At 54.9% G+C, this 1,089,123-nt stretch overlaps 8 protein-coding genes, 2 long non-coding RNA genes and 1 other non-coding gene across 47 annotated transcripts; 6 read left to right on the top strand and 5 right to left on the bottom strand.

Moving 5' to 3' along the window:
- Positions 1 to 16,309: 16,309 nt before the first annotated feature.
- On the top strand, positions 16,310 to 184,079 carry ABLIM2 (actin binding LIM protein family member 2). Of its 29 annotated transcripts, XM_069594823.1 has the most exons (22): positions 45,873 to 45,975; positions 63,581 to 63,724; positions 77,344 to 77,527; positions 80,424 to 80,539; positions 87,182 to 87,308; positions 90,272 to 90,365; positions 100,401 to 100,488; positions 105,259 to 105,317; positions 113,025 to 113,102; positions 121,166 to 121,312; positions 123,385 to 123,417; positions 125,070 to 125,190; positions 127,412 to 127,510; positions 133,910 to 134,011; positions 134,521 to 134,574; positions 141,966 to 142,018; positions 142,686 to 142,827; positions 154,077 to 154,138; positions 161,471 to 161,525; positions 163,094 to 163,101; positions 163,313 to 163,393; positions 182,359 to 184,079. In XM_069594823.1, the coding sequence occupies exons 1-22, from the start codon at positions 45,951 to 45,953 to the stop codon at positions 182,470 to 182,472; spliced, it is 1,986 nt and encodes a 661-aa protein (XP_069450924.1). In that variant the 5' UTR covers positions 45,873 to 45,950; the 3' UTR covers positions 182,473 to 184,079. The 29 variants fall into 29 exon arrangements, 20 of the variants coding, with proteins under 20 accessions (XP_069450908.1, XP_069450912.1, XP_069450922.1 ...); XR_011257878.1 differs by lacking the exon at positions 163,094 to 163,101 and having other exon boundaries at positions 142,689 to 142,827; positions 161,471 to 161,534; XR_011257882.1 differs by lacking the exons at positions 45,873 to 45,975; positions 127,412 to 127,510; positions 163,094 to 163,101 and adding an exon at positions 16,310 to 16,479 and having other exon boundaries at positions 142,689 to 142,827; positions 161,471 to 161,534.
- Positions 99,902 to 101,189, bottom strand: LOC138442769 (uncharacterized). Its single transcript, XR_011257886.1, has 2 exons — positions 100,966 to 101,189; positions 99,902 to 100,481 (listed from the first exon to the last, which is right to left on the bottom strand). It is a non-coding gene; the product is annotated as an uncharacterized lncRNA (long non-coding RNA).
- LOC138442770 (uncharacterized) lies at positions 183,178 to 186,194 on the bottom strand. Its single transcript, XR_011257887.1, has 2 exons — positions 185,796 to 186,194; positions 183,178 to 184,049 (listed from the first exon to the last, which is right to left on the bottom strand). It is a non-coding gene; the product is annotated as an uncharacterized lncRNA (long non-coding RNA).
- Positions 186,195 to 196,850: 10,656 nt separating this feature from the next.
- Positions 196,851 to 346,902, top strand: AFAP1 (actin filament associated protein 1). 2 transcript variants are annotated; one of them, XM_069594800.1, is made up of 18 exons: positions 196,851 to 197,133; positions 250,992 to 251,120; positions 255,603 to 255,700; positions 268,128 to 268,236; positions 277,352 to 277,563; positions 280,191 to 280,370; positions 295,938 to 296,033; positions 297,415 to 297,496; positions 303,739 to 303,888; positions 312,514 to 312,725; positions 317,499 to 317,644; positions 326,251 to 326,368; positions 329,300 to 329,566; positions 332,152 to 332,266; positions 336,602 to 336,766; positions 338,417 to 338,607; positions 339,864 to 340,028; positions 342,017 to 342,174. In XM_069594800.1, exons 2-18 carry the CDS (start codon positions 250,994 to 250,996, stop codon positions 342,041 to 342,043), a joined length of 2,460 nt encoding a protein of 819 aa, XP_069450901.1. In that variant the 5' UTR covers positions 196,851 to 197,133; positions 250,992 to 250,993; the 3' UTR covers positions 342,044 to 342,174. The 2 variants fall into 2 exon arrangements, with proteins under 2 accessions (XP_069450901.1, XP_069450900.1); XM_069594799.1 differs by lacking the exon at positions 329,300 to 329,566 and having other exon boundaries at positions 342,017 to 346,902.
- An 11,088-nt stretch (positions 346,903 to 357,990) lies between these two features.
- SORCS2 (sortilin related VPS10 domain containing receptor 2) lies at positions 357,991 to 849,837 on the bottom strand. 2 transcript variants are annotated; one of them, XM_069594797.1, is made up of 28 exons: positions 849,266 to 849,837; positions 661,872 to 661,939; positions 547,637 to 547,736; positions 445,040 to 445,204; positions 435,789 to 435,862; positions 430,985 to 431,049; positions 427,893 to 428,011; positions 425,452 to 425,541; positions 412,634 to 412,813; positions 407,150 to 407,296; positions 401,777 to 401,879; positions 394,730 to 394,806; positions 391,410 to 391,501; positions 390,303 to 390,410; positions 386,803 to 386,923; positions 385,842 to 385,975; positions 384,961 to 385,089; positions 381,999 to 382,170; positions 374,689 to 374,875; positions 374,182 to 374,315; positions 372,966 to 373,089; positions 371,312 to 371,424; positions 370,190 to 370,315; positions 365,874 to 365,973; positions 365,066 to 365,168; positions 362,116 to 362,261; positions 360,547 to 360,620; positions 359,607 to 360,259 (listed from the first exon to the last, which is right to left on the bottom strand). In XM_069594797.1, the coding sequence occupies exons 1-28, from the start codon at positions 849,731 to 849,733 to the stop codon at positions 360,236 to 360,238; spliced, it is 3,543 nt and encodes a 1,180-aa protein (XP_069450898.1). In that variant the 5' UTR covers positions 849,734 to 849,837; the 3' UTR covers positions 359,607 to 360,235. The 2 variants fall into 2 exon arrangements, with proteins under 2 accessions (XP_069450899.1, XP_069450898.1); XM_069594798.1 differs by lacking the exon at positions 360,547 to 360,620 and having other exon boundaries at positions 357,991 to 360,259.
- Positions 598,375 to 598,446, top strand: TRNAC-GCA (transfer RNA cysteine (anticodon GCA)). The gene has a single exon. It is a non-coding gene; the product is annotated as a tRNA-Cys (tRNA).
- Positions 634,465 to 636,973, top strand: PSAPL1 (prosaposin like 1). Its single transcript, XM_069595060.1, has one exon. The coding sequence runs from the start codon at positions 634,489 to 634,491 to the stop codon at positions 636,100 to 636,102; it is 1,614 nt and encodes a 537-aa protein (XP_069451161.1). The 5' UTR covers positions 634,465 to 634,488; the 3' UTR covers positions 636,103 to 636,973.
- Positions 849,838 to 932,198: 82,361 nt separating the features above from the next.
- Positions 932,199 to 946,758, top strand: GRPEL1 (GrpE like 1, mitochondrial). Of its 2 annotated transcripts, none has more exons than XM_069594796.1 (4): positions 932,199 to 932,478; positions 935,687 to 935,849; positions 937,740 to 937,816; positions 945,681 to 946,758. In XM_069594796.1, exons 1-4 carry the CDS (start codon positions 932,417 to 932,419, stop codon positions 945,955 to 945,957), a joined length of 579 nt encoding a protein of 192 aa, XP_069450897.1. In that variant the 5' UTR covers positions 932,199 to 932,416; the 3' UTR covers positions 945,958 to 946,758. The 2 variants fall into 2 exon arrangements, with proteins under 2 accessions (XP_069450897.1, XP_069450896.1); XM_069594795.1 differs by having other exon boundaries at positions 932,333 to 932,478; positions 937,740 to 937,821.
- A 1,424-nt stretch (positions 946,759 to 948,182) lies between these two features.
- On the bottom strand, positions 948,183 to 963,392 carry TADA2B (transcriptional adaptor 2B). Its single transcript, XM_069594794.2, has 2 exons — positions 962,926 to 963,392; positions 948,183 to 951,761 (listed from the first exon to the last, which is right to left on the bottom strand). The coding sequence occupies exons 1-2, from the start codon at positions 963,193 to 963,195 to the stop codon at positions 950,748 to 950,750; spliced, it is 1,284 nt and encodes a 427-aa protein (XP_069450895.1). The 5' UTR covers positions 963,196 to 963,392; the 3' UTR covers positions 948,183 to 950,747.
- Positions 963,393 to 963,827: 435 nt separating this feature from the next.
- Positions 963,828 to 967,631, top strand: CFAP184 (cilia and flagella associated protein 184). Its single transcript, XM_069594793.1, has one exon. The coding sequence runs from the start codon at positions 963,918 to 963,920 to the stop codon at positions 965,592 to 965,594; it is 1,677 nt and encodes a 558-aa protein (XP_069450894.1). The 5' UTR covers positions 963,828 to 963,917; the 3' UTR covers positions 965,595 to 967,631.
- A 2,841-nt stretch (positions 967,632 to 970,472) lies between these two features.
- TBC1D14 (TBC1 domain family member 14) lies at positions 970,473 to 1,088,120 on the bottom strand. 6 transcript variants are annotated; one of them, XM_069594786.1, is made up of 14 exons: positions 1,086,185 to 1,088,120; positions 1,074,509 to 1,075,244; positions 1,034,538 to 1,034,658; positions 1,007,066 to 1,007,184; positions 1,005,043 to 1,005,125; positions 1,003,615 to 1,003,732; positions 1,000,358 to 1,000,464; positions 996,624 to 996,704; positions 995,437 to 995,531; positions 994,547 to 994,618; positions 993,608 to 993,736; positions 992,349 to 992,458; positions 979,544 to 979,802; positions 970,473 to 972,969 (listed from the first exon to the last, which is right to left on the bottom strand). In XM_069594786.1, the coding sequence occupies exons 1-14, from the start codon at positions 1,086,417 to 1,086,419 to the stop codon at positions 972,904 to 972,906; spliced, it is 2,331 nt and encodes a 776-aa protein (XP_069450887.1). In that variant the 5' UTR covers positions 1,086,420 to 1,088,120; the 3' UTR covers positions 970,473 to 972,903. The 6 variants fall into 6 exon arrangements, with proteins under 6 accessions (XP_069450887.1, XP_069450888.1, XP_069450889.1 ...); XM_069594787.1 differs by lacking the exon at positions 1,086,185 to 1,088,120 and adding an exon at positions 1,085,379 to 1,085,563; XM_069594788.1 differs by lacking the exons at positions 1,074,509 to 1,075,244; positions 1,086,185 to 1,088,120 and adding an exon at positions 1,061,847 to 1,062,398.
- Positions 1,088,121 to 1,089,123: the final 1,003 nt, after the last annotated feature.

The raw sequence follows: 1,089,123 nt of genomic DNA, 5'->3' as shown, positions 1-1,089,123 counted from the left end.
AGCAGCAGCAGCAGCAGCAATGTGTATCAAAGAATATTCAAACTACTGCACAATTGCACTCATCTCATATGCTAGCAAAGTATGCTCAAAATTCTCCAAGCCAGACTTCAACAGTATGTGAACCGTGAACTTCCAGATGTTCAAGCTGGATTTAGAAAAAGCAGAGGAACCAGAGATCAAATTGCCAACATCTGTTGGATTATTAAAAAAGGAAGAGAGTCCCAGAGAAACATCTACTTCTGCTTTATTGACTATGTCAAAGCATTTGACTGTGTGGATCACAACAAACTGTGGAAAATTCTGAAAGAGATAAAAATACCAGACCACCTGACCTGCCTCCTGAGAATCCTGTATGCAGGACAAGAAGCAACAGTTAGAACTGGACATGGAACAACAGACTGGTTCCAAATCAGGAAAGGAGTACATCAAGGCTGTATATTGTCACCCTGCTTATTTAACTTATATGCAGAGTACATCATGAGAAATGCTGGGCTGGATAAAGCACAAGCTGAGGTCAAGATTGAGAAATATCAATAACCTCAGATACTCAGATGACACCACCCTTATGGCAGAAAGTGAAGAGGAGCTAAAGAGCCTCTTGAGGAAAGTGAAAGAGGAGAGTGAAAAAGTTGGCTTAAAATTCAAAATTCAAAAAACTATCATGGTATCTGGTCCCATCACTTCAAGGCAAATAGAGAGGGAAGCAACGGAAATAGTGAGAGACTTTATTTTGGGGGGCTCCAAAATCAGTGTAGATGGTGACTGCAGTCATGAAATTGAAAGATGCTTGCTCCTTGGAAGAAAAATTATGGCCAACCTAGACACCATATTAAAAAGCAGAGACATTACTTGGCCAACAAATGTCTGTCTAGTCAAAGCTACGGTTTTTCCAGTAGTCATGTATGCATGTGAGACTTGGACTATAAGGAAAGCTGAGTGCGGAAAAATCGATACTTTTGAACTGTGGTGTTGGAGAAGACTCTTGAGAGTCCCTTGACTGCAAGGAGATCAGACCAGTTCATCCTTAGGGTAATCAGCCCTGAATATTCATTGGAAGGACTGATGTTGAAGCTGAAACTCCAATACTTTGGCCACCTGATGCAAAGAACTGACTCATTGGAAAAGACTCTGATGCTGGGAAAGATTGAAGGCAGAAGAAGAAGGGGATGACAGAGAATAAGATGGTTGGATGGCGTCACCAACTCAATCGACATGAGTTTGAGCAAGCTCCAGGAGTTGGTGATGGACAGGGAGGCCTGGCACGCTGAAATCAACGGGGTTGCAAAGAGTTAGACACAACTGAGCAACTGCACTGAACTGAAGGCATATCAGGTGGCTCAGTGGTAAGGAACCTGCCTGCCAATTCGGGAGACGTGGGTTCTATCAGGGGAGAAGATCCCCTGGAGGAGGAAATGGCTTCAGTATTCTTGCTGGGAAATCCCATGGACAGAGGAGCCTGTGGGCCCCAGTCCACAAAGGGTTGGACACGACTGGGTGACTTAGCAAGCATGCACAGCACATATTAATGGCTTGCAGTGGCGACGCTGTCCCCAGGCACATGGGTCACACAGGTCCTTGCCTGGTCACCAAAGCAGCTCTCGTCGGTGGATGTTCTGGTCTCACCCTCTCAGAAAGGAGCCATGAGGAGACAGAGTTAGCCCAACATCACCCAGCTGGTGAAAGGGGTGAGCATCAGTTAACACCGCCAGGGGCTCCGCCAACCCCACTGGCAGGACCCGTGGCCAGCCTGGTGCCTGGCGCCCTGTTCAGGGTGACCAGTCACCGGCTGACCAAGTCAAGGTGAGGTGCTGGAGCCGTTAGCGGTCTCTGCTCTCCAGATGAGGACCTGGGTGATGGGGAAGAATGATGACGTTGTCGGAGTCCCAGCTCCACCAGACGCCCAGCAAGAGACCCGGGCAGACAGACACCCACTCCCAGCCTGAGTTGCATCTGTGAGGTCAGGGCAGGGATGCCGAAAGAGCCGGCCAAGCCAGGACTCAGGAGGGCAATAACCATGGAGCAGGTCCATGGAGGACAGAGCAGGGGTCCTTCGCTTGGGGACCACAAGCACCATTCCCCGCTGGCTGTGTCTCACACACCCACCGTTCACAGGAGGCAGGGTGGCGTGGGACAGGAGAATCTCCCCTGGTTCTGACACTGCGGGCTGTGTCTCCTTGAGTCAGACACAGCCTCTCTGACCTTCAGGATGTCCATCGTGGAAAGGGGGCTCACACGTGAGCAAGCTCGGAAGCGATCCTTCCCCTTGCCAGCAACCTTCAGAGGAGACCGCAGCCCGGCCGATGCCCCAGCTGCAGCCTCACAAGAGCCCTGGATCCGCAGACACTGTGTGATAAGAAATGTTAGTGGGCTGCTAACGGCACACGCCTCCCTGCTGGCTCAGCGGGTATGAGTCCGCCTGCAGTGTGGGAGACCTGGGTTCGATCCCTGGGTTGGGAAGATGCCCTGGAGAAGGGAAAGGCTACCCACTCCGGTGTTCTGGCCTGGAGAATTCCATGGACTGTGAAGTCCAGGGGGTCATAAAGAATGGGACACGACTGAGCGGCTTTCACTTTCACTTTCAACATCACTAGCCCTTGAAAGGCCATCTGTGTTTCAGTGAGGGGAGGCTGACGAGCTGGTTCAGACCACGGACGGTGGCATCAGCCGCACTTAGGGTCTGTGCACCTCTCTGCTCTGCCGTTTGCTGGCTTTGGATGGACCTTGGGGAGGGTCTCAGTTTTCTCATCTGTGAAATGGGGGCAACCTCGGGGGCTGCCAGGAAGACAGACAGCGTGACTCGGGTAAAGCACACGCGATGGTTTCGCTGACACTGGTGCCCACTCCTCCGGGGCCGAGTCTTAGGCAGGTGGTAGCTGCTTCACTAGCATCACTCTCTACCCCCATGGCTCTGGAGAGGGAAGCACAAGGAGGCCCCAGGTCTGTTTGTCTGCACCTTGGGAAAGCAAATGACAAACAGGACCTGATTTTCTGGAAGGACGAGGGTGAGAGTGACTTGACAAAATACTCTGGCAGGCCTCCTTAGTCACCACTATTCACAAAAAAGAGCACCTGGGATGAGAAAGCACTTGATTTGGGTGGTGTTCCTGGTTCTGCTCCCTGGAGGAGGAAATGCCAACCCGCTCCAGTACCCTTGCCTAGAAAATCCCACGGACAGAGGAGCCTGGGGTCGTAAGGAGTCGGACAGGACTGAGCTCACGGCACGCAGGGCTCTGAGGGTGGCTGGCTGTGTGACTGCAGGCACGGTGCTCGCCCTCTCTGAGCTTGCTGCGCTCAGGGGTGGGGTAGGCCACCTGTGGACCAGATGGCACAGCACATGTCACGTGTCTGTTCGGCCTCCCCCCACCCGCCCGCCTGCCCCCAGGAGTCTGTCTGGAAGGCCCCAGTTCCCCTAGTGTGGCCTTTCATCTGAATCCAACTTTATTCAATCAATATAAAACCTCCCCGGGCTTCCCAGGTGGCTTAGTGGTAAGGAATCTGCCTGGCAAAGCGGGAGACATGGGCTCTGTCCCCGGTCCTGGAGGATCTCACACGCTACAGGGCAACAAAGCCACACTGCTGAGCCCGTGCTCTAGAGCTCGGGAGCCACAGCTGCTAAGCCCAAGCCCGCAAGCAGCTACTGAAGCCCACGCGCCCCAAGGCCAGGCTCCGCAAGGGAAGCCGCGGTGAGGCGGCGCTCGCTCTCCACGACCAGGGAAAAGCCTGTGCGGCAGTGCAGACCCAGGGCAGCCAGGATAAAGAAATGAAGCTGTTTAATAGACAGCCCCCAGGCCCTGCTCTCACGGTCAGATCCTGTGTTACTGCACAGCCATCTGCCGGTTGCCCTTCTTCTACTGTATCCACAACCTCAACCCCCCGTGAGGCCAACACGGTCACCCCCATTTGTGGATGGGGGAGCTGAGGCTCTGTGGGGTCAGGAAGCTTGCCCGGGGTCACGGCAGCGGCAGCCGGGCAGAAGCCTGGTCTGTGGCCCTCCTGGGAGCCACCTCTTCCAGGGACCCAGGCAAGCCAGCAGGAGCAAGGCCACAGGTGGCGGTGGGGGGGCAGGAGCCCCAGGAGAGGCAGAGAGAGAGGCCCCCCCCGGGGCGCTGGTTGCTTTCCCCCACTCGGGCCTGGCCTCCTCGGGGCCGCCTTTGCCAGGCTGGCTGTCGCCGCCGCTGTCAGCCTCCAGCTCCGAGAGGGCAGGCCTGGTCGCCTTGGCCCTGGGCAGCCCTGTGTGGCTCCAGCAAAAGCCAGGTAAACACGGCTGTATGAGATGCCGGCTAGGACTTCCCTGGTGGCAGAGTGGGCAGCACCTGCCTGCTGGTGCGGGGGACACAGGTTCGATCCCTGGTCTGGGAAGATCCCACGTATCGCAGAGCAGCTGAGCCCGGGCGCCACAAATACTGAGCCTGTGCTCGGCGACGAGACGGCACGGCAGTGAGGAGCCTGCGCGCCACGCCGGGAGAGCGGCCCGTGCCCAGCAGCACAGACCCAGCACAGCCAACAGTGGTGGTAAAAGAAGACCCTGGTCAACCAGCCGCAGGGAAGGAAGGAGGCCCCGACCCGGGAGGACGTCCTGCTCGCTCCCTGCAGCTGGATGGCTGCAGGGACTGCACGGGCCTTGGTGCAGTTCTTCGTCCAGATCGCAGCCCAGCCCTGCACGCCTACTATGTGCCAGGCCCTACAGAATGCAGTGTGGATCTGCGTCTCTGGTCCCGAGCCCTGGCCCCCAGCGACATGACCTGGGAAGACCCCTCCCTGCGTCAGCCTGTTTCCTGGCCTATAGGAGAGGATCATGACACAGAGCTGGGGAAGCACTATAAATAAAGTTCAGCAATGCCCTGTGCCCAGCGCAAGGAGGGCCCTTAACTCTTGCTGTTCTTCAGTTCAGTTCAGTCGCTCAGTCGTGAATGACTCTTCGTGACCCCATGGCCTGCAACACGCCAGGCCTCCCTGTCCATCACCAGCTTCTGGAGCTTGTCCAAACTCACCGTTCATCGAGTTGGTGATGCCATCCAGCCATCTCATCCTCTGTCATCCCCTTCTCCCATCCTCAATCTTTCCCAGCATCAGGGTCTTTTCCAGTGAGTCAGCTCTTCACATCAGGTGGCCAAAGTATTGGAGTTTCAGCTTCAACATCAGTCCTTCCAGTGAATATTCAGGACTGATTTCCTTTAGGATGGACTGGTTGGATCTCCTTGCAGTCCAAGGGACTCTCAAAAGTCTTCTCCAACACCACAATTCAAAAGCATCAATTCTTCGGCACTCAGCTTTCTTTATAGTCCAACTCTCACACCCATACATGAGTGCTGGAAAAACCATAGTTTTGACTAGACGGACCTTTGTTGGCAAAGTAATGTCTCTGCTTTTTAATATGCTGTCTAGGTTGGTCATAACTTTTCTTCCAAGGAGTAAGCGTCTTTTAATTTCAAAGCTGCAGTCACCATCTGCAGTGATTTTGGAGCTCCAAAAAATGAAGTCTGTCACTGTTTCCATTGTTTCCCCATCTATTTGCCATGAAGTGATGGGTCCAGATGCCATGATCTTAGTTTTCTGAATATTGAGTTTTAAGCCAACTTTTTCACTCTCCTCTTTCACTTTCATCAAGAGGCTCTTTAGTTCTTTGCCTTCTGACATAAGGGTGGTATCATCTGCATATCTGAGGTTATTGATATTTCTCCCGGCAAATCTTGATTTCAGCTTGTGCTTCACCCAGCCTGGCATTTCACATGATGAGATTCTTTTCTGATTTAGGTCATTACAGAGCATCGAGCAGCGTTCCCTGTGCCATGCTATAGGTCCTTATTAGTTATCTGCTTTATGCGGCCCAGTGTTCATTCCAGCCTTGTCCTCAAAAGACAGAACCGGCTAAACCGGTCTCATGCCTCACCCCCGGCGCCCCCTAGTGGATGCCTGATGTCCAGCCTTCAGCAAGGACGTCCTCAGGCTGTTAAGCCAGAACAGTCCTCAACCTGGTGCTCTCCCTCAGTGATTTTCCATCCACTGCCCCCACCTGCCCCTGGGCCATGACCCCCATGACCCTGTATTCAGGACGGAGCCTGGCTCCCCCGTTGCAATTATTGTTGTTCAGTCGCTCAGTCGTGTCCGACTCTTTGCAACCCCATGGACGGCAGCACGCCAGGCTTCCCTGTCCTTCACCATCTCCCAGAGCTTGCTGAAACGCACGTCCACTGAGACACTGATGCCATCCAACCATCTCATCCAGTGTCGTCCCCTTCTCCTCCTGCCTTCAATCTTTCCCAGCGTCAGGGTCTTTTCTAATGAGTCAGCTCTGTGCATCAGGTGGCCGAGTATCGGAGCTTCAGCTTCAGCATCAGTCCTTCCAGTGAATACTCAGGGTTGAAGGACTGACCTGTTGCAATAGTCCAGAATAAAACCTCTCCAGCTCTGGGTTTTCTCTGACATGCGCCCCCCCACCCCACCCCACCCAGGATCCTCTTTAGGGTCAGGCCCTAAGGCTCTCAGTGCTTGGGGGTGGGTTGTCCCCCTGAACCCCCCAGGCACAGGGAGGGCGCTTCACTGAGTGTGGTGGTTGTTCTGCTCACGGTGAGGACTTCCGTGTGGGGGGCTCCACGGCGGCCAGAGGGCTGAAGCTGCCAGAGCCAGAGACACTGAGGGGCTCTTGCCTGTGGGACTGGGGGTCACTGAGCTCACAGCACCTCATCAGTGCATCCCAGCCAGCCTGGGAGGGCCCTCGCATTGTTCCCATTTCAAAGATGGGAAGAGTGAGGCCCAGAGAGGGACCACAGCATGACAAGGGGAAATCCGTTCTCTGCGGCTGGTGGTTGGGTTGTGGGCGTCATTGCTCAGAAAGCCCACGTGCGGGGTTTTCCCTGATTAGAAGTTGAGCTTTGCTGATGGCTCAGATGGTAAAGATTCTGCCTGCCAATACAGAGAAACAAGTTCTATCCCTGGGTTGGGAAGATCCCCTGGAGGAGGGCATGGCAACCCACTCCAGTATTCTGCCTGGAGTATCCCCATGGACAGAGGAGCCTGGTGGGCTACAGCCCATGGGTCCTCAGAGAGTCAGACACGACTGAGGGACCAACTCAGCTAACACTTTCATTTCCATTAGTTGGAGGCTTCGGGGCTGCCGCTGTGATTCTCTGCCTCTGTAGCTGGGTGTCTCTCCTCACCGAGTGCAAGAAGGCAGATGGCTTGCTGTTCAGAGAGCAGGTCAGATTACTTGTTATCAGCAAGAACCACACCCCCTCCCCCTCCCCCGTCCCTCCCAGCAGCCTGGGACGGGCTTAGAAAAAGGAGTTCAGTGACCAGGCGGCAGGACTCTTAGGCCAAGGAAACATCCCTTGACTTTTCCTTCCCTTGAGCCTTTTTCATCCAGGGTTCCTTGAGAAAATGGAGCTCTAGAGCTCTCCGGCATCCACCGTTCTCACGAGTAAATCCTCTCGCACCCCCAAGCAGCTGGAATGTCCTCCGCCCGCCGAGCATCCTGGGGAGAAAACAGCCCTCGCATGGAGATCTCTGGAGTCCTGGCTCAGACCTCGGCCAGCTCCATCCTCCACACCCACCTGCACCTCCTCCTTGGTCACTTCCCTGTCTCCCTTCCCCCGCCCCACACGCGTGTGGTCTGCGGTCTCTGCCATCTCCGTCTCTCCAAAGGTCAGGTTCACGATCACAGTCACTCAAAGCTCAGACACAGGACTCGGCTGCTCTGATTCTGATACTCCCCAGGGAGTCTGGTCCCCCGGGATCTGCGTCTGGCATTCGGGGCTCCTCAGGACACCCCACCACCCCCTCCCAGTCCAGGCAGCCTCCTGTCCTGCTGGCTCCGACCCCTCCACCTCGTAGCCTGGTCTTCCCTCCCTAACTCCACTCCAGAAAGGGAGACAGGGTTTTGAAGAGGAAGTTTACTGTGAAAGGGACTCTGGGGACAGGAGTGGGTCCTGCGGAGAGGGCAGAGGGCAGTGATGAATGGACACTGTTGATCTGGTCAGCCCGCAGGCACCGGGGCCTTGATCCCACTGAGATCTTCTAAGAAGCCAAGTGGAACGAGCTTGGGGGTTGAGCCTAGAAGAGGGGCCATGAGTGCAGGGATTTGCACACCCCCTTGACTCACACGCACCCGGTCAAGTGTGGCCTTGCCCCCCTGGGTGGGCATGCGGAGCAATCTCGCAGGCACCCGGGACACGTGTCAGCGAAGCCCAGGACAGAATCGAAGCGAAGTGCAGGGCAGCGCGCCCGATGTGCCCCACAGTCCAGCTCTGGTGTGGCTTCACCCTGCTCACCACCCTCGTCAAAGCCAGGCCCCCAGGCTGCCTCTTGGAGGCCCGTGGTCTCTACAAACTCGCTCAGGAGGTTCAGCACAATAAGGTGTGGCCCTGTGGCTTCAGGTGGGGCTCCCGGGGACCCTCATCCTCTCTCTCCTCCACGCCCTGGGCCGGCACTTCCAGCAAGGTCTCTGGAGGCCCAGACCCTCACCAGCCCTCCCCGCTGGTGGTCCTTGCTCGCCTCCCCTGCGCCCACTGCCACCTCGGTGGAGGAGCCCAGGGGTGCCGCTATGGTCCTCGGGGTGCCAGGCTCACTCCCGCTGCCCTCGCTCTACGGGCACCCCTACCTCCTGATGGCGGTCAGTTACCACGCCCCACTCCCACCCGCAGGAGAGCGGCTCTGCCTTCTGGTCCACTGCTCTGAGGTCCCCACGAGCGGTCAGTTTCAAGTTCGAGGGAGTCTTTGCTCCATCTCCTGTTGGAAGCCAGGGTCCCCTCCATGCACGCTGAGCCGGGACCCCTGGTCCAGCAGAGCTCGAGACCGCAGAGATGAGCGGCACGCACCCTACCAGGGGGCCATGGAGGACGACACTGGAAGGGCCAGCAGCGCCCTGGCCTCGGTTCCGGCCCCGTGAACCGCCTGCTTTTCTGAGCACGTACTGCATCCTGGCGAACAGGGCGCCGCCACCCAGTGGGAGCGGTCCCCGCACTGCGCCTTGGAGGGGGCCGTTCTATCAGCTGGCAGCTTCCGGAGATGTCTTTTTCTTTGGGGACGGGGGCAGGACAAGCAGAGCTCATGGTCTGGGACTCAGCGTCACGCACTCTTTGCTGCAAAGTGGGGTTCCTGGTCTGTGGCCTCTTCCCACGGAGGCTATATAGACAGCGGGTGTGCATCGCTCAGCCGCGTCCGACTCTTTGCGACCCCGTGGACTGTAGCCCGCCAGGCTCCTCTGTCCATGGGATTTCCCAGGCGAGAGCACTGGAGCGGACTGCCGTTCCCTTTCTCCAGAGCGTCTTCCCGACCCAGGGATCGAACACGGGTCCCTGGCATCGCAGGCGGATTCTTTACCATCTGAGCCACCAGGGACGCCCATATAGACCATGCTGCCGATTATCATTCACAAACTGAACACTGGCTTTTAACCGGCCCCCACAGGGTGAAGAACTGGGGGCCCAGGGAATACCCACGGAGAGCCTACTTCTCCTTCCTGGCAGGCTGACCTCTGAAGCATTTCCCTGACACACAGCTCATGCGCTTTTCTTGCTGAGTCTTGCCTGGAACAGAGCTGGGAGGTGTCGCCTTTCTTCCCATCTCGGATGGGGGTCAAGGAAGCCAGACACTCTCAGGAATTCCTCCAGTTCCCCTGCCAGGCCGGGGGTGGGGTGGGGTGGGGAGCAGGTGGCGGGGTGGCTGCGGGGAGGCTTCCTGCACTGTCCTGCAGTTTAGGTCAAGAGCGATCCCAGCATTGAGCCATCTGGAGGTAGACCCTGCCCAGGACATTTCAATGCGATGTGGCTTCAGCAACATGACAAACGCCGATGTCTTAGGGGATGGCTTCAGAGACTGGGGCGTCCAGATGATTGCAGTGGCTGGGAACCTGGTTCCCTGTGTGACCTGGTGTCTCTCTTCTCACCAACCAGGGGGCCTCAGAACTTAAGCTTTACTCCCAGGAGGCCCTTGTGCGGGTGACATTGGGCTGAACCGTGTCCCCCTCCCTCTCGGCTACCCAAGACAGGCTCAAGTCCCACCCTCTGGGACCTGTGCACTTGACCTTACTTGGAAATACGGTCTCCACGGACGTCGTTAGCTAAGATGAGGTCATGCTGGAGGAGGGCAGGCCCCCCAAACACAATGGGAGTCACAGCTCCAAGCCCAGGGACACCAAGGGTACCCGGGAGACCCAGAAGCCTCCCAGGATCAAGGAAGTAGGCTCCCCAGGAGCTCCTAGGGAGGGGGCAGCCCTGCCACCACCTTGATCTCAGACATCTGGCCTCCAACTAGGACAGCAAACTTCTGTTGTTCAGGCCCCCGTTTGTGGGGCTTTGTCCCACGGCCCCAGGACACCAGGCCACCTTGCATCCCGGTTATCCCTTGAACCAGCCCGGCTCTTCTCTCATCTCCAGCACAGGGGCTGGTATGCAGGAAGTGCTCAATCAACGCCCTGCCCGATGCACTGCGTCCGGGAATGAGCTGGCCCTGCCCTTTCACTATTTCCCTCACGTACTCCTAACTCCCCCCGTATGTTTTCTGCTGCAGAGGCACCAAATTTAATTAGAGAAATGGCTTCTTGATCACTAGCCCAAAATCCAAGTCTTGCCCACGGTGCATCCTTTCCCAAATCAGGCCCCGACATCCTACTTCATTACTTGTAATGAACCCTCTCATGTAATTTCTCTATGATGGCGAAACGGTGCCAAGTCTGCAAAGTGCTCGGAGTTAGCCAGGCCGTCCAAATGACGGAGCAGACTCAGCCGTCACGGACGATGAACGCACATGGCCTTTTCTGTCCCGCCTGGATAACTCAGGGTGAGTGACAGGCATGGGATGCTGAGGCTGGATCTGAATTCGCAGAATAATCCAGGTGTGTGGACCCATGTTTGAAGGAGTGAGGCTCCTAGGAGTGAGTCACGTGTCATTTCTACTCCTGGTTTCATGTGGCCTGGTTTTAAATTATTGAGTGGCTGGAAAGCTCCCACAATGAAACCATATTTCATTTGTTTCTCCATTTGGCTGTTAAGTGAATCAATTTCTGGGCTAGGTTTGGAGGTGAAGAAAGGACAGAGAAACCCACGCGGCTTGGATGAGAGAAGGCCCAGAGGTGCCCTGGGTGGTTTGGAGTCTCTGGAGGTGGCTCTTCCGTGAGACTGGGGCCTCCCACGTGCAGGATGTCTGCACGGCTGGGTTTCCAGGGTGGTGCCTTTCTAGACCAGCCCCCAAGTGAGCCCAGCCACACCGGGCACTCTCTAGGGAGAAGTAATTGGCGGGAAGTCTTGGCAGACCCAGGGTGAGGTCAGGAATGTGGGGAAGGGGAGGCTCACCTCTCTTTTTTGCTGTGAGTGAGAGGCAGCAAAGGGGGCATCAGGGCAGAGGGGTACATGCCCTGGAGGGGTACATGATCCTGGAGTTCAGTGGTTACACTCCTCCACGCTGGAGACCCTAGGATGCCCTGGAGACCTCGGGATGCACTGGAGACCCCAGGAAGTGATGGAGACCCCTTGATAAGCCCTGCCTGGGCAGCCTGACATTTGGTGAGGGAGTCAGACAAGAGGGATAAAGAATACGCGTGTACGGCAACCTGGAAAGGATAGTCAAAGCCTTGGGGAGCGGAGGTGGCCCCTGGTTTAGCTGGGGTTTGGGGGTCTTCTCCAAGGAGGGCCTCTCTGGTGGAGTCCAGTGGGTGACGCTGAGCTCAGGTGAGGGTGGGCCATCCCCCAGCCCAGGGGGGAGAGGGCCTGGCATGGTTTGGCTCCAGTGCCACAGGTCCCTATGGTCTGACCTCCTTATCCTCAGTTCAGGCCCCTCTGCCTCGTCTCTTGACCTCCTCAGCGCTCCTTGAAGGTCCAGCAGACTCAGGAGAGATGCGTGCCAAATCCCACAGGCTCACCCTTCAGAAGAGCCTGGCTGTGTATCCCAGCTTTTCTGCAGGGGACTAGTTTGCATTTGGGCAAGCAAAGCCTCGATTTCCCCATCTGTTCAATGGGTGCAAGGATGAGGCTGAGGATAATAATAGGGGGCTCTCTGGCACAGAGCGGTCCTGGAGCATTGCAACCGTGGTCCTGACTGCTTGCCTCACCTGCCTTGACCCTTGGCATCCTCCTCATCTGTATTTTGCCATCTGCCACCCCCTCATTTTGGGGCCACACTGTGCAGCTTATGGGATCATAGTTCCCTGACCAGGAATCAAACCCAGGCCCATGGCAGCGGAAACTCAGAAGTCCTAACCATTGTTCTGCCGGGGAAGTCCCGCAAAGCCCTTGCTCCTCCTACCTGAGTATGAGGCCGGCCCCACTGGGGGTGAGACAAACCCCTCCACCAGGCTCTTCCGCCCCATTTAAGCAGCCCTCCCCTCTCGACCTTTCTCCCTCCCAGCCCCTCCTGGGCAGGCCTCAAGAAAGCAGCACAGATGCCCACTGGCCCCGGACCACACGGTCGGCGTTGTGCCCATCATCTCTCATCCCTCAACATCCTTCCCTTCCCAAGGCCTTCAGGACCCACAAAAGGGCAGTAAACATTTTCAGGACAGATGGCCTTAATTCTGAAGGGCTTTCCAGGCCCTCGGAGCTGCAGCAGATGCCTGTATCTGCCTCCAGGGTGTTTGTCAAGAAAAGGCCTTTGCCTACCTGTAGGTCACTGGACTCATTGCTTTGGAACCTTCACCTGGCGCAGCCCACACAGGAAACGTATTCCCCGAAGGCACCCCCGGGATGGCTGTGCTGTGTAGCCGAGCACGGCGCTAGCGGACGCTTGAGAAGGGACGCTTAGGCTTTGATCGCTTCTGTTTTGTGATCACCTCTGGGTCACGGGACAGAACTTCCAAATTATAGCCTGGTGCCCGCAGGAGAGCAGGCTTTGCTGTGAGAGGCTTGACAGTAGGACCAGCTGGGCCCGGGGCGGGGCGGGGCTGGGCCGCCCCTCCCTGGTCTGCAGTCTCCATCACAGGCACAACCCACATCTCCTGGTCAGTGGTCAGGAAACAGATGTGGAGCTGTCCATGTCTTCTCCAGGGTCCTACCTGGATTCTGCCCATGAGGCCCCTTCAGCTGCCTGGCACCTGCCTGCTAGCACTTAGGCACACTGTCCTTTATGACCCAGAGCTCTGCCACCCAGCCCTGATTATACCCCTGGCTTCCCTGGAGCGCAGGTTTGGACAAGGAGGGCACCGGGCCACGGGGCAGGGGCCAAACAAACATGCAAGTGCCCGCCTTCTTCTTGGAGCTGGAAGTCTGAGTGCCCCGAGGCCCATCCCGGGAGGGATGTGGACAAGCGCCGCCGCCGGAGGTGCAGCCAGGGGACCTGGTCGACCCCCTGGAAAGTCAACCCCTCTGCACTTGCCCTGAGAGCAGCCTGGCCAGGTCATGTCCTCTCTCCAAGCCTGGAGATAGACTAGGTCATGGGAGAGATGAAACCAAAGGAAACCTGCTAAGTCTGCAGGCAGGAAAGATGGGGCAAGGGTGGAAGGAACAGGTGGAGGGCCAGCGGGGCCACCCTGGGCACCCACTCGTGACAGCCTGGAAGGGGGTCCCTGTGAAATGAGATGGGGACTTCCTCAGGGGAACGTTTGGGGGTACACGGGCCGAGCAGCAGGTATGGCTTCTACCCTGCCTGCAGGAAGGGGCCTGGGTCACCCCAGGGCATTCCTTCCACCCACAGGCGTGAGCCTGGCAGGAGGAGAAGGTGGGGGGTAGCCACTGGCACCCAGCAAGGCCCAGCGGGTCCTCTGAACATCTGAACACACGCAGCAGACGTTGGAAGGGTCTTGGTTTGGCTGTGAGCCTGTCTGGGAGGTCCTCGTGTCAAGGAGCCCCCTCTGACACTCCCTCCTTCAGGGCTCTTTCTACAATGAATTAGATGACTAATTTGAAAACAAATTTGTTTTCTTTATTAAAACGGTGCCCAGTTCACTAAAGGTACTGAATACACGGTGGGTGGATGGCTGGATAGAGGACAGGTGAGCAAAGGCGACACCCTTCGAGGGCTGGTGACGGCCCATACTGCTCTCTGGCCTGTTTCAATTAATGTAATGATAACCATCATTCCCTGAACCCTGGCGTTTTTGCACTTTGAAGTGTTTTATTCACATGACTCATGGGATCCTCCTAAGAACCCTGTGGGTCAGGTGCTGTTTGAGGGATGAGGAAGCTGAGACACAAGAGAGGGTGAATGAGTTGCCCGAAGTCACACCTGGTTCACAAGGATGACAACCAAAACCTGGTTCCGTCCACCCAGATCACCCAGCCTCCGCGGGCACCGTGCCAGAGGAAGACGAGCGGACAGGCCTGGCCCGCAGGGAGCTCCCATGGGAAAGCCAGCCGGGCCAGGGCAGGGGGCGCAGAGGCGTGGCTGCAGGACACCGGGGTTCTCCCTCGCTGCCAACCTGCCGTGTGACTTTGGCAGGACTTCCTTAGGCCTGCGCTTCTACTCCAGTGAAAGAATGTGCTGGAACCACATGACCCTGAGGTTCCTGCCTCAAGGAGTTGAGAACGGCTACAATTCCCCAGTCCCTGCCCCATTTGAAGGGGCCTGCTCAGAGAGGCGGGGCCGGCTCCACTGGGAGGCCGCCAGTGACTGCGTATCGGGCGGACCTCTGGAAGCAGGCCACTCACACTCGCCCTCTGACTCACAGGGACTTGGGAGCAAGGGCCTGTCCACCCCTTTCCGTGGGGAACTTGATGGCGAGCTTCCTAAAGAGGACACGAGGGGGCGGTGGGTGCTGTGATGTTGGGTGGGCGTCTGCCCTGCTGCCCCGGGTGATGGCCTGGAAGGTACGGGGTGCTTGGGGTCAGCACCCTCTCTCCTTCCCTCCCTCTATTCAGCAGGCTATCTGTGGGGTGCCCATTCTGTGCCTGGCTTATGGAAGTCACTGAGAAGGGATTACAACTGCATAATATCAAACACAGCTATTGATCTCAGCTGCTGCTGGGGACCAGCGCGCATTAGCCCATGGGGGCCTCAGAAGTATCTAGAGAGGTGGGGACTGCTCACAGTCTAACAATGCACATGGAGAAGAAACCAGGCTCCCCACGAGGGAGTCAGACCCCCCAAGCCCCCACCCTGACTGGCCAGGCCCTGCCCTCGCCAGGACTAACCACCAGAATTTAATGGTCTCACCCGTGGTGGATGGCACTCGACCACTTCACGGGTGGGGCCCTGATACCCACAGAGGGGCAGGGACTGCTCAGGTCTGCACTGCCTGAGAGGGCCATTGGGTGGAAAAGAGGGCACCTGACCCCTGTGAGCGTCCTTCCATCATCACATCCACTTGTGTTGTGGGCAAAAGGCCCCAGCGGACAGGCTTGGAGTCAGGCAGCTACACAGCCAGCCCAGCCAGGCTTTCCAGGTTGCTAGGGTGTGTGGGGCTGGGGCCAACCGGCCGCATTGCCCTTGGCCGGTTTTCCCCAGGAGCCACTGTCCTCTGGCCTCCCTGCTCCCTGCCGGCCCCTCTTGGGAGTAGGTGGACGCTGCTGGAGGCCGAGGAAGAGTTATGTGCTCCTGCCTCTGGGCTCTGCTCAGAGTTCACAGTTTCTGGGACCAGCCCTCTCTTCTCCGCCACCAGGCCGGGCCAGGTCCAGGGAGTCCACGTTCTGAACCGGCCAATCCTGACCCTCCACATCCACCCCCGAACACCCCTTCCAACAGCACCAGAAACTCACTGGGGTCCCCTTGCTCCCACCCAGGGCCTTCCCTCTGCTGTACCCGGGACCCAGGCCCTCCCTGGGCTGGACCAGGGAGGTTAGTTACTGACGTCACAGAGGACAGTCGGCTCCTGGGGATGGGGGGCTGATGTGGGGTCAGACCACGGCGCCAGCCGGTGCGGCGCTCCGGGACCCTGGGGCAGGCCATCGGGTCGCCGCCGCCGAGCCCTAGATCCGGGGTCAGGAGCGCAGGCTTCGCCCCTCGCCGGGGCAACTGGGCAAACCCTGCCTACCCCCGCTTGCCCCTGCCTCGGTTCTCTTCTGCAAACTGGGGAGGGAGGGAGTTGGCCCTGTGCGGCTCTTTGCACCAAGCTTGCACCTCACCCGGCCGCGCTCCTGGCCCGCTCGTGGGCTCTTGGCAGCCGCCGATGGCCAGGCCGCCAACCATCCAGCCAGGCCGCGCGGACAGCTCCGCAGAGACCCCTACGACTGGGCTGCGGGAGGCCGCAGCGGCGTCGCCCGCCTGCGCATACGCGTGCCGCGCAGCCTGCCGGAACTGTAGTCCCTCCCTGAGGGCGGCAGGTGGCGCCGAGCAAGGAGGAGCGGGGCTCTGGGCCTACATTTCCCAGAGTGCATCCGGTATAGGGGCGGGGTGAGAGGGGCCTCCGGGAGGGGAGGGGCGTGGCTTCGCTGTGGGGCGGGGCCTGCGGGGCGGGGCTGGCGCGCCGAGGGGCTGCGGCGGCGCTGCGGGCGGGCGGGCGGCCGGCCCATCCCGCCGGCCCATCCCGCCTGCAGGCGCTGCACCTGCGGACACGGGCGTCCGGCTGCCGTCCCGCCCCGGCGACCCGACTCAGAGCTGCCGCTGAGATGAGCGCGGGTGAGTGTGCGGGGACCCGGGGCCTCCCCGAGCTGGATCGCGGCGCCGCCAGGGCTGGGATGCCTGCACCTGCAGACGGAAACCGCCCCGCGGCTGCAGCCGACTTGCGCTCCAGGGTCTTTGCAGTATGGCAGGTCAGGCGCGCCCCCCACCCTCGCCCTGTCCCTGCGCCCGGGGACCTATTTCCCCGAGCGCCGCACCGCCTGGCTGCGCTGGGCTCCCTGGACGGCGCCGCTCGTTTGCTTTTCTCCCCGGCGTGTGGGGTCGCAGCAGGGTCCGGGCGAGGGGCGCGCGGCCGCCGTAGACCCTGCGGCGGAGAGGTGTGACACCGGTCGGGGGGTGAGGGCTTGGCGGCAGGGGGGCGCCGCCGTTGTGTGACTCCTGCAGCGCCTGGGTGGGTAGGTGGGTTGGGGGGGGCATCAGGTCGACCCCCCTCCCGGCGCCGTGGGCTCGCCCAGAGCAGACTTGGGGGCTCGGAACCAGCAGTTGGCGTGCCGCCCTCCGCGATGCGCGCGCGTGCTCTCTCCGGCCCCTCGTCCCCTCCACTGCGTACCCAGGCTGCTGCCTCTGGGGCCGCACCCGCAGGGTCTGACAGCCTCTGTGCGGCGCTGGAAAAATCGCACGTCACCACCACCTAGTGCGCTGGGGGAAACTGAGGCCTACCGCTGGGGGGCCTTGCCTCCTGAGAGACTCTGGAGTGACCGGAGCCCCCGTTTTGAGAGCCTTCTGGGCGCCCAGCCCTGGCTGGAGGGTTTGTCCCTACATTCCTCTGCAGGGAGAGGCCATCACCCCATTTTCCAGGGTGTGATCAAAGCTCTCCAGGCTTGAGTCACTTGCTCAGGTCTTGCAGTGGGGCTGGGTTTTGAAGCTGGTGCTTCCTGACTCCTGTGTCCTGCCTTGAGCCCATCTCGCCCGCAGACTATAGTATGGACCCCTGGCCACCCGGCAGAAACCAGAGGAGACAACCATTCCTCCCTGGGGACAGGGAGGCGGGAGGGTAGGGAGCAAACAGGACTAAGGAGGGAGTGTTCCTTTAGGGACCATTTACTGTATGCCGTCTGCTTGGGACCTATGTTTCCCAGGAGCCCCCCACCCAACCACAAGAGGAATCTGTCCCCTCCCCCTCCTAGTTGAGGAAGGAGGGACCACATGGGCAGTGGGAGTTGAGAGAGAAGCTGAGAGCAAATGGCAGGCTGGAGGAGGCAGACTTCTCTAGCAGAGGATTTCTGAAATGGCCAACCTGTTCTTTGGAGGTGGCTGGGGAGCAGGGCACCCCACCTTGGCAGGGCCTCCAGACACATTTATCTAATGGTAGATGTGGGGGGGGTAATGGCAGGGTGCACCAGGTAATTTTAGGCTCTCCTCGACCGTAATTGATCCCTCCGATCTCTCCTGTAATCAGGGGGAGCCTGGAAGGAACCCTGGCATTTCCCCCCTCATTTGTGTTTGCACGGAGCAGGGGTAGGTGGGCACTGGGGTCCCTGAGCGGGGGGACCAGAGGGCAAGGAGACTGGGGTTTGAATCATAGTGTCCACCTGCTGGTCTTGGACACTGCGTGACCGCTTCCTGAGCTTGGCTTCCTGAAAGCAGTATTGTTGCCCCCGTGGAGAAGATGAGGTAATAGTGGGAAATCCCGCACGTAGTGGGTCCTCCCTCGATGGCTTGTGCAGATCGGTGAACCTCAGCCTGAGTCAGTGCAGCTTTTGGAACGGTCAGTGGGCACGCCGTCCCTCCACCTGTCGCTCATGGCCTGGCCTGTGACCTGCACAGCAGTAAAATTTTCACCCACAGCCACGATGGGAGAGAGTAGACGGTGGTCCCTGGTGCCGGACACTTGCGCACATCTGGAAGGTCAGGGGCTTCCCTCATCCACAAGGGCAGGTCCCCTGTCGGCCCTCCCTGGGGAAGGCTGGCATCATCCCAGAGCTGGGCGCCAGCACGTGGCTGGGAGCACGTGGTCCAGTCTCCAGCGGCCCAGACCAGCCGACGGTCAGCGCCTAAGGGGACCTGAACCATGGCCCCGGGTGGGAGGCTCCCCTGTCCTTTATGGCTGTGCAGGCTGCGGGCGTGCCTTCCTTCAGCCTGATAACTCAGGGCACCTTTGAGAGGGCTCTGGTGTGGCCTCAAGACCCCGTGCCTACTTGCTTTTCTGCGCATTCGCTTCAAGTGTTCGGGGAGATGAGGAAGCAGGATGATGAGGCGGGAGGAGCTGGCATTCTGCGTCAGATAAGCCTGGTCGCGCACGCGAGCTGCGTTCTGTTCAGCCACCCGTGGCCCGCTTTCCCCGCCGTATGGAGGGAGCCCCTTCGGCTCTGTGTGCACCGCTGGCGCACACCTGGGCTCTCACGCCTGGCCACTGTGCACGTCTGGCAGGTCAGGGGCTTCCCTCGTCCACAAGGGCACGTCCCCTGACGGCCCTCCCCAGGGAAGGCTGGCGTTGTCCCAGAGCCCAGGTGAGGCCCAGGAGACGACGGTGAGCCTGGTGGTGGTCTCCTAGCGTCCCAGTCCATGCAGTCACGGGGGGCAGGGCAAGGTGAGGCAGAGGGACGAGCCTGAGCCCAGAGGGGCTCCAAAACCAACTCTGCCACCTCTGGGTACCAGGTCTGTGCTTTCTTGGCGCCTGTGTGTCCTGCCTGGGTGGCTACAGGTCTGGTGGGCAGGATTCTCCCAGGTGAGTTTCATGGTGGGGGAGTTGCATTAGTCTGCCAGGGCTGCCGTAACAAGGGGCCCACTGACCATGCAGCTTAAGCAACAGACATGTGTCTTCTTATGCTTCTGGAGGCTGGAGGTCTGAGATGGAGGTGTGGTCAGGGCTGATTTCTTGCGGCCTCTCGCCTCATCTTGCAAGTGGCCATTACCTCCCTGCATCCTCAGGTGGCCTTCCCTCTGTGTGGGTCTGTGTCCTTCTCTCTTCCTAAAAGGACACCGGTCATACTGGATTATGGATTTGCGGGAGGGATGTAGCTCAGCCCAGAAGGGGAGTGCAGGGTGGAAAGCTGTGTGGCAGCTCAGCCGTCTTCTTTTCCCGTGGCTGATGGGTCAGGAACTCGGAGCTGGAAGGGGCCTGGGGGATGCTCCAGTCCTAGCCACCCACCCACACGGAGGGGAAACCGAGCCCCGCAGAAGGAAAGGCAGCCGTCCCGGGGCCAGGAGAGTGTGCGGTAGACGCAGAGCCGGAGCCCCAGTCCTCTGCGGCCTCTGAAACAGAGAAACACATTTCTGATCCAAGGCGGGGCTCTGCCGTCACCGCAGAGACGTCCACCACGGCATCCCTAACAGCGGCAGAAAGTCAGAAACCTGCTGCGTGTATGTGGTGGGGAGCGACGGACCATGGGCCGTGGGTCCTTCGTCCGGTCGACAGATGTTTCCTAAGCCCTACTGTGTGCCCAGTGCTGCCCCAGGCCCGGGGCAGCTGTGGACCAGAGCAAGCAGCTTCGTGTCTCCCTGAACCAGGCCCTCCTGGGGGAGGCGGGTGGTGAGAATGTCCTTGTTACCTGCGTGAGGAGTTTCTCATGTTAGGAGGAAGTGCCTAAGAAAAGCTTCCTTTAGAAAACAGCCAAGGACAAAATGGTGCGTCCCATGCGACCTCCGCGCTATGAAGCGGCTCAGGGGGCAGGCCAGAAGGAAGTCGTCGTGCCGTCCAGGGCGACCCCTCTGTTGGAGGCGGCGAAAGAGCTAGTGCTCCCCCTGCCGGCATCCTTACGCTTCCTGTCACCTTCCCCAGTTTTGTTTTCATTGTGTGCGCTTACCTTTTGCGATGAGGAATCTGAAACAAGAGGGCGTTGGTTCCAGGCGTTGGTTCCCGCGCGAGCTGCTTCCAAAACCCATGACTTTGCAGGGGCCGCTCCTTTGCTCGAATGGAGGTCTCCCAGTTGGCAGCGCATGGATCTTAACACAAGCGCCCAGTTTCCACGGGGGACACCATCTGACTTAGGTGTAGCCGAAGACAAATCATCCTGACTCAGAAATTCATCTGAAATTGCGTCTAAGGAGGATGGTCATTGCCCCGGAACCGGCAGCTCTTGGACAGCCTGGGAATCCTCATCTCCAGACTGTTGGTCCTTCGCATCCGTGGCCACTTCCTAACCCACCACCTGAGATACTTCAATTCTTTCTGGTTTCTGTCCTAAGAAGTGATTTGGGGGCAGTCGGCATGTTCTCTGGACCCAAGTCCTGACTTGGGTGAACTCTTGGAAAGCCCAGTCTCACTGTCTCAGCAAAGGGAGTGTGACCCACACTCTGGACAAGTCGCCAGTCAGACACCCTGACCCTCCAGAGTGTCAGCTGTCTTGTGGGAGAGCTGTGAGCCGGCACGAGGCAGTCAGCAAGTCTGGTGGTGCACGGAGCTGGCGGGGTGGCGTGGAGCCTCTGGGAGGGGTCTGTCCTGCTGGTGGGCCTCAGGGCCAGGCCAGCTGTCAGGACCCTGAGCTGCTTGGATGCCCGACTCTGGTCCCCGGGTCAGAAGGCCCGTGCACTGCAGACACGGGCTCTTCCTTGGGCTCAGATTCCAGCTCTGCCGCCTGCTAGCACAGGATCCTCGGACCTCTCTGAGCCTCTGATGCTACCTCTTCTGGGATCTCCATAGGGACCGAGGGTCCCAAGCGCCTGGTATGCAGGAGAGGCTCAGTTCAGTTCAGTTCAGTCACTCAGTCATGTCCAGCCTTTTGCGACCCCATGGACTGCAGCACGCCCGACCTCCCTGTCCATCACCAACTGCTGGCGCTTACTCAAACTCATGTCCATCGAGTCGGTGATGCCATCCAACCATCTCATCCTCTGTTATCTCCTTCTCCTCCTGCCTTCAATCTTTCCCAGCATCAGGGTCTTTTCCAATGAGTCAGTTCTTCTCATCAGGTGGCCAAAGTATTGGAGTTTCAGCTTCAGCATCGGTCCTTCCAATGTATATTCAGGACTGATCTCCTTTAGGACGGACTGATTGGATCTCCTTGCAATCCAAGGGACTCTCAAGAATCTTCTCCAACACCACAGCTCAAAAGCATCAATTCTTTGGCACTCAGCTTTCTTTGTAGTCCAACTCTCACATCCATACATGACTACTGAAAAACCATAGCTTTGAATAGATGGACCTTTGTTGGCAAAGTAATTTCTCTGCTTTTTTAATGTGTTGTCTAGGTTGATCATAACTTTTCTTCCAAGGAGGAAGTGTTTTTTGATTTCATGGCTGCTGGAGAGGCTGGAGAAACAGATAAAATAGTTGGGACAGGAAGACTCGGGTTGGTATTCAGATGGCAGCTCATGTTTCCTGGTGATCGTGTGGTCTCGCGAGCTGCTGTGGGCCCCAGTCAGCGGGTGCCAACCCGCCGGGCTGCCTCTGGCCGCTCAGACTCAGGCAGAGCAACCCGAGCGCCGCGTGTTTGTTTACCCAGGGATGTTTCCGTCGCCACTGTCTCTAGGGTGTCAGGCAGCACCCTGCTTCAGTGTTGGTGCTGTGGCTCATGGGGCCCCCCCTCAGGCCCTGCTCTGCCGAGGGCTTCTCAGGGCTTCTCAGGATTGCCGGGGTGTCCCCACCCATAGATGGGGAGGTGGACGCCCAGGAGGGCGTCGGGCACCACACCCCACCACTGGTGAATGAGAGCTGGATTTGAATCCTGGTGTGTCCAGCCAGGGGTGGGGGTGCGGGCGCCGTCTGTCTGTCCCCCTGCATCATTAGGGGCTGCGTTGGTGACCTCATGGCGTGTGGCTGGGTGTTTGGGGTGCATGAGGCTTGATCCCCTGGGGGCCTCACGATGACGCTTTCTGGTGACAGCGTGGGGCGGGGAGTCACAGCCGATGTCCTCACCTGAGCCGAGGAGCCTGGCCTCGTTCCACCGTGTGGCACCTGCCAGCGTGGCTGGGAAGGCAGGGCCAGCCCCAGCCCAGCCCTGTCTGCTCCTGAGGACGGGCCCTGCCTCTCCAGTGTGCTCCTGTCCAGGGTCGTGGCTCGGCCCCAGGGATCCACCTGGGGATGGACTGCTCAGACCAGGAGAGGGTCACATGCCTCCCTGTAACCTCGACCCCTGGCCCTTGCTGTCCCCTCTGCCGGGCCCTTGGGGTCTTCTGGAGCTGACCGCTCCTGATGGAGGAAGCATTCACGGCCATCCCAGGCTTCTCCAGCTCCAGCCCCACCGGCATCAACCGTCCCGGTAATGTCTGAGCTCCCCAGACTCTTAGGCCCACCTGCCGGACCTCTGTGTGACCTTGGGCCGGCTGACTTCCCTCTCTGGGCCTCAGTGTACCAGTCTGAAAAAACAAAGGCCACCGCCATTCTCAGGGGTGTGACCTGCTTTCTTCTGACCTCCTGCCCCCGCCCCTGCCCCCCACTGCAGAGTTTGAGGCTTAGCCATCATCGGTTCAGAGAAACACGCCGTGTGAGCCGTGAAGTCTTAGATCACCCTTCTGGGCCACGTGGACCTCATCTGATGGTTTCATGGCAGGAAGCACGTTGCCCTTCATGCCGAGGGGACCTGTTGGTTAAGGGCCTTTCTCCGCAGCCTGCCAGGGAAGCCATCTCTGAGGACATCTGCCTGGTATCCGAGCCAGCAGAGCAGCTGAGTCCGAGTTCAGGGGAAGGCCTGGGGAGGGAGAGATGTGCTCTGACCCCTGCCAGCATCTCCTACCCTGGGCGGGGACAGGGGGGCTTCCAGGCTAGTGGGGAGCCGCACCCAGGCTGAACCAGTTCTGTTGCAAAGTGATGTATTAGGGGATTTCGTGTGCCATGTTGCCTCGGCTGGAGATTTCTAAGCAACAAGGGAGGTGGTCTTGCTTGATGCCTTGAGGGCTTTGGGGTCAGAACACCTGAGTGCCAGTCCCAACTGCCACCTGCTAGGGTCCCAGCTACCAGGTTGCACAACTGCTCTTTGCCTCGGTTTCCCCACCTCTCACTTGGAGGTAATGGGCTGTGGGGCCAGGGGCCTGGGGTGGTTTTTTTGTTGTTACAGCTGTCCCAGGGCTCAAGGCAAAGCCTGCAAGGTCCGCTGTGGCATCAGCTAGCATGGTCAGCCGTTTCACTCCTCTGTCTCTGTTGCTGGTTCTCTTGCCTGCCCTGCCCAGCCCACCTGATGCTGTTTTACACTCCCTGCCCAGTGCCGGGGTCAGGAGAAGCCCAGTCCCTGGAGAGCCGTCTGCTCCCAGGTTCTGAGTGGCGTTTTGGGCTTCAGCCCCAACTCAGTCCTGCGAGGCTGTTCTCAGCGCGCGCACAGGGGCTCCACCTGGCCCCCTGCACAAAGTGGGCACACTGGGATGGCCTAGGTTTGGGTTTCTTCACGCACAGAACGAGGGGTTGGAGAGATCCGGCTACCTGACTCCAGCCAGCTCCCAGTGGCCCCGCCGTGCACACCCGCCGGGCTGAGCCGAGTGGATCCCCCTCCCGAATCCTCACAGGCTGCCTCGAGTCAGGGCTCCGTGAACAGCCTCCAGTGGAGGATGGACAATGGATGGAGCTCAGGTCCCCGCTTCATGCCCAGCGCCCCCCCCCAACCCCGCTTTGTCTGTTTGCCCTCATCCTGGTTGAGGACTCATGGTCAGGCCTCTCTGACCTGCTGCTCTGACCTCCTGCTTCTGCTTGGACATCAGGGGCCCCAGGATCTTGCTGGAAAATGGCATCTCCAAGGCCCTGGTTAGTGCTGCAGTTGGGCATGAAGTTCCAAGAAGCAAGAATTATAAGGACCACCCCGTGGCCCCCCATGTCAGTTTGGTGACCAGACTGTCAAATGCTCCCAAGGGGCCCACCCCCACCTTTGTGTTCTGAGTGATGAGGCTGAGGCTGCAGGGGGTTTACCTGGGAGGTGGTCCCAGGAAGCAGAAGGGGGAGGGCTGGGGCGTGGAGGCGGGGAGCCGTGGGGCATTCGGATGGGTGGGTGGCCACTGCAGGCTGTGGGGGTTCAGTCCTGCTCGGGGACCGTGCAGAACGCTCCTAAGAACCAGTGAGACCCTGGGGCCTTTGTTGTCCTGGACTGGGGGTGGGGGGTGGCTGGTCCTGGGATCGTGACCGCCCCCCCCAAACACACACACACACTGCAAGGTGTGACTGTCCGCAGCCATGCAGGGGAGCCCTGAGGCGGGGTGAGGGTGGGTATCACCACACAGCCGCTGTGCCCCAGAGGGCCCACGGGTCCGGATACGGCCCAGCGTCAGCCTTTTGGGGCCACCGCTGTTTCCAGCCTCAGTCCTGTCGGGGGAACCTCTCATGCCTGCCATCGGCAGCCCCTCGAGGGCTAAAGGCTGTCCTAGAATGCCTGTTCACTTGGTTTATTGAGCACCTACTGTGCACATTTGAAAGGACCCTGATGCTGGAAAAGATTAAAGGCAGGAGGAGAAGGGGACGACAGAGGAGGAGATGGTTGGATGGCATCACCGGCGTGATGGACAAGAGTGTGAGTAAACTCCGGGAGTTGATGATGCTTGACAGGGAGGCCTGGCGTGCTGTGGTCCATGGGGTCGCAAAGAGTCGGACACGACTGAGCGACTGAACTGACTGCGCAGAGCTCTGTCCTCGCCAGTGATTCCCCCAAACGGGTGTGTTTTCTCCTGCCACCTTCTCTCTCCCTCCCCACGCCCTGATGCTGGAATTCCTCCTCCCAGAACCCAGAACGCCCAAGACCCTTGCCTCCATCCTCAGGACCAGTGGACAGGACCTGGAGCCGGGGGCTCAGGAGAGGCTGTGTGCCTGCTCCTAGCTGCTGTGTGGCCTGCAGGTGGACACTGCCCCTCTCTGAGTTGCTTCATCTCTGAGTAATGGCCCCCGCGGATGCCCCTGGCCTCATCCCCAGACAGGCTGGATATGTTACGCACATGGCAAAAGGGACCTTGAGGATGGGATTAAAGAGACCTCGCAGTTGGGGGGTTCCAGGGGGGCCTGTGCTGTCTCGAGGAGCCTGCGAGGGAGGAGGCAGGAGGGTCAGAGAAGAGGGGAGGCGATGGCAGACGCAGAGGTCGGAGAGGAGATGGGATGTGGCACGGCTGGCTTTGAGGATGCGGGAAGGGCGGCCTCAGTCTGTAAACTGAAGGGCTTCTGGAGCCACCGCGTGACTCAGTGCCACCGCCTGCCCCTCAGGCTGCCTCTGCCTTCGAGGGGGTCTACTGAGCACCTGTAAGGGGCAGTGTCACCGGGAGAGTGCAGTCTGACACCCCCGGAGTGCGGGGACGCGGGGCAGCAAGGCTGAGCTGGACCCGGGCACTCACGTGGGAGAGGTGGCCAGCACACACAGGGGCGGAGGTCACGGAGGATCAGCAGACCGTCCAGGGTGGCCAGAGCTAGCCAGTCACCCAGGAAGGGCCGGACCAGGCAGCGAGGGGGCCATTGGGCTGGGCAAGGGCTGTGAGCCCAGCGCAGGATGTCAGGCCAGGCAGCAAGGGGGCCGTCGGGCCGGGCCAGGACCCGGACGGCACCTTCCTGCTGCTGCTCTGGCCGTGGCACGCTTCTCGCCGGCTGCCCGCATCCCACCGTTCTCCTCCAGCTCTGAGCCTGGCCGCTTCTGCCAAGCGTTTGAAGCGTAGCCATGGGGTTCAGGGCTACAGGCACCGGTTCCCTTGAACACACCCCTGATGTGCCTCGGAAATCAGGAAATGTGATCTGTGTGCAAAAGCCCAGCGTCCAGCCAGGCGCCTCCCTGGCTGCCTCTGCCGGGCATGGGGTGTGGCCCGGGCCTGGGGCACACGCGGAGCGTGACCACAGGGCAGGTCCGCCTGCTGAGGACCACGGGTGGCCCTGCCAGGGCTCCCCAGGGCCACCTCCGGCTTCCCTCGGGCAGGGGTCCCTGCTAGACCTCAGTGTCGCCGGACCTCTCTTTCCTGCCAGGCCCTGTCGTCACCCCGCCTCACTCTTTCCCCTCCGGCAGAGCCTGGACTGCACCCCCCCCCCGGCCCCGCCCCGCACCTGCTGCATGAGAGCTTTGTTCTGCCCTTGCCCGGCCACCTCGCCTTCTTCCGTCAGCCCCCGCCCCCTGACCTGACCCCCCAGATTCCTTCTCTGAGCACCTCAACAGCTGACAGCCTCTGAAAAGGAGCTGAGAGGAATTAAAATCACCGGCGACAGTGCACATACCGAGCCCCGAAGCGGGCCCCTTTGGGGGACACCCTGCAGCCCAGGGCAGGGTTTTCTAGGAGCTGCCCAGGGTTCCAGGAGCTGGTGCCCAGGGAACGGGGCTGACAGAGCGGGGAGGCAGTCCCCGATACTGGGTCATCCAATGGGAAGGGGGCTGCTGGTGTGAAGCTCTGTAAACCTCGGGGCTAAAACAGCAGGAAGTATTCTCTCCTAGTTCTGGAGGCCTGGAGTCCAAAATCCGTGTCACTGGGCTGAAGCCAAGTCTCGGTAGGGCGGGGCCGCCTCCGGAGGTGCTGGGGGAGTCCCCTGCCCATCTCTCCTCAGCTGCCGGAGGCTGCCAGCACTCCCTGGCTTGTGGCCGCCTCACCTGCACCTCCAGGCCAGCGTCTCCAGCACCTTCAGATCACCCGCCGCCCCGTCCGAGTGTGTGGGCCGGTCTCCCTCCGCCTCTGTCTCTGAGGATACTGGCGGGTGCGCTTGGGGCCCATAACCCAGGGTGACCCTCCCATCCCAGGGTACTTACCTGTATCCCATCTGCAAAGACCAACCACCTCATTTTTTAGCCATATGATGTCACACCCACAGGTCCTAGGGAGACTACCCAAGTATATTGTTGGGGGGCATCATTTGGCTTTCCCAGGCAGCTTCTCGAACATTCTGTTTCTGAGACTGAAACCTGTTTTTTCCCCTCCTTGAGGGGTCTGTGGAAGATCCGAGGGTTAGAGTAAAGACCTCTCAGAGGATAAAAATTGTACGTCTCAAGTCAGTCGATCGTAAACATCCCACAGTCCCCAGAGCTGATGGCCTCAGGGGCCTCTGACTATGGGTGTGTGCAGTCTCTTGGAGCAGCTAGGCCAGATACATTGAGCCTTAAATACGTTCATGCCTTCAGTAGAAAGCGGTGGCTCTCTGGAATCTTCTGAAGAAGGGTTCTGAAGCACAGATATGATTGGTGCCTAAAAACTGCAGGGGTCACAGGCTCTGCAGGGTGAGTGTCCAGCCAGATGCTGAGTCAGGAAATTACTGTCCGTCTGTCTGTCTGTATGTAGCAGCTGTTCTCCAGCTTTGAGGGCTTAGGACCCCTTCACTCAAAATTACTGGGGACCCCAAAGAGCTTTTGTTTAAGTGCATTGTATTTATCGATATTTGGTGTATTAGACCGGAGAAGGCAATGGCACCCCACTCCAGTCCTCTTGCCTGGAAAATCCCATGGGTGGAGGAGCCTGGTGGGCTGCAGTCCGTGGGGTCACTAAGAGTCGAATATGACTGAGGGACTTCCCTTTCACTTTTCACTTGCATGCACTGGAGAAGGAAATGGCAACCCACTCCAGTGTTCTTGCCTGGAGAATCCCAGGGACGGGGGAGCCTGGTGGGCTGCCGTCTATGGGGTCGTGCAGAGTCAGACACGACTGAAGCGACTTAGCAGCAGCAGCAGCAGTGTATTAGACAGGGCTTCCCTTGTGGCTCAGTGGTAAAGAATCTGCCTGCCAATTCAGGAAATGCGGGTTCGATCCCTGGATCAGGATAATCCCCCTGGAGAAGGAAATGGCAGCCCACTCCAGTATTCTTGCTGGGAAATCCCATGGACAGAGGAGCCTGGTGGGGTCATAAAAGGTCGGACACGACTGACTGAACAACAAGTGTATTAGACGTTAAAATGGAGAATTTTTAAGCATATTTAATTCATTGAATAAGGAAAATAGCCCGTTGTGTGTTAACTGTGAGTGTCTTCAGGAAACAGACTGGCCTTGCTTTACAGCTGTGCAAACCTCATTATCGTCTGCCTTCATAGGCGGCGGCGGGAGCCTGTGTCCTGTCTGTGTTCAGTCAGTGGTGATGCCACGTGTTACGGGGCTTCGGGCAAACTCCAGCGTACATTTGGGAGGGAGAGGGGACGGTGGAGGAAAATAACATCTCGGTCTTACTATGAACACGGCTTCAACCCGGCCTGCGCCCTGCTTGCATCCTGGGGACCCCAGTGTTCCTAGACCACACTCGGAACTGGTGATAAAAGATGAAGTGTTATGCAGTCATTAATATGATTGTCAAGGAGGAGTACAAGGCATGTGTCTGCACTGGTGATGAAGACTATGGGGTCTGCAATTTTATGCACAGTGTCGTCTACAAAGCAGGCGGAAAACACATTGAAATGCAAGAGTTATGGGCAACTCTGCCTTCTTTTTTTCTTCTGATGCTTGGCTGTTTTATTTTCCCAGCTTCTTCATTTTAAGGATGTGCAGGGGGTGGGGGTGGGGGGTAGGCTTGTGCTCAGTATTGGTCTCAAGAGGCTTGAGTGGAGAGCAGCTGTCTGACCCCCTGGCACCAGCCGGCTCCTGCTCCAGGGACCAGACGGCGTTCTTTCTCTATTTTGGGAGGTGGACTCTCATGTGGCTCTAGGCCTTTGAGTGGCACCGACATGATGCAGGGATTTGTGTGTGTGTGTGTGTGTGTATACTCTTGGGATAACGTCATCTACTGTTAGAAGCAAGAGAGCAGTTTCTGTGGGCTCTGGAGCAGGTTTCACAGTGGCCGATGAAGAGTTGGGGGCTGGTCTGAAATTCAGCGTCCCCTGCAGAACTTGCCCGGCCCTGGCAGGGCTCCAGCGGAGAGCTAAATATAACCTGGGTGTGTGCTGGCAACCTCGGGCACCCCAGCCCCCAGCTGGTGGCGGAGCTGAGCCCACGGGAGCAATTGATTTGTCTAATGGAGCTCAGTGTCTGCCATTTGTCGGGCATCTGGTCCCTGCGGGCGGGTGGAGAGGTCATCCAGGACCCGTCTGGAATGCCACAGAGCCTGGCGGGGCAGGGATTCTTGCTCCTGATTTTCAGATGTGTGGGGACGGCAACTGGGCTAAGACGGGAGGCAGGACCCATGGTCACATGGCTGGTGAGCGGGGAGGTGCTCCGAGCTGGGAGCACCCCCATGCCCCTCCCCCCTAGGGGGCACGTGTCTCGCTACTGGGTCTTCTGATCTGAGGACTGTGGTCACATGTTTCCGAGGGCTCTGGCATCACTGGCGGCAGAGAATGGTGGTAATGATCATCGTAACGCCCCACACAGCATCCCTGCTCGGGTCCTTCCGATGCTGCAGGAGTGGTCTCCGTGACTGCCCATTTCACAGGTGGGCACACAGAGGCCAAATGACCTTGAGAAACCCGCTCCAGGGACCCGGCTGGTGGCGGGAGCTCCTCCAGATCCCGGGCTCTGCTGAGCTGCGTCCTCTCTCTGATAGAAATGTGGGTCAGCTGGCTCCCCGAGCCCAGCAGAAGCCCTGCTCCAAGCGCCTCTGTGCATCTGTGATTCTCCTCCACGTCTCACCTTGTAAACTGGGGGCCTGCCTGCTCTCTCCAGCTCCTCCCACTGGCCTGGGGCATCATGGGACAGGATGATGTCATCACCCTTGGAGGGGGCGGCAGAGTGGGGTGACCGGTGGGGGCGGGGCAGCCCTCTGAAAGGGACTTGCAGAGAAACGATCCCTCTCTCAAGGGACGGCCTGCCACCTCCAGGATCAGCGCCTCGGTGAGGACACCTCGCTGGAGACTGGGGCCCTGCGGGTAACTCCTGCCCGCCCCTCGCGCAGGGGGCTGCTCGCCCCCCTATACCCTCCCCCTCACTCCCAGGCACCCCCGCAGCCTCCAGGAGACCTCAGCAGGGCTCTGCTCTGGATTTTGGTGTGATGGAGGGACAGCAGGGCCTCAGCCTGTCTCCTGGGAACCCCTTAAAGCAGTCTTCAGGGAGGAGGTGGCTCCCTGAATTCCCCCCACCAACGTTCCTATCTCCTCCATGAGGACCTTCCCCTTCCCCGGGGCGACCGACACAGGAAAGAACACTCCTCTTTCACAGGAGACCCTTCCCACCTCCCTGGGTCTCATGGACAGGCAACAGTCAACCCAGCATCCCTGGGGGTAGGGGTGAGGAGGTGGTTTCATTTGAGCATGTGGAGCCCTTGGCCTGGTGCAGAACGTGACCTTGAGGGAGTTCTTCCCTACAAAATCTTCCAGCCTGGTGAGAAAGGCGGACAGTGTGTGGGGAAGACACACCATGAGAAAAAGCACTCCCCTAGGAGGCTGTTGGGGAACGGACAGAGGGCAGGGAACCAACCTGCCGTGAAAGAGAAATCCTGGCAGACTTCCTGAAGGAGGTGATGGCCCACCACGTAGGAGTCAGACAAAGCCGTAGGAGAAGGGCAGAGGTGAGCATGTAGGACGTGTGTGAGGGGTTTCACTCACGCCTCTGCCCCACGATAGGCCCTGGGTAAGGTGCCATCTGCCTCTCAGACACCGTGATTCCCCGTCTGCCCTCATGGTACCTTGTACAGCACCTCGCTGGCAGAAGTGTTCGGTGATGATGTGGCTACAGGGGGCCGAGGCATCCAGAGAGGGGACAGGGAGGGAGTGTGGAGACCATAGGCTCCTGGGGGTCTGCTAGACCCACCCCCACCCACCCCCATGACTGCAGGCTGAGCCAGGGCAGGGGTGGGGGCGTCAAGGAATCTCAGCATGTTTATCTGTGAATGGGGGCAGGGGGAGGTTAAAGCCCCAGTGCAGGTGTGGCCAGGACTGGGGAGGACAGGTCACTCTGAGTTGGGGGGAGGGGCGCGGAGGGGACTCGGGTGCCTGGGGCATCCGTTTTCCTTGGCGCCTCATCCTCCCCAAGAGCTCGGACTCATCGAGGACCACACCAGGCCCACGTCCTTGCAGAGGGCTCAGGGGCCCGGCAAGCTGAGACAGGAACGCTGACCCTGTCCTGGGGGGGGGGGGGCGGGTGTGCAGGGAGACCACTGGGGGCCCAGGCATGGCCCCTAGTTTGGAGGCCAGGGCCCCCTCCCTGCCCCAGTTCTGGGAAAGAGGGTCACGCCAGGAATAGAACGTTGTATTTCCCACGGCTCCAGCTGCCGCTCCAGGCCGCAGCAGTCTGCAGAGGATCGGCACCAGGCCGGTGATCTGCGGCTCCAGGTCAGAGTGGCGGGTCGGGGGGAATGTCACTGGCCACCTGGCCAGCATCAGGACAGCGGTGTCCAACGGTCGGGTATTTTTATCGCCTCCTGCTGGGATCATTCTCTGCCTGGGGCAACCAACCCACTCAACACGCAGGCTGCTAGTTGGGAAGTTTGGGAGTCTTGTTCCCAGGCACGTGGACAAAAGGAAGTTCGGGATGCATCCCCAGACTGCCTGGCAAGCCAGCGCCTTGCCACAGCCCTCCTTTTACCTGGGACCTGGGGTCGCCTTCACCTGTGGACCTGCAGTGCTCAAACCTGCATCCAGGTCTGTTCGGAACATCAGGCCCAGCCCGGTCCAGCCTCCCCTCATCCCTGGAAGCAGAAATATTCAGATCCCATTGACTTGGCTCTGCTTGAGCAAATAGGCCCAGGTCCTATTACTATTCGACCAAGGCTATTTCCCTGGGTGCCCGCGAGCTGCTGCGAGAGGAAAATGAATTGCAGGGCAATTGCAGGGCAGGGTCTGAGAGAGGCCCCCTGAGCCGTGGTCTTGCCGAGGAGGGACGGGGCCTCTGGTAATTAACTGCTGGCCACGTCTGGGGCCCAGACTTGTGGGTCTTCCCAGGTCTTATAAAAGCCGTAGGATTCCGGCTCGCCTTCCCTTGGTCTGTTACTTCTCTGAGCACTCAGGTACCTGTGACCTGGTTAGACTCTTCAGAACTGCTTAGGGCTTTTGGGGTTGGGCGCGAGGGGTGGCCGAGATCGCAGCTGGACAAGGCAAAGCCGCAGTTTGAGCCCAGGGCTGTCTGTTTTCATCCAGGCCTCCCGGGTCACAGGAGAAGGGGGTGTGCAGACAGCGAGAGCCGCAGGTCAGGTACCTGACCTTGTAGGAGGCATGTCCACAGGGAAGCAGGCAGTGCCGTTGAGTTTTTTTGTTGTAAATTAATTTATTTATTTTAATTGGAGGCTAATTGCTTTACAATATTGTCGTGGGTTTTGCCATAATCAGCCATGGGTGTACATGTGTTCCCTATCCTGACCCCCTCTCCACCTCCCTCCCCATCCCATCCCTCTGGGTCATCCCAGTGCACCAGCCCCGGGTACCCTGTCTCACGCATCGAACCTGGACTGGTGATCTGTTTCACACATGATAATATACATGTTCCAATGCCATTCTCCCAAATCATCCCACCCTCGCCCTCTCCCACAGAGTCCAAAAGACTGTTCTATGCATCTGTGTCTCTTTTGTGGTCTCGCATACAGGGTCATCGTTACTATCTTCCTAAATTCCATATATATGTGTTAGTATACTGTATTGGTGTTTTTCTTTCTGGCTTACTTCACTCTGTATAATAGGCTCCAGTTTCATCCACCTCATTAGAACTGATTCAAATGTATTCTTTTTAACGGCTGAGTAATACTCCATTATGTATATGTACCACAGTTTTCTTATCCATTCGTCTGCTGATGGACATCTAGGTTGCTTCCATGTCCTGGCTATTATAAACAGTGCTGCGATGAACATTGGGGTACACGTGTCTCTTTCAATTCTGGTTTCCTCGGTGTGTATGCCCAGCAGTGGGATTGCTGGGTCATAAGGCAGTTCTATTTCCAGTTTTTTAAGAAATCTCCACACTGTTCTCCATAGTGGCTGGACTAGTTTGCATTCCCGCCAACAGTGTAAGAGGGTTCCCTTTTCTCCACACCCTCTCCAGCCTTTATTGCTTGTAGACTTTCGGATCGCAGCCGTTCTGACTGATGCCGTCAATTTTAATGAGAAAAGAGGCTTGAGAAGACCCTGCTCACACACCCAGGCCTCCTGGGCTCTGATCCAGAGTCTGCTCATCCTTCAGAGTTCCTCGCAGCTGACCCTCCAAACCGGCAGGCGGGACCCCAGGCATCTCCCTTTTGAATGGCCCCTGGCACTTGCCTTCACCCCACATATTTCTGGGTGCCATCCTCTGCTACCAGGGACCTTAAACAGGGTTCACGCACGCTCAGTCATGTCCAGCTCTTTGTGAGCCCATGGACTGTAGCCCGCCAGGCTCCTCTGTCCACGGGATGTCCCAGGCAAGAATCCTGGATTGGGTTGCCATTTCCTACTCCAGGGAATCTTCCCAACCCAGGGGTCGAACCCACGTCTGTTGTGCCTCCAGCATCAACAGGCAGATTCTTGACCGTTGGCGCCACCTGGTAAGTCCCAAACAGGGGGACGGGACCTGTTTTAGGGGTCTCGCTCTCATTAAGTTTCTTGGAGTCTGTTTTATTATCATTAATTGTGCAATGAATCAGACGTTCATTTTTGTAAGAACGGGATTGAAGAGGGAGCAGTCTGTGACGCGGCCCCCCACCCTGCCACCCCGGCCCCACAGCTGGCTCTTCCCTGTGAAGCCTCGGGCCACGTCCTGCACACCTCTCCTGACGCCCCCCAGGAAGCGCCCCCAAGTAGGACATGCTCTCCTACAGTCGCTTCTCAGCGGCTGCCTGTGACTCTGTGGGTTTTCTCTGGTTTGGCCACGTTCTTTATCCAGCACTAAGTACAGTGTTTTCTGCGTTAACGTGTCTCATATTGTGGTAAAATACATGTAATCTAAAGCACGTCGTGTTAGCTGTTTTTGCGCGCGCCGTTAGAGGGGCTAAGTCCGTTCACGTTGCTGTGAGACCTTTACCACCATCCGTCTCCGGACCTTTTCCATCTTTCTCAGCTAACGGTCCCCACGAAGCGACGCCTCGTCGCCTGCCCTCCGCCCCTCCCGCCCCCTCGCCCTTGGCACCCGCAGTTCTGCTTTCTGCCCCTGCGGATCTGGCAGCTGCCGGGACCTCGCAGAAATGCAGGTGAGCCTCGGAGCTTGTCCTTCTGTGACCGGCTTGTTCCCCTGAGCGTAGCGTCCTCCAGGTTCCTCGTGCTGCAGCGGGTGTCGGAATGCCCTGCCCTTTTTTTTAACCGGACCCTATTCCGCTGTGTGGATGGACCACTCTGTTCATCCGTCCAACCTTCCTGGAGACCTGGCTGCTTCCGCCTCCTGACTGTTGGCAGCGATGCTGCTGTGAACACAGGTGAGCCGCATCCACTCAGGTCCCTGCTTTCCTTTCCTTGGGGCGCGTCCCAGGGTGGCATTGCTGGCTGAGAGGTACCTCTCCTTCATTTCTTGAGGTGCCATCTTGCCATTTTCCCGGTGGCCATGTGACTTTGCCATCGTCAAGGGGTGTTTGTCTCCCCCCTTGGGGGTCTCATCGAGGGCCCTCTGGGTCCACCTTGCACAGACCCGACTCCTTGTCTTGGCAGAAGAGCCTGCCCTCACCTCCCTGCACGCTGTCTGGCAGCCAGGCTGAGACCTTGGAGGTTTACCCACGTGGGCTGCCCCATGTCCACACCATCTTTACCCAGGCTGGCCCCCTTCTGGGGAGCCTTCCTTCCCTGCCTCTTCCCCCAGCCCACCAGAGCAGCAGGCGTCCTGAAGGCCCCCTCATTCTGTCCTGCTCCTGGTCTCGTCCCCACTGATGCAGGTGCTGTCCGGGTGAGTCTGAGCCCTTTCTACCTGCCTCCCTCCTGTCCCCCGGCTCAGAATCCTGGGAGCCCATGGGTACCTGTGCAGACCAGGGGTCCCGAACCCTCTGGAGCCTAAATGCCTGAGTGTCAGGGTAGGGGACTCCAAGCCACAGCTCCCAGGACCCAGGAAGCGTCCCTGTCCAGCAGGGCAGCCTTGCCTCCCTGGAGCCTGAGAGGGAACCCGGCCTTGCTGGGGAAAGCTGCAGCTGGACCCAAGGCCCCAGCGCAGGACACCGCCCAGTTAGCAAGGGATAAATTTAGCCACGCTGATGGAAAAGCGTCCTGCATCTTCCTTCCTCCGCTTCCCTTAGCCCCGAGGACATGATTCACAGGGACACAGCTGTATCTCCCCGCAGCCCACCCCGTGGTCTAGAGGTGCAGAGATGCTGGTCTAGAGGGTGAGGGACCCCAGGCCACAAGGCAGACCCAGTGGGCTCAGTAGGTGAGGGACCCCTGACCTGCAAGGCAGACCCAGTGGGCTCAGTGGGTGAGGGACCCCAGTCCACAAGGCAGAGCTGGTGGGGTCAGTGGGTAAAGCCCCCTCCTCCCCTGTCTCAGCCGGAGCTCCACCCCTCCAGCACCCCACTGCTGTGAAGTTTCGCTGCCCTAGGCGCCGGGCAAATTAAATTGGGGCAAAGTAAACACAACGTAACGCTCGCCCTCCTGAGCGTCGTGAAGTGTGAGCTCTGTGGCATCTGATGCAGGCGCTTGTGTGGCCATCACCGCCAGCACCTCCTGACCGCTTTTCCACTTGTGAAACTGAAACTCCGACCCACGACACACCAGCTCCCCACCCCCCAGCCCCGCTCCTCTCGAGCACCGCTCTGCTTTCTGCCTCCAGGATTCCGTCTGCTCCAGGCGCCGCACATCAGTGGGGCCCTGTGATATTTGTGCTTCTGTGACTGGCCTGTCTCGCTGAGCAGAGCGTCCCCAGGGCTCATCCATGTGGTAGCCTGTGTCAGCTTCCTCCTCTTGAAGCTGAATAATATTCCATCACACGAAGAGCCCACAGTTTGTCCTTCCATGAGACCGTGGACGCCGGGGTGGCTTGCCCCTTCGGCTGTTGTGAGTGATGCTGTTATGATAACGGGTGTACAAATACACGCTTGGGTTTTACAGCTGCAGCTCTGGGGCAGGTGGCCCTGTGGTCCTACCCCAAACAGGCCAGGGCAGGGTCCTGGACATGTGGGGCTACACTGGCCCCTCCCCGCTGTCCAGTGAAGTGTGCACTCCTCCCGTCCCCGGTGTAGATGGGGAGACTGAGGCCAGCCGGGTGAAAGGACTTCCTGCCATGCCAGCATCTGGGCACAGTGCCAGGGCGCTGGGTGGGGGGGTGGGTTTCCAAATTCAGAACCCACGCCCTCACCTTCCCCGTGGAGCATGCGGTCGCCCATGTGCCTTTGTCCGTTCTCTCAGCTACTGATTCATTCATCAGACACTGAGAGGGTCCACTCACCTCCCTGTCTTGGGCTGGGCCATGCAAGATGCAGCAAGGATATACATCCCGCCCTTAGGAGCTCACAGGATGGAGACTGAATCACTCAGAGGCCAAGAACCGGCGATGGACTACCCACGCCTGCCACAGATGCCGGCCATGGGGGTGTGTGTGTGCAAGCCACACACTTGCTGACTCTGGCTACAGGTGAGCGCCGGAGGGCGGAGGGGTCCCTGAGCCCAGAGCCAGGTGTTGTGAGCCCCAGGTTTGTCTCTGTCACTGCAGTATTTTTCCAGGATCCATGAGGGTAAAGTTAGCCAGTCATGGTCTATCCTGTTCCTGGGGGGATTCTGCCTTCTTCATCAGTTTCTCTTCCAGATCTATCTTTTGAAAAGTTTTAAGCATATGCCGGGAGAAATATCAATAACCTCAGATATGCAGATGACACCACCCTTATGGCAGAAAGTGAAGAGGAACTAAAAAGCCTCTTGATGAAAGTGAAAGAGGAGAGTGAAAAGTTGGCCTAAAGCTCAACATTCAGAAAACGAAGATCATGGCATTTGGTCCCATCACTTCATGGGAAATAGATGGGGAAACAGTGGAAACAGTGTCAGACTTTATTTTTTGGGGCTCCAAAATCACTGCAGATGGTGACTGCAACCATGAAATTAAAAGACACTTACTCCTTGGAAGAAAAGTTATGACCAACCTAGATAGCATATTCAAAAGCAGAGACATTACTTTGCCGACTAAGGTCCGCAAGGCTATGGTTTTTCCAGTGGTCATGTATGGATGTGAGAGTTGGACTGTGAAGAAAGCTTAACACCAAAGAATTGATGCTTGTGAACTGTGGTGTTGGAGAAGACTCTTGAGAGTCCCTTGGACTGCAAGGAGATCCAACCAGTCCATTCTGAAGGAGATCAGCCCTGGGGTTTCTTTGGAAGGAATGATGCTAAAGCTGAAACTCCAGTACTTTGGCCACCTCATGCGAAGAGTTGACTCATTGGAAAAGACTTTGATGCTGGGAAGGATTGGGGGCAGGAGAAGAAGGGGATGACAGAGGATGAGATGGCTGGATGGCATCACGGACTCGATGGACGTGAGTCTGAGTGAACTCCTGGAGTTGGTGATGGACAGGGAGGCCTGGTGTGCTGCGATTCATGGGGTCACAAAGAGCTGGACACAACTGAGCTTCTGAACTGAACTGAAGCATATGAAGAAGCTGTTGGTTGGGGCAGGGGGCGGGGGTGGGGTGGGGAGGGAGGGCTCCGTGCAATGAATCCCTTGTGATACCTTTTCATCTGGATGCATCGACTATGAGCATTTTGCTACATTTGCTCGATCCATCTCTCTGTCTCTCTCTTCTGAACCATTTGAAAGTTAGTTGCATTATAACAAGCTGGTCTTAGCACATGTCTGTACCCAAATATCCGCCCCAGAAAATCCCTGTTTCCTGTCCCCGCCCCCCCCCCCCCCCCCCCCCGCACTGCCCCAGAGGGCCCCATTGCAGATGTTTGCCTACCATTTCTCCTCCAGAGGTCAGGCTGGGGTCGACACCACAGCCGCTCACAGGCCTCTGTCTGTGGTCGCCTTTATTCTGGGATGTTCTTCCCACTTGTTTTCTTTCGTTTTTCTTTCATGCCACCGACCCTTAGAGAGTCCAGACCCGTCTCCCTGTGGGTCGCCCCCTGCCCGATCTGCGTGGGTCTCTGTTCCTTGGTGATGGGAGTCAGGCTGAGTGTTTCTGGCGAGAGGCTGCTGTGCGGCTGCTCCCTGCACAGGAGCACGCAGGGCCGTGGGTCCCGCATGCTTTCAGGATTTTAGCACAGCCCAAGCGCATCCAGCTGGGGTGAGAACTGCACACGTGGCTTTGCACCTGTGCGCGGATAGACCTGTGAGTGGAAGTTACATGTCTACCCAGAAGCGGAATGGTAAATGGGAATGTTGTCTGTCTGCCAAACCACTGTCCCCGGAGGCGGTCCAGGTCACACCTTTGCCCAAAGGACACGCGAGTCCCTTGTCCCCGTCCCCTCCTGGCCCAGCACGGGGCACTGTCTGTCTTCTCAGATTTGCCAGCAGATGGGGAGAGGGCCCCCTGCTTTCCCCTGCCCCCCGGGCGCCGAGGGCGTTGCTCTGGCGTCGGGCCATTTGCGTCTCGGTGAGCCTGCTGCTCCCTCCTTTGCTGGTTCTCTGCCGGGCTGCTTGTCTGTCTGTGTTGCCCCAGCAGGGGGATGGGCGTGTGCCCTGAGCTCTATCCGCCGCTGGGATGAGGAATCACTCTCCTTCTAAGATCGGGTGGTGGGGCCCAGGAGCGGGGGTGTGTGTGTGTTGGGGACAGGGGGCAGGGCAGGGGCGCGGGGGGCTGCGTCTAGGTGTGTTGCTGGGCAGGGAAGGCAGCGTGGGCCGAGGAGGGGCGTCTCTGAGTGGGGAGACAGAGACGAGATCTCCTCCGATCATCCTCACCGGCAATTTCCTTGCTTGCCAGGCTCGAGGGGTCGCTGAGACCCTCTCCCCGTCCCGTCCTGCGGGGCCTCCTTCGGGCCTCTGGGCAGCATCCTCCTTATCTCAGACGCCTTCCCACTTGCTTACTCCTCTGCTGGACCTGTCCACCTGCTCTTAAGTTTTCTCTTGGCCTTTGAAGTCAGCTTTAGCATCCTCTCCTCCTTCAAGAGAGGCCCCCTGATCCCCAAACCCTGCGACAGCCACTGGCTCTGCGCCTGCGTTTCCTCCCCGTTATACGCTGATCGCAGGATGAGCCTGCGCATTCGCTTGCTTCCCTGACTGTGTTTGTCACCCTGCCAGCCTGCTAGCTCCTGGTGGGGGCTTCCGAGCTGACAGCCAACCCGCCTTCACAGACAGAACACCCTGCTCAGGGCATCCACTCCCCTGTGATGCAGACCAGACAGGGTCTGACTCGCTCAACCCTTGGGCATCCAGGCTTGTCCCACTGCAGCCACCTCCTAGCTGGTACCCTGGGGGTCCCTGCTCTCTGTTGCCGTAGGGGACCTTGGACTTGCTGTCTTGGGGGCATCCGTGTCATAGACAGTGGTGCAGATGCTGTGGGGGGTGGCGGGCCGAGGTGTGGCCCCTTTTGAGCTCAGCTCCCCAGACGTGGACGCGGGCTAGAAGAGTGGACTGAAAGGACGTGGTCCAGCCAGGCTGGCGTCTGGGACGCGGAGTTCGATCTTGGTCTGGGAGGCCTCCTGAGCCCTCCGCCCCAGAGATGATGCTCTGTGCTGGGGACCCAGAGGTCAGCCTGGCAGGGAGGAGGGATGGGGCAGAGTCTCAAGCAGGTGAGAAAGCGGGTGGCTGGGAGGAACCCAGAGAAGGGGCAGCCCGAGGAAGGATGGAGAAAGCCTAACGGCAATGCCGACGTGTGGCACGCGCTGCTCCGAGACCACAGGCAGTGTTGGTGACGACAGGCAGGTCTGTGTTCTGGGTTGAGTTGTGTCCCCGAAGAGCCGTGCTGAAGTCCCGACTCTGGTCCCTGTGAATGTGACCTTATTTGGAAATAGGGCTGTTGCAGATGTAGCTAGCTGAGATGAGGTCACGTGGAGTAGGGCATCCTGATGAGACGAGGAAGAGAGACACGGATGTGGAGACACCGGAGGAGGACCCCGGGACCGCAGAGGCAGAGGCCCAAGGGCTGCCGCTCCGCGCCAAGCATCGCCCACGACCCGTGTCAGGAGCAATGAGGAAGGGCTCTCCCCTGGGGGTTCCCGAGGAACTACGGCCCTGCTGACACCCTGATTCAGGACTTCCGGCCCCAGACCGTGAGAGAATAGAGTTCTGATATTTAAGCCACTCAGTGTGTGGCCGTTTGTTCCAGCCAAACTCACACAGTTAGGAATTGGGACCGAGAGATGCCGCTCACCAAGTGCCCATCACGTGCCACGTGAGGCGCCCGGCACTTTCGCGTGTATCACCTCGTTCAGTCTTTCTGCAGCCCGATGGGCAGGCACCCCCATCATACAGACGGGAAACTGAGGCCCAGAGAGGTGAAGCCGATGGGCCCAGGTCACACAGTGGCCGAGAGATGGAGCCGGCTGCAGACACAGGGCTGCCCGAGTTGCACAAGGGCAGTCAGCTGGGCGGGAGTGTTGGTGTATGATGCGTGGCCCTGTTGGAGGGTGGGGAGGGGGGGCGAGGGAGGGTGGCTGCGGTGAGGCATTCTCTTTTCCAACAGTGAGGCTCCCGGAGGACTTCCAGGTGGAGGTGTCCAGCACTCCGATAGCTCTGGGGGCTCAGTGCTCAGGAGGGGCCCGGCTGGAGGGCCTGGACAATGTCTCAGAGCCCTTTTTCTATGCCCCTGAGAACAGGCACCAGTGTTTTCATTGCCTTAAACTCGCCTGGAAAACCAGTACCCACGTGTCATAGTTTTCAAGCCCTTGATTTCGTTTGTTTCTCGTCTTTTTAAGCAGCATTCGGCAATGAAGATGCGAGTGGGCATGACTCGGGAAGGCTCAGGGATGGTTGGACGCCGAGTGGGGCTGTTAAGGGTGAAGAATTATTCTGGAATGTGGAACGGGAGTGTGCGGGGAGGGGGCCAGTCAGGGGCTCGGGGACGCAAGTGGGGCCACCAAAGCCACCTGGCCACCTTCCCCCTTGCCTTTCTGGCTGGAGCCAGCCTGCTGGGGCCGCAGATGGAGGGCTGTGCACGGGGCAGGGTGGCCTGGGTCACGCCCTCACATGTGGTGGTCCTTCCAGGCTCCTGCAGTCCTGCCCACCCTCTGAGGCCAGGAAGAGTGTGTTTCTCTCTTTTCCTTAAATCACTGTCATTTTTGCCTGGTCGCCCCACTCTGGCAGGGGTACAGGCATAGAAGTCAGAATAGAACTTTCTCCACTGCAGATGGCAACCCATTTGTGGGTGTGAAATCAGTTTAGTGGGTCACAGCAGCCTTTGTTACGTAAGAGGTTGAATTGAATAGAAAAAGAGCAGACCCAGTCTAGAAAAAGAAAGGAAAATAGCAGAGCACATCCCAAGTAATAGGGCGAAGCATTGTTTGGTGAAAAAAAAAAATCTGTTATGTATTCAGATATCATATAAATGATTGCCGCGTGTGGCAGGCTGAAAAACACTCCCCCACCCCCAATATTTCACGTCCTCATCTTAGGACCTGTGAGTATTTGAAAAAATGGGGGGTTTTGCAGATGGGATTAAGGTAAGGCTGCTGCACTGGGGAGATCATCCTGGATTATCTGTGTGAGTCCTAAATGCATCACAGTGATTCTTAGAGGGGCAGAGGGAGGCTACAGACAGACTCACAGAGGAGAAGGGGCCGGGAGCAGCAGGGTGGGCGGAGATGGGGTGATGCCACCGTGAGCCAAAGATGCCGGCTGCCACTAGGAGCTGGAAGAGGTGGGAAGGATCCTCCCCTCGGGCCTCGAGGGAGCCCTGCCCAGCAGACACCTGCATTCCAACCCCGAGGTACCAAGTTTGGACTTCCGGCTTCCAGGAGTGTTGTTTCACCCATTGGTGCAGGTCTCAAGAAGCTAGTACGCTGTGGGACGAACAACCCCGAAGCTCAGAGGCTAAGTCGGCAATCGGTTATCCTGGCTTGGGGCCTGCGGGCTGGCCAGAGCTCAGCTGACCAGTCCGGGCTCCCAGGGGGCTGGCCCTGTCCCCTCTCCATCTTCCTCCTGAGACCATCGGGCTGGCCTAGGGGATGCGCTCTGTGCAGGAAGGGTAGAGGGAGGTGTGTGACGCCTGAACCCGCAGGCGGTCACTTCCACTTGTGTGCGTGCGGCGACCAAGCCAGGCACGGGAGCAGACACCAAGCCACGGGGCCGGAAGAGCTCTCTCCCCCCGACTGGGGACCCTGGTGAGGGGGTGGGAGCAAGAGGGCCCGGGCCCGGCCCATCTGCAGGCTGCACCCTGTGCACGTGGGGCCACTGCCGGGTGGGTGCGTCTCTGTGCGCTGACGCTAGAACCATGTGGAAGCTGCCCGCCGGCGGCACAGAGCCCGGTGCCAAGTGCCCTGGACGCAGCCGTTCGTGGGTTTTCAGGGCGCAGCTCTGCCTCTCTGTCACCCTCCCTGAGAATCAGTCTGGAAGGTTCCGGGTGGGGAAGGGACATCGTCCCACCTCACCCCTCACCCTGCATCCTTAGAGGGATAGATGGGGGCTCATCCTGTGAGGTCCGGGGCAGGTGAGAAGGGACTGCTCCCCCACAGCCCCAGCTGGTCGCCATCCCAGGGGGGGGATGTGCACATCCACCGTTAGCTTAGGCTCACATCCACCGTTAGCTTAGGGTCCTGGTCCTCCGCCTTGAGTGCGCACAGGGACTTTGGAGAGACCACGGGGCAGGAATCTCCCACGATGAGGCTGGGCGGCCGCGGCCCGTCCTCCCCGTGGGTGCTGCCTCGTGTTGCCCCTCCTGCCCCCTCCCCCCAGAACAGACGCGGAAGAGGGGCAGGGCCCAGGCACCGCCCCCTGCCACCCCTGGTCCTGGGAAACCACGTGAGCCCATGTGAGAGGAGGCCGTGGGTCCCCGGGCCCCTGGAACCTCTGTGGGGCGGGGTAGGTGTTCCCACAAGCCGAGGGCAGTCTCCCACGGGCAGGGCCCAGGCACCGCCCCCTGCCACCCCTGGTCCTGGGACACCACGTGAGCCCATGGGAGAGGAGGCCGTGGGTCCCCGGGCCCCTGGAACCTCTGTGGGGCGGGGTAGGTGTTCCCACAAGCCGAGGGCAGTCTCCCACGGCCCCGGCAGCCACTGCAGTCGGTGGGTCATGGCCTGGGGTTGGGGGTGGTGTGCTGGCCTCCATGGGGGCCCTGGTGCAGGCCGGGCAGGGTGGGCGGGGAAGGTGCCCGGAGCTGAGGGTCAGTCAGGCAGATACCTGGAGAGGCATGGAGCCCAGGGAAGACCTAGCGTGGTCAGCAAACACCAGCAGGCCAGCTGAACCAGGCCAGGGGCGGATTTCTGCCCCAGGGGCCAAGGAGCCCCCAGCCTACAGTTCCCATCTCCTGGGAGGTCCTTCTGGCAGTATTGTGGCCGCTCATGCCATGCACAGAGGTCTTGCCCCTCCCAAGCCCAAATGGACAGGAGGCATCAGGCCCGGGGGGATGACCCTGGTGAGGGAGCTGCCAGCCCTGGGGAGGTGAGGCCGGAAGGCAAGACAGCTGGCTTCTGCTGGGCGCTCTCCCCAGGAAGCAGCGGGCTTGGGGTTCATGTCCAAGCCATCTTCGCTGGGATGCATGGGAGAGGGAGGCGGTCCTTCCGAGGGGCCCTTGAGCCACGCTGAGTCTGGGCCGGAGCGGTGCCTGCCCTGTGGGTGGACGGTACCCGCGGTGGCTCCTACGATGATTCTCTTTCGAGTGCCTGGGCAGATCCCAGCCTCCCTCGTTCTCAGGGTGAGACCAACCCAGGGTTTTTGACGGAAGGTCTGTTGCCCCGGCCCCTGCCCGCCTTCCCATCCCAGCAGAGCCTCACGTAGCCTAGGGCACCGTCCTGCCGGGAACATCAGCTCCCTGTCTTCCCTCCCCAGCCTCCGTCCCGGAGTCGAGCAGCTCGCCACCCCTTGGGCTCTGAGTCTCCCTGGGTTTTCTCCACTGGGGCATCCCCTTAAGCCCCGCCGGGAGTGCCCACTGCCCCCTGTGATACCCCGGGTCAGGAACCAGTCGCCATATTGCCCCTCTTCTCCCGTCTGACTCTCGGACTCAGAGCCCGCGAGTCTCTCTTGTTCACGAGAGCTGCCCCAGCTCCCGTCTCTGCCTCGGTGTCCTCATAGGGGAAGCAGGGATATGGCGGTCCCTGCAGCGCGAGGCTGGCTGGGGGCTCAGCGGGGGCTGCTGTCTGTGTCGCCGTCGCCAACGTGGTGGTCATTTCGGCCCCGAGCTGGGCATAGACCGCAAGGCATAGAAGCTGCAGAATAGATGAGTGGAGAGAAGCTCTCCTCCTCTGTAAGCACGTGGGGCTGTCATTCTCTCCCTGGGACACGTCATCCGTACCCACTGGCGGGACCCGGGGGCCTGGCATGATGCTGCCTGCAGCCCTGTGCTTACCACCCACCGTCCACCGGGCGGAGAGGTTCAGACCAGTGCCATTAGTCGTGATAGTGTTAGCCGCTCAGTCATGTCTGACACTTTGCAATTCCACAGACCGTAGCCCGCCAGGCTCCTCTGTTCATGGGATTCTCCAGGCAAGAACACTGGAGTGGGTTGCCATGCCCTCCCCCAGAGGATCTTCCTGACCCAGGGATCGAACCTGGGTCTCCTGCATTGCAGGCGGATTCTGTACCGTGTGAGCCCCCAGGGAAGACCTAGTGTGGTTAGTGAATGTCAGATCAGGCCGGAGGTCCCCGCCAGCGGCCAGCACCCCCTCTGACTCTCCAGAGACTAGCGGATGAGGTGTTTTCTGCTGGGTGCTGGTGGAGGGCTGGTGTGCCCCGCCCCCAGAGCTGCTGCAGCTGAGCACTGGGAAATACGACCCGTGCTCCAGGGCGTAGCCACCAAGCCTCCTCTCTGTGGGATCCTGGCCCCCGGCCACTAGGCCATCACGCGCTCAATTAACCAGGATAACGCCTGCAGGGTCTCAGGGGCCACGTGCTGGGGGCCAGGCAGGCCTTCCTGCTTGTGTGGTTCATGGCTCACAGGGTGTTTCTGCCCCTAAGAGCTTAACGCCAAGTGTCGCAGAGAGACACCCAGGCGCACAGGGGCACCAGGGGACCGGGCAGTCAGCGTCTCTTATGCTGCCTGTATGCCTAGGGGCCCCCCGAGTGTCCCAAGCCTGAGTCTCCTCCCCTCTGGCACACGGGGGCTGCAAGTGGGTTAAGTAGGTCGCCCCGACATTCATGTCCACCCGGAACCTTCACATGTGACCTTATTTGGAATAGGGTCTCTGCAGGGTAATCAGGGTAAGGATGGAGAAGAGGTCCTCCTGGAAGAGAGGGGACCCTAAATCCAGTGACTGGTGTCCTTGTATAAGAGACAGAGAAGGACACTCAGAGACGTACAGAGAAAATCCAGCCCTGTGAGTTCGGGGGCCGAGATAGCAGTGATGTGGATGTTAGCCCAGGATGCCTGCAGCCCCCAGAAACTGGCGATGAAGGGAAGCACCCCCCCCACCACCACCGCCCCAGAGCCTTTGGGGGTTTCTGGTCTGCAGACTGGGGGAGAGTCAATGTCTGCTGCAGAGGCCGCAGCTGTGGGGCTGGGTCCCCAGGGCCCGGGCACAGGCTGGGAGGTGCTGGGTGGGGGGGCTTGCGGGCGAGCCACGTGGGGCCGCAGACGGACCCAGCTCTCCTGGGACCCTCCCCCACTGCCTTTGCAAAGCTGCTTTCCCGGACACCCAGGAACAGGTGTGTCTCTGGAGTGGGGTGGCAGTCTATTTCAGTGTTTTGGGCAGGGCTCGGCCCGGCCCTCTTCGGGCATGAGGGCGGCCGCTGCCTTGTGACCCTCTGGCGTGTCCCCTGAGGGACGTGCTGGCCGCAGAGGCTCCAGCCCTCGGCCAGCTGCCGCCCGCCTGTGGCCTCACGGGTGCCGGCCGGGCTCGTGGAGATCACAGTCCATGGGGATGCCCGGAGGAGGGACAGGTAAGGCCCACGGTGCCCTTACCGCTCTGACCATCGGCCCGGGAGGAAGGCTTCTGTTCTGACCAGAAGCCTCCATCCAGTCCCCCCAGGAAGCCCAGGGTCCAACCCGAGGGGAGGCAGCGTGAGCTCTGCCATGTATGAAGGCAGATGCGGCTGGAGCTGACGCATGCCCGCTTCGTGCCCGGCCTTGGCGACTCTCCTCTGGACTCTTGATGTGACCCATTTTACAGATGAGGAAGCTGAGGCTCAGGGAAGGGGAGGGTTTGGGCAGGTTCATTGCAGCGGGCGTTGCTGTCGGGCCCCTACTCTGGGTTGAGCCTCTGTGCCTCCCCGCCCCTGCCCTTTGCTTCTTTCCTAGAGATTCTCAGTCTTCAACCAAGGGTGACTTTGCTCCCGGGGGAGGGTGGGGGGCGTTTGGCCCTGCCTGGAGCCACTTCTGATGGTCTCAGCTTGGCTGAGGAGGGGTGCCACAGGCCCCTGGGGTGGGTGTTGAGACCAGAGATGCTGCTCACCATGCCGTGGCACACGGGGTGGGCCCACAGAAGCGTGGTCCAGCCCAGAGTGTCGGCTGGGCCTGAGGCCGGGAAACCGGCCTTAAGAGACGTCGTCATGACTCCAGTCCTTCTGCTGTTGATGTGGCGAGCAGGGCCCATCAAGGTAGAAAGAAACGCTAAGGAGCTCCAATCCGTTCCGACCCCACCTCGGACGAGGTGGCGTGTGGCAGGGATGGCAGATTCCGGGAAGAAAGCTCCGGGGCAGGGGGAGGGGCTGGAGGAGGAGACGGGGGGGGGGGGGGGTGTGGGGGGGGTGTGGGGGGGGGCGTGCAGGGGAGCGAGCCTGGACCCTGGAGCAGAGAGGTGGGGTGCAGCGGGGAGAGCCTCTGAGAGCCGAGGTGCTCGGGGCGGGGGGGCTCCGGCCAGTGTCCAGCCTCCATCCTGAAGTGCTCCCAGCTTGGTCCTCGGGGCGCCGCTGGCATGAGGCTCAGTGCCCAGCAGACCCTGCCTCAGCCAGATCCTCTGTCCCAGCTGTGGCGTCTGTCCAGAGGCGGGATCCGGGACCCCTCGTCCGCGTGTCCCCGTCAGCATTCTGCAGGCTCAGGGGGGTTTATGCAGGAAGCAGCCCCTGGGGTGCCGGGTGAGCAGCGACAAAGGTTTGAAGCCGGACCTGCCTCTGGCCTGACCTCACTGTGGGCCTGGTCTGGGCACTGTCTTGCTCTGGGGTGGGGGTGGGGGGTGCTCCAGACCCCCTCTGTAAAATGGGGGTGTTTACAGCTCTTCCCTCCCATGGTGCTCTGAACCCACGGTGCCCTGAACCCTCCTAGCAGACTCTCCACATTTGTCCCCCCAGATGTGTAGCTGTGGGTGCCCCTGCCTCCCCGGGCTGGCTGGACACAGCCCCACGTGGAGGTCTCACTCCTGGCCTTAGAGCTCCGGCTGGCTGGGGGTCAGATAACATCCCCTGACCTGCCGTGTGTACTGGATTGTTCTGAAAACACCGGCGGATTCCAGGAGCTGAGCCATGTGACGATGTTCAGTTCTCAGATGGAATTTCCATGCCGGCGGCTGGGCGGGTCTCTCCACTCAGCTGAGAACTTGGTGTCCTTCACGCCCTGCTCTCAGCGGACGATGGGCAAAACAATCGTGATATTAAAAACTGCACAAACCCAGTGAGATAAGCCCTGTTGTTCCCGACTCACAGACGAAGAAACGGCATCTTGTGATAAAAGTACCAGGGAGGGAGACATGGCTCTATTTATGTAAAATTATAAGAAGAGCTAAAAGCTAAAGAAGTAGAACTTTTAGAAGAAAATATTATATCAGGATAAGGATTTTTGATCTCGGGGGTGTCTTAGAAATGACGCTAAGTACACAAGCAGGAAGACATAGATACATTGGATTTATTTCTTCAAAATGAAGCAGGCTTACGCTGCAAGGAGCATTAAGAAGCAAATGAGAACACCAGTCACAGAACAGGAGACGGTATCTGCCAATCATGTATCAGAGGATGGGCTTGTGTCTAGAATATGTGTGTGCGTGCGTGCTGACTCGCTTCAGTCGTGTCCAACTCTTTGCGGCCCTATGAACTGTCGCCCGCCAGGCGCCTCTGTCCATGGGATTCTCTAGGCAACAGTACTGGAGCGGGTAGCCATGCCCTCCTCCGGGGGTCTTCCCGACCCAGGGGATGGAACTCGCATTTCTTACGTCTCCTGCACTGGCAGGCAGGTTCTTTACCACTAGCGCCACCTGGGACGCCCGTCTAGAATATATAAACTCTTATAACTCAATCAGAAAAAGCCAAATTCAAGGAACAGAAGATCTGAATAGACATTTTTCCAAAGAATGTATACGGGTAGTGAACAAGCTCGTGAAAAGGTGTTCAGCTTCGGGGGCTATCAGGAGATGCAGACCCAAGCCACAGCGAGACACATCTCACGCCCATCAGAGCAAGTGCGCCCTCGGTCGCGTCTGACTCTGCGACCCTGTGGGCTGTAGCCCAACAGGCTCCTCTATCCAGGGGATTCTCCAGGCAGGAAGACTGGAGTGGGTTGCCATGCCCTCCTCCTCCCGTCCCTGCCATCTTCCCGACCCAGGGAGTGGACCCGTGTCTCTTGCGTCTCCTGCATTGGCTGGTGGATTCTTCACCGCGGCGCCACCTGGGAAGCCCACTAGGGTGACGGTGATGAGAAGGACCAGTGGTAACAGATGCTGACAAGGACGTGGAGAAGCTGCTGGCGGGAGGGTGAAGTGATGCAGCCGCTTAGGGGAGCAGCCCGGCAGTTCCTCGAACGGTTAGATGCAGAGTTACCGTGTGACCAGCAAGAAAGGGGCCATCCACACAAAAGGGCCTGTGCTGGAGCGCCCAGAGCAGAAGCTGTAACAACCACAAGGTAGAAACCACCCCGGAGTCTGGTGGTGTGTTCCTGCAGCGGACAATTATTTGGACAAAAAGAGTTACAACACGCTGACCCTTGCTACAGCGTGGATGAACCTTGAAAGCCTTAACCTGAGCAAAGGAAGCCAGACACAATGTCCAGAGTAGGTGAATCTGTTACAGAGGCGGAAAGGTCACTGGTTGCGGGGGGTGGGGGCGGGGATGGTGATGGGTGAAAGTAAAGTCACTCAGTCGTGTCCGACTCTCTGCGACCCCATGGACTGTGGCCCGCCAGGCTTCTCCATCCATGGGTTTTTTTCAGGCAAGAGTACTGGAGTGGGTTGCCATTTCCTTCTCCAGGAGACCTTCCTGACCTAGGGATCAAACTCGGGTCTCCCTCATTGCAGGCAGAGGCTTTACTTTTCAGAGGGATGGAAATACTCTAAAGTTGATCGTGGTGTTGGGCGCACGTCTATGAACATACAACCAACCAGACCCCCAGTTCTAACAAGACACACACACAGGACACGCTTCCCCTGCCATCACCCTCCTTGGACCGGCGGGTTAGGTGGAGAACACGCAAAAGGGCAGGAGGTTAAAGGAAGTGGGGAGGGCGGGGAAGCCAGAAGAAACGGAAGACCAGGCTGGTCACACAGAGACCTGGGCTCGAATCCCTCCCCTGCCGGTTACAAGCTGTGGGATCTCAGCCAGTTGCTGAGCCTTGGAGCCTCGGTTTCCCCGGCTGCTGTGGGAGGTGATTGTGCGTCTCGAGCCAGTTGGCGTGCAGAGCCCACAGCCAGGCAGAAAGGAGAGTCGTGGGTATTTCTGGGTGGCCGCTGGGGACAGAGCCTGCCCTCGGAAGTCGCAGGCCAGCTGCTGTCCCTGCTACCCTCCCCCAGCCCTGGCCGCCTCTCCGAGGAAAGAGAGGAGATTGGAACTCCTGCAGGACCACCCAACGGACACTAGACAACCCATCACACCCTGCTCCGTCCACAGACTCCCGCCAGGGGCCAGGCAGCACCGAAGCCGGTGGGCAGGGTGTCTGACTTGGGTAAGGATCGTCCAGCTCAGATTTTCAGACCCTAGCTGAGACCCCTTCCTGAGCAACACAGATCACTAAGTAGGCTCTTAAGGTCTACCTTTTGTGGAGAAAACGTGAGGGTTGTAGGGCTGGCCTTCCCTGTGGGTCTGGAATCCCGTACACATCAGTGGACAGAGGGGCAGTGGCCCTGAGGAGCAGGTTGGAGGAATTTTAAATTGAACGTTGCTATGGGTTTTGCATGCTTCGGTCATGGGAAGCTGCTTCATGACTTGGGGGAGGACGGTCTTTGTCTGCCAGGCAAGCATCTGGGGGGCAAGTATGGAGCCACGAGGCCGGGCACTGGAGGAGGGTCAGGCCGGGGTCTTCAGACTCCAGGAAAGGGCTGCTGGCCCTCAGGAGGACGCGGAGAGCCTGGACTCCAGGCTCAAGTGAAGGAGGGCCCTTCCACCACAGGAGATGGGGCTGGGCTCCAACGGCAGGTGAAATAGATGCTTTTGACGAATGATGTGAGCTTGTGGCCCTCAGGTTGCTCAGAGTCCATGAAAATAGCCGTGGACAGGAAGGTTTGCCAAGCTGGGGCACCCCGGGAAGATGCCACACAGCGAGTTAGGTCCAAGGTGGACCCACCTCCCCCAGAGCTGGTCCCTTCCCTGCCCTCCACCCCTCAGCTGTCTGCTCTCCCCCCAGCCCCATGCAGCGTGCCACAGAGGGGAGAGCAAGACCCAGAGAGACAGGGCTTCTAGTTCCGGCCTGGAAGCTGCTTCCGTCCTTGGAACCTGTGTGTCCATCTCAGAATGGTCAAGAGAGGATGTTCCCTGATGTGCAGAATGAACAGGATAGTTGGACCTTAAGTGATGGGTCGGCAGCAGGCTCTGGACAATGGACAGTGTCCTGGGAGAGGGGTCAGGAGGAGAGGCGGGGGGCGGGGTGTGGTGACCTCAGACGCCCGCGCCATCCTTGCTGGGTTCAAAGCCAAGGGCTCTTCTGGGCCACTGAGACTCGCTGATGGTGAGCTGAGGGGCAGCTGGGTCCCCGCCAGGCGGGTGGTGTCTCCAGGCCAAGGCTGCTGCCCCATCTCCAGGGACCTGGGCAGGAGATGGGGCATCTTCTGACTCTGAGCGGGCCCGCATGCACAAGGGGCCTGTCGGCCAGCCCCCCAGCTGGCTGCTCTCCCCCACTCTGCCTGGAGAGTGAGGGTCCCTGGCAGGATTAGCACAGCCCTCACAGACCCTCAGGCTTCCCAGGTGGCCCAGTGGGTAAAGAATCCACGTGCAATGCCGGAGATGCAGACAGATGTGAATTTGATCCCTGGGTCGGGAAGATCCCCTGGAGGAGGGCATGGCAACCCACTCCAGTATTCTCGCCTGGAGAATCCCGCGGACAGAGGAGCCTGGCGGGCCACAGTCCACGGGGGTCACAGAGTCAGACGTGACTGCAGCGGCTGAGCACGCACGCAGCACGCACAGAGCCGCCCGGCGGGAGCTGACAGCTGGGGCTTGGGGTCCTGCAGGCCTGGGCTCCAGTGTCCGTGGTGCCGTGTGCCCACTCCCGGCTGTGCCCCGGGTCACTGGTGGGAATTGCCCCGCGCCGTGTCTGGCCGATAGTCCAGGCCCAGGAGCTGAAAGCTGATGTCGTCACTCAGACTGTTCATTCTCACCCCTGCGGGGCGCCGTTCTGTGCTCTGAGTCACCAAACGCATCCCCCCATTTCCCATCATTCGTCAGAAATATTCATGGGGCACCTGCTGTGTGCTGGGCCTGAGCCGTACGCCGAAGACCGAGACGAGGTCCCAGGCTGTCCCAGTGGTGGCCGCCTGGCCCACGCAAGGTGACATGAGGGACAAGCCGTGGCCCTGCCTGGGAGTCCAGGGACCCAAGCCCTGGCCCCGGCCTGGCCTCAGACCTGCCCTCTGCTTTCCCCTGTGTTGGGGTGGGGATGGGCCCAGATGCCCACCTAAGCCCTGACCTTCCGGAATGCCACCCGTGAGATACTTAGATGCCTTGCCGGTCAGGAAGGGCAGCTCTTCCGGCGATGAAATAACATCCTCCAGGGACGTGGGTGGCCGGGGAGCCTGGACCAGCTGCTGGAAGCTTCAGGAGTCTGTGAACTGCCAGAAGCTGGAGCTGACGGTGGGCGCCCCCCGTGGGCAGCCTGAGCTTCCAGGGGTGGGGGTGCTCACTGCTGTGTTCTCCCCGCTTCTACCTCCGAAGGGAATGCCTCTGCCAGCAGACACCACTCCTGCAAAGCCCCTACCACATGCCAGCCTGCAGAAGCCCGGCCTGGGGCAGCGTGACCATCCCTCCATGCAGAGGAAGACAGGCTCCGGGGGCAGCAGAGGGGCGAGTCCCCAGCCCTGCCTCCCGCTCCGGGAGGGTTGGTTTCCGGGGGCCACGGGAACGAATCCCACAGACATTTCTTCTCAGACGGCTCTGGAGGCCAGGGGCCTGAAATCACCCTGTCCCCGGCACGGGCTCCTTCTGAGGTCTGTGGGGACCGGGCCTTTCTTGGCCTGCCGATGGCCGTCTCCTCCCTGTGTCTCCACTCCTCGAACCTCTGTGCGCCTCTGCCCCAGTTTCCTGTTTATAAGGACACAGTCGTATTGGAGACAGACCGAGAGGCCTCGCTGTAACTTGCGTGCCTCTCTCCAGGACCCAGTCACGTTCTGAGGAGCTGAGGGCCAGGACTCCGACGTGAGGGGGATTCAGTTCCATCTGCCACGGATGGGTTCCCTTGTGTGGCCTCCCATTATCCTCGCTGGCTGGGAACCCATGGAGGCTCCTCTTTCCAGGCACCGGGGGGTTGTCGTGTGGGTGGGGGTCATCATGTGGGCGGGGGGGCCGTCTCGTGGGCAGGGGGGTCGTCTCATGGGTGGGGTCATCATGTGGGTGCGGGGCCGTCTCGTGAGCAGGGGGTTCATCGTGTGGGTGGTGGGGTCGTCATGTGGGTGGGGGTCATCACATGGGCTGGGGGGTCATCGTGTATGTGGGGGGCGGTCCCTGCATGAAGCAGGAATCTGGGGTTTCTCCGCTTAAACTCTGCCTGAGTTCTGCCCTTGGTCGCTGGGGCCAGGACAGCTGGCCTGTAGTCCTAACCTGGCATCTCCCTGGCTGAGCAGCTGGGCCCAGGCGCCTGGGGGATTTTGGTGTGCCATCTGTGTGGGAACTGGCTAGGGTGGCCCTGGTTGAATTTGGAGCAGGCAGAGCCCGTTTCCGGAACCAGACCCGGAAGGTGATGAACTCGTCCTAGGGCAGAGAAATCACACCAGTCCATCCTAAAGGAAATCAACCCTGAATATTTATTGGAAGGACTGATACTGAAGCTGAAACTCCAATACTTTGGCCGCCTGATGCGAAGAGCTGACTCACTGGAAAAGAGCCTGATGCTGGGAAAGATTGAGGGCAGGAAGAGAAGGGGACGACAGAGGATGAGATGGTTGGATGGCATCACCGACTCGATGGACATGAGTTTGAGTAAACTCCGAGAGTTGGTGATGGACAGGGAGGCCTGGCGTGCTGCAGTCCATGGGGTTGCAAAGAGTCAGACACGACTGAGCGACTGAACTGAGAGTACCAGGAGAGAGGGAGACCTGGGGTTGAACTCTAGCTCCACCCCTTCTGGCTGTGTGGCTTTGGGCTGGTTATTGACCTTCCTGAGCTCAGTTTCTAGCTCTGCCAAATGCGTGTAATGATATCCACCTTGCCGGGTGGTTGTGACGACTCCAGTCAAGGTCACACCAGACTCTGGGCACTTCCTTTCCTGGGTCAAAAAGGCCAGCACCTGTGGGACTTAGGCTGTGGAGGAGGTGACCTTACCGTCTCCGGAGCAGACCTCAGGCGGGGCAGGCGCAGGGGTGGGGGGCGGGGCTTGTACAGACGTGGGGCGGGGCTGCCTGGGCTGGAGGTTGGCGTGGCGTTCTGGTTTTCCAAGGCTGGGTAACTAACCACCCAAACCTTCACGGCATCAGATAGGTGTTCTGTGACACTCACAGGTTCCGAGGAGCAGAGATTCAGAAAGGGCTCCGAGGGGATGTTGCATCTCTCTTCCACAGCATCTGTGATTTCAGCTGGAAAGCAAGAAAGCCTGGGGTGACTCAAGCCCTGGGGACTGGCATTTCTGGAGGTGCCCCGACTCGCAAGTCTGGGGGATGTGCGGGGTGGTCTGGGCTTCCTCACACCCTGGCCGCTGGGCTCCCGGACTTGGCAACCTAGGAAGCTGGGCAGAGGTCTGTGGCACTGTGACTTGGGTCGGGGCAGCGGCAAAGGTCCACCCCGGTCCCAGGGAGGGTCTCAGAGCTCGCTGCTGAGCAGGAGGAGGGTCAAAGCCAAGTGTGGAGAGGAGCCTGCACGTGGGACTGGTGTCCAGCCGTCTTTACGTGTCCAGTCAGACACGTGATCAGACACTTGTGCTGAAGCCCCGGGTCCAGTCCTGAGACCCCAGGCAGAGCGGCGCTCATCACTGGCCTCCAGGAGCTGCTGTCTGGCCGCAGGGCAGTTCCTGGGCTCAGCTGAGGACAGGGGGCTGCAGAGGGGTCACAGAGGCCATGCTTGCTGGGAATCTAAGAGGACACACAGCTTCACACGGCGGTGGCACCCCGGCGGGTCCCTGCCGTTCACTTGTGAAATTATAGACACAGGCCTGGGGACGGGTCTCAGGATGAACATTCCTGTGCCCGGGGGTCAGCATCAGTGCGGTGAGCTTCCTGCAAGGGGTTTCCACGTGTGTCTCCACCTCCGTGCCCTTGGGTGTAAGCTCCTCAGGGTGCGGGACCGTGTCTTCCTTGGCCCTGTGCCAGCAGGAGCTCGGCGAGGAGCTGGTACCACCGTGGCTTCGCCGAGGACGGATGCATGACGTGTCTGCAGAGGCTTCAGGCCTGGCAGTGCGGAGACCCTTGCAGCCGGCTCACTGGGCTCAGGCTGCCCCACAGCCTTGGCGAGACGGGCCGGATCAGAGAGCCGCGTCCTGGTTCCCGGTTTCGTTCGCAGCCAGCCCTTAAGGAGGTTAAGACGGGGAGTGACTACAGGCGCTTTGCTTTGATTTACCAACATATAACAGTAGGAGAGGCCCAGGCCTGTTCCTGAACCCGACGGCCCGTAAAGAGTATCTTGAGGGCAGGGGAGACAGACGCCCTAAGGTCTTCGTGCCGTCAACTCCCTGTTTAGAAAGCCGGTCTAAACCAGCCCCTGTGCTGGAGGCTGTGCTAGCTGCAGGATGCTGGTGGCCGCCCGGTGTGAGTGCCGTCGCCCAGCGGGGCCTGGCCGGGAGCCCCTTGCTCTGTCTGCACTGGTCCCCGGCCCCAGGGAGCGGCACTTCTCGGAGCCCCTGGCCCAGGAGGAGGGCGTGGTGACGTGTGCTTGCTGCTGACCTGAAGGTGCCTTTGCAGCGTGCGCCACCTCCTCCTGGAAGCCCTCCCTGACTGCACACAGGTCCACCTCCCCGCAGCACCTGCCCACGGCCCCGTAGCCTCCCTCGGTCCTTCTGTGCTCACTGTCATCGTTAGAAAAGCCAGAGAGGGGAGGTGAGAACTCGGCAGCTGGGACCCGCTCTGGGTGCATCAGAGCCCCAGGAGAGGCTGTGACGCACGGTCGTGTAAAGCTTATTCAGTGTTAAAGCAGACTTAAAAAGTGTGGAGACTCCACGCCAGCTGTTGGCAATGACACAGAGAGCAAGATGGAGAAGGGCTACAGAACCCTCTCGCTGATGGAGCATGGGTTCCCCTCGGGTTCCCCGAGGATGCAGGGACTCCATGTCCCGTTAGCGAAGTGGATTGACCCCGAGAGCAAAGGCTGGCAAATAAGCTGAACAAGGGCTGTTGGTCCTTGGCCAAGCCAGCAGTGCCTGCTCGGGGGTCCAGTGTTAGCCGGACCCTTGGGGAAGGGACAGGACCATATGTAGAGGCTTTGAAGGTGAGCGGATTGAGTGGAGATAAAGAGTTGAAAAAGTCCCCGATGACCGCAGAACGCCGTGTGCTTTGCTGTCTGGAGCAGGAGGGGTGAGATGAGTCCCTGGAACAAGAGGGGCACCTGCCCTCCACCCCCACTCGCTGGGCCCTGCGTGTGCCCTCTCCTGGCACCTGCCACACCTGTGCCCAGCCAGTTTGCACACCCGCCTCCCTGAATGCCCACCGGCTCCTCTGCTCCTGTTTGGTGAACAAGCCAGTGCATGACGGACTTGCAGAGCAGCAGGCGGCAAAGGGGGTGCTGGTATTGGACACCGGAGCAGCAGGGACCCTGGCCGAGTCCCTAATCCAGCCACGTGGCTTTGGGAGAGTCCCCAGGCATCTCTGAACCTCTGTGTGTACTCAATCAGCGGTGTCCGACTCTGCACCCCTCATGGACTGTAACCCACCAGGCTCCTCCATCCTTGGATTCTCCAGGCCAGAATACTGGAGTGGGTGGCCATTCCCTTCTCCAGGGAGATCACCCCGACCCAGGGATGGAACCCAGGTCTCCTACATTGCAGGTGGATTCTTCACTGTCTGAGCCACCAGGGAAGCCTCCATATCTTCACCTATAAAATGGGGGTGACAGGCCATTTCCGTGGGGGGTGTGTGTGTGGTATGGGTCAAGTGAGGGCCGGGACTGGGTCTATTTTGCTCCTGTGGGACCTGGGCGCACAGCAGGTCTCAGATGTTTGTTGGGTGGGTGCATGAACGGTGAACAGGGAGGAGAGCTTTGCTGGCTGGAGTCGGGAGTTGCTCACACTTAGCACCCTGCAGCCCTGCCGCCAGCATGGCGTCGCGGCGACCTGCGGTGCTTTCCACGGTTAGGGTGCCAAGCAGGGTCAGGGAAAGATGCAGGGAAGATGGAAGGCGGGAGGAGACAACAGAGGACGAGACGGTTGGATGGCACCACCGACTCGATGGACATGAATTTGAGCGAGCTCCGGGAGTTGGTGATGGGCAGGGAGGCCTGGGGTGCTGCAGTCCATGGGGTCGCAAAGAGTTGGACACGACTGAGCGACTGAACTGAACTGAAGGGTCAGGGTAGATGCTCTGAGGCAGGAGGAGGCCAGCCCGCCATGGTCCTGCACAAGCAAGGATCCCGCAGAGGAGAGGCAGTGGACACGTGTTCAGGTGGCATCTCAGCAGCTCCCAGGTCCCATGATGGGAATGCATGGCACATTTGCTCACGAGTCTTGAATGAGGCCAGGCTGGTGAATTTCTCTGAACAAAGTGGGAGATCGCCCCCAGGCAGGTCTGCTAAGGGAGTGAGGCGGAGAACCAAACGTTTGGTGGGTACACCAGCCGGAAGGGAAATCTACAGGCCCCCGGGTGCTCTTGCCCAGTGTCCTGGGGGACCCGCACTGCGGTGGACATGAGCTGAGAGGTTGACATCAACCTTGGCAGCAGCGCTTGTGGGGTTCAGCCGCCAGGACTGCTCCCCGCGTCGAGCTCCAGCAAGCTTCCGTGCTGGGTCTGGATGGATCCCATTTGGATGGAAGACAAAGCCAGGACAGGCTGTTGATGAGGCTTTGGGGTGAGCAAAGGTATGGCCCCCAGGAGCTCCAGGTCCCCTTCTCCCTTCCCAAAGCCTCTGCCCTCCCCACCCCGAGTGACTGGTTCCCCTTGAGACCCTGGAGAACTCAGCCAGCAGCTGTTGGTCAGCCACACCTGTCAGTCATCACCTCCGAGCTCTCTCCACTTCACCTGATTCTGCACGGTGCCTCCTGAGTCCAGGCTCCACATCACAGATGCAAGCGCTGAGCCTTCTTGGAACTCAGCCAGCCCTCAAGGTCACACAGCTGCCCCCTGCATGGTGGGCCCAAGCCCAGCCTTGCCAGCTGCTGTCCTGGCCTGGCTTCTCCTGGCCTCGGACCTGGTTGGTGGATCAGAATTGTACCCAGAGGGATCACAAGAGAGGGGTCACAGCGACCGCCAGGTCAGACCCAGGAAGCCACGTGCCTCCACTTTGAACGCGAGTTCCGTGTTGATGTTACTGGTAATTGTTCTCTTATTCCCAGCAAGGCTTCCCTGTGCTGGGGTTTCATTATCACGGGGGAGATTAAGTGGTCACAGCCCCGTGGGATTGATCCTTACCACTTGACTTTCTGTTTCGTGTTAGTATCGCAGTTAGGGACTTGTTAAATCAAATGCTAGAGCCAACCTGGAAATTGTAGCAAAATGAACTTGCTGGTTTGGGGTTAGGTCTGGAGTGTGGTGGTTCCCGCTCTCTTTCTCTCAATTTTTTTTTTTTAATAGGCTTTATTTCTTAGAGCAGTTTCCAGTTTACAGGGAAGTTGAACAGCAAGCAGGGGGTTCCCATATACACTCTCCCCCAAATCCCCAGTCTCTCCTGTTAACATCTTGCGTGTTACACTTGCTGTGACCTGTGTGTGCTGCGTTTGTTAAGATGGGTGAACTAGTTCTGATTTGTTATTATATAAAGCCCACAGTTTGCGTCAGCTGTTGCTCTGGGTGGTGTGTGTTGTGTGTTCTCTGGGTTTGGATGAACGTGTAATAATATATGGGCTTCCCTGGTCACTCAACTGGTAAAGAATCCGCCTGCAGTGCAGGAGACTCCGGTTCAATTTCTGGGTCAGGAAGATCCCCTGGAGAAGGGATAGGCTACCCATTCCTGTATTCTGGGGCTTCCCTAGTGGCTCAGATGGTAAAGAATCTGTCTGCAGTGCAGGAGACCTGGGTTCAATCCCTGGATTGGGAAGATCCCCTGGAGAAGGGCATGGCTACCCACTCCAGTATTCTGGCCTGGAGAATTTCCCACACTACAGTTCACAGGGTCACGGAGAGTCAGACACGAGTGAGCCCCGGAGCCCAGCAGAGCGTAGTGATGCATGCCTACCACCGTGAGATCACACAGAACTGTTTCGCGTGAAATCCCCGGAGCCCTGCCTGCTCATCCCTCCCCGCCCCCAGGCCCTGACGCCCGCTGCTCTTTCACTGCGTGGTCTTGCCTTCCTTGATGAAGTCGTGGGGTCAGTCGTGCAGCGTGTAGCCTTTCCAGACTGGCTTCTGTGACTCAGTAACAAGTACCTGAGGCCCCTCCAGGCCTTTTCATGGCTTCATAGCTCATCCCAAGAGTTCTTTACGAGACGAGGTCTGGCCCGCACCACCCCCTCCCTGTCTAAGGGCCCTGAGTCCTGCCACGCAGGGGGTCCTGAGTCCCTCTTGCTGTGTCCACGTGCCAGCCGGGCGCCTCCCCCGGCCTCAGTCCACTCACTGGGCGGCAGGAGCCGTGCCCATGGGCCTCGTTCTGCAGGCTTCTGTGAGCACCGGTCCCGTTTGCAAAGCACCCGGCCTGTGCAGCTGCACGAGGTCCGAGGACTGAGTCCACCTTGAGGGGTAAGAAATCCCAAACCTCAGATCCGCAGGATCCTCAGGCTGGGACCCCAGGGACGAGCAGGCAGATGCGGGCTGGAGGGGACACCTGAGCAGGGGTACCCATGCCGACAGGCCCCCTCTGGGCAGTGTCTACCTCCCGCCACCAGGGGGCAGCACCCTGCGCTCACCCAGCCACCCAGAGCCCCCAGGCAGCAGGGCTGGTGTTCTCACAAAACGATCCTTAGAGCAGCTTTCACCCCAGGTCAAGTATGTGTCCATTAACCAGGAAACTGGCCGTGCCAGGCTGTGAGTTCTTGCGAATGACAGCGGCTGTTGTGAAGCCAGGAGGGGAAGGGGACGACAGACGAGATGGTTGGAGAGCATCACCGACTCGATGGACATGAGTTTGAGCAAACTCCGGGAGTCGGTGATGGACAGGGAGGCCTGGCGTGCTGCAGTCCTGGGGTCGCAAAGAGTCAGACACGCCTGAGCGACTGAGCTGAGCTGAGCTGCTGTGCATTGATCTCTTATGGTTTGCGGGACTCTGGGCTGCTCGCTATGCAAGCCTTTCTGCCTGAGGTCCTAGCCACCCCTGGGGCAGGTGCTGTGAGCAGAGGGCAGATGGACAAACACCTGGATGGCTGGGAGTTCCAGGTCACTGCCTGCTGGAGGAGAGGCTGGGCTGTACCCAGGTCTTCCCCCCAACCCCGCCCCTGATGATCACTGTCTGCTGGAGGTGAGGCTGGGCTGTACCCAGGTCTGCCCCCCGACCCTGCCCCTGATGATCACTGTCTGCTGGAGGTGAGGCTGGGCTGTACCCAGGTCTGCCCCCCGACCCCGCCCCTGACGGTCACTGCCTGCTGGAGGTGAGGCTGGGCTGTACCCAGGTCTTCCCCCTACCCTGCCCCTGACGGTCGCTGCCTGCTGGAGGTGAGGCTGGGCTGTACCCAGGTCGTCCCCCTGACCCCGCCCCTGACGGTCACTGCCTGCTGGAGGGGAGGCTGGGCTGTACCCAGGTCTGCCACCCCCCCCCCCCGCCTGCCCCTTACACTGATCCATCCCACACAGGTGCTGGTGTAAGACCTTGCGTGTCCACTTATGGAGCCACAAGGCACACCGTCCTTTGTATGCTTAGTGGGTGAGAAGACAACATTCTTGCCGCCACCAGCCCTCCCCCAAATCTTGATTTAGCCTCGGATGCGGACGGGGTGACTCGGAACCCTCTCAGCCCCACGTGAGTCCCAGGCAGCCCCGGGGCGGTGTACAGCTGGGAGTTGGCTCTGCCTGAGGTTTCAGTCCTCAGGCCCAGTGGGGAATCTTTAATTCCAGCCCAGGACCCCACCCCCCAGCAGTTTTATTAAGTACTGGATGAGGGGTTTCTGTGATGATCGTATAGGAAAAGAGAGAGAGGGGCAAGCCTGCTGCTGACGCTTACACCAGGGAAGTGTCCCCACGGCACCCAGGGCGGCCGGCGGGGCTCCGCAGCCCTCGCCAGGCTCCGTACTGTCCAGTGTGCCGTTTGGTCCTGACCCATCTGAAACCTGGAGGCGGTCCTTAAAGCTGGGCCTGGGGTACTGGGGGTGATGCCAAGGTACTTGTTTGTGCCAATTATCTCCTTTCCTGCACCTGCTTGTCCAGACAGGGTGACTTTTTAAAATATGAAAGTGAAAGGTGAAAGTGAAGTCACTCAGTCGTGTCCGGCTCTGCGCTCTGTCCATGGGATTCTCCAGGCAAGAGTTCTGGAGTGGGTTGCCATTTCCTTCTCCAGGAGAACTTCCCGACCCAGGGATTGAACCCGGGTCTCCCGCATTGCAGGCAAATGCTTTACCATCTGAGCACCAGGGCAGTCCTGGTATACATGTATAGTTTTAAAAATATATGTCTATAATTTGCTCATTTATTTACTTGTGGCTGTGCCGGCTCTTCCTTGCAGCGCGTGATTTCCTCTCTCTAGTTGCGGCAAGCAGGGCTCTTCTCTAGTGGCAGCGTGTGGGTCTCTCCTTGTGGCTTCTCTCGCTGCAGGGTATGGACTCTAGGGTGCCCAGGCTCAGTAGCTGCATCTCTGGGCCCTCGAGCACAGACTCAGGTGTCGAGGCACACAGGCTTAGTTGCTCCGCGGCAAGTGGGATCTTCTGGGACCAGGGATTGAACCTGTGTCCCCTGCACGGGCAGGTGGATTCTTTACCACTGAGCTATCAGGGAAGCCCCAGGATGGCTTTGGCCCCAGACAGCTGCTACCCTGGGGGTCTTCAGAGCCTCCTCCTGGAAGGCCTGGTGTCCCCTGCATGGCCCGGCCCTCACCACGGGCAGGACCCAGAGGAGGGAGTTCTGCACTGCGGATCTGTGGATCCACACTGGGGACTGTGGGGAAAGGGGATCTGGAGGCTGGGGGGCAGCTGGAGGCTGGATGGGGAAGCGTCCTCTGTGTGACATCCGCCTCCTCCATCTTTACAAGAGTGAGGAAAACTTCCGTGCCTGGCACTCCGTCAGGGATGGTGTTGAGCAGCATCTCAGTGTGCCTGCGTGTGTCTGTATCTGTGTGTGCGTGTTATACACGTGTATATTGTACTTATATACGTGTGTATATGTGTGTGTCCTTGCGTGTGTGGATGTATACTTGTGTGTCTCTTTGTATGTATGTCTGTGTGTGAATGTGTGTGTGTCTGTCCACGTGTGTGTGAATGTATACTTGTGTGTCTCTGTGTGTCTTTCCGTGTGTGTGTGTGTATATTTGTGTATCTCTGTGTCTCTGTATCTGTGTGTCTGTCCATGTGTGTGTGAGTGCGTATTTGTGTGTCTCTGTGTGTATGTGTGTGTGTCTCTGTGTGTATTTGTCTTGTCTGTCCGTGTGTGTGAATGTATGCTTGTGTGTTTGTGTTTGTGTGTGTATGTTTATCTGTCTGTCCATGTGTGTGTGAATGTACGCTTGTATATCTGTGTGTGTCTGTCCATGTGTGTGTGAGTGTATACTTGTGTGTCTCTGTGTGTCTGTATGTGTGTGTGTCTGTCCGTGTGTGTGAGTGTGTATTTGTGTGTCTCTGTATGTGTGTGTCTGTCTGTCCATGTGTGTGTAGTTGTGTGTCTCTGTGTATGTGTGTCTGTAGGCCTGCAGCTCCCTGGCTCCTGAGCTTTGGACCTCTGCTAAAACCTCAGAACTCACTCAGCCCAGAAAAGGGGGCCAAGAGCCCTGCTTTGGGGCAGCTCTAACCTGGGGGATGGGGGGGTCAGTGCCCCAGCCCCCTGCCCTCCTCCTGAGGGATGCCCTGGAGGGTCTCCGAGGGGGAGATCAGCTCGACAGCACACTCTCCTTCCTCCCCGCTGCTTCTTGCCACCTGGGGTCCCCTGGGTACGCCGCCAGGACCCCATCCTCGCCTCAGCCTCGGGTCAGGGGACCCCAGGCCGAGACGGCAGGTGGGACTGGAAGATGTGGGTCCATGCTAGGCTGTGCGCTCGGAGCTGGCTGAGCAGGAGGTCTGCTTCCATCCCTGCGCCTGGCAGAGACCCAGAGGCAGGCAGAGGAGTGGACAAGCTTCCCCGTGAAGAAAAGGGACCAGCTCCTCTCAGGGAGTCACGTGAAGCTCAGGGGGGAGGCGGTGCTCCAGGCTGGTATGGAAGCCCACCGGGCAGAGAGCACGGCCCACACTGACCCCAGCAGCCTGGGTCCACCTCCCACCCAGGACCAGCCTGAGAAGGGCGAGCCTGCCCCTAGCCAGGCATATGGGCTCCCCCCCATGCCCTTTCAGTAGCCTCCCAGGTCCCCCAGGTCCCCAGCCCCATCAGGCCTGAGAGGAGCAGGTCCCCAGCCCCTGGTCGTCCCCTGACCGCCTGGCTGTGGCCACTGCTGGGCTGGGGCTCCCTGGGCACAGACGCTCCGTGGGCCCCAGTGACCTCACGCTGACCCCCATAGGTACCTCTGGAGGGTGTGGGTGAGCGGTGGCCCTGCCCGGAAACCCCAGAGCCCCACAGATGGGCCTTTCGGCTATCCACCCTGACTCGTCCCTCTGGATGTCTCCATGGCCACCCTCAGTTGTGGCTGGCTGTAAGGGGGAAGAGTAACGGTACTCAGGTCACCAGCCCCAGGCCACAGAGTGGATTTGAAGTGAGCTCACAGGAGGATGCAATCGTATGGCACAGGACCTGGGTCCCCGTCTGCAGGACTCGCGAGCTCAGCAGAGCTGGGCTGGGGTGCCTTGCTTCTGAGGCCCCGGAGGGCCAGGGGGGATCGGCTCCCCTTTGGGAGGTGGGGGACAGGACCACCATCAGGGTCTCCCATCTCCTGACCTCCGCTGGTCCCCCGATGCCCTCTGGGTCATGCTAGGGGGTTATGCGGGGCCCTGAGTGCTTGAAGAGGTGCCGGGTTGCTCACCTGTGCCCAGCCCATCCCGCTTTTTAATGCTGCTCCTTTTCGCCTGCAGTGTCGGAGCCGCAGGCTGCTCCCAGCCCCCCGGAGAAGCCGCCCAGCACGGCGATCCTGTGTCACACCTGCGGGAACGTGTGCAGGGGCGAGGTGCTGCGGGTGCAGAGCAAGTACTTCCACATCCAGTGCTTCATCTGCAAAGGTGAGCGGCCCGGCCCGGCTCCACCGCGGGGCCAGGCGCAGCCCTGCCGTGTGGCGGAGCCCGCCTCCCGGCTGCCTTGCTGGGCCCCACAGTGTCCCCGGAAACTCGCTAGGTCTGGGCTACTGGAGAAACGGATCCCCACCCTTCATATACCCACGTGATCTTTTCAGCGTGGCCTGCCTGCATCCCTTATGGCGGTAACAGGAGTTCCTGCCCAAGGGGGCAGTGGGTCGGAGGACGGGGTCTGGTCCTGGGCAGCGTCCTCAGTGGCTGTAGCCGTGTCAGAGGATTTGGCTCCACTGGCCAAAGTGGCCACCTGGGCCCCAGAGCCACGCAGTAAATGGCCATTCCTGGTGGCGTGGACTCAGCACCTTGGGCTGCACAGGGCCGGAGCTGGACCGTGAACCTCAGGCATGCCCCGTCCTCACCGGAGGGGGACTGAGAACGTTACCACTTGCTCCAAATGAAAATGACTCTTTATCTGGTTATACAAAGTGACAGGTACATGCACTAAATTCAGATAGATAATTTGATATTCAAACATCAGAAAGATAAGAGAGTAAAATAACTCACGTGAAATCCCTCTGCCTGAGCCTTTCTGGGAGCATCCTTCCAGCCTGCCCTTCCTCCCTGCACTAAAGATGGCTCATATTCTGTCGTGCCCAAAGGGATTTCGAGAATTTACATTTAGTTTCCTGAAAACAGGGCTTCCCTGATATCTCAGCTGATAAAGAATCTGCCTGCAATGCAGGAGACCCCAGTTTGATGCCTGGGTAGGGAAGATCTGCTGGAGAAGAGATAGGCTTACCCACTCCAGTATTTTTGGGCTTCCCATGTGGCTCAGGTGGTAAAGAATCTGCCCGCAATGCGGGAGACCTGGGTTCAATCCCTGGGTTGAGAAGATCCCCTGGAGAAGGGGAGGGCTGCCCACTCCAGTGTTCTGGCCTGGAGAATTCCATGAACTGGATAGTCCATGGCGTCGCAGAGAGTTGGACACGACTGAGCGACTTTCACTTTCCTAAAAACAAATGAAAAGTAGCATTTGGGGGAAGGGATGGAAAAAATGCAGAGTACATCATGAGAAACGCTGGGCTGGAATCAAGATTGCCGGAAGAAATATCAATAACCTCAGATATGCAGATGACAACACCCTTTTGGCAGAAAGTGAAGAGGAACTAAAAAGCTTCTTGATGGAAGTGAAAGGGGAGAGTGAAAAAGTTGGCTTAAATCTCAACATTCAGAAAACGAAGATCATGGCATCTGGTCCCATCACTTCATGAGAAATAGATGGGGAAACAGTAGAAACAGTGTCAGACGTTATTTTGGGGGGCTCCAAAATCACTGCAGATGGTGACTGCAGGCATGAAATTAAAAGACGCTTACTCCTTGGAAGGAAAGTTATGACCAACCTAGATAGTATATTCAAAAGCAGAGGCATTACTTTGCCGACTAAGGTCCGTCTAGGCAAGGCTATGGTTTTTCCAATAGTCATGTATGGATGTGAGTTGGACTGTGAAGAAAGCTGAGCACCAAATAATTGATGCTTTTGAACTGTGGTGTTGGAGAAGACTCTTGAGAGTCCCTTGGACTGCAAGGAGATCCAACCAGTCCATTCTGAAGGAGATCAGCCCTGGGATTTCTTTGGAGGGAATGATGCTAAAGCTGAAACTCCAGTACTTTGGCCACCTCATGCGAAGAGATGAATCACTGGAAAAGACTCTGATGCTGGGAGGGATTGGGGGCAGGAGGAGAAGGGGACGACAGAGGATGAGATGGCTGGATGGCATCACGGACTCGATGGACGTGAGTCTGAGTGAACTCCGGGAGTTGGTGATGGACAGGGAGGCCTGGCGTGCTGCGATTCATGGGGTTGCAAAGAGTCGGGCACGACTGAGTGACTGAACTGAACTGAACTGAATGGACGAATCAGACCCATCTGACACAGAGCCGAGACTCAGAGGATTCATACATGGGGGCTAAGCAGCAGCAGCTAAGTTGCTCGGTCGTGTCCCACTCTTTGCAACCCTATGGACAGTAGCCCACCAGGCTTCTGTGTCCGTGGGATTCTCCAGGCAAGAATACTGGAGTGGGTTGCCATGGCCTCCTCCAGGGGATCTTCCCAATCCAGGGATCAGACTTCCATCTCTTATGTCTTCTGAACTGGCAGGTGGGTTCTTTATCGCTAGCGCCCCCTGGGAAGCCCGTGTAGTTTTAAGGAATTCTCTCAATGACCCTGCGACCCTCACCTTACCTCTGAGCAGCACAGGGTGTTGTCACAGCCTGCCCTCCCGTGGGTTTGAACGCCGTCCAGAGATGCAGGGACCTTCACAGATGGACCTTGATGGGCCCTAGGCGGTGAGGGCCTGGGCTTCCTGGTCGAGGTAGGGAAGCAAACGCCACATGTAAGATCACGGAGCACCGTGGTTTTTATCAGCTACATGGGGCCCATTAGCTGCCTGAGTCCCTTCAGCTGATCGTGGTCCCATGAGGTCCTGCTGTGTGCCAGACCCGGCCTTTGAAAGCGCTGAGTAGGAAGGCTTGAGAGCTAGCTTGGAGGCTTGGTCTGGTCTTGTCAGGAGGTAAATCTACCAGCTCAGTGGGGAAAGTTGGCCCTTAGTAGTCGAAGCCAAAGGCTGGGAAGGGGCCCCCGGGGGTGCAGCAGGGCCCCAGGGAGCCCGCTGGTCCTGCGAGGCGCCAGAAGCCGGCCCCATCTCCCCTGGCCCTCACCTCTGCTGAGCGCTTCCTGTGAGCCCACTTCTCTTGTGTGTTTCCTTCTAAAGCCCCACAGTCTTGGGGGGCGGGGAGTGGCTGTGGGGTTATCTCCACTGAAAATGAGGATTCAAGGGTGGCTGTGACTCACAGCTGTCGCCTGGGGGAGCCACTGGCGTGAGTCAGGATTGGGGGGCCCTTCCCATGAGTCTCAGCTCTGCCCCACCCCAGCGCGGAGGGACGAGGTGCGGGCCCCGAGCAGGGTCTGTGTCCCAGTGAAGAGGGGGCAGGAGGCGAGGGCCACGGGGTCAGGGGGGCCACGATCATCAATGAGCAGAGACGGACCCCATGCTCCGTACTGCCGCCTCGCCCGGCCGCCCCGGAGCTTCAGAATCACGGACCTCCTGGGCCAAGCCAGTCCTTTCCCAGGAGGGGAAACTGAGGCAACGGGGGGATCCTGCTTGCCCAAGGGGGCAAATCCGGTCAGCTGCTGGAGATCCTAGACCCGAAGATCTTCAAATAAGAGCAGGAGAAAGCTGGGGGAGAGAGGGAGGGGAGGATGGAGACGGATGAATGGGAGAGACAGAAAGAGCAGACCTCGCGTGAGCCTCGGAAGGAGAGAAAACCCCAAGGGCCAGCTGTGTTCCGCCCCTCACCCCACCCAATGCCTCGAGTCAGTGCCACGGTCCCCAGCGGGCCCCTGCCTCCAGCCCATCTGCCTAGTAGGGACCAGAGTGGGCTCTCCAGGCAGAAGGGCCTCGGTCTCTCCCATCACCTGGGATGAAGGTAGCACCTTGAGCTTACCTGGCCCCAGGTAGCAGGTGCAGTGTCCAACTCACCTCTGCGTGCAGCTGGTGCACCTGGGAACTGGCTGTGTGTGCAGGCGGGGGTTGGGGCGGGGTGGGGAAGGAAGCGGGGAGGGTGGGTGGAGTGTGAGGGTGAGTGGGTGGGGGGTGACTGCGGAGTGGATTGACGGGCGTGTGGAGAGTGGACACGGGGCAGACAGGAGCCCGGTCGGCTGGCTGGAGCTGAGTGGACGGGGTGCCACTCTGCCCCGACGCACACCCTGCGACCAGCCAGGCCTCCTGGCTGGAGCGAGTGTTGGGCCTGGCCTTGCCCCCACCCCTCTGGGCCCAGGCTCCCGCCAGACCCCCTGATGGCCATGGCTGGACGCCCGTTGGTGCCCCCCAGGGCTGTGACCCAGCCCTCTCGGGAGCTCCCATCTCCCTGTCGGGGGTCTGCATGGGGGGCGGCGGGCCCTGCTGGCCACTCAGTCTCCCCAGGGGCACGCAGGCACTGCCCTGGCCCTGGATCCTCCACCCTTGCCTCTTGCTAAGACCCCTGAATGAAGGTCTTCCCTCTCGGGTTCCGTGGAGGGGCCTCCTGGACAGGGGGACAAGGAGGGCAGGGAAGGAGGGCAGCGGGGAGAGCCCCTACCCCCCCTAGAAGCCCCCCATCTGTAGCCGCATCACAGACTCTGTGGGAGCTCTTGTGTTGAGTTCAGTCGTTTGAAAAGAAAACTTGAGGACCGCTGCCCTGCCCTCAGCCGTGACCCTGTGCCCTTCACTCAACCCTAGGCCCACAGGGCTGCGCCAGTGCCTGGGGACCTTCCCTGGGGCAGATGTGACCCGACACCCTGGCCAGGGCCCTGCCTGACCCGTTTCTTCTGCTCATCAGAGCTGCCCAGGTTCAGTTTCCTCTGTGCTCCCACAGAAGCATGCGCTGTGTTCCTGCATAAAGCCAAAGCCATTAGATTGCTCTTTTTCAAAAGCTGATTTGAAAAGATCCAGGGGAAGCACTCACTGTGTTTAGAAGGATTGTCCGGGAGCACCGACCTCAGGAACCGGATAAAAGGCGTTAGATGTCCAGCCCCCAGCCCATCACCTGCTGTGGCCCACAGGGTTTGGTCGGTGCGGGGAGCGGGGTGGGGGAGGGCTGCCGCCGGTGACCCTCCCCCAGGGTCCTTCTCTGAGCTCCAGCCTCCCGAGTAGACATGGGAATGGGTCTGGCCCAGTCCTTAGCAGCCGGGGTGGGCAGTGCTGGGCCAGCATCTGGACCTCACCATTGAGCCCCAGCAGGCACCTGAGGCGGGGGCAGTGGCAGGAGTCTGTGGGCATGCAGGCCTGGTTCTAAGACCCCCAGGCATCCACCCACCCACAGGCCATTCTGTGCCAGGAGCCCTGTCAGCCTGCAGACACAGCAGGGCCCCTGCCCTCAGGAGGAGGCATGTCTGCTTAACCTGCTGGAAAATGACAAGAACAGCCAAGAGTTCCTGCAAGCTTTTAAAAAGTTGCATTTTTCCAAGCACGAGGATTGCATAGTGTTCGATTGATCTTTTATTCACCGCTCATGAAAATGCAAAGTCTATGAGTCACTAAAGATGCTCTTGGATGAATAAAAGAGAAGGACCAACTTACAGTGTCTTAAATTACATGGCTATTTATCATCTTAACAGGCAGCCATCTCACCCCCAGAGCTTGTTAATGTAACAGCTCAACAAAGTCATCAAAGACTGGCTTCTTTTCCCGCTTCTCCACCCCAACTGCCCCACCCCCAGCCTTTTGCATTTCAGCAGTGCCTGTCCTCATGGTCTCAAGATGGTTACTCTAACTCCAAACATCATATCCTCACAGGTTGACACTGAACCCTGGGGAAGTGGTTGGGCAGGGATGTGGGACAAAGGTGCCCTCCTCCCGCACGATTGCCCTGTTTGGTTAGTCAGGATAATCTCCCTTTGATGACAAACCTAGACTGTTTATTAAAAAGTAGAGAAATCGCATTGCCAACAAAGGTCCATATAGTCAAAGATACGGTTTTTCCAGTGGTCATGTATGGATGTGAGAGTTGGGCCATAGAGAAGACGGAGGACTGAATAATTGATGCTTTTGAGCTGTGGTGGTGGAGAAGACTCTTGAGAGTCCCTTGGACTGCGAGGAGATCCAACCAGTCCATCCTAAAGGAAACCAACCCTGAATATTCACTGGAAGGACTGATGCTGAAGCTGAAGCTCCAGTACTTTGGCCACCTGATGGGAAGAGCTGACTCACTGGAAAAGACCCTGATGCTGGGAAAGACTGAAGGCAAAAGGAGAGCAGAGGAGGAGATGATTGGATGGCATCACTGACATGAGTCACTGTCATCAATGGACATGAGTTTGAGCAAGCTCCGGGAGATGGTGATGGACAGGGAGGCCTGGCGTGCTGCAGTCCATGGGGTCGCAAAGAGCCGGACATGACTGAGCGACTAAGCAGCAGGGACCCTTTGATCAGGGAGGAGAGCGTTTCCCTGGAGGCCCTCACAGGCTTCCTATATGACTCACTGGCTAGAACTGGGTCACACTCCCTCCCACCAGTAAAGAGGAAAGGGAGGGCGGGGACTGACTGACTCCAGCCAGGTTCCTCCCTTGGTGGGTGTGTTGACACTCCAACCGCAGCAGGGTCTGTTAGCACAGAAGACAGCTGTGTTGAATTCTGACCCGGGATCCCAGCGTATTGGGGTCCCGCCACCCAGACGCTTGCTTGGCGTGACTTGGTTCACCCGAATATGAAAATCTGGGAAAGGAGTCGCGTCGTTTTCTAGGCCCTCTTGACGTTGTCAGGCTCGGGCTCTGCTGCCAGCTCTGGGTTCCCATCCCAGCTCTGCCACTCCCTGCTCACGTGGGTCTCAGACACATTTCTTAGCCTCGGTTTCCATTCAGCAACCCTACTGGGCCCCTGCTCTGATCCGGGCAGCGTTCTGGGTGCCTGGGATGGATCCATGAACAAAACAGACATCCTCGTCCTTGTGGAGATCTCGTTCTAGGGCCGGGAGACGGAGAAGAAGCACTAGATAGCGTAAATAAGTAGATTTTTATTATATACTGAAAGTGAAGTACTAGGGAGGGGAAGACAAGGAGCAAGATGAAGATGGAGTTGGGAGTGTCAGGAAGACACTCTTTTAAGTTGGGTGATCAGGGCGGTCTTCACAGAGGAGGTGACCTTTGCATGAAGACTCGAACGAAGTAAGGGAAGGGCATTGCAAGCAGAGGGAACAGCCAGGGCAGTGACCGTGGAGCAGGCAGATGTGCCGGCGGTTTCCAGGACAGCAGGACGCCTGCTTGCCCGGAGTAGAGTGAGGAGGGAGTGAGGAGGGCTGGAGGGGTTCTTGCAAGGACCCGGGCCCTGACCCCGGAGGAGGAAGAACGCAGGAGGGTCCTGTGTGTCTTAGTGTCGTGGTCTCTGGGTGCCGGGCTGATGTGAGGGGTCACGGCAGGGTGGGGAGACGGGCCTGGAGCCCCGGCCCGAGGCCAGCTTGGACGAGAGCCTGAGGGGGCGTCTGCTTCCAGATCGTCTTAGAACCCAGCCAGGTTCACGGCGCACAATGGGACTCTGGGTGAGATGGAAATAGGCCAAACACCCAGCGCACAGCAGGTCCTCGGGAAACAATGAAAGCTGTTACTGTTGTTACAAACAGCTTGAAACTTGCCTAGGACGATGAATCTGGTCCTCCGGACCTTCCACGTGTGGCCAAGTCCTGTGCTTTCAGAGCGTCTGTTTCCAGCTGGGGTCATCTGTCGCCCTGCTCGCGATGCCTGGAAAGCACAGGCCCCGACGCCAAAACGCCGAGAAGATGAGACAGCGAGACAGGAAAGCTGGTGCTTCCTGACCCGTGCGGCCCAGGGGCTGAGCATGCTCGTGTTTGCAGAAAGAGTGAAGATGGGGGAGGAACGTGTGTGTGTGTGTGTGTGTGTGTGTGTGTATGAGAGTGTGGGGTGTGTGTGTGCGTGATGTGTGTGTATGAGTGTGTGTGTGTATGTGTATTTGTGAGTGTGCATGTGTGTGTGCCTGTGTGAGTGTGTGTGTGTGTGTATGAGTGTGTAGGTGTGACTGTGTGAGTGTGTGAATGTGTGTGTGTATGTGAGTGTGTGTGTGAATGCATGTGTGTGTGTATGAGTATGTAGGTATGACAGTGCGTGAGTGCGTGTGTGAATGCGTGTGTCAGTGTGGTGTGTGTGTGTGCATGTGTGTGAGTGTGTGTGAGTGTATGAGAGTGTAGGATGTGTGTGTGGGATGTGTGTGACTGTGAGTGTGCGTGTACATGTGTGCGTGTGTGTGCCTGTGTGTGTGTGATGTGTGTGTGCATGTGTCTGTGTGAGTGTGTGTGTATGAGAGTGTGGAGTGTGTGTGTGATGTGTGTGATGTGGTGTGTGTGTGTATGAGTGTGTGACTGTGAGTGTGTGTATGTGTATTTGTCAGTGTGCATGTGTGTGTTCCTGTGTGTGTATGTGTGTGTGCATGTGTGTGTATGTGTGTTGTGAGTGTGCATGTGCGTGTGTGTGTTTGTGAGTGTGGATGTGCGTGTGTGTGCCTGTGTGAGTGTGGATGTGTGTGTGCATGTGTGTGTGTGTATGAGAGTATGGGGTGTGTGTGTGTGATGTGTGTGTATGAGTGTGTATGTATGTGTATTTGTGAGTGTGCATGTGTGTGTGTGCCTGTGTGAGTGTGTATGTGTGTGTGCATGTGTGTGTATGAGAGTGTGGGGTGTGTGTGTGCGTGATGTGTGTGTATGAGTGTGTGTGTATGTGTGAGTGTGCATGTGTGTGTGTGCCTGTGTGAGTGTGTATGTGTATGTGCGTGTGTATGTGTGTGCGTGTGTGTGTATGAGAGTGTGGGGTGTGTGTGTGCGTGATGTGTGTGTATGAGTGTGTGTGTATGTGTATTTGTGAGTGTGCATGTGTGTGTGCCTGTGTGAGTGTGTATGTGTGTGTGCATGTGTGTGTATGTGTGTTTGTGAGTGTGCATGTGTGAGTATGTGTGTGTGTGTGTTTGTGAGTGTGCATGTGCATGTGTGAGTGTGTGTGTCGTGCATCAGCTCTGCCTGTTGGTAACAGCAGGTGGGGTCGTCCACAAGGACACACCCCTCTGGGGATCATGGACGGCCATGCCCAGAGCTGGTCTGGGTGTCGGGGGGTGACAGGGACCAAACGCCTGTGTTCCAGAGCGTTTGTGGGAACCGGAAGCCGGGGAGAGCGGTGGACAGTCAGGGCAGGAAGGACTCTCAGCTGACGCGGGCCTGTTGTTTCCAGAGGGAGGGTCTGCGGCAGAGGCCAGGCTGCGGCCTGGGCGGGCGGTGACCCGCTGCCCCCAGCCAGCTTGCTCCAGCGCTGCGGACGCCTGAGTTCTTGGTCTGCCTGGCGCTGTGGCGTCAGCCGCTCTCTCCTCGCCCCAGGCACCGGCACCGGAGCACCCCTCAGCTGACCACCCCGAGGGACCGCCATCCACATCCCAGTCTCTTCCTTTGTGAGAGTCTTTTCCATCCGGAGTCCTCTTGTCTACAGACTTTGGTGTCTCTTTAAGGGACTGCGTGGGCCCTTTCCCTGCCGTGCGTTCAGCACCTTTCAATACCTGCCCAAATTCCTTCAGTTGCCTGGCCCACGGAAAACTTGGAGCCATTCCTCAGCTGTTAAACGGTTGCATGGATTCCAGCCGGCGCTCAGCTGATCAGTTTCCTTTGCCTCATCTTACTGATTTATTGTGACAACCGTGGAAAATCAGCATGATTAACCCTTTGTTACAGATGAGGCCTCTGGGGCTCAGAGAGGTTAAGTAACTTGCCCCAGGTCACACAGCAGCGAGGATCCACGCCCAGGCTTCCTGTCTCTAAAGCCCAGCGTTCACTTTTCACAGTATCCTGTAGTTATGCTGCGGCTGACACTGTGCGGGTGGACTTCTGTGGACGTTCACAGTCATTTCCTTGAGATAGAGTCCCAGAGACAGACGGCTGGGTTAGAGGGTAGGAGCCGTTCACACACTCCTTTGAGTCGGTGCCAAACGGTATTTCAGAATACCGGTTGTCTTCCCACCACGGCCCGCCCCCTCCTGACCGTTTCTCAGAAATGACCATGGTTAACCGCCAAAGAAGGGGCCTCTTGGGGTCACTCACAGCTGCTTGGAGCCCTTCGTGACTCTCAGCTACTTGCTTAGGCAGATGGAGAGTAAGGACAGCGTATTGCCTTCATGAGGACTTTTAGCAGATGACAGAGGATGAGGTGGTTGGATGGCATCACCAGCTGGATTGACATGAATTTGAGCAAGTGCCGGGAGTTGGTGATGGACAGGGAAGCCTGGCGTGCTGCAGTGCATGGGGTCGCAAAGTCGGACACACCTGAGCGACTGAACTGAATGTATTTGGACTCTGTTTTCAGCAGGCAGAGGTCTGGCTTTACTGTCTGGCCTTAAGCTTAGGCACCTGGGCAGCGACAGTCCGCTCCACAGCAGAGATGGCCTGGGAATGGGTGGGAGCGCGTCATGGCACTAGCGGGACCCAGCTCGCAGGGCAGAAACGCTGCTTTTATTCCGTCTTCTGGTGCCTCTGTGATGGAGACTTGGGTTTAAAGGGGCACTGGATCCCTCTGCACATTCTTCTCCTTTGAGGAATAGTCAGTGCCGTCATAGCTTTAAGAAGATTGGAAAATGAGCCAAACCCCAGAGCCAAGGGTGTCTGGGAGCCAGCCACCACTCAGGGCTGAATCGCTGCAGGCGGCATTGGCAGAGGACAATAATTCTGCACAGGCCCCAGGGCTCCTGTTCTTCCCAAGTCGGGGTGCAGCTGCTGGGGCTACACTGCGGTGCGAGATTGAACAAAGGGGTCTCGCCCTCGCCTGGGAGGGGGGCAGATCCAGAACCGAGTGCCGGCCTTGAGTCTGCCCGGTGGGTGACGTCAGTCCAACGACGACCTGGCCGGGGGCCCCGCACGAGTTGGGGCTCACGTAACGCAAGCTCGTGGGATGCCCTGTGTGCTGCCGTCCTCCCGGCTGAGGACGCGGGGCCCAGAGAGGCCGGGGACCTGCCCAGGGGCCCACAGCACGGTGCGCGGGGCGAGCCTGCATCACCCGGGCAGCCCCGGCGTCCCGGCTCGCAGCTGCTCAGCTTTCTGTCCAAAGAGCCAGCCGCTCCTTGGAGATGTGGAAGGAAGGATTTCCAAGCCCGCGGGCGGCTGTTAGCGCAGAATGGTACGTGCAGCCCTGTGGCCTAAGCAAGGGGGACAGGGGATGACGTGGAGACCCCCACTGCCTCGCCCCTCGCAGCGGGGGCTGCGCTGAGTGGGTCCCTCCCAGCAGGGCCACTGGAGCCCCCAGGTCGCTGTGGGAGAGTGTGCTGTGCGTGCTGACCAGTCCACGTGCTGAAAGGCGCTGCTGACTGGACCGAGCAGAACCCGGCCCCAGGGACCCTGAGACCCTCCGGAGATTCTGATTCCCGGAGAGCTCCTCCCGAATCTACCAGCCTGAGGAGCCACCTGCGGTGAAGGGAGGCTGTCCAGTTGCCCTTGCCTCCCAAACCTGCAGGGCTTTGTTGAGAGGTCAGGGCTCCCCGATCAGACACCAGGAGCTCCTCTCCACTGCCAGCTTCTGTGTCATCAAGACTGCACTGCAGAAGGCTTTTACCCTCCCCGTGTAGTGATCGTCTCCATGTAATAACAATGTATGTGTTGCATTCTGAGGTTCTGTGCTGGTCTTGGCTGTGCTGGGCCTTCGTCACTGTGCGGCTTTTCCCTGGTTGTGGCAGGCAGGCCTGCTCTCTAGATGCGGTGTGTGGCCTTACTGCGGTGGGTTCTCTTGCTGTGGAGCACCGCCTTTAGGGCACGCAGCCTTCAGTGCTTGCAGCCCTCAGGTTCAGCAGCTGTGGCGCACGGGCCCAGTAGCCGCACAGCGTGTGGAATCCTCCCGGACCAGGGACGGAACGCGTGTCCCCTGCATTGGCAGGTGGATTCTTTACCCCTGGACCACCAGGGGAGCCCCATCATATGTGTTGCTCTCATAGATTACTACTAGCAATTTTTACTAGTAACTAGCTTTTTACTAGTACTAGTAAAGTAGTACTACTTTGTACTAGTAGCTGTAATAACAACCCCATCCAGAATAAGCTATTAAATATTTACAACCTGTGACCATAAGAACCTAGATAGCTTAAAAAGCAGACATTACTTTGCCGACAAAGGTCCTTCTAGTCAAAGCTGTGGTTTTCCCGGTAGTCATGTATGGATGTGAGAGCTGGACCATAAAGAAAGCTGAGTGCCAAAGACCTATTGCTTTTGAACTGTGGTGTTGGAGAAGACTCTTGAGAGTCCCTTGGACTGCAAGGACATCCAACCAGTCCATCCTAAAGGAAATCAGTCCTGAATATTCATTGGAAGGACTGATGCTGAAGCTTAAGCTCCAATACTTTGGGCACCTGATGCAAAGAACTACTCACTGGAAAAGACCCTGATGCTGGGAAAGATTGAGGGCAGAAGGAGAAGGGGATGACAGAGGATGAGATGGTTGGATGGCATTACCAGCCCGATGGACGTGAGTTTGGGCAAGCTCTGGGAGTTGGTGATGCATAGGGAAGCCTGGCGTGCTGCAGTCCCTGGGGTCACAAAGAGTTGGACAGGACTGAGCGACTCAGCTGAACTGACCATAAGGAAGGGCTTCCCAGGTGGCCCTGGTGGTAAAGAACCTGCCTGCCAATGCGGGAGACACAAAAGATGCCGGTTCGATCCCTGGATCGGGAAGATCCCCTGGAGGAGGGCATGGCAACCCACCTCAGTATTCATGCCCGGAGAATCCTATGGACAAAAAAGCCTGGCAGACTGTAGTCCATGGGGTCGCAAAGAGTCAGACACGACTGAAATGACTTAGCATGCACGCATGACCATGAGAAATTTCTGATAAATTGAGCTCCGTGTGGACTGCGGGGTTTTTGTTGTGGAACCATTGGCGTTTTCCATCTCAGAAACGCCCCTCTTGCAGACGGTTCTGTTGGGGAGGGATAGAAATTGGCTTTCCAGGCAGAAGGGGGATGAACACCTGCCTTTACGCAGAACCTGGCTCTGGGTTTTTAAACAGAAGTCCATGGTCTTGCTTTGGCATCTCCACTCGACTAGTTAAAGTTGCCCATTCTTAGAATTTCCCAGAAATGATAACCTCTGCAATGAGTTAATCTTTAAACGTTGTTTATGTATTTGCCTGTTGCAGCGTGTGAACTCTTAGCTGTGGGGTGTGGGGTCTAGCTTGCTGAGCAGGGCGCAGACGCAGGCCCCTTTCCCTGGGAGCAGTGAGTCTTAGCCGCTGGACGACCAGGGAGGTTCCCTCAGTTAATGTTTTGATGAAAACGTTTAAGCATTGATTAGAAGATGGGCTGCAGAGTTTTTGAAGACCCTAGCTTAGGGGCTGAGACGCATGAAGACCCCAGATGGACCGGATGGCAGGGTCGTCCTCCGCAGGGAGGGGCATGAAGGCTGCTGCCTTGGGAACCAAGCCTGGCTCCCCCGTGCCCTGGGGCCCGTCCTGGGGGAAGGCGCCTCCTCCTCTACCTGGCAAGTCCCCCCTACCTGGTCCTCCCAGGGCAGGAGGTGTGTATTAGGGTCAGTGCCTGCGTGCCTGGCCTGTCTACCTCCTGCAGGAGGTCCGGCCTCATCACTGGGGGAGACGGGTGCGGAGAGTCAGGAAGCCTCGCTGTGGCCTGGGGGTGATCATTTGTCCTTATGGAATCTTCCCATCCAGAACAGGGCCTAGCACATAGTAGGTGCCCAGGTACTGACCGCCTCCCCCATCTGGTATTTCTGTGCTGGGGACAGCACAGCTGGAGGGGCTGGGGGCTCGTGGGCATCTCCCCTTCATCCCTGGGGGCCTCAAGGAGGCAAGGAGACCCTGGACTGGCCCCCCCAGCACGGCCTCGTTCTCTTGCTGGGCTAGTGTCCCTTTCTAGAGGCTTCCACAAGGAGGTCCACTCAGCTCCAGGCTGAGGGGCCCAAGCTGGAGTCTGAGCCTGGACCCGGCATCCCAGGGATTCAGTGAGCCACCCCAGGTTCCCCCCTGAGGCCGGTGTGTGGCCCGTCAGGACCCGGGAGCTGGTGGTCGCCTGCTAACTCGGCTCTGCCTGTGTCCCCAGCGTGTGGCTGTGACCTGGCCGAGGGCGGCTTCTTCGTGCGGCAGGGCGAGTACATCTGCACGCAGGACTACCAGAGGCTGTATGGGACCCGCTGCTTCAGCTGTGACCGCTTCATCGAGGGCGAGGTGGTGTCGGCTCTGGGCAAGACCTACCACCCCGACTGCTTCGTGTGCGCCGTGTGCCGGTGAGTGGGGCCGCCTCCCTCTTCCTTGCTTCCCTCTCCTCCCCTGCTCCTTCCTCCCCCTGCTCCCTCCTCCTCCCTGCTCCCTCCTCCCCCTCCTCCCTCCTCCCCCTGCTCCCTCCTCCCCCTGCTCCCCCCTCCTCCCTCCCCCTCCCTCTTCCTTGCCTCCCTCCTCTGTCTTCCTTGCCTCCCTCTACTCCCCCTCCTCCCTCTACTCCCCCTCCTCCCTCTACTCCCCCTCCTCCCCTCTCTCCCCCTCCTCCCCCTCCCTCCCCCTCCTCCCTCCTTCCTCCTCCCCCTCCCTCTTCCTTGCCTCCCTCCTCTGTCTTCCTTTCCTCCCCCCTCCCTCCCCCTCCCTTTCTCCCTCTGGCTCAGGGCCAAGTGTGGCAGACACACCCTGACCCTGCCCGGAGGCGCACCTCTGTCCAGCCCCACACCCTGCGGGCCCCCCGCCCCTTGCCACATGGGACTGAGCCCTCTTCCGGGGATGCAGAGGCCCGTGGGTGCCGAGGCTACCAGCTCATGGCCGCCAATGGCTTCCAGGGCGCGCTCCCCTTCCCTTGCTCCGGCCTCCGCGGCCCCCTCGGCCCGGTCCTGTCCCGTCTGCCGCCTCGGCCGGGTCCTGTCCTGTCTGCAGCCTTGGCTGGGTCCTGTCCCGTCTGCCGCCTCGGCTTGCCTTCTCTCATGTTGGTGCCGCGATGCCCTCGCTTCATCCCCTCTGAGCCCACCCACTGGCGCTCCCCTCTCCTCTGCTGTCCGGTAGCTGCCCACCTGTGGCCCCCGTCCCTGGTCTGTGGGCCCCAAAATCCACCAGGCAGCGCAGGCATCTCCCCAGGTCCCCCCGTTCCAAAATCCCCCCAGCTTCTGCCCCGCTCGGGCCCAGAACTTGTGTGCCTGGAGTCCCACCAAGGCCTCGGTGCTGGGGCCCCTGCTTTCCCCCCGCCTGTCACTGCTCCACGCCGCCCCCATGGCCTCCACGAGTAAGTGTGGGCCGCCAGCCCTGCTGAGAGGAGCGCCACGGTGTGCTCCAGTCCCTGTGCTCCTCCGCTCACTCGGTCGCCTGTGCAGGCGTTCCTCAGCACCTCCACGGGGCCAGGCCCCGGGCTGGCACTGGTGACTGGAGCCGCCTTAGCCCGGACCCTGCAGGGCACAGCGTCCAGCGACACAAGGGCACGGCCAGACTGGCCTCCCCTGGGGCCTCTGCCTTCCCTCTCTCCTCGTGGGCCCGCTGCCATCCTAGCCGCACAACCCACTGGGCACTGTGTCCTGGAGCTGCCCGATGCGAGTGCCCACAGGCAGGGGCTGGATCAGACTTCTCTCTGGTGCCCAGAGCCTGGCACGGAGCAGGTGGGCAGTGAGTCGTCCCTGGAAGCAGACTGAGGGGCTCACCCTCAGCCACAGGGCCGCGCCCACTCCCCTCTCTGCCCTGCACCTTTGGGGCTCGGAGAGGGGTCAGCGGGCAGTGGGCATCCTGCCCCCTCCCCCTCCCTCCCCCTCCTCCTCTCTCCCCCTCCCTGTGCAGCCCCAGATACATCGCTCCCAGGGGAATGTTCCATTTCTAGGAAACAGACTGAAAACCTCCGGGTTCGTTTTCTCTCTGTTCTGTCTCACCCCACCCAGCTGAAAGGGGACTTTCTGGAGTGCTGTTCCTGAAGCCATTTTCTGTAGTTACAGCCTCTGCTCCAGACAGAAATGGGAGCTTTGTCAAGGGTAGGGGAAAGTGCTGAGCCAGGAAGCCAGGATGACAAGGGGCATTTCTAGTGGAGGGCCACTGCATGTCATGGCAGCCTGTCTGGGTCGAGTTGCCCCCAGGGTGGTCTGCATGTTTGATTTCTCTGCGCGTAGCTTAGAGACATAATCACCGCGGCTTTGAAGGGTCACCTCTGTGATCCACCCTTTTAAAAATAACAGCTGACGGCTCTGTGGTTCTGGAGTCACCGGGCCTGGACTTATCCATCCACTATAAACAACTAGAAAACAAACCAAAAAAAAAAATAGACAAAACAGTTGTTTTGGGGGATACCGGGGCCCAGGCAGCCCAGGACTAACAGAGGAGTCGAATGCCGGGACCCCGGTGAGCGCCCAGACTCCGCCCCCAGGCTGTTTCTTGAGCCAAGGAGGATATGGCGTCCTCCCTGGATTAGAGAGACAGCCACAGCCAGAGCAGCGTGGCCGAGGGGAGAGCGCTGTGCAGAGCGAGAGTGCGGGGGATCGTGTAGCGCTGCCTTTGGATCCTGGACCACAGTGAACAAAATCCCGGACTGTAAACTAAAGACAGGAACCCAGCGTGCGGTTTTGCATGCTCCTAGTGGCCGAGCTTTCTGCAGGACCCAGGCAGGGAGGGCCCAGGTGACTCTGGCTCTGAAAGGCAGCAGCTGTGTGTCCTTGGGAGAGTTAACCGCCTTTTCTGAACTTCAGTTTTCTCACGGATAGAGGAAAATGAAGACCCACGTGGACAAGCACGTTAAACAGCTGTTAGAGGAGGCGGGAACTAAGAGTCTGTCATGGAACCTGGCTGGCAGCAGTGGGCGTTCAGTGAACGGCATTGTTGCCTTGGCCCGGGTGGTCAGGGGAGGCGGGGTCGGATGCGGGAGGCCACAGCCTAGACTGCCCGGGGGATCGATGGCTCGCCGCCGTGTGTAAGCGCCAGCCGGCCCCCGCCTGCCCTCCCCACGGCCTCGTGGTTCCTCCTGCTGGCGTGATGGGGAGACCGCGGCCAGGCGGTCCAGTGGCCAGTCTGAGGCCGGCTGGAGGGGCCGCGGCGGCGCCTGCGCGGGGAGGCCCTGCGTCCCGGGCCTGGTCTCCGGGAGAGGGCCGCGTGGTGTCCAGGGTGGTGTTCTCCCAGGAGAAGAGCCGGGCTGGGGGGGATCCTGGCTGGTAACGCGCTGTCTTATTCCAGGTCGCCCTTCCCGCCGGGGGACCGAGTGACCTTCAACGGCAAGGACTGCGTGTGCCAGAAGTGCTCCCTGCCCCAGTCAGCGGGCAGCAGCGAGCCCCTGTGCCAGGGCCTCTGGAGTAAGTGGGCGAGGCAGGGCTGTGGGGGGCGGCCTCTGCGGTGCTGGGAGGGGGCCTGACGACTCTGGGGAGCAGTGGGAACGGATAGCTGCGGATAAACACACCGCAGGGAACCGGGGCCAGGGGTCTCGGGCGCTCCCGCCTCCGAGCCTTGGCTCAGCCCGGGACGCCCCCACCCCCTGGCCCTGTGTGCACTTCTGCCTTCAGCCTGGCTCTAGGCCACCTCCTCCAGGAAGCCTCCCGGCCTCCTTCTGGCCCTCTCCCTCCAGCACCCACACTCAGCTCCCCACCATTCATTCCACACCACCCAGAAGCCCGTAGGGAGGGCCATGAGGAGAGTGGTGACCTCTGGGCTCCTGTGGTCTGCGGCTCTCTGATAACTGCTTCATCTCCTGGGAGCTGAGCCAAGGCGTGTATGCAGTGGGTGCTCAATACATGCTTCTGAATGGAGAAGGGGGTTGTCAGGAGGCTGTGGACCTGAGGCAGAGTGAGAGCAGGGCGGGGGCAGAGAGGTGCTGGCCTCACGGCCTGGGTGGCTGTTCTGGGACCAAAGATGGGACAGAGGGGTAGGGAGGGAGCCCAGCGCTCCAGGACGGCTCCCACGAGCTCCCACTGCAGAAACGGGGTGTTCAGAGCCCACCCTGCATGCAGGGCCAGGGCCATATGTCCTGAGACAGAGGAGGGGTTTCTGCTGACCCCCAGAGCCAGCCCCTTGCTCACAGTCCCCTCCCCACCAGCCCACCTTGTTCCTGACACTGGAATCTGCACAGAGAAGGCTGCATATCCTTCCGGAGCCAAATGTCGGCTTCAGGCGCTGCTAAGAATTTTATCTGATAAGTGAGGTGAAGCCTTCATCCCCAGGGAGGCAAGCTCACAGCAGGTCCCACTGGGGAGGCTGTGGCTCTGGGGTCTGCTGGGAGAGGTCTCCATTCACAGCTTTCTCTGCAGCTGAGGTTTGAATTGATTGAATTGATTGAATTTGAGGATGTGCTCCAACAAACAATCCTATTATCATTTAATCTGAAATAGCAAAAAAAACCAAAACCAACAACTACAGCATAATTCAAAAGGCAGGGATTCGTTTGAACAGTTTGTCCAGAGCATCCCGGCAGCCGGAGTGAAAAGGGAAGCCTGTCCAACCACAGACTCATTGTCTGAGACTTCTTTTTGAGATTTTTTTAAAAATGCCATGGGCAGAAAGGCTGCCCTGTCCAAGTGAAAATTTATTTTAAAATATCAAATTTGTGTTTTCAAAAACAAATGCTATCTTGACCCCTGGATGGTCTAATAATAGAAGCTGCCCCTCCTCCCAGTCCACAGCGATAATCTACAGCTTAGAGCCATTTTTGTGCCCTGTTGTTCAGTCGCTCAGTCATGTCCGACTCTCTGAGACCCCACGGACTGCAGCACGCCAGGCTTCCCTGTCCTTCACCGTCTCCCAGAGTTCACTCAGACTCACGTCCGTTGAGTCAGTGATGCCATCCAACCATCTCCTCCTCTGTCGGCCCCTTCTCCTCCTCTTTCCCAGCATCAGGGTCTTTTCCAATGAGTCGGCTCTTCGCATCAGGGGGTCAGAGTGTTGGCGCTTCAGCTGCATTTTGGGGCCTGGAAAGCACTGAATGCCCGTCACCAGCTCGTGGCTTCTGTGTGGACGTCTGCACATCCCAGCTCCTGCCTCCTTTTGTCCCCAGAGCAGCCCGAGGGCAGGGGTTCCTCCCTCCTTCTCCAGGAGCATACGTGCCCTGAGCCTGGCGGGGAGGGCGGATGTGCTGGGTGCCCAGTGACGGACAGATGGGGCTGAGCTTTGAGCCAAGCCCTTTAAACTCCAAAGAGGGGAACCTGCCCTGCTGTGAACAGAGGCTTTTTCTGAGATGCTGTTTGGTCTGAAACTTGAAGCATAGGCTTCAGGAAGTGGGCATTGAGGTGAGGGCACTGCATGAGCTGGGGGCAGCCGCCACCCCCAAGTGAGTGGACAAGGGGTCTTCTGTGTGGGGGCAGGGGGTGGAAGTGACACCAAAGAGACCAAAATCAGGTGGCAAAGCCATACCAGGGGGCTCCAGCTGCATTCTGGAGGCAGTAGGGAGCCAGAGATGGCTACTGACGGAGGGAGTGCCCACGTGGGTTGGGAGCCCTGGGAGTGTGAGCCTGAGCAGCGGTCTGCCCTGCAGGGGGTGGCGGGGGGGACCCTAGGGGAGGGGTCCAGTCCCTTCCTGCCCCCGTCCTTCCTGCTCCCCTCGTCCTTCCTGCCCCCCAGCCCCTTCCTGCCCCCGTCCTTCCTGCCCCCCTCGTCCTTCCTGCCCCCCAGCCCCTTCCTGCCCCCGTCCTTCCTGCCCCACCCCGTCCTTCCTGCTCCCCACTTCCTGCCCCCTGGTCCTTCCTGCCCCCATCCTTCCTGCCCCCCAGCCCCTTCCTGCCCCCATCCTTCCTGCCCCACCCCGTCCTTCCTGCTCCCCACTTCCTGCCCCCTGGTCCTTCCTGCCCCCTCTTTCCTGCCCCCTGGTCCTTCCTGCACCCCCATCCTTCCTGCCCCCCCGACCCCTGTCCTTCCTGGCTTCTGTCCTTCCTGCCCCAACCCCTGTCCTTCCTGCCTCCCCCATCCTTCCTGCCCCCTGGTTCTTCCTGCCCCCCCTTTCCTGCCCCCTGGTCCTTCCTGCCCCCAGTCCCTTCCTGCCCAGGGTACACAGCTACAGGTGGCCACTTTTGGGTGCTGCCTTCCCCAGGAGAAGTAAGAGTGACTGGCTCCTCCCATGGGAGTCTCGCTCAGTCCCAGGGCCCTGAACCTCCCTCCTCCGCTCTCTGGCCTGAGCCTGTTGCTTAGTAACAGGATCGTGCTTCTGGCTGGACGCCAAGCCTTCCCTGGGCAGGGATGCACTCCTCCCTCTGGGTGTCCACCACCTCCCTTCTTGCCTGAGCCTCCACAATGCTGCGCCCTGGGCTGCCTCTTCCACTGCCTGGGAGAGGGTGTCCTCCCAGAGGGCCCCCTTTGCTCCCAGCCAGGCTCCCCTTTTCCAGGCTGCCCCCTGAGCTCTGAACTGGTGGCTGGTTGGAGCTGGTCACAGCCTCCTGACACAGTCCAGGAGGCTCCTTTGCTTTGCCCACGTATGGAGACCGGAACCAAGGCTCCAAGCAGGCTTTCCTGACTTGGGCACTGTTGACCTTTGGGACCTGATGATTCTTCGCCGCTGGGGTGACCTGTATTCCGGGAGGGTGTGCGGAGCATCCCTGGCTTGGCTCACAGAGACCCAGTGCCATGCCAGTTGAGGGGCAGCTCTGAGGCCAGGCTGTATGGAATGGATGCTGCCTCTCACCACCTGTGTGCCCTGGGTGAGCGGTATCCCTGCTCTGGGCCTTGGGGATGGACGCGAGGTCAGTAGTGGGTGTGGGTGGTGGCCTGGAGGGGCAGCCTGGGGCAGGGGCAGCCAGGAGGTGGGAACCTGGGGCCTTGGACGGGGCAGCGCTGTCCGAGTTGAGGAGCCCCCATGGTTCCAGCCAGGATGGGGTCACACCCTGAACCTGAGATCCCCCCTCGGATCGAGGACCTGGAGGCCACCAGAGGCAGGGGGTGGGGAGAGGGGCAGGAGTGGGTGGCGGGGCCCTGCACCGGGGCCTCTGCTGGGTGTGTGCTGGTGAGGAGCTACAGGTGGGCTGGGTCTTCACCACCCGGGCAGAGGCCGTGGGCTCCTCTGTGTCTTCTGCCCGTGTGACTTTGCTCTGTCCTCGTGCTCAGGGGTGGGTGATGGGGCTGGAGCCTCAGTCTCCCTTTCTGGAAGTGGGGTGAACCTCTCCCATGGTGAGACCGTGAGGTTCGATGAAGGGGTAACATGGAAAGATGAGGGGGGGACCAGGCCCCACGGGAGGAGCAGGCCCGCCAGCTGCCTTGTGGGGTACAGCAGCTGCCTTGTGGTGTGCAGCGGCCTTGTAGGGTGCCTGGAACCAACATCCCTCCTGCCCCACCCCCACCGCATTGCAGTCACGGCCTGGGAGAGGGTGGGATGCACTTCAGTTCAGTTCACTTCAATTCAGCCCAGTCGCTCAGTCGTGTCCGACTCTGCACCCCATGGACTACAGCACTCCAGGCCTCCCTGTCCATCACCAACTCCCAGAGTTTACTCAAGCTCATGCCCATTTACTTGGTGATGCCATCCAACCATCTCATCCTCTGTTGTCCCCTTTTCCTCCTGCCTTCAATCTTTCCTAGCATCAGGGTCTTTTCCAATCAGTCAGGTCTTCGCATCAGGTGGCCAAAGTGTTGGAGTTTCAGCTTCAGCATCAGTCCTTCCAATGAATGTTCAGGACTGATTTCCTTTAGGATGGACTGGTTGGATCTCCTTGCAGTCCAAGGGACTCTCAAGAGTTTTCTCCAACACCACAGTTCAAAAGCATCAATTCTTCAGCGCTCAGCGTTTTTTATAGTCCAACTCACATCCATCCATGACTGGAAAAGCCATAGCCTTGACTAGACAGATACACTTGAACATGCTTTATCTTTCCCAGTGGCTGCTCACAGCTCCTCCCACTCAGTCCAGTTCCTTGGAGAAATCCCAGGTCGAGCCCATAATTTCTCAGGCACTTTTAAGAATTAGAACCCAGTGGGTTCCTTGCCATCAAAGGTCACCCTCTGATTCGACCCAGAACTCCCTGACCCGATTAGATCTGAGGGGACAGTGGGTTTCACCCTACTCCCTCCCCAAGACCCCAGCTAGGGCTCAGAGGCCCCTGGCACGTCCTGGGTCTCAGGCACCCTGTTAGTGACAGGGCAGGGCCTTGAACCCATGACCAGGTCTGGCAGAGGAGGGGGCACTTGAAGGGAAACAGGGAAACTATCTGGAAGATTCTAGAAGGTCACGCTGGGACGCAGGCCCGTCATGCTGCTGTGATGGCAGAGCCAGGCCCAGGTGGCAAGAGCGAGGCCTTCCAGGTGGCCTCTGCCCCACCTCTGCCCTGGGCTGTGGGGACACACTCCCTCAAGGACATCCCGTCATTGACAGCAGTTGTCGACTGGATTTCTCACACAAGTTTCCACCGTCACTGGCAAAGCAGTGCGAACCATGCTGAGCTCCAGATGTTTTCAGAAAAGGATGATTGCGTCTCCATGACAACGGTCCTTGCATCTTGCTCTGGCCTCTGTGTTCACAGCTCACTGTTAATGAGGCTGCACCCCAAACTCAGGGGGGATGAGTGAGGGGGCTGGGGTTAGGGGGACATCCCCCGGCAGCTGCAGGTGGCACGTTGGGCTGAGCCTCGGACCCTGCCCTGGGGGAGGGCGCGCTGCTGACGCGGCCAGAGGCAGAGAGGAGACGTGAACCTCTCCCCAGGGCTTCCTCTCAGCAGTAGCAGGGGTGACTCCAGTGTTCACGTGCGCTCATTTGTCTATCAGATGCATCTGCCAGCCCACGGGCCTCTGTTACTCTTCTTCATCCCCTGACAGCTGTGTGAGGCCGGTTCCTTTACCGTCCCCATGAAGCGCATCCCTGTTTTACTGAGCACAGAGAGGTCACTGTCACACAGCTTGGGGGGCAGCCTGGTTCCCTGGTCCGTCTTTCCAGCCACTGCCATCGGTCTGCCTCCTCCCAGGTCTGTCTGGCACAGCCCAGGAGGCTCTTTTGCTTTGCCCAGTTGGGGAGACCTGAACCGAGGCTCCAAGCAGGCTTTCTTGACTTGGGCACTGTTGACATTTGGGGCCTGATGATTCGTTGCTGCGGGGGTGACCTGTGTCCTGGAGGGTGTGCAGAGCATCCCTGGTCTCCAGGCTCCTGGAGCACCCCTCCCCACCCAGCTGGGATGGTCAGAATTGTCTCCAGACATTGCCCAAAGCCTGGGGGAGCAAAATGGCCCTGGTTGAGACTGGCAGAGAGTGTGTGTGGCCCAGGGTGGCTTGATCAGGGATGGGCGTGGCTGGAAGGGCAGAGCGGGGGGCCGGCCGGGAGCCCAGAGCAGGCTGGGGGCCGTGGGTGGGAAAGCACCGGTCACCTGGGGACCAAGGCAGTGCCAGGGGCCTGGTTCCAACCTGGGCTGGGACCCGGACCCGGAGTGCAGGACGAGGTCAGCGTGTCCCGTGTCCGAGATGCAGCACAGAAGGAGCTCAGAGGCCAGGCTGGAAGGCTTCCTGGAAGGGGTGCTATGGCAGGAGAGCACTTGGAGGTCAGGCGTTGGGCCTCCGACCTATCTCTGCACCTTTCCTAAGGGGGCACGGTTAGGGTTAGAGTTCACCTGCCCGCAGAGGAGGGCAGAGGGGCCACCAGCGCTCCTGCCAGCATGGCACCCTGCTGCCCAGGGACGCTCCCTCTCGAGACAGCCCCCAGTGCAAGGGGCCTCTGTCCGGGTCCACATCTTGCCGAGGCCCGGAAGCCCATCTCTGGGAGGCGGAGCCGCCATCGGTTCATCCGGGTATCCCTGGCTCGCGGCCCGGACTGCATGCAGTCAGCGCTCAATGCATGCAGGAATGAGCTTCAGGGTTTGTTTTCCACATGGTCACATCGGCTGTCATGTAATAGCGTCCTCTTTCAACGCCGGACGCTCCCCTCTGTCCTGCCCGCTGTCCCTGCCCTCCTGGCGTAGGCCTGACGTCCCAGCGCTGCTGGCGCCCCCAGCCCGGCGCCCCTCGCCGGGAGGATGACGTCTGTGCTGCGTTCTTTTTTCCAGGTTGCGGGGGCTGCGGAGCCGAGATCAAGAACGGCCAGTCCTTGGTGGCCTTGGACAAACACTGGCACCTGGGCTGTTTCAAGTGCCGGACCTGCGGCAAACAGCTGAACGCGGAGTACATCAGCAAGTGAGTGGGCGGGGCCGCCCACCTGCGGCTTGGAAGGGGGCGGGGCTCCTGTGTCCACCCTACGTCAGCAAGTGAGTGTGTAGGGCCGGCCCACCTGCGGCTTGGAAGGGGGCGGGGCTCCTCCAGTGTCCACTCTGCGCTCTCGGCCTCTCAGCTGCCACCCCAAGTCTGCAAGGCAAGCCCCGCTAGGACGGCAGGACTTGGCCTGTCTGTCCCAAAGCCCTCGCCCTGCCCCCGCCACCAGCCTGGCTTCCCTGATGCAGAGACGCTCATTTCTGTTCATTGAGCCCAGACGTTAAGTTAGCGCTCCCGCCTTTGACCTTGTGGCAAGTGCTATCCCTGGGTGTCGCCCTCCCTGTGGGACCTGCCGCCCTCGCTGGCCCCCAGATCCCCGCTGAGCACAAAGTGGAGGTCAGCCGAGGCTGCTGGCCACAGAGCCGGGGAGGGATGAGGGGCTCAGGGGTCACGGGTGCAGCTGTCCTCTGCCATGGTGCTGACGTGGGGTCCCTGACAGGTGCTCAGAGTACAGGGGTGGCTGGTTTGGGGTGCATGGAGAGGGAGCTTGTACAGATCAGGGCCCAAGCCCCTGCTGGTTGGCCAGGAGGGGGCTGCATTAGAATCCCCAGAAACACCAGGGATGGCAAGCCTCCCGACAGCACAGGGGAAGGAAGGGTCATGGACTGAGTTCACGGAGCAGCTTCTCTGAGGGCAGAGCGGCTGTCTCCTGCCAGCCAGGGGCGTTGGGGACAACTTCTGTCAAAGGCTGTGCTGGTTCTTGATGCTCTGGGGGAACAGAACCATCACAGGAATTGATTGGTTTAAAGTAATTCCTGCAGTAAAACTGCAGAGAATGAAGCACACACATGTCATGCGTGCACATGTCCGTGAGAGGTGCGTGTGCACCGGGAGAACCCGGTCACTGCGTGTACCTGCGTCAGCTTCCTGGTGGACCTTGTCCCCTGATTCTGTAAGGTGTGTGAGCTTTGGGGAACCCCGGGAAAGGCTCTCCGGGTTTCTCTGTATCGCTTCTTACAAATGCATTTGGACCTACAGTTATCTCAAAATCAAGCGTTTCCAGGGAAACCGAGATGAGCCTCTGTCCAGGCTGGGTCAGGCTGGGTGAGTTTCTGCTGCCTGTTTCAGAGTAAGGAGAAGGAGTGAGTGACATGCAAAGGCGGCCTTGGGGACCGAGCACTTAAAATAAAATGCTTCCCAGCCCCCAGAGTGCAGTAGCTCACCCACACAGCGTGCGTGTTACCTAGCAGCCTCCGGAACTCATGAGGAGGGGCCTTGGGGTTGCCATGGAGATGTTTTCTTTGAATCTCCTGGGTTTGCTGCATGTACAGCCTTTTTTGGGGGCTGTGATCGGGGCCCTGAGGTCAGGACATTTGAAGGTGGACCCGAGGGGCTCAATTGACGTGTTCCATCGCCTGTGCAAGGAAGGACTGCTTTCTCACTGGGACTGCGAGAAGCACCAGGACCCCACCCCAGGCCTGTCCACTCCTGCCAGCATCCGTGGGACCCAGACAAGGTCCCGAGCTTTGAGGAAAAGAGGGTGCCATCAGCTCCTTCTGCTGACAGCTTGAGAAACCTTACCTTCTGTTGGCAGCTGAGCAGAAATCAAGACCAAACTGATGGCACGGCAACACACCAGCAGTGCCGGGGGGGAGATGGACCAGAGCACCAGACGCCCCATCACCACCCACCGTGCCAGGTGCCTCCACACCCGACTCCTGATGGACCGGGCCTGGGCCAGGAGCACCGTCCTGGCTGTCGATGACAATGACAGTGATAGTGGCCTCAGCCAGCAGCTGGCAGGTGCCCGCCGAGTGCCAGGCACCGGTCACCCCTTGTCATACACAGACTATGCTCTTATGACCTCCACTTTACAGACAGGAAGCTGAGGCCTGTGCAGGTTAGGTAACCGCTGGGACTGTGGATCTGAGTGCCGGCCTGTCCGGTCGCCACTGCCCAGCCACACCCCACCCCACCCCACGTGGAGCGCTGGCACTGTCCTGACACCATCACTGCCACACGCCCCATGGCTCGACCTCACCGTGATAACTCCGATCAGCTTCTAATGAGCTCCGACCACATGCCACACACTGTTTAGGCCCGTGCCTGCATTCCCATCCTTCGACACCCACAGGCCAGCTGTGACCTTGCAGCCCAGTGCAGGGAGCCCAGCATCTGAGGAGCCCACCTGCAGCTGCCTGGATGGATACTCAGGAGCAGCGCCCACCAGGATGCCCCTCTCATCCATAATCCCCAAAGCCTCAAGCCACACCCTGTGCAGAGTTGGCCCGCTGCTCACGGGCAGCGTGAACGCATTGCGTGTGGTTCTCCAGCTCCTTCTCAAGCAGCGGGAGGTCCGGGCCACGCCCGGGGACAGTGAGGGTCAGTCCCAAGGCATACCTGCCCTGCTTGGCATCTTGTCACCCCCAGACCTGTTTTCCGACGTGGGCAGCTTTGTCAGACCCCCTTGTCGGCTCGCAAGGATGCCCCAGAAGGAACAGGAAGCCACCTGATGAGGAAACAGACCATTTCACACCCAACCCGGCTGTTGAGCGTTGGACAGAATGAACTGGAATGAAGAGTCACGTCTGCAGAAACTTCTTTTATTTCCCAGACGCAGCTTTGGTTCCTTGGGCTCTCTGGAGCCCTCCGCCAGCCCCTCGCTCACCCCTGGGCAGGCGACCCCACCTCTGTACCTTGGTTTCTGCACCTGTAAAATGGGACCATCTTTGTGGTATTTCTTACCGGGCTACTAGGGGGACTGAGGGACCGTGCTGTGCTCGGCAGGTAAGTGCTGAGCACACGCCGTCCAAGGGCCCGCTGTTATCTGGAGTAGGAGGCAGTGGGCGTTTGCCCCTTGGACACAGCCCCTCTCCTTGGTGAGGACTGTCGGGCCTTGGGAGTCCTCAGGGTGCCCCCGCCCGTCCTGACTGCCGGCTCTGTTGCAGGGATGGGCTGCCCTACTGCGAGGCCGACTATCACGCCAAATTCGGCATCCGCTGCGACGGCTGTGAGAAGTACATCACGGGACACGTGCTGGAGGTGAGGAGGCCAGCTTGGAGGTGGGACCCGGGACCCGCCTCACAGATTCCGCCGCTCTAAGGCCTGCTGTGGGCCCTGGGACCTGCCTGCCCCCCTGGGACTTAGCCGAGAGGATCCAAAAGGATTCCTTTGTGCAGGAATCCACGCCCCTGAGCCTCTGCCCCCCTCTTCCTCCCAGCTCTGCCGGAGGACACAGTCCAGGCTCTGCTCAGTGAGTGCCGCCTCCTCCAGGAAGCCTTCCCTGCCACACTCTCTCAGCTGTGTGATCTTGGTTCAGCCCTTTGGCATCTAGATGTGAATCTGAGGCTTGGGGGTTTTAAAAGTGAGCCTGTGCCCCTTAGCCGGTCCTCGCCCACACCCCGAGCCCGTGGCGGCACCGGTCCACTTGTGGTTTCTGTAGCGTTTCCACCTCTGGGCGTTTCCTACAGATGGAGAAGTATGCCCTGCTGTCCTCTGCGGCGGCCTCTGTCTCACAGGTGCCTGGTACACGAGCGCGCTTCAGTATTGCCCCGTGTCTCATCACAGGACTAGACCAGAAACGTGTAAGCTGATCGCTCATCGTTGGACTGTGATAAATAACACTGGGATGAGCATCTTTTTTATTGACTTTCTAGTTTTCCTGAAGGTTAGTCCACGGACGTGCAGAAACTGAGCCAGCAACTGCGAGCGTTTTCAGGGCTCTTGAAAGTTGTAACGTGCTTTCCAAAAAGTCTGTTCTGATCTCCCACCCTGGGTGTAATCTTGATGAAATCCTGCGCCAGGTGAGAATGTGACCTTCGCTGTCTTATGCCCCCTTCCACCCCTAGAGGTGCTGTGTTTTGTCATTTTTAACCAATCAGAGTTCTCCTTGAATTTAAGTTCCCTTTCATCAGCGTCGCCTGCTTATACACTGGGGTCGGTCAATCGCGTTCTTGCGCTGCGCTTATCTTTCATCGGACTTGTCTGCTTCTGCGCTGGGGTCTTCGTGTGCTTCTGACGCAGTTGGGCAGATGGTCACACGATGAGATGGTTGCCGTCCCGTCTGCCAGACCTCTTTGTGTCTTCTTGGGTGGTGAGCAGGCTGAGTGTGTGTACCCACATCCTCTGGACCTGGACGAACGCTGTGTCCCTCCCCTGCACCCCACCGTGACGCCTTACCTGGCGCCCCTCGTCCTGGGCCTCTCTCCTCTCCCAGCCCTTTGCTGCAGATCCTGCTCTGAGCAGTCAGCCCCCCTCCCACCCGACCCAGCTGCAGGACTGAAGCTTCTGGAGAATTCCCCCACTGGGGCCCTACCTGCCGCAGGGCCCCAAAGACTGTTCCAGAGCTTCCGAGCTCCATCCTCCCAGGGGCTGCTCCCCACCCCCTCACACCCCAGCCTGCCAGCCACAACGGCCTTGTCTGAGATTTAACGGGAGAGGGTCCAGGGTCACTCAGGGCTGTCTTCGAAGCTTCCTGGTCAAGGCTCTGTCCCTCCTCCCATTCACACTCTCTCCCACCTGTTCTTGGTCTGAACCCCTGTGCGTCCTGTGGGAGGCAGGCCTCCTTCCTCCCTGGGGGGCCCACCTCCCCCCTCACCTCCCCTCTCACCTCCCCTCTCACAAGGCATCCCCCCAGTGGCTCCATGAACAGCTCCCATCCCTCTCTGCTGTCCCCCCCTTCACAGTCAGGTGTCTCCATGGGATGCTGACCTGCCCCCATCCAGCCCCCACCTCTTCCCCAGACCATGCTCTGCTCGCCTCCCCCAGGCCCGTCTCTGTGTCCGGGAGAACACGTGCTGGCCAGCGGCCACCCCACGCGGGGCCGAGCCTACTTGAACCCAGGCTGCCCAGCCAGGGCCCCCGCCGCCCGCCCCCCCGGCCTCTCGTCCTGTGGAGTCACTGGTGGGCACTGTTCTGCTTCAGTGCTGCCCGATGCCCTGAGTGGGGGCCTCTCAGGCTCTGTGGTCTGGGCATGACTGCTGCAGGTGTGGGTGGGACGCTCCTGACCCGGACCCTGTGGCCGCCCTGCCTCTCCGAGTCCTGAACCCACCCTGTGCCTGCCGAGCACCCCCCATCCTCAGAGCGAGCCAGCATCTCCTCGGGGGACCCTACAGAATGCCCCCCTGCTCAGCGGTGGCCCTGGGGGTGGCGGGTGGGGTGGGGGGTCTCCCCTGACGTATCAGGCTCGGAGGCCAGGGAGCGACCCCGTCTGCATGTTGTCTTTGTTGGGTCTGCCTGTTAGCTCCCTGATTGACATTCAGTGCTGGGCCCAACACAGGCTCTGGGGTTTGGGCACTGTGAGTGGGGCGTCCCCTGGACCTCCTTGACCGTGAGGAGCAGGAGAAAGGCAGGTCTCCGTGGAGGGTGCAGGAACCTCCCGGGAAGATGAATGCTTTGTTTTCGCCCCTGCGGGCGAGCTCCGGCGCGGTGGTGGCTGAGTCGTCGGCGGGGCCCTGCACGGCTCAGAGCATCCTCCGCGAGCCGGCTCCGCAGAAGGGGGGCGGCCGTCACCGCGGTGGCGCTGCCTGGGCTCGGCCCAGAGCCTGCTGGCGACCTGGCTGGCCAGGCAGAGGGCTCTTATTGGGGAGCGGTGGGGGGAGGGTGCGGCAGGTGGCCGGCCGGAGACAGGACCTGCAAACAGGACAAGAAGGATCCAGACTGCCGGCTGGAGGGTGACGGTGTCTGTTCCTGCCGGCCTGTCCCCGGAGGGGTGCTGCACAGGGGCCTTGGGAAGGCAAGGGGGAGTGACTGCTTGGACTGAGCTCTGGTGCCAGGACTACGTGCAGGTAGGAAGCTCCCTGGGCCGGTGGGGAGGCCGTGCTGGCAGAAGGGGGGGTGGGCTTGCTGGAAGCTGGGCCGATCAGCAGGGGTGAGATCCTTGAGGCACCTGCCACCGGCCCCGATCCTGCTGACTTGCCTCCCAAGAGGCTCTCCTCTCCAGTGCCCGAGTAGGAGAGCAGCTCGGGGGCCCCTTCCCCGCCTGCAGGAGTCTGCCGCGTCTGCGTGCCCGGGCCCGGAGCCATCTCATGCAGGCGCCCGCCCGCCCGCGAAATGTGCCTTTGACTCCCTCAGCCACGCTAAATACTCAGCATCCTCTGCCCCATGCCCACATCCTGTGTGTCTGGGGTGTCTGTCCCCATAAGCCCGCTCCACACTGGGTCCGCAGGGGACCCAGGAGGGGCTGACACGGGCCCCCACCCAGTGGCTGGCTGGCTGGCCCCCTGGAGCGTGGGAGCAGCCCTGCAGGGCTGGCTCCCGGGGATGGAGTTGCTCTGCGGACGAGCTGGAAAGTGGGCTGGTGGTGCGTGGCCAGGGGACCGGGCTCTGAGAAGACCAACCAGCGTCTGATCCGGAGAGGAGGTGCCCAGTGAGGGGGTGTCCCTGGCTTGGTGGCCCCATCACCACCTTCTCCTTTCGTTCTCACTGGTATTAGCAGGAACAGGTGGGAACTGGGGGGGGGGGGTTGTGGGCACTTCTTGCTCAGCCCCACCCTCCTTAACCTCGGTCCCACCTGCCTCCTGCAGCCTGGCTGTCTCCATGGTAACGAGAAGCCCAGGGTCCCTCCGGAACCACTAATTAACCCCCTCATTCCCTTATTGCTTCCTCCCTGCTTCCCTTCCTCCTACCCCTCCTTCCTCTGCCCTCCACTCACCTTGCAGACCCTTCCTGAGCACTGTCCCACCCCGGCCTGGGGGCTGGGCTCCCAGGGATGACCGTGATAGGAGTTCCTCTGCCTGGAGGACCCCTGGGGGGTGCGGGGCTGGTCACCAGAACGTTTCTCCATTCCAAGTGGACCATCTCCATGACTCCAGAGCTGGCAGATTTGTGCCCCCCTCTCCTTTCCAGAACTTTCCTTTTCACCCTTGTGAGCTGGCAGGACTTTTATCACAGAGAGAAAGCAAGCCCCGACTCTGAACAAATAAAAGCCTTTCCGAAGGACAGAGGTGAAGTCAACTTTTCTCTCTCTCTTTTTTAAATTTGATGAATGTGAAGTCAACTTCTCAAGGCCCCAGCTTCTCTCTCTCTCTATTTTTAAAGTTTAATGAATGTGTTTATTTTAAAAACATGCTCAGGAGGAACACTTGTTTGTCATAAACCAAAAATCATCTGTAATGAATGTCATCACCCAGAAAAAAAACTACCGTTAGCATTTAAATGTCATCCTTGCTCATTGTGTGCACACACACCCACATAGACACACAAACACACACTCAGATACACACAGATACACACACAGACGTACACATAGACACACACAGATGCACACAGACACACACACTCAGATACACACACAGGCACACAGACACACAAACATATACATAGACACACAGAGACACATGAAGACAGATATATGCATGCACACACAGAGATTCACACTCATACTCACACAGAGATATACACAGGCATGCAGACACACACAGGGATAGATGCACAACAGATATACACAGACACCCACAGACACACACACACACAGACCCCCATGCAGGCACCACGTGCTGACTCGCCTGCAGCCTGACGCCGCGTCCCCGCTCAGCACCAGCAAGGAGTGGCGTCTCCACTCCTTGCCTTCAGCCATCCGTCAGCACGTTCCCGTGCAAGGACCCTGGGCCGGCGTGCTCGCTGCAGGACTTCTCAGAGCCTTGACAGCTGATATGCCTGGAGGTGGAGTGTGCTATCTCTCTGCTCCCACACTCTGACCAGGATCCCCCTGTCGCCTAGGACTCCATTAGGCATGACGGGTGGACACTGTTTCCCTATTCCGAACATCTTTATGAGATACCCCCTCTGCGTGAAGCTCTGCTCTAGGGCCTGGGGACAGCAGAGGACGAGGGGACGTGGCTCTGTCCTGAAGCAGTCTCCCCAGGTTGAGTGAGGGTGAGAGAGGGGCAGGGCCAGGGGGCCACGCCAGCCTCAACATGCCCCCCCCCCCCCGAGCCCCTGAGCCCAGCACAAGCCTGTCCTGAGGCCAGTGGCATCAGCCGTGGGTCCAGGCTGACTCAGGGGCTCTGGGGGAGGGGTCTTTGCTGACATGGCACACAGCCAGGCTCTTCTTTTTGGGGTAAAATCTCCTTGGGCGAGTCTGGGATGGCAGGGCCCTCTGTGTGGGCTCCTTCACCCCACCCCCACCCATCCCCGCTGCATGCTTCCTGCTAAAGGTTGTCGATGAGCTTCCTGGTAAATTTCATTTTGTCAGTATGCTCTATGATTAGACCTTTTAAAGATCTGGATCCGGTTCTGGTCATTCGCAAAGGAGACTAAATTAGCTTCAAATCCGGGGATGTGTCAGGAGCAGCCACAGGGAGCTGGCCGTTCTGGGCTAGAGGGGAACGTGTGCCCTACAGGGCTGGCCCTGCGGGGTGGGGACCCAGGGGAGGCCTCAGAAAGTAGGCAGAGGCCAGGCTGGCTCTCCCGAGACTGGAAGAGGCCATGGAGGAATCTGGGAGGGGCAGGGGGTACCTGCCTCTGATGCGCTGCGGGAGGCCCAGCCTCTGTGCTTCCCCTGTGGAGGAGGGAGCAGGGAGGGCTGGCCTGCTCCTCTCGGCAGGGAGGAAAGGGGGCTGGGGACCCAGAGGCTCTGCCACTTCGTATTACCAGCCCAGCCCTCTGCGTTTGCAGTGCTTGGAGCCCTCCCCTCTACCTGGGGGTCGGTGAGGAGCAGAGCCCACTCAGTGCCCCTGGAGGCTGTGTTCCTAAGGAGCCTTGTTCTGCTTGATTAAAGACGACAGCCGCTTGTTGGAAGGCACGCGGCATCGTTGTGAAGGCGCGCTACAGAATCTCACGGGCTTTTGATCCCCTTGGCAATCTGGGCCACCCTGAGCCCCACCTGGGTTTAAGGGGCTTGTGCCGCCTGCCGGGCGGGGGCTCGGGGGTCGGCAGCACACGTGCTGCCCTGGGGCTGACGGCTGAGGCCCTTCTTGGACAGTATTGGGGGGGTGATGGAGCAGGAGGTGCAGCCATGTTCCGATGATGGGGAACGCCTGGCCGGCGTAACCACACCAGCAGTACCGAGCAACGACGGGACTGGTGGAAGGCCTGAAGACTGGACTGTGTTTGAGCTTATGCGCCTGTCTTGGTTGGCCTGGGCTGCTATGCTGTGAACTGCTAGGCTCAAACAATAGACACTTATTTCTCATATTTCTGGAGGCTGGAATTCCGAGATCCAGGTGCCAGCCCTTTGGGTTCCTGGCTTGGAGATGGTCACTTTCTCCCTGTGTTCCCCCACGGCAGAAAATGCTGATGCCTCATCTCATAAAGACACTCATGTCCTTATAAAACACCATCGGGGCCCCAAGAGTCGAGACTTCGTTTCTTTCCGCGGACAGATCTGTGAATAGGCTTCCATCGTGTTTGTCCCACTCGCCCAGTGACGACCCTGTGGGCTGCTCCTACCTTCTGGCAGTGACGCTTCTATGCGGATGTATGTGCAGGTTCTGGGTGGGCGTGTGCCCTTATTTCTCTCGCTCTCTTCATTTTCCTACATACGGAGGAGTGGAATCGCTGGGTTATGGGGTAGTTCCATGTTTGCCTTTTGGAGTCACTGACACTGGTTTCCCGGCAGCTGCACCAGTGTGCAACGGCTCCACCTTCTCCACAGCCTCACCAGCACTGGCTATTTTCCATTTTGTTTTATTTAAATTAGACCCGGTGACCCCGGTGGTAAAGAATCTGCCTGCAGTGCGGGAGACTCGGCCGATCCCTGGTCAGGAAGATCCTCTAGAGAAGGGAGCGGCTACCCACTCCAGTGTTCTTGCCTGGAGAATCCCCTGGACAGAGGAGCCTGGCGGGCTACCGTCGATGGGGTCTCAGAGTCGGACACGACTGAGTGACTCACGTGTTCACTGCCACTGGTGGGCTGAGGCGGTATCTCGTTGGTGTTTGGGCTTGCTTTTCGTTAAAGACAGTGGTGGTGGGCATCTCTGACTTGCTTCTTAACTGTTGCTGTATCTTCTTTGGAAGAAAATGTCCTTTCTCGTCGTTTACACGTTTTTTAGCTGAGTCCTTTGTCTTTTTGTCATTGAGCCGTAAGAATTCTTCATATATTCTGGATCCTCAGCCCCTATCAGATCTATGATTTGCAGATACCTTCTCCCATCTATAGTTTATCTTTGCACTTTCCTGATAACGTCCTTTGATTCACACACGTTTTAATCTTTACAAAGCCCAATTTATCTCTCATGTTGTTGCCTCTCGTGCTTTGCACATCCTATCCAAGAGTCCACTGCCAAATCTGGGGTCAGCAAAATGTACTTTCTTCTGTGGTTTTATACTTTTGTGGGAAAACTCTTTTATTGGCATGTAACACACAGAGGAATCCATGAATCTCACAAACTGGGCACACCCAGGCAACCAGCACCGCGACCAGGAGGACACATGCCCAACACCCCAGACACCGCCTGAGGCCCCCAAGGCAGCCACCACCCTGATTCTAACCGTATGGGATCTGCTCTACAGTGTCTGGTCTCCGAGGCCTTGGGTCTTCTGAGGCCTCCGTGTTGATTGCTCAGGGAGTGGGGTTGTCGCGGGGGGCGGGGGCAGGGAGACGCGTGTGAACATGGGGTGTGTGCTGCAGAGTCAGGGACCGCCCAGCTCAGGGCAGGGGTCACAGGACCAGACTCCTGGCTCTGCCCCTCCTGCTGTGTGGCCTTGCTCAGCTTCCTCTACCTCTCTGCGCCCTGATGAAAACGAGGCTGTCCCAGGGGTGGAGACCCATCAGTGTGGGAAGGGGCATCGCCTTGCTCCTTACAGAAACAAACAGTTTGCTGGTTGCTGCTGTTTTTGGAGCCGGGGGTGAGGTCGTCTGCCGGGGGCTGGGCTGGGTGGTGCTTTCCGAATCAGTTCAGTTCAGCTCAGTTCTGTCCGACTCTTTGAGACCCCATGGATGGTAGCACGCCAGGCCTCCCTGTCCGTCACCAACTCCCAGAGTTCACTCAGACTCATGTCCATCGAGTCGGTGATGCCATCCAACCATCTCATTCTCTGTTATCCCCTTCTCCTCCCGCCTTCAATCTTTCCCAGCATCAGGGTCGTTTCCGGTGAGTCAGCTCTTTGCTTCAGGTGGCCGAAGTATTGGAGTTTCAGCCTCAGCTTTCCAAGTGGAGGGAAGCGAGTGGACGCAGGGCCAGCCCCTCACGGTGGCCGCGGGGCTGTCTCTCCACTCAGCCCTAATTCTCCTTGGTCTGGCTGGGGTTTCAAGCCTGTCCTCTTCGAAACCGTCCCCATGGCTTTCTCTGCCCACCTGCCTCAGTGTGGACGTGCCTTGTGGATATGCCATATAGACCCCCAAGTGGCTATTGCAGAGTTTCTGCTATGTGACATCATGAGGGTGGGTTGTCCCCTTTCCCCCCGCCGACAGTGGAGGGGGTGCCTGCCTGGGGAGGGTGTGAGGACAGGTGTTTAGAGCGCGTGAGTCCTCAGTTGACAGCAGAGACCTGGTGGCTTCCGTTTAAAGCCAGGGCTGTTCCAACCCCTCCACTTACACCTCGGGGTAGGAGCTGCTCTGAGCACATGGCGTTTTCACTGAAATGGCAGCTTCACTCTCGCTCCATCTGGGCCCACCACTGCCTCGTGACCTGCTCCCCAGATGTATCCCTGCGAACAGGGGTTCCTGCAGTGGCCCCAAGCCAGTCCTGCCCTCGGAGGCTCACTGTCTTGTGGGGAAGAATTTCTGAATGAATTATCAAACCCTGTGACCATGGGGCTGTGGGGGACCCCGAGCAGGGGAGCAATCAGGGGCAGCTTCCAAGAGGAGGTGGCATTGGAGAAGAGTTTGGGAACGTTCTGGGTGGCCCCGGGGGGAAGCAGCTCTTGGCCTGGAGACGCTGGGCCGCGTGGACTGGCACCGCCAGCCCCGCGCAGGAGAGGAGTCTGTTTTGGATTCTTCTTCCCCGATCCTCAGGCTTCTCTTGTGGCTCAGCTGGTAAAGTATCTGCCTGCGGTGCAGGAGACCTGGGTTCAATTGCTGGGTTGGGAAGATCCCCCCGAGAAGGGAACGGCCACCCACTCCAGTGTTCTGGCCTGGAGAGCTGGATACGACTGAGTGGCTTTCACTTTCAACTTTTCCTCCAGTACTCGAGGGTTACCTGGTTGGCACCAAAGTCACCAGTGGGGAAGGGGCAGGAAAGTGAGAGGCTTGTGATGAACTTTCACCTTGTCACTTACTGGTGCAAGAGTGAGTATTCCTGACTCAGATTCATGGAGGGGTGATTAACCTTCACATCTCAGCAGACAGTGAGCGGGGGTTACGTCCACATTTAGCAGCGGGCTGCCCCCACCCGCGGGTGAGGGAAATGGTCACTGTTCCGTCATGCTGAAGACAGTATTTGGGGTGATTTTTTTTTGGTACCGTGTAGAAATAATCCCGGGTGTGGCTCAGCTAGTAAAGAATCTGCCTGTGATGCGAGAGACCTGGGTTCGATCCCGGGATTGGGAAGATCCCCTGGAGAAGGGAAAGGCTACCCACTCCAGTACTCTGGCCTGGAGAATCCCATGGACTGTATAGTCCACAGGGTCGCAGAGAGTCAGACGCGACTGAGCAACTTTCTCTCTCATGTAGAAGTAAGTCAAACCTGCCAGGGTCCTTTGTTTTGATAATTTTTCTATTTGAGTTGGATGAATTTTAAGAACAATAAAAACAGTAAAACAGTCATGGAGAAAAGGGAGCAATAGAGATGAACATGACCCGTCGTTTTCACCCCGCCTGTCCTGTCCCTCCCTTTGGGGAAGTAATGTTAGTTCAGTGTCCACACAGAGATACAGAGGACCTGGCCCCCTCTGCCTCCTGGCGGTAGTGGAGACGGGAGAAGTGGCTGCTTCTGGAGGTGGGTCTCTGCTCCGAGGCCTGGCCCCCAGCGGACAGTGGCACGTCCACACACACACACCCTGGACAGCCTGGAGCATCATGGGCCCCGACCCATCCCCACGGATGTGGACTCTCCGCACACGGCCGGCCCTCCCGCCTCACCTGAGCACCTGCGTCGGCGGTGGGCGCGGTGGGGGCAGTGGTTGGTGGGGCCCAGCTGATGCTGCTGCCCCGAGCCCCTGGCCCTGGCCGACACCTGCGCTTTGTGCTTTTTCCAGGCGGGGGAGAAGCACTACCACCCTCTGTGTGCGCTCTGTGTCCGGTGTGGCCGGATGTTCGCAGAAGGCGAGGAGATGTACCTGCAAGGTAAGAAGAGGGCCGTGCCGCCCGGGATTCGGGGAGCCAGACAGGCGCTCGGGGACCCGCGCCTTGTCCCGGGGTGCTGGCAGCTCAGTGAGCTTTCCCGCTGGTTAGGGAGCTCTTCCTCCCAGCGGGGGCGGGGGTTGGGGCTAGGGCTGGCAGGCTTTCCCCACAGGGACCCTGTTCAAGAGCAGGACCCAGGACTGGTGGACGTGTGGGTCCCAGTAGCATGTGGTCTGTGGTTGCTTCGAGCCTGTCCTGAAAGGCCCTTAGCCCAGGGTGGGGTGGGCAGGCAAGTCTCAGGGTTTCCCGCCACCCCTACCCCTACCTCTGCAGGCTGATGAGGGGGAGTGGAGGCCACAGGCTGCTCCTGAGGCTTCTTTCCCGGTCAGGGGAGTCGCCAAAGCGCCGGTAAAGAGAGCTTTAGAGGAAGGCATGGCCAACCTTGTCACCCGTTCCGTGGGAAATCCCGGACCCACTCACCACTCAAATCACAGTAACAGCAGACTAAAGGCGTCCTGTGGCCCCAGGCCTGGAGGGACAGCAGGTCACGGCCAGTCGTCCCCTCCCTCCTTCTGCAGGGGGCCTTCTTCGTAGCTCATTGCTGCTTGTTTAAAAAAAACTTACACCAACACTCAGACCGGCGCACCCAGCTCCCAGCTATTTCTTTACGTGTTTATCGCCTGGGGTGCAGGCAGTTCTCCTCTGAACTGCACTTAAGTTTTATCATTTTGACGAACCTGTCCCCCACCCCACCCCCACCCCCACCATCTGTGGCTCATTCATTCCTGACCTTGATAAAGATTGTTCACATACTTGTCAAAACGATAGGAAGACATTTTTCAGTTCATGGCAGTCGGGGAGAGGGATCAGGCCGAATTCTACAAGGACAGTGCGGGGGATTTATAGCCAAGGCGCTGGGGGTCGGGGAAATGTATGGATGGAAATTTATCAAGAGGAGAACCGGAGGGGGACCCCTTGCTGAAGGCAGGCCTGGGGCCTAGAGGCCAAGTCGGAGGCAGCGGCCGAGGAGCTTGGGCATATGTCAAGGGTTGGGGAGTCCCTGCGCCCCCCGGCTAAGGCAGCTCAGCAGGATTCTCGCTGGGCCTGGGTTCGAAGGCTGAAGGCCTTCCCTGAGGGGCCCGGCAGGGGATGGTGGGATGCCAAGACCCCTCCCCTCCCCCCCACCGCGATCACAGCGTCTTTTCTGTCTCGTGACTCCAGAGGCAAGCTGAGCAGGCTGCACAGTGTCCCCCAGATGGGCCGTGGGATGACTTCACCCGGGGACCATGTGTCACACAGGCCTGCCTTTCTGAGACAAGCTCGGGGGCTGACGTCAGCCGGGACGGCCTGGTCCCCAGTGTCCCCTCTTGTTCTTTAGTCTTGAGAGCTTATCAAAGGGGTCCTTTGGGCCCCTGCCAGCTGTGCCAGGATGTCTTGGGTGGGGAGGAAGCCCCCTGCAGCCAGAGGCACCCACCCCCCACCACGACAGCGCTTTCGGGACGTGCTGACACCACGAACAGGAGCTTGGGACACGAGCTCGCCATCAAGGGGACCTGGTCTCTGGACAAAGATGCTCTTCATGGCTCTGGGCTGAGGCCAGCTCGCCGTTTCTAAAGCTAGACCTGCCCTGACCTCCTGTGGAGTGTCAAAGCCCGTCCCCCCGCCTCCCGTTTCCCAGTCTGTGTCCTGACGGTGCAGACCCACCTGGTGGTATTCACGCCTGCTCCATGGAGCACGGGAGTCGCACGGTGAGGCCCCCGCCCTGTATAGACACCATGAGACCCTCTGTCTGCCTGGTCCACCTGCGTGCTGGGCTCCAGGAGGGTTTGTTTGATGGATGAATCCCGAGCAGTAAAAGCTCAGAGGAGCAGGGTCACGAAGCCTCTGGCCTCCGAGGGAGATGAGGCAGCCCCCCACCAAACTCCCGCCAAATACCAGCCCCGCCTTCCAGCCCTGAACGCACCTGCCTGTCTGCAGACTCGGTACCCACAGGGGAAGAAGGTTGGCACTCGCTCATTATCAGGGGTGGTTGTTGCGTTAGTCGCTCAGTTGTGTCCAGCTCTTTCGCAGCCCCATGGACTGCAGCCCGCCAGGCTCCTCTGTCCCTGAGATTCTCCAGGCAAGAATACCGGAGTGGGTTGCCATTCCCTCCTCCCAGGGGATCTTCTTGGACCAGGGATTGAATTCGAGTCTTCTTGGCAGGTGGATTCTTTACCACTGAGCCACGAGGGAAGCCCAGTTATCAGGGGTACCCAGATTAAAATAACGGTTAGATGCTATTTTTCCCATTGGATCAACAAAGGTTAAAAGGACAGACATATCCCGCTATTTGGAGAATTGGAGTAGGCGGACCTCTTACCTGGCTAATGGAGCGAAAATTGTGAAATTGCCAAAACGCCTCATAAGCCTTAAAAATACCCAGACTCTCTGAGCCAGGAGGACCCACTTTTAGGAAGCCTTCAAGTCAGTAAGAGAGACGAAGTTGGAATTTGTGTTTCATGGAGTTCCCATGACTTTATTAAGAAATAAAATGTTGGAAATAACGGTCAGGGAGCAGATAAAGAGATTCCTATTGATCCTTACAATGGAATATTATGCAGCCCTTAAAAGTTACACTTTTGATATTTGCTTATGTGGAGGAACACTAAGACATTTTAAAGCAAAACTCACAGAACACAAAGCTGTGCGAACGCCGTGTTTCGTGCACATGTGTGCGCTGGATGGCAGCGAGTGGGAGGCGACAGATGACTCCCATTTTCCTGCCTATTCCTTTAAGGTCTTGGTTAAACTTTAATAAAAATTTAAAAAATAGGAAGTCCTATTACCAGGACTTCCCTGGTGGGTCCAGCGGCTAAGACTCCTCACTACCAGTGCAGGGGGCCCGGGTTCGATCTCTGCTCGGGGAACTAGGTCCCACGTGCTGCAGCTAAGGATCCTGCATGCTGTAACCAAGACTTGGGACAGCCAAATAAGTTTTTTTTTTTTTAAATAAAAAAACATCTATTACCTTTGCAATCATAAACAATATATTTTTTTTAATAAAAGCTCTCACATACCAATCAATTCCCTGTCTCTCTGGGAGCTCCAGGTTGGTGTAGGTGCTTTTTCCAGCGAAGGGCAGAAATGAGCTCCCTCCATAAGGGTTAACGCGCGCGACCTAGAGATTTTGCAGGCAGAAACGGGCTGCAGCTCCGTCGAGTCAGGCCCCCCACTACATCTGCTCTATGTGACCTTCTGGGGGGCCTGAGAGTGGTGTGGACACAGCTCCCGTCTCCAACGGGACGTGGGCTGGCCTGGCACCAGAGGGCGGAAACCTTCCCCGGCAGAGGGCTGTGTGAGTGGGGTGTGGGTGGGTGGGGGGCGCAAGGGGGTCCGGCTGAGGTTCAGTGAGGGAGGAGGCAGGATTCCCGGACCCTGAAGCTATTACCCTTGCTTCATCATGTTAAGTTCTCCCAGTGGCCTGCTGAGGTAGGGTTATTGTTGGCCCCGAGTGAACGTGGGAAAAGCCTGAGGTCTGGGGAGGTCGAGTTTGAATTAGAGAAGAGCAAGACCCTTGAGTGGGGAGCTGGGAGGGTGCTGGTGGTAAAGAACGCGCCTGCCAGTGCAGGAGACGCAAGAGATACACCTTCGATCTCCTGGAGGAGGGCATGGCAACCCACCCAGTATTCTTGCCTGGAGAATCCTGCATGCTGTAACCAAGACTTGGGGCAGCCAAATAAGTAAATTTTTTTTTTTAAAAAAAGAACATCTATTACCTTTGCAGTCATAAACAATAGGAGGAGCCTGGCGGGCTATGCTCCAGAGAGGCAGACACGACTGAAGCAACTTAGCACACACGCAGGGCCCTCGCTGGGGGACCTGTGACCTTGACGGTGGGGCCATAGATGGGGAAAGCTGGGTGGGGCTGGCATGACCGAGACAGCTCAGACACCCTGGGAAGCAGTGAGGGGCTGGGCCTCCAGCCCACAGTCCCGCTCTCCAGCCCACACCTCAGGTTCCCCCCTGAGGTCCTCCTTCCTGCCTTCCAGCTGAGAGCCCCGCCCCAAAGCCCTCACCTCCCATCCAGGTTGCGCCCAGCTCCACCCTGCACTGTGCCCATGGCTGGGCTTGGCCCCTGCCCACCTCACGGAGAGGAGCAGCGCCCTTTATCTGCTGCCTGAGTTATCTGGCTCTGAGGAGAAGCCACCCACAGAGCGCTCCTCGAAAGCCTCCTCTGGGAGCTGGGGACCCGAGGGCCCCGTGGGAGCGCTGGCTCATGGCGATGCGCTGGCTGTTTACTCCATGCCAGTGGGACTCTGAGCCCCTGAGAGCTGCAGGCCCAGGAATAACCCATGACTCGGCACAGAGGAAGGCGGTGGCGCCCCCGTGCGATCATCACAGAGGAGGGCGGTGAGGCCCCAGTGTGACTTGGCACAGGGGAGGGTGGTTGGTTCCTAGTGTGACTCGGCACAGAGGAGGCCTGTGGGGCCCCCGTGTGACTTGGCAGAGGAGGGCGGTGGCGCCCCCGTGTGATCATCACAGAGGAGGGTGGTGGGGCTCTAGTGTGATCATCACAGAGGAGGCCTGTGGGGACCCGTATGACTCAGCACAGGGAAGGGTGTTTGGTTCCCAGTGTGACTCGGCACAGAGGAGGTTCGTGGGGTCTCAGTGTGACTCGGCAGAGAAGAGCGTGGTGGGATCCTAGTGTGGACACCGACCTCCTCCTCCTGACCCTGGCATAGCCCCACCTCTGGGAATCCAGACTAACTCTTCCTCCTGGCCATCTGTCCGCAGGCTCTTCCATTTGGCACCCAGCATGTCGACAAGCAGCCAGAACTGAAGACAAAAACAAGGTTGGTGGAAGTCAGTCTCTTCCGATGCCCTTTCCCCAGCTTCCGAGCTACATCACACAGTTGAGACGGCTCAGTGGTTAGTCCTAATGGGCCATGGGGCAGGTGGCCCGAGGCCCGCGAGTGTCCAGGTGGAAAGAGCAGACCAGCTGCTGGCCGGCCCAGGGGCTCCCTGCCCTGGCCCTCCTTTGTTCAGTGGATGCCGATGGCTGCGAAAGTTCAGGGACCACTGAAAAGTTAGCACCTCTCCTGAGTCCCCAAGAACGTCCATGCCTCTGATGCCAACAGCTGCTTCTCAGCGTCTCCCCAGCTGCCCTCAGGTTCAAAAACAAGAAAGAAGGACTCAGTGAAAAGTGTCGCAGCCCGGTTAAGAGGGTGGAATGGACTCAGCCCAGCATGAGGCAGGGTCCCGGGGGGAGGTCTGGACCCAGGCTGCCACTGTCTTCGCCTGGTGGAGTCCAGATTCCGCACCTCCCAGTGCTGGCACACACCAGGTGTTACCAACCACGGAAGCCCCGTGGCCGGAGATCTTACCGGGGCTCCGTTAGTCGGTTGACTGGCCTGTTGATTGATTGCCATGTGGTTGCTTTCACTCTCCTGGTGACATCACCCAGGACTGCCAGCATCTCAGGGCTGGTCTTTCTGGCATGGCTTGCCCCACCCTGAGACCTTAGGGGTGTGGTGAGCACCCTCCCCCTGAACAGAGATCTCCAACCAGGTGTGACGCTGATCACCTTCCAGAAGCAGGGCAGGACCTGTGTCTAGGCCATGCCAGCCCTCCCCTCTGGGCCAGGGGAGACTCCTCATCCCGCAGAGGCCCTGCTGGGGTGCCCGGCCGGAGGTGCCATGTGAGGGAGGGGGCTAGCCCGCCCCGGGGCCTCCTGGGCTGGTGTCCCCAAGAGAGACAGAAATCAGTGCCCCGACAAGCAAGTGATGCAACAAGCTGGCAGGGCCGGAGAGCAGGGGAAGGACCAACTTTCATGGAGATGGTGACGGTGGGGACATGGAGGGGGTCCTCCAGAGGAATTGAGTGGGAGCAGAACCCTGAAGAAGGGTGGGGGTCCCAGGCAGGGCTGGGGGCTCAGGCAGAGGCCCCGGGGCAGGATAGGCTAGCTCCCTTTTGCTGAGGCAGTCAGCAGGGCAGGGGTGCTCCGCCCACACCTGCAGAAACACGATCCTCCCACCGGGGCTGCCCTCTCGTGCCTGGCACCCTGCCTCCCAGCAAACTCATCCTGTGAGCTCTCAGATCTGCCTAGAATGTCGTCCCCTGAAACCCACAGACGCCTCCGCTCACATCCTCTTCCCCCAGAGCCTCCTCACCAGGCTCCAGGCGCCTCCATCCTGAACCCCCTGGCCCCGACCCAAGCCCTGGCAGATGACAGAGAAGTGTTTGCGGGATGAAGGGAGGAAGTGAATCTGGGCGAACTGCAGCTCAGGGCACCAACCCCCCAGTCCTCTCAAGGGGAGGTGTGGCAGCCAGCTTTGCTCTGTCAGGGACCACCCCCACCCCTGCACGACCTCCGCTGGGATCCACACCCTGAAGACCCTGGGAGCGAGTGCACCCGTCCCCACCCCTGGGGGGTGAGTCCTGTGTGACCCACAGAACTCCTGGCCTCGTTCCAGCGACCCCTGGTCTCCCATGCCCACCCCCATGCAGGGCGCCCAGGCCTCGCCAAGACTTTGAAAGTCGCCAAACAGGCTACGGGTGAGCCACTGGGCAGATGGGCCCTTGAAGACCCTGGTGACTCAAATGCCCCATAGCAGGGGCGGGGGGCGGTGCGGGGAGGGGGGTCCCTGGGTGGGGGTAGGGAGGGTCTGAGTGGAGTGGAGGCTGGAGAGTGAGGCAGGGCCCCAGGACGAGCGTGGGAGGCAGACTGCTCTAGTGGGGGTGATTCTCAGTGCCCCCCCGAGGGTCTCCAGCACCTGCGTGCATCAGAAGGAGACCACTGCCCCGAGGAACTCGGGCCCGGAACAATAGGAGCAGAGCTCTGCTGTTGGGGGCACTCTGCTGTTTGCTGGGGATGCTGGCTCTGCTCATTGAGTCCTTTAGTGACACTTCCACTGTGGGAGTGAGGGGGTCCAGGGATGCCTCAGCCGTGGGGAGTGGGTGGGGCCCGAGCGGAAACCGTCCCCTGACCCAGCAGAGGCGGTGGTGCTCAGGGCTGGGAATTTGCGGCGTAGGGGCTGGTTCGGAGATCCACCCTCATGAACGTTGTCCTAGGAGACGGGATGGGTCTCCGGCTGGTGGAGGGGCCCCTCCTCCTCGTGTGGGCCCCTCAGGGAGGGTGGGACCCAGCAGTTCAACAGACGCTCGCCAAGCCCGTTCTGAAAGAAGTCAGCAGAGGGAAAGCCTCCCTTTTCCTCTAGCAGTTGCTTTCAGTGGGTCTGGAAGCCTCTGCTTTCCATGGCTCCACCCCTTCATGAGTCTCATTCAGCACACCTTCAGCGAGGGTCTGACTGGGCCAAGCCTGGTTCTCAGTCTGGGGCGCCAAGGTGACTGTCACAAGTCCTGGCCCGCAGCTGCTGCTGTTCGGAGGAGCAGGGGCCTTACCTGCAGGTCGCGTCCGAGGGCCATGGGGACCATCCCACTATACCCGGCATGGCGTGAGGGCCTGGGGAAGGTGGCCTTGGGCCAGGGCGGGAGGGCTCCATGGAGGAGGACAAAGTGCCCAGGGTCCTCCGTGCCCTGCGCCTCCTCTAACCAGGTCAGGGGGACCAGCGCCAACCCTGGATGCTGGACCGACTGTTGAGCTGGCCTCAGGGCCTGCAGGGAACCCAGCGGGCCTGGAGGTGGCAGGTGTGTCTGCTCTCAGCCTGGAGCCCCCGCCCTGGATGACCGTGGGCCACTGGCCCAGCCGGAAGGAGGCCCTCTGGGTGCTGGAGGCTAGCAGGTCAGGGCAGAAAGAAGGACCATTGTCTCGGGGGCCGATCATGGCCGCAGAGTTGGCTTCCGGAGCTCGTCTCCACAGATGCTTCGGGAACATTGAGGGCAGAGGCCGGCAGCCTGGGGACAGCTGTCCCTCATATCCGGTGACAGGATCCAGGCCCTGGTCATGCCCTGCGTGTCCCTTGATTCACCCTCCCCACCCCTGCCCCTCAGAGCCTCTTCGGTCTTGCCTGAAAAATGAGACTAAATGCTGGGCAGGCCAGGCAACAAGTGGACAGGGCAGTGGGTGGATGGGGCAGTCGGTGCGCAGGGCAGTCGGTGGGCAGAGCAGCGGGTGGACAGGGAGGGCATAGATGACTTTCCCGGTCACTCGGGCCCGTGGAGACAGCTCTCCCAGCCAGCTGACCGCCCCTGGCCTGCGCGGCAGGAGAGAGCCGTGTTTTTCTGTAGCGTGCGGTGAGTGGGAGCCAGCTAACGAGCATGATCCTGCCGGACCTGGTCAGCTCTGAGTCAGCCTGGCAGGGTCGGCTCGGCGGCCGTCAGCCCAGGCAATACTGCAGAGGTGGCATCACTCTCTGAGTCCAGCCTCTGGGCAGAGGTGGCTCTGCTGTAACCTGGCAACCCAGATGAGAGCTAAGTTGCCCATCTGGAGGGGTGCTCAGCAGTCAGCTAACTAGGCATGCCAGGCCCAGTGGGTTCCAGGACCGCCGTCCAGCCCCCGAGGCCAGCTCCGGGGTCCCTGCGAGCGAGCCAGGAGAGGGAGAACAGCCCTTCCTCACTCCTGGAAGATCCCTGACTCTGTGCCCCCCCGGGGGGAGGGCTGCCCCTCAGGACAAGGATGCGCGTCTGCTGAGGGTGCCTGGGGGGGGGTCCCGTGGAAGGCTGTGGTCCTAACGGCCCATCCCCAGTGCCTCGTTGGGCGTCGGATCGTACCGTCGTTCAACACACGGTCCCCGAGCACCTGCTGTGCGTCCCAGGCTGGGCACCAGGAACACAGAGGTGAATGAGGGTCCCTGCCCTGCAGCGTCTGGCCGGGGATAGACGCATGGGCCAGCTCCAGGGTGCAGGACGCTTGCCTGCCAGGCAGGGAGGGACAGGGCTGGCTGGATGGGCCTGGCGGGCAGGGTTGAGGGAGAGCCTGGCTTCCTGGAGCCAGGGCTTGGCAGGTGTGCGGAAGGGTGGGTCACAGGGGCTGGCCCTGCTCTGGGTGTGGGGTCCGAGTCTGAGGAACTGTGAACAGGCAGGGATCGAAGGAGGATTTCGGAGCCATGGAAAAGGGCGGCCCTGTGTCTGCTGAGTAGCTGGAGAGGCCTTGGTGCATGGAGAAGGTGGTCGGGACAGGGCCAGCCTGGCGGCTCCTGCTCCGGTGGGACCAGAGGGAGCCTGGATGGGAGGGCTGGTCTCCCCCAGGCTGCGGCTGTCTGTGGGCACGCCTACCCTGGGGGCGCACGGAGGTCCTGGCTGCTTACTGCGGGGCTGGGAGGGGGCACCCAGAGGAGGAAGCCAGAGCCCCTGCACTGACCGTGGGGCCAGAGAGAAGCCAGGCTTGGTGAAGCTGCCCCGGAGGCCCAAACACAAGGACGGAGAGACTGATCCCGAGCGAGGCTGTTCTAGCGGCATTCGCAGCGGCCGCCAGGGTGGGAGAGCCAGACCCGCTGTTGGAACCTCTGTGGCCTTGGGCCAACCACCAGCCTGCTCGGAGCCTCAGCCCCTCAGCTTTAACGTGGAGACGAGCGGGCACTGACCTCCCTCTGTGTGTACAAGTAGCTTCTGTCTGACCTTAATGAGAGCCAGGCACCCCTCGACCCTGTTGTGGGACGGCGCTTCCTGGGGCTGGGCTGGGTGGACAGGGCTGGACGACTGCCTGGCCTTGGGCGGGTGTGAACAGCACCCTGGAGAACGCAGCTGGGTGCTGGGTTTGATTGTGAGGCTCCTTTGGGCTAGTTGGAGGCAGGGTAGAGAGAAGGTGAGAGACAGCCCAGGTCTCCTGATTCTGGGGGAAACCGCCTGGACTCAGCCCCCTTCCATCTGGGCTCCCTGACCCGGAGGACATTGCGGGGGTGGGGGCGCTGCTCCTCTCCCCGCCCTCGCTTTTCCTGGGCTGGGAACTGGGGTACAGAGACGGGGGTCACCGTGTAGCTGCTCAGCTGCCTGCTCGGGACCCTGAAACGTGCAGGAGAAAGCCGGACCCTCTTGCTGCCGTGCAAACAGCCCAAGCCCTCTACCACTGGGGTCATGGAGTCAGTAACCGCGGTGCCGCCCTGACAATGCCAGGGAGCGCCCCTCGAGGCCCTCTGCTGTTGCTCTCAGCTCAGGGCACTGTCTTCTGAAACACCCAGTGTTGGTCGGCTTTGTGATGAAGGAACTTCCTGTCGTGAGCTGGAATCAACTGAACTGAGATAAAAGCAAGGGTGACTCACCAGAGCCAAGTCCTTAGCAGGCTGCGCGTCTGAGTCCTCAGCAACGGAAAGAGCCTTCCAGGCAGGCTTTTCCATTTCACAGAGAAGGAAGCTGAGCGTCAAAGGTTTTTCTCAGATGTGCCAAACTCACAGGCATAGCATTTTTGCCTAGCAAAATGGGCCACCTGGCCACCGGGACAGCGGTAAAACACAGACTCTGTGTTTCCCGCCTTGCACGGCGTGTCTCCCTTGAAACCGCAGCACGTGATGTGTGTCTTCCTGGGGGTGGCCGAGCCTCAGGGGTCGGGCTGAGCTTCTCGAGGGACCCCAGCCTCTTGCCGACCTTTGCGAGCCCGTGGTCCGAGGGGACAGGCAGATTCCTGAGTTGATGCCCCATCCCCTGTGTGCAGCCGGGCCGTGGGGCCTCACAGAGGATGCCAGGGTGATGCCTGGGGTAAGGAGGCGGCTGGACCGGCTGGCGAGTGACCGATCGTGGCGATTCCGCGGAGCTTCACGCCCTGCCCTTCTCTTTCCTTTCCAGATGCAGACCCAGGCTTCCCACCAGGCTTGCCCGGGCGCCACCCCCTACGCCTGTCAGGTTTGCCCCTGCCGCCGCCTGTCGGGCTCTCGTCCGGTCCTGGTGTCGTCCCGTCCCCGCTGGTGTCGCGCTGAGTGTAGGAGGCGCTGGGGGTCATCTCCCAGGAGGGGAGGAGGGCGCGCTCCATGGCAGGCGTCTTTGTTGTTCAGTCATGTCCGACTCTTTTCAACCCCGTGGACTGCCACACCCCAGGCTTCCCTGTCTTTCCCTAGTGCCCAGAGCTTGCTCAAACTCACGTCCATCGAGTCAGTGATGCCATCCAACCATCTCATCCTCTGTCGTCCCCTTCTCCTCCCGCCTTCAATCTTTCCCAGCATCAGGGTCTTTTCCAATGAGTTGGCTCTTCATATCAGGTGGCCAAAGTATTGGAGTTTCAGCTTCAGCATCAGTCCTTCAATGAACACTCAGGACTGATTTCCTTTAGGATGGACTGGTTGGATCTCCTTGCAGTCCAAGGGACTCTCAAGAGTCTTCTCCAGGTGTTAGCCACACCAGATGCGCTTAAACAGCGAACGGAACTGTCCTCTCAGCTCTGGAGGCTGCAGCTCCAGGGCCCGCCGGCAGACTTGGCTCCTCACGCGGCCTCGCCTCCGGGCGTGTGGGCGGCCTCGCCTCCCTGTGTCTCACCCGTCACCCGTCTGTGCCCTAGCCTCCTCTTCTCATGAGGAAGACAGTCAGATCCAGGCCTGTCCTGAAGACTCCATTTAAACCTAATTACGTCTCCAAACACAATCACGTTCTGGGGTCCTGGGGTGTGGGCTTCAACCCATGAGCTTTGGAGGGGAGCGGTTCAGTTCGAGATACGGCCCCTCCCAGCCTCCTGGCGGGAGGTGTGGACCACTGTGAGGGGCTGGACAGGACTTCAGGGGTGAGGGGGGGGCCTGCTTAGAAAACGAGAGAGGAGTTGGACTTCCCTGGCCTTCTGTGGTTAGGACTCCACACTTCCACTGCAGGAGGCACGCAAACCCTGTGGCCTGGCCAAATAAAAAAACAGAACACGAGAGGAGCCATGAGTGGGGGGCGGGAAGCAGGAGCCCGTTCGTGGAGACGGGTTTCATTCGGATGAGGCGAGTAGGGGGACTGGAAAGCTAGGAGGCTGGGTGGTCCCGGCCAGCCAGAGGGCTAGACCAGGAGAGAGTCCAGGAGCTGCCAGGTCACGCCCAGCAGGTGGGGATGGACTCGGGTGCAGAGAGGGGGACGGGAGCTGGAGGAACACAGGGTCATCATGGTGGTGGAGGGCCTGACCCAGCAGAGCAGAGGAGACGGACGGTTGTGGGGTCTGTCACCTCCGGGGTGCGGACGTCATGGTCAGAGATGAGCGAGGAGGGCTGGGGGATGGTCCCCAGCCGCACGCGAGGAGCAGGTCCCAGACGGGACGGCCAGACGGCGGCCAACAGAGGCGGGGCTGGAGGTGCTGCCGCGCGCCCCCCGGAATCGACTCGGAGAATCCGCTCTCCGAGCGCCTCGATCCTGCCTTTGCCGGCGGGGCGTGCAGAATCCCTGAAAACGCATCATCGCTTGCTCTCACCCTCCAAATAGAAAGATCGTTTCAGCGACGGGGAAGCTTCGTGGTCGTGGAGCGAGCCCATCCTGCCCTGGGAGCACACGGCCCCTTTGCTGGCGGCCAGGGTCACCTGCTGTGTCTCCCGGTTGCAGCTTCCTTGTCGTTCATCCAAGCCTGCGTGTTTATTTTTCCACCTGCCCATAGAAAGGGTCTCGTGAGCTCCAGCGTTTCTGCTGGCGCTCGGCTTGCTATGGTTGCCTCCGGAAGGTTCTCTGCGTCGACAGAGCCCGCTTCAGCCTCTCCCTGTCTCCTCGTCTCCTAGGAAACCAGGACTTCCTCAGAGAGCATCATTTCTGTACCTGCTTCCAGCACCTCAGGGTCTCCGAGCCGCGTGATTTATGTAAGTCGGATTCTCTGTGGAGGGGGGAGGAGACCAGGGGCCCGGGGTCCTTGCTGAGTGTGTCCTCGGGGGGCACGGGGCGTGGGGCCGCGGGAGAGATTGGCACAGGCTCTGAGGCTGACTCGGGGCCTCCTGCGTGGATGTGTTGTGTGACCGAGGCTGCCCCGGAATGTGGCGTCCAGCGTGCAGAGAGGTGTGCTCACGGCCGTGGTTTACATCGGTGCCGGTGAGGACACCTGCCTGCACCCCGCAGCCAGGACTCGCCTGGACACACAGCGCTCGCCAGCCACGGTGCAGACCCGTGCCTGTGGGTGTGGAAAGTTCCTGACGTGTCTTGCGAAGGAGCATGTGAAGGATGACGTGCGTTCCGTGATCCCGTTCTCATTTATGTGTGTGTGTATTCGTGTGCACGTATGTGTATTGTGTGTATTTGAGTGTGTGCGTGTATGTAGGCATGTGTGCGCGCACATGTATGGATGGATATGTGTGTGAGTGTGTCTACATGCGTGTGTGTGTGTCCATGTGTGTACGGGTATGGATATTGCGTGTGTGGGTGTGTGTGTCTGTGTGTCTGTGCACATACAAGTCTAAACACAATTAAGCACATTTTAACTAATTATTGACAGCAATTACCTCTGGGTGGTGGCTTTAGAAACAGAAGGTGACTGTTCTAATTACTTGCTGGTTTGCTAGTCTAAAGAGCCTGTGCTGCGGGAAGGGAACGGGAAAGCGGGGTGAGCCCTGGACTGCTGGCTGGTCGGCCCGGCTTCACCCCTGCAGGCTGGTCGGCCAGGACGAGTCTCCTCCCCCATTGCCCCCACTCACGGCCAGAGCCTGGTCTTTCTCTAACACAATGGAGATCGGATTCCCTCCTCTTGACACTTCTTTTCAGCCCCCAGAACTCTCACTCTGGTTGGACACAGGGCCGTTCCTGCCCTAATGATAAGAGCCCAGGTTGTAGTCTGTAAAGTGAGTAGCCGGATGACCCTAGGCAGCTGCAGACTCAGAGGTTCAGAAAGACGGCCTGATGTCACCAGGCCAGCTGTGTGCCCTCGGGCAAGGCGTTAGCCTCTCTGAGCCTCTGGGAGCTCACCCATACCTGCGGGCCCACAGCACCTGCTGCCTAGGGCCACGGAGGGCCTGAGTGGGAGGCCCTGGGCACAGCCCTGAGCCCAGAGCGGGTCCCCAGGAAGCGCTCACTGGAGTTACTGTTGTGACATCGGTGCTTGTCTGTGGGGCTGCCGTACCGAGTGCCCAAACCAGGGGGGCTCAACCACAGAGACGTACCTTCTCACCGTCCCGCAGCCTGGGAGTCCGAGTCACAGTGTCGGGAGAGTCGGTTCCCTGCAAGGCCCGTCTCCTGGGCGTGTGGACGGCCGTCTTCTCTGCATGTCCTCACGTGGTCGTCCCTCTGTGCACGTCTGTCCTGACCTCCTCGTCACAGGAGGACCCCCAGGGTGCTGGCTCAGGGGCCCCCACCCTGCTGACCTTGGTTCACTTTAACCACCCCTTTAAAGGTCACTATCACCAAATACATATTCTGTAGTGCTGGGGGTTAGCGATTCCATGAAAAAAGGAGGAGGACACGATCCACCCCAAATGCCGTCATCATCAGGACCAGTGGTAGCGACTGTTACCATTTGAACCAGCTCGTGTTCGTGGCACACTGAGTGTGGCCCTGTCCACAGGTGGCAGCTGCTGTTAGTGACTGCTCGTTGCTGTCGTTCAGTCTGACTCTTTGTGACCTCGTGGACTGTAGCCCTCCAGGCTTCCCTCTCCCTCACCATCTCCCGGGATTTGCTCAAACTCACGTCATCGAGTTGGTGATGCCATCCAACCAGCTCATCCTGCCATCCCCTCCTCCCCCTGCCTTCAATCTTTCCCAGCATCAGGGTCTTTTCCAATGAGTCAGCTCTTTGCATGAGGTGGCCAAAGTATTGGAGCTTCAGCATCAGTCTTTCTAATGAATATTCATTAGGATGAATATTTTAGGATGGACTGGTTAACCATGATTATGTTTTGAACAAGTTGCTGTTTGTAAGGGGCTTTCCAACCAGTCCATTCTAAAGGAGATCAGTCCTGGGTGTTCACTGGAAGGACTGACGTTGAAGCTGAAACTCCAGTACTTTGGCCACTTCATGCAAAGAGTTGACTTGTTGGAAAAGACCCTCATGCTGGGAGGGATTGGGGGCAGGAGGAGAAGGGGACGACAGAGGATAGAATGGCTGGATGGCATCACCGACTTGACGGACATGAGTTTGAGTGAACTCCGGGAGTTGGTGATGGACAGGGAGGCCTGGCGTGCTGCGATTCACGGGGTCGCAGAGTCGGACACGACTGAGCGACTGAACTGAACTGAAGGGACTTGAGTACAGTGCTGACGTAAAACAGTGGCGTCAGCAAGGACGTTGGTCTCCGCAGTCCCTGTTACTTTAAAGATCTCACAGTAGTAAGCAGTAGAGCTAGCTTTGAGACTAGGTCTTCTCACCGCAAAGCTTGGGTTCTGCTCAGGAAAGCCCGTTGCTCAGGGCTGAAAGCCTTCTTCACCAGGCTGTTTTCAGCACAGCCACGGCCATGCCCCCTAGGCCAGGTCCCCTGACGTCCCTACCCTTGGGCAACAGGAGTTTGCCGAGGGTGATGGTGGGCCGAGAAGGTCCCCACCATCTGGGCGTGCCTTCAGCCGAGGTGGATTCTACCTGGTCACACCGTCCCAGCTGAGACAGGCTTCTTGCTCGGCTAATACCCATGCACCAGGGTTTAAAACAGAAGGCCTCAAGAGGGCTCATTGAACCCAGACTCCTGAGTCTGAAACACCTGCTCTCAGCTGACACAGCCGAGGTGCCTTGAGTACCAGGTAACAAGGCCCACGCCTGCTGCCGCCTCCAGCTCTCGGCACCCCACTTTTCAGATGCAGCTCAGAGAGGGGCAGAGGCCAGTCTGTCCCAGCCTCTGAGTCAGGGAGCCGCCATCCAAGGACACCCGGGCATTTCCAACACTTGGCCGGCGCCCGGCCTGGACCCCCGCCCCCCGCCCTGCCGCCGTCCCTCCCAGGTCAGGGCTGGTGTCGGCTCCGGTCAGCGGCGCGTCCCTGCAGTTCCTCCACCGAGGAGACGGGAGTCCGGTCGAGCACGCCTCCCTGGGCTCGCTCCTGCTCGTCTTCCCCCTCCCGCTGGTGTCTGCTCCCACCCTCCTGTGGTCCTGACTCTGCTCGGTGCTGGGCACACTCAGGACCTCAGGGCAGGGGCCTCGATCCACGCCCCGGCCCAGTGAGCTTTAAAGGGCGCCGGCCACCCCCTTCCGCAGTACCTGCTGTTGTTAAATGCAGCCTCCCCGCCTTCCTCCTTCCCCCATTCAGGAAGAGATCGCTTCCCCCTTGAGGTCCGCGTGTGCAGGAATGGGGCGGGATTCATCGTGCGCTGGGGCTAGCCTCTTCCCCGTGGGCTGTGAGTGCCTGGCAGGCAGAGGTCGTGCCTCATTCATGCTAGCATGTTTACAGGATAAAACCTGGGCACAGTGTGTGTGTGTAATTCAATCGTGTCCGACTCTTTGCGACCCCATGGACTGTCGCCCGCCAGGCTCTTTTGTCCATGGGATTCTCCAGGCAAGAATACTGGAGTGGGTGGCCATTTCCTCCTCCAGGGGGTCTTCCTGACGCAGGGATTGAACCCGAGCCACCTGCATTGCAGGCAGATTCTTTACCATCTGAGCCACCAGGGAAGCTCAATAAATGGTGGGTTTTTAAAAAAGTAATCTTTTCGCTGCTTTTTTCTTTATTACAAAGGTAACCCACATTTATTAGGGAAGAACAGTGATTGGTATAGAGACAAACATGAACGCCATTTATAGTCCTCCCAGCCAGAGTAGCCCATGTTTATGTGTTGAAGTACACGCTTTTGGCCTCTTTCTCTCCGTGCGCGTGTATTCTCTTTCTTCCTTTTTCACGAAGCGAAGTCACGGGGGCGATATTGTTTTGCACTCTCTCTTCCCCAGCCAGTAAGGCAGTGAGTGGCGGAGTGCACTGTATTATTGGCAGGATTATGTTACAGCTGTAACGTCGCATATGGCCACATCCTAGGGGCTTCCCAGGTGGCATCAGTGGTAAAGAATCCATCTGCCAGTTCGGGAGACGTAAGAGATGTGGGTTCGATCCCTGGATCAGGAAGATCCCCTGGAGGAGGGCGTGACCACCCACTCCAGCATTCTCGCCCGGAGAATCCCATGGACAGAGGAGCCTGGTGGGCTACCGTCCACAGGGTCGCAGAGAGCTGGACACGGCTGAGTGACTTAGCACACACACGTGCTGGATACAGTGTAGGGAGGAGAAAGCGGGGGGAAAACACTCGCAGACGCACACAGCCCAGTGGCCTTCCGCCAATGGGAGGGCATAGCCCGTTGTCACGGCAACCACCCCAGGACCTGGATGCTCGGAAATGGATGTGTGAGCCCCGCTGGCTGGTGTGGCTGTGAGGAGCCGGGAGCACTTAGCCACCTGGCTGGGGGTTGAGGGTTGGGGGCCTCTTTTTGAGCCTGGCTCATATTGATGGCATTGTCAAGTGCTCTCTCTGATTCCTGCAGTCAGGGGCTGACCCAGGGCCAGGTGGGCCTCACTGACCATGCGTTTGGGGCTGAACAAGCCAGTGGGCAGCTGAGCACTGTGATCATAGCAGGGCAGAGGGGCAGAGTGGGTGGGCACAGCCTCCCCCAGCCCCATGGCAGCGTCGCCCTTTAGGTCAAGCCGTGTGGATGTTCAGAAATCCAGCAGATGGCAAGGCCCAGGTGGCATTCCCATTTTCAGGGGGAGACGAAGGCCCAGAGAGTCCACCCAGCTTTGGCGAGTGCTCGATTGATTTTAGTTCAGTGCGGCATGCTTGCCCTGACCACCGTGTCATGTCAGTCGTGGAGTTAGGGGGAGGGGCTCCATGGTGAAGCAGAGTCCTGGGTCCACAAGCCGCTAGCCTTGTGGGGAGGGGACACTGATGCACCAGCAACGATCAGCACCTTTACTCAAAAGAGGAAAACATCCAACCCAGATGGGAGAGAGAGAGAGGAAAGGCTTCCTGGAGGAGAGGCCTCTGCTGACTCTGGAAGGACCAGACCATGAGCCGGGCAAAGAGGTCTGGGGAGGGCGTGTTGGAGGGAGGGATCTATGTGGTGGAGCCCTCAGGCTCTGGACGTGAGGAAGCAGTAAGGAGCTGGGTGTGGCTGGTTTCCTGGGCCAGGAAGTGAGGGGCTCCGATGAGCGGATACACAAGGCTGGACCTCCAGGGGCCTCAGTTCCAATTTCCCCAGAACAGAGAGGAGCAGCTCACAAACGCTGATCAGGGGTCATCGTCATGACAAATGGCACACTCAGGGTTTGAACTCAGGTCTTCCGAGTGCTGCCCAGGGTTCTGAAGGGAATCACCAGAGTCTGAGACATCAGGTGTTCACTCTCTCAACCTATGTCACAAACGGCATGTGGTACCCAATGCCTCCCGGGAGCCTAGGAGTTGGGTGGTCAGGGAAGGCTTCCTGGAGGAGGTGGGCTAGAGCTGCCAGACCTGGGAGGAAGTGGGAAAGCTGGGGCGTCAGGGCTGAGCCTGGCTCACGAGGGCACGAAGAGGAGAGATCGTACAACAGACAGACTGGAGACATCTGCCTCCAGACATCGGAGACGGCAGTGAGGGCCGTGTCACCTGTCCCAGGAGGGCTGCCGGGGCATGTGAGCTGGAGGGCGAAGGGGGCCCTGGAGCTCGAGGGACGTGGCCCGGGCAGAGAGGAGAGCTGCCGTGCGAGCAGCTCTGCACGCACACCGCCTGCTGTGCTCCCTGGCTGTGGGACTGCGCACGTCACCTGACCTCTCTGGGCTCTGCTTCTTCCCTTGTGGAGTGGAGGTCCTGTGCGTGCCCGGTCATGGGCTTGGCCCACTGCTGTCTGGGGTGGAGCACAGAGCTCATGCTGCTGCTGGGGTTTGTTGGAAGAATTGCTGGCAGGACACCTCTCCCCGCGGCCACCCCCACACCCAGAGGCAGAGGTTAGATCTGGACTCGGGCCGTGAGGACCTTGACCAAAGCTGCCTGGGGCTGGGAGCGGGGCAGAGAGGCGGGCAGGGGCTGCGTTGACTGGACCGGGGGTCCCTGAGGGAGGCTGAGGTCGAGATGAGGGTTCTCGAGAGGTTTGTGGGGTCAAGCTGAGCTAATGGGGGCAGCCCGACTGGCCACCTCTGCCCATGACTGGCAAGGCCAGGCTGAGATTAACCCTCAGAGGGGACACGGGGGAAAGGAGGTGACTGGCGTGTCCGCTCCAGGAGGGACAGGAGCCTGGGTGTCCACTCCACCAGGGACTGGGCGGTGCTGGGAGCGCGCTGGGGCTGCACGTCCCTTCTTCTGTGGGGATCGCAAGCTGTAAGCGTTCCATGCGCACTTGCCGGGGGGGGGTGTGCCACGGGAACACTGGGGCTGAGACCGGTGTTTGGGTGTGAACCTCAGCCCTTGTGAGAGCCAAGTCTCGTGGAGCTCAGCTCCCGGGCCTGTCTGGTCGCGTGCCCCCAGGCAGCCCCCAGAGCCAGGAGGAGGGGCTGGTGGGCAGTGGGGCAGACCGAGCCCAGTCATGACAGTGAGCCCGCCCGTGGACCTCAGCTGAGTAGATGCGACGGTTCCAGGTGCATCGCCACGAGTGAGAACCTCTGTGGTGACCTCTGTGGTGACCTCCGTGAAGTCACACGCCCGCTGGCTGTCACCTGTCACATGTCAGGCCATTGGCTGTGTGTAGGGAGTGCTCCAAAGCCCTGAGCGTGTGTACGAGTGGCTGGGTATGCAGGTGTGTTCATGAGTACTGGTTTGGGCGTGTGCGGTTAGTGTGTGCGAGTTGTGCTGGTGAGTGTGAGTGGGTGGAGTCGTGGGTGTGTCCGCGTCCCCCTCCATAGCTGTGGGCGGGCACATTCTCTGTGTGCACACGTGTATTACATGTGCAGGCCTGCATGCGTGAGCAGGCATTTAAATGCACGCGTGTGTCCTTTATGTGCGTGTGTGTTTTATGTGAGCACATGTGTGTCTGTGTTCGCACGCATGCAGGTCTGTTATGGGCGAGTGTTTGTGAGATGCGTCCGTGTGTGCGTTCGTACACGTGTGCACGTTCCCTGGTGGCTCAGCTGGTAGCGAGTCCGCCTGCATTGCGGGAGACCCCGGTTCAATCCCTGGGCCGGGAAGGTCCCCTGGAGATGGGAACGGCAACCCACTCCAGTGTTCTCGGGCTTCCCTGGTGGCTCAGCTGGTAGCGAGTCCGCCTGCAATGCGGGAGACCCCGGTTCAATCCCTGGGCCGGGAAGATCCCCTGGAGACGGGAACGGCAACCCACTCCAGTGTTCTCGGGCTTCCCTGGTGGCTCAGCTGGTAGAGAGTCCGCCTGCAATGCGGGAGACCCCGGTTCAATCCCTGGGCCGGGAAGGTCCCCTGGAGACGGGAACGGCAACCCACTCCAGGGTTCTCGGGCTTCCCTGGTGGCTCAGCTGGTAGAGAGTCCGCCTGCAATGCGGGAGACCCCGGTTCGATCCCTGGGCCAGGAAGATCCCCTGGAGAAGGGAATGGCGACCCACTCCAGTGTTCTGGCCTGGAGAGTTCCGTGGACTGTGCAGCAGAGAGCCGCACACGACCGAGCGATGAGTTTTCTGTGCCGGCACGCGCAGTGTGTGTGTCCGTGCGTGTCCGTGTGTGTGTCTGCGTCCAAGCGTGTGTTTGCATGCGTGCGTGTATGTGTGTATGTATGTGTTTGCTGTGCCCTCGCGTGTATCGTCCAAGCGTGTGTTTGCATGCGTGCGTGTATGTGTGCATGTATGTGTTTGCTGCGCCCTCACGTGTATCTGTTTGTGCACACGCGTGTCTGTGTGTATGCAGGCATAGCTGTGTGAGTGTGTTTAGGCCGCAGGCTGCGTTCTCACTGTCTGTAGGGCCAGGAGGCTTCCCCGCCCCCTTGCCTTTGCCCCTCCGACCGCTTCACTCAGACTTGCCTCTTCCCACGCCTGCTGGGCGACGCGGCCCCGGGTGTGGGTCTGACCAGCCCTCGTGGCCCCTCCTGCCCTCTGTCAGGCCAAGCTGGGTGATGAGATCCTGGACTACAGAGACCTGGCCGCCCTCCCTAAGAGCAAGGCCATCTACAACATCGACCGCCCCGACATGATCTCCTACTCGCCCTATGTCAGCCACTCGGTGGGGGACCGGCAGAGCTACAGCGAGGTACGGGGCCCCCGCAGCAGGTCGCCTTGGCGGCCTCAACCTCCTTTACCCCCTCAGACAGCCCGCGCCTCCTCTTTAGAGAGTCCCCAGAGTGCTCTTGCCCCAAACCGCCCGGTGATTCTGGACGGGGAGGCCTTCTTGGAGTTGGGGGCAGGGAGCAGGAAGCTCGAGGATGATCAGGAAAGTGCCAGGGGCAAAGGGAGCGTCTCGTCCTTGTCTTCAGTTGGGCTGATGCTCATGCCTGGGGAATGGACCGTGTTCCCTTATCCAGCCCACTCTTGGCCCCGCTCCCTGCTCACACGCTTCCCTGTCCCGTGCCTCGAGCTGGTCTGACCCCTGGTGGGACCACAGTTGACTCCTCCCTTCTGTCCCTCGGGCGGTGCCCTTGTCTAGGCCTCCCGGCTGCACCTCTCATTTAACCTGGAACTTGTTGCTGGGTTTGGCTTTTTGAGACTCGGGTGTGACCCTGGGGGCAGAGCTGGAGGGGAGGAGCATTTTGTCAGTTGCCGGCCGTGTCCATGGGCCAGTTACATGCGGTGGCCTGGCCCGGGCGGCCCCTCGGGGGGCAGAGCTCAGCCCTGGCCGTAACTGAGTTCCCCAAGGTGTGGCCGAGGCTCCGGGGTCTCCAGGCTCGATGGGGGTCATGCAGGCGAACCCAGCTTGGCAGGCGCTGCTGCGGGATGTGAAGGCGGGGCGGGGTCCTCCCGGAGTGCACTCACCGGCTACGCCGCAGCAGCTGCCCAGCGCCACCCCCGCCATGGTTGCTTCGGCCACAGTTGCCACCCACGCTCAGACCCGCTTTCACTCTGCCCTGACCCCGGGCTTGGAGCTGCCCACCGCTCATGGCGCAGCGCTCTGCAAAGAGGAGACCGAGGGGGGATGTGCTGGTCCCAGGACCGTGGGGCTCGGGGCAGAGCTAGGGCGTGGGCCCGGGTGGCCGATTCTGGTCACTGCGGCCTCCGTGCCGGCTACTACCATTGCCCAGAGCGAGGTGCTGCGGTCCCGACCCTCCTCCGTCTCCGGGGACCTCTCATCTCTGCAGGCCCCACCATGCACCAACCGGGGGACCTGCTCGGAGGCGGGCTCTGAGGGGGCCCTTTATGTGAGTAGATGATGAAGGGGGGCCCGGGAAGCCCCAGAACGGGGTTTGGGGCACTGAGCTGGGCAGACATGGCCTAGGGCTGGACAGCTTCGCCTGCTTCTCTAGACCTGCAGCCTTATAGCCGCTCATCCCAGGGTGGAAAGCTCGCAGGGGGAAGAGCAGTGGGCCAGAAGCACAGAGCTCTGCCAGCTTCTCTGAGCCTCAGTCTCCCCATCTGTGAAATGGGCAGATTGGGGTACAAGTTCCCCCTTCCCATTCTAAGGGCAGGGATGGTACAAGAAAGAGCCCCCAGTCACTCAGGCCTCCTCCTAGGAAACTCTCCAAAGCATCTTCCTAGCTGTCCAGGTGTGGGGGAGACAGGTGAGCTTTCTGGCCTGGAAGCTCAGTTTCCAGAGCCCCTTCTGCTACTTGCTGCCTCCCTGAGCCTGTATACAGGTGGTGGATGGCCCATATACAGACCCATATACACATGGTGGAAGGTGCGCTTGTTCTAACGGGAGGTGCCTGGCTGGCAACCGCTCCCCGGGGCCCCGATGGCCCCCAGCCCCTCACTCTGGTCCTCTCCCCAGACCCCGAGGCTCCGAATCACCCTTCCTTTCTCCCGGCTCCTTTATCTTTCCTGAAGAAGACCTGTGGGCTCACGGGGTGGTGACCCCGATGCCCTGAACCAACAGTCCTCCTACTGGAAATGTGTCTTCACGGGAGGGTGGCGGGGCAGGGCAGGCCAGCCAGGAGACAGGTCCACGCTCATCCGCACAGAGCTCCGTCCTGGGGGCCTCTTTCTCGGGGTCCACTGATGGTAGGTCTCCAAAGAGAAGGCTTTGGAACCCGTGTGGGATCTAGTAGGGAGGAGTCCCTTCCCGTCAGGAGGAGGGTCCCTGGGGTGGATGTGCCTGGGCCGGGTGTGGGCCCCTCCCCTTGTGAACCCCTGGTGCTGGGCCTAACGGGGTCCCCTGTGTTGTATCCACAGTCCCCTCAGCTGCTCTCGCCAACGCCGCCTGAGGTAACCGCCCCCCAGCCCGCCCATCTGCTCATTGCTCCGCTGCCTAGATTATAAAGATGACCACCTGAGGCTCCCCGAGGAGGGCCCCCTGGGCCCTTCGCTGTGGCCTCTGGCCCTGGCATCAGGCCATGGCCCTCTGAGGCTGGGGTGCCCTCCTCGGCGCTGGTTATTTTTATAATGGTGTCTCATCCGCATGCTTCCCTGTGCGTCTGCCAGTCTGGCGATGTGGGCACCTGGGACACAGGCGTCCTGCGGTCTGGTCCACGGCTTCCTTTAGAGGAGGAACAGGTCCAGGGGCTGGGGTAGCAGGGGCCACCTCATCCGCCTCTGAGCAGGATTGTGGGAATATCCTTGGAGCCTTGAGGGTGAACGTGCTGAAAGCGTTTCTGTATCAAATAGCGTTTATAATTAGCGGCCCGCCCTTCATGTCTGTTTCTCAAAATTAACCCATGACATAGATGGCTGCCAATTAGACTCCAGAGGTATCAGATCCTGGGCACAGGAAGGTGACAACAGATGCCTGTGGGTGGGCAGCTAGCACCGAGTGGCCCGTGCGTGTGTGGTCGCGAGCCCCAGGGACAGGGCAGGTGAGGCGACAAGACAGCTGTAAAATATAAGCTGCTCAGTGGGGCTGTGCAGAGAATGCCCGGGGATGGAGACGAGACAGCTGGAATGTGGCAGCCCCAGAGGAGACAGAGTGCCCGTCGCCGGCGGTGGGGAGTGGGGTGGTGGCGGGCCAGGAGGTCAGTGTTAAGCGCGGGGAGTGGGGAGGCCCTGACAAGTGCACTCCCAGCGTGAGGGCGGCCTGAGCAGAGCGTGGAGGTGGGCACGCAGGCAAGGTTTAGGGACAGTGGCTCATGCGGGCTTGGCTGAAGAGGAGCCCTGGGAGGCGGGAGTTAAGCTGGGAAGGGCGTGGGAGCCGTGAGTGCCAGACCCAGGCCTCCCAGTCCTCATCCCCATGCTGGCCTGGTGGGCAGAGGAGTGGGGCCCACCCACAGCAGGACGCCAGGCCACACCATGACTCTGGCCAGGGTGCTGAGTTGCGGTGGCCCGGCGGTCTGCTCCACTCCCCACCCACGGTGCCACGCCATCTCACGCCACCTGCTCTGGCCGCTCTAGAGAGTGCCCGTCCTGCTTGAGTGGAGTCTGTGTTGTTGGTGACCGTACGTCTGACTCAGCTGAGCTTCTGGGCCCCGGCTCAGGGCCTTCTCACCTCCCACACTTGGAGAGCCCCTGTTGAGGCTGGTAGAATACAGAATCTCCGTGGGTCTCAAAGTGTCTCCCAAGGACTCTTGGGGGCCAAGGATTGGGCAAGATGGGGAGTGAAGGAAGTGAGGGGAGCCAGGTGCCTTTACCCACCCTTGGAGCCCAGCCTCAAGGAGGTGCTGGGAAGGGATGGGTATGATCCCGCCCTCCAGCAGCTGATAGCTGCTAAAGGATGCTCAGGCCGAAGGGAGCGTCAGCACCAAGGCCAGCGCCCCGCCCGGCTCTTCAGAAGTGTCCTGGCGGGTGCAGGTTCGAGGACTCCATCCCAAGGCCACGTTGAGTCAGCCTCCTGGGTCAGGCGTGTGGAAGGGGCGTGGAGGGCGGAAGGGTGGGATAAGGCGGGTGGTGCTCCCGGCTCAGCGTTCACCGGGCTGTCTTCCTCCCAGGGGGAGCAGGACGACCGCTCCTACAAGCAATGCCGGACCTCCAGCCCCAGCTCCACCGGCTCCGTCAGCCTCGGCCGTTACACCCCAACCTCGCGATCACCCCAGCACTATAGCCGTCCAGGTACTTGGCCTCGCCCCCACAGCTCCTTTCACCCCCCTGAACCTGTGCTTCTTGTTGCTTTTCCTGAGGGGTCTGTCTCGTACTTTGCACAGCTGGAAAAAGGACGGGCTGGGAGATGGAGGGCTGTGCTTTTAGTGACAGAAACAAAAGGCCCTCTGCGGGCCTGGGTGAGGAGGTGAAGTGCAGAGGCGGCAGGTTACCCCATTGATTAGAGGAGCCATCCTGGGAAACACGCAAGGCAGTGCTGGGCACGTAGAACCCAGCTCACGTGTTAGTGTCAGGAATGAAAAACCACACAAAGTGCAGGAGTCACTGAGTTCCGAGCTCCCGGAATTCTTGGAAGGTTTGCACTGTGAAGGCGAAATCAGCGGGCAAAAACTGGCATCAGCATACGCATGCACGCTTCCCCTGTTTCTGGGTCAGTGGCCCCAAAGACAGCCGTGGGGACAAGCCTGAGGAGGGTCCTCTCTCCCCCGCCCCGGCCTCATCCCCTGCCTGGCGCCCAGCTGTGTATTGCTTTCCCTTCCCTCTTAAAACTCTGAGCTGCCTCAGTGTGTCCGAGTCACAGGGACTCCACACAGAGGCTGCTTTTCTGAGGGATTTTTCCAAGCACCTCCTCCTCGGCCAGCTGCTGCATGGCTCCATTCTCACCTCCATGAACTCAGCTCTTGAGTTTTGCAGAGCTTGTGGAAAAATCAAAGCTCCATTCATTGGCAAAGTTATGTTCATTACCTCCCTGCCATGTGCCTGGTACGTCCTGCTCGACAGAAGTTTGGAAAGTGGGTGAGTGAGTGAATGAGTGAGTGAGTGGTGAGAGATGCGTGACTGACTCAGGGAATGAATGAGTAGGTGGATGACTGGGGGAATGAATGAATGAGTGGGGGAATGAATGAACGAGTGAATGAGCAAATGATTGGGGGAATGAATGAATGAGTGGGGGAATGAATGAATGAGTGGTGAATGAATGAATGAGAGGTGAACGAGTGAATGAGTGGGGGAATGAATGAGTGGTGAATGAATGAATGAGTGATGAATGAATGAGAGGTGAACGAATGAATGAGTGGGGGAATGAATGAGTGGTGAATGAATGAATGAGTGGGGGAATGACCGAATGAGTGGTGAATGAGTGAATGAGCAAATGAGTGGGGGAATGAATGAATGAGTGGGGGAATGACTGAATGAGTGGGGAATGAGTGAATGAGCAAATGAGTGGGGGAATGAATGAATAGGGGAATGAATGAATGAGTGGTGAATGAATGAATGAGAGGTGAACGAATGAATGAGTGGTGAATGAATGAATGAGTGGTGAATGAATGAATGAGTGGTGAATGAATGAGTGGGGGAATGACCGAATGAGTGGGGGAATGAATGAATGAGTGGGGGAATGAATGAATGAGTGGGGGAATGAATGAATGAGTGAATGAGCAAATGATTGGGGGAATGAATGAGTGGGGGAATGAATGAATGAGTGGTGAATGAATGAGAGGTGAACGAATGAATGAGTGGGGGAATGAATGAATGAGTGGGGGAATGACTAAATGAGTGGGGGAATGACTGAATGAGTGGGGGAATGAATGAATGAGTGGTGAATAATGAATGAGTGGTGAATGAATGAATGAGTGGGGGAATGAATGAATAGATGAGTAAGTGAGTGAGTGGGTGGGTGGGTGAGTGAGAGAGTGAATTAGCAAGTGAGGGAATGAGGGGTTGACTGGCCAGGCAGGTGGGTAGGTCAGGGAGAAGGGCCGTCAGCCTCTCTGAGGACCCCTCTGCTGACCCCTGACCGCTGTATTTGAGTCACCTGGGCTGGCCAGCTGGTGCCTGGCCGGATGGCCACCCCAGGGTCAAGGCCTGACTTTCTCCTGGGTGAGGCCTGGTGCCTGTCCGGTGACTGACCCTTCCCCAGTCTGGCTAACTGCCCTCCGCCTGGGTCCCGGACCCCAAGAAAGCCCCTTCATGGGGCAGTGGGCAAGACCCAGGGGGCCAGCTGCTCCCACCCAGCAGGCCTGCAGCGGGCCTGGGCACCTTGACCCCAGCGGGCAGGCCTTCCTCCCTCCGAGCCCGGAGCAGAGGTGCCCCGAGTGGGCTTGGCGGCTCAGCCCCTCGAGGTGCCTCAGAAAGGTGTGTGTTCTTGGGTCAAGACGGCAGAGCGGGGCCTGGGGCTCTTCTGCGGCCGTGTGGCCGGGCGGGCTGACTCTGACTTGCTCTCTGTCGCCCGCAGCTGGTACTGCGAGCGTCGGTACCAGTAGCTGCCTGTCCCTGTCCCAACACCCAAGCCCTTCTTCCGTGTTCAGACATCATTACATCCCGTACTTCCAAGGTAAGGCGCGCGAGGCTGCGGGCTGTGCCCTGGGCCACCCGCAGTGCGTCCTGTCTTGCTGCCCTGTGTCTGCTGCCGCATGGCCACCCCAAGCCCCCGTCTCATGCCCGTGCTCCCCGCTGTGTGTCTTGTGTGTCCAGCTCTGTCGATGTGTCCGTGTTCCCAGGAGGCAGCTGCTTGTGTCAGAAAAGCGAGCAGCAAGGTGGGAAGAGGGTTCTAGGACCTACCCAACGCCCACCTTGGGCTGGCTCCAAAGCCTTTACCTCAGTCACCCCATGTTATCTCCCTCTCGGCTCGGCGGGCATGGGGGACTGCTTGCCACAGTCATCAGGAGGTGTCCGCGGCTTCATTTCATGGTGGCCGGGCACCCCGCGTGGCTGCAGCTCTTCCCAGGGCTCAGACCTGCCCGTCTGCCCCACCCATGCCCAGGCACATGTGTGTGAGTCAGTCCAGGAGAAGGGCCAGTTCCTGGGTTACGGACTGCATTGTGCCCTCAGATTCATCTGCTGATGTCCTGAGCCCCCGTGAGCCTGCGTTTGGAAAAAGCGTCTTTAGGAGAGTATTAGGGTTGCGTGAAGTCATAAAGGTGGGGCCCTAATCCGATGGGGTGGGTGGCCTTTTTGGAGGCGGAACAGACAGTCTGTCTGCGTGTGCTCAGAGGAAAGGCCGTGTGAGGCCAGAGCAGTGTCTTCTGCCGATGAGAGAGGCTGCACCTGAGACACAGCCTGGCCAGACCTTGATCTGGGACTGTCAGCCTCCATTCCGGGAGAAACGAGTGTCTGCTATGCGAGCCAGGCAACCGACGTGCTTTGTTACGCAGCCCTAACTGACTGATACACCCCGGAAAGATCCCCCAGAGCACAAGAGAAGCAGCGGTGGGTCTGTTGGTTCCCCTGGAGTGAGTTAGGGTCCCCGTTCTTCATGGCTGCCGAGTGCAGAATGTTTCAGGAGAACCTTCTGACCCTGAGGGACCAGGAGAGGCCAGCCCAGCGGGATTAATGCATCACTGATGGTCACCCATCCCGGCTCCTTGGAATTTGGATGGTTCTCACATGCATTGTCATCACCCATCTGAGTGACCCCGTTAGTCTAACTGAGAAGAGTGCCCCCTGGTCAGTGGGGTGCTTTCCCCTCCTCTCTGTGGACCTGGCCCCGCAGCTCCCAGACTATTTTGGACGTCCTGGCTTTTCTGAGAAGGAGCAAAGCCCCAGATCTCGTGAGCAGGAGAGCAGCGTGGCTTACGTGCATCCATGTGGACAAGGGTGCCATGTGGCTGGGATGTGGCCTCACCCAGAAGCAGACAGAAGACTCACTGCAAACTAGAGGGAGCTTGACGTTTAGACGCGGCCCCGCAGGTCACCCACGCCGGTGCCCCTTCTTCTTGTCTCGAAGGTCAGAAAGCTGAGCACACAGCTTTCCTCCCGCCCGATGTGGCCCTGCTTTGGGTCCCTGGCAGAGGTATGGCCCAGAGGCAAGGCCAGGCAAGCTGCCCCACCCTTGGAGCTGGGCTGACCGCCCGGGAAACAGCTTTGTCCACATCCGTCCAGGCGGCCCCGGGGACTGCCCTTCAGCTCTCCACCAAAGCATGGCTCAGAAACTGTATCACGACCCCTCCAAGGGCACCCTGAGGTCAGGGAGGGGTCACGGTGTGCTCCAGGTGGGCACTGGCTCCACGGTGGGCCACCCTGCTTCCCTTCTGCCTGCTCTTTCCCCCAGTTCTCTTTGTCCAGGAATCGGGCAAAGCCCCGACCCTCCTCTCTTGTGCAGGATGTGGAGGGTGCCTGCCTGGCACCCCCGGGTCTGCCTGCTGCTGACTTCCAGGGCCGCCTGTGACCTCAGGAGCCCCAGCCCCCTTCCCAGGCTCCCCCCTGAGGAGACGGAGGTGCAGGGACAGCTTGCTGGGCTGGGCCCAGAGGCAGGCCGTCACTCACCAGGTGCGTCCACTTGCAGGCTGTCGGACCGCTCCTCCCCAAGGCCCACGGGGTCTGGTGCATCACAGCCTGTGGGCGCTCTGTGGCGAGCCATGCCAAGGGCCACCTGCCTTCCTCTCAGCTGGTCATGGGGCCTGGTGTCCACTTGCATTCTAGGAAAGCCTTCCCTGGCCGCTCCTCCCAGCAGCTCAGCTTCCTTGGCTGCTCAGCTGGAGGTTTTCCCTCTGGACGATGCTACAGGTTGAGGGCTCACCCAGGAGGGACCAGCGCTTGCCCTGACCTGGCCACATGCCCCTCCATTCCCACCTCACCCCTCCATTCACAGACACACCTCCCCACCATGTCCTGGCACCCAGGGCCACCCTCCTGACAAGACCTGTGTGCAGCTTAGGTGCCCGTGGCAGCCATTTGCACTTTAGTATAAATTTCAGTCCCTGGTGTATTTCCCGGGACAGTGTGAGGTTTAAGCCCGACCTCTCACCTGTTAAGGAGCAGGCTGCAGGGACCAGCAGTTGAGTGCAGAGAGAGGTGATGCTGGCAGGACCATGCTGCTGGGCAGGAGGGGGCAGTGACCCGTGAGCCCCCCGCCCGCAGTGTGAGGGGGCGAGGAGAGGCTGCAGAGGCGGAGCCTCTCATCGGAGCCCCCTTGCCCACCCACTGGTGGTGCCTGTCGGCACCTCTTCATCTCACCCCCTTCTGGGGCCATCCGCCTGGTGGCCGTGGTCGGCCCAGGTGGCCTGAGGCAGCAGGCTGGGCAGGTGGAACCCGCCTGCATCGTGGTGTCCCGTGGGAGCCCTGCAGGGGCTGGGGGCTGGCCTTGCCTCTGGTCACCTTGAGAAGATCCATGGAGCCAGGTGGGGGCGCTCCCGAGGGCTGAGTGTGGACAGCTGAGCAGCGGAACGAAGGGCATGGTGCTGGCTCGGAAAGTAAAGTACAAACGTCCATGGTCCACAGCCACGTAAAGCATGACCGAGTAATCAGCCAATGGGGAGAAGAGACCAGCTCCCGGCAGAAGGGACCCCAGTGATTCACGGGGACCCTCTGCCCTCCAGGAGGGGTGCCCTCCTCCCTGCCGCCAGGAGGGGGCTGTGCTGGGCAGTTTCCCTGCAAAGAGCACAGAGTTGGGGGCGGAGAGGAGCCAGACGTGCAGAATCCTGGGCCAGCACGACCTTGGCCGTGGGGTCAAGGTCAATCTCAGCACCAGGTCACATGGACGGCAGCACCCCTGACGACGAGGGGAGGGCTCCTCCCCTCCGGGCTCTTCCCCCCAAACCTGTGACCTCGTCTGGTCATGAGAACACACCCGGCAAATCCTCCCTGAGGGGCAGTCTGCCAGACACCCGCACGGAACTTCTCAAAACTGCCCAGGTCATGAGGTGCTGGACAGAGAGAAGCAGTCACAGCCCTGGGGGCCTGTGGGGGCACGAAGACCATGTCGCCTGGCATCCTGGACAGGTCCCGGGATACCCAAGGGACACGAGCAGAAAACGGGTGAAATCTGAGTGAAGCAAGGTGTTTGGACAACACCGGGGTGGCGAACCGCTGGCTGCATGTAAGATGGAACCGCGTGGGATTCGCGGGAAACCACTGTGTCACCCGGAACTGCTCCGCAGCAAAGCACTGACTCCCGTGGGCAGGGGAGACGGCTGTTCACGGGCCAGCGCTTCCTGGGCTCCGGGATGGCTCCTCCACCGAGGCCCTCACGGCTCCCTGAGGGCGCTGAGGACTGTCCGTAGCAGAGGTCAGAAGCGACCTCCGTGCTGACCCGCCTCCGGGAGGGGCCACACGTCCGGGCACGAGGAGCTCTGTGCTGTTTCAGCGTCGCCGCACAGCTGGGCTTGCCTCTGGCGTTCTCTCACCCCTGGTGATGTCGGTGGTGGGGGTTTTGGCCACCAGGACCCACGGGGAAGGCAGTGCCCAGAGCTCAGTCTCGCCAGCACCCAGGGCCCTGTAGAAGGCGGCCGTGGGGAAAGTGCTCTGCGAGGCCCCAGGTGGGGTCTATGCGAGCGTGCACTTCACCGGGGGTTAGCGGCACGGTGACTAGGCGGGCAGGCGGGCGTCCAGAGAAGGGAATGGCCGGTTGGGCTGTGTCCCCTGGGAAGGCTTTGCACCTGAGCCTCAACCCAGGCGGAGCCTGGACAAGCAGGGAGGATTGGAAAGGGGGTCCCCCAGGGGTTGGGGGAGGAGGGGCGACGAGCAGAGACAGATTGGGTCAGATCCTAGTCTTAGAGTGTGGTGGCCAGTGAAGAGGGCCCTGGATGGCAGGTGTGAGGTGGGTGTGGCCTGCCCCCTGACCCCAGTGAAAGCCACAGTCCTCAGATACACGTGCATGTGTGCACACACACAGTGCACACACACACACATGCGCACACATGCCCACAGAGACACAGGCACAGACGTGCATGGGTGCACACGCAGACACATGCACACATATGCACGCACACGCACACGTGAATATGTGCATACACACCTGTGCACACATGCACACATGCACAGAAACACATGCACAGATATGCGCACACATGCACACGTGCACACACACACATGCGCACACATGCCCACAGAGACACATGCACAGACGTGCATGGGTGCACACGTGCATACACATACATGTGCGTGCATGCACACCCACATGTGCACATGCAGACACGTGCACACATATGCACACACATGCACACGTGAATGCGTGCATACACACCTGTGCACACATGCACACACATGCACACATGCACAGAAACACACGCACAGATATGCGCACACGTGCACACATGCACACACACATGTGCGCTCATGCACACAGAGACACATGCACAGACATGCGCACACATGCACATGCACACGTGCACGCACATGTCCACACACGTGTGTACACACATGTGCACGTATGCACGCGCATGTGCACATGCACAGGAGTCTTGCTTGTGAAGCCGGATGCCGCACAGTGACCCTGAGGACTGGGGAGGATGGGGTCCCATGACGAGCTGGAGTCTGCCCCACCTGGGTGGAGCAGAGAGAAGCCATGGGAGGCTGGGCCAAGACGCCCTGGCACAGCAGGGTGCCCCAAGGCAGGCCGTCCTCAGCTGCTCTGGGTTCGAGCAGATGAGTGTGAAGCCCCCACTTCCGCGTGTTCTGTGCCCTGGGGGTGATGAGTCATGGCCAGAAGGGCGGCTCTGCGGTTTCCTTCACGCGCCCATGGGCATCGTCTACCCACTGGGAAGTGCGGCCTAGCCTGAGGCTCCAGAAGGCTCTGAGCTGTGCTGGAGGGCGGTGCTAAGGGAAAAGCGGGCTTCACACCCCCTCCCTGAGGGGTACAGTTCTCTACCCGATGTTCTGTCCACGCTGACAGATGAAACTGGTGTCCTGGTGGGAAGCTGTTGGAAGCTGCAGTCAGTCTGGGGAGCTGGCTGCGGTATGCTGTGCCCACCCTGCCCCTCGGGCCCCCTGGGGTCCCCAGCACACCACCCCCAGGCAAGAGCAGCCCCCAAGCCCGTCTGCCGCTCCACCCCCGCCAGCCCACCTCCAGGCCGGCCCATGCTGCCTCATCGCGTGTCGCCTTGGGGTCCTGTGACTCCCAGTCCGGGGTGTTTTCAGGTCGAGATGTCCCTTTCCTTTCACCGAGCGGTCACGTGACGTTCCCTGAGCTCAAGTGGGGAGTGAGTTGTGCCTTTGTATGTCCTGCTGAGATGAGCCGTGCGCCATCCCTTCAGGAGGTGTGGGGGTGGGGCGGGGAGGGCCACCGGGTGACCACGGCTGTCTAAAGTCTGTGACTTGATAATCCAACCTTGTCCGCAAAAACTGAACTGACAGATCCAGATAGGATAAAAGTCAGAGCCAAAATCAGAGGGCTCTTCCCCTTCAATCTAGCCAAAAGAAAAAAAAACTGCTTTATTTGGGAACATGGCAGCTGATGAACACCAGTTGCCTCTTTTTCTCCTGTAGCTGATAAAATTGGCCTCAGTGGTTTTTGAAAGACAGATGTCGATGAGTTCTAGAACTTCAGCCCCTGTTGTGAATGGCTGATTTGTGAATCCTCCAGGACGTCAGCGTCTTTTTACACAAGGATACTTAGGAAAAAGTGGGGGTGCTTAGTCTTGATGAATTTGTGATTTCCTAGATTCAGGCAGCAGCCTGGCCATGCCCACTCCCACCGCCCAAGGAAAGAGGGGCACTGTCGATGGCCCGGCCAGCCATCCCGGGAACTTGGAAGCAGGCTGGGCCCTGCCCTGGGCACTCCTGTTCCCCCATTCTGAGGCCATGGAAGGCGGTCCCTCGAGGTTGGATTAACGAGTCGTGGGCCCCCATCTGGAGGTGTCGGTGGAGGAGGGGTGACACTCTCTCCCCTGGGCAGAGGGCACGGAGGCCCCACCAGGCAGGGGAGACAGGGGCTCCCCAAGCTCTCACGCTTGAAATGCTCTCCTCTGCTTTCCCCTCCCGCCTCTGTCTGCTGTCTTCGCTCTTCCGTCTGGAGGCAGTGAAAGTGGCCGGAGCACTCCCAGCCTCTCCGTGCTCTCAGACAGCAAGCCTCCCCCCTCCACCTACCAGCAGGCTCCTCGCCACTTCCACGTCCCAGGTAGGCGCCCAGGACGCACGGCCACCCACCAGGCAGATGGGCCGCCCCTGAGCTGTCGGGGCGGGCGTCTGCCCTTACCTCTTGGGATTCGCATGTTCCCCAAGCTTCTTCATCCCCCACCCCACCCCCATATTCTGAGATGCTTTAAAAATCCACAGATGGGTGGTGTGCGCATCCCCAAACCGGCACGTGTTTGAGTCTCTCCCGAAGCCCCACGAATCCCGGGGAGGCGCGGCTGCCCTTCTGGGAGTGGACTGGAGACAGGTTGTCACTGGACACCCACTCTGGCCCCCTCCGGCCCTCTGCCCCTTTCACAATGGTGGGTGGCATCTGGGCTGAGTGCAGCTGAGGTGTGTGGGGCCCGGGCGCCCGTCGCTGGGGTCCTCGATCCGTGCTGGGGACTCTGGGTGGCGGGCTGCTTGCTGACGGACAGCGGGAGAATGGGCACGACCACAGTGCGCTTGCTCACCCTGCCGTCTCTCTCCTTTTTCTCCTTTCTCCTTTCCCAGACACTGGCGTCAAAGACAACATCTATAGGAAACCCCCCATCTACAAGCAGCATGGTACATGCCGCCGGAGCCCCCGCTGCTGCGTCTGCCCTGCATGCCTGCCGGGGCCTTCGCTTCTGCATGCTTGCTCGTGCTGTGCTTTGATACGTGATGGGGAGGGGGCTGCGGGGGCTGCGGCCTGAGCACTGGGTGCGTGGTGTTTGCTGGTGGGATCCCGGGAGACCCCTTCGTAAATTGCAGCGGAGAGTGTGTCTGAGTAAGCGCCTCTGTGTGTGTGTGTGTGAACCGAGGGCTGACTCGAGGGCCGGGCTGCAGATGAGGGCTTATAACTGCGAGCTGGTCCCCACGTGTGGCTTCAGGGGCACCGCTTTGAGGGGAGCAGCCAGCTTGATTTTAGCCTAGATGGTGAGGGACGGAGGTGCCTGGACCCCAGGGTGGCCCAATCTGGTCTTTGGAAAATAGTACAAACCAAAATCAGTCCTCTAGCCCTCCGTGAGAATATAAGTCCTGAGTTTTGAGAATCTCTGATGGTAGAATTAACGACTTGGCCTTTGGTTAAGGAGATTTCAAGCCTCAGCAAATAGGGGCAGGTGATTTCTGCTGGCGAGGGTGTCTCTCACCGCGCCCCCGGCCCTGCCTCCGATTTCCCTCCCAGACGTGACCAGCCGTCTGCACTCCACTGAGCCTGCAGGAGTCAGGTGTTCAGGGGACAGGAGGCTCCAGGTCTCACCTCTGTTTCTTCAGAGAATTTCTGGTGATTTGGGATGTGTTGCTTCACCATCCTGAGCCTCTGTTTCCTCATCTGCAGAACAGGACTGATCCTCCGTCCTGCCTTTTGGACAGGCTGGTTGGGAGGGCCCGGGTCGGGCAGTGGAAGTGAAATCGCGTTCTAAACTGTCGTGATGCGGGATTGCTATTAAATCCCTAGAGAGATGGGAAGGGGAGCTCCCATGCTTAGAGTTCTTGCCCAGAGGCACCCGCCGGATGGCCGCAACCCCTGTCGACAACTGGAAGGATGCTGTGGGGTGAAAGCTGTCAAAGCGTGTATTCTGGACTTCCCAGGCAGTCCAGTGGTTAAGACTCAGGCTTCTAATGCAGGGGGCGTGGGTTCAATTCCTGGTCAGGAAACGAAGATACTGCATGACACGCAGCATGGCCAAAGATCGTGTGTTTTTTTGTGGCTTACTGGGCTTCCCAGGTGGCGCAATTGGTAGAGAATCCATCTGCCAGTGTAGGAGACACAAGAGATGCAGGTTCGATCCCCGGGTCGGGAGGATGCCCTGGAGGAGGAAATGGCAACCAACTGCAATATTCTTGCCTGGGAAGTCCTCTGGACAGAGGAGCCTGGCGGGCTACAGTCTGTGGGGTCGCAGAGAGTCAGACACGACTGGCTGGCTGGCTGGCTGGCTGGCTGGGGCTTACTACAAGCCCGTGGTCTGTCTGTTTTATAAATGTTCTCCTTGACTGCAGTAGGCCCTGTGCTCTGGGTATTTCTTCCTCTCCCCAAGAAAGCAAGAGATGACTGGGAACTCCTGGGCTTCCAGGAGGTGATGCCTTTTACTGTTGCCTCCCTTGATCGGAGAAGCAGGGAACCCAGATCTTCCCAAGGGATCAGAGAGGGTGGGGCTCGTGAACCCCAGGACCCTCAGAGGTTGTCCAAACCAGCCCCCTGTGTCATCCGTGGGGAAACTGAGCTCAGGAAGGCAGGGGCAGGCAGACAGTGATGTTTTCCCTTCGGGGCGCCCGTGCTCCAGCCTTGAAGCTGTCCTCGTCTGCGGGGAGAACTGACTGACTTGGCCTTTGATCAGCCGGTGACATGCCACTTACACACACAGGGTAGGAGGGGGCCAGGTGGTAAATCAGCTTGTGAAATTGCTCCCTAGCATCTGATGAGGCTGAGATCCGAGACAGAGAACTTCTCACGCTAAGTCTCCTAACTGGATCGTGCCACAGAGATTCCGTTTACCTTTTTATTTTTTTGGCCGCACCATGCAGCTTGTGGGGCTAAATTCCCCGACCAGGGATTGAACCCATGGCCCCTGCAGAAGCGCAGGGTCTTAATCACTGGACCATCAGGGAAATCCCGGTTTGTTCTTACCAGGAGTGATCTTCATATATTTTTTTAAAATCTGGATATTTAAAACTTTTCTATTGAAAGGCAAGTGAATTCCTATTTGAACCCACACTATTTTAACGTTCTGGAACTTGAGCTTATTGATTACGCTATGAAATGAACCTTATAGAGCGCCTGCTCTCTGCCGAGCGTTCAGCCTCACGGTGGGATGAGCAGGAACACAGTCAGCCCCTGCTTGACTGTAAAGGGGCTGCGACAGAGGCAGGCGCTCTCAGGGGCCGCGAGTCCTCTCGTCCTGCTTTCCCCGGACAACCCTCGGGGGGAAATGGATGGGTGCGATGGGGTGCATTTGAGACGTTCTGACTTTAGAAGGCTTCCCCGTCTAGCTGGACCATGTCCACCGGAACTGCCTCGGGGTGGGGGCGTGCATGCGTGTAGCACGCATGTGTGTGAGCATGCGCGTGTGTCCTGTGTGTTTCCGGTCCATGTGCAGCCCCTTCTCCTCATCTCAGCAGCAAACTGACCGTCCACTCATCTCTCAACAGAGAGAGGAACACACCTCAGGCTGGAGAAGCCGTCAGTTTAATCTCTCGACTTGCCAGAAACAAACTCCAGGCAGGGACGTTGAGTTCCTGGGCCATTTAATTAGTTTGCTATGTCACTACTACCCGGAGCAGGGTTCAAACTCACACAGACACATGTCCATTGGACCTTAAGTCCAACGCCTTGGCCACTCAGCAATCCCAGTGGTAAGAATACTGGACTGAGTTTCCACGTCCTCCTCCAGGGCATCTTCCTGATCCAGGGATTGAACCCGCATCTCTCACTTCTCTGGCATTGGCAGGCAGGTTCTCTACCAGGGCCACCTAGGAAGCCAAATGGCAACCCACTCCAGTGTTTCTTGCCTGGGAAGTTCCATGAATAGAGGAGCCTGGTGGGCTACAGTTCATGGGGTTGCAGAGTCGGACTCGACTTAGCAACTAAACCACCAAGTCACTTCAGTCGTGTCCAACTCTTTGCGACCCCATGGACTGAAGTTGCCAGGCTCCTCTGTCCGCAGGCCTTCTCCAGGCAATACTGGAGGGGGTTGACATGCTCTCCTATTAATTAGTTTAAGATGATACATTCAGTGAGCTTTAAAAATGTATTCTTTTTAATTAATGTATTTACTATTTAACTTTCTATTGCCAAGTCATCAAAAGCTATTTTTAATTTAGCAACGCTTTTTTTCTGATGCCTTCATCCCACTTTTGTGTTTGGGGAAATGAGCCTCCAGCCAGGCCTGGGGACTCGGGGAGGGGAGGGTGGAGGGCACTGACATTGAGGATGAGGATCAGGGTCAGGATTAGCGATTGCATAGCTGCCGCAAACGCATCGTGTGTGCTGGGGCCCCATCTCGACATAGGCCTGTTAGCTGCCACGCAGTCCCTCAGTCGTGTCTGACTCTTTGCAACCCCGTGGACTGCAGCGTGCCAAGCCTCCCTGTCCATCACCAGCACCCAGGAGCTTACCCAAACTCATGTCCATAGAGTCGGTGATGCCATCCAGCCATCTCATCCTCTGTCGCCCCCTTCTCCTCCTGCCTTCAATCTTTCCCAGCATCAGGGTCTCTTCCAAGAGTCAGTTCTTCGTATCAGCCGGTCAATGTATTAGAGCTTCATCTTCATCATCAGTCCTTCCAATGAATATTCAGGACTGATTTCCTTTAGGATGGACGGATTTGATCTCCTTGCGGTCCAAGGCAAGGAAGCTGAGGTCAGGGCCATGAGGTGGCCGTCGTGACCAGCTGACGGCCAAGCCACCCCAGGCCTGCCCGACCCCTGAACCCGCTGCTCTCACTGAACGTCACTGGGGACCAGCAGTATTTTCTTTGACTACGTTAGCTCCACCTCCTGTCGCTCAGTTGCTCAGTCGCGTCTGACTCTTTCGACCCCACGGACTGCAGCGTGTCAGGCTCTTCTGTCCCTCATCATGTCTCTGCTTGGTTACAACTTAATGACATGTTTTTAAAAAGGAATGAGAAACAGGAAAGGAAGCAAAGGAACTGAATGGAAAATACGAATGAAGGGAAAGAAGAACCACGTCCCACTGGGAAGAGCTGCTGTCGGACCGGCGGGGGGTGTTGGGCAGGCTGGGGGTCCGCAGGAGGCCTCCCACTGCCCGCTAAACCCCCAGCTGTGACGGGGACCTTTTTTGGGTCCTTTGAACAGCCCCGAGTCACCTGCAGTGTTGAGCCCAGTGCTGGCCCTCTGGGAGGCGGCCAGGACTCCCCCACCAGCTCTGAGTCCTGCTCTGGGGAGGAGGGTCCTGGCTCCCAGGAGCTCCGTGTGCAGCCACGTGATGCCCGGCACAGAGCGGGGGGGCTTTCCTCCCAGTGGAGTGAGCTGGCTCAGTGCTGACAGGGAATTCAAGAGGGAAGCGTAATGCCTCCCTCCAGACTTCCCAGGAAGCTGTCCAGCTGCGACGACAGATGTTCCATTTCGCCGGCCAGTGCGTGGGAACTGTCAGGCAGCGGCGTGCGTGGGAGCCCCGGCCCAGGGGGTGGGGGGTGCCTCACCACCTCCCACACCTGCTTTCAGCAAGGGGCTCCCTCCTGCCTCCCAGAGCCGCCCACCTGCACCAGGCCACAGGGACCATCCGCGCAGCCTGTAACTACTTCCCTGGTGGCTCAGGCGGCAAAGAATCCGCCTGCAATGCAGGAGACCCAGGTTTGATCCCTGGGTTGGGAAGATTTCTTAGAGGAGGGCATGGCAACCCACTCCAGTATCCTTGCCTGGAGAATCCCATGGACAGAGGAGCCTGATGGGCTACAGTCCTAGGGTTGCAAAGAGGCAGAAATGACACAGTGATTAATACTTTAAAGAAATTAATCTCATCTCGTGTGTCTCTCTGGGATTCCTTCATAGTGGGGTGGAGGCGCATTTTGGCTCTGGGGGGAAAGGGGATGGCTCTGGGCAGATCGCCCCTCCCATCAGGGTGCTTCCTGCAAAGGTCCCGGGCAAGCAGGAGCAAGGACATCAGCCTAGCCCAAAAGGGTGCTCATGGCAGATACCTTCCACAGCTCAGATGGAACCGCCTTGTGTGACAGGAAAGACGCACACAACTCTGTTTCTCTGCCTGTCCTGAACTGACCTGTCTGTTCTTGACACCCCGAAACGGCCTGCTACAAATTCGCTGCACGATTCGCCTCTCGTTTATTCCTAATATTTCAGACCTGTGAGCTGAGCTCCTCATATGTGGCAGTATCCATGTTCATCTCACGTGATCCTCTTCACGTGAAGGGGGTGGGGTGGGTGGCATTTGCCTGTTTTACAGATCAGAAAACTGAGGCTCAGGACCATTAAGGAAGCAGCCCGCAAGCCACACGAAGCGCCAGGGTCCTCTGTGTCCCTAAGCCCATTTCGCATTTTTGGAGAGACCCCCGCCGTGTGTTATGCGGCTCTGGAAAACCCCTGTTTGAGTCTGGTTAGCTCGTGCACACCTCTCGGAGCTGGAGGTGTTTGCAGAGAAAAGTTGCTGCATGTTGGTGGGGTCCCCCCATCGGAGGTGGGGCTTGGAGGTGTTTGCAGAGAAAAGTTGCTGCATGTTGGTGGGGTCCCCCCATCGAAGGTGGGGCCCTTCTTTGAGCCCTGAGGCAGCTCTACAGCCAGAGCTCTCCTGCCCTCGTGTGACCCCCAAGGCCGTGTGGGGTCCTCAGACCCAGGAGGTGGGGTGGGGGCGCGCTGGTCCCTGGGACGCGGAGCCTTCGGACTCTCACGCCCTCCACAGCCCTTTGGCCGACCGTTCAGTTGTTTGTGCATTTGCAAGTTACCCCAATCACAGCAGTGCCTGCAGGGGCCTCTGCGGGCTGGTGAGGGGTGAGGATCACTCACTTTTACCAGAAGAGCCAGCCATGGAGGCCGTCTCTGGGCTTGACAGTGGCCGAGCTCTCAGAGCCCCCAGTAGCCGCTGGCCGGAATGTCGCTGAGGCTGCTGCGCCAGCCACCAAGAGTCCGGCTGATGCATGGCTCGACGCCCGGGGCGCTGCTGCCCAGCGACAGCCATCGTCTGGGCAGCGGGAGCGTCCACACCGCTGGGCGTGCATCTGCCTCTGGGCCCCATCCCCCGCCGCTCCATCACGGTGCCCCGCACACAGGCTTGGCACCCGTTGCCCTCTGTCGGTGGAGAGAGCGAGGTCTTTCTTTTCATGTTGCAAGCCGCTGTCTCTCCCGGGAGAAGGAGAAACAGGGAGTCGTTGGGAATAACGAAATGTCAGAGCATCCAGGACAGTCTTCAACTGTGGCCTTATCTTGTCAAGGTCCTGTAGCCCAGTCCCCCGTTTCCAAGCTCTCGGGTCTGATGTCAGTCTTGTCGTTGGTGGTGCGCAAGGCAGGGTGCTCCCAAGGGCTAGAAGGTCTGAGCCCTCTGCAGGCTGCAGGTAAGGAGCCCGCCCTACGTGCGTCCTCGGCCTCCGTGGCAGGTGGCAAAGGACCCTGGGGTCTTCCTTTCGTGGTTCCGTGCGTGCATGGGGTCAGTGGTTTAGCTCGGGACGCACGGAATGGGTCATCACTGAGTTGGATGCTGAGAACTGTTGGCCTTGCCCTCGTGTGGTTTATTTCATCATGTTAGTTTGGAGACGATAACGTGAGCCCTGCTGGGTGGCAATCCCCACCCTCCCCCCGCAAAAAAAAAAGGGAAACGGCGAATGCAGACACCTCTTGACTCAGCTCCAGAGAGTCTGCCGAGCGGCGGACGTTCGCGCCCTCTCTCGTCGAGCCCGCCTCCGGTCTGTGTTGCGCCCCCTCGTTGCTCTTCCTGGAGTCCTCCCAGCGGCATCGCTCACTCACTGCTCTGCGTCTTGCGGGCAGTGAGGTGGGGCAGACGAGGAAGGACTTTGGAGTCCCATGTCAGCCTCTGCCGCCCGCTGATCTGTGATCTCGAGAAAGTCACGTCAGGCTCTGAGCCTCAGTCCTCTGATCTGAGAAATGGGTCACGTGGGGATGAGCAGTGAAGTCTCTGAAGCTCAACCCAGCAGAGTCTGACCCACTGGGGGCTGGACCACGAGGCCCTTCTGTTGTTTCAAAGTTAAACTTGGAAGGTAGAAAGCGCGATCTTCGAAATGCCAAGCAGCCAAGGAGGGGTCAGCTGGATTGTTAATGAGACATCGTGTCACACACCTGCCCTTCTGTTAGCGAATCCTGTGCAAGGCCCCCAGCCCCCATTCCTGCGGGGATAGTCCCCCAGCCGATCTGATTCCTCAGTCCTCAAAAGTACAAGTGCTGGCAACGTTTCTTTCATTTCCATTTTGAGCATGACTGTGAAGTGGGAACCAGGACGTGCAAACCCGCCATCAATGGTACGCTGCCTTGACCGATTGATGTTTCCCTTCCAGCTGCGAGGCGATCAGATGGGGAGGATGGAGGTTTCGACCTGGATAACAGGAAGGTAATGAGGGGCAGGCCCAGTGTTGGGGGGCCTTCTCCAACTCGAAGCCGCAGCCCCTCCCCTTAGGTGCTGCTCCCTAGGGGTCTGGCGCGGGCCACATGGAACCACATTTAAGAGGCAGTCCCACCAGCCTCCTTTCACTTAGGAGTAGTACCTCTTCTACCAAAGTCCTCATTCTTTGCTGTGTAACTTGAAAGTGAAAGCGTTAGTCGCTCAGCTGTGTCCAACTCTTTGTGACCCTGTGAGCCCTGCCAGGCTCCTCTGTCCATGGAATTCTCCAGGCAAGAATACTGGATTGAGTAGCCATTCCCTTCTCAAGGGCATCTTCCAGACCCAGGGATTAAACTCAGGTCTCCTGCATTACAGGCAGGTTCTTTACCGTCTGAGCCACTTCTGGTTCTTTAACCAAGAAGATGACTGAAAAGAAAAGAAAAGAAATCTTGAGTCCACCCTGGCTCAAGAGCTAAGACCCTTTGTTCGTCTTTAAGGAAGGTGGGTGAGTGTGGCAGGAGCCCAAGGCTGGCTTACCCGACTCCCACCACGTGTGACCTCACCTGAGGCCCTGACCTCCCCAGCCTCAGTCTCCTCATCTGTAAAATGGGGCAGTGCCCCTGCAGGTCAGGTTGAAATTCACAGAGCTTCTGGTTTTTTTTTTTTTTTTTCTTAGCAGAAGACCAGCTGGCTGATTCTCAAGGGGGAGGCAGACACGAGGACCAACTCTCCGGACCTAGACAGCCAGTCGTTGTCCCTCAGTAGCGGGACCGACAGAGGCCCTCCCCAGACAGTGCCAGGGGACAACTTCTACTCACGTGAGTGGTTCTTCTGAGCAAGAGGCTGTCGGTGCAGCATGAAAGGCCTTGCAGAAAAGGGGCCCACGACCCTGAGCTGATCCCCCCCGATCTAAGCCTTGCTCCTTAAAAACTCTGAGAGCACACCTACAGACAGAAGGGCAAGTCGGGTAGGAAGCAGAACCGTAGCCACGCACTTTCTTTCCTCGATGGCGTCTGAGCCAGCAGGCTGCCTGCAGGCCATGCCAGTGTACCCCCTGAACTCTCCACGGCTGGGAGGAGGCTGACTCAGGCTCCTGGGGTCCTCAGGGGGAAAAGGGCTTCCAGGCTGGAAGTGAGGGCCTGTTTTCCACCGGAGCGGATGGAGTGTGGTCCAGGTGGTGAGTCCAGACTCGGGGCCGAGAGCAGCGCTGTCCCGTGTGGTGTGCAAGAACGCTGGCCCGTGTTACTGTGTGCCCCTCCTGAGCAAGGGGCCGGGACCCGGGACCCCATGTCCTCAGAGAGCAAGGTGGGACAAAGACCCGCATCTGCCTGATCCGGGGGATCGTGACACTCAGTCGGTGCGCCCTTCAGATGTGGGGCAGACCTCCCCGTAACGCTTTGCACGTCCGGAGGCTGTGAATTATGGAGGAAACAGCAGCAAGCTGCTGCCTGGCGCATACTGGAGATGGCAGATGGACTCTTTGGGTCTCAGTGACTGTGGGTGGGTTTCTGTGGACCAGCTAGAGGTGTAGTTTGGAAGTAGAGAAGGCCAGGAGGGGATGGGTATGCATGTGAGAAAGCCCAGGAAAGACACTGGCTTTGCTTTGAGAGAGGCCCGAGTTCAAGTCCCTGCTGGACACTGACCTTGGGCCCATTGCGCCGGTCCTGGGCCTCAGTTTCACCCATGTGCCTGGCAGGGCTGTTTGCCACCCGGGGCGGGGAAGCCATGAGCCGCCAGCGCTCAGCCGGGCGCGTAGTAGATGCTCAGCAGATGGACTGCTTTTCCTCACCACCATCCTCATCCTCATCCTCCTGATTGTAAACCATCTCACAAACGAAGGCGCGTGTGTTCCAACGTGGGAGGGGCCGGGAAGCGTGCAGGCGACCGCTTGTTAAAGAAGAGACGTCTAAACACCGCAAGCGCGTGTCGTTTTATGTGCCATCTCTGTAGGCGCCTTGCCGGCCTGGGCAGCCGCTGTCCGAGTGAAAGCCAGAGTCACTACAGGGCTGACATCCCCTCGGGAAGGTTGCACCAGGGAAGACCCTCAGCAAGACTCGTTCACTCAGCGGCGCGGGGCAGGAAAGGCCGAGGCAGGCGGGCGGGGGTGAGGGGTGGTGCAGGGCTGCTCACAGGAGCAGTGAGGGGCAGACCCAGACACGGCAGCCTCAGCCAGACCCCCAAGCCTTTCTCTGCCCAAGTGGGGTGGCGGCAGAGGGGGTGGTTCAGGACTTCCCTGTGGCCCCAATTGTGGCCCCTCTGGTTTTCCAAATGGCAATTGTTTGGAAGGTGGAGACCTCCTACTGTGCCAGCCCCCCAGAGCACCCCCAGCAGCGCCCAGCAGCACCCCCCTTGGGGGCACCAAAGCGTTCGCTCCCGGGAGCGGACACTCGAGTTCTCAGGCGGGCTTTGCCAGCATCAGCTCTTCCTTGCTAGGTGGTGGGCGGGCCTGTGTCTGTAGGGCCGGTGGCCTCCCTGAGTCTCTCCTCGGGGAGGGCGTGGGGGGCAGTAGCTACTGTCCCCAGAGAGTCCCTTCGTGGCCTGCCTCTGGCTTGGGGCTTAGTCGGGGGGCTCCATCTGGGGAGAAGCCCAGGCAGGAAGAGGCTGCCTCCTAGGGGCCTCCCTGTGCTGCACTGACCTGCCTGTGACCTGGGCGTGTTTGCCCACCTCCCTGCACCACTTCCTCATCTTGTGCCACACAAGGTGCCTTGGAGTCGTCCCAGGCGTTCCCCTCGGGCAGTAGACCCTGCAAGGCCTGGAGGCTGTGCAGCTGTTTTGGGCAATCACACACCTGTGAGGTCTGTGTCAACCCCATTCCTTGCTGCCGTGTTCCCATCGCAAGCTGCAGGAGTGCCCGGCCTGCAGGAACCGCAGCGTCTGTGCTGGAATTCGTGCTCGAACTGGGCGCGCCCTCTGAAGTACAAAACCCTGCGTCTGTGTTTGTATGTATGCGTATGTGTGTACACGTGTGTATGTGTGTACATGGGTGTGTACATGTGGATACACGTGTGCACACATTTGTACGTGTGTGTGCTGCGTGCGTGCGCGCGTGTGTGTGTGCACACATCTGTACATGTGCGGGCATGTGTGTGTATTGTGCGCACGTGTGTGCACATCTGTATATGTTTGTGTGCGGGTCCGTGTGCATGCATGTCCTCCTTCAGGGATGCAGGCTCACAGATAATAATGCTTGTGCAGAAGTGATAATGCTTCTGGCATCGCTTCACTTTCTGCTGGTGTTCTGACACTGGTTCCTGCAAATGGGGAGCCCACGGTGTCTAACCACTGCACCTGTGACTTCATCTCTGCCCTGGTGATATCGCTCTGCTCCCATCATGCATGGAAATAGCAATGAGGACCCAGGCTACTGGTCCTGCCTAGGTCAGGTGTGCCTTGCTGTCTGCCAGCCTCTTGAGAAATTTGGGCGGGATGAGCAGCACGCCTAAACTGAGAAGAGAGGGGCGCCCACCTTCTTTTCTCAAGTTGCAATGAGAAGATGCAAGTGGCCCCCAGTCGTGAGTCCATCAACACCAGTTTAATCTGCAGTCATTACTGAACAAAGCGGTTTGCACACAGCAAGGCAGGCCCGCCTGCATCCCGGGACGTCATCCGTAGCGCGCCAGAGGAGGGTGGGACTGTGACGTTCAACACAGCGGGCGCTCAATAAATGTTTGTTGAATTGAGATGCGCTAAATTCAACGGGTATTTATTGAGCACCCACTCTGTGCCAGACGCTGTGCGGGGCGCTGAGGGGGAGACCCCGTCTTGGAGAAGTGCGCAGGGAGCTGGGACAGGAAGAGGGGCTGCTGGGAGCCAGCGCACACACCCCGCCGCCCACCTGGGGTCCTCCGTGGGCTCCCAGGGGCCAGGCGCGACCTCATCCCGCTCATGACACCATCAGCACATCTCACCTGAGGCTGAATTCATTGTTCAGTCACTCACCCATCCCTTCACCAAACATTAGCTGAGCACCTGCTATGTGCTGGGCACAGCGCTAGGCAGCAGAGAGGAGGTGGTGGATATGGCTCAGTCCCTGCTCTCCCACAGGGAAGCAGATGACTGAGAAACCTGTGTGATATCTCCCTCCTCTAAGACGGTGGTTCTCAGCCGGCACGGCTCGTCCCTCCAAAGAGATCTCACCGAAAAACACGTTTTATGATAGACTGCTGTTCTTTTCCCTTATGCTACACCCAGGGCGTTATCTGGGCTTCCCTGGTGGCTCAGAGGTTAAAGCGTCTGCCCACAATGCGGGAGACCTGGGTTCGATCCCTGGGTCGGAAGCTCCCCTGGAGAAGGAGACGGCAGCCCACTCCCGTGTTCATTATCCGTGCTATGCGTGCAGTTCTCTGGGCTTCCCTGGAGGCTCAGTTGGTGACGAATCTGCCTGCAAAGCGGGAGACCCAGGTTCGATCCCTGGGGTTGGGAAGATGCCCTGGAGAAGGGAACAGCAACCCACTCCAGTATTTTTGCCTGGAGAATCCTGTGGACAGAGGAGCCTGGTGGGCTACAGCCCACGGGGTCACAAAGAGCTGGACATGACTGAACAACCAAACCAATGCTTTCACTTGCTTGCTTGCTTTCTTGCATGTAGTCAGTTGTATTATTGCTGAATCTGATTTTTGCCCAGGAAAGGGATGGTACTGATTTTCTGTTACAAGGAGAGGGTCTTGAGCCTCACAAGATGCGGGTCACAGGATGAAGGACACCAGGAGGTGTGGGCCCCTCCCCTGGCCTGGGCCCTGTGGCCCGGCCTGCTGCTGCTCTAGCCACCTCCCCCCCCCCGGCCCTTCGAGTCCTGTTCTCCCTTTTGAGGTTCCCCGCATTCCCTCTACTCAGGGGCTCAGAGGTGTGCCGATGCCAGACAGAGCCCCAGGCTGGCTGAGACCCTTCCCTGAAGACTCAGTGAGCCCTGGAGAGGGCCCCACCCTCCGGAAGGGAATCGGCAGTTAGGGTGGAGTTAGGGTGGGCTTGGAGGTCAGGGGAGGACCTCTCTGCATGGAAACCAAGGCGGCACAGAGGGCTGGTCCCTTGGGGGCCAGCGCTCCCCACCCTGCCTGTGACTTTGCCATCTCGTGCCACCTTCTGCGTGTCCGACCCCGTGGAGTCCCGTCCACTTGTCTGCCGCCTGCTACCCACCCAGTCAGGGCCTGGCTGGAAGCTGGGGTCTGAGCCTGCCCCCTGGGTCGCCAGCCCCAGTGCCCAGCAGGGAAGGTCCGGAGACAGCATCTCCGTTTACCTGTCTCTCCCTGCTAACAGCAGCAGGAAAGCGGGTGTCAGGCCCGCTCTGAAGTGGCTTTCCCCGTCCTCTGTTAGTCCTTGGGAGTTTCCAGGCTGTGGAGAAAAATAGATTGTTCTCACGCTGCCTAGTCCACGGCGGAAAGAGAGAGAGAACTGATTTACAGTGTGCCAACCCCGTGTGAATTTCAGAGCGTGAGGGTGTGCTCAGTTCTGGGCATTGTGACCTGAGACCCAGGGGGCAGAATCCATGAGCATCACACTGATGGGACGTCAGTCCCGGCCCTCCTTGTCGGACAAGCAAGAGAAGGCCCGGAGGCAGGGCGCGGCCGCCCAACCTCAACCAAGCTTTGGTGAGGGCTCCCACGCCTTGGCCCTGGGTGTGTGCTGGGGGCACAGCAGAGTCTGCACAGACAGCACCTCGCCCCCCACCAGGAGCTGATGGTCTAGAGCCGGGGGGCGCGGGGGCGGTGACACAAAGTCCAGATGAAAAGGTGAGGTATATGGTGCCTGCCTTTGCATGCTGGATGGCATCACCGACTCGATGGACATGAGTTTGAGCAAGCTCTGGGAGATGGTGAGACAGGGAAGCCTGGCGGGCTGTAGTCATGGGTCGCTAAGAGGTGGACATAGCTGAGCGACAGCGCCTGCAAGTCAGGGGGCCAGGCCCAGCCGGGCTCGGGGGAGGAGGGAGCTGAGTGAGCAGGCTCCAAGAGTGAGGTATCTGGGGGAGAGGACCCTCCCCACAGAGGTGAAGCCTGGCTGCTGGGCCGCGGGTGGCATGGGGGCTGGCATGTGCAGGGTTGCCAAGGGCTTTGGGGGCCGTGGGAGGGCCCGGCCTGGCCTGCGAGTGGCGGGTGGGCCTACGGGTTCTCAGCAGCGCCCGGGCCACCTCTGACTGAGCCCCCAGCAGGACTGTTGGGGGCGGGCACACTGAAGTCATCCAGGCTTGGTGGGGCGGGGGGCGGGGGTCGCGGAGGAGGCTTCTGGGGATGAACTGGGGGTGTCCCAGGGAAGGACCCTCCGAGCAGCCTGCCCCGGGGCTCGGGGCGAGAAGCGAGGTGGCCGTTTGGGAAACAGGAGGCTGGGGGCGGCGGCCAGAAGCCAGTGGTCCGAGTGCGGTGGCTGCGAACTTTCTTCTCTATCTTCAGGGACCAGAGTCAGGGCAGCAGGGTTGTGAGCGGGAGACGAGGCTGACAGTTTTACCCATTTAAATGCAGACAGGCAGCTTTGCAGCACATAGACTAGAGGCTGCCGGGCCAGGGCAAAGGGAACTGCGGGGCCCAGATGAGCTGTGGGGAAGCCCCTTGAGCGGTCCGAGCAGCAGGGCCGGTGTGAGTGGTCAAGGGGGAGTGCGTAGGATCAAGAATGACCGTCTAGGTCGTCCTGGCTCAGATGGGTGGGGTCACCTTTACTCAGAGGCGGGGCAGGAGCAAGGTGGGCTCTTCCTGTCTAGACAGGACAGGAGATACCCAGCCAGAGCTGCATGGAAGTGGATGGGCAGGCAGGGCCCTCAGGAGAGGTCTAGCCTAGAGGCAGAGTCCCCGGGGCCCTTGGCTCCCAGGTGGGCCTAGAGGTGGGGTGTGGGCAACCAGAGACCCAAGCCCCCACACCCCACCAGGTGGGTTCCAGAGCTGCATTGCTTTTTCCAAAGGGTCTGGGGCCCAGAGAAGCTGTGATTCTCCTGTTCAACACCCACCTCTGCCCCCATCCTCTTCCTCCATTCCCCTTTCCTGCAGGACCTGGGGCAAGGGTGGAGAGAAAGCAAGGGCAGGGGGAGCCCCCGGAGAGCCCCAGGGGTGGAGAGAGCCAGGGCCGGGGCAGGGGGAAATGGGGGAAGCCTGGGTGAGAAAGGCCCAAGGGGGCTGGAGGTGGTTCCAGGCCCTCCTTCCTTGGATGGGGACACTGAGGTGCCGAGAGGCGACCTGAACCTGAGCAGGGCCGTGCAGCTGCAGACTTCCGTATCCGTGATCAGTGAAGCAAAACCCGTTTGCTGTGCTGGTGAAGCTGACCAGGGGAATGGCTCCCTGCCCCTTATCCACAAGGCATCCTGGAGGGGCCGTGTGTCTCGAGCTGCACCTGGAACAGTCATCCACCTACAAGGGGCCTCTCCTTGCCCATCCGTTCAACGATTACTCTAACCCCGGATGAGCCAGCCCAGAAGAGGGACAGACCCAAGGAGACACCACTCAGGGCCCCACAAGCAGTCCCAGCAGAACGCTGAGGGCAAGGTTGCCACAGGAGGGCCTCTGGAAGGAGGTGGCAAGGGGGCCTGGTTAGGCTGAGCTTGGAAATGGGGCGTGGGCAGGCGTACAGGGCCTCTAGGGCCTGTTGCAGCTCGGGGCCCCGAGTACCCAGCTGCCACTGACCTGCCTTTTGTATGTGCCCTCTGTCTCCCTCTAATCCACACACCTCACATGCTCTTAAGGCCAGCCGATGCCAGCTGACAGGCAGGCCCCTACAAGACTCCCACGCCTGCAGACCCTCACCAGGGCAGAGCTCCTGTAGCGGACAGTGTTACTAGGGAAGAAGGTATAAAGTCCTGGGAGCTTGTCTCATCCTCTTCATGAGTAATCATTAGACCTTCTATAGGTCATTTAGTTCAGAGACGGCAATAGCAACCCACTCCAGTGTTCTTGCCTGGAGAATCCCAGGGACGGCAGAGCCTGGTGGGCTGCTGTCTGTGCAGTCGCACAGAGTCGGACACAACTGAAGTGACTTAGCAGCAGCAGCAGCAGCAGCAGGTCATTTAGTTTCCCTGGGCCTTAGCTTCCTCACCTGTAAAATGGGCTCATGGGTAATGCCTTGGCTTGTGATGGTCACGTAAAACCTCTGAATGTGTGAAGGGATTAACCTGGTGGTTCTCAATCCTGGCTGCACCCAGGATCCAGGGACCCCTGAAATCTACCGATGGCTGGTCCCATCCCAAGAGAAACCAATTCTAAGGGGTCTTAATAGCACCCCAGGGATGTGATAAGTGGAGACTCGTCTCTCCCTGCCTTATCCACTCAGTAGAGTGGAAAGGCCCTGAAACAATAGGGCGGATGTCCGTAGAACTCTGGAAAGAGGAAGGCGGGCTGGCCAGACCTGAGCACACGAGGGAAAATGCAGGACCTGCGCCTCCCACCGGCCACACAGCAGACAAGGAGAGCAAGTAAACTGCCCTCCCTGGCGCCCGGCCCAGGGAGACACTCTCCATCTGCGGCCGGTGCCTCCCACCCCCACCTCAGGGCACAGAGCAGCAGGAAAGCATCTTTCATCACCAGGGTGTCACCAGCAACACCAGGCGGACTCTGAAGACCAGAGGAGCAGTTTAACAAGCATTCTGAAAACTGACTCGTCTTCAGAAGCACAGTCCACAATAAGCCAGGCCCTACATGTTAAACCTAAACAGGGAGACGGCCTGCTAACATGGAAGACTTAACCAGGATCCAAGCCTCCTGGCATAAAATTCTCATGTCCAGGATACAGGAGAAATCACTCATCGCACCAAAGACCATGAACATAACTATGTGAATGAGAAAAGACAGTCAGCACGTCCTTGTTGTTGTCCGACTCTTTGCGACCCCATGGACTGCAGCATGCCAGGCTTCCCTGTCCTCCACTGTCTCCTGGAGTTTGCTCACTCATGTCCATTGAGTCAGTGATGCCATCCAACCATCTCATCCTCTGTCGTCCCCTTCTCCTCCTGCCCTTAATTGTTCCCAGCATCAGGGTCTTTTCCAATGAGCTGACTCTTCGCATCAGGTGGCCAAAGTATTGGAGTTTCAGCATCTGTCCTTCCAATGAATATTACTTTAGGATGGACTGGTTTGGTCTCCTTACTGTCCAAGGGACTCTCAAAAGTCTTCTCCAGCACCGTAGTTCAAAGCATACCCTAACACTGAAAAGACATTAGAATTATCTGAGGAGGATTTTTAAGGTGGTCATCACAAAAATGCTTCAACAAACAATTACAAATACTCTTGAAACAATTGAAAAAGTTTAAAAAAAAAAGGAAAGTCTCACAGAAGGAATACAAATTCTAAAATCTAAAAAAAAAAAAAGAATTCAATGGAAATGATGGAACTGAAAAATAGAATATGCAAGATTTAAAAATTCACAGGTGGGCTCCCTAACAGAAGAGGAGGATATGTCAGAGGAGAGGCTCCAAGCTTGAAGACAGAACAAGAGCAATGATCCAACCTGAACAGCAGAGAGAAAGTAGGAAGACAGACTGAACAGAACCTCAGGAACCTGTAGGGTAACACTTATGTCACTGGAGACACAGAGGGAGAAAATGGGTCCAAAAAAATATTCACAGAAATATTGCCTGAAAACAAAAAATTTGGCAAAAAGACATAAACCTACCGACTCAAGAAACTGAGTGAACCGCAAGTAGATTAAGCCCAAAGTTATCCACAACCATACTTAAGCTTCAGAACCAGAAGACAGAAAAAACAATCTTGAAAGTAGTTCAAGAGAAAAGTCACCTTATACTCCCTCCCAGCCAACTTCCCACCAGAAACCACGGAGGCCAGAGGAAGAGGGCACATTTTACAGGTGCAGAGAGACATTCGCTGTCGATGCGAATTCTATCTTGGGTGGAAATATCCTTCAGGAATGAATGGAACATGGAGACCTTCTCAGACAAAGGAAAACTCAGCAATGCTTTCGCTGGCAAACATACTTGTCTAAAGGACATTCTCCATTTGGGAAGTGATAAGAGGGCTCGGAAATTCAGAAAGGAAGAATGTCCAAGTAGGTAAAAATAGAGGTCAGCATAACAAACTGTCTTTCATTTTGATGAGTTTCTTAAGTCATTGTTGATGATCAAAAATTATAGCAGCATGCGATACGGAAGCTCAAGGCAGGTAGAAGAAAGAGCTAAGACAGTCATAGCTGATGAGTCAGGAAAATGAAGTGGCCTGATGGAAGTGAGGTCTCTACACTTCATGCGAGTGTAGGATGCTGAGACAGAGGCTGGCAGCCTGCGCACAGTGAGTTTTAGAAGCTGGTCTGGTGATGGCTTCCGGGTGGAGAGTCACTGGTTTAGAGCAGATAAGACTAGAGGAGGGGGCATAGCTGGTCCCGGGGCCCTAAGGGGTGCCACGACTTAGTGAGCTTCAGAATGCCCTGGAGGGCTTGTAAAACACAGGCTTCAGGACCCCAGACCCAGAATTCTGTGTCTGTAAGTCTGCGGTGGGGCCTGAGACTCTGCCCTTTCTGACAAGTTCCCGGGCAAGACTGGAGCCGCTCGTCGGAGCCCCCGCTCTGAGTCGTGCCGCCAGCACCCTTGGCTGATCAGGAGTTCCTGGGTCTCTCAGCCTCACACCCCCAAGAGTTCTGGCTCTGTGCGTAAACTGGGGAGCAGGTGTGTCCTGGAGGGACCCCGGGACTGTAAGTGGGGAAGCCTAATCTTGTGGCTCAGGACCGGGTGAGGTTGGCCAGCTTCCTCTGTGGCCCTGGGCCTCTGTCCCCCTTTCCGTGAAATGGGAGAAGCCAGCTGGGTCACTTCCTGGCGGGGCCCAGGGTGACGGCACGAGTGAGAGGCGCCCAGTGGGCCTGGCCCGGGTGCCTCGCCCCGCTTCACTTTCTCCAGCTCTGCTGTCTCCTGTTTCACGGATCAGTTTTCACACAGGTTTCCCGTGACGAGAAGGCTTCTTGGCTAAAACAAGTTTGAGATCCCTGCCCTTGACGTTGTAAAGGGCCCCTTCTGACCCGGAGCCTTCCCACAAGCCATCCCGGGACACACCCGTCCCTGAGGCAGGCCCCCAGCTGAAGCCTTTCCTGCGAATGTGGCCTGTTCAGAAGGTCTTCTCACCCCTCCCTCTGCCAACCCCCAGGAGACAGGCACCCTCTGTTCGGAAGCTGGCCTTCCTGGAGTGGGCCGCAGGGCAGTGGGGCTGGCAGGCGTTCTGCACACAGTGCCTGCGGGGGCCAGGCACCTCCAGGGGGCTCGGTCCTCCGTCCTTGGGGACATTCTGGTGGCTCCCAGGAGCGCTTGCTGGGAATGGGAATCCCCTGGAATCACCAGACGTGGCCGCTGCTCTTCACGGGCTATGGAAAGACAGATGTTCAGACATCCGGGGGATGTCTGCTCCCCCAGGGTGGGGAGGGGTCCCCTACCCCCCAGGGACCCCAGCTCTGCCCTTCGTTCCCCTTCAGGGGCATGTCCCACACTCATGTCTGAGCCAGGAACTTCCGCTCTGTTCTCTCTAGACGTGGCACTGAAGTGGTTAATGATGGGGCGGGGGAGGGGAGGTGTCTCAAAGTCCTGGGCACCCCCCCTCCCCGCCCTGCAGGGGAGCCAGGAAGGTGAGTGATGGAGGGGGACCCGGTGTGGGGTCTGCACAGGGGATTCAGAGCCCCGTGTCTCAGACTGGCCCCTTGAGGAGCCAGAAATTAGGACTTTAATATGAAAGCCCCCAATTGCAAACAGTTCAAGGGTTTGAAAGGTAGTCTGCAGGCCCTCTCTGGTGGAGCTGGGCCTCCGCTGGTCACCTCTGGCTCAGGGTGGCCCAGCCCTGCCCACACAGGGCCCCTTCCCACCTCTGCCCCCAGCTCTCCTGGTCAGCTGGGTGAGGAGCTGGCCAGGTGACAGGACACGTGTGCCTGCCAGGCCGGGTAAGGCTCCATGGCGTTCCCGGGGTCAAGGGTGGGCTTGGGGACACACCCCCTTCCCGTGTCCATCTTCACTCAGTTCCCAGGGGATCGGGGTCTGGAATGAGGCAGGTGGGATGTTCAGGGCCCTCCCGTGTCACCCAGTCACCCCCCCACCCACATGGGCATGCCTCTTTCCCGCGCCTGGCCGAGCCTGGCCGCCTGTGTGACAGCTGTGCTGTGTCTGTTCCAGGGTTTCCCTATTCCAAGTCTGACCCTGTCACAGGACATGGCAAGAATGGCTTGGACCACCGGGTAGGTACTCGATACCCCCCACCCCGCACACCCTCCCTGGCACACGCGTGCTAACAGCTCCCAGGGCTAGTGCGGGCCCCACAGCTTGGGGACCACTGGCCAGGAGGAGGGGCCCCCGCTCACCCGCCTGCTGCCTCCGCCTGCTGCCCCGCCCAGGGCCAGAGCACCACCCAGCAACACCCCTCCTCTGTCTGCCTCCGGCTCCCGGGGAGACCCCAGGGTTGGGGGGACAGGGGCAGTGGGGTCTCTCAGAGGGATCAGACCCTCGTTAAGGCCTTCCTGACTCCCTTCTCCTGTGACCTGGAGCCTAACAAGGACCAGAAAGGATGGAGGCGCGTCATGAGCCACGTGTGCCCAGCGCCCACCTCCTCTCCTAGCGTGTTCTTGCCCCCCGCCCCTGTCGGTGCCTCACGGCTGCCTCTGATGGTGCCCTCCGCACCGTGAGTGCTTTGGGGGTCACACGAGGGGCTGGCGTCTTCTGCTGTCTCCTGGCAGCTGCTTTAAGCACCCCCTCCCCGCCCCCCGAGTGTGGGGGCGCGAGAATGTAGCCCAGACAGCCTAGCACCCGGCGTGTCCCACAGCCGGGCCCGCGCGCTCCTCCCTCTTCCCACAGCTCATCCTGGGCTGCAGCGAGGCCCTCCCAGGCAGGGTGGGCGCGTGGTGCCGGACCCGCCCGGCGGTAGACAGATGCACACACACACACACACACGACACACACCACACATACACACAGAACACACACACCGAGAACACACAACATACACAACACACAACACACACGACAAACACCACACATACACACAGAACACACAACATACACAACACACACCGAGAACACACATGCATACACACAACACACGACACACACTCGACAAACACCACACACACACACAGAACACACACACCACGAACACACAACACACACCGAGAACACACATGCATACACACAGAACACACAACACACGACAAACACCACACATACACACAGAACACACAACATACACAACACACAACACACACATGACAAACACCACACACACATAGAACACAACATATACAACACACGACACACACGACACATACACACAGAACACACAACATAACACGACACACAACACACACACACAACAAACACCACACATACAGAACACACAACATACGCAACACGACACACACACACGACAAACACCACACACACATAGAACACACAACATATACAACACACGACACACATACACACAACACATACACACAGAACACACAACATACACAACACACACACCGAGAACACACACATACACACAGAACACAACACACACAACACATACAGAACACACAACATACACATGACACACACATGATACACGACAAACACCACATACAGAGAACACACAACATATATGACACACACAGAACACACATACATACAACACAACATACACAACACACAGAGAGAACACACGCATACACACAGAACACAACATACACAACACACAACACACACAGAGAACACACATGCATACACACAGAACACAGAACACACACATACACAACCACCACACATACACACAGAACACACAACACACGACAAACACCACACATACACACAGAACACACGACATACACAACACACAACACACACACGACAAACACCACACATACACAGAGAACACACAACATATGACACACAGAGAACACACATACACAGAGAACACACAACATATACAACACACATACACACATGACAAACACCACACACATACACACAGAACACACAACATACACAACACATGACACACACGTACACGACAACCACCACACATACACACAGAACACACGACACACACGACAAACACCACACACATACACACATACAGAACACACATGTGCAACACACACAAACAACACATACACAGAACACACAACATAACACGACACACACAGAACACACACACACGACAAACACCACACACACACACAACACAACACATAAGACACACACACAGATGCTCACAAACACATACCACATAGACACACACACCACGCACACACAGTCCCAGGACACTTGCTGCCCCAGAGGCAGCCTCTCACCGCTTGGAGGACACTGTCCATATGAGCACTTCCATCCTCCCAGAGAAGCCCCTCAGACTTGTCCCCACTCGTTCCCCCGGGTGGTCCTGTCACCATGAGTGGAATGCAAGGAGTGGTGATCCCTCGCGCTGACCTCTGCCCAGGGTCCAGCCACGGGGCACGTCCTAGGACAGGGGCTCCATCACGGAAGCTGTGGGCATCCTCAGGCCCTGCTCCATCACCCTCGGCCTCTGTGGACCCTGCTGCTGGGTCTGTCCTGGGCCCCAGAGCCTCTGCACGATTAGCTCGGGTGAACCAGACACATCCCACTGATCACTCAGGTGAATTGAGCCCATTCCAATGAAGGTGCAGGTGAACTACACACATCCCACTGACCGCTCAGGGGTACCGCATGCATCCCACTGACCATTCCCCTGCTTGTTTGGAATGGGCACACAGCATGCTTCTCTGAATTTGCTTTAAGGATTTTTCTGCTCCTGTCCTCTAGTCCTGTCCACAGGACCCCCTGGGCACAGGAGAAGGTAGATTCTTAGGTTCAGCATGAGGGGCCTGAGGGCAGAGGGACTGGGTCAGAATGCTCCCTGAGTCTCTGCTCTGTGACTCAGGGGCCGCAAGCACCAGGGTCACTGGCTGGGCCACATCCATGCGAAGGCATTCCACCCCCCCCGCAAGCCAAGTCTGGGGGGTTTCTCTCAAAATGTGGGAGGCAATTAAGAGGATGAGTGTCAGTACCCACAGGCTTGCATCCTTGGTGGCCGAGCTGTGCATTGTCTAGGGAGAGTTCCCTCTTGGCTGCCATGCTGGAAGCACGCTGGTCAGTGGCCCCCAGCACCTGCAGGGAAGTCTGGGAACAGCTGGTGCAGATAGTCTGGCGGGGACACCATCTCCAAGCCTCTCCTAGAGCAGAGAGCAGACACTTAAGCTTCACAGAGTTGACAGCTGAACCCTCCAGGAATGTTTCTCCTGCTGGCCTCAGGGTAGGGAGCAGAATGTTAGAAAACCTTTGAGCCCTTCTGTACATCTTGTTGCTGCTGCTAAGTCACTTCAGTCGTGTCCGACTCTGTGCGACCCCATAGACGGCAGCCCACCAGGCTCCCCTGTCCCTGGGATTCTCCAGGCAAGAACACTGGAGTGGGTTGCCATTTCCTTCTCCAATGCATGAAAGTGAAAAGTGAAAGTGAAGTTGTTCAGTCGTGTCTGACTCTTAGCGACCCCATGGACTGCAGCCTACCAGGCTCCTCCATCAGTGGGATTTTCCAGGCAAGAGTACTGGAGTGGGGTGCCATTGCCTTCTCCGTCTGTACATCTTAGGGAGTCGCTAAAGACGGAATTCATCACCCCATGAGGACTTTCAGCTTTTCACATTAGACTAGCTCGGAGGCTGGTGAAAATCCTTGTTGACTTTTCTTTGGGACTCTTTTTTCCTTACTTATGTTCTCTCCTATTTTTCTTCTTCACTCTTTCTAAGACTCATATAACTGTCTGTTTTTTGGCCAGAAGACTGGATAATTGATGGCCAGTCTTTTACAGCTCAGCCATGTCAGATTAAATTGTTTCTTGGTTTGTTTTTTCACTTTCTGAAAGGATTCTAGGTGACCTAAATTAAAAGCACAGATGCAGAGAGACCAAATCCCAGAGGAAAGAAGAAGAAAGAAATGGGAGAAAATTATGTCAGAACACACAAAAGAACACTGTCTGGAAAAACCATCGAAGCTCAGCTGCGAAGCTTCCTGATGACCAGGGCACAGAGGCTGGCGGGATCAGTTGTGTGTGCTCATTGTCAAGTGGAAGGAAGTTAGTAAATCAGGAGGCGGAAATGAGCCTGGTTCTTGTTCCAGGATGGATTTGGAGCCAGCACCCTAGGCCCCACAAGGGCTCAGCTGGTAAAGAATCCGCCCGCAATGCGGGAGACCTGGGTTCGATCCCTGGGTTGGGAAGATCCCCTGGAGAAGGAAAAGGCTACCGACTCCAGTATTTTGGCCTGGAGAATTCCACGGACTGTATAGTCCATGGGGTCGCAAAGAGTCGGGCACGACTGAGCGACTTTCACCTTCACTTTCACCCTAGGTCCCAAAGCTTGTTTAAATGTCCTAGTAACTAGCCAGCCACAGAGCCTACCATGTGGTGGACAGTCACACCTCTCTGTAGGGTAAATGGGAAAAGAGCCGCTTGTGAAAGTCCTTCCCGTGGACCAGAGAGCACTAGTTCCAACATGTGCCGCCAGCCTGCAGTTAGGAGACCGGAGAGCCCCATGGACAGAGGAGCCTGGTGGGCTGCAGCCCACGGGGTCCAAAGGGCTGGACCAACTAAGTGGCTAACACTGAACGAGGCAGAAGTCAAGGGTAAAGTGAACTAGTAGTCTTAGTGGTATGAAGGGGGAACATTTCGTTCTTGACGACCCAAGTTATAAATCAGTTACAGCATTCATAAACTTAAGTGTACCAAGCACCATGGCAACGCCAGAGACCTTGGTAAAATGCAAGCATGGAAAGCATTTTGAATAAGACTCTTTTGAAATCAGATAAGGATCTAGTGAAGGAAAAAAGGATAGAGAGCAATTTTATAGTGCCAAAAAACAAAATTAAACTAATAGGTGTATGAAAAATCCTTATCTTCTGGATTAGGTTTTCACTTAAGGTCCATAAAACATTAGTTAGTGTATATCACTATGAAGAAAACCTTAACAAAGTGTAAAAGTCTGATATTTTCCAACTGTGATGCTGGAAAGAACACATGCATTTGCGTCAGGCAGCCCCGAGTCCAGATCCCAGCTCTGCCACATACTGGGTGTGTGTTTCGGCAAGTTACTTAAATTTAGAGTCTCTATTTCCTAGTCTTTAAAAAAATATATATATATCAAGGCAACCCACTCCAGTATTCTTGCCTGGAAAATCCCAAGGACAGAGGAGCCTGGCAGGCTGCAGTCCATGGGGTCGCAGAGTCGAATATGACTGTGTGACTGAGCGCGCGCGCACACACACACACACACACACACACACACGCACATGCACGCACACACAGAGTCATCCTTACCTCTTAAAGTTATCATTTGGACAAGTAACGTGACGGGTGTGAAACCTTCTAAGCTCTGTAAGCCTCGTTCCCAAATGAATAATTATGATAAAAGCACGTCTCCACCCTCTCTTACCTCCACATCACCAGCTCCTAAGCAAAACATGAGCTTTAGCAAGAAAAGAACAGTCAGTGGTGAATGGCCAGTTTCGTTCTCCCTGTTACTAATCCCGTATAATTTTTGGAAACTAAAAAGCTTTGGTTAAGTCTTTTACAGTTCCATGTGTTAGCTGTGTGATCTTGGGCAAGTATCTTTACTTCTCTGAGCCTCAGCCATTACACGCTGATAACAACGCCCACCTCCTGAGGCTGCAGGAGATGAGTGTGTGTAGGGCAGCTGGCGCCTAATAACACCAAACAAATGGGAGAAGAGCTGGTTGCTTTTAGACTCTCTGTTCTCTGCTGAGACTACAGAGGGATCAGCTATGGGTGTGCCTGTGGGTGCGGGCTTTGTGGGATCCCCCCGGGCCGCTTAGCTGTCCCACCAGCAGACACATCGAGCCAGAGGCCCGCGGCTCCCCTGCACCAAAAAGGACATGAATGTCCTCCCACACTGGGTACTTAGAAGATCAGGAGTAGACTGCTCTTCCCCCGCTCTGGACTGACACGGTGCCCCCTCCACCTGGGGGATGCCCTCCTCCCTGCTGAGAGTCTCTGCCCTGTCTCCGAGCCTGGCTGACCAGACGACGCTGGTCCTGCTGCCCGGAAGTGGGTTTCCCACAGCCGCAGGTGGAGGTGCTGCTCCCTGGCCCGGGAGCTTGCCGCCTGCGATGCAGAGCAGTGGGCACTAGGTGGCAGCATTTCTCTTTCGTATTCCGAAGAGGCCCCGGGGGAGAAGGCCAAGGTGGGAGACCAGAGCTGCCTAGATTCGTGCAGGAGGTTCCCTATCCAGACAGGTGCAGGGGCAGAGGGAATGTTTGCCATTGGCCTGAGAAACAGTCTCCAAATTTCGCTCTTGAAACTCCCAAGGGGGGTCCTTCACGGGCGACTCGGTGGGTACGAGGTTGGCCGGCCCCAGGTCCCAGCGCTGGGACTAGGGTGCGGCATGCCAGGCTCTTACCAAAGGACTCAGCTCATACAACGTTTGTGAGCAATCCAAATTAATTTTTTTTTTAATTGGCGATGGACAAAGGATCAGACACGTAAAGACCGCCACAGCCCTCCGCTTACGCGCTCACCTGCCTCACCACCTCCTCCTGGCGTCTCGGCCTCGGTTTTCCCCGCTCAGGATGAAGGACGTTGGACTGGGTGCTTCCGGAGGCCTCGCCCTGCCCCATGCTCGCGAGGACTGTGACCAGCTGCTCACTTGTCACTTCTAGCAGTAAATGAGTGCTGGAAGCCCTCTCCCTGTAATACGACCCAGGGTGAGGAGGTGACGCCCCCTTAACTGCAGGGCTCCCTCCGTGGAAATTGAACCACTGCGCCCAGTTTCAGAAGCACCGGCCAAAAGCCCTGACCCGGGTCAGGTGCTGTACCCGGTGCCAGACGTGAGCACACGTGAAATGCTTTTCTCCACTGCGGGCAATGGGCTCAAGGCCCAGACAAAGTGGACAGGACAGGGGCCAACTGATGTGCCCGTGTCGCAGGGCGGGGACCCTCCGGAGAGGTTTGAAGGATGACTTTTTCAGGTGGGCAAAGGGAACGAGAGTGCCAGACATCAGGGTTGGCTGCTGAGATGCCACGGACAGTTGAAGGAGGCCCCTGAGAGGGGGTGCCGGGCTCCCAGGCCCGCCGCCCCTCCGAGGGCCAGCCCTTGAGTGCCAGCATGTCAGCCACGCTCATGACACGCGGCGTCTGTGCCAGGGGCTTTACAGACACCGGCCACCCGAGCCCCCTGGGGCCCACTCGTCCAGTGGGACCGGAGGCCCCGTGCTGGAGCCGCAGCCCCGGTGAGATGCCCGCGGGGTCCGGGCCCGCTGTGGGGCCGAGGGGCAGGCGCCCAGGGGCAGTCGTCTCAGCGGCTTAGGAGCTGGCGGGCCAGGCAGGGGCGGCCTGAAGGCGGCAGGAGGCGCGTGAGCACACCTGCTCTTGGGAAGCCGGCGGCCTTTCCAGAGCCTGGTCCCAGCGGGCGCCCCAGGCCGACCCTCGTCCCCCGCCCGGCTGCTAGGACCCAGGCGACTGCCTGCCCCCTGCAACCTGCCCCTGCCGCCCTCTCTCTTTCTCTTCCAGAATGCCAATGTGGGCCCTGGTGGAGCAGACCCGGATGCCGGCTGGGCCACGCGAGGTACAGGAGGCGGGGACCCCGTGGGTCTCTGGCTGGGGCAGGGGCCGCTGACGGGTCCGCGAGTCTCGTTCCCAGACCACCCCCCCCCCCATGGCCGCCGGCAGAAGGGGATGCTCGTGGCCCCGCCTCTTCCGGTCGTGGTCGCGCTTCCGTTTTCACTTCCATCAGGAGATGTCTGACATGCTTCCTCCTCTCCCTGGGGTGTCCCCCTCTAACTCAGGTGCTAACTCAGGGCTCCCCCCGTCTCCTGCTCTAGGTGCTCCCCTCTGGAGCACGGGCCCACCCTGTCCTGACCGACTTGTCACTACAAGTCACTCAGGCAAGAGATCTGTGTTTGAATGACCATCTCAGGCCAGGGCGGCAGCCAACCCAACACCGACCGTCACATCCACGACAATAAGGGAGGCAGAGCCGCAGGGAAAAGCCACCTCGGGGCTTCCCAGGCGGCTCCGTGGGTAAAGAATCCACCTGCAGTGCAGGAGCCCCAGGAGACGCGAGTTCAATCCCTGGGACAGGAAGATTCCCCCTGGAGGAGGAAATGGCAACCCACTCCAGTATTCTGGCCTGGAGAATCCCTTGGCCAGAGAAGCCTGGTGGGCTGCAGTCCGTGGGGGTCGCAAAGAGTCGGACCCCACTGAGCACACACAACGGAGGCAAAGTGGAAGGGTAAAGCCCGCCCAGCCCCCGCGCCCACAGTGCAGCCTCCCGGGGCTTCGCACCGGCAGGATGGCCTGCAGGGAGGTTGGCGCTACTGGACAGACCTGCTCATGTGGCTGGTATCCGCCTGGGAGGCTCTGCCAGTCCTCAACCACAGGGCCGCGATGCTCGCTCATGGCTGTTACCCAAGAGTGACGGAAGCCTGCTCTCCAGGGCTGATCTACGCTGGATGTTGGAGTTGGGGAAAGGGGAGGGAGTCGCAGCCTGCACCCTCTAAGTGGTCTCCAGGTCTCCGGGCTCAGAGCTGGCCTGGCCAGGCCCCCGCACAGCACACGGGGAAGTTCAGGGACCAGCCACCCAGTGCCCGAGCTCCTCACTGATGTCTCCCGCCAGAGAGGGAGGCTTTACAGCCAGGACCCAGAGATGCCGCCCTGGGGGGGATGCGTGCTCATGGAGACAGCCCATCTGTATGATTTTTTTAACAAGCCACTTTTAGTCTGAAAGAAAAAAAATACCTTTAATAAGCTAGCGTGTGGGGCTCTGTATTTAAAAGGAGAAGCTGAAGGGTGCAGAAAGTAAGACAGTAAGAGGTGGGTAAGCCCAGAGGGTAAACTGAGGCAGGCCTGGGGAGCCCCCCCACCTCAGGGAGACAGTAGCCCAGCCAAGAGAGAACACAGCGCTGCCTCAGGCTCCCAGTCTGGCCTCCAGTCTCCAGACCATGCCTCCCGCTCCTGGCTTCCCACGGAGACCCCAGGGCACCCCCACCCACCCCCAAGCTCCGAGGATGCTGCGGGGTGGAGGCGGCGTGGTCCTGTCGGCCACAGGGCGGGGTCTGGGCGGGATTGCTCCACCTTTGGGCCAAGCCCGTGCGAGTTCTGAGCTGGCCCCTGTGGTCTCTGCTTCTCTTACAGAATACAAGGTAAGGGCCGCCCGCTCCCGCGCTGACCTCTGCCTGCTGCGCCGTGCCCGCCCAGGTTAAACATTCCTTTTCTTGTGCTTTCCCGTGAAATGTGTGTGTCAGATGTGGATACATGTACGTAGCTCTTCCTTAACCTCGACTCAGCTCTTGGCCTCCTTCCTCACAGACGCACCTGCTCTCTGGGTGACCCCGGGCTTTCTTCTCCCTGCAGATCTATCCATATGACGCCCTTATTGTCACAAACCGGATCCGAGTGAAGCTGCCCAAGGACGTGGATCGGACGAGACTGGAGGTGAGGGGGCCCCAGGGGTGAAGGACCATGTCCGCCCGGAACATCTCTCCCCATCCGGCGTGTTGACACACCACCCCCGAGATCCCCACAGTGATGTGCAGGGCCGAGTGACAGGCTCGGAATCAAGGACCTGAGTTGTCTCCAAGACCGGAGATCGTGGTTATGTGCCCAACAAAGATGGCTTTGCCAAAGGGCGCACAGCTGCAGCGGTTTGGGGCCAGGAAGGCTTCGTCACTGTGCTTAACTGGGTAACATTCGCCTCTTCCTTGAACGCTGGGAAAATTGGCACAGTTCCTGCTTTCTTATCTGATCACCTTTACCCTGACCTTGAATGGTGCTTAACTCCGGGAGCAAGGGCATGTTTAAAGGACCTGCAGGACGAGGGTACAGAGGGTATGTGGGTGGCATCTCTTAGCCAGGCCCCACCATGAGCCATGGTCCCGGATGGTCAGCATGCATAAAAGCTTCCTTCATCCTCACCATCCTCCCACCAGGAAACCAGTGTCCAGTGATGGACCGCACCTCCCGAGCCTTGTCGGGAAGGCTTCACAGGGGTGAGGGGTCTGAGGGCTCCTGAAGGCCCAGGGCCACCTGCCCCGTCTGTGCCCAGGGGCTGGGAGCAGCTGTTGGGGTGGGTGCGGGCTCAGGAGGCTTCCAGGAGGGAGCAGTAAGGGCGTGGATGTGGCCCAGGGGCCCCAGCAGTGCCGGGGGCTCAGCAGGGCTGCCAGGCGGAAGCCCATCCCAATCCAGGCCAGGTTGATCTGAAAAGAAGCGCAGTCTCGGGTCCAGATGGACGCTCTGGGGCCCTGATCTTCCTTTAAGATGACGTTGATATCTGCTGGGTGGGGAGCTGTGCTCACGAGAGTCACTAGAGCCCCTCACCCAGGCTCCAGGTAGTGGTGGCAAGGAGGGACGGGGACGCTGGTGGGACTGCAGCGGTGTTGGGACGGGGGTGGGGATCAACCTTCTGTTGTGATGATGGATCCTGACCGAAAGTTGCTGTTCAGTTGCTAAGTCTGGACTGCAGCACACCAGGCTTCCCTGTCCTGCATCATCTCTTGGAGCTTGCTCAAACTCCTGTCCATTGAGTTGGTGATGCCATCCAACCATCTCGTCCTCTGCCGTCCCCTTCTCCTCCTGTCCTCCATCTTTCCCAGCATTGGGGTCTTTTCCAATGAGTAACCAGAAGTAAGCTAGAAGGGAACTGCTAGCTTGTCTGACCGACGGGGCTTCAGGTGAGGTCTGATCAAGCCCCCAGACCCGGATTCTCTCCTGTTTCCTGAGTGCCTCCCCTGTGTGTCGGCCTCACAGACAGACAGATGTTCACTTGCCCTCCCCCAGACTCGAAGTCTGGATGAAAGAGACCCAGTGGGGCTCCCAGAGGGGCTCTGGGACCTGGGACCTAGGACCTCGAGACAGGGGGCGGGTGCTGGGCTCAGATAATTACGGTATAAATACATAATGTGGGATAAATACGGTGATTTATCCACTTAACCCTTTACTAGCAGCTATTTAGTGATGCAGCTATTGTTGAGAGTTGAAAACGTAAGGACAATATTAACAGTAACAAGACTGGTTTTTGGGTGTGATTTGAGGTACTAGTTTCATTCCCTTATTGATAAACAACACAGTACTCTCTCACTTCTCACAGCCTGCCTTAGCCAAAATCATCCATGCAATGTTTAATTGCAAAGAAGCCTTTTTGTTACCAGTGAAAAACTGAAAAGCATGCCGTGCATTGAAAGTATTTCACAAATTATTTGCTCGTGATTATGACATTAAGGCTTCCCAGGTGGCTCAGCGGTAAAGAATCCGCCTGCCGAGGGAGGAGATACAGCAGATTCGGGTTGGATCCCTGGGTCGGGAAGATCCCCTGGAGGAGGAAATGGCAACCCGCTCCAGTACTCTTGCCTGGAAAATTGCATGGACAGAGGAGCCTGCTGGGCTGCAGTCCATGGGGTCACAAAGAGTCGGACGTGACTAAGCATGCACTGCTAGGTCACTTCAGTCGTGTCCAACTCTGTGTGACCCCATAGACGGCAGCCCACCAGGCACCCCCGTCCCTGGGATTCTCCAGGCAAGAACACTGGAGTGGGTTGCCATGGCCTTCTCCAATGCATGAAAGTGAAAAGTGAAAGTGAAGTCATTCAGTAGTGTCCGACTCCTAGCGACCCCATGGACTGCAGCCTACCAGGCTCCTCCGTCCATGGGATTTACCAGGCAAGAGGACTGGAGTGGGGCGCCATTGCCTTCTCCTAAGCATGCACAGAAGGAGATAAAGACTGTGGCCTTGTTCTGTGAAGTGTTCAGCGTAGTCTATGATGTTCTGCATACGTGCTAAGTCGCTTCAGGTGTTCACGACTCTTTGTGACCCTATCGATCTTAGCCAACCAAGCTCCTCCATCCAGGGGATTCTCCAGGCAAGCATACTAGAGTGGGTTGCCATACCCTCTTCCGGGGGATCTTTGCGACCCAGGGATCGAACCCACGTCTCTTTCATCTCCTGCACTGGTAGGTGGTTCTTTACCACTAGCGCCACTTGGGAAGCCTGGAATGAACAGAGCAGTCCCCAAATCAAGCTCAGAGAGTACCTGCCACGTGGTCTGGAGGACGGGGCCCAGGGCAGCCGCTGCCCGGGCCTCAGGGTGACAACCCCTGAGTTCTTTGCAGGGGACACACTCTGGCTCCTGCTGAAGTGAGGCTCTTGGTAGCTGTGTGCTCAGGTCTCACTGCTGTAAAACAGGGCACATGCGGGCTGGGTGGCTGTCAGGGCCTGCCTCAAGGGCTCCCGTGGCGGTGCATGGACCGTGAACACCCTGAGGGCTCCCACTCCCACCATGGACGGGGAGGGGGCAGGGGGCCGGTGAGCTCAGAGCAGGGCGCCGACAGCTCCTGCTCCTGACCCACCAGCGGCCGCAGGGCCACCAGCCCGTTGGGACTTGCTGTTTCCCTCCTAGGGAGTGGGGTGCTCTTTCACTAACTCCCATCCCCCCCTTTATTTTGCTACAATACAGAATGAAGGTGCAAAATAGCAGATGGTTAATACATGTAAACATTCCCCCCCTTTTTTTTGTTCAAAAAAAGTCTTGGACATGAGGGTAATGAGTTTCATCACCCCCATTTCCAAGAAAACCCCAGAGCATGCATTGCTCTCTAGTCATTCTCTTCCTGATCTCAGCCACGCCAGGAGGCAGATTGGAGGTGTTGCCACACATGGTATGGCAACACACATCCTCCAGGGTTGGGAGCTGGGCCCTGAGCCAGGAAGGGCTCTGGGGGTGGGGGGTGGGCTGCATCCCAGCAGGAGAGAAAGATACAATAATGTTTTCATCTCAGGGGAGAGAGCTTAACTTTTAATATAAAAACAGTTCCTAACTCTTGTAAAAGTCCAGAAAAACATGAAGAACATAAGCATTCCATGGAATTCCCCCACCGAGTCATAACTCCTGTTAGCTCCGGGGTGGACCTATTTCCGGAAATCTTTTTTTTTTTTTTTAAATTTCTCACAAATGCCCAGAGATAACTGAATTCTGTTTTGGATAAGCAGGCTTGTACTGTTGATGCAGCTTGGCATCAGTTTGTTGTGAACCTTTTCCACGCCAGCTCATGGGAGTCTGCCTGTCCTTTTAGACAGCTGCGTGCTAGTCCTGTGGTGTTCTGTTGCCCAAAACTTGGCCTCTGTGCCCTGCTGCCAAATTGAATCTCCAAGACAGGACTTTGGGTTAAGTAGGAAAGAAGAGCTGAACTGCTCTGCCAGGCCAAGGGGGACTTTGTGTCCCAACCTGAGATGGTTCCTTGAGTTTTCTAGTTCAAGGGTGGAGTTGCTGATAAGGTGTTTGCAGGGCCTGCACTCATTTAATCTGGTCTCAGGTAATCTCTTGGTGAGCTTCTCTGGTTCCTTTAAGCTTAAGGCCTCAGGTGGCCTTCCCTGGAATGAAGACTGCTGGCACTTTCCATTTATTGGGGGTTTTATTAGATTGGTGCAAATATAATTGCAGTTTTGGACCGTGAATTTTAAATCTTTGTAACTAGGCTCAAACACATCTACATTAATCAAAATAGGAACCATTACAATCCACATGCTTTTACCAATGAGAAATACATTTGCTTATCCCTGTAGCATAAAAATCTGTGCTTCAGGATTCGATGAACTCTTGGAAAACATATTCTGCCTCCTGCTGGTTGTGGAAGCTTTTTCCCTGCAAAAAGTTGTCGAGGTGCTTGAAGAACCACTAGTCGGTTGGCGAGAGGTCAGGTGAACATGGCAGATGAGACAAGACTTTGTAGCCCAATTTGTTCAGCTTTTGAAGCATTGGTTGTGTGATGCGTGGTCGGGCGTTGTCATGGGGAAGAACTGGCCCCTTGCTGTTGACCTTTGCTGGCTTCAGGCGTTGCGGTTTTCATGGCATCTCATCGATTTGCTGAGCATACTTCTCAGATGAAATGGTTTCGATGAAATTCCGAAAGCTATAGCGGATCAGACAGGCAGCAGACCACTACACAGTGACCGTGACCCCTTTTTGGTGCAAGTTTGGCTTTAGGAAGTGCGTTGGAGCTTTTTCTTGGTCCAGCCGCTGAGTCGGTCGATGCCAGTTGTCATATAAAATCTGCTTTTTGTCACACGTCACAATCCGATCAAGAAATGGCCCGCTGTTGTTGCGCAGAACGGGATAAGACGGCACTGCAGGACATCAGCTTCTGTGGTTTGCGGTCAGCTCACGAGGCTTCGAGCCTTCTCACCTTCCCAGTTTGCTTCAAGTGCCGAACAACCATAGAGGGGCCGACGCTGAATTCTTGAGCAGCTTCTCCTGTGGTCGTAAGAGGATCAGCTTCGATGATGGCTCTCGGTTGGTGGTTGCTGGCTTCCGATGCCCGGCCACTCCACTCATCTTCAAGGCTCTCGTCTCCTTTGCCAAACTTCTTGAACCGCAACTGCACTTGTTAGCAGTTCCTGGGCCAAACGTGTTACTGATGTTGTGAGTTGTCTCCACTGCTTTATGACTCATTTTGAACCCAAATAAGAAAAATCACTCAAATTTGCTTTTGAGAACGCAATGGCACCCCACTCCAATACTCTTGCCAGGAAAATCCCATGGACGGAGGAGCCTGGCGGGCTGCAGTCCATGGGGTCACTAAGAGTCGGACACAACTGAGCGACTTGACTTTCACTTTCCACTTTCATGCATTGGAGAAGGCAATGGCAACCCACTCCAGTGTTCTTGCCTGGAGAATCCCAGGGACGGGGAGCCTGGTGGGCTGCTGTCTCTAGGGTCGCACAGAGTCGGACACGACTGAAGCGACTTAGCAGCAGCAGCAGCAGCACCATCGTGTCCATCGTCTACAATAAATAGAAAATAAACAGCAAGGAACAAGTCATTAGCAAAAAAAAGCGAGAAATGCATATTAAAATGATGTATAACCTAACAACATTTATTTAGAATATATTCTGCTATCAAATGGCAAATTTCAATAGTGCAAAAATCACAGTTACTTTCTCAGCAACCTACTAGTTCTATGAAAGTGAAAGTGTTCGTCTCTCAGCTGTGTCCAGCTCTTTCCATGGACTGTAGCCTGCCAGACTCCTCCGTCAGTAGGATTTTCCAGGCGACAATACTGGAGTGAGTTGCCATTTCCTCCTGCAGGGGATCTTCCTGGCTCAGGGATGGAGCCCTGGTCTCTTGCATTGCAGGCATATTCTTCACCTTCTGAGGGCTTCCCTGGTGGTTCAGATGGTAAAGCACCTGCCTGCAGGGCAGGGGCCTGGGTTTGATCCCAGGATTGGGAAGATCCTCTGGAGAAGGAAATGGCAGACTCCTCAGTCCATGAGTCGCCAGCTCACGGGACCAGGGATGATGGCTGAGAAGGTAGAGTCTGCCTTCAGTGCAGGAGACCAGGGTTCAATCCCTGAGCCGGGAAGATCACCTGGAGAAGGAAATGGCAACCCAGTCCAGTATTTTTGCTTGGAAAATGCATGGATAGGGGAGCCTGGTGGGCTACAGTTCATGGGGTCACAAAGAGTCGGACACGACTGCATGACTAACACTTCCGCTTTTCTGAGAGATAGTCCTATAAAGAGCTCAAACGGCGTTATTAGGTGCATCCCTTGAGGCAAACCAGGACCCCCCAAGGCCGTACTGTCGCTTCCTGGCTGCTCCCCGTGTCTCTGCATCCTCTCCCTTCCCTGACTAGCAGCTGTTTGAATCTGCCCTTTACGACTCAGGGGAGGTCGCAGAGGCTGGAGTCTGTCCCTGACAGACAAGGGACAGGGGAAGGCTTCCATGCCCAGGAGCCCCGCTGGGTCCTGCCCTGTTCCTATCCCACACAGGGGAGGTTGGCAGGGACCAGGCTGTGGATGGCAGGCCATTGGCTGGGGCTCCATCACCCAGGAAAGCAGTGAGTCTGCTGTGTGCCCAGCAAGGGGAGACGGTGGATGTGCAGGGACAGCTGGTGGTGCCCACACACCGCCACACCGCCAGGGATGTGGGATCAGCCCCTGGAAGGAGGACCGCTCTGTCTGTCAATGGTCAAAGCTTGTTATCCATCCTTACCGCAGAGTGTTTGGCTGAGCCTCACCAGCCTGGTGAACATGGGCCTGGCATCGAGCCGGGCCTTGGGGATGCATGGTGAGCCAAAGCCAGCAGGAGTGCTGCCCTCAGACTCAGCCTGAAGGGGAGGCAGACGTCCATCAACTGATGACTAATGAGGGTATAAAATTATAGCCCGAGATGGGGCCTCTAAAGGAGAGGAATGTGGGCCCGTGAGCATTTTAAAAGGGATACAGTTAAGAATCGATACTTTTGAACTGTGGTGCTGGAGAAGACTCTTGAGAGTCCCTCAGACTGCAAGGAGATCCAGCCAGTCCACCGTAAAGGAAATCAGTCCTGAATATTCATTGGAAGGACTAATGCTGAAGCTGAAGCTCCAATACTTTGGCCACCTGATGCGAAGAGCTGACTCATTTGAAAAGACCCTGATGCTGGGAAAGACTGAGGGCAGGAGGAGAAGAGATGACAAAGGATGAGATGGTTGGATGGCATCACTGACTCAATGGACGTGAGTTTGAGTAAGCCCTGGGAGTTGGCGATGGACAGGGAGGCCTGGTGTGCGATGGACAAGGAGGCATGGGGTTGCAGAGTCGGACATGACGGAGCCACTGAACTGAACAGTTAAGTGGGTGTGGTAAGTGTGCCTGAACGTGTGTGTGTGTACCTGCACACAGGGTGAGAGTGGCAGGTGGGAGGAGCGTTTCAGGCAAGCACACAGCAGGCACAGAGGCCCTGGGGCAGGACGCAGCAGAGGCTGTGCTGGAGCAGGTGGCGGGGAGGAGGGCCAGGCCTTGTGGGGTCCTGAGCGTAGGTTAAGCAGTTCAGTTTCTAGCCAAAAAGCAATGACTTTCAAGTTGGGGGACGACATGATTACATTCGTATTGAAAACCGTGCCTGAGGCTGCATGTGAAGCCTGGGCTGGCTGTGTGCACACAGGAGATGGTTGAGGAGGCGGTTGGGTGGTCTGGGCCAGAGCTGATGGCATCTTGGACAGGGCGGTGGCAGTGCTGAGATGAGAAGCGGGTGCATTCAGGCCATATTTGGGGGTCGAGGTGAGAGGGTGTTGTGGGGAGGGGCAGGGACACACCTGGGGTGACTCCAGGGTTTTGGGATGGGGTGGTGGGTACATGGCAGTCACTGGGTTCAACAGGACGGACCCAGGTTCTGCCGATGACTGATGCTCTGGCCTGTGCAGCACGGACAAGGGAATTCAGGACGCTCAGCCAGGCAAAGAGAAAGACGCCACGTGGGCACCTGGTAGCCCATAGTCTAGAGGAGGAGTCTGGAAAGGGTGTGGTGGCCCTCCCCACTGTCACACGGACGGCAGTCGGACGAATCCTGGATCCCCATGGGCAGGGCGAGGACCAGGCTTCCCAAGGAGACCCGTCTGGGGCCAGTTTAATGCCATGCCTGAGATCCAGCACTTTCTTTCCCCGAGGGTCTGGGTCTCAACCCCACCCCAGCACCCAAGGGCCTCGTGCCGTGGCGGCTCTTGGGGCCTCCTGCATTTGGCAGATGCCCCCTGAGGGTCTGCCATGCCCAGAGCATCCACCCTGAGGGGAAGAGCCTTGCCTGCCCTGGGCAGACTCCAGCGTCCACTTACTAAGGCCAGCCCTGCACTCATATGCCCAGCATTCGCCGAAAGACATGGCCGTTGCACTCTGTGTCAGCCTCTTGCCGTCCAAAGGTGGCACCCTGGTGGAGGGAGAGAGACCTCGGGTCCAGGTGACCTGGGTGTGAATCAGCCTCCAGAATGTTTCTAGCTGTGTGACACTGGACCAGTTACTTAGCCCCTCTGAGTCATCAGATGACATCACTGTGCCAGTCCGGCTGGGCGGCTGGAGTGTTTATCCAGTTGTTCAGAGTCAGGAGGGCTTGCCATGGGAGAGCCCTAGGCAGGTGTGGTGTGCAGTTTCAGTCATCTTGTCCATGTCATCCCCTCTTTACCAACCTGAGAGCGACGTGGGCCAGTAGAACTGGAGAAAGGTTTCCATGGAAACGGGAGTGCTATGCGCGGGCCAGACAGTGCTTGCTGAGAACTTCCTGGAAAAGCGAGGTGGCCGGGGTGAATGGAGGCAGGGTCAGGCATGGGCCTGGTCACCTGCAGAAAGGAAACCCCTCCTGGATGCCTGGTACTGGGACAAAGCAGGATGTTTGAGAATTTATCAGATTTGGCTTATTTAATAAGCACTTGATCACCACCACCAAGTTGTTTCAAGCACTCGACACATTGGTGTACTTGGTTTTCACAGCTCGGTGCAGCGAGTACAGAGAAAGCTTGGGGGAGTACAGAGAAGTTTTGCAGGGGTACAGAGAAGGTTTGCGGAGGTACAGAGAAGGCTTGGGGGAGTACAGAGAAGGTTTGTGGGGGTACAGAGAAGGCTTGGGGGTACAGAGAAGGTTTGTGGGTGTACAGAGAAGGCTTGGGGGGTACAGAGAAGGTTTGAGGAGGCGGATACAGAGGAGGTTTGGAGGGGTGGGTACAGAGAAGGCTTGGGGGGGCAGGTACAGAGAAGGTTTGTGGGGGTACAGAGAAGGCTTGGGGGTACAGAGAAGGCTTGGGGGTACAGAGAAGGTTTGTGGGGGTACAGAGAAGACTGGGGGGTACAGAGAAGGTTTGTAGGGGTACAGAGAAGGCTTGGGGAGTACAGAGAAGTTTCAGGGGTACAGAGAAGGTTTGAGGAGGCAGGTACAGAGAAGGCTTGAGGGGGTGGGCACAGAGAAGGCTTCGGGGGACGGGTACAGAGAAGGCTTGGGCAGGGGTATACAGAGAAGCCTGGAGGATGTCCCTAGGCCTTGCAGCTTCTAGGAAGCGGATCTGCAGTTCTGGTTAAGATGTCAGGCGGGGCCACTCTGCTGTGCGTCTTCCCAGATTAATTACAGTGTGGAATATTGATTTCTAACCCCTTTTCCACATGCCAACCTCCCAGAGCACGCAGTCTGCTCCTTAGGTAGGAAAGTATGTCCGCCAGGGCCTTCCAGAGAAACAGCAGAACCAACAGGAGACAGATGGGTAGACAGACAGACAGACAGACAGAGACGCAGACGGACAAGTGTTGAGTTGGCCCCAAGAGTTCATTTGGATTTTTCGGCAACATGTTATGGAAAACCTGAATGAACTTTGGCCAATCCAACATCAAGAAATTTAATTTAAGGAATTGGCTTCCTGTGGGGCTGGCAAGTGTGGCATCCGTGGGGCAGGGCAGCCGACTGTACACTCAGGAAGGAGCTGACATGTAGAGACAGAATTCCTCCTTCTCCGGGAAGCCCTCAGTGTTTGCCCCAGCAGAGTGAAAGCGGCCACTGCATCTTCACTTAAAGGCTGAGGTAGGCACGGCCACGTGGTCAGAATGCCTTCACCACCCCTGGACTGTTTGGCCAAACAGCCAGGCACCAGGGCCTGGCCTGGCCAACTCCCGCGGAGATCAAGGCTGGCGGTTGAATAGATGGGGAAGGAGGGTGTGTCCTCCCGAGGCCTGGAGGCTGCGGTCCCCAGGGTGCTCCTTTCTGAGCGCTTGGCATAGGCAGGGCTGAGCAGCTCCCCGCGTGCCAGACCCTGGGGCTAAACACACACCTGAGTTTGCTCAAGCAGGAGAAGCCCGAGTTGTAGGAATGCACCTGAAACCCAAGGTCCTGAGGTTTAAAGAATACATCCTTTGTTTAGAGTCATCCAACCGGTCTGATGGGTCTCAGAAGAACCCGACAGACTGATGGTGACTTTGTTCCCAGCCATGCGGATGTGTCTGGGAGACGCGTCTGCCGTAGCCTCCGGGCCCCTAGGGCCTCCTGATGAGACACAAACAGCCATCCTGGAAGGCCAGGACAGGTGGTAGGACTTTAGGGGTGGAGGGTGGGGAGGGAAGAGGGAGGCATGCGGAGAGAAGGGCAGGCCCTGCTGGAGGAGGGGGAGCCGGGAGGCAGCATGACCCGGGAGGTGAGAGCACAGATTTGGACTCAGGGATGCGAAGCACAGATCATCCCTGGATGAGGACAGGAATCAGGCCCATGCTGCCCTAGAGGGGCTGAGACAGATGAGGTCAGCTGTGCTCAGTACTGAGGGACACACGTGGCCCGGGGCCTGCTTGCTTGGCTAGTGCAACCCAGGAGGGCCCCCAGGAGGAGGGGACATTTGAGCTGGGACCTGCAGAAGGGGGAGGAGCTGCTCTGTGAAGTGGGGGAAGAGCATTGCAGGCTCTGGGTGGCAGAGAGCCTGGCATGTTTCAGAACTTATAGATGCCCGCCATGGGGCAGAGCCGTGGTGGGAGAGGTGGGAGAGAACACGGTGATGCAGGGCCTCGGGGCTGCCTGGCAGCCACATCAGTCCACATCTCGGAGCCTCCATCCCCGTCCTACCCAGTAAGCTATGGTGAGGTCACAAGCCAGTGATGGAGAGCTCCTGGTCCTTGTCTGGCACAGAGGAACACTCCACAGACAGCAGAGGCCATTATCCTTATGACAACCATAACGTCATCACAGTGATGATGTCGTCGTGGTGATGACATCATCATCATGGTGATAGTGCCATCATGGTAATGATGTCGTCATGGTGATGATGTCGCCGTGGTGATGGTGTCATCATGGTGATGGTGTCATCATGGTGATGATGTTGTCATGGTGGTGATGTCATGGTGATGGTGTCATCATGGTGATGATGTCATGGTGATGGTGTCATTACTGTGATGATGTCGTCGTGGTGATGAGGTCAAGGGGCAAGGAGCATGGACCCCACTCAGCAGGAGCCCCCTCTGCAGACAGGGCCTCCTTGTGCCTTGTGACAGTGTGGGAGGCACTGCGGGGCCCAGACCTCTGAAGGAACACAGCTCCCAGAGTCACAGGCTGAGGGGGTCTGGGCCTGAGCTCACCTGCTTAGCACCCCCTAGAGCCGGGGCCTGGTGGTAGCTGGTGGGCTGCAGTGGGCGTCTGAGCTTGGTGAGGTGGAGGGACTAGGCGAGGCCTGCGGGGGGGATCAAGGCAGGCCAGTCCCGGCAAGCCGGGCAAGCTCAGGCTGAGGGCCTTCACCACGAAGCCTGGGATGCTTCCAGGAGCCTTCGCGAGGCAGGCGGTCAGGACTGAGGGAAGGGCCCGGCTCTCGAGCCTCCTGGCCTGGGGCCCAGGCTGCCTGCCCCGGGGCGAGGCTTGGGACCTCTCTGAGCCTGGGCTTCCAGAGGCTGTGAGGTGAGAGCAAACTCTCAGGGCGGGTGAGGATGGCAGCAAACGTCGTGAAGCCCCTTCCCGAGCCTGGCAGTGTCCCCCGTCAGTGCAGGGGGGTGGTGGGGTCCCCGTCTGTAGCCACGCCTTCCGGGAAACAAACCCACTCAGAAGGACGATGCAGACAGTGGCGTGCAGTTCGTTACACGGCGGGCCCAGGGCAGAGTCTCTTCTTAGCCAAGGACCCCGACCAGTTTTTGTGAAAACCTTATATACCCTAAGTGTATGTGCCCAAACTTGCCTCCCCAAATTCCCTGAAACTAGTCTGAACAAAGGAAAAGAAAGATAATCGAAGTTAACCCGTGATTCATAAGCCTGAAGCCTAGGCAGTTAACAGTGGACAATTATCAATAGGCCTGTGGTCATGCAGTAAGCATAATAGAATGTATGAGTCTATTCGGTTACACAGACAGTTAGGGTATTCTTTTAGGGAGAGTCTAGGTATGAGCCCTGGGGCTCTTCCATCTGGGGTCCTGGCTTTCCATTGGTGTGTCGTTTCCATAGATACTGGGATATAGCTTAAATTCGCAGTCTGGCCCAAGATGGAGTTCTGCTTTCAAGATGGAGCCTGTTCTGTCTGTTTCCTCCTTCACCCAAGTAGACCACAGGATGTCCATGGCGCCTCCTGAAGCCTGGATGCTAAGGGTGTGTGAGCGCGTAATTCTACTGAGATGCGCTGCTTCGTTAATGTTTCAGAGGGTCTGTGATCCAGAAAGAGTTGGGGATTGCTGCCACCAATGGCCTCAGAATGGACAGGCCTCAGTGGGCCTGTCGGCCACGGGCAGGGGTAGTCCCCGGCTACGTGGACCTGCCTGTCTGACCCGCACGTGGTCCTGAGGAGCAGCTGGGGGCAGCCTCTCAGAAAGAGCCCTGGACCCCCAGCCTGAAGGTCTGAGTTTCCAAGTGTCGCTTGCTGGGGCTGTGTGACGCAGGAGACGTCCCCATCTGGGACAGACGTCCCCATCAGTCTGCATCCTGTGGGCACCACCGCCTCACACACTCACCACCTCCCTGGGTATGAGCACAAGTGTGTATCTGGCACAAATGGTCCCTCGATGAGCTCTTGCTGTGAGCAGAGGTTTTTCATTACCAAGTCCTGTCTCAAGGGAGCCCTGGCTGATGGAGCCGGTTACAAGCTTGTTGACTTAAAAGACAGTCACAACCTGAAAGTCGAGAGTTATGTTTAATTCAGTGGGAAATTTCAGGACTTCAAGACCAGGAGACAGCATCTCAAGTGACCTTGAGAGAGCTGAGGTGGGGTGGGAATCCAGGTTATAAAGAAGTTTGTGACAAGGGGCTGGTGATCTGGACATTGAAAGATTATTGTTAATTACTAAGGAATTTAACGCTTCTCTGTGTGAGGGAAGATGCGAGAGTCTGGACCAGCTAAAATCATTCCTTTCATACACGCTTCACCTGTCTGGCACCAGGACCTGTTTTCATATCCTGAGCTTCCTTTCCTCCGGGCTCACCATCGGGAGTGGCTGCAGTGTGATGGGTCTTGGATAGCAAGTATTCTTCTCCTTCCTGAATTCCCTTAGGGCTCAGCAGCTCACACCCAGGGCTGCAATCTCTGACATGACTGGGACATCCTTGTTTACTGATACGGCAGGAAATATTCCCTCTCAGTCCTTACTGAGTCCTGTCTCCAGGGAACTCTTGCCAGCAGAGCTGGTTACAAGGTTGTCGACTTAAGAACAATAGTCACAACCTAAACGTGGAGAATTATATTTTGTTCAGTGAGGATTTTTAGGACTTCAAGCCCGGGAGACAGCATCTCAAGTAGCCCTGAGAGAATGGCTCCAAGGAGGAGGGGAGGAGTCAAGTTATATGGAAGTTATATGTTATATCTTATATGTTATATGCAACAGAGGATGAGGGGCGCTGGTGACACCGAACCTGCCTGCCAAAGCGGGAGATGTGAGAGATGCGGTTCGGTCCCTGGATGGGGAGGATCCCCTGGAGGAGGAAATGGCAACCCACTCCAATATTCTTGCCCGGAGAATCCCATGGACAGGGAGGAGCCTGGTGGGCTACGGTCCCCAGGGTCACAAAGAGTCAGACACGACTGAAGCAATTCAGCACGCAGCAGAAATCTTAAGCTAAGGAGTTTTCTATGTATGGGAAGGCGAAGAGTCTGGGTTCACGGAAGTCTTTCCTTCCACGTGCATCTCTGCTCTGGGGGCCAGTATCCTGCCTGTTTTCACATCCCGAGTTCCTCTGTGCTCACTGCAGGGAGTGACTGCAGCCTGATGGCTGTTGGATGGCAGGTATTGTTTTCCTTCCTGAGTGCCCTTAGGGCTCAGAAGCTCGCCTTCGGAGGGCCAGAATCGCAGATGGACTGTGACAGCCTTGTGCACTGATAACGGCAGGAATACTCCATTTCTCAAGGTGAAGTCAGAAAACTACCCGTGGCCGTGAGATGCTGGTGGGAGCCTCCGTGACGCTTCACGGGGCATCAGGCCTCCAGATCTGTGGCCCTCAGATGGCTTCACTGCTCTCCGACCCTCCTCCCTGGCAGGTGCAGGACCGCTGTGGGGTGGGGGCGCCCGGTCTGGTTTATCTCTGCGTCCCGGCACCTGATGCCCCACAAGTGAGGGAGGAGAGAGCCGTCTCCAGCCCTCCCAGCTCTCCGGTCACCCCACCACCCAGGAGCTGCCTGTACAGGGTCCTAGGCACACAGGTTCCCCTTCCCACCCTGGGGTGTTCCTTGCAGAGGGAACCAGAGTATACAGTTCGCTTAGATCGGTGGCTGTGAAGCTACTCCTGTTGTTAAACTTTCAAGCATTTTCCACACTGGTTGTTAAACTCAGCCATTACTGAAGAGGACATCAAGTGTACTTGAGATTCATAAATTATATTTAAACCACAGGTGACAGAGACATCTCCTCTGCTCCCTAATTCCTCTGACACTTTTCACTACCGTCTGTGTCCTCGGGGTGGGTTGCCTCCCATCACATCTGCATGGAAGGTGCATTCTACAGCTAGGTCCCCTGGGCACCTCTTTCCAACTCATTCAGTAGCATCTCCTGGAAGCTTGAAACTGGCTGTGGTGTGGGTATCCACACCACGGGGAAGGAGGAGGTTTGAGGACCCGGGAGCCTGCGGTGACGGTACAGTCAGGAGAGGTTTTCTGGAGGAGCTGAGACTCAGACTCAGGTCTGGGAACTTGGAGGGGGTCAGGGGGGTTACCCGGGTGGACCAGGAGGGGCCGGCATTCCAGGCAGAGGAAGAATGGGGTGAAGGCACAGATAATCCTCATTTTACAGACATCGCAGCTGAGGTCGTGCCGCTCTGCACAGCTGGGCAGGCCTGGAGCCGGGACGGGGTTCCCCTGAGTCTGGCTCCTGGGCCCAAGGCCTTTGCACAATCCCATCCTGGACAGTGACCAACAGGCCAACCCCCAGCTGAGCATGTGTGACCCCTACCATGCCTCCTTCCCAGGGGTGCTCCTGGGGGAGACGGGGCACCCCCAGAAGAGAGGGCCATCCCAGAATGTCCCTCTGCCCAAGCGCTGTGCCCCAGGCTTCCTTCCTGCTGGCTCAGGCTGGAGCTTGGCCAAGCCTGGCCTTGGTGGGTACCTGGGGTGGGGGAGGCCTGCCTCCTCCAGGGAGCCTTCGGGAGCCAGTGACTGGGGGAGTTGGGCTGGGGGAAAGCCTCTGGGGCCAGCTGTGCTCTATGGAGGCAGTGCGTGAGCTGAGTCGCTTCAGTCATGTCCCCCCTGCCACCCTAGGGACTGCAGCCTCCAGGCTCCTCTGTCCATGGGATTCTCCAGGCAAGACTACTGCAGCGGGTGCCATGCCCACCTCTATGGGATCTGCCTGACCCAGGGATCGAACCCATATCTCTCCTATCTCCTGCACTGGCAGGCGGGTTCAACTAGCACCAGCTGGCAGGCAGCTGAGGAGGAGCCCAGGACGGGGGTCCTGACTCTGCTGTGAGTGGGATTACCTTCAGTGCCAGTGGCTGGCTGCCAGGAGCAGGGCGCCTCAAGCCCTTCTCCCCTGGGAGGCAGTGGGGCCAGCTGGGGGCAGTAAGACTGCACTACAGACCCCACAGCTGTAGCCAGGAGTGAGGGACAAGCTGCTTGGGCCCTGCAGTGCCCACAGGCCCTGCCACTGCCCCCCTGTACTAGCGGGAGGCCCCCAGGTGGGGAACACGGGGCCACCCTCATTGCACCCTTCTCCCCTCCTCAGCTTAGAACACCGTGACCCCTATAGTTCCCCCTCCCCTCTCCTCCCTCCCACATGTCATCACCTGGGAGACCCAACCCCGGACCCACCCGAGGGCCCTAAAACAGGAGACCATAGGCTGCAAGGGCGCTGGGCGCCACCCCGTGAGCCCACTCCCAACTTCTGCCTAGGATCCCTGTCCACCGCCACCTCGGGGCCCTTTCCCCCTCACCCCCACCTCCCTGGGGCTGTGCCCTGAGGACCAGCATCCCGCTCAGGCTTCTGATCTTTCTCTGACCCCCCTGCACTCCTGTTAACCACCCCGGCCCTGCCCCCGGCCTCCCCCCTCCCCCCCCGGGGCCTTGGGGGCACCCACTAGACACACGCCCAGTGGGAGGAGACACGGTTTTCCCTGATCCTTCCTCTCTGGCATCTTGCTGGTCCCACAGTCACAGGGGAAGTCGTGACGTGGCCCCCGGAAGCTGGTGCTGCTCTCTGGAACGATGGTTCTGAGTCCCCGTGGGGTGAGCTGTGGGTTTCCCAGCTGGTCAGGAGACCCTGGGCTCAGCACCGTGGGTATGAGCGTTTTTCTGATCCTGTTCCTGTCTGTGGGTCTGAGATGGCAGCAGGCAGCGGACGGCCCCTACCCGGCCGAGGCTAGCTGGATGGGGTGTGGGTGTCCCTGTGTGTGTGGGTGTGTCTGTGTGCGTCTGCTTGTATGTGCCAGTTCTGAGGACTCCAGGCCTAGGTTCAGTTAAGAGGGACTTTAGAGCTTCCCTGGTGACTCAGACGGTAAAGACTCCACCTGCAATGAAAGAGATGTGGGTTCCATCCCCGGGTCAGCAGGATTCCCTGGAGGAAGAAATGGCTACCCACTCTAGTATCCTTGCCTGGAGAATCCCAGGGACAGAGGAGCCTGGCGGGCTACCGTCCATGGGGGTCCCAAAAAGTCGGACATGACAGAGAGACTCACACTTTCTGTGACTCAGCATAAAGGCGTCCCTTGAGTCTCCTTCCCTGTATCATGCCAGTGACCGGGCTCCAAAACCCAGGGCAAGTCACACAGGGCTGTGATTTCTGTGAGAGATGTGCCTGGCGGTGATGGCTGTTTCTGCTTTCCATAGTTCCCCACGTGTCTTCACACCATTTTCTCTCTCGGTCATCACAGTTACCTTTAGTAGGACGTGTGTTTTAAATTCAAGAAAGCACTATTTTTTCTGGCAGGAACTAGGCTTTAAATGATAAAATTCACAACTGCAGCCATTTTAAAGTGTGCGGGTGACTGCCTTTAGTGCATTCTCAATGTTGTGTGACCTCCACTACCTCTGCGGAATTCCAGAACGCAGTTGTTGGATCCAGGAGGAAACCGCATGCCCACCAACCAGCTCTTCCCCAGCCCCCTCGTCTCCCAGCTCCCGGCAATGACTGAGCTGGTTGTGGTCCCTGAGGGTGTTCCCCACTCTGGATGTTTCCCACAAATGGACTCACTTAGCTTGTTTCCTCGCCCATCCGTGTTGTAGCGAAGGTCAGAGTGTCATGACTTTTTCTGGATGAATCATGTTCCCGATGGCACTAGAGGTGAAGAACCCGCCTGCCAAGAACCCTCCGGCAGCAGGTGCAGGGGACCAGGTTTTTGATCCCTGGGTTGGGAAGATCCCCTGGAGGAGGGCATGACTACCCACTCCAATTCTCGCCTGGAGAATCCCCATGGACAGAGAAGCCTGGCAGGCTCCAGTCTGTGGAGTCGCAAAGCGTCAGACGCTACTGAGTGCTCACCAGTCATGTTCCAGAGTCTAAATCGACCTCATCTTGTGTACCCCTTGGTCCTTCAGCGGGCACTTGGGTTGCTTCCGCTTTGGACAGGTGTGGATAATCTGCTGTGAACGCGGGTGTGAAGGTAGCCGTGTGAGTCCCTGGTTTTGGTCTTTGGGGATCTGCTGGGTCTTGAGGTGATTCTGCTAGGCGTGCGGAGGAATGGCCAGGCTGGTTTCCAGGCGGCTGCGTGGAAGCCACACTTCTTACATGGGGGCAGGAGGGGGTTTTGAACCAGGCCCTCTGGGGCCGGAGCTGGCCCTGCTGCAGGCTGCCTGCCCCCCTTTCCGTCTTCTCCCCAGCTCCTCCCAGGCAGGGGGGAGGGCCGGCCTCACTCCTGGGAAGCCCCCCAGGAGAAGGTGCCGTGCCCACCTGAGCCGGGTCTTGAAGGACAAGAAGTTACTCAGCATCGGCTGAGGAAGACAGACATGGGGGCGAAGGAAGCAGACACCCACAAGGAAGAGTCTAGAATTCAGGTGGCGTCAGGCGGCGGCAGAGGTGGCTCTGTCTCGGATCGTAATAACTGTGCCCGGGGCTCACTGTCGCTGCCCAGGGCCGGGCTCAGCCCTGGGGGCTGACCTGCGCTGACCCGTTCACCCCACAACTCCGGGGGGTGCCAGAGTGACCCCGTTTACACGTGAGCAGGGTGAGACTCCAGGCGGGCTAGCTGGGGCTCAGAGAGACAAGAAGCTCGCTCGGGGCCACACAGCAGAGGTGGGCTGGGGAGAGGGAGGATTTGAAGTGAGGCCTGGGCCTGTCTGCCTCCGTGTCCTCGTGCGAGCAGTGGGGATACTTCCTGCTCACACAGCAGCCATGAAAAGGAAATGAAACAGTACACGTGACCACGTGTGCACACCGCCCGCCATTTCCAGGCCTGATTTGCTCTCGGTCTGCGGTGGGAGACGCTTCTGCAGGTGTCAGGAGTCAGGGCTCTGGCCCCTGCTTGGCAGCTGCTCACCGTGGGTCCCCTAACCATCTCTCTTTCCTCTGGGCCAGCTTCTGTCCACTGCAGAGCAGCCTGGTGGGGATGCAGAGGGAAGCTGGGGAGCCAGGCGCACCCAGGGAGACCCCCCATCCTCTCTGCAGGTCCCGCCTCCGGGGGTGCAGAGGGAAGATGGGGAACCAAATGCACCCAGGGAGACTCCCATTCTCTCTGGAGGCCCCGCTTCCGGGGGCACTTGGCCAGGTTGCTCACTGCCCTGCTCTGGGTTTCCCTTTTCATTTGCAGAGACACCTGTCGCCCGAGGAGTTCCGGGAAGTGTTTGGGATGAGCGTGGAAGAGTTCGACCGTCTGGCCCTCTGGAAGAGGAATGACCTCAAGAAGAAAGCCCTGCTGTTCTGACGCTGCCGGGGGGTGGGGGGACCCTGACCACGGGCGCGCCTGTGGGAACCACCAGACCACCTCCTCTTGCACTCGGCTCCGGCTTCTCTGTGTCCACGGCAGGCGGGCAGCGGTGGGAGCCTGGGGAGGGCCGGTTGGCGGGGGCTGGGGGCGGGAGGAGCTCCCAGAGCAGGTAAAGCCCCCGTTTCTGGTTTCTGCCAGCACCACTCCCGCGCTTAGTTTGCAGCCCAGACCCCTGGCTTTGCACTGTCCTTCCCCGCTGCCCCTTGCCATCAGGAAGGAGGATGCAGCGAGGTTGCTGCCCAGAGATGCAGGACTACTTAGACGCACGCAGCCCACCCTCCCACCTCCCTGCAGTGCCCTCTTTGCGCTGGGCCCCCGGGGTACACAGAGGGCGGGAGTGGACGCCCGAGGAGGCTTAATCAGTGACGGGCACTGGCGGGTTCCGGTGGCTGGGCACCTGGCTCCTGGTATCCGGGGCCCCACTTCCCTGCTCAGCCTGGGAGGCATGGCCTGGCATGCAAGCCCCCGTCCCCCGCCCTGGGCCTCCCTGGGGCTGTCGGAAGCTTGGGGGTCGATTTTTGCAGCCTTCGTGATGAATCTGTGTTTAGGGAGGAGCTTCAACCCGAAGGCGCACCTTCTGCTGGGGCCCTCCGTGCGCTGCGTTCCTCTTGCAGGCCATCCCTTAGATGCCTAAACGATATCTTTAAAGTTAACACAGAAGTTTTTATTTTGTTAAAGAGTAGAGCCTACTTAAACACAAAGACGACATATATAAAGAGTTTAATTTTATGGCCCCGCTGAAAGGGCGCGCCCCAGCCTTATTCCCCACCTTCGCATCTGTGTGCTTTCAGGCTGTGTGTGTTCCCTGTCTGTTTCCTCTGTGCATTTTTCTTTTGCTTTTCGGCCTGTCACACAGGCACCCCGCAAGGCAGACCCCACCCCCGCCCACACACCCCCCTACCGCGGTTTGTAAGGACGCCTAAAGCACGGCCACACTGCGTGTCTCACTGTCATTTTCCAAGTCTTGCAGAAAACATCCTCCCCTGATGGCCAAAGCCCCCGAATCAAGGGTTCCCCCGGTCCCGGATGACGCTTGCCGCAGCTTGCAGCGCGTCCTCCTCCTCATGTGGCCGGTGGTATCCCACTTTGCACCCCTGCCCCGTAAAACACCCCCAGGGAGGGAAGGCTGGTGTCCGGTCCTGAGACCCTCCGGGACGACGGGGTGGGAGATGCTGCCTAAACTGGCAGAGTCGCCGTGCGGGTGGGGTGGGGCGCCTGAACGGTGGTGCACCGCTTCGAGGGGCCTATGAAACACGGCGCAGGTGTCCCCAGAGAGTGGGCCCCGCCTTCGTGCCTCCGCGTCTTCCTCTGCGTCCTGGACGTCCCCGTGTTCAGTCCGCGTGACTCAGCCCCCTGTAGTCCTGCTGTGCACCCAGCTTCTCACCAGCGCGGCTTGGCCAGGGAGGGGGCTTCTCAGCACCTAGTATATGCTTCCCTCCACGTCGTGAGCTGAGCCCAAGCCGCTGGAAACCCCTATTTTCTCACTAGTGAACGTCTTGTCAGACCAGGGGAGCCTGGGAAAAATAAAGGATGGTGTATTACAACTTGTGAAAGTGAAAAGCCGCTTCTTAAAAACGCCTGTCACTTCCAGCCACGGGCCTCCTTCTGCCACCAGCACCTGGGGAGGGCATCCGCTAAAAGTGGTCATCCTGGCAGTGGGCACAGAGCCGGGGGTGGGACAGACACTGTGTCGGCCCCAGGATGGCCCGAGGACAGCCCTGGCAGAGGCAGCCCCTCGAGCTGGGGCGCTGAGCCCCTCACCCAGGCCAAAGTGCTGACGGGAGAGATGCTGATGCCCGCCACTGCCAGGCCAGGCAGACAGACAGCACACAGACCATGATAAGACTGACCATTTGGAGAAGTTCCCGAAAGGAAGCTCCATAAACACCCCAGAGGTCAGTGGAGGCTTTCTGAGAAGGCACTGCCAAACTTAAGTCTTGCCAGATGAGGACGTATTCCTGGAGGCCAACAAAGGGACAGGAGTGCACACAGGGCTGGAGACGGCATCCCGGGATCCACAAGCAGGCTGTTGGCTGTGGCCCTGGAGCTCGTGGCTAAGGAAAGGACAGGCGCCTGCCCAGCAGGTTAGCAGCTGGTGCCCTGGGATGAAACAGTCTGTAGCCTCCACCTCCATTCACTCAGGCTGCTCTAACACAAGCCCTAGGCTGGAGCCTCAGACAACAAGATGCCACGTTCTCTTAGTGCTGGAGCCTGAAGCCCCAAGATCAGAGTGCTGGTGGGGTCCGGTCCCGGCAAGAAGCCCCTTCCTGCTCTCAGATGTGTGGGCAGTGTTCACACCTGGCAAACAGAGAGCATCTCTCTTCTGACCTAGCTAGCTTCTTACAAGGGCACTGACCCCCTTGTTGAGGGCCTTACCCTCGTGACCTGATTACCTCCTAGAGGTCCCCTCCTACTGCGTCACATGAGGGATTAGGGCATCGGTTATGCATGTATGGATGTGAAAGTTGGACTGTGAAGAAAGCTGAGCACTGAAAAATTGATGCTTTTGAACTGTGGTGTTGGAGAAGACTCTTGAGAGCCCCTTGGACTGCAAGGAGATCCAACCAGTCCATTCTAAAGGAGATCAGCCCTGGGTGTTCTTTGGAAGGAATGATGCTAAAGCTGAAACTCCAGTACTTTGGCCACCTCATGCGAAGAGTTGAGTCATTGGAAAAGACTCTGATGCTGGGAGGGATTGGAGGCAGGAGGAGAAGGTGACGACAGAGGATGAGATGGCTGGATGGCATCACCGACTCGATGGATGTGAGTTTGAGTGAACTCCGGGAGTTGGTGATGGACAGGGAGGCCTGGCGTGCTGCAATTCATGGGGTCGCAAAGAGTCGGACACAACTGAGCGACTGAACTGAACTGAACTGAACTATGAATCTGGGGACACATTTAATCCACAGCAATCTCTAATCTTATTGCGACGACAGCAATGACTCTCACGAAGCCCCCAAACCCTGTCCACATGCACGTACTGTGCCCTTAGTATCTACTTCATGATGCAGGTCAGGAATGAAAGCATTTCCCTCCCCTCCAGGGACAGCCCATCAGAGGTCCTGGTTCTACCCGAAGCATCTCTCCTCATCTCTCCATCTCAGCAGACACCTTCACGAAATTATCCAGATCAGAAAACAGCCCGAGACTAGAAGGTGCTAGTTACCAGTGGCCCTGGGACACAGTGTACACCTGGCCTGTCCCAGGCGAACCAGATACGTGGTCACCCTGAGCATAGGCCCTCTACCCTCACCTCTCACCTGAGTGAACACAGCTTTCCAATCAGGCGTCTGGTCCCGGTCTTGCCTGGGGGCAGGTCATTTCCCACCTGATGCTTTGCGGCCACCGTCAGATCACGTCAACGTCCCAACAGCACTTTCTACGGCAGGCACTCTGTCCCCTCCCGTAAGTCACAGCTATGCCGCCTTCCTTCGGCACAAGCCCTGAGCTTTTACACATACTCTCCTCCCTCCCAGGGCCGGGGACTGCTGTTTCTTCTCCAGGTGGAGCCCCACTCTGCCCCTCGGTTCAGCTCTGAAGTTTGCACCTCAGACAGTCCAGTTCAGTTCAGTTCAGTCGCTCAGTCATGTCTGATTCTTTGTGACCCCATGGACTGCAGCACGCCAGGCCTCCCTGTCCGTCGCCAACTCCCGGAGTTTACTCAAACTCTCAGACAGGCCCTCTGCTGATTCCAGGAATTCCCCACCCATACCCAGAGGTCACCATGCCTGCCTGTATGTCAACACATTCTTCTCTTTTTCTTTCTTCCCCCGAATCAAATTCTCACTTTTATTTGGGGATGTTTTGTATTTTCTCTCTTCTTTTAATTTTGTTATTTTTAGGAATTCATTTTATTGAAGTATGGTTAATTTATTGTTGTTGAGTTGCTCAGTCGTGTCCGACTCTTTGAAACTCCATGGACCACAGCACACCAGGCTTCCCTGCCCTTCACCATCTCCCGGTGTTTGCTCAAACTCATGTCCGTTGAGTCAGTGATGCCATCCAACCACCTCATCCTCTGTCGTCCCCTTCTCCTCCTGCCTTCAATCTTTCCCACCATCAGGATCTTTTCCAGTGAGTCTTCTCTTCGCATCAGGTGGCCAAAATATTGGAACTTTAGCTTCAGCATCAGTCCTTCCAATGAATAGTCAGGATTGATTGCCTTTAGGATTTTTTTAGCTGATTTATAATGTGGTGTTAATTTCTGCTATGCAGTGAAGTGATTCAGTTATAATCATATGTACATTCTTTTCCACATTCTTTTCCATCATGGTTTATCACAGGATGTTGAATAGAGTTCTCTAGCACATTCTTCTGGTCTGCTTACTGACATTTTCCCTCCGAGGGGCCTGGCAGTTTTACAGCAGTGCTCTGTGACCCAGGATGTCACTGGAGTATTTGGTAACAAGACTGGAGCCCAAAGCTTTCCCAGGTATCAGTGCTTTCAGAGCAGCCCAACCCAACAGACTTTCTGCAAAATGTTCTGTACCCACTCTGTCCAGTACGACAGCTGCTGACATTTGAAGTGTGACTGGTGTGACTAGGGAGTTAAGTTTTCGTTAAAGTTAAGTTTAAGCAGCTACACGTGACTAGCAGCTTCCAGTTAGACAGCACAAACCTAGATTAGACGCTTCTGCTGCCCTGACCGTAGAGATTGGACCCCTTAGTGGGCTCAGGACCTGTCATTCTGCCTAGTGGAGTGCCATTTGGTGCCCAGTGTGTAGGGTCACTCAGAGCATGCACTGAGCCCCCATCTGTGGCTGGCACTGTCCTGGGTACTGGAGGTTTACAAGGCCAGCCCCTGTGCCCCGGAGCTCATGCCCACCTCTTGAGCCTCGGTGGTCCCAGATTCTAAGGAGCTGTCCACCCCAAAGCCCCAAGCCAAGTCCAGTCCCATTTTCCATGCCAGCCTTGGTGTCTGCCACTGGCACCAACTTTCCTGAACCAGCCTCAGCCTGGGCCTGTGTCAGAAGCCCTGGGATATAGGGGGCAGGGAGATGTCAGCCTCCAGCCTTTCTTTCTGGACCCTTCTCCCAGGGTAGCTGTGCCTCCTAAGCCACTGAAATCTGAACCCAGAGCTGAAAAATTCACTGCTTTGAGTGAGAGGAGAGAGACAGCCAGGTTAGTCACACTGCCCATCCTAGGGTTTGGCTCAGAAGGGACACGTGTCACCACCAGCTCTGCTCATTGGCCGGAGGTGGTCACGTGACTCCATCCAACTGCAAAGGCGTCTGGGAACACAGCACCCATGTGTTGAGAAGCCAGCCAGCACAACTGGTGGGCACTCCCAGCTCTGCAGCCCAGGCTCTCCAAGACCTTCTTGTCCCCATAGTCAACACCACCTCTCCCCACGCCTTTGGTGGCTCTTGGCAGGAGGCCCCCAGCTGCCCCTGTCACCATGCTCTTGGTGCCTGAGGCTTGCTGCCCTCATCCGTCAGTGCCCATCTGCCCACCTCACCACATGGACTCCAGCCCCTCCCAGCCTTTGCCATGCTCTGTGTCCCCTCCTAAAGGCGCTTTACCCACAAGTCACTGTGCCCTGCCCATGACCTGCTGCCCCCAGCACAGGCGATTGGACCAAGGGTGGACCCTGAGCCCCTGGACTCCCTGGTGACCCCATGTGGCATCTCTCCCCAAACCCCTAGCCCGAGAGGCTTCATTCCTCATGGACATGGTTCCCCCAGTCAGCACCATCTCAGGGAGCTGGACTATGAGATGCATGAGTCAAGGGAGGTGGAAGAAAGCAGGGGACAACCCCCCGAGCACAAGCCGGCAGGACCCACATGGTAGAGAGAGGGCACGGGGGAAGGTCAGGAGAGCAAGAGAGGGAAGCAGGAAGGAGAGAGAACTGGAGGGGCCGTCACCAGCAGGAGGGGCACCGGGAGTGGCCCTGTGGGTGGCTTGGGGCTGTTTAAGCCCACCTGCCCTGCTCTAGGTTCTGGGCCAGCTGAGAACCAACAGGAGACAAATGAAGGAGCAGGGACTGTATCATTTTCCTTGGTGCATCAGACCCCAGAGCCCCAGTCCAAAGCTTCCAGAACAGCTGAGTTGGAAGATGTTGTTCAGTGTGTTTTAGATCAGAAAAGTCTGCAAGGATGATCCACCTCTTTCCGCAGCTGCCGCTGAACATAGATTTCCACCAGGTGACAGCCAGTGGTGAAAGCTGCACCCCCAGCGGCCAGCGCAATGGGGGGAGACTGCCCATGAGCCCATCTCCCTGGGCAAGCAGAAGAAGAATGGGCTCCGGGCCCACGCCGAAACCTCAGGCTGGGACCTGGCCCAGGCATGGCTCCCACAGGAGGTGGAGAAGAGAATCAGCGTAGCATCGGTTTCCAGCTCTCGCTCTCTGCCTCTCGCTGTTCTGAGCACCTGGGGTCCTTACAATAGTACTGTGAGATCCTTCCTAATCCCCACTCTACAGATGGGGAAACTGAGGCACGGGGAAAGGTGACCCCGCTGGGAATGTCAGACCAGAGATCTAAAGCCGGCCCTCTGCATTTGGATAAGGGGCATTGTCCCACGGGTGCCTGCCTGAGCAAGCCTGCCCCAAGACCCCTGGGCAGAGCTTCGGCTCAGGTCATTCGAAGACCAGACAAGCGGCTCCCTGACCTTACCGTCCAGAGAATCATCTGTTTGTGCGGACAGTCAGGGACACTCCCCACTGTGCCAGTGATGGCAGTGGCCAGTTGTGTCCTGCATGGGGAGGACTTTGTCCCAGGCCAGGAGGCCAGGCCCTGTGGTACTGAGGTCACTTCTGGTCACACTTAGCTCACGAGGCTCCCTAGATGGCCCACCGGCCCCAGGGGCACAGAGGTACCCTGATAGCCAGGCTTCCGTACTGGGTGGGTAGGCTCCTCCTGGCCCAGCCCTGCTCTCTTCTCCCAACCCCACTGCTCTCACCTGTCCCCAGGCCTCCTCCAAGGCTGCCATCCTCCTTTCCAGACCCCTCCCCTACATTGCCTCCACCCTTGTCATTGCCCTTCTAGAGGGAAACCTGTCTACTACACAGGTGAAAGCTGGGTCATTCCAGAAGTCAGTTTCCCTCGACCCTGGACCCCTGGTCTCCCCCTCCCTAACCCCCACCGTCCAGAGTGGAAGAGACCCTGTTGTCGGGTAAGTCATCACCAGGGCTGAGTGATCACAAACTGGCCCGGTTCGCGGCCCACAGGCTGAGACTGCGCATTCCCCAGTATAAGAGCACTTCCGAGAAATTAAATGAGGGAGATCAGTGCCTCCCCGATGACTGCCAGGCTGCAGGCTGTTACGGAGCCAGCTTTCATGAATAATAGAAGCTTCCTTTTCTCCCGTCGGCAGCCTGAGTCTCGTGAACCTTCCTCAGAGGCACGTTGTTTCTGAGCACTCCAGACAGCAAGTGCTGCCTCCGAAGCGTGCCTCCTGCCTCCAGTGCCCCAAATTCCTCCCTGACCTGATACCCATACACCACGTCATTCCTCCAGTTTGTCCCGTGCTCAGGGGTCTGCAGCAGCTGGTCTGCAGTGCAAGCTGGACTGTGCTCGCCCCTGTCTGGAGACCTCACCATGGGGACTTCTGTGGCCTGTCCTCCGATTCCTTGACGGGCACCATCTGGCCACTGATCCCCTCTCCAGACTCTTCTTTATCCCTCCCTGTCTGGCACCCTTGTTTCTTGACCAGCATCTTCTCATCTCCCTCCCAAAGTCATGTCCACCGAGTTGGTGATGCCATCCAACCATCTCACCCTCTGTCGCCCCCTTCTTCTCCTGCCTTCAATCTTTCCCAGCATGAGGGTCTTTTCCAATGAGTTGGTTTTCGCATCAGGTGGCCAAAGTATTAGAGCTTCAGCTTCAGCATCAGACCTTCCAATGAGGAAACTGAGGCTCAGAGAAGTTATGTAAATGGCCCTAGAGCATGCAGCTGTTAACTGACAGGCTAGGATTCAGACCAAAGCCCACGCATGCATCCTCTGTAATTGTCACGTACGAGTGCACGTCGGGTGTGGGGCTAGGAGTTTCATTAATACACCCTTCATCATCTAACTTAACTAGCACCCATTATATAGATGAGCAAACTGAGGCTCAGAAACACTAACTCACCTACAGTCACATGACTGCTTAGCAGAGGTGCTGGGATTGCAGCCCAGGACTACCAAGCTCTAAACCCAAGCACTCCCCAGGGTCCAGCACCCAGCTTCCTCCTTAACTCCCCCACACAAGGCTCAAATTCAGCAACAATGAGCGAAGTCTGTTACGAGATCATTTCATGATAAAGAGCCCACGGGAAGACTACTTACTGGCACAAGCTTTGAGGCGAATCATTGTCTTGTGTGAAGATGGGACAACTTAGGGACTCCCCTGATGGAAGAGCGGATAAGAATCTGCCCGCCAATGCAGGGGACACGGGTTCCATCCCTGGTCTGGGAAGATCCCATGTGCTGTGGGCAGCTGAGCCCGTGCGCCACAACTGCTGAGCCTGTGCTCCAGATCCCGGGAGACGAAGTGCTGAGCCCATGTGCTGCAATTGCTGAAGCCCACGCGCCCAGAGCCCGTGCTCCACAAGAGACACCACCACCTTGAGAAGCCCACGAACCACAACGAAGAGTAGCCCCTGCTCACTGCAACTAGAGAAAAGCCCACAAAAAGCAATGAAGACGCAGCACAGCCAAAAACAAACAAGTAAATCTTAAAAAACATGCACAACTTATGGTGGTTGTGGTTTAGTCACTAACTTGCCTCCGACTCCTGCAATACCTCCTGCGATGCCGTGGACTGAGGCCCGCCAAGCTCCTCTGTCCATGGGATTTTCCAAGCAAGAATACTGGAGTGGGTTGTCATTTCCTTCTCCAGGCAATCTTCCTCACCCAGGAATCGAACCTGCGTCTCCTGCATTGCAGACAGATTCTTTACCGACTGAGCTATCAGGGAAGCTTGTTACCCACCAAAGATGAACACTGAATGAGTGTGTGCATGAGGGGATGCACGCTCAATCAATCGCATTCACCACAGCCCAGAATCAGAGTGATGGCGGCGGTATAGAGGACCTTGGAGCCCAGAGAGTCTGATGTACGGGGATATATTTAGGGTTTTCCCCCGCAGCCCCTTCCTCTTCTCTGCTGGCTGCCCCGCCCTCTGATTGTCTGCACCTCCCCTTCCAGGTGCTCCAAATGCAGCTGCCCTCAGTTTCCTGTAAAGAGCAAGCTGGGCTCTCTTTGCTTCCCTGCCTCAGCGCCCCCTCCACATTGATGGGCAGTGAGTCTTCAAAACCAAAATTAGCTTTCAAGGAGGCTACTGAGGTTCCGAGCAGCTTGAAGACTTGCCAAGGTCATACAGGTGTCAGAGCTGGGTTTCTAGAGACGGTTGTTATCACTCTCAGATTTATGCTTTCTCCAAACACCAAGCCACCACATTAACTTGAGGGACCAGTGTTCACAAAGGCACGAAGCAGAGCGGGAGAATGACATGCTTGGGACCAGCTGGGAAGTGGTTCTTTCCCTACTATGCTGCATGCGTGAAGGAGACAGAAGACAGTGCGTGTAAGTGGTTGTGGGTTTTGGGGGGAGATGGACTGACACTTTATTTTTCCTTTCAACATTATAAGACTGTTATCCCTTTTTTTTTTGGCCTCCATTATTTTGGGTAAGTAGTTATCTGTAAGTCTTACTGTTTTTTTAAAAAAAATAAATTTATTAATTTTATTATTATTAGTTTTTGGACATTACACGTGGCTTATGAGATCCTAGCTCCCCAACCAGGGATCAGATCCATGCCTTCAGCAGCGAGAGCACAGAGTCCTAACCACTGGACCACTGGGGATTCCCTGTAAGTGTAATTGTTATTCCCCAGAATATGATGTTTGTTTTCTATGTCTGCTTTTAAGATTTTATTCTAACAGTAAGTTTTCAGCAGCTTGGTAGGCAGCCTCTGAGAAGACCCCCAATGATCTCTGCTTCCTGGTGTTTCCACCATGTGTGGTCGCCTCTCATTGACTGTGGGCTGGGCCTCCTGACTTGCTTCCGATAGAACACAGTGGAGTTACTTGAACTTTCACTGCTTGTGAAATGCGTGGCTTCCATCTCAGGGGCTCTGGGGCAAGTCAGCTGCCGTGTTGTGAGTGGCCCTGTGCAGGCCTGGCATCCGTGAGGAATGTGGCTTTCGAGAAGCCATTGGAGTAACATGGAAACAGGTCATCCCCCGTCAAACCAGCACGTCAAAGCTTGCCCCCAGCCAACAGCCTGGTTGCAACTCTGCAAGAGACCTCGAACCGGAGGCGCCTGGTTGGGCTGTGCTAGATTGTGAACCCACCAAAATGGTGAGAGAAGGAATGTAAGTTGTTGTTGTCTTTTTTGTTTTTAATTTTTTGGCCACTTGGCATGTAGGATCTTAGGTCCTTGACCAGGGATCAAACCCACATCCCTTGCATTTGGAAGCACAGAGTTTTAACCACTGAATGGCCAGGGAAATCCCACTGTAAGTTGTTTTAAACTGCTAGGATTCGAGGTCATTTGTTACAAAGCAATATATGATCTGTGTGAGAGCCCTGTGGGTTTTCAGCCTTGGTGACTCACACCACATCCTAACGTGGGCTTGGATTTCTCACTGCTGCCCCCCACAGGGGACCTCTGCTCCCTCTGGGTCTCAGAATTTAGGAAGACTGCGTCAAAAGTGCCATGGAATAATGATAACCCTATATGCGAGACAGCAAAAGAGACACAGATATAAAGAACAGACTTTTGGACTCTGTGGAAGAAGGCAAGGGTGGGATGATCTTAGAGAATAGCACTGAAACATGTATAATGGATCGCCGGTCCAGGTTCAGTGCATGAGACAGGGCAGTCGAAGCTGGTGCACTGGGTCGACCCGAGGGATGGCATGGGGAGAGAGGTGGGAGGGGGCTCAGGATGGGGGACGCACGTGCACCCATGGCTGATTCTTGTCAATGTGTGGCAAAAACCACAATATCGTAAAGTAGCCACAAATTTTAGCCTCCAATTAAAGTAAATAGATTAATTTTTTAAAAAGTGCCATGGAAATGTAGCTTGTCTGAGGATATAAATAGCCTGTAATCAAATTTACTTCCTCAAGAGATATATTAGTGGAGGAATCTGGAAGACGTCTGGGGTAACTAACCCCATAAGATAGCCCTTCACAGTATCAAACTAGGTCAGGAGCTTCTACAAAGTGTGCTGACTCAGGGATTCCCTGGTGGCCCAGTGGTAAAGAACCCACCTTCCAATGCAGGAGACATGGGTTTGATCCCTGGTCCAGGAAGATTCCACCCGCCTGCAAGCATCTAAGCCCGTGCACTATAATTACTGGGCTCGTGTTCTAGAGCCCGTGTTCCACAAGAGAAGCCACCAGAATGAGGGGCCCAGGCACTGTAGCTGGAGAGTAGCCCCTGCTTGCCACCACTAGAGAGATGTCCTTGCAGCCGTGAAGACTCAGTTCAGGAGCTCAGTCGTGTCTGACTCTTTCTGACCCCACAGACTGCAGCACGCCAGGCTTCCCTGTTCATCACCAACTCCCGGAGCTTACTCAAATTTATGTCCATCGAGTCGGTGATGCCATCCAACCATCTCATCCTCTGTCATCCCCTTCTCCTCCTGCCCTCAGTCTTTCCCAGCATCAGGGTCTTTTCCAAAGAGACTCTGATTTTCCAATGAGACTCAGAGATTTCCAATGAAGACTCAGTGCAGACAAAAATAAATAATAAAGTAAATAAAATTATTAAACAAATAAAATCATGCTTCTTGTTGTAAAACAACAACCTTGGACACTGGGCAGGGTAGTATATGACTGGAGTGTCTCTAGCGGAGTGTGGCTGAGAAAGGAGGCCAGGAAGAGCGGCAGAGCCAGCAAGCCCACTGGCAGGTTGGTCTGCCTTTGGCCCATTGCCTAGAACAGAGCTGAGCCGGGCGTTGAAGCACAGCAATGAATAAGACACACTCTGTTTCTATCTTCAAGGAGCTTCTGTGCGAGTGGCAAGCGAGTGATGTGAACCAAGCAGAATCGTGGTGACCGCCGGAAAGAAGTACAGGGGGCTATGAGTGTACGTATGGGGGAGGGGACCTAGCACTTGTTTTTTATGGTTTCATAAGAAATAACCACAAATGTAGCAGCTTAACGTAACCCATGTTTTTAAACTCAGTTTCTGTGGGTCAGAGTCTAGCCCATTTTAGGTGGGTTCTCAGCTCAGGGCTCACCAGGCTTCACTCAACGCTTCAGCCAGGATGTGTCCTTCCCTGCAGGCTTGACCAGGGAAGAGTCCCTGCCAAGCACCTTCAGGTTGGCTTCTGGATTCATTTTCATGGGACTGCCTGGCAGGAGCCCAGCTCTTTGCTGGCTCTTTGTTGGCCAGAGGCGGTCCCCAGGTCTTAGCACCATCCAGCCATCTCCAGGCGGGCTGCTCCAGAGGCCCGCTCAGAGCACAGCCTATACACAGAACCTCTCCCTATAGCCTAAGATGAGTTTTTTTTTTTTTTTAATAAATCTTTATCGGAGTATAGTTGGTTTACAATGTTAGCTTTTGCTGCACAGCAAAGTGATTTGGTTATACATGTATATATATCCAGTCTTCTTTTTTTTTTAGCATCTTTCCATTACAGAGTACTCAGTAGAGTTCCCTGTGCTATAGAGTAGGTACTTATTAGTTATCTGTTATATATATATGGCATCACTGACTTAATGGACATCAGTTTGAGTAAACTCTGGGAATTGGTGATGGACAAGGAGGCCTGGCACGCTACAGTCCCTGGGGTCGCAAAGAGTCGGATGTGACTGTGGATGGTTTAAGGCCTGGAAGAGTCTGAGATTTCCCAATAGGAGAGTCTATACCGGAGCCATGGGCCACCCTAATTCCCCAGCATGGAGAGGTTGGGCAGAGACGGGGTGTAGACTCCAGAGGAGCCGCCAGTGGTGGGGGTTTAGTCACTAAATTGTGTCCAACTCTTGCAACCCAGTGGACTATAGCTGTGGCTCCTCTGTTCCTGAGATTCTCCAGGCAAGAATACTGGAGTGGGTTGCCATTTCCTTCTCCAGGGGATCTTCCCAACCCAGGGATCGAACCCAGGTCTCCTGAACTGCAGGCAGATTCTTTACCAGCTGAGCCACAAAGGAAGCCCAAGAATACTGGACTGGGTAGCCTATCCCCTCTCCAGAGGATCTCCCCAACCCAGGAATGGAACCCAGGTCTCCTGCATTGCAGGTGGATTCTTTACCAGCTGAGCTACCAGGGAGCTACCAGGGAGGAGCCACCAGTGACCTAGAGGAAAGTGGGGTGTCCCAGGATACCCAAGATCAAAGGCGGTGAGGACAGAGGTTTTATGCATGACTGGTACTTCGACTTACGGGGTGCCATGCAGGACGAGGAGAGTGCTTCAGGTGGGGAAGAGCATAGGAAGAAAAGCTTTGTGGGAGGAAGGGGAAAGAGCTCTGTTCAGAGCACCAGTTTTGTGACTTCAGGTGACCTTTAGAAATCTCTGATTCTGTCTGCGGGAGGTCCTTAAGGGAGGGCCAAACTTACCTCTACTCCATTCTAACCGTACATCTTTGGGGCTTCGAAAATGTAGCTCAGTCGGTAAAGAGTCTGACTGCAGTGCAGGAGACCTGGGTTCGGGAAGACCCCCTGGAGAAGGAAATGGCAACCCACTCCAGCATTCTTGCCTGGAGAATCCCATGGACAGAGGAGCCTGGTTGGCTCCAGTCTATGGAGCCGCAAGAGTCGGACATGTCTGAGCAACTTAAGCACACTTGGCTTGGGGGCCAGGAGGTCTCCTTCCTTGGGCCTCAGTTTCCCTTTCTGTAAAGAGGACCATCCTAAATGAAATCAGTCCTGAATATTCATTGGAAGGACTGATTCTGAAGCTGAAGCTCCAACACTTTGGCCACATGATGCGAATAACTGACTCATTGGAAAAGATCTTGATGCTGGGAAAGGTTGAAGGCGGGAGGAGAAGAGGACGACAGAGGAGATGGTTGGATGGCATCACCGACTCAATGGACATGACTTTGAGCAAGGTCCGGGAGTTGGTGATTGACAGGGAGGCCTGGCGAGCTGCAGTCCATGGGGTAGCAGAGTCGGACACGACTGAGCTGAACTGAAAGAGAGCCAATTCCATAAACTTGAGTTTCGGGTTTGGTATGGCCACGGTCTCGCTGAGCGGACCCCGGGTGGACCTGACGCCCGGCCGTCCCGGGTCGGACCCGGGTGGGCCGAGGTTCCGGGAGCTCTCGGTGTGGGGACTCCCGCAGCCCCACCCCGGAGCGGCCCCGCCCCACCTCCCTTTGTTTCCGCAGGCCCCGCCCATCGCGGCCAGCTCCCTCCCTATTGGTCGGGGGGCGGGCCCCGAACGCCGGGGAGCCGTCGGGGGCGGGGCGTCGTGGCGCGGGCGGGGCGAGTGCGCCTGCGCGGAGTCCGAACCCGGTCGCAGCCTCTCGGCGGCCGCTGCTCCTGAAGAGCCGGAGCGCTAGCCCGAGCGGGGACCGGCTGAGGCGGCTGCGAGGCGGGTCCGCCCCGGGGCTCCATTGTTGCGGCGGCGGCGGCGGCTCTGCCGGCTGCTCGGCTCCGCCTGGCTCGGCCAGGGCGGCCTCCGACTAGGAGCGATCGCTGCCCCAGAGGCGGCCTGAGGTGAGGCGGCGGGCGGCGGGGCCGGGCCGGGCGGGGGGCCCCCCGGGCAGACACGGGCTCCGGGGCTGGGAGAGCGTCTCACGGCCGGGCGGCGGTCCCGGGCGGCCGAGGGGATCCTCGGGAGTCAGGGGTCCCAGAGCCGGGCAGGGTCCAGGGCGGGGCAGGGGTCTCGAATCCGGCGGGGGTCCCGGGACCGGAATGGGGTCCCAGAGCCGGACAGGGGTCCCCAGGGCCAGATTGGGGTCCCAGAGCCGGACGGGGGCTCCCTAGGGCCGGACTGGAGTCTCAGAACCGGGCGGGGGTCCGCAGGGCCGGCCTGGGGTCCCAGAGCCGGCTTGGGGTCCCGGGGCCGGACGGGGGCCCAGTTGGGCAGGGGTCTCGAGTCGGGCGTGGGTCCCAGGGCCGGACGGGGCTCTTGGGGCAGGACTGAGGTCCCAGGCGACAGGGGTCTCCGAAAAGGCAGGGGTCCCAGGCCGGGCGGGGGTCCCAGGGCCGGATTGGGGTCCTGGGCCGGGCGGGGGTCTCGGGGCCGGACTGGGGTCCCAGGCGGCAGGGGTCTCCGAGAAGGCAGGGATCCTGGGAGCCGGACGGAGGTCCCCTCCTGGGTGTGGCACATCCGAGCGGGGCGCCGCGGGGTCGCTTGCCCGAGGTGTGGGCCGCCGCCCTGAGCGCCAAGTGGGGACAGGGACGCGGAGCGGGACCGACCGCCGCGCGTCCGGGCGCCGGGCATTGTTTCGGCCTCGGGGTGGCTCCGAGGGCTCTCCGCGCCCGCTGGGACTCCGCGGGGATCGGCCGGTGATGCCCCCCGCGCGGGGTCCTGGTCATCCTGCGGGCGGGGACACTGCCTCGGTCCCCGCTCCCTCCCTAGGGTGGCTGGCTCGCGCGGTGTGTCGCCCGAAGGCAGCTCTGGGTGGGCCCTCGCACGAGGGGATCCCGGACATCCTGGGAGTGGGAGACTGTCTTTGTCCCCACCCCCACCCCTCCGCCGCCGCCCTTACCTCCACCGGGTGACTGGCTCGCGGTGTCTCACTGAGGGTAACTGATCGTAGGGATTCTGGTCACTCCGAGAGTGAGGGGCTCTGAGTGTTTGTGGGTCACTGAGGGTGGCTCCGCGTGGACCCGTGCGAGTTGGGTGGCTGTGCCCCGTCCCTACCCCTCCCTCCCCGAGCCCCGCGGCTTGTGGGGGTGTGATCCGCCCGGGTACACGCTCCCCTTTTCCCACAACAGTGCTTGCGCGCGCGTGTGTCTTAGGTGGGGTTCCATGTATCGACGGGTGTTCCTGCGCGGGGAGCGGCGCCGGTCGTGCTGTAACGGGTTTGTACGTGGGGGAGAAGCATTTGGCCCGAGTAGGACAGCTGAGCCGCTCTTTTATTTATTGTCTCCTTTGCTGTGTGAACAGAAGTGGCTGCACTGGCCCCGGAACCCGCCCTCTCCCAGGCCCGGTCCCCGGGGAGCCGGGGCTGTCACTGCGCCGCCGAGGGACCGCGCGTCGGGGCTGCGGCCGGCGTTTCCTGCTGGGGCGCGAGACTCGGCCGGCCGGGCGGGAGCCGGCTCTGATTGGAGGGAGCCTGGTCCCTCTGCCCGGCGCTTCTTGATTTCTTCCGTTAGGATTGGGAAGAAGAAAAAAAAAAAAAGTCTGGAAAGCCAGATTTAACTTTGCAGCTCTCAGCGCCTGGAGAGTGGAAGAAAACTTTCCCAAGAATTTGGCGGGCTGGAGAGTGCGTTTGAAGGAGGGGAATCCACAACCGCGGAATGAGGCCAAGGCAGTTACAGTTAGAGGTCAGGTTTACGCAAGGAACAGAGGGGGTGAGGCTGTGGGGTCATTCATCTACCCTTGTGTGATAACACCTATTATGTTCCAGGAGAAGTGATTCTTTTCCCCTGGGGAATGCTGTGTCTAACAGGTCCGTCTTTTTCCTTTTCAAGAGCATCCTGGTCTAAGACAGAAAACTGCTATAGGCACAAGTTAACTGTAATATCCAAATGGAAATTCTTTGTGAAGGGACAGGGTATAAATAACAGAAATGCAAGATGGAAGTGTGGCCATAGCTGCAGCTGTCGCTGTTACGAAGTCCAGACAGCCGGCTGGCCTTTCACTCTGCCTTGTCTCTGTTCACTCTTCGGTCTGCCCCATGCACCCAGCTCCGGGGCTTCCAGCTTCGCTTGCCCATTCTTACAGTATCAGTTTAGGTGACCCCTTCTTTCTGAAGGCTCCCCTGACATCTTCTCGTCCTGCTCTCTGAGAGCCGTGGTCTTCAAGGACAGGGTGGTTCGCTGCAGTACCCAGAGAGAATGAGGTCTGTCTGAAGGAGAGGCCCCTTTTCTCCACCCTGGATCCAAGTCTTTCCTGTGATTTAAAATCTGCAGTGCCTCAGCTCTCCTCAGGCCTTTCAGAGGCACAGTTGCTATCACTGTGTTTGTTGCTCAGTGTGGAGTACTTAACTCGAATCTATCTGGTCTGAGTCTGGCTCTGGAATGAAGCTGCTGTTTGTTCCTGCAAAACCACTAGGCTTCAGTTTCCTCACCCTCGAGGGTTTTAAACTAGGTAAGAACTTTGTCAGCCCTAAACCTTTAATTCTTTCAACTGAATACAGCAGAGGAAAGTTATCTCAGTGGCAGTGGCATAGATAATGGAGAGCCTTTAAAATGTAGGTTCTAAAGGGAAAGTTTTGTTTCTTTCCACAAAGTTTAGTTGTGGGTGTCTTCTTTGTCTCAGAGTTGAAAGACACTGTCGGTGATGGAAGCTCTGGCAGCTGCTTGATGCTATCTTGCATATTCTTCATAATTGCATTTTACTTGCAACATCTGTGCTTTGTCAAATTGGTTTGAAGTTTTCCTTAATGAAGTTGTTGGGTTCAGAACTCTTGGCAGGAGGAGTATGTTGCTGATCTATTGAGTGTCATACAAAGTTGGCCAACTGCAGGCTTTTTTTATGCCCCAGTCTCTAACAGAGACTTTATTTTTTAAATTTTATTTTTATTTCCTGTTGGGGTATAGCTGATTTAACAATGCTGTGGTAGTTTTAGGTGAACATTGAAGGGACTCAGCCATACATACACATGTATCCATTCTGCCCCAAACCCCTCTCCCATCCAGGCACATAACATTGAGCAGGGTTCCATGTGCTGTATAGGTCCTTGTCGGTTATCCATTTTAAATATAGCAGTGTGTACATGACCTTCCCAAAGTCCCTAGCTATCCCTTCCCCCCAGCAACCATAAGTTCATTTTCTTAGTCTGTGAGTCTCTTTCTAACGGAGATTTTAATTTGGAGAGTATGGAACAAGTGAATGTGGGGAGTACCTTGAGTGGGTGTTTGTGGCTTTGTATAATGGATTAAAACATAGTTTAAAATTATTAGTTGCAAAGTTGCATCATGTTAAATGACCTGTAAAGCTTCAATTCTAAAGAATATAGTAATTAGTCCTTAAAAATATTAATCTCCCTTCCAATTTATGTTTGGCAAGATGGGAATTTGATGTGCTTGATTCTTTTAAAGCCACATGTCTGTTGTCGAAAGGATAAAGTTTTCTCTGCTATTCTTATTTGGGTTTACAGGAATACAACATAGATGGTAGCTGTTTGGTCAAAGAGTGATGCCACCAAATTATGTTTTCATGTTAAGTAGCATTTTTTGTCTTTATTTTGATTTGCAGCCTTTAATTAATCTAGCATATTAAAAAGTGCATTGTTTTATATATGTAGGCACTCCACATGGTTTGTTTTGTTCCCTGGTGGCTCAGATAGTAAAGAATTTGTCTGCAATAAGGGAGACCCGAGTTTGATCCTTGGGTCGGGAAGATCCCCTGGAGAAGAGAATGGCTACTCTCTCCAGTATCCTTGCCTGGAGAATCTCATGGACAGAGGAGCCTGGCAGGCTACAGTGCATGGGGTCACAAAGATTCAGACGCGACTGAGCAGCTAAGCACACACATGTTTTGGGAGCACTTTGCAGAAATGCAAATGGGTTTTCTTTGTGATTTTCTTAGATTGTCTTAATGTTTTCACTGAAAACTAGTTGCTACTTGTTCTGCAGGCAGGGCTGGCTTTTATATGGATTAAATGAAGAGGGAGCTTTCAGAGAAGAGGTTGCCTGGGGATGGAGGAGGTAGCATTTGAGCTGCGCGTTTGGCTGCCATTCCTCCTGTTGTTCGCTGGAAGAAGAGGGTTGGCCAGCTCTTCCCTGGGGGCCTAATTAGAGAGCTGACTTAACCTCACCTTAAAGAACTGATGGTACTCCCCCCTTTTTTAGTTTATGATATTCTCTAAATCATCTTGTTTAAGCATTCTTTTTTTTAGAGCTAGAAGTTCAGAGAGAAATTTTTTTATTAAGCTATATAACTCTAAGTCTTGGCTGTTACCCATTCCCCGAGCCCCGCCCCGCCCCCCCCACCTGCATCCTACATCAGCTACCAAATGGATTTTTCTTCTTTGTTTTCCGTTTTAAAGATCTTATCATATATGTGGCTATTATTACAGGCTACATCAAAACCCTTTTGAACGTTGACAGGATGTCATATGAATAATATATTCAAGATAACTTACTCCAGAGCTTTTGCACAGGAAGCTTGGCCCCAGGAAGGCTTTTGTTAAGGTCAATTACTTCCTTGAACTTTAGTTTCCCTCCCTAGCTGAAGAGATTGTCCTGAGGATAAAATGAAATCCTGTGTGTAACAGAATTTTGTAAGGTGTAAAATATGTTGCCAAGGATTAAAAGATAATGCTTCATTAAGAATGTAATGAGTCTTTTTCTTTTTTTAACTCCAATGTTTAATATTCAGATGGTCCATAACTTGAAGGGTATCAGGCAACTTCATGTAGGACTGTTTTCTATCTTTAATTGGCTAGTGTTGTTTGATATCTTAGCCTTTTGAGGGAACATCCAATTCAAGTTTCAGAGATGTTACTCTTTTTACAGTAAGGCTATGGAAGGCGCAGACTGTAGCCCTTAACGGCCTCTGTCTTACGTCCCTCTCGTGTTCATGGTCCTGTGAGCCTTCCTTTCGTGAAGGCTGATGGCTGGCATTCCTGTTCCTAAGGGACCTGTCTTGAGGTTGGGAAAGGCGGGAGGCGTTGCCAGGTCAGAGCAACAAGAGTGCCGGTGGGTTCGCGTCTAAATGCCCCGGAACGCAGCCGTGGGAGCCTGGCCTCAGCCCCCTGGCGTCCTTGGGCCTTCTCACCTCATGGCGCCTTGGAGACCGCAGGGTCTTCCGCCCACCAGGCAGGGCTGCCTTTCCCTTCCTCTCCCAGCTCTGAGTATCTCTGATACGCCAGGCACTGGCAGGAGGCAAATACAAGGGCTGATGAAATACAGCAGTGGTCCACGAAGACTGCAGGCCCAGGTGATAAGTGACGCTGGCACATAGGCTGACAGACGTGCGCCTGGATCACCTGTGATGCGGGCAGGCGGCCTCTGCAGACCGGAAGGTGGGACCCAGGGCCTCGTCGGAGAAGAGCTGGAGGCGGGTAGTGTAGCGGGAGAGGCAGACCTGGGTGTGACTCAGTGTAGGCAGTAGGTGCTGCCAGGGGCCTGCCGGAGAGTCTGGGGGCCAGGGCGCACACTGCTGCTGCTGCTGCTAAGTCACTTCAGTTGTGTCCGACTCTGTGCGACCCCATAGATGGTGCCCACCAGGCTCCAGGATTCTCCAGGCAAGAACACTGGAGTGGATTGCCATTTCCCTCTCCAATGCATGAAAGTGAAAAGTGAAAGTGAAGTCGCTCAGTCGTGTCTGACTCTTCGTGACCCCATGGACTGCAGCCCACCAGGCTCCTCCGTCCATGGGACTTTCCAGGCAAGAGTGCTGGAGTGGGGTGCCACTGCCTTCTCTCAGGGCTCACACAGTCCCACATTTGTTCTCCTCTATGGTGTTTAGAGTTCATTAGGTAAGACAGGCAATGGAAGGTTTACAAGTTAAAGAAAAGGCAGTGACTTACCTGAAGCCTGGACCTGAAGTAGACCTTCTGGACAGTTTCTAATTCCCCGCGTCTGCATGTATCAGAACAAGCCTGTGACCTCTGTTGTTTTGGAAGGAGTATGACCATTCCTTTGGTTTTTTTTTTGGCTGTACGGCATGTAGGATTTAAGTTCCCCAACCAGGGATCAAACTTGTGCCCCTTGCAGGGGAAGTGTGGAGTCTTACCCGCTGGACCACCAGGGAAGCCCCCATCCCTATCTTTTGATTTAAGGAAGTCAGTTGGCTCTTGCTGAATGTCAAGAATGTCGCAGACACTGCCGGGTGTTTTCACATATATGGCTGTATGGCTTTCCTCTGTTGCTGTAACAAATTGCCCCAAACTGAGTGGCTTAAAACAACACAGAGTTATTTTCCTACAGTAGATTAGAGGTCTAACTTGGCTCTCATCAGGCAAAAAACAAGGTGTCCTCAAGGCTGTGTTCCTTACTGGAGAATCTGACAGACAGTTGCTTGCAAGCTCATTCACATTGTCCATCAAATATAGTTGCTGCCACCTGTCGGCCTGAGGCCCCTGTTTCCTTGCTGGCTGCCAGCTGGGAGGCTGCCCCCAGCTCCTAGGGGCGTCCCTCTGGGACCCTGTCTGAGGTCTGTAGCAAAGTGCTTTTTGCCAGGTAATGTGACATACTCACAGGGCCCAGGGATTAGCGCATGGTCATCTTGGGGAGTCATTATTCTGCCTCCCACAATTACCCAATCCATTTATGACAACATCCAGTGACACTGTTATTATTGCCTTCAGTTCACAAATAAATAAAAGGCATCTGTATTTTAAGCAAGTTGTTAGGACCATCAAGATTCTGCTTAAATGACAAGACAGTTCATCTGACTCACCCTTGAGCGGATGGTGGGCTTTATATATAGCAGCAGGTCAGTGAGAAAGCAGCAGAGTGAATTTTGTGTTTTGGAGTATTTAAATGGATGGGCTGCTCTGATTATAGAAGTTTTGCCAAGAAGTCATTAAAGTAATTCCTCTGTTGGGAAAAACAGCCATGTGGGGGATTTGGGATGTGAAGGACTTTTCCTCTTTGGGTGAAGAGTGCACGATTCCATGTCCGGTTCTCCAGTGGAAACAGCTGAGTCGGCCCAATGAGGATTCACGTTCCTGAACTTCAGAGCATCTGTTTCAGGACTGAAGCAAACCCGGGAAACAGAGTTCGTACTTTGATTGATGGTTTGAAGTGAGGTACGTCTTGTGGTCAAGGAAGCAACGGGTGATGGTCACGAGCGTTTAAGACCAAGCATGACCTCATGGAATCCCAGAGTCAGACCCGACTTAGGGTTGAACAGCAACAACGTGATCTTGTTTATTCATGCTGTTGTTCAGTCACAAAGTCGTGTCTGATTCTTTGTGACCTCATGGACTGTAGCATGCCAGGCTCTCTGTCCTTCACTATCTCCTGAAATTTGATCATGTAAGTGTTTTTAATAGTTTTTCATTATACATATATTTTTCCTTCTATAAGAAATCAGAATCTAGAATCCTAAGGCTTTTTTAAAACTCAGCCTTCAGGAATTTACCGACTGCCTGATACCCTGTGCAGAAATGTTGTGTGTCTTTGTCTGTGTGTATGTTTACTAGGGGGAGGATTTATAGCTCTCTGTTCTTTTTTGAAGGCCTTGGATTCCAGAAAGTTTAAGAACACACTGCTTAATCTGATATTCTTGCCGGTCAAGTATCAGATTTTGTTTAAAAATGAAATACCCCATTTTAAACAGAGTTACACAGATGCATAGTTTTAAGAGTCAAAAGTTCTACAGGACTTAGAACAAAAACCCAGCAGTCACCTACCCCACCCTCCTCCACCCTGATTCCCGTCCCCGAGGCCTCCCTCTTTCAATGTTTTAGCTGTTTCTTCCAGATTTTGTGTGACTTCCTGCTTAGGAAGAAGACAATTTGGGCCACCTATTCCTCCTACCACCCACATCTTTTTCCTCTGTCCTCTCAGTATAATTACATTGAAGGTTTTGGTTAAATATTCAGCAATACCTGTTATGATTATGGAAACATTATTCACAGCTGAGATATATCGTCTGTTTTGCTTACAGTTCCCTTCTTTTGTAGATTTTACCTTTTTTTCTAGAGTTGAGACTTGCCCTGCTTTGTTTTGCTTAGTTTTCTGTGCTGAAAACTAAGCCCCTCAAAGTGTAAATCTCCCCTGTGTAGGTCCACACACAGCAAGGAATATTCCATTCTGTCCTTTTATTAGGATAGTTTTTTCTGAACCTCTCACCCACCTGGTGGTGGTTTAGTTACTTAGTTGTGTCGGACTCTGCGACCCTTTGGGCTGTAGCCCTCCAGGCTCCTCTGTCTGTGAGATTTCCCTGGCAAGAATATTGTAGTGGGTTGCCAGTATCCACCTCTGGGGGATCTTCCTGACCCAGGGATCGAACCTGCGTCATCTCTGTCACCTGAACTGCAGACAGATTCTGCTGAGCAATACCCAGGTTCAGGGAGGCCCTGATTTTCTCTAAACTGGTTGCTTCCCAGGCCTGCTGCACATTCCCTGTTGCCCTGAGAATTTCTTTCACCTCTTTACCAGATAAGATACTGCCTTTTTAAAAGTTTTCTCTCTTGTTTTGGTTGAGCATGTTCAGCAGCAGCTTTCTAAGAAGTGATTTTTTTTGGAAAGCTTCTAAGAAGATGGCCACCCACTCCAATACTCTTGCCTGGAGAATCCCGTGGACGGAGGAGCTTGGCGGGTTACAGTCCATGGGGTCGTGGAGCCGGACAGGACTGAGCGGCTGACACACATAATGGTGGGACATTTTACTGTCGCGTCTGATGGACAGTTTGGCTGAGTGTAGAATCCTGGGTTAGAAATCATTTTCCTGCAGGGTTGGGAAGATGCTGTTCAGTTGACTTTCAGCGTCCAGGTGGCAGTTGATGTGCCCAGAGCCTTTCCTTTGATTGTGACCTGTGTCTTCCCCTGTGTGAATTCCACAGGGCCGTGCCGAGACGTGGACTTTGTGTTGTCCACTGTGCTGGGAACCAGGTGGACCTCTTCCGTCTGTGGACCCCTGTCCTCTAGCCTGAATCTCCTTCAGGAGTTTTCCCGTTCCTTTGTCTTTTTGTTTTCCCACTGGGGAGATTTCTCCAACTTCTCCAAAGCCTTCTTTGAATTTTGTGTTGCCATGATTATTTCAATTTCAAGAGCTCCTTCAAAGTCCCTGAAAATATCAAAAAAAATAATAAAAATACCGTCTTTCCTTGTTTTAAGGATGGTGGTCAGAGGTTTTATTACACCCTGCATCCTGGAGGAAAGGTTTAGCTTTTCATGGCTTTTCAGCTTGATTGTCTAATGAAACCCAAAGGATCTGAGAGTAGTTTCATCACACTGCCGTAGTTTGAAGAGAGATTTTTCCGTTTGGCCCATTGTTTATTGTATAATATGGAGAAAAGACTTAGCTTTTGGTCCTTGGTGGTATTAGATTTTTTTTTTTTTTTTTGCCACACTCTGAGTCATATGGGATCTTACTTCCCCACCAGGGATCGAACTTACAACCCCTTCAATGGAATGCAAAATCCTAACCATTGGACCACCAGGGAAGTCCCTAGAAGATGGCTTTTGTATGTCTTCAGATACCTCCGTTGAAAACATTTCTTTTCCACCAATGCCCAGGCTGTAGCTGACACTGCCATCTGCTTTGTGCACTTAAGCTTGTCCACTCTGTGTCCTGTGAGGAGCTGCCATCAGTGGGTTCAGAGTTTGGAATCCTGTTTCTTTTTTTTTAATTTTTATTTTTACTTTATTTTACTTTACGATACTGTACTGGTTTTGCCATACGTTGACATGAATCCAGCACGGGTGTATATGCGTTCTCAAACATGAACCCCCCTCCCACCTCCCTCCCAATAACATCCCTCTGGGTCATCACCGTGCACCAGCCCCAAGCATGCTGTATCCTGCATCGGACATAGACTGGCGATTCGATTCTTACATGATAGTATACATGTTTCAATGCCATTCTCCCAAATCATCCCACCCTCTCCCTCTCCCTCAGAGTCCAAAAGTCCGTTATACACATCTGTGTCTTTTTTGCTGTCTTGCATACAAGGTCGTCATTGCCATCTTTCTAAATTCCATATATATGTGTTAGTGTACTGTATTGGTGTTTTTCTTTCTGGCTTACTTCACTCTGTATAATCGGCTCCAGTTTCATCCATGTCATTAGAACTGATTCAAATGTATTCTTTTTAATGGCTGAGTAATACTCCATTGTGTATATGTACCACAGCTTTCTTATCCATTCATCTGCTGATGGACATCTAGGTTGTTTCCATGTCCTGGCTATTATAAACAGTGCTGTGATGAACATTGGGGTACATGTGTCTCTTTCAATTCTGGTTTCCTCGGTGTGTATGCCCAGAAGTGGGATTGCTGGGTCATAAGGTAGTTCTATTTGCAATTTTTTAAGGAATCTCCACACTGTTCTCCATAGTGGCTGTACTAGTTTGCATTCCCACCAACAGTGTAGGAGGGTTCCCTTTTCTCCACACCCTCTCCAGCATTTATTGCTTGCAGATTTTTGGATCGCAGCCATTCTGACTGGTGTGAAGTGGTACCTCATTGTGGTTTTGATTTGCATTTCTCTAATAATGAGTGATGTTGAGCATCTTTTCATGTGTTTGTTAGCCATCCGTATGTCTTCTTTGGAGAAATGTCTATTTAGTTCTTTGGTCCATTTTTTGATTGGATCGTTTATTTTTCTGGAATTGAGCTGCAGAAGTTGCTTGTATATTTTTGAGATTAGTTGTTTGTCAGTTGCTTCATTTGCTATTATTTTCTCCCATTCAGAAGGCTGTCTTTTCACCTTGCTTATAGTTTCCTTTGTTGTGCAGAAGCTTTTAATTTTAATTAGATCCCATTTGTTTATTTTTGCTTTTATTTCCAGTATTCTGGGAGGTGGATCATAGAGGATCCTGCTGTGATTTATGTCGGAGAGTGTTTTGCCTATATTCTCCTCTAGGAGTTTTATAGTTTCTGGTCTTACATTTAGATCTTTAATCCATTTTGAGTTTATTTTTGTGTGCGGTATTAGAAAGTGATCTAGTTTCATTCTTTTACAAGTGGTTGACCAGTTTTCCCAGCACCACTTGTTAAAGAGATTGTCTTTACTCCATTGTATATTCTTGCCTCCTTTGTCAAAGATAAGGTGTCCATATGTGTGTGGATTTATCTCTGGGCTTTCTATTTTGTTCCATTGATCTATATTTCTGTCTTTGTGCCAGTACCATACTGTCTTGATGACTGTGGCTTTGTAGTAGAGCCTGAAGTCAGGCAGGTTGATTCCTCCAGTTCCGTTCTTCTTTCTCAAGATTGCTTTGGCTATTCGAGGTTTTTTGTATTTCCATACAAATCTTGAAATTATTTGTTCTAGTTCTGTGAAAAATATGGCTGGTAGCTTGATAGGGATTGCATTGAATTTGTAAATTGCTTTGGGTAGTATACTCATTTTCACTATATTGATCCTTCCAATCCATGAACATGGTATATTTCTCCATCTATTAGTGTCCTCTTTGATTTCTTTCATCAGTGTTTTATAGTTTTCTATATATAGGTCTTTAGTTTCTTTAGGTAGATATATTCCTAAGTATTTTATTCTTTTCGTTGCAATGGTGAATGGAATTGTTTCCTTAATTTCTTTTTCTACTTTCTCATTATTCGTGTATAGGAATGCAAGGGATTTCTGTGTGTTGATTTTATATCCTGCAACTTTACTATATTCATTGATTAGCTCTAGTAATTTTCTGGTGGAATCTTTAGGGTTTTCTATGTAGAGGATCATGTCATCTGCAAACAGTGAAAGTTTTACTTCTTCCTTTCCAATTTGGTGGAATCCTGTTTCCTTTTACTTGACCCTAGTGCTCAAGGCATATGCAGTCTCTGCGGGCAGTGGCATTGAGGAGCCTCCTTTTTTGGGTTGTATTAATACTTTACTTATAAGTTTATCAAGAAAAGGAATAAGAAGTAGTAATAATGGCAGATTCTTGCTTTGGACATTAAATTACGGTGTGACAGATGAGGATTTTTTTGTTTTTTTCTTTTGGCCATGCTGTATGGTTTGTAGGATCTTATTTCCCCAGCAGCAGTGAAAGCTCAGAGTCCTAACCACTAAGCAGCCAGGGAATTCCCAAACGAGGGGAATTTTTAGCCATAGTAGGTAGACTTCCCTGGTGGCTCAGACGGTAAAGCGTCTGCCAATGACTCAGGAGACCCGGGTTCAATCCCTGGGTCGGGAAGATCTCCTGGAGAAGAAAATGGCAACTCACTCCAGTATTCTTGCCTGGGCTATCCCATGGATGGAGGAGCCTGGTAGGCTACAGTCCATAGGATCACAAAGAGTTGGACACAACTGAGTGACTTCACTTTCATGTAGAGTTAGGTTTGGGGTTGTCATCTATTGTGGACCTTTCTGTCAGGAAGTTATAGAAGTGACTCCTTGGGAATAGGACAGGATGCCTTCTAGGGGACGTTTGATGAACAGCTTTGTGGCGGATGTCCAAGAGAAAGACTACATCTGAAAGTCGTTTTGGAGCCCTACTTTTTGAATGACTTTTGAAACCCATAAAGGATTTGCCTAAACATTTGCAGCATGTGATTCTGAATTAATTTAACCATGAGAGGCAGGAGCAGTTCTTGGGGGCATGAGGCATGTTGCTTTCTTTTAAAATCCTGTCTTCCCAATGAATACAAATTTGTGTGTTGGCGGTTGTAAATGACTTGAGTTTTTTTTTCTCCAGATGGGTTAATCATTTGAGTTTTCCTGCGCTTAAAGTGTGACCCACTGTCTTAGTTTGTTCAGGTTGCCATAACAGAACGCGTAGGCTGGGGGCTTTCTGAACAAGAGGAATTTCCTTCTCAGCATCTGGAGGCTTGGAGTCTGAGCTCAAGGTGCAGGCAGATTCTGTGTCCAGTGAGGACCCGCGTCCTGGCTTGCAGACAGCATCTCTGGCTGTGTCCGCATATGCTGGAGGGACACGGGCGCTGACTGGGGTCTCTTTTCTAAGGGAACTAATCCCCTCCAGGGATACTCCCCTCTCATGAGCTAATCACCTCCCAGAGGCCCCACTCCTCTAACGCTGGGACATTGGGAGCTAGGTTTCAACATATCAAGTCTGTTGGACCCTCTGAGAAGCTCAGACGTGCTGTGTCTTCGTGATGTGTGCTAAGTCGCTTCAGTCATGTCTGACTCTTTGTGACCCCATGGACTGTGGCCCTTCAGGCTCCTCTGTCCATGGGATTCTCCAGGCAGGAATACTGGAGTGGGTTGCCATGCCCTCCTCCAGGGGATCCTCCCGACCCAGGGATCAAACCCCAGTCTCCTGCAGCTCCTGCATTGCACATGGATTCTTTACTGCCACCGGGGAAGCACAAGTCTTCATAGTGAGCGAGACTAAGTGGTCCAGAAAGGCCAACATTGCTGTTTGGAGTCTGAGACACCACCTCCATCACGGCTGGCACTGTGTACTGAGAGCTTACTATGTCTGAGGCACAGGGCCAGACACTTTCCACCTGTATCTCTTTTAACCTTTTCAGCAGCTCTTGGGGAGGTAATGTCCTCCTTTTGCAGTTGACAAAATGAGATGAAGACTCACAGAGGCTAGAGTTAACAGTACAGTAGTGTACGTTTAAAAGTTGCTGAGAGAGTAGATCGTAAGCGTTCCCATCACAAGAAAAAAAAATTGTAACTGCGCGAGGTGATTGATGCTCAGGAGACTTACTGTGGTCCTTTCGCAGTGCACGCACGTGTCAAGCAGTTAGGTTGTCAGCCTGAAATAACAGTGCTGGTAGTTACTTCGAGGTAACACAATGAGGTGAAGAGACAGACAGGAACTCTGCAGGTCACGAAGGAGGTGGGATTCCAACACCAACGCCAGAGCCGTGATGAGTGTGCAGCCTGGCCTCTTCGTTTGTTACGACGTTCTGGTGGCCCACACCCAGGTGACCAGTGTGCCCAAGAGCTGTTCTCAGGCAGCCCCTCAGGACAGAGCAGTGGGCAGAGCCAGCCCCGACGGGCAGCCCAGCCACTGTTGCCGCTGTAGACCCACCCAGCCCGTCTTCGGTGTCTGTGCCCCCGCCTCCCTTCCCTCCCCCGTTCAGTGGCTCAGAGGGTCTGTGTGCAGGGGTCCCCACCCCGGCGGCTCCCGCAGCCACACACATCGGGAGGGGCCGTGTACAGAGATTGACTGTAGAGGCGAGACAGATGCCGCTAGGGAGGGCCGCACAAGATGCTGGGGTTTCGGAAATTGGGCGAAGGGACCGCCGTGGGGTGGTCCTGTGGGGGACCTTGCAGGGGGCGTTGGCTTTCCACAGCGGAGCTAGAGATTCCAGCCACCCCATCTCACTCGGATGTCTTTTCCTGGAATCTCTGTTTCTTAGTGCAGAAAAAGGCATCGTCTTTGCACCACTTATTTCTGTGAGTCCAGTTTCGGACGTTCAGCAGGTTGGAGGCACCTGGGCTGGACAGAGGAGTCTGCATCTCCCACCTGTTGGGACAGCTGGCGGGTGTGGTGCAGAGGTGTGTCCACGTGGCCTGGGTCCAGTCCTCCAGCTGCACAAAGACGGCCGCCACCGGGGCCCAGAGGCGGTTCCCTGGAAGAGACAAGGCACAGAATAGTCAGCGTGTCCCTGGGACGACAGAGGGTGGACAGATGGCCTCCCGGACAGAAGGGCTGCTGTGACTGACTCCCACGCTGCCTGCTGTCTGGACTGAGCCATCCTCTGTACCACAGTGGAAGGCGCTTCCAAGGCCCCTGACGTCCTGGCTGTCTGTCTGCATCGCCTGAGCCTCAGGGAGGGCGGCCAGGTGTGATGGCCACACCGCAGGCCCCCAGACTGACTCTGAAGAGGATTTCAGAGTTAATCAAGTCTACTGGGAATACAAGCATAGGGTGGTGCAGAAAAACCACTTTTGTATCACGGCTCACATAGCATGAGTTAGAAGCGCCTCGTACCCAGGTTAAAAATGGAAACAAATCCTGTCTTTGGGTTGCACTGGATACCACTGCGACTTGTGTGAATAAAAGGTTTCAGGTGTGGGGACCACCAGCCTGCTGCTGGGGCATCTTGTGTTTCCCCCTGTGGGCGAAGGTGGGCCAGGAGGAGGGGCCCCACCCTTGCTGAGCACCCAGTACTCGCCAGCTGTCTTACAGAAGTGTCACCTATAATATAATTTTAGAGGTAAGTAGTTTTGATGAAGAGGAAGATGGAGGCATAGAGATGTTAAAGTTGCTCAAGGTCACATAATTACAAGTGGAGAAAATGAAATGCTTGATGAACTCAGGGGTTTGACCTCAAAAGCCCTTGATCTTTCCCAGACACTTGGTTACTTCCCTGGATAGCAGGGTCGTGACTCAAAGCTCAAGAAAGTGAGGTTTTGTGGAAAGAGGGCCCCGGGGGAATGAGGTCTCTCTGGACTTGGAATCTGCCACACTGGGCTCCTAAATTAGGGACTGACCATCTGGAGCGAAGCCCCTGGTTTAAGACTTTCTTTGTGGAAGTAGACGGAGACCAACCACATGAAAGAGGCAAAGGCTATTTATTCAGAGCTGGCTTATAGCAAAGGGGTTGGCCTCCGTCACTTGCGCTTGGCAGAGGCTCAGCAGAGGGGGCGAGGTTCCTAGTGGAGAAAAGGGGGCTCAGGGTGCCTGATGGAACTGGGGCGCTGCAGGGTCTCTAGAGGAGTGTCCAGGTGACTGTTCAGGGGGCAGGTAGGTTGGTCCTGAGTTGGAAGCAGGACAAAGATTAGGAAGGCCATTAGATCTTGGTCTGGTCCTGGCCGACTGTCATGGGGGTTGCTGTCTGGCTTCCTGGGTTGTCACTGGAGACAGCAGTCTGTCCTCCTAAAGGTCTGACTCACAGCAGGCTGGCTGTCTGGGCTAGCAGCTGCAGGCTGAGGGTCAGAGCTCTGCTTTTGCACGGTCTGGCCATTGTCTTGTATACCGCCTTTCATCTTTCTCTTCTTGTTAGAAATATTAAGAAATTAGAGGGTTTCCCCAGTCGTCCAGTGGTTAAGATCTGCCTGCCAAAGCAGGGGACACAGGTTCAATCCCTGGCGCAAGAAGACCCCACATGCTGCAGAGCCGCTAAGCCCGTGGGCCATGACTGCTGAGCCTGCGCTCAGTGAAACCGAAGCAGAGAACAGCTAAGTTGCTTGCTCAAGCTCTTGGCGTTATTTCTGAGAGAGATAGCACCCTGCTAGTTTCAGGAAGTGTTTATTGAGTATGTCCTCTGTAAGGGGTGCTGTCCTGAAATTGCATTTAGGGATGGAGTACAGGGCAAGAGTCCTGAGTTTGATCCCTGGATTGGGAAGATCCCTGGAGGAGGGCAGGGCAACCCACTCCAGTATTCTTGCCTGGAGAATGCCATGGACAGAAGAGCCTGGCGGGCTGCAGTCCACGGGGTCACCAAGGGTTGGACGCGACAGAGCAGCTGACACTCACTTTCACACAGGGGAGACCGTCCACGGCCACCTGACCGGCTCGTGGAAGGAGGGGAGGGGTCCTGTGGGGAGCAGAGGGAGCGAGTCTCTGGACAAAGCACGCAACTCTGATGTTCCTGCAGCCTGATCCGAGGCCCAGTTCTTGCAGAGACGCTTCCCAGAGACTTGATTTTGATTTTGGCTCACCTGAGACTGAAAGTGAGAGTCGCTCAGTCGTGTCTGACTCTTTGCGACCCCGTGGACTGTGCAGTCCCTGTAATTCTCCAGGCCAGAATTCTGGAATGGGTAGCCTTTCCCTTCTTGATGCTGGTGGTGAAGGATCAGACTTTTGCGCTCTTTCCCACCTCGACGGTTTTCCCGTGTCTTGGGTTTTGCTACGAGGCCACAGGGAGTACTCCTGTCTGTTTGCTGGTCTCTAGTGACAGTCCAGGTTGACAGGGTCCATAATGTGTTGTCTGAAACCCCTGCCCACCCTCTGCCTCCCCTTCCTTCTCCTCCTCCTCCCTGCTTTCTTTTCTTTCTTTTTTAAAATATTTCTTATTAAAAATTGAGCAAGTATTTTGGTTTCCTTCATTTGCTCTTCTTTGCTAATTGCATGTTGAGTGAGCCCGAGGAAATGAGCAAGATTTTACTTCCCTTCAGTGATGATAACAGCTACTCTTAACTGAGTGCCAGGCATTGAGAAGTGGCTTTTAATCCTCACACTCAGCCAGCTGGGATAGATGGTGCTCACCCCCAGTTAATTGGGAGGGGGATTAGCTCAGAAAGCTTGAGGCACCCTCCCAAAGTCACACAGCCAGGAAGTGGCAAAGCAGAATCAAACACAGGTTGTCTGTGTCGACAGATAGTCTGAATCCAAAATGGGCTTATAACTCCTGGAGGCTATAGAGCTGAACTTAGATCGGAATGGCCCTGACATAGCTGCCTTTATGTATCTTTATTATTGACAGATATTTACTTAGAGTAAACTTCCTTGCCTTCAATAAATATGGAGTATTTGAAAGCTTATATTTCAGTCTTGCATTTTAGACTTTAGGTTTGCCATTGATATACATATTTATTATTCAGTCACAGGGCTTTTTAGTGATGACCTTTTCCCCGACATCTGCTAAGTCACTTCAGTCATGTCCAACTCTGAGCAGTCCTATGGACTGTAGCCCACCAGGGTCCTCTGTCCATGGGATTCTGTAGGCAAGAATGCTGGAGTGGGTTGCCATTTCCTCCTCCAAGGGGTATTCCAGACCCAGAGATCAAACCCACATCTCATATCTCCTGCATTGGCAGGCAAGCTCTTTACCTCTAGCGTAGCACCACCTGCGAAGCCCAGTGGGAAATGAATCCCTAATTAATAGACACACATGCTCATTGTTTTAATTGTTACACATTTTTAGCTGTTGCTTAGGCTTTGCTTGTGATACTCATGTCAACAGGATCTGCTGTCATAGGTAGAAATCAGAATATTAAGGAAAGAAAACTTACGGTTTCCAAACTTTCAAACTGGACATTTTTCAGTATATAATTAGAATTAAAGCTTTACAAAACAGTACGTACTGTAATATAGATGATGAACCAGCATGATCTTTAATTTCATTAAACATGGAGCTGGTGGCCTGGAGCAATTAGACATCCACAGGCCAGAAAAAAAAAAAAAAAAGAGCTTTGATCTCAGCCTCACGCCTTATACAAACATTAGCTCAAAATGGACCACAGACTTAAACGTAAAATGTAAAACTATTAAACTCTGAGGGAAAAAGAAACAAAATAAAATCTTTAAGGTCTGTGCTTGGTCGCTCAGTCGTGTCCGACTCTCCGTGACTCCATGGACTGTAGCCCACTAGGCTTCTCTGTCCATGGGATTTCCCAGGCAATCATCCTGAAGGAAATCAGCCCTGAATATTTGCTGGAAGGACTGATCCTGAAGCTGAAGCTCCAATACATTAGCCACCTGATGTGAAGAACTGACTCATTGGAAAAGACACTGATGCTGGGAAAGATTGAAGGCAGGAGAAGGGGATGACAGAGGATGAGATGGTTGGATGGCATCACCGACTTGATGGACATGTGTTTGAGCAAGCTCCGGGAGACAGTGAAGGACAGGGAAGCCCGGCGTGCTGCAGTCCACGGGGTTGAAAAGAGTTGGACACGACTGAGTGACTGAACTGAGCTGAATATTGGAGTGGGTTGCCATTTCCTCCTCCTGGGGATCTTGCCAGCTCAAGGATCGAACCCAAGTTTCCTGCGTCTCCTGCATTGGCAGGTGGGTTCTCTACCACTGTGCCACCTGGGAAGCCCTGTAAGGTTTAGCGCTAAGCAAAACATTCTTATCTGGACTTGACCCTGAAAGCACAACCCAGAAAAGGAAAACCTGATACATTGGACTTCATCAGGATTGAAACTTTTGCTCTGCTGAAGATTTTACCAGTGGGAAAAGGGAAGGGTGTGGGGAGAGAAAAGGGAAGAGTGGGAACTGAGAGGTACACACTACTCTTAGATAAAAAAAAGTTACAAGATAAGCTACAAGGATATATTGTATAGCACAGAGAATACAGCCAGTATTTTGTGATAGCTTTAAACAGAGCATGATTATAAAACATTGAATCGCTATGTTGTATATCTGAAAACTAATTTAATACTGTGAATCAAGTGTCCTTTAATAAAAATGAACCAGTTAATCAAACATGTCATCTTCCTGTGTAGAGGGAAAAACAAAAGACTGTGTTAAGAGGTTGAAAAGACAAGCTACAGACCAGGAGAAAATATTTACAAACCACGTATGTGATAAAGGACTAGTATTTAGAATATACATATTAAAAAAGAACTCTCAAAGTTCAGCAGGAACCTAAACAAGCTAAATAGAAAATAAGTAAAAGACGTGAAGAGACGTTTCATTAAAGGGGATGCATGGATGAGAAGGAAGCACCTGAAAATACCTTGAATATTATTAACCGTCGGGGAGAGGCTGGTTAAGACTGCAGTGAGGTGTTACTGCACACCTCCAGGAATTGGCTAAAATAAAAAATTGTGACCCCACCAAATGCTGGTGAGGATTCAGGAAAACTGGTTCATCCATGGCTGATAGGAACATTAAGGTAGTGTAACCAGTCTAGAGAACAGTTGGGCAGTTTCTTTAAAAAAAAAAAAAAGGCAAAAAACACATGTCAGATAGTTAGGGAGTTTGGATGGACAGGTACACAGTGCTATATGTAACATGGATAACCAACAGGGACCTACTATATAATACAGGGAGCTCTGCTCAATATTGGGTAACAACGTAAATGGAAAAATAACTGGAGAAAGAAATTGGAAACGAGTAGACACGTGTATGTGTAAGTGAATCGCTGCACTGTGTACCTGAGACCGACACAGCATTGGTAACCAACTATCCCCTAATACTGGAAAAAATACTAAAAGCGAAACGCGTAACTACCACAGGACCCAGCACTTACACTTTGGGGTCAGTTTATCCAGAGAGACGAGGACTTAGGTTCACACAGAAACCTGAGCGTGAATGTTCACGGCAGTTTGTTCATAATACCCAGAAACTGGAGACAACCCAGATGTTTTCAGGGGCTGAGTAGGTTTAAGGGATATGGTACATCCAATCCCATGGAACATAACTCTGCAGTGAAAAGAAATGAATTAATATATTCAACAACCTGTGTGAATCTCCAGAGAATCATTTTTTGCTCAGTTGCTAAGTCGTGTCTGACTCTTTGCGACCCCATGGACGGTAGCACACCAGGCTCCTCTGTCCTCCACTGTCTTCTGGAGTTTTTTCAAACTCATGTCCATTCAGTTGGTAATGCTATCCAACTATCTCATCCTCTGCCACCCGCTTCTTTTGCCTTCAGTCTTTCCCAGCATCGGGGTCTGTCCCATGAGTCAGCTCTTCACATCAGGTGGCCAAAGTATTGGAGCTTCAGCTTTAGCAACAGTCCTTCCAGTGAATATTTAGGGTTGATTTCCTTTAGGATTGACTGGTTTGATCTCCTTGCTGTCCAGAGAATTATACTGAGTGAAAAAGAAAGCCAACTCCCAAAATTTGCACAGTGTATGAGTCCATTTATATAGCATTCTTGAAATTACAGAATTGTATAAATGGTGAGCAAATTAGTGGACTAGAGAGAGGTTAAAAGGGGAGAGGGGCGGGCAGGGAGGGGAGTGATTGTAACAGGGCGATGTGAGGAATCCTTGTGGTGCTGGAAGTGGCGTGTATGTTGACTGTTTTCATGCCAGCATCCTGGTGTGAGATTGTACTATGGTTTTGTAAGATGTTACCACTGGGAGAAATTAGGTAAAGAATATATGGAATTAGGGGCTTCCCTGGTGGCTCAGATGGTAAAGAATCTGCCTGCAATGCAGGAGACCTAGGTTTGATTCCCTGGAGTAGGGAATGGCAACTCATTCCAGTATTCTTGCCAGGAGATTTCCATGGACAGAGGAGCCTGGCAGGCTACAGTCCACGAGGTTGCAAAAGTCAGACACGACTTAGCAACTAACACTTTATACGAGATTAGGGATTTCCCTATTGGTCCAGTGGTTAAGACTCTGTATTCCCAATGCAGGGGGCCTGGGTTCAATCCCTGACTGGCGAGCTAGATCCCACAGGCCACAGCTCAGATCTCATGGGCCACAACTAGGACCCGATGCAGCCAAATAAATATTTTTTAAAAGATCGTCTGGGATTATATATGTTTGTTTAACTGAATCGCTTTGCTGTACACATGAACCTGACACGTGAATATTATGAGTCAACCGCGCTCCAATATAAAATAAAGATTACAAAAGAGTGTATGGGATTTCTTCTTTCTTACAATTGCATGTAAGGCTGCAGTTATTTCAAAGTAAGAAAGTTTAATAAAAATAGGCTGGTTGCTAAGCATTCAGTTGATTATGTTATTTGCTGGAGAGCTCTTCTAGAGGAATTTAAGACCTTCTGGCTTTTCGAGAATCTTTATGGTTCTTCTGAGATTTTGCATGCCCATTATAGAGAAGTCAAACAATGCAGAAAAGTGCACATGTGAATTTTTTTTTTGAATGTTTTTTTTTTAAACTCACCCTAATCCCATCCTCCAAAGATCACCATCAACTTGAAGGTGGAAGTCGCTCAGTCGTGTCTGACTCTTTGGGACCCCTGGACCATACAGTCCATGGAATTCTCCAGGCAGTATACTAAAGTGGATAGCTGTTCCCTTCTCCAGGGGATCTTCCCAACCCCGGAATTGAACCCAGGTCTCCCGCACTGCAGGTGGATTCTTTACCAGCTGAGCCACAAGGGAAGCCCAAGAATTCTGGAGTGGGTAGCCTATCCCTTCTCCAGGGTATCTTTCCAACCCACTGCCATGACAGTCTTCAGGAGGAAACACTACAAGTATTTCCTTCACCACACATTCAGTTTGCTTTCCTTCTGAAGACTGCCGCGGCAGTGCATACCCTCATTTTGATGTCAGGAAGCCAAAGATCAGAGAATTTGGGTGACTTGATCACGGGCGCACGCTGAGTTAAGGGCAGAGTTGGCTCCTCAGTGTTAAGATCCTTCCTAATACCATGCCTGCGCCAGCCCTGCCCTTTCTTCCCCTTGTCCCTTGGAGCAGCGGTTCTCCAAGAGCAGTGGTCCTCCAGCCAGCACACCTCTGTCGCTTGGGAGCTTGTTACAAATGCAAATTATCATGCCCCCACCTCTGGAATCAGCGTTTTTCTTTTTTTGCCTTGCTGTGCGGCCTGTGGGATCTTAGTTCCCCGATGAGGGATCGATGCTGCAGCCCCTGCATTGGAAGCTTGGCGTCTTAACCACTAGACCACCAGGGCAGTCCCTTGAAATCAGAATTTTTGTTTTGCTGAGGCCTCTGAATGGTTCTGAGGGTACTCTGCAGGACTGGAGGTGCTTTGCTTTGACAGTGGTGTCTGAACAGCAGGTTGGTGTGCGTTGAAAAACAGACGTGTGAATGGCCTCTCACCACGGCTTCTGCTGCCCCCTCACCACACTCACTTCTGCTGTGATTCACGCATCGTCTGGCCATTTGTCTCCCCCATTCAGTTCTGAGCTCCCTGCTGTGTGAGCTCCCGGGCTCTGCAGGGCTCTCCAGCTCCTATGTCCAGGCACTCAGAGTCACTGACTAAATTAAAGAGCTGGTGAACTTGACATTGGGTTGATCGCTCAGTTTCTGTCCCAGCCCCTGGTGTCTGGATGGTCGCTTCTGCTGAGTTCACCCCTTGCTTTTCTTCCCTCGCTCCCTTCCACAGTTTCAGGGGTCTAGTCTGCTGTGTGCTGGACTTTGCAAATGAAAAATGATTGAGTGGGTTGCTATATTTAAAATGGATAACCAACAAGGACCTACCGTACACCACATGGATCTCTGCTCAGTGTTACGTGGCATCCTGGGCGGGCAGGGGATCTGGGGGAGAATGGATACGCATGCATATATGGCTGAGTCCCTGCGCTGTTCACCTGAAACTGTCACAACATTTGTTTCTTAATTGGCTTACACCCCACCACAGGATTAAAAAAAAGGTTGAATGTTAAAAAATGACCATGTCCCTCAACTGGAGTTGCTTCTGCAGCTCAAGTCCAACCTCTTCCCCCTCTCTCTTCCAGATCCAACTCCCCTGCCCGGTTTGTTTTTTCTGAGTTAATGCATCCTTACTCATTCGTGCTCAGACTAGACCCCTCCATGGTTCTTACTCTCCTTTCACCTCTGGGTCTAATTAGACCTCATTGTATGTTTCTTGCATGTGTATTTTTTTCTCACACTAGTCTCGCCGTTTCGGCTCTGGGCTAGAACCTCGTGTTGCATTTGAATCATTGTAATAAACATTGAATACTTTCTGTACTTCATTTTCCACATCGCCCCTAGGATGATCTTTCCAAAACACAAATGAATTCTGTTCGCCTGTGCAACCAGCTCAGCAAGGGTGCACGTTTTGTTAGAAATGTTATTCCCTATCTTTGGGCATCCCAAGGACTCTACGGAGACACACCTGCTCATCTGTAAGACCAGGGGAGGATCCTCGGAGGGACCACGTGGGATGCTGGCAGCACTGCTGATGGCTCGCTAGTGTCAGGAGGCCTCTCGTCGCAGCTCTGATACTCGCTGGATGTCGCTGGAGAAGCTCCTCCTCCATGTCTGTGCATTTTGGTTTCATTCTCCGAAGAGAGGGGTGTGATGGAACATCCTGGCTGATCACACACAAGGCTGCAGGGAGGAGCAGATGAGATGTGTGGAGGCAAAGCTCTGCAGTCTGTTAAGGCGTTTGCATGCTGTGGGGGTGACGTGGTGTAAACAGTGTTTCTGGAATAATTTAAAGCCCGGTCGTAGGTCTGCCTTAGGGCACCAGTGGGTCCTTGTGTGTGGTGGTACCTGTGACACGGGGCACCCCCCACCGCCACCCAGCACAGCACTAGGGTCTCTATCGTGGAGTTACGGCTACCCGAGGACGCCCCTCCTCCACCCACAGCCTGGGAAGGAGGCTCTTTCCTGCCCATATTTGTTGGCACCAGCTCAGCGCCTTAGGGACCGAAGGCGCAGGGAGAGCCATGGAGAAGAGAGCTCACCGCCCACTCGCCAGTCCGCCTGCGGCCCACAGTGCGGGTAGGGGAAGGACCGGGGGAACCGGGTGGGCAGTCACTTCATGGGAACTTGCCAAAGCCTTTCTCAACCCATCTGCTCACAGAAGTGACCCGCATGAAAAGTAAAAGATCTGCTGGAGACAGATGGACTGGATTAGTCCGGTACGTTTATGGCTTTTGTGGCCTCAGAACAGCCCTTGACGGAGCTGCCAGGATCGGAGGAGTGCTGGGTCAGCCAAGGGGCTGGAGAGGGCGGGGGGGTGTCCACGCCCTGCCGCTCTGGCCTGGCCCTGGTCCCTGGAAAACGACGCCTGGGAGGGGTCTCTCAAATCCATTTCTTAACTTCCTTAGGCTGTGGTGACTTTCGTCTGCAACAGCCACCCACAGCAAAGGGCTCCTCTGAGGACTGGACGAGGCAGCGTGGTGACACGTGGACGTGGGGAAGGCCTGCAGGAGACGGGCTGGAGCTGGGGGCAGTGAGGAGCGTTAGGCACGTGGAAGGCGCGCCAGGTGTCTGAGGGACGGATGAATGACATGGATGATAACCCCTTCGCTCTTGGGTCAGGACTCAGAGCACGTGCGTCCTGCTGGCCCCGGCCACTAAGTAGCCTGGTTGCTTAGTTCTCTGCTTTCACTTGTGACGGCTTAAGGATGGGCAAAGTCCTTTGGTTATTCTTCTGGTTGGTGGCAGAAATTCCTTTTCATCACTCCTAGGCTCTGGAGGTGACACCTGCCTTTTCATACTTGACCCTCTCATTCAGCTGGTGGCCACCCTGAGACCAGAGAGGACAATGGACCTCCCTAAGGTGATGCTGCTTATTGGCCCCGGGGCCAGGACTAGGCTTAGACATCCCTGATAGCTCAGCTGATGCTGGGGACTATTGAGGGCAGGAGGAGAAGGGGACAACAGAGGATGAGATGGTTGGATGGTATCACCGACTCGATGGACGTGAGTATGAGCAAGCTCCGGGAGTTGGTGATGGACAGGGAGGCCTGGCGTGCTGCAGTCCATGGGGTCACAGAGTTGGGTATGACTGAGCGACTGAACTGAACTGATAGCTCAGTTGGTAAAGAATCTGCCTGCAATGCAGGAGATTCTTGGGTTGGGAAGATCTGCTGGAGAAGGGATAGGCTATCTTCTCCAGTATTCTTGGGCTTCCCTTGTGGCTCAGCTGGTAAAGGAAGACCTGGGTTTGATCCCTGGGTTGGGAAGATCCCCTGGAGAAGGGAAAGGCTACCCACTCCAGTATTCTGGCCTGGAGAAGTCCATGGACTGTATAGTCCATGGGGTTGCAAAGAGTTGGACACGACTGAGCGACTTTCACTCCCTAGGACTGGAGTCCTCAGTTCCTTGAGCCCCAGCGGCTCTCTTTTCTATATTGTGTGAGTTCTCTGTTTCCGTCCTTGACAGTGCGGTAAATCTAAGATGCCCTGTGCTCTTTAGAGGGGAGGGTGCACTTCCAGGATGGAAAATGGCCCAGACTTGAATTTTTCTTTCATGCAGCTTTCTCGTGGCTCAGAGTTGATCCCTGGCTACTGACGGGGAATGTAAAGGAAGTTGTTTTGTGTGTAAACTTTCACCAGAGTCTTTTTTCACCTGGGAGTTTATTTGGTTTGGACTGGAATAAATCTCTGGCATTGGTTGCTTTATTCCAGAGGCACAGAGAACTGTACACTCTTCTAGGGCATTGAGCCAGACTTGTCTCACTCTGCCTCGTTTCCTTGTGCCTAGAGTTTCAGTGAGTGTTGGTGAACTGGTGAAGTGTGCGAGGGCTGGGCTGTGGGTTGCACCCCTTCTCCTCCACTGGAGGATGTGTTTCTCTGCACACCTGCTGGAATAGAATCCCCGGGAATGGAACTTTGGCGTCTAGAGGCCCTACAAGAGGCCAGGTGATTTTGGTAGACGGTGAGGTTGAGCGCCAGTGTCCGAGGTGAGGGGAGTCCCAGGTAATGCGAGCGCCTTCTGCTTTCAGCAGCGTAGAAGGGTTTGCAGTGCTGTTGGGGTGACTAAGAACATTGTGCAAATAGATTTGGAAATTACATAAATGCTGCTTCCTGATGGCTCAGAATCCTCTTGCAGTGCGGAGACCCAGGTTTCACCCCCAGGTTGGGAAGATCCCATGGAGAAGGAAATGGCTACCCACTCCAATATTTTTGACTGGAGAATCCCATGGATGGAGGAGCCTGGCGGGCTATAGCCCATGGGATCACAAAGAGTCGGACACGGCTGAGCAGCTAACACTTTCCCTGTTTTCACTGTTCACATCCTGTTAATATTTACCATGAGTATGTCCGTCAGCCCCTCTGTTTATGCTGGGGGTCATCTACCCATTCTTCTTTCAATTCGTGGAATAATGCGATGACAGCTGGTTACGCAGAGCCAGAGCAAGTCTAGTCTGATCGGCCTCGAAGGACTTGGGGTGTCTAGAGCCGTGTGGGTATTTGTTGCCCTCCTGTCTGCTCTAGCTCTGTGCCCAGCAGCTGATAAATGTTACCTCTGAGCAAGGCCTGTAGAGTCAGGCTGCCTGGCTCTTGCTGACGAGCCATGAGAACTGGGGAAAGTTGTAAGACTTGTCTACAGCTCACTTCCAGACAGGAGCCACTGTCATCTGACAGGAGGGGTTGAGGTTCAAGTGCAAACACAGACATAAAGCGAGCAGCTTAGCGCCTCTGCCAGCACGCAGCAAGTGTTTAGGAACTTTGCCAGCAACTAATCGCATCATGGAGTTTTTCTTTCTTATTAGTATTTTTTTTTCAGTCATTTAGATTTTCAATGTACGTATTCAGAGTTAATACATTTGTCAGAGATAGTTCATCCTTAGCCTTAGAACCAAAGGTTTCTTTAGCTTTAACTTGTGGAGGGTGCTTAGGTATCAGCCCCATGGGCACCTTGTTTCCAGTGAGTGTGTAGCTAAGGGATTTCACAACTGGAGCCCTCCTCTGAAAGCTGATTTTAATCTGCTTGAAGGGTCCTGGAGCTCCATTTGCTTCTTTGGTTTCTTCCTGGACACTCCTCTGCGGTGAGTTCCAGCACCCAGGGGTGGTTTCACTGTGGCCTCATTAGTAGCCTTAGGGGATGTGAGCTTACGCCAGAGGGAGTGCTGAGGTGCTGTTATTCATGGGTTAGGTGCTTCCTGTGGCCCCCTGTGCCTTTCCTTCTTAGCTGTCTCCCATCAAACTGATAATGTTTTCACCTGTTCTTCGTCTGTGTTCAGTCGCTCAGTCCTGTCTCACTCTTTGCAACCCCACAGACTGTAGCCCCCCGGCTCCTCTGTCCATGGGATTTTCTGTGCAAGAATACTGGAGTGGGCCACCATTTCCTCCTTCAAGGGATCTTCCCCACCCAGGGATTCATCTCCCGTGTCTCCTGCCTTGGCGGGCGGATTCTTTACCGCTGAGCCACCGGGGCGTCCCCACCCTTGCCCCATTAGACTCGAAGTTCTGTCTGAGCCAGGACTCTGATTGTTGCTGTCAATGCCACATCCTCCTTGCTTAGCAATATCTAGCACCTCGGAAGTGCTCACTGAGTATTTACGAATGATAATACAGCAGAGCGCAGGCTAAGTCCACACGGTGGCATAAAGCTACGTGGTATGAAATCTGCATCGACTCAATTCACTACATCAGTCTTGTCGATGCCAGTTGAAAATGTTTTAGCAGCTAACGTAGTTCAGTGATCATTTATTGAGTGTTATATGGGCATTGGGGCTCGAAGGACAGTATCTGATCCCTGCTATCATGGACAGCAGCCTGGTGGGGTGGATGGACACACGGCCTTGATAGAAGATGGTCAGTGTTAAAATAATGGGGCGTACACCGTGTGCCCTTGGAACAGAGGGTAGCTGCTGCTGCTGCTAAGTCGCTTCAGTCATGTCTGACTCTGTGCAACCCCGTAGACGGCAGCCCACCAGGCTCCACTGTCTACAGGATTCTCCAGGCAAGAATACTGGAGTGGGTTGCCCTTTCCTTCTCCAAACAGAGGGTAGAGTTTGTGCTTTATTAACACAGGTTAAGAAGTCCAAAGTCGTTACGTGTTTGTGCTTGTATACGTGATAGGAAGCACCTCCCCTGGAGTCTGTGCTAAATAAGCTCTCACGTGGCTGTAGTACAGGTCGCATGGCCTTTGCCCAGGCCTCATTTTCCTTTCCTTCATTAGGGAGAAAAGCTCCACAGGCTGGCGTTGCTGCAGGAGCTTGGCCCAGAGGCTCGGCGAGGAGGTCTTGGTTCCGGCTCTGTCACTAACCCAGACTATTTGCCTCCTTTTCCTGGGCGCCACATCCCACAGCCGAACCAGGAGGGTCGGGCCAGGTGCTGTCGCGGGCTCTTTGAGGTCCGACTCGGAGACTGACCATTTCAATCCGTCTTCCTCCGGAGCGGAGAAAGAACAAAGCAGTTTGGGAATCGTTTACCTGTGTTCCTGGGATTTTGCAGCCTGATTTTGGGGGAAGGCGGCTGTCGGTGAGCTCAGGGAGAGGCGTCAGCCGATCATCTGCTTGGTGCTCTGCGAGGGGCCCGCAGTGTGTGTTAACTTTCCCTGGCGTGAGTGGAGGCAGCTGCGAGGAGGGAGCACCCCGAGTGCCGAAGGTGATGCTGAGCGCGGTGGTGGGGAACCCCGGGCGTGTCTTCCGAGAGCCCCACCCTGCATGGCGACTCTGCTTTCAGCACAGGGGTGGAGGGTCGTCACTTGACATCCGGCCGCTCTCTCACCTTGGCTCCAGGAGTGAGCAGATGATAGCCGTCGAGCCTAGCGGCGGCGGTTCCCTTCCCGGCTCAGCTCTGCTCTAAGTCTGGGTGACTTGAGACCCTTGGAGGAGATGAAACTTGGTCTTGCATATCCGCTTGCTTCTCTCTTGGAGGACTCGGAGGGAATGACGCAGTGTGCGCTGTGGGCGTCCGGGCCCGAGCCCCCAGCTGTAGGCCGTGTTGCTTTCGGTCGGGGGCGAAGACAGGAGGAAAAGGCTGTCATCCTCTAACTCGATTTTGCATGGTTGTTTTTGACAGTGATCATGGTTCCTTAAGTTTATGTTTGCTTCATAGTTCACTAGGAATTTTTAAATCCATTAGCTCATTTTACCCCCTCGGCTGTTCTGTGAAAAAGGCAAGTTTGTGCCTTCTGTTTTCCGATGACTTCACTGTGGCTTGCGGAAGCTGAGAGCCTTGAGCAAGGTCATGGGTTGAGCTAGCAGCTGGCTGGGAGTAGATCTCGGGCCTCTGGTGACCCCGTTCCTCCCTTGCTGACATGGTGGTGCTCAGGACACGTTCGGGGTAGCCTTCTCTGGACCCCTTACATCTGGGGAATTTCAGTTCATTTCGGAGCTGTGAGATGGCCTGTCCTCTGCCTCCTTTCTCCCCGAGGCGTGGGCATTCTTGAAACCCTAGGCTGACCTTGTGTGTGTGTTTGGGGTGGTTTTGAACCTTCTGAATGGACTGTCCTCCAGGAGGGACCCCTGTGCTTGATCTCCCGCTCGTTCAACCCGAAGGATGACCTGCCAAGAAGCAGACTCAGAGCTTTTCAGTTCTGGGAACTGGGTTTGGGTTCCCGCTCTACTGCCCGAGGGAGAGAGTCGCTTTTTGAGCTGAAAAATGACACGTGTCTTCACCCTCCTTTCTCGCTGCTGTTTCACGCCCCGAGGTCGGCATCTGCTCTCGCTTTTAGGCGCTGAGTGGGCTGTGCGCACAGTGAGGAGTCAAGTGTCCCGGGTAACATGCCGCCGGAGCCTGTCTTCCCCCGCCCAGCTCTCGGACTTTGGATAAGTCACCCAGAGTCTTGGGGCGACCTTCCTTTTCTGTTCTGCTTCTCTCGAAGGGTTTTGCGAGAGCTGATGAGGTCACCCCTGTGAAAGTGCTATGTCCTTTTTTTTAAAAAATTGAAGTATCGGATGATTTATCAGCTTCAGATGTGCAGCGTCGTGATTCAGTCTGTTTATAGATGACACTTCACGAAAACTTATTACAAGATACTGGCTCCAATTCCCTGCGCTGTGTGCTTCTCCGTTTTGGAAGCTCTCAAGCCTGTGTGTTACTGAAGCAGATGCAGTTGGCTGGGCTCTGGGAACGTGGGTCTCAGGCCAGCCCTTCATCCGGCTGGCGGCAGTGCCCTCCTGGGCCCCGGCCGGGGTGCAGATGGCACGTGCTGTGTGCTGTGGTCAGTCGTGGCCGACTCTCTGCGACCCCATGGACTGTACCCTACAGGCTCCTCTGTCCATGGGGCTCTCTAGGCAAGAATATGCAGTAGGTTGCCATGCCCTCCTCCAGGGGATCTTCCCAACCCAGGGATCAAAGCCACATCTCCTGTGCTGGCAGGCGGATGCTTTACCACTGAGCCAGCAGGGAAGCCTGCTTTCCTTCTGGGAGCCCGGGTGTGATGTGCTAGGCAGAGCAGGCCTGTGTGCCAGCCTCCAGTCAGACCCCTGGCGCTGGGTCTCCGCGGGCTTCCCGGGGTCAAGGGGCGAGCGTCACGTGTGTTGTTGCTGTGTGGCTCCATGGGGGGGTTGGCTCCTGGGAGCTCACGCCTGGTCTCCCCTGGGTCTTGCCCTCTGCGCCCTGTGGCTTGCCCACGCTGCCTTGTACCTTCCTGCTGTGATAAACCACAGCTCTGGAGGACGCCCCTGGTGGAGCAGTGACTGAGACTCAACGCTTCCATGGGAAGGGGGCACCAGTTCGATCCCCGGTTGGAGAACTAAGGCCCCACATGCTGCACAGCGGGACCGATTTAAAAGAGAACAAAACAAAAACCCCACAGCTCTTGAGTGTGTCTGTCTGCTGTCCTGTGAGTCCTCCTAGCTGACCATTGGGCCTGGGGGTGTTTGTGGGGACCCCTGACAAGAGGTCCTTTTCTTTTCTGAGCTTTAGTAAGTAAGTAAAATGGATATTGTATATTTTTGAAATCTTTTATTCAACAAATACCAGTGAGCATTTTTATCATATCACTAAAACATTCTTTCAGAAGGTGATTTATAACTGTCTCAAATTGTGGCTTAAAGGTTTATGCAACGTTAGAAATGTGAAGTTTACAATTCACAGTGCCGTTATAGGTCATGAAAATGCTTGTTTGTAGAACTGGGTGTGCATCTCTGATTATTTTCCTGGAACACGGTTCTGGGAGTGAGAAGATGACAGGGCGTGACCACACGTGTGGTCAGATCACCAAGCCACACTATTCATCGCAAAGGTGGTCTCCGCCCACATCCTCATGAGCAGCGCACAGGGGAGGCCCTCTTCCTGCGTCCTTACTGATACTGTCTGATCATTTGAAGCCGTGGCTTGTTGATCTGACATGTAAGACGGTGTGTTTTACTTTTGTGTTTTTGAGCGGCAGCGAGGCTGAGTGGTTCGTCGTGTGTTTGTGGCTCCTTTTTCCGACTTGTCTGTGTGGACCTTTTGGATGGAGAGTGGTGGGCTCTTCCACCTTCTGCTCAGATGTTTTCTGACTCTTAGTCTGGGCTGTGGCAGGGATCTCCGAGACGGAAGGCCCTGCACCCGCCATCTACTGTGTCTGCCGCAGGCCTGCAGACCGCGGCTGGTGCTGAGAATGTGGGCTCTGGTTATGATAGAAGGCACGGCACCTTCAGCAACCGATGTGAGTGCCGTCCGAGCCGATGGAGCAAGGACACGCAGGAAGCAGGGTGTACCCCAGGACAAAGTGCAGGCTGTGGGTGCCTCGAGCTGCTGCCTCCTGTTCCTCACGTGTCGCGGAGAGATGGGGCCTTCTCTTGCCGTCTGTCTGACAGCCCTCTGATTCGCCTGTTGGCGTTTGCTGTCATCACGGCAGCAGTGGCTAAAAGCACAGCTTGGCTTAATCTGCACGTTTGGGTGTTTGTGCTATTTATAAACAATTAGAACAGTCGTGGAAGCCTCTTTACCGCAAGCTGGCAAATGCAGCAAAACCCGGACCGTCTGTTAGCCCCGTCTGCGTGGTGCAGGCACAAAGCAGTCACACAAACAAACACATTTACCCATATTTACATGTTTCTCATTAGGAAAAAAAAAGGCATTCAGCCATTGGCCATATGGCTTAGAGACTTTGCCTTGAAATGCACAGCTTGGGCTATAAGACACCTGAAATCCGAAGCCGTCTTAGAACCTTGCCCTAATGTGATGGGTCCCGTCCCTGCTCAGCAGACACACACTTTTCCCACTGTTTTGAGGAGGGAAGGGTGGAGGGGAGGAGAGTGTCACCTTGCAGAGGCTTTGGTTTCAGTCCGTCTGTCCCTCCCCCGTGCCTGTTCCCTATGTACATTTCATGACGTGAGCCTTCCCGTGCGGTGGACACGTCCCTTCTCCTCTTTGCTGCTGCACTTCTTTTTCTAGAGAATTTCTCACTCTCTCAGGTGTCATTTGATTTGTCTGTCTCCTCCTCCCCACCTCCCCCAAGGCTGAGATGGCTGTCTCTCACATTCACTTGCTCTGTTACCAGGGCCCAGTACGTGGATTAATCAATACTTGTTGAATGCATGGGCTGAAAAACCTGTTCTTCTTCCTTCTGCCACGTCATGAAAAATGCTTTTGGGCAAATGTCTAAAAGGGAACGGGGAAGAGTGTCAGCAGTTCTGGTTGTGCAGGTGGCTGCCAATGGCTTTTCATCCCAGCTCTGTCACCTGGAGGAAGGCACGGGGCTGGAGCGCAGTCGCGGAGATGGGCCCTGCAGGAAATCAGCCGCGTGCCCCAGCTTCTCACGGAGGGATGTGGCGCTGCTGTGTGTGTTATGTGAAGAGCTGCTGGAGCCTAGAATCCCAGGCTGATGAATTCCTGGGCAGATGAGAGCAAAGCTCAGGGCACAAGAATGTGATTTGCTCAAGGTCACTCAGGTAGCAACATCCGGGCCGTCCCATGTGGCGCAGCGGTAAAGAATCTGCCTGCCAATGCATGAGATGGCAGAGATATGGATTCCATCCCTGGGTGGGGAAGATTCCCCCGGAGAAGGAAATGGCAACCCACTCCAGTATTCTTGCCTGGAGAATCCCATGGACAGAGGAGCCTCGTGGGCTACAGTCCATGGGGTGCAGAGAGTCGGACACGACTGAGCACGCACGTACACACTCTCAGGTAGAGCTGGGGTCAGTACTTCTGCCTGTCTTCCCAGAGCCTGTTTAACTGCTCACCACACACCCTGTTTGCTGCTGAAGCCATCTGCCTCGACTCTGAATATGTAACAGCAAGGGGGAGACCATTCTCTGGTGTCACAGGCGCAGGGGAAAACGAATAACCCAGCAGATTAAAATGCTGTTCACAAGTCCTGTGTCCCAAGAGTGTGGCCATTTTCCACAATGCTTTTATATTTCACAGTGCCTGTCATTTTTTCCTGAATTTTGTAAACCAAGTAAGGCCAGAGAAGACGTTGGAAGAACAGTAACTTTAGAAAAAGGAAAAAAAGAAAAAAAGTCAATCAAACCAGAGAGTTACAGTTTCTCTTTTATGTTCTCCATCCAGAACTTCAGGCTCCCGTGTCAGGTACGGCCCCCAGCTGGTGAGGAGCTGCTCTGTGTGGCCGGGCGTTTCACACCGTTTTAGAATAGCAGATGCAGTGGCAACCCTGCCCTCTAACAGCGGGCTTATTAGTTTTGAATTTGAATGACGGGGGAGCAGATGGTGAGGTGGGTGTGGATTTAGGCCTTTGGCCGTCAGCGTTTACTTGCTCACATTGCACTGGGGTCTGAGACTGGCTGCACCCCCTCCCCCGCCAACAGCTGAGCTCTGTCTAGTCTCCTCCTGGGTCCAGAGGGCTTGCTCCTGTAGCAGTTGGTAAGATCAGGTTGCTGATTGTTTGGAAGCATCAGAGTTTATTTGCACCACCCAGATTCTGAAGCCGAGCTGTCGAAAGGCTGTCTTCTCTGTTGCCCTTCAAATCTGGGTGATGTTTTTGTTTAATTACAGAAGCAGACACAAGCGGTCTTTCGTCATCCATCGTGTCTATTATTGATGTGAATGAGAGGTGCATTCACCCTGCTGCAGAGGCCCTGGGACTTTGTTTACATGGAAGCGTGACACTTCCAGCATAGATTGGATTTTTCTAAATGATTACCCAGGCACGACCCTGCACACCAGAGACGATCATTTATTAAAGAGATCTCCTGTTTTGTCTTGAGTTAAGAGTTTATTTCAGTGTGAACCACAGCTACACCATTCAACCTGAAGGAGCGTGCACGTTCCCTGCCTCTCTCCCGAGGTTGGACGGCTGTCATTGGAGGCCTCTCCTGCCTGCCCAGCTGTCCTGCCCACCTTCCCTTCCCTCTGCCTTCCCCCTCTGCTCTCCCATCGGGGTGACGGCCCCGAGGCCCAGCAGGACTGCAGCCTGAGGTGTGGTGTTGCTGCGGCTCCTGCTGACCCAGCAGAGGTCAGCTTTGCTGCTGCCACGGTGCGGCCCTCCTGTAGCCTGGGAATTGTATCATTCTGCAAAAGGAGAGATGAAGGTGGTGGGAACAGGGACCTCTTCGTCCCTTGTGCTGGGTATTTTAATTGTGGCAGAAAGCCTTGGAAAAGTCGGTGATGCCTGAAACTGGATGTTGGAAGAAAGTCAGGGATGTGCAAGAGAACAGAGAAGGTTCCACTGTAACAGGTGCATCAGCTGCACTACCCGAGCCCCTCTTCCATCTCCCACGAGACAGACTCGGACAGATGGCTCCCTCTCACATCTCGCCTGTGAATTTGCCTCGAAAGCGTATAGTGTTACATGGCTGTGTTTGTGCTTGTAGAGTAGGCGTCAGACTGCATTTAACACAGACGTTTGCTCTTGCTACAAAGGAGATGCTTCTGTGGACCAGCTGGGAGGTGAGTACTGAAACCTGGGCCAGTAGCCGGGATGGCGGAGCTAGATAGCACAGAGGTCACCGCGTCCAGCCTCTCCCGTCTGGATGAGGCAGAGACAGGGCCAGAGAGACGAGTTTGCCTTTGACCCTGATGCCTGCTCAGGGTAGCGCTGGAGCCGAGCTGCGTCTGGAGCCGTCGCTCTGCCCCGTGATGGGTGCCTCCTCCCGTACCTGCATGCCGTTATCCCGCCACTCAGCCTTTTGTTCTGAGGAATTGGTGCGTCCTTGCCAGGCAACAGCAGGCCCGAGTTGAGAGTGGCAGTGTGTACACAGTTATGGAGGCTTGTGCAGTTTTAAAAGTTGTGCTTACAGTTTCTTTCTTTTTTTTAAAAGCACGTTTATTTATTTATTTGGCTGTGTTAGTTGTGGTGTGTGGGCCCCCTGCCTAGGGAGCGCAAAGTCTTAGCCGCTGGACCACCGGCGACGTCCTTGCCTACCGTTTCTTGCTGGCTGCCAGGCATTCTTTCAGAAGGGAGTTCTGTGTGGTATATTTATATTTCTTTTCAAAGGCAACTTTGGTTAGAACCTGCTCAGAGGGAGTGGGGGCGGGTGGCCCTTGGTGACAGCTGCCCGCCTCGGGGGCAGACGTGAAGTCTTCGCTCCCTGGGGGGGACCTGCTTTCCCGTCCTCGTCCCGCCCTGCACTTGACTCAGTCTGTGTTGGTTTCCTAGCCTCAGGCCATTTCTGGCCACGTCTGGGTCTCCTTCCTTCCTTATTTTAGCACACGCTTTCAGGGGCCGGGAAACGATGGCCAATTTGCCCAGACATCCACGTGAAGGAGTTTGCTGAGGAAGCTGGAACGGAGGCGTTGATTCCGAGTGCCAGCGCTCTGATTCTCTGACAGGCAGGCTGGGAAGCGTTTGGACACGTGTTCTTTCACGGTTCCTCCTCCTCGCAGCGTTCCAGGTTTTTGGAGCCATCCTTGTAATTGTCACGAATGTCATTCTCGAAGGTCTAGGAAGTCAGGATTTATTCAGTGTTAATTTGATACTGAGCGCTCCTGCCTGGCCAAATGTGTCAGTTAGCTGTCCCCCTGGCAGCCTTGTGGGAGGTGTTTGCTATGGCTCAGACATAAGGGAGTTCGAAGGCAGTTTAAGCCGTGAATAACTGAGACACAGCCAGGTGCTTTTTGGCTGTGTCATTTACTAATCACTGTTAGGCTTCTTGATCAGGCCTGTTGAATTCTTGAGCCCTCCTGCACTCTAAACACACACACACACACACACACACATGCACGCACGCACGCACGCATGCTGCACACTTTTTTTAGAAGACCATAGCCCCTGTGGTGGCCACTGTCAGTCAGGCCCCTGTTTGCTGTCTCTGGTTCAGAAGCATCCCAAGCCCAGGGCTCCTTCTGTTTCTCTCTCCCTTCCCTGGCATCACTGGTCAGCCTGCCTCTGCCCTGGGGATGGGATGGGCGGAGGGGGGGATTCCATCAGAGCCTGGGGCTCGTTCAGGGCATATTCGGTTTGTTAATGATGAGATTTATTCTGTGCCAGGAACTCACAAGTGTGCTGAGTAGAGTGGGGCATGTTTCGACTTCTGCCCTTCTTAGGGAGGGGGTGCTTGTGAACCCTTGCTTCCAACAAGAAAAACACGGCTTGCGTATCTGCGCGTTTCGTATTCCCTCCTTGCACGTTGACTGACAGCTGCTCTTGCCCTCATTACTCGCTCAGCCACTGCTCCTTGAGCCGCACGCACGTTCCTGTCCTAGGTGCTCTGCGAGGCTCTAGGACCAACCCTTAGGAGACGGCTGGTCAGGGAACCGATCCGCATGCTGGTCAGAGCTTGGCGAGTGCTGTGCCGGGAACGCCCTCAGGTGCAAGACAGCTTGTGGGGCACTTCCAGGAGGTTCCGTGTCTATCAGCCTGACTCTGGAGCTCTGCTCCCCCTGTAAGATGCTCATCACGTTGCTTAAAAATTCTCTGCTGTGTGTATCTCCTTTCCATTCAGTTGAGAACCGTGTAAGGATAGACTGTTGGCTATGAATACTTTTTTTTTAAATATTCCCACTGCCAAGCACAGAAAGAAAGTCAAGGGCTCATTAATGTTTCATGAAAAAATGGATGGGCTTAATGGGGGTTGTCCCCAGGTTGGTTGGGGGGAGACTGGATGGGTTCACAGAGGGAGAGACTGGGTTTTGGTTTTTCTTTTATACCTCTTTGATTTGAAATAAGTCAGACTTACGGAAAAGTTGCAAAAACAGTGAACTGTTTGCACTGTTGCTTCTTCTGACATTTGCTTCTTCTCTGTTTGTGTTTTCGTCAAATGTTTGAGGGTGGAGGACAGATTACAGGGGTGGGGGCAGAGCTGGAAGAGACGAGGTGAGCTGCGAGCCTTTCTGGGCTGAGAAGGGGGCCTGGTTGGAGTTCCATGTCCTCAGGTCAGTTGTTTATCCTTCCTGAGAGTTTTCTGTTTATGAAATGACAGTGTCAATCATGCAGATTACATTGTTGTTAATATTTCCGAATGACATGTTTGGAAGAGCAGTTCCCATTAGGTTTATTGGTGTTTCGCAGAGTATACGAGGGAGACTAGACTCAGTTTCTCTGGAGGAGGATCTGTGGTTTATTGAGAGCTTACTGTGTGCTGTGAATGCTCTGTACTGGAAAGTTCCCTGTTATCTTTGTTGAATTCTTACAACTCCCTTTAAGGTGGCTGCTGCTGCTGCTAAGTCGCTTCAGTCGTGTCCAACTCTGTACAACCCCATATACGGCAGCCCACTAGGCTCTGCTGTCCCTGGGATTCTCCAGGCAAGAACGCTGGAGCGGGTTGCCGTTTCCTTCTCCAATGCATGGAAGTGAAAAGTGAAAGTGATGTTGCTCAGTCGTGTCCGACTCTAAGTGACCCCATGGACTGCAGCCTACCAGGCTCCTCCGCCCATGGGATTTTCCAGGCAAGAATACTGGAGTGGGGTGCCATTGCCTTCTCCAGTTTCCTTGACTGATGGTCTGCAATTTCAGCACAGCTGGCCGGGGTCAAGGGAGAGGCTTAAGATGCGCTGTGGTTGCAGAGCTTTAGAAGGGCCGAGAAGGAAAGCCAGCATGCTGAGGCGTCACCGTCTGTCACTGGGACAGTTCTGGGGACAAGTAGGCTGTTGAGCTTGCCCACTGGGAAGGTCTAAAGTCTTAGAGGTTCTGTTAGCCTCTGGGAAGCCTCTGCCTCCGCCAGATCCAAGGGTCTATTTTCACATGACTTAATTAAGTCAAGCTTTTTAAATTCACATCAAATGGTGGCTGGAGAGATGCAGTTAATCTAGTGGGAAGTGTGAACCAGTGGCATTTCATGGGGCATAGCTCCGTTGTGGCAAACGTGGGGTCTTGCAGCTGGCAGCGTGGCCTGGTGACCCTGGGCCTCCCTACTCCGCCCCCTTCGGGGAGTGAGCAGCTTTCTCACCCTGGGCTCTTGCTGCTTCCTCCTCCCGGGGCCTGCTGTCCCCGCGGTCACTCTGGACATCTGCAGAGCCTTAGTGTTCTGACTGGGCAGCTCATGGCCGCAGCATGGGCTGGCAGGGAGGGCAGGCTTTCATTCCTCGTTGAGTGGCCTCCGTGTCTTTTGAGAAATGGAGTGTTCCTGCCTTAGCAGTAAACAAGGCTGTCACAGTCCTCAGCGATTCTGGCCCTCAGAATGTAAATTTCGGGGTCCTAAGGGCGCTCTGGTCCCATCACTTCATGGGAAATAGGTGGGGAAACAGTAGAAACAGTGTCAGACTTTATTTTTGGGACTCCAAAATCACTGCAGATGGTGACTGCAGCCATGAAATTAAAAGACGCTTATTCCTTGGAAGAAAAGTTATGACCAACCTAGATAGTATATTCAAAAGCAGAGACATTACTTTGCCGACTAAGGTCCATCTAGTAGTCAGGCTATGGTTTTTCCTGTGGTCATGTATGGATGTGAGAGTTGGACTGTGAAGAAGGCTGAGCACCGTAGAATTGATGCTTTTGAACTGTGGTGTTAGAGAAGACTCCTGAGAGTCCCTTGGACTGCAAAGAGATCCAACCAGTCCATTCTGAAGGAGATCAGCCCTGGAAGCCCTGGGATTTCTTTGGAAGGATGATGCTAAAGCTGAAACTCCAGTACTTTGGCCACCTCATGCGAAGAGTTGACTCATTGGAAAAGACTCTGATGCTGGGAGGGATTGAGGGCAGGAGGAGAAGGGGACAACAGAGAATGAGATGGCTGGATGGCATCACAGACTTGATGGACGTGAGTCTGAGTGAACTCCGGAAGTTGGTGATGGACAGGGAGGCATGGTGTGCTGCGATTCATGAGGTCGCAAAGAGTCGGACACGACTGAGCGACTGAACTGAACTGAACTGAACTGAACTGAAGGGCACTCAGGAAGGAGATGGATCCTTGCCATCAGGCAGCAGAGAGCACTGAGGATCGCAGGGTGTGAAAATCACAGGATACTGGCCCAGACTGCTGAGACACGGACATGGAAGGAGTGGCTTCAGTGAGCCCATACTCTTGCGTCGTCCCACACACAGAAAAACGCTAAATTCCTCAACTTGAGATACCTGGTTTTCTTTAATTAACCATAATCTTTTGATGTCCAGACTACTTGCTGTTTGTTGTAAGACTTCTATATAACCTGGCTCCTCCCCTCGCCTCCTCAGAGCAGTTCTCTCAGCATCACTTGAGAAATGCTGTCTCCCAGACTTGAAGTCCTAAGAATTCCCACCGAATAAAACACATAACTCTCAGCTTTTAGGTTGTGACTGGTAAGTCAGCACTCTCTAGGTGATGCTTCCCCATTTGGGGATGGTGCCAGGGCCTCTTTTGTGCCCAGTGGCCTGAATTGGCACCATCTCCAAGGGCTTTAAGGCAGAGTGGTGTCATAGGAAGCACGCAGGCATCCGTGTGCCATCAGCTGGACTCGAGCCTGGAAGTCCCTGTTCCTTCCAGGGCTTCCAAGGCAACATCTGTGACCCCAGAGCTGTAGGGGAGAAGCACTTGTGGTGAGAATCCCACCAGGAGGGTGACAGGCGTGTTCACGAACGCTTCAGCCCCTCTCTGCCTTGGTGTGACGCTGGCCTCAGAAGGGATGCTGACGGAGGATGCAGGCCTGGGGGCTGGGACTGTCTCCTCCCCTTCGCCCCCGGCCTGGTCTTCCTTCCTCAGCGGGGCCTTTGGGAGCTGGGGCAGCACGTGGCCTCCCCCCATGCCTGGTGGAGAGGGTTCGTGAACTCCTGTACCAGACGTCTCCCTCTGACCTTGCCCGCTGTAGGGGCTCTGCCGTCTCTGGGAGGAGCCAGAGCTGGTTGGGATGCTCCTTCTTCCCGGGCGTGTGGGCTGAGCTCATCCACCTCACCCGTGACATGCGGAGAAAGCCTGTGGTGGTTTCAACGAGGCCACGCTGTCGGTTCAGTCTTCCTTTCCTTCCCCCTTTGTTGTTATTCCCTCCTCTGATTAGAAGGGAAGCTCGTTAGGCATAAAGGTGCAGTACAGCTTTATGGTCGGGAAGAGAACTGGGTTCATTAGAGCTTTCCGAGTCTTTGCCTGAGACTGAACCTTGCTTTCATCCTTGCTGAAGCAGAGTTAGCTGTCTATGCTAGACCCGTCCAGTGTTCTCACTCCTGTCTCTTGCTGCTGGGTGGCAGAATCTTTTCTTAAAATTCCATTTACCTGGATTTTCTTAAAAGTTCACGTATCCAAGCGTGATCAGATAAAATACGCACAGCGTCTTCTCTCTAATTTTACTTCACCTTGACTAGTTAGGGTTTTTTTTTTTTTTCCTCTCTCTGATTCTTAATTCTCCACCTCTAACTCTTCAGCCCAGCGTCCCAGGGTATGAAGACGGAGGAACAGGTGCATCAGCTGCTCAGACCAAGGCAGCCGCTGCTTTCTGTTACTGCAGATTAGTTTTGCTGGTTCTAGAATTTCCTAAAAATGGGGTCCTGCGAGTCTGCCTTCTTGTGTGTGTCACTTTGTTCACTTAGGCCCTTTTTGCAGGTGGGACCATGCAAGTCAGCCTCTGTGTCTAGCTCCGTTCTCTTACGTCCTTTGAGATTCGTCCTTCTTTTAGATGGGACCATGCAAGTCAGCCTCTGTGTCTAGCTCCGTTCTCTTATGTCCTTTGAGATTCGTCCTTCTTTTAGATGGGACCATGCAAGTCAGCCTCTGTGTCTAGCTCCGTTCTCTTATGTCCTTTGAGATTCGTCCTTCTTTTAGATGGGACCATGCAAGTCAGCCTCTGTGTCTAGCTCCGTTCTCTTATGTCCTTTGAGATTCGTCTGAGTTATGCAAGTGGGCAGTCCGTTTCTGTTTTTGCTAAGAAATACTCCATTGTCTGAGTCCTTTGTTATTTGTGACCCGTACGTTTGTTGCTGGCTGTTATTTGTTACCCACATGTTTCTTATTGGTTATTTAGCTTGTGTGCAGTTATTGGTTATTATGAGTAGAGCTGCTGTTTTTGTGTAGACACGTGCGCTAATTTCTTCTGGGTAGATACCTTCCAGGGGAATTCCTGGGTCCAATAATAAATGTCTGTTCAGTTTTCTAAGAAACTGCCAGCTATTCTGTGACGTTGTACCACGTGGACTCCCTGCAGGAAAGCTAGGTTTCCGCTGCCAAGGCTTGCTATGAGCCGTCTTCTGAATTCTGGTCATTTTGGTAGACATATAAGGGCATCTTGCTGTGATTTAAATTGCATTAACCCGATGATTAATGAGTGTATACGCAGATGCATATGAAATAAATGATTTCAGTGAGGATTTATAACCCTGTCTCTCTGATTTGCCCAGACCCAATACCACACGGGCTGGTTATTGTAGGTTGAACTGAGCCTTGACACTAGGTGACCTGGGGTCTCCAAACTGCTTTTTTCTCCCCAGTGTTCAGCTATTCTGTTTAATTTTCATGCATTTTACAGTCAGCCTTGCAATACAGTTTTTCTAAAAAAAAAGCTGCTGGGATTGTGTTGAGTCTGTAGATTAATTTGGGGGAGAACCTCTCCAATGGATGATTATACTGTCTCTCCTTTTGCTTAGATCTTCACCGAGTTTTCTCAGCAGCTCTTTGCAGTTGTCAGTTTATAGGTTGCACCCATGTTTTGTTAAGTTCATCCTGAAGTATTTCGTGTATTTCACTGCTATTTGAATAGTACTGGTTTTTCTTTCAATTTTCAGTTGTCCCTTGCCTAGTGAGGAGTTTCCCTGTTTTATAGAGAAGCTGACAAAGAAGTAGACAGGTGAGGGGCGTTCCCTCTCCATGGAGTTGGTTTGGGGAAGGCTTTGCGGTGGAGGTGACATTTGGTTGCACCTACAGAAATCTCGGTTTGAGGAGAAGGTGAGTGCCAGGGACAAGGGTGTTTCAGAAAGCAGCGCTGCTGAGGGCGGGCAGGGGCACAGGGAAAGCTCTGAGAATGAGAGAGGGAGCTGGATCAGGCCACACCGAAGCGTGAGAGGTGGAGTGTGGCAGGTGATGAGCTTATAAGAACACCGGGGCCAGATTCACAGCAGTTTACTGCTGGACAAGCTTAGCACTTTATTCAGTGAGCGCTTGGGAGTCCTTGTGTGTTTATGAGCTTGGAAAATGAGCTATTTTTTTTTCATTTTTGTATTAAAAGTCGTGGTAAAATATATATAACATAGAAGGTGCCGTTCTAGCCATTTTGAAGTTTGTAGTTCGGGGGTGCTAACTGCATTCGCTTTGCTGTGCAGCCATCTGCGCCGCCATCTCTAAGACTTTACCGTTTTCTCAAACTGAAACTCCACCTCCGTTGAACACTAACCTTCCACCCCCTTCCCCCAGCTCCTGGCAACCACCATCCTACTGTCTCCAGGAGTTTGGCTCCTCTGGGGGCCTCATCTGAGTGGAATCCTAGGTGTTTGTCCTTTCGTGACTGGCTAATTAACTTAGCTTGGTGCCCTCAAGGTTCACCCCTGTGTAACATGTGTCAGAAGTCCCCCCCTTTTTTTTTGAGGGCTGCATGGTGCATGGATTTTAGTTCCCTGACTAGGGATCGAACCTGTAACCCTTGCAGTGGTGCTCGGAGTCTTAACGACTGGGCCACTGGGAAAGTCCAGAAACTCCTTCCTTTTAAAGGCTGAATCCTGTTTCATTGTGCGGATAGGTCGCTTTTCATTTCACCCATCGGTGGGCGCTTGTGTTGTCTCCACCATTTTGCGGTTGTTAGAAAGTGGAGGACCCCAGAGAGCAGGGATTAGGAGCAAGAAGCTGTGACCTAAAATTCTCTGTGGAAGCTTTCTTCATAGTACCCACCATAATTTCTGGCTGTTTTTATTTATTTGCATACTGTTTTTCTCTCCAACGTGAATGGTAAGATGGTGTTTGCTTCGCTTGTCATTGCATACCCTATAATTAGGTCCTCAAGTATTTTGGTGAGTTGTTTTAGTAAATATTTTTTAAAAATCTTATAATAAGTAGAGCATTTTTTAAAATAATTTTTAAATTATAATCTTATGTAGAGCAAATTTAATAATTTGCATTTTTCTCGTCCATCCTTTTGCTGTTGTTCTTCGTGTTCTCTTGGTTGAGAACATCTCTCCCTGCCCCAGCCTCTCACTGTGCCATTCCATCCTCAGCGCCACTACCAGACGGGGAAGGCAATGGCACCCCACCCCAGTACTCTTGCCTGGAAAATCCAATGGACAGAGGAGCCTGGTGGGCTGCAGTCCATGGGGTCGCTAAGAGTCGGACACGACTGAGTGACTTCACTTTCACTTTCATGCATTGGAGAAGGAAATGGCAACCCACTCCAGTGTTCTTGCCTGGAGAATCCCAGGGATGGGGGAGCCCAGTGGGCTGCCGTCTGTGGGGTCACACAGACTCGGACACGACTGAAGTGACTTAGCAGCAGCAGCAGTAGCAGCCACTACCAGAACAGATTGCCTTTCCAAAGGTGGGGTTCGATCAATGGCGCTTTTCCTGACAACGCGGGACTCTCATGAGTCCAGGTGTTTATCTGCTGCTCTAGATCGCGATCCCTTGGATGTCAGAGACTTGCCTTTGAAGACATCAAGTATTGTGTCTTAAACAAGGTCACGTTTAACAACTTATTACTGAATTAAATTGAACTGATTTAAGTGGAATGAAAATATACACTCTTGATATCGTGTTTAAAACTCTTCTCAACAACCAGCTTATTTTTTGTCAAGTCTCATACCAACTTAGGAATCAGGCCTCACGAATCAGGAAATCTGGTTCCTACGATGTCGTCAGGGTGCACACATTATCATGATTAATAAAAAAACAGATCTAGGGTTTGTCTTTCACTTTCTTCAAAACAATAGCAGGATATTTTTATTAGGGCTTTCATCATCCATCCCTGTATTAATCTGACCCTTAAGAATCATGCTAATTTCTGGAAAGAATGTATCCTGGATTTTTATACTGATTCCTTAGGGGGCTTCTTGCCAGCCCTGTATAAACCAGAAGGGAAGGGTCTTAGGACTCAGAACATACATACACGCACCTCCTCCTTTAAAGACACAGACTTTGCTCTGGGATATTGATAAATCTTTTAAAGATTCAGAATCTGTGCTGAAACCAAGCCCTCGCTGCCCTGAGTCCAGTTCAGACACTGTGACAAGTTAGGGACCTTATTTGTTGACTGTCTCTTTGCAGACTCAGATTAAACTAGTACCCTCGATTGGATGTCCCTGAACTCAGGGGCCTTCCTTTATTCACAGCAGCTTCTGGAATCTCCACTGTGGTCTTGCCAAGCAGCCCAGGACTGTTATTATCCCCACGTTCTAGACGAGGGCACCGGGAGTCACAGAAGCTTAGTGGTCTATGCTCAGAGTCACCAGGTTACTCAAACAGCGGTCAGCTGGAGTTTGAGGGAATTTTAGACGTGGTCTGGCCGGGGGAAACTTTCCAGCCAGACAGCATCTGAAGCGGTGCTGCTTTTCTGAGATTTCTCAGCTCAACCTTTGGGCAGCCCATTTAGATTATCTGCAGAGGCTGTGGAAATATTTGGAAGAGTCTGCATGAAGAGTCTCAACTGCAGCCCTATAAGGGAAAATATGCAAGTGCTTTGCTGAGCGCTGGCCCCGCGGCTGCGGTGGCGCCCGTTCTGTCCCTGCCGAGTCCCCCGCCTGTTCTCCTGTGGTGTCAGTGCAGCCTCAGCAGAGCAGACCCTGACCAGGTGATGACGAGACTGCCTGAGAAGATCAATCGTCTTTGCCCTGCTTTCCATGTGCTTGTTCTAAGTCCATAGGAGGTGTCGTCACTGACTGCGAGAAGGCAATCCGTGGTATTTTTCTCTGCAACTTTCTCTTCAAATCTTAGGAGTTTTGTCTGTTATGGAGATCGTGAAATGAGCAAGTGAATTAATCCACCAAACACATATTGAGGGTCTTGCGTTGTGCTAGCTCCCATGTCAGGCGTGTGCTCAGCATTCTAGGTACAGAGAGAGGTCACACATGGTCCCTGACTTCAGCCTGCCTCGTGCCGGGTGAAGACAGAGACGGATTAACCGTGGTTATAGCGTCAGGTGGGGAGAGCTTGCAGTGCAGGTGGGCTGGGGTCTCCAAGGGCAGATAGGTAAGAGGTGGCTGGGAGAAGGGTGTGTAGGGGAGGAGACAGGGACACCCAAGGTTCAGGCGCAGCACAGCAGTATGAGCCGAGGTCCAGGGCAAAAGCAAGCCTGGTTTATGTGGGAAGTGAGTCATTCAGAAGAGCTGTGGGTGGGGAGGGGGGAGAGCTGAGTCTGGAAAAATCAGCAGGGGCTAGTTCAGATTCTGCTACAAGGTCAGGAGGAGTCATTGAAAAGAAGAATGTAGGGGGGCGTTTTCCGAGGCGCCTCCGGTGTCGCCCAGTGGTCCTTAGTGAGAGGGGTGCAATGGGCCTTTTGAAACCAGTGCTCCAAGGTCCTGACCGTGGACCCAGCCCCTGGAGACAGTCTCTGTAAAGGACAGGTGCATGGCTGGCCAGCAATTCTCAGCTGCACCCCCTCCCCACCCAGGAATTTATAGGATGCACTGTCTGTCTGAGTTCTGTGCAGGGTGGGTAGAGATGAGGTCCCTAATTTGGTCCCTACCCTGGCGGCTCCGACTTTTATTTTCTTACAGGCTCATCAGTCGGTCTGTTTTTCTACATCTGATTTTGAGTCATAGTTAGAAAATTTTTTCCCACACCAAGGTTATAAAGGAATTCGCTTGCTATTTTTTCTGGGACTTGAATGGTTTCATTTTTCATAGTTAGATTCTGAAGTATCTTTAGCCTTTTTTCTTATGTCTGATGTAAGTATTTAATTTTATCTTTTTTTTTTTCCCCAAATGGCTACTAGTTGTCCTGGCACCAATTTTTAAGAGGTCCATCTTTCCCCACTGATTTGAGATACTGTCTTTATCACAGGCTGTATGTCTAAGTAGCCTATGATACATAGGTTATCCTATGGGTCTGTTCCTGGACCTTCTGTTCCACACTATGGATCTTATTGGGAATTTGTGTATCAGTATAAAGTGAAGTGAAGTCGCTCAGTCGTGTCTGACTCTTTGCGACCCCATGGGCTGTAGCCTACCAGGCCCCTCTATCCATGGGATTTTCCAGGCAATAGTCCTGGAGTGGATTGCCATTTCCTTCTCCAGGGGATCTTCCCAACCCAGGGATCGAACCCGGCTCTCCCGCATTGTAGACAGACGCTTTACCGTCTGCGCCACCGGGGAAGTCCGTGTATCAGTATAACACCATTTAAATGATAGCGCTTTTCTGTTATGCTTTAGTAGAGGATATGGCTGGCCCCCTTCATTGTCTTAGACGTCTCTTATTTTTCCCTATAAATCTTAGAATCGATTTGTCCAGTTTGAGACACAAAACAAAAGAACATTTGTTACGTGTGTATTGGACTTGCATTAAATTTACCGGATAACTTGGGATGAATTGACATCTATCTGATGTTACGTTTTCTGTCCAAAGGCAAGGGGCGCTTTCTGTTTGTTCAGGTTCCTCCTTTGTCTTCCAGAAGAGCTTTGACATTTTCCTCATGTCAGTTGTACGTAAGGTAAATTAAGTATTTTATGTTTTAAGTCACCTTTTAAAGTGGAATTTTCTCTTCTGTTTATATCTTATTGTTTGGTGTAAAATACTAGTGTTGATCACTCAGTTGTGTCCGACTCTGCGACCCCATGGACTATAGCCACCAGGCTCCTCTGTCCGTGGGGATTCTCCAGGCAAGGATACTGGAGTGGATTGCCATTCCCTTCTCCAGAGGATCTTCCTGACCCAGAGACTGAACCCTGGTCTCCTGCATTGCAGGCGGAATGCTATGCAAATCAACAGTTTCTGTATATCCTACTTTATTAACATTTTTCGGTCACAGTTTTACCGTTTATCATGGATTCTCTTCCGTTTTCTAGGTATACTTTCATATCAGCTGTACACAGAGATAATTTTATTCGTTTCCATTCCTGAGTTTCTGATTGCTTTGACTAATACTTCTAATGCAGTGTTAAAAGCGGTAGAAGAAATGGGCTTCCCTGACTTGTTTGTAACCTTACTGGGAATGCCTGGAGTGTCTCTTCATTAGGGAAGATGGAATTTTTGTTGTGTGTTGATGTCTTAGTCTGTCTGGGCTGCTGGAACAAAATGCCACACACAGGGTGGCTTACAGACGACAGAAGTGAGTTTCTCGTGGATCTGGAGGCTGGACGGCCAAGGTCAGGGTGCCTGCCTGGTGGGATCCCGATGAAGGGCCTCATCTTGGTTGCAAATGGCTGACTTTTCACTGCGACCTCACACGGCTTTCCTGAGTCACTTTTGTAAGGTCAGTCATCCTGTTTGTAGAGGCTGCAACCACGTGACCTGATCACCTCCCAAAGGCCCCACCTCCTAATACCATTGCGTTGGGGGTTAGGTTCCAACAGAATTGGAAAGGGGGACACAAGCATTCAGCCTAGGATAGTTAGTGCATATGTTTTATCAGACTCAGGGAGTATGTGTCAATTCCCATTTTACTGACTGAAGTCAGGAATGGGCATTGAGTTTTCTTGAAGGCGTTGTCGTCCTCTGTGGGGAGGATCGTCTGGCCTTCTCATTGGCTCTGTTGGTGTGTGAGCGGCATCAGGAGCTCCTGTAGCGTGGAGCCATCCTTGCTTTCCTGCAGCGGATTTCTTCCGGCCATGTGTGCTATTAAGGTGCCGTGTGGGCTTCTGTCTGCTAATATCTTATTTAGGAGTTTTGCATCGATATTTATAAGTAAGCTTGGCCTTTGGTTTTCTTTTTGGTGTTATCTGCATCAGGTTTAGGCATCATTTTTATACCTGCTCCTAAAAGAAAGAAAGGGTTGGAAAATTGTTTATCTGTTTCCATCCTTTGGAAAAATGTATGTAGTAATCTTGATAGTTAAGCTCTGGTACAATTCCCCTGTAAAACCATCTGGGTCTTGCGCTTTTTTGTGAGGCCTGTTCTTTGTTAACTTTCTTTGCTTCCTCTATGGAAATTGGCCTGTATGAAGTTTCTGGAACGGTTTGGTAAATTTTGCTCTTTTCTGTGAAACTGTCCATTTCACTTAGTTTCAGATGTATTTGCATATGTACATAGTAGTCTTTCAAGACTTTTCTTATACTATGTGTAGGTATTTAAGGACTTCCTAGTTTTAGAAAATAACAAAGTTGTGGGTTGTGTCCTCTTGAAGTGTTCACGGATCCCAAGGCTTAAAGTGAAGTTTTAATAACATGAGCATATGCTATAATAACAGTAACAGCTACCATTTGTGAAATGCCTGCCTCTGTGTGGATATCAGTTCATTTCATCCTCATTACAATCCTGGGATACGTAATAATCATCTCATTTTAAGGATGACATAATTTGGGGGAGTTACCCACTTTTCAAACACAGAAATAGACTCACAGACATAGAAAACAAACTTATGGTTACCAAAGGGGAAAGGGAGGGAGGAAGGATAAATTAGTAGTTTGGGATTAAAATGTGACACTACTTTATGTAAAGTAGGTGACTAATAAGGACCTACCATGTAGCCCAGGGAACTATGTTCAATATCCTGTAACACACCATAGTGGAAAGTAATCTAAAAAAGGACGCATGGACGTATATAACTGAACCAGGCTGCTGAGGCTCACAGCACTGTGAATCACCATTTCAGTAAAGCCTTTTCCTTTTATTTCATGGCCATCGCTGCTCAGCATGCCAGGGTCGTCTCAGAAGGTCATCCATGGCGTGACTATTGTGCAATAGTCGGAGCAGGGCCTTTGGAGTCAGAGCTGCGTTCAGACTTGTCCTGCTCCATTCCAGCTGTGTGGCTGTTAGCATATTGTTACCTGGAGGAGGGGCTCAGACACTTATTTGCTTCATAACCTTAGGCCACCTCTGAGCCTCAGTTTCTTCACCTATAAAATGGGGTGAGACCGGTTTCCACCTCTTGGGAGCCGGCACGAAGTCATGCATGTAAGGGGGCTAGAATGGTGCCCTGCGCCTGTGACTGCTGTGTCGGGGAACAAATGGGCCCTGGCCTCTGGTCCCCCTGTCTGTGGGGCTGAGTGAGTCTTCACAGCATTATTGTGAGAATTAAAGTGTCCCACGTAGGTGCCAAGAACAACGCCTTTCATGCGACAGCTTCTCAGAAAGGGCTCCTTCCCCTACTTTGTCAGTCACTCGCCCGTCAACGATTCTTGCATGCTTTCTTCGTGGCCTGTGCTGCTAGGCAGCTGTAAGATGCTGGGAGATGAGCAGAGTATAAAGCCTGCTCTTAACCAGCTGACTCGCTATTTTGAGGAAAAAACAAATCTTAAGGTCAGTCAGCGCCTGGTTATCGGCGCAGCTGGTAAGAGAGGAAAGAATTTAGTGACTTGGGAGGGTTTGAGTTGGGAGCAGCTTACTGGGGATGTTGAATTAGAGACGGCTAGGGGAGAGGGGGTTTGAAAGGCCTGTGAAGGGTACACGTGGTTTGTTCAGTCTGTGGGAGATCCTAGATACGCGGAACTTTTCTAATGGTTTCGAGTCTCTGATCTGGGAAGGTTTTGCATTCTGAGGTGCAGAAAAGAGCTTTGCTTCGAGAATCTTTTGGATGCGGTTTCAGGTGAAAAGAAAACCACACAGTAGCTTAGTAAACTATGAAATGAATATTCATAAGGATGCAGGTACCTCAGGCGATTCACGTGCAGCTCAGGCTCACAGGTAACTGAAAAATTCCAGGACAGTCTCAGGAATCCATCCTGCACCCTGTCTGCCTGGCGTATCCTCTCTCTTGCCTCTGAGTATCTGCATGTCCTCTTGAGGATGTAACTTCATTCTTTCTTCCTTTGTTAATGACTTTCACTTCCCGGCACGTATGTGCCTAAGCATGGCAGCTCCGTAGCTCCTGAGTTCACACATCTTCATTTCAAGAGATTGCAACTGGCTAAGAGTTCCTAGTCCCAGGCGAGATGTACAGAGGGAAGACTGACCAGCTTGAGCTAGGTGGTCCAGCTACGATGACCTGGGCGCGGGGTTGGGGGCTGGTCTGCTGGTGTAGACGCTGTTCAGGGTCCAGCTTGTAGTTGAGGGCTCTGTTCTCTGCAGGGGATGGACTGGGCAGGATCCCAGTGGTGATTCCAGGAAATCCTCAGCCCTGCAATGGATCCCCGAGGGGAGCTCTGTGAAAGCAACCCAAGGAGATGGGTTAGGGCAGGCGCTGTCTTTAGTCCTCCAGATATTTTGATGCTGCTAGACGAAACCCCAGGGAAGAATTGTCGGATAAATATGATTTAGCAAATGCGAGAGAGGCATTTTTGATAGAGGAGTTTACAGATGGTGACGAAGAGTGGGTACTGCAAGCGTAACCTAGATCCATAAACATTTTTAACATTTTTTGCTTATAGCTATTGGCAGCCCTTCAATTTCTGGGCAAGGTTGATTTTGTTTGTATTGTGGTAAAATAAACAGATACTTTGCCTACCTAATGTGAAGAGCTGACTCAACGGAAAAGAGCCTGATGCTGGGAAAGACTGAGGGCAGGAGGAGAAGGGGACGACAGAGGATGAGATGGTTGGATGGCGTCACTGACTCACTGGACATGGGTTTGAGTAAGCTCCAGGAGATAGTGATGGACAGGGAAGCCTGGCGTGCTGCAGTCCATGGGGTCACAAAGAGCTGGACATGACTTAGTGATTGAACAACACACGTAACATACATTTTCCCATTTTAAACCTTTTTGAGTGTATAATTCAGTGTCATTACATGCATTCACAATTGTGTGACCGTGAGCACCATCCGTCACCAGAATTTTCGTCTTGCCCAGCTGCAACTCTGTCTCCATCAACACTGACCCTCCCTTCCCTTCCCCCAGCGCCTGGTAGCCACTATTTTACTTTCTCTTTGAGTTCTGGGCTTCCCTGATGGCTCAGTGGTAAAGAATCCGCCTACAATGTAGGAGACACAGGAGACGCAGGTTCGATCCCTGGGTAGGGAAGATCCCCTGGAGGAGGGCGTGGCAACACACTTCAGTATTCTTTCCTGGGAAATCCCATGGACAGAGGAGCCTGGCGGGCTACAGTCCATGGGGTCACAAAAAAGTCGGACACGACTTAGCAACTAAACAACAACATGAGTTTGACAGCTCTGGGGACCTCATATGAGTGGGATCACGCAGTGCTTGCCCTTTCGTGACGGGCGTATCTCACTTGGCATAATGTGCTCAGAGCTCCCCACGATGTAGCATGTGTCAGACTCTCCTTCCTTTTTCAGGCTGAATCACTTAGCACTGTAAGAATGGACCGCATTTTATTTTTCCACTCACCCACTGATGGACACTGGGGTTGTTTCCACGTATTTGGCTATTAGGATTAGTGCTAGCAGCCGTTCGTTTCTGAAGTGTAGATGAGATTGTTTTCTACTTAGAATCACCAGGAAATTGTCTTCCTGATGAAAAAGAGCTTAAGGACTGGTTTCTTCCTGCCTCTTCATTTCATGGAGGGGAAACCAGGAAAAGGGAACCACCGAGTACACACCTTGCCTACTCTGAACTCGTTTGCCATTTCTCTGCCCACTTACCTAAAATTATGGGAACTTTGGTAGCTGTAAAAAGAGTGGCCTCAGTTAGGATCTTTTTTTCTGGAGGGTGTTGTAGACTTCAGTAGATTTGGGAAGGGTCCCATTGACCAGTGGTTCTTGAACTTTTTTGCTTAGGACTTTTTGGTTTCAAAATATTTGTCGAGAATCCCAAAGAGCTTTTTTTTAATCTGTGTGGTTATATCTGTGGATATTTATCATACTAGAATTTAAGTCTGGAAGATTTTTGAGATATTTATTAATATATTTATGCAAAGTAGCTGCATTTACCAAAGTGATACAGTGGGTGAAAGCGGGGCACTGTTTGTGTTTATGCAGGCATCTTCAGGATCTGGCTTAATGGAGGAAAGCTGGGTTCTTGTGTCTGCCTCTGCATTTTGGTCGTTATGAACCATTGTTTTGGAGGAAGTACAGAAAGACAGTCTGGCCTCACGCAGATATATACTCGGAAAACTGCAGAATATTTTAGCACCTTTCCAGAAAATTGTAGATATTCTTTGACACTACACTGAAACTCAGCAAGTGGTAGTTTCTTAACGGCAGTGGCCATGCGGACTCTGACGCCGTATCAGAGGGCACTCACTCTCAGTTATTGCTGTTCATTGCTGAGTCGTGTCCGGCTCCTTGCGACCCCATGGGCTGCAGCCCGCCAGGCCTTCACCATCTCCCAGAGTTTGCTCAGACTAATGTCCATTGAGTCGGTGATGTTTTCTCTGTGACGTGAGGATATTTCAGCTTATTCTGCACCTTACTTGGGTCTTTACCCACATGTGATTTTATGACATGATGGTTTCCTGAGTTGTGTAGATCTTCCGAATGTGGACACGCTGCATTATACACCAGGGGATCGCGTTCCTCGATGTCATCCCTAATCTCACTGGAAAAGTCTCTGTTGAGAAGCCATCGTGCTCCTGGTGGTGGACACCTGTGTTTGAAATTTCTATTTTTACCTGGAAGCGCAAATTGTATCCTTGGCAACAAGTGCCGTCATTGTTTACCTGGACGTGATGAGGTTTGTTCATTTTTGAGGAAAAGTCGGTCACGTTCTCAGGTCTGGATAATTGCGGTTCGTCTCTTTCTTTTTCGGTGCTGGGTAACAACAGTGGCTCTGTGTAACTCACGGCTCAGACACTTGTCGTGCGTTCTTCCTGCTTCACCACACAGCATGTTAAAAAGGTTTCCTCCAGGGCTGAGATCTAATAAAAACAGTGATTTTTACTGCTTCATCGAAGGTGCTCTTAAGTGAAAGTAGCATTCTATAAATTTTGTTTATTTTCACTGCTAGTGTGTAAGTGAAGAATATAGTGGCCAAGAGGCCAGTTGGGGTCACTGCTTTGATTTGCACTAAGATGCCCACAGCTTACCCTCCCTTTCATTTGCACCGTTAGTGCAGGAAATGGTGAATGATGACACAGTGTCGTGAAAATAGTTTGAGCTCGCGGATGCCCTGAAAGAACACTGGTGTCTCTTGGAGGTTCATATTGCGGGGTGAAGCTCGCTGATGTCAGCACTGTGGTCCAGTCCTGTGGGAGTCAGAGGGAGAATCTGCTTTAACCCTAGAAATGAAAGGCATGACGGAGGTCAGGACTTGAGCTGACATCGCGGTCCTCCCTGGCACCCTTGTTGCAACTGTAAACGCGCTCAGCCTTCCTGGGGAGGGAGCCAGCCCTTCAGAAGCACAGGGTTGAATGCTGAGTTTCTGAAACCACGTCCTAGTGGTTATCTGAAAACTATTTGGCATTTTAAACTCCCGTCTATCCTTCTGGACACTGAAATTTAATATCATGCAGTCAACACCAAATGATGGCGTCAGGCTCTCGAGCCGCGACTCCATCTCTTGGCAGTGTGGCATCGGAGCTCCTCCCGGCCGAATACCGTCACCTCAGAGCAGGGAGCACATCGGTCTAGAAGACGATGCGTGAGTCTCTGAGACGACCTGCGTTCAGCTCGTTTGTTTTTCATGCTGGAAAACCAGAGTCATCCATCAGGCTAAACACAAAGTGCTTTGAGTAAAACTCTGCACTCGTATTTTGACATTTGCAAATCGACGGGGCTCACGGTACTCTTCTCTCCTCTCCTTTATTTTCAGCAATGGAAGAATTAATAGTTGAACTTCGTCTCTTTCTTGAACTCCTGGACCACGAGTATCTCACCTCAACTGTCAGGGAGAAAAAGGCAGTCATCACAGACATCCTGCTGAGGATACAGTCGTCCACAGGTGCGTCCTCTCAGAGTTCCAGTCTCTCTGCTTCCCGTCTCCTTTGGCCTCAGGTGCTAAGTCGCTTCAGTCGTGACCGACTCTTGCAACCCCGTGGACCATTACCCACCAGGCTCCTCTCTCCGTGGGATTTCCTAGGCAAGGATACTGGAGTGGGTTGTCGTTTACTTCTCCAGGGGGTCTTCCCAGCCCAGGGATCCAACCCTCATCTCTCATGTCTCCTGCATTGACAGGCGGGTTCTTTACCACTAGTAACACCTTTTTGCCTCTAAGCTATCTTTAATTCTCATCTTTCTAGAACACATTCATGAATGAATTTATTTACTCCTCAGGTTGCCATCAAAGGCCTTACTATGTGCCAGGGACTGTGTGAGTCTCTGGGTTTGGAAAGATAAAGCCTTTAAGGGGTTAATGGAATAGTGGATTCATTGGGGGGGGGGTCCCTAAAATCACCCCACATTGGCAGGTTTGCTAGGACTCAGCATGGAGTTGTGTTTTCTCACGGCTGGGATTCATCACAGAGGTTGTAAGGACACCCAGACAGGCTATAAAGGAAAAAGACTCCGGCCGAGTCTGGAGGGTTCCGTGCACAGGCTTCCTCGTGTTCCTCCTCTTGCGAGGCTCACACAGGTCACACTGTCTCCTCAGCGACAAAATGCAGCTGCCGTGTGTCGTGCTTCTATTCCAGGAAGCTCACTGGAGACTCAGCGCCCAAGGACTTTCCTGGGGGCTGGCCACATAGGCACCCTCTGCCTGGCACATACCCAGATCCCAGACTCGCAGGAGAGGAGGCTTGCTGGTCAGGGTTCCTTGGAGGAACAGAACCCACGGAGCTACAGAGTGAGACGGAAAGGAGATCTGTGATAGGGATTGGCTCGTGTGGCCTCAGAGGCTGAGCAGTGACACGACCTGCCCTCTGCAGGCTTGAGGCCCAGGAAAGCCAGTGGTGTAATTACCAGACTGTAATTCAGTCTGAGTCTGAAGGTCCAAGAAGGGGCCGTGGGGTTGGGGAGGGTTGCTGTTGGTGTGCGTCCTGATCCGAGAATCAGGAGCACCAGTGTCTGAAGGCAGAAGAAGACGGACGACTTGGCTCCAGCCCAGAGGGTGTGTCCACCCTTCCTCGGTCTTTCTGTTGTGTTCAGATTCTCAGCGCGCTGGAGGATGTCCACTCACATGGGGAGGACCATCCTCTTTGCTCAGTTCTCCAACTCAAGTGCTCATCTCTCCCAGAAACATTCTCACAGAAGCATCCAGAGATAACGTTCTGCCAGCTCTCTGAGCATCTCTGAGCCCAGTTAGGTTGGCACACAAAATTAGCCATCGCAACAGGTGATTGGCGTCGATCGTGTTGTTTGCTCACACAGTCTAGGCACCAACGTTAGACCAACCTTACCAGTTAAGCAGTGTTGGAAACGCTTCTGAAATTCACATTCCCCAGTGCCAGCCAAGGGCACAGCCTTGGCTGCAGGCCCTGGTAAAGGCAGCAGGCTCAGGCCTGCTGTGTCCCCCGCTTTGGTGCGTGGTGGGTAAGACAGAGTAGTGGGGAGAGAGCGTCAGTGTTAGGAGAGCACCCAAGAGGTGGATGCCCCCAGACCCACTTAGTGAGAGAGAGTGAGAGGGGAAGGGGCCGGGGGCAGTTCCTGGGGGATGCGGGGTTAGAATCTTGAAGGCAGGAGACACCTGGATGAGATGTAGAGGTTTACTGTAAACAGCTTCACTGCGATATAATTCCCATGCCAGGCACTTCAGCCATCTAAATTGAGAGCTCTATGCGCTCAGTTGTGCCCGACTCTTTGTGACCCCATGGACTATATAACCTGCCAGGCTCCTCTGTCCATGGGTTTTTCCAGGCAAGAACACTGGAGTGGATTGCCACTCCCTCCTGCAGGGGATCGTCCTGATGCAGGGATCCTGTGTTTGCAGGTGGATTCTTTGCCACTAAGCCACTGTCTCTGAGACAGAGACAAAAATAGGGATGAAAGCTCGCTTTTAAGCGATGTTGCTGCTTCCCTGCCTGGGCCCTTTCACTACCTGTGATTGACCATGGATGAACCCCCAGCGCTTCAGGCTGCCTACAAGGCCCGTTATGACATGTGGTATTCCTGGGTCGGGAAGATCCACTGGAGAAGGAATAGGCTACCCACTCCAGTCTTCTTGGGCTTCCCTGGTGGCTCAGCTGGTAAAGAATCTGCCTGCAACTCGAGAGACCTGGGTTCAATCCCTGGGTTGGGAAGATCCCCTGGAGAAGGGAAAGGCTACCTGCTCTAGTATTCTGGCCTGGAGAATTCCATGGACTATATAGTCCATGGGGTCACAAAGAGTCAGACACGACTGAGTGACTTCCACTCACTTTCACACTTACCAGAATCCCAGAGTGGCAGGAAAGCAGGTTTGTTAATCAGAGGTCCTCAGAGAAACAGAATCAGTGGGATTGAGCTGGGAGAGCCTGCTGTGCGTTCATGTGGGCTTGGCTTTCTGTCTCTGCCCATCACCAGTCTGTGGCCTTGAGCAAGTTACTTAATCTGTCAATGCCCAGTCTCCAGCCCTGTGGAAGAAAGGGGTAGTAGCATCTACCTCAGAAGGATGTTATGCGGCTTGACAAGATGATATAAAACATTTCCAAAGAGAGCCTGACACGTGGCAGGTATGAGTAACTGTTGACTGTTATCTCCTGCTCTTGCTTTTGCTAGCAGAGGCAACATTTCTCGCAGCCTCATCTCTTCTGTGTACACCTGGGTCGGTCACCTGGGACCACTGGTCTGAACCGGCCGCAGTTTGGGCCTCCTGCCTCTGGAGTCGCTGTCTGCTCTCCCTGGTTTCCCTTCCTCTCTTCCTCTGCCCAGTGGGTTCCAACACCCTTTCCCTCCATGCTTTATTCTGGATGTAGAATACCTTCCTCATACTTTGCAATCCACTGATTTTCTCTTCAGCTCTTTATTCTGCTTAAAACTCATCCACTGATTGTTTTGGCGGTAGAATTTCCACTCATCTTTTATCTTTCTTTCTTTCTTTTCTTTTCTTTTCTTTTTTTTTTACTGTTTCCAGTCCTCTGCCAAGATTCTGGTCTTTGTTGTAGCTTCCCCAGGTCAGGGACTTTGTCTTTTCCCAGCCTGTGACATCGTGCTCAACCCCTTATAGGTGATCACTGAGCAGTTATTTTTCTAGGTCTAGGAAGTTGAGCCCTTGCATGTAAAGTACACTGGGCCCAAATTAGTGCCTTCCTGCTCCCTGCTCCCCACATCTCCTGAGAGTCGAGTATACATATGTTTGTCTTCCCAACTTGACTATGCTGGCCTGAAGGTATTCGAGTCTATCAGTCTTGTCAGCAGCGAGCAAGTCTGTTAGCAGCATGCAACCCCAGGAGGGTGCTCAGTGCAGACTCACTGATTCCCAGGGAAGCGTCTGCCCCCTCGGTACGCGGGTAAGCACTAACCTGGGCAGAAGTTCAGGAGGGGCTGCCCTCCTTGAGAGACTCTGGCCTAGGGAAGGATGTCCGCGTTGGTGCCAGCTCCATCTTTCTTCCTGTCCGTGCTCTATTTAAGGGCTGTAACCTTTTTTTTTGGTCCAGCTGTAGATCTTTCACCTGTAGAACGAGGCAGAAGAATACTTAGCTTGCAGGACTGTTGTAAACGATTAGAGAAAGTAAATATTTGTGATGTGTTCAGTGTGGGGTCAAGGAGGTGGCAGCTGTTCACAGCCTGCTCCTCTTCCTCATCCAGTTCAGTTCAGTTCAGTTGCTCAGTCGTGTCCAACTCTTTGTGAATCCATGGACTGCAACATGCCAGGCTTCCCTGTCCATCACCAACTCCCAGAGCTCGCTTAAACTCATGTCCATTGAGTAACTGATGCCATCCAACCATCTCATCCTCTGTTGTCCCCTTCTGTTCCTGCCCTCAATCTTTCCCAGCATCAGGGTCTTTTCCAATGAGTCAGTTCTTCTAATCAGGTGGCCAAAGTGCTGGAGTTTCAGCGTCAGCATTAGTCCTTCCAGTGAATATTCAAGACTGATGTCCTTTATATTGACGGGTTGGATCTCTAGCAGTCCAAGTGACTCTCAAGAGTCTTCTCCAACGCCACAGCTCACAGGCATCAATTCTTTGGCGCTCAGCCTTCTTTATGGTCCAACTCTCACATCCATATGGGCTTCGTTTGTGACTCAGCTGGTAAAGAATCTGCCTGCAACGTGGGAGACCTGGGTTGGGAAGATTCCCTGGAGAAGGGAATGCCTACCCACTCCAGTATCCTGGGCTGGAGAATTCCATAGACTGTATAGTCCATGGGGTCACAAAGAGTTGGACATGACTGAGCGACTTTCACTTTCTTTCATATCCATACATGACTACTGGAAAAACCACAGCTTTGACTAGACGGACTTTTGTTGGCAAAGTAGCGTCTGTGCTTTTTAATATGCTGTCTAGATTGGTCATAGGTTGTCTTCCAAGGAGCAAGCCTTCTTCATCCTCATTTGTGCTTTTGGTGCAGGTTTTGAAGTGAAGGATCATGCCACAAAGCTGGAGACCCCCAGCAGCCTGCCAGCCCCTCCCCAGATGCCTTTGCCCGAGATTCCACAGCCGTGGCTGGTGAGTACAAGACCCACCATCAACTTTGTCAGAGTCCCCATGTATGTGTTGATATATAGTATCTGTTTTCCTCGTTCTGACTTAGTCACAGACTCAGTTCATCCATGTCTCTGCAAATGACCCAATTTCATTTGTTTTTATGGCTGAGTAATATGCCGTGGTATCTACGTACCACATTGGTATAGATGGTGTGAAACATGAAGCAGAGAGATGCCGTCTTGGAGAACAGGCGTATGGACAGCAAGGGGGAAGGGGGGGGGTGAACTGGGAGGCTGGAGCTGACATGTGCACACAGCTACGTCCTTCTTTAGAAGTAGGCAACTGATGAGAAGCTGCTGCGCAGCACGGGGAACGCCACCCAGTGCTCTCTGGTGGCCTACAGTGGGAAAGAAATCCAGAAAAAGAGCGGACATGGGTACACATATAGCTGGTTAACTTTGCTGTACAGTGGGAACTAACAGCATTGTAAAGCAAGTGTACTTCAGTAAAAATGAAAAAAAAAAGTCCCACAGTCAGTGGGACTGAAGAATCACCAGACACCTGGGTTATTTTTGGTTCTGATTCTGCGAGAAAAGAGGCCTTGGTTTGCCCAGGGCGTGCCTATGAGTATGTTTTGGGGAGCTAGTAATGATTAAGTGGGAGGCTGTAGGTGTGGCCTTTCCATAGGAGGCTGCTGGGCCTCTGAAAATTGCTGGAGCTACAGGTCCATGGAAGTCTGTTCTTAAATCAGATTAAAAAAAAAAAAATCGGATGATTTATCAGCAAAATAATGGCAGTGGAGCCTAGTGACATGCCCGTCTGTCTGCGTTAGCTCTGAGTTTGAATACCTGTAGTCTGAAACTTCAATATTCATTGTTATGCTTCTTTCTGGGATTACATATCCTTTTTTTTTCCACCAGAAGAAAAATATGTACATAGTTCAGGAATGTGTATTTTATTTGGTTTTCTGCATTCAAAATTTGTTTTGGAATTCTCTGGCTGTTTTTGTGATCTGGGGATATTCATGTTTGCCATTTTTCATGGCCCACTCAGCTTTTTCTGCCTTTTGCTATTTTCTAATTTGCTTACTCAGGAAAATTAGGCTCTCATTCAAAATTAGAGCAGTATCAGTTACTTAGCAACTCTTTTGCTAATGTTTGCTTTCTGTATGATCATCGTATCATCTGTCCAGCCGGGGAAGAGCTGCAGGGAGACAGGGCCACAGCTTGTTTGCTTTGTCCCTGCCTGGGTCCCAGTACAGGGCTGGTGTCCTGTGGGTGCTCCGTGACGATCCCTGGAGAGGGGACGGAAGGAGCTCAGCACTAGCTGGGTCCCCACCACATGTCACAGGGCACGCTGGCTCCTTTTCCACTTATAATTTCATTGAATCCTCACAACCTGACCTCAGAGAAGCCTGCAACACCTCTGAACACGTGAACAGTGTGATATCTACTTTACAGAAAAGGAACTGTGGCTCCATTGGCAAAGGGACAGCCCAAGGTTAGGAGGAAAGGCAAAAGCAAATTTTTATAACCTATTCTTTTGATTTCAAATCCAGCCTTTTCTCAACAATACTGTCAGTATCTGTGGAAGTGAGGCAGCAAAACCGACGTGAGCACTCACAAGCATTCACAGACGGGAGAAGGTTTTGTCAGGAACCACGAGCCTGTTGCTGCACTGGGTGCTGAGGAGGCAGCAGGGTCTAGCGTGCAGACAGGAGCGTGGCTGCCTGCTTCCAGGCACCAGCTCTGACACTCGCTGTGTGGGTTCAGACAGTAGCTTTCACGTCTCTGTGTCTGAGAGGCCTCATTCTAAAACGAGTGTGCTAATGGCATCACCAACTCGATGCACATGAGTTTGAGCAAGCTCCGGGAGTTGGTGTTGGACAGGGAAGGCTGCTGCGCGGCAGTCCATGGGGTTGCAAAGAGTCAGACACGACTGAGCGACTGAACTGAACTGAACTGAAGAGTACTTAGTGAGATTGTTGTGAAACTGAAAAGAGCTGTGTGCCTCAAGTGCTTGGAATATCTGCCTTGCATCTATTAAGTCCTGTGCGAGAGCCGGCAGTTACTATGTAGGGCAGTGCTTCCTAAAATTCCACGGAACTTGTTAACGTGAGCATTCTGGGCTTCCTTGGTGGCTCAGTGGTGAAGAATCCACCTGCCCAGTGCAGGAGACGTGGGTTCAGTCCCTGGTCTGGGAAGATCCCACTTGCTGCAGAGCAACTAAGCCCGGGAGCCAAGACAACTGAGCTTGTGCTCCGGGGGCCCGTGCTCCGGAGCCCAGGAGCCGTGGCTGCTGAGCCCATGCTCCAGAGCCCGGGAGACATGACTGCTGAAGCCCGTGTGCCCTAGTACTCGTGCTCCACAACACAAGTATTTTCCTGGTGCTTCTTCAGGGCATTTGTTACTCAGCAAGTAAGCCCATCATTCTGTAAACTGTCTTTGGGGAGTTGGCTTCTGTCCAGTTGGTCATGTGCTGTTGGCACGTTGACTTCCAGGAGATTTGGCTGGTGGTAGATCGGAGAAGGCAGTGGCAACCCACTCCAGTACTCTTGCCTGGAAAATACCATGGACGGAGGAGCCTGGTAAGCTGCAGTCCATGGGATCGCTAAGAGTCAGACACAACTGAGTGACTTCACTTCACTTTTCACTTTCATGCATTGGAGAAGGAAACGGCAACCCACTCCAGTGTTCTTGCCTGGAGAATCCCAGGGACGGGGGAGCCTGGTGGGCTGCCGTCCATGGGGTCACACAGAGTCGGACACGACTAGAGCAACTTGGCAGCAGCAGCAGCAGCAGAGTAGAGATGTGGTGGGTAGGAGTCTATGCCTGGCCGAGAGTGTATCATAAATTAAAGCACAAGCCCGAGAAAGACCCCGAAGGACTGAAGCCTGCAGGCCCCTCTGTGTGGCTGAGTGATGGGGTTTGGGTGGCTTGTCCGCCGGTGAGGCTGGAACACACCACAGTGGGGGTTAAACCTCAAGGAGCCGTGGGCCTGCCTGCAGAGCAGATCGGACCATCCTTAGAGCAACTCTAAGTGACCGAGGGGGGTTTGTTTCTAATGTAAGACTTAGGATGCTCCAACCTGGTGTTTCATTCATTTGAGCCACAGTTGCATTTTCAGCTCTTTTAGAAATGGCAGGTATCAAAGGAATACTGCCTTTTATCACAGCTCTGTATGTTCCGATCTCTGAGAAATGAGTCCTTTTCTCTTTTTAGCCCTTTTAGTGTTGAACATCGCTTTTTGCAGTTGTTACTAAGTGTCTCTTGAGGTCCTTTTTTCCTGGACACTTGAGAGGCTGGGCAGGCAGGCAGGGTCACATTGGCCACTTTTCCGAGTACACTCAGCATCCTGTCACCCCCCATTTCAGGCCTGACGGGCCCCTCACTGAGGCCCTCGTCGGGCTCTGTGAGGCCCTCTTGGGCCATCAGTGCTCCTCTTTGGCTGGCTGACACCTAAGTGGGCACCACCCTCCCCAACAGGATGTGGCAGAGACCAGATGGGCCTCTGTGCCCCGCAGCTGGTGAATGACTCTCAGGTGACAGAAGTGAAAGGGAGGGGAGGGCGGGATCCAGTGGGCCTCTAAAGTGTATCCATTGGGGTTATTGCAGCTTTATGCCCATTGATCAGCAGTACCTCCTTTTGGCATTCTCCACATTGCACTAGATTTTAACCTTCTGAAGATGGCGTGTGTTCCTCTCCTTTGTGTTCCTCACGTTGCAAAGCAGAAAACGCCTGGACAACCGCTCAAGGTCAGGGCCGCATCGAAAAGCCCGCCTTGTCACGCTGATGATCCTTCTGTAGAGGAAGGGAACAGTGGACGTTTCTGTTTTGCCCTTAGAGTCAGTGCGGCTGCAGCCCAGGGTCCCTGGATGAGCCCGCGACCCCTTCAGTGTGGCCTGTAGGTCAGGCGGTGGGAGTGTGGGTGTGTGCTCTTCGAATTCAGAACTGCTCTCAACCCTTGAGGTCACAGGGCGGGGTGCAGTGCTTTAGAGCCCCTCCAGCTCCCTTGCTCTCCGGGGTCGGGGGCGGGGGGGGGGGGGGCGACTGGAGCAAGCCAAAGCATGCATATGCATCGTGAAAACATTTCTGGGAAGGGCCACGCTTTTCAACAGATTCTTGGTTTTGTTTCACACTGAGAGCTGTGCAGCTATCAAAGGCCTGGTCTTTAGTTATCACGCAGCCGGTGCAGAGGGAGCATTTGTGAAGGCGGCCGGTTCATCCGGAAATGGGTCCCATCTGTGTTGACATTGGCCGCCCGGCCCTGCTGCCCAGCCCGCCAGCCGGGGCTGATACAGACCACTGGGGATTGTGCTTCCTGTCCTCCCCTCCTCTGCTCCAGAGTAGCAGGGGGTCCTCGGACAGGGAGACCTCACACCTCCCTGCTGAGCGAGGAGAGCAGGGACGTTCCTCTGGGGGCTGCAGACGATTCAGATGATACCTCATCAAGGCATTTTCCAGAAATGTTTTTATTTGCTCACTTGAGTGGTCACCCCAGTGTTCCTGCCTGGAGAAGTCCATGGACAGGAGAGCCTGCTGGACTACAGCCCATGGGTCGCAAAGAGTCGGATGCGACTGAGTGACTACATGGCGCTTAGATGGGGGGGTGTGTGTGTGTGCTCTGTTGTGTCTGACTTGTTGTGACCCCATGGACTGTGGCCCACCAGACTCCTCTGTCCATGGGATTTCCCAAGCAAGAATACTGGAGTGAATTGAAAGAGACATGTGCCCCAGTGTCCACTGCAGCGCTGTTTACAATAGCTAGGACATGGAAGCTACCTAGATGTCCAGCGGCAGATGAATGGATAAGAAAGCTGTGGTACACATACACAATGGAATATTCAGTTCAGTTCAGTTCAGTCGCTCAGTCCTGTCCGACTCTTTGTGACCCCATGAATTGCAGCACGCCAGGCGTCCCTGTCCATCACCATCTCCCGGAGTTCACTCAGACTCACGTCCATCGAGTCAGTGATGCCATCCAGCCATCTCATCCTCGGTCGTCCCCTTCTCCTCCTGCCCTCAATCCCTCCCAGCATCAGAGTCTTTTCCAGTGAGTCAACTCTTCCCATGAGGTGGCCAAAGTACTGGAGTTTCAGCTTCAGCATCATTCCTTCCAAAGAAATCCCAGGGCTGATCTCCTTCAGAATGGACTGGTTGGATCTCCTTGCAGTCCAAGGGACTCTCACTACTCAGCTATAAAAAAAAAAGAATGCATTTGAGTCAGTTCTAGTGAGGTGGGTGAGACTGGAGCCTATCATACAGAGTGCAGTAAGCCAGAAAGAGAAGCGCAAATACAGTATGCTGCTGCTGCTGCTGCTGCTAAGTCACTTCAGTCGTGTCCGACTCTGCGCGACCCCATAGAAGGCAGCCCACCAGGCTCCCCCATCCCTGCGATTCTCCAGGCAAGAACACTGGAGTGGGTTGCCACTGCCTTCTCCAATGCATGAAAGTGAAAAGTGAAAGTGAAGTTGCTTAGTCGTGTCCCACTCTTAGTGACCCCCATGGACTGCAGCCCACCAGGCTCCTCCGTCCATGGTATTTTCCAGGCAAGAGTACTGGAGTGGGGTGCCAATGCCTTCTCCCCAATACAATATATTAATGCATATATATGGAATTTAGAAATACGGTGATAACACCCCTATCTGCAAAATAGCAAAAGAGACACATATGTAAAGAACAGACTTTTGGACTCTGGGAGAAGGCGAGGGTGGGACAGTGTAGGGGAATATCATTGAAACATGTACATTACCATACGTAAAACAGGTGCGTGACGATGCAGGACACAGGGCACCCAAGGCTGGTGCTCTGAGACAACCCAGAGGGATGGGGTGGAGAGGGAGGTGGGAAGGGGTGTCGGGATGGGGGGGCACATGTGCACTCATGGCTGATTCATGTCAATGTATGGCAAAACCCACAATATTGTAAAGTAGTTAGCGTCCAATTAAAAAAAAAAAAAGACTATTGGAGTGAGTTGCCATTTCCTCCTCCAGGGGATCTTCTTGACCCAGGGATTGAACCTGCATTGACAGATGGATTCTTTACCACTGAGCCACTGGGAAAGCCCCATTTAGATTGGGTAGAAGATAACAATTTACTGTTTTGATGTTTTTAGGCCAGACCCTGTGTAAATATGATGACTTATTATGCCAACACGCAACAGGTCATTTGTTTTTTTATTATTGTAAAGCATATGTAACACAGACTATCATTTCAATCACTGGTCAGTGTCCCATTTAGTGGTGTGAGACTTTATTTTCTTGGACTCCAAAATCACTGCAGATGGTGACTGTAGCCATGAAATTAAAAGATAGGTCCTCCTAGGAAGAAAAGCTATGACCAACCTAGACAGCATATTCAGAGACATTACTCTGTCGACAAAGGTCCATCTAGTCAAAGCTATGGTTTTTCCTGTGGTCATGTATGGATGTGAGAGTTGGACTGTGAAGAAGGCTGAGCGCCAAAGAATTGATGCGTTTGAACTGTGGTGTCGGAGAAGACTCTTGAGAGTCCCTTGGACTGCAAGGAGATCCAACCAGTCCATTATGAAGGAGATCAGCCCTGGGATTTCTTTGGAAGGAATGATGCTAAAGCTGAAACTCTAGTACTTTGGCCACCTCATGGGAAGAGTTGACTCATTGGAAAAGACTCTGATGCTGGGAGGGACTGAGGGCAGGAGGAGAAGGGGACGACCGAGGATGAGATGGCTGGATGGCATCACGGACTCAATGGACGTGAGTCTGAGTGAACTCCGGGAGATGGTGATGGACAGGGAGGCCTGGTGTGCTGCGATTCATGGGGTCGCAAAGAGTTGGACACGACTGAGAGACTGAACTGATGTATGGATGTGAGAGTTGGGCTGTAAAGAAAGCTAAGTGCCAAAGAATTGATGCTTTTGAACTGTGGTGTTGGAGAAGACTCTTGAGAGTCCCTTGGACTGCAAGGAGAGCCAACCAGTCCATCCTAAAGGAAATCAGTCCTGAATATTCATTGGAAGGACTGATGCTGAAGCTGAAACTCCAATACTTTGGCCACCTGATGTGAAGAACTGACTCATTGAAAAAGACCCTGATACTGGGAAAGATTGAGGGCAGGAGGAGAAGGGGGTGAAAGAGGATCAGATGGTTGGATGGCATCACTGACTTGATGGACATGAGTTTGAGCAAGCTCCGGGAGATGGTGATGGACAGGGAGGCCTGGCGTGCTGCAGTCCGTGGGGTCACAAAGAGTTGAACACAGCCGAGTGACTGAGTTTAGTTGCGTAAAGTACATACATATTATTGTGCAGCCCTTAACACGATCTATCTCCAGAACTTTCATCTTTCCAGACTGACACCCTGTCCCCAGTGAACAGGGCTCCCCTCCCCCAGCCCCTGGAGCCAGCATTCTACTTCCTGTCTCTGGGAAACTGAGGTTTTGGTCCCAGCCCCTAGCACCTGCCTGGATGGCATTTCGTCCTTCCTGAAGTACTTTCACAGCAGCTTCGTTTTCTGTGTTTGACAGATGGGATCATGAGATTCTTTGAGATTATATGACAAAATTAGTTATTTTACCAGGTGCCGAGTGGAGACTGAGCCTGAGATTTAAAACAAAGTCCTGGAATTCCCAGGGAAGTCAGATGTGATCCTTCTTGTGGATGTGACCCACCCCATTTCTCCTCTCCTTGTCTCTTGGAACCCTCGGAGTCTGGCGCTGCGGCTCCTCCCCGTGGCATCTTCATCATGGATCTAGCGTGTGCCCTGTTGCCGTGGCCCTAGGACTCTTCCCCCTCCCTGCCTCCTGGCGGAGGAGGAACAGACGAGAAAGTGGCTTCACGGCCTCTCATTCTGAGTTGTGTATAAATAAAACTTGAGAAAATATGCATGAATGATTTCCCAGTGTTTTCTCAAGTGCTGTTGGAATCCAAATGAAATAGTGATCAGAAGGGAATGGGTTGTCATTTGGATTAAAAAAAAAAAAAACGAACTTTTACTTTACCAAGAAGAGTACCTGCTCAAAATTCTTTTTTTTTTTTTTTTTAAATTTAAAATTGTTTTGGCCCTGCTGCTGTACACAGGACCGTGGTTCCCTGAGCAGGGGTTGAACCCTGCAGTGGCAGCATGGAGTGTAACCGCTGGACCGCCAGGGAAGCCCCACACTCGGAATTCCTGACGTGGGGGTTGAAACCACGTTTTGCAGTTTAGACCTTAAGCTCTTGTCCCCTGTTGACAGTCAGGAAGCTTAGCTGATGCTGTGGGGTGCTGTCCTCGTGCGGAAGAGGGTTTGCCAGTGCACGGCAGAGCTAGAGCCGGGCCCTCTTCTCTTCTGTCAGATCCTATGCTCCGGCCACTGCTAGATTCCACCTGCCAGTACAAGAGATGCGGGAGACTCGCGTTCAATTCCTGGGTCGGGAAGCCCCCCTGGAGAAGGAAGTGGCAACCTCCTCCAGCATTCTTGCCTGGGAAAGCCCGCAGACAGAGGAGCCTGGGGGGCTACAGCCCATGCGGGGGTCACAAAGAGCCGGACACACTTCGCCCGCACGAACTCGCGCGCTTGTTCTTCCTAACGTGTGTGTGCTCGGCCCATCACACAGCTTCACTGAGGATTTTAATCACCGTAACCGGAGAGGCAGAATCTGGACGTGCCCCTGTGTATGTAGAATTAAAGTTGGAAAGAGATTCCGCTTTCTCGGCTGGGGTTTTTCTGTGCTAAAGTCAGGTCTTCTGGCTCACTGGCGTATCTGGTGCAAGGGCCTGAGTGATAAATTGGGGCTGGCGGAGGGGAAGGTGGTGGGCGGGAAAGTGCAGTAGGGGAGAGAGGAGAGTGGAGGAGCGGGAGTGGAGACAGAGGCGGTGCAGGCATGCCTTCCTCCCGAAGGGAGGGCAGATCCCACAGTGCTGTTGGGGCCAGGAGCCTTAGGTTGCGCCCCGCGGCCTTGAAGGCCGGGAAGGTGCTTTCCCTGAATCTCACATGGCTCGGCCACCACAGTGGCAGGTGCCCGGGCCTCGGTCCTGGCACAGGGATGCATTCTCACTGCTGCAGTGCCCACCCAGCTGGCTCCTCCTCCTCCTCCACGAAGGAGCTCGGCCGCACCAGGGGCACTGGGTGCCGTCTATCATCCCCCGAGCCTCAGTTTCCTCGTTTGCAAAATTATATTCAGAACACTAACCTCTCAGAGTTGTCGTCTGAACAAGAAAAAAGATACAGAAAGTCTTCCAGAACAGTGTGTGACACACGGAAGGCAGTCTGTGAATAGTAGTTAATATTGTTATTCTGCTGAAGTAATAGCAAAATAATCATTGTATTTGTGCTGTCTTGTTGTTGTTCAGTCGCTCAGTCGTGTCCAACTCTTTGCGACCCCATGGACTGCGTGCAGCACACCAGTCTTCCCTGTCCTCCACTATCTCCTGGAGCTTGCTCAAACTCGTCTCCCTTGAGTCGATGATGCCACCCAGTCATCTCATCCTCTGTCACCCCCTCCTCCTGCTCTCAATCTTTCCCAGCATTAGGACTTTTTCCAGTGAGTTGGCTCTTCACACCAGGTGGCCAAAGTATTGTAGCTTCAGCTTCAGCTCAGTCCTTCCCGTGCATATTCAAGGCTGATTTCCTTCAGGATGGACTGGCTTCATGTCCTTGCTGTCCAAGGGCCTCTCAGGAGTCTCCTCCAGCAAGTCCAGTGACTTCTGACCTACTGGAAGGATCTGAAGGAAGCTTTCCCTTTGAAGGCAGTGGCGGTAAACCGTGGTCCTCGTATTCTTCTCTGTCTCTCCCTGCATCTGTGCTTTAACAAGCCGTCACCTCTGCCCGTGTCTGTAACCCCTGAGGCAGAAGTTCAAGAAGGAGTGGCATTTGGGGGTGGAGTGAGATCCTCTTGGGAGAGGCAGGGTGCTTCTCTAGAAATATTATTTTTTGAGGCGTATGATTTCAAAATGAAAGTTTGTGGGTTTTTCTTTTTTTGTTTTTAAAACAATATTATATAGAAAATTCAATGGACTTCCCTGGCCAGCCAGTGGTTATAAGACTGTGCACTTCCAATGAAGGGGTCAGGGGTTCGGTTCCTGGTCAGAGAACTACGATGCCACATGCTGCAGGTACTGCTTAAAAAACAAAAGCAAGCAAACAAACAAACAAAAATACCCAAGAAGAGAATTCAAGCTCTACAGATGTGCATGAAACAGCCGTAACCTTGTGTTAGCATTTTGGGGAGTGACCCGTCTTTGTGTAGAGGTCCGCATAAACACAGCTCCGATAGGCTAACAGGCACCTGTTTTCTTTCATGCAACAGCGTCTAGTAGAGACTTTTCAAGTAAATGACTGCAGGCGTGCACCGTCTTCCTTTTAAATGGCTGCGCGTGGATGTGTTGGAACACCTAACAGTCTCATCTCAGGGAATATTTTGATTGCTTTTAAATTTGGAGGGAAAAACTTTGATTGAACATCCTTATATGTTTTTGCTCATGAGACCAGTTGACCTTCTTAGCATGTGTTTCTAGAAGTAGAATTGTGGATTTAGGGGCATACGTGCGGAGAGCTTGTGTGGAGTGCACAGCAGCAGGGTCTGAGAGTCCGCTGAGAAGTCTCGTTAGCTGAGCGCCGGCTCCTACCTGACGCACCTTAGCAGCCCTGGAAAGGAGTGTGCTGTGCTAATTGGCGAATGTTTGTTTGATTCAGCCATTGGTAATGCTTTCCCAGAACATGAATAATTCCACTGTTTCAATACACCAAGAGGAAGTTGAAGCATTCTCATTTCATTAAGAAAAACACTCAGGGATTCAAAGAGCCATCTACCAAAAGCACCGAATGGAGATTTTTAACCCCGATGTGGACTTCTGTTCTACCTCGCCCAGGGAGGATCGGGTATCAGGTTCTGCTGTCAGCACTGCCCCTCAAGGGGACCTAGATGTGGTCCAGCATGAGAGCCCAGGGTGACGGCCGGTGGGCAGCAGCCTGGGGAGGGGAGTGCAGGGGAACCAGGGCCGGGGCGCTGCCTTCGAGGATGGGGCGGGGTACTGCGCGGTTGACCTGGAGTGAATTATCTTTCTTCATCTCCGAGAGGAAGGAGTGGGTTGAGCCCCCAGTGGCGATTAGTCATTGCAAAGGACTTCTTGGCTTCAGGCTTGAGTTACAGGAAAAAAAAAAAAAAGGTGGCGTTTCATGTTCTATAGGTCATTGTTCTCCTTGGAAACTGAACTTGGTTGCTCTTCATTTGGGGGCCTCTGTTCTTTTCCATTCCCAGCGACATCTTTCCTGTTTGTTTATAGGAGATGGGTGGTGTGAACTAGTTAGGAAAGGGGAAGAGAGTGAATATGAGAGAATATGAATCGGAAAAAGGCCACTGCTGGGCAGACCTGGGCTTGAAGACCCCAGCTTGTCACGAAGCAGCGTCTGATTTTGAGCAGGTGGTTTTAGACGCTGAGCCTCCCTCTCGGTGTCTGTGAAATGTAAGATGAAGTAGTGTGGACTTTGTGGGGTCCCTGCATAGATGGCTGATGCAGCTTATAACCAGGGCGGCGGCTGCTCAGGGTGGTGCCAGCAGGCAGCAAGCGTTGCTGCGTGTTGGCTTTCCAGCCCTTCTGTCTCTGTTTTCCTGAGTTTCAGGAGGGAGGGATGGAGCCAGGAGATCCTACATGTGTTCATAGGAGGAAGACCTGGGTCTACTTTAGTGTCGCTGGGGACGTTTGAGAGACCGGTGCTTCAGCTGGTCTTGCTAGAATTTGGATGGGCCTGAGCCTTCCAGCTTTCCACGTTGTGAAGTTACGGCTTTGAAACCAGCCGGCTTGTCTCAGAGTCTGTCAAGGAACTGTGATGGGACTGGGTGGAGTGGTGAGCAGAGACCTGGTCCAGAGAATAATGTGCAGGTTTTTTAGAGCTGGCTCGTGGGTGATTTCCTCCTCTCTTTCTTTGTAAGTTACCCTGACACAACAGAGGAGGAGTTTGGTGAGATAGAGGGCACACACGCTCATCTCTTCAGTTGCCACGTAACGAGCACTGCTCTAAGGTGTGCACGGGCGATCTGAACCGTCTCTGTGCCCCTCAGGGGTCTCCGGTGTGGGGTGTGGTCCTAGGAGGGGGAAGTCAGCCTGGGGACCTGGGAGGGTCGGTGGTGGAGGGTGAGCCGTTGGGTGGAGGGGAGGAGAGACACCCTTCTCTGCTCTGGGGCAGGGTCTGCGAGGGCCAGTGACTGCAGCCTCTGCGTGAATTTGTGTCTGGTGATAGCTGGTGAGTGGCAGGGCCAGGCAGAAAGTGGTCATGGACAGGCGAGCAGTGGAGACCCCGCCAGGAGCCGAAGTTCAGAAGTTCTTTGTAGGCTGGAGTTATTTTTTGGTGGAGAAGCTCTTTGTAGGCTGGCGTCATTTTTCGGTGGAGACATCACAAAGGAGAGAGGACTGTGCCCGTGGACACTGTCAGGTGAAACTCCAGAATTCTCTGCTAACGCTGGTGCTCTGCTCTTTTTCTTCCCTTCGCTCAGCCACCCGACAACGGGCCGCCACCGCTCCCAACGTCCTCTCTCCCGGAAGGCTACTACGAGGAGGCCGTGCCCCTGAGTCCTGGGAAAGCTCCAGAGTACATCACCTCAAGTGAGTGGCCTCCTGTCCAGCTGGGCTGTTAGGGAGCCCCCCATTTCCTGGGGTAAAGGGGAGTTGGAGCATACTCAACAGCATGGAAGTTTAGAATCAGGAGATCCTGAACCCAAGGGAGGGAATATAGGAAGGGCTTTGAGAAGTCTAAGGTGTCCTCCACATACCTTGGGTAGTTTCAGATGGTTGTCCTTTTTTGTGACTCAAAATGAGTGAAATCCCGTTGCCATGGGAATATGTCTCAGCTAGTGAAATGTGTTCCCTCTGGTCAGAAGGGGATAGCCTTTTGAGGCATGTGCCCATGGGGTCCCTGCCGGCTTGACCAGGGCGCATCCCTTGGAGGCTGCATTCATGGTGCCGCCAGGAGGGTGTGTCTACAAGACACCTGCAAAAGAAGCAGACATATCGCAGCTATTTGTTTTGTTTTTAAATTTATTTCTTATTCAAGTATGGTCAAATTACAATGTTGTGTTACCTACTGCTATACAGCAAAGTGACTCCGCTATATCCTTTTTCATATTCTCTCCCATTATGGCTTATCACAGGATATTGAATAGAGTTCCCTGCGCTGTGCAGTAGGACGTTGCTGTTTATCTTTTCCGTATATAACCAGTTTGCATCTGCTAACCCCAAACTCCCAATCCAACCCTCTACCACCCCCACCCCCTTGGCAACCACCAGCCTGTTCTCTGAGTCCCTGCTTCTGTTGCTGTTTCATCGAGACGTTCATTTGTGCCATATTCTACATTCCGCACGTAAGTGATATCGCGTGGTCTTCATCTTTCTCTGTCTGACTTAGTTCACTTAGCAGGATAATCTCTGTGTCCACGCACGTTGCTGCACACAGTGCTGTTTTATTCTTCTTTATGGCTGAGCAGTGTTCCAGTGAATGTATGTGCCGCAGCTTCTTTGTCCACTCACCTGTTGACCGACATTCGGGTTGTTTCCTGTGTCTTTTCTTTTCCTTCATTAAGTGGAGAGTGAAAAAGTTGGCCTAAAGCTCAACATTCAGAAAACGAAGATCATGGCATCTGGTTCCATCACTTCATGGGAAATAGATGGGGAAACAGTTGAAACAGTGTCAGACTTTATTTTTTGGGGCTCCAAAATCACTGCAGATGGTGACTGCAGCCATGAAATTAAAAGACGCTTACTCCTTGGAAGAAAAGTTATGACCAACCTAGATAGTATATTGAAAAGCAGAAACATTACTTTGCTGACTAAGGTCCGTCTAGTCAAGGCTATGGTTTTTCCAGTGGTCATGTATGGATGTGAGAGTTGGACTGTGAAGAAGGCTGAGCGCCGAAGAATTGATGCTTTTGAACTGTGATGTTGGAGAAGACTCTTGAGAGTCCCTTGGACTGCAAGGAGATCCAACCAGTCCATTCTGAAGGAGATCAGCCCTGGGATTTCTTTGGAAGGACTGATGCTAAAGCTGAAACTCCAGTACTTTGGCCACCTCATGCGAAGAGTTGACTCATTGGAAAAGACTCTGATGCTGGGAGGGATTGGGGGGAGGAGGAGAAGGGGACAACCGAGGATGAGATGGCTGGATGGCATCACGGACTCGATGGACGTGAGTCTGAGTGAACTCTGGGAGCTGGTGATGGACAGGGAGGCCTGGAGTGCTGCAATTCATGGGGTTGCAAAGAGTTGAACGCAACTGAGCGACTAAACTGAACTCAACTGAACTGATATAGGTTTTACCAGAATGTTTTTGCCTAGGTTAGGACTATCATGACAGGGCTGTTCTCTTCCTGTTGGGGACTCAGAAGTGCCCCTTTATTGGCAGCCAACTTTCACATTCACAGAAAGGACGACGTGCTAGCATTGAACACCTTTTTGTAGTGATGTCTAAAATTTGTTTCTAGAGCTTTGGCTTTATTTCTCCCCCTTATACTCTGGAGTCCGTATAGTCAAAGCTATGGTTTTTCCAGTGGTCATGTATGGATGTGAGAGTCAAACCATAAAGGAGACTGAGCGCCGAAGAACTGATGCTTTTGAACTGTGGTTGGAGAGGACTTTTGAGAGTCCCTTGGACTGCAAGGAGATCCAGCCAGTCCATCCTACAGGAAATCAGTCCTAGATATTCATCAGAAAAACTGATGCTGAAGCTCCAATACTTTGGCCACCTGATGTGAAGAAGTGACTCATTGGAAGAGACCCTGATGTTGGGAAAGATTGAACACAGGAAAAGGGGACAACAGAGGATGAGATGGTTGGATGGCATCATCGACTTGATGGACATGAGTTTGAGTAAGCTCTGGGAGTTGGTGAAGGACAGGGAAGCCTGGTATGCTACAGTCCATGGGGTGCAAAGAGTCAGACACAACCGAGCAACTGAACAACAGCAGAAAGTACTCTGGTGGGCAGAATGCTTTGTCTCGTAATGAGGCAGACATGGCCACTCCCAGTGTACTGACTTAGGGAACCCAACTTGCCTTTCCCATAAAACATGGATAAAATGAGAGTGAAAGAGTATTAGCTTGTACCATAGAGAGACTCCCCGTGCCTGTCATCCCACTTCCTCTGTTTTCAGACACGTTCTCCTTCATCCTCGCCATCCGCCTGTCACCGGAAGTCTCTACTTCATGCAGACTTGGGGTTTGCCATCTTTCTCTCCCCTGGCAGCATGCAAGCGGAGCTATTAGAGCAAAGTGGAATCTGACTTGCTCGTTAGCAGGAGATCCCCTTGGGATGTTTTGTGAACATGAACAGAGACATGCAGAAGCCAAGCAGGCTGGACTCCAGGGCCCAGGGCCTTTCCCGCTCACTCACGCCTGCTCTCTCTGGAAACTTCCTACAAAGGCTCAGCCCAGCATCAGTAGGCCCTCATTGTTCTGAATGAGGTCTGAGTGAGAGACGGGATTGTTCTCATGAGAGGGCTGTGAAATCTCGGGTCTCAAAATCTGGAGATTAAATATTTTAATTTCTCTTTCATTTTAGAACCATTTGGCAAAAATGCATTTAAATCATTTCTTAAGTGTCAACTGCCTCAGGAGATAGTAAATTAAGTAGGAAAACACACAGAAGTTAAATAGCTTGTTCATTGGATCCCTTTCTTTCTGAGAGCCGAGAATAAAGAACAAAAACATCTTGATGAGGGTATTTCCCAGCTCTGGGGACATTTGGTCCCAGCTGTCTCCTGCCTCCACTCTTCCTTCCTCCAACATGCTTTCAAGACTAGAAATTGATAGTCTTTTTGTTTTACCTGTGGGAGCCTGTGGTTATTTTCGGTCCAAGAAGCCCCACCTGACTGGTGTGTCGTGTCCTGAGTTGCTGATGGGCAGGCCCCTTGGGTTGAGCTAATTCCAAGGAAACAGTCATGGGAGGACTGCTGCTTGGGGAGGCAGCAGGTCAGGAGAGCTCACACTCTGGGCTTCTTAACCCAAGTGTCTGTGGCTGAAGGCGTCTTGGCTGCAGGCGAGGACCCCTTCCAGTGGACCCCTGGCAGGGGGCTGAGTCCAGGTCTGGCCAGGGTCACACACCCCTCATTTATTGTAGACTTCGGGCAACTTTGTTGAGCTCTGTGTCATGTCTGTTTGTCAGAGAAGCAGGACCATATAAGTGTTGTAGAGTGAGGGGTGTGTGGTAGGCACGAGACCCTGTGCAGTTGTGGGAACCTGGGAAGACAAGTGTCATAGGGCCAGCTGTCATCAAGGAGAGCTGGGCGAAGCCTGGGGGCAAGAAGCTTGCTGGGAAGCTCCTCTGCCTCTCACCTCCCCACACGGGGGCCCTGCATGAGAGGCTGGACCACAGCTCTGCAGAGCTGCATGCCTAGCAGTCTCTTGACCTGCCCGTGTACTGGCAGCCGCTTCTTGTTTGCCTTCCAGGTCACCCATAAACTTCCTGTGTGGCCAGTCCTAACCTAGAGGCATCCAGGGAAGGGAATTTAGGGGAATGCTGAGTTGATACAGTGTGAAAAGCACCAGTGTTGGTCTTGGCTCGGTTTGGTATCCATGGACCCCTCTTTACCACGGTGAATTTCCAAGTAAAGACAGGAGCCGAGTCATGGTTCAGTTTAACACCATTCAACTGCGGCAAGAAACTCCCCAGCTCCCCCAGAGGATACAGAGTCCTCTGTCCACTTTGGGTGATACTGTTCTCTCGTAGCCAAGTTACGCTCTCCCCCTTGAGTGACTGTAACTGTTAGGCCTGATGGAGCCCGATGGGAATGATGGAGCTGGATGGGGATGATGGAGCTGGATGGGGATGATGGGTGGAGGTGATGGAGCCCGATGGGGATGATGGCACCTGATGGAGATGATGGAGCCCGATGGGAATGATGGAGCTGGATGGGGATGATGGGTGGAGGTAATGGAGCCTGATGGGGATGATGGCACCTGATGGAGGTGATGGAGATGATGGAGCTCGATGGGGATGATGGAGGTGATGGAGCCCGATGGGGATGATGGCACCTGATGGAGGTAATGGAGATGATGGAGCCCGATGGGGATGATGGAGCTGGATGGGAATGATGGGTGGAGGTGATGGAACCTGATGGAGGTGGTGGACCAGAGATGATGGGGCCTGATAGAGATGATGGAGCCAGATGGGGATGATGGAGCCCAATAGAGAGGCGCCTGCTCTGGTGTGATGCTGCATGTTCCTTGGTGGGTGGGATGACCCAGAGCCCAAGTGGGGCAACTTGGGTTAGTGGGAACGTGATCAAACTTTTAGACTCTCTTGGGGGTATTGGAGAGACAAAGCCATTTCCTGAAAATGACCTAGTTCTCATTGGAGACTGTTGAAGCTGTGCTTCAAAATCCCCCCTGGGAGAGCGTGCCAAAGGCTTCTGTGTCAGTGTCTGGAACGGTTGAGCTGCAAAGCAGAAGCACGTCAAGGTGGCGCAGGAGATTTACTCCAGGGCCTGGACCTCACATGATGTGGAGCTGCTGAAGGAGTCAGTGGGAGGCTGTCCCCCCGCGTGTGGAAGGAGAGCTGGACTCAGTGGCAGAGGTGTGGACGCACCATTGGTGACTCTCTGCCCTCCTGCCCAGCTGTGTGTCTGTCTTCACTTCGCACAGGGTCCTCATTACCTCCTCACCAGGTCATCAGTCCCGGCGCCGGCGGTGGACTCCTGGAGGTCCCATTTCAGCCTCCAGGAGGCGGCCCGGCTCTGCTGGGAGGCCGCCCGAGAGACTGGCGTGCTGTCCTGTGTGCTCAGACTCGTCCTCCCAGCCGCTTGGTTTGCAAAGTGGCTGACATTCTTCTAGCATGACTGTCGGTCCTGCTCTCTCAGCAGAAGGCGGGGCATGGGCTCACTGTCTTTTCAGTGAGTGGACCTCAACCTGTGGACCTCACCCCATCCTCCCCTTGATGCGAAGGGCGGCCAGGGCATGGTCTGCTCTTTCAGTTCAGAATCAGAATCAGCCCAAACCATCTTCCTTCGTCAGGATGTGGTCTTGGATGAGTCACCTGCTCTCCTGACATCATCCTTCCTTCCCTCTGAGATAAGGACACAGCTGTGCACCCACCTCCGGGTGCTGAGAGGCCCAGCGAGGCAGGGCATGTGACTGCGGAGCCAGCCTCCTCTTCTCACAGCTTTATCCCACAGCGTGCAAATATAAATATGAAAAGTGCTGCCTGGGGGCTTCCCTGGTGGCACAGTGGCAGAGAGTCCGCTTGCCAATGCAGGAGATGCGGCTTTAATCTCTGATCCAGGAGGATCCCACATCCCACGGAGCATCGAAGCCAGTGCTCCACAGCTGCTGAGCCTGGGAACTACAGCTCCTGAAGCCCATGCAGCCAGCGCCCGTGCTCCCCAACAGGAGAAGCCGCCGCAGCAAGAAGCCTGCTCACCACACCTAGAGAAAAGCACACACAGCATCAAAGACCCAACATGGCCCAAAATAAGTCAATAAAACTATTTAGAAAGAAGCGCTGCCTGACACATAGGAAGTGCGCATAGAGTATTTCTTGCAGGAATGAAATGAGATTTTCCCATCGCTGGCTGATTCAGTCATTCCTTCTGTTGTCCATTTGTTCGCTCAGTGTTTAGTGCATTTGATATTCTAGAAAGTGAGTTAAGCACTGGGGGGTTCATAGTCCCCCAAGCGGCTATGAGCAGGTCTTTCTGGGATAAAATAGGACTTGATCCGCTGCCCGACTGAAATCTGCCAGCAAGCCTGGGGCCGCGGAGTAGCTCGCGGTCTTCCACAGGTTCATGCTTTCTTCCCTGTGCCCTATGTTCCAGCCACACTGAAATTAAAAAAAAAAAAAAAAGCTTTTATTATAAAATACATTTGTCAAGCAGTGCATAAAATATGAATTTATGCTTAACGACTTTCCATAAAATGGAGCACTGAAATGTCACCACCGGGTCAAGAGGAGAGCACTGTCAGCTCCGGAAGCCCCCTCCTCCCTCTCGACAGCCTCCTCCCTGCAAGGGTCGCCCCTGACTTGGCTTCGGTGACAGTGACATAAATACTGTTGAAAAGCGCACGGCTCGCCACTGTTTACGCAGTGTATTATATTTTTCATTGCTTTTGCAAGTCGTGTCCCTTCTCCTAGCCTCTCCTGTCTGGCTGGCGCCGTTGCATAAGCAGTGGAGGCCGACAGCTTTGTCCAGCCTTCCCTGTGTGCCGTGTGCACGGCCCTCTGGTTGCCTACCTGTCTGAGTACTCGAAGTGTGGATCTGGAGACCAGTTTTATTTAACTTGAGTTAGAATGTGAATTTAAACGGCCCCTGTGGCTGCCCTGTGAACAGGGGCTGTTGTGTAGACGTAGATGCCGGCGTATGGGGGACAGTGAGTGTGCGCTTGCCCATGCGTGTGTGTGTGTTACTGTGGGGGAAGGATTGCAGAGGAGGAGGAGAAAGGCCTTGACTCAAGCAGCATGGGAGGGGAGCTGGACTCTTCTCTCCACGGTGGTCTGTAACCTAGACCTTCAGGCGCTCAGATCCCCCAGCCCCACACGTCTCTTGGCACAGCATCCTTCCCACCATCCTTCCTGCCTCTTAACTGTCACCCAAGCTTCAGCCCACTCTCTGCCACTGCCAGAGTTACCTCTAGGGTCAGTTACCCTAGTCTAGACGGGTCACCCTAGTCTCTTCCGTAAAATTCTCCCCTGACTTCTTTAGTAGGATTTAAAAGTTAAACCATCGATCACTCTATTCCCCGCCTCCCTTATTAAATAATTCTTTGCAAGGAAGTTAACATACACACATGTCTCCTGGTTGCATGTTACAGTCCAGTTTCCGGCAAGTTCTGTTCTGTAGAAGGTCGGCCAGTTCTCGTGCATCCAGTTGCTTCAGCCACAGATTCTCCTTACCTATCCTTCATTCCTCGTTGAGGTGTTCACTTCTCACATGTATTATGAAAAACAAACGTATTCCAGATGTGTCTGGGGTTGAGGGAATGCCGAGGTGAATCAGACACTGCCTCCAGGACCTTTCGACAGAGCAGGGCAGAAGCGATCAAGATCACTGGCAGTCACTCGTGTTGATTAATCATTTCTAAGATGCCAGCCATCCTTCTGAGGGCTTTGCATTTAAGTTGATCTAGCAGTTCTCCAGATGACGCTGGCAACATCGACTCAACGGACATGAGTTTGAGCCGCCTCTGGGAGATAATGAACGACAGGGGAGTCTGACGTGCTCCATTTCGTGGGGTTGCAAAGAGTTGGACTAAGCGACTGAACAAGCAACAGTTCTCCCTTCTACACACGTGTATCGCTTGCTCTGTGCCAGGCCCTTTGCGAAGCACTGGGACAGTCACATCCAGCAAGGGGGTCTCCCTTCCTGCAAGGGAGACAGCTTGATGTGGGACAGACGAGTGACAACACAGTGGCCGAGTTACGTGCTGAGCGGTGTGGAGGCCGAGGGGAGGGTCGTCTCACCTGGCATCTGAGCTCAGGCTGCTGTGACACAGTGTCGCCCACTGGGTGGCAAAACGATGCTTTCTATGTTCTCAGAGTTGTGTAGGCTTGCAGTCCAAGATCAGGGCTCCAGCGGGATCAGCGTGTGGCGAGCGCTGTCTTCCTGGTGTACGGGTGCCGCCTTCTCCCCTGTCCTCACGTGGCAGGGAGAGAGAACTCAGGTCTCCCTCTTCTTCCTCTTCTCGGTGGGTTCGGACCCACTCACATAACCTCGTTTAACCATAATTACCTCCTAAAAGTCCTGTCTCCAGATACAGTGACATTGGGGTTGGAGCTTCAGCACCTGAATGTGGGGGGGCACCCAGTTCAGTGTACAGCCGTCAGGGCTGGTGATCCAGGGAGGGCTTCATGGAGTAGGTGCTCTGAGTTAGATCCTAAATGACGAGCATATATCCAGGCAAAGGTAGGAGATGGAGTGGGATAAACAGGGAGCCTGGGTGAGAACAGTGTGTGCACAGACCCCGAGGAAGGGAACCGGGCTCTGGTATGTAAGTGTTGACGTGCTGTAGAGTAGGAGGGGTGGGTGTGGACGTGGCAACCCGCAGGGTGGCCTGACTGAGCGGCGTGGTCTGGGTCTGGATCTTGAACCTTAAGAAGGGTTGGTGCGTGTGGTGATGCCAGGAGGAAGGAGGGCATTGCAGACTTGAAAGAACTTTTAAAAATAAATTTACTTATTTGGTTTCCTTGAGTCTTTGGTCGCAGTGCATGGACCCCCAAGTATCTAAAGGCTCTGGATCACACAGGCTCAGCAGCTGTGGTGCCTGGGCTTGCTGGCCTCTTGGCATGTGGGATCCTAGTTCGCCAACCAGGGATCACACTCAGGTCTCCTGCATTGGAAGGTGAATTCTAAATCACTGGACCACTGGGGAAGTCCTGAAAGAACTTTCACATCAGGTGTGGGTGGGAGTTTCCTTTGGCAGAAACCATTGTTGAGTGGGGGTCATGGCACCCAGCGAGAATATGGCGAGGATTTAACAGTGTGGGGCCTGCAGGTGCTGAAGTGGTTTTTATAAATGCAGAATTCTTAGTCACTTCATTTGAAAACTCTTTGTTGAGTTTCTACTAACCAAGTCTGAGTTATTTTCCCCCTAGTTTTGCCAGTTGATGTTTTCCAAACACCCTGAATGCAGAAACCCCCTCCTCCCTTACAAATAAAATAATGGAGCCCACAGGTCGTCCTCAAGATAAGGTTTTTGCAACCAGGTTTTTGCTCACTTTTATTTCTCATCTTTGACAGATTATGACTCTGATGCGATGAGTAGCTCTTACGAATCATACGATGAGGAAGAGGAGGATGGGAAGGGGAAGAAGACGCGGCACCAGTGGCCTTCGGAGGAAGCCTCCATGGACCTGGTGAAGGACGCCAAGATCTGTGCCTTCCTCCTGCGGAAGAAGCGCTTCGGGCAGTGGGCTAAGTTACTCTGCGTCATCAAAGACACCAAACTGCTGGTAAAGCCTCGCCACTCGGTTCTCTTGTGTAGAGTCGGTGAGACGCAGTGGGCCGTCTAACCAGGTTTAATCTACACGCGGGCAACATTCACACTGGTGGACACAGAGGGAGCGCTGGAGCGCTGAAGCGCTGGCCCGTGACCGGCCGTCAGCAAGCCTGGCTGAGGCTCCCGTGCCTTTAACGCCCTTTTCTTGCCAGCTCCCTAAGCACTCAGCGGGCAAAACCATCCCCGCCTCGGGCCAGTGTCTGTGGCTCGTGTCAGTGGAAATGCACGCTGCTGGAGCTTGCCAGACGTCCCAGGATGGATTTTCTCATTTGTAGTGAGTCAGTGAATTCCTCAAAGCCAGGTCATCGAAGGCGGACGGGCAGGCCAGGCGAGGTCTGGGGGACAGTGCCCAGGAAAGGAAATTCTTTTGGAGATCTAAAAGCTGACTCTTTTTCCTCTTTTTGTAACTCAGGGAGGCAGAATAGAAAGAGTAAGTAGCAGAGGCGCGGGGGCAGGAGGACACACACCTGCTGCAGGCGCCACGGGGGAGCCTAGAGGGGAAGCGAGAGCCTTTGAGACTCATCCTCTGTCCCTCCTCCCTCCTTCCTTCCCAGCTTCAGAAATCACGGTTGGTTGTTGGCATTAAGCATGTTAGACTATGTCTTTGTATTTTGTTTTGCCTTCAAATGAAGCTTGGGGAACAAAAATCACTCAAAATCCCATCATTAAAACAGAACACGTGAGGGTGTATGATTCTGTATCTCACTTTTCAGTGGAGCAGAGAACCTCCCTTTTAAAAAAAACAGTCTCATCTGTGAATTATGGGAATCTTATTTTACTAGATTCTTAGGACATACTATGTTTTTTGATTTATGGTTTTGTAAAAAAAAAAAAACAAAACTTTTTAAGCAGTGAGAGTACATGTTTTTTTCCACATGTGTGGCCTGAATTTCTCCCAAATTTGGTCTATGCCAAAAAATGATGATGCCACAGGGGAATTTTAAAGTAAAGAACGAAAGAAAGAAAGATTAAAAAGATTAATATGGTCCGTATTTACAATCTGACATAATGGCTGCAAGATGTGCATATGTTATATAAACGTTTTAAAAATACACGTTGGCTCTTGTGTAAAGGGGCTTCCCTAGTGGCTTAGCTGGTAAACAATCTGTCTGCAGTGCAGGAGACCTGGGTTCGATCTCTGGGTTGGGAAGATTCCCTGGAGAAGGGAAAGGCTACCCACTCCTGTATTCTGGCCTGGGGAATTCCAGGGACTGTATGTATAGTCCATGGGGTTGCAAAGAGTCAGACACGACTGAGCAACTTTCACTTCTCATGTAAAAGAAGTTTTAGAGCATACTGTGGGAAGCCTGTGGTTGGGGTAGGGTCAGCAGTTGTCAGTCTTCCCTGGTGGCTCAGAGGATAAAGCGTCTGCCTGCAATGCAGGAGACCCGGGTTTGATCCCTGGGTTGGGAAGATCCCCTGGAGAAGGAGATGGAAACCTTCTCCAGAATCCTTGCCTGGAGAATCCCATGGACAGAGGAGCCTGATGGGCTACAGTCCACGGGGTCACAAAGAGTTGGAAGAGACAGTGACTTCACTTTCACTTTTCACTTTCACTTTCAGCAGTTGCCAGAGGTGCCGAGTCCACCCTCTGCCCCAGCCCCTTCCCTTCCTGTCTCTTCCTTCCCTCACTCCTCAGCTGCTTCTTCCATCACTTACCAAGTTTCCCATCTTCCAAGCCGGGATGATGATACCATTTAGAGTAGCTGTAAATGTTTAAGAAGAGATGAATGGAAAGCCATGCAAAAGCACTGTCTTTGATGAAATGCAGAATCCAAGTTTTGTTATGAAACTTTTTTTCATTCAAAAATGACCTACGACCCAACTGCCCAGATTACTCCTGTTGACACTGAAAAAACAGTGATAAAAGCAAGTACTCTCTAAGTCTCACAGAGCAGAAAGCTGTAAACGGAAAACAAAACAGCAGCCTTTTCCCCCAAATGCCCGCAGTGTGTTTTCCCACGGGCGCCACCATGACTAGCTTCTTTGAATGTCCTTCCAGAACCCGTTTGTCTCTGCGCCCAGGCAGCTCTCTGGTGAGCACTGAGATGTGCCCAGACCCCTTCAGTGCCCTTCCGTGGACCCTGCACTCAACTGGAAAGCACAGCTTGGCAGACGTTTCTGTCTATTATATGCTGATATGTATGCTCTTCATAAAATGATTCATCTGTGTTTCAGAGAGAGAGTAGGGATGAGATAGGTAGACATGAAATGACATAAGTTGTGGGGTCTCCAAGGTGCTGTATGCCCACGTTAGAGAAAATCTAATACATTTCATGTCACCTGTAGCGGAAGCTGGAACATGAGATCCATCAGGACTTGACCCCCCGCTGAGTCATGCTAGTTAACTCTGCTGAGTTACGAGCAGGTGTGTTTGCCTGCCCACAGAGGTGAGGTATGGTTGTACAGCGGGGCTCTGTGTACGAGTCCCCGGATCTGCAGGGACTCCAGCCTCTGAGCATCTCTGCCCTTCAGCCAGACCTCCAGGAGCTTCTCCAGCGCTGTTTTCACTGTGCGTAGTTTCATCCGTGGTGAAGGACTTCCTTATACCCTTACTCTGATCTCTCCTTTCCATCACAGTGCTACAAAAGTTCCAAGGACCAGCAACCCCAGATGGAACTGCCGCTCCAAGGTTGCAACATTGCATATATCCCGAAAGACAGCAAAAAGAAGAAGCATGAGCTGAAAATCACCCAGCAGGGCACAGACCCACTTGTTCTCGCCGTCCAGAGTAAGGAGCAGGCTGAACAGTGGCTGAAGGTAACTTGTGTTGCTTTTGTTTCTGAGCCAGTTTCCTTCCTGAACCTCTTCCTAAGATCTGTTTCTTTTTTGTTTAATGTGCGTTTTTTTTATGGAAGCACAGGCAAACAGTGGATTAGCCTGTCTTTGATGTCTTGAATATTCTGATTACTTTGAGGTTAATCATTTTAAATTTTGTCTTCAAAAGGGCATTCTGCCTCCTGTTTGCGATCTACTTCTAGAATTTTCTCTTTTGGCTTGATTTTTATCGTTTTGCTTGGTCATGTCTGAAGTGAAGGGTTGGTTAGTTGCTCAGTTGTGTCCGACTCTTGCGACCCCGTGGACTGTAGCCTGCCAGGCTCCTCTGTCCATGGAATTCTCCAGCCAAGAATACAGGAGTGGGTTGCCACTTCCTCCTCCAGGGGATTGAACCTGGGTCTCCTGCTTTGCAAGCAGATGAGCCTTTACTGTCTGAGCCACCAGGGAAGCCCATCGTGTCTGGATGTAGTTTTTTTTTTTTCAGTGCTCAGGTTTCCCTGGGCCTTTTAAATCTGTGGATTTAAGGTTTTTTTTAAGTCTTTTCTAAGTTTTGGGGAAAGTTTTCAGCCATTTCCCTTAAAATATTACTGCCCCATTCCCCTGCCTCTCCCAAATAATTTAAATATATGTTAGACTTTCCCACTGTTTTCTACTTTTGTCTTCTCCTTTCGTTTCTTGTCCTTATTTTCTCCCTTTAGTCTTGTTAATTTTTTCCTGTTACTTTCCAGATCACAGTTTCTGTCTTCAGCTGTATCTAATCTGCTAATAAGTTTGCTCTTGTTCACTGGGTTCTTTATTTCATCTCTGGTAGTTTTCAATTCTGGAATTTGTAGCTGCTTCCTTTTAGGAACTTTTGTTTGGTTTTCTCTCCATGACAAGCACATACAGGCAAGCTTCTTTTGACTGTGGTTTCTGTTGAGTTTGGATCTGGGTCTGTAACCTATGGATCCTTTTCTTGTGTATGTCGTTTTGTCTTCTTGTCAGGGTATCTGATGATCATGCTGGTCATTATATTCACATTTGGAAAAAAAATAGTACATTTTGGTGTCAGCTCTACTGAAGTATAATTCAAATATCCTACAGCTCATCCCTTTAAAGTATGATTCATTGGTTTTCAGTTGATTCATAGAGTTGTGCAACTATCAACATAATCTAATTTCAGCACGTTTGCATCAGCTCAAAGAGAAACACTGTCCTTACTGTGTTAGCAGTCACTTCCCCCGGTTCCAGCCCCAGCCGCTCATCCGCTCTCTGTCCCTGGAGATTTGCCTGTTCTAGCGTCTCCTGCAAACACTCACACAATACGTATCCTTGGTGACTGTCTTCTCTCACTTAGCCTGATGCCTGTAGGTTCGTCCACATTGTATCTGTCTCGGTCTGTCATCCATTTTTACTGCTTTTTGTGTCTTTGCTAAGAAACCATTGTTTAGTCCAAGGCCTGGAAGATTTAGAACTCTATTTCCCTCTAATAGTTTGGTGGTGTTAGCTTTTACATTTAGTCTGTGATCCGTTTTGATTTCACCTTTGGTTATAGTGTGAAGTTGGGGTTTAGTCCCATTCTTTTTCCTGTGGCATCCAGTTATCCCTCTAGAAAATAATGTGATTCTTAGCACAGTGGCGTCATTTCTTGGAGAGCACTGTCATTTGCCTGTGGCACAAGTTTTGCTGGGCACTAGGTCTCCAAAATCAGTTTCATCTGATTTCAGAGCTTGAGATTTTTCAGAGCCCTCCAGATGAAGTCAGGCTGCAGTCCACTAAAGGGCAGGCTTATACTTATTTTAGTCCTATTCCAGCTCCCCTAATCTGGGGTCCTACTCTTAAAGGTAGGGCTTCCCAGGTGACTCAGTGGTTAAGAATTCACCTGCCAAGGCAAGGGACGCAGGTTTGACCCCTGGATTGGGAAGATCCACTGGAGAAGGAAATGGCAACCCACTCCAGTCTTCTTGCCTAAGAAATCCCAAGGACAGAGGAGCCTGACAGTCCACGGGGTCACAAAAGAGTCGGACATTCTAACATGTATACCATCATGTAAGAATTGAATCGCCAGTCTATGTCTGACGCAGGATACAGCATGCTTGGGGCTGGTGCATGGGGATGACCCACAGAGATGTTATGGGGAGGGAGGTGGGAGGGGGGCTCATGTTTGGGAATGCATGTAAGAATTAAAGATTTTAATTAAAAAAAAAAAAGAGTCGGACATGGCTTAGCAACTAAACAACAACAAAAGTGTGGAGTACTAGCTGGCTTCTCAGCGACCTCCTCTGGGGAGCAGCAAAGGCAGTCCTAGCTGCTGGCTTGCCTCTCAATATTTCCGTCTGCCTCTGGATCACGGCCGGGTAATTCCACACTATGCTCATAGCTGTTCTCTGCTTTTAGGAGGACGCTGTGGGCATTTCACCTTGCTTTCCTGATGGTCCTTATCAGGGGGATTGGTCCGCACCTTCTAGTCTGTCATTGCTGTGAAGAAAAAGGCTGGGATGGGCTGGGAAAGCTTGAGGAGGCGTTTTATAACGCTGCTTTTATAATAAGATGCCAGCTCCCGTTAAACTCAGAGCCCCGCTTCCCTTTCCTCCCCTGGAAAAGCACAGGGCCAGACTCTGCAGTGACAACAGTGATCATTTTTGCTGGGGCAGGGCACACAGATGTGGCTTTCGCATGTCTGTAATTTGGGGATGGAGCAGAGCGTTTGTTTTTTTAATGGGAGTCCTGTGATCGAGAGTTCCGGCTGCTGAGTTTGCTTCTCCTTCCAGACACAGAACCTAATATGTCACATGTCAACCCCTGATGTTACCGAAGTACTTTTCCATCGTCAACAAAGCTGCCCAAAAAAGTTGTAACTATTAGCCATTTCATTTTACAGGTGAGGTACTGAGTCCCAGATAGACACCATGGCATACCAGTCAACCTGTGATGGAGCCAGGAGTGGGCTTCAGAATTTTCCTGACTTCATTTTCATCTTCATTCTGCTGGGCCATCTGACAATTTGCCGTTTTCTCTTTTTATTCCTGACTGCTGGGTTCTTAGCACCATTCCTTCATTAAGGAGGGAAAGAATGAGGAAATAGATGAAAAGCCTTATTTATGATTCTGCTTTCTCCACCTGGTTACCTGTGTCTGGCCTTCTGCATCTTTGTGTTTACCTGTTTCTTAGGGGAGAACTGAGAAAGGATGCTCTGAAACCTAAGCTTTCTTCTCTCTTCACTCCATTCCCACAGTTTGTTGACTATTTAATGCGCGCTGAGTCGCAGCTCCCTTCTTAGTTACACTGCTCTGATGTGAAATCATGTAGAGTTCACTGGGTTTTACTACTTCGTCGGGAAATAATATTGAGCTGACCGTGCTGCTCACAAACACACAGCTAAAGACAAAACTTTTTCAAGAAGTCAGGTGCTAGTGGAGTGAAACAGTCTCACATCTATTTTAGCAAATGTGAAATACAGTTCAGGGCTACTTAGCCAATTTCAGAGTGATGACTCTGTCAGTGGATGTCGAATAGCAAGAACTTTTTAGCATTTGCTCATATTTCTTTAAAAAGAAGCAAATATGTGGTAAATTACCTTTTTCTGAAGGGTTTACATTAATTACTCCATTTAACGTTTGCGCTTCACTCCCATTGCATATTATAATACAGGAGCCTAAGAAGGCTTGATTAGAAAGGAAAGTCAGATGGCAAAACTGGTTTTAATCAGATACAAAATTTTAATTTTTTAAAACCAGCAGAGATCTGGGATGTTTCAGTTTAATTTCATCCAGATATTGTCTTTAGATTGGCTGCCTTTTCAGAATCATCTGGAATTTAAAACAGAGATTTCTAAGAATTTTTTTTTTTTTGGGTTTATGTCTTTTACCCTTTTTAAGATCCCCAAAGCCACAGGTGTACTTGAAGCACGCCTCTCCTATTAATTCTCTCTCCCTCTTCCAAGATAACTTTTATCTAGAGTTTGGTCTTTAGTATTATTATCTAGGCATGCTTTAGAAAGACTTTTTACTTACACATGTATATACTCATAAACAAGGACAGTATTATCTTTCATGTTTAAACTTTCTGCGTAAATGGCTTCAGCCTGCGCATGTCTTGCCGCCAGCTTTCTTCACTCAGCTGTTTGCACACGCTCGCTATCTTGGGCCGTGTTCAGTGCGTGTTCTCACGCGTGTGCCCTGGTCTGGGTGTCCTGGTTTCTCCAGGATGGGGACCTTCTATTGGAACTGCTGAGTTTGGCACGTGCTCATCTTCACCGTTACTGGAGCTTGGCAGATTGTTTTCCCGGCTCCTTTGTATAACTGAGCCTCCTCCAGCAGTGTGTGAGAGGAATCATTTTGTGTGTTCCTTTCAGAGTTTCTTTGTACATGTGCAAGCAAACAGACATGCGGATTTCAATTCCCATCCTCCCACCCTCATAAAAAGGGTGTATTCTGCACCTAGTCTTCCCCCCCCCTAAATAGAGTAATTTCGAGATTTTTTTTCCAAATTAAAGAATACCACACTTCCTTTTTTCTCTCTCACACTACATAGCATTTCGCTTTATAAACAGAATATGCCTCCTATTTATGGATGTTGGATTGTTGTCATCTTTTGATGTGACGGAGTTCTGTATTATTTATCCTGTGTCCACAGCATCTCACACTTCTGCTAGTCTGTAGGCTAAATTTCCAAAGAGAGTAATTATTTGTATGAAGGTTACAAGCATTTGTAATTTTGAGATATAGATGAACCCCTCATGAAGAGTGGTTCAGCTTCCCATCAACAGTATGTATGTGCCTCTTTCTCCACTGTCTTGCCAGCAGAGAGAGCATGTTACCAGCCTTTGGATTTTTGCCAGCCTGGGAGGGGAGACTGACACCTCATCTAGTTTTAATCTGCATTTATCGCCTTATGAATGGCATGGGGCATCCTTTTAGAGTTTAAGAGCCTACGGCTGTGTTGCTGTTTCTGTGAGCTGTCTGTTTATATCCTCTTTGTAGATATCGTGCTCAGAAATCTCTGTTTAAGGAAACTCCAGATTCCGGAGGCTGAGCCAGGTTTGGTAGTCACAGCTCTAGCTCAGCCTGGTAATTTCCACTTGGATAGAAGTTCTCACGGAAGAAGCAGGGTTTGAGACCACAAGTAAGCTCTCAGTCAGGTAGGCTGTGAAGGTAAATAGCATTCCATAGCCATTTTCACTAAAGTTTTATTTGGGTCTTATAATTGCTTCCGAAATTCATCATAATAAATGTAGAAAAGGCAGGAGGGAGAAGAGGGTGAGCCAGTCCTGCGTAGAGAGCGTGTCACTAGAGGGCAGACTGGAGCCTGACCCGGAGTTGTGATCTCAGCTCCAGAAGCTTCTTGCTGAATGTCTCAGATGAGCTACTTGACTTCTCAAAACATAGAGTTTTCTCATCTATGAAGTGAAAGGGGTGGAAAGGAGTATTTCCTTTTGGAGTTGTGGTGAGGATACAGCAATATGAAAATGAAAGTGTTAGTCTGACCCCATGGCCTATAGCCTCTGTCCACGGAATTCTCCAGGCAAGAACACTGGAGTGGGTTGCCATTCCCTTCTCCAGGGGAATCTTCTCGACCCAGGGATTGAACCCCCAGGTCTCCTGCATTGCAGGCAGATTCTTTACTGTCTGAGCCACCAGCTTAAGACCTAAAGCATTTAGAAGAGCACCTCGCCTGTATGAGCACGTATGTATGTGCGAGCTGCTGTTGGTGGTGGTGGTGTTAATCAATTTACAAGCTCTTGCTGACGTCAGTTTGGAAGTCAGGATAACAGAGGATGTTTTCGGGGGCCAGAGCGGCAAGCGCCCACCTCCCTTCCTCCTGCCCTCCTTTGTCCAGACCTGCAGGGAGGCCGGGCAGCACTATCCTCCTGTGTACCCTCAGATGGGACACCGCGTGCCAATCTTCTGCCACATCCCCTATTGCAAAATAAACCAATAAACATCCCAAACAACCCTAAACAGTTTACACCAAAGATAAGGTTTTAAAAACTTGCCTACTCTGGGTCTTGGTTGCAGCGTGCAAGATCTTTTTTTAGTTGTGGCATATGAACTCTGAACTGTGGCGTGTGGGGTCTGGTTCCCTGACCCAGGATGGAACCCCAGGCCCCCTGTGTGGGGAGCATGAAGTCTTAGCCACCGGACCACAGGGAAGTCCCCGAAGAGAATGTTCAAAGGGAGTTGTCTGCACTGTAGACACCACTGACCTCTTCGGAGGAGAATCTGTTAGAGTTCTAGTGCTGACTTTGGGATAGATTTGGTATCAGTTCCATCCACCCTTTTCTTGCTCTTTTCCCCCACTCCCAGCTGGGCAGCGTCGTCCTGTTCTTACAGCATCTCCTGATCTCTCCTGCTTTGGAGGAACACAGTTGGGAAGAGTTCTCACCATGGTTTAATGTGCTGAGAGCATTGTGGTTTTGCTGGAGCTCTCAAGGGAATCACAGCATGGTTTATTGTATACGTCAGCTCAGAGAACACCATCCGGTTTGTCCTTTAATGAAGGTCTTTCAGGACTTCCTGGTGGTCCAGTGGTTAAGACTTTACCTTCCAATGCAGTCGGTGTGGGTTCAATCCCTGGTCAGGAAGCTAAGATCCCATATGCCTTTCAGTTAAAAATCCGAAACAAGCAACAGAAGCAATATTGTAAGGAATTAATTTGTTGTTGTCCAGTCTCTATGTCGTGTCCAACTCCTTGTGACCCCAGGGACTGCAGCACGCCATGCCTCCCTGTCCCACAGTCTCCTGGACTTTGCCCAAGTTCGTGTCCATGGAATCGGTGACGCTATCCAACCATCTCATCCTCTGCTGCCCTCTTCTCCTTTTGCCTTCAGTATTTCCCAGCATCAGCATCTTTTCCAATGAGTCAGCTGTTCACATCGATAGAGACGTAAAGAAATGAAAAGTAAAATAATAAGTTGAAAAATGTAGCATTTAAGAAAAATGAAAAAAAGAAAAATCTTTGTTCACCCAGGATCTCCCTTGCCTTCGTTTCTTTTTGAAGTAGGGCCTCCGGCATCACTCTCACTCTAAAGACGTTACTAAAACACAGTTGTTCCTAATAGAGCAGACCTTCCTGAAATAGCTCCTTTCAGCTTTGATGGGAAATGTCTTTATTCCACGTTAACTCTTTGTGGGAAGTCAGCCACCGCTTGTATCAGTTGCACCTTTGAGTGTGATGTGTCATTTTTTTCTGTGTCTTCTTTTGAGATTTGTTTAATCTTTGCTTTTTATCAGTTGACGATGATGTGTGTGGGTGTAGCTCTATAGGTTTTGATCTTTCTCCGGGTTTGAGCTTTGTTGTTGTTCTGTGGGTGGAGGTCTTTCAGCATTGTTGCACCATTTGGGGCCATATCTCTTCACGTATTTTCCTGCCTCATTTTTTTCTCCCCTCTTCTTGTATGTGTTAGATCACTTGGAGTAGCCCAGGGGTTTTTGGATACTCTGTTCTCTTCTCTTCTTTCTCCCATGCATTTCAGTTGGGGTGGATATTTAGCTTTACCCCTCCTCAAATTTCCTGGTCCTTTCCTCCTCTGTGTCTAGTGTGCCTTTAAGCCCATCTAATGAATTATGTAACGGCCCATGTTTCATTTCTAGCATTTCTCTTTTGTTAAAAAGAAATAGTTTTTATCTCTCTTGTGAAATGCCCTGTCTCTTCACACGTGTTGTATATCTTTTCCATGATCTCTTCTGACTTCCTATCATGGTTATCCTAAAGTCTCTAGTAATTTTAATGTTTGAGTCATCTCTAGGACTACTCGTATTGAATTTCTCTCTTGAGTCTACATGTGCTTTCTGTGAAAGAACAGTAGAGACAGAAGTAAAGACTGTTTCCTCCAGAAAGGGGAGTGTCCCTTCTCCTGTTTGCTGCTCGTAGGTGGGCTGCCTCGGTCTCCCCTGAAGTGGAGGCGGATCTGGTCTCGGGGGGCTGCAGCTTCACTGTGACTCACTTTGCATGTTGTCGCATGTTTTCAGGGCTGGATCTGGAATTTTCCATCAATGCGCCTCAGGTTCTGAGCTGTCGTGGGAGTCTGGAGCTCTCTGTGTGCTACAAACACACGGCAGTGTTCTGGACCACCTTGCTTTCCTTTTTGGCTTGATGAAGGCTGGCTCTTTGGTTTGCTGGGGTCTCCTCTCTGTTCTGAAGTTGTGCCTCTGGCCTCCCATGCCTTGGGAGAAATCTTTCTGTCCTGGTGTGTCTCTAGCTTTTGCAGGCTGGCTGCCTTGTACTCTGGGAAAGCCCAGGTCCCTCTGGAGGAGGGGATCGTCTTCACTGCTGCCGTGAAGCAGCTGCCTTGCACTTGGCCAAAGTCCCGTGTGTCTCCGGGGTCATCCCTGAGCTCAGCTTCTTTAGCTCTAGCCTTCCTGGCTGTTCTTACACACTCAGGACAGAAGCAAGGGAAAGAAGTGGCAGGCGGGTATAGACTCGTTCTGCCACTGCGTCTCCTTGACTTTTAAACGGTTATGCCAGTCTTCATGTGGCTACTTGGCCTTCCCTGGTGGCTCAGCTGGTAAAGAATCCACCTGCAGTGCAGGAGACCTGGGCTCGATCCCTGGGTTGGGAAGATCCCCTGGTGGAAGGCATGGCAACCCACTCCAGTGCTCTGGCCTGGAGAATCCCATGGACTGTATAGGCCATGAGGTCACAGAGTCAGACACAACGGAGCAACTTTCACTTCACTCAGTCATGTGGCTGCTAGAAATTTTCTGGTTCCTCCTCCTCTCTGTGGCGGGTCCCCTCCTCCTTCTGTTCTGCCACTTGGGAGGCAGCTGGGGTCACTTCCTTCTTAAGAAGGACTCTTCACTTTTGAGAACTTACCTCACTGAGGCTTCTTTGTATCCTCAGTGCTTTAATGAGTTAAAAAAATGCTACAGGTTTTTTTAGAAAACATCATCCACACTGCTTTGTCAAAGTGAGAGTGATGGCCTGTGTGCCTGTTTTGTGGCAACAGAGCTCAGGAGACCCTGTGCTGCGTTTTTATTCCTCAGTCTTGCCAGAAGTTTATCCATTTTATTAGTTCTTTCAGAAAAACCCCCAATTTTTCCACTGTTGATGTTTCTCTGTGGTACTATTGCTTTCTATTTTATTAAGTTCTCTTCTTTCACTTTGTTTTGGCTTGATTTTCTACAATTATCCCAGTTTCTTGAATAGTATACTTAGATAATTGTTACGCTTTTACATACATATATATATATATATATTTATATTTTAAGCTATGCATTTCCCTCTAAGCACAGTTTTAGCTAAAACCTCTATTTTGATTCTTTTTTTATCATTTAATTTAAAATATTTTCTAATTTCTGTTGTGAGTCCCCTTTTTAGTAATGGTTTATTTGGGAATATATTGCTGAGTTTCCAAGTGTTTAGTGATTTTTTTTTTTAAATTTACCCGATTGTTTTAAATTTCTAGTCTAATTCCACTCTAGTCACAGAACTTTACGTGGTTTCACAAAGTAGACGTTTTGTAGACTTGACTTACTGCTCCGCATGTGGTCAGTTTCCGGTATGCGTTCTGTGTCTACTTGTAAGGGGTGTGTGTTGTGCGTTTGCTGGGTGTCCTCTTCTATAGATGGCTATTCGAGCACAGTCATGAATTGTCATGTGAAGACCTTTTACGTCTTTACTAATCTATTTATTTTATGCGTTACTCCAAGGGAGAGACGTGGGAGTATCTACCACTTTGATTATGAATTTATCTATTTGTCTTTATTATTTCCTTCAGTTTTTGCTTAATATTTTTGAGGCTGTGTTGTTTGTTACATATATAATTTAAATGGCTATATTTACTGGGAGTTAAAACCTGAAATGTTCCTCTTTCAGTGTTTCTTGCTTAAAGAATTACTCTCTGATTTATCTGTAGATTAATAATCTTCCCTAATGGTATCTTTTTGATGAATAGAACTTGTGAAATCTGGAATCCACCATATGAAGTCTTTTACTTCTATTGATGTTGTTTATTTTCGAAGTCATGTCCGACTCTTTGTCCAACAGTAACGTGCCAGACTCCTCTGTCCATGGGATTTCCCAGGCAAAAATACTGGAGTGGGTTGCCATTTCCCTCTCCAGGGGACCTTCCCTACCCAGGAATTGAACCTGCATCTCTTATGTCTCCTGCGTTGGCAGGTGGATTCTTTACCACTGAGCCACCGGCTAAATCCTTTTTTTACTGGTATAGTCAGTGCATTTTGCATCCTGCCCCCCAAATTTTAGCATATCCCAAGTCATCACGATAGAGCCTGTATTTTCTTCCGGAAGTTTTCTGGCTCTGTCCGTGTAGGCCTCTGATTCATCCGTTTTGGTTCTCAGGTACAGGATGAGATGTGGGAGTCGAGATCCATTTTCTTACGTATGTATGGTCAGTTGTCTTAGAACCACTGAAACACCAGTTTCTGTGGCGGGAAACGCACTGTTCATGCCGTGTGCGAGCCCTTCACTGGCCCCGTGTCCCTGCCCCACAGGTCAGGCCACAGTGTCTTGCTTGCTGCATCTTTAGAGAGAGCCTTGAAATCAGCTGTCATGTGGGTTCCAGCACGGTTCTCTGTTTTTCTAAATGATTAAAAACTTTGAAATCGTGTTTTTATGTGTAAAAAGCCAGCACTGTCATCCTAGTTTTTAATGTCACCTTGTCAAGGCCACATCTTCGTGCTTGAAGCAGATGTTTTTTCCTTAAAGAACTGTCATGCAAGGAACGAGGCGTATTAATCTTGATGACAGCCTGTTAGAGTGACAGAAGAGTGAAAGGAAAGCCTGGAAATCTGGAGTGAATTCTAAGAGTGCCTTTAACTCACTAGCGTATTTTCGGTCACGCAATTTTCCCATTTATCTGTCAAGTGGAAGTAATACTGATCAGAATGATCAAAAAGCTGGCATGGAAAAGGTATATAAATGCCCCCTTAGAATTATAATAAACAGTTAAAATATATGATTTATTGGCATCACCTCTTAGGATTCCTTGCGTGAAAAGCTCTAAGAACTCTCTAACTTGAATTACTTTATAAAACAAATGCCAAGTTCCCTTATTAATATAAACTCCTATTCTCCCATCTTGTCCTAAACCTTTCATCCCAGGCCTTCAGTATTTTGAAACATGGCTTCAGTGCAGCAGTAAAATATCTCTTCAGTACATCACACACACCCCTCTGTCAGGTATGAGAAGCCCGGGGCCCGTGTTTGGCCAGGACGTGACTTGACAGAAACTTCTTCAAGGGCAGCTGCCGAATGTGTTTCTCTCCTTTCGGTCTGCAACTTCCATTAGCAACAACTCTTGTCAAAGTTAACTGTGTGTGTGCGTGCGCGTGTGTGCACGTGCAGGTGTGCGTGTGTGTGCGTGTGCAGATGTGTGTGTGTGTGTGTCTGCAGATGTTGCAAACATGAGCCATCTCGTAGAGGTCAGTCAGAAGACAAGAGCCAATATTCCCAGAAATGGGGTGGTCAGGTTTCCTACAAAAATGTGCAGAGATTGTGTTTCTGAAGATGAGGGTTCAAGTTAAAAGCAAACAAAAAATACCACAGAACATATAACAATTTGTTTTTCTTTTTTTGAAGGATTTGTGATTCTGAACTTGGATCCAGTTCCCTTAAATACTTATTGAACTTCTCTCTAGACGTGGCTCTTTCCAAAGAAGTATATTAATATAAAAACCTCCTTTGCAACTATTTAAAAAAATAGGTCAATAAACCCTTTATTTAGAACTTCTGAATTAACTCTGCAGGGGCAGCCTGGCAGTACATAGCAACCAGAGCAGAAAGTTCCATGAAAGTGTAACCTGAAAGAATCCGACCGTTTGATGAAACCTGTGGAAAGAACGACTGGCTTCTGCCTGTGGATCTTTTCCACAGCGTCTTCCTCTGTGCCTGGGAGGGTAGTCATGGATAATTCCTATTGTTAAATCCTTTGGCGATGCTGAGAGGCCATGGGTAACCCCACCAGCCCCAGGTGTGCCGGGAGCCGCCTCCATCTGCTCCCTCCGCGGGGACAGTGTAGGTTCAGGAAGGGGGCACTGAGGCAGAAGAGGTGCAGCTGGTCTGTGCGCGATGTTGTGAGTGCGCAGATCCTGGCTTCATCAGCAGAGGCTGCTCAGTAACCGCCCCGGGCTGCAGGGGCCCAGAGACCCATCAGCTCCTCAAACCTCCATCTGATGGAGAAACAGGGCCTGGTAACAGGGACAGGGGTGAGTGGAGGGGACGGTCCAGGGACCAGGAGAGAGTGGTAGGGAGGCAGCGAGGCTGCGGTGTTGGTAATGCAGGCGTGGCTTCTAGTTGATGTGCACACTCTCTCTCTTGTTTTAAAGACTTCCCAGCTCCCTGAGGATCTCAGGACTCCGCGTGGAGGACCGGGAGAACTGTCACGAGGCTCTGCTTGCCTCCTGCGATGGTCTAGTCTCTTGCCTTCTGTTTTTCATTCACACCTTTTTTTTTCCCCTCCTAGAGAATTTCAAGTCGTTTATCTCTTCATTCCCTTCTCTTATTTTTCCTCTCATCAAACTCTTTTTTTAGTTGCTGTTACACGCTAGGCATTGGGAAAACCAGCCTGAGCGAGGCGGAGCCCCTTCTTTGAAAATGAGCCCAGCTTTAATAGAGGAAGCAGACCAGCGGGTTCAGGATGCCTTTGACCAGGCCCTGAGCACAGGGTGGGGCCGCCCGTGCCCGCCCGTGCCCGTGGAAGCACAGCTGCACCGCGTCCCAGGATGCCCGTGACCATGCCCTGAGCGCAGTGCGGGGCCACCCGTGCCCGTGGAGGCACAGTTGCACTGTGTCTCACGCAGGAGGGTCTGAACAGGCTTCCTGGTCATGTGGGAACCAGGCCGCCCTGGAAGGGTGAGTCCTGTTCAGCCAAGAGGGGAGCACACCTCCCTGGGAGACCCCTGAGGTCTAACTGGAGCTGTGTCGATCCTCTACCTTTGGAAAAAAAAGAAAGAAAAAAGGAGAAAGAAAAAAAGACAGTTGTGTTCTGCATAGAAGCTTTGGCCAGAGATAGATTTCTACAGGTTGTGCTTTGTGGAGTTTAGCCTTTTAGTGTGAACTGAGTCCCTCAAGACCCTCAGGGTGTGTGTACAAGTGGACACGCGTTCACGTCTGTGCCGCTCGGATGGAGGAAGAGCGCACGGCAGCTGTGTCGCTGAGCTGCTGTGCTGGCCGTCGCTTTGCGCACATTCTAGGTGGGGGGTGAGGCTCACAGGGAGGCTCTGCCCTGCATCTGGAGCCCACTGGGGTTGGGGGGTGGGCTGGGATTCAGCCCCAGCTCCTGTTGGACAGGAGCCCAGGAGTTTCCCGCGGCTGCAGTGATGTCGGCATTGGTGACCACAGTCACGTCTTCAGTGTGTATGAATACACGGGCAGGTGCTGGCTGAGCACCCAGGGTCCCATTTTCTCTCAATCCAACCATAAGGACAAGACAGGTTGTCTTTCTCCAAAGGAAAGAAAAAGTCTCATCCTTAGATCAAGAGAGCTTGTTCCTTGTCAGCTGAAGACGTGATAAGCACAAGGAAGTGGGGGACTAAAGACTCAGTGCAAAGACAGCAGCGAAATTAGCACGAAACAGCCAAACTGAAGGAACCTTCCCACCAGAGACGTTCAGGAGGGGCAAGTCACCTGCTTGGTGCACCTTTGCTGGTTTTCATACATGAGACTCAGCAGGGAAACAATGGCAGCGAGCTCTCTGGGTTTCTTCTCTCTCTTTTTGCCTGTTTTAGTCTCCGGTGTGGATTTCACCCCCGTTGCTTTTTCATAAAGCAGCTGAGCGGCGGGATGGCTGGAGACACCGTCCCAGCCTCCCCTCAGCTCCTGGCTCCAGTCCCAAGCCCAGAGCAAGTCGAGGGGATCTGAGTGTGTCCGCTGGGATCCTGTTGCAGAGTTCCTATACAGATAGCTGGGAGTCTGGCATTGCTTTTTTTTCTTTTTTCTTTTTTTTTTGCTCAGAAGGCACTTGGGTTGAAATCAGCTTGCATCTTAGTTCCAAAAAGACTAGTAGACATTTTGAAAGCTGTGCCTGCTAGCTCCTCATTCACAGGAGTGTGAGCTGCACCAGGCCGGGAGCTTGTCTGTCTTGTTTCTTGCTGTCCTTGGTGATCAGAGCACCTTGTAGGAACTCAGGGAGGACGGAAGGGATGGGGGTGGCTGCGGGGTGGCTGTGGTCGGCAGTAGGTGCCACACGGTGGTCCTCACACCTGAGGGTTTGAGCTGGGAGCACTTCTGGAGCTCTCAGCGTCAACAGTACAGGTGCTGGCAGTGATGGCGGCGTCGGTGACTGCAGCCACCGTGTCTTCCTTGTGTTGGCACACACGCAGGTGCTGGCTGAGGCATTTTGCACACAGGGTCACATGTTCTCTTAATTCAACTGCAAATACAAGACAGGTCATGTTGACACGCCTTCCTTTGCTAGTAAGGTCCCTGAGGTCAGAGAGCGTGCGACTCGGCCACTCCTGATGTGCTTGCCTCACAGATGGGTCTGCAGGCGCCTTCTCAGACTCTTAGTGCTTATCTTCCCTGCTTCTCCAGACCCCAGCCCCCTCCTGGCTCTGCAGAGCCCCTCCCCAGGGATCCCCTCCAGCCATGCCCGCCCCCCAGTCTCTCTGCCTCTCACACAGACACTCCTCCTCCAGGCATCCTTTGCTGGGCCGTCCCACTCAGCTTTCTCCCTCCCTCCCTCCTGCTCCCTGCTCCTGGGAAGTGTGCTTTCCTGCTTGGCTTCCAGCTTCCATGTCCACTGCAGCTGGACTCTTGTAGCCACTCCCCTCCTTTGGCTCCATCCTGTGTACTGACCGTGTATCTTCCCCGAAGCTCTGCCCTACTTTGTCCCTCCCCACCCCACCCCAGATGTACCCCCTCTATAGCTGTGAGCACCAGCCTCAGCAATGGCTCCCAGGGTCCTGCTGGCCTCCCCTGGCCCATCTAGCCACACAGCACTCTGGGTTTCCCATAAACTCTTCACATCTACCCTTTGTACCTCGTTCCCGCTGCCTAGAGCCTTTTCTACTGGTTCTTCCCAATGGCCACATCCTCTGGCCTTTTAGCTCAGCTTGCATCTCACACGTCATCCCAGGAAGGCCTCCCTTGATCTGAATCAGCTGCCCCTTCCTGTTAAAGACCCTTTTCTATTCTTTGTAGCGTTGGCGACTGTCTTCCATCACTTTCATTTCTTGGGCAATACTCATAGTTTGCCGTGATATCTAACTTTTACTGGAGTGGAAGCCCCATGAGGGCAGGACTCTCACGTACATCATTCCCTTCTGTATCCCAGAACCTCTGTTGTTTTCAGGATGGTCTAGACATTTGGCAAATGGTGAGTGAATGCGTGGGGCTTCCCTGGTGACTCAGCCAATAAAGAATCTGCCTGCCAATGCAGGAGACCTGGGTTCCATCCACGGGGGGAGGGAAGGAAATGGCAGCGCCCTCCAGAATTCTTGCCTGGAGAATCTCCAAGGACAGAATGAATGAGTGAGAGAATGAACAAACGAATGCCTGGCCTCCGAGGCTTAACTCCAGATGGCTCTGAGCCTCAGGCTTTCCCGCCGCGCCTCTTGCCTCCCCTTCGGCCCTCGTGTGAGCATCTCTGCTGTTCTGCACTTGCCACAGGTGGTCAGAGAGATCTGCAGTGGCTGCAGCGGGCCCGCCGAGCCAGAGTGCCCTCCCCCGCCGAGCTCCCCGGTGCACAAGGTGGAGCTGGAGAAGGTAAGGGGCCTGCTTCTTTCCAGGAATTAACCTTGCAGCTGATTTAGGCCTTCCTGGAAGTTTTAACAGCACCTCTGAGAATTTCAGCATTTCTAGTTGAAAAAGAAACAAAAAAACGAGGCACCCCTGCTGCGCCTCTGCTTGCCTGGTAGGAAGATCGGGTCAGCTGCTCCACTGACCACATGGTCTTCGTCCTCTCCAGCTGTAGATGCAGGAAAGGGGTGTGAAGGTGTCACAGGGTTTAAGGTGTTCAAGGCCACCGGCTGTAACAGCAGCATGTGATCAGCAGGCAGCTCTGTGTTCTTCTGGAATACGGCTTGTGCTTCCCGAGTGTCCCTTCCCAGAGGCTTATTCCCCATAGACAGGTTGCAACCTGCCACGCCTGCTGTCTTTCCCTGATGGTGTTCTGACAACATCCCCACCACCCACAATCCCAGCTCTTCCTCTCAGCCCATACAGTGTGAAGGAAACCAGAAGTCAACCCACAGACTGGGTAAGACATGTGCAAAAGACCTCTGCGAGAGGACTTGCATTCAGAACAGATAAAGAAGTCTCAGAAGTCAGTATGAACCAAAAATCCAATAAGAATACAGATAAAGGTTTTAATAGATGTTTCCCTAAGGATGATGACCCTTCAGGGTCCCTTGGACAGCAAGGAGACCAAACCAGTCAGTCCTAAAGGAAATCAACCCTGAATATTCACTGGAAGGACTGATGCGGGAGCGAAGTGCTGGTACTGCGGTCACCTGATGGCCACAGTTTGCCCGTTTGTGCAAAGATCCCGTTTCCGCGGCGAGCCCCGCTTCCCGCCCCGTGGTGTTCTGTTGGTGGCCTGTCTCCCAGGAGCGTCCTGAGCCCTCCCTGTTGACCCCTGCCCCGTGGACAGTTCCTTTCCGTCTACTCTTGTAGCCAGGGCTCTCTAGAGAAACAGAAGAGTCTGTGTGTGTATGTATACATACACATATTTTGTATGTATTATAAAATATAATTTAAATATAAAATAAAATTCTACATGCAAATGAGAGACTCATTGTGAGCAGCTGGCTCAGATGATTATGGAGCCAGGTTAGGGTGATGTGGCTTGGTGAGGGAAATAGTTTATGTACTCCCAATATTTTTTCAAAATTATTTGCCAGAAAAAGTGATATAGCGCGTGTTACTGTAAGCTCAGTGAGCTTTTCCTTTGTTCTTTTGATGTTTTTAAAGCTTTTGTGGCAAAACCAACCAGATAGTCTGTTCTAGCTGAGCCCTAACCACCTCCAGGTTATTGGAACGTGGCCCACATTTTCTTTCATTTGTGAGATACAGTATGGCTGATCGACGATACATCACTTGGTCAGTGTGGCTGTGGTAAGGCGACTTAATCTTTCTATCCCCACAGAAACCGTCTTCAGAGAGACCGAGTTCAGATGGCGAGGGTGTTGCCGAAAATGGAACTGCTGCGTGTGATGGAAAAGCACAAGGTGAGTTCTGGTCATGCCAAAAATACAGAAACCAAAAAAAAACCCAACTCCAAAACAGAAGCATGACGACCAGGTCTCCAAGCCCTGATTATGTAGGAAGCGCCCTCAGTAGTTTAGTGATGCAGGTGTCATCGTCCCGTGTCACACAGACAGAAATGCAGAGGTTAGCACTGTCTCTCCGGGTCTTCATTTTAATGCCGCCCAGCCTTGGTCTAGGCTTTCTCTTTTTGTCTGGGTATGTTCCCTGCGTGAATTTATTGTATTTTTGTGTGTGTGTGTGGGGTTGGGGGGGGTGGGCGCTGTGCCTCTTGGCTTATGGGCTCTTAGTTCCGATCTGAACCAAGATTGGCCCCTGGCAGTGAAGGCTCCCATGTTCTAACCACTGGGCAGCCAGGGAACTCCCTGGTCCTCATGTTTTACTCACAGCAGGCTACTTCCTCACCTGATTTATCACCGGGACAGGTTTGCATCAGGGGTGGGGTGCCAGCATCTCGCTGGGAGATGTGGTTCGGGGGGCGGGGAACCTCATGTAAGTGGAATAGTCTAGTGTTTGTCCTTCTGTGGCTGGCTAATTTTGCGTGGCATGGCGTCTTCAGGGCTCGTCCCCGTTGCGGCAGGCGCAGGACTCCCTTGTTAAGGTTGGATAGAATTCCCTTGTGTGGGTGGACCACGTCTCCTTCTCTGTTCATTCACCGATGGACGTTTGGGTGGCCTCCACCTTTTGGCTATTGTCAGTAATGCCACTGTGGGCATGGGGGTGCAAACACTGATTTTTATTTTTTCCCTGAAGTCAACTTTATAAAGGTGTAAGTCACACATTGTCATATTCAGCCTTTTTGGCATATGACAGACACATACATGTAACCTGCATCTCAATCAAGACATAGAACACCGCTGTCACCCCCAAGATGTTCCCTGGCAACCACTGACCTGTTTGCTGTCCTCGAAGCGGAATCACACAGGGTGCAGCCTTCCAGGTCTGGCTTCTCACTCCATGTATTGCGATTGGGGCGGATCCACGTGCTGAGTCAGTCGTCCGTTCTTTTTCTAGGCTGAGAGGATTCCAGTGTGGATGGACCAGTTAGGTATCCACTTCCCGACTGGAGAATAGCTGGGTTGTTTCCGGGTTTGAGCGGTTTATGAGTGAGGCTGTTGCAGACGTCCATAGCAGGCTTTCGTGTGAGCATGTAGCATCTTCATTTCTTTGGGCTGATACCTCGGGGTGGGGCTCTGCAGCTGCTGGCACTCATGCCTCCTCACCAGCCTTCCATTGTCATCTTTGTTTTGTTCTTTTTACTTTGGCCATTTTAATAAGTGCCGTGTAATTGTGCCTTTAGAATGCATTTTCCTGTGACCAACAATGTTGAACATTTTTAAATATTTTTTTTGCCAACTGTGTATTGTCTTTAGTTGTTCAGTTGCTCAGTTGTGTCCAGCTCTTTGCAACCCCGTGGACTGCAGCACGCCAGGCTTCCCTGTCCGTCGCTATCTCCTGGAGCTTGCTCAAACTTATGTCCATTGAGTCAGTGATATCATCCAACCATCTCATCCTCTGCTGCCCCCTTCTCCTCCTGCCCTCAGTCTTTCCCAGCATCGGGGTCTTTTCCTGTAAGTCAGCTCTTCACATCAGGTGACCGCAGTACTAGCGCTTCACTCCTGCCTCAGTCCTTCCAGTGAATATTCAGGGTTGGTTTCCTTTGGGAGTGACTGGTTTGGTCTCCTTGCTGTCCAAGGGACTCTGAAGAGTTATCATCCTTAGGGAAACATCTATTAAAACCTTTTTCTGTATTCTTATTGGATTTTTGGTTCATACTGACTTCTGAGACTTCTTTATCTGTTCTGAATGCAAGTCCTCCCTCGGACGTCTTTTGCACGTGTCTTACCCCAGTCTATGGGCTGACTTCTGGGTTCCTTCGCACTGCGTGAACTGAGAGGAAGAGCTGGGTTTGTGGATGGGGGGAATGTTTTCCCTGTGCACGGCCAGCCTGGTCTCTGCTCCCCGTGAGCGATTCTGCCTGCCCGGCTCTCCGCGCTCTGTCGCTGGGGCAGGGGCCTGGCGCACAGACGTCTCCTGGCTCAGAAAGGAAGTCGCCATAAACCAAGGAGCAGTCCACACCAGTGAGAATCCTGGAGCCCAGATCGTCTGGGCTGTTTTGATGTCACAGTCTACCCCGAAGGGTCATGACCTCTGCCTCGGCCCACGAGGTTCTCTAAGTCTGTTGTTTCTGTGTGTAATTTTAGTTCTTTGCGTCGGAAGTTGTTCGGTGGAAGGTATCATCTCTGGCTTCACAGGGCACATTATGTGTCATCAGAGCCAGGAAAGCTATCTTTAAGTTCTGCCCTGAAATGGGACAGTGTACAATCTCAGGGTTCCTGTTCAGACGCCGAGGCTCAGTGGGTGCTGCTGTGGCTGGTCTCTTTTCTTGTTTGCCATTTCCTCCCCTAGGGTCCCTGCCTGAAATTAGGTTCTGCAGAATGGTATCGTATGTCTGGACATACAGGTCAGTGCCTGTGTCTGCATCTGACGGTCTTGTTTCCTTTTAACAGGACCAGCCTTCTCTGCTCCGTCAAGGTGACCTTGGTTCAGACACTTCTGCCTGGCAGGAAACTTTGCATATAGTCAGACCCCCAGTGGATAGCCACTGAAGGAAGCTAATGGCTTAAGTACATCCTGACCTGCTCCCGGAGCTTTTATCCTTGCCGCACACTCTTGGCCAATTTGTTGAGAAAGCCCCTTTGATCCCAGCCATGTCTCAGCCCAGACAGATTTCTCTGCAGGCTGCGTGGAGGAAATCCCGAACTCCTGCAGCTTCCCCGGAATGTTAGACTCTCAGCTGAACACGGACACGAGCCAGACTCTGTCACCAGAGCCACAGGGATTGACTCTAAACTCTGGCTTCTTCTTTCCAGGTGTCAGGCCCCGGCCTATAATGAACCAGTGTGGTGTGATTTTGGGTAAATTAGTAGAGTTGCTACTGATACTCCAGCTGACGTATGAAAAGAGAATTGAGTCCCTGGGGCTGATCTGTGTGGAAGCAACAGTTGTCCCTAACTAGCCCTGCACGCGTTTACCATTTAATCACGGGCTAACGAGTCTGTTGGTGGACTCAGCAAGTGCTAAGTCGCTTCAGTCATGTCCAACTCTCTGCGACCCCATGGACTGTAGCCCGCCAGGCTCTTCTTTCTGTCCATGGAATTCTCCAGGCAGGAATACTGGAGTGGATTGCCATGCCCTCCTTAGGGGATCTTCCCAACCCAGGGATCAAACCCACGTCTCTTAAGTCTCCCGCACTGGGAGGTGGGTTCTTCACCACGAGTGCTACCTGGGGGCCACATTAGCGGCAAAGCAAGTGAATAGTCTGATGGTATTGCCCATGTCCCCACTCCTCCCACCTGACTAGACGTCAGAACACCTAGACTCTCACTGGTGTAGGGTAACCGAGAACTGCCCGGGTTTATGACGTTCGTGGCTTCAAAATGCTGACAGTGCTCACCGCCCCCTCCCTGCGCCCTTCCCCAGCTTCACAGTGACGCTGTCTGGACTCTGTCTCTCCTCCACGAGGTCAGTGCGTGCAGAGTTCTGCGTTGCTGGGTTTTTCTTCAGAGCTGCACTTCCTGTGTGAATACCATCCGCATAGTCTTGTTCAGTCAACATATTTTCCATTCCTACAGCTTTGGCTCTTTCTTCCAAGGATGGCCTCCCTTCTGCTTTTGCAAAAACAAAAACAAAAAAATCAATCCATGGGCTTTCAGAGAATTAAAGGTCCTTGCTAACGCCTTTTCTTTGTAGTCGAGTCCAGCAAGAGCTTTCCCAACAGTAGCAAATCCTCATCAGAATGGAAGTCAGTCTGATGACTCAGCTTTCTCAGGCATCACCTAGCAGGGAATGACTGATTCACGCTCCTGAGCTTTGCAGGAGGCGCCTTCGGAGCACAGGGTGCCCTCGCTGAGAGGACCTTATCAAAGCTTAGCTTGAGTGGGACTCTGGTGAAAGATTGTCTCGACGCTCTTGAGAAACCACGAAGAAGGGTCACCCACCACCGCTTTTCACTTTGGGTTTGGTAGAACTGAAACCAGTGGTTCTGGCATTCCAATCAGGGATTCCATGTCTGATGGGAGCTGGGGAGGGGCTGTGCCTTCAGATCAGGGATGGAAGCAGGTTCCTGGTGCTTTATTTTACAGGGGGTTGTGTGCAGTGGGAGAGCGTAAGGAGGGGTCAGAGTGACCACCCCGTGTTCTGTGTTTCTAACATGACCTGGTCCGTGTGAGACAGCACAGATGTGCTTCTCTTAGTTCAGGCTGCCTGCCGTAACGAGATGCCACAGACCGTGCGGCTTAAACGACAGAGATGCGTTTCTCACAGTCCCGGAGGCCAGAAGCCCAGGATCCAGGTGCTGTCAGTGTTGGCTGCCAGTCGTGGGCCCCTTGCTGGCTTGCAGATGGCCATCCCCTCACTGGGTCCTGAAGTGGCCTTGCCCCCCATCCCATGAGGACGCCAGTCCTGTTGGACCAGGGCCCCACCCTTAGACCTCACCTAACCGTCAGTGCTTCCTGAGGGGCTCGTCTCCAAATACAGCTGCACGGAGGTCAGGGCTCACCCCTGTGTGAGACGTGGGGAGACGCAGGCACCGTCCGCTGTGCCGTTCGCCCTGTGGCGTGGCTCCTTGCTCAGCTGCACCGTGGCTCCTGCCCTCAGATGCCGCTCACTGCCCGTCCTTCTTGGGGAGGAAGTCAGGGTGCAAGCACAGGGACTGACCTCAGGGGCCTCCCTGAGCCGGGGCGGGGAGTGGGGAAAAGGGGCATGGAGCCCAGAGGAGGCTGGGCCTGGCCGTTCCGCACGTGGGGTGGGGGGCTCCTCTGCCCCACTGAGTGGCCAGCGTGGGGGAAGGAAGTAGTGAGTGCCTCCGCTTGAGGAGGGCGGATGTAGCAATCAGGCCAACGGTTTATATGCTCACCTCCGCGCCCTCTTTCTCTGCTGATCCTGTGTGACTGTGTGCTCCGTCTCTGGGCAGAGGGCCACTGAAGGAATTCTTGACTTTTGTTGCCTTTGCAAAGGGTCTGTGCCACCCTCTGGGTTGCAAATGGTGGGATGAGGGGTCCTGGAGAGGCCTGGGAAGGGGCTGTTGGGAGGGGTCTCGGGAGTCAGTGATGGTGTCTGGCCTTGATGCCCTGGGGGCCCCTGGGGCCCTCCCAGCTTATCCACACCAAGCGAGGCTGTACCTGAGCCGCCTGGAGGGTCGGTGTCCTGCGAGGCCCTTGGCTCCAGGATCAGACATGGAATAGCCCCCAGTGACGGCTCACTTCCCAGAGGTGCTATCGGTCCTGGAGGATCCTCTGTGTCCACCCCGGTCTGCACCTGGTCCCCACCCTGTGACTCTGTCGGAGGTTGTGGACCAAGCCCGCAGGGGCTGGAGAGAGCAGATGGCCGGTGCGAGTCAGGCACGGGAGAGCAGCCGGCGGCCGGCGCTCAGTCTGCCGGGGCGCCCGGGGCTGTGGTCAGCCAGGCACGCCGGTCGTCACGCACGGCCCCTGGGTCTCGGGCCCTGCCCCCACCCGCCATCACTTACCAAACTGTGGGTTCAGAGTGGCTAGACCTTCCAGTTTTCCAGGGGCAGCCAGAAGCGATCTTTGTGCAAAAGAGTCATGAGTTTTACGCGCACAACTGAGCTCTGCCGGCCAGACAAGCCACGCGGCTGGGGCTGGGATGCGAGTCCGACAGGTCGGCGAGGGCCTGGCGGAGGCTCCCCGAGGACCGCCCGCTCCACCTGCCGGACCGCGCCAGCCTGCCTTCCGCGCCTTCTGGCGCCACAGGCTCTGTGAGAGCTGATGCTCTTCCCGCCCGACAGCTCTGCCCCAGGGTTTCTGCACAGACGCTGCCGTGTGTTTAGCGCCTGTGCTTCCCGACCGCTCGGTCCCTCTGCCCTGCAACCCCGCCTCGGGTCTACAGAGGCCTTGCCGTCGTGAAGCCTCCCCCAGGGCTGCGTGAGGGTGTGTGCACGTGTGTGCGAGCTCGTATGTGCGTGTTCAGCCCCCTCTAGAGCACAAGCTTCCTGGGAGCTCCTGTTTGTGCTGTGTTCTCTAGACTCTAGAATCACAGACACAAAGCAGGTACTCGATGAGTGAAAATTCAGGGAAAGAAAGTTGGCCACCACGCATGCTTTATTTTGATGGGTTTTTTTTTTTTCCCCATTAAAGTCAGCCATTGAAACATGCCTTTTTGTCATCATCTTTTTTCTTCACAGTTAAGAGGAAAAAAAGTTCCAAATCAGAGGCCAAGGGAACCGTGTCTAAAGTCACTGGGAAAAAAATCACCAAGATCATCGGTTTGGGAAAGAAAAAGCCGTCGACGGACGAGCAGACCTCCTCGGCAGAGGAAGACGTGCCGACCTGCGGTGAGATGGGGGCGGGGCCTGCGTTTCCAGATCCGCCCCTTCCGGAGCACGGAGGCCCTCTGCGGATGGCCTCTGCATTGCGTTCGTCTGAGTCTCATTGGTTGGGATCGTGATTGGTTAAGCTGGGGGCTGCCGTCTGTGGCGTCGCACAGAATCGGACACGACTGAAGTGACTTAGCAGCAGCAGCAGCAGCAAGCTGGGGGAACGGATTACACTTTTACTGCTATTTTAAAAAAAAAATTTTTTTTTTACCGCTTATTAATGAAGCCCTTGCAAGGGTTTGAGATATCTCTGAGGTTCTCTCTAGATGAAAAACAGAGTCTCTGTTTGATCCCATGAGGCTCTCCCAAATTCCTTTTAAGCGACTTTAGAGGGAGATACGTATGCGTCCGGTTGGCCAGCAGAGGCGTGTCAGGTGTATAAGAACGTTTACACAATCCCCAGCGGCTCCCCACTTAGCCTGAAGCCCTGCAACTCAGCTTTCAAGGGGCGCTCTGCGCCTCAGACTCAGTCGGGCTGGCTGACCCCTCTCCCCTCACCCGTCTTGGTCCAGTAAGAGGTCTGTAGGCAGCCCTTGTTGTCGAGGCTGGGGAAGCACCAGGGAGGTGGTGGTGCTGGCTGAGACTCCCCTACTGCCCCTGCTTGGAAAGGAGAGGAATCTGCAGAGAAAACCACGTCCGGTCTAGTGGCAGAGGGTTGGCCTGAAGCAAGGAGTCACAGAGACGAGTGTGTGACGACTGACTTGTGGTCACAAACCCAAGGAGAAACCAGGTCAGCCACGGGAGAGTCTGGCAGGGACGTGGCCTAGACGGGGCGGTGTCGGGGACCACCTCCCTGCAGAAGTGGGACTGTCCATGCTCGCTGTTTCCTAGGCAACCACACTCCCAAGTTAGGCGACTCTTCTAAGTAGAAAGAAAGTCTTCAGAGGCTGAAGGATGGGTACTCACTCTTTAAGGAAACGGGGAGTGGGCCGTGCTTTTCCGTGGCCGCGGCTCGTGGGCTGCTGTCCGTCGGCGCCAGCTCTGCGACGCCTGTGTGCGTGCTCCCTGTTCCACCCCTCTCTCCCCCTCTGGCCAAGCCTCTCCTGTCCAGGTGTCGGATTATGTGGGGATGCCAGAAAATAAACAGCTCTTAGATGCTGCCCATTGGTGCCCAAGATGGGCCCCCTGCACACAAAGATGAATTCATTGAGCAGATATCCCATCCCAGGGCGTGGCTTGTGCTGAGAGGGCGTCGTGAGCCAGAGCCGCATTGGTCGGGAGGAGGGGTCGATTGTGGAGTGCGGGACAGGTAGGCTTGGGGTGGGGGTGCCTCTCGAGGGGAGGGCAGGGTGGGTTCACAGCTTGCCCCTGGCTTTCACAGGCGTGGTCCTGAGAAGTCGTGGTACACAGGAAGCCCCTGGGCCGTTGTGCAGAGTGCGTGTGGAGCGGAAGACAGCAGGCAGGCAGTGGTGGGGCCTCGCCGGGTGGAGGCGTCACCTTGGGAAGAACCCTGTGAAGCGGCCGTTCGTGGGTTGAGCTGGGAGGGGAGCCACTCCTTTTGTGACCCCCAAAAGGAGACCAGGGGTCTGGGAGCGCCTTGCACACAGAGGTCCTGAGCTTGGCTCTTGCCAGACAGTCGGGTCACAGAAGCGAGTGCACTGACCCACGTTCTTTGCACGGAGCACGCCTGCCCTGCAGAAGCTAAGCTGACGGGCAGAGCTCTCGTGGGAGGATGCGGGGAGGGAGCATTGTTGATGCCAGGGCCGTGCCCTCTGGCTTCCTGGAGCAGCTCACAGCCCTGGCGGCTGGGCTGGTTTCCTCTTACATTGCCTCTGAAACCACGATGGGAGTTCAGGGTTAAGGTGGGAAACGGGAATTCTCCAACAAAAGGGGATTGCTGTTTTAGCTTTGTTTTTTTTTGTTGTTCTCAAAACTGCTCTAGGCCAGTGGAGGAAAGAGAGGTTCTTTTCTGAGAAACGTTGGTATGGAAGGCGACTTGGCCACTTGAGCTCCAGGCCACTCGCTGTGCGGGAGGACGCTGAGCTGAGGAAGGCTGTGGGGGTCGCCTTGAGCCACCCAGGGAGCTGGGGGCAGGACAGGGCTGGCCCGCGGGCCTGTCTTGCAGCCCAGGTCTGCTGCGCCCCCTCCTGTCCCTCCCAGGGCTTGCCACCGTCGTGACTTCTGTTAGCTGCTGGGGGGCGCGTGCTGGACGGCGCAGTCGCGTTGAGGCGGAGTCGTGGGGGTCTGTAAGCTTTGTGTGGGTTTCCACCAGGCTCTGAGTGGACACCTGTCACCTGTACTAAGGGAACACCCTCTGTCCACATGGTCTTAAAATGATCATCCAGTTCTTGGCTGGCACGGGAGAGGACTCTGCACAGAAACCCAGGGGCAGGGTGACTGTTCCGTGATGTTAGAACTGCTGCAAGGCCTCAGGCAGGAGAAGCCGCTGGATGAAGGCTCCCCGCCCATCCTGCCCTTAGAGACTCCACAGCCGCTCTCCTTGCCAGCAGGAACGGTGGGGCCGCTCTGGGGACAGGGGACACTCCCGGGGAGGAGGTGGCTGGGAGCTGAATTGAGATCTCTTCCCTGGCCTCCGGGTGCACCAGAGGAATGCCTGCGGGTAGGACAGGGTTCTCTGCAGGTCCACACAGCCTGGCTGGCCGCGCTCCCACCCCCCACCGGCTCTGCCCGACCCGCCCAGCTCTCCCTCCCCCTCAGTCGGTGGGCACTATGCCAGCATCAGCCAGGTCTGCTCTACAGTCACTCAGCCGAGCTGGTCCAAGACAGGCACGTGGGCCCCTGAGCAAAGACGGCCGTGTCCTTTGTTTGCCCGTCTCCAGTGCTCAGGGTCCCAGCGTTGTCCTCACTGTGTAAGCTCAGCTGTGGTTCCCAGGAGATGTGCGTTTCGCCTCTTTCTTTCTTCTCCACTCCGTTTCTGTCTGTCTGGGCCAGCCCCCAAGCCTCTCAGCTGCCCACCTTCTCCTCCTCTGGACCCCTGCAGGCCACCCAGTGGGAGTTTTGAACCCTTGGACTAATGACACTAATTGCGTCATCCTGTGCTGAGTCAGCTGAGGGCCTCTGACAATCTTGTCTCAGTTGGATTTTCCACCTTTTCCCTCTAAGTTACTAGATGAAGATGCAGGTTGGATTCACCCCCCTGCCCCCACTTTTATCCCCAGCGTCAAGCAAAGAGCCTGGGATACAGCACCTCAGTAAACACTTGTAGAGTGAATGATTACCATAAGCAAACTGCAGCTTCTCTGAGCCTCAGGTTCCCTTCCTGTGAAATGGGCTCATACTTAAAATTACTTTGTTTTCCTTAAAATTGAAGGTAAAATTATGAAACATTAGGCACATTGCCTACTTCACAATTTACGCTCAGTAAATGGTCTCTATTATTCATTTGTTCGCCTGAGAAAAAGCTACGCATGCCGACATAGCCAGATGGAAGACTGACACGGATAATGTCTACACTAGGAAGAGAGAAACTGATGAGAGGGAAGTTCCCCTAGGTGCCAGGATGGAGGGCTTCCTGGAGGCAGTGTAACCTGGACAAGTTGGAAGGACTTCCTGGTTATTTCTCAGGCCCCTCCCATCTCTGTTTGGTGACTCTGATGTTTTCAGCAACAGAGTTGTCGGTGAATGAGCAGGAAGGCTATATGTCTCACTTTTTATCGTAATCCAGGCACAAAAGATCAGGCGACATTCAGTGGCGGGGGAGGGGGGCGGGAGGCATTCTTGGCGTCTGTCACCATGTCGGGCATCTGGAGCTCTTGGGCCCGTGCGCCCACTGGAGGGCATGCACTTGGGGCGGAGGGAGGGTTCTGGAGTCAGTGTCTGTGGGGCCAGGGTCAGCTGTCGGCAGCGTCTGGATGCCTGGTCTCCCCTCCCGCCCTCCCGCTTGCAGCCCTTGTCACTCCTCGACTGCCCTGTTCCCCTCCGCCAGTTACAGATGGAGGCCTGCAGAGATGAGAGGAGCAGTGGAAGTCCCCACAGACTTGTGCCCATAGTACAGAGATCCCCTGGGCAGCGCCACCCTTCCCCGTCCAAGAGAAGGAGGCAGTGGATACTGGGCCCCCTTCAGCCAGGCCTCCCTGCCCGCCCTTCTGCAGCAGCTGGGACTCGGGAGCCACCTGGTCCACACACAGCGGGATGCGCGGGCGCCTGCAGCTGCCCCCTCCTCCTGAGCCCAAAGCTGTGCCTGTCGGGTCGGCCTCAGGCCGTCATGGAACCGCGCACACGCTCGCCACCACGCTCTTGTAAGAAGCCTTAAAGAGTTCTTTCTTTAGGATTTGGAGCAAAGATAGTCTCAAAACATCAAACGGAACTTTGTGAATTGTTCAGATACGGTAACTTCTCACCGTGACATGATAAGTGGGAACAAACAAGCAAGAAAAATCAAAGGATTCTGGCATTGCCTTACTGGCAGGGCATTGAAGTGACCAAGGCCAGCCTGTGCCCAGCCCTGGCTGCCCCTTGGTGCCCCCTGGTGGCGGGTGTCTGCTCGGGCTGACTGTCTCAGGGTGGATGGGTCCTGTGTTGGCAGCGATCCCGTCACAGACTGGCCGTGTGTGTGCACGTGTGTGCTCTGTGTGTGTGTGCATGTGCTGTGTGTGTGTGGTGGTGGAGTGGGGGTTGGCAGCAATCCCATCACAGACTGGCCGTGTGTGTGTGTGTGTGTGTGTGTGTGTCTGCCTGTCTGTGTGTATGGGGTGTGTGTGTCTGTCTTCCTCTGTGTGTGTGTGTGTATCTGTCTGCCTGTCTGTGTGTGTGGGGGGGAAGTGGGTGGGTGTGTGTGTATATCTGTCTGCCTGTCTGTGTGTGTGGGGTGTGTGTGTGTGTGTATCTATGTGTGTGTGTGTCTGTCTGCCTCTGTGTATGTGTGTGTGTATCTGTCTGCCTGTGTGTGTGGGGTTGGGTGTGTGTGTGTGTCTATGTGTGTGTGTCTGTCTGCCTCTGTGTGTGTGTGTGTTTGTATCTGTCTGCCTGTCTGTGTGTGGGGTGTGTGTGTGTGTGTGTGTGTGTATCTGTCTGCCTGTGTATGTGTGGGGGGGTGGGTGTGTGTGTCTATGTATGTGTGTCTGTCTGCCTCTGTGTGTGTGTGTGTGTGTGTGTGTGTATCTGTCTGCCTCTCTGTGTGTGTAGGGGTGTGTGTGTGTGTGTCTGTGTGTGTGTGTCTGTCTGCCTGTGTGTGTGTGTGTCTGTGTGTGTGGGGGGGGAGTGGGAAGAAGACTCCTAGGGGACACGGGGCCTGCCCTCTGGCTCCAGAGGCCTCAGATGGGCCGCCTGCCGTGTCCCTGCGTGGCCTCTCCCCGCCCAGGAAGTAGAAATGTGGGCCGCCTCTTGGGAGCGGCTGGTGAGCCCGGCGGGGAGGCCATGAGCCAGATGTGGGCTTGTTTCCGTGGCGCTTGCTGTTTACAGAGACAGGCCTCTTACCCACTTTGGTTCTCATTTTGCTTTTCCCTTTTGGGCACTGTAACTAAAGATGAGGCAGGCGTTAAAATATGGTGATTGCCTGTGAAGTCACGCTCTAAGTAAAGTGTGACTCTGTCCAGCGTAATCATTCCTCCTGTGACTCGCATGTTGAGAAATTCATAGCATTTGGTGACTCGGTCAGGGAAGGCAGGCCCCTTCACCGCTCCAGGCGTTGGGTCATTCTCTTGGCAGGCTGGGCGTGCTCAGAAGCTGCGACACACCCCACGTGCACACACACACACCCCTCCCCAACCCTGCGCCGGGGACAGGTGTGCCCGCGCGGCGATTCTAAACTCCGGGAGCCCTGCGGAAGGCCAGAGGAGTCCTGTCACTGCTCCTGACAAGGCAGACGTGCTTAAAGTCCTCCAGACACCTTTTAGCGCCTCCTCCCTCCCCGCCGTCTTCTGCGTCAAGGCCAGGTCCCTGTAGCAGCGTCTGAGGTTCCCTGTGACCAGGTTCCTAGACATCCCAAGTCTTAGTTTGCCGTGCTCCCCACTTCTCCAGGCCTGAAGAGCTCCCCACACCTCTCAAGGCCCAGGTGAGGACATGCCCTGGGTACGCGTGAACCCGCGCTCTGCGGGCCCTGGGGTGGCGGGGTGGTCGTGCCCGCCAGTGCCCTGTGCCCCAGAGCCCTTGCAAAGGTGTGCCCAAGCAGGCTCAGGTAGCTGAGGCCGCCCCAGGCTTCAGCTTAGTTTTCTTAATCACACGCACCGTCTGCTGTCCGCCAGCCATCCTGTGTGTCCATTCACACTGGACGCACACGAGGTGGCTCCGGTTGGCAGCTGTTTCCATACAAGGCCAAAGACAGGCCTTCCGCGTGACTGATGACTTACAGGTGCTATCAGAGAGACAGTAAATAGCTCTAATAGCCGCACCTTGGATGTCCAGGTATTATATTTGACTGTATGTTTTAAGGAGAGCTTACAAAAGAATGTGCGTCAGAACTGGGCCACTTACAAATGCTGCTTCCCAAATGAGAACCGCAGCTCTTTCTCTGCCATCTTTGGCCCTCTGAAGAACTTCAGGTGGGTCTTTGCTGGGAGGCCGTGAACAGGATCAGGCATGACCTCCCTCCTCCCCTTTGTGAGCTCGGCTTCCCCAGCCTGTCTTCATGCCCCTTCAGTGTGTAAAATACAGGGGCTTTGAGTCCCAGGCCCTTGAGCTGGGACTTGCTTCTCCATTTTCTCTGTAATTTTACAGATATGGCAGCTTGTGTCGCAAAACAGTTCCAGGTGCCCTTTAGGGTAATATGTTGGGAGGACTGACATCACATTCAGGAATGGGGATGTTTAAGTACTGTTAAGTGTCTCCCTAGTAAACTCTGAGCAATTATTTATAGTAATATTTATACGGAAAATAGGTAACACCATTCTGGGCCCTGAAAATACGTTTGTTTTTTATTTTCCTTTGGTTTTTGCCTTTATAGTGTTGATCCGTTGCTAATAAAGTGTGTAAGGTGTCGAAGAGAAAAGAAGCAAAAAGCATGGTCCAAATTGCCTTTTTGGGGAAGACATTTAAAAGTAACGGGGGTCAGAAAGGATGCATTTATTTAAAATCTACTCATTTATCTTTTGGCTGCGCTGGGTCTTCATTGCTTTGTGCAGGCTTTCTCTAGCTGCGGCGAGCAGGGACTGCCCTTCATCGCAGTCACAGGCTCCTCGTGGAGGTGGCTTCTCGTGGCAGTGTTGCATGAGGACACCTCCTCTTGTTGCAGAGCATGGGCTCCAGGCGCTCAGATCTCAGCAGCTGCAGCACATGGTCTCAGTGCTTGCGGTTCGCAGGCTCTAGAGCACAGGCCCGGTCGTTAATGGCCGCGGGCTCAGCCGCTCTGGGGCACGTGGAGTCTTCCCAGACCAGGGAATGAACCTGTGTCCCCTGCACCGGCTGGCAGATTCTTAACCACTGCACCACCAAGGAAGGACCCTCTCTTTTGAGCTGCATGCATGTGTGATTGTGCATGTGTGTTTACATGTGTGTGTACACATGTGTATGTGTGTGTACGTGTGTGTATGAGTCGAGAGAGCAGCTGGATAACCTAAGGAACCCTTGGTTCTCTTCTTCCTCCTTGACCTGCCTTCTGCACGCTGCTCCCCTCACTGCCTCCCTCTCGCGGGCACAGCCCTGTAGATGGGCTAGAAGTCGCTGGCACCCGGTGATATCTGTTATTTCATTCCTTGTTACTTGTAGAAAAATGCATTGTGTGCTTGTGGCAAATGAAAATGATCGGTTACTAGTATTTGAGGAGATTAAAACATGATGACAGCTCTTCTTGTAATTCCACCCCATTCCATCTGTGCTGCGCTGATACAGGGCAGCCCCAGAGACGTGGATGGCGGGTTTCCACGTGCGTCAGACCCAGGCCCTCAGACCTCAGCAGATCCTCCCGGCAGAGGGCCGAGGAAGGGCGTGTCTGTTCTCTGGGCAGGAGTCTCGTCCTGAAGACCTGCCGTCATCTGCTGGAATCCTTCCAGCGGTGGGAGCTTCCCACCTCCCCAGGCCGCCTGTTTCCCTTCCCTTTGCAGATAGTTTCATTCCTCCTGGGAAGCCAGAATCTGCCCCCCGGGGGCTTTTGCCCTAGCTGTGTCATCTGCAGCTACTTGGAATGAACCCAGATGCTTTCCTGGGTGAGGCCCCTTCAGCTTTTTGAGGACAGCTGTGTGGCCTCATCCCTGCTCTCCTTCCACCCACTGATGCCTCAGCGAGCTGTCACACGCCTGGTCGGGCTCCGGGGTCCCGAAGGCGTCTGGGAGCTGGTGCTCAGTGTGCAGAGCGTCGGGCTCCGGGGAGGCCTGAACATCCCGGCCCCCAGAGCTGATGGGGGCAGTCTTCTCCTGCTGGTGGCTCCTCTCATCCCCAGCAGCCGGCGCTCGCAGGTGTACTGCGTGCGGGGTGTGTTCCCTCCTCGCGGCCGGCTCGGGGGCCTCCCTCCCAGGGACTGACGGCCGCTGTCCTTGCAGGCTCCCTGGTTCCTTCCCTCCTCGGGCGCCTCCCTCCCTGGGGGGACTGATGGCCGCTGTCCTTGCAGCCTCCCTGGTTCCTTCCCTCCTGGGGTGCATCCCTCCCAGGGACTGACGGCCGCTGTCCTTGCAGGCTCCCTGGTTCCGTCCCTCCTCGGGCGCCTCCGTCCTGTCGTCCTGTTGGGCTGACGGCCGCTCTCCCTGGTTGCAGGCTACCTGAACGTGCTCTCCAACAGCCGCTGGCGGGAGCGCTGGTGCCGCGTCAAGGACAACAAGCTCATCCTGCACAAGGACCGGGCCGACTTGAAGATGCACATCGCCTCCATCCCGCTGCGCGGCTGCGAGGTCATCCCAGGCCTGGACTCCAAGCACCCCCTGACCTTCCGGCTGCTTCGCAACGGCCAGGAGGTGGCCGTGCTGGAGGTAGGGGCCAGTTGCAGGGAAAGGCAATTAAAACTAATTTCTTCTTTGCACACTGAAAGCTTTCATTTTTAAAATTTAAAATTTTTGTTTCTGGTCTATTATTATTTTCTGCTTCTCTATTAATTCAGACTTTGTTTTCCTTTTTTTTTTTTCCACTTACCATTGACATGAGTAAGCTACAAAGATATACACAAATTTGTATACATATGTATATATACATATGTGTACCCACATATATGTGTACATAAATAGAGTGTAGAGTTTTCAGTATGTGTGTAAGTATATTTATGTTGTACAGTCAATAGAAATAAGGATTTTTTGGATTTGGTAAAATGGCCAATGTGTGTTGGAAATTAATCAGTGTGTGTGTTAGTCGCTCAGTCGTGTCCAACTATTTGCGACCCCATGGACCATTGTCCGCCAGGTTCCTGTGTCCAGGCTCCACTGTCAGTGGAATTCTCCAGGCAAGAATACTGGGATGGGTTGCCAGTCCCTTCTCCAGGGGATCTTCCCAACCAAGGAATCAAGCTCAGGTCTCCTGCATGGCACACAGATTTTTTACCCTCTGAGCCCCAAGGGAAGCCCAATCAGATGCAGAGCCAGGTTCTAAATGACCGCAGTGATGCTGACCATCGGAGGAAACGGCCAGTTAGCCAACCTAGAAGGTCTTGGTAGGAGATCGGAGTTTGTTTCAGAGACTGTTTTTTGTTTTTGTTTTTTTTTTTTGGTGAGGGCAAAAAATGATTAACATCATAGTTCTTCCTCCCACGAGCTCCTCGCCCGATGGTTTGGATGGTTTGAGGTCACAGGTCAAAGGTCCGAGCCTGCCATGGTGGCTGACCTCACAGAAGGGAAGCAGGCCCGGCTGAGGCTGGGGTGTTTGGGCCCCCATCTTGGTTCTGTTGCAGACTTTGATCACAACCCAATCTGCTTTTCTCTCTCGGCTTCTTTATTTGTCTGTGAAACAGAGCACCAGGCTACGGTCGGTGTGCTTGGTAAGCATTTATACGGGCTGAACGCTGCAGGGCGGATGGCAGCAGAAAAAAGCTGAAAGCGTAAATGAGGAAGCTGTGCTCTTGGTGCGGAGCAACGCAGGTGTCACATGAGAGGCCGGCAGTGGGTCTGACGGGAGTGCGAGGGCAGGGAGGCGCGGGCTGGCGCACGCTGGGTTCAGGGTGGAAAGGGAGTCTCTGGCCTGGACGCCCTGTGGAGGCCGGAGGCCCCGGGGGCGGGGCAGGGAGGGGCTGGGTGAGCAGGGCCCTACCTGTGTCTGCTCCCCGCCCTGCAGGCGCAGCCTCAGGTCCCCGAAAGGTGGTGGCTGTGTCTCACTGCTTTCCCCTGTTCTAGCTGTGGAAGCAAACACACACACTCAGAAAAGTAACCGCGCTCAGCGCTCCAGCACAAGCAGAGTCTGCCTGAATCCGCTAAGGAAACGCAGTGATGCGAGCAGTAAAATCGTGTTCTGCACACTTTCCAAGATCTTTTTATCTGAACTTTTGAGAGAAGAGCTGTGAACACGGCACACAGACTTCCATATACCCCTTACCCTCACCCCCAGTACTCACATGGTGCCACGCTTGGTGTCTCTTGCGCGGTCTCTCCCACCTCGCCTTTTCTCTCTGTATGTTTTTTCAGGACCTTTGACAGACATCTTGTCCCACTTTCCCTAAACGCTTCAGGGTGAATTTGCTAAAAAACGAGAGCATTCCTTTACCAAAACCACTCCATAATCGTCAAAACCAGGGAATTCACCCTCACGCAGTACAATTATCTGACTCACAGACTTTAATCAGATTCCCCCAGTTGTCCCAGTAATGTCCCTTGTAAGCAGATGGAAACGCCAGGTGGTGTACTGCCTTGGGCTGCAGTCTCCTTGGCTTTCCCTGTCTGGTTTCATGACATTGATTCTGGGCATGGTGCAGAGCAGTTATCATGGAGAAGATCCCTCAGTCTGGGGATGTCTGCTGTTTTCCTGGAAATTTGCATCTGGGGTCAGCGCGCTTGGCAGGGCCCATGGAAGCAGTGATGTGGTGTGCAGCGCAGCCGCCAGCCTGCCCCACGACTGGTGTTGACTCTGACCTGTGGGTGGGTCGTCTGCACGGCTTCCCTACTGCAGAGTTACTGTGTTTCCCATTTGTCTTTAATGAGCTCCATGTGGGAAGATTCTTTGAGATGTCCTACCACTCACAGTTTTACTGATTTTTAGCATTCATGAATGAGTCTTGCCCGAAACAGCTGCTGATGACGACTTCCTAATTCCATTCTTCCCTGCACATTTGTTGGTTAGTATCTACTGCCAGGGAGATTTCCCTTCCCCTCATGTAATTAATCATTCATTCATTCATGTGTGTTTATATATCAGCAAGGGTACAGAGATTATTGTTGTAATCAATGAGTATAATCCTTTATTGTCAGGATTTATCCTGGTCAGATTAACAGAATTGGTCGGTGGAAAGCCCTTAAGCTATGTGACCTCTGCTATGTCCCTGAAATAGACACTGAAGTTCCCATCGTTCTGTGAGCTCTTTCCTCATGTTCTGATGCACCAAGATATTCCAGGCTCATCTTGACTTTTCCCTGCCGCAGGCCTGTTGGAATCAGCCATGGTCCAGAGAGCTCTAGAGGACTCCTCCTGGTGGATGGTGGTGCTTAGAAGCCAGGACCTGGGTGGCGGGTGTGCTCACAGTTTCTGGGCTGTCATAGGCAGTTGTGTGCATGTTCATACATACATACGTTCAGGCGTGTTTGTTATATGTATCACACACGCATATGCACATGTACCCGCTTAGCAGTAGTAACAGTGTCAGTTGCTCAGTCGTGTTCGACTCTGTGACCCCCGTGGACTGTAGCCCGCCAGGCTCCTCTGTCCATGGAACTCTCCAGGCAAGAATACAAGACTGGGTTGCCATTTCCTTCTCTAGGGGATCTTCCTGACCCAGGGATCAAACCCGGGTCTCCTGCACTGCAGGCGGAGTCTTTACCATCTGAGCCACCAGGGAAACCCATATTTGTGTGTATACATGCGCATCTCTACCTGAAAGTGAAAGTGAAAGTCAGTCCGTCGTCTCCGACTCTATGACCCCATGGACTACACAGCCCATGGAATTTTCCAGGCCAGAACACTGGAGTGGGTAGCCTTTCCCTTCTCCAGGATATCTTCCCAACTCAGGGATTGAACCCAGGTCTCCCGCATTGCAGGCAGATTCTTTTCCAGCTGAGCCACCAGGGAAGCCCAATCTCTACATATTTATCCACTAAAAGCCACAAGATCATAACTAATATTTTAAATTCAGTATAACACCACTGAGATAGTTGTTAAAAGTCTGAGGAAATTTCTGAAAATATACAGTGAGGAAAATAGTTAAGAGTGTAATAGTGTCCACGGTATCTTAGATGTTGTGTTAAAATGCTTTTGAGAATGCTTAGATGAAATAGGTATGGTCGCATGGCTAGAGGATCAGTCACAGGTACATTCTTGGCATAGATTTTGTTTGGGGAAAGGCAGAAGACCAGTGAAGAGAACCTGTTTGTGGTTTTTTCTAGTATCCAGGTGTTCATTTCAGCTTAGCAGGCGTTGGTCACATCCTGGCTCTCTGTGAGGCACACAGTTGGGACCCCTGCACTCGGTCCAGTGGCCCCATACGGCACTGGCCAGCCATGGTCTGGCGCTTGTACAGCGTCACTGACCAGCTCCGTCAGCACACAGAAAACAGCTCCTCCCTCCTCAACCGCTCTTCCTCCGAGAGGTTTTGTGCCTACCACGAGGCATGTGTGCTTAGCTGTACTCTGATCCATGTTCGACTCGTCCAGGGTACAGTGTTGAAAGCCCACTTTTCTTTAAGGGTTTAGGCTCAACTCACACATCTTTCTTCCATAAAGATTTTGCAACTTTTACAAAAACTTAAAAAAATTATTTGGGTTTCACATTCAGGTACCTCATAACTCTCTTTCCCATAAACTTTAAACATTGCTCACATATTTGATTAACAAAAGTATTTAGACATTTGAAATGCTATTGTGAATGTAGCGTAATTGACCGTCTGAATCACATAACAGGGGCGGCTTAGAATTTTAATGCACTGAATCTTAAAGATCAATTTCAGACTTGTGAATCTGGCAGATGACATTTGGGGAGCATTTGAAATATCCTAAAAAAAATAGCATGCACAAAGCGGCCCAGTGCTTGTCTATACAGCTACACCTGTATCCACACAGCTACTATGGAAACGGAAGTGGGTTGATTTTCTGTGCCGTCCGGTCAGAGTGATAAGATTGCCATCGCAGGCCCACGTCAGAGACCACAGCAAGGGCTCCTGCTCAGCACAGGTGATGCCCACGGTGGCCGAGGCCTGACACACTGCCCCGGTTAGACGCCTGTGGTTGGAGAGGCTCCTCCTGCTGCCCGGATTTTATTGCCAAACTAAGGAGGCTTTCTAAACAGCTTTCTGTGGCTGAGATTTAAATAATCCTATTAGCTCCTACGTCTTACACCCTAGTGCCTTTCCCCAAAGTAACTGGGAGGCATTTAGTGCCCCTCTTTTTTATTTCCCAGGGCGTAATCCTTGTGCAGCTTCTGCACCAAGACAGCGTGAAGGTGGCGTTGATCCCGTGACGCTGGCAGCGACCGCATCCTCGGCGGCGTCTGTGTCTGCACACACCCTGTGTTACAGTGCCTTTCCTGTCACGGGGTCTCTTTACCAACACTTTTATGAAAATGTGAAACCCGTACTGTTACTTACATAAAATGCTCTTTCTGCCTCTTCACCTCACCAGGCATCATCTTCTGAAGACATGGGCAGATGGATTGGGATTTTGCTGGCTGAGACGGGGTCCTCGACAGACCCCGGGGCCCTGCACTATGACTATATAGACGTGGAGATGTCCGCGAACGTCATTCAGACGGCCAAGCAAACCTTCTGGTAAGATCCTCTGCTGTGAGAAACGGCACTGGAGTTAAACAACTTTATTTTTTCCCTAATTTTTTCCTTTTTATGTAAGTATATAGCCTTAAAGGGGGAAAAAAGAAAAACAACTGAAGACTCTCCTTTTTTGTACTAATGCAGATTTTGGTGAAATATTTGTCATTTCAACCATCTGTGTTTTCTATTAGAACAGGGTTTGGCAAGCTTTTTGTGCAAAAGGCATGACAGTAATAATTTTGGCTTTGCACACCTAGTGTTCCCTGTTAAAACTGCTCAGCTCTGCCACTACAGTCACACACATAAATGAATAGACATGGCTGTGTGCCAGTAAAACTTATTTGCACACACAGGCAGTAGGCCGTATCTGTCCCATGGACTGTAGTCTGCTGACCCCTGTATTAGGGAAACAGTTCTATAAAGCAGAAATAATTCTCCTTATTGTATAAGTGAGGACTGCATTTTCAAAACCATCAATCATATACTTTTAAAACTTCAATGTGATCTCTTTTTTTAAGGGCTGTTATGTATAAAAACGTTTAAAGAATGAGTATTTCTTTCACATAATCATGGCCAGGATAATTAATGCAGCAATTCTCAAAGTATGGCCCATAGACCCCTGTGGGTGTTCAAAACCCTTTTTAGGCAGTCCCAAAGGTCAAAACTGTTCCCATAATGACGCTAAGAAATTATTGTTCTTCTTTGCTTCTGCATCAGCGATGCAGAAGGAAGCAGGGGCAGGGGGGTAAGTTGGCAGGTGCCTTGGTACCATCTTAAGTGGTCGCTTAACAAGGTGCTGTGACCGTGGTCACCACCATGCCTTTATAGCAAAAGAAGGCGCTGGGTTCATGTGAGATGTCCGTGGTCAAGCACTGAAACTGTTCCTGTTTCTGTGAAGGGCCAGAGAGTAGATATTTTTTATTAACTCTCTTGGGTCCATGTCTTTTTGACATCTATGAGACGTGGCAGGCAGGACACACAAAGCGCTTTATTGACTGAACTCTCTGTTGTCTTGACGAAACGCTGTTATGAGACTGAGTTACTAACTCAACTAGCTCCTCCCCATCCCACCACCATTTTTTTTTTTCATTTTTACCGGAAAGAACAATTCACAGATGAACTATTGTTATTCAGATGTAGGCATTTGCAGACACTTTTTCAAAAATGGACCAAGTGAGCCTCTCATCACAAGGGACGATGGCTTGGCAGTGTTTGTTGCCTGCAATGGAGTTGAACTTTCACTGAGAATTGAGAACTCTCGGAGCGCTCCATCTTCCACTCTGAGCCGACGCCTTCCCAGTACTCAGACTTTTGTGATAACGTTGGTGGTGATGTTAAGTGTGATTTTTGGTATTGTGTAATGAAGTGTGTGCATTTCGAAGGTCTGCATCAGTCATGCGCAGGTCACAGATCCCTCCCACAAGCAAGATAAATGAATGGGTATCCATGCCAAAGCGGACAAGCAAGTTCATGGATACAGTTTCAGACTCTACATGGCAACTAATCATTAAGAAATTAGCACTCGTTGAGTTTTGGTGTAGCATCAAGGAATATCTTCCATGACCTGGAAAAGCTGTTAAAAATACACCTCACTTTTCCAACTAAATATCTGTAGGAGGCTGGATTTTCTTCGCCTACTTCAACCAAAAGAACATATTGCAACTGACTGAGCGCAGAAACAAGTTTGATAATTCATTGTCTTCCACCGAGCCAGACATGGGATAGATTTACAAGCATATCAAACAGTACCATTTTTCTCATTTTTAAAAAATTTTAAAAAGGTATCGTTAACGTTCATAAAAATATGTTGAAATACAGTGGATTTACTCCTGTTACTTTTGAACGAATAAAGGCGAACACATTCCTGAGTTTCGGTTGCAAGTGTCGTCAGCCTTGATAGTGAGCACCCATGTAAACAGCCTCGATAGTGAGCGCCCACGTAAACAGCCTCGATAGTGAGCGCCCACGTAAACCACCTTGATAGTGAGTGCCCACGTAAACAGCCTCGATAGTGAGCGCCCACGTAAACAGCCACAATAGTGAGCGCCCACGTAAACCGAAGCCCTTCAGTCTTCAGTAGGGTGGAACATGGTGTAGAGACTTAAGACGCAGGAGGACTGCTCGTCTGCCGGAACATGTCTGCAAAAGGAAAACACAGCTGGTTTCTGTTTTGTGCCGTGCAGAGCAGGGGTCGGGCACCCTTTTCTGTGAAGGGCAAGTCAGCGGGCACTTTCAGCTTTGCAGAAAGTGTTCCCCAGTACGACCACCCCGCTTTGTTACCATGCTCAGCTCCCCACAGTCGGGCAAAAGCAGCAGGGCGGTCCTGGAACCAGTGGACGTGGTTGCGCGCAGCAGGAGTTTGCTGGGTCCTTTATGTAAAGTGATGCCCTGTGAGGTTACTCCAGAAGGAGCACCGGGCCAGGAGGAAGGGACCTGGGTTCTGACCTGCTGCAGCAGGTACTAAACGGAAAGGTTTGAGCATGTCCTTCCTAACCTGTCAGTGTCTAGCTTCTTTTTGTAGAACACAGAGTTTAGGTAACGTGATATCTGAAACTTGAGGCTCTCGTAGCTCTGATCCCCAAATTCCTGCTTCCGTCTCTCTCGTCCTCGGAGAATCTGGACTGGGGCTTGAGGGAGGCGGATTGAAACAGAGCAGGTGATGGAGTTGTATGATCAACAGGTGACGATAAACATACCAACAACACTTGACAAGCCCAACCGAGCCCTCGAAGACTCTGCAGTCCTTTGCGTAGGAAGAAGGTAAACGCAGATGTTCGCACTATTTGTCTCTTTAACATCAACACCGCCATCTAACTTTTCCACACGAGTGGTGTTTGTGGGCGACTGGAGCAATCTTGAATGGGGTTGTGGCATGAATGTTAACTTAATGCTTGGCTAGTACGTGAATTGTGAACTTCCAGATGTTCAAGGTGGTTTTAGAAAAGGCAGAGGAACCAGAGATCAAATTGCCAACATCCACTGGATCATGGAAAAAGCAAGAGAGTTCCAGAAAAACATCTATTTCTGCTTTATTGACTATGCCAAACCTTTGACTGTGTGGATCACAAGAAACTGTGGAAAATTCTGAAAGAGATGGAAATACCAGACCACCTGACCTGCCTCTTGAGAAATCTATATGCAGGTTAGGAAGCAACAGTTAGAACTGGACATGGAACAAGAGACTGGTTCCAAATAGGAAAAGGAGTGCGTCAAGGCTGTATATTGTCACCTTGCTTATTTAACTTCTATGCAGAGTACATCATGAGAAAGGCTGGGCTGGAAGAAGCGCAAGCTGGAATCAAGATTGCCGGGAGAAATATTAATAACCTCAGATATGCAGATGACACCACCCTTATGGCAGAAAGTGAAGAGGAGCTAAAGAGCCTCTTGAGGAAAGTGAAAGAGGAGAGTGAAAAAGTTGGTTTCAAGCTCAACATTCACAAAACAAAGATCATGGCATCTGGTCCCATCACTTCCTGGCAAATAGATGGGGAAACAGTGGAAACAGTGTCAGACTTTATTTTTTGGGCTCCAAAATCACTGCAGATGGTGATTGCAGCCATGAAATTAAAAGACGCTTACTCCTTGGAAGGAAAGTTATGACCAACCTAGATAGCATATTCGAAAGCAGAGACATTACTTTGCCGACTAAGGTCCGTTTAGTCAAGGCTGTAGTTTTTCCTGTGGTCATGTATGGATGTGAGAGTTGGACTGTGAAGAAAGCTGAGCACCGAAGAAGTGATGCTTTTGAAGTGTGGTGTTGGAGAAGACTCTTGAGAGTTCCTTGGACTGCAAGGAGATCCAACCAGTCCATTCTGAAGGAGATCAACCCTGGGATTTCTTTGGAAGGAATGATGCTAAAGCTGAAACTCTAGTACTTTGGCCACCTCATGCGAAGAGTTGACTCATTGGAAAAGACTGATGCTGGGAGGGATTGGAGGCAGGAGGAGAAGGGGACGACTGAGGATGAGATGGCTGGATGGCATCACGGACTCGATGGACGTGAGTCTGAGTGAACTCTGGGAGTTGGTGATGGACAGGGAGGCCTGGCGTGCTGCGATTCATGGGGTCGCAACGAGTCGGACACAACTGAGCGACTGAACTGAACTGAACTGAACTGAAGTAAATTACAGTGAGTCTCCTAATTGTGTAGTAAATAAAGCACATTTAAAGTAGTTTCTAAAGAAACGTAATATCCTTAAGTCCAGTTTTGCAAAATCTGCACATCTAGAGTGACATCAAAGAACGGAGTTCATGGTTGTTAACTGTACCATCTGGACGTTATTAGTTTCAAAAAGCCTCTCATGAGTCTACATGTAACTTCAACAATAATAAGCAGACTGACAACATTTAAGAGAAACCTTGATGAACAATATTTCCCCCAGGACCCAGATGAGTGGAATATTCATCTGAACCATATATGAGAAGGTCACATTTTTGGAAAAGGAACATAGATTGCAATTTTGAAAATGGATTTATTAAAAATATGCACAAGTTTATGGCTGCAAGGCTCTTTGCCGCCCCATTGAAATCTTTATTGGAGCTATCACTTAGCAAAGAAGTTTATTTTTATTTATTAGTTTTCTGTTAAACCTTCTGTAACAATTGAGAGAGAAGAGATTCAACAGGGAAATTGTGTTCAAAATATAAAATATGGTAGCCTGCCAGTGTAATAAATAATCTTTGATTAATTTCTGCCTGTATGTAATTGGCAGCCAGTTAGCGAATCTTTTCGAGGTCATTAGGGGAATTTTCTGGGCATTAATTATGTCTGGAGAAAGGACAATGGTATATTTTGGGAAAAGGCCATAGTGTCAGATCTCCTAGAAAATGTGGGCTGTTGAAGAGTATTAGTAACAATGAAGAGTCGAAGCATGCCTTTCTGTGGGCTGCTTTTAAATAAGACATGATCTATAGGATGATAGAAGGCAGATGCTCTGAAAGTTCCTGCTGGAACTCGTTTCCAGTCATGCTGGGTAGGAGCCCCGAAGAGGGCTGAGGCAGCACGGGCGATGCTAGGAGCTGTGGACCAGTGTGGACACAGAGAAGGGGGCAGGCAGAGTGGCAGGGAAGCGCCACCGCTAGCCAGCCTCCCAGCCGAGTCCCGGGAGGTCTGATTCCAAAATGCAGGCGAGCCGTGAAAGAGTTATGTCAGTGTGAGAAGACGATCCATTCTGGAGACGGGCGGTGGCAGTGGCCGTACAGCAAGGTGACTGTGCCTGGGGCCCCAGAAGCGGGCACTTAAAAGTGCTTCAGCTGGTGACATTCCTCACGGCAGAGAGGGAAGGGGAGCCAAAGAGCCTCCTGATGAGAGTGAAAGAGGAGAGCGGAAAAGCTGGCTTAGAGCTCAACGTTCAGAAAACGAAGATCATGGCATCCGGTCCCATCACTTCATGGGAAATAGATGGGGAAACAGTGGAAACAGTGTCAGACTTTATTTTGGGGGGCTCCAAAATCACTGCAGACGGTGACTGCAGCCATGAAATTAAAAGATACTTACTCCTTGGAAGAAAAGTGATGACCAACCTAGATAGCATATTGAAAAGCAGAGACATTGCTTTGCCAACAAAGGTCCGTCTAGTCAAGGCTCTGGTTTTTCCTGTGGTCATGTATGGATGTGAGAGTTGGACTGTGAAGAAGGCTGAGCGCCGAAGAATTGATGCTTTTGAACTGTGGAGTTGGAGAAGACTCTTGAGAGTCCCTTGGACTGCAAGGAGATCCAACCAGTCCATTCTGAAGGAGATCAGTCCTGGGATTTCTTTGGAAGGAATGATGCTAAAGCTGAAACTCTAGTACTTTGGCCACCTCATGCGAAGAGCTGACTCATTGGAAAAGACTCTGATGCTGGGAGGGATTGGGGCAGGAGGAGAAGGGGACAACAGAGGATAAGATGACTGGATGGCATCACGGACTCGATGGACGTGAGTCTGAGTGAACTCTGGGAGTTGGTGATGGACAGGGAGGCCTGGCGTGCTGCGATTCATGGGGTTGCAAAGAGTCAGACACAACTGAGCTACTGAACTGAACTGAACTGAACTGAACTGATATATATCTTTCCCGGGTGGCGCTAGTGGTAAAGAACTGGCCTGCAAATGCAGGAGACGTGGGTTCCGTCCCTGGGTCAGGAAGATTCCCTGGAGGAGGGCATGGCAACTCCCTCCAGGATTCTTGCCTGCAGAATCCCCGTGGCAGAGGATCCTGGCGGGCTCCAGTCCACGGGGTCACAAAGATGTGGACACAGCTGAAGCGCCTGAGCAGGCACATGTATTTCTGTGTCTTAGGTTTTGGGTTAACAGGTGGCACGTGGCCTCGTGTCTCATTTTTGTTTCTATGTAGCCAACAATGGATTGCAGGAACAGTGTCTGGTCAAAAGGTGAGGGACCTCGTATTTGGTCTTGGATCCCAGAGACCTAGCTGGGGGGCCCAAGTCCCTGTCTGAGAGATAACGGGCAGCCTGGCTGGTGGCCAAGATCTCTTCCAGCTGGGACAGGACATCCTGTGTGTCTGTGACCTCCCGTTAGGTCCTGTGGTTCAGAAGTGACCTGCTGGTGTCTGTTCCTAGTGAGCAAGCTTCTGCCCCACCCCTCGTGGTCCATGCTCCCTCCTGGCATCTGTGCCCAGTGCCAGAGCACGGAGACACAGACCAGGCCGGAGACAGCCCCTGGGTAGGGCGTCTGTCTCAGAGCAAGGAACAGCCCTGTAGTGCTCACGGGCATTGGATCATGTCGGGCCACAGGCAGCCAGTGGGGCTGGGGTGGTCATCCTATGGCGTGCCTCTCATCACCAATCCTTCACCCCCAAAATACCCTCTAATGGGGTATTTAAACCAGAAAACATTAAATGTGTATCTGAAAGCAAATCAAACCTGTCTTTCTTGTATTCTGTCTTTCCTGTACATTGTCGTTATTTCGTCGCTAAGTCCCATCCGCCCCTTTTGCAACCCCATGGACTGTAGCCTGCCAGGGCCTTCTGTCCACGGGATTTCCAGAATACTGGGGTGGGTTGCCACTTCCTTCTCCAGGGGATCTTTCTGACCCAGGGCTTGAACCCATGTCTCCTGCACCTTTTCCTAAATATATGTTAAAGTATTTTAATACAGAACAATCATATGCATTTTTGTATCAGGAAAAGAGTCACTTTGTGAGATGGCTGTGTGTCCCAGGTGGGACTCGCTGTGCATTCTGTGTTCTCCCAGCAGAGGGCAGCACTGGACCCAAGCCACCTTCCCGTGGGGAATGCAGGTTTACCCCCAGGGCCGATGCTGAAGCCCCTTCCTCTCATTCTCTCAGGAGCCAGGAATCCCAGGGCAGCTTTGTCGCAAATGTCTGAGAGGCAGGTCTCCCCTTCCCACTTACTGCCCGCAGCTTTGCTCATTTGCCTGTTTTTTAAATTCATCTAGTTACCGTAGAAATGTAAGATCCCAAGAAAAAGCAAAATTCGAAAAAACAGATTTTGTTTTGTTTTGTTTTAAATTTCAGGCTGTCTTAGATTTTCCAGTTGGGAAAATCGGAAAATCTCTAGGGTAATTCCTCCCTGGGCACGGAGGTTTTTCACTTGTACCACGAGCAGACCGTTCACCCATGCCTTCCTCCCCTGCTTCCTTCATTCATATTTGTTGAGCAGCTTTTACCTGCTGGCTGCCACCCCGGCCCATGAGGAACAGAGCTGGGAGAGGCCGTGTCCTCCTGAAGCTGAGGCTCCGGTGGGGAAGGCGGACATCCCCGTGTCACGTGTCAGGGGATGATTAGTGGTAGGAAGGAGCAGGGACAGCAGGGAGGTGCAGAGGGGGAAGGGGACGCTGTTTCCCTGGGGTGGTCGGGAAAGAGGGGTCTCAGCTGCAGGCAGAGAGCCGCTGGGAGCTGGGGTGAAGAGCAGGAGGGGTGGGGGGCGTGGGGAGTGGGCTTGGCGCTTGGAGCCTCGCAGGTTACCAGCACTCATGTGGGTCTCGGAGCCACCACGGTGACATGGCCTGCCCTGCCTCCCGAGGGCTGGGGGTGGCCGCCCTCAGGCTCCCAGAAGTTCAGGGTGGGGAGGGCAGAGGGGAGGGAACAAACACTCAAGGAGGGAGCAAAGCTCAAGAAAGGCTGTGGGATGGACGCTCTAAGGTACTTCTAAAACAAGGTCCATGAACTTGCCCTGAGAAGAGCCGGAGAAGAGATACTTCGGTTTTGCAGGCCAGATGGTCTCTGCCTTCCAGAATTACCAGGCTCATGAAAAAGGCATGTGGAAAAAAAAAGAGACACTGACAGCTTATCAGTGAACGGTCCCGGTAAATAAAGGTGTTCCGGTCAAGCGTTATGGGCAGAAGCAGGCTGAGCCCCTGCTATAAACTGCTGAACGCCGGGTTATTTGTGGCACACCAGGCGTGTGCAGGGCCGCTTTCCAAGTCCCCAGCAGGCTCGTCCCCTATCTGTGCTGCAGTCCCAGGTACAGGTGACGTCCCATCCTGCAGGTGAGGGTCCGCCTTGATGGCTGTAGAACCCCTGGTCCTGCCCGGGTCCTGACGTTTCTCCACCCGCAGCCCCGGACAGAACCCAGGCACCCGTCAGTGCTCCCGGAGGCTCGGTCATCCACCGGAGGGTTGTAACCCGCTTCCTCTCTTTCAGCTTCATGAACCGGCGTGTTCTGTCCACTAACCCCTACGTGGGGAGCACCTCCAATGGCTACGCGCACCCCAGCGGGACAGCGCTTCACTACGATGACGTTCCCTGCATCAGCGGCTCGGTGAGTGTGGCAGGCAGAGCTGGGGGTCGGCTGTGCTGGAAGGCAGGCTCCACAGGTCCCTGTGACTTCCCCTTCTTTCGGCCTAAACGAGAGAGGCAGGATGAAAATTACACCCCATCTCTCTTGTGTTTGACACCCTGTTTGCCTTAATCCATGTGTGAACACGAGGGTCATTGGCATCAGAAGCCAGTTTACCATTTGCGTCAACGCTGTTAGCCGAACACCATCAGAAATCTCCAGAAGGGAGACGTTGCCACAGGGTAATGACCGAATCGCTGGCTCCGGACACCTTCCTGCATCCTCAGGGTAGCTGGCCTCCGAGTAGCTGGGACTCCCATCGGTGGAGGAGAAGCCAGCCGACTGGCCTGGCCTGCAAGGCCATGTTCGAGTGTGGATTGAGATGAAAGGGGTCCCTTGTTAGGTCAGGGGTGTCAGGGTACGGGCAGGCTTGGAGATCCCGTCCCAGCTGCAGAGCCCAAAATTAGGGAGTCCAGCCTGAGTCCAGGGTGGCTGGGTCACAAGTGCTGTCCCACCCATCAGCCCTGGCCATTCGCCCCTTTGCCCCGCATCTCCACTCCACCTTCAGCTGGGGTCTCCAGGACTGGAGGGGCTCTGGTGCACGCTGTGGCTGTAGCCACCTGCCCTGCAGAGTGGGACCCAGGAGCTTGGGGACTGCCCCACAGGAGCAGGTCCCAGGCCAGGCACTGGGCCCTTCCCCAGGCGGCTCGGCTCTCGGGGTCCACTTGCTAGTCTTGGGGGAGCCTCCCCTGCCATCGTAGAACCAACCACGTGGGACAGTCTGCTCCTCTGAGCCTTTGGCCTCAGCCCCAGATGTTTTGAGAACACGCAACCCTGCCTCTGTCTCGCTGCCTGAAGGCCCCCTTGTGAACCTTGCCCCCAGAGGGGTTTCTCCCAGGGTGCGTGGTGGGCGGAGGAGTGTAGAGAAAGCCAGGACCTCCGCAGATGCCCGCCTGGGCCCTCTCGTTCCAGTTAATGCCACGCAGGTTCGGGCACCCCAGGAATGGGCACAGCTCCCGCTGGCCCAGAGCTGAGAAGCTGCTGGCTCCAAGACTGCACCGAGGAGGCGCTCCTGCGCGCGTGGCACTGGGCGGGCGGTGTGAGCGAAGGAGCGGCGTGCGTGCAGGCGTCTGGCTCCCTTGCGTAAGGGCTTCCTTGGAGTTCAGGCCTCTCTTTAGACTGCCGCACCCCTTCCTGGGCGCTGTGACCGGGCCCTCTGTTTTGGAGGCGCCCTCACTCCTCAGTTTGACAAAGTTCACGCTTTGGAGCCACAACACCTGGCGTTTTAGCAGCGTTTCAGTTTCAGTAATTCTTTCCCTTCACGCTCTCCCCGAGGCCTAGATGAAAGTGCATCTCGAAAAGGATCTCCTGACAGGCGCGCACGCACTTTTAACCTGCAGGTGCTGTGGAGTTTGCTTTCCATGTGACCTAATCCTTTGGTATTTTAGGAAGAGGATGGCCCCGTCTAGACCATTTTAATAACCTGGGACAAATATATGCTAGGCTGTCATTATGAAACACTCACATCCGTGTTTATCTGCATGTATTGTTATTTTTAGATTATAGATGGGTCCCCAGCACACAAAAATAGACGCACCGAAGTGACTGGAGCGGAACAAAAACATTCCTACAGTGAAATTTTAAGCCTTCTCTATTTTTATAACAAAAGGCTGTAATTGCATTCTGGCAGAAAGGAACTCTGCCAGGATATAAAAATAGACTAAAATAAGTATAGTACATGAATTAATATTTTCTCTCTCTCTCTCTTTTTTTAAATGCAAAGCAATTTATAAAGACCTTTAAAACTTAAAAGAATTTGGCTGTGGTTGTGAGTTTGGGTTTTAATTTATACTTTAATGTCCGTGTTCTAAAGTGGCTTGTAGCTATTTTAATCCTTTGTATAAAGGTTTTCCACTGAAGTAATGCCATTGTATCAATTAATAGTTTGAAGCATCCTATTTTCTATGCTGATTTGACTTCTTTCTTGTAACAGCTTGTGATTTTGGCCGTTGCACTTTCTTCAGGCCTAACCAAGTATGGGATGCGGGTGATGCTGGCAGTCATGTGACCCGCAGAGCCTACATCCCGAAGCCCGCCTGGCAAGCTTGGAAGGGTCCGCGGGTGTTCTGTGCCCAGCCCTTCCTGGCCTGGGGGGAGCCTGAGGTGCAGACGCTGAGGGCCGGGTAGTTACGGGCACGGCTCTTTGCTCCGGCTCTGCCTCCTACAGCTCCTCCTGAGCTCCATACCTTAGTTTCCCCTACTTTGTAAAATTCCTGGCAGAATTCCGTGCATCATACATCAGTTTTACTGTGAAATAAGATAAAGTGCTTTTCTGGGATCTTAAACTCACTATTGACCAGGGGACTTTTTTTAGAAACCAACACCTATCACCGGTAATCTGTTGTGTAAGTGAATATTGATACATCTCCCGTCAGCAATGCTCAGGTGATGAAGGACGTATTAACACGTCTCTGATCAAGAAGTTAACACATTTTCTCAGGAGAACCAGAGCCCCTGATCTCCGGATGGACCCCAGTTCAGCATCCTTTTCCTTAAATCACGTTGTTTCTGCTTCCTAGATCAGGACTTCCAAAACCCGGTTCTTTAAAGACATGTCAGTCTTGTTTTTTCATTTCCCCCCGAGCTTTAACAAACAAAACAAAACGAAAATATCATTAGCCAATAACCCTGGGAACAATTTAAGGAGAAAAGATATCTTAAGTCCCCAAAGGTAGAAAAGCTCTTCTGAATCGGTTCACCTAGTTGTGTGTGTGTCTGTGTGTGTGTGTGTCTGTGTGTTACTGACAATGTGGGGCATGCATACGTGTTCTGGGGTGCTTGCTAATAACATCTCAATGTGCTCTGCTTCCTGCGGCCGGGGCACCAACTAACGACGCGCTGTGTGTGTTCCAGTGGGGCCCCGAGGACGACGTTCCCGCTCCCCGCGGCCGAGGCCTGGGAGAAGAGGTGCTCTATGATAACGCCGTCCTGTACGATAACTTGCCGTCTCCGAAAATCTTTGCTCGCTACCCTCCCGCTGACAGGAAGGCTGCTAGGCCGTCTCCTGACAGGCTATCCTGTAACCACTACAAACACCCCGCCTCCTCCGGGCTGCCCTCCTCCCCGTCTGTCACTAACACCTCTTCCGTGGGGAGGGCGTCTCTCGGGCTCAGCTCACAGGTACAGCACCCCCATTCTGTCGTCTCCTAGAATCTCTCAGTCACGCTTCTCCTGCAGGGCCTGGCGGCGACAGAGCATCCGCCAGCTCGCGGTCAGTGAGCCCCATCAGGGGTAGAGCGCAGTCTTCCCCTCAACTAGAGTGCGACCTGCAAGTGCCCTCGGCGTCCGGCCACCCAGGGACGGGTCACAAGAAACGCAGAGCTTTAACCATGTTACGTACCAGCCTGACTAGTTCAGGGGGCTGCCCTGGTGACTCAGAGGTCAAGAACCTGCCTGCAATGCAGGAGACCTGGATTCAATCCCTGGGTGGGGAAGATCCCCTTGGAGAAGGAAATGGCCACCCACTCTAGTATTCTTGCCTGGAGAATCCCACGGACAGAGGAGCCTGGCGGGCTACGGTCCGTGGGGTCGCAAAGAGTCGGACACGACTTACTGACTAAGCAGCAACTGCTAGCCCGCGGTTGCGTGCTGCTTATCTTTTGCCTGTGCCTGCCTCTCTCTCCATTCAAAGTTCCCCAGGGAATTCTGTGAGTTATGGTGATTAAAGGCAAAGAGTTAGAGAGGATGGGGTGGTAAGTTTTTGGATTTTTGAGCTGCGGGTTCCTTTCCTGTGTTTTTGTTGCATGTACTTGGGTGGGCTCCACTGGCAACTGCTTTCAGACCTTTAAGCAGGATTAATCCCAGGATTACAGTAGGCGCCCATCATGAGGATAGGAGTATACTCCCTAAAATGGAGTAGGCAGTAAGGCTCTTGGATTATCACTGAATGGTCAGGAATCTTGATATTGAGCGATTGTCCATCCCACACCTGATATTTGTGGCAAACCGTGATGTTTCAGTGTAAATATTAATTTTGTGTTTGCATGCATTTAAACTAAGATCAAGTGGTACCTGAAGAATACTCTATAAACATAAAGCACAGGACCACGTTTTAAATTATTTTGTTTTCCCTCCAGTTTTGGGGGTAATCTTGAGAAAATGGTGAATGCCAAGTAAGATCCTAGAATTTCAGAGTGTGATAGTACACAGTGGTTCTTCCAAACCCGCTCTTTTCATCAAAGTTACGTAGGAAGATTTTTGTGTTTTATTTCTAACAATAGCTGGAGATGCTGATTCAGCGAGCCTGAGGGCCCAGGCCAGTGCATCTTCAAACATAAGTACTTTATGAGTGAAAGCGATGTGAAAGTCACTCAGCTGTTTCCGACTGTTTGCGACCCCGTGGGCTGTACAGTCCATGGAACTCTCCAGGCCAGAATACTGGAGTGGGTAGCCTTTCCCTTCTCCAGGGGATCTTCTCAACCCTGGGATCGAACCCAGGTCTTCCACATTGCAGGCGGATTCTTTAGCAGCTGAGCTACCAGGGAAGCCCCTGATGCTTATTTATGAGCGCTTACTTAGGTGAAAAGCCTCACAGGTCACATGCTTCACTTACTAGGCGAAGGTATTGACCTGTCTTTTTATTGGTATTGGAGTTCACTTTGGTAAAAACAATGGGACAAAATATCGTATCTTATCGTATCAGTGTCCCCTGATTCGTTTGGAATCGCTTGACATGTGGCTTGTTTGTGTTTCGTTTTTATTCACGTTACTTTCAAGTGGGCGGCACATTTGCTAGTCGCTTTCCTTCAGTCTCCATGGCCCCATTTGGCCGTTCAGTGGGCCCGCTACACTCAACACACACCTGCCGTACCGGCGCTCTAGGTGTGGGCGCTGTGTCATCTAAGCTTTTTAGGAGCCCCGTGGGTGGCATCCGTGTCTTTACGTTTTCAAATGAGCACGCGGGCTCAGAAAGCGTTCGTGAAGTGCTCAACACTTCCTAAATGATGGAGTGGGAATTTGAAGCCCCCACCCTGACCTCCCGCAAACCCAGGCTCCCAGCAGTAAGAAATGTGCGTATGGAGGAGCCTGGGCCGGACGTGTACTGCCAGCCTTGGCCGTCTAACTGGATCCGTGGCCCAGCTAAGGTGCGCACACATCACTTGAGCGGAATGCAGCCATCAGAGAGGCAGGGGGACGTTGAATCGCTCTAAAACCCTGCAGTGAGCTAAACTGTGGTCCATACTGTTTCTGTATTTGGCTTCTGCTTCCTTCCTCAGACCCCGTGGGTGAATCGAACGGTAGTTGTTTATCCAGTTAGGATGTCAGTAGAAAGGCCTGGGAGCTGAAGACTTAAGTGCGCACGCTCTGCTCCTGCCCCAGAGACCATTCCTGCCCAGTAACAGCTGGCTATCCCTGGAAGCGGACTGTCGGTAACCTCGGCTCAGTGCCCTCAGAAACCCACAGTCTGTGCCAGTGTCTTGATTGGCGTGTGCCACCTCCCGGTAGAAACGGGTGACTTTGGCGCACTCCAGCTGAGGACATCCTAGGGTTCCGTTTGCTCTGAACCTCGGTGCTAGCACCTTCTGAGGCGCTCTGGGAAGTTCACAGCCTTCCAGGGCTGGGAAGCCAGACCGGCGTCTACCAAACGCCTGTACTTCTTTTCTGTGTGCGCCACATTTGAAAGAGTCAGAGACTGAAACAGCTGACTGCAAAAAACCCAGAGGTGTTCGCTTGTTTCTCACTCTCCCATGTGTTTATTTCCACAGTCGAAGGGTAAGAAGCCCCCCATGGCCTCCAATGGCGTCATGGGCAAAGGCAAGGCTCCGAGCGGGCAGCAGAAAAAGCCTGACTCGGCGGCTGGCGTGAAGCGGACGCCTTCAAGTAAGTCGACCTTCCGTCTCCCATGTTCTGGCTTTGGGTGCGGCATGCAGAGCTGCGGCTGTGTGGCCGTCTCCCTTCCCACCTGGGGAGGTGGAGGGTGCCAGGTCTTGGGGGGGGGCGGGGGGGCAGTTGGAGAGAGAGATCCGTTCACACCCGGACCCTTCCTTGTCTGCTGGGTTGCGGAATGGCCGTGACTTTTAACCTGGCTCTTAGGTTGCTGCATACAGGAGCAGACACAGCTGGTTCAAATGCAGACTTGCTCATGCGTGTTTGCCCTTGAGGTAGTTCTGGGTTCGGGAGGTGGTGCTGCTGTGAGGGACCCTGGTCGGTGGGTTGGACTCCTCTGTCTGTCTCCGGTCTACCGAGTGAGCCGCTTGGGTTGAGTCTCATAAGCTGTCTGAGCTCACTCTCTGTGTGTGGGAGGCATAGACGTGGTCAGCTGGGGCCTCTGGCTGAAACAGCTGGGGTAGTGCGTGTCCCTCAGACCGCGGGATTCTTTCAGGGTCTGTGAGGAGCCCTGCTCCCCCCACCCCTCCGTGCTCTCTGTCCTGCCGTGTCATCCCCCCGGCCCCCACCCCGGATCGGGGAGGTGGCATGGTCCATCCCATGTGCGAGTGTAGACGCAGGCTCAGGGAGTTGATGAGGCTCCCCGAGGTCTCCCCGAACCCATGCATGGACCGGGTTTCCAGGCTGCAGATCCGGCAGGGGCCAGACTGAGCGGAAGAGCCCGCCTGTGCCCAGCGTCCGTCATGATCCGCAGACGCATGCCTCCGGGGGCTCGGTCAGCGGACGCATTTGTATTTGCTTCAGCCTCGGCTGTATTGGATCGCTCTTCAGCCAGCCAGTCGGGCAGGGGCTGCAGATGGAAGACCAGGCAGTGGGCACCCGGGATTCTGTCCCCGGGGGTCCTGCAGGCAGACGCTGCTCCAGACAGGCCTCAGAGCACGGGCTCTCAGCGGGCCCGGGAGTGCCTCGCCGAGTGTGGGCCTGTCGGGGAAGTTTCCCCGGGAGGAAGGTGGGAGTTAGGAGCTCAGTCTGACACGACCACCTGGGAAGCTGGGCTGACACGTTCTGAGCTGGGCTCAGCGTAGCTGCCCCCAGGTAGTAGCCCCAACTCGGGTGACTCGGCACCTGGCTGCTTGATTTCAGACTCAGCACGCGGTGGCTTGATTTCAGACTCAGCACGCGGCAGTGAGATGGCGCTTCGTCCATGGCCTCGGGTGTGCACGGGCCCGCTGTCGTTCCGGGGCGCTCGTGGTGCCTGCCCTGGGGAAGCACGGGCCTCCTGTACATCAGCTCCCCGGCTCTGCCCTTCTCAGACACGGTCTCACTCCCCCGTTGGGCCTCATTGTCGTCCCTTGTTTAAAGTGCTCTTTCTAACCTCGTTTTTCGGGCAGACCTTATTTCCCTCACGAAGTCAGGTGTACTTACGCTTTTTGGCCCACCTGGGGAGAGGCAGGTGGGGGACAGAGTAGTGTGTCTGTAGTCCCCTGTGCTGTAGAGCCCGGGCCGCAGGAAATCTGCCTCCTCCACCTCTCAGCACCCGCTCCTGTTCTGTTTCCCAGACAGTTGCTCTCCTTATCTCATGAGGCCTTCGGTGGGGAGTCCTTGCTACCTTTGGTGGCAGCCAGTGATGAAAGAGGAGAAATTGCGGTGTGTTTTTGCCGCGCTCAGCCTGTTGCGTTGCATCCCGGATGGCGTTTATTTCACGGGGACTGAATGATGCAGGGGGCGGTCTGCGACTGCACACAGCTTTGTCAGGAAGCAGCTTAGATCGGAGCGAGCGGCCGCATTTGGACTGCACGCTGTTTGTAGAATATGCGGTATCCACCGCCCCCCCCCCCCGAGAGCAGTGCTTTTCTTTCAAGCCTTTTTAGGATTTTCCTTTTTGACATGGGCCATTTTAAAAGTCTATGTTGAGTTTCTTACAATATTGCTTCTGTTTTATGTTGTGGTTTTCTGATCCTGAGACACGTGGGATCTTTGCTCCCCAAACAGGGATTGAAGGGCCCGCCTACACTGGAAGGGGAAGCCTTGAGCCCTGGGCCGCCAGGGGAGTCCCTTACGTTTCAGGTGGTTGATTTGGTCATTCTCATGCTGCGATCCTTTTAATATCCTTTGGGGCGGGAGGGTGTTTGTGGGTTTTTAGTGAGGGGAAGATTGAGCCAAGATTGACGGCTGTGCACCTGCTTCTGTAAATGCAGTTTCACGCGGTCACCGTGGTTTGCCTTGCAAGAACTGGTGAATGCTGGGTTTAGGAGAGGCGCTGGCAGTGGCTGGAAAGGGCTCACCGTTGCCTGGGAGGGTGGACAGTGCTCTGGGGGCTCCCTTACCGCTGACTGGGATGAGAGCTGCCTGGGGGTGTCCACCACGGCCCAGGCGTCACGTTGTCCTGTCAGAGCGAGGGGTTTAGCACAGGCGTCGATTTTTTTTTTTTTTTTTTAACGCACAAGGTAGGCTTTAGCACTTCTGCTTTACGGGGGCTGAAGCTGAGGCTCCAGGAGGTCAGTTGCTGGCCCACAGTCGTGGCCTCTTGCCCGGTCCACTGCCTTTATTACTGACTGTGGCACCCCTTCCTCCCCCACGGCTTCTCCCCAGAAGTCATTTCCAGTCTAGTGACAGTGTCAGGCATGCAGATAAACCACTGTGGTATCTCGTGGGATGTGAGCGCCCAAGGCCGGGGGTGCGGGAGGCCTTGAGTCGTGTCAGGTGTGAGCGGTCAGCTGCGGGGGCGTCGGGAGACCATGGGAGCTACAGAATTGTTCCATTGCTCAGTCATGTTCCACTCTGCGACCCCATGGACTGCAGCACACCAGGCTTCCCTGTCCTTCACTGTCTCCCGGAGCCTGCTCAAACCCATGTCCATCGAGTCAGTGATGCCATCCAACCATCTCATCATCTGCCGTCCCCTTCTCCTCCTGCCCTCAGTCTTTCCCAGCATCGGGGTCTTTTCCAGTGCGTCAGCTCTTCGCACCAGGTGGCCAAAGTATTGGAGTTTCAGCTTCAACATCAGTCCTTCCAATGAATATTCAGGACTGATCTCCTTTAGGATGGACTGGTTTGATTTCCTTGCTGTGCAAGGGACTCTCAAGTGTCTTCTCACAGAATTGTGAGCCTTAATTATTCTGGTAAGGCCAGCCTAATTAGAGGATAAGAGCACAGGCTCGGGGTTCAGCACGATATTAGCTGGTGGTGTGGTGTTGGCCAAGCCTGCCCACTGTCCTTAAGGCTAGTTTCCTCTCTGCTCGGTTATCTGCTCTCGGTGTTCAATGACCGTTTACCTAGCGCTTGTTCTGTGCTTGCTCAGAGTTCCGACGAGTGTTCATTCACCCTCCTAACAGCCCCTTGAGGGCGCCCCTGGTGGCTCAGCGGTGAAGAAGCCACCTTACAAGGCAGGAGACACGGGAGGCTCGGATTCCATCCCTGGGTCGGGAAGATCCCCGGAGGAGGAAATGTCACCCCCACTCCAGTATTCTTGCCTGGAAATTCCCATGGACGCAAGGAGCCTGGTGGGCTCCAGTCCACGGGGTCGCAGAGTCAGACATGACTAAGGGACTATAAACAGCAACCACCACCCTGTGAACTGCCCGCTCTCGCTCCCCCCGTCGCGCAGGTGAGGAAACGGAGGCACAGGGCGAGGCAGGGCCTTGTTGGGGGCCACACAGCACGGGTGGCAGGTTGGGACCCCCACCCAGGCAGCCAGGCTCCAGACGCGGCTCTGCGTGCCCCTTCGCCTTCTCATGTGCCCACGCACCCAGCAAATTCCTGTTACCATCTCTGTCCACACCAGGGGCCAGCCCTGCCACCCCAGAGGGGGCATAGGTGCCATCAGAGTCAGTAGAAGAGTCAACAGCACCGTTGTAAGGGTCAGACGTGACGGCGCGAGGCCCGCGTGCATCAGGAGATTATCTCTGGCGCCAATAGACCCCTCTTCTCAGATAGCAGAATGTCTTGTTCACTCTCGATCTTACTGAAGAGTATACGTGGAATCCTGTCTCGATGGGAGGAGTTAAAGAAATTTTCTAATATCCTTTTATATTTTTTTGCCTCTTCATACTGTCCCTGGGGTCGCAAAGAGTCGGACATGACTGAGCGATTTTGAACTGAACATTCTGTTTTCATCTCTGAAATTTGTTTCAAAGAATATCGGATCATCGGAACCAGTTACTTTTCTGTTTGGTTCAAACTTGTCCTGTTCTTTTTCCTTGTTGGATTAGCAAAATGACTCGCTTTGAATTCATTGTATGGAGCTGGAGGACTAAACGGGCTTTATGAATTGGCCCATCATCTGCTTGGTTAAACCTAATTTCCTACCGATGCTTTCTATTTTGAAAGATGCCGACCAGTACAAATATGGCAAGAACCGGGTGGAGGCAGATGCCAAGCGGCTGCAGGCCAAAGAGGAGGAGCTGCTGAAGAGGCGGGAGGGCCTGCGAGACAGGCTGGCCCAGCTGCGGAAGGAGAGGAAGGGGCTGAGGGCAGCCATTGAAGTGAACACCGGTATGCGGGGGCCCCCTTCCGCGGAGCCAGCGCCTCCGCCCAGGGTCTGACCCTCACCAGGCTCTCGTCCTTCCACGCGGTGCTTCTCGCAGTTTGGAAGCCTTGCTGGAAGCCTGGGGCAGGGGCCACAGTGTGGAGTAAGGACCAGGCCCCTACTGGGGCCTGGGTGGGTGCCGGGAGCTGTCCCATCCTCGGGTGCTGACGGCCGAGTTGTCGGGGGCATGAGCCCCAGGGCTCCAGAGCTCTGGTCCCTGGCTGTGACGGGGCTCTCAGCGGGAGGACACGTCGTCCGCAGAAGCGTAGGTGGGAGGCTCCCCCGTGGGGCTGGAAGGAGCCCCCTGTTCCCTGCAGAGGGATCAGCAGGAGCAGGGTGGTGGCGGACTCGTGGATGGGATCTGGGAAGAGCCCAGGGGGACAGAAGCAACCCCGGGGGGTCAGGGGGGAGGAGGGCACCCCAGTGCGGACTGCAGCCCGTCTGTCTCTAGGTCAGGCCTGTCGTCAGGCCTCCTCCCCTGGGAAGCTGGGCGAGCAGTGCCAGGCTCTGGGGTGGGCCCTGCAAAAACGTCAGTCTGCTCTGCTCAGGGCTGAGTCTGATCCTGGTGCGAGGATGACGCTGTCGACTGTGATCCTTTGGCCTCGGGTTGGGGGTGGGGGTGAGGAGGAGGGACGCAGAGACCAGGGCAGTTTGGAAGGAAAGCCCCTGCTTTCCATCGGCGTCTGTGCCAGAGGATCTGGCAGATGTGCAGCAGTTAGCCGGCAGCTCCAGCCATCCCTGACTTTGTGCCTACGTGATTTTTTAAGAAGGAAAGCACTTTCAGAGCTTAAAGGATGGGAGGCCGGTGTGTGCCAGTCTGAGACAGCCTGTAGGAGGGGCAGGAGGTGGTATCTCCTGTGAGACGCCCCCACCCCGACCCCGGGACAGGGAAAGGGATCAGAGGCTCAGGCAGAGACCTGAACAGGAGCCCCCAGGTCAGCAGGATGGGAAGAGAGTCCTTCCCTCTGTGTTTCCAGTTTGCAGGTTAGTGAAGATGCAGACAGATTAGACCAGCTTCAGGCCTGGAAGAAGAGAACCCTCGTGTGCTGCCAGGCACCAGGCTGGGGCCATGCCCATCAGTCAGTTAATCCTTGGGATCAGTTTCCTTATCTGTGCAATGGGCACATTTATCTGCCCTCCTGTGTCACCACGACACATTTCAAATAACATAAATAAAGCGAATGTGCTATATTCTATGGAGATGTGAACTGTATTAGCAAATAAGATGACTCAAGAGTAGAAAAAAATGAGAACAGAAAAATATTCAGGCGTTTCAAGTCAGTGGCACCTTTGGGAGCCACCTAGTTCAAATTCCTCAGTTTTAAAATGAGGGTGTTGAGGTCCAGGCCCCAAATTCCTGCCATTTGTGAGAATCAGGGTCTTCTGCTTCCCAGTCCATATTCTCCCAGCTACACAAAGGAGGGCATTTGGGAAGGGACCCTGCTCCTTTCAGGAACTGCTGGATTGGAGTTTGGTGGGAAAAACCCTAGTTGGGTGGGGAGCAAGACCCCCAGGGTTGGGCTGAGCGCCTCGCAGGGGGTCCCCAAATGTCCGTCCTCGAATGCTTGGAAGTGTTTGCCTTCAGCTGGAGCAGTAGTGTTCCTCTGGGACTCCAGGCAGGAAGACCCAGGTGGTCCTGGAAGAGAAGCTGAAGAAGCTGGAGGAGGAGTGTAAGCAGAAGGAGACAGAGCGCGTCAACCTGGAGCTGGAGCTGACAGAGGTCAAGGAGAGCCTCAAGAAGGCGCTGGCTGGCGGCATCACCCTCGGGCTGGCCATCGAGCCCCGCTCAGGGACGTCCAGCCCGCAGGTACAGCCCGCCTGCTCCCCGGGAGAGGGGCCAGGCACGCTCTCCCAGGTCGCGACCCATCCCCATCCCCCAGCACCAGCCTCACCAAGACACAGCTCACGTGTCCGCCTGAAACGCGCTCTTGGCCGTGTTTCAAGGTCACGGACCCTGAATTTTTTCTTCTCTGTCTCACTGAACTGTTTTTCAAAGGTGGTGGAAACCCCAAGTTGTTTCCTTCCTTTTGGCAAAATCTGGGTATAATATTGGGTTGGTCAGGTTCTTTCCATCTGATGTCGTGTCTCTGGGCACCGATCGCTGCTCTCGGTGTCTGGAGTGACCCCACGTTCTGGGACCCTCCCTTCTTCTTGAGGGTCTCCCCCTCAGCCCCCTCTTGCCAGCTCTCCTTCCCTGTGCCCTACCTCGGGTCTGCTCCTGTCTCTGGAGTCCCCTCCTGGGACCCCAGAGCTGCCATCTGCCCGTGTGCGGCTCTCAGCCTCATCCTCACCCTGACCACAGCCTGGGAACAGCGGCTGCCACGAGGCACACCTGTCCTGGGGGAGGGCACGGGCTGCCCCTGTCGGGGTCCAGCTCGGCTTCCCGGGGGGTAGATGGAGCAGCTCCCTCCTCCCCACCCCCACCCCACCCCTACCCCTCAGCCAGAGTGGCCTTTGAAGGCATTTCCAAGTGAAGCAAAATGTGGAGAAGCTGGCTGCAGCCTCTAGGGGGGTTCTCAGCCACCCCTAGGAATGGTCACTGAAGCACTGTCCTCCTAAAACGACATTCTGTATGCTCTAACCAGTGTCTTCCATCACACGTTACGCAGTGAGCACAGGGCAGTCAGTCCTCGAGACCTCGTTTGGGGAAGGACAGCAAATTACAGGAGCAGCTTGCAATCTCACTGGGGACTGGGCGACTGCAGGTTCGCTCCGCTCCATCTCAGGACTTGCTCTGACCCATGGAGACCGGGCTGTAAGTGGTCAGGCATCCTCCAGATTGGTCTGTGGCCACTACCAGGAGCCACACCCCACAGCTCCAGCATCCGTCCTTCTAATACATGTTAAGGGGTGGTTTCCTTTAGGATGGACTGCACTGAGCTCCTCGCAGTCCCCAGAGACTCTCGAGTCTTCTCCAGCACCACCGCACAGAAGCACCAATTCTTCGGTTATCATTTCTGCCTATTTCCCAAGCCCGCTTTCTTCATTAAACATTTCCCTCATGGAAAATACTGCTGACCTGGAACCCACGCCTCACCCAGTGCCTCCTCTTTCTGTTAACAGTCTCCAGTTTTCAGGCATCGGACTCTGGAGAACTCACCCATGTCCAGCTGTGAGACCAGCGATGCAGAGGGCCCACTGCCCGTGAACAGTGCGGCCGTCCTGAAGAAGAGCCGGCCGGCCCCTGGCAACTCGCCCTGCCGCGGCCACGTGCTGCGGAAAGCCAAGGTGAGTGCCCTCCCCGCCCGCTGGGGGAGCCGCAGCGCTGAAGGGGAGCAGGCATCCTGGGGGGGTGGCAACCCCAGCGCCGCTGCAGGCAGGAGGGGGGCACTTCAGCACCGAGTCTGTTGGGGATGGTGGGGGGCTGAAGAGCCAGCATGGCCTCCTGATTCGGTTGTGCCGCTGCCGTATGTTAGATACTGTGCCACGAGTATCTTCCCAGTTCTCTTCTAAAGTCAGACCCTCCTTCAGGAAGCCGTCCTTTCAGAGTCAGAAACGGCCAAGGCCTGGTCTCTAGGCCCGCACCATCTGTTGTCAGGAAAGCCTGCAGCTCTGGTTCTGCCTCCTGGCCTCTTCTGACTTGTGTCTTCACTGATGAAGCAGAGATTGGCCAGGTGACCAATGGGATCCTTAAGACAGAAAAAAAAGTCAAGGCGTGCTCTTCTCCAACCCCTCCCCGGCCTCCCCCCACCTCACCCCATAAACCTGTGCCCGAGGGGCCATCCCGTCATGCCTTTCGGCCGTTCGCTGGCACTGCCCACTGAAAAGTTTTGATGCCAAACTTAGAATCTCAGAAAATTAAACAACAACAAAAAAGCTATAGATTATCAAAGTAGGCAGTTCTGGGTGGCGTAGCTGACAGTGTGTGCTGCGGAAGATCCTACTTGGTCCAGTCGCCCTACTTCGTCCGGGTGAGCTTCATTGTCCTGATGAACGTGGAGGCCGGCCGCCCTCCCCTCTCTCCCTCCTGTTGTCAGGAAAGCCTGCAGCTCTGGTTCTGCCCGTCTGTGCTGCCGTCGCCTTTGTTCTCTGGCGGTTTTGGAGCCCCGTGCAGATCGGCTGGGGAGAGACAGTTTTTCTGGAAAGTGGGTCTGGTGTTTGATGAGAGCCAGTGTTGAGCGCTGGCCGCAGGCTGCCCTGTTCACGGGTGGGTCCGTGACGGTGGCGGTTATAAACAGCACCTGCACTGTCTGCCTTCGTGGCGCATGCGTTTGACCGAGCCTGTGTGTGTGGGTAAATCTGGAGAAAAGAGCGATTGTGCGCCATTGGTCACTTTGCTTCAGTTCAGTTCAGTTCAGTTCAGCCGCTCAGTCATGTCCAACTCTGTGACCCCATGGACTGCAGCAGGCCAGGCTTCCCTGTCCATCACCAACTCCCAGAGCTCACTCAAGCTCATGTCCATCGAGTGGGTGATGCCATCCAACCGTCTCATCCTCTGTCATCCCTTCTCCTCCTGCCTTCCACCTTTCCTTAGCATCCGTTAAGTATTCTTAGTTTGCATAGGAATATGTTTTGCCTGAGAGATATTTAGAATCGAGCTGTCCCATAAAGTCCCCCTAATTATCTGCAGAAGGGAAATGCGATAAAAATATTCCCAGCGTATTAACCCCTGGAAGGCCCCATCTCGCAGGCCTGCCCTTGCCATGCAGAGGCGCGTGCTCTGCGCGTTCCCCTCACGATAAATGTAAACTGTGGTTTTGGCTGCGGCAGACGCACAGCTGGCCACTCAGACCAGCCCAGGGCCTCCCTGACGGAATGGGGTTGAGCGGGGTTTTCCCGGGACTCCCGAGCGTAGTGGCAGGGGAGCCGTGGCTGGAGGAAAGGGGTGGTGGCCCGGCCCGGCCTCCGGGAGCGTCCATCCCCCTGTGAGTGCGTCGCACATGTGGCCTCTGCTCCCACGGTCGTCTTTCTTTCTGGGACTCCTCGGACTCATCCTGGGTTCTCATCGAGAGCCGTCATCCCAGGCAGTGTTCCTAGGGTAATACCTGACTCCCAAAGAGGGCTGCTCTGAGTGTGAGAGGGTGTGCCCCTGAGAGCCGGGGAGTGGCAGGTCGCCCGTCACGGGGCTTCCCAGTGTGAGGAGGGCCGACGTCCAGTTCTGGGCAGCCGCGTCCTCCCCATCTGGGCACCAGCACGTGCGGGAGGCGGCCTGGCCTGCCCCGGCCCCGGGCGTGCCCTGTGGACCTGCACATGCCCCCTCTCCCCTCGCTTGGCAGGAGTGGGAGCTGAAGAACGGGACATAGAGCCAGAGGACGCCCGGCCCCCGCAGCGCCGAGTGACCGCCCCGCGACTGCGCTCAGGCGCCAGGACCCAGGCCCGCCGCGCATACCCTCTCTACTGTATAATGGTTCCCTTTAAAGAGATTTACTTGTAACGCTTTGGCTTCCAACTTCATTTGTGAAAAGACAGCCAAGGGCAGAAGGTGGGGAGCCTCCCCGCTCCGGCAGATGAAGAAGCCACAGCTTCCCGCCCAGGTAGACGGCGGCTTCCACCCGTCCCCGCCCCTCCAGACCGAAGCCCCGCAGGGACCTCGACGTGGACACGCTCTGCACTCTGGGCAAAGCGTGGGCCTCTGGCTGCCCGCTGCTCGGTTGGGCGCCCTGGGGACACCCCCCACCCCCCCACTGCCCCATGAGTCTCACCAGCGCCTCCCACATGCCTGGTAAAGTCACCACAGAGCTATACTGTGAAGCAGTTTGTCTGTTTTTACAAACCTTTTATGAACAGATGATTTTGTCACCAGGACACTTTTTAGACCTTAAGGAAACGTCCTTTCTGCGTCCTGGGTTGCACCTAGCACCCAGGGCTTGCCAGAGCCTCTGGGCCGTATTTTATGAGTGATCTGCCCCGCTTTGGAAGGGCGGCAGAGGGTTAGGGTGCTTCACGTCGTGTGCGTCCTTTCCTGCTTTTTCTAGCATCCACGCCCCCTGCGGCCCCCTCAGAGCTGGCGGGTGGTCTCAGAGCCCTGGGCGGCCTTGGGGTGACGGACACACTCGTTCCCCAGGGGCCTGGCTGCCAGGCAGGGTCTCTCGCAGCATCACTGTCTGCCTCCTGTGGGATGTTTCTGGAGCCTGAGATGTGATAGGGACAGGCCCATCCACAGGCTGAGGTCATCTGGGTCTGAGGATCAGGCCAGCCCTCCCGTTTGCAGAGGGACCTCTCAGGAATACTCCTTGTGGGAAGCGTGGCCACTGCCCAGCACAGCCATCAGTCACCCCGGAGGCCCCTGCATGCTGACCGAAGGACCAGTCACACGCGTGCACGGGCTCTCTGCCCCCCGCCGCCAGAGCGGGCCTGGCATCCACTGCCCCACGGGTGTTTGTCGTCAGATACAGGAGCAGGAGGCGAGCGGGCAGCGTCCTGTGGCCATGTCCTGGTGCTCACATTTTCTGCAGGCCACGCTGGCCAGTGTTGCTGTCGGCAGCAGGGTCAGCGTGGCCCCTGAGGCCAGCACGGACCCTGGCTGGCTTTACCGACCAGAGCAGGGCAATGGTTTGGTGCCTAGGAATTTCGCAGCAGAACCGGAAGCTGTTTACCTGGACCATGTGAAGTCTCAGTCGTGTCTGACTCTTTGCGATTCCTTGGACTGTAACCTACCAGGCTTCTCTATCCATGGGACTTTACAGGCAAGAGTACTGGAGTGGGTTGTCATTTCCTTCTCCAGGGGATCTTCCCGACCCAGGGTTTGAACCCGGGTCTCTCGCCTTGCAGGCAGACTCTTTACCATCTGAGCCATCAGGGAAGCCTGTTTACCCGGAGCCCACCTGAAAAGCCTGGATTTCTCGCGAAGCCGGCTGTCTGGTCTGCGAGCTGCCACCTGGCTCCCAAAGCTCAGGTTCATCCTCCGTAGTTGATACAGCGGGTGGGGGCGCGTCTCGCCCATACCTGTGGCCTCGACCCCAGGAAATCCAGGCAGGAAGTGCGGAGCCCATCTCCCCGGCGCTGCTCCCCCTGTTCTCCCATCCACACAGGAGGCTGGACCACATGGCGTCATATGAAGCTGAGTTCCCATAAACTGTGAGCCACTATAGATTCTGGCTGCCTTGCAGTCAAGTGAGCGTTCTCCATCATGGCTGTCCGGCTCCTCTGATTGGTAGCCGGCTTTGTCCAAGAGGACGGTCAGGCTCCAATCGTTACTGAGAAGGGAGAAGGTGATCTTATCCTGGCGCAGGTGGGCGGAGTCAACCAGCTGTGGGCCGGTTGGCAGCAGTCGCCGCGACCATCTCTGTGGGTGGCACCCGAGGACAGCGGTTGGTACCAGAGGCAGGATTTGGGCCCTGGTCTTCAGACTCCTGGTGTATGTATTTCCTGCCTAAAAAAACCCACGTTTTTAAATTCACTTTCACAACCATAAGCCTTTTAAAGAGAACAGAGGATTCAACCCTGTCTCGTTCCCCGCAGCCGCGTAAAACGGGCGCCGTGGGGTCAAAGCCGCCAGCGTCAGGCTGTGTGATGTCATGCGTTTCCCTCGACATCTTAGATTCGATCAGAAAGTTAAGGCATTTGCTTCAAAATAAGTTATTTATTTGTATATGTTCAGTAAGTATAGTTTTTAATTTATATCTGTACATATTAGACACACCGTGGATATCCTGTCAGAATCCTGGCAGTGACAGCGATCTCTGTAGCCCACCTGAAACGCGCCCCAGGGGGCTGCCCCCTCGCCCCGGGGGAGACCAGGAGGCAGCCGTGACCGAGCCAGTTCCGGGGAGAGGCAGCCGGCCTGGACCCTTGCTCCGGGGTGCAGGCCCCCATCCCCTGGGAGCAGCGGATCCTTGGGCCACGTCCCCATCCCTCCGACAGACGGTCGTGATCACAGGGTGCTGGCCAAATAGGATCCTGACCGAAATGAGATGAACGTGGTGGCCGGACCAGAGCCCTGGCATGAGATGGTCACCTCCCCGGGGTCTCGAGGTCCTTCCCTTAGGACGGGGCGACTGTCAGCCTCTCAGGCTTGTGTTCCTGGCTCTGTTTTGGCAAGGGTTCATCCACTTTGAAAATCCCCTCATTTTCACATTTTTATGAAGTGAAGTGAAAGTCGCTCAGTCGTGTCTGACTCTTTGCGACCCCATGGACTATACAGTCCGTAGGATTCTCCAGGCCAGAATCCTGGAGTGGGGCAGCCTTTCCCTTCTCCAGGGGATCTTAACCCAGGGATGGAACCCAGGTCTCCCATATTGCAGGCGGATTCTTTACCAGCTGAGCCACCAGGGAAGCCCAAGGATACTGGAGTGGGTAGCCTACACTACATTTTTATAGTTTTTTTCATTCATTCACCAACCTTTTGCACAGACATAGAGGGCACACCACGTCACCCTCGACGTGGGCTCAGGAAGGGGAGAGGACTGCCCCTCCCAGGCCACCGAGAGCTGAGCAGGGCCAGTCTGGGGGTCCGAGGAGCCAGCAGCGCCCCCGCCTCCCGACAGCTGTCTGTGGGAGCCTGCCAGGGCCGGGGTGCCTGCACGCGCATCTCCCCAGGCTCTTCTACTAGGGACTGTGTAGAACCAGTCGTGGCCCCTCGGTTCACACACCTTGGCTTTGTCCAGCTGGACCGTCCCCTTGTCTACTTCCCTGGTCCCTCAGCTAGTTTGGGGCGTTTTCGTGAAAACCCAGGATGACCCTGATGGGCTGGAGACGTGCCAACTTGGAAAAATCTGTCGCAGAAAGTGAAAGGCGTGCGTCCTGGCCCTGGAGGCCGGCCCCCAGCGAAGGGTTCAGGCTGCTATTCACTGAGACAGACTGCTGGGTTTGCATTTCCCAGGGGAGAGCGCAGGGCTGAAACTGGGCTGGGCCTGAGGGTTGTGGGCAGAACGCTGTTGTTTGCGGCCCCAGCCTTTCTTTCCCGAAGAATAAGCGTCAGCGCCCTCTTTGGAAGGAAATGTAAACTTTGCCCATGGGCAGCCTTCTCTGATTATTCACCAGCGTCTGTCCTGGGACTGGAGCCTTCGCGGCCTGGCCCAGGGGCGGGCACTCGGGCAGGGCCTTCCCTGCGTGCCTGTGTCTCAGCTGGGCCGCTCCGCCCAGCGATGCCTCCTCTAGGAGCCAGCAGGACGCCCGGGCGTCTCCACCTCCACTCAGCAACACTTCAGTATTAAACTGTTGCCTTCCTCTTTTTTTTTCTAAATTAAGGTTTTTAATGGAAAAATAATAATTTCAGACCATGGCATAGTTTTAAAGAGGGTATTTTGTTGTTCTTGTCCTTACTGTCTTATCATTATCCCCATGATGGACTGGGTTGATACTGTGAAATAAACTAGAAATAAATTAACATTTTCATGCCCCTCCCCAACACACACACACACACATACTACACACGGCTCAGCAATCCCAGAAAAAGAAGCAGCCTCTTGGTGGGCCCCGAGCCCTAGCAGGACTGTCTGTCCTGTGTCCTTGGTGAAGACGAGAGAGCTTCATGCACAGGGAATGTTGGCCTCACGTGCACCCCATCTTTTGTGAAATAACCCAGTTATGTCCTTCCAGATAAACCCAGCTTGACAGCAGACAAGCATCACCAGGTGTTTCTATTTGTTGCCACGGAAGAAATCTCCAGATGGAATCATCAGATCATAGTTCTTAGGGACCAGAGGTGTTTTTAATAAGATAATCTTTGATTTTTTTTTTCTAAAAAGAAAGGAAACACTAACTTTAAACTTTAACATCAACTTTTAAATTATACGTGTTCAGCGTTAATTGACCATGGCTGTGAGTTGTAAAATGTTTTCATATTAAGAATGTAATTATTTCCTTATTGTATTTTTTAAAAGCAAAAGTCATATTTAAAATTCTCTTTGAAACAGGCAAGAAACGGGAAAGGTTTTTTTAATTAAATATGTTGGCAGTGTCCATTTTAAATAACTGTAAATATATTTTCACTGTTTCACCATGTATTTAATTCATAAAGTAAAAAAAGAAAAATTTATCAGAAGAGACTCACATTGGAAATACTCATTTTCAGTCCATTTGCCCGATTTTGGAATAGCTTCACTTGACTTTTCTGCTTTGCTATGGATTTTCTACAGTTTTACACGGTGTAGCCCACAGACTGGCGCCCTCGGGCGTGCCATCTTTGTGTATTGCTAATAAACTCGACTCTCTCAATCCAGCCTCTGTGTCTTGACTGACTTGGTTTGTGGGCAGATGGGAAGGACTGTCCAGTGGATGGAGTTTTACCAACAAGGCATTTTGCTTCCTGGGGCTTCCCTGGTGGCTCGGACGGTAAAGAAACTGCCTGCAATGCAGGAGACCCAGGTTCTATCCCTGGGTCGGGAAGATCCCCTGAAGAAGGAAATGGCAACTCACTCCAGTATTCTTGCCTGGAGAATCCTCATGGACAGAGGAGCCTGGTGGGCTACAGTTCATGGGGTTGCAAAGAGTTGGACACGACTGAATAAGACTAACACTTTCGTTTTGCTGGCCGGGTTGAGATGGGGTATAAGGAGGGGTCAAGGTGGAGCACGTGTTTTGTTTCTTTGGCAAAAATCTTTCATGAAAGAAGCATGGTCCTTTTAGTAGCTTTTAGCCTGAGGACCTAAATATTTGGATCAGGGAGCATTTGTGTCCCTTCTCAGTGCCGCTCTGTGCCCGGCGCTGCAAACAGGGCCGATGGGAAGTGACTGTTCTCAAGGCGCCTGCTCCAGCCAGGGAGACAGTCATGTCCACAGTGTGGAGTATGCCAGAACCGCAGGAGAAGGAGCAGCTGCCTTTGAGGTCACTGCCTTTGGTGGTGGGGTTTGCAGGGCTTCCCTTGTGGCTCAGCTGGTAAAGATTCCGCCCGCAATGTGGGAGACCTGGGTTCGAACCCTGGGTTGGGAAGATCCCCTGGAGAAGGGAAAGGCTACCCACTCCAGTTTTCTGGCCTGGAGAATTCCATGGACTGTATATAGTCCATGGGGTCTCAAAGAGTTGGACACGACTGAGTGACTTTCACTTTTGCAGGGTGGGTATTTGAGCTGGGTCACGGTGTTTAAATAGTTCAGCAGGGGGAGAGGGGCACCACAGGAGACCGGGGTGGTGGGTGAGAGCAGGTCCAGAGAGCGGGCGGGATCAGGCCGTGGGCCTCCTGTCTGCAGATGGGGGTTGGGCGGGGCCTCTGTGGAGAGCATCCAAGCCTTTTGGTGGAGTGGGGGGATGACCAGGTTTCTGGTTTTAGAAAGACCACTGCCAGGGGGAGGGTGGGCGTGTGTGGCGCACTGGCCTCAGGGCCAGGAGCAGAAAGGCCACTGCTGGTGCACAGCCCACTGAGGGCTGATGGAATGCAGACAGAGGAGCCCCGAGGGGCTGGCCAACCTGCCGCCTGACATGGAACCTGGGGGAACAGAGCTTGGCCAGAGCGGCAAGGATAAGGTGTCGGCTTGGGCTCTGCAGGACGCCTGGGTCACCGAGGAGGGGTGGCCTGTGTCTCTGTGTGAGTCGGGTACCCAAGCCATCACCCACCAGGACCAACCTTCCAGGACTTTTTTTTTTTAGCCAGGCCATGCAGCATACAGGATCCTAGTTCCCCGACCAGGGATTGAACCCACACCCCTGCATTAGAAGTGTGGCATCTAAACCACTGGACCACCAGTGAAGTCCCTGGACCCCCCTTTCAGAGGTCAAGGATCAGGTGACCCTGGGGGGGCCTCCTTCACCTCCACTTTCCCCTCCCTGGGGCTGGTCTGGGTGTTGGCTGGTCATGCCCCTGATAATGAGGGCCCTTCCTTTGCTAGAAGGAAGCAACTGCCCTGAGTCAGGTAAGCTCGCTTCTCCAGGCCCCCGTAAACAACAGGAAGATGATGGTCCGCATGCTCTCAGCTGGCCTCTGCCCTCCAAGCCATCCGCCAGGGCAGTGCTCTGCCCACCGCTTGCTGTCCAACAGCGGGTGGTTCTGCTTGGCGAGGGGCCCGGTTAAGCTTCATTAGAACCGACTTTAATTGATGCTTTTTCCTCTGGCTTGCACATGGGCCATGTCCTGGCAGGCTTGCAAATGAGAAGGAAATGCCTCTTTCATTTCTTTTAAAACTCAGCAAAAGGGACCCCAGAGTTCTTGGTTTTGCTTTCTACAACCAACGGAGACAAACCTGGGGATAGTTATACCTCCAGCTATAACTCTGGGAGCAGGCGACACAAAGCCCTGATCAGCATAAATCAGAAGCCCGGCTCTTTAAGGGGAGGCAGGGAAAACGTGAGCTGCTGTCTGTGACCCAGGAACTTTTATGATGGGGACTTTATCAGTTTTATGATGCTCTTAAAAATGACTATCTTTTCAGGGACCAGTTAGCCAGAAACCAGAGCAGGAGGCACAGTAGGGATGATGAAGCGGGTCAGGTAGACTCACCTCCAGGCCTGGGGGGCCGGTCCTGGACACCGAGAAGTCAGTGTGGCCTGGGACAGCCCACACGCCCAGGGGTGGAGGGCAGGGCATTGGAGGTCTCCTTGTTCTGAGGCTCTGACAGCTGGGGCCTCGCTGACCCTGGAGGCACGGCCCTTCCCGGGACCGCTCTCCGCAAACCCCGCTTTCACTTGTGAAGCGAGCCAGCCAGAGTCCACACCCCAGCCACCTCCTCTCTAGGTTCATACGCTCTGGGACCACTGTCCGCTGACCTCATCGCCGTTGGGCCGGGTGCCGCCCTGGTCCCGGAGTCTGCCTAATTACTCGGGCCAGCCCAACCCCTTTCCTTCCTGTGAAAACTGCAGTCAGTGAAGGCTCGTGTCCTCATCGGCCCCTGCCTCTGCCTCCTGACGGCCCCGGGTGCTTCCCTGCGGGGCCTGGCCCGGCCTGATGGGGTGCCGCCTTATGGGGAACGGGGACTGTGACAGACCAACCTCCTGACCCGCCCCGCAGCCCCCATACTGGGCAATGATAAAACCCATGGTTTGAACAGCCCAGTCTGTGGGAAAGGCGCGCTGGGTATCGTGTGCTGGGAGACGACCCGACCGTGAGACGGCCTTCAGCATCCGTAAGACTCTCGTTGACGGAAATCCTTTCCTCTGTGTGTTCTCTTTCCAGCAGGATAAACACTGTCATTTACTTCAACTGATCATGCGTTCACTTCCTCATTCAGGGATGGTTTACTGAAACCCCTATGGTGCCTGGGGCCCTGGAGACGCAGAACTCTGTAACGTAACTGTCGGCACCGGCCCCTCACTGCAGCCAGTGATGGGCGTGTGTGTGACCCGGGCGACCTCGCTAATAAACACGTAATTATAAGTCTGAGATGCCACGAAGACACACCAACCCTGCCCCGTCTTCTGGTGGTGACAGGCACCAGCCCTCCGTGGGAGGCACCAAGGACCCATCCCCACCTCTCTGCATCAGGGGACCCTGGGGTCCCTGGGGACACTCCCACACCAACCCTGGGAGGATGGGGGTTTACGGCCCAGGGTGTGTTTCTTGAAAAGCTCTGTGTTGGCCGCTAAGAACAGGAGCCATCTCCCCCGAACCTGGGCCGGATGAAGGCAACTCTGGAGGAGGAGAGCCCAGGAGATGTTCAGTGTGGCTCGCTGATCCCGGTGTCCCTAGGTTCGGGGTCACGGACATGCCACTCAGTTCTCAAGCTGACCTCTGTGGATCAAGCCATAAACACACGCTGGGCCTGGCGGTTCAAGACTGACTTGAGTCACCGCGACAGTGGGGAGCGTTGCTGCCACCTCCCAGGTCTAGACAGTCACACACCCGGAGCCCCCAGAGCCCAGGGAGCTTGCAGCCATGACACCTGATGCCAAGCTGAGTCTGTAAGGGGCTTCGCCCCCAACCTCCCCACGGGTGCGACGCAGCACGCAGGCAGAGGCTGTGCTGGGGATGGGTGGGGAGGCTGCACACTCGGGTGGCGGATGCTGGCTCCCACCACAGGCAGGTTCCTGGGGATCCCCAGTGCCGTGGAGGCCCCCCTGCCAGAACTGGGGTTCGGGGGTTGAGATGTTTGGTGGAGCTTCGGCCTCTGCCTGGGTCAGAGGGTTTCAGCTGTGATCCTTCCCCTGGTTCCTGACAGTGCTGGGGATACAGCCCGGGGCCACAGGAAGCATCTCCTCCTGGTTTCCAGACCCAGCGGTTCCCAGGGCAGGGACCCCCCCCCCAGACCCCCCCCAACACACACACACTCCATCAAAAGTCCTCTTCCTCCTAAAACAGTAAACAAAGCAATCTTAGGGCCCTAGAGGAACTGCAGGCTGTCCGGCCATCCGGGACCTGGGAGTCGCGGGGCGGGGACTCCGCCCACAGCCCCGCCCAGTTCTCCGGAGTTTTCCCACCTGAGAGCCGGAGGTGAGCACCCTGCCGCTGCCGGTGCCGCTGCACCACTTCCTGTGAAACACGCATGGCTTCCAAGCTGTTCAAAAGCAGAGCTGTCACTTTGTCAACAAAGGTCCATCTAGTCAAGGCTATGGTTTTTCCAGTGGTCATGTATGGATGTGAGAGTTGGACTATAAAGAAAGCTGAGCGCCGAAGAATTGATGCCTTTGAACTGTGGTGCTGGAGAAGACTCTTCAGAGTCCCTTGGACTGCAAGGAGATCCAACCAGTCCATCCTAAAGGGAATCAGTCCTGAATATTCATTGGAAGGACTGATGCTGAACCTGAAGCTCCAGTACTTTGGCCACCTGATGAGAAGAGCCAACTCACTGGAAAAGACCCTGATGCTGGGAAAGATTGAGGGCAGGAGAAGAAGGGGATGACAGAGGATGAGCAGGTTGGATGGCATCGCCGACTCAGGAAGATAGTGAAGGGCAAGGAAGCCTGGTGTGCTGCAGTTCATATGGTCACAAAGAGTTGGACACCTTCATGGTGGTTAGGAGTCTGCCTGCAATGCAGGAGACCTGGGTTCTATCCCTGGGTTGGGAAGACCCCCTGGAGGAGGAAATGGCAACCCACTCCAGTATTCTTGCCTGGTGAATTCCATGGATAGAGGAGCCTGGTGAGCTTGAGTCCACGGGGTCGCAAAGGGTCGGACACGACAAGAGTGACTAACCTTCATTGTGTTCATTTCATTTAGCGACTGAACCACCCAGTACCTGGGAGGCAGGTGACTCTTTTTGTTCTATGCCTATTGGTGAAGTTGCTCCCACCTGGCAGGAAGCAGCTGCCCTCACAGGTCTAGGCAAATGCTCCAGCTCTTTCTAAGCAGCCAGGGAGGCTGGATTCTCCTCCTCCAGAACGCCAGCACCTTCAATCATGCTGGTCGGGTCTGGTGGGGAGAAAAGAGCAGGTCCTCTCCACGCCTTGGTGGGACGCAGGTGACCAGCTGCTCTGGACACTGCAGACACAGGGGGTTTCAGAAAGGGTGCTGGAGGCGTGCGTGACCGCGGGCTGGTGCAAGTCGGGAACCGTCTTTGAAACGCCTCGGTCTTTGGCATGAAATCGGGCAGCTCTGGAGAACTTGACCAGAAGCTGCTTGACTCTCAGGAACTGCTTGAAAGTTCCCAGCAGCCGCCCGAGTCTACGGCAACAAACAAAATGCCTCCAACCGCACGTCCATCACACGCTACCTGTAGCCGCCTCCCCAGAGGACGGCGCCCAGATCTGTCTGAATCTTCACCCCTGCCTCTTCTTCGCCAGATCACACCTCTGCCCCAGCTTCTCAGGACACCTTCCACGGGGACATGAGTGATGCCGGGGGTGAGGTGGATGACAGTCAGGCACGTGGGATGGCGGAACAAAGACAGCGATGCCACGCCACCCCGTGGGTCACTCCCATCTCGACGCCAAAAGCAGAAGGCACAGAGCCAGTCTGAACGCCAGATCCCACCCTGCAACTGTCCTTAAGTCCACACCAAGCCTCGGGCCTCAGGGAAGTGCTCGGGAATCTTGCAGCTTCTTGCTCTCCTCTGTCTGCACATCTGCTACCCTGAACAGTTTACCTGGTCCGGAGGCGGCCGCCAGCCCCGCCTGCCTCCGAAAGTGCCCACCGGGGGGCGCTGGCTTTTGAACCACCTCTTCAGTTCAGTTCAGTCGTGTCCGACTCTTTGCAACCCCATGGACTGCAGCACACCAGGCCTCCCTGTCCATCACCAACTCCCAGAGTTTACTCAAACTCACCTCCATCCAGTCGGTGATGCCATCCAACCATCTCATTCTCTGTCGTCCCTTTCTCCTCCCACCTTCAATCTTTCCCAGCATCAGGGTCTTTTCAGATGAGTCAGCTCTTTGCATCAGGTGGCCAACCAATCCTTGGTTGATAGAAAGATGTCTTTGGGGGTATTTTTCCTGTGAAAGGTGCCCAGATCTTACAGTTTTGAATGCTTTCAAATCTACGTGAACCCTTCTACTTTCTATACAAATGACTCACACTCAGACTGAGCCCAGTCAGCACAGTCCCTCTATTTGCCTCCCAGCCTCAGTCCTGCCCATCCCCCTCCTGGTAAGTATTGTGCGTGTTTTGTGTAGACTTTGTAAGACTTTTTAATCTTTTGGTTCAATTCCTGACCTTACAGGATGGACTTTGTCCTGATGCTGTGTAGGCCTTTTAACTTGCAGGTTGTGACTTTCTCCAGCTTGGCTTGTGTACCCTAATTCCCAAGGAAGCCTGTGTTGAATGGGAGAGCTCTCTCCATCTCCTACAAGGCATTTATAGACTCTCTTCCTCATTCCTGTTATTTTTAGAGAGAGGTAATCTGCTCTTCTGCCTTCTGCTCTTTATTACTTTCAATGCAAATAGATGCTAATTCCGCTCCTCCCTTTTCACTCTCCTGCCTCACCTCCCTCCAGTGGCGTCCCCTCCTCCTCAGCCTGTATCTCTTCTGTCTGGTCTCAAAAAGGCCACATCTTCTGACATTTCACACTGAGACACGACGCATACAGTCTCTAAAATTTCCTCCAGCTTCCTTTAATAAGCTCTTGTGCACCAACCATGCTTCTCTCTGAACCTGCAAGGCAGCCCTCCAGCGGTCTCAGAAGCAGGATTGTTCTTTGGACCCCTGGAGGCTGTGGTTGTATTTCTTTCCCGTTATCTATCCTCAAATGAAGAGCACTCCCTCCAGACCAAGCGTTTTCCATTTCAGGAGCCTTGTCCTGTCTCCCCTCACTGCGTTCTCAGCTGCTGGGGGAACCCTCCTTTTGCACATTAATCCTGAAGGCAGTGTGATGTTGCCCCAGACAAATCGTGAGCGTCTAGCCGACCATCACCGCGGTGCCCCTCGGGAACTGACCTCCATCTGAGGTGAGGACTGCAGGCTGAGCATTGAGTTGGCATCATCATCAGCTTTCTGTGGTGGTTCTGGCCCAAATGCAGGGATGTGAGGTGACCCCACCTCCTGCTTGGGATGTGTGGTGACCCCACCTCCTGCTTGGGACATGGGGTGACTCCACCTCCTGCTTGAAAGTAGAGTACCACGTGGCTGAGGATTAAGACAGTGAGCTATATCGGGGTTCCTCCTGGGATGTCCATGTGGCCTGACCAGAGCATCTGGACTTTATGAGAGGAAGATGTCCAGGCTGGAGCTGCTGCAGCCATTTTGTAGCCTGAGGTCACCTTGGTGGCTCTGTTCCCGAGCAGTGGCCTGTGGCTTGGAGATACAGAGCTACACCGGAAGGTCTCCATGGAACGCTGTGACACCGACCTCCCGTGAGACCTCCACCCTGCTGGCAATTTTAACAACTTCCTTAGCCAAACTACTTTCTCACTGTTCTGATAAAACTTCACACCTCCTCCTGTTTCCCTGGCTCCCTTCCCTCTTCTCACTTTTGAGGATGACCTCACTTGTAACTTCCCTGAGGACGTGGAGCCCCTGGAAGAGAAGCTTCCAACCGAGGTGCTTCTGAGCCCTTCTGTTCCCCAGGGCCAGGAGTCCCCACTCCCTGATCTGACCCTCTGCTCACACTCAGGCTCCTGGCCCTTCACCCCTTAAGGCCTGGCTGCCCGGCATCCCCTGCTCTCCCTCCTGCATTTTCTGTCTCTCCAGGTCTGTTAACTCATTCCCGTCCGCACACTGCCCTAGCTGCTGCCCCGACTCTCTGTCCTTGAGTTGCCAGGAAATTCTAGAACACGCTATTCTGTGCTTTGACTGTCTAGTGCCTCACGTCCCGTGAGTCCCTCAGCTGGCTCCCAGGAGGCCTCTGTTCTCACGCCTGCCTGCAGTCTGGCCCTGTGACTCACCATGTGGGCAGTCCCTGCACGGCTGACCCAGCCCCGCTCCGAAGCACCCTTCACATAGGACACAGGGGCCTCCCCCTGCCTGCAGAAGCGCTGTGGTTAGCAGAGGGCCTGGGCTGCCCGGTGATGTTGGGCTGAACCCCAGCTCTACATTGCTTTATGCCTTGCTGCCCCTGACTCTGGGGCGGGGGTGTTGGCACCTGTCTCCGGGCTTGCTGCCAGCCTGGTTCGCGGCTGTGTGCGGGAAGCACCTGCCTTGGACCCGATACACGGCAGAGACAGAGTGGGAGCCGCCGTCATCCCTGAGGTCACCTTGGCTCGTGGTTCTGATGGCGGCAGGTGGATCCTGCTGGACCGCTGACAGGGCCAAGCACCGGGGCCGTAATCTGTGAGCTGCAAACCACGTGCGTGGTCCTGTGTCCCCGTGCAGAGCCAGGGCAGATTTTGGAATAAAGTGCCGTCTGCTGAGCTAGTACTGTTGGAGATGAGCAACCTCATCATAGCATCACACCAATGCCAGGGGGTCATGGGCACGGGCCATTAAAACGCCTGGGCTGGTGCACATACGGCCTGCAACTGGCAACTCTGAGCTTGAGGAGCTGCAAAGTCCCCTGGGCCTCACAGGCCCAGGTTGTGGAGATGAGGCCCTGGGGGGTGGGCCATGCGCAGCCAGGAGAGGGGTGGCCGGGAGTGGCCGGGCCCACGCCGGTCAGCACATCCCAGTGGGTCACCCCAGCAGCGCGGGGTGATCATTTCTGCAGCCCGAGACTTGTGTGAAGGTTTCACACCAAATGGAATCGGGATGAGCAGGGGCAGGGGCAGCTGCCCAAGACCCCCCACCCCGGCCCCCACCACGTTAGCAGGGTGGGCGCATCTGGCCACTTTCTTTGCTGCTGAGCTCGGAGGTCAGAGGGGGTTTCCTCCTCCTGCTGGTCCTGCTGAGTCAACAGCAGCGTCACACAGAGGCTGCTCACCGCCCGCAGGGTCCCCCCTGCCCCTTCAAGACAAAGGGAGCTGCTGAGGACTCCCCTGTGGCTGGACACAGCAGGGGCACTGTGATCGGGCAGCTCAGTGACCAGGTCTGGAAGTGGGTCCCAGGTGGGAGCCGCCCCCGAGCTCAGCCTGGAGGCACAAGGTCAGTGCCGGCCAGTCCGTGTCCAGCTGTGATCGCGACTGCTCTCAGCTCTGGCCGAGGCCTGGCCTGCCACTGGTGACGCTGTCTGTGTCAGACGTGGGGGGGTGGGAAGGCCCACCTTGCAGCGTGCGCCTGGCTGGGGCCAGGGGTCGGGGCCGCTGTGCCCTCTCTCAGCTCGGTGGGGTCCTTCTCGAAGGGGTCCTGACCCTGAGTCCCCACACACACACACACACAGATACACAGACCCACACATGCATATACACACACACAGACACAGATACACACACAGACCCACACATGCATACACACACACACAGACACAGATATACACACAGACCCACACATGCATACACACACACACAGACACAGATACACACACGGACCCACACATACATACACACACATAGACACAGATACACACACGGACCCACACATGCATACACACACACACAGACACAGATACACACACGGACCCACACATGCATACACACACACACAGATACACACACGGACCCACGCATACATACACACAGATACACACACACAGACACAGATACACACACGGACCCACACATGCATACACACACACAGACACAGATACACACACGGACACACACATACACACACACACAGATACACACACGGACCCACACATGCATACACACACACACAGACACAGACACAGATACACACACGGACCCACACATACATACACACACACACAGACACACACACGGACCCACACATGCATACACACAGACACAGATACACACACGGACCCACACATACATACACACAGATACACACACACACAGACACAGATACACACACGGACCCACACGTACATACACACACACAGAGACACAGATACACACACGGACCCACACATACATACACACACACAGACACAGATACACACACGGACCCACACATGCATACACACACACACAGACACAAAGAAGTGCAAACACAAGCACACACACAAATATATGCACACACAGATACAAATACAGGCATATACAGACATTCACGTGCATAGACACACACACAGTCACACACACACACTCACACACACACCCACAGTGTCCTCTCGGAGTCCCCTGCCCTGTATGGCCCTGGCCCTAGCCTGCACACAGATACACATGCACACACTCACACACACACACACACTCCTCTCGGCTCCCCCGCCCTGCATGGCCCCGGCTCTGGCCTGCTTCCCATGGGTCCACTTCTCCCTCGTCCTGGAGACCTGGCTCCCACAGGGCCCCGGCCCTCCGCTCCGGCTTGGGCCCTGCAATCATTGTCAGTGTCCCCACAGGCCCGGGGTCTCCTTTGGGCCCCAGGGGCGTGTCCTGTTCACTCAGGGCTCCGGCCCTGGTCCCAGGGTGCACGAGATCTGGCCAGAAGGCTTTGAGGATGTGGACGACACTGAACTCCATGTACTGTGGTCCAGAGAAGGAAGGGGGTGTGTCTGTGAGTCTGCGTGAAAGCTGCGTGTGTTGTCTCTGTGTGCAAGCATATCAATGTGTGTCTGTGTGAGTGTGTCTGAGTGTGCATGTGCATGGATGTGGTGATCTGACCACATCAGGGCTTCCTCTATCCACTCCTGGCTCCTCAGTCTCCTCAGAAACAAGTGGGTGGCATTTCAGGGACAAGGGGCTTCGTTCAGCTGCGGTGCACCTCCAGGCCTCAACCCCTGGCCTCTGCACCTCACTGGGCAAACGGAGCATGTTCCAGGGCCCCTCACTGGCCGCTGGGGGAGAAGTGAGGCGACCCATGTGAGGGGGTGGTGGCATCACTGCTTTGCAGGTGGCACATCCGGGTCCAGCGACCGAGATAGCCAATGTCACGGCACCCTCCCCCCCAAAGTGCAGGGACCCCTGGCCTGCCCCTGCCTCCGTGACACCACAGTCCTGGGGCCCTGGGTGTGTGTTTACGGAAACGTTGACAAATAGCTTCATAATAAGGCAAACACCGATTGTACGCATTTAATCTTTGTTAAAAGCATCACAAATGATTTATTGATTTTTAAAAAGGAAAAATAAGAAAGAATTTATCGCATCTCTGTTATGTGCATATAGAAGTGTGGGCTCGATCCAGCTGAATGAGACGTTAGCGGTCCAAGCCCAGCCGGCTCTTCCCGAGGGCCCGCGCATACCTGTACGGCAAAGACGCAGGACCTCAAAACGTGGAACCAGATAAACCCAGACCTACGTGTGGATCTACATGGTTATGGGGACGGAAATGTATTCGGTTATAGATGCCAACTTATTCCCAGGCTCTTGGGTCCGCACACCCAAAACGCTCTTCATAGAGATGATGACATAAAATAGGAGAACACAAACAGCTAAAGGGAAGCCCTATCCCATCAGCAAGACAATGCAGCTGAGGGTCAGGAGGTCACAGGCGCGTTGTCACCCAGAGGCACTGCTGAGCTGCGTCCAGGGGTTCCCTGCTGACCTTGACCTGGGACCTGGCCGGCGCTGAAGGTGTCTGACCCTGCAATGAGGCTCACAGGCCCGTTGGGGGTGTATGGCAGGACGCGGGATTCCCTAAGGGGTCTTTGGAGACAGCAGACAGGCTGGCGGAGGCAGACACCTCGAGAACCCAGCCTCTCCCCGCAGCACCCCACAACTCCCGCACTTCCCCGAGGAGGGTGTGGAGGACGCTGGCATGGCCAGCTCTGCGGGCCCGCAGCTCAGCCGGGTGGGCCGCAGTGGGGGGAGGGGCGCCTCTGCCGCCCGCCGCGCGACTTACAGTGACCCCTTCTGAGCCGATCTCAGACCCCATTTGCGACACATGGGGTTGGACACCAGGGTCCCCCCTCCGGCGAGTGGGAGCTGCTCTGGGGGTGCGGATGACCCTCCGCAGGCCGCCTTTCTTTTCTGCGGAAGCGGGCTAAGTCTTCCCACCGCCCCGGGCTTCATCCTGGACTCCTCCTCGGGGCCAGCGGGGTCCTAGCCTGGGATCTGGGGTGTCCCCACCTCTGGGAGGACGGTCTGGCCACCAAGAGCCCATGGTGGTGGCGGGGAGGGGACGCTGACTTCCAGTTTCAAGGCAAAAGGTGAAACCCCGCCCCTAGATGCTCCTGGCGTCCCTGACTCTAGGCATCTGTGAGCGAGGAGGGTCGAACTGTCTGGGAAGCGGTGGGGGGAGGGGAGGGGGGCTGGCTCCCGGGGCACCTCTGTGACCCCTTGCTGTGTGTGACCCTGGGGCAGCCACTCCCTCTCTGGGCCTCAGCGGCTCTGTCTTTAAGACGAGGCGGGCACCACTTGTCGGCCCTTCACGCTCTGCCTTTCTAACTGCTCCTGGTTCCTGGGTCTCTACGCGGCTCCCTCTAGGAATGAGGAATCGCAAAGCACTGGGCATCTGTCTCGAGGCCAATCCCGGGCAGGAAGCCTGCACGTCGGCCGGCCGGGGGTGGGGGCGCTGGAGCCCTTGAAGGGCGGGGCTGGGGGAGCTTTGCTTTTGGGGGGCGGGGGGCAGGAGAGAAGGCTGCCAGTGGGGGCGGAGAATTCCTGGGCTTTCGGCAAGGGGGTTCCCAAGAACGGGGGCTACTGCCTGGCAATAAAAAGAGAACAACCTCCCCCCCAAAAAAACCGCAAATGGCTACCTAGAGAGGTATTTACATTATCTCTGCAGGTTAAAAAGAGGAAGGGGAGCACGGAGGGCGGCCTCGGGGGTGGGGCGGGGCCCGCAGCAGGCTTTCTTGATTCTGGAGGGGGTGTGCACGACCCCCCGCAGAGGGACGGCCATGTGAGCGGTGGGAGCTGCCCTCCTGGGGGTTCCGAGGAAAAAAGCGGTGGCTCAGTGTTCCTCTGAGGGACAGGAGCCCACGGTGCAGGTGATGGAGGCGGAGGGGGTTGGGTGGGGGGTCTGCGCTTCTGAGAGTCCGGCAGGCTCACCCCCCAGCCTCAGGGGGCCCGGCCTCGCCTATAAGTCAGGCCTCCTCGCCGGAGTGACGGGGTGTGGGCTGACAGTGTCCAGAGTTGGGGGCCGGGGCGGGGCGGGCTTGAGCTGGACGGAGCGGGAACAGCTGTAGGCTGGCGTGGACGCGGCGGGAGGAGGAGGAGGCTTTCCCGAGGTCTCCGCGGGGGTGCGGGTCCCACCCCGTGCCGAGGGGCGCGTGTGGTCCTGGGCCCTCCGCGGGGGATGACGCGGCGGAGAGGAGAGCGTTCCTGGCGCGGCCGCCGCGGCCTCAGCTCACCAGGTAGCTGTGCATCTCCCGGGAGCTGACGCTCAGGACCACGCCCGAGTGGTTCCCTGGAGGAGAGACCGGCGTGAGCGCGCGGCCGGCCCAGCGGCGTGGGCCGGGGGCGGCGGTGCGCGTGCGCGGTGCGGGCGAGGTGCGTGCGGCTCCGCCGACGTGCAGGCATCCCGAGCTTCCTCCAGCCGTGCGGGTCGTGCCTGGACGCGGGTGCGGAGGCGGTGGGGTGGGCGGGTGACTGAGGGCGGGTCTCCCGGTGCCGGCAAAGCAGTGGACCCAGGGGGCCTCGGGGGTGAGGCCGCGCCCGCCACCCGCCCCCACCGCCCCCACCGCCCCCACTGACCTGCAGGGGGGCCGGCCCCGGCATCGGCAGCAGGGGGAGGTAGGCGGGGCTCTGTCCCCCCCGGGCAGGGGCCGCTGCAGGGCGGCCCGGCGAGGCCCCGGGCGGCGGCGGGAGAGAGAAAGGCACAGGGCACCGTCAGAAACGCACGGGCGGGCCGCGTCCTGAGACCCCCGGGGAGCAGAGGCGTGGCCGCTGGCTGCCTGGAGCCCCCACCTCCCGGGCGCATCGAGACTGAGCGGCCCAGAGGTTCCAGCGGGGCCGTGGGGGCCACGGGGTCGTGAGCCGGCCCGGGGCTTTGGGTCCAAGGTCAGCCACCTGTCCACTGGGCCGCCTGGGTGGGAGACGTCCCCTCTCTGAACCTCACTTCTAGCCGTTTAAAAGGTGGGGACCGCGATTCCGCCTCCCACAGTCCCAGGGACAGGGCAGATACAGGTTGAGGGGATAAAAGCGCAGCGATGACACCCCCCCCCCCCCAGGTGGCAGCTTCCTCGGACCCCACTGGGGACGTCACAGCACCCCAGGGGCGGCGCGTGCAGCGCAGGTGGGGTGCAGAGCGACTGTTAAGGGTCGGGGTAGCTGGGGCCCCAGGGCCTGGACTCCAGCCCCTTCCCCACCAGCTGTGTGGCCCTGGCCCGGGGCCAGTCCAGGTCTCAGCTCTGAAAAGAAGCGCCCCTGCTGGGCTATGGAGGAAGCGATGCCGGCTGGAGCACTCATCGGTCCTGCAGCTGGGAGCACTCAGCATTCACGTGGCCTGGAGCACTCAGCGCTCACGCAGCCGGGTGGGCGGCGCCAGTATTCGGGCGGGACTCCCGGGCCTCAGTCTCCCCATGGGTTGAGGAGGGAGTGGGGATGGGGCCTGCTGTCCCATCAGAGTGTGTGTCTCCCCCAAAGATGGACAGACCGTGGTCACCTCAACCACAGAGTCAGAACCAAAGGGCAGTGGTGACGGCCAGGCTGTCCCCTCCCTGGTCTCTGCGGCGCAAAGGCCGCAGGCGGGCGCTGGGTGGACAGTGCAGCGGGCTGAGCCGGCTGCTGCGTTATCACCGGCAGAAGCTTCGAGGTGGTGGGGCTCAGCCCATGAATGCCGGCTCAGGCCCCAGGAGAGAACCGGAGGTCAACACAGACCCCATCCCCAGAGGAGGCCACTAAGTGGGCAGCTGCTCCGTCCTCCCGCTGGCCACGGGGCGGGGGGGAGGCAATGGGGTCACGAAACAGAGACGCTGTGCAAACTGTAAAGGGCTGTGCACAGGTAGTTATGTCCATGTGCGCACGGCCCAGGGCATCGTCATCCCAGTGACGAGAGGGATGCCGGGAGCGTGGAGGGGGTGACCGCGGGGAGAGGACCCCGGGACCTCCCAGAACACAGCAGCTTCGCCATGGAAGCCAGCGCTCCTGTCTGCCCCACCCCTCAGGGGACTGCGGGCGTCTGGGGTCGGAGTCCACTGGCAGCCCCGGGGGACTCCTGCCATCACCTGTCAGGAGAGGACCCAGGGTAGGGCCCGCCCGCCCCAGGCCTGGCGGTAGTGGCGGTGGGGCTCCGGCGGAGGGGGTGTTGGGGGCGGGCGTTACCTAGAGCCTGTGGGTGGAGCTCATCCTCTATGAACTCCTCCCCCTGGGTGGCGCTCCGCACACCCTGGCTGTGGCTCACGGGGCTCGTCATTTCCTGCTCCTTCTCGTTGTGCATCTGGGCATACACGGTCCTGCCAGGGCGTTTCCTGCAAGGCAGGGGATGGAGGGGCGGGGAGATCAGGGCTCTGCCTGGGACGCCTGTCCCTGGAGGCCCCCAGCCCACCCTTCTGTGCAGTGCTCTCATCGCTCCTGGGTCTGCCTCCTGCGCCACCTCTGCGCCACGCCATCTCCTCCAGGAAGCCCCCCTGTGCCACCTCTGGGCCAAGCCACCTCCTCCAGGAAGCCCTCCGTCCTGTGAGCTCCCACAGCTCTGGGTTTGCCTCTGCCCCAGCGAGGACCGTCCATCTGTCTCCCCTGAGGCGTGCTGCAGGGAGAGGGTGTTTCTTTATCTCTTTCAGGTCCCTGTCACCCATCACCTCCAGGTTCTGATCAGGTCGGCAGGCGTGTGTTTCCACAAGGCATGCGATGCTGACAGGCTCCGAGAGGTGTTTGCCGAGCCCTGCCCAGGCCCTGGGGTATCCTCTACTGCCTGTCCTCTCCAGGGCAGAGGGAAAGGAGATGGAGGGCACAGCCCCCCTCTGCCTCAGCTGGGACTAGGCTCAGGGCCCTGGGCCTGGCTCCTTCGTGTGTGACACCCACTTAGTTGGAGCAAAACTCCAAAGGGTGCATGGTTCCACTTTACAGATGAGGAAACTGAGGCTCAGTGGGAGGGTGGGCTTCCTCAGAGCCACCAAAGGCAGTTCGCCAACAGCAGCAGTTCTCTGGAAATACTGAGATGGCAGGATGCACATTCAGGCCCCTGGGCGGGTTGGGTCATGTCGGGCCCCAGGGGACTACAGCACTCGGTGACTGAGAGCCTCTGAGACTTAGGAGCTGCTTGTTATGCAGGCAGGCCCGGCCCAGGCTGACAGCCGCGCCAGCCAGGAAGTCCAGCTCCCCACAAAGCTCAGAGCGTCCGGACAAACGGGGCATCTCTGCCTACCTGTTGTGCTCTCTTCCCCAGGTGGACGCCAGTGCTCTGGGGGCGCGCTCACCCCCAGAACTGTGCTATGTCCACGGTTTCCATGGTAACCACCCTCCCATGATTGATTCAGAAATAAGCCCTGAGAGCACTGGGGGAGCCCAGGGTTCACGCCCTCGCCTCTCCTGGGGCCAGCTCCTGGGCTGGGCTCAAGGTCTTCCCTTCCCCACCTCCGCTCCTCTGGAGACAAGGTGCCTTCGGGACCATTTACACTGGGCACCGTAAACCTGGAGCAACTCGTGGGAGCTGCACTCTGGGCCTCGGGGGGTCTGAAGACGGCAAGTTACAGAGACCAGAACCCTGCCCCTTTCATGCCTGACCTGCCAGGCCTGCCATCTGCTGCCCAGGCAACTCCTGCCACCCTGCGGTTCTCAGGAGCCCTTCATTTGTGGGCAGTCACTTCAGTCATGTCCGACTCTTTGCGACCTTATGGGCTGTAGCCCGCCAGGCTCCTCTGTCCGTGGGATCCTCCAGGCAGGTGTACTGGAGTGGGTTACCCTGGGAAAAGCCCAAATTCACCCCGACTAAGGTCCGAGGGGAAAGAGAAGGAGATGGGGGCCCAAACCCCGAGTCCAGCCGGTGCCTCCAGCACAGCTGTGACCTGGGAGGCAGCGTCTCACCCGTCCTCTCTGCAGCCTCTCGGGACTCACCCACGAACAGCCTGCCTCAGCCAGGCCAGGGCTGGGCGGTTTTCACAAGGTCCCAACTAAACACATCACGGTAAGAAGGGAGACGTGCTCAGGACAATGTCTGCAGGTGACAGGGCCCTGCCTCTGCACCTGCCCACCTCTTCTTCCCTTTCTCCTGCCTCCCTCCTGATTAGTCCCCTTTTACAGATGAGGAAACTGAGGCCCAGGGAGGGGAAGAGACTGGCCGGAGCCGCAGGCTGGATGGTGAGCTGGTCTGGGAGGCTGACCGTCTGGGCTGCCCCGCAGGTCGGGAGAGTGGGTCGCCCAGTGTGAATGGTCCTGGAGGACAGAGACCCAGCAGAGTCTTGGGCTGCAGGAGGGACCCTTGGCCTCCAAGGAGCAGGAGCCGGAGGGTCAGGGTGTCTCCAGACTGTTCCCAATGGTGACCCTGAGCGAGGAGACCCTGAGGCCACTGGAGCCGAACCAGCCAGATGGGGTGAAACGCGGGGGTCGGCTCTCAGCTGCATTTGCAGGGCATGAGTCTGGCGACACTCTCTGGCCTTTGTGTCCATCCCCGGGCCCCGTATCCGGGTAAGACCAGATTCTCCAGCCCCTCTGAGGGTGCCCATGAATAATCCTAGCACTGTGGGCTATTAAACCCATTTTACAGATGAGGATCAAGGTCAGAGGGGAGGAGGCACCACAGCCCCTCTGATGACCGCACACTGAGCTTGCCACCCACCCAGCCTCATCCCAAGCCCCTGCCTGCTCCCACCCTGGGTATCACTACCCAACCCTGACTTCTCCCGGGAAGAAGCTGGAGCCCACCCTCCCCCACTTGCCATGGGGCGCCTGGCACAGGGCAGCTCTGGCTCAAGCTCGTGGAGGGAAGGGTGGATGAGCGCTGTAGGGAGCATGGGTGGTAGAGGACACGACCTGGGGTCAGATCCTCACTCCTCAGCTATGTTGCTCTGGGACAATCGCTTGACCTCTCTGAGCCTGGGTTTCCTCATCTGTAAAATGGGTGTGTGGAGCAGAGGCGGGGATTGGGTGGAAGATGCTCCCTGGCTTGTCAGTGGCCGGCTGCCCTCAGGGACTGAGATGACTCAGGACCAGTGTGCAGGTCCCGACGAGGCCCCCTCCCTGTCCCTCGGCCCATCAAGGCCACAGTCCCAGCCCCCCGTGGCCCTCGGGTCCCCTCTGCTTGCCCCGGGAGCCCAGGGAGGCCAGGTGGCCTTGCCTTTTGAACTTGTACAGGATGAAGGCCCCAACAGCGAAGAGCCCGCTGACGAAGAGGATCGCCACTGCCCAGTAGCCGCCTCCACTTCCCAGGCTCGGGGAATCTGTGGGCAAAATGGCCTGTGAGCGCTCAGAGTGGGCAGCGGCTGCCCCCGGAACCTGGGACGCCACTGGGTAAATCCCGGCCCTGGTCTTCCCCCCCTAGAAAGTGGACACAGCTCCGTCCAGACCGATGCTGGTGTGGACATGCGTCTTCACAGAGCAGAAAGTGGCCCCTGGGCTCCTGCCAAGATTCTTGCCCCAGAGCGGGGAGGACAGTCCGTGGTGGGCGTGGGGGCAGAGTGCATCTGAGACCCTGCGTCTATGCTCAGTTGCTTCCGTTGGGTCCGACTCTGTGACCCCATGGACTGTAGTCTGCCGGGCTCGTCTGTCCAAGGGATTCTCCAGGCAAGAGTACTGGAGCGGGGTGCCATGCCCTCCTCCAGGTGGCCTTCCTGACTCAGGGATCGAACCCAGGTCTCTTACGTCTCCTGCACTGGCAGGCAGGTTCTTTACCACTGGCACCACCTGGGAAGCCCTATCTGAGACCCTAAATGATGTAAATTAAAGCAAGAGCTCCGTGCGCGTCCACGGGGGAGGGCAGCAAGGCTGACCAGGATTTAACTGAAGACAACCACCCGGCCAGGAGGGATATGTGGTGAGCAGAGGGGCCCCCTCTGCCCCCAGTGTACACAGCAGCCAGCATCGTCTGAGGGGCCTAGACGCCCGCCCGTCCCACCTTGCAGAGGCAAGCCTGGCCCGGGCCTCACCCGTGTCCACGTCCCTCACGGCCACCACGACCCGGACCCCGCCGCGCAGGAGGAAGCTGATCTTCTGTGCAATCAGCACCTGCTGGATGGCCGTGAGCCTCTGAAAGCACAGAGCGGGGGAGTGAGGGGGGGTCTTCAGGGTCCCAGCAGGGGGAGCGGGGGAGCTGGGCGGTTGTCCGCCCTGACCCTCCATGGTCAGGGGGCTAGGGGAGGGTCCCTGTGCCTCTCTGGGCCTCAGTCACCCCATCTGTAAAATGGGAATGCTAGCCACCAACCAACTCTGATCCAGAACCTCTGATGGGACACAAGGTGATCCAAGTGTGGCCCTGCCCTCAGAGAGCTCTGGTTTTAGTTGGGACCATGGAGTGTGGTAATCCAGGGATGTCCAGGAGGCCCCCGACCCCAGAAGTAATCAGAGGAGGCTTCTTGGAGGTGGAAGACCAAGAAGAGGACAAAGCAGGGTCAGGGCAGGTGACCCTGGCAGGCGAGTGACCCCTCACCTGAGGCAGAGAACTCCCAGGGGTGGTGTTGCAAGACTGTGGGGTGGGGGATGGGCAGTGGGCCTCTGGGGCACCCTACTGGTTTGGAAATTCACAAGCGGGGAATTTCTGGGGTTTGGAAGGGACTCAATCAGCCCACATGGGTGTCAGGTGTCACCCTTCTGCACAGGTGGGGGCAGAGGTGCTGGGGAAGGAGGCCCCCAGGGATGGGGGTCCTGTGGCATCGCTCCCAGGGCCTCTGGAGTGGGGGGGACATTCCCTGGGGACTCTGGCCGAGCCTCGCTGAGCGGCGTTTTGGCCTCTGGGACTCCGCTCTTGTTCACAGAATGAGGGTGCTGGGTTGGCCTGTTGCTTACACAGCTCCCCACCTGGAGGATCTGGGAAGCACCTGGTTCTGCCCCTTGAACTGAGAATAGAAAGATGCCAACACAGGAGTGGTTGCCAGGGGCTGGAGGGGGGTGACTGCTGGTGGGGGCAGGTTTCCTTTGGGAGAATGAAAGGTTCCTTTGGGAGGAGTTGGGAATAGTGGTTGCATGGCTGTGAATATACTAAAAATCACTGAATGGTACACTTTACAAAAGTAAACGTTATCTCAAAGAAAAAAGAATCAGAACCTTAGCCAAGCTCTGGACTAGTTGCGGGCACCAGTGCCCATGCAGACGGTCTGGAGAGAGTGACCAGCACTGAGGCAGGGCTGCAGCACGGCCCGCAGCACCCCTGTGGGTGAGTGGTAGCACCCATTTTACAGACGAGGGAAGCGGGGCTCAGTGAGACCCCAGCCAGGAAGCACAGCGTGGGCATGGTGCCCACCCCCGCTCTGGCTGCAGAGCCACGCCTGGGCTGCCTCTGGGTGGACCCTTGACTGTGCCGCCACAGCCCATCCGGAAGGGCAGCCGCGTCTGAACCCGGGGCTCCCAGCCATGCCCCAGGCTCTCGACACCTCTCTGTCCTCAGGTCATCATGAGGATTCATACGAGCATCTCGTGTGGTGCCCCAAGCCCTGAGCTCTGCACACAGCAGGCTCCGCAGGATTGGCTGCTGGCGGTGGACGGGTGTGCGGCTAAGGCTTCTCCCTGACATTGGGCACGTGGTTTACTCTGAGCACTCAGCACAGTGAGAGAAGTTCAGTTCAGTCACTCAGTCATGTCTGACTCTGTGACCCCAAGGACTGCAGCACGCCAGGCTTCCCTGTCCATCACCAACTCCCAGAGTTTACTCAAACTCATGTCCATTGAGATGGTGGTGCCATCCAACCATCTCATCATCTGCCGTCCCCTTTTCCTCCTGCCCTCAGTCTTTCCCAGCATCGGGGTCTTTTCCAATGAGTCAGCTCTAACCATCAGGTGGCCAAAGTATTGGAGTTTCAGCTTCAGCATCAATCCTTCCAATGAATATTCAGGACTGGTTTCCTTTAGGATGGACTGGTTGGATCTCCTTGCAGTCCAAGGGACTCTCAAGAGTCTTCTCCAACATCACAGTTCAAAAGTATCAATTCTTCGGTGCTCAGCTTTCTTTATAGTCCAAATCTCACATTCATACGTAACTACTGGAAAAACCTAGCCTTGCTTAGATGGAACTTTGTTGTCTAAAGAATGTCTCTACTTTTTAATATGCTGTCTAGGTTGGTCATAACTTTCCTTCCAAGGAGTAAGCATCTTAATTTCATGATTGCAGTCACCATCTGCAATGATTTTGGAGCCCAAAAAATAAAGTCTCTCACTGTTTCCACTGTTTCCCCATCTATTTGCCATGAAGTGATGGGACTGGATGCCATGATCTTCGTTTTCTGAATGTTGAACTTTAAGCCAACTTTTTCACTCTCCTCATTCACTTTCATCAAGAGGGTCTTTAGTTCTTCTTCACTTTCTGCCATAAGGGTGGTGTCATCTGCATATCTGAGGTTATTGATATTTCTCGCGGCAATCTTGATTCCAGCTTGTGCTTCCTCCAGCCCAGCGTTTCTCGTAATGTATTCTGCATATAAGTTAAATAATCAGGGTGACAATGTAGAGCCTTGATGTACTCCTTTCCCTATTCGGAATCAATCTGTTGTTCCATGTCCAGTTCTAAATGTTGCTTCCTGACCTGCATACAGGTTTCTCAAGAGGGAATGGGGGCAGTACCCCACGGTTTACGCTGAGCACTCAGCACAATGGGGGGAGTACCCCCACCTCCTTTCCTTCCAACCCTCAGTCTAAAGTGCCCCAAGTGGGTGCAGCCTCTGAGCCCAGTGCTGGCAGCCAGGACCCCTGCAGTCTTCCCCAACCTTCACCCAGCCTCTACTCTCAGATCCTCATCTGAGAAATGGGTCAATGACTCTCAACCGGCTGCTGACCAACATCTGGAGACACCTATCATCAGGGCTCAGGCGTGGCTGGGAGCCCCGGGTTCAGACGCAGCTGCCCTTCGGGAAGGGCTGTGGGTCAGGCTGGCACAGTCAAGGGTCCACCCAGAGGCCGCCTGGGCATGGCTGGAGCACGGCTCTGCAGCCAGAGAGGGGGTGGGCACTGTGCCCGCACTATGCTTCCTGGCAGGGGTCTCACTGAGCCCCGCTTCCCTCGTCTGTAAAATGGGCACTACCACCCACCCTCAGGGGTCCTGCGGGCCGTGCTGCAGCCCCGCCTCAGCACTGGTCACTCTCTCCAGACCGTCTGCGTGGGCATCAGTGCCCGCGACTAATCCAGAGCTTGGCTGCGGTTCTGATTCTTTTTTTTTTTTCTGAGATATTTACTTTTGTAAAGTGTACCATTCAGTGGTTTTTAGTATATTCACAGCCATGCGACCACTACTACCATTTAGCTCCTCCCAAAGGAACCTTTCTATCCTCCCAAAGCAAACCCTGCCCCCACCAGCAGTCACCCCCCTGCCCCCCCAGGCCCTGGCAACCACTCCTGTGTTGTCTCTGTGGATTTGCCGATTTGGACGTTTCATATAAATGGAATCACACAATCAGTGGCTTTTTGTGACCGTCTTCTTTTACTTTGCTTCATGCTTGGGTTCACCCGAGTTGCAGCCTGGATCAGAATGTCACTCCTGTTCATTGCTTGGATCAGAATGTTGCTCCTGTTCATGGCTGAGTAATGTTCCACTGTGCGTCTGGACTGCCTTCTCGCCTAGTCGTCTATTCTGCTGTGCGTCTGGGCTGCCTCCTCCTCGCCCAGTCGTCTGCGGGTGGGCATGTGGGCTGCTTCCCCTTTGGGTTCACGGGCACTCATGCATGAGTGTGTGTGTGAGACACGCATTTGTACTTCTCTTTGGTACATCCCTGGGGGGGTGGAGCTGCCGTGTTATATGGTAACATCGTATCTGAAGCTCTGCCAGACAGTTTGTACGGCAGCTGCACCACTTTCCGTTCCATCTCAGCAGTGAACAGGGGCCAAGTTTCTCCACATCCTCATCCACGCTCGTCACTGCCTGCTTGTTGTGGAGTTACAGCTGCCCTGGAAGGCGTGAAGGGCTTCCCTTTCACCTCTCAGTCCCAGTCCTAGTTGGGTGTCCTGAAACCAGGTCCCAGAGTCCCCTGGGTGGTGCTCACCCCTCGCAGTGAGGCTGGGGTGGGGCGACCAGGTCCAGCCAAAGAAATGGGAGTGAAATTGGCGCATGCCCCTTGGGGGCTGGTCCGGCCTGGTGCCCTGGTCCCCCAACTCCTCCACCATCGTGACCCAGGGGTAGCCACAAGGGGGAGGAGGGACAGTGATCGGTGAGAGATAAGCCTTTATGTGATGAAGAGTGACTGAGGTCCCCGTGTTTGTCGGGTATCACCCTCAGACCCTACGCTGTGCGGGGCGTACCCGGCCCAGTGGCCGCGGGAGGTACCTTGTCACTGGTGAGGCTCCTCTTCCTTGTAGGCCTGGGAGGGGGCAGGAGCACGTGCAGGTCGGCCAAGGTGGGCAGCCCTGGCTTCACCACCGTCACCAGCAGCTCCTCAGGGATGCTGGTCTCCTGCGGGGACACAGAGAGCCACCCTGATGCGCCAGCGTGCCTCCTCTGTCCCAGCCGTGCTCCACGGCCCCCGCGGTCACACCCCCTCCCCACGTGACCTGTCCGAGTCTTGGCCGTTCTTGACCCCTGCCCGGCATGGGGGTAGCCCCAGCATCCTTTGGCATCATCGTCCACCTCCCGCATCCCTGCCCTCCTGGGCCCTCAGCCTTTCGCCTCCCACCCTCACCACAGCCTCCGCTTGCCCAGGGCTGCCCTCCTTCAGCTCAACTCTCCTACTGCCTGCAGGTGAGCAGGCCCCTCCCTCGCGTACTGTCCTCCCAGGTGTCAGGGCTTCTGACCACGCAGCTCCCTCAACCCACAAAGCTCTGCTTCCTGGAAGTCCCACTCCATGCACATTCATCTGGCAAACTCCTATTCACCCTTCAGTGCCCAAGACAATACTACCCGAATTCTTAATGGGCCAAAGGGAGGCATGGCCGTGGTGAGCGTCAGCCTGGGACAACCATGGATGACTCTAGGAAGCTGGGCTTTCTCCCACTGAGGGGTCACGGGCCTCAAGTGCCCCATGCCCACCCTGCCTTTGTCTTCTGTGAGTTCCCTGATGGTAGACATCACAGAGACTTATCTTTCTGTCTCCTGTATCCAGCAGTGAGTAAATGAAAATCACTTTAAAGAGATTCTGGACCATTGGAGGAGGGCAACTGCATCTCGTGCAAACAGCTGGTGCTCACTAGATGTGCATGAAGCATGCAGCCCTGCCCCTCCCCCACATGAGGATGCTCCCACCCTGTGTCCCCCAGGGCCAGGTGAAAGGATCCTAAGTGGCTTCCAAGCACCGTTGTTGGCGGACCCAAAGGACAGATAATTAGGACGCAGGGCAGCCTGCCCATCCCCCCTGTCCCCTTCCCTGAGGACTCTGGCCCCTGCCCCCCACTTCCTCGGGGTAACCACAACGCATAAGAAGGGCGGCGGCTCTGCCACGGCTGGGCTGGGTACCTTGGAGAGGAGCCGGGACACCACGAGGCCGACGTCTTCCCTCCACTCGGGGGTGTTGGGGTTGTGAGCATCCAGGTCCTTGGAAAACTGCAGAGGCACGACCTGAAATTGGTCTGGAAAGAGGTGGAGACGGGAGAGTGTCACCGCCCTGCTCCCTTCACAGCCGGCGGCCACACCCCCTGGCTGGTCCAGGGCTGGCCCTAGGGGTGGATCCTGCCACCCACCTTCAGAAAAAAGATTCCTCCCCGTCTGTGTGCCAGCAGCTGTCCCCGGCAGGGCCCAGTGCACTGCTGCCATTTAATAATAATAACAACAACGACGGTGACAGCGACGAGGACGGCGGTGCTGACCTGGGAGGGGGAGCCACGCCTGCTCTGTGGCTTCCCCATCAGCCCTCGAGGACAGACAAGCTCGGCCTTCCGTCTCCCAGGGATCCGCTGAGTTTAACCGGGCTGTCCCCTCACCGAATAAGAGTCCCTGGAGAGCAGAGTCCACCTGCCCCCGACCACCTTCTCTTTCTCTCAAATTCCCCAGGGCCCCCAACTCAAGACACCTCTTCTAAACCAACAAGCAGCAGGGGGTGAAAGAAAGACCCAGCCCTGGGAGCCTCAGAGTGAACTGTCCTCTCTCCACTTAGCTCCCGAGCCTTGGTTTCGTCATTTGTAAAGAGGGAGGGGGCTCTGCAAGGGTGAGAAGTCAAAGGGACAAGTGCCTCGTGAATGTGCAGTGTGGGTGGGGGTAAGTGTTTCAAGGCTCCGGGCTCGGGGTGCGGGAGTGAACAATGGCCAAGGGCTGTCCCCTGAATACTTAACTGATGGCAGCTGTCTATGGCAGATGCTGTCTTAGAACAAAATGAGGTTTTTAATCGGGGTGATAAAGAGGGGAACATGGCTCTGGGTGGTGGGATGCCTCCTGAGGACGCCTCCAATTTTCGGTTGCAACTGTCTCCTGGGGGCGAGGCTCAGAGCCCCCAAGCAGGGAATAATAGATAAATGAGACACAGATTCAGAGCAGGACTCCCAGTAAAGTCAATAGCCCATGTCCTTTGAGATAGAATCGCATGACAGTCCTCAGGTGTCAGGATGCTGAGGACAGGTGCCCGTCGCGGGGGCGAGGGGAGGGAGTGAACTGTCCTCTCTCCACTGGTCTTTCTTTCACCACCTGCTGCTTGTCTTGAGTCGGGGGCCCTGGGGAATTTGAGAGAAAGAGAAGGTGGTGGGGGCGGGTGGACTCTCCTCTCCGGGACTCTTATTCGGTGAGGGGACAGCCCGGTCAAACTCAGTGGGTCCCTGGGAGACGGAAGGCCAAGCTTGTCTGTCCTCGAGGGTTGATGGGGAAGCCACAGAGCAGGCTTGGCCCTCCCTCCCAGTGCCCAGTCCCAGCTCTGTCCCCCCAGTGCGTGACCTCACCAAGCCCCTCAGCTGCGTCCTCACTCATGTCGTGTGGGGCCCATGAGTGCCCCGTGCACAGGGGTCGTTGGTGTTTATTTTACAGATGGGGAAACCGAGGCCAGGGAGCCCAGAGGTGTCGGAGCCATGCTGGGCCATCCCTCCGTCCAGCCGGGGCTGCCCCAGGGTGACCGGCCTAGCCCGACCCTGAGCTCCTGGGAAGGAGAAGCTGCGCTGCCTGCCACGGTGGGGGAGAGGGCACTCACCCAGCACGCGGACCACCTTGGAGTCCTGCAGCACGGAGGTCCCGCAGGCAGCCTGTACCGTCACCCGCACGTCCCCTGGGTCCCCAAACCGCGTCGTCACAGAGTTCTCCAAGGACAGGCGGGGCTGCGGGCACAAGTGGGCTCAGGACCGGGCCGGAGAGCTGGCCCCATGGGAGCCTGCTGAGAGCGCCCGGGGGGCATGGGGAGATACCCCCAGAGAGACACCTGGACCTGAGAGCTCCCCAGCACAGACATGCGTCTCCCAGGGCCCCCTGCCCTCCAGAGGCACCAAGATCCCCCGTGTGGATGGTGTCGAAGGCCCAGTGTGGCTGCTAGGCGGGGCGTCCCTGTCACCTTCCTGCCCCAGCCCAGCTGAGCTCAGTACCTTCATGCTCAGACCCCAGGTCCTAGCTCAGCACCCACCCCATGGGGTGGGGTACCCACGTCGATCGTGGGTCCACTCTATGACTTCGGGCCTTGCAGATGGGGAGACAGAGGCTCTGGTAGGCACAACAGCTCTCCAAGGGCTCAGCTGGAGGCGGCTGACTTGCTGCTCAAATCCGGAGCCCGAGCACCTTCCTCACCCATCCCTGCGCCCCGGAACCACAGTGCTAAGCCCTGAGCCCCTCCCAGGCTGGGCCCTTGGGCGCTGTCTCGGGGGGCTGCAGGGCTGCCATTTGCTGAATGAGCGAAGGATCCCCTTTGGGTCTTGGGGTCCCTTCCCCCAGGCTAAGGGGCAGCCTTGTCCACAAAGGTCCTCAGGACCTCCCACCAGGCATCTGTCTTCGGTTCCCCATGGCTCTCAGGACACAACCCACAACCCTGGGTGATGCTTCTGAGGTCGGGCTCAGCCCAGGGACCCCCTCCTCCATGAAGCCCTCCCTGATCACCTCCACGCTCAGACTAGAAATGATCTGTCCCCTTCCTGTGACACGCGTCACACCCCAACTCGGGTCACCTACTCTGTTCACACGTCCTCCCCAGGAAAGAGCATGGTCTGGTCTGATCCGATCGACCACATTGTCCACCGCACTCAGACACAGCCAGACCCCAAGCAGCTGCGCAGGGTGGAGGGAGGGCTGGTGTGCGCCCGCCTCACCTCCATGGTGCCACATGCTCTGTCCTGCCCAGTACGGAGGGTGGGATCTGCCCCAGTCTCCACCCCAGATGGGAGCCTGTGGGGAGGAGGGGCCTCCAGGGGCCCGGGCCTGCGTACCTGAAGGCTGTGGCCGATCCACCAGTAGAAGACGGTGAGGTTGGGGTTCAGGGGCAGCAGCACAGCCGTGAGGTTCACCTCCTGGTTGACGCCAATGACAGGAACCACTTCCAGGTAGAGGGCCTGCAGGGGGGCTGCAGGGGCCACACAAAGGTCAGGGGTCAGAGGGCATCAGGGCACTGGCCATGTCACAGGTTGCTATTGGTCACTGTCCCCATCAACCTCATCACCACCACTAACACCTCTACCACCATCCTCACTACCTCCACCACCATCAGCCCCACTAGAAACACTACCACCACCACCGCCACCACCACCACCACCACCACCACCACCACCACCACCACCACCATCGTCACCACCAGCCCCGCTGTGGCACAGAGCACCGTGGGTGTGGCCTCCAGCCCCGCCTGCCTGCCTCCCCGCCCCTGGGCTCCCCGTGCTTCCTCAAGGAGAGCTCCCTGCCACAGGGAGTCGCCCTGGGCCAGGCAGGGGCGATGGGCTCACCGGTGACCTGGACAAACAGCACGGCCTCGTCGTGCCCCGCCACGTTCTCCGCCCTGACGGACACGCGGTAGACGCCGGGGCTCTCGTAGCGGTGCCGGATGGGCTCACCGGTCAGCGTGAGGTTCACGTACATGGCCTTGAAGCCGTCCCCCAGGTCCACCTGGTACTTGGTGGTCAGGACATCACCCTGTAAGGCACGCCAGGGGGCCGCTTAGGACCTGGCCGCAGAGCTGGGAGCCAGCGATGGGCCACTCACTGGCTCTCTCACCCACTCACTCACTCATCCCCCCACCCCTTTCCTCCCTCACAGCGAGCTCCCTGGGGACTCCAGGGAACCAGGTCTGTTCTATCCTTGCCCGCCGCACCCCCCACCACCCAGCCTGGAGGGCAGGGCTGAGACCAGTAGGAGAGGATGGAAGTAGTAGCCAGGGCCAGGTTTCCGTTTCAGAAAGATGACCCAACTGCTGAGGCGGAGAGGACTCAGCTCAGATGAGATCAGGGAGGCCTGAGCCAGGGACCGGGAGGGCAGGGAGCGGGCCCCCACCTGCTGGACAGTCTAAGGGACAGGGAGAAGTCTGTGCATAAAAACTCTGAGTCTCCTAGGAAATGACAAAACAAAACAAGGCGTCATTTTCCCCTCTGATGCTGCGATTCCTGCATTTTCTATCTTCTCACTCTACGTGCTGCCAGGAGTGATGCTCGGGTGCACAGGCTCTATGCAGGGAGGGGGGTCCCACGTCCGTCACCCCTCCCTGGCATCTCCTCACCCACACGAGCCGTCTAAGCGCCCGTCTAACCCCCACCGCGAACATCGCCCTTCCGATAACCGTGCTGTCCTCGTGGAGTCTTGGGAAAGGAAACTGAGGAAGCAAACGGGAGCTTCTCCAACTTCGTGGCAAGAATGAGTTCCTCAGTTACTCCAGGTCCTCTCTCCCCATCACCTCCCTATCATGTCTTCCTGCCACCCCTCTGCCTGCTGGGGGAGCACCCAGGAAGCCATGTCCTAGGGGTCAGGAATGAAACACGGCCATCATTAACTGTTCAGCGAGCCTCTTGGTTTACACCTGCCAAACCCTAGAACTTGACAGAGTACCTTTATGTAAATTATGTTCATTCACCTTTCTTCACAAATACGGTGTGAAAGGTTGGATCATCTCTCCCCCATCCACACCCACTTGGAACCTCAGAATGTGACCTTATTTGGAAATAGGGTCTTTGTGGATGTAATTAATTAACTCGAGGTCACACTGAATTAGAACAGGATCTAAGTTCAATGGCTGGGTCTTTATCAGAAAGAGCAGCAGCTCTGAGACACAGAAAGGGAGCCAGGTGAAGACAGAGGCTGGAGGGGGTGCTGCCCTCGCCCAGGGCTGCCTGGAACCCCCAGAAGCTGAGAGACACGGGAGGACTCTCCTTCCAGAGGGAGCCCAGCCCTGCTGACACTTTGATTTTGGACTTCCGGCCTCCAGAGCTCTTGAGAAGAGAAATCTCTGATATTTCAAGCCACCCAGTTTGTGGCCACTGTCGTGATGGCCTTGGGGACCTTATGCAAGTATGTTCTATGCTCCCCATTTTATAGGTTGAAGGACTGAGGCTCTGTGAGTCCAGAACCTGCAGGCTGGCTTGTGGTCAGGGCTCTCTCTGTTTAAAGGCAGCCTTGTAGATGGGGATGGTCTCAAGGTCAACTTGCTCCGGGAGGGAGGGGTGTCCATGCAGCTTCCTGGGGGAAGAAGGGGCTTCTGGCTGAGTCTGGACGTGTGGCTTTGATGGGCAGGAGCCACACCACCTGGAGATGCTGTGTCCTGCCTGTGAGCAGCCAAGAGGGTGTGTTTTAACTCCTGAAACACTTCCCTTGGTTAAAACACTTCATCACAGGGACTTCCTTGGCGGTCCAGTGGTTAAGACTCTGCACTTCCTCCACAGGGGCCACAGTTCGATCCCTGTTTGGGGAGCTAAGATCCCATGTGCCATGTGGTATGGGCAAAAATAAATAAATAAAATAAAAAATCCTACCTTGTCAGCCTGAGCGTCTCAACGAGAGAGTAGCCCCTGCTTGCCTCAACTAAAAAAGAGCCCTCAGAGCAACAAAGACCCAGCACAGCCAAAATAAATAAGTAAAATTATATTAAAAATAATAATAGTAAAAACCTTGTCATAATCAGGAAGGTAATAGTGGCAATGTAAGAAAATAGAAAAAGGCAGAGAAGTAGCTAGAAAGGAAAAATGGTAACGTCAGCACAACACCCACCACCCACAGCATAGTGTTTCCATGCAGATCTGTGTGTGTGTGTGTGTTTACTCCTGAGTGCTTCAAGAACACTCGGAAGTCTCGTGCTGAGCCAACTGCCAATTCACACGTAATTGTCAAGGATATAACCCATGCGGGCGGTCTCCATGCGAACACCTTGCAGAACACGTATCACGGCTTGGAATCCCCAGTGATTCAGCCACGATTCTGTCGCCCCTGGGGTCCCTAGGGCTACCCTTTCACCCCCAGACACGCCTCTCCGTCACATCCCCGACTCCATGGGATTAGAACCTCTAACCTGTTCTCCATTTCTATAATTTCGTTACTTGGGGAATATTCTCTAAGTAGAATTGCTGGGATTAGCTTTCTCATTCAGTATAATTCTTTGCAGATTCTCCCAAGCTGTGGTGTAGAGCCTGTTCCCTCTTACTTCAGAGTACCGCCCGTGGGATGGACGTATCACCTCACCTCGCGTTTATCCACTCGTCCATCGAGGACATCTGGCTGTCTCCCGTTTCTGGCTCTTATGAATAAAGCTGCTGTGAACCTTGATGTATACAGGTTTTCCTGTGAGCCTCTTTGTTTCCCTGGGATGAAGGCCCAGGAGTGTAACTGCTGAGTCCTGTGGTTGTTGCATGCTTAGTTTTTAAGGAAATGACCAACTTTTCCGGAGCGGCTGTACCATTCCATGTCTGCGTCAGCCGTGTAGGAGGGGCCCAGTTTCTCTGCATCCTTACCAGCGTTTGGTGGCACCACTGTCTTTCACGTTAGTCCTTTCTGTAGGCACGCGGGGCCCCCCTTTTCGCTGCATTTCCCTGATGGCTAGTGATTCCTGTAGGCGCGCGGGGCCCCCCTTTTCGCTGCATTTCCTGATGGCTAATGATGCTGAATGTGGTTTCCCTGTGCGTATTTGCCATTCTCTTCAGTGACACGTTTCTCCGTGCCTTCTGCTCACCTTCTAATTGGCTTGCTTGTCTTCCTATGGTTGGGTTCTGAGAAATCGTTATATATTCCGGGTACTAGTCCTTGTTGGATACGGTTTGTAATTATTTTCTCTGTGGCCGTCTTTTCACCTTCTCAGGCTCTGTCACAGGTGACGTGTGTCGCATTCTGATGAAGTCCAATTTATCACACTTCCCTCATGGATGGTGCTATGGTGTCAATGCTGAGAACTCTGTCTAGCCCTAGAGCACAGTATTTTCCCCTGTGTTGTTTCTACAAGCTTCACAGGTTTCCATTTAAGGCTGTGATCCACTTTGAGTCGACTCTGCATCAGCCATGAGGTTCGTTTTCACCATATCCTCGTTCGTTGACGCCCGTCCTTCCCTCGCTGAAATGCTTTTGCGCCTGGGCCGTCTGTGTGGGTCTGTTTCTGGGTTCCCCTTCAGATCTTATGTTCAGTTCTGAGATCTTCACGGAACTTGGATTCCCCTAAATCCAGGGCTGTTTCCACACCTGGACTGGATGCATGTATCTGTGGTTGTGTATGAATGCGAGTGCATAGTCACGTGTGAAAATGTGTAAGTGTCCGTGTCTGTGTGCGTGTGTGTGTGTGCGTGTGAGAGAGAGAGAGGGCAGGTGTGTATACCAGTGTGTGTACCCACTCCAACCTTGCACCTACTCCTTCCCAAGGCTTCAACGCGGGAGCCAGTGGCCTCTTCCGGACAGTGGAGGGCAAAGGACTCTCTTCCAAGAGCATCTTTCTGCTGCTCCCTCGCCTCCACCCCTGCAGGCGAGGGTCCCAGCCTGCAGTCCTGCCCTGGGTCCGGATGGAGCGTCCCAGCAGTGGCAAGCTGCTGTGATTCTGGGCTCTAGAGGGCAGCAGGTGGCCCTGTTTCCTGAAAGTCAGTCCTGGAGCTCCGGGTGGCAGCTGGGTCCCCTCCGAGGTCCGGGTGGCCCGAGGCTGGGCAGGGGGCTGCACCCTCCTCTGAAGTGAACAAGCCTCCCCCCCGCCCCCCCAAACACACACACCACCCCAGGGTGGCCCGAGGCTGGGCAGGGGGCTGCACCCTCCTCTGCAGTGAATGAGCCTCCCCCCCGCCCCTGCACACACACACACTGCCCCAGGGTGGCCCGAGGCTGGAGTGTGACTCTCAGGACCAGGCTCAATCATCACGGGGCCAGCAGGCTGATGCACCCTTGGCTCAGGTCTGGGGCCTGCAAACCAGGAGGTGTCCTCATGGAGCCCCCAGGCCTGGACCCAACGCCAGCTCTGCGTGGCCCCGCGTGGGTGGCTGCCCCTGTCCGAACCTCGGCCTCCCCAGCTATAAAGCCGGCTGGTGGGAGCGCAGCCCGTGGGCGGGGGAGGACGGAGGGGAATGCGGGGGCCCGCCCATTCAGTTCTTCACATGGGACCAGAGCCCCCGCTTTCCAGCATCAGAGACCGCGTCAGCGTTCCCCGGTCCCACCTGGGCAGGCATGGAAGGACGTCTTCTGCATGGAGCCCTGCTCGGTTCGCCCAGCATGTCTGTTAAGTGAAGCCCCCAGTGCTCGAGAGCCGTGAGCCGGGGGCTGGGGCCCCGGGCGGGAAGAGGGGCCTCTGCACCCCCTTTGTGCATTCCTGTCTGCTTGTGAGTGTTTTTAGTTTCTATTTTTGGATTTCCTACAATGAGCATTTGTTACATCTATAATCAGAAAAATAAGCACCTGCATATTAGTTTAAATACACTAGAAGGGAATAAATTAACAGTGGTCACCTTGAGAGAATAAGATTTTGGGTGACATTTATATCCTTATGTTTTTGATGTGTTTCCCCAGTGTTCTACAATGAGTATATACTGTTCTTAAAATCAGGAAAAAAAGTAACACTTATACTAAAAAAAGAAAGAAATACTAGGAGACAGGGAAGAAATTTATATGTGTGTGTGTGTGTGTGTGTGTGTGTGTGTTAGTTGCTAAGTCATGTCCAACTCTTTGCAATCCAAGGACTGTAGCCCACTAAGCTCCTCTGTCCATGGGATTCTCCAGGCAAGAATACTGGTGTGGGTTGCCATTCCTTTCTCCAGGGGATCTTCCCGTCCCAGGGATCAAACCCAGGTCTGCCATACTGCAAGCAGATTCTTTACCATCTGAGCCACCGGGGAAGCCCCATATATATGTGTGTGTGTATCTATATACACATATATGAAATATTTTTATATCCGTCCATCTATATTTGTATCTATGTCATCCATTAACTATCAATGATTTTTTCATCAATCTATATCTATTTATCATTTATATCTATCTATCTATGCATCACTATGAACAAAGCTAGTGGAGGTGATGGAATTCCAACTGAGCTATTTCACATCCTAGAAGACGATGCTGTGAAAGTGCTGCACTCAATACACCAGCAAATTTGGGAAACTCAGCAGTGGCCACAGGACTGGAAAAGGTCAGTTTTCATTCCAATCCCAAAGAAAGGCAATGCCAAAGAATTCTCAAACTACCACACAGTTGCACTCATCTCACACGCTAGCAAAGTAATGCTCAAAATTCTCCAAGCCAGGCTTCAATAGTATGTGAACTGTGAACCTCCAGATGTTCGAGCTGGATTTAGAAAAGGCAGGGGAACCAGAGATCAAATTGCCAACATCCATTGGATCATATAAAAAGCAAGACAATTCCAGAAAAACATCTACTTCTGCTTCACTGACTATGCTAAAGCCTTGACTGTGTGGATCACAACAAACTATGGAAAATCCTGAAAGAGATGGGGATACCAGACCACCTGACCTGTCTCCTGATAAATCTGTAAGAGGGACAAGAAGCAACCAATAGAACTGGACATGGAACAACAGACTGGTTCCAATTTGGGAAAGGAGTACGTCAAGGCTGTATATTGTCACCCTGCTTATTTAACTCATATACAAACTATGTCATGTGAAATGCTGGGCTGGATGAAGCACTGGCTAGAATCAAGATTTCTGGAAGAAATCTCAATAAACTCAGATATGCAGATGACACCACCCTTAGGGCAGAAAGTGAAGAGGAACTAAAGAGCCTTCATGGCAAATAGATGGGGAAACAATGGAAACAGTGACAGACTTTATCTTGGGGGGTTCCAAAATCACTGCAGATGGTGACTTCAGCCATGAAATTAAATGATGCTTGATTCTTGGAAGGGAAGCCATGATCAACCTAGACAGCATATTAAAAAGCAGAGATATTACTTCGCCGACAAAGGTTTGTCTAATCAAAGCTATGGTTTTTCCAATAGCCATGTATGGATGTGAGAGTCGGACCATAAAGAAAGCTGAAGAATGATGCTTTTCAACTGTGGTGTTGGGGAGGACTCTTGAGAGTCCCTTGGATTGCAAGAAGATCCAACCAGTCCACCCTAAAGGAAATCAGTCCTGAATATTCATTGGAAGGACTGACGCTGACGCTGAAGCTCCAATACTTTGGCCATCTGATGCAAAGAACTGACTCACTGGAAAAGACCCTGATGCTGGGAAAGACTGATGGCAGGAGGAGAAAGGGATGACAGAGGATGAGATGGTTGGATGGCATCACCGACTCCATGGGCATGGGTTTGGGTGGACTCCGGGAGTTGGTGATGGACAGGGAGGCCTGGCGTGCTGCGGACCATGGGGTCACAAAGAGTTGGACATGACTAAGCAACTGAACTGAACTGATTTATCTGCCTATCACCTATCACAGAATTTGTATTGGCTATGAGATTATAAAGTAATATTTTTTTTTAAACCTGCCTGTTTTTCTTAAGATTCCAAATTAGCTAGATCAGTATAATGAGAGGTTTAAAACATTCTATTGCCGCCCATGGGAATGAACGAATCTGACATCACCATGCGGTCAACACCCAGGCAGATGTGTTTGAAGCTGCCTCTCGCTGGGCCTGAGCTGGCGGCTGGCTGCTTCGCTGCCCCTGCCCTCCACTCCCTCCCGAGTTTTCCATTTCATTGCTTCAATGCTGGTCTGGACCTGTGCAGGGGTCTCCAGCGCACTGTTACCTTCCGCAGTTCGGAAACGCTGGTCCAGATGACTCCGCACTCCAGGACTTCGAGGGGGAGAGGACGCCGCCCACCGCCCCGTCTGCCCTGCCGAAGCGACCCCTCACCTGCTCCTGCCGCACCACGAACAGGACGTCCTCCCCGGGCCGCACGGCCACCGCCGCGCCGCGGATGCTGACCTGCAGGCCCCGCGGCGGCAGGAGCGGGCACTGCAGCTTCACCGGGCTCTGCCGCGGGTCCACGCCGCCCTCGCACACGTTGGACACCAGCTTCCGGTACCTGCAGCCAGAAGGCGGGTCAGCATCCGTCCGGACGGGCCCGGGCCTGCCGCCCGGCCGGACAGCTTCGGTCGCGTGCCAGGGCTCTTGGCTTGTGACTCCCACGCTTCAACCCCCTCCCTCTTCCAGACTCCGTCTGTTTGCTCTTTCTACTCCATTTTGGAGTTGGGGAAACTGAGGCTCAGAGAAGGGAATGAGCTCTAATGGTAGGACCGCGGCCCTCACTGATCCAAGCGTGTTCTCACGATGCTGACAGGTGTTGTTGCTGGGGGACGACTGGAGAAGTCAGAATGGATACTGCGACTTTGCTGCGAAACGTGGTCCCGGGAAGCCGGAGCGCCCGGGAGGGGCTGGGACTTCCCGATGATGCGCCATGTGGCTGTGGGCAAGCACAGTCCCACGGGAGGCCTCCTCCTCTTACACTGAGGGACTGGGGACAGATGACACCCGATTCACCAGCTCATTCATGCAACGCGAATTGACTGAGCATCTGCTATGCACCAGGTATGAGGGCTGAGGTCATCCCTTGCAGCCCCTGCCCTTGCGGAGAGGACTTCCAGTGGGAAGGCAGCCCTCACCAAACCACCCCCCACATCAAAGCAACATCAAGTCTGTGACAATATGGGGAAGGGGCTGCACCTGGGGATCCTCTCCCCAAGAAAGGGGCTTTCAGCTGAGAGCAGAAGGTGAGCAGGAGAGTGAAGAGTGTCCTGGGCAGTGGAAACGGTGTGTGCTAAGGCCCTGTGGTGGGGGGAGGCAGGTGTGAGATGAGGGTGGCGAGGGGCTGGCTGGCAGAGCCCAATGCACTCTAGGAAACTTTTAGGGCCTCCCTAGTAGCTCAGTGGTAAAGAATCCACCTGCCAATGCAGGAGACATGGGTTCAATCCCTGGATCAGGAAGATCCCCTGGAAGAGAAAACGGCAACCCACACCAGTATTCTTGCCTGGAGAGTCCCATGGACAGAGGAGCCTGGCAGGCTACAGTCCATGGTGTTGCAAAAAGTCAGACATGATTCAGCGACTAAACAGTAACAACAAACTCTTAGGAGACGTTAGGAAAACCCTGCAAGGGTTGCTGAATTGTTATCATGCAAAGATGCATGTGGTTAGTTGGGAAGAAAATAGCCTCCCTAAGAACTACCCTCCCACAGCCCCTTGGCATCCAGAGTGTGCAGATGCTGTGAAATGAAACCCTTTGCCCTTGATATGGGTCCTGACTCTGACATTTCAGACCAGAGTCCCTGCTTGCCAAGCCTTGGAGCATCTGCTGTGGCCCCCTGATGGAGGGAGGGACGGATGATGGATGGATGATTCGAGAATTGTTGGAGGGATGGGAGGATGAACGGATGGCGGGCAAGTGAGTGAAGAATAAAGAGATGGATGATTGGATGGATAGAGGGATGATGGATGGGTGGGTGGACAGATGGGTGGATGGGGAATACACAGATAGACGATTGGATGGTTGGATGATGATGGATGGATGGGTGGGTGGACGGATGGATAGATGGATGATGGATGGATGGATGATGGATGGATGGGGAATACACGGATAGATGATTGGATGGATGGATGATGATGGATGGGCGGGTGGGTGGATGGATGATGGATGGATGGGTGGATGATGGATGGATGGATGGATGGATGAAGGGTGGATGGGGAATACACGGGTGATTGGATGATTGGATGGATAGAGGGATGATGGATGGGTGGGTGGATGGATGATGGATGGGTGGGGAATACACAGATAGACGATTGGATGGATGGATGGATGGATGGATAGGTGAATGATGGACAGATGGGTGGGTGGATGAATGGATGATGGATGGATGAGGAACACATGGATAGGTGAGTGGATGACTGGCTGGATGGATGATGGGATTTATGCCGCTGAGGTCCGAGCGTGCAATCTCTGGCCCTGCTTCTTGCTTGTTCAGGCTCTGTCCTGCCCCATCCCCAGGGGCAGCAACCAGGCTTGTCTAGTAAGTCCACAGGCAGTTCACTCCCTCTCAGAACTTCCCCGCAGGGACACAGAGACCTTTAAGATGAAGCTTGCTTAGGACCTGTGGAGTGGCGGGCTCCCAGCTGTTACACACAGAATGCTGTTATAGTTTGATCCCTGAGACACAGCATGTTCAGCCTCTGTAGAGGGAGGGAGGTCACACCTGTGGAGCACTTCCCTCCCCCTCATGCACAGCATGTGTCCATCACACCACACACCGAGGGACGCACCATGTGTCGGAAAGCTTAGTCCAGTCCAGAGGACAACTGGGTGAGCATGACAATAACTGGGGATGTTCTATTATCACAGAGTAAGCTCGGGGCCCAGGGTGAGTCAGGGAAGGCTTCCTGAAGGAGGCGCCATTCAAGCTGAGACCTAAAAGGAGTGTGAGCGCCATTCAAGCTGAGACCTAAAAGGAGTGTGAATATCTCTGGCCCAGCTCAGGCCTGGCTCACTCAGGGTTGGCAGATGGGGAGGGGCTTTGGCACTGCAGGGGCTCAGGGGGGCCAGGCAGGTGGGATCCTTCTCTGGGTAGACCGGGTATGAGCGCCGAGGCCGGGGACCTCCTTGCTCTCTGTTCAGAGCAGGTTCAGGGGGTCTCTTCTCCCTGATGCTGGCCCATCTGGGCTCCGAATGGAGAGCCTTGGCCGGAGGCAGAGTCTGGGTGACTTGCAGGAGCCCCAGCGCAGAGGGCGGTCAGCCCTGATTTCTCTCTCCCTGACTCCACGCGAGGAGCCGTGGGCACCAGGCGGGAAAGGCAGGGGGCACCATGGTTCTGCCCCGTGTGACTCACCCGAGACTGCTGGTATAGGTCTGGCCCAGGACACAGTCGTCAGGGGGTGACAGGGGGTTAAACCAGAAGTTGGCAAAGCACTTGTTGGCATCAGACTCCGAGGAGGGGGCGCGCTCAAATCCATAGTCACTGGGAGGAGGAAGACATGGCGGTCAGGAGACCGGCAGTGGCAGGGGTGCGAGCCAGCCCAGGGTAGGTGCCCCACACCAAGGACACACACAGGCAGATCCACAGGCCCCGTCCCAGAGGGGAGGAGGGTGAGAAGGGATGCCAAGGGGATTCTGGGACATTACAGCCGAGCACTGAACCCAGCCTGGGCATCCTGGAGGGCTGCCTGGAGGAGGCAGGTGGACTCTCAATGGAAGATCAAGAGATAACCGGGGGAAGGGGGCAAGGGCACTGCAGGTGGGGGCCAGCCCCTTCAGCACCAGAGCCGGGAGACACAGGTGGGGATGGCAGGACGAGGAAGGGCGAGGATGGCTGGGGAGGGAGCCAGCTTCCAGAACTCGGACATTCTCCTGCTGGTGGGCAAGCACAAGAGTCCTTGAGCGGGGCAGCGGGGTGGGGGGTGGTCAGGGGGCTTCCAGCCGGGTCTCTGGATGGTGGAGGGGGTTGCTGGCTGGTCCCCAGGCTGCCCTCCGTCTTCCTCCGTGTCCACACCCGCCTGGGAGCAGGCTGCCCCTGCCGGCTTGGAAAGGACACCCACGGATTCTTGAACGTGGGCCGGACCAGGTGGCTGGGTGATCGGGCCCAGAATAAGGGGGCCGTGCTGGAGCGTGGCTCTCAGCTTGCCCGCAGGGGCGGCGGCCATGTGGTCACTCAGGCAGCACCCCCCGTGCCCCCCACCCACCCCCAGGGCTGGGGCAGAGTGGGACCCTCACCAGAGGAAGTCCGAGGCCCGGCAGGGGCACACGCGGGCCGTAAGCGCCGCCGTGAAGCTGCGGCCCGTGACGCACCAGGATGCGGGCTTCCTCCTGCGGAAGCTCCTCTGCTGGCCCATGACACAGCGGTCACCCTGCGGGGGACACGGGTGAGGGGCCGCCCCGCTGCGCTCCCACTGCCGGTCTGGTCCGTTCCTTATTCCCCTGGCCGGGGCGGGCATCGGGGCAGGAAACCAGGGCCCAGGGGCAGGGCTGTGTGTGCCTGACGCTGACCTGGGGCAGCCCGGCCCCTGTCCCATCCCCCAGCACTCGCTGAGTGATGTGTACCTGGCCCTGCTGGGCCTTGAGGGGGTCTCAGGCCCCGGAAGAGGGGCCCCGTGCAATCCTCAGGCCTGAGGGTTTCAGATGGGCCCTGTGAGGCTGGGATGAGCCACGGCCTCCAGGCCTCAAGGGCCACACAGAAGGTGCTCAGCCAACAATCTGAGCAGGACACACCGGTGTGAACAGGCACCATGGCAGGTACAGCTGTGGGCACCCCCCGACCCCAGCGATTCTGGGCTCCTCCACTCTGAAATCCTGAGCATCCAACCCGAACTGCAGTGGAAGACCATTTCTGTTCCTCACGTGTCCCCTCCGTGTGAATATTCCTCATTTTGCTGTAGGAAGTTTTGTGTGTCTGAGATTATGGCGTGGGGCCTGTCCCAGACCATTGGTGTTACCCAGTGCCCTGTTACCTTCCCTCCATCCCACAAATCCAGGACCCCGAGCACAGCTGGCTCCAGGCTGGGTCGGGCCCGTGCCCCTGTGCCCCTGGGTGTACCCGCAGACCCTGGCCCAGGCTGCCCAGAAGGGCCAGCAAGCCCAGCAGGAGCACCCGCATGGGGGGGCGGGGGGGCGGGCGGCAGCCTGGCGGGACGGGGTCTGTGGGCGGAGAGGGTGCGCCGCGCGGGGCCGGGCCCACCTGCAGGTCGGTGAGGTCCCAGGAGCCGTAGTCGCCCTCGTCGCACCGCCTGGAGAACCAGGGCCGGAAGTCCACCTTGACCAGCTCCCAGTCCGAGCGGAAGCTGATGTGGCCGAAGACGCTGGGGAGGGAAGCAGGGGCAGGAAGGCGCCTTAGTCCAGCCCGCCCCCCAGGCGCCCCCAGTCCCCTGCAGGCCTCCACCCACACCTGCCCGGTGGGGCCAGCGGTCGCTCCCCCGCCCCCGCTGGGCAGCCCCAGGACGGACCCCGCGCTGGGCCGGGCAGGCTGCAGGCCTTTGGGCATCAGCGTCAAGCGTTCCCACCGCCATCGCCCGTTATCTACGGCTCGTGGATGGCGCTGCCGTGGGCCATCCCAGGTGGGCCCCGCGGACGAGGACGCGGGCACAGTGGCGTCAGGAGCCCGGCCCTCCCTCAGTGGCCAGGCTGGTCCTGGCAGACCTGTTTCGCAGAGTGACTCGTGGTCGGGTGTCTGCGTTCTGTGCTGTCTGGCTTCTCCCCGCCTGCGTCCCCGCCTCTGTCGGCCTGTCCATACCAGGACTGGGGGCCGTGCTGCAGAAACCCAGCTCCCTCTGCATAGCTGGGCCACAGAATTCCACCCCCAGGCAGACGGGACAATCCATGGAGAGGTAGGGAGTCACCCCCTGCCAGCTCAGAGCGGGCTGGGAGCACTGTGTATGCTGCTTGGTCTAAATTCTCACCACAGCCCACTTTACAGAAAGGAAAACTGAGGCACAGAGAGGCTGAGTAGCTTGCTTAAGGTCACACAGCATGTTTGTGCCACTTCTTTGCCCACAGCCGTCATGTACTGAGTGCCCATCATGCGACGCCCAGACCCCTCGCCCGCCGAGAAGGCTGCTGCTTAAGGGGTTTCCTCCCAGCACCTCACACTTGGGCCCTAGGAGTCCAGCCTGCACTTCTCTGGTCCTTCTTCAGTTCACCATATAGGATCCCGGCCATATTACCAGAGGTTGAGCGCCTGGATGGAGGAGGTGATGCACTCACTCTGGCCTTGGTCCCCATTCCAGGCTCACGTATAGGAGCTGGATGCTTGGGGAAGTCAGTCATGGCCTAAAGGGCACAACCTGCAATCTAGGAGGGTAGTTGAGAAGGGTCTTGGAATGTTTTCTGGGGGACATGATGGCTGGCATGTCTGAGGCTGATACTGGAAGAGTTTTGGCTCCAAAGGACACCTCGGAGCCAGACACGCCTGGGCTGACACCTGTTCACTTGTCTGTGACCTTCGGCGTGTCCATTCCTCTCTGCACCTCAGTTTCCTTGGCTTTAAGACGGGGACAATGACACTGGCCTTTTGGGCCCCGGTGGCTTAGCGATGGCTGGTGTAGGAGGCTGGCTGTAGAAGGTCTATAGACACACGTGCACACGTACGCTCACTCTTACACATACACCCCCCGACCCACATGCACGCACATCGCCTCCACTGCCCCAAGCAGTCCCCAGAAGCAGACACTGTGGGCCTTACTTCATAGGCGAGACCCTGAGCCTCTACAGGGGCCTCTTCTGGTCCTGGCAGCAGCCCTCTGCCTTGGCCTGGCGCCCCCCTCTGGGGTCCACCTCCCCGTCCGGGGCTCTGAGAGGCCCGATCGCTCTCCACTGGCTCCTGCCTTCCTTCCTGCCTACCCACGGGCAGCCCTGGTGTCTGAAGACACCCTGCGGTCCTCCTTCCAGCCTAAGCCTCTCACCCAATTGTGTTCAGTGCCATAATCCATCCTGCTTTTCTGCTGCCTGAGGCTGAGCCAGAACCCCCGTCACCCCAGCCTGGGCCTCTCCTGCTGCTGGTGGACGTGGCCCAGCATGGACCAAATGGCCCACTTCTCCTCCACCTGGTCCAGCAGCTCTCAGAGGGGCTCCCGACAGAGAGGTCGTGGGTGGCCCGGATGGGGGTGGTGACGGTGGTCGTGAAGGTGTCCCGCTGGTCCGCTGTCCCGACTCCCGTGCTGATGGGGACAGTCCCCTCCCTGGGAGTCTCACCACATGGGGACTGTCTTTGCCATGGCATCCCCTTCTCCCAAGCAGAGCCAGCTGAGTTGTTACTTAAATAGGGCATGAGGGTCTTAGCTCATTGAAGGGATGTCCTTAAGGGACATCTTCACTGCAGTATTTCAGCCTGGAGAATTCTGTGGACTGTACAGTCCATGGGGTCGCAAAGAGTTGGACAGGACTGAGCGCCTTTCACTCACTCGCTCACGCCAGGCCCTGCACAGCTCGAGCCTGCCTCCCGCTCTTCCGGAAGCCAAGTTGCGATGGAGGTGACTGCAGCGGTGACTCTGCGCGCCCTCTGCCCCTGCCAAACACCCGCCCATCCATTCCTCCTCACCACCCCAGGGGGCGTGCTGTTAATATTCCCACCTTACTGACAAGGACACTGAGGCCAGGGACCCCCGGGGATGGCTCGGCCATGGTCCATGGGGAGCGGGATCGGTCTCCCAGCTGGTGGCTCTGGGGCTCTGATGCCCGGCCCGGGAAACGCGCTGGCCGGAGTGGGACCACTGCGCAAACTCCTGCGCGGGCTGCGCAGGCCCCACCAGGGAAGTCTCTGAAAAGAGGCGGGTCCACTTGATCTAACTAATCCCCTCCGTGTCTCTGAAGTCCTGCCTTTTATGAAGCCTAAACGTTCAGCTGATACTTTGAGAAATGGCTGGCATCTGGCTAACTCTGAGTTTTAGGAAGTCAGTGCCTTTAATGTGTGTGTGAAAGTGAAAACGTTAATCACTCAGTTGTGTCCGAGAGTAGGTACTCATTCCCTTCTCCAGGGGCTCTTCCTGACCCAGGGATTGGATTGGGGTCTCCCACATCACAGGCAGATTCTTTACCATCGGAACCACCTTCTGAAAGTCGGAAAGTGAAAATCACTCCAGTCGTGTCCGACTCTTTGTGACCCCATGGACTATACAGTCCATGGAATTCTCCAGGCCAGAATACTGGAGTGGGTAGCCTTTCCCTTCTCCTGGAGATCTTCCCAACTCAGGGATAGAACCCAGGTTGCCCGCACTGCAGGTGGATTCTTTACCAGCTGAGCCACCAGGGAAGCCCAAGAGTACTGAAGTGGGCAGCCTATTCCTCCTCCAGCTGATCTTCCTGATCCATCACCATCACCATCACCACCATCATCAGCATCACCATCGACAGTATCCCAATCTCAAAGGGCCTAATGGGCAGTGACCCAGGGCTGACCCTTGACTCTCAGTCCCACCCCTCACCAGCCCGGTGATCCTGGGCAGATGACAGATGGCCCTGGTTAGGGAAGAGTGGCCACCTCCCAGAGGCAGAGGGTGAGAGGACGCAGAGGATGGCAGAGACGAGGAGGCAGGTGTGAAGATGGGGGTGAGAGTGGGGAGGATGGGCAGGGAGGCGGGGGGCAGTGCTGAACCCGCCTACAGCAGCAGGGCCTGGGGTGCCCTCCGCCACGGCCCGCCTGGGGTTCGGCTCTGACCTGCCTGCCCACCTCCCGTGGGCACTCACGTCATGACCAGCGTCTCGTCCCCTGGCTCGCTCAGCAGCCCATCCACAAACACGGAGGTGCTGGTGAAGTTGTGCGTGCTCCAGGTGAGGCCCTCGTCCACGCTGAACCTGCCAAGAGAAAGGGCAGCTGGGGACACAGTCTGCGCCCAGGGCCAGCTGCCTTGTCGGACCCAGCCCTGCCCACGCCCAGGGACCAGAGCTGTCAAGCTGAGGCGGCTGGGCGAACCGGCAGGGGCAGTGAGCAGCCCCAGGGCCAGTCTGGTGTCCCCAGTGTGACTGGACCCCTGCCCTCACACTCCCATAGGAGGTCACGGCAGCCACCTGCCAGCACCAGGTGGCACCCACGTCTGCTCAGGGAGATCCCCTGGAGCGCGGTTATCCAGGTCTTGGAAACATCCAGGTCAGCCCTACCCAGTGCCCAAGCCCAGCTCAGGGTCTGCCGGGTCACGTATGGGAGCTTACTGTCTCCCAGTGTGGTGTATCAGTGTTGCCAGCTTGCTGTGCAGAAAGATCTTTTTCAGACTAAAGTGATACTGGTTTCCTGACAGCTCCCCGGGCTCTGCCTCCCAAGTCCGCAGTTCATGCCTGCCCTCACGTCCCCACAACAGCCCTTCACATGTCTGAAGCTGATGCCAAACCCACTCTGGCCTGGGCACACGCAGCTGGCTTCCCTGTCTGACCTCCACCTATCTAACTCAGGTCCATCCCGAAAAGTCACCTCCTCTGGGAAGCCTTCCCTGCTCTTTCAGGAGGAGGGGCGGGTAGGGGCATCCTCACAGCCCCAGGCCTCCCTCTGGCCCACTCGACCATGCTGGGTCGTCATTCCCTACCCCTTGTCTCCCCACGCCTGGCAGGGAGCAGCTATCAGCAGCATGGGTGGGGGTGGTGGTGGTGGTGGGTGGTGAGGGGGCAGGGTGGTGGTAGGCAGGGTGATGGTGGTGGGTGGGGGGTAGACACTGCAGAGCCTGGCACTAACCCCCTTGGCGGGGTCTGGTGCCTTCGTCCTGGGGTCCTGCGTGGGGGCCATCCTGAGGAATGCTCCGAGGGGTTCCCAGGTGGAGAGGACAGGCCCCCGCCACACTCAGCGCTGGGCGCCCAGGGTCTTACTTGAGGATCTTCAGGGGGATGGAAGTGTCCTTGATGGCCACGATCACGCCTCCGTGGTCCAGGTAGAGGATGTGATGCTCCTCCTCGAACACCTGCAGCAGACCGTGGGCGGGGCTCTGAGGACAGGGGCCGGGGAGGGCCTAGGGGCTTTCAGGGTCGGGGGTCGCTCTCCCAGGGACAGAGCTGCCCACATGCTGGCTGGGGGGCTGCAGCAGAGTCCAGCTCCCTGAGGCAGGGCTGGTCAGAGGGCTCCTGGTGTCCTCAGGCCATCCCTTCCTTCCACCAACCACCCAGACTCAGTACGTGCAGGACGAATGGCATGAATGGATGCTGATGGCAATTTCTAGACCACTGACCAGACAGCAAAATGCAAATAAACACCGCAAGTGGTTCTGCCTATAGGAAAACCTCAGGCAGCCAAAAGGCCGGCAATGTGAGGATGAGAAAGAAGCTGTAGAATTTAGGAAAGCATTTAGGGTAAGCATCCACTAGTAAAAGCAAACCTCTATTTACCACTGACTCGGTTCATGTGCCGCCTCCTTCAGGAAGCCCTCCCAGATGCCATGCTGGGTGGGTGTGGGGAGTCTCTGGGCCCCCTGTCCCAGGACTTACTGCATGAACTTGTCATTGTCTTCTCCAGCCAGGGAGTTCCTCAAAGGCCCAGTCTGCCTCTGAGTCCTCTCTGTGGCCCAGTACTGGCTCAGCTCACGGCGGGAGGTGCCAGGGCTCAGGAAGTGTGTGTGGGATAGATGAATGAGTGAGTGAGTGAGTGAGTGAATGAATCCCCACCAAGTCCTTTGGGGACAAAGTGTCAAGAGACCTGGACAGGGCTCTCAGAGGAGGAAATACCTCTGGTGGCCATCAGGGCATAGCCCCAGATGTGCTCACAACCCTCACACGTGGTCAGACTCCTCATCCTCACACCCACCTCCCACAAGGACAAGCAGGGGGCATCTGCCCTGTCTACCCACAGGGAAGACGGGTGCCTCCCAGTCTCCCCATGGGAGCCCCACAGGCGATTCCACCCTCATTAGCTGGGGACTTGAAAATCAGGCGACTCCAACCCCATGCAGCCATGAAATTAAAAGACACTTGCTCCTTGGAAGGAAAGCTATGCCCAACCTAGACAGCATATTAAAAAGCAGAAACATCACTGTGCCAACAAAGGTCCATCTAGTCAAAGCCATGGTTTTTCCAGTGGTCATGTATGGATGTGAGATTGGACTGTCAAGAAAGCTGAGCGCCGAAGAATTAATGCTTTTGAACTGTGGTGTTGGAGAAGACTCACTTTGGCCCCGATGTGAAGAGCAGACTCATGGGAAAAGACCCTGATGCTGGGAAAGACTGAAGGCAGGAGGAGGAGGGGATGACAGAGGATGAGACGGTTGGATGGCATCACCGACTCGGTGGACAAGTTTGGGAAAATTCTGGGAGATGGTGAGGGACAGGGAAGCCTGGGATGCTTCAATCCATGGGGAGTCCCAAAGAATCAGATACGACTTAGCAACTGAACAACAAAACACCCACAGGGAACCCGAGGGTCTTTGCACATCCAGTGCTCTGGTCTTCTGCCCCTGGAACAGTGAGCGGCCCCCAGCCCCATTCCCTGTCTTTCCCACTACCCTGACACCCTGAGCTCTAGAGGGTGCTCCTTAAATGTTTTCTACTTCGGGATCATTCCAGGGGAGTCCTGTTTTTAAAATATGCCCCTTTAACAGCGTACGCATTGTCATTTGTAATTTACATGCCCAGAGTTTTGCGGTAGAGACAGCTCACAGCATCCTTGACAAGCCAGCCTGAGCTCTCCAGGTCTTCCTGCCTTTGTCCCACCCTGACCTCTGCCTCCTGCTTGCCCCCCACCCCAGTAAACTACCCCCCTCTGACACATGGGCGCCCCCTACTCTGTCAGGCACCCGGGCACTCCTGCACCCTCCTGTGCCCCCTACCTCGTACCCACCTCCCATCACTGTAGCTCAGGGCTAAACCAACATTCTCCCACTTAATTCTGACAAGTTCCCAAGTTTGAAGCCTAAGCCAATGGCTTGCCAACAGTGGCCACTGTGAATACCATACAGTCAGTTTCTTCAAAATACATCTCTCTGTTTCACCAGGTCTATTAAATCTAATAAGCTGGGGCCGGGGGTGGGGGTGGTTTCTGTAATAAATGGACAGGCAGTGACCTTTAAGAGAGTTTTAGACATATCTCACTAGTTTTAGTGAAACAGAAATATTATAACACAATAAATCTCTTTTGCCCTTTTCAAAATTCCTGGTTTCTTGCATATTATTAACAAAAAACTGCCAGGACTTTAAACCAGGGTGCAGGCGAGCTCTGCACTTTGAGGATTAACGTCTTTGTCCAGAGCAGTAGCTGGGAGGAGTCTGTGAAGTGGGGAGCTCAGAGGTGCAAAAATCGACCTGAAAATAAAGCTTCTTCCATCCTCAGGAAGGGGAGACACCAATGAAAATTTAGTGCAATTTCGTAAGCGCTTAAGGTAGAAATTGCCACTCCATGAAGTTGGCAGACCACACGAGGCTTTTTTTTTTTTTTCCAGAAAGAAATAAACAGCAAGTGCAGAGGGGGTCCAAGCCTCTCCTGGGGCGGAGCGCTTGGGTCTGGCTGGACTGCCCAAGTGTTGGACCATCAGCCACCCTGCTCCGCGGGACGCCCTTTGGACAGCAGCCCCCACCCCTCCAGTCTGAGACTCTGAGTCGCGTGTTGGGGTAACGCTGACGGGCCCTTGCAGTGTGACCCCCCCAGCCCAGGGGCCCATTTCCTGCATAACTGCTGTTGCCTGCTTCTTGTCATTTTCCTGTTTTTCTTTTCTCAGGCCACACTGAACATCAGATCATCACCCCGTGGATGTGCCTGAGGCACCCCAAACCACACTCACCGCGACCCCCCCAACCCTGCTCCTCCCCCATGTCTCCTTGCTCTCCTAAGTCTCTGCCGTCCACCCAGCAGCTGCCCCTGCAGGGCCCCGGGCCTGGTCTGCGGCCCCAACGTCCTGCTCTCAGGAAGTCTCCATGTGCCTTCCTGCCGGGACAGCGCCTCCACCCCATCCCTGGCGGTTGTTCCGTTTGGGTTGACATTCAGGGTAACCTGACCGTGGGGAGATGCGTCAGACCGCAAATCCTCCAGCAGTGGCTGCTGCAAGAACAGCAGGAGGTGGGGGCCAGCCGGGCCTGGGTCCTCTTTTCCCCGATGGCGACCTAACTCCTAAAGGGAGTGGTGTCCAGCCGCTCAGGCCGGGGCAGGGGGTGAGAACAGACACATCTCTGGGGGCCCCAGCATGGTGAGCCCCTCCCTGCCACCTTACCTGCCGCCAGGTGTGGCCGCAGTCCGACGTGATGTACATTTCCTCTTTATATTCCACCAGCTGGGAGCCCAGGTTACCTGGTCCGGAAGAGAAGAGATGGAGCTGCTCTTAGGACCGGACACTCTCCCCTGACCGAGGTCTAAGCACAGCCAGGGCCCCGAGCCAGGGCTGGCGGGGGATGCACCCTGGGTCTACGCCACCAAAGCCACAGTGGATGCACCTTCTGCCCTCCTGGGTGCCGACAGGCCTGCCATCACCACTGCGGGCCCTAGTCTGCATGGTAAAGGGTTAACTTTGCCCAGAGAAAGCCGGCCTCAGGCAGCTCAGGCAGAGCCCAGGTACAGGCAGAGCGTGGGGGCCTCAGGAGACCCACGGGTGAGGAGTGGGGTTCAGGAACAAGAAGCATGGCTGGGGACCACGCGGGCCAGGTGAGCAGTGTGTGGACCCAGCAGCCCGTGACGGGCTTTAAACTGGGGCAGGACACGGCTGGGTTTGCATTTGGAGGTAGCCCCTGGGGGATGGGTAGAGGGGAGGCCAGAGGCCGGTCCGGGCAGCATGGGGCCGTCCAGGACAAGCACATAGTAGGTGCTCATTAAGCATCCATCGAGGGGCCGTTTGGAGGATGGGGAAGTGGGCACCAAGTCAGCTGGGCGGCCAACAGGCTCCTCCTGGGTCCTGGTTCACCTGACCCTATACCAGCCTGGCAGGTGGGTCACCAGCCTCGAAGGGGCCACTCTCCGGGGCTAGGACTTAATCTGGGGGTGCTGCTGAGTGGGGGCAAAGAACCCCTGCTTAGTAACCAAGGTGACTCCGGTTTGAAGACCAGGAGGCTTGGCCGAGTGGACTCCAACAGGAAGAATGTTGGTCGCCTGGAGGACACGGCTCCAGGACGGTCACGGCAGCCTTGGAGCTGGGCTGGGTGACCCCAGACAGCCTCCGGGGAAGGGGCTCCAACAGCAGAATTTTCTGACATGTCAGATTTCACAGGCTTCTGTTCTGACCACATGATGATGGTGGGGGAGCCAGGGACCTGAGCTTCCTTCCAGGATGAAGGGGACTTGCTTTGAGGACACAGTAGCCCTTCCGGACTCTTCCTGGAGCCCCAGAGGCCCCTGACCCAGCAACCTGAGCAGCACATGCCCTCTGGCGCCTTATCCACATGGTGCCCTCAGGAGCGCCTCCTCCAGAGCCAAGTGTAGATGTCACTAGACAATCCCACGGGAGAGGGATCGTTCTCAGAGATGAGTCAAAGCCAGTTCAAGCAGAGCAGCCAAGGGCTTGCATGCCTGCCTTTTTTTTTTGAGGTCCAACCAACATCCAAATCATCCATCCACCCTTCATCAATTTATTATCCATCCATCCATCTCTCATCAATTTATTATCCATCCATCCATCCTTCCTTCATCAATTTATTATCTGCCCATCCATCCCTCATCAATTTATTATCTATCCAGCCTTCGTTAATTTATCATCCATCCATCATCCTTCCATCCCCTCGTCTCTCCTTCATCAGTTCCACCCCTCCCCCTCCCCCTGCACGTATCCATCAGCATCTGTTGAGTGCCTGCTCTCTCCCCAGCCTTGTGCTAAGCTGCAGGGGGTGCCAGCTGAGCAACCACAGCCCTGGCTCCCAGGGACCTCTCCACCTAGCCAGGGAAGAAGGATGCCCTGCAACCGGGGCAGGGCTGAGGATGCCTGGGATCCCGGGGAACCGTGAAAGCAGAGAAGGGAAAGGTAACAGACCCACGAAGGAGGGGAATCCAGGAGCGATTCCTGCAGGAAGCGACCTCTGCCCCTTGCCTCGAAAGACGAATGCCACTGGTCAAGCGAAAGGGGCAGATGTGCCAGGCAGTGGGCTGGGCCTTGGCGACGGCAGCGAGGTGGGAGGGGAGGTTGGTCAGGGGAGGTGGGGCAGAGGGGCAGGTGCCGAGTTGGGTTCCCTTCTACCCGCCCGGCCATGGCAAGGCGCTCAGGAAAAGCTGCTGAGCACAGTCAGTGGGGTGACGGAATGAAGGCAAAAGCTGGGGGTTGGGGGGTGGGCAGAGGACGGAAGGGGTGCCCTTTATCTCCACCCCCTGTCCTTCCAGACACCAACAGAGATGCCAGGACCCGTGCGTCCAATACCGAAGCCGTGCAGCAAAGGCTACAGGGTCAGCACAACCTCACAGGCGGATCTGCCGCCCGTGGTTTTGGGGGGAGTGATGTCTCTCTTTTAAGTGACGCGATCTGTTTTCCTTGCTTAGTCTACCAAGGCTGTCAGGCTGCCAGTCACCAAACAGGCACAGGGGCAGGGGGCGGGACATCAGGGGAGATTCAGAGGACACGTCCACAGGCCATCAGAGCAGAAGGCTCTGCAGGAGCTTGGAGGCCGGGGCCCTCACCTTAGGGAGAGGAAACTGAGGCCCAGGGGACGTCCCCGGTGCTGTGTCCCTCCTGGCTGCTCTGGGCTCTCCTTGGGCCTCCTCCCCCAACAGTCTGGCCTCTCTGCCCTGCGTCCATGCTCTCAGGGCCTGGCATACAGTAAGCACTCCCTGAATGCACGTTTCCTTTCTGACCTTCCTTGGCCTGCAGCTTGCAGAGCGGCCAGGACCTCAGGGCCCGAACAGAGCAGAAGATCAACACAAGACCCACCCCCATCTCCTCTTGGCCGAGGAGGAAGGCGGCCTGGACCAGGAGACAGGGCTCCTACTGGGGGCCCCGGGGGCTCTTCCTGGCACAGAGAGGACGGAGGTGTTCCGAGCTCCCCTTCCCGGCCCCTCAGGGTTTTCCTGGCCGTGGGACTCCCCCGGAGCTGTGTCCAGGAGGCGTCTGCAGCCTTTGCTCTGTGTGGCCCTGAGGATTCACCCCCTGGATGCAGAGCCAGAAGCAGCATGTGCTGCGTGGGGGGCCCAGGACCTGGCAGGGCGGCTCCGGGAGGTGCAGCGCCCGCCCTACAGCAAGAACTCGGGAAGGGCCAAGTCCGAACCGGACCGGTCCCCTCAGTCCAGACCACGCATCTGTGTCTGCTGCCTCCTTAGAAGCTCGTCCCCTTGACGCGGCCCAGCCAGGGGAGAACGTTCCAGCTGGCACCCTGGCCTGCCGCGCTTATTGCTGGGTTCACCCTCTGAGGCTGCTTCTCGACCCTGGTGGTTAGAAGCCAATGTTCCTTTCTTTGCTTCTTAAATTCTCCTTTTCCGACCTCATTGGAGTCACCGCTGTGGGTCTAGCCTCTCGTCCATGGGCCCGGAGGACAGGCTTCCAGCAGAAAGCGCCTGGCGTGGAGCTCGGCTCAAAGGCGGTGGTGCCCAGGCGCTGTCTAAGTGATAGGGAGAGCTGCGGAAACACGCCTGGCATCCACCAAACAGAGGTCTTTCTCTCTTTCTGCAGATGAGGGTGCTGATGTTCGGAGGCACCAGTCACGCCCAGAGCCCAGCAGCTGGAATGTGGCAGAAGCCGGGCGTATGGCAGCCTCTGCCTGTCCCAGGGTGAGGGGTGAGTGATGGGAGATCCGCGCAGAGGCTCCCTGGAAACAGACAGCCATCACCCCCCGGCTGCCTCAGGCGGCTCAGCCCAGACAGAGACAAGCCCTCATTTGGACCCACTGCTCCTGCCGCTTTGCCCAGCCCACAGGGGGCCACCAGTGGGAAGCTGGTCCCTGCTTAGCAGCAGCGGCGGGGCCCGAGGGAGCCCAGCTCACTCCACCTCCCCTCTCTGGTTCTCTGTTCCCAGCAGACACCCAGGGCTAGATGGAGGATGTAAAAAAATTCACACCTCAGTTGGCCCACGTTGTACAGATGGCTCCATCTCCATCTCGGGAAAGCCATGGCGAGGTTAAAAAGCTGCGGAATGGAGTATAAATGCAGCATCCTGCCCCTGGCGGGGGGACAGTGAGGGGAGGGAGGGAGGGGCAGAGGGAGGCGGCCATCCACCCCCTGCGCTCCCCCTTCTGTGACTCGCATACGGTGAGCGAAGCTCCTGCAGATCCTCGCAGCTTCCCTGGGGGCTGGAACGCTTGTCCTGAGCTTTCAAAGTCTTCTGAGTGCTGGGAACGTTTGAAACTGTGCCTTTTGCACTTTTGGTCAAGAATTTGAGGTTTCAAGCCATCATGAACGTGCGTTTTAAATACACCGTTGCCTTCGGGTCCAGGGACCTGAGTCCACAAGACCGAGGGTGCCTGACACAGGTGGCCTGACCCCTCTCTGCGTGGGAGCTGGTGCCCCACGTGCGGCATTGAAATCGCATTTTTGTCATCGACACCCGCCTGGAAGCAGGAGGACCCCGCCCCAGTGGCAGCCACTGACTAAGACCCCTGGGGCACGGATGGGCAGAAGGAGGCCCAGAAGCGGAAAGCTCTTCCTTGCCGTCATCTCTGTCTGGTTGTATCGCTTGCCGCCCCCCACTGAAACGCCCCCCTCTTCAGGATAACGTGCATCTTCCCTCCTCTGTCTGGAAGGACGGCCCTGCCGCCTCAGCGTGGCCATTCACTCGTTCACTGGCTCACTCACTCATTCTTTCACTCTCATTCACTCACTCACTCACTCACTCACTCATCACTCACTCACTCATCACTCACTCACTCACTCATTCATTCACTCACTCACTCATTCATTCACTCACTCATTCATTCATTCACTCACTCATTCACTCACTCATTCATTCACTCACTCACTCATTCATCACTCACTCACTCACTCATTCATTCACTCACTCATTCATTCACTCACTCATTCATTCATCACTCACTCATTCACTCACTCATTCACTCACTCATTCATTCATCACTCACTCACTCATTCATTCACTCACTCATTCATTCATCACTCACTCACTCACTCAATCATTCATTACTCACTCATTCATTCACTCACTCATTCACTCTCTCATTCATTCATTCACTCACTCATTCTTTCATTCACTTATTCATTCATTCACTCACTCATTCACTCACTCATTCATTCATTCCTTCATTTACTCACTCAACTTACTCCTTCACTCACTAACTCACTCACTTATTCATTCTTTACTCACTCATTCATTCCTTTACTCATTCATTCACTCTCTCATTCACTCACTTATTCACTCTCTCACTCATCACTTACTCACTCCTTCACTCACTCACTCATTCATTACTCACTCATTCATTCACTCACTCATTCATTCATACTCACTCCTTCCCTCACTCACTCCTTCACTCCTTCATTCACTCACTCCTTCATTCATTCACTCCTTCATTCATTCACTCACTCATTCATTCACTACTCATTCATTCATACTCACTCCTTCATTCACTCACTCATTCATCATTACTCATTCATTACTCACTCATTCATTCACTCACTCATTCATTCACTCACTCATTCATTCACTCACTCATTCACTTATTCACTCACTCACTCATTCATTCACTCCTTCACTCACTCACTCATTCATTACTCACTCATTCATTCACTCACTCACTCACTCCTTCACTCACTCACTCCTTCACTCGCCCTCTCATCACTCACTCACTCGCTCACTCTCTCACACACAGCCGCCAGGCGGGGACACGTCTGCTGGAGGGTCAGATGCGTCATCCAGCCCAGGGTCTGGGGTCCAGATTCTCCAGGCTGCAGCTGGTGCTGGAGCAGAAAGAGGGATGGAGCCCCGGGGTCAGGCAGCCATGAGCCCTGGCCCAGGCCTTGGCGGTCCCTGCTCTGTGACGAGGTAGACACGCTGTCTCCCTGACTGCCGCACGCCCCATCCACGCCTGGGTGTGCACAGCTCCAGCCTGGCCCTTCTGCCCCCAGGACCAGTGGCCGGCTGGTGAGCCTGCCCCAAAGTCTTGCTCTCTGCAGTTTCAAGGGGCACAGCAGTCCTCCCAGGGCAGGGGACTTCCTTTCCCAGAGGAGCCTGGGGTGGGTCTCAAGCTTCAGGAGGACACCTTGCAAGTTGCGAGCAAGTCTTCCCTCTCCTCAGGTTCGCTGCCTCCTCTGCAAAGTGGGGGTGCTGACCTCTCAGGGTCACGGTGGTGATGAGAGGGGCCTGGCAGGGGAGAAGCGGCCACCGTGCCAGCTGTGGGCAGAGCATCAGGGCTGAGCTGCCGAGAGCTGGTGAGGCTGTCCCCTCTCTGAAGGGTGAAAGGGAAGCCAGACGCCAGCCGCTGCCTGGCACTGGACTTTTAAAACATGTGATTTTATTTGCAATGATTCTTCTAACTCACATAAACCTTATTTTAGAGTTTTATTTGATCAGCACACATTCAGTGACCCCTGAATAAGTTTCTAGTTTAATGGGGTAGACAGACACAATCACAACATATGTTTCTTTTTTCCCCTTATGTAAGTTGTATGTGTGTCTCTCTCTCCCAACTAGAAACTTCTTTAGGGACCAATAACTATCAACCATGATACAGATTACCCTTCCATCCACTCACCCATCCATCCTTCCATGGATTCATGCACCATTTTGTTTTCCATCCTTCCATTGGGCCATCAGACTATTATTCTTTCAACTATTCAAGTATCCTCTGACCCATCCTGCCCCCCATCCATCCTTCCCTCCTTCCATTCATCCATCCGTCTGTTCCTCCACTGGTCATCCACACATCCATCCATCCTTCCATACATCTGTCCATCCATCTATCCATTCTTCCATTCATCTATATCCATCCTTCTATCCATCTATCCATCCACCCTTCCATCCATCCATCCATCCATTCTTCCATTGGTCATCCATCCACCTATCCATTCATCCATCCATCTGTTCTTCCACTGGTCATCCACCCATCCATCCATCCTTCCATACATCTGTCCATCTATCCATCCATTCTTCCATTGGTCATCCATCCACCTATCCATCCATCCATCCATCCATTCATTTAGTGAACACCTATCATGTGTCCACTCTGGACCATGCAGACGTCCCTCAGGGGGAGGTGCCAAGAAGCCTGGGCTTCCTGGGGATGCTGTGGCGCTGTTCCAGTGGACACACCGTGGCCCCAGGCCTGTGGCCGTCAGGTTCCACCCCGAGCCTGGAGCTTCGCGTGGGCGGTGTGGCTCCCGTGGTCTGGCCACGAAGGCGGCCTCCTACCTGCGCCCATGACCAGGCCGGGGGCGCTGTCCCTGGTGTGCACGGTGCCCGACACGTAGGGGTTGTCTGCCCAGCGCAGGTGCAGGTGCAGGTGGCAGTCCGGCTGCAAGGGGGAGAGGGAGTCGCGGTCAGCGCTGGGGAGGGAGCGGCGACCCGAGAGAAGGCAGGGCCCAGGCGGACGCAGCCCCGTGGGTTCCGGGCGGGAAGGCAGCGCCAGAGTGTCTTAGAGGAGTGGGAGGAAGGTGGGAGGAGGCTTGGAGGCTGACCCCTGGGTGAAGGTCATCAGGTTGGGGCCAAGAGGGCTTCTCCAGAGGAGGGGCCTCCCGGCCTGGGTGCTGGAGGGTGGGTTCCCCAAAGTGGCTCCTGAGTGCAGAGCTGGGCCACAGAGCGGGACTCCAGGAGCCTGCACGACCCAGGGCCACATTCATCCACCCAGAACCTTCACTGGGGGCCTCTTACGTGACCATGGGCATCAGGGGACAGCTGTGGGCAGCCCGTAAACTCTGCATCCTCTGGGGGAGGCAGGCAGCACAGTGGGTGTGTGAGAGCCCAGGTTACTCTCGACCATCAGCAGAGTACATCAGGGACACAGCCTGGCTGGCGCCCTGGCTGAAGGGGCAGAAACGCTGGCTGTTGGAAGCCCTCTACCACGCCTCGTGTTGCTTGGCGGCCGCCTCAGGGCCAGCACCGAGCCACACGCTTTACGAGGTGCAAAGGCTCTCAGCACCCATCCTGCCATCCCCTCTGTGCTGGAGGGGAAACCGAGGCACAGTGTGTTTAAGCAACTTCTCACGGCTGGGGCTGGGGCCACAGCTGGGGCTGCCTGGTTCAAAGTCCACACTGTAAGCCCTGCGGGTGGGATGGGGGTGCTGGCCCTTCCAGGCAAACCAGGCCGGTGGCGCCCAGAACGAGGAAGTACCAGCTGGTTCTTGTCCAGCATCGTCAGACCCCCACATCTGTCTTTGCCCCAGCTGCCTGTCCCCCCATCCCCCCTACTCTGCTGAGATGGTAGAGGCCAAGCCAGCTCCCTGGGGTGGGACTGGGGGGCCCAGGGGAGTAGACGAGCTGAAAGGATGTATCCTCTGGACTGACCCTCCTGAGTCTCCCCAGACCTCGGTGACTCACGACCACAAGCCCCACCAGCCCTCGGTCACATCTGCGTAGAACACAAAACCACAGGACCTAGGACGAGGCCCCAGGTCTCCACACAGCTCCCCCCAGGCCACCAGACACGACCCCAGGGAGTGACCTGCCAGCCATCAGCCAGGACTGCCTGTCGCCCACCCCTCCCAGGGACACTCCATACTCTACCATCTACCGAAATCCATCTGAGAGACCTCTCTTTTCTCTACATTTAATGTTGCTTTAACACTTTCTTCTGGCCCGTGAACTGCATACATTTTATATAGATTATCCGAAGGTAAAAATCAAAGCGATCAATAAATTGGATATTGATCTGGGCCAGGTGCCCAGGGCCTGATCCAGTGGGAGAGGAGCTTGATTGGTCTGTACCAGAGTTTTAAAGTATATATTAGTTTCATCACACCCTGTATGGTTTCGTTCATCGCAAATGTCCAGAGCAGGGAAGTCTATAGACAGGAAGTGGACTTCAGGGCAGGGCGTGGGGTGAGGAGAATGGGGGTGGTGGCTCAAGGGTACAGGGTTTCTTTTTGAGTCTAAAGTGGACCGTGCTGATGGGCGCCCAGCTCTGTGACGATTCCAGAAACCACTGAATTGTTACAGTTTAAATGGGTGAATTGTATGGGATGTGACCGGCATCTCAGTCAAGCTGCTAAAGAATAAAGTAAGAGGTGGCAAAATGAGCTGGAAGAGCCCCACTTTTAAGCAGACTTGGTGGGCTAGACCCTCCCCAGGGCAGCCTGAGGTTGGCAGGGCCCCGTGGGCAGGCAGCTTGGTCGCTGAGTCCCCCCAGACGGGAGCCCCCCAGAGAAGGGGAGCCCTTGGCTGAGCAGGATAAACCTGACCTGCTGCGGCAGGTTAAGCTGCAGCCTGACCTGGATTTCTCCTGGTTTCTTACAACTGAGAAGCAGGTTGGTGACCTAACACCTTCGGGGCACCTTCAGCCCCCTCTCCCGGGGGGTGATGGTGTGTCTGGGGGAGGGGTGCCCATGACCTCTGTGAGCAGGGCCAGTCTTCAGCTGCAGAGGGAAACTCAAGGCAGGAGGAGACGGCGCCTCTGCAGGGACATGGCCCGTCCTGCTGTGTCCACAGACGTGCTCCTGGGCCAAGAAGGTCCGGCCCAGGCACGGCCCTGCTCTGGCGCCCCAGGAGTCCCGGGTGCCAGGTCCTGGGTGGAGTGGCCACGCTCCCCAGCTTGCAGCCAGCCCTCTGCACACACCCTGACGCTCTGTGCTCACAGTACCACTATCTCTGGGAGTGGTGAGGCCTGACTTCCCTTCCCCATCCCCAGCCCACTGCGGCTGTCTTAACTGCTGGACGCTTGATGGGGGCACAGATGGAACATCTCAGGGGTCCCTGTGGTCACAAGTGGCCCACAGGACCCTGGCAGGGCTGTGGTCCCCTTTTGAGCCACACAGGTCCTTCCAGCAGGTCCTGGAGCTTTGGGGGCGCTCTGCCGGGGTTCTAACTTGCTGACACAAGGCCCAGCCATGTCTGCGCTGAGCTGATGAAGGGATGGCAGGCCTGGAGAGGCCGACCCACAGGGCCCTCAGCACCTGCACAGATGATGGGAGGGGATGCACCGAGCACCAGGCTGCTCTTGGGGTGCAGAGTTAGACACGGCGGGGTCCCCCAGGGCTACCGAGGGCACGGGTGGGAAGACCTCAAGGGCAGGTTGATGCCAGGGGAGGCGGTGCTGAGCGCCTGGTCCTGGAGAGTGGGCCTGGGTACCTGCAGGGCCTGGGTGGGTGTGACGGGCTGAGGGGGCAGGACCACGCTGCCCCAGGGCGCCCCTTCCTTGGCCCCTCCACACGTGGGAGCTGGCTGGCGTGCTAAAGGGGTGTCCATCAGAGACTGTCGGCTGGCTGGAAGGCCCCACTGTTGGCCACTGTGAGCAAGGGGACCTGCTCACCTGCACACCCCACCGCTCGGCTCAGCCGGTGTCTGAGAAGAGCGGCCATGGACGGCAAAACGGACAGGTTTTCATTCTGAGCCCGAAGGTCAAGAGAGGCAAAACTACCTCCAAGGGCAACCGAGCATCCGAAAACAGGTCTGATCCATGCTCGTCTGTTAAAAAGTCCCCTTCAGAATTTGCTCTGTGGCTCAGGAAACTCAAAAAGGGGCTCTGCATCAACCTAGAGGGGTGGGATGAGGCGGGAGATGGGAAGGAGGTTCAAAAGGGAGGGGATATATGTACACCTATGGCTGATTCATGTTGAGGTTTGACAGAAAACAGCAAAATTCTGTAAAGCAGTTATCCTTCAGTTAAAAAATAAATAAATAAATAAAAAAGACTCCTTCATTTCCCTGTCACTAGAAGGCGATCTTCCCAGCCAGAGAGCTTGTCATATGACCCAGGAAAATCTTTCTGACCCAGAGTTAAAAGAAAAACAGAAGGCTCAGAAATCCCATGTGTCGGGATCCCCAACAGAACTTTTTAACGTGACTGGAAGCCAAAGGATGGGAAAGAAAAATGCCTGACACCGTCAATTCTGAGTGACGCAGTTACAGGTGTAACTTATTTCCCTTTCTCTACATTCCTGCATTTTCCAGGTATTCTGCAATAAGAAGGAATCACTTTTCCGATGAGAAGTAAAACCTCAAGTGTAGCCTGCCCTGTGCATTGAGAGTTTGCACGGCTTAGTGAAGGACACAGAGAAGAGACCCAGGAGGAGGGCCGCGCTGACGCCGCCCCGCACGCCCCGCACGCCCCGCCCACGGCCGCCAGGGCTGCACACGCAGGGGATGGCCGGGGAGCCAAGGACGCGGCTCCTGCCTTTCGGGCCGAGCTGGGCATCCTGACGCTTGTCCTCCTTCCGCTGTGCCCATCGGGCTCTTGGCCTGACTGCCTGTGGCCACGCACCTACCAGCTGGCTCCCACTTTTATTATTTTAAGGCCGGGGCATAAATCTCGAAAGGTTATCTCCTTGCTGAGCTGCATAATTGCAGACAAGAATCTATTCTTAGCGAAAACTTGCTTTGACAGATTAATATGGCTTAACTTTGTCGATGATGATACAAAAATTAGCCCTTTCACAGCAATTCTGTTCTCAGAAGCGCTTTTACAAGTGGCAGGTAATTAATTCTCCCCGTAGGTCGACAGGTGTATTATCCCTTGTTGCTAGCAGGAGGGGGGCTTATGCAGAAGCCAAGTGTAGCCCCCTAGTTGGTGAGGTCAGGGAACGAGGACCTGAGGCTCTGCCCGGAGGGTGCAGAGCCCCACCCTGGTCCTGGGGGGCAGTCACTGGCTGGTCAGGTGGGGTGCCTATCATCTTGAGGGGCCCTGAGGAGATCCAGGCAGGTCCCAAGAGGGCCGAATTGCTTGCTGTTTTGTGTATTGATGTATTCTCAACACCCAGAAGAGTGCCTTTCCATAATAGGTCCTGGTACATGTTTGTTGAATGAATATTCGTGTAAAAGAGGCACCATTGCTCTTTCTGTTTACAGAGCACAGCAATGGATGGGGGCCCCTGCCTGTGAGGAGCTTCCAGTCAGGGCCGGTGGGAAACAGAAGCATGTGTGCCCAGTGAAGGCTTCTCTGTAGAAGGGACATGCAGACAGGGTTTTCAGATGTCAACAGGAGTTCGCTGAATGAAGAGGAAAAGCCTGCCCCACCCCCAGGGCAGCCAAGACATGGGGCAGCCTACACTCGTACTCATGTAGAAAGGCACCCTTGGAAGATCAGGGTCAGCTTGGAGCTCATGAGATTTGGACTGTGTCCTGGCCCCCCCATTTATCCAGCCCCAGCCCCCACTTCCGCAGGCAGAGTGTGCTGCTTGGCCCTTGACACTGGCCGACAGGGCTTAGCACATGCAGCACAAGCAGGCCTGCAACCTTCTTGCAATGTGTCTGCTCACCCTCCTGACCTCTGTATTGCCCAGAGTGTGCCTGGGCTGGTCCCGGGAGGAGGATGCCAGGTCCCTTCTTAAATCATAGCCCCTAGGTGTGTGAGCGAGCCCAGCCTCTCACAGATCTGAAAAAGAGTGACTGCTGTTTGGGGTGGTTTGTTACACAGCACTGTTGTGACCAGAGCTGACCGATACACTCCCCTCTCTGACCTCTTCAGTAAAGCAAGGAATTTCTTACTGCCTTCTCCACCACACCCAGAGAAATAGGTGGCTCATGTCTCTCAGATGGCCCTTCTCAGACGTCAGCGTCTCTGACCCCTGGATCCTGCAGTTGCTGCCGGTGCCCACCCCAGGGAAGGTGTGTGCAGTGAGCAAGGCAACTCACAGGCTTGCAGTTGGTTGGTTTCCCATTCATGTCCGTGCTGGGAGGCCTCAGGTAATCCCAGTCTCGGCCCTTGTTGTAGGTTATGAGTGTCACCACCTTCCCGTTGACTTTCTGGTTTGCCAGGAAGACTCCTTTCACCCCGCGGACCTGGGACAGAAGCACAAGAAGGATGGTAAATGCCTGCCTGGCCCCTTGCGAGAGCTCTGTGTGCAAGGCCTCGTTTGTCCCTGACAACAGCCCTGAGCCAAGGCTGGCTGTACACCCTGGAGGTGAGTGGGGCTCAGGGTGCAAGGGAGCAGAGATGCAGTCTGAGCTCTGACTGGGAGATGGTTCTGTCTGACCCCGCTTTCCAAGTGCATTTCATGTCACCAAGCTGTCCTCCCAGGTCCAGCCTCTGTTGTCAGACAGCGAGCAGAGCCCTGGTCCTTGATGTGCATGCGCATCTTGGACACCCCGTCTTTAGCCTGAGCTCCTGACTCAGAGTCCCAGTCCCTTGCCTCCTTCCCAGGGGACCCACAGGGCCTGGACTAGTGGAGTCACTCTGGGCTTCCCTCCAGGGACTTCATCAGCTCAGCCCCGCAGGAGGTTGCCACAGGAGGTTGAGGTTGGGGTCCATGCTGGTCCCAGCCTGCCCTGGATGAGGGTCAAAGTTCCCCATGCTCCCTTTCTCAGGATTCCAGGGGCCCAGGGAGGTGGGCCACACACACGCCATAGTCAGCCACTGAGTCGGCTCATAAGAAATGGTCAAGCATCAGCAATTCCCAGTTGTTCAATCTAGTGATCCTATGGAGATGAGTTTTTCTGGCAAGTTCCTTGGGCGTGGAGGCCTGAGACCTAGTAACTGAGGCCTGCTGGTGTGGCCCGAGTTCCTTGGAGCCCCCATGGGCCTGAAGCAGCCTTTGCTGCTCTATAAATAGCATGAACCCAGGGCAACTGAGGCACGGACTTACAAGATTTATCTGGAGTTCCCTGACCAAAGGTGAAGCTCAGGGCCACGGTGATGTTCACAGTGCCTTCTATGTGGCGGTCAAGGGGGTCAATAAACAGCATTGCATTAACTTCTCAGACTGCACGAGGTCGCTGCTTTCCTAGGCCTCCGTGGCAAGGGCCCACCAGGTGGGGAGCAGGCTGGGGAGGAACCTGAAGACTCCGATGCAGAGTGAACGGTGTGCGCGTTTCCTGTGGCTTCTGCGACAGGTGACAGACCGATGGGGCTTAAACTACACAAGATCGTGTGACAGCTCTGGGGGCCGGAAGCCCAACGAGAGTGGGTCCCACAGGCTGAGAGCAAGGTGCCGGGGGCCGGTTCGTCCTGGAGGCTCCAGGGAGACGCCGGGTCCTTGCCTTTCCCAGCGTCTAGAGGCACCCGAGGTGCTTGGTTTGCGGCCCCTCCTCCATCTTCAAAGCCAGTCGTGCAGCGGCTCCCTGGGCATTTTTCCATGGTTCCGTGGGTTTCCTGTTCCCTTCTGCTCCTTGCACTCGCGAGGACCCCCGAGAGTGCAGTGGGCCTCATGGAAAGCGCTGGAAACTCTTCCCATCTTCTGTCTGCCGACTCCATCCCCTTTGCCTGTGTCTTCTGCTAGGAGGCTGCTGTCTGGGGTGAGGATGGCGGTCTGGCCTTCACTCCACAGATGATGTTTCGGGGATGGTCTTTCTGGGGGACGACCCGGGGGAGGAGGACCACGGCCCCTTCTCTCTCACTCGTGGTGACGTCACTGTTTCAGGCCCATCTGAGCATCACTTGGGGGCAGGCATCCAGCCTGCCTCGTGCTGGGTTCGAATGCCTTCCCTGATGTCCCAGGGGCAGATTTGATGCTGATTTGCCCGGTGATGGCTTGACGGAAAGCACTCTTTTATATCCCAACTGGTCTCCATGAAAACACTCAGCAGTAAATAACCCGGACCCTCCTGTCGCAGAGAGGTAGGAGCAGGCCGAGTCTCCCTGGGGTGGGTCTGATCAGCTGAGCGCCAGCTTCCAAAGCTGACGTGCCCGTTCCATGTGCCCACCCTTCTCACCGCTGTGCTGGCTTCCTGGGGCTGCCGTGACAAAGTATCACAAAGTCGGAGGGGGCGGGGCTCAAACAACAGAAATTCTGTTTCCTCACAGTGGGGAGGCCAGAGGTCCATGATCCAGGCACTGGCAGCGCGGTCCTCTCTCCGAAGTTCCTCTTCCTCGTCTCCTCCACCTTCAGGGGTCTCCAGGCGCTCTCTGCTCCGTCCTCACAGAGCCCCCTCTCTGTGTGTCTGTGTTTCCTCTTCTGATCCTTATAAGGATGCTTGTCATGGGTTTAGAACCCAACACAAGCTCATCTCAAGACCCTTCACTTAGTGACGCTGCAAAGATCCTTTTCCCTAAGCAGCTCAAGGTCATGGCTTCAATGTGGTTTTACCTTTTTTTTTGGTCGGGGTGGCGGGGGGGTCGCGTTCAGCCCATTACGATGGCATGGCTGTCTCCCAGGTGTGGTCAGGACTTCTCAGGGTCAGGGCACAGGACTGGGAACCCCCATGAAAGTGTTAGTCACTCAGTCGTGTCCGACTCTTTGAGACTCCATGAACTGCAGCCCACCAGGCTCCTCAGTCCATGGGCTTCTCCAGGTGAGAATACTGGAGTGAGTAGCCATTCCCTTCTCCAACCTAGGGATCTTCCCAACCCAGGGATCAAGCCTAGGTCTCCCGCATGGCAGACAGTTTCTTCATCATCTTGAGCTGCCAGAGAAGCCCCCATATCCCCCTTCCTAACCCAAGCTCCAACACAAGGAGGCCCCCAGAGGAGAGCTGCCATTTGGCCTAGAACCAGGACACCTCCCCGCCACCCCTGCCCACCCCAAGCAGTGGTGTGAGTTCACGGCCCTTGAAAGTCCAGGCCTCTCAGGCCAGTGTTTGCCTGTGATGTCTCGGACAAGACATTTTTCCTGGATCTGCCATCAGATGAATGATAACCACGGAGATAATGCAACCGGCACACGTGTAGACTCTTTAGGCCAGGCCTTCCCCACGCACGATCTTGAATCCCCAGAAAGGCCTCTGCTGTGAAAACTGTCAGGAGCTCGCTGAGTACTGGGCTGCTGTAAGTGTTCAGTGAAACAGAGGCCTCCTTCTGTGCCTCCAGTTGGCACAGAAACCCTCTGAGGAAGGTACTACTGGCATCCTTGTTTCACTACGAGGAAACTGAAGCACAGAGAGGTTAAGTAACCTCCCCGAGGTCACACAGCAAATACATATCAGAACTGGGATTTGAGCCCAGGCAGTGGGGCTCCAGAGCTGTGCTCGTAACCACTACCCGTGACGCACATTAGGTGGATTTCAGAGAAGCCAAGTCACTTACAAGGAGGCCCAGCTTTGGGCCTGGCCACATGAGCTCCCTCCAGTCCCCATGGCCTCTCACTGCCTGGGCTTTGGCATGAATTGCCGTTTCCAGGTTCCTCAAGCCTGGCTAACTTCAGCTTGGTCTTAGATCCATCCACATCCCTTCCTCCAGGAAGCACTCCCTGACTCCCACCCCGGGCTGGCTAACTGCCACTCACAGCGTTCTCCAGATGCTGACTCAGCGGGTGGGAACCACTGTTGGGGGCTGGTCTTCCTGTAGAGTATGAAATTCTGGGAGAAGTGGTCTACCCCTCCCCGTGTCCGGGGGATGGGGCCTGGAGCTGGCCGTGTGCTACAGGCGGTACGGATACCCACGGAGGGCCAGGCAATCCTGCGTGTAACTGCGGTGTCTGCGGTGCCCTCATCCTGAGTCAATGACATGCCTTTCCTGCATGTAACTTTTAGCAAATGGCCCTAAGCCGTGGGCTGTGTCCAGCTGGGGCAGTAAACCCACAAATGGGTTCTCACTGTAAACCAATGCTTACATTTATCACTTCCTTGGAGAAGGTGGTTCTGTGCTGCTGTTGATGACTCAGAGATGGAGGCTGCAGCCCAGCTCTGTCTGGGAGGCCTGCTCCCACCCCAGCTGACCTGCTCTGTCTGCTTAAGGCTTGGCTGGCCACCCATGGGACGCTCTCCCCAGCCCGGCAGGGATGGCAGAGTCTGGCAGGCCCACCACCAGCATCTGCTATGAGAATACATTGGCCAAGGGCTCCCCGAGGGAGGAGCTTAATGGTGAATGACCGACGGAGGGAGTGCTGGCCAGGAGGGTGGACAGAGCTTGGGACGACAGACCTGGGCTGGTCCTGGTTTTCTCACTTCCTCCCCAAGTACCTGGGCAGGTTGCCTGCCCTGTCTGAGCCTCTGATTCCTTACCTGTAAAGCAGCTGAGGGAGCCCCTCCAGGGTCTGGTGTGGACAAGGATACAAGAGGTGGCCTTGAAAGGCCGGGTCCCAGTTGGGCCGTTGTGGATGCGGGGCTGATATGTATGGAATCAAGCGCATGGGAGCCAGGAGCCCCAGTTCAGAGCCTCTGACCTGATCAGGTCAGCCCTTTGGCATCATGCGACAGGAGCACGTGGAGGTTTAAATGGGACACAGATAGGGTGGGACCCCCAGGGAGGGCACTGGGGGATCTGGGAATCTCAGGCAGGGAGGCCGCAACCCCCAGCCCCAGAGACAGGAGCTGCAGGCCAGGGCAGAGATAGGGATCTAGAGAGAGCTGGACAAAGGTGAGATACGCAGAGCGGGGCGGAGACCAGTCCTGGGTGGGGGGAGGCAGCGAGGCCAGCAATGGGAGGGGTCCCAGCCTCTGTCCCTCAGCCTGTTTCCATGCAGTGGCGTTCAAGGCACGCATGGCTCTGCAGATGACAGCTGACGAGTAAGTTGACGGTGGAGACCGCTAACCTGAACCTCAACTCAGCAACATGTCATCCCCACAAAAGAATTCCATTCTTCTCACGAGCAGTGTTACACAGTGCTCCTAGACTGGATTTTGAATTTCCCCACAAAGAGTGAGTTTTCTCTCTTGCTCTGAAAGTACCTGCATGGTATCCTCTAGATCTGCAAAGCCTAAATTAGGGCATTTTTGCAGGGTGGGATGGGGGCCCGGGAGGGAGTGGGAGGAGCCGGGGAGGGAGTGGGAGGAGCCGGGGAGGGAGTGGGAGGAGTCGGGCAGGGAGTGGGAGAAGCCGGGGAGGGAGTGGGAGGAGCTGGGGAGGGAGTGGGAGGAGCCGGGGAGGGAGTGGGAGGAGTCGGGTGGGAGTGGGTGGAGTCAGGCAGGAGTGGGTGGAGCTGGGAAGGGAGTGGGAGGAGCCATGGAGGGAGTGGGAGGAGCCAGGGAGGGAGTGGGAGGAGTTGTGAGGAAGTGGGGGGAGCCTGGAGGGAGTGGGAGGAGCCTGGGTGGGAATGGGAGGGGCAAGGGAGGGAGTGGGAGGAGCTGGGCGGGAGTGGGAGGTCCTGGGTGGAAGTGGGAGGGGCAGGAGGGGGAGTGGGAGGAGCCGGGGCAGGGTGGGAGGGGCCGGGGTTGGAATGGGAAGGGCCAGGGCAGAAGTGAGAGGGGCCAGGAGGGAGTGGGCGGAACCCAGGCTGTGGGCCCGAGACGCCCCTCAGGTCCCACCTCCAGGATGTCGATGACCACGTTCTCCTCCGCCTGCCGCGAGCTGCGCACGTCTTCCAGCACCAGTGAGTAGCGCACGCCGCGCGTGTCCGACTGGTACAGGTTGTAGGTATCGGTCTGGTACCACTCCTGCACGGCCACGAACACCTGGCTCTCGTCGGTGCTGATGACCTGCAGATCCTGGGGGCGTGGGGGAGCGGGGTCAGTGCGGGCTGGGGGCCGGTGCGGGGGAGGGAAGCTGGCCTGGGCGTGGGGGGTAGGGGGGATGGGGCAGGCCTAAGGGGAGGAGTGGGCAGGCCTCAGACCTGGTGGGACTGGTGGGGGACGGCCACAGCCCTCTTGGCGTCAGGCTGACCCAGATTTTCATCCCGGCTCTGCCCGCAGTGCCCTGTGGCTGTAGACAAGTCCCTTGACCTCTCTGGGCCTCCGTTCTCCCAGCTTCAAAATGGGGGTCATGTTCCCACCCTCCACATTGGGTAGGGGTGCTGCCCAGACACTGGGCGGGGTGCAGTGACACCTCCCCCCACCCCTGCCCCTGCCATGCCGTCTGCCTGCTTGTCCCTGCAGTTAGGAGGAGCCTGAGACTCCCATGCACCCCAGACCATCACCCCTGGGAGGCAGGGACGGGCCTCCTTCCGGGCCCCTCCCCGACTCCATCCTGAGGATCAGATAAGCTATCTGTCAGTTCACTCACTCAGCATGTGTTCATTAAGGGCCTGCTGTGTGCCAGGAGCTGTGCTAGGCCCTGGGCCCTGCTGGGGACCCACACTGGTCTCTGCCCTCCAGGTTGTTCACTGGGAAGGAGGGCTGGATTAATTCGCTTCAGCCTCATGCCCGGGGCCTCCTCGATGGCCTGCTACATACAGAGAGCTGCCCTTTGCCCACAGTTCCTCCAGGCCAGGACGCCCCTGCCCTTGGTCCTCCTGCTGGACACACAGCTAACAAGGCCCGTGCAGGGCAGTGGGCGGCTCAGGGCCTGGCGGGAGCTGAGGGCAGGCACCTGGCCAGCAGGCGGGCAGGAGGCCTGCCCCGAGAAGGTCAGCGGCCGAGGCCAAAGCCTGCCTGGAGCACGATGCCTGGCAGCTCTTGAGTGGGCCAGGCGCCCCCTCTCAGGATTTGTTCCAGATTTGACAATTCAGAATAAAGAAAAAAATCCACAGTCAAATAAAAAGGAAGAAGAAGAAACCCAGGGCTAAGCTGAATTTCTTGTTTTCCTTTTCACTCCCAGCCAGCGCCAAACGCTGCGTGGGAGCCACATGAAAAGGCATCTGAACAGACCTGTTTCAAAGCCATAACGAGCTTTTATGCTGCAGCCTCTCCGGTTTGCCTTCTATCACTCCTAGACTTTTATTGCCCCTCTGGCGGAGGCGCTTCCAAGATCCAGGAGCCGAGGACAGATGGCAGAGGGGGCGGGGTAATGCTGGTCACGACCGCGGCTCCGCCCACCGCGGCCGGTGTAGTTTGGGGGTTCTCTTCCCTTTACAGACTTTCAATCCGGTGAAGAGGCCGCCTGGGCAGGGTGCAGGCCGGTGAAGGCCCCTCCCCTCCTGCCTGTTCCCACCCCCACCTCCTGGTGCTGTGCAGCCAAAAACAAGGGCTTTGCAAAAACGAGGGGGGCAGTGCTGTGAAACAGCTGCGATGCACCTCCCTCCCAGGGGCAGCCCTGCAGCGCGGCGGGGCCCTGGCCCACGGACCCCGAGCAGCTCACAGCCAGGGAGGGCTTACAGAGCCAGGGCCACAGGCCTGCGGTTCCCTCTGTGAGACGGGACAGCAGGGTGATGGCGAGTGGGAGGGCTGCTCCTGAAGCCTGGGAAGTGGGGCATCTCTGCTCCTCTCGCCCACCTCCCCTCTCCTATTTCTCCATGCTAAGCCAAGGTGTCCTTCCGGGTACCACTAATCCTGCAGCCCCGCATGAGAAAACCTTCTATTGGCCCGAGGTGCTGAGCTCACGCAGTGCCCAGCATCAGTCACACGGGGATCGATCAGTATTTACGGCTATTGCCTTCATTCTGAGTTTGCCTCCCCCACACCCGGGTAAATGTTTACAAAACCTGAGTAGACATTTACTAGAATTTGGGAAACAAAGGAAAACGCATAAAGGGAGTAAAAGTTGCCTGTAGTACTGCTCCTAGAGAAACCTGATACAAACATTTAAAAATGTTTACTTCTGGGCTTGTTCCCAAATGTGATTCATATACTTTCTCAAGTATGGTTTGTAGCTTGCTCTTGCGTGTTGTATGAGGAGCATGTTTCTCTGTTGTTACAATTATTTATAAACACCACTTTTAGTGACTGCATGATATTCCCTTTTGTGGATGTACCATATTTCACTGAATATTTCCCCACTTGGTGAGCTTTTTAGCATCTCCAGCATGATGTGCAAAACAGGCATAAACATTCCCAGACATAGATCTCTGTGTTCTCTGTATTACCACAGCATAAGTCTAAAAAGGGAAATTGCTGCATCTGAGAGAAGGAGCATTTTTAAAGTTGTTACATTATGTTCCTTTCCCCCAAGCAGAGCTAGAGGGCGCTCGTTTCTCTCCACGCACTGAGACCAGTCTTTTAAAAATCCTTGGTGTTTAGAGAGTGATAAGTAATATACAATTTTCCCCTTAAATCATTCATATTATTCTTCTTTTAAAAGGAAAGTTAGAAGCAGAGACATTTGTTGACTCCATTTCTAAACAAAAGACATTAAAATATCACACATAGGTACATGTGTTTCCATGTGTGTGTATACTTATACCGGCTTCCCAAGTGGCTCAGTGTAAGGGGTCTGTCTGCCAATGCATGAGCTGCGGGAGAGATCCCCGGGTGGGGACGATCCCCTGGAGGAGGAAATGGCAACTCCAGTATTCTTGCCTGGAAAATCCCATAGAGGAGCCTGGCCAGGTACAGTCCACGGAGTCCCAAAGAGTCTATGGGGTCACAAAGGACATGACTGAGAGGCTGAGTGCGTGCGCGCACACACACACACACACACACACACACACACACGTCTATATGTCTGGAGAAATATGTGGAAACATCAGAGTTGCTAGTGTTTTTTATCAGGGAGAATTAGGTTTGATTATAAGTAATATAGGGGCTTCCCCAGTGGCTCAGAGGGTAAAGCCCCTGCATGCAATGCGGGAGACCCGGGTTTGATCCCTGGGTTGGGAAGATCCCCTGGAGAAGGAAATGGCAACCCACTCCAGTATCCTTGCCTGGAGAATCCCATGGATGGAAGAGCCTGGTGGGCTACAGTCCATGGGGTCACAAAGAGTCAGACACGACTGAGCGAGTTCACTTCATAAGTAATATAAACTGCAAAAAAAAGTGACTCAAATGAGATAGAAACTCATTTTTCCCCAAATGTAAAAGGACTCCAGAGGTAGACATCCCAGTGTAGAAGCTGGAATCACCAGGGACAGAGACGCCAGGAACAGAGGCTCCTTCTGAGTCACCATTCTCCTGCCCAGTTCTGCCCCATCTACTGATGGTCCAGGATGATTGCTAGAGCTCCAGCCAGCCATCTTGTCAATGTGCAAGGCAAAAGGAGGGAGAGAGGAAAGAGGAGGGAAAGGCTAGTGTTTAAAATAGGGCTCTGAGAAGTCTCCCAGACCTGACGATTCCACTTAATCTCATTGGCCAGATTTCAGAAATCACCACATGTAGCTGCAAGGGAAGCTGTAAAATTTAGTCCCAGCTGGGAAGCAAGGCACCAGCTAAGATTTAGGGTTTGTTAAACTAAGATGAAGAATAAGAATGAATATACAATGAACAAAGTTAGTGGAGGTGATGGAGTTCCAGCTGAGCTATTTAAGATCCTAAAAGATGATGCTGTTAAAGTGCTGCACTCAACATGTCAGCAAATTTGGAAAACTCAGCAGTGGCTACAGGACTGGAAAAGGTCAGTCTTCATTCCAATCCCAAAGGAAGGCAATGCCAAAGAATGTTCAAATTACCATACAGTTGCGCTCATTTCACATGCTAGTAAGGTAATGCTCGAAACCCTTCAAGCTAGGCTTCAGCAGTATGTGAACTGAGAACTTCCAGATGTACAAGCTGGATTTAGAAAAGGCAGAGGAACCAGAGATAAAATTGCCAACATCCACGGGATCAGAAAGAAAGCAAGGGAATTCCAGAAAAATATTTACTTCTGCTTCACTGACTACACTAAAGCCTTTCACTGTGTGGATCACAACAAACTGTGGAAAGTTCTTAAAGAGATGGGAATACCAGATCACCTTACCTGTCTCCCGAGAAACCTGTTTGTGGGTCAAGAAGCAATGTTAGAACCAGACGTGGAACAACATACTGGTTAAAAATTGGGAAAGGAGTATATCAAAGCTGTATCCTGTCACCCTGTTTATTTAATTTCTATGCAGAGTACATCATGTGAAATGCCAGGCTGGATGAATCACAAGCTGGAATCAAGATGCCGAGAGAAAGATCAACAGCCTTAAATAGGGAGATGATGCCGCTCTAATGGCAGAAAGCAAAGAGGAACTAAAGAGCCTCTTGATAAAGGTGAAAGAGGAGAGTGAAAAAGCTGGCTTAAAACTCAACATTCAAAAAACTAAGATCATGGCATCCAGTCCCATTACTTCCTGGCAAATAGATGGGTGGGGGGAAAGTGGAAGCAGATTTTATTTTCTTGGGCTCCAAAATCACTGTGGATGGTGACTGCAGCCACAAAATTAAAAGATGCTCGCTCCTTGGAAGGAAAGGTATGAGCAACCTTGACAGCATATTAAAAAGCAGAGACATCCGTTTGCCAACAAAGGTCTGTATAATCAAGGCTATGGATTTCCCAATAGTCATATACCAATGTGACAGCTGGACCCCAAAGGAGGCTGAGCATGAAAGAATTGATGCTTTCAAACTGTGGTGCTGGAGAAGACTCTTGAGAGTCCCTTGGAGAGTCCCTTGGTGCAGCAAGGAGATCCAACCAGTCCATCCTAAAGGAAATCAGTCCTGAATAGTCATTGGAAGGACTGATGCTGAAGCTGAAGCTCCAATACTTTGGCCACCTGACGTGAAGCACTGATATTTGAAAAGACCCTGATGCTGGGAAAGATTGAAGGCGGGAGGGGAAGGGGTAACAGAGGATGAGGTTGTTGGATAGCACCACTGACTCAGTGGATATGAGTGTGAGCAAATTCCAGGACATAGTGGAGGACAGGGAAGCCTGGTGACTGCAGCCCATGGGGTTGCAAGGAGTTGGACACAAATGAGCGAAAGTTCCTACAACAGTGGCCTTGAGGAATGAAGTGAGATCGTCACGGAAAGGAGGAACGGAGTGGAGAACAGGCAGAGACGGTGTATATATTGGCGTTATTCCATTAGTTGTAGTGAAACCATTTTAAAGAAGTACTCTTGGAAGGCTTAAAAACATTTTAGTAAGAATGATAGGGGAAATGTCCTCATAGATTTTTACATAAAATTTAAGGAACAGCTGAACGAACCAAAATCTTCACCAAATTCTTCCAGCACTTTGAATGTTGCAGCTCCAAAGCCTCCAAGCTTTCTGATAACAAATCTGCCTACAGTCTTACTGATGGTCCCTGTATGTGATGAGTGACTTGTCTCTTGCCGCTTCCAAGATTCTTTCTTTGTGTTCCCACAGCTTGATTATAATGTCTTGGTGTGGAACTCTTACTAGTGTTTATGCTACTTGGAGCTCACCAAGCTTTTAAAGATCTTTATAGTTATATTTTCATCAGTTTTAGGGAAGTTTCAGGCTTTCAGATAATTCCTCTGCCCCTTTCTCTTTCTCCTTCTCCCGGGACTTCCACGGTTCGTATATTGGCTGACTTGACGATGGCCCACAGTCTCTTAGAGTTCACTTTTCTTCATTTTTTTTCTTTCTGTCCCCCAGGTTTTCTCATCTCAATTGTCCCGTCTCCAGAGTTCTCTGCTTCTTTCTTCTACTTGCTCACATCTGGTTTTGAATCTCTCTAGTGGACTGTCCATTTCAATTATTGTCCCTTTTAGCTTCAGAATTTCTTTTTGGTTCCATGTGTTCTATCTATTTTTTTGCTACAGAGGCACATTAGAGATACTGTGGGTTCAGCTCCAGACCACCCCAAAAAATCAAACATCACAATAAAGTGAGTCACACAGATTTCTTTGTTTTCTCAGTATATATATAAAAGTTACATTCACACTATACTGTAATCTATTAAGCGCGCAGTAGCATTATGTCTTACAAAATGTATATACCTTAACTAAAAAGTACTTTATTGTTAAAAAACAGGTAACCACCATCTTAGACTTCAGTGAGTCATAATCTTTTTGCTGGTAGAGGGTCTGAACTAGTTGTTGACAGCTGCTGTGTGATCAGTCTGGTGGTTGTGGCAACTTCTTAAAATAAGACAACAATGAACAATGCTGCATCTATTCACTCTTCCTATTTTGAATAATTTCTCTATAGAATGCAATGCCGTTTGATAGCATTTACCCACAGTAGACTTCTTTCAAAATTGGTATCAATCCTCTCAAACTCTGCCATTGCCACTCCAACTGAGCTTGTGTAACATCTAAATCCTTTGTTGTGATTTCAGCAATCTTCACAGCATCTCCACCAGGAGTAAATTCCATCCAAGAAATCTTTCTTGCTCATCCATAAGGAGCACTTCTTCATTCCTTGAAGTTTGGTCATGCTGCTGCTTCTAAGTCGCTTCAGTCGTGTCCGATTCTGTGCAACCCCATAGACGGCAGCCCACCAGGCTCCCCCGTCCCTGGGATTCTCCAGGCAAGAATACTGGAGTGGATTGCCATTTCCTTCTCCAATGATGAAAGTGAAAAGTGAAAATGAAGTCGCTCAGTCGTGTCTGACTCTTTGCAACCCCATGGATTGCAGCCCACCAGGCTCCTCCATAGCTTGCAGAAATTCAGTCGCATCTTCAGGCTACACTTCTAATTCTGGTTCTCTTGCTAGTTCTACCACAAAAGTCTTAAACCTTTCAAAGTCGTCCATGAGGGCTGGACTCCACTTCTTCCAAACTCCTATTGATGTTGACACTTTGACCTCTTCTCATGAATCACAAATGTTCTTAATGGCATCTAGAATGGGAGATCCTTCCTAGAAGGGTTTTGATTGACTTTGCCCAGATCCATTAGAGGAGTCACTGTCTATAGCAGTTATAGCCTTGTGAGCTGTATTTATTAAATATTAAGACTTGAAAGTTGAAATCACTCCTGGATGCATGAGTTGTAGATTGCACCCTGTGTCAGCAGGTGTGAAACCAACATGCTGACATTAATCTCACTGTATATCCCCATCAGAGCTCTTGGGGGCCAGGTGTACTGTCAAATGAGCAGTGATATTTTGAAAGGAATCTTTTTTCAGAGCGCTAGGTCTCAAGAGTAGGGCTAAAACAGGCAGTGAGCCACACTGCAAATAGATACACCATCATTCAGGCTTTGTTTCATTTACTGAACACAGGCAGAGTAGATTTATCATGATTCCTAAAGGCCCTAACATTTTCAGAATGGTAAATGAGCATTGGTGTCAACTGAAAGTCATCAGCTGCATTAGCCCCTAACAAGAGAGTCAGTCAGTCCTTTGAAGCTTTGGTGCCAGGCACTGACTTCTCCTCTCTACCTATGAAAGTCCTAGATGGCATCTTCTTCCAACAGAGGCTGCATGTCTACAATGAAAGTTTGTTGTTTAGTGTTCAGTTCAGTTCAGTCACTCAATCGTGTCCGACTCTTTGCGACCCATGAATTGCAGCACCCCAGGCCTCCCTGTCCATCACAAACTCCCGGAGTTCACTCAAACTCATGTGCATCGAGTCGGTGATGCCATCCAGCCATCCCATCCTCTGTTGTCCCCTTCTCCTCCTGCCCCCAATCCCTCCCGGCATCAGAGTCTTTTCCAATGAGGTAGCTACCTTAATTAATAATCTTAGTCGTCTCTGGATAACTTGTGGCAGCTTCTGTTAGTGCATCGGCTCTTGCTTTGTCACTTTGCACAATGATGTTATGGAGATGGCTTCTTTCCTCAAACCTCATGAACCAGTCCCTGCCAACTTCAGACATTTTTTCTGCAGCTTCCTCACCTCTCAGCCTTTATAGAATTGAGGAGAGTTAGTGCTTGCCTTGGGCTCCCCTGGTGGCTCAGATGGTAAAATGATCCGCCTACAATGTGGGAGGCCTGGGTTCAATCCCTGTGTTGGGAAGATCCCCTGGAGGAGGGCGTAGCAATCCACCTTGGTATTCTTGCCTGGAGAATCCTCGTGGACAGAGGAACCTGGGATTGCAAAAAGTCTGACATGACTGAGCTACTTAGCACAGCACAGCACTTTGCTCTGGGTTTTGGCTTTGTTTAATGGAATGCTGTAGTTGGTGTGATCTTCTATCCAGATGATTCAGACTTTCTCCAGGTCAGTGATGAGCCTGTTTGGTTTTCTCCATTTCCGCGATAAGGCTGTTTGTTCATGTGTTCGTGGGAGCAGCACTTTTAATTTCCTTCAAGAACTCGTCCTTTCAATTCACAGCCTGGCTGTTTGCGGTAAAAGTTCTGACTTTCAGCCTGTCTTGGATTTGAACAGGTCTTCCTCACTAAGTGTAATCATTTCCAGGTTTTAATTTAAAGTGAAAGAAGTGTGACTCTTCCTTTCACTGGAACACTTAGAGGCCATTCTAATGTCAGTTTGGTATGTCTGAGGGAATAGGGAGGTCAGAGGAAAAGGACAAAGATGGGGGAATGGCTGCTCAGCGGAGCAGCCAAAACACACAACACATCTATCAATTAAGTTGGCTCCAGGCAACTATAGCAGTCACATCAAAAGTCACTGATCATAATGAATATGGTAATAATGAAAAGGTTTGAAATATTGTGAGATTTACCAAAATATGATGCAAAGACAAAAAAGCAAATGCTGTTGGAAAAATGGCCCAATAGACTGGCTCCATGCAGGGTTGCCACAGACTTATAATTTGTTAAAAAGAATGCAGTATCTGCTAGGTGTAATAAAATGAAGTAGGCGTGTATTTCTAATTCATTAGTACATTGCTTTCCTGACTGTCTCCCGTTTCTTTTACTTCTTTGAGCATCTTGCAGGCAGTTACATTAAAGTCTGTCCAGCAGGTCTGCCATCCGGCCTTTCTCAGAGGCCGCTTCTGCTGGCGTTCTCCCCTTTGCATGGATGGCCCCTGCTTTGCTTGCCTTGTGGTCTCCTTGCTGTTGAAAACTGGATATTGGAGTCTAGTAACGCAGGAACTCTGGAAATCAGACTCCCCCTCCCCCCCCCCCCCCCCCCCCCCCGCCTCCAGGGTTTGCTGGCTTTTCTGTTTGTTTGTTTGTTTAATTTTGATTTTATTGCTGCAGGCTGTGTGTGTCTTGGGAATCAGCCTGAGGTATAAACTGAAGTTCTCCTCAAGTCTTATCTGAGCGTGAGCTTTTTCCTGGGCATGCTTGGTGACTTTCTAAATCCCTCCATATGGTGGTTGCTTCTGAACATCCTCATCCCTAAACTGTTGTTCAGTTGCTAAGTCATGTATGAACCTTTGTGACTTCATGGACTGCAGCACACCAGGCTCCCCTGTCCTTCACTATCTCCTGGAGCTTGCTCAAATTCATATCCATTGAGTTGATGATGCCATCTGATCATCTCATCCTCTGTCCTTAAATGTTGGCTCCCAAAAGGGAAAAGAAGGAAAATAAATGTGGAGGTGGGGGTGGAAACAGGCCCTGGCTGTAAGACCAGCAGGACCCTATGGGGCCTTCCCAGGACAGACCCTTCCCCGTATCCTCTGCTTTAGCTCCTCTCTGAAGGACCTAGATAATAGTGTCTGACGTACAATCCCGGAGTTGTTTTACAGATGCTAAAACCACCACCAAGTGGAAGAAATTAAGTACTTCATGATCACGAGCATACAGCCCCAGACCTGCTGGTACCCAGGGATTAGCGTCACGAATCCTGCAAGCTGTGTGTCCACGGCTCCAGGAACACGTGCACGGATGCTGTCCTGAGGCTGAGGGGGAGGTCGGGAGAGACGTTTAGCTGCTACCTTGGGAAGAGCCAAAACTGTGGAAATTAATGACTTACCCTCCAAGCCTTCCCCTGGAAGCTGCAAGCCTCGGAACAGACCAGAAGTTCCAAAATCATTACATCAGGAGGGTTCTGCCAGTGTGATCGTTGCCCAAGTGAGAAGATGGACTCCATGCTTCCAGCCCACCCTCTTCCATGATGTCACTTTCTCCTTCATTCCTACACTTTATGGATTTTATTTTATGTGAACATATTACAGATAAGAGACTATTTCACTTTAAAGTAAATTTGCATTCACTTTATGCTTATGAATGTTTTTATAGAATCTGTAGTTATTTGGATTTTTCCTCTCTTTGGTCTGTTTGTAGCCGTTGTCTGATTTTTTTTTTTTTCTCTTAGGGAACTTGAGTATTTTTTTAAAAATCTCTACAAGTAACAATCTAAGCAAAGAATAAAAACTGTTTACCCATTTTAGTTTTCAGAGATAGGTGAATTAAAACGACAGAATGAGGCCATTTATACCTTTTTAAGTAGAAGGAAAATAGAATTGATACAACACAAAATTTGTCAAAGCCGTGTTAAAACAGGCCTATTCTAACTTTGCTGGTGGCAAGGTGGAACCCTTTTAGAACGCAGCTAAGCTCCGCAAATGTTTATATCCTTGGTCCAGAAATTCTTTTTAGACTAACTCGTGAAAATAAAAAAATAAATACCTGTGGGTGTAAATATATTCCTAGCAGCACAGTTTATAACTGTGAAATATGGAGACGACCCAGATACCCAAACAACAGGAGTCTGGCTTAGCTGAACAAGGCCCGGTTTCCTGAGTTGAAAGTTTTGCCGTCATTTAAAAGGGGCTATCATGTATCATTTGGGAAAAATTCTCCCAAGACATTGTCATGTGAAAGCCAGGCTGCAGACAGAGTGACTGCAATGACGCAGCTGCAGAAAAGTCACCTTTGCTTGGGGCCAGGGGCCAGAGGCCAGGGGCCAGGGGCCAGGGGCAATTGAACAGGGCTGGGGGAGGGGAGGGAGGGAAGGAGGTGGGGAGGCTGTGGTGAGTTCCCCTCGGCTCTGGTTTCTGTTGTTTTCATGACGTTACTTGGGCCATTAATGAAAGAAAGAAAGGGAAAAAAAAAAAAGATGGAAATGGTTTGAGCAGAGGAAAGAGGCAAGAGTCACAGATTCACCGTATAACAACAAAATCTGATTAGGAAACTCAGTTAGGTAGCTTTCCACGTTGTTGGTGGGAACACGGGGTCTGGCTGCTCTCCTGAATTTGGTGGAGAGGAAGCAGCCTGCTGCCTGGGTGGGCAGTGTGCTCACAAGACCGAATGTGGCCTTGGGACACCCCACGCTGGGCTTGGGGTCGGGGGATGATCCCTGAGAGCAGCCTGACTTGTGCATCACCCCCCACCCCTGGCCCATTCCTGGTCCTGGGCAGGACCTCTGAGTGAGGACGCTTAGTGCCAATACGAACGCCACCCCTATGAGGAGGTCCTTGGTCATCCTTTGAAGCTGGGTGATAGGAAGGACTGCCTCCTCTCACCTGGCCCCCACCCTCTCCCCTCCAGCCAGGTCTCTCTGGCCCCAGGGCTTTTGCACCTGCACCGTCCTACCCCTGAACAGCGTTCCCCCAGCCTTCGGGCTTCAGAGCAAACACCCGCCTCAGGGAAGCTTCCCCCATCCTCTGTCACTCTCTGGCTCGGCCTCTTATCCCCTTTACAGCACACACCACAGCTGGCAATTATTCCACACATTTGTCTGCCTGACTTTCTGCCTGTTTCCTCTGAAAACCCAGCCAGGGAAGGAATTTGAGGTGTCTGACTCACAGCTGTAGAGTCAGTTCCCAGCTTATACATGATGCTCAGTAAGCGTGTGGGTGAGGAAAGGCTGCCTCTATTTGTGTTTCCGAATTATGCACATGGAGTGGAAACATCCTCCGGAGGGAGACATAGCCGGAGGCTGGTCTCAGACCCCCTCACCCTCTACCTCAGAGTGAAACGTGCTTTGGCTTCTTACCAGCTGTGTGACTTCAGACAGGGTACTTAGCCTCTCTGATCCAGTCACTTCCTTTGTAAAATTGGAATACCATACCAGCAGGGAGGGGAGTGTGGAGTTCACTCTGAAACAGGGTGGGGGCAGGGTCTGGGCAGCCTCCACGTCCCTTGCTTGCCAGGACTTCCCTGGTGGCTCAGATGATAAAGAATCTGACTGCAATGCAGGAGACCCAGGTTTGATCCCTGGTTCAGGGAGATCCCCTGGAGAAGGGAATGGCAACCCAGTCTAGTATTCTTGTCTGGAAAATCCCATGGACAGAGGAGTCTGGCGGGCTACAGTCCATGGGGACACAAAGAGTCAGACATGACTGACCAGCTCATACACACATACACACAAGGGGAAGGAAGTAGCATTGATTGAGCACCTACTGCATGCTAGGCACCATAGTAGACAGCTGGAATGCAGTGGTGAATAAAACAGAAACTGCGCCCCAGCCCCACCCTGAGTGTCAGGAAAGAGAAGTGTAAGGTGTGAGCAGGACCAGCCTGGAGGCTCAGTGGGAGGAGATACTGCTCTGAAACATCACGTGTGCAGGAGTCTGGGGAAAAGGAAGAACAGGCAGAGGAAGGAGCGTGGTGGAGGCCCTAGGACAGGATGCAGCTGGGCACGTGCAAGGGTGGAGTGGAGGGGGAGGGGAGTCATTGCAGGGAGCAAGGCCGCCTTGCTCTTGTCCGTCCTGACCTGGCCATCACCAAGCACCTGCAGGCCCCCAAGTCAGCGCAGGCTCAGGACACAGCTCAGGGCCAGGCGGAACAGGGAACCCACTCTTACCTTTGGCAACGCATACTTTGGCAGCTTCATCCGGACAAATTCATTGCGGCGGTAAGAGATGTAGTATTTGGTCTGGTTTGTTGTGGTTGCCTAACAGGAGGGGAAAAACACTCTTTTAAGGGGCTAGGTTTCCAGTTAAGCAAGACAGATCTTCATGAATGAAGAACTGCACGTTGTATCTCAGCTGGTGAAAATGCCCTTTTATGTTGCTTACATGTGCTTTGCCTGAAATAGACAGACTCCTATTCATCCTTCAGAGCCCCATACCAAATGCCCCACCTCTGGGAAGTCTTCCTCCTCCTCCCTCAGTTAGAACTAATCTCCTTCCCTTGTGCTCCTTCAGCACTTTGCTTCCCTATATCTGAGTTACAGTACAAGGGAAAGAAAATTCTGTTCCCCAGAACTTCTCTTAGTGAGAGTACTTGGTGAGCTGCTGAGTGGGGGAAGAGACGGGGCAAAAGTAAGTTCAAGTCACATAAGATGCCGCCAAAACCCAAGGCAGGAGAAGCAGAATGACAGGCACGACTCCTGGGATGGCCACGTGTGTGACATAAGACAGTTCATCGGCATCAAGACCAGCAGCTCCACGAGCTGTGGTCACTTCCATTTTACAGATGAGCAAAGTGAGGCCCAGAGCTGGAGTAACTTGTCTCCCATGGGACATAATGGAAGAGCCAGGAAAAGAGCAGCATTTGCTTCTTTGGGGGAAGGGGCAAGTGAGGAGGAGGGAGAGGGGAAGAGGAGCAAGGGGGCAAACAGGCGATGGGAGACAGATTGGGCCAGGAGCTGGACAGAGCCCTGTGGCCCCTGACCTCAACCCCTAGCCAGGCACGCATCTCTCCTGTCTGACTCAGTGTCACCAGCGGCAGACCAGGCCTCTGAGACAGAGCTGAGAGCCGTCACAATCACGCCTGAGCACCGCCAAGGCTGAGCACAGGGGTGGCTCCTTCACCCACTGCAACTCAGTTTCTTGAACCCCCACTTCTAGACCTGGCCCCTGAGCTGCCCGATCATGGTGCCCCCTGCTTCCTTGTAGCACCCCAGTCCTCCCTGAGCCCCCTTGCATGGCCCACCCTCAGCCTGGCCAGGCTTCCCAGCACCTCTAACCAAGCCTCCACCCCGACTCAGGGCCCCCTGCTGCACAATGACCAGCCCAGCCCATTCAGCCACAGCTGTGCCCCCAGGGTCTCAGGCTGGGGTGGTGGCGGACCAAGCAAAGTGTTTCGAAAACACTCCATGTGGGATTGATGTCAAAGAAGCTGATGCCACTATTGTTCCAACACTCAGCAGATGTTTGAGAAATGCAGTGGGAGGTGCTGAGTACACCCTCCCTGCAGACTCCAGGGTCTATGGTAAAGACCATAGTGTGGCCTGGGCTGCAATGAAGGAAGGGAGAGAGAGCTGGGGGCACTCCAAGGAGGCAACCAGCGGGCTGAAGTAGGCGGAAGCCAAGGAAGGCTTCCTGGAGGAGGGGGTACATGACAGAGTATTGGAAGAGGAGGTGGGGAAGGGGCCGTGAGCACTCCAAGCCCAGGGAAGAGCACGTGCAAACAGACGGAAGGTATGGGAAGCCGAGGGGCCTCAGCAGTGGGTGAGGGAGAATGAGCGCAGGGCTGGGAGTCGGGGCTGGTGGTGGCAGGAGCCTCTAATGGACTGCCCCAGTGGCGGCCGTGACACACCCCGCCAGTTCCAGCCCCCACTCCACAGGAGGTGCTGGCCCACTCTGCTGGGGTGGTGAAGTGTCTCTGAGATGGGGGAGCCTTCGGTGGAGAGAGCACCCAGCCAGTGCCCTTAGGGACCGTCTCCATCAGAGCCTGTGGTATCATCTCCTGGGATCCTAGCGGGCAGAACAGGGGCCGGTGGATGAGAGTAGCGGAAACACTTTATCTCACCGCTGTAATGACATTTCCGAAGATTTGAGTTGTCTCGGAGGGGATGGGCTGTTTTGAAAGGAGTGAGTTCCTCACCAGTGGAAGTGATCAAGAGCTGGTATGACCAGGTGCTCCCTGGAGCCTCTGAACAGTCAGATCCCACGGTTTTGGAGGGTGGTCCCAACTGTGATCTGAGTGCCAGGCAGCAGGGCTTGGTCCCTGGGCTGTGGACGGCTGACGGCCAGTAGCCAAGAACAATGACCAGAGAGAACCCATGCCAACTCAAAGCCACCAGAACCAGATGGAGCAACACGGATTCAGGCTTGGGGGCCCTGAGCTGTGGGAGGGTCCTGGTGGGCAGAAGGGAGAAGGAGCGGATGGCAGCCCTGCACCATTTGCCACCTGGGGGGTGGGCGCCTTGCCACAGGGGCAGCCGGAGCTGAAGTAAGTAGCACTTGAAGGTAAAAGGCCGTTTCATGGCTTCCTGTTGGAGTGATTCCATTTCCCCCAGAGTGGCTTATAGTCCACATCACCTCCTGCCAGTTTCCAGGAGCCCGGAAGCAAGCGCACCTTAACGAAGACGTAGTCGTCTTGCACGGTCAGAGAGCCGCGGTCGATGGGCCCCGCGAAGGGCGTCGTCCATGTGTTATCGGAGCAGTTGTGGACCTGGCAGGTGACGTATCGAATGCCTGCAGGGGACAAGAGGCAGCCACACGGGGCGTCAGATCTCAAAATGCCCAGACGCTAGCTGACGGAGTCAGACGCAGCCCCAGACACGACCAAGTGCTGAACCTTCTCGCTCCATGTTCCGATGCCACCGCCGCGGATGTTGTTTGTGGGTCTGAATTTTAAAGGGTTGGCCCTGCGATGACTACACCTGCTGCTGAGTGGGGGCGGGGGTGGCTCTGTGCCCGGCGCTCTCCTGTGAGGAGCTCTTTCAATCCTCAGGACCATACTCTAGGGGGCGGGGGGATCTCATCTTCCAGATGCAGAAACTGAGGCTGAGCAAAGGGCTACCCGGCCAGCCTCCAGGCTTTTCCCAAAGAAAGGCTCAATGGAACACAGCTATGTCTGCGTGTTTACGCATCACACACAGCGCCTTCACACTACCATGGCGGTCTTGGGCAGCATAGGCCGCACGGCCAGTCAAGCTGAAACGTTTGCCAGCTGGCCTTGATGGGAAGCGTTTGCTGACCCTGGGCTAAAGTCCTGCAGGAGAGCACAGCTGTGTGAGTAGGACTAGGTCCCTGCTCTGCCCGGTGCACCCTCTGCCTGCAGACACAACACCTGTGCCTCCCTGGACACCTGGACCCCCTCTCTGGGAGAGGGGCCGCAGAGCAACCCCAGAGGTGTGGGCGGGAGATCGCCACACAAGCCCCAGCCACTGGCCTTCCCCGGGCCCAGTGGGTGTGTGGCCACCAAGAGAAGGGACAGTCCAGGGCCACAGTGCCTGTCACGGCTGGGACCCCTCCCGCCCTCCAGACGTCTCTCCACTCACACCCAATCCACAGGTGGGTGTGAGCAGGGACTCAGGGGTTCTTTCCCCACTAGATTTAGGCAAACCCTTTCATCCTTTTTGAAATATCTATGGTTGAGCAAATTGAACACCAGCTTTGCCTAGAGACTCCCATTTCCATCAGGCCCTCTGTCTCTGGGATGTGAGGGGGGGCCCGGGTAGTTGCCTGGAGCCTCTGCCCTGGGGACTCATCTCTCCCACGTGTGGGCAGGAGCAGAATTAACTTCAGGGGCCCAATGGAGCCCAGCCAGGCCCTCAGAGACACCAGCACCTTTGGGGGCATATCCTGCCCACGGCCTGGGGTAGTTGGGCAGCACAGAGAATGCCAGGGGGCCGGGCTGGGGGCTGGAAGCCCTGCCCTAACTCACCGGCAGGGACCCCTGAAACAGTGTGCACAGTAGGCTCGCAATCAGCCATGGCTGTGCCACAGCCCGATTCCTCTAGAACCGCGTCCTTCTCCCCTCTAAACAGGCCAGTCACTCCCTGTGGTCAACACTGAATATCCTGTTGCGGGCTTGCCTGGCTGGGCACGCTGTGGAGCCGAACCCAGGCCAGACTCAGTGGACCGGCTGCTCACCCGCCCACTCGCTCGGCCACGCCTTCAGCCGCTCATTCGCTCGCTCACCCGCCCACTTGCTCATTCGCTCGCTCACTTCACGATGGTCAGGTCCTCCCTGCTCCAGCTCTGCTGCCAGCAAGACAGACAAAGGCCACCTCTCGCGGCGCGGACGGTCTGTGCAGTGGGAGAAGGGCTGACCCACAGCCCGTGCTAATCTCTGTGGCGTAAACCACTCTGGCTGCCGAGGTGAAGTTTCTGACCACGGGGCTGAGAAGGGAGGCGGGCGCTCGGCTCTCGTGAACAAGCCCCAGTGAGACAGCAGTGACCGTCCTCCCGTCCACAGCCTGCACTGCCACCCCAGGGGCCTTCCAGGGACAGGGCCCAGCCTTCCCACGGGGGCAATGGCGGGGGCCAGGGTGACCTTGGGGAATGGTCAGTAGCTCAGGCTGGCTGGAGGGTAGGCGGGGTGGCCAGTGCAGTGGGTCCTAAAGGCCGGGATTCTGTGCCACCAAGCTCGGCTGGATGGGGTTCTGGTGGGACTCCCGGGCCGGGGTGGTGATTTGGGATTTTTGCATGGAGGGTGGCAGGGCTGGGGTCTGCACCGGCTCCAGACCCCATGACTGAGCTCAAGAAGCAAAGCAGAAGCAACAGTGACGCTGCCCTGCTTCCTGTAGGGCAGGGGCTGGGGCGTCCAGGGAAGAGCCGAGGGCTCGGACGTGGTAAGGGGACCCCCCTCACTTGATGACCCACGCTGCCCCAGGCTGAGCACCACGCGTGGGACCCATTCCACAGAGAAGGATGCTGAGGGCAGGGAGCTGAGGTCATTTCCAGGGTCACGTGGCTGCCACATAGAGGGCTGGGAGCTATCTCCAGAGCTTCGGTCACCAACCAGGACTCCGGTGCCTGGCACTGAACCCGCCCCCCATGTGCTACGTCCCCCCAGGGACAGCAGCTCACACTTGTCGGCGCCCACTGTAGGTGAAGCGTGGCCCTGCCCAGGTCTGAATGCCAGTAGAAACAAAGGAGGTCCTGCCAGGCAAGGGGCAGGGCTGTGTCTTGTCTACCTGAGGGTCCTCAGCAGGGTCAGGCCTGGGCCTGGTCCACAGGGGGCTCAGCCAGTGTTTGTTGAGTTGAAGACACAACCTATAGGTCCTACTGGCTGTGATGTTCTAGAACATTCCATGGTTCTGTCGGCAGTGAGCACAGAGGACCTTCCTCTTAACAGGCGTGGCCCCTGGGCTCATCTGCCAGGAAGGCTCCTGCCCCCCTGGAGCCGGGGGAAGCCATCAGAGTCCCTGCCCCACCTCAACACTCAGCAAGTGCAAGGCGGGGATCGGGGCTGAGAGATGGGGAAGCACTCAGTGCTCAGGGGCCAGAACAAATCGCCCTCTTAATAGACTTTTCCACTGGAGCGGAGCTTCTTGACTTCGATTTATCCCTGGCTGGAAAACAACCACATTTAAAATTATGCCACAGCGTAACACAGTGAGGGCAGCTGTTCAGGGCCAGTCGCCAAGGACAAGGGCGGCCAAGCCTGCCATGGGGTGAGCACTCAGGGTGCCCGGCTCCTAAATCCTCCCCGCTTACCTCCTCCGAGGTCCTGGGCCTCCAGGTGGACCAAGTCAGGGTCAGCGTCCACCCCAGACACAGCCCTGGAAAAGAACGGCAGAGGTTGGCTTTGGAAACGAAGCCCCCAAGCCCTTCCTCCTGGGCCTGCCTGCTGCCAGAACCCCTGGGAGCCTCGTGGCCTGCTGGGTCCGAGGCTCAGAGGACACGGCCCACCCCCAGAGCCCAGCTGCTCCTGGGAGGCCGACGGAGCCCCCCCTCTCTGCCTTGCTGGGCATTCTTCTGTTTACAGTAGTTTAGAGAAGACCTGCGCGTCCATGTCTGTACGTGTGTGCATGCATGTGCGTGTACACACGTGTGTTAGTGATCGAAATGATCTTAGGAGGCAGGAGAGGCCTGGGAATATCACCCTAGTCTGGGGGCTTCCCTGATAGCTCAGTTGGTAAAGAGTCCGCCTGCAATGCAGGAGACCCTGGTTCGATTCCTGGGTTGGGAAGATCCGCTGGAGAAGGGCTAGGCTACCCACTCCAGTATTCTTGGGCTTCCCTGGTGGCTCAGCTGGTAAAGAATCTGCCTGCAATGCGGGAGACCTGGGTTCAATCCCTGGGCTGGGAAGATGCCCTGGAGAAGGGAAAGGCGACCCACTCCAGTATTCTGGCCTGGAGAATTCCAAGGCCTATACAGTCCATGGGGTCGCAGAGTCAGACACGACTGGACCAGGGGTTCAGGCAGCACAGGACACAGTGGGGACCATGGCTGGTGTCAGCAGAGTGCTCAACGAGGCTGAGAAGAACGGGAGGAAGACGCGTCACGGGGGCTGGGGTTACGTCCTTCGTGGGGGGCGAGGCGAGTGCTGCCCCCTGCCCGCCCAGCACGGCACACAGGAGGTGAAGTGCAGGTTTTCCACCTGAAAGGACACTTCGGGATGATGTGCTGTGGTCCAGGGTTTCCCAGATTTTACTGGTTCCCCATGTCAACTGGACGGTCACCTTCTGTCTGTCCACCCCCTTTAGAACCTTCTGTCTGCTTCAGCCGTCTCTTAGGCGAGAACACCCAGGAGGTCGTGGGTGTGATGAGCTGACTGAATGTGTTATAATGTACATTCCAGCCGATATGACTGTTCCAAAGGCGTCCACCGGCTGACCCTCTCGCAGACACCGACCTGGTTGGTGCAGCACAGTTACTTTGCTGAAGGGCAGACTGAAAATCTGGCGCTGAGTCTCACTGCATCAGAGTGAGTGTCATCAGCGGCGCCACTCACTCAGAGCTCCGGACAGGCATCACCATGGCCCTTCCAGGCCAGTGAGATGTCCCTGCAGAGCACTCAACTCCCACTGCGGACAGCCCCTGGCCTCACGCTGGCCCCTCGGTTCTCAATCCAATGCCCAGCAGGCTTGGTGCCGGGGTCCCTGTGTGCTTCGTCTCCTCCAGGGGCCAGGTGGTCCCTGCTGGACACGGGAAATCCACAGATGCTCGGGTGATGGGAAGTGCAGTCAGAGCGTTTAAGTGTGGGAGCCAGCATCAATCACGCTGACCCTCCGGACAGTCTGAGTGCAAGGCGAAGTGTTGATTTAGGCTTGCTGAATAGGCCATCTGTAAGCTCCTTGGAAGGAGGCCTCCTGCGTGACATTTTCCTCTTTTCTGAATAAAGTCAGACATTGTTCCCTACCAGGAGCGCTGACGGGTCCTCAGCTCAGCAGAGGAAGTTTAGTTTGACCATCCGTCATCTGCGAATGGGGTAATGACACCCAGCCTGCGGCTCGCTCACTCCTCATTCACTTTCTGATGCACTCATCCATCTATCTCACTTTATCTCATCCATTCATTCCCTCTCTCATCCCCTCTCTCTCTCTCCACTGGAGTCTCTCCCCTGCCACTTTCCAGCAGGTCCACACACCAGGCCCAGCAACAGGCTGGGGGCATGGTGAGCCTGAGGTCCCTGCCCCTAGAAACCCTCGACTGCGGGTCTTGAAAGACCACATGACCCTCTGCACTTGCACAGCTCAGATGGAGCCTGGCTCCCTGCGGGAAGGGACAAGCGTTGCCCCCTAGACCTTCTTGTTTGTCAAGGTCCCCAAAGCTGGTGTCTGGGGAAGGCCCTCGGTCTGCTGTTTGGAAGCAGCAGTTGCTTGAGAAGACCTGTGGCTGAGCAAGCTGTTGGAAAAGCCCATAGCTCTGGGAGCCTGGGGAGTTGAGAGTTACTAAGGAAAGCTCTGATGCAAACAATTCCGCTGAACCCTCAAGATGCCCACCACCCGCCTCCAGGGCTGCAGCAGTCACTCCCTCCCCTCCCCTCAGGACAGAGGCCCTGCCTCTTGCCCCCAACCTGGCAGGCACTGGAGCTCACGGAAGAGGAAGGCTGAGGCATTATGGGTGGACCTGGGCTGGAGTGCCAAGGCCAACTTGGAAATGCCTGGGGAATGCAGGAGAGCAGATTGCTTGGCAGCGCGGCCAGGGGCATGGCCACCGGCCACAAGCAGAAGCAGCCGTGGCCTGGGGCTGCTGCTTCCGGGCGGTGTGACTGAGGACACCTGCCCTGGCCTCTCTCCACGTCCCCCTCTGTCACATGAAGGGGAGACAGTCGGGGTTGTTGTGTGGATTTCATAAGATGATGCACTTGGACCTGTGGTCAGCACCTGGTGGATGGTCAGTGTTCACAACGTGGCTGCTGCTGGGAGGCCCTCACGATTCTGTCCCAGTGCCATTGAGAGACTAGCAGGGAGGTGATGAGCCAGAGTTATCACGGCCCCAAAACACAGTAGGTGTCCCAGTCCCTAGCCATGGCCCCAGGAGGTCAATCTAATGAGCTCACTTGCTTAAGTGTCTCAAAACATGAAGGCCTTAGAACATGGGGCTTTGGCAATTCCCGCTGTCAGGTCAAGGACAGAAGCTTGGGGAAGAAATCATTTGATTTGCCCGAGATAACAATGTGTCCAAATGAGCACAAACTCTTCAGTGTCTGTGGGCCGCTTCGCTCGGTGACCCCAGAGGTCTCCCTGGGACTGGACGCATCAGTGGAGCTGCCAGCTATGCTAATCTCCCAGGCCTCCAGCCCAGAGACTGCCCCCTCCCTGCCCATTCCCTCTCCTGACCCCTCCTTCCTCCTAGCCCCTCCCCTTCTCCTAAGCCTTCCCATCTCCTAGCTCCTCCCCTCCTCCTAGCCCCTCCCCTCCTCCTGACCCCCTCCTTCCTCCTAGCCCCTCCCCTTCACCTAAGCCTTCCCATCTCCTAGCCCCACCCCTCCCCATCGCTCCCAGCTTCGGATCCCTTCCTCCTCCTGGCCTCCTCCCTCCTCATGACCCCTCCCTCCTCGTGGCTCCTCCCTCCTCCTGGCTTCTCCCTCCTCTTGATCCCTCCAACCTCTTGAACCCTCCCCTCCTCCCAGCCTCTCCGCACCTCCTGACCCCTCCCCACTTCCCTGAGCCCGTGTTGACAGGAATGACAAGGCCTGAGACTGGTGCCCTAGTTTCTGAGGAAGACCCGGGCCCTCTTGAGGGCAGGCATGTGGTGGAAGGCGCACCGACAGGCCGTTGCTCCGGGGGAGAGACCAAGGCTCCCCTTCTGCGGCCCGTGGCCCTGTGTCAGCCAGCTAGTTCCTGGTCCTGATTGGCATAAAGGCACTGAAGAGGCCGCGGGGTGGGCAGGGAGTTGTTTCCACGTGTTTGTCCTGTGGAGACAGGACTGTGGCCTGGCGGGGAGTCCGTGTGTTAGTGTGTGGCCCGAACGAGATTCGAAGCAGAGAACGTGAGTGTGTGTGTGTGCGCATGTCCACACTCAGGAATCACACCTTGGTAGAAAGAGCTTGTCTCTGCGTGCACCTCTAGAGGCCGCGGGAACCCTGCGCTCGGCTCCCCCTCCCTCTGCCCGCGGACCTCGGCCAAGTCTTGTCCTCTGTGGGCCTCATTCGCTCTCTCATCCAACAGGCATTTCCTGAGCACCGGAGCCCCCTCGCTGGGGCAGTGAGACCAGAGCGCTACCTACGCAGACCGATTTTGATCAACTCCCAAGAGATGACAGAAATGCGGACGAAGCCGGGGCGCTGGCTGGGGCTGCACAGCTGGGCAGTGAGTCAGGGGCTGAGTCAGGACCAGGCCAGGGGGAGGGAGGGGACAAGGGAGGAGGGAGGGGCAGTGGGGAGGAGGGAGGAATCAGAGGGGAGGAGGGAGGAATCAGAGGGGAGGAAGGAGGAGGCAGAGAAGAGGAGGGAGGGGGCAAGGGAGGAGGGAGGGGGCAGTGGGGAGGAGGGAGGAATCAGAGGGGAGGAAGGAGGGGGCAAGGGAGGAGGGAGCCGGCAGGGGAGGCAGTGGAGGGAGGCAGAGGAGAGGAGGAGGGAGGCAGAGGAGAGGAGGGAGGAGGCAGAGGAGGAGGGAGGGGCAGAGGAGGAGGGAGGAGGAAGGGGGCATGGGAGGGGCAGTGGGGAGGAGGGAGGAGGGAGGGGAGGAGGGAGAGGGCAGGGGAGGCAGTGGGAGGGGCGGTGGGGAGGAGGCAGGGGGCAGGGGAGGCAGTGGGAGGGGCGGTGGAGAGGAGGGAGGGGGGTAGGGGAGGGGGAAGGGGGGCAGGGCAGATCTGCGAGGGGGTAGGAGGCTTGCGAGTGTGGGTGCTGTGCCAGGGTTATGGGCATTAGCGTCCCCATCTATTGTCGAGGAAGCGGAGGCCCAGAGAGGGAGACTCACACGTAAACAAGCACACACGTGCCCGGGGGATGCCGAGTCCCAGCCCTCCACCATTTCTGACACCACCCAGCAGAGCAGAGAGGGTGCCCTGGAGGCCCCCCGGGTGAGGAAGGTAGGGCTGGGGGCCCCCGGGTCCCGAGGGGCATGCTCACCAGAACACGTGGTCTTTGGTCACTCGCTCCTGCAGAAGGGTCCACTTCCTCCCCAGGTCAGACGACACATAGAGCTTTAGGGCAGAAGGAGCAGAGAGGAAGGTCTGGTTATGACCGAGGAGCGAGCCTCTTCCCAGAGGCCCATCTGTCCTGGACGCGGAGTGCCCCAAGGAGGTGGGTCTTGCTCAGCCCAGCGGGAAAGCGGGGAGGGCAGGCCCTGCGCTCTAGGTGGCTGCAGACCAGCCTCCGAGAAGCAGAAGGTCAAGTGGGAACTCCACACAGGGTCGTTCTTGACCCCAGGCCGGCCGAGACGACCCTAGAGACGGCGGGTGCGGGTGTGTGTGGCAGAGGTCCTGGGCGCGGTGTGACTGGGTGCAGGCACATGGGAGGGACCTGAGCGTCCCTTAAGCTCTCATGGGGGCTGGGCGCTGGGGAGGAGGGGCAGGAAGGGAGAGCTGGTCAGTGCTGGAACAGCAGCGCCCATTCTGCAGGCTGGCTGGGGCCTTGACCGCTACAGTGACCCAGGGCCTGCACTTAGGGTTCATGCTCTGCAATCACTGACTCGAAAGACCTAATCCTTTCAACTTTGAACTTGAGGTTTTGTGAGTGAAGCCAGGTGGAACAATGAGCTGACGTGAGACTCAGGGTCCCTGGGGGGTGTGTCGGCCCCACCATTCTCCTGGACAGAGCTACCCGGGGCGGGGCGGAGACCACAGGAGCCAGCACCCCACGCCCGCCTGGTCCCTCAATCCTGATCTGTCCTGGGTCCACCCACACTGTCAGTCTGGGTGCCTGGACCTCCTTGCCCCCTTGCCAACAACGGCCCTGACCGCTGCAGATCCCACGGCTGCCTGGGAGAGAAACTTGTGGAAAACGTCCCTTCTGTCTTTGCCACAGCCGCAGAAAAGCAGCAAGCTCCTGCACGAGTGCTTCCTCCTTGCCGAGAGCATCTCCAAACCTCCTAACCTCGGGGACTTGTGAGAAGACGCCCTCTTCAGGGAGGCTGTCCCCGCCGTGAACATCACCAAGAGCCTCGAGAGTCACTCTGAATGGTCGTCTGACGGACGCGCTGGGACCCTGGCAACAATTGTGAGCACTTGTTCTTTTTTTGTTTTTGTTTTTTTTTTTAAAGACTGACGACTCCAGTTATTTTTCAAGTGTCTTTAAGTTTTTGGTACATTTTAAACAATAATTTTATTTGTTTATTTTTGGCTGTGCTGGGCCTCCGTTGCTGCCTGGGCTTTCATTTAGGTGCGGCTAGCAGAGGCCACTGTCCAGTTGTGACACGGGGGCTTCTCATTGTAGGGGCTTCTCTTGCTGCAGGGCATGGGTCCCGGCGTGCAGGGGCTTCAGGAGTTGCGGCACGTGAGCTCCGTAGTTTCGGTTCCTGGTCTCTAGAGCACAAGCTCAACAGGTGTGCTGCACAGGCTGAGTCCTCACGGCACGTGGGATCTTTCCCCGACCGGGGATCGAACCTGCAGCTCCTGCACTGGCAAGTGGGTTCTTTAGCATGGAGCCACCAGGGGAACCTGGTCCTTTCCCATAAACTTGGAGTTGCTCAGCTGCTCTCCTCTGCTCTCACCTGCAGGGAGAGAATGCCCAGTCTGCGAGGTTTTCTTACCCAAAGAGGCTGAGTCTGCATCTTAGTGTGTCTCCTGCTCAGTGCCGATCGCCTCCCCAGCTACCCCTCCGGGGCTTCCCAGCCCTGGGCTGCTTAGAACCAGAGGCCCTTTCGCAACTTCCTCAACAGGCTCCCATTGTGTTCAACCCTCACTCCTTTCTGGGTCCATCGCTTTCCTCTCTCTTGCCTCTTGGCCTTCACACATGCTGTCCCCTCCACTTGGAACAGCCCTCCTCCCCTCTCACGCCCCCAGGCTGACTCCTCTCCCTGAGGGCAGTCTCGCTTTACCCATCTGCAAATTGAGAGAGCATGGTTCAGATCCTCAGGCAGTATAAGTGAATGAGAAAGGAGACGGTAGCTGTCAGTTTCCAGCTGCAAGTTATGAAACCCTCAGCTTAATGGATGGTGGGCTTGTTTCCATCGCTGCCGACGCTTCTGTGTTTATGACACCTGCCCGGAACTTTATGAAGCCTTTCCAATTTGCTCTCGTGGGAGGTGATTTCATAGTGCACAGCCAGTCGCTGCAGAAATAGAACATTTCTGCTGAGTAAAAGACCAATACCAGTGAATACACAAGAATAAACACATCAGGGACGTCCTAGTTACCACAGCTAAAACCTGCAGGCAGCATCCTGGGGATGAGCGGGCTTGCTCTAGACGGAGGCTTCAAGAGACGGAGTGGCACGGTTTGCCGTAGCACGTGCTGCTCTGACGTAAGGATGAAACCGATCGGGAGTCAGGACGAGGGAGAAATAAAGGAGGAGGAGGGGGAGGAGGGCGGAGGGAAGGTGCATTCGCAGACACGTGTGCTGGGGGTCTCACACAATTCTCAGAAGCACGGCAATTCCACCCGGCGTTCAGCGGCAGGCTGGAGATATGGTTGGAACTCAGCACCCTTTTCTCCCTTGCTGTAGGGTACCTGGTCATGCCGCAAAGGCTGCAAAGCTGAAATCCAACGTTGCTCAGACTCCCTCGAAGCTAGACTTCTGGGTCAGACAGACCCACCCGTGCGAGGTTTGGAAGGCCAGAGTGCCGTGGAATCAGTTCCCTGCGGCCTTGGCCATCTATTTCTTGAAATACAGTTTTGATGTACAATGTCATGTTCGTATCAGCTGTACGGCACAGTAACTTATACATATATATGATTTGTTTATAAATAATGTATATAATTTCTTCTTATACATTCCCTTTCCCTCCTCCGGGGGGTCTTCCCAACCCAGGGACATGAACCCAGGTCTTTCGCATTGCAGGCAGATCCATTACCAGTTGAGCCACCAGGGAAGCCCAATGTGCCTAATCATATATAATAAATTATATATGCTTTATATATACATGTTCTTTACTTTTCAGATTCTCTTCCTTATAAGTTATTTCAAAATGCGAGTCTGGTTCCCTGTACTATGCCGTAGTTTCTTCTTATTTATTTTATATATAGTAATGTGTATATACGGAGAAGGCAGTGGCACCCCACTCCAGTACTCTTGCATGGAAAATCCCATGGGCGGAGGAGCCTGGTAGGGTGCAGTCTGTGGGGTCGCTAAGAGTCAGACATGACTGAAACGACTTCACTTTCGCTTTCCAGTTTCATGCATTGGAGAAGGAAATGGCAACCCACTCCAGTACCCTTGCCTGGAGAATCCCAGGGATGGAGGAGCCTGATGGGCTGCCGTCAATGGGGTCGCACAGAGTCAGACACGACTGAAGCGACTTAGCAGCAGCAACAGCAGCAGCAGCAATGTGTATGTATGTTAGGCTTTCCAGGTGGCGCTAGTGGTAAAGAACCTGCCTGCCAATGCAGGAAGCGTAAGAGACGTGGGTTTGATCCCTGGGTAAGGAAGATCCCATGGAGATGGGCCTGGCAAGCCACTCCAGTATTCTTGCCTGGAGAATTCCACGGACAGAGGAAGCTGGTGAGCTACAGTCTATAGGGTCGCAAAGAATCGGACACGACTGAAGCGACTCTGCACGCACGCATGCGGTGTCTGTATGTTAATCCCAACCTCCTAATTTGTTCTCCCTCCTTCAGTAACGGTGTCTTTCCTACGTCTGTGGGTCTATTTCTGCTTTGTAAATAGATTTATCCGTGCCTTTGTTTTTAGATTCCACATGTGCGTGCTGTCGTGTGGTACTTGTCTTTCTCTGTCTGGCTTACTTCGTATGATAATCTCTAGATCCAGCCCTGCTTTCGCAAATGGCATCATGTCATTCTCTCTTACTGCTGAGGGATGTTCCACTGTGCGTGTGGACCGCCTCCTCGTCATCCACGCCTCTGCCGATGCACGTTCAGGCTGTTTCTATGTCCTGGCTCCTGCAAGCAGTGCTGTAGTGAACACTGGGATACACGTGTCTTTTCAAATTATGGTGGGCTCTGGATATATGCCCAGGGAGTGGGATTGCTGGGTCACGCGGTAACTCTGTTTTGCTGGCCAGCAAGGTCATGGGGACGTGCTTGGCATCCATCCTCCGGTCCTGGGGGCTGGAAGGGCATTTGTGGTGGAGGCAGCCACAGGGCCAGTCACTGGCTTTGTGGACGTTCCCAGGCAGTGTGGGCTGTGGCAGTGATGACTTCAGATGCCTGGACCCCAGCATCAGCTGCGTGTTCTTGATCTTGGTGACCCCAGCAGAGCTCCTGGTACCCTGCCTTCCTCTGCTGGTCCAGATCCTCAGGCTTCTGGGAGGATCCTTGGGAGTCTGGTCTGAAGCCCCCCTTCCAGAGGCCCAGCAATTTAGAGAGGACCCAATTGCCCTAAATCCTAAATCCTTTTTCTACTTAAAATATCCAGAGTGAGGTCTCTTTCCTGCCTGAGCCCCATCAGACACAAAGGCCGGAGCGAAAACGAACACACTCAGAGCTGCAAGATTCTCACTGCTTGCAAAGCTGTTCTCCTGACCACAGATCCCCCTCATCCCTTCTTAGGAGAGCTCTTGTCTGCCCCACCACCAACCCCTGGAGGATTACCAGGGCTCATTTTCCTTTCTTTTCTTGTGCAATTATCTTTGCTGCTCGGAAGTTCTATTAAAAAGTAAACTTACATCCTGACTCATTCTCTAAGCCCCTGTTCAACCCCCCTTCTCCAGGCAGGCTTCCCTGATTGGCCAAGGTGTCTTTTCTCCTCTACTAAGTTGTCAATCCTAAAGGAAATCAGTCCTGAATATTCACTGGAAGGACTGGTGTTGAAGCTGAAACTCCAATACTTTGGCCACCTGATGTGAAGAGCTGACTCATTTGAAAAGACCCTGATGCTGGGAAAGATTGAAGATGGGAGAAGGGGACGACAGAGGATGAGATGGCTGGATGGCATCACCAACTCGATGAACAGTGAGTTTGAACAAGCTCCAGGAGTTGGTGATGGACAGGGAGGCCTGGTGTGCTGCAGTCCATGGGGTTTCAAAGAGTCGGACGCGACTGAGCGACTGAACTGAACTGAACTGAAGTTTCTGGAAGGCACTCTCATGCTCAGGCCAATTTCTCACAGTGCTGGGAAGCGAGGAGGCTCTTGACAGGAAGCAGAATAAAACATAAGAGTGGGTCTACTGATGTCTTAGAGGTTAAGTGCCCAGGGCTCTGTCTGCGAGCAGGTCTGAGGCTCGAGCGGAAGGAAACAGACTGATCAGTGTCATACCAGGGTCCCTAGCGAGCTGACATGGGGGCCAGGCTGTCCAGCTATGACATCCTTTTGATCCCAGGAGCCTAATGCAATTTGCTGGGCCTTGAAAGAAAAACCACTGCCTTTGGATCTCACCCAGGGAGCCTGTCCAGGATCCAAATAGGGTAGCCTCAGTGACACAGTAAAGGAGTGAACTAGAAATAGGGAGTTAGGGCAGTCTGAGCAGGGGAAGAGGGTCTGTCTGCTAGAGGAAGGGGCAGGCATCTGAGCGGGGAGGGACGGGGAGGAAGCAGAGGAAGGCATTTGGTTTTGCAGACATCTGTCAGCCCCTGTGAGCCGGATATTGATGTCCAGCCTGCGGTCCACATGCCTTTGGCACGTGACTTGCTTTGCCCGTGGAAGGGGATGTGATCTTTTGCAGGTATAAGCAGACCCATGAAGGTCCCCGTGCGGTCTCCTCTGCGCCTCTGCCACGAGACTAGCACGTCCGCAAGTAACCACTGATTCCAGAACTAGAGACCCAAACCCTGCCCAGGAGCCACGGCTAGGCAGTCCCAGCCAAGCCTGCCAGGATGCCCGCTGACTCAGAGACCCGGGAATGAGAAAGAATGCTTGCTGCCGGGAGCCGAGGCGCTCTGGGGCTGTGTGTTACTCAGCTCTAGAGCAGCAGACACTGCCTGACACACCGGGTCTGTGGGCATCAAAGTCGATGCTGTCCACCCACGCCATCTGGCTTCTGGGGAGTTAGCGAGCTTCCTAAACCATGAAGCCTAAAAAAGCCGAAAGCCCTGCTGTCACTGATATTGATGTCCTCAAATTTCTCATTCCCTTTACAACCACAACGCAGCCTGTCTTCTCCCCTTTTTCTTTCCTGATAGTCACAAAAAAGAACCAAAGAAAATAACTGAGATTTCAGCTCCATTAATTTTTCAGGGCACCATAAATTAAAGAGCAATTGCAATGCAGTGGATTTCTGCAGGAAAATAAGTCTCTGTGATTGTGCTTTAGTCTAATTACATGGAAAGCTAAGTAGCACTATTAATACCCCAAAGCACATGCTGTCCCAAAGGAGAGCACCCGGAGCAGAGGCAGCCCGCCAGGCCAGGGAATTTCAGGGACATCCTGAACTTCAGTCAGTCAGTGAGGACCAGGTCTTGACACAAGACTTGCTTTGGCCAGTGGTGTGTGAGTGGGTGTGATGTATTCCAGGTCAAAGCAGACACACTAATTTGAGGACCAGCAAGGAGGCCAGCTCCTGTAGACAGCCATGGCTCAGGCCAGGCAGGGAGTTTCATTTGGAGGTCCCTGACCATGATGGTCCCTACTGGTAGAAATTCATTCGTTAAACTGCCGTCGATCCATCTACATCATCCATCCACCCCCACGCATCCACCCATCCATCCATCCACCATCCACCCTCCCACCCACCTATCCATCCACCCACCCATCCATCCACCCACCCATCATCCATCCACCCCCACGCATCCATCCTTCCATCCATCCGCCATCCACCCTCCCACCCACCTATCCATCCACCCATCCATCCATCCACCCACCCATCATCCATCCATCCCTATGCATCCATTCTTCCATCCATCCACCTATCCATACCTTCCATCTACCCATACCCCACCCATTTAGCCACCCATCCACCCATCCATCCACCCATCCATCCACCCATCCATCCAGCCACCCACCCATCATCCATCCATCCCTATGCATCCATTCTTCCATCCATCCGCCTATCCATACCTTCCATCTACCCACACCCCCACCCATCTAGCCACCCATCCACTCATCCACCCACTGATCCATCTACCCACCCACCATCCATCCACCCCATGCATCCATCCTCCCATCGATCTATCCATCCACCCACCCACCATCCATCCACCCCTATGCATCCATCCTTATATCCATCCACCTTCCATCTACCCCCACACCCACCCATCTATCCATTCATCCTCTCATCCATCCCCCTTCCTTCTATCCTTCATTCCATATTTCCAGCCAGGAACATGAGATAAAATTGTGAAAGAAATGGCCAGGCATAGCCCTCCCCCCTCCCCACCCCCCCAGCAAAGAGCTGACCTCAAGTGTGTGTGTAAGGTACAGACAATAATCAAATAATGACACAAATATTTAATCGGGCATTGTGACCCGTGCTGGGAGAGAGAGTCACTGGAATCTGGAAGAGTGTGGAATGGTGAGTCCCAGGCAGGTCTGGGAGCACCCAAGGAAGCTTCTGAGCCAGATAGCTTCCATCTGCTCCAGACCCAGGCTCTGCCTTTTCCACCCTTTTCCAACCCTGAGAGCTGGCCTGTGTAGGCGGCATCCACAGGCCCCTTCTCCCTGGCTTCTAGGGGGTTCAGCTCACAGGAGACTGAGGACAGGAGGAGAGAGACAGGTACCATGACTCCTGTTCTCCGACTGCCCAAACACACAATTTCTCGGGGCTGAGTGACTCTCCCCGGGGCCAGCCTCCTCCTCAGCCCTTTTGTCACAGTGGGGCTCCAGGCCTCTTATCCAGCAAGGTGTTTGGCTGAAAAGTGAAAGTGAAAGTCGCTCGGTCATGTCTGACTCTTTGCGACCCCATGGACTATACAGTTTATGGGATTCTCCAGGCCAGAATACTGGAATGGGTAGCCTATCCCTTCTCCAGGGGATCTTCCTAACTCAGGGATGGAACCAGGGTCTCCTGCATTGCAGACGGATTCTTTACCAACTGAGCACCCAGGGAAGGCTGGAAAGGTCCCTCAAAGTGTCTCTGTCAGAATCCCTGGAAGCTGTGAAAGGGACCAGATGGACAGAAAAAGGACTTTGCGGTCGATTCAGTGAAGATGCGTAGATGGGAAGGGTGATCTGGATTATCCAGGTGGGGCAGAGGGAACTCACACACACACACACACACACACACACACACACACACACACACACGGCAACGTGAAGACGGAGCAGGAAGTGTTGAAGACGCTGCCTTTGAAGCTCAGCGTGACTCGTCACCAGCCACAGAATTCCAGAAGCTGGTGGAGGTGAGGGAGAGACCCCCCGGAGCCTCCAGGGGGAGAGTCACCCCACACACGCCCTGGCTTTGGCCTCGTGAAACTGATCTGGGGCCTTTGGCCGATACACTTCTGTTGTTTTAAGCTGTCAGGTTTGTGGTCGCTCCTTATGGTGTCTGCAGGAACCCGACCCAGGCCATTCCTGCAGGCGGGCGGCCCCTCCTCCAGGGGCCCTCAGCCCGCCTTCTCCCAGCCCCGGGGTCTCCTACCACACCCAGGCTGGCCCTGGAGAGAGCCCCTCACCGCACACTCCTCAGTCACCCATGAAGGTGCCCTGGGCTCCTGCGGCCCTGCTGGACTGCCCTCAGAGGAGAGGACGCTGGTTTGGGGTCAGAAGGACAATTCCCTCTCCTGGTAAAGGTGGAAGAGGCTTCCAGGCGGAGGGAAGGGCATGGGGTGGGAGGGTGTGTGGAATGTTCTGGAAGTGGAGGGAGGCTCCACGGCTGGAGTGTGCTGGGGGGCAGACTGGAGGGTCTGTCAACCATCTCGTGAGCCTGTTGTACCTCACCTCCATCCCACCAGCTCTCACTTGAACCCATGAGCTTCCGAGGGGCACCTGACCACTCAGCCCTGGGGAGCAGCGGGTGATGGGGTCCCCGACCCCAGCCCCGGGGAGCAGGGGGTGATCGGGTCCCCGGCCTCAGCCCCAGGGAGCAGGGGGTGATGGGGTCCCCGACCCCAGCCCCGGGGAGCAGAGGGTGAGGAGGTTCCTGACCTCAGCCCCGGGGAGCAGAGGGTGAGGAGGTCCCTGGCCTCAGCCCCAGGGAGCAGGGGGTGAGGAGGTTCCTGACCTCAGCCCCGGGGAGCAGGGGGTGATGGGGTCCCCGGCCTCAGCCCCAGGGAGCAGGGGGTGATGGGGTCCCGGCCCCAGCCCTGGGGAGCCCTCCTGAGGCCCAGGGCTCCCGGGTCCCGGGTGATGGGAAGGCTCCCTGTCCTCTGGGCTTCCCCTGGGCGGCTCACCTTGCCCTCCTTGGTGTAGGCCAGCAACTTGTCCTCCTCCCGGGGGTGGAAGATGAGCGTCTCCACGGAGAAGGGGATGACCTGTTTCTGGAAGGTGGCGCCCTCGTCCACGCTGAGGAACAGGCTCTGGTCCCGGTCGCTGAGCGAGGAGCTCACGAGGATGATCTGAAAGACACGGGTCAGGAGATGCGTCTGCACTCCTCCGGGCCGCTGCCTGCAGCGGGCTCCCCGCAGCCCCCAGCGGCAACCGGCCCAGCCGACACTTGGCTCCAGACTCCCCACCTGCAGAGCCCGCATGGCAGAGTCCTGCGGCTCGGAGCCCTGTTTGCGGTGCTTTGCTGCGGCCGCCCCAGGACACTGACTTGTCCAGTGAGAGCTCTGCAAGGGCTGGGGCAGGGGGTGGGGAGCGCCCAGAGGAGGCTTACTGTGAAGAGCGCCGGGAGCAGGGGCCGTGTGGGAGGCTGCCTCTTCCTAGCTGGAGGCTTCGGGGTGGAGTCGGAGCCCACCCTCCGTATTCTCCCCTGACCTCAAGCCCAGCATTGGATCGCGCTGGAGATGACGGGAGTTGCATACGGCTTAGAGTGGCCCCGACTCCACTCCGACGTGAAACTGATGGCAAGGCGCCCCCCGAGAGGACGAGGGGCACCTCCACCATGCGCGCCCCCCAGCCCCCACCCCCTGAGGTCCCTTCACGTTTGCCTTCCCTCCAGGTTCCTCTTCTCACAGGTACAAGCCCTGCCGGACTGTGTGAGGATTGTCCGCCGTGTCACAGAAAGGTCAGGACAGGCCAGCCAAGGGTCAGAACAGGGCGGCCCTGGGGCCACTCGGCAGAATGACAGGGCCCTGCGGAGGGACACACGCGAGCTCCCGGTGCGGGGGAAGGTCAACCAGCCGAGGCTGAGTCAGGAGCACTGAACGCAGGGTGGAGGGGCTGGGAGCCACTTGGTCCAGCCCCGACCCCCAGCACCGTGGCCCCGCCTCCTGCTCCATCAGAAGAACCATTCTACTGACTCTCCTACACACGGACCTTGCAGAACCTTCACGGCTCTTCACAGCCCCAGGAGATGCAGACTCCATTATGGGGGTCCTAGGACCCTCCTGACCGCCTCCCTCCCAGCCTTACATGCAGCCTGGCCTTGCCTGGCAAGGTCCACATCCCCGCCCGTGCCCCTTTCCACCTGGGCGCACACCCTGGGATGGCCTTCCTTCTCAGGCTGGTTGGCGCTCCTGCTGCAAGACTGCTGGGGGCCCAGGACTTGTCCTCAACACTCTCACCCCATTTCATGGAAGAGGCCTCCTGCACGGGGACTGGAGCCCTGTCGGGTCAGGGGTACATCTGTGGAGGTCACTACTGATGCCCTCCCCTCCCCTCCCCACAGAGCCTGCGGGTTCCACACGCAGGATGAGTGAGTGAGTGAATGAATGAGGGAGGGAATGAATGAATGAGGGAGGGAATGAATGAATGAATGAGGGAAGGAATGAATGAGGGAAGGAATGAATGAATGAGAGAAGGAATGAATGAATGAGTGAGTGAATGAATGAGGGAGGGAATGAATGAATGAATGAGGGATGGAATGAATGAATGAGGGAAGGAATGAATGAGGGAGAGAGTGAATGAATGAATGAGTGAGTGAATGAATGAGGGAGGGAATGAATGAATGAATGAGGGACGGAATGAATGAATGAGGGAATGAATGAGGGAGGGAAGGAATGAATGAATGAGAGAAGGAATGAATGAATGAGGGAAGGAATGAATGAGGGAATGAGGAATGAACTATGTGTCGGCGGAGCAGGGGGCTGGGCACACACACTCCGTCCCTGGATAATCCAGCTCAAATTCCATGTCTGTGTGACCAGTGCCTTCGTGCTCCTTGTCTGTACAATGGGAAATGACAGGGTGAGCCCGCCACGGAGGGCTGATATGAGCGCGACAGCCGGCCTGCACAACGTCCTGCTTGGCGACTGTCCTGGTGCCGCTGTCCGCCCTGCTTGGCAGGTGGCGAGACTGAGGGCAGGCGAGCTCCTGTGGCCACAGAGCCACTCTGGGTAGGGCCAGGGCCAGTGGCGATTCCACACAGGGCGTGGTTTTAGCTGGGCTGGAGCTGGCAGCCTGGGTTGGACTAGCCCGGCCCAAGAGGAGCTCAGCTTTCCCTGGGAGGGAAAGTACAATGAGACGCCCCCGGAATGACTTTCCCAAACCCCGACATGCCTCTGGAAGACAACGAAGCACGTGGAGCATAAATCAATGAGCTGCACAAAACTCCTGTTTCTTGTGAACAAAGGATACACCAGTGTGTTCCTTTTTTTCCAAGGAAACCTTCCTGGGCTCCCGGGTGAGGTCATTCACCGTCAGCAGAAAGCCTTCTGTGCCCCAGCAAGCAGAGGGGCTTGGAGCCTGATTCCTTGGTGACTCTGATCCCTGAAAGGGGGACACATGTGCTCGGGGATGTCCTTCATGGCGTGGTTTACGTGCAGGAAAAATGGGAGGGGGTGGCGGAGATGGTCAGGGGAGCCAGAGAGTGTGTACAGATGTTTCCATGGTGTTTAGGGACAAGAGAACTAATGCGCTCACACACAAAAGAGCAGGACCTTGTAAGCAAGTTCAGTTTCTGTACATTTCCCATTGACAAAACTGTAAGGACGTATATAAGAGTTTTGTTATGGTAGGTGTAGAAAAATAAGTGTGATTTTGTCAGTGGACAATGCATAGAAAGAAGGGTGGAAGGATTATTACTCAGCCATAAAAAAGAATGACACTTGCCATTTGTGACAACACGGATGGACTTGGAGGGCATTATGCTAAGTACAGTAAGTCGGACGGAGAAAGCAAATACTGTGTGATCTCACTTATATGTGGAATCTAAGAAGAAAAAGGAAAAAAAAAACACAACAAGCTCATAGATACAGAGAAGAGACTGGTGGTAGCAGAGGTGGGGGATTGGGGATGGGCAAAATGGGTGGGTGGGGTCGAAAGGTACCAACGCCTGGTTATAAGAAGCAGAAGCCCTGGGGAGGGACTGCAGCACGCTGAGAATAACCAACAAAACTCTACTGCACATTTGAAAGTTGCTAAGAGAGTAGATCTTAAAAGTTTCATCACACAAAGAATTCTGTAACTATGTAAGGTGACCAACATCACCTAGAGTTGTTGTTATCATTTCACAATGTGAACAAATTTTATTATGTTGCACTTCTGAAACTAATATTGCTTGTCGGTTACATCTCTGTTTTTTAAAAAAAGAGAAAGGAAAGAAACACTGGGGGTTATTAATAGTGGTTAGTCTTAAGCAGCGGGGTGAAGATATTTTTTAAATTTGAAGTAAACTTTTTAGCTTAGAATAGTTTGATATTTTTGAAGATTTTTTTTGATGTGGACCATTTTTACAGTCTGTGTTGAATTTGTTACAATATCGCTTCTGTTTTAAGCATGTGGGGTCATCTTAGCTCCCCAACCAGGGATTGAACCTGCGCCCCCTACATCGGAAGGCAAAGTCTTAACCGCTGGATGGCCAGGGAAGTCTCAAACAGTTTTAGATTGGTGGAAAAGTTGCAACGATAGTACAGGACATTCCCACACAGCGCATACCCCGCTTCCTCTATTATTAACAGCTGACATCAACATTATGTGTTTGTCACAATAAGGACCCAACATCGACACGTTGGTCGTATCTAAACCACATGCTACATTTCACCCGTTTTCCACTGATGTCTTTCTCTGTCCCTGTGCCAGGTTCCCACGTGACACTTAGTTGCCCCTTCTCCTCGGGCTCCTCTAGGCTGGGACACTTTCTCAGACTTCCCTTGTTGTTGATGACCTTGGCAGTTTTGAGGAGGACTGGCTGGATATTTTGTAATTGTGTCTCCGTTTGGGTTCGTCTGCTGTTTTTCTCTTGCTGATGCTGGGGTTCTGGGTTTGAGGGAAAGAGCCGGGTAGTGGGGGAGGTTCTAGGTTCCCTGATCACAGGGGTAGGGACTTAACTCCTTTTGCTCCCTCCAGCATCCGGCACATGCCTGACCCCGAGCTGTGGGTCAACCCAGGCCTGCAGGATTTTAACTTAAATCAGCAAGAATTTAGGTTGCCCAGGGTTTATGGGAGCAGAGCAGGGGACGTCAGATCCAAGTGCAGAACAAAAGGAGGGCTTCGGGAGGAGGCGACGCCCAGATGAGCTTTGAAGAATGAACGGAAATTTGATCCAGACCTGGGGAAGGGGGTTCTCAGACAGAGAGGCCAGCAGGACTGAAGACAAGCAGATGGGGGTCGCTGCTGAGACCGTTCATGTCCTCCTCCCACCTGTGTGTACTGTTCCCTCTGGCTGGAATGCAGGACAGAGACCACCCCCCCCCACCCCAGACCTCTCCACTGACAATGAAGAATCAGATTTCCAGATTTTTTAAATGTCACAAAATCCATGTGTGATAACATGAAAATTTTTGAAGTTTTCTGAGCCCTGTGTTCTGGGCAACTTCAGCAAAGCTGAATGTTTCTTATTTCTTATTCATGTGCCTGCTTTGAGGGTGCCCCCAGCATGAGTTCAGCCTGTTTTTATGATGGGACATCCTCCTTCTTTTCCGTGCTTCTCCAATACCTCTTCATCTGGCACAGCTAATTTTGAAGGTCACCTCCTCCAGGAAGATGTCCATGATATACATCCTCCAACAGAGTTTTTCTCATCCCTCCTCTGCCCCTTCCCCAGCATCTCATGTGTTCATTTGCTCCAGTCTAACATTCCTAGGGTTCTCTCTGTGAGTCTGCCTTTCCCTCCAGGTGGGGAGGCTGTGCAGCCTGGCAGGCCCACTCCTCGTCCTTGCCATTCAGCCCAGAGGATGGGTGTTGGCCATTCCCACACAGAATGAGATCCCTGGGCACAAGGTTACCTCTCCATGACAGCCCGCAGTTACAGCTAAGGCCCTGTTCACGGTGTCACCCAGGCAGAAGGAGAAGGAACCTGAGGAAGCGATTCTGGCCAGGGGCCCAGCAATCTGGATCACGGGCTATTTTTGGCCTCAGAGTGGGACAAGCCAGGAAAGACGGGGGAAGAAGAAAGTGCTGACAAGGAAAGGATTATTGGAGCAAAGAAAACAAATCAATTAGCATCGTGCAGAGAGGAGGCTGGCAGATTGTTCCTCCAAATTGGGAACCAGACTATTTTCAATGGTGTATTTTCACTGCTTACTATTCTGGGGAAACATATGGTACCCGAGCGAGGTTCTGGGGGCCTGCAAGGCTGGATGCCTCAAAATCAGAGGCAGCTCAGTTAAAGGGAGCTATCTGATAGATTCACTGGACTAATAGCCAGCCCATATGAAGCCTGAGTTTCAGGTTCTAATTTGCCAGGCCACGTACATGGTACAAACATGGAGCCCCTTGTTCAAAAAGAATCAGGAATTTCAAGATGGGACCAGTAAAGCATGGATCCTCCTGAGGTGGCTTGGGTCACACACTCACGGAGTGGACTCTTCCCAGAGCTATTCGGTTAATAACTCCAGGACCAGTGGTAGCAGCATCCTTGGAGACTGTCAGACTCACGGTGCCTTGGCCCCACTGGGACCTGCATTTTCACGGCCCCTGGTGAGTCCCAGGCGCCTTCTCTTGGGTGGGGGGTGCTGCCTTAGGTCACAGGTCCTGCTCGTTTCGGCCCTGTGTCCAACTCCAAGCATGCTGGTGGACCTGGCCTCTGCTCCCCGCCAGGTGACAAGGAAATAACCAGCTGCATTAGAGCCCTGCTCTCAGCCTCCTACTCTTCCCATCCACTGCGATGCTGCCCCATAGGATGGAGGTACCCACGACAGCCCCGGAGTCCAGGGAGGCCACGCTGTTCGTGGACACGGAGGCCACAGCAGACGCCTGCCAGCGCGGGGGCAGTGCAGGCTCTGGTGGCCTCACCCCTCCAGAGCCGGAGGTGGGGAGCTGGCCTCACCCCTCCTTTGCTCCTGTAAGCTTTGCAACCTTGGGCAAATCACTTCACGTCTCTGAGCCTGTTTCCTCCCCTGTGAAATGAAGATAGGATTCCCACGGCAGAGGTGACTGGAAGAGATAAAGGAAGCAAAGTGCATGACAGGCTGAGACGACAGCGGGTTTATTCTCGTGGTATTTTATTCTAAAGAAGCTGGGTCCACCAAGCATCTCCTTGGGTCAAGGCCCTGGAGCTGAGGCAGCTCAAAGGCAGTGGTGAGAAGGACGGTATAGGAAGCACATGGCAGGAAGCTCCAGGACAGATGAGGACAAAGGCCAACCAGCTGTCCCCAGGGTGACGAGCTCTTTCTCTAAGGGGTGGGAGTAAGGCCAGGGCATGTGGGTTTGACTGCCTCCCTAATTGTGTACCCTGAGCTGCCCTTGCCCCAGCCCAGGCCTGGCCTGGGGTCAAGGGCTTCCTGCAGGTGGTGTCACCTGAGCTGGGTCTTGAAGGATGAATAGGAGTTTGCTAGGGGAACCAGTGGTGGTGGAGTTCAGGGGAACAGCACATTGATGCTGAGCGGGAATGACAGGACCCTTGTTTTGAAGAGAGTCACCTGCTTGGGGATTTGGTTTTCGGTCACATTATTGACATGTGCTTTATTAGATATGCTCCACCCACACCAAAGTAGCCTGGATGTCGGTGGGTCGGTTGACCAGATTTGCTCCCCTGCATAGGATTTGTGGCAGAAATGGGGTGGGGGGAGGCCTGACACTGGGCAGTGGGCACAGAGGAGGGGCCATCCTGTGCAGGACACGTATGAGCCACTGTGACGTGGAGTGGCAGGAGCTGCCGTGAAGCTGGCCTGCAGCACGGGTGTGGGCAGAGAGCTCCCTGTAGTCCGCTGCAGGCGAGGGGGCATGGGGCTGGGGTGCTTGTCTCCCTGAGGCTAAGTTCCCCAGGCCTGCAGCCTCTGTGCCTCCCCCAGAGCCCCTGTCTGTGTTAAAACAGATCGATTAGCTCTCTCCGCCAGGTGTTCTGGGTGAGAAGCCTGCACAGAGACCCGGCCTCGGAGGCCTGAAAATTAACAACCCTTCTGTCATTTCCCTGCCAAGCCCGGCAGGTGTCCCCAGGGTCCCACTCGCATCTGGTTGGAGAGACGCAGGAAGTACTAAGCAGGGTAGCTCTGGGGCGGCACAGCAGGGGCAGGTGGGGGTGGTGTGAATCGCTGACTGCACTTCGCGGTCACTGCAGACCTGCTAAGCTTAGGTGCGATCATCCCCATTTCTCAGATGGGAAAGCTGAGGCCAGAGAGGCCTCGCGGAAGTTTGTACTGTCAGCCAGGTTAGCCCCCAGCACTTCCCTGCATCATTCATGCACACCACATCATGACCAGTGATGTGGCTGCGTCAGCCCAGAACGTGGAAACGACACGGGGCAACGGGCCTGGAGGGTCTAGACAGATTCGCTCCCCCGTCCCCCACCACCGCTCTAAAGAATATTAGGCATGGCTTCCAGACTGCAGGTCAGTCCTGAATTTGGGGGACTTCTGATCCCATAGACAGCAGAGGAAGACCGGGATGGTGGGGGAGGCAGGCTTTCTGTCCATCTTCATCTTTGTTTCCCCTGCTTGGTCCACCGTTCTATTCTCTGAGGCCATTCACGCACCCACTCAGCTCTGTGTCAGACCGCAAGCTGGCAGATGAACCTCACAGGAGCCTGGCCCCCAGGGAGACCATAGCAGACAAGGGAAGTTGCTGAATGATGTGAGCCGTGCACTGGGCCAGGCGACCCTGAGAAGGGGCTGGAATGGAGGCGAGCTGTGTGCTCCCGGCAGGAGTGGGTCAGCGTCGGCCAAGTGCAGAGAGGACCCCCAGGAAGGGCAGAATGTGCAAGATGCCGATGTGGGCCTCCCACGACCAGGTCAGGAGGTTTGCCTGAACCTGGAACCCTGGACACCCTTCTGGAACCCTTCGACATGGGCCTGCCCCTCCCTGCCTGCCCGGATCGTGTCCACCTGGCCTCCCGCTCGGACCTGCCCTGCCTGAGTCACCCCTGCATGAACCACGTGTGGTCCCACCTGCCAAGCCTCCTCTGGTGCCCTGCTGGGCTTCCATTCCCCTATCTCCTCCAAAAGGTGGTGCCAACATCCCAGTCTGCCTTGCAGCGTAAACCCTAGCTCTGAAACCTTGAGTTAAAAAAAGGAAAACAAACAGCAACCAGCAAGTGGTTCTCACCTCTGCCAGAGCTCTGGCTGGGTACGCCACAGATCTTGGGTTTCCCCTCAGACTCTTTATCAAGGAGAAGACTTGTTTTTCATCTTCTCTTTACCAAGTGGAGCCCTCAGAGGCTTCCCTCCGCATCCCCGGGGATGGGGGTCCTCAGGAAATTACCTTCCTATTTAAAACCCAATCGTCCAGTGCATTCCTTGCCAGACAGATGCGCCCAGCTGGGGACACAGGAAATTGGGCTTTGACAGACAGTGGAGACAAACAAATACAGCAGCATCCGCCCCCTGGGTCTCAAATTAGAATCTGTGCAGAGCATCTTACATACGCCAGTGTGAGTCATCCTGAGGGAGAATAACTCTGCTACCCGGTGAGGAGAAGGCGCGGCTGAATGCCTCTCGCTGGGCTATTCAGCACACACTCGGATTGCTACCCAGGGTGTTAGCAGAAAGTTACTCCACGTGACGGCTTTCAGTCTGGGGGGTGCCGAGAGAAAGCAGAGCCTGGCGGAGATGCCGCTCTGCTAGGTAACCTTGGGCTCGTCTCTCTCCTCACCTTCAACTCAGAAACAATCATCTGTTCTGGGCTGAGGTCCTAAATTAGGCGCCACGTGTGAAACTGTGGCAGAAATAGAAGGGCTCTTCATGGCTTTTGTGCTTTCTTAAGCCAGAAAGTAGGAAGTGACAGGCAACTCGCTCCAGTATCCTTGGCTGGAGAGTTCCCTGGACACAGGAGCCTGGCTGGCTACAGTCCGTGGGGTCGCAAAGAGCCAGACACGATGGAGCATGCAGGCAAACCAGAAAGACCTATTCCTGAAGAAGTCACAGATCATTGGAATTTGTGCAAACACAGGTGTGTGGCGCTGCGTCCCTGCTTGAAACCCTCAGGGCCTCTGCTGCCGGGGCTCCCAGGTCTGATGTTCACAACTCGCCCCAGTGACCTCACCCGGCTGACTTTACTCCCCGGCACCGGCCCAGGTCCAGGCTTCAGACCATGTCCACATCCCCAGATGTCAGCTGCACCCTCACACTCCTTTGCCCTGGGAAGCCCTGTCTGTCTTCTCCTTGACCGCAGTGAGGAAGCGGGCCTGGAGGGGGCAGGCCAGAGGCTGACCAGGAGGACTCAGGGGTTACCAGCTGAGATAAGCTGGTGGCCTGGGCTGGGGCAGACGTCATGCAACTGGAGGAGAGTGGGCGGGTGTCTGTGACATTTCATGGTCAGAGTTCAGCGGGTTTGGTGAAGGAAATAGATGGAGAAATAACGGAACACTAAGCGCGTGGCTCGGGCGGGCGTGTGGACGCTGACCGCTGGTGGACATGAGGACCAGCCGGTGAGGGGGAGGGCTGGCTTAGGGGAGGAAGAGGGGCCCAGGGTAAGCCTCACGCTGGGGCTGAGCTTCCTGAGGGTCACCCCAGATGGATAGAGGAGCTCGGGGTTGGTACTTGGGGTAAGTTCAGCAGAGAAGCCTGCCCTGGGGTAGGCCTTTGGAAGGTCCATGCTCAGACATGTGACTGGGGGTCCTGGGAGTGGAGGACCCTCCCAAGGAGTGAGAAAAGAACTGGCCAGGGATGGGGACCAGAGAGACCGCTGCAGAAGGTGCCTACGGGGAGGGCCCTTCCCCTGGGCCTTACGGCTGAGGGGGAGAGACAGGGAGTAAAGCAAATGCCGGAACACGATGATTTCAGACAGTGAGACGCACTACGGGAAAAATGAAATCAGGTGATTGGACGACTGTGTGTATATGCCTGTGTCCATGTGTATATGCACACGTAAGCTTGCATGTGTGTATGGCACGCAGGCATTCATATATGCACGTATAAAGAGATACAGACACATGAATATGGGCTTCCCCAGAGGTGCAGACAGTAAAGAATCTGCCTGCAATTTAGGAGACCGGGGTTTGATCTGTGAGTTGGGAAGATCTCCTGGAGAAGGGAATGGCAACCCACTCCAGTATTACCAACCGGAGAATCCCATGGACAGAGGAGCCTGGCGGGCTACAGCCCATGGGGTTGCACAGAGTCGGACGCGACTAAGGGACTAACACGCGTGAATGAGCATCTGCGGAAAGGTGAATGAAGCAGCCCAGAAGGATAAAGCGCTGTTTCCGGCTGATGAGACTGCGGGTGTCAAGTTTTTCCTGTCTTACTGTTTCTACTTCCTCTCTTACTATGTCATGTTTACCTAAGATGGGAGAGGTACTCATATCTGTGGGATCAACAGATACATTTTCATAAACTAACATTTTGAGATGAAAGTGTGCTAAACGTACAATCAGGAAGAACAATATATACTTTACAAAAAGAAGAACTGGCTTGTGGGCAAAGGCCTAAGAATGTACGTGCAGTTCCCTATTGAGTGAACAAGATAGGAAGATAGTTTTTTTAAATGAAGGTTTACTTTTAGAAAATCATGAACAGTTATTAATATGTTAAATTGTATTTCCTTTTCTCTCTCTGCCCAGCATCCATCCATCCATCCATCCATGTATCCATCTATCATCCATCCATCCACCATGCATGCATCCATCCAACCGTCATCCATCCATCTATCCGTCATCCATCCATCTACCCTTCATCCATCCACCCATCCCCCCACCCATCCGTCCATCATCTACCCATCCATCTATCCATCACCCATCCCCCCACCCATCCGTCCATCATCTACCCATCCATGTATCCATCATCCATCCACCCCTCCATCCATCCGTCCATCATCTACCCATCCATCTATCCATCACCCATCCCCCCACCCATCCGTCCATCATCTACCCATCCCTCATCCATCCATCCACCTAGCCATTCATTCAATCTTCCTCCCCTCCCTCCCTCCCTCCCTTTCTGCCTCCTTCCCTCTTCCAGTTCACTATTCACCCTCCATCCATCGACCCAGTGAGAATGGCTTTGGGGAGAGGCCGTACGAGCATACAGCAAGCGAGTGCCGCACACTCTGAGCCCCGCGCACTCTTTAGTCACCGGATGTAACCATCATCACGCAGCCCAACCCTCAACCCACCCTTCTTGACGTGGGCACCAGAGGCTTGTGCCTCCCAGTCTTGTCTCTGCATAAAGTTGAGCTCCATCAAGTAGGGGTGGGAAAGCATAAAGGAGATAAATTTACTGAACATGTACTCTGCAGTGCCCCCGCTCCGCTGGTAGCTCAGCTGGTAAAGAATCTGCCTGCAATGTGGGAGAGCTGGGTTTGATCCCTGGGGTTGGGAAGATTCCCCGGAGAAGGGAATGGCTACTCACTCCAGTATTCTGGCCTGGAGTATTCCATGGACTGTATCGTCCGTGGGGTCACAAAGAATTGGGCACGATGGAGCGACTTTCACTTTACTTTGCTCCAGGCTCTGCACTAGGCACCAGCCTTTTATCATCTTATTTTCACAACAGCCACAAGGCGGGAGGGGTTTTTGTTTCTATTTTAAAGACAGAACTAGGAGCTCAGAGGGGTGAAATGAGCCGCTCCAGCCCGCACTGTCTGTGTGCCTCTGCCCTGGCACAGAGCCGACTCTGGTGCTGAGAACCCTTGTCCTGCTTCTGTGTTGAGATCGACAAGCATCCAACACAATTTAGTAAAGCATCCGCTCAAACACAATTACAGAATTGATCGTCAGGAAAGGATTGGTTCAGTTTTAATTACCAGCCTGACAATCACTGAAATGCCAAGAAACATCCCCAAGAACATCTGTAAATTGAATGAAGAGGCAGACCTTTTCCCTTTGGCTGGACGCTGACTTGGAAGATCTCGTGTCTGATCGATAGTAACCAGATAAGGTGAACCTATCACAGGACCTATAAAAACAACTCGTTGCCAATATTTTAGAGCCGCGGCTTACATATACAATCTTGTCTGTAACATTCGGGAAATATGAGGCCCCCATCTCCCCCGTAATTATTGATGATCTGAGTTCTCTAAAGGGGCTGACGCTGAGGCTCTGGAGTGAGTAGGGTGTAATTGTTTTGTTTGGCTGTCTGAGGATGTTTTGCAAAGCTAAAAAGCCTGCTTGCTGGGCAGAGGGTGGCGGACGGTTAATTCTCTGGAGTGACTGTGTTTGGGAAAATTGCCTTTTATCAGGACAGTTGAATTAACAATGCATGTGAACAATTTGCTCATTCATCTGTGCCTAACTGACCAGCAGAATGCGAGGGAATGTTTTCCCTGCCTTCTCGGGGTGCGTTTTCCACGCTGGCTTGGGCAGCCGCCGGGGTACAGATGACAGCGTTTGACTGTGAAGTGACTGTGGAATCTCCAAAGGCTCTCTTTCAATATGTGTGATTAGAGACCAAGATTATTACTGCCATGCTTGTTGGGGAAAGCACGGCCAAAGCCATGGTCCATCAGTGCAGGGACTATTGATGTTCTGTGCTCGTAGAAGCCAGTAAGGACAGAGCAGAAAGGAGCAGTACTGTAGCTTCCTCGTATCTGTGGGAGGAAATTGACTCTACCAGGGGAGCCCCAGTCAATGGCCTGTAGCAGAAATCACCTGGATGGTGGTTTTCCTGAATGAGACACTCCTGCCTCCTGTGGAGTGGATAATAGCATTGGTAATAATCCTCAGTCAGTTCAGTCGCTCAGTCGTGTCCAGCTCTTTGCGACCCCATGGACTGCAGCACGCCAGGTCTCCCTGTCCTTCACCAACTCCTAGAGCTTGCTCAAACTCATGTCCGTTGAGTTGGTGATGCCATCCAACCATCTCATCCTCTGTCGTCCCCTTCTCCTCCTGCCTTCAATCTTTCCCAGCATCAGGGTCTTTTCCAATGAGTCAGTTCTTCTCATCAGGTGGCCAAAGTATTGGAGTTTCAACTTCAGCATCAGTCCTTCCAATGAATATTTAGGGCTGATTTCCTATAGGATGGACTGGTTGAATCTCCTTGCAGTCCGAGGGACTCTCAAGAATCTTCTCCAACACCACAGTTCAAAAGCATCAACTCTTCGGCGCTCAGCTTTCTTTATGGTCTGATTCTCACATCCACATATGACCACTGGAAAAACCATAGCTTTGACTGGATGGACTTTTGTCCACAAAGTAGTGAGCCATGCTGTGTGGGGCCACCCAAGACAGACGGGTCATGGTGGAGAGTTCTGACAAAACGTGGTCCACTGGAGAAGGGAATGGCAAGCCATTTTAGTATTCTTGTCTTGAGAACCCCATGAACAGTATGAAAAGGGAAAAAATAATCCTATGTGTCATTTATCAAGCACTTACTGTGTGCCAGGCACTTATACCGAATACTTGGCTCATGTTTCCAACAATCCTCTGATGAGGTGGTTGCTGTTATTGTCCCTGTTTGATGGATGAAGTGAATTCCAGGGCGGGCAGTGACCTCAGGTCACATGGTGGGAGCTGACCCGAGATGCAACCCAGGCAGCTTCCTTCCCACACACTGCAAAGATGGGGGAAGCATGTTTGCCGAGGTTAGGGGCTCTAGGCGACAGAGACGAGGGGTGCACGCTGCAGAGACGGTGGGGGCGCTCATGGCCCTTCCCTTGCTCTTTGCTTGTGCAACACAGAGCCCATGTTGGCCAGTTGTGCCAGGAAGCACAGCCTAGTTGTCCTTGCCTTCATGGAGCACACAGTCCAGTGGTGAGACGTGACCAAGGAAGCCCCCAAATGAGCGGCTCTGGGCTCTGGGCAGGGCCCCAACCCTTGACGACAGGGTGGGGGGAGGGGGCCTGGCAAGAATACAGAGAGAGGGAGCTGGCCGGGTCCCACAGGAAGGGATGCAGAGGCAGGAGACAGGGAAGAGAGGACCACAGGCAACGTGGAGAAGGGAGACTTGGGGGCTTTTTGGATGGCCACTGGGAGGGGCAACAGGGAGTCTCCTGCCTGGGGTGCTGGGAGGAAGCAGTGAGCCACACAGACCTGGGTCTGCCCTGGTGGCACTGACGGCCTTTAAAGGAGAAAAGCCTGGGGAGGAGACTGAGAAGAAGTGGGCACAGAGGCGAGATGAGAGCAGAGAGCACAGGCCCAGGGGGGCCTGGGCCCGAGGGGGCGGCCATGTGGGCAGCTCAGACAGGGGAGGGTGGAGCAAGCACGACTGTCGCAGGTGGGTGTCCCTGTCGCATGTGTGTGTGTCCCTGGGTACCACCGACTGTCACAGGTGGGTGTCCCTGGGTACCACCAACTGTCACAGGTGTGTGTCCCTGGTTACCATCAACTGTCACAGGTGGGTGTCCTTGGGTAACACCAACTCACAGGTGGGGTGTCCTTGGGTACCACCAACTGTCACAGGTGGGTGTCCCTGTCACAGGTGGTTGTCCCTGGTTACCACTGTCACAAGTGGAGTGTCCCTGGGTACCACCAGTTTTCACAGATGGGTGTCCCTGGTTACCACCGACTGTCACAGGTGGGTGTCCCTGGGTAACACTGACTGTCACAGGTGGATGTCCCTGGTTACTGCCAACTGTCACAGGTGGGTGTTCCTGGGTACCACCGACTGTCACAGGTGGAGTGTCCCTGGGTACCACCGACTGTCACAGGTGGGCGTCCCTGTGTACCACCGACTGTCACAGGTGGGTGTCCCTGTCATAGGTGGATGTCCCTGGGTACCACCGACTGTCACAGGTGGGTGTCCCTGGTTACCACTGACTGTCACAGGTGGAGTGTCCCTGGGTACCACCAACTGTCACAGGTGGGCATCCCTGGGTACCACTGACTGTCATAGGTGGGTGTCCCTGTCACAGGTGGGAGTCCCTGGTTATCACCGACTGTCACAGGTGGGTGTTCCTGGGTACCACTGACTGTCACAGGTGGATGTCCCTGGGTACCACTGACTGTCACAGGTGGGGTGTCCTTGGTTACCACCAATTCACAGGTGGCGTGTTCCAGGGCACCACCCACTATCACAGGTGGGGTGTCCCTGGTTACCACTGACTGTCATAGGTGGGGTGTCCCTGGGTACCACCAACTGTCACAGGTGGGTGTCCCTGGTTACCAATGACTCACAGGTGGGGTGTTCCAGGGCACCACTGACCATCACAGGTGGGGTGTCTCTGGGTACCACCGACTGTCACAGGTGGGTGTCCCTGGTTACCAATGACTCACAAGTGGGGTGTTCCAGGGCACCACCGACCATCACAGGTGGGGTGTCCCTTGTTACCACCGACTGTCACAGGTGGGGTGTCCCTGAGCACCACTGACTGTCAGGTGGGGTGTCCCTGGGTACCACTGACTGTCACAAGGGGTATGTCCCTGGGCACCTTGACCATCACAGGTGGGGTGTCCCTGATTACCACCGACTCACAGGTAGGGTGTTCCAGGGCACCACCGACAGTCACACGTGGGGTGTCCCTGGGTACCACTGACTGTCACAGGTGGGGTGTCCCTGGTTACCACTGACTGTTACAAGTGGGGTGTCCCGGGGCACCAACGACTGTCACAGACAGGGTTCTGGGGGCACTGGTGTTCCTGGGGGAGGGGTGATGCAGAGACGGTGCCATCTGCCACCCCTTCTTTCTGTCTCTTGACTATGTTCCATCAGGCATCAGTGAATGTTTCTGCTCCTTCGGGACAAGGAGTGGCCCTGGGGGCTGGCCCACAGCCCCTCTCAGAACAGAGGCCCCATAAGCAGTGGGTGAATTGAGTAAACTCTCGGCGATGATGGGGGATACCAGTCATCTGTCTTGTCAGTTTCTTCTCCTCCTCCATCTGCAGATGAATGATGATTTAATTAAAGTTCCCAGGGCAGCAGCCCTGCACTAGCAGCCTCCCAATGGCTTGGGATCATGTGGAGACCGAGGTGAACCCAGGCTCTGATCTCCTGGGGGAACCACCAGTGTCGATGTTTCTGGATGGAGAAGTATGGATGTCCATCCTGCATGAAGGCTCCTGGAATCCTCCCCATGGCCCTCAAGGTGGAGGCCTGGCTGTATCTGTCGCACAGGCACAGACTAGAGACAGTGAGAGTGGGGGACAGATCCAGCCCCTCCTGTTACTCAAGACACAGAGATACCCAGAATTAGGTGGCCCAGGCCGAGTCGCAGGGCCTCAGGGCTGACTGCAGCCCCAGCTGAACTGGCATAGTCTTTAATGGTGGAAGTGCTGAGACTAGCCCCTGTCCCTCTGCTGGACACCACGTGATAACGGGGGGTGGTCCACTCACTGGGCCAGCATGCTTTCTGATGCTGCAATCACCACAATAACACCCCTTCCCCCTTTCTTGGTTACCTCCAGTGACGAGGGGCTCCCTACCTCACTGATTGCGTGTTTGTTTTTAAAAACAAGCTGGACCCTACAGACACACAACAAAGAGCTTGGGAGTCTGGCAGAGCTACGCTGACTTCTGGCCATGCACGTACTGCAGCGTGACCTGAATCAGTTCAGCGGCCCTGGGATCCCAGAGCCCACCCTTTAAGAAGGAGTGGCACCCCCTCCATCCTCGCTCCCCTGTCTGGTCTGGTCCTTCCACTGCAGCCTCAGGATGAAGACGGAGGGAGGGTGGTGGGAGGAGGCCTTGGGAGGAGCATGGTGGTCCCGACCTGCCCCTGTAGCTGCTCTGTGGCCTCTCTCCCTTGAGAGTTGACCTGGGTGAGGGGCTGCACTCAGGGGAGGGGGTGAGTATTTCCAACTCAGGTCAGAATGTCGTTAAAATGCCACAGCCTCCCTGATCACAAACTTGCTGTCACAACGTGCAGCTGTGACAATGTACAGATCTCACCAAGCCAGGCAGCAACCACGGCAATACCAGTCATCACAGCAAGAGCAGAAAGAGCAGCAACCCCGGTGGGCACCCAGTCCGGGCCGACGCTGCTCTGAGTGCTTCATCTGTGACCGGTCGCTGGTCCCCCCCCACCAAGAAGCTGTTCTGTCATTGTGTCCAGTTTCCAGTGAGGTTAACCCCTTGCCCTGAGGTCTCCCTGCTCACATGAGGCCGAGCTGCTGACAGGGACGTTCCAGGCCACTAGGCCGAGCTGCCTTCTCTGATCTGACTTATTGATAAGATTTCTGTATAAGATTTTGTTCAGCAAAAAGTATTGATGTTTGAAAAAGAGACATACTTCCCCATGCTTGGCTCTGTCCAATCACCACCGTGCAACACACACACACACACACACACACACACACGCATACACACACCACATTTTATAAACCAGGGGAAGGAGCATTGAAGGAAAGCTTCTTGGGGAGAACTGAGAAGATTGCTCTGCTCCATGTAGGGAGCACCCCGCCCTGGGTGGGTTCTGGGATGGGCAGACTGCCCTCATCTCTGCTGGACTGGCCACACCACCCAGGGCAGACGCAACCATCCCCCCCACCACTGGGGAGGCGCTTGAGGTTCAGAGGACCTGGGGGTCCCTTCTGCACATCGGTCAGAGCTGATGGGACCCAGATCTGTGTGTCTGTCCCATCCACAGCCAGTTACCTCCCTCTCTGCTGGCCACTGCCCGTCGGGGTCTCCTGCTGGTGGATTAACTACAGGGGTGGCAGACAGGAGAAGGATCGGGGACAGGGGCCACTCAGGGGGGCCTGGAATCCAGAGCATCCTCCTGGATGGGCAGCGGGTGAGCTGGTGATGATCTGTGCCAGGACCTTCAGTCCCAGCCGGCTCCCGGCCAACCCCCAGGCCAGTACTTCAGCGTCTCATCTGAAGCAGAGGGCAGAGGCCTCTCGCCCTGCCACCCTCAGGCCGGCCTGTGGGAACCGAGACAAAGCCAGCTGTGTCACAGCTTCAAGCTTGTAACACACGCCTGTCCAGATGGCGCCCTGAGCCTCATGGCTGATGGTGTGTTGAGTCCCAGACCCGGTGTTGGCCGCCAACAGCTCACAGCTCAGCCCTTTCCAAGAAAACTGCCCACAGTCTATGGAGGCCTCAGCCTGGAGATTTACACGCTCCCCTGGAGGACCCCAGACGGTGCCCCATGGACAGGGGAAGGCTGTCCCCACCTCAAGGAGGAGCACCTCTGAGCTGACCGTAGACCTGACCTGGCCAGGCTTGGCCTGAGGGCACGTCCCTCCTCGTCCACTTCTTCCTTCAGTCCATCCCCCAGAACCTGCCCCCCCACCCCCCCGCCCGCCGCTCAGGGTCACGCGCACCCAACCCCTGCCTCAGGCTCTGCTTCTGGGAACCTGATCTAAGGCTGCTGCCTTCTCTCCAAGCCGTGGGCTCCAGAGGGGGTGCCAGGTCCAGGAGAGCAGGGACCAGCCACGTTGTCCTCATGGGTCTGGCACACACCAGGAAGGACTCCTCAGACATGGGTTGCAGGAAACGATCAGGACCTGTTGTGAAAATTCGGGTTCATAAGAGGCTGAAAAACGCCAGAAACCAGTGTCTATGGCATGGGATCTGGAAAGTCACTGCTGTCAGCAAAAGTCCAGGCGAAATGCCTCACATTTTTAACACTGTGTGTGTGTGTGTGTTAGCCGCTCATTCGTGTCTGACTCTAGCTTGCCAGACCCCTCTGTCCATGAGATTTCCCGGGCAAGAATACTGGAGTGGGTTGCCATCCCCTTCACCAGGGGATCTTCCCTACCCAGGGATCAAACCTAGGTCTCCCACATCACAGGCAGATTCTTCACCATCTGAGTCACCACCAAGGAAAACAGCAAACAGTGGTAGTGTGAGAGGGGCTGCTCTGGGAAAGGTCTTCTCCAGCCAACTCCATCCTTCCAGCAGCTGAAGTGGTTTCGGGGTTGGGAAGGGCCACATGGTTCCCCACACTGGGGGCAGGGGGGCACTCCCCATCTGCGGAGTCGGGGAGAGTCAGGATCAGGGGAAGTGGGGGAGGCGCTGGCAGTCTGCTGAGACCACTTTTATTTTTCTTGGTGTGATGTCCTGATGTGGCTGTAAAGTCACACGCACACATAAACGTGCAAAAGCACACACGCAAGTACATTCCTAAAAGCAGCCCCTAACACGGGTGCACAGCGACGTCTGGGTACCAGCCGGACACTTGCTCTTAGCAGAGCCCCCGGACACTCTTGGGACAGTGGCAGGGAAATCTCACCAGCTGGTTTTACGTGGGGATTTGGGACCCAGAGGGCACATCGCCGAGTCCAGACACCTCACTTTACAGTTGGCGATACTAGCGTCTGAGAAGCGGGGGCCACCTCCCTACAGTCCACGGGGCTGAGCCGAAGCCCTGGCTGCCTGATGCTGAGTCCAGGACAGGACACTCCGCCCCGTCTCTGAGCATGGACTCCAGAGGTGCCTGGTCAGAGTGAGGTCCTGCTAGCCCGAAGCTTCCAGGCTGTTCTAAGAGAAATGCCTGCTGGAGGCATGAGGGTGGCTTGGGCTGGAGTGCCCGCCTTGGGGTGGGACGTGGATGGGGCTGTGTGGTTGGGTCATCAACATAGAACTTGCTGATATACTTGATATGGGTGGTGAGGCAGAGGGGTCAAGAGTGACCCCAAGGCTTTTGGCCCAACTAGGGGTGGCCCCTTGTTCTGGATGATTACTCCTTGGAAGAAAGGCTATGACCAACCTAGACAGCACATTAAAAAGCTGAGACATTACTTTGCCAACAAAGGTCCATCTAGTCAAGGCTATGGTTTTTCCAATAGTCATGTATGGATGTGAGAGTTGGACTAAAAAGAAAGCTGAGTGTCAAAAAATTGATGCTTTTCAACTGTGGTGTTGAAGACTCTTTAGAGTCCCTTGGACTGAAAGATCAAACCAGTCCATCCTAAAGAAAATAAGTCCTGAATATTCATTGGAAGGACTGATGTTGAAGCTGAAACTCCAATACTTTTGACACCTGATGTGAAGAGTTGACTCATTGGAAAAGACTGTGATGCTGGGAAAGATTGAAGGCAGGAGGAGAAGGGATAACAGAGGATGAGATGGTTGGATGGCATCACTGACTCAATAGACATGAGTCTGAGCAAGCTCTGGGAGTTGGTGATGAACAGGGAGGCCTGGCGTGCTGCAGTCCATGGGGTCGCAAAGAGTCAGACACGACTGAGCAACCGAACTGAACTTGTTCTGGAGAAGTGAAGGGTGGTTCTGACCACAGCTGATGGCTTGGAGATGCCTGTTAGTGATGCCCTGCAGGGGTCGTGGAGGCCACGGCAGACCTGAGTGTGGAATCTGCAGGAGACGCCAGGGCGGCGGTATGTGAGGGGTAAGTGTGCTATGTGAACTCATAAAACCAGGTGGGATTTGGAAGAGAGAGGGAAGAGCCTTGGCAGTGGGGAACATCCTGCCCCACTGCTGTAAATTCCAGGGGGAAGGTGAGCTGAGAAGGTGAGCAAAGCTGCCCGGGAGGCCAGGAGGAAGTGAGTCTCCCCTTTGACAGGTGAGGAGACTGAAACTCAGCCCCAGAAACACAGCCGGGACAGTGGAGCCAGATTGTGAACTCAGAGTCCTTGATCATGAACTTCAGAACATTTAAGCGTTCCTTAGAATGCCCTACCCTCTTCTAGGTGGTCAACACCTATACATCCTTCAAGGGCCAACTTAAAAATCCCCTTGTCTATGAAACACTCCTTGCTCCCTCCGGTGCCCAGTTTCCTACTGTGGTTCCACAGAAGCTTAGTCAACCTCCACTTTAGAACTTAGCCCACCTCAGGATCATGGTTCATGAGCCCCCTGGGCAATGAGCTCCTTGAGGTCAGGGAATGGGCTCTGTTTCCACCTTCTTCCCTCAACTTGCCCAGAAACTCAGCATTTGAGGGGTTCTCTGAAAGCCTGAGGGCTTGTTGAATGGATGGATGGATAAAGGGATGAATGAGTGAGTGGGTGGGTGGATGCGTGGACAGGTGTTCAGGCGGATAAAAGGAGGATTTAATAGTGGATAAACATATGGGTAAGTGGCTAGTTGAGTGGATGGGTGAGTGGATGATGGATACATGGATGGATGGATGGATGGATGTCTTCAGAGACAAATGGCCCATGGATGGGTGGATGGATGGATATATGGATGGGTGGGCAGGTGTATGGGTAGGTGATGAAGGGGACCATGAGTGGACAGATGAATATACAGGTAAATGGCACTTGGGTCAGCGGTTGGATGGATGAGTGGATGGATGGATGGATGCAGGATGATAGAAAGACAGCACAATTTGTAGTCAAGATGTTTAGAACCCTGTCCTGGCCTCGCTCTTGTAAGCTGCCTGGCAAGAATCACACATTTCCTATTGCTGGTCCCTTGGCTCCTCACCTTTCACACGGAGAGGGGTGACCAGTTGTCTATCTGCTGGGACTCTGTGAGGCTCACAGTGGCTGGGAGAGTAGCTGAGGGATGGCACAGGGCCATGTACATGTGAGGCAGCCCCCAGGAACCTGGCAGGGTATGCACCACCGTGGAGTTCTCTTTGCCAGAAATCACCTCCAAAATGTACATCGAGGGAACATAATTTCCACATGACTGGTTTTAATACCAAGTAATTAAGTGGTTTTATAGTCAGTTTTTAAAACAAGCTCTTTAAGTTATGAGTATAAAGCATGTCCCTATAATAGCCAAGTTGTTCTGTTTTGTGATTTCTATTGCAATGGATTTTATAATTAGCAGGAAAAAAAAAATCTACCCAGGGCTGAGGCCACTCCACTGAACCTGATGTTTGGCTTCATGTGATCCAGCCAACCCGCAGAGGTGGGGCTCCCTCGGGTCTTGGCCCAGGTGGAGGCCTGTGGGGGTGTGAGGTGTAGAGGGTGACTGACACAGACATGGGACTGCCCACCTAGGATGGAGGGAAGCCAGGGTTACGGCTGCATGCGTTCCTCTAGGTGTGCATGGGAGGTGCTCAGAGGGAGAATGCAAGGAAGCCTCCTAATGAAGACTATATCCCCAGAACCCACAGTAGTGCCAGGTAAGCCTCTGAAAAATAGCATTGAGAGGGACCGGAAGTAGATGGATGGATGGATGGGTGGATGGATGAATGGTTGGATGGATAGATAAATGGGTGGATGGGTGGATGGGTGGGTGGGTGAATGGATGGATGGATGGATGGATGGGTGGGTGACTGGCTGGATGCATGGATGGATGGGTGAATGGATGGGTGGATGGATGGATGGCTGGGTGGAGGGATGAGTGGATGAGTTGCAGCTTTCAGGATGGCAGGGCCCAGATCCACCATCTAGGGCCTCCTGCCTGGGCAGTGAGTAGCAGTTTGTACTAAGAAATCAGTGAGAGTGTACGGAATTGGAGGAATTCCTAATTTGCCAGTTCCTGAGATATTTCCACAAGCAGTGTTCCCAAGGATCATTCCTGGAAAACTGGGTTACATCGCTCATTTGGTCCTAAACATCCCTCTCCTGTGATGCTAACCTCAGAGGCATCCTCCCATTGGGACCAGTGTCCCTTAGCTCCTGAAGGTGTCTTGGCACACTCCTGCGAGCGGGGCGGAGTTGCCTCTCTGACTGGGTGGCCTGGGCTTGCCTTGCTGCACAACCATGCCCAGCTGGGTCCAAAAAAAAATAAAGTCTATCACAGTTTCCGCTGTTTCCTTGATGGAGAGGTGCATCTTAGCACACACAGGGAATCAGTAAGTACATTTTAAATCCTGTTACGTTTTCACAGCGGCTGACCCAGCCCGAGATCCCTGATGTCTGTCTGTTCATCCAGCAAACAGTCCCTCGGCCTCCAATGCTAGGTCCCCCTTCAAAGCCCAAGTGGCCCCAGTGTCTGTGGCCCAGCCAGCCCTGGGACCCTGAGCGCCTGGTAGGCAGCATCTGCGGCTCCTTGGCAGGAGGCAGGGGCGGGGGAGGGAGGCTCCGCCTTCGAGGGGGGAGTGCTGGCCCAGGGGCAGTGCTGCTGGCCTCCGTCCTCCCTGGCTCAGCTTGAAGGCGGGCTCCTCCCTCCGCCTCCTCCCTCTCTCTTCCTCCCCTCCTCCCTTCCCCTCCCTCCTCTCCCCTCCTCTCCCTCCTCCGAGAGTTACAGCTTTCATTATTTCAGGTGCCTACTGTGGGGGCAGGCCCGTACCAGGGCTTAACTTGTATTATCTCCTCGTCCTGGCAGCTACCCGCAGGGTAGGATTAAAGGCATCATGGATGGGAAGGTACACGGCAAATTGGAAATTGCTGTAGTGATGTGATGGGTTATTACCGATATTGCTTTCTGCCAACGGAACAGGCCTTGATGGAGAGGTGAGGTGTGGGGTGGGCGGAGGTGGGGGTACCCGCCGAGACCTGAACACGCTGGCCCAGCCACTCCTTTGCAGGATTCAGGGGAGGATGGGGACCCCAGAGCAGGTCTGGTTCTTGGGGGATTCGGATGAAAGCTTGGGGGCTGTGACCCCACACTCCCCTCCCCAGCCCAGCGTGCACGGGGGTGCACAGTCACTCTGTGGGGGACACCGAGGTGACTCAGCTCGAGGCCTGTCCCCGAGGAGACGGAGAAAGCCCCGTCTGCTCCCCCAGCTCTGGCCATGGACCGGCCAGGGGGCAGCAGGAGGGCATGGCTGGCAGAAGCCCTAGGGGTGTGAACGAGGGGGCGTCTCTGCCCCACCCCCAGGCTCCACACTCACTCTTCCCTCCCAGGCCTTCTCCCTGCAACCTCCACAAAACCGTCTCGGGTTCCTGTTCTGTCCTGTCTGGATGAGCTCTTTATTTCATAACAAAACTCCAGCATCCTGGCTGCAGCCACTCACATGGGCCTCCAGCCCAGCCTTCTCCTGGGCAGCCCCGGGAGTTAGGAACCCGGGACCAGGCTTGGCAACCCCGCTCGGAAAGGACCAGAGTCACCCTTTTGGCCTGCAGGCCACACAGCCTCCGTCCTCGCTTCTCATGAACAGACATGGCCTGGGAGCAGCCGTGGCAGCAGATGGACAGATGGGGAAAATCCCACAGCTGTGTGGAACAGAACCTCTGTTCACACATCGGGAAAGATGAGCACTCTTTAAATTTTTAAAACCATTTACATTGTTGTCCAACCATTTGGAGAAATAACTGGGCACGTCCTAACTTCCTGGGGCTGTCCCTCTGGAGGGACGTGAACAGGCAGGGCAGTGATGCCCTCTGCTCCAAGCATGCATGTGGATAAATGAAAGCCCTGTGGACAGAAAACACCGCCATTCTGTGGGCCCAGCTGGGCTCTCGAGGGGTCTGGAGGGTGGGGGACCCCACGAACAGGAGGTCCTGGGCTTGTCCGAGTGCCCTGCTCCCGCCCACCCCAGCCCAGACTTGGCCCCGGTCACCCTGGCTCCGTGGTCCTAGTTCCTCTGGATATTGCTGACCTCCACGCTCCCAGCTTCAACGCTCCCCACTGCCCACAGTGCTAGGACCCACTGGGCCCACGCGGCTCCACGCAGGGTGCCAGGCGGCCACGCTCTCTGGTCCCGAGACGTGGCGCCCTTTGGAGAGAACCGTCACCCAGTCTCAGGGTGTCTGTGTTTTCCCTGGCACCAGCAGTGGGGGAGCGGGGCGCTTACACGGGCCAGGTGCTGAACTCCCTAGCCCTCCCGCACCCACGCGTGTGCACAGGTGTGTGTGGCCAGGTGCCCAGTGACTAGAAGTCCTTCCGAACCACTGGGAATGGAAGGACGGCCTGAATCAGCAGCTCAGAAAGCCCACGCCGGGGCTGGCGCCCTGGGCACCAGGGGCTCTGGGTCCCTCCTGCGCCTCCCCAGCCTGAGACAGCGCCCATCAGGGTCTCCTCACCCGGGCGGGGCTGTGAGGGCAGGGATCCCGGACCTCCACGGCTGAGACCCCGAGGGGGCCTGACGGGGTGCTGGCCGGGCTGCCGGGCAGTGAGGGCTGAGTGTGCCCCTACACACACACACAGTTACACATGACACACTCCTGCAGACATACCACACACCAAACACACACACCACACGCCACACCCCGCCCACACACAACACACACACGCACACACACACACCACACACCACATACAAACACACACACGTCACACACACACGTTACACATAGCACACACCTGCACACACACCACACACACCCCCACACACACCTCACATAATCACACACACACATTACACACACACATGTTACACATAACACACACCTGCAGACACCACACTACATACGTTACACATATGCACACACACCACACACCGCACATACACACATTACATTACACAGAACACACATGAACCATACGCCACACACACACCTCACATACACAAACACACCCTACACACACACTTACACATACAAACATGCACACCCACACACACCACACACCTCACATAAACACACACATCACACACACCCCCACACATCACACACACACATACATACCACACACCTCATATGCACACAAACATCACACACATACACACCACACACACACCGTATACACACATGACACCACAGACACACATTACACTAGACACACACACCACACACACCATACACACACACACACACACACTCCCCTTGGTCTGCAGTTTTAAGGCACTCGGGAACCTTAGGGACGCCGCAGTCACCTGTCCACAGGAGAAAGGACCTCAGCTGTGGCCTTCCCAGACAAAAGCAGGCTGCTGGTCAGCTTCAACTCTGCAAACAAGTCAGGAAACGCAGCCCCTGGGCCTCATCCTGAGCGCCAGCCAAGCAGAGGGGAGGAGGGTGCAGAGGGGCACAGACAGTGCCGAGGCAGGATGAAACCACACGCCCTCAGCCCCTGCCCTCACGCCCTCACATAGGGGGCGTCTCAGCACCACCCGCCCAATGTCTGGGGGTTACCCAGGGAGGCCTGGGCGGTGGGGCGGGCTGGGAACCCAACTCTCAGAATTTTCTTCTCCAACAAGTCCCCACTCGGCAACAGCTAATTGCATCTTTTGAGCGCATTGGCACTCAGTCCTTTCAGAGCTGGTAAGATTTCCAAAAAAGTCCCTGACACCGTGAACTTGACTTAGCATGTCTGGCGCTAATTAGTCTGGGAGCCCCGTGGAGGCGGTCCGGGGAGAGGGCATTAGTGGGCTGATCATCAGCTTCATGATTAGAAAACGGGCCCAGGGATGATTATGGTCAAAAATTCATTGGACTATTCGCCCGGAGCACAATTGCCAAGTAATGAAGGAAATCAGATGCCAGGTTGCATTAGCCAACAATGAAACACGAAGGGAGAGGCAGATAGCATTTGTGCTCAGAGACTGACGGACCCCATCCAAACAGGCTGCAGGGAGAAGACGCGGACCAGCAAGGCTCCAGAGACATGTCGCCAAGAGCTCACCTGGCTTGGCTCATCTCGCCTCCCCAAGCTTATCCTCAGCTGATGGGGGTTGGGGGGGTGGGACATAAACAGTCCCTGACCCTTCCTCAGGCCCGTGCCATGCTCATAGCCGCTCTGGCCCTGAGGCTTCCATTCTGATCATTTACCTGCCAGCCCCTGAGCCAAGGACACAGAGCAGGACATGGTCCCTGCCTCCTGAAGCTCTTTATAAAACAGTGGGGGGGAAGGACGAGGAGAGGAAGCCCAGAGGTCTAGGGAAAACCTAGAAGGGAAGCATCTGAGTCTGTAGGGTGTATCAGGGAGGCTTCCTGGAAGTGGTGACAGCCGAGGTGGGTGCTGAAGACTAAGACTTCACTGAGGGGAGCAGAGGATGGGGTGAGCAGGGCGGCCCCGCTAGATGACCAGGCAGTGGGAAGGCACGCACAGCACATAGTGGTTGCCCAGGCAGGTGTGTAGGCTGGAGGGGCCCTGTGTCTAGACTTTCAGCTTCCATCGCAATCTGTGAGAACGGAAGCCTTGAGTAGGAAGCGCTGAGGGCCGTGAATTGGGAGGCCGTGAATGGGTAGGGCCAGTGGCTTTGAGGCAGGGTGGGGACGTGGTCAGATCTGGTTCTGGAGCAGGCCTGGCATCTAGAGGGTGGCTTACAGGCAGCTGCCAGCCCAGGGTGCAAGACCTCCTGTCTCATCCTCCCTGCCTGTCTCCCGGAGTGGCCCCTGGCAGGCTCCAGCCTTGACCTTCTAATCAACAGAGTGAGCTTGGGGATCAAGGCAGCCTTGAGATCCCAACTGCTCTGCGACCCTAGTGATGCAGGGTGGCCCAGTGGAGAGAGTCAGAGAGACTTTGCTGGAATCTCAGACCCACCCACAATTGGATAGAGCTGCCTTGAGAAAAAGTCCCTTCCTTCTCCAAGCCCCAGTTTTATCTGTGAGGCCAGGGTCTAAATTCCGGGCACCTAGGACTGTCATTGGTGTTATGGTGTTGGAGAAGACTCTTGAGAGTCCCTTGGACTGCAAGGAGATCCAACCAGTCCATCCTAAAAAAATCAGTCCTGAATATTCATTGGAAGGACTGATGCTTAAACAGAAGCTCCAATGTTTGGCCACCTGATGCGAAGAACTGACTCATTGGAAAAGACCCTAATGCTGGGAAAGATTGAAGGTGGGAGGAGAAGGGGATGATAGAGGATGAGATGGCTGGATGGCATCACTGACTCAACGGATATGAGTCTGAGTAGTCTCTGGGGGTTGGTGATGGACAAGGAAGCCTGGTGTGCTACAGTCCATGGGGTTGCAAAGAGTCAGAAACGACTGAGCGACTGAACTGAACTGAACTGAGGACTGTCGTTAAAGAGGACATGAGGCCATCCCTGCAGCACCAAGCATCCAGGAGTGCTTGGAGCCAAAGAAGGAGGGGCAGGAGAATGGAGGGCTTCCCGGAGGAAGTGACACAGGCTGACCTGGGAGGAGGGGACAGTCCATAACGCAAGACTTCTCCCAGGTGACCTCTCCACCTCGCCCTGAGGACTCCAGAGCAGAGTGCGTCTCCCAAAATGAACTCATTTAAATGCTGGACACAAATTTCTTTTCATTGCTGAAAGGTCAGTGAAAGATACAAATGAACTCCAGAAACCCAGAGAGAGTGCTTTTGAGGATGGCAACCCACGTCTTCCCAAGTGCAGATCTGTGGCCAGACCACACAGTCAATTAAAACACTGAAGTCAAAAGCTATCAGTAGGGCTTTTCATCAGCAAACAGGTGACAGGGAGATGGATCCCAGTCTTGGGGCTTGAGGGGACTAGACTGGACACTCATAGTTGAATAGCTTCAAAGGGAAACTCAGGGGCTTCCCTGGTGTACGGTGGATAAGACTCTGCCTGCCAGTGCAGGGGGACACAGGTTCGATCCCTGGTCCGGGAAGACTGTACATGCCATGTAGTAACCGGAGCCCGTGGGCCACAACTGCTGAAGCCCCCACACTCTAAAGCTTGTGCTCTGCAACGTGAGAAGCCGTGGCCATGAGAAGCCCGCTCATCGCAACTAGAGAAAGCCCAGCACAGCAACAAAGGCCCAGTGCAGCCGAGATTAATTAATTTAAAAATATATCTAATTTATATATATACATGCCCTATATATATATAATTTATAAATGGGCTTCTCTTGTGGCCCAGTTGGTAAAGGATCTGCCTGCAATGCGGGAAGACCTGGGTTTGATCCCAGAGTTGGGAAGATCCCCTGGAGGAAGGCATGGCAAGCCAACTCTAGTAGTCTTGCCTGGAGAATCCCATGAAGAGAGGAGCCTGGTGGGCTACAGTTCATGGAGTCGCAAAGAGTTGGACACGATCGTGTGACTAAGCACACAATTTATATATATTTAATTTATTTATATATATAAAGGAAAGCTCACTGTGGAGAATGATTCACCAGTGGCCTCATCCCGTTTATTCAGAAATGCAGTCAATGAGTCCCCAACAGCCCCATAACATTTTGATGGAGGGTGTGACTACAGATGCTAATATTCGCAGTGGATGCTATGCTTGGGGTCATGATCAACAGCTCAGCCCTCCCATCCTGGCAGCACTGCTACGTGCCGTGCCCACTCTGCAGAAGGCGGGATGAAGTGGGCACAAATGGGGCAGGGACAGTGGAGCCCAAAGAGACAGCCCCAAGGACACATGTGTCCCTGCTCTGAGGAAGGTGCAGAAGCCTCGCCTTGTTAGAAGTCTGCCACCAGAAAGGCACCCTGGAAAATTCTGAGAGGAGTGAGTGACTCTTACAGAGCAACCACTCCCAGCAAACAGCCAAGAGTCAGACCAAGACGCAGGCATGCCAGAGAACCATCTCAGCTTGAGTGACAACCGCTGGGGTCTTGAGGCCACAGGGACAGTCCTTTAATAAATACTAGCGAAATGCAATCCACAGTCGAATGGGTTTGAATGGATATCATCCGTAGCTAGAAAGACACAGGCGCTCTTCTCCAAAAGGCCATAAGGTGCAAATTGTTCCATGATTTAAAGCAGCTCCTCACTGGAATAACTCAACTGCTGCTCAGCTTAGAGTCATAAGATCTTTATATCCAAAGCCACTGAAACTCAGCTTTAAAGAGTAAATTATTATGGAGAGGGGCTGGTCCGTGGGAGTGGAAATGGACTGGTCCAAGTTCAAGGGCTTGAGATTAAAGAAGCACTTGCATAGCTGGTGCCCCCTCTCTGGCCTGAGGGGACCCCACTCTCCTCGCCCTGGCACCCTATGCGTGTCCCATCTGTGACTTGCTTGATGTAGGTCCCCGGACCATCTCCCCCAAGATCGCCTCCTGGAGGATTGTCTGTGGGCTTTTGAGGTTGCTCTGCTGCCTGACTATCCACCAGCGGCAGCCTCCTGCCCTCGTGGGGGGTGGTCTATGTGACCCAACTCTGCATTCCCCCCACCCTGACTTTGGCCCCCCAGGATGGACACAGAGATGTGCACGTGTTTTACAAACATGTGACGAATGAAATTGAACAGAGAGCAGAGGCTGGTGTGAAGTAGCAGGTTTTCCTGAAAAGCCCACCTGGGGAGACATCACTTTACAGGCAAGATGGCACACTCAATGACATCGAATTCCTCACTATGTGAACAGCCAAGCTTAATGAAATGCACCTGAAAGGATTCTAAAGGGCATCACTGAGCTGGCAAGGACATAGGGAGTTTTAGAAACGCAAAGTGCCAAGTGTTCATGGAGTAGCTTAGAGCCAGCCTTCCTTAGTGGATCCGCCACATCCTGGAAGGACAGGTTCCAGAGCTGCAGCCATCCTCCTCTTCTTTCTAATGACAAAACCCTCAACTTTCAGCTGGACATAGGACCACACTTCTTAGACTCCCCTGAAACATGGGGTGACTATATAACTATGTTTGACCCAAGAACATGAGTAGAAGAGCTGTGTGAAGCACTGGAAAGTGTCCTTAAAATGAAAGCATGTTGTTCTTCACGCCCTTTCTCCTTCCCAATAACTGGAATATGGACACAATGGCTGGCATTGCAGCAGCCACTCTGGACTGTGAGGGACCTTGAATGAAGCATGAAGATGAAACCTGAATCCCTTATGCTGAGGATCATCAAACCAGCCCTGCAATGACCACTGGCAGATTTAGTGGTCGTAAGAGAGAAACAGACTGGTAAATATCTGTCTCAGTTAAGTCACGCTGCTTTGAGTTTGCAGGTTAGTATTTATGCCTGAAATGGATTCTAGCACAATGGGAGACCTTGGGTGTCTGTTTTGATGGCTGCATGACAGGAGGGGGTCAGGAGACAAAGCCCAGAAAGGGAATCCAGTAAGAAGCCTTCTGCCCAAAGCTGGGACCCCAGGGGGCCACGTCTTTGGGGTAAGGCTGAAGTGGAGAGAAAACGATGATGTCGAAAAAAATCTGGCCCATCTTTATCTTGTCCCTGAGAGGAGGAGCCAAGTGCATACAAACACACATGTACACAAGAGACACACACCCATCTCAGGCAAGATCACTGCTAAACAGATGAAAGTTCACTAATTTAGTGATAAAAGTTTCAATTTACAAGAAAGATAAAACAATATGTAATATTCTAATCTCAGAATATAGCCTGAAAATAAATAAAAGTTGACAGGACTACAAGCAAAAAGTCGCAAATCTGCATTCAGTGTAGACATCTTAGCACAGCTCTCTCAACAGTCAGCAGGCAAGCAGACAAAAAAAAAAAAAAATCAGCGAGTCTGTAGGAGATTCAAACGGCAGTTTAAACAAGCTTGATCCAAGTATATGTTCGGGGTGCTCTACCCAACTGGGGAACACCATTCTTTGGGGGAACTCAGGGAAAGTTCAGCATAGTACACTATGCTGCTGCTGCTAAGTCGCTTCAGTCGTGTCTGACTCTCTGCGACCTCATAGACGGCAGCCCACCAGGCTCCCCCATCCCTGGGATTCTCCAGGCAAGAACACTGGAGTGGGGTGCCATTTCCTTCTCCAATGCATGAAAGTGAAAAGTGAAAGTGAAGTCGCTCAGTCGTGTCCGACTCTTAGCGACCCCATGGACTGCAGCCTAGGAGGCTCCTGCATCCATGGGACTTTCCAGGCAAGAACACTGGAGTGGGGTGCCATTTCCTTCTCCAATGCATGAAAGTGAAAAATGAAAGTGAAGTCACTGAGTCAGGTCTGACTCTTAGCGACCCCATGGATTGCAGCCCACCAGGCTCCTCTGTCCATGGGATTTTCCAGGCAAGAGTACTGGAGTGGGGTGCCATTGCCTTCTCCAATAATACACTATACACTGTGTCAAAAAGCAAGTTTCTACTAATTTAAAGGACTTATGCAGGCCACATGCTCTGTGTGGCCACCTGGGTAGCTGGCAGAATAACGGTGCCCAGAGATGGCCAGGCTGTAATGGCCTGGAACCAGTAAGGATGTTGCCTTTCATGGCCAAAGGGACTTTGCACGTGAGATTACATGGAAGATCTTGAGATGGGAAAATATCCTGGATTATCTGGGTGGCCTCATACAATCACAAGTATCCTTACGAGAGGGAGGCGGGAGGGTCAGAGTGAGAGGGTCACAGTGTCCGTGGAAGCGGAGGGTCTGAATCAGGTTGGAGATGCTCTGTTCCTGGCTTTGAAGATGAGGAAGCAGCCACAAGCCAAGGAATGCAGCTAGAGGCTGGAGAGGGCCAGGAACAGAGTCTCTGCAAGAGTCCCTGCAAGGGGTATGGCCCCATAAACACCACGATATTAGCTCGGTGAAACCCACTTTGGACATTCGGCCTCGAGACTGTGAAAGAGCAGATTCCTACTGTTTCAGCCACCACCTTTCCACTGAGGTGCCATGGCAGCTGCTGGAAACCAGTATACATGCCATCACGTTAGCCACTGACGAAAGACGGTTACAGGGACTTCCCCGGTGGTCCAGCGGTTAAGACTCCGCGCTCCCACTGCAGAGGATGCAGGATCAATCTCTGGGCGGGGAACTAGGACCCTGCATGTCAGCAACGTGGCCAAAGAAGAAAGAAAGGTTGCACAAAACCCTCATGCACGTAAACACGCAGGAAGCCTCCCCTGGCTCTCACTGACGCTCTTGGAACGATGTCTAAGCTCTAGAGCAAGCACCCGGCTCTCCCCACAACCTGGCCCCTGCCCATCCCGCCCCCTCGCGACTCTCCCAACTGTTCCCCATCAACACTCAGAGGGCGCAGGGAGCCGCTCCGGGCAGTACCGGAGTCACACCAGTGTTGCCAGATGGGACCGTGCCTGTACGAGGTGTGCGCAATTTGCGGGGCCGCCTGGGGACAGACAAGCTAGAGCAGTAAAGAACCCACCACCCGGGCTATCTTTGGGGTGCACGGCTTGGGGTCTGGGGTGACCCAGTGCTGAAGGCTCCGGTGTCACACCTGACTCCGCCTGGTGCCAGCCACACCTCCAGCTCGCGGACCTGTCCTCCGAATCCACGTGCGAGGGCAGGCAGGCCAGCGGGGATGAGGACAGGCATCCCCAAGGCTGCTGAGGGAACTGCCTGCACCCAGTGCAGAGAGCCTGGCTTGGTGCCTGGCGCCGTGACAGCAGTCACTTTCACGATCACACGTGCTGCCGCGGAGGCCACACCGACCCCCTCCCAGCCCCAGCTGGCTAGGTTAGCAGCAGCTGAAGGGCAACGGGGGTCATTCTGGAGTCAGGATGATTCTACTCAGCAACTCACTTGTCCCGAGGGCCTGGGGGTTGGTGCCAGGCCTAGGCTACCAGGCCAGCATGGGGCCCACTCTGCATAAGGAAGCTTAGTTCCCTCTTGACTAAGCCTGTTCCCCACGGAGGACGGGTCTCAGCGAGGCTCCTCCCAGCTGCCTTCCTGGCGCTGCACTTCAGTCCAAGCATCTGCAAGAGCATCAGTGTGGGGCCACAGCAAAGCCAAAGCGACCCCGGCCCCTCGGGGGCAGGGTTTCCACGTGGGGCCACCAGTGAGTGGACTTCTTTTCCATCTGACAGAGGAAGCCAGCCCCCAGGCCCAGCCCAGTGTGACAGCTCCCCCGTGACACTTTGTCATCGCTCCTCGGGGGCTCCTCCTGGGGTTCTCCAAATGCGAAGAGCTGTGCCCCTTACTCTGAACCCCCCGGGGCATCCTGTGAGCCCCTCACCACTTGAATAGGGTGGCTTATGGAGTCTCTCCACTCAGCAAGTGAGCCCCTGCATTCTGCCACAGGCGGGATTGATTGGCCTGGCCCCTGGGGTCTCCCAACACCTGTCTCCGCTGTCCCCCCGAGGGGGGTTGCTGCATGGCACCTGGTGCCAGGATGTCTTCTGTAACTCTGGGTGGTGTGGGTGTGGATGACAGAGAGCCCAGCAGGTGCCAAGTGCCCCTGGAGGTGGGGATGACTGACCCGAGACACATCCACTCCCGGGATCCCTGAGCTCCCGGAGCAGGTCCCCCTCTCAACGGCTCCCCAAAGGCAGGCAGGCTTCTTCCTGGAACATCCTTTTAAGATTACATTAAAAAAAAAGTTAACAAGCTTGTCTGGGTGGGTGGGACTGGAAACGGGTTAGCACACAAAAGAAGAGGAAATTTGAAAGAATGGGTTCTTCCAGGCCAATTTACCCGTAATTAGGTATCTTTTTGAGCCTGCTAATTAAACAGCGTTTTTCCCCCGAGTCAAAGAGTAGATCGTTGGCACGGAGGGGACTTTGAAGATGGAATGGGCAAGTCCCTACAAAGAGCCACCTGAGCCGAGAGCACCGTCTGGGGCAACAGAGAAAAGATGCTGCCCTCCGGAGGCAGAGTCGTAAGCCACACCACCCGCCTGCAGCATCTTCCCGGACCCCTCTGCACCCTCTTCTCTCCCAGGAAACGGTCCTTGAACACCCCTCACTGCACACTTCTGCGCCAGGCTCACAAACCCACTCTTTAGTGTGCTTGATTTCTGCTAATCCAGCTTGGAGGTGTGTAGTCTCCTGAAGGCAGCAGAACTGGTGAAAAGGTGCCACGTGCGCCCGAGGCGGATCCGAGAGCAGGACTCTGCGGGCGCCATGAAAAGTCTCATTTGCAGCCTTGCAGCCCGAATGAGTGCCTGCCAATTCCTGCAGCAGTAACGCACGACGGGGAGAGGAGGAAAGGGCAGCTGCTGGGCACTTGTGTGTCCCTCCAGACCCAGGGAGGGCAGCGCAGACTCTAGACTGCGACCCCTGAGGGCAGACACTGGCCTCCGCTCCCGGTGCACCAAGAAATATCCAAGTGTAGCCTGGCGCCTGGCATCTGTAAGTGTTTAGTGCTCACCTGTGAGTGTGCAGATTAAACAGACCCACCGCCCACCCATATCCGGCAGTGTAGACATGAGGAAGCCGCCGAATCCTGGCATCCAGGTACTGCGGCGGAGTAAGTCTTAACCCGTCTTCCTCCCGGTTTCCTGGTGCGCACACAGGTCCTAAGATCTGGGTGATCCCCAGGGTGATGAGAGCATCTTTTGTACGCTGCTGACACCGTGGGTGGCTGGTGGCCTCTGGATAGCTTCAGGATGGAGGCTCACCAGCAAACAGGCGAGATTAGAAGGTCCAAACTGACAGCCTCCCCCGACCCTTGTCTTCAGCAAAGAGAGAGCTAGAGCTTCAGTTCAGTAACCAAGGGTCCGTGGTGGAGGCCATCAGACCACGCGATGAAACCTCCACACAATCCCCAGAGTGGGTCTCCAAAGCTTCCTGGTTGGCGAACCAGCATCTCCCACGCAGGTGCTAGGAGGGTGGTGCTCCCAGAGAGGGCGTGGAAGGCCCCCACCACCCCCACCCCACCTTGCCCTGTGCAGCTCTTCCCCTGCCTGTCCTGAGCGGCATCCTGTATAGCAAACCAGCAGGAATAAGTGAAGCTCCAGCCTAGCTCTGTGACTTGTTCTAGCATATCCTCGGCCCTGGGTGGGGGCGGTGGGAACCCCCCGGAATTCATAGCAGATCCATCAGAAGCACAGGCCTGGAGGGTTGGGGGTGCTTCCTGGGATGGAGCCCATAACCTTTGGTCTCTGCTGACCCCAGTAACCATGCCGAACTGAACTGGAGAGTTGAGAGGAGGGGTTGGGGTGGGGTTGTGCGTTAGGAGACGCGTTGATCTGGTACATTGGGTCTCGTCCCGTTTAGTCTTTAAAACAGGTACACGAAGCCGCCACTGTCATTGTCCTGGTTTTGCAGAGGAGGAAACAGGCACCCGGACGAGGCATCCTTAGATGACAGACCAGTGACGAGGGAGAATCAGGCCCCAGGGCACGCCTCTGAGACGCTCAGAACTCCACCTGGAACCCCGTGCGAGGCCGGTATGGAAGAGGCAGGCCCGCAACACCCCAGATCCGCGCCTCTTCCATGACCCCCGAGAGAGACGCGCAGGGCTCCGTTTATCCTGTAAGTTATGAAAGCTCATTCACTTTACTGCCCGCTCGAGGCCACGTGCAGATCCTGTTGCCGGCGATGACCATTTGCGTTCGTGAATCCTGTAGCCACCGAGCTGAACAACTGAACCTGTTTGGCCAGCAGGGAAACTGAGGCGCAGGGAGACTGAAGCTCGGGGCCAAAGTGTTTCCCCAAGGCGCACGGCTGGCAGCATCCACCCTGGGATGGGAGCCCAGCGCCCTTGAGCTGGACAGTCCATCCAGCCCTCTCTCTCCTCGTTTTACTCCCCTAGAGACCGGGGACATGTGAAGCAGGACTGAGTGTCCCTATTTTGGCGTCACTGTGTTAGGACCAAACTGAAGCCAGGACAGGCTCTAAGGGGCAGGCTAGGCCTGAGGTTTAGTCTCTAGGAAAGCTGAGGCACTGGGAACTCCCGCAGGCAGTGTAGCTCGACCAATCAGAAAAAAAGTCCCCGTAGCTCCACCGCCCCCCGCCCGCGCCAGACCTGAGCCAATCCAGATAGGGATGCGAGGTTTAAAAGTCCCGCGCCCACGTTGGGTTTAACCAATCAGCTATGCTGTTACAGGAACAAAGAACCATCTGTATAAAAGTAGATGTGATTCAGAGCTCGGGGCTCTCCTTAAGACTCCACTGCTCTGGATGAGACTTGAGCCCTAGGTCGAGCTAGCAATAAACCCCTTTATGCTTTTGCATTGCTGTGAATGTCTTATTCTCTCAGTTTTGGGGACTCGGACACTGGGCATAACAACTTGGTCTTTCCCAGTGGTGCTAATGGTAAAGAACCCGCCTGCCAATGCAGGAGACGTAAGAGATGTGAGTTTAATTCCTGGGTCGGGAAGATCCCCTGGAGAAGGAAATGGCAACCCACTCCAGTATCCTTGCCTGGAAAATCCCCATGGACAGAGGAGCCTGGCGGACTACAGTCCATGGGGTCTCAGAGTCGGATACGCCTGAAGCAACTTAGCATACTGAAGCACGATCTTCCCAGCTCCACGCAGATGAATGTGCTCAAGAAAGGCCTAATAACTGAAAGAGTTAAAACCACCTCGAAGTGGAGAATGTCTGGATGGTTCCAGTTTGGGCTGCCTTTCATTATGAGCAGTGTTCCTTGGAAAGGTATCTTCTCCGCACAGGCTCCCAAGAGGGCAGAGGAGTCACTGCCATCGATGGGGCTGCCCATAGTGGCAGCATTATTCATGTAAAATTGGGCAATTTCTGCACGGTAAGTTATAATGGCTCAGCTGCAGGCTCCTGTGCTAATTGGTGAATGGCACTCCTGCCTGTTTCCACAGAGTCTGCTCTTGTTTCTGTGGTCCACCTGGGGCCACCACCACTCACAGGCGCCCTCGGTGTGGCCCGGTTTCTGCAAGGCTCTGAACCCCAGCATCACCTGGAACTGAGCTGCTCTTTAAAGGACCACGGAGCCCCACCAGGGGCGAAGGTGGCAGAGCTGACCCTCGAAGGCCGAGAGGCCGGGACCAGAGAAAGGCCTGGACAGCTGGGGGCACTTATTGCCCCTGATGAGTCCATTTGCAGTGACATCAGCAGGTGCTTTTGCCCCTTGATTATAGGCACCTGCAGCTGACGGCGTTTTCCCACAACCCTCAGGGACATTGCCCATCTCACCCGATCCTGTGCAGCAGAGGCAGTCGTAAGAAGCCTTGCGTGTCTATCTGGGCCAATTGGGAAGCTCAGAAATCTTCCCTCTTAAAACACAGCCACCAGGACACACAGACCAAGGCAGAGGTCACGTGTGAGTGTGTCTGAGCTCCTGCGGAAGTCCGGCTGAGCTCTCAGCCAACTGCTGGCATCAACGGAGGAAACAACCTGGACGTCCAGCCCAGGACATTGAGGCTTCAGGTGAGAGAAGCCCAGCTGACATCCACCCTAAACCACACTGGAGACTCAAGTAAGAGCCTCGCAGCTGAGCCAGGCAACGCACAGAACCCTGGGAGATAAGGATAAATGAATGTTTAAGCCTGAGTGCTGGAGGATTTTGTTATGCAGTAGTACAGAACCAGGGCAACCCCTGGAAACTGGCATTACTTTCAAGTGGGGAAAATTCTAACATTTACTGTACACTCACCAGGGTGGCTCAGATGGTAGAGTCTGCCTGCAATGCAGGAGACCCGAGTTCAATCCCTGGGTCAGGAAGATCCCCTGGAGAAGGAAATGGCTGCCCATTCTAGTATCCTTGCCAGGAGCATCCCATGGACAGAGGAGCCTGGCTGGCTACAGTCCATGGGGGCACAAAGAGTTGGACACGGCTGAGTAACTAACACACTTCGCGAGGAGCCAGACATTCTGTTTGGTGGTTCACGTCATTCATTCATTCCCTCATTCAACAAACCCTCACAATATCATGCAATCAGCATTACGTTTTAGAAATGACAGGTAGCTTTTGTGGCAAATTCAGGCTGAAGTTCCAGCGACCTGACGCATCGAAGGTTTACGTCTCTGGTGTGCAGTGTCAGTCCAGACTGCGCTCCACACAGCCGTGCCAGGACCCAGGCCCTGGAGCCCTCGGCCTTCTCAGCTGTCAGACGGGGAGGGAGGCTGCAGATTTGCACGCGGGCTTCTCACGGTGCATCACTTCCCAGCCTCCCACAAGGCCACGCCTGCTTTGTGTGCCTAGGGAGTACCCACGCCCACACAGCCTAAGGAAAGGTGAAGTGGAGGTAATCTACCCCCGATCTTCTCCGGCTTTATGCAGGGGTGGGAGGGACACCCAGGCTGGGGAGCCCAAGTTCATGGCTGCTGTCAAGGCGTTAGTGAGTCGGTGGTAGAACCAACCTGTTTGGCTCCAGATACACCACCAGGGCCTCTGGGTACAGCTGGAATTTTTCTTTTTTTTAAAAAAGATGATCATTAGAGTAGTAACAGAGGGGTGAAAGCAGCCAGTTGGTGGAGCCCACAAAAATAATGACCAGGACCGGCCGCTGTAAACACCAGAGCCCCGGAGGGAATGAAAGGGGCTTTGTTGAGAGGTCTAAACCAGTTGCTGGTCCTTTGAAACTGTAAAGAGGAGAAGCTCAAGGCTGCGTGCTATGCTTAAAAGCCTCGAGCATGACAGCCCGCGGCTTCCTGGGTGCTCGGCCAATTTAAAGGAGGTTTTTTTTTCCCCTCACCTGCGGCCTGCTGGGGTTTTCTGTTTGTCTGCTGAAATGGCCCCATAGAAACCTTTGAGAGGGTCTCAAATGCCTTTTGGAGGCTGACACAGAGGCACAGAGAAGTGTAACGACTGTTCCAAGTGACCCAGATAAGCGCAGACGTGGCTGGAGGAGGGCAGCGGGCGTCAGTAGGAGACCCACCCACCCATCCATGGGTCAGAAGCTGCAGGGCTGCAGGCCTGCACCCAGACTCTGGGGCTTTAGGGCGGCCTCAGAAAGCCCTCTGGAGTGGGGTGAGGTGTGGGGCTGGGATCGGCTTTGCTTCAAAGCTAACACTTCCTCCCCCAACAACATCTTCAGTCCTCGTGAGCCAGCTGCCCGAGGAGGCAGCCGAGGGTTGACCAGGCTGGATGCTCAGGCCCACAGAGGCCCCCAAAGTCAGTACGGGGATCTGCTTCTCCCTGGTCCAGGATCAGGAGTTTCCTGTATTAATGGCTGAACTTGGGCCTTGCGAGCTGTGCTAACGGCTCCCCCACCCCAAGCCTTCCAGTGGCTCCTCCTGAGATTTCCCCTGGACCAGATGGGCTAAGATTCCGCCAGCCTTGGAGGAAGAAAATTGCCCCCCGCCACCACCCAGCTCAGGGACTCCGGACAGCTCCAGGCTGGGCTGCAAGATGGGGTGACAGCTGTATGTGTAGGTTGGAGAGAAGCCTTAGGCTGTGGACACACACCACACACTCAGGAAGTGTGAGCAGGAAGGAGAAGGGGAGAGGGGAAGAAAACTCCAGATGGTTTGGAAAGGGGAGGAGGGAGGAAGTGGAGGTCGGCGGGGAGAGCCCGTTGGAAGGATGGAGGCAGGAAGGGCAGACAGGATGGGTCCAGTCCTGGCTTCCCGGCTGTGTGCCTGGGGGCTCCCTGAACCTGCCCCCCGGCAGATAGTGGGCCTGGGCGTGACGCATCAGCAAGTGTGCCGCGGGGTCAGATAACGTGGCTATCTGCACCAGCCCTGCAAGGCCCCTTTTTGGTTTAAACCACCGGCAAGCTGCAAAGACATTTTCCACATTTTAAAGACAACGAACTTTTGGATGCTGAAGGGAAGGGCTAGTTAGGGACTTTGGGAAGGTTATGTACACACTGTTGTATTTAAAATGGGTAACCAGCAAGAACCTATTGCCTAGCACGGGACTGTATAGCCCACCAGGCTTCTCTGTCCACGGGATTCTCCAGTCAAGAATACTGGAGTAGGTTGCCATGCCCTTCTCCAGGGCATCTTCCCCACCCAGGGATCAAACCCAGGTCTCCCGCGCTGTGGGAAGATTCTTTACCATTTGATCTTCCCCAGGAAGCCCATTGCACAGGGAACTCTGCTAATGTTGCGTGCTAGCCTGGATGGGAGGGCGTTGGGGGAGAATGGATACATGTATATGCATGGCTGAGTCCTTTGCTGTTCATCAGAAACTACCAGAACATTCTTAATGGGCTAACCCCAATACAAAATAAAAGGGTTAAAGTTTGGGGAAAAATAAAGATGAGAAAGTTAACTTGTATAAACAAAAGTGATGCCTTAGCACCCTAATGCTTCCATAACAAATGGCCACAAGCGAAGAAGCTTAAGACCAGACACATTTATTATTTTATGGGTCCAGTGGTCAGAGGTTGAACACAGGGCTCATGGAACTAACGTCAAGCTGTGGGCAGAGCTGGTTCGTGCTGGGAGCTCTGGGGCACTTTCTTGCCTTTTCCAGCTCCCAGGGGTGCCCACATTCCTTTATTCATGGCCCCTTCCTCCATCTTCAAATCCAGACGCTCTTCCAAGTCACATCTCCCCACACCAGGCTCAGAAAGTTTTTCTGCTTTTAAGGGCCAGCGTGATGGGATGGGGTCACCAGGATCCTCTGGGACCACCCTTCTGCTAGGTCAGGTGGAGATGTGACAGGTTCCAGGGACAGGTTCCTCTCCAGGTTCCAGGGGAGAGGGGCCTTGACTCTGCCTTCCAAGGTGGGCTCTATAAACAGTGTGTAAGATGAAGCCAAAGGCCAAGCAGCTGTTCTCAAGCAGAGGCTGGTTTTCCGCTCATAAACCTTCAGGTGAGAAGGGGGCATGGGACCTGATTCATCTGGGCTAACCTCTCCCGTGGCAGGGCATGAGGCTTGGAGTCCAAGTGAGATCCACCAGCTCCTTTCTATGGGTATTTGCGGCGACCCTTTCCTGCGCTGGGACACGGTTAGGTAACCATCGTCCTGTGACCCTGCTGGAGCTCAGTGCCCTTTGTGCATCTGACAAGTGAACGGAGGTCTCCAGGGCAGGGCCGGGGCCTCCGGGATGAGGTGACTCTGAGCCCACGCCATCCTTAGCAGCAGCGTGGCCTTGCCAGTTTGTCTCCCTCCTCAGTTGCCGCATCTCAAAAATGGGTACCTTTATCCACCTCCTTCATCCACGCGCTTGGAGGTGACAAGGCACATGGCGATGACCCACAGTGTACCCAGGGTCCCACACCCCAGGGCCTGCGAGGAGAGTCAGGCCCCTGTACCCCCGGGTCAGTGCAGCCAGCTCATAAGCCCTTCCATAAGCCCTTTCCTCCTTGGAGTCAGCAAATAACAAGGAGAATCCAGTTGGCAAGATTGAAGCACAGCTATGAATATGCATGACTCATTGAGTAATCAAACACCCGGAATCCTTTCCAGAAGAAGGGATCGCAGCTTAATTTTCCACCACAGACTTAAATTCAAATCAGTCATTATTTAACGTTGGGACAAGGCACAGGAGAAGGACATTTTCAGCTTAATGTCTCTTTGTTAACAAGTGTGGCCGACTCCTCGACAGGGTGCGCGTGCCCTGGTAAGGCTGGGTTTCTTTTTCTCGCTCTACTTGTGCTGAAGAGTGGTGCCCTTGAAACGGCAGTGAAAGGTCACTCCCATTCTTGGCTCGTACCGACATCCTGCCAATGTCAGGACGTGTCTCCTCTCTCCTCCAGAGGCATCATCGCTTCCCACCCACCCCGGTGCCGGATCTGCTTGTGTCTCCAGACACATCCAGACTGTCTGGCTTCAGGTCCTGCCCTGCCATTTCTCAGCTCTGTGACTCTAGCTGTGTTACTTAACCTCTCTGAGTCTCAGTTTCCTCATCTGTAAAGGGCGGATGATGGTAGTTCCTGCTGCCTAGGTCACCGTGCAGATTGCCACATGCAAGATGCTTAGAAAGGCGCTCATGCAAAGGTCACACCCGTGGTGGTTCAGTCACTCAGTCGTGTCTGACTCATCATGACCCCATGGACTGTAGCCCGCCAGGCTCCTCTGTCCACGAGATTTTCCAGGCAAGAATACTGGAGTGAGTTGGCATTTCCTTCTCCAGGGGATCTTTCCCACCCAGGGATTGAACCTGGGTGTCCTGCTTTGCAGGCGGATTCTCTACCAGCTGAGACACCAGGGAAGCCTGGGTCACACCTATAAATGTCACCTATTAACATCATGCTGCTATTGTTATTATCACTAATACAGCCAGCCACCAAGACCACATATTCTATGCCCAAGGCTCTCTCAGCCTCTCCACACTCATTGGCAATGTCAGGCTTCACCCCTGGGCTATTGCCCTGGCCCAGGTGGCCTCTCAGATGGAAAATGTGGGCTCACCAGGAGGAGCTAAGACTCTGCAATGGGCTTTCAGGGCCCTCACAGGCTCACCCTGCCCTGCGGAAGGGCTCACCCCCCACCCCCTGTACACTAGACTCACTGGAAGGCCCACCATCTCCCAAACAGGCTATGCTCTTTCAGTTCTCTGAGGCTTTGCACACACTGTTCCCTGGGCTATCAATGCTTATCCACTTATCTCTGAATTACCAGTGACCCCCAGAGAAGCAATTCTGGGTCCTCTGTAAAGTATCTCAACCCTGGCTGAGTTAGTTGCCAGCCCCTCTGTGCTTGCAGAGAAAAAGAACAGAACAAAATGAAAGCAGAATAATACAGATATCTTGCTTACACCACTGTCTGAGGGTTCACTACACTGCGTTATAAATGGATGGATGGATGGATGGGTGGGTGGATGGATGGATGGGTGAATGGATGGGTGGGTGGATGGATGGGAGGATGGATGGATGGGAGGATGGATGGATGGGTGGATGGATGGATGGATGGGTGGGTGAATGGATGGATGGATGGATGGGTGAATGGATGAATGGGTAGATGGATGGATGGGTGGATGGATGGATGGTTGGATGGATGGATGGGAGGATGGGTGGATGGATGGATGGGTGGATGTATGGATGGGTGGGTGGATGGATGGGTGGGTGGATGGATGGGAGGATGGATAGATGGATGGATGGATTGATGAATGGGTGGATGGTTGGATGGGTGGATGGATGGATGGGTGGGTGGATGGATGGGTGGATGGATGGGTGAATGGATGGATGGATGGGTGGATGGGTGGATGGATGGATGGGTGGATGGATGGATGGATGGATGGGTGGGTGGGTGGATGTATGGATGGATGGGTGGATGGATGGATAGGTGGGTGGATGGATGGATGGGTGGATGGATGGATGGTGGATGGATGGATGGGTGGATAGATGGGTGGGTGGATGGATGGGTGGATGGGTGGATGGATGGGTGGGTGGATGTATGGATGGGTGTATGGATGGATAGGTGGGTGGATGGATGGGTAGATGGATGGATGGGTGGATGGATGGATGGATGGATGGGTGGATGGATGGACATGTAGCCATCTTCTCTACCAGGTCCTTCTCCAAGGCAAGGGCCTTAACTAGTCTCTCCCTGAAGTCATGTCTGATACCAATTTTCCAAGGTGGAAAACAAATGCCTTTATAAGAATTTTTATACCCAGCTACTGTCGAGTGTCCATGGGTAATACAAGCCCTGGCAAGTCCTCTGAAATGCAGTCAGAAATGGGTCCACACCACAGAGGAAACCTCAGTCTTCTGGGTAGCATTCAGCAGATTCCCAAGCTGGGAACCCAGGTATCATTTCCTTAGTACCAACTTAACCCTAAAATCTCTGGGAAACTGGTTCCTGGGGTCCCTAAATGTGCAGGGGCCACAGTGGACCCCAAGACCTACTCCCAGAGCCAAGTGACCCTGGGAGACATGGAGAGATTTCCACATAAAAGAGGCCACCTAATCAGAGTCCAAGTTAAAACACAGTCTTTCAGTTCAGTTCAGTTCAGTCGCTCAGTCATGTCCAACTCTTTGCAACCCCATGGACTGCAGCACGCCAGGCCTCCCTGTCTATCACCAACTCTTGGAATTTACTCAAATTCATATCCATCAATTGGTGATGCCATCCAACCATCTCATTCTCTGTTGTCCCCTTCTTCTCCTGCCTTCAATCTTTCTCAGCATCAGGGTCTTTTCCAATGAGTCAGCTCTTCACATCAGGTAGCCAAAGTATTGGAGTTTCAACTTCAACATCAGTCCTTCCAATGAATGTTCAGGACTGATTTCCTTTAGGATGAACTGGCTGGATCTCCTTGCAGTCCAAGAGACTCTCTAGAGTCTTCTCCAAAACCATAGTTCAAAAGCATCAATTCTTCGGCACTCAGCTTTCCTTACAGCCCAATTCTCACATCCATACATGACTACTGGAAAAACCATAACTTTGACTAGACAGACCTTTATTGACAAAGTAATGTTTCTGCTTTTTAATATGCTGTCTAGGTTGGTCACGGAGAAGGCAATGGCACCGCACTCCAGTACTCTTGCCTGGAAAATCCTATGGATGGAGGAGCCTGGTGGGCTGCAGTCCATGGGGTCATTGAGGGTCGGACACGACTGAGTGACTTCACTTTCACTTTTCACTTTCATGCATTGGAGAAGGAAATGGCAAACCACTCCAGTGTTCTTGCCTGGAGAATCCCAGGGATGGGGGAGCCTGGTGGGCTGCTGTCGGTGGGGTCGCACAGAGTCGGACACGACTGAAGTGACTTAGCAGCTTAGCAGCTAGGTTGGTCATAGCTTTTCTTCCAAGGAGCAAGCGTCTTTTAATTTCATGGCTGCAGTCACCATCAGCAGTGATTTTGGAGCCCCCCAAAATTAAATCTCTCACTGTTTCCACTGTTTCCCCATCTATTTGCCATGCAGTGATGGAACCAGATGCCATGATCTTAGTTTTCTGAATGATGAATTTTAAGCCAACTTTTTCACTCTCCTCTTTCACTTTCATCAAGAGACTCTTTAGTTTTTCTTCACTTTCTGCCATAAGGGTGGTGTCACACACAGCCTTTCCTTCTAATAAAAAACAAACCGGCAGCCATACATTCCATCAACCTATAGAAACCCGAGGCCAGCTTCACTGGAGACCTTTCACAGCCCCAAGCAGCCTCCAGCAGGACACTTAAAAAGTGGGTCATCCGTGCAGCGTGGCCGTCCACCTGGGAGGATGCTTTCACCGATCAGCCCATTCCTTATGCAGGGAGACCGGACGGGCGGGCGCGCTCACGTTCCTTCCCGTTTGCTCCTCTCTCTGGGGACCCCGGACAGAGGACAGAGGACATCGTAGGCTGTCAGACAGACAGGGAAACTCTGTCCCTGGGGGCTGTGACAAATCCTTTGGGGCTGCTTCTTACAGTTAAAGAAATTGGTTTTAAAGGCCTGGTAAAGTGCATTCTGTTGTTACAGAAAGGCAATCCATCTTTGTGCGTCGTTGCGACTGAGAAGACAAATTGATTCTTTTAAAAAATGCTTGCCCTGTCTCCCCGAGGACAGTCCAGCTCATCAGAACACGGTCCTCGGGAGATGGGGACAGGCGTTCCCAGCCAGCACTGCTCTGAGGACTCCTGACACGGGCGGGGTGGGGCCTTCTGAGCCAAAGAGGTCAGCCTGAGAGCCCCTGGGGCAGAGGGTCCCAAATTGGCCACCTCCTGTTTTCAGAGTGATGGGGAGACGGGGGGGAGACGGGGAAGAGGCTGAAGCCCCGCCTGCAGGGGCACCCGCCTTCTGTGAGTGCCAGATGGGGTGCTGGGTGGTGGTGACTCCAAGCAGCTGAAGCAGAGTGGGTCTCTACGGAAACCCTTCGGGCAACCGCCTGAGGCCTCACCAACCCACCACCCCATGGACCAAGTCCCAGCTTGAGCCAGCCGTCTGTCAGTCTTACCCTAAGCCCGGCAGTGGTCCTCTAGCCAGCGAGGTCCCCACTGTCAGAAGAGGGGACCCAGGCTCAGCCCGAGGTCACAGAGCAGCTGAGAAGGTGGCAGTGACCTACAACCTGTAAAGCCTTGGCCTGCCTCCTCTTCCAACCCTGACCCCCACCACGATCCAGAGACCCCAAGTCGGAGAGCAGAGCCACCATCCAGCCACCATCCAAGGCCAGACACATGTCTATGGTATCCTTCTGAGGGGTTGCCCGGCCTTGGCTTGTACATCTCTTAAGACAGGGCGTTCACTCCCTGCCGGCCCCATCCATCCCATCTCTGAACACCTGTAGTTGCTCAGGGGCTGTTCCTCTTTACTGGTTGAGATCTGCTTCTCTGTCGCTCCCAGGCATCTTCCCCTAGTTCAAAACAGAGTGGCCTTCGGAGGGAGAGCTTGGGCCCTGAATGCCTCAAGCTGGGTTCAAAGCCCTCCTCTACCATTTATTTCTGGAGAAGACTCTTGAGAGTCCCTTGGACGGCAAGGAGATCAAACCAGTCAATCCTGAAGGAAGTCAATCCTGAATATTCACTGGAAGGACTGATGCTGAAGCTGAAACTCTAATACTTTTGCCACCTGATGTGAAGAGCTGACTCATTGGAAAAGACCCTGATGCTAAGAAAGATTGAAGGCGGAAGGAGAAGGGGATAACAGAGGATGAGCTGGTTGGATGGCATCACTGACTCGATGGACATGAGTTTGAGCAAACTCTGGGAAATGGTGAAGGACAGAGAAGCCTGGCTTGCTGCAGTCCATGGGGTCACAAACAGCTGGACACGAGTGAGCAACTGCACAGCTACAGGTGCTGCTGTTCATCCCAGAGGCCTCTGTCATCACACTGAGCTTCAAAGGCCTTCAGCATTTTTTAGGAATAATGTATATCTGAGAAATAAATCCCCAAACAATTAAAAACAAGCAAATGTCCAAATCATTTAGGGCAGCACCGTTCATGAAAGCCAGAAGGAGAAAGAACCCACGTGTCCATCAGCGGGTAAGTGGACACACAAAACGCAGCATGTTGGCGCCAGTGGAATGTCACTCGGTCATCACAAGAAGTGACGCTGTGACCCTTGCTACGATACGTGCTCAGTAGCTCAGTCATGTCCCGCTCTTTGTGACCCCAGGGACTGTGACATGCTAGGCTCCTCTGCCCATGGGGTTCTCCAGGCAGGAATACTGGAGGGGGTTGCCATGCCCTTCTCCAGGGCATCTTCCCCATCCAGGGATCGAACCCACCCTTTCGTGCCTTCTGCATTGGCGGTGGCATCTTATCCACGAAGCCACCAGGGGGGCCTTGCTGCAGTTCAGAGAGGCTCCAAAGCCTGCCGCTGAATGAAAGAAGCCAGGTGCCCTAGGCTGCATACTCCGTGACCCCATTGCTCCGTGAGGTCTAGAGCAGGCAGGTCCAAAGACACAGAGAGCTGATGACTGGCTGCTGGTGGGGGGGAGGGGTGCTTCCAGAATGCCTGTGCGTCTGGGGAGATGAGTGTTCCTTGGAACTAAATACAAATGGTGACTGCCCAACACAGGGCAAGTATGAAATGCTACAGAAGGGTTCACCTGAAAGGGCTAATTGTACGTTATGTGAATTGCATCTCAATTTAAAAAAATATTATAGCGATAGCGATGGCAGTGTCAATCTAGTCCTTTCTTTCCATTTAGAGGAAACACATGTCAATTATTGATGAGATAGGAAAATAGAAAGTGGAAAATAAAAACAGAATATGTCATAAATTTAGGCATTTCCCTCTTGCCTGTTTGCTTTGTACGCGTGTTTTACTTTTGGTAAATTGGGAGATGGACATATACACGTTCGGTGGCTCAGATGGTAAAGAATCTGCCTGCAGTGTGGGAGACCCAGGTTCAATTCCTTGGTCAGGAAGATCACCTGGAGAAGTAAATGGCAAACCACTCCAATATTCTGGCCTGGAAAACCCCATGGACGGAGGAGCCTGGCAGTCTACAGCCCATGGGGTCCCAAGGGGTTGGACACGACTGAGCGGCTTCACTTTCGTACACACATTTGGTTTCAACTTTTTCACTCGGGTACATTCCTGGGGTCTCAAACATTCTTCAAAGCATGCTTCTAAGCAGCTGGACACTTGGCCCTGGTGTGGATGCTGCATAAACTAACTCAGCCTGTGTTTGTCCTCAGAGGGGCTGTGATGAGCCAGACATCACCTTCTCCAGGGCAGTGCCCAATGCCAGGGCCCTTGCCAGCTGCACAGGATGCAAGCCACTTTGTCACCTGCCGGCAACCTGCATGGGGGCGGCGGGGGAGGGGGGCAGAAGGAACAGCAGAAGCAGGGCTGGAGTCAGCCGGAACGGACCCCGGTCTGTGGCACTGCCCCCTTCACAGTCAAGGAGGCTTTTCTGAGAAGGGGACCTCAGATCGGCTCTCTCGAGACTCTAGACTAACCACTCACCTGCTTTTCACCACATCGCTCACCCCTCCCGAGACCTGGGGCCAGGAGAGGGTCTGAGTTTCTGAGCACTTCCTGCTTGTCTCCGAGGGCTGAGTGTCACTTGCCATTTTGATTATTTTTTTATCTCTAAGCTTGGCCTGGCTGGCTTTGGGGACGTCAGCTGAGCAGCCAGGGGGTGGGGTGAGGGGACCCTACCGTGTGCCCTGCAGAGCTGGGGACCAGATTCCCGCCCTTGCTTTGGGTTGCAAGAAAGGATTTCTCCTAACCACCGTGTATTTTATACAAGAAATACAGGAGGTGTTTGAGCTTTGTTCTAAGGCATGGCCCGGTAGAGTCTCCATCACAACCCTGAGAAGTAGCAACCGTCCTTGTCCTCATTTTGCACGTGAGGCAACTGGGGTGCAGAGAGGTGAAGGGACTTGCCCAAGGTCACACAGAGAGCCAGAGCTTGCAGGAGCCTGTGGCTGCACAGCTATTTCCTTAACCTTGTGGGGCCCGGGCTTCCTGAGCACCCCCACCCCAGAGTTCTGACGGCCGCCAGGGGACTCGCGGCAGACGTGTACGGCACACGAGCGAGGTGTCGCGTTTGAACACCGCCTGCGCTCAGATGCTGCCGTTGTAAGCTTCCTGGCTGTCAGGGGGCGCCCCCGCCCTGCAGCTTCGCGGTCCTCGTCCTCGCTGTTGTGACGGGGACCATAATGTTATGCAGAAAGGAAAGCTTGGGGACTTTTTAATTGCCTGCAATTAATTATCTGCGGAACAGCGTGAAACAACAAGCAGAGCGAGGCAGATGGGGAGACGCCGGCCGCATTTGCTCCTTCTTTTTTTGGCAGGGAACAGAACCGGGACCGAGAGTCGGGGGCTCTGGGCTCCCAGCCCCTGGCTGGCCCTTTGTGTGGGCGTGACCGTCTCAGAGACCCCATCTCTTTATGGGGAAATGGGGTCAAGAAGCCTGCTGTCCGGCCCAGAGCCGAGGTCCCAGTCGGCACTGGGGCTCAGCTGCAGGGCTCTGTGGGCGGATCTCAGAGCCTGGGCACAGACGGGGCCTGGGGACCTTCCCAGACTTTCTGATTCAGCCCCGTCAGGAATGGTGGAGCCATTCCTGACTTGGCTGTGGTTTTGCCTCTTGCCAAGCAGGGAGCCACACCCTCCCGTCAGACGCTGTCGCGCTAAGTCTCCAGGTGGCAGAAGCCCCTGGGAGCAGGTGACCACAGCCGGAGGCGGGGGGCTCTGACAAGGGGCCCGCTGCAACTTGGCGACAGGGCAGTGTCACCACAGGCGCAGGGCACGCTGCATTCATGACTTCTTATGAATTCTCCAAGACCAGAGAGGAGGGCGCACGGCAAGGAGAGGTGACCCCGGGTGGCAGAGCTGTGGGCACCCCGGAACAGGGCTCCCAAGGCTGAGACCACCCTGCCAGGGCCCTGGGGACCGGGGCTCCTCAGATCAGGGCCCTGAGGACCAGGGCCCCAGACCGCGGACACGGATGGGGCTGGGCAAGCCCACTCCTCCCTTCTGCCCAGGGGTGATGTTCTCCTCCGTCAAAGCTGGGTGGACAGAAAAATAGGAGGAAAAACCCAGCACGGTGCTTGTGAAAGAAACCCACGGGTGAGTTCAAGAAATACTATCCCAAAAAGTCAGAAAAAGACCTTCTCTCTGAAGAGGACTTGCCTCCACACCCTGAGTAAAATGGGAGGAAACTTCTGCTGGCATCCTCGGGAGGATGTGGGAACAAAGAGGGGATGAAAGGAAGCTCTCAGGGCAAGAGTGGGATTCAAATTGTCGAGGTAGGGGCAGGGGGGTGGTGAATGGGCACCAGGGAAAGCGCGTGTCACAAAAGAATCGGGGACGTTCAGAGATGCTTGTAAAACCCCCCAGACAGTGGCAGAAAAAGGCACACAGAGAAGTAACAGGAGAGGAAAGCGGCCTTAACGACCAGCGCCGTCGGAGGTGGGGGCAGGCGGGGGAGTTCTCTGGGGCTAAGACTCCATGCTTTCCCTGCAGAGCGCCCGAGTTCCACCCCTGGTCAGGGAAGTGCACCCCTCATGGCACAGCGAAGGGTTCCCACGCTGCGCCTGCAGATCCCGTGTACTGCAACTGAGTTCAAAGAGCCCAGTGCCACAGCTAAGGCCCGGCGCAGCCAAGTCAATAAACACATTTTTAAAAAGGTTAGCACCCAGGACCTATCCTCAGATTGTAAGAGTTCCTGAGGAAGCGGTCAGAACAAGTGAAAAAGGGCAATCGCTGAAGTGTGTTAGCTACTCAGTGTCCGACTCTTTGCGACCCCATGGACTGCAGCCCGCCAGGCTCCTCCGTCCATGAGATTCTCCAGGCAGGAATCCTGGAGTGGGTTGCCATTTCCTCCTCCAATCACCGAGGACAAAGAACAAATCTTACGGTTGGAGTGGTTCAGCTTGGCCAGGACCAGGTGTTGAGAGGATGCCAATGTCAGACTCATCCTTGTGAATTAAGACATTTAACCGTACACAGAGCGAGCATCAGGCCAATTAATGAACAATCAGATTGGGATAAGGCACCCCTCTAACACTAAGTATCAAGCAAGCCAAGCACCCCTTTACAATGCTTCAGACAAAACGGCTGACTCAAAAATCTATATTCACAAGCTGTCATTCAGTAGAATCACCAAAAGAAACTCTCAGAACACATGGCCAACACCCAAAGTCAGAGCAGCCTGATCTTGTCACCACTGCTATGCTTGTGGGCGTCCCTAGGGGCTCAGTGGTAGGCTGCCTGCCGATGCGGGAGACTTGGGTTCCATCCCCAGGTCTGGAAGACCCCCTGGAGAGGGAAATGGTAGCCCACTCCAGCATTCTTACCTGGAGAATTACAGAGGAGCCTGGCGGGCTACAGTCTGTGGGGTCACAAAGAGTCAGACGCTGCTGAGCGTGCACGCGCGCGCGCACACACACACACACACACGCATGAACACACTGCCCTTGTGCCTTATCAGTACCAGCCCCACACTCATCCTAACACAGTCTTCAGGGTGACTCCCTGACGACCCAGAGATGAGGGAACGAGAGGGACTGGTACTGAGATCACTGTGAAGAGCCATGCACCTATGCGGCTGTCTTCACCACTGCAGCAAATATGATGATAAAAACATCGGACGTGCTGCCGGTGATTCTTGAATGCAAAGACATCTGGTGAGAAAGGAGTAACTCAACGGCACCCTCTGCATGTTGTGTCTACCATCCCCGGGGTCCCCTGAGAGTCTGTTCTGGAGTTTGAGCCGTGCCTGGGGCATGGGGCATGGACCCATGAGAGGAGCCTTTGCCTGCTGCAGGGAGGAGGGCGTCCTGTGAGAGTCCTCCTTCTCTGGTTGCTAACGCCAGTGTTCTGCTTCCACGGGCTGGCCCAGACCCCTCCTCTGAAGCCTGATGGCCTTGCGGTGCTGGTGCTGGAATGCGACCCCATTGGGGGTGACCATTCAGCTGAACCCTCCATCTTCCTGAGAGACCCCATGCCCCCACCTCAGGGAGATGCAAGGGGCTCCACAGCCCATTATGTCCATTTTCTGCTGCCCCCCCCCCCAAAAAATTGTGGCCCTAAAAGGAAGAAATTACATTTCTTCAGTTTCACGTTCTCTGAGCTTTGCATGCCTCCTCGATGCTCTCGCCCATCAGAGAAAGCAATTTTTGAGGACCTGTGACATATTGGAAGAGAATGTTGCCGTTTCTTCCCCTTTCGGCGTGGGCATGTGGAGAAGCAAACCCAATAAGATGCTGACGACAAGGGCACCTCCCTTTGTGTTTCACCATGCGCGCTCCTTATTTTGACACACCCCACCTCCCGGCGTTGGCATCAGAGGCTATAAACAGAAACCACATCATGAGGCATGATGTCAAATGATATTGACATTCTCAGCTCCACCGGGTGACAGCAGCGTTTATTTCACTCTGGAAGCCTCACACGCGTCTGTTGGGGCCGCGGAGCTGTGATGCTTTCAGAACTCTGGCTGCCAGCCTTCCTGGGCACAGATTTCCTCCCTCCAGTGAAGCTCAGCCATGGTTCTGTGGTTTCGGCCTTGGGTTGGGGAGGGGAGGCAGGCTCACGCTCTCATTGGCACTCTTTGTGTCTACTGGGGAGGCGGCCTCGTTCCTTGGCTTAGGAGGGGCAGAGAGACCAAAAGGGCCTGAGTTGTCCTCATTTATGTCACTCCATGACCTTGGGCAAGTCCTCTGTGTTCTCCAGACCCCAGCATGCCTCCTGTAAGATGAGGGCTGACGCTTGGGGGTGTGTCTAATTTTCCGGTCCAGGACTCAATGTTGATGAAGCATCTCTCTTTCAGCCCGCCGTGGCAGGCAAGCTTCTTTTGCTGACATGTTACTCTCTGTTTCCAGAGTTTGGCGTGCGATGTACGCAGACCCTGGCTGTAGGGTCAGGAGATGGTGCCTCCTGATTTCTCACTCCACTTTATCTGTGTTTTCCTCCTGCCCAACTCAGAGGCCATGGGAATGGCCATTTTCTTGTCACTGATAAGAAGGAATTCCCACTCCTGATCAGCAACAGTGACTTGTTACTATTAATATTGACAGTTTATTCTGTTGGCGTCTCTGGAACACCTGCCATGTGATAGACACATGTTAGGAGCCAGCGTATGGCTCGTGAATGAAGGAGATGAAGGTGCTGCTGCTATGCCAACATGTGTGTGTTAGAGTCAGCAAAGCGCGTCCACAGACCCTGTCTCAGCCCTCAAGACATGTGTCTGGAGCAGGTCTTACGAATCCCACTTTACAAATGAAGATGTGAGGACACAGAGACATCAGGGAAGCTTGGAAGACACTGGATATCAGGGGCAGAATCCGGGGCTTCTGGCCCCAGACCCCGTCCTCTCTGTGCTGTATCTAGGCTGGGGATGACAATGACCGCATACGAGCCTCAAGTGGGCAAGGACTCCTGGTCTGAGGGTGAAGCCCAGGGCATAGCTCTGCTTTGCTCGTGTGTGGTGACTGATATGTGTACAATGAGCCCACGGTTTTTATTTATTTATTTATTTTAAACGGAAGGATACTTGCTTTATTATATTGTGTTGGTTTCTGCCATTCGTCAATACGAATTAGCCACAGGTGTACATGCGTCCCCTCCCTCTTGAACACCCCTCCTGCCCCGCCCCCTCCCACCCCTCTAGGCTGCCGCAGAGCCCCAGCTGGAGCTCCCTAAGTTACAGAGCACATTCCCACTGGCTCTCTGTTTAACACATGGCAGTGTGTATGTTTGGACTTCCCCAGTTACCCAGATGGTAAAGAATCTGCCTGCAAGGCAGGAGATGCAGGTTCCATCCTTGGGTCAGGAAGATCTCCTGGAGGAGTGCGTGGTAACCAGTCCAGTGTTCGCGCCTGGAGAATCCCATGGGCGGAGGAGCCTCGTGGGCTACCGTCCTTGGGATTGCAAAGAGTTGTACACGCCTGAAGTGACTTACCACACACGCACACGCAAAGTGTAAATGTTTCCAGGCTACTTTCTCCATCTGTTCCACCCTCTCCGTCCTCCTCCTCTCCACCCCATGTCCCAACCTGTTACGTCCTCTAGAGCCTGGAGAGAAGGGCTGGGATTCATAATAAGGTCTCACCCAGAGCAGACAGCCATGATGTCTGCCACTCCCGAAGGCAAGCTCTCCAGTGGCACCCCTCACACACTCAGGAAAGGAAGACTCGACGCTCGGGGATCATTTCAGACATTTGGACCCACTTGAGGCATGTCACGGGGTCGGAATGGTGAGGGGCAGCTGCGCTGGGCCTTTCCACAACCCCCTCATCTTCCCGCTGGGCAGCTGCCATCCCAGGCTGATCTGCCGTTGATCTGCCTGCTGTCCCGGGCAGAGGTGTTTCTGGGCAGTTCTCTGGAGCCAGGTGACATTTGCCAAGGTCATGAACACAGAGCCAGTTGTCATCACAGTGAATGTGTATCGAGCACCTGCTACGTGACCGTGGCCACACGTTTGATGGATGAGCCCAGAGTGGGCAGGGGCCTGGGCAGTGATGGGCAGTGAAGTAGGGCCCGGGTGACGGTGTTCAGCAGGACCACTCGGACTGCGTCCAGACTAAAGCCACAGCTGTAACTGCTGATGGAACTGACTAGCCCAGGCAGTGGGGTTCAGCGCGGCTGGGGGTAGGTGGGGTGTGGCTTCAAACAGGCTGCACACCCTCTTGCTGGACGCAGCATACTCATAGAGGGGGAAGCGGAAAGACATCAACTTTGTCTTGGGGGTCTTCCAGTCTCAATCTGTGATTCCTAACAACACTCTATGCAACAACACAAAACCACCTCGATGTCCACCTACGTGATGATGGGAAGTGAATCATGGTATACGCATGGTTCATTTAGCCATCTTGTGTAAGGGACTGGGAAGCAGTGTGGTGCAATGGTAAGACCATGGTCTTTGCCATCAGACATCTCCTGATTCAAAACCATCTCTGCCCCTTAATGAGCTGTGTGAGCCACGGCAATTCACTTACTCTCTCTGAACTCCAGTTTCAAGATCTGTAAAATTGGGTATAATAACATTTTCATGTCAAAGTCCTTTGGTGCATCAGAATTAATGTTTATAAATACCTGATATCATGTTCAGCACATGTCTCCAATAAACGGCTGTAAAAATGGCTACATCATCATTATCTAAATCACAGGCTACTCTGAAGACATTCAAATGATGCTTACAAAGCATTCTTAATAATGTGGAGAAAAATTACAAGATGAAAATTCAGAGTATAAAAGTGTCTCAGCAACCTACTAAAGATTTCCAGAAGAAAGACACAGAAGGAAATATATCAAGGGGTTGCAAGAAGATACCTCCGGGGGTGGGTTTATAGGTAGGATGCTACTTTCAGTACTTGAGTTGTCTTTGGTGAGCAAGCATTACTGTAGAGGTGACGCAAGAGACTCAGATTCAGGAGGGGTTTCGGGCAGTGGAATCCACGCTCAGTGTAGGAGGACTTGACTGGGTCTCTGTGGCTGGGTCAGCACCACGGAGAGCGCCCAGGGCAGCCCAGACGCTGCTTGGCTCGGGGCTCCCAGCTCGGGGATGTTTGTTGAATCTCTGGTGACCAGGTGCAACCACCGTTAGGTGGGCTCTCTGCTCATAGCAGGGGCTTCTGCGCCCCCAACGTCATACCAGCCAAAAAAGGAGACAGATGACTTGTTTCCCCTTCAGGACAGAGTCGGCTACTGTCTTTGATCGAAAGATCACTGACTTTGGTTTAACATTCTGTTTTACACATAACAATAAGGTGAGGAGAAGCACATACTGCCAGAAATACTGTTTCCTCACATCCTGATCAAGAGGAATATTATCACTGGGGCTGACTTAGCTTTTTCCTAGAACTAAAAAGGGCATCAATTATTTAAGTCTGCTTTTCATTAAAAAACTGAACACCTTTTCATAGGTTTATTAAAATTTGTTATTTTTTTGTACATTGCCTTATAAGTATCTTTTTTCCTTAAAATATCTTATTGTGACTTTATTAAAAATTTAAGGACATGTGAAGGCCAAAATGCTTTGGTGTTGGCAGATCTGGGTTTAAGCCTCAGGTTCACCCTCTCTCACTGGATAAACCTGAGCAAATCCCTCCTCTGGGTCTCAGTTTCCTCACCTGTATAGAGGTGACGTGTTTTTCCTCCTAGGCCGCTGTAAGGATTCGAGTATAAAACAAAGATTATACAAGGATTTCCTAGTGGCTAAGTGGTAAAGAATTCCCCTGCTAATTCAGAAGACTTGGGTCCAACCATCCCTGGGTCAGGAAGTTGCCCTGGAGAAAGAAATGGCAACCCACTCCAGTGTTCTTGCCTGGGAAATGCCACAGACAGAGGAGCCTGGTGGGCTACAGTCCATGAGATCGCAAAAGAGTTGGACACGACTTAGTGATTAAACAACAACAACATACAACTCAGTGCATCAGCATTATTGACACTCAGGTGCGGCCTCCCGGCGCCCTGCACCTCCTGACACCGGCCCGTGGCTCTCGAGCACCATGCGAGAAACTCTCCTCCTCGGGAGTTTGGAATTTATGTTTTTGCCACACTTGGCTCCTATGCCAAATGAGTAGACTTTAGAGATGGTCAGTCCCTCCCATAAGACTTTCTATGGGAGAAATTTAGAAGGTCAAGAATTTTGTAAAGAAGTAGGTAAATATGCAAGGTAATTTCTATCCGCTGGGCGGGGTCGGGGGGGATACTACTTGTTGAGTTGTATAGAAAATGACAAGTTAGACCTACCTGCCCTGAACTGGAAGGGTTTGCATTAAGCCTGGGTTTTGGAAACACAGCTGACAGGGTGAGCCGGTTTAACCAAACCTTCATTACATAGCTTCATAAGCACACACATCAAACTGCACAAACAAGTCACACCCAGAAATGTGAGGTTTAAGTCGTTACTGTCTTCCAGGAAGTATGAAACTGAGTAGGATTCCAGGACTGGGGAAAGCTTTGACACCAAATACCACACTTCTTCCACTTTATGGATGACGAAGTTTAGGCCCAGAGAGGTTGCCTGTCTTGGCCAAGGTCACCTGCCTGTCACCGAGCTGGAGCCGGCACCCAGCTTGTCTGCTAGGTCTGAGGCCCCCAGCATGCATTCTCGTCTCTGCTTGCCTTTAGACACACTTCAGATGTAGGGGAACTAAACACTCCCTTGAGCATATGATAAAAATTAAGAAAACTCATCAACCAACTCGAGCTGAGCAGACAAATTAACTGGAAGTAATTGTGATAGATAATTTGGTTGTAATTCACAGGCGCAGACGTGAGCTGCTGGCTGCTCACTGAGAGCCCTTCAAAGTGCTTTCTATAATGTGCCCCTTCATCGGCTTGCCCACCTGACTCCATCTGTCGGTCCATCCATATGCCCACCTGAGCTTACCTTATGCCACCTGTATGCCACCTAAGTGTATCTAGATGCCCAGCTGACTTCACCTGTCTGTTCATCTGAGCTCATCTCTATCTTTACCTGACTTCACCTGCCTGCCCACTTCAAGCTGGTGCCAGGAGATGCAAGGTGCCCATCTTTAAGGCACTCGGTCCTCCTTCCTTACACCTGTCACCTTCCTTCACCCCTTTCTGCTCTGGGAAAGTGCTGCGAGCTCCTACCTGAACCCGCTTATGGCTTACCACCTCCCCCTGAGCCTTCTTGCATCAGAGCCGGGGTCTCTCCAGAGCAGGAGCCCGACTCCACCAGGCCTCTGCCTGCACCTTTCATTGCTGAAACCTAACACACACAGCAGACGGGCTGCCCGAGGACCACTTCTGTCCTCACGGGGCTTCAACGATGCTGACGTTTCATGTGAATGTCCACAAAGCTGATTTCTCTTGTAACCTCAGAAGACTGTGGCGACCAGATGCATTCCCTGGTCGAGACTGAATGGAGCTGAGTAGCTGCAGCCTCTCAGGAGGGGCACGCACAAGGTCACAGTCCCCGCTGGTGCCACGAGCCTGGTCGACTCCATTTAGCAGCCCCATAGCTGCTGGAGCTGGCAGCCTCCAGCTCCCAGGACCGAGCCTCAACTCCTCGCCTTGCTGTTCCAGGCCCTTCCTCTCTGACACTTGTTTTGCTTTGCAGGTGTTGCTCTCCCTCTCCACCCCTCCCCGGCTACTCCTTACGAATGTGTCCTCTGACCCTACTTCTCAAACAAGCAAGCCTTTGTCCACAAGCTCTTTGGGTCATTGTCTGGCCAACTCCCATTCATCCCTCGATGCCCAGCACAAATGTCACCCCTGTAGTAGGATGCGTGCCAGGTGGGATCTGACTGCTTTTCCATCCCACGGTGCTTAGCACCCAGGAGGCACTCATCTGACTGGCCCTTTCCTAACACTTTTTTTTGATGAATCCAAGGAGAAGCTAATATTACTTGATGAAGTTTACTCATTTTCTGAAAAGAGCTCCCCAGAAATGGTTGCTGAAAGGAAGCTCATAATTTAGAAGGAAATTTCTCATTAATAGAGCCCTACTGACTTGTTACTATGTGTAGGCAACCGACTCCTCCCAGTGACTCACAGAGCCTGGAAGCGTGGTTTCTCTTCGCTGCTCCGGTGCTTCAGCTGAGCTCACGGTTCAACCTTGCCCTTCCAAAGTCACCACAGCCTAATGCACAGCTGTGCACCAGTCATTAAAATCTTGTCTTTTCATTGAGATGTAACACCCCAACCCCGGAAAGGTGACAGTCCCAACTTCATCAATTCACAAGCCAATGGAGCTTTTCAAAAACCTAATTTCTCAATTATGAACTCAGATCATGCATTTGTCAAGTTGTGGGACAGAAGCAGAAACATCAGACAGTCTACCTTTCTTACCACACAGCGAACAGTAGGCCATCAACACGTCAGCAGTCAGACACGGCCGCCTGCTTGATTCAGCTCAGAAAACAAGGCAGGCATGAGCTCACCTTCCCAGAGATGATGTGTAAACATCCTGGTTAATTCACGGGATAAACAAGAGCCAGGTCAGTGCTGTCCAATCCAGACGCACCCGCGTGGCTGAGCAATCGCGGTCTCACTTCAACTTAACTGTAATTAATCTAAACTTAATTTTAAAAACTGACACTTGCTTCGACTATTGGAAAACTCAAGCATCTTTGGAGCAACTCAGGCAGGTGAATCCGCCTTTTCAACTGCAAATTTTATGATCTCTAAATATAGATCAAGTCTTTCCAATGAAAATTTAAAGGTTGAATCGAGATGCACTGTCAGAATAAAATAAAAACTGGATTTCAAAGAGTTAGCATGAGGAAAAGAGTGTCAAGGATCTCCTTGGTTACTTAACATCACTTATTCATTGACATGATAATACTGTCTTAAATAAAATATACTATTAAAATCAACTTCACTGCTTCTCCTTACTTTTCAAGTGTAGCTATTAGAAAATCTGAAATCTTGTATGTGGCTGGTGTGACATGTCTATGGACTGAGCTCCTTGGAACTGGGATGGACAACACGGACGGACATCTTCCTTTAACAAGAGAGCGGCTCCAGCAGGCTCTGAGGCCCGGCTCCCTCACCCAGGGTCTCCAGTGGAGGCCTGAGCTCCCCGCTCCAGCTCCAGGACCTGGGGGTGGGGCATCTCCCCAGGACCCCTCTGACTTCTGACCCTGTCTTGCCTCCGCCACTTGAAGGTCAGACAGCAGGACTCACAAACACCAGAAATGTGCACGGCTGTTCAGCCCAGGCCTGGGAAGAGCCACCCACGGACACGAGACGGCCGTGCTTCCATCTTTATGAGACGAGCGAGCTGACAAGGAACCCTCGCAGGACAGGCGTGCCCGCTCTGGGCTCCCTGGAGGGCACCGGGCAGCAGTGTGGCCCAAAGCACCTTTCACACGAACACGACCATCTCCTGGAACTCAGGCCGTGAAGCTAGAGGTCCTCCTGCTGATCGAGACTGACCTTTCAGAGTCCTGAGCCGGGGGAAAGGGCCACTCCGCCTCCTCGGTAAGTGGCCTCCCATGTCTGTCTCTCCTCTAATGGGACGTGGTCCAGCCGCTGCTCCGCCCTGGTTTCTGCATCTCACGTGTGGGTCAGGGCTGTCGGGAACCAAGATGACCAGCTTGCGGCCAGGGCAAGTGAGCCGGAGAATTTCATCTCACTCCTGAATATAAACAACTCCCTGCTCCACAAGTGAAGACATGTGTCTGGCTCTAAACATCCAAGCTCATGATACCATTCCCGATGAGGACCTCTCCTCCCTCAGTCCATCCCTGTGGTGGGTAGGAAGGTCACCAAGGTCATCTGTGGGGAGAAGGGCGGAAAAGCCACCAGGTACATCCTGTCACAGGAGCCGTGAAGGGACAGAGCCCCCCCCCGAGCTTGGATCATACCCAAGTTTCCCTCACTCCCAAGCTTCGGGGGAAATGGGCTGAGAACAAGCAAACTCACAAATAAGATCCAGTTGGCCCTGTGCAGCCGTGAATGCTGAACCAGTGGATACAGAATTTGCAGATACTCGACCTGAGGATAAGGAGGGCCAGCATCCGCACGTAGTCTTGGAACCAATTCCCCACGGATGCCGAGGGACGACTATAATTTCCAAACTCAAAGCGCACTTTGAAGAAAACACAGCCATGGAAAAATGCTGGAAAGAAACAGGAGGAGAGGTCGGGGGCCTTTTTAGACAGTTTTCTGCAAAAGTAAGACTTGGGAAGAGACAGAAAGGGGGCTGAGAAGGAGAGTCTGTGAGGACCTTGGAGACGATGAGCCCCGAGCAGAAGTGAGTTGCAGTGAGCCAAGCCTGTGCTTCCCAGGCACAGCCAGGAGGTCACGGGACCCTGGTGAGCATGGGACACACGGCCCTGGGGGCCAGGACAGCAGTGTGACATTCATCCGGTATGTGTCAGCTAAGGGTTCAGAAGCCTGAAGCCACTGGGGCACCGGGCAGCTGGCAGCCTGGCTGGGGTGTCTATGTGTAGCTTCTAATCAGATGCTTTGCAGGAAGACTTCCCTTGGGGACTCCTCTGGAGATCCAGCGGTGAAGAATCCGCCTGCCAGTGCAGGGGACACAGGTTCAGTCCCTGGTCTGGCAAGATCCCACATGCCACAGGCCAACTAAGCCCGTGTGCCGCAACCACCGAGCCTGCGCACCTCAGAGCCTGTACTCTGCAGCGAGAGAAGCCACCACAAGGAGAAGGCCACACCTCACACCTGGAGAGAAGTCCCACTCGCTGCAGCTAGAGAAAGCCCGTGTGCAGCGCCGAACATGCAGTACAGCCAACACTTATAAATAAATTAAATAAATAATAAATAAAATGCAAATAAATACAAATAAATAAAATTAAAGAAATAATAAATAAAAATAAAACCTTGCCTTTGTCCTTGTAATTCCTTGAGGCTAGGGATGGGTAGACAACAAGAAATTAATAGAACTCTGCTTATGCTCATTTGATCTGAAAAGTAAAGAAGAAATTGGCTTTCCTCCTAGCTGAGTTGACAATGTCACTGCCATTCTACTGGCCTCGTCACCCGCGGTGACCAAGGTCTTACCTCTGTGACCTGTTGACATTGACTTGCCAAGAGGTGTCCCAGAATTTGACTTTATAAAGATAGCACCCTTCGCTAAGGGTGTAAGCAGGATGGGCACAGTGTGTGAACTTGCTGAAGTCAGATGAGTATTTGGCAAACAAGCGGTTTTCAAGAGCCATTGAACTTGAAGATGAATTCTGAGTTTGTCTTTTACCGAAAGACGCAAATTCCAGATGAGGACTGCAGGCAGGCTGTTATCACTCTCGGGCTTACTTAGCTCTTGTTTTCAAAAGGGAATCAACGCAGGCAACTTACTCCGTCAAATCAAGAGCAGCTTTCATAATAAGGGAGAAAATCTCTCCTTTCCGAAGAGACTGGGGCTGAAGGAGGAGCACTTTGAAAATGGATGTTTGGCAGTATTTCCAGGGTTATAAAATGACGTGCATTGCTTACGAAATCTCTCAAAGATGCAGACCTTACATTCTTGGAAACAAAAGCATCTAGCCTGTGTGGAAACCTTCCAAAGGGGTTCAGCATGTGTTTTAGCCCATTTGTTAAAAACACAAAAAATCCAACATTTCTCAGTGGGCTTGCTGTGCAGAAGGGAGGGACGGAAGGCTGCCCCCTTCCTGGGGTGGGGGGTTCCCTCACTCTGGGGAGGAGCCCTCACCCCACCCCTGGCCCTGTGGGAGGACGCTGCTCCCCTGGGCCATCCACCCATTCAGCCTGCAGCCACTGGGAGGACAGCTGAACGGCCACACGGGGCCCAGGCCTGGCAGGGATGGCACCCACCGTGAACCAGACCAACGCGGGGGCCCTGAGCTCGGGGAGCAGGTGGGCTGGAGGGAGACACTGAAGGAGCCTCATTGTCCTTTCAAGAGACGGAACAGGAGCACACAGGGCCCCGCGGAGGGACCAGGCCGGGTCAGGCTCCGGAAGGCTGCCCGGAGGAGGTAGTTTCTTCTGAGAGGACAGCTGAAGCTGTGCAGAGGGGGCTGAGAGGGGAGGATGCAGGGATCATAGCCCCCAGGTCAGCCTGACGTGGTCAAAGCCCTGACTTAAAGGCAGAGGCTGGAGCTCAGAGCGGGATGATGGCAGGAAGCTCAGAGAGGGTGGAGCTCAAGGTTGGTTCTGGGCAGAAACGCTCCAGCCTGGGGGGCTGACAATCAGACCTGCATGGGGACCTGTGGACACACCCTGCCCGGCCCTCCTGTGGTGGCCAGACCACGCCCGGTGCCCGACGGTCTGGGCTCATAGGCAGCTTCACTGCACTGGGTGAAGGAGGCTGAGAAGACCCCCTGAAGAGCGGTGAAGGCACGGCCCATCACTGGTGGGACCCAGCAGGCCAGCTGGCTGAGCTCGGTCACAGGATAAGCTTCTACCACTGATGAGATTCACCATTATTAATACTGCCTGAGGGCTCCGGCATGTCCGGACTCTTGGCGATCCCACAGATGGCAGCCCGCCAGGCTCCTCTGTCCATGGGATTTTCCCGGCAAGAATACTGGAGTGGGTTGCCATTTCCTTCTCCAAACTAATGCTGGGTGAGCATAACTTCGTGCTGGGCCTCGTTTGGGGATGAGGCTTTGAAGCGGTCTCCCTGTGGGGGGGCATCCTCCCCGCAATGAGTCCCGCTGGCTGACACAGACCACGCCCCCCCCCACGCCCCCCACCCTCAGCTCTCAGCCCAGGTCCCTCCTGTATCCCTGCCCCACCCCCATCACTCCAACCATCTCCTGCCTCTCCTTGCCGCTCCTTTCTCCTTCCATCTCCCCCTGGGCTGCTTGATGGGCCCCCCGGTGTCCCCCACCCCGTTCATCTCAGATCCGCCCCCACCACCTGCAGGGGCCTGGCCCAGAGCTACCATCAGCATTCCCGGGGTGACCGGAAATTCCCGACCCAGGCTGGTCTAGGGATCCGCTCTGCACCTTTGCCCTGGCCATGCTGACCACTGGGATCCCTTCCCGACTCCCCTCCCGGCCCGAGTCTCCTCCGTCATGGTCTAGCTTCAAGGCTATCTTTCAGAGCTTCTCCAGCTACCAAAGACCTCTTCCCGTGTCTGCCTCTCTCGAGCCTGCACCTTCTCCATCTCTGTGTCTGCAGAACCCAGCTCTAGGCACAGAGGTGATGCGCAGAGAGCATTTGCTGAAAATGACCTACAAGAACAAATAACGCAGAAGCTCCTCGCCGTTCTCTCTGCTTCCCGAGCAAACAGGGCACATCCTTTTCATAAACACGGGATGCTCCGGCTCGGGAGATGGGGATCGCTTGGCAAGATGCTCGTTAAAGCTGCAAGCGCAGATTTCCAGGGAAAGCAGCCCCCAGCCTCCCCTCTGAGGTCTCCCTGAGGCTGTCTCGGGATGCAAAGGAGGCGGCCGGCACCCAGGACCCAGCCCTTCCTCCCAGCCAGGCTGCACACGTGGCAAGTAAACTCACCACCTTGCTTGTTCAAACGAATCCTCTCAGGAATGTTGGCCTCATTATCACCACTCCCCCACCCTGCCCATCCTTGGAGTCTGGCTTCCTGCACCCAGTGAAAACCTTGCCTTCTGGGAGAAAGCAGGAGCTTCCTGGGGACCGGAGGCACGGTGTCAAAGCACGGCCGATGTTGTGCAGACTGAAGGGAAGGACAGGAGGGGTGGTAGGAACGGCACCTTCCAAGCCGCAGTGCCTCTCTGCGTGGCCATCCCTGCCGCTTGCGTCCCCAGGGGCCCCACAGGCCTCCCCGCCTTCAGGAAAGCAGGTGGGCCCACAGGGTGGTGTGGGGCCCTCAGAGATCAGATCCCCTCACCCCGAGAACAGGGAAGAGTAGGGGACATGGAAGGACCCGCTGGCTTTCTGGGGGTGCCTCCCCAGCTTGCACAGGAGGAGGACCAGGGTGGGCGTTGAGTGGTGACTGGCAGCCCCCGCAGAGGGTGTTGGAGGGTCTGAGTTCTCGGGGCACCTGCAGAGCCTGGCGGGGGCCCAGGGCTCCTCGCTCTGCGGCCATGCACATTGACTGCCCCCCGTCCCAGGGCTCCTCGCTCTGCGGCCACGCACATTGACTGCCCCCCGTCCCAGGCTCTGCTGGCCACTGCTTTATGGGCCCGTAAATCGGGACTCCACCGGAGGCAGGCCGCTTCTCATCCATCACTTACTGACGTCCCCTCCGCAGCCATCGAAACCAAATTAATGAATTTCGCCGCTCCCTCTGGCTGGCTTTATCAATAACACCTTAGACCAGGCAATCAGCATTTAGAACCGGGGTGGGATCTGGCGGGTGGGTGGAGGGCTGGTTTCATCCCTGTAGCAGCAAGCACACCCCTCCCTCCTGGAAACAGGCTGCTTGCTCCTGTGCCCACTGGCAGAGCTAGAGAACAAAGCACCTTGTCTCCACCGGCTAACAGATCACCCCCATTGTCGTTAAAAGCCACATTCATCAGGGTGGGGACAAGGAGGTCCCAGAGCGGCTGCATCCATCCTGGGGCTCAGAAAGGACCACTCACTTGGCTGGGAGCCGTTAAGCAGTGCCTCACTGCTTGTGTAACGTATCACTCCACCCACCCTGGACCACCGCCCAGGGGTAGAGGGGAGGGCCTTGTCTCCCCCCCGACGAGGTGGGCTTGAGAGAGTCAAAATGACCTTGAGGAGCCTGGTAGAGTCCCCACAAAGGAAGGTACATCCTGTTGTGCGTGCAAGACACGCACATCTCACAAACTGTTGACAGCATGTCTGCGTGTCCGCGTGCTACCGACACGTGTAACACTGTGTGTGTGTACACTCGTGCTGGTGTGCAACACAGGCAGTGACGGACGGGATGAAAGGTAGATTCTTTTGCCACCCAGAATCTTACAGCATCAGTTCGTTAAGCTCCAGCCTCACTCTCAGCAGGTGGGGGCTCCCTGTGTGACCATCACCCCGGAGGGGGGCTCTGAGGGCAGAGAGTCTGGGTGGAGCCCCTCACCACACCCGGGCACTGGTTCCCTGGGGCAGTGGAGGGCAGAACCCATGAAGCGCCTCACCTGATCTCTAATTTAAATAATTAGGGGGGAAAATTACTAATTAATTCATTAAATTTAAATAATCAAGGATGAATTCTAGAGAATTTATGTAGACATTCTGCCCTGAAGGGGAGGGGGCCCCTTAGGTACGGGCTTCCCTTCTGAACGTGGGGAACTATCCTCGGTGTTCTGTATTAACCTATAAGGGAAAAGAATCTGAAGAGGGATATGTATCTGTAACTGAATCATTGTGCACAGCTGTAATTAACACCGCGTTGTAAATCGCCTACGTGTTGCCATTGCTGTTGCTGTTAGTCGGTTCAGTCGTGTCCAACTCTTTGCTTCCCTCTGGACTGCAGCCCTTCAGGCTCCCCTGTCCGTGGGATTCTCCAGGAGAGAACACTGGAGTGGGCTGCCATGCCCTCCTCCAGGGGTCTTCCTGACCCAGGGATTGAACTCTGGTCTCTTGCACTGCAGGCAGATTCTTTACTGTCTGAGCCACCAGTTGGGATATAGCCACCCAACTATACTTCAATTTAAAAAACTGAAAAGATAGTAAAGGTGCATCAAGATAGGACAGAAAGACAGCGCAAAATAAAAAGAAACTCAGAGAAGGCAGTGGCACCCCACTCCAGCACTCTTGCCTGGAAAATCCCTTGGATGGAGGAGCCTGGTGGGCCACAGTCCATGGGGTCGCTAAGAGTCAGACACGACTGAGCGACTTCACTTTCACTTTTCACTTTCATACACTGGAGAAGGAAATGGCAACCCACTCCAGTGTTCTTGCCTGGAGAATCTCAGGGACGGTGGAGCCTCATGGGCTGCCGTCTGTGGGGTCGCACAGAGTCGGACACGACTGAAGCGACTTAGCAGCAGCAAGACAATAACAAGCAAACATAAAGAGGGACTTCACAGCCTGAGACCTGAAGAACAGCACTCGGCCAGCTGATCAGGGTCAGTGTCCACAGCGACAGGCCACGCTGGCAGTATCTACCTTGACACGACGAGATGGGAAGGGCCCTTTACCTGTGGGCTTCCTCCCCCAAACCCGTAACCCAAGTCTAACATTAAAAAAAAAAAATCTAACAGTCCCTACTGAGGGACATTTTTTAAAAAGACCTGCCCAGTACTCTTCAGAAATGTCAAGATCATTAGAAACAAGGAAAGCCCCAGAACCTGTCACTCTCCAGAAGAATGCCTGGAGACGGGACAACTGAACGCAGCCTGATGTCCCACGTGGGGTCCTGGACAGAATACGTTCGCAGGAGCGCTCCGTCGCTCAGTTGTGGCCGACTCTTTGTGACCCATGGGCTGGAGCCCACCAAGCTCCTCTTCCATGGGATTCTCCAGGGAAGAACACTGGAGTGGGTTGCCATGCCCCCCTCCAGGGGATCTTCCCAACCCAGGGATCAAACCCACATCTCCTGCATTGGAAGGTGGATGCTTTACCACTGTGCCACCTGGGAAACCCCAGATAGAACAAAAGCATTAGGCAAAAACCAAGGAGATTTGAATGCAGTGTCGAGTTGTGTTAGTAAAAATGCATCAGTGCTGGTTCTTTATTTGTGGCAGATATATAGTACTAATCAAAGATATTAAGAACAGAGGAAACTGTATTATCTATACAAATTTTCCTGTAAATTTAAAACTGCTACAAAATTTAAAATTTAGAAAAAATGCACTGAAAAATAAGAGTGGGTGCTGCAGTGCTGAGTCAGAATCTCAGCTCAGGTGCTTCCTAGCTGGGGTGAGGGGTGGGGGTGACCGAGAAAGTCAACGCCCACAGCCATCCATGGACCTCCCAAAGCTCCCACAGGGCAAGCTGGACCAGGTGATAGGGTTCCCTGGCGGCTCAGATGGTAAAGAGTCTGCCTGCAGTGCTGGAGACTGGGGTCAGGAAGATCCCCTGGAGAAGGAAATGGCAACCCATTCCAGTCTTCTTGCCTGGAGAATCCCATGGACGGAGGAGCCTGGCGGGCTACAGTCCATGGGGGTTACAGAGAGTCGGACACGACTGAGCAACTGACCCACAAAACTGACTGGATGCACGTCACTTCCTGACTGAGAGAGCTAAGAACCGAGTGGCTTTTGACTTTCTGAGTGGGGAATGGATTTGTGTTGAATGGCTGAGACTTGTGGGTTGCTGGTCTGCACAGCAGCTGGTGTGCATTACTCCAAGCTCACCCACCTGTGCGACCTCTGCTGGGCATTTCATTCTGCATTAAATGGTGGTAAAGACAGGAATGTTCGGTGGCACTCTAGGCTCAGTAAGTGATAAGGGTCGCCATCTTCACCACCACCACCATCACCACCATCATCATCACCATCTTCTATCTCCACCATCTTCATCATCATCCCCATCATCATATCTCCACCATCTTCATCTTCACCAGTCCCTGTCATCACTGTCTTCACTTTCTGAAGAAGATGCAGCCCACGGCTTTTGATCCCAGCGCAGGGCAAGCCTCTCACCTTTCCATTAGCCTCCGAGCAGGGTGGGAGTTCCTGTCTTGGGGGCAGGCCAGGAAGCTGTTGCGAAACTGTTCTTCTTCAGGGACTAGCTGTTCATTTTTAAAATCGTGTCTCACCGATCCTCCGTCAGAGGAAACAAATGTGGCCCAAGCAGGCAGGGTCCCCACAGGATCCAGAGACGTCAGGCAGCACCTGCTCTGCCCTCCCTCTGACAGCAGCAAACAAGCTGTCAGAGTGACGTGACTCCAGAGCCTGCCGGGGCACTGCGTTGCGATGGAAGGAGGGATGGGCCACTCCCCAAGGTCAGCTTCTGTGATTAAGAGTGGGGAGGCTGCAGGGAAGTTGGGGTGTCCTCTCTTAATTATCGGGACCATTTGCTTCTTCTTTCTAGAATGCTTACTGTAACAGTCGCCGTGGTCCTGGGTTTCCTTCTACAAAGAGTTTTGTGCAGCCTGATGCTACAGAGACCAGCACAGGAGGAAGGCCTCGGGGGGCGCATTCCCTTCTCAGCAGGTAGCTCAGGCAGCCCCCTCCCCTCCAGGGCCACGGTGTCCTCATTTGTGAAATGGGAACACTGCTACCCATGTGACCAACGACACTGTGAGTGATGTGCCCAAACTCCTGCGTCGGAGTCCTAACACCCAGCACCCCAGGATGGGGCCTGATATGCAGACAGGGTCTTTATGGAGGGGGCCAAGGGGACAAGAAGTCATTACGGTGGGCCCAGATCCAACACGCCTGGTGTCGTTATACACAGAGGAGATTTGATCACAGACGGGCCCACAGGGAGGAGGCTGTGTGAAGACAGAGGCGGAGACCAGGGTGATGTTTCTAGACAACAAGGAATGAGAGATGCCAGCAGACCCCCAGAAGCTGGGAGACGTGGGAGGGACCCCCCCCCCCCCACCCAGCCCTGTAGCCTCAGTGAAAGTGTTAGTGAAACTGTTAGTCACTCAGTCGTGTCCAACTCTTTGTGACCCCATGGATTGCAGCCCACCAGGCTCCTCTGTCCATGGGGATTCTCCAGGCAAGAATACTGGAGTGGGTTGCCGTGCACTCCTCCAGGGGATCTTCCCGACCCAGGGATTGAACCTGGGTCTCCTGCATTGCAGGCGGATTCTTTACACTCTACGCCACCAGGGAAGCGCAAGGAATGGCGGCGATTACCAGCAGACCCCCAGAAGCTGGGAGAGGCAGAAAGGACCCTCCCCTGGAGCCTCGAGCGAGCAGAGAGCCCTGCCCACACCTTGATTTCGGATTTCTGACCTCAAGACCGTGAGAGAAGACACTTCTGCTGCTTACACCGCAATCCGTGGTGGTTCTTTACAGCAGCCCCAGGACGTGAACAGAGGATCTTGGCAACAAACAGTCCCTGGTGTGCAGGCGGGCAGGCTCCCGCCTCTGCCTCCCACTCTCCTGCCCCTCCCAGCCCTTCTCCCTTTTCCTCCCCGCCGTGACTTTTCGTGCGTGCCAGCTGTCCTGCAGGGGCGGGCACCTCGGCCACCGTGACAGATGCAGGGACATAACGGATGCTCATTCACTGCCCAGCCCTGGCTCCCTCATCCGGACGACGAGCAGACAGGGAATGTGGGGAGCACGGGTCCGTGTACTTGTGGGCACCCCTTCTCAGGAGGACCTCAGAGAGGGCTCTGTGCATGGCAGCTGGCTCGTTCTCAGGGAACTATCAGCTCAGAGACAGGGGAACGGGGCAGGGGCTTCTTGGAGAAGGACATGGCCATCCGTGGTCTCCCCCCAACATGTCAGAGCCCCTCCATGGACAGCTGCCCCTGTCAGGGCGATGAGGGTCGGCAAGGATTGGTCCAGTCACTCTGAGGATGCTTGGCCGAGTGAGGGCTCTACAAATGGGCCTCCTCGTTTCTGAGCACCCTGCGTTTTCCAGAATGCTCTGACGGACGAGGCTGCGCTCACTCATCGGGTATTTGTCATGTGCCTCCTTTCTGCTAAAGACAAGTTCCCACGCCAGGGACACAGGAATGAAAAACCCATTGTTCTCACCACTGAAAGGTAACAATCCTCTAAAACAAGTGTTTTTAAGGAGAGCATTGCTGAGCGCCAACTCTGTTTAGCGAGACAAAGCAGAGTTTCACATAATTATCTCTTTTCATCCTCGAGTGAAAGTCGCTCAGTCGTGTCCGACTCTTTGCGACCCCATGGACGGGTATACACAGTCCACGGGATCCTCCAGGCCAGAGTACTGAAGTGGGTAGCCTTTCTTTTCTCCAGGGGATCTCCCCAAACCAGGGATTGAACCCAGGTCCCTCACATTTACACTTGTCAGTGAGGCTCAAAAGCTTGGATCTCCCCACTTTATCCTTGAACCATCAACTAAGGGAAGAGACAGAAAAATCTCCCATCCATGGATGGCAAACAGCCTCAGTCATGAGACTTACCCGACTCCCCTGCCCCCAGTGGACAGAGGATGGCGGAGATTTGAGGCCAGGTCTGCAGCCCCACAGCCGTCCCTGTGCGGGACACCACTGGCCAAGTTCTCAGCAAAGCAGAGATGAAACTTTCCCCATGCCCACCAAGAAGTACCCTAAGAGCTTTAAGCTAATACCTTATGTGGTTTCTCCGGCAGGTTTCTTTCTACTAAAGCAAAAACACCAACTTGTGGAGGAAAAAAGCAAAGAAGAAACATTATCAAATAAGTTAAGCTGACACTTTACCTTTCATAAAGTAATTTCTAACAAGCACCATTTTACTGGCATTAGGATGTTTACATTTTAGCCAAATTGTTCCCACTTGCGTTGCTTAGCGATAGTCAAAAGCAACAAGGTGTCTCTGAATTGACAACAGTTTAAAAAACGACCAGACAGTTTTGGATTCAAGAGCACTGTCGGCAAACCTCGGATAAACAAGCCTGGGTCTGTGCTGATTTCGGGAGAGAGAAGCTTGGTCTGCATAAACTAGAAACTGCAGGACTGAGCTTCTAGCCAAGCTGCGTGTTAGAGGCACTGAACACCCCTTCAGTGGAAGCATGTAAGCAAAGGCAGATGGCGTCTGCTCTAGGAGCCTCCTTCTGGGAGCGGGCAGGGGCTGGTCGGACTCCCTTCCAAACCCTGGGGCTCAGGGAGCATACTTCCCCTGCCGGTCAGCAGTGACGCCCACCCAGCGGGAAGGGAAGAACTCACGCTGCAGAGGAAATAACCCCCAAGGACTTTGCTCCACACGAGGATGGCGAGACCCTCGGGGCCTGTCCCAGTACCTCCTGGACCGCCCGCAGTAGGCTGCTGGCCCTGGACAGGTCACTCGTCCCCTGAGACTCAGCTTTATTGTTGATCAAATGGAAGGATAGAGGCTCCAAGAGGGACAGTTGTCCTTGGTGTTGACTGCGGCATTCGCGGTCCTGGGGGCAGGTGTGCAATGACACACAGTAACTGCCTACGCGGCCCCTGAGCAGTGGGAGTGAGATGGAGCCCTCACCTCGAGCCTGCCCACCTGAGTCCCCCCTGCAGGCCCACCCCTCACGCCTCCATCAGCGCCGAGGAGGCCCAGCCTCAGTTCCTGCTCCTCTAGACCCGGGGTTGTCAAACTGCCATCTGCTGCGTGACTCTTGTCTGTGGCCTGTTTCCGTGCAGCTGCGGAACTAAGAAGCCTTTTTACATTCTTAACGGGTTTTGAATGGGTTGAATGTGTGCGTATGTGTGTCTGTGTGTGCTCAGTCGTGTCTGGCTCTTTGCAGCTCCATGGACTGTATCCTGCCAGGGGATTTCCCAGGCAAGAATACAGGAGTGGGTTGCCATTTCCTCCTCCAAGGGATCTTCCCGACCCAGGGATCAAACCCATGTCTCCTGTGTCTCCTGCACTGGCAGGCAGGATTCTTAACCACTGAGCCACCCAGGAAATTCAGTGGGTTGAACAGGTCCTCCCAGTGCACAGCCTTTCCATAACCTCAGAATGGGACTGTGTTTGGAAATGAGGTTTTCACAGGCATGATGAGTTAAGATGAGGTCATATTGGAGCAACACCACCAGGGAAGCCCTAAGCTGCTTCAGTCGTGTCCAGCTCTTTGTGACCCCACGGACTGTAGCCCTCCAGGCTCCTCTGTCCATGAGATTCTCCAGGCAAGAATACCGGAGTGGGTTGCCCTTGCCTTCTCCAGGGGATCTTCTTGATTCAAGGATTGAACCTGTGCCCCTTGCATCTCCTGCATTGGCAGACAGGTTCTTTACCACTAGCAGCACCTGGGAAGCCCACACTGGAGCAGGCTGAGCCCTAAATCCGGTGGCCATGACCTCTTAGGAGGGGGCGGGCTGAGATGCAGACACGCAGAGGAGGAGAAGCCGTGTATGACAGCAGAGACTGGAGGGCTGCGACCACAAGCCAAGGTTTGCTGATGCCACCAGAAGCCAGAAGAGGCGAAGAAGCCTTTCTTCCCAGAGAGTCTGGAGGGCGCATGGGCCCTCCAACACCTCAGTTCCAGGCTTTGGCCTCCAGAGCTGTGCAATAATACATCTCTGTTGCTTTTAAGCCACCCGGTTTGTGGTACTTTGCTACAGCAGCCATGGGAAACAGGTACTGGTTATATATTAAAACAATACAATTCAAAACAAAGAGAGTGAGAGAAATACACAGTGGAGACCAGGTGTGCCCCACAAAGCCGTCACTATTCAATCTTTCATAGAAAAATTTGCCCGCCTCTGTTCTTGAGTAAAACCAAGCTTGCTATCCACACCCCAGCCTCACGGCTCGCTGGCCTCCCAGCCCCATCCTGGGCCATCTCCTCCTCTCTGCCCCCGTCCCTCTGGCCCCAGGGCCTTTGCACAGGCAACTGATCACAGCTGATACACCACTTCCCCAGCATAGCCCTCTCTTATACGGTGCTCCCAAAGTGGGCCAAGCGCTTTGCTATGTGGTCACAGGGGTAACTCAGTACAAGTGACAGTGAGTGATACGTTAAAATTGATGGTTAATTGTAATTAATCAGGCCATTATGGAGTCAATGCTTGCTTCTACACTAGGCTGTCAACTCCATGAGGCAGGAGCTAAGCCATCAGTACCCACCACAGTGCTCTGGGCAGATTAAGTAAGCCCTTTAGATACAGCTGTGAGAGGGAGGGAAGGAGGGGGGGGAGGGGGGAGGAAGGAGGAGGGAGGGGGAGAAGAAGAAGGAGGGAGGTGGCGGGGGAGAGAGGGGAGGGAGTTAGAGAAAGTCGCTCAGTTGTGTCTGACTCTTTGCCGCCTCATGGACTATATAGTCCATGGAATTCTCCAGGCCAGAATACTAGAGTGGGTAGCCATTCCCTTCTCCAGGGGATCTTCCCAACCCAGGAATTGGATAGGGGTCTCCTGCACTGCAGCCGGATTCTTTACAAGCTGAGCCACCAGGGAAGCCACAGAGAGGGAGAGACACGGAGGAACCTAATTTCAGAAGCTCTGAGTCTCGAAGCTGAAGCTCCAATACTTTGGCCACCTGATGCGAAGAGCTATCTCATTGGAAAAGACTCTGATGCTGGGAAAGATTGAAGGCAGGAGGAGAAGGGGACGACAGAGGATGAGATGGCTGGATGGCATCACCGACTCGATGAACGTGAGTTTGGGTGGACTCTGGGAGTTGGTGATGGACAGGAAGGCCTGGCGTGCTGCGGTCCACAGGGTCGCAAAGAGTCAGACACGACTGAGCGACTGAACAGCTACAGCAATGACGACCGCAACTGCAGCCTGACCTGGCTTCCTGCCTGGCTAGAGGCTCACCGAACCTCGGATTCGAGAGCTACGAGGAGCTCTAGTTCCCAGGTCTTGATGGTTCTGTGGGACTGTATGCAAAGTGAAAGTGAAAGTGAAGTCGCTCAGTCGTGTCCGACTCTTTGTGACCCCATAGACTTAGCCTGCCAGGCTCCCCTGTCCATGGGATTTTCCAGGCAAGAGTACTGAAGTGGATTGCCATTTCCTTCTCCAAAAGATCTTCCTGACCCGGGGATCGAACCCAGGTCTCCTGCATTGTAGACAGACGCTTTACCATCTGAGCCACCAGGGAAGTCCCGGGCTGTATACAAGATGGAGCAAATTTGAACCAAGTGACAGGAGGTGCCCACTCTGGTACAGGCTCCCACGGGGCCCCCATTAAAAGAGGAAACATTTACCAGATGCCAGCTGTTGTTTTGGGAGACAGGTTTTAAGTCACCTTGACTTGGGCAAGGAAGGTGGAGGGGATGCAGCTAAAAAACATACAAAAAAATTATGCCTGAGGCAATCTGGGAGGACTTCAGGGAGGAAGTGACATTCAAATTGTTCACCGGGTGGGCTGGGAAAAAAAAGCTAGACAAGAAGCAGAGTCTGAGGTCCTGTCCAAGCACCCGCCCCTGCCAGCCATTAACTGCTGTCTTGGAAAACAGCAGCCAAATCCACCTGTCTTCACCCAGCCACTAACTAGAAGGCCTCACTTTCATCTTGCTTGGCAAACCTTCCTCTCTCTAACTACCAAGGCTGCATTTCTAACCTACTATGAGTCTCTGTCGATAAGGAAACAAGGGTCTGACTCTGGGAGGTGATCAACACGCTCGCAGGGACTCGTGACCAAGAAGACTAACATCCAAAGGGAACTGAGATACTCCCACCCCTTGGCAGCAGGCTTGCGGAAGAGCCAGAAGGAGGCGGCAGCTCGGGGGCCTCGGCCAGCCGCAGGGCTGCACGTGCCCAGCCCTCACTGCTTCCCTCCTCCCTCTGAACCTGGCTGTGCTGGAGGAGCCCCGTGATTCTCGGGGTGCACACTGCGCGCCGGGCACTGCCCGGTAGGCTGTACGAGGTAAATTCTTTCCTCCACCCCTCCCAGTGGCTCACAGAATCAGTGCTGGGATCCCCTCTTCAAAGGGGGGCACCAAGCCAACCAGCCACCAGGGAGTGGACACACAGCCTCCGTCTGCCTGATTGCGGGGTCCACCTCCTTTCTTCCCACAACCACCCTCCCTCCAGCCAAATGAATTACCTTCCAGGTGAAGACCAACCCATCACTCTCCCCCCCCAACCCCCACCCTCAGCTGCTACGTTCTTCATGGCTCCTTGGCCAGAGGAGTAAATAAAGACGACCAGATCCAGACAGTCTGCCTGGAGCTCCCCGGTCCTGGCCGTCCAGACAGGGATGAGTGAAACAGGACAAACAGATCAATAAAGGTAATTACGAGCCCTTTCGGTGGGCTCGGCCGCCAGCATTTTTCCTGCAGTTCTCAGCTGCTAGGATGGGAGCGTTTGTCAGACCATCACACGTCCCTGGAATCCCGGCCAGCCTAGTCCCGCTGGCCTGTCACCAGCATACATCAAAAGGATAGGCAGCCCCGCGCCTGCTTCCTAACCAGAAGGGCTGGGAACGAACTCCAGCTCAGCAGCATCTGCGCTGCAGCCACGGGTCACATCTCCTGACCTCAGGTGATGGCGGGTGTAGACGTTTGCCAAGGTTACTCGGTACCAGCCACTGGGCTAAGCGCTTGTGGGGGCAGCTCGCTCCTCTCCTACAACCACCGGGGGGAGGGCACCGCTGTCAGCCCCATTTTACAGACGAGGAGACTGAGGCACAGAGCGGATGGGAACTCCTCCGAGATGGCACTGTGGGTTCCAACCTTCGTCCTTCATCCTTCGTCCTGTGCCACCTCCCAAGGCCTCGAGGCCCCAAGGTTCAGGTGGTGATTGCCTACCTGGGCCTTCCCCGTGCCATCCTCGGGCCTCTGCCTGTTAGAGACTGCCCGTCCCCCCTCCCCCGGGTGTTCCCTGGGCTCTAGAGTCCCCTGGGCACGCCCTGCCCTCTGTCGGTCATGACAGTGGCTCAGGGCATCCACCAGGCTGGTGGCAACTTAATTCCACTTCAATCCAGCTTTGCAGAGCTGGACTGGGCACTAGACCATCTCACCGGAGTCAGAGATGGACGAGGCCTGGCTAGGTCCGTGCAGAGCTCACAGTGGCTGCAAGAGGGGCTCAGAGGACACTGGTGGGTGCAGGGACCACCAGCCTTCGTGGAGGAGGGGTCTGCAGGCTGGGCTTTGAGGGCCGAGCAGAGTTCAGCGGGGAGGAGGGGAGAGTGAGGGCAAAGAGCCCCAGAGACCCACCTTCTCGCCCGGCTGCTGGGACAGCAAGGCACAGAGGAGAGATGGTTCCGAACGTGCAGAATCCAGGAAAACTGGCGCCAAGTTCAGGGGAGGAGTGAGCCTTGGCTGATCAAAGGGTGAGGGCAGGGCAGGGCAGAGGAGGACAGAGGAGAACCCTGAGGTTGAGTCCTGCGGGCGCTGGAGGAGGTCAGCCTGGAATTTCGGGGATGGGCTGGGGCGCGGGGTGATGAGCTATGTGCGGGGCCAGCGGACTCTCCTCTGGAGTCTGTGAGCCAGTCCCAGAGCTGCCCGGCCAGTCAGTTCAGTCTCTCAGTCGTGTCCGACTCTTTGCGACTCCATGGGCTGCAGCACGCCAGGCCTTCCTGTCTATCACCAACTCCTGGAGTCCACCCAAACTCATGTCCATACAGCTGGTGATACCATCCAGCCATCTCATCCTCTGTCATCCCCTTTTCCTCCCATCTTCAATCTCTCCCAGCATCAGGGTCTTTTCAAATGAGTCAGCTCTTCGCATCAGGTGGCCAAAGTATTGGAGTTTCAGCTTCAGCATCAGTCCTTCCAATGATTATTCAGGACTGGTTTCCTTTAGGATGGACTGATTGGATCTCCTCGTAGTCCAGGGGACTCTCAAGACTCTTTTCCAGCACCACAGTCCAAAAGCATCAGTTATTTATGGTCCAACTCTCACATCCATACATGACTACTGAAGAAACCATAGTCTTGAGTAGACAGACCTTTGTTGGCAAAGTAATGTCTCTGCTTTTCAATATGCTGTCTAGGTTGGTCAGAACTTTCCTTCCAAGGAGTAAGCGTCTTTTAATTTCGTGGTTGCAGTCATCATCTGCAGTGATTTTGGAGCCCAAGAAAATAAGTCTGTCACTGTTTCTATTGTTTCCCCAACTATTTGCCGTGAAGTGACGGGACCAGATGCCAAGATCTTAGTTTTCTGAATCTTGAGCTTTAAGCCAACTTTTTTCACTCCCCTCTTTCACTTTCATCAAAAGGCTCTTTAGTTCCTCTTCACTTTCTGCCATAAGAGTGCTGCCTGGGGAAGATGCCAAATGTCCCTACAGACCCTGTGGCAGGCAGGTGGGGCCACACTCACAGGAGCTCATGCCCCAGTCGTGCTGCCAAATGCCCAAGGCCACGGCCCGGCTCAGGGCGCTGGATACCCCTGCAGCTCTGCTCTGAGAGCTGGCTTCTTCCCCATCGCCTGGGAGAGGGGTCCCTTCTCTGTGAGCGGCCAGTTCATCTGGTTTCGCTCAGTCTGAAGTTCTAGCTGCAGGCTTGTGCCCAGGGCCACTTGGCGACCTTTGGAGACATGTTCAGCCAGCACCCAGGGCAGCAGTGCTGCTGGCATCTAGTGGGTAGAGCCCAAGAATGCACAGGACGATGCCCCGCCCGCATCACAGAACCACCAGCCCCGTGTCAACAGTGCCAAGGCTGAGAGAGCCAGTCCAAGAAAATGTCTCCAAAAGGGCTTCTTTATCCCTCCGGCTCCCGTTTAAGCATCTCTGGTCACCTTGGCTGGCCGGGGAGGGCGTGTTCTAGCAGCCCAAAGCAGTCAGGTGGGGGTGGGGGCTGTGGTCAGGTGCCAGGGCCCCTCCTTCCTCCACACCCGCCATCTGCTCTGCTGCTGCAGGAAACCAGAGGCTTTTCCAGGGACCCATCTGGCTGGACCCCGGCTCCATTGCTTATCTTCTCTGGGGCTATAAGCAAGTCATCTGCCTCCCTGAGCCTCTATTTCCTTGTCTGGTTGTAGAATGAAATGCGCTAATGATACAAAGTGCTTAGAATGTGGCCAACGGGAGCTACAAAGTAATGCTCAAAATTCTCCAAGCCAGGCCTCAACATTAGGTGAACTGTGAACTTCCAGATGTTCAAGCTGGATTTAGAAAAGGCAGAGGAACCAGAGATCAAATCACCAACATCTGTTGGATCATCAAAAAAGTGAGAGAGTTCCAGAAAAAACATCTACTTCTGCTTTATTGACTATGCCAAAGCCTTTGACTGTGTGAATCACAACAAACTGGAAAATTCTTCAAGAGACAGGAATGCCAGACCACCTGATTTGCCTCCTGAGAAATCTGTATGCAGGTCAAGAAGCAAGAGTTACAACTGGACATGGAACAACAGGCTGGTTCCAAATCGGGAAAGGAGCATGTCAAGGCTGTATATTGTCACCCTGCTTATTTAACTTCTCTGCAGAGTACATCATGAGAAACGCTGGGCTGGAGGAAGCACAAGCTGGAATCAAGATTGCTGGGAGAAGTATCAATAACCTCAGCTATGCAGACGACACCACCCTTATGGCAGAAAGTGAAGAGGAACTAAAGAGCCTCTTGATGAAAGTGAAAGAGGAGAGTGAAAAAGTTGGCTTAAAGCTCAACATTCAGAAAACAAAGATCATGGTATCTGGTCCCGTCACTTCATGGCAAATAGATGGGGAAACAGTGGAAACAGTGTCACACTTTATTTTGGGGGGCTCTCAAATCACTGCAGGTGGTGACTGCAGCCATTAAATTAAAAAACGCTTGCTTCTTGGAAGAAAAGCTATGACCAACCTAGACAGCATATTCAAAAGCAGAGACATTACTTTGCCAACAAAGGTCCATCTAGTCAAGGCTATGGTTTTTCCAGTAGTCATGTATGGATGTGAGAGATGGACCATAAAGAAAGCTGAGCACCCAAGAACTGATGCTTTTGAACTGTGGTGTTGGAGAAGACTCTTAAGAGTCCCTTGGACTGCAAGGAGATCCAACCAGTCCATCCTAAAGGAAATCAGTCCTGAACATACATTGGAAGGACTGATGCTGAAGCTGGAACTCCAATACTTTGGCCACCTGATGCAAAGAACTGACTCATTGGAAAAGACCCTGATGCTGGGAGACATTGAAGGCGGGAGGAGAGGGGGCAACAGAGGATGAGATGGTTGGATGGCGTCACTGACGCAATGGATGGGAGTTTGTATAAGCTCCAGGAGCTGGTGATAGACAGGGAGGCCTGGCCTGCTGCAGTCATGGGGTCACAGAGTTGGACAGAACTGAGCAACTGAACTGAACTGAACCAAATGGGAGCTACTCTTTATCCAACACCAGGCACTGCGCTTCCAGCTCCAGTCCTTCCCCAAACAAGGCATCACCGGGACTGGCAAGGGGAGGGGCGGAACCACATAGACCAGGGCTCGGCGCCCACCACCACTTCCTCCAGAGGGGCCCCAGGACCCCTGTGCTTTTCCCAGAGGCATCTGCAGAGCAAGGGGCTTTGAACGGCTCATCCATAGGAGGACGGACCCCTTCTAAACGTGCTTGGCGTGGGAAAAGCACTCGGTAAATATTCATTGGGTGAACAAATGATTATCATTATGATAACAGAATCTAGCCCAGAGCAGTTAATCCAATTCTCAGGCTTCATGCTTGGCTATTAATCTCTATCTACTTAATCAGTGTGATGAAGAGTCCTCACATTGCCAGGACTCTCTACAGTCTGTAAAGCACAGACAGTCTTCACAGCCTTTTCTGGTCTTTATGTCATTTGTATCTAACAACAGGCAGAAGCCAGAACAATGTCACCCACCCCAATTTACAGATGAATTAATTGAGGCTCAGACAGGAGAAAAGGTCTGCGTCCTCCACATCCCCACCGTCTGTCCAGTTGGGTGATGCATCTGAGGTCAGTGTAAGAGGAAGAAAGATGGAAAAGACCCCGAACCCTCTCTGGGACAATGACTAATGGAGTGATTGACTGATTGATTCGCTGATTGAACTAAATGAGTGAATTCCATGACTGTGAGGATATCAACCGTAAGTTTAATATACAGATAGTTTTGAGTCCCTGCAAACACCTAGAAGCACCAGTTTACTCATGCACTTTTGATAAATGAATGCAGTCTGTTCTTATCTACTCCTTGGCAAGCCCCATGCCCAAGGTGGGCACTTTGCCCTCTGAGCCCTCACACAGGCACTTCTCGCCAGGATGCTGAGTGCCCTTTCTGCTTTTCAGTCTCTGAGTGACCCCTCAAAATCCTCATGAGTCGTCCCTTCTCTGGGAAGCCTTCACCCATCCCTGACCCCTCCAGACAAGGCAGATTAAACGGCCCCTCCTCTGTGTCGCCACAGGAGGACTTCATTTTGACAGCTGCCCCCCCTTGCATGTCACGTTTGCACACTTGTCTCTCCATTGAGTGTAGAGTGCCTCAGTAGTATGCCTGGCAGAGGTGAAGTGGGAGAAACGGGGGGTGGATAGGATGGATGGATGGAAACAAAGAAGGAAGAGATGGAGGGAGGGAGGCAGGGAAGATCTCTGGGTGGATGGAAGGCTAGATGGATAGATGGGTGGATGAAGAGACTGATGGGTGGCTGGGTGGCTGGGTGGGTGGGTGGATGGATGGAAAATCCAAGGTATGTATGGGTGGGTGGATGGGCGGCTGGATGTGTGGGCAAATGGATGGCTGGATGTTGGGTGGATAGGTGGATGGATGGATGGTAGCTGGATGTGCGGATGGATGGATGAGTGGATGGATGGGTAGATGGAAAAATCAATAGATGGATGGATGTGTGGATGGTGGATGGGTGCATGGATGGTTGGATGGGTGGGTGGATGGATGTTGAGTGCATGAGTGGATGGATGGGTGGATGGATGGATGGATGGGCAGGTGGGTGGATAGATGGAAAACCCAAAAAATGTATGCATGATTGGATGGGTGGATGGATGGGTGGGCAAATGGATGGATGGTGTTGGGTGGATGGGTGGATGAATGGATGGTTGGGTGGGTGGGTGGGTGGATGAATAGCAAACTCTGGAGCCTAATTTTATGACTGTATGTTCTTGAACTCTTCTTGTGAAGACTGGACTTGTGTAGATTTGCAATCAGCCTAGGACCAGGTCTTGGTCTCCTCTCTCTTTGCACAGTGTTTGGCTCAATCCATCAGTATGGACAAGGCCTCTTCCTCTTTTGGCCCTCCACATCCCCTCTGGGAGAATTCATCTGTGCCCAAGTTCTAGCTGACACTTTCTACACAAGAGTCTCCAGCCCAACCCTTCCTCCAAGCTTCTCACTCACACACCCAAATGCCTGCTTCCCGCTTGGACTTCTCAAGGGTCTCCAAAATCAACATGCCCCAGAGAAAATTCATTATTTTCACCACAAACCCACTCCTACCCCCAGCATTTTCCCCTTCTGAGGGGTGACCCCATTGTTCCCATTGCTGAAGGCTGAAGACCGCAGTCCAGACCTCCATCACCCTTCACTTGGACAAAGGCAGTGGCCTCCACCTGGGTCTCCTTCCTATCCCACCAGAGCTGACTTTTCAGATAGAATCTCAATGTTGGCATCCTCTGTTTAGCGCAGACTGTCCCCAGAAGCTGTGGCCAATTTAGATGCAGTCTTCCCTAGTGGGCAAGTGCTGTGCTAATTACACGTGGGTGTGCATGCTCAGTTGCTCAGCCACGTTCAACTCTTTCTGACCCTATGAACTGTAGCTGCCAGGCTCCTCTGTCCATGGAATTCTCCAGGCAAGAATACTGAGTGGGTTGCCACTTCCTCCTCCAGGGAATCTTTCTGATCCAGGGATCAGACTCTTGTCTCCTGCATCTCCCTCACTGGCAGGCAAATTCTTTATCACTGTGACACCTCGGAAGCCCACGCTGATTACAAGCCATCTCATCTATTCTTTTTGAACACTTTCCCCAGATAACTCTGCCTCTGTTGCTTTCCACCATGCTGGCCTTTCTCCAGCTCTCGTAGCCTCAGGACCTTTGCACCTGCTATTTCCTTCCCATTTTTCACCTGCTTAACTCCTGCTCTGGATCTTGGCTCAAGTGCCGCTTTTGCAGGGAGAACTCCCCAGGACCCTCTACCAGAGAGACTTCTCTTTGTTTATTTTTTAAGTGTACTTATTTGGCTGCAAAGGGTCTTAGCTGCAGCACACTGGACCCTTTTGATTGGTGCACGGGCTCAGTAGATGCAGCTCAATGGCTCCAGGGCACAGGGGCTCAGTAGCTCCGCCACATGTGGGATCGTAGCTCCCTGACCAGGGACCAAGCCCAAGTCCCCTGCGTTGCAAGGTGGACTCTTTACCACTGGCCACCAGGGAAGTCTCTACCAGAGCGGCTTTGAAAGCGACGTGTTCTAATACTATGCATTTCCTCCACTAACAGTTCCTTTGAGTCAGTGTCTCCATGCCTCAGGGGAAGGAAATCGTGGATGGTGGCTCTTTTGTTCCCTTTCTGATCTCCAGAGCTAACTTCCTGAAGGATGAGTGAGAACTGTGTGTGTGTGTGTGTGTGTGTGTGTGTGTTTGACTCTCCCAGTTGTGTCCGATTCTTTGCGAACCCATGGACTGTAGCCCGCCAGGCTCCTCTTCCATGGGATTCTCCAGGCAAGAATACTGGAGTGGGTTGCCATTCCCTTCTCCAGGGGACCTTCCCAACCCAGGGATCAAACCCGGGTCTCCTGCATTGCAGGTGGATTCTTTGCCATCTGAGCCACCAGAGAAGCCTGAGAACTGGGTGCTTTCCCCAAATGTTGGCTTTGGCTGGCTTTGAGCACGACTGAATGGACCCCCCCCACCCCGATCCTCCCTGCCACCTGTCTTCCCAGGGTGGTGGGGGCACCATTGTCTTCTTCTGGGTCCTGCCAGCCCATGCAGGTGTGTGGGGAGTCCTCCGGGGTGTCTGCTAGCGAGCACCATCAGAACGCTGCCCGGTGTAAGCCATTCCCAGACAATTTCAAAGAGGATTATACCTAACTGCTCCTTGGGAAAGTGGCCATTAAAACGAGACAGGTTAATAGCGAGCCACTCACACGGCCAGAAGTGCTGGAGTGATCTGTCTCAGGCAATTACCATCACTTTAACGCCCAGGATGGGTTTATCCCGAAGGGGTCCTGGGCAGATCATCTGTGTGTTTTGAATCTCAACTCCTGCTTCCAGGAGAGGCCTAAGCAGGACCCGCACCTGGATGATACTTCTCCATCCTTCTCGTGTGATGAGCTTGGTGACGGGCCAGGCTGAGCAGAAGACGCCAGGCAGTCACAGCTGTGATGGCGTCTCTGCAATGTCCCCTGAGTCTTAGCACCTTGGCCTCCAGGCACTTAGCTTGCATTCCTCACACCTGTCCCCACACACCTGTTCCCACACACCTGTCCCTACACATCTGTCCCCACACAGCTGTCTCTACACACCTGTCCCCACACAGCTGTTTCCATACACCTGTCCCCACTCACCTGTCTCTACATACCTGTCCCCACACACCTGTTCCCTCACACCTGTCCCCACACACCTGTTCCCTCACACCTGTCCCCACACACCTGTTTCCACACACCTGTCCCTAGACACCTGTCCCCACACAGCTGTCTCTACACACCTCTCCCCACACACCTGTTTCCATACACCTGTCCTTACACACCTGTCCCCACACACCTGTCCCCACACACCTGTCTCTACATACCTGTCCCCACACACCTGTCCCCACACACCTGTCCCCACACACTTGTCCCTACACACCTGTCCCCCACACCTGTCCCCACACACCTGTTTCCACACACCTGTCCCTATACACCTGTTCCCATACACCTGTCTCTACACACCTGTCCCCACACACCTGTTTCCATACACCTGTCCCCTCACACCTGCCCATACACACCTGTCCCTACACATCTGCCCCACACAGCTGTCCCTACACACCTGTCCCCACACACCTGTTTCCATACACCTGTCTCTACACACCTGTCACACACCTGTCCCCACACACCTATCTCTACATACCTGTCCCCACACACCTGTTCCCTCACACCTGTCCCCACACACCTGTTCCCTCACACCTGTCCCCACACACCTGTTTCCACACACCTGTCCCTAGACACCTGTCCCCACACAGCTATCTCTACACTCCTCTCCCCACACACCTATTTCCATACACCTGTCCCCACACACCTGTCCCCACACACCTGTCTCCACACACCTGTCCCCACACACCTGTCCCTACACACCTGTTCCCACACACCTGTCCCCACACATCTGTCCCCACACACCTGTCCCCACACACCTGTCCCTACACACCTGTTCCCACACACCTGTACCCACACATCTGTCCCCACACACCTGTCCCCACACATTTGTCCTTTCACACCTGTCCCCACACACCTGTTTCCACACATCTGTCCCCACACACCTGTCTCTACACACCTGTCCCCACACACCTGTTTCCATACACCTGTCCCCACACACCTGTCTCTACACACCTGTCCCCACACACCTGTGCTCACATACCGGTGCATTTACACCATGACGCCTTTCTCGAGTGCCCCAGTCCTTCTCTCTCGAGTGACCCAGCCCTCCCCTCTCTCCCTGTGTGGCCAGCTCAGCCGGTGTGGTATTTCTCTCAGGGACCTGGGCTGCCTCAGGACTCCCACACTCTCTGCAAACCTCAGCATTGGCACTTAACTCTGTGTCTCTGCCAGGTATCCGAACGCCCTGCTGTCTCCACAAGCATGCGCAAGTGTTTGAGTTTTCCATCTCCTCCTTCAAGATTTGACCTTTGTCTTGGAGAAAAGGGGAAAATCTTTCCTCATAACAGGGTCAGGAAAGCATTCTCCTGCTTTATCTTCTAAGCATTTTCTGGGTTTGCCTTCTCTGTACAGTGCCTAAACCGCTAGGAATGAATGATCTGTAGTGGGCATGGGCTTCAGTCTCATTTCTTATCAAGGGCATCACCAACTTCCTTGCCACCATTTAAAACATGCCACCCCTTCCCCCATCAACCACAGGCCTGAGGATTCTGTACCTTATTTACATCTGTCTCCAGGCACTGGTTCAGCCACATCGGTCAACGTGTCTTTCCAAATGCCAATCGCTGTGATAATTCTGGGTATTTCCAGTGAAGCAAGGCACCTGCTTTGCCCTTCAGGGTTGCTGGGCCTTCTTTGGCTGTTCTTGGTCCCTTGCGCCTTGAGTCGCTGTTCAGTTGCTCAGTCGTGTCTAACTCTGCAACTGCAGCACGTGTTCATTCCCACATCGGCTCATTAAGTTTAAACAAAACAAAACAACCCCAAACCTATTGGTGTTTAATGCAGAAGTACCTTGTCTCCAGATGTATTTGAAAAGAATTGGCTTCTTTGCTAAACTGATTTTCCCCCCATCAACACAGTATAGTCTTCCTTCATTGGCATCTTCTTAAATGTGTTTCAATAACATCCAATAATTTGCCCATAAAAAACATGTCCTGAGGACAAGGCAGACATCTTTTTCATCTTCCTATTCCCACATATTCTAAATTGTGTACCTCTAACTACTTCAAGGGGGGTTGTTAAGTTAATTTGGGGACTTAAAACCTTAATGGCAGAATGTCTAGCAACAGAAAGTAGGCTGAAGCCGAGGCAGAAAGGGTTTGATGGGGGTTCCTTCTCCTAGGCCCCTCTAATAATATCTTAATGCCATTCACTGGTGTCATCTACCCATCCACGATAACAAACATCGTTCACACTGTGCAGCTTGCAAAGCATCTCCAAGCTCACAGTATCCAACCCTCCAACATCAGAATCTATCAGGTGAGACCCCAGGAGTATTTTAAAGCAGATGCGTTTCCCCCTTGACATCTTCTGGCCGTGGTCCATCCCTCCCAGGGGGCCGAGTGCTCCCCTTGGAGGATCAGGGGCGAGGAGTCAGTGTCTGCTTCGCGGCCACGACGGGCGTGTGCTCGTATTTGCCGTCTTGCTCTACGCAGCTCCTTGCTGCGTCACGCCCTTGTGTCTTTTGCCTCATGGTGGTTCCACTTGCATTTCCCTTCTCCAGCAAAGTGAGCAATAAACTTCCTGATCCCTTTCAAAGAAAGATTCTTTAAAGATTCTAAAAAATATTCTTCAACTTACGTTTTCCCAACTACCAACATAAGGAATGAGGGATGGCTTTGGCTTCGGTCAATGTCTGGACAGCAGTCCAGAAGCTTCTTTTCCACTTTCATCTTCCTCCCCTGACTTTCCCAGCATAAGGCATGCATGCTGAGTTTCTAAAGTCGTGTCCGACTCTTTTCAACCCCGTGGACTGTAGCCCACCCGGCTCTTCTGCCCATGGGATTCTCCAGGCAAGAATACTGGAGTGGATAGCCGTGCCCTCCTCCAGGGGATCTTCCTGACCCAGGGATCGAACCCGTGTCTCATGTCTCCTGCACGGGCAGGCGATTCTTCACCTCTAGCACCACCTGGCAGGCCCAACATACATCATAGTCCTTAGTAATATTAACCAGATTTTGGATGATAGATTTTTCTTTCCAAAAAATATATTTTTGACATGTGCCCTTGGCTGCTATCCAGTGTCACAGCATGTGTCGAAGCTGAACCTGCCGCTTACCTGCCTCAGTCCTCCCCCTGTGTTTCTATGCCAGACCGTCTCTGACTTCAACACCCCTGAGCTTAACGCGCCCCTCTGCTGCCAGAATACCTTTTCTGGCATTTTCCTTTCAAGACAGATGCCTGGCCCTCTAAGCTAGAGGCCCCTGTATTCCCTAAAGCTACAAATGACAGCTGAGGTGCAGATAAAATCCTGAGATCACAGCTTTTCGGTCCTTATCTGCAGACCCTGAAATCCATTGTATTATTTTGAAATGTAATATTAGAAAGCATGTCTGTAACGGCCTGCTTCTTATTCTTTCATAAAGAGCTTTTCTTTCTTGAGAAAAACGACATTTTACCCTCATAATTAAGAAAACAAGGCAGAATGCGAGGTAGGCTTAACAGGCACTTTTTAAAGTTTTATTTAAGAGCTCGCCCTCTCCACCCACAGCAGCCTCATCTATGATCACTGCTTCTGGTCCTGTCGCTCTGAAGTTTTATTTGAAAACACCTGCGGCTCTCAGGCTGGCCCTCTCTCCTCTCCCCTGTCTGGCATCTTCCTTCTTTTCTTTCTTAAAGCCTCTTCCTTCTTGTGACACTTTTGTCCCGAGCCTCTTCATTGGTGAGAACCCCCGAGTCGGATCCCCTGCTCTTTCGGGCCTCTGAAACGCCCTTCCCCGGTCACGGAAATTCTGGGATCTTACAGGTGTTCCTCAGACTCCTCACCCCGCCCCTCTTCTTCCTCCTTTCCGGGAGCCGCATCTCATCACGGTCCTTCGTCCTAAGCGCCCCCCTTCCATCCACGGCGGCTGCGCTACGGGGACTGCGCACCGCAGGAAGTCCACGCGCCACAACCCCCCCACGCCCCTTCCTGCCTTACGGGCTGTGTGAGCGCGGGGGTTCGGGGTGTCGGTGAGGCCGCGGCCGAGACGCCCACCCAGCAGGGCTTTTGATGCGGGCTTCCCAACCTCTTGCTGGCGGGCAGGACTGCGCTGGCTCCTGAACTTCCTGCCGAGTGGGCGCTCACGGGTCCTAGCTTAGTCTAGGCCTCTGGCAGTTTATCTCCGCTCGGTCCTCCTAGTCAGTTTAGCTGGAAGTTGAGCAAGCTGGGGCCGGGACGGACGCTGCTTTGTCCGAGAGAAATCAGTGCGGTGGTCTAGAGATGCCCCTGCCCTGGTTTTATTTTTATTAAATAAAATAACTTTTATTTGACTAAAACCTCAACCAGGTTTGATCTTTTTGGCCACACAGTGCGGCATGTAGGATCTTAGTTCCCTGACCAGGAATTGAACCTGTGCCCTCTGTGTTGTAAGCATGGGATCTTAACCACCAGGGAAGTCCCAACCATCCAGGTTTTAGCACAAGATCACCCTCCTCGCCTTGGTGAAAGTGCCAGTGCCTGGGGGGAGCAAGGACACCTTCCTGGAATCTTCACCTTCCACACAGAGGCTAGAAAAAGGACGGGTCAACTCAGAGGCCAGAAACCCCAGTGATATCACACACACTGCTGAAGACCCTTAGAAATGACTGTGCTGGATTCACTTGGGCCCTCGCTCTAGGGGAGAAAAGACATGTATTTCTTTTCCCAACAACCGCATTTTGTTAAAAGTATTTGGAGGACATAAACTGCTGATTTATGTGGGACAAATAACTATTTAATTGCTGTCTAATTACATGACAATTAGAATTCCTATCGTGGCCGTGTCCTTAGGTATCTATTTATGGGCTGCGTGAGGCCGCTACAGCGCCCGCAGCCATTAAGAACACCAGGAACTGCGGAGCGGGCAGGGCTGCCAGCTACAGAGCATAATTACCCATGTAATGATTCTCTTATACCCGAGTAATTACAGGCTGGTATTATTTGTGTATTACCATTTATTCACACACCTAATCACAGACTCCTTTCACTAACTGGGACCTGGCCCAGGAAGCGCTGATCAATTTTTTAAAAATAACATAAAAGTCATCTGATGAGAGGCTTGGCTATCGGGCTCCTTTGTGTTCACAAGGGGAGGCGGCCGACGTCTGCAGGGAGGGAGCTGGGAATCCAGACCTGACACCAGGTTCATGGTGGCAAAGCCCACCCGGTCCTTCTGGGTGGAAGGACCCAGACACTGTCCTGGGCATGGCGTCCACTTGGGTGGGCTCTTCGCTGCTGCGTGAGGCCGTGGCCTCTGCCTGGTGCCCCTCTACAGGTCGTGGCCCTGGTCGCCCTCTGGCCCAGCACTTGCGACACACCCCGTGTTAGGACTGCCCATCTCCATGCCTGTTGGCTCTCCTGGGCTTTGATGCTCGCCATGTCTGGGGCCTAGAGGGGCTTTATTGTTTTCAGTACTGCATAGTGTTGAATTCTGAGCTAGAATTGGGGGTCACTGTGTACCTACCAAACCAGGATGGAGGGACAGGCCTCACAGAGCTCTGACCCAAAATCCCATTTATAAAAGCAATCATTTCTCAGGGTGGGATGTTCTGAGAGATGCAGATGAGCAATATCAAAGGTATTTTCCCCTGAGAATTTCAATCCGATTCTTTACGGCTCTATCCAGTATCTCTTAAATGGCCAGCTCAAAGCAACTGAGGGGGTGACCCAAAAGCCTCAGGAACAGGGTAACCAGAAAGAGGGGCTGAGTGTTTGGCAGTTGCCACACCTGTTAGTGCAATTAACAGAGCTCAACCTTGGATCAGGCATCCCAGGCTGCCTCCCGTATTGTGAGGAGGAGTTGCTGTCTCCCACCACCACCAGCCCCGTGCCCCAGCCCTGCTCATCAGCAGATTCATGCTGGTGCTACATTTGACTCACCCCAGGCTTTGCGAACGAACCCCAGAACTCACTCTCTCTGTCCATCCCATCCCGCCTTTCACAGCCAGCTCCCCTGTGCTCCTGGCGCTGGAGCTGATGTGTGCATTCTAGTCAGTCCCCAGGGGCCTGTGACATGGTTGTCCTGGACAGGCCTGGGGACAAAGATGGGTAAGACATGGTGTGGGCCTGGAGGAGCCTTTGCCAGTCTGGGGAAGATGGATGAGATGCACCCTGACGAGCTTTGTGCAGGCAGTGGGCTGTGAGTGTGCATAGGAACAGGCATTAACTGAGCACCTACTATGCACCTGGCTGGGCGCTGGGCCCTTCCCAAGCTTTACCATAGTCTTCCCTTCCTGTGCAGAGAACAACGGGCCCCATTGAGGACACAGGGTCTCGAGAGGCCAGTGGCTGCCAAAATTCACCTCACAGCAGTGAGAGGAGGGGAAGGGACCAGTGACAGGTAGATTATCAATGCCCTTAGTTCTGGGCTGGGTTCAGGGCCTGCTGGCATGGGGATCCCCCCCAGCTCCTCACCCAAAGCCCCCAAGCTCCACTGGGGGCCACATCTGGAACACGGCAGGCAGGGCTCTTCCACGGGAAGGCAAGCTGGCTGAAAAGTCTAGCTGTGAGGTCTTTCTTTCAAGCTAAAAATATATACTTACTGATGTGTTTAAAGAGACAGGAAGAGAGAGTTTGAGGCTTGAAAGAAAAAAACCTCAGAAAAGGAAATGACTTTTTAAACAGTATAGTTAAAAGTGATTCAATAGGAGCAATGTCAGTAAATGCTGGTGGACATGGGCACAAGGCTGTTCTAGCTTCTACCTGCTCTTACAAAACCTCATTTACCTGGCTGGGGACTCATCTTTTTCTCACTGTATTCCACCCTGGGTGGGCTGACCCCACCTCTCAGAGAACACATGACCAGACCTGGCCAATCAGAGCACAAGCTCCCTCTGGCCACAACCACTGCTTCAGGAACAGGTCACACGATCCCAGCCCAGCCAATGAGAGTCTTCCCTGGGATCTGTGCTGAAACTATTTGGAAAAGGACCCCTGCTCCTTCTGAGACCATGGTGCTGCAGATCATATGTGTCTGGGGTGGCCAGAGCTCATCTGTTCTGCCAAACAGCCAAATTGTGCCTAGGACTGAAGGTTGGCTCCAGGAGAGCAAAGTTAAGAAGTGGGGAGACAGACCTTGAGTCCTAACATCACTATTAAAGGTCCTGGATCAAGTTGTGCCTGAAGGAAGATCTACCCTTGGTCTTCACAGTTACATAAGCCAATGTGTTGCTCTTCCTGTTTGAGTGACTTCATATTACTTGTAATCAAATTAGTCCTGACGAATACAGCATGGGGGGCGGAGGGGAGGGCAAGTATTTATTTGGTGGCTGATTTGTCAAAGGAAGACAAGTAGAGCAGAAAACACTAGAAATGGAAGCTGCCACTCCATCCCTCCGGCACCCAAGCCTGACATCACGGACCGGTCAGGCCTCCTTCCCGCTGCATGAATGTGGCCCCAAGTCCTTCCCATAAAGACTTCCAAGGAGGGATGTAGGTAGGGAGTGATGTCCAACTCATGTCTAGTTCAGAGGGAGGTAAAGCAGCTTGTCCCATTCTCCCTGCTAATCTAATCCCTGAAAGTACAGGAGACACTTCATTCCTTTGATTTAAATCTTCCCTTGTGTCTAACGATTTCTCAGCCACACCTCTTGGAAAAGCCAGATGACTTGCCGGATTCCCGGAAACCAGAGTATTTGTACATAAGCGGAGGAAGGGCATGACTGTAAATTACAGAACACAAATGCCAAAGCTGGGTAACAGGCAGATACTGAAGACATGCCTACAAAGCACTTGCCCTGAGCTTCCCTCTGCAGGCCCTCCCTACAGAGCCAGGAGCAGGGTTGGCACGGTAAGAGCCCCTGCCCGGGCGGGGTCCAGCTGTGCCATGCCTCCGCACCACCCTGACCCTGAAGAATCACTCCATCTCTCTGAGCTGCCGGCTGCTCACCTGTCCGTGGACGCCTGTGGCTCAGCCCCTGTGTGGCTTCAGTGGATAATAGTGTCACCAAAACTGCTCCCAGGATTGCCAGCGGGATCGGTGCCCCACCCCATGCCCAGCACCCCAGAAAGCACCTTGTGAATCTTCACAGAAATCCCCTGATGACAGCACCCACTTCACCAGCTGGGCCCAGAGGGGCTCAGGAAAATTTCCCAAGCCCCAGTTCTGCCTGGACCACCTGTGTCTCCACTGCCAGGATGTCAGGGGGCCTCCCGTCCTCTCCCCAGGGCTGCTGTGAATGTCTGCTGCCTGAGATAGCACCAGCATGCCCATCATCACCACCAGCGTCCCCACAGACACACGCCTGCCCACTGTCCTCTGTCCTGTCCCCACATTGCAAAGCTCCTTCCATTCCGAGAAGCCCTTGAACCCTCACCCCAATGTCAATGAGACTAGAAGGATGTGAGGCACCCTGGGGCCCCATGGAACTCCATGGTATTGGCTCTCCACAAGCACAGACACGGTGGTGTTCCTGGTCCCCACCGACTCGGAGGCCTTGGGACCCCAGGACCCTGGGATCCTAGTGCCTGACTTCCCCGTGGTTGCTGTGGCCAATTACTACAGCCTCGTGACTTAAAATAACACAGGTGTACTGTCTTCAGTTCTGGAGATCTGAGTCTAGGTGTGAGCAGGGCTGGTTCCTTCCTGGAGGCTCCAGGGGAGAATCCACTCCCAGCCTTTCCCAGCTCCTAGAGGAGCCTGCGGTCCTAGGCTTGCGGCCCCTCCCATCTTCAAAGCCAGCAGCATAACATCTTCCAGTCTCCCGGCTCCCTTCTCTCCTGACTCCCCTCAGCCTTCCCACTCTGTGACCATCTGCTTTGCTTGTTACAGCTCCTCCTCTGATCCTCCTGCCTCCTCTTATAAAGATTAGTGTGACAACAGGGATTATCCAGGATAATCTCCCAACCTCAAGATTCTTTGCTTAATCACCTCTGCACAGTCCTCTTGGCTGTGAGAGGTAAGGTATTCACAGGTCTGGAGGATTAGGGTGTGGACATCTTTGGGGGTCATGTTTTGACCCTAGCAAGGGGATGGAGAGGTGCCATCTGTCCTAACCACTTTAGGAGAGGCGGGACTCAGGAGCATGTATGTTGAGCAAGAGGAACATGGGGAAAGACCTGAGCTGGAAGGGAGTGCCCCTTCTGATGGCCAGTTGGTCAGCAGGAAGGAGCCTCTGGGCATGAGAGGAAGCAGACAGCCTGGCTTTCACATGAAGAACAATAGGTCAAGTGCCCCGGCAGAGCTGAGCTCAGGAAGCTGAGGGACGCAGGTCAGGTCGGAGAGGACTGCAGTCATGAGGCAGCCTCTGGGGTGAACCAGGCAAGAGGGAGGGGAAGCTCGGTTGGGGGTGGCAGAGGAGATGGAGAGAGGCCCAGGGCACTCACGAGTGGCTGCAGTGGGCGGGGTGTGGTGTAGAGAGAGGGTAAGGGAGATGGCAGTGCTAACGACCACCCTCGGGGTTCTGCTTATGTGCCGCGGGGACAAAGGGCTGGAGACCAGCTGACACATTACAGCAGGAGGTGATTTTGTAGCCTTGGGGTGGAGCCACGGCAGTGGTTTGGGGAGGTGGGGACCCAGTACTGGTGCTAAATAAATGAACAAATACAAGATCGCAAAGCTGGAGATGCTCTTGTTTCTCAAGGGCCTCCTTGTTGAGATTGGGTTTCCCTCCCCCAGAAATCACATTCAATTTTAAGCCGCTTTTACCAGGCTATGGCCCGTCAAGCTTCCTAAGAGCCCACACCGCACAAGGACAAACTCTTCGCCTGCGTCTCTTTTCTGAGCATTTGTCTTTGAAGGGGAGAGAGATGAAATTCAGGCTGCGGCCAACAGCTGATCAGAAGTGGCTTTCTTAAGCGCGGATTCTTAATGGGGAAGCTGATCAGGGGCACCAAGGGGAGCTCGAATGGGGTCTGTGCTCTTCAGGAGGCTCACACCAGTGCCCGCAGCCTGGGGGCAGCATCTCCTCCACCACCAGACTCAGGACACAGCACCTGACCTTCAGTGCCAAGCGGCATGCGCGGGTCCCCCTGGCAGCCCCGGGGCATGAGAGAAATAAACCATCGCCTCCTCTCCCACCCAAAGGACAGCACTGTCCATCATGTCCTGTGTCTTGAGCCAGCCAGGGCTTCCGTCACCGCAATGGAGGCCACATCCAATACAGAGACGCAGGACCACAATGGGCTGGTGGGGGGTGTCTGCACCACCCACGAAGAGAAAGGAGCCTTCCTATTCCCGGGTTCCCTATGGGCAGACTGGAGGTGCAGCTGAGCAATGCCCCCTCTTTCCGGCATCCAAGATCGGGGAGAAACAGCAGGGCCAAGGGGGAGGCGGGCACTGGATTGAGCGTCCACTCCTTGTCGGCTGACCTGGAGGCCAAGACTCTCAAGGCATCTGAGCTCCACGGGATGGTGATCGGCTGCCTCCCAGGGGCTCTGAGATGTGGCAACGCTGGTTCTGGGCCAGCCAAAGAGGCGTACCTTGCTTTGCCCTGAAGGCAGAGCCACCCAAAGGCTTTAATTTATCAAGGAAGGCCGGCAGGTCCAGCAAACACCAGAGCCTCCCAGGGCCTGTAGCAAGGAAAAGTAGACTCATGCAACGTGGGCCCCCGAGAGACGTGTCCAAACCCTGCTCACCACCCCATCGCCTCGCCTGTGGGCCCCTGTCTTTTCACCTCTAACACAGTGGCCACAATCACTGCTTTGGGGATGCTGCTGTGCCCTTGGGCAACCCCCTGTGGCTCCCAGCCCAGCCCTTCTGCCCCTCACTCCACCAGCCTGGAAGGACAGACACATGAGCATGGGGAGCAGTGAGTGGGCCGCCGCAGGTGTGCGTCAGGAGGTCCCTGGAGCCTGCAAACCTGGCTGGAGTCCCTGACACATAGGTGGCCAGCCGCCCAGATGCACCCAGATGGCCTTTTTGATACGCTCGAGTTGAGTTGTGGTTGTGGCTTTTTAGACTCTGCATCACCTGCAGAAGAGAGAATAAATCCAGGATCCCTTTCCTTCTCTGTTTATTAGCTCCAGAGGCCAGAGCCAAGGAGGTGTGTTTTCTGAGAAGGTTTTTTCCTTCTCTCTCCTCTCTCCTGGCAATAATCTACTGGTTTCAGGAGGGCATCATTTTCCACACATTAGCTGGGGATTTGAGGGCTTCACTCCATGTCTGAGATGGAAGCTCAGTGCACCGTCAGGCCCAATTGAACTATTTTTCTCCTGGACGGGACGGGATGCCTGGTGCTCCAGGGAAATGGAGACCATCGCTGATTGGAAGCGAAGGCCTGTTTACCTCTGGTCTACTTCCCCCTGCCCTGCAGGCCCCCAAAGCTGGCTTGTTTTCCCACCAGGCAGGGGCTCCTACTCCTGGTAACTGACCTCTGGGATCTGGCACCAAGCCGGGGCAGCGGCTGATGCCTGGGGACCGCAGGGGCTCTCCAGGAGCCTTGACTTTGTTCTCAGAGAGCCGAGGGGGTGGGGATGAACACACCACCCCGCTGGCCTCATCTTGTAGCTGAGGCTGACCAGAGAGCTCTGGAAGGAAGGAGGCCTGGGAAGCCTTCCCAGGCCGAGGGGGCCCCTGAGATCCCCCCAGAATCAGAACCACAGAGGGCACACGGGACTATTCTGTACCACTGGCCCTGATCACTGTCTCCCACTCTGGCCTGGCCAACCTGAGGGATCCTTCGCATCACCTTTGGATGCCATGGGCATCAGAGGATGCCCAGGGATTCAGCCTTCCCATCCTGGGCTCTTCATATGCCCCCTAAGGCCTGCCACCTCTCCAGGGCCCTCCCGTGTCCCTGTTAACACACTGCTCAGACCAGAAGGCTGGGGCATCTTCTAAACACAACACATCTCCTGGCTGTGTCCTTGTCTTCCCCGTGAACCCGCCCACCTAGCTTCAGCCTCTTTATCACTCAGCTGGACCCCACCAGTGTTGGAGCCACAGCAGATGCCCATCAGATGGCTGGATGAGTGAATGGGTGGGTGGGTGGACGGATGGATGGGTGGATGGATGGATGGGTGGATGGATGGATGGGTGGATGGATGGATGGGTGGGTGGGTGGATGGGTGGATGGGTGGGTGAATGGGTGGATGGGTGGGTGGATGGGTGGATGGGTGGATGGGTGGATGGGTGGGTGGATGGATGGGGAATGGATAGATGGACTGCTGGGTGGGTGGCTGGGTGGGTGAATGGATGGATGGGTGCCTGGATGAATCCATGGATGGGTGGGTGGATGGATGGGTGGGTGGGTGAATAGATGGGTGGGTGGATGGATGGGTGAGTGAATGGATGGGTGGGTGGCTGAATGAATGCATGGATGGGTGGGTGGGTAGGCAGGTAGATGGGTGGAGAGTGGCTCTCCCTCAGTCCACTCCAGTCTCCCCATCACAGCAAAAGAGCTTTCTTAAAAAACAGGCAAGCCAGCACATCTGATCTCATCCTGAGGACTCCTCCATTCTCGCCCTTGAGAACAGCCGACCCAGATGCTCCCAGGGGGCCTGGTCCCTCAACAGGTGGCCTGCAGGCATCCTGCCTGGAGAGCGCTCTCTGGACATGACTCACTTTGCAAGCAAGCAGGAGTACAGGGCACCATGAACATTCCCTGGGAGGCAAGCATCTCCAGGAGACCTGCCCCCTCCCGCCCCAGAGAACCAATGCCGCCGGCACCTTGTCCCTCCCCTCCTCCCACTGGAGCACATTCACTCCAAGGGAGCACCTGGTGGCTGCCAAGGGGTTTCTCATAGAGGCGGCAGCCCCCCGGCCGGGCGCAGGTCCAGAGAGGCAGCCTGAGTGTCAGCACTGACCACAAGGGCACCACACCCGGGTGCCCACGTCCCTGAACTGCGGCAGGCCACAGACACAGGGGTGGCCAGCTCTGCAGCTGCCCAGAACAGGCGTGGACACCCCTGAGCTTGCCACCTGAAGCTCAGTGTGATCTCAAGCCCATTTCCTGACAAGGAGATGGCGGTCCCCCTAGGTTGATGGGAGGACAGAGCAGGGGTCCAGGCTCAGGCCTGACAACGCCATCAGAAAGATGCGGAGTGACGGGGTTGGTCCTCCCAGAGTCCCCGTGGCGTGGGCATTGTGTCCGCAGGCCACGCACTGGCCTGGCTAGGTGGAGGGGCGCCAGTGCCTGGTGCTGTCCGACACACACGCAGCATCCTTGCACAGGGGCCAGCACTGTGCTACCCTGTGCGTTTCCTGTGACCCCCAGTTACACCCCAGAGAGCCAGGACGGGGAGATACTGGCAAGCGAACCCCCTCAAGCCGGGTCCCCCCCAGCTCTGTCCCTCAGCCCTTTCTGGTCAGATGCTTCTGCGGAACAGGGAGACGCTGGTCAACACTCCAGAAGAAGATTTCAAAACAACAGCCACGCAACCCATCTCAATGAGAGGAGGAATGAAATGAAGGCCCGATGCTTAGCACAGTCTTTTGAAACACTGGAGCATACCCTTGGCTTCCAAGCTCCCAGGAAACAACCTCTGACTGTCTGGCATGGAGGTGGGAGTTTGAGGGGTGCAGCAGGCATGCCTTGGGCCTGCTACTCTTAATGTGGGCAGGTCAGACAGAGACCGCCCCACCTTGGAGTCCTCTGAGTGACAGCAGGGTCTGCGAACGGTCAAGGCCACGGGATGGGGCTAAGCTCGGCTCCCTGCTGAGGGCAGACCCTCCCCCCCCCCCCCCCCCCATGCACTGCGGAGGCCACAATGAAGAAGCAAGACAAGGGAACTGAGCCAGGAGGTCAGCTGCGAGAAGGGGGCGGGGTTTATGCCAGAAAAGGGCGGAGCCTCCACAGCAGGGAGGGGGCGGGGCCTCTGAGCTGGAGGGGCGGGGCCTACAGATAGGTGGGCGGGGTGTGCATTCCAGGATGGGGCGGGGTCTCTACAGCGGGAAGGGTCTCTATACTAGCGAGGGTCTCAGAGTTGGAGACTAGGTTTGGGACAAAACCCCAAGTATTTGAGGAGAGATAAAGACAGAAGCTGGAGAAGGACCTGACGACCCACTCCAGTATTCTTGCCTGGGAAACCCCGTGGACAGAGAAGCCTGGCCGGCTACAGTCCTTGGGGTCGCAAAGAGTCAGACATGACAGAAGACACCGAAGCCACAAAACAACTGTTAACAAGAGACAGAGGCAGAGATGGAGACACAGAGCGTGCCCATTACGTGTCCTACACGTGTGGCCTTAGGGAAGACCCTGGACCTGTTGGTTCCTTCGCCTGTGAGATGCTGTACAAGCCCTGACTTTACAGGGGGTTGCGGGGATCAGAGGTAGCCTACGTAAGACTCCTAATACGAGGCCTGCTACTTTAAGGGCCTTCGGGACTCATGCCGTTCTTCAGGACGACCAGTCTCTTCCCAGCCACGGTTTGTACTCTGTGACACTGAGTTTCGAGAGAGAGAGAGATTTGTGGCCTGATTCATTTCCATCCTGAGTGCCTGGCCCGTGGCAGTTTCTCAGGACGTCTCGAGTGAGTGAGCAGAATGAACAAGTAGATGAATTGATGGAGATCTTGTCCTGACCCCGTGCCTCCCAAATGAGGAGCCAAGGCCCCAGGAGGGTACCTGCTGGTGGCTGGGCCAGGGGTCCTGAGGCTTAAAACTGGAGCCTTCTCCTGAGTCATCAGGTTAACAGAGATTTTTTCTGTTGAAAGTGTGTGTCTCTGTGTGTGATTTTAGCATTCAAACCAGCGCTGATACATCATGAAGTAAAGTGAAAATTCACATGAATTTTTAATATAAACCATGACACTTGAAAGCAATTCCATGTCCCAGCCAGCTCCCCTGGGCTGTGACTGCACACCCTCTTGCCCTGCCAAGGGGTTTTCCGGGCCGAGTCAGAAACACGCTCTAGTCCAAAGCTAAATCAGGAATTCAGACAGCACAGAAGGCATACGGGAACACTGAGGGGTCCTCAGGGCCCCCAGGGTCTCAGGTCACGCCGTGACAATGGTAGAATGTCGTGCCCATGGGTATCAAGGCGGGAGCTCTGGTTATACTACAGGCAAGACAAAAATAAAAGGATATTCATTTTGTAAGACAGGTTGCAAAGTGGTCTCTTAAGGAGCTATAAAGTGCTGCTTAGCCTGTAATTGTTGCTAAATGGACTCCTAATAGCATTCACATCTTCCTGCAAAACCTATCCATTGCTGGTAACTGCAGAGATAGACCCTCCACTCACGCTCACGCAGGCGCCCCTGCAGATAAAGGACCCGGTCTTTTCCCAGATCAGACTCATGCTGGGGTAACCTCTTGCACCGGAAGGGCTCACTTTGGGCCCTGTTCTTATTCCTCCCACAGAAATGCAGCAGGAAGAGAGGTTCAGTCTCCCAGGGCTCCACCAGAGCCTCAAAGGCTCAAGAAGGTTTGCACTGTCTGTCCAGCTCACCTCCGTATCCCAGGGCCCAGAGAGGTGTTTAATCTGCATCTGATATCTGCACCATGCCGCAGGTACTTAAACTACATCTGGTATCTGTCCTGCATAGTAGGTGCTTCATCTGAATCTGACATCTGTAAGATTGGACCGAGGGTTCTCACTCTCCAGAAGCAAGCTTGTCGCCTGGCGCATAGTACGACCTCAACCCACATCTGCTGAATGGATGGGGTTTGGTGTTGAGATGGAACGTGGAGACCTGGTGGAACCTGCCCCCTGTGGAGAAGCCAGCACACGCGGTGGACAGAGCAGAGTCTGGGCTCTGCCCGCGGGGATCTCACTCCCCACCTGCTGCTCCTCCGCGGGGAGGAGCCCAGGAGAGTCCAGAATCCTGCAGCTGGGAGGGGCTTTGGAGAACCCCTAGTGCAACCTCTTCATCTTACAGAGGGGGAAACTGAGGCCTGGAGGAGAAATGGGATCTTCCAGAGTCACTCAGCTCAGCTGTGGTCAGATGGGGTCTGGTCCAGCCACCACACATTACTGACACCCTTACCTCCAGCGAAGCGGGCTGGGCTGGGCTGGGCTGGGCTTGTACCGACATGGGTCCCCCATCTGCTCCCTAGAACTTTGCTGTAGGGTGCCCGGTGAGCTCGAGGGTGTGATAGAGCATGCTCTGGCCTCCAGCAGAACTGGATCCGAACCTTGCTCAATGCCAACTACAGACACAATATGTTCACTGCATTGATGACAGCTGAGCTACCCCACCAGCTGGGCGACCTGGACAACTCGCCCAGCTTCCGCGAGTCTCTGCTCATCTGAGCAATACAGGCGATGATGCAAACCCCCGTCATGCCCTGCGTCCACACAAATAAATGACGACTGGCATCCGGTTCTGGACCAGGGCCTGGCGTACTCTGCACGATCGCCAGGGTGTGGCTGAGGAACGGGAAGCACAGACGAGCGAACGCATGGATACAATCGGAGGACGTTTCTGCTTTTCCTGACGGGGCCCCACCCCAGCCCCAGTCCAGCCCGCTGCTCCCATGTATCCTGAGAATCGGCTGAGCGCTGACGCGGTGTGCCGTGTGCCTGGGCTGCTCCCCGACCCCTAGGACCACCCTTCAGAAGTTCGCAGACCAGCACGTGGCCCCCACGTCTCTCCTCCACCCTCCCCTATCCCTGTGGCTTCTGGCTCTTCATCTGACATGCTCTCACATCAGCCTTTTCAGTAACAGCGACTGTGGTTTTCTGCTTCCCGTATTTCTTGAGAATCAGCTGAGCGCTAAGGCTGTGCATTTAGAACACACAGTGACATCACAGGTGGCAGGCACTGGGAAGGGGACCCCTCTGGGAATTGTCCGTCAGTATGTACCTTGAGTAGCAGTAAAATGAGCGAGGTGCTTTCTGCATTCACTTGTTGCGTCTTCCCGTGATCATCACCCCATTAAGAGATGAGACACCTGGGGACCTCCCTGATGTCCCCTGGCTGGGGGATCATGTCAGAGCTGGAATGAGGACAGGGGTCCCCAGTTTAGGTGTGGCTCCCTGGGCCCCCTCAAATTCAGGGGGCCCCAGGCAACCCCAGGAAGGGCCCAGCACACCATGGGCCCGCCACACCTGCTCTCCCAGGTGCAGGGGGAATCCGGGGATCAGAAAAAACTACGAGGCAATGGCATCCATTCAGCAGGACCAGCTGCTGCCTGTGATGCTCACTCACTCACTCATTCATTCCTGCAGCATCAGCTGAGTGCTTCTGCGGGGCACATGTCTACCCCCAGCGGTATTTCCAGGCTAAATTCTCAAATACCCTCTCAAAGGCATCGCTGATCAGTGTTCTCCTTTTCTCTAAATATGCAAACTTCTCTCTGCCTGCACCCCTGTCCAGATGTTGTCTGCAGAGAAGGCTCTGCTTCGTGCCCCAGTTGGAGCACCCCCCACCTCCATCTGCCCGAGCCCCCGGGGGATCAGCATGGATGCCTCACTCCTGGTGCCCTTGGCCTGTTCGGATGCCCTGTCTGAAGCCCCCTTGCTGAGTTCCTGCCCAGCATCTCATTAACGCCCACCCCACCGCCTTTGCCCTGGCGGCTGCTGCATGCAGGGCCAGGGTCTGTCTGCCCTTCCTGCTGTAGGCCTGGCTCTACATGAAGCCTCCCCTGGCCTCCTGGCCTCGGAGACACCCTGCTCCATGTCTGCACCGTTGCCTCTGCCTGTCTCGTTTCCAAAGGTGGACACAGCCTTTGGGGCCAGCCCTGGAGCCACGGTCACACCCCAGCTGGTGAGGCACAGTGGGGTCTCCTCTCACAGGGACCACGAACAGCAGCTTGGGGGTGGCTTCAGGGCCAGGCTGGTCAGACAGACAGAACTTGGGGGATGCAAAGGGGATGAGCGGCGTGGCCTCCTGTGTCCACTGCTGCCTAGAGTCTAGAGGTGGACGGGCTCTCTAGCTTGGGTCAGCACCAGCCCCCAGGAGCCCTCCTTGGCCTCACCTCTGAGTCACAGTGACCCCAGGAAGAAAGAAGACAGCAGGCAGGAGGCAGGGTGTCTGTCCTTGCCCGTCCCAGCACTCAGCTCTCGTGGCCGATGAAGGGCCTCCATGCTCCACACGCTGTTGTGCCCAGGCTAGGCTGGGGTGCTGCCTGGGCGTATCCCTCGCTGACCACCCTCCCAAAGAGAGCCCTGCGGCTCAGAGGGTGGGGGCGGCACTCAGGAAAGGCGAGCTGCTCACAGCAGAATGAGGGTTTGATTCCAGCTGTCTTCTTACCAAGCTGGGCTGGAGTCAGACGCAGGATGAAGACTGCTCGGGGGCAGGTGGGGCTGAGCTGTGGATGCTGTGAGTGTGGTGGTGGTAGTGGGTGGGGGCCATTCCCTCCCACTCACTGTCATTCTCCACAAAGGGAACTCCCAGCTTTGGACCCGGGTGAGGCTGGGGTCAAATCCAGGTCTCCCACCACCAGCTGTGTGATGATTGGCTGGTAGCCTCACCTTCCTAGGCCTCAGTTTTCCGCCCTGGAAAATGGGATACTAACCCCTCCTTTCCAGGAACAGAGTGAGACTGTGCATGTGAAGACGCCAGGCAGGGTCCAGGGAAACTCAGGCACTGGGGAAACCACCCCCTGCCTTTCTCTCTTCAGTCCGGAGCTCACTCCAGGCACCAGTGTCCCCATGGATGTGCCCCTCCCTCCAGCAGCCCTCCCCACCTCCGCATTCCCATTCTGTCCATCAAGAGACCTTTACAGCAGTAAAAGTCAAGGAAAGGGGAGGGGGAACGACCTGCAGAAAGCTGACATCACATTAAAAGGTGCCACCAAGGTGACCTGGACAGCAAATGGCCACGCACAGCAGTTCCCATGTTCCGTAAAACCCTGCAAAGGGGCCTTGATCCCTGCAGAACCTGCCAAGTGCACGCACACACCAGCTCCTCTGGGCCCAGTAACCCACCATCAGTTTAACAATCACACCTTCCAGTGCCCTCCGCATGGAGCCCTCTGGCATCTGTGACTCCCTTCCTGGGATGTCCTCAGCCTACACAGGCCTTCCCAGGCTTTACGCTGCTCCGCCCTGTCCATTAAAGTCACCGTCAGAGCATCTATCCGTGCCCGTGAGCTGCCCTCGTGCGAGCAAGTATCATGCTCTGTGTGCTAATCCCCAGTTTGGGGTTACACCCCATTCCCCAGGAGGTGTCTGGCCTGTCCAGGTCCCTCTCTGTGACACGGATCTGTTTCTCTGGAGGGAGTCAAGCGTGCAGGACAGCTGGGGACACACCCGCGGTGCTTCCTCTGACCCATTCTGGGGTCCTAAGGGGGCCAGGAGGCAACCCTGGCTTTGCAAAAGCCCAAGTTCTCTTAGAACTTGGCACGAGTGGCAGTACCTGGAAATGGCCAAGTTCCCTGACCCACAACCAGGCAGAGAGCAGAGTCAGGAGACTCTTTCAGGCCAAGAAAACAGAAAGTAAAGTTCAGATGAAAAACCAAATCAACAACAAAAAAAGGCAGGAGATCAGACTGCTTTTCGCTGCTTTGCCACGACTCCAGGCCAGAAAGACTCTTTCTCCCCTCTAGAGCAGGCACTACACCCCCCAAGCCCTACTCTGCCTGGATGGAGGCCGGCCCAGGGCAGGCGCAGACACAGACACCAGGACAACCTTCCCTGCCCCCAGGCCCAGCCGCAGTTTTAAACTTCTTTGTCCAAATGAACTCAGGTGGAAGAGCGATGAGAGACACAGAGAGCTGAGAGGTTGACCCCTCACCTGCCTTCAGGGCTCCAGAGGAGCAAGGTGACACCCCCCCCCCCCACCCCGCCCAGAGAGGCGGCGGGCGCAGCGCCTACCTTCCTCTTGTTAGTCGGGCAGATGTAGAAGTTGTCGATGACGGTGGTGACGCCAGGCTGGAGGGTGAGCTTGGTGTAGGACGTCCCGAAGTCCGACGACCTGGGGGGACAGGACAACAGCTGTCAGCAACGGGTCCCCACCACGCCTGTGTGTACTGATGGTGTCTGGCACACGCTGTGTGCCAGGGGTCTCTGGGACACCCAGGGCACACCCAGCACTGTCTTCCAGTGAGCCGCCTGCTCCGGGCATTCCACAGGGCCCCACCTGTCCGCGGTCTGTGCGAGTTCTGTGCATCACTCTCGTTAGGAAGGGCCTCGCAGGTCCTGGCCACGTTATTTTGACGCCTCAGAAAACCCTGACAGATTATGTCCCCATGTCCATCTTGCAGAGGGCCAAAGGGGAGCTGTTCCTGCCTGAGATCACTCAGCTACCAGGCGGCCCACTCAGGACGTGCACACTAGCCCGCCCACGAACACCTGGCGCCCTGTTTGTTCTACAGAAGCTCCCCGCCGCCCTGAGTCCCTCTGCTTGCCCGTTGCCCTTTCTGGACCGCGAGGTCCTCCGGGAAGCTGCACCCTCCTCCTTGACCACGTGCGCCCCCAGGGGCCCTGAGAATCAGACCCCTGTCCTCGAGCCAGCTGGTGGGTGTCAGCACCCACTCTACTCAGCAGGGCCTGGGGGTCAGTCCCTCCTGCCCAGGGGCCCACGTTCCTGTCTGTAAGGCAAGGGCTTTGCAGGAAGGAACCCCCGAGCTCTAGCCTCCACCCAGAGCAGCCACAGCAGTGGAAGAGATATAGGCATCAAGGGCGATTTCACAGCAGCCAGCGCATTGGGACATGGAATTAATCCCATGTCAAAGCTCAGCACCCTCAGCTGAGCTCAGCTCAGGGACCCTGGGAGCAGTGCTCCTTGGGACCAGCTAGTTAAAAAGTGCAGTGACCACAGAGCCGGAGGCACAGTCCAACCCGGGTGGCACTTTCCACCCCCTCCCTAAACCGACATGTGGAGTCCCAGAGGCCTATTTCTCCCAGAGCATCTGGTCTTCTGACCGGTCAGGAAGATCACCCCGAGGTGGGGACATGGACAAGAGCGGGCACCAAGGGCTGCTGAGGCCCACTGAGCTGGTGCCCCTTGGACCTGTCCATCTGATCACCACTGAGACAGGCTTGGACGGAGCCGAGCTCCAGGGCTGAGGGCGGCCGATCTCAGCTATTGACGGGGTCAGTGTGGGGCCTGGGCTGCCGGTGGCCAGGGCAGCCCCTTGCCCTCTCTGGACCCATCGGAGGGCTGGGTCGGGCTGTGAGTCTCAGGCTCCCCCAGTGCGGCCGGGGTCCAGGAAGAGGCCTGGAGCTGCCCAGGTGAGGGCCCCACCCCACCGGCAGTGCTGTAGCTGCACCCCATCATAGGACAGCCTCACCTTTCTACAGGGATGTGCTTCCTCCCTGCCTCTTCCCTAAGCCTGCCCTTTCCCTGAGGCTCCAGAAAGATGGGTCATGTTTATGGCCCTGGTGCTCAGTGGCGCCTTGTCCCCAGAGGCCAGGTCCCTCAAAGGCCTGAGGTCACAAAGTCCTTCCCCAGGCCAGGACAGAAAGCAGCCCCTGTGCCCCCTGACTCCCGGGAACGCCAGCAGGGGCTGCCCAACCCCAGTCTCCTTCCCCCAACAGGATCCTCTGACTCTACACGCTCCCCTCCCCAGGTGACATTGGGGAAGCACTTACTCTCAACACCATGGAGAATTGATTTTCCTCGGGGAAGGAGGAAGCTGGAGGCCCATTACGGGAGGAATCGATTTAAAGACCCAGGAAATTCCAGAACCCCCAGGGAAACAAACAGCTGTGCTTGGAAGCTCTTGCCTGGCAACCTCCAGCCTCTTGATCCCCTCCCCTCTCCCTCCCACCTCCAACAAGCCACCTCTAAGACCTATGATCTCTGCTTTCCAGACACTTGGCCAATTACCCTTCCCTCCATCCAGACACCCCAGCCCAGCTGCCTCCCTTCCCCCATCTGTGGCCACAGCAGCCTGTTCACACCTGCTCACTCGAGGGTACCTGCTGGTGTGAGCCCTCAGCAGGGAGAGAGTGGGACCCAGGCCCTGCCGCCTGGGAATCTCTGTTCTATCAGGGCCTGGGAGGTGGCTGATAAAAAAGCAAAAACACAGCTCTGTCGAAGGAGACAAGGACTGGGAAGAAGCGCAGACAGGGTGAAGGACAGAGGAGGTAGTAAGTGCTGTCTCAGAGCATGGCAGGGAAGGCCCCTCAGACACTGGGCTGGGACGGGAAGGAAGGAAGAGAGGGTGCTGCGTGCCAGCTACAGACACCAAGGACTGCCAGCCACCCCCAGGAACTCAGAGAGAGGCAAGGATCAGATTTCCCCTAGATCCTCCAGGAGGACCCAACCCTTCCAACACCCAGAACCCAGGCTTCCAGTCTCCAAACTGTGGACCACAGTTTCCGCCTAAAGGCAGTATGGTACTTAATATGACAACCCCAGAAGCTAGCCCTGTTCCAGGCAGACGGAGGCGCAGGTGCAAAGGCCCAAGGACAGGGCCCCCTCTCCCCTGTCCTCTCTGGACAGGGAAGATGGGGTCTGCTCAGAGTAGAGTCCAGCTGCGAAAGCATCAGGAATGCCTCACCCTACAGGACAGCGCAATCCAATTCCTCAAATGGCTGTTAGCACCAAGTTCCAGGCCGCTTGCCAGGGACTGGGGACGTCAAATCGTTCATTCCCTCACTCTTTCATTTAACTCTTTCCGTTTCTTTTGTTCAGTTCTTTTATGCTGTTAAGCTTCACACCAGGACTGGGAATTGAAATTTCTGTATTCAAATCCATTCCCACCCCACATGTGTATCGCATATCTACTGTGCGCTAGTCACTTTATCCCCTGGTGAGTAGGACAGACACTGCCCTGCCCTGTGGGGGTGGCAAGCTGGCTGGTGAGACAGAGAGAGCAGACAGATGGACACATCCAGAGAACCTTGGGAGACTCTAGGGGGGGTACGTCACATCGCTCAAGTCCAGGAGCCATGCTCATCCCCGTCTCAGGGCCAGGGGCCATGCCCAGCTCCCATGCCTCCCTCAGTTCAGTTCAGTTCTGTCACTCAATCATGTCTGGCTCTTTGTGACCCCATGGACCGCAGCACGCCAGGCTTCCCTGCCCATCACCAACTCCTGGAGCTTACTCAAACTCATGTCCACTGAGTCAGTGATGCCATCCAACCATCTCATCCTCTGACACCCCCTTCTCCTCCCACCTTCAATCTTTCCCAGCATTAGAGTCTTTTCAAATGAGTCAATTCTTTGCATCAAGTGGCCAAAGTATTGGAGTTTCAGCTTTAGCATCATTTCTTCCAGTGAATATTCAGGACTGATTTCCTTTAGGATGGACTGGCTGGATCTCCTTGCAGTTCAAGGGACTCTCAGGAGTCTTCTCCAACACCACAGTTCAAAAGCATCAATTCTTCAGCACCCAGCTTTCTTTATAGTCCAACTCTCGCATCCATATATGACTACTGGAAAAACCATAGCTTTGACTAGACAGACCTTTGTTGGTAAAGTAATGTCTCTGCTTTTTCATATGCTGTCTAGGTTGGTCATAGCTTTTCTTCCAAGGAGCAAGCGTCTTTTAATTTCATGGCTGCAGTCACCATGCGCAGTGATTTTGGAGCCCCAAAACATAAAGCCTGTCACTGTTTCCATTGTTGCCCCATCTATTTGCCATGAAGTGCTGGGACCAGATGCCATGATCTTAGTTTTCTAAATGTTGAGTTTTAAGCCAACTTTTTCACTCTCCACTTTCACTTTCATCAAGAGATTCTTTAGTTCCTCTTCACTTTCTGCCATAAAGTGGTGTCATCTGCATATCTGAGGTTATTGATATTTCTCCCGGCAATCTTCACTGCCCAGCCAATCCACAGACCCCCCCCCCCATCTTGTTGACTCTTCCTCCTGAATTGGGTACATTTCACCCCAACACCACCAGCCCTCCACCCTGGCCCTCTTCATCTCCATTGTCCTTGAGGGGATCCCAGTGGATGACAGGATCAGAGGAGGAGGCAGCCAGTGCTGACTGGGTGGCTGGTGATCCCCAAGGTGGGGGTGGTGGTGGTGGTGAATGAATTTCCAGTGGCTGCTGTAACAAATTACCAGAAACTCAGAGACTTATAACAAGACACATCCATTATTATACAGCTCAGGAGATCAAAAGTCCAAAATGGTTTTCTGAACTAAAATCAAGGCATCTTGATGCCCTGGAACACCTGCTGGAAGGCTCGGGGTGGGGGCCATCCATTTCTTTGCCTTTTCCAGCTTCCAGAGGCCTCCTGCACTCCTTGGCTCATGGCCCCATCTCCAGCTTCAAAGCAAATGCCTCCCGTCTCCACTTGCATAGTCAAATTGCCTTCAAATATGGTCCCAGTTCTCTCTTACTCCTATGATGAAGACCCTTGGGATTACACAGGGCTCACACAGATCATCCAGGACAATCTCCCCACATTCTTATTTTGTCCAAGCTGCTTGGCTTGTGGGATCTTTGTTTTCGGATCAGAGATTGAACTGGGGCCCCTGGCAGTGAAAGTAGCCTAACCACTGGACCACCAGGGAACTCCCTCCCTGTCTCTCCATCTTATCACACCTGCAAAGTCCCCTTTGCCATGTGACGTATCCACAGGCTTCAAGGGTTAAGATGTGGTATCTCTGAGGATTCCTGGAGGAGGAACTGGCAACCCACTCCAGCATTCTTGCCTGGGGAATCCCATGGACAGAGGAGCCCGGTGGGCCTCAGTCCATGGGACGGCAGCGTCAGATGCGATTGAGCACACACAGAAACAGCAACAGTCCTGGGAGGTATTACTTCTCCTTCCCCGAGTGGGCATTTGAGCCAGGTCTGGGGTTCCATGAGAAGCAGGGTGAGCAGGCGGAGGGGCTACCGTGGATCGCGAGAAAGATGACAGGGCCAGGGATGGAAGAGGTGGACGGACCAGGCACGAATGGCCCCAGACGCCGCAGAGAGCCTGGGCCCGCCCTGCATTACAGGCACCACTTAGTAGATCGAAAAGAATGCAAAAGATTCCATTATAATGTCATGTTGGTTCCGTACCAAGTCGCTTCAATCATGTCCGACTCTTTGCAGCCCTATGGACTGTGGCCCGCCAGGCACCTTCATCCGTGGGATTTTCCAGGCAAGAATACTGCAGTGAGTCACCGTGCCCTCCTCCAGGGGACCTTCCCAACCCTGGGATCGAACCCACGTCTCCTGCGGCTCCTGCATTGTAGGCGGGTTCTTCACCGCTGAGCCACTGGGGAACCCCGTATTGGTTGCCTGTTGACATAGTACTTTGGATATACCGAACTAAACAAAGTCTATTATTAAGGTGCATCACATCTGTTTCTTTAATGAATAGTTAATTTTTGAAGACGAATTTTAGGTTCAGAGCTAAACGGAGAGGAAGGTACCGAGGTTTCCCGGGGCTTCGGGCCCCACACGCGCGTAATCTCCACTCCCCGCCAGAGCAGCACGTGTGTTCCCGCTGGCGCGCCCGCTCTGGCGACAGCATCGTCACCCAGAGTCTACAGCTCACACGGGGGCCACTCTTGGCTTGTACGTTCTATGGACACACGTGCGGCGACAAGGACCCAGCACCGCGGTGTCAGGGAGAGCAATGTCACCGCCTGAATCACCCTGGGCCCACCTGCGCACCCTCCCTCCCCGCCCCGCCCCTGTAACCACTGATCCTTCACTGTCTCCATACTTGTGCCTTTCCCAGAATATCACACACAGTACTGGGATCACGCCGTCTGTAGCCTTCTCAGACCAGCTCCTCTCCCGTAGAAATACACCTTCCAGGAGCCTCCAGGTCTTCTCAAGTCACCCGTTTCTACTTTTTCATGACAATCCACATCCTATTTCTACTGGGCTCGCTGGTCTGGACACAGACTGAGGCCGGGGCGGGCTCTGCACGGTGTGAGCGGGGTTCTTTGGTCGGGTCTGTGTCCCCGTCTGGAACGCACCGTCGCGGGGGGATGAGCAGAGTGACCAGGTGAGGCGTGTTAGACAGTGTCTCGAAGCAGCAGGTAGGAGCTCGTCATCACTGCTACTTTAGGAAGACTGGAGTGACTGCGGGGCGGGGGAGGAGCAGAAAGGAAGGCAGGATGTGTGCCCAGGGGGGTGGAATCGCTTGAGCAGGGCCGTTGAGGCGTTAGATGGTGGGAGGCGGTGGAGAGTGACCTGAGTGGCATGGGAGACACTGCTCAGATAGGGTGTGGCCCCCAGCGTGGCTTAGGAATGGACTGGACTGGGAGTCAGGACAAACCTGAGGCTTGCCCACCAGCACCCGACCAAGCCTGCAGGACGCAGTGGGGCTGAAAGATGGGAGAGTTCAGAGAAGCACGTTTTCCCTGTGCCCACAGCCTGGCCACCCTTCACCTGGCACCGGTCGGGGAGTCCTGAGACCCCTGAGGTCGAGAGGTACTGTGGTATCCGGCTAGCTGGAAACGAGAGGTCTAGTGGTCGGGGTCTGGGCCGAGCCCCCTCACTGCTACTGGGTGTGAGCTCCAGGCACACCCTCAGGATTGGGCATCGGTTTCCCCTTCAGGCACCAGAGGGATGCAGTCAGGGTCCCTGGGGCCCCTGTGAATGGAAAAGGCTGTGGTCACATGCCCTTCTCCTGCGGCGTCCCTGCCTGTTATCTGCCTCCTGGCCTCCCCACCCTGAGGCTGGTTTCCTTGGGGAAACCCTCACCCAGGCAGACCTTGTTTCCTGGGGTCACACAAGTGTCCAGATTTCACTTCAGTCTTTCCTCAGACCACCTGTTTCTCAAAGAAATACAAGTGGAAGAACAAGCCCAGCAGGGACGGTGTCCATGTTCAGAAGATTTATTCCAAGGAAGGAAAGTGAAAGGTGGAGTGCTGCGTGGTCCCTGCCTCTTCCTGTGTGTCTGGGGGCTGCCAGAAATAGGCACCGCTCAGTATGCAAACCAGAGATGGAGATCAGAACTGCCGGGGGTCACCCCAGACGCCAGATGATGCACAGGGCAGGTCCCCGTCTCTTGGTACCTGGAGGGCGGTATCTCTGTAATGCGCTCACCAAGCTTGAGGCACGGATGACTCAGTTAAATGCCTTCCATTCCTGATTCTTCTCTAAACTCCCCACAGCCCCAGAGCACCAACCTTGAATCTAAGGCTGCCTCCTCCTACAGTGCCGCCAGGTACCAGGACAGGAAGGCTGTGTGACCTGCAGTGAGCAAGTATCCATCTCTGGGCAAGTTTCCCATAGAACCCAGTCAGACGTGCCCGATGTTTCAATACCAGCCAAAAAGTGCCCCCTGGACTTGCCTGTTGAGGGGAGACTCCCCGATTCATCTCAGGATGGTCAAAATTCCTGTGAGACCTGAGCATGTCCAGAAGGGAGAACAGGAGTGAGGGGAGGAGGGAAAAAGGAGGATGGGGGAGAGAGGGGGAAGAAGAGAGGAGGAGGGGAACAGAGATCACCCAGGGTCTCCTCTGGGCCAGGCCTCCTCCCAACCTATACCCTGACCTTGCCCACTGCTAAGACCGTCTCCAGGTTCTTCTGACTGTAACTCAAAAGTGATCATCCCATCTAGATTTATTCAAATTAAAAATTTTGAATAAAAATAGACTCTACATCCGGCAAATAGATATATGAAAGGCAAGTGCAGTTGGAAAATTGCTATTTGTAAATTGGCTGCTTAATTGCTAAGTGTTTGTACATATGCACTTTTAAAAGAAAAATGATTTAATTGAGCCGTTTTCATACTCTATAATTATTTCATTGGCAGGGACACGTGTTCAGCTCCCACCCCTCCCCCACGGGTGAGCCCCCGGCTCTGAGGATCTCCTTGGCTACCTTGGAAAACCACACAGGTGGGAAGGGGGCGCCCCCTATGTGGCTGGTGCCACCTGCAAGCTTGTGGTCTTGAGCAAGGCCTGGACCTCGGCGAGACTCGGTTTGTTTATCTGTAAAAGGGGCCAACAGCACAGACCTCAGACACCCACGATGAGACTGGACATGGTGGGAGGAGGGCCCGTGTGGTGGACTCACGGTCCCGGGGCCACCTGAGGGGTGCTGACTCCGCACCGTGCCTGTGTGGACCCCTCTGGCCGGATGCACGGCTGTGTGGACTCGCCTCCTGTGCCCTGATGATCAGGACTCTGAGGACCAGCCCCGCCTCCGCATGGTCACTGTGCAAAGCCCCTGGACAGACCCCAGGGCCGTGCCAGGGCTCTGAGGCCTGGCTGGGAAGGGACGTGTGCAGAGTCCCCTGGGGGTCCATGGCACAGCCGGTCCGGTCTCCAGGGACCTCCCCACCTCCCTCCCAGCAGAGGGGGCGTTGTTTGTTAGGACGGTTTCCCAGCTGACCACCCTGCTGATGTGAGATGAGAAGGGATGGATGGTGAGGGGCCACCACCCCGGGGTCCTCAGGAACCGACAACCCCAGGGGCTCTGGAAAGATGAGGCTTTGATCTGCCACCCAGGGCAGACAAATACATCCTCGTGGAATCATGGAGGGAAAGATCTGCCCAAGCCGCTGATAGACTGGTCAAGTCATTCTAGAAAATTCCATGATGTGGCTTGAGATTTTGAGTGTGAAATGTGGAGTCGGGTGCCAGCTAGGTGGGTGAGCTGCTGGAAGGGGTCTCAGTGTGCCCTTGATGGGGCGTGACAGCAGTGGTGGGGGAGATGCCAGTCAGGTTGCCCTGAGACTCTAAGACCGTGGTCTCCCTCCAATGGGAAAGGAGTCTTGGGGGAAGATTAATAGACCTGGGGACTCCCACGCTCTAGACACCACGCCCAGGGTGGAGCTCAACCTTGCTTGGACAGGATGACCACACTGGACCAGGAGCAGGCCTTCCCATTTTACAGGTGGGAAAACTGAGGCTCAAGGCATATCACCTGCCTTGTGCAGGATCTCACAGCAACTACAGGAAGCTCAGTTTAAGCCCAGGCTGTTGGCTCAAGTTGCCTCCTCTGCTCCACCCGGGGCTGTGTCCAGACATACACTCCTGTCGCTGGGGGCTTCACAGGGCCGGGCACTCACCCTGTGTGGCTGGACTTTCTGACTCCATTTCTCTCTTTCGCAGAGCCTGGCAGGTGATGCTCTCTGCCCTGTCAGCTTTCACATGCTGACCGCAGCCCAGCCCCGCTGCGGAGTCCTCTCAGTATTTCCTGAGGGTTTTCTCCCTAGTGGAAAGCTTCTCCTTAACTCAGGGCTACTCTTTTTTTTTTTAAATCTCTTTTATTGAAGTATAGTTGATTCGCAATGTTGTGTTAATTTCTGCTGTACAGCAACGTGACTCAGCGTCTTCCCTGGGGGCTCAGATGGTAAAGAACCCACCAGCAATGCAGGAGACCTGGGTTCGATCCCTGGGTCAGGAAGATCCCCTGGAGAAGGGAAAGGCTACCCACTCCAGTATTCTTGCCTGGAGAATTCCGTGGGCAGAGGAGCCTGGCGGGCTACAGTCTATGGGGTCGCAAAGGGTCGGACACGACTGAGCGACTAACATTTTCACTCCATGTACTTTTTCATGTTCTTTTCCGTTCTGACCCCAGGACACCGGATGCAGTTCCCTGTGCTTTGCAGCGGGACTGTGCTGTCTGCCCATCCTGTAATAATGGCTTGTGTCTGCTGACCCCAGATCCCACGCCGCCCCCATCCCCTCTCCTCACCAGCAACCACAGGTCTGTGCTGTGTCTGTGAGTCTGCTGCTGTTTCAGAGAGAAGTTCATTTGTGGCATGTTTTGGGTTTCACACGTAGGTGATATCGTGCGGTGTTTGTCTCTGTCTGTCTTCCTTCACTTAGTAGACAATCTCCACGTCCATCCATGTTGCTGCAAATGGCATTATTTCGTCCTTTTTTTTGGCCGAGTGATATTCCGTTGTATGTAAACACCACTTCTTCTTCATCCATCTGTCTGTTGATGGGCATTCAGGCTGCTTGCATGGTTTGAGCCCAAGCGTAAGCCCAGGCAGTGTTTCTGGCCAGCCCCTTAGCAGGGGGGCCCCGGTTTTCCATGCCAGCACTCACGATCACATGTCAGTGCCCGCCTCCCCATCCAGGAAGTGTCTGCACCAGGAGCTCCTCTCCCAGCCAGCTCTCCCACATGTGGTTTCTAGCCACCCTGCCACGGCTCTGTGGATGCTCTGTGCCCAGCTGTGTTAGGTGCTGTGAAGCTTGTCAGCGGATCTTTCTAGAACGGAGCTGGGCTGGGCAGGCCCTGGCCCCAGGGCCTGCTTCCTTAGCCCCACCTGCAGCTCTGCCAACACCTTAGGGATGGGAAGTGGTGCAGAGCCTGGGGCCAGGCCACCCTGCAGGGCTGCCCGCAGGACAGTCTGCTCGAGCTGGCTCCTGACCAGCTGCATCTGCTTACTCCATAGTGAGGACCACTTCCCTTTCAATGAACCTGTCTTATCCTTCAGAATCCCTGAGACATGTGATTCCCTCGGCTCAAGAGTTCCTTCCAGCGCACCTTTCTTGAGCGCCTGTTCTGTGCCGGCTTCAGGCTGAGCGTGGAGGGAAGGGGAGGGGGGTCTGTGGCTGCTGACGCCAGTGCGACTGTACTTCCTGTTCAGATGCTGGAAACTCCACACCCACCAGCCAGCAGGTGCTGCCCGAGCCACGTTCCTGGACCCTGCCCTCCCGAGACCTCCTCACAGACCAGCAGCAAAGGGCTTACACCCAGCTTAGCAGGGGGCCACCAGGAGCCTGTTCTGGGCTGTCCCAGGGCCCACTCTGAATGAGCAATGCTCCTACCATGTCTAGTGAGGAGCAGGGCAGGGTACTGGGCTCTGGGAGTCCAACATCCAGAAAAAGGACCTTGGATTTGGGGCCAAAGAGGAGCCTGGAGCCTGGAAAGGCGCCAGAAGCTCTCAAAGCCTGGGGGCAGGGGGGCAGCAGTGTGGCGCCAGGGGCTCCCGGGGAACCTGAGCAGAAGTGCTGGGGGTCCCAGAGAACCCGGGGGAGTGTCAGGGGCTCCAGGGGAAACCAGGGAGGTAGGGCCAGGGGGTGGCAGTGTGGTGCCACGGGCTCCTGGGGAACCTGAGCAGAGGTGCCGGGGGTCCCAGAGAACCCAGAGGGGAGGTGTCAGGGGGCTCCTGGGAAAACCAGGGGAGGTGGGGGTGGGGAGGGGGGCTCCCAGGGAACCTAGCAAAGACTCTATGTGTGCCTGCGGGTCTGAGGAGGGCTGGCAGGGGAACTGGCAGGAACCGAGAAGGGAAGGGGAGAAAGAGGGCACAGGACAAAGCAGGAGTGTTTTTCCAGAAGCTTCCCTGACAGTCGGCCCCGCCCAGGTGCGGTAGGGAGTTGTCTGCTCCGCGCAGCGGCGGTGAAGCAGCAAAAGCCCGGTTCTCAGGCAGAGGCTATGGAGCCGCAAGGCCCTGAGTCCAGAGGAGACACCATACCACACGGGGACCTCAGCCTGGACCGCCCACGGGGCTGCAGCTGCTCCAGGTCCAAGATAAAGATGCTGGGTTTACGACCGCATCTGACCTTCATTCCCACCAGCGACCCTCACTGCACAAACGAAGAAACAGACGCAAGCAGCTGGAGCCCCCTGCCCGGCTCACATAAAGGACAAAGTGAGAGACTCTGGGTTTTCAGCTGGGCATCAGCTTCCAGCCTCCAGCTCTCCGGATGGTTCTGTTGGTTTTATTTCTGGGGGTGGGAAGATGACCCAAAGCAGAGAGGGGGACACCTTTGCAATGACTCTGTTCCCAGCTATGGGGTCTTTCAAACTGGGTTACAGCCATCGGGGCCAAATGAGGGCCGTGTTGCTGGACGTGTCCCTGGGCACCGTCCTGAGGGGTCAGGGCTCACTGGGCACGGCTGGAGCCGCCGCTTGCTCACCTTGGTACCCAGGCCTCGATCTCGAGGACCCTGCCCCTTTAGTTCCTCTGCACCCCTCAGCCGGGCGTGCCTGCCAAGGCCACGGTGAGTCTGGTGGCCCTGATGCAGCGGGGCTGTGGAGAGGCTGGGGGGTAGCTCATGTCACTCTGGATTTGTTGGGAAGGACACACAAGCTCGTCTGACAGCGGGCCAGGCCAGTCGCTCCCTGGGGACAGGCCCTACCATGTCCGGCTCCTCTCCCCCACTGCCCAGGGTCAAGCGCACCGACGCACACCATCTCCCAGGGAGCCCATCGATTTGGGAGGACGCCAGGCCCCTCCGAAGCCCAGAAGTGTCATTTCAAATAGGAAGCACCCAAATAGAACGAGACAAATAATAACACAAATGACTTGCTGCAGACCAGACCACGCAGTTCCTGAGAGCTTCCGAATTCCGCAACTGCCTCATTGTGGGTGGTTGGGGGGTGCGGCCGGCAATTCCCAGCAGGAGTTGGCAGGGGGGAACAGAGGAGCTGGAAGAATGCTTGAGGTGCGGGGTGTGAGCCGCAGTATCGGGGACTGAGGCTTGGCATCAAAGCCTGGTGGGGGCTGGGCCAGGTTAGGCGGCCCTTGAGACCTGGAATCCACCCTTAGGAAAATTCCTGAAGTGTAACGATCCATACCCGATAAAATGTCCTTCCTGATAAGCTGACACACTCTCCACTCTTCTTGGAATCAATAACAGGAAAAGAAGCTTCCAGTTTAACCAGCAACCGGGTCCCTTCATCCCAGTGGACCTGTTCAGCCCTTGTCCACAAGAGAACGTGTTTCTACGCGTGAGCCCAAATTCTGACCTGACTTTATAATGGCAAGGTCAGCATTTCCTGCCTGCCGTGTGATGCTCCACCCAGCGCAGGTGGCAGTATTGATGGGTCATTGGGCAGGGTAAACTTTTTAAAGGCCTTTCTGAAAACACTGAGTGCCTACTATGCACTATGCATTTTGGAAATTGACTGTTATTTCTAACGTAAACCCCTCTGCCCCTTCCCTGGGATTAAGTCCCAGGGGCTTTAAGTTCCCGCATGGCTTTTAGAAACTATATTCTTGGATCCTACAAACTCTTAGAACTCAATAATTTAAAAGCAAGAGTCTTCATTTATTCTTAGGGGTCCTGGCATAAGATGGTAACATTTTTACATGCCAATTCCCAGATTATAGAATCTGACAGTCTAAATTGATTTTTTGAGTAACTGTTGACTCTACCCAGCTTCTATTAAAGGCAGCCCAGATGATATATTGAACATTTTTAAAGAGGAAAAGAATGTAAAGAGACATTAACAGATGAGATATGGGCGATCTGGAAGGAAATTCTATTTTAAATGTTCAGAGGAATGTTTCAATACAAAGTACAAAAACTGAATAGGAAATAAGATATTTTGAACACAACTCCCCATCTTAATAAACATCAAAGAAATGCTTGGAGTCATGAATTTGGGGACATTCCACTGACTTTTTTTAAGGTAAAAAGTTCATGGAATACAAAACAAAGGTTGATTCAATGACAAGACTGAATAGTTAATCCAGTAACCTACAGATTTCCATTTCCAAACTGTATCCTTAAAGACACACTCTCCTATACCTGCCCCTGGGTTTCTGCAGGTCCCTGGCCTCACATTCCTCAGCAGGAGGCCCCATGACCTGCTCTGCGTTGACATTTCAAGATCTGGGCAGGCCTCCATCCTTCCTGGACCTTGGACAAGTCAACCAATATCTCTGAGACTTAAGCTGCTTGTGATATCAGGTGACAATAATGAGAATAATGGTCATCAATCGTCATCCATAAATAATCATCAATAATTATTGCCCCATAGGTCAAGTTCCATGCTCAGTGCTTTGGTTGGATTAGCTCGCTTAATCCTCCCAACCCCTCTAAGAGGCAAGAATGAGGCATCAGCCCATTTCACAGAGTGAAAGATTGAGGCCCAGAGAAGTGAGGTAACCCGTGGGGGAGCTGAGTGTGAGCCCCACACGGAGTAGTCTGGCTCTGAGCCCAAGGAATTTAGCCCCACCACATGTAACCCCCCACATTCTCGCTACTACTTTCCAGAAGGATGGTGTGAGAGAAGAGACTTCCCCAACCTGTGTCTGCAAATGTGACTGTGTGGGTGGGCGGGGGGGAGTGGGGGGGCGGTCAATGGGGAGACCACCCAGAGAAGGAGGCCACAGCTCCATGTGAGTCAGAAATCTCCCCTTCCTGGTCAGACTGGGGGCGGGAGGTGAGCCTGGCCTAATTCCTTCTGGGGGCGGGAGTGGGGAGCATGCTGTCTCCCCAGGAAGCACCCTGTCTCCCCACTCCTGCGGGCACGCCGTACACATCAGCCACACGCAAGGACAGGGCCTGCCCGGAGGGTGAGAAGTGCCACTCATGCACACCCGCTTGGCCCGTGTTTTCCCAGCTGATAGAACCTGCAGGCGTGTCGGCCAGAGGCCCAGATGCTGTGTCCCGTCAACATACACTAGTTTCCTCTTCTCCCACGTCATGCCAATCACCCTCTGAACAGCCGCCGACGTTTCCCTAGAACCGGAGTCCCTAACGCGAGCAGGGCCTGGGAAGGCACACAGGGAGGACGCTGTTGGTGCCCGTTCTTCAAGGAGAGAGGCAAGGCTCCGAGAGGGGACCCTTGCTCACGGCAGAGGCTCCAGCGGGTGCAGACAGGACACAGGAAGCCCAAGTCCCCCCTGCGTGGGTCCCCTTGCCGCTCTTCTGCGTGCCCACAGCCCCCTGTGACACTTGCTCTGCTGAAAGTGGATTTCCCGGCCCCACATGACTCACTGGAAAAGACTCTGATGCTGGGAGGGGTTGGGGGCAGGAGGAGAAGGGGACGACAGAGGATGAGATGGCTGGATGGCATCACTGACTCGATGGACGTGAGTCTGAGTGAACTCCGGGTGTTGGTGATGGACAGGGAGGCCTGGCGTGCTGCGATTCACGGGGTCGCTAAGAGTTGGATACAACTGAGCGACTGAACTGAACTGAACTGATCCACCTGAACACTCCTCGATGGCTGGGACAGCATCTGGGCAGCCCTCTGGCCCAACACACCCCATGCAGCCAGCGCTAGTAGATGCGGGTTGAACAAGTGCCTGAAAGAATGATACAGTTCTCACCCAGACACCGTCCCAGGTATTACTGACACCCCACAGAAGCTGTCAGCACTCAACGCCACTGCACAAGCCAAGAGGGCCCTTGAGACCTCCAGGTTTCTGACCACACCCCTCCTATGCAAAGGACACAGGCTCAGAGAAGGGCAGTCACTTGTCCAAGGTCATACAGCAGCTGAGCAGCCAAGCAGCCAACTCTAACTGAGGTCTCCTGGCCCCCAGGGCAGTATTTCTCTATCCAGGCTGCTCTGGGCTGTTTTAGGCAGACAGCTGCAGGGTGGATGGTAGAATCGTCCCCACTCCTGCTTACAGTCAAGGAGACAAGACAGACCCAGCCCCTTGCACCTTCAAGCACCAGAGGCTTCTTCAGAATGCACCAGGTGAGTGAGGTGGGAGCAGAGAGCAGGCGGTCTGCAGCAGAGTGTCCGTCCCCGCAGCCCCGGGGAGGTGGTAGGACAGACAGGCTTTCAGACAGACCCTCAGTGTGCAGAGGAGGCAGCCAGGTGTCCACACCGGGTGGGCACCCAAGCCTGCATGCCAGGCGCCCTAGGAGAGGGTGAACTGGGGCCGTGGAACAGCCTGAGAAGGTGAGTGGCTCAGCAGAGGCTGTGCGGTTGAGTGAGCCCCCTGCAGAACTCCCCACCCCTGCCAGGCACTTTCCTGGCTGAGCCGGTGGCTAGCCTGGGAGAGGACCATGTCTTCCCTGGAGGCAAGCTCCCACAGATGCCCCCATGGCTAAAGCAGTCTTTCCAAGAGAGCATTCATGTTCCACATCATGCTCACGTGGACAAGGCGTGGGGACAGGCTGACGCCACTGGCTGTGTGACCAGGAGCTGGCTGCTCAACTTAGTAGACCTCAGATGTCTGTACCAGGCCCTCCCACCCGGGGTGGTCACAAAGGTTAAATGAAGTGCCGAACTGGAACCTTCTAGCAGAGCCCCTGGCCCTGGAGGCAGTCAGATCCTTCCTCCCCCTCTGTTCCCTGCCCATCCCTCCTGGAAGCAGAGGGTAGGTGATGACGGTACAGTAAGGGGTTAGCTCAGCAGGGCTGGGTTGTCCGAACCCTACACACTCCCAGTAAGGGTCTGGCCTTTGACTGGCACCAGGAAGTTTACCTCTAAGCCCTGGCAAGGTTCTGCCTGTTCAGGGCGTCTCTATTTTCTGAGGCTTGAGCCAGAGAGTTAGTCTCAGCTCACAATAGGATTTCTGGTGGGGTCTTGGGTCAACGGGCTTCCCAGGTGGCGCTAGTGGTTAAGAACCCTCCTGCTAACACAGGAGGCATAAGAGACCTGGGTTCAATCCCTAGGTGGGGGAGATGGCCTTGAGAAGGGAATGGAAACCCACTCCAGCACTCTTGCCTGGACAGACCCATGGATGGAGGAGCCTGGCAGGCTCCAGTCCATGGGGTCGCAAAGAGTCAGACACGGCTGAGCACATATATAGTGGTAACTAACCCATGATATCAACAGTTTATAATAAATATTAACCCGGAGATGTGGGTTTGATCCCTGGGTCAAGAAGGTCCCCTGGAGGAGGGCAGGGCAACTCACTCCAGTATTCCTGCCTGGAGAATCCCATGGACAGAGGAGCCTGGCGAGCTCCAGTCCATGGGGTTGCACAGAGTCGGACACAACTGAAGTGGCTGAGCACACATGTGCACGCTTGGGTCAGCGGGTCTCAGCCTTACCTCTGGAGGGGCTGGAGACCACGGCCAACCACAGAGCTACGTGACTGACCTTAGCAAACACTTTGGACACCAAGACTTGGTGAGTGTCCCTGGTTGCAGCCTTTCCTATGTATTGTCACATGTCACTGAGTCACGGGGCCCAAAGAGTGAAGCTCTGCCCATATGGCCAGCCAGGGTGACCAGGGCCTTTGCACATGCCATTATCCTTCTGATGCCCATGCAGACTGACTCCTCACTGCATTCCAGGCTCTGCTCAAACGTCCCCTCAAGAAGGAGAACACCCCACCCCAGCCCCTCCCGGGGACTCTCCCGCTTGGCTGTGGTCCACGGTGCAGGTTGCTGCCTGACACTGCACATGCGTCCTGCTGATTTATTGTCTGTCTCGCTCCAGGACATCAGCTCCCCGGAGGCGGGTGCTGGCTGGTGTCTGGTTTCCCTCCACCCTGGGAAGCTGCAGCCGTATCTCCCAGCCCGGGGGGCCCTCATCACTGACGCTGTTTTGGGGTTTTGTTTTATGAGTGATCCAGAGTCAAGGTTTATTTTCCCCCCACAGGCTGCTGCATGTACTGAAAATCCACCTTCCCTCACTGCCCTGGGTGGGAGCCTTGCTTGTTAAGTCAGGGCTGGTCTGGGCCTGGGCTTGCTGCCCGTGGATCTGTCCCCCAGCCCCTGTGACCCTGTAAAAGCTGCAAGACTGCGGCCCTCACCTCTGTGTTCCCTGCTCCCAGGGAACACACTTCCCTGAAAGTGTGCTGATGTGAATCAGTGATGCCCAGACTGTTTCCATAATGGCAATAAACAGCAGTCAAAGTGCAGTGAGGAGCCGGCCGCGTCCCCGCCTCCCGAACACCCTGTCTGCAGAGGAGCCCTGTTCCTCCGCCTCTACCCACGGGTGCCCTGGAATCACTTAATGCACTTGGCTCTCCAGGCAAGGAAACCCAAGTGGGTGGAAATTGGCAGAACGTTATTTCTCCAATTCCTAAGAATCCCATTTGAGAGTTAAATAATGACAAGATGCCTTTAAGCGCTTGAAAATTATGAGCTAAGCCATTCTCAGGGAAGGTGCGTCATCCAGCAAGCATGCAGAATTGATGGTTCCAACCAGACAGGTCTGTGGGCCGGGCGGGCAGGCAGGGAGGGAAGGCTAGCCTGGGATCTGGACTTCTCCCAAGCGCGTGGGTGTGACCCAGTCCCGGGAATCTCACCCCACCGGCAGGACTGGCCACCCCTGCTCTGCATCTCCTTCTGGCTACCCCATGCCCCAGCTGTCTGCCAGCCTCCCTGGCACTAGCCCTGTGGTCCTTGGCTCTGGCCAAGGTCCTGGTTTGGCTACACGTGGACACTCTAAGTTCCAAGCCTTGTGAACGGAGAATGTGACCCTTCATGAACATCTCACTCCTGGAACCAAGCTGGAGTGTGGTTCTCCCTTGCCAGGGAAGCTTTTGCCATCTCAGCAGGGTGGGGCGTGGGGGCTTCTGCCATCTGGGGCTGGAACTCCCACTCGGCCTCAGCAAAATTATTTTTTAAAAGGCCTGCAACTCACACCTGTGCACACACCCTGCTTTTTCAAAGTGCTTTCTCTTACCAGAGAGGGTCCCATTTTAGAGACTAGAAAATCAAGGCTCAGAGAGGTTAAGTGACTTGCTTAGAAAAACCCAGAATGAGCAGGTGGAGAGGCAGGGGGACCCAGGACTGTCGGATCCCACAGCCCTCGAACTTCCCCTTCTTCCTGCAGAGAAAGCAGTGGCTACAATCCCCCGAGTGCCCTCGTGTTCCAGAAATAGTGCCGCCGGCTCCACCTTCAGCCTCTCACCGCACCTGAAGCCTGGAGGGAGGTGTGAGAATCTGCCGTGAAAAAGGAAGAAATGAAGCAGAGGTTCCGGGACCAGAAACAGTTTGGCCGAGGCCCTGCAGTCATCAACAAGAGCGCCTCTGGAGACGGGCTCGGATCTGGGGGGAAAGCTCCCACCCCTGGGGTTCCAGCCCTGCAGAGGTGTGGGGTTGGGTTGCACATTCTCTAATGGACAGCCACACCTGCCCGTGCCCATCAGTAGAGGGTGCTGCCCCTCGCACGGTATAAATAACATGGAAAAGGAGGTGAACTCAGGCCTGAGTGGGTCCTAGGAGGAGGGGAGGAGGCAGCGGACTTTCTCTCAGGGTCCTTGGGTGGGTACCAGGCTGGTTGGTGAGGTTGGAGCCTGGAGGGCGGGGTTCTGGGGAGGAACCAGTCCCGTGGTTCAGGCTGGGGACTAGTGAGCCTTTCCTCGTGGGATTCCGGGGTTGTTTTTGGTTGGACGCCCCCAGCCCTCTTGGAGCACACTTCCCCTCTGCTTCTCTCAGAGACGGTCCATCCACACTTCCTCCCATCGCTCCATCCATCCTTCCTCCCATCGCTCCATCCACCCTTCCATCATCTGCCACCCACCTGTCCCTCTGCCCTTCACCTCCTCCCTCCCCGTCTCCCTCCCTCCCTCCCTTCCTTCCCACCGTGCTTCCATCCGGCTCATATAACACACATTACCAGGTCCCTGCTCCACGCCTGGCCCTGCCCTGGCCTCTGAGGCGGGGACACAGAGATGCCTTGGAGAGACTGCCTCCAGGCGCACAGGGGACGTTTGACGAGCGCCTGAGGGAGCCCTTGAGATGCTCTCCCAGCCGCTGCCTGCCTGGAAAGTCATCCCTGGTGCCCGTTGACGCCCTCGTTGCGTCTCCTGGATCCCAGGACCTGCTCAGGGGCTGATCTCAGAACATGACGCAACTTCTCCCTTTTAGAGGCACCAGTCTGCCCCTTGCAGTGTCCTTCAGAGGGAGCCCAGGAAGAAACCTCTGGGGCCCGTCCCACTGCCTATGTCTGCAACAGCCGGGTGCCACCTGCCAGGACCTGCCTAAAGAAGAATGTGTGATTGGACCCCAGGGTGATGTCAGTTCGGTTTTCCTCCCCATTAAGGACATTTTCTCCCAAGGACAGATTCTCACCTGGAAACAGGCCAGGCCAAGGTGCATCTGAATTTTCTGCGTCTGAGTGTCTGGGGGAGTGGCAGATGGCTGACACTGGGATTTCAGACACAGCGAAGGAGAGACGCTCGATCTTTCAGCTCCGTGAGAAAACAGGCAGTTGCAGCCCTTGCCTGGCCTTGCTGGTGCCTGCCTCCCAGCCCTCAGGGTCTCCTCCAGCCTCCGCCAGGTGGGCCTGCACCAGAGCCTGTTTCTCCGTCTCTCTGGGCATGGACCTCTAGGTCTCTTACTGCACCTGGAATTCTGCCTCTTTCTCTCCGTGGGTATCTCTGTCTCCCGAGGTCCCTGAGGGTCTCCCCACACACGCAGCTCTGTCCTTGCCTCTCTCGGTCTCTCTGTCTGTCCACATCTGTATGAGCCAATCTCTCCTCCATTCACCCCTTCTACATCCCCCTTCCCTTTTCCCCTAAGGGCACCCCAAGAAAGGACGATCCATGATAGAGAGGCCTGGGGAACAACTTGTGCATCTCCTGCTCAGCCACCCGGAAGCAGGAACCTTCCCTGCAGCGCTCCCGACCCCGGGAGCTGACGGACGCCCTGCAGGAGCAGGCGACCAAGAATAAACAGGGAAGCATAGGGGCGGGTGTGCTGCGCCTTGGGAATAAAGACAAAGGAGCAGTGGGGAGCTGGGGGTGCCCTCTCAGGCAGAGTGGCCTCTCTCAGCGAGGGGACATTGGAACAGAGGCTGGAGTGCACCCAGGAGCCAGTTCACGTGGGCATCTGGAAATGACAGCAGCGTGTGCAAAGGCCCTGAGGTGGGACTCCACGACCAGGCTGCATTTCCCGGGCACGTCTCCTCTCTGGTTGCTTGCTGATGGCCACTGGACTCCAGGGCCCTGGAGCTGGCCTGTATCATGAAACCAGAGCCCATCAGATTCAGCCTCAGCCTACCTGGCTGACGTGCTGACCGAGGTACAGGAGACGGGGCAGGGGGCCGCCACACACACAGGAGGGCTGACAGCTGGGAGCTCAGGGCCTCCGTGCAGCCTCAGGCCTCTAGCAGAGCTCTCCTGGCCACGACTCTAGAACCTTCCGCAGGGGCAGCCTCAGTCCCCTTCCTCCGGTTAAGTTCACCAGCCAGCCCCACACTCAGGCGGGGTCCCACAAAGCCCTCAGGAAGGGGAGGCTTGGTGTCCGCATCCCCGTCTTGACCTGGGGCTCTGAACACAGCAAGGCCACGGACCCCATCAGAGCACTGGTTAACCCCCCTTCACAAGACACCCCCGCACTGTCTGCAGACATCACACTGACACTAATAAGGCAAATAAACACGGCCTTTAAAGATCAGAGGCACCGCGCTACAGTCTATTACATTAAACTCAGCGTCAAGCGTGAAAGGAAAGACAGGCTGGGATTATTCTCGCCGTGGCAATTAAGAAAAAAAAAAAAAAGGAAAAAGGGGTGTTTGGAGGGAGGTCGTTTCACAGTGCCTGAAGCAACGATGGCGCTGCCTGGATGGAGTTTGTGATGGAGAGAGGCAGGCCTGGGCCAGGGCCTCCTCCCCCCTCCTCTGGCTCCACGCACACGGTCGGGGTGCCCTCCTGAGACACAGCCTCTCCCCGGGCCCCCAGGACACAGCCCTGTAGGGTGGGAAGGCCGAACCTTCTCCCAGAGCCTGACAGGGTCACGGCCAAGAGGAGAGCCTGGCTTTCCTGCCCTCCCCACAAGGCTGTTTTCTCTGCCCGTCCTACGTAGCTGTCCCCAGCCGGCCAAGCCCTTCCCTGGGGACTTATCCAGCCCTCCTGAAGCTTCATGGCTCCCATCTGTGAGATGGGAATGGTGAGGGTGTCCTCTCCATGGGGTCTGCCTCAGAGCCCTCCTGTTGGGGCGAATGAGCAGAGTGCACTTGGAAGGGTTTTCCTGGCTGGGCAACCAGCCTCCTATCTTCCTCCGAGTCCATCCTCTGACCTGCTCCACTCTGAGCCCCAGGAGCCACGGCCCTATTCCAACCTGTCCATCTCCCAGCTCACTTCCTGTTGGGTTCAGCCAATGGGAGGCTCTGGTGGGAGGCCGGAGGGTGGGAGGAGCGAGAACTCAGTTCAGTTCAGTTCAGTCGCTCAGTTGTGTCTGACTCTTTGTGACCCCATGGACTGCAGCACGCCAGGCCTCCCTGTCCATCACCAACTCCCGGAGTTTACTCAAACTCATGTCTACTGAGTCGCTGATGTCATCCAGCCATCTCCTACTCTGTCGTCCCCTTCTCCTCCCACCCTCAATCTTTCCCAGCATCAAGGTCTTTTTCAACGAGTCAGTTCTTCACAACAGGCCAAAGGATTGGAGGTTCAGCTTCAACATCAGTCCTTCCAATGAATATTCTGGACTGATCTCCTTTGGGATGGACTGGTTGGTTCTCCTTGCAGTCCAAGGGACTCTCAAGAGTCTCCTCCAACACCACAGTTCAAAAGCATCAATTCTTCGGAGCTCAGCTTTCTTTATGGTTCAAACTCTTACATTCATACAGGACCACTGGAAACACCACAGCCTTGACTAGACGGACCTTTGCTGGCAAAGGTCAGAGAACTCGGGGTTATTTTTCCCTCTGCCTCCAGGCTGTCTCCAGTGGAGGCTGCCTCCGCTCCTGCTCTGGCCGCTGCTGGCCCCAGCCCCTGGCCTGCAGGAACACCATGCTCTGTTTTCGTCTTCCTGATGCAGAGGAGGCGAACCCCACAGGCCTCGTCTCAGCAGCCTCCCTGCCCCGGGCTGCTCCCTGGCCTCACCATCACAAGGTGACCCACTCTCTGTTCCCTGCATTTCAAGCAGGTGCTGATTTCCTCTTTGGGCCTTGTCATAGGCTGTCTCCAGCTTCCCAAGTAGTGCTCGTGGTAAAGAACCCGCCTGCCAATGCAGGAGACGTAAGAGACCTGGGTTCGACCCCCTGGAGGAAGGCATGGCAGCCCACTCCAATATTCTTGCCTGGAGACTCCCAAGGACAGAGGAGCCTGGTGGGCTACAGTCCACGGGCTCGCAAAGAGTTGGACCCGCCTGAAGTGACAGTGAGTAGCACACGTGCTGTCTCCACAGAAACTGGACGGTGAGTGACGACGCTACCGTGAGTATTCTAGGTGTCCAGCATGGCCCGGGTCTCCTTCATGCCCTGCTCGTTGCGACATGCCTTCCCAGGGAGCAGGGACCCCTCACGGGGCACCTCCAGGCTTCCCGTCACTCAGCCCTTTCTTCTCTTTCCTATTTTGTCTTCTTTCTGTGATAGTCTCTGTCGCTTTCTATCAATATTGGGTTTAATTTCAATCCTTTCTGTCTCCCCTTGGAGCTCTGACACACGGCACAGTCATTTTTTTTCACGCCATGAAAATAGCTTTGCTGTTTAATTTCTGGTTTTATCAATCACACTTGCGCATTGTAGAAACCCAGTGCTGCTCACACATACAAGAAGAGAAAGATAAACAGTCTGTGATCCCACTGCCCTGCCGTGACCACAGTGGTGGGTGAGCCGGCGAGTGGGACTGGGCTGCACCCTTTATGCTTGTCCCTGCACTTTCCTCCCTTTCTATGCCTTTTACAAAATTCACTGTCCCCCCCGACCCTGTCCATCTAGCTTCCCACCATCCGCTCTGAGATAAGCAAGCCAAAACTAACATCCCAGCAAGGACCCCTCTGGATCTTTCTATGAGCTCACGTGTGTGTGTGTGTGTGCGTTGCTCAGTCGTGTCCAACTCTTTGCGACCCCGTGGACTGTAGCCCGCCAGGCTCCTCTGTGCATAGGATTCTCCAGGCAAGAACACTGGAGTGAGTTGCCATTTCCTCCTCCAGGGGACCTTCCCAGCCCAGGGATGGAACTCGTGGCTCTTGCGTCTCCTGCAGGGGCAGACGGATTCTTTGCCACTGGGCCAGCAGGGAAGCACAAGCTCACACGTGTGCACACACAAGTGTCAACACGAGGGTGGCTGTCCCCGTCTGTTTCTTTCCTCACTTAACACAAAGTGGGAGCCCCTTCATGTTGACTGAGAACACCCCCTTCCGTGGCTGCCCAAGGCTCCCTGGAGTGAATGGCCTCCTGCAGAGCCCTGTTTATGGGCGTCCACCTTGCTCCCCGTCGTGCTTGTCTTTGTCCCCATCAGCCCTGCTGGATGGAAGGGATGCGTCTGCCAAGAGAACCTTGAATGCTGCTGCCTTCTTGGCTCCAGGAGGATCAGCAGGATAGGGACTGCAGAACGCGGGTCTTCCCTGGTGTCAGATGTTGCTAGCAGGCTCATCCCACCGCGAGCACGGGGGATGCTCGCTGACTCTTCTCACACCCTTTCTAGAAGGTCACTGAGAAAAGGTTTCCTCTCTCTCTCTCTTCCCATCTCGCCCTTATTTAAGTCTCTCTGATGGGCCAGTAGATAACGGCAAAGTCCTCCCCTTCCCTCGCATCTCCCTGCCACCTGGAGACAGAGCATCTTTCCCCAGATAACTGGCTTCCACCAGGTAGCCCTGCCGTTCTGTGACTCTCCACCCACCTCCCATCCACCTGCCCCCTTCCCCTTACAAGAGCTGTCTAGAAAGCCCTCGGGGTGAGTTTCCACTCAGTGATAACCCTGTCCTCGCGGAAGTGCTACATTTCTCAACAACCCACTTTAGCTGTTGAGTTTAGCTTCAGTGTTCTTGTCAATTACGTTTTATATATCAAATGCATCAAGATGGTCTCTTATGAATTCTGAATTTCCTGTCTTGCTTAAAGGACTGTATGTATTCTCCTTCCCTTACAATATTCCTTGCAAAATTCTCCAAACATTTCCTTAAAATATTCTCCAAATCTTTACAATATTTGGATTTTTTACCTTTCTTTAAATTAAAAAGTTTTTAATATTATTTTTTAAATCTTTTAGGCTGTACCGTGCGGCATATGGGATCTTAGTACCCCAACCAAGGGTCAAATCCCTGCCGTCTGCATTGGGAGCACCGAGTCTTAACCACTGGACCACCAGGGAAATCCGCCTTTTTAACTTAAATTTTATTGGTGTGTCTGAATTTTATTTGGGCACATGTCTTCAGTCTAGACAACCCTGTGTTCACACCTAGTCCCTCACCAAAAACAGGGCACAATTCTCCCCTCATTGGAAGTACCAAATCGGCCGGTGACATTTTTCCCCACTGACTTGATAAGAGACCTTCCTCATTAATTCTTATCTGTCACTGTGCAAGTATGTCCATTGGAGTCTATTTCGGGGAGAGGCTGATTCACCCACTGATAGACTGTTTCTGAGGGCAACTACTTTACGGTAAGTTTTAATAGCTTCTAAACAAGTTCCCCTTCTTTGGTTTCTTTTACTGTTTTTAGAAATGTTTGCTATTCTTGAATAGTTACCCTTCCACGTAAACGTTAACAGAGTTTTATCCATGTTCATTTGTTTACAGTAAAACTGCTAAGCCCAGGGCTAAATAAATATTGGGTCTCTGCCACAATCCTTGAATAAGCCAGAGACACTCAGAAACACACTTAATTCTAATAGTCACAGCCTCCTGCCAATTATCATGGGCTTTTGTGGGTATTCTGGACAATTAGATGCTGATGCAGTCATCGGTTCAAGTGATCCTGTGAAAATCCTTCTAATGTGGAGGAAACATTCTTAAAGTCTCAATATAATAGGTTATCGTAATTTTCAATTTGTGGCATTTACATTGCTTTGTTTTGTAGCTATGTGTTGGTGGGCAAGTGTCTATCTCTTAAGCTCTATTTCAGACTTTGCTGCCTCTAGGAAGCCCTCCCTGACTGCACAAGGCCTCAGGTGATGTTTATGCGGCTCCCACTGCACGCACGGTCCATGCCCTTAGCGTTGCTTCATTCAACCTCCCAGCAGCACCACAAGGTCAGAAGACTGAGAGGCAGGAGCACTGAGGCTCAGAGGAGCGAAATGACCAGCCAGGGGCGCACGGTCCGCTCGGGGCTCCTTCGCACCCCCGGTCGTCTTGCTGCCCTGACAGAGGGGGACCTCAGTAACGTCTGCTGAGGCCTGAATAGCTGAATGGATGGACAGACACACAGATAAAACAACTCTGTCTGTAGCTTCTGGAAACTGCTACGTGGAAAACTACACATGCATTGCTGTGGTGGGGGGGGGGAGTCAATCCCCCCTCCCATGGCACAAATACAGCTGTGCCAAATGGAGCTGGATGCCAAATATTGCCCACTTTCCACAGCCCCCATGGTTGACATCTTCAGGCTCATTAGGCTCCGACCACAGCAGCCTCCTGTGCTTCGGTGGAAGTGGTCTGTTCAGACTTCAGAAAGTTTGTTTTCCCACACGGTGCTGCGTGCGGTTCATGCAAGGAGGACGCTGCAGCTGAAGCGAATGTAGCCTCTGTGCTGTCCCCCATGCCCCCCCAGTTCCCAGCAGCCGCCCCCCAGCCCCAGATGAATGCCTGACTAGACAGTGGGGATTTAACCCTTAGCAGGGTGCTGTGTAACTTTTCCTGAAACCCTTGGGGCCACTCTGGGAGTTCAGTGCTGTTACCTCAAGCACACATGAGAAAATGGAAGTGGAGGGGAGTCAGGGGTTAGTAACACTCTCCAACAGGCTCCATTCAAAGCATGCTTTACGTGCCACCACCAGATCCTCACTCTAGTTCCAGGAGGCCCGCTCAACAACAGCCCCTTTTTTCCTATAGAAAAAGCTGTGGCTCTTGAAGTTCATTAACTCACAAAGGTTACACAGTAGAACCGGGCTTCTGACTCAAGCAGCCTGCAGCTAACCCTCTCACTGTCCAACTGCTGGGAGAGATGGCTTTGCGTCCTGAGCCTGGATGCAAACTGCTTCCATGCAGGACTTTTTTTTTCCTTCTCTACAGCCCCGGCAAAATTGACTGGTCTACAAGGATCATTCAAATGTCCTGGGGCTGGTCAAGGACAACCTAGGTGGCAGTGCAGGAGGTTGAGGGGCAGGGGAGAGTGCCAGCCGGTGGGGGGCGGGGGGGGGTGGTCAGTCATGTGAGCAGAGAGAAGAACAGGCAGACTCATAGAAGGGCCAAGAGCACTTTGGGGTCAAGAATACTTTGGGGCCAAGAGCACTTTGGGGTCAAGAGCACTTTGGGGCCAAGAGTTGACTTCTGGAACGGGAATGAAGTAGGCAAGGAGAATCTGACGACAGTGATGCCTACAGGGTCTGAGCTCCCTGTCCAAGGAGGGACAGGAAGAGGCGGAGACCCCCAAAGGGAAGAGGCCAGGCTGGGGCCCAGCGTGGGGCTGGCAACTAGGGTCCCTCCTGGTATGGGTGGACCAAGCTGTCTGCTGTCTTCATGGGCACACAGGGTTCACGTGGCCCGCTTTAGGGGGACTGATGAGACAGTTCACTGTGGACAGGCCCCAGGCTGGTGCCCACCCCTCCCTTCAGGCAGGATGAGTGGCAGCTCTGCGTGCCAACCCCGCCGCCACGGACCGGCCAGCACTGCCTTCTTGGGCCCATGCCCTGCACACTTTTCACAGGAAGTAGCCTTGCCTACTGATGCAGTCACACTTTCTCTTAAAATTAAGGAGGTCTCAGCGAAGGGAAAGCTGTTCATCAATTCCACACCTTCAAGTTTCCATCATATTTATTGATTCATCCAGTTTTTGCCATGGGGTCCACCATCGTGCTTCCGACTCCCATTTACACTCCAGATCCCCACCTTTGGGGACCCTGCTTGCTTTACAGGTGAGAGACCAGAGCTTTGGTCCTTTGATTGGCCCTGGGCTGGAATTTCTCCACTTCAACAAGGAGCATGTGCAAGAGGCTGGCAGGACACACAGCCTCTGGGCTTCCCTTCTCACCACTGGTCTCTCGGGGTCCCTGATGATCAGGGTCCAGCTCGACCAGAGCAAGAAGGTGGCACGTGGGGACAGAAATACCACAAGTTCAGGCAAGACTGGCCGAGGGCCAAGTGAAACTTCTGACCCCGAGGTCAAAAGTGACTGGGAATTTCAAGCTGGCAGCAGGAAAGCAGGCAACCCTGTGGATCTGCTGAGTGTGAGGTCCTGGCAAGCCCACAGGTCACTAGCCCGGAGGTCAGGAGTTGTCAGAAGGATGTGAGTTCAAATCCCTTCTTATTAACTGAATGATGATAGCAGTGATTAACCTCTCCACATTTGGCTTCCTAGTTTATAAAATGAAAAGCATTCATACTAAGATGAAATGGATTGATATTTATCAAAGGTCTTAGTGGAATCCTCAGCACCAAATAGATACCTAATACTTCTTCCAGTCTTCCACTCTGTACCCCCAGCAAAGTCATGTGAACAAGGCAAGAACTGAGCCTGATGCCAAACCCACTTGAAGATATTCCAGGTTCTGTACTGGGTTCTAGGTTCACCAATGGCGTGTGGGTTTGAATGATGTTAATGAACAACTGTCCAGCGTTTCAATAGCATATGCTGTAATAAAAAGAGCCTTGAGCAGAAGCCAGAAGCCCCACATCTGTCATTCCCAATTCCAGTCTGATGGCTGAGCTGCAAAGAGATCAGGGGAGACCACAACAGAGGCTGCACAGGAACAAGGCCACAGCCCTCACCCCTGGCACCTGCAGAGCGGTGAGAAGACCCAGGCAGGACCACGGTGAGGTCTGCAAGGGCTCAGGGCCGGTGGTGCACACTCATAGTGGCATCAGCTCCTCCTCTCCGCCCAGCGCCTTGCGGGGCGGGGTGCACCACAGTTCCAAGTCAGAGGGGAGGGGCTGGCAAGGGGAAACCTCTCTCTTCTAGGCCCCAGAACAAGCTTCGGAGGGGCTTCAGAAGCATCGGCCATGGCAACCTAGAAGCTCCCTGCAGCTGGCCTCCACCCTCTGGTTCTCTGTGAAGTTTAAAATGAAAAGTGTGATATCCAGCCAGCCAGGGGTCAGGCCTGTCTGTTTAAGTCAAAGCAAGCTGCAGGAGCATCTATCCTGGGCTTGGGCCTGCGTTAGCCCCTGGGGAGCACATGGTCAGTTCCATCAGCATCTGAGCCTGCGTCTAGGCCACCTCCACCACTGACTCCGTTTCCATCTGTATCTGCCTCTGATCTGCATCTGCGTCCATTTCTGTCTCCATCTATATCTGTATCTCTCCCTGGTCCTCCATCTATACCATCTCCCTCTGTCCCTGAATCTGTATCTTTATCTGCATCATCTTCATCTTATTTCTTTGGGGCTGAGGCTGGAGAATCTGTATGGACCAGATTCAAGTCACGGTCACCACCAGCTTTGTATTTCCGTGTGTGTTAGTCGCTCAGTCGTGTCCAACTCTTTGCGACCCCATGGACTGTAGCCCACCAGGCTCCTCTGTCCATGAAATTCTCCAAGCAAGAATACTGGAGAGGGTTGCTATTTCTTTCTCCAGAGGATCTTCCAGACCCAGGGATTGAACCTGGGTCTCCTGCATTGCAGGCAGATGCTTTACAATCTGAGCTACTAGGGAAGCCCATAGCTCAGTTGGTGGAGAATCTGCCTGTAATGCAGGAGACTCTGGTTCCATTTCTGGGTTGGGAAGATCCCCTGGAGCAGGGAAAAAGCTACCCACTCCAGTGTTCTGGCCTGGAGAACCCCCTGGACTGTACAGTCCATGGAGTCGCAGAGAGCTGGACAAGAATGAGTGACTTTCACTTGTGTTTCTAGAAGATATTAAAAATTTGTACCCCAAACTCTGTCACTTTATTTCTAAGCAAGTAGCCTCACTACTTTTTTTCAATAGGCCAGGAATTCCAAGGCTATGAATAGGGGTGACAAATGTCTGCATTTTCTCCCCTTTTGAGTTTGGATTTCCCTGCTCTATGAAGGAATAACACTCCTACTTGAGGGATCTTCTGTCATCTTCTGAAAAGATGACAAAGGTAAGATATGTAAGTTTGTGTAAAATATACATATTTTTGAAATTTATTATTAGTTTTTGAATCTCCCAAGTCTCAGTTGAGTTTGGGCTCACATACAGAGATCAGTCTATGATCTAAGCGCTAGGATGCTATTATGGGCAAAGCCTCTCTGCTCAGCTGTTTAATTTTAAAACATGAAATCAGGTGGAACTTGTCCAATAAATGCACTGAGATTTAAGGAAGCAGCCAGATTCTTTTTTAAAAAGTGAAATAACATTTAAATAGGTTGCGTTTCCCCGTGGGTCACTGCCATCCTAATAGTTTCTGAATATTCTTTTCTCCCTGGGTTGCCGAGACTGAAGGAGTAAACCTTGGAGCAAAGCGTGTCTCTGGGCTGCCTCGGAGGGAAGGGCCAGCCTCTCTTTCTCCTGCACAGTAATTTTGAGCACAGAGGTCATATTTAAATTCTGGCTTTGCCTCTTCCTGCTGAGTGGTCTTGGGCAAGTCCCTTCCATTCTCTGCACCTCACGTGTGCTCCCTGTCTTCAAGGAGTTGTGGGCCAGAAGGAGACAGACCTGAAAGTGGGCGTCACGGGAGGGACGAGGTGATCACGGGGGCTGCGGCCAAAGAGGAGACGCAACCAAGGCTGCCGGCGTGCTGCTCACGGACAGGCCAACTGAGTCCACCAGCTCTTCTTTATAAATGGTCATCGCCATTCTCATTATAATCATCTCATCTCTTGTCGACAAAGGTCCATATAGTCAAAGCGATGGTTTTTCCAGTAGGCTTGTATGGTTATGAGAGTTGGACCCTAAAGAACTGATGCCTTCAAACTGTGGTGCTGGAGAAGACTCTTGAGAGTCCCTTGGACTGCAAGGAGATCCAACCAGTCCATCCTAAAGGAAATCAACCCTGAATATTCACTAGCAGGACGGATGCTGAAGCTGAAGCTCCAGTACTTTGGCCATCTGATGGGAAGAGTTGACTCACTGGAAAAGACCCTGATGCTGGGAAAGATTGAAAACAAAAGGATAAGGGAGTGGGCAGAGGATGAGATAGTTAGCATCACTGACTCAATGGACATGGATCTGAGCAAAGTCCAGGAGACAGTGAAGGATCGGGAGGCCTGGTGTGCTGCAGTCCATGTGGTCGAAAAGAGCTGGACACGACTTAATGACTGAATAAAACCATTCTCGTCATACCCTGACCATCCCATAGCCACATTTTAATGACTTTCATTTGCATTCACGTAAATCATCTCTTTGAGAACAGAGACTGCTACCCAGCTCAGGATTCAGAATTGTCACTCAGACTCATGGGGACCTCTATGACCACGGGATCCTCTTCCCCAGGCAGAGATGCAAGGCACAAGTTACTAAGCCCTGTGAGGCCTTGTTCGACTCTTTGCTTTAAACCTCTCACGTTCCTTTTGAGGGACAGGTAGACCTCCAGAGCCTAGAGGCCATCTCCTCACTTCTGACGGTGCTGTTCATGACAACCCCAGCCCCTCCGGGCTACCTCGCGAGGGAAGGAGCAAGGATACATGCAGTGCATTTGGGCCAAGTGTCCATCTCAAGTCCACAGGCAGTTCAGGCTCCTCAGACACCCAGGCTCACTGCTGGGCCCACGCTTCCTTCCCGGGAGAGCCGGGGGTGACTGTTCTCCCGATGTAATTACAGCGAAATTAAGAAAATCACTAACCCTACTGTCAGGCGCATAGTTAATTTGAGAATCTTAATTGTGTCTTAGTGGGGGAGGATCTCCCCGGTCGAGACGAGACATACTTTAAAAAGAAAGTAAGAGAAAGAGGGGAGAACACAGCTCCAGATTCCTTCAGTCCCAAGGCTCAGAGACACAGTCAGACAATGAAAAGATCCTCTTTTGTTGGGAGGATGCTGGGGTGCAGAGAAGTCTACTGTCTGGCATTGGGCTTTGGTACATGAATTTTGGTATATTCGCAGCAGAGGAAGGTGCCCAAGCCACCGTGCCCTATGAGGCCAGCCTTCAGTTCTGGCCACTAGCACCAGCCTAGTGCCTGAGACTCCAATGGTCCAACCGCACACAAATCCCACTGAAAGCAAGGATTTCAGGAGGGTGGCGATGGCCGGCTCCCCACCCACTTGCTCCTCCTGCTAGAACACGCCAGAGTGCCCCTGCCACCTCCCTGTCTTATCTGTGTGCCACCCAAGCCAGGAGGGAATCACAGCAGAAAAACCATCTCTCAAAACTCTTCCTGTCTGCGCACTTATCTGCCTTTTTTTTTTTTTTTTTTAAATTTAAAACAAAATTCCCGGTGGCCCTCTGACTTCTGCATTTCACGGCAAGGAACTTTCTGAAAAGAGGACAGCAGGCCTTCCTGATTGTGAATGTTCACTTTATACCCCTCTGCTTTTTACAAAAGACCTGCATTAGCACGTGTTTTAGCTAGCTGAAACCTATCTGAAGAGGACTTCTGTTTTTATGGGAGGGGGAAAAAGAGGTGAAAAGTGAAGCTAACATTCAGTATGTGTCTTGCAGCAAGGTATTGGGGGCAGTGCACCGTCCCCCTTCCCCCAAGCAGCAAGAGCAACTCCCCTAGTCTCCTTGCCCAGAGACCACACTCAGCCTCTCAGCACAGAGCCGCCAGAGCTGTGAGCCGCGTCTGTCAGCCTCTGCCCATTACCTCCACGTAGGGACAGTCCATGCATGTTAGCAAGATGTGCCCTAAGGTAATGGCTACTTCGCATTATGCCATTTTGACTTGGGAAAGTTTTCGTAGGATCACTCTGCTCTGCGACAGAGGAGTAACCTGTATGGGGTCTGGATCTGGCCCTCACACTAGGCAGCAATCGAGGAAGTCACTTCCCCTGATGACCCTCAGTTTTACCCCTCTGTGCAGTGGGATCACAGAAGCACCACCTCCGTGGGTCGTGTAGGGATGAGCTGTGCTGGTTCTTGACTGTGGAGCTCACAGAGCTCGCCCCAACAGTGGCTGGGCTGGTGACTGTGAATGAACGGAGAAATCCAACCCGGGACTTTCCGGAGGTAATGGTGCGACTTGCGTGACCCTCGGTGGGCACCCAGCCATGCAGTGAGGTCACTGGGGGTCAGGCTCTTGCAGGGATGCTGGGATGCTCCTGGATGGTGGGCAGCAGGACGGCTTCCCCCACTCAGTGCTGCTGGGTGCTGGCAAAGGGAGGAGCCACCTGGTTTACAAAGTTCTGCAGACCCGGGCAAGTAAGTCCCAGATCTCCCAGAGCCTCAGACTCCTCATCTGACTACAGAAGCAACCCCACGGGGCTGTGGGGGGGGCGGTGCTGGCTAAGACCCTCCTCGGGGGAAGCAGGGCAGGGTGAGAGGCACAGCAGGCCTTTCATCACCATCACCCTCCTTCCTCTCCATCCTTCGTGGACCAAACAGCCCGACCGAGGGAAGAAGGCATGTCGGAGCACGGAGGGTGGGGAAAGACAGTGGGCCATGGGGCCCTCCATGCTGAGACCTCCTCCACTGATATCAGCCATGTGGCACTGCTGTCTCTCTGTACCACTCTGACCCTCAGTGTCCTCTTCTGCAGAATGCCAGTAGGCACTCACAGCATCTGGGTTTGCAATAGATCAGGTCATATGTATAACAACAAGAGCCCCTGCTCAGGTTGTATTAGACCCTCCCACTATGTGTGGGTAACTGCACAAACTAGCCCAATGAGCAGGCCCTCTAAACAGAGGCCAGAGCTCAGTGGTGCTGGACAGGTAGCCCTGGCCTGCCTGACAGAGCTCAGCTGTGCCTGCAGCCACAGGATGTCCACAGCTCCTTGGCCCCCGCCCTGAGGACCAGGCCCCTCCCGGTGGCCACCACCCTCTGTCTGGCTCCCCGGCCAGGCCCCCCTTCCGGCCGCGGCCCTTCCACTCACTCCCACTTCCTTTCTGTGGCTTTGGCCTTTTCAAACGTGGCCCATGAATAATGAATCCCTGTTATAAATTTAGAAAACGTCCTTTCTCCCTGCAAGTTGGCCTTTCTCTTTATTTTTATCATGCTGGTTTGTAAGAAAGCGAATCTCTTGGAAACTCATTTTTCTCTCAACTGATTATTCTGACGGCCAAAATTAAGTTGCTAATTTTACAGCATTTGTGTGGAGCTCCACTGGCTTTCTGCCCCACCCCACGCCCACATCGGGGGTCAGGGAATGAGTGAGAAGGGCCCCAGTAGCTTTCCAGAAAGTTCTAATTCCTGGGGGCAGGGTGGGGAGATGGGAAGGGAAGGGGCCTTGGAGTCAGACCCCGACGGGAATCCTCACAGCCTGCTTCCTGGGCGGGCTGGGCAGGCATCTATCTCACTTCTCTGGGCTTTGGGTCTCTTATTTGAGTAACACAGGAGAGGACATTCTTTGCAGGCTTCCTGAGAGCTTTGTGATGTAAGGATGCATGGATGGGTGGTGATGTTGGCACAAAGTGGGCCCACTGCTTCTGTCTCCCCATTTATACTGTAAAATTCACAAGACACTAGACTCTTCTGGAACATTCTCAAGAGAGGTCCAAATTCCCTCCCCATCCACTCTCCCCTGCAGGACTTAGGAGATGACCTGTCCCTCCCAGGTCCTCTGCGGCTGGGCCTGCTCCCTCTGTGGCCAGGCCTCACCCCCTCTTCCTTGCTTTGCTCTGCCAGGTCTGGGCGGGGGCCAAGGACACAGGAGAAGGCCAGGCATGGGGCCTACCCTCCCAGGCTTCTCTGCCCCCTGGGGGCAGCAGGATGAGACAAGCAAAGGGGATGCCCAGGAAGTCGCCAGGCCCTGAGCTACAAGGGGCAGGGGCCCAACCCCCTTTGCTGTGCTCCTGTCTGCTTCCTCAAGGCCATCCTCCCCCTCTGTCAAGGTTGGTGCCAGCCTGGTGACTCAGCCTTCGTTAATTCAGGCCCTGGCCCTCCTCTTGTCCTGGCTAAGTGTGCAGTGGCATTGGCCCTCGGTGCTCTGCAACGTCAGGCTTCCCTTGCCAGCTGCCCCACCCCACCCCCACACACCCCTCTCCAGCCCACCAACTGCCACACACTTAGGCTCCAAGGGTTTCAAGAACTAGGCCCGGCCTCACGCCTCACCACCAGCCCTGACCCAGTCTTAGGATCTTAGACCCAGTGCTCAGCACAGCTCCCGGCCAGTGTGAATGAATCTGAATGATGAGCCTGTTACCATGAAGACCTCATTGCTGGGCTCTTTGTGCAAATGGGAGGCTGTGCCACACTGTGGTCAAGGCTGCAACCTCCTACTCAGACCCCAATCTAACCCCTAACTGGCTACCTGGACTTGCCAAGTCACTTAACCCCTCCGTAAAATGGAGAGAATGCAAGATGATGTTAAAAACTGACCTTAAAGTTCTTCCCTGTGAGTGTTAAATAACTCACATGAAAGAATCAGCACAAGGCAAATACTCAATAAATGATGATAATGATGGTGGTGATGATGGTGATAACGGTGGTGGTGGTGACGGTGGTGGTGGTGATGGTGGTGGTGATGGTGGTGATGATAATGGTGATGTGATGGTGGTGGTGATGGTGGTGATGGTGGTGATGATGGTGATGTGATGGTGGTGGTGATGGTGGTGATTGTGGTGGTCATGATAGTGGTGATGGTGGTGATGATGATGGTGGTGATGGTGGTGACAATCGTGATGGTGATGAAGGTGCTGATATGACATATTGGGGGAAGCTAAAGGACCAGTGTTACTAAGGACCTTGATGTGCCAGATGCTGTGCCAGCTGTTTTACAACCAAGCATCAAAGCTCTGAACTTACTAAAGCCCCGATTCCCTGGGTGACCCCAGTAAAGCACCCAAGCTCTCTGGGGTTCGGACTCTTTCCTGGGTCCCTTGGTCTGAAACATGTTCACGATGGTGTCAGGCAACTCAGATAAGGAAGCTGAGAATCAAGAGTAAAGTGTTCCTGTTGAGCCAGAGCCTGGGCCCAGCATCAGGACCGTGGACACCAGTGGCATCGCCATTCCCTCCCCTGTCTCAGTTTCCCGATCTGCGCCACAAGGCTGCTGACGTCCACGGTCTGCCCGACTCTCCAGCTGCACTGTGAGCCAACGGCCCGATGCAGTAATCTGTTTCCAAGGTGAACAGGGAATACTCAGGCTTGGGTGGGTGGGGGTGTCAAGGAGGGACTCTTCGAACCTGTGACCTGTGCTGGGACATTTGCCCTCACGACAACAGCCGTTCCCATTTAATGGATGACAAACTGAGGCCCAGAGAAGGGGGTGGCGAGAGCTGCCCAAGGACACTCAGCTGTTTGGGGCAGAAGTCTGCCCCAGGTCTCCCTCGGCTCACGTGGATTACAGGAGGGTGTCTGAAAGGCAGCCACGGACGCTGCCCTGAGGGCTCGGCGCTGCCACCGTGGCCGGGCGTCTGCGCTCCTGACTCCCGAGGCGTGCGTTTCTCATCTTCTGCATTTTTGACTCAAGTCTGTTGGGTCCACCCTGTGCAATCTTGTGTGATCCTTGTACAGGGAGGGCCTTTCCCAAACTGCCATAAGCTGGATGTGAGGCCCGGTGCCTGGACTGGGGGCTCTGAGCTCTCGCCTCTCCCAGCACAGTGAGGGCAGCCTCCCCACTTCTTCTGTTTGCTTTGGACGCTGAGCGGCCGTGTTTGCCGGCTGACTGCACTCAGGAGCCCTCAAAGGAGGCAGAAGGCCATCTCGCGTCATTAACAGCCCGGCCTGAGCAGGCAGCCTGGGGTCCTGAGACCAGCACCACGCTCAAGCCGAATGGACTGTGATCTGAATCCCAGCCTACTCTAGGCAGCTGCGTGACCTGAGGCAAGTTGCACACTCTCTCTGAGTTCCTGACTGCCTGATGGGGCTCCACCACAGCCGCGTGAGATTGCCTTGAGGTTGAAGGGAGGAGGCACACGTCAGGGCTCAGCGTGCCCTTTCCTGACTCCTCAAGGAGCCACTGCTGGGGCTAAAACATGCTCACTTGTGCTTGGCACAGACCAGGGGCTCAGGGAAGGGGACTGCCCGTGGCATCCACTGTCCTTCCAAAGCCGGAGTTTCCTTTGTCAGCACCAGAAGTGGGAGGAGGTCCCTTGCTGGGGGTGAGTGTGCATACACCACTGTGGTCACCAGAGGCCCCGCTTCACAGTCCCTGGGGATACATCCACACACACAGACTCTCCTGCGAGCAAGGCCAGGCCAGCCTGGGTATTCCTGCTTTTCAGAAGAAGATCCTGAGCTTCCAAGAGGCACAAAGACTTCCCAGACCCCCAGCTCATCAGGGCTGGAGAAAGACTCTGGCTTGGGCCTGGGAATGTCCAAACACCAAGCTCGGCCATCTCTCCAGGGTCAGTGGGCACATCCCAGTGCTAGCTGGAGCAAGGGAGGGGACCAGGAAGGGGACGGGGGCCAAGAGGGGCAGCCTCAGGGAAAGCTGGAGGAGACCACAGCCCGACAGAGACCTGGCCCAGATTCCCCATGCCGGCCCTGCTAGGAAGCAGGTCATGGGGGCTGAAGCCATCCGGGAAGGCCCGCCCCCCAGACCTCAGCTGACGGCAGCCCCATCCCTGACCTGGGAGATTAGCTTTAAAAGACACGAGTGCAGGGCAGTGCACATGGAGGGGATGTGAGGTAACACCTACTGAGCCCAAACCACGTGCTGGGCATCTCCCCACAGGCACTCAGACCTCTCGGAGAGCAAGACGGGACTGCACCCATTTTGCAGGTGACGAAACCGAGGCTTAGAGAGACACGGGGACTTAGAGGGTCACATGGCTCGAAGGAAGCAGGTACGATCTGAGCCCAGCCTCGCCTCACTTCCAAGTCCTCACTTTCTGCCGCGTCTCCTGTGACTCCGCTGGATCCCAGGACCCCCTGGGGCCCGAGTCAATGCCGATCCCAGCAGAGACAAAACCCAGTAGTTTCAGCATCTCATCTGGGTAAGCGAGGTCACTGTGCCGAGGCTGGGCTATGGCCCAAGAGGCCACACCGCCTCCAAGTCCACTGCCCCTGGCCCGTGGGACCCTGAGCCAGCCTCCTAACCTCACCCGGCAAACAGGGGTAACAGAAACAGTGCTGCCTTGGATGGGGGTGTGGGGCTTGGATGAGCTACCATGCATGCAGAAAGGGCTCAGAGGAGCTTGATAAAAGGACTTAATAAACGCTAAATAAACACCAGCTGTTACTGCTAAAGGCGGATCCTTTTACAGACGCAAACATGGAAACCCAGAGAGGCTGAGTGACGTGAGCAAGGTCACACAGCATCATGCTGTGTGCGTGCGTCCGACTCTCTGCGGCCCCGTGGACTGCGGCCCCCAGGCTCTTCTGACCATGGATTCGTCAGGCAAGAACACTGGAGTCGGCTGCCATGCTCTCCTCCAGGGGATCTTCCCAACCCAGGGATGGAACAAGCATCTCGTATGTCTCCTGCACTGGCAGCAGGTTCTGTATCACTCGCGCCACCTGGGAAGCACCACATAGGATCAGCAAGAGTCAAATCCAGACAGATCTTCATCACAGCGGCTGCTCCGCATTTATTCAGTCAACAAGCATGACATGAGTGCCTACTACTGTATGCCACACCCTGCCCTGGCGCCTGGCTATCCGGGGCCGCCAGCATGCAAACTGCAGCTGCTATGTCTGCCCTCAGGGAGGACGTGCCCTCGTGGGGACCTGGGATGGACGTGGCAGGTCTGATTCACAGTCACGTGCAGGAAAGCACGTGACCAGGGTGCAGAGTGGCTGTGGGAGCAGAGGCAAGGGTGCCCCACCCTAACACGGCCTCAGGGGCACTCAGAACCATGGGCAGCCTCCTGGGGGCTGTGTGCTCAGAGCTTGCTGCTGGTGCTCACTGCCCCTCCACACCAGCTGTGCCCCACCCCGCCGACCCCTCCACGTGGCTCTGGAGCCCACGTTCACCCTGCCCGGTCCACACACTGACCAGCAGGACCTCTGAGGGCTCGAGAGCCGGAGTATGGGGACAACTCTCAAGCATCACCCTAGTGATGGGAATCCCTGGTGGCTCAGACAGTAAAGAATCCTCCTGCAGTGCAGAAGACCCAGGTTCAATCCCTGGGTTGGAAAGACCCCCTGGAGAAGGGCATGGCAACCCACTCTAGTATTCTTGCCTGGAGAATTCCATGGACAGAGGAACCTGCTGGGCTACAGTCCATGGGGTCACAGAGTCGGACACAGCTGAGCGACTAACACTCCCACTTCCCAGGGACAGACCATAACTGCCTCCTTTTCATGTTAATAAGGTGACTTTTGGAAGGACCCTGGGTCACCTAAGGATGTGGGCTGCTGGCCAGTGAAGCTGACACTTGTTTGGAGGGTTGGAATTTTCCATCCTCACCCCACCCCCATCACCTCCAGGGAGTGGAGTGGGCTGGAGGTTGAATCAGTCAGCTGATGGCCAATGATTTAATCAATCGTGTCTATATAATGAAGCCTCCATAAACCAGCCCCCCCAAAGGACAGTGTTCTGAGAGCTTCCAGGTGGTGAACCCATCAAGGTGCAGGAAGAGAGGAGCCTAGGGTGCTTGGACGCTGCAGCACCTTCCTCAGGCCTTGTCTTGAGGATCTTTTCCATCTGACCAGTCCTGAGTTTTATATCTTTTATAATAAACCAGTGGTACAGTAAGTAAAATGTTTCCCTGGGTTCTGTGAGCCACTCTAGCAAATTAATGAAACCCAAGAAGGGGCCCCCCCGCCCCCCCACCCCCCCGCCCCCCCACCCCCCCGCCCCCCCGCCCCCCCGCCCCCCACGCGGAAGCAAAGGAAACCAGTCAAACAAGGCAAAAGAATGGTTTAGCCGCTAAGCAAAGTCAGGGACCTTTGTTTTTCTTCCCAACGCTTAGAGATCATGTTCTAACCATATCCTGTGAGCAGTGTTACAGAGACTGAAACCCCACCAGGTGGAAGAACTTAGCTACACGATGATCAGACAGTCGCCATGACATGAAATGGCCACAGTTCTGAGACCTGGCCTCAAGAAACAAAATCAACCCTGGAACTAAAGGAGATGGCTTTGGTTTTACCCTCTGCTCACCTTTTGCTATGCAGCCTGGTGCCTAACAGGCCACGGTGGGTACCAGTCTGTGGCTCAGAGACTGGGGACCCCTGGTCTCTACCATGTGGATGGGGGGAAGCGGGGCACATGGAGACAACTGCCCCTTCTTCTCAGCCTGATTTCCCAAACTCAGGCTTAAGCTGACCCATGGGGCCCCAGTCAGAGCCCCATGACCCACTCGCTGTGGGACCCTCCCAAAGACAGCACAGCTGCGGCCCCCACCATGGGTCCAGGCAAGCTCTGGGAGCTGGAAGTACTCCCTGGGTGACAGCAAACCAGGCTGGCCAGACTGAAAGAGTTGGCCAGAAAGATAAATCGATGGTGCAGACCCAGTGTCCTCCCCCAAGGACGTGGCAGACATCACTAATCAATCACCACGCTGTCGCTGAAACCGCGTTAATTTCAGCGTCTCTCCCAGCTCAGAGTCCAGGCACCAGACGACCTGTTAATAAATTACCTTTGATGCTGAAAACCCTCGCCCCCTCTAGGCTGCGCCGCTAGGAAGACAGCTCACGACTTGCTGGAGAGCAAGCCTCTCTGTCCTGGATTCTTCCTCTTCTGTCCCTGGTTGGAACTGGGCCGTGCCCAAGGTCTACAAAGAGGAATTTTCATAGAATCACGGCAAGCCTGGGAAATCATACCATTCACCGTGACCCTGAATTAAGACACAGAGCGCACACAGCCAGCATCGCTCGGGGCCGGAGCTGCTGGGGCTTAGTTGAGAGGAGGCGGCACAGAGGTGGCGAGCCAAGCAGCATGGGGCTGGGACAGGGGAGTCGAGGCCCCTCCAAGGCGACTCTGAGCTCCCAAAATGGGCCAGACCCTCACAGTAAGCAGAGTCTCGTGGAAGCTGGTATTAGCAGACGGTCTCCCCACAGGCTGGCAATCCCCATACAGCGGAAAGGGCAGAGGCCAGCGGACTCTCCAACCCAGGCAGGTGAGAGAATTTTTGCAGCTCCGTTCTCGTAGCCTTCCCGTATAATTTCCATCGCAGCCAACAAGCCACCACTCAGGTATTTGTGCTGGAGGAGATTCTCGGGGCAGCCTGGACAGGGGGCAGGAGTCTCAGGTTCAAGATCACACTCTGCCTCTCCCCACGGGGACCTTGGGCGTGCCAAGGCCTCTCCAAGCCTCCATCCCTTCCCCTGAAAGATGGGGCAACTTGGCCCTCAGGTGAAGATCGTTCTGATGAAGGAATGTCCGGGGACCTGGGAAAGCAGAGCTTCAGTTATTCCTGAGAGAGGACTCCTGCTGCGTCTGACGTCGTGGGCTTCTTGTGCAGGGAGAGGTCACGCCAGGGCCCCTCGTGTGCGTGTGCAGAAGGCGAGTCACCCAGCCCCAGCTGGCAGGGGAGGGCGGCGGGGCTTTGTGCCCCCTGAGCTGGTCCTCTGCGAGGTGGGTGGTGGGGAGGACCTCCCCCTCCCAGGGGACCAGGGAGCATCCAGGCCAGACTGTAACCTCAGCATCTTCCCTCTGGGGTTTGTAAGGGGCTTGAACTGTTGTCTTTCAGCCACTCAGTCGTGTCTGACTCTTTGCGACCCCATGGACTGTAGCCTGCCAGGCTCCTCTGTCCGTGGGATTTCCCAGACAAGAACACTGAACCAGGTTGTCATATCCTACTGCAGGGGACCTTCCCGACACAGGGACTGAACCTGCCTCTCCTGCACTGGCAGCCAGACTCTTTACTGCTGAGTCACCAGGGAAGACCCAAGGGGTTGAACAGCCACGTCCAAAAGATGTGTCTGAATCCTAGTCCCTAGAACCTGTGAATGGGAACTTATTTGGTGGGGGAGCGGGGAAGGTCTTTGCAGATATAAGCTAGTTAAGCACCTCAGGACAAGATCACCCTGCATTATCCGAGAGAGTCTTAAACCTTATGACAAGTGCTCTTATAAGACGCAGAAGAGGAAACACGCAAGGAGGCGGCCGTGTAAAGACAGAGCCTGGAGTGATGTGGCCACAAGCCCAGGACATCGGGGGTCACCAGAAGCTGGAAGAAGCAGGAAGCATCCCCCCGCTACAGCCTTCAGAGGGAGCCCAGCCTTGCTGACACCTTGCTCTCAGACATCTGGCCTCCACACCGTGAGAGAAGTCCTTTTTAAGCCCCCAGTTTGCAGTGACTTGTTCCCTGGGACACTGATGCAGTCTTACTTATTGGGGGGGATCTCAGCTTGGCCAGGAGGGGATGGTTCAGCACCAGGTCCTCAGGAAGCACAGGCAGGGAGGCTCCTGAATGGGACCTTCTCGTGAGAAAAGGGGCTCCACCCTGGTGACCCTGCTCAGGGCCAGGGGGGTCCTCAAGGAGGAGGCTGAGTCCAGCCCTGAGTGCGGTTGAGGCCGGAAGACCCTCTGAACCCAGGTCCTCTGGCTCTGCCGACAGCCGCCTCCAGGCCCACATGGACTCAGGGCAGTGTATTGTGGCCCCTAAGACTGGGCAGGACTCATTTTCAACCTCTGGGAACAGCATTTAGAAAAAAAAGCCTCAAGAATGCTGGGGAGCCTGCTGTTATGCACCCATGGAGCCCCAAGCGATTCAGTGGAAAACGAAAGAGACTTTTCTTCCCGGGAGCGGGAGTCCAAGGTCGTGGGGAGGTGCCCTTGAGGGCGCCATGGAGCCCGGTAGCCAGCGTGTGTCATCAGGCAGCGGCCAGAATGGAGACCGTGATGCAGGCAACGACGGGGCTGCGGGTGCGGTGGGTTTAAGGGACGCACTCCCTGGGGCTGAGCTGCCGCAGCCCAGCCCTGGTCCTGAGCCGCGGGCCTCCCCGCTCTAAGCATCCTTCCGGACCCTCCCCAACACCAGCCTTTCAATCCGGTATCTACTCTTTCTCTTCTGCGTGCTCAGTCACTTCAGTCGTGTCCGACTCTTTGCAGCCCCATGGACTGTAGCCCACCAGATTCTTCTGTCCATGGGATTCTCCAGGCAGGAATGCTGGAGTGGGTTGCCATGCCCTCCTCCAGGGGATCTTCCCGACCCAGAGGTCAAACCCACGTGTCTTACATCTGCTGCACTGGCAGGCGAGGTTTCTTTTTTTGCCACTAGGGTCACCTGGGAAGCCCTTCCTCTGCCTGTTCTAGGTCTCACCTAGTCTGGCTCCCCTGGACCCAGGGCAGGCCCCTAGAGGTTTCCCCCACCTGCCTCCCTGGATCTCACAGGCTGTCTCCATGGAAGCTGCCTTTCCTGGAGGGGCTCCCCGCCTCCACTGTGTCCACACCAAGGCCCGAGTAGGAGGACCTGGAGGCCAGCTGACCCCTTGACCTCTGTTTCCCAGCTGGTGTTCTCCATCCTGAAGAAAAAGGGACAGCAGGTTGGGGGTTGTAAAGGCAAAGCTGGAGGAGGAAACTTCTTGTGGGGCTCGACAGAGGCTGTGTAGAGGAAGGGGGCTCTGTGGGGCCAGGCTGGACCCCCATGTGATGGACAAGTCGGGGGACGGCCCCCCAGGCTCCGGGCTGGTGAGACCCCGGTGCTCTGCCTGCAGCCCATCCTGCCAAAGGCAGCTATGTTCCCAGGGACTCGGGTCCCTGTAAGAGCAGGACAGGGCTGTTCATGGCGATAAAAGGGATGAGCGGGTCTCACCTGGAGATGGGCGAGGGGGTGCTGTGAGGACCCAGAAAGGCAACGGGGGTGCTCAGGTTTCCCACAGGGCTCCCAGGAGTTTGTGCCCATGGGGAGGTCCAGCCTGGGGCCAGAGTCCTGCGTCACTTGCTCACTCATTCATTCAACAAACACCCCTTAAGCACTCAGCTCGTGCCCGTATGGGAAACAAGTCAGCCAGGCTCCACTCTTGGGGAGGGGCCCCCCCTTGCAGCCGGAGTGGCAGACAATACACACACACACACACACACACACACACACACGCTCACGCACACACACAGGTGCACATGCATGCACACACGTGCACACACACGCAAACACACGTGTGCACACACACAAGAAAGGAAGAGGGGACCTGCAGAGGGTTGGGGTTGTGTGCAGTGAAAGCTGACATTTACTCTGTACCGTCCCTTTCAGCTCAGCATCCTCTCATTTAAAGATAGCATCATTTGGTGTTTTTTCCCTTTTGAATGAGATGAGAGTGGAGGAGGTAGAAAGCAGAAAATCCCGCAGGGGTGCGAGCAGCAAGCGGGCTGAGGACTGAAAGCCTCCTCTTTCCACACTGTCATCAGCGCTTTGTAGCCAAAGCCTTTTAGATCTCACGGGGCCACACTCCTGTCTGTTCCACAGATCTCACTAAAGCAGGCTTCCCCGAGACCGTGTTCCTTCCCACGGCAAGGCCATCGTAATCCCATCCAGCCGCTCCGTCTCGGCTCCATCAGAAAGAGAATTCGTGCAATAGGAGGAAGATAAAGTCGATACAGTGCAGCCCTCGCTGGTTTCTGACTCTGGAAACATGGGGGGGGGGGCGGTGTGTGAGTCATGTGACAGCGGCGGCCTTCTGTGGGGGAAACAGAGGTAATTCTTGCACACCTGAATCCATCCCCTTGGAAAACACGCTTGGAGGAGCGCAACTTGCCGGCGGGCGAGTCTCCGCACGTGGATGGTGGGGGCCTTGATAACTCTGAGACACCTCTCATCACGTGTTGATTTTCACTGCGCTGTGTTTTCTAGGAAACACCAGAGAAGTGAAGGAAGGCAAGAGCCCCTGAGTGCTTGAAAAAAAAAAAAGCTGGGAGGTAACGTCTGTGGCTATAGAACAGCCTGACTTTCTGACTTCCAGAAACGCTCCTTCCGCAGTCAGCGGGATTCAACATGTCGGCTTCAGTTTCCCAACTGTGGGGACTCAGGGAGCCTCCCTTTATTAAGGGACTGACAGACGCGTAAAAGAGAAGGTGTTCGGGAGATGGTTGGCCTGGGACCCGGCCAGTAGTAAATGCTCGATAAGTCTAAGTTTCTCTTTACCTGGAGGCCCCGCCTCTGATAAATGAAAGGTTTACATTAGACTATCTCAAAGTCCCATAGTTCTGAGAATCCAGGTGGAAAAAGTTCTGCTTAGACTTGATTTCCAAGTTATTTTCAGGGACTCCTCTGGTGGCCCAGTGGTTAAGAATCCACCTTCCAAGGCAAGGGACAAGGGTTCAGTCCCTGGTCGGGGAACTAAGATTCCACATGCCACGGGGCAGTGAAGCCCTCGTGCTCCAACTACTCAGCCTGCGATCTGGAGTCTGCACTCCGCAGCAAGACAGAGGCCAGCACTGTGCAAGGAAGAACCCGGATGCCAAAACTAAGGCCCGATGCAGCCAAGAACGAGTGACTGAATAAATGAATTCATATAAAACAGTTATTTTCATATTTACCTTTAGTGGAAAACATGACCAAAAATGTCCTATCTTTCACTCACTTATCAAAAACACATACACACATCAAGGACCTGCCGTGAGCCAGATACTCTTGAACCTCAGTTCACTGGACCTTTCTAGAACCATGAGGCCAACAGAGCAGCTGATACAAGAGGCCGAGAAAGTCCCGAGGGCACGTTGCAAATGGGTGGGTCCATTCCCCCGCTTGAAGGCCCGTGCCTGTATTTCTCGCCCGGCTAGCACATGGTAAGGACTGTATCAGAAGATACAAGGTCCAGGCGGTTCCAAGTGCTTTTCAAACGAGCATCTCATTTTCCACCATCAACCCCCCCAAGAGGGGGTTGCCTGAGTGCCTACCTCTGCATTTCACAGACAAGAAACTGAGGCTGAGAGCTCTGCAAGGCCATGGCTGCGCCCAGGGGAGATGCATGTGGTTCTCTCCAGTCCCTTCCCGTCCAGAGCTGCCTGGGGAAGGCTGTCGCTGGTGAGGGCAGGCCCTGCCCGTCTGGCCACGGCCGGTTGTGCCAGGCCTGGACACGGGCCCTCAGTGAACAGGTCATCTTCTCCCTCCTGGGAATTTGGAACTAGGCCTGGAGAAGCGGGCTGGAGTGGGGCCTCTGAGCTGTTCTGTGATAAGGACTCTGGTTGGAGGCTGCCGTGATGAGCGGGTCTGTGGAGCAGACCGAGTGCGGGGCCAGCAGGGGAAGAGGCGTCCTTGGACGGAAAAAGCGGGGAGAAGGTGTCCGATGAAGTGGGGAGTGGACAGGCCCAGTCCCGCCCCACCCCACGATGCTCGCCCCCCAGTACCGTCTGCCCGGCCCCGCCCCCACAGCACCATCCTCACCCCCATAGCACCATCCTCACCCCCCAGTGCTGTCTTCCCAGCCATGCCCCCACGCCATGATCCACACCCCCCCAGTACTGTCTGCCCCTGGGATCAGGAGTATGTCTGATTTCCGACTATCAGCCTCACTGTACTTAAGTCAAACGGAGGCAGTTTCTATTTTGCAGCCTGCAGAGCTCTGACTGGGACACGCCATGGTTCCCCCTCGGCTCTTTCTGCTCCAGACACTGAAGAATTACTCCAGGAGAGAGAGCCAGAGAGAGAAGGGGGGTGCCCAGAGGCGTATGCTGGCTTTGGCACGGCCTTGGGGTGGGCGCTTGCCTCCCTTCCCTGCCCGGCGCCCGGCATCCTACGTGTCCATCTTCCGAGGTACCCAGTTTCACACCTGCCAAGTGACAATCCAGGTTGTGATAAGCCTGTCATTATGCGGCCCCTCCCATGCGCCCCGGGACTGCTTGCAAGGGTCCTCCTCGCTTGATCCTAGGGACAGGCATCAGAAAACCCAGATGAGCTCTCACACCCTCCCTGCTCTGCCCAGGCTTGTGCACCCACAACACACGTGGTGTGTGCCCCGTGCCCCCCTCTGTACTGAGCCCAGGGAGCAGGGGCTGCCAGGCCACTTTCCCCACGTTCTGGGCACTGACCAAAGAGATACCAGGCACCCACAGCCAGGGGTGCAGAAGAGAATGGCAACCCACTCCAGTATTGCTGCCTGGAGAATCCCGTGGCCGAGGAGCTTGGCAGGCACAGCCCATGGGGTCGCAGAGCCAGACACCACTGAGCCCCTGAGCACCCGTGCACGCACAGCAAGGAAGCTCATCCCAAACACACTGGGGGTCTGGGGTAACTAAAGTGGGCCTGTCCCACTGAAACATGTAGAGAGGGGGCTTCCAGGTGCCCTGTCCTCCAGTGGGGAAAAGGACAGGACAGACCAAGCCCCTTGCCTCCTGGCAAGGAGAGCGGACGCGCACAGGAGCAACGTAGAGTCCGGGGGGGTCAGTGCTCAGGGGAGAGCAGCAGCGTGTTGGGGGAGATGGAAGGCCTCGCCCAGAAGGACATTTCAACACCGGCCCCAGGAGGTGGGGGCGAGTCACACAGACCTGGGGGGACGGTCTCCCGGGCCGGCCACAGCCCCAAGAGGAAGCCTCGCTGCGGAGTCTCCTTCACCGTCACTGGACTTCCAACCGTTTCTTTCTGTCTGGGAGCGCATGTTGCTGCACACCTACTGTGCACCAGGGATCTTCTTAAATCGCCTCATTAAGCAAGTGTTCCAGCTGCCTCAGCAGCGGGCACTCACAGGACAGACTGACCTGCCACCCAGGTCCCGAGCTTCTCACAGGGGGGCTGCTTAGCACACAGCCCCTCAGGGCACCGTCATGCCCGCCCGCGTGAGGGTGAAAGGGGCCTGGGGCTGGGGGGCTAGGAGCACGGACGTGAGTCCCAGGGTCAGGGACATGGACACGTCTGCATGCGGCCTTCTGCATGGCTGACGCTGAATCTCTGCAGCCGCGGGCTGCTCTGGGAAGGGCGCTGGCTGCACCCTCTGCTGGTGGGAGGCTGGGGAGCTCAGTGAGGAAGGACGCTGGGCTGTTCAGGATCAAAGCCCCCTCCACCTGGCCAACCCCAGTCGTGCCACCTTTGCCTAGAGGAGGTGGGGTGCTGCCCAGCCCCTGGTCCCCCTGGGGTGTGGAACCACACTTGGCTGAGCCACCAGCTGCCCAACTCTGCAAGAACACGGAATCCGGAACGGGGGTGGGGGTCACTCAGCTGCTCTGGTCCCCCGGCCGGGAGCCCTGGGGCTGAACAGTTCCCAACGTGTGTCCCCCACAAGCCCCCCTACGGCCACCAGGGTCACCCAGTGGACTTTGTGTGAGAGATGCTGGCTTTTTCCAAGACTGGGATCCACCTCCTACAAGAGGCTACGTCTCATATCACATTACCAAAGGCCATCCTGCCTCTGACCCTGTTGGCTGAGACCCCTCCCCAGGGCCCAGAGGGGATCCCGAGGGCAGTTGCCAATCTCTCGTGGTCACTGCAAGGCCTCAGGTGGTGGTGGGGGGTCGTTGGCACCCTAGCCATGTCCCCAGCGGCACCCTGGGGTTAAAGGAGACAGTCAAGTTCACAGCATCTTCAGGGAAATTGTCTTAGATGCCAGGAGAGCCAAGGAGGTGTGCACTTTCCCAGACGCAGCCCTGAGACTGGCTTCCGGAACTGCTTACTTGAGGAAGAGCTTACGGAAAGCAGACAGCAGGCCCACGCCCTGGGATGGGATGTGAAGCTACGACCAGTGCCACAGGGAAAGGGCAGCGCAGAGAGAGCTGAGAGCAGGTGCTGGGGGGGGCTCTGCTGTGGAGGAGGGGCTGGGGGCGAGGGGCAGCAGAGGGAGAAGGAGCGGGAGGAGGGGCGAGGGTGAGGAGGGGCTGCAGGGGGAGGAGGAGTGGGAGGAGGGGCCGGGGGCAAGGGGCCGTGGTGGGGGGGGGGGGGCGGGAGGAGGGGCCTCAGGGGGAGGAGGGCCCAATCCTGCGGGCCTGGGCGCTGCTGGCCAGCCAGCACCCTGGCTTCTCAGGAGCATTTTCCACTCTGCTTTTTCCCAGGCCCGTGTCCCCGCTGTGTGTTGTCAGGAAAGTGTCCAGCCACCGGTGACAGTTCCTGGGTCCACTGGGCCAGACCACGGCCTCAGTGGCTCCCCCAAACCCACGTCTAGGCTTGGCTGTGAAGGAATCTTATCGACGTGGTTCGCATCTACGACGCTCAGGCCGTCTACGCCGGACTTTACCTGAGGAGGTGACCCTTGATCATGCCGGGGTGCTTCCTCCAGCCTGTTCAAGGACTCGAGAGCAAGTTTCCCAAAGAAATTCTGCCTCAAGGCCACGCCATCAGCTCCTGCCTGAGGGTCCAGCCTGCAGGTCTGCCCTGCAGCTTTCTGACTTGCTAACTGCCAATTAAGTAGCCATGTCCTTAAAATAAATCCATTAACCTAGGCCTCCCCAGGTGCCACTGGTGGTAAAGAACCTGCCCGCCAGTGCAAGAGATGTGAGCTCGATCCCTGGGTCAGGAAGTTGCCCTGGAGGAGGGCATGGCACCCACTCCAGTATTTTTGCCTGGAGAATCCCATGGACAGAGGAGCGGGCTACAGTCCATGGCGTTGCAAAGAGTCGGACGTGACTGAAGTGACTTGGCATGGCACGCACACTTACGCCTGTATCTTCCTGTTGTCTGTCCATCCATTCATCCATGCGTCCATCTACCTGCCCATCGTCTCCCATTACTTCAGTTTCCCTAGAGTGTCCTGGCTGCCACGCTGCCCGAGCCCCTCGCACCTGCGGAGCCTCTCAGGAAAGAGGGCCCACTGGACCCTGGCCAGAGACTGCCCTCAGGCCCACCTGCTCCCCTCTGGGCGTTGGCACGGTGTCCACTGCAGTGCCTCATTCGCTCCCTTGGGGCCAGGGACCCAGTCTGTCCTTCTCACCAGAGCTTTCAGGTGCCAAGCCCCCACCGGCCCTCTCTGAGCAGTAGAGAAGGGTCAGTCACTGCGCTGTGCTCTGAAGGCCCGGCCGGGCCCCAAACCGCAGCAGCAGAGTCCAAGCCAAAACCTGTGTGTGTGTGTGTGTGCGTGCACGCGTGTGTATGCCTGCACTCATGTTCGTGTATGTTCAGGGCTCTTTGTGAACTGATCCCATCTGGGGTCTGGCCTCTTGCCACCAGGATCCCTACAGTACGACCCCTCAACTTCTGCTTACCAACCTTCTGGAGGGTTCCAGACGTCTTCCTTCTGACCCTTTGCACCTGCTGCTGCCTCTGCCTGGCGCAGTCACCCTCGAGCCCCACTTGAGCCCATCAGCTCACTCCCATCTCTGAAGCTGTCTTTGGCCAAGGCAGGCTCTTCCCGCGTGTCTCCTAACCACCCATCCCCCACTGAAAATCACTGTCCCTTTAGGTACCTGAGTCACCCCAACAGCTTCCAGGCTCCCTGGGGACAGACACTGTCCTTTGCCCCTCCGTACAACCAGAATACAGGAGACCCCCGCCTCCCATCCCCAGCTGCTGACCTAACGCCTCACATTCAATTCAGCAAACACACACTGATGTTTTATTGATGGTATATTTGTTCTAGAAACAGCTTTTCATCTTTGCTCATTAGCTTTTTACATTCCTGATAACATCCCTCCTATAGATGCTTTAATATCAAAAAATTAATGATCAACGCTTAGAACAAAGGTGGGCGAACATCTTGAGCCTAAAGGTGTTAGTCTAACAAACTCCTCCGTGTCCAGCATACAGGACTGCACACGCCAGGGGCCTGTACCATCTTTGTGAAAGAAATCAATGAAACAAAGTATCTAATTGGCAATTATGGTCTCAAGGATGAAATGTTTTTTGGTTTTTTTTATTAACGCTCAAATCCCGCTTTCCTCCACAATCTGAGCTGATGAAGTTTTGTTCCATTAATCTGGTCCTGCCTCCCAGTCACATGGGTCCCAGAGGGTGGGGGCCCCCCAGGGCGACGTTAATGACAAACAGGATGAGGACCCACCCCCCCCCCCCCCCCCCCCCCCCCCCCCGTCTCACTCAGGGAGCCCCTCCTGACGGGATCGCAGGAGGTGGGGCTGGAGGCTCTTGCTCCTGGCTTGTGAGTTTCTGCTCCCAGCTCCTCTGAGAAGCATGGATCTGGGAAAGCAACAGGATGGGGGATGAAGGGTGGGCAGAGGGCTCTGTCCATCCCTCTGCCTCTTCATAGGCCGCTCCTAGAGGACGGTGACCGAGCACCCGGGTTTGACACCGACACGCTAGGTCCTTCAAGACCTGGGCTCCGTCCTTGCCACCTGCATCTCCCTATAGCCGGCCCCTGTGCCAGCTGTGGGCTCTCTGGAGGCTCCATGTCCCCTTATTCCACTGAGGTGGGGCGTCCACCTAGCCCGGTTCCTGCTCCCTGGCCCTTCCCTACCTGGTGAATTCCCAGCTGCCCACTGAACCTTCCCCAACCAGCAGTCCATCTGCACAGCCGGCCCAGGAGGCCCCAGGAACCGAGCTGGCAGCCAGGGCTTCCCTGGGTGCCCCGGGCTACCTGCTGGTGTCAACCTCAAATTGGCGCTCACCAAGAGCATCACCAGGGCTTCCCTGGTGGCTCAGACGGTAAAGCGTCTGCCTGCAATGCAGGAGACCCAGGTTCGATCCCTGGGTCGGGAAGAGGCCCTGGAGAAGGAAACAGCAACCCACTCTAGTATTCTTGCCTGGAATTCCGTGGATTGAGGAGCCTGTTAGGCTACAGTCCACGGGGTCGCAAAGAGTCGGACATGACGGAGTAACTTCACTTCACTTCGCTTCAAGAGCACTGCCAGTGATTGAACAACAAAGGCCTCTGCCACCTGCCTCTGCGGAGACTGAACCCCATGCTGCCATATTGACCTTCAACACCCCCCCGAGGGAGTTCAGGGTGGAGTGAGGCCCTCTGTGCTCCAGGGAGTCTGGTGGGACAGGTCTTTAGATACTTGGATGTTTTTAGGAACAGATTTTATGATCTCCATCCTTGCATCTCCTCATATCTAGAGAAGCACTCAGTCCCTTCATGGGGACATCAGACCCTCATGACTAACAAAAAGCCTTTTGTAAAATGAGTGCCTCAGAGTACTGAACTCTCCCCTCACCAAAACCTCATATACTGACTTTTGGAGCAGTCTCTTAGAACTATCTGAGATGCTGCCTCCTGGACTGTCGTTCTCATTTTGCCCCAAATAAAACTTAACTCACCCTTGGAGAAGGAAATGGCAACCCAGTATCCTTGCCTGGACAATCTCATGGACAGAGCAGCCTGGTGGGCTGAAGTCCATGGGGTTGCAAAGAGTCGGGCGCAACTGCGCAACTAACTAACTTACTTACACAACTCTCAAGTTGTACATCTTTTTTTAGTTGACACCAGTATCCCAGCGACCCAGGGTGGGGACACTCATATTGCTCTACAGACAAAGGAATGGAGCCTCAGATGTCAGAGTCCAGGCACTGTGGACTCGGATGCCCAGGCCTTCCTCCAGAGCCAGGCTTCCTACTCCTTAAGGTTTATGTTCTAGAAGCATGGGGCAGGCGGGCAGGTGGGGCAAGACACCTTGGACCTTGACCTGCAAGTCCGTATCAGCAGAGCCTGTATAAAGGCTGCCCACTGGGGATCATTCTGCAAAGCAAGGCCTGCTTCCAGACCCAGAGGAAGGAGCCTCACGCTGGGCCAGCAGCACTCAGGACCTGCCTGGTCCATGCACAGAACAGCCTCCTCCTGGGAACACCACGCGTCAAGGGGACGAGAGTGGTTCAGACCTCCCCTGGGTGCCCGGTTCGCTTGCTGTGTGACGGAGAGTCAGGGAGCCCAGTGAGCCCTCCTGGGAGCACTGCTGCCCTTTCCCTAGAAGGAAGGTGATGGTGGCATGGCTGGGATACCCAGACCTGCCCCATCACCAACAAGTGCCATTTAGAAGACACAGGGGCAGGGTGGCAGGCTCGGGTCTGCAGGCCTTTCTTATGAATTCATAGCTGGAGGCCTGGCAGCATCAGCTTTAATTGAAAAGACGCTCACATGGGGGAGCACAGAGGCTCTGTCCTCATGAAGGGAGAAGGCATGGAACGGCTCTCTGGCATCTGAAGTGGGTTCTGTGAGTCCGAAGGGTTGGGGCAGTGGAAAGGATGCTCGCTGGGACACTGGGGAGAGGCAGCCCCTCCCGAGCTCCCCTGACCTGCGGGGCCTGACCTAGAGCTGCAGAAACACGACCCAGGCCTCCAGCCTTGGCCTCAGCTGTTCCTTGGCCTGGAACTCTCTCTCCTTTGGCCCCTCCAGGGCTGGCCACCGCCCTCATATGGTTCCTCCTGGGTGTGGGGCCTCCCTGACCACCCATCTGAAACGCCAGCTCCCATTCCCTCCACATGGTCGCCCCCCTCCTCCACTCATCACTCTGACGTCACCGATCTTCACGCACAAAACGTTCACCCAGCACCGAGAACCACTGTGGGCTCGGGATGAAGCAGCAAGGCCATCGGGGTAAAGCATCAGTGTTTCTTCCTTTTGTGGCCTGCCTTCTGCATGGGTGGAGAGGGACATGGCAACCCACTCTGGTATTCTTGCCTGGAGAATCCCCTGGACAGAGGAGTTGGCAGCAAACAGTCCACGGGGTTGCAAAGAGTCTGACACGACTGAGTGACTAGGCCTTTCTGCATGGACTTGTGAGCTCCATGGGGCCAGGGCGCTTTGTTCAAATGTCCAGCCCCAACAGTTCTCAGTTCTCTCCTCCTGGCTCAGGGTCCAGCCTGTGTGTCCCCAGGCATCTCTCCAAGACCATTGCAACAGCTCCTCCTTCCAAAGCAGCCTGCGGCTCCCTCAGCCCCAGGCAGACCGACTTAGCTTCCGGCAGCCAAGGCGCCCACAGCATGTCAATGCACCTGTCCAGCAGGCCCCCAGCAGGCCCACCACCCTCTGGACTCAGGATGGCCCCAGACACTCCTGCCTTCTCTTTCCTGCCCAGGTTGTTCCTCCCACCCAGATCCCCCTCCTGAAAATCTTCAAGAGAAGTCACTCAGATGCCAGCTACCTACAGTGACCTTTGAGATCAGCACAGGCAGAATAACTTTAAAAGCTATCAGCAACTAAAATAATCCCACCCTCTCCAGGTGCCCCAGGGAGAGACCCTCACGATGGACCCAGTGAAGTACAAGGCAGCACCTCCGTGTGCATGAGGAAGGGGAGGCGCAGGGAGGTTGAAGCGGGTGTCCTGAGCCACACAGCCCTGAGCTGCTCATCTGAAGGGGGCCTCTCCCAGCCTCATTCTCTGACCTGGCTCCCTGCCTGGGTACCTTCTCCTCTGCCTCTCAGACAACCCTGATCACAACCTTGTGTCTGTCGGCGGTGTCTGCTCCTCCCCAGACACAGCCACAGACACCTTGAGGGTTGCTTCCTGCCTCAGTCTCCTTTAAAATCCCAGCACTGCCTGGTCCAGGGGCCAGGAAAGAGCACATGTGCTGGTGGATGGGATGCCCATAGGGGCTTCAGCCCGGGGTGCCCCCTGCTCATCCTAGAACTCTGCTTCATTTTCTTCCTCTCTAACAAGACTGAGGTGGGAAAGTGGATGGACGAGAAAGTGGGAAGATGGGTGGATGAATGGATAGGTGATGGATGGGTGGGTGGATGGATGGATGGAAGGATGGATGGATGGGTAGATGGATGGCCAGATGGGTGAATGGATGGATAGATGGATAGGTGGATGGATGGATGGATGGATGGAAGGATGGATGGATGGGAGAGTGAATGGGTGGGTAGATACATGGACAAATGGGTGGATGGATGGATAGATGGATGGGTGGATGGATGGTGGGAGAGTGAATGGATGGGTGATGATGGATGGGTAGATGGATGGGTGGGTGGATGGATGGATGGATGGATGGATGGGTAGATGGATGGTGGGAGAGTGAATGGATGGGTGATGGATGGATGGGTAGATGGATGGCCAGATGGGTGAATGGAGGGATAGATGGATAGGTGGATGGATGGATGGATGGATGGATGGATGGATGGATGGATGGTAGGAGAATGGATGGATGGACGGATGGATAGATGGATGGGTGGGTGGATGGATGGAAGGATGGATGGATGGGAGAGTGAATGGGTGGGTAGATACATGGACAAATGGGTGGATGGATGGATAGATGGATGGGTGGATGGATGGCGGGAGAGTGAATGGATGGGTGATGGATGGATGGGTAGATGGATGGGTGGATGGATGGATGTGAATGGATGGGTAGCTGCATGGACAGATGGGTGGATGGATGGATGGATGGATGGAAGGATGGATGGTGGGAGAGTGAGTGGATGGCTGGCTGGCTGGATGATAGATGGGTGGGTGTGTGGGTAGGTAGGTGGACGCATAGATATGGTAAGTTGCTGTAAGACCCTGAGTAACTCCCTAACCCAATCTGAGTCCCATTAATTCATTTGGGGAAAAGAGATGATAAGGCCCAAGGAAGAGAAGGAAACGTTTTCCCTTGGCCACAGACCTGCCTGAGGAAGATAGGAACCGCTAGTCCTGTGATTTCAGTTCATCTGTCTCCCGCCTTTGTGACCTCTGACCTCCTCTCTTTTCTTTTCAACATGACTGAATGTGAGGACCACTGTCTGGCAATAGCTGCCTCCCTCTCTCTGATGGCAAACTCTGGCTGTGACACTAATCTCACCTCCCCACCAGATGTCAGGTGGGAGATTGTTTTTAAACAGGTCTGCAGTGTGAAAAAATGAAATTCCTTGCAGGGTTCTCAGTCTTGGCTGCAGATTGAAATCACTGGGGGAGCTTTTAAAGCAGACACAAGGGCCCTACTGCAGTCCAATTTACTCAGAATCTCTGGGGGTGGGGCCCAGGCTTGTAATTTTTAAAGCACCCTCAGAGACTGGGGCCCAATCTGCTAGAGACTTGGCAGCCCTTGGTGGCTAGAAGAACGCGACAGACTAGACAGGTGTTTGAGAGCAGAATCTCTCTGGATGATCAAGATTCTTTCTGCAGGCTCTGATCCATCACCTTCTCTCCCAGGAATCATCCAGAGAGCTGAGGGGAGAGAAATAAACCACACCACTCACCATCAGGGTCTGTGCCAAGCCAACTGCGACTTCTCAGAGTGCTGAAGCTCTTGAAGAAACAATTCTTATCCATCAGATTAATCACAGGACCCCTGTCTCTGTCATCTTCTTTTCAGCCCCTTGCTATGATTTTCATTATCATCATCATCATCCTCACCACCACCACCATCCTCACCACATCACCACCATCACCACCGCCACCATCCTCACCACATCACCACCATCCTCACCATCCTCACCACATCACCATCCTCACCACCATCCTCACCACCATCACCACCATCACCACCATCACCACCACCACCATCCTCACCACCATCCTCACCACCATCCTCACCACCATCACCACCATCACCACCATCACCACCATCATCAACACGACCATCATCACCACCATCACCATCACCACCACCATCACCACGATCACCATCATCACCACCATCGACGTCATTGCTGTCTCACGTCCATTGCAAGCTCTGTGCTGAACGCCTCTTTGTTTTTCCTCACATCTGACCTCACAACGATTCTTTAAGATACTGCAGTTTATTTCCCAGATGAACACACATGGTAGTTCAGAGAGATTAAACAACTTTCTCAAGGTCACACAGCCACAAGATGGTACAGTGGGGATTTGGATGCACGTCTGCTGGACACCTGATTTGGTGCTTTTAGTGGGCAGGGAGGGCTTTCCAGGTGGCGTTGGTGGTAAAGAATCTGCCTGCCATTTCAGGGGACGCAAGAGATGCAGGTTCGATCCCTGGGTTAGAAAGATCCCCGGAGGAGGAAATGGCAAGCCACTCTAGTATTCTTGCCTGGGGAATCACATGGACAGAGGGGCCTGGTGGGTTATAGTCCATGGGGTCACAAAGAGTCAGACATGACTGAGCAGCTGAGGACACAGCAGCACACTGGGAAAGGAATGATACCAAGACTCAAACTCCTCAATGCCCAGGAAGAGCCCTGCTTTGCCTAATCAAGTCCCCCCACAATGCTGACAGTGAGACTCGATCAAGGTACAGATGATTGGAGTCCAAACAACTGAGACTAGGCGGAGCACTTCGACTAAGAAGATCAGACTGGGTGTGGAGAACAGTCAGGCCCTGCTCCTGCTCTGTATCAGCGCATTCACTCAGGCACCCATCCGCCCCACAAACCTTCCCAAGTACTGCCCTCCTCTCACACCCAGGACCCTGAGGCCCCTCCGGCTCTCATGTGAGCAGAGGGTGACTCCATCCTCTGAAGCTTCTACCTCGTCTTTTTGCAGAGCAGGCTCTTCAAATCGTTCTGGAGCCCTGGCTCCATTCCAGGCCCAGGCTGGTCCCAGGGATGCTGAAATGACTGGGATGCGGTTGAGGAAGATGGAGAGTGTTTAACAGCAGCCTGCACAAAAGGTCTGGGCACCATGGGACAGGGAGCCAGCCAGCTGTGGCGCAGGAGTTAGCTACTGTAAGCAAGGGTGCAACCTGGGGCTACATTAAGAGACACCTCTCTGTAGCGAGAAGCAGGCTGGGGCGTCCTCCTGGGACCGGGGCTATTCACACAGAAGCCTCATGAGCAGTGACTGTGGAGACACAGAGCTGGAGTAGGTTCACAAGAGGGTGGCGGAGCCCCATGCCTTGCAGGAGACAGTGGAGCTGAACGCGTGGGAGCTGGGCGTGGGGGTGGCGTGAGGGACAGGGACCTCCCTTCCGAAGCCAGGAGGGCAGAGCCTTAGACAGGTGCCGGCCCCAACCAACCCTGTGAAAGTGAAAGTCGCTCAGTCATGTCTGACTCTGTGACAACACGGACTATACAGTCCCTGGAATTCTCCAGGCCAGAATACTGGAGTGGGTAGCCTTTCCCTTCTCCAGGGGATCTTCCCAACCCAGGGATCGAACCCAGGTCTCCCGCATTGCAGGCAGATTCTTTCCCAGCTAAGCCACCAGGGAAGCCCAAGAATAGTGGAGTGGGTAGCCTATCCCTTCTCCAGCGGATCTTCCCGACCCAGGAATCGAGCCAGGGTCTCCTGCATTGCAGGCAGATTCTTTACCAGCTGAGCCACAAGGGGAAACCCTGTGGGCATCTCCAATGACAGGGGTCCCTGGGCTGGAGTGGCCAGAGCCCACCAGGAGGACAGACCGCTGAGTGCAGGAAGAAGGATCCCTGTGCTGGGGAAGGCCCTGGGCCTGTGGTCTCCTCATCTCACAGGGCTGAGAAAGAAGAATGGCGCATCCGAGTTTTCTTGGAAAATTCCAGTCTGCTGCTGCCATCCCCAGCAAGGGTCCATGCAGACAACTGTGGCAGTGTGGGGTGACCTGCCACTCGGCCACGCTCGGCAGCTTCTAGCAGCAGCACGTGGGCCCCACGGATCACCCAGACTGCTGTCCGGATGCCCAGGGGCCCGTGTGACCTGCTGCACCAGGACAGCTGCAGCCGCCAGCACCTGGGCCAGAGCCAGGCTGGCTGGGTGGGGTGGCCAGCTGCCGGGTGACACTAAGCCGTGAGACCTCGACATCCCTCCAAGGAGCCTTGGGCACCCACAAGCCCCACACGACTCCAGAGGGAGATGCAGCCAGGTGTCACCCCCGGGCCCCCCGTGGACCGTGCCCAGGCGGCCACACTTCGAACAGAATCCAGGTGAGGGCATCTGGCCAGGGTTCTGGGCCCTCCTCAGGGCCTCTGTCTTGCAGGACCCACAGCCCAGCCAGGGCCCTGCTCCAGGAGTCTCCCTCCCCATCACCTCCCATCTAAGGCATCAGTTGCCCCCTAGTTCTGCCTCTTAAATGGGTCATGAGTCTCCCTGCCCCCAACCTCCCTGCTTCCCCAGCTCAGGCCTCACCAGCTCTCAGCCAGACTCTCCCTAAAGCCCATTGTCCACGAGCAGCCAGAGGGATCTCATAGCCCTGACTCCGCTTTGGGAAACGGGTGGTGTCAGAGGGTGGGAGGGTGTAACAGGGAAGATGCAACTTCCCTAAATGGCTCACCGAGCTGCCCACCACCTCCCCAACCCTGACAAACCCCCAGACATCATCTCCCAGACCACCTTGCGTGAGGCAAGGCCGCAAGATGGAGTCCTGGTCAACGGCCTGGGTCCCACTTAGGACTGGCCCTTTAAACCCCCACCTCATGCCTCCCTGAAGACCCCAAGGAGGGCAGAGGAGCCACGAGACGGAAGGAGCCTGGGCCCCTGAATGACGGCAGGGAATAGAGCCCAAGGCCTCCCTGCCCACCCCACAGGCCACAGCAGGCCGTGCAAGGCCAGGAAGACGCCTCTGGGTTTGGGGTTGTGAGTTAGAGCAGGTAACGCCCTGGGACGGTTTTTGGCTTTGCATCCCCGTGTGGGGAAAACACTTGGAGGAAGGTTTCCCATGCGCAGAGGGGAGGGTCTCCCACCAGTGAGATTTGGAGCCATCTGGTTTTAATTCTGCCAGTCTGACTTCCAGCCCCGGCTCTGCCCAGGCCTCTCTGAATCTCAGTCTCCTCATCTGCAAAATGGGAACAACAGAGAAGCCCCCCCCCTTCTCAGGACAATTGTGCGGTGACCCTGGGACCACTCATCTTCAGAACAGGAGATGCTAGGAATTGTCTGTCTGTTTGGTTTGTTTTCTGTGTTTGTCTACAGAGATTAAACATTAGCCCTATTTAAGATGCATACCGCTACAAGGAGCAAAGCCTGTCATCTTTGGCAAGTGGGATTAAAGGTGAGTCTTTTCTTGTCAACATGTCCTACATTTTCTCGGTATTGTTTATAAAGGAGACTTTATAAAGACTCTGTATTTTTATAAAGGAGAAAAAAAAACAAACTTGAAAAAAAATGGTGAATGGATCTGTAAGCACAGCCCCCTGGGGATGGGAGACGTGTCGCTATAAACATCAAAATCAGCAGAAACAAGGACACGCCACACGGCCCAGCTCCTCCCCCATGGACTCGCTGCCTCCCTGCACTTGAGCCCAAGTCCCGCTGCCTGTGGAAGGAAGCCAAGACACCGCGCATGTTACATTGTAAAGAAACCTGCACTATTTGTACCGTTCCACTAAATTAAAATGAAAGAGAGTATTAGCAGTGCAAAGGAGAATTGAAACCATGAAGATTAAATATTGATGCCCAGAGGATTCTTCAGGGCTAAACGTAGGAGGACATTCCTGACGCAGGCCTCCTGGGCCGCGGGAAAGCTGGGACACACAGTAGTCCTGTGTGGGCGCTTTTGGTCCTCCACTTATGGAGAGGTCAGGTAACTCGGCTGGGACTTCCAGGACCTGGGGCAAAGCCCCCGAGGGCTCCGTGCCCCTCAGCATGCAGTGAGGGGGGCGTTGCTGGGGGCCTCAGGGCGCGGTAGGCCATGACCAGAGCCGGGCACAGCTGCCCGCCAGGCACACATTTGGGCTCCTCCCCTCGGCACCAGGTTCTACAGCTGCTGGAATTCCAGAAAGTCTGGGTACTGGGGAGAATTTGGGCTTCCTGGTGGCTCAGAGGTTAAAGCATCTGCCTGTGTCTGCCTGCAATGCGGGAGACCTGGGTTCGATTCCTGGGTCGGGAAGATCCCCTGGAGAAGGAAATGGCAACCCACTCCAGTATTCTTGCCTGGAGAATCCGATGGACAGAGGAGCCTGGTGGGCTGCAGTACATGGGGTCACAAAGAGTCGGACACGACTGAGCGACTTAATGTATGTAATGTACGTATGGTCCTGGTTTTCATTCTTCATTGATTTCCATGGAAATGGTCGCAGCACTGTTTCTGTGGGTCCCCAGGGGTGTGGGTCCTCCCAGTTCTATTACCTCCACTGAATGGAATCAAACACCCTAGAACAACCCATTCTTGATTGCAACACGTGTCTTCCCAGATGGCAAATCTGGCCGTGGCCCGCCTCCGAGGCCCCCCTGCCGTCAGGACTCGGCCTCCGCCCGCAGCGCCCAGCAGTCAGGCTCTCCCGTCAGGCTGGTTGCCCTCCTCCTTCCTCCCTCCGCCCCATTCAACCTACTCCTCACCCACAGGCTGCTGCTGCTTTCCTGAACACGCCGCAGTTCCTCGGGCGCCCTGAGCTCAGGCTGTGTCTTCTCCCGAAGCACCTGCTTCCTGCCCTCCGGCGAACTTCTATCCATCCCTCAATGCCCATCACAAAACACCCCACCCATCCCAGTCCCACGGAAGCTTCTCTGACTCCCTCAGCTAGTCAGTGGCTCACCCACGAGGGTTCTGGCAGGTTCTGTGGGTTGGATCCCGACACCGTGACCCCACAGGGTAGTGGAGTGGCCTGGGTCCATCTCACTCCTCTAGACTGGAAGCGTCTGGATTGCAGAGCTGTGTCCCGTTCGCCGTGACACCTCCGGCTCTTAGCTCTCTTCTGGCCAGAGGAGAAGCTCAATGCACGTGTTTCGAGGGCAATGATCAAATTAATTAACACTGTGGTTCACAAGTGGTCCCAGAAGCCAAATAGAGAAAGATCACCTTGCTTTCTCTCGTTCTGCATCCCTCAGCCTAGAGGCACAGCGGGGCTCGGGGGGGCCGGCTTGAAATCACGGCTGCCCCACACCCCGGTGTCTGCTGCTGTCTCTGGGCTCCCCGTGCGTCCACCGGGAAACCACATCACGTCAGTCTGAAGCGCATCAGTATGCAGGTGGTGTGGCCTCCTGCCGAACAATTAATCAGGGCCATTTGTATGCACCGGGCTGTGCTTCTGAGCCACGAAGGAGCGGAACCACCGTCTCCCCAAATCCTCCCAATCTTCCTGCCCACTATTTCCAGATTCAATAAGCACAAATCACTGGTCTAATTTTTTTTTCTTCCCGAAGTTAAACAGCAAATTGCTTTGCCAGCTCCAACATTAGCAGTTTTTACGGGATGTGGGGACCAGCCCCTTCCCTTGCCGTAATTTCACGGTTTCCACCCGGAGCCCCAGGGCCAGCAGAGGAGAAACTGGGTCACAGACTCTCCGAGTGTCACCCATCTGTCCTCTCCCTGACACTCGCACTGAGCTTCTCTGGAAGGTTCGGTTTTATTCCTCGGAGTTTTGGGCCCTGTGACTGTCAGACGCAAGCTGCATCCGGCGGCCTTTGGACAGGGGGAGTCCAAGTGATGCGAACCCAGCTCACACCACCGAGGCCTGGGAGAGGCGGGCTGGGCTTATCTGGCAAGAAGCCATACTCCGATGGGTACTTGTTGGAGGGAGACACCCTGAGAGAAGCGTCCCCACCGCCGCCCCAGAGCACTCGCCCGCCGAGAACACACAGGCTGCTGTCTGGGTATCACCCCTTTCCTCCTGGAAACCCAGCTGACCCGCGTGTCACCATCTCCACGGGGCCCTTCCCAGCAAATCCATCTCCACACTCTTGCCACAAAGGCCCAACGTGAAAACTCCAAGCCTCTCTTCCCAACGCCCTCTTCCAGGAGAGGAGCCAGCAGGGCCCTGTCCCGGAATGTTCTCACTGCCTGGCTCAGACGCCTGTCTGGATGCCTCTCCGAGTAGCTTCTCCCACACTCACTTCCCCGATGCCTCTCTCGGGAGGATGGACTCTCCCTGCCCCGTCCTGGCCTCTAGCCGTTGGCCCAGGGCCTGGGTGAGGAGGATCTGTGAACAGGACCGACCACCTACTACGTGCAAGTCCAGCACTGGGCTCTTTCACAGCCGTTGGTGACGTGATCCGCAGATCTCTCTGGCTAGATGGGTGTCAACAACCCCACTTTACAGAAACAGATGCTTTAGGAAGACATGACCCATTCAGCTGAGGCATGCAGGTGCCCGGTTCGTGACCAGGTTGTGAGAACACTTGCACGTGGCAGCTGGCGTCACGGCGCCTCCCTAAGGGCGGGCAGTGCCTCCACCTGCATTCGGAAGCTGAGAGGCAGGCAGCCCGGTCTCCCCAGGTCCCCGGGGGCAGAGCCGCCTAGCTGACCAGCGCCTGGGTGCAGATGCCTCAGTCAGCTCGGCCCAGGGTGCTAACCTCCAAGGTCAGCTACAGAAAGGGTTGCTTGCAAAGTCCCTAAAGTTCGGAGCAGTTTGTTACACCACGAGAGCTAACCGGCACACAGCTTCTCACCACAAAGCCCCCTCTCTGCGCTACAGCAGGCTGTGTCTCGAGGGTCCCCAGGTGTCAGCCGAGAAAGCAGCTGTCTTCACATCCACCTACTGCGTCTCCCTCTCTCTTTTTTTACAAGCGGCTTTGCACGTTACGGCATGCACTCTACACGTGAGCCCCCACTTCACAGATGAGGCAACTGAGGTCTGTGTCAGCAAAGGGCAGAGTTACGATTCAGCTCCAACCACAGAGCTCACACCGCAGGGTCCCCTCTCACGCCTTCCCTCCCCCCTCCAAAAACCAGCGTTCAAAGGTCTAATTCAGGAGGACCAGGCATGGGGGTGGACTCCAAAAACCTCAGGGCTGAGGGCCACCATCTAGGAGGTTTCTAGCTGGGCCTACATGTTTTGAGGACATGTTTGATGGTGGTGGTGATCCCAGCATCTACAATGATCCGGTAAACCTGTACCACCTGTGTCCTGCCCAGGAGGGAGGGTACACTGGGGCTGAGTACTCCCTCCTGGGCAGGACACAGGCTAACGGCCCCTTTAGCTCTCACTCAGCAGAGACAGGAGTCCAGGCCCAGTGCCAGAGGAAGGGGCCCTGGGCTCCAAGCCCCTGCTGCTGACCAAGGTGTGTGGCCCCAAGCAAGGTGCTCATGCCCTCACCTGTGAAACAGGAACCAGAATCTCTTGCCCATCTATGTGAGGATCAGATGAGGATGTAGAGAGCCTTTGCAAACCATCAAATGTGCTTCTATAACAACAGGAAAACAAACCATCCCCTTAAAAGTGGACAAAGGACTGAACAGACATTTCCCCTCAAAAGATAAACAAATGGTCGATAGGCACGTGAAAAGACGCTCAACATCACTAGTCCCCAGGGAAACGAGGATCAAAACCACAGTGTGATACCATGCCAGGGTCGTTAGCATGCGTGAGTGCTAAGTCACATCAAGGTGCGTGCAACTCCTTGTGACCCTATGGACTATAGCCTGCCAGGCTCCCCTGTCCTTGGGATTCTCCAGACAGGCATACTGGAGTGGGTTGCCATTCCCTTCTCCAGAGTCATTCAGTTCAGTTCAGTCACTCAGTCGTGTCTGACTCTTTGCGACCCCATGAATCGCAGCACGCCAGGCCTCCCTGTCCTTCACCAACTCCCAGAGTTTACCCAAACTCATGTCCATTGAGTTGGTGATGCCATCCAACCACCTCATCCTCCATTGTCCCATTCTCCTCCTGCCCTCAATCTTTCCCAGCATCAGGGTCTTTTCAAATGAGTCAGCTCTTCCCATCAGGTGGCCAAAATATTAGACTTTCAGTTTCAACATCAGTCCTTCCAATGAATACTCAGGACTGATCTCCAGAGTCATTTGGATGGCTATTTAAAACACACACACACACTCACACACACACACACACATAAATCGATGTGTTGGCAAAGATGTGGAGAAACTGGAACACTTGGGCACTTTGTGGGAATATAAAATATAAAATGAAAATAAATGGTGGAATACAAAACTAAGGAAAACAGAATGGTAGCAGGAGATCCCACCAGTCCATCCTGAAGGAGATCAGTCCCGGACAGTCATTGGAAGGACTGATGCTGAAGCTGAAGTTCCAATACTTTGGCCACCTGATGCGAAGCACTGAGTTCTTAGAAAAGACCCTGATGCTGGGAAAGATTGAAGGCGGGAGGAGAAGGAGACGACAGAGGAGGAGATGGTTGGATGGCGTCACCGACTCAATGGACATGAGTTTTGAGCAGGCTCTGGGAGATGGTGAAGGACGAGGAGCCTGGCGTGCTGCAGTCCACGACAGTTACGAAGAGTTAGACACGACTGAGGGGCTGAACAACAACAATAACAACAGGGCAGGTCCTCAAAACAATCAGAGGCAGAGTTACCAGCTGAGTCAGCACTTCTGCCTCTGGACAATACCCCCAAAGAGCTGAAAGCAAGGCCTTAACGAGGAATCTGCGGCCTCATAGCTGCTTTGTTCACAACTGAAACGCGGAAGAAACCCAAGCGCCCATGGATGGAAGAACGGATGAGCAAAATAAGATCTCTGCTCACAGCGAACTGCTGTTCAGTCTTTAAAGAGGAAGGAAATCCTGTCACAGGTTCCAACCGGGATGAACCTTGAGGATCATGCTCAGCGAAATAAGGCAGTCACACAAAGACAGACACAGTTCCGTTTACAGGAGGTCCCGAGAGCAATCACACTCGGAGAGAGAGTAGGAGGGTGGGGACCGGGGTCTGGGGAAGCGGGCGGAGGATGGGGATGGGTGGGTGGGGACCGAGCTTCCGTTTGTCCCCGTCACCCCCAGGGGCAGGTCTGGGGCAGACTCTGACCACACTGGGCCTAGCAGGGCTGTGAACGTTAGGCAGGGGTCGGAGGCGCTGCACCCAGAATGCCCTGCCCAGCTTTTGGCTCCAGCCCTGGAGGAGGGAGGCGGGCGGTGGAAGAGGAGCCCCAGTCAAGACCTCTGATCACTGGGCAGGCTCTTCTCCCCGCAGGCCTCCCAGAATGAGCCCCGCACGCGTGAGAACAGTAAAGGTCCATTTCACATTTTATCTCACCTTTCAAAACGTCTATTTTGAGCATGTCTTTTTTTAATCACATCCATAAAATCCTAGCTCTGGAATGAGAGTCCATCTCTGGATTGGAGGTTCCACCTTTTTCCTGGTGATCACATAGAATCTGCAGCCACCATGCTGAGGACAGGCCAGGCTGGAGGCCCAGAGAGAGGCCAAGGGGAACCCCAGCCACTGAGGGGCGGTGGGTGAGGCGGAATCCTGGCAGAAAGTCGGGATGCAGGCAGGTGGCAGAGTCCTAGGTAGGCCTAGTACAGGGCTGGGCTGCTTTACTAGCTTTAATAGCTTCTTCCACATTCAGACGCAAAGTCAGTCCCTTTATAGGCAGGAAATAAAGCAACGGGAGTAATTATTTTATTAAGGACCAGGGAATGATGAATAATTTAATTTGCAGAAAGAATTACACCACGGATTGAATCTCTACGTCCTCAGGCCTGACATTACTTTCTCTCCAATTTCTTTTGACATTTCTGGTGGGGTGCGGGGGGAAGTGGGTCTCAGAACCTTCCAGCCGCTTTAGCGCTGCCTCCAGGGTGGGCATTCCTGGATGCTCCCAGGTGGGAGGTGACCAGAAGGGAGAAAAGGAGGCTGGTGGGGGCAGGGAAGAGGAAGAAAGTCCTTGCCTGAAATTCGGTGTCTTTGCTCAAGCGTGGCAGCATGAAACGTGCAAAGAAGTCACTCAGCCCGTGTATACTCAATGCACACATACGTGTATACTAGGCCTTGGGAGTCAGGGGTCGGGGTGGGCAAGGCGAGTTTGCAGTGGGGTTGGGGTCACAGTCAACACGCGCCATCAGCTGGGGAGGGATGCGGGAAGCAGGGTGGGGGATGCGTCTCTTACTCCCAGATCTGAACATCCAGCCAAGTCATCTCGTTTTAACTTTCCCACCAGATTCCTGCTCCCAAGAAACGAGTCTTGCCCAATCTCAATTACACAGCTCTCTGCGTGTAATTCTGACAAGCCTGCGGTTGTTCCCACCCGACACGGAAATTCACCGTGCTGCTCCGCTGAGCCACCCAGATGGCTGTGAAGGGCGGACTCTGGACACAAGGGCACCACGGGGCTTGTGAAAGCCAAAAGGGAAAAGTGCTCTTGACATTGTATGCAATGGAATAGAAGTCGGGCCCTTAGGGGAGTTCGGGATTAAAGCTGCGACTTCAGGCTGTTTTTCCATCATGGAATAGCTCAGAAGGCTGGGGCTGGGACCCAGCCTGTCTGGACCTCAGATGCCTGCCTGGAGGTCTCACAGCTGCACTGGCCACAGGCTGGAGGCCCCTACTTCGTGCCCGTGGGCCCAGGGCACACTTCGGTGCGGTAAGAGCCCTGGGACGCCTTGAGGGGTGCCTCACTCCATCTGGGGTCTGAGATTACTACCCCCCCCCCCACAATGTGGTGGGGTAGGTGGGCTCCTAAGATAAGCGCCATCCAGAGTGGTGCGTGCCAACCTTCGCTGGAGCCCTGGAGCCCTGTGGAAGGTGTGTGTCACCCAGGTGGGAGGAAGGGGCCAGGGAGGCCTTTGGGGGAAGGACAGCTGTGAAGCACAGCGCAGAGGCAGAGAGCGGAGGACGGAGCCGCCGGCCTTCCTCCCGCCCTCCCCCACACGCAGGGGAGCCCCTCCAGGCCTTGGTCTCCCCCTGTAAGACGGGGGTGATGAGCATGAGTCCTCCTTGATTCCCACGCCCTGCGAGCTGCCTGGCACACAGCAGGCCCACAGGTGTTTGCCGGATGAATGGATAGATGTTGGATGGATTGGAGCAGAGGCTCTCCTGCTCACTCTTTAGCGTTTTGCATAAGCATCACCTCCACCAAGGGCTTCCCTAGCAGCTCAGCTGGTAAAGAATCCACCCGCAATGCAGGAGACCCTGGTTCGATCCCTGGGTCGGGAAGGTCCGCTGGAGAAGGGACAGGCTACCCACTCCAGTGTCCTTGGGCTTCCCTGGTGGCTGAGCTGGGAAAGAATCTGCCCACAATGCGGGAGACCTGGGTTCGATCCCTGGGTTGGGAAGATCCCCTGGAGAAGGGAACAGCTACCCACTGCAGTGTTCCGGCCTGGAGAAGCCCGTGGACTGTATATGCACATGGGGTCCCCCATGGGGGAGCCCCTAGGGTCGCAAAGAGGCAGAGGTGACAGAGCGACTTTCACCTTTCACCTTTCACCTCTGCCAAGAAGCCTGCCAGGCAGGGCCCATTGCCCTGATGTCGGGGCTCCCCTTGGCCCCGCCCTGAGCTCTGGGGCTCCTGCCGCCCCCATGGTGGGCTCCTCTTGGGCCAGGACTGTGTCTGAGCGCCTGAGTTCCCAGCATCACCCAGGCCAGGCCCTGGAGGAAGGAGGCTTAAGTCACACCTGATGGATGAATAAATGACGCCTGAATGATGAGACATCAGTCTCGCCGATCGAATGAAGCTGGGAAACTACTGCGGAAACGTGTAAGACTCACTCGACACGCAGCCTCCCTCGCGCAACAGCACTCAGTGTCTCCCCAGTACCCACACGGCCCCCCCGGGGGCTCAGATGGTAAAGCGTCTGCCCGCAATGTGGGAGACCCGGTTCAGTCTCTGGGTTGGGAAGATCTCCTGGAGAAGGAAATGGCACCCCACTCCAGTACTCTTGCCTGGAAAATCCCATGGATGGAGGAGCCTGGTGGGCTACAGTCCATGGGGTCACAAAGAGTCGAACACGACTGAGCGACTTTACTTTCAGTACCCACGGTGCCTTGTCCCCGCCTGATGTCCATAGCCCCCACCCTCCGACCTCAAACTTCCCTGCCTGCCCTGCCCGCAGCCCCACACGTCGTGCCCCCCGCAAGGCCTTCGTGGGACCCTTGCCTTCACACAGGCAGGGCTGTTCTGTTCCCACAGGCTATTCTCTGTCCCTTGAATGCTCTTCCCGCCCTCAGATTTTTCTGAGAAATACTGTGCCTCCCACTGTGCCCAAAAGGAGTAGGATGCCACCCACCCAGGTCAAGGCAGGCTTGTTTCAGTGTATCCCCTCTGCTGAGACCCACCCCGCCAAGCCTGCAGGTGAGATCCCCGGCCCTGGACGTCAGGCCCCTCTGCAGAGGCCTAGTGTGTGCAAGGCCTGAGCACATTTGCTCAGAAATGAAGTTCAAGGACCTCTGGTCTCCCTTCCTGGCCTTTCCCCGAGGCCAAGAAAGCTGAGCTAGTCAAGCGGAGACACACAAGGAAAGTGCGTTTGGTGCAGGCCCTGCTGAGTCGCCCGCCCCACCCCAGCCCCGGGCCCATGTCGGTCACTTGGGATGACATCCGTGGGAGCACTCAGCTGGCTCCTGCCTGAAAGCCGCCTGGGGCCAGGGTGCCGGGGTCCCCTCCCCATCCCAGCTGGGCCTCCGAGTCTGCCTCCTGTCCTTTCTGGAATAAAGTCGCCCAGCTCTGGGGCCCAGCAGCGCTGAGATGAGAGATCAGAAATCAGGCAGAACAAACGAGGTGCTTAGAAGGAGAAAACGCCCTCCAGGAAGGACCGGGCAGGGGGGAGTCTGTCTGTGGCCCTACTAGATGCTACGTTTGTGAATCACCTACAGTGTGCCAGCCCCCGGAAAGAATGGGGATGGCACAGAGAGGTGGGGACAGGAAGACGGCCTCCACGTGGGGCTGAAATGCTGGGCGCTGGGCTCAGGCCTTCATGCTGACTCTCTCTTATTCACCGCTCCCCCACAACTCAGCAGCAGGCACCCCTTCTCTTTGTCGGGGGCAAGACGGAGCCAGAGCAGGAGGGGCCTGCCAGGGTCAGCAAGCAGGGAACAGCAGGGCGGGGCGTTACCGGGTGTGAGCATGGCCTTGCAGCCAGGGACCCCAAGTCCAGCAGCTGGGTGTCAGCTTTCTCCACCTCCTGAGACCCAGGTGCATGGGAAGGCTTTCACAGCAGCGACGATCCAAGCGTCTGTGCCAAGAAGCCCCTTCCTGCTTTCCCATGTGTGTGTACCAGGTGAGACGGAGCTAGCGGTCCCAAAAACCAAATCCCCCAGGTGCGCAGGGCTTCTCCATCCCCTGCTCCAGGCTGCCTCTGTCCCGCCATCCCCTGCTCCAGGTTCCCTCTCTCCCACCATTCCTTGCTCCGGAGGCTGCCTCTTTCCTGCCATCCCCTGCTCCAGGCTGCCTCTCTCCTACCGAGGTTTCTGTCCTGTAGAGGAGGTCCCTCCCACCTCCACATACCACAAGCTTATGGATGGGAAACAGCAGAAAAATGCACAGAAAGGAAGATTCATAACCTGCCCTGAACGTAAAACAGACCAGCTCCTTGGTGCCTCTGGTTTCCTGATCGGAAAGCAATATGTCATTCATTCCTTCATTGAGCTCACAAACCAGGGGGGCCAGGATTGCCCTGGGAAGCCTGGGCTCTAACCTGGCATCACGGTCCCTGTGGGGGGTTGCTGTGGGGGTCGGGGTGGGGGCAGGATGCAGAGAGGTGGCTCCTTCCACCTGGCTCCTCCAAGGTGAAGGAAGACATGGGAGGCTCAAGAGGTTGAGTCACCTACAGAAGGTCACACAGCCCTGGTGCCAGGGCCTCCCCACTGCTGCCTGGGTGAGTCTCTCCTCTCCAAAAAAAGGAAGGAGAGACCCCAGTGGCCCCACACCATCCGTGCTGCCCCATTCAGGTGTCGCTAGGACCTGTGTCCGTTCCCCTCTAAAGCTCCACTCCAAAGCCCACTTCCTAGGGTGGACTGTTCTCAGCCTTGAAGGGGAGAATGGGTCACCTTGTGACCCACTAAAGTCAGCCACCTGCCCATCAATCCTGCTGGCTCCTGGGGGAGTATAGCAAGGTGGCACATGCCAGCCCGAGGGAGGGAGGGGTGTGAGCAGAAGGGAAGCCTGACCCAGTGGCCTGTCTGCCACTGAGGCCACCTGTGTGTCCAGTGGACATGAGAAAATCCCCCTGAAGGCCCAGAGCAGCTTCAGGGCAGAGGTGGGGGAGGGGCCCCTGTCCCTCAGGGCCCACCCAGAAACAGAGCCTCTTCTTCTGCTGTCCCTCAAGAAGCCTTGGGCCTCCTGGAAAAACACCCTTGGTGTCCCAGTTCCTAGGACTTAGGATAACTAATATGTAGGAGGAACCGGTTTAGCTACACAGAAGGTCAGAACTAGCTGGTCCTGGCTGACTCTGGCCGCAGGAGAGCCTGTTTGGCAAACTGACTCTGGAAGTTTGGAGGGGGCTGCCTGTGTGTCGGGGGCGGGGGGGGGGGCGGGCTGTGGGCTGACCCTCTGGCCAGGGTCTGCGGTGGCTGGGCTCCAGGCTTCCTACCTATGCCTGCAAGGAGCTCCTCATCCCCAGCTACAGATGAGAAGAGTGAGGCCCAGCCTGACAAGGGACCTTGACTGAAACCCACCTGCCTGTTCAGAGCAGAAAGTGGGAGGACAGAGGCCGGCAACCCGCATCGGGAGGCAGACTGAATTCCAGCTCTGCCGCTTACTGGCCACCTGCCGGCCTTGGGGAAAGCCACCTGCTTCCTGGGCCTCAGTTTCCTCACCTGTAAAATGGGGATAACAGCATCTGTATCGTGAAAGGATGAAGGACGAGGATGAAGGGGAGGAGTCAGCGGGGGCCAGCGCCAGGCAGACCTAGAGGGCTGGCTGGCCACTTTCCCAGGCCCTCGACCTATCCGACTCTCCTTTCTCCCCGCCACCCACCTGCATCTGAAGAAACAGCAGCTCAGAGGGATTAGGGTCCTCCTGAGCCCACTCAAGGAGGGAAGGAGGATGGTGGAGAGCAGAGAGATGGAGAGTGAACTGAGACGAGCTGGTGGGCTTCATGGCCTCTTCCCCGCTGGGCAGCTGGGCCCGCGGGCAGGGGACCCACTGGCTCCTCACCTGTTTGTCGGCAGACCTCAGAGCACAGAGCTTCTCAGAGAGCCGGGCCTCGGGGCGGGGGCGGCTGCCGGCACCTCTGTCTCTCTCTCCACCTGTCTGTCCCTCTGGCTGCCACACGCACACCCCTCTGAAACACCTGTCCCACCAGCAGGGCCTCCAGGCTGTGTGCAGGTCCTCCCCCATGGACAAAGCTCAGACCATCGACACCTCGGCGGCCGCCCCACCTCTATGGCCTCAGCATGGGCAGTGCCGCCAGCTGCGTCTCTGGGCTCCCTGTCTCAGTCCACCCTGCAGCCCTGCAGCTGTTCTGTGGCTCCCGCCGCCCTGGAGACCAAGCCCAAGCTCCCCTCCAGGCTGTCCAGGCTCGTCCCGACCCAGCCAGCTCAGAGCAGCCGTGTGCACCACTCAGCCGTCCACATTGTCCTGCTCGGGATGCCCATGGCCTCCAGTCCTTGCAGGGCGGTGGGTGTGCAGGGGGCTGGGTCCCCTCCCCGGCCTGCACTTTCAGCAGGGGGATCCGGGGCTGGGGACTGGGCCTTCCTAAGCCCCACACTGGGCCCTGCACAGGGGTGCCCCGCACACATTTGGGAGCGGTTGGGACCAGGAGTCCGGTCCCTCCCCCATGCCTGGAGGGGAGACCGGGGCCCAGGGCGGGCCAAGGCTCAGCCTCAGGGCTCTAGGCGGCTCTGTGGTGGGGCCTGCCAGCCGCCAGGCCAGGCCACTTCTCCTGTTCAGGTCTAGGCCTAGGTTCAGGTCACCACCTTCATTCACCCACTCAGCTGTTCATTCATTCACTCACTCATTTATTCACCCACTCACTCATTCACTCAATCATTTATTCACTCACTCACTCATTCACTCCCTCCCTCCCTCCCTCCCTCTGTGGCTCATGGACACCTCCCAGGTGCTGGGCCTGCCCCAGCGCCAGACACCAGAAGGAGGGCCCTGGAAGGTTGGGGCGCATGTGTTGGGAGAAGCAGGCACAGATTGGATCATTAAGCAAAGGACCCTGCAGCTGTGGCGAGCGCTACACAGATGGGAACAGGGCCTCCCGATTGGGGAACAGTTGCTGGGGGGCTGGGGGCCCCTCACATGGTGTGGGAGGCTTGGCGCACAGGTTGACCAGGCTGTTTCTGAGCAGTCGCGAAGAGGAGATGCTCTCACCTGAAGCCTGCTCACGAAATTTAATGGCCCCTGGGAACCACAGGGTCCCGGGGAAGGGCCAGGGGTGGGGGACTGCTCCCCCGTTTCAGCTGTGACTCCCCTGGTTTCCCTAACTCCTCCCCTCCGCTGGCTGGTGGGGGGCGGGCGGCACCCACCAATGAGACACTGGGAAGCCCAGCTTCACCAGGTAGATCTCACAAGTCAGAGAAGACCCTCCATGAACTCGCCTAGACACACATGAGGAAACAGGGCAGGGAGAGCTGAGGTCACAGCCACTCCACAGGCTGAGCACCAGAGCCCGGTCCATCTGGCGGCTCCGCAGGCACCGCCCACACCCCTGTGGGACCCTCCCCTCCGGAGCAGGAAGACCGAGTTGCCCATGCGTCCTGGGGGGCCCCCATCCTTCGGGTGGTTTAAAGGGCAACGCAGAAAGCAAATGGTATTTGTTTAAATAATTTCAAGGATCAAGAATTTCCAGATGTTTCCCAGGCCCAACCCTCTGGCTGGCCCAGGTGTCTCCCTCACAAACGACCCTCTGGGGCCAAAGGGGGCCCTCCCTGGGGACCCCTGGGTGTGGTGGAATTTCTGGCTGCTGAAACTCCAGGGGAGGAGGCAGTCAGATTCCTGGAAAACTGGAGCGATTTTCCAGGCCAAAGACTGCAGAGACAAACACAGAACCCACCTGAGGACCTGACCTCGGGGCTCAGCTGGGGAAGGAGAGGAGCCTGGCGGGAGGCTCCAGGGGGCCTGGCGGGGAGCCAGCCCACCCGCGTGAGCTCTGAGGGCTCGCGGCGTGGAAGAATACAGCAATGAATCGAGCAGCGAGCAGAAGATGCCGTCCAACGTTTACTGAAAACCCTGTCCAGCGCGCCGCCCGTCTAGGGTGACTCTGGGTCCCAGCAACCTCCCCAAGGGACTTATCGCCCCACCTCACAGCCAGGAGGCAGAACCACAGCACCACGTGGTCCCACAGTGGGTGGCAAAGCGAGGGTGTCCATCCTGGTCTATGTGTATGGATCCCACGCTGCAGGTGCAGGGGAGAGGCGAAGGAAGGAGGAAGTGTGCGGGAGGGAGGGAAAAAAAAATCTTTTGAACACACGCACTCCAGGTTTGACTGGCACAGGGCTCTGGGGCAACCGTGGCCACGCCAGTGACTCAGGAGATGTGCTGTGCTCTGAGCAGCAGTCCGCCTACAGAGGACCGCGCCTGATATCCTAGCTGGCTCATGCAGGTGTGCTGGGAGACCCACACAAGGCTGTTGGCTGTGTTGGACTGGCCAAAATATCCAAAACAAAACCAAAAAAATGGGAGGAAGAAAACACAGCATCCCTCCAAAGGGAAACAGATCAACGGCGGGTTATCCGCACAACAGAATCCCACCTATCAACAGGGATCCATTTCATAAACACAGCGCTGAGTGAAGAACAAGCCGCCGGCGGAGAGGTCCAGGTTGGGACCACGCGTGCAGATTTAAGGCACACGACCCAAGGGCTGCCTTTGTTCATGGACACAGATGGATGTGGTGAAACCACGGAAACACAGATGAGGCTGGAGCAGGTCAGAGTGAGAGCGGGGTTTCCCATGGGCCGGGGGTAGGGGGGGCCTCGCTGTGTCTGCAATGCTCCACGGCTCTCAAAGAGCCTGCAACACGCATGCAGGACGATAACAGCTGCCTCGTGTCCGCCGGTGTGTAAGGGTCGGTGATGTGCTTTCCCACAGCCACGAATGCTTCATAACTGCAGTGTTTCAATGTTAGCATCCATCTCTGACGGCAGCAGGGTCCTCCAGACGGGTGGCAGAAGCCACACTCCCTGTCCTGAGCCCTGAAGGACCCCAGGGGCTGGCTCTGACTTCCACAGTTCCCAATACGAGGATTCATTTACTTATGTCAACTGTGTGTCCGTCCCTCCACGGAAAATAGAACCTTTTTCCCTAGGACAGGATTAGCAAACAAATAGAAGTGACAGGATCCAAGACGATGGCTGAGCACACACTGGCTGAACCTAAGGAAAAGGGTTCGACCTCTCCGAGCCTCAGTTTTCTCATCTGTGAAATGGATGAGAGTGGACACCATGCTGCCCCGCAAGGTCGTCCTGGAGAAGCAGTGATCGTATCCCAGGGATGAGCAGCGAGCACATGGCCCTGCATGTCCTGAGTGACCAGTAAGGGAAGGACAGGCCACCGTGAGGCAGGTCCTGTGAGCTGGGGGCCTTGGGACAGCAGACCCTGTCAATCAGGGCTGTCTGCCAGACAGCCTCTCCCAGAAAAGGAGGCACCTCCGTCCTGGCATGGCAGCTGTGTCACGGACTCTCAGCCTCTCTTCCAGAATGAAAGGAAATCCCCTGGGGCATCAGGGCTGCTTGGGAGGGGGTGGGGATGGCAGCCAGCACCCTTCAGCCCCTAGAGGAAGCTGTCTTGCTCCCTCTCTGTGGAGGGGTCCCCTGGCTGTGCCCCAGAAGCCCGGCCTGTGCACCCCCGGCCTGCCCAGGCTCCCAGCAGAGCCCACGCCTGCCTAGCAAGGCCCTCCTGTGCTCTAGCAGCTTGCATGGACCCCTAGTGCCCCGCCAGCCACCCCGCTCCAGGTGGAGGGAGGAGAGAACGAGCTGGACGGGGAGGACTGGACCCGTGCCTGGGAGCACTCAGCCCGGTATCCTCAGTGACAGAACCAGAGTAACCCTAACCCCTGCCCTCCTCCCCCGGCTGTCACGGGATCCAAAGATCCCTGGGTGTGGAGAGACAGGATGAGGGCAGAGGGTTCCCAGGGAGCCAAAGCCACAGGGCCTGGGACTCAGAGGGCGGCCGCTTGGCTGGAATCCTGGCCCCGACTGCCACTAACTCTGTGACCTGTGGGTTCTTAAACCACCCGATCGCACCTTGGCATGGGCCCCCATGTAGTATCCCCCTCCATGCCGTGGCCGCACCTGGGTGGGTTCAGCACGGCTCCTGGTACAGGTAGATCCTCCACACCCTATGGGCAGGATGGGGAATGGGGGGGGGTCTCCTACAATCCTACATATGGAAATGGCCAAAGCTCTCCCTAGAATAGACAAAACAAGTGTCCAAAGGGAGAACTTGAGAAGACTCACACGGCCTGCTTTCGAGATCTACTGTAATCCAAACATATGCTCCAGACAGAACTGACATGGGGATTCATGGAGCAGAACAGACAGCCCAGAAACAGACCCGCCCATATATGGTCAATTGAGTTTCTGACAAAACTGCAAGGATAATTCTAGGAGGAAATGTTAAAATGAGGCCACGCTGCTGTAGGGGACGGTGAAAGTCTTAGTTGCTCAGTCACGTCTGACTCTTTGGACTGTAGCCCGCCTCGCTCCTCTGACCATGGAATTCTCCAGGCAAGAATCCTGGAGTGGGTGGCCATTTCCTTCTCCAGGGGATCTTCCCGACCCAGGGACTGAACCTGCCTCTCTCGCACTGCAGGCAGATTCTTTACCAGCTGAGCCATGCAGGTGAGCCCCTTCCGATATGATTGGTGGTTTTCATAAGTAGGAAACTAGACACAGGCAGGTACACAGGGAGGAGGCTGTGTGACGAGGGCAGCAGAGACAGGGTGATGTTTCTGGAAACCGGAGACCGCCAGTGAACATCCAGACCCCGGGGCAAAGCCTGGGCAGTTTCCCTCTCAGCCTCGGAGTGACCAGTCCTGCTGACACCTTGATTTTGGACTCTGACCTCCGCAACTGGAGACAATAAACTTCTGTTGTTCATGCCCCCAGCCTGCTGTGTTATGCAGCCCAGGAAACCAACTTGAGGACCAATGCGAAGGAAACACAAGGCTGTCTGCTGATGTGCAGGCTGCGTTTGGATGAGAAGTCCCTCTGGGAGGCTGTCGGAAAGTTCTCAACTGCTCAGCACCTCAAAGACCACCCAGAGGTGGTCTTCTGCACTTTCACCTCGGCCGGGACCTTCCCGCTGAGGGCTGACTGCCTGTCCCAAATCCACTCTCACCATGGTCTGAGAGGTCAGCATTTTCCCTCCCCCAAACCACGCCTCTCATGGCAAATAGATGGGGAAACAGTGGAAACAATGACAGACTTTATTTTGGCGGGCTCCAAAATCACTGCAGATGGTGATTACACCATGAAATTAAAAAACGCTTCCTCCTTGGAAGAAAAGTTGTGACCAATCTAGACAGCATATTAAAAAGCAGAGACGTTACTTTGCCAACAAAGGTCCGTCTAGTCAAGGCTATGGTTTTTCCAGTGGTCATGTATGGATGTGAGAGTTGGACTGTGAAGAAAGCTGAGCGCCGAAGAATTGATGCTTTTGAACTGTGATGTTGGAGAAGACTCTTGAAAGTCCCTTGGACCGCAAGAGGTCCAACCAGTCCAACCTAAAGGAGACCAGTCCTGGGTGTTCATTGGAAGGACTGATGCCAAAGATGAAACTGCAATACTTTGGCCACCTAATGTGAAGAGCTGCCTCATTTGAAAAGACCCTGATGCTGGGAAGGATTGAAGGCAGGAGGAGAAGGGGACGACAGAGGATGAGATGGCTAGTTGGCATCACTGACTCGATGGACATGAGTCTGGGTGAACTCTGGGAGTTGGTGATGGACAGGGAGGCCTGGCGTGCGGCAGTCTATGGGGCCGCAGTCAGACATGACTGAGTGTCTGAACTGACTGACTAAACCACGCCTCTCCTCCTGGGAGGAAGCCCCGCCTCGTGCCCTCCTCCCTGTCTCACCACCCAGGGCACAGGTCGGGTCCTCAGTGTCCCTCCCCCATAAGTCCTCCTCCACCCCACGCCCTGGGTCAGGCACCTGCCTCTTGCCTGGATGTCACCACAATGGGCCAACAGGTCTGCCTGCCCGGGTCCCTCTCCTCCAGACCAGCCTCCCAGCTAGCTGCTCAGGTCCGACACGCGGCTGGTCCGCGATTCCACTCTCCCACGTCCCACATCCAAACCCGAAGCACATCCTGTCTGCTCTAACTTCACAGACGTAGCAGAGCCCACAGCTGCTGCCCCTCCCTGTCACCCAGGCCCTCCCCTGGAGCTCAGCTGCCTCACTGCAGTGACCCCTGGCCCCCTTGCTGTTCCTGCCTCCCGCTGCCACGGGGCCTTTGCACAGTCCCTCTGAAGCATACTCTCCTCAGACACCCACCTGGTTCTCGCCCATCCCTTCTCAAGCCTTTACCCTAGGATTGTGGCATCGCTGACCACCCCCGCTTCTGACCCTGCCCACCCCGCATGCCGTTTCTCGCCCTCTCACTCATCACCTTTTCCTATCTTACAACACCTACTTGCGTTTTATAATTGTTGCTTAATTTCTGCTCCCTCCCACTAGTTTCAGGAACCTGGGGCTTTCTCTGTTTCATTAATCAGAATGTCCCCAGTACCCAGAACAGCAGCGCTGAGCCCCTAATAGGGCCGCAGTGCCTCACTGTTGAACATGTACGTGAAGGTCAAGCAAAACAGGCACAGCCTGGCCCATCTGTCCTTAGGATCTGCTTGTTTTCTCTCTTCTAACAGACTAAGAGGAACTCTGCCCACGACCAGCCTTCTCCCTGCACCCGTGGGGATGAGATGACCTATTTTACCTGCCAGGGAGGCCCTGCCAGCTCCCCCAGGTGCTTTCCGGAGGCCATCCTCCCCTGGGCAGGCCGGGTGGGGCTTGTTATGTTAAGACCTTGGTGGAGCTGCAGCCTGACCCTGGAAGGCGGGGCATGCCCCACCAGAGGGGCAGGCAGGATGGCACCTGTGCAGCTGTGGGACACCAGGAGGAAGGCGGGACTCAGGGGACGATACACAGGACCACCCCGAGGCGCTGGGCGCAGGGGGACGCTCAGCCAGCGCAGACGTGCTGCCCCGCAAGGGAAGGGCTCCGGGCTGTGGAGGCTTGTGTGTCTAAGGCCCCGAGCCCCACACACCTGTGTCTACATCCCTTCCTCACGTCCCTGCTTCTCTGATCGCCAGTCTCCATCCTGTGGGCTATAGCTTCATAGCCTTCAAAAAGTGAAAGTGTTGGCGGCTCAGTCGTGTTGGACTCTTTACTACCGACCCCGTGGACTGTAGCCCACCAGGCCCCTCTGTTCATGGCATTCTACAGGCAAGAATATGAGTGTGGGTTGCCATCTCTTCTCCTGGGAATATTCCTGACCCAGGCATCAAACCTGGGTGTCCCACAATGCAGGCAGATTCTTTACCATGCCTTTAGAGGGGCTCCTAAATGCCTGGAGGTGGGGGCCACCGGAGCTGGAAGATCCAAGTAGGCTTGAAGGGACAGAGAACTAAGGTATGCCCTTGAAAACCCCCTGCCAATCAGCCTGCGTGTTCTGGAGCCAAACTCCAATCCTATTCGACTTGCCAGGGGCTCAGAGGAGCTTCACAGACATATACAGTGGCTGTGTGTCAGAGTGCTCCACCAATACCCAGGTGCCTGGCCCCAACCCAGAGGCTCTCTGTGCAGAGGAGGGTCCCTGCCCCAGCCTTCCCAGGGCCAAGCCTGGGTCCAAACCACAGGTAGCATTTAACATCAAGGTCAGCAGGGCCCAGAACCCCTCTGCTATGGATGGAATGAATCACATCCTGTAAAAGACAGGCTGAAGGCCTAAACTGGGACCTATGAGTGTGACCTTATTCTAGAAATATTAATAGGATGTTTGTAGATGTGTCTCTTGAGAAACCTGTATGCAGGTCAGGAAGCAACAGTTAGAACTGGACATGGAACAACAGACTGGTTCCAGATCGGGAAAGGAGTATGTCAAGGCTCTAACTCCGCTTATTTAACTTATATGCAGAGTACAGCATGAGAAATGCCAGACTGGATGAAGCACAAGCTGGAATCAAGATTTCTGGGAGAAATATCAATAACCTCAGATATGCAGATGACATCACCCTTATGGCAGAAAGTGAAGAAGAACTAAAGAGCCTCTTGATGAAAGTGAAAGAGGAGGGTGAAAAAGTTGGCTTAAAACTCAACATTCAGAAAACTAAGATTATGGCATCTGGCCCCATCACTTCACGGCAAATAGATGGGCAAACAGTGGAAATAGTGAGAGATTTAATTTTAGGAGGCTCCAAAATCACTGCAGATGGTGATTGCAGCCATGAAATTAAAAGATGCTTGCTCCTTGGAAGAAAAACTATGACCAACCTAGACAGCATATTAAAAAGCAGAGACATTACTTTGCCAGCAAAGGTCCATCTAGTCAAAGCTATGGTTTTTCCAGTAGTCATGTATAGATGTGAGAGTTGGACTATAAAGAAAGCTGAGCACTGAAGAATTGATGCTTTTGAACTATGGTGTTGGAGAAGACTCTTGAGAGTCCCTTGGACTGCAAGGAGATCCACAGTCCATCCTAAAGAAAATCGGTCCTGGATATTCATTGGAAGGACTGATGCTGAAACTCCAGTACTTTGGCCACCTGATGTGAGGAACTGACTCATTTGAAAAGACGCTGAAGCTGGGAACGATTGAAGGCAGGAGGAGAAGGGGACGACAGAGGAGGAGATGGTTGGATGGCATCACTGACTCGGTGGACATGAGTTTGAGCAAACTCCAGGAATTGGTGATGGGCAGGGAGCCTGGCGTGCTGCAGTCCATGGGGTCACAAAGAGTTGGACCCGACTGAGTGATTAAACTGGTGGTAGATGTAACTGGTTAAGACAAGGTCGTGCTGGATCAGGGTGGGCCCAACCCTGATAATGAGTGTGTTTATAAGAAGAGGACATTTGGACACAGACACAGACCCACAGGGAGAAGCCATGTGATGACAGAGGCTGGGGGCACAGCCACAGGCCAAGGACACCGAGGGTTACTGGCCATCCCTCAAGCCCAGAAACAGGCAAGGAAGGATCCCTCCCCCTGCCCCGGAGCTCAGCCTCCTGACACCTTGTTCTCAGACTCTGATGGTGCAAGTGGGGCAGGCATGGTCTCCTCCTCTGTTGCTACTGTGAAACCGAGGCCTCAAAGGGGACCCATGAGGGCAGGCCATCCTGGGTGTGGGGGGCAGCGGTGGTGTCAAGCTCTGTGGGAGATGCCGGGCCCCGCAGCCCCTAAGTCCCGCGACGCGCCTTTCCAGGAGCGGGGCGAGCGAGCTGGCTGGTCCCTGGGAAAAGTGTTGGATGGTGCTGACCTGGGCTCGCTGGACTTACAGGTCCAGCTCCCCTCGAGGGCGCTGAAGATGCTCTGCAGGCTTCCTGGCACACATCACCCCTGCCCACCCTATCCCAGCCCCGTTCAAGAATTACACCGCCCTGCTCTTGCTTGTAACTTTGCTGGGCTCACCCACGTGCCCACACCTGTTGGCTCAGGTATGAGTCCCAGCCTCCCACTCAGCTCCCGGGCAGCCCCCACTCACCTCCTGGCTCCGCCAGGCCACCCCAGGGCCTGGCTGTGGGGATGGGCTCTGCTCCCCTGCGGCTCTCTGATGAACTTGGGTGCTCTCCTGGGGGAGGTCCTGACCCCTGCCTTGGGCTGCCTGCCCACACCGCCTACCAGGAGGCTCACAAAGACAGAACTCAGGTAAAGCTGACCTCCACCATCTCAGAAGCAACAGTGGGCTTCCCCTCTTGGGAAGGGGCTGGCTGACTCAGGAGGCTCTCATGCCCCATCTCCTGGCCTCCTGGCCCTGCAGCAATGGCAGCATGTAACCACCTCTGGCCTCCTCTGCTGTGCCTCCTTCCTGGGTGCCGCTGCTGGGTGCCGCTGCTGGGTGCCCACCGCAGCCACTGCTGTGCTCAGGCCCCCTCCCCAAAGGGGCCTCCCCCAGAGGGCCCCCAAGGCCACCCTGTGCGAAAGCACCCAGCAGCCCTCACCGAACCTTGCCCGCTTTTCTTTACTGCATAGAAACCATTTCCGCCTGGCACCAGAAGGGGCACGAGTGTTTACACATCCGTGGTGTGTCCCCAGGACCTGAATATCCAGTCCTCATCCATCTCCGTCTCTGCTGAGCCCCAGCTCACAGCAGGGGCTGCAGACATAGGCAGGAAACACCCCCGCAGTATGGCCTGGCAGCACGGGAGTGTCACCCAGAAGAGGCAGGAAAGGCAGAGAGAAAGAGAGGTGGCCCTGGGTTGGGGTGGCGGGGGGGCAACAGCATCAGGCGGGATAGAGGAGAGGGCTCAGAGGTCGGAGAGGCCAGCATCTCTGTGCTCAGAGATTCCAGAACACGGGCTGGGGAGCCCCACGGGGCTGGAGCCTGTGTCTCTCCGTGTGGGCAGAAGAGCGTGCACGTGTCACCGTGTACCTGGGGGCAGCTCCCCCCGCCCATACAGCAAGGCAGCCTCGAGGACTGATGGTGAAATGGAGGCCAGAGGGCCAGGCAAAGCGTGGACAAGTGGGCCCTGCTCCTGGTTCCCTCTCTCTCCTCACTGGTCCTCTGGGAAGCACGCCATCTGCATGCTTCAGGCCCACCTCCTGTGGGTCCCCTCCCTGACCCTAGCTCAACACACGGGGCCTCACGCACAAAATGTCCCCCTCTCACCCCCCAATCCCACTGGGACCAGGCTTATTTCTAGTTAGGAAGAAAAAGTAAGTACCTTCCAGGGAAATGTTTTAAACAGATGGAATTTATAAAATATACAGCAAGTGCTGCCTTTCGTTGGATGGCGGGTGGTGGAGGAACGCTGGTCGTATCATTTCCAGCACTTTCTGCAGGGTGACATCAGAGCCGTGTGGAGCAGCGCTGCTGGGGGACAGGCCCGGGGTCTCCACATCAGAGCCTGGTGCATCTGCTCAGCACACACCGACACCGGGCCCCCCGAAGTCCTCCTCCAGATGCCCACTCAACAGAAATGCCCACTATGCCCACTGCACAGTGTTCCGAAGAATGTACAAAGCAGCGATACTTGAATAACCCCAAACTGGAATACCCGACGCCAGCCCTCGGCGATGAGGACACTCTGGCAGCTGGCACAGGGGACAGTACCAGGCGGTAAGGCCCAGAAACCACAGGGCGGGGTCTTGTCCAGAGGGTGAAAGCAGCGGACACCCCACCCCACCCCACTGATGCAGATTCAGGGAAACTGATCAAAGGTGAAGAAAATCAGAAAAGCGATTGCTCTGGTTGAGGGGCGATGGGTGTGGTTTACACACGTGTGTGTGTGTGTGCTGCTGCTGCTAAGTCACTTCAGTCGTGTCCAACTCTGTGCAACCCCATAGACGGCAGCCTACCAGGCTCCCCCGTCCCTGGGATTCTCCAGGCAAGAACACTGGAGTGGGTTGCCATTTCCTTCTCCAATGCATGAAAGTGAAAAGTGAAAGTGAAGTCGCTCAGTCATGTCTGACTCTTAGCGACCCCATGGGCTGCAGCCTACCAGGCTCCTCTGTCCATGGGATTTTCCAGCCAAGAGTACTGGAGTGGGGTGCCATTGCCTTCTCCGGTGTGTGTGTGCTAGAATAGGCCAAATTGCACAGCTACAGCATGTACATTTTACCACAAGTAAATTTTATGTCAAAAGGGTAAAGATAAGTGTGTGCAAATGCAGAAGTCTAGCTGGTAAGTTTTGCTTTTCACAGTGGTAGAAGTTAAGTGTTCTTTTCTATCTTTCTTTTTAAAATATGTATTTATTTGGCTGCACTGGGTCTTCGTCGTGGCACACAGCATCTTCGGCTGTAGCGTGTGAAGTCTTAGTTGCAGCATATGAGATCCAATTCCCTGACCAGGGAATCCAGGCCCCTGCATTGGAAGCATGCAGTCTTAGCCACTGGACGACCAGGGAAGTCCCAGGATTAGGCACTCTGAGACTACTACTTTTTTCTATTTTAGAATTCAGCAAATGAGTAAGTATATTAAGGATAATGGGACCCAGACTCCTGACTATTGGGCAGGAGAGTTAAGAATTTGGAAAGGAAGAAAACTAGAATGTTGTCCAAGGTGTTGTTGCCTAAGGATCAAAGTGAACTCATTGTCTGATGAAGACATACGGTGAATGGATGATGGTTGCAAGTACACACGTGTTTACATGTATGTACATGTCTGTCTTCATACCTACAAATGTCTGTGTCTCCATTTCTATGTGAACACATCCTTCCTCCATCACCCGCATCAGTAAGAGGTAAGGTATTCACTGTTCTGTTCACCAAGGCAGCTGTAATGACACCACAGTTTCAATGAGCACATCTATGCCTGGATCTTCGTTTCTAAATACTATCTTCCATCAACCAGACTGGTTCCAGGGTTGGTTCAAGGAATGCGCAAGATAAGCCTGGAGCAAGTCTTTGTTTAAAAGCAGAGAAGCATTCTAAGTATGGTGGACACATGTCAGAGACACACAGGCCAGCTCAAAGGGCCCCACTGAGCTGATGTGGAGCTGTTTAGGCGTCAGAGCAATTGTAGGCATGGACTCAGTTCAGTTCCGTTTAGTCTCTCAGTCGTGTCTCAGTCTTTGGGCTGCAGCACCCTCTTCCAACAACACACAATAGCAAACACCCTCTTCCAACAACGCAAGAGAAGACTCTACACACGGACATCACCAGATGGCCAACACTGAAATCAGACTGATTATATTCTTTGCAGCCAAAGATGGAGAAGCTCTATACAGTCAACAAAAACAAGACCGGGAGCTGACTGTGGCTCAGACCATGGACTCTTTATTGCCAAATTCAGACTTAAATTGAAGAAAGTGGGGAAAACCACTAGACTGTTCAGGTATGACCTAAATCAAATCCCTTACAATTATACAGTGGAAGTGAGAAATAGATTTAAGGTATTAGATCTGATAAGACAGAGTGCCTGATGAACTATGGACGGAGGTTCATGACATTGTACAGGAGACAGGGAGCAAGACCATCCCCAAGAAATAGAAATGCAAAAAAGGCCTGGACTACAATCTGTTAAATAAAATAAGCATTCAAAAGGATGCTGTGCCCCACCCTCCCCACCTGGGGCACAGAGGGGTCCTGCCATGTCTGAGCACGAGGGAACCTGGGCAGACCCAAGGGAAGAGCATCCTACAAGTAACCCGCCGGGACTCCAGTGTCAAGAAAAACACCAAAAGGTGACCGAGGAGCCATGGCGAGCACACATAGCCCCTGACCCTGGAGCTGGGACCAGGAAGTGAATCGTGGTCAGAGGGCAGCCCTGAGGCCTCTTCACAGTCCGAGCAAGGGCTGCGGGTTAAACAGTGGGATTGTATCAACATCACAGCCCTGGATGCTGACAGATGCCCTGTGATTATCTGAGAGGACGTCCTTGTCCTCCGGAAACACCCTGGAGTAGCTGCGGTAAAGGGACATGACATCACTATACTCTCAACAGGTTAGGACACAAGTGTCTGTGAATACAAACACAGGTGGATGGATGGGTCGACGAGAGGGAAGCGGGGAGGGGACCCACAGAGCGAATCGGGCCAAGGTGCCCGAGTGACCGCTGGCCGGGAGCTCCCAGCTCTGTTTCTGCACTGGTCCTCTAAGTTTGAAATTATATCAAAATAAAACATAACCTCCCCCAGACAAAACAGACGTGGAGCAACCAGAACTGTTTGAGCCCTGTTGAGGGCAGTGGGCACGACCACAGTGGAAAACTGTCTTGTCGGCTTTTACTGGACGTCTGCCATCTGAGCCCTGCAATTCCGCTTCCAGTGAAAACCCAGCAGAGATGGGGGTACACACGCATCCCTAGATGGGCACAGAAGTGTCCACGCCTGCCCCAAACTAACTGGACGTGATTCAAATGCTCACGAGGGTAGAATAGATTAGTAAAATGTGAATTCACCCTACGGATTCTGCACAGAAATGAGGACCCACCCAGCAGCCCAAACGGAGCTCACAGGCCCAATACCACACCAAAGAAGCCGGAGACGAAACAGTCGGGGTTCCCGGCAGTGGGCGGGGCAGGGGTGGCTGGAAGGTGTGCTGGGGCTGCCCAGAATCATGGACATTGTCTGGGCCTGGGCGCTTGCTTAGTCTGTGGATCTTCCCTGAGCTGAACACTTATAATCTGTGCCTTTTCCTGTATGCATTAAATATTTTAATAAGAAATTTGGCAGTCCAGTGCTCAGAACTCTATGCCTCTCACTGCTGTGGGCCTAAAGTCAATCCCTAGTTAGAGAATTAAGGTCTCACAAGTCACGCGGCTTGGTAAAATAATGAAATAAATAATTTTAAAAATATTAGAAAGTCCAAGAGAAAAGTCTCCTATGGCATCTCCAGCTCAATGGACATGAGTGTGTGTAAGCCCCGGAAGTTGCTGATGGACAGGGAAGCCTGGCGTGCTGCCATCCATTGGGGTTGCAAACAGTCAGACATGACTGAGCAACTGAACTGACTGAGTGACTGACTGATGTATTTTTCTATAAAATAAAATCAAATTCGTGTTTCGTCAGTGGGGAGAGATTTCTGGGCCTCTGGGCAGTGTGGTGCCTGTGGAAGGAGACCGTGAGAGCCACCGGGAAGGCCGAGCAGGAGGCCTGGGGCTGCCTGGCTGGGGCCCTGGCGCAGAGCAGTGGGGCAGGGCCTCCTGCTTGCTGGCCTGGTGCCCACAGTCCTCGTAGGATGCGAGTGGGTGCTCAGGAATCTCAGGCGGTGCGCTCAGTGAGGAGCAGGCATGTGGAAAGGGTGTTGAAGTGAGCCAACCCCTGCCTGCCCCAGGCACCTCAAGATGGGACACCCATGTCTCCAGTCCCCACTTTGCAAGTGAGACTCAGGAGCCGGGCATACGAGCGCCCAGGCTCACTGCAACCCAACGGCTGTCCCTCCTCTGGTCCAGAGGGTCCGCAGTCCTCGGGCCGGTGTGAAGAGCTCAGCGAGTCCTGTTCTCCAAGTGCCCTTCCCAACCCCGGGGCCGGAGGAGGTGGATGGAGCCACCCCGGCCACATTCCTCCACGAGGTGGCTGCAATCTCAGGCCCCAAGGCCTGACCCACATAGGTGGGGGTGCGGACTGCCCCCTGAACCTGAGAGACAGCACCACGCAGGGGGCTTACACCCTCCGACGGGAGCAGGCAACTCCAGGGGAGCCCTCTGCCCTTGGGCCCCCGACCTGTCCACCCCTGCATGGGAGGGCCCCGTGGGAGCCATGAGCCAAGTGGAAAGAAGGCCAAAGGCGAGGCTGGCTGTGGAATCCTCCTTTTAATGAACCGGCTCCAGCTCGGGAAGCCTGGGTGTGCCTGACATCTGATCTACTCGACTGATAACTCATTTAAAAACTAAGCAAGAATAATAAGAAGATTACGAGTGACACAGAAATGAAACAAATTCCTCCTGTGTAGGGTACTTTCAACCAACACTTTCATATCTAGGGTGGGCCAGCCCACACTCAGCCAAGTTTCCAGACCTGTCCCTGGCGGCTGTCTCAGGAGGCCGGCGGGCACTCGCATCACAAATGAAGACAGAAGGGGCCCTTATGTGGCACTGCCGGCCAGGGCCAGGAGCGGAGCCAGCCCGGTGAGCCATTTCAAGGCCAGATGTAGGAAACAGCTTCTGTGGTTGCCCAGTCATTAAAGTCACTTCATCTCTGGCATTAAAAGGACAGAATGCCTGTGCCTCCCCCAGGGGGACAAAAATCCCCCCAAGAGTCTCTCATTCTGCACTTCCCTGGTGCTCAGACAATAAAGAACCTGCCTGCTGTGTGGGAGACCTGGGTTCGACCCCTGGTCTGGGAAGATGCCCTGGAGAAGGGAATGGTTACCCACTCCAGTATTCTTGCCTGGAAATTTCCGTGGAGAGGAGGATACCGTCCAGGGGTCGCAAAGAGTTGGACACAACTGAGCAACTCGCACGAACAGGCATCAAAGGCTCTCTTTCTAGGAGGGGACCCACAGCAGAGGACACCAGAGTGGGGGCATGAGACGTGGGGAAGGGGGCCGACGGGCTTCCAGGAAAGAGGTGGCTGAGTTGTGCTTTACTGAAGACTGAGCTGGGTTGTGAAAGCCGAGTGAGAGTTTATCCAGTGGGTGGGGGGAGAGGGACGAACGGTGCTCCAGGGAGAAGCGACCTGCACATATTGCAGAGAACCAGGGAACAACCGGGCGATGAGTCAGGCTGCGGAGGAGCCTGGAGGGCGGGGCTGCCCACCAGGCGTGCCCGGGGCTTTATAGCAGCGGCGGGGTGGCCGCGCGCGCAGTGGAGCTGGCCCTGTGACGGCTAGGCATGCTCTGCGCACTGCTGCTTCTGTCGGGCGTGCTGTGCACTGCCCTGGCCGGCTCCATCTCTGGCCCCAAGGAGTGCGCCAAGGGCCCAGCCGTGTGGTGTCGGGACCTGCAGGCGGCGACGAGATGCGGGGCGGTCCGGCACTGCCGCGTTGCGGTCTGGAGCCAGCCCACCACCAGGTCCCTGCCCTGTGACTTGTGCCTGGACGTGGCAGCCACTGCCAGCAACAGGCTGAACCCCGAGGCCACCGAGACCGATGTCCTGGCTGCAGTGATGAAGACCTGTGAGTGGCTTCCCAGCCAGGAGTCTTCGGTCAAATGCAAAGGGATGGTGGATGCCCACTACTCAGCCGTCTTGAGCATGCTTGGCGGGGACCTGGGCAGTGCCCCAGGGCAGGTATGCACAGCTCTCACCCTCTGCCAGCCGCTGCAGAGGCACCCGGCCACCCCAAGGCCACTCTCCGAGGAGGACATATACAACGTGGTGGCCCCTTTCGTGGCCAATGGCCTCCTCAGCTCCCGCCGTCAGCAGATTCCCATGGGCACTGTGTGCCAGGACTGTGTCCGGCTGGTCACCCGGCTCCAGGGTGCCCTTGGGCCCGACCTGTCCAGCCTGGCACAGGTGACCACACGGGAACAGTGCGAGTCCCTGGGGCCGGGCCTGGCTTTCCTTTGCAAGAACTACATCCACCAGCTTTTTGCTCCTGCTGAGCAAACACTGAGGTTCATGCTGCCCAGCGAGATCTGCGGGAAGGAGGGCTTCTGTGAGGAGCGGCAGGGACCCCTCCACTCGGCTCACGTGGCTGCCGTGGACGGAGTCCCTGCCCTGGAGCTGGCGTCTCCGTGGAAGAAGAGCGAGGTGCAGATGCAGGGTCCTGTGGCCTGTGACGTGTGTCTGCAGGTGGTGCAGAGGCTGGACCACTGGCTGGAAAGCAGCAGCAGTAGGACCCTCATCAGCCAGGCCCTGGAGCGTGTGTGCTCCGTGCTGCCCCCTCCCGTGGTCCAGGAGTGCATCAAGCTGGTGGATACCTACATCCCCACCCTGGTGGATGTCCTGAGCAGACTCACCCCAGAAAAGATGTGCACGGTCATCCGACTGTGCAGGGGATGGAGGCGGGCCCGGGCGGTCCACGAGGGCCCCATGAACCCGCCCCCTGGCCTCCTGGACAAGGACAGTCTCTGCAGGGGGTGCCAGCGGCTGTTCGGTCTGTCCGTCCATAACCTGGAGCAGAAGAGCACCGAGCGCCGCGTCCTGCGGGCCTTCAAGCTCGCCTGCGGCATCCTGCCCCTGCCCTTCGTGATGCAGTGCGGCCGCTTCGTGAGCGAGTACCAGCCCGTGCTCATGGAGACCCTCAGGGACATGATGGACCCCACCACCCTCTGCACGAAGTTGCGCGCTTGCCACGACCCCAGGGACACGCTGCTGGGCACCGACCAGTGCGTCCTGGGCCCAAGCTTCTGGTGCCAGAGCCGGGAGGCAGCCCAGATGTGCAACACGGTGGAGCACTGCCAGCGCCGCGTGTGGAAGGAGGCGCCCTCGCAAGCCGAGAGTGTGGGCGACAGCGGCTGCCCGAGCCAGGATGCCCCTCCCCTCGAGAGGCCCGCCTCTCCTTGATTCCCACAGGGGCCCCGCGAGGCGGGCACTGCCCCCACGTCTCAAGTGAGAACTGAGACTCCCAGTGAGGAGGCTGGAAAGGACCTGTGCTCCGTCCTGACCCCAGGCCCGAGGCTGTGCCTTTGCCCACACCGCGAGTGGACTGGAACCGCCTGCTTCACTATCGCCACCAGCCGCCCGCCCTGACTCTCCATCGCTGCGCTGTCGCTGATGGGGGGGCGGGGGGGGGTCTGGCACTGGCCTCTGGTGCCCCCGCTACACTTTGCCGGTGGGGTGCAGGCTGGGGTGAGCAGTGGCAGGGCAGAGGGCAGGTGGGGGGGGCCGTGACAGCTGTTGGGGAGGGGGCAGTAGGTCTTGTCCCCTGGCCATCATCTGTTCAGGCCACAGCTGCTCAACCTTGGCGTCCTGGCGGTGGCCTCAAAGGCATATATGATGTGTTGAGCATCTCTCTGGGAAGGAGGCTGGGGTTTTGACTAAATGCCCCAAGGGGTTCTTGGGCTCAGCACAGTCCTTCTGATGCCCTCTGCCCCCTCCCACCACAGGAGCCTCTCCCTGCCCCCCAGACTCTAGGCTGCAGGGAAACCTGTGCTGCGTTCCAGGTGAGGAGAGGAAAACGTGCTGTAAAAGAGCCCAGTGGGTCGCAGGATGGTGGGCAGATCCTCCACCTGTCAGAGCCTCAGTTTTCTAATCTGTAGAATAGGCTGATAACACCTGTCTCATGCGGATGCTGAGACCATTAGAGGAGATGTCCCTGAGCTTCTTCCTATGAAAGGACCAGCATCCACCTATCTGCTGGAGCCAGCAAGACCCAGCTTTAGGGTCCCCAGCAGAATCTGGCAGTGCAGATATTGAGTAAACCGCAAGCTTCCTCCCAGTGGGATTTGCTGTCTTCTCATTCTCCTGAGGCCCTGGCACGCGCTGCAGTAGCACCCCCTTCTTTCCAGCCTCGCCCCGGCATTCCCCTCCTCCAGGAAGCCTTCCTGAGGCTCTCAGCCCAGTGTAGGCGCCCTCTGTGATTTCTCCTCATGCCATATTGTCATCATCGCCTCCCTAGCACACAGTAGGTGCTGAAACATTAGTGGGTCACACACACGAGTGTTTCAGTGGAGGCCGGGCCTTTCAGATGAATCCCTCTGGAGGAAGAGAAGTGCCCAGGCCTGGGTTACAGGAGACCTGAGTGGGCGCTGTTTTCTGAGAAGCCACACCTGAGGGTTTGGGTAAGTGTCCTGGGCCCCAGCCATCACCCCAGGGAGACAGGTGCACCCAGCCTGAGTTTCCAGCCTCCTCAGTGTCTGTAGGCTGTGGCTGGGCCCACTGGTCAGCCCTGTCCACGGTGGCAAGGGTGCCAGCCCACGACCTGAAGCCCTGGATGTGAGCAGAGGAAGGCAGCCCTGGCCAGATTCCACGACACAGATGCCTGTGATGGACAGATTTGCAGATTATGGGACTGGGCACAGACCGCATCTCTGGGAACAGCCCCGGGGACTGTCGGTCTGCATGCACCTGTCCTCTCAATGGGACAGGGTGGGCTGCGGCCCCTCTGGCCTGTCTGGGGGACACCTGCTCACAACAGTGAGACAGATCTCAGCTTCCTGGGACGTCACTGCTCACACACGAGCGGCCAGGAGGGAGTGAGCGCCTCATCTCACAGGTGCCCCATCCATGCAGAGCCGAGTTGCCCTCCCATCACCTCCCCCAGCCCAAAGCAACCTGCAGCAGACGGGTCAGTGAGGGGGCTCCACGTGCCCCTCCCCCAGGCCTGGGAACCACCTGCCCCCACCCGCCCACTTCAGACCTGTGGCTGCAAGTCAGCCCGGCCATGCACCTGGGCAAGGTGGTCATCCAAGGACACTGACTGCTGACCACCCCCTGAGGACTTCCCACCTGCCCCAGGAGCTCTGCCTGGCTTCACTCCTCACCCTCCACAACCACCTTGAGGGAGGCACCATTATCACAGCATTTCATAGAGGTTCAGTAATTGGCCCGAGGTCACACAGTTAGGACACAGTGAAGCCAGGAGTCCAGCCCAGGCAAGAAGGGGCTCCAGGGCCCGTGTTCCTGACCCTCACCCCTGCTGGTGGAGTTCAAGGCCTGACTCCAGCGCTCCATGGCCTCTGCCTCAGTTTCCCATTCCTGAATGGATGCCCTACCCCCCGGGTCCTCAGTAGGACCAATGTATGAGAAGGGCCTGCTCAGCAGACACACGGTCAAGGAAGGGGCTCTGCAGGCCTCCTCCCCCACAGGCCCTCCCTTCTGCACTCCCAGGCCGCCTCCTACACCGTGTCTCACTGTTTTCCTCTTGCATATCTTCCTAAGACGTGCACTGAGGTTTCTCGGTCGGATATGGCTGATTTGTTCTCCCCGAGTGAGTGTCTTAACCACTGTCTGTTGCTGTTTCCTTATCATTTCCCACATCAAATTCCTTTTCGATTAGAAAGCTGGCGGGGAAGGGGGGGCGCTAAATTAGCTGATTGCAGCTGCTGAGGCCGTGAGAGCAAGCATGCAGGGGCGCCGGGACACCCGGCCCCAGGGAGCCCGCGAAGGTCTCCACCGGGCAGCGGACAGAGGGCTTGGGGAGCACTTGCTTAGCACGGCGGCCTGTGACTCCACCGTCATCCTCAGACCTCTCGGTGGGTGTGTCGCAGGCTTGTGTCTGCGTACACACTCGCTTCTGCACAGACGGTTTGCACAAGAGCCAGAGTCTGCTGGGCCAACCCCATATCTGGGGAGGGTAGCGGGGAGGACTGGGAGCAGGTCTGCCCTTCATGCTCCTCCCTCTGCCTTGAACTCTTTGTCTGGGAAATGGGCCACTAACCCCCCAAACGAATCCCAACAGTGGAAGTGCTTTCCAAGCCAACCCCCTGGATGGCTGCGACCAGTGCAATAGGCGCCCCACCAGAGTCCCGCTTCCTCCATGGGCCTGCCCCTCTCGGTCCTGCCCCTCTCGGTCCTGCCCCTCTTGGTCCATCTGCATCACAGCCTCCCAGGCCTCTGCGAGGGTCCCTCCCTCCTGTGGACTTCTGTCCCCCTGTTGCCTCCCTGCCAGCATCTGTACTCACCCCACCTCAATCAGTTCAGTTCAGTTCAGTTCAGCTGCCCAGTCATGTCCAGCTGTTTGCGACCCCAGGGACTGCAGCACGCCAGGCCTCCCTCTCCATCACCAACTCCTGGAGCTTGCTCAAACTCATGTCCATCAAGTCGGTGGTGCCATCCAACCATCTCATGCTCTGTTGTCCCCTTCTCCTCCCGCCTTCAACCATTCCCAGCATCAGGGTCTTCCTCGATGGTCACCCTCGAAGGCAGCCCAGCCCCTGAAACACGGGCGTGCTCCAGCTCCTGGACTGGAGCCCCACTCGGACACTCTGGGCCCATCCCTCCCTCGCAGGAACTCAAGAGTGGCGGTGGAGGGTGGGCTGGGGGCAGGAGCAACCCTGAATTGAGTCAGCATCAGTTCTGTTTCATCCCCACCGGGTCCTAATGCTGCCGACCCATGGATGTAACAGACGCCCAGCCCAGCAGGCTCAAATCTCTGTGGCCCAGAGAGGGACTGCATCTTGCCTGGGTCCTGTTGTGGGGGTTCGGGCCCCCAAGCTTAGGCTTCAGCTGCTTTTAGAGTCTGGCTTTGATGCAGCTAAAGGCGTGAGAAACAGCTGCACCCGGTCCCTCCAAGGCCCCAGCTTACAGGAGGGTCTGCGCTTCCCTCCCCCGGAGGCCCCTATGTGCGGCTTCATGCCCCCCTGCACTGACACCGTTGCCCGGGGCGCTGCCCTGGAAGCTCAGCCTTAGGTCTGAGAGGCTCACCTCTGGACCCCGCGATGCTCCAGACCCAGGCGCAGGTGCAGGGGCCCTGCTGGTGGCAGGTGGGGCCCATCCTGCCAGGCCCAGAGGCGACCCGACGCCCCTGCCTCCTGCCACCACAGGCACCTCCCTGTCTGGATGGTCCAGCTTCCAGGGACCAAGCCCACCACCCCCAGAAAGGCTGCTCTTGCCCCACTGATCTGAAACCCCCCCAGATTCACCACATGCCCACTGTCACTGGGGCCAGGCCTGATTCGGCCTGGTGGGACACTTCTGAGACAGTCAGGGAGTCTTGGGGGCAGAGCGGAGAGAACGCAGCCCGTGTGGAGGGGCACGTTCGAGCCTGGCTTCGCCACTCACTGCGGTGTGGCCTTGGGCAGGTTCCTTCACAAGTCTGAACTTCAGTTGCCCTGTTGTATGACACGGATAATAAAGGTGGCCCCCCCCCCTCCAATGGCATCTGCTGGAGGACTGAGCGAGGTACCGCATTGGAGCCGGGCACACAGCTGGAGATGCCACCAGCCCCGGCCTGAGCTAAATGTTCACAAGTTCCTGCAGCTCAGAGAACCCGGGAACATGGGCCGAGACCCAGAGGAAGACCCAAGGGCCTGAGGCCACCAGGTCGGCCTGAGACAGTCTGTCGGTCAGATGTTCCGGGCATTCCCACTGTCCCACTGAGTCCAGTGCAAAGTGTGAGGTTGGCCAGGAGACGCTGCTGGACACGGGAGGAGTGGGCAGATGGGGAGAGAGGGCAGAGGGGAGGGAGACACAGAGATCGAGAAGGGATCTTCCCATCTCTGTGACACACCCCGGTTTCTCTCCAGAAAAACCAGCACCTTCAATGCTCAAACAGCACGTGCTTGGTCCCTGAGCCCTGGTGGCCTCCAAAACCCAGCAGCAAAGGCCTGTTTAGGCCTCCCGTTCTCCTCCTCAGGCTCTGGGCCACGAGCCACCATGGGATCCCAGCATGCTGTCTCTGGCCGTGGGAAAAGACATCTCAGGAATAGTAGGCTCGACCTGGGGCTCTCTGCCTGAGACAAACTGGGCCCTGATCCCCAGCAGTAGCCCCTCAGCCATCCTCCTGGGCCTGCAGCCCAACAAGTGAGATAGTTCCCGCCGAGGGGTCACGAGCTGGGTTGTCGGAAAACCACGGCACTTTTCCTTTCTGGTCCCCTGGGGAAAGTTAAAGGGCTTCCCCCTAGGGGCTCTGGGCTGCAGGCCTGACTCTCACGACCTGCCCACTGCTCCTCTGCCCCTCGGTTCCCCTCTGTAATTGGAAGAGGCTGGACCAGATGGGGTCAGAGCACAGATACCCTGGGCCCGAGGGTCCTGGGCAATGGCCGAAGCTAGGCCCCTTTAGGGCCCATTTCTCTGGAGATCAGAATGCCAGGCTGCCTGCGAGAGACCTCGAAATTCTTCCATGCTGACAGCGCAAGAGCCTCATTTTAGAGTCCTCTTCCAGCCAAACCAAACATGCCTGGAGATGCGGCCTGGCCTGCTGGGCCCCCAGCACATGACCTCAGTAGGCTGGGAATCTCCTGCTGGAATTCAATGCCTGAGCCTGCGGACCAGTCTCGGAGGCTCAGAAGCCCAGCTGGCTCTGATTCCTCAGGCAGCACCACACCCCAGTCCCCCCCAACCCCGCTCCCCCAGGAGCCCCTCTGGGGTCAGGTTCCTGGTGCAGGGAGCCATTTGTCCAGGACAAGGGGAGTGATGCAAAGGAAGGGAAAGCTCAACCCTGCCAGACCAGTTTCTCAGGTTCCCAGTCCCCGGGGAGGGGCGAGATTATGAAGCTGGGACAGCAGACAGGGAGAGGGGTCCTTCCAGGGGCAGCTTACTCTGCTGGGCTGGGATGGGGAAGCGATGTGCGCTGCCCAAGGCCCCACCAGCCAGACCTGGAGGGCTCCAGACGGTCCTCCATAGCCATTGCGGGCAGGGGTTGGGGCACCTGCAAAGGGCCAGTTGTAGGTGATGCTGGTTTAGCAGAACCTGGCACTCTGGGACGTGACCCGGTGGAGCAAGCGGGAGGGGCCAGGGCAGCCCTGACTCCCCCGCACAGGGCTACGTGCCCCTGCACCTCGCCCTGCCCTCTGCCCCCAGCCCCAGGCTCCGGCGCTCAGCCCACGCAGCTGAGATCAGGGGCGGGGCTGAGTCTGTTCTGCCTTCCTGCTGGCCCCACCCCCCAACACAGGCCAGCAAGCATCCTGCCAGGTGTGCCAGGGGGTGGCACCTGCCCCTCCAGAAGGCGGGGAGCACAGGGGTGTGGCCTGAGGCCACTTATGTCCCGACTATGGTGCTGGCTGTGGCGAGCCCTGGCTAGTGACCTTCCTGGGACAGGTGAGAGCCACTTACCGGGTCTTGAGTGCAGCCCTCGGGGAAGACAAAGAGGGGCCTTTGCCCTGCTTCTCCCGCTGAGGCCCTCCCACACCGGGAGAAGCCATCACCCCCAGTGTGGGTGGGCTAAGGAGCTGCTGGGAGTCAGCCCTGCTGGGGGGCGGAACTGAAAGGGGGGGGCTTCTCACACAGACATGCTGGGTGACTTCAGGCAAGCTGCTGCCTCGTCTGGGCCCTTGTTTCCCCACCTAGTTCAGAGGGCTGTGCAGATCCGGATTCCACAGCCAAGAGGCAGGACTCAGTGTCCACACCGGGCAGACAAAGGCGGCGAAGCCAAGAGAGGCAAAGGGACATCTTGGGGTGACATGGCTCTCAGCCAGGATCTCCCCGGCTACAGACAGAGCTCCCCATTCCATTCTGCCCTAGGCATTCCTGCTGACAGAGGATTTTCTAAAGAAGAGGGTGCTTGTTTCCCCATTGTTCAGAAGAGGAGCCAAAGGCCGGGTCCAACCCCTTCCACCTCCTCACAAACCGCTGACACCAGGGTTACTCGCCAGGGGGAGAGGGGCCAAATTTCCTGGGGAAAGCCAGTGGCATTCCCCCAGCCAGCAGTGCATGTAGACCTGCAGAGTCCTAGGAGGCTGGAGGGCTCCAGAACCTTCCTCAACCTTGGGGTGCTGGGGCCAACTGAAACCAGCTCCATCAGGACCACCAGCTCCAACAGCTAACATCTGCTCACACCAGCTCACACCAGCTTGCATCTGTTCACATCAGTTCACACCAGCTCACACAAGCTCACATCGGCTCACACCAGCTCCACCGGCTCACACCAGCTCCTCCAGCTCACACCAGCTCCACTAGGACCACCAACACCACTAGCTCCACCAGATCCACCAGCTCACACCAGCTCACACCAGCTCCACCAGGACCATCAGCACAAATAGCTCCACCAGCTCACACAGCTTACATCTGCTCACATCAGCTCACACCAGCTCCACCAGGACCATCAGCACAAATAGCTCCACCAGCTCACACAGTTTACATCTGTTCACATCAGCTCACACCAGCTCACACCAGCTCCACCAGGACCATCAGCACAAATAGCTCCACCAGCTCACACAGCTTACATCTGCTCACACCAGCTCACACCAGCTTGCATCTGTTCACATCAGTTCACATCAGCTCGCACAAGTTCACATCAGCTCATACCAGCTCTACCAGCTCATGCCAGCTCCACTAGGACCACCAACACCACTAGCTCCACCAGCTCCACCAGCTCATATCAGCTCACACCAGCTCACACTAGCTAACATCAGCTCACACCAGCTTGCATCTGCTCACATCAGTTCACAAGAGCTCACATCAGCTCACACCAGCTCCACTAGGACCACCAATACCACCAGCTCCACCAGCTCATATCAGCTCACACCAGCTCACACTAGCTCACATCACACCAGCTCACACTAGTTTGCCCCAGCTCCACTAGTTCACAACAGCTTGCACCCGTGAGCCAGAGTCAATTGAATGCATCTCCTCCCATGTCATGTCCAGTGACTTCCTGCTGGAAGCTTAAAACTGGTCGTGATAAGAAACATCACGGACGTTGGAAAGTGCTTCAAATTAGAAGGGGTTTTGTTGGTCTGCGTTTTGTTTCCTGGACTGCTGGTGGTCAAACACTCACCACTCCCCCTAAAGCTCCAGAATTCAAGAACCGAAGGCAGCCTCACACCCCTGACATACCTGCCAGGCCTCTCCAGCCTTTCTGACTACCGACTCTGCCAAACGAAGGGGGAGGGTGGGCACTGGTTCCAGAAGCAAGGCAGACCTGCCCCTACCCTCCCAGAGCCACTCACAGACCAACCAAACAGAATGTCCAGTCTCTCTGCTTTCAACTCCGTGGGTGGACCTACTGTGTGCCAGGTGCTGTCCTAGGCCCTGAGATACATTGTGAGCCACACAGCTGAGGCTGTTGCTGCCTGATGGGGGCAGATAGACAAGCCATCTATGAAAAAGTCATACCAACATTTGGAAATGGAAAGTTTATTAAAGTAATGTCATCACAAATAATGCATTGAAACCCTGAGAGATTATAATAAACGTAATGCAGAGTAAAGAGGCTGGAGGAATAGTATCTAATGGGAAGAACTACTTCAGAGAGTGTTGTCAGGGGCGCAGAGGAGGTGACACTCAGCTGACTTCTGGCTCACACCCAGGGAAGAGTTTCAGGAGAGGGATGAGCTGGGGCAAAGGCTGGGAGTGGGCGAGAGGGGTCGGGGAGGCAGGCATGGCTGGAGTGAGTACCAGGGCTGCAGGAGAAGTGACTGGGAGGTGAGAGGCATTCTCTGGGGAACCCCGTGGGGTGCAGCAAGGGGCTGCGTGGACCTCCAGGTGTGATGAAAGCCGTGGGACGGTTATAAGCTGGGCACTGACAAGTCCCTTTGCTGAGAGTCCACTGTGGTGCTGGCTGGACCTAAGGGGGCAGGGAAGGAGCCAAGAGACCCACGTGTGGCTAGTGCAGACGTCCAGGTGATGGAGGTGCTGTGGGGATGGAGCGGGCAGGGGTCCAGGTTTGGGACAGACCCTGGAGGAGGAACCACAGGGCCCGCTGCTGGATCAGACGGGGAAGAGATTAAGGAGGATGTGAGTCTTAAAATAGCGTGCAGAGATCCTGGTCCTAACTCATCCTGGTCCTGACACACACGGGCCTGGGGCAGGGGCACTGATGGGGGCTAGGGGTCTCCATGCTCAGCTCCCCACCCAGCTCTGCCCTGCCCTGCAAGGGGCCTCATGCACCTGTGTGGACTGCAGCCTGCACATCCCCTCCACAGCCACCCCAGCCTCCCCCCACCATCCATTCCTCGGGAGAGCTGGGGAGGGGTCAGCCCCCATCCCAGGGCTTTGCACACTCCGGCAGCAGGATGCCCCTCGTCCCATGAGACCCTTGTCCCGTGAGAGGGCATGGCCCCGAGGAGGCCCAGAGCAGGGTGCTCTGAGATGAAACGGGCTCAGCTGCCAGGTCTAGAGGGGGGGCGAGAGGTGCCACAGTCCACGGAGGTGAGGGGCCAGGAGCAGGTTGGGGACCGGGAGGCAGCAGAGTTTGGTTCAGACATGTTGACCTGAGGTCACGTGTCCGATTAACCTGAAGAGTTTGGTGGCCTCTGTCTGCACCATGAGGGGGGCATGCAGGAAAATGCTGGAAAGCGGCATCAGCCAGGTTGGAATCTCCCATCTCATCCTTCATTTCACAAGGGAGGGGTCAGGGGTCAGCAAGGGCAGTGAGTAGCCGAAGGCCACACCGAGGGGGCCAGTGGGCCTTGGTCCACCCCTCCGCCGCTGGCCGCCCTTCCCTGCAGGCCCGCCCTGCTCTCTGAGTGTCCTTCTCAGAGCAGCAAGGACCTCAAGACATGATCTAAGCTTCACAAGGACCCAGGGGACCGGAGGAGGACAGCATGGAGACAGGCGGGCAGGGGGGCCTCGGCGGTGTCCAGGGAGAGATGAGGGGGGCAGGGATGGTGGGGGGAGGACGTGAGAGAAGGTGACAGAGCCTCGAGGGGCGCAGAGACGCTGCTGGACCGGGGCTTTGGAGACCCCATTCAGTGCACAGAGGGACTCAGGCCTGATCCAGCAACGCTGGGCCGAGCAACAACACTGCTCAAACAATGAGGACGTAACAGCCACTGTCTCCCGTGAACCAGGCACAGGGTTACACGCTTCCCACCCGATACCTCATTGCACCCATTTTACAGATGGGATAAGCTGGGCTCAGAGAGGCGAGGTGACTTCCCAAGGAAGGCCACACAGCCAATAAGGCAGGAGGAACTCGTCCCTGGCCTGGAAGCCTGGGCTTTCGCACCTCTTGTGCAGGCTCCGCCAGAGGGAGAAAGCGGACAGGTATCTCTCAGGAAACGCGTGGCACGGTGGTGCAGGGCGCAGGCTCTCCCTCTGACAGAGCCCAGACCCTCTGGGTGCCTGCAGAGGACACAGGCAGAATTTCAGCTGCGAATACTGTGCAGACCAGGGGTGGAGCAGAGCAGTGGCTGCCTCCCCCGGGAATGGAACCCCCAGCCGGGCAGAGGCCAAGGCTCTTCTTCAACTCTGAGCGCTCTGAGTCTAGGAAGTACCCGGAGGGGTGAGCACCCAGGAAAACTAGCTGAGGGACGGAGGGAAGGGGCGTGGAGGGGAAGGAGGGGTGACGTGTCTTAGGTTGGGCGTGGCTTCAGGCTGATGGCACCCAGTAGGTACTTCGGAATCAGGTCTGACTGTGTGAAACCAGTCTGGAAACTCCACGGGCTTATTTCTGCTCGTCCCAGTGTTGGCCGCTGAAACATGAGCCGCTTGCCTGAGGCCATTATAAATGATAGAGTTGGGACATCCAGAATTAGGGTGCCCATGATTCTCCCCGATATAATCGACAGTAGGTTTTTACCCTAAAACAGAGTAGCCTTCCTAGCATCATAGAAACAGCTGGCATCTTGGACACTGCTTAACAAACTCTACCTGGAGTATCGATCACTGATGCCAGGGGCTCCCTTTCTTAGACGAGGAAGCCAGGGCTCAGAGAGAAGGACTGACTGTCCCCGGAACCTGCTGCTAACGGCAGAGCTGGCCAAGCCCCTTGATGCCACTCGGCTGCTCGCACACTCCCTGGACGCTGCTCGGCCCGTAAACGGGTTTATGGCTCCATCCTTCAAAACACACTCAAGCGAGGTTTATTACATAATAGAAAACAAAGGTAGTTTGGTAATCTGTTTCCCACTCAGGGAGTTTTATTAAAATGCAATAAATCTCCAGGACAGAGCGTGGCTTTACAGCAAAGGGCAGAGATGTAGGCCTGCCTTTCTGTGGGGACAGGGTCGGGGTGAGGGGGTGCGGAGTGAGTGTGGGAGGTGGGGGTGGAAAGAATGCAGCCTTCTGGCCCCGCCACCACAGGTTCAGCCCCTCCCAGGAGCCACAAGGAACAGGACTTTGCACTCAGCTGGGCCCTGGAGGGCAAGGGGAATGAGAGGCTTTGTGGTGCCAACACTTTGTCAAACACCACTTCCCCTCAGTGTCTGCTAAACCATGCCTTCTACCCCCTGCAACCTCACTGTCCACTCTGAATGCTGTAGCCATGTTCCTGTTCTAATCCACAAGCCCCACCACCTAGAGGATACAGTTCAATGCTCTTGGGCTGGCCTACAAGACTGGCCTTGGTCCAACTCCCCCAGGGCCTCGCCAGGGTGCTCTCCCATCCCCCTCTGCCCACCCCACATTTTTGCCACTCCAAACGTCTTAGGGTTCCTCCTGCACCAGGCTGGTAGGCGCCTCTGTGATCTTGCACATACTGTTGTCTCTGTCTAGAATGCCTTTTCCTTTGCCTGACTACCTGGAAAACTCCTATTCGTCCTTCAAAACCCTATCCAGACATCACCTCCTCCGAATTGTCCAGTCATTCTCTCCCATGAGTTCCTTAACAGTAGACAGAATTTGGTCCCTCCTTCAGTCCCTTCCTCTCTGACAAGGTTGGTGTCTCATTCATGGCCAATCCTAAGGCCTGAGGCTCAAGAAAAGTGTACAGGGTTCAATTATATGAAAACGGTCTTACTGTCTCATGTTCAATCTTGGTGCTCCAGCCAGGTCCTCAACTGATCAGAAACACAGACAAACTCTAGATGCGTTCATGCCCTGTGTGGGCAGCAGAATAAGAAGCCCCCAAGCATGTCCACCTCCTAAAGCCCAGAGCTTCTGCACATGTCACATCGGAGCCAGAGGGACTCCGATGCAATTACACTCAGAACTTTGAGATGGAAAGGTTATCTTGAAGTATGCGCATGCACCTCATTGAATCACATGGGTCGTTAAAAGGGAGACCCTTTCCAAGCTATGGGTAGAAAAGGAGGGGAAACAGATGAGTCGGACAAGGCAACACTGGTGGCTTGAAGATGGAGGAAGGGGCAACGAGCCAAGGAAGGCATGGAAACCTCTAGAAACCAGGAAAGGCCAGGAAAAAAAAAAAAAAAAAGCTTTCTCTAAAGTCTCAGGAAAGGAAGTGAGCCCTATTCACATCTTCGGGTTAGCCAGGGAGACCCATGTCAGCCTTCCGCCCTCCAGAACTGTGCCGTAATAAACTTGTGTTGGTTTTGAGCCACGAATTTTGTGGTCATTGGTTACAGCAGCAAGAGAAAGCCAGGGCACCAGCCTGGCTGTTTACATGGGTTCTCCCAGCCCCTGGGCATCACGAGCCTCTGCACCATTGCCACCTGCCTTTTAAAGATGTTTTTTAATGCAGACTGGTTTTTTTTTTTTTTTAAGTCTTCATTGAATTTGTTACAATATTGTTTCTGTTTTATGCTTTGGTATTTTGGCCACAAGTCAGGTGAGATCTTAGCTCCCCAGCTAGGGATTAAACCCGCACCCTCCACAATGGAGAGTGAAGTCTTAACCCCTGGACTGCCAGAGCAGTCCCTGGCCCACTCCCTCGACTGCCTTCCCCCACTTCACTTGCCATCTTCTGCCTAGTGAACCGCTTTTTATCCTTCAGAACCCGTTTTCCAGGTTCCTTTGATGGGACCTCGTGCCCTGGGGCCTGCCGGAGCACCACACGCCCTGAGGCCCAGCCATACCTCCCCACACACTCATGCACAAGGGCGCCGTCTTGGGTTCCCTGCTCGCCCACCAGCTGGCTAGATCGTGGGCGGCAAGTGCCACTGCTTGGTTGATTCTGAATGTTTGGTGCCAAAGCGGCGCCTGACACATTGTAGCATCTCCGAAAGCAAGTTGCAAGTGACCTGACTGGGGCTTGGGATGGTCAGAGTCAGAGGCCTCCAGCTATTTGTGGAATTTGTTGAACATAAGGTGGCCCCACCTTGCTGCCAAAGCTTTACTTTAGCTGGAAGTACATTCGCGCCAGCAACGGAGGCATATTTATCTTATTTTTGTGTACCTAAACAGCTCTTTCATTCTCTGCCCCCCAATACAATCAGTTACAGACTCAGAGACAAACCCTCCATACACTCAAGTACATGGCAGAATCCTGATACCCTGTAATCCAACAGACAGGAAAAAAAGTCCCTGTTTAAAATACATCCTAAGAAAATAATCAGAAACGTGGGATAACGTACGTACGAGGCCAAGAACACAGCTTTCTCTACATCTTTAGGTTAGCGAAAACTGAAAATGACGCAGATGTCTAAAAATGAGGATTTGGCTAAATAAATAATATCTCCTTCATCTGAGGCTACATTACACGGCTGCTAAAAACAGTGGTTTTGAGAATATGTGGGAGCATAGGAAAATGTTTAATACTGGGATTCAAAGTTTATAAAATGCGTATACGTTTGCATCTTAAAAAGACTGGTGAGAATTTTCATCTCAAACATTAGCATTTGTTATCTCCTAAGGTGGCTTAACACAAGGGACTGTTTTTATGGTTCGCTGATGCCATAGTTTCTAAAATTTCTGTGATGAACATGTGTTATCGCTTTTAAAAATAAGATATTTTTAAGAAGAAGCTTCTGGAGAGGAATTTAGCAATATCCTTATCAGTACTATCTTTAATATGTTACTAAACCTTTATTTGGCTGAATGGCATTATAGAGCACCCCGTTATAAGGAAATGCGAGGTGGTTATCACTGAATCCAGGAGCGGTGTTTTGTGGGTTTCAATCCAGCTCAGGAAACCCCTGATACTGAGATGACGGGAAACTCAGATCCCAAGAAGAGATGAGGAGGGATTATGGGGAGGGTCTGCAAGGGCCCAGAGGAGGGGCCTGACCCAGCCAGGGTTGGGGCTGGGGTGCGGGGCTCGGGAAAGGGGAGGGACCTCTGGGCACAGAGGGGTGGGGGGACAGGAGGCTGCTGCTGAGACCTGGGTGTGGGGGGCTTGCTCCAAGGCCTGTGGGGAGGTACCCCGCCGGATGGACGAAGGTGGGGTCAGGGGAAGAACTCTAGAAGAGTCCGCGGTGTCAGCGGCCCCCACAAGATGGTTCTGGCGCAAGTGCCGGCCGCAGCATCAGAGCATCCACTCAGCACTCACAGGCTGGCCCTCCCCACGGGGCATCTGTCTCCTGTCTCTCAAAAAGGCATCTGAGATGATCGTGTGGGCCGGGCAGCCACGCTGTGGGCTCACCGAGTTTCAGGGTCGCCTGTGTGGGCCGGGCTCTCATCAGCACCGCGAGGGAAGCCAGGTGCCCTGGTCAGCCATCAGAAAGCTAAATTCGGAGCCCACGCCTGGCTCTTTCGGGGTCATCCTGCTGAACCCGGGAACCCGTCTGCCTTCCGCTCTGGTCTGCTCTTTCCCTGAGAAGTCTTCTGGAGCCCGGGGAAGGCCTACAGCAGCGGGGTCAGAGGAGCAGGACACGGGAAAGAGAGAGAGAAAACCACAGCAGGCACACGCCTGTGTCAGCGCCTCCCTCGATCCCTATCGGGTCTGCGTCTTGCTTAAATCAAACTCAGGTCTCCATGGTGATGTTAAGCAAACACGCAGAGACTGCTGGGGGGAGGGAGTCATAGCTGGTGGAAAGGCAGCCGGATGCGTCAGGGGAAGAGACGGAGGAAGGAAGGCCCCCATGACACCTCCCAGGTGCCACGCGTTGCACACACAAGAGCTGTTGTCATCCTCACGTCCAAACCGCGAGGTCTACGCTGTCAGACTCAGGGTATAGACAAGGCCCGGGGTGGGGGTGGGGGGTGCCACAAAGCAGGGAAGGTGCAGAGACAGATGGAATCTGGATCTGTCTGGGGGCACCTACCACCAGGCCTGGAACGCCTGCAGTCAGCCACACAGCAGCCCATCACCGTCTAAGACTTTCTCTCTAAAATCAGGCTCGCTCTTCCCGCCCACAAAGAGCAAGGCTTGCCACCTGTTTAACGATCCCTGTGGACACTCAGCACATCCACCCGTAAGGACACTGACAGCACAGCAGCGCTTTGTCTGCCTGGACATTCAAGGCCCCGAAGACACAGGCTTCGATGCCAGGGACTGCCCGCAGGCTTCCGAAACTCTCTGCACTCAGCCTGGCTCTGCCCACCTCACCCTCAGGACGGTCCAGCTGGAAGGACGTCCCCGTCCCCAGCCATCATCTGTCTCCGCAGGAAAGGACCATGATGCTCGTTTACATTAGTGTGTATCAAGAGGTTATCGTCCGCCTTGATGGCTCAGATCCCCTAAACTCTGCGTCCTCAACACATTACCCCCAAATTCTCTATATGAAAAAATGGAGAGAGAGAGGGGTATCCTAGGAACATAGAACCCAACCTGGCTCGAAATGGAATGGCATCAACTCCCAGTAGTGCTGCAGGGAGGCAGATGCATCTGGAAACCTCAAAGGCGGCTCATCTGGAAAAGAAGGCCTGTACAATCGCTTCCCAAAGCTTGCTCCCTGGAAAACCAACCCCAGGAAACGCTCAGAGGAGCCAGAGCAAAATAAGACTTAAACTGCATAAAACGTTTAAACAAGTAAAATTAATTGAAGCAAGTAAAAATTAAAATAAAATTTTAAATTAAACAACTTTTTTTTAACGAAAGCTCATGGAATCAGATGGGATTGGAGAAGTGCCGCGTGACCTTCTCCTGGAGACGCACGGTGCCCATGGCTGTGTTACAGACTGACGTGTTCTCCTGTGAAGAAGCCTGATCTGGTTTCTTCCACCTGAGTATGTCTGCCTAGCTTATGGCCACACAACGTATATTTTCTGGAAGCATCGATGAGCACCTGTTGTGCTTTTGTGTGTCATTGAGCAAACAAGTCCCTTCATTCCCCTCCCCTCCCCCACTGGTGCTGGGTTTGACTTGCATCAGCCAGTGGAATTTAGCAAATGTGAGTGAACAGAAGCCTTAAGTGTGCTTATAGGGGCGCTTGCCTCTCTCGCTCCCCTGTCTGTGCATGGGAAGAAGGGGTCCTGATGGCCTCTGGCCGGTCAGCTGGGGTCCCACACTTATGGACCAGAGCCGAGCCTGCCAACCTCAGCTCAGGGGGAGCAGTCCAGCCATCCCAGCCTACAGTGAACAAACCAGTCACCCCAAGGCGTGAGAAGGAACCTGCTGTTGCCACTGGGTTTGGGGTGACTTGTTACACAGCATCACTGTCACTGGAGCTGAGGAATACCCCAGCCTATAGAGACACTCTTCTAGAAATCGCATATTTCAAAATATGACTTAGAAGAACACTCTTGGGAGGACACATTCTTAGATAGTGTTGGGAAAGGATAAATGACAATCATAGGAGCTCAGAACACAGTTAGAGGGTACCCATCTTAACATTCAGGGTCAGGAGAGGACTTGGGCGATTTGCAGCAGAGAGGCAGGGTTGAAGAAGGAATTTAGCAATAGAAAAAAGATGGACACGAAATACAACAGCTAAATCCCAGAGGAGGGGCCTCGAACAGTCAATAAGATAGAATACAAGAAAGTACGTTTGATTCCACGAAAAATCAGGTAATTGCAAGATAGGATAACACTGAACTACGCTCTAACGTCCACTTGAATGCAGACATACAAAGTCTGATGATTCCGGAGGCGCAGGGCAGGAGTCGCTCGGCAGAGACTAACAAAGGAAAGCGGAGGGTGGAGACACGGGCGGACACACTCCGCAGCCCAGATGGGGACAGTGGAGCCTGGGGATGGAAACCCTCGCGCTCCACAGGGGGAAGGCGTGGCTCAGCCAGCTAACAGGGCTTCCAGGGCTGCAGGGATGAAGGACCAAAACCGAGGCGCGAGCATTAGTCATGTTTCTAAAGGCAGAACGATGCCATCCGCGCTGATTTGTAAATCACACTAAATCCGAGGACATATTGATTGTGGATAGACACATAACCTGTGTACTTAACGCAGGACACCCCCATGGGGATGACTTCTGGGGTCGGGGATAGCGGGCGTGGGGGAGGTGGAAGGAAGGAGGGGAGAGCTGCTCTGGATCCGAACCTGGACGAGTGTAGCCAGGTTTTAAGAGATGGAGAGCCCAGGAAGAAAAAGACGGGGAGCCCGTGTTGGGCTAGACTGCACTCTGCTGCAGTAACAGCAGAAGCCCCAGACTTCAGTGGCTTAAGCCGCATTATTCCTGGTCATGGACCACTGGTTCAGATAAATGACATGACCCCACAATAACCACACGGGAGGCCCGGGGGAGGGAGAAATGCTTGGATTATTTGGTGAGCACGGGGTTGTCTCTGGCACGTGGGTACTCAGGCAGCTGGCACACCGCATTCCACACCCACTGTGTCCATTCAAGATTTCAGGATTAAAGTGAAGACAGAGGAAGAGAATCCCCCCTCCCCCTCCCTCTACCCAGTTCAAAGAGCTGACTCATTGGAAAAGACCCTGATGCTAGAAAGATTGAGGGCAGGAGGAGAAGGGGGCAACAGAGGATGACATGGATAGATGGCATCACCGACTCAATGGACATGAGTTTGAGCAAACACAGGGAGATAGCGGAGGACGGAGGAGCCTGGTGTGCTGCAGTCCATGGGGTCGCAAAGAGTCAGACACGACTGAGCGACTGAACAACAATAACAAGCCCTAACAAAAGGGTGGGGTTCCACCAAGTCACTCAGAGAAAACTCGAGACCCCAGTACTCCCACTCCAGTATTCCCGAGGTTGCCCGACTAAAAGTCTCGCCCAAGGTCACATGTGGGGGTGGAAGGGCAGGGCCGGCATGGCCTCCACAGCGTCCAGGCAGTGTGTGAACAGGGCCGCGGGCTGGGGCTACACGACAGCAGAGGGAAGCGGACCATGGAACGTGAGCCAAGGCCTGCCTTCTCCCTGGCTCAGGACCCCCCCAGCCCCTCTCACAACATCTGATGGCATCGGGGCCAGCTCTGTGCTCCTGGCTCCCGCCCTACCTGCTGGGGTGGCCTCAGAGGCCTGAAGGGTCTTCCTGGTCCCGACAGTGTTTCCCAAGGACCACATCACAGTACGTCCATCCATGCATCCATCCGTCATCTGTCGATCCGTCTCTCTGTCCACCCAGTCGTATGTTTATCTGTACATCTGTCCCTCCCTCCATCCATCTATCCATCCATCTGTATATCCATCCACCCATCCACCCATCTGTATATCCATCCACCCATCCACCCATCTATATATCCGTCCACTCATCTACCCATCTATATATCCATCCACCCATCCACCCATCTATATATCCATCCACTCATCCACCCATCTATATATCCATCCACTCATCTACCCACCCACCCATCTATATATCCATCCACTCATCCACCCATCTATATATCCATCCACCCATCCACCCATCTATATATCCATCCACTCATCTACCCACCCACCCATCTATATATCCATCCACTCATCCACCCATCTATATATCCATCCACCCATCCACCCATCTATATATCCATCCACCCATCCACTCATCCACTCATCTATATATCCATCCACTCATCCACCCATCTATATATCCATCCACCCATCCACCCACCCATCTGTATAGCCATCCATCCATCCACCCATCCACCACCCTGTATATCCATCCCTCCATCCACCCATCCACCCACCTGTATATCCATCCATCCATCCACCCATCCACCCACCCATCTGTATATCCATCCACCCATCCACTCATCTGTATACCCATCCCTCCATCCAACCATCCACCCATCTATATATCCATCCATCCACCCATCCACTCATCCATCTGTATATCCATCCATTCACCCACTCATCCACCCATCTGTATATCCATCCACCCATCCACTCATCTGCATACCCATCCATCCATCTACTCATCTGCATACCCATCCCTCCATCCACCCAACCATCCACATACCCATCCACCCATCCACCCGTCTGCATACCCATCCATCCCTCCCTCCATCCACCCATACACCCAATGCCCAACATCACCTTCTGTACCAGATCTGATCTAGGTTCTGGGCATTGGGAGATCATTGCAGCCGACCCTACTGGTCTCCATCCTCAACCTGTGTATGTTCTGGCAACCAGGGGTCGAAGGGGGCACCATACCATACAGGGGACAAACCATACGCAGGGACCCCCCACCCTTCAGGAGAGATGTGGTAGAGTGCCTGGGGGGCTGAGTTTTGCTGAGCAGTGGGGCAGCTTCTTTGAGGAAAAGAGGTTTACACTGAGATGAAATGTCCACGAGGAGCTGGTACCTGAGGGTCAACATCAAGGGCACAGCATGCAAGTTCTACAGAAGGGATGGACTATACACGATGGTCAAGGTTCAGCCAGCAGGCTGGGGCTGGAGGCTGAGGAGTGAGGGTGAGAGTGGAAGAGGGGATAGGGGGCGGGATGGGAGCTGGGCACGGCGTCCCTGCAGGGGGTGGGGCTTGGGAGCTGGTCTGGGTGCCCCCCAGGGGGGGCGCCAGCGGCATGCTGAGCCTCACTCTTGTCAGCCCAGCCCCCGGCTACTCAAAGTGCGGTCCCTGGAGCAGCAGCCTGGCCCGCACCTGGAAACCTGGTGGACACACAGAGCAGGGAAGCCTGAGCACTCCTGCTCTGGAGCGGCCTTCCTGGGGCTGGTCTCCCCTGGGGCACTTCTGAGAGATTCCCACGCTGAGTCCACGTCTGCCAAGGCAGGGTGGTAGTTTTTAAGACCTTTTCAAGTGACTTTTATGTACCTCCTGCTAAGGACTCACCATCTACACATTTGCCGCTGCTCAGCTCTTGAGGGCTTGCGTCCACCTTGTTGGGAGCATTTATGAGGCCGCCGAGCCCAGCTGGCCATTTGGGATCCAGCTTTGGAGACCCCAAACAGGCCTCTCAGGACCCTAGCCTGGGTGGCTGGCAGAAACCTGGGCTCTTGAGACTCTGGGCCCTGCAGCTTCCCAGAGATGCCCAGAGATGCAGGCATGGGCACTCTCCAGGGGGCTACGTACGGATCATTTTGTCCTAGCATTTGTATCTCCAGGACTGTCTATCCTGACCTCAACGTCGTCACAGGTCTGTCGAGGAGGAAATACAAGCTGCACACCAGGCCTTTAGGTGCCCCGTGAGCGCTTATGTTCTTCTTGCCTGCCCCTGCAGGTTTTGGCCCTGCCCACGGAGCTCCCCAGCCTGGGCTCGGACAGGGCGCCAGGATACATGAGTGTCGGCCGTGGTGGCCACCAGGGCGAGCTGGCAGGACCAGACGTGGGCGTGTGTGTGTGCCACGAGCCTCAGGCCTCACAAGGAGAGGGGTCTGGGGGGCAGCAGTGGGGCAAGCTGGGAAGGGCTGCTGGGACCGCCGAGCACGCGGTGTCCGGAGGGGAGGGTGGCCAAGGGAACAGGGACACAGGGTGCCGCTGCGAGAGCCGCTGGGGAGGCCGGATCCGGGCAGGGGCTGCGCAGCTTCATGGCGGATGTGTCCTGAGCTGAGCAGGGGCATCAGAAAGGTGTGTGTGCCTAGGCACTTCAGTCGTGTCCAGCCCTTTGCCACACTACGGACTGTAGCCCACCAGGCCCCTCTGTCCATGGGATTCTCGAGGCAAGAACACCGGAGTGGGTTGCCGTGCCCTCCTCCAGGGGATCTTCCCCACCCAGGGACTGAGCCCTTGTCTCTTAGTCTCCTGCACTGGCAGGCGGATTCTTTACCGCTAGCACCTCCGTTCACATCCAAACCCCCTGAGGCTGCGTGCGACCATATTTGGAACGATGCCTTTGGAGATGTAATGAAGTTACAGAGTTCGAGATGAGCTCACCCTGGATCGCCCGGGTGGGCCCCAAATCCAATCATAAGTGTCCTTATAAGGAACACATGGAGGAGCAACATGGAGGAGGCCGCGTGAAGACGGAGGCAGAGACTGGAGAGATGCGACCGCTAGGAAGGCCCCCCGCTCCCAGCCCCCAGTTCCCAGGAGCTGGAAGAGGCAGGAAGGAGTGCCTCCAGTGCCTCCAGAGGGAGGCTGGCCCTGCCCGCATCTCCATTTCAGATTCCTGGGCCGTAGGATAGTGGAAGAACATTCTTCTGGTTTTAAGCCCCTAGACCTTGGTCCTTTGCCCCAGCAGTCCAGGGACACTTGCAGAGATTGGACATGTAGGCCAGGGCAGGGTCAGCCGGCTCCTGTAGTTACCATTCACCTCCGGATGGTCCAGGAGGGGAAGTGGACCAGCTCTATGCTTGTCCAACCCCCGAGGCCAATCCGCAGCTTTCTCGGGGAAGGGCTCCCATGCTCCCCCCAACCCCCAGGCTGAGAGGCTGAGCAGAGAACAGTGCCCACACAGAAGGAAGGGGCAGAGGGCTGGATCCTCAAAACCAGCCAGGGAAACAGGGAGAGACACTCCTGCCATGTGGCCCACAAAAGACAGGACAATTAAACCTGCATCCAGCTTAGATTTCAGAGTCATTTCCAGACTGTAAATACCACATCTGTGAGTAAAAATGTATTTATCGCGATTACGCCGGAGAATTCTTGGGAGTCTGGGTGCACGTTCAATAAATGTGTCTTTAATAACCGCACTAAATACGTGTTTGCCAGGCACCAGCACCCCAAACCGCCCTCCACGTGTGCCCTTAACAGCAGACAGAGGGCGGGTGACATTCTGACCAAGGGCCGATGGCAGTCTCTCCTCTTCTAAACAAGCTTGCACGGTCACAACACGGGGGATATGAGCAGGTGATGCTCGCAAGAGAAAACGCGATTAAACCTAGAAACCACTCACCCTCGCTAGGGGTATGGAAATGGCACTGCCTCCCTCTGGGCCGATAGGTTAGCAAGTTCTAGAAAAGCTGTCAGCCCAAAGGTGACCAGGAAGCAGGGCACTGCCCCCGCGGGGTGTTGCGTTCCTCCTGGAAAAGAATTTGGCGTTGCCGCGTGCTAGCCATGAATCTGCTCAGACCGTCTGGCTCAGAAATGGAAAGCAGAAGGGGACGACAGAGGATGAGAAGGCTGGATGGCATCACTGACTCAATGGACGTGAGTCTCAGTGAACTCCGGGAGTTGGTGATGGACAGGGAGGCCTGGCGTGCTGCGATTCATGGGGTTGCAAAGCGTCGGACACGACTGAGCGACTGAACTGAAGACGCTTCCAAGGAAACAAAGAGAGAGGAAAGCGACTTGCCGGAATGTCTCGGAGCTTTGTGTACGGCGTGAAAGCGTTGGTCGCTCAGGCATGTCCGACTCTTTGCGACCCCATGGACTGCAGCCCACCAGGCTCCTCTGTCCACGGGATTCTCTAGGCAAGAATATACTGCAGTGGGTTGCCATGCCCTTCTCCAGGGGATCGTCCCAACAAAGAGACGGAGCCCAGGTCTCCTGCATTGTAGGGAGATTCTTTACCATCTGAGCCACAAGGGAGGCAGGGCTAGGAGTTAGAACAAATAAATCCCAGGGGTGAGTGCACAGCCATAAAAAATAATCACGTGGTCTGTGATACCGCACGGAAAAACGGGAAACTCCTTGCATGTGTGAGAGAGAGAAGGTGCGCAGCTTGATTCTACGTCTCACGGTACGGCAGTCTCAGCACTAGAGAGATGAGATAAACACAGAAATCAGGCCTGACAGGTGGGGATGTGGATGAACTTTCTGGAAATGACTGATGCTTCTGCATGTATTTTTAATAAAGGAGAGGAAATGTCTGAGTCTAGAGACTGATGAGAAAAGAATGTGGAAAATTAAAATCTGTTGATTTGCTTAGGAGGAAAACTAAATTTAGACTGAGTGCTGTTCTGGGGATGGTTCGTATGCAGTCTCCCTCAGTCTTCACGATTTCCCATCCAGGGATGTTTCCACTTTACAGACAAGGAGACAGCAGCTCTTGAGAGGAAAAAGAGCTCCCTGTGGAGACTCTCTGAGGTGGGTGGTTTGTCTTCCTTGAGACAGGTTGGGACTGGAAACCCTTTGCAGCAGAGCTTTCACCTGGACAAACGTCTCCTCGAGCAATAAAATACAAAGAGATATAAGGGACTAAAAACTGCTGCGTGCATGCACCGTTGGAGCAAATTCTGGACAAGATTCACAAAGACCAAAACCCCAGCTGCCACATCTGAAGCCATGTTGTTCTTTAGTCGCTCAGTCCTATCCAGACTCTTTGTGACTCCGTGGACTGTAGCCCACCAGGCTCCTCTGTCCTGGAATTCTCTAGGCAAGAGTACTGGAGTGGGGCTGCCATTTCCTTCTCCAGGGGATTTTCCCAACCCAGGGATTGAACCCGCATCTCCTGCATTGCAGGTGGATTCAACCAGGGAAGCCATGTCTGAAAAGCCAGGAGTAAAAAGAGGTTTTCAGGAGCAAAACAGGGTACTGCGCCTGACCTCTGCACTCAACATCACCAACAGGTGGGCAAACCACCTAAGCCAGCCCTCCTGCCTGACCCTCGGACACACCCCTGCCCTCACTCCATTAAGGAACCAGCTTGGCCCCCCACAGGGAGCAAGCAAAGAAACCTGTTACTTGGTCTCACTCCCTCCTGCTGCAGCAGGGACCCCAGTAAAGCCTTGCCTGAATGTGTAGTCTGGCCTCTTGAATTCAGTCGCCGAGTCATATCCCCATGGACTGCAGCACACCAGGCTTCCCTGCCCTTTACTATCTCCCAGAGTTTGCTCAAACTCATGTCCATTGAGTCGATGATGCCATCCAACCATCTCATCCTCTGCTGCCCCCTTCTCCTGCCTTCAGTCTTTCCCAGCATCAGGGTCTTTTCCAATGAGTTCTTCACATCAGGCGGCCAAAGTATTGGAGCTTCAGCTTCAGCATCAGTCCTTCCAAAGATTAAGGAGGCCAGGAACCCTGTTTGGTAACAGCCTGGTTTCCCTATCTGTATATGAAGAATTCTGAGTCTTGAGGCCACAATGGAGGGCTAGCCAAGGTCATTTCCACCCCCACGAAGCCCCCACAAAGCCTTGCCACAAATTTTAACTCCGCCCAGCAACTCTGGGAAGCAGCACAATGATACCAGGAAGGACTGCTGGCTACTCAAGCCACACTCACAATAACCTCAGCTCTTCTGTCCCGGCTTGTGTAGATGCTGCAGGAGCAGACAGAACCGGCTCCCACACTCCAGGGGATTAACAAACATTCATGGAGACCTGGGCTGACAGGCAGGGGCTGCAGACTGAGTTAACTTAGTAGAAGGACTCTGCTTGGAGCTAGAGAGGACACGTGCCTCTCTCTACTTTGCAGCCAAGGGGACCTGTCCTTGGACCATCCACCTGGCAGGGGAGAACCCTCCAGGAGCCGGCCCTTCTCAAGGAGCCTGGCCCCGAAACCAGTCCCCAAATGCGGACCTTCAAAGGGCAACCAATGAGATTTCATTGGAGCTTTAAAGCTCACGCCACTCTCTGCTTTCATCCCAAACAATGAACAAACAGCCTTATCTACCCCCAGAGGAGCATTTCTGAAAGCAGGCTCCTTGCTGAATGAGGTGCTTCAAGGCATGAGATTGAAACGTCCCAACACATAAAGAAGTGGGGGTCCTGGCCCGCAAAGCATCTGTGGCAGGCGCCTTATCTTGAGGCTGGCATGGAATTGGAAAGCAGGCTGGCAAGTCTGGGAGGCAAGTCGGGGGCTGAAAGGCGCTGGCTCAGAAAGGCACTTCTGCGGGAAAAGGGAAGGAAAACGCAAAGCTGCCCACTCCCCACATTCGCACCAGGGCGACCACACCCGCACAAGTCCACCCTGCTCCTCATCTGGCAAAGGACACAGCCAACTCAGAGCTCATTTCAGCAACTTGCAGGAGCATCAGGGCAACACCTCGGTGAGAACCAACTAGGAAGCAATTATGAGGCCCCTTCACTAAAAGCAAAGCCAAAGGCCAACAGGAAATCAACTCAAGGTGGCGACATGCATGTCAGGAGTCCTGATCAGCAGGTTTCTGTGTTTTTAATAGATTTCAAGTAGAAAAAAGAAAGAATTAATTATTACTTGAGAAACATGTCTTGGAAAGCAAAACGGTTCAACATGCAGAGAAAGTGAAAATGTCGAGTGATGCCCGCAGGACACAGCGTCCTCGCCTGAGAAATGCACTGAAACGCCAGCCCGAGACGCTGGGACCTTTCCTTCCCCTTCCAGGGAGCTTAGGTGCTAAGTCACTTCAGTCCCACTCTGCCTCCGCTGTCCCTGGGATTCTCCAGGCAAGAACGTGCGAGTGGCTTGCTGTGCCGCAGACACAAATGCAAAGCCGACCATAACCCAGATGACATCTCCAGGCCTCCTCCTCGCCCACCTCCCTGAAACCATCAAAGAGGCCGCCTACCTCTTGGACTGAATTCACATTTCACATAGACAGATAACGCCCATCGGCAGTGGTGGGTTCTTTATTTTCCAAGCTCTTGGACTGAGCCAGAGAGAAAGAAAGACCCCCGTTCCGTGAGGCTAATCGGCGTGTCTGGGGGGACTCCGGGCGCTGTGTCGGAAGCTCAGAGCACAAGCAGAGGAAATTGTGCACTGACCTGAATTCACAAGGCAGCCCCCCTCCCCCCTCCTCCCCCCGGGGAGGACGACAGCAAGGGGAAAGGAGCACAGACACAAAGGGGAGAAAGCAAAGACGCCTTCCGACGCCTGTCTGTGCCCAGCCCTGCGTGCGCCGCTGACGGGACTCCTAATTGGCCTTCACCTTCTCCTACACGCATTTTCCAGCGGAAGGGAAGTCGAGAGGCTGCCAACGGGAGGGGCCTGCTCCAGCCCAGCCCCAGGATCCCAGCCCCAGCCTGGAGACGCGCAGGTACAGGAGGAGATGAGGCCCGCCCTCGGGCTGACTTACCGCCACAGAGAACTTTCCAGAACCTTCCCCATGTCTGCGTGGTAATACTTGGTCAGGATCAAGATCACCTGTGATGGCAACAGAGATAAAGGCAGAGATCAGGGGCTTTCAGGGTTCTCAACAGGGCGGGGTATGATGACCCTCCCCTACCCAGGATGGGGTGGAGGGGGGCTCTTCCCATGAGCCCCAGCCGCCAAGCCCCAGAGCACTCAGACCCTATGCTGGTTTCTGCTCCAAAAAGTCGCTCTGTGCTTCACCGTGACACTGGGAACATCCCACGCCCGTGAGGTCCATCCAGCAGTAGCTGCCACTCAGCAGGAATCTCCCCAGCTCAGCCCCAGACTGTAGCCCCAGGGAGCCGAGGAGGAGGTGGTCCCAGTGAGCAGGAACGTATGGGGTGAGGCTTTGTAAGAGGGGCTTTGTCCCCATCCATGCCTTCGAGAACAAGAAGGTGGCCAGAAACAGCAGCTGGGGGCTGCAGGCAAGGATGGGGCAGCCCCAAAGCACATGCTGTCATTAAGGTTCCCCAGAGCAGAGGCCAATGGCAGAGCCGATGACAGCGGGTTGGGAAGGCAGGTGGGGACAGCTGGGACCTGTGGGGGGGGCATGGCGGCTGGGGAGGAGGTGGGCACGAATCATCAAAGGCACACATGATTTTTGTTTTTGGTGCTAAACTGTTCACCACACACACTGGGCCCTAACTTAACAAAGCGTCTTCATTACAGGCCTGTGCAGGAAACATGACTGTTTATAAAAATGAAAATAAATGCACATAAGCAGCCAAAAGTTCCCCACCCGCCCCCCGACCCCGCCAGAATGTATGAACAGCAAGGGAATGGGATTTCATTCACCTGCCGGGCGAGAAAGGGGCCCCCTCTCCCCAATTACTTCACAAGCCTCTGCATTTCCACATACATCAAATTTCATTTCACTCACTGCCAGACCCTATTAGTGGCTCCTAACATCCCCGTTGCCATGGGAACCCCAGGAGGTGAAGCGGGGCCAGCCCCCGGGGTCCCAGCAGAGCGGTCAGCCTGGTTAATTTGGGGTCACCACACACCAAACCCAAGTTTGGTGCCTTCTGGGGAGCAGGGCTTTTCTGCTCTCCGTCTCGGGGGTGTAGTCACTGCCACAGTCTGGTTGATCTTTCTTTCCCTGGTGATTAAAGCAGGGAAGATATAAGGAGGAGATGTCAAGTGAAATGGGACAGTGTGCGTTTTAGAGACAGCGATGATTAAAAAAAAAAAACCCGAGGTCTTGTCAATGGAGGCGCGATCGGCCTGCCTTGCTCGGGAACAAAGCGATTTTCTCCTGCTGGGCTCTTGGGCCGCCAGAGTCAAGCAGGATCCTCTGAAGATCGGGGAAGGCAGCAGAGTGACAGGCCCTGGACGTGCAGGAGACAAGCGTATTTTTAACCTATTGATTTATATTTTATCGTCTTGCTGTTCCCAGAGGGGATTTCAAGAAGCGGGAGCGTGACAGCTGGAAGGGACCTCAAAGTCTGTTTAATCTGGCCCCATCCAGGGCAGAATTGTCAGCCTCGCATCCTTGGAGAGCAGCTGCCATGTGGGCTCTTGCACACCTGGGCGGTGGGGAGCTCAGCGCCTGGCCTGGTGCTCAGGCCCCTCTGTGCGCCGAGCTCAATCTCCTGGTAACTTCTGCCGGTGTGGACTCTGTCCTGCCACAGTGGGCCATCACCAAGGGGCACCCCCTCCCACTCCCTCTGAGTGAGATTCCCGACTCATGCCCACCCCCTTCATTCCAAGCTCCGGCCTTTGCACAAGCTGGTCCTCACTGTGGGACCCTCTTCCTCTCACCCCACCCCCCACCTCTAATACCTGAGTTAAATCCTACTCAGTATTCAGATCGCAGACTAACTGACACCACCTCCAGGAAGTCCCCCAGGCTCCTCCCCTGGATTCACTGTCTCCTCCAAAGTCCTTCAGACCCTGCGCTTCCCATTCTGCCAGCACAGCCCACAGGTCTGTCACCACCCTGAGTCATGAGCCTTTGAGGAGGGTGGGGGCTGTGCCTTGTTTTATGTCCCAGCGCTGGGTACAGAGCCTGCTGTAAAGCAAGCACTCAAACCGCTCATTGGCAGAAATATAGATGGCATTTTCCAAAGTGACGACGACGAAGGCGGCGAAGCCAGGCAGAGGAGATGCCCTGGCCGCCTGCTCACAAGCCACTCTCCCATCAAGAGCATACCACCCCTCTTCCTGCTGGGGCGTAGACTCACCTGCCAGGCACCACGCTGACCCACGAAGTAGGAGGAGAATAGAGGTCCGAGGCCAGGACCCAGGTTGTGCCTGTCTCGGGGTGGACCCAAGGAACTGCCCAGCTGATCAGCCTGGCACCTGAGGAGAGCCGGACAGCCCCAGCTGACACCCCTGATTCTGTAGTTGGCAGTGGGAAGACCCCTCTGCTCTAGGGGCAGACCCTTCAAGCTCCATGTCCCTCAGTCTCTGGGTCTATCCCCTGGAGGAGCAAGTGGCAACCCACTCCAGTGTTCTTGCATGGAAAATCCCATGGATGGAGGAGCCTGGTGCGCTACAGTACATGGGGTCCCAAAGAGTCGGACACAGCTGAGTAATTGAGCATGCACGCAGGCAAGCATTAGTTCCCAGGGGAAAAGAGAAAGAAAAGAAAAGTGTAGTCTTTCAGTTGTGTCCAATCCTTGCAACCCCATGGACTACAACCTGCCAGGTTCCTCCGCCCATGGGATTCTCCAGGCAAGAACACTGGAGTGGGTTGCCATTCCCTTCTCCAGGGGATCTTCCCGACCCAGGGATCTAACTTCGGTCTTCTGCATTGCAGGCAGACGCTTTACTATCTGAGTCAACAGGGAATCCCAGTTCCTAGGGGAAGGGGCTGTTGATCAAAACACAGGAGGGAGGCATTTTGATATCACTGACTGGAAAAAAAAATAAAATCACCTGAACATTCACAGTGAATTGGAAACTGCACCAGTTTCATAAGAGATCTGTATTCTGTTTTCAGGAGACCACCCTGGGGGCCCCAGAGGATCGTGGACGCAGCCTAATTCAATGTAAACAAGGCGCCCAACCTCAGGTACAGATGGGACTTGGGTCCTGGTGGGCTCCGTGCGCTGGGCAAGAAGGCTGCCCTACAGCGGGTGCTAAAGAAGGGGATGTCGGGGTGACCTCCTGGAGGACACGGGGCTGTGGCCTTGGCCTGGCTAGGCTGCGTCTGCAGGACGGCAGCTTGCTGGCTGACCTTCCGGGAGGCCCGTGGGCACCTCCCTGCCTCGAGCCTTAGAGCTGCTTCATGTCACCTCGGCCTTTGGCCTCCCTGAGCCCAGCATCCCCCTCCGTCTGCGGGGATAACGTAGGACTCAGCCAATGCCTCACCCAATAGCAGAGCTGTTCTTGGGCCCACGTCTCGAGGGTTAGGACGTCCTCCTGGGCCAGCCCTGGTGGGCCCTGGTGCCTCACTCGCTCCCTGCACTTAGAAGGATGCCAGCCCAGGGAGGCACAGGCTAGACCAGGACAGATGGGAGAGACGTGGGCAGGACGGGCTCACGACGGAGCTCTTTCCGGGCCCCGGGACACACTGCAGCGGGAACACGACAGCAGGCAGTCACAGCCCATCGCCCCGTGGCCCGGCACTCCCACTTAGGGAGCTCTTCCATGGATGTCCCCGTGCACATGAACTGATGGTGTCCCGAGCAAATGCCCGCAAGCTGTTTATAGCAGCTGGAGACTAGAAGCTCCGTGCAGACCCACCCACAGGCCTGGCCGGCTCGCCGGGATGCAGCTGCCCACAGGGACATGAGGCGGCGTCCAAGAGCAAAGACGCACCATGGAGACTGCAGAAAGGACACGCCCTCCCCCTCCCCGCCAGGAGGCCAGCTCAGTGAGTGGAGCCGGGAAGGAGCAGTGTCGTGTCCCTTCTGTGTTCAGAACGGGAGAGGCGGACCCCCTGAGCCGAACTCTGTAGCACGGTTCCGATGGTAGGTTTTCTGTTCCTTGAATTTTACCTCCATTAAAAAAGGGAGAGAGGATAATGGTCGATACTCATTTCTGCTTAAAGACGCATGGTGACACACTAGAGGGGGCAGAAGGGACTTTCTACAGGGTGGCCTTGGGGGAGGGGGAGGGCTGACAGGAGGAGAGGGGTGATCTCCACTGGGGACCCTTTACTATCTGCAGCCCTCTGAACCATTGGCCTGTCAGCCACTCCACCTCCACACATCAGGGGCATGTGTACGTGTGTGTGTGTGTGTGTGTGTGTGTGTGTGTGTGAGCTTGGGTCAGCGATTCCGTCTCCACACATCAGGGGCATGCGTGCACGTGTGTGTGTGTGTGTGTGTGTGTGTGTGTGTGAGCTTGGGTCAGTGATTCCGTCTCCACACAAGAAGGGCATGCGTGCACGTGTGTGTGTGTGTGTGTGTGTGTGTGTGTGTGTGTGTGAGCTCGGGCTGCAGGGCCACTGCAGGGCACCTCACCTCTGATGAACCCTCATATCTGGTCATAGTCTTTCTCCCTCCTACCTTCAAAACATGAAAAATAAATGCTCATTTTCATGCTGGTGGGGCTGGCGTACATGGCTGGCAAAGATTAGACCCTGATGAAAGCTTTCAGCTGGTGCTTAATCACTGCTTCCAGTGAAGCACGCTGACAAACCCCTTCATAACTGAGCAGGGCTGCCTGGACCCTGAGGCAGTCCTGCTCCCTCGGGGGCAGAGAGGGCGTCGGACCAAGTGACGGAAACCTGAAGGAGGTCCTCACCCGGATGGTCCCCAGCCCTCAACCAGACATGAGTGTGAATGGTGATACGGGGGCAGGCGCGGACCCCTGCCCCTCAAAAGCACCAGTCTTCTCCCTGAAAGCTTGCACACAGGCGGCCAGGAGAGAACGCATGTTCTCACACTGTTTCCCCCAACAGCCCTGTAAATGGGCCCCTGGTTCCCACTTCGCATGGGAAGTGGAGGTGGGAGGGGCAGTGGCCACTCCCAGAGGCACACTCGGGAGACGGTGGAACTAGAACCAGACCCGCTGGCCTGAGGCCGAGCCCATGGCTCCTAGAACAGCCTCCTGGGGAGTTCTCACCAGCCCGAGCTGAAGAGGAAGGGGCTTCCTGCTGACCACAAGGCAGCCGGATGGCCCTCACCCTACCCCGAAGGAAGGCCGTGGGCTCAGCAGTGGACGCCTTCGCCGAGATGCATCCGCCCAAAGAAGTCAACTCTGTTAAGAGAAATCGATTCCACGTTTATTTACCACGGAAAGGAATCCTGTTTCTCTCTGCTAAAGGCCCTGGAGGGGAAGGGTGAAGATTCATCAGGCTCAGAAAGCCATGTGGTGTGGGTGCTAGTTCTCCAGAGTCGGGCCTTGGCAGAGCTCAGCGCTTCCCAGTAGACACCCCAGACTGCATGGGTGTCCTCATTCACTGCCGCGACCCCAGGAGGCTCACCTGCTCTGCCCTCTCTCCCTCCTCCATGAAGCCCTCCTGGACTCTCCATGATGGGGAACTCCCCACATGCTCCAGGAGCCCCCTGGAGGTTCTCACTCCCAACCGGGCCATTAAAGCACTTGTCAAGGCTGCCGATGGCACCAGACATCTTCCTCCAGCAGAAACCTCCGCAGAGCAGAGAGCCTGGGTCCCCACCTGCCACGCCCTGCCTCTGGATTCAGTGCCTGGGGCCCCCCGGCTCCAGGCTCCTCTGCAGAGCCCAGAGGACTTCACAAGGGGACAACCGTGTTCCCAGAGCCCGAGGGGTCTGGTCTGAATCCTGGTTCCACAATTGAGGAGCCTTGTGCTCTCGGGGGCTCGGTTTCCTCATCTGTGACACAGACGCTGTGTCGGCTCCCAGGGCTGGAGCAGAGATGGAATGAGCGGGTCCACAGTGAGCTGGGTTAGGGCCAGGGTTAGAGCTGGGACTCAAGTTAGAGTTTGTGTGAGGTTTAGGGTGAGGGTTAGGTTTAAAGTTTGGGGCAAATGGGGCTCCAGCAAGCGTCAGATTCAGGGCTGGGGTGGGACGGGAGGTGGCATGGGCCTTCTCTGTGAAACATTGTTTTGCATCTCACGGTCTGGGCAGCACGTGTTTAGCGATGCTCCTGAGAAGCACTGTGTCTGGCAGTGTAGGTGAGTTGCTATGATGTGAAAGTGAAAGTATTAGATACTCAGTCGCATCTGACTCTTTGAGACCCCCTGGATTGCAGCCCACCAAGCTCCTCTGTCCATGAAATCCTCCAGGCAAGAATACTGGAGAGGGAAGCCATTTCCTTCTCCAGGGGATCTTCCCAACCCAGGGAGTCAAACCTGGGTCTCCTGTCTTGCAGGCAGATTCTTTACCGTCTGAACCTCCAGGGAAGCATCGTACGTGTTAGTGTAGATGACAAGGAAATATCCGTGAGAAGCTTGTTAAATAAGTCAGTGAACAGTCAGACCCATCCACTCACCACCGTAGGCTCCTCTGCCGCCTCTGTGCCCATCCTCCTTTATCCCCTGGCCCAGACCCCTGACCTCTCCACCTACTGGGCCAGCATAGCTGCCACCTCCTCCAGGAAGCCTTCCAGATGTCTCCAGACGAGGCTGCCGATTTGATTACATCAGATTTCCTGACAGCGAGCGTGAGCTCAAGCACAATGTTTTGGGGCTGAGCCCCATCCCCTCACCATCTTGCTCCGCCCTGAAGCCCAGCACCAGGGTGAGACCCGTGGCAGGGGAAGGTGCACAGCCCGTGGGTGAACCTACGTGGCTGCGCCTTGCCCCTCCCTGCTCTAGTGCCACTTCCTAGCCAGCAACCCTGGAGGATAAAGGCCACACGCCTCCCAGTGGCTGTGATGACAAAGCGTGGCGATAACACGGGTGAAGGGCCTGGCACCCCACTGACTCAACCGAGGGGGGCTGGCCAGTGGACTGTGCCTTCCCTCCTCAGCAACGAAGGTGATGCCCAGGCCCTTGGTGATGCCTCGCCATGCTCTGAGACACCCAGCCCCAAAGAGTATCCCTCTCTGAGGTCACAGAGCTCTGACCCCATTCAGCCATTCTGTCTTGGTCACAGGAATAGAGATCAGAGGCCACCCAGCAAGTCCCAAGTAGGACCTCACTTCATCTCCCTGGTATCTGAGCGATCTCTCCTCCCTACCCACTCCCCCAAGCTTAGGGAAAGCAGGGAGAGCAGGAGCAGAGGAGGTTGGAGGGGAGGGGGGCGGCCCTGGGAAGGGGCGATCACTGCTCTCTGTGGATGCAGAAGCCAGGTGACCCTACGGAAGCCCCTTGTTCAGAAGCTTCTGCCAAGACAACAAGGCAATCCAAGGACGGCCTTTTGGAGGCTTGGGGAGGGGGCGGGAGGTTTCGTGGGACTCTGGGTGGGAGGGCACTGGTTCCTCTCCCTCCTAGGAGGAAGGACACAGATGTACACAGAGGATGTTGGCCAAACAAGGCAGACACAGCAGTTTGGATCTGGGCACCAGCTTCAACCCGAAGGCAGGATTCTCTGCAAAGGAGCTCAGGTTCCACTTTCCCGGTTCTGCCGGCTCACAGAGCAATGTCATCAGAGGAAGCCAGGTGAAGCGAACATGGGTCTCGGCACTATTTCTGTAACTTCTTGTTATTTTAAAATAATAAAAAGAGAGTAAGACTTGGGAGACACACCAGCCAGATGCATGCAGAAGTAAACAGACGGAGACTACGCAAGCTCCCACCTCCCCGCACCCTGAGGGCGCCTGGAGACACGGCTGAGCCTGCGGCCACCCTCCATCCCACTCTCCAACCGGCCCCGTGTTGGAGACCAAGGCCCATAAAAACGCCATCATAGCAGCAGCCACGGTGGGGTCCCTCTGCGTGATGGGCAGGCCCGGCTCAGGGGTCCCCAGCACGTGGGGACCAGCCAGAGCCGGGGATGCAAGAAGTAAAAGAGGACGTCGGAGGCGAGGAAGAGAACAGCTCACAGGAGCCGTGGCCTTGAACCCGTGACCCCACCCACCAGCGGCCATAGCCCCTTCTCCCTGGAAGAGACAGCAAGAGGCAGGCGCCCGAGGGTCGGGTCCCTGGGGGGCTTCTCCAGGGCCCTGCGGTGTCCACACTGGCAGCTGAAGTGCAGTCGTCTGCCAAGGCACACTGTTCACCTGAACCCATTTCCCGACGCAGCCGCCCGGCCCTCCTGGACAGCAGGTGTGATCGAGACTCGCTTCCAGCCCACAGAGTCCAGCACGGCAGCAGCAAGTGCACTGGGCCAGGAAAACCTCCTCCCGATCATCTTATTGCATGAAAAGCAGACGGATTTACTCTACTGGGCCCCACGCTGAGCACTTCCTAGATGTCAGCTCGTTTAATCCTCCCAGGGGCCCTGGTTGCCGGGAACCACTCTGTCCCCATTTTCCAGGTACGCACGTCGGGGCACACCAGGGGAGGCCGCCCTGACTTGAGAACACAGCCCTGAGGCCTCTGGGAGTCTGGCTGGAAGAAAGGCCCTTTGCCCTGCATCCTGGTTGAACTCGCCAGTGTGGGGCTGGAGGACACCAAAGCACGCTTCCTGCTGTAATCGAACTCCCATCCTGAGCTTTGGCCCCTGGAGGGGCCTGGTAAAGCAGGCTCAGAGCTATCCTGGAGCTAAAGAGCATAACTGGCAGTGGAGCCCCGGGCTCACGGACCCCAGTGCTGCCTGACAGCTGACAGATTCTCCCCACTTATGGGCTTTCCTCAACCTTGGAGGGTCAGGCCCTGGGCACCAGGCTGGGCTCAGGGTCGGGGCACCCATCCCACCCTAGCCCACCGCGAGCCCACTGCGACCTGGCCAAGTCCCCAGTAGGCTCTCCACTGACTTTGCACTGGGTGTTTTACGGTTCCAGTTTCAGATCGCGGCATGTCAGTATTTCACTACTCCTCTGAGAGCCCTCGTCCAAACAAAAGGCTATATTAAAGCTGATTTATTCGTAATGCCTCAAAGCCACCACACAGACAGGCTGACCCCCAGAGCATCCGGAGCCGGGGCCAGGTCTCCAGCCCCGCCTTTGTGGCAGCATTCGCCACGGTTCGGGAATGAATGAGCAAGTGAACACACAGGTGGACAGCACATGCCAATCAGGCAGGACAGACAGCTGCCCACCTGGAAGAGACCCCGCCTACCTGAACAGGCCCCGCCCACTTCAACAGGCCCCGCCCCTCACCCTTTCTCTTGATCCCACCCTGCTGCACTCAGCCTTCAGCTTGCTGTTCCTAAGTGCCCATGTCCTGCCCCATCCTCCTCTCCCTGCTGGGAACATCCTAACTCCTCCCAGGAGCTCCTCCCAGGCACGTCTGTTTGGGAAGACTTCAGGCACCTTTTGCCCGCCTCCTGCTCTGAGCCCCCACAGAGCCAGGACGTGGTGGGTTAGATACAGCCCCCACAAAGGATGTCCCCCTGGAGCCTGCGGAGGCGTCTACCAGCCAAGGAACCCCAAGAATGGCCAGCAGCCCCCAGAAGCTGGGGGAGGGGCCTGGGGCAGACTCTCAACAGCTTGGGAAGGGACCAGCCCTGCCAACCCCTTGACTTTGCGTTTCCAGTCTCCAGACCCTGGGAGGATAAATCTCTGCTATTTAACCACTCTGTTTGTGGTGCTTTGCTAAGGCCACGCCAGGACACTGATCAGGCACCCCAGGCACTCGCCCACCTTCCAGATGGGGACACTGACGCTCAACTTGTAGGAGGTGACGGCTGGGAATGGGCAGGGCTGGGATCTCCACCGGGGGCTGCCTGACTCCACAGTTAGGGACCCCTCCCACTGCTCCAGTTGCCTCTTCAAACAGAGAGCCGGTCCCAGACAGCAGGGGCCCTTGAGAGGCTCTGCACAGCTGACCAGCTCCCTGGGGACCCCTGCTCACTCCCAGCCGCCAGTTCCCCTTGGGAGGTGCTGGGCTCCCAGTTTGGGCTGGGCCTTAACAGAGAGCAAGTGAGCGCCTGCTCAACCCCTCCATCAATCAGCCACCTTCACAGGCACGCAGCCCAGTGTTTAAAAAAATAGAGTTGAGAACTAAGCTTTGAAAGAATCCCTATAAATCAAAATCAGTCAGCAGAAAATAAATGGAGGAACATTACTGATCTGTGGAAAACGGCGTTTTTACATCAAATCTGTTTGAGGGATAAAGTGTATTTTAATAGGTGGGTCTTCATCGACGTTTCCACCTCAGCTGTCCTTTAAAAATATTATTTACCCTCCATTGCTCATGACCTGATTGAATTTTAATTTCACTCATCCCTCCTTTTTAACAGTCACTCGAAGTAAAGTTTTTAATGAAATTACAGGACTTTTTTCCCCCTCCTGGCCTTCACTCTTCAAAATGATGCTCGGTGTTTCTACTACCTGGAAGAGCTGGTGTTTTTCAGATCTATTTATGGTAATAAAGGATAATTGGAGAAACTGTGATGTTGCTGGGCCACCTTCTCTTGACATAAAATGCGCCCGGGGAATCTCTTGGAGGGGGGTGGAAATTGCTGATACTGGTTCTAAAACAGAAAGCCCTCCCCAGGCTCCCATGCCCGCCGCCTCCCCACCCCCACCCGTCTGCTGTCAGAAAACTGCATGTTCGTTACTTCCAAGAATTTCTCTTTGGAGAAGATGCTGTCATGTCAGAACAGAGGAGCTCAGAACAAAGGAAGTGTGGGCAATGGGGTAATGAAGACTTTGGCTGCATCCAGCCGGGGAGGCTAAGATTTGGGGGGGACACAGCAGCCCCTGAACAGGTCTCTTGACCTCACGGAGTCCAGACAGGCAGGTCACCCAACAAGACCCATCCCTCAGGAGTGCCAGGAAAGCAGGGAGGCTGGTGGATCAGCTACCAGCTTGGAAAGAGTCCACCAGTGCTCCTCGGAGACCTGCAAAGATGAATTTATTTCCCAAGAAAGCCAGCGGGAGAGACCAACGACGGATTCTCTCCGTTTCCAGAATCGGCTCCTCTCAGCCATCTGTGGGTGCAAAATGACTTCTGGGGGCCTCAGGCATTTGGGCCTCTGCGGGCCACTTCCTCCGTAAAAGATATTAGCACTTCTATTTTGCAGCTGCATTGGTGTTTAAAAAAAGAGGATATATTCCTATTATATATTGAAATGTTTCCGTGACCTAAAACTTTATTTCTTCTTTTTCTGATTTTAAAGGACAGTAAGACACTTTTGTGGGTCTCTAAATGGGTCGTGGGCCCTGGTACGGAGCCCCGTATGTGCAGGAGACCCTCACCGGCCCACCACCTCTGCTGTCCAACTGCAGCACGCCCCCAGCCCCCCTCACCTGCTGGGTTCTCAAGTGCAGGCGGGTCGGCAATGCATGCCCCCTCAGCTGGGAGGAGAGTGGCTGTCACCTCTCCTCTGGAAGGGGGCCCTGCTAAGAATCTCAGCAAACCTATGAACATACAGGCGCATCAGCACCATTTTCCGCTCCATTCCAGGGTTTACAGACCAGTCTGGGACCCAGTATGGGGCTTCCCTGATGGCTTAGTTGGTAAAGAATGCGCCTGCAATGCAGGAGACCCTGGTTCAATTCCTGGGTTGGGAAGATCCGCTGGAGAAGGGCTAGGCTACCCACTCCAGTATTCTTGGGCTTCCCTGGTGGCTCAGCTGATAAAGAATCCGCCCGCAATGTGGGAGACCTGGGTTCGATCCCTGGGATGGAAAGATCCCCTGGAGAAGGGAAAGGCCAGTATTCTGGCCTGGAGAACTCCATGGACTGTATAGTCCATGGGATCACAAAGAGTCGGGCACCGCTGAGAGACTTTTTCAATGTCACTGGGACCCAATCAATCTATGGGCCAATAAGCCCTTTCCACTTCTGCTGCAGGGCAGACAGGAAATCAATTTCAAACTCATCTCGGTGGCCTTGACCAGTCGTGGGGCCCGTCCAGAGGGGTCTGGACTCTGTGCCTTGTACTGAGTGTGGGGACGGCCTGGAGACGTCGCCCGGGAACCCGCTGTGCTCCCAGGACTGCTGCCCCGATGTAGACGAGGAGGGCGAGGCCTGCACACCCAGGCGTGAGCGCCCCCGTGTCTCCTGCGGCCCGGACCCCTCACCTGCAGCCCAGACCTGCAGGCCAGGACCCCCTCCATCACTCCCCCACTCAGCCCCAGGCACCAGCTTTACCCCACTCCTGGCCCTGAGATGCCTCCCTGCCCCGAGTGATGCCACCCACACCTTGTGGTCCTCGGCGCCTCTCCCGTCTCAGGCTTTCCCGATGATGCCCTGTCTTCTGACAGTCACTTTCTTCCTCGTATCCCACCCTAGTTCACCAGCCCGTTTTCTCCCTGGAAGCTCCTAGAGAAGCAGGTTGGTTCCTCTTCGTTACTACTGAACGCATGCCATCACGTCTCCTCTGACACTTCATGGTTGGGGTCCATCCCTCCTGGAGCACAGGGACCAAGGGCTTGCCTGTCCCACCTCCCCAGCACCTGGCACACAGTAGGTCTTCTGGCTGTGAGCAGCTGTGGGCTACAGACAGCTGGTACACCAGAGTTGTCAGGCTGTCAGAGCAGAGGAAGGCTCTCACCGGGACGTCTCAGGAGGTTGGAGATTAGCTGTGTCTGCTATCCACTATCCCTGGACATTGCTTCAAAGAAGGTTTACATCATACTTTGAATTAGAAAGAGAATGGTAGGGGTAGGGGGGCAGCTGGAGTGGCATTTCCTTCTGCCCAGAGGCCCCTTGCTCAGTCACCTTGGGGGAACTCAGCCTTCCCCGATGAGGAGAAGGAGGAGGGCTTTCTTCAGAAAGGGGACATTTTAAGGGCAGCTGCCAGTGGCAGGGGCTGGTGGGGAGGGCAGGTCTTCGGCGTCACATCCTGGGGAAAGCTGTCCCTAGTGTGAGTCAGCCTCGAGCACAGCCTGCCCCCTCCAGGGCTCACCTCCTGGCTCTGGGGTCCCCGTCTCTGTCACAGCCCCGGCCTGAACACTCTCTCAGCTGGGCTGCAGGTTAGGGGGCCATCCCAGTCCCCTTCAATCCTTGTCAATCCCCCAGGAATCCTTGTCAGCATTGCTTAGCCAAACGCCTCAAAAACACCAGTGTCTGATCATACAGGGACCACCTTCAACATCTGCACCAGAATCACCCACCAGGAGGGCACATTCGGAAGTTTTTTAGATATGGTAAAGAATCCACCTGCAGTACAGGAGACCCAGGTTGGATCCCTGGGTTGGGAAGATCCCCTGGAGAAGGGAATGGCTACCCACTCCGGTGTTCTGGCCTGGAGAATTCAATGGAGAGAGGAGCCTGGTGGGCTACAGTCCATGGGGTGGCAAAGAGTTGGACACCACTGACCCAATAACACTTCACTTCTTTTACTTAAATGGGAAACTTCCACACCATTTCTAGAAATGGAAAAGAGAGCAACTCCGACAAGGAAGTCAATGGGAAGTACCCACAAAGCAAACTCAACGAAAACAAAGCGTCCTCTCCTGCTCTGTGTGGTTTACCCAAGACGAGCCCAGGGCCTGGGGCTGCCCTCAACTTGTAAGGGAAGCAGGGCACGGTCAGAGGTGTGCTCACCCGGGCCAGGCTCTGGGACGATGGACACGAGAGTGTGACTCCTGCCAGGCCTCCGGGGTCATTGGGTGCTCCTGTCCCGGCCCCTCCACGGCGGCAGAAGTTCCACTCTTGAGAAAACGCCCAGCTTCTCTGATTACAGAATCCCGGACATGCCCAGCTTCCCTGCCATGGCTCCAGCAACCTGGAATCCAGTGATGGGGAGCTCACCACCTCGCCAAGAGAACTCCAGCAGGACCAGAAGTGTCCATGAGATCATTGACAAGCCCCAGCAACTTCCTTTTCTGTAAGACCAGGCTGCCCACAGCTCAGCCTCAGCGAGCGCTCTTTCTGTAAAGCCAAAAAGCTGGGGGGCGTGCAGGCCAGATTCCTATCTGTGAGCAGCGGCTCCCTTCAAATAGAGCCAGGCTTGCACACAGGGCCTCCCCAGTGGCTCAGTGGAAAAGAGTCTGCCTGCAGTGCGTGAGACACCAGAGACACGGGTTCCATCCCTGGGTTGGAAAGATCCCCTGGAGGAGAAAAGGCAACCCGCTCCAGTATTCTTGCCTGGAAAATCCCATGGACAGAGGAGCCTGGAGGGCTACAGTCCATGGGGGTCTCAAAGAGTCGGACATGAGTCAGTGTCTAAACAGAAAGTACACAGAGGCTCAGGCTAAGCCCGGAATCCCAGGCTGATGTTGAGCATGTCTTTGAGAACAGTGACCCACCCCCCACCTCTGCTGGCTGTTATCTCAGCTTCTGCCACACAAGCATCCTCACTGAGGCAGCCTCTTTGCAAGACTCTGGCCCCGGGAGAAGGTTCTCCCAGTGTTACTCCCAGAAACCGCCCCTCCCGGCCCAGGCAGCATCAGATGTTCACACGTTTTCTGGAAGTGGCTGCTACTATGGAGGCCCGTGATCGCAGATGTCTCACCTCTCCTAACCTGGCCCCCAGCTGGCACTGGGTGGCTGGGGAGGCAGAATGGAGTTGGAGGACTTGGGGAATGGGTGGGGGCAGGACCAGCTCCAGGAAGAAGCAAACCATCCCAGTGGATGCTTTGAACGTCTGAGACTAAGCATTTTAAGAAAAGAATTTTAAAAATAATGTTGGGTGGTCTCTAAAAAGCAAATGCCTGCAGCTCTCTTCACCATGTTTGCTAAGCATGCCACAGCCTGAAAGAATGTGGACTTTCAGAGTGGCCTTAGTATAAATCTTCCAAACAAAGCAACATATTGCTAGTGAGTCCCTTGTCTCTGCTGAGAAAAAGAGTCCAGAAAACCTCAGGGTCTATAAAATTCTGCCCTATTCTAGCTAAGCAGCTTGGGCAGGTTGCCCATCACTCCCAGCCTTGGACATCCTACGTGTAAAATGGGACTCCAGTAATATCTGCGTGAGGAGAATGTTTAGTGAGGAGGTGAATACCACATGAACCTCACCTGCGGATGGTAAGGCCTCACTCACACACCGTTGTGACTGCAGCACCCCAGCCAAGTGGCCGTTCAGCTTGCATGTCATATGAGGGAGGCTCCCTACTTCCCACAGCTCGTCCTTGTGTTTAACTGAACCTGTCTCCCTGAGGGGCTACCGACCAGCCCAGCTCTGCCTCGGGATAGCACAGGCTGCATCTGACCCCTGAACAGCAGTCCTGACCTCCCTCCCTACCCCGAGGCTCAAGTCTCCCAGCCCCCACTGAACTTGCCACAAACCAGTGAACTAGGGAGTAAACCAGAGCCCAGCTGCAATTTCTAAACGAGTCCTTCTTTTCAAAGCAAGTCCATACGGAGAGGTGACCTGTCCCCCAGTTTGCCTCCCTCCATCCCAGGCATCCTCAGCCACCCTCCCAGCACAGGGTCCAGGGCCACAGAATTCCAAGATACCCGCACGCTTGCATTTCAGATGTGTGATCAACATGCTGATTACACCAGATCAGACAAAGACAGGTTCTGCATGATACGGAAAAAGGAGCGGGATCTGATAAAAGGCTCTCTTGCTGCCTTCTCAGCCAAGGTCAATCACAAATGCCAAGAATTCATCTGTGTCATGTGGCACAATGGAGCCAGAAGAGAAACCTGCCCTCTCCTCTGATGAAGCCCGTCACAGATGGAACCCAGGCTTGGGTGGGGCAGACCTGGGCTTATTCTCAGCTGTCAGGGACAGCGGCAGTGGGCAGGGGGTCTGGAGGGGAGTGGTGGAAATGGGCAGCAACCTGGGGATGCCCTGGGCAAAGCCTGGCTCAGGGGTCCCCTGAACAGCAGGAAGGGAAGGCATCAGACAAGAGCTTCATGTCCTCTGAATGGATCCCTAATAATAACCATCAACCAGGAGAAGAAGCGGTCAAGTAAATTTCAACAGAGATGTCCCTTTCATTCAGGGTCACTTTCATCAGCCAAACTGGTTTCATTTTCATAGCCAAGAACAGCCACCATCTTCCCATATACATATTATCTGTAATAAATGAAGTTGACCCTGCTTCCCTCCATACTTCAGGTTAGTCTAAGGAATTCTAGCTAAAAGTAGAGGGGGAAAATATATCTATATGTCTTTCATCGTGAAAACTGGCATATATTGGTAACTTGTTTGAAGAGAAGAAAATGGTGGAATGGTTGGGTTCCTGAACACAAAAAGATCTTTATGTTTGAAATCTAATTTACAAGCTCTCCTTGGGGTGAAGTCACTTTATCTTCCTCCAAAGGACAAGGATGGGAACAATTCTGTGTGAGACCCAAACATCTGGCTGAATTGTATCTCACGTATCTCAGGCAGAATGCTGCCTTCACAGGAGTGACTTGTTATAAAGCAGAACTGTCAAATCCAGCTCCACACATAAACTTCCTGAGCCGATTTCCCTAAATCACAAGCCTGGCATTTCATCACCAGCTGCGGCGGAGAGTGTTCGACAGTCCCGGGTGAAGGAGCACCACCCGCCACCTCCCACCAGAGCTAAAAACAGACCCATTTCCATCAACTTGACAAAGACGGAAAACTTGAATTAAGAGCCCTGTCTAAAATTAACAGTGATTGAAAGTTAATGATGGGGCAAATTTGGCAGAACGACCTCAACATGCATCAAGATGTGGTCTCGGCTTTCAGACCGGAGGCCCCAGTGGTAAACGTCGCGGGAGCTCCAGCTGAGACCGCAGACATGTGGCTTTGTGAGCGCCTTCCTTCCGCCAGCATCAGACCCTTGGCAGACCGTCTGATCTGTCAGCCCAACGCTGCCCCCAGCTCTGGGGCTGGGCTAACACACCCGCTTGTCAACACCCGAAGCTGTGTCTGTGTGTCATCTCGGCATTCTTGACTTAGAATAGCAAGCCAGGAGCAGCGTCTGTTGGGTGAATCAACTGTAGCGATACCAATCAGCAAACACACGTCACAGGAACAGAGTCAAACGTTATCAGAAAATACTCATACACGATATTACGGGAGTTATTTGAGATTCGATCCACAGCAGGTCCTTCCTGCACTTTTACAAGTACGCGGAAAATCTCTGCGTGTGTCAGTTTCCACCAGGAGACTATGAAGTCCTGGAAAGCAACCAGCATGACCCACGCCGTGTTCGGATCCCAGCCCTTGTGCAGGGGCGGTACCCCGAGGAGGAGACTCCTGATTAACTGGGAATGGCGTGCCTTATAACTGTTAACAACTACATTCACGCACGCCCACGTGTGAATGCACAAAGACACATGTGCACGAGGAAAACAGACTAGATAGAAACACATCTGAGTGTAAGAACAGGTTGTTAGCGAACTGCTTTCTTTCTCTTTTGCACGCCTGCAGGTTTGTCTGTGATAGGCATGTACTGTATGATTTACAGCCCAGTGGGGGGGGCGTCCTGTGACGGAAGAGGTGGGTACAGCTGTGCATGGTTACAGAGCTCTGTCCAGATGAGCTTTGGGGCGGCCAGGAAGGCAGAGACTGTACCCACTGTGCTCCTATTGGGTGTCGAGAACCGCCCGCACGTCACCTTGTGTTGAATTCACTCAGCTCTTGTGTTTATATGGCAGGCACTAATCTGGAACTTTCTAAGCTGTCAGCATTCACCCAAATTAGTCTTCATAACAACCCCATGACTATAATAGGTCCCCCTATTATCCCCGTGACTGCTGATGTGCAGAGCAGTTAAGTAACTCACACTTCGATCCCATGCAGCCAATGGGAGAGAAAGGGGTTTGAATGGGATGGAGAGCCCGGCCAGGTCTACCCACCAAGAAATCAGCCACATTTGTTCCCACCTCTCCCCGACCCCGCAGACACGCTCTGAGCTGTCGTCTCTGAGGACGCTTGGGCAGGCAGGTGTTCATTTCAGTGCGGCTGAAATGCTCGAATGTGTGTGTTGCTCTGTTTGTGCTCTTGAAGTGAAGCGGAACTTGCTCAGTCGTGTCCGACCCTTTGCGACCCCATGGACTGTATAGCCCGCAGGGTTCCTCTGTCTGTGGGGTTCTCCAGGCAAGGATACTGGAGTGGGCTGCCATTCCCTTCTCCGAAGGTTGCTATCTCCTTCTTCCTTTGTGGTGTTGCTTAGCTGTTATTACCGCTTTCGCTGGGCTGGCCCAGTCTGGTTCTGGGTGGTCCGGCCCGAACTGAGACACTCCTCCATGCACACTGAGGTAGCGTAGGCGAGCCCCCTCACACTCACCAGCACTGTTCACAAGAACTGGGCACATGAGACAGGCGTGCCCACCTGCTGGTGCTGGCGAGTCCTCTTTCCAGAAGCGCTACGGCATACACTGCCGCTGGCCCCGGGATGCCGCCAGGCCCAGAAACAGAGTGCCTACCCAGCCCAGGCCCTGGGAGCCTGGGGGTTTTCGTGTCCTGGGAGGTCTGTGGAGCTGGCCCAGATGCTTCTCGGGTTTCTCCATCTATCCTCTGAATGAGACACTGATACGGACCCCAGGACCCCCGCTGGACGCCTCTCACCCCCGCGCTTGACTCAGAGGTGGGAAAAGACGCAGCTTCCCATCTGAGGCGGAGTTTCCCCTCATAGTGGCAGTGAGCTCCCCATCACCAGGGGCAAGCAAGCACACACCTGGGGAGGACATGAACGAGGTGTCCAGGGGGACTCACCCAAGCCGGGGCTGGACCAGACAGACTCACAGGCCCTCCCCTCGTCCCATGGCCCCATCCTGCCCCGGGCCTGTCTCATCACACGCCAGGAGCCCGGTGATGGATGGACTTGGTCAGACACTTCCTGCAACCCAGATCAGCCATCTGTCGATTTGTTGGCAACTGAACCCCAACCAAAGCTCAGAGGCCCATAGGAAGACATGATTTGGCTGGGGTGTCCCTGCTCAAGGCCCTTCCTCCCAGCCATCGTCCACCTGAGCAGAGAGGCAGCAGGGGCAGACGGCCACTGCAGAGTCAGGGGGATAGCACAGGACTCGGGCCCCCTCGGGATACTACCTGCAAGGCGTGGTCTGCTCAGAGACGAGGCCTCAGGCCTTGATGGCCACCAAGACGCCAGCCTTGGGCTCAGCAGGCTCTAGGCCATGCAGGGTCAGAGGCTAACTTGGCTAGAGAGTGTGACTAGAAAGATAGAAAATGGGTGAGTCGGGCCATATCATCCAAAAATCCCACACCCGGGAGGTCTGGGTGGGGGGCGGGGGTGGGGGGCGGGGGTGGGGGGGGTGTCCCCTTGCTGCTGCAACCAATTTCCAAGGGAGAAACTCAGCAACATCAAGTGACCCAGTGACCAACAGGGTCACGATCTGTGGTGAGCAGACGTCCCCCACCCCTGTGGCTCCTGGGACGCATGTGTAGGCAAGCCCGTGGCAACTCAGTTCATCCACCAGTGATTAAAACCTGCAATTCCCACACCCGTGGGGCACACCAGGAGTTCCAGGCTGCCCAGCCAGCCTCTCAAGTGTCCCAGTTCATCTTCCAACAGGATGATTCTCAAGCCTCAGGGAGAAGGAAATAACTGGCTGCAACTTATCCATTTTTTTTTTCCCATCAGATAATGAATGAATAAAGTCCCACCAAGACACCGAAACCTGGAGGCTGAGGAAGGCGGAGCACCAGACCCAAGTACGAAATTATGAATTTATAATCCCTCTCCGGAGCAGTCAGGATGGAAACTGACGTCACCATGGAAACCAGGGAGGTGTCATGAGGTTCTCCGGGAGGACGAGGGGGGCCCTTCAGCTGGCGCTCCGGGGCTGGAAGGAGTGAGTGAGCAGACCGCGGAATGGAGCCTCCCTGGTCTTGCAGGGTGAGAACGGGCAACCTGTCAGACCAGGATCAGGGTCCCCTGTGCTCTCAGAGTCTGCAGCCAGTACATGGGTGGGCACAACCCTTGCAAACCTCCACAGAAACGCAGCAGAAGGGACCTCGGGATAAACAGCCCGGCTCTGTGCAGGAGGCCCCCAGAATGTTCAGCAAAAGGCCAGTTCTGCTTGGTGCTAAGGACGCCCTTCTCTGCCTCCAGGAGCTCCCCAGAGCAGGGAGAGACCCCTGAGTTGGACCAAGGCCTGGGGCAGGTTCCTGGGGTGGAGACACCCAGGAGAGGCGTGCTCCACGGCAGAGCGGCCTAGGGGATGGGGTGTGGATGCTCCAGCAGGTAGACCTCTGGAAGGAGGAACAAAGTGCATGGAGACGGACACCGAGGCGGGGACAGGCTGCGTGCACCAGGCCGGGGCTCAGCTGGGACAAAGCGCAGCATGAAGGCAACTCCAGGCTGCAGCCAGAAGGCGCCGGGCAAATGGAAAACTGTGGATTCAGCCCGAGAAACGCATCTCAGCTGGGCATGAGGCGGAGCAGCACGGGGTGCGCTGAGCAATTGCACACACAGGAGAAGGTCCTGGAGTGCTCCAGCTGCAGAGCCACAGACCAGCGCGTTCGCTCACAGGCCAGGAGCGGCCAGGAGGACAGGAAAACGGCTGCCCGACAGTGATGGGCAAACTTGTTTCTTTGGGGGGAAAGCTTTGACGGCGTTGATGTACAATTTTGCAATCGAAATTAGTCAGCCGAGCTGCCAAGGACCCTCATTTGAAACGGTTTTACCTGAGCTGTTAATTCTCTCCTCAGTTTCTGTATAACTTATTATCAAGAACAGTAATGACGAAGCTCCCAGATGGACCAGTTGGTCCTCTGAATACAAACTTCCCCCTCCTGCCTCCTCCGCGCCCGGCGCCAGCCTGCACACTCAGGACGGGAAACTGGGGGCTCATCGCTCCCTCCCTCTGCCCAGGCTCGCTCATCAGAATCGAAGAAAAATGACGGCAATCCTGGTTCCCAGCCCTCGGGTGTCCTCAGCACAGCTCTGGTTGGAGGTCAGGGGCTCGAACTCCAGCTCAGACACGAGAGGCTGGTGACCTTGAGCAAAGCTCATGCCCTCTCTGGGCACAGTCGCCCCCAGGCCTTTCCTGGGTGCTGAAGGGGATGATCTGATAGGAACCTCCAAGCCTGCCTGTCCTGGGCACACAGCACGGGCCGGGGACATGGCAGACGCTCCACAACAGGACTTTCTCCCACAGGAGCTGCAGGAGCTGTCTGTTCACTATCCTAGCACTTTTGTTTTTATTATTGTCACTATTATCCCAATTTCATAGACGAGGAAACGGAGCTTAGAGAGAGGGATTCACTTGCACCACCAGGCCAGTTTCATCGTAAATGCTGCTTCAGGGACCAAGAATCACAGCTTTCAAACCATATGGGGGTCACGACTTGACATGTCCTTTAAGCCCAAGGGGTGATTCTCAGTAGGGAAGACTTCCCAAAGGGGGCTGTACCCAAAGGGGGCTCTGGATGGGAGCCCTGGAGGTGAATGGAACACCTCACCCAGGAGGCTGGGCCCTGTGATATTACAGGCCCCCTGCACTCTCCCCTTCGCCCCCTCCATGTGTGAAGAGGGGACGTGTAGTCTGGAGCAGGCGGTGATGGCTGAAAAGCCCTTTGTAGGAAAAGGGATCCTTCCGTCTTTAAGCTGCTCTTCAATCCCCCGTAAATCTTCCGGCAGCCCAGAGCAGAGGATTTGAGGCCCTAGGAAGCTCAGCCATTCAGAGGCAAAGCTGAAAATGCAGCTGACACGCAGCCCCCCGGGTGGCGTGGGAAGGCGGGCGGGCGGGCGGGGGTGTCTGTCACCAGCTCGAGCTCTGGAGCTGCAATTCGGGGTCAGGCTCTGGGCCCCTGCCAAAGCCTTCATTATGCTTAGAGAACGTTCTTTTTAAATTGTCTCTCTTTGTTTTCCCACTCCCCCAAATTTATTTAAAAATAAACTGCGTGAATTCAATGCACGGTTTCACAGCCCCATAATAAGCAATTTCCTAGCAAGTGTCAGAGCCAATGCCGCCTCCTGAGTGCACACGCACCCAGGCCTGTCAGTGGTTCACAGACGCAGAACGACCAACCCCCAAGGGTGGCAACTGTGGTGCTGGAGAAGACTCCAGAGAGTCCCTTGGACTGCAAGGAGATCCAACCAGTCCATCATAAGGGAGATCAGTCCTGGATGTTCATTGGAAGGACTGATGCTGAAGCTGAAGCTCCAATCCTTTGGCTGCCTGATGTGAAGAACTGACTCATTTGAAAAGACCCTGATGCTGGGAAAGATTGAAAGGCAGGAGGAGAAGGGGATGACAGAGGAAGATGGTGGGATGGCATCATCGACTCAATGGACATGAATCTGAGCAAACTCCAGGAGATAGTGGAGGACAGAGGAGCCTGGCGTGCTGCAGTCCCTGGGGTCGCAAAGAGTCGGACACAACTTAGCCACTGAACAACGAGGGTGGCAGGGGCCCACTGAGATCTTGTCCAAAAATCGCCCCTTTCTGTTATGTCCTGTCCTCTCTTACTGTGCTAACCATCTCCACAGAGATGCTGTTGTTTAATTCTCCAACAACCCAGCAGCAGAGGTAAGATCATTCCTGTTTACAGATGAAGAACTCGCGACTCGGAGAGAGTACTGAGTTTGCTAAAGCTCACAGTTAGCAAGCGGCAGAGCAGCAAGGCAGGCGCAGGTCGTCTGAGTCCCATGCTCTGCGCCTCACCGCTGTATTTACCAATGTGCCGGCTCGCCATTCTAGCCATGGTGTTCTGGACACCCCGAAAACTGTTGCCACCCCTCTTAAAGTACGACCTCACTTGAAAAGTATTCAGGGTAGTCAGGTCATTGAAAAACACCACAGACTATCACCTCCCTTGCCATAGGCCCAGTACTTCTGTCAATGCGGCCTGGGAGGGAAGTGTCACACAATTCCCCTTTGGGGAGCTGGTCCTCCACAGAGAGCCTGCGACTATTCTAACCTGCTTCTGGGATGGCAGGACTGGGAACCTGGATGCACAAGTTACATGCATCCCCATAAAACTGCTTCCGGGACCTAAGTCCCTCCCACCAGGTCACACTTCGCCATTGAGCTGCTCACGCACTCGAGCCAGGGCCTCCCTCATCTCCCAGTGGCCTGAGTCAGGGTTTCCTCCAGTTTCCTGAAGGCTGGACTGGGTGACTGCCCGACCGGGGCTTCTTAGGGGCAGGTGTTCAGGCGGTGCCTCAGAGACTAAGTAAACAAATGGATGGATGCTTTCAGCCCACAGCTGTATCCCAAGGGCCTGAGCCCACTGTGAACCAGAGCACTCCCTGCCCCCGCAGAGTAGGCCATCTTGGGGGAGCGAGGTGGACAAGCCCAGACCGGGGAGCACACAGCCCACTGATGGCCACGAAGGCCGTGGAGGGGCCAGGGTGAGGGACGTGGACAGCGTCTCAGAGACAGGGGGGCAGGAGAAGGGGGAGGGCAGGGGGAGGGCAAGAGCAGGGGAGGAAGGGAGGCAGAGAGGAAGGCCAAAAAGGGGCCTCCCGGCTTCTCCTTCCTCGTCCGCACACCGACCAGAGATGCCAAGGAGGACGAGGCTGCAGGGATGCTCTGACAGCCTCACCCAGGCCTGGCCCTCTGCGTCCACCTCTTGGTGCCCAGGCTGACGGACATCACTGAGACACACAAGAGCAAGGGCCTCTTCCCGTACCTGCCGACGGAAAAAGGCACGCACCGACATCCCCGGGCTTGTTCTGTCTGATGGCGGTGGGGGGTGGCGGGGGAGGCCCTGGCAGCCGTGTCTGTGGTCCCTGCCAAGCCAGGCCGACGCAGGTGGCTGTGGATTTATGAGATACTCTGCGGAGAAGGTGCCTGGTTTTCTCTCCTGGGGAGTCCCAGCGGGTCCGCACGTCATTCATTACCGTCAGCGGCAGTGCTGGCTGCTGCAAGCGTGATCGTGAGTAGCAGGTACTTGTCAGGTTCCCGGGGCCATGAAGCTGCCCCTGCCCCCAACACAGGGGAGCCCCATCGCCTCCCCCCGCCCGGGGCTCCACAGGACGCCTATGGGCAGGACCCGCTGCTGGGGACCATACCTCTTTTGCACGTCAGGCTCTGAGGTCCTTTTTGAAGAAATGCTTCTGGACCTTAAAAACACTTGAAAGCTAAAGACCACCCCATCCAAACAGATCTCCTGACTGCACCGGATGCCCCAAGCCCGACCCTCATCCAGGCCCCATCTCAGGCTGCAGCACAGTCCACTGAGACGCCCCAAACAAAAGCTTGGGGCTCCTGTGACTCACCCTCTCCCTATGCCCCTGCCCAACTGCCACCCATCCCGGCCCATTCTCATCTCCCCCAGACCCTCCACCTTCCTCCCGCTTGGCTGACATCCCTCTCTCACCTGGACCACTCAGGTTCTCCTCGGCCTTCAAGGGAACCCTGGACCCCTCCCTTCCCCACTGCCCCCTGCCACGCTGTATCCAGGGCCATGTTTCCAAAAAGCCAGTCTGATCAAATCCCCCTCCATAGCCCCTGACTGCTCTCCCTCCGCAGCTCGCAGAGCTATGCCTGCTTGGGTCTACGGACCTCTCTCCCTCTGTGGGGACAGCGTGAGTCCCAGCTCCCGCTGTTGAGTCACTGAGCTACCTGTGAGACTGATGGTATTTCCGACAGGAGCTGTCAGCCTCACACAGACGAGATCTCAGACGTACAGCAAGATCAGGAAGCATGCAGCTGGGATGCGTCAGGGCTGGGATTCGAACCCCGGCCAGCCGGCTTCCCTGGTGGCTCAGACAGGTTGGGAAGATCCCCTGGGGAAGAGAATGGCTACCCACGCCAGTGCTGTTGCCTGGAGAATCCCCATGGACAGAGGAGGCTCACGGGTGAACACTTGTGACCCAGGTTCTGTCACTTATGCACCATGTGACATCAGGTAAGGTTCCTGAGCCCTGTGACCTAAGGCTTTTCCTCTGCAAACGCAGCTGACAACCCTGGCCTCTGCGGTCACTGCCCAGTCTCAGGAATCAAGGTGAAAGCCGTTTGCACAACAGGGTCTGGTATGTAGTTCACCACCCCTGACTTTCCTTCTGTCTCGTTAGAGGGAACAAAACAAAAGCCATCCTGGAAGGAAGAGAAAATATTACGGCCAAGGCTCCTTCTCAGCCTGACCGTTTGCTGAACCCCTGTGCATTGCCCCAGTGGTTCAGCGGTAAAGAATCTGTCTGCAGTGCAGGGGATACAGGAGGCCTGGGTTCGATCCCTGGGTCGGGAAGATCCCCCGGAGGAGGAAATGGCAGCCCACTCCAGGATTCTTGGCTGGAGAATTCCGAGGACAGAGGGCCCTGGCGGGCTGTAGTCCGTGGGGTCCAAAGAGACACAACTGAGAGTGCAGGCAGCAGAACGCTGGGCCTTGCTCTGAGCAGGAGACTGAGACAGCCCAGGAAGGGGACCTGCAGACGGGCTCCAGGAGGGGCCTCTCCAGCCCCGCTGCAGCAGGGCCCCTGGCAGCACACTCTGCGGACAAGCGGTGGTCCCCGGGGCTCCAGAGCCAGCTCAGAGCAAAGGTCAGTCCCGTGGCTTCTATCACATTGAGAGGAACAAGAACAAGAACAAGATGTCACCATGAAGACAGGTGTGTTTGCCTGTCCAAGGACAGCCCGGAATGTTCCCACATGGAAAGAAAGATGCCCACGAATCAACCCAGCTGATGTGAGGCACCTACTGCCTAGAAGACCTGGATTGGACCTGGATTCTAAGCCCCAGCCTGTGTATGAAGCTTTACAAGCTAAGAAGGTGGCGGTGCTGGTGATGGTGAGGTGGTGGTAGTGAGGTGGTGGTAGTGAGGCGGTGGTGATGCTGATACCATGATGGTGGTGGCGGTGAGTAAGGTGATGACTGTGGTGGTGGTGATGGGGTGGTGGTGATACTGATGTCATGACGGGGGTGCTGGTGATTAAGATGGTTGCCATAGTGATACTGATGGTGCTGATGGTGGTGGTGTTGATGGTGGTGGTGATACTGATGTCATGATGGGGGTGGTGGTGATGGTGATGATGGGTATAGTGCTGATGGTGGTGGTGGTGATGGGGTGGTGGTGATACTGATGTCATGACGGGGGTGCTGGTGATTAAGATGGTTGCCATGGTGATGTTGATGGTACTGATGGTGGTGGTGTTGGTGGTGGTGGTGGTGACACTGATGTCATGATGGGGGTGGTGGTGATGGTGATGATGGGTATGGTGCTGATGGTGGTGGTGGTGGTGGTGATACTGATGTCATGATGGGGGTGGTGGTGGTGTTGATGGTGGTGGTGGTGTTGGTGGTGGTGTTGATGGTGGTGATGGTGGTGGTGTTACTGAAGTCATGACGGGGGTGGTGGTGGTGGTGTTGATGGTGGTGGTGGTGGTGGTGGTGGTGATACTGATGTCACGACGGGGGTGCTGGTGATTCATATGGTTGCTATGGTGATGTTGATGGTGGTGGTGTTGGTGGTGGTGGTGGTGATACTGATGTCATGATGGGGGTGGTGGTGATGGTGATGATGGGTATGGTGCTGATGGTGGTGGTGGTGATGGGGTGGTGGTGATACTGATGTCATGACGGGGGTGCTGGTGATTAAGATGGTTGCCATAGTGATACTGATGGTACTGATGGTGGTGGTGTTGATGGTGGTGGTGATACTGATGTCATGATGGGGGTGGTGGTGATGGTGATGATGGGTATGGTGTTGGTGGTGGTGGTGGTGGTGGTGATACTGATGTCATGATGGGGGTGGTGGTGGTGTTGATGGTGGTGGTGGTGGTGGTGGTGGTGTTGATGGTGGTGATGGTGGTGGTGTTACTGAAGTCATGACGGGGGTGTTGGTGGTGGTGTTGATGGTGGTGGTGGTGGTGGTGGTGGTGATACTGATGTCACGACGGGGGTGCTGGTGATTCATATGGTTGCTATGGTGATGTTGATGGTGGTGGTGGTGATGGTGAAGCTGACCAGACAGTTATTGAGCCCTCTGCAGTGTACAAAGTGTTGTATATGCTCAGTTCCACTTGCCTTTCACCACAAACCAGTGAAGGGTTGTGCAATTACTATGCTATCATTGTTCCTAGTTCATAGATGGACACATGAGCCCAGGAGGCCTACGTGTGCTTCTTAAGGTCACATCTGCAATTAGTGGCAGAGTCAACATTTGTCCTCAGATCCATCTGACCCCAGGGTCCACCTGAATGTAACTGGAGGAGTCTGCTGGTCGAACAGTGGGCTGAGGAGCTGCGATAGGGCAGGGGGTACATTCACAAGGAGTCACAAAAAGTCGCCGTGTATCAGAAGAACCTCTGGAAGGTCCCTGACTGAGCTGGGTTAGTGTGGGGGCTTCTGGGTCAGAAGATGCAGCTAGAGTTGGCCAGGAAAGCCTTGAAGGCCAGGCCAGGGGCTCAGGTGTGACATCTGGCAGTGGGTCACCAGCCGAGGAGGGCAGCTGTCGGCGTGGCCCACACCCAGTAGTGGTAAGGCCGGTCTCTGTAGTCAGCCTCCACCAGGCCTGCAGCTCTGCAGGGCAGGACACTCCCCCTGAGCCCTGGGGCTTGGCCCCCAGCGGAGACAGTCTTGTCCCAGGAGCCCGGGAGCCCGTCCAGTAGCTGCATGGGTAACGAGCACACAGGCTCAGCTCAGTGAGGGCCCACTAATTAAGCCACAGTGAAAAGCCGAATAAAGCAAAAATAATCACCATTGCCTTTTCTCCAGGTCTCTGATCTTCCACGTGGCAGGGAAAACTATCCACCTGGACTGGGTGTAAGATAAAGTGGGGTCCGGTGTGGGGACTCCATTTCTGAGCAAGCCTTGAGCTCATTTGTTAAAAGGCCAGGACCCCTCACCACGCCTGGCTGAGATGCACATTCCGAGGGTAGGGAAGAGTCTGACATCTGGGATGTGGGTTCGATCACGTCCAGTCCCATCTTGCCATTCTCGTCTCTCAGAGCCCTCCGCCTTCACACGGGCTGTTCCCTCTGCCCTTCCATGTTCTGTCTGCCCGGCCCAAGATCACAGAGTGGGTCCTGGTGTGCAAGACCCCGACCCAGGTGTCCGGACCCCAAGTCCGGTGCCCTTCTAGCCCCACGCCTCCACTCATCAGACTATGTGTCATAGACCAGGACGGCATCAAAAGGAGGCATGCCCGCCCCCAGGGCGACCTCAGAAGGGCTCGGGCCTCCTGGAGGCCCCGGCGTCTGTGTGAGCCTCACATCCACGCCGGCGCTCAATCATTAGGTTTCCACCTGCAGCGGTGCCTCAGCTTCCCTGTCCCTCCTTAGCCGTCACGTGAAGGTCAGTTTAATGAAAGCCTCACAGCTGCCAGCAGCAGGGTCCCCAGTATCCCTTCTCTCCGTGTGGGGATGTCTCCTGTTGCTTTGGAGTCAAGCAAGCAGGCTCTGTATCTTTTCTTTGTGAAATAATATTATTCATTGTCATCGGCTCCCTGGGACTATAATAACAGAAGCAGGGGGTGGTGCTGCTATTATGTGGTCCAGCCCACATCAGGTGGCTGATCGGGGACGGGGGGCGGCGGGGGCGGCACCAAGGGCCCGGTGGGTGGACCGGGCTTCCAGCGAGGAGCTGCTGATCTGGGCAAGGGCTATAGGCACTCGCTTTCAAACAAACGCGCTAAACCTGAATCAGATTCCCGCTGCCTTGCCGCGCTGCTTGCTGGCAAGGGGTGATGTTCATGGGGAAGCAGTCACCAGAAACACAGGCTCATCATCTCCAGTCCCTGCTGACAAGGTTTCCCTGAGGAAACTCAGAGGTGACATCATTTTAAAACTCTGCTTGGCATCCACGTACTACCATTAGGCATGATGAATTAACCTCCAAATGACATATTTTGTTTGCTAAAATAACGATCCCACTGGTGGGGAGCGTGGAGGGGGTGGGGTGGGGTGGGGCCACAAAAAGGAGGAGGAAGGGAAGGGGGCTCATAAATCCCCACCCAGCAGCGAGGAAGCCGAGGGCCGGGGATGGGCACGGGGCCGGGGCCTGGGGGGGGCTCGGCGCAGAGAAACAGAACCTAGGGACCTTGGGGCTGCACTCTTGTCCTCAAACTAGAGGACGTTTATCACCCCCGAGAGCAGAAAGATGCACAGAGAGGGGCCGGGACGGGCTTTGGGGGCCAGCCCGGTTCCATCAGTCTGGCACCAAGGTCTTCCTGCAGGAAGACGGAGCAGTGACCGTGCAGAACCTTCAGGTTCCAGGGAGAGGGACTCACCCGGAAAGACTGAGACAACACAAAGGAGCCACCACGATCCCGCGTGGAGAAGAGGGAGACAGGCGTTGGGGATGGGGGGTGGGGGCAGTGGCCAACACTTGGGAGCTCCCCCTTCTCCAGACATTCACCCACAGGACTCATGGAACACTCAGCCTCCACCCTCCGAGGTGGGGACTGGTCTACCCATTTCACAGATGGGGAAAACTGAGCCTCGGGTTCTCAGTCCAAAGTCAGACAATAGGCTGCTGATCTGGGACTCTGGCTAGATCCAGCTGACTGGGTCGAAACACCTGCTCGCCGTGAGAATGTGGGCTGCCAGAGGCCCTGAGTGGGGTAAATGTCCCTATTTGTTTTGAAAACGAATATTTGAATTCAGAAAGAATGACCTAGTGAGCTTAGAATCAAACCCTTCATGACAATGGAATCAATGTTAAACAGAGAGTTTTGAGATTTCAGAGAGATTCACCAATACGGATTCACCAAGAACATACAGTGCCCCCAGGAGCGAGTTGGGGGACCACGAGCTGAGTGGTCAGCGGCCGTGGACTGGGAGATGCAGTGGGTCCCGGATTCATGCCCACAGGATCTGCTCGTGGCCCAAGCTGTGACCACTTAGATCTGCCCCCATGGCTCCAGCGTCTCTAACTCACAGAGCCTCACACAACACAAGGGTCCCAGAAAACCCCTTAAGCCTTAGAGGGAAGAAGCAGAAAGATACACCAGAAGGTTAGCAAGACAGAGCTCAGGCATCACTGTGGACTCCTGTCCTCGTGGTCCACGGGACCCTGTGTTTCTGCTGCTTGGCAGTCAGAAAGTAAAGGAAAGTAAAGTCGCTCAGTCGTGTCTGACTCTTTGAGACCCCATGGACTGTAGCCTACCAGGCTCCTCCATCCATGAGATTCTCCAGGCATTAATACTGGAGTGGGGTGCCATTTCCTTCTCCAAGGGATTTTCCCAACCCAGGGATCAAACCCGGGTCTTCCACATTGCAGGCAGATGTTTTATCCTCTGAGCCACAGGGAAGCCCATTGGCAGTCAGAGGCAGACCCCAAAGAAACAGCATATGCGACTCAGCAGATGAGCTAGCCCAACACAGCCGAGCTCAAACCCCAGCATTACAACCTCCTCACTGGCCTGTGGTCCTCCGTTCACCCCTGGTTAGCTGAGTAACCTCAAGTTCTCTGATCCTCCAAGTCCTCACTTTAAAAGAAGATGCTGAAGCTCCAATACTTTGGTTACCTGATGCTAAGAGCTGACTCATTAGGAAAGACCCTGATGCTGGGAAAAATTGAGGGCAGGAGGAGAAGGGGGCGACAGAGGATGAGATGGTTGGATGGCATCACTGACTCCATGGACATGAATTTGAGCAAACTCCAGGAGACAGTGAAGGACCAAAAGCCTGGCGTGCTGCAGTCCATGGGGTCACAAAGGGTCGGACACGACTTAGTGACTGAGCAGCAACAAGGGAGATGACAGTGTACCGAGCGCAGAGTCAGGTCTGCTGCAAACACTCAGAGACTTTTAGTCATTTTTCTCCTTTTGTTTTCTTAACTCACAACTTGTGAATGCAACCTCACTGTGTTGTTTCAGAGGGGAGCATCGCCCCCTGTGGCTGGCACCCGCCTGTACAGACGCCCTGGGGCCTGACCACAGCCTTGTGGTACCCAGCCTGCACAGCCCTGGCCTCAAGTCTCGCCAACACATCAGACGTGGTGAGTGTCGGCTCCTGTGGTCTCACAGCTTCCATCCAGCTGCAAAGTGTGGGGATTCCCTCCCCCACCCCGGGCTGCAGGCCCCCCACCTAAAAGGGCAGCTGCCGCAGGCCCCCTACTCCAGGGCTGGCGTGGGGGACATGGGCCCCAGGGCGAGGGGCAGTCTTCCCTGGCCCCCTGCTGTCCCCATGGCCTTGGGGCACAGAGGGCCCACGCCCGCCCCGTTAGAAGGAGACAGGAGCAAACGTATCTCTCATAGCCTCCCCCAGGAGCCCCACCTGTCCAGGCAGGCTGGAGCTGATCCAGACCAGTGACATCAACCAGGCCCCTGTTCCAGCCATGGGCCAGGATGGGATGTGTGGCCTTGCTGTGGCTATAAGGATGGGCCAGTTGTCGGACAGCCTGATGGATCACTTCCTGTGGCCTCCAGGAAGGGTGATGCTCAGGAAGCTTGGTCATGCAGAAAGTAGGGAGGAGATGGTCCTGCTCCTCTCGGTCTGGTCAGACCACCTCTGGGGGCCCTTCTGAGCTGGCCTTGACCACCGCTGGTGTCCAGGGGAGGAGGCCTGGGTGGTGAGGGGAAGGATGCAGGGGCCCGGAATGGGAGGCCACAGTCAGCAGACCTTGATGCCATCCTGGGGAAAAGGCTATGATGGCTCTACAGGATCTGGGTTGGGTGGAGGGGAAGCTGGGGGTTAGAGAGAGTGCCACTCAGAATGAAATGGACCTTGCAGGGGACGGGGGCCACCCAGGACCGCCCAGCAGAAAGGTTGGGAGACAGGAGGACAAGGTCAAGACTAGATGGTTTCCTTGTCGCTCCCCTCTGCAGCAGATGAGGCCAGGTCACCTCTCCTCTCTGAGCCTCAGTTTCCTTGTCCGCAACATGGAAGTGAAGCAACGCTGTGACGGATACTACGAGGCTGCCTGAGCTAACGCCAAAAGAGCGCTGTGCGTTCTGTGGGGCAAACAGCAGGCAGATCAATGGCATTTGATATTGATCAACGGTGGAAATATTAAAGAGATAATCATCTACCTCATGGGGCATTAGCTAAAATTTTAAAAAAAGTGCTGTGAGGATTAATTAAAATAATGCCTGTGATCGTTTTAACACGCCGGCTATTCAAGGGCTCGTGCTCAACGTGATAGCTACTATTACCGCCTCTCTGCATAATTGCTATTCTCGATGGCTCCTTTCCCAGCAACAGCTACAGCGGCAGGGCTCCTCTACCCCAGGTTGCCCTCCTCCCTGGCCCTCTGTTGCCTCTGGCAGCGCAAGTCCCCTGGGGACATGATCTTGACCCCAGAAGAGCCTCCTCTTGGCCGAGGCTGGCTCCTTGGCGGCCCGTTTGTATTCTGCAGGTTAAAGTGCTATTTATTCTCAGTCTCTTGACCTGATTTTAATCCCAGCTACATTCATGTCTACAGCCATTGAGCGGAATCGTTCCATGGAAAAATAAATTCATTCTCACAGAACGACGTTCTAACAGCAGCCGGCAAAGGTCAAAGACTGAACGCATTTTCCGCTGGCTGTCGGGATCTCCAGCGTAGATCTTCAGAAACTCAGTGGGTCCCTTCCAGGCCGAGAGGAGCTGGCCGGCGTATTTTTAGATCCCTCCCCGGCCCCTGCTTACACAAAGCCAATTAAACAAAGAGTGGTGCCCCCGAGCACTTTTCCTGAGTGGTTTTTCCTAAAAATAAATTACCCGGCATCACAGAGCTCAGCATCCCTGAGTGCCAGCAGCTGTCAGATAAAATATCTCAGTGCAGAAGCTTCAACACCTGCATTTGCAAATAGGGACCCTTGAGCGGAGTGTCTGAGCTTGACCCCAATTCCCCAGGCCCGCCCAGGCCTGGACAGACTGTTAACATCAATGATAAGGCGGACAGCCCTGAGCAGATCACGTGTATAATCCCGGGTCACTCGCATTAATTAGGTCACAGGCTCCCCACCACAACCTTGAGAACGGAGATTGTGTGAATGCGATGGACACAACATGAAGAGTCCAGAAAACCCCGTGACTGGCTGGAGGTCACCCAGCTGTGATGTGGGTCAACTGGGACTCAGCTCTAGGTCTGCAGACCACACAGCCTGTGCCTGCAGCCAGTGCCCCAAAGGTCACGCGATGGAGCTTGGAGAGCAGGAAGATCCCTACCCTGAAGTGGCCGGGATGCAAAGCTGGATGCCTGAGATGGCTAGACTCTCCTGATGTTCGAACATCCAGACTCGAAGCCGTAGCTCTCACTTTTGAAGGTCACTAACTATGACAAATTGAATTGAGCCCCACCTCAAACTCATATTTTGGTGTTCTAACATCCCAGCGCCTCAGAACATGACCTTATTTGGAATAAGAGTGTTGTAATCATCTTAAATTAGTTATGATGAGGTCACGATGGTGGTGTTGTTTAGTTGCTAAGCTGTGTCTGACTCTTTGCGACCACTTGGACTGTATGTAGCCTGCCAGGATCCTCTGTCTGTGGGATTTCCCAGGCAAGAATGATGGAGTGTGTTGCCATGCCCTCCTCCAGGGGATCTTCCCGACCCAGAGATCAAACCCACACATCTCCTGCATTGGCAGATGGGTTCTTTACCATCTGAGCCACCAGGGAAGCCCCATGCTGTTGTTCAGTTCAGTTCAGTTCAGTCGCTCAGTCGTGTCCGACTCTTTGCTGGTGTAGGGTGGTGCTAATCCACCCTGACTGGTGTCCTTAGAAAGAAGTACTCCTTGTGAAGAGAAAGAGGCAGACACAGAAGGCAGATGATAGGTCCAGTCAAGGAGGGAGACCTGGAGCAGAACCTCCCAGACGGCCTCGGAGGAAACCAGCCCTGCTGACACCTTGGCCTTGGGCTTCCAGCCTCTGGAGCTGGGAGAGAAGAGATTTCTACTGTTGAAGCCACCAGGCTAGGGCTCTCTGTCCTGGCAGCCCCCAGAAAACCAATAAAGGCACTCATTCTCAAGTGTTGGGGTGCCACGGCTGGCAGTAGAACTGTGGATCAGGCTAGGCCGTGGGCCATGGCTCAGCAGCCTCTGTCCTGCCCCAGCTTGCAAGGACTCCTGGCTTCATGAGGGAGGTGACCTGCAGTTCAGCTCAGTCGCTCAGTCGTGTCTGGACTGCAGCATGCCAGGCCTCCCTGTCCATCACCAACTCCCAGAGTTTACTCAAACTCATGTCTATTAAGTCGGTGGTGCCATCCAGCCATCTCATCCTCTGCACAGGGTGACTAAAAGACTTTGAAAGAATAAGCCCAAAGCCAAGGCCAGGGCCTCACCTGTCCAGACCCCTGATGCTTAAACCTTCAAAGTCCCGAGTCGCAGGCCACCCCCACCCCCACCCCGAGTTCTGGCAGCAATTACCCTGCCCAGTCTGGCTCCAGAGCCAGAAAGGTCACTCAGCTTCTCTGAGCTCGGGTGCGCCCTCCTCCTCTATAATGAAGGGAGACGCCCACACCCTGTCGCATCGTGACTACAGTCCCAAGACATAGACGCCTCTGGTTCATTCTGGGCACCGGTATGCATCTTCCAGAAGTGTTGCAGGGACTGTCCACTGCTTCAACAGCCAGGAGACAAGCCCCAAGCCCAGTACCCAGCCCATCAGAGGCACTTGGGAAACGCACTGCGTGATGCCAGCGCTGTGATTCACGAGAAGGCTCGACAGTTACGGGTGCTCTGCCATCAGATCCCACAGCGTCAACTGGCGCTAAGCGGAAACCAATCAGATGCCAAGAGGAAGAGACAGGAGGAGACCGTGACATTCGTGTGGGACCTTTTCACCTCTTGCTCTCGGTTCCGGTCAGGTGGAAAGAAGAAAAATTAGGAAATGACGCAAAAGACCTAAATTTTATTAAGAACATAGTGTTCACTGATAGGGCAAACAAAGCATCTTCTCTATCACCCATGAGACGGTCACAAAAACTGACCCAGGGTGGGTGGTGAAGGGGCTTCCCAGTGGCGCTAGTGGTAAAGAACCTGCCTGCGGATGCAGGAGCTGGAAGAGACACCAGTTCAGTCCCTGGGTCGGGAGGATCCCCTGGAGGAGGGTACGGCAACCCGCTCCAGGATTCTTGCCTGGAGAATCCCCTGGACAGAGGGGCCTGGCAGGCTACAGTCCATGGGATCGCAGAGTCGGACATGACTGAGCAACCGAACGTGCTGCTTGTGAACACAATAACAGAAGGTCTAGCCCACAGGGCTGTGACCTCTCTGGGCCTCAGTGTCCTCTTCTGTGAAATGCGAGTAAAGAGCAGAGAGTCGTTATGACAACACCGCCAGCCTCTCAGGATCATGACTTGGGGAATGGTAACCTCTCTGAGCCTCTGTGTTGTCGTCTGCAAAATGGGGTTAATGAAAATACTAATATCAACCCAAGCGCTATTGCAAGAATCAGAGATGATGCGAACCAAGTTCCAGCACGTAGCAGGCGCTCCACGAATGTCAGCCAGTGATCCCCCCTCCTTGACCAGGTCACACAGCCTGGTCCTTCACTCGCTCTGTCACCACGGACAGCATTGCACTGATGCTAAGAAAGGTTTTCTCTGGGACCCTTCTGAAAGAGAGCAGATTCCACATCAGCAAGACCCGGTGTAGTATTTCCTCTCCGACATGTTCAGGAAACCCGAGCCTGCTCACGCCTCTCCTTGGGAACCAGAGGCAGTGGAAGCAGACAGAGTCCCAAGGGACCCACCTTGAACTGGTCCCCAACAGGAGGAACCACTTTTCTTCCTTCTGGTCATCTGAGCCGATGCTGGCAGAACACACAATCCACAGACGCTCCATCCCCACCCCAAGGTAGAGCAGGCCAGGGAGAGGGGCGGGGGTGTCTCCCTCACCCCCCACCCAGCCTGGAGCTGCGGTCCTGGACCCAAGGCATCACGCTAAGATTAAACCTCTCATTGCAAATCAAAGAAGGATTTGTATTTCTCTATCTTCCCCGGACAGAGCTCATATTAGCTCAAGGAATCTTCTTAAAAAGTCTCGCTTCGGAAAGGTTAAGTCACCTTGAAAGAACAAAATTATCACTCAATTAGCAGTGCTGCCGATTAGCGATTAGTAACACTCTAAGCGCGCAATTAGCACCTCCTTCAATCCAGTTCCTCAGCGAAGTGCCCCAGCCTCTGGAGTCTGGAAGGAACTCCGATAACCACCTCAGGGACCTCGCAGCACACATCAGTTACCATCAGCTGAAGTTTTAGACAAACTTTCAGGATCTATGAGTCTGTTATCTGCTCTGTCCCCTCGTTAAACAACCCAAATGTTCACATCTGGGATGAGGAGCCAATAGAAACGCCAATATGCACAGGCTTTATACTTTTAATTAGATTTTTCAAATAAAAGAGCAAAGGCCGGGCCCTGAAGGCAGATTTGAGCTGGAACCTTCCCGAGTCCCAGGGGCAGGCAGTCAGAGACACAGAGCTGGAGATATCCAAGCAGACGGAAGGTCACAGAGCAGCCAGGGCCCCCGCCAGGCCCTGGAGCAAAGGGAGGGGGCAGGGTTCGAGCAAGCTCCAGTCCTACCCCAGTTCCCTCACTTCTACACGGGCTCAGAATGACCTTTCAGTTCATTGGAGAGATTCCCTGAGATCATGGATATAAAGTGTCTGGCCTGCACTGGGGCCGAGCAGCTGGCTGGCATGTCTCCCCCTGAATGGACTCAGGCCCAGGACCACAGGCCCCTTCAGAAACCCCGGGGCCATCCATTCACAGACACATGGGCTCTTCAGAAATCATTCCTGGTGCCACTCTGTGCCCGGGGCCGCCTCAGTCCCAGAAGATGTGGCTTTGAGAGAACAGACTAGTCCCCTTCTCTTGTTAACACTGCAATGCATGCAGAGGGGCCACTAAGGATTGAAAGTTTGTGTTCCCCTGAAACTCACGCGCTAAAACCCTAACCCTCAGGTCATGTGTTAGGAGGTAAGGCCTTTGGGGTGATGAGGGTTAGACAGGGTTATAAGGGTGGGGCCCTCATGCTGGGGTTAGCACCCTTACAGGAAGAGGAAGACGAGAGACAGCTCCCTCTACATGACGAGTACACAGCAGGACGGTTAACAAATCAGGAAGAGGGTCTTAACCTCGCCCTGAATCTGCCCACACCTCAATGCCAGTCTTCCAGCCCCAGGAACTGTGAGAAATTAACATCTGCTACGTAAGCCCCTCTGTCTGTGGCATTTGTTACAATAGCCTGAGTATACTAGGACAGGCCAACGCAGAACAAAGTGATAGATAAGCCCGGTACACACTGCGTCAGATGGTGACAAGCTCCGGGGGGAAACAGCAGAGAAGGGGCCAGATCTGCAGGGCAGTGGCCCTGAGGTCCGGGGAACAGCCCTGCTCTGGGTGGTCCGATGAGAGACCCTCTGAAGTGACGATAAAGGCCTGCAGGAAGAAGCAGGCATGAGAAGACTGATCCGAGCAGAGGAAGTCAGCGCAAAGGCCCTGGGGCAGTCAGAAGCTCGGGGGCCCAGTGGACAGAACGGAGGCCCGAGTGGCTGCGAGAGGGGAGACCCTGGGGAGAGGGGCGAAAGAGAGGTCCAGAGGGGGTGCAGGGCTGGGAGGGACCCCAGGGAAGCAAGCCCACCTCCCACAGAGGGCCTGGGCTCCTTGACTTCCTGATCTCACTCCGGCAAGGAGAACAGACTAGAAAGAAGAAAGCGCTCGCTCTCCCCCAGAGGCCATTCCCTTCTCCCCCAGGACTCACAACAAGGCCACATTTCTGTCTCCCTGGAAGTGGAGTTGAGCCCTGGGGCAGAAAGCGGGTCCCCTCCTTCAAGTTCCTATCCCCACTATTCCAAGCGTTTAGCGCCTGCGCTGGTAGCATGTCCCTGGCCCTGGGTTCCATTCATAGCTGCCTCCAGAGGACCTGCGCTTTCGATGTGCGCCCCCTCCTTCCCACCCACACAGCGGGAACAGGGGACTCTGGACTGGAGGACACAGCAGAGAGACGCAGGCTGAAGGTGCCTGGTCTCCGTGCCACGCCCTGTGGGAGCCCCGGCCCCCTAGGACCACCCAGATTGGTTGCTGCAAAAAGAGTAAGCACTTAGAGTCTAAAGCTTAACTTGCAGGGACTGGTTTGTTACAAACCTACACCGGCTGATCCAGACTGTGGGACAGAGCTATTTGTCCACAGGTGTGGGAAGATTGTCCTAAACCCGAAGAATATGTCCCGAGGCCCGGGGAGGCCCCAGGGAAGCCTGGGGGACACCATAAACCCAGAGGAGCAGGAAGGGGTTCCCTGGAGGGTCTGCCTGAGGTGGGGAGGGGAGAGGGAAGGGGGGAGGCCTCACCTTAGTGTGGCTCCTGGACCCAACTCGGGGTCCCTCCAAGTGAGCCCAGGGCCCCTCCCACAACTCGGGAATTATGAAACCAGTAGAACATCATTAGCTGAGTGGGTAAAGTGTTGAACAGATTGAGTGTTGTCAGTAAAATGAGGGACTGTTTTTCTGTGTATGTTTGTGTTTTCCTATCACTCAATATTGTTTGGAAACAGAAGATGAGGCTGGGAGAAACAAACGCTGATAAAAGCCACATGCTTTGCATGGAGGCACCAAACATCACCGACAGTAAACCTCCCCATCAAGTACAAGGAGTCAGTCGACCATTTAGCTGATTAATGAGGTCGAACCTGGGTTTTCAGGTTGCTTTGGAGCTCTGATTTTCCACCGGAGCCCCGAGGCCCCACAGGCTGCAGGTCCGTCCACAGGGTCCCTCAGCTCCTCCCTCACTCACCTTCCAGCCCTGTGTGGCGGAAGAGGGGCGGGGGGCTCCCTCCAGCCCGTTGGCCAGAGGCTGGGAGGGATTAAGGGCAGTGGGCGCGGTGAGTGCAAGCCACAAGTTCACGGTCATGGCCCCCAAGCCCACTTGGCAGCAACGTGGTCCAAGGCGAGGGCGATATGCCAACGTGAGTGGTGAGACTAGGGGCACCCCGAGATGTGAACCCCAGCCTGGGGCACCCTGACAGGAATGCAGGTGGTCTCATGCTGGCCCAGCACTGCCGGGGCCCCTCCTTGGTCTTGCCCAGGCCCCATCAGTGTCTCCCCCTTACCTGCTCCCCCAGAGCAGCAAGCAACGTTAGTGGGCCGGCCCCATGTTCAGAGGGGTGCCAGGAATGGTGGCTGGGCCGAGCAAACAGATGAAGGAAGCCGACCCCTGGGGTACCTTCCTACGTGAGCTCAACTCTAATAACGAGATTAGCGATTGCAGTTGCAATTAAGAGCAGTGAATTTTTCAGAGCCAATTAAGAAAGCAATTGTGGCCAATAATCCTTTGTGAGTAAGGCAGGAGAGAAGGCTTGCATGCGGCCTTGGTGGAGACCTCTACAGCCCCAGCCCTCCTGGTGGAGCTGACCCAGGCCCCACCCTGACAGCCTCCGGGGTCTGGCCTTTGGGCTCCCTCCTCCACAGTCCTCTGGGTCCACCCAGCGGCCCCCGCGCTCCTTTGAAACATGCCTGCCTGACCCTCTGAGCAGCTCGCTGGGCTCTGCAAGCCCTTGGGGAGCCCAGCTGCACCCTGGCACTGAGCAGGCAGCCTTCAGGAGGTCACCGCCAGGCCAGGATGTAGGGGGTCAAAATTCCCAAGCACAGCATCAGATGCCCTACCAAACCTGCCCAAGGACTCACCCCATTGTCCACATATCATAAGCTCTTTTTCCCATTGAAAAGTGAAAGTGAAAATTGCTCAGTCGTGCCTGACTCTTTGCGACCCCATGGATTATAGCCTGCTAGGTTCCTTTGTCCATGCAAGTATATACTCCAGGCAAGCATACTGGAGTGGGTAGCCTTTCCCTTCTCTAGGGGATCTTCTCAGCCCAGGGATTGAACCCAGGTCTCTTGCATGACGGCAGATTCTTTACCATCTGAGCCACCAGGGAAGCCCGCTGAATGGTCTTCCAAGTGTCGTTTAAAATTATTGACCATTGATGATAACAGGAAGTCAATCAGCTTACTTAAAGACAGTCCAACAGTAGGGCACTGCTGTCATCTCCTGCTTCGTGACACCATAAATAACACCGATGTGAACATCCTCGCTTGGAATGCTTCCTGACTGCGAATGATCTGGTGTCTTCAGAGAAATCCAGAGTAGGGCTTTCCCGTCACAGGGCAAGTGTGCTTTCTTAAAAGAGGCTGCGTCAATTCACAGCAGGACAGAAACTGGAACCACCTGGAAAAGACCCCTTGCATTGCATTTTTGCTGCCCTAGGTGCTACCTTTGGAGAAGGCAATGGTACCCCACTCCAATACTCTTGCCTGGAAAATCCCATGGACTGAGGAGCCTGGTAGGCTGCAGTCCATGGGGTCACTAAGAGTCAGACACGACTGAGTGACTTCACTTTCACTTTTCACTTTCATGCATTGGAGAAGGAAATGGCAACCCACTCTAGTGTTCTTGCCTGGAGAATCCCAGGGATGGGGGGAGCCTGCTGGGCTGCCGTCTATGGGGTCACTAAAAGTCGGACACGACTGACGCGACTCAGCAGCAGCAGCAGCAACTACCTTTGATGCACATGCTTCCAGCCCCTTTTAAAAAATCTGCCACCAAGGCCTCCAGGAGAAGGATGATGTGTGGGTAAAATGTGTGTGGGGGAAGCAAAGGGATGTACGATGGGTTTGCAAAGGACCCCTCAGGGTATTTAAAATAGAAAGGCTGGGATGCTGCGGGGACGGCCTGAGACTGTCCAGCATTGTCAGCTAGGCGGAGGACCCTAGCCACTCCCCTGCCCCCTTGCCCAGGCCTGGGAGGAAAGGGCAAGAGTGTTGGATGGGCTGGAGCTTGCATGCGCGTGTGCATGCGTGCGTGCTAAGCTGCTTCAGTCATGTTCAACTCTTTGCGACCCTATGGACATAGCCTCCAGGCTCCTCTGTCTGTAGGATTCTCCAGGCAAGAGTACTGGAATGGGTTGGGCTGGAGTTTGAACGTCAGCAGCTCCGCTCCGCTGCCTCTGGGCCTCGGCTTCCCCGTGTAAACAGCTCCTCTCTCGAAAGCCTGTTATCAAGATGAAGCATCTAATGTACTCAGAGCGCTAGCTTAGCAACTGGCACATGAGGTAGCTGCTCCATGAAGCTGAGTTTCTCGTCTGTAGGGCTAATAAATTACACGTGTGGAGAAGGGTGTATATCTCGGCATCCTCTGTGTAGGACCAAGGAGAATGCTAGCATCATATTCCAAACGTGATTCCGGCGACGTAAGCCCTCTCCTTTTTGCTTTCTGATAGCAAAAAGGCAGAAAAAAGATGACTGTTAAAAACACGGTGGGGAGGAGGGTATGTCCCTGGTGGTCCAGCGGTTAAGAATCCACTTCCAGTGCAGGGAGTTCCATCCCTGGTCGGGGAACTAGGATCCCACATGCCATGGGACAACTAAACCCACACGCCACAGCTACTGAGGCTGCGCACTCTGGAGTCCACACTCCGCAACAAGAGAAGCCTGTCCAATGGAACAGAGAGCCCACGCACCAGAAGGAAGACCCAGCACAGCCAAAACCTGGGGAAATAAAAACTATGAAAATAAAAACAGAGAATTCAAAGCTGTTCTCTACCAGCCATGTGATCTGGTCCAGTTCCTTAGCATCTGGAGACTTGTTTCATCAACTGTAAAAACAGCGGTTTGATAAAGTAACCAGGCTTTGGGGGGTTTCTGCAGGGTGGGGAGTTGAATACACAAATGCACCATGAACATCCGATTCCAGTGTCTGACATATTGTCAGAACTTAAGAAATATAAGCTATTTTTATTATTCCTCAAGTTCACAGAAGAACTTCCTCACACGATTTGCTTTCTCAGAACGAAATCCAATTTCCTAATTCTTGTGAGAGAGCCAGCAGCGCTGGAAGAACGAGCTGCCTGAAGGATACGCAGTTAGCAGTGAGTCATTTCCCCAGGAATTCCGAAAGGGCGACCCAGGGAGGCCAGCTGATCTCACTTCACTGTTCAGCCTCACAGACAGGACCCTCTCAATTAACTCCATGTTGACGGTTAATCTCAGGACGTCATTAGATAATTGCAGAAAGCATCCTCACTCCAGTTCATCAGGACTGGTTCCCTGTTCACGTCATGCGAGCCACAAAAATGCTGTCCTTTTGAACCAGCGTGGTTTCTGGGTGTTAATCGCAAGTCTATTAGCACAGACAGTGTAATAATGAATCAAAATTTATATCGTGCGTAATCTCATTAATTGTGTGATCATATCGGGCTTGACAGCTTTAATGCATTACTAAGGGGAAATAGTCTAATACATGACATTTAAGATCTTATCAAGGTTAATTTGCCTTAAAATGTTGTTACTACATAATTTTTCATCTCCGTTTTAGATGCTGTGGTTCAAATACATGCGCCTTGATCTGGGGAGAAGTACCCACACACACCCACAGAAGCAGAGTAGCATTCCTCACCTCTCAGGGGAGAAGGGAAGAGTGGAAATAAGCACGGGATCTGGAACCACTCAGGCGAGCTTTTTGGTTCTGCTTGTACGTGCTGTGTGACTTTGGGTAAAGTGCTGAACCCCCCTGGGCCTTGAGTTCCTCATGTGCAAAGGGCTACAAGAAGCCCTGTTTCACTGGATTGTCATGAGGCTGAAACAGGTGCATAGCAGGTCCAGGAGGATGCCTGACACATGGCAGGTGGGTTTCATCCTTATCCAGCATTGTATTGCCAACACCTGGCACAAGGCGCGGCACACGGGAAGTCCACTGGAAAAGGATCCAGGGTTGCCAAGGAGACCACACGCAGAGACACAAGGATAACCTCAGCGGAAAAGCCGGTGACAAGTCAAATCCCCAGCGGGGGAGACGGGGCCAGGTGCCCCGTTTCAGACAAGCAACCTTGAGCGGTCCCACACACAGAAGACCTGGGGGAGCTGCCCTGACAGCAAAGGCTGTATCTTAAATCCGTTCTGCTCAAGAAGCTTTCATATGGCACCCAAGTGGGCTGGGCCAAAGCTGTCCTCAAGCACCAGTGTTTTACGTTTGTAGGTGAAGACAGTGCTGCATGATAGGAATAAGAATAATGAATATTAATAAAGTATTTCTCATAGACATGCTCTTATTTTTGATCAGCAGAGATTTCCAGGGTTCCTAAGACTATGTACGGGCGCCATGTTAGGTGCTGGGTGTACAAAGCTGATTAGGTGTGACAAGCTCGCTGGCTCCACGGTTCTTTCAAGCAGTTAGAGTTTGATGAATGTTGTGATGGGGAAAATAAAAGGAGTCACAGGAACTCACAGCAGGAGAAATTGGTGCCAGTGAAGATCTGGGAAGACCTCCTTGGAGAAGGGACAATTAAGTGAGGCTGCAGGAGAAGCGTCAATTCTGCAAGAAGACAGAGCAAGCACAAATGTGTATGTGCCTAACAACACAGCCCCAACGTGGGTACAGAAAACCAGAGAGAATTGCCGGGAGGAAAGGTAAATTCGACAATCACTGCCAGAGTGTTCAATGCCCCGCTTTCAGTAATGGTTAGCACAGAAGATCAGGACAAGTCCAGAAGCCTGAGCAACACCGTCAACCCACTTGACCTAACTGGCGTTTATCAGACTCTCAATCCAAAGATGGTGGGAAAAAATGGTTTTTTCTAGGACACGGGGAACATTCTCTCACATACGAGTCTGTAAAATAGAATTTGATAAGCACAAAAGGGTTGAAGCCATACAAAATATGTTCTTTTGATCACGATGGGACCAAATTAGAGTTCACAACAAAAACAAATTTAGGAAACCCCCAAACATTGAAAAATAAGCAACGTACTTCTCAATATCCATGGATCCAAAAAGAAACCGCAGGGAAAATTAGAAAAAGTCCCGACCTAAATGAAAACAAAACACAACAGATCGTAATGTGTGGGAGGCAGGTAAAACAGCGTGAAGGGAAAACGTACAGCTCCAAATGCTTATCTTAGGAGGCAAGAGAAATCCAAAATCAGCCATCTAAGCTCAAGAAGCTACAAAAAGAGGGGAAAAATCAAACCCAGAGCAAGCAGAAGGAAGGAAATAATAAAGAGCATGGAAGAAGGGAATGAAATCGATGGCAGAAGAGCAATAGAAAGAAATCAATGAAACCAAAAGATCGTTCCTGGAGAAAATAAAGAGACATGATCAACGTTTAGCTAGACTGACTTTGAAGGAAGAGAAGGACCTGGCCAGAGAGATCGCTGGGAGAAGATGAAGGGAGAGAGAGAGGAAGAAAGCATTCCAGGCAGAGGACTAACAAGAGTGAAAACGCAGAGACGAGAGAGCAGGAGGGGCATGGTGACACTCCAGAAACTGAAGCATGGGATGGGGGGAGTCCTAAAGTCCCGAAGGTCCTGTGGCTGTGTCAGCGTGCTTCAGGTCAGTTCAGTCGCTCCATCGTGTCCGACTCTCTGCAGACCCCATAGACTGCAGCACACCAGGCTTCCCTGTCCTTCACCGTCTCCTAGGACTTGCTCAAACTCATTCCCATTGAGTTGGTGATGCCATCCAACCATCTCATCCTCTGTCGTGCCCTTCTCCTCCTGCCTTCAATCTTTCCCAGCATCAGGGCTTTTTCCAATGAGTCAGTTCTTCGCATCAGGTGGCCAAAGTATTGGAGCTTCAGCATCAGTCCTTCCAGTGAATATTCAGGACTGATCTCCTTTAGAATGGACTGGTTTGATCTCCTTGCAGTGCAAAGGACTCTCTAGAGTCTTTTCCAACACCACAGTTCAAAAGCATCCATTCTTCAGCGCTCAGCTTTCTTTATGGACCAGCTCTCACATTTGTGCATGACTACTGGAAAGGGTGCTTAGATCACCTCAAATGTAATAAGCCATCGCTTGAAGGTTTTAAGCAGAAAAGAGACACAGTCAGAGGTTTTCATGGTCACTTCATCTCTAAGATGGGAAACTGAGACTTGGGGTGGTCTTGGGAGTTGCCTGAGGTCACACAGCTGGCCAGTGGCATTGCCAGGGCACATAGTCAGTGACAACTAACAAGTCAGTCATCCTGGATGGAGCACTGGAAGGGCAGTTGGGAGACCCCCAAAACGCCATCCATCACTGGTTCTTGTGTTAGTCGCTCAGTCGTGTCCAACTCTCTGAGACCCCACGCACTGTAGCCCACCAGGCTCGTCTGTCCATGGGATTCTCCAGGCAAGAATACTGGAGTGGGCTGCCATTCCCTTTTCCAGGGGATCTTCCCAGCCCAAGGATTAAACCCACATCACCCACATTGCAGGCAGATGCTTTACCGTCTGAGCCACCAGGGAAGCCATCACTGGGGGTGGCTGTACTGATGGGGCTGCTGGCAAAGCTCCTGCAGCTCCTTCCCACCACGGCATGCACGATTCTAAATAAAGACAAGTTCTGCTGTCCTGGAATCCTATCTAATCTGTGTTTTGTAGATTTATATTGGTCTTACGAGCACATCACAGCTCAGCCTTTCCTGTGCCACATACTACAAAGTTTTAAAACTTCAGAACAGATGCCAAGCAGGAATAAATACCACAGTCTCCGCTTTCTGGAACATGCTTCTGCAGCTCCCAAGTTCTCGGAAATTCAGGCCCCGTACCCGATCTGAGTGACATTTTTATCACAGTATAAAATTATCACTCATCCTCCTGGAGTCTGTCCTAGTCCTTGGAGGGAGAGTCACAGTGCATTTCCCCAGCCAGGAACCCAAAGCAGGGCAGACGACACCCCAGGCCCCTGGGAGCCGACAGCAGCTGGAGGAACCCAGCAAGGAGGGGCCCACAGTGTCAGTGTGGTGGGGGGCCTGGGTGGCCCCCAGAGCTGGAAGGCAGAGCCCAAAGCTTCCAAAACCTCTGTGCAGATAAACTGTGAGTCTGGGTTGGGGGAGCTGGGTGGGCATGGAAGGGGCCTTTACGAGCTTTGCAACATCAGCCTTGAGAGTCCCTTGGACAGCAAGGAGATCAAAACAGTCAACCCTAAAGGAAATCAACCCTGAATGTTCATTGGAAAGATTGATGCTGAAGACGAAACTCCAATACTTTGGCTACCTGATGCAAAGAGCTGACTCATTGGGAAAGACCCTGATGCTGGGAAAGATTGAAGGCAGGAGGAGAAGGGGGCGACAGAGGATGAGACAATTGGATGGCATCACTGACTCGATGGACATGAGTTTGAGCCAACTCTGGGAGACAGTGAAGGACAGAGAGGCCTGGAGTGTTGAGTCCATGGGCTTGCAAAGAGTCAGACATGACTGAGTGAACAACAGTATCAGCCTCATTTCCAAGCCAGAACCCACGTTTCCAATTACTCGTCAGCCTGCTCCCTACCTCCTGCCCATGTCTGGAGAGGGCTTGCTGGTCAAGGGTGCATTTCTGCCCCTCATTTCTTGCGTCTCTCAGTCCCTCGGGGGCAGGGACCACCCAGACTGCCCCCCCCCCAGTGCCAGGAAAGTTGAGCAATGCAGGGGTGGCACCTGTCTTTGACATCCCCCCTCCTCGCTGCCCCCAGCTCTGATGCTGCCTTCTGCAGTGTCCACTAGGTCTCTTCTGGACCCCAGCTGACGAGGGCAGACCCCTGTTGTGATATAACAGCACCCTGACCATGACTCTCTTCTCCTTCCAGCCAGAAGGTAAGCCCTGAGGGTGCTAGGCAAGTCATCCGCTTTTCCTCCGTTTCTAGAATCTTCCATGGGTTAAGCAAGAGACTAGGGCCTCTTGCTAGGGCCTGGAGAACCCAAAACCTCTGTTCTTCAGGACCTGATGACTCAGCAGAGAGCTCACTGAGACCTCAGATCCCAGGGGGAGGGGAAGAGTAGGCACCACCGTACTGGCTGATGTCCTGAGGTCCCCGCGACTGTCCAGTAGCAGTGGTTTTGCATAATGGACAGCGCAGGGCAGAGGGTGTCAGGACCCAGCATCCAAACCATACGATCCTCACCCCCCAAGGCACGTCTACACTCACAGGCCTGGGGAAATGAACATCTGGGGCAGCTGCCGCGGAGGCTCACCAACTCCCTCCAACTTTACAGACGGCCGCTCAGAGGTTGCTGGCCACGCCACTTCCCAGCTTCCTGCCTCGGACTGGCCACCGAACCTGGAAACCTCACACTGCTCCTAACGAGACCAGTCTCCACCCCTCGGGGACGCAACTGTGGCCAGGCAAGGTGCTGTGTAAGTGGAGAACCGCTTCTGTTTGGAATATGCCGTATATCAACTCTCTGAATCCTCTGAACACGACACACAAGGTACTAGTATTATTAGCCCTATTTTCCAGATGGGGAAACGGAGGCAGGCAGGTCGGGAAATGTGCCCAGAGTCACTCGGGTAGGAATAGCCACTCTGGGCTCTGCAGCTGGAGCCAGACAGCTGCTTCTCTGCGCTGTGCCACTTATGTAGGTCAAGCTCCTCTGCAGAAGGGGTGGGAGAAGAAGACTAGCTCCCAGGCACCCTTCATGTGCCAGGCGCAGGGCTGCGCTGCCCGCATCGAATCACACCCGCCGCCTCCCGGTATCAGGACGGCTTCATCTGCCTCACATACGCCGAGGCTCAGGCGTGTCACTCAGCCGAGCGTGTGGACGCACCAGGAGCCAAAACAAGACCCCCGGTTGCAAAGTTCCAGGTACAGTGTTAACCTGCCCCCCACTGCTCAGGACGGCTCAGACCACCCGAATCTGTCCAAAACCCATGTTCTCAGAATCCCCGTGAGCGCCTGGGCATGTCTGCAAGTGGCACAGTCAGACCAGGCTCGCACCTGGCGCTGTCGTCTGAAGCCGAGTGATCCTGGGCCAGACCCCGGGCTTATCTGAGGTTCAGGGTCACTTGGTCCTGACTGCAGAGTCGTCTGATGGGAAGAGCCCCAGCAGAGGACGATGCAGAGCGGCTGTCAAACAAACGTCGCCCTGTTCCTGCCCCCACCCTTGCTTCCCCACACCCGCCTGCAGCATCCTTCCCGTGTCCCTCAGATCCATGCGCTCCCACGGGCCCCTCCTCCAGGCTGGCGCGCAGGGCGGCAGGCGTCTCCACCTTCACGGTAACTGCATCGTCTTCCTGCCTCGGCACCTGCGATTCACCGTTAAAGATGCCACACCCGCTCCATCTCCCCGCTCATGGCTCTGGGGGTTAACGACCGATGCCGTGACTGCCCACATCAGCGGCCAATTACCCCTCCCGGGCCATTTCTTTAAGGCAGATTACTTTATGCGAACATTTATAGGGGACACGTCATTACCCAGGCTTCAGAAATCCTTCAGGGAGGGAAGTCTGGGAAAGGGAGGATGAGAAAAGTCTCGCGCTGCTGGCTCTGTGTGCTGAGCTCCAGAACAGCGAGCGGGCTGGGCCAGGGGCCCTGCAGGTCACCCCGCACCCCACCCCCCAACCGCCCTTACAGACCCGCATGTCCAAGGACGCCAGGACATAGCCTGGCCTGCCAGACAGCTGCCTCGGGGCATTCCCACCGCACCCCGCGCTCAGCTCTTGTTCGCTGAATGAAGACCAAGGAAAGGAAGCCAGTCACGCATCCCCGTTGGATCCATCCAGGGCTGGGTGCATCGCTTGAGAGGCCAAATGCAAAACGAAGATGCAGAACCTTGTTAAGAAATGATTCAGAACATCAAGACGGCAGCACCAGCATAAACTAGACACCAGGCCCTCCCAACAAGGGTCCCTGAGCATGGGCCCCCCCAGAGCCCAGGGCTGGGAGCTGAGGGTGGGCAGCTGCCCGACAGCCCGGTGGGCAGGTGGAATAGCTCTAACAATGAAACGGGAAGTACTCTCTAGAGGCTGGGGCGCCCGACGACCATGCAGTCCCTGCAAACCGGCCCAGCCCAGCCTCCCCGACTTCAGTGGCACTGAGCATGTTGACACACCACTCCAGACAGTCCTACACGGGGCTCAGGGGTCACGTAGGCCTGGGTCCAGGTCCTGACCCAGCCTCTTACTACCTGTGGGGCTGAGGCATTGTAAATCTGCCTCCCAGCCTCAGTCGCCACATCTATCAGATAAAAATGTGAGCGCAGACTTCTGTGGTGGTCCAGTGGTTAAGAATCTGCCGGCCAATGCACGGGGGACATAGGTTCGATCCCTGGTCCGGGCAGATTCGACAAGCCGCAGAGCAACCAAGCCCGGGCACCACAACTCCTGACGCTTTGTGTGCCTGGAGCCTCTGCTCCGGAATGAGAGAGGCCACCGCGATGAGATGCCTGCATGGAGCAGCGAGAGCAAGCCTGAACACAGTAATGTGGACCCCGTGCAGCCAGAGTAAGCAAAACAGGGACAAGCAAAACAAAGATACGGGCGTCATCTTGCAGGCACTTCCGGGTCCTTGCCAGGTGGCACTGGCAGGCCCAGCTTCGTGCTAGGCACCCGGGGGCGCGTTGTGAGTCCACAGCACCGAAGTCACGACCCCTGATGCCCAACGAGGTCAGGGCAGCTGTGGCAGGCTAGGCCCAGCTGCTGTAATCGCCATGCCTGGCAGGGCCCAGTCCTGCATGGTAGAGGGAACAGAGCAGCCCTCCCAGCTCCCATCAGCCTATACCTGCCACACATCCCCACCTCGCTGGGTGCCAGCCTGCCCAGGTGGGCTGCAGGGGACAGGGGCAAGCCCAGGAAAGGGAGACACCCAGACAGCCTGTGGTTCTTTTCACTCGAAATCAACACCCCTGGAGCCCTCGCCCATCTCCTGGGCACCCAGGAGCGAAAATTCTTTGAAAAGCCCAGCGGGCAACTCTGTTTCAAAGTCTCTGCCCCCACCCCCGCCATGCCCCGGCCTCACCCACAGGGCGCCTCCTGCCCTCCCTGAGGAGCCAGGTCTGCCTCGGCCAGCCTGGGGGTCTCTGGGGGTCCTGTCCCATTCCTCCACCCTTCAGCCCCGTTGCTGGCTGCCCCCCATGCTAACGTCCAAGTCAGCACCAGCTCAGCATCCACACTGAGTCCTCTCTGGCCCCAGCCAGGGCTTTCGCCTCTCCGAGCCTCAGCTGCTCATCTGAGCAGGGGGTAACTGCCCCTGGCGGCTCCTGGCTGTGACCCAGCCTCAGCACAGGGTGGCTCCTCCAATTCTTTGCCCTAGACCCCCACTCCCTCTAGGAGACAGTCATCCCACGAGTTCCCAGCCCCCAAAGTTGCAAATATGGAGACAACTGAGCTGGTTTTTGGTGGCTCGGATGGTAAAGAGTCCGCCCGCAACGTGGAAGACCCGAGTTCTATTCCTGGGTCCGGAAGATCCCCTGGAGAAGGAACTGGCAACCCACTCCAGTATTCCTGCCTGGAAAAGCGCATGGATGGAGGAGCCTGGTGGACTACAGTCCATGGGATCACAAAGAATCAGACACGACTGAGTGACTTCACTTGATTAGGAGTTGAACTGTGACCCCCAATTCATGGGCGAGCCCTAACCGCCAGCACCAGAGAATGTGACCGAATATGGAAATAAGGTCTTTACTAGGGCGATCAAGTTAAAGTGAGTTCCATAGGGAGGGTCCTAACCCGATATGACTGCTGTCCTTACAAACAGGGGACACAGGCACACGGGGGGAAGATGTATCGTGTGAAGATAGAGGCAGAGATGGGGGCAATGCCTGAACAAGCCAGGGGACCCAGAAACTTGCCAGCAAACCCCCACCAGCTGGGGGAGAGGCTGGGACAGATTGTTTTCAGCCTCCGAAGGAGCCCAGCTGGCCGGGCCAGACTTTGGCCTCCAGGCCCAGAAGAGAGGAAATTTCGGCTGTTGAAACCACTCAGCCTGGGGCCCTTTGTTACCCAGCCCCGGCAGATGGATACAGACCCCGGGTCACACTCTGGTTGGGAGTCGTGTTCCTGGGTCGTGGGACAGCTGCCCAGGGGTCAACTGCATGGACCTGCTTCCTGGCAGAGGGCTGCTTCTCCAGGACAAAGCTGCTGAACGCTCCAGGGGAGGCTCGGGCAGGTGGTGCTGGCCAGTTGATGCTGGACTTTCCCTCCAGCCGGTCGACACTCCGTCCGCCCAGCACCCCGGGGCCACTCCCCTGATCCAGGCTGCAGCACAGTGACAGGTGACAACACCCAGGGTCACACATGAGGCATCAAAGTCGCGAGGATCAACCTCCTGGGAAGCCCCCAGGAAAGCTGGGGAGGCCCCTCTCAGAAGGCGTCTTTGTGGGGGTGGCCGAGGGGGGCTGCAGTGCCCCCCAGAGTCTGCCCTGCAGCAGCCCGGTGGGCCTGCGGGTCTCCGCGTGTTTTCCGTGGAAGCAGCGGCTCCTGCTGTGGGAAGGGCTTTGGGGGCCGCGTGGGCCACGTGCTCCCCAGAAGCTGCAGACGTGCCCCCCAGCAGCAGCTGCACAGCCCCAGGAACTGTAAACCCATCACGCCAGCCGTCTAGTGCCCTGCCACTCGGGATTAAATAAATGGTCTCCAACTGTGACTGAGGCGGCGCATAAAATATCTCAAAATTAATTTTTAAAGAATAAGTGAGGGCGTGAACATTTTATGTGTGAGCTGAGGGATGAGGACAGCAGCATTGGAGGGTCGGAGGCGGCGGGGTCGGGGAGGGGCAGGCCAGAATGTGCTGCAGAAAGAGCGCTGGACCAGGAGTCCCTGAGCCTTCCACCCTGTCCCGCCTCTACGTGACTCAGCCTCGGTTTCCACGCCGGCTTAGAGGGACTCGGACCGGACGGCCTCAGCCTGTGAGCTCTGTTCAGCACAGACTAGACAGCCCAGCAGGCTGGTCGCTCAGTCAACCAGCGTGCACAGGGCCCCTTCCAGGTGCCAGGCTCCGTGCTGCCTCCAGGGAGCTCAGAGCCCTGGAGGAACCCCACAGCAGGGTGGGGGTGGGGCATACAGGCAGCCGCAGAGCATCTGCAGAGACCCACAGGCGACCCCACGGGGAGCTCGCAGGCCAAGGAAGGGTGTTTCCGGCAGGGGGACAGCACGTGCAAACGCAGACCCAGAGAGAGGACGCTTGCTCCGGAAACTCTGAGGAGCACCCAGGGGCCTGGAGGGGAGGCTCCTGGGGGCCCATGCACGGCCTGCCAAGGTGTGTGGACCTCACCACACATGCTGCCGAGGCCATGCAGACCCTGATCTTCCATCAGGATTTAGAGCCTGGCATCCGTTCTTTGAGGTGGTGTTAGCGGTAAAGAACCCAGCTGCTAATGCAGGAGATGCAAGAGGCGCGGGTTCGATCCCTGGGTCAGGAAGATCCCCCGGAGAAGGACATGGCAACCCACTCCAGTACTCTTGCCTGGAGAACCCCATGGACAGAGGAGCCTGGTGGGCTACTACAGTCCGTGGGGTCGCAGAGAGTCGGACACGACACGACTGACTGTCTGAGCACTCAGGCAACTGTTCACACCACAGCCAGGCTGCAGAGCTGGCCCCGTCACTACAGTGAGGAGCCATTTCAGGGGCTCCACGCCATCTTCAAAGTCCAAGCCCCTTCCTGTAGCTGGAAGGCACTGCGGGGCCTGCCCACCAGGCCCCCGGCCAGCCACTGGATTGCCTGCCAGTTCCTCCAACAGGTCAGGTTTCCTCCCACCACAGGGCCTTTGCACTTGCAGCCCTGCCCCTTCCCAGCCCATCACATATCCATCCACAGGCCACGTTCCCAGGAAAGCCCTCAGGTCCAGCCCCTTCCCCTCCCCGACACACTCTCCTTCCTCTTAGCGGCAACCACTATTGTCAACAATTACCTGTGCGATTATCTGGTTAGCGTTTCTCCCGGCCCCCAGCCTGCATGTTCCAGACAAGCAGGAACACACCCTCCCCCCAGAGTGCTGCACGCCGGCCCTTCGCACCGGGTCCCCACAGAGCAGGTATTTGTCAAATCCTTGTAAGTGAATGAACACATGGGCGAATGAGTGGATTAATGAAAACCCCTGTGACCCCAACGCTTTGAAATTCTACAGGGAATGTCTGTCTACAGGAGTCCTCGGGTAGGAGGGAGATCCCACAGGGCTCTGATGTGTAGAGCAGGAGCTTGTCAAACTAAGCCTTCCTTCCTCTTTAGCCACCAGTGTTTATGAAACTGACCACGGAATTCTCCAGGCAAGAACACTGGAGTGGGTAGTCATGCCCTTCTCCAGGGGATCTTCCTGATCCAGGGATCAAATGCAGGTCTCCTGCATTGCAGGCAGATTCTTTACTGTCTGAGCCACCAGGGAAGCCCATTTATTAAGCTTCCCTGGTGGCTTGGTGGTAAGGAATCTGCCTGCAATGCAGGAGATGTGGGTTTGATCCCTGGGTCAGGAAGATCCCTGGAGAAGGAAATGGCTACCCACTCCAGTGTTCTTGCCTGGAGAATCCCATGCACAGAGGAGCCTGGTGGGCTACAGTCCATGGGGTCGCAGAGCCGGACACGACCAAGTGACTTAGCACTCAGGTGCACAGGGTTCACACGGCCCTTTGACCCCTGTCATTTCAGTACTTGCTACCTCCATGCCGGCCCTAAAGGCCTTGATTCCTGTTTCTCAGGCAGGAATGGGGCAGCTTGGTGATGAGTCCAGGTCCGGGGCGGTCCGTTCCAGCTCCACGCTCTTTCTGACTCAGCCATCTGGGCCTTGAGCCCAGAGCACAAAGATCCTCTGAACTCTGGAAGCTGCCTCACGCCTTGGGCTTCAGAATCGTGCCTGGGGCCAGTTGCTCTCAGCATCTCCATGAGGGTCTGGGAGGACCCAAGAACCCCCGTCCTGGCAGACAAGAACCCTTCAGCCCCTGCTTGCCTGGATCCTCCTGGCCCAGGCCATGGCCCTGCACCCCCCTCCCACCCCAGCCCCGAGGAGGGACTACAAGAGTTAGGGTCTCCTGGCCACCCCCGACCCTGGGAGCACAGTCATCACAGGAAAGCTGGGCTCACACTTCCTCCCAGAAGCTCCCCCATCCCACCAGGTCACTGAACTCCCTGCCAGACACACTGTCACTTCCCTTCCGTCAACCAAGCAGGGGTGGGGTGGGGGGGTCACAGAAAGGTAGGTGGGGCCTCCTCTAGCTCATCTAGCTTCTTCCCTGGGGAGGTGGGGTAGCCCATCCCCTCCAGGATGGGAGGGAGACCCCCGTCCACACCCTCAGATGACAGCGCGTCAGAGCACAGAACAAAGCCGTTGTCACCCATCTGAGACTTCAGGTTAAAAAGTGGACCGAGGGGCCTTCCTTGGCGGTCCAGTGGGTAGGACTCCATGCTTGCACTGCCAGGGCACAGATTCTATCTCTAGTTGGGAACTAAGATCCCACAAGCTCCGCAGTATGGCCAAAAAAATAATAAATGGACTCCAGTGAACAGCTAGGCTGTGAGAGAAGAGGGAGAAGTGAGCTGTCATCAGTTCAGTTCAGTCGCTCAGTCGTGTCCGACTTTTTGCGACCCCATGAATCGCAGCACGCCAGGCCTCCCTGTCCATCACCAGCTCCCAGAGTTCACTCAGACTCACCCCCATCGAGTCATCAGTTACCTTCCCCGCAAACCCAAGTGAGAAAGCCAGGCACTGCCAACCCCAGGCGGCAGGGGGCAGAGCTGAGACGTGAGCCAGGCGGCCTCTGAACCCAGCAGCAGAGCTCCCTGCCCTGGCCTCCCCACCTCCTCCGCCCTGCATGGGCCCCAGGCATCCCTCCTTGCAGGAAGAACCATTGGACCATTGGGCTGGGAACCCGCATCTTCTAGCCTCGCTGAGCCTCACCCTTTTCACACATGAACGGGCTAACGCAGCCCAGCGGGAGACCCGCCCAGAAAGCAGGCCGGCGCTGTGTGCCTTTAAGGGTGGAGGGCTGCTGATGCCCAGTCCTGGAAATTCCAGCCCCATCTGTCTCCAGCAAGACACACCTGCCATCCTGAAACGGCCTCCTCCTGTTTACAGGAAGCTGAGGAAGTGGGCGAGAGCAGGAGGGAAGCCAAGCAGCCAGACCCCCAACTGGGGAGCGGCGAGAGCCCGGCGGCGATGGGGAGAAAACGGTCCCTGGAGGCAGCTCTCGGCAGGTTGGGGGTGAGGGGTGGGGGCGGCACTGATGAAGGAACCTCCAGGAGGAACTGCTCTCCGTGTTTTGGTTCCAGGGGAAATGTTTGGGTTATCAAAGCACCCTCCCTCCCTGTAAAATTCCCTCTCTCCCAGGGGAGGGTGCAGAACAAAAGCAGGACTTCTATTTTCTACCTTTCCCAGATGAAGTGGAGACCTGTACAAAACCCACTAAAAACAAGACATCTCTCACCCTGTTGTTGGGACTCAGGGGCTAAAACAGGGCTTCCAGGTGGCTCAGATGATAAAGAGTCTGTCTGCAGATGCAGGTGACCTGGGTTCAATCCTTGGGTCAGGAAGGTCCCCTGGAGAAGGGAATAGCAACCCGCTCCAGTATTCTTGCCTGGCAAATGCCATGGATGGAGCAGCCTGGTGGGCTACAGTCCATGGGGTCACCAAGAGCTGAACATGACTGAGCGGCTATCACACTACTACTGCTAAGGTACTACTAAGGATTCGCTAAGTTGTGTCTGACTCTTTGCGACCTCGTGGACTGTAGCCCACCAGGCTACTCCATCCATGGGATTAAAACAGCATGGAGATGAGAAGAGAAGGGCGGGGTGGGTGGGGAGTGTTCTGGACAAGACTTCCCAGGAATTTTGCCCTTTCCAGCATGAAGGTGGATTTGACCTTGGCACTGTTTGCCAGCTCTGGGCTGGGTGAAGCAGTGTGGATGCCCTCTGTGTGAATTGCTCTGTGGCTCCCCACTGCTACCAAGATCCAGCTCAAAGTCCTTACCCTGGCAGATGGCGTCTCAATCCACCTCCTTCGCTTTATTTCCTCCTAACCTCCAGCCACAGAGATCTCCTCTCTGCTCTGGACAATGCCTGGTACTCTAATGCACACTGTGCTTTCTACCAAGAATTTTCACAGCCACCAGCTTCATCAGCCAACACCTACTCATCCTGCAAAGCTGTTCAGATGTCACCTCTGCCATGAAGCCTTCCTGAGTGCGGCCTGAAGACTAGGTCCCTCCCTCTCTGTGTCCCTGGGCACTTTATCATCGCTACCACCCAAACACAGTGGGCCACCATGGTGTTCCCCTCCCCATCTCCCACAATGGACAGTGAGTTCCAAGACGGCAGGCACTGTGTCCAGCTCTGCTCTGTATCCCCAGGCCTCGGACTCTTCTCCACAGCTTCAGTCCCTCTTGTTTGTGGTCCTAGACCATGTGGCCTCCTGCAACAATCAGTGAGGTCCAGGTCATCCTGCTTGACTAAGCCCAGGATTCGTGTGCATCTATGAAGGGCTTAAAATTACTCATAAATAAAGTTCAGTTATGAGACTGTCCACTCACTTAACTACTCATCCAACCATCTATCCACCTAACCTGGAACTCCCTCCTGAGGCCCTTTTCCTTGCCAGTCACGACTGCTGCTCTGGATTCCCCAGACTCCACCAGGCACCCGTGGTCCCCAGGTGGCCCTGTCAGGCCCTCATCATCCATCAACACATCGATCCATCATCCATCCACCCATCAACCTATTCACCATCCAACTATACATCCACCCACCCATCCATCCATCATCCACCCATCCACCCACCCATCCATCTATCCACCATTCATCCATCCCTCCATCCACCCATCCATCCATCTACCATCCATACATCAACCTGACTGACATCTATTTATCCATCCATCTATCATCTATCCATCCACCCATCCATCCATCCATCAACCTATCAGCTCATCCATCATCCATCTATCCACCCATCAACCTATCTACCATCCAACCATACATCCACCCATCCATCCCTCCATCCACCACCCATCCACCAACCTGTCCAACATCCATCTATCCATCTGTCCATCATCCATCAAGCAATCCATCCATCCACCCACCCACTCATCCATCCCTCCATCCACTCATCCATCCATCCTTCAACCAACCAATCAACCCATCCACCAACCATCCATCCATCCACCTATCCATCTATCCATCCATCCACCACTCATCCATCCCTCCATCCATCAACCCATCTATCAACCCATCCACCCATCCATCTATCCATCCACCATCCATCCATCCATCTATTCACCCACCCAACACACATTTCTTGAGCAACTACTATGTCCCAGGCCCTGTGCTAGGCCTGGGGAATAAACACAAAAGACAAGTCCTGGCTCTCACAGAACTCACAGCCTCAAGGGCTTGACAGACAACAAAGAATAAGAAGGCATGATGAGGGCTTGACAGGGCCACCTGGGGACCACAGGTGCCTGGTGGAGTCTGGGGAATCCAGAGCAGGAGCCTCCCTTGGAAGGAGGCTGGGCACAAAAGGAACCCCAGGACAGCTGCACTGGGGTGGTGGGGGAGGGTGATGAGGGAGAAACAGGGCCAGGACCAGAGTGGGAACAGGGAGGGGGCATCATGTTTGCAGGGAGGGGGCTGCTCTCAGGCTCTGTCCCTGAGTGAAGACCTCCACACAGTCGATGTGGAAGCCTACCCTGGGAAGACTCTCAGGGGCCAGGGTTGTCAAGAGGAATAAGATGATGGGAAAGTGAAAAGAAAGTGAAAGTTGTTCAGTCATGTCTGACTCTTCATGACCCCATGGACTATACAGTCCATAGAATTCTCCAGGCTGGAAGACTGGAGTGGGTAGCCTTTCCCTTCTCCAGGGCATCTTCCCAACCCAGGGATTGAACCCAGATCTCCCACATTGCAGGCAGATTCTTTACCAACTGAGCCACCAGGGAAGCCCAAGAATACTGGAGTGGGTAGCCTATCCCTTCTCCAGCGGATCTTCCTGACTCAGGAATCAAACTGGGGTCTGCTGCACTGCAGGCGGATTCTTTACCAGCTGAGCTATGAGGGAAGCCCAAGATGATGGGGGCACTGAGACAACAGTCCAAAACAGCAGGAGCCACAGAAGGCTCTGGCCCCGGGACGCGTCCAGCCGGCTCTGGTTTTAGGATGCTCTCTTGGCAGCCTGGAGGCCAGACCAAGGGGGCAGAGACGGAGGAAACCTCAGCTCAAAGACCAGGCCTGCTGTTTCCCGCCCCAGGAGGTGTGAGCTGGTTTCTCTGCCAGATTCAGGCCCACAGCTTTCCTGGGCCCCTTCCCCAGCCCAGCTCAGTGAAGAAGAAATGTTTGGACAGAAAGAACACTGACCGCAAGATACAGCTTCATGTTAAAGGCATTCCATCCACAAGCTGCTTCCTTATTACTTTCAGATGGTTTGAAAGAACTGGCTTGGAGCCTTCGGTGGGGAAACACGGGCTGTGGGGTGGGGGCTACAAAGCAGAGGCTGGATCAAGCTTCAGGGAAACAGAGGTGCACAGGTCAGGGTCCTGGCTCCGTTTTGGAGTGTCTCCTTTGCGCTCCCTTGAGCCCAAGAGGAGGCAGGTTTAGTGCAAGAGCCGGCCAACCCATGCCCCCCGCGACACCAACATCTCATTTGAAAACAGCCACCATTTTCGCAGAACAAATGACCTCAGAGAAGCCGGGAGGCACCCAAAGCATCTGACGGAGTCGCCGGGGCTGCTGTGGCATCCAGCAGGCACTTCTGGCCCTAATGGGCCTGGCTGGGAGATGCTCCGAGTCATCGTGACCTTCCCTGGGCACCTACTGTGTGCTGAACGCTGCAGGAGCCAGGACAAAGCAGCTGTCCCTGCATCAAGGGCGAGCGCGGCGACACACGAGGGGCTGGCGTGCATCAAGGGCGAGCGTGGTGACACACGAGGGGCTGGCGTGCATCAAGGGCGAGCGCGGCAACGCACGAGGGGCTGGCATGTAGTGGGTGCTCATTAAACGTGGTTCCCTTCCTGCTTCTTCTGCCTGTGGACACTGGTTCATGTAGAAGCTGCACCCCTAAGCTGTGCCCCCCGTAAGAGCCTTGGTGAGGCTTCCTACTGGCTCCCTAGGACTGGCTGGGTGATTTGGGCAAAAACCCACTCTCGGGTTGGCCTGGTGGAGCCCCTGTGTTCGAGCTGGGACCCCTCCCCTTCCTGTGAGAACTCCAGCAGCTCATGACCCCTCTAGGAGCCTCTGTGTCCCTGGGGCTCCCCAGGTCCATCCAGCAGGGTCTGGACATTCCCACCAGCTGGACGGCTGAAGCCGCTTGACCCCCTGCCTCTCACAGCACCCCACGGAGGAGCCTCGTGGGTCACCTGGGAGCTCATTAGAAATAGCATCCAACCTCACCCGGACCCACTGAATCAGAACCTGAATTTTAACAAGATCCCCAGGGACGGTGGGCATCTGAGAACCTGAGAGGCACTGCCAGGAGGAGCCGGAAGAGGGGGCCCTTCCCTCCCACCCTTCGCTGGGCTTTAAATCGATCCCCGACCCGCTGGCTCGCCAGCCCTCCACTCCCACCTGAGGTTAGACTCCGCCTCGCTTCCACCAGCATCTCTCAAGTCCCCTACCCCCTCACCTGTGATCCTGTCACTCCCAGCTTCACAGACCCACACTGCCAGCACCCCCCCCCCCCGCCAGGTGCTAGCCCCTGCTCCCAGGTGCCCTGACCCAGCATCACGCCACCAGCTCTGCGCTCAGGGGGGCAAGACCTGCCCCAGCCCTGCCGGAAGAACCTCCCTAAACCCAGGGCTGGGGCTGTGAACAGGCCTGGATCACACAAGTCCCATGCTGCTCCCGGCCCCAGTGGTTTCCAGGCCAAAAAGAAAGAACCCCAGATGCCCCAGTGTGGGCAAAGCCCCCAGCGGAGGCTCTTTGCAATGGGCTGACGAACAGCCCCAAAGGCGTCCATGTCCTAATTCCCTGAACCTTCAATATGTCGCCTCATGCAGCAAAAGGGATTTTGAAGATGGGATGGGGTTAAGCAAGAGGTGGGGATTTATTTTGGATGGTCCACACGGGCCCTAAACTCAGCCACAACGTTCTCCTAAGACAGAGGCAGAGGGAGACTTGACTACCACAGACTGGACTTGGCCTCCAGAATAAACGGGCTTCTGAGCCATTGATTTTAGCTCCTTGAGGCTCACTGCAGCCCCCGGCCTTCAGAACCATAGGAGAGTGGGTCTGTGTTGTTTCAGTTCCTGCATTTGTGGTCTCTCCCTCAAGCACCCTCAGGCTTCACATTTCCCTCCTGAGCTGAGTTTGGCACAGTGAGGTGGGATAAAGGTTTTCACTAAAGAAAACTAGATTGGGATTGACATATACACATTAAGGATTGATGCTTTTGAGCTGTGGTGCTGGAGAAGACTCTTGAGAGTCCCTTGAACTGCAAGGAGATTCAACCAGTCCATTCTAAAGGAGATCAGTCCTGAATATTCATTGGAAGGACTGATGCTGAAGCTGAAACTCCAATACTTTGGCCACTTGATGCAAAGAACTGACTCATCAGAAAAGACCCTGTTGCTGGGAAAGATGGAAGGCAGGAGGAGAAGGGGATGACAGAGGATGAGATAGCTGGATGGCATCACCAATGTGATGGACATGAGTTTGAGTAAGTTTTGGGGGTTGGTGATAGACAGGGAAGCCTGGTGTGCTGCAGTCCATGGGGTCGCAAAGAGTCAGACACGACTGAGCGACTGAACTGAACTGATACACACTACTCTATGGAAGGTGGATAACTGATAAGGACTTACTGCATGGCACAGGGAACTCTTCCGCTCTGTAATGGCCTAAACGGGAAAAGAACCTAAAAAGCGGTGAACATATGTATATGTCTAAGTGATTCACTTTGCCGTACGCCTAAAACTAGCAAGACCCTGTAAATCAACTATGCTCCAATTAGACTTTTTTAAAAAGTTAAAAAGAAAACTGAATGTGAACTGGGCTCCCCTGCAGGCTGCCCTGTGTTCAGGTGGGGGGCGGGGTCCCATGACCCACGGTTCCGAGGGCCCCTCAGCTGCATGTGACGCCGTGTGGCTGGTGGGCGTGTCCTCAGTGGGTGGGAGACTGGCCTGCTGACCTTTGGCTGTTCCCAAAGCTTGTCCCACTCCCTGTATTCCTGGACCCCCGGGGGCCTTCCCAGGTAAGCCATCAGGAACCCGGCTTCCCCTGTGCGGGCAGTGGGAAGATCGGCCCTCCAGTGGCCGGGTCCCAGCCCAGGTCAACTCTGCAGGGCTCTGAAAGCCCCTATTGAGTGTGGAACTTGACCCGGCGGCCTCACTGGGAGCTCTGAGTCACAGGACTTGGAAAGAGCCTCTGGATTCTTTCCCAGAGCCGGAACACAGGCCCAAAGGGATTCAAAAACCACTTTTGCTCCAACTTGGCCTTTGTGCAGGAGGCTTCTGAGTCTGCCAGGGACTCGAGGAGGATGCACCCCACCTGATCACGGCTGTTGGCCAGCGGTGGGCCATCTGGGGCCTCTCAGGATGCAGGACTCCAGTCCTACCTGAGCTAACAGACAAGGGGATGCCACAAGCAGGGCTGCTGGACACAGAAGGCTCCTTCTCAGGCTGCAAGGGCCCAAAAGGATCAGCTGACCACACGTGGGGAAACCAAGGTCCCCCGAGGGGCTGCCCTTGGCCAAGGTCACAGAAGAGGGTCAGTGGCAAAGCCAGTGCCCTTCACAGTGTGCATAAATGATAAGGCATTTGTCTTTGTCTTCACAGATCATAAGTCCATGTGGCAAAGATAGGGGCTGTCAGCTGCCTTCTAGGTCCCTAAGGCAGAGAACTTGGAAGGTGCTTGAGAAACAATTTTTGAATAAATGAACCAACTCCAGACTCTGCCTGCGGCTGTTCCTAGGACAGCCCACGAGGATCACTCCCTGATGGACATGAAGTGATCTGAGTGTCAAGCCTAGCTAGCATCAATCACAGTGGGCATGTGCCCGTGTCTCAGAGCCTCAGTTTCTTCATCTGTAAAATGGGAATGACAACAGCCCTGCCTCCTGGAGTGGCTATGAGGATTCAACAGTGAACACAGGTCAAAAACCCAGTATGATGGCCAGCACAGAGCAGGTGCTGGACCTCTGAGGATAAAGAGAAGGATAAAGTCACAGTGAGGTCCCCAGCTCAGGAACGTGTGCATGGTCCAGGGTGAGGGGAGACAAGAAAAAACTTTACATGCCTTCAATGGGGGAGAGTATGGGCAGCGGCACCAGAGAGGCCAGAGTGAGATTGCAGGGCCTTCACGTGGGAGGAGCCCTCACGTGCCTGGGGAAGGAAAGAGGTTCCACGGAGGCGGCCACGTGGAGACTGATCCCCAAAGGGCAAGAAAGCTTCCAATGGGCCAACAGGAGGCAGAAGGTAAGAGCCCCCGAGTGGTTCCGGAGCAGACAGCAACACCGGCGGGGGGCAGGGGGGGAGCGGCGGGCCTGGGCCTGATGATGACTGAGAGGTTGAATGGTGTCCCCCCAAATTCATACCTACCTGGGACCTCAGAGCATGAGTTGGTTTGGAAATGGGGTCTTTGTAGACATGACCACGTTAAGATGGGGCCATACGAGGTAAGGATGAATCCAATGACTGATAAGAGCAAGGAGACAGGGGGTGGGACACCACAGACAGGGAGGAAGGTTAGGGGTGCTGCTGCAGGACAAGGACGCCCAGGACAGCCAGGAGCCCCAGACGCCGGACGAGGCGGGAAGGGCTCCTTCCCAGAGCCTCTGAGGGCACACGGGCCCAACACTGGAGCCCAGACGCCTGCCCAGCCTGTAGAGAACAAGTTTGGTCATCTCGAGCACCATCGTAGAATTGTTCACGCAGCCCTCGGAAACCCATGCAGCCCCCAGCCCCCGGCCGCTGGCTTGCCTGTGAACCAGAAGGGAGCAGGAGTAAGAGCTTTGGCTCCGGTGGAGGTGACGCAGCCCCAGGAACACCGGCCAAGCAGCTGGGAACAGGGCAGAGGCCCCTGAGCCGCGGGGGACGGGGGACAACAGGAAGGCCACTCCGCCGCCCACCCATCAATGGGGCCCTTCACGAGCCGCCCGCTGGCCCCACGCCAGCCTCGCCCCGCAGCCCTGCCCTTCCACCTCTGCAGCCGCGCTTCCTGCCCGACGCCGGCCCTCGGAAGCCAGGCTGGCCTCTGGCCAGGCCCAGTGGGACCACACTCAGCCTCCCTCCTGTCCAGGCTGGGAGGGTGACGAGGACATCAGTCCGTCATCACTGTCGTCACCGGCCTGCCTGAGTGCCAGGGTTATGGGGGTCTAGCGGGCCTGGTGGGGGAAAGTGAATGAGGCTGGGGTCAGGCCTCGGTGAGACAGGCCAGTGTAGAGGGCCCCTGGCCTCAGTTTCCTCCCTGTGGGGTGGGGAGAGTTCCTCTGCCCGGGGTTTGCCAGGGTCAGAAGAAGCAGCGCACGCTCAGCCCCCCAAGTCCTGCACCTGGCAAGTCCCTCTTTCGTCTCCAGGCACCTCAGTTTTTTTATTTGTAAAACCCGAGTGGAGAGGCCTGGGTGGTGGCCCCATGGCTCCCAAGGACACAAGCCCACGTGCTATGGAGCCAACTCTCCCCCGTCCAGAAAGCAGACGCCGATGCTGGAAACCATGATGTCCTCATTCGGAAATAAACCACCACTGTGAGATGTCCCTATCCTGGCCACACAGAGCACATGGATCTGCTTGGGGCTGGGCCTCGTGTCCAGCAAAGGACGCAGAAGTCCCTGTGTCTCAGGGTCCAGGGAGGAGTCGCAGCGGCGACTGAGGGCACCCAGCTCTGCGGCCTCGAATGCTGGCCCAAGACCTCAGGGAGCCCCGCAGCCCAGTGTGCAGTCTGCACCCCGATACTCAGCTCCCCAGCTGAGGCAGAGCAAACACGCACTGCTCAAACTCACGCATTGTGTCTCGAGCCAGGGCTCCTGGAGTGGGCTGGGAGCGCAGGGCAGTGGGTCCCTCTGAGCCCCAGAGCCCCTCAAGGGATGCATAGCAGCTCTACACTGACTGAGGCAGATTCAGCTCAGACGACAAGTTTGCCCAAGAAAAAGACCTGTGCAAAGCCAGCGCTGTGTCGGTAGCAGTGGTGGTGCGGCTTCAGGGAGGGATGGGAGAGAGATCAACGGCCACCAGCCCAGGGCCCCCTGCAGCCTCATGACAGTGGGGGCCCTATTGTCAGGGGAGGAAACTAAAGCCCTGGGTGACATGGAGCCTGACGCCCGTCTTACTCAAAATCCCAGGAAGGACACACCCACCTCAGGACAAGATCTCTTTATCTGGGGACCCCAGTGACCAGCCCTAACCTGTCTGAAGCCTCCCAACTCCTACTGTTCAGCTTGTGATTTGATCAAACCCCAGGAACTCCAGAACAGCCTCTCATCACCTGCCTCTGAGCCTCTGCAAATGCCGATCCTTCTGTCCAGAACACCTTTCCCTGCTTCCCCATCCCATGGAATCCACTTGGCCATCACACAACGCCTCCTCTGAGAAGCACTCCGTGCTTACTCCCTTGCCCTTTCCTTGGGGGTGGCAGGGATCCCCAGTCACCTGCCACTCCTGGAGGGTGACCTTCCAAGGGCAGTGCCTGGCACACCGTAGGTGCTTGGCACACGCTTGCTGAGGGAAGATGGGTGGCATTGCAGGACCATCCACGTTCGTGTGCCTGACAAGCAGGGACACACAGGGGAAAGACCCAGCACTCACACTGGAAGGAAACCAGTGGTCACGCAGCCCCCTGATCTGAGAAGGACTGCGCTCAAAAGATCCCTGCCTATGGGCCTTCCAGAGCTGTCTGCATGCTCCCAGAGATGGTGAGCTCACTTCCTCTCTGGGAAAGCTTCATCCACAACCACACAGTTAAAATTGTAAAACACTGTTCAGTGGAGCTGCCCCCCTCCCTGGCTCTTGGGGCACCTAGCAGAGGCCCCTGGGCAGACCTGTAAGGCCAACAGAATCCCCTGAACTTCTAGAGAGAACCAGCTATGGCCTCCAGCTGTTCTTCCTCCTGCTCTCATTCACTCATTCCCTGGCAGTTAGGAACCGCAAGAGGTGTCTGCTTGCATCACCTAATTTAAACCTCACAATGGTGACAAGTCTCATTTTACAGATGGATACACTGAGGCTTGCGGGAGCAGGTAGGGGCTAGAGTCACACCCATCCCACCTGCTCGTCCCATCTCGCCTGCGTTCGCCGCATCCTCCGAACATCCACTGGCCTTTGTCCCAGGGAGGCGGCCGAGGTGGGAAGCCCCTCCACAGCCCCCAGCCTCCTGTGCCTCCTCGGCCCCGACAGCTCAGAAGTGCTGCCTGCTCTTCACCCGGGTCTGACCGCGCCATCCAGAACCACACGGCCCCGCCTTCCCCTGCCCGGCTGGTCACTCCTCAGCTCCCAGACCTGCTCCTCAGTCCCTATGGCACTCGCACGTGTTTGAAATCAACCTGTTCAATGACTTTGGTTTCCCATTAGCACATGGGCTCCCCGAGAGCAGGCACCCTGCTCTGCTCACAGCTATGAAAGGGTTAGTCACTCAGTCGTGTCCGACTCTTTCCGACCCCATGGACTGTAGCCCGCCAGGCTCCTCTGTCCATGGAATTCTCCAGGCAAGAATACTGGAGTGAGTTGCCATGCCCTTCTCCAGGGGATCTTCCCAATCCAGGGATTGAACCCAAGTCTCCTACATTGCAGATTCTGCACCATCTGAGCCACCAGGGAAGCCTGTTCACCACTGTGTAAGAGCGGTAAGGCCGGGGCACTTCTGTAAGTGAACGTGTGGAGTGTATGGAGGTGACCGGATGGCATAACCAAGCCCTGCTGTTCACATCACTCCACTGGACCCACCGCCGACCCTTTCCCACCCTCCACGGGCAAGTGACAGTGACACGGGGCCCCAGTCCCGTGGTGTTCAGAGCAACTCTGGCCAACATCATCAAACAGTCACAGGCTCTGCCCTTCCCTCCGGAAAGAGCGGCTCATCCGAACGTGTGGATGTGTTTGCGTTTCTAAATCCCCGCTGAGTAGCTGTCTGGCACACGTCAGCTGTCTCTCTGGCCATCTGGCAGCAGACTCCGAAAGCCGCGTCCTCTAAATAAACTGCACATGTGAGTCTTCCCAGCAGGTAATACCAGACACCTCAGGTGGAGGTGGAAACCTAGCCTTTCCTGTGTCCACTGTGTCCAGACCTCAGTAAAAAGCCTTCTCATCAGCGATCACCCTAAACCCACAGCTCAGAAGGCAGAGGGTGTGCGGTCCCCTGTGCTCTGCCCTGAGCTGACCTGGAGGGAATCAGAACAGGTAGGGCTTCCTGTGAGATGCCATGATACAGAAAGAAGGGCTCCAAAGGTGAGCTTTCTAAAACCTCCAGCATAAACCTCTCTAACTGTTGCTGTTGCTGTTGAGTCACTCAGTCGTTTCTGACTCTTTGCAACCCCTTGGACTGTAGCCCACCAGGCTGCTCTGACCATGGGATTCTCCAGGCAAGAATACTGGAGTGGGTTGCCATTCCCTTCTCCAGAGGACCCTCCCAACCCAGGGATTGAATCGGGCCTCCTGCATCACAGGCAGATTCTTTACCATTTGAACCACCAGGGATAGTAAAACCTCCAGCATAAACCTCTCTAATCATTGCTTTAACTCTAACCAATGTGGTGGAAATCTATTTTTAAGTGATGCCTATGTTCCCCTCCCTTTTTAAGAAGAATGCATTGAATACTATGCAGGACACCGCACACCCAACCATCTTCGAGAACCGGAAAGATTATGAAAAGGAGAAGCAAGATGGGAGCACACATTAGCGGGGAGGAGGCTGCAGCAAAGCAGAGGCCCAGGCCCCACCCAGGCTGCAGTGAAGCAGGGGCCCAGGCCCCACGCAGGCTGGGGCAGCTACTACCCTACACAAGCTGACTGCTGAGATGCAGGAGTGAGGACCAGTGTTACCAAACCCTCGGCTTACCACTCTCTTGACTTTTCATGAGAATCCAGAATTCTAGATTTTTATGCTTTTTAAAAGCTAGGAAATGCCATACGAACTATATACGACAAGTCAGAGGGGCAAGTTTGGTCTTTAAGCAACAAAACCCAAACCCACCTCAATTCTTAACTAGAAGGATTGAAACCTCGATACTAGCAGCCTGATAAAGTAGGAAGCAAGCCATTTCTAGGCATAAGACAATTCACCGCCAGTCTACAATGTCTAGCACTCAATCAAAACTTACAGGACACATTTTTTAAAAAATAGAAACATCCCAAGTGGTGAATGGAAAAGCATAAACTAGGATCTCTTAGCACAATGGAACATTATTCAGAAATTAAAAAGGAAAAAAAACTGATACATACTACAGGATGGATGCATCTCAAACACATTGTATTACATGACAGAAGTTGGACTCAGAGGCTACAAGCCACATGATTCCACTTACATGGCATCTGGAAAATGCAAAACCATAGAAAAGACCAGTTCAGTGGTTGTCATGGGTAAAATAGAGAGGAGGACTGACTACACAGAGACATAAGCTATTTGGAGGAGCAATAGAATCTTACTGTATCCTAACTGCAGTGGTGTTGATATGACCATAAACGTTTATCAGAATTAATAATATTTTACACCTAAAGGGATCCATTGTACATATGTAAATCCTCCCTCAGTAACCTGGAAGGAAAAAGGAATGGTCAGGCCATGGATGAGGAGCTCTGCAGGGACTAGCTTAATCATGGCACTCACTGAGCAAGCGCTATTACAGTTAAGTGCCAGTTACTGAACTAACTGTTCATCTCATTTAATCCCCCTCAGAACCCAAGGGGTAGCTTCCATCAAAGTGTTACAGACAAAATTGGGCATCAAAGAGGGCAGGTGAGTGGTCCACACTCACGTAGCTATGAGTGGGGCTGTTCCAGGCATGTCTGACTCCCCAGAGTGTGCTCGTGGTGGTGAATCGATACCATGTTCTAGAGCTTGCAAGGCGAGGTCTATGAGCCCAGGAACAAGCTGGGGTTTCCCATCGAGTCTCTGGCACCCAGCACAGTGCTTTGAGCCTACGAAGGGTCATAAACCAGACAGCCCCAAGTGACACCGGCACCTCGGAACCAACGACCAAGGGGACAGAGCCCAGCTCGGCTGCCTCCTAGCTGGAACTCTCAGTGACATACTTCCCTGACTTCCAATTTCCCGTCCGTAAAATGCAGACAATACATATCAACAGGACCACTCGAGGACAAAACAAAATACACATGCAAAGTGACTAGCCGAGGACTTCCCAGGTGGTTCAGCGGCGAAGAGTCCACTTGTCCATCAGGGGACACAGATTTGACCCCTGGTCTTGGAAGATCCCACATGTCTCAGAGCAACGAAGCCCGTGTGCCACAGCTGCTGAGCCCACGCTCTCTGAGACCACGTGCCGCAACTGCTGAAGCTCCCAAGCTCGAGAGCCCAGACTCCACGACCAGAGAACCCAGCCCAGTGAGACGCCCGCCCACTGCAATGAGGAGGAACCGCTGCTCCCTGCTCCTGGAGAAAGCCCAGTGCAGCCAAAATGAACAAACATGTTTAAGTGACTAGCCAACGTGTGACACACAGTGGATGCTGCCCTCGGTAGAGTTCCCGTTGCTGCTGTTATTACGTGCATCACGGCCCCAGCCTCTGTCCTCCCTATATCCCTTACACCAAACACTCTGGACGCTTTTCTGGACCGCATTCATCACTCCCGGGGCCAGGCCTGAACTAGAATTTCCTCTACTCAGTGTTCCCTCCCACCAGCCGTCACTACTTCCAGCTTCAAGACCAGCTCAAACAAAACCTCCTCCCCCTGCTGTAATTCAACCCCTAAATAAGGACGAGAAAGGGCAGGGGGCTCTCTGCTATCTTCACTGAGATCACCAGGCTCTCTCGCACACTCAGAAACTCCCAGCAAAATCTTACACCCCAAGCAGAGACTGCACCACACACCCCCTTCCATCCCTGGCATTGCCAGCCTTGGGAGGTGGGCTGTGGACCTTTGCTGTGTGGAGTTGAGGAGACACTCACAGGAGATAACCCCACCCGGGGCCCATGGGAGATCTGGAGTAAGACAAAAGGATCTGGACTGGGTTCTAGAGACCTGGACTTGAATCCAGTCTGTGCCACCCTCAGCCGGTCTGCTGAGCCCACTCTTGGGTGCTCTTCCCTCATGTGCAAAGTGATGCAGATGCTTCCAGAATTAAGATGCTGGTGAGGGAAAGCAATGGCCCACAAAACTATCTGAGCCCTTTCCTGACCTTCAGATTCATGGCCACGTGCCTGGCCCTCCACCTCCCATCCCCACCAGCCCCAGGCCCCGCCCCGATCTGTCCATCCCTCTCCTTCCAGAGTTCCCATCCTGGGCACCCATCATGTGACAACTGTATGTTTATTATGCTTATCTATTTACCACCTGCCCCTGACCCCAGAATATCAACTCTCGGAAGGCAGGTTTTTTTCTGATTAATTCAGTGCTATGTTCCCAGAGCCTGGAGGAGTCTGGCCCACAGCAGGTACTTCAGACCCACTTGCTGAAGACTTGGCTGGTCCCCCAATTTCTGTATTTGGAGTCATTGAATGTTTATGCCAACCTAGCCTCCCAAGCTTTGTGCAGACAAAAAATTCCAGATAACTGAAGCCCAAGATCCTACAGGGGCTTCCCTGGTGGCTCAGAGGTTAAAGCGTCTGCCTGGAATGTGGGAGACTTGGGTTCAATCCCTGGGTCAGGAAGATCCCCTGGAGAAGGAAATGGCAACCCACTCCAGTACTCTTGCTTGGAGAATCCCTTGGAGGGAGCCTGATGGGCTACAGTCCATGGGGTCGCAAAGAGTCGGACACGACTGAGCAACTTCACTTTCACTTTCACTTTCATCAATGCAGGAGACACATGTTTGATCCCTGGGTGGGGAAGATCCCCTGGAGAAGGAAATGGCAACCCACTCCAGTATTCTTCTGGGAAATCCCAAGGACAGAGGAGCCTGGAGGGCTATACAGTCCATGGGGTCACAAAGAGTCAGACACCACTTAGTGAATAAACTAGGCCCTATATCAAAGACTTGGGTGGAGACAGAAGAGTTAACTTCTTGTAAGGCTGAAGCAGGAAGGACCCCACAGGGTGGTCAGCACAGCCGTGCTAAATGGCCATGACCTTTCATTCTGAGCGATACCACCACCTGCATCAATTACCCCAGACAGTCAAGCTGTGTGCAACCTTGAGTGTTGGCGAACTTAGACACGATGACCTGTGCCCCCTCCCCTGCCCGAGCCCGGAGGATCCGCGACCCCTCGTGCTGGGCTGGCGGGCGGATGCGGGACTCACACCAGGTGTGCTGGAGAACCCCTCCCCAACCAGGTACCTGGGCCTCCCCCGCCACCCGGAGCATGTCTGAGCCACCCTGTGAACCCCACCTGGGTCACCTACAGACTCCAGAAGCCCCGTCCTGCAGGCGGCAGGCACCCATGGGACCAGCTCAACGGAGAGCCCACCTGCCATGTCCAAGCTCGGGACCAGGTGTCAGGGGGCCTTCTGCTCACCCACGCATTCATCACACCATACAAGAGCAGGGAAGGGCCCCTGCCCTCCAAGGACAGACCCGTCCACCCAGTGGTGTGGGGGAGCCTCACACTAGGCCCACCCTCAGGGCCAGGCCATCTTGGACTCAGAAACGTGGACGGGGTAGGGGGCTCCAATCCTGGCTTCCCTGACCCCCCAGCTGAGTGGCCTAAGGCAAGTGGCTCAGCCTCTCTGTGCCTCCATTTCTCCAGCGGAAGATGGAGGGAATCCTGGCGAAGATCTGGGGAGAGAGGTCGACAGGAAGGGAGGGAGCATTAGCCATCACAGCTCGCGGCAGGTGCATTTCAGGCCCAGGTGAATATACTTCTGGCCCAGCCACCATCATAGAACACGGTGGGGCCCTGGGCTAACAAGCTTCCGTGACAGAGCTCCGCAGGAATTCAGGCTCTCGATTCTGGAGTCTGAAGGCCCAAGACCAAGGTGTGGGCAGGGACGGATCCCTCGTGCCTCTTGCCCCACCCTAGAGATGACCACCCTCTCCCCGGGTCCTCATGTGGAATCCCCTCTGTGTGTGTCTGTATCCTGATCGCCTCACCGGTCACCCTGGATCAGAGCCATCCCAGTGACCTCACCTTACTTCAACCACACCATCAATGCCCTCGGGCCTGCCAGGTGGCGCTAGTGGTAAAGAACCTGCCTGCCAAAGCAAGAGACAGGAGAGACAGATTTTATCCCTGGGTTGGGAAGATCCCCTGGAGGAGGGCATGGCAACCCACTCCAGGATTCTTGCCTGGAGAATCCCATGGACAGAGAAGCCTGGCGAGCTACAGTCCGTGGGGCCGCAGAGTCAAACTCGACTGAAGCGACTTAGCTCATGCACACAAAGGCCCTCACTCCCAGTTCAGCCACATTCGGAGGGGTTGGGGCTTCAGCTTGCAGGTTTGGGGGGGTACCCTTTAGCAAGTGTGCCTGGGCACTTACTCAGCATTTAATATGCTGGTCTGGGGGGTCCCACTGGGTTCTTGTGCCCTCTGTGAGCATGCCCAGCCTCCTGTTTGCTCCCCCAGGAGCCGTCTCCCACTGCAGCCTGCCCATGCCAATGCCTTATTCGTCCATCAGATCTCAAGTGAGAGACCCTCCTTCCCTGGCCCCCAGCCTGCATCTCCCCTCGGGGCCCCCCAGCCACACGCACTCCGTGTGTTCCTATGCCACAGGCAGCTTGGACGTTGCTCAGCCCCAGCCTCCAGCTCTGCACCAGGTATTAAAACATCGTTATTGCTGTTCAGTCACTAAGTCGTGTCCGACTCTTTGTGACCCTGTGGGCTGTAACCCATCAGGCTCCTCTGTCCATGGGATTTCCCAGGCAAGAATCCTGGGGTAGGCTGCCATTTCCTCCTCTAGGGGATCTTCTTGACCCAGGGATCGAACCCACGTCCCTTGTGTCTCCTGCACTGGCAGGCAGATTCTTTACTGCTGAGCCACCAGGGCAGCCTTCTCAGGGCACTTGGGGACCACTGAAGCTTTGCTCTGGCCCTCCTAAGGGTCTCTGATGCGTGGTTGTTTGGGGAGAGTTACAAGGATTCTCTGTGACCTGGGGGGCTCCTGTGAAGGACATATGGAAGTCTGCTTCAGGGGACACCAGCTCCAGTGATGGAAATGGAACCCTGGAGGGACCCTATTCCCTCATTCCAGGGCTCCAGAGCAGGGTCTCACCTCCCTTCCACATGAGGCAGATGCTGCTCTTACCCAGCCATGTGAGCCGTTCAGGGGGCTGGGGCTGGGACTTCCTGGTACCCATTCAGAATGGCCAGGAACTATTCAGGGACACTGTCCCCCAGTCCCCACTTGTTCCTTGTACAGAACACTTCATTGCTCACCCATAATTCACCCTGTCATCCTTAATACCTAATAACAGAGTCAACATTTTCTAAGCTGAGCACTCTATGGTCATCGTCTCATTTAACCCATGTAAAGGCCCAAGGAGGTCTGATAACCTGTCCAGGGTCATGTCGCAAGTGCTAATGAGACCAGCTCTTCCAGAGCAATTACCCAGTGCGGTCCTAAGTGTTTAGTTTCTACTCACCTGTTTATCCCGGACGCTTTGTGATTGAGGGCTGGGGCTACACTGGCACACAAGAGGTGCTCCACAAAAGCTTCCCGAATGGTCTTTCCTGTGTCTTTTCCTGTATCCCAGATAGTTATCACTGGATATGCTCAATACATATGTGTCCTTTGGAGTGGATGGAGGAGTGAAGAAAAGGAGAAAGGGAGGAAGCATAAAAGGATGGTGAGTGGGTGGATGAGTGGACGGATGGATGGACGGTAGGCTGGGTGGACGGGGGAAAGTGGATGGGAGAGAGGAGAGATGAAGTGACAGATAAATGGATGGATGGGAGGGTGGCTGGCCGGATGGATACGTAGGTGATTTAAAGGATAAATGGATGCATGAAGAGGTGGATGGATAGATCAATAGATGGATAGATGGAGAGATGGTTGGATGAATGGATAGGTGGATAGGCAGATGACTGGATGGATGGACGGATAAATGAATGGATGAAAGGTGGAAGGTCCCTAAGCCTATCCCACCCCCCCACCACCATCAGTGCTAGGGAAGAAAGTGATGTGGAAGACACAAAGCCACCAGCAATTGTTGGGTAGCAGTGGGTATGAAGGCAGAAGCAGCGGAGGGACACAGGGGAGGTGAAGACCCAAGGGCCTTCAGAGGTCAGAGAGTCCTCCTCACTAGGAGAAAGAAAGGCTTCCTGGGAGAGGCAGCATTTGGGTTACACCTAGGAAAGTTTCCATGAGAGACGGAGAGGAAGGGTCCTCCTGGAAGGAGGCAGGACACGAGCAAAGTGACAGGGTGGGAGAGAGGCGATGTGTACCTCGGAGTCGGCAGCCCCCTCACATGGCTCCCTCCTGGGCCCTGAGCTCCTGTAGGTCAAAGTTCAGTCACATCCTTCTCCTCCCGCAGCAGCAGCACTGGCCTGACCCGGGGAGCCCATGACAGCTGGTGAGGACTTCCTGCTCTGATGGGCTCAGCTCCTGCTGCATGCCATCTGCTCAGAGCCCAGGATGTGATGAGGTGAATGGACAGAGAAACGAGCACGCACTGAGGGGCTTGCTGCTGTCCAGTCGCTCAGTCGTGTCCAGCTCTTTGCGACCTCATGGACTGCAGCACGCCAGGTTCCCCTGTCCTTCACCATCTCCCGGAGTTTGCTCAAACTCGTGTCCATTGAGTTGGTGATGCCATGCAACCATCTCATCCTCTGTCATCCCCTTCTACTCCTGCCCTCAATCCTTCCCAGCAGCAAGGTCTTTTCTAATGAGTTAGTTCTTCATATCAGTTGGCCAGAGTATTGAAGCTTCAGCTTCAACATCAGTCCTTCCAATGAATATTCAGGGTTGATTCCTTTAGGACCGACTAGTTTGGGCACCTACTGCATGCCAAATGCTTGACATGCCTGACCTCAGTGACCCTCAAAACTACCTGGTCGTGATGGGAGGCTGGCCTGCCCTGGGTCACGGAGTCAGGGGCTGGCAGAGGCCGGGTTTGAGTGTGGGTCAGCTGCCTGGAAAACCCCGATGATCTACAACGGGGACAGGAGAGGAACGGGGCGCCCAGGCACGGCTCGCACACTAGCTTCACACCCGTCCCTAGGCAGCCTGGGGGCGCCCAGGCATGGCTCACACACTAGCTTCATACCTGTCCCTAGGCAGCCTGGCAACAACAATTTACAAGATCTCCAGGGCCTGCTCACTCTCCACTTAACATTTCCTAATGATTCATCAGGATGCAGTAAGAAAATTCATACTTTTCTTGGGAATGCTGGAGGAAGGAGTGGGGTGTCCCGTTCTGCTCCTGGTCCCATGTCTGTGCTGAGCGTGGACCAGGCCAGCCTTCCCTGCCTCCCCTCTCGCCCGGTGGGCTGGCTCAGCTGTGATCACCCATCACTGCCCCAGTACACCCCATAAAGCAGTCAGGCTCCAGGTATAAAAAGAGAGAAGGTGGCTGTGCAGCAGAAAGGACAACTCCCATGGGGAGAAGAGGAGGCTCTGAGGTCCCTAGGCTCCACATCAGTTTCTGGACTCTTCCCAGACAGAATCCCAGCTGCTACCCAGGTGTGTCCCCTGACTGTCCCTCTTATGTTTCCTGAGCACCCGCCAGGGTGGACTCTGGGGTCTGGAGGAGGTGAACCTGCTGCCCTTCCTGCTCTCAACCGGATGTCTTAGCCCATTTGCTACAACAGAAATCCCATCACCATGTGGCCAAATCAACCAACATTTCTTTCTCGCAGCTCCAGAGGCTGGAAGTCCATGATCAGGCTGCCCACAGGTCCAGCATCTGGTGAGGACCCCCTCCCTTCCTGGGCTCACATGGCTGGAGGGACGAGCGAGCTCTCTGGGGTCTCTTTGCTAAGGGCACCAATCCCATTCATGGGGGCTCCACCCTCACGATCCATTCACCTCCCAAGACCCCACCTCCCAACACCATCGCACTGGGGGGCTGAGATCTCAGCATGTGAATCTGAGGAGGGGGAGGGGAACACAAATATTGAGTCTGCGGCAGAGGTCTAGGCAGGCAGGGCAGGTGAGGAGGCAGAGACCCTCGTCCAGCCAAAGTGACGGGTGCGTGGAGAGGAGTGTGGACTCCTGGCTGGGAGAGGACCCAGGATGTCCCACAGAGGAGGCGATGCTGGGCTTTGCCGGAGTGGGCAGGACAAGCAGGGCCTTCTAGGCCAAGGGAGGCTACGTGTGTCAAAGGCAGGCCTGTGAGGAATGAGCTGCTGAACTTGGTGCCATGAGGCACTGAGGGGGAGATGTCCTGAAAGCAGGGCAGGCCCAGCCTGGATCCCATAGCACTGCGAGCGGTGGAAGGCCTTGGAGCCAAGGAGCGACGCCAGCAGAACCGTCTTTGGAAACATCCCCCAGGATGGCATGAAGGAAGGAAGGCTGGCGCAGCAAAGCCAGTGGTAGGGAGGCAGGAGAGAGACAGGTCCCGGGCTGAGCAGCTGCCACCGGTCTCCTGATGGGACAAGATACCTGCAAGAGCGCCCGGCCCTGATTAGGTGAAAGACAAAGCAACCTCAGCTTCCTCACGCTGCAGTCAAGGGCATTGCCCCACCCGGAGCACATGAAGGAGAAGTCCTCAGTCTAGGGGAGAGCCCAAAGGAGGGGGCAGATGCCGGCCCACAATATGTCCTGCCAACCTCCCAGACACCTTCACGCTGGAATCCATCTTGGCTGAGAGATGCACATACATCCACCAGAAAGGACCTCAAGTCAGCCCAGATACAGGCACATGCGAGGCGACTGGTCATAGACAGTCCAGGAACCTGCCCCCAAGCTGTGCTGTGCTGCGCTCAGTCGCTCAGTCGTGTCCGACTCTTTGCGACCCCATGAACTGCAGCGCGCCAGGCTCCTCTGCCCACGGGGATATAAGCAACCTAAGCCATGCCTACTGCACACAGCTCACTCTGAGCTCACCTGTGTATTCTTCCACATGTGTGTTGCGTCTGACAAGCCTTGTCTCGATTTCACAATCTCGGTCTCTTTGCTGAATCCTTTCTTCACAGAAGACAAGGCCCGAGGTCCTTCTTCTAGCTGTTCCACTGCCAGAATCAATGAGGCTGCTCCAAATAAATAGATGAGGCCACACGAGGGCCCAGAAAAGAGCTCTCTGGGGTGGTCTTTTTGGCAAAGGGTGCTAATCCCGTTCAGGAGGCCTCCACCCTCATGACCTAATCACCTCCCAAAAGCTGCCCTTAGTGACCCTTAGCTTGGGCCAAAGGGATCTTTCTGTCCTCCTTACTCCCCGTCTTACCCAGGCAGCCTCTCCCCACCTGCACTTCCTGCCCACCCCAGTCGGCTCCTCTGCCCTCATCCTCAGGTGCTTCTCTCTCCTGCCCACCCCGCAAAAAGAGGGCTGCGTCCTTGCTGCCTTTGCATCCCCAGGGCCCGGCACACAGTAGGTGCTCCGCAATTTTCTAACGACTGAATGGATGACGGAGGCACACCCCCACCAGACAGTGCCACGGGGTGTGCCGATCTCAGTCAATGGGGTTCATTCCATTGCTTTTCCCACACTGGAGCTCAACTAATGTTAGAACCTGAATCCATCCAGTCAGCTCGTGTGCTGGAGGGAAGTGGACCATCCTGTTCTCCCCGAGTACAGACGCTGCACACAGTAGGGAAGCGCAAATACAGTGTGGCCTGGCAATCACAGCACCCCAAAAACCACAGTGATGCCCTCAAGACCCCCCCACAGCAAGCCTCCACCCAGCTTCATGAACCATTCACAAGGCCTGGAGAGGTCAGCCACCCCAGGGTCCAGCCATGCAAAACATTTATTGCCCAGCTGACTTCGGCTCAGCCCAGAGGCCTGGAGATCCAACAGGGACCTGGCACCAAAGCTGGAGTCTCGTGATGTCCAATTATGCTTCTCGTTGCAGAGAAAAGAACCTCCCCCTTCCATCGTCAGAGTGGCCAGTTCTAGGCCTGAGGCCTCTGCTGGGACCCACCAGAGCCAAGAAGGGGTGTGATCAGGGCCCCATCAGGCCCCTGGGTGGACAGCACAGGGTCAGCCACACAGTAGGATGTCTGCTCATCCCCACCAATCAGGCAGGTCCAAGGGCAGGACACCCCCATGGGCTGAGCACCGACTGTCCCCTCCATCTCGTGTGGCTCATGCAATCCTTACAACGTCTGCCTGGGGTTGATGTCACGATTCCAAGCTCAGGAAACTGAAGCTCAGAAGCTGGAAGCTGCCTGCCCAGGGACACACAGCCAAGGAACGGCTGCTGCACGTCTGGCTTTAGCTCCCTGAGGCTCTTGTACCAAAACACCACACACTAGGGGCTTGCAGCAACTGAATGGGTCTTCCATGGTCTAGAGGCCAGAGGTCTTAAATCCAGGGGCTCGCAGAGCCAGGCCGCCCCTGGAATCTCTCCATCCAAGAGGGTCCTTCCTGCTTCCTCCTCCGGGCCTCCCTCGGCTGGTGGACACATCACCCTGACCTCTGCCCCCGTCTTCACGGGCCTCCCCTCTGGGTCTGCGTCCAATTCTCCCTCTTCTTAGGAGGACCCCAGTCACCGGATCAGGGCCGCCGACTCCAGCATCCCTACTCTTAACTAAATCACATGCACGAAGGCCCTACTGCTACCTAAGGTCACATCCACAGGTTCAGGTGGGCGTGAACTTGGAGGGACGCTGTTCATCCCAAAGCAGGCTACGCTTCTTCCCCCACGCATGGCTGCCGGGAACAGAACAAGGTCATTTCACTTCTCATTTCATGAGCAGAGCGCTCTGCTCCCTGATGGATGGTTCACGTGGAAGACAGAGGCTCCTCCATTGCTGGGAGCTCATCTCGGTCTCGCCCCCATTTCCCCACAAAGAACTTGCGTCTCCTCCTCCCAGAGCTCAGAGCTCTAACAGCCTCATCTCTGGAGGTCGGGGGGCAGGGCACTCACGCGGGGAGCCTAATACTCTCAGCGTCATCCACCTCCACCAGCGTCCCCAAGCATCTGGAACTTTCCGGGACATCTGGAAGGGAGGCTCCTGGCCAGGAAGGAAGCTGTTCACATCCGTCATTCTCCTTGAGGGGGAGGTGCATCTCCTTGCTGGGGCCGGGCCAATTCTGTGAGGCCGCCTGGGGTCCCAGCTGTGGCCTCTGGCCGACCTTTCTGTGGGCCCTACAGACATGAGGGTTCCGGTGTGTCCCAAGTGGGCCCTGGGCTCTGGGGGTAATCTGACAGCCCCTCCACACTGGGCCCGTGAGCTCAGTTCCAGCAAGTTCTTCCTGTGAAAGATTGACAGGTGCTGCGTGGAAACAGGAAGATGCCACGTGTGGGGCCATGGGCCATGGCAAGAGGCACAGAGGGGCTCCCTGAGATAAAGCGTGGGGGCCTCTCTGCACAACCTGGCTCCCCAGAACAACCCCAACCACAGCAACAGGTGCGACAGAAGCTCTGGGCTGTGGGGACCCAGGATGCGGACTGCAGCCCCCAGGAAAGAAGGCCTGGGTCTTGCTAACACCTGAGGCCAGCTGGGAGGGGGAGGCGGGGGACAAAGAGGATGGAGGGGCCACGGGAGAGGGCGGGGGGCCCATCCCACACCCCCGCCCCAGGGAAAAGCCACGAGGGCACCCAGCTCCGATGGGCCACAGGGCCAAAGTCAAGCGACCAGAGCGGGCCCGTCTCCAGTATCCAGCCAGGACTGATCAAAGCCCGAGCGTGAGCTCAAGATCCCCTAGTCACACCGCCAACAGCAGCAGCATGAAAGAGCGACAGAAGTATCACCCGTAAAATCGACAGATGGCACGTCTACAAAGGTGAATACTTCTGCCTTTCACAAGGCACTGTTCTCTTCAGAAGAGGAGAAGGAAAAGGACACCCCACGGACTAGGAGAAAAGGTTTGCAAATCACACCTGTGATAAAGGACTCATAATCCTGCATGTATAGAGAACTCGCGGAACACAGCCACCACCACCTCCAAAGCACCAATATCAAAGATGGACAAAGGAGTCCAGCAGACACCTCACCAAAAGAAGACGGAAAGAGAGACGGCAGAGAAGCAGAAAGCAGGGATGCGGGCATCACGGATCACCAGGGAAATGCAGATCTAAGTGCAGTGAGATCCCACCACACGCCGACTAGAAGGGCTGGAATCGAGGAGACGAGCATACCAAGGGCGGGTGAGTGGGGCGGAGCTGGACTCTCACTCATTTCCATGTGAAATGGTACCACCGTTGGGAGCTCTCTCAGAAACTCAGCCTGCCTCAGCCATCCCATCCAAGCCTGGATTTTACCCAAGAGAAAGGAAGGCATGGGTCCCCACATAGACTCGCACAGGAAGGCTCACGGCAGCAAAAAGCTAGAAACAAACCAAATTCCCACCAACAGGCTAATGGATCAACACACTGCAGGATGTCCAAATAGCCGGGTGAATGGAAGACCCTATCAATGGGTGGACAATGACAACATGGAAGAATCTCAGAGCAGCTCCAGGGAGTGAAAGGGGACCGACAAGACACTGGCACTATACAACTCCACGGAACCGTCAAGAAAGGCAAACCGGCCGGAAGTGAAGGAGAAGAGGCGACCTGGGGAGCCGGCGGGGGGATCGTAAGAGGGCAAGAGGAGACCTCGGGGGTGATGGACACCTCGGGGGTGATGGACACCTCGCCGATACGACAATGGTTTCACAGGTATATACGCGTCCAGACGTACCACATCGTGCACTTTAAATTCGCAATGACTGCGTATCAATTAAACCTCAGTAAGCCTTTTTTAAACCTGCTGAAGGCTGGCCGGTCCCTCTAGCTCATGCAGAGCATTCTACTCTGGACCACGCTGAGCAGCATCATAGATGTACGAGGCGGTTCCATTCACAGCTTTCCCTTTGTAGATCTGCCAAGGTGTCCTGTTCAATATCCATCTTTGCAACCTGAAATCTTCTCAGATCAGGGCAGCCAAACTCACAGGGAGGATGGAGGCCCTGGAGGGGAGACCCCTCTCCTGACCCACCCCTCTGTCTGACTTGTGCCCCTGACCTGGGGTGAGCCTACAGGAGGATCCCTGAAGGGGGGTGGGTCCTGGAGATCACATCCTTGTGTTTCTGGAATGGTCACTGCTCAAGTCTCCTATAGGTTTCTAGCCCCATGGTTCATAGACCACTTTTAGAATGACGTCAATCTGCAAAAGCCAATTTACAAAGTGGACAGAAGTTTCACTTTATCAGTATGCAAGTTTATTTAATAACCAGCTTTTAAAGCCAATCCAGGTGGAGAGGGAGGCTGCCCCCAAGAACAGGCCTCTCTGGGGACTGCCCCCCACCACCCACGTCTCCACCACATCCTGAGCTGTCTCTGTTTTGTGGGAAACTCTGATCCAGACGGGAAAGGTGCATCACTCACAGAGTCCTCCCCGAGAGACACAATCAGGCCTGAGACCTATAACCTAGTCGTGGGAGTTTTCTTGTGTGTTCCCTACAAGCAGAAGGCAGCCGGGAGGTGTCTGGGCTTCAGAGTGCTTAAACAGTCAAATGATTTCAAAACTGAAATCCAAATTGAATGCTTGTGGCACCCCGGAGGTCTGCCCCAAGGAACCCCAAGCTTCGGAATCCACGTTCCAAGTACACGTCAACGGGCTGCTGAGGCCTGGAGGGGCACACCTTCTGTCTTTGATGCAGGAGAGGAACCTGGCCCTGGAAGGATGCCTCGGGCCCTTACTTCTTCTCCCAAACTCCCCACCTCCTTGCAAATGCAGGGAGAAGGGGCTGCAGAAACCTCACCTGCACCCACGGGGCTGGGGCCCTGCCAAGAACTCAAATAAAGGTCCAGGCAAACCGACCACCCACCCGGTTCAGTCTCTAGAATCAAGAGCCCAGTGTTCAAATCTCTCTCCACCACTTTGTAGCTGTGCAACCTCAGACAACTGACTTAACCCCTCTGTGACTCAGTGTCCTCATCTCTAAAATGGGGATGGCGATGATCCATACCTCTGTGAGCTGTTCAGATTAAACGTGAAGCTATGGGTGCAGGGCTCAGCAGATCCAGGCCCAGGGCCAGGTTGGGGTTGGTGGGGGTGGTGGCGGAGGGCGGGTGGGCTGTGGGCAGATCACCATCAGCTCTTCACTCAAGTCTCTCAGGCCCGCCCACATCCTGCAGGTTGCCCTCCTCTCTGGCCCCTGTTGCGCCTACGCCTCTCTCCCCGCTCAAAGTTCCCCAAACCACCCACTACCCATTCTTAAGCCTCCTCCTCCAGGAAGTCTTCCCCACTCCATACAGAGGAAAATCCACACATAAGGATTCCCACTGCTTCTGAATGCTGACATCTTGGTCACTTCAGCCGCCTCCCTGAAGCCCTGTTCCCTCCTCTGCCCCTTGGGGTGACACCCTACGTCTGCAGAGCTGCTGCAGAGAGGGAATGAGCAACACAGAGAAACCCCTGCCTGGCACCCACGGGGCACGGGTGCCAGCAGAGCCCCGTCATCGTCTCCCTGTGGCCGTGTCATGCAGCCCTGTCCCTCTGCCCCCCGCGGAGCTGCATGAGGTGGGGGCTGAGTCTCTGCTTCCCCCTGGAGCCCAGCCCAGAGCCTAGAGGAGAGACGATGCATCATAACCACCGACTGAATGGAATTCAAGTCCCACAGCTTTGCGGCTCCATCCCAGAAGAACTCAAATAAAGGAAAATGTCTCAAACATATTAGCAGCCAGCAAAAGCCGTGTGCCTGTGTGGAGGGCTCAGGTCATGCTTCCCTTTCAAATGCTTCTGGAAAGGAAGCCCGCTATCTCTGCACTCCTGATGTCAGTGAAGACATCCAAGTCGGCCCTTGACCAGAGCCGTGTAAGGCAAAGGTCCGACCTTTGGCTGCCAGGAGGGTTGAAGCCCTTGTGTAGGTTTCAGGTACATAAGAGCCGCTCTGGATCCCTGAGTCCCCAGAGAAGTCAGAGCCTTAAATTCTATCACCCCACATGCCTCCGATTCGCTGGGTAATCTGGGTGGGTCACTTGACCTCTCTGGACTTCTCCTATGTTCTCACACTCAAGTAAAACACCCACCAATCGAGGGAGTTCACGGCCGTGCACCAGAGTGCCCGTGGCCCCTGAGCCCCTCCCAAATGCCAGCGTCTGCGCCATCCTGGCCTTGGGGCTGGCAGGATGCTAGACTCAGATGCCCACCACCCACCCAGTGGGCAGGGCCAGGTGGGTGGAAGGTGGCAAAGGGAGGGAAGGGTCATGGGGTGGAGGGCGTTCCAGGAAAGCTCCACAACAGTGGAGGCCATCAGGAGGAGGAAACAGTAACACGGTCCTGTGGACGGTGGACCCCGGGGTTCAGGAGAAACCTGGGGTGGGGCAGAAGGCCTTGGCGTAGAAGGTCCAGAGTCATGGGCGTGTGGACAGAGCTCACACAGGCCAGGCGGGCGAGGGTGTCCTCAGGAGAGGCAGGAAGAAGAACAGAGAGATGGGAGCGGGCTGGGGCGGGGGTGCTTGAGGCCCAGCCCAGCCGGGGGTGGGCGGGGTAACCATCTGACTCCTCCAGGGACTGCAGTGCGTCCAGCCCTGAGGGTGCGGGTGTGTCTGTGGTATACACCCCAACTCCACCACCCTCTGCAGGAGGGCCCCGCCCCATCAGAGTTCCAGGTACCAGGCCAGTCTGAAGCTGCTCCAGACCCATGAAAGGGAGCCAGGTGGGTCCCAGCCCCACACGCAGCACCCACACACACACACAGGCACACGTACACACGTGCCCACACACACACACACGTACACATGTGCCCCCACACACACACACACGCGCGCGCGCCTCAGCTCTGCGCCTGCCCGTGAGGTCTGGCTGAAGCTCAGCTGTCCTCCCTGGTGTTTACAGAGCAGCTGTCAGCACCCACCCGCTGACAGTCCTTCCCCTGCCTGTGGGGCAAACGCAGGAACAATGAACAGCCTGGCCCAGAGAGGAGTCAGGCAAAGCCTGCAGGGAGCAGAGGCGGAGGCCCAGGCCTGCGGCCGGTGTGGCCGGCGTGGCTGCTGTGGCTGCGTGGCCAGTGTGGCTGGGGTGGCCGGGCTGGCGCAGGGCCCCCGAGCCTCCGTTTCCTCTTTGACGACCAGAGCGAAGGCTCCCACGGCCCCAGCTCCCCGCGGGCCTTAACTGGGACAACACCCAGGAAGTCGTGTGCATCCCAGGGGCTGTTTTTCTTCTTTTCTGGATGAATCAATCAGTTATGGAAGGCACTTCCAGGATTCTTGGAGGGGAAGGAGAGGTGAGTTACAGCCTGGAATCTTCCGGAATCCCCTTCCCGGGGTCTGTGCAGGTCCTTCCAGCACAGCGAGGCCTTTGTCTAGCTCTCAGTGAGTCGGGGCCTGGGGACGAGTGGGCCGTATGGCCCTCGGATGTGGTCACCCAGCGCTTCTGCGCCTTCCTGGGAATCTCTGGTCAGGCCCCGAGGCCTTGCCCAAACACAGCAGATCCCCGAGAACTGGATCATCTCAGAAAACCCAAAAGGTGGACAGTGTGACCTTTCAGGCTCCCCACACCCTGCCCCCGGCAGCAAAGCAGCTTTGATCCCTCATGGGGGGTGGGGGTGGGGGGGAGTGTGGCAGGGTCAAACAGACCCGCTCCCTCATCTGTCACAAAACTTACTCCAGGGGCTGGCTGTTGGAAAGCTCCCCCCGCCCCAACCCTGCCAAGTCCAGCCCCCATGGCCTCTTAGGGACCACCTGCAAGTTCTCCCTGCAAGCTGCTATCCCACGGGCCCAACCTCAGTCCTTGGGGCCTGCACCATGCTTGTACCCCTGCAGGGACCAGGCCTCATCCCTCGCCTCTGACACAGCCCTGCGCATTGTCCTGAGCAGAGATCTGTCTTCAGGAAGGGCCCCCAGGCTGGTCCCCCTGTCTGGTCCCCCTTCCCCAGCACAAGCTTCTGGGAAGACAGGGTGATGGGCTGGGAGTCCCGGTGGTCCTGGGTGTATTTCTCAGGCCCAGTGTCAGACACCCCCATCCAGCCTCTGAGTCTGCTCTTACAGTGACGCCAGCCCCAGAACGGAAGGCCGTGTGGGCCTGGATTGTCTCTGCTCCCCGGGACTCAGCAGGACCTAAAAGCTCTCTCCCCTTCCCCTCCCTGCCCTCTGCCTGCTTCCGCTGCTTGCGCCTGCCCTGTGTGTCTCTGCCCCACTCCCCCCCAAGCTGCATTCATCCCCTGCCCCTGCCACCAGCTGGCACATCACGTGACTCCTCGGGGAGTCTTTTGACAGCGGCTGGTGGAAGCAAGGCCCCAGTGGTCCCGGCAGACCTGGCCACCAGCCTCTCCCCGCTTCCAGGCAAACTCAGGAATGAGAGTCACGGTGGGAAGTGACCGAGTCGGGAGGGACCCAAGTGGCCCCGAGAGGCCCTGCACTGGCCCCCTGCCCTCCAGCAACAGGGGGACAAGTGTGAACACCCAGGGGTCAGGGCTCTTCCTCCGTCTTATCATGTGAGCCTCTGCCAGATTACCTGCCACCAGCCTCAACCCGCCATCCACCTTCACACCCTGCTGTTCAACAAACAGAGAGTCCTCGACCCCCAGGGACTCTCCCAAGGACACATCTGATCAGGCACGTCCAGCTGATTCAAGCCCTCCTGTGGCCCCAGGAGTGGATGGAGCCTCCTGGATGGACACTCAGGGTCCCTATATTTGGGTGCGGGGGCTGCCATAACAAAGCCCCACAAACTGGGTAGCTAAAACGACAGTTTTCAGGAGGTGGAAGCCGACGATCATGGATGGGCAGGGCTGTGTCTCCTGACAGTCTGCTCCCTGGGTCCCCACATGTGGGGTATCTGTGCCCTACCCCTCCCTTCTTGCAAGGACCAGGGCCCACACCAGCGACCCTGTTTGACCTTGATCACCTTCTTCACAGCCCGTCTCCACACACAGTCATTCTGAGGTCCTGGGGGTCAGAACCTGAACATGTGGATTCTGTGGGGACACAGCTCAGCCCATAAGAACCCCCGAGAGCCCCCTCCATGTGGCCGCACTTCCTGCTGGTCCTGGGACGGTCCCCACCTGGGACATCTTGAGTCAGTAGTCGGGGTTAGTGAGGGGTCTGGGGATCAGGTCAGTGGGCAGAAGCACCCCCTAGAGGCCTATTCTCCCTTGCACAGTTCAGTTCAGTTCAGTTGCTCAATCGTGTCCGACTCTTTGCGACCCTGTGGACTGCAGCACTCCAGGCCTCCCTGTCCATCACCAACTCCTGGAGCTTGCTTAAATTCATGTCCATCGAGTCGGTGATGCCATCCAACCATCTCATCCTCTCTCGTCCCCTTCTCCTCCCACCTTCAATCTTTCCCAGCATCAGGGTCTTTTCAAATGAATCAGTTCTTCACATCAGGTGGCCAAAGTATTGGAGTTTCAGCTTCAGCATCAGTCCTTCCAATGAACACCCAAGACTGATCTCCTTTAGAATGGATTGGTTGGATCTCCTTGCAGTCCAAGGGACTCTCAAGAGTCTTCTCCAACACCACCCTTCGAAAGCATCAACTCTTCGAAGCTCAGTTTTCTTTACAGTCCAACTCTCACATCCATACGTGACTGCTGGAAAAACCATAGCTTTGACCAGACCTTTGTGGCAAAGTAATGTCTCTGCTTTTTAATATGCTATCTAGGTTGATCATAGATCTTCTTCTGAGGAGAAAGCATCTTTTAACTTCATGGCTGCAGTCACCACCAGCAGTGATTTTGGAGCCCCCCAAAATAAAGTATCTCACTACTTCCATTGTTTGCCATCCATTTGCCATGAAGTGATGGGACCAGATGCCACGATCTTAGTTTTCTGAATATTGAGTTTTAAGGCAACTTTTTCACTCTCCTCTTTCACTTTCATCAAGAGGCTCTTTAGTTCTTCACTTTCTGCCATATTGGTGTTATCTGCGTATCTGAGGCTGTTGATATTTCTCCCAGCAAACTTGATTCTAGCTTATGCTTCATCCAGCCCAGCATTTAACATGCTGTACTCTGCATATAAGTTAAATAAGCAGATTCCCTTCTCCAAGAGATCTTCCTAACCCAGGGATCAAACCCAGGTCCCGTGCATTGCAAGGGGATTCTTTACCAGCTGAGCCACAAGGGAAGCCCCCAGATGAGAATACAAGGCCAAAAAAGGGCAGATTTAGCCTTTTACTCTTGGCTGCATCTCCAGCCGTGAGACCATGCTTGGTATACAGCAGGTGCTCAATAAGTATGTGGTGAATGAATGAATGATACAAAGCCTTAGAAAGGAAAGTGTACTTTGGTTTCCAGCTGACAACTGAGGCTGACAGCTGCATTTCCTTCCTAGAGTTCCTGGGAGAAGCCCCCAGAATCGCTGGGCACAGGGCCCAGCTGCCCGGCCACCCAGTCATGGTGACCCCTCCCCCTCTGACCTCTGGCCTCATTCCCCAGGGCACTGTCACAGTGGGCCCCATAGTGAAGGTCACCGTCACCTGCCAAGAGGGTGAGCTCTGCTGAGGTCTGCGCCCAGAGCTCTGGCAGGTTTTAGATGGTGTTTTCCTTCTTCTGTGATTCAGCAAATGACGATTAAGCACCTACTGTGAGCTGACCCCATCCAAGATCCAGAAACAAGGACCAGATGGTGGATGACAGTGGTACTCAGACTCTAGTACCATAAACCCTCAGTTCCCCAAAGAGCATGTGGGTCCGGAGGCCACCTCAGATACCAACGTGAAAAGCAAAAATTCTCGTTCTAAATTACCACAGCCCAGATGAAAAAACAAAGAAGAAAGACCAAGAAGGAGCCGAGCGGATTTGACTGTATCCAGAATGGTGCCAATCCACACCGAATGCATTTCAAGACCAGCAAGAGGCGTGGAGCAATGTTAAAGCAGCAGAAAGGGATACGTTAGCTTTCTTTTTAGATGAGGAAGAACTGGAAACAGTGAAAGAAAAAAAGCATAGAAGACACCATCCAACAGATAAGACCCATTAACAACACACATGCAGCCCTGTGGCGGATTCGTGTTGATGTACAGCCAAAAAAATCATCACCATATTGTAACTATCCTCCAATTAAAATAAGTAAATTAAAAAAAACTATACTCCAAAAATAAATTTAAAAAATAAAGCATAATAATTCCTTAAAGTCTGAGTTCCCGACACAGTTTAAAAGTTGCCGTCTTTTCCTTAATGACGGTGGGCACGCCTCATTGCTCCGAAGACTGTGTCCCTGGGGATACACTTCCTGGGCTGAGGTGTCTTCTCTGACCCCACGCCCGCTCCTCCTTGAGAAGGCCCCCCGGGGCACTCATTTTGGAAAACCACATTAGGCTTGCTTTCCATCCCCCTGTCTCAGCTCTGTTTTGCCCACGTGGGGGAGGACCAGGAGAACCTGCTGCGCTAACACTGCTCTGTGGACACGGCACCCTGGGCCCAAGGATACCCTCGGCCCCAGAGCTCTGCGGATGGGGTCACTGCCTGGCTGGGACCTTCACACCCCCAGGGGTGAGCAAACTTAAGCTATTAAAATGCACGATTAGGGAAGCTTTGCAGTGCTAATCAGATAGTAGTCTTAAGTTTACCGACACCATAAAATGCTATTTGATATCTTCACTAGAGTGTATAAAAGGAGGCACATGTATATTAGGTTTTTCCGATGGCTCGGTGGGTTAAAAAAAAAATCTGTCCTCAATGCCGGAGACATAGAAGACTCGGGTTCGATCCCTGGGTTGGGAAGATTCCCCTGGAGGAGGGCATGGCAACCCATTCCAGTGTTCTTCCCCGGAGAGTCCCATGAACAGAGAAGCCTGGTGGGCTACAGTCCATGGGGTCTCAGAGTCAGATTCAACTGAACACAGACGCTCACACACACGCACGCACACACACACACCCCACCCACATGGGCTGATTGCCCACTGTGTGCCTGACACTGTTCTAGAAGCCGAAAGGACAGCAGTGGACAAACAAGCTTTTGTATAGTGAGGGAGAGAGAAGAACACAAGCAGCTAGGACAGGGTCACGCGCAGCTGGAGAACGCCACAGAGACACCCCGAATGGAGGAAGGGTCCGAAGCCTACAGGGGGAGCCCCGCGTTGCAATGCTACAGAAGGAGGTCAGGGGCCTCGCGGAAGAGCGTGATGCCTATGCAGTGCCCCCCAAGAGCTGGGCAGACGCTTGGCTGCAGGAAGGGCATTTGGGTGGAGGAAATGGCAAGTGCAAAGGCCCTGAGGCTGGAGTGCGCTCAGCAGGAGCGGTTGTCCCAGGAGACGGGGTGGGGTGGGCTGAGAGGAGAGGCAGTGTGGATCTCAGAGGCCTGGCGGTGAGCTTGGCTTTTCTTTCTTTTTCAGGTGGATCTTTTTTAAAGTCTTATTGCATTTGTTACAATATCGCTTCTGTTTTAGGTCTCGGTGTTTTTGGCCTCCAGGTCTGTGGGGTCTTAGGGCTCGAACCCACACTCCTTGCATTGGAAGGTGAAGTCTTCACCGCTGGGCCACCAGGGAAGTCCTGAGCGCGGCTTCTCTAAGTGAAATGGGAGCCCCTGCAGAGATTCGTGGTTTATACATCTTTCCTCCAGCCACGCGCAAGCTCTTGGAGGGAAGGGATCACGACTGGCTCCACCTACCACTGGGGCAAATGCTGCCCCATAAATCTGGGGAACGAGATGGAGCCTGCAGTGGGGCCCTGGGGACAGGACTAGGGATGAGACGCAGTGAGCAAAACGCCATGCAATTCATGCTGAGCCAGGAAAGGCGGGCCGCGGGTGTAGACAGGGCAGGATAGCCAGCTGGCCCACCCACCCACTTTCTGTGCTGCCTGTGGGTCCCAGGCTAACCACAGAGCCTACTGCAGGGGAGCGGGGAGAGGCCAGCAAGGGGAAGGCGAGGAGGGGGACCCCGGCCCAGACGTGGTGCCGTAGGGTGCTGTGTCCGTCGGGTTTACTCAAGAAGGATCTGCAGGAAGAAGACTCCGAGGTGTTAACCACATCCTCCCAGATCAGCGTGAGGGCAATCCGGAAACATGTGCCGGGCGACGAACGAACCGCCTGGGTGGTCAGCTGAGCTAATGGAAAAAAGACGGGAAACGGCCCATTTTCACCTCGTTCTGAGGATTTCAGTAAACACTCTCCTTTAGGCTCCCCCACTATCCGCCCCAGGACTGACGACACTCAGAGAGGGCGGTGGACGCAGCTGGGTGGGTTTCGAGCCTCCCCGGGGCTCAGAGCAGCTAGGGCCAGCCTACGCCTTTGCCCCGTGGGGAGGGGGTCCGGCGAGCTCTGGGCGCAGTGCTCCCCAGGCCAGGCCAGGCCAGTGTGCGTCTCTACCACGGACTGGACCACGCCCCACATGTCAGCCTGGCCCCGAGCCCCGGACTCTGCCCTCTGTTGCGCAGAGAGCAGCTTCTGAGAACCCGTGCGACCCTGGTCTGAGGCCCGTTCACCCGCTCGCTCATTCATTCTCAAGGGCGTGCGGTCACCCCGTCTCTGCACCCCCGGTCACCCCGAGTGTGTATAGAGGGTGACCTGAGGCCTTTAGTGCTGGGTCCCTGACACCCCCACCACAGGCAGGCGCCATGAGGGTGGGGGCTCTCTGCTTCCACGGCTGCTGTGTCTTTAAGGCCCAGGATATACAGCAGATGATGGCTCCCCTGGAGGCTCAGACGGTGAAGATCCGCCTGCAATGTGGGAGACCGGGGTTCCATCCCTGCGTCGGGAAGATCCCCGGAGGAGGGCATGGCAACCCACTGCAGTATTCTTGCCTGGAGAATCCCATGGACAGAGGAGCGTGGCGACTAACACTTTCACCTCCACATAGTAGACGCTAAACATATTTGTGTGGGATGAATGAATGAGGTGGGTGAGAGGACACTGAGGCTAAGCTCTGAGCTGTTGTAGGACCTAGGGGTGAGCCAGAGAGTGCCCCCCCAGGAAAGGGGCCCGCACTTCCGCCCACAGTGCCCCCCTGCTCCATCCCTTGGAGAGAACTCTCTCCTCCTTGGGTCCCCCTACTCTGGGCCCCCTCCTCCAGGAAGCTCTCCAGGCTCCGGCACCACAAGAATCCAGCTCAGCTCCTGATCAAACCACTGGTCATTTGCTCTGAAGGACGGGACAATGCCTTCCCCACCTACCAGTCAACGGCCCAGCAGAGGGCAGGTCGTTCTCTCCTGACCCAAATCTGCCAAATCATGCATGCATGCTAAGTCTCTTCAGTCGTGTCTGACTCTGCAATCCCATGAACTCTGACCCGCCAGGCTCCTCTGTCTGTGGGATTCTCCAGGCAAGAATACTGGAGTGGGGTGCAGTGCCCTCCTCCAGGGGATCTTCCCAATCCAGGGATCAAACCGGCATCTCTTATGCTTCCTGCATTGCCAGGCGGGTTCCTTATGACCACAGCCACCTGGGAAGCCCTAAGTCGTCTTATCAGCTTCCAACAAGAAAAGCCGGTTCTACCAGCCCCTAACTCCTGTCCTTCTAGCTCAGAAAAGTCTCTAGAACCTGTCTTGCTGCCCCTGCTCTACGCTACTGCCTCAGCTCAGGGGGCAACTACAGTCAGGGCTAGGGGTTGCCTGGGGGAAGGACAAATCAAGGTCAAGGCTGCAGGCTGCCAGCCAAGCCCATCAGCCCCCAAGGGATCAGATGAAGTGCCTGAGTCAGCCCTGGGCCACCGGGTCCCTGACTCTCCATTTTCAGATGACTGGACAACAGGGCTGTTTAAGGCCTCTCCCGTATACCTTTAAGAAGAAAACAACAGAAATCAATCTTCGCCTTGGTTTAAAAGGAAGGGAGAGCATTATCCCCAGCTGTTCTTTGATGTCCCAGGCCAGATGGTCTCCTAGAGATTTATCCAGGGCCATGTGATCCATACCGCAAGGAACTGAGCCTTGCTCAGAGGAGAGCCGTCTGGGGCGGTCATCTCTAAGGGGAAAACCAGCAGCAGCACTGAGTCGATTGGGGTCCAGGGCTCATCACTGAGGGCTCATCACAGCCCAGCCCGCCAGCCCCTGAGCCCCTGGCCCCCACCTCACCTGGCTCCCAGCTGCCAGGGCAGCCCCCCGCCCCCGCCAGGCTACCCGCTGTGTCTGCGAAGCCCCTATTCAAACCCGCCAACCAAGCCGGAGCGGGTCCCCCACCCCCAGGCTCATTCCCCTCTTATCTGCTCACCTCCCCCACCGGCTCACCATTCAGCTTTATGTGCCGAGCTGGGGGGCTAGGGGGCTGGGGGGGGGGTGGCAGGGCCGAGGTGGACCTTTTGTGAGGCTTCCCGCTAATGCCGCCCACTAATCCTGCAGTTTGCACAACTCTGCAGCGCAAGGTCACTTTTAATTATCTGCCCACCAGGCCGGTCGGAGAGGAGGACAAACACTTGAGTGAAGGGAGGCGCATGGGTCTGAGAAACGCGGTGCCCACAGAGGCTCAGCCCCAACACGGGGGAGTCTGGGGCCAGCCTTGCCCTGGGAGCCACAGAAAAGACATCTAACCCTCTCCTGGGCAGCTCTTCAGTCGCTGGGTCTGAAACACAGATTCTAAGCTTCCAGAGCTCAGTTGAGGAACTGCAAAAGTGGGCCTGTGAACTCCAGACCCGGAAGGGAACTTCAGGCCACACAGTACAACGATTCAGCCAGGAGGAGCAGCTCGCCCAAGGACCCAGGGCCTTAGGGGGCAGCAGAACCAGAGTCAGCTTCCCCCACCCAGCAGCATCCCTGGGAGAACAAACACAAAAGCGGCATTCATGCAGCAAGAGGGCCCCAGTGACAGGCGAGGTGGGGGAGCTGGGGGCAGGGGGCGCTGCTCCTTCCAGCCCAGTTCACTGCTTCCTCCCACAGCCGCGGGGCACCAAGCAACCCCGAGGCGGGCAGTGGGGGGGGCACGGGGCTGACAGCCAGGGTGTCCACCCTCCAGGAAGTAGGGCACATGTGTGAGGAGTCCCTGCCCTGTCCCCCCAGACATGGAGTGGAGGCCCAGGGAGGGAGGTGGGAGGATGCCCCCCAGAGAAGGGGAGAAGTCAGCTGAGTCTTGAAGGCAGAGACCATGGAGCCAGGGCGCCCCAGATGGGCAGCGGTGCAGGCGAACCCTGGGTGATGAAGATGTGTTGTCTGGGGAGGCCGTGGCTCTGGGCAGCTCAGACGCGGCCAGGTCTGTGGACTTTACCCCCGTGGTGGCCGAGAAGTGGAGGGCTCATGCGCCACCCACCCCCAGCAGACAGGGACTGCCAAGAAGGCCACTGCGGGCACGTCCTCCAAGGGCACACAGAGGGCCTGCTTCTAGACGGGCTCACTGTTTTTCAGCTGCTGACCTGCAGGAGGAGGGCTTCCGTGGTGGCTCAGTGGTAAAGAAGGATGGAGCCTGGCTGAGTGGTTTGCAGATATTAATTCCCCTCCCCATATCCCCGGGAGGCTCTGGCGCTGTGATTCCCATTTAACAGGTGGGAAAACTGAGGCTCGGAGAGACACAGTTACCTGACCAAGGTGCACACCCCACCAGGGCTGAGTGAACGTCCTCAGGGGCAAAAGGGAAGGGGCCACTCAGATTCCTGGGGCCTGCAGGGCTTTCAAAGAGGCTGCACACGTCACTCCACGCTGTCACCACTGGAGAAAAAACAGTGTCCACCCCAGAGGAAGAGACTTCTGGTTCCTGGAGGCCGTGAGAGCTCAGGGCTTCAGCTGGGGTTTGCTGGGTGTCCAGGGAGGCTAGGGCACCAGGCCAAGGAGCCCCAGCAATGAAGGGGTCAGCCTGAGACCCACCAGCAGGTGGTGCTGCAGCCACAGGGCTGGGCGCCGGGCTCCACTTCCCCTGGAGATGCCCCTGGGGCGGTCCGTCCATCCCCAGGGGCATCAGACACTGAGGGGAGGCCCTAGGACCTGCTTCTGGTCTGCAACACAGACCAGCCCGGACCGTGGGAGGGGTCGTCAGCTTTGTCTTCGGGGGCCATAACGGAGCACGGGCGGCCGTGGGCTGGGCCCCCTGCGTCCACCACCCGGGGTGGCCCACCATCGCCCAGCTGTGCAGGTGAGAAACCGAGGCTCGATCCCAGGAAGTGTCTGCCTGACGTGGGGATGCCACACCCACGCTGGGCACTTCCAGCCCCGCCACCCCCCACCCCACCATCAGCCGCCACGCAAATCAGGACGACGGAGCCGTCCCGTCCACACGCCTGAAACGGGGCTGCCCGGCAGGTGCCCCCACGCACAGGACCCAGGCAGACAGGGTCTCCATCCAGAGCGTCCAGCCCCTCACCACCTGCAGACCCCTGCTCCAGGGCTCTGGCCCCTGCTGACCATCCCCCTTCAGCCCCCCAACTGCTGGGCATCCAGCCTTGGGCCCTGGGCCCCACCCCCACTGCCAAGGCAGCGTGGCAGCCGGCCAGGGCCCTTGATTCACAGACAGAGCCCCGGAGCAAACCACCCGGCTGGCCGCTCCAGCTCAGGTTGCCGCCTGCAGTGGCCCCGGCTGATTATTCATGGAAATCAGGCCTCCACCATGTTCCTTGGGCTTCAGCTGGGACTGGATTAACAATCGCCTCTTTGTGTGGACAACCGACCCTAGTGATGTCTCTGGAGGGAAAGGGAGGAGGGAAGGAAAGGAGGTGGGGGGGATGCTGGGAGGAGAGGGGAGGAGGGGGAGGGGAGGAGGATGGAGAAGGGAAGGGACGGGGAGGGGAGGACCAAAGGGAGGAGAGACAAGAGCAAGAGAAGCAGGGGAGGCAGAGGAGAAGGAAGGGGTGGAGGGGGCGGGCGGGGGGGTACCCGTGGGGGGTACCAGTGGTAGATACTGGTTGGGCCCATGGAACAGAGCACTCTCCCCTCCAGATTTCCAGAGCCCCAGGCCCCCACCACCGTCTAGGCTGGGGGGACGGTGCTCCCTGTCAAAGGTGCTCCCTGGACACTGTCAGAGGCCACGCTGTGTCTGAAGGTCTCCGGGCCCCCTCTCAGAAGGCCCCAGAGGAGCATCCCAGGGTCTCTGTCCTGGGTTGGGGAGGGGGAGCAGCCCAGGGTGGTGGGAGACCTGGTTCTGACCCTGGTGGGATTCATGCACGGACAACACAGTCCAGGACAGCTCGGCGATCCCAAGCCGGAACAGTTCCCAGAATCCCAACGGCCAGGAGGCCCAAAGAACCAGCGCGGCTTTAGAGCATAAATAACTAAGAAACAGGGTAACGGTTTATTTCTGTTTTTAAATGAACTTATGGGAAATTAAATCAAATTGTGCCACAGAGCAGGGTGATAGCATCTTTGATACCCATAGTCGAACCCGGAGACCCCTCTGTTCAGAAACAAGTCAACAGCTCCATGTTACCTACAGGATAAAAGCCGACCCCTCCCACTGGCTGTTCAACACCTGCTCAAGGATGCTCAAGTCTCATTCTGATCCCCCTCCTGCCTCATCTCCCACACCCTCCTTCCCTTCAGCCCCCGGCCCCTCCCCGTGATTCCAGAGAACACGATGTTCTCAAACTTGTCAGCCCCCCACCCCATCACAGAACCTTACCTTCAGATTTTCCCTCTGCAGGAAACCTAGCCCGTATCTGCCCACCCCAGCCCTCCTGGCCATCCACACCGCTTGCAGGAAGCTTCCCAGATCAGCGCTTCCCCACCTCCAGCACCGCTTCTTGGCCTCTCTCAGCTGTCACACGCTAGTGACCTGGGTGTGTGCACATGCGGGAGAGGCACTCAGGACCTGTCGGTTAAGGAGGATGTACATGAACCCCAGCCAGCCTTCCTGGGCCGCCTCCACGCCAACTTCTGGCGCGGACTGGGCAACAGCCGGGCCTGGATGGAAGGCGACATGGTGGTCTCAGAGATGGGAGACTGGGAACAAAAGCAAAATTGGACGGTCGGCGGTGATCAAGAGGGTACACTGACAGCCTTCGGAAGGAAGGAAAGAAAGACCCCGGCAGGCCAGGTCGTGCCGTGCACACAGCTGGAGGAGGCCTTGGTTCTGTTAACCTGAGACATTTGCTCCAGCAGCGCTGAGGAGAGTCCCTGGAGGAAGACGAGCCCTCCTGGGGGGAGCCTGGGTGACCCTCTCAGCCAAAGAAAGCCCCTCCTCGCGACCTTGGTGGCCGTCCAGGGAGCAACTCCTGCAAAGAGGGGCTGCCTGCACTGGCATTGGAAATGTCAGCCCTTGTCCTGCAGCCTGGGTGACATAGAGCCCTCCAGGGAGCAAGAGGTGGGCTTTACACAGACTCCCCGCAAATGGTCACACCTCTAGGCATCTCTCCTAAGGAATATAGTCTTCAGCTCCAAAAATGCTGTATTTATACCCGCAGAGAACTAAAAATAACCAACGGTAAAGGCACAGTGGAACACACCTGGGAATAACCGCTCGATGTAAATGCAGGCAGCTGTCACCAACAATACAGTAAGTCCCCCACATACAAATGAGTTCTATTCCAAGAGCGTGTTTGTAAATCCAGTTTGATCAGAAGTCCAACAAAGTAAGCCTAGGTACCCAACTAACACGATCGGCTATGTGGTACTGTCCTGTAATAGGTTTATAACACTTTGCACACAAATAGTTCATAAAAAACAAACACAAAACATAAAGAAAACATTGCTAAGCTTACAGCGCGGTACCTTGAAAAGCATGGGAGTGCAGTGCAGCAGCTGGCATACAGGGACTGGCATCACGCGAGCAGGCGGGAAGAGTCACTGACCGGAGCAGGGGCAGGAGGCGGGAGATGGAAGAGCTGACGGGCCAACAGCAACAGGAGACGGGGCAGCAGTCACGCAGTCGTGTCTGGCTCTTTGTGACCCCGTGGACTGTAGCCCACCAGGCTCCTCTGTCCATGGGGATTCTCCAGGCAACAATACTGGACTGGGTTGCCATGCCCTCCTCCAGGGGATCTTCCTGGCCCAGGGATCGAACTTGGTCTCCTGCACTGCAGGCGGATTAAGCTGCAATTTTACTCACACGATGTTGATGGAACGCACACTCACATCTTTGATAGTTCACAACTTGAAGTTTCATATGTAAGGGAATTACTGTACCTGCAAGGACTGCAAAGCTCTGGTTTTTCCAGTGGTCATGTATGGATGTGAGAGTTGGACTGTGAAGAAAGCTGAGTGCTGAAGAGTTGATGCTTTTGAACTGTGGTGTTGGAGAAGACTCTTGAGAGTCCCTTGGACTGCAAGGAGATCAGTCCTAGGTGTTCATTGGAAGGGCTGATGCTGAAGCTGAAACTCCAATACTTTGGCCACCTGATGTGAAGAACTGACTCATTTGAAAAGACCCTGATGCTGGGAAAGATTGAGGGCAGGAAGAGAAGGGGACGACAGAGGATGAGATGGTTGGATGGCATCACTGACTCAATGGACATGAGTTTGAGTAAACTCTGGGAGATGGTGATGGACAGGGAGGCCTGGCATGTTGCAGTCCATGGCGTCTCAAAGAGTCAGACACGACTGAGTGACTGAACTGAACTGAACTGAACTGAAGGACTGTGGAGGGACAAGGGGAATGTATCTGATATGAAGCTAAGCCGAAAATAAGTCAGGACACGAATTTGTGCAATCAGGAACGTCTCAACCAGCAGACTCCTGACAGGGAAAAAAGACTGGAAGGAAACTAACCAAAGATAACGTGCCAGGGAATGGCTGCATGTGGTTACCATGGCAACCCTCCTCCTTCCTGATTTTCTGTATTTTCTAATGAGCACAGACTATTTTTCCCTTTTTAATTAATAAGTGTCTTCTGGACAAAAACACTCAGCCTGCTGCCAAATCTCATGGCTGGTGTAGGCTCTCTGCCAATCTCATCTCCTCTGGGGACAGATTTCCCAGGAAGAGCTAGCGATTGGTGGCCACAAGGACCACCACACAGACCACCCCTCCCCACCCCCGGCTCTGGCCTGCCCAGCAGGATACGATGCACCTGGCTGGCAGACAGATGCCACCAAATTCTGCAAACTCCTCCTTCCATGAGCTCATTTCACTGGTGGCCCACCTCCTCTCCCTTAACGAGCTACAGATGATAACAGAGAAAATAAACAAGGGGGACTTCAGACACACACAACCTTTGCGTCCTGTGCAGCCCGAAGACACAGTGACTCCCCCTCCCAGGTGCAGCGGGTTCCTGTGCGTCTGTCTGCAATTGTGGTCCTTCACAGGGGCCCGCTTGGGGGGTGGGGTGATGGGAAAGGCAGGAGAGAGTGGGGGGCGGGGGCGGGCGGAACTCAGCTCAGCTATCTCTGCGGAAGCCGAGTTCTGGCATCACTCAGCCTGCGAGGCTGGGCCGGCTCTCTGGGCAAAGCCTGGCCCTGGCATGTCCTCCCCAGACTACACCCCACCCCTCCAAGCACTGTCTCCTGCCCCTTTCCTGGGCCCCTGTGGAGCTGGGGTAGATGCGTCCCCAGCCCAACAGCGGGGGCACTTAGGTGAACCTAGACGAGCTGAGTGGCCTTCCTCTCTGCCGATTGGCTACCTCGCCCGTAAAGACAGGATTTATGCTGCATTCTCTGTGCCTCCATGAGCATCACCCGCAAAGATCTGACAGCAATGGGGGACATGGCTCCTGCAGCACCTCAACAACCCCCAACAACCGCCTGGACTCTGAGACACCAGCTCTTACTCCGCTCTCAGCTTACTGGCCCCTTCCACTCACGCTGGGGCATTTCTACTTCTGGAGAAGAAACGCTGGCCTGGGCCTCACCCCCTGCCAAGGTCTCATCCCCAGTGTCCACAGGGCTTTGCTCTCCTGAGAAGGGCATCGCTCTATACCCAGGGTCTAGCCGGAAATACACCCAGGGTCCAGCCAGAAACCCTCGAGCCGTCCTGGAGGCCTCCCTGCTCGGGGCGCCCTGCCGTCCTTTGCCACGGGTGGGGGTCCCCTGGTCCCACAGACCCATTGGCCAGATGGGGAAACTGAGGCCTGGAAAGGCCAAAGGCTTGCTGTGAGCCACAGTGACTCAGTGACTCTGCCTGTCCTCATCCTCTGCCCAGACGCCCGGCCTCCAGGCTGGCCCAAGCCAAAGGCCTGACTGGACAGCAGTGGTTGCCCTGGGACCAGGGCTCTAGCCTTCTCCCAGACCCCACGTCATCCGCTGTGCACTGCAGCCAGGGGATTGCAGAGAGAGCAATAGCCACACGCCCGACCAGCTGCTCTACTGCGTGTGCTGAAAATCCGTCACTGGCTACGGGGCCCCTGTGCTCCTGTCTGAGACCCCCTGCTCGTCTTCTGTTCTCCTCCAGCCGCCTCTGCCTTGAACAGCCGTGGCCATGCCCACCCCAGGACCTTTGCACATGCCTCGCCCACTGCCTGGACCACTCCTCTGCGTGCTGCTTCACTCAGCATCCCCCATTCGATCTCTGGGTCTCTGCTAACACGGCCCCTCCCCAGAGAGGCCCCTGATGCCCAGGGGAAGCGCTCTCCTGGCACCATGCTCCTTTGCAGTCGTGCTCTCAGCTGGCATCATTAAATCACTAACCGTGAAATTAGTTCTTTAATGTCAGAGTCCCCTGCCAAGTGGGCCAGGCCAAGACCACATCTGCCTTGTTCCCTTGTGCCCTCTGCAGCGCCAGGCTTAGGGTAGGCCCTCGACCTTCATTCTCTGAATGAATGAAGGAAGGAAGGATAAATGCTGCCTCGGACGGTCACTCCATGAACAGACCAGCTCAGAGAGCAGCCCCGACCCCACTCCCCTGTGCGCACAGAGGCATGACAGCACCGGAAGAACGCCGTCTGGGAGTCCGTAGACCTGGGTTCCAGGCTCCGGTCCTCCCACTGAGCCGCTGTGGCCCACAGCAAGCCTTTGGCCTTTCCAGGCCACAGTTTCCCCATCTGGCCAATGGGTCTGTGGGACTGGGGGACCCCACCCCTCCACCCCCGGACAAGGAAATGGCAACCCACTCCAGTACTCTTGCCTGGGAAATCCAATGGACAGAGGAGCATGGTGGGCTGCACTCCATGGGGTCACAAAGAGTCGGACACGACTTAACTTCGAAACAACAACAACAAGGGCCTCTCAGCACTAAAGCTTCCACCAACGATGCTAAAACCCCTGTCCAGGCACAGGGCACCCAGTGGATGCTGCGTCCTGCCCTGGGGAGCCGACAGTCCGAGTCATTGTGGGAAACAGGCACCAGTGGGGACAGCCCAGAGGGGCAGCCAAGAGGAGACGGCCCAGATGAGAGGCCTTACCAAGCAGGGCCGACTGGCTGTGAGGTGAGCAAGAAAGGCTCCCATTTCACAGGTGAGGAGACTGAGATCTGAGCAGAGGCAGCAGCCACGTGTCTGCCCTCTCCAGGCGCCTTCGACCCCCCTGGCCCCAGCTCATGGAGTCCAAGACCAGAAGAGTAGGGAGGGTTGGGGCCAGAGGAAATGCAGGGGCGACCTGTCCACAGTGTGGAGAAAAGAAGAAAAAGACATCCCAGAAGTGACAAGAAAGAAATGGGCCCAGGAACAAGGTTCAGTCTGCAGGCAAAGCGGGCAGGGGAGTATAACCCCAGCGAGTCCAGACCACGGCCCTGGGATCAGGTGAAAGGTCCACACCCTGCACTGCAGGCGATGGTCTGTGCTCTTTGCTTCCTGTCCACGGGGCTGAGCCAAGGCCACGAGGCTGTGGAGCCACACGACTGAGGGGCTCGGGTCACCGGTCATGGCCCATGGCCCGCTCACACAAGGGTGGGTCACGGCCCACGCCTGCCCACACAAGGGCAAAGTCAGCAGTCACTGCATGAGCACGCTGGGTGCTTGCCGGCAGCTCTCGCCGGGCATCCTGACTGGCACACAGCAAACAGCGGTAATCCTAACCTCACAGCCTCGCGACACAGCAGGGCTGCTACCTGCCTTCCAGACGGGGAAGCTGATGCTTCGGGAGGTCTGGTGGCCACGTGGTCCGCACGGACAGTCTCCTCTGTTTCCGCTCTGACTCTACCGTCAGGGGAGCGGCGGGTGAGGGAACTATATTTAGCATATTAAACAAGCACAGAGAAAACATCTAGGTTCACAAGAAAGGAAGATTCAAAGAGAGTTGGGGATGGCAGTGGCTCTTCACATGGCCCCCAAGCCAACACCCCACTCTAACCCAACCACGGCCAGCCCCTCACTGTCACCCCAGGATTCAAAGTCCTGTGATGGACATAGGGCACAGACTGATGTTTGCCAAGGAGGAGGAGGTTCGGGGAGGCATGGAGTGAGAGGTTGGGGTTGGCAGATGTCAGCTTTTATATACAGGATGGATAAACAACAAGGTCCTACTTTATATGCACAGGGAACTATATTCACTATCCTGTGATAAACCATAACGGAAAAGAATCTATTTTTTTTAATGAATATAACAGGATCGCTTTTCTGTACAACAATAATTAACACAATGTTGCGAATCAGCTATACTCCAATAAAACAAAAAAGAAAATTAATGCAAAAATACACAAAAAGCATGTCATTGATAAGTGATGCACAGCCTGTGCATGTTTGCGGGAAAATAATAATAATAATGTAATTCACACACAGGCAGAATAAAGGAAAATAAATAAAATATTCTCAGTTGCAGCAGAAAAAAAATAAAGTCCTATGACAACCCGAAAGTCTGGCCCAAGTTTGGGGCCAAAACTCATTTGGCAGCAAAGAGTGACACACACCCTCCCACCACCCAAAACAGGAAAGGGCCTGGGAGAAAGGGGTCAAGACCAAGATGGCAACCGGGCTGGCCTCAGCCTTAGAGAGACCGAGAGGTTGCTGCCCACTGCCCTACGGACTGCACCCCCTTGTTTTTCTCCAATGAGCATACATGACGATCACCATAACGACAGCGGGAAATTAAGCAAACGGAACGCTACTCGGCGCAGTCTGGGGGCAGAAACGGCAGCTCTGCAGAACTGCTGATGCTGTTCCCAGCGACGGTGGGGAGGAAAGCTTTGTGGGACTCCCCAGTAATTCCCACCACACCCCAGACACCTTGAGGACCACGATGCTGGGCCATAACGGAGTTGACCTGCCTCCCCTGGGGTCAGCCATCCAGATCTTGCCAGCACGGGGTCACGCAGCTGCCTACCACACAAAGGCAGCCCACACCCCCACACCCCCACCCCAGCACAGCCCCCTCCCCCAGGCCCCCTGGAGGATCGGGAGATTGTGAGGACTGCCTTTCTGTCACTCTGGAGGGGCCTCTGTCCTCTCCCCCACTAGCTGTCTGGTGGCTCCAGGTCACAGTGGTGAGGAGGTGTGCGTTAAGAGTCCTTTGCATACCCCGGGCACGGTGAGGCCCCCAGCATCTCAGGAAGATGGCCCTGCTGACTTCTGTCTCTACGGAATGTGCAGATCGCCTGTGTTTGTTCTCCAACACCTGCCTTCTGCAGCTCACAGCTTTCATCCTTGAAGAGCTGCTGAGAAGAGCATCTGAAAAATGCTAATACGGAGGAAACTCCCTATAGAGTTATAATGAAAAGCTTTACATAAATTGTGATATTTTACTAATGTCCCAGGTCTGGGAGGGCTTTATTAACTGCGGCTCAATCTCTTTGGCAGTTGCCACTGATCCACATTGCCGACTTCAATGAATTCAATTCATAAACACACACTGAGTGCCCACTAGGTGTCAGACACTGTTTCAGGCATGGGGGGGAGCCTTCCTTCCACCAACAAATATTTACCCAGCACCCACTTGGTGGTAGCAGAGAAGGCAATGGCACCCCACTCCAGTACTCTTGCCTGGAAAATCCCATGGACCGAGGAGCCTGGTGGGCTGCAGTCCATGGGGTTGCAAAGAGTCGGACACAACTGAGTGACTTCACTTTCACTTTTCACTTTCATGCATTGGAGAAGGAAATGGCAACCCACTCCAGTGTTCTTGCCTGGAGAATCCCAGGGACAGGGGAGCCTGGTGGGCTGCCGTCTATGGGGTCGCACAGAGTTGGACACGACTGAAGCGACTTAGCAGCAGGAGCAGCACTCGGTGGTAGACATCGAACAGCAACGGGGAGGAAAGCCAGACCTCGTCTGCCAGGCACTGAAGACAGAGAAGTGATTACTCAAAAACAGCCGTGCACTCCGGAGGGCTTCCTGGAGGAAGAAACATCAGGCTGAATCCCAAGGAGGAGTGGGCCAAAGAGACGGGAAAGAGAGTGCTCCAGGCAGACAGACAAGGGTAGGAAGGGATGAAGCCTCACAACCCGTCCAGAAAATCGCAGAATCAGGGTAGCACAATCGCTAATCCTGAAAGCACCCAAATCTCCAGGAACACACCCCAAACTGCAACCAGGTTCCCTGGGTGGGAGACAGCATCCTACCCACGCTGGATGGACGCTGGTCTCCCACTGTTAGCCCCTTCAGGTCTAACCTTAATGCCAAACCCAGACAGCAAAGGACTGATGGACCAAGAGAGTCGACACAGAAGGCCGTGGCCCGGGACAACACAGGGCACCCGGGAAACCCAGAGGGGAGAAGGGAAGGCTTCCTGGAGGAGGCGGTGCCTGGGAGGGTACCGGCCACCCCAGTCAAGAAGGGCTGATGCCCACAACCCTGCCGTGGACTGAACTGTGCCCCCCTCAAGTTCATATGATGAAGACCTACCCCGCGACCTGATTGTAAGAGGTTGTTGTCGTTGCTTAGTTGCTAAGTCGTGTCTGACTCTATGCAACCCTATGGACTGTAGCCCCCAGGCTCCTCCGTCCATGGGACTTCCCAGACAGACGCACTGGAGTGGGTTTCCGTCTCCTTGTCCAGGTAACGAAGGTTAAATGAAGCCATTAGGGTGGGACCCTAAACCGATAGGAGTGTGCCCTTATAAGCAGGGCTCCCTAACCTCCGGTATCTAACGCCTGATGATCTGAGGTGGAGCTGATGTCATAGTAACAGAAATAAAGTGCACGATAAACGAAATGCATTTGGCTCATCCGAAACCATCCCCCACCCCAGTCCGTGGAAAAGCTGTCTTCCACAAAGCTGGTCCCTGGTGCCAAAAAGATTGGGGACCATCGCTCAGAGAAAGAGGTCTCTCTCCACCACGTGACCACACAAGGCGGCGAGTGTCTGCCAGTCAGGACAAGACCCTCACCAGCCCTGGAGTCAGCCTGCAGCTCAGCCTTGGAGTCCAGTCTCCAGAACCATGAGTAGGAACTGTCTGTGTTGAGTCCAGCCCTGATCACAGCAGCGTGAGCAGATTGAGGCAGAACCCCCCCAGCCCCTCTCTGTCTCCAGGGCCCCCCAACACAAAAGCAGCCTCGCAAGCGAGGGGTCCCCGAGGCCAGCCCCCGGCTCCGGGCAGAAGGTTCACGTTCTCACGGTCCAGCCGGCCTCGTCCTTCAGGTGCCCGTCCGAGAACACGGGTGATGATTCTGGCTAATTCATGGAGCTTTTCCGCGGATTAACTTGTTAATTAATGTACCGCACTTCTGAATTTGCAAGCGGCGCATCGGAGCCCCAGGGACACTGATGTGAAATCACGAGATGCAGCCCAGCAGCATGAATGGGTTTTCATAAAGGCCCCCTGCCTTCCTGAGCTGGGCTGGCGAGCCCGCCGCTCTGCTCCTCTGCCCGCATGTCCAGAGCCACCGAACAAAGCCATCAGGAAGGGCTGGGGGTGGGGGTGGGATCTGATCGGGCTTTCAACGGACAGTTTAATGCTCTCCTCCAAACAAGACACCACTTTCAAAACAGCAGAAGTGGCCTTACCTTCAAAGCAAAAAAAACACCTTAAATAAATCTACCGTGTCCTTCGCTCTTTAATCCCCTAAGATGGGACGCCCACCTCTGCCTGCCACGCCATCGATCAATACTCTGAATCCCTAAGAAGCTATTTTTTTTTCTTTCAGTCAAGTGTCAAATTAAAGACAGTCAATATTGGTATTGTAGTGCCTTTCTTTAAAAAAAAAAAGACAAACAATCTATCGGATGAATTCTAAACCTGTAAAATTAGACTTCTTCCCCAGAGGCTGGCGGGAAGAAGCGGGTGTCCCGGCCTGAGTGCTCCTGCCCTGGACCCAGGGGACGCACATCGGGGCCTTCCCACGGAGAAGGGAAACCTGGAGACCCCCAGGCCTGCCCTCAGGGAGGGTGCTGATTAAGCTAACACGGAGGGCTGGGACCAGCGCAGCACAGGCAGCTTGAGACCCAGAGGACAACGAAACGTTTCCTGGAGGAGGTGGCCTCCAGGCTGGGCTGCAGCCACTGTAAGCAAAGAAAGGCTCATGGCAAGGCCTCCTGACTCCTGTCTCTGCCCACACTGACCGCTCCTTCCTCCATCAGACCCCTTGGCAGCACCACGCTCACCTTCCCACAACTTCCCCGGACTTGCCCAGAAACTCTCACAACCTTCTGTGGCTCCCAAGGCCTGAGATGCCCAGTTTCCCGGTCTAGGACTTAAGCTCCACCCCTCCCCCCAAGTCTGCCTCAGTTAGCATCCGCTCTGTCAGCCTACTCCACTCTGGTTAGCTGAAGCCCGTGAGCACGCAGAGATCTGAGTTTCAGCCGCAACTCCGGACCTCTGCGCCCATGAGCAAAGCTCTCTCTGAGCCTCTCTGCTTCAGTTTGGCAGCTGGCCTGGGACCAACGGCGGCCCCACCCCACTTCTGGCCCTGGAACCAGCCCAGTTCTAGGCCAGGCCAGCCTGCCTCCATTGTCCTGCCCGGCCTTGCAGCCCTGCAAGAGGAGACAGGAAAACCGGCCTGGGAGACACTGCATCTCAAACCTCAGGCCTCTCCAGGACTCCCTTCCTTCTCACACAGCCCTGTTCTTTCTGCTCCCTGTAGTGCCCGCCTTCCTGGCCAGGCTTGAGTGGGCAGCTGCTTCCCTGGGCCCCCCTGCTCCGGGCACAGGCTGCTTCCACCCCTGCCCTGCCCTGGTTCTCTCCCGCAGCATCTCCTGTCCATCTGAGCGTCTCCCGGAAGGCAGGGCCATGCCGCCCCCGCCCCCGCCCATCACACAGGAGCAGGCTCAGGGTCGGAGCTGTGCAGTGAGAATAAACACAGGCTTGGGGTTCCCGCTGGTGACTCTAGGAAACCATTTATAGGCTCCCGGGGTGAGAGGTGGAGAGGATGGGTGGATAGTAACACCTGGCCCGGAGGTGACCAGGAGGGTGGACCAAAGACAGCATGGGGGCAGCTGGCCCTCAGCACCCATGGGAGGCGCCCGTTCGCCATGATGGCTAACAGTGGGCCTGTGCCAGCACTAGGGCATCCAGGTCTGGATCCTGGGAGCTGGCCTGAGCCCCCAGGCTCATCAGGACTGCCCTGCACATCGGAGAAGCCCACCAGCTCATCAGGGGAATCTCTAATTCGCTGTCAGCTTCACTTTAATAGCCAGCGGCCCACGTGCTCCTGGGCCCCCTGGGACACCAAAGCCTGAGCCTGCCCGGAAAGGATTTGACATGGGTTGGAAAGGCTGTACAAGGCTCTGCTGGTGACCCTTCTCTCCCCAACAGGAAGAAGGAAGGGCTGAGCCCCCAGGCGAATGCCCCCTGCCCTGTCACCCCTCCTGGGCTTCCCCACAGATGACCCGGCTCGGTCATCGGTGGGACCCGGCCAGCGGGCTGCAGAGCGCGCAGGAAGCCCGGGGAGCCGTGGCTCAGAGCCTCAGCCCCCGGCGGCCGGGTCCCTGGGGAGGACAGTGCTCTCAACAGAAAATTCAGATCAGTCCCCCAGCCCAGCCAGGCCCCTGCAGCGCAGGGGTGCTGCGGGAGGGTGAGACAGCAGGCAGGTGTGGTAGGCTGAGCAACTTCCCCCACCGATGTGTCTGCCTCCTCACACCCAGACCCCGCAACACGAGCCCGTTTGGACAAAGGGTCTTTGCAGGTGTTGAGATGTTAGTGAAGAATGTCAAAGAATGAGCACCCTGGATGGTCCAGCTGGGCCCTGAGCCCAGTGACATGTGTTGTTAGGAGGGCACGGTCCTGCCCCCTTCCTGCAGCTGTTCACAGGCCACCCCGGCAGGACTCCACAAGCAGCCGTTTCACTTTGAGATGGCTCACCATCGCCCCAGTTCTCTGCAGCTCAGAGCGAGCAATCCCCACGCTGGGGCCCCCATCAGGGCTGCCAAGGAAGGAGCCTGCAAAATCAGGTCCCTGGAGGCCAAAGGGATGAGTCCACGTCATAAAGGATGTCCTCGCTTCCTTGGCCCAAGTCCATCACGGCTCCCCAGTCTCAGCAGAAAGAGCTCTCACGTCTCTGCCCCACCCCCTCTCCCACCTCCCTCAGCCCCGACTCCCCACCCTGGGTGCTCCAGCCAGACCGAGCTCCTCCCAACTCCCGAGTGTGCCTGCCCTGCACTTGCTGGAAATTGTTAGTGAGAAAGGTGAGCATAAGTCACCCACCCGAGCCCCTGAGCTTCAAAACTTGCCTTAGACCTAGTGTCAACCCACAGGGTGGGCACTGCAGAAGGAAGGAAGCCGCTCTGTACACCTCCAGGCAACGGTCCGACAAAGCAACCCTAGAGTAGGGAGGCCCGAGAGACACCCCATCCGGATCGTCACTCCAGCCCCTCCACCGCCCCCTGAGCCTGTGCGCCGTGACTTCAAAGTGCCCTCCACTCACCCATCCAGTCGCTGCGTTCACTCATCCATCCATGAATGAATTCATCATGCCCTTCATCCCTTCATTCATTCATTCATTCATTCCTCATACCCTCCATTCACCCATTGTGGTCTGAACGTTTGTGCTTCACCCACCTCAAATTCACATGTTAAAATCTAATCCCCAGTGTAATGATGTTACGAGCAGGAACCTTGGGTCACGAGGATGGAGCCTTCACAAGTTGTATTAGTGTCCTTACAATAGGCTACCAGACAGCTAGCTCCCCTCTTTTCTCACCAGGCAAGGATACAAGGAGAAGGAGCTGTCTGCAGCCCAGAAAAGGGTTCTCACCAGAAACGGGCCATGCCGAAGCCATGTGTGTCTCGAAGCCTCCACAACTGTAAGTTTCTGTTGACGTGAAGCCACCATGTCTCATATCTTGTTATGCAGTCTGAACAGATAAACACAGCGCCTCCCCTTCACTCAGCACAGACTCAGTTCACTCACTCAACATGAAAACATGCGCTAAGTGCCAGACGTTTGTCCCACCTCCCCACCCAGCCAGCACCCACTCTCTGCTCCCTGTTACAGCAAACCCAGAGGAGCACTGTCCCCACTGCTTGTTCACCTCCTCACCTCACCTTCTCTACCACCCTCTCCTATCAGGCGCTTGGACTCACACTCCTTATAGCCCACAGCTGCCTTACATCATCTCATCCCTGTTCTTGCTCATTATCTGTCCTCCCCTCTCCCTTGTCTGACTCATCACAGTGCCTAGAATGGTACCATACAGTGGCTACTCCACCTACTAAATGAATGAGTGAGGGAGCGAGTGAATGAATGAGTGAGGGAATGACAGAGTTATTGAATGAGTGAGGGAGTAAATGAGTGAGGGAGGAGGCAAACAAGTGAGTGAACAAATGAATAGTGAGGGACTGAAAGAATGAGCAAGGGACTGAATGAGTAAGGAGTGAACGACTGACTGAGGGGGCGAATGACTGACTGAGTGAACAACTGACTGAGGGGGCGAATGACTGACTGAGGGGTGAATGACTGAGGGAGTGAATGACTGACTGAGGGGGTGAATGACTGACTGAGGGGTGAATGACTGACTGAGGAATTGAATGACTGACTGAGGGGTGAATGACTGAGGGGGTGAATGACTGACTGAGGGGGTGAACAACTGACTGAGGGAGTGAATGACTGAGGGAGTGAATGACTGACTGAGGGGGTGAATGACTGACTGAGGGGGTGAATGACTGACTGAGGAATTGAATGACTGACTGAGGGGGTGAATGACTGACTGAGGGGTGAATGACTGACTGAGGAATTGAATGACTGACTGAGGGAGTGAATGACTGAGGGGGTGAATGACTGACTGAGGGGGTGAACAACTGACTGAGGGAGTGAATGACTGAGGGAGTGAATGACTGACTGAGGGGGTGAATGACTGACTGAGGAATTGAATGACTGACTGAGGGGGTGAATGACTGACTGAGGGGGTGAATGACTGACTGAGGAGTGAATGACTGACTGAGGGGGTGAATGACTGACTGAGGGGTGAATGACTGAGGGAGTGAATGACTGATTGAGGGGGTGAATGACTGACTGAGGGGGTGAATGACTGACTGAGGGGTGAATGACTGAGGGAGTGAATGACTGACTGAGGGGGTGAATGACTGACTGAGGAATTGAATGACTGACTGAGGGGTGAATGACTGAGGGAGTGAATGACTGACTGAGGGGGTGAATGACTGACTGAGGGGTGAATGACTGAGGGAGTGAATGACTGATTGAGGGGGTGAATGACTGACTGAGGGGTGAATGACTGACTGAGGAATTGAATGACTGACTGAGGGGTGAATGACTGAGGGGGTGAATGACTGACTGAGGGGGTGAATGACTGAGGAGTGAATGACTGACTGAGTGGGCAAATGACTGACTGAGGGGTGAATGACTGACTGAGGGGGTGAATGACTGACTGAGGAATTGAATGACTGACTGAGGGGGTGAATGACTGAGGAGTGAATGACTGACTGAGTGGGCAAATGACTGACTGAGGGGTGAATGACTGACTGAGGGGGTGAATGACTGACTGAGGAATTGAATGACTGACTGAGGGGGTGAATGACTGACTGAGGGGGTGAATGACTGACTGAGGAGTGAATGACTGACTGAGTGGGCAAATGACTGACTGAGGGGTGAATGACTGACTGAGGGGGTGAATGACTGACTGAGGAATTGAATGACTGACTGAGGGGGTGAATGACTGACTGAGGGGGTGAATGACTGACTGAGGAGTGAATGACTGACTGAGAGGGTGAATGACTGACTGAGGGAGTGACTGACTGACTGAGGGCGTGAATGAGTGGCAGAACCCGTGCCTCAGTGATGGCTCCTCACCTTCCCTTTCCACCACAGATGTCTGCACCCTCCCTTCTCAGGCCCAGCAGGGACAGGAGCTGAGAGTGGTACGTGTTGACAGAGGCCCCGCCTGCCACGTCTTCAAAGGCTGGGAACTGAGGCCTCAGGACAGACCCACCTGGGTGTGAACCCAACTCCGCCGGCCACTGAGTGAGCCTGGGAGTGAGGTCATTTCATTTCTCTCCCTCTTGGTTCCCTCACACACAGGCTGAGGACCCAAGCACGTCCAATCTGGGGGCCTAAAGACCTGATATGACTGGCACCACCCACAGACCAGCACCTCTGCTCTTAACCCCCAGCTCTTGCTAGGCTCGCCACGTAATTAGTGGAGGAGCTAAGAACAGGTCTCACAATCCAAGCCACTTTTGTGTCCTTGTAATACGCAACTACATCCCCGTTAAGTTAAAATAGTAAATGGCACCAAACAGTCCAATAATACAAACTGAGTTCATTTACACCTTGCAACCCCAAGTCCCTTGCTGTCAGAATTAACAAGGTGCACGGCTTATGCATTCAAACCTTGATATTTTTCCCAAACGTCATTGCATGATCTACTTTTTAAAGGCGTGGAGGGGCACATCCTGTTTCATAAACATGTCCACTGTCCTGACAAAGCTCTAAGCCCTCCAGAAAGTGCTTGAATCATTGTGTGTTGACATTTAAACATGCATCAGGAGGCAAAGGACCCCCCAGGCCAGACACAGAGGCAGTAGCAACCTGCGGTGATAACATCGCCCTGTCAGAACACCAACCTTCATCTCTGGGCCATCAGCAAGGCCTGGGCACGGGGCCAGGAGGTGGTCTGGGGCTGGGTAACATGGGAAGAACTGGGTAGTGAAACCAGACTCTGTGGTGAGAGCGGGTACAGAGCAAAAGTGGGGCCGGATCCGGCTTCCTTCCTGACCAAGCCCCTGGGCAGAGGGGCTGTCCCAGGTCCCAGCAAAGGAGGCACTGTCAGAGCTGGAATGTGTTTGTGAGGCCTGGAGCAAATGCAGCCACTAAGGCACAATGAGTACTTGAAGATGAGGATTCTCTGCATGGATTTCTGGCTGGAAAAAGAATAAAAAGATGCTCCAGTCCCCATCGGTGGACAGCATTGAACCTCGGAGCCCACCGCCTTTTCAGTACATAAGGATTCACGCCAAAAGGGAGGGGACAAGAGGAGGGAAGAATCGATACAATCACTCCCAACAGAACAGCCCACCAGGGACCTGCCAGGCTGCAACACCGTCTGGATACGCTGCCCCCACAAATGGCTCAATGAAGGCTTGACAATTCTCCAGGTCTATGAGAACTGGTTGGCATGAAACGAACGTGCCCAGCACAGGTCTGTGAGAACGGGAGGATGGAAAGGTCTATAATATGAGCAAGATGACCAGACCCAGGAAAAAGCCCAGAGGCCAGAAAGACTCTGAGAAAGCGCTTGTGCTCAGAGGCCGAGGGGAAGAGGGGTTGGGGAGCGGGGCAGGAAAAGAGGAGGACATGGGCTTCCAGCAGGCAGCCCACGGATTCAGACCTTCAGGAGTTAAACGAGGCCTCGAGCCCAGCCAAGGGGACTACAAAGGAATTAGAGAGGTTTGCAAACATGTCAGGCAGCACTCGGCTGACAAGCAGACACAGGCGAAGCGGTCCACCCGAAAGATAATGATTTCTCTCCGAAACAGCAGTCCCATCTCAAGAGCAGGGCGCTGGCTGTCACAAACGTGACCCCTGTGCTCCGATTCCATCAGTGAGACTGACAAGTAAGAATAGTTGTGTGCAGTGTGTAGAACGTGGAAGGAAGCACAGCCCTGACTGTCCTCGGTGGGTTCACCAGGACTGGGCTGTGAGTCTGCAGTTCGGGGACATTCTGGGTGGGGCACGGTTCCACGAGAGACTTGATGTATGGTGTGGAAGGGCCATCCTGTTTTCACGGAATTAATGAAGGGCTCGCCCCAGGCTCTTTAGGAGACAGGAGGACAGGCCTCCATTATTCAGTCTCCAGTTAATTCATCGAAGCCTGCTGCACCCCTGCGAGTGACCCTTCATGAGCACTTCCCAGGTACCAGGCGCTTGGTGAGGACTGTCCTTGGGTTAAATCCACCCTTTCTCGCTACAGTGGGTCATGATCAGTACCGGCCAATTCTACATTTTACAAAAGGGGAGGCTGAGGCCCCAAGTGGTCAACTGTAACTTAGTCAAGTTGGACTGGATCGCAGCACCTGCCCTCCTAACACACCCCAGTCCGCTTCCACCTGCTTTGCTTCATCAAATCAGATCCAAACATCCCACCAAACACTGGCCCTCCCAGAATTACAAGCAAGGTTTCCTCCTACTTAGGACAAAAGAGGGGCCATGCATGAAAGATGAAGTGTTATCCTGCTTTAAGAAGGAAAAGAGACACAGTCCCCTAATGCCTGTTCTGCCACAGTTTAAGTAGGAATAAAAACAAGCTTTCACACAAATTCTGAAAATGCAACCACAGTTCCAAAACCCAATTCATCCATCTTCACCTCTTGAGAATGCAGCTGTTTTTTAAAACGTTTATATCATATATGAGATGAGTAGCCAGTCCAGGTTCGATGCATGATACTGGATGCTTGGGGCTGGTGCACTGAGACGACCCAGAGGGATGGTACGGGGAGAGAGGAGGGAAGGGGGTTCAGGATGGGGAACACGTGTCTACCTGTGGCGGATTCATGTTGATGTATGGCAAAACCAATACAATATTGTAAAGTAATTAACCTCCAATTAAAATAAATAAATTTATATTAAAAAAAAAAAAAAAGCTTCAGCACCAATTTGGCACAGTGATGAAGAACCTGCCTGCAATGCAGGAGACGCAGGTTTGATTGCTGGGTCGGGAAGATCCCCTGGAGGGGAGCATGGCAACCCTCTCCAGTATTCCTGCCTGGAGAATCCCATGGACAGAGGCGCCTAGCAGGCTACAGTCCTTGGGGTTGCAAAGAGTTGGACACGACTAAGCGACTAAGCATGCACACACAGCGCCCTTGTCCCCTCCCTAAAGGGCACAGAAATAAGGTGACTTCTTGCACGTGGAATCCCTGTGGTTGGAGTTCTGTGGGTGCCTGATATGAAACTGGCGGGAGGCGTGGCTGGGAGTGTCAACTGCTCCCCCACCCCCGAGTTCTGACTTCTCAGTATGAGTGACACTCCCCAAAAAGGAGGCAAGAGGCCTGAATTCCAGATAATCTCCAGAGCTACAAGCCCCATAGCTGTCAGAGGCTGCAGCAGACGGCCATTTGATCTGCAGCCAGTTGTCAGGAAGAAAGTTTTGAGATTCAAAGATAAAGGGCAGCTGAGAGTAGGTGTAACAACAGTGTCTCCTAGGCAGTGATCACACTTTGGAGCTGAAAGTTACAGAAATGCAACACAAGGGGCTGTGTGCAGATGTGAGAGGTGGACCATAAAGAAGGTCGAATGCCAAAGAAATGATTCTTTCAAATTGTGGGATTGGAGAAGCAAGGAGTTCCAACCAGTCCATCCTAAAGGAAATCAATCCTGAATATTCAGTGGAAGGACTGATGCTGAAGCTAAAGCTCCAATACTTTGGCCACCTGATGCGAAGAGCTGACTCACTGGAAAAGACCCTGATGCTGGGAAAGACTGAAGGCAAAAGGAGAAGGGGCAAGATGGTTAGCTAGCATCACTGACTCAATGAACATGAATTTGAGCAAACTCAAGGAGATAGTGGAGGACGGAGGAGCCTGGCGTGCTGCAGTCCATGAGGTCGAAAAGAGTCGGATGTGACTGAGTGGCTGAACAACAGCAACAACGAGATGGGGCACTAATTGGGCAGGAGGCAAGGAGGGGGAGGGCAATCCAGCAAGAGGCACTTTTAAACCAAGTTTTATTTTGAGTCTGTCCTGCTAGCTATAAATACAAACGTTACCCACGACAGGTTGTTGAGCATATAGAATGCTCCCTTTGTCCCCATCTCCAAATGTAGCATATCTGTATCCCTGGAAACAGGCTCCTGCAGCATCTCCTGAACTCCTCCTGGTGAATCTTCCTGTGGTGCAAGCCTGGACAGCTACCACCTACGTCTCTGATGCCACATGGAGTGAATGCCTTCACCACCCTTGACAATGCAGGGACCAGTGCATTTCAACCAGCTGTCCTGGTTTCTTGTAGAGCCACTCTGGCAAACTGGGATTGGGAATAAAGTCACCACACTGCATTTTGATCCATTGTAGGTAATAGCTGAATGAAACCAACCATTGCGTTCTCTGCAAGGATATGGGATCACCCCAACAGCCGTTGGTATCACTGCTCGCTTCAGGAAAGCTCTCCTGATTCAATGGGTCTATATGCCTCTGTTCCAGTTTCTCTCTTGACTCCAGCTGCTAGGAAGCTCACAGAGCCAAATCTGTGACCCACCTTTAGCAATACAGCAAGTATTTTATGAACTGAGCCTGTCCCTAGCTCCATCCTTTTCATCTCCTCTTTTTCTCACTTATTTTCATGTTGCTTTTACATCTTCGGGTCTTCCCTGGTGGCTCAGTGGTAAAGAATTCTCCTGCAGTGCAGGAGAAGCGCATTTGATCCCGGGATCAGGAAGATCCCCCAGAGGAAGAAATGGTTACCCACTCCAGTGTTCTCATGGACAGAGGAACCTGGTGGGCTCCACAGTCCATGAGGTTGCAAAAGAGTCAGACCCAACTTAGTGACTAAACAACAACAACAAAGCCATCTCAATTCTTCTTTTTGAAAAACAACCAAAAAATAGAGAGAGAGAGAGAAGGTACATTAGTAAACAAAAAAACTTTAAAAATACATTTCAAAGACTCCCTTGCAGCTAGGGTCACAGCCAGAATGTCAGTTCTTGGAAGCACTTCAGCAAAACCTGAATCAGGGGCTGAGCTAGGTGGGGAGGGAGGGGGCTGCTTTGCAGGGATGAGTGGTGGCTAGCACGAGTGGCTCCATAGACGGACTTGCCCCCTGCTGGCTTCCTAACCTCGGACCAGGTAGCAGGTTTTCTAGAAGCTTAATCTTGGAGATTCGAGCTTTGAGGTGCTCTTCAAGCCTTTCCAAGCATCTTGAAAGCAGGTAATCCTGGTGTTAGATCTCCTTTCAGGGAGCCAGACAGAAGAGTCTCTTTCTCTGCAACCGCATCACAACAGATCCATTCTGTGAGCAAAGAAGACCTTTGGTGGTGATGAAGGCTCAATGCCTGGCTGTTCTCAGCTCTAACACCCATCCCTGGTGGGAGGGCTGCCCTGGCAATACAAACACCAGTCCTCATATCAGAGACACTCCATAACACCCATCCCCAAATCTACAAACAGCTGCGCTCTGAACCTCTACCGTCAGCAACCTGGCACCGTGCCCCGTTTCAGACACGATCCGACAGACCAGACCCACGGAAAGGAAGGGCTCAGAGGAGCACGCGTGGTTGGAACCTCCTGGAAATGTGGACAACTTGCTTGGGGCATCACAATGGCCCTGACTCGCTCCAGTATTCTTGCCTGGAGAATCCCCATGGGCAGAAGAGTCTGGCGGGCTAGAGTCCAGGGGGTCGCAAAGAGTCGGACACAACTGAGTGACTAACCCTCTGGCTTTCCCTAGTTGCCGCTCTCTCTCTTTATAAACAAATGCAAAGCCAGAGTGACATCTGAGTACGGAGACTCTGCCGCCTTCAGGGAAGTGACTCCCACCAGATAAATGTCAGCACCAACAAAGCCTGGAAACCCCAGAGCACTCCAGGGAGGGAGGGCTGCAGCTCTCCACCCAGCCTGGGATATGGCAGGGGATTGCCGAGGATAGAGGTGGGCGCCCAGGAGGGCCCGGCTGGGAGACAGGCTCTCCCGCTTCTGTACACCCTTCAGTGGGTTACTGAGCCTTGCCAGTCCCAGTTTCTGCACCCGTCACTCAGGCATAATGACAGGGCATCCCCCGCACAAGACTGAGGGACCAAGGAGCCACCCCAAGGTGTCCAAAGAGGCTTCAGGGACTAGATGCAGCCTCTCACAGCCCTGTTCCACAAACTCTGCAGAGCTAGAAAGCCAGGCTCAGCTCTCAGCCACCTCAGGGGGCAGACAGACCCTCCAGGTCACAGACAAGTGCAGCTGGGCCCCGGAGGACCCACCACACTGCGACTCTGCAGGAGGGAACTGGTGGGGGCACAGGCTGGTGCAAAGTGTCCCAGGACCTGGCCCAGAGGATGAGCTGCCATGGGGATGAGCTACCCCCATGGGCCCAGGCGGGCAGCCACCCCGCCAAGATGCTGGCTGGCATCAACCCAGGAAGGGGCCCTGATTGAATTTTAGGGCTTGGTTGGCACCTCTACTGGAGTGCCAGTGCCCAGGGGAGGTGAGAACCCAGAAGCTGCAGGGGCAGGATGGCGTCTGCACCACCTTCAATTGGGGTGACACTTGTCAAGCCCTCAGTACCCCCAACCAGTAAAGTGGGGTTGGGTGCCTCTCCCAGAGGCCACCGTGAGAACACACGTGGTCTTGGACGTGAGAACAGGCTCACAAAGTGCTGAGCACATCCAGGCAGTTTGAGAAGCAGCCCTGGAGCCCAGGGTCAGGCTGCCAGCAGCACGTCCTGCCCCCTGACGGGTACACCCTGACCTCTGTCTTCTCATCAGTGAAATGGGGAGGACCCTAGAACCAAGACAGGTGAGTGCGCAGACAGGCCCTCGGGGTCTTCACGCTTTGCTCACCGCACATGTTCAGTCTGGCCCCAGATCCAAGAGCGATCTTCTGCAGAAGAGGAACTCCCAAAGCAAACCCCACTCCGGGAGGGGATGTATTCACAATGTTGGAAGGCCGAGAGGATCATGGATTGGAGAAGGGGGCTGGAGGGCCCAACAGCCTGGGACCTGACTCTGGGCACGGCCCAGCACAGTCCCTTGGCCTGGTACCCTGGGCAGTGGGGGCTCCCTCGTGGGGGAACACACGGGCAGATGGGGACTTCTTTCCTTCCAGAAGCTCTCCTGAGAGTTTGGGGGCACAGGGGGCAGAGTCTGGGGCCTAGGCAGCGACTTATGTCTCTAATTTAATCCAACCATCTCTCCTTCTGACCTTCAAGCAAATCAACAGATTTGCAGATGGATAAGGAGACCTCAGTTTGCCCCGGGAATTTCCAAACGCAGAGGGCACAGCAGGGCCTCAAAGTCCCGCGTTCTCCCCGGGACTCCCAGCTCCCTTTGCAGGGCTGTTTTTCTTGTCTTCCTCACGTCAAACCTGTCTGCCTTCGTTCAGCAGGTGGGGCTGCACCCACGGGTCTGCTGACGTGGGGGCTGTGCAGAAGTCATCAGCCGGTGACGGCGCGCCTGCAGCCCGGGTTAGAAAGCGGAGCTTGAAGACTTCTCCTCCACAGGCTCTTCGCACCTCAGAAAATCTGCCCCCGCCCTGGCCCCTCTTCGCCTCCGCTTTCCTCCCCAACCCTTCCTGCCTCAACCCCCTACCTCCACCTCCTTTCTCACCACAGCCAAGTTTAAGCTGAGCTTCTGGAAACTCATTTTAAACTTCCCTGCTGGAGTGAGTGAGTGATAGTCGTTCAGTTGGGTCCAACTCTCTGCAACCCCATGGACTGTGGCCCACCAGGCTCCTCTGTCCATGGAATTTTCCAGCCAAGAATACCGGAGTGGGTTGCCATTTCCTTCTCCAGGGGATCTTCCTGACTCAGGGATCGAGCACGTGTCTCCTGCATTGCAGGCAGATTCTTTACCATCTGAGTCACCAAGGAAGGCTACTATTAGGAGACATTTCTAAGTATAAAGACAGGTCAATTTAAAAAGCATCAGCAGATACATCCTTGACTTTATCTTATAATCTATAGGCAACACATTAGAATATGTAATGAATCCATACACCTTTTCCAAAGGAATGCCTGAGACAGAAGCAGCGATAAAGTTATAAATGACAATCGTCAGTCAAATGAAATAATTTAGATGAAGCTTATCTCTCTCAAAGAGATGGGGGACTGAGCAAGTGGTCAGAAAGGAAATACAATGTGCTTTTAATGTTCAAATAATGTTCAGTTCCATGTTGCCAAACACAGTTCTGTTTTTGCCAAATAAATCCTGTACTTTAAATTACTGTCCCTGGTGGCTCAGATGATGAAGAATCCACCTTGCAGCGCAGGAGATGCGAGAGACATGGGTTCGATCCCTGAGTCAGGAAGATCCCCTGGAGAAGGAAATGGCAACCCACTGTGGCATTCTTGCCTGGGAAATCTGATAGACAGAGGAGCCTGGCGGGGACAGTCCTTAGTGTCGCAAGGGGTCAGACACAACTGGAGTGACGGAGCCCACACAGCACATCTCAGTGGCATTCTAGAAAATTCTCCATACCGCCCAGCAAACTGGGGCTTGCCTCTGGTAGCCACAGAGGCTACGAGAGTGTCCAGTGGCTGGAAGGGAACCTGGAACAGCCAGGGCACAGATCACTCAAGGAAGCGTTAGTTTCCAGGGACTGACAGAAACCCCCCAGTTACATGGTTGGAGCGGCGGTCCCCTCCCCTCGATGGAGGTTTTCCACCCGGCACCTCGCTCTCCAGACCGAGGGCCTGGGCCCTTGTGGGCACATACCTGGCCTTGCACTCTGCTCAGCGCAGGCCTGAGGAATGGATGAATGAGGAAATAAGTGAGACAGGACACAGCAGTCAGACCCTGCGGGGAAGCCTGGCGTGTGTCACGTCACGTCATTCCGCCGGAAGTCCAGGTGCCTCCATCACTGGAGAAACTCCTCAAACCCCCCTCAGAGCCTACCGACTCTTGGTTTGCGCACAGTGTTAGTAAATTTAGCAGTGCAGGTTTCCAGACCACGCGAGACTAGAAGCACAACATGGCCAGGGGAGGAATCCCAGGAGCAGTGAGAAGAGAGGGCTGGGAGCCCAGCCACTTCACTCTAAAGGAAAGGCCGTCTGTGACCCCGAGCCCCGAGAAACGCAAGAACCTAACCCTCTGAGACCTCTCACCCAGACGCCTGCTGGGTCCCAGGTGATATTTCCCACCTAACGCTCTCTGCAGCCTAGAGATGCTCACCCCAATTTACAGGTGAGGAAACTGTGGCTCACCTGGTAGAATAACCAGGACGCATTTGGCCATCAACAAGGCTGCCCCCTGCCTTCCAGGAAGCCACCCGAGGCATTTTGGAAATACTGTCATCGAAAGTCATTAAAAGAACAGGCGTCGGAACTGCAAGGTGGCACTTAGGGAGCCGGGGTTCACTGAGTGCACCCTGCCCATCTCATCACAGCTCCCCGAGCACCCTGAGAAACGCACACCAGCTCACCCGTCCTCGGCAAGAGGCAGCCGCGCTCGGAGAGGGGCGAGAAGAGGTCAAGCGGTGAGGCTGGGACTCCAACCCAAGGCTCTGAGCCCAGTGCCAGCATCCTCGTCGGGCCGGCCCAGACCCCTCACTCCAGAAAACACCGCTTTGTGCTGGACCAGAGCTCCGGGAGCAGGCTCTGAGCACAAAACCTTAGGACCAGCAGAGGAACGAACGATCCCTCCCTCCCCACGACAGAGAAGTGAAGTGGAACCATAGCCAATTCAATACCAGTGCCGCTGAGGTTCAATATTTCACAGCCACCGCCTACGGAGAAAGGGCAGAGTAATGAAGCTGTTTTCAGGCCGACTGGACGCCAGAAGAGAGGAGGGAAGGGGTGAAAGGTCGCGGGAGGGAGACCGAGGAGTTAATAAAACCCAGGCCACGGGGCCGCCAGGGAAGGTCCACTTTCATTTTGGAAACTTGGAGTGTCGGATATTAAAGCACGGAGTCCAAGGCATGGAGGAGGGGGTGGTCCACTTTGCCTGGAGCCCAGGCCGCTCCACTGGTCCCGTGGGTTCCCCCATTCAGCCAGGCACCCCGCTTTCTTGCACCCAAGCTTCCCAAACAGCATGGGGAGGAGGCACTGGGCCAGAGCTCTGTTCACACACGGGACACCGAGGTTTGGTTCAGAGACACTGGGAAGGCGCCCAGAGTCACACAGCTGTCATATGGTGGAGCCAGATATACCCTCCAGATGTCTTAACCCTTCGACCAAGTGCCACCCACTCCTCTCCTGGCACAAGCAGTAAACCCTGGAGACGCAGGGCTGGCCTGACTTTCCAATCAGAGGGAGCGGTTCAGCACGGCGACTGGTTTAGCACAGCAACTTTGCTACTTCCCCACTGTGCCCCCTGTGGTGGCTTCTGAGATTCTGAGAGCTCTGTCCCCCCTAACTCTGCACACTCCCCTGGGTCTCCCCGCATCCCCCGGCAGCCTGGCACACGGCGGCGGGCGGGGGGGTGTTGAGAGAGGCACCCCCTGGGGCTCACGCTCCCCTTTCCCGTGCGCCCTGCCCCCCTCATCTGCACAAGCCCTCTCACTCACAGTCACGGTCACGTGAACTGGATCTTCCCATTTCACGGATGAGGAAGGGAGGCGTGCAGGTGGCCACACGAGGACCTGACTGCCCCAGTCACAGTTACAACAGCGTCAGCATATGTGACAGTCACGAGCAACATCTCACGACTTCGAAGTCCACGTGTCTACGTGCCCCTTGGAGGGGATGCAAAGACTAAGGATACGGTGTCCACCTGTGGCCTGCCTCAGCCTCACCCCACACGCGGAGGGTGCTGACTAGCACGCCTGAGGCTCCAGGTGCGTGTTCCGCAACGTCTCCCCAGGGCCCCGTCTCAGGTACTGAGCCCCAGCGCCCACGGTGGAGACCACGTGCCGATCCATGCGGCTGGCACGGTCGCCGCTCACTCCCTGCTCCCCTTAAATAAACAAGGTTCATTCCAAGCCTCAGCTCGGGGTCTGCTCCTGGGGGAACCAAACCATGATGGGGGAAGAGCCAGGATCCGTGTCAGGCAGTTTCCGCCGCGTGACCACGTGGGTCCCCGGGGGCAGGGGGACGGGCTTGGCCCCGGCCGGGGGAGAGCACCCGTGTTCCTTCTCTGCACTCCCCTCCCCAGCCTTTCCCAGACAGGTCACGCCCCCTGATCCCCCGGGTCTGCACGTCTCTGTCTTCATTCCAGAGCCTTCCCATCTGCATCGTGTCCTCCCGAGTACTTCTAAGGGCGCTGGGAGATGACACCGCAAGCTGCTGGCCAGATGTGCTGGGGATCAAGCCCCATCCCCACCTCTGGAAGCTCATGTTCTAATAGCGATGAGCACACAGCTCATCCCACATCCCCAGGGAGCCCAGCGCCTCCCGCTCCACGTGGCTGCCCACACCCCGCGCTCGGGCGTATCTGTCCAGAGCTCGCTGGGTGGGAAACAGCGGCTCCCCCCACCCCAGGGTAGTAAGTAGAAATGATGAAAAGGAAAGGGGAGAGGGTCTCGGACAGCCCGGGCTGGTAGTGGACGTTGGAATGGAAACGCTCTGGAAACTTTTGCTTCTCTTTGAATAAACATTCCTTCCCACCTCCTCTGGGGTTCAGCTTACACCCCTGGAGCACAGGATCTGATGGCGATTATCCCCGGCCGGCTGTGGCAGATAGTATTACCCTGTCTCGAATCACCCGTCCCCTGGAAATCCCCAGCCCGTCTCACAGGGCAGGGGAGCCCCGCTTCCCCACTGACATGCTTTGCCCCAGGAAGCCTGAACACATGTGCCTGGGGATGTGGGCGCATCTTGACTTGTTTGGTTTGGTCCAGAACATCAGTTCGACCAGATGCATTCACAGAAAGAAACTGGCATGTTCCCCCACATATCCCTACATTCCATTGTTGCCGTATTTCATTGATTCTAAGACCTGAGGGCTTTTGTCATCCCACCCCCCACATTTTAACTTCTTTGAAACTGGTATGTGGCTTATAATCAATGCCATTCCTGAGTGGGGAATAAAATAGTGATGCAATTCAGGGTGCAGCTAAGTGTGATTAAGTGCATGAAATACGGTAGCTGAAGCACTCAAATACAGCAAGGCTAAGAGTGCACCCCTTTTTCTTGCGGATACCCTACCTCACTTCACCCAGATCAGTTCACTGCAGGCCTTTCATACCATCCTGTGGTCGTGAGAATGGAGCCCTTTATAACCGGTTCACATTGGAAGTGGAAATGCTTAAGAAAGGTGGCAAAGGCGAGTCTGGTAAATCAGAGAGACCCTCCCCTCCTCCAGCCCCATCCCTGCGACCTGAGCACACGTTCACACCCTGCTCACACACCAATCTTGCTGCCTCCACGCAGAAACTGCCCGCTGCCCCTGGGGTAAACTCAAGACTTCCTGTCAAAGACCCGAACCCATCCCCTGTCCCCCGCCAAGCTAAGTCTCCCACCCAGGGCCCCCTCGTCCCTTCCCTGGACACAGACACTCTTTCCTGCCTCAGGCCCTTTGCACATGCTGTTCTCCCAGTTCTCTCCAGCTGGAAAACTCCTATTCATCCTTCAAGACCCCAGGCTACTCATCATGCAACCATCATCTATTCAGCACCTGCACTGAGAAAGCGATAGCAAGCAAGCAGGCAGAGTCCTGCCCTCCTGCACTTTGCATGCTAGGGGAGGGAGCCACAAAAAAATCACACAATCCACAAGAAAAACAAATGCCCTGGAGTGAAACCGTCGTCGGGAAGAAGCCTCAGAAGGCTTGGGGTGTTGACATTTTAGATACAGTGGCCAGGGAGGCCTCCCAGAGAAGGTGATGCGGGAGTAAAGACCCGAAGGAGGTGGGAAGGGAGGCACATGGTCATCTGAGGAGGGCATTCCAGGCTACGGGAACAGCCAGTGCAAAGGCCTGAGATGGGATCGTGTTTGGAAGATTCCAGTGATAGCGAGGAGGTCAGAGTCCTTGCGAGGGAGAGGAACAAGAGAGGAGACTGCATGGAAATAGAGACTGGGCTCTTCAGGGCCTTGGGGTCCACTGGGATCACGTAACTCTTTCCCTGAGAGAACTGGGGAGGCCAGGGAGAGCTCAGAGGAGAGCTGGGACCTTCTCAGAACACAAGATGGTGTTTTCACAGGATCCCTGTGTGCAGAGCAGACTGAAGGGACCAGGGCAGAAGCCGGGAGCCTGGCTGGGAGGCTGTTGCAATACCGCCCACCTCCATCAGACGCTTCCTGAAGAAAAGTCTCAGCATTTGGAGTTTGGCCTATTGTCGTCATGGAAACACCCACTTCCCTTAGCAAAAAAGGGTCTCCACTTCTCCAAGCGTCTGCCCGGTGCATACAACCACGAGAGGCACGGGCATGAATGAATGAGTGAACAAACTGATGGATGAATGAAGGGACGCTGGAGAGGACAGTATCATAACCAACCATCCGCTGGTTCTCCCAAGAGTGAGGCCCGCTGAGCTGGGGGCGGGGCGTGGCCAGCCCAGAGGGGCGGGGTTTCTAACCGTGACCGCCATTCCCCAGAGAGGTAAGGGTTCTAACTCAGAAAACAGTCTTTTTTTTTTCACCCCCTTGACGTCCCAAAATTTCTTTCTACTTGTTTGACACTTGGTAAAACGCTTCGCAGAAAGAGCACTCAGGCTCTATTTTGGTCCTCGCCTCCTTGACAGCGGCTTTAGGAAGAACTGCTGGATCTAGGCGAAGCTTTGTTTTCTTTTCATGGAAAGGCACATTTTAATTTTAGGTTAAGTTATTCTCAGCAACAGTTTTCATAGCAACTATTAGTCCCCAGACGATGACTCTGAACACATCCTGAACTTGGCAGAGAGGTGGGGGTGGACTCTGTGTGGGAGCGGGCTGGACCACCCCTGCTCCGGGTCGGAGGGACCCCCAGAGCCGGAGGGGCGGGACCACGGCCACGCTGCCGCTGCCGTTGCCTCATCAGCTGGCGAGTACAGAGGGACGGGCGTGGGGGCGGCCAGGCGCTCCTCCTGCCGGAGTTCAGATCAAGCCGGCTCAGCCTGCCTGTCAGGGTGAAGGCGCCAGGAGGGAGTCGCGGCATTTCTGGAGCCCGATGTGCCTGCATGGAACGCCCGCCCACACGCCTGCACTCTGTCCCCGCCGTTCATCTGCGACTCGCAGATGTCCCTGGAGGAGAGGGCGAGACTCTAAAGCCACATCGCGTGCCTTTCCCGCGGCTGCCGTACAAATAACCACAAACCAGGCCGAGGTCAGGGGTGGAGGGGGTGGTGACGCAGGGGGCGGGTGGCTTAAGACAACAGAAATTCCTTTCCCTCCCGTTCTGGAGATCGGAAATCTGCAATCAGCATCCCTGGGCAGAATCCAGGTGGGCAGGGCTGGGTCTCCCAGGCGAGGCAGGTGAGAAGGAGTTCTGCCCTCCCCCCACCTTCCTGATCTCTGGTGAGTGAAGTGAAAGTTGCTCAGCCGTGTCCGACTCTTTGCGACCCCAGGGACTATTCAGTCCATGGAATTCTCCAGGCCAGAACACTGGAGTGGGTGGCCTTTCCCTTCTCCAGGGGATCTTCCCGACCCAGGGACGGAAGCCAGGCCTCCCGCACTGCAGGCGGGTTCTCTACCAGCTGAGCTCTGGCAGCTCCCAGCAATTTAGGCGCTTCTCGACTCCTGCCCGCATCCTCCCATCTCCGCTTACGCCTGCAAGGGGCCTTCTCCCTCCACGTGTCCCTACGTCGCAAACCTCCCTCTCCCCTCCCGGGTAAGGACACCTGGCACTGGGTTTTGGGCCTGGAGGATGTCACCGTGAAATCCTTAACGTGATTACTTCTGCAAAGACCCTGCTTCCAAACAAGCTCGCATTCATGGGTACCGGGGTCAGGACCAGGACACACCTCTGTGGGGGACACCATTCAATCTTACACCCACCGTCAGGCCAGGGTGACATGGGCCCCGGTCAACACAGCACCCCACCCCACAGCCCCACTGCCACCCCACCAAGCATAGGTGCCCCCCAGACACACCCCCAACTTCCTTTGCCATTCACTATCCCACCTACTCAGGACCTCTGCTGTTTCAGAGAAAGACAAGGCCATCCTCCTGGGACCCCACCAGCACCCTGATGTCTGGTGGTCCTCAGCCCAGCACTCAGACGTCAGCTCCACCAGGCCAGCGGCCCCAGGGACTGGAGGAGGCAGTGCTGGTTAAGTGGCTCCTGGACTCTGCTCCCTTCCACCATCTGCCCCCTGCCAACCACCAGGTCTCGAACCCTTTGCTTCCAGGCCAGGCCTCCTCGTCCCTCCCAGGATCCCTGCACTCGCTCCTCCCTGGAGTCCCAGTCTCAGTCCTGCCTCCAATCTCCTTCCCTCGGTCTCACTAATACCCCATCCTAGAAGGCCTGATTATCAGACTCCCCCCGTCCCTTCACCCTATCAACTTACTAACTCAGCAATCATTGCCACCCCTACCCCGTGCCCCAGGCTGGGGTCTCCTCCAGACCCTTCCGCAAGCTGACCGACTCTCCCTGGAAAGCCCACAGGCTTGCCACCCTTTGTACATGCTTTGAGACACATGTCCAGCATCACCTCCTCCATGAAGCCCCCCTGATTCTTCTTCATCCGCAGGCTGACTTGGTCCCTCCTCAATGCTCCCACCACCTTTTCAGCTTCCTTCACTTGCAGCCGGGTTCCCCACTCGTCCACCAGGGAGCCCCGGAGGACAGGGTTGGGCCTCATTCTCTGAACAGCCCTGTCCCACTGATAAGCAGCAAGGCTGTGCCAGCCACAGGCCCTCGGCCACGGCCGTGATTACTACTGAGAGCACGCACCGTGGCCGCTTTGGGTGCCAGCCCCTTCAACTAGTTGGCCGCTGTCACTCGACGGGTGGCTGGAAGAGGCGGGTGACTGACAGACTGGTATGTGGGCAATCCAGGAGCTGTCTGTTTGGACGGTCATCCCCTTCCAGAGAAGCCACCTTCGCCAGCTCTCCCTGGAGCTCCGACTAAGGGAAGGGGCCACACAAAAGAAAGGAAGCTTTGGACCACTCGGGAGGACCCACCTGGGCGTTTGCTGAAGGATCCTGAGCCCACATCAGCTACCCCCAGGTCCGCCCCCCTTCCCTGTGCAGACGTGTGAACATTGCCCCGCCCAGGGATCTGAGGCTCGGTCTGTCCAAGGAGAAGGCCTGAGAGGCCCTGCCCTGCAGGAGGGGCCAGGCCCACGACTCAGATCAGGTTTCAGGCTATGAAGACGACCCACCCGGATCCCTCCCGGAAAGCCCCTCCTCACCCGGCTGGCGCCAGCTAGCTCCAACTCGCTCACCCGGGCAGGTGGTTTGCCAGCTTTCCTGAGCACAAAGGTCACCCACCGGTGCAGCTGTCACAAAGGACACCTTTACCAGCGGCAGGTGCTCTGACTACTTATCAATAGACAGGCCGACAGCCCCTCCCCACCGGGCCCAGGGCAAGCCCAGCTTGGCATAAGTTCAAATCTCTCCCTCTTTTATCTACCAAGTAGGGCCAAGGAGGCCGGCAGGACCAGACAAGGGGGGAGCATGTCCCCAGTCGGCTCCAAGTGGGAGACAGAAGCCCCCCGCCAACTCCAAACGGGACACTCAGAGCTGCAACCGCCTGCAGGAGGCTTCTCCAAGAACCCCAGGCGCTGCCCTTGATTAAGCAAAGTATCTTGTGCAAAGAATTGAAATAAACATCCCTGGATTTAATACACTACTCTATGTAAAAAGGAGGCGGGGGGCGGGGTGGGCAGTTAACAGCCGCAAAATTTTAAAGGCCTAAGGAAAAAGAAATGTCCACTCATTTCTAACAATCACTCTGTCTGTCCCTCGTGGTAATAATTTTCCAGCTAAATCAGGAAAGAGGCACTGGTTTAACCCATTCATTCAGTCAATACACATTTACTGAGAGACCACCAAGTGCTTTGAGGGGGCTGAGCCCATGCTGGTCCTGATACCAGCCGTGCTCACCGGCCTTCCCAGGGATGCCCCAGCCTGCCACGCCTCCTCCCCCAAAAACTTCAGGACACCCCATGAGCAGGCTACAGCTAGGAGGGCACTACAGTCAGGCAGGCAACTTCCAGGCTCCACTCCTGCGTCCCACAGACACCACCACAATCTTTGTCTCAGCGTGGGAAACCCCACGCTGTCTCTGTGTCTGCCTGTCTGCTCCTCAACCTTCCCGGAGCCCCCCAAAGATCCTGCCTGAGGCCTGGCACATTTGGGTCCTCAGGACACAGGTAGGGGTGTGCAGAGTGTGAGTGGAGGAATGAAGCTCTCAGCCAGGCCCCCACCACCCCCAACCGACAGTGGGGAGGAGACACAGGTATGGTACCCGCCACAGGCTCGGTGAGAATCCCGCATCAATGCCAGTCTGGCCACGAGGCCCCTCGCCCTGCCTGGTTCGGGGGATCCCAGGAAGAGGGCATCCACTGTGGATCCTGCCAGCCTCCCAAACCCAGCACAGAGGCGGGCAGCCCCAGATGTCACCGGTCCCCTGGCCACGGTTGCCTTGAAGCAGCGTCAGCAGAGAAGATGGGTTTAGTGACACCCACTGCCCGCGGGATTCCTCGCCTGAATGCAAGAGGACCCCCAAGCAGGGGAAGGGACCACATGAACCCCACACCAAGGTCACTCACACACACAGCAGCTTCCAAGCCAGGTAGAGACATGCCAGCTGCCTCCCGGGACAACGGGGAAGGTGACAAAGCTCAGGGCAGACGCCCTGCTCAACTCCTATCACGGCTTTCGCAGAAACAGGATCACAGGGCCTCCTGGGCAGGGTCCCGCCTGCCCTCCAAGCTGCGCTTTCCTGCACGTGTGGACACAGTTATGGGGCAGAGGCAGGGCTTCCCGAGGCCCCAGAGCCGCTCGGGGGGGAGCTGGACTCTTCCTGTCTCCAGAGTCCTCCTACGCCAGGTGGCCGGCCTCGTGACAGATCCAGCCGTGGCCGGAGCCTCTCTCAGCGCTAATCCTCACTGAATATTTACAACAGTCTGGGCCTTCTCCACGCACACCTCTGCCCTTCACAGGGTCATGGAGCCCATTTTACAGATAAGGAAACTGAGGCTCACCCAGGTGACATGATGCAACCCGGCTCAATCCTGGGTCTAGACGCTCTGGTTCCCTCCATGGTGTTCTGGGAACAGCAGGTAAATGTATTCACTGCTGGGATGGGCCCCCGGAACCTCAGGGGTGCAAAGAGTCCAGCTGCAGGACCGCTCAGAGCTCCTCCAACCCAGACGACAAAATCCCACGTAGGCTGGCTGAGCACTGCAGTTATTTAGCCAAGAACATCTCAGGGCTGTGTCCTGAGGCCTGAAGACAGGCCCTGATTCCCTTCACCTCCCCAAAGGCTGGGCAAGGAGAGCAATGCCCCCAATGCTGGCTGGAAGGCAGAACAAAACCCCAGGGCACAGGCCCAGGGTCTGCTTGGCCCCCATAGGACAAAGGCTTCCCGGAGGCCAAGGCTTTCCCAGGATGGGAGCGGGTGTCCTGACGCTGACCCCTGACATCCCTGTGGGTGGAGGTCACAGCTGTCCCGACTGGCTCCCTGGAGGGCATTGGAAGTAAACCTCGCCCACGGAGCTCCAGGCCTCCTGAAAGCCCTTGGGGGCTCTGCGGCCTGGAGACCCCTGTCCTGAGCCCAGCGCACCTGCCTACAGGCTCCGAGAGCTGGACCTCAAGCTCCCCGCCCAAGAAGAAGGAGTGCTGGGCAATCCTGCCTTGCCATCTCAGGGATGGGTGAAGGGAGAACGTGGAACCTACTCAGCACAGCCTCAGGGTCGTCGTGTGACTCTTCACACATCATCTAAGGGCAAGGACCCCAAACCCCAGGGGTGGTCGGTCAGGGAGCCACGAGATGGCTGGGGTCCACCGCTCAACGCTCTCCTGGTCCTTGACACACGGCCTCCATCAGTCAGCCCTGCCACGTCCCCTTTGGGGAGAGTGTCCCGCGGCCCTGGGACCCGGGCTAGGTGCAGAGGGCACCTGGCTGCGGACGGGAATCTTCTCTCACAGAGTGAGAAGAGAATTCAGTGAATCGGCTGCTGTTGAGGGGGACAGGGAGGAGGAGCCCTGTTTCAGGTGGCAATGATCACTCATGTCCCAGGAGGCCCGCACAGGGAGGCCAGGACTGCACAGGACCAGCAGCAGAGGGGCTGGGGTAGTGGGAGTGGAGGTGGAAGGAGCCCACGGCAGGGCTGGGTCCCGGGAGGAGAGGGACACATGCCTGAATCCTTGGAACATCTCCCCAAAATGGACCAAGGCTCAGGAAGGTTCTAGAACACTTCCAAGGTCACCTGTCAGGGCAGAGGCTGGGGGCAGACTGTCCTCCACATCACATGGCCTCAAGGGCCAGCATTCGGGGGAGAGATAGTCCCCACTCCCACGTGAGGACCACTCAGAGCCTTCGTCTAGGCCAGGAGGTCCAAGGGGGTCCCCCTGGCAGTCGCAGTCCCTGGGGGCACTGCCCCCGCTGCAGACCGCCCGCCTCAGCCAGCCCCACACGGCACTTGCAGCTGGGCCATCTGTGCTGTGATCTGGACTCTGTACTGACACACACCCAATCAAACCACCCGTCGGAGGACAGTGATAAGCCACAGCCATGCCATTTCTGTGGCCACAGTTGCTAAGGGGTGTCCTGGAGGTCACCACCACACGTGCCCAGGGGTCCCCCGATGGGAACCCTTAGAAGGGTGGCCACGTGCTCTCAGCCTGCTCTCAGAGACCCTCCTTGACCACCTCACCACCAAAGAGCCCCAGCCACCATCCAGGCTTTCTCTGCATATACAGCTGACCCTTGAACAGTGAATGCAGGCATTGGGGTGCCAACCCTTCGCAGAGCCGAAAATCCATGTATAACCTAGTGTCGGCCCTGCACACCCACAGCTCTGCATCAGCAGATTTGGCCAGCTGCAGGTCTGTTAGCACTTAATGTTGGAAAAAATCCGAGTGTCTAAGTGGGCCCGCAAAGTTCAAACCTGTGTTGTTCAAGGGTCAACTGTATTTCCTTAGTAAAACCTACTCCTACCAGCAGTTACCTGGGACTTCCGTTTGTTGATTTATCTCTTGTTTTGTGCCCCTCACACCAGACAGAAAGCTCTGAGAGGGCAGGGGTCTGTAGGTGTCCTGTTACCTCTCTATCCTAGAGCTTAGAGAACGGCCTGTGGGGAGAGGCCCTCAGTGGTCTGTGGATGGATGGATGGAAGGATGCATGGATGGATGGATAATGGATGACGGATGGATGACGGCTGGACAGGTAGATGAGAGACTGATGAATGCATAGATAGATGGGTGGGTAGATGAATGGCTGGATGGTAACATGAGTGGAGGGGTGGGTGGATAGACAGATGGGTAGATGGGATAGACAGATTGATGGACAGATGAGTGGAAGAATGAACAAATAGAGAGAATAAAAGTCAAGAATACAGGAAGGAAAGACGGAAGGAAGAGAGCACCCGCACCTCCTGCCCCTCTTGGCAAAGACTAACAGAGTGCTCTGCAGTTTCAAAAGGAAGAAAAACAAATCTGGAGAGCTTCTTGGAGGAGGTGGCCTTTGAGATACCCCCTGAATGCTGAGCACAGATTGGCTAGATGGGGAAGGTACAACCAGATTCTGCGTGTTAACTGGGGCCTTTTGGAGTTTTCCTGATTACCTTCTCACTGCATCAACACCGTTTTTATAAAGCTAATTTCCCAACGCACCTCCACTCCCAGGACCCCTAAATCTTGCTCAAATCTATTTTGTGTACACATAAAATGTATTTATCAATATTGTTTGTTCCCCCCACCCCGGATTGGAATGCAAATTGCAACTCATACATAATGCAAATTCTCCAATCCACACAAATCAAACGGAAAGGACCTTGGTTGGCTGGTTCTCCCGTTCCTTCATAGGACGCGTGGAGGGCCGCGCTCAGGGGACGCTGGCCTAGGCACGGCCTCCGCAGCACCTGTCATCACCAGGCAATGCTGCTGTAGCGGATGCTGCTTCCTTTCATTATTTCTCAACACTGTGTCTCAGGCGGGTTGCTGAGGAGCCTGATTCCCAATCCACTGTAACTGAATAATCAATTGCTGCTTCCTTAATAACTGAATTTATTAAATGCAGAGTATATACAGCTGATCATTCAAGGAACTAATTTGCAAGTCAGAGCTTTTGAGGGATGGTCTAAAGAGAAGATCCATATGCTTCATAAATCTGAGAAGAGAAGGAAGAAGGGAGGAACAGCAAGACAGGGAAATAAATTTCTGAGGCGTGATTTGCGTCAATAAATATAATCTCAAGCCTTGGCCCTGGGTGCCACGGCAGAAAGCGTCACACTTACTAACGGAGCAGCATGGTAAGCCTGGACCAAAACTCAAGACGTGGTGCCCCGAGGCACTCATGGAGCCTCACCTGAGCTGCCCAGAGCCAGGCCCTTCCTTGGAGGGACTTCGAATTCCAGAGCCTGAATCCACTACACAGGAATCACCAGCCCCCACGGCCGTCGTGGGCTGGTTGGTCCAAAAACCTGCCTTAAAAATGTAATGTTAAAAGGATTTCCCTGGTGATTCAGTGGTTAAGACTCTGCGCTTCCACTGGAGGGGCCACCTGACCATCACTAAATTCACGGGCGGCAGCAAGGCACGTGAGAGAGCTACTGAAGTACCCTGAGCCCAGGGCCCAGCGCAGAAGGGAGAAGAGGACGCCCAAGCAGGGGGCAAGCGGGCCCAACTGAATGAGGCCACCACCTCGCCCCAGAGCAGGGCGGAGATGGGCAAATGGGTCTGGAGGAGGCGGGGGAGCTTGAGCCAAACGGAGCCTCAAACCTGTGCACACAGGGATGTTAACAGACTTGTCCAGAGAAACCTTCCCTCCCGATCAGCAGGGGGTGAGGACGCCAGCCCAGCCCTGCTCCTTGCAGGGCACCAAGCCAGAGAGCCCATCCTGCCTCTTCCAGATAAGGGTTCTGACCAGCAGGCGCCCCCGGCCTGGGCAGGCTGGCCTGACCGCCGGCTCCATCCTGCAGGTGAGGTCCCTGCGCGTGTCAGGGAAGGAAAGACGGCTCCCCTGCACGAAAACCTCCCGCTGCCCTCTGCTGCCCGTGTCTCCAGGGCCGGAAGGAGAGGGCCAAGTGATTCACGCGTTCTCACAACACCCTGCCCCCTTGTCCACCCTCTGGGCCCTGGATGGGAAAACCTCAAACCCTGCTCTGAATAAGAAGGACTGAGAAATTCCCACTGAGTTTCTCAAAATCACCAGCCAGTGAGCATCCCAGAGCCGCAAATCAACGACGATGCCCTCTGGCGTGTGACGGAGCGTCTCCATGGAGCCCCCGACACCCACATCCTCAGGGCACTGGGCTGAGCGGCCGGGGCTGGCGCCCGCACCCCACGGGTGGATGCCAAGTGGCCCCGAGGAACGTGGGCAACATCTGGGGAGGAGCAACAAGCAGGAGTGAGGGAGACGCTCCAGGGGTGGGCACCTCCAGGGTCTCCTCTCACGGGGGGGCCTTCCTCCCACCCCCTGGCCCCCCTGCAGGTGGAAGCCCTGTGTAAGCATCTGCCCACGGTGACTCAGAGGCCTCAGCCCTCCCACAGGAAAGGCTGCTGGCATGCTGGGTACAACCATGCCGTCCAGAGCCGGACAGCCTGGGTTCGAAGCACAGCTCAGCCGCTTGCTAGCTGTGTGACTCGAGGCCAGCCGCTCAGCCTCTGTGTGCCACGGCTTCCCTACCTGTTCAGTGAGCACAGTAATCAAGGCACCTGTCCCACTGGGGCGGTGGGAGTGTGAAGGGAGTCAGCTCACCCTGGGGCCCGGCTCACAGGTGCGAGCCGTCACAGGTGCCCCTTAGGCTGCAGATACCCAAGGGCAGAGTCTGCTGGAAAGATTCAGCTGCCCGCGCAGAATGGCCACTCTTCTCAGCCAGGGCCAGAAGTCTGCCTGCGCGGCGTCCTTCTGGAACGAGAGCCCTCGCCTTTGGCAGTGCTGACTCTGGATGCGGTGATTCTTTGCTGTGGGCGTGCCTCTCAGGATGTCAGCAGTGCCCCTGGCCTCCACCCGCGAGGCGCCAGCAGCACACCCCTCGAGTCGTGACAACTGGAAACTGCCCTTGAGTGAGAAGGTCTCCCGGATCCAGAGGGAGGAGAGACATCTTCGTGCCTGTGTCTAGGAGGAGAGGGGGGAGGGGGGAGGGGGAGAGGGGTGGGGGGAAGGGAGGGGCCGGAGATATGAGGGGGAGGGAAATACAAGGGGGAGAGTGTGACAAGGGGGAGGGGAGTCAAGATGGAAGAGAAAAAAGCTCTTCTGGGAACCACATCCTCATTGACAAAAGTCAAGTTCACATCCAAGACCATCCTCACTGCTGGTTCCACAAGGGGGGCCTGTGAGAGGCTCTGATACAGAAGGGGTTTTGCCCTTGCCCATGGACCCAGCGTGGAAAGGGAGCAATCTGGGGTGTTTTGTTTTAAATCAACTTCTTATATTAGAAGATTCTAGAGTTAGGTTCAGTCGCTCAGTCATGTCAGACTCTTTGCGACCCCAGGGACTGTGGCTCAGCAGGCTCCTCTGTCCATGGAATTCTCCAGGCAAGAATCCTGGAGTGGGTTACCATTTCCTCCTCCAGGGGATCTTCCTGACGCAGGGATCGAACCTGCGTCTCCTGTGTGCAGGTGGGTTCTTTACCTGCTGAACCATCGGGAAGTCTTCTGGAGTTGTAGGAAAGTTGCAGAAACAGTGCCGAGAATCCCTGACACCCCTGCACCCCAGCCCCGCCACTGTTAGCTGTCTGCGTCCCCTCGGTGCATTTGTCAAAGCTAATGAGGCAAGACCGATGATACCATGATAATTAACAAAAGCCCATGCTGCATTCCAGTTTCTTCAGCTTTCCCCTCGAGTTCCTTGGGTACCCCGGGACTCATCCAGGACACCAGGCAACATGTTCCTCACATCCCCCAGTCCCCCCGGGGCTGTGACCGCTTCTCACTGTCCGGGCACCTCACAACCTGGGCAGCTTTGAGAATCTCTGCGCAGGCGTCTGGCAAACTGCCCCTCAGGGAGGATTTGCTGGATGTCTTCTCATGACCGGACAGGGGTCACAGGTTTGGGGGGAAGAGCCCGGAGGGGAGGTGCCTTCCCCCCATCATGTCAGGGGCGCTGCTGTCCACGTGACCAGGCACTGCGCTTGACCTTGACCCCGTCGCCGAGGTTGTGGTGGCCCAGGATTCTCCACGTCCGGCTCCTCTCCCCCCACTCTGGGCTGTTTGCAGGGAAGCTGCCAGGCACAGCCCCTACCAGACAGTGGGGAGGCGGGCACCCCTCCAGGAGGGTAGAGGGTCCCCGTGAGTCACTGGGGTCTCCACATGGTTTGTCTCTTCCCTGGTCTGCGTGTCTCCGAGTTGAGTCTCTCAGGACGACCAGCCTGTCTGAGCACTAACCCCTCGAGCCCCAGACCAAGGGCTCTGAGTCCCTTCTGATGGGAGGGGAGAGACTGTGGCCGGCCCGCCCACAGGCCTCCACAACCTGGAACCACTGGAGGAAGAAGTCTGTCCGGGCTCCCCAGCTGGACGTCACGGCCTCTAGTCTCGGTCCCAGCACTGGGGATCCATTCTGATCCTGACATGCTACCTCCCCACCCCACTCCGGCCCGACTGACCACCCTACCTTGCCCCCGAAGGGACCCCCCTTCCCACCACTGTGCTTCCGCTCCTCCCAGCCCTCCTCTCGCCCCCGCCCCTCTTATAAAACCCTCCCCCTTTCTGCAAGGTCCAGCTGGTGAGGACGGGCCAGCCTGCTGCCCCTGCTCACGGTAATGTGAACGTGTTGCTTCCAGGGCTGGAGAAGGCTGGACGCAGCCATGGATTCAGGATGGAACCCTGGGGACGTTGCACCCAGAGCCGCCCCCTGGGGGGTTCCTCCTCCACCCCCCCCCCCAAAAGGCCTGAGCGTCTGCTAACAAACCTCCGTGGGGAGGACTCCTGGGGATGAGGGACTTGGATGTGGGAGGCGGGGGACAGGCTGTTCCGGAAGCTCACAGCGGGGGAGGGCCGGGGAACTCACTGTTTAAATGCTTAACTGCTGCCATGATCCCCACCCAGACCTTTCAGATGCCTCTTGGCCCGGAGAAACCAGGCCTCCTGGGGTGGGGTGCGGAGGTCTTAAGCCCAGCCGAGTGAGGAAGGGGCTGAATCCAAGCAGTGCAGGGGGTCCAAGTGGGGTCTCCACCTGGAACACTGGCGCTGACTGGGACCACCACACCGCCCCCAGAGGCCCCATCTGGACGACAGAGACCAAGCCACTCAGCCCAGTGATCTGTCTGCTGGGGAGATTTTCCCATTCGACTATTTAAAACATTTCAAAACGAAATACAGCAACGATTTCAGATGCCACCCTGGAGGACCCAGGTCGGCTGGAAACTTCTGCCTGTACTAATTGTTAGAATCACTCTTCAGGGGCTGTGGCTGGGGAAAACCATTTGCTCCCTCAGTAAACAGTGGTCCCTGCTTACAACTATCACCCTGGCACTATGAAAAACTTCCGCCGAAACAGGAGTATTTTTAAAGGGGTGGGTGGTAAGGAACACCCTCTTGACCCAGCCCCCCTGCCCCAAGAGCAGACATCTCACTGCAGACATAGCCACTTCTGGCCCCGGGGCTCTGAGCTCTGCCCTGCCCACCCAGGCCCCAGCTGTACCACATCCAGAATTCCCTCTCCCAGCCACGCCCATCTGCCAGATCCTTGAGCTCGCCGAGGTGCCTGCCACAGGCCGTTGGCTCAGGCAGAGCCTCTGCCTGGATGACCCTCGCCCCCCTCCCCCACCCTCCTGCCTCAAGGCCACCCTCTGCCAGCCCCTCTCCGTCCCCTCCAGGGCGTGCGTGTGTGTTAGTCGCTCAGTCGAGTCCCACTCTTTTCGACCCCATGAACTGTAGCCGACCAGGCTCCTCTGTCCATGGGATTCTCCAGACAAAAATACTGGAGTGGGTTGCCATTCCCTTCATCCAGGGGCCACTCCAGAGTAGCGGTTCTCAAACTCCAGGAGCACCATCAGCAAGCCCGCCCCTGAGGGCATGAAAACACATCTCCAGGTCTCGCCCTGCGGTTCTGACTCAGCAGGTCTGGGGCCGGCCAAGAGCTTGCATTTCCAGGACAACCCCAGTGGATGCTGCTGGGGTGGTGGCTGGTCCAGGGACCCCCACTCAGAACCACTGTCCTAGCAAGCTCGCCCCACACCCCCACCACGTCTGACCCATAACAGAGGGCCCACAAGATGGGGCTCAGGGCCACGCACCCCTCCGCTCTGCCAGACCACAATGGTAACTCGCCAGTCGGCAGAGAGCGCTGGGCACCCTGGGGGGCGTCTCTCCCGGTCACTGCTGGTCTCCCCAGGGCTGGGCACAGTGCTTGGCAGTGGAGGTCAGCACAGATCTACCGAATGGAGCAGAGACCACGACAGATTCTAGGAGGATGCTCCAGAAAGAAGACTGGGGGTAGAAGAGGGTCCTCACCTCACATAAGCTTGAGAGGCAGAGGTGTAAGCGGAAGGAAACTGCTCCTTTACAGGACTTATCAGGGCCTTTACTGGCCAGGGGACAATGCACCTCTTGAAGAGGCCAAAGGACCAACCCCCACACGTGCAGGACTGAGGATCTCTTTTTACACAGAGCACCAAGGAACCTGTTGTTCGGAAGGGCTGATGGCACACACTCACACACACACACAAGTATGACGCAGTTCTATATACAACACCCAATTAAACCCACATCAGCTCATCAGCTTCACAGTCACTAACACCCTTTGACGCCGGTTCCCGGGGCAGAGAATCACGCGCTGTATCAATGGCTGCAGAGACACCGTTTCTTTAACCAGTCCCCTGCGGGAAGCTGTTTGGGTCGTTTCCAATTTTTCACCATCACAATTACAAGAAGCATCTTCTTGTCTGTGCACGTCAGGTCACTTGCCCGAGTGTCTGCTTTGCAGAACTTCCTGACACTGTACAGTTCTGTCCGCTGTATGTGCAGTAGTACTGGACACAATAAACAAAGGCGCCCTGGAGCTGCAGGCTTGTCGACAGGCCTGGTGGCAACCTGGGGATCCTGACATGGAACTCAGTACTGTGGGTGGGAGCCGCCGCTTCCAGAGAATTCTCAATGGAATGAGGGGCCCCCAGCAGGGAAGGGTCATCCTGGAGCCCACGGACAGCCCCCTCACCTCCTGGTCGTGCTCCCACCCGGCCACCACCCAGCCAGCCTGCCCTCTCAGACAAGTGACAGGTGACGATGTCTCAGCCTCCAGGGACCCCAGGTTCCTGAGATGGGCAGCAGGTGCGCCACTGCAGCTCAGAGGACCCAGGCCTGCCCTACCCTCTTGTCCCTGTGCTGGGCATCTTGTGGGGACCCCTCCCAGGGAAGCATCTTGGACAGCACACCCTCCCTCCTCCCTCATTTCATCTCTGAAGGGACTCCTGCTCGCGATGGGGCCTTTCCCTGCTCTGTTCCTCTTCCCCTTCTGGAGCAACCCTGCCCAATCCCACCCCCTCAGCGACTCACCTTGGAAGCAGCCCACAAAGTGACTTCACTGATATACTCAGGGCTGCCAGAGTCTGAAAACGGAGCTCCTGGCAGAGCAAGACCCCCAGGCCCCAAGTCGCAGATTAACTGGACTCTGGCTAAACCGAACACACATCCCAGTCCTTCCCCATTGCACAGATGGGGAAACTGAGGTCTGCAGGTTTCCTTCTTGTCAACCTAACCCAGTTAGGTTTCTGGGAAACAATGTGCTCAGCTGAAACCCCAGCCTCCTCAGACTCCATGGCTCCAGGAGTGGCTGTATGATCCGGTTCTGACCCACAGGACAGAAATGAAAGTCACTGGATGGGGCTTCTGAGATAGCTTTTTTAAAAGGTTAGGTTCTCTGAAGTCTTCCCTTTACTCCTCACCTCCCTACCTCCCTCCCTCCTGCTTGGAATACAGACGTGATGCCTGGAGCTATGGCAGTTATCTTGTAAATGGAAGGATAAAGCCACACATCGAGGCCAGCAGAGCAGGAAAGCAAGAGGAGCCTGGGACAGAAGCTGCCATCCCAGCAGTAGCTGGCTCACCCCAGACATTTTCTAGAATGGGACAAATACAGTCTTAACCACTTAAACCACCAGTGGCCAACTGCCCCCCAGAGCAAGGGGCTAAACTGAATTTGAATCAGATGGACAAGAGGCAGCTGAAAACTGATGCCAAAGGGATCAAGAGAGCTTTGAAGGATAGAGATGTCAGGGAGACAGGTAACATTTGGGAGTGTCTACTACACCCAGGCACCAGTCTATCTCTTCACAACTACCCAATCAAGACACCATGGATCGTAGTCTACCAATCACAGAAAGGAACACTAAGGCTTAGGGAGGAGAGAATTCTCCCACTTGCAGTCAAAGACATTGGGAAAATACCAGAGCAAAACTCAGCAACCTGGTCGTCTTGGTCCAAAACTTTCTTCCCACAGAACAGCCTCCCCTCAATCAAGAATGGCATCTCGTGACTTAGAGTGAGGCCTTCCGTACCTATGAGATGAGATCCTCTAACAAGGGGACAAGGCAAAATGTAGCCTTACTCCCCTAATCCATCCTCCATTCTGTCAATACCAGTGTGTGTATTTCTTTAAAAAAGAAAAAAACAAAAACTCCTGGTTGTTCAGTTCCTTAGGAAAATTTTATGATGACTCCTCACGAAACAAATTCCTCTAAAATTTGTTCCTTCACATCGCAGAGCCCAGAGGCAGAACAAGAAGGAAGGACGGAGCTCAGAAGACACAGTTTAAGTCCCTGAATCAAGCTATATCTGAAGCTAGAGTTCTTCCCCTAGAATTCTCCATTACACCAACCCATATACTGCTGGATCAAGTCATACCTGAAGCTAGAGTTCTACCCCTAGAACTGTCCATCACACAAACCCATATGCTCCTCTTGTTTCTTTTTCTTAACTTGAACTGGCCTTCTGTCATCTGCACATGAAAGGATATCACCCTACAGGACCCACTTTGGAGATGAAGAGTCTGAAGTCCAGAGAGTTCTGTCTTAGCCTGAGTCATTCAGCTTTTTGGCGGCAGAGGAGGGACAAGGTCTCTGCTCTAACTCTTGCTTCAGGGTCCTCAAAATCCTTCATACCACCTGGGTCTGCTCCCCTCAGCAGACCAGCCAGCACCCTGGCACCGTGGTGGTTCAGGCAACGTCTTAACCAAAAGTCCCGGTTCTTTTGGTTTCAGTGAAAGCCTGAGCTTCTCTTATTAGGTGGCAAAGCAAAAGGGAACCCGCTGTTCTTGGCAGACTCACGCGGACTTCTAAACAGCCCCAACCGCGGATGCAAGAGCCCCACGTGCTCAGATGTTTCTCGCCTGTTTGTACCCGACATCTCACCTTCTCAAGTACATGAAAGACCTCGGGCTGGCCCCATCCCCACTGTTTTCATTTCATACCCAAATATCCTGACATTTGCCTCTCGGCCAGGGAGACCTGCAGACTATCAGGGGATGTTTGGAAGATAATCATTCCATGGGATCCAAAGATATGTCTTGTGGACGTAAATCTTAGGAAGTCTCTATGGAAACACAAGAAAATGCATGTTGTTTTTATTAATACTCACAACGAGACGCCTCTGGGATACACCACTCGTTTAAACCGCACCAGAAGAGCCAACGTGTTTCTCGTTACAGAGGATCCATGGGGTTTTTTAAATTATGGATGGATCAACCTACAGAAAAGAAACCGCCCCAGTCCAGGAGGCCCGGGTGATGGGGTAATTGCTAGGTTGAAGCAGACTGTCACCCTTTCTTAAGTAAGACACGGTCTTGCCTGAGCCTGTGGAGGGCAGGCTCCCGCGTGCGGAGCCTCTCAGGGGCCCGAGGATAACGTCCGTGGAGAAACTCAGCTCTCGCTGGAGAAGAGGAATCTGAAGGGCCCAGTCCCTTGCTTGTCGCTGTTCACACACATCTGTGCTGCAGTAGGAGGGGAGCCTGGGTTCCAATCTGGCTCTCCCACATACCCCTGCGAGGCTTTGAACGGGTCACCCCACCCCCGACCGTTACTTCTTCATCTATAAAATGGGCATCTCGTAGTACTGGGTTGGCCAAAAAGTTCGGCCCGATTTTTCCGTACCATCTTACGCGCATTCATGCTGAGTCGCTTCAGTCGCCTCCCACTTTGCAAACGTGTGGACTGTCACCCGCCAGGCTCCTCGGCCCACGGGATTCTCCAGGCAAGAATCCTGGAGTGGGTTGCATGCCCTCCTCCAGGGCTTCCTCCCCACCCAGGGACGGAACCTGTGTCTCTTACATCTCCTGCATTGGAAGGGGAGTTCTTTACCACTAGCGCCACTTGAAATGGCAACCCGCCCCAGTATTCTTGCCTGGAAAATCCTATGGACAGAGAAGCCTGGTGGGCTACAGTCCGTGGGGGTCATGAGAGTCGAACATGACCGAGCGACTAAAACCACCACCATCACCTGAGAAGCTCATAACATCTCACCGAAAAACCCAGAAGAACTTTTTGGCCAACTGCATACCCATCTCCTAGGAAACATGGAGGCTTAGATGATGTGGAAAGCCTTTGTAAACCTTTGGATCAGGTCCAGGGTAGACTCTCCCCGGGGGTGGCCAAGGATGACTAAAGAAGGCTACGGGTGGGAGGGAGGGTCGGGATGGGGGACACATGTACGCCCGCGGCCGAGTCGTGTGAACGTTCGGCCAAACCACCACGATATTGTAAAGTAGTTAGCCTCCAATTAAACTTTTTAAAAGGAAAATAAATGAATAAATAAATAAAAATGGGTAATAAAAGGGGAAAAAATAACATTAAAAAAGAGAAAGAAGGCTACAATTGCTCTGGCACACCTCCTTTCAAGAGGAGAACTCTATGAGCACCACCCCCACCTTGAACCTGGGTGGCCCTACAGTGTCTCCAACCAAAGAACACAGTGGAAGAGCCGCCGTGCCCATGTCTGGTTCCAGGTCTTAGGACACCAGCAGCCTCCACATCTCACCTTCTGGGATCCTTAACTCTTAGGACCGCCATGGTGTGAGGAAGCCCAATGCATGAAGAGGCCACACAGAGACAGACCAACACCAGCTGGCCCTCCAGCCTGTCCAGACCGCTCCAGCCCAGGAGAAGAGTGAGGAAGCCATCGTGCATGTCCAGCCCCGTCAAGCCTTCAGATGACCCCGGCTCCACCACCTCTGACCACAGCCAAGCAAGACCCATGCAGGTGGGTCCAGTCAACCCTGATAACCTTTATAATACTGAATGACTGTCTTAAGACACAGAGGCTGGGGGCTGTTTGTCTCTAAAGCATCATTGAAACACCCTGACAGATAAAACCGTCATCCACATACCAGTGCTAAAGTGACTTAACAACAGATAAGGGGCCCGAGGGGCTTCCCTGGTGGCTCAGACAGTAAAGAATCCACCTTCGGTGCAGGAGACCTGGGTTGGGAAGATCCCCTGGAGAAGGAAACAGCTACCCACTCCAATATTCTTGCCTGGAGACTCTCACGGACAGAGGAGCCTGGCTGGATGTGGCCCATGGAGTTGCAAGAAGTCAGACATGACGGAGCAATGAAGCACACGCATGCATGCAAGGGGGCCCGAGATAGCTCAGATGATGATGGCTAAGACCCTGCTGGCCTGATCTTCTGGCCCAAGCCATCATCCCTCCAGCCCCAGACACCAGCTGTCAGGGGTCCCACCCCTGAGCTGTCTCCATGCTCTGGCCTGACACAGAGGCTAATCTTTCCCACTAAGACCATCAGCAGGACACTTTATCTCTGCAACATCTGGCCTCTTAAGATATTGATGTGTTTTCTGCAAAACTCTGAAGAAAGCAAGGGGCTTCAAACACTGTAAATACTGCTGAAGAATTACATATCTTGAAAGAGAAATGAAATTAAATAAAGGGCAAGAGACCTTTTAAAATCAACTAGTCAAGATAAGAAAACTGAGAATGAGACACGCCAGGCGCCCAGCCAAGGTCACAGAGGGTGAGACTGATAGCCATAACCATTTCCAAAATGCTTCCGCACACCAGGCACTTCAGGACGCCGTCTCTACTTCTCATAAGAAACCGACTAGACAAGGCCATCAACCTCTTTTTTTTGTTTGTTTTTTTTTTAGTTTTTTATTTTTTTAAACCTCTTTTTTTTTACAGGCGGGGAACTGGAGGCCCAGAGAGGTCAGGTAACATGCTCAAAGTCACACAACGGAGGTCACACACCTGGGGTCCGGATGTAAAGCCCGACTCCAAGCCATTGTCCTGCACTGCCGTGTACGTCAACAGAAGCAATGCCTGGCCTGTAACCTCAGCTAACGTACACAGAGCATCCTCCAGCTGGCCGTCTCTTCTCCACGCACCGCCTCTCCATCCAACCCTACCTGTGGGGTCACAGAATTATCCTCATCTGTAGACGAGCTTTCTGGGCTGGGGAAGGCTCCGCTGCCACTGGCTGCACATGGCAAGAAGCTGAGCCGGCATGTGAGCTCAGGCAGGGTGACTCTCCACGGAGCCGGGGCCTCCCAGCTGTGTGACTGCTGGGCCCAGGCTCAGGTCCTGACACCCGGGATCCCCGTCCTTGGGGCACCTCTGCATATAACAAGGGAGTTCAGGAGCTTGGCTTTTTTGATGACTAGGGCTGGAGAGGGGTAGGAATTTGGCGCAAGAAGAAATCACGCCCTCCTGGGACCTGGATTCTGGTTACAAGAAGGGTTTATAAAGCACCTCCCTCCACACCTTCATATATGACCCCTCAACGTGTGTGCCTGGCTGACATCACTGGTGATGGGGGGACAGACAGGCCCTGGGAGAGAGGAACCTTGGCCATGACCCCTTGCTCGTCCTGGGCAAGGCCAGCCTCCCTGGACCTCAGTTTTCACAATCCACAAAGAGAGAGCTGGCAGTGTTCCGGCTCGGCTAAGACTCTGCATTTACACCCCAGAGCCTCCAAACAAAACATATAGCAAACGTCCCCATGAAGACTAATAAATTTGCTTCTTCGTTTTTTTTACGACGCCGTTTAGGGTTGGCCAAACAGCCAAAACGCTTCAAGTGCTGAAGAAATGGTTTTCATTATATTTTAAAGGAATGTTTGGGTACAAATATTGCATTGTTTATTCATTCCAATAATTTTCTTTTCCAAGTATTCCACCGAAAACCAGATAATGGATTTCATTACCCAGAAACATTAAAGCTTCCAATAAATGCAAAAAAACATTGAAGACAGCGTCGTCCGTCTAGGGTACGTAATCCTCAGTCAGCCACATCAACTCCACCAGAAACAGAGGCTCTGCTCTGAGAGTGTGCTCCCCTGCTAGCCCAGGATCCGCTGGTGACCGGCGCCCGTGAGGCCTGCACACGGAGTCGGGCCGGGGCAGCACACTGCCCCCTTACCCAGTGCCTCCAGCTTTCAGAGAGAGGGTCTCACCTCTGCTTGCTTGGCACCCGCCGTGTGTCCCATGGAGAAGGCGGGGACTGGGGACATCAGGGCAGACTGCCTGGAGGAGGAAGCCAATGGGTAGCACCGGGCTGGATGGGGACCCTGCCCGTGGAGGAGGCAGGGTTGAAGGTGGACAGCAGGGTCAGGGGAGGGAGGGCTGGGCACTCATTGCCGGCTCTGTGCAGACACTCAGGTAGAAACACTTCATGCTCAAGATGCAAGAATAGGGTGACTCACCCTGAGGGCACCGCTCACAGGCCAGGCGGGGCACTGCACAGGAGCTCAGAACGGCACCCCCAGACTCATCTCCAGCTCTGACCGGCACACCACACCCCCTCACAGTGCTGCCCAGGGCCTCCACCAGGCCACCCATCCCCAGGCACCAATGCTTTGGCTGGAGGAGAACCCGAGCATTCCTTTTCTAACCAAGCCCTGCAGGGACCTAGACGTATTTGGTGAGGGTGCTGAACAGGAGAGGAAAGAGCCAGGTGGGGGGTGATGCCCCATGACCTGTAACTTCTGAATCCTGAGATCTACAGATTAGACGCGGAGCACAGGTTCCAGTGAAGAAGAAAGGATAAGGGTGCAGAAGCTTCCTGACTGGACGTGATCCGGTATCCCGATGCAGATTCGGAGGCACGTGTGGGGGGCGCGGATGACTCGGGCCGTGGAACCCTCCAGCCTTCTCTCCAGGCCTTTTTTGCCTGGCCGTGGTTTCTGACGTCAGCCCAGGACTGAAATATACACAGTGTGGAATTACTGGTGGGCGGCTCTGTGTCCCCTCAAAATGGACTTTCAGGGAACTGCGGGTACCCAGGCCAGCCTTCTGTCTGCTGAGCTGGGGCATCCGAGCCCCTGTGTGCGGAAAACAGGCAGGTCAGCATCACGGCTGACACTCGGCCACTAAGCGCAGTGAAACCCGGGGCTTAAATCAGAGCCCCTCACCCCTTTCGTGTGCCAAGTCGCTAACGTGGTGGCTGTGGGTGCAGTTTCCAGAGCAAAGAAAGGGAGCTATCCACCCATGGGAGACTCCACAGTAGGGAGTCTCAAGGGCTCCTGAGTGTCTGGGATTTGAGGACCCCTCAGCAAAGAAGGTTCAAGGGGCCACAGGGCCTTCAGAGTGTGTGCAGATAACAGAGTCACCCCCAAGGCTCCCTGAGCACCTCGAGGTCCCAAAGGCATCCTCCAACTCAATGATGGGCTGCTTCCGAGCTGCATCCCAGCTCAGGCTGGGACCTGTGACCTCCTCCCCAGCCCCTGCCATCTGCTGGGGCAGAGCCAGCCCTCCCCGCCCCATGCTCGGCCCCCAGGCCTTTCTCAGCCCACCTGTGAGGTCGTCCCTGCCCCACACCCTCCTGTGCGTGGGGAATGCTCCAGCCCCACCTGTGAGGTCGTCCCTGCCCCACACCCTCCTGTGCGTGGGGAATGCTCCAGCCCCCTGCGGACCAGACGCAGGTCTGCGGTTCTGCGGGCTGACAGGGGCACGTGGTTCCTAGGGGCCAGAGGGGGCCATCCCTGCCACCCTTTGCCTTTATGGACGTAAAGTCAAGTCTGAGCCCAGCTCAGAGGCAGTGCCTTTCGGGGTTCTTAACTACATTGCTTCCTACCCCCAATCATGGTCACTCAACCCCATGGGAGCGTCCCTCAGGCGTGCGAGCAATAGCTGTGACAGTCTGCTCCATCATCGACCCAAGATTCCCTGAATACACACTCCTGTGCCAACACTGCAGCCCCACGCGTTTAACCCTGAGCTTTGGGACCTCGGTGGGTGGCCCTGCTTGCGTCACTTGCTGTTCCCTCGTCTGTAAAGCAGAGTAGTCCAGCCCACCCTTCAGGCCCCTCCAGGGCTGTGCCCAGGCCCCTTACCCCTGGTAGGGACATACATGTCCACACAGCAGAGGGTGAGTCACCTGTTCAGCCCCACTCTGACCGAGCACCTGCCCACCCAGCCTTGCTCTAGCACTGGGCGGGGGGGGGTCAGGAGGAAGCAGAGCTCCCCCACAGCAGTTGCGCCTCATCCAGCCCAAGCCAAGCACCCCCTCAGCACCCTGGGCACATTCGAAACCCTTGGCACAGGCTCTGTTCCCATTTTACAGATGAAGAAACAGAGGCCTTGTGTGCAGTGGCCCTTCCTTAGAGGCTCAGATGGTAAAGAATCTGCCTGTGATGCAGGAGACACAAGTTCCATCCCAGGGTCAGGACGATACCCTGGAGGAGGAAATGGCAACCCCACTCCAGTATTCTTGCCTGGAGAATCCCATGGGCAGAGGAGCCTTGTGGGCTATAGTCCAGGGGGTCGCAAAGAGGTAGACACGACTCAGCCACTGACAGTCTCACTTTTGCTTCACTTAGGAGGGGGGAGAGGCAGGGTTGAAGCCAGGTCTTTCTGAGCCTAAAGCCCGAGATGCTGCGGGGGGAAAGCAAAGCAGGCATGAGGACTAGTGGGCCAGTCCCTCAGCCAGACCCCGAGGTCCCTGAAGCAGGGGCTTTGAGGAACGCGTGGCCGCGTCCAGCACACAAGGGTGACGGGAGTAAGGATGTTCCCAGGCACCAGGCAGGCTATGCCGAGTCCCCGTCCCACCAGCCGGGAGACCCCGCTGGGGCAGGTCACCGACTGGTGCAGCTGGGGTGGTGATTGGGGAGAAAAGGGCCTCCTTCCAGGCTCAAGGTCGCGGGAGAGGGGGCGGCCTGCCCTCCCCTTCTGCTCCCCCTGTTCCTGCACCTGGCACATCCAGGGCACAAGGGGACCCATGCCCTCCACACCTGCCCACCCTCAGGGGTCTGGGGTGGCCCCTGGGGTTCCCCGCCTGCTTCCTCCCCTCCCCTCCCCGCTTTCCCACACAAGTACGGCCGGGTGCTGGCTGGCATGCAGGCTCGCATCCTGGCCTTGCTGACTTGCATATTAAGGCACGGGGCTCTCCCCCACCCCGCCCCCCAGCATTCTGGAAACCTTCCGCTGGGCAGAACAATACAGTTGGAGGAGCCTCTTTGGCTGCAACTGCCTTTTCCTAATTGCCTGAAAAGGGTTTCCCCTAATTGTTTAAACAAGAGTTTGGGGTGGCGGGGGCAGCAGCTCAGGCCGGTCTGCAAGGGCTCATGGGGGCACGGGGGGCTGGAAGGGGGCGTTGGGTGCTCGGAACCAGGGGGGCTGTGCCAGCGCCCCCCTTGTTCTTGCCTGTTCTCCACGCTTTGCACGGCCCCTGAGAACGCACGGGCCCTGAAAAGGCCTTGGCAGGCCTGCCGGGGACCCTGTGCTTAACATGCAGGGCAGATGCTGGGGGGGGAGGGGGGATTGGGGAGGAGTGGCAGGGATGTCACCGGCAGGACAGATGTCACCCACACCTGGGGGAACAACAGCATCTCCTTCAACAGCAGGTCAGCAGTGGCCGGGAGAGACAAGCCGTGTAGAGCCTCACCCGTGGATCCTCGGACAGATCTCGGGGATAAATCACCATGTGGGTTAGCGCCTGAGTCTAGGAAAACAACACTCACCTCCACAAGCTCGGTCTGAGTGGAGGAGCCTCCGCTCCGTGGGTGGCTGAGCTGGGGCTTCAGCCAAGCTGGCCTCTGAGGATGGCGGGAGCCTGACGGGCCTGGAGGGCAGGGGGCAGGGGGCAGGTTGCCCCTTTCCCAAAGGCTTCAGAAAGGGGAGTGCCCCTTCTCGGCCCACGTGGGAAAGATAGGAGCCGATCAGGGGTGAAGAGAGGCAGGGAGGGCCGTGGTGACCCCATGGGGGGTGGGGCACGGCGAGTCACCTCCAAACGGACCGGGGCTTCCCTTCTGGCCGCGGGCCACCCTCAGCTCCAACAGCACCCCCACATGCAGTCAGGCCCCACTATGTTCCTGTGAAGGGTGAAGGGAAGGGCTCACAAGAGCAGGTGTGAGGTCAGGCTCTGCTTCCAGCCCCCTAGAGAGCTCCGCACGCCCAGGTGGGGTCTGAGCGCCTGGGTGTCCAGAGGGTGCCCCTGCCGCAACTGATAAGTGCGGCTCGAGGGGCCTAAGCTGTTTGTGCAGCGGTATGGGCCACACTGCATGCCGCCATCCCTCCGGGGGTCTAGGCATTTGGGAAAGTGCCAGGCGAAGGGTGCAGGCATGACCAGCTCCCAGTAAAGAATCCCGGGCGGGCAGGCGGGCGGGCAACACTTTCCAGCAGCTGTCGTGGCCAGACGCAGGGGAACGTGTGTCCTGAGCCATCACACCTGAGACGCCCCCGGAGCTTGTGTCTGGTGCTCAGCCTCACCGCCCCCCCCAGCTGTGCCCCCGGATCCTGCCCTGCAACAAACCAGAGCTTTGAGGAGGGCTCTGTGCCCAGTCCCGTGAGGCCTCCTGTGGGCCAGCAAATGCGGGACTGCGCTTGGGCACCCATTTCTCTGAACCCAGTTCTCTGGCAAGGCCTAACAGACAGAACGGTGGCTAGGGTCTCCTCTCCTAGAGTCCCCACCTTTGCCCCAAACCCAAGACTATGGCCAAGATCCAGCCCCAGCCAATTTCTGTAGCTCAGCGGGCAGCCTCAGGGTTGGGGAGATCAAGTTGGGGAGACTAGCATGGTCTCCCAGATTTGTACAGGGACCCACCCACAGTGAAAGAAAATCCCTGGGGAACAGAGCTGCAAACGCATGGCTTGGGAACCCACCTGACCACCCGTTCAGAGGACCAGATTCAATGTCCCTTCTAAAACTCGCCGCATGTGCCGCTGGCCTTCCTGGGAGCATCCCATTTGACCAATGTTTTCCGGGGCTCAGAGCCCTGGGCTAAGCGACGAGTCACGGGCACACAGTCACATTCACAGCCAAGTCTGGTACAAGGTCAACTCCCTCAAACCCTGGGAGGAACAGCTGGCAGTGGAGTTGGGGCAGAGGGCATTTTGGCCGAGGGACCAGGGAAAGGTGTCCCCAAGAGCTGACATTTGCACTGGGTCCCGCAGCATGAGGAGGCTTGTGAAAGCAGAAGGAAGATGGAGACATTTTTTTCCCGAGAGAGAGAGGAAAGGACAGGCAAGTCTAATCGGTTGCTGGTCAAGGTAGAAAGGAAAGCGGGGTTGAGGCCAGCAGGATGGACAGTGCACATCCCACTAAAGGTTTAGGGACTGAATCAGGAGGGAACAGGGCTTCCAAAGCTCCAGAGCACCGCATCCTCAGCCCCCATCCAGCTGCCTCTACAAGGTGGAGCCTGACTCTGGCCCCCACGGAGGGTGGGTGACAGAGCCTGGCAGAACCAACGGGGTAGCCGGGAGGGGCTGGGAGGCCAAAGCCAACCAAGGGGATGTCATAACCCTGAGAGACACCCCTGCTGGCAACTTCCTCATCAACCCAGGGAGGGCGGCCCCTCCCTGGCGCTGTGTGGGCTCCACCCGGGTGTTGGCATCCCCACAACATGGCACAGAGAGGGCACACAATGCGGTCAGTTAATGGGCCAGATGGCCAAGGAGGGGGCACCCCCAGAGCTGTCCGCCCCTCCGTCCACCAGCTCCCCCATTTGTTTGGCAGCCCCATGATGTCAGCAAGGAGATCCAGAAGACCCAGAGAGGTGTGTCCAAAACGGTGAGCGAAGGATGAAATAAGGACGCCTGGCCGGGGCCCCTCAAGAGTCTGCGGTCACCACCGATCAGCCAGCCCCAACTCCTGGACCGGTGTGGTCCAGTCTGTTCTCTGCAGCGATGACCAAGGTCCAAGAGGGACACGGAGCAGCAAGGCCTGGACAGGGGGAGAAGCCAGGATCTTACAGAACTGGGTGCTCTTGTCCAAAGGCCAGGCCCCCATGAGCCTCTCTTAATACCCCAAATGGGATGGGGACCTCTGGAAAGAGCGGTGAGGCTGACAGGGGCTCACGGAGGGCATGGGTGAGCAGGGTGGGCATTTACAGATGCGTGCGGGGCCACACTGCCTCACTGCTTCCAGCCCCCTGGGTAGTGAGCGTAGCTGGATTTATCATCCCCGCGTGCAGAAGGGCAGAAGGCCCGGCAGGTATGCAAGGTCCCAGGGCGCTAAGGGTAGGTTGCAGATTTATCAGATAAAAAATGCAGGACCCACAGTTAAATCTGGATTTCTGAAACAATACAGGTTATTCAAGTAGTTTCTTAGTACAAGCATGACCCTTGCAAACTTTGAATTTGAAGTTCGAGTAAACAACTCTTTTTTAAAGTACAGATAGTTAGATGGCATCACTAACTCAGTGGACATGAATCTGAGCAAACTCCGGGAGGCAGTGAAGGACAAAGAAACCTAGTGGGCTGCAGTTCATGGGGTGGCAAAGAGTTGGATACGACTGAGCGACTGAACAACAACATCCAAAATAGGACACGGGAGAACACTTACACTACCAAAGTATTCACTGTCCCTTTGATTCAGACTGAACGGAGCGTCCTGTGTTTGATGGGGCTCCCCCAAATGAGGATCAAGCTGGGTCTGAAACCCACGTCTCCCCCTGCAGCCGCTGTCTGTGAACGGGCCCTGGGGCTTGTCGTGTATCACCCACTGCCTCTCCAGAAGGTGATCAGTTACGGCCATGAGACTCTAGCAGGAGCCAGGGCTGAGAAGGCGAAGTCCTCTTGCGAAGACAGTACCTTGCACTCCAGCATGATCCTGCCCGGGGAAACACGAGCCCTACAGAACCGCCCAGAAGCACGGCCTCAGAGCAGGGCCCCTGGTGGCCAAGCTCTGCTCCTCCCCAACCTGGAGAAGCAGGGAGGGGGAAGCGGTTCGGCAGAATCGGGAGCAGATAATCACTCCTAATTACCGTCACTCCAGCCTCTGTGCTCCCCAGCAAATTAGAGTTTATCTTTCATTCCAGCTGACACCCTGGATTGGCTCCGCGTTCCGTATCAAACAAATTATGAATCCCCGGGAAGAGCTCCTCGCCGGTAATTTGCTGGTAAAACACTTTTTGCAGAAGTAAAACCTGATTAGAACGAAGCTCACCCGTGAACACTTCTCCTCCTTCCTCCAGAGCGGGTGGAGTGTTGGTACCCACCGTCGGGGCCTGGGTTTCCCAAGTGGCACTAGTGGTAAAGAACTCACTTGCCAATTCAGGAGACGTAAGAGATGCAGGTTCGATCCCTGGGTGGGGAAGATGCCCTGGAGGAGGGCATGGCAACCCACTCCCGTAGTCCAGGCATGCACACGCCCGCCCCCTTACTCTCCAGAGCAACCAAGCTGTCCCAGGCGGACAGTGCCCCTCGGGGGCACTCAGAAGAACAGCCTGCCCTGCAGTCTCTGGGACCCCAGCTGTTCTCTTAGACAGCTGCAGCGTGGGGACACGCCTTATTTCCTTGAAAAAGATCGACCCAGCCTGGATTTGGCCTTACACATAGTAAAGAACACGGCTGCAGCATCCAAAGCCCTTCTGGTACCCAGGGATCCCCTTCCACTCCTCCACAAAGCCGCCCTCCACCTCCACCACCTCTTCTCATTAAATCTGTTCGTCCTCAAGCCCCCGCATCCAAAATTACTGACATCGCGGTTGGCTCTTGGTGGAGTAGCACATCTGGGCCACGGAGCAGTCGAGTTCCAATCATGTTGCTTCGCCTCTGCAAACTGCAGCCTCGCCTTGCAGACCCGCTCTCACCACGAGTCAAATAGACTCTCGCGTCCACTGCCATTGCATCAGAAAGAGCACTGCCAGAGAGCAGAACAAATGCACTTCACGTCTCAGACGACAGACTTTCAGGAACCCCCCCCCCCCGGTCCGCTGTCTGTTAGCATCTTTTAAAACCCCCGAGTGTTTCAGCACCGCGATCCTACACTTGTGTTCTCTAATTCAGAAGTAAAAGAGACACCCCCAGGAAAGTCACATTTCAGGTGGATCGTGGTGCACAGCTTAGAGAAATTCAGCTCAGTAAAATGTCCACAACGGATCGAGGGCAGGAAAAGGAGGACTCAAAACGCCGCTTCCTTGGGCCCCATCACACAGCTTCCTCAGAGCTTTCTTACGTGTGACGTGATGTGGATTTGCTCAAAACACCCCTAAGGGGTGTTATTGTTCCCATTCTACAGATGAAACACTAGAGGCTTAGAGACACCGACCAGACACTCCAGGACACAGAATCATGTCTGCTCACCTCACCACAGCATCCGTGGCATCAAGCCCAAGACCCTGGTCTGCAGCAAGGACTCAGCAAGATTGCTGAATAAACACGCGAATAAAGGGAAACAGACAACCGGTCCTGCCAGCGTCAGAGCCCCGTACTGGGACTCCCGGGCTCACTCCACCTGCCGCTGGCTCCGCTCGACGGAGACGGACGCGGGTGGGGTCTCATCGGAGGAGCAGCCAGGGCCCCTGTGGACGCCTGGGTGTCAAGCAGGATCTATTCTCAAGAGGAGCTGGTGGGTACAGCAGGACAGCCGTCAGAAGGAAGAGGCCTTTTCCTAACTCAAAAATCGCTTTAAGCAGGAGTTCCCCTGGATGGGGAGCTTTCGCTGGGCATTTTGAAAGCCCGTCTATTTTTATTGCAATCAATTTTGTTAACGTTGGATTTCCTAAAGAAGAGGGGAATTGCCCACGTTATCTGCTGCTTGTCAGAAACCGAGTTTCTATTTCCACTCGCGGCTTGACTGGAGGCCCTGGCACACCTCCTCCGGGTACTAAAAATAGCGGCCTGCCACCGAGGGGCCAGCCGCTAGGGCCAGTGTCTCTGATGGCTGAACTGGAGCTAAGGGGGCCCTGCTGGCCCCCCGGAGAGCCATCCAACTCCCCAAGGCTCAGGGTCTCCGGCTAGATCAGGACAGCCACTTCTCACACCTGAGATGTGACCCTGTGGCAGGAAGTCAAGACCACAGTTCATGAGCTGCTCACAGTGGAGGTGGGAGGGCTGAGAACACAGCCTCCAGCCCCCTCATCTCTTGGCCTCGTCTCCCACCACCCTCAGCCCCTCACTCACTGCCCTCCATGACTGGCACTCCACTGGTGCATAACACAGAGGGACACACTCCTGTCCCAGGGCCTTTGCACCTCCTCCAGCCCAAGCACTCCGGCACCAGATGCCCCCACGGCTCACCTCCTCACCTCCCCACAGCAAGGGCGCCTCTGGAAGTCCACCCTGCAGCGTCTCCTGCATTTCCAGATGCTCCCTCTACCCCTGCTCTTTCTCCCCTCCCCCTTACCCCACCCCCAACATTTTATTCCTCCATTGCACACCACACACTCTCACAGGGGTGAGCGTGTGTCCGTGTGTGACTGTCTTGGGCATGTGTTTCCTCATTCCTGTGAGTGCAGCGAGCCCCTGCTGCACAGGGATGCCGGGAGAGAGGAACTTTCAGCTACTTGGTCTCCTCCCTTGCTTTTTTTCCTTCCCCCTCTGTGTTATAATCAGAGAGTCCTGAGTGATGAGGTTGACCTGAGTTGCGTTAGAGCAGAGAACAGGAGAAGAACAATGTTCCCGTAGAGAATCCCGTGGACAGAGGAGCCTGATGGGCTGCCGTCTCTGGGATCGCACCAAGTCAGACTCGACTGCAGCAGCAGCAGCCGCTGCCATGGAGGGAGTATTGAACGATGCCTGCCTTGTTGCTCACACCTGGGGCAGCGCCTGCACACAGCTGGAGCTCAGTAAGACTCGTGGCGCTTGTGCTAAAGAACCTGCCCTCCAGTGCAGGAGACATAAGACACTCAGGTTCGATCCCTGGGTCCAGCAGACGCCCTGGAGAAGGAAATGTCAGCCCACTCCAGTACTCTTGCCTGGAGAATCCAGTGGACAGGGGAGCCTGGCAGGCTACCGTCTTTAGAGTCGCACAGAGTCGGACACGACTGAGGCGACTGAGCGCAAACAAGACTCGTGGGGGTGGGCGTGCTCCCCCGGAGCCGGGCGGAACCTACAGCTGATGCTTCCTAGGTGCTCCTGCCTGTCTGCAAACCAGACTCCGACACTAGCAATGTGACCCAAAGGGCTTGCCCACGCCGAGAAGCTGCCCCTAGAATTCAGAGAGGTGCCTCACCCTCGCCGTGAATTCTAAGAGTCTTTGTCCTGAGTGCTCATCAGCATGGCCCCCATGGACCCCAAGGGACACAGTCAGTCCCAGCACCCAGCCAGGATCTGGCCTCTCAACAGTCGCTGGGGTGCCAGAGGGGACCCCACCAGGGCCAGCCAGGGGCTCAAGAGCCGCACCCTCTCCAGGAATCTGTACCCTCACAGCCTGGCTGCCCAAACATTCCCCTTGAATCAGGGAGGGGTTCCCACACGCCCACCCTGTGTTCACAGCTCCAGAGATGTCTCAGTCAGAAACACTCGTGGTCCAGAATCAAGGCACGGAATTCAAGGCCAAGGGGACCATGGCAAGGCCCTCTGTGTGACCCTCGACTGGGGTGAACTCCCACTCTCCGCTCTGCACGAGCTTCAGCCCCTCTCCTCTGCTAGGCTCCCCCAGCCGTCAGCCCGGAGCAGCCCTGAGCTCGTCCCCAAACCCGCAGCCACGGTGGTGGGGGGCGGCGGAGTGGGGGGCAGCCTGCCTCGCAGCTGGAGCCTGAGCAGCTGCAGGGGCAGTAAGCTCAGCTCCACCTGAGTGCCTGGCACCGTGAGCGATCAGACCCAGGACCCTGCCCCCGAGGGGCCCAGGAGGTGCCTGGGGGGCAGATCACAAAGACAGTGGTGGAGGGCAGCCCCCTGGACCTCAGCGCCCACAGAAGGCGTGAAACTGGCGTCTCCTCCTGCTCTAGAAACCCCCCCCCCCCGCCTCCCGGTAGGTGGTTATCTAACTTCCTGGCTGCACAATGCCACCCAGGGACACTCCAGAGCGGTCAGCACACGGGGTCACCAGGATGAGCCTCCCGGAAATCCTCAGGCCCACAGCGCTCTAGGAGGCCCAGGATGTAACTCAAAGTCACGTTCTCTTGCTAAACACAGACCAATAAATTGACAGTGGCTGTCGACGTCTCAGGGAGCAGGGCGCCTACGATTCAGCGGCAGCAGAACAAGCCGCTGATGGACGGAAGGGGAAGGGGACATCCTGCCAGGGCTAAGCTGCCCTCCCCCACCCCCGCCCCAGCTACTCCGAATCAGTTCAGGAGAGCAAAGAAATGGATACATTCGCGGGTGACGGACAAACCTGCCGCTTCCGGGGCACGTGTCCAGTCACCTTTCCTGCTAGACACCTGTCACCATCCCAGCCCCGTGGCGCTTGGGGGGTTGGGGCTGCAAGGCTGGGGGGGCGGGGCTCAGCAGGGTGACCTGCCCAGCATCCTCGCGCTGTCGTCCCCAAGCCCAGGACCATCGGCGCCTGGCCTGCCTGTCATGGCACGCGACCCATGCAGAGGCTCAAGCAGACCCCAGCCCACAGCTTCCCACCTGCCCCGCAGGGCCAACCGCCTTACCTACACACGAGGAAACCAGGCCTAAGAAGGGGCCTGGACGGTGTATCACATGTCACTCTCAGAATGCTCACAACCACCCTCTGACGTGTGTGCAGTGATGGCGCCCATTTTACAGATGGGGAAACTGAGGATGGAGGGGCAGGGCCTCCCTTGAAGCCTCAGCAGGCAGAGCCAGGGCCCGGACTGAAACACAGAAAGGGTGACCCGGAAGGTGCCTCCTGGCACAGAACTGGGGCGGCGGGGGGCCTTGCCAAGACCCCCTGGGGACTTAATGCCCCGTCTGCAAAACGCTCACCATGCAGGAACCGGCAGCCTCACCTGGAGCCTCCCTCTGGCCCCGGGGGGAGGGCCCGCCCCCATGGTAGCGGGAAGCTGCCCTGCTCTGAACTGAAGGGAGTACCCTCCTCCCGAGGTGTGAGCCCACACCTGGCCCTGGGTATGAGCGGGAGGGCTGCAGGGGATGAGGCTAGGGGCCTCTGTCCACCGTGGAGTCGGGGCAGCCAGGAGGTAGTCATGGTCACCCTGGCCGTGCTCAAGGGGGCCCCGTCCCCCCTCCGGGCTTCTGCACACCAAGTCCGCAGCAGGTGGGAGGCCCCGGGACCAACCCTCCCACTGTCGGGGCTGGCCTGCCCCCTCTCCTGGCTCCAGCAGCTCCCCAGGCCATCATCACCTCCTCTCTGTTCCCCCCGCCTGGGGTGCCTCACCTCCTGCGACACGGGGGTGGAACCACACCTGCCCCCTGCCATCCGCCTCCACCAGCGAGTGGGCCGGAGAGTCAGACTCCGGGGTGCAGACCCCAGCCTGGCCACTCTCAGCTGAATGACTGACCCCCCGGGCTACCCCACCGTACGCACGTGGTGCTATATAGGTGTGCTGACCTCACGGGGCATCGTCACAACAGAGGAGCTGACCTGAGCCACGGGGACCCCGGACCAGCGCCTGGCAGGGCAGCGGAGAGGTTTGGCTTTAATGCTGCTCCCGGCGCCCTGCGGCCACGTCCCTGTGGGGCCCAGCCTTGACCTGGACCCCTGGTGCCTGACAGTCCATTGAGTGGAATTAAACTGAGCGTCCCGGGGCTCCTCCCCAGCGTCTCCCATGGATGGGGGGTGGCGTGGTCCACAGTGATGCTCCCCCACCCCCCAGGAGGGAGGAAGCCAGGCAACTACACGGCACGGCAACTACACGGCACGCCTCCCCCCTGAGACGGCAGCAGCTGGCACGGCAGGAGCCCCACGTCATGCGAAGCCCGGCTGCCTGCCGAGGGCCCAATTGAAATGTCGGCACGCCGGAGCCGAGCGCGAGTCTAAAGGTCACAGACCACGAGGCTCAGCAGGGAAGCAAATTAAGAGCTCGGGACCAGAACCCGGGATGGTGGGGGGTGGGCTTCAGAGATGATGAAAAGAATGGCTCCGCTGTCCAGGGCGCCACGGGGACTGGCATAATGAGGCCGCACACCACGCCTCGCTTGCTAACTGGAGCTCTCGGTGGATAGAGCGCCGGGGGCCCAGGGCCCCAGGGCTGGATGCTGCGGGGAGAAGGTCGCTGGGAAGGGCACCACGAGGCCCAAACACGGCGGCCCCCAGCCCCCAGGCAGAGGCCATGGCATCGCCAGGCGTCCCCACTTCCCTCCCCTCTGCCTGCCCACCCAGCTCTCCGTCCTCCTCACCTGTCCTGCTCCCAGGACGTCAGGGCAGGTAGAGACTCTGGCCCCACAAGCAGGCCACCAAGAGTGGGGCTGGGATCCTGACCACCAAGCGCCCTTGGCCACCTCCCACCAGGAAAGGCCACCACACCCTCAGGCCCCTGAGGTTCCCTAGAGACACTGAACCGCGTGGAGTTTCTCGTTCCAGTTCCGGCGGTGGGAGCAAAGTCAGAGCCACGGATCGGAACCCAGAGCCCGCAGTGACCCGAGTGCCAGGCGCCCAGACAGGCACAGAGCCACACGGGTCCAGCCGGCAAGGCGTGGGCTCACTCGGTGGGGCGAGTCCTTCTCTAGAGGTCAGGTGGCAGGAAAGTCACAGCCGCCAAACAGCTCACGTCCCAGAGTTGCTCAGACCGTGGGACACTTATCAGAAAGCAGGAGCTGACCTGAGCCATGGGGACCCCGGAGCAGCGCCTGGTGGGACAGCCAGGAGGTTAGGCTTTAATCCTGCACCTGGCGCTCTGAGCACCCTGCCATGCCACACCACGGCCAGTGGCCCTGAGTGTGTGTGAGCGTGACGGGCAGTGGGGGCGAGTGTGGACAGCGAGGTCACACTCACCCCAGCCCTGATGCCCGGCCCACGCCCAACTAGCTATGGCCTCTGAGTTGGAGAACTAACTTGCTTGCAGAGAGCTCTCCGTTCAGCTAAGATGCTCGCGATCTTGGCGATAAGGAGGCTCCGAAATGAGGAACCAAAAACAGGAAAAGCCCACCCTTGGCATTTCCTGGGGCTCCTCAAAGACACAGAACAGCTGTGCCATCCCCCCACCCCCAGCCCAAAACAGAGCAGGGCCTGGTCATGAACTCTGGACTGGGGAGGTTCCCTCCCACGGCAGAACCGCTCATTCTTGACCTGAACGGCGACGCTGAGCAGGAGGCGGCCTGTGGCAGCAGGGACGGAGGGCAGTCCAGATCCGTGAACTCGGGGAGGGGCCATAGCTTTCTTCATCCTGCCCGGTAGCCAGCAGGCTGTAAGGGCTGCGTGGCCCTGCGCCCTCTGCCCATTAGGAAGAAACCCATCATGAACGTCCCCTTGCTGGGTCTGTCCCAGACGTCAGGACTTAGCCTGCCAGCAAGCAGGATAGCACCAGCCACGCCTGTGGGGCGCGTTGAACACAGCTCCATCAGCTCCTACTCTGGAGCCCCCCAGAGGCATGCATGCTGTCACGCGGACTCGGGCTCACATCCAGTCTCTGCTCCTGAGGCCTCGTGACCTCAGGCCAGCTAGGTGGCCTCCTCCGGCCTCGACTGTAAAGGAGGGGAGGGAGGCCACTCTTCGGGGTCTGGAGCAAAGACAGCCTCGCAGTCCTGCTCCAGCACACATGCCTTAAGCGGTGACTCAAGGCTCCTGCCCCTCCTGGTGTGACAGGAACCAGAGATCAGAGGCCCCTGGGCTGCAGGGATTGCAAGGGGGAGCTCCGGCCCGCCACAGCCACATTTTCTCACCCTTGCGGCTTGAAAATACAGCTCCAAACTCTGACTTGCTCGAGTCAAAAGGCGCAGCCTGTGTTCCCCCCCCACTCCCCCAAACCCAGACAGGTTTCTGGCAGGGTGGTGGTGGAGGTGACACTTTGCAGCTTCTAAGGCTGCGTCCTGAAAGGCCATGGGGCCTCCGCTTCTCGGCTGGGGCCCTGCGCTGATGCCCAGGACAGTCCCGTGAGCGCCCCTCTGCTCTGAGGCCACGGAGCAGGGAGGAAGCTCAAACTGGTCCACGGGCGAAGTACACCCAGAGAAACTGAGAGTTCATCCAGACGGGAGCGTCCGCACCGACCCTAATGGTGGGAGCTCAAGCTAAGGCTGTTTCATCCGACAGTTCAGGGCACAGCAGGTGCCAGGGTCCCTGCCGCTTCCCGGGACTGGACCTGACACACACACACGCTCCCACCCCGACAACTCCCGGGCTGGCTGGACCATGCTGGTTCCAGTAGGTAGGGAGGAGAAAGGCGGAAGGGTTCAGGAGGCAGGGACGCGCAGCCGTGCCACGCTCTGCTCTGGCCCAAGGCTGCTGTCAGCATCCTTGCAGTTCAGCAGTGGTTGTAGCCCTTTCTTAGCCCAGAGCAACGTTGCACAAAAATAAAGACGCAGTGGTCCCTGCCATCCAGAGTCGGACACCGGGGAACCGTAATGACGATTGAGTAGGACCCAGAAGGGCTTCTCAGGAGGTGCTAGCGGTAAAGAGCCCACCTGCCAGTGAGGAGACGCAAGAGACACGGATTCAATCCCTGGGTCAGGAGGATCCCCTGGAGGAGGAAATGGCAGCCCACTCCAGTTTTCTTGCCTGGAGACTCCCATGGACAGAGGAGCCCGGCAGGCTACAGCCCATGAGGTCACAAAGAGTTGGAAACGACTGAAGTGATTTAGCCCAGCACCGACAGGACCCCATAAAGATAAAAAACCATGTGTGCAGCAAAGCACCAATGTGAGCAACCAGTGTAAGTTCATCCAGGGGAATCAGGAAAGGCTTTGAAGAGAAGGCACTACCCGTCAATACCTCAAATATTAGGGTTTTGAAGGTTGAATAGGAGTCTGCCAACATATATATATATATATATATATATTTTAATAATTGGAGCATAGCCTCGATCACTCCCTTCCCTCTCTTTAGAGCTTTTGTGGACATAACATTTGTACATCACTCCCTATAAGGTGGGCAGAAGCCTGGTCTGTTCACTATCATGTAGAGGAAACACTCAAGGAAAGCTGGCAAGCATCTTCCCTAAATAAAACATGTATGAAGCTCAGGACCCTCGGACTGGCCTGTGTGGCCCCAGCAAGTGGATGGGACAGGTCACAATTCTCAGGGTTGCCCTGGAGGGAAGGGCAGGGGAGGGGAGGTCGGACAGGACAACCTCCAGCCCCTCCCCCAGCCAGGAGGATCACCACGATCAGGAGGTGTGGGCAGAAGGAGGTGACCGAAGCAAAAACATCGAATGAAAGCTGGGGTTTTTAAGGCCAGAAAAGACAGCTGTCTGGTGCCTGCAGATACAGCTTCCGTGAGTCGAGTCACAGCTCTGCCTCCTGCCCACCCAACCCCCATCACAATTACTAAAAAGTAATTCCACATTTGCTGTTTGGTGCCTTAACAGTGCATTTTCCCCACACTTGAGGATTCGGTTAGAGAAGACAGATTTAGAAGAGAAAATTAAATGCTGTCAGAACTGCCTTCCCCAGCCTGCTCAGCCACGCTCTGGGGGCCGCCTCTGGGGCTGTAGTCTGCGAAGTTCCTGGACCACCTGGCCAGCACTGAGCTTCTGAGGAGTTTTCATCCTCCCAGAAGATGGTCTGATTCGGCTTCCTTCTCACAGTGCCTCGGGGGCCCGCTGCAGACTTCCCCAACCAGCCCAGGGGTTCCCGCCTCTGTGGCCACCACACTCTTTGCACAACTCTATCCATTGACTGATAGAGTCCCTTAGATAGCAAGGAGACCAAACCAGTCAGTCCTAAAGGAAATCAACCTTGAATAGTCCCTAGAAGGACTGATGCTGAAGCTGAAGCTCCAATACATTGACCACCTGATGCGAAGAGCCGATTTATTGGGAAAGGCTCTGACTCTGGGAAAGACTGAAGGCGGGGGGAGAAGCAGGGAGACAGAGGATGGGATGGTTACGTAGCATCACTGACTCAATGGACATGAGTTTGAGCAAACTCTGGGACAGAGTGAAGGACAGGAAAGCCTGGCATGCCGCAGTGCATGGGGTCACAAACAGTCGGACACGACTGAACAACAGTTAATGAGATCAAAGAGCCATTGAGCGCCTATTTTGCGCCTCCACAGTATCAGTAACCCCACTGAACAGATGAGAAAACTGAGGCCCAGAGACAGTAAGTACCCACCTCGCAGCTGCTTCAGAGTGTGGAATCTGGAGTGAGGCGGCCACGTTCAAATTCCAGGGCTGACCGCTGAGCCGTGTGCCCTGGTGCAAGCTACCTAACACCTCTGTGCCGTGACTCTCCCACCTGCAAGTGGGGTGACGGGGGTCCCCACAACCCTGGTCTGCCTCCTTCCTTGGGCCCCTCATGCCAGCCCAGCAGCAGCGGCTCAGATCTGAGCCAAGCTCAAGCCAGGGGCTGGCTCCCCCTGCCCTTTGCAAAAGGCCCCTTCTCGGTGGATCCCCACCTTCCCTCCAGCGAGCATTTCAAGCCGGAGCCTCCCAGGTAGAGAGCCCGTTCTGTGCGAGGGCACGCCTGGAATCAGACACACAGCAACCTGGCCACCCACCCGACTGCCGCTGCCTCCCACCGGCCATGCCCCTCCCCCAGCAGCCAACATAGGTTGGCTTCCCCAGGGGCATCTATTCCGCACCCAGCATCAGTCCATCTTGGAGGGCATGGGGAGGACTTCTGACTCTAGGCTGGATGTCACACGGGGCCTCTGGTCCCTGACCAACCATCAGATCAATAGTTATCTGTGGAAACCAGGGACCCATGCAGGGGACCTCCATCTTCCCAGGACTCTGGAGTGACCGATGCCCGCTGGAGCAGCTGCTGAGGGCCCCGACCCTGAGCGCTCAGGGTGAGTCCCTTGGTGGTGCTCGTCCAGGGGCCCCCTGGAGCCCTCTCGGAAAGCTCATGTCCTCTGGGGATGAGCACGCTCAATGGACCAGGCCCGACCAACAAATGACCCTGGAATGCAGGTCACTCCTGAATAGAACCAGGCCCCGCCCACCGCCCTGCACTCAGAACACTTGAGAACCAAGGGAAAGAGTTTGAAGGCTCAGCTCTGCAAGCCGTAACAGCCGTAATTAAGTGAAGATTCCTGGATCTCTTTTTTAATCTTTCAATAAAACTGCAGTAAAGACTTGGGCAGAGGGGGCCGAGAGAGCAGGGTAACCACAGTCGCTCTGAGATCACAGGAGAAACACTTCAGGTCTTGCTTCGCTTCCCACAAGAAGAGCCTCTAATAAGCGCAGGCCAGGCCAACCCAACGGGCTTCTCCCACGTGCGAAAACGACTGTGTGGACCCAGGCTCGGCAGGAGACCAAAGCTCAGCATCTACACTCACAAGAGGTGGAGGTCATGTTAGGGGGCCGTGTACGGAGATGAGAGCGGTCAGCTCCCTGCTCTGTCCATCCCTGGGGGACCACTCAGCTCTGAACCCTCAGTTCCCTTACCCACCCACCTGCCACCCCCCCAACCCCGCCCCCAGAAAAAGGTGCTTGTTCCAGCCATGGAGACTTTGCACAAGTTGGTCCTCCCTGCAGGGCCTCCCAGAGTGGACCTTGCCTGACCATGCCTCCTCCAAGAAGCCCTTCCCGAGCCCTGCACTTCGCAGGAAGGGCCAGAGGCTCTGTGGGACAGGTGGACTTGGAGCCACGCTGTGATTCTGGGACACTCCAGCAGATCCTTCCAGAAGACATGAGTACAACTAGGCAGCTGGTGTGTTCCAGGTTCACGGTCTTTGACTGATGACCTTTCAGCAAATCTGTCCTAGGAAACTCAGACGCGTGGATAAAGTTGCATGCCAGGGTGTCGAATCAGTGAATGATGTCAGTACAATTGTCCATGATGAAATATGAGCTTCCTTCTGAGAATACGACGACGGGAAAACAATGAAGAGATGACGGGTCTCCAGATGTGCACACTCCCGGTCACGACATAAGTCAGCCGCGGGCCTGGAGGCGCCGCGTGCGGGACACAGGCGGCAGCTGCATAACGTCTGTGTATGGTGTCAGGTCACATCTAGTTTTATCACAGTGATGATTCTGACTTGTATAGAAATACTGAACCTCTGTGCTGTGTAACAGGAACTAACACTGTGTTGTAGGTCAATTATATTGATGCTTCAGAAACAAACCGTAGAAAGAGAACAGATTTGTGGTTGCCAGAGGCAGAACAGTGCGGAGAGGGGCAGTTGGATAAAGACAGTCAAAAGGTGCAAACTTCTAGGTGTAAAGAAGTAAGTACCATGGATATAAAGAATAACGTGATAGATACAATTGGCACTGCTATGTGTTACGTACGAAAGTTGTCAAGAGACTAAATCCTAAGAATTCTCACCACCAGAAAAAAGAAGAGCCTTTTTTCCCCCCTTTTTTTTTTTCGGCCAGGCTCCTCTGTCCATGGAATTCTCCAAGCAAAAATACTGGAGTTGATTGCCATTTCTTTCTCCAGGGGAACTTCCTGACCCAGGGATTGAAACCATGTCTCCTATGTTGACAGGCAGATTCTCTTACCACTGAGCCACCTGGGAAGTCCTAAGAGTTCTCACCACAAGAAAAAAAAAAAAAGAGCTTTTTTCCTATTCCTTTAATGTTGTATCTATATACAAGATGATGGATGTTTGCTAAACCTATTGCTGTCATCATTTCAAGAAGGATGTCAGACAGACCATCAGGCTGTACACCTCAAACTTATACAATGCTGTGTATCATTACATCTCAATAAAACTGGAAGAAAAAACTTTAATAAAGCTCTAGAACAACAACACAAGAATTCAGTCACGGTCATTTTCAAACGATTTCCACTGATGGACGAAAATGCTGACAAGATAATGGTAACGTGCAGAGAATTCCAAACCATATCACAGGGTTCTAATCTTGGCTCAGAAAGGAAATGGTCATTAACGGGGCTAGTGACGCAGTGGATAACGCATCTTACTATAGATCAGAAAGGGAATGATCAAGAGGTTGGACACTGTTATCTCTGAAGGATTACCAGTAATTTCAGGCTTCTTCTTCCTTAGACATTTCCTCTCGCAACATCTAAAATGAGCCTGGGTTACATCCTTAAATCAACTGTAACATGAGTCTGGCTGTTCTGCCGATGGGTGATTGTTGGTGTTTAATGAGCTACACACCTTGGCCAATTCAGGGCTCCGGAGGGCTGTGATTTCAGGCCCCCTGCCCACTTGGGGAGCAGAACCAAGCAGAGGAGACCCCCGCTGCCCTGGCATCATCTGCCCCAAGGGGAGACAGAGGTCCCTGCACGGTGTTTTTATTGTTTAGCTGCTCAGCCGTGTCCGACTCTTTAAGACCCCATGAACTGTAGCCCGCCAGGCTCCTCTGTCCATGGGATTTCCCAGGCAAAAATACTGGAGTGGGTTGCCATTTCCACCTTCAGAGGAGCTTCCTGATCCAGGGATCGAACCCCAGTCTCCTGCTTGGCAGGCGGATTCTTTACCACAGAGCCCCCAGGAAAGCCCCGCTGCAGGGTAACTAGTGGATTAATGGAGGCGGAGCGGGGCAAGGAGAGGAATAGTTTCCCAGCTGCCATCTGGTCCCCCTGCGAGAAATCCGTCCAGGCCTGCCGGTCCGTGAGTGCCCTCAGGGATGCCCAGACCTGCTGTGCCTGGCCCCACCCACCTGTGCACTTCCACACCCAGCTCTGCCATCCAGAGCCTCACCAGCCATTTCCGGACCCTCCAGCTCCCTACAGCCACTGCCCACTGTGCCCTTTCCCACCCCTGCCTGTCCCCCTGCCCAAGCACAACCCCTGGCCCCCATCCCTCTACTGCAGCAGCACCACCTGCTTTCTACAACAACTTTGCTGAGATGAAATCCACACACTGTACGATATGTCTGTTTCAAGGGTACATGTCAGTGAATCTTGGTGCATTCACAGACTTGCACAAACTTCGCCATATTCGTTTAGAATATTTTCATCATCTGGAGAGGAGACCCCGTACCTTTCACTCCCAAGTCCCCATCCCTCCATCCCTCCATCCCCTCTGCCTGGCCCCTGGCAACCACGTTCCTTCTGTCTCTACTGATCTGCCTGTTCTAGACATTTCACATGGACGGGCCCACACGATATGTGCTCTTCTGTGTCTGGCTTTCTTCCAGCATCATGTTCCCAAAGTTCATCCATTCTGCAGGGTGTATCAGCACATCCTTTTCTTTTTAACGGCCAAATAACATTCCACTGTATGAGCTTGCTCATGCTCAGTTGCCAAGTCACATCCTACTCTTTGCGACCTCATGGACTACAGCTTCACAAGGTTCCTCTGTCTGTGGGATTTCCCAGACAAGAACACTGCACTGGGTTGCCATCCTTCTCCAGGGGATCCTCCCGACCCAGGGATTGAACCTGCTTCTTCTGCATTGCAGGCAGATTCTTTGCCGCTGAGCTGCCGGGGAAAGCCTGGCATGGATACAGTGCATTGCTTACCCATCATCCGTTGGTGGACATCTGGGTTGTTTCCACTTTGGGCTATTGTGAATAACGATGCAATGAATATTCATACATGCTTCTTTGTAGACACAGGTTTTTACTTCTCTTGATTATTCAGTTCAATTCAGTTGTGTCTGACTCTTTGCAAGTCATGGACTGCATCACGACAGGCTTCCCTGTCCATCACCAACTCCTGGAGCTTGCTCAAACTCATGTCCATTGAGTCAGTGATGCCATCCAACCATCTCATCCTCTGTCATCTCCTTCTCCTCCCACCTTCAATCTTTCCCAGCATCAGGGTCTTTTTCAACAAGTCAGTTCTTCACATCAGGTGGCCAAAGTATTGGAGTTTCAGCTTCAGCATCAGTCCTTCCAGTGAATATTCAGGACTGATTTCCTTTAGGATGGACTGGTTGGATCTCCTTGCAGTCCAAGGGACTCTCAAGAGTCTTCTCCAACATCACAGTTCAAAAGAAATCAAAAAAAGCAACTGAACACATGTGTGTACATATATTTAAGGGATAAGACTGCTGAGTCATGAGGCACCACCCTTCTGTCTGTCCCTCAAGCCTGCCAAGCCCATTCCCAGTTCAGACCCCCTGCATGCAGGCTCCTAAGCCATCCATGACCGCCCTGCCCCCTGCAGATCATTATCAGTTTGATTTTCCCCGTGGCGTTTACCACCATCGGAACATACTTCACTAGTTTTTGGTTCTGTGTCCTTCCTCCTGCTAAAACACAAGCTCCATGAAAGCCACTCCCACTCGGGACATCTAAGTGATATGTCTTTATCACAAGTGCCCCCCAGGAGAGTCTGATGCACACCAGTTTGGAAAGAAGCCTTCAAGGACATCACTTCAGCAACCCGGGGAAAAACAGAAAGGAAAGAAGGTGATACTATTTGCCCATCAGAACCCAGGGACATCTGGTCAACCCTAGGGGTGGGCAGTTAGCATGCCAGCACAAAGGAGAAAGTCAATGTGATTAGATGTCTAATTGGGCGCCTCCGTGAGCTGGCGCATTTGCCCACGTAAGTAATTATGATTTATTAAACAGCATCCTGCTTATTAAAGCCTTCTTTCCTCTCTCTGACAAATCAGTGGAACATTGCTTTGTTTGGGAAAATCATTCCTTTTTTAAGAAGCTGTGTGGGTGCCGCTTAATTAATCATTTACTTCCTATAGCAACATGGAAACAAACTAAATGTGAAGACTGCTGAAATCATTTCTTGAAAGTTTCACATAAGCTCAGCCCCTGAATTCCTGCCCACTGCACAGGACCCAGCAAGCACCTGGAGAAGGACTGAAAACAGCTGCCTCTGAGCACCAGCCCAGGAAGACCACCCCAAGTGCTGGACCCAGCATAGGGCAGGGGTCCCCAACCTCTGGGATCTAATGCCTGGTGATCAGAGGCAGAACTGATGCAATAATAATAGAGATAAAGTGCGCGATAAATGGGAATATGCTCTAATCATCCTGAAACCATTCCTTGACCCCTGGTCCGTGGAAAAACTGTCTACCACGAAATCAGTCCCTGGTGCCAAAAAGGTTGGGGACCGCTGGCATAAGGCACCTCGCCCTGAGTCAGGCTGCAGCCCTGGTCCTTGCTTGAATCGATCCCACCCTCACCGAAGTGAACACTGAGTGGATATTTTCAGAAAATCGGTTTGAAGGGGGCACCAACATCTTGGCTTGCCTGGGACCCACCCACGCCCCTCACGGGTTTGAACCAGTGAACCAGTGAAGTTGCTCAGTCGTGTTCAACTCTGCTGTCCCGTGGAATGTAGTCTACAAGGCTCCTCCATCCATGGAATTTTCCAGGCAAGAGTACTGGAGTGGGTTGCCATTTCCTTCTCCAGGGGATCTTCCCAACCCAGGGATCGAACCCGGGTCTCCCTCATTGCAGATGCTTTACCGTCTGAGCCACCAGGGAAGCCCAGGAATTAGGAAAACCAGCCCTTCCCTCTCCTTCTGCCTCTCCCGCATCCATGTATCTCTACACTCCAATTATTCCCTGAGGTCCTACTATGCACCAAGCTTTAACTTAGGGTGCAGAGTGAAACCTGTTCCAACACTGCACCCTCCAGCAATGGGAGGTCACGCCAGCACCAATACGTACCACAGAGCAGGAGCGTGGCCCTGGGCCTTGTCATCCCCGAGCCTCGGTCTCTGCTTCAGGAGCTGGGAAAAAACCATGGAGCTGGCCTCCTCACTCCAGAGCATCCTCCCCACATCAGGCCTGCAGCCAAGCCAGGGCTTGGTGACAAAGCCAGGCTCGCAATCTGCAGCCTCAGCCCAGCCCTGGGGACACTAAGCCAGCTGGGCTGGGTGGCCAGCACTGGGTACTGTTTAAATGCTATGAATGCTTTTCATGGAACTAGTACTCAAATCCATTCCACAAATTGGCTTCTTCCACCAAGTGAGCCAAACACTCCTCAACTTTCACACGGACAGGGAGGCAGGGCTCTGAGGCTTCGTGGTGGCCCCCGCGGGGCTGAGTTGGGGTCCCATCTGCCCTGCAAGGCCTCGTGCATTTCCTTCAAGTTCCTAGCTCAGGACAGCTGCAGATTAGAACCATCCAGGTGCCAGGCTTCTGCCCAGATCCACTAAACCAGGCTCCCTGGGGGAGCTGCCGGGGCTACAGATACCATAGGGCAAGTTAGGGACTCCCAGACCTGCAGGGCTTCAGCACCCAGCTGTCCCATGCATCATCTCAACCTCAACGTGGCCCCAAAATCTAAAACCATCTCTGTAGTTAGGAAATGACAATTTCTGATGCAGACGGAGAAACAGTTAAACAGGCAGACAAAAAGATAAACCAAATACGGGTTGCCTGGTGTAATTAAAGAAACAGGTGGAGACTAGAAATACAAGTTTAAGGAGACTGATGGGAAATCTTCACTGCAAAGATCCTCAAAATGAGATGGAGCCAACATACATTCCAGGCAGAGGGAATCACAGGAACTCGGGCAATAATGTGGGGAGGGCCTGACATGTCCAGAAGCTGGAAGAACAGCTCTGCAGAGGGCAGAGGGCAGGGCGAGTGGAGGCCAGGCAAGGAGTCTGGATTTGACGTCAAGAGCTCTGGGAAGCCCCATGGCGGTCCTCTGCATGTGAACACGGCTGGATGGATACGTATTAGAAATGAGGCACGACAGTCCCACGAGGATCTGTCAACAGAACATTAAAGGGTGGCCTTCTAGACCCTTGCCATCAATTCCCACCAGCTTCAGTGAAAACATACACAGAGTATGGAATCCACCATGAGTTAAATACAGAAAAGGTATCAAGTCATTTTTAAATTCCCCAGTCTCCTATTTCCACCCCATATGCCGAGCAGAAATAGAGAAAAAGAATATGCACTGTGTTTAACAAGGCATAGCGTTTTACATGTCTTTAATCTCTTGAGAGAGGAATTATTTCAGTGTGCTGAAGCCAGTATCTATAATGAGTATCTACAAAAAGTTGAACCCAAGAAAAAACTTTGGGGGGCTAAAAATTTTCATGTGATTTCTAGGTAATTAACAGTTTGGTCTTCACCATGGCAAAAATAGGCTTTCACCTGAAACTAATTTCCTTCTTGGCTACCAAGGCCATTCTTTGAGTGATAGAGAAGAAAGCTATTAGAATCCATTTATGCAGCGCAAATAGGAGGTGACACCCGGCCGAATGGGAGGTGAGCCGGCCAAGTGCAATTAGGAACACAGAATCTCCTTGCTTGGGTTTCTCCCGCTGTTTAACCCAGTCCTCTACTTCAGCCAAGTCTGACGGCTCACAAAGCTCCAAAGGTGAACTTCTGCTTCTGCAGGGGGCTGGCCCCTGACTCCTGGCCGGTCCAGCGGCTCAGCCCACCCTGGCCATCCGCTGGTCTGTGGAGAGAGTCCCACACTATGCGTGTGATGGTCCACCCAAGGTCACAGCTAATCAGCAGGAGGCGCAGGCCTGGGACCTTATTCCCCACGGGCGATGTGACCCGGCCTGGCTTAGCTCCCCTCTCCAGGGCTCTCAGCCTTCCCCCAGACCCCCAGCCATCACCATCCTAAAACCCGAGCCTCTATTCAAGACCCCAGCCTCCCAGGGGAAGGTGCTCACCAGTCACCCCCTCAAGGCTTCCTCTCCTGCTCATCCAAACCACCGGCTGCTTCTCCGTTTCGCCCGTTTGTGCGCTGTTGTCGCACACGAGTGTGTGTGTGCTCACTCGCGCAGTCGTGTCCGGCTCTTTGAGACCCTGTGGACTGCAGCCCGCCAGGCTCCCCTGCCCAGGGGATTCTCCAGGCAAGAATACTGGAGTGGGGTGCCACGCCCTCCTCCAGGAGATCTTCCCGACCCAGGGATCAAGCCTGCGTCTCTTACGTCTCCTGCATTGGCAAGCGGGTTCTATATCACTGGTGCCACCTGGGAAGCCCTGTCACGCACGCACTCACCCACAAAACTAAATAAGTAACCTGAGAGAAGTCACAGGCCTTGGGCATTTCTGTCGTGGGTTTGGGGGCCGCTCCCTTCCGCACACCCCGGGGCATCTGCCTTCCATTCATAAACGTTCAGTATTTGCGATTTGCTATCATTTGGAGTTGCTCATAGCATTTCCCTGGCTGCCCAGAGGTTAGGACTCCAAGCTTTCACTGCCGAGGGCACCAGTTCCCTGGTTGGGAAACTAAGACCCTATAAGCCAGACACCACAGCCAAAACAAGTTGGCCAAATTTTACCTCCAAGAGACTTAAAAGCGTTCGTCTTCAGTAAAAGCACACAGACCCGGGCTTAGGACAGGGGCTGTCTGTTCCGTGGACCCTCAAGCAGGTCCAATAGACAGAAGGATTTGGACACAAGAGGCCAAGTGCCACGCACGTCGGTTAAATGCACTTTAAAAACAGCTTTCATTTATTTGCAGCTCACTACAGACACTTCCACTCACCTGGTCCTTCCACATTCACTGAGAGCAGCTATGCCCAACGGCTCTGGCACCTGTAAGGCCACAGGGTCCTCAGGCCCTAAGCAGGGACGCCAGTGTCCCAGGGAGACGAGCGGGGGCAGAACATTATGGTCTCCAGTATGGGCGATGGTAGGGGCAAAGCAGAGGAGGCCAGCGGTCAGGAGCCCAGGCTGGAAGGTTCCAGACCAGACAGAGGGGGTTGGAGGTACAGAGACCAAGACTGAAGTGCAGGAGCGGCCAGAGGACAGTCTGCGGCAGCCGCAGTGTAAAGCCGGGGCAAGGCCGGCGAGAGAGAGGGCTAGCAGGCTGACGCCAGTCCTCAAAGATGCCCACATCGTTATGCCTAGAGCCGCCACCTGCATGACCTTGTGAGGCATCCTGCAGCCGTGATGAGGGGTCTTGAGAAGGGGACATGATCCTGAACCGTCCACGTGGGCCCAGCGTACGCACACGGGCCCTCGAAAGAGGGAGGCAGAGAGAGATTTGACCCAGCGCAAGGGGACGTGGGCATGGAGGCAGAGCCCACGGGGTCTGGGGGCCCAGAGCTGAGGACTGTGGGGCAGAGTCGGCAAGGAGGCCGAGAAGTGGCGGCAGCCCAGTGATCGCGGTCATGCAAGGAAGGGCCGCAAGCCAAGGAACGCGGGCGCCTCCAGAAGCTGCAGGAGGGGGGAGCGATTCTCCCCGCAGGGGGAGGGCGGGGGAGGCCCAGGAGGGAACAGCTCTGCCCACGCCTGGACTCCAGCCCGGAGAGAACGACTCTGGACGTCTGACCTCCAGAACCGTAAGAAAATACATCGTGCTGTTCTCAGCCACCGAGCTTGGGTCGTGTGTTACAGCAGCCAGGAAGGAACCAGAGCACGCACACGTGGCCCTGGGAGAGCGGCGGCAGCCCCCACCCCTCTGCCCAGCACTGCTGGCCCCAGGCGGACCAGTCCAGGGCTGGGCTTCCACTTGGGGCCAGCGCTCACCATTCACAGAGACAAGGCCACCTGGTCTCACCTTCGGCTAATGTATGCCGTCACATGGAGGCAAGACTGGGGTCATTCAGCAGTGCTGGGCATCACCCTACTTTCCTCTTTAAAAAAAAAAATATTTATTTATTTGGCGGTGCTTGGTCTTAGTTTCAGTACATGGGATCTAGCTCCCTGACCAGGGATTGAACCCGGGGCCCCCTGCATTAGGAGCACAGAGTCTTAGCCACTGGACCACCTGGGAAGTCCCCGCCCTGCTTTCCGCGAGGCTCCTGAGTTGGACAGATTCACAGCCCAGAAACCCCACCGGCCAAGATAGGTCCCCTTCAGGTCCATCCAGACAACACGCCCTGCTTTCTTTAGCATCACCTTCTCAGGCGCCTTTGACTCGGTGCTGACCTCAGCTGCTCTCAGCGAGACCAGACACCCTGGAATGCGCTGTCTCAGGAAAGGGGTGAGCCTCCCGTCCCTGGAAAGATCCCCAGCTGGGACTCGGTGACCTCCGAGCACCCTGGAGATGCTGAGACCTCTGAGTCCACCCTGGACTCCTCCTGGGCAGCCAGCCTGCACACAGTAGGTGCCCACGTGGCGTCTGCTGAATGATTCTGCACCCCCAGAGCCTTCCCACCCAACAGCTGTCCTTTTGGCAGAAGAAGCCGTGAGCGCAGGCTGGCTTCCTTCTCGAAGACAAGACCCATCTGTGATTCACCTTCTCCTACGACTCCTGTCAGACATCCCAGGCTGGAGACTGGAGGCAAAGACACCAAAACAAAGATTCGTAGCCGACTTCCTGGCAGAAGGAATCTCAGCCCTGCCCACATTTCACTCCCCATGGGGAACTCTGTAGCTCAGGGGAGATATGTGAAATAAAAGCCCAGGAAAGTTGCTGCAATGGCCCCAAGCCTGGAGACTCAGCCAGGGTGGGCTCAGGCGTCCAAGAGCCTTTCCGGCCCCCCCCGCCCCCAGGCCCTCTGGATCACCATCTGGAAAGGGCCCAGGCCTGGGACCCTGCAGACCTGGTCTAGCTCTGCTCTACCTCCCGCAGCTCTGGACTCTGTTCAAACCACTGACTTCCTAGCACCTCAGTTTTATCATCTGGAACACAAGGCCAAGAGGCTCTAAGATGCCTGACAACACCGGTCTTCCCTGGTTTAACTCAGGGGCTCTGGGCTTCTTCGGGTTGAGATTTTGGCAACACGGGGGCAGAATAGGGGGGAGCATGGACCCCACCCCTAGCCCCAGGCTAGGGTGACCACACCGTCCCAGCCCTGCCTTCCACCCATAACACGACCCAAGAGGGCTGCCTCCAGCCCTAACCGTGACGGTCCACATCCAGGGTACAAAGCCTCGGGTGTCCCAGGAAACGCCCACTCCTACTGGAGTGACATCAGCTGCCCCCCTGCACTTCACCCCAGACAGTCCCCACAAAGCACCAGTGGCCCACTGCATGTGTAATGACCAACAGACAGCCCAGGCCACCTCGAAGGAGCCGCCACGCCAGTGAGAGGCAGGGAGGGCCACCCAGTCAGGGCCCTCCTCTACTCTGAGCTTGGTGCATGGGGGCGTGACTCCCTGCAGATCCAGGGGGGGCCCTGCAGACAGGCTGAGGGGCCTCACCACTCAGCATGCTGTCAAAAGCAGAAGTGAGGGGCAGTGCTGGCTTTGACCATGTGGAAATCACGCAGCCCTCGACTGACCCGTCTGGGAGTGCAGGGCCCCGTGGGGGGTGGTGGGGGGCCGTCATGGACGGCCACGGGAGTTCTCCCAGTGTGGGAGGCTGAGCGGTCAGTGAAATGCTGGCAGGGGCTCCGGGCTGCTTGCGGCTGGACTCTGTCACTCACCACAGAGCCCTCTGCATGGTCCCACCCAGAACTATGTGTTCAGTCTCCTCTGCAGGGTGGGGGCGAAGGGGGGAGGAGTCCAGGGTCAGCGCCCTGGCCTGGCAATCAGCACTTCATCTGGCAATCAGCATTTCAGTCCTGAATGTTCACTGGAAGGACTGATGCTGAAGCTGAAGCCCCAGTACTTTGGCCATCTGATGGGAAGAGCTAACTCATTAGAAAAGACCCTGATGCTGGGAAAGATTGAAGGTGGGAGGAGAAGGGGATGACAGAGGATGAGATGGTTGGATGGCATCACTGACTCAATGGACATGAGTTTGAGCAAGCTCCAGGAGTTGGTAATGGACAGGGAAGCCTGGCGTGCTGCAGTCCATGAGGTCGGAAAGAGTCGGACACAACTGAGCAACTGAACTGAACTGAACTGGCCAAGATGATGGGTTCAGGGTGACACGTTCCCCGTGCCAGCCAGCAGGTCCCTGTCTGGACTTCTGTTGGGAAGCCCTGGTGGGAGGCAGCGTTCTTCAGCCTCGGGTGCTCAGGGAACCATGACCAGATGGGCTGTCGGAGATGGGGCCAGCACACAAGGACAGAGAGCGCAGAGACAGAGGCCGGGGGACAGAGGCCGAGAGGCCACACCCGGGGCCCCTGGAGCCCGCCACACCTGAAGCCAGCACCCTTGACATTTAGGACCTGGGGGCTGACAAGCCCATTTCTTCGCTCAGGCAAGCTGGGTTTGGGTTTCTGTGACTTGTGACCAAGAATCTTGCTTAACACACCCGCTTCTGCACAAAGAGTTGCAGGAGCCATGGGGACAGCAGGAAGCGCGAGCACACACCCTCGCCCTCCAGGAACCCTCGGCCCAACCAGGAGGATCTCACCAGTCGGCCCAGACACACCAGGTGGGGAGACGGGGTGTGACCAACACTGGCTGTCCGGGGCTGGGAGGAGAGGCAGACCCTGGAGCGCCCAGGGACGGGAGCCAGCCCTCATCCTGGGCCCCCTGCACTCTGCCCCTTGTCTTCCTTCCTGCAGGAATTCCTCCCCCAACACGGGGTTGCGGGGGCGGGGGGTGGACAGGAAGTCCGCCAGGCGCCCACGGGGATGCAGGGCCCAGAAGAGATTTGCACACACATCCGGCTGGGCACGTTCTTGACAGAATTAGGCATAAACGGACACCAGGTACCATTCTTCACAGACCTGCTGCTGCTGCTGCTGCTGCTGCTGCTGCTAAGTCGCTTCAGTCGTGTCCGACTCTGTGCGACCCCATAGACGGCAGCCCCCCAGGCTCCTGCACTACTATGGCAAATGGCCGTTGTATTTTCTTCCAGGTGGAGCAAGAATAAGAGGGAGGGCTTCCCTGGTGGCTCAGAGGTTAAAGCGTCTGCCTCCAATGCAGGAGACCTGGGTTCGATCCCTGGGTCAGGAAGATCCCCTGGAGAAGGAAATGGCAATCCACTCCAGTATTCTTGCCTGGAGAATCCCATGGACGGAGAAGCCTAGTAGGTTACAGTCCATGGGGTCGCAAAGAGTCGGACACGACTGAGCGACTTCACCTCACCTCAAGGATTAGTGGACAGACTCTTAGCTACCCGCCCAGCGTCACACCCACTTCCCTGTTAATGAGCCGGGGGCCTGCATGCGCTTGGTGGAGTCTCAGGCGGACGATCCATGCCCTTCAAAAGGCCCCGCGACAAATGTTAGGGCGCTGACTGTCCAGTCTCACTGCCTGGCTCCTCCTGGGGATGCTCCCTCCTGGTTCTCCCTTCTCCCAGCCCACCCTCGGTTCCCAGACTCACCACACTACAGCCCTGCTGTTGCCACCACCTCGATGCCCTCCGACCCTCCCCTCACCCTCCTTCACCCCACCACCACCTCTGGGAAGCCCTCCCAGGTTTCTCCAGACGGGAAGGCACTGGGGGAAGCTACGTTCCCATCAGGAGGGTTAAGACCGAAAGTCAGAATCTACCGACTTAGGAAAGCAAGGCAGACCCATGAGATGTCTTGGACAGTGAGTCTGTGGCCCCGACTCAGCTCTGCTATAAATGTCAGCACCTTCTGAGGATAGCAGGAGCTTCAGGAAGAGCCCGGTGGGCATCGAGGGCAGCTGGCTGCCCACCACCCCCTCCTCCTTCCCCGAAACGCCTCTCGCGTTGCAGGTCAAGTGGCGGTGGGTCCTCAGACCCCCTTCCTGGGATAGGAGGGGAGCCAGGTGGCAGATGGGGCCACCCTCCAGGCTCCGCCACTTTCAAGCCAGGGCAGGGGAGACAGGCAGCTCCACGAGCCCCTTCTCACACTGAGGACACCCAGACCCAGGCTCGGCCACCAGCTCATCTAAGGGAATAGAGATGTCATACCCCCCACAGTCCCCTGGGAGCCCAGGGACCCTGAGACAGGCAGAGAAGTAAGCCCAGCCATGAGGCCTGGTAGGGCCCCAACCAAGGCAGACAGGGGACAGACTCGCAGTCTCTCATCCTTCACTATTGAGGGGCCCAGGCCCTGCACGCGGTGCCTCAGGACAGGCAGGGCTGGGACCCCATCATGTGACAGGTGCCTGGGCCACAGCCCCACCTCCCATCCCATCCCACCCAGACCCCCCAACCCCCGGCGATAATTCCTCATCACTCCAGTGGGCAGTGCCGCTTGGAAACACTCCTGAAAGCAGGACTCTCACGAACCCCTGGAACAGAGGGCGGTCCACTTCCTGCCCCCACGTGCTACGTGGACAGTCCCCCCACCCCCATCCTTCTCCCAGGTCAGAGGTCAAGGTGGCCAGCAGCAAAGTCAGCCAGACCTGCACATCCCAGAAGGGTGAGGTGGGGGTGCTGGCCAGGCAGTGTGAGGCGAGGTCACCCCAGTGTCCAGGGCCCGTCTGGCAGGCTCCTCATCAGGAGGGCACTGGTGACCACAGGCCCAGCTCCCCTCCCTGGGGCCGGCAGTGCGGTGGGGGGAGAGATGCTGGAAAAGCACCCCTCCCACTAGACCCCCCTCCCCAGAAGGCCACGGATTTCAGGTTTCCCAGTGGCTGCCGGGCCTCTGTTTGGTGAGATAAAAAGAAAGTCTGATCGGACCTTAGGAGGTGAGCATTTCAGGCCATAATTCATATCAGGAAATTTACCAGAAACCAGACGTCAAGGAGAAATACTCCCTTTAAAAGTGGGCTCTCAGAGCCGACACTGCTGGACTTTGCTTGGTTCCAGCAAGCCCCTCAGGAAATGGGACAACAATGGAACCACATCAAACTCCCGGTGGATGCCACCCCCGGCACATTAGCACAGCCCTGGCCAGATGCTGGGGTGAGCTCCAAGCACCCCCTCAACCCCCAGGGGTGCTGGTGTAAAGGGAGGGTGCAAGCATATAGCCACAGCCTCCAGAGGTGACACCTTCTCAACCTCTTAAAAGATGACCTGCTGATGCAACTTGGAAGAAAAGACGTAGGCAAATTTTCAGGGGTTCCCTCCCTCCCCAGGGATGACATCAGAACCTGGCTATCCTTGTGAGCTTCAGTTCAGTTCAGTCCCTCAGTCATGTCTGACTCTTTGTGACCCCGTGGATTGCAGCACGCCAGGCCTCCCTGTCCATCGCCAACTCCTGGAGTTTACCCAAACTCATGTCCATTGAGTTGGTGATGCCACCCAACCATCTCATCCTCTGTCATCCCCTTCTCCTCCCGCCCTCAATCTTTCCCAGCATCAGAGTCTTTTCAAATGAGTCAGCTCTTCACATCAGGTGGCTAAAGTATTGGAGTTTTAGCTTCAGCATCAGTCCTTCCAATGAACACCCAAGACTGATGTCCTTTAGAATGGACTGGTTGGATCTCCTTGCAGTCCAAGGGACTCTCAAGAGTCTTCTCCAACACCACAGTTCAAAAGCATGAATTCTTCGGTGCTCAGCTTTCTTTATAGTCCAACTCTCACATCCATCCATGACTAATGGAAAAACCATAGCCTTGACAAGACGGACCTTTGTTGGCAAAGTGATGTTTCCGCTTGTGAGCTTGGCCTGGAGGAAACGTTTAGCCCAGATAGACGAATGAACAAGTGACCCCACGAAGACACTTGTTGAAAGACACCCATCAGGGTCGACCTTCCAAGTCCCACACGCCGCCCCTCCAGGAAAGCTCCTCCATGTTTAAAGGCTGTTCCCTGAAGTCACTTATTTCTGTTGAAAAGCTGAGCCAACCATCTGCCAGGTGCTGGGTTCTGTTTTACGTGAATGTACGACACTCGGACCCAGAGAAGCCCCAGCTGAACTGGGGACTGCTGCTGTCTCCTTGCTGAGTGCCCTGGCTCTCAGCTGACCCACCCCAGCCAGAGGGCAGAGGCGCCATGACCTGGCTGCCTGGCCACTGCTGCCAATCGAAGGTTCTGGATCGTCTCCTTCTGCCTCATCCCGTCTCTCCATCTGCCCCCCCAAAGAGCTCATCTCCACCGGGAAGGCTCAGGACCCTTGCTGCACACAGGCTGAGATCAACTAAGGCTTTGCAGAGCTTCAGAGGTCTCGTGAGGGGCAGGCAGTTGGCCAGGGAGGCCAGCTCCGTCACTCACTGGCCGTGCGGTCATGCCCAGACACTCAACAGGGGAGAAGGCGGGCCAGGCCTCCCAGCTGGCCACGCTTCAGGACCAGCGAGCTCCTCCTAGCCTCCTCATGGTGTCATTTACTGAGCATCTGCTAAGCACCAGGCACTGGGGGACAGCAGAGAACAGACAGACCGAAGCCCTGCCCTCCTGGAATCCACACCCTGAGGGGCTGGTGAGGACCAAGGGAAGGGCTGGGGCCTGGGGGACACAGGACACTAGGTCCAGGAGCTGGGGTTGGGGGTTGGGGAATAATTTCCACAGGGTCCGTCTGTCCTCTCTTTCCCACCAGCCATGCCCTAAGTAAGTGTTAGTTGCTCAGGCGTGCCTGACTCTTTGCGACCCCGTGGACTGCAGCCCACCAGGCTCCTCTCTCCATTAGATTTTCCAGGCAAGGATATTGGAGGGGGTTGCCATTTCCTTCTCCAGGGGATCTTCCCAACCCAGGGATTGAACCTGGGTCTCTTGCACTGCAGGCAGATTCTTTACTGACTGAGCTACAAGGGCAGCCCATACCTGGCATTACCTTCACTTCTACTCCCCTGTGATTCCCCCACCGCCAGTTCCAGGATCACAGGATCCAGGGACCCATGAACTGGGATGGAGAAATAATGACCTCTTAACATTATTTTAAAGACACTTACTCCTTGGAAGGAAAATTATGACCAACGTAGACAGCATATTGAAAAGCAGAGACATTACTTTGCCAACAAAGGTCCGTCTAGTCAAGGCTATGGTTTTTCCAGTGGTCATGGATGGATGTGAGAGTTGGACTGTGAAGAAAGCTGAGCACTGAAGAATTGATGCTTTTGAACTGTGGTGTTGGAGAAGACTCTTGAGAGTCCCTTGGACTGCAAGGAGATCCAACCAGTCCATTCTAAAGGAGATCAGCTCTGGGTGTTCTTTGGAAGCAATGATGCTAAAGCTGAAGCTCCAGTACTTTGGCCACTTCATGCAAAGAGTTCACTCATTGGAAAAGAATGACGCTGGGGGGTTGGGGGCAGGAGGAGAAGCGGATGACAGAGGACAAGATGGCTGGATGGTATCACCGACTCAATGGACATGAGTTTGAGTGAACTCCGGGAGATGGTGATGGACAGGGAGGCCTGGCATGCTGCGATTCACGGGGTCGCAGAGTCGGACACGACTGAGCAACTGAACTGAACTGAACTGAATATTATTTTCAATATTTATTTATTTTATTGGCTGCAGCAGGTCTTAGGTGCGGCATGCAGGATCTAGTTCCCCGACCAGGAATTAAACCCAGGCCCCCTGCCCTGGTCGTGAGGAGTTTTAGCCACTGGACCTGCCAGGGAAGTCCCGGCAATGACCTCTCTATGTTCATCAACTCCAGCTGCAGTTGGGCACTTCTCTCAGCATGAAGCAGGCAACAAGTCACAAGGCTGTCATTGGCACCTGGGACTTTGTCACCAACCACAGGTGCTTCCCAGGGCGTGTAGACAGGTGCTGCTGACCGCAAATTATCATTAACGCTCACCACAACGTCAAAGTTGTAGGAGTTCTCACACTTGCTGCTAACTCTCATCGATGTGTGACTAAAGGAAGTTAGTTTTAATATGTTGGTGACTTTATGGCCACAGAACGTATTTCCTTTCAGTCCTCTCTATTTGAATGTTGCGCTGGTTATAAAACCCACATTCTGAGAAAGTTCTGTGGGGGAGTCTATGACACACCGAGAGCTGAGGATGCCTGTGCCAGGAAGCAGGGGTGGTCCTCGGAGCTGGGAAGCCCCTCTGTGTGCATCCCTGGCCAGCCCCTCAGCTCCCTCCAATCACAGATGAAGAGCGGCTGCAGGGATGGATAAAAACCCTAAAGCCCCTCTACGGTCAAGTGATAGAACATCAGGTTGGATGGGGTTAAGTCGTTCCGATGGGAATAAATTGAGAAAAACATAAGATTTTGTTATTGAGTGCTTTATTTTTATGGAGTGAAAATTGAATTATTTAGCTAGTCAGTGAGGTAGTCCATAGGGAAAGGGCCTAAGGGGGAAAGGGAGGAAGTGAAGCGCTTGTGAACTTGAAATGCAAAAGGTTAACCGTAGGGAGGTGGCAGCTCCCAGCCACGCCCCTCTGGGCCACCCACCTCCCACCCCCGCCCCTGGCCTGCCAGCCTACTCCTGACTTTCCCAGGAGACAGATCTGGATCTCCTGGGCTCCAGGTAACAGCCCCCTCCCCTCGGGTGTCAAAGGGCAGGATGGGGGTTGTGGGAGGAAAGCAGAAACAGGAGCACTGCCGCCTCCCGCCGTGTGATCCCAGGTACGGGGTGGCCCTGAGCACGGTGACGGCATAGGCCGCGGGTTCCTTTAGGGATTGCAGCCTTGACAAGCAGGCAAAACTCAAGGCAGATGCAGGAGTGACATCTGCTGCGTCAGACCACAGGCTCAAGCCAAAAACTAACACAAAGTTACCATAGGACCCAGCAATCCTACTTCCAGGTACATACCCGGAAGAAGTGAAAACGGGAGTTTCAACAGCTGTTTATACCCCCGTGTCCATAGCAGCATTGTTCCCAATAGCCCAGAGGTGGGAGCAGCCAAGTGTCCATGGATAGATGAACAGGTAGGCAAGTGTGGTCCATCCACACAGTGGACTATGATTCAGCCTTGAAAAAGAAGGGCACTCTAATGCATCCTACAGCACAGGTGACCCTTCAGGACAGTACACCAGGTGAAACAGGCCAGATACAAAAAGGATACACAGTGCATGCCTCCGCTTATACAAGGCCCTTAGAATAAACAGACTCACAGACAGAAGCAGAATGCTGGTTTCCAGACATAGCGGGAGGTGGGAACGGACGGGGGTTGCTGTTTCTTGGGGATGGAGTTTCAGTTTGGGAAGATGACAAAGTTCTGGAGACGACGGTGGGGATGGGCGCACAGCCATGTGAATGGACTTCATGCCGCTGAATGTCCACTTAAAAACGGTTCGGAGGGTAAATTCTAAGTTATCTGTAATTTACCACCACTGCCAACAAAGGTCCGTCTAGTCAAAACTATGGTTTTTCCAGTAGTCATGTATGGAGGTGAGAGTTGTACCATAAAGAAAGCTGAGCACTGAAGAATTGATGCTTTTGAACTATGCTGTTGAAGAAGACTCTTGAGAGCCCCTTGGACTGCAAGGAGATCCAACCAATCCATCCTAAAGGAAATCAGTCCTGAATATTCATCGGAAGGACTGACGCTAAAGTTGAAGCTCCAATACTTTGGCCACGTGATGCAAAGAGCTGACTCAATGGAAAAGACCCTGATGCTGGGAAAGATTGAGGGCAGGAGAAGAAGGGGACGACAGAGGATGAGATGGTTGGATGGCATCACCAACTCAATGGACATGAGTTTGAGTAAACTCCGGGAGTTGGTCATGGACAGGGAGGCCTGGCATGCTGCAGTCCATGGAGTCGCAAAGAGTTGGACACAACTGAGCAACTGAACTGAAGTGAACCACCGCTGAGAAACAATAGAGAAGAAAAAAAGCATAAATAAATTTTTTGACCTAAAAAGGAGAGCTCAGGTTCAAGAGTGAAGAGTGAAATCACCTCTGGGGCCTATATTAGTTCTGTGACTCTGGGCAAGTCCCCTGGAGGCTGCGAACCGTGCTTTCCTTGCCTGTAAAATGAGGCAATAGTTGTATCCACTTCTTAGGACTGTTTGCAGAAGTAAATGAGATGATGCTTGTGATGTGCTTGGCACAGCCACGGGCACATGAAAGGGGGCCGTGATTATTAACTTCCTGATTACTAATCAGAAGCAATATGTAAATGATGAGAAATTGTTATTCTAAGATAGAATTACCTCCGAAGCAGAAGTATGGAGGCCATCCTAAATGCCGCCTCTCCAGCTAAGGCCCGGGAGATGGTATCTCTGATGCCTCAGAAATACACGCGGCATAGACACTCATAAAGAACCCTTTCTGAATTAAAAGTCATTTGAATAGAAGCAGCCACACTCAGCCTGGCTCTTTTCTTCCTTTAATTTGAACTTAATTTATCTCCGAGCATTAGGACATGGCATCGTGCAAGAGATGTGCCCTGTTGGAGTCAAGACGAGCTCGGCATTGAAGGGAATGATCGGCTTTTGCAAGAAAATCACGAAGGAAGGAGGGTGCTGTTATTTTAAGATCTTCGAGCTGGTGTGAAAAGAAATTAATTAAATGATCATAATTTTCTGGACGAATGCAGTAACTGACTGCTGCAGAGATGCAAAATTAAGAAGCACCTTTTCCACCTCAAAAGAATAGCAGAGTTTTCATTCTCTCTCTCTCTTTTTTTATTCCCCCACTTCTCCAGTGAGAGCTCCCATTCCAGGATTCCCATTACATGTTTAAAACAATAAACAGAGCTTAATTGGGATACAGAAGATACAAAGCTGTGTATCCTGGAATCCCGGAGCTGCAGCAGGAAGGGTTTCCCTGCTACCCTCTGAGGGCTGTCCATCCGTCATCACCAGCTCCTGGGGGGCTGGGAATGGGTTAAACGGGTCTGTGTTTTACAACCCACGGAGTGCAGGTCAGGGGTGGTCACACCCTGGGAGCCCGCGTGAGGCGGCGTGGGGCATTCACCTTGCCCGCCATTCACTGGGCACTCCCGGAAGAGCCACAGGTGCGTTTTCATGGCACTTCTGTGCCCTGCATCCACGCTCACACCGAGGATGAGGCTTTCTGAGGATTCCCACAGCACGAGCAGATAGACCCCCCAGGTGGGCTTCACCTTCCAGACCCCGGGGATGGAGACCTCACCGTGACCGCAACAGCCAGGGCTCCCCCTGATTCCTGAGCTCCCAAGCCTGGGCCCGGGCTGGCCAGGAACAGGGCTGCAGAGGCAGCTGGCTTCAAGGCTCACCAGCATTGCCCCTGGCTCCATAAAGCACCCGTGCCAACTCGGGAATTAGTAGGGCAAGGGCGAAACGGGCCACTGGGAAGCATCTGTAAATAACTCACTCTCCAGATGCTAAGAAAAGAAAAATGAGGAAGCCCCCCCACCAAACAGAAGGCAGTTTACAAGCTCCCACTCCGGGTCCTCCTGAACTGGGGGATTGCCGTGGGGGTGCCTGGCGTGTTGCCGGCACGTGATCTCATGGCTCCAGCCCCACACTCCCCGGTGTCATCCTCGGGGGGCTGAGCCTGCCTCTGACCAATTATGCTAAAACCAAATGTTAAAACAACTGTAACTCTAAAGGAGGCCTACCAAGCGCTGGACTGCCTTCTAATCTGAAGGGGCGTGCAGAAGAATGAAGCTAATTTATGATCTCCTTAAAACACTCTCAGGAACCCTCATGCAACTACAAATTAAATAGCCACTTCATTAAAGTAAAAGTAGATTTGTGCAATGTGTCCAGGAACCTTATTAACAGAGCTGTTTTTGTGCCTTTGAGCCAAGCTTCCTGATTGACAGACCTGTTCTTTCTCTGCCTGGTGCAACAGGCTTTTCCAGGACTCTGTACCTCACCATCAGCCTGCACCCTCTCACCCTCCCAACCTCCTCCTCAGCCCCAGTGACGGTGACTCTACCCACCTTCAGAGCTGCTCAAGCATCACCTCCTCCAGGAAGTCCTCGGTGACCTCCTGAGCATAGATCCTTAGGGCATGAGAATTCTGTAATAAATCCCTGTCCAGTCCCAGTGTCCCACCAGGACAGGAGTCGTGACTGATTTTGCTCATCACTGCACCCCAGCACCTAACAGAGCCTCTTCTTTTTAACTTTTTATTTTATATTGGAATCTAGCCAATTCACATGCCGTGACAGTTGCAAGGGCACAGAAGAATGACTCAGCTTCATATACGCATGTATCCACTCTCCCCCAAACTGCCCTCCTGTTCAGGGGCCACATCACATTGAGCAGAGCTCCCTGTGCTGTCTAGTAGGTCCCTGTTAGTTATCCACCTTTAATATAGCCGAGCAGACATGTCGATCCCCAGCTCCCTAGCTATCTCCTCCCTCCACCCTCCCCACCCCCTCCACCCCCCACCCCAGCAACCATAAGTTCATTCTCTGAGTCCTAACAGACCCTCTTAGAAAGCAGCTGCTTTGAAGGCTAACGTGAGGTCTCTTCTCACCTGGGACTCTCAAACTTCGAGTAAGTTCTCCAGGCACAGAAGAATGCCAAAGACCCCAGGTGGTCCTGCGTCCAAGACAGCCACCCCCCAACTACCACACTGCCAGCTTGCATGCCAAGATTCTCCTAGACCCGGCCACCCCTGAGTCCACTGACCACCATCTGCCTCACAGCACCGGCTGCCCTCACACTCATCATTTTTGGTCCCGCCACCAGGCCAAGGCTGGCACAGCTGGCTTCCTGACAGCAAATGTGACAGCCACTCAGTGCTGGTCACCACGTCCCTCGACCTCTGTCTGCTTTTGTCTGTGTCGAGGTGGCCACTGGCTGCCCTTGGTGAAGGCTGTGAGACAGCAAAGCCACCCTGCATCTGGGAAGATGCCCACCGGCCAAGCAGAGACCAGCCACAGCTCAGCCACCGTGAACGAAACCTCTCTCTCCAATCCAGTCCCCACCCCACAATGCTGCAGGCCGGCACTCTGGTGGCCTGGAATTCCGAAATATCTCACAGAGGGTTCTATAGACTTAAATGGAAAGCCCTGGAGCCACAAAGCCCGCCCACAAGGGTGGACCACAGCTGTCACCACGAAGCCCCCATCATCAGACACCAGGCTACAAATCAGCTTTGCCACCGGATTCATTCAAGAACCTGAAGGGCTTTCCATGAAGGCCCTTATGGTCCTCTGGACATTGAAGGCTGGCCATGAGCCGGGAGGCCAGTGCCGCTCTAGGAAAGACAGAGGCCTGCAGGGGGGACAGGGAAGCTGGAGCTGAAGCGGGCAGCCACGCCCTGTCCATCCTTACCCGAGCCTGCTCTCAGACCCACTCTCCCCTCCCTCTGCCCCCTCCAGGGCCTGAGCCAGGTCTCAGCACCGCAGCAGCCTCCTCCCTGAGCCTCTGTACAGGGTCTCCCCAAGCCCACCCTGCACAATGCCTCCGGGGTGGTGGCTGAAACTCAGCCCAGCCCCCGCAGTCACTCCCCGAGTCCCTGCTTCAGGCCGCGCCCTGTCGGAGCACTTTACACGGACGACCCGGTACTGCAGACAGACCTTCGAGCCGTCACTTCCCCCAGATCTAAGACACCGAGGCCTCGAGAGCTCAGTCCATCCACCCCAAACCTCAGAGCCAGAAAGGGACAGGGCTGCTGCAAACCCAGGCAAGCTGATGCTCAAGCACCCATAACCCACACTGCCACGCTGGGCCCTTGGGCCTCATGTTTGGGACCCATTAGGAGGTGACTTCAAGCAGTTTTTTGTTTTCAGACTTCTTTCCTCTGGTTTCTCTTCATGCACAATGTGCTCATTGTCTCCTTAGATGGCACATAGCGTGCCTTCACATCCCCTCCCCGCAGATCTTGCTCAAGTAGCCTCTCCCCCAGAATGCCCCTCTCCATCTCCCATGTGCCCCCTCCCACTCAACCTGTAAGTTCACCCTGATAGCGACTCTTCCAGGCAGTCTTCCCTGATTTCCCCACTGGGGAAGATGGTGCTCAGCCCCCATATCTTAACTGTGCATGTCCATCCCTTCTTTCCCCACAGGACTACTCTGAGCTCCCCTGCATGAAGCTCAAGGGACACAAAAGTAAATGAGGCCCCTTCCCAACTGTTATGAGTTAAAGTGTGCCCCTCCCTCACAAATCATATGTTTAGCTCCTAACCACCAGGACCTCAGGATGTGACTATATTTGGAGATAAGGTCTTTAAAGAGGGGATTAAGGTAAAATGGGGCTTCCTTCGTGGCTCAGATGGTAAAGAATCTACCTGCAATGCAGGAGACTCAGGTTCAATTCCTAGTTCGAGAAGATCCTCTGAAGAAGGGAATGGCAACCAACTCCAGTATTCTTGCCTGGAGAATCCCATGGACAAAGGAGCCTGATGGGCTACAGTCTGTGGGGTCACAAAGAGTCAGACACAACTGAGTGACTAACACGACTTAAAATGAAGCCACTGGAGTGGGCCCTGACTCCATATGACTGGTGTACTTGTAGGGAGAGATTAGGACGCAGACCCAAAGATGGCCAGTCCTAAAGAAAATCAACACTGGAAGGACCGAAGCTGAAGCTCCAATACTTTGGCCACCTGATGCGAAGAGCCGACTCATTGGAAAAGACCCTGATGCTGAGAAAGATTGAGGGCAGGAGAAGAAGGGGACGACAGAGGATGAGATGCTTGGATGGCATCACCAACTCAATGGACATGAGTTTGAGCAAGCTCCAGGAGTTGGTGATGGACAGGGAAGGCTGGCATGCTGCAGTCCATGGGGTCGCAAAGAGTCAGACACGACTGAGCGACTGAACAACACAAAGAGGGCCATCGAGAAGCCAGAGGGAGAGGCCTTGGGAGGTACCAACCCTGCTGCCCCCTTGATCTCCGTTGAAAGTGAAAGTCGCTCAGGCGTGTCCAACTCTTTCCAACCCCCATGGACTATGCGGTCCAAGGATTTCTCCAGGCCAGTATACTGAAGTGGGCAGCCGTTCCCTTCTCCAGGGGATTTTCCCAACCCAGGGATTGAACCCAGGTCTCCCGCATTGCAGGCAGATTCTTTACCAGCTGAGCCACAAGGGAAGCCCTTGGATGACCAGCCTCCAAAACCCGGAGAGAAGCCCTGCTGTCTGAGCCATCCAGCCTGCGGCTCTTTGCTGTGGTGGCCCTAGGAGGCTAACACAACTGCCCTGAAGGAACTTGACCTCTGACAGGTGTGTCGGGTGTGACCCATTTCACGCCTTCAGAAGCTCCATGCTCTGATTCGGAGCTCTGTGTCTCTGGGTATAAAACATGCACAAATGTTAGGTTCCCAAAGATCCCCCAGTAGAGAGCAGGGATAGTCAGGGCAGAATTCTCTCTGCTCCCCTAGACATCTCCAACCCAACCCTGCAAACACGACACAGAGCAGAAGCAGAAAAGGGAGGGGGCAGGGCAGGCCAATTCGTGGCCCAGCAGTAACAAAGCCAAGCAAACTGGGCCTGGCTTCAGGAAGCTCACATTCCAGTCCATTAACGTATCAAAGCTACAGTTTCACTGCCCTAAAGAAAGGCTTGCAGAAGAGCTGCACTTAAATATATAACGTGGGATTTCCCAGAAGCAGGAAAATTGGGACAGGGCACAGCACCGTCCCATTGGGGTAGCATCAAACCCTGAGCCTGGAGGCAGAGACCTGCATCCTGTCGTGTGTGTGTGTGTGTGTGTGTGTGTGTGTGTGAGTTGCTCAGTCGTGTCCGACTCTTTGCAACCCCATGGATTTTAGTTCTCCAGGCTCTCGCCTCTGCCCATGGAATTCTCCAGGCAAGAATACTGGAGTAGGTTGCCATTCACCTTTCCCAGGGGATCTTCCCCACCCAGGGATGTAACCCAGGTCTCCTGCATTGCAGGTGGATTCTTGACTGTCTGAGCCACCTGGGAAGCCTTCATTCTTGTTATATTTGCCTCCAAATCACCCCTCTACCTCTGAGGGTAGCTAGCGAGACTCACAACCTGGAGCCTCTGTGCACCACCCCGTCTGGAAGCATCAAAGGTAACACCGGTTGGTTGCAATGAAACATTCATTTCACACCTAACAATTCATTTCTATGGCTAAACGGCAGACAGAAAGGCAGTGTCTGAACTTCCAAGCAAGTCCCCTTGTGCATCTCCATGGGAGCGGGAAGAAACCAAGCCTTTGGAAGGAAAAAGCACATATGTTCTCAGCGCTACAGCCACGGGGCCTGTCCTGGAGCCAGCTCACATCCTGTGATTCGCCATTCCTTTCTGCAGATGCTCTAAAATGCCGTTTTAAGCAGCTACCCCTCCCAGCAAATGCTTTTTCTATTACCTTGGAAAAACACCTGACACGGTGAAGCAAACACTTTCTCTGCTCACGGGAAGCACCCGGACAGAGCCTAGCTCCTTGGGGCCGGATACCTGCGCAAACGAAGTGAAATGAAATTTTGAAAAGACTCTACTCAGCAAATCAGCCTCGAGTCAGTTTCTTTCCTGTTGCCGCTTTCAAAGATGGGGCTTTCAAGCAGAGGAGCGGAGGTGATCCAAGTGCAGAATCCTGGCTAAAATCCTTGGCCCTGTGGCTGCCCTAGGGGCTTGGAGCGCATTTCTGAGAGTGGAGAAAATAACGTAACGCATGCGCGGAGTGCTAAGAAACCCGAGACTAGGAAGAAAAAAAAAAAAATGGCTTTCCTCGGCGCTTGGTTACAGCTTTCACTCCTCTTGAGTTTTCCCCAGGCAAGTGAAACTCAGGCATCACCTGCTGCCAAAGCCAAAGAATGATGTGCTTTTCCAGAGAGGACTCCAGTCTCCCATTCCAGAGAATGGGTGAGCTGGGGGTTGGGGAGTAGGCGGTGTTGACAAGCGAAGTGGGAGGTGCTTGAGCCAAACGCCTGGTCGGCATCTCCAGGCTGCTCTGCTCGCCTTCTCACCCACAGACGTTAACAGCCAAGAGTACATGGGCTTCCGCCTCCTGAGTGACTTACCAACTGCCAGGCCACGGCGGGCTCCGCACAGTCACCCCTGCCCGCCCCCTTTCCTAGCTCCAGGAGAGCAAGGCATCTCTCAAAGCTCCCCTCCAAATCTGGACTTCCTGCCCCCTACTAAAGAGAAACCAGCACCCCCTTCCCACACCCAACCTCCCCCTTGCAGGCATCCACCTGCCAACAACCAGGGAAGTCATAAGGACCCAACTCAGCCACTGTCCCCAGGAGCAAAGCCAGGTGGGCTCCTCTGCCAGGCCCTGTCCCCTGTCTTTCCAAGGAAACTCTGCACTCAATGGGGGTGGGCCGGCTGGCCCTCAGTGAGTCCTGAAGGTGCTGGTCCCGTCCGGGAGGCTGGTCTCCCCTGCTCTGTGTCTCTCCCTAACTTCTTTCACCCCCGCTGGCCACCCCCCACGAAGCTAAAATGAATTAGCTGCTGGATGAACCTGGGGTTGGGGGGAGAAGGGGGAGAGGGAGGCTTGGTTTGAATGTTCTGGCTCCACAGAGTTGACTTAACAGTCAATATTTATTTGTTTCCTTGAGTTACTGGTGTCCAGGTTTTACCCTGCAGTCCCAAAGGTACAGCTTAGAGTACACAAGACAAGGTTTAGGAATGAAACGGGCATGAGGGAAGGGCAGGGCCTGGCTGCACATCTGGGGTCCGATCCCTCTCTCTAGACGGGTGCGGGTTTGGACCTCCAGGCACTTTCCTGGTGGCTCAGATGGTAAAGAAACCATCTGCAAAGTAGGAGACCCAGGCTCGATCCTTAGGCCAGGAAGATCCCTGGAGGAGGAAATGGCAACCCACTCAAGCATTCATGCCTGGAGAATCCCATGGACAGAGGAGCCTGGTGGGCTACAGTCCATGCGGTCGCAAAGGGTCACACATGACTGATCAGAGCCCGGCACTGAGCTCTGGACCAAGCAGCCCATCCCACGCTGCCCCTGCACCAACAGGCTCCCAACCCGCCGGCCAGGGTGCTCACTCCCCCCCCATCACCCCCCTCCAGGGCGCCCAGCACCCGGAGCTAGGCAGGAGCTGAGTATCAGTACCACCCAGCCCAGGCTACACTGCTGCCCTGCCTGGGGGAGCGCCTGGACCCCCACCCTCCACTCCCGATGGACTGATGCACAGCAGGGCCTGGCCCTATGCTGCCTCTCCAGAAGTTTGGGGAGCAGTGATCAGGGAGAAGGGTTGGGGGCAGCCCCTGGGCAATGAGCAGACATGGATGCAAGGGAGTGAGGAGGGGGTTTCCTTCTCCTCTCCCCATAACCAGCCCCTCCCACACACACAGCGGCTGGCTGTGCTTCCCCCGGCCCAGCCCCACCCAGGGGAAGAAGCTGAGGGTGAGCCCCGTACTCCTGACACACCACCCAGAGGAAGAGCGGGTAGGACCCACAGGGCTGGTGGAAGGAGGCGCCAGAGGACCCTAACAGAAGTATCTTTGCTGGGTAAGAGTGTCCAACTTCCAGCTGGAGCCAGGCCAAAGCAGCGGCTAAGGTGGGGGAGGGCGGGGAGTGCAGGAAGCTGGCCCGAAGCGCGGCGCGGAGCCCAGCTCCCCGCGTTAGTAGACCCCCGCACATCCAGGTGCGTCCGGCGGCGGGTCCTCTGGACCGGGAGAGGGGCTGCCCCAGAACCGGACGCCGGGCTGACCGCGGAGGTCCTGGAGCCCAGGGAAGTGCCAAGACCAAGGTGGAGAGGATCCTGGAACCAGAAAAATCCCGAAGCAGCGCTGGGCGGACCCGGCGGAGCATGAAGGCGATCGAGGCGCAGCACCGAGTTGGGAGTGATCTTAAAAGGCCTGGGGGCGCCCCAAGGTGGCCGGGGTCCCGAAACCTCCAGAGACACCCCCAACCTGCGGTCCGGAGGCCAGTGGGGGCGCCCCCGAAACGGCTCAGGGTCCTGGAAATCAGTGGAAATGTCCCCCGAGGTGAGGCAGGGTGCTCACGTATCTGGAGACCTCTTCCCAAGTGGCCCAGGGCCAGCAGGGGCGCCGCCGGGGTAACTCCCGTCCCCATGTCTCCGAGAATAGCGGGGCGGCTGCGGGGCCGTCCAGAAGTGGAGGCTCCGAGGCGTCCGGGTCAGGGCCCGCGGGGGCGCGCGGAGGTCACTTACACTGCTGTTCTCGCCCGTCCAGTGCACCATCGCCTGATTGTGCGTCGCGTCCCCCTTGAGCACGAACGATGTGCTGATGAGCGAGACTTGCGCCCGCGAAGCGGCTCCGGCCATCGGCGCTGCCCGCGCCCAGCGCCCCTGGCCCGCGGCGGGGGCGCCGTCCTCGCCGGGACCCGGAGCCTGACCGGGACCCGGGGTACCGGGCTCCTCGTCGCGCGCCTGCCGATCCTCGCCACCGCCGGGCAGCGCGGGCTCCGCAGGCGGGTTCGGCGGCGCCCGGGTCAGCCGGGCGCGGGGACCCAGGCGCCCGGGCTCCGGCGAGCGCCCCGCCGCCCCGCAGGCGGCCAGCAACAGCAGCAGCAGCAGGAGCGGCCGCGAGCGCGGCGGCGGCGGCGGCGCCCCTGGGCTCGGGGCTCGGGCGGTGGGGCCGGGGCCCTTCGGGGCGCGCGGGCATCCCCGGAGCGCCATGGTCGCCGAGGGGCGGCGGCGGGGCCGGCGGCGGGGCGGCGCGGGCGAGAGAGACCGCGGCCGGGAGAGCGGAGGGCGCTGGGGAGCGCGAGCGAGAGCGCAGAGAAAGGAGCCGGCGAGGGGAGGGCTCCGGCGGGAGGAGGGGACTCGGCGCTCCGCCGCCGCCGCCGCGCAGCCGAGGGCGCACCGCCACCTGCCGGCCAGCCCCGCGCCCGCCCGGGCGAGCGCCAGACGCTCAGCAACCGCGGCGGCGGAGGTCCTGGGGCGCGCCCCCACCCTCCAGGGCCGCAGGCCACAGACCTCTGTCCTCAAGCCTTGCTCTTTTCCTCCTCCTCCCCGCCTCCTGCCCTCCGCCCTTCCTCTGGTCCTTTCTTCCTGTATTTACTGAGCACCTACTCTGGAAGAGCCAAGTGCCAGGCACTGGGGATAACCGCGTGAACACAGCCAGGTGCCTGGTTCAGCAGCTGAGTGGTCTGTCACCCCCAAGTGGACGCGATCATGGACGAAATCACCCCAGGGAGACAGGATGAAGCCAGATCATAAGTAGAAAGGTGGTCTCTTACAGGGGCCTCTGAAGGAGCAGCAGTGGGCGAAACTGAACCCAGCACCTTGAGGATGAGGAGGAGACCTTGAGAAGCTGGGGTGGCCTGGGGAGGGGGGATACTTTGAAAACCCTAAGGCAGCTTCCAGACGACCTATTCCTGCAGCCATGCCTGTGGCTTAGGTTTCAGGACTTGCAGACAGTGACTTTATGTCCCAACCCCGGGGGCCACCAAGGGGGCAGCCCTGAATGTAAGCACAGACACCTGGGCGAGAAGAGGGTGCAGGCAAGGTCCCATTCCAAGCCTGGCAGGCCACCGAGCAGAGTGGGGAGAGAGGCTCAGAGCATGGAAGCCCCCACCCAAGGTCACGAACCTGCTTTAGACAGAATTCAACGTAAGAGTCAGCTTTGCTTCCTCTGCCAGGCCAGGGTCCACCTTGCCCCCATCCCTCTCCGCAGTGGGCCCTCCGTTAGAAATCCTCAGGCTTAGTGTCCTCATCACACTCTCCTCCCAGATGGGTCTCTGATTCAGAAAGAGAAAGAGAGAACGCTCACAGAGAGAGCCTAACAGGGCAGAGCAGCAAAGCCTCCAACATTCGGGAAAGATAGCGGGGCTTCCCGCTGGCCCCCAAAGAGCTCAACCACCCAGTACCCTCTCTTCTGTGGACTCACCCAGGTTCAGCCGGAATTCATGCCCAATAAGGGACTGGGCTTGCCCTGTGTGCAGTGCTGGGGTGCAGGGCAGGGGGCTGGCTAGATATCTACACTGCCATCTCCTATCTTGAAGTATGCCCTCGCCCCTCCACAGTGTAAATTCCCAATCTGTCAGAGTCTGAATCTCCAGCTCAGGCCCAGGGTCAGGGGAGGAGGGGGAGCCAACAGCTGGAGGAACATCTGTCCAACACAGGGACAGAGAAGAACAGAATGGGGTCGGTGCGGGGCTGAAGCGAAGGGGGGCGAGGTGCAGGGGTGCATGTGAGCTCAGGTGCCAAGTCGTGTCTGACTCTTTGCAACTCCGTGGACTGTAGCCCACCGGGCTCCTCTGTCCATGGGGAATCTCCAAGCAAGAATGCTGGAATGGGTTGCCATGCCCTCCTCCAGTGGATCTTCCTGACCCAGGGATAGACCCTATGTCTCTTATGTCTCCTGCATTGGCAAGCAGGTTCTTTACCACTAGCACCCCCTGGGAAGCCCTGATTCATCCCTTATCTGAATCCAAAGCTCAGAGACGTTGTTTTCCCCAGATTTCTCAGCTTTCAAACATTTCTGAGCTTGGGGACCCAGTGATGAGAGAGGAAAACAAGGTCCCTGTTCTGGAGAGAAATATCTGTCCGTGCAGACAGGCCGATCTGGGAGAAAACCCAGACAGTGCTACATGCCCAGGAGAAGCAAAGGCAGGTGTGGGGTGGTGATGAGGGGGTGCTGAGGGCCAGGTGACTGAGCAGAGAGGGAGAGGAGCTGCGTGGGCCTGGCAAGAAGAGCCGTCCCAGCAGGGGGGAGCCCGCGAGATCCAGCACAGCCCAGAGCAACTGTGCGGTCAGAGGGGAGGCGCCAGGCTTGATCTGTGTTCACAAAGCACAGCAAAGACTCTGGAGGGCTTCAAGCAGGGGGAGCAAGGCCAGCAGCGTTCTTTTGGCGTCACTCTGGCTGGGAGGAGGACAGGTGCAAGGAGGCCTTAGGACGTGACTATCCGGGCCTGAGAGAGGCCAGGGCGGCTGGGCATGGGTGACGGGCAGAGACAGGGGAGGAGGAGCAGAGGGAAGCCAGCTTCTGGGTGCCTCCCACCCCCCATGTTGACCTTCCTTAGTGACCCACGTCAGGGACTCGGGGACATGGCTGCAAGAGAAAGACGCAGGCAAGTGTAGAAAGCAAAGGAGAGCTTCAAGCAGGCTTCCTGTCTGACACCCCCAGTGCAGAGGGATCTTGGGAGGCCACAGAGGCCATGTCTACAGTGTCCATCAAGGTGGCTGACGGCTGGAGCGTGAATGCTGACGGAGGCATCGCAAAGCCAGGCAACGTGTGGACACTGGGGTTCAGCACCTGGTACTGGGTGCATGAAATAAATATTAAACCTTCTCCAGGTTTGTAATGCCTCATTCTTCACAACAGCAAGATCCTAAGACTGGGAAACCCACCCCGCCACCCTCCTTCTTCACCTCCATAAAGGGCACTGGACTCCGGACCTAATCAGGCCTGCTCCTGTTCCTGGGGGAATTCACAGTCTGATGGGGGAGGCTCACAGCCTGATGGGGGAGGCGCACAGTCTGATGGGGGAGATGTACAGTCTGATGGGGAAGGCTCACAGCCTGATGGGGGAGGCACATAGTCTGATGGGGGAGGTGCACAATCTGATGCTAGAGTCCACAGTCTGATGGTGGAGGAGATGCGCAGTCTGATGGAGGAGGCTCACAGTCTGATGGGGGAGGCACAAAGTCTGGTGGTGGGGTTCACAGTCTGGTGGTAGAGTCCACAGTCTGGTGGGGGAGTTCACAGTCTGGTGGAGGAGTTCACAGTCTGGTGGAGGAGTTCACAGTCTGGTGGTGGAGGAGATGCACAGTATGATGGGGGAGTCTGCAGTCTGATGGGGGAGGTGCACAGTCTGATGGGGAAGTTCAGTCTGATGGGGGAGGTGCACAGTCTGGTGGTGGAGTTCACAGTCTGGTGGTGGAGTTCACAGTCTGGTGGTGAAGTCCACAGTCTGGTGGTGGAGTTCACAGTCTGATGGGGGAGGTGCACAGTCTGGTGGTGGGGTTCACAGTCTGATGGGGGAGGTGCACAGTCTGGTGGTGGGGTTCACAGTCTGATGGGGGAGGTGCACAGTCTGGTGGTGGGGTTCACAGTCTGATGGGGGAGGTGCACAGTCTGGTGGTGGGGTTCACAGTCTGATGGGGGAGGTGCACAGTCTGGTGGTGGGGTTCACAGTCTGATGGGGGAGGTGCACAGTCTGGTGGTGGGGTTCACAGTCTGATGGGGGAGGTGCACAGTCTGGTGGGGGAGTTCACAGTCTGGTGGTGGGGTTCACAGTCTGGTGGTGGAGTTCACAGTCTGGTGGAGTTCACAGTCTGATGGGGGAGGTGCACAGTCTGGTGGGGGAGTTCACAGTCTGGTGGTGGGGTTCACAGTCTGGTGGTGGAGTTCACAGTCTGGTGGAGTTCACAGTCTGATGGGGGAGGTGCACAGTCTGGTGGTGGGGTTCACAGTCTGGTGGTGGAGTTCACAGTCTGGTGGTGGAGTTCACAGTCCAGTGGTGAAGTCCACAGTCCGGTGGTGAAGTCCACAGTCTGGTGGGGGAGTTCACAGTCTGGTGGGGGAGTTCACAGTCTGGTGGTGGAGTTCAGAGTCTGATGGGAGAGGCACACACCTGAACAGGGAGCGACATCAGGGAAGCAGGTGCCCCCAGGGAGGTGTCTGGGAGCCTAAAGGAAGGGGCACCGCCTTCTGAGGTTCAGGGGGAAGTTGCTCAGAGGGGTGCCCTTCGATGCACCCTCCCAGTAATAGTGACAGCAGTAATGCGTGGCCAGTGGCCCTTGCAGGGCACCTCCTCGGGGCCGGGCACTGTTTGGGTGGAAGCGTTCACTGAACCTCTGATGTCTATATGGGGGCAGTCCTGTTCTCCCCAATTTAAAGGTGAGGATGGTCACAGCGTGCAGGGGCAGTAATTTTTTTTTCATTTATTTTTTAATTGAAGAATAATTGCTTTACAGAATTTTGTTGATTTCTGTCAATCCTCAACATGAACTGATCTGGTTGCGCCATCTGTCACCCCACTGACCGCCAGGGTGGATTCGGCTGATCCGCTGGCCAAGCGCTGTCCCTTTCTTCCCTCACGGCTCCCTGTGCGATTGAAGAGGACACCCACCCCCAGTGGAGGAGGACTGGTCTTCCGTCAAGGGCATACGAGTACCTGCGCTCCCCTGCTAGAACCTCCGAACAAACTCAAGGGGGCCGTGATTTACCTGAAGGGTTCCAAGGCCCACGTCCTCATGCACCAACTGGGCATCCTGAGTAGGGCCCAGCTTCACCTGTTTCAGAAGCTTGCCTCACCTGTAAAATGGGACCAGAGCAGCCCTGACTCGGGGATGCTCTGTGTGTCATCTCTGGACCAGAGGCATCAGCGTTAATGGCAACTGGTTAGAAATGCTGGTTTCTGGGCCCACCCCACACCTTGCATGCTTAGTCGTGTCCAATTCTGCAACCCCATGGAGAGCAGCCCGCCAGGCTTTGTCTCTCCAACTTTTAATCAGACCACTTGCTCATTAAACATCTCAAGATGTTTTTAATTATCAAAGGTCTCTTTGATACTATTTTAAAATTATGTTTTAATTTAATTTAGTGACATTTTATCTTTATAATCATGGCAAAGCTCAACAGATACGGCTCCCCTAGCCTGTCCATCTCACAGACGGTCAAGAAATCACGAAAGAACCTCACCAGGGACACTGGGGGGCCCAGTAGGAGGGAGGCTGAGCATCTGGACAGGCTGGTGGGGGGCTGGGTTCCACAGAGGGGAGCCCCAGCCACTCCCTCAGCCACCCCACTCAGCCCCCAGGGATCCTGAGATGTTCCGTACCTGCTCCGGGGCAGGGAGGCAGCCGTGACTTGCAGACAAGTCTCCTAATGACTGTCAGTGAACAACAGGGTTAGAGGGGACAGCTTTGAGGGGAAGATCAGTGCTACAACCTCATTACCAGGTTGTCAAGGGAAACAGAGGTGGCAGTGGGGTCGGCCAGTCAGGAAGAAGTCTGATCCTGAGACGGAAGGGAAGCGTGTCCAGACGGGGAAGGAAGATGAGGCCCCACGGCCAGACTGATGGAGGGGAAACGGAGGAAGCGGTGGTGGTCCCTTGGGTGCATGGTAAGGGGGCGGCCGTGGCAGTGGTGGCTGCTTCCTGCTGGAGGCAGAGGTTTCCATCCTGGAGCATCAGCGCTGTGGGCCCCCAAACCCCTGATGCATGAGAGACCAGCCAGGCAGGAGGCCCGACCGGACAGGGCACAGATGACCACCAGCCAGTTCCGGCCATCAGGGCTCGCTCTCTAATCACAGACACTGCACAGCAGGTGCTGCAAACAGCTCACTTCATTTCTCTCCTGCTCATCAAATGTTTGCTGAGCACCTACTGTGTGCCTGGCTTGAGTCCAGGCCCCTGGGAGAGAACAGGGAAGGGGTCAGACCAAATCATCGGAGGCCAAAATAGGAACTGGTGGAGAGACAGACAAGCCTGGTCCTGGGAGAGGGAGCAGCTTGGGGCAGGAGCTGGAGGGAAACCACGCAGGGGCCTTAGAGGAAGGGCTTCAGGGGCTGCGTGCAGGGCGGGGGCAAGCGGGGAGAGAAGGCCCTGGGCCCTGGAACATCCATCATGGTTTCCGGGGAGTCAGGCGGTGACCAGAGCCAGCGTGCAGCCTCAGGAAGGTCAGCACCAGCGATGGCGACAGGCGGGTGAATGATGCTGGGGCAGAGACAGGGAAATGCTCTCCCAGCGCGGCCCTGCCAGCTCTGCCCCAGGCGCTTTCCAGGGTTGCCCTGCCCTCCACCATCCTACCCCTGGGGCGGGGGCGGGCACCACCACCATCTCCTCTTCACAGCGGAAGAAGCTACAGCACCGCATAACACGGCGAGGGGCCTGCCCAGGTCTCCACCAGCAGCACGGGCTTCCCCACATGCCAGTGAGCTCGGGGGTGGAGGGAGGGGCCTGGGAGTGAGGGGGAACCTCCAGGCCAGGCTCCTCTGCCTTAGCTTTCACCTCCGTCTTCCCCCAAAGCCAGTGGGGCCGGGATCAGCTCCACTGACCCCTGGTGAGACTAAGGCTCCTGGCGTGGACAGTGGCCGGTCCACCCCATGCCGCAGGGAACCGCAGCTGTGGGGCCTGAGCCTGGGCCAGCCCTGAGCCCTGTCGTTCCCATCTCTCCATGTCACACAGAGCCATGGGGGGCAGAGATCAGCGCTGGCCTGCTCAGGCAGGGTGCTGTCTCAGACACCCCTCCCCTACCTGGCGGAGGTGTGACTCAGGAGGGAGCCCCTCTCTCCTCCCAGGTGGAGATGTGACTCGGGAGGGAGCCCTCGGGGCCTTGGACCACCGCAATAACAAGTCATCTCCTGTGGGTACCAGGGGAGGCCTGGGAACGTAGCCCCCATGGACCCAGGAATGTGGGGCCCCTCCCCTGGGCCCAGAGCCCAGTTTGGTCCCTCTGGCAGGCAGGGTGGAGGGGTGGAAGGATGGACTCAGGAGTGACAGACCTTCAACCAAACAGAAACCGTCCTCGGGGCAATTGGCCGACGCCAGAGTCCTAGCACAGGCCCGGGCCACGGTAGGAGCTCAAGGAATGTCTGTGAAGGAGACAGAGCAGGGCAGAGGGCAAAGAGGGAGCCACAGCCGGCCTCGGGGGCCCCCTCCTCCTCAGCCTCACCTGCAGCAGAAGGCAAGCTCCCCCTACACACCCCCTCCTCCACCACACACCAGGATCCATTGGAATCGCAAGAGGGGGCAAAGCATGCCAGCTGCCTGCCATGGGCCAGTGTTTTGGTGCACAGTTATTCTGATCTGAGAAGCAGAGAAGCCCAGAGAAGCTAAGTAACCTGTTTTGGATCACACAGCTGGAGAGAAGCAGCTTGGACAAGGGTGCTCAGTCCTGGTTTGGACGTGGCTGTGAATGTATGGGCAATACCTGCCTGCCACATGGGTGCCCTGTGTCTGAAAATGCCCCCCTCGTGGCATCATTGGCGTTTGTTGGGGAAAACGAGCTCAGAGTCAGGGTGAGGAGCGAGCCTGGAGCTGAGCGTGGTCTGGGCCCTGCAGGTGAGTCACTGAGTGTCTCTGGACCTCCATCTCCTCGTGTGTTCAGTGAGAATGGTCATCGGTTGTGTGGGGATAGATGAGTGTCTGTGAGATACTCAGAGGGTATTTCTGTGGGGTGCATGGCTTAGGAAACACCCCAACTCAATGCTGTGACAAGTGCGGATTAAGGACAGAAAAGCCCTGCAGTTTAACAGTCTGCTTGACTTTAATTCAGTTTTTCCCCTGACTTTCTGACCCTGTAGTTCTTTACTTCCACTTAACAGCATGAACACCCCAGAGAACACGGGCTATTACAGAAATATGTGCTGAGCACAAGGAAGACACAGGGAGGGAAGAATTTATTCCGCCTGAGGGGCTGTGTCAGAAAGAAATACACTTGAGCAGGTCTTGAGTGATGAGTTGGGACCCAGCTGGACTAAAACAGAGGGTGCGACGCAGACAAGGGTCAAAGGAATGAGGTGCCTGGTCCGCGTGGGGTGGGCATGCTAGGCTGACTGTGTAGGATGGAGCCATGCCCTTTAGACTGGAGAAGAGAATGGGGTTCTCCTAAGATCAAAGATACCCTTCTATAGTTTTCAGAAAAGGAACAGCATGATCAGATTTGTGTTTTGGAAAGCTGCCTCTGGCAGATTCTGAAAGCTGGAGCTTGGAAAGGAGAGAGGAGACCAGCCAGGGGCCGTGGCAGTGGTCTAGGAGAGTGGCAATGAGACCTGAGCAGAGTCATGGGCAGCAGTGGAGAGGAGGATATCCCCAGAACCTGGGATTGTGCAAGATGAAAAGGAGGGGGGCCTCAAAGAGGCTCTGAAGTACTTGGGAGAACAAGGATGCCATGTTCCTCCTCGGGGAACCAATTTTAAGGAGAAAGTGTCTGTGGGGCATCCTGGAGGTGTTAGATGAGGCCAGGCTGGGCTGCAGTAGCAAAGTTTAACCCCGATTTCAGAGGGGTAACCCAGAAAAGGTGTAGCACGTTCACTCACAAAGTCTGAGGCAGGTCGACGGGCCCTCCTCCATCCTGCGGTCCTCCGGTCACAACAGGTGACCCTGGAGGCAGAGGAGAGAGGACTGCATGGACACTTTGTGGGGTCTGGACCTGGTAGGCACTCCAGCACTCATGCCCCACTGGCCAGAACCTGGACTCATGGCCTCCTCCTCCGCACAGCACGTGGACGTTTGACGAGCCCTACTTGTCACTGTCATGCTGGCAGGGAGACTCCAGAGATCCTTGGAAATGGTGATCAGCAAAGTCTCAGGGCTTGAGGTGCAGATTTGGGCATGACTGTTGAATGAGATCACCCAGGGGAAAAAAGGAAAAGAGAACCCTAGGGTAAAGCAAGCAACACCTCTGAGGTTGTGTTGATATTTAGGAATTCCCAGAGGATGATAAGATTTAATCCAAAATCTCTTGTTTCCAAATATCTGATTGTTTGTTGTTGTGTAGATAAGGCATCCAGCTTTTTCCTGAATTTTTCAGTTTCCATATGGTTCCTTGGCGTCACACAGGCAGCCAAAAGCACTTGGCAAGTGTTTGAGTGCCGTGGTGCTCTGTAACACTCTCTGTGTAAGGCCAAGACCCCATGATGATAGATTGGTCTGGAGCAGAGGTTTTCAAAGACTTCAATTCCAATAAACATTTTAAAAGGGAACTCACTGTATTCCTGCCTTTAAGTGTCACTTTAGAAATCAAAATGTTTGCTTTAAAATTATTGTATATGAAACTGACTTTTTAAAATGTAAATGCTTTCTACACTTAGCATTTTTTCAAAAATAAAATTTTCCACAAATAAAATTTTGGTTGAAAATTATGGTTTGAGGGAAAACTCGCTGTTTTCCTTGGAAAGTGTTCCTGCCTTAACCAAGAATAGCAGAGGAAAATGGGATGCTTCTTTCAAATGGCTCTTGCAAAAGCCTTTCCCTGAGGCTGGGGTCCCCACTCGGAGACCATAGGCTTCCTGAGCCCTGGGATTGTGCCAGTTTTTATTCTTCATTTGGCCTCACTTTCGAGCACCATCATGGGCATACAGTAGGCTCTCAATCCATATTGGATGGATGGATGGATGAGTGGATGGATGGGCAGATGGGTGGGTAGGTGGGTGGATGGATGGATGGATGGGTGTGTGGATGGATGGGTGGATGGATAGATCGATGGATGGATGGGTGTGTGGATGGATGGGTGGGTAGGTGGGTGGATAGATGGATGGATGGATAGATGGATGGTGTGTGGATGGATGGGTGGATGGGTAGATGGGTGAGTGGTTGGGTAGGTGGATAGGTAGATGGGTGGATGGATGGGTGGATGGATGGATGTGTGGATGGATGGGTAGATGGGTGGATGGGTGGATGGATGGTGGGTGGGTGGATGGATAGATGGGTGAGTGGTTGGGTAGGTGGATAGGTAGATGGATGGTGGATGGGTGGACAGATGGGGGGATCATTTACACTGATACCTTAGAAACTCCTAGACATTCAGACTTCTAAACTACAACTGCTAAAATGACCAGCAATTCGTGGGCGGGAAAAGCCCTGGACTAGGAGTCAGGAGACCCACGTCCCATGCCACCACTCCATGGACTGAGCTTTGAGAACTTGGGAAGATCCTTTTCGTTGTGAATGTGACTATCTTCCTCCTCTGCTAAATGAGGTCTTATCCACTTGAGCCAACTTTTATAGCTTCATATCCAGCAACTTCTCCCCTACCCCCATCCTCCCAAGGACCCTGAACTGTGCCCACAACATTCACAATCGAAAATGCACTTCAGGAAGGCAGAACTTCCACTTAACAGCCAAATGAAGAGGTTGGCAAATCCTCTCTTCAAAAATCAATTATGAAACTGCACAAATTGACAGAAAAAAAAAATTCCATGCCCTGGAAGTCATCCAAAAGCATGCAACCATCAGAGAAGCATTTATGCTTGAAAACTGCTGAACTTCAGTTACAAACAGTGGGAGTCTACAGCATTCTGGCCCAGAGCTGCTCCCACACCACTGTCCCAGCTGGAGAGACTCAGAGATTCTGCAAGACAGGGCAGGTCATGAGAACCAGCAGCTGCAATGCCACAGGTGAAGGGAAATCACGCAGCTTGGAACAGTGGATGATGGCCATGCCCAGTAGCACTGTTCATGGAAATTAGTGTCTTGGAGATTGTGTAGAATGACCAAAGCTGTGTGCCTCTAAAAAGGACCCAAGGCAACCCCAGACTCCTAGCTGACCCTATGACCATGGGCATACGTAGGAAACATACGAGGCCTGGTGAAAAGCAAAAGCCAGGCAGGCTATAAATGCCTAAATTTTGAGAGTGCCAGGTCTTTGACAGAGCTTAGAAGGCTTCCTAGCTCAAGGTGTTTCAGAATGACCTCTGATCAAATACTGGCTGACCTCAGAGCTATGCAGAGACAAAGGCTCGAAAGCCTGACTTAAAATTAAAAATTAGAAATTAAAAACAAAGGACCAGCATCAGAAACAGATTTTGCAGATTTAACCCAAGCATGTTTAAACAAATAAACAAAAAATAGCAACAGTCATCTGGAGGAAGCAAAAATCCAGGGTTGACACAATATACAACCCAAAATGTCCAGTTTTCAACAACAAAATTATTAAGAAATGCAAAGAAACAGGAAAATATGACCAATATCAGAGTAGGTAGTCTTTAGAGGTCTCTAGAAATTGGTGGTAGTGAAAGATTTCAAAGTAGCTAATCAGAAGTACTCAAAGAAAGTATAACAATAATAAATCAACAAGTAAAGAATCTCAATAAAGAGGAGGAATAATGTAAAAGAACCAATGACAGATTTGAGGTAGCAAATCCGTGAACTTGAAGACAGAGTAATGAAAACTATCAATATGAAGAACAGAAAAAAATAAAACATTGATGAAATATGAACAGAGCTTTGGAGACCCACAGAATAACATCAAGCACACAAACCTATGTATTATGTCTCAGCGGGGAGGAGAGAGAGAGAACAGGACTGAAAAAACACTTGAGAAATAATGGGCAAAAGTTTTCAAAATTGATGAAAAAATTTTAAACATCCAAAAAACTCAAGGAACCCCAAGTAGGTTAAATACAGAAATGTGCACCTAGGCACATCATAATCGACTTATTGAAAGACAAGGAGGAAAGCAATGAAAGGAGAAAGAGAAAGCCAGCTCATTAGGTATTTGGGGAACAATATGATTCACAGGGGAAAAAACAGAGGGCAGATGCTGTGGAATGACATATTCAAAATGCTACATGAAAAAAAAAAAAAAAAACCTGCCACTAAGAATTCTTTGTCCAGCAAAACTATCCTCCAAAAAATGTAGATGAAATCAAGATAGACAGAGTGAGAATTCATGGGTAACAGGCTTGTCTTACAAAAAATACTGAATGAAGTCCCTCAGGGTGAAAAGAAATGACACCAGATGGTAACAGAAATCAATAAAAATCACCAGAAATGGTAAACATGAAGGTTAATGTAAAATACCATACAAGTATTCTATTGAATTCTTTAGAAGACATTCATAATAATCATGTCTTCTTATTGCTGGGTTTAAAATACTAAAAATGTAATATATATGTGATACTCATAGCACAAAGATGGGGAAATTGAAACTATATTAAAGTTTCCACATTTATTGAAAATAAATTAGTATTAATCTGAAGTAGATTATGACAAATAAAAATTATATTTCATAGTCCCTAGAACGACCACAAAGAAAATAATTTAAAATATGTTCAAAGAAATTAAAATAGGACATTAAAAATATTTAACGCAAAAGAGAACAGCAAAGGAAGAAGAGAAGAAGTAGAAAATGGCGACAACAGAAGCCCACAGGAAAAACAGAGAAAACAGCTAAATGACCAGTATGATGACATATATGTAAATTACACTAGATGTGAATAGGCTAAGCATCCCAATCAAGAGGCAAGGATTGTCAGGCAAGATAAATAAGCAAGATACAACTATGCACTATCTACAAGAGGCAATATATGAGATTCAAAGACACAAATCAGTTGAAAATAAAAGAATAGAACCAAGAAATACCATTAAAACAATACCATACCTGTCAGAATGGTCATCAAAAAGTCTACAAATAACAAATACTGGAGAAGACGTGGAGAAACGGGAACCCCTGTGCACGGTTGATGGGAACGTAAGTTAGTGAAGCCACTATGGAAAGCAGTATGGGGTTTCTTCATAAAACTAAAAATAGAGCTATCATAGGATTCAGCAATTCCATTCCTGAGTATACCTCCAGGAAAAAATGCAGGCATTCAAATTAGATATCACCACAGAGAGAAAAGCTGTGGAAATCCCAAATATTTCAAAACTGAACAACATATTTCTAATTAACTCAAGGGTCAAAGAGACAATCACAAAAGAATTAGAAACTATTTTTAAATGGTTGAAAACCCCAACAATATATGAAAATTCACAGCATGCAGGTAAAGAAGTGTGTAAAAGGGAATGCCTATGTCCGAAAAGAGAATAAAATGTCTTAAGTAACTTAAAGACTAGAAAAAGAAGATTAAGCAGAAGAAAGGAAAACAGGAAAGATTAGAAAAGAAGTCAGTGAAATAAAAAAACACAAAAGCAATGGAGAAAATCGGTGAAACTAAAAGCTGGTTCTTTAAAAAGACAACAAAAATTGGCAGTCATTTAGCTAGACGGATGAAGAAAAACAAAAGAGAAAAGATACACAAATTATCAAAATCAAGCATGAAAAGAGGGTATCATGACCAATAACACAGAAAATAATTTCTAGAAATATACAAATCACCAACACTGGTTCAAGATGAAATATAACATCTGGGACTTCCCTGGTGGTCCAGCGGTTCAAAACCTGCCTTCCAATGCTTGGGATGTGGGTCTGACCTCCAGTTAGGGAACCAAGGTCCCACAAACCACAGGGCAACTAAGCCTGCTCATTGCAACTAGACAGATGGACTGACATAGCCAAATAAACAACTAAATATTTTTTAAAGGATGAAATATAACATCTGAATAGATCTGCAACAAAGAAACTGAGTTCCATCAGGTCAGTTCAGGTCAGTTCAGCTCAGTCGCTCAGTCGTGTCTGACTCTTTGCGACCCCATGAATCGCAGCACGACAGGCCTCCCTGTCCATCACCAACTCCCGGAGTTCACTCAGACTCACGTCCATCGAGTCAGTGATGCCATCCAGCCATCCCATCCTGGGTCATCCCCTTCTCCTCCTGCCCCCAATCCCTCCCAGCATCAGAGTCTTTTCCAATGAGTCAACTTTTCGCATGAGGTGGCCAAAGTACTGGAGTTTCAGCTTTAGCATCAGTCCTTCCAAAGAAATCCCAGGGTTGATCTCCTTCAGAATTCACTGGTTGGATCTCCTTCCAGTCCAAGGGACTCCCAAGAGTCTTCTCCAACACCATAGTTCAAAAGCATCAATTCTTTGGCACTCAGCCTTCTTCACAGTCCAACTCTCACATCCATACATGACCACAGGTAAAACCATAGCCTTCACTAGACAGACCTTAGTCGGCAAAGTAATGTCTCTGCTTTTGAATATGTTATCTAGGTTGGTCATAACTTTTCTTCCAAGGAGTAAGCGTCTTTTAATTTCATGGCTGCAGTCACCATCTGCAGTGATTTTGGAGCCCCAAAAAATAAAGTCTGACCCTGTTTCCACTGTTTCCCCATCTATTTCCCATGAAGTGATGGGACCAGATGCCATGATCTTCGTTTTCTGAATGTTGAGCTTTAAGCCAACTTTTTCACTCTCCTCTTTCACTTTCATCAAGAGGCTTTTTAGTTCCTCTTCACTTTCTGCCATAAGGGTGGTGTCATCTACATATCTGAGGTTATTGATATTTCTCCCAGCAATCTTGATTCCAGCTTGTGTTTCTTCCAGTCCAGCGTTTCTCATGATATACTCTGCATAGAAATTAAATAAGCAGGGTGACAACATACAGCCTTGAAGTACTCCTTTTCCTATTTGGAACCAGTCTGTTGTTCCATGTCCAGTTCTAACTGTTGCTTCCTGGCCTGCATATAGGTTTCTCAAGAGGCAGGTCAGGTGGTCTGGTATTCCCATCCCTTTGAGAATTTTCCACAGTTTATTATGATCCACACAGTCAAAGGCTTTGGCATAGTCAATAAAGCAGAAATAGATGTTTTTCTGGAACTCTCTTGCTTTTTCCATGATCCAGCGGATGTTGGCAATTTAATCTCTGGTTCCTCTGCCTTTTCTAAAACCAGCTTGAACATCAGAGATTTCACAGTTCACGTATTGCTGAAGCCTGGCTTGGAGAATTTTGAGCATTACTTTACTAGTGTGTGAGATGAGTGCAATTGTGCGGTAGTTTGAGCATTCTTTGGCATTGCCTTTCTTTGGAATTGGAATGAAAACTGACCTTTTCCAGTCCTGGGGCCACTGCTGAGTTTTCCAAATTTGCTGGCATATTGAGTGCAGCACTTTCACAGCATCATCTTTCAGGATTTGAAACAGCTCAATTGGAATTCTATCACCTCCACTAGCTTTGTTCGTAGTGATGCTTTCTAAGGCCCACTTGACTTCACATTCCAAGATGTCTGGCTCTAGATGAGTGATCACATCATCATGATTATCTGGGTCATGAAGATCTTTTTTGTACAGTTCTTCCATGTATTCTTGCCACCTCTTCTTAATATCTTCTGCTTCTGTTAGGTCCATACCATTTCTGTCCTTTATCGAGCCCATCTTTGCATGAAATGTTCCCTTGGTATCTCTAATTTTCTTGAAGAGATCTCTAGTCTTTCCCATTCTGTTGTTTTCCTCTATTTCTTTGCACTGATCACTGAGGAAGGCTTTCTTATCTCTTCTTGCTATTCTTTGGAACTCTGCATTCAGATGCTTATATCTTTCCTTTTCTCCTTTGCTTTTTGTCTCTCTTCTTTTCACAGCTATTTGTAAGGCCTCCCCAGACAGCCATTTTGCTTTTTTGCATTTCTTTTCCATGGGATGGTCTTGATCCCTGTCTCCTGTACAATGTCACGAACCTCATTCCATAGTTCATCAGGCACTCTATCTATCAGATCTAGGCCCTTAAATCTATTTCTCATTTCCACTGTATAATCATAAGGGATTTGAGTTAGGTCATACCCGAATGGTATAGCGGTTTTCCCTACTTTCTTCAATTTAAGTCTGAATTTGGTAATAAGGAGGTCATGATCTGAGCCACAGTCAGCTCCTGGTCTTGTTTTTGTTGACTGTATATAATCTTAAATCTCTCCACAAGAAAAGCCCAGACCACACAGCTTCCCTGGTGAAGCCTACCAAATATTACTATTTAAAGAAGAGATATTATCAATCCTTCACAAGCTCTTCAGAAAATAGAGGAGGGGGAAGAGTTTTCCATTTATCTCTTCCTTATTAAATTGATATCAAAGCCCTAAATAAAATATCAGTTCCGTTCAGTTCAGTCGCTCAGTCATGTCCGATTCTTTGCAACCCCATGGACTGCAGCATGCCAGGCTTCCCTGTCTATCTCCAACTCCCAGAGCTTGCTCAAACTCATGTCCGTTGAGTTGGTGATGCCACCATCCAACCATCTCATCCTCTGTGTCCCCTTCTTCTCCTGCCTTAAATCTTTCCCGGCTTCAGGGTCTTTTCAAATGAATCAGCTCTTCCCATCAGGTGGCCAAAGTATTAGAGTTTCAGCCTCAGCATCAGTCCTTCTAATGAATATTGAGGACTGGTTTCCTTTAAGATTGACTGGTTGTATCTCCTTGCTGTCAAAGGGACTCTCAAGAGTCTTCTCCAACACCACAGTTCAAAAGCATCAATTCCTCAGCACTCAGCTTTCTTTACGGTCCAGCTCTCACATCCGTACATGACTACTGGAAAAGCCATAGCTTTGACTAGATAGATCTTTGTTCGCAAAGGAATGTCTCTTCTTTTTGATATGCTATCTAGGTTGGTCATAGCTTTTCTTCCAAGGAGCAAGTGTCTTTTAATTTCAAAATATTAACAAACTGAATTCAGCAACATGTAAAAAGTATTCTATAACATGACCCAGTGGAATTTATCCTAGGAATTCAAGGTTTGTTTATATCCACATATCAACTAATGTAATACACTATATCATGAGAACAAGGGGAAAATGATTATCTCACAGAAAAAAGCATTGTAAAAACACAGTACCCACTGATGATAAAAAAAAAAAAAAGAAAAAGCTCAAGAAAGTAGAAATAAAGGTGAACTTCCTCAGCCTGAAAAAGGACACCTACAAAAGTCCATGGGTAATATCATATTTAATGATGAAAACAAACAAACAAAAACTGAATGCTTTCCCCTCAAAGCTCAGGAATAAGGCAAGGACATCTGTCTGTACCACTTTTGTTCAATATTTGACCAGAGGTTATAACCAGAGCAAGAAGACACATAATCAAAAGTATCCAGATTCAAAATGAAAATATTAAACTATGTTTATCCACAGATGATGCGATCCCTTCTGCAGAAAATCCCCAGAGACCCATAACAACACCAGTAGAACTAATAAACAAGATTAGCAAGACTACACAAGACAAGACCAACACACAAAACTCAACTGTATTTCTGTGTACTAGGAACAAGCAATCCAAAAATGACATGAAGGAAACAATTCCATTTACAATTGCTTTGAAAAGAATAAAGTGCTTGGGAATACGTTTAACAAAAGAGCTGCAAGGCCTGAAACACTGTAATCCAACGCCGAGAGGGAGAGGTTAAAGGTGCTCTAGATAAATGGAGAAATATTCCACGTTCATGGATTGGAAGACCCAATATTGCCAAGATGGCAATTCTTTACAAATTGATCAATAAATCCAGTGTAATTCCCATAAAATCTCATTAGGCTTTTTTTATGGAATTTTTTTTTATGGATCCTAAATTTTATATAGAAATGCAAAAGACCTAGTATTGCCAAAATAATTTTTAAAAACAGCAAAGTTGGAAGACTTACTCTCCCTGATTTCTAACTTCCTGTTAAGCCTCAGTAATTAAGACACTGGGGCACTCACGGAAGGAAAAATGTATAGATCAATGGAACAGAGTTCAGAGTCCAGAAATAAATCCAGCTAGATAATAGATTTTTGGCAAAAGTGCGGAGAGAACTCAGTAGGGTATAAAATAACCTTGTATCCAGAATATATGAATTCTTAAACCTTGAGAAGACCCCCACCAAAAATAAAAAGCAATTCAAACATGGACAAAAGAACTGAATAGACATTTCACCAGAGGAGATATGTGAATGGATAATAAGCACATAAGAAGGCATTCAACATCATTAGTCATTAGAGAAATAAAAATTAAAACTGCAGTGATCTGCTTCTACACCCCCACAAAAGTAACCGTAGTAAAGAAGACAGATGTGAGTAAGACACACAGAAGTGAGTGCTGCAGACATTGCTGCGGTGGAAATGTACACCAGGGTGGAAATGGCACAACCACTTTGGGAAAAAGAAGCTGACAAGTTTCTTAAAAAGTGATCATGGACTTATACCTCTGAGCCTTACTCCCCTCATCTGTAAAATGGGGGTAACTACAAGGGCACCCACCTCTCAGGGGCGTGAGAGCAAGTTCACTCGAGAATCTACTTGAGAGAGGGATTTCCCTGGTGATCCAGCGGCTAAGACTCAGTGAGATCTATCTATCTATCTCAGTGCGATCCCTGCTCAGATCCCACATGATGCAACTAAGAATTGAAAGCTGCAGCCAAAGATTCTGCATGCCACAACAAAAAGCTAAGACTTCAATGCTGAGAGAGTCAGTTCCTAGGCAGGTTGATAAGAAGTCCGGGGGTCCTCCGGGAGAGAGGGGTCTGGGGTTCTCAAGGAGGAGGAAAGGACAACCTTTTTTTCCCTCTACATTCCTTAGTCTTAGCCACGTGACTAAGCCCGGAACTGATGATTCTTTCTTTCCGGGCTTTTCTCTTTAAGCCCGGCACTGATGATTGATTACGCAGCAAGCAGCTCAGTTTAAACTCTGTACTAGGGATTGGATAACAACAGTGTATCCTGCTTGAGGACAGTTTCTCTTTCCTGAAAACCTTCTGACTAATCCTATTATCTTAGAATGTAAATTGTGGGAGTGGATCTGGTAGGATCTTTCTGTTGTTAAATTCTAATCCTGTTATCCTAAAATGTAAACTGTGGGAGTGAGTCTGGTAAAATTTCCACCAGCTTGGGACATTCTTTTGTAATAACTAGTTAAAAAGTATATAATTCCCTTGCCAAAGACTAGCGAGCGGGGCGCTCTCCGCCCCCTCCCCCCTCTCCCGATGTCTGTGTCAGAGGCTCTCTCCACCACTTTCACTGTAATAAAACCTCCCCCACATGAGAGCCCTGAGTGGTCAAGCATGCTTTCTGGTCCTGAAGCTAAACCTTCTTCAGAGACCTCAAATCTGACACTGTCATCCGACTCTGTTCACCATAAGCTATCAATGCCACAACTAAGACTCGGCAACGCCAGAAAAATAAATAAAAAGATTTCACCAGAGAGAAATAAAACATCCACCCACACCAAGACTATATGTGGATGTTCACAACAGCAACATCCATTACAGCCCCAAACTAGAAACAACGCGAATGTCCATCAAATGAGCAGCAAATAAGCAAAATATAGCCGACGCCTCCAAGGAAACGCTCTTTATCAATGAAAGGGAATGAGTGGCTATCTGATGCGTGCCACGCCATGGACAAACCTCCAAAACATCAAGCCAAGTGTGAGACAGCCAGACTCCAAACTGACATATTGTGCGATTCTATGTATTTCAAAATGTGCACACGAGGCGCAATAGACACAGAAAGCAGACCCATGGTCGCCTGGGGATTGACTGCAGACCGGCGCTGGCTGGGTCCCAGGACCAGACCGAGGGGCGACTGTGCGGATCTAGAAACGTGCTGAACGTCACCGGATGGCACGCTTGACAACGGTGGATTCCACCACTGTGGGAACTGTCCCTCCATAGAGCTGCTTTTTAAGAAGAAAGAAAAGTGCTTCAGGCTTTCATCCCTCACCGGTTCAACCAGCATGTTTTGAGTGTTTCCTGTGTTCATCCTCCTCTGGATGCTGGGCACTTGGGGTAAATTATAGTACACGTTTCCTCACCTCGGTTCTCAGCCCTCTGTGATCCTCATCCCCAATTTACAGATGGAAAGAGCAAGGCTCCGAGGGGGAGCCCTGTGCGCAGTAACCCAGCAACCATCAGCGCGGAGGTCTGAACTCTCACCTCCGCAGCCCCTTCACCTCCACCTCAGGACCCCAGGTCCTCACACCGCCCCCATTCCAGTCCTGCTCAGCACCGCAGACCAGCGCGAAAGCCTTCACCCTGGGAGCTGGCCTCCGCCCCTCCAGGAGACGACCCCCTCTTGCTCCTCTGTGCCCTTGCTCACGCCCCTTCACCCCGCAGCAGCCTCCGCTGGCTGCCTCCTCAGTTCCCCGGTTCCCCCTGCTCTTCAGGGGCCTGTTCTCATGCACCCTCCTGTCCTGAGCTGCCTCCTTCCCCACCTCCATCTGCTTGCCCATCTTCTTGGACCCCACCACGGATTCTGGCTGGGATGGCTAATATCTTCCACCCACGTGCTAGCTGAGACCCAACGGGAGCGGCTGCCTGGAGCTGCTGGCGGAGATCAAGGCTTCACAGGTCCCTGTGCCTGATCAGTTAGTGGTGTCTGCCCCGGGCGAGGGCGTGTGAGTGACTGTTTAGCTCATCAGTCCTGGTTTAGGAAGTTCATCCTCCCAAGGACATTTAACTGCAGCACGAGGATTTGCGGGTTGTATGTTCAAGGGTGGAATCTGTAGCATCTCTACAAGTGGAAGGGCTTCCCTGGCGGTTCACTGGTAAAGAATCTCCCTGCGATACAGGAAACGCAGGACACTTGGGGTTCAGTCACTGGGTGGGGAAGATCCTCTGTAAGAGGGCATGACAACCCACTCCAGTGTTCTTGCCTGGAGAATCCCATGGATGGAGGAGCCTGGCGGGCTGCACACCATGGGGTCACAAAGAGTCGGATACGACTGAGTGACTCCACATTTGTTATGTTCATTCATGAGAAGGCAGAGGGAACTTTCCTAGAGCTGACCCCTCCACGGAACTACAAAGTGATATCCAGTTCCACATAGAGGTCAAGTCTGCGATGGAACTTTCCATCGTCCTGCGGGACACCTGATTATCCAAGCCAAGTTGTGGGAGATTTTCCTGGCTTCCTTTTCAAATAGATGAAGTCAAGTATGGTTTGGATAAAGAAAGGATTACCAGGCTGTCTTGGCAAGCCAATTTCCATAGTCACGTGGGGATCCTGAGAGGTAAGCCTACTAAGAGGTGACCGGCCACATGATTGAAGCTCATTTGCACTAAAAATATTTTAAAAGCCCTTCTCTTGATTTATACCCAAAAGAAAATATTGCCAAGGAGAATGAGTTTTCAACTCAAGTAGCACTTCTGCCTGATCTAACTAAATTAGCTCTTTTGAACGGGTGGTTTTGCTCTGATGCCTGTAATAACAATAACAATAATGTGCATTTAGAGGGTGTTTTGTCCTCTCCAAAGCACAAATCTTTCTCAGTGTACCATTCCCCTCATCCCTGATGATCAGGGGGGTGACAGGCAAGGGGGGATGGAGGTCTGGGGGGCAGGCGCTAACGGAGACTGATCACATTTAGCAAAATCAGCAAATTTCAGATATGGGAGGGAGCCAATGTCTGGGTGCTCAAAGAAGCCTGGAGATCAAGAAGGCAGAAACCATTCTTCCCCTCTGCCACGGACTAAATCGTTTCCCTCCAAAATTCAGCTGCTGAAGCCCCAGCCACTAACGTGATGGTATTTGGAGGTGGGGCCTTGGGGAGGTGATTAGATTACACAGCGCCATGAGAGCGGGTCCCCCAGGATGGAATTAGTGTCCATATAAGAAGAGAAAGACACTTGGGCCCTTCCTCACTCCCTTGGCCACGTGAGGATGCTGTGAGAAGGTGGGACCTGCCAAGCCAAGAAGGGAGCCCCCCTTCCCCAGATACTGAAACTTCTAGGAATCTTAGACCTTGATCTTGGACTCTCCAGCTTCCAGAACTATGAGAAATGAACGGCTGCTCTTCCAGCCGCCCACCCAGCGATGCCTTCAGGAGCATGAAACCTATGCTTAGTGGCTCATCATTAGTCCACAGCCCAGGCCCCCATTCAAAGACCCTCTACCATGACCAAGACAGGTGCTGGGGGCCAGCTGTGCCCTGAACACTACCCTAAACTACAGCCAGGACCATCTCTGAGTGAGTCCCACACACCAGCCCACCTACTAGCTCTTACATGGGTCACCTCCATCTTGGGTGACAAGCATCATCACCCGTTTCCCAGATGAAGAAACTGAGGCTCCTGGAGGAACCTGTTCAGGCTCCCACTGCTGGCAAGTGGCAGGGCTGGGACTGAATCCCACCTGTCTGCCTCCACAGCCAGAGGTCTTCACCCAGAGTCTGGACCACCCTGAGGGCAGCTCGGTCCCTGGGAAGAGGGAGCTGGGGCCGTCTCCACAAACAGTCGGACCCTTCCCACTGCTCTGGAGCTCGTCTCTCCCGCGGGACGCTCTCACTCACTCACAAAGGACCAAGCTCTCCTCCCGTCTTACCCTTGACATTTTTCTTTGTGTTGAGATTATTTTGATTGCGAGCGACAGCATCGCAGCCAGAGCGCACAGCATGGGTGAAGGCGCGGAGGTGTGATTCGGGCACAATAGGTTTAGGAAGCTGACTCATTCACCGCGGGGCCGCCAGCCGTGGGCAGGAGGCTGGCGAGGCAGCGTGACGAAGGGCTCCAGATGCTGTTCCCAGGTCTCGGGGGGGTCCCGTGGGGTCCTGAGACAGGGAGGGTGTCGCCCCCCCTCCCATTGCTGCTCAGGAGCAGGGGGAGTTGATGGGTGACTCTGCATCCTCCCTAAATTCCTCGCTCAGCCCTCTCCTCCAGGAAGTGTCAGCACCCAGGCGATGCCAGGAGCAGCCAACCGAAGCCTGCACCTCAGCACCCAGGGACCCCAGTCCTGGACTGACCATCCCTCCCTGGGCTGCCAGGCTTTCTTACCCTCAGGCAGCCTCTCTCCCCACCCTCCTCATTCACTGCAGTGACACAGAATCCACAGGTAAAGAAAACCCAGGCCCGGACTTGCAAGGGCCTTGGCTTTCATTACAGAAAACAAACAGGGCCCAGAGTGCCACGGAGCTTACGTGGCAGGAATCCCAAGGCTCCTTGGCTGAACAATATATGGATAATCCCATAACTCTGCACTTTTAAAATGCTTTAATCCTAGAGCTTTGCCAACGAAGGTCCGTCTAGTCAAAGCTCTGGCTTTTCCAATAGTTGTGTATGGATGTGAGAGTTGGACCATAAGGAAGGCTGAGGGCCTAAGAATTGATGCTTTTGAATTGTGGTGTTGGAGAAGACTCTTGAGAGTCCATTGGACTGCAAGGAGATCCAATGAGTCCATCCTAAAGGAAATTAGTCTTGAACATTCATTGGAAGGACTGATGCTGAAACTGAAACTCCAATACTTTGGCCACCTGATGTGAAGAGCTGACTCATTTGGAAAGACTCTGATGCCAGGAAAGATTGAGGGCAAGAGGAGAAGGGGACAACAGAGGATGAGATGGTTGGATGGCATCACTGACTTAATAGACATGAGTTTGAGTAACCTCCAGGAGTTGGCAATGGACAAGAAGGCCTGGCGTGCTGCAGCCCATGGGGTCACAAAGAATCGGACACGACTGAGAGACCGAACTGAACCGAACTGAATCCAAGAGCTTCAGGCCCTTTGAAAATCACATGTTTGGTTCAGGGAGCATCCTCTAAATACCTCCTTTCCAAGCTGGGCACTGGGTAATTCTGGAATCATCCGTGCATTTGGGGAAGACCCGGGGGTGCTGTCTGGGTGCCTCACTCAGAGGGCTCATGAAGAGGGTTCAGTGGAAAGGGCTTTTGCACAGACACAGGCTGGGGTTGAGGGACCCCCATGGGAAGCTGTGGCTGTCCAGGGTCAACAGCTAGCAGTGTCACCACGGCTAGGCCTGAAGAGGCAAAAGTGTTGAAACCACAAAAATGCGCTGTCTTGCAGGTCTGGGCGTTAGCAGTCTGGGACCAAGCACCAGCAGGCTGGCTGCTTCTGAGGCTGAGAGGGGAGGGAGGGTGTCTCCCCCTGGCCTCTCTCCTAGTTCCTGGGGGCTTGCTGGCCATCCTCCGTGTTCCTTGGCCTGTAGATCTCTGCCCTCATCATCACCTGGTTTTCTGTGCAGCGTGTGTGTGTGCATGCTTAAAAACATCCCCTTTTTAAAAGGATGCAGGCATGTTGGACCCCCCCTAATGGCCTAACCTTAACTGGATCATCTGTAAAGACCTTGTCTCCAAAGAAGGTCCCATTCGAGGTCCTGGGGACTCCAGCATATGAATCGGGCATCAGAGGGGGCACCACGGTTAAACCCACAGCGCAACATAAAACATAGGGACAAGAGCATGTCAAACAGAAACGTCGGCGTCACCGGGGCGCTGCGCAAACGACCACAGCCCAGGACGAGGAGCAGCGCACGCTGGCCCCCGAGGGCCCCGGGCCCTTCCCGAGGTGGCTGGGCCAGCCTGGCGTCACAGCGGCCTTGTGTGCTGTGTGGCTCCGTCCCCACACCCCCATGTGCACGAGACCCACAGCTCAGCTGCGATCCGACATCTCGCAAACAGAGGCACACACAGGGCCCAGCTTCCAGCACCCAGCATGTTCGTCAGGCTCGGCCCTGTCTCGGAGGGTGGCTCCCGTCGCAGGAGACTCGCCCAGGGCCCTGGCGTGTGGACCCAGGCCTGCTGTTTCCACCATGTGGACGCAGACCGGCCTCTCGGGCTGGCCGCATATCCCGGCCCACAGAGCGGCTGGGTGGGCTGCTGGACCCGCGGGGAGGGACGTCCTGACTTCCCTGGAGAACCGCAAACCATCTTCCCAAGTGTGGCCCCTCCTGTGAGCAAGTTTCGGCAGGGAGGATGGAGCCGAGCACCCAGAGGAAATGGAGCATCTGTTCTCCAGAGTGGGGTTGCCAGCGTCCACGGGAGGGTAGCCTTTTTGGGATGCTGGTACCATGCCAGACGTCCATCCCCTTTGCCTGGAATCATCTAATGGCCCCGCAGGGTGTTGTCCAAAGATCGAAGCTTCCCAGGTAAGAAGTGAGAGAGCTGAGTGACCAGGGTCACACGGCAGATCTGAGTTTGGAACCCCAAGCTGTCCGTGCAGCATTAAAACACGAGGAAACACACGGAAGGCCATCGGGAGGAGAGAAGCTTTCAGTTCTAACGCCCTCACGCCAGGAGTGAGCTGAGAATAGCAGAACAGGACATGACATCTCTAAACAGGCAGAACACCGCCCAATTCTCCCTGGCCCTGAGTCCCTCCCTCTATTAGCTCCCGGACATTTGGGAGCCTGAGCTCTGACTCCGACAAGCTGCCCCAGATGTGTTTAAACCTCAGGGCAATTTAAATGTGTTTTGTGTCTCATGATTTATAGATGAGGCCCCAGAGAAAGCCTGCTCAGATAGCCACAGTGAGGAACACATTCATAGAAGACCAGTTACGTCAGTTATTTCTGGTCCACTTAGCAAGCTGACCACGCTTCTCCCTTCCGGAGGCCTTGGAGGATCTCTTCTTACCGGAGGCATCTTGGGGCATCTGTTCTTAGGAGGAATCTGGGCTCTGCTCTCCACTTTTCTCATCATCTCTCATGCAGTGATTTTCAGAACCGTTCAGAGCAGTGAGAGGTGTCAGGAAATAATCCAAAACATGAGTCCTCTGCAGGCCCGTTTCAGCCCGTCTTTGCACCCTGGTGAAGTCGTCAACATGGGCTGAGTCTGTCCTCGTGGCTCTGGGCCTGCCCTTCCCACCAGCTCCCCTGACTCCAGCGACTCCCAACCCAGGATGTTGCCCTCGGCCAGCCCAGGGAGAGGAGGCAGTGGGTGGCCTCATTTTGCCAGATGAGGAAACCGCGTGTCAGACCAAGCAGCCAGGCACAGAGCTGACCCCAGGACCGGAGCTGGGACCACCCTGCCCTTCCCCAGGACCATCGGAGCACTGCGGTCACAGGACCAAGGACATCCCAGTTCCCAGTCTACCTGGGGGCTTGACGTGGTGGGGTAACAACATTAACTGCTTGAGACGGTTTGAATTGCTTCCCGCCAGAATCGTTCGCTGAAGTCCTAACCCCTGTGTCTCCAGACATGACCTTATCTGGAAATAATAAGTCCCACTGCGAGAGTACTTAATTAAGCTGAGGTCATGCTGGAGTAGGATGGTCAAATCCAGCATGACTGGAGTCCTTACAATGAGAGGACTTTCGGCTTCCCAGATGGCACCGTGGTAAGGAACCTGCCCGCAATGCAGGAGACCCGGGTTCAATCCCTGGATCGGGAATCCTGCGGAGAAGGGAATGGCAGCCTACTCCAGTATTCTTGCCTGGAGAATCCCATGGACAGAGGAGCCTGAAAGGCTACAGTCCACGGGGCCACAAAGAGTCCGACATGACTTAGCAACTTAGAGACTAAGCACATGCGCACACAGGCCCAGACTCAAGAAAGCATTTAAGACACACAGAGGAAAAAATATAGTCCAGCATCATTCAAAACAGACTCTTCTTTGAGTCAATGAGAGAGGATCCTGTTTCACTCTTTGATTCAACCAGTGTTTCCTGAGAGCCTGTCGCGGAGCAGATGCTTCTCTACCCCCTAGGAGCAAGCAGCGCACGGCAGGAATCCCTGTCTTCTTGAGCTTGTTTTCCAGTGGCGGGAAGGAGACGATAAACAGAGGAAATAAAACTCTGGAGTGTGTCAGACACTAAGTCGCAAGGAGGAAAACAAGGCAGGAAAGGGAGCCGGGAGCGCGGCAGGGGGTCTGACCGCAGACCTGGGACACAGCTCGGGTCTCTGGCCTGTCTCCTGCCCCTTCTCTGTTGACACCCGCCTGTGCCTGGGGCCCGGGCACGTTCGTATCTGGAGAAAACATCTGGGTTCTGGGTCCCTGAATGCCCAGTGGAGGTGGGGGAAACAACCTGGGCGTGGTCCTTGACCTTGAGAAAAAGGGTGGAGAGAGGTGAGCGGACACGTCCCCGCTCTGTGCTCTCACCTGTGAAAGGGTCAGTCGCTCAGTCGTGTCTGACCCTTTGCGACCCCGTAGACTGTAGCCCCCCAGGCTCCTCTGTCCATAGGATTCTCCAGGCAAGAACGCTGGAGTGGGGTTGCCATGCCCTCCTCTAGGGGACCTTCTGGACCCAGAGATCAAACCCAGGTCTCCTGCATTGCAGGCAGATTCTTTACTCTCAGAGCCACTAGAGGGGTCCCCTGTGGACTCCTCCAAAACACAACCTCTTCCTGAAAACTTTCTGGAGAATTCCTGGGGGCCAGGTGGCCTCCTGTGCATCTCACAGCTCATCCTGAGACCGGAGACACAGTGGTCCCTCCCCGTACCCTCAGAGGCTCCCTCCCCGCCTCATTCTCACCAGCCTGGACCTGCACCTCCCAAGTGAAGCGTGAGCACCACAGTCCTGCCTGTGTGTACCTTTGGGACCGCAGCTCCAACAAGATGCAATTTTAAATGCTCCAATATCCTCAGCAAGGAAGGGCATTTGACAAAAGCCTCAAAGAGCTGAGAGAAGCAGCCACGTGGGTATTTGGGGGAAAGAGCATTCTAGGCAGAGGAAACAGCAAGAGCAAAGGGCCTGAGGCAGCAGCATTTCAGGGGCTTGCCAGAGACAGCACGGAGGCCAGTGTGGTGGGAACACCTGAGCAGGCGGGAGAGGAGGAGACGCGACCGGGAAGGAAGCCAGGGTGACGTCTGGGTGACCCAACCACTGCAGGCCTTTGACTCAGGAGCAACTTGATCCAGCTTGAGCTTTAAAAAGATCACCCTGGCTGCTGAGTTGAAAATAGGCTTGGGGCAGGGGTATAAGAGGGAGGCGGGGAACCCTGATCATTCCGTAATTCAGGTGTCAGAGGGTGGCGGCTTGAATTGGGATGGAAGTGGCGAGAAGAGGGGACACTGGACGGAGGACTCTGGAAACGCTTGGCTGGTAGAGTAGACAGGCTGGGCGGACGTGCGGAAGATAGGTCATGGGAAAAAGATGGGATTCAAGGATGATCCGCCTAGACTTCGGTCCGAGCAACTGAAAGGATGGAATCACCATCAACTAAGATGGGGAGAAAAGCGGGCGGAGCTCAGTGAGGGGAAAGGGCAGGAGTTTGCTGGGTTACTGCTGGATACCAAGGGAAAGGCATCTTTATCCTGGAGAACCCAAGCAGAAACCACCTTAAGCAGGCCAGCGAGGAAGACACACTCACTCCATGTGCCTCCTGGCAGGGTGTGCCGGGAAAGACACAGCAGATGCTGGCCTGAGTCACAGTGAGGCAGCGTCAGCAAATCCCCAAGGGATGCTCTCCAGAATAAGTGGTCTGAATTTTTCTGAAGCATCAGTGTTATGGGGCGGGGGGTTGGGGGGCAGTGGCTAGGGTAGTGTTGCGGTTTTTTTTGCCTTTGGTTAAAGCAGACCAGAAGTCATGACAACTAAATGCAACGCATTATCCTTTAAAAAAAAAAAATTTATGTGAATCATTTTTAAAGTCTTTATTGACTCTGTAACAATATTGCTATCGTTTCTGTTGTTTATGTTCTGGGATTCTGGCTGTGAGGCACGTGACCTGACCTGGAATCAAACCTGCACCCTCTGCATGGGAAGGCAAACTCCTAACCACTGGACTACCCGGGGTGTCCCTAATGGGATCCTTGATTGAATCCTGACCAAAAAAAAAAAAAAAAATCAGCCGTAAGGAATATTATTTGGATGAGTGGGGAAATTTGAATATGGATTTATTCTAAAAAAATAACATTGTATCCGAATTAAATGTCTGGAGGGTGATCGCTGTTGTGATGGTTAATTTTATGTGTCAGCTAGAAGGGTGTTCTGGATGAGGTTAACATTTATATTGGTCAGTTGGGAGTAAAGTAGGTCGCCCCCCACATTGTGTGGGTGGGCTGTGTCCAATTAGTGGAAGTCCTAAAGAGAGAGAGAGAGAGTGAGTGTGTGCAATCACCAAACCAAGGGAAGAGCACAGAGTTACACTGTTCTAGTCTTTCCATCTTTCTAGAGGTTCTAAATGTTTCAAAACAAAAATCAGAGGCGGGGGGCTTCTTTTGAGGCCTTGCTGTTACCTTGGAGTCAAGTCTCCGGCACAGCAAACTCATCACTCTGGCACAGCAAATCCCCCCACCTGCCCCGGTGCTAAGTCACTTCAGTCGTGTCCAACCCTTTGCCACCCCATGGACGGTAGCCCACCAGGCTCCTCTGTCCACGGGATTCTCCAGGCAAGAATGCTGGAGTGGGTTGCCATTTCCTTCTCCAGGGGATCTTCCTGACCCGGGGAGTGAAGCCACATCTCTTAGTCTTCTGCACTGGCAGGGGGATTCTTTCCCGATAGCACCACCTGGGAAGTCCCACCTACCCCCCTCCACCCCCGTGATGCTGCCTGAACCACATGCTAGATGCAGCTGCCATGTGAGTGTAAGTAAGTCTGGGTGTGGAACTGATATGAGGGCTGAATCAGCGCACCTGCCTCGGAACAGCTCCTGAGCCCCGGGCGAGGCCAGGGCTCACCCTGCGTCTCTCCCGGCTGCTGGCGCCTCTCTCCATACTCTCCTGGTCCCTGGCCTCCTCCTGGAGCCCCGGCTCTGACTCTGCGGCTTGGGGAGACACGCTGAGCGGCACCTGGACCAGGCGGGGGCTCACCCAGGGCAGGGACACGGGAGACTCGCTGAAGCCACCGGGACAGGGACACTAGGGGGACTCGCTGGAGCCACTGGGACCTCTGGATGACCCTAGGTGGCCAAGGTCACTACTCCATGACCGGCAATCCATCCCTGGTCATGTGGGCCAAAGAGAGCCTCACGCTGGCCCACGAGGGCCCGATGTGAGCCTGCCCCCTACCGTGCTGTGGGGGTGTCGGGAGCTGGAGGTGGCCTAGGGCCGCCGTGGTGGATCAGGCCAAGAGCACGACGCAGAGTGAGGAAAAGTGGAGTAAAGGCTGGGGATGAATACAGAGACAAGGGCCAGACCATGTGCAAAAGCAGAACTCTGACCCTCGGCCCACAGCCTCAGGCCCCGGTCGCCAGACGCCTGTGAGTCAGACTCCTGCCTCTGGTGACAGCTCAGGCAGCCAGGCAGCAACCCCAGTGACAACCGGCCCGGGCTCAATAATATCGGACGGCCTCCCTCATCATGGTCCTGCTCCCGACTCAGGACCAGCCCGAGAAGGGCCCATCTGCCCCCTGAACGGTCACCTAGGACACCCCCACCCCGACTTTGGGCAGGCCTCCCAGCTCCATCAGGCACCCTGAGCCCCCTTTTCTCACTGGGAGCCCACCCACGCCTCTGCCTGACTCTGAGTCTCTGCCAAACACAAGTGACAAGGCTAATCCCTGGCTCAGCCAGCTCCGAGCCAACAGCCTTTGCTTGCCTCCTTCTGTTGGTCTTTATTTCCAGGATGTAAAGAGCAATAGGGACAAAGCTTTAAAAACACAGAACTTTGCAAAACCCCGCCAGCTGCGCATCACAACCTCACTGGCATGAATTCAACTTACACACACGTGTTCACCTAAAGCCACAGTCAACCACAAGCAACTTCAGAGTCCAGCCCCCGTAGGACATGGAGGGGACTGAGGGGGCTTTGGGGTACGGCGTCATTCTGTTTCTTGATCTGGGTTGCTGCTCACACTGGTTTAATAAATGTGAAAATCTCTTCTAGCCACACGCTTAACGATCTGCGTACGTTTCTGTATGTATTCTCTATGTGCGTGATTTTTTCAATTAAAAGTTTGCACACAATCCCTGCCCCAAAAAGATCTGTGCACACTGGATAAAAATGAAGACGTGTACTAGCCACTTGGAACAGTCGTCTGAGGGGAGGGGGTAAACGGGGAGACGGAGGAATAAACAGATATACAGACACGAGAGAGGCCTGGAGGGGACCGGGGGCGGGTCACAGGCCGGGGAGTGCGGACAAGCCCATCCCTGGGCCCCTCGGGACAGGGCAGGGGAACCACATAGAACAGGAGTTCGGGCCACGTCATGACTATACCCGCTGTGTTAAGAGCCCTCGCTTCTCAGACGACGAGAATCGTGAAGGCTGCCGACATTCGGAGTCGTGGCAGTGTGGCTCGACCCTCACTGACCGGTGATTTTTTTTTTTTTTTACCTCCATCAAAGCTTTAAATGCGTGGCTTTTTTGACCCGACAATTCATTCCACCTGTAGCAAGACACGCAGTTGAAAACCGTTGGGCCCACGCCAGCAGGCCGGCACCGAGGCACCCCCGCGGCCACGCTGGTCAGCCGGGGACACCAAGCATTTCTCCATGTCAGCCTCGCGACGTGAACGGTGGACCATCAGACCTAGACCCCACCAGCCCCCGGCCCCACAGACCAAGGCAGCGCAGCGTCCACGGGGTGACAGCCCAGGACAGAGTGACCTCCAGGAGGGGCGGACAGGGGGTGTGAGGTTCGCTTCAGGAACGCAGTTCCATGCTCATCTCTTTATGGATCAAATCGCAGCAAGTCTGAAATGCCACACATTTCAGGCTGCAGGGTGGGCCCTCGGGGCGGCGCTGGGCGGCCCGCGGAGGGTCCCCAGGCCCCCTGGACGCTCATGCTCTGCACAGCGGGATGCGGTGCTCCTGCAGTTTTCAGATGAAACCGGGTGAGAAGGGACAGGGCTGGCCGAATGGGACACCGGGTCCTCGTCACAAGAAGGGCCCTGGAGAAACACACGCTGACCCGGTTTGGCCGTGTGTCCCCAGGAGACACGGGCGGGAGCAGGGAGCTGGGTTCTCAACCATCATGGGAACCTGACCCGGCCCCTCCTCTCTGGCCCCGGCTTACCGGCAAGCCAGGGGCCTGGGAGCTGGACGAGGTCGTTTCCTGCCACCGGTCAGAACCCCTGTCAACAGTCACCCTCTTCCCAGCCACCGCCTCCAGCTCAGCCCACCCCCTTTCCCCTTGAAAACCTGCGTCCAGCCTCAGAAAGGCCTGTGGTCACCCCACCTGGCTGCAGGCCGTCGGCCACCAAGGGGACAGTGAGTGGAGGGTGGGGGAGACGCCGGCCGGGTTCACTCACCCAAGCTGACCTTGGAGGAACCGGCTCTGTGGCTTCTCGCTCTGGCCTTGCTGGGCGGTTCCCTCCAGGTCCGGAACACACCAGCCGCTCCCAGACCTGCCCTTTCCTGCCTGGCAGCTCCTCCTCACCTCCTGCCACCCACGGGCTATCCCTGCCACCCTCACGCATCTGCTCATCACCGAGCTGCTCGTCAGCCAGGCCAGCGGGTCTGGAGACCGGCGCGGTGTCAGGGTGCTGACTCACCTCGTTATCCCTGGAGCTCAGATGGAGTTATCCCTGGAGTTTCAGAGCGGGAGCGCCTCTCCTGCCCCGTGGGGTCCCTGACCCCAGCACAGCCCTGTAAACCATGCCCACAACAGCTCCTTCCAGTCCCTGCCCTCTGGAGCGGGGTTAAATGGGGACCCCAGAAAGATACGCCCGCATCCGAACCCCTAGAACCTGCCATTATGAGCTTATTTGAGAACAGATGGGATTTGCCTACAGGTGCAATTCAGGTCTTGAGATGAGTTCATCTTGATTTATGTGGGCGCTTAATCTGACAACAAGGGTCCTAACACGAGAAAGGTGGGACTAGGGGCTTCCCTGGTGGCTCAGACGGTAAGGAATCTGCCCACAATGCAGGAGACCCGGGTTTGAACCCTGGGTCAAGAAGATCCCCTGGATAATGGAATGGCTACGCACTCCAGCATTCTTGCCTGGAGAATCCCACGGGCAGAGGAGCCTGGCGGGCTGCAGTCTAGAGGATCGCAAAGAGTCAGACTCGACTGAACGACTTTCACTCCAAGGACACAGAAACACTGAGGAGACCATGGGAGGCTGGAGGCCAAACAAAGCCGCCCTGAGAAATCTGCCAGGAGCTACAGAGGGGCCCGGAATGGACCCTCTCTCCCAACCTCCAGAGGAGCCGCCCGGGACAAGCTCGGTGTCAAGCTCCTGGCTCCTGAGCCAGGAGGGAAAATCTCTGTTGTCTTAAGACCCTGACTTCGTGGCAACTTGCTCCGCCAGCCCTAGGATGCTGACACGCCCTCTGGGGCCCTGGTGACGGAAGAGGGGCTGCACCCCTCTGCTCTGGGCCCTTCGCCCGGAGAAATCACAGCAGCCTCCAGCATCCAGCATGCCACGGGTCTCACTTTCCCAAAGCTGCTGCTGCTGCTGGCGACAGATGTCGGAACCCGAGGCTCAGGAGACCCTCTCTCCAGGAGACCTGAAAATCCATCTCAGAGGGGTACCTGCACTGCCTGGTGTGTGACAAGCCCACCTCATCCACCAACAGCCCTGCTCCAGCCCCCCTGGGGAGAGGGGGGCCATAGGTGGTCACGGGGGGCAGCCCCCCAGCACTCCCCTAGCTGCCTCGGCTCCTCCCTGCAGCTCTGGGGGCCCACGGGCAGGCCGGGGCCTCGTGCCAGGACATCACCTTGGCGTGTGCAGCTTCCACTTCTCCTTTAGCTGCTCAGAACTGCGTGAAGCCGCAGCTGGAGATGAACACTGTCATCTAGCAAAAGCGAGTGTTCCGCTGGGTCTTTCTTGTCGGGAGAAAACACAGCTGAAGCCTCTGGGTTTGGCCAATTTCATGTTCTTTCTCTTTCCTATCATCAGTCTGTCATTAGTCACTGTCTGCGTCTCAGCCCAGCCTGTCGTGTAACAAAATATGGCAAGCAGATCAAGGGGTTTCAATATGAGAAATGCGTTTTCTCACAGTTCTGGAGACCAGAGGTCCGAGATCAAGGTGTCATCGGTCATTTTTTTTGAGGTTTCCGGTTGGTTCCTCCTTCTCACTGTGTCCTCCCAAGGCCGAGAGAGAGGCTGCTCGGGCGTCCCTTCCTGCAAGGACACTAACCCCTTGGGTCTGGGCCCCACCCTTATGGCCTCATTTCACCTCAATCACCTCCTGAAAGCCCCTGTCTCCAAACACAGTCTCAGGAGGTTGAAAATGCTTTAAGTTCTTAAAGTGCATGTGTCCAAGAAAGAACATTGGTCAGCCTCACTTCTCTCCATGAAAATGTCTCATATCTGGGTGTGGCTTCCCTGGTGGCTCAGATGGTAAAGAATCCGCCTGCAATGCAGAAGACGCAGGTTCCATCCCTGGGTTGGGAAGATTCCCTAGAGAAGGAACTGGCAACCCACTCCAGTATTCTTGCCGGGAGAATCTCATGGACAGAGGAGCCTGGTGGGCTACAGTCCATGGGGTCACAAGGAGTTGGACACGACTGAGTGACTAACACTTGACTTTCACTCTTTCTAAAAAGAAAGAGCACTGGTTAGGAGTACAGGGCTGCTCCAAGGGGCAGAGAGATCGTTCAGAAAGCAAATACAGTCCCACTGAGGCAGTGGCTTCAACATGTGACTCTGGGGACACAATTCAGCCCATAGCTGGTATTTTTACCCTCCTGGGGCTTCCCTGGTAGCTCAGATGATAAAGAATCTGCCTCCAATGTGGGAGACCAGGGTTCATTCCCTGGGTTGGAAGATCTTCAGGAGAGGGAATGTGTACCCACTCCAGTATTCTTGCCTGGAGAATCCCATGGACAGAGGAGCCTGGCAGGCTAGGGTCCATAGGGTCGCATAGGGTTGCAAAGAGTCAGACACAACTGAAGTGACTTAGCACGCATGCACACCCATCCAGCACACATGGGGTCTCCGTGGTGAAGCCAAATTCTCACACCAAACAGATCAGAGCGTGAGGAATTGGCCCTTCAGCCCTTGAACAACCTTGTGTCCTACTGTGTGCTGGCATTCACAGTGAATGCACTGGCACTTGAGCTGCTTTCATCAGGAGCCCAGGGCAATAGGTACTGTTAGGGCACCAGCTGGCAGCAGGCTGGGGTCCCAGCAGGTGTAGAGAGCCAGGCTGATCACAACTCGGTGGGTGGAACGCGGTGCGTGGGGGCCACCATGCACACACACACCGTTTCCGCCTGCTGACAGGCCTGTCCCCTGACGGGCTGGCTGAGTTCCAAGGTTCTTCCCTCACCAGGGAAGGCTCACCATAGTCAGGAATCTCGACTGGCTCCAAAAAGGTCCAGAATGCCTCCCCGGGCAGCAGGCCACACCCAAGAGCAGACGGTGGCCGAGATGTGATGTGAGCCTTTGCAACGGGAACATGCCGTGTCCACCGCCATGCTCCGTGTGGGGCTACCATGATCTGGACAACAGCATGTGCCAGAAGTGTCCGCTTCCCCAGGAGCCAAGCGGGGGCACATGTGTTAGGAGCTGGGGAGGGGCAGGGGAAGGGCCCGGCCCCGAGGCCTGCAGCCCGGCACGGCGTGTCTGGTGCTCTGCTGTGTGCCCTGGGGCAGCTCACTCAGCCTCTCTGAGCCACCCCACACAGAGGCGTGCCCACCTGCCCAATGGGCCAGTGTGCACACGCGCTGGGCGAGAACCGGGACAGCTGGGCCCCAGGTGGAGACTGTGCTCACCTTTCAAGGGGCGTGGCTTTTTCTCCCAAAGCCAGGGGTGCTGCTGTGGCTCACGTGGAAGGGATGGTCCCAGGGGTGAGGCAAGAGTTGCCGCTGTCTCCTCACAGGCCAAACATACTAACCCCCCGAGGCTACTGTCGCTACCGCCACTGTAGCGTTATGAGCGGGAACCTGAACCAGGAGAGGAAGCACCATGCACAGAGGCGAGAGAGGCCAGCTTCACCCTCAGGACCACGGGGTGGGACCTGGCCGAGCAAGGGCACACCGGTGAGTGTGGCCTCCAGGGGCAGGCCAGGCCAGGGCCTCCCCACCGCAGTGGGATCTGAACAGACATGGCCGAGTCAGATTTGCCTGTGAGCAGATTTGCTCTTACTAAAGTGTGAAGGGCACCCTGGAGTGGGCGAGACCAAGAGAAAAGAGAAGGCTCTGAGCCTTCAGATGTGAGATGATGGGGTCTGGGCCTGCGCAGGGCTGGGGAAAGGGGGGGGATGCCACAGAGACCAGAGCTTTCTCGGAGCGGAGAACAGCGAGGCATCTGTGTGGACTAAGTCGCTTCAATCGTGTCCGACTCTGAGACCCTATGGACTGTAGCCCGGCCAGGCTCCTCTGTCCCTGGGATTCTGCAGACAAGAATACTGGAGTGGGTAGCCATGCCCTCCTCCAGGGGATCCTCCCCACCCAGGGATCGAAGTCGCATCTCTTATTTCTCTTGCATTGGCAGGCGGGATCTTCACCACTAGAGCCACCTGGAAGCCCAAACAGCAAGGCAGGCACCTGTTAAGGCTGGCGCCGTGTGGCCGAGGGGGCTGGAAGCACAGGCAGCGTCTTTCATCATCCTTGAATCCAGGGGCACAGCCTTGGCTGGCCAGGGCCCTCAGCTCTGAGGGCCAAGGACTCTGGGCGTGGGTGTTGGCAGGCAGACTGGGGCGCTCCCGACTCCCGCAGCTCCCGCGTGCACTGGGGGCCCAGCAACCCTTATCTCCGCGCACACGGAGGGAGATAATCAATCTCTATTTGGGGTGGGAAAGGCGGATAAGCACCGTTATCCACAGGAGAGAAGACACGAGACCGCTCCGAGAGACAAGCATGATTAATAGCCAGGGCGTTGATTTACAGCGGGAGATTAGAGGAATGCAGCCCGGATCTCTGGAGGGGTGAGGTGGGCCTGCGTGGAGGGCAGAGGGAGGCGCGGCAGCCTGAGAAATCCCACTTCAGGCCTGATCTGCAGGGGCGAGACGGGGAGGACAGCTGACAGATTAACACGCCATCTGAAAGTAGGAAAACAACTTTCCAAGACGAGAGGGGATTTCCCGCCAGGAGCAGGGACCCACGGTCCTGCACTCTGGACATGCAGACAGCGCAGGACAGTCCACGCAGCTATGCTATGGAAGCCCGGTCCAGAAGTCCACAGCCACGCGGGACTCAGGTCCTAACAGAGGTGATAGGAGGTTCTCCGACCCAGCCCTCGAAGGGGCCTCTAGTCTCAGGGTTCTCCAGAAACACAGGACCAACAGACTGTGTGTGTGTGCATGCACAGAGAGGGGTTTATGTTAAGGAATTGGCTCGTGAGATGGTGAGGGCTGGCAAATCCAAAATCTGCAGGGCGGGCCAGTGAGCTGGACACCCAGGCCAGAGCAGGAGGCCATCTGCTGGCAGAGCCCCCTCTTCCTTGGGGACCTCAGTCTTTTTTCACTAATGCCTTCACTTGATTGGGCAAGGCCCACCCACACCACAGATGGTTATCTGTGTTGCTGGAAGTCTACTGATATAAATGCTGTTGTTCAGCCACTCAGTCGTGTCTGACTCTTCGCAACTCCATGGACTGCAGCACGCCAGGCCTCCCTGTCCGTCACCAATTCCCAGAGCTTGCTCAAACTCATGTCCATCGAGTTGGTGATGCCACCCAACCTTCTCATCCTCTGTCGTCCCCTTCTCCTCCCACCTTCAATCTTTCCCAGCATCAGGGTCTTTTCCAGTGAGTCAGGTCTTCACATCAGGTGGCCAAAGGATTGGAGCTTCAGCTTCAGCATCAGTCCTTCCAATGAATATTCAGGGTTGATTTCCTTTACGATTGACTGGTTAGATCTCCTTGCGGTCCAAGGAACTCTCAAGAGTCTTCTCCAATACCACAGTTCGAAAGCATCAGTTCTTCAGCACTCAGCCTTCTCTATGGTCCAGCTCTCATATCTGTATATGACTACTGGAAAAACCATAGCTTTGACTATATAGGCCTTTATCGGCAAAGTGATGCCTCTGCTTTTTAATACACTATCTAGTTTTGTCACAGTTTTTCTTCCAAGGAGCAAGAGTCTTTTAATTTCATGCTGCAGTCATCATCAGCAGTGATTTTGGAGCCCCCCAAAATAAAGTCTCTCACTATTTCCATTCTTTCCCCATCTGTTTGCCATGAAGTGATGGGACCAGATGCCATGATCTTAGTTTTTTGAATGTTTAAGCCAGCTTTTTTCACTCTCCTAGATGCCGCCTTTTAAAAGAATTTTTTCATCATCCCTATTTTTATTAAAATAATACAAAATCTTATAGCATGTAAATATACAGCTTATCTATTATTATCTATGACTGAACACACACACATTGTTTTCAAATATTTACTGTAGTAAATTATTTTCATAAACATCTTCTCACCTCTTTACTTCTTTGTCCAAATTCCCTTTCTTCCCTTAATTCCCCAAAGTGGAATTCCTAAAGCAAGTAGGAAGAAAGAAAGAGAAAGTGAAAGTCACTCAGTCATGTCCGACTCTTTGTGACCCCATGGACTCTACAGTCCATGGGATTCTCCAGGCCGGAATACTGGAGTAGGCAGCCTTTCCCTTCTCCAGGGGATCTTCCCAACCCAGGGATCGAACCTAGGTCTCCCACATTGCGGGCGGATTCTTTACCAGCTGAGCCATCAGGGAAGGCCCAAACTGTTGCATCCACCCTTTTTAGTGTGTGGTTCTGAGTCTTCACAAGTATTTACAGTCATGTAACCAGCATGATGGGGATGAAAAACATCTCCATCACCCCAAAAATCTCCCTTGTGCCCTGAATCTGTCCTCTTGGGCCAGAGTCCTGTGTACCCAGGGATGTGCGTGGTACTTAGGACAGAACTCAGGCCCTCAGCCTCGTCCGATACCAAGAGGACTGAGCTTAGACAGGGTTAGTGGTAACAGAGAACAGGAGAGATGAGAGATGTTCTATTAACATGACCCTGCTGGATAAAAACGAATGAGTTTGGGGGCACAAAGCAGTTGGACGTTTTTGTACAGGGGGAGAGCAGCCTTCCCCACACCCTTGGATTTCACCAGCTTCTAGCCCTGAAGCCCAGAAGACACTTACTCAGAGTCACACAGCAACTGGGGGGCAGAAGTCCCAAACTGCTCGCTCCCCAAGGCCGCAGACCTTTCGTTGTTCCCTCCACCATCACTTCCTCCCCACCATGAACTCTCCTTCCTGGCCATCTCTCCACCCCAGAGGCCCAAAGCGTACAGAGGATAACGAGGGCAGGCCAACGCAGAAATCACTTGAGAGCTTCATGGTGACTTTGAAATGTTTTGGTGAAACCAGGCCTCCAATGGCAGATCTAAATTGTATCACGTGAGGTCTGGAGGGTAGCGACCTCACGGAGGCAGAGACAACAGGAAAATGTGCCAAGTGGAAGGGACGTCAGAGACTCAGCTGCCTCTGGGCCTCTGCCACCAAAATGCCTATATCCCCAGCAGAAGGGGCACCTAGCTCCCTGACCCACCCCCTGGAGACCCGGTGGGCCTCAGATGAGTAGAGGACTCATGCCCAGGGCTCCTCTAGGGCTCAGCACCAGCTCACTGGGCCTGTCCTTCCCTTTGCCCTGGTCCCGGAAGAGCCCCCAAAGGGTAGGGGCCAAGCCCACTCAGGCTGTTGAACCCTGCAGTCGTTGCTGTAACTGCAGGGCCTGTCTGCTGTCTACAGAACAGAAGCAGACTCGCAGAGAGAGAATGGACTTGGCTGCCCACGGCAGGGCGGTGGCGCGGGAGGGTGAGATTTGCAGGTGCAAACTTCCACACGCAGAATGGAAAAGCACCGAGGTCCTGCACAGGGAACCGTGTCCCACATCCTGGGATAAACCATACTGGAAAAGAAAAAATAACAATAATCGCACCTAACTTGCATGGGTTTTACTTTAGCAAATTAAAGAAGGGAATACATCAGTTCAGTTCAGTTCATTTCAGTTCAGTCGCTCAGTCGTATCTGACTGTTTACAACCCCATGGACTGCAGCACACCAGGCCTCCCTGTCCATCACCAACTAACTCCTGGAGTTGACTCAAACTCATGTCCATCAAGTTGGTGATGCCATCCAACCACCTCATCCTCTGTCATCCCCTTCTTCTCCCACCTTCAATCTGTCCCAGCATCAGGGTCTTTTCAAATGAGTCAGTTTTTCGAATCAGGTGGCCAAAAGTATTGGAGCTTCAGCTTTAGCATCAGTCCTTCCAATGAATACTCAGGGCTGATCTCCTTTAGGATGGACTGGTTGGATCCCCTTGCAGTCCAAGGGACTCTCAAGAGTCTTCTCCAGCACCACAGCTCAAAAGCATCAACTCTTTTGCGCTCAGCTTTGACTTCTACCATCTGTGTCCCCGGTGCCCAGGTCTCAGAAACACTTGTTGACTGACTGACTGGTCACTACCCCCGCCCTAGTCACCTAGCCATGGCCTCTGTCTGGTAATAACACTGCAGTTGCCAAGCTAAAGAGTATAGACTCTGGAGCCAGGTGGCCGGGTTCCAGCCCCAGCCCCACCGAGTCCTTGCTGTGTGAGTCCAGGTGGCCCCTCAACCTCTCTGTTTCTCTGCTGGGAGTGGAGGTGGTTGAGTCTGTGCCCCGAAGAATGCCTAGGGGGTGGTGCAGAGGACATGTAAAAGGAGCACAGGGAGCCCTCAAGAAGCCGCTGTTTTTATGACCATCGATGAACATAACTTTCCATGCCCTCTGCCCGCCTTCCTCCCCGGAAGGGCTGGGACAGAAAGGTGGGGGGTCCCAGATGGGAGAGGATGAGGCTGCGATCAGCCACGTCGGAGGGGCTGATAGATAGAGCGGAGTCCAGAGACGGCTTAGCCAGCTCCTCCAGTCGGCTGTAAATAAAGTGCTGGAGCCCAGGACGGGGCTGCCACGGTGGAGACGGATCTGGGGACAGACGGACTGTCATCCATCACTCCACGTGCCGCTGCAGACAGCCCCATCAAGGCCCCCCGGCTGGAGTGTCAGCGGGCATCCGGGGGCTCAGGAGCAACCACCCCTACCCCCAGGAGGGACACTGGCCGGGCTGGGGGCGCCCAGTCCTGTCTGGAGAGTGAGGAGGCTGGGGATGCAGACAGGCCTGGGTCCTGCCCTAGGGCCTCACATATTCGCTGCCCTGACCCTACATCACTCTTATCCCCATGTACAGGCAAGGAGACCGAGGCACAGAGGAGCTAAGAAACTTGCCCAAGGCCACTTGGCTAATCCATTGACTGAGCCAGTATTTGACTGCCCCCCCACCAAAGCCAGTGCTTTAATGCCTCCTGGGCCATCGGGAGCCACGGAAGGTTACTGAGGGAGAGAGGGGCCTGGTCGCTCTGCATGGAGTTGGTGGAGGATGAGGCTGGAGGGGGAGGTCTGGCCACAGTCCCGTCCATGCCTGTGATGGGCAGCAGCCCTGGGACAGCAGAGTCTGGGCCCTACTTGGGGATCGGCAGTGATGGCCCTGAGTGGGGAGTGGGGTGGGGGGTCTGAGAGCCTCCTCTGATTGGCATTTCGTACTCTTCCTCACGAGGTCAGGAACAAGTGGCCCACAAGTCCCTCCCAGTGCCACCGCCAGGCCCGGCTGGCGTCCATTTCCTCCCTCGTGGCTGAGCGCACATATCCCGAGTCCACGGCCAGGCCCGCGGGCCGCTCCGAAACACGGCGACACTGGCGGCGTGGCTTCTCGGGACACCCCACTCCCAGACGAGCTCGCTGTACCTCGGCTGCAGGAGGTCGGCCCCAGTCCTTGCAGCTCTGACTTGTTGTTCAGCTGCGGCTGAATTATCTAGAGAGAGCAGCCGGCTCCCCTCCCGGGGGTGGGGGAGGGGCGGCAGGTGGGCATCGCGCCCCCCCCCCACCCCGCCCCGCCGCAGAGCAGCCTCCATGCCCACCCCCACTGCTTGGCACACACACTTGGCTGGGTCTGCAAAAATAACAAAATATGAAATTCAGATTAATGTTCTGTTTAGTCGGGATCTGAATTTCAAATCAGGACGAGCTGACTCAGATTGACTGCAGTCCATCTCCCAGAGCCCGTCAGCCAGCACCTGGGCCCTAAGCGAGGGGTTCTACCCAGGGGAGCCCAGCATATCCAGATGGGTGGGCGGGTGCTTTGTACCTAAACAGGCAGATTGACAGGCCCCAGGCTCTGCCTTTAGAGGTCAGCAGGGTCCAGACTGCCAGCTGGGCTTCCACACCAGCCTTCACACCAAAAATCTCCAGTTGATGTGGGGTTTTTCCAGCTTTATTGAGGTGCAGCTGACAAATTTGCAAGATATTCACAGTGTGAGTCATGGTGATTTGATATGTAGACACACTGTGCAAAGATTCCTCCCATCTAGGTAATTAACACACCAGTCACATCACACATTTATCTCTTTCCCTTCTTTTTTTTGGTGAGAATATTTAAGTTTTACTCTCTTAGCAAGGACTTCCCTGGTGGCTCAGACGGCAAAGCATCCACCTGCAACACGGAAGACCTGGCTTTGAACCCTGGGTAGAGAAGTTCCCCTGGAGAAGGAATTGGCAACCCACTCCCGTATTCTTGCCTGGAGAATCCCATGGACAGAAGAGCCTGGAGGGCTATGGTTCACAGGGTCACAAACAGACACAACTGAGCAACTAACACACACACACACACACACACGCGCACACACACACACACTGAGCAAAGTTCAATTATACATACAATGTATCAACCATAGTCGATATGACAAGCCAAGACTGTGTAATTAAAAAGCAGACTTTGCCAACAAAGGTCTGTCGAGTCAAGGCTGAGGTTTTTCCAGTGTCATGTATGGAAGTGAGAGTTGGACTATAAAGAAGGCTGAGCACTGAAGAATTGATGCTTTCGACCTGTGGTGTTGGAGAAGACTCTTCAGAGTCACTTGGACTGCAAGGAGATCCAACCAGTCCAGCCTAAAGGAAATCAGTCCTGAATATTCATTGAAAGGACTGATGCTGAAGCTGAGGCTCCAATACTTTGGCCACCTGATGCAAGGAGCCAACTCATTGGAAAAGACCCTGATGCTGGGAAAGACTGAGAGCAAACGGAGAAAGAGGCAGCAGAGGATGAGCTGGTTGGATGGCATCACCGACTCAATGCACATGAGTTTGAGCACATTCTGGGAGACGGTGAAGGACAGGGAAGCCTGGTGTGCTGCAGTCCGTGGGGGTCACAGAGTCGGACACGACTTAGCGACACACAACAGCAACCGCAGTCACCATGCTTTATGTTAGGGTCTCACCTCTTACTCATCTTACAGCTAAAGTTCATTCCCATTCACGAACCTCTTCCTCATCCCCATCCCTCCTCCTCCACTCCCGACTGCCCCTGGCAACTACTCTCCTACTTTGTTTCTATGAATTTGACTGTTGAAAAAATATTCCACCAAAAAAAAAAAATACTCCATGTAGAAATGAGACCATACAGTCCTTGTCTTTCTCTCCCTAACTTATCTCACTTAAGATAATACCCTCAAGTGCCAGCCATCCTTCTTTCTCGTGGCTGGATGATATTTTGATTGCTTTTTTTTTTCCCATTAATTTTGCTGCCCTGGCTATCGTCGGTCCTCACCAGAGCTAAGGGAAGACGCACCCGCTGGCCCCTTCCCACATTCCCCTCTCATATGGCCCCTCCAGGCCTGGCACCAACCGGCTGGAGGCCAGCCCTGTCCTGAGACACCAAAGACACCAGGACTCGACAGTGTACCCCCTTCCTGGCACGTCCCTCTTCTGCTCGGGTGCTTGACCCTCCTGAGAAATGGGACGACACCACCTCCTGCAGGGACTGGCTGGGCCCATGTGCACTCTGCTCAGCAACACACAACAGGAAATTATTCATGACGCCCACATCCCAGGCCCCATCCCAGGCCCCATCCCCGGCAGGTGGGGGGTCGGGGCTGGAAACCGGAGTGAACATACAGACCGAACTTCCCATCCTCATGCAGCTGACGCTGCGGGCTGTAGTTCTCAAGGCAGGTGTGGTTCGGTCTCCCAGAGGCCACCGGGCCGGGTGGAGATGTGTCTGGTTTTCGCAAAGCTGGGGGCGGGCCTGCTCGTGGCCTCTACTGGGTGGAGGACACGGACTGATAACACACAGGACAGGCGCTCCCAGGGAGTTACCCAGCCCCAAACACCCAGAGAGCAAAGACAGAGGAGCGCTGCTCTGGGCAGAGACAGTAGACCAGATGAAAGAGGAAAACTAGCACTTGCTAGAAGGTGCTGAGAGCTAAGGAGTCAGCCCCACGCATGCATGCAGGCAGACGAGCTTCCTCTTTCCCAGCACAGCAAGCAAGAGGCTTCAAGGAGGAGAAACGCTCCCAGGCCTGAGACCCAGAGGCACGCTGCCCGCCTGGCGTTAAACCAGGCCACAGACGGTCCACGGCCACTGCGGGTAGATGTGCCAAGGCCCCCAGAGTCCCTGCTGCAGGCTTCACTGCCGGCCCCAGGGGCCCGGAGGTAACTGTGTACTCTTCAGCAGGTGGCCTGACCTGCTCTCCCAGATGTAACATGGGGACCCTGCTGGGACTCTTTTGGGGTCAAATGGGACCTGGTCCTATGAGGTGCTTAGTCAAGGTCACTGGTGTTATGGTACACAGTGGCGGGGGGTGGGGGCATGGAAGGTTCTGGAACACCAAAAGGAGGGAATGGTGAGTCTGCCAGGACACAGAGGAGCTTAGAGAGGTTTCCCTGAGGAAGGAGCACCACCCCTGGGCTCTCATACCAGGTAAGCAGATCAGGAAGGAAGACAAGACAAACGGACTCACGGGGTGGGTGTCACTGGTGTGTATGTGTGTGTTTGTGAAGACAAAGTGGGGGACGGGGTAGGACACGACACTGGGGTTCAGCCCCTACAAAGCAGTGATTGCCACACACAGGACACTACTTCATCCTCACCTCCTAAACTCCTAACCATCAGACCTTCCCCTGACAGTATCGTCTCAACTCAGCAGCCAGAGGTTCCTTGAAACCTAAAGTCAGACCTTACCCTCTCATCACAGGCAGTGTACAAGCCAGGTCCTTACAAAACCCCACATCTGCCCCGCACAGACCTCATCCCATGAGCACCTCTCTCCTGTGCCCCCCGCACCCACTGATCCAGCCACACAGGACTCCTGGCCCATTCCAGAAACACTAATGCCTCAGGGCCTTTGCACTTGCTGTGCCCTCAACCAGGAGTTCACTCCCATCAATACTCCAGGCTTTGTGCAGGCAGTGATGATGTCACAGAGAACATGACCTCTGAGCTGGGCCTTGAGGGGTGAATAGGAGTTTGCCAAATGGAGGAAGAGCGGCCTCTTCTGGAAGAGGGGTCCTGTGTGGACAGAGGGTGCCATGTGGGAGAGCAGGGCAGACCTGGGGCCGGGGCTCAGCAGGGAGACCTGTTGGAGCTGACCCAGAGGAGAGAGCCAAGGAGGAGTAGCCACGTCTCAAAGGTGCGGAGGCTGGAGACCGGCAGCCATCAAGGAGGGGACTCTGAGGGTCGACCTCACCTAGAAACAGCTGCTTCATTCCCTTGCTTCCTTCACAGGTAAGTTGGCATCACTGGTAAAGTTATTGCGCTTATCCACTCTATAACCTTTTTTTTTTTTTCAAGTATAATTACTTTTGGAGTATATATGCAAGCCAAGAAGCAACAGTTAGAACTGGACATGGAAAAACAGACAGGTTTAAAATTGGAAAAGGAGTACGTCAAGGTTGTATGTTGTCACCCTGCTTATTTAACTTGTATGCAGATCACGTCATGCGAACTGGGCTGGAAGAAGCACAGCCTGGAATCAAGATTGCTGAGAGAAATAGCAACAATCTCAGATATGTAGATGACACCACCGTAATGGCAGAAAGCAAAGAGGAGCTAAGAGCTTCTTGATGAAGGTGAAAGTTCAGTTCAGCTCAGTCGTGTTCAACTCTTTGCGACCCCATGTAGCACGCCAGGCTTCCCTGTCCATTACCAACTCCCGGAGCTTGCTCAAATTCATATCCATCGAGTTGGTGATGCCATCCAATCATCTCATTCTGTCATCCCCTTCTCCTCCTGCCCTCAATCTTTCCCAGTATCAGGGTCTTTCAAATGAGTCAGCTCTTCCCAACAGGTAGCCAAAGTATTGGAATTTCAGCTTCAACATTTGTCCTTCTGATGAATATTCAGGACTGATTTCCTTTAGGATGGACTGGTTGGATCTCCTTGCAGTCCAAGGGACTCTCAAGAGTCTTCTCCAATACCACAGTTCAAAAGCATCAGTTCTTTGGCGCTCAGCTTTCTTTATAGTCCAACTCTCACATCCATACATGACCACTGGAAAAACCATAGCCTTGACTAGAAGGACCTGCCAAGCCTGTTTCCAAGAGGGTGGCACCAATCTGCACTCCCATCTGCTACAGACAAGCCTCCTGATTGGTTCACCTCCCTGCTAATGACTGGTCTGTGCACAGGCATGTGATGTCCATCTGGCCAATGAGGTTTGAGGAGAGGACTGCCCAAGGTATGCTGGGAGATTCCCTTAATTCCCAATGACTCACAGGAAGAGGCCAGCTCTCCTCTTCCTATGGACACCCTTGTGTCTGAATGAGATGCTCCAGCTACCATGTGACCATCAGGAGGGCCTATCTGAGCAGAGAGATGGAACGGCCTGGGTCCTAGAGTCCATCATGGAGCCCCTGAATGAACCACCCCTGGAGCTGCCCTGCCTTTGGACTTCTGCTTGTTACCGGGAACTGTGAACCTTCCTTGTTGCTTCGGTCATTCTGAGCTGAGTTTACTGTTACTTTTTCAAGTAACAGCTGCCTTCCCGCCTCACTGTCCAGTAAATCTGCGGTGACTCACTCTCCTCTTCAGCAAATTCTTTCTGATTGAATCAGCCAGAGTGGGTTTTGGTTATTTGCAGCTTAAACTCTGATGATTCAGAGGAGAGTCTGAATGCAGGTCTGTTTGCCAACAGGCAATGGTATTGAGACAGGGATGAGAGAGCGTGCCTGAGGTGGAGATGGGAGAAAGTGGAGCTCCAAGGATTAATCACCACCCTCTCAGATGGGAACCGGGAAGATCACGGGGCAAGAACACAGCCAGGCACATACTGGAGGGACCTGAACACTGAGCAGGAGAATGCTGCCTTTGTGCTTAAAGTGGTGTGATTTTGACCAAAAGGGTCACCTGCTAGAATTTATGTTTTAGGGAATTTACCTGGATGAGGTACTTAGGGGCCTTGGGGAAAGGGTCTGGCATCTTCTGAGCTCCTACTGTGTGGGTGATCAGGTCCCCACACCATCTCAGCAAATCCACACAAATCCCCGCTGAGGGAGAGATTAATCTCCTTTCCAGATGAGAGACCTGGGGTGCAAATCCAGGAAGCGAGCGAGCCCCATTGGCCAGCTGGTCAGGGCACAGGGAAAATTGACAGACACCGGACTTAGGCTTTTTCAATCCCATCCCGCTGTATTCCCACACATCGGAAGAGGGTTTGCACTCCCATCTGATCCTCCAAAAATCATCTGTGCTGCTCCAGGGAGGGGAAAACCTCTACCCCAACCAGCGTCACGTTTCTGTAACTCTTAAAAGCCAGTGACCAGATCAGGAGCTTTACGTCTGTCTCGTCTCACAGCTGCCGAGGCCGATGAGTGATTTTCCATCTTCTCATGCAACGCTGATTTAAAATCAAAGCCTTTGCCAGGTGACGATGCTTGTCTGTGTGTTGTAAAGGAAGCTAAAGACATTTCGGAGCAATGCTGGAGAAGTCAGGGAGCAACCGGGCAACCGGGGGGTTGATCTTGGCCCCCTGCCTGGGAGGCAGAGTCCAGAACCCATGCTGCTTATGCAGAAGCTACAGAGAGGGGAGTCTGCCAGAAAACCCCAAACTGAGCTCACTGCCAGCCTCTTCCCAGCCTGAGCAGGGTGCGTGGGTCATGGGAACTGCGATGATTTAGCAGAAACCCAGGGACCAGCACGGTGGTGAAGAATCCACCTGCCAGTGCAGGAGACCAGTCGCAGGTTTGATCCCTGGGTTGTGAAAATTCCCTGGAGTAGGAACTGGCAACTCACTCCAGTATTCTTGCCTGGAGAATCCCATGGACAGAGGAGCCTGGCAGGCTACAGTCCATGGGGTCACAGCAGAGTTGGACAGGACTGAACACACGCACGCATGTGCAGGGACAGTTATGAAGAAGCAGCAATTCCAAACGCCTGTAGGGGCCAGGCACTCTGGGGACAGATGCTGTCTGACTGATTCTGCTGACCATCCCCTAAGGTGAGTGCTGCCCTTGCCATCCCCATTGTACAGGTGGGAAACTGAGGCCGAGGGTCACTGCGGGACTTGCCCACACAGCTGGCAGGACCTGGATCTGAGCCCAGGGCTGTCTAATTCTGAATCCAGTACCATTCACCGGCCACTTACTGTATGTGCACAAAGTGATCAGGGAGGCTTCATGGAGGAGGAAGCATTTGTGCTGAGCCCTGAAGGGTAAGCAAGAGCCAGAGGTGTTAAGGGCAGAGAAAGGCCTTTCCCAGGAAGGGGAGAAGAGTGAGCTGAGGCACAGAGGTGAACAGCCAAGAAGACAAAGCTGTAGGTCAACACAGAGTCCCCTCAACCTCCCACGAACCTCTCCTTTAAACTCATCTCGAGACGGAAAGCTGGGAGAAGCTACGTCCCAAAGGAAGATTTGGGACTCAATTTCTCCCTGGAACAAAACTCTCAGGCCAAGATTTTAAAATTCTTTTCCTCTTGGAAAAAAAAAAATACATCTCCGGTTTCAAGTCTACGTTTTTGGCAACCTCACTGCCAGAGCCTCTTTCCATTCAGGAGAAACAATATATCCCCAGCACCCGATGGAGAACGAGGTCTGGGAGGTGGTGAACAGACAGGGTGGGTGCAGAGAAGGAAAAGGCAGAAAGGAGGGCTGTGAGGGGCTCTGATCCAGAGTTGGGGGTGTGGAGGGGGGCTGGGGCACAACAGAGGAAAGAAAGGAACACCCGCTGAGCACCCACTACACGCAAACACCACTGGGGGTGCCGTTGCTCACGCCCACCTGGCAGCCTGCTTGACCTGATGACATCCCAAATTCCAGTCTGCCTTCTGGCTGGCCAACATTCAGAAAGCACCTCCTGGGTGCGTGATGCGATCCTGTATCAGAAGAAAGAATTCAGCCTCTGTACTCCTTCCCCTTCGGGAGAACAAATGTACTTCCTTGATCAGAAGGAACTAACAGAGCAGTGGAATGAGACATTAATTAACTGAAGACATCCCCAGCAGAAGGAGGGCTTGTGTGAACAGACCCAGCAGCCGGTGAGGGCAACAGAGGCCAGCAGATGGCCTCAGGGGTGAGGACAGCTCTTCAAGGACTCTGGACACCTGCTCTTGACAGGGGCTGGGACCACAGGAGACTCAGGCGCAGGCAGTGAGAAGTGCACAGTATATACCCAGGCAGCGTGCGTGGAGGGCACCCCCTGCCTCACCAGCTCTGGTTTGAGGCCGTGGCGTGTTAGAGGACGTGATGCAGAGGCTTTCAAGGCACCTGCCTTGTGAAGCTTGGCCTCCCGTGCTCTGGAGCTCCGCCATGAGCCTGGCTCCCGGAATGACACCTGAAAGAAGCCTGAAACCAATCCAAGGCTGGGAGCCAAGCCCTGCTGACCCACAGCCTTGGCCAGACGTGCTGCAGCCATCCTGCAGACCCATGAGTAAGAAACCACCTAATCTGGGGGGATAATTTGTTATGTAGCATGATGGGGCAATAACTGACTGATACATGATGGCATGGTACCATCAATGCTCATCTGGAAGGCTCCTCCGTCCATGGGATTCTCCAGGCCAGAACACTGGAGTGGGCAGCTGTGCCCTTCTCCAGGGGATCTTCCCATGGCATGGTACCATCAGTGCTTGTCTGGAAGGCTCCTCCGTCCACGGGATTCTCCAGGCAAGAACACTGGAGTGGGCAGCCGTGCCCTTCTCCAGGGGATCTTCCCAACCCAGGGATCGAACCCGGGTCTCCCGCATGGCAGTCAGACTCTTTACCATCTGAGCAGCCAGGGAAGCCCCTTTTGGAAGTAAACACAGGTGAACTCAAAGGAAGCCCTGAGCAGTTAGAGAAGGCTTCTGGGAGGAGGTGACATGTGGACTGAGCCTTGAAGGGTAAGTAGGAAGAGAAAGCTGGAAGTCTCTCTCAGCTTATGGAGTAAGCACAGACAAGGAGCCAAGGCCGGGAAGAACACGGACTCTGTAGGAAAGCTGCACCAGAGGATGGTGTAGCCAGGGCACGCGGGCCGTGTCATCACGATCACAGCCTGGCTGGACCACTGCAGAACAGGAAACCTGTGCGCTCCCTGGCAACCGTCAAGCCTGAGCAGTGTTTCTGCCTTCGAGAGCGAATGGCCACCCCCGTTCTGCCCTGGGAGACGTTCTGCTGCCCAGTGTCCCCACGGCCCCGGCTCAGTGCTCCGTGGAGATGAGTCTGCTGGGCCACGGGTCTCCACGGCCGCCTGAGATGAGCACTGGGGAGAAGGCCATCTCTCCGGGAGCCGACCCCTCCACGGCCCGCCTCTTTCTGGTGCCACTGGGGAGCCCGGGGACAGTCTGAGGGGTTCAACAGCCATGAGCACAGACAGGCCCAGGCTGCTTTAGTTACCTAGTTCCCTCAAAACCTAGGCAGTTCCCAGTCCACGCCCTATGCACACGTCCAGAGCCATGCCTAGACTCGAAGCCTGAACATCTGAGTGTGTCCACCCTGTGCTGTGCCCATAGCCCCGGCCTCAGCCCAGGCGTGTTTGTCCTGAGGTCATTCAAGATACCACGCTCCGGAGAGACAGACCGCCTTCAGCCGATTATTACCGGAGACTCTTTCAAGGGTCCCTGCCAGCAGGAGGACTGGGGCCCACTTCCTGCTGTGCCTGTGCCCGCCCCGTATCGAGCTGCCCACGTCACCTTCAGTCGGGGTGGGAAAGCACTGACCCTTTCACCCCTGGAGGCCTGAGCTGGGGCAGATAGATGGCAGGCACGGCCTCGTATGCACTGTCCTCCTCCACCCCTCCTTATAGACGGGCCGGCTCTAGTCTCAGCCCACACGTGTCTCGAGACACCAGCACGCACCAACATCTGAGCCTTGCCCTCCACCCCCTCGCTCTATGACCCGCACAGGCCAGCCGAGGACCATCAGACAAAACCTCCTCCACCGCATCGCACGGGTCTCCAGCCTTCCAAACATGATGGGTCTGCCCGAACAGCCCCTCCTTCCTTTCCCATTCAGCCAAGCCCACAGTCTCCATTTTGTTTCTCATCACGTCCACCTCTGGCCACCAAAGACTGCTTCGGCCAGGATTCCATTCAGCGGCTCCTAACAGCAGCCCTCTTTGCACAGTCAGAGCCCCGGGCAGGGCTGGGGCTGCACTGGACACTGACCATCCCCACTGGTGCCCTCAGTCACTGGGGACCCTCCCAGGGAGGAGGACGGGCCCCTTGGAAGGGCCCCAGCGGGAGGGTGTTGGGGGGTGGACTTTCTACTTTCACCAGGGGGTGAGGTTTCAAAAACCACATCGGGGGACTGACCCCCTAGACTCCCCATCAAGGGCGGAGGTGGCTGGCTTTCAATTCCCCACCGCTGCTCAGGACAGGCCTCTGCACCCGAGGCCACGACCCTGAGGGACAGCCCACATTCAAGGATGGTCCAGGCTGCAGCAGAAGGTCCTGACACTTCTCAGCTCGAAAGGGCCTTCGAGCTCTAGAGCCCTCTGCCAGGCTGAACGGAGCTGCCCTGGGCCTGGGCTCCGCTGAACAACTTCTGCCGAATCCTGCTTCCCTCCACTCCCTTTCCTGGGGCTTGGTTTCCAGAGGCACCCCGGATACAGCCCCAGCTCATTGGTGCCACCTCGGGTCAGCTTCCCGGGGGGCCCAGCCTGGGACTCCAAGATGTAGCGTGTGCATCCCTGGAGAGTGCTGGATGCTCTCAGGGACGACTCTGGAGGAACAGCCAAGACCCGAAGGCAGACAGGGGGGAGCACGAGGGCCGCCCCAGGGTCCAGAGCGGTGAAGACCCCCCAGTGTCCAGGGAGGACAGGTCCCGGGGCCCAGGGTGCAGCCGGGGGAGAGGACGGGACGGGTGGCCGGGGCGGGGCCTGACCAGCCCAGCCTCGTCCACAGAGCACTCACCTGTGCATGCACACCCGCGGCTGCTGGGGCAGCCCTCCAAACCCGGAGAATCGGGACAACCCTGTCCGCATGCAGGAAGGAGACACACAGGCCGGCTGCCCAGGAGGCGGTGCTGGACACGGCATTTCGGTCATCAGGTGTCTGAACAGCCATGCCATCTGGAGAGACGTGGCAAACCATCACCCCCACCTGCTTGGACCCCAGCCCCTGGGCTGTAGGAGCCCCTTGGCCGCCTGAGGTCCTAGGAGCCTGTGAACACAGCCGTCGCATTACAAATGCCCAAACCCCCGTCTCCGTGTAGCCGCCGTGTCCTGAATCCAGGAGACTCTGCCGGGGGACCGAGACCGCAGCATGCTCGGGCAGCAGCAGGGGTGGCAAAGGCTTGGCCCCTCCAGCTGGGGCAGAAGATAGGCAGCTGAGAGGGGCTTCAGGGTCACCGTGGAGGCGAGGGGGCCCTCAAGGGCTCAGAGGAGCTAAACTTGGAGGTGGAGGCTGGGAACAGGGGCGTGGGGGAGGCTGGTCTCTCCTGAGTTCACCCTGGGATGCTCCATCAGGGCCGGCAGGGCCAGAGGAACAGAGCAGAATGCCTCCCGCCAAGAGCCAGGGAGACGTGGGGAGGCAACTCCTGCCTCGGCCTCTCCACTGTTTTCTTATCTCCATTCCTTGGAACAAGCTGTGTCCCCCACTGTGAGGCTTTGGAAGGCTCGCTCTCCCACCACTCTTTCTTAGATAATAAGCAGGCTAGATAAGCACCAATCCAGGGTTCCTCAGGAAGTCCCAGAACTTGTTCAGGGGCCCAGACTCTTTCTGTCTCTAGGATCCCAGGCGTATGTTCTCTCCTGATGGTCACAGGATGGCTGCCAGGACACCAGGCATCAAGTCGCCATTCCAGGCAGGAGGGAAGAGAACAGGCTAAGTAACAAAAGATGTTCCCAAAGCCCCACCCAGGAATTCCACTCACATTCTCATGGCCAGCCCTGAGTCACGTGGCGACCACATGGCAACCAAGCCTGAGAGGTCTGCATTTTATCCAGACATGATGCGCACCCCCTCCAACACAAAACCAGGGTTCTGCCTGATGTAAAGAGAGAAGGGAATATTAGGTAGGGGACTCAGCCTCTTCTAACTGTGGAGGTGGGGTGGGAAGGCTCGGAATGGAGGTGGGAGCCCAGGGAGGGGGCCAGGCAATGGCCCAGACAACAGCTGGGAAGACCTCGGGGATGGAGCAGGGGGAGCGGACAGTAGGCCCCACAGCAGGGCCGCCCCACATGGAGGCCATGGGAGGAACGGGCTGGAGAGGTCGAGGCCGTGAGCAGGTTCCCCCGCACCCCGTGACCTTGCGAAGCTGGGTGTGTGGGGCCATCCGCACACCCCCGCACCCCATCCCCGGCCACCCTCATGAGTCCCCCACCCCATCTCTCCATCCTCCCACCCCAGGGGGCCTACAGGCCTCTCCCTGGCGTCCTGTCCTGGGTGCCCAACCCAGACCCAGCCCAGGCCCAGAGGAGGACGGGCAGGGGCAGCCTGGGCAGGATGGGCCCAGGGCGGCAGTGTGGGCCTGCAGCCGAGGCTGGATCCTTCCTTTTATAAAGACTCCCAAGTCCACTCCCTTCCCTGTGCGGGCGGCGCACGCATGTTAAAGCTGCCTCGGACTGGAGGACTGTGGCTGTCGGTGGGTTAAGTGGTTTTCTTAGTATTCTCCCAGGCTTAATCCTTTAGTCCAATTGCTCAGTTGTGTCTGACTCTTTGCGACCCCGTGGACTGCAGCACGCCAGGCCTCCCTGTCCATCACCAACTCCTGATGTTTACTCAAACTCATGTCCGTTGAGTCGGTGATGCCATCCAGCCATCTCATCCTCTGTCGTCCCCTTCTCCTCCCACCTTTAATCCTTTGGCGTTGGCCAAAACCTCTGCCTCAGAAGCCGCCCAATCTCCAGCAGCTTTGCGGCTCTGCCTTCTTGCCTGGCCGGGGTGGGACTGCGTGTGAGCGCCGGTGGGCGGAGCAGAGCGCCCTGGCCTGGATCTGAGCCGGACTTTCTACCTGCAGTCCCCCCCTGCCCCCCGCAGTCAGCGGGAGCAAGACCCTGCGGGGACATTTGTCTGCCCGAAGCCGCCTCAGGTTCCCTCTGCGGCATCCCGTGCCTGCAGCCTCACCTGCAGTGCCTCCGCCTCTGCCACCCCCACAGCCCCAGCCCCGAAAGGACACACAGTCACATGCAACTTGCACATACACGCCTGTGTACACATACACCACACGTGCATGTGCACACCCACACATGCACAGGTACACACACCACACACAGGCCTGGATGTATGTGTACACAGCACACACACACGTACGCACATGCCTGGATGTGTGTGTACACACGTGCACACACATGCACAGATACACACCACACATGCCTGGATATGTGTTTACACACATGTACGTACACAAACATGTATGCACAGGTACACACACCACACGTGCCTGGATGTGTGCGCACATTACACACATGTGCACACATGTGCACATGTATGCACAGGTACACACCACACGAACATGCCTGGATGTGTGTGCGCACATTACATACACATGTACATACGTGTATATGTATGCACAGGCACGCACATCATATACACACGCTCAAGTGTATTGTGTACACATTATGCACATATGTATTGCACATGCACACATGCCCAGGTACACACCACACGCACATGCCCTGGTGCACACACTATACACACATGCATGTGTACACACATTGCGTTCGCACATGTGTGTATACACTACACACATGCACGTGTTCACATGTACACACCATTACACATGTGCATGCTCACATGTTCACATACATGCTCTTCTCCACACGCTCCCATGCCCACCAGAGTGCACACCCACCCTGCCAGGATGTCCTGGCTCTGGCCCAGTGGCCCTGTTGCAGCCACACCACACGGCCGGTCTCCTCTCCCTCCTCATCACGCAGGGCAGGGCCGCCCACCACACGCCTTCTCCCGCTGGGCCGTCTCCCCCAGACTGCTTCCCCATGCAGGCGCCACGGTCGCGGCCCCACTCCAGCAGACTCCCCAGGCAACACCTCTGCTCCCGCCGCCCCAGCACAGCCAAGACCCTCCACAGCCGGCGGGCCAGCATCCTCTCCCGGCCACTCAGGAGCAGTCTGGCTGCCCCGGCCTCTGTCAGAACCTTCTGGCTGTCTTTGGGGGTCCCAGTGCCGCCCCCACCTCCCACCCCCAGGGGCCATCTCAGGTCAGAGTCAGAACTCCACCGTCACTCCCTCCCTGCTCAGGGCCCAGGGTTCAGCCTCCTGCCCTTCCTCTGGAGGTGCCACAGCCTTGGGGGCCTCTCCATTTCTGGTCCAGCTGTGTGTCTTAAGGCAGGTCACTTAACCTCTCTGGGTCTCAATAGCCACACCTCAGGACAGGGACGCTGGACTCTGCCTCAGCTGTGCACTCAGCCTTGGCCCAGTCATTGCACGCAGGCGCACAAGGCGCTCTGGCCTGCCTGCTGGGGACTCGTGCCCAGCTTGTGGCAGGGAGGTCATGGCCCCTCTCTGAAAACCCATCTGGGGTGGAAGCATGGAGGGGTTCCCAAAACTTAGGAACACTGGACAGACAAATAGGGGTTGATGACACTGTCTCCCCAGCATGGCGGTCATGAGGATCGTGCCCATAACGTGTTTTTACCTCTAAAAGGAGGTATAGCAAGACTACTTTTCTGAGACATTAACAGCCACCCCTTTCAAACAAAAGTCCTCCCCAGGGTGCAGGCTGGATGCTGGCTAGAAACCTCTTGGTTTTAGCCTAATCTCCAGAAGGGCTGGTTTCTGGACCTGGGTGTGGAAGGAGGCGTGGACCAGATGGGAGGAAGTGGGTCTGGACAGAAACTCGCTGTCTGCAGAAGGTGCAGGTGGGACCCCAAAGCAGGAGATGCCTCGTAAAATCCCACTCAGCTGCATTACTGCCAAATTCTCATTCCCCCAGATAGTTCCTCCCAAGTATATGCACACACACACGAACACACATGTATACATATGCACGTGCATGTGTGTGCACACAAGTACACGTGCACTCACGTATCCACACATGCATACACACACGTGCACACGAACATGTGTGCACAAGAGTGACACATGTGTACATGGGGTGTGCATGTGTGCACATGCATGCCCGTGTTCACACACAGTCTTCAAGGTGACTTCTGCGATGCCAGGCTCCAGCTGGAAGCACTCTGGGTGCCAGGGTGCTCAGGGCATGGAGTGGCGTCCTTGTTAAGGAGAAGCAGGCAGCCTCGTGTTGTCCTCATGCGCTGGGACAGGGCAGGGGCCTTGGTCCCTGTTACCTCGTTCAGTGCACACAGAACCCACCACACTCGTGGGGAGGCACCACACACCTGCGTCTTCCAGTCACACGCTGTACACACGCAGCAAAATTTCACTCTGGCTTCTCCTCCCCGCCCTGCCTCTCTTTCTGTCCACACACCTCACAAAGTTGAGGCAACAGCCTGGCTTCAAGTTCCCGGCACACAGTTCGATGGCGGAGGCCACATGGAAACCAAGGAACCCGAGGAGGGGAGGAAAGGCGGGGAGAACCCAGGAGGTATAAGGCTTACCCGGGTCCCAAGGATACACGTTTGCAAGAGATTCCGGAATCCTAGCAATGTTCACTGATACAACGATGGGGAAAATTGAGCTGTTGTCCTGGGCAGTAACTGAAAGATGCAATCTAGCAGAAACCCATTATCCTGCAAGTATTTCCAATGAAATTACCCCAGAAAGGGTGCTTCAAATTTAATGACCTGCCCCCATCGCCACGCTGAGTTTCACATGATGGTTAATGCCCAGTGCCCGTTTTTAGAGCTCTCCACTTAACAAATACTGAAAGCTCCGCTCTGTCCTAGGCCCTGATCCGGGCACTGGTGCTTCAGCCGTGACCAAGACACGCAGGACAGACCCCAGCCTCATGGAGCTAATGTTTGAGAGGGAAACAGTGAAAGGAATGCCGGGGAGGTTGCTCCGTTTTCATCTGTTCTCTGAGCAGCTTGGGAAGAGCAGCCGTGGTGCCCAGCCTCTGCCTTTACTATGGCCTGCACGCAGTAGGCGTCTTAGGTTGAACAAATGAACAGACAAACAGAAACTAAAATGAGACCTGTGGAACCAATTTGCCAGATAGGAAGAAGGTAACCCAAACACAAATCATCAAGACCATAGCTGCAGCCCAGAAGTAGCTGATCCATCCCAGCCCCGCTTTATTCTCCAGCCGAATCTCTCTCTCGTGGGCTGCTTTCCCTCTTCAGCAGCGTTGCAGTTTTAGCAAAAAAAAAAAAAAGAAAACACCAGTGCTCAGTGACTTCAGTCGTGTCTGACTCTTGGTGACCCCATGGACTGCCAGCCTCCTCTGTCCGTGAGATTGTCCTGGAAGAACACAGGAGTAGCCATGTCCTTCTCCAGGGGATCTCCCAGACCCAGGGATCAAACCCACCTCTCCTGCATTACAGGTGGATTCCTTACCATTGAGCCACCAGGGAAGCTGCCCCACCAAACAAAAAAGTATACATATATATATATATATATATATATATAAGACCTTCAGCAAAATTTAAATCTCAGATTAAGTGACATGATTTTTAGTAACAAATATGTCCCCTACATTACTTGGGACATACTTGTACTAAAAGTGACTCCCTGTTTATCTGGGATTCATGTTTACCTGCCCACCCACTTCCCGGGTGAGGGCAGGGACGGCCTGGGCGGGTCAGCGGAGGATGGGCTGGTGGTTGAGAAGGAGATGGATCTCTCAGGACACACCTTTTGTTTTGTACGTGAGTTACTTAACTTTTTAATTAGCTATTCTCATTGTGAGACTCACAGTTAACATTAGGGGAAGCTGATGTTTGGCCGTTCTGAAACTGTCCCAAGGTTAATCATAGAGAGGGAGGGATGCTTGGCGGGGTCAGGTGCACCTGGGCCCACGCTTCAAGCAAGTGTGGGGCTAGAAGGGGAGCTCCTCCAACCACGTGGGGCCTCCAGGGTTCCATCTTCCCATCTGGGGCTGACGTTCCCTATTTCTGCTTCCCCAGAGTGATGAAACTATGAATTTGCCCAAGAACTTCCGGTGTGAGCTGGCGCGTGACTCTCCTCCACCCAAAATGTTGCCACTAGTGAGAGCACATCCATACGGCCACACGCACACGTGTTCACAGCAGCACCTCCCACAGAAGCCAAACGGTGGAAACCACGCTCGTCCACATGGGATGAACGGGTGAACCAAACATGGTCCAGCCACATGGTGGAATACTATTCAGCCACAAAAAAGAGCAGGGTGGACGTCGGCTACAACATGGATGAAACTCCAGGACAAAATGCTCAGCCGGACACGAAAGGCCACACCCCAGGGATTCCATTCCTGTGAAGCGTCCGGAACAGGGAGACCTGCTGAGACAAAGCCAGGGGGAGCTGCTGCTCAGGGCTCGGGAGGCGGAATGGGAGTGACCAGGGCTAAACGGTGCGGGTTTCTTTTCGAGAAGATGAAACTGCTCTATAATTGACTGTGGCTGCAAAACCATCGAACATATTAAACCTGTTTAATTGTCTGTTTAATGGGTGGATTAAATGGTACGAGAATTATGCTTCAATAAAACTGCTTAAATTTCTTTATTAATTTTTCCTGGAGCATAGTTGCGTTACAATGTCATGTTTAAATATTTTTTTAAAAAAAGACGCCATGGCCTGTGTGTGCCTGGCCTCCTCTCACCCCCCTCCCGCCAGCCAGGCCCCTCCTGCCTTCGTGGCCCCCACCTCCACCCGGAATTTTCTGGCCCCAGGTTCAGCTGCCTCACCCTGTCCCTGGGGGCTGCCCATGCCCACCCCCCTCCCCCGCATCTTCTAACACACACGGCAGCAGATGACTTGCTTTGTTCCTTGCTTGCCATCACTTCTCCCCTCTGGATCATAAGCCCCGCTCAGGGAAGAGGGGTTGTCTGTGTTGTTGCCAGCTGTATTCCCAGCTCCAGAGACAGAGTCTGGCACCCAGCCAGAACTTAAAAATGTATTTGGGAAGTGGAGAAGATCGGGGTGGGTCAGAGGGAACAGAAGCGAGGACCCTGAATCCCCCCAAAAGAAGCAATGACTGGGAGTGTCCTCTAGAAATAAAGCAGAGGGGCCTGGAGATACGGTGGTCCCCGGCTTCCCACAGGCGTCCACGTGCAGGTTGGAAGGGCAGGTTCCACCTCACTCCCCACTCTGAGCCACGGCACCCCCATGGGACCTCCCTCCATCCACTCCCCCAGTCACACTGCCACCACCCCAGGCCAGGCCACCGAGCACTGTCTCTCCGATGAGTAGGTCTTAAAGATGCCAAGAGAAGCCCCCTGACAGTCAGCAGCTCCTTAAAAGTGCCAGCATCTGCGGGTGGGTGGCGGGGGAAGGTCCCGGTGGGGACGGCCTCCCTGCAGGCAGAGTGGGCACGGAAAACCTCAAGGCGGTTTGATTTCTCCTCACTCCCTCCATCTTCCAGGTTGTAAAGGCTCCTCGCCCACATTGTTTTTATTTAAACCTTACGTCAGCATGGACGTGGCTAGCCCAGCCTGTGGGAAACACCCAGGAGAGGACTCGGAGGAGCACCTCTGCCTGGGAGGAAAAGTTGGTAGAGGTCTACATCTGCAGGCTGAAGAACCAAAGTTAAAATACTGTATCAAAAAAAGAGAAAGGTTTTCATACACGAATCCCTGCAGATGATAAACTTCCACGAGGTGCCCGGAAAGGCAGCTGTTTTTACTGCAGCCGTCTTCAGAGTGGGCTCACACATAGGAAACGCAAACTGCGCGGGGCTTCTGGCGCCCACGGTCGGCTTTTTGTTTCCACTCTTGTTTGGGCTCTGCCGCCAGAGCACTCCCTGCGAGGACTTCGTGACTTTCCTGCCAGCCTGCTTCTCCCCCTGTGAGGTCTGCCGGATCTGCAAGTCCAAAATCTGTCCTCTTGGCCCATGACTCACTCGAGCCCAGGCTCAGAAACTAAGCTAGGTCCCAGAAGGTCTCTAACAATTGGGCCCCTGGGCCAGGGGCGGGGTGGGGGGCTCTGGGATCTGTGTTCTGAGGACCACAGAAGCCTGGACTTCGGGGGGTTAGCTTCCCCAGCTGCCCAGAACTGCTGAATAAAGACCCAGAGGAAGGCAGCCGCTGCCGGAGAGAGTAGCAGAGGCAGCCTCCACCCCCAAGCTTGGCAGAGCCGGGAGCCAGCCCAACACCTGGCCTTGCTAATTATACGGGCCATCAGCTCCCTCCCTGGAGCCAGTGTGAGCTGGGTTTCTGTCACCTGCAAGCGCAGCCAAAAATGCCTCAAACCAGCTGCATGGGGGATCTTTTTCTAAAGAACAGCTTGGTGAACCAGGCCCTGTGGACCTGAATTCTGGCACTGGATCTCATGACTCACTGGGTGATCTCAGCCAAGGCGCTGCATCCCCCCATGACTCAGTTTCTCACCTATAAAATGGAGCTGATGTTCGAGGCTGCTTCCCGGCGCCCATGAGGAAGTGATGAAATAACAGATGAGACAGCACGCCAGAAAGTCACAGCTGGCATCTCCCACCCAGCGTCACTACCTGCCCATCCATTTCCACCTCCCGCTCCGGACTCCAGATCCCTGAGGATAGAAACCTCCCCCTCCTCATAGCTTCGCCCTCGACACCCAGCACCAGGCCTACTGTGGCTGTTCAGTCGCTCAGTTGTGTCCGACTCTTTGCGACCCCATGGACGGCAGCACGCCAGGCTTCCCTGTCCTTCACCATCTCCCAGAGCTTGCTCAAACTCATGTCCATCGAGTCGGTGATGCCATCCAACCATGTCATCCTCTGTCGTCCCCTTCTCCTCCTGCCTTCAGTCTTTCCCAGCATCAGGGTCTTTTCCAATGAGTCAGCTCTTCACATCAGGTGGCCAAAGGATTGAAGCTTCAGCTTCAGCATCAGTCCTTCCAATGAGGTGCCAGGCCTGGAAGGTGTTAAAAACCTGGGTGGGTTCATACCCCGAAGAACCAAAAGCAGGGAGTAGAATAGATACGTGCAGATCCATGTCCCCAGCAGTGTTATTCACAAGAGCCAAGAGGTGGAAGCAACTCTCATGTCCCCGGATGGATGAATGGGTCAGCAAAATGTGGTCCAACCACACAGCAGAACAATATTCAGTCTTACAGAGGAAGGGAGTTCTGACACAGGCTGCCACACGGATGGACCTTGAGGGCCTTCTGCTCAGTGAAGCGACTCACAAAAAGACAAATCCACTTGTAAAAGTATGGGTCTCTTACATAAGTCCTCAGAGCCGTCAAATTCCTGGAGACAGGAAGTAGAATGTTGGGCACCTGGGGCTGGGGCTGGAGGAGCAGGGGGTGGTGTTTGATGGCGACAGGGGTTCAGTTCGAGAAGATGGAACACTCTGGAGGTGGATGGCAACGACGGTTGTGCAACCATGTGACTGCAACAACGCCACTGAACCGCACGCCTAATGGCTGAGGTGGTTTTAGGTTATGGGCATTTTATCACAGTTTTTTAAAACCTGGAAAGCAGGGCTTGAAACACACTGAATGGGAGGCATTAAGCAACTTCAGCAAATGAAATAGGGAAGCCCAAAGCAACTTGTTTGCCATTAAAATCACTCTTGGAATTGTAGCAGGAGTCCTGCTGTGTTTGGCCTTTGCAAATCGCTCGTTGGGAACCAAGCCTGCTCCATAAACGTATCGGGGCCTTGGAGCCACAGTGTGGAACTGCTTGCAAGGAGGCCATGCCCGGTGAGCATCATTTAATCCCCACACAAAAGGTAGAGACGACGCTCATCCCCAGTGTAAACCTGGCAAAGCCGAGGCTCGGGGCGCGCAGTGCGTCTATAGCACCAAGAGCACACAGCAGAGAGCCCAGCCCCCACGCTTTCTGGATGTTTCTGCATCTACCCCGTAAACCATGCTAACAGTGGAGAATCTCTGGATTTGGAGAGAAACCTTCCACGTTTTGTTTACCAGCTTGAGTGGGGCTCAGCTTTTTTCAGTGCACATGTTTTAGTTTAGCCATTTTAAATATATATTCAAACGAGAAATTTTCATTCACATGGGAAGGTAGAATTCCATGAATCAAAAATGTGCAGTGCCTTTGGTTATTTACAGAGAGCTTGTACAGTCCCTGATTTATTTGGTCTTTAAAATCACCTGGGAGGCAGGATTTGCCCCCTGTCAGAGGTGGGGTAGGGATGGTGGTAAGATCTCAGCCTTCCTCCCACTGGACAGGGCTGACTCTGGCAAAGCCAGGACGAGCTCGGCACATGCACCTCCCAATCCCAGGAGCCAGACCTTTCCTTGTCACCTGGCTGCCTCTCACCTTCTCGACCTCTGACCTCCATGCTCCTTTCACACCTGTGTCATCACCCCGCCTTCAGTGCCTACCTTGGAGAGAACTGGAAGGACCCATAAAACCATAACATAAGGGAAGGCTCATTCAGCCTGGAACCCTGAGCGAGCCCTGTTAAGTCGCTTCAGTCGTGTCGAACTCTGCCACCCCATTGACTGGGACCTGCCAGGCTCCTCTGTCTATGGGCTTCTCCAGCCAAAAATCCTGGAGTCGGTTGCCATGCCCTCCTCTGCCCTCCTGCAGGGGATTTTCCCAACCCAGGGATCCAACCCAACAGAGCCCACCAGCCAGATAGAACCCTCGGCTCCTCCGTCTCCTGCATTGGCAGGCAGGTTCTTTACCACTAGTATCCCCTGGGAAGCCTCTGGGCACCTCTGAGCACAGGGGAAGGATGGGAGGCCAGGAGGCAGGGGGAGGAGGGGTGAAAGGAGGGGGAGGAAGATTAGGGGCACAAGGCCAGCCTAGTATTGACCCAGCAGGGGCTTTGCACATAAATCTCTAATTGCCGGTCATTTAGGGAAGGTAAAGCAGTATCAAATCTGCATCACAGGAGCGCGGAAAGGAACGCACAGGAATCCCCAAGGCCGACAGCCGGGGCCCAGGAGGCAAGTGGCCGGCACACAGGGCCCGGGCCCTGGCTCAGGCAGCACCGGGGGGGGGGGGGGGGGGGACAAATCCCAGCCTGGCCTTTGGGGAGCCGGTGGACAATCGGAGTGCGCACGGCGCACTGGCAGACCGAGAGTTTCCCTGACCACCCTCCGGGCCCTCCTGCTCAGACTGCAGACAACCGGGGAGCTGCCGCGGCACACGCGCCAAACCCTGCGTGTGCATCCGAGGATCACTCCATCCTCCCACGCTCCCTGCCAGGTGGGGGCCAGAAGGTAGCAGAAGCGGGGGCGGGGGCGCCACGGAGGGGGAACCTGCGGGATAGGGGGCACCCAGAGCCCCGAGCCCCCCACCCCCAGCACTGACCCGCCTCTCCCTGGTGGGAGGGGTTAGGGAGGCTGCGGGGTGGGGATGGGGCCTGAGGCCCAAAGCAGAGGCGCCGACAGGAGACAAGCCCTGCCACCCCCACCACCCCTCCCCACCACCCACACCTCCCAACCCCTGGTGGAGTGCAGAGCAGGGCATGGGGCCGGAGCCAAAACCCATTCCAGCGGCCTGGTGTTGAAGGAGTAAAGCAGGGAAGAGCTGACCTCACAGAGGAAACTGAGGACCCGACCCTGGGCCCCCGAAACTGGGCAGCAGAGGCGCGCGCGCTGCGTGCGAAGTCGCTTCCGGCGCGTGCTGCGTGCTAAGTCGCTTGCAGCACGTCTGACTCCTCTTCGAGACCACGGCCTGTAGCCCGCCAGGCTCCTCTGTCCATGGGATTCTCCAGGTAGGAACGCTGGGTTGCCGTGCCTTCCTCCGGGGTGTCTTCCTGACCCAGGGTGGAACCTGCGTTTCTTCCGTGGCCTGCATGGCAGGCGGGTTCTTTACCCCTAGCGCCACCTGGGAAGCCCGAGAAGCAGAGGTCATCTCGCGTAAATGTAATGAGGAGGCGTGGCGGGGTGAGGCAGCTGGTTGCCAAGGCGCGATGTGCCTTTTAGAAAGATGCCCTGGGTACCACATAGAAGGTAGGTTAGAGGAGAGGCATCTTAGACCATTAGGACGGTGACCGTGGGGCTGGACACATTCAGATGGGCCGTTCTGGAGACTTCCCTCCCGGTGATCATAGAAGCTGCATTGTAGGTGCTCAGAGCAGGCGCCACTCTGCCCTGTAACCCATCTCCAATAAAGAAGCGCTCACCCATTGCTTCCTGGTGACTTTCTGGTGGCTCAGACGGTAAAGCGTCTGTCTACAAGGCGGGAGACCCGGGTTCCATCCCTGGGTTGGGAAGATCCCCTGGAGAAGGAAATGGCAATCCCTCCAGGACTATTTGCCTGGAAAATCCCATGGACAGAGGAGCCTGGTAGGCTACAGCCCATGGGGTCGCAAAGAGTCGGATACGACTGAGCGGCTTCACCCCACTTCACTACACTTCACCCACTGCTTCACACCAGCAGGGGAGACAGAAATAGCAAGCGATCCAGGTAGTCCTGGAGGAGGAAATGGCAGCCCGCTCCAGGATTCTCACCTGGGAAATCCCATGGGCAGAGGAGCCTGGTGGGCTACCATCCACGGGGCCGCAGAGTCAGATGTGACTGAGCAACCGAGCAGAGACACGCAGGTAAACCAGCAGAAGCTGCCGCAAAGGGCACACAGCGCTCCAGCGCTCGGTACTGCACCCATAAAGAGGGGTCTCCCATGAACTGAACATTTTTGTCCCCCCAAATTCCTATGTTGAGGCCCTAACATCTCGCCCCCCCCCCACTCGTTGCATGAGGTGGTATTTGGAGGTGGGCCTTTGGGTGATTAGATTAGATCATGAGAGTGGGTCCCTAATGGGATTCATGCCCTCTTCAGAGGAGGAGACACACAGGGAAAAGGCAGCCATCCCCGAGGCAGGAAGAGAAATCCCCTAGGAGCCCGACCACGCTGGCCCCCTGGCCTTGGACAGGGGGTGTCCAGAGCTATGAGAGGTAAGCCTGGGCAGTCTGAGCCCCTAGTGTGTGGCGTTTTGTTGAGCTAAGACAGGCATGACCGCTGCAGCCTGGGATGTCAGTAGAGGCCTTCTGGTCCAAGGCCACCTGCTCATGCTGAGGTGCACAGCCCAGGGGACTGTCCCCATCTACGGATGAGGAACTCAGAGCAGGAGAGTAACCAGGGAAAAGTCACCCAGTTACTGAGGGGCAGACACACCCCTCTAGAAGATACTTGGCATAGACTACGAGACCGGGCTCAAATCCTGAATCACCCTCTAGCCACATCACCCCAGGAAACTGACTTAACCGTGAGCCTCAGTTCTACTCAGCTGTAAAATAGGGACACTAATATTTACCACAAAGAGTCATTTTGACATGTGAATGAAATTCCATGTAAGAAATGCTGCTGTAGACTGCCAGGTTGCAGGCATCCGTGAGTTGTCACGACAGTACTTTACTTCATGAGAAAAGCTTTTTTTATTGAGCCCCTCTGGAAGAGCCCCCAGCCATCCTTCAAAGCCCCACCCCAACATCCCCACTCTGGGAGGATTTTCATGACTCCTCCATGCAGGATTCCAGGTTCAGACCCCAGGCACGGCTTCCCCACAGCATGGCAATGATGTGCCAGTGTGGCTGGCCCCTCCAGCCCACGCTCACAGAGGGCAGGGGCTGGCACCAGCTCTACGCCTGGTTCCCACAAAGGGGCTCAGAAATGCTTGCTGAGTTAATGCAAAAAAAAGAAAATCACATTTACTTAGCTCCTACTTGACATCAGACCCTTAAGCTGATGTAAACCCAGGAGCCCTCAGGGCAGGTCCCAGTCTTTGGCCAATAATTACGAATGCCAGCTTCCCCCGTCACTTCCAGCAGAAGCTTCAGAACCAGGGCAGAACCCCTCGTCCCCTTGTCCTTCTGCAGAATCTCCGGCAGCACCCTGGCTCCTGGGCAGCCAGGGTTCCGGAGCCGAGCGGATAGCGTTGGTGCCCACGCTCAGTCACTGATGCTTGGGCTTCCTGCAGAAGCCCTGCTCTCTCTCCAGGTATCTGGCCTGGTTTCTTCACAGGCAGGTGAAAAGGCTGGGCAAACCCATCTCCAGGACCCACAGCTTCCTCGCCCTGGACTAGATAACCTTGCCCTTGGGTGGGGCGTCTCTACACCTTCTCCCACGGCCCCGCGGGAGTGAGCCCGCTGTCCACGGGGTCGTCAGCCAAAGAAAGCAACCTCATGTGCCTCCTTCCCTCCCTCTCTCTTTCCCCTACTGGCCATCATCTTCCAGGTAAATTGCCTGCCCCGCAAAGCTTTATCTCGAGGACCGCTTTTGAGGACCCCAACCTCAGAAGACGGATGAAAAGGACTTCTTGCAGGGCCCTCATATTTCTTCTTCATGTATGAGCAGGAAATAAACCTTTGCTCCAAGCCCCTGGGGCTGGAGAGCTTTTTGTTACAGCAACAAAACTCAGCTGAGCCAAGAACTGTGATCCCGTTTGGAGATGCAGACGAAAGGCTCAGGGAGCCAGTGGCCGAGGAGGCTTGGCTGGCGGTGCTGCCCCGTTGTAGGGTGGCCGCTCTTAACCACCTACTAGGGCAGGATGGGGTGTGGGGAGAAGGTGAGTCCCCCCAGTCTGCAGGCCCCCAGGCCCAGGCGGCACCGGGAGCGGCCAAGGCTCTCCAGCCGGTCCTCGCTCTCCTACACCCTGTGGGCGCTGCTCCCCTCCCCCTCGAGGACCGTCTCTGCTCTTGAGCCAGACCTTGCAAACCAGCACACAGACACACAGACGCTGGCCCAGGGTCTGGAAAAGACGACAGTCTCTGCGGGTGTTCACAGTCTCCCCCCAAGAGAGTATCCCCTTTCTATTCCACCTGGGGATTGCCATCAGCTTCTGTCCACAGGACCCCTTGAGATCAGCCTTGGTGCCCCCACTTTGGAACCTCCTGAGGACGGGGTTCTGTCTTTGGTGGGGAGTTTGGAGGGAGGTTCAGAGTAGATCTCTCCTCAGGCCCGCCTTGGTCAGCCGGGGGACCGTTGCCAGCTGTTTGTTTTCCAGAGTTTGCACTTTTCTTGGCAGCTCCATCCAGGCCTTGGAAATTCTCAAGGTGTTTTTTGTTACGTACTCTTTGAGCTTTCATGAGAGAGGAGAAAGAAGCAGGGTGAGACAGACAGAGAGGAGACACCTGAAGCCCCCCTTGGAGCGGATTTACCCTTCACAGCCTTGGGGACAGGGACCAGCCTGAGGGTGGGTGGAGGGCTGCAGAGATTTGCTTAACCATTTGAAAGCCAGGGGCTGGACGAGTCCACCCCTGACCCTTGGGTCTGGCTCAAAGGCTGCATTTTTTAAGGCTCTTTCTCTAGACATCCTGGCCAGAGCGCAGATGGTGTATAAAATTTTCCTGGCTGGATTTCCATTGTCTGTTCATTTTCCGGCCTCCCCAGGGACTGAGAGGTTCTTCCTGTGGCCACAGTGCCTGACCAGAGCCAGTCCTGGACACGTGGAGGGCTCCCCATCACAGGAGGTGTGCAAGCCAGAGATGCCTCCAATGGCTCCCAGGGCCTTGATAGCCAGCTGGATGTAACACCATTTAAGTAACATCTCACTGGAGACCCCCCTGTCAGAGTCTCAGCTCCAGCATCTTCCAGGGGAACATGATCAGGCATGGACAGTGATGGCCTGGGGCCAGTTCCCATCAGGTGTGACCTGGCACACAGGACCAGGTCACCCATCCTCTTTTCTCTGTCTTTACAAGGCGCAGGGCATCTCCTGCCTAGGTAAGGCCACGCATGCCTGGACTTTGCACTACCTCCCAGCCACTGGCCACCGCGCTATCCTGACCCCCACATCGAAAGGTGGCAGACAGCGCCTGGAGCTTTCAGCATCTCAAAGGCAGGGCCACCCAGCTGTGATTGGTCCACACCAGTCCCAGCAGAGGAGCTCCCCTTCTTGACCTCAAGGTCTTCCTGTCCTGTCTTTCTGCCTGGGATGTGGATGTGATGTCCAGAGACAAAGCAGCCTCTCTCCTGGCAGCTTCATGCAGCAGCTTGAAATCACACCAGGGACCGCTCCCTCCATTCACCTTCCTCTACATAACCTCAAGACCACACCCTCCTACAGATGAGGAAACCGGCTCAGAGTGGTTAAGCAACGTGTCCAAGGCCACACAGTTAGGAAGGGACAGAGCCTGTTTCAAGGAAACTAACAAACCAGGCTTCTCTCCCTCTACAGCCACCCCAGAGAAGCTAGCTGCAGGGTCCGCATCAGGGGCCAGTTCCTGGGCTTCTCAGGGGGTGCACACTTCTGGAATATGCGGCTGCATCTTCACCCCAGTACACTGCCCTTCAGGGTCAAGACCAGTAACAGTGACCGCAGGGCTTCCCTGGTGGCTAAGCGGTTCCTGATCTGGGAAGACCCCACCCGCCACAGAGCAGTTAAGCCCGTGAACCGCAACTCCTGAGTCCACACACCGCAACTCCTGGCATCCACGAGCCCCAGAGCCTGTGCTCCACAACCAGAGCAGCCACCGCAGCGAGAAGCCCGCTCGCTGTAAATAGAGCGTAGCCGCCCCCACCACCACAAATAAAACACAGGAGCAGTCAGGGCGGGACATGCTTGGCCGCCTGCTCCGGCCCGGGCAGCCTTCTTTGGGCTCCGTATGCGCCCAGTGGAGGTGCTGAAAGGTCTCAAGGGAAGAGCAGGGAGGGGAGCTGGAGCCAGGGGCCATCCCGCTCCTCCCCTCTGCACACTTGGGGGCCCAGATGGGGTCCTGCCCCTCACTGGTGCAGCCCAGGCTCCGTTACCTGCAGGAACTCCTCCAGAGGGGTGTTTGGGGGCAGGACAAGGGCAGGAGTGGTGGAGTCTGATGGACCCAAGTTTTAGCCCACCTCCACCCCTCCCTGGCTAGCGACACCCCCTGCCCCTTGTCTGACACTGACTTCCTCCCGTAAAGACCCTGGGAAAACAGCACCAGCCCACAGGAGGCTGTGAAGGTTCAGGGAGGGGGCAGGTTTCAGCAGTGCAGGGGGCTCAGAGCAAGTGCTCTGTGCACAGCCGCGGTCACGCTTATTATTTTATTTTAATTTTTTGGCTGTGGTGGGTCTTTGTCGCTGCATGGAGGTCCCTCAGAAGAGGTCCTAGAGAGAGGGCCTGATATATATGCCACTTCTCTGACTGTCCCATCTGCAGCACTCCGAGGGCAGGGCAGGGTGTCTTCCCACCTCCTCCAACACCGGCATCCACAGCAGAGCCGGGCACTGGCCAACACCTGTAGTGTGTTGAGTAGGCGTCTGCACTGGGGTGGACGGATACCCAGAACTCATGCGTGCGGACAGTTGGGCCCGGAAGCCCAAAGAGAACTGGGCAAAAGCGCATGTTCCAGGAGCTGAGAGTCAGGCCCACACACAGGCTGTCGCCAGGCCCAGGGCTCACAGATGGAACCCTCTGCTCCATGCCCCAAACAGCTCCCCAAACCTGGACCCTCCGCAGCATCCCACCATTGTCTACAAGATAGAACTCTGCCACATTGCCGTTGCTTAGTCACTTGTTTCTGACTCTTTGTGGCCCCACAGCCTGCAGCCCGCCAGGCTCATGGGATTCTCCAGGCAAGAATCCTGGAGCAGGTTGCCATTTCCCTCTCCAGGGGATTTTTCCAACCCAGGGATCAAATCTGTGTCTACTGCATTGGCAGGCAGATTCTTTACCACTGAGCCACCTGGAAAGTCCACATAAACTACCTTGTGTGTTCTTTTTGAGAAATCATAGCCTGCATTGTGGTCAAATACAGAGCATTTCTTCTCAGAGTTTCAGGGGCTACTCAGCAGCTTTTCTGTGTCTGATGACCAGGTGTTTTGTTTGCTTTGTTTCTGCCACACAGGCGTCCCTGCTGAGATGGCTCCGTGACCCAGGGGCATGTCCTCTGCCTCGGGTCCTGCAGGTGGGGTCATTCTGAGGGCATATTGTCACATTGTTCACTGAAAACCTTCATGAGCTCAGAGATATTTAACACACATTTTCCCGGCTGCACAAAGCAGCCGGAGCGCCTGCTCCTCCTCGGCTCTCTAAAGACAAATCCCAAACACCTGAGGTCATCACTGTAGTCGGCATCTATCAGCCTGTGTGTCTTCCCTGCTGGCAGGGACAGAAGTGCCCAGGCTGAAAGGAGTCCATCTTTCCCAGCTAAGGAGTATATTGAGTGTAACTTCTTACATGGATTTTTCAAAATATAGTGTGTGCGAGACAGTTCCAGGAACAAAGAAGAATTGGAGGCAGGTTATTTAAATCATCTCCCTTGGGGCTTTCCTGGTGGATCAGTGGTAAAGAATCCACCTGCCGGTGCAGGAGACACGGGTTCGATCCCTGATTTGGGAAGATCCCACGTGCTGCAGAGCCACTAAACCCGTGTACCACAGCTACTGAGCCCACGTGTCACAACTGCTGAAGCCCACGTGCCCTGGAGCCCATATTCTACGACAACGGAAGCCAGCACAGTGAGAAACATGTGCACTGCAGAGAGGCATGGCCCCTGCTCTCTGCAGCCAGAGAAAAGCTCACGCAGCGGTGAAGACCCAGCACAGCCAAAAAACAAATAAAAGCATTTTTAAAATAAGTAAATAAATCATCTCTCTTGGCTAAACTCTTTGCAGAGATGGGAAGTGGGGGAACTACGAGGCGTCTGGGGACTGACCTGGGAACCACGGCTGGGCTAAGCTCCGATGAGCCACATTTATCACCTCGAAGCTAACTGCTTGCTTCTAGACAGGACCAGACGCCTGGCAAACAGCCCGACCCGTGCAGTAAATCAAGGCTGGCGTGGAACTGAAGGTGGGGGCAGCTGGGAGAGAAGGCTGGACTCAGAGGGGGGTGTCAGCGGCTTGGGAGGAGGCCCCTTGCAGCTTTCTCATTATCCTGGCATGTGAGGGAATCAGCAGATTGAAGGAGGACCAGGTGAAGTCGAGGAGGAAGGAAGAGAAAGTGGAGGGGGCAATGACGGGGGAGGATGGGAGGAAAAACGGTTCCTTCTGTTCTGCTCAGCACACTGAGAGGAGGCAAGCGGAGCCCACAGCTGCAGCCAAGACAAGCGCAAAGACCTTCCCCCTCTCACTCCTGGTATGATCAGGGCCTTAATGAAGGAGGATGCAGAGGAGAGACCTAAAGCAGCCAGGGCGATCCAGGAATGCTTCCTGGAGGAGGGGATGGCCAGATTGGAAGCCAAGTCGAAAGATAGCTACCAGCCAGACTGGTTCAAAATTGGGAAAGGAGTATGTCAAGGCTGTATACTGTCACCCTACTTATTTAACTTCTATGCCGAGTACATCAAGTGAAATGCTGGGCTGGATGAATCACAAGCTGGAATCAAGATGGCTGGGAGAAATAGCAACAACCTCAGATATGCAGCTGATACCACTTTAATGGCTGAAAGCAAAGAGGAACTAATAAGCCTCTGATGAGGGTGAATGAAGAGAATAAAAAAGCTGGCTTAAAGCTCAGCATTCAAAAAACTAAGGTCATGGCATCCAGTCCCATCACTTCATGGTAAAGAGAAGAGGAAAAATTGGAAACAGTGACAGATTCTCTTTCCTTAGACTCCAAAATCACTGTGGACAGTAACTGCAGCCACGAAATTAAGATACTTGGTCCTTGGAAAGAAAACTATGACAAACCTAGACGGCATATTAAAAAGCAAAGACGTTACTTTGCCAACAAAGGTCCATATAGTCAAAACTATGGATTTTCCAATAGTCATGTATGGATGTGAGAGTTGGACCATAAAGAAAGCTGAGTGCCAAAGAACTGACGCTTTTGAATTGTGGTACTGGAGAAGTCTCTTGAGAGTCCCTTGAACAGCAAGGAAATCAAACCAGTCAGTCATAAAGGAAACCAACTCTGGATATTCATTGGAAGGACCAATGCTGAAGCTGAAGCTCCAATCCTTTGCCACCTGATGTGAAGAACTGACTCATTTGAAAAGACCCTGATGCTGGGAGAGATTAGAGGCGGGAGGAGAAGAGGACAACAGAGGATGAGATGGTTGGATGGCATCATCAACTCAATGGACATGAGTCTGAGAAAGCTCTGGGAGATAGTAAAGGACAGGGAGGCCTGGAGTGCTGCAGTCCGTGGGGTGGCAAAGAGTCAGACATGACTGAGCGACTGAACAACATTACAACCATCAGCCAGGCAAAGGCTGCTTGGGATCAGAGGTCCAGGAGGAGAGGAAGGGATGCTCCAGGCTGGGACTCTAGAGAACAGAGGGTCTGCAAGATGTCAGTTCAGCATGCTGCTGGGGCCTGGAGGGCAAGGAGTTGAGGCTGGCCATCCTAAGAATGTAAGCTTTAGCTCAGGGCCAGCAGGGTGGCCTGTGGGTGGCAGAAAGGAACTACATGATCAGATGTTCCCAAGGGCCCAGCCAATGGTGCCTCACCTATGTTCTCAAGCAGGGGCGATGTCAGGAAAATGACTTGGCAGATGGGAAACAAAATTATTCCCTCTGTGGCTGGACAAGTTGATTTTGGAGACTGTGGTGTCTATCTGTGGGCCAATGGGCCTCCTGACACTGGGCCCCAGGCCTCCCCAGTGTGGACAGGCCTCCTTCGTGGGGCCCAGAAGAGTGTGCTCGGACTCTGCTGGCCAACCTCACGTACCTGGACAGCTGCCTGTCAGTGGCTCAGAGCCCAGAAGCAGAAGTCTGAGTTAGTGCTTGTCAGGGCCCTGCAAAGACACAGAACCAGGGACAGATTTACACAAGAGTAGATTTATTAGAGGACTCAGTTCACAGGGTTGTGGAGGCTGAGAAGACCAACAAGCACACAATTTGCAAGCTGGAGGCCCAGGAAAGCCGATGGTGTAATTCAGTCTGAGTGCAAAGGCCTGAGAATCCTCACCCTGCCTCCACCCCATGCCTGTCAATATGACTTTACTTGGAAATGAGGTCTTTGTAGATGTAATCTGTGACGATGGAGAATGGTGTGCCCTAATCCTGTTTGCCTGGTGCCCCTTGAGAAGAGGAACATTTGAACACGGTCACAGAGGGAAGAAAAGGTCTGTTGTTTTAAGCCCCGTCTATTAGTTTTCTGAGGCCACCATGACAGAACACTGCAGACTGGTTGGCTTAATCGATGGGAATCTGTGGATTCACAGTTCTGGAGGACAGAGGTGCAAGATCGAGGTGTCTCCAGGATGGCTCCTTCTGAATCTGAGGGAGACTCTGTCCTCTGCCTCTCTCCTGGCTTCTGGGGGTTTGCTGGCGATCTTTGGGGCTCCTTGGCTTGAAGAAGCATCACCCCAACTTCTGCCTTCATCTTCACATGACATCTCCCTGTGTGTCCATGTCCAAATGTTCCCTTTTTATAAGAACGTCAATCATATCGATTCAGGGCCCAGCCTGACGACTCATCTCTTTATTTTAGTTGAAAGATAACTGCTTCACAATACCGTGTTGGTTTCTGCCGTACAACATGAATCAGCCATAGGTTCCTCTTGAACCTCCCTCCCACCTCCCACCCCATCCCCCGCCTCCAGCTGGTCCCAGAGCACCCGGCTGAACTCCCTGAGCCACACAGCACGCTCCCACTGGCTGTCTATTGCACACACGGTAATGTGTGTGTTTCCATGCTACTCTCCTTTGGCCCTCCCTCTCCCTCCTCTCCCCCCATGTCCACAAGTCTTTTCTCTACATCTGCATCTCCACTGCTGCCCTGCAAATATTTGATGATCTCATTTTAACTTGATTAATCTATAAAGACCTTATTTCCAAATAAGGTCACATCCTGAAGCCCTGGGATTGAGACTTCAACATGTAAATTTTGAAGGAACACAATTTAACCCATCACATCTACTCAGAGTTCCAGAATGGGTTTATTTCTTGTCTTAATTGAAGATTTACAGTGTTTAAGTGGGCCATAAAACTTTTCTGTTTTTGTGAGAAGCATTTAAGTTGTTGGTCTTGTATGTTTTCCTACTTAGAAGAAATTGAAATAGACTAAGCCATGGGTCACAGGGAGGTTTAATTCACTTCCCTTCCTCCTGATGCTCTGCCAGGATTTTCCGAAGCATGTCCATGCCCACGTCTAGTGAAACTTTTCCAAGCCTATCCTAGGTTTTTTTTCTTATATTATTGTCTTTAATTGTGGTAAAATGTAGATAACATGGGGTTCCAGGTGGCCCTAGTGGTAAAGAACTCTCCTGCCAATGCAGGAGATGTGAGAGGTGGCATCTCTGCACAGCTTGACTCAGCGTCTTTAATCCTTCGGGGAGGTGGGGGTGAAGGGGTGCCCACCTGATGACTCAAAACTGGTTTGGGGTGGACTTGAGGGTCCCTGCGCAGTTTGCAGTCTGTTAGACTAATATTAGGACTTGCTCATGTTGCCTGAGTTCTGGCTGTGTTCCGTCGGGATAAATGCCCAGCAAAGCACTGTTAGGAAAAGGATCCTGAGGTGGAAAATGGGCAGTAAACGTCTCAGGGGAACTCAGATGGCTGGTACATTTGAAAAGTAAGACGACACCAGGGTTGAGGTTCCCAGAGCCAGGACACACACACACACACAGATAAGACATACACACAGGTATAGACACAGAGGAACACACACACACAGACAAGATATACACACAGGTATACACATACACACAGAGGAACACACACACACAGGCAAGACATACACACAGGTAAACACATACACACATAGGAACACACACACACAAACAACAAGATATACACACTGGTATACACGTACACACAGAGGTACACACAGACAAGACATACACACAGGTATACACACAGAGGAACACACACACACAGAGAAGACATACACACAGGTATAGACACAGAGGAACACACACACATACACACACAGAAGACATACACACAGGTATAGACACAGAGGAACACACACACACACAGAAGACATACACACAGGTATAGACACAGAGGAACACAGACACACAGACAAGACATAGACACAGGTATACACATACACACAGAGGTATACACACACACAGAGACAAGATATACACACAGGCATATACATACACACAGAGGTATACACACACACAGACAAGACATACACACAGAGATATACACACACACACACACACAGAGAAAAGACATACACACAGGTATACACATACACACAGAAGAACACACACACACAGACAAGACATACACACAGGTAAACACACACAGAGGAACACACACATACAAACAATAAGACATACACACTGGTATACACATACAGAGGTACACACACAGACAAGACATACACCCAGGTATACACACACACAGAGGAACACACACACACACAGAAGACATACACACAGGTATAGACACAGAGGAACACAGACACACAGACAAGACATGGACACAGGTATACACATACACACAGAGGTATACACACACACAGAGACAAGATATACACACAGGTATATACATACACACAGCACGCACACAGACAAGACATACGCACACGTATACACAAACACACAGAGGAACACACACACCCACAGACAAGACATACACACAGAGATATACACACACACACACAGAAAAGACATACACACAGGTATACACATACGCACAGAGGAATACACACACACAGACAGGACATACACACAGGTAAACACACACAGAGGAACACACACATACAAACAATAAGACATACACACTGGTATACACATACACACAGAGGTATACACACACACAGAGACAAGATATACACACAGGCATATACATACACACAGAGGTATACACACACACAGACAAGACATACACACAGAGATATACACACACACACACAGACAAGACATACACACAGGTATACACATATGCACAGAGGAACACACACACACAGACAAGACATACACACAGGTAAACACACACAGAGGAACACATACATACAAACAATAAGACATACACACTGGTATACACATACACACAGAGGTACACACACAGACAAGACATACACCCAGGTATACACATACACACAGACAAGATATACATAAAGGTACACACATACACACAGAGGTATACGCACACATAGACAAGACATACACCCAGGTATACACATACACAGAGGAACACACACAAGACATATACCCAGGTATACACATACACACAGGGGAACACATACACACACAGACAAGATATACACACAGGTATACACACACACACAGAGGAACACACACGAGACATACACACAGGTACACACACACACAGAGGAACACACAGAGATCCCCTCGGGAGGGGTGCTCTGTGTGCTGCCCCAGGGTGGAGTGAGCAGCAGAGCCGTCGAGACGGGCATGAGAGAAGCCCGAGGCTCCCCTGTGGCCGGAAGGGACTGGGAGGGTAGTGACAAGATGCCAGAGCAAAGACAGGCAGAGCCCCGCGGGAGCCCACAGAGCCGCTGACCCCAGAGGCCCCGCAGGGGGTGGAGAAGCCGGCTGGGAGTGGACCAGCTCTCCCTGGGGTCCCGGCCCACTCGGGCTCCAACTGGCTTTTCTGCCACCTCTGGACACTGGCTCTGTTCCTGCTGACGGGAGAGTCTTCGGCTGTGAGAACTCCCCTTGGAGAAAGTGCTCTCCAGCGTTCCGCCTGAGGGAGAAGCAGTCCAAGCCGCGAAGCCGCTTTAACTTGAGTCCTGGCAGGAACAGGGGCTCCCCAGGTGGCGCTAGTGCTAAAGAACACGCTGCCAACGCAGGAGATGTAAGGGCACAAGCTGCATCCCTGGGGCAGGAAGACCCCCTGGAGGAGGGCATGGCAGCCACTCCAGTAGCCCTGCCTGGAAAACCCCACTGGCAGAGGAGCCTGGCAGGCTACAGTCCACGGGGTCACACAGAGTCGGACACAACTGAGCAACTTAGCATGCATGCGCTCATGGACAGGGAAGCAGTGTGGCTGTGAAAGGACTTTAGAAGGCCTTCACTCATTCATCCTCTCACTGACAGGGGCTTGCACTGAGCGCCAGGGGCAGTCATGGGCTGTTGAGATCCACAGCAGATACAACAGACCCATTCTGCCCTCACAAACTTATGTGCTGGTCAGGAGAGCCCACAAAAGGCGAGACGGATAAACAAGACAGATGCACAGCAGGGTGGACCGGCGGGGGGAGCAAAGCCTGGAAGGAGCACGCTGGCCGTCTGGGACCAGACTTGGGCCAAACGCTGGTTCCACCGTGCACTGGCTGAGGACCTCTCTCAGTTTATCAGCCGGTGGGGTGGGAAGAACAGGCAGAGCCTAGATTTCAGCAGTGTTGAATGAGTGGATGGAGAACCCAACCTCACAAGCTGGTGAGAGCACAGCACTGGCTCACAGGAGGTCTGATCCAATTCCTGAGATGTTGAGGAGAGGGTCTCCCATACCCAGAGGGGGTGGAGGGTCACAGAAGATCCCAGATAGAGATGTTGCTGGTATCCTCTGCAGGACTAGAATGTTAAGCTGGGAAGGGATTATGAGAATGAAGAACTCATTTCCCAGACTCCCTTGCAGCTAGGTATGACCATGTGACTCAGGCCAACACGGTGTGAGCTGATATGGTACCTGGAATCTCCTAAGAAGACTCTTGCAGTGTGGTCTTTCCCTTCCCCCACCTCTGCCAGCCTGCTTTTTGGGATGTTGCTGTGAGGACAAGGGTCACACCCAGGGGAACGCAGAGCTGTGAGCAGGAAAGAGCCGGGGCCCCTGAAGACCTGGGGCCACAGAGCCACCTGGACTTCAGCAGATGGGGAATTAAACTTCTCTGGTTTAAGTTACTGTTGCTTTGGTTCCTAGTCCAGGAGGGTGTAAGGATGAGGGCAGGGGCAGGTGTGCCCACTGCTTCCACGGACCCCACATCCATGTCCGTGTTTTCTGACAGTCAGGCCACCAGTGGTGGGGAAGGAGGTTCTGAGGCACTCTGGGTTCAGCCACAGCTCCAGAGAGCCCCTCTGCCCTTGTGCTCTGCTTGTGGGAAGCCCGGGCTTTTCACAATACCATGAGTGGTTTTGGCCTCATGAAACAGGCAAGAGGTACACTTCATCTCTGCTCATCACAGGGTCACGGCTGTCACCTCAAGATGTCTCTGGCTCCAGCTTTGGATTTCTGATCAATCCAAGTTCAGGGTCAAGAGTTCAAGAGGAGGCAAAGAGTGCAGGCGCCCAAGGTCTCAACAGTGACAAGAGAAAAAGGAACAAAGGTTCGTAGAGTCAAAGCTATGGTTTTCCCAGTAGTCATGTGTGAATAGGAGAGTTTGGACCATAAAGAAGACTGAGCCCTGAAGAACTGATGCTTTTGAACTGTGGTGTTGGAGAAGACTCTTGAGAGTCCCTTGGACTGCAAGGAGATCAAACCAGTCCATCCTAAAGGAAATCAGTCCTGAATATTCATTGGAAGGACTGATGCTGAAGCTGAAACTCCAGTACTTTGGCCACCTCATGCGAAGAACTGACTCATTGGAAAAGACCCTGATGCCTGGAAAGATTGAAGGGAGAAGGAGAAGGGGACGACAGAGGATGAGATGGTTGGATGGCATCGCCGATTCAATGGACATGAGCTTGAGCAAACTCCAGTAGATAGTGAAGGACAGAGGACCCTGGCATGTGCAGTCCATGGGGTCACAGAGCCAGACACAACTTAGTGACTCAAAAACAACATCCTACCATTTACATTTTCTAACATTTCTATAATGAGCATCCACTATTTTCATAACGAGAAGCTCTCCCTCCTGCTAACCCTCATGCTTCACACAGCTCTCATTTTTCTTCTAACAGCTGATTCTGTTGATGCACAGAATTCCAATCGCAGTGCGCTGGTGATGAACAATTTAATCAGCCTCAGATTCAAATCCTCTCTCATGTCCACAGGCTTTATAAGACACTCCTCTCGGGGTTCAGGAGTTTGCCACCACCCCCTCCTTCCCTGTCCTTCAGGCATCTCTGCAGGAGGAGCCGACAGAGCCCACCCTGCCCCCAAGCCACACATGGAGGCCGTTGGTTCCAGGGGTTGCCGCCAGCCCTCAGATGCTCTCGACTGTCAGTTCACATGTTTGTTAGTTCCTCATGCAACTGATTTGGCTTTTTTGAAGGCTATTTCAGCCTGAACGTCTGTGGCCCCTTCTGGTGGCATTTTCTCACCAAGAATATACACTTCAGTTTGGAGCCCATGTGCTCCAGAGGAATGGCAGTGCCATTTGCTGCTGGTTGTCAGGTCCTTCTTCTAGAAAAATCTCTTAACCAGGGAGCCCCTGTCTCCTCCAGCTGGAGGGTTTTTTGGTTTTGGTACGGAGGGGTGGCTCTCCTGTAGCACTGAAACAAGTGAACAAACAGAAGTGGGCCAAGAATGAGACACTAATGATGGAAATCAGAACAAGGTGTACGATTAACCCATTCTGTGTACTGGGAGCCCAAATACAGATAAAGTGGAGAGGGTGGCCGTAATGCCCTCCTCCTAGGACAGGGATGTGGCTTAGTGAGCCAGGTGGGGTTTCCATTGTGCCACATCTCACAAGGCCAGGCGCTGGTGTGGGGGCCTGCTTAGAAGGTCCATGGAGTCCAGCTCCTTGAGACAGCAGATCTGAGGCCCTCATGTCCTTGCTGGTGGACAGATGGGGCTGCTCTCTGCTCTGAGGCCACCTTCTCACTAGACCCGCCGCCCCCCATCTTCACACCAGCTGCAGAGATCTGAGTCCTTCTCATGCCGTGAAGCATTCTGACTTTGCCTGCAGGAGGAAACTTTCCGCTTTTAAACGGCTCACCAAGATTGAGCCCACCAGATACTCTCTACAAAAGGTCACTGGCTTAGGACTCCAACTACATCTGCAAAGTCCCTTCACAGCAGCACCGAGATTGGTATTTGACTGAAAAACAAGGGGTGGGTAGCATACCATATATATATTTTTTAATTTGAGTATTTCAGAGTTGGATAAAAGATGCAAATCCATGCCCCTGCTGAGAGATAGTAATAATAAAGAGGGTGATGCAGCTGGTGGCAGCAGCCAACACGCTGATGATGGTTCTGGCTTCAGCTGTGATGGTTACGTGGGCTGGGATTGGTTGGGAAAAACAGGCAAAAGCTCTGCCTTTTTCCAAGTGTGTGATGAACCTGGCCCATCTCCTGCATCCCCTTCGTGGCAGGGTGGGCTGGTCCAAGAGGAGACACCTGTGCGGAGCCTGGCACTTGCAGGCCCTCAGCTGTCACAAGCATCACACCCACGACCCACGTGCTGTCGTGTCTTCTGCACGACCTTCTCCTGAGGACATTTTCTTTTACATGTGACCCCATCCTTGTTGGGCTTCCCTGATGGCTCAGTTGGTAAAGAACCTGCCCGCAGTGCAGGAGACCCCGGTTCGATTCCTGGGTAGGGAAGATCCACAAGAGAAGGGCTACGCTAACCACTCCAGTATTCTTGGGCTTCCCTTGTAGCTCGGCTGGCAAAGAATCCGCCTACAAGGCAGGAGACCCCGGTTTGATCCCTGGGTTAGGAAGATCCCCTGGTGAAGGGAAAGGCTACCCACTCCACTATTCTGGCCTTTAGAATTCCAAGGACTGTATAGTCCATGGGGTCACTAAGAGTCGGACACGACTGAGCGACTTTCACTTCTTTCCATCCTTGTCGGGGGCACCGTGGGCTGTTCAGCTTGCTCTTCCTGCACCCCCTGCCCGGGCCACCCACTCCCTTTGCTGGAAATGCGTTCCAAGGACTGACGCAGGAGTCTCCCCATGAGGGCAGCTTCACGTCCAAGGGCTGATGACTTCCACTGGGGTGAACCTGCAGACCTCAGCAGGCTGTCAAGGATGCAGTTCCCAATGTGGCCACGAAGTGGCAGCACAGACAGGCCTCCGCTCCGGAAAATCAACCGTTTTGGATGTAGATCCAGCGCATGGCCTCTTGGCTGTCCTGGACCCCCCGTTCAGTGACAGCAGAACCATCACGACTGCCACAGCCATCCAATGTCTGTTTCAAGACACAGAAGCCATCACTGTTGATAGCCATGCTGTACTGTGAGCTCTTTACAGCAGAGTTCCCATCTGATTCCCTTGAGTCCTAAGAAGAGATAGGAAATGAGTATTTGCACCTCTTTTAATCCTCAAAATAAATTATATAGTCCGAGTTTTACAGGTGAGCGGATCAATGCTGAGAGCAATTACATGATGCTGCACAAGGTCACAGCCAATGAGAAACATGTTTTAAATTTTATTAGCATATAGCTTTTTGTTTTCTATTGGAGTATAATTGCTTCATAATGCTGTTAGTTTCTGCTGTACAACAAAGTGAACCAGCAGAGTGTACTGATTTACAATGCTGTGTTAGTTTCAGGTAAACAGCAAAGTGATTCAGTTAAATATACACATATATTCACTTTTTGAGATTGCTTTCCCATATAGGTGATAACGAATATTGAGTAGAGATCCCTGTGCTACACTGTGGGTCCTTGCTGGTTATCTATTTTACATACAGCAGTGTGTGTTAGTTCCAAGCTCCTAATTTATCCTAATTTATCATGAGAAGAGTTGACTCATTGGAAAAGACTCTGATGCTGGGAGGGATTGGGGGCAGAAGGGGACGGCCGATGATGAGATGGCTGGATGGCATCACGGACTCGATGGACGTGAGTCTGAGTGAACTCCGTCCAGGAGATGGTGATGAACAGGGAGCCCTGGTGTGCTGCGATTCATGGGATCGCAGAGTCAGACACGACTGAGCGACTGAACTGAACTGAACTGAATTTATCCTTTCCCCATGATGTGTTTTTAACTTTACTATAGAAAACTTCACAGAGAGGAAAATGGTCATAACTCCCACACTTTATCATCCAGCTACCAAAATTATCAACATTTTGCCGTTTCTTCCATCCTCGTTTTTTTTTTTTTAGCCTGCATAACCATAAAGCAAATTCCAAATTCTGCGGCAATTTAAATACTTCCATTGGCATCGCCGAACAACTACGTTATTTTAATCTAAACATTAGGCCACCTCTCCCTAACAAAAATATCAATAACTCCTGTCATCTAACAGTTTATATTTGACTTTCCCCTTTATCTTACAAATATCTTTTTTCACAGTTGGTTTGTTCGATCATGATTCAAATAAAGGTCCACACAGTCCATCTTTTATGTGCTCTAATTCTCAAACAGTCTTACTTCCTTTTTCCCTCTAGACCCCCAACTGGGGTCATTTGCCCAGCAGAACGTCTTACGTTCTGGATTTGACTTTTTGCCTCCTTCTGCGAGTGGCCCAGGGCCTGACATTCAACGTGATGAGTGCTCTCAATGGAAGCAAAGCAGAACAGAGGTTTGGTCCTCACAGATGGGACACGCAGGCAGCACTCCGTTGGGGACACCACGGGCTCTGCGATTCGGGCAGAGGGGACAGCAGCTGCGACACCCAGGTACAAGGAGCACCTGGGCTCCTTCGCGGCACGAGACACAGTAGCACTGGCATTTGTTAAGAGTAACGAAAACATTCGGATTTTATGAGCTTTGGTTGTGTCCCCAGAAGTCGTCTTCGATGCTGTTCTTGGTATGCTTTGGTGTCTTACTCTGAGAAAATTGGGCTTCCCTTGTAGCTCAGTCGGTAAAGAATCTGCCTGCCGCGCAGGAGATCCCGGTTTGATCCCTGGGTAGGGAAGATTCCCTGGAAAAAGAGATGGCAACCCACTCCAGTATCCTTGTCTGGAGAATCTCATGGACACAGGAGCCTAATGAGCTGCAGTCCATGGGGTCGAAAAGAGCCGGGCACGACTGAGCGACTAACACACTGAGAAAACTGAAGGTGGAAGGCGTGCAAACGAAACACACCACCTAAGTCTCCTTGCCCAGGCCCGACGCCTCCGCGCTGGACCACACAGGCTTCCCGGGTTTTGCCTTAACAAAACCCACAGTACCGACGGAAGCCCCCTCCGGCCACCAGTCAGCCCTCCTGCGCCGCGAAGTCGCCGGCAGGACGGGCGGTGACCGCCTAACGCTGTTTTAACCGACTTTCCTGGAGCCCTGCGGTCGCCCGTCCACGAGCTTTCGTCCTTGACCTATTTGCCTTTAGCCTACATTGAGCACCCAGAGTCTGGCTCGGTCCCAGCAGCTCGGGCTGTGAGGGAGAAAAGGCAAAAGCCCTGGCGTCTGGCCACCTCCCAGAGCAAAGAGCGCCCCGAACCTCGAGGTGCACGTACAGTAAGGGAGAGCCTCACTGGAAACCGCGCTCGAGAGTCTCCTTGCCCCCTCAGTCCGCACTTCCGGTGCCCTCCCCATGCTCTCTCTCTATTGGTTCTTCCCTTGACCACGCCCCTCCACGGAGGAGTCTGTTTCCTTCACCTTTCACCTCAGCTTCACTTTCTGGGGCCTCTTAAGGCCTCAAACCCCGCCCACCGTCCAGGCCGGCAATTATTGGTGAATATGGCCTGTCCATCAGTGGAAAAACGGTGGTTGATTGGCTGAGGGGAAGCAATTGGGCGGGAGAAGCAAGAATAGAGTCTCGCGCATGCCCGGTGAGCGCACGCAGTGCCGGCAGCAGTCATGGCGGCTCGGTGTGTGCGGCTGGCGCGGCGCAGCCTCCCGGCTTTCGCGTTGTCTCTCAGGTAAGGGGCGCCGATGGCCAGGCTTAGGAGGGGCGCGCTGTCCCCGCTGGCTCAGACGCGAGCCCTGCCCGGCTCCGGCCTGGGCGTCGTGGGGGGTCTTCCAGACGCTGGGCGCGGGCTCCGCTGGTTTCTCCTGTGGGGCCTGCCCGGCCGCCTCTCTGTCCGTGCTGTCCGCGGGGCGGACGGGACGGCTCCCCGGGCGAGGCGTCGGTGGCGAGCGGGCTCCTTCCGCCCTGCCCGAGCTTCCTCCCCCTCCGCGTGCTGCGGAGTCCCCTACCTAACCCACCGTGGGGGAGAGCCGTTGACTTAGAGCAGTGACGCCGCGGCGGAGGTCACGAGGCCCTGCCCTCTCCTTGGCTTTTCTTTTCCTTTTTTTTTTTTTTTTGCGGTTTCTGTCGTTTCAAAGTCCGGCCTCCTAACTTAGTTTAGTCCGTGCTTAGCGGACAGATGCTGAAGCTGAAACTCCCAGTAATTCGGCCATCTGATGCGAAGAACTGACTCGTTGGAAAAGACCCTGATGCTGGGAAAGATTGAAGGCGGGAAGAGAAGGGGAGGACAGAGGATGAGATGGTTGGATGGCATCACCGACTCAGTGGACATGAGTTTGAGTCAACTCCGGGAGTTGTAGATGGACAGGGAGGCCTGGCTTGCTGCAGCCCATGGGATCGCGGAGTCGGACATGACTGAGCGAGTGAACTGAACTAGCACCTTCCACGTTGGGGGGAGCTTCGGAGAACCAGGTTATCTGTTAAGAGAAGCTGCTCTGGGCCGAACATGGGAGTAGAAGCTGCGCGGAGAGGGAGCCGGACTTTGGCCTCAAGGAGCTTTATTTAGTGATGGTGAGACGGTAAACGGGTCGGTAAAAGGGGACGAGGACAGGGCGAGGGGATGAAGCTGCGATTCTAGCCTGATCCATTGTATAGACAGCGTGGGAACAAACCCGCCTGGGGAGTCTTGAGTGAGTACAGGCGGTTGGCTCAATTTGCGATTTTTGTAACTGGCATTGATTGCCTGGACGTGTGTGCGTGATCCGTCGTGTCCAACTCTTTGCGATCATTTGGATTGTAGCCAGCCAAGCTCCTGTGTCCTTGGGGATTTTCCAGACAGGAATACTGGAGTGGGTTGTTATGCCCTTCTCCAGGGGATATGCCTGACCCAGAGATTGAACCCGCTTCTCTTATGTCTCCTGCATTGGCAGCTGGGTTATTCACTACTGGCGCCACCTGGGAAATCCAGTTGATTGCCAAGACTGCGTGCATTTCTGCCTCTAGGAACAGGTTTTGTGTAAGGAGGCTCAAGTAGGGGAGAGGGCAAATTGAATTGTGTGTGGAGCTCTCAGAGCCTCCCTGCAAACCCAGACTGGCTGCTGCAGGAGGGGCTCTGCTGAGTGGAGCAGACGTGAAAGGCTGTGACTGTTTACACCCAGACGCCAGGACACCTGGAAACTAGGGCAGGTCACAGCAGCGCACTCCGTCGTTAGATGGTTAGTTTTTCAATTGCAGAAGTAGAAACGGCAGCATGAAGGCCACTGGTCTTCACCCCCAGGTGATTGTTCAGGTGCTCAGTCGTGTCCGGCTCTTAGCAACCCCATGCGCTGGAGCCTGCCAGGCTTCCTTGCTATCACTGTCTCCCAGAGTTCGCTCAAACTCACGTCCATTGAGTCAGCGATGCCATCCAACCCTCTTTTCCTCTGTCGTCCCCTTCTCCCGCTCTCCATCTTTCCCAACATCAGGGTCTTTTCCAGTGAGTCAGCTCTTCACATAAGGTGGCCAAAGTATTGGTAACAGACTAGTGTATCCTTTTATTCTCCTCAAAACAGGATTTCTGGTTTGTGTTTATAAAACTGGGGTCATGTTTTGTGTGTTTCTCTAAGTTGCATTTCTTCCTGCACAGTACCCCCATGGTGTAGGCCAAAAGATGGCAGTTTAACACCGCCATCTATTTGATGGCTGCTCAGTATTCCAGACAGTGGAAGCAATAATTTGTTCACAAATTTGTTCACCCGTTTGTTCAACAATTTGTCCTTCTGAGCAGTGTTCTGTTTCAAGCTTTTCATCCTGGAAAACATCTGTATGTGCTGCCCTAAACACCCTGTACACACACATGTTCTGTGTGTCCTTAGCTTTTCTGTTCGTTGAGGCAGCTTGCTTTAATCTGGGAAGGAAATTGAATATAGTTTATTTTCAGATTGGGCTGTGGCATACTTTAGAGCCCCACTGGACCTGGTGAACAGATCCGTATTATTCATTAATGGCACTGTGGCCTTGGGCTTATTACTTAACCTTTTCCACATGGGGATCAGATTGGGTAATATCCCAAGTCACTTCCAGCATTAGTTTTTAGAGCTTTTTGTGTACATACCACCCCTGTGCTTTCCTGCCTCCATGCCTTTGTTCACGCCATTCCTGAAGTGGATTTGTCTTGTCTATTCCTGCCTCTGTATGTGAACTCTTGCCTGTTCGTCAAAGTCCATCTGCCCAAATCCTTTCCCAGACTTCCATTTCTCCAAAGCTAGAAATATTCTACTCTGAGCCTCCCAAAGCACTTGGTTCCTCTTTTATCACTTTCAAACCCAAGTTACAGTCTGTGAATATAGATACCTTTTGCATGACTTTGGCCACCTGATGTGAAGAGCTGACTCATTTGAAAAGGCCCTGATGCTGGGAAAGATTGAGGGCAGGAGGAGAAGGGGACGACAGAGGATGAGGTGGTTGAATGGCATCACCGACTAAGTGGACATGGGTTTGGGTAGACTCCGGGAGTTGGTGATGGACAGGGAGGCCTGGCGTGCTGCGGTTCATGGGGTCGCAAGGAGTCGGACGTGACTGAACTGAAGTATCCTATGGGCAAGATGTCTGCCCACGAGGCTTTGCAATGGACAGCAGCACTGGACCTCAGCTCCAGTAGTGGCTCTTTCTTGGCGGAGTCTGGATGATCGGGAGTTCCTGAGAGTGAGGAGAAGGGGAGATTAGTGCTGTAGCCTTGGTGCACTGACGTTTTAGTTTAGGCGTGTATTGCAGAAGACTCTACATAAACAGATAGCTTCCATACGTCATATGCAATTGGCCTTTATTGTATCTAAGACAGATCCTTTCTCGCCCACGTAGCAAGTAGTTTTAAATCACCTTTGATTTCCGAAGTTGTCCATCTGACTTTAACAAGCAGAAGAATCATGATCGTAATTTCTGTCGTGTGGGCTTGCCTTCAGGTCTTCTCCGCGGCTGCTGTGCACAGCTGCAAAACAGAAGAACAACGGCCAGAACTTGGAGGAGGACGCGGGTCAGAATGAACAGAAGACAGATCTTCCCTCCTTGGAGAAGACACTCATGGAAGAGAAGGTCAAGCTGGAAGAGCAGCTGAAGGAGACCATGGTAAGGCTGTGGGCTCTCGTGAGGAGCATGGTCTGTGGAACTCCAGGTCCGTCTTCTGGGGATTTGAAGATGGCCTCCCTGACAACAGAGGCGGAAGCCAGACAAATTCTGTCCCTGTTGGGTTCTACAGCAAGTTACTGCTGAAGGAGGGATAGAACTCAAATCCGCTGTGACTCTGGTTGTCATGAGAATTATCTTCATGTGCTACATAGATTATATTGAATTAAGACTGAAAATGGTCTTTACAAGTGAGGAATATTCAGTAGGGCCCTTGAGCCTGGGTCTTTGGGAGGACGAAGGTAGGAGCCAGAGGTAAAGTCACGTGGTGCTCTCCCAGGAATGTTGGAGTTTTTTGAACTAATTAGTAATACAGATTATGACCTCATGTGGAAAAGCGTTGTTGTTCAGTCGCTCAGTCGTGTCTGACTCTGTGACCCCAGGGACTGCAGCACTCCAGGCCTCCCTGTCCCTCACCATCTCCTGGAGTCTGCCCAGATTCATGTCCCCCAAGTCAGTGATGCCATCCGGCCATTTCATCCTCTGTCTTCACCATCTTCTCCTGCCTTCAGTCTGTCCCAGCATTGGGGGTCTTTTCCAATGAGTCAGTTCTCGGCATCAGATGACCAAAGTACTGGAGCTTCAGCATCAGTCCTTCCAATGCATATTCAGGACTGATTTCCTTCAGGATGGGCTGGTTGGATCTCCTTGCTGTCAGAGGCACTCCCAAGAGTTCTCCAGCTGCAGATCAGTAGTATCAGTTGCTTGGCACTCGACCGTTTTTATGGTCCAGCTCTCACATCCAAATGTGACTACTGAAAAAACCATAGCTTTGACTAGATGGACCTTTCTCAGCAAAGTAATGTCCCTGCTTTTTAATAAGCTTCTTAGGTTGGGCATAGCTTTATTTCCAAGGAGTAAGCGTCTTTTAACTTCATGGCTGCAGTCACCATCTGCAGTGATTTTGGAGCCCAAGGAAATAGTGTGTCACTGTTTCTATCGTATCCCCATCTATTTGCCGTGAAGCACTGCGCTAGGGCTTTGCTCACCCCCTTGTTTATATGAATCCTCACAACAGCCCTGTGAGTCGGCCGTTAATACCCCTGTTTACAGATGAGGAAACTGAGGCCCAGGACTGTTTGGTAAACTTTCCAAGGTCACCTTGCTACCCAGTGGCAGGGCCACGGTCTGAGCCTGTGAGACCTTGCTCTTAACCATGGCTCTGGAACCCCCAGAAAGCTGAAGGCAATAACCTAGTGCCCATGAAAAATAGAAATGCCAGGAGATGGGTACGATTATAGGAAGAGTTGGTGCAAAATGAGGAAGATACAGGAATTCAAATGATTGTTACGCAATAAATGTTCCAACTGAACCGTACCTGGGCAATATTCAAAAATACCAAAGGTTCATTCCTGAGGTTTCTCCTCTTCTGTGGGGTAGAGGCCAAAACTGTCCACTCACGGTTGTTTTTCTCCTGACCCTCCTTGGGGTGTGAGAACCAAGCCAGGTCAGCCCTTACCCTGGGTTCTAGGGTTCCCTTGAGCTGGAGATTCTGCAGAGGAATGAATGGTCCTTCCTTGTGAGGAACCATCAGAACCAGCAGAAACTGGCAGCTTTTCTTGTCCTTTGCTCAGCTGTACACAGAGTGAGAATGGCCTTGGGGGCTTGTGAATATGTGACGCCCGGCCATCTTATTCCCCACATAGTGGAGCTAGTGGCACTGGTTAATTTACTTCTGTTTATTCCACAGCAGCTGTTTGTAATCTAGTCTCCAAAGTACTCATAGCTGCTGTTTGTATTTTAACTTGCAGTTTATTATATCACATTTGTTTTCCGATTAATTTGTTCCAGATTTATTTTGTGTGAATTTGTCTTCCCTTTTTTTTTTTTAAGGAAAAATATAAGCGAGCTCTAGCAGATACTGAGAACTTGCGGCAGAGGAGCCAAAAATTGGTGGAGGAGGCCAAACTGTATGGTAACTTCAAACACTGTGTGATACTGATCCTGGGGCACATGGACAGTGGCGGGTGTGGCCCTAGGCAGCCTGATGGGTCAGGTGGGGAGGTGGGGCGGCTGCTGGCTACATTCCGTCCCGCTGTTGAGATGAGTCAGCTGTTGCCTAGAAGGAGCAGAGCTGGCTGGTGACGCATGCTCGTGGCGAGTGTGATTCTTTCGATAGAGTATCCTTCGCTCTTCTGCACAAGGACCTCAGTGTGAGCCTGCAGGTACTAGCAGAGGTGCCCTAAGAGGCTCGGGTCCTCAGCTGGAGCAGCCCTAACGCTGGTCTCACTTAAGACCTCGTCCACCGCTGTCTGTCTGTGTTGACACCGTTGGATCCTTCTGTCATCATGCTTCCCACCTTACAGTTGAGGTCACTGAGGCTGAAATGATTTGCTTCTAAAATGGCGCTGGCGCCAAGGCCTGTCTCCAACCCCATATATGTTGTGTTGATCATCCGGAAGACCATCTCAGTGCTTAGGGGACAGAGTTTTCAGTCCCCCTGTTCTGGATGCAGAACTGATAAGAGGTTAAACCCTCTGCCCAAGGACAGACCTTGGTGCTTGCAGTGGAAGCAAAGATCTAAGTTCAGAGAACAGAGAACAAACCTCTCTTTTTTTTAATTTTATTGAAGTATATAGTTGGTTTATGATGTGTTAATTTCTGCTGTGCAGCAAGGTGACTCAGTTACACATCCCTTTACACTCCTCCATTATTGTCTTATCATAGGATAATTAACTGTAATTCCCCGTGCTGCGCAGTGGTAACCTGTTGTTCAGTTTGTGTATAATAGCTTGCACATGCTCATCTCCCGTGGAAGATGTCACGGGTAACTTGGTAGTGTGCATGCTCACTCACTCAGGCGTGTCCAGCTCTGTGACCCCATGGACTGTAACTCCCCAGACCCCTCTGTCCATGGGCGTCCTGGCAAGGGTACTGGAGTGGGGTGCCATTTCCTCCTCCAGAGAGTCTTGCCAACCCGTGGATGGAGCCCAAGATTCCTGTGTCTCCTGCATTGGCTGGCAGGTTCTTTACCACTGAGCCACCTGGGAAACCCTGGTAATTTGATCGTGATCACATTAAATCTGTAGATTGCTTTGGGTAGTATGGCCATTTTAACAATGTTAATTCTTCCAAGGAGAGTATGGGATATCTTCCCATTTCTTTGAATCATTTTCAGTTTCCTTCACTAATGGTTTATGGTTCTCAGCATATAAGTCTTTGACCTCCTTTCAGGTTTATTCCTAAGTTTTTTATTATTTGATGTGATTTTAAAAGATATTACTCTTTACATTCTCTTTCTGATATTTCATTGTTAGTGTAAAAAAATTCAGCCAATTTCTGTATATTAGTCTTATATCCTGATATCTTGCTGAGTTCATTCATTTATTCTAGTAGTTTTTGTGTGGAATCTCAGGGCTTTCAATAAGTAGTATATACAGATGACACGATAAAATGACAATTTTACATCTTCTTGTGGCTGAGACTCCCAATACTATGTTGAATAAAGTGACAAGAGTGGGCATCCTTATGTCATAAGAGTTTTCATTGTGAGTGGATGTTGGGTCAGATGCTTTTTCTTCATCCTTTGAGATGAGCATGTGGTTTTTGTCTTTTCTCTTGCTGACGTGCTGTTTCTCACTGATTGATTTGCATGTGTTGAACTGCTGTTATGATCCTGAGATGAGTCCATCTTGGTTGCGGTGTATGATCTTTTTTCTGTGTTGTTAATTTCCATTCGCTAATATTTTGTTGAGAATTTTTGAATCTATATTCATCAAGGATATTGGCCTGTCATTTTTTTTTTTTTTAGTAGTGTCTGTCTTTGGTTTTGGTATCAGGATAATGGTGGCTTCATAGAATGTCTTTGGGAGTATTCCTTCCTCTTCATTCTTTTGAAAGAGTTTCAGAAGAATCGGTAGGAGTTCTTTCTATGTTTGATAGAATTCACCTGTGTAGCCATCTGGTCCTGGACTTTTGTTTGTAGGCAGTTTCTTTAATGACAGGTTCTGTTTCACGTCTAGTTCCCAGTTTGTTGGAATCACGCATGTCTTGATTCCGTTTTGGCGGGCTGTGAATTTGTAGGAACTTGCTTTTGTCTTCTAGACTGTCAGGTTTGTTGGGATATAATTACTTGTTCATAATCTCTTAATGGTTTGTATTTCTGTGGCATCAGTTGTGATTTCTCTTTCATTTCTTATTTTCTTTATTTGGATCCTCTCCCTTTTCTTGGTGAGCCAGTTGTTTTGTTTTGTTTTTTGCCTTTTTTAATGTCTAGTTTCTCTCTGATCTTCGTTTCCTCGCTTCTGTTGACTTCAGGTTTTGTTTGTTCTTATTCTTCTAATTCTTTCAGGTGGTTAGGTTGTTCTGAGATTTTTCTTGCTTCTTAAAGAAGTCCTATATCACCGTGAACTTCCCTCTAAAACTGCTTTAGCTGCATGGTGTGGGCTGTGTATGGTTGTGTTTTCATCATCATTTGTCCCTAGGTAATTTTTAATTTCTGCTTTGATTTCATTGTTGACCCATTGGTATTTTAGTAGCATGTTGTTTAATTCCATATAGTTGGGTTTTTTGGGTTTTTTTTGTTTTCATTTCTTTTTCTGTAGTTGATATCTAGGTTCATGCAGCTCTGGTCAGAAAGATACTGGAAATGATTTCTGTTCTGTTAGATTTGTCGAGGCTTGTTTTGTGCCTCAGTGTGTGGTGAGTCCTAGGAAAGGCCCTGCGTGCACTTGAACGTGTGCTCTGTATTTTTGGATGGGATGGCGTGAGCGCATCAGGTGAGTCTGGCTGCTCTGCCGCATCATTTTGGGTCTCTGTTGCGTTCCTGACTTTCTGTGTAGCTCTGTCCAGTGACGCAAGGGGGCAGTAAAGTCTCCTGCTGTTGTATTCCCATGAAGTGTCTCCCTTTATGTCTGTTAGCGTTTGTTTTATGTACTTTGGGTGCTCTTGTGTTGGGTGCATATATGTTGAAGAATATAACATCTTCTTGTATTGATTTTTAATATATAGTGTTTTTCTTTCTGTGTTTATAGCTTCTGTTTTACTGTCTGTTTTGTCTGATGAATATCGTGACCCCCCCCCTTTCTTATTTACCTTTGCATGAAATATCTTTGTTTCTGACCCCTCAACTTTCAACCTGTGTGTGTTCTTTGGTTAAAGTAAGTCTCTGGTAGACTGCATATTGTAGTTTGATGTATTTTTGTTTTTTGTCTTGTGCTTGTTGTCTTTTTGGATTTTGTAAATCTGGTGTGCGTTGTTGATTTGTGGTTACCCTGTTTTTCAAGTATATTCAGTTCAGTCGCTCAGTCGTGTCCGACTGTTTGCGCCCCCATGAACCACAGCACGCCAGGCCTCCCTGTCCATCACCAACTCCTGGAGTCCACCCAAACCCATGTCTATCGAGTCGATGATGCCATTCAACCATCTCATCCTCTGTTGTCCCCTTCTCCTCCTGCCCTCAATCTTTCCCAGCCTCAGGATCTTTTCGAATGAGTCAGCTCTTTGCATCAGGTGGCCAAAGTATTGGAGTTTCAGCTTCAGCATCAGTCCTTCCAATGGAACACCCAGGACTGATCTCCTTTAGGATGGACTGGTTGGATCTCCTTGCAGTCCAAGGGACTCTCAAGAGTCTTCTCCAACACCACAGTTCAAAAGCATCTATTCTTCGGTGCTCAGCTTTCTTTATAGTATGCTAATCTCTTTCTGTATCTGCTTGCTTTAGACTGGTGGTCATATAGGCTCAAACATATTCTAGGGGTAAAAAAGTCAGCGTTTTCTTACTCCTTTCCCACACTTGATGATTTTGATGTTGTCTTTTACATCTTTCGTGTTTACCCATCAGGTGTTCATTGTGGTGTCATTGATTTCACATAATTTTTTTTTTTTTTTATCTTTGTACTGGCTTTAAGTGATTCACTTTACAGTTGGGTTTTCTCTTGCCTATAGCTTCTTCTTTTCTACTTAGAGAAGACTTTTTAATGTTTCTTTTAGGATAGGTTTAGTATTGCTGTGTTAAAAGTACAAATAGTTTCTGCTTGTCTGAACAGTTCTTTGTCTCCTTGTGAATGGTAGCCTTGCTGGGTAGAGTGCCCAGGTTGCAGACTTCCCCCTTCAGGCCTTTGGCCGCCTCCCTCCTGGCGTGCAGTGTCTCTGTGGGAACACCGCTGACAGCATATGGGATCCCCTACAGCTCACTCCCTTTCTTGTGCTGTCTGTAGAATCTGCTCTTTAACTGTTCCATTTTAATTGATTTTTTTTTCCATGTGGACCATTTTTAAAGTCTTTGCTAAATTTGTTACAGTATTGTTTCTGCTTTGTGTTTTGACTTGAAGACATGTGGGGTTTTAGCTCCCTGATCAGGGATTGAACCCGCGCCTGCTGCATTGTGAGGCACAGTTTTAACTCCCTGGACTACCAGGTGCCCAGCCATGATGCACGCAAATACATTTGCATCCCCCCCTTTCTTTGCTGCTAGGATCCCTGTCATGTGTACATTGGCCCATTATCCCACAGGGCTCTTACATTGTTTTCATATTGTTTCATTTGGCTTTCTTGTCTGCTGCTCTGATTGGGTGATTTTCATTTTTCGCCTTCCAGATTTCTTCTTTGTTAGGAGAAACAATTACCTATCATGGTCGTGGAGGGCTTTTTTTTCTGTGTGTGGGAGCCTCCCTGTGTAGTAGCCCGAGTGGGTCTAACGTTTTTGGTGCGAGGCCTGCTTTTATAGCATAGGTGCTGCTGGGTGTCCGGCCCTGCCCCATTGATGGGGGGACGGTGTGATTGGCTGAGCAGGGCCTCCCCTCTGGTATAGGTGCTGCTGGGTGTCCTGCCCCATTGATGGGGGAGGGTGTGATTGGCTGAGCAGGGCCTCCCCTCTGGTATAGGTGCTGCTGGGTGTCCAGCCCTGCCCCATTGATGGGGGAGGGTGTGATTGGCTGAGCGGGGCCTCCCCTCTGGTATAGGTGCTGCTGGGTGTCCTGCCCCATTGATGGGGGGACGGTGTGATTGGCTGAGCAGGGCCTCCCCTCTGGTATAGGTGCTGCTGGGTGTCCTGCCCCATTGATGGGGGAGGGTGTGATTGGCTGAGCAGGGCCTCCCCTCTGGTATAGGTGCTGCTGGGTGTCCGGCCCAGCCCCATTGATGGGGGAGGGTGTGATTGGCTGAGCAGGGCCTCCCCTCCGGTTGTCACAGCCCGGTCAGGGGAAGGGTCTGCTCCCTCCTGGTCAGAGTGGACAGCCCCCCAGATCTGTTTCTGAGCTGCAGAGTGAGGCAGGCGGGAGTGAGCGCTCCCTCTGGGAGGGGAGCCACTGAACATCCCTCCGCTGCAGCTGGCCACCAGGGAGCGTGCTGCGTGGTGGCCCCTGTTGTGCGTGCTTAATCATGTCCGACTTCGGCCCTGTGGACTGACTGCAGCCCACCAGGTCCCTCTGTCCATGGGGCTCTCCAGGCAGGAATACTGGAGTGGGGTGCCATGCCCTCCTCCAGGGGATCTTCCCGACGCAGGGGTGGAACCTGCGTCTGCTGCATTGGCAGGTGGGTTCTTCACCGCCGAGCCACCAGGAAGCCCTCCCACTGCCCAGGCTCACAGGGTGTGCTGTCGCCCACTGCCCCCAGCCCCACCTCCACCGTGGGAGTGCAGGCAGGCAGCCCTGGCATGCCCCACGCCATGTTCCCAGAGCTGCCAACGCAGACCTCTTGGAGCCCAGACCCAGCCTTGCTTTTGTGGGCACGCCCACCAAACCCACAGATTCAGGCCTTAGTCAGCCGGGACCGTCCCAGCCACGGGAGCACCAGTCCCGTTGGATGTCCCCCAGATGCTGCTGAGCTTACAGGGTAGGCGATAGTAGCGTGGATTGCAGAGCCGCGTCTGCGTGGGGGTGAGCGGCCGGCACTGGCGGGCTTCCAGGGCGCTGAGAAGCCGTGCTCAGCAGGAGGCTGCTGGGCCGGGCCCACCTTCCTCCACGGGCCTCTGACCATGGCGCCTCACTGCTTCTGCAGACGCGTTTCGCTCTCGGATGCCGTCACCTCCACTCCTGTTTTTCTTTCTTCTTCTGTGGTCGTCCCCTGCACTAGCTGCGGGCCTGCTGCCCCCTAAATGCCCGCGTTCTTCAGGCCTCCCCTCCTTCCCTTCCCCCACTGACTTGCCCTCCGACAGGGCTGAGTGGTGTCCACACACAGGTGAGCTGTCAGTTCAGATGTTTCTTCCCCATTCTAGTCCTGGCTGTCTACCTGGATGTCTCAGAGGTATTTTAAACTGAATTCTCCCCTTTCCTTTCCTTCCTCGTTTGAGTAAATGATACTGTCGCCCACACCGGTGTTCAGGTCAGGCATCTGAAACTAGGCTCTCCCCCCACGCCTACTCCCCTCCCGCCCTGGGGGTGGGGGCGGCTGGACTCCACCGACTGCCCTCCTCCACGTCCTCCACTCTGTCCAGGCCAGCTTCAGCCCCGTGCTTCTGCTCCACACCCTTGGCAGAGTGGTCTCAGCTCCCCTCCAGTCCACCCTGCCCGGAGCTGTCAGCTTCTCTGGGTTTGTGTCTACTTGGTGGACTGGCGCCCTCGGCTCCTGCAGTGCTTGGCTCACTCCTGACTCAGGCCACACTGCAGGCTAAGTAAGCCATGTCCCTGAGGTTAATCGTCCTCAGCACTCAGGAGGGCTCCGTCCTGGAAGTATAATTGGTAATTGTATGTCTCACTGTGGTGATCGTGCGCTGCATGTCTCAGACCAAGACTCCACGTGGGCAGACGCTTCCCCAGCAGCTCCCACGAGGGGTTAGTCCTTACTAGATGCTCACATTTTTATTGGATGAGTAGACTTTTAAATTTCATTTTCCAGCAACTGGGTGAAAATACTCTAAAACAAGGGAAGCCGTAAACAAGCGTTGCCTCCTTCAAAGCGTAGAGCCTTTGAAACTTGAGAAGATGAGAGCGGGTTTTGTTGGAGCCTCCTTGCTGCACCTCGGGGGAGGGGGACAGCGGGCCCAGGGCGCGCCTCTTGTCAGCCCCAGCTTCCTGCATGCAGCATCTGAAGGGCTGTCTTGAGACCACGGGCGTTTGCATTTACATGAAATCTTTAACTCATTTCTTCAGTTAGATCAAGGCTTGTGTCCTGGTAGCTTGGACCTCGTGGTGCTGAGTAATGGCTGAGGTTTATGGAGCACTCAGTGCTCTAGGCGCCGTGAGGTGCGTGGCTTCCTGTCCTCATAAGCTCACTGTGTGTCAGCTACTGTTGGCCCTGCGCTGTAACCAAAGCAGCTTCAACCCAGAGGGCTTCCGCACAGTCACAGGGCTGTCTGTGACAGCCAGGGGTGTGGCTCCAGGCCCTGCGCTCGGCAGCTGAGATGGGACTGACGTGCTCAGGAGTCTGTGTGTCCTCTTGGTCTTGAGCAGGACTGGGAGTTTCCAGTCTGGCTCTGCAGGTTTTCAGCTCCCTGTCTTTACACCTCATTTGCTTTTGTCTAAACCTCAGGAACGTTTTTTTGTCTAATCCAACCCATTGAAACTCTAGCACAAAGTAGTGATTTGAAAAAAGGTGACAGACGGACTTCCCAGGTGGCTCAGTGGTAAGGAATCCACCTGCGGTTGCAGGAGATGCGGGTTCAGTCCCCGGGTTGAGAGGATCCCCTAGATGAAGGGAATGGCAGCCCACTCCAGTATTCTTGTCTGGAGACTCCCACGGACAGAGGAGCCTGGTGGGCTGCAGTTCACAGGGTCACAATAGTGGGACACGACAGTGACTGAGCACGCACGTGTCACACAAGGAGGGCTCGTCATTTTGAGCTGCCTGTGCAGTTGGATGCAGAATGCAGTGACGTTCTCCCTTACCTTGGTGCAGGCATCCAGGGCTTCTGCAAGGACTTGCTGGAGGTGGCAGACATCTTGGAGAAGGCCACACAGTGTGTCCCGAAGGAAGAGATTCGGGACGACAACCCGCACCTGAAGAACCTCTACGAGGGGCTCGTGATGACCGAGGTCCAGATCCAGAAGGTGTTCACGAAGCACGGCCTGCTCCGGCTGAACCCCCTGGGCGCCAAGTTCGACCCGTACGAGCACGAGGCGCTGTTCCACACGCCAGTCGAGGGGAAGGAGCCGGGCACGGTGGCTCTGGTTAACAAAGTGGGCTACAAGCTGCACGGGCGCACCCTGAGGCCCGCCCTGGTGGGGGTGGTGAAGGAGGCTTAGCAGCCCGTGGGTTGCAGCGCTTTGTCGTAATCACTCGCTGACTCTTCCAGGGCGGGTTCGTCTTTTCTCACCTATGAATACTCTTGACCTTTTCCTAAACCTTGCTGCAAGGCCCCCGCAGAAAAGCGAGCCAGTTGCACAGCTCCGTTAACAAACTGGAATACAGGAGTCGGTCCCTTGATTTTTAACACGTTCCACGTGCTTATGGAACAGGCTGATGGGACACTGCTGGACTCTGGGGTATCACAAAAAACACTGTGTCTGCTCAGACTCTGGCGACGTCAGAGTGTTTGGAGTAAATAAAAGGCCTTCAGGAGCCCCGTCTGCTGGCTGGCCCTGCCGGCTGCTCTGCACCCCGTGCGTCTCACTGTAGCCTGCGAGCTCCTGGGATGCTTGGCTCCCACTCAGGCAGTGGAGGGGATTGCTGAGGAAGGTTTATGACGCCCTTGGTGACAAACGTGATTTGAGTTCCTTTATAATCAGTAACTACCTGCCTGCCCAGAACGATCACCCCTACTTTGCCCGTTACCGAAGGTGACGGAATCAGTTGCTGTTGTCCTGTTTCGTTCACCTCTGGAAATGTTGAAATCTGTACCCAGCTAGTGACCAGTGACCTAAAGGTGTTTCCCCTAGTAAGATGGACTTTCCTAGAGAAACCTGAGGATGTGCTTGCTATATTTTAAATGTTACATTTTATTTAAGAGGATTAAAGCCCTGATATTATTTTCCTACGTTCTGATAGCTGTTCTGTGTGCTTTGATGGCGGAGATCCTCATGTTAAGGACAGCATGACAAAGGCTTCTGGGTCTCTGCTCAGACCCTGCATCTGTGTGCCTGATGCCCAGACGTGTTGGCTCGTGTCCCGGAAGGGCAAGAGGCTTCCTCCAGGGCTCCCCCTGGCTGGCGGCTGGCAGCCGGTGCCGGGGGCAGGCCCGGGTCCACCCGCGACCGTGAGGGGACCGCGGACACTCAGGAGCAGCAACAGCAGAGACACGGGACCGGCAGATGCTGCCCCTGTGACTCCTTAGGACCCTCCTGTCCTCACGCTAAGGGAAAAGCAATGATGGAGCCAGAGAAACCTCACGCTAAGGGAAAAGCAATGATGGAGCCAGAGAAAAAGTAAGCTCCCACAGTCTTTGCTTCTGAGGGGTACTTCAGGGACTGAAGATCAGTACAGTTACATCTGTTTACTGCATAAAAATCAGGGGCACAGAGTTTGAAAGGTATAGGTAATAATCCCATCATTAAAATTGCAAAAAAATTTACCCTTTTTAAGTTGCTTTAAATTGTTTGGTCAAAAGCATAGCCCAGGGATTTCCCTGGTGGCCCAGTGGTTAAGAATCCACCTCCCAATGAAGGGGACTTGGGTTTGATCCCTAGTTGAGGAACTAAGATCCCACATGCCACAGGGCAGCTAAGCCGCAACTAGAGAACCTGTGCTCTGCAAGGAAACATCCCGTGTGCTGCAGCTACGACCTGAGGCGGCCCAATAAACGAGTGTTAAAAATATATAACTAAAGGCGGTAGAGCTCCCTGAGGAAACCACGCCGGGAGTCACGCCCGCCTTTACACCACGGCTGTGGGCACGTGGTTTTGCCTCTCTGGATACATCTGTACGCTGAGCGTGAGTAATTGTTGCACTAGTTTCTGTGAGTGTCCCCTCCCATCCCTTTTCAGCTGGAGCTGCACCTGCTAAAAGGTGCTCAACCCAGAGATGGTCTGGCTTAAATGTGAACGTTTTCCCGTTTCACTCATCCACAGTCACACCAACAGGAAAACATTAACTGTGTCCACGCTGCCACCGCAGTTAGAGGCCCGTGGGCTGCACCCAGGCCTGGTTCTCGGGTCTTCAACTGCGGCCTGGATCCGCTGCTCCGTGCAGGTGATGGAGCCGGCGCTGTCTGCACACCACAGGCTTCCGCAGCCTGGCTCCACGGAAGGTCTGGGTGTTTTATTCCTTTCTGGGAAGGAGCGCTGGCCTCAAGGGCTTTTCTGCTTAACGAGAGATCTATCTGAACTCAACAGTTTGGAGGGAAAACAGGCACAAAGTCCAAGAGCCACACTAAGACATGTCACAAGCTGTTCCCCATCCTGATTCTGAGACTGGAAAGCTGCGGCTCCACGGGCAGGTAGTAAAAAGCAATCAGTGACACTGTTTGGTTCTCAACCTGTTTAATGTGTAAAAGGGGGGAAAAAGGCGGTAGGCAGAGTTTCGGTCTGAATACATTCTTGGAATGCTGGCCATCCAGAGTATCATTCTGAACAGCTGATTATCTTCTGTGACTTGAGAGAGTTTCAGTTTTGAAAAGACCTAATTCCGTGGGATCATGGTGACTCATTTATCGTAAGAAATACAGAAATTTAAAGGCTCCGAGCAAACAGCAGGGGCGGGACTAATGCGACAGTAATAGCTGGAGTTGATGGGGCAGGAGGCAACCAATCATAAAATTACTTTTCCCTTGTAACAAAGGGTTCACACTTTTAACATAAATTATACATTCATTATGGTGTTTAAAAACAGTCAAGCCTAAATAAATTCTTCATACCGTCGAGAAGAGACACACACTGACAACCTGCTTAAGCACAGAACTTCTCATTTGACAGCTCTTGGCCAGGGCCACGCACATTTTACAGGGAGATTTTGCTTCTTAAGCTTAGTGAAAGTCTGGCAATCGTTTTGTATAAAAATAAGACAAATTTAAAACCTCACCAAACTAGGAATCTGATGTAGAAAATCGGTTACACCGGAGCAGCTAAAGCCCGCAGTTCTCAGACTTCAGCACGCATCCCAGTGACCTGCAAGGCCCCACCCCGCGTGTCCGAGGCCTGAGGGGGGCCCAAGTCCCTGAAGGGCCACCCGGTTCCCCCAGGGACGCTGCACTGCTGCTCCAGGAACCCTGGCTGAGAACCCTGGAAGGGCATAGCACCGTCTCCGCACTCTCGGCAGCCACGGTTACCCTCGGGAGTGACACCACCGCCCGCTGCTTTACGGTCAGAGAGAGAGGTCCCAGGCTTGCAGTCAGGTCGCGGGGAGTGCTACTCTGCCAGCACGCGATGCAGTTTACAACTAAAGCCATGGACGTGTTTGAGCGTCAGGCACTCAGTCGCGTCCGACTCTTTGCGACTCCGTGGACGGTGGCCCGCCAAGGCTCCTCTGTTCATGGAGGTTCTCCAAGGCAAGAATACCGGAATGGGTTGCCATTCCCTTCTCCAGGAGATCTTCCCAACCCAGGGATTGAACCCAGGTCTCCTGCATTGTAGCTGGGTTCTTTACCATCTGAGTCACCAGGGAAGCCCCCAGTATACTTGAAGTGTGTACTTAATGCTGGAAATCACCCTAGGACAGACAGGATGTGAAAGGAAAAGGCACCATAACTACGCCGTCCTTGGAAATGATAAGGTTTTTGTTTTTTTTTTCTTTTCTCTCTCAAATACCTTCACTTTAATGTAACTTCAAGCCCAAGCATTCTGGGAGGTAAACAGTCTGGTAGCTACGGGGGATGAGAGGCAGGATGTGCCCCAGGACGACTGGAGGAGCACTGGGGTCTAGCCACTCCACTGACTCGACAGCAGGGCCTGGGACAGGAGAGCCCCGGGCCGCTGGAAGACACACGACTCCTCAGGTTCCTGCGCAAAGGCACTGTGCCCATCACGAAAGGGCACCCCTGAGAGCTTCTCTGAACTGGGCTGGGCAGAGCCATGCCAGAGTCTGGCTCAAGACTCTGAGCCACTTCTTCCCAGAGAAGCAGTGCCCAGGCCTCCAGGCCACCAGGGTCCCTCTTGCCTAGCCCAGCGCCTGAGACCACACAAGACAAGACACATGGCCGGTCTCAGAGAAAGAGGGGCTTGCAACTGCGGTGAGAACCCTGGAAGGAGCTGACCCAAAACCCAGAACTCTCAACTCTCGGTGAACTTCATTTAAAATGAGTTCTTCCAAGTAAAACACAAGGCCGAGTTCTAAGCCCAGCAAGAAGCACCCCCAGGGGAGGCCCTGCATTCTGCCAGTCTGCGCTGAGCCCCGCGTCCCCCCTGGCCCGCCGCCCCACCCCCCCAGCAGACACCACGGTGAGCTCCCTCAAAGTGCTATCGCCAGCCATCGTGGGGAAGCTCAGTTTGGCCAAACCGTTCAACACCAGATTCCTCCCGGCGATTCCCTACGGATGCCCGTCCCGCCCTTGCCCAGCCTCTTCTGCCTGGCCCGGCGCCCTCCGCCTAAAGTGCCACCTGCCCGACACCGAGCGCAGCCGCAGCGGGAGCTCAGGTCATGGGGGTGAGCCGGCAGCCAGCAGGGAAGGGCTCCTCTGCCCACCTCACAGTCCTGTACCACTGGGAAGCAACAAAAAAAAGGAAATTTCCCGATCTCTTCATCATATGCTCCACACTGAACATTTAAAGGCAAATGATCACCTTAAAGAACTACGTTTAGGGATTCAGTTAAAATACACACGGGTTTTGTCTTCCCCTTGATCCGACTGTTGCTATTGCTTCTTCAGAGGACAGTAAAAAGAATTGATACCCTAAAAAAAGGACTCGATTTGTTTAAAAAAAAGACCAACAATGCGGGGGGGGGGGGGGGGGGGCGGAAAAGCGTTTCCTCTCCCCCTCCCGCCCACCCGCTTTCGTTTTGGCTCACAAAGCTTTTTTTTCTCTTTGCTGTCGGTGTGGCTCTCGCGCGACCATCCATCCGTCCGTCCGTCCTGGGCGCTCCGGACGGCGGGCTTCAGGAGGCGTCCCTGGATATCCACCCACTCTCGGTGAGGAAGCTCAGGATCCTCTTCTTGAGGACTTTGTCCAGGTAGCTGGGCAGGCGGCTCTTGGAGGGGATGCCCTGGCGCTTCTGCAGGTGGTCCTTGATGATGATGGTCTTCACGGTCACGTAGCGCGCGGGGCTCAGGTTCAGCGAGCTGCACAGCACCTTCTCGCGGTCCGACAGGAGCTCGAAGCCTGGCAGGTGCTCGATGGCCGCGAACTCGCCGTCCCGGCCGTCCTCCTTGCCGCGCTTGGCGCCCCCTGCTGCCGCGGCAGCAGCCGCAGCCGCCTTGTTCTCCTTGCGCTTCTCGCGCTTGTGCCGGGCCGCCTCGTACTCCGCCGACTCTTCCATCTTGGTGATGCCGTTGCGCCGGTAGCGCTGCAGCTCGCGGATCTTCGCGCGCAGCATCTTCTCCTTGTGCATGTTCTCAAACAGGTCATCGAACTCCTTGCACGACATGAACTGGTAGAGCGGCCGCAGCTTGAGCCGCAGCTCCTTCTCCTCCTTGGTGACCTTGCGCCGCGCCGCCCGCTCCTTCTCCTTCTTGTCCTTGCCCAGGAAGGCGGGCACCAGGTTGTAGTCTCGCGCGATGTTCTTGCGCCGCTGCCGCTCACGGAGCTTGCGCACGTACATGTCCACGTGCGCGCGCTTCAGCTCGATCTCCACGTCGTCATCATCGTAGTTGACCGAGAGCCCGCTGATGAGCGTCTCGGCGTCCTGGTCGTACTCGATCTCGTAGTCATCCCGCAGTGGCATGTAGCCCAGCTGCTGCTGCTCGGCCACCGAGATGTCTAGGGGAGGCAAGGGGGTGGTGAGGCTGGGAGAGAGGGGGCCCCCGCTGGGGCAGGTGTGGTCGGTCACCCGGTTGGGGATGGTGTCAGGGATGCAGGCCTTCCCCAAGTTGCCGTGGATGTACATGCTTACGTAATGCTCCATCACTTCCTGGGGGGTCCGGGAAGCGCCGACGTGGGCTGCCATGTCCTCCTGCAGAGACAAGAAGCGTCAGAGGGTCAGGCGCAGGCCAGGCGCGGAGTTCCCTGGGCGCCGCCACCCTGCGGGCGCCGTGCTGTCCGTCCCCCACGGCCACTCTGAATGTGGGAGCTGGGGGGAGGACCTTTGAGGAATCCATGCCCCGAGAAAGTCAGGACCCAGATGGGCGACCAGCCTGGAGCGCAAAGCTGAAAGCCACATCCCAGACCCCAACTCTTCTGGTTCTCTTAAGAGGACAAGCAGAGGCTCCCTGGGGCTCGGGCCGCCCTGCGCGCCAGCAATCAGGCCGGAGTGGGCAGCCAGAGCTCTGGGGTTGGGGCGGGGGGTCCCCACTGGCTCCAGTGACCTCTCCGCTCTTTGAACTAGGAGAACAGATGTGGCCACGGGCCTCTCCACCAGGGAGGAAGCCGGCTTACTGCGCCGCCTGCGTCCCAGCACAAAGGGCTGAGCTCCGTCTCTGATGCCCCGGCCCTGGGCCGGTGTGTTCCTTTCCCGGGTGGCGGTCAGATGACCCGAGAGTCAGGCCACCGCTTCTGCCGGCCCCTGGGGTCCAGCAAGCAGCTGGAGACCGGCCCGGGCTGCAGGCAGAGGTCACGCCTCCAGAAGGGACCCGCTCTGCGCGCACAGGGTTATTAATGGGAGGAAATTGTCCAAGTCCCTCAATCTTTTCCTTCTGCCAAGAGGCCTCTTCCTTAAAGGGAACCGCTAAAGCCACTTGAGAAAGCAGCCGCCTGCAGTGTGCACTCGCTCCCTGCAGCGTGCACTCGCTCCCTGCAGCCACTGCGCCTCGCCGGCCTCACTCCCCCGGCTCTGCCCTCCCGCCCAGAGACGCTCAGCGCCCCGCCCCACGGTCGGGATGGTCCCTGCACCCCCACAGGCCGACCAGAAAACCAGCCGGTCCCCTGGGGGGCTGACCCTACTGACCACCGGGCACAGAGGGGAGGAAGGTGTCAAGAAGCCCTTCAGAGGGACCAGACCGGCGTCTGCCCTGCCAGCCTCTCCCCAGGGGGCGCCGCTCGGGGGAGGGGGGCAGAGAAGGCCACATTGGGACCCACCCTGCCAGGCCACCTCTGTGCACCGTGAGGGGCAGCGGGGATCAGAGCGGAGAGCAGACTGTCTGCTGGAGAAACTACAAGCTTCTTTCTTTAAAAACTTCTCACACCAAGTGTGCAGTTATCCTTTGCCAGGAAACGTTTTGTCCAAAGAAACAGAAGGGAGTCACAACCATCACTACCGTCACCATCTCCCAGGCTGGGCACTCCTGCCTTGGAGCCTGCGGTCCTCACGGTAAAGGAACAGGGGGCGTTGGGGGGCGGTAACGCTCTCCCCCAGCCCAGCCCACCCCAGCCGGGCCCAGGGAGCCCCCGGGACACATGTCCTTCCAGAAGGAAAGGCTGTGCTCGCCAGGGAGCCGGGTGCCACCAGCCTGAGCTGAGCTGCCCACGCTGGGTGGGCGGCCAGGCCGTGGGAGCCGCGCCCTCAGCGTCCAACCCTCGCCAGTGCGGCGCGGCTCAGCGCCGGGGGCCCAGGCCTGGTCCAGTGCGGCCCTGCGGTAGAGCTCTGCCCTCCGAGAGGGCGCTGCCCCCGCGCCCCTCGGATGCCCGGCGATGGGGAGACTCACAGCCCGAGGGCGCAGCGGGAGGCTGGGCAGCGATGCGGCGCCTGAGTGAACCGAGGCAGCCCCGTGACCTGTGCGAGGGCCTCTCCATCAGCTCCCGCCCTGCGGACGGAGCAGGCAGGGGCGTGCAGCCGTCCTCCCGCAAGGCTGCCGGGCCCCTATGAGCCCCCCACGCGAGGCGGCGAGGGCACGTGGGAGACGGCGGTGGCCCGCCTGTGCTCGTCAGACACTCCCTTGGGGCCCGGGCCCCCAGCACGGTGCCCAGGGCACGGAGCGGATGGGTGGGGGTGCTGGGAGGGAGGCCCTCCGCCGTCTGCCTTCTGAGGACTTGGTGCTTTCCGCTGGCTGCAGGCACTGCCTGTTTTGAACACGAAGGACGAGTCCTGAGCATGAGAGAAGCAGGAGGGGGCACCTGGGCCGCCCCCCACCACAGGTGCCCCGCACGCCCGCGCCAGCACTCCTGCGTGCCCCGGAGACACAGGAGGAAGTGTGCACCCGGGGCAGACCCTCACGGGCGGTCTGTGCGGGTGTCACCAACTTCCTGCCTTGAGATGCAAGGCGCTCACGTTCTGAGAGGGGTGCCGGGAAGGGAGGTGGAGGTTCTGTGCATTAGTTTTCCACTTTTTTCAGTAATACTAAAAGGGATTTTTTTTTTTTTAAAGTTAAATCCTGCCTCAATTCTCTGTTTAAACTGGTCTAAGATTTTCATGAAAATTCAGTTCAGTCGCTCAGTCGTTTCCGACTCTCTGTGACCCCATCGACTGCAGCAGGCCAGGCTTCCCTGTCCTTCACCATCTCCCAGAGTTTGCTCAAACTCATGTCCATTGAGTCGGTGATGTCATCCAACCATCTCATCCTCTGTCCTCCCCTTCTCCTCCTGCCTTCAATCTTTCCCAGCATCAGGGTCTTTCCCAGTGAGTTGGTTCTTCGCATCAGGTGGCCAAAGTATTGGAGTTTCAGCTTCAGCATCAGTCCTTCCAATGAATATTCAGGACTGATTTCCTTTAGGACTGACTGGCTGGATCTCCTTGCATCATATAAAAACACAGCGTCCTTAAAAGAGACGACCTCTGTTCCGGGAGGCAGCCCCGCCCCCCGGCCGCGCGCAGGCGCGCTTCCTCGAGGTCCACAGGCCCGTGGCCCACTGCTCCGCGTTTTGCTCCGCAAACGTCCACACTCCTGGGGCCTCCTTCGTGGAGGCGGGCGGCAGGGGATAAGAAGCCGGGCGGTCTCCAGACACAGGCTGGGTTTCTCCAGCCCCGCCAGGCAAGGGGCCGGACGGCCGTGGGCCCTGCGCGGACACCTGTGACCCAGCTCCTCTTCAATTAACATAAGGGGTTTCTGGCTCCACAGGGACCCGGGCAGTGGCTGTTCATGAAGCCACAAAGCAGCGGGGCTGGCGCCTTGTCACCAGGTCCCCAGGACCCCGCATCACCACCTTGGCAGCTGCCTAGGGGGAGGCCGCTACTGGGGGAGATGCCAGCCAGCGACTGCTGAGAATCGACCCTGGGGACCGCCGCGTCAGCTCGGCGCCAGTGAAGAAGGCCCGGGAAAGTCCACAGGAGCCTGACTTCCACAGGCTCTGAGACTGAGGGTCGTGATGGAAGGGGACAGCCAGGCTCTGACCCTAGGAGTCCACAGAGGACACACAGGTTCCCGGAAGCAGTGACGGACACACCCCGACGATGACAGTTCATGCTGGCCGCTGGCCTGGCATCCAGCTCGTCTCATCTCGCGCGTCTCCAGTCCCCATGTGTCAGTGGGTCACACCAGGGAGGGACGGTCCCATCTGTGCCTTACAGCGGCCCGTGATGGCAGGGGGCAGGGTGGGCGGAGGGGAGGTCCTGTCCCTCCCGCGTTCAAGGTCCAGGTTTTTTTGCTTCATCCAGATGGGTAGATGGACAGACAGACAGGCCCGCTGGGAGAGCAAGGAGCAGCCGAAGTGAGTTTTGGGGAGAGACTTGAAGGGAAAGTTCAAGTACAACTGAAACAGAACAAGGCACCCAGCTGTAGCCTGAAGGTAGCCCCTTTCCCACTCCAGCTTGCAGTAACACCCCGGGAAGCAGCCCAAAGTCTGGAGGTTTGTTCTCCTATACACGAACTTAAAGAAAAGAGACTCCCATTTCTAGAACAAGGTGAGGAGAGTTCAATATGCTGCTTCCTGGAGTCCTTTGAAAAATAAAATGCATCTCTGAGATGCTGAACTGGGCCCATGAGGTCACCAAAGGGAAAAGACGGAGGCCAGCCCGCGGTGGGGCTCCTGGTGGGGCTGCCGCGGGGTCTCTCCCTTCCGGCTGAGGCCGCCCCCGCCCTATGACCTGGCCTCTGCCGACAAATGCCAGCTGCCCTCTCTGGGCACAGCCTGGGGCTGGGCCTCGGGCCCGCTCCACGCCCCACCCCTTCACTGCTGAGGGACCTGGACGCGTCAGGGACTATCTTCTCTGCACTTCAGTCTCCAGGTCTGGATTACGGGGATGCTACTGACCGTCACAGGACGGTCCAGTGCTGGGCACGGCTTGGCCTGTGGACGCTGGCTTCGTTATTCCTACTACGAAGCTGTTAGCGTCGCTTCCAGGGCCTGTGTCCACCCAGGTCACCTCCTCCAGGAAGGCGTCCGTGATGCCCAGAGTGAGACTCACATCCTGGCTCAATTACTCACTGCTGTGAGGCGTGTGTCGCCTCCGCTCCTGCTTATGATCTCTAATCGCTCCTCTTAAGTGTTCTGTCGGGATAAAACACATCATCGTGAGCAACCACAGGCGTGTACGGGTTCCCCCTCTCATCCTCCGCACAACGTCCCCTGCCTCCCACATCGGGAGGACCACCTCGGGCGCGGCCACCCCAGGAACACAGGCCAGCTCTCGCCCACCCTGGCACCAGGGGTGCAGCCCACCCACAGGCAGGGCGGTGCCAGCGCTCCCCTTTCCAGACGGACCACCTCATAGGGATGCAGCCGTGGCACCCTCTCTGGCCCCTGGGACTTGTGGGGGACACCGCAGGCCCACTTCTTGCCAGCACAGAGCATCCAGTCCCCCGTCTCTGCGCAAACCGGGGCCTTTATCAGGACGACTCTCTCAATCGCGTCGCGGGGCACCCTTCCCAAGCAGGTCGGTGGGCGGGGCTGCTCTGGGGCACCCTGAAGGGTGCACGTCCTTTTTTGACCAGCCTTGTGTCTGCCTGGGGGGCAGAAGCCAGGAGGCTGGCTTTGTTCCCGAGGCTCCAGGGCCAGGCGCGCTACATTCCCTCAGGGAGATGTGGCTCCCACTTCCTTCTTTCAAGGAAGATGCCTCAAGGGGACAGAAGCAACCAGAGGGCCCACCGCATGGGCAGCTGGGGTAGAGACCTCGGGGGCCAGCCAGGACACTGCAGGGCCTCAGGGGGTGGCAGAAGGAGCCACCTGCGGGGCCAGGAGCACGGGGTCCAAGGCCAAGGAGGGGGCGGTGGGCCCGAAGGACTGAGTGAAGTCAGAGCCGCAGGCCCCGGAAAGCGCTCCAGGCCGGCCGGCCCGCCCCAAGGACCCAACCTGGGCTCTGGACTCGGACCTGGGCCTGCAGCCCCGCTGGCCTCCAGTACGCGCGCGCCCTCCCTGCAGCGAGGACTCCAGCCCAGCACACCCACACAGGGCCCTGGATGTGGCCATTTCCCTCTCCAGCCCGGCCGGTCACCTTTTACAGTGAGGGGAATGGCCCGCCGGCCTCTCGAGGGCTGGGAGGACACCCTGGGCTGGCCGCCTGCACCTCCAGACGCTCCCCCTGCCCTCCAGCCCAACCCGCCCCCAGCATGCACCGCTGGCCGGGTCAAGGCCAGCTGCCACGAGAACTGACCTCAGCCCACCCTCCCAGGCCACTCCAGGTGCGGCCACCACTCCAGTTTGATGGGTCTTTTTTTTTTTTTTTTAAAGCTAGAAAGCTCCATAAGCCTCCCCTCTGTTCCAGGGTCCCCGTCCTCCTCCCTACTCAGAATTCACCAGCTCACACCTGTGAGTGCCCCTCAGGGGGACTAAAGCTTCTCAGGTCAAATCAGGCTATATTTGTGAGAGAGCTTTACGAAGCCCCAGGCCCCACTGCAAAAACCGCATGGCGGGTCCTCCAGAAACACACAGGATTACCTCACAATCCAACAATTCCACCTCCTGGTGTTCACCCGAACTGACAAGGACTTCAGCGCTATCTGGACACCCGTGTTCACCGCAGAAGCATTCCCGACAGCGAGTGCCCATCCACAGACGACTGGATCAACAAAGTGTGGTCCGTCCACACCACGGACTATTTTATTACTCAACCTTAAACACAAAGGAGGTTCTGACGCCTGCTACAACACTGGCCAACCCGGGGCACATTATCCTAAGAAACAAGGCAGGCACAAGAATACAGACATTATGCGAACCCACTGAGGTGAGGTCCTTAGAACAGGTGAGCCCACAGCGACTGCAAGCAGAACAGCAGCTAAGAGAGGCTGTGGGAGACGGAGACAGGGTTAGTGTGTGACGAGGAAGACTTTCTGTTCACCACGAGAGTTCCAGCCAGTGGTGACAGCTGCCCGGCAGCACTGACGTGCTTCGTGCCACGGAGCTGGACACTGACAAATGGTTAAAATGGCAAACTTTACATCATCAGTCAGTTCAGCCACTCAGTCGTGTCTGCCTCTGCGACCCCATGGACTGCAGCCTCCTTGTCCACCACCCACTCTCAGAGCTTGCTCAAATTCATGTCCAGTGAGTCGGTGATGCCATCCAACCATCTCCTCCTCTGTTGTCCCCTTCTCCTCCTGCCTTCAATCTTTCCCAGCATGGGGTATCTTCAAACGAGTCAGATCTTGGCATCAGGTGGCCAAAGTATTGGAGCTTCAGCATCAGTCCTTCCAATGAATATTTAAGCCTGGTTTCCTTTAGGATTGACTGGTTTGATCTCCTTGCAGTCCACTGTATGTCTAATGTATTCATAAAGTATGCATAATGTATACGTGAAGTTTATGTATACAGGGATACATGCATCTAATGTACACACAAAGTGTACACTGTGCACCATAACACATCAAGTATTAGGATACATACTTCACGTATACACTAGATACATGTATCCACATACTTTATATATACATCATGTATACATAATATATACTTTACCACAGTAAAAATATACTTTCTTTTGAACAGTAAAAGTTTTACAAGCCGCAAGCCTTACTCTAGCTGCATCGGTGCTTCTTAAAGTAGGGTCCCTGGCACAGCAGCAGCAGCCCGTGACCCTGTTGGAACTGCAGACTCCCACACCACCCCGGACCTGACTTCAGAAGGGTGGGGTGGCGGGGGTGAACGACAGGATTTGCGCCTAAGGAGCCTCCCAGGGTTTCCTCACTCACTCTGAAAGTCTAAGACCCACTGCTCAGGGGCTTCCTTTCCCTGGAACTCCCGTGGACTCCATGCTCCCTCTGCAGAGCCAAGGGTTCAACCCCAAGCCAAGGAACTAGGGTCCCACAGAGCCCCCCCCCCCAAAACAATAAACGCCCTGCTCTGTATAACCCTCTGAACTCTAGCTGGTTTCTCCACCCAAGCTCTTCCCTGCCCCTCCTTGATGGCGATTAAGACCCCCACTCTCAGGAGGCTCACAGGATGGACCTATCCACTTCCCACCAACACACAGAGGGGCTCCACCATGCTGAGGAAGACAGCCATGCTGAGAACCCACTGCGTCAGAGGCCCTGGACACTCTGTAACCTGCTGTGTCCAGACCTCACCCGGGGACGCTCTGCGTGTAGCATGGGGTCCAACACAAAGCGGGTCCTCAGCGAGTGCCAGATGATGAAGGCACACAGCGCGTCCGCATCACCCAGCCTGCCGGGCCCCACTGTCCTCTACAAGAGGAGAAGCCCTTGTTCAGACGTTCCGCCTGCCTCCGGTAATCAGCCTGAATGTAACGTTCACAGCACAAGGCCTCGCAGAGTCCACAGAGCACTCCACGTCCTTTTTCAACGCGAAATCGAGCTTCGGGGCCAGCGTGAACCCCACCTGCCCCTGGAGTCCTCCTGACCACGGGAGGTAGGGGGGGCCCACGCCTCCTTCAAACTGGTCAATGCTCCAGCAACCGACTGACAAATGTGCGGCGCTGTGGGAAAGTGCAGCTGGCATTCACATCTGTGCTTGCGTCCCCCCCCAGGGTCCGTGTCTTCCAATCCTGAACCTGCACAGTGCCCACCACACAACCAGCTGCCCGGGGCGGGGGGGCTCAAAACCCATGGTGTTGGGACACGGTGAACCCCGCCCACCCTGAGCCCTGTTCTTGTCTCCCGTCACGGGTGTCAGCCCCTCACCCCCGTCCTCTCTGCTGCTCATCCCCAAACCCTCCTGGCCTTGTGGCCGGCGCCTCTCAGCTGGGCCCGGACCCTGGGACAGACTGTGAGCAAATGGTCCAAACTTCAGCAGGGCCTGTCCCCACGGAATCCCCACGACCCCGTGTCCACGAGTGCCACCAGGGAAATCCCAGCGGTCTCACCTGCCTCTCCAGCACTGTCCCCACACCCACCCCCACCCGTGGGGCCCGGTCCCTGTCCCCTAGCCCCGGCCCCCACATTCACCCCCCACCTAGTTAAGACCCGGCTCCAGCCAGGGGCGTGCAGCCCCCCAGCCACAGCAGACGCTGCTGCCGTACCAGGAGGTTAAGCCTGGGCTCTGCACCAGGGCCTTCCATTCTCGGGGTTGCCGCTCTTCAACCAAGAACCAGCCCACAGCCTGCTGAGAGGAGCACGCAGACATGCTTGCAACGCGCCTCCCCTGGAGCCCACACCTGCTGACGGCGGCCTGTGTGGGGCACGCGGCTCAGGGCTGGCGCCTGGACACAGCCTGCAGCTCAGCACCGCAGAGAAGTCTCTGAGGCAGCACAGCGACGCTCAGGGCAAAGGCGCCCCAGAGCAGAGAGGGAGAGATGGGGGAGCCGCACCTCGGCCTGGTCTATGGACCTCCGACCCCAGACCGCAACGCCTGCTGAGCAGGGAGAAGGCCCCGGCTTTGTCTCTGGGAACAGCTGCGCCTGCTGCTGCCCCGATTCGGAGCCTTTCAGCACGCTCTCCAGATGGTTCGTGTGCAAGTTAAATAGCACTGCTTTCAGAGCACCCTCCCTCCCGGCCTCCCTCGGCATACTCTAATACATCTCTTAGTCCCGGGCTTGCTTTTCGAGTATTTTCCGCAGAGCTGCAGGGAGGCAGTGCTGACGGGGGTGCTCGGAGCACAGACTCGGACACCAAACGATTCCGTCCAAACCTGCGGCACAGACCTGCGCTGGGAGGCTCTCACAAGGGACCACGCGAGTTCAGCACAGTGCCTGGCACCCAGCGAGCCTCTCGGTCCACGCCAGCTATTTTTAGCGGCGACTGCAGAGATAGGAGCTGCAAGAATAAAGCGGGGAAGGGAAGTCTCTCTGAAGCACTGATATGGAAGCAGAAAGACCAGACACAAACCATGATTGGGGCGGTGGCGGGGAGTGCTCTCAACAGAAGAAATAACAAATGATCAAAAGGATCCCGGGGTAGGTAGACGCTGAAAGACCTCGCAGGCCCTCAAGTTTCATCTCCATAGAACTGGAAGCTGCTGCAGGCTGACGGGACATGACCTGTCCTCAGAGACAGCTCCAATCCTGCTGCCTGGAATGGGCTGCAGGGCCTGGGGACCAAGCAGAGAGGCCAGTCCGGAGGCTCCAGGAGTGGTCAGGCAAGAGATGGACATCAGCCTGCACTGAGGCTGTGAGAGGAGGCTAGCTTCTGGAGGATTCTGAAGACAGAGCTGCCGCTAAACTGGACCCAGAAGAAGCCCCCGAGAATGGTACCCCATTTGCAGCCCAAGGAGCGGAAGGATCAAGGTGCGAGATCTGGGTCAAGGAGTCCAGGAGATACGCACAGGGACAGGAGGGATGGGTTTGCAACCGGAGGCTGGACCTCAGGACCAGCCCGCCACGACCCTGTAACGCCCGTGAAGGCCAGGCTGAAGCCTTTCCTTCCGGACTCCTTCGAAGGATGAGCACGGAGCAAAGGCTCCATACACATCCACGGGTAGCACTTCAGGACAGTGAGGAGGGTCCCGAGCGTGGCCTCCGTGATGCGGGCACTCAGCTGAGAACCCGAAGCAGGGTCTCTAAGGAGCTCGGAGAGGCTCGAGATTCCAGGGCTGCAGAATGGGCACAGGTCCCCGAAGACTGGCTCCCTTGACCAACAGAATAAAGCTGACTAAATACAGGTTTGGGGATGCGGGCAGAAGTGCAGAACGTCTCCACCACCAAGCCCAGGAAAGGGGCCGGTGGTCGGGCCCCAGCGTCCGTGGGCTCAACCCTACTCCGCCCTTTTAGGCAAGGGACAGAGTATGGGATGGTTCTGGTGGCCTGGGAGGATTCTGGAACAATCCCCCGTGGATGACGAGGGACGGCTGTGCTGCTGGAGAGTGGTTCGAGGAGCTGGGGGACCAGCATGTGGAAGGGTCCGGAAAGATAAGGGAGTGGGCTCCCGTCTCTCCCCCCACACTCCTCACAACGCCTGGAGGTGGCCGCACATCCCTGGTGGTTATGGGCCAAAAGCCAGCCAGACCTTCTCCTCCTAACACAGACGAGAGCCTCCTGCAGAGCGCGAAGAGCACTCCTCAGAAACCCCCTGGAGAAGAGCCACCACGTGTCTCTCGAGAGAGAGCCTGATGTGAATAAGTCCAGTCCAGCTCTGTGTTCTCTCCGATAAACGTCCCCAAAGAAACCTCTTGAGAGAAAGGCAGTGAAGTTGCTCAGTCGTGCCTCTTTGCGACCCATGGACTGTAGCCCGCCGGGCTCCCCTGTCCACGGGGATTCTCCATTTCCCTTCTCCAGGGGACCTTCCCCATCCAGGGATCGAACCCCAGGGTCTACTGCAGGCAGACTCCTTACCAACTGAGCCCCCAGTGGAGAGACCCAAATGCAAAAGGTCAAGTGTGGCCCGGTCCACACGCTCCATGGCAGAACCCACTCAGGGGCACACGAAGCCCAGGGTGTCACGGGGACGCGAGGGTCAACAAGTGCCCAGCAGGGGACACAAGGCCACAAAGTGAGTGGTGGTGGCGGTGAGGATGGCAGGGAGGACCAGGAGCGCCTGCCTGCAGGGCGGAGGGCGTGGAGAGGAGCTCCTCTGGCCTTCAGCACGCTGTCCTCCAGGCGAAACCCACTCCTTCCTGGGGTACCCTACTGCTGTCAAGTCTCAGAGCCGCCTGTGTCCCCCCGACTCCCCTCCCGGGAGTCTGGCCTCGCCCAAGGGGTGTACTCAGCAGACACCAGCAGAGGTCAGCCCAAAAGGCTGGGAAAACTGCCCTGGGGTGGGGGTTGAGGGGCAGCCAGCCGCGGCCCGATTCCCCCCCACCTCCCCGCCCCGCTCCGCTACTTCCTGCTGTGTGACCTTGGGCGGCTGGCTCACCCTCTCTGTGTGCCTGGCCCTGCCCGGGGAGGCGGGCGCGGGCCTCCCCCGCTCCACCGCCCATCGCCACCCCCTGCGCCCTCGAGGCGCCCGCACCCCCGCAGGTGCGCCCGGGGCCCTGCGGCTCACCCAGTTCCCGAAGCCGAACTGCTCGATGGCATCCAGCAGCAGCTGCTCCTCGCGGCTGGTCCAGCCGCCCTCGGCCTCGGGCCCCCAGAGCGTGAAGCGCCCGCCGTCCACCAGCTGGTAGCCGTGGTAGCGGCGGTGGTGGCCGATCTCCGCGCCGGCGGAGAAGCACTCGGGGCACAGCTCGATGTCCTGGCACTCGGTGCAGCGGAAGCGCAGCGGGCTCACCTCGGCCAGGCAGTACACGCAGTACTTCTTGCCGAGCTCCGCCATCTTCCGCCACCGGGGCCCCGCCGCCCCGCGCTCCAGCGAAACCGCCGCGGCCGCCGCCGCCGCGGCCGCCCCGCCCCAGGCGCCCGCTGCAGCCGGCCTGCCGGGCCGCGCGTCCCGCCTCAGCGCGCAGGCGCCCTCGGGCCGGCCCGGCCGCGCACCGCGCAGGCGCCGCCGCGCGGAGGGGGGTGGGAGTGGGGGAGCCCCGGCCCGCCGCTTTGCGCCTGCGCACCCCTACATCCAGTGCCGGCCGCCTCGCCTCAGAGGCCCAGGCGCTCTGGCAAGCGGGCGGAAAAGGAAGCCGGGGCGGGACGCGTCCCGCCCCCTCTCGGTGCGAGCCTACGCCCTCCGCCAATCAAAGCCGCCTCCCGTCGTCCGGGGGCGGCCACCCATTGGTCTGCTCTGGCCGGGAGGCGGGGAGGAGAAGGGGGCAGAGCCCCAGGCCCTGGAAAGTGGGCGGAAAAGGAAGCGAGGAGGGACGCGCCCCACCCCTTCTGGGTACGAGCCTACGCTCTCCGCCAATCAAAGCCGCCCCCAGTCGTTCGGGAGCAGCCTTCCATTGATCTGCTCTGGCGGAGAAGGCGGGGAGGAGAAAGGACGGGGCGTGGGACAGAGGTCCAGCCAATCGCCGGGCCCCTCCGCGCGCGCCCCTGGTTGCCCCTGGAAACCAAACATCCAGCAGCTCCCCGCTGGAGGGTCTGCCGCGCGGACCCGGAGGGAGGGAGATGGACGACCACACTGGGGACCCAGAGACGGAAGATGGAGAGGTAGAGAGCTTGGCCTCGCAGCTGTCCGGGGTCAAGGCCAGCTCCGTCCCCCAGTCCCCGGTGGAACCCGCGGAGCCGGAGCCGGTGACGAAGACCGTAGAGGCTTCAGAGGAAGGCGCCGCCGCGCCGAAGCCGGCCAAATCCCAGGAAGGGCTGGCGGTCACCGAAGCTGCTGGCGAGGAGGAGCCCGGAGAGCTTGAGAGCCCAGCCGAGGCCCAGGAGGAAGCCGAGCCAGGGGAGCCGCGGGAGGCCCGGCCTGGGGAGCCAGCCGAGCCAGAGCCCGAGGAACCCGAGGGGGAGGGAGTGGAGGAGGAAGGCGAAGAAGAGGAGGTGGTGGCGGCGGCGGTGGTGGCGGCGGCGGCAGCGGCGGCGGAGCCCGGGAGGAAGGAAGTCCCGTCGCAGATCTCCCTGCAGCAGACCGCGGCCGGTAAGGAAGACGCCGCGGCAGCCCGGGGCGCTGAGCGGGAAGGCCAGGTAGAGGAGGAGGAAGAGAGCGAGGCGAGCGAGGAGGGGCTGGAGGCTCGGGTCCCCCAGAAAGACGAGGACAAGCTGAGAAACCTGGACGAGGGGCTTGGGCTCGAGCCTTACGACTGGAGCGAGGAGGTGCAGAAGCAGCAGGAGCAGCAGCTGCGCGCCGAGCTTCTGGAGCAGTACCGCGCCCTGGTGGTGGAGCGCGGCCGCTACCAACGCTACAACATCTACCTGCAGCACAAGATCTTCGAGGCGCTGCGCAAGAAGAAGGGTGTGGAGGCCGCCGCCGAGGCGCCTGGAGGCGACAGGGGCGCGGAGCCCGAGGCCCCCGAGAAAGAGCAGGCCTACCTCCGCCATCTGGCCGTCCTGGAGGACCTGCGGAAGCAGGAGGCCGACGACCTGCGCTGGTATCACAACGAGCTGGACCAGCTGAAGCTGCAGTGCCAAGAGAAGGTCTCCCGGGTGGACAAGGAGTGGCGGCGCTTCCAGGCGCTCAAGAAGCAGGTGGTGATGCAGGCCATGGGCAGCTGCCGGATGAGGGGCGGCCGCCAGGTCGCTCTGCGAGAGGTGGAGCAGATCCAGGCGCTGGAGGATAAGAAGGAGAAGGAGATGAGCGCAGTGAGGCTAGAGAACGTGCAGCTGAAGCAGAGCCTGGTGCATTTTGAAACCAGGATGAGGACCCAGGAGGACCTGACCGAGGGCCTGCTCCTGATAGACTTTGAACAGCTCAAGATCGAGAACCAGACCTTCAACGAGAAGGTCGAGGAGCGGAATGAGGAGCTCCTGAAACTGCGCAGCAAGGTGACCAACAACGTGCAGATAATAACTCACGTGAAGGAAAAGTTACACTTTGTGGACATAGAAAACATGTGTAAAAAGGCAGACCTCATGGAGATTGAGGCTCAGGTGGCCCGGAAGAGGGACATCTTGACCAAGACTAAGCAAGCCCGAGATGGCCTGCGGCTTGACAACATCAGGCTGAATCAGAAGTGTGGGCTTCTGGGCAAGGAGTCCCTCCTCCGGGACATGGAAGAGAAGGTGGACAGGACGGAGGTGCTCAACCAGCGCCTGGCGAGCCTGAAGCACCACCACGCCGGGCTCGTTCTGTCCTGCAGAGGCGTGAAGCAGAAGATCAGGGAGGCCAAGGCCTTTCTGCCCTCCTGACTCAACTGATAGGCGACTTCGGTCTCAGCAAACTCCACCCTTCACTAACTCCTCTTCTCCTTTTGTTGCCACTCTTAAAAGGCCCCTGATGATTGGGATGAAAGTGTGTTTTGTATTCTTAATTTTTCAGCTTCCAGATTAATGCTGAGCACAGAATTGAGTTAAATATAGAGAAAATAGTAAAACAAGGACAGGGAAACAAACAGGGATGGCTTAATGTACTGACTTCTCATAAAAAGCTGTCACAGACCTTTTCTATCTGAGCAATTGTATAATTTCAGTGTCCTGACACTGAGGAGAACTGATCCTCCTCCATGTTCAAGAGGGTTCAACAAATGGGGCAGGGTGCCCAGAAAATTCCTGTGCACTAAACCCATGAGTAAATCCTCTGAATGGATTGAACTGTGTGGTCCTGAATCGCTCGTTTCAGTTCAAACCTCACCAATTCCCTTAAAACTGTTTTGCATGTAAACAGCGCTAGCTTCTGGGGTAATCAACACCCAGGAAGAGGAGGGATGAGAAACAGGGAGAAGAGCCTTGTCCAATGAAAGGAGGCTCAGTCTGTCTAACTGTGAATGTCTGTTTCTGGCTCAAGGACAGTCTTCAATGCTGATGAAACGTTTTCTTGGACTCACTAAAGAAATGCATTGATCCATACCCAAAGTGAAATTTTGTTTTCCAGTGAAGACAAAATGGTGACTGTACTGTGTCTTGCAGGTGCAAAACATACAGAGTGATGTGACTGCTGAGTGTCCATAAGCCTTTCGTTTTCAGCAAGATATTTTCAGACCTTAGACCGTCACTAAGCACGTGATTTTTTTTACTGTGTCAAATATTAAGATGTCTATCATTCCTTGAGTTAATGTAAGAAACACCTGACAGGTCTACCCCCTTAACCTGAAGTCAGCGACGGCTGTTTTAAGGTTTCTTTGATGCTTTGGGAGTCAGGGGCTTTATTTCTTCTTAGTTTTAGCTTGAATTTTGAGATGTGCAGTTTTGGAATTAAAAGCATTCTTCCAGCCCTAAATTTAAGAAGTATCATAAGAAGGGTGATCTCTTCTTTGGTGCTAAATACCTTTAGAAAACCCCAGTGTAGGCAGATGACTCGGTCGTGAGACTATCACAATAACTTTTGTCTTTTGATGATATTTTGTTTTCTAAAGTGCTTTCCTTTTAAAGCAAGTGAAGACTGATTAGAATTCCCTAACTTCCACAGCATGAATACTCTTTTATAATATCGTAATCAAAGCACACAAATGTAACAGTGAGGAGAGTAAGAAGCTTTGCCTTCCTGCTTCCCTTCTGTTTTTCCTCTACAATTTTTGTCTTCTCTCCATCCTGTTCATCAAGACCAGAGTCAAATAGTGATTCCCTGGCAGACAGAACTTGGTTTTTCCTGTGCCTCAAACTGGGAACAGCAGTGGCTCACTCTTTTGTGGCTGGGGAGGTTCAAATTGGCAACAGGCTCAGTGCCTACAGCTTTTATTATGAGTCTCCTGCCTTTGGTTCACTAGTGAGAGAACAGGTATTTTCAACTGACTTTGAACCACTGGCAATTACCCAGGTGGATTTCCTCATCAGCCTTCAACCTGGTGACCAGTAGGTCTCTGGGCGGGGGGGTGGTGTGTGTGTGTGTGTGTGTGTGTGTCTGTGTATTCAGTTGTGTTTAAGCTGCAAAGTTACCGATGTCCTCTCAAATTATGTTACCTGTGCTGAAGATGTTCCAGTTGACTAGAAGGTAATCATCTTCTGTTAATTATTTTATAACAAAGTTCTAATAACTCACAAGCTGTTGCAGACAGACCCACGTCCGAGGAAGAACGCAAGGGACCCAAAAATCATCATCCCCCGCCTCAGCGCCTGACAGCTGTCTGCAGGCACAGCCCCACCCTGGCCTGTGACCCACCCACCCCTCTGTGACTGCACCCTGAGGAGACAAAGACCCTGGAAGGCAGATAGTGGGTTTATCATCCTCCCTGGTGACCAGCACAGTGTGCAGTAGAGTCGGGGTTCAATAAATTTGTTGGGTTAATAACATCCATGTTAGTCTCATTTGCTGAATATATTCGTGACTTGAATTCCTATTACGTGTCAGACAAGTCCCATGCCGGATTCAAAAATGATTACAGGTAGTTAACGAGGATGTCTCAATGAAGTAGAGCCAATGAGGACACGGACAGGGAGGCAGGCTCGTAGCTTTGGAAGGAGGACCTCAGAGCCCCACAGCTCCTCCCGCTTCCTCGAGGGGACAGTTACAGAGCAGTGCCCCAGTCTGGACTAGAAACCCGTAAAACTAAGATGATTCTTATGAACACTAAAAGGCTATAAAGATTTTTTTTTTTCTTCTGTCAAAAAGTATAGGGCCTGAAAAATGGAGGCACAAGAAAATCTAAGTGAGATGTCCATGAAAGTAGCCTCTTGGTTTTCTCCTTTCAACATTTTATCCTAATTTAGAAGATAAAACGTACAACCACTTGCTAATCTTTGGGTAGATGGCCAAGGCCTTTCCTTAAGGGTAGAATCTTTGATTCTCGAATTGTCTATGGCATCTTAAATTTCTTGCAAAATAACCACAGTGCAGACTCCATTATCCTCCTCTTTCAAATCCTGGCCACACCACTTCCTCCATCAGGCAGGTGGCTTGGCCTCTGTGTGCCTCGGTTTCCTTAGTACTGACTTCAGAGTTGTCGTGAGGATGAAACATACTTTAGTAAAGACTTAGTGTAGTGCCTGGCACACAGTCTGTATGCAGCAGATTCTAAGTATTCTCCAGCTGTCTCGCCCACATCCCACTCAATAGCATCTGAGATTTGCCTTTGAGACTTTTCAAAGCTTTTAGTGTTCTCAGAAGAAACAGTTTCTTTCCACAACACTGGTTTAGCATAGCATTTAATTGAATTATGTAAATACAATAACTACTACCATTGGCATAAAAAAACTTGAGAATGATCATCAGTGACTTAGGCTCAACTCATGGAAGTAGCTGTGTACGTGCCAGACAGCAGCCTACCAGGCAAGGGAGATTCAGGGTGAACTAGCCTTTTTCTTTTAACGTGATCTGAGCTGGATGTGGCCGCTGTTACAGAGGGTTTTTTGTTTGTTGTCCGTATCGGTGGCAGGAGGGACGCAGGCACTACCTGGATAAAGCCCAAGGCATCTGAAAAGGAAACGCTTCTTCACCACTAAATGAAAACCATTTTGGGTGACAACAAGTGAAATTTTGTAGTTCCTCAGTGGAGATGCATGCTCTTCTTTTCGTGCAAGTTCATCTGCAGTCACTATTTGGATTTTTACCACTAGTCAGGCGTGCAAGCTTGCTCAGTCACTTCAGTCATCTCTGACTCTTTGTGACCCCATGGACTGTAGCCCGTCAGGCTCCTCTGTCCACGGGATTCTCCAGGCAAGAAGACTGGAGTGGGTTGCCACTTCCTTCTCCAGAAGATCTTCCTGACCCAGGGATCGAATCTGTGCCTCCTGCATTTCCAGCAGATTCTTTACTCGCTGAGCCACCTGGGAAGTGTGTCTTCTATAAAAAGAGAGTTCATCCACCCCCAATTCGTAGTTTGTTTTAAACTTTGAGATGGTCTTCGGGTGATGAAGCATGCAGAGGCTATGGATGAAAGGGACCCCAGGAGACTACTTCCACGGTGTCCCGTCTGAGGACCTGGCTCTAAGGCTTCCCTCTGCTGGCCATACCCCTCCTCTGGTCCTCCTGGTGACCCGAAGCTCACCGCAAGGCCCGGCGGGGGGGCGCCCGCCTCCCCGCCCTGCTGACACAGCACCTTCCCGCTCTTGCCTTCTTGGCAGGCTGCACACTTCGGGGAGTGGTTGTCTTTGAACTGTCAGCCCCCTAGTTTCTCTTATGAAAACACTCCCCAACTTCCACCCTTGCCACGGCTTGGGCGTTGGTAGGGGGTCACCCCTCAGGGCCAGCCGTCGGGCACGGCTCTGCCTCCTCAGAGCTGAGGTCAGGAGCCCCAGAGCAACATGTTCTCTGGGGAGCCGTGTTTCTGACCAAGGGCTGGGGTCTGAGTCCCCACTCTGCCACCACATGGCCAGAGGGGCCCACGCAGATCGCTTCTGAGCCACGCCTCCAACGACGGTGTGACAGAGTTGCTGCGGAGGTAAATGAGGTCATCCTGGCGACGGAGCCCCAGGCCTGGCGTGGGTGGAGCAGTGAGCGAAGCCCCAGCTGTGAGCCCTCGATAACTCTCCACCAGCCTCAGCCTGCAGGGGGTGGAGACCACAGGGCAGTGCCTGGGTCAGGTCGCCCGTGCACAGGGAAGGTGCTGTTTCTGAGCCATGCAGGGCCCAGAAGCCAGGCACCGGAGACCAGAAGGACCAGCACACACACCAGCAACATGAGAGTCCATCGCCCTGCCGGCTCCGGGACCTGGAGGACTGCTTCTCGCTCACCGCCACCGCAGCGAGGCAGCACTGCTGGTCTCCGCCCCCGAGACGGGGAAAGACCACGGGCAGCCGCGGACAACCAGCAGGTTCCGGGTCAGGGGAAGAGCCGGGCACCTGGCCCGGAGAGCCTGACGCCCTGCTGGGATGGGGGCAGGCGCGGGTGGTAGGGGTGTGAGCAGGTGAGCAGGGCAGGTGCGTGGGCCGGGGGACCAGGGGCTAAAGCTGCAGGTGGTCAGGCTCAGGGGGCAGCAAGCCTGGGGCTCCCCTCAGCCTCGAAGGGGGAAAGCGCTAACTTTCCGATCCCCTGACCAAATCACCGTAACCGAACCACCTCTTTTATTTAACTGAGACTAGTAAGTAAGTGCATTTGAAAATATTCAAATAGCACGATGCTCAAAGCCAAATTTTACCATACTTCGGGGTGAGAACTCTAACTTGAAACCAAACGGCAGTGAATGTAAGCAACAATTTTACATGACTTTTTATTTAATAAAACCACATATTTACAATTCAAAAAGCCCTAGTTTGATACACTTTACTAAATAAAATTAAAGGTTAACTGTACAAGCAATTAAAACATGATATGTAGCAAGTGTTACCAGTTTTCTATCAGCAAACTATTTAAAATAGTCAAAAACGGAGTAGTTAAAAAGTACCCTTTAAAGTGAACGTTGTTCCAGATGGGATTTCAGTGACTGGTGGGGACACGGCAACCGGCTCCGGCTGAGGTGCCAGCCGCAGAGGCCCCAACCCTGACACCTCACTTTCTGAAAATCAGTGGCACCGGAAGTGGAGAGGGCCGACTTCCCAAGGAGGGTGCGCTTCCAATTCTCTTTCCGGTTTTCCGAAACCAGAATGGCGAGCAGACAAGCGCAGCCCTTTTCGGTCCAGCAGCCCTTTGCCCTCTGCGGCAAGTGGCTGAGCGACCCTAGACTGGGACCTTGAACTTCCCAGACTCTGAGGTGGACACATCTAGCCAGCAGAGAGCTCGTGTGGTCCCTGAACAGGTCATGAAAACTCCCTCTGAACTACAGATCGGGAAGTGTTGCAGAATGGCCTGGAATCCTGCTTAAAAACTCAATGCATGTACGGCGCTATCTGAAGAGACACGTCCATCCATCCGACAGCCACGCCGAGGGCTGGGGGCGCTGACGGCACGTCGAGGCACACAAACGCATTCTCAGGAACTGCCCGCGGCCCCGGGCGCATCGCTTTCTGTCACCACTTCGGGAATGTCTTTATGTACAGTAAGAAAATATATACATCTTTCACGAACAGAAAGCCTACGTCATGGGACGAGACCAGGTACCTCCGCGAGGAAGGGCGTGACGGGGCCAGCAGCCCGCTTTCGGCCCGGTTACACTCAGCCTCTCTTGGAGTCCGGGAATGGCTGCCCTGGCGCTCGGTGGAGATGGAAGACCACCTCCAAGGGGTCAGGAGGGTCGGCGCTTCAAGGCCGAGGCAGAAAGTGGTGGGGGATGCCCTGCAAGCTCCCCGGGGAGTTCAGCAGGAACAGGAGGTGGGAAAGGACACGTGGGACAGAGCCGGGGTGGAGGGCGTGAGGACGGCCAGCGGCTCAGCAGCTTGCTTTGTACCTGAAGTGTCATCGGCGGGCACGGCAGGTGGAGAAAAACCTATAAAACTAACACCGTGCTTAGGCTCCACCCCGAGGGTGGACGTATGGCTGAGAAGGGTGGCTGGGCGGCAAGTGCCCATGGGCCTGGCCTCCCGAGCGCCCCAGAGACCGGCGCGTGTACACATGGGAGCCGTGTCCGTGCGGACGGGCCTGTCCTTTGGACTTCTTCATGCCGACGGTCTTCATGTCTCTGAATTCAGATAAGCAAAGCTCTTAACGCAAAGTTCGTCAAATGAGTCAAGGAAAAGCTGGGACAAAAGGTGGTGAATGAAGTGGGGGGGACGCTGAGAATTCCTGACAAGCTAACTGGGCCGCTGGACGCGTGCTGCTCACGCCCCGGTGCCTACAGCCATCCTGTGAGTGGACTGTGTGAGGCGGGGTCACCACCCCAAGGACGGCGCCTGCCCTGCAGGGACAGGAGGAGCGCCCGCCCCACACGGGCTGGCCCGGCCTCCCAGGAACTGGTGGGCGGCCAGGGGCAGGGCGTCTTGCCCCCCGCGCCTGGCTCAGAGAGGCAGGCTCTGCTCTAACGCCCGTCTCTATTGCTGCAGGGTCTGGGTGAGCCACCACTGCTGGACAAACGGGGGTGCGGTCTCTGGGACAGCGGGGCACCCCCCAGAACCTGAGCGTGCGCTGTCAGCCCCGGTGCTGGAATTTTGTCAAGGCAACGTGGTAAAAGGTCAGCCTGAAGGTCAGATCGCGTGTGTTCGGGGAGCCCACACACCAGCGGCTGTCCTCTGAGAGCCCGTCTTTCCGTCCTGCTGTCTTTGGTAGGCAGGCTTCAAAAACATGACCTGCGGCTCTGGAAGGATTACCTCGGCAACTAAAATCAGCAGTCCCTTTCGGACTAAAATATGTAGATGTGAGCCAATGCCATCTCTGAGGTCTCCCAAATAACATTTCTCATGCACCTTGGCTAACGAAAAATTGTAATGTACTTTCTGGCAGTTGACATAAAAGCATTACAATTTAATTAACTTTTGCTGAAATGAGGGGAGGGAACTGGCCGCTGCCCTATTTAAACCATGCAGAATACGCAGTGGTTGGCCATGGTCCTCATTCCACTGAGCTTAAGGCTTAGCCTTGGTTTAATTCTTTAAAAATGTTTTTTCGTTTGTTGTGTTGTGTTTAAGGCCAACTCCAGCATTAGGGATCAAACGTGGAAACAGCCCCTGTCCTCCGGAGCTGCCAGGGCATCCGCCCGAAGCTACACAAGTGCCACGTGGAGCCTGCTTCCCAGCTGATCGCGAGTCCACGGCCTCGTCAGTGCCGCAGAGACGGGCTTCCTTTCTCCATTTCCCTGCTGTCCTTCTGCAAGGCGGTCAGCACCTGGGGATCACAGGGAGACACCAGTGGGAGACCGGCGACACACGGACACAGGTCCTCCCGTCCACCTTCCACACTCCTGCAGACTCATCTTTCTACCGTGGAATCCAGCTCATGGCCTCTCTGGGCTAGGGCGTTAGCCCAGGGACTTCCCTCTGGGCACTAGCCGCCGATGTCAAGGCCAGGCTACTGGGCTCTGCCCCTTCCAGTCTGGCTGCAGCTGCCCGCACTCCCCACCAGCGGAGCCAGGCCCCCCGCTCCGGAAGGCTCACGTGCCCTCACGCCTTCCCATGCTGCTGCCCCCTCTGCCTCGTCCCTCTCTCCTCACCAGGGAATGACCAATCCTTCTAAGGCCCAGGAGACACCAGCTCCCGGCCAGGCCTCCCCGCGCGTCCCTAGGACAATTTAGCTCCCTCCTCCTCGCTGCTCTGAGCTCTAAGTTAACACCTTTATTTTTAAAAGCATGACATTCCACTGTGATTGCTTAACAACAGCAGGCACAGGACGGGCCCATTTGCTGCAGCCATGCAGAACACCACCAGGCACCTCCCACAGAGGAACCGTGTAACTACACAACGTGGAAGGCAGGGAGCGGCAGACACTCAGATGAGCGACCCGCTAAAAGCCACACAGATCCACACTTACATGGGTCGTACTTCGGAACCGAGGGGACCTCCAGAGCACCAGTTCCTGAAACTCCTTGGGCCCAGCACTGGACCACTTTAGGCGAAGTACAGGTTACAGGGGGTAAAGCAGAAACCCTGCATGAGGGTTTCAAATGCATGGCACAGAAGGGCTGCTGGCAGCTGGAAGCCCCCTTCTCATCTGAGCAAGGCGGCCAGCCAAACACAACCACGGAACTGTTTGCTAAAGCACGGTAGGACCTTACTCTTAAGCACCGTATTTAAGAGAATCGGGCACAAACCACAGTTCCCGTGGGACCTGGAACTAAACAAACTCAGTGGCGAGGCCCACCGTCAGGCTAACTCCTATTACCGCCCCACTGTTAGAGGGCGTCCTACTCTCTAATAACCCTTGACCTGGTCTTAACCGGTAATTTTCACCTAAAATGCAAGAAGCGGAATGACAGATCTGGACTCGGCCCGTCTGTCTGTGCGTGTCCCTGCGGGTGTGTGGACGGGGGCGGGGGAGGACCAGGGAAACACAAGGGGAGGCCGGCGGACCGCAGCTGTGCGGGATGGGAAGCTAAGGCAGCGCTGGCTCTGAGGGACGGGCACGCGCACCAGAGGCACGGGCACGCGCACCAGGAAGGGCCCTGGCTCTCTGTGGCCACCTCAGAGCATCAGTGCAGGGGCCGAGTCCCAGGAGACTCCAGGGCACGCGCAGGTGGGCATGCACCTGCGCAGTCCAGCGGGGACCCCACTCAGAGGCCCTGCCCAGCCCAGAGCTCTGCAGTCGCCATCCTCAAACCCTTGACACTAATTCTGAACATGAGGCCCCACACCTTCATCGTGTGTTGCCCATTTATTTCTTAACCAGAGAAAGGCTCTTCTTCCCTCTCACCAGATCCCTGATAATTATATAGCCGGTCCTGCTCACACAGAAGCTGAGGTTTCTGTGTGTGTGTGTGTTTTTTTAACAGCTTACTGAGACATTACTCAAATACCATACATAAAATTCACCCACTTCGTGTGTTCAATCTGGTGGCTTTTAATACAGTCACGGATAACGTGCAGCCCTCAGCACAGCCAACCTTGGGGCATTTCCATCAGGGCACGAGTAGCCCCTGCCCTCCAGCTGCCACCGCCCTGTCCCGCTCGCCACGTCCCGTCTCTACAGCTTCCTTTCTGAAACTGCACGGGAATGGGGCCACGCAGTGTGTGGTCTGCAGTCTGGCTTTCTGTTCTGAAGGTGCACCCACAGTCGCAGGAGTCAGTACTTCACTCCTTTTTATAAACTGAATGGATTTACTTCGGAACTGTAACGCACAGCACACTAAGCAGAGAGCAGCGCCCCTGCCCCCCGGCTGGTAAAACCAGGGGAGCGTTTCATGGTGTTACCCAAGGGCCTGCCACAGCACCTGTGCTCTTTCCCTAAAGACGTGACAGGAAGGAAGGCCACCAGACAGAGAGCATCCCAGCAGGTAAGAGAGGTCCAGCTCGGGGGCAGACCAAAGGGCCCAGGGCAGAGGGGACCCCCCTCTGGGTAATAAATGAATAGGCATTGGATTGTGTACTCTAAAAGGGGTGAAGTTCATGGTACTGTAAATTATTAAAGCTGTGAAACAAAAATAAATAGGCCGCTAACTAAGATCAGAGTTCAGTTCAGTTCAGTCGCTCAGTCGTGTCCGACTCTTTGCGACCCCATGAATCGCAGCATGCCAGGCCTCCCTGTCCATCACCAACTCCTGGAGTCACTCAGACTCACATCCATTGAGTCAGTGATGCCATCCAGCCATCTCATCCTCTGTCGTCCCTTTCTCCTCCTGCCCCCAATCCCTCCCAGCATCAAGAGTCTTTTCCAATCAGTCAACTCTTCGCATGAGGTGGTCAAAGTACTGGAGTTCAGCTTTAGCATCATTTCTTCCAAAGAAATCCCAGGGTTGATCTCCGTCAGAATGGACTGGTTGGATCTCCTTGCAGTCCAAGGGACTCTCAAGAGTCTTCTCCAACACCACAGTTCAAAAGCATCCATTCTTCGGCACTCAGCCTTCTTCACAGTCCAACTCTCACATCCATACATGACCACAGGAAAAACCATAGCCTTGACTAGATGGACCTTAGTCGGCAAAGTAATGTCTCTGCTTTTGAATATACTATCTAGGTTGGTCATAACTTTTCTTCCAAGGAATAAGCGTCATTTAATTTCATGGCTGCAATCACCATCTGCAGTGATTTTGGAGCCCCCCAAAATAAAGTCTGACACTATTTCCACTGTTTCCCCATCTATTTCCCATGAAGTGATGGGACCAGATGCCATGATCTTCGTTTACTGAATGTTGAGCTTTAAGCCAACTTTTTCACTCTCCTCTTTCACTTTCATCTAGAGGCTTTTTAGCTCCTTTTCACTTTCTGCCCTAAGGGTGGTGTCATCTGCATATCTGAGGTTATTGATATTTCTCCTGGCAATCTTGATTCCAGCTTGTGTTTCTTCCAGCCCAGCGTTTCTCATGATGTACTCTGCATAGAAGTTAAATAAGCAGGGTGACAATATACAGCCTTGACGTACCCCTTTTCCTATTTGGAACCAGTCTGTTGTTCCATGTCCAGTTCTAACTGTTGCTTCCTGACCTGCATACAGATTTCTCAAGAGGCAGGTCAGGAGGTCTGGTATTCCCATCTCTTTCAGAATTTTCCACAGTTTACTGTGATCCACACAGTCAAAGGCTTTGGCACAGTCAAAGCAGAAATAGATGTTTTTCTGGAACTCTCTTGCTTTTTCCATGATCCAGTGGATGTTGGCAATTTGATCTCTGGTTCCTCTGCCTTTTCTAAAACCAGCTTGAACATCAGTAAGTTCATGGTTCACATATTGCTGAAGCCTGGCTTAGAGAATTTTGAGCATTACTTTACTAGCATGTGAGATGAGTGCAATTGTGCGGTAGTTTGAGCATTCTTTGGCATTGCCTTTCTTTGGAATTGGAATGAAAACTGACCTTTTCCAGTCCTGGGGCCACTGCTGAGTTTTCCAAATTTGCTGGCATATTGAGTGCAGCACTTTCACAGCATCATCTTTCAGGATTTGAAATAGCTCACCTGGAATTCCATCACCTCCACTAGCTTTGTTCGTAGTGATGCTTTCTAAGGCCCACTTGACTTCACATTCCAGGATGTCTGGCTCTAGATTAGTGATCACATCATCATGATTATCTCGGTCGTGAAGATCTTTTTTGTACAGTTCTTCTGTGTATTCTTGCCACCTCTTTTTAATATCTTCTGCTTCTGTTAGGTCCATACCATTTCTGTCCTTTATCAAGCCCATCTTTGCATGACATGTTCCCTTGGTATCTCTAATTTTCTTGAAGAGATCTCTAGTCTTTCCCATTCTGTTGTTTTCCTCTATTTCTTTGCATTGATTGCTGAGGAAGGCTTTCTTATCTCTTCTTGTTATTCTTTAGAACTCTACATTCAGATACTTATATCTTTCCTTTTCTCCTTGGCTTTTCGCCTCTCTTCTTTTCACAGCTATTTGTAAGGCCTCCCCAGACAGCCATTTTGCTTTTTTGCATTTCTTTTCCATGGGGATTCTTGCCTTGAGAACCCCATGAACAGTATGAAAAGGCAAAATGATAGGATACTGAAAGAGGAACTCCTCAGGTCAGTAGGTGCCCAATATGCTACTGGAGATCAGTGGAGAAATAACTCCAGAAAGAATGAAGGGATGAAGTCAAAGCAAAAACAATACCCAGCTGTGGATGTGACTGGTGATAGAAGCAAGGTCCGATGCTGTAAAGAGCAATATTGCATGGGAACCTGGAATGTCAGGTCCATGAATCAAGGCAAACTGGAAGTGGTCAAACAAGAGATGGCAAGAGTGAACGTCGACATTCTAGGAATCAGTGAACTAAAATGGACTGGAATGGGTGAATTTAACTCAGATGACCATTATATCTACTACTGCGGGCAGGAATCCCTCAGAAGAAATGGAGTAGCCATCATGGTCAACAAGAGAGTCCAAAATGCAGTACTTGGATGCAATCTCAAAAACGACAGAATGATCTCTGTTCGTCTCCAAGGCAAACCATTCAATATCACAGTTATCCAAGTCTATGCCCCAACCAGTAATGCTGAAGAAACTGAAGTTGAACGGTTTTATGAAGACCTATAAGACCTTTTAGAACGAACACCCCAAAAAGATATCCTTTTCATTATAGGGGACTGGAATGCAAAAGTAGGAAGTCAAGAAACACCTGGAGTAACCGGAGAATTTGGCCTTGGAATGCGGAATGAAGCAGGGCAAAGACTAATAGAGTTTTGCCAAGAAAATGCACTGGTCATAGCAAACACCCTCTTCCAACAACACAAGAGAAGACTCTACACATGGACATCAGCAGATGGTCAACACCGAAATCAGATTGATTATATTCTTTGCAGCCAAAGATGGAGAAGCTCTATATAGTCAACAAAAACAAGACCAGGAGCTGACTGTGGCTCAGATCATGAACTCCTTATTGCCAAATTCAGACTTACATTGAAGAAAGTAGGGAAAACCGCTAGACCATTCAGGTATGACCTAAATCAAATCCCTTATGATTATACAGTGGAAGTGAGAAATAGATTTAAGGGCCTAGATCTGATAGATAAGAGTGCCTGATGAACTATGGAATGAGGTTCGTGACACTGTACAGGAGACAGGGATCAAGACCATCCCCATGGAAAAGAAATGCAAAAAACTAAGATCAGAAAGAGCCAGTCCAATCACCTGTGAAGTAATCTGGCCAAACATAAAGACTGGGAGCTTCCTTGAGCCTCCAAGTCTGTCAATTTACAGGAAAGAGAGAAGGACCACGATGAACACCACCACAGGGACAGAAGCAGCAAAATCCAGACGTGACAAGTGCTGCTGGACGCGACCTCGTTTCTTCAATATGTAAAGGGGAGGGAGAAGTGGAAAGGAGGGGTAACCCTGCACATTGTAAGAAGACGTGAAAGGCTGTTCATCCAATTACAACGTGTAGGCCTTATCTAGATCTTGATTTAAGCCAACAACAAAGCTACTGCTGATGTCTGAAAACAGAAATCTGAAAGCTGACGGGATGCTTGACAGGCACATGGGGGTTGGTTATTCTCTCTTCTTCTATTTTGCATGTACTTTAAATCTTCCACTAATTAAACAAACCGTAAATCAGGAACAAGCACCGTATGGCAAGGACAAGGCTCCCCAGGACGTGGTGCTCAGGCCAGCCGAGCGCACACAGCTCCTGAGGCCAGGTGTCCTATTTCCCTTTCGTACGGCAAAGACTAGGAACCAGGCCTAGGAGCAAAGTCCAGAGGGGGACCGGGGAGCCCGGGAGCACGCGCTCCCCTGCGGTCAGCCGGACGGCCCTGAGGGCAGCTGCGGGAGCTCCAGCAACCCGTCCAGGGAGCCCTCCCCTCCCCTCCCACCGAGGACACACGGCCCCCCTCTGCGCCTCCTCTGTCGGTGAGAGGGCGACAGGTCAGCCCCCTTGGCTCTCTGTCTCTGGGATTTAGAGAAAGGGGGGAGCTTGGTTTACAAAGTGCTGTCCACCAGGCGGGGGCCTGCGCTGCTACCGTTGTTCAGTCGCCCTGCTGTGCCTGACCCTTTGGGACCCCGTGGACTGAACCCACCAGGCTCAGGCAAGAACACTGAAGCAGGCTGCCCTTTTCTTCTCTAGGGATCCTCCCAACCCAGGGATCGTCTCCTGCGTTGTAGGCAGGTTCTTTACCACTGGAACCACTTGGGAAGCCCCTATAGGAGGGGTGGGGAGAGTGTTTCTCTCCAGCTCCTTCGCTCAGAGGAAGTGACTGTCTAAGACCCTGTGTGGCAAAGCCGGGCCCCAAACCCAAGGCACCTTCAAGAGGGCTGGTTCCTCATAAGGTGCTCTGCATAACCCGCTTCCTCAACTAGACGGGATAGGGAACAAAAGCCCACTCACCTGAGCCCACTTCTTGTTTCGACTTTGCATCTGAATGCTGGCGATGGAAGCGAAGAACTCCTCGGCGGGCAGGTCCTCCGGCAGCCGCGTGAGGAACTGGGCCACGTGAATGAAGTCCATCCTGGTCAGGACGTCCTGGAACAGCCTGAGGAGGCCCAGGGCCGTGCGGAACAGGAACTCCTCCCCGTCACGGCAGAACACGTCCCAGACCCGGCAGGCCAGGTCGAGGGGCAGGGACTTGCTGTAGAGAGTGAAGATCCTGGGGGAGAGAGGGGGCGTCAGGTCCTGGAGGTTCCACAACGGAGCCCTGGCTCAGGGCGGATCCTCTCCGGTGCTCCTGAGTTTAGGCCCTTTCACACTTCACGTCCTCGGTGGGGAGGGGGCGGTGGTGGAAGAGCTCTGGCCCGCATTCACACTGAAGGTCAATTTAAACGTTTTCTAAAACAGTATGATCAGCTTTCACAAAGAATCTCAAACAACATACAGCTTCCGAATTAGACACCGCACTTCGGCATGCAACACGTTTATCATGAACCTACTACGTGCTTATTCTTACTCTGAGGCAGGCGCTAGAGGTTAAGTCAACAAGGCAGGTAGAGCTTCGTTTGGTGGAAAATAAAAACAGCAAACGGAAATGCGTAACTGAATCGACGCGCACGCACCTGGCGTCTGAGGAGCGCTGCACTCGTTCCTCCCGGCAGGGGCCACAGAAGGAACCGGGTACAGTTTTCCGAGTAAATCTGACAGTGGCTCCCAGGAAACCGATCTCATATTTAAAACCATCAGGTGAAAACAGTGAGACACAGATATGCCTTCCCTTAAAAAACTGTTGACAATCTCAATTCAAACCACCAAACACACAGTCTTGGGTGACCAGAGCATGTCAACAGGTAGGTGAGTCCAGGCCGACTGTGTGGAGCCCAGTCCTCCCGCCGCCCCGAGGCCGAATCCAGGGCATCTCCTGACCCCACACCCAGACAGATGCAGCCACCTGCCTGGGCTCCCTCGATCCCAGGGCTCTGAGGATGCGCTGTCCGCCTCCACCGTCCCCACAGATGCCGCCCCCAGGAGGGAGCCCCCCAGCCCCACCCTACATCGGGCCCAGCATCTGGCATCTCCGTGGCACACCTGTGTCCACAAGCCCCCAGGCCACTCCAGGATGCCACAGGCGTCAGGGAGCAGGTCTCGCTGCCTTCCCACCAGACAGTCCTCACTGCTCCTGGGAACTCACTTTTCCCCAGGCTGCAGTATTCCCTGAGTGCCCATGCTGCCTCCAAGAGACACGCAAGGGCCGTGAAGGCACCTGAACTCAGGTGCTGCGCTCAGGATGCAGGCCGCCTTGGTCAGGAGGTCCTGTCACCCAGCCTTTACAGCAGGACTCTCCCCTGCAGTGGGGTCTACACCACGCTGGCAAGTCTGCTCACAAGCTGCAAGGCTCTCTGCCTGCTGAGACCTCCAGGGTGTGAACCCCACCCTCGCCCCTAGAAGGCTGCTCTGCCCCAGAAACAGCCTTTCCTCCAGGACCTAGGGGAACGGGCACGCAGTGAAGGCAGTGCAGTCAACCCAGCAAGCTAGCGAATACCCCGTGATGCTCATTACTTTGTCAACAAAGCTCCGTCTAGTCAAAGCTATGGTTTCTCCAGTAGTCATGTATGGACGTGAGAGCTGGACCACAAAGGCGGCTTGAGTGACAAAGAATCAATGCTTTTGAACTGTGGTGCTGGAGGAGACTCTCGAGAGTCCCATGGACTCCAAGGAGATCCAACTGGTCAATCCTAAAGGAAATCAAACCTGAATATTCATTGGAAGGACTGATGCTGAGGCTCCAATACTTTGGCCACCTGATGGGAAGAACTGACTCACTGGAAAAGACCCTGATGCTGGGAAAGACTGAAGGCAGAAGGAGAAGGGGATGACGGGATGAGACGGTTGCATGGCATCACCGACTCAAAGGACATGAGTTTGAGCAAGCTCCGGGAGTTGATGATGGACAGGGAAGCCTGGTGTGCTGCAGTCCACGGGGTCGCAAATAGTGGGACACGACCGAACAACAAATGTTCAGGGCTATCCCGTGGCAGTGCTTTAAAACTCAGAGATTCAAGAAAGGTTAGATTTCAAATCAGACGCTAGAAGAGGGACACGGAGGTCTGAGAAAAATCACTGCAGCTCCTGCCACCAACAGTGAAAGAACTAGACCCTGAACACGTGCCCTGGAGTCCGGAGTGGGCCCTGTGCCCTCAGGCAAGGCGAGGGAAGGCCCCGTACCTTTAAAGCCACAACAAACCTTCTGCCCGAGCGCCTTACTGTCTCAAAACACAGAAAACCACCTCATCACCTGGTCCAGAAAACACAGTTTGAGAGAGAGCCAAGAGATCTTTGAGTCCCAATCTGAACATTCTCAACTCTAGAGGACATTTTATTTTTAAAAAATGAAAAGCAAGTGACCTAATCCTCATTATCACTTACCTGCCAACTCACAGGTGAAAAGTCACACCTTTACATTTTAAAAGCAGAGTAGTCTTAAGGGCAAAAAGAGACTGGTAAAATTGAGTGGCTACAGGCAAAGGGAGAGAGAGAAACCGCAGGAGAAATTTCTCTAACGCGATATTCTTCAGATTTGAGTGTGGTCTTTGTGAACTGCTTCAGACACATTGTGAAGCTGATGTCCTAGTGATCAAGAGCGCCAGACTCACCTGGCAGGGAGCAGCAGTTCCGGTGCTACTTACTGTTACACTTTCTTTAAAATGTATACAGAAAAGATACATTTTAAACACATTAGAAGTATTGTCTATGGAACAGAATGAGGATGGGATAAAAAGAGTAACTACAGACAAACAAGACTTACATTAAACAGTGACTAGTTTACCAGGAACTCAGAAGTATGATCAACCTAATCCTCTTCAACTAACATTTTTTAACAGATACTTTTTTTTAACTTTATTTTTTGGCCACATGGCGGTGCGGGAGCTTAGCTCCCCAACCAGGGATCAAACCTGAGCCCTCTGCATTGGGAGTGCCACGCCTTGAGCACTGGACCACCAGGAAGGTCCCTCAATTTACATTTTTTTAAAAATTCACAAGAATTCACCAGTCAAGCTGTTAGCAACCATCTGCCTTGCTGAGTTGGCAAATACAGATTACTTGCAGGTAGCATTTGTGGTGCAGAAACTGTTCAAAGTGCAAAAACTCACACTGAACTTAGGATGAACTTATACTTAAATAAGCACAGCCAAGCCCAGTCCTCCCCGCCACCCCTGCAAAGCAACGCCACGCTGAAGGCTTGTGATGCCCTCCTGCTCGATGCTGCCGACCATCCCCCATCACTCCACGAGCAGCTCTTGAGATCTGAGCCCTGCTGATTCTAAGCCGCACATCATAAACGGCTTTTAAAGCCTGTTCTGTGCCAGCCACCGTTCTTTGTGGCGAGAATACGCAGAATCCAGCAGAACAGACAGCTTTCCCTGCCCTCGTGGGTAGAAAAGCTGAATGAAGCGCACAGAACGTCAGATGTGGATTCAAATACAAAGCAGGGTGGGAGGCAAGGACCACCAGTCTGTGTGTGTGAACAGGACGGTCAGGGAGAACGCGTGACTGAAAAGCGACACTTCCACAAAGCCCCGAGGAGGAAGCCCCAGACAGAGCACACAGCGGGCTCGCAGCTCGGAGGCAGAGGTGACCCAGCGCGTCCACTGACGGGCCAGGAGGCCACTGCGCTTGAAGCCGTAACAGCCAAAGGGAGAACCCGTGAGGGTGTCTGCGGGGACCGGGGCCCAGCGCACGGGACCCTACAGGCTACCACAAGGCCTGCGGGTTTCCTTCTGCATGAGGTGGAAGACTAGTGAAGGGGCTGAGCAGGGCAAGGGCCCGTCCCCTGTGCTGAGCTCTTGCAGGGGAACGCAGGCCTCACCAGGGCGGCCACTGAACCCACCAGGCAGGTCGGCACGGGACTGCAGCAGAGGGGGCAGCCCCAAGTAGAGCGAACGTGGACGCACCTCACGGGAAATGCGACGGGTGGGTCTGTGGGGCAACTCCACGGGTGGAGCTGCGGGACCTTTGGCTTGGACCTGAGCTCAAGTCACCAGACATCCAGGTGGATGCGTGAATCAATTTCAAGTTCAGAGGAGGGTTTGGGGCTGGCGACAGTTTGTGTATAGATGGTGCCAGATAAAGGAAATATCCTGGAATCACAGAGTGAAGACTGCCAAATGCTGCTGCAAAGTCAAAGCAAGACGGAGACCTGATCACCAAGCTTGTCGTTCATGTGGAAGACTATAAATTGTGTCATACACAGTATCGTTTACTATCTTCAGGTACTGAAATGGAACCATTAAGGCCTTGACTCTTACTGTATCTTAAATAAAATGTGCCTTTTAAAGAAAAGCATTAAAAGCTTTCCCCTGACAACATGTCTCCTCACCACAGCTTGGCCTCAGACGGCCCTCCTGGGAAGGCTGCTTCCTGCCCCTGGGCTGGGCTGGGCCTCTCCCGTCAGCTGCTCACACGGCGCCTCACACGTCCGTCTCACGACAGCCATCAAACGGGGATGGAACCCCAGCCGCCCTCCCTACTCTGAGCCCCGAGACCCAGGAGGCCTTCCAGCAGCCAGCTTCCTGCCCCTGGGCTCCTGCACGGGGCCACCTGTGCCCCACTCGAGAGTCCAGGGTCCCTCCTGCCGGCCCCCTGCCTCCGAGACGGTGTTCCCCTCTCATCCTCCCCTAGAGCGCGGCACTCAGACGGCTCCAGGGTCCCCAGGCTCCCTAGGCTCCCTGCCTCCCCCCACTACCTCCACTTTCACTGAAAAACCGTTTATCAGCAGCAGCTGTCAAATGCTTCCCTGTATCTTCGGCGGCACTCAGAATCAAAACCAGCGAGTGAACAGGGATCGGAAACAACGCTCTCGCGTTTACTCTCAGAAGAGCTTATCAGGTGCGGGTGGACAGCCGCTCGGCTCGGCCCGCAGCCCAGGACCCGCCGTCAGAGCACATGGATGAGGGGGGTGCTGCATGCACGCCGCCCCTCCCCTGCCTCGAGGCTTCCCGCCTGCTCCCCACAGGGAGCCCTGAGAGTCATCCTTCTCCAAGCAGGATGAGCGTGAGGAAGGCAGGACGGACAGGGACGGCTCCCCGGCCCTCCCAGGACTGTGGTGCGCTTCCCGCACAGGAAGCGGGAACCCCAGGACTTCTCACCTGCGGGACAGGGGTGCCGTGCTCCCCAGTACGACTGCACGTTACTACACTGGGTATCAAAAAAGGACAGCTTCAGGGCTGCCCTGGGGGCTCGGTAGCCAACGCAGGAGACACAGGTCTACAGTGCCATCAGTTCAGTTCAGTTCAGTTCAGTTCAGTCCCTCAGTCGTGTCCGACTCTTTGCGACCCCATGAATCGCAGCACGCCAGGCCTCCCTGTCCATCACCAACTCCCGGAGTTCACTCACACCCACATCCATCGAGTCAGTGATGTCATCCAGCCATCTCACCCTCTGTCGTCCCCTTCTCCTCCTGCCCCCAATCCTACGGGAAGACCATATCTCGACGTCACTCTATTACTCTAAGTAATAGAGTAACAGTTCTGATAGTTCATCAGAACTACTGAGCCTGTGCCAACAGCCCAGAAACCGCAACTGCTGAGCCTAGGAGTGACAGCTGCTGAAGCCCTCGTGGCCGAGAGCCTGTAGTCTGCACCACGAGAAGCCCGCACACCGCACCTAGGGAGCGACCCCACCCGCCACAGCTGGAGGAAAGCCCGCGCAGCAATAAAGAGCCAGCGCCACAGCTAAATAAAGTCATTTTCAAAACGACGGCTTCAGGTACCAATTCAACTACTTAGAAAAAAACAGTCGTTCTATGTTGCTGAACTAATAAGGGGCTAAAGGCACATAAAAGACAATAAAGAGAAACTGTGTGTCTCTATTTCCCCCTAATGTATGTAAGAGGAGCAGAACAATTTTGCTTTTGCTTTTCCTTTTTCCTGCCAAGACTTCACATTTCCAATGGCGATGTCTAACCTAACTGCTGGCCTGCAAACAGGGAGCAGGCCAGGGAAGGGAGACAGGGAAGCCAGGCCTGGAGGCAGAAGCTGCTTCTCAGAAATCGATGGTGGGAGAACTGACACCGCCCTGCGCTGCTCCTCAGAGTCAACAGGCAGCACACGCTCGTAGGGCTGGGCGCCGCTCTACACGCTCTACCTGGCTCAGCCACGGTGACCCCTGAGTAAGAGCCATCATCATCTCCATTTCACAGGTGGTGGTGGTGGTCAGTCACTCAGGCGAGTCCGACGCTTTGCAATCCCGTGGACTGCAGCACGCCAGGCTTCCCTGTCCTTCATCATCTCCTGGAGCTTGCTCAAACTCATGCCCATTGAGTCAATGATGCCATCGAACCGTCTCATCCTCTGTCGTCCCCTTCTCCCCCTGCCCTCAATCTTTCCCAGCATCAGGGTCTTTTCCAATGAGTTGGCTCTTCGCATCAGGTGGCCAAAGTACTACAGCTTCACCATCAATCCTTCCAATGAATATTCAGGACTGATTTCCTTTAGAATTGACTGGTTGGATCTCTTTGCAGTCCAAGGGGCTCTCAAGAGTCTTCTCCAGCACCACAGTTCAAAAGCATCAATTCTTCAGCACTCAGCCTTCTTTGTGGTCCAACTCTCACATCCACATGTGACTACTGGAAAAACCACAGGTGAGGAAATCACAAATGAAGGGAGGATGCAGAAACATAGGTTTTAGCCTGAGGTAAAAGAGGAAAGGGTCAAACCACTCAGTTCCAAAGGAAATCAATCCTGAATATTCACTGGAAGGACTGACGCTGACGCCGAAGCTCCAATACTCTGGCCACCTGATACGAAGAGCCGAGTTATTGGAAAAGACCCTGATGGTGGGAAAGATTGAAGGCAGGAGGAGAAGGGGACGATAGAGGACAAAGTGGTTGGATGGCATCATTGCCTCGATGGATGTGAGTCTGAGCAAACTCAGGATACGGTAAGCACGGGAGCCTGGCGTGCTGCAGTCCGTGGGGTCACAGAGTTGGACACGCCTTGGCGACTGAACAGCAGCATAAGGGGAAAGCTCACCTCACAGTGTCTTCACTGAGAAGACACCCTCGGGGACCTGGACCTTCAGGGCCTGACGCCACCGATGTCCAGCTGTGCCCAGTGCGCTCCCCCCGGACCGGCTCCTGCAGAGGAGCCTCTGCCCCCAGCACCGGCTCAGGAAGCAGCCCTGAACCCCAGCCCAGCCCACCACGGTGCTCCCAGCGTCCTCAGATTCAGACGAGGAGCAGGTACCTATTCAACCTCCTTAGATTCTGTGCGATTAAATAAAACAACATGAAGCCACAGAGAACCACATTCATCTAAAAACTGAAGGTAGTTATATAAGTCTCCGTCCAAATGCAATTAACAAGCCTAACTCTTCCCCCCACAATCCTGGAAGCAAGCAGAGAGAACCACCTCTGAGCACCCTCCAATTTGAGCCCAAAGGTGTTTCCACCTTAGGCGTCAGCCCTGAGCAGGGGCTGCAAACAGCAGGTAAGTAATGTGAACCCTGCCTCAGCACCCAGGCTCCGTCATCCGCCAGGCGGGGGTGGGTGGGCCAGTGACCACAGGTGATGTGGGTCCTTCTGCCTGAAGGTCCCCCACCCTCAGGCTCCGAACCCTCCTCCCGCCCTCCACACACATGCTGAGGAGGCCCCCACATGGGGTGCCAGATGCGACTCAAACAACTGCAGCTCAGCAAGACAACTTTGCTCTGGAGGAGTTTTTAGGTGCTGGGCTGGATGAAGCACAAGCTGGAGTTAAGATTGCCGGGAGAAATATCAGTAACCTCAGATAAGCAGATAACACCAGACTTGTGGCAGAAAGCAAAGAACTAAAGAGCCTCTTGATGAAAGTGAAAGAAGAGAGTGAAAATTTTGGCTTAAAACTCAACATTCAGAAAACTAATAAGATCATGGCATCCAGTCCCTTCACTTCATGGCAAATAGATGGGGAAACAATGGAAACAGTGGCTGACTTTATTTTGGGGGGCTCCAAAATCACTGCAGATGGTGATTGCAGCCATGAAATTAAAAGACGCTTGCTCCTTGGAAGAAAAGTTATGACCAGCCTAGACAGCATATTAAAAAGCAGAGATATTACTTTGCCAATAAAGGTCCACCTAGTCAAAGCTATGGTTTTTCCAGTGGTCATGTATGGATGTGAGAGTTGGACTATAAAGAAAGCTGGAGAAGACTCTTGAGAGCCCCTTGGACTGCAAGGAGATCCAACCAGTCCATCCTAAAGGAAATCAGTCCTGAATATTCATTGGAAGCCCTGATGTAGAAGCTGAAACTCCAATATTTTGGCCACCTGATGTAAAGAACTGATTCATTTGAAAAGACCCTGATGTTGGGAATGACTGAAGGCAGGAGAAGAAGGGAACGACAGAGGATGAGATGGTTGGATGGCATCACCGACTCAATGGACATGACTTTGAGAGTAAACTCCGGGAGTTGGTGATGGACAGGGAGGCCTGGCGTGCTGCAGTCCATGGGGTTGCAAAGAGTCAGACACGACTGAGCGACTGAACTGACTGAAATGGGAAAGCAGAAGCTATGAGTGAAAAGGATGCTGGATGCCATGGAAACAGAACTCTTCCACCAGGAATTTCACCCCAACCTGCCTTTAAGGTAGAGACTCGGCATGACGACAGGGTCTCCAAGTACCACCAAACGTTCAGGAAACATTAATCAGGATACAGAATGTTCTGCTTGATTATTTCATTAATTCAGGATTATCTATTACAAAACCTATCCATGCCTCCTAACAACTCTAATATTTGACAGCAGTGGGAAATATTCTGACAAGTTAACTGACCACACGTCAGTTCTCCCACAAAACACGGACATCTGATGGTCTGAACGCTGGAAACTCTGTACGAAGCCGGGCTTGGAGGGCGAGAGCCCGCTCGGCCCCTCTGTGTCTGTGTGAGCAGAGAGGAGAGACAAGCACACTGGGTAAGATCCCTGCCAGGAGGATGGCCTCAGCAAGTGAATCTGAGTCTCCACCGTAAAGTCTCTGCAGCACTGGGCAGACGGCAGCCCCTGAACAGGTGGGGAGGAGGGCACCCCTGCAAGACACAGGCTGGACTCCATACACCTCAGACCTGAGGAAGAGGCCCCTCAGGAGAGGGTGCATCCCTGGGTCAGGACTCCAAGCCCAGCACGGGGCCGGGCATGGGGGTCACCAAGAAGACTGACCGGACTGGGTCTACTGCAGGGGCAGCGAGAAACAGGGGTGCTCTCATGAAGGGAAGCCCTCACCGCTGTGGGGAGGGGAGAGGGGGCTCTGGAAGAGGGGCTCTCAGACTGGGCAAGACCACGTCTTATAAAACTAATGCAATAACGCAGGGGGTGGAGAGAGTGTCCCGTGACAGAAGAAGGAGCAAGTCCTAGACATCTCCTGGCGGGCAGACAGGTCTCCCATGAGCACTCACACGGCTCACCCAGGACACTCGGCAGCCAAACCATGGGGGCCCACAGTCATGCAGAGGGCTGGGGGGACGGGTAGCGACCCGCGCCCTCTACAGAAACACGCACAGGCGTGTGCGCCTGAGGCAGCCCCGCCGCTGGGGAGCGGACGGGGCCTGGGACACAACAGAAGCAGGCCAAGCACGGGAGAGAGGGCCACCTGGACCGCCCGCTGCGAGACGGGCCTTGCTGGCTCCCTCTGTGCTAAAGGGGCCTGCTCCAGGCACTGTGAAGATGCAACGGGGCAGTGGTGTCTCTGAAACACCAGCCTCTGGGGCGGGTCCTGAGCAGCGCCTGCCCTTTCCCTGGGCTTCCGTCCCCCGTTCCTGCTCTGAGCGTCTACCTGCCCATGAGCACCGAACCGAGAGCCCGGGTCCCTGCGGACGCGCTCAGATGTGCACTGAGCGGTTTCCTGGGCTTAGATCAACTCAAATACCTACTAACGACCTCCTGTGTGCCTGGCCCTGCGCCGGGACTACAAATACAGACAGGGCACCCGTGGCCCTAATTCTAGGAAGCAGCCAAGCCCCAGCACCAGCAGAGGCCGCACCCAGGCACCGCGAGCGTCCACGGGGCCTCAGGCTCCAAGCACATCGCATCACAGAGGTCTAAGGGGAGGAGTCCTCAGAGCGGTCCCGCACCCAGACACCCTGCGCTCTGCTCCACGTTCACCACCCACGCGTCCGACCCTCACCGCCCACGCTCATCAGTGCACTGACTGCAGCGCTGGGGCCCTCTGCACAGGGTATGCTGCCTTGGTTAAGAAATCCCTGACTCAACCCACTCTGAGGGGAAGCACGCAGGCTCTGGAGCTGGCCCTGAGCTCGAACGACGGCGCTGCCGTCCAGCGAGCCAACAACCTTGGGCAGGTCTCTCTGCCTCGCGGAGCCTCCATTTCCTCATGTGTCAAACAGACGTCTTACGATTCGCTCCCGGGGCCTGTTCCAAGGGTTGGATGAATGAGATACTGTGAGAAGCGCTAACAGACGCGAGTCCCCGTGGCCTGGGCCCCTCTCCCCACTCAGCCGGGAAGGAAGCAGAGATGCTCCCTGCAGTACAGCACCCCTCATGCCACCCATCGTGACCGTCACTGACCGCTGCCCTGTAACACCATCGGCGTGGAGCAGCAGCAGCTTTTCTTTCTTTTTTTTTAACAAACAAAACAGAAAACTTCAGCATGCTCCCTACACATAGTAAAAGCTGGTAAGTACTGTTTCTTATAATTGTTTCTGTCATATACATTATCTTATATTGCTCTAAACACACGGCCACACGCTGCGTCACAACACACAACTGATTTATTTTTGCAACTCAGGGCAAAAATAAGCTTGAGATACTATTCCAGGACAGTGTTTTCCAAAGTTCCTTGTGAGCCTGGAATCCTAAGAATCTAACTCGGTGGCCTAAGCAGATAACGTCGAAGCTAAAGACTCTGGTCCCATATGACCCTCCATTGACACCCTCCAGGCCTGGGAATCTGAGAGGTCAGGGTTCACAGTCAAATCTCACAACACAGGTGAACAAACAGGCGTGCAGCAGGACAGCCTGTGCAAGAGTTGAGTTTTCACAGTGTGGAGAAATCATTTGTTGGTTAAATGGAGGTGACCTTTAACCCTGGCCCCAAACACTCCCAGACAGGCCACCCCAGCCCCCCACCAGTGGTGGCTTCATGGCCTCACGTCTGGACTGACCCACAGCGACACCAGCCCCAACCTCCATACCCTTGTCCCCAGCATGAATTCAGCAGAATTGGAACGGTCTCGGGGTTCAGGACAGAAGCAACGAACGCCAAGCATCCCACAGGCTCACTCCCATGGGAGCAGACAAATCAGCTTTAGTTAAAGGGCGGGGCCTCATTTCAGAAGACATTTGGCCTTTGCCTTCTAGAGGTAAGCCTTTGCCTCCTGAAACAAGTGAGCACAGAGGAAAGTCAAGCCCGCTGTGTGTTCCCAGCAGTTGTGGGCTCACCGCACACATCGGTGCAAAAACCCAAATGGCCTCTCGGCCCAGAGACGTCTCCTTCTGTGAGGCAGAGGCCTTCGCAAGGCTGATGCCCCATACAGGGCCCTCAGAGGCCAGTCGTCTGTGTGGACAGACGAGGCCACAGGCTCAGGGAGGCTCCCCGGCTGTGCTCGGGCCACAGGGACGTAACGGGAGCGGCTGGGGCTCAGGCGGGATTCCGGGACCCGAGACACCGCTCCCTATTCCCCAGGAGGCCCTGGCCTCCTCACCTGGCGCCCAGTGGGGAACACCCAAGACTTTCCAGCCTCTCCTCAGGCAACTAATCCACCCTATGTGAAGACTTCCTGGTCTAGGCTCCAGCAGGAGTTCTCTGGGACCCTGTACATCCACTTCAATGTCCACCAGGTGCCCTAAAACCAACATGTCCAACACCGGCTCCACTCGCCATCCTGCCAAACCCGGCCTGGCATGGCTGACGGCACCGGCAGCACCCCTCACGGCCACAGGACACCCCAGGGCCCCAGCCTCCAGCCAGCGCGACCCCTCCCAGCCCTCCACCCACTTCTGCGGCCTCAGCTCAAGCCCCGGTCTTTCCCCTTCACTGCCACTGCCTCCCGGTTCCCCTGCCTCCCAGGGAACCGGAAACTCACTTCTGGGCGGAACCCGCTGCCATCCTAACCCCAAGTGAAAGCCACCAGCCTCTCCCTCTGGCCCTTGGACTCCTGCCTGAGCCCCTCAGGTTGGCATCCACGACCCCTGACTCAGCTGCTGGAGCTCGCACCTGCCACCCTGGCCCTTTGCGGGAGGCTCCCATGTCCCACCCCGCCGGCCGCAGCTTGCTGATCCCGGAGCGTGCATGCTCACGGCAGGCCTCAGCTCCAGCTCTGGGTCATCCCCGTGGGCCCTGACGCCCCCACAGGCTGCACAGCCCCAGGTCCAGGAGCAGGCACTCCTCCAGGTGGGAGCTCCGGACGTAAAGCGCCAAGTCTGCCCCCGATCCCAGCTGAGAGCCCGCACAGGCCAGGGGCTGAGCTATGTCTCGGGGAGGAATGGATAAATAGTATCTTGGAAACACGGAGGTCCAAGGCACCTTCCTTCCCAGGAGGGAGTTCAGGAGGAGCGGTGAGAGTCACATGGCATTAAGAGAGGATCAGCCGAGCTGATGACCGGCAGCCTGGGCTGTCAACACAGGGCGTCTCGGGCTCCGGACAGAAGGGAGACTGTAAAGCAGGAGGTGGGGGGCCAGCTGGGCCCCGAAAGAAGCAGGCAATGAGGAATGAAAGATGGGGGCACAGACATGAGAAAACACTCTCAAAATGCATAAAAATGCAGTCTTACCAATCAATTAGGTAGATGTCTGGAGTTAAGTTGTTTTTCTTAAAATGAGCAAATAATTTCGGCAAATTTTCTTCAAAGAATACCTCAAATGCAGCAAAGTACGTCAACATCTGGGGAGAAAGTGTGAAATACACTAGTAAACATGTTATCAGCACATGTCTCCAATCTACAGGGAAAGTCAGCATACTTAATGCCCCTGGAATCCAACAATCACCTTCGTATGCGAACTGCTCACATATCTTTACTGGCAACCCTAAACCAGGCACCGAGCAGGCGATTTCTAGACAGGCACAACCTCTAGCCGCCCTGTAGCGCCACCGTAACTGGCTACACTCCATCGTCACTTCAGCCTGTAGATAGGAGAACTGAGGCCCAGAGGGCTAGAGAAAGTTTTAGTCACCAAGTCGTGCCTGACTTTGTGACCCCACGGACTGTAACCCACCACGTTCCTCCGTTCATGGGATTCTCCAGGCAGGAACACTGGAGGGGGTGCCCTCTCCTTCTGCAGAGCAGGTGCGTAACTTGCCTAACGAGGGCGCACGTGTGTGTGCAAGGTGCGGCCTCGAACTCGCGCCCTGGCCCATGGCAAAGGCTGACCCCTGACGGCTCATTCTCCTCCAAGAAGCAGAAAGGAATGCGCCATCTAAGGATGATCTGAGGAAACACGTGGCCTCCGTGCTGACCCCTGGCCTTCCCAGAAGGGGTCTGATACTGACACTCGGGCAAGGGCAACTGCAGGCCTCTTCATGTGCAGCCCAGGAGACAGCTCGGGAGAAAACACAGAAGGGACAGGGAACCGCCCTAGCCTGTGTCTCACCGGCATGGGCTCTTCAACTTCCTATGGGGTCTGTGCGAAAGCACGATGCACCGACCAGGGTATTGTGCTGAAACAGCTGCGGGGCACCGGCCTCCCCCATGGACCTCCACGTGGGGGGACCGGGCCAAGCACCTGCTCTGACACAAAGCGAGGACGTCCGTGGGGGGGGGGGGGGCACCCCTCCCCTCTCATGCCAAGGGTTTATTCTCAGAAACACTTGCTGGAAGAATGCACTTCGAAATTCACACGTATGGCTATTAGCCGCCCATTTCTCAGGGTCAACACAGCGCCCTGGTAATCCTCCACGCTGTACAGTGCTACTTGCTGCAAGTAACCCCGGGGAGGGAAAAATGGAACTTTCCTGCCAAACAGAAGGGCCCGGCTGCTCTTGCTCTGTGCAGACACGGCACCCAGGGACCCACACGCACATGGGGATACTTACAAGGCCGTGGTCCACTCGGAAAAACGCCATTTGACAGGGTTTATTCAAAAGATTAGAAAAAGCAATGAAGGCATCTGCAGTATCCAAGTTCAAGATCAACACGGCTGCTATGAAGGACATGCCCTGAACCTGAGGGGAGGAGAGAGGGCGGTCAAATCACCGGCAGCCACCGCAGTCGGATCAGCCCCCGCGTCTCCTTGAAGGAGGAGCCCACATGCCCTCACGCTGGAAGGGCCCACGCTGCCCCCACCCGCTGCCACCCCACGGCCTCGAGGGCCCTGCCCGTCCTGACGCAGAGTCGTCGCCCTGCCACGCCGGCCACCTGTCTGCACTCCTTCATTCCCAAACCCTCCTCCTGCACCTGACAGGCTCGCTGCCTTCGAGGAGGTACAGCATCCGGGCAGCACGGAAACGCACCCCTAAGGGAACATGCTGCTCTAAAGCCATGCAGGCACACGTCCGCTAAGCCGCAGAAACCTCAGCAGCATAGCTTTAAAAACAGTTACAACTAAAAAGCTTTTTTGATTTAATGCTGGGGTAAAAATATCACATGCAAAAAATGAAAATCAAACCCTATTAAAACATGATCTATGGAGAAGGAAACGGCCACCTGCTCCAGTATTCTTGTCGGGGAAATCTCACGGACCTAGAGGAGCCCGGCGGGCTATAGTCCACGGGGTCACAACAAGAGTTGGACTCAACTGAGTGACTAGGCTTGTACATCAGGCTTTAAAAAAAAAAAAGATCGATGCCACAGAGCAGCCAGGACAGCTCAATTTCCCTACGAGGAAACTGAGGCGAGTCATTGACCGTGAGCCTTTTCATAGCTCACAAAAACGGGGGCACGTGACCCGCCACCTGCAGCTATGGTGAGATAGTGGAGAGCATGACTTTCTTTCTAGAAGAGAACGTCAGAGAATCTCAGAAAGGTTCACTTACATAACCCACATCCGGTCGGTAACAAGTGTACGCGCCCAAAACGCTGTGCAGCATGTCGTGGTACGGGCCACCCTACAAGGACCAACACACGAGACAGGCGTGAGCCACATCAGTGCGCGCACAGGGCCCGCCGCCAAGCACGCGGCGGCACACCGCAGGACTAGCTGCCAAGCGTCACGTGGCAGCTCGGCACTGCCACGGCACTGGACAAGTGAACCATCGGCCACAGCTGATGCACTCGACCCACAAAGCCGGTCTGAAACAAGCTGGTGGGCCGGTGTGAGCACCACACTGGAACAACACCCTTAATCCAGCTGCTGCTGGATGACTGTATTGCCCCTTCAAGTTCAAGGTGACCGGGTACCCAGGCTCTCCAGAGCAGGTACGTGCCCATGGTCAGTCGGCCTCTGCCTCCCAGCGTACCCTCACCCTGATGATCCTTCCTGCCCCCTTGCCCCCCGCTGCCTGTCACTGTCTGTGTTTACGATGTTTCGGCACAGCAGGTGCAGGTCCCTGACTCCTCTGCTGTCGTTTATGCCACTGTCCTTTACTGGTTACCTAGCGTGTGCAAAGCATGAAGCCAGAAACACGGGCACGATAGAAGCAGACTGGGTATTCCGAAGTCATATTAACTATCTGTCGGAAAGGATTCAGTTCAGTTCACTTCAGTCACGCAGTCGTGTCTGACTCTTTGCAACCCGATGGACTGCAGCATGCCAGGCTTCCCTGTCCATCATTAGTTATCCTTATTTTTAAAAGTCTGAAAGTATTAGCAAAATACCCACCCTCCCAACAAAAATCCCCAGTATTTTTCAAACCTGATCACAAATACATGCAATTTGGCATTTTAGACAAAATGTTACTTAAAGCAACAGATCACCACCACCTACTTGCTGGAAAATGCAGAGACTGGGGAATGTTCTGGAGATGTCCAGTTTAATCAGCTCCAGACTGGCTTCTCTGTCTGCTGCTGAAAAACCAGCATCTGTCAAAAGACCAGGAGTCATCACACCTCTCAGAGGCAAGTCTGTGGAGTGATCGCAAAGCTTCAAACTCTTAGGAGAATCAAACAAGGAAGGGACAGTCTTCAGGACCATGTGGACCTAATTATAACCTGAACCTACAGCATCAACAGTTTGCAGAGTTCTTTAAGAGCAAAAATCTCACAGTACCGTCTAAGGCTAGATCATCATCAGATATTTTCTAGGGTCTGAAATCATCAACAACTGTTGATAGCTGGAATTAAGGACAAGTAAGGGAATAAACACAAATGAATTCCAGACACGGATAACATCAGAAAAATCATTTGAAACCATTTGAAAAGCCATTTGAGACCATTTGAAAAATCATTTGAAACTGGCTAGAACATCGTTGCTATAAACATAGAATATATGGGAGTTACTGCAGCGTAACATTACTGTGTGTTATTTGTAACAAATAACTATGGATAACTTGCTTTATATTTTTAAAATTCCAATACCACATGGTATAAAAAAAAGATCAGCAGGAAAGATACTACTTAACAAACAGAAGCAACCACAATCATTTGTGTGTTGTGGAAAACTCTGAAAGCATAACCTAGGAACAGGCAGTGTTCCCCTCCCTTTGGAAGGCGCTGCAACCCTCCTCTCTGAACCAGCACTTGAGCCCTACTGGGGGCCGGGCTACTGTCCATCAGCGAACAAAGGAAGCCATACATGATGGCCAGCCCTCCAGCACGTGTGGACATAGACAACTCGCAGGAACTGGTATCATCTGTCTTATAAAAGCTTTTTTTTCTTTAACTCAATTGATCTTAAAAAAAAAAAAATCCCTTTTTGGGAATTCCCTGGTGGTCTACTGGTTAGGACTCAGGTGCTTAAGCCCAGGTTCAAGCCCTAGTCAGGGAACTAAGATCCCGTGTGCCATACTACACAGCCAAAAAAAATTTTTTTAATCCCTTTTCCCATGAAGCTTTCATAAATTTGCACCAACCACTATTTCAGTTAAGAAAGTTTTCCTTGTTACGTAATGATGTGCATATTTACAACTTGTATAGCCGACCAAAAGAACCCACTGGTGTTGCTGCCACACATACCTTCGGTCTCCGCTTCGGAGCCTCCCGTGCTAAAGGACCGCCACCGCTCCTTTGCTCGGGCGAGACAGATGTCAAAGAGCTCTGGAAGAAAAGCCTTTGGTAAGTTATCACGTGCACACGCATGTCTCCCCAGCACACCAGAGAATACACTGCCGCCTCGTTTAGATAACTAAAGTTCAACCACAGACTCCATGCTTATTATAGCTACTTCCTCCCTTCTGGCCAGAAGGCACTTCTGTTTTCTAAAGACATCACCATATACAGAGAAATACACAAAACGCCACTATGCCTGGTGTTCATTACACCACCCATCCGTAAAGCTATTTCGTTTTGGTGTGTTTGATGAGGCTGCGGCCTCGCTAGACTCTGAGCTCCGGGGTGAGACTGTGAGGGCCTCTGGTCACATCTGAATCCAGAACAACAGCACTGGACTGACACAGGCCAGGACACTCGGTGAGCACACGACTGATGAGCAAAGCGGGAAACAAGCAGAAAACCAGCTGGTTTCAAATAAAGCAAGATGGAACCGCTACCCCCGGCCCAGTCTTCCTGAACCTGTTGCCTGAAAGTGCAGGAGGGGTGAAAGCAACACAGGCAGAAGTTTCAAAAATAAATATTCTCAGTGGCAGCAAAGCAGCGAGACGTCTCTCACAAGACAACCGTCAGGTCTTCATATCTGGGACGGACTTATTCAGCCATTCTTCTCTTTGGGTAGTCTGGCAACGGTGAAAGAACTCGAGCTCACAAATCTCACTGCCGTACGCAGACCTCCACGCCCCACCCTTCCTCAAAGACTGAACCCAGAGACACCTCCGAGCCCCTGCTGTGCCCGTCCAGCCCCCGCGCCTCGCGGCTGCTCTGGCTCCAACACTGCCCAGCCACTGGCTGCCCTGGATCAGGAACAGTCACTGAGACTTAACGGCTGCTACCCAGGGAATTCCTACTGCTTCATTCTTTCCTTCAATACTTCTGGAATATAAAGCAGAGCACAACTGCCTCCCAGACAGTGAATGCTATTTTTAAAAACATAAGTCAAATTCTAGTAACACTACTGTGTTGTAACAAGCTAAATTCTGATTACCAACCTTCTTCTAACCTTGTGAAGGAAGGACCTGACTTACAATCTACGCTCGTCTGTAAGGGCAGAACAACTGTGAAACGTAACATCGCATTAACGTCATATTAACCTGGAAGGCAGTGGGCGTCTGAACTCAGCTGCTTATGGGACAAACCTGGGGATGTGCTGAGCCGGAGGCCACAGGGTCTGGGGCGCCCCTGCCCACTCTGCTTCCAGGAGGCAGGCGGAGCTGCTCATCTTGGCAGGAGGTGGAGGAAAACCAGCACGTGGCCGCTGGCCACTGGGAGCCGCTCCCCAGTGAGGCGCCCGACAGTTACAGCGCAGACGCGGGCAGCCCTGGGGAACACAGGGCAAAGGGCAGTTTCCACAACACCGCCACGCTTCAGCTGGCGTGCATTTGTAGGGAGAGAGGGAGCTCGAACAGTGACCCCATCTTCTTCCTGGAGGAGCTTCAAAGTACAAGGCTAACTCCCTCAAGAGTGAAGGCAACGGTACTACCAGGCTGACCCTCAGGGAGTTTCCACTCGCACAGCTGCAGACACAGCAAAACCTTGGGGCTTCCCAGATGGCAGCATGGGCTTCAGCGGTAGCTGCCTAACCTGTCGGGGTGGCTGACTTCCTCAGAAGGGAAGCAAGGCCGACAGTCCCTGCCCCTCAGGCTGCTGTCCACGTTCACCACGACACGAGAAAGGGCCTATCCGATGCCTGGCCTCAAGAGGGGACTTCAAGCTCATCAGTGCAGTCACGGAGGCTTCACACAGCCAATCTCGAGATTAAGGAGGACCCAATACGGCGGCATTCACACTCATCCATCTGCTCCTTCATTCACCCAGCAAACACTTCCTGAGAGCCTGACTGTGCAGAGGTTGTGCAGGCCTTCAGGTGATGAGAGGGACAGCTTGAGGCCCCACCCTGCTGAGCGCCAAGTGAGGTCAGCAACTGACTTCAGGCAGCTAGCTACACAAGAAAGACACAATTTAAATAAAACTGGCCAGTATCGAGATTTATGCAGACTGTCAAGGCATGGAACTGATTAATTAAGCCATTTCGCCTGATACACTATGATATAGACTATGGAGGATTTTAATTTAAATGAAATCAGTGCAGCCAACGGTGAGAACAGAAAATTAAATAGAATACACACACCCAGAGTATGCTGCATTGCGCCCAGCTGGCTTAGAGCTGTTGACACGTTTAGAAATTCTCAGGAACAGGGACTGAGACAAATTGTCGTCCATTCTCCAAACACTGACTTTTGGGGAAGCTTTTGTGAAACCATTTCCACAAGTAAATGTTACACATCTTTTCACCTACAGATGTTAAGTTTTGGGCAGGTATGGACTAACAACAACAAAAAAATGGAACTCTGAGGAGATGACAAAGAAAAGAACCAGTAACCATCCACCCAACCAGCTGTCACTACTCAAGAAGAACCCTGCTGGCCAGGGCTGAAATCGCAGTATAAGCTCGGTATCTTACAAAATAAAACTTACAACAACAGTATGAACCCCAGCCACAGAGAAGCTACAAACCAATCTATTTTACACTCAAGGGCCTTCAAGAGGGTAAAAAGAAAAAGCCAGCCACCACCAACACTACAAGCTGGGCACTAATACAGAGAAGGCAAGGAAAGAGTTCCTGGCCTGGGCATTGTAGGCTGCAGACAGAGAGGAAATTTGATATTACTTTTATCAACAACCGTCAGTAGAATTAAGGACAAGTAAGAGAATAAACACAAATGAATTCCCGACAAGAAAACACCCCCCCCCCAAAAAAAATTTGATCTAGAACATCGCAGGTCTAAATGTAGAGCATGTTTATTCCAGACTGCAGACAGGAAGGGAGGGAAGTCAAGATTCCTGTTTACCAGGCACTTCACTGTGAGCCTGAGCTCCTAGGGTCGGTTTCACCCTGGCTCACAGCATGCAAAGCGCTGGATAGGGAGGGAGCGAAGCAGTGGACACCCTCATGGAAGAAAAGCTCGCCCGAACCATACGAGGGCGTGCGGTGGGGCAAACAGCCCTGAGAAAGCAGGGTCCAGGAACTTCCTGGTGGTCGGTGGCTAGGACTCGGGGCTTTCACTGCTATGGACCAGGGTTCCATCCCTAGTCTGGGAACTAAGATCTCACAAGCTGCGCAGCATGGCACGTCCAAAAAATGAGGGTACAGAGCTCCCGTCCCTCTGGACTGAAGCTACCAGACCCTCAAGGACCCGGCGGTAGCACAGCGTGCTGTCCCCACTAAGCTGCTTATATAAAAGACGCCAGGGCCGGGCGGGATCACAAACCCTACAAACACAGCACCTCCACAAAGAGAAACACCCCACACACACCGTTTTCCCGTCCCCCTTGAGGCTTGCTTTCCACACAGTTCTAGGAGAGATCCTGGCGTGACTCAGCCCACCAATGTTCCCCACCATGTGTCAGGGAGGATGACCGGCCCAGCAGGGAGGCAGGCGTTGGTTCTGAGCCACCAGATGACTGAGGCACCCGGGGTGCTGCCTCCTAATGCACCGCCTCCCGGAGGCACGCTGGCCTCTTGAAAGACACGGCTTCATGGCAACAGCTGCCTTTCTTCCTGAGCAGGCACACGGGATGGGAGACGCCCCAGGACCGAGGGTGGGCTCCCCGGGCTGAGGACCATGCGAGCTACTCACCGTGGGTGATGTTTAACTCGTTGCCAATGGCTAAGCTCCAGACCTTGCCTCTCACGCTGGGAGGGATTCCCTGCCACCACAAATCTCGAACTTTTCTAGAGCACCACCTGAACGAAAACGGAAGCGTGAGTTCGTGAGTTTGTTCTCAGTGAAGAAACACTTGTCTGCCCACATGCTTACCCCCAAGCCACAGAAGTGTATGTCACAGCCCTGGCCTCAGGGGGCTCACAGGTCAGCGATACGTACAGACCAGGAGACTAGTGACTGCCTCCCACTGAGCAGTGACCGGGCCACGTACACTGCAGGCACTGCTCATGCAGAGACGGGCACCAGCAACCGGAGGGGCCCAGGGCTCTGTGCTGAAGCCGGAGTCTGCCTGACAATAGCATTCCGAGCAAATGAAGAGTGGGAAGGGCTTTCCGAGTGGAAAGCACAGCAACAAGAGACGACCTGGCCTGCTCCGGGAACCGCACACAGCTGGGCAAACACCTGCGGGGGGTGGGGGGGGGGGAGGTGGCACCACCACAGAGTGGCAGTGGACAGGCAGACCCCAGGGCCCCGTGACGGGAGCCGCCCACCACCGCCCTGCTGCACGTGGGCGAAGCGCTCGGGCAACGACTGCTGGACTCTAACAGCCAGAGCCCGCGAACTCACACCGCTCTGAGCTGCACAGAGGCGCTGCGTCTGCTGTGCACAGTGAACACACACTGCTAACAGACGGGGACAAGCGCGAAGGTGCCGAAGACTCAACACAGCGCTTCTGAGCACGGGCTGAGGGTGGAGGAGCACGGGCTGAGGGTGAGGAGCACGGACTGAGGGTGGAGAGGAGCACAGGGTGAGGGTGGAGAGGAGCACGGGCTGAGGGTGGAGAGGAGCATGGGCTGAGGGTGGAGAGGAGCACGGGCTGAGGGTGAAGAGGAGCACGGGCAGAGGGTGGAGAGGAGCACAGGGTGAGGGTGGAGAGGAACACAGGCTGAGGGTGGAGAGGAGCACAGGGTGAGGGTGGAGAGGAACACGGGCTGAGGGTGGAGAGGAACACGGGCTGAGGGTGGAGAGGAGCACGGGCTGAGGGTGGAGAGGAGCATGGGCTGAGGGTGGAGGAGGACAGGGTGAGGGTGCGAGGAGCACGGGGTGAGAGTGGAGAGGAGCACGGGCTGAGGGTGGAGAGGAGCACGGGCTGAGGGTGGAGAGGAGCACGGGGTGAGAGTGGAGAGGAGCACGGGCTGAGGGTGGAGAGGAGCACGGGGTGAGGGTGGAGAGGAGCACGGGGTGAGGGTGGAGAGGAGCACGGGCTGAGGGTGGAGAGGAGCACGGGGTGAGGGTGGAGAGGAGCACGGGGTGAGGGTGGAGAGGAGCACGGGGTGAGGGTGGAGAGGAGCACGGGGTGAGGGTGGAGAGGAGCACGGGCTGAGGGTGCGAGGAGCACAGGGTGAGGGTGGAGAGGAGCACGGGCTGAGGGTGGAGAGGAGCACGGGCTGAGGGTGGAGAGGAGCACGGGCTGAGGGTGCGAGGAGCACGGGGTGAGAGTGGAGAGGAGCACGGGCTAAGGGTGGAGAGGAGCACGGGCTGAGGGTGGAGGAGCACGGGCTGAGGGTGGAGAGGAGCACGGGCTGAGGGTGGAGAGGAGCACGGGCTGAGGGTGGAGAGGAGCACGGGCCGAGGGTGGAGGAGCACGGGCTGAGGGTGGAGAGGAGCACAGGGTGAGGGTGGAGAGGAGCACGGGCTGAGGGTGGAGGAGCACGGGGTGAGGGTGGAGAGGAGCACAGGGTGAGGGTGGAGAGGAGCACGGGCTGAGGGTGGAGAGGAGCACGGGCTGAGGGTGGAGGAGCATGGGCTGAGGGTGCAGAAGGCACAGCCCCACCCTCATCCGAGCCCCCGGAGCAAACCCCTTCTCCTCTCTCATTCAGCGCCCTCCTCCCTAAGGCCAAGATGATGAAACCTCCCCTCACACAGAGGGCCAGAGAGGATTAAGTGGGGAGGTCACAAAGGCCGCCGCCGCACAGCCTGGCACCCGGCGCGGGTCCGTAAGCGGCGGTTCTCGTGTGCACGTGCGCCTCTGGATGCCATCAAGCATCAGGCAGTGCGCGACGGGCCAGGCTGGGCCCTGCCACCATGTGGGGAGGCAGTCCGGGCTTCTGAAGACCTCAACTCTTGTTACTGGGCCCCACTTGGGAAGAGGTGCTTTCTGACCATGTCTGAGGGAAACAGGCTCTGGGTGCAGCGTGTCTTCCCAGCGGAGAGCCCAGAGTGATCTCCCCCAACCCCACTCCCAGCGATGAAAGTGAGTGACAGCCAGCTACGTGCCCAAGCAAGCCCCCAGCTTCCTGGCCCACGGTTCAGGCTGAAAGAAAGGGAAAAGGAACTAGCACCCAAGCCTCTCCACAGCTCCAGCTGATGTGGGGAGGCCCCGAAGGAGCCACCAGCCTCTGTGCGTGGGCCTGGGGCTGCTGTCCCTCCACACACCGGCCCCGGGACTGCCGTCCACACGCTGGTCCCCAGCCATCCACACCAGGCCCCAGGAAGCCGTCTGCACGCCGGCCCCTAGCCATCCTGAAGATGCACAGTGCATCTTCAGACAGAAAGAAGATAGCAGCTGAAGGACTCGAGTCGTCCCCGACTCCTGGAGGCCGTCATCAGAGCAGCTCCGGCACCCCGGCTCCCTCAGAGGACAGACACTCGAGCAGACGGTACAGTGTACCCGGGGGTCCTCTGTGGGCACCTGGAGCCAGGGCCAGGGCAGAAAAGGCTTCTCCAAGGAAGACTGAGCTTTAAAGAACAACGTGCTCACTGGACAAGGAGATACGGGGCAAGAGCACTGAGACAGCAAGATGAGAACATGCAATGGCCCCGAGCCTCCCCAAGGGAAAGACTCGCCCAAGCAAAGGAGAGGCGCAAGGCAAGGCCACAGGGAAAGGGACGGCTGTGCCACGGGAGGCCCGTCAGCTAAGCCACGAAATTCACAGCCTACACTGGAGTCCCAGGAGGCTGCTGCAGTGTTAAGTGTGGAAGCGACACACGTTTGTGCCATAGACTGCTGAGGACAAGACGAGGTGGAAGGGGCGGGAGAGGAGGGCGGTCAGAGCGCCCGTGGGAGGAACAAGGCTAGACCAAGGCAGGGGAAGGAGACCATGCGTCTCAAACTTTTCAGGCAACTTCATCAACGGAGGCGACGCCAGCTACACTTAATACAGCTGCTTCCCATAAATTCTGCCAAGAAACGACATGCCGCCTAGGGTGTCTGTGACGTCAGAGCGTACATTGTTTCCCAGTTGGGCAAAATCTCGTTGTTCCAAGTGAGGACCGCATTTCCAATACTTTCTTCCAGTCTGCATCTTTCTTCCAGCTGCTTTTTCCTCCTCTGGGCTTCTTTCAGCTCTAGACATCACAATTAACAAGAAGAAAACATCTGTTAGCTGATATCCACTGATTCCCGGCTGGGTGACCCTTCTCAAAGAGTCAGGCTGCAACACACCAGGAAGACAGCACTGAAGCATAGTGTTTAAGACCTGACCTGGTTCATCTCACAGCTTAGGAAGTCTAGAAACCTTCAGTGTTATTTACCATTCAGTCAGCTTTTTGTAACACACATGTTGTATAACATGTATACAGAAAAGAACTCAGACAAGAACACGGCAAACCTATCACGTGACAGACAAACCCATGAAGTTCCCACCCCAATCAGGAGACGGGACAGCAACAGGCGCCAGAAGCTCTGTGCTTCTTTACCCAATCCCCCTTCCAACGGAACCTGCAACCTCGCCCCTCACAGCTTAAGAATAACTCTGAATATGTAACAGCAACTGAGAAATACCACGCATTTTCATTTACATATACCTTTTGGGGGGTAAAATACACAAAACATAAAATGTACCACTTTATCCCCATTGAGCGTGCAATTCAGTGGCATGAAGTACATTCATGTTGTTACGCAACCGTCACGGCCACCTTCCGACTGGAACTCTGTCCCCACGAAACACCCACTTCCCATGCTACCCCTTTCCTGCTCCCCAGCCCCTGGCAACCTCCAGTCTAATTTCTGTGTCTGTGAATCTGACTATTCTATTGGGTTGGCCAAAGAAGCTCATTTGGGTTTTTCTGTTGGAACTTTGGCCAGCCCAGCAGATGCCTCACATAGGTGGGACCATACAGAATTTATCCTTTTGTGTCTGGTTTGTTTCACTTAGAACAATGTCTTCAAGCTTCATGTTGCAGCACGTGTCAGAACTTCGTTCCTTTTTAAGGCTGGACGATATTCTGTTGCACGGGCAGACCATGTCATTTTACTATGTACACTTCTTAAACATCTAAGAATCATAGGGTGTTTAGGTGTCACGCGGCACTTTAACAAGTCCCAACACACCTCCTTTTAAGTGAGGAGAACTGAGCCCACGGAGGGCAGAGAGCCGCCTCCCCATCCCTGCGAGCTAAAGCTTTGCCCACCCTAGTACTTCCATCCTACACAAGCTCTTTCCTCATGTAAATTCAAAGTATTACCTCGATAAAGTTACCAGGAATAAACAGTTAGCGGGAATGTACATTTTTGATGAAAAATTATAAATTTCAAAATATTAAAGGCATTCACCAAAGTTCCGGTTCTAAAGCTTCAAAATGTAAAGAGAAAACACCTAGGAAGACACAAACTCTCGTGCTGCCTTACATAACCAAACACATGTGAATTCCATTACCTCGTTTTTTGGCCTGAACCACCATTTCTTCATACTGTTGCCTGTGTTTCTGAGCTTCTTCAGCTGGCTTCGCTGGGAGATTTCTTGATAAGGAAAAAAAAAAAAAGATTTTCCACCATTTCAAGTATTAAAGAGAAACTTGGAGCATCATTTACTAAAAAAATGAGAAGCTCAAAGATGAAAACTACCTTTGTTAGATGATAAAAGACACAGCTCTTTTAAAACCTAAAAATGTATTTTTTTAAACAAAGTAAAATAAAGCTCGTTTTTAAAAACTTGAAATCTGAAGATTAGCAGAAAGAAGAAAATAGCAATTACCCACAATTCCAATAGAGATAAACACTTAAATCTTTTCGTGTCTTTTTTCACCCCAGGTCTCCAAAGAAACTTTGATTTGACCACATGCACTAATCACTGTCAACAGTCACCGGTGAAGCTCACTAATGGCGTATATTACATGTATGCATGAATCTACTCCCTGGCCTGTTTTTCAAGTGTGCAAATTTCACACTAGCTATGCGGTTCATCTGTCTTATATCTGTATCTATATATATGCATACACACACACATAGATTCATACAGCAATCGTAAACATCTAAATGTGGAGGACAACTTCGAATTCTGGTTAAAATAATGAAAGGCAAAAAAAAAAAAATTTATTAAAAAAAAAAAAATGAAAGGCACGTTCTCCTTCTGAAGCGTGCTGGTGACTCTGCTGGCCCTGGAGAACCGGGCGGGCGGCCATGTCTGGCTGGTATGTGCCTTGCAGTGTCCCCCGCGCTCCCCGTGCTGAGCTGAATGACCGTCTCTACTGCAGGGCAACAGCTCGCGTCTCAGGGAGTGTCACAAGGGCTGAGCTTCACAGGGTGGCAGCTGTCACCCACAGTCCCTAAGTCCCTACCTACCTCTGAGTTCGCCGTGTCTCTTCCCATCTACCCATACATCCACAATGTCCAACGACCAAAAATTAACATCGGAAGACACATAATGCTTCTTCAGACTTCATCAATTTTAAATGTCAGGGTTGGCAGGGACCTTAGAAACTCTAGGTCAGAGTTTTACAATCTCTCTTAAGGAAAACAAACAAACAAACAAACTGTGGAATCTTTCTGTTCAAAAACAGGGTTCTATGGAAACGGACACTTAACTAGAGATAACCTCTGGCCTGGTACAATGGAGCAATCCCTTTATCTAACTAGGGTCTCCAAACACGATCTGCAGGCCAGTCACCAAAACCAATCTCCTCGTCAGTTCGAGGCAAACCAGAGGTTGGAGGGGAAGACCCTTGCTAAGGCTCACCCAGCCCGTTTACTGCAGCACATCCCAAAGAACCAGCAGGCTAGTCCAGGCACTGTTCTGCCATTGTCTGGGGTACCTCTGAAACACCCTCTTCAGGGTATTCACTCTGCTGTTTCTTACAGTTACAAGCCAGTCTATATAACAGTTCTGCAAGTGTTTAGACATGCTAAATTAAAAAGTCACTTGAACAGAAAATCCGGGTTAAAACTTCTAGGTCAGGGCTTCCTTGGTGGCTCGGCGGTAAAGAATCTGCTGCCAACGCAGGAGACTCGGGCTCAACCCCTGATCTGGGGAAGATCCACATGCCACGCAGCAGCCACCCCTCTGTGCCACAGCTACTGGGTCTGTGCCCTAGAGCCCGGGAGCCACAACAAGGGAAGTCACCACAGTGAGAAGCCGGCATCCTGCAACGAGAGAGGAGCTTCTGCTCTCCACGTCTAGGAAAAAAATCCTGAGCAGCAACGAAGACCCAGGAGAGCCACAAATAAAAATTTATTAATTAAAAAAAAACACTTCCATGTTACATGAAACTTTTCCGAATCAGTCACACTATCATACAGAATACACATTACCACAGGGGACGAAGAGGGAACCTGTGTTTTTAGTAAGTGTTGTGCTAACTTGTTCTTTCCCTCAGGACCCAGTCCTTTGCTAATGAAACGGCGACCAGCAAGCGGACTGATCCCCCAGAACAAACTCTCTACAGACTCTCGTTCAGACTCACGCTGGTCTGTCCTCCAGGATGAGTGCGGTGGTGGAGAGAGGCTCAAAGTCAAGATTCTTCCTCACATTCTGCTTCGGAGAGGGAGGCTTGCTAGGTCGTCCAGCCTTGTCTTCATATTCCTAGGACAAAGAGACCAGGGATAACTCCAGGCCCGGCCAATTCTGAGGTTACAAAGCCCTTTTCAAAGTAAGAAAGCTGTTTTGTTACGAAATTGTCAAGTCCTTTAAGTTGACTTTGAGGATGACATACTGAAAATATTTCTTGCTCTAAGAAGGAAAAACTGCCAATGAAAGGGTTCCTACAGCTCTGCGGTTCAGGTCATCTCGTCATGGGGACTGTGGGCTTTCCGCGCTGGTAGGGAAGTCACTAAAGATCTCATCATTCCAGCTGCCCCTCGGAGGGACCACAAACACTGACTCAGGCCTCCTATGTGTCTTCTGGGTAAGAGGCGTGGATTCTGTCTTCTGGACATGGTAAATTTGAAATGATTGTTGCAGTGGCCACCAGGAAGCTCAGAGTCAGAGTGACAGCCAATTCGGGCACTCCTCTGACCCTCCGGCTTCATCTCCCACTCCCATCCTAAATTTCTAATGCATTTCCATTTATCCCACTGCATTTTATCGATTTTTGTTAACTTTTCAAATCTTTTCCAAAATGAGGAAGGAGTTAAAGTTCTTGCTTGCAGGTGCTTAAAGCTGTTTCATTTTCTTAAAGCAGAAACATCAAAAAAAGAAATTCTTTAACACCTTTGTATGAAGCCATCATTGCCAGTTGGTACATAAATAATTGTGCCATGCCCTGGAAATCTTGGAGCAGCCTCCGCACCTCCAGGTCACTAATCTGTCCTATGAACTGCAACCACAAAACCTCAGTCACACCTGGCGACCCACATTCCAAACACCCAACCAGCAGACTTCAGGAGAGCCAAGTGACCTGGGCCAAAGAGCCCAGTTTCTAAAGTTCTGTGTGTATCCTTGCGTGCATGGGTGCATGCTAAGTCACTCAGTCACACTGACACTCTGCGACCCTGTGGACTGTAGCCTGCTGGGCTCCTCTGTCCATGGGATTCTCCAGGCAAGAACAGTGCAGTGGGTTGCCATGGCCTCCTCCTCTGTACCCTTAGCCTTCTGCAAAAATAAAACCAGCATTTTATTGTCTATTACAGACAAGGCTCTCAGGACTCTACCTTAAGTGAAGGCCACCTAGCTGGGAAGGTAGGGTAGAAACAGAGCAGCTGGCCTAAGATGTAAGTGAGCGCTCCAGATGCAACCAGAGCAGTGTCAGGAGTGGACAGTGATGAACTGCCAAGTGCCGTTTATTAGCTCTAGCTGTTAACGGGGTACTGCTGGTAAAACTATCTGGCTAGCGATTATTCTCTCAGAAAAGCCTGTTGAGGTTTCTAAAAAGTTTAAAGGAAAAACTACTTCCTCAGAAGCCACAGGCTGTGAGAAGGGTGTGCACCGAGAAGCAGGTGGGAGGGGCAGTTTCTGTACATCTGGACGCACAGGGTTAGACGGCTCAGCATTGTTCGTTGCTGTTGTTCAGTTGCTATGCCACGTCTGACTCTTTGTGACCCTGTGGACTGCAGCACACGAGGCTTCCCTGTCCTTCACCACCTCCCGGAGCTTGCTCAAACCCACGTCCACTGTGTTGGTGATGCCACCCAACCATCTCATCCTCTGTCGCCCCCTTCTCCTCCTGCCCTCAATCTTTCCCAGCATCAGGGACTTTTCCAATGAGTCGCCCTGATGTAAAATGGTTTCACTAAAATCTAAAATGACCTCCGCTTACCCAAAGCTGAGAAAACGGACTCGTGTGTTCAGCCATTCATACCCTTGAGCACCTCCATGTGCCAGGCACTCAGCTGCAACTTAACACGGTAATAAACAGCTATGAGGAAGTGTCATACGTAGCACCTGATGCGGAACCTTGAACTTTATAGGAAAACTACCTAGAGTTGTGCTCAGAAAGGTTCTGAGACATGTTCCATTTTAACAAGCATTGTTAATGAACACCCTGTAAAGTGCTACTCATCTGCTGACCCTGGTCTGACGAACTACATGCCAATGCCAAAGAAGCCGAGCCCCAAGTCAGATGCCCGAGAATGTGGACGCCCACTGCCACTTGCTTCTGTGTGCTTTATCTCTGTAACAATCTCTACAGCAGGTGTCACCGTGTTTTACAAGCAAGGCCCCTGAGGTTCAGAGTGAAGTGACTTGGCCCCAGGCCCACAGCCAGCAAGATGCGGAGCCTGTAGGACTCTCCTTTCCAACCCTCTGCGCAGGCCTGACCTCCCCTGCAGATACACTCACACAGGTGTCCAGCCGTGGAGGGAAGGGCCCAGGGCCCATTCGAGTCAAATGTGGTCTCTGGGGCCAGACAGGCCCAGCAGCAAATTTGGATCCACCGAGAACCAGCCTTGACCTCCGGCGAAGCACAGCCTAGCCTGCCGGTGCCTCACCTCCACATCTGCAAAAAGGGCAACAGCACCTGGCAGAGGGGGCTGTCTCAGGAGTGGGGAGAGGCGTGTGAAAGCCAGCACAGCCCCCGGGGCAGAGAGAAGCTCCAGGAAGCCTGGCCAAACAACAATCAAGGTGCCCTGCAAAGTCTGCAAAGAGCACAGATATGAAAAGGAGTTGTAACGTTAATTAAATGCCTTGATTTGTGATCTTTAAAAGATCAGTCTCTTCAGTGGGAGCTCAAAGGCTCCATCATAGATGATAAAACGCAGCACAGCTGTAATGAGCCAAGTGCTTTCCAAGGGCTTTACTCACAGAGAAATGGCTCACCTCCCCGCCTCACACCACCTGCAACCCGGAGATAGGGGACCTGCAGGGGTGGTGGCTGGGAGGGGCTGGAGGAGATGGGGCAGGAGCACCCAGGCTCTGCAGCCATGCAGCCCACCGCAGCCTGCCTGGGCCAGAAGCAACTAAGTCATTCACATTCAGTCTAAACGAGGCTTTCAACTATGACACAAACCTGTAACAGCCAATTAAATGCAGATGCAGGGCAAACACTTAGGATTTAATCACATACTGCACTGCATGATTAAAAAAAAAAAACAGGCCTGTCCTGTCCACGCTTGCAAACCCAGGGAAAGCCTCTTCAACATTCTAAATGGCACTTCAGAATACAAACGGCTTTGGAGATTGTTAACAGGTCCTACTCCAAACCTGGTTCTCACACTGTCACCTGGAGACGCCAACAGCAAGCTCATCTTCCAAACCGGACAAACCAACATCAGGAACGAGAGAGAGGATGAGTCACTCTCAGGAGAAAACAACTTTCAGCTCTGAGTTTATCAGCATCGAGGTCAGCCTGTGATGTGGCCAGAGCTGGGGACTGGGAAGCAGAAAGACTCAGTTCTAAGTCCTGGCTCTGATCTGAGGCAAATCATCTTGCTTCTCTCTCAGCCACAAAAAAGAGCAACTGTGAAGACTCCTGTGATGATGATATGACGGATATACGTTCGATGGCTGCCCATAAAGTATGAGCCCTTTCCGTGTGCCAGGCAAACAGCAGGCTCGTCCCTGCCTCAGTCCAAGTCACCATTCTGAAGTTTCTTCTCCTGGGGCCCTTATGGGATCAAGTTTCAAAGTTTCCTGGTTTAAAGCAAGTAACAATGCCATTCATTGCTGTGCTCATCTGAAGTCGTACTGACTAATGAGGATAAAACATCCATTCAAGGAAGGCTACAGATTCCAACACCCTGTGTAACCCGAGGGCATTTAGAACGGGGTTCTTCAAAGTTCTAGGGGCAGATCAGTTTAACTGGTCATGACAGCATTTTTAAAATCAAACAATTAAAAAAAAAAAAAAACAGGGAGCACACAGTAAGGAGAGCGTTTCAGTTCTATGCCTAGTTATGGCTCTGCCTTTTGACAGCCCTGAGTCTCAACCCACTGTCTAACCCAGGGGTAGGAGTGGGGGGTTGTGCCAAACCAGGACTGCAAGCCACTCATTTAGAACAGGTCACAGTCCCTGCCCGGAGTGGTTTACCTTGTATGCTGCTGCGAAGGTAAGACTGACACCAGAGAGAGACAAGAAACAAAACCTGCTGTACCCCACTCCCAAAACTACTGTGCACAACCAGGGACTAAGTGTGGGGCGTGTCTGTAACCCAGCAAAGGGTCAGGAAAGAAAGCAGTAAGCAGGCAGGGGGCCAAGGCAGCTGAGCAGCGCCTCAACGCCACACAGGGGCAGGGACGCCATGTGTGAAGGGGACGGCTAGACCCCAGGCCTGAAGGGCTCATTCTAGCTGGGGCAGGAAGATGCCAGCAGAGGCTGCAAGGCCAGGGCAGATAATAAAACATGCCATGAGAGGGCAAGCCACGGCTGCTGGAGCCCCAAGGACAGGACACCAAAGGCTGCAGAGGCAGAGAAAGCATTTCCTAAAGGGGCCATCTCAGCGGACAGAGGACGGGGGAGCTGGGCTAGAAGCCACGAGGGCCAGGCATCCTGACAGCACGACAGCAGCCAAGAGACGATGCTCAGCAGGCCTATCTGCAGGGGGCGGGTGGGGCGGGCCACGAGCACTTTAAACCGGGAATGATGCTGAGTCAAAGTTCTGTTCCAGATTTTACAGTCTCAATAACGAGCTACCTGGAAGCGATGGGACAAGCTGAGAGCAAAGGAGAGAGAGAAAAAAGGAAGAGCCAGACTTGGTGTAGAGCCAGGGAGTAACAGCCCAGGGTGCGATGAGCCCATTAAACATATTCAACGGCAAGGTCTTCCTCCTGTACACGATCCGAACAGTGCTAAGGATGAGAACAGCGCATCAGACTCCGAAATTGTGTTTACTCTGCTGGTTAAAGAAGAAATGACAAAAAAAGTCTCCCTCAACAGACATTTGCCTAAGAGGAAACGATCAAGATTCCCAAACGGTGAGAAGGAGGAATTCCGGGGAGGATGACCAGAGGGGTGTCACTGCTACTCACAGCACTGCCGGAGCGCGGTGAAAGGCAGCTGTTTACGCCCCAGGGCGGCAACAGAGGCCCCTCAGCTTCCTGAAATCTACCCCAGCTACAAGCAGAGAGGGCCATCAGTGAAAACCTGTGCTTACACCTTGGACTCAACTGGTTACAGTATCAAGATGAGCTTTTTAAAACAAACAGAAGGTTTTAGAGGTATGTCTAGAATAAAAACACAGCAGGTTACTACCTGGCACCTATTAGAAAACTGCCCCGAGCCAACAAGAGTGACACCACGGCCACCGCCTGGGCACAGGCGAGGCCCCTGCCGGAGAGGCAGTGGGAGTGGGCAGCAGGCCTGGGTCTAAACCAGCACTTCCGGACCATCACCACCAGCAGCGCGACCTTGAGCATGTTTCTTCAGGTCTCCAAGCCTGTTTCCCCATCTAGTCAAAGGGAATGAACCAACCCAACACACAGCCATAGCAGGGGTCCCAAAAATGCCAAGGGAGTGTTACTGTCATTGAGTTACTACAAAACTATTCCTCACAGTATTTCCCCGCTAAGAGGGGTGCTTAATAAGGCTGCGGTGAAGACCAGATGAATGCCAAGCACCCAGAACACTGCAGCGGGCTTTACGCTTTGCCCTTTGTCACGAGCAACTTTCGGGGAGGGGTGAGCGTAGTTTCGGAGCGTGGGACACAAGCCGGGTTTTGTTTTGCCATTTTCATCGGGTAGGAGTAGCCTGAACGGGTCTTACAGACACTGGGACTTCTGAAACGACAGTCCTCTGACCAACGAGGCTGACCTCACAGTAAGAGAGACCTCCAGGATCCCCTGCAGGGCTCCTTCTCCTTCACCTCTTTCACCTACTTCCCAGTCTTTTCCCCAGAAAGCATCCTCTAGGTTACCGGAAATGTTGGCATTTGGGAAACAACTCTCAGGAGGCCTGTCACAGTCCTTCCAAAACATGTAGAACACAGACGTTCATCTGTGGACTAGTGAATGAAACGGAACAGATCTGAACTGTGGGTTTTAACAAGCCTGCTTTCTGTTGCCATCTGACCACGTTTATTCCCACGTGGAGCAAACAGGGGGAGTAAAAGAGGGGGGTACGCCCCGATCCCCGTACAAAGGCTTCCCCCACTCAGGCCTCTAAGAGGGGTGTCTGGCCTGTCCTCAATCTGAACACCGGCTTGCAATCCCCTTGTGGGTGATGAGAATCATGACGCACCGGTGCTCTCTCTTACGGTCTCCCACCGTACCGTTAAAATTCAACCCTTTCCAGGGCACCGCAGACAAAGCACGGCAGTTGAGGAGGAAGGCGCAGCGCCGCGGCCGCATGCAAGCTGCAGCTCGCTGGAGCAGATAAGATGCGTGGAGCGCCCACACATGGACACGGGTGCACCCACGCGAGGGCCTCCGGCCAGGGCCAGGCAGGCGGGCCCCCCGGAGGGGCGTGCGCGGGCCCGGCCCCACTCACCATGAACGCCGCGGGGCTCAGAGGCGCGCGGCCGGTGGCTCCATGCCCGAGCAGGCGAGCGGGGCTCCGCGGCGGGACCTCGGGGCGGCGGCTCCGGCGGCTCTGGCGGACGGGCGGGCGGGGGCGGCAGGCCGCTCAATCGCGCGCAGACGCCATGCAGCCAATCCGCGGCTCGGGTTCGGCGCGTCAGGCCTGGCTCACCGGGGACCCGGGTGCCGGGGCGGGGCTGGGGCCGGGGGAGGACGCCGGGCCCACGGAGCCCGCTGGGGTCCCTGCACCGCCGGCCAGGCAGGAGGGTCGCGCGGAGCCCTCAGGACCCCTCCGGGTGTGCCCACGCGGGCTAGGGGGGTCTAGATGCGGTACGCCCGCCCCAATACAACCGGGCCCGAGTGCTGCCCGCACTGAGCGAGTGACTGCGCGCTGAGCACAGACACCAAGCTGCAAAACGCTCCCTACGAAGGCCAGCGGCGCAGCGCCCGGCAGCACACGCAGACCTCTGCTTTGTGAGACTTCTGAAAACGAGACGCGTATGCTACCAGAAGGAACTGCATAAAAATAGTAACACTGGTAACCTCCGGGGGGGTGGAAGTGAAGTGAAGTCGCTCAGTCGTGTCCGACTCTTTGCGACCCCATGGACTGTAGCTCTCCGGGCTCCTCCGTCCATGGGTTTCTCCAGGCAAGAATACTGGAGTGGGTTGCCATTTCCTTCTCCAGGGGATCTTCCCGACCCAGGGATCGAACCCAGGTCTCCCGCATTGCGGGCAGACGCTTTAACCTCTGAGCCACCAGGGAAGCCCCAGGGGGTGGGGTGACGGCTATTTTCTTTTATTTGTACTGTTCCGTTCAGTGGCTCAGTCGTGTCCGACTCTTTGTGACCCCATGGACCGCAGCACGGCAGGCCTCCCTGTCCATCACCAACTCCCGGAGTCTACTCAAACTCCTGTCCATCGAGTCGGTGATGCCATCCAGCCATCTCACCCTCTGTCATCCCCTTCTCCCGCCTTCAGCCTTTCCCAGCATCAGGGTCTTTTACTGAACTACAGTTCAAACGTTTTCCACAATCAGATCAGTTCAATTAAAATGTCAGCTGCACACAGAAATGGAGTAGGAGAAATGTGACGAGTGATAGCTTGAGGGACTGCCTGGGAAGGGACAGAGTGTATCACCGGGGGTGACAGAATTACTATCTTGATAAGCATTCCTCAAAACTAATTGAATAGTACGCTTCAGAGGAGAGCATTCCACTGTTTGCAGATCATACCTCAGTGCTTTAAGTCTTAAAATCTGCGGTAAGGTCAAAATGATTGCTGGTCAGCCCATGGGTCCAATGTTCAAGGGCTGAGCTCTGGCTCTGAGACAGCACAGACCCTTCTTTTGTAATGGAAACTCACGACTCCTCAGACCACGGAAGGAGGCTTTCCCCAGCTGACTTTCTGAATAATAGCATTACCAAGTTACCACTAGAAACTTCACTCAGAAACCTACAGTGTCCACAAGCTGCGGTTAAGGAGTCAGACAGCAACAAGAAATTTTCACAAGTCGCTGGCAGTTGCAGCCATTTTAGAAAGAATCTGGCAGTGTCTCATATATACAGTTCAATACACACCGACACAGCTGAGCGGCTAAACCCCCACCACCACCACCACACTTGTAGGAATCTTTCCAAAAGAAATAAAAAATACATCCACAAAAAGTCTTGCTAGCAGATATGCACAGCAGCATTATTCATTATAGCCCAACACCAAAAGAAATCCACCAAGTGAGGAACAGATAAACAGCATCTACAGCAACGAACAGGGGCACTGATACACGCTGCACGTGGACAGCACATAGGCGCGCCTCGGGGCACTGCGGAGAGAAAGGCAGACGAATGATAATGTGCATGATTCCATTTATACGAAGTGTGTTTGATAAGCAAATCTCTCCACAGAAAGCAAATCAATGTTCGCCTGGAGCTGGAGGTGGAAGCAGAGATCCGCTGTAAACAGGCATGAGGGAACTTTCTCAGGCGATGAAAATATTCTGCATCGGGACTGCAGTGGCCGTTGCGTAACTGTTTAAGTTTATTAAGAAATCACGAACACGTACACTGAGTGAATCTGATGGTATAATAATCCTGCCACAATAAAGCCATTTGTTAAAAGTAATAGGATAAAAGGGGAGAGGCTGATTCTGGCTGGAAGGATTAAGGAAAGCCTTGTTTATAAAACTTAACTCAAAATTTGGAAGTAAGACAAATGCATGGGGGAGAGGTGTCTCCTCAGTTTATACCTGGTTGTTTTCAACAAGCCTGCCTGAAGTTTTTAATCCTCTAGGAGATAAGCCTGTGCTACCTACCACTCGATTAGAACCCAGAAACTGTGAAGTGACATATTAACTTGCAAGTTTATGTCCAACTGAAAACTTAACTCCAGAGGTGATGTTTTCTTACCCTATTCGTTTATTTAAATCTAACCTAGCAATCTTATTCTAATTCTTTGTTTGGTTTTATGTCTATAACTATCTACTTCCTCAAATGTCTTTGGAATAAGTTTTTCCATCTTACTGCTTCATTTCACACATCTCCTCAATGTGTTAAATGAATCTTTAACCCATGATCATTTTTTTTAAGAAAGGTAAATGTCATCAAAGAATGGGAGAGTAACTGTTTTCCAGGAAGAGAATCAAGTGACACACAGCTAAGGTGAGTACAGGGACCTGACTGGATGCTGGTCCATGAAGAGCAGCTTGGTGCAACTAGAGAAAGAAGACGCGGCCTGGTCACGAACAGCGTCTGAATACAGCCACGGCCAGGCGCTGCTGTGGAAATTACTGATGATTTTCTAAAGCCTGATGACACCTTCATGGTTGTGTAGAGCGCTGAATGGTGATGTATTTATCGGTACGATGTCATGATACCTGCAAGTTACTTTCAAGTGATTCCATTTTTTGAAACTAGAAAAGGCAGGATAAAATGAATATGGTGAAATGTCAACAACTGTTCAATCTAGCGGAGCATAACATACGGCTGTTCATCATTAAATTATTCCTCGAACCCTTCTCTAGGTTTGAGTTTTTCTTCACAAGGGGACTAAACGAAGGCCAACCTCATCATCAGAACTCATCTTAAATACCTTCCCTGCAGAAACACTCTCTTGCCTCCCATGTAAACTACAGCAAGGCCCTGTTCATCTCCCTCCCTGCATCAGGTTCTGTTTTCTCACAGCACTTAATCACACCTTGTAATTACATGACTCTCTGATTAGTACTTATTTCCCTCAAGAGGAAACCTCTGAGAGTGGGGACTGGCTGTTGTCTCTCCACCACTGGAGAGGAGCGAAGCCCCCAGCACAGAGGAGACACGCGGCGCGCGTGGACTCTGTCATTCTCCCACCTGTCTTCCCGTCTCTCCCAGAAGCACTCGCGGTGCTTGGCCCTAGGACTAAAGATGAACAAGGCTCCTTCCTCACGTCCCTCACAGACCAGCAAACAAACGATCACCACACTCTGGGGGTGCTCGGTCCTGTGACGGAGAGGAATCAGAGGGCTCCAAGAGCCCCAGGAGAGGCAGCCGACCCAGCCTGAGGAGTTACTGTGTCCTTCCGGAAATAAGTCCTGAGACAGGAAGAGAGCTCGTTCTATTCTCAAAGACACGCGTGGGTTCTCAGCCTCTCCTACCAACATCTAGTCCACAGTGAGCCTGCAGGCTCACTGAATTTAAATATGAGAGACACGTGTTAAGCATGGGCTAAATACATATTAAGACATGCTTGCCAAAAACACACTGCTTATCCCCTCGGCAGGTGGTAACCTTCGAGTTACTTTAACAATAGTTTCTATCACATATTTTACATCTGAGTACCATTTATAAAGTTTTAACTATATACCATGTGAGGACAGGTTGAATTTACTAAAATTTGAAACTTAAAAATAAGAAGTCAACAGAGCCTCTTCTCTATCTCAGTATGGCATTAGATTTGACTTTATCTTAATTCACCTGTCAAGAATTCTGCCTCCTGAAGTTTCTGAGTTAGCCAGAGCTCATTCCCAGGCTACCAGCACCCTGGATTTATTTCCTTATTGGTTAACCTACAACATGGTTGTCTCCACCCTTTGAGGTCAGGAGGTGAGACTGGGTGATTTGCTCCATGCAACACCCTAACGCATGGCTGACAAAGCCCAGCCACGCTACAGGCCACTGGGTTTCACAGGAAAGCACCGGCGCCAGCGCCCAGCTGAGGAAAACTGGTTAAATAAACCAAGACATGGCTGCACAAAGGCCATACCTCAGCGCGTAAAAACGAGATCACGGGAGAATACTTAATGATATGGGGAAATGTCTATGTTGTCATAGAGATAAGAAAGTCTACAAAGTGGCGTGCTTTGAAATTCTGAAATTCATTCATCCATTTAACGGGCTTCCCTTGTGGCTCAGAGAGTAAAGAATCCTCCTACAATGTGGGAGACGTGAGTTCCATCCCTGGGTTGGGTAGATCCCCTGGAGAAGGGAATGGCTGCCCACCCCAGTATTCTGGCCTGGAGAGTTCCACGGACTATACAGTCCATGGGGTCCCAAGGAGTGGGGCATAACTGAGTGACTTTCACCCATTTAACAAATTCGTTTTAACCATCCAATAAAGCTAGGAACTGTTCTAGCCCTGGGGAGAAAGTGACTGAAAAGCAAACAAGGTCTGCTCCTAAGCTTCGTGAATTCACATTCCGGGAGGGGTCGAGAGGCAGGCAATAAAGAGGCAACAAGCAAGTGGGCAAGAGTTTACGACGGAGAAAAGCGCTGTGCAGAAAATACCCAACAGCCCTGGGGCAGAGGATGGTCCTTCAGACTGGGTGGCCAGGGAAAACTGCTTAGAAGACACCACCTAGGAGGGAGCATCTGAGCTAAGACGGGACGAGTCTCATTCAACCCCCTCAACCCCACGAAGTGAGTCAGTCCTGTGCCAGGCAGAGGGACAGCCCCCAGACACACCCATGTCAACCCCGGGGACCTGTGACTGTTAGCTTAGGTGGTAGAAGGGACTCTGCAGGCGGGATTAACGTCATGGGCCCTGAGATGGGCAGACTATCCTTCATTATCTGGGTGGGCCCAAAATAACCCCAAGTGTCCTCAGAAGATCGAGGCAGAGGAGGATGTGAAGATGGAAGCAGGGGAAGGCGACGCGCTGATGGAAACAAACTGCAGTGACGCAGCCACAGACCAAGGAGGCCGGCAGCTTACAGAACCTGGGACGCGAGGCACAGGCTCTCTCCCGGCCTCTAAGGAGGCCAGCCCTGCCTACACTTTGATCTTAGCCTGGAAGATTCATTCCAGATTTCTGACCTCCTAACCATGGGAGGATACATCTGTATTGTTTTAAGTCACCAACTTTGGTGGTAATTTATTGAGGAGCAACAAGAAACGAGTATAGGTACCGTCAGCATTCTCTCCCCACCCCTCCCTTTTCCCAGACGCAGCAGCTGAGGCTCTGAGTACCTTCCCTGGATAAGTGACAGCTGGTCAGGGGCAGGGTGCGATTTCAACCAGGGCAGTCTGGCTCCGAAGCCTCTTCCTATCAACTCCCCTGGTGCACGGCCTTCGAACTACGACTTCACTTTACCACAGCCATGCCCCCTCCATGGTCCTAAGGCCACACTAACTATCAGACATGGGCAGAGGATCAAGGAACAAACGTAACACTTGCCTGTGAACTCAAGGGTACCACGGAGTGGGAAAGACTGAGGGCAAGGGAAGGGGGCAGCAGAGGGTGAGATGGTTGGATGGCATCACTGACTCAATGGACAGGAGTCTGAGCAAACTCCAGGAGACAGTGAAGGACAGAGAAGCCTGGCGAGCTGCAGTCCAGGTGGCAAAGAGTCAGCACGACTGTGCAACTGAACAGCAACAACAATGGGGTTTCCAGTGGCAAAGAGAAAACTCCACCTGACGCGCTTTCACACGCTGACAAGATGCAGAGCAACATTCTGAGCTCAACTTACACTAGAAACTTAAAGGACAGTTTAGAGGAAACTGAAAGTCCACAGCCTTACTCCTCTCAAATCTGAGGTTCCTCCAAGTCCCGCGTGGCAGCTTGCTGACTACACCTCCTCAGAAGGGTCAGCTAGGCTCCACACATTGCAGCCGAGACAAGCCAGCCAGGCCTGTGCCCATCAACCCCTGGGAAAGGCCCAAGAAGTGTCTCCCCTGCTGATCCAACAGTGCTCAGAGACTACAAAATACTTTTAAAAATCTCAATCTTCCATTGGGAATTAGATTGATGTGGGAGAAAAAAAAAGCAGTTTTCTCTGGCTGGCAATATTTTTATATCAACATATTAAATTGTTCAGGGAAGCACAGGAGCATTTGAAAGCTCCCAAGGGCCACCTCCCTACATCTTCCTCGGAAGTGGCCTCGATTCAGCTGCTTGCCTGGAACACACTTTTCTGGTTCAGGTTACTCAACAGGCTACTCAGCTGCAGATACAATCACCGGAGCCCACAGTCAGTCACAGACCAGGTTCAGAAGACGGACGGTCCCCTCTGAACAATCCCGGCCACAGCGTCTTCAGGGTCAGACTGGGCAAGTCTCCTGAGAGCCGATTGTGGACATGCCAGAGAGAAGCTGCACAGCTCTATCACAAACGTGTGCCCGCGAGCGAAGCATACACTGTCCCCTGGCTCAGAGGAAGGCCAGGGAGGGTAGGGAGGCAGGGCTCGGAGTCTCAGGTGAAGAGGGCTTTCCTGTTAACTCTGTGTGCCTCTCTCATTTGGGGATTCTACAAGTGTTTTTTTTCATGAACTAGTTTTTATAATTTGTAAAAAAAAAATTTTTTTTAAGCTGTTTCAGATGGAATTCAAGACTGATTCTGCCAACTACAAATTTCCAAAACACACTGAACACTCCTGACAGTGGCAAAGTTGTTCTAACTTACTTTTTTAAGATTTTTATCCAGTCACAGGAGTAAAGGTATAGCCCTGAGGTGAGACCAGAACACGAGAAGCCACTGACATTTACTGAGCTCTCACTGGACACCAACCACTGCTCCAGGAACACCCACACTGAAACACAAACTGAGCACGTTAGCTTTTATCTGTTTTGGCTGCACCACGCAGCACACAGGGTCTCAGCGTACCAGGGGTCGAGCCCGTGGAAGCACAGAGCCTTCTAACCACTGAACCACTGCGGCTACCACCACCCACTACCAACCAGACTTCCTCCCACTGAACCTTCACAAGCACAGGCAAGACGGGAATTATCTTTGCAGAGAAGGAGCCACCGGTTAAGAGAGGCAAAGGCAAGTCGGCAGCCTGAAGCCACGCAACTGACTGCGAGTGACCAAACCAGGACACAGACAAGGCGCCCTCTGCTCAGAGTCCCTCCCAGGCCTGACCCCTCTGACCCCAGCAGGGTCTGCGGCCCCAGGAAAGATCGGCCCGTCCGTTTCCTGGCCTCGAGCTCCCACCTCCCCCTGGGAGCCCCAGCGCAAAGGCTGGAAGTGTGCCCCGAGTTCCGCCCTCTCGGACTGACGGGGGAAGGCATCACTTCCACACCTTGAGAGGCACCGGGCACGGAATCCAGCTTATACTAAGGCATCTGAGGCGAGAGAGCTAAACTGCTCAGATGAATTAACTGTCACCACGACAACAGGAGACAATCCATGCACAGAACAAAACCTGTCCAAACTAAAGGACCACACTGCCATTTCCCTTTCTCCTCGCTTCCCCCTTTCCTTCTCTTCCACAAATGCCTCATAGAAAAGCCTGATATAGAACGTGCTGCCTCTCTAAAATCCAAGATAATAAGAATTAGACATTTTATACTCATAGCTCAGTCGGTAAAGAATCTGCCTTCAATGCAGCAGCCCCAGCCCTGGGTTCGATTCCTGGATCAGGAAGATCCCCTAGAGAAGGAAATCGCAACCCACTCCAGTATTCTTGCCTGGAGGATCCCATGGACAGAGGAGCCTGGCAGAATACAGTTCATGGGGTCGCAAGAGCTCAGACATGACTTAGCGACTAAACCACCACCACAGACATTTTATGAGATAATCTGCTGCTGAGACTGAGACAGTCAATTCTCGGGTAGGTGATAAGAAGTCCCCAAGGAGAAGAAAGGGGTCTGGAACCCCTGAGAAGGAGAAAGGGGTCCGGGTCTCTCAAGGAGGAGAAAAGGACAAACTTTTTCTACATTGCTTTGTCTTGATCAATATAACAATGTATCTTCTTGAGGACATGTTTCTCCTTAACAAGAACCTTATGACTAATCCTGTTATCTTAAGATGTATATTGTGGAAGTGGGTCTGGTTCAGTTCAGTTCAGTGGCTTAGTGATGTCCGACTCTCTGCAACCCCACGAACTGCAGCACGCTAGGCTTCCCTGTCCATCACCAATGTCCGGAGCTTGCTCAAACTCATGTCCATCAAGTCGGTGATACCATCCAACCATCTCATCCTCTGTCGTCCCCTTCTCCTCTTGACTTCAATCGTTCCCAGCATCAGGGTCTTTTCCAGTGAGTCAGTTCTTTGCATCACATGGCCAAAATACCGGAGCTTCAGCTTCAGCATCAGTCTTTCCAATGAATATTCACAGTTGATTTCCTTTAGGATTGACTGGTTTGATCTCATTCCCATACAAGGGACTTTCCAGCATCTTCTCCAACACCACAGTTCAAAAGCATCAATTTTTTGGCACTCAGCTTTCTTTGTGGTCCAACTCTCACATCCATACATGACTACTGGAAAAACCATAGCTCTGGATGGACCTTTGTTGGCAAAGTAATGACTCTGCTTAATATGCTGTCTAGCTTGGTCATAGCTTTTCTTCTAAGGAGCAAGCGTCTTTTAATTTCAGGGCTGCAGTCACCATCTACAGTGATTCTGGAGTCCAAGAAAATAAAGTCTGTTGCTGTTTTCATTGCTTCCCCATCTATTTGCCATGAAGTGATGGGAACGGATGCCATGATCTCAGTTTTTTGAATACTGAGTTTTAAGCCAGCTTTTTTACTCTCCTCTTTTACTTTCATCAAGAGGCTCTTAAGTTCTTCGTCACTTTCTGCCATAAGGGTGGTATCTGCATATCTAGGGATATTGATATTTCTCTCGGCAATCTTGATTTCAGCTTGTGCTTCCTCCAGCCCAGCATTTCTCATGATGTGTACTCTGAATATAAGTTACATAAGCAGGATGTCAAGATACAGCCTTGACATACTCCTTTCCCGATTTGTAACCAGTCTGTTGTTCCATGTCCAGTTCTAACTGTTGCTTCCTGACCTGCATACAGATTTCTCAGAAGGTAGGTTAGGTGGTCTGGTATTCCCATCTTTTTAAGAATTTTCCACAGTTTGCTATGATCCACACAGTCAAAGGCTTTGGCATAGTCAATAAAGCAGAAATAGATGTTTTTCTGGAACTCTCTTGCTTTTTCGATGATCCAGCGGATATTGACAATTTGATCTCTGGTTCCTCTGCCTTTTCTAAATCCAGCTTGAACATCTGGAAGTTCAAGGTTCACATATTGCTGAAGCCTGGCTTAGAGAACTTTGAGCATTCCTTTGCTAGCGTGTGAGATGAGTGCACTTGTGGAGTAGATGGCATTGCCTTTCTTTGGGACCGGAATGAAAACTGACCTTTTCCAATCCTGTTGTCACTGCTGAGTTTTCCAAATTTGCTGGCATACTGAGTGCAGCAGTTTCACATCATCATCTTTTAGGACTTGAAATAGCTCGGCTGGAATTCTATCACCTCCACTAGCTTTGTTCATAGTGATGCTTCCTAAGGCCCACTTGACTTTGGACTCCAGAATGTCTGGTTCCTAGGTGAGTTACCACACCAACATGGTTATCTAGGTCATGAAGATCTTTTCTGTACAGTTCTTCTGTGTATTCTTGCCACTCCTCTTCATATCTTCTGCTTCTGTTAGGTCCAGACTGTTTCTGACCTTTACTGTGCCCATTTTTGCATGAAGTGTTCCTTTGGTATCTCTAATTTTCTTAAAGAGATCTCTAATTTTTCCCATTCTATTGTTTTCCTCTATCTCTTTGCATTGATCACTTAGGAAGGCTCTCTTATCTCTCCTTGCTATTTTATTGGAACTCTGCATTCAGATGGGTATCTTTCCTTTTCTACGTTGCCTTTAGCTACTTTTGTTTTCTCAGCTATTTGTAAGTCTTCCTCAGACCACCATTTTGCGTTTTTGCATTTCTTTTTCTTGGGGATGGTCTTGATCACTGCCTCTTGTACAATGTCACGAACCTCTGTCTATAGTTCTTCAGGCACTATCAGATGAAATCCCTTGAATCTATTTGTGACTTCCACTGTACAATCATAAGGGATTTGATTTAGGACATACCTGAATGGTCTAGTGGTTTTCCCTACTTTCTTTAAGTCTGAATTTGACAATAAGGAGTTCATGATCTGAGCCACAGTTAGCTCCCAGTCTTTCTTTAAATATTTAGAAGAGTTCATCAATGAAACCCCCTCTAGGCTTGGAGATTTCTTTTTTGGAAGGTTTTAAACTACAATTTCCATTTCATTAATAATTACAGCACGATTTGGGTTATCCATTGCATCCTGAATGAGCTTTGGTGATGTGTGACTTCCAAGGAAGTGGATCATTTCATCTAAGTTACCAAACTTATGTTTGGAGAGTTGTTTATAACACTCTCTTATCCTTTTAATTTCTGCAGCGTCTGCAGTAGTATCTCCTCCTTTAACTTCTCTTACCGATAATTTGGTCCTCCTTTCTGTCAGTTTTGTTCGCATTTGATTTTGTTGATCGTTTCAGAGAACCAGCTTGTGGTTTCTCTATTAATTTCTGTTTTCAATCTCAGTGTCTTCTGTTCTCATGTGTGTTATTTTCTCCTTTTCGCTTGTTTTGGGTTTATTTGCTCCTTTTACAGTTTCTTAAGGTAGAAAATTAGAGAACTCTTCTCTTTTCTAACCGAACTGGCTTAATGCTATAAATTCCGATCTTGGGTAATTCCCCAGAAGTCCAGTGGTTAAGACACTGGGCTTTCCCTGCCGAGGGCCCCAGTCTGATCCCTGGTTGGGGAACTAAGGTCCCATAAGCCACACAGTGAGGCCAAAAAATTGAAATGTCCTTCTAAGCACTGCATCCCACAAAGTTTGATAGACTGTATTTTTGTTCAGTTCAAAATATTTTCTCATTTTCCTTGTGACTCTCTTATTGTCCCAAAACTTATCTGGAAGCATATGCTCAGGCGTGATCAACTCTTTTATGACTCCATGGACTACAGCCCACCGGGCTCCTCTGTCCACGGGATTCTCCAGGCAACAATAATGGATGAGATTAGCATTTCCTTCTCCAGGGGTTTAGAAGCATGTTACGTGTTTGATTTCCAAGTGTGGAGAGATGTTCTTCTTGTCAGAAAGATAAGGAGAAGATAACTCCACTGAGGTGAGGGAAGATATTTTGTATAAACTGAGTCCTTTCCAATTTAGTTTCTTTTATATCACAGGTTTGGTCTACCATGGTGACCATCCACATGAGCTTGAAAAGGTGTGTCGTGCTCTGCTGGGGTGTGGAGTCTTCTCCGAACACCCAGCAGCCTGGCTCAGAGATGGGAGGCTCCCCGGTGGGGCTGGCTCATTCTGCCAGTAGCCCCGTCAGTTACTCAGAGGGGCACTGGCGTTCCGGTTGTAACCCTGGATGTGCCTACATTTCTCAGATCCGGCAGGCTCTGGGCTGCCTACTTTGCAGCTCTGCTATCAGACACACACTCAGTGTGACTACGTCTTCACTGGCAACATCCCACCTGTCCCTGGTGATTTCTTCGCTCCGAAGTCTACTGTTCCCGATCTTACTCCATCTGCATGTTGACTAGTGTCTTCATGGCAGTGGTATCTTTTAGCACCCTTTAATTATAACTACATGTTTCCTATTTGGAGTGAATTTATTTTAGACGGTACATAGCTGGGTCGTTGTTTCTGAACCCACTCTGACAATGTCACACACAGTTGGTAGGCTCAGACCATTTGTATTAAGGTAATTATTGACACGTTTCCATTTGAGCCGTCCATCTTATGTTTTCTAGTTTTCCTTTCTACATTTCCTCTTGCCTGTCTTGCTTTCCCTTCCTCGAACTTTCTTTTTTAGAATTCCATTTTAAAATATTTCATTTTTCGCTCTCTTTGTGAAGTTTAGTGGTTGATCTGAGATTTACAACATATATTTCTCACAATCTAATTAGAATCAATATTTTAGCACTTCACGTGGAATGTAGAAACATTACCATCATACCCTCTTCACCTTCATGGTCTATCTGTAATACATACTACATCAACATACGCTGAAAATCCCACACAACAACATACTTTTTGCTTTCAACAAAACATTTCAAAGACCTCATTGCGAGAACAATGGTCTGTTGTGCTCATCTGGACTTTTACCATTTCTGTTCCTCTTCCTCCCTAATGTTTCGGGTCTCTTCTAGTATAATGGCCCTACTGTCTGGAAAACTTCCTTCAGTAATTTTTTTTAGATCTGCTGGCAACAAATCCCCTCAGTTTTCCTTTATCCGAAAAGATCTTTATTTTACTTCCACTGCTGGAGGGTATTTTTGCTGGATATAGAATTTGGGGTTGACAGTGCTTTTCTTGGGTTAAGAAAGGCTTGCATTATTCAATAAAGCCATAAGTCATGTCACGCAGGGCCACCCAAGATGGACGGGTCACAGTGGAAAGTTCTGACGAAACATGGTCCACTGGAGCAGGGAATGGCAAACCACTCCAGTATTCTTGCTCTGAGAACCCCATGAACAGTATGAAAAGGCAAAAAGATATGACACTGGAAAATAAGCAACCCCCAAGGTCAGAGGGTGTCCACTATGCTACTGGGGAAGAACGGAGGGTCATTACTGATAGCTCTAGAAAGAATGAGGCAGCTGGGCCAGTATGGAATCAATGCTCAGACGTGGATGTGTCCGGCGGTCAGAGTAAAATCCGATGCTATAAAGAACAATTCTGCATAGGAACCTGGAATGATAGGTTCATGAATCCAGGTAAACTGGATGTAGTCAAGCAGGAGATGGCAAGAATGAACATCAACATGATAATTTAGGAATCAGTGAACTAAAATGGGCAGGAATGGGTGAATTTAACTCAGATGACCATTATATCTACTACTGTGGGCAAGAATCCCTTAGAAGAAATGAAGTAGCATCATAGTCAACAAAAGAGTCTGAAATGCAGAACTCAGGTGCTATCTTAAAAATGACAGAATGATCGTTTCCAAGGAAAACCATTCAACGTCACAGTAATGCAAGTCTATGCCCTGCCCACAAATGCCGAAGAAGCTGGAGTTGACCGGTTTTATGAAGACCTACAAGACCTACAACACCAAAAAAAAGATGTCCTTTTCATTAGAGGGGACTAGAATGCAAGAAATACCTGGAGTAACGAGCAAGTTTGGACTTGGGGTATAAAATGAAGCAGGGCAAAGGCTAATGGAGTCTTGTCAAGAGAACACACTGGTCATAGTGAACATCCTTTGCCAACAACACAAGAGAAGACTCTACACATGGACATCACCAGATGGTCAATACCGAAATCAGATTGATTATATTCTTTGCAGTCGAAGATGGAGGAGATCTATATAAGTCAGCAAAAACAAGACATGGAGCTGACTGTGGCTCAGATCATTAGCTCCTTGTTGCAAAATCCAGGCTTAAATTTAAGAAAGTAGGGAAACCACTAGGCCATCCAGACATGATCTAAATCAAATCCCTTATGATTATACAGTAGAAGTGACAAATACATTCAAGGGATTAGACCTGGTAGACAGAGTGCCTGAAGAACTATGGACAGAGGTTCATAGCACTGTACAGGAGGCAGTGACCAAAACCATTGCAAATAAAAAGAAATGCAAGAAGGTGAAGTGGTTGTCTGAGGAGGCCTTACAAATAGCTAAGGAAAGAAGAAAAGTAAAAAGCAAGGCAGAAAGGGAAAGATACACCCAACTGAATGCAGAGTTCCAGAGAATAGCAAGGAGAGATAAGAAGGCCTTCTTAAACGAACAATGCAAAGAAGTAGAGGAAAACAACAGAATGGGAAAGAATAGAAATCTCTTCAAGGAAATCAAAGATATCAAGGGAACATTTCAAGCTAGGATGGGCACAATAAAGGACAGAAACGGTAAAGACCTAGCAGGTAGAAGAGATTAATACCAAGAGGTGGCAAGAATACACAGAACTGTACAAAAATGGTCTTAATGACCAGGATAACAACGATAGTGTGGTCACTCACCTGGAGTCAGACATCCTAGCGTAAAGTCACGTGGGCCTTAGAAAGCATCACTACGAACAAAGCTAGTGGAGGTGATGGAATTCCAGGTGAGCTATTTCAAGTCCTAAAAGATGATGCTGTGAAAGTGCTGCACTCAATATGCCAGCAAATTTGGAAAACTCAGCAGTGGCCACAAGACTGGAAAAGGTCAGTTTTCATTTCAATCCCAAAGAAAGGCAATGCCAAAGAATGTTGAAACTACTGCACAACTGGACTCATCTCACACAGTAACAAAGTAATGTGCAAAATTCTCCAAGCTAGGCTTCAACAGTACATGAACCAAGCACTTCCAGATGTTCAAGCTGGATTTAGAAAAGGCAGAAGAACAGAGTCAAATTGCCAACATCCACTGGATCAGAGAGAAAGGAGGGGAATTCCAGAAAAACATCTACTTCTATCTACTTCACTGACTACATTAAAGCCTTTGACTGTGTGGATCGCAACAAACTGTGGAAAATTTTTAAACAGATGGGAACACCAGACCACCTCTGAGAAACCTGTATGTGGTTCAAGGAGCAACAGTTAGAACCGGACATGGAACAGACTGGTTCAAAATTGGGGAAGGAGTACAACAAGGCTGAATATTGTCACCCTGGTTATTTAACTTGTATGCAGAGTACATCATGAGAAATGCCAGGATTGATGACGCACAAGCTGGAATTAAGATTGCTAGGAGAAATATCAACAACCTCAGATACGCAGATGATACCACTTTAATGGCAGAAAGAGAAGAGTATCTACAGAGCCTCCTAATGAGGGTGAAAGAGAAGAGTGAAAAAGCTGGTTTAAAACTCAACATTCAAAAAACTAAGATCATGGCATCTGGTCCCATCACTTCATGGCAAATAGAAAGGGAAAATGTGGAAGTAGTGACAGATTTTATTTTCTTGGGCTCCAGAATCACTGTGGACGGTTACTACAGCCATGAAATTAAAAAACACGCTTGCTCATTGGAAAGAAAGTTATTACAAACCTAGACATTAAAAAGAGTTTAAGTATTAAAAAGCAAAGACATCACTTTGCCAACAAAGATCCGTATAGTCAAAGCTATGGTTTTTCTAGTAGTCATGTATGGATGTGAGAGTTGGACCATAAAGAAAACTGAGTGCTGAAGAATTGATGCTTTTGGACTGTGGTGCTGGAGAAGACTCTTGAGAGTCCCTTGTACTGCAAGAAGATCCAACCAGTCTATCCTAAAGGAAATCAGTCCTGAATATTCACTGGAAGGACTGATGCTTAAGCTGAAGCTCCAATATTTTCACCACCTGATGCGAAGAGCCAACTCATTGGAAAAGACCCGGATGTGGGGAAGATGAAGAGGAGCAGGGAAAGAAGAGGTGGTCAGAGAACGAGATGGTTGGATGGCATCACTGACTCAATGGACATGAGTCTGAGCAAACTCCGGGTGATGTGAAGGACAGGGGAGCCTGACGCACTGCAGGCCATGGGGTTGCAAAGAGTCAGACTCGACTCAGGGACTGAACAACGAGAAGTTCTTTCCTTTCAGCGCTTTAAAAAATGCTGTTTCACTTCCTGGTGGCCTCCTCGGTTTCTGATGGGAAAAGCAAGTCATCCAAACTGCCCCTCCCCAGTAAGTGATATACTTTCTCTGGCTGCTTCTAAGATTTTTTTTCTTTGTCTACATTTCCAGCAGCATGGTTATGAAATGTCTGGGCACTGACTTTGTGAGTTCATCCTGTCTGGAGCTCACTGAGCCTCCTGGTCTCCCGAATCTGTAGGTTTATATCTTTTGCAAGATTTGAGACACAATCAGCCCTTACTTATACTACCCTGTGTCAAGCTGGGGATACCAGAGGATGCAGAGAGTGGTGAGTGTGGCCTGTTCCGCAGAGCTTCCAGTCTTCCTCTCCAAACCACCTGCTACTACTTCCTTTCTAGAACCCCACACCGCTGCTCCAGGTACTACGTTTCTGTTCGAGTGGTATGGCTCCCTTCACTGGGAGAGACACTTTGGAGTATGCTTCGTTCTTCTTATCCGTAACTGAGACCTGATCTTTTTTGTAAACTAGTTCAAACTCATTTTCCAAATGCATAAGGGATTATAAGAATGAAGAAAGGTTTCCTTTTAAAATGAAATGAAATTGTTTTAGAATATACTTGTAGGCCAGCCGCCAGTTACCTGCAGTGAGTACTCAAGGCTTTTCCTTTCTGCAGTTTATGACCATTCATGATTTCCTGAGAACCCAGAGGTGAGAATGAATGTCACTTTTAAGTTGTCCTGGTTTTGCTTTCTTCTGGGATTCTCTCTTTAGCATCTAAGAGCTGACTTGAAATTCCAGAAGGCCACCGAAGATATCCCAGGTTATACGAACCCCAACACAGGTACTCGTGTTTGCTCCCCTGACAGTTCTGCCCAGGACGGTGAAGCCTGCAAGCTTGCCCCCCCTGCTGCTGTCTTTGCCACAAGCAGCGTCTGCCTCAGAGCCCACCCAGGACTGAAGCCTGCTGCTCAGCCTCACTTTCTGACAACACTGACAGTCCCTCACATCTGTGTACACAGCGCGAGGCCTCAAAGAAAAGAAAAGCACAGCACATGGAAAAATACTGAAAGGAAAAACACCAAAATACAAACAGTCATCATTTGGGGGCAGTAAGATTCCAAGTGTTATTTTTATTTCCTAATATTCTTATACATCTTCTACACATTACTATAACCAAGTCAAAGTGTTAGTCGCTGAAGTGAAAGTGAAGTCGCTTAGCCGTGCCCAACTCTTTGGGACTCCATGGACTGTAGCCTACCAGGTTCCTCTGTCCCTGGGATTCTCCAGGCAAGAATACTGGAGTGGGATGCCATTGCCTTCTCCAGGAGATCTTCCCGACCCAGGGATTGAGCCCGGGTCTCCCGCATTGTAGGCAGACGCTTTACCGTCTGAGCCACCAGGGAAGTCATGAGTCGTGTCTGGCTCTTTGGGACCCCATGGACTGTAGCCCACCAGCCTCCTCTATCTATGGAATCTTCTAGGCAAGAATACTGGAGTGGGGTGCCATTCCCTTCTCCAGGGGATCTTCCCAATGCAGAGATTGACCTGGGCCTCCCACACTGCAGGCGGATTCTTTACCGTCTGAGCCACCGAGGAAGCCCATAACCAGGTGAGCGTGACTAGCTTATCTAAAGGCATCCATTCCCCATTCCCCAAAACATGAGCAACTAGGAGACCACTCGCCACAGCCACCTCTGCCAGCTACGCCAGGAACACCTCTTTAGTAAGACTTTGTCCATGCGAATTCACTGGAGCAGAGGTTCAGAATTTTCCAGCAAATCACTACTTCTCAAACCTGACTGCACATCAGATTTGCCCCACCCACAGCATATAAAGACAAACAAAACACCTGTCAGGCTGGAAGGGCGGTGTCAGGAAGAGAAGTCCAGCAGTTCTAAAGCTGACCAGACAGGCTGTCATCTACGAAAACGGGGGAAGCTGCAAAGGGCACAGGTCTGACAGATCAGAAATAAAGAAAATCAGAGTTCAGCTTTGGTGCTTGTTCATCAGGGAAGGCCTACCAGACCTCCAGAGGGAGCTGTCGGGTAGGCAGCGGGAGGCCCATGTGTGAGGCAGAGCGGGGACCCAAACCCAGCAAGTCTGACTCCAAAGTCCATGTTTTTAAATCACCACAAGAGGCCACTTCTACTCAGGTACAAAATATTCCCAAAGAGAAAGTGGAAAGGAATTAAGAGTCTAACAAAGGTCCGTCTAGTCAAGGCTACGGTTTTTCCTGTGGTCATGTATGGATGTGAGGGTTGGACTGTGAAGAAGGCTGAGTGCCTAAGAATTGATGCCTTTGAACTGTAGTGTTGGAGAAGACTCTTGAGAGTCCCTTGGACTGCAAAGAGATCCAACCAGTCCATTCTGAAGGAGATCAGCCCTGAGATTTCTTTGGAAGGAATGATGCTAAAGCTGAAACTCCAGTACTTTGGCCACCTCATGCGAAGAGTTAACTCATTGGAAAAGACTCTGATGCTGGGAGGGATTGGGGGCAGGAGGAGAAGAGGACGACAGAGGATGAGATGGCTGGATGGCATCACTAACTCGATGGACGTGAGTCTGAGTGACTCCAGGAGTTGGTGATGGACAGGGAGGCCTGGCATGCTGCGGTTCATAGGGTCACAAAGAGTCGGACACGACTGAGCTGAACTGAAATATCTTAATTATGTTTTAGCCCTAACTAGAGCTACTGCTACCATCTGGGATCACCAGTCTGGACACTCAGGCCCCAGGGACGGGCCCTCTGAATTGGGGAGGGGAGGCTGGGAGAACTGACGGCTTGGATAGCAGCCAGCTCCGGCCTGTGCCCAGGATATTCCTCCCAGCTCGGGGGAGGCCCCAGGGTGAGGGATGGGCGGCCCAGACACAAAGCTGGAGCAAACAGGATGGAGGCAGGGCTATATGAGGCATGTAGGTACCATTACATCCTGTATTATTGATGCTCAGAGCCAGATGGCCCTCTTCTCTGCAGTATCATGTTACTATAGAATTAACTGACCTAGTCACTTCAGTTCACAGAAACCCTCTAAGAACATAATCCACATTCGCCTTTAAAAAAGGGGGGTACGACAAAGATAACAAAGAAACTCAAGCATGATGCAAGTGGCATTAAGAGCCACGGGAACATCTACGCAGCAAAATGTATATAAAAAGTATAACTTTTTAGAAAAGCATAGATTTCTTCAAAAATTCTGTAACAGCTTAGCTACTGAGTTTCCTAAGAAACGGCAGAGCTGATCTCTGCATGTGAATATACATTTTAATTGTGTGTTATTTTAACAGCCTACACAATAAGTAATCCACATTCAAAATGTAACAGTCTCTAAAAATGAATTTCAACACTGATTTATTTCGCAATTCTCCTGGGTCCCAACAACTGCTGTAAGGAACATTACACACCGTTCGAAACACTATGAATTTGCCGAAACATAAAGAATGAAATCTGGACAAAGCCAGTCTGTGGTCTGAGCCAGAGCCCCACACAGTGCACCCCCGGACCTAACACGTCTATACTTGGAGGGGCCACACGACTTGGCAGTCCCACGACTTCCACGGGCACTGAGACAGACCCCCTTCTCTCACCGGGACAAGTCCAAGTGCCACACGCTTGCCAGGGGGCCTCATCATTCCCTGCATGCGTAAAACCCTTGGTGGGGGGCTCCCCACAGCCTCGAGGTTAGGGGCAGGCTCCAAGCCCATCACGTCCCACCACGAGGACGGCCCGCCCCTGTTCCCTGGGCTCCCACTGCACGAAGCCCGGGGCCCGGGCCGCCTGGCAACTGCCCCCCTGCGTGTCCTGCAGAGGAAGAGCCGCGGCGAGGGCCCTGGCAGCCGCAGGCCGGGGCCGACCCCCAGCCCCTCTGCCCTCCAGCTGCGCACTCGCTCGGTCTGCTCCAGGGCTCCTCTGGTAAAACGAAGACAGCAACGAACTTCTTCATGAGGTTGTCGCAAGTTTTAAATGAACTAGAAACCCAAATGATGACTCATTTAACCCCAGCGGGTGTTCCCTATGGCGGCCCTGCCTCCCTCTCGGTGGCCCTGCCCTGAAATCCTTTGCGCACCAGAGCAGTGCTCTGGAGCCTGGGGGCAGTGCCATTTCTCTAACTCCAGAGCCATGCACGAGGCTGGCTCTTAGAGAAGTGTCTACTGAACAAGTGTCAGTGGATAAGAAACCAAGGTTCGGGCGGGGTTGGGGGCCAGCTACTGGCGGTGCCACGGCACTGGGCAAACACCCCACTGTCAGGACGGCTGGGGCTTGGGGCCAAGCAGAAGATGCAAGTGGCCACAGTTGGGGCGGCTGAGGCCACAAACAGCCCCCGGCCTTGCTGAGTCTATGCTTGAGCTCTCTCCCTGGAAGGATGAGCGCCTGCCTCCAGGGCTGGCACCCTCCCTGCCGTGGGGGGCAAAGGAGCCCACGGTGGTGAGACACCACAGGCCTGGTCTGACCCTGAACCCCACCCTCTCCCCCAGGACAGGTGGGCAGCCTCCACCAGCGAGGGGAAGGGGGTCACATGGCAGCCTGGGTAACGAAGGCCCCAGCTGCCCTGCTCCTAGGCGGCACAGGAATGGGTAAGTCCCAAGAAGGGAGAATTATTTAATACCAGACACAATTAAAAAGTTTGATCACATTTGTAACTCTTATTGGAAAAAAACTGATTAAATTTAATCAAGTTCTAAACAGCCTGAGTGTTCACTGGAAGGACTGATGCTGAAGCTGAAACTTCAATACTTTGGCCACCTCATGCGAAGAGTTGACTCATTGGAAAAGACCCTGATGCTGGGAGGGATTGGGGGCAGGAGGAGAAGGGAACAACAGAGGATGAGACGGCTGGATGGCATCACCGACTCGATGGACATGGGTGCGGGTGGATTCCGGGAGTTGGTGATGGACAGGGAGGCCTGGCGTGCTGCGATTCATGGGGTCGCAGAGAGTCGGACACGACTGAGCGACCGAACTGAACTGAACTGAAACAGCTAAAGCCCTTGGGATCAGGAAGGGAGAATTCTTTAATATCAAATACAATTAATAAAAATTTGATCACATTTGTAACTCTTATTGGGAAAAAACTGATTAAATTTAATCAAGTTCTAAAGCCCAGCCGTCTAACTCTCCCATGTGCGCATACAAGCTGTAAGAAAAAAGTTGAAGTCACCCACGTTCTGAAGACAGAGTTAAATAGCAGGTACTTAGTATGCAAGTTAAAACAAAGATTTCCAATTTCAAAGCCTTAATAATGGGCATTTATGCAAGGCTCATAAACGGATGCTGTACCCCATATTTCTGCGTCTTTGTATCTTGTATACCTTTTGCAACTTCTTTGAATCTCTCTGAGCATTGTCTCCGAGCGGTACTTTTCCAAATAACTTCCATCCCAAGTCATTTTGTTTGTCAAGTCTTGCATTCTGTTTCCTAGCAAGCAAATTCCTGTAATAAGAAAATGAAAGAGTTAGGGCATTGCTGGATACTTACAGAAACACTAGGACCGCTGAATAACTCTAGTGAAAACAGGCAGACTTTCCTCTGAGAGATCAATGTGCTGAATCACAGACTTTAATTCTGCAGACTGGATTTTCATGTGGACACGGAATTATGAAGCAGGTGAAAAGCTCTTGAACCACAACAAGTAAGCTTTTTGTAGTTCAATGAAAATATGTACAAGTTCTATCATCGAGAGTAAGGATATGCATTACAGCGTAACAAAGCATATCCGGAAAAAGTGGGCTTTGAAGTCAGACCAAACTGCACTGAAACCCTGGCTCAGTCACTCACTAGCTGTGTGACTCTGATCTGTACATTAACCTCTCTGAGACTCAGTTTCCTTATGTTTAACAAGGGTCACTATATGAATTAAAGTTACAGGTACATGATCAGTGCTCAAAGGATAACAGCTGCTTTAGTCCTGAACCTCTAAGTTAGTTTAAATTATCTATAAGGTAAATCTATAGTATCTATTTATAAAGTCTCCATGTATCATAAAAAGAAAGCCACTCATGAGATAGCCACCTGATCTTCTCTCCCAACAACATGTAAACAAACCCGAACAACAAATAAATTCTCAATGGTGCTACAAAATAAAGTGTTTTGGAACGCACTGCATTGGTTCATTCATTGAAAATGAAAGGTTTCTAGGTCTCACTGGGAAGTTTAAGATAAGCATGAAGCATCTTGTGTGCTAGAAAGAAGGTGCTCAAAGAAATACTGCAACAGGTTTAACAGAAACAGTACCCGGCTTGAAAGGGCTCTTGCTGACTAAATCTGGAATGCAATCATCAAAATACATAATGAGAACAAGGGATTATAACCCATCCAATAAAAAAAGAAATCCATGAGCCCAAATGGATATGGATACAAACAGGAAAATGAATCCACGAGTGAAGGTGGAAGGAAAATTCTTAGAATGCCCCAGATAAGTATTCTTTCCTGAGAAATCCTACTGACAGAGGAGCCTGGCGGGCTACAGTCCCGGGGTCGCAGAGAGTCGCACATGCTGTTTAGCAACTAAACAGCAGCAGTAAGCACAGAAAGCCTGATGGGCTTACGGTTTAGTCAGTGGATGCTAAAACTAGTAGGTGGAAGCTGGAAGAAGAAAAGCATCGTTACACAGTTTGAAAGCATCTCCCACAAATTACTAGTTAATTACAAAGAAAATGAATTAACTTCACAGTAGAGACACCTCACTAGCCAAGTGATCACAGTGGGCATCCTCACCGTCAGGATGGAGAGCACAGGTCACCTCCTCTGATGCTTAGAACACCACACCAGGTTGATCGTAGCTGCCAAAAAACGCATCACCTGAATATCACCATGAGGAAACACAGACACACCGAAACAGAGGGACAGCCGATGAAACAATACATCTGACTCTGAAAATGGCAGTGTCCCAAGTGGACAAAAAACACCGCCTATCATTTTGGTAAACAAAGAATGTTGCCTCCCACCCAGCCATCAGCCACTGTAGCCATCTCTAACGGTGCACCCTGAGGGGGGAGGGGGTTCAAGATGCAGAAAGCCAGGATACTGGCCCCATGTAGTAATGACGTATTTCAAAGGACGGATGTCAGTCAGCCCAGACTGCTGCGCCCTCCCATGCACAGAAGAGCTCTACAGTCACGAGCGCGAGCTGGCTGTTTTTTGTGATTAGCGGTCATGTTTTGATATTCCACTACGTTGTTTTTTGGTTTTGTTTTCTTCAGCAAAAGCTCCTCTATACCCAGGTTCCTTGCTTATCTCTCTGGAACAGTCCATCAGAGCTATCAGAGAGGCTGCCTTCCCAGGCTTAGTCCTCAGTAAGGCCACCTAATAAAACAGAATTCTCAGCTTTTAGGTGGTACATTTTTCTCAACTGACAAAGAAAGACTAAAGAACTGTTACAGATTAAAAGGAGGCTAAAGAGACCTGGGGGCTTCCCGGGCGGTGCTAGCGGTAAAGAACCACCTGCCAGTGCAGTTCACGTGAGCGACACGGGTGCTGCCCCTGGGTGGGCAGACCTCTGGAGGAGGGCACGGCAACCCATGCCGGTGTTCTTGCCTCGATTGTCCCACGGACAGAGGAGCCTGGTGGGCTACAGTCTATAGGGTTGCAGAGAATCTGGCAGGACGTGAAGCGACTCACCACAGCACACACACAGACCTGACAATTAAAGGCAGGAGGAGGAGGAGGAGGAGACAGAGGATGAGATGGACTCAAGGAACGTGAGTGTGAGCAAACTCCAGGAGACACTGAAGGACAGGGAAGCCTGGAGTGCTGCAGTCCACAGGGTCGCAAGGAATCAGACACAACTCAGCAACTGAACAGCAGCAGCAGCAGGTGGACCCTGTACCACATCCCGGACCACGGGCCAAAAAGGTATAAAGAAGACTACCGGGACAGCTGGCGCAATGTGAACACAGATGACAGAACAGAATACCCCTGGGGTAATATTACATTTCCTGGTCTTGCTAACTGCTATGGTTACGGAAGAGAATGCCCTTCTGGTATACTTTCCGTTGGATCATACAGAAAGCAAGAGAATTTGATAAAAAAACATCTGCTTCCTTGACTATGCTAAAGCCTTTGACTCTGTGGATCACAGCAAACTGTGGAAAATTCTTAAAGAGATGGGAATACCAGACCACCTTACCTGCCTCCTAAGAATCCTGTATGCAGGTCAAGAAGCAATAGCTAGAATCTTACATGGAACAATGAACTGGTTCCAAATTGGGAAAGAAAAACAACAATGCTGTACATTGTGACCTTGCTTATTTAACTTGTATGCAGAGTACATCATGCGAAATGCTGGGCTGGATGAAGCACAAGCTGGAATCAAGATTGCTGGGAAAAATCTCAATAACCTCAGATATGCAGACAACACCACTCTAATGGCACAAAGTGAAGAAGAACTAAAGAACCTCTTGATGAAGGTGAAAGGAGAATGAAAAAGCTGGCTTAAAACTCAACATTCAAAAAAAATGAGATCATGGCATCTGGTCCCATCACTTCATGGCAAATAGATGGGGAAACTGGAAGCAGTGACTGACTTTATTTTCTTGGGCTCCAAAATCATTGCAGGCGGTGACTGCAGCCATGAAATTAAAAAGACGCTTGCTCCTTAGAAGAAAAGCTATGACAAACTTAAACAGTATATTAAAAAGCAGAGATACTACTTTGCCGACAAAGGTCCATACAGTTAAAGCAATGGTTTTTCCAGTAGTCATGTATGGATGTGAGAGTTGGATCATAAAGAAGGCTGAGGGCTGAAGAACTGATGTTTTTGAACTGTGGTGTTGGAGAAGACTCTTGAATCCCTTGGACTGCAAGGAGATCAAACCAGTCAATCCTAAGGAAATCAACCCTGATTATTCATTGGAAAGATTGATGTTGAAGCTGACGCTCCAATACTCTGGCCAACTGATACGAAGAACTGACTCATTGGAAAAGACCCTGATGCTGAAAAAGATTGAGGGCAGGAGAAGAGGACAACAGAGGATGAAATGGTTGGATGGCATCACCAACTCAATGGACATGAGTCTGAGAAGCTCCAGGAAATAGTGAAGGACAGGGAAGCCTGGCGTGCGGCAGTCCATGTGGTCCCAAAGCGTCGATGTGATTGCGCGACTGAACAACAACAAAGGGGCATATCTCCAACGGCCTCTTCTAATGCTTCCCCGAAATTCTCATGCGCTTATGTAGAACAGATGCCTTGTTCACAGAATGAATAAAACAACAGGAATGAAAGGTAAACAACTAGGGAATTGGGGTAAAGGATATATGGAAGTTCCTTATATTTTTCTTGCAAAGTCTCTCTAAATTTAAAATTATATCCCCCAAATGTTACAAAAACTTTCAAAAAAGGTTCTTTGTATTCTTCCTTGCTTTTCTCTTGTGGTTTATAATGGAACCTATTCAGAAGTTGGTTTCATATCCCCAAGGCAATGTCTATTTATATTTGTAAGAAATGAAGTTTGAGGTGTCTCCAGGCCCAACCTGTTTGATAATCCAGGCCCACATTTAAAACCAGGCCGAATCCTTTGGCACCCAGAAGGGTTCTAAGAATTTGGGCATTCAGAGCTTGGGTTCTAAGGGCTTACATTTTGCTAAAGAGAGGAGGTGCCTCTGGGGAAGAGAACTGGGTGCCAAGGGACAAAGGTGAGAAAATCAAAGGCACCCGGAAAGGAGAGGGCCAGGGACGAGAGGCCCGCCTTCCCAAGGACCCTGACCGGACTGCAGGGACGGGAGTCGCTAAGGGTGTGGGGGGGGGTAACAGCAGAGAACCACTCAGAGGCCACTGGACATGGGGAAATGCAAAGGAACTGTGGGCTTTGTGACCCAGGAGGCTGAGTGTCAATCGCCGTGCTAGGCACTGAAGACGGCTGACAGGAAGTGAACCAAGAGCAACAGAAACCTTGGTTTCTCTGTCCACTGCTAAGGCTACATACTGTCCACACAGAGTGCAGATAAAGCTTATCAAAACTCAAAGTGGTGGGACATCTCCCTGGCGGTCCAGAGGTTACAACTCTGCACTTTCAGTGCCGGGGCATGGGTCCCATCCCTGGTTGGGGAACAAAGATCCCACATGCCACCTGGAGAGGCCAAAAACAAACAAACAAAAAATCAGAGTTGCATAATTATTTTCAGCATAAGAGCTTAGGCTATACATTACAGGCCATGATTTTTGAAGGGTCTGTAAACTGTATCTTTGGTTGTATTATTTTTTGTGATGCTGAGGTCACCACAAGTACCGAGGAGCTCTGAGCAGAAAGGACTCCCTCTGAGCTTCAGCTGCGTGTCACCTGCAGCTCCGGCGCCAGCACGGGGAGCAGGGAGCCCAGCCAGCTCCCGCCCTCTGCTGCCCTTTCAGGCCACAGTCATGGGGAGACTGGTGTGGAGCTGGCTGCTGGGCCCAGGAGCCAGATGGAGCCAAGGGTGCACCTCTGCCCATCACAGGACCCACTCCGGGGGCCAGGGGCAGGGCGAGCCCCCAGGCCAACCTGTGCCTTCAGCCCCTGTGCTGCGGTCCTAGCATGGGGCTGAGAGACACCCTCGGAGACGCCCACACGTGGGGCTGCTCCTGCCAGTCCAACAGGGCCTGGAAGGAAGCCGTGTCTGGATCCCTGGGGGTGTCCCCAGGCGAGCTCTGTGACCACGGTGTAGCCCATGCCTGGGTCCCAGAGGCTGAGAGCGTGCACCTGCCGCTGGAAAAGGCAGTGGTCCTTCCATCACGTGTGTCCTCAAGGGGACAAGTACATAAGAGGAGGGGGCAGGCTGGGGCCCAGCCAAGGCCAGGGGGAGCCGGCCACCTCCAAGGGTGGGGCCCACAGACGGGCCCCCATGTAGGCTCAAGGCGACAGAGACAATCTGGACAAATCGGAGCTCAGGACTGAGGATGAGACAGAGGAAACCTCTGAGCAGGGGAGGGGCCCCCAGGGCCTCCTGGAAGGGGGGGCTGGCAGTCAGGGGAGGGGCGGCCGAGCAGGACACGCAGCCCGACTCCCAAGGGAGGCCGCCAGCAGGGGTGCTGAGGGCTCGAGGCGGCGAGGAGGACTGGCCGCCCCAGGGAAGGGCCCTGGGCGGGAGGGCAGGAGCCCCGCTGCAGGGAATCGAGCGCGTCCTCCGCCGGCAGCACCGGGACCTCCGCCGCTGGCCTCCCCGCAGTCTCTGACTGCAGAGCAGAAACAGGGAAACGGAGGGGACGCGTCCCTGCACTGAAGGGAACGACACCACCAGGGCTGACAGGGACCCAAGGCTGCGCCATCTCCAGTCCACAGGGCGCGACGGCGGTCTCCATGACAAGACTGTCCACAGCCCCCTAGGACCCGCACACGCAGGCACACCAGCATGGGCCCCTGCACACACACACACTCAACACACCACACACACTCAACACATCACACACACACACCACTCAACACACCACACACACACATACTCAACACATCACACACACATACCACACATGCACACACAACCAACACACCACACACACACACCCAACTTACCACACACACACACCACACAACACACACACACACTCAACACACCACACACACTCAACACATCACACACACACACCACACACGCACACACAACCAACACACCACACACACACACCCAACTTACCACACACACACACCACACACACACCCAACACACCACACATACCCAACACACCACACACACTCAACACATCACACACAGACCACACACGCACACACAAACACTCAACACACCACACACACTCAACACATCACACCCACACACCACACACGCACACACAACCAACACACCACACACACACCCAACTTACCACACACATACTCAACACACCACACACACACACCACACACGCGCACACACAACCAACACACACACACACCCCCAACTTACCACACACACAACACACACACACCCAACACACCACACACACTCAACACATCACACACACACACCCAACTTACCACACACACACAACACACACCACACACACACTCAACACACCCAACATACCATACACACACCCAACACACCACACACACACTCCCAACACACCACACACACACTCAACATATCACACACACACAACACACACAACACACCCCCAAAACACCACACACACACTCAACACACCACACACACTGAACACACCACACACACCCAACTTACCACACACACACAACACACACACTCAACACAACACACACCACACACCCAACATACCACACACACTCAACACACCACACACACTCAACACACCACACACACTCAACACACCACACACACACAGCACAACCCAACACACCACACACACCCCCCAACACACCACACACACACCCAACATACCACACACACTCAACATACCCAACACACCACACATACACCCCCCAACATACCACACACACACACTCAACACACCACACACAAACACAGCCAACACAACATACCACATACACACCCAACACACCACACACACCCAACACACCACACACACCCAACACACCACACACACACACTCAATACACCACACACACAACACAACACACACACAACACACACACAACACAACATACACACTTAACACACCCAACACACCACACACACAACACACCCAACACACCACACATACCCAACAAACCACACACACTCAACACACCCAAGACTACACACACACACACTCAACACACCACACACACTCAAGACACCAAACACACTTAACACACCCAACACACCACACACACAACACACCCAACACACCACACACACCCAACAAACCACACACACACAACACACACCACACACACTCAACACACCACACACACTTAACACACCCAACACACCACACACAACACACCCAACACACCACACACACCCAACAAACCACACACACTCAGCATACCCAAGACCACACACACACACCCCCAACACACCACACACACACACTCAAGACACCACACACACTCAACACACCCAACATACCCAACACACACAGTCTGACACACACACGTGGTGGGCACAACCAAACTCCCCCGAGCCCCTCCCTCAAGGCTGGAGGGCGAGGGCTGTGGTGGCCGTGGGGACGCACCTGAAGACCCTAGGAGACCCTGGGGAGAGAGGACTCGCCTGCCCCGAGGCCGGCTGCGGCGTGGGGGCCTTGGCAGCACTGCCCCCGGAGGCGGGGGGCTGGGGGTGCTGCTCTGTACCCCCGAGGCCTCAGTCCCACGGCTGGTGCTGCTGCAGGCCTCCACTGCGCTGCGCGGCAGGGAGAGGCAGCCCTCCGTGCTCAGAGACCGCCAGGCTCTCCTCCTCAACTCTGGTCTCGCCCCACTGCCCCTCCGCCCCGGGGCTTCCAGGGCCGGTCGCCCCACCTGTGCCTCAGTGGTCCCTGAGGTGCAGCTCCAAGACCCGCGAGCCCTGGGCCCCTGCTGAACTCCAACAGCCATCCCTCCCAGAGCCCAGGGCCCTCTCTGGAGAGCGCAGGTGGACCTGCGGCCCCGTCCCGACCCCTTCCACAACTCCCCTGGGCTCGTGGCACTCACACACTGGCTGTTCCCTCCACCGGCTCAGATGGCAGAGTCCACCTGCAAGGCAGGGAACCCAGGTTCGATCCCTGGATCGGGAAGATCCCCTGGAGAAGGAAATGGCTACCCACTGCAGTACGCTTGTCTGGGAAATCCCATGGACAGCGGAGCACGGCATCAGATCGCAAGGGTCAGACACGACTTGCCAACTAAACCCCCCACCCTCAAAGCGCTCATGACGAGGCCAGGAGGGTCGGCCTCATGGGGAGGCGCTGGGCCTCACGGGCTGCACACAGGACCGGCACGTGCATGGGCCCCAGAAAGCCCACGGGGGACCAAGCAGGCAGCCATGGTCCCCCTGCTCCACCCGCCTCTCCAAGCCAGTGCTCTGCCCCCGGAGGCGGGCGTCAAGGCTGGCAGCTGAGGGAAGGTGACCCAGGGGGCGCGGCCCCACCAGAGGCCTATGGCTGACGCACGTCAGGTCCACTTTCCAATAAAGCTGAAGAGCCTCAGGAAACACACCTTAGAGTCTGTCAGCAGGTGAGCCACATCCAGCTACAAGGGAAGAGCATCACCCTCAAAGCCTGAGGGGGCAAGAAGGCCAAAGGCAAGAAAAAGGAGCCAGGGTCTCCCGCGGCATTTATCCATGGCTGGCAAAACATTTATTCTTGTCTCAATAGGCACAACTCAGAGGACAAGATACAGGACACCAACGGCCAAGTCCCGCTGACAATAATGGTGTGCCCAGACTCAGGGGACGAGCTTATGGTTGCCGGGAGGAGGGGATGGACATGTACACTCTGCTGTATTTAAAATGGATCACCAACAAGGACCCACTGTAAGCACAGGGAACTCTGCTCCACGTGGCAGCCTGGATGGGAAGGGAGTTCCAGGAGAATGGATACCTGCTTATGTGTGGCTGTCCCTTAGCTGTTCATCTGAAACTATCACGACATAGTTAACCGGCTATACCCCAATGCAAAGTAAGATGTTCTTAAAAAACATAAACCAGTGTGTCAAGTCTGCGAGGTCCCCCGTGAGGCTGGACGCACAGGCCCGGCAGATGCCAGGCCGCAAGAGACCAGCACCGTCAGACGCAGCAACGAGGCCGCTCACTGACATTTACCTGGGACGGGCTGGACCTGTGGGACCCCAGTCCTCACCAGGAGAGGTCAGGATGGAGCCCGCACAGATTCAGGCACAGCTTTCCCTTTCTCGGCCTCCTCTACACTCTGAGTCACCGGGGTCCTCACGGTCAAAGGCTCGTCCAGCGGCCCCTGTCGGCAGGAGGCACAGGGGAGGCCAACATCCGAAGCGGCAAAAGGCAGCCGCGCGAGCGTGGGGAAATGACACCCCGAGGCCTGACGGCCCTCCCCTTCTGACAAGACGTGTGGCCCTGCGCTGGGGCCACCCGCCACACACGTGGCCACTGAGCACTAGGAGTGTGCACAGGATCACGCTGAGACAATACACTGGCTAAGTAACACCTTCTTTCAAGTGTCCCAGAAAGACTGAAGCGACCCAAGGGCTCGTGATCTATGCATACGCAGCCTTAAAGGGTCAGGGGGCACTTTCTGAAAGACGGTGAAGTGTCCATTCTTAAAGGAAAAAAAGCAAGGTACATCACAGATCATCGTAAGGCACACCGCGTCAACGCCTGCATGTACACCTGCCTGACACGCACAGCCCAGCCCTAGAAGACACCGACCGACCAGCGTCGCCACTGCTTCCGGGACGGGCTGCTGGGGGCAAAAGGCACAGGGCAGAATGGGAAGTTTTCATCACATACTCTCCTGGGCTCTTTGAATTCTGAGCCGTGCAAATGCATCGCCCATTGAAAAAAGTTAAAAAGAAATAAAAAAGTCGCTGCTAAACAAGGAACTCCTGCCAATAAAAAAATGAACGGCTTCTGCACTGTTCTCACCCCATCCTTCAAATCAGAAAGCCCTCATCCAACTCCAGAGAGTGGCTGGTTTCTCTCCATGCAGCTAGCAGCATTACGCACTGAGTTCACAGAGCACCTGCTGTGTTAGGCGGAAGTGTCTGAAGCAAAAAAGCTGAAGAGAAAATGAAAATGTTCCGTGGCTGCGCGACTGATATACAAACAAAAAGCCTCTTGGAAGAAGGAAAATAGATGTTTATTCAGGTACTTAAGCAGATCACTGTGCCTTCTGCGCCTTTAGAGCGGGTCCTGAGAGGACCCTCAAGCAGGGCAGCCTGGAGGGCCGCACCTGGAAGGGCACGGGTCCCTGGGCTTCAGAGGCCAAGCCAGCGAGCCAGAAACAATGATGGTGTCCAAGAAAAATGGCCTCAGAGCGAGGTAAGTCCCTGAGGCCGCCCACTGGGGGCTCACAGCCAGGCCAGAGCCGGCACTCAGGTGGAGGCTGCCCCGCGATACGAAGGAAGCCTGGCTGCCTGCTGCCCTGCAGAGGCACACAGAGCCAGCGAGCGGTCACCAGGGCGCGGCAGGCACGTTCTGGTCCCACCTCCACGCTTTTCCCACCAGAGCCCAGAAGCTGCAAGGGCGTGGGGTAGTGAGGAATGTGAAAGATGAAAAGGCGGAGACAGAGACCAAGGACCAGGCCGCACCGGGCCTGGCTCCTGCGCGAGCGCGAGCCCAAGCTGAGCAGGGCCTCCAGGGCCTCACCCCTCACCCCTCCTCCCGCCGCCCATCTGCAAGGGCAGAGCTGCATCTGGGGAGCCTCGAAGGTCATACACTTTGGGGCATGCTCTTCAAGGGGAAAAAAAACTAATTAGGAACACAAAGTCGTCCTGACTCATCTGAAAAGACTCTGATGCTGGGAGGGATTGGGGGCAGGAGGAGAAGGGGACGACAGAGGATGAGATGGCTGGATGGCATCCCTGACTCGATGGACGTGAGTCTGAGTGAACTCCAGGAGCTGGTGATGGACAGGGAGGCCTGGCGTGCTGCGGTTCATGGGGTCGCAGAGAATCGGACAAGACTGAGCGACTGAACTGAAGTGAACTGAGTCCCTCAATGGCACCCCACTCCAGTACTCTTGCCTGGAAACTCCCATGGATGGAGGATCCTGGTGGGCTGCCGTCCATGGGGTCGCAAAGAGTCAGACACGACTCAGTGACTGAACTGAACTGGAGAGGTCCTGACGTCAGGCGTCCCTAACACGTCACAAACCCAGCTTTATATGCTTCTGAACCCTGGGACGAGGGACGCAGCGGCCACTCGAGCTCACAGGTCACCAAACTCCGGCACAATCCAACATCCCACATCTCTGCTTTTAGCTGAGTGATTACAGAGCCAAGGGCCAATACAAAGGTTGCAAGGCTATCTTCACAGGTGGTGAGGCTGAGGCTGTTGTTACCTTCCCCTCCACCCGCCCCGAGTTAACTTTCCCGAGTTACTGAAGACAAAAGAAGGCAATCTGAGGAGCAAGCAAGAATGCTCGCTGACAAGAGGCCTGCGAGCCGCTCAATCTGGGTCCCTGGCCTCGCGGGTGTCAACGTGCCGCGTGTGAGCTGAGCCACACGCGGGCACGAGGATACATTCCTAGACGCTATCACTGCGGCTGTGTTTGTCTTCGTCATCAGCGGGCAGAGTCCGTGAGCACGAACACAGTCTCTTCCATTTACTGTGATGCCTCCAGTGTCTAGAACGGTTCCTGGCCCACAGGAAAAGACTCAAACTCATCAAACGTGTGCTTTTACAGGGAATTTTCATAAAGATTATCGGAGAGTTACTCCTGTCCATTTAAAACCAAGCAGCCGGGACTGGGAGAGGGCGAGGAGTCCTGCCCAGGGAGAGACGGAATGAGGCCGTCCCAGAGGGTGGAGGAGGGCTGGGACGGGAGGACAGTCCTCGCCAACCCGGTGGAGCAGGTTCCACAAGCCACCCACACTCCCCAGGGTGTCTCAGAACTTCTCAGAGTCTTGAGAAATAGACCTCCGATGTCTTCCTCCTTTGAGAGGCCGTACATTTGAACTCCTGGCTGTGATTCAGTAATTACTTGGGGGTTCCCGCTCTCTCACTCCGGTCTCAGTGACAAACTGCTGGCGACTTCTGATTCCACAGCAACCGGAAACCAGCAGAAACAGGCAGTGTTCAGCTCCCCCAAGGACTGCCTGGCCTAGCTGGGTATCTCCTTCAGCGTCTCCTGAGTCACAGACCACCTGTCAGGCTCCGGCAGCAGGCACTTCTCCTGCATTTTATGTGTGAAACAACACTACGGGAATGGTGCCATCGTTACTACAATACAGACAGCATAACCTCACACAGGCTCAGTGAGGTCAAAACTTCACTTGAGAGACATCTAAACCCTGACACTCATCAACAGCAGAGAAGGGGAAAAGCTCCACGGACTCCTCGGAAGTCCATCTCCATGCGTTTCTTCCAGATTCCCACCCCTCCACGACTGACATGCTCCACAGCTGCACAGACACACACCGGGCCTCGGCTCTGCTCTGAAAGCATGAGGGGAAGAGGCTGGCCCACTTCAACCGTCAGAGAGACACCAAGGGAAAGCCGCAGTCTGCAGAGCAAACCTCCCGTGTGATCAGATTCTAGCTACCTTGTGGGAAAAAGGAAGTAAGGGAGACACCGAGGTCTTATGGCCACAAGCACTGTGGCTCAAATTCCTAGTTCCACACACAGTTAAAAGTACCCAGGAGTCCCTCTCCTTTTTCAAAAATGTTATCCAAGCAGCAGCTGATGCTAAACATTTAATCCACTAAAAACAGTGCTAACCCTCGGGATGAGGGGTGAGGGGCGGGGGACAGGGAGCACGGATATAAAATCGGGCCCTTGAGCTCCTGGTACACACAGCAGACCCCCGCTGATCACCCCCATGTTAAACTGAGGAACAGCCGAGGAAACAAGTCTGCCCCACGCAGGCTTCAGGGGGGATCTAAATCACGTTAAAAGCTATCTAACATGGGAGGAACGTGCTCCAGTTAGGTCTGCAACTACAGAAGCAAGAAAGGCAAGATCGCAACCACCAACCTGTCCATCAACAGCAACGCAGGGGAGACGGCCATCACATCTCCGGGAAGCGCCTGGCTCTGAGGGGCTAGCCACAAGAGCGCGCGGCTCCCCCGGGAACATTCCTGCCCGGCCCAAGCTGCAGTCCCGGGCAGCACCACAGGCGCCCTTCGGAGCCCGCTCCATGCAGTCTGGAAGGCTAAGGAAGGCTGGGTGGAGCGGCCCAGCTGGAAAGGCCAGGCGGTGGGGGTGTGCTGGGCTCTGACTCCTAGCCAGTCCCCAGGAGGCTGGGTGTGGGCAGTCTGGGAGGAAGGCTGATCGACCAGGTTTCCAGGGCCCCATACAGACCCACTCGTGCAGCTCAGCGCCTGGCAGAGACCCAGAGCACAGCACAGCAGGACAGGCTCAGCTGACCCCAAAACCCACGGGCGCTGAGGACTGAGAAGGCAGGCAAAGTGCACCTTGGAGCAACTGAGCACCTCCTCTGGGCCAGACACTGCACTCTGCAGAAGCAACCAGGTTTTCTGGTGAGTCACAAACACGGCCACTAAGTCTCTGTCCAAACACTTGCCTGAGCACCATCACTAGGGGACTGTCCCTCCATGACTTCAAATAGTGCTAAAGCTTTTTTAAGGGACAAGAGCTAATTAGCAACTTCAAGGTCTATAGAACTGATCTCTTCTAAAGCCACAAGATATCATGGGTTGGCTGGCCCTTGGGGCAGGCATCATTCAGTCATTTGTCAACAAGCAGCCCACGGTAAGACAATCCTCCAGGCACCCAGCTAGGGTTCACTTGCTACTGATCAGCCCCATCGTCCATGCCCATCTGGCACATGTCTGTACATCTGATTACACAAAAGACATCTGACTGGAGACAGCAGGTGGACATCTCTGGCAAGAGGAGCTGGTGAGGAACAGAGGGAAAACTTACTTTATGTTACAAAGTACTGTACTGACGCTTTATTTTTTTAAAAAATCAAACCTTTGCAACTAAAAAGAAAAGACAGTCAAGCATGGGCAGTAAGAGGGTACAGTGCGGCCCTCAGCACACGTCTGTCCCAGGCCCTGGGACCAGGGAGTAAGACGGACACGACTCCCACCCCAGTGCAGCGGACGCTAACGAGCACACTCTACAAAGCCGGGGACCCCAGAGTGGGAAGCTGGACCAGAGGCAGCGTCACCTACCTGGGAGCTGGCTAGAAATACAAATCTTAACCCCATCCAGACCTACTGGGTCAGAACCCCGGGCGCAGCCCAGCAAGCTCTGTTTAACAGGTCCTCCAGGTGGCTCGGATGCGGCTAAGGTTTGAGAAGCACTGTTCTGACTACACTTACACACTTCGAACAATTCCTGCTCTCCGACTTAGCACCTGGTCAAATCCCTCACTACTCTAGGAGCCAGACAGACATGTTTCCATCTGTAGCCCAGGGTGAGGACAGAGCAGCCATTCACAACGTGAATGGAAGAGATTCACTCTAAGAATCCGCGAAGCCACCATAGGAGACTCACAAAGAGCTCACTTGAAGAGACTCCTCACAAAGCCGCTGGAAGAGATTAGTCCAAGCCCCCCAGCGACAGCCTGCGTTCCGGCTTCATCTGCAGTCTCTGTCAGGAGGCGCGTTCCCGGCTTCGTCTGCAGCCTCTTCCTCGGGAGGCGCGGTGCTCTCTGCGCTCCAGCACACTCGTGTTTCTGTGGTCCTTCCAAGCTCTTCCTCAACCTGCAGTATTCGTGTTTTATAATCATTCCTCAGCAAAAGAAATGCTTCCAGAAATAGCCACAATTTTAAAACTCACAGAGAAAACTCAGGTCCAGATGGTCTCACTGGTGAACATTTAAGAAAGAAACCTTCACAAACTCTTCCAGAGAACAAACCTTTTAGACAACCCCCCACAGCAAATTTATTAGGTCACTCAACTGATGCATTTATATGTCTGATTCACCAAGAAAAACAGGACTTTCTGATGACCCTGGGAGGGTTATCTGACATGGGTTAGTATGTACATGTATACATGTTAAATTCCCATGAAGGCTTTCTATTATTTTTAACAATTCATATACAATAGAACAGACTTTTTGGTGTGCAGGTCTCCAAGTTTTAACACACTGGTCAGTTCATTTAACCACCAGGGGAAAATCTTACAGAAAGTCTGAGAAAACAGAAACAAAAACATTAATCAACCTATTTTATAAGCTCACCATCATCTTCACACCGAAACTGGACAGAGAGCATTGTAAGAAAAGAAAAGTTATAGGCTACACTCTTATGAACAGAGGCAGAAAAAAATGTCAAATATATATATTAGCAAATCAAATCCAACCACAGATATAAAGGATGATCTATCAAGAACAGTTGAGATTATTCTAAGGAAGCCAAGTTAGTTTACTTAACACTAGAAAAATATGTTGTTCACCACATACAGAAAATAAAGGCTAAAACGCATCATTAATAGATGTGGGGAAAAAAGCATTTGATAAATGCAACACACTCATGATTTTTTAAATAATAAAACTATGAATAAAAGCAAACAATTTTTATCAGATTCCTTAATCTGATTTTTAAAAAGTACTTATTACTATAAAGTAAGGCATCTAATAAAACACATCTTATTGCAAAAATCACACTTAGTGGGGAAATGGTGAAAGCTTTCCCAGAGACCAGCACCATACAAGGCTCTCTGCCAGCATTACTTCAATTTAACCTGTATGGGAGATCCTGGTCATGCAATAACTTAAGAAAGTAAATAAAAAGTCTAAGAATTGGAAAGAAACAAACCCCATCCACAGACAGCATGATATTCTACAGAGAAAAAGCAAAAGAAACCACAGATAAACTGTAAGAACTGAACTGAGCAAGATTCTGGGAGTCAAGGTCTACACACAAAAATTAACTCCGTTTCCAACTAACGCTTATAAAATAGCATTTTGAAAACCATCAAAAATAACAAGTATCTTGGAATAAATTTAATGAAACACAAAACCTCTACATAAAATACTGTGAAAAAATTTTTAAAAACTAAATAAATGAAAGGACATACCATATTCAGAGATTAGAAGTTTTCTACTATACAAGTCTTCTATAGTAAAAAATAACCAACAGATTCAATGTAATCCCAAACAAAATCAGAGCAGATTTTTTGTGGTAATTGCCAAACTGACTTTTAAAATTTACAGGGAAATGAAAATGACCTAGAATAACCAAAGCAATGGTAAAGAAGAACGAAGTAGGAGGGCTTACTCTGCAGATGTCAAGACCTATGATACAGCAACAGTAATTAAGGGAATACAAGCGAGAGAACAAACGGATGATGGAACATACACAGTCCCCTGACTTATTTCAAAGGTTCAGCGGGATGGATGATCTTTACAATAAGTAAGGATTAACCGCTCACTACCTCACACTATAGCAGAAAATTAATCTAGTTGGTAAAGGCAAAACAAAGTTTCTAGAAGATAACGTGCATGCATGCTAAGTCGCTTCAGTCGTGTTCGACCCAAGGATCGAACCTGTGTCTCTCAGGTCTCCTGCATTGACAAGCAGGCTCTCTACCACTAGCACCACCTGGACAGCCCAGAAGATAGCTCAGACTTCCTCAAACAGGACACAAAAGGCACTAACCATAAAAAGAAAAGTTCTATTAAGCAGAATTCATCACCATGAAGAACTTTTGTTAGTTAATAAAGCAAACTTTTAAAATATTCGGTTCAGTTCAGTCGCTCAGTCATGTCCGACTCTTTGCGACCCCATGAATCGCAGCACGCCAGGCTTCCCTGTCCATCACCAGCTCCCGGAGTTCACTTAGACTCACGTCCATCGAGTCAGAGATGCCATCCAGCCATCTCATCCTCTGTCGTCCCCTTCTCCTCCTGCCCCCAATCCCTCCCAGCATCAGAGTCTTTTCCAATGAGTCAACTCTTCACATGAGGTGGCCAAAGTACTGGAATTACAGCTTTAGCATCATTGCTTCCAAAGAACACCCAGGGCTGATCTCCTTTAGAATGGACTGGTTGGATCTCCTTGCAGTCCAAGGGACTCTCAAGAGTCTTCTCCAACACCACAGTTCAAAACCATCAATTCTTTGGCGCTCAGCCTTCTTCACAGTCCAACTCTCACATCCATACATGACCACAGGAAAAACCATAGCCTTGACTAGACGGACCTTAGTCGGCAAAGTAATGTCTCTGCTTTTGAATATGCTCTCTAGGTTGGTCATAATTTTTCTTCCAAGGAGTAAGCGTCTTTTAATTTCATGGCTGCAATCACCATCTGCAGTGATTTTGGAGCCCAAAAAAATAAAGTCTGACACTGTTTCCACTGTTTCCCCATCTATTTCCCATGAAGTGATGGGACCAGATGCCATGATCTTCATTTTCTGAATGTTGAGCTTTAAGCCAACTTTTTCATTCTCCTCTTTCACTTTCATCAAGAGGCTTTTTAGTTCCTCTTCACTTTCTGCCATAAGGGTGGTGTCATCTGCATATCTGAGGTTTCTCCCGGCAATCTTGATTCCAGCTTGTGTTTCTTCCAGTCCAGCGTTTCTCATGATGTACTCTGCACAGAAGTTAAATAAGCAGGGTGACAATATACAGCCTTGACGTACTCCTTTTCCTATTTGGAACCAGTCTGTTGTTCCATGTCCAGTTCTAACTGTTGCTTCTTGACCTGTATACAGGTTTCTCAAAAGGCAGGTCAGGTGCTCTGGTATTCCCATCTCTTTCAGAATTTTCCACAGCTTATTGTGATCCACACAGTCAAAGGCTTTGGCATAGTCAATAAACCAGAAATAGATGTTTTTCTGGAACTCTCTTGCTTTTTCCATGATCCAGCGGATGTTGGCAATTTGATCTCTGGTTCCTCTGCCTTTTCTAAAACCAGCTTAAACATCTGGAAGTTCACGGTTCACATATTGCTGAAGCCGGGCTTGGAGAATTTTGAGCATTACTTTACTAGTGTGTGAGATGAGTGCAATTGTGCGGTAGTCTGAGCATTCTTTGGCACTATCTTTCTTTGGCATTGGAATGAAAACTGACCTTTCCAGTCCTGTGGCCACTGCTGAGTTTTCCAAATTTGCTGGCATATTGAGTGCAGCACTTTCACAGCATCATCTTTCAGAATTTGAAATAGCTCACCTGGAATTCCATCACCTCCACTAGCTTTGTTCGTAGTGATGCTTTCTAAGGCCCACTTGACTTCACATTCCAGGATGTCTGGTTCTAGGTGAGTGATCACACCATCATGATTATCTGAGTCGTGAAAATCTTTTTTGTACAGTTCTTCTGTGTATTCTTGCCACCTCTTTTTAATATCTTCTGCCTTCTGTTATGTCCATACCATTTTTGTCCTTTATCGAGCCCATCTTTGCATGAAATGTTCCCTTGGTATCCCTAATTTTCTTGAAGAGATCTCTAGTCTTTCCCATTCTGTTGTTTTCCTCTATTTCTTTGCACTGATCACTGAGGAAGGCTTTCTTATCTCTTCTTGTTATTCTTTGGAACTCTGCATTCAGATACTTATATCTTTCCTTTTCTCCTTTGCTTTTCGCTTCTCTTCTTTTCACAGCTATTTGTAAGGCCTCCCCAGCCAGCCACTTTGCTTTTTTGCATTTCTTTTTCATGGGGATGGTCTTGATCCCTGTCTCCTGTACAATGTCAAAAACCTCAGTCCATAGTTCATAAGACACTCTATCTATCAGATCTAGTCCCTTAAATCTATTTCTCACTTCCACTGTATAATCATAAGGAATTTGATTGAGGTCATACCTGAATGGTCTTCTAGTGGTTTTCCCCACTTTCTTCAATTTAAGTCTGAATTTGGCAATAAGGAGCTCACGATGTGAGCCACAGTCAGCTCCCAATCTTGTTTTTGCAGACTGTATAGAGCTTCTCCATTTTTGGCTGCAAAGAATATAATCAAAAAGATATGGGCTTCCCTCACGGCTCAGTTGGTAAAGAATCCGCCTGCAATACAGGAGACCCAGGTTCAAATCCTGCACCGGGACGATCCCTGGAGAAGGAAATGGCAACCCACTCCAGTATTCTTGCCTGGAGAATCCCATGGACAGAGGAGCCGGGCAGGCTATAGTCCGTGGGGTCGCAAGAGTTGGCCACAACTTAGTGACTAAACCACCACCACCAGAAGATATTGCAATACATAACTCTCACAAAGGACTCTCATCCTGAATACAGACAGTACGCCTACAAACCAGTTAAGACAAACCTCCACAGGCAAGCCACAAAGGGAGATTCTCAAACAATCAGCAAGATACGAAAACGTGCATCGAACCATGAGTCATCAGAGAAATGTAAATGAAATCAAATACCCCTATCCTATCACCAGAACAGCAAAAACAGGAAAAAAAAGCCAGGAAACTGACACCACCAAGTCTGGGAGAGGAAGGAGCCGTGTGCACACGCCTCTGCACATTCTGGGACAGCCGCCCCGGAAGACCAGCCAGCCGCATCCACAAAAGCAGGCCCAGCGAGTCCACCTGAGGTTTACGTGCACAGAGAGACACTACTAGCAGCGTTCTTCCCAGTGGTCACGAGCGGAGGAAGCGAAACATCCACCCACAGGAGAACGCAAAGGGACGGGTCTACCTGTACCCCTGAAAACCCCCCAGAAAGAAAGACTGGATCCTGCTGCCGCACAGGAAGCACCTGCGCGAGCCGCAGACAAAACTGAGCAAAGAAAGCCAGAGAACAGAGTATACGCGGCGTGACGCCATACACCTAAAGTTCAAAACGAGCGGAACACGTCTATGGTGACACAAGTCCGAACAGTGGTGGCCCCCAGGGAGCGAGGTCCTGACGGAGAAGGGGTGTGAGTGCAGGGGCACACGAGAGGGTGCTCACTCTGTCCCCACTCGGCAAACACTAGTCAGCTCCAAGCGCGCTCCTCTGGAGCCTCTGGGCTGATGGAGCCCCTTTCCGCCAAGTCCCTCCTCTGTGCCCCCAGAGCACTCACACTGACTGTGACCGAGGGCTGGGGGCTATGTTTCAGTTATTTACGCGCCACTGCTTTCATGCACTGGAGAAGGCAATGGCAACCCACTCCAGTGTTCTTGCCTGGAGAGTCCCAGGGACGGGGGAGCCTGGTGGGCTGCCGTCTATGGGGTCACAGAGTCGGACACGACTGAAGCGACTTAGCAACAGCAGCAGCAGCCCACTACATACAGGGGAACCTTACTTGGTCTTTGTACCCCCAAGGCCTGGCATAAGACCTGCTGGATTTGCTGCATTAACAGGTAATTCATTAACTAACCCTGAAACTGCACTACCGCCTCAGAGCCTCCCACTGATAACTCAGAGAGCAAAACAAAACCCCGTGTTATCCTGGGCCACAACCTCCTTGAAATCTCCTTCAAACACTCCCACCATTTAAATGCAGGAAGGAAAGATTAAAGACAGATGCCTCCTCTAACATTAGCTTAGGTTTTTAAGAAGAAAGAGAAGACACAGTGAAAATGCCTACATAATGTAGTACAGAACACTGCTAAGGGAAAAACCACACAGCTTTATACTTAATCTCTGTCTGGATACCAAAGAACAGAGGGAGAACGGAGCTGCTCGTTAGCAACAGGCTGCAAGCATCATGAATCGTGAGTGGTCTGAGGACCACAATGGTGGCTGAGGAAAGGGACGAAACGGCCACACTCTTTCCATGTTAGGGATTCTGACAGGTAAGATCCGAATCCCTGATCATACACAGATTCAGCATCAGGCAGAGCTGGGCTCGCATCCCACCCTGGGAACAAGCTGCTGGACTCTGAGCAAGAAAAGCAGCTCTTGGTTTTGAGGCACCACCACCCAGCTGCCCGCCTTGGGACTGTCAGGAGTGCTTATCAATGACACTGAAAGCAGTCTGCTCACTACATAGGGCCGAGCGCCGCGTCTCGTCAAATCCTGACCCTAGGCACACGGGGCTTGCCTGGTGGCTCAGCGGTTACGAATCCACCTTTAATGCAGGAGACTGCCTGCAATGCAGGAGACACAGATTTGACCACTGGGTTGGGAAGATCCCCTGGAGAAGGAAATGGCGACCCACTCCAGTATTCTTGCCTGGGAAATGCCATGGACAGAGGAGCCTGGAGGGCTACAGTCCATGGGGTCGCAATAGCTGGACACAACTGCGTGACTAACCACCACCACCTAGTCAGTCATACATGTTATTTCTTTCACTCAACAAATATATTTTGAGCACTGCTCATCTCCGAGGCCAGAGAAGACAATGGCACCTCACTCCAGTACTCTTGCTGGAAAATCCCATGGACGGAGGAGCCTGGCAGGCTAGAGTCCATGGGGTCACTGAGGGTTGGACATGACTGAGCGACTTCACTTTCACTTTTTCATTTTCATGCATTGGAGAAGGAAATGGCACCCCACTCCAGTGTTCTTGCCTGGAGAATCCCAGGGACAGGGGAGCCTGGTGGGCTGCCATCTATGGGGTCACACAGAGTCGGACAAGACTGACGCGACTTAGCAGTAGCAGCAGCAGCATCTCCGAGGCAGGGCCAAGTTCAGGAAATACAATCGATGATGATCAGAGACACAGGTGTCCATCCTCCACAGGCTTATGCATAATTTTCCTCAAAATGAGGAAATTCAGAGACATAACCTTGCCTAAGGTCACGCAGTAAACCAGAACGCTTGGATCTGGACTTAAGTCTGTATTTTCCAAGAGTGGTTCTCAATCCTGGCTGCAAACTACAATCACCTAGGCAGCTTTTTCGAAATTCCTAATGCTCCGCTCTCACCCTAAACTAATTAAAACTGGTCTCTGAGGGCAGGGCCTGGACAATTTTTTTTTTTCAAGTTTCCTGAATAATTCCATTGTGCTGCAAAGGCTGAGAACTTTGCTCCTTCACTAATAAATGTTCCCTTCCCCTGCTATCTGTTTAACTGATGCTTTAATCTACGCATATGAATTTAAGATTAACTCCGTTCCAGCAGTTTCCATGAACAGCAAATTACTTTTAGAGTTTGCTTTAAATGGCCCAACAATTCTACTTGCTAAAGCAAAACCGAACTGTGAACACCTGGTTTGTGATGAAAACGTTTCCAGTCTCCCCTGCTTCCAGGACCAGGCTAGTGCAGGTCCCTAACCCAGGGAGCCTGGGGAGCCCACCTGCCCGCGCCCTCTCCCTCCACAGCAGCAAATCCAGGCCCTGCCCCAGGATTCGCTGGAGCCCAGCAGATCCTTGTCTTCTCTCCTATGGAAAACACTCAGCCCAGAGTGTGCACACCGCAGGCCTTGCCCTTGAGGATTAAGACAGACCAGTCTCTTCCGTGCGGCTCCAGAACAAGAGCACATGCTGGCCAAGTGAACAGAACTGAGTCACGTTCTAACACTCCAGGGCCAGGCAAGGACACCAGCTGGGCATCAGGGGTGGCGAAGCCCCAGGCCTTGTCTTTGAGGGGCCCACAGTAAAAGCGAGACAGAACACTGCTGAACTAACCGAAAGAGGCTGCGGGAACAGAGGGCAGCACGCCTGGGGGAGGCTGCCTCTGCCCTGGCCACGGCAGGCCAGGCTTCACAGAAGAGGTGTCAGTTGGGCCGGGCCGTGAAGCTGTGCAGAAATCGGCCCCGGGGACCAGGGCAGAGGGAAAGAGCACGTGTCAGGTAAAGGCAGGGCAGGGCGAGCCAGCAGTGCTGGGCTCAGAGCATACTGTCCCAGGAGTCAGAGCAAGCGCCCGGGGGAAGGAGACAAGGGAAAGTGGAAATGTCAGCTGCTCAGTCGTGTCCGACTCTTTGGGACCCCATGGACTGTAGCCCGCCGGGCTCTTCTGTCCACAAGATCCTCCAGGCAAGAACACTGGAGTGGGCTGCCATGCCCTCCTCCAGAGGATCTTCTCGACCCAGGGGAGCCCAAGGAAAGGAAGGGAGGAAGCCAAAGGCATCTCTGCATTCTGCAGACCGCAGGACGTGGAAGGACAAATCCTCCCAAACTTCAACTTAGCAACCAGAGGCCAGAGCTGTGAACACTTCTACCAGTCCACTGGCCCTCAGTGAGTTTCCCCGTTCATACAGCAGGGCTGGACCTTCACTGCCATAAATCTGCACCCAGGACAGAGGGCTCCAGAGGCTCTCCTCCTCGCCTCGGGAGACAGCAGATCAGAGCCGACCCGGGGTCAGGGCCACGGTCAGGAGGCAAGAACACTTCTGGGATTCTGTCCCAGGAAATCGTCTGAAATGCACGCGGTGCACACTGAGGTGCCCACAGCCAACTTCATCATCAAAGAGTAGGAACAAAACCATTTCCTTATTGTGGGATAAGTCAATGATTCACAGGACGGGATACCACCACAAAGACATCAGTGTGTGTGGACAATTCATTTTTAATCATGTGAGAAAATGTTTTCAATAAGTAAAAAAAAGAAAAAAAAGGCAGGATATCAAGCTGTAGTGATAACACACATTTTTATGGATAAAATTCAGAGAAAGTCTGTAGGGAAATACAGTAAAGAGGACAATCAATAGCAGGTGTGAAAGTGGAAAGGACAAAAATAAAATGATGAACATAAAAAGTCAAAATTTTCCTACATATTACTAAAAAAATAGAAGCTTTGGGAAAACACGTAAAAGAAGGTTTACCATTAAAAACAAAAGGCAAAAACCTCCCAGAAGAACACGCCAGTTTCGCAGACATCGCCAGTGTGGACGCCACACATGCAATCTGAAACCTACGCTGCAGGGTGACCTGATGGGGAAGCTCAAACTGTTGGGGGGGGGGGGGGGAGCTTCTCCCAAATTCTAGAACAATAACAAAGCTGAAAAGGAAGATATTTAGGCTTTAAGAGCTAAGTGTTCCAGATCTCTTTCTTACTCTTTTAGATTCACAATCTAGTGCTCCTTCACTTAAGAGGATTTCCTGAACCCCTACTAAGCGCTTGCACTGGCCAGGAAAACAGAACCAGAACGAATAAGCCGCGTAGGACGCAGCCCCTGCCTTCAACCTGCAGGAAGCTCATGGTGAGGGGCTGCAGAGGGTGTGGGTGCCTTCAACCTGCAGGAAGCTCAGGGTGAGGGGGCTGCAGAGGGTGCGGGTGTTGTCGCAAAACAAGACCATGGACTGTGGACCCAAACAAGGGGGTCTGGGGTGGGAGGACAGCTGACCAGAGGCGGCTCTCCGGAGGGACAACGGGAGTTCGCCAGCACAGCAGGCCAAAGGGCAGGGTAACCCACACTGGCTCAGAGGACTCACTTCTTTCGCTTTTGGCTGAGCTGCACAGCCTGCAGGGCCTTAGTTCCCCGACCAGCGATGGAATGTGTGTGCCCTGCTTCAGAAGCGCAGAGGCTTCACCGCTGGACCACCAGGCGAGTCCCCGGAGACTCTACGTCGCATTTCGCCACGTGTTGTCTCTGTTACTGTAAGTCATGTTTTGGTAGGGTTTTGTGGCTGTGGCATAGGACGGGGGCTGGACGCAGAATGCTCCCTGGGTGTTGATGCACTTAGGTGTTGATGCTGCAGATGGTGAGAACTACTATTTAAGCAAGAGGGTGCCAGAGCATTCAATGTATAGGCCCCAGGCACTACTTCTTATGAAGAAAGGGGATCAAGAAAAATGATTCAGGAAAATGGCCGGCCAAGGCTCCTCACTCTTCATCAAACCCACTTCCTCATTATCCAGGCACTGCCCGTTTCCCAGCCTCCCTCACAGGTGTGTGTGGCCACGGGTCGAGAAAAACGGCTGGCCAGGGCTACGAGGTCACACTGCCAACATTCGCTGGATCACCGAAAAAGCAAAAGAGTTCTAGAAAAACAGCTACTTCTGCTTTATTTGACTAAGCCAAAGCCTTTGCCTGTGTGGATCACAACAAACTGTGGAAAATTCTTAGAGAGATGGGAATACCAGACTACCTGACCTGTGTTCTGAGAAATCTGTATCTAGGCACTGGCCAATTTCCCAGCCGCCGCCCCCCGCCCCCCCACAGGTGTGTGTGGCCACAAGTCGGAGCGCCAGCCAATAAGCTGTGAGTGGGGTGATCTGCACCCCCTCACGTGTGTGCTCCCCAGGAAATCCCCCACACGCAGCACGTTCAGACTCTGTTCCCTCTCCGGCTCGATGCAAAGGAGCCTGGAGTCCTCAGGTTGAAATCGACAGAGCCCGGAGATGGAGAGGACATGGAAGAGAGTGGAAATAAACCTCCGCTGTGTCTGAGTCTTCAAATATATTTCAAGTTTGTTACAGCATCTAGCATTCACCTAAGCAAATACGTATTTATGTCTTCTCCCCACAAACTCTGAAAGTGAAAAGTGAAAGTGAAGTCGCTCAGTCGTGTCCGACTCTCTGCAACCCCACCGACTGTAGCCTACCAGGCTCCTCTGTTCACGCGATTTTCCAGGCAAGAGCACCAGAGTGGGCTGCCATTTCCTTCTCCATAATCTCTCACCACCATTCAATTTATTCTGCCTTAAAAACAACTGCTGTCAAAGGAACTTCTAAAAAGAATGAAACCTGTTCATTCCGGGGTAAAGACTCAGAGTAAACAGTCAGGTGCGAGGGTGGGGGCTGACCAGGAAACATTCTTTCTCATCTAACTGGCCACTTGCCCTCTTCTTCCTCCTCATACTAGGCTCTCTCCACCTGTGAACAACAACAAAAAAAACCATGCCACCCGCCATCCCGTAAATACGAATGCTGCCTACCATCCGGCCAGCAGCTACTGCAGAAGACCCTCTGGTGTGCCCTGGGGGTGGGGGTGGGGGGTCAGGGTGGAGAACCAGACGACTGGCCCTAGATAGTTAAGGGATGGTTTCAATCAGCACAGACTCTTGCATCTTCCCATACGTAGAAAAGCTCTAAAACCATTAACTTGAGACATCTGCTTTCTGTGATTAGCAATAATCTTTTGTGTTTGACTACAAGTTGTTTCTTTCCCCCATCAAAAAACTCCAGACCCTGGCTCCTTGTTTATCTCTCTGGAACAGTCAGTCCATCAGAGCTATCAGAGAGGCTGCCTTTCGGGGCTATGGTCCGCAGGAATGCCACAGAATGAAACAGAATTCTCAGTTTTTGGGTGGTGCACTTTTTTCAGTCGACACAGCCCTGTAGTGTGTGAACTGGGAGGCAGAGCCCATGCCCTCCTGACCTTTTCCCCTGGACCTCCCCTCCTAGGCTCCCCTGGTGCCTTAAGAATCTGCCTGCAATGCAGGAGACCCGGGTTTGATCCCTGGGTTGGAAAGATCCGCTGGAGAAGAGAATGGCAACCCATTTCAGTACTCCTGCCTGGAGAATTAGGAGCCTGGCGGGCTACAGGTCCATGGGGTCGCAAAGAGTCAGACACGACTGAGTGACTAACACTTTCACTTCTTTCTCCTCCTGCTAGGAAATGTATTTAACCACCTAATCCTGAAACCTAAAGGAAATGAGGACTTAATTCTAAACTCTAGTTTTCAGACCCCTATAAACATTCACTCTTCCCTGTAACACTGTACACAGAGCTTAAATTCTTAAAGCCTCTGAATGGGAAAGTGGACTGTGGCTGGGAGGTGGGGCGGGGGGCGGTCACCACGGCCATTAGGCAAATCTGGATGACTCATCACTCCTCCATATATAGAGTCTTACAGGAATCCCGAGACAAACCACAACAACTCACAACAGAATCAGCAGAAGTGGAACTGAAACAGCTCTCCCTTACAGACCCAGCTCAGTCAACGTCAACAGGAACTAGCTGGTCTGATGTGGCAATCCAGCAAGACGTGCACACGGAAGATGCAGATGGCGCAGCAGAGCTTACCTGTCAGCTGCACCGAGTGTCCAGGGCGCGCAGCCGGTTTAAAACAGGCGCTACTCACGGCGGGAAACCGAGCAAGACGGGGTTAACCGCTCTACCATTCCACTAGCATTCTTTAAGTAGAACAGCTCTTATACTCAACCGGGCAGAGGGAAGTTTATCTCTGAGCAGCGAGTAGCTGGCAGCTGAAGAAGCGTGTTGCAGGGATGGGCCAGCCTGTGGCTCCTCCGTGCCCTTGTGCCCCCCCACCAGGGTCCTGACCTGCACACTGAGCCACCCTCCCAGGCGACCATAACTTCAGTTTCCATAAAGACGCAGCACGCGCCTTCCCGATAGTGCCAGGGCACTGGGGGTGCGGCATCAAGTCAGGAAGTCAAACCAATCTTGCAAAGAACAAAGACATTCTCTTCATCCCCCACTCCCCAAAACTACCTTGCCTGTGGCTGTGGAATCGCTAAAGACATGAATGCCTTGCAGAAGCCAGGGCAGAAATGATGCCGAGAAGTCAGTGCGGCCCATGAGGGTTACCAGAACACGGTCCGGCTACTGAGCAGGGCAGATACAGAGCCGCTCCTGATCACGGGCTCCAGCACTCTGGAACAAAAAGCCCCTGCCCGCCCCCACCTGAGGCCAACAGGCCTGTCGATGTCAGCACCGAACAGCAAGCAGCTGAATGTAAAGGCTTTCTTTCCTCAGGTATAGACCAGTTTCCTAATCCTCAAACGGGAAGGAAGCAGATCATGAGACCCAGCTGGGATTTCCCAGAACACCTTCCTGTTCCCGCGAGTTCCTCCACCTAACAGAGAACTAGTGTGACCACACAAAACCAGCCGGTGGCCTGACTTTAACCAAGCCATCATCATGCGAAAGAGAGGCATCGGGTTCACCCTCCAGGCCGCAGAAGCCCTTGTTCCTCTTTTCTTGGCGGCTCATTTCTTGGGCAAGCTGGCACTTCCGAGCATTCCTTCACTCACTCGCTTACTCAAGCAAGAAGCGGGGAAGAGATTCCTGATGAACTCTGGAGAGGGCGCAGCACTGCCCACCGTGCCAAGCCCTGTGCGTCGCCTGGTTACCGCCACATCGGAGACAAGGAGCCCAGGGCTCAGGAAAGCGGAGCCCAGGGCCCGCCTCCAGCCCGAAGGGCAGGTCCGACAGTCACGTCTCTGGCTCCACGGCTGCACTCTCTGAGCCGCCCCCCCTCGAGCCGCTAGAGGGACAACAGACACCTCAGAACACCCCTCGGAGGGGCGGGCTCCCCGCTTCGGTATTGGGGATTCTGAACCTCATCCCCGAGCTCACAGGCAGGGTCAGACCGGCCTCAGGTGAGACCCTCACCACGCGGCAGGTGGCTCTCGCCCCGCCCCTCCTTCCAGAGGAGGAGGCAGGCCCCCTGTCTGCCCACTCCCTCTCCACAGGGTCCCGTGGATGGCTCCTTCCACAGGCTTCCCTAGGCTCCACACACCTCCCTACTGACTCACTTGTTTTACAACCACCACGTGCTACTTTCACACGTGACAACAGAGGCTTAAAGTCAAGTCAGAGATGTCATCTGGACCACTTAGACCAGCGCTGGACAACACAACGCCCCACAGTGCCAGGAACATATAAACCTAAGCCATCTCATGTGGCAGACACCGGCCACGTGTGGCTACCGAGCACTGGAATGTGGCCAGTGGCACTGAGGAGCCAAAGTACCCATTTTAATCTAATTTAGACAGCTACTCATGGCTGTGGCCAAGACGCTGGACAGCGCAGGTCTGGGGTCCCGCATTAAGCGCCGCAGGGCACCTCGGGTGAAGGCTGCACAGGCTGCCGTGGACCAGGGACAGGGAGCCCACCGCACCGGCTGCCTCTTGGGGAGGTGGGGAAAGGGCAGCGGAGCCCACACACGTCAGAGACCTGGCCAGTGCCCGCCAGCCTCCGAGCCTCTGGGCCTGCAGTGGCCTCTCTCATCTCCCGCAGACCTCTGCTCACCTGCCCCTGCTCAGCGAGGCCCTCCCTGACTCCCCTATTCCAAATGGGCCCCCCAGCCCGGCCTTCCACCACCCCTACCCCTCTCCCCAGACTGTGCTTCTGATCCCCCACCAGCAGCTCAAGCCTGACACGGAGCATTTCTCACAACCTGCGGTCACAAGAGACCACAAGGGCCCTGCGGCACTTTCTGGGGGAAGGCTGTCGGCGGCAGCACCCCAGCACTGGGCCCCCACAGGAGGAAATGGAGGACGGTGAACTCAGCGACTTCCAAGCGTCTCCTGGGTTCTGACCGGGTGCCAGCATGGGACGAGGGAGACGGAGTCCCTCCAGGGGCACCCATCAATGACACCCCACAATGGCACTGCCATAGCAACAGCAGGGAACCAAGAAGCCTCCACCCCTCCCTGGGGACCTCAGAGAGTATTCTTGTTCACAGTGTCCAGAGCACCAGGGGCAGACGTGGGACGTCCTCTGGGAGGGGTTGGCAAGCCCGTGGGGGGACAGGGGCGACCCGCAGATGAGACAGTTCCTCTTGCTGGATGGACTGCTGCACACACGGGACACGGCCCTGCAGAGTGCCCTGCCGGCGGCGCGGAGGCGGGGGCTGGGGGCGTAGAAGGCAGAGCTGCCGAGGACGACGGTGCCCTCTGACGCCAGCGAGGGCTGAGGGCAGGTTTCTCCAGCCGAGCCCACTCTAGCCCTGGAAATGACAGCTGCTGTCGCGTCCCTGCATGTCTGGGCCTTTGCTGGTGCGGACCCCCACGCTGCCCTCACATGGGCTCCAGCCCCTCCCATGTTCTGGGGAGTGCTGCTGCAGGGGGCCCCCCGGACCTGGAGCAACCGGGCGATGGGCCCCTAGGAGGAGGGCAACCAAACCGCCAGTGGCGGCAGCTGAGGTGACACACACGAGCTCCCCCAGGGTCTCCCGTGAGCCCCCCATGTGAACTCGAGCTCGCTAGGACACACGGAAGGTCACAGAAGGCCCGTGAGGCCGGTCCCCCACGGAGGCTGGACCGGCCCTCCCGAGGGTGGGTAAGCACTGCAGAAACACTTTAGGGTGCGTGCACACAGAGAAGCACGGAGGGGTTCCTGAGCAACCAGGCCTGGACCTGGGCTACAGGGGCCAAAAGGTCTTCTCGAGCAGCAGCTGGAGGAGGGCGGCTCCCCGGAGATCAAGGATGCAGGCGAGGAGGGCACCTCACACCCAGCCTGTGCCGGCCTCGCTCCCTCAGACGTCTCTTCGTGGCATCTCCCAGGCCGTGAGGATCACTCAGCACCAAGAGGAGACAAGCCAGGCAGGCACAGAAGGCCACAGAGGCGCCTTATGAGAGAAGCCAGTCTGCAAAGGCTCTATGCCGCATGCGCGCCGAGAGACCTGAGAGAGGTCAGCCGTCCCGGGGCTGAGGGCTAGAGGACAATGGGGGACGGGCAGAGGGGCTGTCAGGGCCGGAAGTGACTGGCTGGCACCGTGATGTGGGCCCGTCGTTACACGCCTGTGCAAACCCACGGAATCTGCTGCGCGGAGAGTGAACCCTCGTGCAAGCGAAGGCCTCGATGCTGCTGATGGTGGGTGAGGCAGGGGAGATGCTGATGGCGCGGGGCTGCACACGTTGAGGGGGGGAGGTTCATGGGATCGCTGCTTAATCGTGCAGTGAACCTACAACTGCCCTGAAAGATAAAATCGGCCTTTGAAAAAATAAACATGTTGATTAAAACCTACATTTGCACAGAGAAAAGCAGCCCAGTAGCCCTGAAAGCAATGGAGTCGTCTACGTGCTGAACACGAGGACTCCGGACCCTGGTGGCCGCGTCCAGCCTCCACGTTGGCGCCCACGCCCAGCTCCCCCGCCGGCCCCAGCTGCCGCCTCCATCTGAGCTCCAGAGCCAGCCCTGCGGAGGCAACGCCAGGACCACGCGCCAGAGTTCGCTCCTCTCTCTCACACAGTCAGCGTCTACTCTTTAAGAGTGAGCAGAAACAGAACAAAAGCAAAAACAAAGGTTTCCCCAACATTTAAAAGAGAAACCAACCCCACAGCACTGCTCCCCCAGCTCTCACCCAGCTTTTTGCCCTGAAGCAGAAAACCCACCGCAGAACCACCCGAGCTCGCTGCTCCCGCCTGCCTCCTCCCGTCCCCAAGGCTTCGCCCGGGGATGCTTTGCCCGGGCCCTCGCTGAGTCACGGGTCAGCCCGCAGCTCCCTGGCACCAGCACCCTGGGCCCAGTGGATCACACCCTGCCCTGCTGCCCGGCTTCCGCCTGGCTTCCCGCCCCCGCCCGCTGCCTCCTCTCCCCAGGCCTCTCAGCCCTCAGGTGCCCTCAGGTCACTCCTTGATGAGCAGTGACCTCACCTGTTCCAAACCCCCCACGATGCCAACAACTCCAAACTTGAATCTCCTGCTCAGACCCAACTACCCAAGCCCGGGCATCCCTGCCATCACTGCCCGTAGGCTCAGGCCCACCCGGGACCGGGCCCCACCGACCTTGCTCACGACCCCCCTCACGGCTCACTCAGTCCATTACATGGGCTCCCCGCTGCTCCTCTAACGCACCAGGCCTGCCCGCGCCCTTCCTCAACCCGAGTCGCTCCGCTCCCAGGCGTCTGCGCTCACCGTCTTCCTGACGCACCTCAAGTCTCTGCTGGAATCTCCCCTCCTCGTCCCTCCAAGAAGCACGGCTTCGCTGGGTACTCTGACCGTTCCGCAACCCGTCTTCTCCAGTGCCCCGTCCCTCCCACTGCCTCTACTCTCTCATTTTCTTCACAGCGCTTATCACAGCTTCATTCATTTATTCACTGTGAGTATTATCTGCCCCTGGCCACTAGAACACTGTCTGAGCTCTATGAGGACAAAGGTCCTTGTTCCGTCCAGAAATGAATCCCAAGCACCTAGAACGGTGTCTTGGCAACTGGCAGATGCTCACTAAGTATCCCTGGGAAGGACGGACGATGAGAAACACAGGGCCTAGCATGAGGCTTGGTCCACTGCAGGCACTCGATAAAGAAATTATCATGCCTGTGCTTTGCTGGCAAAGCAAACCCACAAAGCCTAGCAAAGCGCAAAGAGGCAACACACCCTCAGCAGAGCCAGCTGTCCCGTTCGAGCCCAGCTGCGTCCCAACAGAGGGCCCGCCAGACGCTCCCGCCCGCATCTGCGAGCGACCCTGTCAGCAGCACCCTCGCCACACCTGAGGGCAACCTCAGACCGAAGCACAGGGGGAGCGAGAGAAACATCTCTGGTTAAGGCCAACGATGACCTCCCAGGTGTCGCAACCACGGCTGGTGAGAGCTGAGCTGTGTAACTGGGGTTGGAAAAGCAAAGCACAGGCATTCCACAACCGAGGGAGCTGAGCTACTGCAAATCCATCCGGTGCAGCAATTCACATCAGAAGACAGAAAACCCTGTGGAGAGGGAGCCACGGTCAACGTGTGCCTGGGAAAGCACTGCCACAGAGCAGGAGGACAGGACTGGGAACACTGGAGACCCCGGCAGATCTCTCACTGGCAACAACGGAGACCACCTACGGGGCGCCCTGCCTGCTGGAACCTTCCCTGCTTCTCTCGGGCTCAAGGCCAAGGCGGCGCCGGGTCTAACCTCTCTCTGCCAAGATCTCCCCGGCCCGGAGCCTGAGCCTCGGGACTCAGAGCTGAACCGGGCCCGCTCCACGCTCTGGAACACGCGGTCTAGGGCACCTCTCCTCTTTCTCTCCCCGCCCCAGCCCCACGTGTGCGCCGGGCAGCACAGGGTCTCCAGGGCACATCTCCTCTTTCTCTCCCTGCCCCAGCCCCATGTGTGCACCGAGGCGGGGAGCCGGGGCGGTGCAGGCCCCTGTGGCGTCATGGGCGGGTGCTCAGTCTCGACCTGAGGGCTGGGAGGCGCCTGAGTGTGCTCAGACCGGGGCACTCGCCTCTTCCAGGCTCTGCGCTCTCCTGGAGGCAGCCCAGCAGCTGCCTGTGATGCCTGCATGCTTCGGATCTGGGGTCCGTGCTGTAGTCCGCAGAGGCCCCACCCACTCTGGCTCCACCACCTTCCCACCTCCTCCCCCAGCTCTGCGCTCCATCCCGGGCACCTCTTGTCGAGGCGCCTTCCTGGCTCCATCCCGGGCACCTCTTGTTGAGGTGCCTTCCTGGAAGGGCTGTGCCTCTCCCCACTCCCTTGACTTTGCCAGAGAGCGCCCGGGAGGCACCTCCAGAGGCCCGCTGGCACATCGGCCCCTGAGTCTCCCCTGAGGGATCTGCTGCTGCACTCCAGCCTCTTTCCAAGCCCTCATCACACCGCACAGCGCAGGGACTCACACGGCCGCCCATCTCCGTGCCTTCCAGCCTGGCACCGGGGCTCAGCACCTTGACCGGAGCCCTGCGTTCACTTTCAGAAGAGCTCTGAAAGGCGGATACCCTCAGCTCCTCTGCAACAAGTACACTAGGCCCTAGAGAGGCGCAGGGCCTGGCTCCCCCAAGACCCCAGCCCAGCAGACAGGAGGGCAAGACAGCGCCCATCACTGCTTCTTCCAAGCACCACAGCAGTGCGTGTGCACACACGCACACACACACAAGTGCATGCACCCCAGCAGCTCAGATATACAGCAGGCGTTTTCTGTGGATCACTGGTGCCAGATCGAAGTCATCAGGAATACAGGCAAAGCATTAACCAGATCGCTGCTTATTAAACAGCAATTGATATGATTGACATTAATATTGATATTATTATAATCACTGCTTAGTATTAAACTAGGAAGCGGCTGTATAGACAGGGAGCTCGGCTTGGAGCTCTGAGATGACCTCGAGGGGTGGGATGAGGGGACGGCGGGGGGGCGTGGATGTACAGATGCGCATGTAGCTGGCTCACTCTGCCGCACAGCAAAACCGAACACAACACTGTAAAGCAACTATCCTTCAGTTAGAAAGAATGCTGGCAAGTGGATGCTACAGGGAAGTCTCAGCTACAGTGTTACACCTCAGTTTATTGACACTAATTCCAACAGGGTCAAAGCGGTAGTCGGGCAATAAGTAAATAAATAGACACTGACAGGCCTGCCATGGGCCAGGCGCTTCACAGACATATACACTGCCTCCCCTTTAACCCCAGCAACCTTCTGAAGCATGAGCTTCTGTTTCTCAGAAAAGAAGCCTAAGCTCTGAGTCCAAACCCTGGACCATCTTTGTACCCCGTGAAGCTATGCAAGCACCTCTTGCAGCAGTCTCCTCCCCTAGGGGAGAGAATTATCATAGTACTCACCTGAATCCACTGGTTTTCAGCGCAGGATACAGAAATCACTCTAGGAATTTTAAGCAGAAAGGGATTTAACTCAAGGAATTAGATGACTTCCAGTCGCTGTTAAGGGCTGAAGCGGCTGGCTCTAAACTGGGGCCCCAGGAATGGCTCCCTGAACAATACAGGACTGACACACCAGGGGAGTGGTCACATACGAGCTGCCGCAGGAAGGACCGAGTTCGAGGGAGCGACACGGTCACCGTGACGGGGGCCACCGCGACGGGATGCAGGTAGCAGCCACTGCCACGCGGTCAGGGAGTGGACGCTGGGCAATGCTGCAGGCGAGGCTCACATCTCTGTGACACCACTAGACAGGAGGACACAGCCCAAAGGGGAAGAGAAACGGTCTCCACCTAACTTCCGCCTCCCGTCTTTCATAAATGGGGCCTGATTCCTGCCGGGAGCCCCAGCTGCAAGTGACCCAAGAAATACACGTCTTTAACTCTCAGGCTTCCCCAGGGCAGGAAGGTCCCCTAGGAGGATGGACAAGCCAGCTCACAGGAGCTAACACCCACCCTCTGCCTGCGGGAGTTGAAAATCAAACCAAGTGGCCGCACGGAGGGGCTGAGAACGGCGCCCGGCGGGCCCTGCACTCTGCCTGCTCCCCCCGCGCCAGGGGCTCCGGCCGCCACGTGTCTCTGGTTCCCGCTCACCTCCCTAATCAGAAAGCTAGCAGCAAACGTGTTCCTTGGCACTGCTCAGGCTGCCTTTCAAATGAACAAATCCCAAAGGCCTAGACCAGTAAAGGAACTAAAATTTCAGTTGCGCACGCCCACGCCGAGTCAAAGTGCCCACACAAACATTTAGTTCTCTTAGGCCAGTGGTTGCGAGCTTTTTCAGACAGCAGGCCCTTTTTAAAAAGAGCAACCTGAGGTGAAACCCAACAAAAGCAAGAGAGCAGGCCCAGGAGCCCACATGCTCACACTGGGTGTGTGCTCTGCCCAGAGCTGCCCCTGCGTGACCTCGTTTCATCCCCACGCCCACTCTTTACAAGAGGTACAGTCAACCCCTGTCACCCAGCACACCCTGGGACCACAGAGGTTAACGAAGTTTCTGGAGGCCACACCAGTCAAAAACGGCCGAGTGGAGGTTGAAACTGGCGTCGGAGCAGCGTTGGCTCTCGCCCACCAATGCCACCTGTCTCCACCTTCAAGTCACGACTCGGTGCCAGGGCAAACCACACACAGCGCACCGCTGAGGCGCTCCTGGCCAGGTCGGGAAGCAGAGCAGAAAAACGCATCATTACAGTCCTTTAAACCCAGCCAGGTGCCCCACGCCTCCTGGCCACCCCACAGGTGGTTCCCTCTGCTCCATGTGGGCACTTGGCACGCGCCTCTCATCCTTCGAATGCAGTGCCAGCCCCTCTTCTGGGCAGGGGACGTGCCGATCCCCTCTCCTGAGAGCTTCACGAGGGGCTGCGCAAAAGGAGATGGACGTGGTCAGAGCTAATCCCACCTCCCAGACCGGAGCAGAGCCGTGGGCCTGGGCCTCCCAGACACCCCAGCCCTGTCTCCCGCAGAAGGCAAGCACGTGGCCCGACCCTCTAGTGGTGCTGCCAGCTCTCTCGAGGAAGGCTCTGATGCGCTCTGGGCTCAGAGGATCCCTTAACACTGTCCCTCTCATCTACATGAGATGAGGATCCTGCTCAAAACATACCACAGCAGTGGAGGCCACCAACACTTAATAATAACTTCAAGTGGAGTGAAGAAGTGAAAATCTCTCAGTGATGTCCAACTCTTTGTGACTCCATGGACTATACAGTCCATGGAATTCTCCAGGCCAGAATATTGGAGTGGGTAGCCTTTCCCTTCTCCAGCGGCTCTTCCCAACACAGCGACTGAACCCAGGTCTCCTGCATTGTGGGTGGATTCTTTACCAGCTGAGCCACAAGGGAAGCCCAAGAACACTGGAGTGGGCAGCCTGTCCCTTCTCCAGCGGATCTTCCCGACCCAGGAATCCAACCGAGCTCTCCTGCACTGCAGGCAGACACTCTTTACCAACTGAGCCACAAGGGAAGCCGTTAAATGAAGTAAATCCATTAAAATACTGAATCAATGAAAGTAATATTGTAAATCAACTACACTTCAATTAAAAGAATACATACAAAACATTAGTAAATTTCCCACAAAGAAGCAATTAAATACCAACATTTGCCGCATGCTGGCTCAGTCGTTCTCATCGGCTGGGTGATTTTGCCCACCTCTCCTACCCCGCCTGCCCTGGCGCTCTGGGGACACCCCCAACGGATGAGGGTCTTTCTGGTGGCCACACTGGAAAGGTGCTGCTGAAAACTAGCGAGTAGAGGCCAGCAGCCTTCCATGGACAAGGCAGGCTCCACCACAAAGACGTGGTCACCCCGCCCCGAGTACCAGCAGAGCCAAAGTGGAGAAACCCCGACTCTTCCCATTAACGGACTGACCAAAGCAAAGCCCAATGTGCGGGCAAGAACTACAGAACGCGCCACAAAACGCGCTTTTCAGAAACGATCACGTTTATGCCAGCATCACTGATAACGTCTACTTGCAAGTGCCAGAAGGTCCTGGACACTCTACCTATTCGAGCTCTAAGCCTGCTCGGTAGTTTTATGCCCCTGAAGGCTCAGAGAGGGGAAGTAACTTGGCAAGGTCCTACAGCTGTTAAGTAGGAGAGCTCACACTGAACCCAGCCAACCTGACTCCTTTACCAGCGCTCCTGACTTCAGCACCCTCGCCAACATGCACGCCCGCATGCACGCACACACACACATGCCAAGACCCGTGCCCCCCGCCCCGCTGTGTGTCCATCTTCCCCGAGGGGCAGGGACTATCTCTAAGCTCAGGGTGGAGCTGGCAACAGAGGCGCTCACTGCAGCCTGTGTGAAAAAAGGGGCAAAGGCGCGGACAGCAGCCGGCCTGGCTTCCAGGGTGGGGGGGTGCTCCCCGGGAGTGCGCCCTCATCAGGCAGTCGGGGCGCCCGCAGGCCAGCCCCCCCCCCCCCCCCCCGCCCCGAGTGCCCGGCCCCCTGAGCGCCTGCCTGCACGCCCCAGTCTCCTGATTGGCCTTCCCCCACACCGCCCACGTTGCTGCCCACAAACGCTGTGGAGAGTGGATGTGGTGAGGAACAGGAGAACAGGCGGCCCGGGCTCCAGCGGGGGAGAGTGGAGAAGCAGGATGACTCAGGGGCCCAGGCTGGGAACCACAAAGGTCCAGCTCCAGCCCCAGCCCTGCCTGCGACAATAACACACGCGGTCCACCGTCCTCTGCGTGCCCACTGTGGGCCAGCCCTCTCCGTAGCTCACCTGTAAGATGCTTAGTGGGTCCCGAATCCTTCTGGCACAGAACTGCCACCCTTTCTCCCCTCTGGGATTATAGGCTGAAACTCTCCTCTAATACTCAAGAGTCTGGCGCAAAAACTTTGTGCTACAAATTTTGTGCTACTACATTTGGGCCATGAGATCACACATCTTGACTCATCTGTCATTAACACTCCAAAGGTACTTAGTAACGGCTCCTAATTACAGTATCACAGTCCTCAAAAACAAGGGTAAGGAGACAAGAAGTAAGAAATAAAACAAAGAGGAGATGTCTGATTTTCGTGGCACAAAGCTGAGAAAGATTTTCAAGAAACGATCTGCAGTGACCGACGGCATCTGCTCTCAATGGAAAAGTGGCTCCACCAGAGTGAGACAAAGGCAGCGCACCAAGTGTTCGCCGCCAGGACTCCCACAGCAAGCAACAGGCTCTCCAGGCCTGCTCTGTCTGGGTCTGCACCAAGCCTCACACACGGGAGCCCACCGCGCCCCCAGCCCAGCAACGAGGCAGTCTCATCATATCCACTGTGGAGATGAAGAGGCTGACGTGGAAAGCAAATAATGACAACGCAGTTAAGAGGACATAAGCCGTCCATCAACGCCTAACAGGCAGCCTGTGCCAGGCACTTACCACTGCTGTTTTAGAGACAAGAAAACTCAAGAGATGTGAAGTACCTTGCTCAAGGTCACACAGCGAGAACACAGGTGCAGGTCTGCTGAACTCCAAAGCTAAGCTCCTTTCTCCATGCTGCTTCCCAGCCACCTCTCTTTTCGGGCCAGGCTTCCCAAATCTGCCAAGAACCCCAGGGGATTCTAAAAACCCGTCTCCAAGGCATTTTCCCTGAGACTCTGATCCTGGAGACCTGGGCTGGGCCCTGAAGAGCCATATTTAACAGGCACCCAGATGGTATTCGGGCTTCCCTTGTGGCTCAGCTGGTAAAGGCTCCGTCCGCAATGTAAGAGACCTGGGTTCGATCCCTTGGTTGGGAAGATCCCCTAGAGAAGGGAAAGGTTACCCACTCCAGTATTCTGGCCTGGAAAATTCCATGGACTGTATAGTCCGTGGGGTCACAATGCGTTGGACATGACTGGGTGACTTTCACAGATGGTATTCACAAACAGGGAAAGTTAGAAACTCTGATCTGAACAAAGGGGATGGTGGCCGCTCGAATCTGAACCACAGAGCACTGTCTGAGGGGACCATGGGTGTCCCCGACAGTTCCTGGGCTCCTCCACTGAAGGCGACTATGGAGTCACTGAGGTCTGGAGCCGGGAATTCTCCTGGGGCTACAGCAGTACCTGTTGACGGGTGCATCACAGAGAAGAGGTGCCCCGTGAAACCAGAGCCTATGTCGGGGAACTTTCTCGCTCAGGACTGGACTCAGCCTCATGCAAGACGACCCCTCACTTTGGCTGATGACACAGCTGAGGCAGCCATAAGCGGACGTGAGTGCCCACGGCCACAGAGGTCTCCAGCTGACCCAGCCAGCACATCACGCCATCTTGAAGGGACGCCCAGCACCGCAAAGCGCCCAGCGTGGGCTCCGCGACAGGTGCGCACAAGGCAGCCAGGGCAACCCCAGGAGCAGGCCCAGCCGCCCGGTCCTGGCTCCTGCCCTCCAGAGAGCCACTGGCGAGCCGACGGCCACTCCAGGCCCGCTCTCCAGACCCCCCGGCACCTCCTCGCAGCGCTCCACAGCGCGGGAGCTTGTGCCTGCCTGTGTGACTGACTGAGTGTCCCCTCCCCACCACCGTCGGTCTGCAACCCCCCAGAGTCACGGCCATGTTACCCCTCCACTTCTGGTCAAGAGCAGAGCCCAGGACACACACACAAGACGCATGCCGAACGTAAACGTGAGGCACAAGAGACGGGCAGATGCTGCGGGAGCTTGCGGGGAGCCATGGGGAGCCCGGCACCCCCGGCTCAGCGGCTGGCTCGCAGGCCACCCTGGGGAAGGGGAATGGGGTGCGCGGCCCGCTCCTAGCACAGGCGGGAACGTGGGTGGCTGGGGGGGGCCACACCTCAGCAGGAGGCCCAGAACAGATGCGGACAAAGGAACATAGCCATGCCGGAGCGCAGGGGACACGCCCAGGGCCGCCCAGACACACCAGCCCTGGGTCACACCAGCAGGGCCTGGGGTTACTAACTTGATTATCACCCTCACCAGCACCTCCGTTTAGCCCAGGAAACTCCAGTTATCAACATGAAGGGCCCCTCGGAGGATACAGCTGACAAAGGGTGCTGACTTAGTAACGATGGCCACTCACAGGCCACCCTCAGTCACAGCACGTCAGAGGCCGGCGGCCAGGAAGCGGCAAGAGACTGTGCGCGTGAGCCAGGGCCTCAGGAGTGACAGCCAGCAGCAAGGGGGCAAACCGCAGAGTCGCCAACATGCCAGGCCTCGGCCCACAGGATGCCTGGCTGCTGGGGGCAGACGGCCTGGCTATCTGTACAACAGCGTCTGCCCAGCGGGCAGGAAACACACCACACGCTTCGGACGGAACAAGGCCACGGGTCTGAGCTGAACAGCCTGGCTCCTCTAGAGAGACACAGACCGCATTACCTGGTAAAGAAGTGACTGAACGGTCCCAGGAGTCTCAGCTTCCTCCCCTCCTCCGTTTCACCGGCACAGTCCCGCCGGAGGTCACGGGTCTCCCTGGTGGAGCTCAAGGTGACGTCGGTGAACTGCGGGTCGTCATCGTTCTCCAGGGTCACGATGGCACTGGAGCTGCTCGTGACCACGAGGTCCAGGATGTCCTCGTTGCTGACGGATAGTGTGGTGGACAGCTCCGTGCTGAGGCTGGACACGCTGCACACAGAGACATTGTCGCTGCGCTGCAGGGCCTGGGAGGCGGGGCTGTAGAGCTTCACCGAGTCGTAGCCTGTCCTGGGGAACGTGGAGGACTTGCGCACGCTCTGCTCCCGCTCGGCGCCGGAGGGGGCCGGGGGTGCGTAGGAGGGCAGCGGGCAGGCGCTCTGGCAGGCGCGCTCAGGGACGATCTCCGACTCGGACGGCTTCCTCCTCACATGGACCACGCTGCAGGGGACAGGCTCCGGGTTGCCGATCTCGAGGGTAGGAATGCCCGAGTCCACAGATTTAAGGCTGTGCCGATCCTCTAAAGCACTGAGTCTCAGCTTAGGCCCATACTCAGGCAACGAGAGGGACCTGGGCGCCTTGAGAGTCAAGTGTTGCAGGCTCTGAATGTGGTTTCCTGGTCGACCGTCCAGAATGCCCATCAAGGCTACGCCATTTGCAGAGGTGGAAAGGTTTCCATCAGTCATCTTGGTCCAAGGAAAAACTAGGGGAAAAAGAAAAACAACACAAAAATGGAAATACAGACAGTGGATGTAAAACCCAAAGATGCAGCTCCTCTGGGATTCAAATGTTCTGGCGCCCCTTTCAAAAGAGGAGTCCTTGAAAAATGAAATTCAAACAAGCCCTACGTGCCAGAGTATTAGTTCAGGACCGGAAGCTAGAGTTTAAACATAGTACTATCACGATATCATAAAGTATCCCACGGGTCACAACTGAGGTCCTCAGGACAGCACTGGTAGCAGAGCAAAGGGGTTTTGTTTTCCGTGCTTTCTAAAATAGCAGACAAGTGATACCTGTCGAAAGTATGTGAGTTCATAACCCACACACAAGTCAAGGCGCAACATGTGTGAACAGCATAAAACTCAAGACGTCTCCATCAGGACAGAAAACAAGATGGACCGGGTACGCCAGGTGCAATGAGACGGCCCGAGACGCAGGTGAGCGGTGCTCTCCACGGAGTTTCAGTCACCCTACTCGAGTCTCCACGGCGGGGCATGCTGTCTGCTTCCCCACGGACGAAATTGAGGCTTGGGTTCAGAAAAGGCTCCAGGGTCACGCTGCCACTTGGCAGCTCAGTTGGGATCTACACAGTTGGCCCCCAAACCAGCCACACCCAGGGGTCAAATGGCTCTGTTTGGGACTATAAAACCCAGGTCAGAAGGCTGGTTCAGTGAAGAAGGATAATCGAACCTGGAGGAAACGCCTGATGGGGAGAGTCCGAGCTGCTGGTGACACAGAGGCCCTGCCTACGGCCTCAGTCTCAGGCGGGGATGAGGGGGTGAGAGGCGCAGTCCTCACGGACTGAGAGCCTGGCGCATTCCGCTGTGTTCCTTCCCACTGTCCTCTAAAATACCGAAAACTAAAGAAACCCAGTGGTGCATTTACGTCTGATCCAGGGAACAGAACAACATACAGAAGGGATCTCCAGACTCAGACATGCCTGGGTTCTAACCCCAACTCCACTAGACGGCTCGGGAGAATGAAAGAAAGTGCCATGAGAAAGGCGTCAGCAGGCACCGACCCCCGACCCCCACCTCGAACTCCCACAAGCACTCTGCAGGCGGCTGCTGTCATCAAACGGCAAGTTTTGAAGCCTCGCAGCAACACTGATAACCACTCCCTTTCGGGTGTTATTTTAGCTTCTGCAGTGAGCGTCCTGCTCCCCTTCAGGAAGCCTGGCCGGGCCTCTCAATGTCAAGTTGGCAAAAGCACATTCATTAAAAGCAGACAACAGGGGAGGGTGATGCCTCTCCTCCCCAGAAACTGAAGGGGCCCGGCACGCAGCACAGCACTGGAGCAAAGATAGAGATAAGGAGCGAAGCCAAAACACACAGTCCAGGGACAGACCAAACTGTATATGAAACCTTGAAATGTGGCCCAGTGGTAGGGAAGGGTCATCTAACTGTGGTGTCGTACTAACTGGTTATCAATTTTCCTTGGCAAGATGGAACCACACTGCACAACACCAAAACAAGACGGCAAATGAAAGGAGAGCTTAATACAAAAATGAGATCATACAGGTGATCACACTAAGTAAAGCGTTTCCCTAACCTACAGGGCTTCCTTAGGGGCTCAGACAGTAAGGAATCTGCCTGCAATGTGGGAGATCCAGGTTCAGTCCCCGGGTCAGGAAGATCCCCTGGAGAAGGAAATGGCAACCCACTCCAGTATTCCTGCCTGGAGAATCCCGCAGACAGAGGAGCCTGGTGGGCTACAGTCCATGGGGTCGCAAAGAGTCGGACACGACTGAGCAACTCACACTTTCACTTTCAACCTGCAGAGCAAGAAGGACCAAAAGGACCTGGGCATCAGCTCACCACAGGGAACACATTTTAAATGCTCCGCAGTTCACGCTGCCCTGAATTCCCAGTGCTGCAGTTCCTACCCTGAGTCCCCAGCCACGAGTTCCTCCCAGGCAAGGCCACGGCAAACTGTCCCTGGAACTCTGACTTGGCAAAACTCCCAAACTGAACTACACTGTCAAACCACAGCATCCACAACAGGAAGACAAACCTGTGTACAGACTTTAAAGTTTTAAAAAAATATTCTAATTAAAAGGAAAATACAGCAAGAAACATTTTTAGCACCTAGTTAAGAGCTAATCTTTGGCTGTGGTAGAGGTGATGGGAATTATCCAGACACCATCAACATTCCAACAGGTCACACTGACAAAAAAAAAAAACCCCATAAACACAAAAGGACATACAGTAAGCAGAGCTGAGACCCTCTGGTAGGCCCGGTGGAAACTCTCCTGACTTGCTAGTGCAGGAGACACTTAACCTTTCTGAGAGTCAACTCCCCTTCGGCCCAGGAGTAAACTGGGGCAGCAGCATGAAACTCCTAGGCAGGCCTCTGGGCAGCGAGAGGAGGAGCCTTGGTGAAGCGCGGCTCACCCCCCCGTCTGACACAGCAGGTGCCCTCTACTTCAGCCACATGTACAGAGGACACGCACGGAGGGGGGCGGACTTAAAACTGACATTTTGACACCAGAATAGACAGGAACAGGGAACAAGTGTGCTAAGGGAGCCCAAGGCCCCCTGCTCCTCCGTTGCCAAGACAAGCCAGGGACGAGAAGAGCAGGTGGGGTGGAGGCCGAAGCCACTTGCCGATGGCCCGCTCACAGCCTCTCCCCCCGGCCTCGGAGCCACCGGGAACAGCCCCAGGGCCCCTTCTAGGGAGAAGCTGAGGGGCCTCTGAGGCTCCAAGGGTTCCAGGTCCAGTCTAAGTTCCTGAAACCTGCCAAACAGCCTCAGAGAACAGACTCTGGAGAGAGAAACTTAAAAGGGGAAAAAGTCCTTCCGCTTGCGACATCCTCTAAGACCCCACTCTGGGAGGGCCAAGCCACCCGCCCTTAGGCGCTTCCACCTGGAGTCAGCCGGAGCGCAAAGCAAAGCCGGCCTCCCGACGGGGCCTGCACAAGGAAAGGGCGTGCTTCCGAGCAAGGCAGCGGTGTGGACGCTGGAAGGCGGCCAGCAGGCAGCTGCCCATGGCTGGCCTCCAAGTCACACATTTTCTCAAGACAGAGGAAGCCTCGACTCCACGGGCCAGCACCAGCCCCGGGGACCCGTCCCCTGCCAGCCCCGCCAGTCTCGGGCCGCCAGCCCACCTCTGTCAACACCCATCACCCTGGGGACTCTGTCCCCCGCTCGGCCACCAGCACCCCGGGGGTTCATGTCCCCGGAGACAGAGCACGCCTCCAAGGCAGCCCCTCGGAGAAGCCTTCCCCGCCCCCCAGGAAGCTGCAGGCCCTCCTCTCTCTGGGGTTCTTTGTGGCTACACCCCACCTTCAGCAGTTCTAGGGTCCCCTCCCTGCACTCCCAAGCTGCAGGCAGGGCACCTGGATGTCGATGCCTGGGCAAACACCTCCAATGGTGAAGGATGAGAAAACCTATCTGCTGCATTAAGTATTCCCAACGACTGGATTCTAGCTGCGGGCAGGCGTCAGCGGCTGTCCATCCAAGAAACCTCTGTTGGGAGCTGGGTTGTGTTTCCACAACAAGGTGGGCAGGGGAGCTCACGGAAGAGAAGCAAATGCAACCACGCTCTCCCGGCAAAGCGTGCGGACAGCAGCCCCGGCCCGGGAGCAATGACCGTTCTGCGCGCCGGGTCGGCTGCTAGACTAGAAGGCAAGGGTTGACACGCTCGACCTTGGACGGCTCAGGACAGCAAAAGAAAATTTCCCTCTGTGCTCTTTCCCAAAGTCACACATGACCCCTCGTGCTGCGGGCGTCACAGAACGTGACCTGGGCTCTCGGCGTCCCCAGGCACAGCCTGGCACCAGAGGCCAGTTTGACCATGAGCAGCCATCGCCGCCCACGGGAGAGAAACACGCACGCCGTCAAGCACAGGTAAGAGGAAGGCTTTTTATTCCAGGTGGCAAGGCCACCGGAATTTTATTTACCTGCCAGAAACTGAGTTCTGAAGGAAACAAAGAGGCAAAGGGCCACCCGGAGAGGCTGGAACGATCTCACTCCGCCAGGGGCCCACCTTTAGTTTAACACAAGTCAAGAGAGTGGACAGTGGCTCTTCCACGGGTGACTGGAAACAAGGCTTTGGAAAACAAGCCGGGCTCGAAGAAACAATTTAATTTTCTCCTTCTTACAAAGTAATAAGACTAAAACCAACTCTTCATAAATACAAAAAAAAAAAAACAGTTTATGAAACCACAGCTAAATGATTTAGTTATATCCCCAGGGGGAAAAAAAAACCCACCCCTGGGTGGCCTCGGGGAGAACCTGTTCCGCCCGTCTATGCACACATCCTCTGCGCTCGTCCCCGTGGCTCCTTCCCGTCCACGGGGCGTGTGCTATACACAGCCTCCTGTCCCGCCTCCTCTCCTGATGCCGGGGGAGAGCGGTCCCCTCACGCTCCCATCCCACGGGGACGGCGCTGTGCCCTCAACCCTCCAGGGAGGGTGCACTCCCCTTCGCTGCCAAGCCTCAGCCCTGCCACCTATTTCCGTGCCTTCTGCTTAAGAGTTGGGCGCACAGAGCTCCTTTCTGTCAGCCATGGTCTAAGGGCACGTCTGTCACAGATCCGAAGTTTTAGGAGGGCAGACACTAGGCCTGCAAGTCCGGACAACACCAGCTGTTGCTGTTGAGTCTCTCAGTCAGGTCTGACTCTCTGCAACCCCATGTTCTGGAGCGCCTCTGTCCATGGGGATTCTCCAGGCAAGAATACTGGAGTGGGTTGCCATGCCCTCCTCCAGGGGGTGGATCTTCCCGACCCAGAGCATCACCATAAAACTACAATCTCGTGAGCACGAGGCACTGTTGGAGGCTCTTAACACACCAGTCTGTTCTAGGGCCCTCAACAGTTCTCTGCACCAGGCACTAACCCCACTGAATAGAGGAGGAAACTGAGGCACAGAGCCTACCCAGGTCTCCACTTGGATGTGGCAGCACCTGGGGCTTGAGCCCAAGTCTGCGACCCTACAGCCCCTCAGTAAGCTCTGCTCCTTGCAGCCCTCATGCAGACACTGAGCACCTCCTCAAATCCTCACTCCTCCAGCCAAAGAGCAGGATTTCACAGATGGGAACGATGACACTGAGCTTGCTGAGTCAGATGTGGCCTCCTGCCCGAGGTTTCACACGCAGGGCCTCACGACACTCCCTCTCTCCAACGCCCCCGTCACCCTCCTGAAGGCCTCTCCAGGTCCTTCATGTCTCCCGGGGAGGATTCTGGTGGGACCACCAGGGTCCCCACAGGAGTGGCTCCCCCAGGCCTTCCCCTCAAGCCTGGACGTAACGTCAGGGAGACCTCCCTGAGAATCAGGCTGTTCGGGACTTCCTTGGTGACCCAGTGGTTAAGAATCGACCTGCCAATGCAGGGGACATGGGCTCGATCCGTAGTCTGGAAGCTAAAATCCAACGCTGCAGGGCAACTACGCCCATGCACCGCGGCTCCCAAGCCCCTGCGCCCTAGAGGCTGCACCCCGCAGTAAGAAAATCCCCTGCGACGAGAAGCCCGTGCCCCGCAACGAGAGAGAGGCCCCACTCGCTGCAACTAAAGAGAGCCCACGTGTAGTGACAAAAACCCAGCACAGCCATAAATAAATAAAAAATTTTAAAATATGTATTTTAAAATAAACAAACAAAAAAAAACAGATTGCTCTGTAAAGGGTTCCCAAGCACCAACCGCTGTGAGTGCCTTTCTCTTTTTAATTCAAGCCCTGGCTTAGCCAGAAAGGAGCCTGAAAAGAAAGGCACAGGCCGTTTGGGGCCTCAAGGGCCTTCACAGGAGCAATTAACCCGGCAGCCGCCTCCGCGTGCCCGTGCGTGCTGCGTGCTGGGCACAAGCCCAGAGTCTACACCCGCTGTCTGTGTGGTCTCTGCTGCCTCCACAGCAAGCCCCGGAGCTGAGAACACTGTTGTCCCCATCTCACAGGCAAGACTGAGGCCCCGACAGAACACAGGTGGAGTGTTCCTGCTCTGACCTGGATCTGGATCTGACTCTAGGGTGCTTATTACTGTCTCCACTGCTGTACAAGCAAGCCGAAAACAATGGAGGAACGTGCGTTACACAGGATGGGCAAGTCGGGACCTCCCTGGCGGTCCAGTGGTCAAGACTCCATGCTTCTACTGTGGGAATCATGGGTTCAGTCCTTGGTCAGGGAACTAAAATCCCGCATGCCAAGAGGTAAAGCCAAAACACACACAGACACACACACCGACACACACACCCAGAACGTGAAAGGCAACTAGAAAAGGTAGTTTGTTATTCAAATAAGTTACTCTTCAGGATAAAAACAACCCTAAGAAAGAATTTTCTAGAAGCCCAATGTATTCCTCTGAAGAGTGAATGGCAACTCTGAGGCACCTGGAACTCAACACAGTGGAGGTTAGTAAGTTTCCATCCAGCAGCAAATAGGCGGGAACTGGTGTTAAACAGTTGAGGCTCCCCAAAGGCTCCTTCCCAACCCTAAGAAACAGATACTTCACTTAAACTGTCCAAAGGTAGTTGGGCTCATAAGACACTGCTGCTGCTAAGTCGCTCCAGTCGTGTCCGACTCTGTGCGACCCCATAGACGGCAGCCCATCAGGTCTCCCGTCCCTGGGATTCTCCAGGCAAGAACTCTGGAGTGGGTTGCCATTTCCTTCTCCAATTTATAAGGCACAGGTGGGACATTTTAGATTAAGGGCACTCAGTGCACAGGGCGGTTGCCCCACTAGACCAAAATATTTCAGTTTCATACAGCAATTTACCAAAACTAATCTTCATAAGGACCTGCAAAGTGACTGAGAGGCAACTGATGGCTTAGGAAGAAAGGCCACTCAGCAAGGCCAACCCAGTTTATAGTCTTTAATTATTAATATGGTAAACAATTTACTGAACATTTGCCACAGACCAAACACATTAGGGGGCTTCCCTTGTGGCTCAGCTGGTAAAGAATCTGCCTGCAATGCGGGAGGCCTGGGTTTGATCCTTGGGTTGGGAAGATCCCCTGGAGAAGGGAAAGGCTACCCACTCCAGTATTCTGGCCTGGAGAATTCCATGGACTCTACAGTCCATGGGGTCACGAAATGGGAACCCACTCCAATGTTCTTGCCTGGAGAATCCCAGGACGGGGGAGCCTGGTGGGCTGCCGTCTATGGGGTCGCACAGAGTCGGACACAACTGAACTGACTACGGAGAAGGCAATGGCACCCCACTCCAGTACTCTTGCCTGGAAAATCCCATGGAAGGAGGAGCCTGGCAGGCTGCAGTCCATGAGGTCGCTAAGAGTCCGATAGGACTGAGCGACTTCACTTTCACTTTTCACTTTCATGCATTGGAGAAAGAAATGGCAAACCCACTCCAGTGTTCTTGCCTGGAGAATCCCAGGGACGGGTAAGCCTGGTGGGCTGCCGTCTCTGGGGTCGCACAGAGTCAGACACGAATGAAGAGACTTAGCAGCAAGCAACTTTCACACACATATACATACACCTATTAGGAGCTGTTGCATTCTCTAATCATCACAAGCCTGCCAAGTACACCGAAGAAACTGAGATTCAAAGAGGCTGAGCGACTCACCCAAGGTCACACAGCAAGAGAACAGGATGCAAACCAGGTTCTGACGTCAAACCCCACACCTGGCTTGCTGGAGTGCTTAATACAGATCCTAAACGCTGTGACCATCGAAGATAAACCCAACAATATTTAGACTTCTCTGTGCACTTCCACAGAAAGTTTCAAAAAGAAACTATGCAAGGGGAAAAGATAATGCAGGCTCTGCAGGCAGACTGCCTAGGTTCAAGTCTTGGCTCTTCCACTTACCAGCTGTGTGATCCTGGATTAGTCTAACTTCTCCACTAACTTTTCACCTAGCGGGAGGGGGACGACAACAGACCCTATCTCATTAGGCAGTTGACAAAGTGAGGGTGAAGAAATCCACATAAAGCTTTTAGAATCAAGCCTTAGAAGATGCCTGCTGGTGTTACTCTTCCTTGGGCACCCGGCTCAGGCGCACTATTTTAGCAACTCATTTGCATAAACAAGCCCAGACACAGCCAGTCTGCGGGGCCTCACTCCACACCTTCCGCCTGTCACCAACATCCTCCTCGCACCTTTGCTGCGGGCACTGACTGAGCCTAGCTCTCAGCTTCCCCACCTGTCCAATGAGGCGATTAGCCCAGCCAGTCTATCTGAGGTCCTTCCAACCTGACAGTCTAGAAGTCTAAACCCAAGCCTTAGAAACTTTACACCCTCCCTGAAACAAACATGAACAGACAACACATACCCACGTGCCTAAGATCCTCTCTCCCGTATTATGCCTGTTAAGATGACAAATCTCCCCTGAGGTCTCAAAGCTCCACGGGCACCCACGACATGTGGAGCGTGCATCCTCAGTGCTGAGGGCGGGGACACGGCGGCAAGAAGCTCTGACCGAGGGAGGACCGATTCCAAAACAAGCTGTTCCTCGGACAAGCTGAGTCCACTCCGTAGAGGTCTTCAGCAGAGCACAAGCGAGGGCAAGCGGAGGGAAGACAGACAGGCATTCACCTGCTGCACAGATGGGAGAAGGGCCGTGGAGGAAAGTGATGGAGGAGTGGAGGGTGGAGAGGCAGAGAGAGGGTGCCGAGGGGAAGGGCAAGGACCAGCGAAGGCCAGGTGAGGCAGTGCCGATGCAGAACGTGAGAGGAGCGCTGGGGGCAGACTGCAAAAACTCAGCTTCACGAGCCCAGGGTAAGCCCAGCCAAGCAGCGCTGAGCAGGGACCTGCCAGGACTTGCTGGGCCACGAAGGACACTCACTGAGCAGCGTCTGGCCCCGAGACCTAACTATTTGAATCTCATCCATGCCTGTCTCCAGCTGTCCAGCTGCATGACCCCAAACCAATTACTGTACCTCTCTTGATGTTTCCCAAAGGGTGTATTCACTCAACAACCCTGAGTCCCAAGAGCACGGGCAGGTTCTCACTAGGGCTGGAAATCAGGGGCTGGGAGTCCACAGTCTCAAGGGATCAAACATACCACAACCAAGACAGCAGTAAGACAGTCTTAGCTGGGGGAAGGCCAGGCGGGTTGGGGGAGGAGCACCCCAGTTAAGGGGGGAGGTGTGAAGTTGAGAAGAAGTCATAGGCAAACATTAGACCCAGTTGGTCCTGGCCAGATAAACCGGGCAGGAGGAAGCAACAGCTGAAAGGTGTGCCTGGTCCATGCCAGGGACCTCACGGTGGCCAGCAGCAACCACCCCCTACAAAGGCAGCCAGGACGAAGGGGTGAGGTGCCCACATCCGCTGGACGAGGGCCCCCTCCGCCGCCAGTCTGGGCACACGCGGCAGTGCCCGGGTCTGAGGCTGGGGGCTGCAGCCCAAAGGCGCGGGTCTCAGAAGAAAAAGGGAGTCCCTGGCCTGGGCAACGGGGATCCCAAGAGAAAGAGGGGAGGACAAGGACATGAGAAGCAAGGGGGCGGAAGCTCCGAGGTGGAGGGGGTTCGGGGCGGGGGAGCGCCGAGGTGGATGGGGACCCGGGGCTCAGGGACTCTGAGATGCAGGGGGTCCCGGGGGCTCCGAGGTGCGGGGTGGGGGAGGGTCCCGGGGCTCAGGGACTCCGAGGTGGAGCGGGTCCCAGGGGGCTCTGAGGTGGAGGGGGTCCCGGGGCTCAGGGACTCAGGTGGAGGGGGTCCTGGGGGTCAGGGACAATGAGGTGGAGGGGATTCCGGGGGGCTCCGAGGTTGGGGGGCCGGGGCTCAGGGACCCTGAGGTGGCGGGATCTCGGGGCTCAGAGACTCTGAGATGGAGAGGGTCCCGGGGCTCAGGGACCTTGAAGTGGAGGGGGTCCCGGGGCTCTCGCGGGTCGGGGGAGCGGTTCCGCGCGCCGAGCCGGCTCGTCTCCCGCCCCGGAGCCCCGCGCGTCTGAGGGTGAAAACTTTCCGTCAAGTTCCGGAAACGGTGCGGTTCGGGGCGCGCGTCTCACCAAGGAGCGGTGCTCCCCGCGCCCCACGCGCTCCCCCGGGCGCGGGAAAGAGCGGCGGCCGCGCAGCGCCGAGGGGGCAGGCCAGGCAGGACGCGCCCGGCCGCGCCTCAGGGCCGCCGCCTCCCCGCTCCGGCCGACGCGGCAGCAGGTGGCAGCGGCCCCGCGCGCGGCCCGGCCCCTTCCCTCCCTCGCGGCCCGGCTCCCGCCGCAGGCCCTCAGTACCGGAGTCAGCGTGGCTCCGACGCCATCCCCGGGGCCCGCGGGCCCGCAGCCCAGGCCCCGCGGGACCCGCAACGTGCGCGGCGAAGACGCTGGGCGCTGCAGGCGGCGAGCCGACCAGGCAGGTGCCGGCAAGGAGCCCGCGGCCAACGGCGGCGCGCGCCCCCGCCCCGCCCCGCCCCGCCCCGCCCCGCGCGCCCTCGCCCCGCCCACGCGCGCCTTCACCCCGCCCGCGCGCGTCCTCGCCCCGCCCCGCGCGCCCCCGCCCCGCCCACGCGCGCCTTCACCCCGCCCCGCGCCCCCGCCCCGCCCCGCCCCGCGCGCCCTCGCCCCGCCCGCGCGCGCCTTCGCCCCGCCCCGCGCGTCCTCGCCCCGCCCCGCGCGTCCTCGCCCCGCCCCGCGCGTCCTCGCCCCGCCCCGCGCGTCCTCGCCCCGCCCCGCGCGTCCTCGCCCCGCCCCGCGCGTCCTCGCCCCGCCCCGCGCGTCCTCGCCCCGCCCCGCGCGTCCTCGCCCCGCCCCGCGCGTCCTCGCCCCGCCCCGCGCGTCCTCGCCCCGCCCCGCCCCCTGCCGGCACAGCCGCTCTTCCGCCCGGGCTACCGCCCCACCCCCGCCGCGCCGCCGCTGCTCCTTGAGCTCGACGCTCGTCCCTCTGCCCCTTCTCCAGCCCGGTCGCCCGCTCTCTCCAGGCCCCGGGACGGCATTGCCCGCCCTTTTCTCTCCCGAAGGCCAAAAAGGGCCGCGAGGGGAGGCCTGAGGGAATCTTCATGCCCTCAGAGCCCCCGTGGACACCCACCAGGGGGCCTCCTTACCTGGTCGGCTCCACCCGCGGCCATCTTGGAAGTGGGAAGCGGCTGGGAGGGGGAAGGGGCACGAGCGGGCAGCGACCAGGCGTGGGGAGCCGAGCGGCGGAGCGCATCGATGGGTGGCCCTGCCCACCCCGAGCAGGTGTGTGGGAGAGGAAGGTCCCGCCCCCCACCTGCCCGCAAGCTGGAGGCCAGCTGGGCAAGATCGGAGCTCCGGCCTGGAACATGGAGCCTTGAGCATATCGCTTTGAGGCTTTCCCGGCCGGGCCTTGTCTCTTCATCCGTAAAACGGGCTTTTCTGACAGTTCTCTTATTGAGCCGGTAGACAGGGCACAGCGCCGCTCCTCCCCAAACTTGTCTGCACTTCTCTATCACCTGAAGATCTTTGAAAAATTTAAAGGCTAGGCCACGCCTCAGACCAACTAAATCACAGTCTCTGGAGGTAAGATACTGTTTTGAAAGCTGCGTAATGTGCAGACAAGTTTAGGAACCGCTGGCCTAGTGTTCATTGCATTATTTCCGTCAGTATTGCAGAATCTAGAGACACGATCTGTGATCAGAACTGTCACGCAGGACTTCCCTGGCGGTACAGTGCTTAAGATCTGCCGCTTTCACTGCAGTGGCGCAGGTTGGATCCCTGGTGGGGCTTCCACATGCAGGCGCCTTCCCCCGCCCCCCCCAAAAAAAACAGTGGGTAGAGAGTGGACAAACCTAGACAGCATATTAAACAGCAGAGGCATTAAACTTTGCCAACAAAGGTCCATCTAGTCAAAACTGGTATTTCCGGTAGTCATGTATGGATATGAGAGTTGGACAAGAAGGCTGAGCACTGAATTGATGCTTTCGAACTGTGGTGCTAGCGAAGATCTTGAGTCCCTTGGACTGTAAGGAGGTCCAACCAGTCCATCCTAAAGGAAATCAATCCTGAATATTCATTGGAAGGACTGATGCTGAAGCTGAAGCACCAATACTTTGGCCACCTGATGTGAAGAGCTGACTCATTAGAAAAGACCCTGATTTGGGGAAAGATTGAAGGCAGGAGATGGGGGTGACAGAGGAGATGTTTGGATGGCATCACTGGCTCAATGGACATGAGTTTGAGCAAGCTCTAGGAGATGGTGAAGGACAGGGAAGCCTGGCTTGCTGCAGTCCATGGGGTCGCAAAGAGTTGCACACAACTGAGCAACTGAACAACAAAGAGTGAAAGATGAAGTCGCCTGCCCAAGGTCCAGGGCTGGTCAGTAGCTGAGAGGAGTCAGAGGCCAGATGCCCCACCTCTAGGATCATGCAAAGCCCCGGAATAAGAGACCTCTTGTTCACTAGTTATTGACCCGTTCCTCAACGTCCTCCAAGAATGTGGGCTGCCTGAGCCAAACTGGGCTTATCTTGTTTACTGGTATGTTCCCTGAGCCTACAAGACTTCAGAGATTGGGAGCTGGAAGGCCTGGGTTCCAAGCGAGGCTTGGCGCCTGACTGCCAGGAGCGCTGAGGGCTGCCCCAGGCAGAACTACCAGAGAAGAAACCTCAGAGGGACAGGAAGGGTATCCGTACATCAGAACATCTGGAGGCGTACGGTGAAGATTAATTTTGGCTGTAGTCATTAGTGTTGGTCCCGAGAACCCCAGGCTTGTTTCTGCTGCCTAGGTCATAGCTCTAAAAGCTCTCCGCACCTGCGGTCATGATGGCAGGAGGAGTGAGAGCTTTAGAAAGGAAATCTGTTAATAGAACACATCAGCAGCCTTCACAGTGCTGAGGGCGTAATAGAGGCTTTATAAATGGCTGCATTTCTGGATGTTTTAAGGAAAGCTAATACCAGGGCTCCTCCAAAGCCCAGTGTGCCCTCTTGAGCTTATTTTAAGAAAACACTACCAGAGAACTACCGACTTGCTCTGGGCCTGGCTTAATCCCCAATTTAATACCTCAGATTAATAAATCTGCTTTTACAGTGTTCTTTGCGACTCTCTAAATCCCTACCTGCCCTCATTCTCAGTCTTAGGGTTTTGAAAGCCCGCAACGACAGAAACCATTGTTCTAAATCCAGAGCCAAGAAAGTTGTTAGTGGTCCAAGAACTTGTGTTGGGCGCCCTCTATTGCCTGTTCCTCCCTCTCTTGCCACCCTGCGGCCAACCACCCCAGCCCAGAGCGCCTCCCCGGAGCCCATGTGTCACTCACACCCTCTGTGATTTGACCCCCGTCTCACCCCTTGTCACCAGCACCCACAAGCATTCTAGACAAATCCTCATTGCAGTTTCAGTCTAAGAATTAAAAATATAGTGAACAAGATTAGCCACGTAGTGGCAGGCACTCATGTCACTTCTCAGAACCTCACACCTCCTGGCCCCCATCTCCAATGTGGAGACAATTGGATGAGGGTGGTCAGCCCGCTGTCCCACTCTGCTGGCTCACTGCTGCCCATCGGGAGGGTGGGCAGCCATCCCAGTTACCCCTTGCAGACCTAACGCAGGGTCCCAGACTGATCCTCACCTGGTCCCACCTCTGGGGGCTGTGGAGCCGCTGCTTGACGTAGAGAAGCACCCAGCCTGCAGTTCTCTCGCCTCCTTTCCGGGCCCAGGCCTGGAGGGTGGTGGCCTGGCCTCGCTAAGCCCCGAAACCTCCCCTCCCCAACTCTCCCCATCTCCACGAGGCTCATAGCATCTCCACCTCCCGAACTGTGTGGTGATTAAATGTAAAACAGCTGTCTGGCCTTGTTGGTTTCTGGCATGTTTGGGGAGTTCTTGGCGCCTTCCTAGCAGTATAATGTATATAGAAAGTGTGTTGGTCAAACTGCCAAGGTGAGGAGAGATGCCGAGACCACCCCCCTCCAGAGGCCCCACGGAGGGAATTCTTTCTCCAAGCCCGGCCTCTGAACCTCCCCAGACTTGCTCAGCAGGAGTGGGAAGCCCTTCCCAGAGTGTCTGATACCCACGGAAACCAGGCCTGAGCCC

The sequence above is a fragment of the Ovis canadensis genome, chromosome 6, assembly GCF_042477335.2.
Source record: "Ovis canadensis isolate MfBH-ARS-UI-01 breed Bighorn chromosome 6, ARS-UI_OviCan_v2, whole genome shotgun sequence".
NCBI classification, from domain to species: domain Eukaryota; kingdom Metazoa; phylum Chordata; class Mammalia; order Artiodactyla; family Bovidae; genus Ovis; species Ovis canadensis.
The sequence above is the reverse complement of the archived record's forward strand: the minus strand, read 5'-3'. Positions and strand labels throughout refer to the sequence as shown.

What these genes read in the sequence shown, in the direction of transcription:
- AFAP1 (XM_069594800.1), top strand. Translation starts at nt 250,994, where the DNA reads ATGGAAGAATTAATAGTTGAACTTCGTCTCTTTCTTGAACTCCTGGAC. An exon ending in AGATTCCACAGCCGTGGCTG is followed by an intron (nt 255,701 to 268,127) that starts GTGAGTACAAGA and finishes CCCTTCGCTCAG; the next exon opens with CCACCCGACAACGGGCCGCC. An exon ending in TCAAAGACACCAAACTGCTG is followed by an intron (nt 277,564 to 280,190) that starts GTAAAGCCTCGC and finishes TTTCCATCACAG; the next exon opens with TGCTACAAAAGTTCCAAGGA.
- PSAPL1 (XM_069595060.1), top strand. Translation starts at nt 634,489, where the DNA reads ATGCTCTGCGCACTGCTGCTTCTGTCGGGCGTGCTGTGCACTGCCCTG.
- SORCS2 (XM_069594797.1), bottom strand. Translation starts at nt 849,733, where the DNA reads ATGGCGCTCCGGGGATGCCCGCGCGCCCCGAAGGGCCCCGGCCCCACC. An exon ending in ACGACTACGTCTTCGTTAAG is followed by an intron (nt 425,542 to 427,892) that starts GTGCGCTTGCTT and finishes CCCTCCTGTTAG; the next exon opens with GCAACCACAACAAACCAGAC. An exon ending in GGAGCCTCACCAGTGACAAG is followed by an intron (nt 365,974 to 370,189) that starts GTACCTCCCGCG and finishes CTGTGCTTTCAG; the next exon opens with AGGCTCACGGCCATCCAGCA.
- CFAP184 (XM_069594793.1), top strand. Translation starts at nt 963,918, where the DNA reads ATGGACGACCACACTGGGGACCCAGAGACGGAAGATGGAGAGGTAGAG.
- GRPEL1 (XM_069594795.1), top strand. Translation starts at nt 932,417, where the DNA reads ATGGCGGCTCGGTGTGTGCGGCTGGCGCGGCGCAGCCTCCCGGCTTTC. An exon ending in GCTTTCGCGTTGTCTCTCAG is followed by an intron (nt 932,479 to 935,686) that starts GTAAGGGGCGCC and finishes GCTTGCCTTCAG; the next exon opens with GTCTTCTCCGCGGCTGCTGT. An exon ending in GGAGGAGGCCAAACTGTATG is followed by an intron (nt 937,822 to 945,680) that starts GTAACTTCAAAC and finishes ACCTTGGTGCAG; the next exon opens with GCATCCAGGGCTTCTGCAAG.
- TADA2B (XM_069594794.2), bottom strand. Translation starts at nt 963,195, where the DNA reads ATGGCGGAGCTCGGCAAGAAGTACTGCGTGTACTGCCTGGCCGAGGTG. An exon ending in AGTTCGGCTTCGGGAACTGG is followed by an intron (nt 951,762 to 962,925) that starts GTGAGCCGCAGG and finishes TTGTCTCTGCAG; the next exon opens with GAGGACATGGCAGCCCACGT.
- TBC1D14 (XM_069594786.1), bottom strand. Translation starts at nt 1,086,419, where the DNA reads ATGCTCAAGGCTCCATGTTCCAGGCCGGAGCTCCGATCTTGCCCAGCT. An exon ending in ATTCAAAGAAGTTGCAAAAG is followed by an intron (nt 1,007,185 to 1,034,537) that starts GTATACAAGATA and finishes TCTTTGTCCTAG; the next exon opens with GAATATGAAGACAAGGCTGG. An exon ending in ACCGACCGGATGTGGGTTAT is followed by an intron (nt 993,737 to 994,546) that starts GTAAGTGAACCT and finishes TCCTCCCCTCAG; the next exon opens with GTTCAGGGCATGTCCTTCAT.
- ABLIM2 (XM_069594801.1), top strand. Translation starts at nt 45,951, where the DNA reads ATGGGGATGCCCGGAGGAGGGACAG. An exon ending in TTCGTGTGCGCCGTGTGCCG is followed by an intron (nt 77,528 to 80,423) that starts GTGAGTGGGGCC and finishes GTCTTATTCCAG; the next exon opens with GTCGCCCTTCCCGCCGGGGG. An exon ending in AGAATGGCTTGGACCACCGG is followed by an intron (nt 154,139 to 161,470) that starts GTAGGTACTCGA and finishes TTTCTCTTCCAG; the next exon opens with AATGCCAATGTGGGCCCTGG.